This window comes from Globicephala melas, chromosome 11, assembly GCF_963455315.2.
Source record: "Globicephala melas chromosome 11, mGloMel1.2, whole genome shotgun sequence".
NCBI classification, from domain to species: domain Eukaryota; kingdom Metazoa; phylum Chordata; class Mammalia; order Artiodactyla; family Delphinidae; genus Globicephala; species Globicephala melas.
This window is the reverse complement of record NC_083324.2, coordinates 89,521,638-90,675,070: the sequence shown is the minus strand read 5'-3', so window position 1 is coordinate 90,675,070 and position 1,153,433 is coordinate 89,521,638. Positions and strand designations below refer to the sequence as shown.

General features: G+C 42.2%; 4 protein-coding genes, 2 long non-coding RNA genes, 1 other non-coding gene and 1 pseudogene across 13 annotated transcripts; 6 read left to right on the top strand and 2 right to left on the bottom strand.

Moving 5' to 3' along the window:
- The first annotated feature begins 260,233 nt into the window (after window positions 1–260,233).
- Window positions 260,234–280,924, top strand: MYLIP (myosin regulatory light chain interacting protein). Its single transcript, XM_030881364.3, has 7 exons — window positions 260,234–260,518; window positions 261,625–261,815; window positions 273,732–273,917; window positions 275,214–275,411; window positions 275,951–276,115; window positions 277,109–277,529; window positions 279,152–280,924. The coding sequence occupies exons 1-7, from the start codon at window positions 260,432–260,434 to the stop codon at window positions 279,239–279,241; spliced, it is 1,338 nt and encodes a 445-aa protein (XP_030737224.2). The 5' UTR covers window positions 260,234–260,431; the 3' UTR covers window positions 279,242–280,924.
- A 109,267-nt stretch (window positions 280,925–390,191) lies between these two features.
- GMPR (guanosine monophosphate reductase) lies at window positions 390,192–429,904 on the top strand. The gene is made up of 9 exons (XM_030881369.2): window positions 390,192–390,364; window positions 396,918–397,037; window positions 399,238–399,321; window positions 402,368–402,541; window positions 410,317–410,398; window positions 414,077–414,183; window positions 422,681–422,723; window positions 424,874–425,033; window positions 429,471–429,904. Exons 1-9 carry the CDS (start codon window positions 390,278–390,280, stop codon window positions 429,649–429,651), a joined length of 1,038 nt encoding a protein of 345 aa, XP_030737229.2. The 5' UTR covers window positions 390,192–390,277; the 3' UTR covers window positions 429,652–429,904.
- A 6,163-nt stretch (window positions 429,905–436,067) lies between these two features.
- Window positions 436,068–953,224, bottom strand: ATXN1 (ataxin 1). 3 transcript variants are annotated; one of them, XM_060308956.1, is made up of 7 exons: window positions 953,128–953,224; window positions 731,251–731,372; window positions 678,758–678,886; window positions 623,454–623,511; window positions 584,842–584,970; window positions 455,144–457,196; window positions 436,068–440,410 (listed from the first exon to the last, which is right to left on the bottom strand). In XM_060308956.1, the coding sequence occupies exons 6-7, from the start codon at window positions 457,034–457,036 to the stop codon at window positions 439,880–439,882; spliced, it is 2,424 nt and encodes an 807-aa protein (XP_060164939.1). In that variant the 5' UTR covers window positions 457,037–457,196; window positions 584,842–584,970; window positions 623,454–623,511; window positions 678,758–678,886; window positions 731,251–731,372; window positions 953,128–953,224; the 3' UTR covers window positions 436,068–439,879. The 3 variants fall into 3 exon arrangements, with proteins under 3 accessions (XP_060164939.1, XP_060164940.1, XP_030737216.2); XM_060308957.1 differs by lacking the exon at window positions 953,128–953,224 and adding an exon at window positions 831,005–831,037; XM_030881356.2 differs by lacking the exon at window positions 953,128–953,224 and adding an exon at window positions 793,102–795,717.
- Window positions 830,399–938,263, top strand: LOC115866124 (uncharacterized). 5 transcript variants are annotated; one of them, XR_011377843.1, is made up of 6 exons: window positions 830,399–830,475; window positions 831,059–831,455; window positions 837,247–838,892; window positions 842,120–842,340; window positions 855,778–855,907; window positions 937,810–938,263. It is a non-coding gene; the product is annotated as an uncharacterized lncRNA (long non-coding RNA). The 5 variants fall into 5 exon arrangements; XR_011377844.1 differs by lacking the exon at window positions 937,810–938,263 and adding an exon at window positions 889,782–890,406; XR_009566042.1 differs by lacking the exon at window positions 937,810–938,263 and having other exon boundaries at window positions 838,634–838,892; window positions 855,778–856,415.
- LOC115866248 (U6 spliceosomal RNA) lies at window positions 850,851–850,957 on the bottom strand. The gene has a single exon (XR_004044608.1). It is a non-coding gene; the product is annotated as a U6 spliceosomal RNA (small nuclear RNA).
- Window positions 953,225–1,010,626: 57,402 nt separating the features above from the next.
- Window positions 1,010,627–1,018,426, top strand: LOC132598159 (uncharacterized). The gene is made up of 3 exons (XR_009565929.1): window positions 1,010,627–1,010,774; window positions 1,013,923–1,014,002; window positions 1,015,406–1,018,426. It is a non-coding gene; the product is annotated as an uncharacterized lncRNA (long non-coding RNA).
- A 90,192-nt stretch (window positions 1,018,427–1,108,618) lies between these two features.
- On the top strand, window positions 1,108,619–1,143,817 carry STMND1 (stathmin domain containing 1). Its single transcript, XM_030881169.2, is given in 9 exon segments — window positions 1,108,619–1,108,625; window positions 1,111,235–1,111,426; window positions 1,111,703–1,111,935; window positions 1,123,959–1,124,139; window positions 1,129,326–1,129,415; window positions 1,129,418–1,129,476; window positions 1,138,750–1,138,754; window positions 1,142,793–1,142,919; window positions 1,143,641–1,143,817. Coding segments are annotated over 9 exon segments (1,071 nt in total).
- Window positions 1,118,548–1,120,055, top strand: LOC115866029 (actin-like protein 6A; annotated as a pseudogene).
- Window positions 1,143,818–1,153,433: the final 9,616 nt, after the last annotated feature.

The window sequence follows — 1,153,433 nt, the reverse complement described above, 5'->3', positions numbered from 1 at the left end:
GAACTTGGTAGGCAGGGACTTGTGGGTATGTATGCATTGGCTAATCTGTGCGAGCCACACTCTGCATGGCAGGCACCATCGTCACCATTTGACACATGAAGAAACGGAAGCTCAGAGAGACTATGTAACTCTTCCAGGATGATGCTGTTGGGAAATGGGCAACTGTGACCTGCCCTTCAGCCCTTCTGGGTCCCCTGGCAGACTAACAAGTCAGATTTTCAGGGCAGAGGAGCCCTTCGAGCACATCTCTAATGATGGTGTTGACAGGAATACCAACTAGCACTTACCAAGTGCCTGCATTGTGTCAAGCACTGTTTATTTTCTTGTCTAATCTTCCTAGTAACCCTTTGAAGAGGTATTTATTCTTATCCCTGTTTTGTAAAAAGAGGAAAGAGAAGGCACAGACAAATTTAGGAAATTTCCAAGGTCATCTGGCCAGTAAGTGGTGGAGGCAGGACTCGAAACTAGGCGGCTGGACTCCAGAGGCCTCACACGTAACCTCAGTTCTATCTGCTGCAGTCACCCAAACCTGAACCCCGACGCTGTCTTCCCAGCCCCTGGTCTGGGAATAGTTTCCTGGTCCCTCATTCCCCTGTCCTTCCCCCGTGAGGGCTGTGACTTTGTCTGTCTTATCCTTTCCTGTATCTGAAGTGTCTAGAGTACCAGGCATTGAGTGGAAAGCAACAGAGGTCGGATAAATGAAGGAAACAGTGAAAATTTCAATAGGGAATTTTTCTATCATCAAATTGCTTAAAATTTCCCGTTGGAGCCAGTAAGTCTTTTAACAAATGTTGCCACCATGAATGACTGATGTTAAGAAGAGTTGGCCTGTAAGTTTTTGACTTTGGAAGCATCGAACAGATGCTTGTGTTTATGAGAAGGAAAAGATTTTCCATCATCTAGAACTCTGTCACTTTGTTCTTTCTACTACATTTTAGAATCTGGAAAGGATAGAGCATTAATGAGGGCCCATGGAAGAGATGCAGGGCTGGAACAAACTGAGGAAGTTGCACACATTTGCACAGATAAAGCATGTGCAAATGTGCGTGTATATATACACAAATCCCCGTGAAGCAGTGTTAACAGTACAAGTGTGTGTTGTGTGTGTGTGTCCTATCATTCAGGGTCTAGTCAGGAAACAGAATCCGCGTGAGTTACTCTAATAGAGAGAATTTACTCTAGGGAATTGAGTAAACAGCTGTCCAAGGACAGGAAAAACAAAAAGGGAACAGCAATGTGACAGAATTAGCACAGAGACAGTGACTGCAGGAAGCAACTGGAAGCTCTAGGGCTGGGAGAACGAAGGCAAGAGGCTGAGGTCTCCAGAACTGAGAAGCTTGTACGGGGGCCCACATGTGTGACAGCCCTCTGGGGAGGACTGCCTGACTACTGCCCAGGAGCTTGGAGGAGGAACCCCTGGAGCTGGGAGACAGAGGGGGTGTGGGCTCCGGGAGCCAGGTTCTGGGAGAGTGAAAAGAAGCTGGCAACGGGAACCACCTGCAACTAGAACCGACCTACAGGCGCCACAATGTGGGGGTGGGGTGCACACAGGCACAGCAGCAGGTCCCTCTTCCGCCTCCCCCTTCCTGTCTTCATCTAGCACCCCTGACTGCTGACACCTAACAGGGAAAGGACAGTCTTAAAACTGCGCCACTCAGATGGGATTTGAACTCACGGGCTGGGACTCAAGCTCAGCCAAAACTCAGATTTGGGACTTGAACCCACTGTCTTTTTTTTTTTTTCTTAATTTATTATTATTATTATTAGTTTGGCCGTGCTGTGCGGCTTTCGGGATCTTAGTTCCCCGACCAGGGATCGAACCTGCGCCCCCTGCAGTGGAAGCTCAGAGTCTTAACCACTGGACCGCCGGGGAAGTCCCTGAACCCACTGTCTTTTAATTAAGATTGCACACCTGGTCTCAGGACTTAATGAAGCTCGGGTTCTGTTTGTCTCAGCAAAGAAGAAATTCAGGGAGAGGCAAAGTGATAGGTAAGATGTGGATTTATTTAGAGAGATACACATTCCACAGACAGAATGCGGTCCGTCTCAAAAGGCGAGAGGGGTCATGGGAGAAACACACTCCACAGGCAGAGCATGGGCCATCTCAGAAGGTGAGAGCAGCCCTGAGATATGAGGCGGTTAGTGTTCATGGGTTGGGTAGTTTCATAGGCTAACAAGTGGGAAGATTATTCCAACTATTTGCGGGAAGGGGCGGGGATTTCCAGGAATTGGGCCGCCGCCCACTTTTTGGCCTTTTATGGTCAGCCTCAGAACTGTCCTGTGGGTGTGTCATTTAGCTAAGGCATTACAATGAGTGTATAACAAGGCTCAGGGTCTACTGGAAGGTGAATCTTCTGCCATCTTGGAACTAGTTGGTTCCAGCCAGTTTATGTCTATCCTCAAGGACTATGTCATTCTTTTAAAGGTTGTGCCCTGTCCCCTTCCCTCCTGTTTGTCTCACTCCAGTATCACTGAGCAGATTGTAGAAGGGAATTTAGAGCTGAGAGAGAACACTTAATGACACACAGACAAAGGTCCTTCACCATGGCCAGTACCCTGCATACCCTTTACAGGAGACTTAACATTTATTTGGACCTAGATTGTTCACCAAGATGCTCCTCACCAGCCTCCCTTGAAGGTTCTGCATCAAAGAATACCTTCCCCTGGTCCAGTCCTCACGAAGAGAATAGACACAAAGATGCGTCTATTCTCTACTTTCAATAATATGACAACTCTTAATTAAATAATATACTAACGTGTATTGACCACTCTCAGGTACACAACATTTGCAAATGTTATCTGATATAATCTTCATTAAACTATCTCAGTAAGTCTAGTTAACAACCACCACCACACATAGTTACATTGTTTCCCTTGTGATGAGAACTCTTTAATATCTGCTCTCTTAGTAACTTTCCAATACACATTGCAGTGTTATTAACTAGCCTTACTGTGGTGATCATTTCACAATATATACAAATATCAAATCATTATACTGTACACCGGAAACTCATATAATGTTATATGTCAATAAAAATTTTTAATAAAAAAGGAAATAAGCTTTATTATCATTCAGATTCCTACTGGAGCAATTTTAACTAATAATGCTTTTCTTTGTTCTTGAAAACTTACCATTCTGGTTAATGGTTGACCCCAATTCAACTATAAGGCCTACCTGAAGAGAGCGCAGAGTTGTTCAGAGAGTGATTCCCGAGAATCATCTGGAGGGCTTGCTTGTTCAGATGGTAGAATCTAAGGCTCCACACCGGATACACTGAAAAAAGAAAAAAAAACCCTCTCAAATGGTAATACTTTTATCTCCAATTTATGGACGAGAAACTGAGGCACATAAGAATAAAGCAATTGATCCAAATTTATAAGTTCATATGTGACTAAGTTCTTGGACCTGCGTTCATATCTTTTCTACTTTATTGCATCTAATCCCTTAGTGAATAAATCTCTAGATGGGGACTCAGCTGACTTCAGCATAGAATAGAGTTGTGGTTACAACAGATGCTTTAGAACCAGAGGAAGCTGGTTTTGAGTTTGAGCTACGGTTCTTGCTACGTGGCAAGAGTGACCATGGACAAATGGCTTAACCTCACTAAGCCTTAGTTTCCTCATCTTGAACATGGGGATAAAACTAGTATTTGCCACAGAGGTTATTTTTAAGGATTAAATGAGATAATTCATACACATCACTTAGTATCATTTGTTACACACAAGTGATAATAACAGATAGCTTTTTAAAAAGTTATCATTATTTTCCAAAGTAAAATTGGGAAATCCTTTGTACTTCGGTTGTAGGACCTGAGGATGGTGGTGGGAGGTCCACTGCTAAGGTAGACTGATAGCCAAGTTGTGGAGCATTGGGCTGTCCCACAGGCCCCCATGGTCTCGGAGGAGTTGGAGGCTGAAGCCACCTCCAGAGGTAAGAAGGGCAGCGGTGGGAACAGTAGCAGCTGAAGGGTGGGCATCTGTGGCAGGTCAGATTTGGAAGATGCAGAGAGGCATGACCTGGTCAAGACACAGCAAATGGCTCCACCATTCTGCTTGACATTTGGGAAGAAGTTTCACTGGACTCCACTTCCCACATCCTGCCTGGGGTAGACTGAATGCTGGTGTTGAAATTCTCAGAACTCAGTGCGTTCATTACTTTACATGGTAAAAGGGACTTGCCGATGTGATTAAGTTAAGGATCTTGAGATGAGGAGATTATCGTGGATTATCTGAGTGGGGGGCAATGTAATCACAAGTCTCCTTATGAAAGGAGGCAGAGATCAGAGGAGGAGAAGGCAGTGTGGTGATGGAACCAGAGACTGGAGTGATGGGGCCCAAGGCAAGGATGCAGACAGCCTCTAGAAGGTGGAAGAGGCAAGGAAGGGCTTCTCCCCCTGGAGCTCTCAGAAGGAAACAGCCCTGCGCGCACTTCGATTCTAGCTCCAGAAGACTCATTTTGGAATGTGATCTCCGGAACAATAAGAGAATAAATCTGTGTTGTTTTCAGCCACCAAATTTGTGATAATTTGTCACAGCAACTGCAGGAAACTAATACGTTGCCCAGCTGACTTAGTCATCCCTTCTTTACCACTTTTATCTCTTTACTTTGTTCACACCTATATTACTGCACAGATAATATCAGATCCCACTGTGTTTTCTTACTTTTCTATCTCTCCTACTAGATAAACAGCCAAACTCCTTGAGGAGAGGAGCCTCAAGAGGACTGAGAACGTAACAGGCTACGTACATACATACGGGTGACCCGATAAACATGTGGATGGGTTGGAGGGTACTTGTTACTCTTCTGAGCAATCTCAAGTCTGTGACTATCTTTATTTAAAAATTTATTTATTTACTTATTTTTGGCTGCATTGGGTCTTCATTGCTGCACATGGGCTTTCTTTAGTTGTGGTGAGCAGGGGCTACGCTTTGTTGTGGTGCACGGGCTTCTCATTGTGGTGGCTTCTCTTGTTGCAGAGCATGGGCTCTAGGCATGTGGGCTTCAGTAGTTGTGGCTCACAGGCTCTAGAGTGCAGGCTCAGTAGTTGTGGCGCACGGGCTTCATTGCTTCATGGCATGTGGGATCTTCCTGGGCCAGGGCTCGAACCTGTGTCCCCTGCATTGGCAGGTGGATTCTTAACCCTTATGCCACCAGGGAAGTCCCAAGTCTGTGACTATCTTACAGGACCTTCCTAAGCTCCCCTCCTTGGCTTAAAAGCATAAAGATGGTGTCAAGAATAAAAAACAAAAAAACAAAAAACTACACTCTGAATGTATACCCACAAAAATGACACATACGTGACCCCTTTGATATTTCCCTGGCTACGGTCAACTTAAAGTTCAAAGCAATAATCTTCCACTGAAGGATCAAGACTAGAAAGAGGGGTAGGAGGAGAGAGAAAACGTTCGGAGCTATTTCGAAGAGGAGTGTTACAAATATAATTGAAGAAGTGATCAGAATATGCAGCACCGGTTATTCTAAGGAAAATAAATTCATGAGATTCAGATTTCAGCATGACAGAGAAAAAAGGGGATGTTTTTCACATTCTCCACAAGACGTTCAGCAAGACGAATCTGTGGAGAAATGGGGGGAAAGGTCACACAAGAGCCAAGGGAAAACCGTGGATGGAATTCGTTCTGTCACATGGCATCATCTCAATTAAAATATTACTGGGGGACTGTCATTTAGACTCTTTCCAGAATCTTTTTTTATAGAACATTGACAGGGCTTGTTTATTCAATAGGAGAACCTCTGAAATCTTGCCATTAGGTTTGCAGTCTGAAATAATTAATGTGTGAATTGGTCTATTGCCTCTATTTTGACAGGAGCTGTCTCAGATGTGTGAGAACTTGATGGTAAACAAAGCAGTGAGTCCCCTGAGATGCCCAGAGTTTGTGGAATTCTACTAGAAGGTGCCACATCTGGGGTTTGCCCCACAGGGTCACAGAAATCTGGAGACCAGACACACTCCCTGGGATGAGGTCTCCGTAACAGGAAATAGACTGCTGGGAGAAGCGTGGTTTAGGGGAGTGTGGCACAGACAACTCATGCTCAGGATGAGTGGTAGGTACAGTGTGGACTCAGAAACCAGTCCTGGGTGGGGAGGCACCGCGTGGATTTATTTGTAATGGTTGCTGATTTCCAGGGTGTAAATATTCCTGCCATAGCTGGTTTCAATTAACAGCAAAATTCTTGAAGAGTTAATGACCAGCTCTTGTTGGCCAGTACGAACCAGCTCCAGCATACCACTGCATGGGTGTGGCTTGCAAAAGGCAGGCATCAGAGGGAATACACGATAGGCAGAAGACCAAATTGAGAAATTACAGGAATAGACTGCAGGCAGGTCTAAAGCCGGAGCTTGTCTGTGGGGAGGGGGCATGTGTTGGGAAACTGACCCACGATTTACCAGTCTTGCAATGACCTGCAGGAAAGTGCTGTGGTCGTTGCCGGCTTTTTGCGTCTGGCAGGTGAGCGGACATATGGCTAGAGTCTCCAGAACTGGGAAAAATCAGGAGAGGACTGGATAACAGTGGTGCCATTCTATTTTATTAAAAAAAAAAATTGTTTTTGACTCTGCATTGTGTGGCTGGCAGGATCTCAGTTCCCCGACCAGGGATTGAACCTGGGCCACGGCACTGAAAGCCTGGAATCCTACCACTAGGCCACCAGGGAACTCCCTTATTTTATTTTATTTTACTGTATTTTATTTTAATTTTTTGATGGTCTACTACGGGTCACATGCCATATTAGTGTCTGTTTCTTTAAATCCTCCCGACAACCTTGCAAAACTGGTGCATTATTTGCATTTCTTAGCTGCAGGTGAGGCAAGAGGGGTTAAGTACTTGCCTGACATTGTGCGCTGGTAAGTAGAAAACACTAGGGTTGGAATCCAGGTGTTTCTCACTCCAGAGTCACTTCCTATAATTGAGCTGGGGGTGGGGGGAAAGGTGGGAATGGGAGGAGATTGGACAAACTAACCCAGCCCAAGACTTTCTTTCCTGAGAAGCAGTGTCTCAAGCTCCTGTCAAAGCCGGACTAGCTTCCAGAGGCTGTCACAATCCCAGAGTCCTAATTCACTGGGTTTGGCCTGGGTCCAGCATCTGAGGCCAGGGATGACACTAGAAGTCAGATGCTAGTTAAGTAAGTTTCCGGGCACCCAGCGCATTTACAGCACAGCCGTGAGCCCCTCAGATTGGGGTTTAGGGAGCTGGATATGGCCATCTTAAAACGGAGGGGGCCAGCCAGAAGGAGGTAGAGGGTCAGAAGCGCAGCTGGAAAGAGTGGCGTTCAGGGCAGAGTTCCACACTGCGAAGGAAGTAGACTGCAGTAGGGCATTTCGGGAATGCGAGACGGGTCACAGAGGGGTGTCTCCCCTAAGTAGAGATTACACAGTGCCCACCACGTGACCACCCAACCCTTTCTCCCAATTTACAGAGGCCGTTTTAAGGGAATTGTTATTGAACCAAAAGAATGATCAGAACCATACAGATAAATACCAGCTCCAGGGTCCCTTAGGAACTGAGCTGGTGATTTAATAATGCAATTAGCCTTGGGCACCCTCAGCAGCTGATCAAATCACCCCCGCAAGATGGTCCTCGTGCCCCAAGTGGCTCTGTGCAGAGCTGAGACGGAACAATACTGTCCTGGCCGACAGCAGAGGTCTCAACCCTGTGCCTTGGTGGCGGGGAGCTTGGGAGTACTGCAGAGATTCTGGGAATCCCTCTGTGTATACGTGTATTATCAATCAGTGGCTCCTCAAGGTACAGCTATTATCCTGTGGACATGTTACTGATATTTGAAACAGGAGAATTTTATACTTAAAAAAAGGAGAACCAGAACGGGAAGGCAACAACTGAGACAAACAGTTTAAAAGCAAATCATTTTCGTTAATTGATAGTGGGCAATCTAAAACCTTTCCCCAAAACACTGGTGTATGTGTATGTATGTGTGTGTGTGTGGTGTGTTTATGTGTGTTTGTATGTCCTTGGTGTGAAAGGGGAGAGAGGGAGGGAGGGTGAGAGAAGGGGGGGAAATGAAGTATGTCTTGACCACGGGGCTATGTGGAAGGCCAAGCATGTTGGTGAGACGGCAGGAAAAGAGCCAAATGGAGAGACAGTGAATATGGGCTGAGACGAGGATGAAAGAGAGAATTCAGTGCAAGCTCTGAGGAACTGTCGGTTTGCCCCCAAGGTTCCCACGTTTCTCAACAGGATTCTGATTCATGAGCGCCCAGTGTGTTAGGGACCATCAGGAATCCATGTCTGGTCTTGATGTCCAGGAAAGGGAAGGGAGTGGAGGAGGTTTTGGGGTTGAGCGTCTGACTCATAGACAATTGGGCTACAGGGACATTGGCAAGCTCCCGAGCAACTGGCTGCTTCATTTACTCTCTGCTGGAGGGACACGGGCCCAGTTCGGGAGCTGGCACGGCAGTCTGGGGCAGAAAGCAGGGAACAGGGCACTTTCTGCAGCACTCAATCCCACAGCCTCCAGCTGTCACCCCACAGAGACTGCCAGGACAGCTCCCCATGGGGATGGGTCAGAGGACCCACGGCCAAGCTCAAATAACTGTTCTTCCAAAGAGCTCTTCTTCATTGCTCACCACATCAAAGTTCTACCCAAACATTTCATTTGTTCTTCTTGTAAGGTGGGATTGTAATGAATGTAAAAACTGGAGGATAAATGCTTCCTTCACTATCTCTATTTATTTATTTATTTATTTATAGTATTTTAAAGAAGATTTCTTAAACTCTAGTTTTAAATTCACTAAGTGAAAAATGGTATATTTAAACCCTGTATTTACATGAATGAAGGCAAATGAAAGATTAGAAGAGAAATAATATTGCAATATTACATTAAAATTAAATATCGTAATTCCGAGGAAAATTTTACAACAAATGAGGACATCCAGCATGAACTAATCATCTCTTTTCAATCATAGAGAAATGTACCAAATGCCTACAAAACAATACGGCTTTAGAATAGCCTGCTTCAGAATGCAATCATCTTAAGTGTTGTCTTGTGGATTGATTAACCCAAAAGAACTTGGTGGTGAATCTGCTCTCTTTTCTGAACAGGACACCCATTCATCACTATTCTTTTTCTTTCTCTTAAAATGATAAGCCTTGAAATATCAGATTTTGGGTAGGAGTTTTCAAGTTCATTAGCATGGAATTCTTATAACTCTTATTTCTCATTACTAGTCACAAAAGTAATTCACATTCATAGTAAAACAACCGTAAAACATAAAAAATGAAAAATAACCCCTTCCTTAAAAGAATCAAACGTAAAATCCTGCATAGTCTCGGCACCCGGAGTTAATTACTATGCAAAATTTGGGTGCATTACCTTCCAGTCTTCTTTCCATTTTTTTGAAAAACAAAATTAGGGTCATAATACACATTGAGTTCTTTGTATTAATTTTTCCTTAATTTTTAACATTTTCTCACATTGTTAAATACTTTTTAGAAACATAATTTTAAGGATGGTATCATAAATTACTTAGCCCTTTCCCAATTCTTGAACTTTTTTTTTTTTAATATTTTGCAATTGTGAAAGTACTGTGATGAATATTCTTGTATAAAGATCTTTGAGTGAATCTCGATTATCTTCTTAGGATCAATTTGTAGAAGAAGAATTGCTAGGTCAAATAATATGAAGAGATTTAGGTCTCCTGATGTAGTGAATGTCTCTCAGGTCTTTTTAGCATTTGGACACAAGTGAAGTCACAGACTCACAGTCCTTGGTATGTTTTAAGAGTTAAATAAGATACTCAACCCTACTGGCAAAAGGAACATCTAACATAGAGGTGTGATGAAGATCAACACCCTTACTTGGCTCAAAAGTAGAACAATGTCTGTGATTCGACTGAACAGGGGGCTGTCTTACATTTCTCCAGCAGCAAGTCCTCCCAGGGTCATCGGGAGACTCACCTGTTGCTGATCTGACCTGAGCACCTGTACCTTTTCAAGAAGTGGCCAGCATTCACAAGCTCAGAGGAGGCTGGCTCAGTAAGCAAAGGGCTGTAAACTGAGATGTGATTTGTTTTTTATCCCATAATCCCAAAGACTTGTATTGATGTGCGTTTTCAAAACAAGAGGTAATGAACTCAACATTCAACATTACAAAAACAAAAAAAGTACACAGCTTTTACTAGCCTGAGGACCTCTCTTTTTTTTTTTCTTTTTTTTGCGGTACGCGGGCCTCTCACTGTTGTGGCCTCTCCCGTTGTGGAGCACAGGCTCCGGACGCGCAGGTTCAGCGGCCATGGCTCACGGGCCCAGCCGCTCCGCGGCATGTGGGATCTTTCCGGACCGGGGCACGAACCTGTGTCCCCTGCATCGGCAGGTGGACTCCCAACCACTGCGCCACCAGGGAAGCCCAAAGGACCTCTCTTCTTATTTGAGCACCTGCAGTTACTTGAGTCTCCTCTGTAGCTTCCTTTTCCTCTCCAGCCTACCAGGGAGTGTCTAGAGGGCACTTCACATTGGTTGACGGTCCCTCAGACACATGGGCACCCTCACTGCTGATGTGCCTCTGAGATGCTCTGAGATGCACTTCTCTGCTCTGGGCTGCCGGTGCTCACCTTCCCTCCTTTCTAATATCCAGTGACAGAGGGACCCCATTAAGAGATTCTTGGGCTGGGAGCTGTTATAACCTCTGTACTAAGAATCTCTGGTTTCAAATATAGATTTTTCTCCCTAGAACATCCCTGGTGGCTGGATCTGTGCTTGTGTCCAAGTACTTGTGCTCTTGCCAATGCGCTTGGAATCACTACCTTGTCCATTTGGAGAACTTGTTGCCTGACAAGTCTGTCTGATTTTTCTTCCCCATGGAGGATTTCCTTCCAAGGACACTGTTTTTCCTCTTAAAACTTAGCGTCAGGTGGCCCCATCTCACTTTGCCAAGCACGTCTGAACTTCAGACAAAGACATATTCCTAGATAGTTCCAAGACAGCTTATAGGCTCACCAGCAAATCAATGAATTTAAATAGATATTAGGGTAGAAGGTCATTACCAGGGATATTCCAATCTCTGATCCAGCCGGCAGGGATTGTCTCTGTAACATGTCTGACTAAAGTGTTCTTTAGAAAGGATGTGTCCATTTCGTTTCCAAGAGAAGCACCTACATCCCTAAGCCATCACCAGTATTATATGCCATCACCGACAAAAGGTTTTTGCCAATTTAGAGGCAAAAAAAGAGTATCTGGTTCTTTTTACCGGCAATTAGTTAGTTATTAGTAAATCTGAATACTTCTTCACATGTTTACAGTCTACTTTTCTTTATTTGGCAATTATCTGTTCTTTTCTTTTGCTTAATTAAAAAAAATCTTGAAATAGACATCTTTTTCTCATTAACTTTTACGTTTTATGGATGTTAATTAACCATCTGTTCGTCAGGTGGGATACTTTCAGTTGCAACCAACAGAAAATTGAAGGGATTTATAGTCTCATAAATAAGAAGACCCACGTAGGGCGGCTCTGAAATTGGTTAATTCAGGCGCTTCATGGTGTCATCAGGGACCCGGGCTCTTTCTGTCCTTCCACTCTGCTAACCTTTGTATATGGCTTTGCTCTCAGCCTCACATCTTCATGGTCTGGAGATGCTGGCTCGTAATTCCAGAAATCACCTCCTCATCACAACATCCAGAGGCAAAAAGAGGCTCTTCTCTTTCATGAGTCTCTTTTCAACTTTGAGGAAAACTGTTCCCAGAAGCCTTCAAGCCACCTTGCCTTCACAGCCCATTGGCCAGAACTGTATCACATGACCATAAAGACAGCGTCATGGGCAAAGGAGACTACTGTGATTGGCTTAGATCAATCACCACTGGAGGGGTTTCCCTGGTGGCGCAGTGGTTGAGAGTCCGCCTACCGATGCAGGGAACACGGGTTTGTGCCCCGGTCCGGGAAGATCCCACATGCCGCGGAGCGGCTGGGCCCGTGAGCCATGGCCACTGAGCCTGTGCGTCCGGAGCCTGTGCTCCACAATGGGAGAGGCCGCAACAGTGAGAGGCCCGTGTACCGCAAAAAAACAAAAACAAAAACAATCACCACTGGACCCTGAATAACATGGGGGAGGAGTGGGTAAATACCTCAACGAAACAGGGCTCTCTCAGTAAGGAAGGATGGGAGAAAGACCTTTGGATTTGCTTCCAATAGTATCTGCCACACCACGACTTTAATATGAAGATTCTAGTTTTGAAACAAAAATAGTAGCACATCTGAGATCTTTCTCAGAGCAGAGGCCGTGATGCCAGGAAGGTCTCTTCATTGCTAACATGCAATCCTTAGCAGAGGTGCCTGCATCTCACTGGGGGTCAGAAGATTAATTCCTTAGCTCCATTACAGTGGTCCCTCTACATAGCTCAGACTCCCCCAGCTTAACAGGCAGAGATGTTAAGATCAAGGAGTCTGAAAATATTTCCTTTTCTCCTAACAATTGCTTGGAGTTCTCAAGTACTTCCTTTTCCTGAGAGGAGCATGAGGTATATATCTAGCCCTCATCGAGACCAATTCAGACATCTGTTATGTTCCCCTACTCACCTGGCAGGTGTGTGAGTTTCCCATGACCATAAACTTACAGGCTTAAGACAACACATGTATATCATTTTACAGTTCTGGAGGTCAGAAGTCCATCTGAAATTGGTCTTACTGGGTTAAGATTAAGGTATCCACAGGGCTGCATCTCGTCTGGAGACTCTGGGAAGAAACTCTCTCCTTGCCTTTTCCAGCTTCTGTAGGCTGCCTGCATGCCTCAGCTCATGGCCCCTTCCTCATCCTACAAAACCAGCAATGGCCGGTTGAGTCCTTCTTACACTGTATCACTCTGACCTTCTTTTCCATCTTCCTCTTCCACTTTTAAGAACATTGTGATTACACAGGGCCCACCCAGATAATCCAAGATAATCTTCCCATCTCAAGGTCACCTGATTAGCAGCCTTAATTCCATCTGCAACTTTAATTCCCCTTTGCAGTGTAACCAAATGTATTCATAAGTTATGGGGAGTAGGATGTGGAAATCTTTGGGGGAAATCATTGTTCTGCCTCCCTTTCCTTTCCTCCTCTATAATCTTTACTGTCATTGTGGGTTTTGTAGCTCTCAGAGCATGGTTGTTAAGGTACTCTGGCCTCAAAATTGTCCTGCTTTGGTTTTCTAGAAGCCGTTTCATTCATCTCCCTCTGGGCCCATAAGGGCTGTGCCTCTGGCTTTTTGCTGAAGACTCAAAATTTGAAATCAGATCGAAGAGCTGAAATATCTCGTCTTCCAGTCTTTCTAAGACTCTCTGCTCCTAAGAATCAATATTTCTACCCAGTTGCCCTTTATAGAACCTCCATCCCACTCTGCTCCTATTTAGGGTCGTACTGTGTGTATTCGTTCCTCTTTCTATGGCCTCCTTGTTGGAATAAATCCATCTCGGAGCAGAGAGTGTGCTTACTCCTTTTTGGCTTCCTTCTACATGAGTGTGGGAAACACGTACTAGGAAGGAGTTAGCCCAGCTCTAGGCTCTGATGGGTCCTACAAGCTGTCCTTTATATCAGACATTGCCTTAGGTTATTTCAACAGGTCAGAAGTAATATCCTTTCGCTCTTCTTTCCCTCTTCTTCCTGATCTCATTTGTTACACAACACGCTTTCTCACCATTCCCTAATCCAAATTAATCACGATGGGAAAATCAGAATACTCGCAGGTGGGGCAACACGGCAGCAGACAGCTCATAAAAAAACAGAAAACAGAAGGAATCTGTGCACGGTCCGCCTGGCACTTAAGACTTTACACTCGGTCGGTCTCTGTAGATTATCGGTGATCTGGGAAACACTAAAGATACAAGTTATTTCTCTATGTTTGATGAGTTCAGTGTTAGCATTTGAATCCCAGTAACATAAAAATGTCCAAATAGAAAGCTCAATGAACTCTCACTTCAGAACTCAGACTGAAAATTGTGGATCCTTAAGAGATCTATATTTCACCAAATGTAGAGCCCTTTGAGGCTAAAAGCCTTAGCGGAAGCCCCATAACCCTCAGGCCATGTCTGAAACATGACCTGGTATAAAATTGAAAAGAATAAACACGTTTGAATCATGCTGATTTAATTTTCTTTACAAACTGGTGTGGAATCCTTGCATCATTACCTATTTGGGGTTTCTACAACCCTGGAATGCGGGTGGATACTTACCGCCCCTGGATGCATTTGAATAATTAGTCACTGGCTTCCGAAGATACGACGCTCGGCTGCTGAGGGCCTGTATATTTTTTGAAAAACTGATTTCAGCAAAGGGTTTTTTTTTTTTTTCATCTCTGCTTTTTAAACTAAACACCTGGTTTCCATGAAACCCCAGGCCTCGAAGGCTCCTTTCCAGCTAAACACTAAAGAAGGCACCTGAGTCTTTTTTCCACAACAGACAAGAAGCAGGAACAAGGGATTGAAATGAAACAGCTAGAATGGGGCAGGGTCTGGCGCCTTTCTTTTCCTTTTCTCTCCTTGTCACACTCAGGCTTGACGGTACAGCTCTGTGCTGTCAGTCAAAGCTTCTACCAGGCATTATTTTCTTATCATTTATTCTCCTCTCTTCCCATCACGTCATTTCTTAGAGCCCTATAATTACCCAGCCTGTGCATCTGGGCTGTCAACAGGCTCTTCTGAGTGAAATATAACTAAATAAACTCCTTTAATGAGGAAGGACCGGCATCCAAGGTGGGTCCTTCTTCTTCAAACTCTTCTACGGTTCTGGTCGGCCTCACTCTCCTGGGACTGCTTGCTTATTCACTGCAATGCTAATCAGACTTCCTTCCAATGAGGGTGAGACTCTCACCTTGCATTTCAAATTAAGCCCACACTCCCAGGAAGCCCTGTGTTTGTGTAAGATGTGGAAACCAGCATTGAGAATACGGAGGATGCTCTCCTCTTGATCAGATGCTCATGAGAGGGAGCTTTGCTGGTTTGCCAGCTCGATTCCTTCTTGTTTTAAAGCATTTAGAATGTAAGCAGCCCTCTGGAGCCAGCTTATGAGTTTTGAAGACTTGGTCTACTTTGCAGTCCTGAGGGGATTATCCCTTGTTCCCTGCGGTGGGCAGAATAATGTTCCCTCCCATAGAGGCCCATGTTCTAATCCCCAGAACCCGTGACTATGTTACCTTACATGGCAAAGGGGATTTTGCAAATATAATTCAGGTTGAGGACCTTGAGGTGGGAGATGATCCTGGACCATCTGGGAGGGCCCAAGGAAGTCATTAGGGTTCTCATAAGGGGAAGAGGGAGGTAGCAGAGTCAGAGAAAGAAGTTAGCATGGAAGGAGAGGTTGGGGTGACGTAGTTGCTGGCTGGGGTCACAAGTGAGGGCTACAGACGCCTCTAGGAATTGGAGAAGGCCAGAAAGCATTCTACCTTACAGCCGAAGGAACACGGCCCTTCCGACATCTTTGATTGTAGCCCAGAGAAACCTGATTCAGAGTTCTGACCTCCGGAACTGCAGGATCATGAATCTGTGTTGCTTTGGGTCCCTAAGTTTAGGGTAATTTGTAATACCAGCAAGAGGAAACAAGTGCATTCCCCCAACCAAAACGTGTTTTCATTAGGGTCTTTTAGTGGCAAGGCTCCAGTGCATCTCAAACAAGGACATGTTTATCCCAGGGAGACCTGTGTTCAGAAGCCCGCGCTCCCCCCCCCCCACCAGGAAGAGCAGGACCCGGAGGTGGGTCCGGGAACCCAGCAGGACACCCAGTGGCGCTTGGCCTGACCTGGCTCCTTGGCAAGTTTCTTACCGCCACACCCCCACCCCCCCTCGCTGGCTTATCTCCCCCTGTTCTATGCATTTTATGTTTCATTCCTGATCTGTTTCCTTTCAGTTCCTGCTTCCTCAAAACTTTGCCCTGAGAATGGTGCTTCATGGCTGCTACCCCACCCCAGACTATTTCATCAGCCTCAGATTCTGTTATCTGTCCCGTTCTTTCAGCTCACGTTCCTGAGGAGACCCTGACTGACCCAGCCCAGTTACCATACTCGACCACGTCCCGGGTTGCTGGTCAGCCTATAAATGGACTGTCTTTGGCTCATGTGTCACCCCCGGTCCCATCAGCTGTGGCCAGGGTTCAGAGTGCTGGGTGAGAGATATGGCTGCCTGTGAGCTCTGTCCACTGGGGGCGTGGCTGCCGAGAAGGGGCAGCAGGTGGTGAAGGTAGGGGCGCTGATGGTTATTGAAGCCAGTTTAGGGCACAGACACTGACTTGGAAAGTTGCTTTTCTTCCTGAATAAGGAGTATAGAAAAAACTTCCTATGAAATCTCTTCCTGATAAACCCTAAGGAGCCTTGGGAAGCATTGGGGTCTGCCACCTTCCCCCCTCCCTCCCTTGCTGACTCTCCAAACAAGAATGAATAGCCATTTAGGTTGCTTCCATGACCTGGCTATTGTAAATAATGCTGCAGTGAACATTCGGGTGCATGTGTCTTTTTGAATTATGGTTTTCTGAGGGTACGTGCCCAGTAGTGGGACTGCTGGGTCATATGGTGGTTCTATTTTTAGTTGTTTTTTTTTTTGCGGTACACGGGCCTCTCACTGCTGTGGCCTCTCCCGTTGTGGAGCACAGGCTCCGGATGCACAGGCCCAGCGGCTATGGCTCACGGGCCTAGCCGCTCCGTGGCATGTGGGATCCTCCCGGACCGGGGCACGTACCTGTGTCCCCTGCATCGGCAGGCGGACTCCCAACCACTGCGCCACCAGGGAAGCCCCCTATACTTTTAATTTCTCTTTGCCTTGTTTTCCTGACTTATCAACTTTAAAATCAATAGAATTTATGATTTTCTAAATTGTGTTAAATAAATAAAAATTAAGCACCAACCTCCCAAGATTGTTGTTTGGATTTTGCATGGAGGACACCTAGCACGTGCCTGGCCAAGAGGAGGAGCACATTATTTCCATCGCTGTGTCCCACTGTTCCTCTCCCTACCCTGCCCTGCAGCACACCCTGCTGCCCATCACAGCACTCCCTGCTTTCCATGACTAAACACAATGTTCATGGACTCTCTGGGTCCTCTGTCTGCCTCTCTGTTGAGGTCTCCAGACAGGCTTTTGAATGTGAGCAGGATGAGCAAATATGTGCTTCTGTACTCCACGGGCCGCACAGGATGTTACTTTCCCTGCAGTATATCAAGAAGTATTGTTTTTCCCCTTTAAGAAATGGATAGATGTTCTTATATTTGAAGATATTTGAACATGAGTGTATTAGGGCTCTCCAGGAAAATAGAACTAATAGGATACACACACACGCGTGTGCGCGTGCACACACACACACACGCATTTATTATAAGGGACTGGCTTATGTGATTATGGTGGCTGCCAAGTCCCAAAATCTTCAGTTGGCAAGCAGGAGACCCAGAAGAGCTGATGGTGTAAGTTCCAGTCCAAATCTGAAGGCCTGAGAACTAGTAGAACCTATGGTGTAGTTCCAGTCTGAAGGCTGGTAGGTTCAAGACCCAGGAAGAGCCAATGTTTCAGTTCAAATCTGAAGGCAGGAAGAAACTGATGTCCCAGCTCAAGGCAGTGAGGCAGGAGGAGTTCCCTCTTAGTCTTTTGGTTGTACAGTATTTGAGCCTTCAACTGATTAGATGAGGTCCACCCACATCAGGGGGGCAATTGACTTCACTCCGTCTACTGATTCAAATGTTAATCTCATCCAGAAACATCCTCACAGAAACACTCAATAATGTTTGAACAAATGTTTGGGCAACTATGGCCCAGCCAAGTTGACACATAAAACTAACCATTATGGTGAGGATCTCTTCTATGGGTCCAGAGGACAGCAGCTGGGGCCCTAGGTGAGAACACCTGGCAGGTGGCTTACTGTAGTTGCCCCGTCCATCCTTCTTTACCTAACATTTCTCATTCCCTTCTCTTGTCTGGCTGGCTTTTTTGCCTAAATGATTTAGAACATTGGGGCCCCTAATTATCCACAACACAATTTGGTCAACTTTGTGGCAATCATGATATTTTTTGGGAAATATGCCCTTTTGCTCTCCAGTTTTGGTAATGTTACTGCAAAAATCAAGCCAGCAGTTTCCTCTTATTTTTCATCCCAGAGATTTCTGTCCAAATACATCATTTATTGCCTTGTTTCCAAGATACATTTCGCACTCTTCAGTCTCAGATATCTGAAATCTTGGAACATTTCTTGCAGAGAGCCCCAGGAGTTCTTGCTGATGCTGGCACTGGATTTCCCCTGGTTTCAGAGCATGTCAAGTAAAACAGTGCTTCCTGCCTTAAAGGAACATAGCCCCTCCATACTGTTCTGCATAGTGGCTGTACCAATTCACATTCCCACCAGCAGTGCAAGAGTGTTCCCTTTTCTCCACACCCTCTCCAGCATTTATTGTTTCTAGATTTTTGGATGATGGCCATTCTGACTGGTGTGAGATGATATCTCATTGTAGTTTTGATTTGCATTTCTCTAACTACAAATAGAACTACCATATGGCCCAGCAATCCCACTACTGGGCATATACCCTGAGAAAACCATAATTCAAAAAGAGTCATGTACCAAAATGTTCATTGCAGCTCTATTTACAATAGCCAGGAGATGGAAACAACCTAAGTGCCCATCATCGGACGAATGGATAAAGATGTGGCATATATATACAATGAAATATTACTCAGCCATAAAAAGAAACGAAATTGAGCTATTTGTAATGAGGTGGATAGACCTAGAGTCTGTCATACAGAGTGAAGTAAGTCAGAAAGAGAAAGACAAATACCATATGCTAACACATATACCTAGAATTTAAGAAAAAAAAATGTCGTGAAGAACCTAGGGGTAAGACAGGAATAAAGACACAGACCTACTAGAGAATGGACTTGAGGATATGGGGAAGGGGAAGGGTGAGCTGTGACAAAGCGAGAGAGAGGCATGGACATATATACACTACCAAAAGTAAGGTAGATAGCTAGTGGGAAGCAGCCGCATAGCACAGGGAGATCAGCTTGGTGCTTTGTGACTGCCTGGAGGGGTGGGATAGGGAGGGTGGGAGGGAGGGAGACGTAAGAGGGAAGAGATATGGGAACATATGTATATGTATAACTGATTCACTTTGTTATAAAGCAGAAACTAACACACCATTGTAAAGCAATTATACCCCAATAAAGATGTTAAAAAAAAAAAAAAGGAACATAGCCCCTAATCCTGGGAGTTCAGGAGAGGGCAGGGTGTTTCATTCAAAAGCAAAACAACTGAATACCTACTTTCAACATGTGAAAATAACAAGTACTGGCACTATTACTATTTCAGGCATTATAAAAATGTTTTCTTTTCATGGATAAGTTATGGTGGTGGTACATTATTAACTTCTATGAATCTTTAAAAAATTATTTTATGATCTTGCATTTGTTGAATTATAAAGTCCCTTTACCTAGAATCATACACCATTTTTTAAGGGCAGAAAGGACTATGGAGTTTTTCTGGTAACTTAGGCCACAGAGTTAAGCCACATGGCTGATTGTGGACTAAGCCAGGAATATCACTCATGTGTTCCTGTTTCTCCACATCACACAGTCTACCAATGACACACTGACGGCTGCAAGTGTTCTAAAAGTACCTCTCCTCCAACCGTCTTTCCTTGCACACTTGATTTTTTGTGTGTGTGATTCCTGAAGGGGCAGATTGGCATTGGCTTTTGCATTTTTTAAAGCCAAAAGTAGGTTTGGGTATATTGAAGACCAGATGATGGCCTTCTGAAATGTAAGAGCTATATAAAACCAAATAAATAACTAAATTACTTTTTTTTTTTAAAGTAAAGGAGTGTTTGCAGATAAGGCAAAAGTTACCCTTGCAGCTAATGGAATTCCCTGAAATTGCACTGAAACCTGAAGAAGAAGAGATTGAATAAAACTAAGACCTGCTAATTGACTCCCATCTGGGAGGCATTTTAGTTTTGATGACATCAAGAGGTTGTTATTAAATTGATGATTTCATTCCTTGCTATTCCTTGGATAGGAGGCATGAAGAGGGGATTTGGCCTGTATTTTGTGGGAGGGAGAGTTGTAGAACAGAGCAGAAGCTCAGAACTACCTTTTCTCCTGGTCTCTACACTTAAGAATGTCTCTTTCTCATTTTCTGAAGACCTCAGGAGAGGGATCACATCCTAGCAGTCACCTATGCCTGTCCAACCACTGCCACCTCCCTCCAGGTACGCCATGGCCCTCCTGTATGACATGTGGACACATATGCCAATGGGGGGACTTTTGTGACCTCCATAGCTAAGTACGGGCTACAAAAAGCAAACCAGCTCTGCAAGTCACACAGTCTAACAGAGGACAATGTCAGAAACCCATGTCAGCATAGAATTTAGCTGATTCTCATAAACCTCTGGTTTTCTTTTTGAACTTAGGCTTCATAATTTTCTTGTAATTTTCTCCCATGTGCTTCGAAGTATTTATTTTCAAAGAACATTCAATTAATTTATTTTCCAAAATAATGGGAGGAAATTGCCATGCAAGCAATAAAAATGTTTTCTGAACATGAATAATTCCGGTACTGTTTTAGGACAACCAGAAGGATAAAATAAAATGATAAACCAGCAGCTGGGAACATGGGATTTGTGTAATTCTAGAAAGAACCAGTAACTTTAAAAATTATAAGTTAAAAAACTGATATTTCGGCATTTGAGATCTCAATAATTCAGGTCACATTTCAAAGATTGCCCTGGGTAATTTATTGTTTCCAGTTTGACATCGATAGGTGTCTTGCCAGCATAAAATGGAATGCTACAGAAACCGAATGTAATATCCTCTTTTTCCAAGCTTCATTCAGTGTCTCCTGAGAAAACGGGTTGTGTCAGGGTTCATGTGTAATCTACTCTTTCTGGAAGTGTGTTAGAGAATTACCATGTGGATAACACTTAAAAAGTCCTTCCTGGGGCATTTTATGAGAGAAGTATTATTCATGTTATTTTGCGAGCAGGATTCTTAAAACACATAAACACAATAATTAAATGGGATATGTAGTAGAGGGTTACCAAGCTAATTTTTGAAAACCAGTAAGTTATCAATAGATTACAATAGGCCAAAAAAAAAAAAAGTAATGAGTATCCAATCACCACACTGTACACTTTAAACTTACACAATGTTACATGTCAATTACATCTCAATAAAGCTGGAAAAAATAGCTTATTAAAATGAGAATTCTTTCTCACATTTAGAGATGTTTCAAGCTCAAACTAAATATTTTCTTTTAAGTATCCAGTTTATCAAACAAGTTCAATAGAGTACAAGTAGAAAACTGCTGTATTATTTTCCACCTCTGCCTCTTTCAACAGGCTCCCTCAACTCACTCCTCCCTGCTCCTGCATACGATCTTGGGCGGGTCCTAGAACTTTCCCAGTCATTTTCATAACCATAAAAAGTGCACTGGTCACATTCAAGAAAGAAGTCCAGCTCCTGCAAAGTCCCATACAATTAAGCTCCTGTTCCATCTAGGACCTGCTCAGGGTTAGAAAGCAGTCGGGGGGGGGGGGGGATGGGGGTGGGGGAGAGGGGTGTGGCCAGCAGCTCCATTTCCACGCCCTCCTCCTCATTCCCCATCACCAGGCAGCATCTGGGTCCTCCAGGGCTGCAGGTTGGGGAAGGAAGAGGGAAGCCACTGGAGGGCTCATACTTGCCTGTGTGGTTGTAGTATAATGTTGGGCCCCTGGGTGGCTCAGAATTCAAACGCTGATTTCCCTCCTGTGGGCGCCTGAGCAGTTCTTTTGGAGGTTCTTCTATCTCCAGGTCCCTCTCACCTTTGCCTCCTCTGCTGGCAGCTGATGAGCTGCCCTAGGTCCCCAATTTCTGCAGGCCCACCCTCTCTGGTGGTCACCTGGCCTCTCCAGGCACCCTCCTGGGAGGAGGTCCTCTCCAGGTGACCCAGTGTGGCTTCCTTCTGCAGAGGTCATCTCTGCCCCATGCGATCTCAGACGTCTTGGGCTCTCCAATGTGGAAATGCAGGCCATTTACACGCCAGCCACATCCCCTCCCGGGCAGGTGTCAAGCACTAGACCCTGTGTTCCTCCAATTCCAGGGACTGAAACAAGCTCTCAGAGTGGTTCACTCGAGGCCTCTCATACCAGCAATTTACTCTCAAATGGCTCAGGAGAGAGGTTTTTGTATTATAATGGTAATTTTTCTGTGCATTTGAAATTGTTCCAAAACTTAAAAGAAAATCATGTATATATATTACGTGCATAAATACATATGCTAAAAACATAATGAGGCTATATACCATATACAAAGCCTATATCCTGACTTTTTACTTAATAGTTTGTTATTAACATAACTGTATTAATATATGCAATATGTATAAACATTTTTAAAGTATATACAGTTCATTGTAGGTAGATACCATAATTTAACTAACCAAGCTTCTCTTCTCATACTTTTAGATCACTTATATTCTTTTAATATAATAAATTGTGCTACAATGAACAAATAGATTTGGACAAAGATACCATTGTTGTGCATAATGAAATTCAGGGGTCTGGTTTTTCTGCACATTTGCTAAACTGTAAGGAGGCTCTTATCTTAATGTCAGTTATGGACTATTACTCCATCCATGAAAGCCAGAAAGGACTGATTTTTCCCTGCTTCAGAGTTCTTTCTGACTAGGCTCACCAACCTTGGAAGTGACATCTCAACATTGTGAATTTTCTCCCATTTAAAAATCCAAAACAAAGTTCCTTTCAACAGTGTCAGAGCGCATTAGATCCAGAACACAGCCATTGGGTTCATGATCAGAATGCTGCCAGGACCACTGGGTTATAATGAGGAGACAGAAGTGATGATGGATATGGGACATGGCTAGGTATGCAGCTTCTTTCTATGACTGTGTTGAGGAGAAGCAAGCTGATTGGCCAGGTCTTTTAAAATATATTTTTTAATGCTGTATTAGAATTCTGTTGAATACCTATATTCAGTGACTGAGATGTTGGGCCCCAGATGTGCTGACAATGATAATAATAATACCTAACACTTACATGGTGGCTTAAGGGTTTCAAAGCCTTTTACTTGTATCATCAAATCTGATCCTTACAGACTCCCTGAGAGGTGATCAGGGAAGGTATTAGCATCCTCATGTCGCTGATCAAGCAAGCAAGAATGGGAGTTGAGTTTGTGCTCAAAGTCACAATGATAAGAAGAGGCAGAGCTGAGATGCGGATTTCTCACCATCTGCTCCATGTTCCTGGGCGCCCAGTGCTTCCGCCCCACAAGCTGCCCCACCCTCAACTTTCCATCTGGTACTTCTGTCCACACAATTGTTCAACAGACTGTTTTTCTTTTTCTTTTTTTAAAATCACCTCTCACATCCTATTTATCATGTCCTGCCATTTTACTTCTGAAACATATCCCAAATCTGTTTTATTCTCTCCATCTCCACTGAGTGCATCCCTGTCCAAGTCAGCATCATCCCTCACCTGGACGAGGGCAACAGCTGCCCACCTGGCCTCCGCTTCCACTTCTACATCGCATGGTCTGTTCTCCACAGAGCAGCCAGGGGACTTTCCTAAAACACACAACAAATTCTATTCCTTCCCTGCTCAAAAACTTCTAATGGCCCTTTGAATAAACTCTAGAAGTCCTCACCCCAGCCGCTCGTGCGCAAAGCCCCACACGACCTGATCTCTTCCTGTCTCTGACTTCCCCCATCCCCATCTCTCAACTTTTCTTCCATCTCCTTCTGTGTCCCACATCTCCCTCTATCTCCCACCCTCTCCCATCCGCTCCATGAGACCCAGCCACGCTCAGCTTTCCCTCTGTTACTAGAACACATCAAGCTCACTGCTGTTCTATAGCCTTTCAAAACCTGAAGCGCTCTGTCCCCAGTCCTTCCTCTGGCTCTTTCTCATCACCCCAGTCTCCCCCTGAAGACTGCTTCTTTAGAGAAGCCATTCCTGAGCAGTACTTCGTCTGAAGGAGACCCTGTCACTCTTTGTCATGTTGCCCTTTGTACCTCATCATGGTACTTACTTTATTTGTTTATTGTCTATCTTGATTCACTAAATACAGTCCCATTTATTTAACAAGCACTATATTAATTACTATGAGTCTGGCACTGTGCTAAGTGTCTTAGCAATATTAACTCATTTAATCCTCATGATGACCTTTATTCACTTTTCTTAGATGAGAAAATGGAGGCACAGAAACTTCCTCAAAGTCACCCAGCTCGTAAGTGGCAAAAATCAAGATTCGGATCTAAGCAGTTTGGTTATGTGTCCTTGCTGTTGGATGGGGGTCTTGTCCATTGTGTATAACCCTGAATGCCCATCACGTAGACTGGTGCCTGGCTCAGGTAGGTACTCAATAAATATTTGTTAAATGACTGAATGATTTCATGGTTTCCATGGAGACCCTGACACTGGGTGTCCATGAGCTTGTCCTGGGTAAACCCCCATTATCTGTCCGATCCTTAGACCCTTGGTATTATTCAGGAACTGGACTAGTTAACACTTTCTGAGCTATTTCAACATCAGCTTCAGCCAGAGTAATGTTTGAAACTAAAGCTATCATCTGCCTGAAATCTACACAATGACAACTAACATTTACTTGGTGATATATAGTTTCTTTAGTGCTTTCCACATGCATCTTCTCATTAACAGTGGTCAAAAAACAAGACAAAACAAAACAAAACACCATTTCAAACCCCTTCGGGAGATTAGATGAGACTGAAGCAGTCATTCCCATTAGCTCAGAGGGTGAATGTAATAGCTTTTCACCTGCAGTTAAATTCAGAGGCAAGCAACCACATGCTATGAATCCGCCTGTGTCAGTAACATCCCCAGGGAACAGTTACCTGAATTAGTAAGACTAATTTTGAGTTGGCAGAGTTAGAGCTTACTGAGAATGTCCAGTTATGAGCGAAAAAAAAAGGTGGGAGGAGTTAGATATGGCAGGGCCAGGTACAGCCATGTTTATTAAATACTGGGGTTTTAAAGAAACCATCTCCCAGCTTTGTACATTTCCCTCCTTGGTTTCACAGAGCGCTCCCATCATTATACTGCTGTCGACCAGCCCTGATCATTTCCCTTAAGCCTGCCCTCTCCTAGTTAGCCTACGTTCTGACCCTTTCTAGGTGCATCCCTGCCTTTAAAACATATCTTTCCTGTGTCCCATTACCTCGTGGATTCATTAACTGAGTAACTAGTTCTGATAATGGTCAACTCCAGACGTTACAGGAGAGTTGCTTTTTCCGTGATCACTTCAGTACATGGTACTTTAGTTTTCGCATTATTGTCTGTCTTCCCCAGTGGGTTACAGGCAACATGAAGCTGGTCTGGTGCAGTGTTAAGAGTATGGGCTTTGATGGCAAGCTGCCTAAGTTCAAATCCTTGCTCTGCCACTTACTAGAAGTGTAAGCTTTTGCAAAGTACTTCATCTTTCTGTGCAACCATTTCTTCTTCCATAAAATGGGAATAATATAGCACCTCTGTGAGAGGGCTGTCATGCAGGCTGTATTACTACATAGAAAGCACTCAGAACACTGCCCAGCCCAATGTAAGTGTTACATCAATATCATTATTGTTGAAAACAGTGACAAGTTTTGTACTCACCATAGCTCTCACATACATAATAAGTACTCAGTAAACGTGTGATGGGTCCAATCTCATTGGTTTTCTTCATTACAAGTCTCTATGGATTACAGTAGTATTTGTCCCAAATAGTACTACACCAGAAACTCCTTACAGACGTTTAAAATAAATTTGTAAAAGAGTAATAATTTTTGCAATAATAAAAACAAAGCATGATATTATGAAATTAATAACTGGGTTTTTTTTTTCAGTGAGAGAGAGAAAATTGTTTGCAGTCTTTTAATAAGATGGCTCTTCAAGCTGGGGAGAGCTGTAGGTCAACACCCACATCCAAACGTGATCCATTACTTTGAAGGTCATCAGGAATGGTGGCAATATTTGATGACTCTGTTAGCTGGTTCAGGATGTTCAGATCAAAGATGGACCCAGAAATGATGGAGAACTCACTCTACACCTGTGGTCCAGCCTAGCTCTGTTAAGTCCAGCTGGTATCTGTTCAACTGCAGGTTACCTACAGATATGTGAGTGTGGAATTAGTTTACTATTTTAGCTACTGAGATCTTGGAATCGTTTGTTATGCAGAATTATTACAGTGTAAACCTCTCTAGGATGGAAATTGGTACAGGAAGCAGCATATGGCCTAAAATGTATGTGGCAGTGGCTTTGAGCTCCATCAGCACATAGTAAGGAAACAATAACAGAGGTTGGAAAAATGATGACCCATGTTATGCAGTGGCAAAATATTTGGCAAAACTGTCACCTGTCAAAATCTGAAAGGCAAAAAATGTACCAAAAGAGCTTAGGAAGAGGGTTAAGGAGGTTTTGAGACAGAATATCAATGGTGTGAGCTGTTTGTTACAAGTTGTATGTCATAAAATACTACAAGAAAGAGATGGCATCTGAAAAGAACTGGCTGATTTGCAAGCAGAATAGAGAGGAAATATATAGCGCTCAAGAATTTTGGAACTTTCAGGGTTGAATGGCAAAACTGTTTCTCATCTCCAACCAGTAAAATAGAACGTTGAGAAGTGCTATAAGTACGAAAAACCTACTGAGGCTGAGCCTCCAGGGAAAGACCAAATCAAGCTTTTAAAAGGCATTGAAAGGATGAAAGAGGTGCCTAATCGATTTTTTTCTCCTACAGCGGGGCACAATGGACCCACAGAAGCCTGATATATCAAAGTAATGGCTAATAAGTAAATCGGATATCTCAAAAAAATTGTGAATATGATTTTTGTCACAAAGAGTTGTCTAGAATCAAATACAAAAAACCAACAAAGTTTTGAGCGAGTATCTTGCCCAAAGCACCATAGGCTGGTTTAAGAGACTGATCTTTCAAGATGTAAAAGTATCTTTGGGCCTCCAACTTTCTACAGGCAGGAAGCAGTCTGAGAAAGCTGCCCCGCTGCTAAGGAGGTAGAGGGACCAACTCATCCTGGTTTGCCTGGGACTTTCTTCTTTTGGTACTGAAAGTCCTGCAGTCCAGAAAAACCCTCAGTCCTGGGCAAACTGGGACGGTTGGTCACCCTTCAAGGAGGGCATATTCTATAATGCTGTCTTTTATGTAGCCAAGAAACATAATGAAAAGGAAGGAACTGCAGTCAGTAGAGTCAAGAGTCATGGAAAACAGTGGGCTTGGCACCCGTTCCCACGGAGCAGAGCCAAGGCTTAATTAAGGACCATTTCCTATCCCTTAGGGTCGGGAGACCCGATGGGATTTCAGACTTGCAGAATTTCAGGTGCCCCTGACCACTGCCATCCTTCCTTGACCCACCTTGGTTAGAGCCATGGTTTCAGTTGTTTCACACTCTGTGCCAGAAAATGTTCAGGCCCCATTTGGGATTTTCCCAGGGACCCCTTATGAGCTAAATGACAGGCCCAGACAGACCGTAAAATGGGGTTTATTTCACTGGCATACAGTTACTGAGGGTCCTAGTTTTCCCTATGCAGCAACAGGGAGAACTGTCAGGGGTATCCCAAGATAGCAACCCTGAGCTGAAGGCCTGATTCCCCTCAGATCTATGATCCACAAAAGAGAGTGTTAGATCAGGCTGTTTTGGAGCAATTTGGTATGAATCGTCTCTCTTTATGTGATTGCGCCAGCCCGCTCTGAGGTGTCTGAGTTGCTCGTGCCCAGCCTGTGAGAGATCATCCAAGCACAGCCCACAGGTCTAATCTGCGGTAGGTAAGGTGGTAAGTAGCTGACTCTGCCTCCCTAAGATGCTGAGAACAATGGACACAGGAAAGAATGTTGGGTTATGTTCCTTAAAAGGTGACTCTGTCTATGGTATGCACTTAGACACCTTCAATCTACTCTTTAAAGTCCTAAAGAAAGATATATTGCTGTGGACATTTCATGTATCCAACAAGACTGGAGGTGTAGAAAGTTTTAGGCTAGAGGGGTCTTTTAGCTGGTTGAATCATTCATATGGGTAAACCAACTCAGATGCTGTAGAGATGACGCTATGGTTTTACCAAATCTCATTTCATTTTCTTCTTCCTGAGCACAAAGGAGTGTGTCTTCCCAGCCTCCTTTACAGTGAGGTCAGGGCCATGTGACTGGGTTTTGGACAATAGCCATAAGACCCCCTGTCTTCTATCACCTCTTCCATATTCTCTCTCCCCCTTCCAGAGCTATCTTCCGTGACATGTACCTGCCACATTTAAGCTGGCAGCACTACAAGATGGAAGGGGCTTGGGATGCCTAGGTTACTGCTTGCAGGACAGACTCCCAGGAGAGCGGCCTGGCCTGCTTTGGACTGTGATGCAGGAGAGATTTGGGGATTGTTTGTTATACCTACTAGCATTGATTACCCTGACTGCTAGAAAAGGCCAAAGGAATGAAAATGGAGACTTCACCATACTGTTTTTCTCTTACCTCAGATTCAACAACTAGTTTAACGTGACATCAGGATTTGTCACACATGTCATTGATTGGCCTCATAGTTTTTGGTTGAAGTTGGGTGGTACAGGGAAGGAGGAGATACTAGGATGCAGTGTGTGTCATTGAATGTCCTTGTTCAAAGGATGCACCACAACTGAGCAGCAGAGGTCAGAATATAAAAATATTTACATGTAAGAGTCTAAAAACAATGACACCAACAACATAGTTTCTTTCCTTCTTCCAGGCTTCAGGACAACTATTCACATCCAACCCCCTGGGGATCTCCCTCCCCATTCCTGTTACTTTTCTTTGTTGGTTCCCAGAGGACCCATTCACAAAGTATGATACATTTATTTCTCTCTCATCAGAAATAAACCCTAAATGTGGAAAAGTTCATACCAGCCCTGATGGCATGCTGGGAGTTTAAACTAGCTCGGAAGTCTCGCTGAGGCAAAGATTTTATATTTGTCTTAAAGCCCTAATAAGGTCCTTAACAAGCAACAAAAATGAACCCACTCCCCAAGGCACTGACCTGGAAGTGTGTCTTTGCTGTTTAAATTATGATTGTAGCTTTCTGAGCTACGGTTTGTTAATGAGCTCTAAATGGAAGTGTTTATCTCAGGAGGAAGTACTGTTTCTTCCTCTTGTCCCTGGTGACACACTAAACATACTAATTGATATGAAGCTGATTTTTAGGAGACAGGAAAGCCCCAAGGCCTTTGTCATATTGACAGTTGTGGCAAGAGCCATCACAGGACTTGTCACATAGTCATCATAGGGCTGAAAACAGGCTACTCTCATTTCACGGCATCCCTGGAGCATATGGTTCCACCAGGCTCTAGTAGTTTACATCTCATGCAAAGAGCCGCCCTTCTTTTACTTGCCCTTATTACCTGCATGGGGACCTTCAGGAGCTCTGGGAAATGGCCCTCTCCTTTATATTTTATGAAAAATGTCATATCACTTTATTACACTGCCTCCAATTTTATCCATTAGAGAGACATTTGGATGAAGAAGACCAGGTAATCTCCTCTTCAAAAATGGGGTAAACTGCAACACAGATGGACGACAAAGCATCCATCCTTAATGCATACAGAGAATATGCAGACCAAGGAGAAAAAAAAGTAGACAAATTGAAAGACAAAAAAAGAGGTACATGAAAATATGAAATATCAATGGTCAATGAGCTCGGAAGTCTTTTATTAAACAAATTAACTTTACCAGTAAGTAAAGAAGATAAATGAGATATAATATAAACACCACGAAGAGAAATGGCCCCTTGCCTCCAACCAAACTGGAAAGTATTTTATTTTTTTTACAGTAGCACCTAGTGATATTGAGGGTGTGGGGAAATAGGCAGGCATTTTTAAAATATTGCTGGCCATGGAGCAGAGTAAATTGGAGAACTATTTGGAAATATTTACCCACGGTCTGGTCTTAAATTTCACTTCTAAGGATTTATTCTAAGGAAATAAATATGAATGCATATCAAGATTTATCTAAGGAATATTTATTGCAGAATTACTTAAAATAATAGAATTGGAAGACAACCAAAAATCTAACAATGGGGACTTGGTAGAATAAATTATGTAGCACCCAATGATAGAATGCAATGTAGCTGTTAAAAATGAGAGTCTAGACTACTTAATGATATGAAAAAATATTTCTGACATGTTAAGTGAAAATGGTGAGTTTCAAAAAAATATTACCCCAATTCAGAAAATTAAAAAGAAAAAACATATTTACACAGAAAACAGATTGAAAGGATACACACCAAAATGTTAGTAGTTATTATTTTAGTGTGATGGGATTTTTTTTTCTGTGTGTGTATGATGATTTTCTGTATTTTTCAGTGTTTCCAGTAGGAGACATGTATTTCTTTAATAAGCAGAGAAAAGGTCTCTTTTTTATTTAAAACATGAGAACTTCTCTGCAAAAGTTCAGGTGGAAAGTTACTTTCACAGCCACTTGTACTAGCTTGGCTGGCTAGCTTTTTGTTGAACCCTAAGTGAGAACTGCATGAGATTTTAGAAAGAGAGGGAAGAAAATAAAGGCCATTTTTTAGTTTGGAGCATTTGAGAAGAAGCAGACCAGAAGCTCCGGGAGACCATGGGTATAAGGTGACAAAGGGAGAAAGACCCACAGGTGGGAGAGAAATATAGACAAGATTGTGAGAAAGGCTGAAGACTACATTGCCTGCAGTAGGTACCAATGCTTTACCCTCTATTATCTTTCCAATACCCATTTGGGAAATAGGTGATGTTTTAGCTCTTTCAAAAAAGGTATTCATAAAGAATAGCTATGATCTTAGGCTACTACTGAACGGGAGATGTGCCTTTTCCTTTCCCTTAATTTTTGGAAAAGATTTACTAGGAACTGGGGATAATGAGGAGGAGAAACTGTAAACCATTTTAGTGGGATACAAAATGGAACCAATAGAAAAGGCAATTTTTTGGTCCCTGCTATAGCAGATTGAGTTGCCAGCAAGCGGAGTGGATGAGTTGACCTGACAGGATCCTTTTCAGCCCTGGGGTGATTTGCTTTCTCAGGCTTCAACTTCTCAGTGCTCCAAATTCTTTCTATATGAAGGTCATGTACAAAGTAAGTACCAGGGTTTGACAGGACCTGGGTTTCTGATATTGCATATGGTGTACATCAAAGATCTCTTTCAATATATCAAGTAGTAAGCAAAGAGATATGAGTGAACTGGAGAGGTCAACAGGGATGGAGACAAGACTGGAGACCCTGTCCCATTAGGGACAATGGAAGAAAACTGGACTTTTTTTTGGCCTGGAAAAGAGAAGCTTTAGTGGGCACAGGATAGCTGTCCTCATCTAATTTAAAATGTCGTGAGGAAGAGGGAATAGATTCCTTCTGTTTGGTTTCAAAAAGTAGAAACAAGGACCAGAGATTACTAGGGCGTTAGCTGTGTTTCAGGATAAGAAAATTCTAATAGGTGCAGTTGCTAAGCAGAGGATTTGTGAGGAGGAGTAAAAACTAGGTGTTTTTGTGTATGGTGTTAGGAAATGTTCTAATTTAATTCTTATAAACTCAAAATGGATTAAAGACCTAAATGTAAGGCCAGACACTATAAAACTCTTAGAGGAAAACATAGGAAGAACACTCTTTGACATAAATCACAGCAAGATCTTTTTTGACCCACCTCCTAGAGTAATGAAAATAAAATCAAAAATAAACAAATGGGACCTAATGAAACTTAAAAGCTTTTGCACAGCAAAGGAAACCATAAACAAGATGAAAAGACAACCCTCAGAATGGGAGAAAATATTTGCAACTGAAGCAACTAACAAAGGATTAATCTCCAAAATATACAAGCAGCTCATGCAGCTCAACATCAGAAAAGCAAACAACCCAATCCAAAAATGGGCAGAAGACCTAAATAGACATTTCTCCAAAGAGGACATACAGATTGCCAACAAACACATGAAAGGATGCTTCACACCACTAATCATTAGAGAAATGCAAATCGAAACCACAATGAGGTATCACCTCCCACCAGTCAGAATGGCCATCATCAAAAAATCTACAAACAATAAATGCTGGAGAGGGTGTGGAGAAAAGGGACCCCTCCTGCACTGTTGGTGGGAATGTAAATTGATAGAGCCACTATGGAGGACAGTATGGAGGTTCCTTAAAAACTAAAAACAGAACTACCATATGGCCCAGCAATCCCAGTACTGGGCATATACCCTGAGAAAACCATAACTCAAAAAGAGTCATGTACCACAATGTTCATTGCAGCACTACTTACAATAGCCAGGACATGGAAGCAACCTAAGTGTCCATCGATAGATGAATGGATAAAGAAGATGTGGCACATATATATACAATGGAATATTACTCAGCCATAAAAAGCAACAAAACTGAGTTATTTGTAATCAGGTGGATGGACCTAGGGTCTGTCATACACAGTGAAGTAAGTCAGAAAGAGAAAAACAAATGCCGTATGCTAATGCACATATATGGAATCTAAGAAAACGGTATTGATGAACCTAGTGGCAGGGCAGGAATGAAGATGCAGACGCAGAGAATGGACTTGAGGACATGAGGTGGGGAAGGGTAAGCTGGGACGAAGTGAAAGAGTAGCACCGTCATATACACTACCAAATGTAAAATAGATAGCTAGTGGGAAGCTGCCGAATAGCACAGGGAAATCAGCTTGGTGCTTTGTGACCACCTAGAGGGGTGGGATAGGGAGGGTGGGAGGGAGACGCAAAAGGGAGGGGATATGGGGATATATGTATACTTTTAGCTGATTCACTTTGTTGTACAGCAGAAACTAACACAACATTGTAACGCAATTATACTCCAATAAAGATATATATATATATATAAAAACTAGGTGTTTATCTTTTGATCCCTTGTTGCAGGTGAACTTCCTGGGGGGCAGACTCAGAGATTAGCTGTAGGAGGTTATTAGGCAGTGTTCTTGGGATCAATAATTGTGGAAGGGAAGGAAGCAGGATTGTGCAAAGGGAGGAGAGCAGGGATGCTGTCGCATTGGAAGCTTCAACTGATCCTACAGAGCGACTTGGACATGGAATGTTCTTTGAGAGCTATTCTGAGTTTGAGTGAAAGGGCTCAGCCTGTATAAGACCTCTGCCTCAATCAGTGGGCCCAGGCTGCCCCAGGAAGGCAGCATGGCCTTGGGAGAGAGGTCCCCTCAGCTAAGGAGTCTCTCATGTTTGAACAGGGATCTGGGTGGTTCATTACAGCATTCATCATGACTTGGGAGAGGGTAGGAGTTTTAAACAAGACAGAAAAATTGATTTGACTATATTAAAAATAGGAACATCTGTTTGTCAAAAGATGCCATAAAGAAAATACTTACAATTTGGGAGAAGATTTTAACACACACAACTGAGAAAGTATTAATATCAACAATATATAAAGAGTGCCTACATAAAATCGAATAAATAATACAGTAAGAAAATGGACAAAAATCATAAACGGGCATTTTATGTAAGAATAAACATGTTCGATGATGCAAGTATTGGAGGGCGTGTGGATCAGCAGAATTTCTTATACATTGTTGGCAGGAGTGTAAATTGTTAAGACTGCTTTGGAAAAGTTTGGTATTACCTTGGAAAATTGAATATTCACACCATATAATCCAGTAATTCTGCTGGATTCTACACATGTATAAGAATAGACGTAGAAGCACTATCTGCAATAGCAAAATCTCAGAAACAAGCCAAGTGTCCACTGACAGGAGAATAAATAAAGGTACATGTACACAATGGAATATTATATAGCAATGAAAACAAATGAACTACAAGTAGCCATCTGGATGAGCCTGAGAAATTAAACATGCACTGAAAAAAGTAAACCTAGAATATTAACTACAGTATGATATCCTTTGTATAAAGTTAAAAAGTAAAACTAAACAACATATGTTGGGAACACATATATATGTAATAAACTAGAGATATGTAAAAACAAGAGAGTGATCAACAATACATTAGTTATCTTGGGGGAGGGAAGGTTGGGAGATAGGAAGAATACAGAGCATATAGGTAAATACATACAATTAATATCAATACTCTAGTTTTTGTGTTGGATGGTAGGCTCATGAATGTTTATTATATTATATTAATAAGTGAATAAATAAATTATTGAATAAATAAATTTTAAAAATGTAAGAGGAAGCCATGTTTGAACCAGTGATGATGGTGTGTCATGAACCAGGGATTATGATTAATTTAAATGATGCATCTGAGGTCCAAAAAAGGAAGTGGAGCAGGAGAAACAGGAGGGGAAAACCTTCTACTGTTTTTAAAGTGGCTCAGGGAGAGGCTGCAGGTCCCATCTGTCGGGAGTATGGTGCTCATAATTTCCTTTAGAAACAATACAGAAACATAAGGGACTGCTAACTGAACATTATAGTCATTCTCTCCCCCCATGTGGAGACCCCACGACCCCAAAGACAGCTTAGGGTACATGTCCATCCATTCTTCAGATGAGTCTGTTGTCCTACTGTAAATGACCTGCCTGAGTGACATTTCAGCCGTCCTTCAGATGGAGACATTTGACTGTTTTGATTATTCCCAGTTACTTCACAACAGCAAAGGAAAGGTCCTTTAGAGGTTTTTATGGGAGAGTACTCTGCTGCCAGGGGCGTTTACTTCTAGGTAATAGACCTGCCTGTGTTGTGATTGGAAGTCTTGGGCAGTTGGGATGTCTTGAAAGTGGAAGAGGTGCTTTGGGAGATGGGGAGTTTCAAGCAGAATTAAGAGAGGCATTTGGGGGATGTTACTGAGAAGATTTGAGCTAGATGACTAAGGTACCTTCTACCTCAGGATATGAGTCCAAGTTCAACCCTCCTCCAGAGGGCAATCAGAGCAGACCACCCTTTATTTGACTGAATGCTATTTTAAACTCCACCCATCCCCCACCCTCTAGGAGCCATTTGGTCCTAAGTTAATAGCCAGTTCTTTTAAGTTAGATTGTAACACTAATTAGATATCTAGCATATGGGGATTTATGAGCCTTGAAAATAAGGACCACGCAATCACAAGGCCAAAAACATTTTTATCAAGCTTTTCCCCTTCCCTGCAACCAAATCCCATATTCACAGAGATAAAGATGAAATAAGAGATGTGATTGGTAGCCTTCATGTATCTGTATATTTCTTAAGATAACAAGTACCTGCAACTGATCTTGACAGCTAGAGAACTATTCACTCAGGTTATTTTTTTCTCATAGTTTTTATCTGGCATCTTGTTTGGATTACAGGCTTCTCTGGATGAGCTTGTGATTTGATTGTCTGATCAGGGAACATACTCATTAAAAATAAATGTACAAAGAGCTTTGGAGATTGAAGTTTCATGCTTTATATGTTGAAAAGAAAGAGGTCATGTCAGCTAATCAGCTTCAACACACATAAATGCAATTCCCAAGCCTCTGAGTGCAGGGTTTAAAGAAGAGATGATGAACCCAACCCATTCACAAGTACTGAGGGAGGTTCCTTGAGTGCCTGGGTAAATTTGGCTTCTACTGAATACAGGCTGACCACCCAAGTGGCCCCACTATGGGGGCTTACCGGCCCGTTTAGGATGGGTCTAATAGGCTGATTTTGGAATAGTTTACTCTAAGAGTCAGGATAGTTTAATTGCATTTATTTAAGCATTCTGTTTGTACAGTGAACATGGGAAGTGACTCTTTCTAGGGAAAATTGTGAACTTCTATTATCTTCTTTAGTATCTTTTTCTCCTTCAACATGATGTTAAGTATGGGAGGGGAAGCATGGGCTTTTGAATTAAAAACAAAAAAGAAAATGTGCTTCAGACTAGCTCTGTTACACGCCAGTTTCATGACACTGATAAGGTATTTTACAGCTTTTTTACTCATTTTTAAAATCAAAAGCACAATTATACCCACCTTAAATGGTTGTGTGAGAATTAAATGAAACCAGTTGTTTATGTGTTTTGAATATACTTTGCTCTGAAAATTATTTAAGGTAGCTTATACATAAGGCTCTGTTAAAGACACATGCACATAATCACACATGTCACATACAGATGCACATACTTACACATATACTATTCACAAATGTAGCATAAATTAAAAACCCAGATAAAAGATGAAAGGAAAACAAAGGTGGAAACACATAACGAAGACAAATGAGAATTAAAATATGAGTGGGATAGAAAAAAGGAAATCTTGTCTATAGACTGCTTCACAGCCTCCATAATATAAAAAAGGAACCAGTTGTCCAAGAGAACTGCCAAATATCATTTGTTCCAAGACCAGGCAGGAAATTTTTCCATGTAAAGAAGACAGTGTATGAAATAATGGCAAAATCTTTGACAAGGGGCTTACAGTTCATGTGATGATGAGCTTCATAGGGCTGTCTGTTGTATTGATTTTTGATGGCATTACACCAGAGTAAACACAACCAGAAAAACAAAACAAAACATGTAGAAGTTGCCTGGAATGTATTTCGAAGTATCTTCCACTTTGATGATCTGGCTTGCCCCCCTGGGAGAATGGATGAACTATGTATGTTTCAAGCAATTCTTCCTGAACCAGACAATGTCAGTGAGCCTATAACAACAAAGTGCTGTAGAACTATGTGTACTTATTCTTCTGGTACCTCTAAAACTCACCAGAAATCTAGCTTGTGTCCATACTTGTGGACCTGTCATGATTACAATGCAGCTCCAAAGACTTCTCTGTGATAAAGTTGGCTTACAGAAACTTAAAGGGTCATTCCTGTTAGGAAATCTGCATTTTAATAAGCAACTCTTGAACATCCCAAACCCCTAAAGGTCCAAAGGAATGGGTCTTTTAATGGGAGTGCTCTGTTCACAATGGCAGGAGGGGTTTGAGGAGATTTTTTTTTTTTTCTGGAATTTTGTTATCTACATAAGTGATCATGACTCCATTACATATAAACTACTTCCCTAAGGAGAGATACAAGGTCCAAATCTAATGAACTTTTTTTTGTTTAATTTTCAATTTTTTTTTTCAAAAGCTATCCATTTTACAAGGCAAAAACTTTCATTGACTCTGCATCTTCCAAGACAACTGTTGCTAATGGAAGCTTGTTCCTAATATGTCCTTCATGATTCCAGGGTGATTTTGCCCTGAATAATCTTACTCTGTTCCCAGTAACAACATGCCATTCACAACAAGATCTGATGGGAACAATTTATTTTCAAATTGATTTTCCCTTCTGTAAGAAGCTCTTACCATTCGTTTTATTTAAAAGTTCCTTCTAATTAAAGCACATTATTAAAAAATTCAGTTTCAATCTTTATGCCATTAGGTAGGAAAATGCTCTGAAAATCAAATAGCTTTCAGTGTCACAAAAGAAAATGGATTCTTCAAATTGGGAGTTGCTTTGGAAAGAGCTTGCTATCTGGAAAGCTGATTAATACTTTCTTTGTACCAATTCATTAATGTATAACAGTCAGTCAGAAGTGGAGGCTGTGATACTAACCAATTTTATGGAAAGGATCACAGTAAGCAAGATGACGTCTTTTAGCCTCTATACTCACAATGTCTTTGGCTAATGGAAGCCACAATTGCTCACCTGACACCTACAAACCCTTCTCATTAAAAAAAAACCCCACAGTTATTTAGTTGCTTTAGACTAATAGAGTCTGTATGTTCAGCTGGAGTTCATCAACGTTAACAATGGGAAAAACCATACCATAAATTGGTTCTATGTATCCTTCTAGGTAAAGAAGAGTTTCTTTCCTTCTTTCTTTTTAACTGAAGTGTAGTTGACTAAAGAAGAGTTTCTTAGGGGCTGAAATAGTGTCTCTCTCAAGGAGGAGTGTTGTTTTTAACCAAGTTGTTTTTATCCATTTTACCTGGAGAAGTCATTATTCACAAAGAGAGGGGTGGGCATCACTTTTTGAAAGGCTGCAAAGCCATTACGTAGACACATTCATTGTACCAAACTCTTTCTGACCAATTCCCTGGAGCCCTGGTGGATACAGAATGAGTCCAGGAAGGGAGTGAGATTACGGTTGGTGATCAAACTGATGGTCATTTGGGAAGGGGGTGTATCAGTTGAATTCCAATCAGGAGACAGAAAGCACACAGTAATTTAAGCAGGGGAAATTTACTGTAAAGAATTATTAAGCAGTGATAGCGTAACTATAAAAATGTAAAGATAACTCTAAAGGGTACTACTATAGGGCTGAGGGAGAGTATCCGAGGAAGGACAAACTTGTGACGGTGCCTTCCCCAAGCCTGAGGCTCAGAAGGCGTAGTTGAAGCCCACTGGGTAGCGGAGAACTTTGCTGGGCTGCCAGTTCTAGAGCTGGTCTGTAGGTGCCAGGCAAGTAGGAAACATCCCTCTGAGGTGCAGGTAATTGGGGCAGGTGCACAACAAGGTGGGCAGATGCAGAGAGAGTAGGGGTACCACTGTGAGCACACGGCCTGGATTGCTGGGTGTCCACATTGGGAAGGCCATGAGAAGGTGGTCACCAGGCCCAGGCAGGGCTACAAAGTCATTGAGGGACTGCAGATATGCAGCTGGGGCAGAACACCACCAGTTGTGCCCTCACACATGCCCCACTAAAAGGCCATGCAATAGGAACAAGAAAAGCAAAGTGCAGTAACCAGAACCTGGAAGAGAAACCTCCTACCTCCTGCAGTGTCCTTGCAGTGCCCTCTATTGACAAAGCTTATATCACATTCAATGTAAAGGAGAAAAGCTTAGGGTCCGGTCCATTCTGGCAGAGCAGGTACTGAAGGATGCATTTGGAGTGAAGAGGCAATGCATTGATAACTGACTCACTTATGGTGATACAGAGCTACTTACAAAAGTAGTGAGAAGGTAGGAAGGGGGAGGGAACCGGCAGTCCCATCCACCTCATATGCCAGAGGAATTAGCCTTTGTGCTAATGTACAAATGCTGAGATTTGTAGAACCTGGTCTAAATGGATGATGGGATAGACAACAATGATGCTCTACTCGGGTACAATTGTGCTGCCAATCCATAAATTTAACTAATTGCTTACCAAACAATTAATTTTGTTCCTGATAGCATAAGTGAGTAGGTCCTACCCTATGTATTGCTACTGTCAAAAAAAAAAAAAAATTCAATCAAATCAGCCAAGTCAGGGAAGAAATCATGTTTGTAGCTAGGGGTCAGGTAGCAGGAACAATGGGTTGATCTTTCAGTTTTCACACAGCTGATGGAGAATCTATCAACTCAGCTTTGGCAACAGTTAAATAGGCCCCTGTACTTTGGGAGGGCTGTAAGGGAGGCACAGAGATGACTTTGACAATTGCTACTACAACAGTCTAAGAATCAAAAATAGTAGCTTTTAATGCCCCCTCCCTGTCTTCCTATTACCATGGCAACATGAGACTGCTCCACATGTAGCCCATTTGTAGACTTTCCTTGACATTTCCCGTAACCCATTTTCAACCTAGATGGCATTGCTAGAGGGGGAGGGAGTGGGCAAGGCGGGGGCTCGTACCTAGTCCTCACATTTGCTAGGAATTGCGGCACCTCCCACCCTTTGGCGTGTGGATTCAGGCTCCTGGTCTTCAGAGGCTGTTTCTGCTCCCCAGGAGTGCTCAGAGCTGCATATTACTGTGCCATCAAGATATGCTCTAAATGGAAATGCATTTTTTAAATTAAAATAAATAGAAAAAGCCACCATGGGGGCTAATACTGGGAACACGTGGGAAAACGCAGTTGCCTTTGGTTAGGAGCAGAGAAACAGCCAAATACATCTATCATTGATCACAACAGGCTACAGCTAGTTTGTCGAAAAATAGGACATCTCATGGGTCTTTTCAGTTTTACAGACAGTAAAAGTTCAACCAAAAATTTTTAAAATGTGCTTGGTCTCAATGACTTTGGGTCTATAATGTATAAAGTGATGGTGATAACGATTATCACAGACTTGTGATAATAATTTGCTTAATATAATCAACTTAGGTAAATCACTTCAAATTACTAAATTGTATGTGTGTATGTATCTATATCTGTATATCTTGCATTTCTCAGACTTCCCAAATAATTTCTGACTCTTCATAAATCCTTACACCATGAAGTAGATATGATCGGAATGAATAAAAATGTTATTAAAATTTGGTTTTACCGAGCTTATTTATAAGGAATGCTTAAGAATTTTAAAAGGAATTCATTATCCAACCATTAATAGTTACCAACATGATGTAGAAAGTCTTTGTGTGTGTGTGTGTGTGTGTGTGTGTGTGAGAGAGAGAGAGGAGAGAGAGAGAGAGAGAGAGAGAGAGAGAGAGAGACATTCTATGAAATGACTTTTTGCAGAGACATTCTGTTGAGTGACAGAGTGCCCTGACTGATAACAGGACTTAGCGGGGACGTGGCGGTTTTTCATAAGTGAATTACGTTTAGAAGATAATTATGTTTGGAAGACTTTTCTGTTTTCAAATTTTATTAAGCCCTGTGGGGACTCTCAGAATTACTTGTCTGGAATCATCAGTGAATAAGAATAAATGGTAATTCCATGACAGGCCTGCATATTTCTCTTCTAAACCAAGAAGGTGACACATGGGCAAGGGTGCTGTTGAACTTCTGAGTGTGCTGAGAGCCACTGGGGACCCAGCTAGAGAAGTCAGGAGAGTTGAGAAAAAGGCTGGTGGGGCAACTTTGAATTGTCACAGTTCTATCAATACATACCAGGCCACGTTTGCCCCTTGTCTGTGGGAGGAAGTGAAAAGCAGGAATTGTCGTTTCCATTTAATGGATAAGGAAAAACTCAGAAAGGTCAAAGGACTTATATGCCCAAGGCCACATAGCTTACATGTAACAGAACTGGGATTGAAAACCCAGTCTCCTAACTACAAACGCTGTATTCTTTCTAGTTCATTACACTGACTCATATCCGCCAAGTTCCTTCTCAAGTTCTAATTTTTTAAAAAGTCCACAAAATAAATGTGTGGAAATTAACAGTGGATGGGTGGTGTACTTCATTTTGTAAGGATAAATGTCTTCCTTTGTTGCTAAATAATAGTAATAGACTCTAGATATTGCCATAAAAAGTATTTAATAAAAATGCCTTAAGCATTCTTTATAAAATCAGAGTTAAATGAAGTAGATTAAATCTTAATAAGGACGGCATATGATCAGGCCTCATAACCAAATAAGGTTTGGTAATATTTTTAAGGATGTGTTAAGTAAATAACACATCTTGCTCTAGTAAGTCAGTGTGCAATGTCAAAATTTAACCAAAATTGTTCCTGGAAAATAAAGTTTCCATGTTACGTACACGTGATGTACTTTGTTTGGGCTCTCATGGGATGGAGCAGGAATGCGGAAATAGAAAAGCATTTGTTAATTCTTTTTAGCTTGTTCCTTGCAAAGAAACAAGAGCTGGCAGCTTTAGGAGTGGTAATAGGAAACAATGTCCTCGGTACAAAGGAAATTGCTGGTTTAGACTGTAATTGGAAATGATTCACCACTTTACTAGCTAGTGATTTTTCAGCAACCTGGATAAAAGTGATTTGAAATGTGCTGTCATACTGGGTGAAAAGAAAACTCAAAGCCCTGGTCCTAATAACACCTCCAACCAATAACCACACAAAACAAAGTGACTTAAACTTGTTTTGACATGGCTTCTGAGCATTTCAATAAACCTTCCAAGGGATCTAGAGATACACTATAGGTAGCCTTAAAGCAATAGTTTTCTATCAGTGTTTTGCTCTTGGTAGCCCCCAAACATTATGAGGCATATCACTATTAGAAACAGTTTCACTGCTCTGTGTGAGGTGAGTAGAAAGATTAAACATAATACCTGCTTTTACCATCCCTAATGCCCTTTGAGGCCCCTGGGGTACTTCCTAAGGGAAATAAGTTTAAAAATTATTTCCTTGAAAAACATTTATTTGTTGGTAGCCTCTGGAAAAACGTCTGAAAAATCATCTGTTACCTTGCCCTTAGAAGTTATAGAAAATTGTCTCACATTTCATATGCCCAAAGGTATAATACATGCATAATTATGGATGAACTGTCTTTGCATAAATTTTAAACTATTAAAGCAATTAATGATTAATGACTAGATTAGGGAAGATGCTTAGTCTCTTCTGGAATCCCAAACCCATCGGCCCCCCCGGGAACAGCTGATCAAAAGGACATTCGGAAGTACCCGGCTGAGGGTGGAGGACAGTTAGAAGGAAGGATTTCTGCTGCCAGTGATTTTATTGTAAGCTCAGATATGTAACGTTATCTGAGTGATTACAATGAAAAAAAGGAGGGATTCAAAAATACTGACATGATAATATATAATATCAAGATGAAAAGAAGAGTATCTTAGAAATGGTTATTCTTGAACTTAGCCTTGAATATCAAGGAAACTTGAGCTAGATCTGAGCTTGGTATACAATCTCAGAATGTGTAATTAGTAACTTTTACATAATTTTATGCCGATACAGAGGATGTATCAATATACAAGGTATTTAATTCAGTAGCCAATCCACTAAACAATTAATCAAAACGTTCCAGAATGCATTTTTGAGATACTTAATCTGCAGATTGACCATAAATACAAATGTTAATGTACTTCCTTGTATCATAGCCAAATTGTAGGTGTTTAGAGAACATTTAGGAAAACTCGCTTTTACTCTTAATCATTTAACTTGAAAATGGTTAGTGGTGCACTTTTGAATTTAAACTCTTATTAAATACCTTACTATCTCAGCCACATCACTAGTATTGGCAATAGTTTCTTTTCTTCTTCTTTATTTTTTTGGCTGCGTCGGGTCTTAGTTGTGGTGCACGGGGGTCTTCGTTGAGTCATGCGGGATCTTTTGTTGCAGCGTATGGGCTCTGCGTTGCGGCGCGCAGGCTTCTCTCTAGTTGTGGCACACAGGCTCCAGAGCACATGGGCTCTGTAGTTTGCAGTACGCGGGCTCTCTGGTTGAGGAGCGCGAGCTCAGTAGTTGAGGCGCGTGAGCTCAGTAGTTGTGGCACGCAGGCTTAGTTGGCACACAGTCTCAGTTGCCCTGTGGCATGTGGGATCTTACCTGACCAGGGATGGAACCCATGTCCCCTGCATTGGAAGGCAGATTCTTTACCACTGGATCACCAGGGAAGTCCCAGGCAATAGTTTCAAATCCACTGATGTTGCTATATCAGAAGTGATTTTTGTCCCATTTTGAATTTCTGCCTTCTTTCCCATATTGTAACCAATACAGTGATATGGTTATAAGGCATTATTAATGTTACATACTATTATTATATACACAACATTTGAAAATCTCTAATCATAATCATCACTATGACCACAATATTTTTATTGTACTCAGAAAGACTGGCCAGAGATTGGTTTTTCTCTCTGCATAATTTATAAACTCTCTGAGCTTCAGTTTCTTCATAGCCATAAAATGAGGGTTAATAATATCTACCTTCTATAGTAATTATGGCGATTAGATGAAATAAGGTATATAAAAATGCCATAAACCCAAAGAATTATAAAATGAATTGTGGAAATATAAAAGCAGAAGCACAGGAGATAAGTTAGATTATAGTCACACAAAAAAGTCCCTTCAACTTTTGCTGCCACCCTTTTATGGCTCAGGTTGAGCCATAAATGAAAATGCCCTAATGAAAAGGTGTGTGAGATTGCTACCGTTTCCATTTTTTGAATGCAACTCTTAGGTCTTCTGCAAGCTCAGATGAGCAGCTTGGGGAAATACTAGAAATACCTAAAAGCTAAAATGCAGTTCTAGATAAAGCATCTGAAGTTTTACAAGCTTTTTACAATAACTACGTTTAGTCCTGACACAAATAGAACAAGCCTTGATCCAATTCCTTTTAACTCTTCTCTAAGGAAACACAATAAGTCATCTCATGAGATATTTTTAAGTTGTCTGTCAGCCTTACTGTCTCTTCTTCTCCTTTTGTCTGCCAAAAACAATGTGTTAGTCCACGAAGCAAAAACCTATTATTGAATTAATGCCAAGAATTCTGGCTTCTAATGTTTAAGGTGTTCTCAATGCTAGAATATTCTGGGCTCTTCATAGGAGGGTACAAAAATGACATGAAGTAGAAACAGACTGAACCCAATGTAATATTACAGATGAATTAAATATCAAGGGTTTTAAAAATCCATATTGTCATTTAGGGTGAGCATGGTGATTTTCAAAAAGAATAAGTGACTAGTTGACTTGTCACCTTCTATCTGCTGCTGTCATCTGAGCCTATGTTCCTGCCAGGAGAACTTCCTCCTGCCCTCTCTCCCTGGCTGAAACCTACTCATACTTTAGACCCAATCCCACTTTTACCTGCTAGGGCCACATGAACCTAGCATGACCCCTTGCTCCTTAGAATGCCTTTCATACGTACATAAATCACCCAGGTGGCTTTAAGAGCAGCTTTTGCCTTCATTTTTATTTTTTGACATTTATATAGTCTAACAAGTGAAGTTTGTTATCAATGTTTGAACAATTATTTATTGTCACTATTATTATTATTGGTTACATTAATATATTTCTTTGGGGGTTTTTTGATTGAAATATAGTTGATTTACAATGTTGTGTTAGTTTCAGATATACACTAAAGTGATTCAGATCTATCTATCTATATATAAAATCTTCTTCAGATTCTTTTCCACTAAAGGTTATTATAAGATATTGAATATAGTTCCCTATGCTATACAGTAGGTCCTTGTTACTTATCTATTTTATATACAGTAGTGTGTATCTGTTAATCCCAAACTGCTAATTTATCCCTTCCTGCCCCACTTTCCCCCTTGGTAACCATAAGTTTGTTTTCTATGTCTGTGAGTCTATTTCTGTTTTGTAAATAAGTTCATTTGTACCATTTTTTTGATTCAACATAATGAGTGATATCATATGATATTTGTCTTTGTCTGACTTACTTCACTTAGTATGATAATCTCTAGGTCCAACCACATTGCTGCAAATGGCATAATTTCATTCTTTTTTATGGCTGAATAGTATTCCATTGTGTATATATACCACACCTTCTTTATCCATTCATCTGTTGATGGACATTTGGGTTGTTTCTATGTCTTGGCCAATGTAAATAGTGCAGCTATGAACATTGGCATGCATGTATCTTTTCAAATTAGAATTTTTGTCTTTTCTGGTATATCACCCAGGTGATTCTTAATCATGTGCTACCTTCAATTGTTATTTCACTTTTCATGTGCACATCTCTTAGCTGCTCATTTGGGCCACAAGCTTCTTGGAGGCTGAAGTAGGGTATATTTTCCAGTTTCATATCTACAGTATGTGCATGGTAAATAGCTTTTAAATTAAAATGGATTTAATTGATAGACGAGTTTTAAAGGTGGTTGATTAACATTTCCCCAGCAGCTATAGCATAAAATTCCAAACAGAATTCTGCCACTTGAGATGTCAGAGTATGATTTCAATGCCTGATTTTGTTGCTAGAATACAGGTCTCCCAAAGAGGACAGAGGCTGCTGTTAAGTGTCAGAAGGTCAGAAGTGTCCGTTAATTTTCTTTGGTTTCGGAAAAGGAATTGAGAAACGAACCTGTTTTGCTCACATGTTGAAGGACTGCATTTCTAACTTCTATATGCAGTATTTAATTCCACTCTGGATTTGGGCGTAAGTTGGATTAAAGACCTCCAAGGCAAATTTTTTATTATTCCCACTCTGGTTTACCAGGTAAGAAGAAGTAGGGGGCTACACATCAAGCCCCAAGTTAGTTTTCTATGGAAAATTTAAGAGGATTGTTTTTATTTAGTAGCTTTTGAAGTGCTTCCAAATACCCCATCAGAATTTGTAGACCTTTCAGGAGAGAAGAGAGACTCGTTGTGAAGGTGGTTTAATCAGGAGATCAGGATCCAAGCAGCCTCTGGCTTCTCCCAGTGTGAAGTTGGGATTACTACTCTTCCTGCCATTCTCCATCCCTTCTATTTTCTTCTCTGTTTTCTAAAGGCTTTCCAGTCCCCATTTTAATCTGATTTACTTGCATTTGGGGTAACTGTGACGGCTTTCCAATTTGAGAACATTGGTTGATTTTTAAATACTTGTCAGTATTTAAAATCAGTGTGTGATTTGGGAAGTTTCTTCTTTAGGCCATTTCCCCCCATTTACCCCAGAATCTGAGAGTTGGAAGAGTTTGGTTTTGTAACCAACTCTGCATAATTCACACAGCCCTCTGCTTGTCAGAGATCATGTGAGCTTTGAGTCCAAGGGAAAAACTAGTTATTATATTTAGAATTACAAATCCCCCAAACCCAGAAAAGTATCTAATAAACATATAGCGTTTCACTGGCATATAAAATCAAAGTCCTGGGAGGGACTGAAGTTCTTCAAAGGTTATTTTTCTTAACATTATTTTTCCCTAACTCATTCCTAAATTTGGTGCCGTACTTTGCTCTTAAAATTTTCCAGGGAAGAAAAATTTACTACATTCTCTGGCCTTGTTTTAATGTTTGACAGCCATTGAAATGAGAAAGTTGTGTGAAACCAAAACTCTTGCTGTAGCCTCTGCCTGACCTCACTCCTCCTGTCTTAACTGGAGACTGGGATGTCAATTCGTGCACAAGCATTAGATAGAACCCATTCGCAGGGAGCTCTAGGGGCTTAACATTCTGGCTCGGGCCATTTCTTTCGACCTCTTCTCTGGTAATGAAGATGACTTTCTACTTGCCTCTCCTGAGTTGCACTGTACACGCCACCCGCTCTGGTCTGTTTTGTCTCCTTCTGTTCCCTGACACTTGCATCTTGCTTGTTCCTCTGTGTGTGCTTTGTTTATGCTGTGTCCCCACCTGGCACACTGTGCTCTGTATCTCACCACTGGGATGTAAACCCCAGGAGTTTACAAGCAGGAACCTTGTCTTTTTCACTTGCAGCTGTATCATTAGATGTGTCTCAGTCATGTCACTCATACTGCATGCCTACAACTCCACACATATTGGTTAAGTGATATTTAATAGTTAATATTCAAATTCTACCCAAACATCAAAGCCCTTCTCCAGAGAAAGAGAACAGCATAACCTTTCATTCAACACAATTACATGGATGTCTACAACATAACCAATATTGTGCTTCTAAATTTGCAACTACAGTTATATTCAGTTGTTCTCTCTTCCAAATTATAGGTTTTCCTTTACGTTAAGAATGAGCTTCCTACAATTGTTGATGAGTAAAAATATTGGGCCTCAATAACACATTAAAGTAATATCCTCCAATTCTGGACTGAGACTGCAATAAGAGAGTAGATACCATTTATCGAGGGCTTAGTATATTTATATAACAAATACTCATATAGTACTTATTGTGTACCAGGCACCATTCTCAATTCTTAGGGCTTTATAAATCTTAACTCACTTCTCTTAAGCATGCTGTGCATTAGGTACAATCATTATTCCTATCTTACAAGTAAGGCTTCTGAGGCACAGAGAGGTTAAGTAACTTGCCCAAAGTCACACAGCTAGCAGAGTCAGGCAGTCTGCTTCGAGAGCCTGGGCTTTAACCACTTCATCATATTGCTGTTTTCTTGGTACACCACTTGAGTCCAGGTTTTATGTTCCTACTTCTACTTTCTGCTGATGGGGACAACTTTCAGTGCCCTAGACTGCCACTCCTTCTACACACAGATACTGGTTTTATGAGTCAGAAACTCAAAGTTGGCTGTTTCCATTCTCAGCCCACATTCAGCATTTCCAAGGCTTTCTTTCTTCTACTCCTTTCTGTTATTTATGAACACACCTGTCTCCCTGATGCAACTGGTAGCAACTGTGAGGACAGCAAATCTCATCTCCCCTCCCTCCCTCCATTTTCCAGAACACAGTACAGTGCTTTGGACATAGTAGGCATTTCATAAGTATTTGTTAAAGAAATACATATGTTTAGACAGATTTTCCTGTTCTTTTATTTAAAGCCAAACTGCTCATAAGAGTTAAAAACACTAAAACTCATGTCACTTCTGAGCTGGATTACAGGGAAAGTAAATAGAGAGTCCAGTCCAGCTGTGGGAACACAGGCCTAGGTGAGCACCCAGAGAGCCCTTGAACCTGGAGACTAAGCAGTCTTAACGTTTTCAGTGGTACAGTGGCCAGGAGCTAACAGGTTGCATTTAGGGAGAAGGATGAAGTATGTTGTTAGAAGATAGTTTCCTCTGTGGTGGTTTTAATAACACAGTCAAAAATATTTTATGACCTTCTAGGATAGTTCTTATCTGAGAAGGTCTGTGGTCAGTTAAAGATGGCCACACATTCTTTGCTACTTCATCATTCAGCAGTGGAGTCTAATTTCCCTCCTCTTGAACTTGGGCTGGACTAGTGATTTGTTTGACCAGTTGAATGCAGCGGAAGTGATGCCACATGACTTCCATGTCTAGGTCAGCAGGAGCCTTTTGGCATCTTCCTTGGCCTCTGGAACACTCGCTCTTGGAACGCAGCCACCATGCTGTGAGGAAGCTAAACAGCCCCCTGGGGAGGTCAGCATGGAGGGGAGCCAAGGTCTCTGGCTGAGAGCCACAGTGGAGGTCCCAGCCTACAGCCAGCACTGACCCGCCAGTCATGTGAATAAGTCATCCTGGACTGGACCCTCCAGCACATTAAGCCACCCCAGCTGACGCATGTGGAGCAGAGATGCTCTGTCCCAGCAGGGCCTTCCCAAATTCCTGACTCAAAAAAATTGTGAGCAAACTGAAATTGTTGTTTAATGTCACAAGCAGTAGAGAACAGCAGCAATGTCATAATCTGCACAGTGAAAACCAGCCACAAACACAGCCCATCAAAGAGCTTTTCACAGGCTTCCCTGGTGGCGCAGGGGTTGAGCGTCCGCCTGCCGATGCAGGGGACACGGGTTTGTGCCCCGGTCCGGGAAGATCCCACATGCCGCGGAGTGGCTGGGCCCGTGAGCCATGGCCGCTGAGTCAGTGCATCCGGAGCCTGTGCTCCGCAACGGGAGAGGCCACAACAGTGAGAGGCCCGCGTACCGCAAAAAAAAAAAAAAAAAAGAGCTTTTCACTTCATACGTAATTTTTCCCAAAACATACCCACTAGTACTACATATTTGGCCTGCTCTCACCCCTTGAGTCATGCGGTGCTTTGGAAAGAAACTGTTTGCTCCACACGTAATGGTTCAAAACTGTATCCAATGAGGAAAATAAAACAAAACTGAACAAAACCCTATGGCTCCATTATTCTAGGATCAAATTGTGAGGAAATTAAAATGTGACACCCTGCACTGGAAAAGTTCAACACATAAGCCCATGATTGCTTTAAACCCACATTTATGGTATTAAGAAAAAATCTAGGCCTTCAACTAGATCAAACATTTACTAGATCAATTATTTCAGAGGAATGTTATAGAGCTGATGTAAGGCCACCCCATAATATAACAGGCAGAATAAGAATATCTTCCCACCTCTAACCCTTGAAGCCTATTACTAAGAGCTGATTCATTTGTCTTTATAGGATCCTTTTTAAAATGCAAAATATAGTGGGAGGGTTAACACAGTAACAGTTAATACAGCTCTCAATCATTCACAGTTAATACAGCTCTCAATCATTCACAGCTCTCATTCACATTTGCTGTGCAGCAAAATTCCAGTTCACTGTGTAAGCATAGGGGGAAATGGGGTGACCTCCCGAGGAATCAGGCAGCAGGAGGACGCAGGGCATCTGGGAGGCAGAGGAGAAAGTCTGGGAGACAGAAAGGTGTAAAAAAGGGAGGTGGGGAGTGTCTGAGAATTTCTCCTCCTTTATTGGCGTCTTTTAGGCAGACCAAACTTCTGAGACTTACAAGAACCTTTGATAAATCCAGGCTTACAAAGGGTTAAATGAAACAGCCAAGAGTCCTCAGTTGTTCTCTCCAGTTATTGTCTCATCATGTTCTGCTTCCTCCCAGTGTCACCTCTTTTCTGGCCCCTTTCAAGTGCTCTTTACAATTGGATGTGCTTGACCTCTCGGTGACCGTCATTCTCAGTGGAACGGGGTATTCCTTCCTCTGCTCTCCCCATATGGCCTCAAATTCTCCTGGCCTTATAGTTTGGCAGACTGAGGTTTATTTCCTACAAGTGCTGTTTTCTTCCTCTGTGATGCCCCATAGCTCTGGTACTGGCATCTATACAATGCAGTGTACTTGTTACCCATTTCTCTTCCCATTAGACTCTGACCCTCCTTGACAGAGGGGAGATTTTTCCATGTCCCTAGAGAATGGGACAGTTATGGCATACGCTAGACCTTCAACAAACATTTGCTGCTTGAATGGCTGGCCGAAGGGATGAACGGACAAATAAATTGCATTTCCCTTGAAGGTAGAGTTTGTGTTATACCTCCTGCGTCCCTGGTACTTAGCACAGTTCCTTGAACAGAGCCTAAAGTCAGTGGATGCCCTTTCAGCATAATGATCATTGGAACAGGTCTTTAGGTGATGAGTTATGTGTGTTTACTTTATTTCTTTGTTAGTTATGCCAAACTTACTCCTGAAAATGATTTAGAGTAACTGAACATTAGAATTAGGCTTTCCCCCCAAATATCCTACAGACTGCAGGATGGTTCTTCTGAACTCCGAAGCGTCAGCTGGTTTTACTGCAACTTATATGAGCAAACCAGAAACCATCAGCCCTTGAGCAATGGAATCCTGGGTGTGGTGTTTGCATGGTTTAGCCCAAGGCATGTCCCCATCCTGAATGGGACAACCCACTTACAAGGGAAGGGACACATGGTCAAGTGATGGTTTTTAACATCCTGTCAGAACTACGTATTTAGCTGGACTGTCAACAAAAAATGAATGTGTTCTAAAAGTCACTTGTCAGTTTCAGACCCATTTAACTTCCTTTAAAACAGATCACATGCCCCTTGAAAGCAAAGACTATGCTTTTAAGCTATTTGTGCAGTGAATGTCTATAACTACTTTCAAATTTATGGGATTATAAGGCCAGGTCTTCTCATGCCCTAAAAACTGGAGTCCAGCTTAAATTAAAATGGTCTTCTGACTTAAACCATGAGTGCCCTGACTGGCAGGCTCACAACTTCCTCTTTTTACATTGACTAAAACGTTCTTTTTCTTAATCTCACCCTTCCCCCACCCTTGTCTTTCTCCCCACCTCAACAAAATCACCAATTTATCAAATAACTGCTGTGGAAACTTCATTAGAGCTGCTATATTTTACTTTCAGTATCACCCACCCAGGGTGCCTTGCCGAGTGAGAGCAGATGTGCTTTCCTTGGCTGACGGCCAGGCCAGCCACTGAGCCATCACTCCTGAGGTGCGTGTTCACTTCTGTGAGCTCATCACAGGAAGGGCAGCTCTTTCCAGAGAGTTCTCTTAATGAGAGAAAAAAATCTGTCTTGCTTTGTGCTTTAAGTTGTCTGCCCCACGTGCTGGAGCCACCTCTGCACAATAGTCCAGGGGCAGAGAATGGGGCTCTGTGGTGTTTTGTGCTGCACAGAAAGTCATGTTTTTGTTTTCTCTCCTGATCCAGGCAACTCTGTGTACCGCTATAAAGGGGATTCAGGCTAGAGCTGACAGCCCCCCAGGCCCTCTGCTGTTTTGTACCATCCCTTCTCCTCACTCACCCAGAGCTTTCCCAAGTCCCTCTTGCTATAAATTGAATTTTGTCCCCCAAAGGAAGATGTGCTGAGGTCCTAACCCCCAGCATCTCAGAATCTGACCTTATTTGGAGAGAGGCCCTTTATGGAAGTAATCAAGTTAAGATGAGGTCATTGGGGTGGCCTGTAATCCAGGATGACAGGTGTCCTTATAAAAAGGGGAAATATGGACACACAGACACGCTCAGGGAGAAGATGGTCATGCGACTGGGGTGATGCAGCTACAAGCTGAGGAATGCCAAGGATCACCAACAAACAGTAGAAGCTAGAGGAGGCTGGGAAGGACTCTCCCCTGGAGATGTCAGAGAAAGCACAGACTTGCTTTTGGACTTTCAGCCTCCAGAACTGAGACAATAAAATTCTGTTTGGGTAAGCCACCCAGTTGTTGGTGCCTCGTTACAGCAGCCCTAGGAAACTAATACTCCTCCCTTCCCAGCACTTGAAGCAGCTACCTCAGAGGCCAGGGTCCCCCATCATTATATTACCACTCTGGCCACATCCCAAGTGGCAATTCTTTCCCCTTTTGCCCTCCAGCTACCAAAACTTGTCAATCTTATGTTCCACTTCCCCATGGCCTTGGCCTCTGCAATGATTAAGTAGTAATGAAGTGACTAGGAACAAATGTATTGTAAAGCAGAAAGGGTGGGCTGACAGATTAATTGGCACAGTTATCAGTTTATATAACATTTCCCAGAGGTTTCTTAGGAAGAATAGCTTACACTGATGTTTCTCAAACTGAAGTCTGAGTTCTCGCTGAGAATTTTTTATCCTGTGTTTGCATTTACAAGACAATCCAAAAAAAAAGTATCAATTTTCTATGCATAAAATTAAAACTTCCGTTTTGCCGTGGTTGTTACAATTGAATGCAATTATTATAGAAGACATTATGTTTTTTATTTTTATTTTTTCCAGCTTTATTAAGGTCTAATTGATAAATATTAATTGCATATATTTAAGATATACAATGTGATGTTTTGATGTTTGATACATCGTGAAATGATTACCACAATCAAGCTAATTAATATATGTTGTATAATCATCTCACATGGCTGCCTTTTTCTCTGGTGAAAGGACATTATGTTTTAAATCAATTTTTCTCAAACTGAAGTTTGTAAGACACTTTTTGTTTTCCTTTAAGAAGAGCCTATTTATTTCTCAAAATTTACAAACACTGCTACATAAAAGGAATGGTCAGAGAGGAACCTGGCTGAGGGCACTTATGACACTCTGCAATCTTACCACTTGCCTATTCTGATACTGAGCTGGATCTCATTCAATGCCGAGCCAAATTTGCTAGCTCATCATTAGCTATTACATGTACCTGTATATTTGCTTGAGGTTTTTAGAACATAAAAAGGATTGTTCACCTGTCTCTCTGCCCATTTAAACTGCCTTTGTGCATGACACTCTCTTTTCCCCTCATGGAGCACATATGTCATGAGCTACTTTTAAAATCAATTATTCAGGATCTTGGAGGCTGGAAGATGGAGCAGAAGTTCCCTGGAGTATTTTGAAGTAAACATCAAATTATAAATGAAGCACTCTTTATAAATAGGTCAAAGGAATGGGGAACAGGGACATAAGTGAATGGGCTAGATTCCAACCCCTGCCTAACCCCCAGGAAAACTTTTTCCCCAGCATGAGCCTGAGTTCACCTACTGGGAAAGCGCTTGGGAATCCTAGGGGGTAATGCCCCTGCCTCTGAGTCAAGTGAAAAGGTTCTCTGATCCACAGTGTGTGTGTGCACGTGTGTGTGCACGTGTGCGTGTGCGTGCGCATGGGGAAAGAATCCTCTTCTCCAGGCCAGGCTCCTCCCTCAGCATTATCAGCTAGTAAAGAAGACATGCTACCTCTGCTAAGGTTGCAGAGAGGGGAGAGTGGGCTCAGAGCAGGAGGGCAAAGTGGGCTGGGTGGCCTCTGGCTCGCAGGAAGCCCCGTCCAGGCCTCCCTCCCAAGGCCTGATTTCCAGCCCTCCCACGGCCTGTCCAGGGCAGAGGGCCTTAGCAGCTGCTTGCAGAAAGGTTTAGACAAGCAGAAGAGCAGGAGACAGTCTGACAGGGGGTGATTTTTTTGGAATGGAATGATGTACAAGGTTTATAATTAGATTCCTCATTACTCTAAGTTTCCAAAGCAGGCCAGGCAACTCTATGGATCAGGCCTCCAAAACGGCCTTCAGGGGCCACAGGCTCTTTTTGCTCTCTCTTCTTCTCTCCATAGAAAACAGTTAAGTAAACAAGCCACCCTGGAAACTTCCTCTTACTGGACCTCTAGGAGCAGCAAGGATCAACCAGGCCTTGGCTGAGGAACGACAGGTTATGTGAGCTCTCGCCAGGTACTAGAAAATCCATCTTAAACACCCTTGCACAAAAATCCCCATAATGTTTAATTAAAATGTAATATGTATACATATGCTTATACACTTTTATATTATGTGATCTTTTCATCACGTGTGTTATGTTTTAATTAAACACTAATCAGTTAAGTTTCAGTTAACGAAGGTAAGCTCTAAAGATCTGCTGTACAGAATGGCTATCATCAAAAAGAACATGAATAACGAATGTTGGTGAGGATGTAGAGAGAAGGGAACCCTTGGACACTGTTGGTAGGAATGTAAATTGGTGCAGCCACTGTGGAAAACAGTATGGAGGTTCCTCAAAAAACTAAAAATAGAACTACTATATATACCACCAAGCAATTTCACTCCTGGGTATATGTCCAAGAAACACTATGTAATTTGAAAAGATACATGCACCCCAATGTTCATAGTAGCATTATTTACAATTGCTAAGATATGGAAGCAACCTAAGCGTCCATCAACAGATTAAGAAGATGTCGTATATATATACACACAGACACACAGACACACAGACACACACACACACACACACAATAGAATACAACCCAGCCATCAAAAAGAAGGAAATTTTGCCATTTGCAACAACGTGGATGGTCTTAGAGGGTATTATGCTAAGTGAAATACGTCAGACAGAGAAGGACAAATACTGTATGACATAACTTATATGTGGAATCTAAAAAATACAACAGACTAGTGAATATAACAAAAAAGAAACAGACTCACAGATATAGAGAACAAACTAGTGGTTACCAGTGGGGAGAGGAAAGAGGGGAGAGGCAATAAAGAGGTAGAAGATTAAGAGGTGTAAACTATTACGTATAAAATAAGCTACAAGGATATATTGTACAACACAGGGGATATAGCCAATATTTTATAATAACTATAAATGGAGTATAACCTTTAAAATTGTGAATTTTTATACCATATACCTGTAACTCACATAATATTATACATCAACTATACTTCAATTAAAAAATAAAGATCTGCTGTAAAATATGGTACCTGTAGTCAATAATACTGTATTGTACACTTAGATATTTATTAAGAGGGTAGACATTATGTTGTACTCATAACATACTAAAATAAAATACAAAATATATTTAATAAAAAGTAACGCTTCTCCTCTCCCAGATCTTCAGGCTTTCTCTTCAGAGGCCATTTATCCTACCAAACATGTTTCTATGCATTGACAAAACCATACATGTATCAGTGGACACATATGTGTTGTTTTTTACATACATGGGAGAATATCATACCCAATATTTGGGATCTTGCTTTATTCACTTAACAACATACCTAAGAGCCCTTTTCATGCCTACACAGAGGCATCTAACTCATTTTTAAAGTCATGGGTACTGCAGTGAACATCTCATACATACATCTCTTCTCAGGTGTGCAAGTTTATTTGCCAGATATATTTGTAGCAGTGGAACTGTTAGATCAAAAGTATATGAATTTTTTATTATGATAGATATTGACAAATTGCCCTCTAAGGAGAACATGTTGATTTACATTCTCTGCCTGTCTGCACTCTTACTGGTGCTGTACGTTTTCAAACTTTCTGATCTTTGTAAAATGTATAAGTAAACAAATGTGTCTCAAGTGACTTTCCTGCTTCCGGTCTTGCTCCCTTCAATTCAGTAAACACCCTGCAGCTTGTGTGATGTTTCTCAGACGTGAATCCGATCCTGTGACTCAACTCAGCACAAAACTCTTCCATCTCCTCACTGTCCTTGGGATAAAGCTCCGTTTCTTTGACTGGCTCACAAGGTCCTTAGTATTTGGGCCCCTGCTCAGGGCCACTGTCACCCTCTATGCTTCAGCCATGCTAGACGACTCTGCCTTCCTCAGACAGTCCTGCTCTCCCTCACGTCCACCCAGGCCTCTCCTCTGTGCTCCTCCTGCCTGAGGACACTCTCCTTGGCCTGTCTCCCCTTCTCTGGCTCATTCCTACTCATTATGCTGGTTTCACCTTCCATGTGGCACCCACTAGGTAATGATGGGGAGCACCCTGGCTGCCTCCACAGTCCCCTGAACTTCACCTTTTAAATTATGTAACATTCAGCATGTAAAAAATAACATATATATATGTACATATATGTAAGTTATGAAACATAACCATAACAACAAACACCTACGCACCTACTAACCCACCTTAAGAACCAGCTGGCTGCCAACACTGTAACATGTACTGTTTTCCTTGCCACACTGGGTGGTAATGGTCTCTATACTTGTCTCATTTCCCACCATAGTCTCAGTTCTAAGGGCCATGGGTCTGGGTCTGACTTGTGCATAGTGATATCCCAGGGCCAAGCACAGGGCCTGACAAGTTTTATTGCAGGCCTTAACAATATTTAAAAATTGAATTTAACAATATCCAGAAAGGGAATACTTAAAAAAAAAAGTAACCAGGTTCCCAGAGAGCAGGTTAGTCATTAAGAACCTACCACCAGTTCACTCTATATAATTTGGGTCATTTTTCTAAGGTCAAGGGTCAGTCTATAGAACTTAAACCTCCTTCTCTGGCTCCTTTGGTGAGGCTAGGCTGCTGGGACATATTTCTTTTCTTTCTTTTTGTTGTTGCTGTTGTTCATTTACATTTTCAAATTGTTTATCAACAAGGTTGAACAGCTTTTGAGTTACCAGCAATTCACCTTAATGTGGTAATTGCAAAGTGAATGAGTTTATTTTCCTTATTCTTTTTTAAAAAATTAATTATTTAGTTAGTTATTTTTGGCTGTGTTGGGTCCTCGCTGCTGCGTGTGGGCCCCCTCTAGCTGCCGCGAGCGGGGGCCACTCCTTGTTGCAGTGAGCTGGCCTCTCATTGCGGTGGCCTCTCCCATTAGGAGCACGGGCTCTAGGCGCGCGGGCTCAGCAGTTGTGGTTCGCGAGCTCTAGAGTGCAGGCTCAGTAGTTGTGGCACACGGGCTCAGTTGCTCCACAGCATGTGGGATCTTCCCGGACCAGGGCTCAATCCCGTGTCCCCTGCATTGGCAGGCTGATACTCAACCACTGCACCACCAGGGAAGCCCTATTTTCCTTACTCTTTAAAATTGTCCTGGTCTATGATTTTAAAACATTTTTTGTTTGTTTTTGAATTGCAATCTTTACTACTCTTTACATGGTATCGAATATTTATTAAAAGAAGTAGAAAAAAGAGAAAATCACTTTGCTCTTAATAATTCTTGGTTCTATGCGGTCATTCACTGATTTGTTCATTTAACAGATGTTTGAGTGCCTACTGTATGCCAGGCATGGTCCTATGTGAATAAAGCGGAAAAAAATCACTGCTCTTGTGGAACTTATATTCTAATGAGAGGACACTGGCAAAGATATGTGGTAATAAAAGGGAAAGTAAAGCAAGATAAGGGGATGAGAAGGGACAAGTCTGGATGTTTCTTTAAAAGAGGAGTTCTGATGAGGTCTCCCTGATGAGATGATATCTGAGCAGAGAAATCAGTGAAGGGAGGAGAGAATCAGTGGAGGTACTGGGGGTGGAAGGTGAGGAGAGGGGGGTCCCCGGGTAGGGCACACCTGGCTGTGTGTGCACATTCATGCCTACTTCATAGAATATCCCAAGCTATAATGTTGCTGTTTACATTTTATAATAGATTCTCTTAGATTTGATAGAGCTTATGGGTTGAAAACACTACCTTAAGCCCCCAAAACAACAAGTTTCTCTTTACTTCCAGGCCCCTGATGGCTCCTGGCCCTTCACTAAAAATGTAGCTTCACCCTTGCCTGCTTCCTGTTGACTTTGAATGAGAAGATTGCTCAGCTACCTACTTCCCGTTTAGCGAGGCTCCACAGAGAAGAGATGGAGGAGGTCTAATGAGATGACACCTATGAAACCCCAGTGCATGTACTTGCATAGAAGTTTATTGCTATTTTGGTTACTGTTATGAGCTTGGAAGTCAGGGGTACTCAGTACAGTTGTATTTATCAAGAACAAAGATGTTCATTCTCTTGTGTATTAGGAGTCAAGCCATTCAAAGCGTATGTGTATTTCTATCTCTCCAAGCAAGCTGGGACACATTAGACCAAACACCATGTGGGGTGGTCTAAGCAAAAATAAAAACCCCAAGGAGTTGCCTCTGTTGGGGGGGCTCCTCAAAGACAAAGGTGGTCCAGGGCCTGGCATCAAGTAGCCTGAAAGAGGCACCAGAGAAAAGAAAGGGAGGATTTCCACACAGGATGGGTGGAGTGGAAGGGAGGGACACCACTTAGTGGGAAACAAAACAAACATATCCAGTACAAATTTGCACAACAAGAGAAAGAACAGAGGGTTTACCGTGCCAGTTAGAGAATAAATAAAATGTGCATATTGGCAAATTGGCACATGGAATGAACAGGATGAGAAACAGTCGATCAAGAAGGATTATTACTGAAAAGAACCATGACTTAAAGTGTAGCTCGACTCCAGCTTCAGAGTTTCTAGGGCTCTCGAGGTTTGGTTAAGGTGGATGGAAACTACCTCCCAGCTATGTTCACAGTCATGTCTGCAAAAATAGAATTGCGACAATGGGAAAAGCCTGAAGGCAGATAAACTGCTGTTCATATTCTGTCCACTCATGTGCTGCTTCAGTTTAGCCTTACTAAACAGGCACCAACCTGTAGAAAGATGGGGGTATTTCCCACTCAATCATTAAGGTGCTCTCGCAAAGGAACTGTCTACCAATAAGATGCATTTGAAATGATGGTAAGAGACAACAGACTATTAAATAGTGGAATAATGAGAACTTACAGCTCACTTTCAAGGTCTCAGGAAAACAAAAAACAGAATACCTCTGAAGAATTTAGGAGTGCCTCTCTTTCTCTATCCTTCTCTCTGTCTCTCCTGCTTTGCAGTATTTATGAAAAACTAGTAAAACAATTTTGCATGGTTATAGATTCTCCAATCAAGTTTCCCCTGGGTTACTATTCAGACAGACTTAGGAGAGAATCCTACGGATGATAACGACCATGATAATAAAAGTAATTTCCATCATCTGCCTAGGCCATTATGGTTCATAGAGCTCTATCACTTACATGGTCATGTTTATTCTCCACGAGAACACTTAGGTATCATGTATCCCTGTTTTATAGATGAGAATGTTGACCCAGGCTCATGCTGCCAGCATTGGTAGATGGTAGAGGTCAGAAGAACAGAACTGTTAGGTCTAAACAGGGCTATGTATTTTATCTCCCTCTGCTTTCCTCTCTGCCCTGGTGGGAAAGAGCACGAAGCCCTGGCATTGATCCTCACCCTCGCTCCGTACACTGTGCCACTAACTTATAGTTCTCACGTGTCGGAACCTCTTTATGACCCACAGGGGTTGGAAGACAGAGAAATGGCTCACCCAGGTATAGGCAGAGGTGAGCAACCAGGGGCCTGCCTGCCAGCCTCAATAGGCAAGAGGACTTCTAAGGTCAGCTTCCCAGAAGCTGGGGCCCTTGTTCTCACGGCAGAGTTAGGCCCTCGTAGGCACCAGCTCTGTGTCCTGTGCTTCTTTCAGCAATCCCGTTCTTTGCCTCTTGCCAGAAAACAAACCCTTTGAACCAGTGTTTGTCAAAGTATTCACCAGACTGTTCTGGAAGACGTTATGAGACACTGGGATGGTGGAGGGGGTGACAGAAGGATTCTGTGATCAAATGAGCTTGGGAAATGCTCTTGAAGATTTATAAGCACATTAGTATATTAAAGTTTCTGGAAAATCCCACAGTAAAGAACTATTTAATTTTATTTATTTCTGTGGTTCTGAACCTCTTTCTTTCTTGTAACCCCTATTAATGTCTAGAAGAGTATTTCTTTACCCATTATTGAGCTGCGTAATTATGCAACACTCCAAAATATACCAGAGCACAGAACGTTCTAGAAATGCAGAGCTCCCTGTACATGACTTGGTACACAGCTTAAGAATGTTGAAAAATTTGAGGCATTTTCTAAATCTGTGGGGGTCAAGGTGCACTACATATATAAAAGAATGAAACTATGACCAATTAAACAACCGTGTTCATTTGATAATGGTCTAGATCAGGGGTTCTCAAATTTTGCTGCAATTAGAATCACAAGAGGAGCTTTAAAAATTTTGATGCCCAGGCTGTACCCAGACCCATTAAATCAGAAGCTGTGGGGTGTAACCAAGGCATTAGCATTTGCAAAGTTCTCCAGGTGATTTCATTGTACAGAAAAAGTTGGGAAGGAAAGGTATAAATGATTATCCTAAAGCAAAGAGCAGACGTGGGACTGACAAAAGCTTCTGGGAACTTATCTGGGCCACTTAAAAACTGTCCGTGAGTTTATGAAATATCTCCCCTCCTGGAAAGAATAAGACAAATGCTACAGACTTGGCTTACCGTGTTACAGTCCTAATCGGTAAACATGTGTTCCTAATATGCCTGAGATTGGTTTAATTATACACAAATAAGTTTGGCTTATTGTAATTGCAGAAAGCTGCAGATGTGAAGTTTTAATTATCACATCATGTGGCATTTTAGTTCAAGATGGACAAATGCAAGTTATAATGAAAGACACTGAAGAGTTGGCTTAGAAAACGAGTTTTGGGGGATATACAACATAATTGGCTTCTGAACCCACTACTGAATTCAGAATGCTGAATGCTCTGTGGGAAATACTTCCCTTCAAAAACTACTTGAATAAATATTCAGATCATGAATACACAGTAACAGTGGCTGAGAGCTAAAACTCAGGTTATTTTGATCACTCCAGAGAGCCATGAGGAAAGAGGAGACACTTAAGATGGGATGGAGTCAAGAAATTTTTAGAGCATAGAACTCTCAAGAAAGGGCAGACCTTAGTGAGGTCATGTATTGAGTTTTGAGTGGTCAGGAATAAAAATAATACTAGACTTTACTGAGCACTTCCTACAGGTCAGGCTGTCCTGTAAGTGCTTTACCTGTTACTTCATTTAATCCTCACTGACGAGGGAGGTACTGTGGTTATCCCTATTTTCCTGATGAGGAACCTGAGGAGACTGAATGAGCTAATGTATGCCAGGTGCTTGGTGCCGTAGCTGGTACATGACAAACACGCAACAGTGGTAGCTCCTAATTTTTGGATCACAGAATCACAGAATGTTAAAGTTGAAGAGAATTTAGAGATCATTAGTGAGACTCATTTTGTTCCTTAAAAAGAAAGTAAACAAATAAAACTGTAATAAGAGGGGAGTTCAATATTTGGGGTCTGTCTTTGATTCAAGTCATTCAAGTGAAGCAAGAGGAAATGGCCATTTCATTTGATGCTCTAGGAAAAGATGTCTATAATCGATAACAAAATTTAAGTGTCTGTTCTTAAAGATGGTGTCATAAAGGCTATACTGTCTCATCTTTATCTTGTAGTTTAAGAATTGTTCCTGCAGTTCAGGTACAGTGCCACCAGCGGAAGATAGGAAACTACAGTCACTTGGATCAAGCTTCCAGGTGTTTCAGCTTTTCTGTGATTCAAGATAATGGGTCTCTGATTAATCCACTCTCCCTCTAAACAATAATAGTGCATTTTCAAATTTTGAATAAACTATATATTTTCTAAAATATAAAAGTAAGCCATCTTTGAGAAAACTCTCTACAGAAAGATAATACCTTAGAAATGGGATTTAGCAAACTTTTTCCATAGAGGGCTAGAGAGTAAATATTTTTAGGCTTCATGAGCCATGCCGTTTCTGTTCCAACTATTCAACTCTGCCATAACATGAAAACAGCCATAGGCAATATGTAAATGAATGATTGTAGCTATATTCCAATAAAACTTTATTTACAAAACCAGTTGGCGGGCTGGATTTGGCCCATGGCTTGCTGATCCCTGCCTTAGAATAAGTATTACAAGTTCAGTTGCCTACAGTGAAGCAGGGTGTGTCCGGTCCCTGACAAGTCAGTGAGCACATCTTCCATTTAATAGCTGACCCCACTCAGCCCCGGCTGATGATGGCTGTGCAGATGTAAGCCCAGCGTGGCCCGATCCTTCTATTTTTCAAAAACAGCTGGAAACAGATTTTTACGTGAGAGTTTCTGATCTTTTAAAATTTGGCCATTTATTCAGACAGCCACTACCCTGGGTACTCAGCAGAACAACTCGGCAGATTGCATCTGGCCCTGTTGTGCTGCTTCTGCTGCAGAGCAATTTTTAAAATTAACCAATATGCTCAAGATATAGATGTGGAGATTTCTACCATTCTTCTTTTTTTTGTTTGTTTTAACTGAATAAATCTGACATGCAGCACTGTGTAAGTTTAAGGTATACAGGGTGTTACTTTAATACACTTATATATTGTAATATGATTGCCAATGTAGTGATATTTGTCACATTACATAATGATAGCAATATATTATTGTCTATATTCATTATACTGTGCATTACCTCTATGGCGTATTTACTGCTTGTTACCGTTGTCCTTCTTAATATAAGCAGACTCTTACAGAGCACTGATTAAATGGCAGGTCTTGTTCTAAGTGCTTTATATGTATTAGCTTATGAATTCTCCTCACAACCACCTTGTAAGGTATATGCGATTACTATTTCACCTCAGGCAAAGGAAGGTTGAGTAGCTTGCCCAAGGTCACACAGCTAACATGGGGCAGAGCTGGGATTTAAATGTAGGCAGCGTGAAGGTGGAGTCTGTGCAGGGAAATCACTACACTGTTCCTGTCTCCCTTCTGGGGCTACCGCCCTTTTTCCACCCTGCACTAAACTTCAGCAACAGTGATAGAAGGAGGGAGAAGGACTCTTTTTCTCTCTCTTATAACTGGACTCAGGGCTCAGGGTCCCTTCCCAGTCAACCTATCTTTCTGTTCTGGGGACTTGGTGGCTCTGGGAAAAGTCACGTCTGACATGCCTTCCTCAGCGTGCCTGTGAGGCACGCACCCAGCAAATGTCAACTCAGAGGTTTGGGTCATTCCATTACCCTGTTTGTATTTTATTATAATTATTTTTCTGTAAAGCCCCACTCTGCTCTTGAATTTGGATTAACTCTCCATACAATATTTGGTTTAATTATCCACCTTGCTTTTCTAATTTGTCCTAGCAAGTCCCAAGCAAATGACTTGAGATATGTGTGGAAAGATTTTTTCTTAAAGTCATAGTGCTAAATTTAGGGAAAGGAAAGAGATGAAAATTGTTTTGAAAGGACAGTAAGAATTCATATCTAACTATGATGAGTGGAAAGTACACTAGTTTTGAGAGAGAAGTGTAAATTTTTATTTTCTCTAGCAAACTTAAAAGAAATTGCAGAGTATGTTCTTGTATCATTTTTCTGAAATGCAGCTATAAGTTTTACTGTTGATTTTTGAAGATACTCTGTAATTTCAGCTGCAAAGGCAATGCAGGAGGCAAAATAAATTATAGTCCCCCTTTTTAAAAAAGGCAAATACTTCTGAGAGGCCATAATTTAATGTGCAATTCTTTATTCAGCAAGGCTTTCCTTCTAAAGCCCAGGGAAGCTGGATTCTATTGGGAAAGGAAAATAGATAGTTTTAGAATTCCGGGGTCACGTGAGGCCCATGGCAAGAAGGGATGTGGCTTTATGTTAAAAACGGGGCTTTCCTGGAACTGTCCCAGATTTAAAACTGAAAGCCCCATGTCCCAGGAATCCTCCCAGGCCCAGGCAAACTGGGATACTTGGTGATCCTAAAATATGATTTCCTGTCTAGCTTCCTGATCCCATGCTCTCCTCTCCCCACAGCTAAGCCTTCCTCATCTCTACTTGCAGGTGTGGCCCCCAGTCTCTAAATAATCTCCTTCAATGTTTTCTAAACTTCTTTGATCACAAAGATCATCTGGATGCTTGTAAAAACACAGATTCCCAGGCTGCCCTCGTTTGGGGCAGGTCTTGCGAATCCGTAAGTTCACCAAGAAGGCAGGGGAGAAGTTCGGGAAGCAGGCCCTGGGTAGCCCATATTCAGCTGCGATACAAGGCCCTCTGGTCCAATAATGAGGAGACTCAGCAGTGATCCCTGAGTTCTGTGGTCTGACTTAGACCTTGGCCCACTGCTAGCATTTGGCTTTCCAGAAGGGTCTGCACTCACAAAGATCAGGGACTGTCTCTGAATCTTTGTCCAGAGGCTGATCTTCCCTGTTGGTGGACAGAGGTCTCTGGTGTTTCCTGCCTTTCTGAATCTCTTAAAGAGCTCGTTCTGGTTGTTGCCCTCTTCTCTCTCCGTACTCTGACATCACCTACCCGCCCAGAAGGTGACCTCTTGCCTATCATCAACCTCTGTAGCATAACACTTAACTCCACCTGCAGGGGTCCTGGCCTCTGCCAGCTTCTCCCACAGACTGCGTTTAACACTTTTCTGTCCAGACATTTTAAGAGATTCAACAGCATGAGAAGAATGCAAAAGGCAGGGAATGCTTTTGAAGGGTGTGAGTCCCTGAACTGACTGCTGAGGTTGAATTCCAGCTGTGTGACCTTTAGCCTCAGTTCTTCATCTGTAAAATGGGGGCAATAACAGTGCTGTAATGACTTCATTACATTGTTGGCAGGGTCAAATGGGAAGATATCTGTATCGCAGTTAGCACAGTGCCTGACACATATCAAACTGTTAGCTGTCACCCTCAATGTTATTATTACTGGTGCTATCACAGTCATCATTGTTGCAATGATTGTTTTTTACCAGGAAGTAAGAGAAAGGTACAGAAGATAAGGTAGGAGGAGGTCCTTTATCTTTTTAAAGAACTGTCAAGGGCTTCCTCTGCACCTCCCTCCTCCGCATCTCTTCAGCCTCCTCATCATACCAAAAGATTACAGCAGCCATGTTTTCGAGGTGAACATCAGGATCTATGACCTGGCCATTCAGTAGCAAGGAGTTAATACCTGAACCCTTCTAGAAAATTCTGGCAATATTATCATTATACATTTGACCTCTTCTTAGAGGACCAAGAATTTGGGCTAGATTATTAGGTTCAATAAAGATGCACTGGATGTATGAAAGCTTTGGTGACCTGCTCTATGAACCCAGCCCCCTTTTGTATTGTGAAGTCCCAATGGCCAACTCACATCTGACTTTTAAGGATATAACCTTCTGCTACACCACCACCGAATGTATCATGTTCTGCCCCAACTCAGTGCATCGGAGTACTCTTCAAAGGGAAACACATTTACATGAATCAATTTATCTCTCATTTCATATCAAAGAAAGCCAATCAGATTATTTCAGCCCAGGGAATCCATTACTAGAGGAATAATTTTGCCTTCTAGCCCTTACTGACGAACAGGATTCATCTTATTTGTGATACTCACATGAAAGGCAAGACCCTCGGCAGATGAAAGAAAGACAATTGCCTCAGCAGAACACTTCAGAAGCATACGCTCAAGGATTGACAATGGCGCTGGTTTTCCAAGGTCTCTCCAGATGGAAGGGCTAGAGCAGAGGAAGGGCCAATTGCACTGTTAATTCAAGAACCACTGAGTGCTCCAAAGTGTGGTTTTAGCAATACATATTCTTGACCCTTGGCCTTTTGTATTGCTGAGCTCCTCAACAACGGCTCAGGCTTTCCAGTGGTGGGAGAAGCATTCTGATAACAAGTTTTACAGGTTTCCCATCACAGCTAGTATTGCACAGGCATTGCAAATTTAGAAGGTGTGGACCAAAAACGTCTCCTGCCGCATCAGTCAACAAAGGATGTTGCAGCCCTCAAGCCCTCAGCCACTGCAGCCGCCCAACTGTGCACCCTGAGGGGATTCAGGATGGAGAAAAGCAGGATACTGCCCCTCAATAGTTAAGGTGCCTATCAAAGGAATGATTTCAATGAGCCCAGACTCTTGCACCTTACTATACATTAACTTGAGATGTCTGATTTCTTCAACAGTCATCTTCTGATGTCCTGACTCCCTGGTTTTTGTGGCAGAAACTCCTATTTACCCTGCTCCTCCCTCACCTCTTCTTAGTCCCTCAGAGCTACCTGCAAGGCTACCTCCTGGGCTGAAGTCCTCAGAAAGACCACCAAATAGAACATAATTCTCAACTTCAGGGTTGTGAATTTTTCTTTTCAGTAAACAGTAGGATGAGTCCCACCCATTGTGGGATTGATGTTCTTTGAAGCTTTAAGGTAAGTAAAGGAGGTCCCCTGGGAGCCCCCGTGAACCCCAAATCTCAAAGAATTTTCACCAAAATTGCAGACAATGTTATTTCAGTCAGAAATGTACTTCTCCAAGGGAGAAGTGAATGCCTCTCAGAATCAGGAGTCCAGACTCCCTCAGTAATAAGGCATGTGGCTGCCACCAACCATGTGACTTTGTGCCTTTGACTTGGTTCCGTGGTGTAGGAATGAAGAGGTGCTCCTTGCAGGCAGTGGGTCGTGGCTCTGTAGGGGCCCAGGTTGCCCCTGAGACGCCTTTAAAAGCTCACTCGCGTGGGGCATCTTCTGTGCTGTCCATTCAGACCACTTCCACTCTGGCGTCCTCTTCCTTGGCCGTTCTAGTTGGCACCGTAGAGCTTAGCACTCTAGCATTTTAGGCATGCTAGAGTAGCATCCTCAGCTAGAACCGTAGGCCCCTTGAGAGCAGAGGCTGTGTGCTGTTCTTTGTGTCTCTCACAGCTCCTGTAACCCCAGTGGCTGAAGAAGATGAAGGTGGTGATGCTGAGGATGGTGAAACCGTGGGTAATCATTAGTTAAATCCATTTCACCTGTAACCTGCCTTCACTAATCAAGGTCGTTTTAATTGTTGCCACAGAAGGTTTGCATGTCCTCCCAGTGGCAAGAAGCCTTAACAATGAGGTGTTTGAGGTGTTTTCCAGGAACTTGGAGTCAGCTGTGTCTAGTTTGAGCTGAGCTGGTTAAGACTAGAGAGGACCACGACCCTTCAACTGGGCATGTGCAAGTGTCCACTTGGTGACCTTTTGAACATGGGAAGACCTGTAGCTCATTACGCCTGCTCAGAACAACGATTACCTCACCTTTTCCAATCACCTTTCCCCACGCTCCACTCCCCCTGTCCCCATGCCTCAGACCGGACCGCCGTGCTTATTCTTTATCCCATGAAGACTCTGAGCCCTTCACCTTTGGGGAAGTGGATTTGAGGTTTGTTCTCTCATGTCTTTGCTTGGCTGCCTTGAGAATAAACCCTCTCTTGGATGCAAACCTTGGTGTCTCAGTGTTTTGGCTTGCTGCACGTCGGGCATAAGTGATCCTGGTTCGGTAACAATAGTGTTGATGAGGACGTGTTAGCAACAGGCGTAACCAACATCCACTGACTGCCTAAGCCAGGGCAAAGCCCTTTTTATGGGTCTTCTCACTTCATCCTCCCAGGAACTCTTTGAGGTACAGATAAAGAAACTGAGGCTGGAAAAGGGCAAATGGGGTTAAGGTTACTGTAGGGTTGCACAGTGTCCTCCAAAATTCATGCCGGTCTGGAATCTGTGAATATGACCTTATTTAGAAACAAGGTCTTTGTAGAATCTATTAATTCATTTAAGATGAGGTTGTAGGGGAGGAAAATATGGGTTTCCCTCAGTCTTTCTAAGTTCTTAGGTGGGGATCCTGTAACCAAAACAGATTCACAAGAGAATAAACCAACAAAAGTTTATTATCATGTATACTTTCTGTATACATGGGAGATACCCAGAGAATAGTGATTAACTCTCAGAGGTGGCTTAGAATTTAGGCTGAAATACCACCTTTGGCTAAAGATGAAAGAGAGAGGAGTGTGGAGGAGGCTGGTTATGGGAAGGTGACCAGGAAAAGCTTTAAGGTGAGCCCTAAATGCAGTGGCTGGTGTCCTTGCAAAAGGAGGGAAATTGGGACACACACAGGGGATACACCCCGGGAAGACACGCCATGTGAAGACGGAACACTGTAGCTCTGCTGCTAAAGCTGAGTAACACCAGGGACTGCTGGCGACCACCGGAAGTGTGGACGGAAAAAATGCACAACATAAAAGTTGAGAATTATGTTTTATTTGGCGGACAAAGTGGAGGGCTTAAGCCTGGGATGCAGCCTCTCAGATAGCTCTGAGAGGGGCTCCGAAGAGGTCAGGGAGGAGCCAGGATATCTAAGAGTTTTTGCAACAAAGATCAGGGAGTCGGAACTTCAAAAGATTACTGTTAATTAAAGAAAACCAGATATCTCAAGTTAATTTTTTTTTTTTTTTTTGCGGTACGCGGGCCTCTCACTGTTGTGGCCTCTCCCTTTGCGGAGCACAGGCTCCGGACGTGCAGGCTCAACGGCCATGCCTCACGGACCCAGCCGCTCCGCAGCATGTGGGATCTTCCCGGACTGGGGCAGAAACCCGCGTCCCCTGCATCGGCAGGCAGACTCTCAACCACTGTGCTACCAGGGAAGCCCTCAAGTTAATGATTTTAACACTTTAATATGTATGGGGAAGATGCAAGAACCTGGGCGCTTGGAAATCATTCCTTTGAAATGCACCTTAACTATCCAGGGCCAGTATCCTGCTTTTCTCCATCCTGAGTCCCCTCAGGGCTCACCATCCGGGGTGCCTGTAGTGACTTGGTGGCTGCAACAGCCTTTGTTTACTGATAGAGCAGGCAACATTTTTTATTTCACAGAAGCTAGGAGAGAGACCTGGCCAGATCTTCCCTCGGAGCCCTTGCTGGGGATCCCAGCAACCCACCCAGCTGATACCTTGATTTCAGACCTCTGGCCTCCAGAACTCTGAGAGAATAAATGTCTGTTGTTTTAAGCCACCCAGTTCGTGCTAACTTGTTACAGCAGCCCTTGCAGACTACCACAGTCACATAGGAGTCTGATGGATACATGGTTGACTAACTAACCTGGGCAGTGACCTAAACCAGCCTATAACTCAGCTCCCCTGTCTGAAAGATCTGGATGATGTCAGCTGCTATGAGATCTGCCACAGCGTCATCCTTGGTGCTCAGCATACCTTGTTCTTTGTGTTAAAGCATTTCACAAAGTACAGCAATCCAAGTGTCTGATATGTGCAGAGCACCTCTGGAAGCATCAACCAGGGGGCACCTGAGCCCCAGGCAGCTTTCCTGGTGGCTTTGTAACCTCGATGGAATATAAGTGGCCCCCAGAAATAATCCCACCCACCGCCAATTTTTCTCAGGCCAATCCTTCAGGTTCAGTGAACTAGCAAGCAATGTCGTTGAATCAGGGGTGATGAGCTGTGCCCAGGGTGGCCTGAAACACCAAGGCAGCACGTTCAGGAGAAGGAAGCGGCATGAAATCTACTTCCAGTGAGTTAAAGTGGAACTGTACTCATACTGGCCTCCCCGCCCCTGTTCCCACCTAGTCTTTCAGCAACAAAATCGTGACATTTCTCCATTTCTCTAATGCACTGTAATATGCAGCATTTGCAGTGGATGGAATTGCCACATGGGGGTTTTGGACACTGGTCTCAGAGGAGGCAGCCGTCCCATGAGGAGGTCTGTGCAGACCCGGTGGGAGGGCTGTCGGGACTGCCAACCCAGCCCAGCTCCTGCCGGCATCTTGACAGACCTGAACCACTCTTATTTTAACTCACAGAATTGTATGTTTTTCTGCTCTTACCCTTTCCCTTAGCTAGATTTTTTTTTTTCCAATATACCCATTTCGACTCAAAAGGAAATTTTAATAGGGAAGAAATAAAATCTTCACCTTGCTAGGAAACAAACAGGAGTTGGAGAGGTCAGAAAGTGTTACCAATTAAAGAATAGAAAAAAAAAATTGTGACAGGCAGACCACACGGAAATGTTTTTCATTTATTCAGAAAGTCACCTAATAGAAAGAACCAGTCTGTCAGAAATACTAACCGGGCACTGGCATGGATTTAGAACAAAGACTACATCTATAAACAGGAACACCCATGTTTTGGGGGATCTGAGCTAGATGGCAGATCTGTTTATTAATATACCTGGGATCAGAGATGCCCAGCCAAGTTAGACCTGATTGAGAGTCACTTTTCTCGAATCCATTGTGCTTGCAACACCTGTCTGCTTGAGATAAGAGAGGGGCCCAGGAAGGTGGCAGAATCGGCATCTTGCCTGGTTAGACCAGATATCGGGGTTGGCTTTATCTAACGGAGCTGTGTGGCTTTACATCCCCAGTGTAATGACTGATAACGTTATTTGTTTAGAAGTAATGTACGTAGTACTACCTAAGTGTAAAACCTCTCTGAATCTTCCCAGCCAGCCAGCGAGAGCTAGTTGCTGTTGACATCTTCTCCAATTCACAGATTAGCAAACTGTTCTGAGGTTAAGCATCAGCTTATAATGATTAGTATTTGGACCCAGACAGTCTGGAATTAGTAGGCTATGCTGTCTTACTAATCCAGTGGGCTCTTTATCACAGGAATTGCTAGCAAATTTTCATCCCAGAAATATCTGCTGAGATTCTGAAGTGCTGGGTGCTATGCCTGGTGCAGGGGTGGGTGGTGGAAATGTGGATCAGACACAGGCTCGAGCCACCAGAAGCCAATCTTCTGCTGGAGAAGACAGACACCAACAATGAGGAGATGATGGGCCGGGCATGGGACCCCTAGAGAGTCTCCTGGTTTAGACTTGTGCTGGTGGTATCAGGACAGGTTTCACGAGGGAGGCAGATCTCATAGGATGAAGGGAGAGTGAGTGGGCGAAGCGTGCATACGGTGTGTGGTGTGTGTGCAGCACGTGAGGTATAGATGTGTGTGAGCTGTGTGAGGTATGTGTGTGTGTGTGTTTAGTATGTGCGGTATATGTATATAGTTTTATGTGTGTGTCTCTGAGGTGTACGTGCAGGGTGTGTGTATAACATGTGAAGTATAGGGCTGTGTGTGTGTGTTTGAGTGTGGCGTGGTGTGTGTGGTGGGAGATGTCTGAGTGTATGAGGTGGGCATGTACAGTTATCCCTCGGCATCCTCAGGGGATTGATTCCCACCATGGATACCCAAATCCAAGGATGTTCAGCTCCCTTACATAAAATGGCACAGTATTTGCATATAACCTACATACATCCTCCAGTATGCTCATCTCCAGATTACTTACGATACCTAACGCAATGTAAATGCTATTTAAATAGTTGTAAATACAATGTAAATACTATGTAAAGTGTTGCCAGTGTGTGGCAAATTTAAGTTTTGCTTTTTGGAACTTTCTAGAATTTTTTTTTCCCCAAATATTTTTGATCTGTGGTTGGTTGAATCCGTGGATGTGGAACCCATGGATATGGAGGGCTGACTGTGTGTGCAGTATGTGAGGCACATGTGCATGTTTACATGTGTGTCTTTGAAATGTATACAAAGGGGATCAGAATATATTACCCCATGTGGCGTACGAATTATTTTGAGCTAAAGGCGACTGAGAAGAAGGAGCCACAGGAAAAACTCTCTGCCCTCCTCCTCTCTACCTGAAAGCATAGCATAAAATCCCCTTCGTGAAGGGGTCTCCCCTCCCCTCTCCCATCCCAGGAAGGGAGAGTGAAGCTTATCATGGAAACAACACTGAGATGAGTCTCATAAACAGAACCTTACTAACTAACCCTTATCTTCCCCATTTTATTAGTTTTCCCCGCTTATTTACCTTCCCACAATTCACTGCCCCTAAAGTCTAAACCCCTTTCCCTTTGTCTTGTCACTTCTACACAAATTTATTGCTCTTTGTTAAAGTGATATATAAAGCCCTTGGGTCTAACTGCTTCACTATTTTTCTATGAAGGTCACTGTATACATATGTAATAAACCATTTCTCTTGTTAACCTGTCTTTTGTCAGTTTAATTCATAGATCCCAGCCCTGGAACCTAAGAGTACAGACAAAAAATTTTTTTTCCTGTCCTACATATATGTGGGGTGGGTTTGTGAGGGGTGTGTGTGTGTGTGTGTGTGTGTGTGTGTGTGTGTATGTGTGTGTGTGTGTGTGTGTGTGTGTAGTATGTGAGGTATATGTGTATATGTTTATGTGTGTGTCTGAGGTGTATATGTGGGTTTGTGTATGAGGTATAGATAGGTGTGTGTTTGTGATTTGTGTGTGGTTATGAAGTGTGTGTGGTATGAGATGTATGTGTGTGTGAGGGGGGATGTATCTGTAGTGTATGAGGTCTGTGTGTCCCTGAGGTATAAAGGTATAAGTGAGTGTGTGTGTGTGTGTGTGTGGTGTGTGGCGTGTGTATGTATGGTGAGGGTATGTATGTGTAGTATGTGAGAAGTGTGTGTTTACATGTGTGTCACTGATATGTATGTGGTGGGTGTGCGTGTAGCAGTGGAGGACGTGTACCAGCAGACCCACCTGTGGAGTCAGGGAGTGAGGAGAAGTGAGGGTGGAGGTTGCACCCGGAGCTGGATCACAGGGAAGCAGGTTGTGTTGTGATGCCAGCTTCCGTGTGAGACACACATCCGTCTCTGATAGCAAGAGCCCTGAGCACCCGCGGGGAGGAAGTCCACAAAGTCGGCTCTGAAGACGAGTACAGAGCCTAGCGAGAGGGGTAACAAGGACGAGGGGTGTTTAGCCTTTGGGTGGCTGAGGTTCCAAAGGTCTACATCAGGGAGAGCATGCTGGGCTGCCCTTCAGCAGATGAGACCCTGGGAGAGGTCCTCAGAGCCCCCGGCGTGGAGGTGGGGAGGCAGCAGGTCGCGGTTTTGAGCTGCAATCCTGCTCCCTCCATCCACCGACTGTGAGATTCGGGATAAGTCTTTTATTGTTCCCGAGCCTCATTTTCCTTCCCTGTGAAGGTAAAGGAAGGCCTTGCAGGGAGGTTGGGAGGATGACATGAGTAGTAATGTGTGTGTCTCGTGCCTCATGGGCACTCAGTACAGTCAGCTTTCTCTAGGCACTTAAATCAGGGCCTCCACAGGTAACCTCCTATGATATAATCAAATAGAGGTAGAATGATACGGGGGAAATCTGGCCCCAGGAAACGAAGGCAGTAGGTGGATTAACTGTTACTTAAAGGATGGCCTAAGTGTCTTGGTTCGGATGCTTTCCGTTTATGTGTATGAGATCATTTCTGAGAGAACTACATCCCAGCTCTAGAGGCGCCTCCAGTGAGCGGCTGGGGAGGCACAAGGGCTGCATCCAGGAGGGGTCAGGTGCATTTGGGAGCATAATGATTACACTCGCTCATGCTAGATCCCTCTGAAGCCTGGCTCAGCCACTTATTACCTGTGGGAACTTACACAAGTTCCTTAATCTCATGTCTCCATTTTCTCATTTATAAAATAGAAACACTCGTATGTATCTCAAGTTAATGCACACTAGGCACGCAGAACAAGGCCTGGCATGCTGTAACTACCATGTAAGTAGGAGCTCTTACTCTCAGTTTTCATCCTAATGGCCTTGTATTTCAGTTCTTCCTCAACTCCTTGGTTGTTCATGCCCTGCTTCCTTCCTTCTACCTCGTGAAAAGAACCTACTCTTCAGTGCCTCATTTATGCTGATTGAGAACGGCACTCAAGTATTAGACCTTCTGGGTACGTTTTCATATTAACTGGGAATTATGTCTTGAGCTTAAGGGTGAAGCTGCCAACTGTGTATAAGGGAAGGAATTTGGAAAAATGGTTGGGCTTCTCCTAGTTTCCTGGAATTTCCTCTTTGAAAGCATAACACTCATTGATATATATCCTATGGTGAATATAATCCTAAGAATTGATCATTTATGGTTAAAAGATATTTCAGAAATATCTTAGAAAGACTAGCACTGAAGTTTCTTATGTCAGCCTATCTTAAACTAGAATTGTGTGTCTGGGTGTGTATGTGTGTAGTCAGTGTATCTTTGATTGGAAATGTATATATATAGAGAGAGATAGATATACAGATATATAGATATGTAACATATGTTAATTTTTTCCTCTTTAAAAGAAATGCATGTACATCAAAGTTGATAACTTATATGCATCAAGGACACAATCAGAGTGAAAAGACAACTATAAAATGGGAGAAAATGTAAATCATATTTCTGATAAGGGGTTAATATCCAGAATATATAAAAAACTCCTACAACTCAACAACAACAAATAAAAACCTGATTAAAAAGTGGCAAAGCGGGCTGGGAGCTGAGGCTAGGGCTTCAGAGGTCAGATCCCAGGGAGAGGACTGGGGTTGGTTGTGTGAACACAGCCTGATGGAGGCTAGTGTGCCACAGCTAACTGGGAGGGAGTCCGGGAAAAGTCTGGACCTGCCTAGGAGTCAAGAGACCATTGTTTTGTGGTGCATGAGGAGAGTGGATTCAGAGCACTGCCTAAACAAGCTCCAGAGACAGGGGTGCGCCACGGCTATCAGCACGGACACCAGAGACGGGCATGAAATGCTAAGGCTGCTGCTGCCGCCACCAAGAAGCCTGTGTGCGAGCACAGGTCACTATCCACACCTCTCCTCTGGGAGCCTGTGCAGCCCGCCACTGCCAGGGTCCCGGGATCCAGGGACAACTTCCCTGGAAGAACAAACCACGCACATCAGGCTGTTGTAACGTCATGCCAGCCTCTGCTGCCGCAGGCTCGCCCGCACTCCGTACCCGTCCCTCCCCCAGCCTGAGTGAGCCAGAGCCCCAGAATCAGCCGCTCGTTTAACACCCTCCTGTCTGGGTGAAGAACAGACACCAGAGGGCGACCTACAAGCAGAGCCGGGGCCAAACACAAGGCTGAACCCCAGGAGCTGTGTGAACAAAGAAGAGAAAGGGAAATTTCTCTGTGAGCCTCAGAAGCAGCAGATTAAATCTCCACAATCAACTTGAGTACCTTGCATCTGTGGAATATCTGAATAGACAATGAACCATCACAAAAATGAGGCAGTGGACTTTGGGGGCAACTACAGACTTGGGCCATGTGGCTGACAGGGTCTTGGTGCTCCGGCCAGGTGTCAGGCCTGAGCCGCTGAGGTGGGAGAGCCATGTTCAGGACATTGGTCTACCAGAGACCTCCCAGCCACTCGTAATATCAATCAGCAAGAGCTCTCCTATCTCTTATCTCAATGCTAAGACAGCTCCACTCAACAACGAGCAAGCTCCAGTGCTGGACACCCCATGCCAAACAACTAGCAAGACAGGAACACAGCCCCACCTATTAGCAGAGAGGCTGCCTAAAATCATAATAAGTTCACAGACACCCCAGAACACACCACCAGACGTGGACCTGCCCACCAGAGAGATCCAGCCTCATCCACCAGACCATAGGCACCAGTGCTCTCCACCAGGAAGCCTACACAACTCACTGAACCAACCTTACCCACGGGGGACAGACACCAAAAACAACGGGAACTATGAACCTGCAGCCTGTGAAACGGAGACCCTAAACAGAGTACGTTAAGCAAAATGAGAAGACAGAGAAATACACAACAGATGAAGGAGCAAGGTAAAAACCCACCAGACCAAAGAAATGAAGAGGAAATAGGCAGTCTACCTGAAAAAGAATTCAGAGTAATGATAGTAAAGATGATCCAAAATCTAGGAAACAGAATAGAGAAAATACAAGAAACGTTTAATGAGGCCCTAGAAGAACCAAAGAGCAAACAAACAATGATGAACAATACAATAAATAATATTAAAAATTCTCTAGAAGGAATCAATACCAGAAAAACTGAGGCAGAAGAACAGATAAGTGACCTGGAAGATAAAATAGTGGAAATAACTACCACAGGGCATAATAAAGAAAAAAGAAAGAAAACATTTGAAGACAGTCTCAGAGACCTCTGGGACAACATTAAATGCACCAACATTCTAATTATACGGGTCCAAGAAGAGGAAGAGAAAAAGAAAGGGACTGAGAAAATATGTGGAAAACTATTAGGGAAGTTGAAAACTTCCCTAATATGGGAAAGGAAATAGTCAATCAAGTCCAGGAAGCGCAGAGAGTCCCATACAGGATAAATCCAAGGAGAAATATGCCAAGACACATATTAATCAAACTATCAAAACTTAAATACAAAAAAAAATATTAAAAGCAGCAAGGGAAAAGCAACAAATAACATACAACGGAATCCCCATAAAGTTAACAGCTGATCTTTCAGCAGAAACTCTGCAAGCCAGAAGTGAGTGGCAGGACATATTTAAAGTGATGAAAGGGAAAAACCTACAACCAAGACTACTCTACCCAGCAAGGATCTCATTCAGATTCGACGGAGAAATTGAAACCTTTACAGACAAGCAAAAGCTAAGAGAATTCAGCACCACCAAACCAGCTTTACAACAAATGCTAAAGGAACTTCTCTAGGCAAGAAATACAAGAGGAGGAAAAGACCTACAAAAACAAACCCCAAAAAATTAAGAAAATGGTAATAGGAACATACATATTGATAATTACCTTAAAAGTAAATGGATTAAATGCTCCAACCAAAAGACATAGACTGGCTGAATGGATACAAAAACAAGATCTGCATATATGCTGTCTACAAGAGACCTGCTTCAGACCTAGGGACACATACAGACTGCAAATGAGGGGATGGAAAGAGATATTCCATGCAAATGGAAATCAAAAGAAAGCTGGAGTAGCAATTCTCATATCAGAAAAAATAGCCTTTAAAATAAAGATTATTACAAGAGACAAAGAAGGACACTACACAATGATCAAGGGATCAATCCAAGAAGAAGATATAACAATTGTAAATATTTACGCACCCAACATAGGAGCACCTCAACACATAGGGCAAATGCTAACAGCCATAAAAGGGGAAATCAACAGTAACACAATAATAGTAGGGGACATTAACACCCCACTTTCACCAATGGACAGATCATCCAAAATGAAAATAAATAAGGAAACACAAGCTTTAAATGACATATTAAACAAGATGGAATTAACTGATATTTATAGGACATTCCATCCAAAAACAACAGAATACACTTTCTTCTCAAGTGCTCATGGAACATTCTCCAGGATAGATCATATCTTGGGTCACAAATCAAGACCTGGTAAATTTAAAAAAATTGAAGTCTTATCAAGATATCAATTACAGGAAAAAAATCTGTAAAAAACACAAACGTATGGAGGCTAAACAGTACATTACTAAATAACCAAGAGATCACTGAAGAAATCAAAGAGGAAATCAAAAAATACCTAGAGACAAATGACAATGAAAACACAATGATCCAAAACCTATGGGCTGCAGCAAAAGCACTTCTAAGAGGGAATTTATAGCAATACAATCCTACCTCAAGAAACAAGAAACATCTTGAATAAACAACCTAAACTTACACCTAAAACAATTAGAGAAAGAAGAACAAAAAAAAAACCAAAGTTAGCAGAAGGAAAGAAAACATAAAGATCAGATCAGAAATAAATGAAAAAGAAATGAAGGAAATGATAGCAAAGACGAATAAAACTAAAAGCTCGTTCTTGGAGAAGATAAACAAAATTAATAAACCATTAGCCAGACTCATCAAGAGAAAAAGGAAAAAGACTCAGATCAATAGAAGTAGAAATGAAAAAGGAGAAGTAACAACTGACACTGCAGAAATACAAAGGATCATGAGAGATTACTACAAGTAACGATACGCCAATAAAATGGACAACCTGGAAGACATGGACACATTCTTAGAAAAGCACAACCTTCTGAGACAGAATCAGGAAGAAATAGAAAATATAAACAGACCAGTCACAAGCACTGAAATTCAAACTGTGATTAAAAATCTTCCAACTGTGATTAAAAATCTTCCAACAAACAAAAGCTCAGGCCCAGATGGCTTCACAGGTGAATTCTATCAAACATTGAGAGAAGAGCTAACACCTATCCTTCTCAAACTCTTCCAAACTATAGCAGAGGGGGGAACACTCCCAAACTCATTCTACGAGGCCACCATCACCCTGATACCAAAACCAGAAAAAGATGTCACACAAAAAAGAAAACTATAGGCCAATATCACGGATGAATATAGATGCAAAAATCCTCAACAAAATACTAGCAAACAGAATCCAACAACACATTAAAAGGATCATACATCACGATCAAGTGGGATTTATCCCAGGAATGCAAGGATTCTTCAATATATGCAAATCAATCAATGTGATACAAAATATTAACGAATTGAAGGAGAAAAACAATATGATCATCTCAGTAGATGCCGAAAAAGCTTTTCACAAAATTCAACACCCGTTTTTGATAAAAACCCTCCAGAAAGTATGGAACTTACCTCAACATAACAAAGGCCATGTATGACAAACCCACAGCCAACATCTTTCTCAATGGTGAAAAACTGAAACCATTTCCACTAAGATCAGGAACAGGACAAGGTTGCCCACTCTCACCACTGTTATTCAACATAGTTTTGGAAGTTTTAGCCACAGCAATCAGAGAAGAAAAAGAAATAAAGGAATCCAAATTGGAAAAGAAGAAGTAAACCTGTCACTGTTTGCAGATGACATGGTTCTATACATAGAGAATCCTAAAGATGCCACCAGAAAACTACTAGAGGTAATCAATAAATTTGGTAAAGTAGCAGAATACAAAATTAGTGTGCAGAAATCTCTTGCATTCCTATACACTAATGATGAAAAATCTGAAAGAGAAATTAATGGGAAACACTTCCATTTACCACTGCAATAAGAAGAATAAAATACCTAGGAATAAACCCACCTAAGGAGACAAAAACCTGTATGCAGAAAACTATAAGACACTGATGAAAGAAATTAAAGATGATACAAATAGATGGAGAGATATACCATGTTCTTGGGTTGGAAGAATTAACATTGTGAAAATGACTACATTACCTAAAGCAATCTACAGATTCAATGCAATCCCTATCAAAGTACCAATGGCATTTTACACAGAACTAGATCAAAAAATTTCACAATTTGTAAGGAAACACAACAGACCCCGAATAGCCAAAGCAATCTTGAGAAAGTAAAATAGAGCTAGAGGAATCAGGCTCCCGGACTTCAGACTATACTACAAAGCTACAATAATCAAGACAGTATGGTACTGGCACAAAAACAGAAATATAGATCAGTGGAACAGAATAGAAAGCCCAGAGATAAACCCACGCACATATGGTCACCTTATCTTTGATAAAGGGGGCAAGAATATATAGTGGAGAAAAGACAGCCTCTTCAATAAGTGGTGCTGGGAAAATTGGACAGCTACATGTAAAAGAATGAAATTAGAACACTCCCTAAAACCGTATACAAAAATAAACTCAAAATTGATTAAAGACCTAAGTGTAAGGCCAGACACTGTAAAACTCTTAGAGGAAAACACAGGCAGAACACTCTGACATAAATCACAGCAAGATCCTTTTTGACCCACCTCCTAGAGAAATGGAAATAAAAACAAAAATAAACAAATGGGACCTAATGAAACTTAAAAGCTTTTGCACAGCAAAGGAAACCACAAACAAGATGAAAGACAACTCTCAGAATGGGAGAAAATATTTGCAAATGAAGCAACTGACAAAGGATTAATCTCCAAAATATACAGGCAGCTCATGCAGCTCAATATCAGAAAAACAAACAACCCAATCCAAAAATGGGCAGAAGACCTGAATCGATATTTCTCGGAAGAAGATATACAGATTCCCAACAAACACATGAAAGGATGCTCAACATCACTAACCGTTAGAGAAATGCAAATCAAAACCACAATGAGGTATCATCTCACGCTGGTCAGAATGGCCATCATCAAAAAGTCTACAAACAGGGCTTCCCTGGTGGCACAGTTGTTGAGAGTTCGCCTGCCAATGCAGGGGACACGGGTTCGTACCCCAGTTCTGGAGGATCCCACATGCCGCGGAGAGGTTGGGCCCGTGAGCCATGGCCACTGAGCCTGTGGGTCCAGAGCCTGTGCTCTGCAATGTGAGAGGCCACAACAGTGAGAGGCCCGCGTACCGCAAAAAAAAAAAAAAAAAAAATCTACAGACAATAAATGCTGGAGAGGGTGTGGAGAAAAGGGAACCCTCTTGCACTGTTGGTGGGAGTGTAAATTGGTACAGCCACTATGGAGAACAGTATGGAGGTTCCTTAAAAAACTAAAAATAAAACTACCATATGACCAAGCAATCCCACTCCTGGGCATATACCCTGAGAAAAACATAATTCAAAAAGAGTCATGTACCACAATGTTCACTGCAGCTCTATTTACAATAGCCAGGACATGGAAGCAAACTAAGTGTCCAGAGAAGATGAATGGATAAAGAAGATGTGGCACATATGCACAATGGAGTATTACTCAGCCATAAAGAGAAACAAAACTGAGTTATTTGTAGTGAGGTGGCTGGACCTAGAGACTGTCATACAGAGTGAATTAAGTCAGAAAGAGAAAAACAAATACCGTATGCTAACACATATATATGGAATCTAAAAAAAAGGTTCTGAAGAACCTAGGGGCAGGACAGGAATAAAGATGCAGATGTAGAGAATGGACTTGAGGACATGGGGAGGGGCAAGGGTAAGCTGGAACGAAGTGAGAGAGTGGTATGGAGATATATCCACTACCAAATGTAAAATAGATAGCTAGTGGGAAGCAGCCGCATAGCACAGGGAGATCAGCTCCGTGCTTTGTGACCACTTGGAGGGGTGGCATAGGGATGGTGGGAGGGAGATGCAAGAGGGAGGAGATATGGGCATATATATATACGTACAGCTGACTCACTTTGTTATACAGCAGAAACTAACACACCATTGTAAAGCAACTGTACTTTAATAAAGATGCTAAAAAAAATTGCAAAGGACTTGATTGACATTTCTCCAAAGAAGATATACAAATGGCTAACAAATTCCTGAAAAGATGCTCAACATCACTGATCATAAAGGAAATTCAAATTAAAAGCCATAGTGAGATACCACCTCACATCCATCCATCCTTCATGATGGCCACTACTAAAAAAAATTACAACAGTAAATAGCAAATGTTGGCAAGGATGTGGAGAAACTGGAACCCTTGTGCACTGCTGGTGGGAATGTAAAATGATGCAGGTGCTGTGGAAAACAGTATTGCATTTCCTCAAAATATTAAGAGTAGAATTACCATATGATCCAGCAATTCTACTTCTGGGTATATACCCAAAGGAACTGAAATCAGGGTCTCAATGAGATATTTCTACACCCATATTTATAGCAGCATTATTTACAATAGCCAAAAGGTAGAAGCAACCCAAGTGTCTAGTGACAGATGAATGAATAAACAAAATATGGCATACACATACAATGGAATATTATTCAGTCTTATAAAAAGGAAGGAAATTCTGCCACACATTACAACATGGATGAAACTTGAAGACATTATACTAAGTGAAAAAAGCCAGTCACAAAAAGACAAATACTTTATGATTTCACATATATAGGGTACTTAGAAGAGATAAGGGGCTGCGGGGAGGGGCAAAGGGGGAGTTATTTTGTGGGTATCGAGTTTCAGTTTTTCAAGATGAAAAAAGTTCTGGAGATTGACTGTACAACAATGTGATCTGTTCAGTTAAAAACAGTTAAGATGGTAAGTTTTATGTGCATTTTACCACAATAAAAATTTTTTAAAAAATTTTTTAAAGGAATATGTAACTCAAGATAGATTATCATGAGTTGAAATTAATGTCAGTTTTCCAGTCTATATCTACACGTAATATATCTAGAAACAAAAATCTAATTTTATAGAAAAGACAATTTTACAGATTGCCAGTGACTACCAAAGTGGAATTTTAAAAATAATTGTAACTGAAAGGGAAATGTGAATATTTTGAATTTGAATTATAAAATACACTATTTAGGGCAAAGGTAGGGAATCATTTGAGAGCTACAGACCCAGAAGGGAAGATAAGGACCACGCAGAAATAAAACCAACCTAATTTTCTTAAGTGGAGGGTTTTTTTTAAGGAGAGCCATTAAAATGTTTTATTTTATTCAAGTGAAGTTAAGCAACAAGATTTCACACAACGTGTGCTGATGTATATATACTTTTCCCAGCTCCCCATTGTGACTAAAGGTGTATAAAGAAAGAGAAAATGAGGAAGGAAGGCAAATGACATGGAAGCAGAGGGTTCTGAGGGGCTAGCTGAGCTGCTCTCAATGTCTCTTATCAATATTCAGAATTTAACGGGGACTCTAGCCAGCACGCTAGCCCCAAACGACAAAGGCCACAAAGACTCCTGAGTTCAAGTTTCAGCTGGGAAGTCCTTCTCTTTCTTGGCCTCCCTTCAGGTTCTTTGCGCACACAGAGAAATTACTTATAAAACCTTGAAACAGAACATTTCTCTCCCTTGCCCCACCTCCTTTTTTAGGAGCTACTGGCTAGGATACTGGTTATGTGAAGGGCTATAACCTATTGTTTCCTGGCCTCAGAATGGCAACTAGCGACTTCATCAGTGAAAAGGGATCTGGTTTCACTGCAGTGACTGGAATTACTTTGACAGGCCCTGCTGAGGTGCAATTCGGTGACTCCGCAGACAGGATTTCCTGGGGAGGATGGCAGCTGTTAGTCCCATGGCCACCGGGGAGAACTGTCCCAGAGCAGGCTGCGCTGTTGCTCCTGTGATATTGTGCTTGCCTTGCTAACACCCGAGACCTCTTTGTCTCAGCTCCCGGTGGGAAGGGTCGAATGTTAACGCACGGGGTCTTTCAGTTCTGACAGGCGGCCCACCACACTTCCGCCCTAACTGGTCTTTCCTGTCACACACAGGACTGAACAACCTTTGGAATCAACGAAGGGGCAATAATAACAATAAGACCTTGTGTTCATGTGATGTTTGCATGCTCTGTATAACAGTCATGTAATTTATACCATCTTATACAATCATATGCAATCTTATTTGAGAACAACGGCAACACAAGTTTGACAGGGTCAGTATCTTTCCCATTTCATGGAAAAAACTGTAAAAGGAGGCTCAAAGGGGGGCACAAAATGCCAGTAATGTCCTCAAGCCCACCCAGTGAGTTAGTTACAGTGTAGGGGCTAGAACTCTGTTCTCTGGACTCTACTCCGAAGCTTATCAGAAGCACAAGCCCAAGAGAATTTTGTGGCATTTCCTTTACCAACATTAAAAGAGTTACAATGTACATTAGAAAACAGCTCCATATCACGAAAGGACCACTTGGCCACTAGGTCTTAATTACAACTATTTTCTCCACTCCTACCCTGCATGAAACTGGATATAGGGTCTTTAGCTGCTACACCAAATTTCAGCGGTTCTATGTTGTGTTGAGAAACCAACATCCAGGATCTCAGCTGGGTCTCTGATCCCCCAGCAGACCCACTGGTTCCTGAGTGACATCTCTCCCTTTTCTCCTAATACAGACGCCTTAGTTTTTCCTGGTAACGAGGAAAAATTTGAATGGCGTATGCAGTATTTGATGGCCAACTGTGTCTCAAAAATAGGGTTGCCATATTTAGCAAATAAAAACACAGAATACTCAGTTAAATGTGAATTTCAGACAAACTACAATTAATTTTTAAGTAAGAGTACGTCCTAAGTATTGTATTTTATCTGGCAACCCTACTCATAAATGAATAAGAAAGAGATATTTTGAGTTGTTTGGCTGCATTTAACAGCTATTATGACAGCCATCTAATATTCTCCAGATTTTATTTCCAGGGAATACCTCTTATTTTAAAAATATGTATTTTTTGTCATCTTAACTCTAATAAGGCACTTCTAAGTTTCAGATAATTAAATTGAAATGGAAACTCTGATCTCTTTGTGAATTTGGGTTCCAGTTTGTAAAAGATGATCTCTTCTACATTCGAATTAATTGAATATTGAATTAGAAGGAGTCTAGTTAATTCATCAAGAGAAATTTAATTTCGTTGTTGACTTGAAACATCTGAGTCCTCAAGCAAGTGCTCTAAATTCACCTAAGATGAAAACTTACAGCAGAAAAGGGAAGAATGAAACTGCCTATTTGTGAGATTAAGATGGACAGAACTGTCTGCTGTTTACATAATTAAATGAGATGTATGTGATCATCTCCATGGTAATAGGTCACAGGGAGACATTCAGAGTAGGGGGAGATCAAAGGTTTGGTTTAATAGAAGGTTTGCTTATGGAGATATTAAAAAATCAAACAGAACTGTAATGTCTGTAACATAAGGGATGAAAGCTAATACGTACCCAGCGTAGTGTAACATGCCTTTAATAGCGCTTATCAATCGAAACCTGCATTTTTCTTGAAATGTAAGGTTGAGAAAAGTGCAGAAGGATCCTGGCAAGTTATAGGAGTGCCTGAAAGATTTAAAAACTTCTTTAAAACCTGGTGTTTTATGTCAAGTGCAGTTGTCAGCTCTGGCTCAATTGTATCCATCCTCACTGTACTGTGATTCATGTGGACAGACATATTTTATTGCTTTGTACCCGGCTATAACCTTATGCAGCATTAGAATGTCAAATTCAAGTTCACCTCACTCCAAGTTAGGAAAGCACAGTGGATATTTATGAAGCACAATGGAACTCCACTTCTGGGAAATGAATCAATAAAGCTGTGTAGCCAGTGGAGATGGAGGGCTATGACTGGGCCATCTCCACGGTCACAGCAATTCACTGATTCAAGTCAACAAATATTCAGTGAGGGTCCTCTAGGTGTCAGGCACTATTCTAGGCACTGGGATTTGTCAATTAAAACAAAACAGATTTAAAAATTCCCACTTTAATGGGAGGATTATAGTCTAGTAAGGGGAGACTAACAATCAAGGCCATTCATTTGTTTGTTCCATAAGCAAATATTCATTGAACCTCTGTGTGCCAGGCACTGTTGTAGACACTGGGATATAGTGAACAAAACAGACAATGATCCCTGTTTCATGGAACTTGCATTCTAGTGGGAGGAGCCAGACATTAAACAAATTAGTAAATTATATGTTAGGAGATGATACACACTAAGGGAAAAAATAAAGCAGGGTAAGGGGAAATAGGAATTTTTTTGGGGGGGGCGATGAGGAGTACAATTTTAGATGGAGTAGCCAGGGATGGCCTCGCTGACAAGGGAACATTTGAGTAGAGACCTTAGGGAGTGATGGAGGGAGCCACGAGGCTTCTGGGCCCCAAGCGTCCTTTGGCTGGGGGCAGGCATGTAATCCAAGGCAGGCTGATCACAGTGTCTCTCTGGGATTTTTCAACCAGAGCTGACCAAAATCTACCATTTTTCCTCTGCTTCCAAAGCTGTAGAGAGAGAAGCCTGGAGCTGCTTAAAGTGCCCTTGTTCATGAGGAAATAATGATGGAGTACAGAGAAAGAGGGGAAAGAAATGGAGAAGATGGTCACGGGGGGCTAGAGACCCTGGGTCATGTGAGCTCTGGGGCCAACCCCCTCCTGTCCCTTCAGCAGCTGGATTTTATGAGCCAACGTTTTCCTTCTTTTGCTTAGGCTAACCCCAGTTGGGTTTCTGTGACTTTCGAGCAGACAGTGTGACCACACGGAAGGGAGCCAAGTGGCCATTCTGGAGCAGAGGGCCGGGGGTACCATCAGCATTTGCTGGAGGTAAGTCACCCGAGAGCACCAATTCTTGATGGCAGGTGCCTCGTGCAGGAAAGCTGAGCTATCAGGGGCCCTTGCCAGAGTAATGTGTCCCAGATGTTTACCACTTAGGGCTTGTAAATCTTCAGGAAAAATTTTAAAAAGTAAGTTGGGCTGGCAACTTTCTCTTTGGTCAAGTAAGGGCACGAGAGAATAAATAAATACACCAGCTACCAACCACTTTCACCATCAGTTCATACAGGATGGGGGCATCTTCGAACCCCAAAGGGGGAGCACAGAGTCCAGAATAAAGGATGGCATTGTGAATGGAATAAAATAGTGCTGTGAAAGACCCACGTTACTTTCCTTGTTTCACAAGGGGCTGGAGAAAGCTCCTCAAAGACCAGCCTCAGTGACTGGGAACTACTGCCCTAGAGCACATAGGAGTTAAAATTTCAAGGAAGAAACCAAGACTAAAGGGCCAGGTTGCTCTTCCCAATGAGGTGATTTGTTTTATTAGACACTAAATCCCATGGGTGAAAAGGTTTTGTTGCTGGCCTTGCCTTGAGGGAAGGTAGAATATTGACCTTTTATCATTGGAGAGAGAGAGAGAGAACATAGGGTTTTGATATCTTGGGATACTTGTTCCCCAAGGCTGGCCTTTTAGGAGTTTGCTCAGCCTGCGTGAGGAGGTAGTCCGACCCTGGTGAACTTTATATAACCTTTCACACTGGTCCCTAGGCCTTGGATAATCTCTAATAGCTATGCTGTGTTACTTCCTTAGAATTTTCCTTTTCTCTAGGATGGCTGTTTTCCTGAGCACTGCCTTGTGCTAGCCCAGATGTTGGCAAAGTTTTTCTGTAAAGCACCACATAGTAAATGTTTCAGGCTTTGTGGGTCACACAGTCTTTATTGCAGCTACTCCACGCTGTTGATGTTGTGCAAAAGCAGCCACAGAGGATATGTAAACAAATGGGCAGGGCTGTGTTTCAATAAAACTTTATTAACAAAAACAGATGGAGAGCCAGAGGTCCACAGGCCGTTGTTTGCTGACTTGTGCTTAGACCCTGTTTCAAAAGTACGATTTAACCCTCTCTTTTTGTTAAAGATGCTGATGAAGTTTGTTGCCTTTACCCAGGGGTAGAGGGAGTGGGGACTAACTGTTGTACTCTTACTAATACCCTAGAACCTGGACTTCCCTTCTGCCTTACTACTAGGACCTTACACCATATTTATTCTCTGTAAAACAGAACCCCGGGCTTCCCTGGTGGCGCAGTGGTTGAGAGTCCGCCTGCCGATACAGGGGACATGGGTTCGTGCCCCGGTCCAGGAAGATCCCACATGCCGCGGAGCGGCTGGGCCCGTGAACCATGGCCGCTGAGCCTGCGTGTCCGGAGCCTGTGCTCCGCAACGGGAGAGGCCACAACAGCGAGAGGCTCGCATACTGCAAAAAAAAAAAACAAAAAACAAAACAACAGAACCCCAATATTTTCATTATGTGGTGTTTTCTTATGAACTTATTTGCAAATGCTTTGACTGATAAGGGAGTAATATCCAACATATATAAACAGTTCATACAACTCAATATCAAAAGAGCAAACAACCCAAATAAAAAATGGGCAGAAGAGCTGAAGAGACATTTTTCCAAAGAGGAAATGCAGATGACCAACACGTATTTAAAAAGATGCTCAACTTTGCTACTCATCAGGGAAATGTAAATCAAAACCACAATGAGATATCACCACACACCTGTCAGAATGGCGGTCATCAATAAGAACCAGATAACAAATGTTGGCGAGGATGTGGAAGAAAGGGAGACCTCATGCACTGTTGGTGGAAATGTAAATGGGCACGGCCACTGCGGAAAACAGTATGGAGGTTTCTCAAAAAGTAAAAAGAGAACTACCATATGAACTAACAGTTCCATTCCTGGGTACATATCTGAAAAAAACAAAAACACTAATTCAAAAAGATACATGCACCCCAGTATTCATAGCAGCATTATTTACAATTGCCAAGATATGGAAACAACCTAAATGTCCATCAACAGATGAACGGATAAAGAAGATGTGGTACAATATATACAATGGAATACTACTCAGCCATAAAAAGAGTGAAATAATGCCACTTGGAGGAACATGGATGGACTTGGAGGGCATTATGCTAAGTGAAATAAGTCAGATGGAGAAAGACAAATATTGTATGATATCACTTATATGTGGAATCTAAAAAATACAACAAACTAGTGAATGTAACAAAAAAGAAGCAGACTCACAGACATAGAGAACAAACCAGTTGTTACCAGTGGGGGAAGAGGGGCAACATAGGGGAGGGAGAGTGGCAGGTGCAAACTACTGGGTGTAAGGTAGGCTCAAGGATGTATTGTACAACACAGGGAATATAGCCAATAATCTGTAATAACTCTAAATGGAAAGTAATCTTTAAAAATAGTATAAAATTTTTTTAAAAATTAAAGATAAATGATTTCTTATACCAGGAAATAAATTAAATGTTCTACCCAACCTAAAATTTTTTTTAAATAAATTAATTAATTAAATGTTGTTACGGATTGAATTTATACCACCCCCAACCCCCAATTTATGTGTTGAAGTCCTAACCCTCAGTGCCTCAGAATGTGACCTTATTTGGAAATAGGTCTATTGCAGATATAATTAGCTAAGTTAAAACAAGGTGATACTTGAGTAGGTTAGACCCTAATTCACTATGACAGGTGTCCTTATGAAAAGGGAAAATTTAGACACAGATACACATACTGGGAAGCGCCATGTGAAGACTGGAGTTATGCTGCATAAGCCAAGGAACTCTTAGAAGCTCGGAGATCTGGAATAGATTCTTCCCTGGTGCCTTCAGAGGAGCATGGCCCTGCCAGTACCTTGATCTCAGACTTCCAGCCTCCGGAACTGTGAGAGAATAAATGTCTATGGTTTAAGGCGCTCTCTGTGTGGCACTTTGTAAAGGCAGCCTTGGGAAATGAAAAAGGGTGACCCAATGTAGACCAATCATGGATCTCACCTCTCACAATGGACATGTCAGTAACAACAAGATAGAAAGTGGGCATTCCTAAAGAGTGTCACCTGAGATTATAGACTGAAACAGAGTTGTTGATGTTTTCCTGGGTTGATCCAGCTTTATGAGGAGATGGTGTCTGGGCCTCATTGGGAAGGAGCACAAGGCCAGATGCCAGGGCACTTGGAAGGGCCCACCGTCCACATGGGTGACATACTAGGCCTCCCTGGGAGAGAACTGGGCTGCAGGGGTGCTGCTGCCTCTTCCTCGTGTGTTCAGGGCACCTAGTTTCCATCAGTTCCTCTGTCTTGCTGGCTTGGGCTTTTTTCTTTGACTCTTAGGTATTTTTTTTTGGTATTATTTAAAATTCCCTATTTCCCGCTGATATCAAGATACACAGAAGTAGTCCAAAATCTGGTGGAGTGAGCTTAAATGTGAGTCACACAATCAAATTTATTTTTAAAATCTAACAGATTTTTGGTCTCTCTCAGCTGAAAGCATGTATTCTTCACATGAGCCTTCTGCCCAGATCATGGGAAGGAGAGACTTTCTCAGGTTTATCTTTCCTTAAAACATGTACCAGGGATACATCCTTCAAGGGTAAAATTCTGCTCTTCCTTTAAGCCTTGCTGTACAATTTCCTGGCAGCCACCAGAATTCCAAACACTAATGACTATTCCAAAATAGGAATACAACAGCTCTACAGATAGGTAAGCCAGTAGAACTGACGCACCACTGTCATTCTTCTATTCCACAAGTTTTGACTGAACTTCAAATATAGACCCTACTGTTCCCACCACCATTTTGTAGGCATTCCAAAAGGTATGGCAAAAGATGCTTGACATCACTAATCATTAGAGAAATGCAAATCAAAACTACAATGAGGTGTCACCTCACACCAGTCAGAATGGCCATCATCAAAAAATCTACAAACAATAAATGCTGGAGAGGGTGTGGAGAAAAGGGAACCCTCTTGCACTGCTGGTGGGAATGTAAATTGATACAGCCACTATGGAGAACAGTATGGAGGTTCCTTAAAAAACTAAAAATAGAACCACCATATGACCCAGCAATCCCACTACTGGGCATATACCCTGAGAAAACTGTAATTCAAAAAGAGTCATGTACCAAAATGTTCATTGCAGCTCTATTTACAATAGCCAGGACATGGAAGCAACCTAAGTGCCCATCATCGGATGAATGGATAAAGAAGATGTGGCACATATATACAATGGAATATTACTCAACCATAAAAAGAAACAAAATTGAGCTATTTGTAATGAGGTGGATAGACCTAGAGTCTGTCATACAGAGTGAAGTAAGTCAGAAAGAAAAAGACAAATACCGTATGCTAACACATATATATGGAATTTAAGGAAAAAAAAAATGTCATGAAGAACCTAGGGGTAAGACAGGAATAAAGACGCAGACCTACTGGAGAACGGACTTGAGGATATGGGGAGGGGGAAGGGTGAGCTGTGACAGGGCGAGAGAAAGTTATGGACATATACACACTAATAAACGTAGTAAGGTAGATAGCTAGTGGGAAGCAGCCGCATGGCACAGGGATATTGGCTCGGTGCTTTGTGATAGCCTGGAGGGGTGGGATAGGGAGGGTGGGAGGGAAGGAGACGCAAGAGGGAAGACATATGGGAACATATGTATAACTGATTCACTTTGTTATAAAGCAGAAACTAACACACCATTGTAAAGCAATTATACACCAATAAGGATGTTAAAAAAAAAAAAAAAAGAGTCATGTACCACAACGTTCACTGCAGCTCTATTTACAATAGCCAGGACACGGAAGCAACCTAAGTGTCCATCGACAGATGAGTGGATAAAGAAGATGTGGCACACATATACAATGGAATATTAGTCAGCCATAAAAAGAAATGAAATTGAGTTATTTGTAGTGAGGTGGACGGACCCAGAGACTGTCATACAGAGTGAAGTAAGTCAGAAAGAGAAAAGCAAATACCGTATGCTAACACATATGCATGGAGTCTAAAAAAAAAAAAAAAAAAAAAAGGTTCCAAAGAACCTAGGGTCAGGACAGGAATAAAGATGCAGACGTAGAGAATTGACTTGAGGACATGGGGAGGGGGAAGGGTAAGCTGGGACGAAGTGAGAGAGTGGCATGGACATATATACACTACCAGATGTAAAATAGATAGCTAGTGGGAAGCAGCCGCTTAGCACAGGGAAATCAGCTCTGTGCTTTGTGTCTGCCTCGAGGGGTGGGATAGGGAGGGTGGGAGGGAGATGCAAGAGGGAGGAGATACGGGGATATATATATACATATGGCTGACTCACTTTGTTATACAGCAGAAACTAACACACCATTGTAAAACAATTATACTCCAATGAAGATGTTAAAAAAAAAAAAGGATGTGTTTGCCAATGTTTACAACACCAATTGTAAAAGAGGCCAAGGGTTCAACAGACACTTGGCATTGATCTTTTCAAATGTTGCCTCAACTCAGCACAGTCCACTAGGATCTTTGTAAAAGGATGTTCTGTCACGTTCAGCATCACGGCCTTAACCTTATCTTATTTCGTCAGTTTTCCCATTTCCCGCTCCTGGTTTTTCACCAAGCTCTCTGGCTCTGACACCTGCCCATCTCAAGACTTGACTGGAAAGTACATGGAACTGCCCATTACTGCTCTCCCTCCAACACACTTTCTGTGCCCCTTGGTCCTGTTCTGGTTCCCCTTCACTAGCAGCCCCCCTGAAGTCCACCCCATTTAGGCATCATTAATGGTACTTCATAATATGTTCTTACTCTTCCTTCTTCTACCTTCTAAACTCTCCAGCCCCAAGGCCCACTTCTGTAGACGTGTGCTCCTTGGGAGCTCTGAGCAAGAGGAGGAAGCACTATCAGTGGGGTAAGGATGGTGGCACCGGGCTTGGCAGTCGGGCAGAGGTGGCTTCCTAACATTTAATTGCTTAAACCAGTGGTGAAAGCTTTTGCTTTGGGATCAGCATTCCAGACGGCACGCTGATTAAACAAATGGCTACCCTTGCCTAGTGGACACAAACCTGCTCTTTGGTGGGTACTCAGTAATGGTGGCTATCATTGGTATTATTATCATCTCTCTGTTAGAAGCTGACTGATAAATCAGGTCATGTGTACCCTAAAGCTCATGGAAAAATGTCTCTTCTGATACTCTCAACAATTTGAATTTGCCACTGGTTTAGTGACCCTAAAATCTACCATTATTTTGAACTGTGTTGGGTTCTATGATTAAAGAGAAAGTTGAGACCGTAATCTCTGTCCCCAAACATTATAATCCATTTGAACAGAAGATAGATGATACTTTACTTGATGAAAGGCTGGACTCAGAGTCAGGAAGCCTGGGTTGTAATCTCAGCTCTGCCATTAAAAAATGATGCAATATTTATCAAATTGTTATTGGATTTGCTTCAGTTTTCTCAGCTATATAATAGAGGTAGTTGGACTAGATATTCTCTGAAGAATTTTCCAGCAACAACAATCATTCATAGATCCGTACAATAGATTAATCTGTTTTGGGTGCTGGAGATACAAAAGTAAACAAAATAGACAAAGCCCTGACCTCATGGAGGTTACATTCCAATGTAAGAGACAGAAGGTAAATATAACATGTAAGAAAACATCTAGTATGTCAAATGGTGAAAAAGGCAGAGGAGAAAACACAGCTGGAATGGGGAAAAGAAAGTCTAGTACAGCTTGAGGAGTTGACTGTAATTTTGAATGGTGAAGGCCTCGCAGAGAAGGTGACATTTCATCAAGTCCTTAACAGGCTGAAAGGAATCCAGCCATGTGGCTCTTGTGGGACATGCCTTCCAGGTAAATTAAACAGGAGGATGTTCTGGAAGGAGCACACCTGGCATGGGTTAAAGAATAGACAGAAGATTAGTGTCACTGGAGCAAAGTGAAAGGAGGGGAGAGGAAGAGAGGAAGTGGGAGAAGTGATGGTGGGGAGTCCAGATCAAAGGGCCTTGAGGTCACTGTACAGATTCTAGATTTTGCTCTCATTGAAATGGCAGCCACAGATGGGTCGACCAGAGGACTGATGTGGTCTGGCTTATGTTCTAAAAGAATCCCTCTGGCCACTGTGTGGAGAGTAGTCTGCAGGGGAGCAAAGACAGAGCAGTAGTCAAGATGAGACCTCATTGTGGCTTGGGCCAGGGAAAGGGCCATGGAGCTGGAATAAGTCAGGATGTATTTTGAAGGTAGAGCTGGCAGGATTTGCTATTGGATTGGGTATGAATCAAAGAGATGAGTCAAGGACAGATGCAGAGTTCCTGGCCTTGGTCTGAGCAATGGGAAGGACTTAGTTGACATTGAGTGAGATGGGAAATACTGTAGATGGAGCAAGTCTGTGGGAGAAGATTAGGAGTTTGATTGTGGGAAAGTTACATTTCAGATTCCTGTTGGGTATCCCAGTAAGCTGCTTGACATATGATTCTGGAGTCCAGGAGAGAGAGAGCTAAATCTTGAAGTTGTCAGTTTATAACTGGTATTTACAGCCGTGAGATTGGATGTAAGGACCAAGGGAATGACTGTAAATAGAGAAGAAAAGAAGCCCAAGTCCAAGTCCTAGGGTATCTGATGGTAAAGGGTCAGGAAGATGAGAAACCAGCAAAGGTTCCCAAGCAGTGGTGACCCATGTGGTAGAAGGAAATACAGGAAAGTGTGGTGTCCTCTTAGAAGCCAGGTGTGCAAACTATTCTAAGGAATCTATAATTCTAGGACATAAAACCGTCTGAAGAAATGAGTAAATGGCCATCATAGGTTCATGCACAGGCAATTAGAATCCATTGTTCCCTGAAGTTCCTGTGAGCCCAGGGCAGGGCTGGTATTAGTCTCCAGCCCTGGAGGGGATCTGGGCTGGGGAGGTGGGAAGGAGGGTCTGCATAGAAGTTGTTTATGGATTTATCCTTCAGCCTTTTCTAAGCAGGTTATAACTGGGACTGACAGAGTGTGGTCCTACGATGAGGTATGAGTCAGACAGCAGAACAGAATTTGATGAAAGAAAAAAATTTTCATTTTGGATCAAAATTCTTCTCCACCTCAAGGTACTAATGTTTTATTCCTGTGCTTTTTTACCCACACTGTTAATTATTTCTTGATCAAAAACATGTGTCTGGGGCTTCCCTGGTGGCGCAGTGGTTGAGAGTCCGCCTGCCGATGCAGGGGACATGGGTTCGTGCCCCGGTCCGGGAGGATCCCACATGCCGCGGAGCGGCTGGGCCCGTGAGCCGTGGCCACTGAGCCTGCGTGTCCAGAGCATGTGCTCCACAATGGGAGAGGCCACAGCAGTGAGACGCCCGCGTACCGCTAAAAAAAAAAAAAAAAAATGCGTCTGGATAATAACTAGGCGGGTCAGCTGTTCCCCAAATTCTTTTGAAACGCTGAATTTCAAGTTCTGAAAGTTGCATCTCCTAGAAGAGCATCTGAAGATGAAAGTCAGACTCTCTCCCCCTCAGCAATGAATTATGTGGACCTCTCTTATTATTCCCTCATTTTTAAGAAATGGAAACACTTTCACAATGTCTAATGGGCTCTTCACATGTTATTTCACGCACCATTAACATAACTGGATAATAAAATTGATGTTTAAAATACCCTGCTTGTCCCATGTAAGGTGAGAATATGCAGTGACTGTGATTAACCCATGACAGAAGAGGGCAGGCGCAAACAAGGACAGTTCTGAAGCTCAGGACGTGGGTGCCCTGCCTGCCCACTGGGGAGAAAATAATAGTGAGAATAATTATCGTTTTATGGTCTATGTCCATTCCCTTATTCAGTCTCCATATAAATCACATAAGGAAATACTGCCCCATTTTCTTGCAGAGGAACCTCACATTAAGTAGATTACTTGGATTCCCTGTCAGAAGGGGTGTATTATGCACTGAATTGTGTTCCCCCTTCAACAACATTCATATGATGAAGTCCTAACCCCCGGTGCCTTCAAGTGTGCTTGTATTTGGAGGTGCAGTTTGCAGAGCAAGTTGTCCTTCCGCGGGAGAAGAGAAAAGACACGCAGGAAGAGAGGGTACCGGTGCAGCCTCCAGACCAGGGAGATGAAAGATAAAACTGCCCTATGATACCGGTTTTCTGGGAGGCCCTGCTCTGCTTCCTGCCCTTAGATTCAGGCAGGGTCTCTGTATCCTTCCAACAATCCCCTTCATTCTGCCTGGATTGAGTGGATTTGTCTTCCTTGCAACCAAGCAGTTGCTCACCAAACCAGTCTCCAAGCCCACGCTCTTTCCTATAGGTATAGTGTGTCAGAGGCCTGATAAACGAATCCCTCACAGCCCAGAGACTTTCCTGAATGTACAGGATCGCTCTTGTTCACTACAGCCTTATTAATCTTATAAATGTGTTTTAGATGCTGCATTTGTCAGGGTTCTCCAGAGAAACAGAACCAGGAGGAGATCAGGTTACGGTGCCTAGAAGGGGTGGGGCTGGAGGGAGCCAGGAGACGGCTGGCAGCCTATGGGGGGATTTGGGATTAGATATAACGGCAGCTTGAACCATGGTCACGGTGGTGGGACTGGAAAGGAGGAGACATTGGCTGAAAACATGTCTGAGATGGCATCTACTCCACTGGTGACTAAGGGAGGAGCTGGTGTGACCGTGGGGTCTGAGGCCAGACTGAGTGAATAATGGGCCCAGTCACAGACGTGCATAGTGGAGAAGAGAAATGTCAGGTTCTGAGGGGAACACGGCACATCCTGACCCGTGTCCACCGGGCATGCCGCACTGAGCTCCTTTCTTCACCAATATCATCACTACCAATCATCACACTCAGTCCTTCCACAATACAACAGGGGCAGACCTAGGATGTGTGCAGACTGAAGCTTATGCAACTTGAGGGGCCCTTTTTGAGAAAGAGAACCGGTAAGCAGCTCTTTGCAGGAAACCGCCCTCGGCAGGAAGCCCCTTCTCTTGTTGCTTTAGCAAAGCTATATCATAACTAACTCTGAAACCAGGCGCCCCCAGGCTCTACTCATCTCTGGCCCAAGCACACCTTTCAAATCTTTTAATCACACAATACCTTGCCTAACTTGTCAGTTCTTTCTACAGATCAAAGAAACGAAGAATAAGTATTGAACAGATGACCAGATCCCTTCCTAGGTTCCCTTCAGTAATCTTCCGAGCAAACTAAGTGACCAAACTGTGTGAACAGGATAACACCTGGAGAAAGATCATGAGGAGGTGACAAGCCTGAACATAAACCTGCACATAAACCTGCACACAGCGCAGGGTGGTGATGACTCTGCCCCCCCACCGTCTCAATGATTAACTGAGATGACTTCCCTGTTTCCTCCGAAAAGATTTCATGGTCCAGCAGAATCTTCAGAGGTGGTTTTCTGGGGACGTTGGGTCCACCATCTCCCCAGATTGCCAACATTCTGATGAAAGGCACCTTTCCTTTGCTACCAACATTTGTGAATATTGATTTTGTAAGCGGTGAACAGTGGAACCCCCAATTTGATAACAAAATCAAATTAGGAACAGGGTCTTGGAAGGGGGCTATGCAAGCGAGGAGCCCTGAAGCTTGAGTTTCATATTTATACTGTTCAGTCTACCTTTAAACACCAAGTCAACTGCTAAATACATTCTCACCTAGGCTCACATTTATTTGGGGAACTCTCTGTTTTTTTCTTAACGAGAAGCTCCTGAAAAGCAAGGAGGATGCCGCCTCCCTGTGCTATGTGGCAGGTTCATGGCTAATATCTTGATCTAATCACCTACGGAGTTCCCTGCTTGAAACTAGACCTTGGTGCAGGCTTTCAGAATTTAAAAGTCCTTGAGCCTTATAAGGGGGGCTATGAAATGGCTATAAAACAGACCTACTAGAGAATGGACTTGAGGATATGGGGAGGGGGAAGGGTGAGCTGTGACAAAGCGAGAGAGAGGCATGGACATACATACACTACCAAACGTAAGGTAGATAGCTAGTGGGAAGCAGCCGCATAGCACAGGGAGATCAGCTCGGTGCTTTGTGACTGCCTGGAGGGGTGGGATAGGGAGGGTGGGAGGGAGGGAGATGCAAGAGGGAAGAGATATGGAAACATATGTATATGTATAACTGATTCACTTTGTTATAAAGGAGAAACTAACACACCATCGTAAAGCAATTATACTCCAATAAAGATGTTAAAAAAAAAAAAGGACCCCTGGGCATAGGAGGGACAAAAGGAGGAAGCAAGGTAGAGCTGACAACTGAAGACCATGGCAGTGGTGACAGCGGCAATGAATGCCAATGGGGAAGGTTGATAGGGGAGACAGAGGGGGAGGGGAAATTCTAAAAAGGCAGAGAACCCAGAAGTAATTGGGTTTACCTAAATTTGGTCACGATAATATTTTCTGCAATCAAGCAGAAGGTGAATCATTTAATTATGATTAAATTCAGTTATGGGAAAGAAAAACAGGCTCCATTTCTTGTTCATCCATGTATAAGGCTTGCAAATTTGTACCTGCTCTGCGTATTGAAACAATGCCCACTCCCCACAGGCATCACTACTGGGTGGTGGTGAGGATAATGCCTGGAATTAGTACTTTTGCTCAAGTACTAAGTTCTCTTACTGCAGATTGCACTGAGCTGTCTCAGATGACTTGTTCACTGATTCTCAGAATGCTCTTTGAGTGCCTTCTCTGCTTAGCAACAGGCGTAGCACGTTGAGGGGACAGATGCATATCAGATCCGATTCTTTCCTTCAGGAGTTCCCAGTCTGGGAAGTTACTGAAATACGAGAGAACAGAGTTCCACTGGCATTTACGAGATGATGATGAATTGGGGGCTGGAATAATCCCGACCCTTGCTAGTATCCATGGACCAGTAGCATCAGTATGACTGGGAAATTAGGAGAAATGCAAAGTCTCAGGCACTACTCCAGACCTGGTGGATCAGAATCTACATTTTAACGAGATCCTCAGTCCACTGTACACACTTTAAAGTTTGAGAAGCACTGCTCTGGGAGAGTTGATTCATGAGCAGAGCTTTAAAGAACAGGTAAGATTTGTAGAAGTTTAATATATCTATTGGTGTTAGATTTCTTTAGGACTTAGTATAAGGAACCCTCTCTGTAGCCTTGATATTGAAAGCCCTTCTGATTAATAAAATGAAGCTGGGATAAAGGTGAGCAGGGGATATTCAGGCAGAAAGAAGATGGAATTCCAAAAAGCAAGGTCATTTGGAACAACTAATTATCTAGATATGAAGACTGAAAATACATGAATGAAACCCTACTTGTTCTTCTGAATGTAGACCCTTGTGAAAAAATTTATATTTGTAACCATCCTGCTCGGCATTCGGTTAAGCCCAAAAGAATTCTTGCTAGGATGTGTATAAGAAGCCCTCCTGGAAACATCCAGACTTCTTATATTTAATTTTATTTCTTATGGGATGTAACAGTTCATCTTAAAGACCTGCATGAGAAGTGCCTCTCCTGGGTAACTAACTGGCATCTCTAATTTCTGAAGTTTTATAGAGCATGGATTCTTTTGTTTCGTAGAAGAACTTTAAAAATGTATCTGTCTACTCTGCCTTTGGCCAAAGGGAAATAAAAGTATTAGTGATCCTAACTTGAAGGTTTTCTTTTTTGTCAGATGATATCCTGTCCTCTCCCCTCACAAGTGTCTTAGCTTGACCCCAACCTCCTCTCTCTCCCCCACCGTCTCCACCCCTTCTCCTCTTCTACATCTCCCTCCCTCCGCCTGATCCCCCACTGTAGCTTCTATAATCATCTCCACTGCAGTCACGTTGTTCCACACACACACACACATGCTAATAGTCTCCCAGGCTGTAGTTGTTTTTCTACCCAGGTTGCCATTCCCTTTGCTTCTCTGAAGCTCAAATGTCACGTTCCCAGCTGTTAGGAATTATCCCACATCTGGACCCCATAGCATTTCTTTGTGCCTCACAGGACTTTCAAACCTGTAATTTTGTGATGTGTGTCTCTGTTTTGAATGTCTCCTTAAACTGTAAACTGCTTGAAAGCAAGGATTTTGCCTTATTTAGCTTTATACCCCACAACGTCTGACAAGACAAAGAGCAGGTGTTTAACAAATCACTGTTGAATAAATGAATAATGATAGCTAGAAAGATGAGCAAAAAAGTTCTTGACAGAGGAAAAAAATTCTCAGAGATATGAATGCCGAGTGGAGTGAGGGGATGACGATGTACATTTAGAACAGGGTTCCCCAGATGTTTTCTGTAAAGGGCCAGATAGTAAATATTTTAGGCTTTGTGGTCCATGCAGTCTGTCTCAACTATTCAACTCTGCCGTTGTACTAGGAAAGCAGCCGCAGGCGATATGTCAATGAATGGGTGTGTTTTGTTCCAATGAACTTTACTTATGGACACTGAATTTTGAACTTCATATAATTTTCAAGCGTCACAAAACACTATCCTTTAAAATTTTTTTTCCAGCCATTTAAACCTTTAAAGGCTATCATCAGCCTGCAGGCAGTACAAAAATGGGGTGGGTGGATTTGGCTCTCAGGCCACAGTTTGCCGACCTCGATTTAGAAAAATGATTAAAATATTACAATTAAAGAAGATTCACATCAAGGTCAAAAGGACAATGATTGAGTAAATTATAGTACAATCACTTATGAAATTCTTTGCAGCCAATTAAAGTAATAAAAACTATGTAGCAACGTGGAAAATGCTATGATAAACTGCAAGTTGAATAAAGCAGCCTTGAAAATTATGTTTGATTATAACTATGTTGAATGAATCTTGAATAAACTATCTGCAAATTATGTATGCACAAGGACTGAAAGGGAAAATGAAGGCTGTTTGATTTGTATGAAGTTGGGACTATGGATAATTTGTTTTTCCCTAAATGTGAGTATCAAGCTTCCTTCCAATTCTCAGGTTCTATGATGCCATTACCATGGATATTCAGCTCAAATTAGTTCATTAAACGATCTCTCTTTGCAGACATAAAAGGAAGAGGACATAATTTAGAGGGGTCCGAGGTCAGGAGAATTTTAGACAGCGTTCCAGTTAATCACTGCTTCATTATGAACAGCCCCACACTTAGTGGCCTAAAACAACCACCGTTTTATATTGTGCTCACAGATCCCGTGGGTCAGAAACTCAATCAGGACACAGTAGCAATGACACATCTCTACCGTCCAATGTCTGTGGCCTCAGTTGGGAAGACCAGAGTAGCTGCAGGTGACTCGAATGTCTGGGGACTGGAAGATCCCTCTTCTGAGGTGGCTTCTTTACCTCCCACCTGGACCAAGGGGAGGGACGACTCCAAGGATGCTATATTAGTTTCCTGAGGCTGCCATTTAAAAGTTCCACAAATAGGGTGGCTTCAACAATAGAAATGTATTGACTCACAGTCCTGGAGGGTGTTGGCAGGGCTGGTTCCTTCTGAGGTTGTGAGGCAGAATCTGTTTCACGTCTCTCTCCTCATTTCGGGTGGTTCCCTGGCCATCTGTGGCATTCCTTGGACTGAAGGCGCATCACACTGATCTCTGTTCTCATATTCACATGGTGTTCTCCACACACCTGTCTATCTCTGTGTCCAAATTCCTACTGTTTATATGAACAGGGGACATATTGTATTAGGCTCCACCCTACTGACTTTGTCTTAACTGGATTACCCACAAAGACCCTCTTTCCAAATAAGGTCACACTCACCAGTACCGGGGGTTAAGACTTCAGCATCCCTTGAGGGATACAATTCAACCCATAATAGCTGAGCTCACCTGTTCATAGCGCCTACACATGGCCTGACCACATGGCCTGGAGCTGGGTTCTGAGAGGGAGCATCCCCAAACTGACCATCCTAGGTGAACTAGGTAGACGCCGCATGGCCTTTCATGAACTAACTTTGGAAACCATACTTTATTGGCGGAAGCAGTCAAAGATTTCCCAGATTCAATAGGAGGGACAGAGACCTCACCTCCAGGTGACAGGAACAGCAAGGAATTTGCAGCCATTTTTAAAACCCACTACAAGGAGGGGTTTTTAACCCAGGATTTATGGACCCATTGGGAATCCACAGATGGCTTCCAAAGGGTCTAAGAAACCCCAGAGGCTATGCAACGTATTGCATGAGCTCAAGTTCTTTTTTTCTGAGGCATGGGTCCACAGAGCTCATTCTGTGTTCGAGAGGGTGTATGACCTACAAAACGATCAGAAAGTACTGGAATATTGAATCCATCGGCTGCTTCTAAACAGAAAAGGACACTCCTCCCTTTCTCCAACTCAGCAAAAATGTTTTCTGTCTCTGGTTTGACAGCAGAGCCAGCCTTTCTCCTTCCCTGAGGCAGCTTCTGCCATCTGCCAAATGGCATTGTTCTGCGACCCTGGTGTCCTTGAAGCAGCTCAGCAGCCGTAGAGGGAGGTCCCAGTGATCCCAGAATGCTCTGGCTCCTTGGTGCACAGGGATGGACTGAGAAGCAGCCTGTTTCCCCACCTCCTGACCTGGGAGGCTCTGTGACACTCTCCACTCCAGCATGAGAGACCCAGTGAAGGGGTGGGCTCCTGCCACAGCACTGGCCCTTCCGGTTGTCCTTCTGACCTCGTTCATGCCTCTGTGCTATTTGTATACCTGCCTGTCTCCTCCACTAGCTAACAAACTCCTCATTTCTCTTTATATTAGAAAATATTTAATACGCTGTTTTGCATATGATAATGCTCAAAACGGTTGGTGGTTTCTGAGCTGCAGAAAAAGCTGAGCTGCAGAAAGTTAGACCAGGTCCCCAAGGACTCTGGAACACGGTGCCTCACGGGCTCCCCATGCTTAGGAAAGTCTCGTTTGGGACACGATATCAGCTGCAAACAGGAGCCACAGGGTGAGGTAAGGAGACTGGAGGGGGGGTGTGGGGAGTGAAATGTAGAGCTGATCTGGGTCTTAATCATAGTTCTGTCACTGACAATCTGTGGGGCCCTGGCACGGCATTTCTACGGGGCGTAGTGGAACCACAGTGTCACTCTTGCCTCTCCTGTGTAACAACTGTGAGAGAGGCAGCTGGTGTACTGGGTAAATGTTTGGTCCCTAAAGCTGGACTACCTGGGTTTGTGTCCTAGCTCCTCCTCTGCTGCCTGTGACCTTGGGTGTTCATGAAATAGGCCTCCACTGCCTTGTCTGTAAAACACCCCTTCCTGAGCTCACCAGCCTCCATGGAGTGCCCTCCGTGAGACAGGCACTGTTCTAAGTGCTTCACACGTATTCACTCCTTTCCTCCTCGGAAGAGCCCTACTGACCAGGTAGTGTTATTACCCATTTACCAATGGTGCAACTGAAGCACAGAGAGGGGTTAACACGCCCACAGTCACATGCTGCCAGGGCGCACGACTAGCACTTGAACCAGCCAGTCGGGCTCCCTGGGCCTGTTTGTGCAACCAATGTGTCACCACACAGCTTCCTGTCCTGATGAGCCTAAGCTGCTTAGCACGTAAATGCTCAAGAAATGTTAGTTGTTAGTAACGATCATTCCTAGTTTCAGTCTCATCTTTAAGTTGGGGCTGATGCCACCTAATTCATGGGAGGAAAGGACACAGAAAAAGCACTAAGCTGTGCACCTGGGGCTGAGATGCCTGGTTTTTTGTCTTTGGTGTCGGCTGCATGGCAAGTGGATGGGCCCCAGGCCCCAGTGACACAGACTTGGGGACCTTCTAGCTTGCACAGTACTTTGCTCATGGCAGATGCTCAAAAATATGGTTTACTCAATTCTCCAGAACTAGAGAACTCCCACCAGTCCTGGAGAGGCTATTTTAGAAGGACTGAGAGGAAGGATACTAAGTGCTTGGACAGAAATAACAATTGATCCCACCCCTGATTTCAGTCCTAGCTCCAGAAAGAAACTCGCTCCTCATGCAATATATAAGCCTCCCAGCAACCTACTTCATGCTGGTTTCGTTGAGCCCATGCATGGATCTTGCTACCTTTGCTCGTGCATGACGGCTGCTGCCCTGTTCTCACTCTGCCTGTGCAGATCAGTAGTGACTGTCCCAGGCTTCTGGCTGCCACAGGCTGGGGACCTTGTCTACTTGCTCACTGTCAGTGGTGCAATGCCAAGTAGCAGGCTCAAAAACGTCACTTGGCTGATTCAATAGCTGTTGAGTCTGTTGGAGGTGAAGTCTAGTCCTGGTTATTTACCATCTTGATTTCTTCTCTCTCTGCCCCTGTCTGGGGTGGGGCAGCAATTCTGGGTAACTGTGCTTGCTCTGCAGACCAGCCTTTTCTCTCATGTGGACTGTCCCAAAGTCTACATGGGGGAGTAGGGAGGGAGAGGCATGGCTGAGAGCATTCACAGGCCCATTGGTCACTACCACAGCCGCAAAGGCCAACTTGGATTTCTGCAGGAGAAAGCTTACATTTTGATCTCCATCTATCTGATGGTTCTGAATTGGGGTACTGAAGAGAGGAGAATAAATAATCCACTTAAAAGCCCTATCAATCAGAATGCATGGGAAACGGGCCTGTGGTCTGGCTGGAGAGAGAAAGCCTTCCTGGTAGACAGGAGATGGTCTCTCCAGGCCCCTGCCTGAGGAAAAGGAAGGAGTAAATTGATAAGTTGGGGTCTCTGGCACAAGACCACCTGGGTTCTGGTCTGAGCTCTCACCCTTCCCGGCTGTGCTACTGTGGGCAGATTAGTTTTTCTCCCTTCTCAGCTCTCCCGTCTGTAAAACAGGACAGATCAGAGCCCCCTCCCTCATAGGTGTGAGGCTTAAACAAATTAATTCATATAGAGCACTTTGGGCAGAGGAGACACTGAGTCTCCTTTAGAAAGCCCCCAATAGATGTGGGCTATTATTCTCTAGAAAAACAGTCCAGAGAAATGGAGAAAAAGAAGTCACTATCAGACGCAGATACAGAGTGTCTTCGTCTAGATGAGCTTGGGTAAAACGCAGCAGCATTTAAACGTCTGGGCTGGCACACTGCTAAGATGGCCAATAACAACTCAAGGCCCGAGAAGGGTGAGGAAGAAGGGGATCACAGGGATCTGCAGGAGGGAGCCTGAGAGAGAGGATTCAAGATATCGTTCCAGCCATTAAGGGAAGCAGCTCAGCTTCAGCGTTTGGCATTCCTTAGCTTCTGTGCCTGCACTCACCTCCTCCTGGAGCGGCATCCAACCCAAGGCTCAAGAAACAACATTAAGAAGCCAGAGACAGTGATCCTACCCAGGAGATTGATGAACACGATCTCCCGAGTGGAGGGCAACGTGAATACATCTCAGGACCCACCCTCCCCCTTGGGCGTGCTGTGGTCCACATGTCTGTGTGCTTCCTGTCATGGCGCTGGTGTGGTACTGTTTTGATGTATGTAAAAGTAAGACTACCTTGAATGAAGTTGCTGTTTTCTTCTGAAGTCTGTTTGCAGCCTGTTTAATCCTCCAGGGACATTCTGAATCTGATTCCAAGAATAACTTTGGAAAGTTAATAAAAAATTTTCTGAAAAACACTGGCAAAGAGGAACTTCCACAGTAGCAGACAACTGTATGGGGCTGGCAGAATCCTGGCTCTCAGTGAAATCTTGCAGCGTGGGGCAAAGATTCCAGAGGAAAAGAATTCTGGGAGGAGAGTGTTTTACAGAGGAAGCACTAAGTAAATCCTCACTCATGCAGTGCAAGTTTTGACATGGAAGTCCGTGTTTATAGGGGATCGGGGCCAAAAGGAAGGCCCTGTAGGTTTCCACTAGGCTGCAAGAAAGTGGATATTAAATGAGAAGGGAGGTGTAGGGGAGAGAAAAGAGACCATGTGGAATGAAAACAAACAAACAAAAAAAGAGTAAGTAGAGAAGGATGAAAGAGAGGGAGTGCTAGAGCACGAGAAAATAGAGGGTGTGGGAAGAAGGAATATTTGATCCTCCACCTTCCTCAAACTTTTTTTTATCACAGTATATGCATCTCTAAGAGGCAACTTTATCTTGAGAGACTGATTTCAAACAGCAAGGATGCTCATATTGCTAACATTGCTAATTGACTAATGCTAATTGACTTATATTGTTCAACACTGTGCTTCCCTTGCTAAGTTACTGCTTAAGACCAGGCAGAAAGAAGCCTGGCTAATTACCACATGAGGATGGAATTGTGTGCCTGGAGGAAGAGCAACATCTTTGCCATAGAAACGATAATATTTATTCTGTGCTGGCACTGTGCAAGGTTCTGGGGACGCATATGGCTGTGGGTGAGATCCAGTACCTGCCTTCATGGCAATTACCAGCTAGAGCAGATGACACACGTTAAATGAGCCACTGAGGTTTTTAAAGAGAAAGGTGTCATGTTCATATTTATATTTTACTAAGAGTTCTCTGGCTATGTTGTGGAGAATGCATTAGAAAATGGCAGAGTTGGAGGCAGAGAGACTGGTTAGGGGGTTAGAAGGCTGTTAATAGTAGGTCAGTTGAGAGATGATGGATGCCTGGGAGAGAGAGTAGTAAATGGGGTTAAAAGACATTTGGGGTAGAACTGGCATGAATTGGATATGGATCAGAGGAGAATGGGGTAGGGGCATTACTCACAGTTTCAGACTTGACCAACTGGGTAGAGGGAGTGAAATTTACAGAAATACAGGGCCTTAGGAGAGAAGCAGTCTGTTGGGAAACGATGAGCTCTTTGTTGTGAGGGATACAGTAGATTGAATCACTTGACCTCTATTCTACACTTCTTCTGGTGGCCCACCCTGTACTCCAGAATCTAGACAGCCCAAAGCTACATGGTTTAGGTCCATCAATCGGCTACACTCACATGAATCTTGAATTCAGAGCAGAGGCGACAGAGTCCAAAGCATCCATCTGGCTGAGTCAAATCTAGCAGCTGTAAGAGCCTCTGAATCAAGTGATTTTGACCACAGCTGCCTGCCAGATGCATCAGAGCTAAGCTTGCATTTGGGACAACAGGCTTCTAATTCCTCAGCTTCTTGCTGTGGCAAAGATAGCACTTCCCCTAGAGGGTTAAATCTGCAGCACTATTCTGGGTGTCATTCCTGGACACCTCGCCTGGAACCTTCTCTAGTCTTTCCAACAATGCTTAAGCATGCAATTCCCTGTAGAAGCCCTTAAAATATCTAGAATGTTTCTGCTTAAAATATCTAGAATATTCCTGCTATCAGCAACTAAAACTTAACAGATATACTAGAAGCAGTGAGCTTGTAGAACCTGCAAGATATGCAGATATTAATACATGGATGACACTCAGATACATGGGTCTGCAGTTTAGGAGAGAGGACTGGACTGGTAATTTGTGAGTTGTTGGCATACAGATTGTAATGGGTGAGATCACCTGGAGAGATATTGCCAAGAAAGAATTTGAAAGGTGAGAAGAAAGGAGGGCCTAGGACAGAAACTTTGGAAATACCAGTTTTTGAGAGATGGTTAGAAATGTTAGTTGGTCATTGGAGGAAGAGGGCTAAAAGGTAAGAAGAAAACCTACCTTAATATCACAGAAGCCAGAGGTAGAAAGTGGGTCCATAAGAATGGATCAACGTGGCAGATGCTGGAGGAGGTCAGGCAAGGTGAGGGCTGGACATGTCTATTGAATCTGGTCTTTGGTAACCTTGGCAAGAGTTTGATTATAGTGTTGGGAATAGGGTTCAAATTAAAAGGACGTCGGGTTGAGGGAGAGAGAAGGAAATTGATACTGTGGGAGTAGGCAGTCTTTTTAAAGAAGGTTGACCATCTCTAGAGGTGATGTAGGATCAAGACCAAGGGAGGGAGGTTTCTTTGGTTTGTTTTAATGCTTAGTCAAGCTAATTCATCCCTCCCCCCAACCCCGTGAAGCATCAGTGAGATAGTACGTAAAATTGTGATACGTATTTCATCTAAATAATGAATCTTTCATGTTGGAGAAAGAGGCACATGTTTGGTGGTGATGAGATGAAGTCAGGAGAGAGTTGTCTTGGGGGAGATAAAGGAGAGGAGACATTATGTATTTTAATAGCTGTGAAAACATAGGAGGGGGTGTGATCCTGATGCTGGGATAGTTTTAGGCAGGGGAAGGGGTGTAGATGAGGAGATGGCTTTAGATAGAGGAAGGATGGGGCAAAGGGAGCAGGTGCATCAGGAATTAGACGTTGTGAGCAGGAAATCCAGGACATGCAGTCTGATGGTATTTATTCTCTTTGTACAATAATAGACAAAGTTCTCTTTTTGGGGGTTTGTGGAGTGCTGAGGATTGGAGATTTCAGGAGAGTGAATAACGTCTTAATGGTCATTCTGTAGAATGAAAGAGCAAAAGCTCACTAACTTCCCATCACTGTCAGGAGCCTGCTTGGGTTTAACAATGAGGAACTGATGGAGGGATCAATCCATCCTAGAGAGATTGGTTCCAAATACAGTCATTCTGTCCATGATACAGACAGAATAAGGGGGAAGCAAGGGGACAGTCACCCAGCAGACACAGTCAGACACTCTGCTAAATGGGTTGTTGGGGAGGGGAGCAAGAATGTGGGTGGATCATGGCTAGAGCAGGATAGATTTCGCCAGAGAGAAATCTCACCCTCGAGTCATATCTTCTTTGCCAGGAAGAGGAAGCAGCTTGCTTTCTTGGTGAACAAAGGCTTAGCTTGCGTGAACGTCTCTGGAGAGAAATGTTTTTGTACATCAGGCTGGTAATTAAAGGCTCCTAACAAACCAAGTCTCATTACTCAGCTTAAGGAGCTGCCTAGATTGCGTCTGGCACGGTGTCAAGTGTCTGCTCGGCACAAAGCTGAGCTGGAGGTGGCCCCTACCCGGGGAAAGGGCCCAGGCTGGGGGCTCACTGAGACCTGCCTGTCCTGCCTGCCTGCCATCTCCCCATCTGCACCCCTTCCCTTGCACCAGGCTGCACTGATGGGAAACAAGCAGGTCCTCACACTGCTCAGGCTTCATTGTTCTCTTTTCCAGGTATTTAAACAAGCTGTAAAGAACAGGGCCATGTCAGCTGCCTGATTCAGTAAACATTACAATGATTAATTGCTGGGATCTCAGTTGCTGTAGGGAACCCCATGCAGGTTAAGTTCTCTCAGCCTCGAGGAAGGCTGCTGCCAGCCGTTCTTCACTAGCCAGCAGGAAAGTCTGTTAGAATCAAAGTTCAGATAAGGTAACACCATTAGTTCCTTCTCCACAAAATAGAGCTGTGTGGTTTGCACTTCACAAATATTTGTGTAATTAATCACTTTCACTGGGGCATGGGGATAATACCTTAGTTTTGTAAAATGCTTTCAGGTTTGCAAAGTACTTTCCCTCCTATCATCTAAGCCCCTCTTTGCTGTCAGGTGTTATTTCTTATCCAGATTAGTATTAATATTAAAAGCAATCACTACCACCACCACAATAGCCGCTGACTTTTATCAACAGCTTTCTACGTACGGGGCACTGTTTCACGTGCATTACAAGTAGCGTGATCAGTGGCAATTAGGGAAGCCAAAAGAAGGAAAAAGATTATGGGTTTGCTGTGCACAGATGACATTTTGCATGTTAGCCAGGGGGACCCGACAGTGGCATGCATTTTTGTACAGTTCCTTGCTAGGAAAGAGCTTGCTTCCTGCAACTAATTTCAGTATTTCTCATCATTCTTTCCATGGCTCTCAAGATGTTCCACGATGTAGGTCCTTCTCTGTATTATTCTGAACAATCCTACTCACTCTAATGAATAAGAACAGCTAACACGGGACACGTCTCTGTACCAGGCTCTGCTGTGAGCAGTTTCTAGGCATCCTCTCATTTAATCCTCACAACTATCCCATGAGGTGGGTAGAACGATTATCCCTGTTTTCAGATTAGAAAACTGAGGCATAGAGAGGTTAAGTGACATGCCCAAGGTCACTCAGCAAGTAAGTGGCAGGCTGGGAACCTGATCCAGGTGGTCTGGCTCCAGCGCCCACACTCCCGGTCACCATGCTGGGCTGCGTGCCTGATGGACCAGGGCATTCCTTTCAGTCAAGCTTGGCCCCAACTTGAGGAACATGGGTTGGTGAGCCAAGATGAAACCTATTTGCTCTAGAGAGAGGTCAGGTGACCCCCTGAGGAAGCTACTTCTCAGTCTTCAATGTCCAAGTTCATTGCTGTTTTCACTGTACCACGTTGTCACTCCAGGTCTCAGCATCTGAAACCGGAATACCAAAACGTGTTGCAAGAGGCACGGGTCAGCTGCTTTTTTGAAAAATCAGGCTTTTGGGGGTTGGATGGTCACCAATTAAAACTCATTTTTTTTCACTTTCCTCCAAAGAAATGATTGTTTCTCTTATCCAGAAGGGAAGAAACCACCAGAAGCAATAATTTGCCTGGCCCTCCTGCCCTACCCATTGGCCAGCTGTTCTGTGGACGAGAAATGTCCTGACTGCTGGGGCCAGAGCCCTGTTTCCCATGCTCTGCTTTCTGGGTGCTGACTGCCTGCCCTTTGGCTGCCCCACAGCCCCACCTGCTTGGGCTTCCCAGGGGAGCTGGTTTGGGGTGTGGGTGGACCGGGAAGTGAGGTCAGGCACCTGATCCTGGTCCTTCACCTGGGTGCCCTCCTTACGCCGGTATCTTTCAGCAGGAAGGGCAGGGCCCCTTTCATTCTAGACAATGGAATGAAACACACTATCACATGTGTAGTACACAGACAACTGGGTGAATGTTTTCCCTTCGCCAGCAGAGCATGAGACAGTTCTTACACTGCAGAAAGGGTGCTCAGCCTGAGGCCTCCTGGTTTGCTCCCATGAAAATGGAATTAGTGGTTTGCAAAAGCAGAACATTCCCGAAATCATCCCTGAAAGAGCATCATTCACCATCTTATGGGCTACATATTTCATTTGCCCACTTGACTGTCTCTGTAGCTTTATTTGTTCTGAGTTGTTTTTTTAATTCAAGTCACAGCTTATCACCAGTTTTAAAATGTGCCTAGAAGTGGAAAGGGGCTTTTCCTTATAAGAGACCGCCAGCATTGCCAAGGGTGACCTCCACTGTTCCTGCAAACAGACCTGAAACAGCCGGCCACACCCACTTCTGAGCACGTTTGAAGGGCTTAGTAAGTTGGGCCATAGGAACCCCTTGGTGCCACACTCCGCAAATGCTGAGCATTTTCAGATGATCATACATGATGTGGTTGCTAAAGACACAGCTTATGTGAGACCTGAAATGTCACAATTGTTTAAACAGTCCTGAGAAAATGACCCTGAAGTCACAGGTACGGAGAGGAAGTCCATTTCCTCTCCACTTGCAAACCTCCCAGTATGTACACACACACACGCGTGCACGTGCATGCATGCACGCATGCACGCACACACACACACACACACACACCACTAATATATCCTGAGGCTATCGAGGCTCCAGAAAGCACCAAAACACCACACTGTGCACAACTTCATTTAATCTAAAACCCTCCAGTTCTCAACCCTGGCTGCACATTACAATCCCTGGGGGATTTTGAAATCCTGATGCCCAGGGCCCACTCCCAGAAGTTCTGACTTAATTGTTCTGGGGTGGGGCAGGGTGGCCAACTGCGCCTGTTTGTCCGGGACTGAGACGTTCCCAGGATGCAGGACGTTGCTAAAATGAAGAACATCCTGAGAATCTGGGACTAGTTGGTCACCATGCGTGGAGATAGGTTCTCTTTGTAAGTGTTCCTAGTGATTCTAATGTGCAGTCAGTGTTGAGAACAACTAGTCTAAACTTACACGCTGAGGACAGGTAACAAGATTTGAGAAAATACTGTTCTTTTGTAGAGGATTCTTTTAAAATGACAACAACGATAATAATAATAATATGAGGCCCTTTGTAAATGAGACTTTCTGACCAAATGGCACCCTTCCCACTCGGTGAGGGTCCCAGGAGAGTCACCACACCCAGGGAGCAGCTTGCCTATTTTCTATTCTCATTGGACTGAAATCCAAACACTGAGCCCCTCTGTGGAAGTGGGGAGGGACCACGGAGTCGATTATTTTACAATTGAAGAAGACCCAGTGCATTCCACGCTGGGTCCCATGAGCTGATGCCGTCTGGCAGAAACACCCAGCAGCTCAGACACTCTTCCTTCACTTTCCAGTTGGCTTTCAAATGACTTGCTTACATCCAACAAGCCTTGTAATAATCACTTGTTTATATCCATCCAACTTTCTCCTGAGTTGCTGAGCTGAGAGTGAGAGAAGAGCATGTGTTTCTGGGAAATTTCTAGATGTGCAGTGATTCTCAACCCTGGTATTGTATTCAATCACCTGGGAGGCTGTTCAAAACCTAGAGCCCATCCCCAGGCCAATTAAGTCAGAATCTCAGGGGCTTGGGAACCAGGCAGTACTTGCTGAAAGCTCCCCAAGTGATTGTAATGTAAAGCCAGGGGTGAGAATCACTGCTTTGGAGCCTGGTTCTCAAAGTGTGGGACCTGAACCAGCTGCTGTCAGCATCACCTGGGAAATTATAAGAAATGCAAATTCTCAGGTCCCACCCTGGACCTACTGAATCAGAAACTGTGGGGATGGGCCCCAGCAGTCAGTTTTAACAAGACTTCTAGGTGATTCTCCTGCACGATAAAGTTTGAGAACCAGTTTAGATGGCAAGATAGTATTTTTGCAAAATCTGCTGCGATACTTAAACTGTTAACTGTTGCCTCTAATTTCCTTGTCTGCAGCAAAACCCAATTTGCTCTTCCTGATGATTCTCACTAATAAAGTGATAAATCTTGGCTCATCTAGGATGAAGAAACACAAAAGATACACCTGAGGCCCTGCTGCTATTTCTGGTCTGGGAACCAACAAAGCAAAAATAATCTTATGAAGCAATGGCGACAAATTATTTGGTCTCCTATAATTAAGGCATCTGTTTTAGTATTGTTTTATAAAGTTTCTAGTCTTTACTTATTGTTTCTTTATCTATCAAGCTTGGAGCAGCCAGAAAAAATTATGCCCCAAACAGTTTTAGAGAGATACTTGGTTGGAGTTCCCTAGAGAAATCTATGATACTATAGGAAGGGGTGATTATGATGCAGAATTGAGGGTAGAGAGCCTAAATTCGCTCTAAGAGAGAAGGGTTGAGGCAGGCACCGCAGGAGGGAGGAGAGGGTGGTCATCAGTAAGCTGAGTCAAGAGACGCAAAAGCTGAGACGACTTGTTCTCCAATCTGGAGAGTTACTGAAATTTTAGGATCTGAGATCTGCCCCAAGAGTTACTGAGGGGCACAGATGAGTGATTTTGCATCGGGGAATTTCAGACCTCCTATTCCTTACTCACCCCCTCTAATTTATAGAACTAAATAACAGAAAAAGCATTTATAAGTTCATACAGTTTGGGTAGCCAGAATGTTATTTTTTTTTCAGTAAAAATCAAAGAATATTAGGTCACCAATTGACACTTATCCAGACAAGTATATCTATTATGTAGTTTAATCCTCATAACAACACTCAGGTGAGTATCATTGGCCCATTTTTCCAAATTAGAAAACTGAGAGTCAGAGATACTAGGCAAGTAACTTAGTCATTAAATGACAGAGCTAAGATTCTAATCCAGGTCCGTCCAACTCTAAGACCTTTGTTTACTTCCTTGGTCCAGAAAGGTATTAATTGGAGCCAAGGGCTGTGTAGCCAGCTGACAGGTCTACATCCAACTACAAACAAAAAGATGAGCCCAGAACTTCATTCCTACAGGTGGACATTATTGAGGGCAATTCTCTACGGTGTTTCTATACATCTTGTAACATTTTCTATCCCAGAAAGATGTGGTTTAGCAAGGATAGAGGTCTCTCCAGGGCAAAAGGCAGATTTGTTTCCTGACTAGCATAAAAAAAAGATCCTATCTCCTTCAACAGTAAAGGCTGGGCAAGTTTGGGGTTATAAGATTAGGGGTTTCAACAACTCAATAACAAAAAAACAACCCAATCAAAAAATGGGCATAGGACCTAAATAGACATTTCTCCAAAGAAGACATACAGATGGCCCACAGGCACATGAAAAGATGCTCAACATTGCCAATTTAGAGAAATGCAAATCAAAACTACAATGAGGTATCACCTCACACCGGTCAGAATGGCCATCATTAAAAAGCCTACAAATAATAAATGCTGGAGAGGGTGTGGCGAAAAGGGAACCCTCCTACACTGTTAGTGGGAATCTAAATTGGTGCGGCCACTATGGAAAACAGTATGGAGGTTCCTTAAAAAACTAAAAATAGAACTACCATATGACCTAGCAATCCCACTCCTGGGCATATATCTGGAGAAAACTCTAAATTCGAAAAGATACATGCATCCCAGTGTTCACAGCAGCACTATTTACAATAGCCAAGACATGGAAGCACCATAAATGTCCATTGACAAATGAATGAATAAAGATGTCGTGTATATATATATAATAGAATATTGTATATATATACAATATATATAATATCAGCCATAAAAAAGAATGAAATAATGCCATTTGCAGCAACATGGATGGACCTAGAGATTATCATACTAGTGAAATAAGTCATACAGAGACAAGTATCATATGATATCAGTTATATGTGGAATCTAAAATATGATACAAATGAACTTATTTATGAAACAGAAACAGACTCACAGACATGGAAAACAAACCTATGGTTATCAAAGGGAAAAGGCAGGGGAGGGATAAATTAGGAGTTTGGGATTAGCACATATAAACTACTATATATAGAATATACAAAAAGGTCCTACTATATAACCCAGGGAAGTATATTTAATATATTGTAATAAACCATAATGGAAAAGAATATGGAAAAGGATATATATGTATAACTGAATCTCTTTGCTGTACCCTAGAAAATAACTTAACATTGTAAATCAACTATACTTCAGTTAAAAAAAAAAGATTAGGGGGTACAGCTCAAGGTTCCTCAGTTGTGACAGGCCCACTGGGTGCACAGCATCTGTTCACCTGGGCCTGCCTCTGAATTGCCCCCATGGGACTTAGAAGCCAAGGAGAACCAGTATTGTCATGACTAATAAAGTTTTTTGCGTCTGGCCCAGGAGTCTTGTATCTTCTTCCAGCATCTACGAAACCATGGCAGGCTAACCTAGCTTGCAAGCAGGGGAAAGTCTCAGAGCCTTGGCAGTTCCTGACATTGACTCCTAACCTGAGTGTTACACATACCAGCACACTGTGCTCCTTCCCGCCTCTCAGTGCTGAGTGGATGCAGCCAGCTCCCTGGAGCTCACCTGTTGGAACCTTCTCACCATTCTGCTGCTTCCCCATCCATCCTGCTGTGATTACTGAATCTAAGCAGTGACTAGAATTGACAGGTGGGAATTAGGAAGATAGCCTTGGCAGATGTCAACTTCAAAAAGACCTGAGACTCTCACATGTGCACCAAACCGAAACACCAGTGCCCTGGAACCACAGCTTGAAAGTGACGTTAGTTGTTTAGGCCACTTTTTACTCAATGTGGCAAACGTTTTTGGAAACTCTTGTCATTAACAAGATGGAAGCTCATACTTAAAAAGGAAAGTGAAAGTGACACAATAGTCACCTACCTGTAATTTCTTCTCTTTAATCCCAGCCCTGTCCTCTGAAAACACACAGACTAAGATACTACCCCCATGCCTACAGCCCCCAAGTCTTCTCATTCTGGATTAAATATTTTCTGGTCCATTAACCACTTCTCCTTAAGCATAGTGATCAGACCCTTTACGATTCAAGTCATTCTCCTCTGAATATGCTCCATTTTATCCATCTCTTTGTCTAAGTCCTTACAGAAAAGTTATTTGGTCTCTGAATAGGTGATGCCTGCATACAGTACAGAATTCAAAAGATACGAATATGTTTCCTTCCCACTCAACCCCCAGCCACCCACTTCTCTCCTCCAACCCCTATTATTAGTCTCTTGTTCTTTCTTCTAAAGATATCCTCTACAGAGTCGATATTCATTGAATGGGCTGAACACACAGGGTACAACCAGAAGACAGCTTTACATTTTTTTCATTACTACCTTTAAACACAGTGAGCAGAAGTTTGTTTTCTTACTTCTTGCTAGCCTATCCGCTGAAACTCTTTAGGCATTAAAAGGTCTATTCTAGCACGAGATTGAAGCCTCAATCTTACATTCAACACAATGCTTCTCTCTTCCTTCCAGCTCAGATGGGACCTTCAGACCAGGGACCAGCAGCGGGGTAGTGGGACATGGTTTGTGGCTGCGCTGTGCATCGATCTCCTCTCTCTGCTGCTTCTGGTTCCTCTAGGGTAAGGGGTGCAGGGGCGGTTAGGGGGGAAGGGCAGAGTCTTGCTCCAAGAGTGCTGTCCTGATAGGTCTTTGATACCTCTGTGACCACTGGCTATGCATCTATGTAGTCTCAAAGCAGAGTACCTAGTAAACACTCAACAAGTAGTAATGAATTTATGAGTAAATGGATGGATAAGCTCAACAAATTAGTAGGTATGTCCAGATTGACAAAAGATCACAAGAAAGACAAACAAAAAATAAGCATTCTGCTTATAGCTCTGCTTACCACAGCAAGGCCCAGAGAGGAGAAATGATAAACGTGTGTTCAGGTTAAAACTTTGTATCAACAATGGCCTTTTGGAAAATGTACTATGCAGGACTGTATTAACATAATACTAGTGTGGAGGATAGTAGAACTCTGTATTAATATCCCTAGTTCTCAGTTTCAAGTTCTCTCATTTTGCATGTAAATAGTAGATATTTTTAAACCCAAAGCCAGATTTTATGTTTATTCTCACTAAATTTTATCCTTTTAGTTTTCTTTTCTTTTTCTTTTTTCTTTTTTTTTTTTGCGGTACGCGGGCCTCTCACTGCTGTGGCCTCTCCCACTGTGGAGCACAGGCTCCGGACGCGCAGGCTCAGCGGCCATGGCTCACGGGCCCAGCCGCTCCACGGCATGTGGGATCTTCCCGGACTGAGGCACAAACCCACGTCCCCTGCATCGGCAGGCGGACTCCCAACCACTGCGCCACCAGGGAAGCCCTATCCTTTTAGTTTTGACCTATTGTTTCCCTCTCTTGAAATCTGATACTTACCTATTATCCAATACATAATTGGCCCTCCAAGATTTTTCATCTATAAATATAAGATCACCCATAAGTTTAAGTGAACTACTGAAGATATTGACCAAATTCAAAGCCAATAGAAATCCTCCTCTAGGTTGACATACATTCACTTTGGGCCTCTCACTGTTGTGGCCTCTCCCGCTGCGGAGCACAGGCTCCGGACGCGCAGGCTCAGCAGCCATGGCTCAACGGGCCCAGCCACTCCGCGGCATGTGGGACCTTCCCGGACCGGGGCACGAACCCGTGTTCCCTGCATCAGCAGGCGGACTCTCAACCACTACACCACCAGGGAAGCCCAATAACACTCTTTACCTCCATATCAATTAAGATTAAGTTCAGCTACATGAAACAGAAAAATAAATAAGTAAATAAGATAATTTAGTTCTTTCTCACTTAAAGTAAACCGAAAATAGACAGTGCAGAGCTGGTATGGCAACTCTGAAAGATATCAAGGACCAGGGGTTTTCTTTCTTTCATCTCCCTTACATGTGGCTTCTATCTTAAGACCACCTGTGATACTGTGATTTATTAAGAAATATATATTTGGTCACTCAGATGTGACCAAAATATATTCTTCATATATATCTAGTCTTTGTCCACAGTTCTTGACTCACACCTTCTCAGACCCTCTGAATCTCCTAAGTGTTGAGGGTGGCAGAAGTGTCTCTTGGTATGTTAATGAGACGAGTTTTGGACCCTATCTAAGGATGGGAAAGTTCTAATCCTCTAAGCATGTGGAGAACCAACCATGTGATTAGAGGTCTGCCCCCTACCCTCCTGCCCATCAGGGGATGGGAGAGGACATGGAGGTTGAATCGATTGCTGATGGCCAATGAGTTAGTCATTCATGCCTTTGTAATGAAGCTTTTATAAAAACTTAAGAGTAAACAGTTCAGAGAGCTTCTGGGTTGGTGAACACATGGACATTTGGGGAGAGTGGTGGGCCTCGAGAGAACATGGAAGCTCTGTGTCCCTTCCTACATATCTTGCCCTATGCATCTCATCCCTCTAGCTGTTTCTAAGTTATATCCTTTTGCTATAAACTGGTGATCTGTTAAGTAAAATGTTTAAGTTCTGTGAGCAACTCTAGCAAATTAATTGAACCTGAGGAGGGGGTCTTGGGAACCTCTGATTTACAGATAGTTGATCAGAAGCACAGGTAGAAACCTGGGCTTGCTACTGGTGTCTGAAGTGGGGGAGGGCAGTCTTGTAGGACTGAGCCCTCCGCCTGTGGAATGTGATGCTATCCCCAAGTAGATAGTGTCAGAACTGAGTTGAATTCTTGGACACCCTGCTGATGTTTGAGAATTACTTGTTGGTGGTGTGGAAAATGCCCCCTCCAACACATTGAAATTGGTCTCAGAACACCAAAAGACCATTTAATGGCTCAAGATAACTGCTGGAGCTCCAGCCATTACATCATTAATCCAGACAACAGGGAGGACAAAGGATAGAAGGAAAATGTATTCCTTCCTTTGAAGGAGTCTTGAGTACATTGGGTTTCTGTTGCTGAGGCAGAAGGAGATAATAGACACTGGGTTGGGCAATTGACAGTATTCCCATGTCAGGCGATAAATTTCACTTAACTGGAACGTAGACTAGTTTCTCCAGAAGGACATGAGAGAAATTGTGTTAAATTCCTTGCAGCTTTCGTTACTAATAAAAAATGAATTCCTAAAGAGATGTAATCTGCTGGCACGTTTACTGGGGCAACAGCTGTGACAAGACAGATGGAGGGCTCTTTAGCCCGGTTCTATTTCTCATACACACCCTGACTTTAAAAGCCTCACCCCACCCCACCCCCAGGAGCAGAGTTTAGTCACTGGAGCTTGTAGGGTTGTGGCTGCACCAGCCCCACCCTCCTCTCACCTCTGCCCTTTTCAGATCCTCTTGGGTCCTGAGGGAACCCCTGAGAAACAGACTCTTGCTCAACCAGTGGGACTGGACTGGATGGTTAAGTAAGATTTCTGACAGATGCTCATTGCAACTGGCTCAAAATTGATCCTGACTGTTTTTCTTAGGAAAAATCCTTGGAGGCAAAGGCAAAGGGGAGGAGGGGAGGAGCACACTACAGGAAGAAGAGGGTGGAGCTGGTGGGGATACAGTTACTCTGGACTTTTCATCTTAACTCCTCAAACTCAACAGCCAGGAGGTTCATCCCCCATCACCCACAGGGTGAGAAAATTTGGGCCCTTCTCTGAGATCAAGGAACTGGGTGTGCAGAAGGTAAGGCTAGCTGTTTTGCAAACTAATCTGCTAAGATTTCTGAGGATTGGAAGAGTCGTTAGAATTGAGGAAAGTCTATTACAACACTTCTCATGCATCAATGTACACACTGATCACAGGGGATCTTGTTAAAATGCAGATTCTGGTTCAGGGGGTCTGGCTGGGTTGAGACCCAACATTTTGCATTTCCAACAAGTATGATATCTGACTAAGCTGTAATTGCTGGAGCCTCCATTAGGGTCATGGCCACTGTTGTGGACTAGAAGTCTGTGTCCCTCGCCCGCCCAAATTCATCTGTTGAAGTCTTAACCACAGGTGTGGCTGTATTTGGAGATGGAGCTGCTAAGGAAGTAATTAAGATGAAATGAATAACTGAATCACTTTGCTGTACACCTGAAACTAACACAACATTGTAAATCAGCTATACTCCAATATAAACTAAAAATTAAAGAAAAAAAAAGATGAGTCATAAGGGGGCCCTGATCCAATAGGATTAGTGTCCTTTTGAGAAGAGATATCAGAGTTCTCTCTCTCTCTTTCTCCCTCTTTTCCTCTCTCTCCCTCCCACCCCCTCTCCCTCCACTCAATCCCAGAGGAAAGGCCACGTGAGAACACGGCAAGAAGGCAGCCATCTACAAGCCAGGAAGAGCGTTCTCACCAGAAACCAACCATGCCAGCACCTTGATCTTGAACTCCCCGCCTCCAGAACTGTGAGGAAATGAATGTGTGTTGTTTCAGCCCCTCAGTCTGTGGTATGTTTTTATGGCAGTCCAAGTAGACGAATACGGCTACTGTGATGTCTGCTCCAGACATTCTGGCCCCATGACGTTTAGGAGTTCTGGAGAATCAGAGACTCCTGTGCTCTAGGACATGACAAGGGACAATCTCAAAGCCCAGGCAGGCTGACTGCTCCCTGTACTATATTTTACCCCACCCTGATGCTTCAATTCACAACTTCATTAGTCAGTGTATATCAACCTTAGCTGCACATTGGAATAATCTAAGAGCTTTAAAAAGCTACCCCTGCCTGGGTCCCACCCCCCAGGATGCTGATCTAATTGGTTTGGTGTATGGGCTGGGCATCAGGATTTTTTAAAACTCCCCAATTGATTCATTCTACGGTTGAGAGGCACGGCTTCAAGTAAACAGTTTAGGGCCAAGAAAGGGGTTAATATAAGCCTTAACTCTGTTGAGGGAAAGAATATAGCTCTCTCTATGTGGGTGTGGGTGTGTGAAGGGATTGGCAACAGCAGGAAAGGGTTTGGGAACAAAAGCCTTCACTCCAGAGTTGCAAAGGGAACAGGAACTGGTCAGCCTAATTTCCTGCAAAAGTTCTGATCTGCTACAGAGGCGTGCCCCCTCTGTGATGAAAGGTTAAAGAACCTTCAGAACCAGGCTGTGGAATTTAGTTAGGTGAGAAGTAAGTCCCTGATGGGTAATTCCAAAGCTTATTCATCCAGGAAGGCTCCCCAAATGTCAGTGTCAGCCTTCTGATCAATAAAAATCTCCTCTTCTGCTTTCTTGTGGCAGGAGCTCCAATTTCCCCTAGAAGCGCCGAGTTGCACTTACTATTTTAGTAGACAGGGCCTCACAAGAGATAAGGCTTTTATTCTACTTCTCCTTGGAGCTCTCTGAGTTCCCTCTCCTACCCTGAGTCACCAGAGTCAGATGGCCCTCAAAGAACAATTTTGAACTGAGATACTAAAAGGAAAACAAAAGCAAATGATATGATCTCTTCTTCCTTCATTTATCTGTTTAATTTGTGTTTACATTTACCAATGTTGCACTGTATTGCTCCTACCAAGTCACACTGCACTTCATTGATTTCTGGAATGAAGTTAACTGCTCTGTAGCTGGGCTCATTTTTATCCATAACCTGAGGATAATTCCAACACCCACTGGTGATTCAATCCCCATCTACTTGTGGATTTAAATGATCCTACTTGACAACCTCAGATGCACAGTGCCTGGGTTTGTTGTGCTGGATGAAGCAGTACATCCAGGTAGTAGGCATGTCTAGGAGCTAGATTAAAGATTTAATAGATGCAAACGTCTCTAATTTAGAGGTGCTTTATCTTGTATGTGGTGGGAATAAAAAATTGCATATCCCATACCTGGTAAGAGAAAACACTGAACATATTGTACCCCTTTTAATTCTTACAGCAACCCTATGAGAATAGATATTATTATAATTTCATTTTATAGATGAGGGAACTGAGATTCTAGGACATTCGGTAGTTTCTTTGCCCAAGGTCTTGGCACTATTAGAACTGGGATTTATGGTCTGGCCATTACATTCCACTGCTCCTAGGAAAAGTCTGATTGTCCCCATTTTATGGGGGAAGGAATTAGGCTCTGAGTCTAGATAACCTGCAGGAGGTTTCCAAACAGGAAGATTCTAGCTTGCTCAGCTGCCATACATCTTTCCATTGCCTTTTTTTTTCCCCCCAAGACAGTCATGAGCCTCATCACTGATGGAAATGATCTCCATCTCCATCTCACCATTTATGGGATCTGATAGTGCTGATGGGTTGGTTTCTGGAATTTCTAGTCATTATTGGGCTTTAGGATAGAGACTTCTTTTCTTTTATCCCTTCAAAGGTCTTTTCAGGAAGTGGTTAAGCGGGCCTGAAATTACATGTGAAATCAGATGACAAATTTTTTTAAAGCTGTGTTTTTTCTCTCTTAGCAACAAAATATAAATGTGAGCACTTTGCCCTTTTCTGAGATTTACAGCACCCTCTCATCACCTTCTGGTGCCAGCTTCACAGTGATTGGTCTTAACACCTGGATGGCTAGAGTTCTACAGTATCTCATCATCATTTCTATATAAGAACATAATGAAAATGCAGCTGTCTTAAAGTTACACAGCTTAGAACAGGATGGGATCCTTTACCAATATGGAGGCCTCTGTGACCCAGTTCATTGGAAGATCTTAGCTGGGTTTATCCAGTGACTGGGTGGGTTTTGCACTGGCCTCTCTGACAGGTCTTCTCTGGATCATTGTTCTTGTTATCTCTGTGACAAGGTTGGTGAGGGTTAGGCTTGTGGTTTGGATAAAGTAGTTCTGGATTAAGATCAAATCTTGGCCTCATCAGCAATATAATCTGTTCTACGAATGGAAGTAGTTGGTGGAGTCTGACCAAGAGTAGGTGAGGTTGGTACTTACTATTTAACAGACCCCCACTAAGGCCCCAGAGGCCTCAAAATACCTTTCCTTTGTATCACTTTGGCTCATATCGCCCATCTTATGTGGACTGAAATTAACCCAATTACCTATTTTTACACTAGATCTCAGAAGTTCAGCCGCAGGATTTCAATTTTTCTCAAAATACAAAGATGCAGACATTATGCTGGGAGACCTTGAGGAAATGGTCAAGGTTTCTTCTATTAGTACATGTTAGGTCATTAAATTAGGCATCATAACTTTAGACAGTGTTGTGATTTGAATTGTATCCCCCTCCCTGGAAATTATGTTGAAGTCGTAATCCCTGCTACCTGTGACTGTGACCTTATTTGCGAATAGGGTCATTGCCGATGTAATTAAGGTAAGATGAGGTCATACTGGAGTAGATGGGTCCTAATCTAATATGACTGGTGTCCTTATAAGAAGAGGAGAGGAGATACAGACACACAGGGAGAATACCATGGGAGGACAGAGGCAGAGACTGCAGTGATGTGTCTATAAACCAAGGAATGCCCAGGGCTGCTGGAAACACCAGTAGCTGAGAGAAAGGCATGGAACAGATCTTCTAGAGCCTTCAGAGGGCACAAGGCCCTGCCAATACTTTGATTTCAGATTTCTGGCCTCCAGAACTGTGAAAGAATCAATTTCTGTTGTGTGAATCCACCAGGTTATAGTCATTTAAGGTCATCCCAGGAAATAAATACAGATAGGAAGGAGAGGCTGGCCTTGATGTAGGGGTAGTGAGTTTCCATGGAGCTAGAATGCAGGGTGCCATCTCCCTTGATGGCTGTAGATCAGAGGCAGGAGCTACCAACAGCTCTGTGTAGGTAAAGGTGCAGGCCTGGGGTTCAGTCCTCCAGGGAGACACTCCTGCAAGCCAACCAGAGTTCTGCTAAGGCTCTGGGCGTCACCTTCAGGAGGAGCCTGAGATCCCTGAGCAGAGCCACACAGTTTACAAAGGAACAGGTGCTTGGACGGGTGCCTAAAGAAAGAGAAGATAGCCCAACTTTGTCTAATTTTTTTTTTTTTTTTTTTTTTTTTGCGGTAAGCAGGCCTCTCACTGTTGTGGCCTCTCCCGTTGCGGAGCACAGGCTCCGGACGTGCAGGCTCAGCGGCCATGGCTCACGGGCCCAGGCGCTCCGCGGCATGTGGGGTCTTCCCGGACCAGGGCACAAACCCGTGTCCCCTGCATCGGCAGGCAGACTCTCAACCACTGCACTACCAGGGAAGCCCCCAACTTTGTCTACTGCACAATTCAGCCCAGGCCATTTCGCTAACAGGAGACAGAACAGGTCAACTCTTCTTTTTGCAAAATCTCAGAGTTAATTGACCCAGCGCCTGATTCCTGCCTATTTGATCTTGCACCACTCTCCTTAGGGTTAACTTACATTCTCCATTCAGATTTTTCCATCTCCAGTGTTGCCTATCTCTGTGTTTATGGCCTGCCAGGAAGATGGTCCAGGAAGCCAATTTAGGTGCCTTTTGTCTATTAATTCTACTAGGTATCCAATAAATGTTGGTTAAGAGATTTTTACTTTTCATCCAGTAACAGATGTCCTTTGAAGTGAATGCTATAGTGCATTCTCTGGAATCCCCCTCAGGACTGAGGCAGTTATTCTTCTGGCTGCTGGGAATGTTGGCTGCTGAGAGCTCACAGGAGAATCCCTCTCCAGGGACTGCCTTTGCCTGAAGCAAACTGTCTTGCTCAAGTTATTTAATGAGTGGTCACTGCAGGCGTACAAAGACTCGCCACCCCTGCCTCAGGTCAGCACGTCTCTGAAGGGTCATCCCAGCTCCAGAGCTCCCCAGAGGACTGGCTGAGGCCTTCAATGCAGCTGCATCACTATTTGACTTCTGTCCAGGCCTGCTTCCCTCATCTTCATGCTGGTCTTGTTCCTGAGAGCACTCCCGCCTGAATACCCCAGCACACAAATGTCAGTGTTTTCTCCAGGGAACCTGATCTAAGATATGTCAACCTTTTATACATATATATATATATATATATATATATAAAAAATACATACAGAGAGAGAGAGAAGAGAAATACATTGACCACACTTACTGGTATCGATATGGAATCTGGAATGCGAATAGCCATAGGCAGGAAAATAGAATGCTACCATGTCTCTGCATTGTCTCTGTCCTCAGCCTAATGGCTGGATCTTTAAGGTTCTACTGCTCCCCAGGGGCTTATGAGTTCTGAGCACAGTGCACCTGCTTAGTAAATATTCATAGAATAGGGTAATAGGTGAGTGTTCATGGAATTCAGCTTGGTCCTGGGATGAGCTAAATAGGTCTTTCAAAGAGTTTTTTTTTTTCTCTTTGTGATGAGAAGAGTCATCTTTGGAGGGTGTATTAGTTCCCTAGGGCTGTTGTAACAGTAACACAAACTGAGTGGCTTAAACAATGGTAATTTATTGTCTTACAGTTCTGAAGGTCAGAAGTCTGAAATCAGAGTGTCAGCAGAGCCCTGATTCCTCTGGAGGCGTTGGGAAAGGATGTGTTCCATGCCTCTCCTTTAGGTTCTGGTGGTTTTGCTGGCAATCCTTGGCATTCCTTGACTGATAGGCACATAACCCTAATCTCTGCCTTCATGTTCCCATAACGTTACCCCTATGTGTGTGTCAACATGTCCGAATTTCCCATTTATAAGGACACCAGATATTGAATTAGGAGCCTGTCTTACCCCAGTACAACCTAACCTTAACTAATTATATCTTCAATGACCCTATTTCCAAATAAGGTCAAATTCTGAGGTACTGGGCATTAGAACTTCAGCATATGAATTTGGGGATTCAACCATTTTCTATGGGGGTTCTATTTCTGGTTCTGGGATCCCAGAATTTCCACCATGCCCTGTGTTAGAAATACTGGGGCTGCAGAAGGGCCAAGGGAAAGAAAGTGTGACCTGCAGCAGTGGGGTCTTAGTCAGAGGGGGCTGGGTTCTAGTTAGCAGAGGAGTGGAATGTTGAAAAGCTTCACCTTTGCCACTGAGGCCTGACTGGATTGGGAACAGATTTCATGCGTTTAGCTAGTGGATGCAAGCACATAAAAGAGGTCCCATCCTTTAACTGATGCAGATACTTCACCCTCCAGGAAAGGAGTATAATTCCTCACTCCTTAAGTGTGAGCTGCACGTAGTGATTTCCTTCTAACTTGTACTGTGTGGAAAAAGGAGAAAGAGGAACCTTTCAGTAGAGAAACGTGACAAACACCACCTCAGTCAGGTGATCCAGGTTAGCATCAACAGTGCTAAGCGATGTTGACCGTACATACCAGGACATGACGTGATGAAAATGGAACTTCACCTCTGTGATCTTTCTCCCCCAAACACATAGCCCCAGTCTAATAATGAGAAAGCCATCAGACGTACCCCAACTGAGGGACAAGCTACAGAACACCTGACCGGTACTCCTCAAAACTCAAGATAATACAAAATATGAAAAGCCTGGGTAACTCACAGCCAAAAGAAGCTGAAGGTGAAAGATGATTAAGTGTAATGTGGTGTCCTGGACGGGATCCTGGAACAGAAAAAAACATTAGGTTAAAAACTAGAGAAATATGAGTAAATTATGGACTTTATTTATTATTAATGTATCAATATTGGTTCATTAATTACAACAAATGTACCATACTAATGTAAGAGGTTCATAATAGGGGAAACTGGGTGAGGGGTATAGGCAAACTCTATTTTCACAATTTGTCTGTAAAACTTCTAAATAAAACATCTTAATCTCCTAAAATAAAAACGTTTTAGAAACCGAATTTATAAAGTACCACCCTAAACTTCCAGTCAGAAGATAAATAAGTACAAGGAATATAGTGTACAACATAATGACTGTAGTTAATGCCGTTATCCATTCCAAATGAAAGTTAAGAGAGTAAATCCTGAGTTCTCATCACAAGGAAAAAATTTGTTTTTCTTTTTTCCTTTTTATTGTATCTGTATGAGATGATGGATGCTAGCTAAATGTATTGTGGTAATCATTTCACAATATATGTAAGTCAAACCATTATGCTTTACACCTTAAACTTATACAGTGATGTATGTTAATTAGCTGTCAATAAAACTGGAGGGAAAAGTACCATCCTTTGATTACGCTCTCTGAGCACTGATAGGTCAATCCTGTGTTGAAAGAATTTACCTTTGCTTTCACTGGGCTTTCTTTTGTCTCTTTTGAGTATATCCTTAATCATATACTAAAGGATAATTGTTGAAAAGGCACCCATGTCTCTGTCACTAGTCTATGTCTCTGAGTTAGTGCTGCCTACATGCTCGAGATTCTCTCATAAGACACGTCTTTGTACGTCTATTCTAATCCAGTCATCCTCAACCTTCCCTTTTCCAAATATTTCTGTAGAATAATTATCCACCTTGGCTACATACGGAGTCACCTGGGAAGGTTTTGCAAATCCTGTTGCCCAGGCCCCAGCCTGCTCCCCAGGTGACCCAATAGGCAGCCCGGCTCGAGAAACACCCCCAGGTGCTACTCTCCCTTGGATGCCATCTGTGTTATAGGTAGCTTACTGTCCCACGAACTACAATTCCACCTATTCCTACTTTAAAAACTTGGGAAGTTTGCATTTCTAAAACTTTAATAAAGGTTTTCTTTTCTCCTTTTTTCTTAGCAAACAGTTTTGCCTCACAGCTACTCAAGAACAGAAGGTAGGTAAAAGGTTGTTTATTCTCAGGAGAAATATTTAAAAGCAAGCAGGGACACTGACCAATCAGACCATTGGTGGAGCTAAATAATCACTCAGGGGCTCATTGGCCGAATATTAGCCCTGTTTATTCCACCCTCGTCTCTATTTAACCAGAGAACTAAAAGGAGAAGCTATGGAGGGAAAAGAAAGAAATATGATTCTTAGTGCTCTTGGCTTGCTTAGAGTAATGGCAGGACTGAAGCCCCCAAGACACAAAACCAGAGGTTCTAGCAGCTGTTCTGCCCCCTCAACAGAGGGGAACAACAGGTGTGACCCCAGAACTTTGAGAAGAAAGCAAGATGGGAGCTACTCCACCTTGAATTAATTTGCTCCAGGTTTTATCCCCTTAGATTATGATTTGTACCCCTCTGATGCTTTCATGAAGTTGTTGCCACTGGGAAACATGTCCAAGGCTCACCTTTACTCTGTAACAGAATCAGTGCTGAATCCAGAGAAGATTCAATCTGTTCCCTTCTCCGGTATGACATGAGAATAAAGGGGTCCAGAGTCCAGGTCTTTTATTTTTTTAACCTGGACCCTGGGAGCCAAAGGACAATCCTGCCCAGGTTTATCTTCCTCCATTACTGGTCAATTGCTTTGACCTCTTGACCTTGCATCTGGCTAAGAATCCATGGGCAGCTCTAGGTTTGCCCCATCCAGCAAATGTTGATCTAACCTTTTGGGTCTCCTGACACTATTACGAAATCTATTCCATCAGAAACTAAGTTTTTAAGAGAGGGAGAACTTTGCTTTTGTTTATTGTTTGTTGTTCAAAGAGTATTTATAGAAAATTGCAATATTACCCTTCCACGAGAATCAATCCACGTGTTGCCACTTTTACAAGCTAGGAGTGGAGAAAAGGTATTCTTTGTTTTAGAACGAAGGTTCTAATACCCTATTCCTGTTTTTCAGTTTCCTGCTACATGCTTAAGAAGATCTTTCACTGTCCATTAATTTTGCTATAAAATATTTACAATAAATAAAACAAATAAATATTAATTTTGTCTGCATAATATCTTTCATGATTTCAAATGATTTTTTAAAATGAATCACATACATGCACAGGATTGTTTTGCTTACTTTCTATTTCCAGTCTTTAAAAACTGTTTTGATAAACTAAAAACATGTTTCCAACACTAAATATCTTTAAAACTTTAAAGGCCAAAACAAAATATGATAACAATAAAAAAAGGCAATGTTTAGTCCAAATAGACACATACTACTGTTGAAAGTTAAAGTGGTTTTCGTTGGGATCTGCATCAGGGGTTTAACTGCATTTTCCAATATTTTTGCAGTCTGAATGTATCTGCTGACTAAAGTTAATTCTGTTAAATGGTATTTTCCCAAAGTTTTCCTTTTGTAGTTTCTAATTTGGTTTAATTTGGAGAACGAACATTCGCCGTACATAGAATGACAATGAAACATCATATTATAGTAAAACTTGTATATATGCCACTTTATTTTAAAATAAATGTTTCAGCCAATTCCCAGATACTTGTAATCTTTTTACTATTACTTGTTAATGAGTTTATGGAAAGCAGTAATACTTTTGTAAATGATTCATTATTCACTTGAAAATTTTTCTGCCTTCTGAGTGTTTATCATAATGAGTCATTTAAATAAGTATTTTATTGAAAACAAATTAACTGAAGAATAGTTTTGCTTATTTTGAGTTACATGTTGCAAAATTGTTATGATACTGACTTGATGAAAATTTGTTTTCTAATTATGTTTTAAATTAGGAAAGTAATATCTGCTCATGTTTCTTAGGAGGTATAAACAGCTCCCCAATCACTCTCTTTTGTTAAAGTTTAAAACAAATTTTTTAAAGTATAACCCATATAGAAAAATTTACAAATCACAGGTGTACAACTCAGTGATTTATAACAAAGCAAACACCCCAATGAATAACCACGAAGGTCAAGGTAAAAAACATTACAAGCACCTCAGAAGTGCCCCTTTCCCTCCTCAAACACAACCATATCTTGATTTCTAACACTAGAGATGATTTTTTCTGTGTTGTACTTTATATAAATGGAAGCCCACTACATGAATTCCTTTCTGATATCTTCATTCAACATAATGTTTATGAGATGCATTTTTATGATTGTATGCAGCTAATGACGTCCACCATCACTGCTTTCATTTCCTTGTGTGACCATACACGAGTAAGCTCTCCTACTACCGATACATAGTTTGGTTGCTTCTAGTTTGGGGCTTGGGATGGTTAATTTTATGTCATTTGACTGGGCCATGGGATGCCCAGATACTTGGTTAAACACTTTGGATATTTCTGCAAGGGTGTTTTTGGAGGAGATTAACATTTAAATCTGTAGACTGAGTAAAGCAGATTGCCCTCCTAATGTGTGTGGGCCCTATCCAAACATTTGAAGGCCTAAACAGAACAAAAAAGCTGACCCTCCCCTGAGTAAGAGAGAATTCCTCCTGCCCGACTGCCTTCAAACTGGGACATCAGTTTTTTCCTGCCTTCAGACTCAAACTGAAATGTCAGCTCTTCCTGGGTCTCAAGCTTGTTGGCCTTTGGACTGGAATTATACCATCGACTCTCCTGGGTCTCCAGCCTGCTAACTCACCCTGCAGACCTTGGGACTTGCCAATTTCCTAACTGCATGAGCCAATTCTTCATAGTAAAATCTCTTTTTATCTATCTATCTATCTATGGCCTATTGATCTCTCTCTCTCTATGTGTATATATATATATATATATATCTGACATATATATATATATATGGTCTATTGATCTCTATATATATATCTGACATATATATATATATGGCCTATTGATCTCTCTCTCTCTCTATATATATATATGGCCTATTGATCTCTATATATATATCTGACATATATATATATATATATATATATGGCCTATTGATCTCTCTCTCTCTATATATATATATATATATATATATATATGGCCTATTGATCTCTCTATATATATATATCTGACATATATATATGTATATGGCCTATTGGTCCTCTGATGAACCCTGACTAACACAGGGCTCTTATTAAGAATATCACTGAACATTTTTGAACATGTCTTTTGGTATAGACGTGCATGTGTTTCTCTTAGCTACATATCTGGAAGGGGAATTGCTAAGTTGAAAGGTAAGCATATGTTCACCTTTAGCAGATACTGGACAACAGTTTTCCAGAGTAATTATGCTTGCTTTCTACCATCTCCACCCTATCCACCAGCAGGGCATGAGTGTTCCCCTTGTTCCACACCCAAGACTGATAATTCTTCTTTTACTGACAATTCTTCTCTTATATTACTGACAATTACTGACAATTCTTCTTCTTTACTGACAATTCTTCTCTTATATTATCTTATATATATTATATATATTATCTTTATTATATATATATATAATATATAATATATATCTCATATATATTATTACCAAAGACAACTTTGGTGTTGGTCTTGCCAGTCTTCCAAATTTTAGCAATTCTGCTGGATGTGTACAGGTATTGCATTTTGATTTTAATTTGCTTTTCTTTGATGACTAATGCAGTTGAGCACCTTTTCATGTATTTATTGGACATTTAACTATTTCCTCTTGTGAAGTGTCTGTTCAAATCTCTCGTCTATTTTTCTAGTTGGTTGTCTTTTCCTTGATATGTATGATAAAGTTTTTACACTGACTTTAGTGTAAAAAGATGATGTCCCCAAGATGACTGCTATAATATTTCCAGTCCCACAGGTTCTTCTAGAGCTTTGCCACTCTCCCATCGAGAGGTGGAATCTATCTCCACTTCTCTGGAACCTCAGGGGGCTTCTGTTGACTGCCTTGCCGAATAGAGTCCAGGGGAAGCACTGCTCTGTAGCAGCTGGTACATTTTTAAAGGATGCAATAGCCTCTCAGATTTTAGTCTAAGTCATAAAGGCAACATAGCTTCTGCCTGGTTCTTTTTTGGAACACATGTTTTTGGAACCCTGAACAATTATGAAAGGAGTCTGGCTACCCTGAAGCTGCCATCCTGGAGAACCCACCTGGGCAGGCTACATGGACATAGAGATGCCAAAGAATCCCTAGTCCTCATCTGTCCAGCCCTCTAGTCTTTACAGCTCAGGGACCAGACATGTGAGTGAGGGAGCCTCCAGGATGACCCCAGGCCCAGCCATCATCTGACTGCAACCTCACAAAATGCCTTGAGCCAAACCACCTAGCTGAGCCACTCCCAAATTCCTCACCCCCAGAAATTATGAGCGATAATGACTGTTGTTGTTTTAAGCCATAAATTCTGGGATGATCTGTTATGCAGCGATAAGAACCAGAATAATAACTTACTGTAAAACCAGTGAGGGTGATTAGACCCATAGAAAAAATGAAGAGAGTTGACTTGTCTCACTCAAAGAAAAATATTCCAAACATTAAAATCAAATCAATGTTCTATTCTTATTCTGTACAGCTACTTGAAATGATGTATATTTTAGTTTGCCTCATATCTGAGAAAAGGTTTTCTGTACAGATTTCTTAATTTTTTTCAGAGTTTTTATCTGGCATTCCTTTTTCTTGTTAACAGAAAAGATGATTGCTTTATATTTCGTATTGAAATCTACTTTCTTCTTGAAGACATTCTTCACAGAGTCCTCTGACTTTTTGGGGCTCACTCCTTCCTAGATTTGCTGCACAATCGTCAAACTGGGATTTCGTTTCAGTATTCTCTGGATTAGTGCCTTATGCTTTTGAATCTCATGCTATCCTTTCTCTTGGGTTCCTTGTATGTTCTGTTAGAACACATGCTTAAGTAATTTGTTAAAGATGCATGAAACATACAGTTTCTTTGTCATTGTGTATCTGTAATCTTCTCAGTTTTGCCTTTACACTTGATTGTCTGGACTCCAAATCTCTCTCGGTGTTTTAGACGTTACGGCATTGTCCTCTAGCTTTCAGGGTTGCTGGAGGTTTGCTGTCCATCTTATACTTGTTCTTTGGCGGTAATCTACTTTTCTTCCTGGAAAGCTTCGGGATTGTCTCTTTAGCCCTCGTGTTCTACAGTTTCTTCAGATGTGCCTACATACAACTGAGGGTCATTTTATTCAAAATCTTGGTATTTGTTGGATTTTTTCAGTTTTTCAGACCTGAGTCTTTTTTCAGATCAAGGTACTTATGTATTTGATTACATCCTTCCTTCCATTGTTTTTAGAACTGCTTTTAAAAAAACACTGAGCCTTTTTAAAAATCTATTTTTACTGACAATTCTTCTCTTATATTATCCATGTCTTTTTCTTTTTTATCTAGCTTTCTGGGAGATGTCTTCACTTTAAAAATCATGTCCGTAATTGGGGCTTCAACTATTTCCATTCCACTGTCTAGATCTTTCACTGAATTCTTAAAAATTCTGATAATCATTTCAAATTTCCAATAATCCTTTCTTGTTCTCTGATTCACTTTGCCCCCTTAGCAGCCAGTACTTTTTTAAAGGATGCAGTAACCTCTTGAATCTCTGTGAAGATAATTAGATATTTTATAAGATATCTCCCATTATTTTTCCTCTGTTTCCTCAGAAGCCAGTCTGTGTTCACCTCAGTCTTTATCTTGCATCTTGTTGATTTTCCTCAAATGTCTGGTGATCCTTTGTTGACTATTCATATGTACTAAGAACTATATTGATAAATATAGGTTGACTGAGTGGATTTCACTAATAGGTGTGTTTACTCAGGCCATTTTCTGAATGGGAAGGCTGAGTATAGCCCTGTGTAAGTGGGTGGCTTTGCCAGCCAAGCCTTCATTTAGCCAGCAAGTTCAGGACCATCACTACTGCCCAAGGCAGAAGAGCTTTACCTGGGGGTAGAATTCCACTTCAGAGTGGAGATGGATTTATGTCCATTGTGGAGGCTCTAAAGCTGAGGCTAGACAATACTTCTTTCTGCCTCCACCCAAGCTCCCATTCCCTTCAGGAAGATCTTACTCTCTTCACAATGCAGTCATTGGTGCTCCAGCTAAGGATAAAGAGCTGCTCTGTATGTGGAGTGGGAAGGGAGGGCCTGAGTGGCCCAGCTGTTCTGTGGTTTGTCTGTTCTGTGGTCAACTCCCCTGATCACTGCCCCAGGCCCTTGTTTGTTCTCTCTGCCCACGTGCCCCAAGCTTGGAGCCCCTCTAGGTGAGGATCCTGGCTGAAGACTTAACACTCGCATGTTTTGGCTTGTGCATTACTCTGCTTTGCTACATCAGTATGGTCCCATCTGCTCTCTGACTCCCAGAAATTTATCCAAGTCATTGAACTTTCTGCTGTGGACATTCTATTTGTTTTCAGGATTCTAATAGACTTAGCCTTTATATATCATTATTGACATTTCAATAGGATCTTGGGAGAAGGGGTAGGCAAACGCACATGCTCTGTCTTTTTGAACTGGACCTAAAACATTTTATTCAGTCATTAAAGCATTTCTACATTTCCCTAAAACAGAAAGAGAGGGCATAATTAATTGTATTAAATTTTCTAATGGAAAAACAGCAGGTCTAAAATGTCAGAAGAATTATCTTGTCCATTATCACCTTCCTAACAATTAGAGTAGCATAGCTGTTAAAAGCCTGGTCTTTGAGTCAGACAACTTAGGGCAGACTCTATGTTACTCCACTTACTAGCTAGGTGAAAATGTGCAATTACTTAAAGTCTCTGGGCCTCAGTTTTCCCATCTGTAAAAAATGGGCATAATGATGCTCTTTTTGTGGGTTTTGTGATGATTCAAGTATTCAGCATAATGCCTGGAGTGTGGTAATCTATTAGTGGTAGCCAGTAGCAGCAGCTGCAGTAATATCACCATCAACCCAGTCAGGAGACATTTTCCCTGTTATTCTGTCTTCTCCTAGGAATTGTTGCTCTAATTAACCAGAGTTATGAGACCTTTATGGGTTTGAGTTTTGGTTGGTTGACCTTCAATCCCTGCCTCTGGTTTAATCTCCAGATTGCAGGGAGCATGGCGACGATAAGAGAGCACAAATTAAATACTGACGATGGAGCAGCACGAACATAATCAGAGCACACAATGGTTTTATAGCAAAGATTTTCCAGCATTTATCTCATTTATTCTTTCAAAACATTTTGATGTATGTAGTTTAGGTATTTATTGGATTTATCCAATATACTTTTTTTTTTTTCTTCTTTGGAGCAAGTAAACTTTCTGGGTGTCTGTTGTGGAAAACAGTAATAGTTTTCCCAAGTAACAGAGGATTTTCAAAAGACCCATTGGTATCAATTGTATTCCTCCTGATACCCGGGCCTTTGTTCTAAATGATAGAAATACTTAGTTTTAAGAATTAAGACAGGAATGCCTTCGTAAACCTAGAATAAAAAGCACTGCCCTACTCTAAGAGTTTAAACTCTTTGAACTCTTTTTTTTTACATGAATCAATCCTACACAGAGCTCCAATATATAAAATAGAGGGAAGCAGAGCTTCCCTTGTTGAGGAAGGGGTGTGGACCAGAACTCTGCCCACTAGGCGGCCCCTCTGCCTTCAGCTACTGCCAACGTGGTGGCTACAGTGTGGCTGAGTGGTGGCTTCTTGGGCTCTAAGAAACAGAGTTTGAAAACCATTGATCTGACTTATTCCAAGGACAAGTTTTCCTGTTTCTATGAAAAAGCTACCATTTTTGAGTGCCTTTTTGTTGTGCCCAGCCAATGTCCACAATAGTTTTAATCCTCCCAATTAACCACTCCTGGGAGGCATTTACTATCCCATTATTATAGTAAAGAAATCAAAGTCCAAAGAGGTGAGTAACTTACACAACATCCCACAGTTAACAAACAGAGGATTTGGCTTTTTACTCATGATTGGTTCCAAATTCTTTCTCCTGCCTCAAAATGAATAAGGAAATCTCTAAATTCCTTTCTAGCAATAAAATTTCATATTTTCAAGATACCTTTAATGAGCAGAGTACAAAACATTGATCAAAACAATAAACCCTGAGCCAAACTCAGACAGAGAAGGAATAATAAGTACAAACGAAACAGAACATTTGAGTGGACACAGAGAAATCAGTTTTAACTATTTGGCCAGCTTTCTCTAGTCACTGGCTTTTCCTAAATTTATTGTAGTGAGAAATGTCATTTCTGATGTTTCCTTCCCAAGTATCTTTGCTTGGTTTCCTCTTTTTTCAATAGAAACCCTTGTTCCTTACTTTCCGGCTCATGGCCATTGGGTTCTTTTTGTGTATGGTTGATGATCTACTTTCAGACCTATTCATTTCTTTACTGAATTTTCTGGGCTCTCATAATGTGCAAGGCAGTGCATTAAGTGTCCAGAGTCATCATCCCTGGCCTTCAGGCACTTATCAACAGGTTGGAATGAGGGAGCCATACCTGTGTGAGATAGCGAGGAACACACACCACACAGGCACAGAGATTATGACAGGAATGTAGAGGTGGGAGGCGTCACTGTGCCTGGTCCAGTCAAGACAGGCTTTCTGTAGGAAAAGGAGCTTGAACTGAGCCTCCGGGATAGACGGGGCTTTGAGTGAAAGGAGAGGGGGAGGTGAGGATAATTCCAGGTGGGAAACAGGCAACCAGTAGGACCACCTGGTTGGAGAAGAGGGTATGTGTCTGTCAGAAGGTACTTAATGCTGACCCCATTTCACTATGGGAATGCAGGCCCAGAAACAGCACCTCATTCCTATGAGCTGATCTTGAGTCTTTGGAGAAATAAAAATTAGTGTTTCACAAAAAAAGAGAAAAGGGCACTTGCACTTACGATGTTTTTCCTTGTGTCCGTCCTTCAGGGAAGGAATTGTGTGGGTCAAATTCCTCCTAAAACAAAACTTTGGGATTGTATTCATTTCCTAAGGCTGCCATTAAAAAAGTACCATAAACTGGATGGCTTAAAACAACAGAAATTTTCCCTCTCACTGTTCTGGAGGCCAGAAGTCTGAAATTGGGGTATTGGCAGGGCCATGTTCCCTCTGAATCCTGTAGGGGAGAATCCTTCCTCCCTCTTCCAAGCGTCTGGTGGTTTATAAGCAATCCTTGGCATTCCTTGGTTTTTCAGCTACAGCACTGTAATCTCCGCCTCTGTTGTCAAATGGCTGTCTTCTCCCTGTGTGTTTCTGTTCCCTTCTTTTAAGGACACCAGTCATAGTGGACTAAACTCTTCCACCCCCGACTCCAGTATGACCTCAATTTAACTAACTACATCTGCAGCAATCCTGTTTCCAAATAAGGTCACATTCCAAGGCACATGGAGTTAGGGCTTCAACATATCTTTTTGGGGGATGCGAGTCAACACACAACAGGGATGAGCAGGACAACTGCGGACCTTTAAGATGAGGGTTCTGGCTGAAGAGGAAGAGTGAGATTTTTGAGGATCCGTTAGCATCTGCCTCAGAGACTGGTCCTCTGGAGGGCCCCCCCACAGACCACTTTTTGGCTCCTTGAAGAAAACAGTTTCAGATGAAACTAAAAGAGTGCTTTCCCCAGAAATCTCTGTGAGACTCTGGGGTTGTGAAACAGAGAATGAAGCACAAATGCTGGGAGAAGGAGACAGGGGAGGAGAAGAGAGGAGAAGGGAAGGGATTCCCAAGTGGCTAAGAGTACTTGTTTGGCGGTACTCAAGAGTATCATCAGTATGACTTTGTAACCACAGAGCACGATGGGGACAACATGGAGACTCCAATCCAACATCACTTCAATCCTCATGAGATATGACCCAGCCAAACAGGAAGAATCTGGAAAGGGTATACAACTCGATTTGTAGAAGAGAGAATAATTGAGAAAAGTTAGCTATCACTTGGAGTAAGAGTAACATACCATATCTGCTACCACAGCTGATGACCTAATTGGATATTAGTTCAACTTGAACCCAGAGGCCAAGTTGCAAAACCAGTCCTGATGGAAAGATGCCTTATTGTCAAGGAGTCCATAAAAAGTATTTAGTAGGAGAATTATCCTGAATAACTGTGGGCACATGGGTCCTGGATAAAAATCTGATGGATAAAGAACCTCAGCTCCCTTAAGACACATCATAAGAACTTTTGGAATAATCACAGGGGCTTTGGGGGAAGGTCCCACAATCACTATGCAGAGACAAGCCTGCGACGGATGTGTGAGTGTCTCCCCTCTTAGACAAGGAGTCTTTGCTCCCACCCCTGTCCCCACACCGTCGGTATTTGGAGTGTGGTAGGTCCTCATTGCTTGCCAAATACACAAAACCTGACTTCAATAAAAATAAAGCAGGGTGTGAACAGAAAGGCAACAACAAAGAAAAAATTCAGCAAAGGGTGGCATTTCACCTACAAATGTAGATAACTATTGCCCTCTCATTAAGAATGTATAAGAATGAATAGAAAGACAAATAGGACAAAATTAAAAGTCTGGAAAGAGACAGAAGAACACATTTAAGGTATGAAAAAGGTGCTATCTCAAAAAAATGGGGAAAGTTGGATTTTTTAATAAAAGATGTTGGGACAACTGAAAAGCCATTTGGAAAAATATGAAATTGGATCCATACATCATACAGAATACCAGGAAAAACTCCAAATGGGTTAGAGATCTCAATGTGAAAAGTGAACCCATTTATTTTTCTAAGAAAACTTGGGTAAATTTCCAACCTAGTAGTTGGAAAGCCTTACTGTGACTCACTGTTCAGAAGAAATAAAGAAACAGGTCGATAAACTTGTCCAAGCATTAACACTACCTTTTGTGTGGCAAAAGTCAAAAGACAAATGACAAACTGGGAGAAATACGTGCAACTTATATCAATAAGGGACTAAGCTCCCGAATAGTTAAAGCACTCTTTAAATAAAACATCATCAACAAAAAAAGAAAAATTAACAGAAAAATGGGTAAAATGTACAATCCATGAGAAAAGGAGATGGCCTTTAAAAATATGTTCAACCATACTTGTAATAGGAGAAATTTATATTAAAATTATATTGAGCTATATATTGATATTATACTGAGATTGGTGAAAACTCCGAGTTGAACAATACTTTCTGTTAGCTGGGCTTAGAGCATCTGGCACTTCACATATTGCGGGTGGTGGGAGTGCAAAACAGTACAAGCTCTATGGAGAGGAGCTCAGCAACAGCTCACCAAGTTACATATGCATTTACCTTTTGACCCAGCTCCTTGGAAATCCCCTAAAACACATTTACCTCCACCAATATAAAACATATTTGTATAAAGCCATTAATTGCAGAATTATTTTGTAATAGCAAAGGATTAGAAAGAGAAATGTCCAAGAATGAAAACCAGTGAGGTGAATAAACTAGTACTAAGGGCCTAGAACACAATGGAGTGCTTGGCAGCCATATAAAAAGAATGAGAGAGTTCTGTAGACACAGATTGTTCTACAGGATACACTGCTAAGCGAAAAAGGGTGCAAAATAGTAATGTGCTGTGCTATATTTGTGTATGAAATCAGAGGAAATAAGAATATAAATATACACACACAAATATACTATACGTTCATGCATGTATGTGTGTCTAGGTGTTCTGGATCTTTTGTAGAAAGAAATACTGGAAGAATAAACCGGAAACTATGGTCACCTATAACAGATGTGAGTAGGGGGCCAGGGAAGGGGGAATAGGAATGAAAATGAGACATCTGTGAGAAAGACTTTTTATATCATTTTGATTTTGAACCATGAAAATGTGTTACACAGTAAAAAATAAAATCAGGCAAAAAGGAAAAAAAATGAACACATTAACCGGATCATTGAACAACCATCAGAAATCAGAGAGATTCCTGAGTTGAAACTTTCTCCATAAAATGATAATTACTATACAAGCCCTCTGGCACTCAGCAACCTCTGGAAATATTAATAAATATGGGGGATGAGCACTCGGCCCAGGTGCCCCATAACAGGCATAACAGGCATAACAGGAATTGCCTGGAAAGAGCGACGGTAAAGACTGCTGGCTCTGGAGACATGGAAAACTTGGGTTGAATCTGCCACTTGCCACTTCCTGGAAGGTGAGTTTGAGGAAGTAACTTAAAAGTGTCCATCAACAGATGAATGGATGCAGAAGTTGTGGGATATACATACAACAGAACATTCTTCAGCCTTGGGAAAGAAGGAAATCCTGCCATTGGCAATACCACGGATGAACTCTGAGGGCATTATGCTAAGTGAGACAAGTCAGACAGAGAAAGACAAAAAAGCCAAACTTATAAGAACAGAGAGTACAGTGGGCTGGGGGAGGGGGGGGTTGGGGAGATGGTGTTGAAGGTACAAATTCATAACCAGTAGACAGATTAGTCCTAAAGGTCTAAGGCATGGCATAGGGATTATAGTCAAAAACACTGTGTTATAAACGTCAAAGTTGCTAAGGTCTTAATTGTTTCCCACAAAGAAAGAAATGATAATTATGTGACATGATAGAAGTTTAAGGTGATGCTACTGAAGTAATCATATGGTAATATATACATTTATCAAAATCAGCACAGTGTACACCTTGAAACTTAATCTCTGATCCTGTTTCATCACCTGTAACACGGGTACCATATGGATTAAGGGAAATATTGCACAACATTGTCCCTGGTTCACACAAAATTAGCCCCATCCCCCCTCTTTGTGGAAGGTCTACAAATCCCAGGGACAAGAGGTGACCGTGTAAGCGAGCAGGACCCTATGAGGCCTCCCCAGAATAGAACCCACCCATGTTGTCTACCAGCCTTTTGTCTGTAGGAAAACTTTAGTCAAAGAATAAATTTAATCAGAGAAGTGAGAAAATGCAGAAAGAAAGGAAAACAGTCAAACAAGACAAAATAATACTTTAGCCATTAAACAAAGTCAAGGACCTTTAGTTCTTCCTCAAGGACCGTAAGTACTATTCTGAGCCACGTCCTTTGAGCTGTTTTGCAGCTACTGAAACCCCACCAGGTGGGAGAAGTGAACTGTCTGCTGCCCAGAAGCACGCAGATCCCAGACCAGTTGGAACCAGCAGGTTGATGATGCCGACTCCCACTTACCTCACCACCAACCAATCAGAAGAATGCCCACGAGCTGATCACGCCCTGCTCCCTGAACACTGTAAGACTCCTCACTAAGCCTTCTTGGGCGGGACACACAGTCTTGAGGGCATTAGCCAGCTGTGGGCCCCCTTTGCCTGGCAAAGCAATAACACTACTTCTTTCTACTTCACCCAAAACTCTGTCGCCGAGATTTAATCTGGCACCAGTGTGCAGAGGCCGAATCTCAGAAACAGCCATGATATCAGGAGACCCACAGCCTCGGGAGGAGAGGGACTCAGGAAGGAAGTGCACCTTGCTTTGTGGTACAAATGGCAGTTCAGGTGCTGGTCGCCCAGATCTGGCAAACACTGGAAACAGAAAGTTCCCCTGGAGAGCCTGCAGAGCAGGGCACCGAGAATACCTGTCCAGGGACCCAGAATTTAAACCCAGTCACTTCTGGCCTCCACTGCCTGCTTCGTTTTTCCCCTGCAGCAGTTTCCCTTCCTCTCTGGAATTCTCCAGAAATGGCTGTGAAAGAGTTTAGATTCCTTTGTTCTCTTTTGACCTTTGACTAAGAAAAGTGATTCAAAGTCTGCTACAGTGCAAAAAATGAGCTTTGAAAAGTACCTGCAGGAGATCTGAAAATCTTTGAGCTCAGTTTGGATGTTACCAAGGACCAGACCTGGGATTAGTTTTGGTTTGGGGGTTCTTTTTGTTTGTTTTTTTATAATTCTTTCTTTCTTTATTTATTTTTGGCTGTGGGTCTTCGTTTCTGTGCGAGGGCTTTCTCTAGTTGCGGCAAGCGGGGGCCACTCTTCATCCCAGTGCGTGGGCCTCTCACTATCGCGGCCTCTCTTGTTGCAGAGCACAGGCTCCAGACACGCAGGCTCAGTAGTTGTGGCTCAAGGGCCTAGTTGCTCTGCAGCATGTGGGATCTTCCCAGTCCAGGGCTCAAACCCGTGTCCCCTGCATTGGCAGGCAGATTCTCAACCACTGCGCCACCAGGGAAGCCCTGGGATTCGTTTTTTATTCATATAATTTTGTCTCAGGAAAAGGCAGAAACACAGATGCACCTCCTGCACAAACTGTCAAGGTTTGTGCAACTGAGGGATGTCGACAGAAAGCAAGGGGCCCCTGGTCTTGGCTCCAAAGTCAAGTCGCTTTCAGTAGATACTGATTCCAGGTATGGAATCAATTTCTGAGTCTGGCTGATTAAGGAAGAAGAGAAAAGAAACCGAAAACTATAATGTTTAGGTAAATCAGTCTTGAAGACACACTGATTGACTGATTGATCATTTATTCATTCATTCATTTTACTCATCAAATAAACATGTATTGAGTACCTGTTACACCAGCCTGCATGCTGGTTGGGGAAGACAGAAACAGAGAAACCTGATTAAGGTACTCGCCATGAGAGGAGAATTAAAATCAGGAGGGATTTCCGGTTCTTAGGTTTGGAAGGAATCTTAGAGGTCATCTCACATTACTCCTCAAGATCAGATCTAGCAACTGAAGCCCAGAGCAGTCCTACCCAAAGCGATATAGCTGATTAAGCGCAGAGCCAAGAACAGGCTTGGGTCTCCTAACTCCAAGTCCAGTGCTATTTCCATTGCAACTTGCTGGTTCAGAGAAAAATTCTCGTGTGTCGAAGAGAGGAAAAAAAAAAAGAGAGCTGGAAAATATGTATTTATTTGATACAATGAAGAAAGGTGAGTTGATGGCTTAATTTTCCTCCTTAAAATTCTGGAGGAAGAGAATTCCTTAAAGACAGGTGCTGGATGGGTAGGGAAAATGTATTTAATTAATCATTTCAGGATTCACTCACAAATATGGGCTTCTTGGGATAATATCCATTAAGATCCTGAAGGAAGGCCTCAGTGTGCTTCGCTGCATTAGTGAAAGATGAGTCACCTTACTATCTTACATATTGGCTTCCTCTTCAAAATACGTCCCTTTGAATAAAAAGGCCTAGCTATCGTGGTTGAACTCAGATTCACTTGGTCTCCATGGCAACAACAGCAAATCCCCACAAGTCACCGGAAAGGGGCACTTGACATCTTGAAGCACAACAGACAGACCCTTTACATCATAGCGGTTCCTCTCACTGCTAGAAGGGAAGGAGACACCATTAAACACACATTCCACAGCTGCAGAATAAAAACCTCTGCACCCAGCCTGATTCTTGAAGCTGTTGCTGAGTTCAAGAGTCATTCATGAATGTCACTACTTGTAAGCTGACAATTTCAGATGGCTCTCTGACACTCTCCTCCACCACGCTTACCCCAGCCCAAACAGAATTGGACCTAGTTATAATTTACATCTATCAGAAGCTGGTTCGGGTGCATAAGATAGACCATCCAAATGAGCAGTGACTTAAACACTCAAGGTTTTACTCTTTCACTTAAAAAGTCTGTAGATAAGCAACCTGATGCATTTACAGCTACCGAGCAAAGCCTTTAGTAAACAAGGCTCCCTCCAATAAACTGCCCCACCATCCATCCCTAGGGTATGACTCTCTTCCTCGTGGTGCAAAAGCTATCAAACTTCATTCTGCTGGCAGATGTGGAAAGGATTTTGTAATGTATGTGTGCCAGCTATCTTTCTAGGAGGCTCTACTGCAATTGCCGAAAAACGTTTGTACAAATATCTCATTGATCAGTACTTAATTATGTGGTTACACCTGGTTGCAACAGAGGTAGGGCAATATAGTCTTGATTCCTAATAGCTTTGTGCCCTTTTAAAAGGCAAAGGTTCTATTATAAGGATGGAAGGGAGCCAGCAGTCCCTGGTATAACATGTAATCTAGGTCCTTTGAAGAGCTACCTGAACCGTTTAATGCCTCTCCGTACAAACGGCAACTCAATTTTGGCCCCTAACTCCAGTCCACAAGCCCAGTGGTTAAAATGGTCTTCATATAATCATGGGCTAGTGATCCCCAGGTGACGATGTTGGTTGGAGGGGTTACCGCTTAGTGTAGAAGCAGTGATGTAATGAAGTTACCAGGCAGGGGGGTCTGGGGACCTCCATGCGTGACTAGAATTCATGGGCAGATGTGTCTCCAGGTGGTTGTGTGCTCCTGTTCTCTCAGCAGCATGCTTGGGCTGGGGCACACCTGGACACAATGAAGCAGAGGGATGCCACCCCACTCCTGTGGACCCACTCATTGACTGCTGAAGCCAGAATATGCATTTGGGGGTCAGCTGCTGAGAGGAGGCTGGGAAACCTGGGGACTCCAGGGCCTGGAGGCCCAGGTGCATGGAGACTGGATTCGGGTACAGCATCTTCTGCTAGGTTATTTATGGGATAATCCTGCTTGCCTCTCCCTGGAATTAGAGAGGGTCATATTTTCAGGGTTTATAGCTTCAAGGAGGGAAGGCCACAAAAGAACAACTTAAAATAAGACCTCTCAGCCTTTGAGATTCAAAATAGACTTTCGAACTCCCAGCAGATATAATAGGTTGTCAGAAAGGGCCTTTGTGTCCCCGTGCCTGGCTCCTGGGTATTAAAAGCAAATGTTTCTGCCATAAGCAACAGATCTGGAGAAAATGCTTGATCCTATGACATAAGAGCCAATGTGCTCAGCTCTTAAGTTTTGATTCCATCTGGGGACAAGGAGACAAGGAGAGTCAGGGAGGAGAATAATAGAGAAGAAATGATGGGCGTCTGTACCCTGCTGCCTTTGGCCTAGTCTTGAAAGGCAGGGTGCCATGGTTCCTCTACATCAGTTTGGGCGTTTTGTGCCTTAAATTTTCCCTGGGGTTTTGAGAGATGGTAGGTACCCATGGTGTCTGCTTTTTCACTGTGACACAGGGGAGGAGAGATGACAGCAGGGGACACCTGGGGAGATGGGCCTGAGGTGCCTTCATGTAAGCCCCCTGCAGACCTATGGAGCACAGGAACTGTGATGTTTTCTCAAGGGTCCTAGAGGAAAGGATGCGGTCCAGTGACAGAGGACTTGGGGGCAGTGCACTAAGGAGATGATGCTGCGTGTACCCAGGCCAGCCGGTAGGGCCAGCTGACCTCCTCAATGCTTTGCCTTTCCACAACCTTCTCAGAGTTTATGTGGCACCCCAGGGAGAGAGAGCAGCAAGTTCTGAAATGACTCAGAGAACTCTGACTTGCCATGTCAAGTCACTTCTGCCATCAGTAAATATGGGGCTCAAGACAAAAAATAAGTACAGTTATGATAAAACAAAGAGCTCTCCATATTGGGCACTTCTGAGTTTGTGGCCTGAGAAATTCGAACTTGCTACAAAATTGTATATCATCCAGCTTATTTTAAAAACTGGATTTTATTTCATATTACCTGAATGAAACAGTAAGAGAAGGATGTTACTTCTGGGAGGGCCTCATGTGAGTAAATAAGAGTTACTGGGGGGTTTCTTGCAATTCTTTATGAATAATTTTTTTTTGCTAGTAAACACATTTAATCAAATACTGTTTAATCAGGCATTATTCATATTTGTGGATAAGCAATTGGATAGAAATCAAATAAGGATATTCCGTAATCAGCTTATCAAGGGGCCCCAGCAGAGACCTGGCCCTGGATCTTCACAATCTTCCAATTATCCCTGAAATCTTACTGGTTAATCTGCAAGATGGGCCCTGCTGCTCTGCTTAGCGGCTCTAGGGTAGTTATGGGCATGGGGCCCCACGGGGAGTTGTAGTGTTTCTCTTACATGTGTTATGGCACCTCATGCCCTCAGTGCATTTCATTCTCTCATCCTGGAAAAAATAACCTATCTGTAAATGCCTTAGTGGAGGGTCTTCCCTGGGCCTGTGGGCTCCTGTTCTGGTCACTATATTAGGGATGATTCTCTTCACCCATTGGCTGCGACACTCGGACTTGTTATGTCACATCTCTTAGCCTCTATTTTCTTGGGATACTCACACCTTCCGCATGGAAATGTTGTAGGAATTAACATAACCCTCAACAGCCGGCACATAGTAGGTGCTCATCGTGTTTCCTCCCTTTCTTGAAACCTCTTCTGGAGTGGAGAAGAATGGCTGAGAGTTTCCTCCACCCCCAAATCCTATTGGAATTTCTGGATAGAATTTGCTGAAGTTCTGCTATAACCAGTGACATATTTTGAGGCCATCCACAAACTTGTATATTCATACTTCATTTTTTATTTTTAAGAGATCTGAATATTTGACTGCTCTTCAGTAGGAATACTGGGAAGCCTTGATATTTCTCAAAGGGAAGAATGATTTGTCAGTCAGATAAATGTGTCCAAGCTACTTGACATACAGGAGCCCATTGTTTCAATGTTAAGTATTGAATTATGTTAGACAAAGATCAGAACGCTGCTTCTAACTTCCCAATGGATGCTAAAAATAGCTGGGATACTGCAGTTTCATTATCTGGAACAGGGGAGAGGAGACTTAAAGAAATTTTTTTAAAAAAGTCTAGCTGAGGGCCACTCAAAGTCAATCAAGGTCTATTTCAATAAATAGCAACTAAATGTAGTGGCTTAAACAAAGAAAGAGAAAAAACAGAAATCATTTTCTATATTGGCTATTAAAATAAAGGACACGGAACATAAAACTCTATCCAACAAACAGCAAAACATAAAACCACATGCTGTAAGATTTTGATTATCTGGAGCCCTTTGGAAAGCAGCTGATAGCTGACTTTTTCTATGTAGCTCAGGATTTATATTTTCAAGCAATGAATTTTTAAGACTTTAAATGGAAATCTCTCTAAAATAGATCACACTCTTTTATATATTCTTTAGCAGAGTATAAAGAACATAATTTAACCTCTTCCTGACTTGGGATTTCAATTAATTCTTTTTAATATCAATTATTATACGGTCCTGTGTTAAGACAATGACGCCCTCAAAATCAGTTTTAAGTCCATGGGACTGTTTGCCTCTTTATTAGTCCCAGATTTCTGCGTTTATCAGTATTTTCTCTCGCTACCTGCTGTCACTTCTCACTGCTGTCATATGTCCATCTTAAGTGGACATATGACACTTCCTCCTTCCTTATTGCTTTCAGTGGTTGGTAAATCCAATCCAAGTTTGTTAAAGCTATTTGTAAACTAAAAATAAATTGATTCTGAATGAACATTTGAGGGTTTGTGAGGAAGGGGTATGAGTCTTAGTGACTGAACTTTAAGATACATTTTATTCAGAGATTTATTTATTCATTTATTTATTTATTTATACTCTGCTGGTTCTCAACTATACCTGGTTATCAGTTGATGTGTAATACACTAAAACTTTTCATAAACTGTAAAGTGCTGTACAAATATAAGGTACTGTGGATATCTTTAGAGACTTTTGTATAACCTGCATCATTCCCGACTCATAGGCATGCCCAGCTGTTTTAGGCCCTGAACTGATCACGCTTGTCTACATACTGGTGGACAAGTTATTATTATGTGACTGAGCAAATACAGAAAGATGGTGCTGGGAGTGGATTTTATATTTAGGGCCCTGGATCATGGATTTTATATTTAGGGCCCCTAGTTAGCTAACAACTACTTGGTGCAACAAGCGCAGCAGGGCATCTTGGCCACCAGGCTGTTGCAGGCTGGGTACCGGTCCTGCCAAGTGGTTGAGATGTGCTTCTAGGCACATCTCTGTGATCCCTGGAGGTGGTGGGATCTGGGGCACCTGGAAGCCTCAGGCCGGCCTCTTTTTGCCTCGAGCAGACTTAGTCGTTTATCTCAGTTTGCTGTACAAATATTCTCACTTTCTCTGTGTGTCCTGGTGTGAAAATGTGCTGAGAAGGGCTGGCGTTAGGTAGCTATGCTGATTGCTAGGGGCCAGGCTCAGGGGTATGGATGGCTTATGCTTTCCCAGACCTGCTATCTCCTGGCAATGCTTTGTTCTTGTCACAGTAACAGGGACATCTATGTGATTGGGTGGTCCAAGAGGTCACTGTCACCAAGCTGCTGACCCAGCCCTCTGTGAGACAACCAAGCTGGTCCTAATATGTGGGAATTGTTTAAAATTAAGCTCATTTGGGACTTCCCTGGTGGTGCAGTGGTTAAGACTCCACGCTCCCAATGCAGGGGGTCTGGGTTCGATCCCTCATCAGGGAACTAGATCCTACATGCATGCCACAACTAAGAGTTTGCATGCCAAAACTAAGGAGCTGGCAAGACACAACTAAGAAGCCCACAAACCGCAACTAAGATCCGGTGCAATCAAATAAATAAATAAAAATAAATATTGAAAAAAAATTAAGCTCATTCAACGTGTGCTTATTGAGCACAGACACTGTGATAAACTCTGGAGATGCAAAGGTGGGGGACGTAGGACCCCCACCCAATGAACTTGAGAGGGAGACAGGTGTGTGATGATGTGATGGAGGAAAGCCCCACACAGTTGTGGCCTTCATAAGGGGACGCCTGTCCTTCCTTTATCCCCCAACCCAAACAAGAGATGAACATAGTGTGGCAACAACACCCCATGGCACGTTTGAACTCCTGGGTGGTATAACTGCTTATTACGTGATTGAAGAATCATGGGTCCGTGAAGCTGGTAATCCTGCCATTCTACCTGCAGGCCTCTAGTCCCAGTCTCTGGAGGCCCCCCAGGGCATCCGACACGTTTAACCACAGAGCAGGAGAGCAGGTTTAACGTCGCTTCCTGCCACACTGCAGATGCAGACATGAAGTCAGCGAGGAAGCAGACACAGTACAGCAGTTTTCCTCTGAGCCAAACAGCCTTGCAAACAGTTTGTTAAGCCTGAAAACGGCACTCTGAGTTAAGTTGAGATTTTTGTTGAGAACAGTTTGGAATTTGTCAGATTGACCCAACTGGACTTAAAAAAAATCTTAGTCAACCATTAGGATAATAAGTTTTGACCTACAAGAATAGGAGGAAACCAAACAAGTAAAACAAAGCCCGTCCAAGGATAGCATCCTAAGTGCCTTGTTTTACAAATCCACGGAGATTTTCAGCTTCAAAAGGAAATACGTTGGGCTTCCCTGGTGGCGCAGTGGTTAAGAATCTTCCTGCCAATGCAGGGGACGTGGGTTCGAGCTCTAGTCCAGGAAGATCCCACATGCCGTGGAGCAACGAAGCCCGTGTGCCACAACTACTGAGCCCACGCACAACTACTGAAGCCTGTGCACCTAGAGCCCATGCTCCACAACAAGAGAAGCCACCGCAATGAGAAGCCCACGCACCACAATGAAGAGCCAATGCAACCAAAAATAAAATAAAATTTAAAGAAAAAAAAAGGAAATATGTTTACTTACGATTCGAAGGTTGTGGTTTCCTTCTTAAACAAAGTGATATGAGATTTTGTTCAGATAAAACTTGAGGGCTTTGTTCCTCTGAATACCTAAACTCTTTAGATTGAAGCTGGGGTTTATTCCTTCTATCCAGTAATAAGGACAACTAACACTAGTTGAGCATTTGTTGGCGACTGTGACAACTGTCTACATGAATTATCTCTTGTTAATCTGAAATACAGGGCATTTTTGGTGAGTCATATTTTATATTTCTTTAGTGTTTCTCACAAACATTGCTTGAGAAAAGATTCAAGAGATACAAGAGAAAGAAAAATGGGCTATCTCAATACGTATATGGCATCGCTGTTGTCTTGGCGATTAGCTGAAGCACAAGATTACTTTTGCGAACATGATCATTCCTCCTCCGAGACTAGCTGTATTTTGAAGAGTTCACATGATCCAAGGACAGAAGCTGTGTTTGCTATACATTTGGATTCCTTCTTTGTACTGTATGGAACCCAATAATGTACCAGCAATGAACTCAGTCTCCCATATTGAGAAAAATGCTACTTTGGCTGTGAGGAGGTTTCATGAGGCAAAGATTTTTAGACACCCTGAGCAGAATTTTGTGATTTTTCCAGGAAAGGTTCCTGTTTGCCAGGAAAGGTTCAGATGTCTGGAACATCTGAAGTACATGCGCTCCTGGATTAATGAATATTCCAAATTCAAGCAACTCAAGGGTTGTGTTGAAAACAGGAAGTCTCCTCAGAGGCCTGGAGACCGGAAAGCAATTGCAGGGCTCTGCCTTTCCTTCTCCCAGGGCAGCCAGCTCACTGGGCTCCAGTCACACCGGCCTCCTTCAAGCCACACACAACCCTTCTCATGCCTCAGGGCCTTTGCACCAGCTGTACCTTCTGCCTGGAAGACTCTCCCAGCCCAGCTCTTCTTAAGCCTGATTATCATCATTCCCCAGGTCTTAGCTCAAAAATCAAGATGCTTTCCCTGACTCCCTTATCTAAGTTAGATCTCCCCAAGTGAAGGCATTTATTCTAATCTATGATTATCTTGTATGTTCACTTGTTTACCATCTGACTCCTTTCATTTCCACATAAGATCCATGGCTACAGGGCCTGGGTCATGTTCACCACTGTATCTGCACTGCCCAGCACACTGCTCAGCACAGAGTCATGACTCCATATGTACTGAGTGAGTGCATGAATGAATGAGTAAATTAATTAGTGAATAAATGAATAACATTGAATTTAGCTATTTTAACAAGATGGGGTATTATGAGATATCACATAAGCCTTCCTACATTTACAGTGTTGTTTCTCTGAAAGATGCCCCCATTGAGCATGCAACTTGGGAGTAATCGATAGACTACATAGAAGGGTGAAAATGGGCTAGGACATAAAAAAGTGGGAATAACAATATGGAGATATTAAATTTGCCTCTGAAGAAGTGTAAGGAAAGTCTGTTTGCCCTTAAATAATCTTTGTCTGAAAATATCCCATCTCTCAAAATCTTGTCACTCATCACTGTTTCCCACTCTTGATATGACTTCTCCTGAGAAAATAGAAATGTCCACCCACATTCCTGAATGCCTCATGCTTCCCATAAAAATTGGGGTGGACAAGCAGGGGAGAAAGTATATTGGAGAGGTGTTAAAAAGCCTCTTTTTAGACCCTAATTCTATGGTCTGTTTTAAGGGAGAAAATCCTATCTTAAGCCTTAGGCTTTTGAATCTGTGAAAGTCTGAAACTAACACAGTAAGCTGTTGTCTACTAGGAAATGAAGCAAACAAATATAATGCTAATTTGATGGGTGGAGGGAGGAGGATATTTATTATGAGAAGCCCAGAGTTGCCTGCAGGCTGTGGGAGAATATGGGCTTCTGGAGGAGGGGGAGAAGACTGGAGGAGTTTGAAAGAGGAAAACAAAGTCCTCTCATTCTGAGACCCTTCCCCAGAGACTAAGAGGCTCAGGTGGAGTTTGGGGGTTAAAGGGAAAGGACAGGAGCTGCCCTTTGGGAAAGTTCTTGGATCTGTGCTTCTAACCCCGTTTGCAGCAAAGCTACTGGAATTCTCCAAGGCTTAAGAATAGGAGAAGCACTGTGGCCTCAACTGTGTAGAAAGAAAGATGTTGGCAATGCTTAAAGGTTCTTGTGTCAACATAAGGGTAAGTGGGAAGCTGACTCCCTGCTGCTGAGACCTGTCCCCAGGTCTTGGAGACACATTCTTGGATTAAAATCTACCAACATAAGCTCCAAAGTGTCACCATCTCTTTTAATAAGTCCTAAGTACCACTTGAGGGGTGTCAGGTACCATAAAGATCTAGAGAAGGAAAAATGCACTTCCAGATGTGGGTCAGAAAGGCTTCAGGAAAGAGCTGACTATGAGAGCTGACTATCCACGTAGACCTTTGCTGGATAGAGAAAGAGAAGCTCTCGGGTAGAGAGACCAAAACAGCAAGAGCAAAGACATGGAAGAAGCAACACAGGGGCAGCTGCTAGAGGCTGATGTGGAGACCTGCTGTATTTGGCTGGGAGGAGAGGAGGAAGTCCACTGGCCGCTGGGCACCATGGAAGTGGGAGCGATGTCAGCAAGGAGAAGAGTGAAAAAGCAGATGCTGACGACAAAGGGGACACACCTGAAAAATACCACCTTTTCCAAAGATTGATGGGTTTTAACTCTCCCGAGTGAGGTATTCATTTATTTACCGACAGATATTTGTTGAATTTCTACTATGTTGCCAGGTACTATTCTAGCTTTGGGGAGAAAGCAGGGGTCATTATAGACAAAAGTCCCTTCTTCCATGGAGTTTGCATTCTAGTGGGGAGCAGAACAGAGCCAGGCCAGGGAATGACGTGTCAGGTAGAGTCAGTGGCACAGGGACCATTTTGTCTCATGCCTGCAAAAGCAGACAACTCTCCTTCCCAAGGACTCACTTACTCATTCATTCATTATTTATTTATTCATTCACTTTGCTTTCTAAAATTTTTTTGCCAGATACTGTGCTAGGCACTGGAGCAGAGCTATAAACAAGACAAGTAAAATCCATCCCTTTGGGAGCTCATGGTATAGTAAACATGCAGCAGATAAATAAATAATATAATTGGAAGTATGATCATTGTGATGGAGAAAAATAGCAGGGAGAGAGGGGGAATTCCCTGGTGGCAAGTGGATTCTTAAGCGGTTAAGAATCTGCTTGCCAATGCAGGGGACACGGGTTTGATCCCTGGTCTGGGAAGATCCCACATGCCAAGGAGCAACTAAGCCCCTGTGCCACAACTACTGAGCCTGCACTCTAGAGCCCACAAGCCACAACTACTGAGCCCATGTGCCACAACTACTGAAGCCCACACGCCATAGAGCTTGCCCACCACAACTACTGAGCCCATGCTCTGCAACTAATGAGCTCACATGCTGCAACTACTGAAGCCCACGCACCTAGAACCTGAGCTCCGCAACAAGAGAAGCCACTGCAATGAGAAGCCCACGCGCTGCAATGAATAGTACCCCCATTCGCCACAACTAGAGAAAGCCCACACACAGCAAAGACCCAACACAGCCAAAAAAAAGAGAGAAGTGAGCGGGTTCTGAGGGGATGATTGAACAGAGAAGGGATGAACCATGTGCCAATGGGTGAAGAGTAATCCAGAGGAGAGGAAAGCAAGGGCAAATGCCCGGGACAGACTGAGCTTCAAGTGTCATGGAACATAAGTTCATGGGTTGTTATATCTCTCCTCTCCTCTCCTCTTTCCTTTCTTTCCTTCACTTCTTTTAAACACACTCTACTTCTTAGTAAGGACCTGTGTAAATCAAGGCCCCTCTTACTACAAGGGGAGAAACAGTGTGACATCATAGAAAGAGACCACTGGTGTCTAGTTAGAAGACTTGCCTTTGTTTTCTCATCTGCAAAATTGGGGTCGCAGTCCATATGTTCTAGTCTCTTGTTCACAAGCATCGAGCCTCTGCTTCGTGATGGAAGAGGTACCAACAAATGTTCTTAAGAGGGAAGGAAGGTGAGCTTCTGCCCCCTGCCAGGCTGGCTTCCTCCACACATTCTGGATCCTCTCTAGTTCCATGGCTGCATGTAGTGACCAGGGCGGGAAAGAATTCCACTGGACCGCCTCAAGGTCTGTGCCATAGAGTTGAAAGCTTTGCTGATGTGTGTGGTAGTGATCAGCGAAGGCACTTTGGACCCTTGCCTGGTACCCAGTAGGAGGCACAGAAGTTCTGAGAGCTGGAAGCTGGAAAGAGCTGGTCTGGGGTCCCAAGAGGTGACTCCTTCTCAGTGCATAGAGCAGGGGCATATTGGTGTGATAGGCAGGGGATCCCTGCATGGCTACAGGCACCATTAGTTGGCTCACTTTCATTCGGTTTCCCCTGAACCCCTGACTCTATGCACTGCAGTGTGGACCAGGGGTTCTAGCCTGGGAGTCTGGTCTGCAGCATCAGTGCCTCACTGGGGCGGAGAGTGGAGCTTTTACTGATGAAGAGAGTGAGGCTCAGGCCGAGGGAGGGACTTGCCCAGGGCTATGCAGTGGTAGGACAAAAACTTGAGTCCAACGTCCCTGATATAGGATGGGATCTTAAAGGAAGACCGTTATGCTGAAAGAGGAGGTAGAAGCATCCTAAACTTCCAAAGACAGCCCTACCCGTGGCAGTGACTCTGCACCCTGACTGCACAGAACAATCACCAGGGGAGCTTTTAGAATTCCCGGTGCCCAAGTCTCACCCCAGGCCAAATAAAACAGTATTTCTGGGGCTGAGTCCAGACACCAGTGTTTTTTAAAGCGTCCCAGATGGTGCCAACGTGCCACCAAGGTTGAGATGCACTATCTAATGGCAAGCTTGCGGATGGCTGTTGAAAATAAAAATACAGTCATTTAGAAACTCTCTCTAAAACAAAAAATAATACTGATAATTTGCTCCTTCTTCTTTTCCTGGTCAATTCAAAGCAGTCGTTTTTCAAGATAAAAACCTGGGTTAAGGGGGTGTAAAAGCAGGAGTAAAATTTATAATAAATTACTAAGTGAGAAATAAAAGCCATAAATAATGTAAAAATGAGAAGAGCTGAAAGAACTAGGGCAGGAAGCAAAGCCAAGAAAGTAGAGAGAGGTCACTTGGGGAGGGTCTGTGGGTCTGAATACCAATGGAAGAAGGAAAGCTAGTGAGTGAGTCCTGCCTTTTTTTGTTGTTTTAAATTTTTATTCATTTATTTATTTCTTGGCTGTGTTGGGTCTTCGTTGCTGTTCACGGGTTTTCTCTAATTGCGGCGAGCAGGTGCTACTCTTTGTTGTGGTGTGCGGGCTTCTCATCACAGTGGCTTCTTCTGTTGCGGAGCACAGGCCCTAGGCACGCAGGCTTTAGTAGTTGTGGCTCGCAGGCTCTAGAGCGCAGGCTCAGTAGCTGTGGCGCACAGGCTTAGTTGCTCCACAGTATGTGGGATCTTCCTGGACCAGGGATTGAACCCGTGTCCCCTGCATTGGCAGGTGGATTCTTAACCACTGCGCCACCAGGGAAGTCTGGTCCTGCCTTTTTGAAACTTCAGAGCAATAAGCACCTTGGATACCTGAGGGAGCTCAGCCTTTACAAATAACTAACAAGCTCCACCACAGGCAGCCAGAGCCTCCCAGGAAGGATGGTCATGGCCCAGCGTGTCCAGGACCGAGCAGGGATGTTGTAAAGGGCAGTGGAAACGCAGTAACACTAGCCTCAGGCGTTCGCTCAGCTAGGAGGTGGGGTGTGGGCAAAGTGTACCAGAATCCATGGGGGACAAAGAGGGGAGAGGGGCTTTGTTCAGCTTGAAGGGCTCGGGTGATTTGGACACACTCCTCCCCTCTCCTCTTCTGTCCTCCATCCCTCCGCTGAGAATCACTGTCCCGAAAAGGCTCCCCTGAAAGCCCCAAACATTCAGGAACTTTGTGATTAGCATATTGTGTTCACTTTCCAGGTGGCTCCCTGAATGACCAAACTGGTAAGGGTAGCAGGTAATGATTTCAAATCATTGTCACTTGAGGACCAACTTTAGTCTCAGTAGTGGTTCAGTCAAAACCTCTCAAGGGGAGGAACATCAGTCACTGTCCTTTGATCAACAAACAATAAATTCTCTGAGCAGATTTGCTTCTGACACATTCCCAGCAAGCTCAGGCTGTGAATGAAGATTTGTAAACTCCAGGTATTTTATTAAATGGTAATCGTTTCTTTGCTTTATGGTTTCAGAATAATCCTTCCTCCCTTAGACACAGTGCACTGAAGAGAGGACTTCCCAACGTAAGCTTCACTCGTCTGAACTGGTGATTCTTTATCATCAGTTAATTATGGTTGAAAGTTGAGAAGGTCCATAGGATTGCCAGGTGTTTGGGGACAAATGCAGATCACTGAGTTTCATAAGTGACCTCGATTAAACTGTAGCTGAGCTGGGGCAAGATAGTGAGCTGTGTATGTGGGTCAGCTTTGTTCTGAGGTATTGCAAGAGTTATGTGTGTGCAGTTCCCTACTTCAACCTCTTTGACCTGCACAAAAACCTTCTTGAGAAGATAGAGGAGTTTAGATTAAGAAATACTCATTATGCTATTGGAAGACCTTGTCTCTAAGTCTAGAATATGTAAACAGTTACTACATGACTCTGGCTGAAGGGAAAAATCTGCATGAAGATTTTTCTACTTTCTTGGTATACTTTCATTCAGTGCCAAGTGGCATCTTTCCCTGCTTTATAATGTGGTATTGTTATGGACATGAATGTTCATTTCCCCCACAAATTTGTATGTTGAAACCCTACCCCCCTGATGGGATGGTATTAGGAGGTGGGGCCTCTGGGAGGCAATTATGATTAGAGGCAGTCATGAGGCTGGAACAGTCATGAATGGGATTAGCATCCTTGTAAGTGTCATGAGAGAGCTTGCTTCCTCTCTCTGCTCTCTGCCACGTGAGGATACAATAAGTCACCACTCCAGAAGAGGAACCTCACCAGAGTCCAACCAGGCTGGCGCCCTGATTGCAGACTTCCAGGCTCCAGATGTGCGAAAAATAAATTCCTCTTGTTTATAAGCCAGCCAGCCTATTGACTTTTTAATAGCAGCCTGAACTAAGACAGGTATATTTGAGAATGTTCTCAAAGCATTGACTGGAAAGGCAGATATTATCATCAAAGTGTGGTTAAACAAATATCAACACCCTCAGTGATTCACAGTGTTACTATGGTTTCCTGAAGAAAGAAAACAAAAGTTCCAAATTGGCAGATCGGCATAAGCGGTGCATGATGAGATATCCTTTTGAATGTCTAGCTTAGGAAATGGGTGCCTTTGATGTGAGCGTGTGTAAACGTGCTTCTGACACCTGTGTGTAAATGCATAAAGCAAATATTGAGATGCCAGGCCAGCAGAAACTGCTTGGCATCCACATAGAAATTGCCAAACAAACCTTTAGCATCACAACTCTATAAAACTAATCCTACTGTTCCCATTGAATCATCTAAAATAAGAGGAGATCTCTTTTGCCTGCACAGAATTAGTCAAGCTCCTCTTCTGCGTGATTACATCTCTGGCAGAAGCCTCCTTTGGGCCTAACCCACTTATTTAAGCATGGCTAGTGTTGTATACTGGTTAATGGGAAAGGGATATCTTGTATCTCTTAAAAAACACAACAAGGTTGGGAAAAGAAGAAATAGTCACAAGTCGTTCGATTGGCAGCTGGGAGAAAAGTCAGCCACAGGCTCAGCAGTTGAGTATGTCACTGACCCCTGGGCTCATCCACAAGAGCACAGCAAGAAACAGGCTTACTGACAGAACATTCAGAATCCCCAAAGCTACCCGGCCCAAAGTCAAGCCATGTTCTGGGAGTCCACTGACAGCTGCCATATAGACTCCAATTGGGAAAGATCATGCCTTAAGGAGAAATAGTATGAGTTGGCAACCTTTCTGGTAAAGGCCCAGAGAGTAAAAATTTTAGATTTTGCCAACCATGCGGTCTCTATCACAACTCCTCAGTTTTGCCATTGTAGCACAAAAACAGCTACAGATGATACGTAAACAAATGGTCATGGTTATGTTCCAATAAACCTTTATTTACAAAAGCAGGCCCTGCACCAGGTTTGGCCGAGGGCCGAAGTTTGACAAACCTCTCCTCCCTGATTATATCATTGAGAACAGTATGGATGAGTGAAAGGTGCACATGTTCACCAATTACAGAATACGATTTTTAGAGGCAGCCTAGGGTAGCATGAATTCAGATCCCAGCTCCACCACTTCCTAGCTGGACAAACTTGAGCAAATTACTAAAGCACTCCATGCCTCAGTTTATCCATCTATACAATGAGGGCAATAATAGAACTTAGTGCTTGGGTAGTCCCAAAGCAGACCCTGAGGAAAGAACTTAGGCGCAGGTGATTACTTGAGAGGTGATCCCAGGAAGCACAAGTGAAGGAGGGGGGGCAAGTGAAACAGAGAGAACGTCATGCAGAGCCATCAAGGCGTGGATCAATCCTGAGGGGAATGGGGCGTAACCATGCCGAGGACCCTCGGAGGTTCTGTGTAGGGTGGAGCAACCAGGATGCTCATCACCGACAAGCAGTCCTCACTACCAGTCCACACGGAACAGTCCACTGGGACTGCAGGGGTAATCGGGGTGGACCGGGGACATGTGAGAGTGTCTGGCACAGTATGTCATGGGGTTATTAGAAAGATGATGTGAAACAATATTTGTGAATCACTTAGAAAAAAACGCCTGGCATTTAGTAAGTACTATTTAAGTGACAGTCAAATAAAGAGTGGACATCCTTCGAAGCAGTAGGAAGAATATTAGGCATGACAAAAACTAAATTGTTGAAATTATGTATCTCTAAAGGCAATACTGGTTGAAAATTTAAATAAGTTCCACAGTGGATCATGAAGGAACACGAGAAATGTTGGGAAGGACATAGGTATTATAGGCAGCGGCCGCTCCAACATTCTAAAGCTGTGACTTAGTACTCAATACTACATTAGCTAATGGCAGTGATGCAGAGTAACTCTAGTGAGGCTGCGGACAGGCTATCAAATAAAGCTCACACCATATTTGGTGTATGCAGAGCTGTTACGGTGGCATGGCAATCAGGCACAAATAATATGCCATTTGCATAAATTACTATAATTTGTATTACTTTTATACAAGCAAATAAAAGTTTTGCTCTTCTCACACTGTCTTCCAGTATCTAAAACTAGGAAGATATTGACCATTTATCCTAATACGGTTGAATCATCCCAACCACCTGTGTTCAAGGATGAGGGCCCTGAATTGTATCCCGTGTAGTTTGGGCTTCCCTTATTTACAACCTTCCTGACTCTGAATTCCACTCATTCTCACTCTGCAGGTCTCTCCCAAATGCTCCCATCCATGGAGCTCACTTTTCCATGGAGTTTTAAAGCACACTCACATGTTCCCCCTTTTCTTTTCCTGAGTGTTCTGGCTGCCAATGGGCTCCGTCTGGGGAAGGGGCCACAGTCTTGTAACCATATTTTGGCAGGTTGGGGAGAAGGATCGGTGACCAAGGAGATCCTACTCAGGAGGGGACAGGGAGCACAGAGGGAAAGAGCACAGTAGCTTTAGCATCTAGAAGTCCAGGTGGATGGAAGGTGAAGCGTTGGTCTTAACGAGAAATAGGTGATGAAAAGACAGTGCTCGCACCAGTTGGTTCTTGTTTCCGGGATTCATCCGCAAAAACCTGGGCAACAATCTTTGGCACTGGTCAGGAGCTGTACAAATAAGCCTTTGATTACTTCCACAGGCAGGAGAAATGACCTAGAGTGGGAAGAGGAGGAAAGAGCCATACCTCCTACTCAACCTCGCCAGGCACCCATGTTACTAATGTAGAATAATCTTCACAGACATTTCTAGACAATAGCGTGTGTCTCAGTCAAAATGCTTTTGCTCACAAGAAAGAGAAACAAAACCAACTGAAAGTGGCTTAAACTAACAGGAAATTTAGTGTTCTACAAAAGAAAACATCCATGGTCATTAAATTCATTGCTTCAAAAAAGGGTCATCAAGGATCCGGATTCTATTCTGCCAGCCTGGGTGTATCATCCTCATCCTTAGGCTCACTCTCCCCATGGCTGAAGATGGCTGCTGCCTTTTTGTGCATCACACACAGACACAGCCACATTGAGAAGAAGAAGAGACCATGTGTTCGTAAATGTCTCTTTTCAGAGTGAGGAAACCTTTCCCAGAAGCCTCCCAGAAGATCTTCTCTCTCAACTCATGGGTCACAATGGACCACAGCTCAGTCCTAAACAATCCATGGGCAAGAGGAGTAGGAACACTGAGGTTGGCTTAGATGGGTTAGGATTTGCCCCTGTAGCTGGTCTGGGGTTGGGATCAACCTCCCCTGATTCATGTGAGGGAGAAATAGATTCCAAACCAAATTTGGAGCTCTGCCGACAAGGCAGCAGGTGGATGGAATGTTGCCTGACAACCGACAGTAGGATTTTAGAGAGATCATGAAGGCCCACCTGATACTCTTTTACTTCCTGAAAGCTTTCCTACTTATCTGCAGGTGGCTAAAACCTTTTTAAAGGTCCAGAGGCCTTTGAATACGCAATTTCAAAAGAAAAGCACAAACATATGAATATGGCTGGAAAATAGTGGGAGTTGCATGAGTTTCCCTTTATTGGGATGCATGCCTCCCCCATCATTCTTTGCGCCCATTATGGGCAGGAGACTACTATTCATTGTGTCCCCAGTATGCAGCTCAGGCTGACACTCATTTCCTGTCTTGCCAAGTCTCCCATGTGCCTATCTTGATGGGAACCATGATGAGACACAGTCCAGTCATGCATCCCAGACGTAAGTCTGACTTATCCTGGTCTAAATGGTTCCACCCCAGGCTGATTTGGTACCTTTTCTTGGTCCCAGTTCTTGACAACATATTTTTCAGAGAATTTATCCAAATTTAATGACTATACATACACCCGCCCCTTAAGCCTGAGCTGTTGTTTTTCTCCTGCATATTTAGTCATAGCGTCTCCATTCTCCACCAGCATCAAGTTCCAGAAGACACTTCTCTCCTTTATCTTTAACCAAGTAACAGTCTACAGATTAGTTTGACATCTATTATTGTTATACCTCTATGGTTTTGCTTTTGGTTGAATTTATCATTTCCTCTAATACCTTGTTTTCTTAAGTTCACATTTCCTGCTTTCCCCACCAATCGTCTCCTCTCCTGAGACCCATAATCCCCACTGTTCTGTTCTTGCCAGTCATCATCTACCTATTATAAAGAAGCCTCCATCAAACTCGCATTTCTATCAGCAAAAGATAATCTGTGTCCACAAACACAAAATGGCACGGACATATACACACTACCAAACGGAAAACAGACCGCTAGTGGGAAGCAGCCGCATAGCACAGGGAGATCAGCTCGGGGCTTTGTGACCACCTGGAGGGGTGGGATAGGGAGGGTGGGAGGGAGGGAGACGCAAGAGGGAGGGGATATGGGGATATATGTATACGTATAGCTGATTCACTTTGTTATACAGCAGAAACTAACATGGCATTGTAAAGCAATTATACTCCAATAAAGATGTTAAAAAAAAAAAAGTTAAGAGAAAGTACCAGAAAACAGTGCCTCACAGGGTGGCTGAAAATATTGAATTTGATTTCCTTCAGCAGGTACCCCTTGCTGTTTACACAAGTACAGTTATTAAGACACCAGACATGATTTTCCTTGTAATAAAGTTTCTATATTCCTCTGCTCTTTGGAGAAAGTAATAAACTGCTGGGTACACAACAAGTCCAATAAATACCCCCATACACTTAAAAAAAAAATTAAAAAAGAGGCAGTACCAGACTTACAAACGTCTCATACAAATGGCCAATTTGTATGTACACCATCCCCCCACTCCCCATCACCTCCTTCAATGCATATAAACTAGGAATTGCAACATGCATAAATTCAGTGCTTGTAGAAGCCTACCAAGTGGAAACCTAATGTTCTTTTCCCTTCTACAGCTGATCCTATTTTGTACCCCATGCAAATGGATGCTGATATTTATATAACTTTAAAGGGCTTATAAAGTCCACAAAGGAATCTGACACCCATATTAAAGTTGTATCCTTAGTTCACCTCATTGTAGAAAAGTATTGCAAAATATTTGAAGTTAATTCCCATCTGGCCACCTCCACAATAGCTAACCACAGCAGGAGAACTTAGAGAAATGAATTCCAGGCATGCCTGATAATTTGTTTGCTGTATGACTTTAAGCGAAAGCTTTAACTTTCAATATATATTTGATTTTCAAAATAGGCTTCAGAAGAATACAGTGAATGTAACTGTTCCATTGAGGTGTGACAGACTGTCTCAGGGTTCTTGGAGTCTGCTGTGGATTTTGTTGATTCATGAGGTTGGGTTATATTTTGCAAACTGTCTTTAATAGTGTTTATGTATATTATACATACATTGTAGGATCTTCTTTACTCCACTGTGGAGATTACTGCATAGGCTGTGAATGTCTATTCCCAGTGGAGCATGCTTTCTGCTCTGGAAAAAAAGAAACCATGAGTTGATCAGAGATGGGGTGTTAGAGCATATTTAAAGGCACAGAGACCAGTGGTAAGAATGAGTTTATGGAAATACTTAGTACCAGTCCCTAAGGGAGTAATCACAGATAGACTTTGAAGCTGCTTAAGAACTGGCAGCATCATAGATTTTTATAATCACCCTAGTAGCTGCACTAGATTAGCCTAATGTAGTTCTGGCACATAGAAGATGTACAATAACCACTTGTTGAACTGAGCTGAAGCTTAAGAAGAAGGACTGAGGCTTAGTACATGCAAGAGGGGAGGAGCAGCTAACCCTTTTTCAGAAATGAATTAAATCTCAATGCTCTTTTATCCGCTTCAGAGTTTGAAGTCTATTTTCCTATGGTCAGTGCTTACAGGGGAAGGAATGGGTAGCAGAAGAAGATACAGGAAGAGGTTATAAAGATAACAGCTCACACTTACTGGGAGCTTACTATAGACCGAATATTATGATGATGGCTTACGAGGACATCAGGGGAATGAAATGAAACTCTGGACCCGTTAGCTTTTAACTAACTTTGTTCTTTAATTATGAAATTAATTTCTAATATTTCTTCATAGTATTCCAATCTACCTGGGCATTTTAAAATAAAGCAAAGGCATTTTAGTTTGCTCTTATACTTGAAAACTCATGATGAAACAGTAATGAAGGATTTCATTATGTCAATGAAATGACAGCTGTGGATATAGCCAGACTGGTGTTGATTTATAAAGAAAAAAATTGATTGGCCAAATTTTAACATGGCTTTGGACATTAATCACAGTAGTCTTGAAAATAATTTATTCTAACCAGCCTGCCATTCTCCTCTGGGGCATGAAGAAGCAGTGTGCTTGGGGCTAAACAGGAGAGAAGGGCTTACTCATTCATTTATTTATTCAACAAATTGTTATTGGCTCTTATTAAGTGTCATGCGCTGTGCTAAGCACAGCGGATACAACAATGACTAAAACTAACTCCTTCCTCCCAAGGAGCTCATGTCTAGAAGGGAACACAGATATGTAAACAATTAATGTCAATAGAGTATGAAAAAGATTTTAATGGATGAACTATCAAGTACAAGGAGCCTATAAGAGGAGCATCTAATCCAGTCTTAGGGAAGAAAGGGAGAGAAGAGGAAGGCATCTAAAGCAAAGTCCTGAAGGATGACTTATCAGGAAGCCAAGAGCAGGGACAGGAACATTCCAGAGACAGGGAAGGAACCACCATCAAACAAAGGCCCCAAGATCATGGCTGTACACAGGAAGAAACAAAAACAGTGGTGGAGTCACATGGTGAAATGGGATGTTGATGTGGGCATTCAGGCCATATTCCTAAGGGCAACAGGACAATAATCATTAATCCAAGTGGTATAAATAATTGAAACGACCGCCAAAAGAACTAGGACAGCAGGCATATGAAATATGTCTCGTGAGGTTTGCAGCATGACTCCCAGCACTTTAGGCTCGTGACTTGCACTTGCACATAGTTGATTGCGTGAATCGAAATGTACACTAAAAGCGAACATTTAATGATATGTGCACATGTATATTCGTGTAGGCCTATTTACTATTGAGCTGCATGGAAATTGAGCCTAAATAACTATAATCAATAGTGCTTGTACAGAGTTAAGTCAATATTCTTTTCTCACCCTGTTAGCTCCTAAATATCTATTATCAATGAAATGTCATCAACTGTTCCTCAGCTCACAGCTCACTTGCAGATTATATACAAGTTAAAAGACAAAAATCCAATATATTATTTCCCAGGATCTGGGGTTCTTCCCATCACTTCACATGCTCCATGTTGAAATAACATTATGTATGAGTGAATCAAACAAGTGAAGTATTGTATGGTTAAACAGCAGTAAGGCAGCAAGTAGATTTTGAAACTATAATTAGTTTGGGGAGGAGCATTTTTATGGTGAGACATAAAAAGAACCACAGAGTAAAAGGCTTCTAAGGAAAGGCCAGAGACCATCTGGATGCATAAAAACAAGAGGGCTCATATGGTCATTAAAAGGTCTTTGGTTACTGTCATTTTACATCCGGGTTTCTCTCTTCTTTCTGTGACTGTTTTTACACTAAGGGGAGTTGTACCTTTAGCAATGGAATAAACTGTGCAGTCCATAACAATTTTGAACAAAAGTAATAAATCAATGGAAACAGAGTTGGCGAAGGCTATACATCAAAGATTGCCACCTCAGTAACTGCAAACACAGAAAGAGAAATCTTTGTAATTTGCATATTGACTAGTATGAGCTTCATTAGGCTGATGGGAGCTACAATGAGACAAGCTTCAGATCATCAGATGAACTAGCCCTAGAGGAACTGCGGAAGCCCAGAGCCCAGGCCAAAAGCAGGACAGCCTTTCTCCTACCACTCCTAGTTATGGGTTCCGTCACTATCTTACTGGCGGGGAAGGAGGGAGGGATGGATTGTTAGCAGTAGAACAACACAAGAGCTGTATCTGAACATTATTTCAAGTTTGCTGTGTATCTCCCTGCATATGGAAGGATAGTGTTCTCAGTCTTCTTCATCTCTTTTGTTTCTTTCCATCCCTGGTGATCTGAAGTTATGCTATGAATGGTAATCAATGTCCGCAAGAAAAAAAATTTTTGGTCCTTTTGATCATTTTTGCAAACGAGCAACGCTGGTATCACTTGGGTACTCGTTAGAAACAGCAGAATCTTGGGCCCTACCCCAGACCTACTGAATCAGAATCTGTATTTTAACAAGAAACCAGGTGGCCCCAATGATGTGGGTGAGCCACACTAAAGAATCTGAAGCACGTTGTGAGACTCTAAGAAGCCACCATCATCCACCAGCATGGAGCCAGGAATGAAATCTTCACAACCTTCACGACAAGGGTCACCTGTTGGATGGATCCAGGACACCGGGAGAAGTGGAGCAGAAAGGGAAAACTGAAGGGAGAGGAATGTGCAGGGCCTCCCAGGAGCACACTGAGGCTGACTCTGAATGAACTGGGAGGTGACGCAGCAGGGTAAGTCACATTTTGTTCTATTCTTTGGGCTCTTCTTTACTTGTAATCAGCTTCTTGTAGAAACGCATCGCCTATATGTGTGCTATTTTATGTTATGAGATATGATGACTTATCTTTCGAGTTTTCTGAGGGTAACTTAGTCTTTTTTTTGTTGTTGTTATATGTGGGCCTCTCACTGTTGTGGCCTCTCCCGTTGCGGAGCACAAGCTCCAGACACACAGGCCCAGCGGCCATGGCTCACGGGCCCAGCCGCTCCGCGGCACGCGGGATCCTCCTGGACTGGGGCACGAACCCACGCCCCCTGCATCGGCAGGTGGACTCCCAACCACTGCGCCACCTGGGAAGCCCGTAACTTAGTCTTGTTTAAAAATGTTAGTTAGAGCACATACTTTGCTGGCTTTCACTGATCTCTGTTGATGCAGGACCCAAGTTCTCCACAACGTTTGCTCCACAACTATTCGGGCGACCTTCCCAAAGGAATTGCACATGTGCTCCCAAGCTGTTACCATGCGGCATCTGCAGGATCTCCTGGGCTTTTCTGGATAGACCCACCTTTACTAGGGAGAGTTGCCAACGTTGAGCATGCGTACCACTTCTGTTGGGTTCCGCTGGGCCTGGGGGGCTGTGGCCCATGCTGACTGGACTCTTGCACCACCGTTGCTAGAGAGGTGGAGCCCCTATGGGCCAGCAGCCAGGTGAGGAGGGCATACGCTTGGAGAGTTTCCAAAGCCTCTCACCCTGATATATGACAGAATTTTCAGTTTTTACCCCCAATCCCTCTGAAACTTCCATTGGACCTGGCCTGTGAAGATCCCTCTTACACTGAGATTTTTTCTTTTGAGGTAAAGGTGATTTACAATATTTTGTTAGTTTCATGTGTACAGCCTAGTGATTCAGGGGTTTTTTGCAGATTATATTCCATTATAGGTTATTACAAGATATTGGGTATAATTCCCTGTGCTGTTCAGTAACTCCCTGTTGCTTATCTATTTTATGTAGAGTAGTTTGTATCTGTCAACCCCTTGCCCCTTTTCTGGTCCTCCCCCAACAAGCTTATTGAGTTAGTTTGAGTTCATGAATTCTTTCCTTGGCCCCATATAAAAATGAACTTCTGATGGGTCCTCCCCACCAATCTATCCTAAATGTTCAGATATTTCTTAATCCAAGAGATTCCACAAAGCTGAAGCTAGGCTGGGACTCCCACTACCTACAAACCGTATTAGAGAAGAATTCATACCTCAGCACAGATTCAGCTCTCTTAATGGAAGTAGTTTTAAGATGCACTAAAATTTTTTAAAGGCATCAGGGAATTTCCAAGAGCTTTCCATTGCTATTGTATCAGGGCTACTTCTCACACTCAAGTCCTCTCTTTATGTCCCCTCTCTCTTCCTTGCAGTGGGTTCAGGGACTCAGCCTGCTTTCCCCTCCTGGTGGTGGCAAGAAGCCTCTCTATCCCAAGAGTGACTGCCAAAAGGGGAGTAGTTTCCACAAATATTCCAAGTTCTTGCTGTACCTTAAGACTAATACATTGAGTTTCATTGTTAATCCCTTTAGGAAACAGACCTGGGAAAATAAAGACTAGCTCCAAGGTAAAAAAGGATCCGAGTGCATCCAGAACAATGTTACATTACAGAGTATTTTCCCTTCCACATTTCCTGCACTACTCTCCCTACCTCTTCACCTCCTCTCTGCCTTCCATTTTGCTCTGTTGTTGGGCAGAGAAAACACAATTATCTGTCCACAAATAATCTGTCTCAAATTCTTCCACCACATCCACAAAAGAAAGGCAGAAAAAAATGAGGAAGAAAATGTAGAGTTTAAGTTACGCCCCCAGAGTCTGAAGCCTTGAGTTTGAGATCCAGATCTGCTATGCACTAGCTGAGAGATTTGGAAAATTTGCTTAATCTCTCTGAGCCTCAGTTTACCCATCCAGCAAAGGAGGATAACTATACCTATTGCCAGGGTCTTTGTGAAGGAAAAAATGAAATATTTCTAAAAGTACCTGAAGTTCTTGAATATTGCCTGACACAGACGATATATTACTTATGAAAGTCTTTTGTCATCTCTAAGCCACTATATAGTTTTTAAAATTAGTTTTATATATATTAGTTATATATAAATTAGTTTTAACATTATATATATATGTGAAACTAGTTTTATATATGACTGTGGTTTTTACACTCCTTGATTTCTCTGAGGTTCTAAGTCCACAGTCTCATAATTGTTCACACTTTGTAAGGCACAAGATAAATAACAGCATTTTATTTCAACTAAAATTTTGCCTTTCATAACTGAAAACTAAATGGCCCTGAAATGAGAGATTTGGGAACATGCTGCTAGGACCATTCAATTCCTAAATATAATAAAACCCTTCTTAAAAAAAGAAAAACTTAAACTAATGCAACTAGAAAAGTTGTACAATTAAAAGTGATTCCTATTATCAACATATACGCACCCAACATAGCAGCACCTCAATACATAAGGCAACTGCTAACAGCTGTAAAAGAGGAAATCGACAGTAACACGATAATAGTGGGGGACCTTAACACCTCACTTACACCAATGGACAGATAATACAAAGAAAAAATTAATAAGGAAACAACATATGCTTTAAATGACACAATAGACCAGATAGATTTAATTGATATTTATAGGACATTCAATCCAAAAATGGCAGATTACACTTTCTTCTCAAGTGCACGTGGAACATTCTCCAGGATAGATCACATCTTGGGTCACAAATCAAGCCTCAGTAAATTTAAGAAAATTGAAATCATATCAAGCATCTTTTCTGACCACAATGCTGTGAGATTAGAAATCAATTAGAGGGAAAAAAATGTAAAAATCACAAACACATGGAGGCTAAACAATACGTTACTAAATAACCAAGAGATCACTGAAGAAATCGAAGAGGAAATCAAAAAATACCTAGAGACAAATGACAATGAAAACACGAGGATCCAAAACCTATGGGATGCAGCAAAAGCAGTTCTAAGAGGGAAGTTTATAGCTATAAAAGCCTACCTCAAGAAACAAGAAAAATCTCAAATAAATCATCTAACCTTACACCTAAAGGAACTAGAGAAAGAAGAAAAAACAAAACCCAAAGTAAGCAAAAGGAAAGAAATCATCAAGATCAGAGCAGAAATAAATGAAATAGAAACAAAGAAAACAATAGCAAAGATCAATAAAACTAAAGATGGTCCTTTGAGAAGATAAACAAAATTGATAAAACATTAGCCAGACTCCTCAAGAAAAAGAGGGAGAGGACTCAAATCAATAAAATTAGAAATGAAAAAGGAGAAGTTACAATAGACAGTGCAGAAATACAAAGCATCCTAAGAGACTACTACAAGCAACTCTATGCCAATAAAATGGACAACCTGGAAGAAATGGACAAATTCTTAGAAAGGTATAACCTTCTAAGACTGAACCAGGCAGAAATAGAAAATATGAACAGACCAATCACAAGTAATGAAATTGAAACTGTGATTAAAAATCTTCCAACAAAAGTCCAGGACCAAATGGCTTCACAGGTGAATTCTATCAAACATTTAGAGAAGACCTAACACCCATCCTTCTCAAACTCCTCCAAAAAATTGCAGAGGAAGAAACACTCCCAAACCCATTCTATGAGGCCACCATCACCCTGATACCAAAACCAGACAAAGATACTTCAAAAAAAGAAACTTACAGACCAATATCACTGATGAATATAGATGCAAAAATCCTCAACCAAATACTAGCAAACAGAATCCAACAACACATTAAAAGGATCATACACGAGGATCAAGTGGGATTTATCCCAGGGATGCAAGGATTCTTCAATATATGCAAATCCATCAATGTGATACACCATATTAACAAATTGAAGAATACAAACCATATGATCATCTCAATAGATGCAGAAAAAGCTTTTTTTTTACAAAATTCGACACCATTTATGATAAAAACTCTCCAGAAAGTGGGCATAGAGGGAACTTACCTCAACATAATAAAGGCCATATATGACAAACCCACAGCAAACATCATTGTCAATGGTGAAAAACTGAAAGCATTTCCTCTGAGATCAGGAAAAAGCCAAGGTTGTCCACTCTCACCACTATTATTCAACATAGTTTGGGAAGTCCTGGCCACGGCAATCAGAGAAGAAAAAGAAAGAAAAGGAATACAAATTGGAAAAGAAGAAGTAAAACTGGCACTGTTTGCAGATGACATAATACTATATATATAGAATCCTAAAGATGCCCCCAGAAAACTACTAGAGCTAATCAATGAATTTGGTAAAGTTGCAGGATACACAATTAATTCACAGAAATCTCTTGCATTCCTATACACTAATGATGAAAAATCTGAAAGAGAAATTAAGGAAACACTCCCATTTACCCCTGCAACAAAGAGAATAAAATACCTAGGAATAAACCTACCTAGGGAAACAAAAGACCTGTATGCAGAAAACTATAAGACACTGATGAAAGAAATTAGAGATGATACCAACAGATGGAGAGATATGCCATGTCCCTGGATTGGAAGAATCAACATTGTGAAAATGACTATACTACCCAAAGCAATCTACAGATTCAATGCAATCCCTATCAAATTACCAATGGCATCTTTTACAGAACTAGAACAAAGAATCTTAAAATTTGTATGGAGACACAAAAGACCCCGAATAGCCAAAGCAGTCTTGAGGGAAAAAAACGGAGCTGGAAGAATCAGACTCACTGACTTCAGACTATACTACAAAGCTACAGTAATCAAGACAATATGGTACTGGCACAAAAACAGAAACATAGATCAATGGAACAAGATAGAAAGCTCAGAGATAAACCCACACACCTATGGTCAACTAATCTACGACAAAGGAGGGAAGGATATACAATGGAGAAAAGACAGTCTCTTCAATAAGTGGTGCTGGGAAAACTGGACAGCTACATGTAAAAGAATGAAATTAGAACACTACCTAACACCATACACAAAAATAAACTCAAAATGGATGAGAGACCTAAATGTAAGACCAGACACTATAAAACTCTTAGAGAAAAACATAGGAAGAACACTCTTTGACATAAATCACAGCAAGATCTTTTTGATCCACCTCGTAGAGTAATGGAAATAAAAACAAAAAAAAACAAATGGGACCTAATGAAACTTAAAAGCTTTTGCAAAGCACAGGAAACTACAAACAAGACGAAAAGACAACCTCAGAATGGGAAAAAATATTTGCAAACGAATCAATGGATAAAGGATTAATCTCCGAAATATATAAACCACTCATGCAGCTCAATATTAAAAAAACAAACAACCCAATCCAAAAATGGGCAGAAGACATAAATAGACATTTCTCCAAAGAGTACATACAGATGGCCAAGAAGCACATGAAACGCTGCTCGGCATCACTAATTATTAGGGAAATGCAAATCAAAACTACAATGAGGTATCACCTCACACCAGCTAGAATGGGCATCATCAGAAAATCTACAAACAACAAATGCTGGAGAGTCTATGGAGAAAAGGGAACCCTCTTGCACTGTTGGTGGGAATGTAAATTGATACAGCCAGTATGGAGAACAGTATGGAGTTTCCTTAAAAAACTAAAAATAGAATTACCATATGACCCAGGAATCCCTCTACTGGGCATATACCCAGAGAAAGCCATAATTCAAAAAGATACATGCACCCCAATGTTCATTGCTGCACTATTTACAATAGCCAGGTCATGGAAGCAACCTAAATGCACACTGACAGACGAATGGATAAAGAAGATGTGGTACATATATACAATGGAATATTACTCAGCCATAAAAAGGAACGAAATTGGGTCATTTGTAGAGATGTGGATGAATCTAGAGACTGTCATACAGAGTGAAGTAAACCAGAAAGAGAAAAACAAATATATATTAACGCATATATGTGGAACCTAGAAAAATGGTACAGATGAACTGGTATGCAGGGCAGAAATAGAGACACAGATGTAGAGAACAAACATATGGACACCAAGGGGGAAAGCAGCAGGGGGTGGGGTGGTGTGATGAATTGGTCGATTGGGATTGACATATATACACCGATGTGTATAAAATGGATGACTAATAAGAACCTGCTGTATAAAAAAATAAAAACAACATCAACAACAACAAAAGAAACCTGGACATCTTTTCTTAGGTTTGAAAGCTATTTGTATTGTTTTTCAAAGTATTTAGAAATACTTAGAAAATAATGTAATACTACACATATAAGGCAATGATGTGCACATTTAGCTTTCAGTGGACTCCTAAACGTTTTTAACCTGGGTTACATATACTATGTGTCAGAGGATGCCACTCATATTCAAAGCCAGAAGTTCACCTGTGTTGCTATCGGGATTAACAAAACTTCATTCCTAAAAAAAAAGTGATTCGTACTTCTAAAAGCTCTTCTAATCATGTCAACCTACAGATTATATTAAAATAGAGGAAATCTGAACAAATAAATATTGTAAAAAGATCAACACACCTCTTGTCTTGGTTTTGATAATCAGATTATTACTTGAATTTCATTTAATCATAAGTAATTTTTTTTCTCCCAAATTTAAGTGTGAGCACAGACATCTATTTTCCTTGGTTTTTGTTTTTTCCTCTTGAGTATTCCGTGGAATTGAAATCAAAGTGATGTAAAGTTCACCCTTTCTGCCGCCTCTGGTCTTATGTTATAATCTGATAGACAAGGCATACATTTCTTTTCTCAGTTCTAAAAATACCGAACATATGTATATATATAACTGATTCACTTTGTTGTAAAGCAGAAACTAACGTACCATTGTAAAGCAATCATACTCCAATAAAGAGGTTAAAAAATAGTAATAAATAAATAAATAAATAAAAATACTGAACCCCAATAGCCAGGAGTCAACTGTAAAAATTTAATTAGCGTTCTAGGAGAAAACATCTCAACTCAGAATTGGTAATTTGGCTTTAAAATTAGGGTAAAGGAGAAAACTGATGCTCAGCGGCTCCATTCTTGCTGTCCCCACCGCCATCCTCCTTTGTTGGGGTCCCCATGGTTTTCCTAGGAGCAAAACACCCCCAGGCCCCTGGCTAGCTAAGAGATCAGCCTCGTTGATATGACCTTTTACTAGGACACATATCTGGAAGGTCGGTGGGGTGGGTCTTTTAATCAGCAAGCTGACATTTACATGAAGTCAGAGTGTCTTGGCCATAACAAAAAGCTGGTTTTCACTACATTTAGAGATGGCTGGTTCACCTTTTTGCATCTTTCTATGCCAAGTGTAGAGCTGTAACTCAATTAACATTTTCATTTCAATCGAGTTAGTGATCTTGTTCTTGACCTTGTACTCAAGGACCTGTATAATTTAGCTGAGAATATAGCCTTTTGCCATATTTATAACTAATATATTAGCAGACTTGGGGGGCATGAAAAGCTAAAAGAATATAGGATCCATGTCCAAGTACCTAGAGAAAGCAAGAATTAAAAATAATTTGGGGAGATGGACTGGGTCTTTTTAAATATATGTGATGTTTCCCAGTTGGAAGAAAATAGCTGCTGGGAAAGTGAGTTGGAGGTCAAAGTTTTAGGGATACTTCAGTCTTACTGACGTGCACTCAATTTCACGAGAGTCCAAGCATGGTTGCCTCTTATTTTCACCAATCCTTATTTCCATTCAAGTGATCCCTAAGACTAAATACATGTATGTCTTATTATATAAAAGCCATCTGTTCAGTTTCAACATTATGTTACGTTCTTCCCCCCACCAGGTTTATTGAGATATAACTGACATATACTATCATGTAAGTTTGTGTACAATGTGATGATTTTATAAATATATACAGATATATTTCTATATCTATATATATTATATAGAGAGAGGAATGATTAGCAAAATTAGGTTAGTTAACACATCCATCACCTCACAAAGTTACCTTTTGTGTGTGTGTGTGGTGAGAAGTTTTAAGATCTACTCTCTTAGCAAATTTCAAAAATACAATACAGGATTGTTAACTATAGTCATCATGCTGTACTTTTAGATCACCAGATCTTATTCATTTTTGTAACTGGAAGTTTATACTATGTTACATTTTTTTGTGATTTTTTAATAGTATATGGATTTTCCAATATTGGTAAAGATCTTTTTGATAATTCCCTTAAAGATTTTTTAATATACAAAACATTAAAACTTTCTTGAAACAATAAAAGGCTGGGAGTCAAATGGTAAATATATCCATGGTAAAATAATGGTGCTGTTGTTTTTAGCACTATGAAGGGAGATGTAAGGTAGGTAGAAGAATAGCATGTTGGTTCTAGAAGAGACTTCAGAGATCATCTCAACCCTCCCATTTTACAGGTGGGAACAGAGGCCTGGAGAGTGTTCATGACTTGCCGGAATCACATCCAGTTCTCCTGACAATTCAGTAATTCTTGTGCACCATAATTAAATCACACAATGATTGATTATATAACCATTATTTTTAAAATGTTTAAATAAACATTATAATTAATACTTATAAAATTACATGATTTGCCTTACAATCTTTGACAAGGATATAAACTGAAAAGTGTATTATTACACAAAGCCTCTTTCCTCTGTCCAGGAGCCAGACTGGACCTAATGGATCCTGAATTGTTGGTTTCCCCTCATGTTCAAAGCAATAGGAAACATCCAGCTGTTTCTATAATAAAGAGTCTTATTTGTTTTAGGAAAACAATTTATTTAAGAAGCTTACCAGAAACCTTTCAAAACTGAGATATTATCTGTGGAATAAACTATTCTGCTTAAAAAATAAATATTTAAAATGAGATCATTTGATTTCTATCTATCATTGCTGTACAGCTCTCAGGATTCTGGAAAAATAAAATATATGTCTTTCTTCCCTAACCTAGAGATAAAATTTCACTTATTCTTTTCATGAAAGAAAATTCGTGAAAGAAAGAAGATTCAAAGCAATTCCAATCAAAAGCCTAACAGGGCCTGTTTGATTTCCTTTTGTTTTATACAAAAAACTAACACACTGACTCTAAAATTTATTTATAAATGTTGAGGGCCGCAAGCAGTCAAGGAAAGCCTGAAGAAGAGCGAAGTGGAAGAACTTGCTCTACCAGACATCGAAACTTAATATAAAATGATGAAAGACAGCGTGGAATTGTTACAATGGTAGACAACCCAATAAAACAGAACAGAGTCCTGAAACAGTTCACGTGTATATGGTCATTTGATTTTTGACAAAGCTGGCACCGCAGAAGAGTGGAAAAAGGATGATCTTTTCAATAAATAATGCTGGGTCAGTTGAGGTCCACGTGGGGAAAAAAAATATGACCTCTGCCATAGACAAAAATCCAGTCCGGTATATTATTAATTAAAGTAAACTATATGCCAATATTATAATTGTAAAAAAAGATTAAGTTGGGCTTCATCAAAAATAGGAACGTATGTCCTTCAAAAGACACAACTGAGAGTTAAAGGCAACTGAACAAGTAGATCTGTGCTATACTCAGCATACATATAGAATTTCTACAACTCAATGAGAAAAAGATAAAGAACTCTACATGAATATTCAGCTAGACATATTTCATTTTGAGAGTAAGTCCATTCCTTCTCAGAATTTTTTGAGCTCACTTTTGGGCACAGTGTTTCCTACCCTTAGAAAACTACCTATTCCTCAATTTAAGCAGTAGTTTCAAAATAAAGAATGTGATGGCCCTGTGATAGTAAAGACAAGGAGATAGAAGTTACTTCGTTACTTGAGTTACTTCAAATCTGATATTCCATGTGACCTTTTGGAGTTTTTATTTGTGTTTAAAATTTAAAACAATAAAACAGAGTGCAGACTGCAAGGTGTAATTTTGCTTTTGGCAATGGAAAATTTTACCTCATGCATGAACTCTTTTATTGAGTTTGAATAATATTTTTAAAATTTAACTTTATTATTTTTAATTGTTAGTTTATTTTAAAATGAAAGAACAAATCAGGAAAATTATTATTACTGATAATTATGTAATTGCTTCCAAAACTAATCTTATCACATAAAGTGTTATAGATACTATCCAGGTGTCAAATACTCTACATTTTTCTGCTACCTTGGACTCAAAAGATGTGTAAGATCCCTACTCAAAAAATCTATAAAATGTTATTGGGAGATATTAAAGATGTAGATAAGTAGAGAGGTATATTTTGTTGAAGGATTGAAAGACAATTATTGTAAATACATTAATTCTCTTTAAATTCTGTATTACAGAATTAACTTTGTATTACAAAGTCAAATCAAAATCCCTCCAATTTTTAAAAAATGAGACATAAAAGAATAAAAATAAATTTTAATACTTTAAAACTAAGAATATGTGCTTACCAAAAGTCACTATTAACAGAGTAAAAAAGCCAGAGAGTGAGAGAATTATTTGAAATACATATAACTGACAATTAACTCATATCCAGAATATATAATTAAGAAACAAATACATAATTAACAAATATATAATTAAGAAACAAAACACTGAAAATAATCCAAAAAGCCAGACACAAAATAATGCACACTGCAGATTTCCATTTATATGAAGTTTAAAAAAAGAGGTAAATTTAAATTCTAGTTTTATGACTAGATAAAGAAAATGTGGTATATACATACAATGGAATATTAGTCAGCCTTAAAGTAGAAGGAAATACAGCCATTTGTGACAACACAGATGAACCTGGAGGATATTATGCTAAGTGAAATAAGCCAGACACAGAAGGACAAATACTGCATGATTCCATTCATGTGAGGTATCTAAAACAGTCAAACTCACAGAAGTAGAGAATACAATGGTGGTTGTGGGGGGGGGGGGGGCGGGCAGGGTTGGGGGAAATGGAGAGTTGCTATTCAAGGGGTATAAAGTTTCAGTTACATTAAGTCGAATAAGTTCTAAAGATCTGCTGTACCACATAGAATCTATAGTTAACAGTACAGTATCATGTACTTCGAAAGTTGTTAAGAGGGTGGATCTTCCGTTCTTACCACCAAAAAACAAAAACAAGGGACACAAGGAAACTCTGGGAGGTGGTCGATATGTCTATTACTTCAGTGACAGTTATGGTATCACAGGTGTTTGCATAAGTCCAAACTCATCAAATTGTACACATTTAATAGGTACAGTTCTTTGTATATCAATTACACCTCAATAAAACTATTATAAAAAACCCCAAACTCTAGTTTATCAGGGATGTCATCTTAAGTGGCAAAACCATACAGAAAAGGAAGGAAGCGGTTAGCATAAAGGTTAGCGTAGTGGACATCTTTGCTTGGCATAAGGTGGGCTTGTGGGAGGCTGAGAAGTTCTATTCCTGGTTACATGGGTGTGTGCTTTATGGCAACTCATTGAACTGTACATTTGTATACACTCCTCTGGTTTTGTGTTTAGTTCACAATAAAAACATTTTTCTAAGTTAATGGGAAATGATAAAGTGAGAAAGTGAGTCTATCTAGACTTCTCTTTCAAGAAGCGTGGTTGAAGGTTCTGTCCGGCCTCTTTAATGAATCAACCAGGCCATATGAACTTGTGCCGATGCCATGTTGTAGGTGAACTGGGGCATGTGTGGTTCTTTTGGTAAATATCAACACCACAATAGTGAAAACTATTAGCCTTTCTGTGATGAAGTGTTTTAAGAAAAATTACAGACCACGTAACAATCCTCCTAATACTACAGCCCTGCCACCATCACTCTCTGAATCCAGAATTCTTCCAGGCCTGGTCTTTGTTCTCTCTCTGCTCCTCATTCCACAATTCTCTTGGTTTCTCTCTGCCCATGGTGGCCTCATACTTTGTTTATTTCTGCCTAGCCCCTTCGACAGATGGTTTTGAACTGCCTAGCCAGCCTTTGGCCCTGACTCCTCTCTCAAGTCACAATTCTGTTACTGCTTTCGAGCTCAGATACGAATGTTTACACCACCCAGCAAAGAGGGGTACAGAGGTTGTGCCCAATGTAATTGAAATCTTGTAACTGCAGAGGTGCTTTATGTGCAGGTTCTAACATGGCATATGAATCATGCATAGGATGCAAGTATTCTGGTCTAATGGGTTAGACATCTTGGCCTTGACTAGGTGTCCTTTAAAACTATTAGCTCACAAAGTTTAAAAAAAGCAAAATATTTTACTTAAGGGAAGTATTCATAGTCAAGTCACATTGCTGGAGCATTTTAGAAATTGATTCCCATTTCCAGTAGTTGAATGTATAATTTAGTGTTTATTAAGTATATGGTCTAATGTTATTATTTATGTTCTAAAAGGGTCAAGAAGAGGTAGTATAAGCAATAACTTTATCTGAAAATGTGCATGCTATAATAAAAGTAGATATAAGTCATCTTAAATACTGCATATCAGTTTTTAGTTCATTTTATTAGAAATCTTTGCATTTTCCTACAAATATAAAAGGTATCCTTTTATTTTTCCATATCAGAATGCACTTCCTTTGCACAGGAAGAATGACATATTTCATAATAGGTATTTAAAAATTCTGAAATAGTTAATGTTGATGTTTTAATAAATGACAAATGACCACAGTGTTCTAGGCAGGTATAACTCACTGTTTGATGTTTCATTTTAATCCAGTTTTCAGTTAACACACACTCTTCTGGTATAGTAAGGGAAGAAAATGAAAGAATCTTTCTCCCTGGAAAGCTAAGTATTTTAGTCGGGTTTAAAAAGTATGTGCACGAGCCCTACAGCAGTAGTAATGAATGATAAAGGCCATTCTCCAAGGATTTGGTATAACACGGTCATTTTTCACCACTATTATTTTTCTGTCATTTTTTAAAAAAACCCATCCCATTGCCTTTTCATGCTATTATGTGTGACTTTTTTCCCCTCAAGATTTCTGGGCTGTTGCTATCACAAAAATAATGATGAAATTTTGCTTAATGTTCTTTTGCTCTTGAATTTCAAATGAGGAACTCTGCACTGTCTACATCTCTCACGTTGCCCACCACAGGCCTTGTTCATGCAAGAGGAAAAGGTCTCCCCAGTACTTAACCAATCCATTTATTTTGGAGAACAGTAATTTCACCAGTAAGCAGCAATTTCATCACTTCTACAATCCATTTCCGCCAGAATGAAGAATAGTTCTGAGATGAATTTACATGATGCCACTTAGGTATCTTTCTCCTAGATTCAGTCAATGAATCCTGCAGAGTGCTTAGGGATGCTGTAACAAAACTAATAAGAGTATATTGTATTCATTTATTCTACAAATATTTATCATTGTCTACCATTAGCCAGGCATGTGGCTAGGTACCAAGGATACAATATGGAAAAGACAGACATGGTCCCTGCCCTCATAGGAGACACGAGCTCATGTTAACATGGAAAAGCTCATGTCCCAAGTGTTACAAAAGCACAGCATACTACTGGAACACCAGGAGGGTTATGTGATCGAATTTTAGGGAAACAGAGAAGGCTGCCTGAAAGAAATGATAGCTAAACAGGGACATAAGCAATGAATAGAAATTAGGCAGGCAAAAAAAATGAACCAAAGAGAGAATATTAGTTACTTCAGTTGGAGTGTGGATTTCAGGGGAGGGGTAGAGTGAGGGCAGTATGCCAAGATGAGGCCAGAGAGAATGCAGGAGGTGGAGGGCCAGATTTTTAAGGACCTTTTAAAATGAGATAAAGACTTTGGATTTGATTATCTGTGCAACAGGTAGAAAAACACTGGTATTTTTCGGCATGTGCAGTTCTGGTACTAGAACTGGCTTCAGAGGAACAGAATCTTAAGGATGAGTTCTCTGAATTGGTGACTGTTCCATGTCAATCCCACGGGAGTCCTCTGGGGCTGTCATTGGAAAGCTGCTGGATGAGTCTTAGTGCTTGGAGGATCGTGGGGCACCCTCTGATCTGATGAACAGCACAAATAACAAGTGGGTAGTGGCTGACATGGCTTTGGAATTAACTCTGTTTCACTTGGCTGGGAATTTTCCTTTTGTGCACTCAGCTTGAAAGTGAATTTGGAGGGAGGAAACTAATGATTAGGTTGGGTCTGTACTGGAAAAGTTAAGGGCACTGGTCAAGTTATTCTTCCCGAAGCATCACTAGCAGTTGCTGAAAATAACATCAGCATTGCTAAGTAGAGAAAGGATCATTTGCAAGGCTTGTTGTTTCCCAGCTCCTGGTTTTCTGTGCTATGTAGGTTAGGAAGGCAGGTCGCTGTTCAGGAAGCAGGGTGCAGGACCTCCCCTGGCGCACAGAGTGGTCACAAACTCAGAGAACTGTGTTCTTCACCCCAATTTAGGCTTAAATTGAACACAAATGTCAGTGCAGACCTTTATCACATCCTCATGACTGTACAATTGAGAGAGACTCCTAACAGCCTCCTCCTTCAGGCCACCCCGACTCTTGGGCATCAGCTCCCTAGAGCATCAGTTCTACCATGTTTCTCCTCTACTCAAAAACAACCAATGGCTCCTCAGTCCCTCTAACAGTGGTTCTCAGCTCTAACTGCATTATTAGAGTCACCTGGAGAGAATTTTTTAATACTAGTGGCCAGACACTTGAATCAGAGCTATAGAATGAATGCTTGTGTCACCCCCAAAAATTCATATGTTGAACTCCTAACCACCAATGGGATGGTATTAAAGGGTAGAGCCTTTGGGAGGTGATTAGGTCATGTGGGTGAAGCCCTAATGATCAGGATTAGTGCCCTTAAAAAGGAGACCTAAGAGAGCCCTCTTGCCCCTCTGCCATGTGAGGACACAGAAAGAAGATGGTTGTTTATGAACCAGGAAACTCTTAACAGACACCTAATCTACCAGTGCCTTGACCTTGGACTTCCCAGCCTTCAGAACTGTGAGAAATAAATGTTTGTTATTGAAGTCACCCAGGTTTTGGTATTTTTGTTGTATCAGCCCAAACAGACTATGATAATCAGCATATCAATATTTTTTCATATCTCCTTAGGTTATTTTAACATGCAGCAGGGTTAAGAATTGTTGACCTGTATGACAGAATTTAAACTCCTTAGTTTGATATTCAAAATCATCCAGAATCTGGTCCTCACCTACATCTCACCTGGTGTGGTATGTCCAGAACACTTTCCTACCCAGGAAAAAAGGATGCTGCAATTTCATGCCACATCCTCCATCATAAGGTAAGTCAGATATATACCAGCATGTGGGTTACCTACTGCATGTGCAGATGGAGAATGGTTTAGATAAGAAAGGATAGAAATGAAAAAAAAATAGAAAGAAATGAGTTTAATAGTGTCTACTGATGAAGATTAATGTCATTAGTAGTAGGAAAAGACAAGGTAGCTGTACTTTGAAATCTACACAACTATTTTCTGGATTCTGTTCACACTTTTGATAGGGAGGCTGTGGCAACAGTGGAAATAGAGCTGGTGATTGTTTGACTGGGATGACCTTTGGGAGTGAAGAGGTGAGAGAGGTGAAGGAGAGCAAATATAAAAGTTCATAGTCCTGTGCAAGATCCTTACTGATGCTCACAATAGATGATCCCGGTTTAAATTTTTAAAAAAACCTTTCTCTGAATTTCTCTGTCCTCTGTGTTTTGAGAAGCTGTAGCAGACATTTTTTTCCTGAGGTTGACATTTTCATCAGAAGAGAAAGCCTGGGGACTCTGATAATAGCTGATCACAGGAATCCTGGATGACCAGTGTGGGTTCCCCTGCCTTGATTCTACTCTAATTAGGTGATCACAGCCATCTCTCTTGACATGTCTGCAAGGTGCTGGAGATACTTGGCAATGAATCTGTCAGTCACGCAGAGAATACAAATGGGTTGGGTCAGAGGTAACCAGAAACCTTGCCTTTATGTCGCATTATTTATTTGGAAATTGGTCCACAGGCATGGAAAGGAGGATATAAAACACGGTAAATATATACTACATATGAACCTTGCCATATTTTATTCTAGGTTAAAAGATTTGAAATTTGAGCTATTCTATAGTAATAAAAATGAAGAAAAATTTCACATAAACCCAGGAATACTAAAGAAAGCTATGAATAATAAATTTGGGTAAGTCAATACTGTTTTGATGTGCTAGCATAACTTGCTACTTAAAGGAATTCTGTAATGAGTATTTTTGTAATACAAGAAAACCTCCTGTAAGGCTCTCTGCATTCTAAATTGTTTTACAATTTTGATTTTTCTGAAAGTTGTGTATACCAAGCTACTGTTAGATAAAAGACATTAAATTGGGGGTTGTGGTTGTTGCCCCTTTGTCTTGCTTTTCTGGGTTATTTAAGCCATGATGACAGACCTGAATGACTGCAAATCAGGGAAATTTTTTTTAGTACTTAGCTCTAATGGTATGGGGCTCAATTATACGCTGCCTTATGCAGCGAGGAGGCACAAAATGAAACCCATCTGAGCACAAATCGTTGGCTCCTCTCTTCCTCCTGTGTCCTTCCTCGTGTCCTGTAGACACCTGACTTTTGAGGTGTCTACTTCAGAGCTGCAGGTTAGGGACCCAAGAACCCTTCTTCATTGGGAGCTCTACTGGGGAGAAAGTACTCTTTGACAGTCAAGACATCTTTGGCTCTAAAGCACACATCTATAATCAGATCAACTCTTTTCAGAAAATCAGGAACAGGGCACCCAAATGCAAACCCAAACTTCGCACAGCTTGAGCTTTTCAAAGTAAGCAGGGAATAATGACAGCGAATGAGCCAACACTGTGCTAAGTGTGTGATCCACACACCCTCACTTAGTCCACAGAGCATCACTGTGGGCAGATGTTACTCTATCTCCTTCCTACAAATGAGGGCCTCTGAGGTTAAACTATGTGCCCACAGTCATAGCTGGCAAGTGGCAGAGTTAGAATTTTAACCCAGGTGGTCTGGCTCCCTAGTAAATGCTCCAAAACAGTATGACCTCACTGGAGTTGCCACATCATTTCAGCTTAGCAGTGAGCTGTTATTGCCTACTGAATCCCTTTTCGGCTTTCTGGATCTTTTTCACAAAAGCCCTCTAAATGCCCAGGCTTGCTGATTATATATATATATATTTTATCTTTATTTATGTATCTTTGCATCCTTCTAGAATACACTGCAAAGGAATGGTGATGGGTGCTGCTTATTTGTTTGCCTATTTATTACCCCTGATTTTGGACAACACTTTTAGTCCTGATACAGTCTTCATTTCCATCTGTCTTGAGGAAATGAGATGGAGAGAGAGAGAGTGTCCCCACTGATCCCTGTCATAACTGATAAAGTTCCATTGGGACAGAAAGCCCTCACTGGCTTCTCAAAACCTCTGAATTAGGCTTTAAAAAGGGCACTGGGGTCCAAGCACAAACAGCAAATCTTCCTTCCAACTCCGTTTTTAGACCAAACAGTTGTATAGTACCTACCAGAGCACAGTAATGGCCAAAGTTTATTGTTAATTTTGATCACCCCAGTGGGTATCATTGTTCCAGCCACAAAGAACCAAGGTTACCACTGTTACTGAATGGTAATACAGGGGGTACATAAGCAAAATTTATGTGAAAATAAGCAGCAAATAGTCTCTGAATACTTATTTTATGTCAGTCACTAGAGATGGGATATTGATCTTCACAATGTAGCAGAGAAATAAGACAATAACCATGTAACATCATCTGTAAGTGCAAAAGAAGTTCTCTAGACTTTTTCTCAGTCTTAATCTATTTTTTCCTTCTCTTTTCCCCTACCACCTACTACCCCTCCCCCCTCCCCCCACATCTCCTTTGTGTGCCCTGTGTTTTTAGAGTCAATGCTGGCTCTCATGGCTGATTTCCCGTGAAGACCTCAATTTTTTCATAGCGGCAAAGATAAACCTGTCCCAGCTTTATCTCATATAACAAATTTAATCTTCTTGAGTTCTACTTCCTCAAACAGTTGACAGGCTCATCCAAAGGTGTTAATTGCTTATAAAGTCTTAACGATCATTTATATGTTAACAATCACCTATAATATCTTGACTCCTAGGAGCAAGAATTGAGCTCACAAAAACAATAGGTATTGAGAGACATGAACGTCCTGTTAAGAGACAAATTTGTCTAACTCTGCTTGCGCTTTTTAACATGAGATTTCCAGTCATGTCACAGTTTCCAAATTGAAATCCTTGCCATTTATCTGGGCCTTCTAGAGACTTCTCTGACCTGTATGTAATTTAAGAGGAGAATTTTATTTTCCTTTGTAAAGATTGCTTTTATCTTTTTTTTTTTTTTTTTGCGGTACACGGGCCTTTCTCACTGCTGTGGCCTCTCCCGTTGCAGAGCACAGGGTCCGGACGCGCAGGCTCAGCGGCCACGGCTCACGGGCCCAGCCGCTCCGCGGCATGTGGGATCTTCCCGGACCGGGGCACGAACCTGTGTCCCCTGCATCGGCAGGCGGACTCTCAACCACTGCGCCAACAGGGAAGCCCAAAGATTGCTTTTGTTAGTCAAAGACATCAGCAGCAAGTTTGAATTTGCATTTTAAATTTAGAATGATTTATTTCCAACGAAAAGTGTATCACTGCTGCAGTTAGTCTAGGAGTGACTAGGGGACTAATAATTTATATTGAAAGACTATTAGAAATGTGAGCTTCCTTATAAAGGAAAAGATTGGCACACTTGACTTCATAATTTAAAACCTCTATATGACAAGAGACTCCCTAAACACAATTATGTGACAAACAACAGACCTGGAGAAAATATGAATACTTGCAACATACATAATCAAAAGGTTAGCACTAAGACTGCAGTAAGAAGCTCCTAGCACGCAATAAACAAACAGCAAACCACCTAATTTATATGGGGAAAAAAATAAAAACCCTCAGAGAAAAACACAAATGATGAATAAGCACATAATAAGCTTAACCTCACTAATCAAAGATGTGCGAACTTTCTGCTTATCAGATTGGCAAGGTTATATAATATTTAGTGTTATTGCTGGCAAAGAGCACTGCCGTGTTGTCTGTGTAAATTGGGAGTCAAGTGGCCTCGGTTCTCTGTAGTTATTCAACAACATTTATCAAAAATATGTGTCTTTTTGACACAGCAATTCTTCCAAGGATCTATCTGGCACAAATATGTGCAAAAGTGGAAAACATGTATGTTCAAAAATCTTAATTGTAGCATTCTAACGATGAAGTCTTGGAAACAATCTCAGTGTTCACCCCCAGAGGAATGGATAAATGCATCAAGGTACATGCAAGCCACACATGCAAAGCAGCTGAAAAATGAGTGAGAGAGTACTCACATGGAAAGATATTACCTGCTTTGTTTTTTAAAGTTCCAGGGCAATTTCTATTTCTATGTAAATAACAACAAACACCATAATCATGTCTGTGGGTATAAGTGTGGATGTGTGTTTATAAAAAAATGCCTGGATGATCCAACTGTTGGCAGTGATCTCCAGACAGAAGCCTGGGATTGGGGCAAAGGAATTTTTTATTTTATTCATTTCTAAGTTGCATTTTTAAAAATTACTTTCATTATTAAAAAAAGAAAAGTTCTGGAATTTTCTTATAAAATAGTGTGCCAAATGACACAGATTCCACTATAGTGTTTTCATGTTTCAGAAGAATTATGTATCTCTTTAAATGCTCCCATTGATAATGCATATTTACTCATTTACTCAAATTTCCCATCAATTCTTTAGAATTCTGGAACGTGCACTGCACAGAAAGTCAGGATATTCAAGTTCTAGTTTCTGTTCTATCATGCCCTTGTTGCTCAGGTATCCCCCAATTTTCAAAAGTTCACTTTACGCCACTTCGCTTTTACAAAAGACTTACATTAGCACCTGTTTTTGCTAAGGGAAAGAAATCCAAAGAGTATTTTCGCGTTTAGAAAAACAACTGAAAAGCAAAAATAGTTTCAGCATTGGTTTTGCAGCAGTCGTTACCGGGGCAGCGCCCACCGGCCCCACCCCACCCCTGCCGCCTCCCCAGCAGGAACAGCACCACTAAGCCCCTTCCCTATGCTCAGCATCTCAGCATCAAGCCACGATAGCTTTGAACTGTGTCTATGAGCATTGGTCCTTCATTTCCATTTACTTTCAGCATCTGTTAGCAAGATGCGTCCTAAGGTAACTGCTTCTTCGCTTTATACCACTTTGGCTTCTAAAAGGTTTAACAAGGGTGTTCAACTTTCAGATGGTGGGGAAAACATGTTATCTCTTTGCAGACCAATCATTTCATGTCTCCGAATCTCTGAAAAACGAAATCTGGGCACCATTTATTGTTCTCTAACTCTGGTCCCCGCTGACCCCAGGCTCTTCTCCACACCTATCTACCACCCACCACCCTGCTTTTCAACCAAAGCAATTCTGTTTGTCTCCATTTTGTTTATTTATTTATTCACCTAAGATTTTGTCTGATTTCTGAGCAAAAGTCATTTGAAAATATCCGGAAGAGATTATTTTAAGCTCCTTCCAGAACAAATACTTCTTGAGTCTATGAAATCCAGGCTCTGGTCAGGAATGCAGACCTTTTAGTCAGTCCTTAAATTACCCCAGCCTGGAATTACCCCTGCCTTTCTCCCTGTGCATCAGGCCAGAAACACAGACCTTTTTTATTTTTCCCAGAACATAAAGTTGAACTGTACAGGCTGTAATGGATATGAATGAGAAAGGTCAACACACATGTGCCAGGAAACAAGGGGCAACATGGACTGCTGGGGAAAAGGGGGAGCTCTTCCTATCGCCCCCCTTCAAATGACCATTGGGTCAGTTGGCGTTGCTCCTGGCACAAGGGTTTTGCTTTTGCTTATGAACATGCTCTGTTAAGAAATAATAGTGGGCAGAGATCCGTGCGAATACATTCATTAGGGAGATGTAATTCAGGCTTCACAGTTAAAGGTCAGACCAGAAACCAGCACCAGCTCTCAGTCAGCAGCCAAGGGAGGAGAGAGTCAGGGCCTGATCTTCTCTCTCAAAGCCAATGAAACACAGGGCCTGTGTTCAGGGTCAGCTCCATTCATACCGTTAGTTGGGTAAAATTTAACAATTGGGTGGCCTTTTCTTTCACTTGGGTGAAAAAACAAAATCAAGAACTTCTAGAGAGTTCTAAATGGAAGCAGACATAGCAAAGTTAGAGCAGATGTTACTCCACTGCTGCTACCCATCCCATCCTTTCAAGACACATGATATAAACTCTACAACTCACCTCTGACATCACTGACTGCATCACAAGGTAAGAACCCATGAAACTATTTGCCAAAGTAAGAGGCAAAAAAAGAGGGTCAAGATACAGCACTCATTTGTCATATTCTCATTTGACAGCCCAAACATAATCTGTGAGGCCACCTTAGAAGTGAAACAAATAGATGGGTTACTTATTTATTCTAAACTATTTTTTCCATAAGAAAGTCTTAGTAGCGTGCTTAAAATATCACAGACTAAACCTACTTGACTCCAACTCACTGAATCCCCAGTTTCCTCTCAACACCTCTCTCTATATCACATATTAAATTCATTCTTATCCTTTGGATTTGTGTTATTGAAGGGAGGGCTCTGTGCCCTATTTTTCTTACATGCCCCCAGAGGTCCAAATGAAATGTAACACCCTGTAGACTAAATATAACTAAACTGTTTTGCCATTAAAAGGACGTGATACAGTGTAGAAGCAATTTGAAATATGTTACTTTGCTAAATAAGCATATTAAATTTGACAGAGACTTCAAAGCATAAGCTACAAAGGAAGGGAAGAGTAGACAGATGGGAAACTACCTCTGTGATTTAAAAAAATATAAATTTTGATCACCAAAGGGCTACTATGTAAACAACTTTTCAGCACTTCCTGTGTGTCAAGTTTTTTATATAAGTTAATTACTGACACAGTAATGCTGAGAAACAAACTACCCCAAAACTCAGTGGCTTAAAACAATAAGCATTAGCTCAGCAGTCTATAGCTTGGTGATTTAGATTGGGCTCAGCTGGGTGGTTCTTCTCATAGGGCTTGGCCTACATGTCTGGGGACTGATTGGTTGTCAGCTTCAGTTGGAGTCATAAGGTTAACTGGATCAGGTGTCTCTCACCCTCTAGCAGGCCAGCCCAGGCATGATTTCATGGTATTATCAGAAGGCAGGAACCCGAGCAAGTCCCAACGTCCAGGTGCTTTACAAGCCTCTGCTTGCATCATGTCTGCTAACATCCTATTAGCCAAAGTCAGTTGTATGGTTGAACCCAGGGACAGAGCAGGAGGAAGGGCACTCAGATTTACAGAGGAAAGAATCTGAATATGTGAAGAAATCAAGAATTAGAGCCATAAATGCCGTCTCCCCAGAGACTCTGTACTAATTTAATTGACTTCATCTCCTTTAACTTCACAATAGCTCTAAGAAGTTATTACTATTATCCCCATTTAATAAATGTGCATACTAAGGATAAGAGAGGGAAAGGCTAACTAACTAACTGGTAAAGGACAGAGCTACTAACTTCTTCTGCTCTAATATGTGATCTGTCCCCACACATTTCTAAGTTTCTTAGACCTTTATTATTTACCAAAAATACGGAAAATTATGGCAGAGAGAGAGAGATTTGGCAAAATTCAGAACTGAAGAACCTAGTCGTCTTATTCCATTTGTGTCATGAATCTTTTCCAAAAAGAATGGATTTACTATATGTAAGTTATATACAAATAAAAGACAAAAGAAAAGAAAAAGAATCTGAGTTGACACCCAAAGAGAATACCAACTAGAGTTCTGGGAGGGAACCAGTCAAAATGACTCAAAAAAAACATATGGAAAACTAATAAATAAAATACCAAAGAACATTCTGAAAAGTCAAAGTATTGAAAGTCATTTGTCTTTCCAGATACTGCAACATATTAAAAAGTTACAATAATTTTTAAAAGTACTGTCATGTGAATTGACAGACAAATCAAACAGACCAGAAAGCACAGAAGTAAGGCAGAATCCACATAGGAATTTAGACTGTGATAAAGGTGACAATTCAAATCAGTGAGGAAATGATGGATTGCTTCATAAATGATGCTGTGGTAACTGGATAGTCCTCTGAAATTTTTATTATATTTCTGCAATACCTTACACTATAAAAATTTTACATCTATCAATGATGTAAAAGTGAAATGAAACAGTAATAGCATGTGAACAAAATACGAGAGTACGTTTTAAACACATGCAAAATGAAGGAAGATATTTTTAGGTTTGACATAAAACACAAGTCCCACTGCAACCCAGTCAAGGGACTGTGGAACACACCTCAGAATTATCCCACTGAGGAGGGAGGAGGCCAAGTTATTTATCCAGAACTCCGGGAGCATTAATTTCCAGCACTTGTGGCTATTGCAAGGAACCTCCACAGTAGGCCAAAGGGATATAAGAGGGCACCAATGGCATCTGATAAATATGGGAAACAAAAATGTTATGGGTCATTCTTTAGGTGAAATAGTGAGAGATAACTCTCCTACTTCCATGCCTTCGTTCTGCACTCATGAAATCTGGTTATGGGAGGATGAGCACCAAATGTTGATTGCTTGTTCTAAGTATGTGGAACATCTTGTAAGACAGCCCTCCAGATTGTAAAAGGTTTGGTCTTGCAACTACCACCATAGTTGGATCTTGCAAAGTCCATCCCACCTTTTTTTTTTTTTTTTTTTTTGCAGTACGCGGGCCTCTCACTGCTGTGGCCTCTCCCGTTGCGGAGCACAGGCTCCGGACCCAAAGGCTCAGCGGCCATGGCTCATGGGCCCAGCCGCTCCGTGGCATGTGGGATCCTCCCGGACCAGGGCACGAACCCATGTCCCCTGCATCGGCAGGCGGACTCTCAACCACTGCACCACCAGGGAAGCCCCATCCTACCATTTTTAAGGTCAGCTTTTCCTGGGTGACAGGATTCACAGTAAGACCAGTGAACCCCACGTGTATGTGCCTATTGCCTATCTTCTGCAGTAAAATGAGTTCTTTGTTCAGAAGCAAGACCACCTTTGGACCATCAGGCCATGATGCCCAAGTAGAAGAGCTGCTTGAATTTCAACTTGAACCAGTTACAGAGCCTCTCTAGCTTTGGGCCACGCTCATGACCACCATCTTTAAGGGTTACTTGGCAATAGGTTGGAGCATTGTGCCTCTTTCTTAATGTCAGAGAATGTAACATGATGCAAACTGTCTTTCACTTTGAAGGGGACATCTTGAATGTCTCACAAATCTCCAGAATCTTCACTGAGATTCACTGAGGTCTCTGAATTCTCATGAGATTTATCACCCACCTTATGGCACATACGTGTTTTATCAAGGTATCTCGGGTACTTGATACTTTTTGCTCAATCAGCATGATCTAATCAATAGAGCCATGCCCTATGGGATGATGAAGTGATCGAGGTCTCTACAGATAGATTAAGGCAGCCAACAGGATGTCAGTAAGGATGTGTGGCTGCTGGATAAAAGCAAACTGCATTGAGTGGTGTCTACTAATTGGTTAGGAAAAGCGTGTTTGCCAGATTGACATCTGCATATCAGGCTCCAGGGACTGTGTTGATTTGCTCCATAAAAACAGATTACATCTGTAACAGCATCTGCAGTTAGAGCCACTACCAGTTAAGTTTCCTAAAATCCAGCTCTTCTCCCAGACCTCCAGCACTCCTGCACAGCCCAAACGGAGCTACCTGTGTGTCAAGTTTTTAAATAGGGAGACAATTGCAATCAATTCTCACACATTTTCCAGGTCCTTGATATGGTCATTAATTCTGTAACTCCTCCTAGGATGTGGTATTGCTTTGAAGCGGGGCTCCCACGTAGCCCATCTTTCCATAGTAGCCCTCATTCCAGGAGTGAGAGAATAAGTGTGGAAATTTTTTCAATTGCCAGATTATGCATTCAGGAACTAGACAAATAAACTCAGGGTCTAGTGTGAGACAAATTCTAATCAAAACTCTCTTATGTCGCTAAAATCCCACAACACCCAGTCTGACCAGTGGACCTGTTGTCAGGGTCCCCAGGAAACTCTGGATACTGAGATGCTTGTGGTGCCCATACAACATTGCTTCTGACCAAGGAACTCTTTTTACCAAGAAGAAAAGTAATGAGCTCACACTCATGGGATTCTACTCAAAGACAATATCCAGAATTGCCCCCAAATCTGGTATCCCTCTTTCCTCCTTGCACAGGCACCTTGGCAGGTCAATGCAGAACTCTTTAGGGAAGGCTAAGAAATGTATAATACACATAGGTGGTAATGCTGTGTGACCTTTTTTAAAGGAATGAGTCTCCCCTGCATTTAGGGGTTTAGAGCCTGTGAACTGGCTCAGATAGGGAAATTTGGTGGGGATCTGAGTGTCCTCTGGTGAATAGTCACCAGGCCTAAAGTTTTATCAGTTATATAAATCAGCCCTTAGAAGGTTGCCCATATAATTCAGTACTAGAGATGAATGATCCATTATCTAGGACAAAAGATTTCTGAAGGGAAAACCATTTTGATCACTGATCTGGCCCTGCTGCCTCTTGCAGTGACCACACCCAGCTTAGCTCTCATGGTTAACTAGGCCTCTGTCATTCTGGGATCTCACCATCCTCACTGCATTCAAGAATCCCATTCCAATGGCAGGACCTCCCACCTTCATCCCAGGCTCACTGTCAGAGCCAGTTTCCTATCTAGAACACTATCTGCAAGGGAGCCTGGGAAACATCATTTTTAGTTTTCTAACTCCTGTGACACAGGAAGAGGCTTGGAATGGATGCCAAATCCAATAGATGAGAACTTTATGAGAGAAAGAGCATTTTCTGTGAATTTGGAGAAAAGGTTGAGCTTATGCTCATGAGTAAGATAGATGAATGGATTAGGAATGTATGCGGGGTGTACAGAGAAGCTTCTTCAGTCTAAATGGGTAGGGAACATGTCCTTTTGTAAAACTGGTCTTTTGATCTCCTCAAAAATAAGTATAAGAGGACACATACAAAGCAAAGACCGACCAAATACAAACTTTTGCAGTCAATAAAAATCATGTTTGCAAAGAATATTTAATGGTGTGAGAAAGTGCTGATTGTATCACACTGAATGAAAAAGGGGTTACACAAGAGCATATATACATTTTTAAATCTTTTTAAAATAAATTTATTTATGTATGTATTTTTGGCTGCACTGGGTCTTCGTTGCTGTGCGTGGGCTTTCTCTAGTTGCAGCGAGCGGGGGCTACTCTTTGTTGGGGTGCACTGGCTTCTCATTGCAGTGGCTTCTCTTGTTGCAGAGCATGGGCTCTAGGTGCCCGGGCTTCAGCAGTTGTGGCACGTGGGCTCAGTAGCTGTGGCTCGCGGGCTGTAGAGCACAGGCTCAGTAGTTGTGGCGCATGGGCTTAGTTGCTCCGCAGCATGTGGGATCTTCCCCGACCGGGGCTCGAACCCGTGTCCCCTGCATTGGCAGGCGGATTCTTAACCACTGTGCCACGAGGGAAGTCCCGAGCATATATACATTTTAAATTAGTGTGTGGATGTGTATACACACATGCACTGTATACACATATGTTACACACTCATATACTGGAAGGAAGCATCTCAAACTGCTAAAAGTGGTAGTAGAACCACAAATGACAATATATTTTTCTTTTAAATATTTTTCCAAAATTTTTGCAATTATGTCATTTTAAAAGTTAGAATTACTTTATAAAAAATATTATACCACAAGAAAATGGAACAGCTAATGAATGTTTTGGTTACAGTCTAAAAACGACTAGTGTCATCATTATTCTACAACCCTAGAATTTATTTTCTAACATAGTGTAAAAAGAGAACACTTTAAAAATTAGGCCCAGGATTGGGAGAGAAAAATGTGTTTCTAAAACCTTTAGTTTGGGCTTGATCTCAGAATCATGGAAGTAAAAACTAAACTCTGGACACTTAGCCTGATTTCATGTTTGACTGTAGCAATAAATCCTCCCATTGTTTTTAAATGAAAACATAGATGAACTCCTAATATCCAAAACAAACGTAAGTGAAGTGCTTCATTTGAAACCAAACCCTCTAGCAGGATGCTTAACTTTATGAAAATCCACTTGAAAGCCACTGACCTAGTCCAACCCATCATTTTCCAGATGAAGGGATCTCCAGAGGGAAGGGGCAAATCTACCCTATAACCAAAGGTCAGATAAGAGGATGTCCCCACGATACATGCAGGAGTCTATGGCCAGGTGCCTCTTATCACCATTCAAGGCATGAAGTCCAAGATACAGAAGGAAATCACGTCTCAAAGGACTGTGAGAGGGCAAAGTCAAGGGTCCAAACCATGCGGTTGCCTTGAAGGATCAGAAGGCAGGGACAGAATGCAAGGGCCAGCTGCTGCTTTTCTGAGACTCTCGTGATGGTTTACAAAAGTACTGCAGGTTGGTTTAAGGAGTTGGAATGGCACGGACCTGCAATAGCTTGCTGATGGCCACATGACCCTTAGGACTAAAAACCACATGTCCCAACTCAGTAAGATGGCCTGGCTAATTCACACACACACACACACGCCTGCCTGCAAGTAATCCTCATAAACTTCACGCTCCCATATCCACCTAACTTGAACAGTCTTTACTCAGCGTACTGCCAATCCAGTGGATAATTTCATTCATTTTCCTACTTGGCATCTCCTTAGTGCTTTCCTTTGCCCATCTTCTCAGAACTCTACAGCCCTCTCCCATTGCATCAATTAGCATCTAGCTATGGTGATAAAACTTTGGTGTGCCTGATAATCATCTGAGAAGCAGGATTAAAACAATGATGTGGGGTCCCAATTCCAGAGGACCTGGGGAAGGAGAGGGTACAATTTTACATAGATGGCCCTTGAATCACAGTTTGAGATACACTGAACAATATGGTCATGATTCTCAGTCTCCAGCCCAGTCTTTCTCCAGGGCTCAAGGCCTAAAATATCAACTGCCTAATTAATTTGGACAAATCCTCTCACGGTAAATTCATCATGCTCTTATCCACCCACCCCCACATCTACTGTGTCCTTTCCCCGCTTGCTGTGGTCCTCTACAACTGTGAGCCCATTGTTGGCCTTTGTTATCTCTTCTCCCTCACTCATTTCTAATGGCTTAAGCTCATCCAAAGACAGGAAGAGCCACTGACTTTATACTGATCTGTCATCCCCAAATTTCTGAGTCCCATCATTGCAATGGCTGCTACCTGCTTCAATGAAGGGAAGGAGAAAGTACAGGAATAAATATATGACTAGTTCCATGCCCTTGTGAGTTTCCCAAAACACTATTATAAAAGGCAATTTGGTAGTCAATTTTTATTGAAGCTTCAGGACTAATTGAGGGACAGGGAGTAAAAGCAGTGAGCAGGGTTGTTATACAACTGATTGCTTAAAACTGAATATTGAGCAGGCTTATTCTCAAAACTCCTTCAGTCAATCCCCTCCCCACCTTCTTCTCTTCTATTCAGGCCACACCTCCTTCCATGTGGCTCTGGCTCCCTTTGAGCTTTCCTTCCTCTCCTCCACGTGCACCCTCTGACACTCCCACTTCGTGGGCATAGCTCCTGCAAAGCAGAGGAGCTGTCCTTACCTCACCCAAGCCCATCCCAGTCACAACTGGAGAGCAACCTCCACAACTAGAGTGAACCGTCAGTGGATTTTAAATACAGAGATGTTTCTCCTTCAGGAAAAAAACTGCTGCCAGCTCTCAATCCAACAATTTTTTCTCCCTGTGTCTTATCATTACTTGGCTCTTCTCAAATTGCTTTAGTATTAGCCACAGTCTGACCACAATGGTATTTTTTATTCCTTTCCTCTTGTGAGGGTGGTTGTCAGCTGTAATCAGGTGTTAATGAGGCTGGCCTGGGGTTCAAGGCTCCTGAGTAGTAGTTAGCTTTGTACTGGTCCCAGGTGGTAGTCCTTTCCTCCCTCCTGTTAGCAACATTGCCAATGCATGTTGTTTATTACAAGGAAGACCAATGTGGGGGAAAAAAGAGGGGGGTGTGGGGAGACCTTTTTCTCATTAACCCTAAAAGATCAAAAAAAAGAACTAGAACCCCTATTTCACTGAGAGTTCTGGTTAGTGAATTTTTATGGTAATATTTAGTGGCTCCTGGTGGCCTAGGGTTTCCTTGGTAAAATTAGGTTGGTTCTTGTTAAATCTCTTCTTAGACAAGGCAACAGGCTCTGCTTGTCCTTGGTAATAATTATAATTAGCACTTTCTATTGAAGGTAGCCTTGAAGAAACTATGCTTTCAATTTTTTAATTTAAAATCTAAGACCTTACATGTGCCAACAATGGATATATCAATGGCAGAACAGAGCCCTTGCTTCACCTGGAAACAGGCTAGACAGGCATGTTTATTTCTAAAGAAGAAAAATTTTTAAGTCATTCAGCAATCATCTATGAGTAGGGAGAGATAAGGCTGATGGTCTGATGACCATTTTAACAGGGACTGAACCAATTATAGACATAATTTTGTTAATGTGATTTGTTGATGATGTCAATGTAAGAGAAGATATGGCCTGTATATTTCTGTAAGGACTTTTCTTAGCTCCAGAACTATCTGGGTAATTTTGAGGAACATACTATCCAGTAGGGTCCTTGGTTTCAACATTTATCAAATGAGGGAATTAATATTTCTAGATCTCTCCATTGCTCTATGACCCTTTTGCCCGCCCCCCGCCAAAATTTTTTTTCAGTAGGACTAGCAATACAGCCTGTTCCAGTGAATAACATAAACCCTCAGGCCTCTGTGCCATTCTTATGTTGGACAAATTCAAAATTGCTCTTCTACTTCCATTAAGTGGTCCTTTTTGGGATAATGGATCCTTTTGAGAAGCTGATGGATGCTATGAAACTTCTCAGTTTGGAAAAAAAATAAGAGGAATCTATACACAAATACACAACATAGTACATATGGTTTTAGAAGATTCACTGACCTCCTGAAGCCTGTCAATGGACTTTGTAAAGGGCCACAGGCTCCCGTTTTTTAAACTCTGGACTAAATGTTAACTTTCAGATTCCATCCTTAGGAACGAAGATGTAAACAAGGTCTGTCAATGGGCTACGGGATATAGTAGGTTCCAAGAAGTCTCTGGAATTCTATGCAAAATTACATGAATCTGTGTTCAAGAAGAGGGCCTCCAGTTTTCATCAAACCCTCAAAAAGGATCTATGACCACAAGAAGTTTAAGAATTACTATTAAAGTTAAATTGCACCTGGAAAATCCACTGAATTACTACTTAATTAACACAACGATAGGAATAGGGCCCAAAGGTGTGTGGGAATGGAAATCTAGCTAGAAAGATGTTAAGAGTTGTCCAGGAAAACATAAGGAGGGCCTGATCTGAGGATGACAGTGGAAACAGAAAGGAAAGAACAAATGACAAAGGCATCTTTTAGACAGCCAATCCCACCCTCGTGTGCTTTGTCATGAATGGGTTTTCATGGATGAGTGATCCTCTTCCATCACTGGGTATTTTTAGCTCTATCTACAAGTTATCCCTCCTGATGTAGGGGTTCCATTTTCCTTCTGGCCTTATAGCTTTCTGAAACATAATACATAAATAATTCATGCCTAATTTTGGAAGGATAACTTGAGGCTCCTGATGTATGAGTGAGGAATAGAAAATGTTTTGCTGAGTTTGATTTGAGAAGCAGTATAGAGAAAAAGAAGACCCAGCTATGGGGAAAAGTGGCTTGAGAAGCTACTGGGGGAAAAAGATTTCTGCGAGAGAGAGAAGAGAGATGAATCTTTAGCAAAAGGAACTCTGGAGAAAAGCAAAGATGTTAAAAGAAAAGGAATATTTAAGAAGCTATGCTGTGTGGCATGCAATAGAATGCTTTACAGTACTTTCTTACTGATGCTTTAGTAAAGTCCACATCATGTAGATTGGCATAAACCCATAATCTGGACTAATGGTTTTCAATCTTGCCTATACATTATAACCACCTGAGGAACTTCTAATCAATACCCACAGTGTTGGCCCCATCCCAGATATTCTGATATACTGGGTTGGCCAAAAAGTGCCTTTGGTTTTTAAGTAAAAATAAAAGATACATTTTTCACTTTCACCAAGAATTTTATTGAACAACGTATTCACCCTTTTGTTCCACTACCTTCTGCCATTTTTCGGGCAACTTCATAATTCCATCTTCCCAAAACTTTTTATCTTTTTGAGCAAAGAACTCTTCCAGGTGCCTTGTACAGTCTTCCAGGGAATTGAAATTTTTTCCATTAAGAGAATTTTGTAAAGAAATTTTCCATTAAGATAATTTTGAAAAAAAAATTTTCCAAAATAAATGGAAATCCAAAGATTCAATGTCTGGTGAATACGGTGGATGAATCAGAACTTCCCAGCCAAGGTGTAACAGTTTTTTGCCTGGTCATCAAAGAAACACGCGGTCTTGCGGTATCCTGATGGAAGATTATGCGCTTTCTGTTCACTAATTCTGGATGCTTTTCGTTGAGTGCTGCTTTCAGTTGTTCTAACTGGGCGCAGTACTTGTTGGAATTAACCATGTGGTCTTCTGGAAGGAGCTCATTATAGAGGATTCCTTTCCAATCCCACCATATACACAACATCATCTTCTTTGGATGAAAACCGGCCTTTGGTGTAGTTGGTGGTGGTTCATCCACTTGCCCCACGATCTCTTCCATTCCACATTATTGTACAGTATCCACTTTTCATCACCCGTCACAATTTGTTTTTAAAACAGAACATTTTCATCACATTTAAGTAGAGAATTGAATGAGGAAATACTGTCAAGAAGGTTGTTTTTCACTTGACTTACGTGGAACCCAAACAGCAAAGCGATGAACGTAACCAAGCTGGTGCAAATGATTTTCAACACTTGATTTGGATATTTTGAGTATCGGCTATCTCCCACATGGTATAATGTTGATGGTTCTCAATTAATGTTTTGACCTGATCGCTATTAACTTCAACTGGTCTATCCAACCACGGAGCATCATCGTCCAGCAAGAAATCTCCAGCATGAAACTTCACAAACCACTTCTGACACGTTCAATCAGTCACAGCACCTTCTCCATACACTGCACAAATCGTTTTTTGCATTTCAGTTGTGTTTTTACCTTTCTTGAAATACTAAAGCATAATATGCCAAAAATGTTGCTTTTTTTCTTCCATCTTCAATATTAAAATGGCTACACAAAAATTCACCAATTTTGATAAGTCTTTTTTTAACGCACACTGATATAACAGCTGACGCATACAATCTAACAAAATTGTTTCGAATGAAGTTAAAAACAACTAAGTGCTACTGGAGCCATCTTACAGAAAAAACCAAATGAACCTTTTGGCCAACCCAATATTTGGTCTCAAATGGGGCCTCAGCATCAGTATTTTTAAAAGTTCTCCAGGTAACCTAATGTGATTTTGAAACCAATGGTCTAGGGTTTGGAATAGCGGTTTTCAATCATCCTCTGATTCCAATCATCAGGTGAAATTTTAAGCAATATGGATGCTCTCAGACCAATTAAATCTGAATCTCTGGGCATGAGAGTTTTTTCAAAAATTCCCAGGTGATTCTGGGGCAACATGAAGTTGTAGAACCAATGGCTGTAGAAGAAAATTATACCAGGGCCTAAAAGGCAGGATGAATCCATTAAGAGGCCATATATACTGCTTCTTATTGGCACTAAATAACTAGTTCCCTGCCCTTGGTGTCTCACCCTCAGAAGGTATTTATCAACATTTTACTTCTAGGCCAAGTAAATGAAAAAGAGAGTAAGAACCTACCCAACACTGAAACTACCCTCTGGATGAAAAAAGAGCAAAATGTTTGGGATAAATGAAAACATCCAACACAACCCTTGTTTTGCTTAAATAATTAGCCCTTTAACATTGGTTTCTTATTAAAAATCATTCACAGTGGTAAATGACAGGAACTCTGGTTTATAGTGATATCGGGTAAAAGAAAAAGAAGACTACCTTTAGAAGAGCTGAGGGCCTTTCCTCACTGGCACCTTGTAAAATCATGAAGGCTTTTGTTCCACAGCCAAAGGCCTTTCCCATAACTCACCTCACAGTAGCAGGGGACATTTAGCACTGTCACAATGTAAGTATTTGGGGCTCAGATTTATACAGAAGCATAAACACACACACACACACATACATGTATACACACATAATATCTTAGATATATTCATAAGCATACTCACACGTGCACACACACACACTCATATGATTCCTTTTAGCTGATTCTGCAAATTCTTTTCTTGTTCGTAATATGTGGAAGCAGTTAGCTGGTACTACAGTGACTATTCCAATTTTTAGGGCAATGAAACAGGTTGCCTGCAAGCCATAAAGACTCTTTAATTTTTAAAAAATGCCAGTGTTTTGTCTTTTGGCAAAATTTGTTCCTTACTTGCAGAGGACAGAACTGTAATTGTACAGTAAACCTTCATTTTGTCACTCTGAAAGCTGCTGGCATGCCATTTGTTCAAGAACATGACACTATGGTTATCCTCCTAGTACCTGAATTCTAATCAATTTTCAGGGTTGTAGTTTCAGTATGAAAAAGAAAACAGAAAGAAAGGATGAATCAAAAGTCTAATCCTGAGAACTGAATAGAGCTAGTGAGAGCCCACGGGCCATTCTAGAGAAAGGAAGATAATCTTTAATTACTCTAGAACAGCTCAAACTTAGTCCAAAGTCCAAGAGACCAATGCCATTGAGTTAAGAAGATCAGATTGATTATAAAACTATCTACGTAGCAGGAAGTATACTGATATGAAAAATGCCTTTATACTGACACATGGAATATAATTCAGGCAGGATGTGTTTTGTTTTGTTTTACCATAACAAAGTAATAAAATGAAAACCCAATCATGATACCAACATGATACCAAGCCATTATGGAACTTTTTTTTAATTGAGTCTGAACACAATGGCAGAATTTTGTGCCACTTTTTAAAAGCACTACCTATTTTGATTCAGTGACAAAAACAAGTTTGTTTCCAGGGACAGTGGTTACTTTCCTTTTGCTTCTGTGAGTCAGGACAAGAGGGGAATTCAATCAGCCATGTGTTTACTGAATGCACAGAGGAGAGAGGAGAAACCATCCAGCTGAGGAACTACATGGTGAAAGGCGTGGGGTAGGGATGAGCAGAGAACCATGGAAGGCAGGATGAAAGGACGCTAGTGAGACATGTGTTGGAATTCTGGAGAAGATATATAATCTCCATGCCTCAGTTTTCTCATCTGTAAAATGGGGATACTAATAATATCTACTTCATGGAGTTGTGGGAATGATTAAATGAGTTAATACATGTAAAGGACTTAGCACAGCCTCCATAAATATTAGCCTCTATTAGTCATCTTTGACTCATCCTTCGTCTACCTAATACATCCAGCTCATTTCCAAGACTTACAGATTCTATCTTCACAATATCTCTTGCATCACCTCCATGTTTTTCATTTCCACCGCTGCTTTCCTAGTGCTGGCAGGTCCTCACTATTTCTGATCTGAAATTCTGTAGCAACCTCCACAATGGCCTCCTCACCCTCTACCTCTGGTCCATTGTGTACACTGAGACCAAAGTATTGATGAGAACCACAGATCACAGCCTTCCACTGTGCAAATAGCTGGGAGTGCCCTGTGTCCATAGAATGAAGAACCTGGTACTAAGGCTGTGCACCCTTCGGCCCCCAGCAGGCTTCCCCGCTCTGTCTCCCACTACTGTCCCCAGTGTCCTCTATATATCAAGCCTAAGCATGAGGCACACATCTGAAAAAAACACTGGGCGTTCCCCACACTGTTTCCTGTGTTCAGCATGGGCTACATCCAGGCTGTCCCTCTCTTCTCTCTCCCCCACTCCCTCCCTACCACCCCATCTGAACATTTCTGCTTGTTAAAATCATACCCATTCCTTCTGTTTGAGCTTAAATGCCACCTCATCTGTGAACCAGCCTCCCTCCGGCTCAGCAAACAGATTTAATGTCTCATCCTTGAATCCTTATAGCACTTTCTGAATATTTCTCTAAAGTAATTCCCCCCCCACTATGGTACAGTCATGGGTATTTGTGTAATCTTTTTTTTTTAACATCTTTATTGGAGTATAGTTGCTTTAGAATGTTGTGTCAGTTTCTGCTGTATAACAAAGTGAATCAGCTATATGTATACATTTATCCCCATATCTCTGCCTTCTTGCGCCTCCCTCCAACTCTTCCTATCCCACCAATCTAGGTGGTCAGGAAACACTGAGCTGATCTCCCTGTGCAATGCAGCTGCTTCCCACTGGCATCTATTTAACATTTGGTAGTGTATATATGTCAATGCTACTCTCACTTCGTTCCAGCTTACCCTTCCTCCTCCCGTGTCCTCAAGTCCATTTTCTACATCTGCGTCTTTATTCCAGTCCTGCCCCTAGGTTTGTCAGAACCTTTTTTTTTTTTTTTTAGATTCCATATATATGTGTTAGCATACAGTATTTTGTTTTCTCTTTCTGACTTACTTCACTCTGTATGACAGACTCTAGGTCCATCCACCTCACTACAAATAACTCATTTTCGTTTCTTTTTATGGCTGAGTAATATTCCATTGTATATATATGCCACATTTTCTTTATCCACTCATCTGTCGACGGACACTTAGGTTGTTTCCATGTCCTGGCTATTGTAAATACAGCTGCAATGAACATTTTGGTACATGACTCTTTTTGAATTATGGTTTTTTCAGGGTATATGCCCAGTAGTGAGATTGCTGGGTCATATGGTAGTTCTATTTTTAGTTTTTTAAGGAACCTCCGTACTGTTCCCCACAGTGGCTGTATCAATTTACATTCCCACCAGCAGTGCAAGAGAGTTCCCTTTCCTCCACACCCTCTCCAGCATTTATTGTTTCTAGACTTTTTGATGATGGCCATTCTGACTGGTGTGAGATGATATCTCATTGTAGTTTTGATTTGCATTTCTCTAATGATTAGTGATGTTGAGCATCCTTTCATGTGTTTGTTGGCAATCTGTATATCTTCTTTGGAGAAATGTCTGTTTAGGTCTTCTGCAAATTTTTGGATTGGGCTGTTTGTTTTTTTGATATTGAGCTGCATGAGCTGCTTGTATATTTTGGAGATTAATCCTTTGTCAGTTGCTTTGTTTGCAAATATTTTCTCCCATTCTGAGGGATGCCTTTTCATCTTATTTATGGTTTCCTTTGCTGTGCAAAAGCTTTGAAGTTTCATTAGGTCCCATTTGTTTATTTTTGTTTTTATTTCCATTTCTCTAGGAGGTGGGTAAAAAAGGATCTTGCTGTGATTTATGTCATAGAGTGTCTGCTTATGTTCTCCTCTAAGAGTTTTATAGTGTCTGGCCTTATGTTTAGGTCTTTAATCCATTTTGAGTTTATTTTTGTGTATGACGTTAGGGAGTGTTCTAATTTCATTCTTTTACATGTAGCTGTCCAGTTTTCCCAGCACCACTTATTGAATCAGCTGGCTTTCCTCCATTGTACATTCTTGCCTCCTTTAACAAAGATAAGGTGACCGTATGTGTGTGGGTTTATCCTCTGGGTTTTCTATCCTGTTCCATTTATCTATATTTCTGTTTTTGTGCCAGTACCATACTGTCTTGATTACTGTAGCTTTGTAGTATAGTCTGAAATCCAGGAGCCTGATTCCTCCAGCTCCATTTTACTTCCCCAAGATTGCTTTGGCTATTTGGGGTCTTTTGTGCTTCCATACAGATTGTGAAATTTTTTGTTCTAGTTCTGTGAAAAATGCCAGTGGTAGTTTGATAGGGATTGCATTGAATCTGTAGATTGCTTTGGGTAGTATAGTCATTTTTACAATGCTGATTCTTCCAATCCAAGAACACAGTATATCTCTCTATCTGTTTGTATAATCTTTAATTTCTTTCATCAGTGTTTTATAGTTTTCTGCATACAGGTTTTTGTCCCCGTTTATTCCTAGGTATTTTATTCTTTTTGTTGCAGTGGTAAATGGGAGTGTTTCCTTAATTTCTCTTTCAGGTTTTTCATCATTAGTGTATAGGAATGCAAGAGATTTCTGTGCATTAATTTTGTATCCTACTACTTTATCAAATTCATTGATTAGCTCTAGTAGTTTTCTGGTAGCATCTTTAGGATTCTCTATGTACAGTATCATGTCATCTACAAAGAGTGACAGTGTTACTTCTTCTTTTCCAATTTGGATTCCTTTTATTTCTTTTTCTCCTCTGATTGCTGTGGCTAAAACTTCCAAAACTATGTTGAATAAGAGTGGTGACAGTGGGCAATCTTGTTTTGTTCCTGATCTTAAAGGAAATGGTTTCAGTTTTTCACCATTGAGAACGATGTTGGCTATGGGTTTGTCATATATGGCCTTTATCATATTGAGGTAGGTTCCTTCTATGCCTACTCTCTGGAGAGTTCTTATCATAAATGGGGGTTGAATTTTGTTGAAAGCTTTTTCTGTATCTATTGAGATTATCATATGTTTTTTATCCTAAAATTTGGTAATATGGTGTATCACATTGACTGATTTGCATATATTAAAGAATCCTTGCATTCCTGGGATAAACCTCACTTGACCATGGTGTATGATCATTTTAATGTGCTGTTGGATTCTGTTTGCTAGTATTTGATTGAGGATTTTTGCATCTATATTCATCAGTGATAGTGGCCTGTAGTTTTCTTTTTTTGTGGTATCTTTCTCTGGTTTTGTATCAGGGTGATAGTGGCCTTGTAGAATGAGTTTGGGAGTGTTCCCCCTTCTGCTATATTTTGGAAGAGTTTGAGAAGGAAAGGTGTTAGCTCGTCTCTAAATGCTTGATAGAATTCACCTGTGAAGCCATCCGGTCCTGTGCTTTGTTTGTTGGAAGATGTTTTTTTTTTTTTTTTGTGGTAAGCAGCCTCTCACTGTTGTGGCCTCTCCCGTTGCGGAGCACAGGCTCCGGACGCGCAGGCTCTGCGGCCATGGCTCACAGGCTTAGTTGCTCTGTGGCATGTGAGTTCCTCCCGGCCCGGGGCACGAACCCATGTCCCCTGCATCGGCAGGTGGACTCTCAACCATTGCGCCACCAGGGAAGCCCTGTTGGAAGATTTTTAATCACAGTTTCAATTTCAGTGCTTGTGATTGGTCTGTTCATATTTTCTACTTCTTCCTGGTTCAGTCTCAGAAGGTTGTGCTTTGCTAAGAATTTGTCCATTTCTTCCAGGTTGTCCATTTTACTGGCATATAGTTGCTTGTAGTAATCTCTCATGATCCTTTGTATTTCTGCAGTGTCAGTTGTTACTTCTCCTTTTTCATTCTAATTCTGTTGATCTGAGTCATCTTCCTTTTTTACTTGATGGGTCTGGCTAATGGTTTATCAATTTTGTTTATCTTCTCAAAGACCCAGCTTTTAGTTTTATTGATCTTTGCTATCATTTCCTTCATTTCTTTTTCATTTATTTCTGATCTGATCTTTATGATTTCTTTCCTTCTGCTAACTTTGGGTTTTGTTCTTATTTCTCTAATTGCTTTAGGTGTAACAGTTGTTTATTTGAGATTTTTCTTGTTTCTTGAGGTAGGATTGTATTGCTATAAACTTCCCTCTTAGAAGTGCTTTTGCTGCATCCCATAGGTTTTGGGTCATCATGTTTTTATTGTCATTTGTTTCCAGGTATTTTTTGATTTCCTCTTTGATTTCTTCAGTGATCTCTTGGTTATTTAGTAGCATATTGTTTAGCCTCCATGTGTTTGTATTTTTTACAGTTTTTTTTCTGTAATTGATATCTAGTCTCATAGCGCTGTGGTCTGAAAAGATACTTAATATGATTTCAATTTTCTTAAATTTACCAAGGCTTGATTTGTGACCCAAGATATGATCTATCCTGGAGAATGTTCCATGAGCACTTAAGAAGAAACTGTATTCTGTTGTTAATGGATGGAATGTCCTATAAATATCAATTAATTCTATCTTGTTTAATGTGTCATTTAAAGCTTGTGTTTCCTTATTTATTTTCAGTTTGGATGATCTGTCCATTGGTGAAAGTAGGGTGTTAACGTCCCCTACTATTATTGAGTTACTGTTGATTTCCTCTTTTATGGCTGTTAACATTTGCTTTATGTATTGAGGTGCTCCTATGTTGGGTGCGTAAATATTTACAATTGTTATATCTTCTTCTTGGATTGACCCCTTGATCGTCATGTAGTGTCCTTCTTTGTCTCTTGTAATAGTCTTTATTTTAAAGTCTGTTTTGTTTGACATGAGAATTGCTACTCCAGCTTTCTTTTGATTTCCATTTGTATGGAATATCTTTTTCCATCCCCTCACTTTCAGTCTGTATGTGTCCCTAGGTCTCAAGTGGGTCTCTTGTAGACAGCATATATACGGGTCTTGTTTTTGTATCCATTCAGTCAGTCTGTCTTTTGGTGGGAGCATTTAATCCATTTACATTTAAGGTAATTATCGATATGTATGTTCCTATTACCATTTTCTTAATTGTTTTGGGTTTGTTGTTGTACGGCTCTTCTTTCTCTTGTGCTTCTTGCCTAGAGAAGTTCCTTTAGCATTTGTTGTAAAGCTGGTTTGGTGGTGCTGAATTCTCTTAACTTTTGCTTGTCTATAAACCTTTTAATTTCTCTGTCGAATCTGAATGAGATCCTTGCTGGGTAGAGTAATCTTGGTTGTAGATTTTTTCCTTTCATCACTTTAAATATGTCCTGCCAGTCCCTTCTGGCTTGCAGAGTTTCTGCTGAAAGATCAGCTATTAACCTTATGGGGATTCCCTTGTATATTATGCGTTGCTTTTCCCTTGCTGCATTTAATATTTTTTCTCTGTATTTAATTTTTAATAGTTTGGTTGATATGTCTTGGCTTTAAAAATACATCATTTAGGAGATTTGGAATGTAAGTATAAAAATGGGACTTTGTTTAGAGTGTGTGTGTGTGTGTGTGTGTTGTGCGCGTGTGCTTGTGCATGCACACGTTGGTGGTTTTGGTATCGAGTATCTTATAATGATTGAGCAGTTTTCTATCTACAATGAATACTTTAGAAGAGTTTACGTAACATAGGACATATTAGCTCCTCTGGGTCAGAATACATCTTTAAATATACTTTCTTGTTCCCTCTGTAGTATTGGATTTTCAGTTTTACAGCCTTTTTTTGCTATAAACATTACTCATTTATATTTGTATGTTTAAGTATATGTTAGATATTTAAGTATATATAGATATATAGGTATAAAAGAACAAAGTTTATATATTTTAAGTATCTATTTTGCTAGATTTTAAAATATATTATAATAAAGCTTAAAGAAGCAGTGCCTCATTTGCCCATTTGTAATTTCATAAAGAATCAATATTGTAAAGAACAAATTGTACCCCTCTCTTCTTTGGAGATATGAAAGGATGAAAATTTATGTATTTTCATTTGTGTTTTCACCTGCTAGACTTGGGATTTGGAATTTTATATAAATAAACTAACTTATGAATATATTTTATATATTTATATAACAATTTTATAGAAATAAACTAATAATGTCTTTATTCAGGAGGCATTTGATCTCTGCAACCAAATGTTTGCCTTGTGGAAGTAAGGTGTTACTGGTTTTTTTTTTTTTTTGCTGCTTCTCTTACTTATAAGTTAATAAATGCACGTTGTAATTTGAAAAACATATATACATATATGTGTGTGTGTCTTGCATGTTTCTCCTGTAGGGCACTCTCTGCACTTCCTGGACTTGATGGACTATTTCCTTTCCCATGTTAGGGAAGTTTTCAACTATAATCTCTTCAAATATTTTCTCAGACCCTTTCTTTTTCTCTTCTTCTTCTGGGACCCCTATAATTCGAATGTTGGTGCGTTTAATGTTGTCCCAGAGGTCTCTGAGACTGTTCTCAATTCTTTTCATTCTTTTTTTTTATTCTGCTCTGAGGTAGTTATTTCCACTATTTTATCTTCCAGGTCACTTATCCATTCTTCTGCCTCAGTTATTCTGCTATTGATTCCTTCTAGAGAATTTTTAGTTTCATTTATTGTGTTGTTCATCATTGTTTGTTTGCTCTTTAGTTCTTCTAGGTCCTTGTTAAACTTTTCTTGTATTTTCTCCATTCTATTTCCAAGATTTTGGATCATCTTTACTATCGTTACTCTGAATTCTTTTTCAGGTAGGCTGCCTATTTCCTCTTCATTTGTTAGGTCTGGTGGGTTTGTACCTTGTTCCTTCATCTGCTGCATATTTGTCCGTTTTCTCATTTTTTTAACTTACTGTGTTTGGGGTCTCCTTTTTGCAGGCTGCAGGTTCATAGTTCCCATTGCTTTTGGTGTCTGCCCAGGTAGGTGAGGTTGGTTCAGTGGCTCGTGTAGGCTTCCTGTTGGAGGGGACCGGTGCCTGTGTTCTGTGGGGTGGGGCTGGATCTGGTCTTTCTGGTGGGCAGGGCTGGGTGCAGTGGTATGTTTTGGGGTGTCTGTGAACTTATTATGATTTTAGGCAGCCTCTCTGCTAATGGGTGGGGTTGTGCTCCTGTCTTGCTAGTTGTTTGGCATGGGGCATCCAGCACTGGAGCTTGCTGGCTGTTGGGTGGAGCTGGGTCTTAACATTGAGATGGAGATCTCTTGAAGAGCTCTCGCCGATTGATATTACGTAGGGCCAGGAGGTCTCTGGTGGCCCATCTGCTCTCCCACCTCAGAGACTCAGGCCTGACACCCAGCTGGAACACCAAGACCCTGTCAGCCACACTGTTCCTTGCTGAGCAGCAGCAGCAGCTGCTGCCAGGAGTGTCTGCCAGCTGCTGTCCCTGGGGGGCCCAAGGCATGGCAGGACATGGGTCATGGCGCCCTGAGTCTGCGGCACGGTTACCTGGGCTGGATTGCGTCTGGGGCCACCGCGGCAGCCGTGAGAACTGCAGGGCTGCCGCTGAGTGGGCCACCAAGTGGGCCGTGGCACGGACAGTCTGCAAACTCTCAGCCCTGGTGGGGCCGCACGCAGCATGTCCACACTCGGCCTGGACACTGCAGAAATGCTGCTCAGGGGCTCAGATGACCAGGGCGGGGTTCTGTCTGTAATTTCTTCCTATGCTCCCTTACTGACCTCTCCAACTTCTCCACGCTTCTGGGCATGCAGCTCCATCCTCCTTTTTTTACTGTGAGCTTTTTCAGGGCCTGGCCCTCTGTCTTACTGATCTTTGTCTCCACTGTAATACCTAACCTCTATGGTAGCACCAAACCTACACTGAGAGCTCAATAAATGTTTATGGAATGAAAGACATGCATTGCAATTAAAACTTGTTGATTTTGCAATGACCAATGTAAACACACACAAAAAAAATGGTGGTTGGAATAACCCACTGTGAGAGACACAGTTGGTGTGTGAGAATTTGAGAATATATTTCCAGCATTGAACTGAGGCCACTTGACAAGTATATAATTATTGTGGAGGTGGTGCCACGTAGCCTCTTGAAGCACATGGAAGATATTCCTTAAGGAATTCTTTGCCCTTTGTCCTACTGTTTAATGAGGTTTCCCAGACACCTGGGTTCCTAGGAGAGAATAGACTATTCAATGGTAAATACCTATATCTTCATGACATATGTATTTTCCATAGAAAATTAATAAATTGGTGCTTTGGTTTGCAAATTAATGCAGTGTGGAATCTTAATTCAAGGCCTGATCATTGCTGGCAAATTGCCAGAGTGTTCTAGCTGTGCAGGTTGCTAAGGTTTGGTCCTGCCCTTGGATGCCCTACTCAAGGCCTTAGAAGAAAGAACAAAAGGAAAACAAAAAACACCCTTTAAGAGCCCACCTCTCCTTTTATTAAAACAAGTCTAAATTCCCTTTTGGGCCTCAGACTACTTCTGGACCTTCTGATTCACTCCAAGTCTTTATAAGTCATCTCTCCTCCCCCTCCACACTCTGCTCGGGGCCAAGTCTAAAGATCAAAGGAGAGGACATGAGAGTGAGGATCTCGGACTGGTAACTTAAAGTGATCTGCTGGCCAGGGAGGGAGAGCCAGTGTGTAACTTCTGCCCTCCCAGGCCCTCTGTTTTTCCTTTAGAGCCCTCCCAACCCTCCTTGCTCTCATGGAACCATCCCCACCTCTTTCTCAGGCTTGGTTTGTCTCTGGGTGGGAGTCTCTGAATGTCAGCCTGTGTGCATCTGTCTCTGCTAATCTGTGATGCTATTAAAGTCGTTAGGATTGTATATATCAATATGCAAATTTATGCAACAAATAATGCGTAACTTAGCATTTTACTTTTGAGCCAAAAGACAATACATGATTACTTACACTGATTTTATGTCCCGAGAAACTTCTGGTTATTGAAAAGACTTCTCTGCAACTCGTCTGGTGTAGTCCTTGTCTCTGTTGCTGCTCTGCCACCAAGAGAAGGCAGAGGGAACGTTACTGATAGGACTGAACATATTGGAATGGGCCCTAAAAAATAAAGCATAAAAGAGAGGTGTACAAACTGCTAGCATATGGAAGCCAAGAAGGGAAACTTTAAGCGGAAGACACTGAGCATAATCATTTTTAAGTGGCACTGTGTGAGTGGGAAATGTTTCATTAACGAGTCCTTAGAGAATTGAGTTCTACACTAGAAAAGGAGGAATCAATAATCTTAAATGACCTGAAAAGAAAGCAAATACATGCCAACACTCATCCACTCCATAGAATTAATGAGCAAAGCAGCCAAAGTTTGCTACATGGATCTAAGAAATTATAAGAATAGATTTTTCATGAAAGTAAAGTCCTTTTATTTTCTATTCATTTTATTACACAATAAAGCAAGAAATTTAAAGGAGCTAGGTATTTTGAGAACCTCATTGTTTGAAAAAAGATCAGAAGTGTTTTTTTATTCCCAATCTTCTTCCCCTACTCTTCAAGGGCAGCCAAGGTCATTTCTCACTCCTAGGGCAGCCACATTCTGCACCGACAAACACTTAAGCTAATGATTCGGGGATTGTGTTTCTTTGTCAACTAGCCTCAAATTCATGATGTTTTAAACTATTCTCCAAGGAAGTCTGACTATCCAAGCAGCATGCCCCACACCTCTAAGGGAAGAAGCCTGGAGGAGCCTATCAGTGCAGGAGGTGGGTGCATGATCAGGACCAAGCAATAAGTGAGACAGGAGGCGAGAGGCAGCCTAGCCTCCACCCTGCATTTACCTACAGAGATGTTTCGCCCTGCAGCTGACTCCGCAACACACCCAGTTTCTTTTCTTCTCTGCCTCCTTTTCTCTCCTTAGGTTCTCTAGAATCCCATCTGTCAGGGCTTTTTATGCTTCCACAACATGTCAGTTAGTATCCCTTTGGGTTATATGTAACAAAAAGCCAACTACAGAGGCTTAACCAAATTGAGCTTTATAAGCTGAATCAAAAGTCTAAGGGTCAGCAGACTAGGGCAGATACTTGAGGAAGTCATCAAGGGCCCAGGCTCCTAGTTTCTTGCTCCACTGTCCTTACTGTGTGCTTTCATCCCAAGGGTTGCAGGATGGGTACTCCACATACAGAAATGGTGTCTACATTCCAAGTCGGAAGAAAATGAAAGAGAAGGGAAAGGGCATAGGCCAGCTGAAACTATACCTTATCAGATAAACAAAAACTTCCCTAGAGGTCCCTCCCTGTAGACTTCAATTATGCCACCAAATCTGGGTCACATGGTCACTCCTAGCGGCAAGAGACTCCTAAGGAGGTGAATATTTTTAGCTGGGCACATCATCATCCTAAATAAATTTGCATTTCTCTTTGTAAAAAAGAAGGAATGAATTTGGGTAAGCAATTAATTAATGAAGAATATTGGGGTGCACTTATCACATGCAGGTAGTCTTACAAGGTGTTACATGAAATGGAAAGGTGTCAGACAATCACATTACTTATTGTATAAACACTATGGGAGTTTGGGAAAGGGCAGGAATACTGTAAGACCTGGTACTGTCTAGAGTAGGAATCTGCAAGGTGAAAACTATTTTCCACATGAAAAGATGTTCAACATCACTGTCACTAGGGAAATGCAAATCAAGACCACAACATATCACTTCACACTCACTAGGATGGCTATTATCAAAAAAAGCAGAAAATAAGTGTTGGTGAGGATGTGCAGAAATTGGAATCCTAATGCACTGCTGGTAGGAATGTAAGTGGTGCAGCCTCTGTGGAAACAGTTTGGTGGTTTCTCAAAAGGTTAAAATACAACTACTATGTGACCCAGAAATTCCACTCCTAAGCATAGACCCCCAAGGATTGGAAATAGGAACTCAGATACTTGTATGTCAAATTCACAGCAGCATTATTTACAATAGCCAAAAGATAGAAACAATCCAAGTATTCACCAACAGGTGCATGGCTAAACTAAATGTGGTTTATATGTTCAATAGGATGTAATTCTGCCATAAAAAGGAATGGAGTTCTGATACACAGATACACTTTGAAAACATTATGGTAAGTGACATAAGGCAGACACAAAAGGACAAATACTGTGTGATTCCACTTATATAAAATACCTAGGCAAATTAATAGAGACAGAAAGTAGATTAGGGGTTATCAAGGGCTGGGGGGTTGGGAATGGGTAGTTATTGCCTGATGGCTATGGAATTTCTGTTTGGAGTGATGAAAAAGTCTTGGAAATAGATAATGCTGATGGTTGCACAATATTGTAAATATAATTAATGCCACTGAATTGTACACTTAAATATGATTAAAAGGCAATTTTGGTTAACGTATCTTATATGATAAAAATGTAAAAATGATATTTTATAGTAATACTAAGATATCACTTGCCCCTTCTACACTCATTCTCTCTTGCATACCCAGTGGCATTTCCAAGGAGCTACAGGATGGGTGAAGACATCATCCCTCTGGTGCCTAATGGAATGTGTGTTTATGTGGTGCTGTGTTTAAAATATTCTCAGTTTTAATTTCCAAAATAATCAATATTGATTTCACCCACATAAACAAAGGCTTTTTAGGCTCCTCGATAATTTTTAAGGTCCTGAGACCAAAACGTTTAGATACCACATCTGTAGATTGTGCCTTGAGCAAAGTACCATTTAACAAAGATTGAATTGAAACGAAGGTCTGAGAGAGGAGGTATAATTTCAGCCAGACCCTGAAACCTGAGAGGGACTCAGGTAGGGAAGATCATAGGGGAGGATATTTCAACCTGGGACAACCATCCGAATCTATAGGCTCAATTTTTTTTCCCACCAAATACACTAGACAAATAACACTTATAATTGTGATATACTCCACCTCTTTTCTTCAGAAAAATGAGAATGCCATCATCACAAGGACACCCTTACCAATGACCCTGACTCTGTTGATTACAGTAAAAAATGCCTCCTTTTGGGTGTTCTGGTCTCTTTTTTGTTTGTTTGTTTGTTTCTTTTTGCGGTACGCGGGCCTCTCACTGTTGTGGCCTCTCCCGTTGTGGAGCACAGGCTCCGGACGCGCAGGCTCAGTGGCCGTGGCTCACGGGCCCAGCCACTCCGCGGCATGTGGGTTCTTCCCGGACCGGGTCACGAACCCGCGTCCCCTGCATCGGCAGGTGGACTCTCAACCACTGCGCCACCAAGGAAGCCCAGTGTTGCCTTTTTTTTGGCTTTACGCAGGCCTCTCACCGTTGTGGCCTCTCCCGTTGCGGAGCACAGGCTCCGGACACGCAGACTCAGCGGCCATGGCTCACGGGCCCAGCCGCTCCGCGGCATGTGGGATCTTCCCGGACCGGGGCACGAACCCGCGTCCCCTGCATCGAGCAGGCGGACTCTCAACCACTGCGCCACCAGGGAAGCCCTGTTCTGGTCTCTTTAAATACCAAGAGGGCTGCATGTGACACCTGCTTTACCTTTAAAGTCACTTATAAGGAAAGACTTTTCCTTTATAAACAGCACCTCCGTGAGACTCCGTTTCCCCAGCTGTCAAATGAGTGCAATAAACCAATCTCTGATGTTCCTTCCACTTCTAAATTTAAAACTGGAATTGTCACCAGCAAAGCCCGTTAACAATCCCTGGGAAGTAAAAATAGAATCTGGGTAATAAAGTCTAACCTTTTTTTCTATTCTTCTCTTTGCCTTTGTGTTTAATTTCATTTGCTCACAGGGTGCCGCGAGCAGAGGCCTCGCACCCGGCACTTCAGACCCGAGTTCCTAGCGCCGACCGTCCGCACTGGACACCTCAGCTCACGTAAGGTGTACAAGTGCCGGACACGACACTGCGATTCAAGATGGCGGCGGCGGGCCGCGCGCAGACACGCTGCGCGCGTGACGCTTGCGTCTGGAGCGTGCGTAGCACAGCTGCGGCCCCCTCCCTGCGGAAGAGATCCCTATAAAGCAGCCCCGCCCACGGCCTGTGGGGAGAGCATGCGCTGTGGCGCGTCAGCGCGCACGTCTCCGTTCTTTGATCAGAGAGTAAGGCTTTCCTTTGCTTCGGAACCAAACTCGGCCTCATTCTTTGGCTCGAAGGACACTGGGCAGGTGGACCCTTGCTGGGGCCCGACTCGGGAAGGTCAGTAACAGAATGAATGTCACCCGCTCTGCAATGGGCATAGAGGGACAAAAGAGCAGTGCCTGCCGCTTGGCTGCTAACGTCAGGCACGTGCACTCGTCAGGCCTGTGCTGGTTTCAGGAACATGCAGCCTGTGCAGCCAGACCGGGTCCCACACTTGGTTCAGTGCTCTGCTGCTGCAATCTTGAAATTCTAACAGTTCTTGAACGAGAGACCCTGAAGTTTCCTTTTGCACTGAGTCCTGCAAATTACATAGCTGGTCCTGTTATATAGGTCGTTATACAAGAGTGATTAAGAACACAGATGCAGTGTAAGCATGTCTGGCCCCAATCCCTGGTCTACTGTTTACTAGCCGAGTAATTTTCACAAATGACTTTCTCTCTAAACCTCAATTTTAACCACAGGTAATGATGATGGTGCACCAACCTCATAGGGTAGCTGGAAGAATCCAAAAAGAAAATGCATTAAAAAAATACTTAGTGCAGCACTCAAAATACAAGAGAGTATGCAGAAATATTAGCAATTATGACTTGCTACGTTTCATTTATTAAATTCATTCAATGAAATATTTATTGACCACCTACTATGTGCCAGACTCTCCTGGGCACTTGAGCTATGTCTGAGAATAAAATAGACAAGGATTCTCACCCTCCCAGAGCTTATGTTTTTCAGGGTAAGAGAAAAACTTGACAATGAGCACGATGAATATAACCGATGCTATAGTAGTTTAGAAGGAGGGAAGAGCTATGGATAAAAGAAAAAACAAAGCAGGATAAACAGGGAAGGAGAGATATGGAGAGTGGGTTGCAGCATTAAATAGGGAGCTTCAGTGAAAAGACAAGATTTGAACAAAGACTTAAAGGAGGTAAAAGAATGCACTAAATGGATATCTGGGGGGAAAATATACTAGGAGGCATTTCCTGAGTAATGGGAGGGGGATGGAGGTGGGAATGCTTAAAGGCGGAGCCTCTGCTAAAGTGATGTCCTTCCCAGCGAAAGGCAGAGAAGTCTAGAACCATCCACCAGCACTCCTTGTCCACAGCAGTGAGGAAATACTGTGTAATTGGCAATTGCTAAAATGTTTTACACAGTTGGGGACTGTAACTCCAGCATTTGCATGCCTTTGTCTGATAACAACCAGTTAGTGAAATCTCTCATTTTCTTACAGTTTAACTTTGAGAAATAAAGACGGAGACAGAAAATTCTTACAAATATTATTGCAGATAACCAAGAGAATAGTTTGAGCTAGGAAACTCAATATACAAATAATTGAGCTAGGATGGATCATGAAAGAGCAGACAAGGAGAGAGGACCAAGACCAGAACCAGGACAGAGGCGTAGCTTTCAGCCACACCTGGGAAAGGCTTTCACCTTGTTGATGGTGGAGGATGGTTAGTAGGGACCAGGACCACCCTACGTCCATCCTGTGTGCTATATGGTGGGTTTTTCATTGTAAACAATTCAGAAATTTCTGTGTTGTTTTAGAGTGGGAATCTGCTCTAATCAAGGTGTAATTAAGATCTGAACCAGATGACCCAAACTGGCAATTACCAGCAAAATTCTGGTATCTAGGTTGGATGTTCTAAAAAGCAACATTTATAGAAAGTATCCTAAACAAGGTACTATTCCTATTTGAGAATGCCAAGTGGCATGAAAGAATGAAAGAAAGAAAAAGAAAGAAAGAAAGAAAGAGAGAGAGAGTGAGAGAGAGAGGGAGGGAAGGAGGGAGGGAGGGAGGGAGGGAGAAAGGAAGGAAGGAAGAAAGGGAGAACGAAAAGAAAGAAAGAGGGACACATACAGTGATTAATTACTGTTTATACCATTTGATGCTTTTGTGGTCCAAGGGAAACCTGTAACTTTTAAGATAAAAAAGATGCCCAGTGGGCAAATTGTCAATCATGAATTGTTTAAAATATAACTTCAAACCCCAAATATAATGGAGTTGATTTTGAATCTTTTGCTGAACAAAAGTAAAAGAAACCATGAAGTGAGTGTCATTTAACATTCTAAAGGTAGTACCCTTGTAACTGGGGTAATTAGATGTTCACAATAGAAATTTCAACCCAGCGTGGTGATTCAGTCTCCACAGTAAAATCTCAATAATTTAAATCCTGCTAATGCACGCAAGAACTGTGCTGAACTTTACCTTTACTTTACCGCTATGAGGAAATAGATTGCTTAGTCAAATTAAATATGAATAAGGATTTAGATGGGCTACTTATCAAGATAGCAAAACACTCCTTAGCAGCACTATTTGCCTTCAATGTACTAATTACAGTAAAAATTGAAAATTGTGTTAGTGTATATTACTGGCTTAAACTTCACTTTAAATAATTTTTATTTTATATTGGAGTATAGTTGATTTACAATGTTGTATTGGTTTCAGGTGTACAGCAAAGTGATTCAGTTATACGTATACATATATCTATTCTTTTTCAGATTCTTTTCCCACATAGGTTATTACAGAGTATTGAGTAGAGTTCCCTGTGCTATATCGTAGGTTCTTGTTGATTATTTTAGATGTTGTAGTGTGTATCTGTCAATCCCAACTTCCTAATTTATCCGTCCCCACCACATTTCCCCTTTGGTAACTGTAAGTTTGTCTTCTAAATCTGTGGGTCTGTTTCTGTTTTGTAAATAAGTTCATTGTATCATAGAGTCCACATATAAGTAATATCACATGATATTTGTCTTTCTCAGTCTGACTTCACTTAGCACGATAATCTCTAGGTCCACCCATGTTGTTGCAAATGGCATTACTTCATTCTTTTTTATGGCTGAGTAATATTTCATTGTCTATATATACCATATCTTCTTTATCCATTCCTCTGTTGATTGTCATTTAGGTTGCTTCCATGTCTTATAAATAGTGTGCTACAATGAACATTGGGGTACATGTCTCTTTTTGAATTATGGTTTTCTCCAGACATATACCCAGGAGTGGGATTGCTGGATCATATGGTAGCTCTATTTTTAGTTTTTTAAGAAACCTCCATACTGTTCTCCATAGTGGCCGCACCAATTTACATTCCCACCAACAGTGTAGGAGGGTTCCCTTTTCCACACCCTCTCCAACATGTATTGTTCGTACATTTTTTGATGATGGCCATTCTGACCGGTGTGAGGTGATACCTCATTGTAGTTTTGATTTGCAGTTCCCTAATAGTTAGCAATGTTGAGCATCTTTTCATGTGCTTTTTGGTTATCTGTATGTCTTCTTTGGAGAAACATGTATTCAGATCTTCTGCCCATTTTTTGATTGGGTTGTTTTTTTGATATTGAACTGCATGAGCTGTGCGTATATTTTGGAGATTAACCCCTTGTCAGTCACATCATTTGCAAATATTTTCTCCCATTCTGTGGGTTCTTTTCATTTTGTTTATGGTTTCCTTTTCTGTGCAAAAGCTTTTAAGTTTAATTAGGTCCCATTTGTTTATTATTGTTTTTATTTTCCTCACTTTAGGAGGTGGATCCAAAAAGATATTGCTGCAATTTCTGTCAAAGAGTGTTCTGCCTATGTTTTCCTCTACGAGTTTTATAGTATCCCATCTTACATTTAGGTTTTTAATCCATTTTGAAACTTCACTTACTTTAAAACATGGTGTTAATTCAGATAGTAATTTATTTTAAAATTGTGAACTGTATACTGTGTTAGGCAGCTTCTAGTCTGGCTGAAACTCCTTCAAAAGGGAATCTAATTGCTTAGTAAGGGTTGTCTTCGGGTTGATACAAATCACATTTCTGGATAGAAATTTATCCTCGAGCTAACTTGCCATAGGAAAGAAGTCTCTGTTCTGCAGCAGATCTTTGAAAGCAACTTCTAAAGAGCTGCCATGTGGCAACTGTCAAGCTCCTACCTGAATTCTGGTTCCCTGGACATCTAAAACTATTTTTAACCAGCTTTGCACATCTTCCACTAATAAGTGATTTCTCCAGCTCCACCGTTGTACTGCAACTCATCAGTTTTCCCGAGCACAGCCTAAATGCAGGCATTTGTCCTTGTCACAGATCTGCTGTGTGGTTCGGTCTCTTCTGTGCGATATTGCCTGGGACACATTAGGGCTTCTTTTCTCTACAGTGATACACAGGTGCATCTTTGTGCTGAGCTCTGGGGTTGATCGCCTGCCTATCCTCAGAAGCTGGTCAGCGCTCCTCACCGTCTTTTCTGCTGGCTGAGCCCCGTGGAGGCTCACCCTAATGACCCTGCTTAAAGAGAAAGAACAAAGGGGAGGAAATGGCTGGTACATTGTTTTCTTTGGGAATTACTGTACAGCACAGGCAACTCTGCTCAGTATTCTGTAATAACCTATATAGGAAAGAATCTGAAAAAGAATGAATATATGTATAACTGAGTCCCCTTGCTGTACACCTGAAACTAACACAGCATTGTAAATCAACTATACTCCAATATTAAAAAAAAATTAAATTTAAATAAATAAAGGAATGGAATGATGTGTCTGTAAGCTGAGCTGCCTCCTTGAATCTGTCAAAGGATAAGTGAGGTGCATCAAATCCTCCTGGAAAGAAACAGGAGAGCATTGAGCTCTACCTGCTCCCCAAGTCAAAAGCACCCCCTGGGGAGTGCACTACTCTGAGAGTAGCGAACAGTTTTGTCCCAGAACAAAAAGTTAAAAGTCAAGATCTTTCTTGTTCATGCTGGGATCTGAAGACGGAGTGTCTTCTACTTCTTAGAAAGAAGTATACTATGGAGAGGAGCAGTTCAGTTTACAGAACAAGTGCAAATTACCAAACCCAAAGCTTACCTTAACTAATAGGCTAATGGGAGATGTGATATTCACTGTTAACCTCCTGTTAATGGTTCCCCCTTCTTGGGGGAAAGGCATTTAGCATGGCATACGGGTGTCTTTGCTATTTATCTCTACTTCTAAGTGGTTCCTGGTTCCATTTTTTTTCCTCTTTTGATACTTTAGAACAAGTTTACCAATAGTCTTGAATGCAATATTTGTTTATTCCAAAAAAACATTTATAATAAAATCATTGTAGAAGGAGCTCTAAAAAAAAAAAAAAGACAAACAGGGGCTTCCCGGGTGGCGCAGTGGTTGAGAGTGCGCCTGCCGATGCAGGGGACACGGGTTCATGCCCCAGTCCGGGAAGATCCCACATGCCGCAGAGCGGCTGGGCCCGTGAGCCATGGCCGCTGAGCCTGCGCGTCCGGAGCCTGTGCTCCGCAACGGGAGAGGCCACGACAGTGAGAGGCCCGCGTACCGCAAAAAAAAAAAAAAGACAAACAGACGCAGAGACACATCATAAACAAATACATATGCGGCCACAACATCACTAATCATCAGGAAAATGCAAACCATAATGAGATATCACTTTATATCCATTAAAATGACTATTGTATTAAAAAAAGAATCATAAATATGGTGAGGATTTGGAGAATCCAAATTCCCATTGCTGATGGGAATGCAGCTGCTGTAGAAAACAATATGGTGGTTTCTCAAAAAATGAAACATACAACTACTTTATGATCCAATACCACTTCTGGGCATTTACCCAAAAAAACTGAAAGGAGGGACTCAGATATTTGGACCAATGTTTGTAACAGTGCTATTCTTATTTTCTCAAAAGGTAGAATTAACCAAATGTCCATCAATGGATGAATGGGTAAACAAAATATGATACATACATACAATGGAATATTATTCAGTCTTAAAAAGGAATGAAATTCTGACACATGCTGCAACATAGATGAACCTTGAAGACATTATGCTTAGGGAAAGAAGCCAAGCACTAAAGGATAAATATTATATGATTGCATTTATATGAGATACCTAGCGTAGTCAAACTCATAGAGACAGAAGGCAGAATGATGGTTACCAGAGGCTGGGGAAGTGGGTAATGGGAAGGTATGTTTTAATGGGTACAGAGTTTTAGCTGATGCAAGGGTTCTGGAGCTGGATAGACATGATGGTTGCACAACCATGTTAATGTACTTAATGCAGTGAATTGTACACTTAAAAATGGTTAAAAGCATACATTTTATGTTACGTATATTTCACCAAAATTTTTTTAAAAAGAACAAATGTGAGCAAAGGGGCAGAGTGGGCTTCAGTAAGAGTCATTCCATTTGCAAAGGGGGAAATTACACTGAAAATTGCTTTTGCCTGTTCCTTGCGGTCAAAACTTAACTTGTCCTTCATTTACACTGGCTGAAAAGTCTTCAAAGAAAGTATTTATGCTATCAAATCTTATCATAAAATCAGATAAGAATGTTTAGGAATTCAGAACATCAAAGGAAATTATATAATTTCATGGCTAATGTAGATAAATTTTTTTGTTTTATTGGCAGAGCCCACATCAGCTGTTTCCCCTGAGGACAGTGCAGCAATGGAACACTTTGGGGGGGTTCATTTTTATACATTTTTATACGCCAAATGGGGTAGAGCCATCGCAGAGGCACCACACAGGAGGATGGGCCAGCATTGAACACTACCTCAAGGATGCCAAGAGCAGGTGAGTGGAATAGAGTCAGGGCAGGGTCAGTGTGTACCTGGGCCACGGTCCAGGCTTGTCAGGCAAACACCCCTGGAATGGGTTTGTTATTTCTAACCAGTTGCTTCCTGCTTCTTTGCCTTTTGCCTGCTTTGACGAGGCCAGTCCAGTTGGTGTTTGTCAAATCAGGTTTAAAGCAAATGTATCCCTTACCCTTATTTTCTAAATATGATTGATAATTTTTAAAACTGGGGGAAAAAAGTTAGACCTGCATAACAACTCTTGTCAAAAATTCCAGTCATTGAAAATCTCCACCATGGCATGAGTCAAAAAAAGTACGCTTTCAAGTGGCATGATTCATTTATTTTTATGCAGACACCTGTAGCTTGTTACCTAATGCAGGTCTGGAACGTGTTTTACCTTGCTTGAGAAACCTGTAGTTCTCATCTCTTCATGCAGATGCATGTACTATTTCACACACTGCCATAGACCGCTCTATGGCTATTTGAGTAATTGAGATGGAAAACCTTCAAATTGTCATATTTGGGCCCAAGAAACTAAGGGACTTAAAAAATACCTTGGCATGACAGTAGTCTAATAAGATTATCCCTATTGAAGCAATTATTTTTGGTGAGTGCTATGACTGTCCTCGATTAGATGGCTTTTCAAATTTTCATTAGAGCCTTCAGCAAAGTTAAGTGATTTTTTCATCCTCACGATATGCAACAGAATTTCACACTCAGCTTTCTGTCAACATCTCAATCAACATCAAGATAGGATTATTGCTTATACTTTCATTTGGCCCTCTAGCTCATGGAGATAGCTGCCATTTCTGCAGAAATTTAAATGACCAACATTCTTCAGAAAGCCAAGAACTTCACAAAATTTTGTCCTCTTCAGTCTCGGTGACACTTCAAATAATGGTGACAAGGAATGTAAGTTTAAACGTCAGTTCTCTGAACAAGGCTCACTGCTCTAAAATATGTCTTCATTTTCCAGCTTCCCTTCTTGAGCCTTGAAAAGCTGCAAACAATTTGCAAGGGCAGAAATTACTAAGAGGTTCTTCTGTTTCTGGCACTGTTATAGATAAGGTGCTATGGACAACCTTTCCTCTGAAACAACTGAAAATGCTGGGTAAGGTTTTTAACAATCATTGAAAATGCATCGGGCTTCCCTGGTGGCGCAGTGGTTGAGAGTCCGCCTGCCGATGCAGGGGACGCGGGTTCGTGCCCCGGTCCAGGAGGATCCCACATGCCGCGGAGCGGCTGGGCCCGTGAGGCATGGCCGCTGGGCCTGCGCGTCCGGAGCCTGTGCTCCGCAATGGGAGAGGCCACAACAGTGAGAGGCCCGCGTACCGCAAAAAAAAAAAAAAAGAAAATGCATCAATGAACTGGCAATAAAGAAAGGCATCCACAGAGGCCAAACGTCAAGTGAAAGCAAGAAAGTGGAGATGGAAGCAAGCACAGAAGCTGGCTTTCACCCTGGGAGCAGGGCCCGACCCTGGCCACCTGAAGCTTCTGCTCTGACAGCTGCGTGGGGTGCAGGAACAAAAAGACAAAGACAAGGGCCCACCCAAGGTGGGAATCTAATAAGAGACACTGCAGAAAGCTGGGATGCCAAAGGCTCTCATTGTAAAGGTCTACCAGAAATAAACCTGCTTCACAGGTTGAGACAGAAAAGAAAAAGGTAGCTGGCTGGAAGGGAAAACAATTTGACTCCAAACATTTACAGCCGAAAGCTGACTCTTCTGAAGATTTGCTGTCCAAATGCACCCTACCTATGTTGTCCTACAAACCTCAAGTGAGTAAGTTAAAGTATCATGGGTCTGTATTGCCCACAATAGCCTAGAGAAAGCCAACACAAATCCTTGCTGGATAAGCTGAAAGGAATTATATACCAATCCTCAAAGAAATTCTACAAACGAAGCATGAACCTACAGTCACATATACATGCACAAATACACACACACACACACACACACACACACACGCACGCATATTACAAAGAAATAAGCCACCAATGCAAGAGCCATTAGAAATAACACACAGCAAAATCAAAGCCACAAAAATTTTAGATGTTGGACAGAGACTAAAAATTAAGTATTATTTAATTGTTTGAAGCTATAAAAGAGAAATTAAAAATATAAATTAGAGACAATAAAAATAATGGAGGTAGGGAAAGGAAAACTATTCATTTTATCAGTAAAAATATATTAATTAAAAAGGAAAGCTTAAAGGACTTACTAACAACAGAACAGGCCCAATTTAAGAAAGAATCAAGTGAACAGGAAAATGGATTTGAAGAAATTACTCAAAATGCAGCATGTAGAGACAAGGAGATGAAAAATATGAAAGATTAATGAGAGTCATGGAGAATAGAAGGAGAAAATAAGATATACATCTCATGGCAATTTATTTATAAGAGAGAATGAGGGGCTTCCCTGGTGACGCAGTGGTTGAGAGTCCGCCTGCCGATGCAGGGGATGCGGGTTCGTGCCCCGGTCCAGGAAGATCCCACATGCCGCGGAGCGGCTAGGCCCATGAGCTAAGGCCGCTGTGCCTGCGCGTCCAGAGCCTGTGCTCTGCAACGGGAGAGGCCACAACAGTGAGAGGCCCGCGTACCATAAAAAAAAAAAAAAAAAAAAAAGAATGAGGCAGAGGAGATAGTAAAGAGATATAGTTTCTAAAATTGTTGCAAGATACTAATCTTCATATTCAGAAACTAAAAGAAGGTATAGTGGTCATATATTAGTTACTTTAAAATAATAACCATTCATTGAGTGTAGGCACTGTAATAGCATTTTATATATGGAGTAATTTCACAGTCACACACAGGCTTCCAAAAATGTATCTTTATCTTTGTAAAACTCAATGTTGTGTTCCATCTCTAAGCCCCGTTCTGTCTTATGCAGACACTTAATCCAGTGGCTTCTACGTGAACTCAGTCTGTTTCAGTGACTTGTTGAAATCCTCTTCTCACCGTTCCCCTGCCCTTCTCTCCTGGAGGCATCTGTCTGTCTGTTTCAGTGACTTGTTGAAATCCTCTTCTCACTGTTCCCCTGCCCTTCTCTCCTGGAGGCATCTGTCTGTAGGGAGGGATCTGTCAGCTTCTTAATCTCAGTCAGCGGTTCTCAACCCTGGCTGCTCATTACCATCAACCAAGTCGCTTTTGAAATATGGGAAAGCCCAGACCCCACATATATTGATGGATACTCTGATGTCAAAGCGTCGGCGTGGAGCCCAGGCGTCCATATTTTTAAATATTCCACGTGGCTGAAAATCACTGATCTCAGCCCCATAGGGACCCTCTGTGACCTGAGGGACTGCAGGTCAACCTCAGCCCATCTGCTTCTCACCCCTGACCGTGAACAGCAGCCTTCTGTAACTTTAATGTGTGTATGAGCTCCGTGAGGTTTTTTTTTAAAATCGTTGATCCTGATATATAAGTTCTGGGATAGGGCCTGAGATTCCACATTTCTAACATAATGTCCAGGTGATGCTGATGCTGTGGTCTATGGACCCCACTTTGAGTAAATAGCAAGAGTGTACAAACTAAATCATCAATTCCCAATCTTGATTCCACACTGAAATCACGTGGGTAGCTTTAAAACATAGCGATGCCTCTTTCTGTCTCTCTTTAGAGACCCCCCAAGACTGAGAGGCTCTCCCTTAAACAAAGACCTCGAGTGATTGTAAATTTGATGTGTTGACTTGGCTGGATGACAGGATGCCCAGATATCTGGTTAAACATTACTTCTTAATGTGCCCATGGAGGTGTTGCAGAAGAGATTAGCATTTGAATTTGTAGAATGAATAAAGTATGTTGACCACCCCTGCCTCTGCCCCAATGTGAGTGGCCCTCATCCCAATCTGTTGGGGGCCTGCATAGAACAAAAAGGTGAAGGAAGAGAGGGTCTGCTCTCCTTCTGCCTGACTGTGGAGCTGGAACGCCAGTCGTCTCCTGCCCACAACACTCCTGGTTCTCAGGCCTTGTGGCTCTGGCTGGAGTCTCCACTGTCAGCTCTCTGGTTCTCAGGCCTTTGAGCTAAACCACCAGCCTCCCTGGGTCTCCAGCTTGCAGATGGTAGACCATGGGGCTTCTCAGCCTCCATAGTCACATGAGCCAATATCTTATAATAAATCTCTTTCCAGATATAAATATGCACCTCCTGGTTCTGTTTCTATGGAGAACCCTGACTAATAGGCCTAGGCAACCTGCTGACGCTGACTGTTCCCCTGGGGCTCTGGTGCCGGGGATCTGCTCAGACGGCAGCCTCCTGCCCCACCTCATCCTTGTTCCCACTCTAAAGCCCCTGCAGGCTCAGCAGCTCCCTTATTGCTGTTTTCTCTCACGCTTGCACCAAGTAATGTTTTCCTCCCACGTGGGGACCCTGGGATCTTTGAGCCGAGCTGCAGCCCCATCCCTCATTTGGAAGACGCCAGCATCTTGGGATGGCCAGTAATCACTCACCCCGTCCCTCACCGTCCTGCAGCCAAAAGACTCGGGCTTCTCAGGGGACCTGTGGGGGAGGGGACTTTTCTACTCTCACGTCCCCCAAACTTCACATGGGAGCATCTCCTGGAACCTTTTCCTATGCTCTCAGACTTCCTCCTGGCAGGATATGGACACCCCGCTAAGCTTTCTTTTGTTTTGTTTTGTTTTGCGTTACGCGGGCCTCTCACTGTTGTGGCCTCTCCCGCTGCGGAGCACAGGCTCCGGACGCGCAGGCTCAGCGGCCATGGCTCACGGGCCCAGCTGCTCCGCAGCATGTGGGATCTTCCCGTGTCCCCTGCATCGGCAGGCGGACTCTCAACCACTGCACCACCAGGGAAGCCCCCTCTAAGCTTTCTTGGTTTCTCCCCCAACACTCGCCTCCTCTTCAGCTGAGAGAGAGGTTCTTTATGTCTAGGAGGGGGTATAAGCAAGGAAAATCTTTTCTCCCTGTTCACATCTCCTTTGATGTCTGCTTTGTCTTACAGTGTCAAGGTGCCTTTTAAACTTAAAAGCAAAGAAGTTGGTACCAAGACACAGAGAATGCGTGTAACTTAGCCAAGGACACCCAGGCAGCAGGTGAAGAGTCAGGAACCAGGCGGCAGACACTCATCCCCAGCACATCCAGTGCTGTCACACCAGCCTCCCTGTCACCATGCCCTGTGTTTAAAGGAACATCTGGTACCTTTAAACTACACAGAGATTCTCCGCATGTAGCTCAAAGGGCTTCTGAAAGCTGTAGCTGGAGAAGAAGATGAATTCAATGGCCGAAAGAAAAAAAACATTCTGTCTTCCTTCCTTTTCACCTTAAACAACCCACGCATGTATGAGGAGCACAAAAGGCATTACTCCCCAGAATCTTCTAGCTGTGTACGCAGTGAACTAAAAAAAAGGAAAAAAAAATTTAACCATATTTTCAAAAGATTAAGGAGTTAATCATGACCTAAAGACAAAAGCTCAGCTTTCAAAACAAAACCTCTGTTAAAACATCCATTCTGACAGTAAGTGTTCCTGATGTTATATGTGAAAAATACAACATAAAATGTGGATGTATTAATAAAGATTAGAGGGGATAAAGTTTTGTGGTCACATTAAAAGTAACTAACATTACAGATTCTTATTCCTTTTCAGTCATCTTAGATTATCAGGCTCTAATCAACAATGATGTGTATTCAGCTGTGAGTCAAAAATACTTTTACAATTCATGTTCTTATATATATTCTGGTTTACTTAAGGCAAAGAATGATGTCGGATAATTCCAGCTGTGCCTACATGAGGCAGATGTTTCAGACTGAACAATACGGTATGACTGGGAAAACTGTTTTTTTATAATTTTTCATCTGCCACAAATCCTGAGTACATGGAAAGATGCAATATGAAAATATTTTGAAGCAGATAAAATTCACATCATTATGAAATCTCTCGGGAGTCAAAATTCAAGTCAGTAAAAACAGCAATTCTGGAACAAGTCTTTTCAGAACCAAAAATATTTGTTGCAGGAAGCTTTGTTATCCTTACTTCTTGCCCCAAAACTCTGGGAAGTTACGGCGAGTAGGGTGAGAAGCGATCTGATAATAAAGCTCTTGTCGGCTAGAGACTCACATATTGAGAGCAACCAAGGAATTAATGAGGTCCCCTGAGTTCATGAAGGGTTCACCTCATAACCAGAGAGATAGAAATTATTTTCTATGTTTGCACGACATCGGAGAAATAATTTCATTATAAGCCTTTCCTTATTACAATGCATAAAGTGTTTTTCAAAAAACATTCAATATGAGTATGTAATGTTCTCATTGTAATCACTGTATGTGTATCCATGTGCCTAAGTCTATGTCTTTTCAGTAGTTTTGATTTCTAATATCTCTCCTGTGTGCCATGATCAAGAATTATTAACAAGTGTTTGTGAAAAGTATTCTTTATGTTTATGAAGTTTTTAGAAGTTCAAAGCATGTTTCTTCTATCTGCACACAGCCTCTTAAACATATACATATATTTCCTGCTTAAGACAATTTCTTAGCAGGAATTAAAGAACTTCAGAGTGAGATGATCATCTATGTGCCCATGAGACCATGAGAAGTGATAGGTACTTGGATTCTATTGCTGAATTTAGGACCAAAATATGACTCGGGAGAGAGAGTGATGGGACAGCACAGGGGCTGAGGGACTGACTACATATATTGGAGTCCAGTAGATTTTCCACTGGCATCTGGCCTCCTCCCCCATCACAATAACTGGAGGGAAGTGGGGATTGATTGGTGTTACAGTGGGTGAACCTTCCCTAGGCACTATTGAATCAATTTCTCCTCATATGATACTTCTGAAGCCCCAAATACCCAGCATCTCTCAATTTAAGGCCTGTCTGCTCAGTCACAATAGTTCAACCAGAGCTGATATGCTCTTCCTGAATCCTCTGCTTACACTTCTCATGATGGATGGTAATTATCGAGTTACACTTTGGTCTATTCTGCTAGAATATGAGCTCAGGAATTCCTTGAGCTCAGGACTTGTGTCTCATTTGTTGTTGTATCCTTAATACTTAGAACTGAGCCAGGTACACAATAGATGCTCTGAAAATCTTTGTTGAATGAGTAGATTGCCATAACGGGAAGACGGGATGTGGGGAATCTATCCCTTAGGATGCTTTCAGCTAAGTAACAGAAAGCCTAACTCAAAGTGGCTTCAGAGTTCCCGGCAGTTCCATGGTAGCATCCAGGTCCCGGGTCCTTTCTGTCTCTCACTCTGACTTCCGTAGTGCCGGCTTTATGCTGGTTCTCTTCAAGTTTGCAGGGTGGCTTCCTGGAGGAAATAAGGCTGCACAATTCTCTGTTTGTGTTTGGAGCTAGAGTCCTTCCTTTAGCTGGATTGGGCCTCATCAGGCCACATACCCAGCCCTTAACCACTAGCTAACACCTGGGGCCTGGGTTCCTGAATCAGTAAGTAGCCAGGGGAGTGGGATTACCATAACTGATTTAAACTGATCGCGGTCTTCTCTGAAACAGACATCAATTCTCCAAACCTTATTGCTCTTCTACAATGAATGAGGGCTGGGATGGAGTTGAGAGAATGACACACAATGTCCACCATAGGGGTGCAGGTGCCAGTAGAGATCTAGATACACCATTAATTTCTAAGTAAAGTGATTGCTGTTGTCACGTTTTCCCAATCAGTGCTAGTCTTTTTACAAACACCAAAAAGTCTATATCAGATGTCTATGCTGCATCTTGGCAATGCCACACAACAAATGAACAAGCCCAGGGTTTGAAGTTTGGTTACTATTGCTTTTATGGCTGGGGATCCAGAAATTAAGTTCTACTCTATCAATAGATGTAGAAGAGCTCAAACCCAAGACAAGTCTCCTGGAGATTTGAAAGCACATTCAAGTATGAGAAGAACTTGCTTAGAAGGGATGGCACCTTGTCTGGGGTATTGAACTACTGGAGATCAGCAAGCAGGAGACCCAGGGGCAGAGTGTACTGCAAGGATAATGTGTAGGGAAACCTGGGGATTAGGGGATAACAAGATGCTTTTCCGGTAGTCAGTGATGGGAATTAGACAGTGTCACGGCCCAGACTGAGGTCTCATATAATAGCATCTACCTCTGTGTCCAGGATACTTCTATGCTATCTAGACTAATAAAGCATCCATGGGAGATAGCTCTTGACATATTTTTGTTGGTTCAAGGTTGGCCTGTTATTTACTCAGAGCTACTCCAGTTTTCACCTTTGCTCGTGCAAAGTCTGTTACCATGATTGGAAAAAGCCCTGGCAAACTGCCTGGTAAACTCCAGGCAACAGCTAAGGAGATTTTTACATTTTCTCTTTCATCTCTTATATAAAAGGAGAAGCAAGAGTATTTCTTTCCACAGAAGTGATAACAATTAACAATTGTTAACAATTAAGTGATAACACTTAAGTGTTATCACAACAATTAAGTGATAACAATTGACTTTACTGTTTCCCAAAGCAAGCGGAGTACACTTATGTCTCTTTTCAAGAAAACGAAAGTTATCCCAGAGTGCAAAGTGTACAAAGCTTAATACTCAGCATAGAAATGAAGTCTTCCAAGAAAATTGGATTTTAATCATTGCCCTGTTGTAATACTGGCAGAGCAATCTGTGGTCAGGAAGGGGCCACGGTGCACCAGAGAACCAAAGGCTACAGAGAGTTATCATTTCTGCTCAAATACCTTTTGTGAATTCACACAACAAATTATGTTTCATTTTTATGCTTCACAAAAACTTCCAGAAAAGACAGAGTTCTAAAAAACTAAAATCTCCTCCTCCATAAAAAACTCTTTCACATAAGCAAAGCTTTTATTTCAGCTTTTACAGTGCTCTTTGCCATTTTGTGCTTTGTCCTGAAATCTTATAAAACCAAGATTTGGCTCTTTTATAATTCATGGCATGTTATGTTTTCGACCCTTGGATTTTCTTTAGACAAGGAAAGTGATTATACACTTCAGTTCTATTGCATGGGGCAGAGGGTCTTTATTTTTCTATGAAAGCTGAGGATTTAGACTTTTCCTGATAAAATCAGGTACCTATACGCTGCTGTCTCAAAGTCTAGCAAAAAATATAATCATGTCACATTTTTTAAAACTAATTGGATGAGAAGGCAAGCTAAATCAGTAAAAAGTTTGAGTTACAGAAATACAATTTTATTTGCTTTCAAGCACAGATAAACTCAAGTCAGGTTAATCAAGTAGTGTCTGATAAAGGTCCTTTGAGGACTTGCTTTAGCAAATAAACAAGGATGAAGTGTAATTATCACAACTCATTGATTAGTATTCTTAAATACCACTGGTTTATGATTAGCTCACCAGTACTCCTGGTTTATTTTTATTTCACTTCAGTCTTGCTTGTGTAGGTGCAAACTTCTCAAGTTTATTTACTTAAGTACTTAAAAGAATCTCGAATCTTTTTTGCAATGTTAATTTGCTTAATAAAGCATGATTTCAACCATACCGCTTTGTAGTCAAGGTTTAGAGGGAATCTAAGCGTTAGAGGGGCCTGCAGCTAAATGATCTTTAACTCTGATTTGATGGTGCCCTTCAGTGAAGTGTGGTTTAGTGGAGGAAAAAATGAAAAGACCTGGGTTGGAGACAAATTATTAACCCTCTCTGATTTTATTTGCTCATCTGTTTGAGGTTGATCTATACCTCCAAAGACTGTATTAAGATGAAATAGCTTTTAAGTATGCTATAGCTTTCAAAATTGCTCTTTAAACAGGAAAGCACTATTCAAATGTTGGGTATTATTACTATTTCAAAATCTGGATTGCTGAAACTCAACCTAATGAGAGGTTTTTTTTTTTCATGTATGAAAAGAACTTGTTCAGTCAGCATTTTCCCAGGGTGAATCACTCCTTCTAAGTAAGGAAGCTTATTGGGAACTCATCTACCTTTCCCAGGAGTCCAGAGGGCTACCCTGTTTGCAAAGTGTTATCCAGGGGGTTCAGAAAAACAAACTTACCTCTCCTGGAGCAGCCAGACTAAGGTCTGTCTTATCCAAAAAGCCTGCTGTGATGATTTCATCTCAGTTATCTCTCTGCCTCTTCTGTGATTAGATAAAATTCAACAATTACTGAAAACCCTCCAGGGAAAAGACCACTTTGCTGGGTGCTGAGGTAGAGGGTGAGAGGGTGGTAGGACCTGAGATGGAAAGAGGGCTCAAGGGCACAGCCAACAGTCCACTGGCCCAGTCCTCTGGAATTCGCGGTCTGCAGAAGGACACTTGTTGGACGTTCCCACCCTATCAGGCAAGTAGGGGTAAGTGCAAAATAGAGATATAAAATGTGTATAGAAAGGGGAGATTAATTTGGCCTGGGAATGTCTAGGAAGACTTCTTAGAGGAGATGGGATTCTAGCCACATCTTGAAAAAATGTATGGGATCTGGGGAAGACAGCTGCCTTCTCACTGTGTCCTCACGCGGCCTTTCCTCAGTGCATGGGCTTCGAGCAAGAGAGGTCTCCTGTTTCTTCCTTTTCTTATGAGGGCACTAATCCCAACACGAGGGTCTCACCCTCATGACCATATCTAAATCTAATCACCTCCCAAGGCCCCACTTCTGAATACCATCACATTAGGGGTTGGACGTCAACATATGAATTTTTGGAGGGGGTAGATATAAACGTTCAGTCCATATCAATAATGTGTGCAGTAAACTCAGGTCCATGCAAAAGGCAGGACTGCTGTTGGCTCTGTACCAGAAGGAATAGTTAGGGCCCAGCTCCTTGTTTGAAACAGGGGTGGAAAACTGGAACTACAGAGAATAAAACTCAAGGTAATAATATCTCAGAAAAGAAAGCAGTCACGTATTTTATAGCTTTTCTCATATGGCTGTATTTTGCTTTATTTTGATCGATTTTTCAACCTCACCATATTGTATGTACCTTAAGGCCAATAAGTAGGTTTTACATCTGTTTATCCTCTATGGCACTTAGGCGAATTATATGATCAGGGTAAGCATACATACAAACGCACACACACACACACACACACACATACACACCCCTCAAAGGACATAGAAATAAACAAGAACTTCAAAGTCACAAGAGTTTCTTATTTTGTAAGCTATTTCTTATTTTTCTTATTTTTTTATATTTTTGTATTTTTTATATTTTTATTTTTTATATTTTTATAAATATTTATAATATTTTTTATATTTTTCTTATATTTCTTATTTTGTAAGCTCCTTTTAGTGTTAAGTGATGGAGAAATTCATACTTAGTATCACTGTAAAAGGTTTTAATTTGCTGAGTAACCTTCACACAGGAAACTTACCCAATAGAAAAGTTATCAGATACTGCAAAAAGACCATGGTCCCTTGAAGCCACATTTCTAAAGGTTGCAGTGGTTGGGAGCCAGGGGGATTAGTAAATTGAATGTCTTTATTACCATTATAACCAAGCAAAGCTAAAGGATCCCCTTCTTTCTCACATAGGCACACACAGAAATATAGATACAGACATAAGCTGACTAGAATTCTAAATAGAGCGTGTATGAGATTCCTACGGCTACTGTAACGAAGTAATACAATCTTGGTGGCTTGTAAAAATAGAACTGTATTCTCTCATGCTTTTGGAGGCCAGAAGTCTGAAATTAGTATCATTGGGCTAAAATCAAGGGTCAACAGGGCTCTCTCCTTCCAGAGGCTCTAGGTTCTAAAATGCCTTCCTGGACTCTTTTAGGTTTTAGTGGCTCTGGCATTCCTTGGCTTGTGGCTGCCTCACTCCAATCCTCAAGGCCAACGTCCTCAAATCTCTCTGCTCTGTCTTCACATCACCTTCTCCTCTGTGTGTTAAATCTCCTTCTGCCTCCCTCTTATAAGGATATGTGTGACTGCATTTAGGGCCTACCTGGATAACCCAGGATAATCTCCCCATCTAAAGATCCTTAATTTAATCACATCTGCAAAACATTTTTTTTCCGTATAAGGTAACATTCACAGGTCCCGTTGATTAGGACATGGATATCTTGCAGGGGCCACTTTTCAGCCTACCATAGAGATGTTCTTATGACCAACCCCAGGGACCCCATATTATAATTATTAATGGGATGATTATCCAGTGTGTAGGCTATTTGGGCTTTTGCTTTCCTTCTCCATTTCTCTTTTTTCTGCCCCATTACCCTAGGAGTTGGGAGACGAAACTCAAAGAAGTCAATTTAACAATTATCCACTCCAGTCAAAGGTTGATGAAGAGCTTCATTAGTTGACTAAAATGAAAATCATATTACCTGGGATTTATTTATTTCTTGCCTAATTGAGTTCAGCTAATCAAGAATCAATGATATATGTTCAGTAGAGAACACAGAGGTAGGTCAAATAAATCCTTTATTTTCTTTCTGTATTTTCTTTAGGCTTTTATATTGCTAGTTTAGCAAATTGCAAATTAATAAGCCATGGAGAAGTGGATTGTGAAATTCTGACCTAAGAGGCAGGTTCCGTTTCTATTTACTCTGCATTTACTCTGACCAGTCACTTCACTTCATTGTGGGAAGTTTGAAAAATGAAAATAATGGTTATATTTACTTTCTGTATGTCGTATTAGGATTCTTTAAAGACAGCAGGTGTAACGGATTCATATTCATTTTGTACAAAAGCTTTAGAAAATAAAGCATTCTAAGTGTGCTTTTGTGTTTCTAATGAAATGTTTAAAACTGTGGTTTAAATTTTTGTAAATTCATTCATTCACTTATCTGTTTATTCAGCAAATATTTACCCAGTGCCAATGACCTGTCTGCCACTGTTCTGGTGGCTGGGTACTTTAAAAGCCTGAATGTGCCTGTAGGACTCTAAAAGCATGGCTTAAATACTGAGAGAATCTAGTTGAATTAACGTATGTTGGTTTGCACTCCTAAGAAGAAGGGTGTTAGAGAAATCTGAGTTATGGGCCTTCGCTTGCTCCTTTGAGTTTCAGGCAGCAGTGGCAATGGTGAGCAGAACATAGAAGTACCTCCTTCTGATTCCTCCCAGCCTGGCTGCATCGGAAAATAGCCTCCAGCCAACTAGGATGGAGACTGGAAGGCATGCCTTTGGAGGGTTTAAATTTATGTTTCAACAGTCCCATGTGAAATAAAGGTCTGGTCGATTAACCAGTTGATTGAATCAATGAAAAGAGCTAGTCAAAATTTTCCTAACTCTGGAAAGGATTTTTTTTCATCTAAATAACCCACTGTAAAAGCCTAATACATCAATCAACTGAATAGTGATCATTATCAGGATATCGGTTTGACAAAGTTTATGTGATTTTAGTGCTAAGTAGACACAAACTCAAATCTTGCGTAGATATAGCCTCCCTTTCTTCTGTACATCCTTCATGGCCTGACTTTGTATGCTTATAATTTTTATTATTAAATAACTATCTATTTTAATGATAAACTCATTTCTTTCTTTATTAAGACTATTTACAATTCAGTCTATATTAGGATGGTTGACTTTCTTAATTGCTTGGTATGCACTAAAACCAAGAAGCAAATGAATGTAACTTAAGGAGAAAACAGAGCTAGCAGTTGAGAGGAGGATTAGGAAGGACGTGGCACCATCCTGGTACTGACCTGTGTCTGACCCAGAAAACAAATTCTCTCCTGTTTGGAATGACGAGGCTATTGTTTGGCAGGGAAGACTGCCTCTACTAATTCATGGATTTCTTTTCTTTTTTTTTTTTTTTTAATGTTGAGCCTTCTTTCAATTTATTTATTTTTATTTTTGGCTGTGTTGGGTCTTCATTTCTGTGCGAGAGCTTTCTCTAGATACGGCGAGCGGCGGCCACTCTTCATCGCGGTGCGCGGGCCTCTCACTGTCGTGGCCTCTCCCGTTGCGGAGCACAGGCTCCAGACGCACAGGCTCAGTAGTTGTGGCTCACGGGCCTAGTTGCTCCGCGGCATGTGGGATCTTCCCAGACCAGGGCTCAAACCCCTGTCCCCTGCATTAGCAGGCAGATTCTCAACCACTGCGCCACCAGGGAAGCCCCATTGATTTCTTCTCCTCCTAGAATGTGAATATAACATTTACTTCAAGGATAATTTCTGAGTGTCAAAGACAAAAATACTAAGGTATTTGCTTGACATTTCCATACACCAAACGTCCTATCTACTTTTTTACCAAGAATTTGATAGTATCCAAAGTGGGTGGCTGGGTTTTACCTATTTGCTCACGGGTGTTTTAAGAAAATCATTGAGTACAAATAAGTATTTATTGGGACTCAATAGTCAGTTCCCAGCTTTCCGTTGTCTTCTCCTTCCCGACAGCCCACAACTTCTTTTTCAGAATTATTGATCAGGTGATAGTTTTATTACTTAGCTTCAATGTATTGGATCTAGGCTGTCCAGATGACCTGACATGGCTAGGAAGGATTATACCTTGCACTGATGTGACAGTAGGGGGACAGATGGGAGGATGCCAAGGGCTCTAGGTGAAGCAGAAAGGAGCAGACACTGGTTCTGCCCATTGCTAGCTACCTGATGAGGGCCAACAGATCTACCCTTTCTGAACTGCCAATTTCTCCACTATAAAATGTAGGCAGTGATAAGCCCAGTGATCGCTGGGTTGACGTACTGAGTCAAATGAGGGTCTTCATTTACCTAATGTGCACAGTAAGTGCTGACTTGATAGGGCTTATCTATATCCCGTTCTTTCAGTCCCAACCAGCCCTCCATACCTTGCCATGAGGAGAATTAAGTAGAAGAGAGTCTTTTGTTTGACAGGCACCCTTTCTCTATCAAGCCTATACTTTTTCTCTGGTGAGTGGGTTTAACTAGTGCAGGTTTTACCTTTCCGTCTTGACTGTGAATTAATTCCTTAATGGTACGGATTTTGTCATACTCACCTTTGTATGGCCACCATCTTGCAATGTATAGCTGTTTGTTTCACACGTGTATGCTAAAATGAAATGAAAAATAGATGTAGAACCCACCAGAAGGTTGTTTCTCTTCAAATATGAGTATAGATGAATTTATGCATTCACGCGTGCATCAGATTGTATTGAGTACTTTTTATGTGAAAGATGCCCAAGCTCCTCTTATCAGCTGTAACACGCTTCAGATCTATAGAAACCCATGAAGGAAAAAAGTTGAGCCCATGAAGGAAAATAAGCATAGCCATTTTTAATGACTTATCTGAGGTAGTTCAGCTATTTGAATACCTTTTCACTGCAAAACACTACTATCCATCTATGTAGGTACCTTTTCTTACCAGGATCCTCTCACGTACTGAAGCCCCAGTCAGCTTCAGTTGAAATTTTCACTGTTTTGAACAACTCATTCCTCATTTTCTTTGCCTTGAGGAACTCAGAACACTCCACATACCTTTACTGTCTTCTCTGCAATCTTGCCTGTTCTATCTCAACAATCTGTTAACTCCAGACCGTCTTTGCATTGCATCATCTGAGAGAATAACTCACTAGCAAGTGAAACTGCCTTTGTCCCAAATGATAAATAGTAGTAGTAATTAACAATAACAAGAGTATGGCTAATACTTGCACAGCACTTACTCTGTACTAGGTGTTATTCTAACTGCTTTACACTTAACTCACATTCTCCCTCTTAGGTAGGTAATACTATCCCCATTTTGCAGGTGAGAAACCTGAAGTTAAGTAACTTGCTCAAAGCCCTATATCTGGGAAGCAGTGGAGCTAGAATTTGAACCCAGGCAGCCTATCAGAATCAGTGCCTATACCCACCAGGCTCTACTGTCATAGGGTTCAACGAACAACTGCAGGTCAGCTACATTCAGAGCTTAATCTATACACAGACAGGGGCTGCATTATTCAGGGGAATTTGTAGGGAAGGACCTTGGAATTTGACAGGGACTGCATTATGTGGGAAAGTCCTTTGAACACTCCCAGGACTCTGGGAGTATCATCTAGTTAATCTGTAGACCTCGAGGGAGTCCATGTTTCTGCTGTATGGCCATGATACCTAGCATGAGCACTGTATTCAGGTGCAGCCCAAGATAGGGCTGTAGTCTGTAGTAGATGCTCAGAAAGTACTAGCAAAATGCAAAGGCATTATTAGATACAAAAGGGAGAGAGCTTCAACCTTCATGGCTGTAGCCAGTAGACCTCCCTCTTACGAGATAAGGAATTATAATGTCAATGTTGCTTTTCTGTAAATCCTTGTACTCAACATAATATGGTGATGTTCTCAAACTGAGTACAGGTGTCTGCTGCACCAAGCGTATTACTCATGGCCACTTTATTTACACTGGATTATTGTAATTTAAGTTGGCTGCCGTTATAGTTTGATGTTCAGCAGCTTGCAAACTTGTTTAGCCAATAGAAACGAAGAAGTTTGGAGTCCAAGAGGAGATTCTTGTTTCCAATATGTATGCAATAGAGTGATTTGGTGTAGGGGTGTCAATCTGATTACTTCAATATCTGTTACCTGAATAGCTCAAAAGGAAATAGAGTCTGTTTCAGTCTTATCTTGTAGACTGTTATAAAACCAAATGAAATCACGTCTATACACTGTCTTGAGCTTTTTGGTGGAAAATACATTATAACCAGTGTGTCTTCTTGTTATACATAATAACTTGTTGCTGGTAACAAGCTCAAAATTACTTGACATGGAATGTGATCGGGAAATTAATGTCAGCCTCCTTTGCACTTATTTTTGGAAATGGCCAATTTTCTAAAATAAGAAATGGAAATTTCCAGGGGCAAGTGTAGAAGATTAGAATAAAGTTTTCCTTTATTTTAAAATTCTTCCCCAAACTAAAGAACCAAAACCAACTCTGTGTGTTGGGGGAGGGGGTATAATTCTCATGAATCAACTGGGTCCATTGATTTCAGGAACTATTCAATCCCTATATGATGGGGGAGGGGGAGGGTTACTGCTCTTCTCTTGGTGTGGTTTCTATTTCCGAACTACTTACTATGCTCTATTCTTATCGTACACATTGATACATACCCTGAGGTTCTTTCTACACTTGCAAAGTGGACTGAGGAGCAAGCCACTACTGAAGATGACCTGAGTCACAGTAACGTGACAAAGGTGTTACGACTTTGTGACCGTATCAGATCTTGGCACAGTGGGAATAGGCAGAGGCCGGTTCTGGGCCTCTGGCTCAGTCACTGGGATCCAAGGTCATCTGCGACCACGGAGGCAACGTCACGAGCAGAAGCCTAATCGCCACGACTGATCAGGCAAGGCAGGCACGGGTAGCCCGACCAGAGCCTTTCGAGAGGCCACAGTCCAGGTGTGAGGCTGGGGTGGGAAATGGAAGCGTGACCAAGGACCTGGCATAGAGAGGCCTGTGTGGATTTAGCAGAACCTTCTGTGGCCGTTTTAACTGACTTCTATGCCTACAGGCTCAGGCAGAGGCTTTCACTGTGAGGCAACTCACAAGCACCTGATGAACTCTGGCCAGATACTTTGGGCAAACAGAAGCAATTGTACAGATTTGTATAGGAATTGTTCACTTTATGTGGCTGAATAAAGCCTGGGACCAGAACTTTGTTCAATAGAAATAAGATACGCCTTCCAGGATTTTCTGAATTTGTGTCTCAATCAATTTCATTAAAACAGAGCAAAGTCACTCAACAGGACAGATATGAGAAGTAGCTGATACGAATGGAAACTCACCCAGAGTGCTGTCTGATGGATGTTGATAACACCAATCCAAGGTAGGCCAAAGGTCTGTGTGTCCAGGCGAGGTGAGGTCAGGTGCTCAACACAAGGTCAGAGGAGTGCAGGGCTTAGGGGAGCCTGGCCAGCAGGAAGGATCATTACCGTCCGTTTCACAATTCGACCTTGGATCTAAAGGGTCTGGTGTGGATGGCCCTGAAGAAGTTTGCATTTCCTCTGCTTTTGGCCAAAGGTGGATTCCCTCATTTGAGTCCTGAGATTGGAAAGAAAAATAAAAGACCTTAACAATACAGTTCAAAATATTTCACCTTGTGGAATAAATGAATTTGATTGAACCATGTGAAACTGTCATCTGTGACCTTAACAAATTCTTATTGCTCAGACATTCCTGTTAAGTGTTGTTCAATCACATTGGCATTGTTGATTTATTTATTGCATCAGTGAAAGAAACAGAAACTAGTAAATGTAAACACATCAGTTAGAGGATGTTTCTCACTCAAGGGATTTATTAGTAGAATGACCTTAGAAGTTGTTATTTCAAGTCAGACAAAGCTGTATAAAGAATCCAAAATTCAATCGAATATAATGTTAAGTATTTTAAAGTGCTGTATGGTCCTAAAACAAAAGAATGAGAGAATCCATCAAGTTCCAACATCTTTAAAATGGCATTTCTGTGATCCCATCCAGTTCAAGGTGTAGAGTTAGAAGGAGAACGACATTTATTTGTCTTAAGGGTTTACCAACTTGAGTGGGAGCTGCGGGCTCTTAGTAGTTGACAGAAGAGCAGTTCACGTGCTTAACTTGAATCCAGGGGAGGGGCAGGTGATCACTCCCCTCTTGAATTGAAGGTACCCTTGACGAAACATCTGTAAATAGGTTAAGCACCCCCCACTTGGAGTCACAAGAGAATCCAAGCAGCTTCCCACCTAAATCTCTATAGTAGATATCATCAGTTGCAACAAAACTGGCCACTAGCAGCCTGAGGCCCTCCTGTGTATAATGACCAGATGAGGGGTACATTTCAGAGGACTCTGGAGCTCAGCCCAGGAGGTTTCCATTCTCTTTCAGCTACTGTCTTCCAACACCTGGAGGGCACTTGCTGTCACCGTAGACCCCTTCTCTTCCGTGTCTTTTCTATGCAAAAGGCCAACAATGGACCCTCACCAACATAGCCATACTGGCCAGGAGACAAGGCTACAAAGATGATTCTGGAAAAAGTCTGCCTTGGCCCCAACTAAGTGAACCCTGTGAAATTCTCTCGACCATCCTCAAAGACACAAGCATTTCATTGTGAGCTGGCCCTACGTCACTTCCAGAGACACTTGGATAACAAACCACAACCACATCCGATTTACCATTCAAACTAGATGAGGCTAGTATCCCAAAATATTTAAAAAACCAAACAATCTGGTCTTTGGTATAAACAGACTTATTTGTTAGTCTTCAGCTGGGGAGGTAAACCCACCCATGTGCCACCATTAAGGGGTTGACAAACTCAATTAAAACTGTAATATGTACTTAGAACATTTCTCAGTAATCTGTGAGGTCCATACCAGATGGATCTAGAATGTCCTGCACTTCAGATATTGACATTGAAATAGATGAAAAATAACTTTGTTAAGGCTTTTTTCATTGTTCCCATAAGAAAAAAAAAGATGAGGCAGATTCGTGCAAATTTTGGAGAAAATTTAAGACCTCAGAAAAGTCCTAGAGGACCTTCCACAGCCTTGTGGCAGCTTCAGAGTAAGAGGTAAATGATTTAACCAAGACCACAACCAAGTTTTGAAGAACTGTATAAGGAGGCAGAAGACACAATCTCAGGGCTATTAGCATGAACCGGAAAATCACCAGGCTAATACCAGTTGTAGGGTGCACAGGTTTTGCTTGCAGCTGTAGTTTGCTGCTCGCTAAGTAGAAGATCCTTCTTCCTTCTTCTCATCTTGATCATTTTCCCTCAAGTGTCTCTTACAGTGATGATGAATAATCATAATCCTTAGAAAGGTATGATCATAGCTTCATGACTATATAGATTTAAGTGTGGATTCGTACACCCAGGAGCAGGTTGACAAGAGAGACCAGCCCCTCCATCATCAAAATAACTTGATAACCCATATCATATATTCTAAATGTTTAAAACATAGCTAACAAAAATATTCCTGATTTTTCACTCCCTCAAGGTCATAGCCCTTTTGTTCTTCAGTAAATACTGTGACTCCCTTTCTTTTAAAATGAATACCTGAATTTCTCTTCGGATATATACCACACTTTGTTTATTACCCTTGCTTTCAAAATGTATGCTTGGATCTGGTTTCAAAACATGGGCTATGGGACGCAGTGGTTGAGAATCCGCCTGCCAATGCAGGGGACACTGGTTTGAGCCCTGGTCCGGGAAGATCCCACATACTGCGGAGCAACTAAGCCCGTGAGCCACAGCTACTGAGCCTGTGTGCCACAACGACTGAAGCCCGCGCGCCCTGAGCCCGAGCTCTGCAATAAGAGAAGCCACCACAATGAGAAGCCCGCACACCGCAACGAAGAGTAGCCCCCGCTCACAGCAACTAGAGAAAGCCCGCACGCAGCAACGAAGACCCAGCAACGAAGACCCAGCAACGAAGACCCAATGCAGCCAAAAATAAATAAATTTATTTTTAAAAAAACAAAAACACGGGCTAGAGTTTATATTATATGTTTGGTAACTTGTGAGTACAAAGACCTAACTAACTTCCCTTGTGGACTGCGGAACAGTTTCCAGAAAGGTGGTGAGGAGGGAGGCTTAGGTTATAGTCAAAACAGAACATTTTTAAAAACAATGTGTTAAGAATTCAGATGAGGTAGTGACCTGACTCCTAGCTGGTGGATGCTCCTTCATTTCTTCTTGCATGCAGATTTTTTTAAGCAAAAGCCTTTTTTAAAAAAAAAAAAATCACTAGTAGAGGGAGCATTTGCTAGCATAGATCTTTAAAAGACTTTAAAAGGTTATTTAATGTGTTCATAAATTTGAAGCATGAAAGTGTGAACAAAAGTGTCATGGAGACCTGATTCCAGGTACTGTTATATTTTCATCTCTTATGTTAACAATAGCCATCTGTGTTGTATTCATATAACAAATTGGAAGAAAGTTGGTATCAGACAGGCTGAAACAGTTTTTAAATAGCAAGAGTGAGGGCAAAGGGCAAAGCCACTTAATGAATCAAGTTATGTTTTAGAGCACTCATTCACTCATGCACTCAGCATTTATAGATTGCCTTCTGCGGGCCAGACCCCATGCCCAGCACCATAGTTATAAAGCTTAGTAGGGTGAGATAAAGAATAAAAGTACTAAATGACAAGCAGAACAGTGGAAAGATTGACAAGTTATAAGAGTAGGGCAGAGAAACGAGTGCTTAATTCTACTTGGGAGAAATCTCTCAGAGAAGATCTCTGGGACCTTGAACTGATTTGAAAGCATGAGAATTTTTTTCCATTGGGTTTTAGAGGGAAGGAACAAAGAGATTCTAGGAGAGACAAGCACATGTTCAAGTGCATGATTCAGCATGGCATGTGTATGAAATTTCAACTATTTAATATTATTGGAGCAAAGTGTGCAGAGGACAGAGCAGCAGTTGATAAGGCTGAATTTTAGTTAATATCCAATCTTAAGTCACTACTGTTGTCTGTCTCTTCTTTATTCTTTTTCCCAATTCAACAACTAGTTTCCTTTATTACCTTTCCATTTTCTCTGCAATTCCCTAAAAAATGGAGTCAAGGCAAATGTTTTTAAGGGTCATTGAATTAAATTCCAGATACGCAAGGAAATGCTGCCACCTGCTACTCTCAGAAACCGCCTCCTTGTGCGTCGATGTGTCATGCCATCAAATATTCCAGTAGGATTGCTAAGGTGATGGCAGTCTTCTTCAGGGATGCAGAGTCAGAGTCCCTATCCCAGCTTCTCCCTCTGTGAGCTCTGTGCCCTGAGTAAATTACTGTAGCTGAACCCCAGTTTCCTCTTCTGTGAGATCTGGGCAGCTTCACAGGGTTGTTGTCTTAAATACCATGCAAAGCCCTCAGACAGAGCCGGGCATGGAGCAAGCACTCTGAAAGGTGGCTGTAGCATTGGGGTGGGGATTCATGTCCACACAGGCTTCGGAGCCCAAGCCCCACTCTGCAATCTTTAAGCAGCAAAGCAACACTGCTGCTCCCGTGGGAGAGAAGGGAGAAAGCTGAACGTGGTCCCTCCCTTGTTGTACGGCAGGGTGTATTCATTTCCTGTGACCTCTGTAACAAAACCCCACAAACTGAGCGGCATAAAACAACAGAAATTTATTCTCTCGCCATCCTGGAAGCTAGAAGTCTGAAATCGAGGTATTTACCAGGTTGGTTCCTACTAGAGGTTCTGAGAGAGAATCTGTTTCATGCTTCTCTCCTACCTTCTGGTGGTGGCTGACATCCCTTGGTTTGTAGGTACATCAGTCCAATCTCTGTCTCCATCTTCACATGGCGTTCTCCCCTGTGTGTGCCTGTATCTCTGTTTTCTCTTCTTTTAAGGACAGCAGTCATTGGATTAGGGCTCACCCCAATCCAGTATAAACTCAATCTTTTTCCAAATAAGGTCACATTCACAGGTGCTGGGATTTAGGACTTCAATGAATCTTTTGGGGGACACCATTCAAACCATAATGTAGGGTGGAAAAGAAATAACATCGTTTCTGTTTAGTGTTCCACTTCCTGCAGTGCCCTGGAACACCTTGTACCCTTTGTCTTGGCAAAGGGACAGCAGGGAAGAGAGAGCTTTTCCCACAGAAAACCTACGATCATTCAATCTACACCAAGCAACACTTGGACCAGTCCATGGGAAAGCAGAGCAGTGCCTGGCAGGATTTTGGATGAGAGCTTATTTCTCTCTTTCTCGTTGATAGTTTCAGAAAGGAGGACTTAGGTTGTCCAGTGACCATTTCTACATCTTCTTTCCTTGAGCCTCTGTCTTGACTGACGGCATGAAAATAAAAGAGCATGTTGAAATGCCTCCTGAGCTGAAGGATAGTGCAATGGACACGTAGAAAATTGTCCCTGTGAAATATGCTATCTGCTTCCAACTCCGCCCCATTCAGGTAGGAAGAGGTTCAAAGTGTTCATCATATGGTATCTTTATTAAAACCTGCTCAACTATCTGAGTTAACACTCTAGCTTTAGATCAGAATGGATAAGACTTTTTGGTTATGCTTGTCAACACCCAAAAGTTGGTACAGGCATATCTTGTTTTATTGTACTTCACAAGATACTGTGTGTTTTTTTGTTTTGTTTTGTTGTTTTACGAAGTGAAGGTTTGTATTAACCCCACATCCAGCAAGTCTATTGGCACCTTTTTTCCAACAGCATTTGCTCACTTCGTGTCTCTGGGTAACATTTTAGTAATTCTCAAAATACTTCAAAATTTTTCATTACCATTATATTTTTTCTGGTGATCTGTGATGTTTAATGTTACCATTGCAAAAAGATTACGACCCACTGAAGGCTTAGATGATGGTTAGCATTTTGTAGCCATGAAGTATTTTTGAATTAAGGTATGTACATTTTTTTAGACATAATGCTATTGCACACTTAATAGACTACAGTATAGTATAAACGTAACTTCTGTATGCACTGGGAAACCAAAACAATTCATGTGACTCGCTTTATTGCAATATACGCTTTATTGCAGGGGTCTGGAACCGAACCTGAAGTATCTCCGAGGCACACCTCAATTATTTTATTTTCTTCTTGGTCTGTTAAACTTTTCTATGTCTGTCATGAGAAATAACATTTGGAAAGAAGGACATACAGGGCATTAAGAATATCAAATTATTTGCATGCATGATTAAAACTTTTAAAAAATCATTTAAGATAGCAGAATTGCTTTGAAAAAAAAGGTTTCAATCCTGAACTGTGAGTGCATTTCAAGATTTTGGGATGAAGACCAGGTGCCTGTAGCAGCTGTCTGAATTTTGTCATGATCAGCAATGACGCAAAATCCTGTAGTAGCAACCCTTGCTGACATGTCTTAAAATGTATGACAGTTAAGGGGACTCCTCCCCAAATTCATCTTGGGCACTATTTCAATTATTGTTAAATTGATTTTACCTTACAGATAATCAAAAAAAGTAGACCATGGAGTCTGCATTATTGGCTTATTGAATATAATTGTTCAGCCTTTCTTTGTCGTTATAAAAGAAGAATCAAAGGCATACAGCACAGAATTCTCTGGAAGCAGCATTGCACTTCTATTTCCCATATGTATCTTATTGGGTCCTTTTAAATTGTTCAGAACCCTCAAGAGGGGCCACGTCCACATCAAATCACTTTGACCAAACAAAGGTGTAATTAATACTGATCTTTCAGCCTAGTTTGACAACAATATCTGATCTAAAGTACAAGTGTGAAGTCAGCCTACAAAGGATTAAAGCTGCTACATGGTATAGCAGCAGGTCAATCTTGCTTCAAAGATGAAACAAAGTCCAACAAAAGACCAACAGGTGTTTAAAGCCTGGTAAGTTAAAGGTGTTACAGTAAATATAGTATTGAAAAAGTCATAGCCAGAGCTTCGGTTGAGACTTGTTAATTATGACAATAAGAGGAAAAAGTTGGGTTTTGATGTTGCTGTACTGTCTTAGTCTGTGCAGGGTGCTATAAGAAAAATACCATGGACTAGGTGGCTTATAAACTCAGAAATTTATTTCTCCCACTTCTGGAGGGTGGGAATTCCAAGACCAAGGTGCTGGCAGATTCAGTGTCTGGTGAGGAGGGCCCACATCCTGATTCATGAGCATCTTTTCACTGTATCCTCACGTGGCAGAAAGTACAGGGACATCTCTGGGGTCTCTTTTATAGACATTAATCCCATTCATGAGGGTTCCAACCTCATGACCTAAACAACTCCCAAAGGCCCCACCTCCTAATACCAGCACATTGGGGGTTAAGAATTCAAAATATGAATTTTGAGGGGACACAAACGTTCAGTCCACAACATGTCCCAGGCATATTCCAAGAATTCCCTTAACTTAGTTTTTTCTAATGCTCAGAGATCTTTAAGATGACATCAATATGGCTGACACATAAAGGTAGTTACCTACGTGGGCTAGATCAAGCAAGGGCATTTTTATATCAGGAAATATACAAAGTATAACAAACATGAATATATATATAATATAATATATGAAAATATAACAATTTGAGCTTTCCTTAGATCGTTAGATATATTGCTATGAGTTATGCCAAAATGAAATGTCCAAAGGAAGAAAATCAAATCCGTGTTATATTAGTTATACTGGAAACCATGCTGTTGTTGTGTTTTTGTATAATAAAATTTGCCCAAAAAATGAAAGCATGACTTTGATAAGAAAAAATAATACAACGTCTAAAAGCACAGACTATCTTGCTTTTTAAAAATGTCATTCTAGGGCTTCCCTGGTGGCGCAGTGGTTGAGAGTCTGCCTGCCGATGCAGGGGACACGGGTTCGTGCCCCGGGCCGGGAAGATCCCACGTGCTGCGGAGCAGCTGGGCCCGTGAGCCATGGCCGCTGAGCCTGCGCGTCCGGAGCCTGTGCTCCGCAACAGGAGAGGCCACAACAGTGAGAGGCCCGCATACCACAAAAAAAAAAAAAAAAAAAAAAAAAAAGTCATTCTAAACTAGGAGCCTGGAACTGTCGTCTTAAAACTGAACTGCTTCCTCTTTTAGTCTAACATAGTACTGAAATGTACGGCTTTATCCTAAAGTAGAACTGACTAAAATGTAGCATATAGAAAAAGTATAAAGATTTTTTAAATAAACTTGTAAAATCTAGGCACTGAGAAGTTTCTGAGTTAGATATTTTGTTGTGGTTAGGTAAACAGTAGCTAAAGAGAGAGAAACGTTCCAAGGTGAGTTTTAGATGATGTCTTAGTTCCTCATTGGCTTTAAGCAAACTTGTGATGTATAAGGACAAATTTTTTCCATTCATTTTTTCACCATGAAAATATTTTCCATTGTAGTTCAGGGAAGGGTGGAAGAATATCTTTTTTTGGCAGGCGTAAAATGCCAAATAGTATTGGCAGTCAAAGCTTGTGGTGGTGGGCTTTCCTGGTGGCGCAGTGGTTGAGAGTCCGCCTGCCGATGCAGGGGATACGGATTTGTGTCCCTGACTGGGAAGATCCCACGTGCCGCGGAGCGGCTGGGCCCGTGAGCCACGGCCGCTGAGCCTGGGCGTCCGGAGCCTGTGCTCCGCAACGGGAGAGGCCACGACAGTGACAGGCCCGCATACCGCAAAAATAAAAAAAAATAAAAATAAAAACTTGTGTGGTACAAGTATACAGATCACACAGACATACTGTGTGGTCGCCTCTATTTTTATTTTCTGTATTGTTAATGGAAAATAACCGACTAGATGGTCATCTCTCTGGCCTCTACCCCCACAGATGCTCTGCCAGATGGCTGAGAAACACATGGTAAATTTGTTACCTAGGGGCTGGCATCTTTCTGATGTTCAGTATTTCCCTTTGCTTGTGGCCCTGGGTCTCTGAATCTGATGACATTGCAATCCTATTTCAACCGGCAGTTGCTGGGAATGTCCCAACTAGAGGTTTTGTGAATTGCCATACCGGATGGTGCATGTCTCAGTCTTCCCCAACAAGGACTGAGTTTATCGCTGGCAAATTGAAAACAGTGATTGATGCAATAATTGCTGACAAGGAGCTTTCCTTCTTATTCCAGCCACTGTTTATTCCAGCATCTGTAAACGTAAACTTCCTTAAATAGGTTGGTTATGGGTGGCAGCAGCAAAATGAGAAGAACTTTGTTGAAACCTTTGGATCCTGGTAAGGAAATCCAATGAGAGAAAACTCTTATTGTGGCCTGAAAGTTGATTAGTGCTCACTCCTCCTGAAGAAGCAAAACTCTTCATTCTAATGTCTGTCTTACTGCTGCCCCTATAGGAACATCAAGCAAATGAAGTATTGGATTATAACAATTATTTGTTGGAAAGGTACCAGCCTGGGCTAATATGGGTAGGAGGAGGGATGGGATTGATCCTAACCTGAAACCAGAGGTTTGTTCTGAAACACACTCTGCCTGTGTAATTAAAGACGCATTTTCTCGTTTTGAAGGTAGAGCCAGGAATAGGTTTACCTTCTGCTAAGCTGCTAAGGTTGTGCTCAGAAAGTGGGCTTGCTTGTACTCACTGGGTACAAGGGAAACACAAGAAAATTTGAATGCCACCAGCCATTAGATCCCTAGCAAGAAGAGGACAAGAGATTCTGTTTCTCTCTACTCTGTAGGGGGCCCTGAGCATGCAAGGGGGTGGGAGAGGGAAATATCCTCAGAGTCTGCAGGCACATCTCAGGCACATCAGTCTGCCCCAGAGTGAGGGGGCCACCATTTTCTCTCTCTTTATGGAGTCATCGGTCATGGAGAATCCCCAGGCACAAGCAATTAACCAGCTTTTAAGAATATATTGCAATATACCACTAGTATTCTTTAGGTTTTAATATAGCAGTTGCAACTAAATTTAAACTGCCATCCTAAATTCAAGTTGCCTGGGCCAGCTGTATGTGTTAGGGTCACCAGCTTCAGCTAGCTCAGGAAAGTCGGCCAGCCAAAGGAAGGAAGTCTGTTACAAAGCGGTATTTGTTTGAGAAAAATACAGACCACCCCCAAACTCCCAGGATTCTTCTGCCAAAAATGCAGCATTTACATCAAAGTCATCTGAGTTTCAGTAGACATTTGGAGAGTACCAGTTTCCATGGTAAGTCCAAGGAAGATATAGTTTCCCCAACTGTTGATCTTTGAGTACAACCTAAAAATGGCATCACATAGGAAAGCCTGACCCACTTCAGTTTGAGGCATAAGATCACTTTCCGATTAAAGCTGTATTAATTCAGAACCTCCTATGCTATTGTATAGATAGTAGATAATTAATGCCTGCATTCCTTTTCATGGAGACTGAAGGAAGCAGTAGGATATCCTGGAGAAAATTCTAGGAGTGGAAGCCAAGGGTTCTTCTGCTGGTCCAAAAATTTGTTGTGTGATCTTAGGCAAATGACTTTAAATCTCTGGACCTAGCCTCCCAGTCTGCACAGTGCAAAATTATATCTGGGTCTCTTAAGATCAGACTCAGCACTAAAACCCTAGCAACGTCTAGCTGTGCTGTAGCCTAGAAAAACTGTTCAGCTTTCATTTTCAAGTCTTATATCTAGAAATATACTTTCCAATCTTCCTTGACTTGTGCAATTAATATTTGCATAGGAGAATTTCCGCAATAATATTTCGGAGATAGTTACTCTATGCAAAAATGCAAAACTCTTAAGTGTTTCAGCACGTTACATTTTTGTGTGTTTGCATTGTGATTTTTCACAAGACTGTTCCTTCTTCTTTTTACTCTTGAACATTAAAATATTGTGAATGATTATTAACAAAACTGTGGATCAGGATTGAGTTTGCCTGCGTGAGAAAGGGTTAAAGTTACCCTTCTAGAGTGTCTTACTCTCTCCTGTCATAAATTTTGGATTTTCTGACAATATAGGAGTAAGTAAACATTTTTAACCAGTCATGGGAAGTTAAAACACACACACACACACACACACACACACAAACAAACACACACTTATGTACGTATGCATATAGGCATGTCTATGTATATATGAAAACCATGCTAATTTTCATCAGATGTTAAAAGCTAATTACCAGGCTCCACTTACATAGTGCTCTAGAAATATCTATCAGGCAAAACATATAATATTTATAAAAAGAAGCTTTATTGGGCAAAGGTCCTAAACCACAAGATATCATATTCAAATCAAGATTATAAGCACATTTAAACTTCTACCCGTCTTAAATCTCTACCTGTTTCACTTCAGATCCCAGTAAACCAGCCTTACTTTCACCGGTTTTTACAACTTGGAAAATGATTTGGCTTAAGTTTCTTAGGAGATTCTTGTCCTAAGAAATCTCTCCACGTTCTCACCATTACTGTGAAAGTCTCACATTTAAGAAGTCTGCTGTAAGCAAGTCTAGATTTGGAGAACTAGAGATTCTCTTCCCCCAACCTTACACAACTCCAGACAGTTTTTAAGGGGGTGTGTGTGTGTGTGTGTGTGCGCGCACGTGCATGCGTGCTTGTGTGTGCACACACGTTTCCCCTTCTCATTTTAGCTTGAACAAACAAAAGCGATATGTGCCAACTATTTATTTACAATTCCAACATACCTAAATAAGATTCAATAAAAACCCTTTGAACCTGTTTTATCACAGTAACTGTAATAACCAGTCTTCAAGTCGTATTCAGCTTCTGTCACAAATTATCTCAAATAGGAGTTGAATTTTACTTACACGCCCATAAAATAGAACCATTTTATTACATATTTATAGTAGTATCATTTATGCACTATACAAATATTTATGTAGCTCTTCGTCTATGCTAGGTACTTTGCTAAGCACTGAGTACTCAAAAAGCAAAAATCCAAGAAAATAAAGATATTATACTAAAGGCTATCACAAGACACCCTCTTATAGACACTCGCTTCATCTAGAGCTTGCTGCTTCTCACTCCCTTCAGAAACAAATCGTAAAATGCATAGAATCCAAGCGACGCATGAGGTTCTTACCACGTCTTCTTTCCATGCCAGGCTACTTTAAAAATATGCAAACTGTGTTGATGAGTATAAATAAGCTCACAATCTATTCAGTGGGATTCCAATGTGCAAAACAAGAAACTTTGTTTTCTTTAATGGATCTTATCTTGCTCTTGAGCTCAAAAGTGCTCCATTTTTGGTCAATTAAAAAGTGACAGATTGGGCTTCCCTGGTGGCGCAGTGGTTGAGAGTCCGCCTGCCGATGCAGGGGACACGGGTTCGTGCCCCGGTCCGGAAGGATCCCACATGCCGCGGAGCGGCTGGGCCCGTGAGCCATGGCCGCTGAGCCTGCACGTCCGGAGGCTGTGCTCCGCAGCGGGAGAGGCCACAACAGTGAGAGGCCCTCGTACCGCAAAAAAAAAAAAAAAAGTGACAGATTATTTTGTAACATACTGTGCAGAAAGAGTAAATGTGGCAGGCCTGAGACTGCTGTCTTTAGAAAGGCCAGCTTGCAAGGTTGGCCCTTGGCTGGCGTCTGGGAATTTGGAATTGGGAAGGGTTCTCACCAGTCCCAGAACTGATAAGAATGATTCATGGTTCCCGGGCTGTCTATGCAAACAACATGGTTTATGCTGCACACCTGCTTTGCTTTGGGGAGTCTGAGATTTTGGCACCTGCCAGGCAGAGGGTGCTTATGTGTGTGACCAACTTGCAAAACAAACCCTGGGCCCCGAGTCTCTAATGAAATTTCCTGGTAGACAGCGTTGTTTATGTCCTGTCACAACTCATTGCTGGTTGAATTAAGGGTGTCCTATGTGACTCCACTGGGAGAAGACCCTGGGAAGCTTGTGTCTGGTTTCCCTGGACTTCATCCTCTGTGCCTTTTCTCTTGCTGAATGTACCAGGTAGCCTTTCTCTGTAAGCAGTCTTAGTTGTGAGTACAACTCTGTGATGACTGCTGCCAGTCCTTCTAGAAAATCACCAGACCTGGGAGTGGTCTTGGGGGCCTCCAACACACACATAATTATTATCTTCTATGTGCCAAGCACTTTTCTACACCTGAGGATATAGCAGTGAGCAAAACAAAATACCTGCTCCAGGAAGCTTACATTCTATTTGGAGGGGGTAAAGAGAAGACAGGGAGAGGAGGAAGGCGTCAAGCAATAAAATATAAACAAGCAAATTATGGACTGTGCCTGATGGTAAGAGGTGCTATGCCAAACAAGAAAGCAGGAAAGAAGGTATGGAATGTAGTCATGAAAGGCTTTGAGTTAAGAGCGGAAGGAGGTAAGGAAGTGAGTCGTGGCAATACCCAGGGACAGAGCTTTCTAAGCGGAGAGAACAACTGGTGCAGAGGCCCTGAGGCACAGCATGTTCAATTCAGGAATAGCAAGGGGGCCAGTGTGGCTGCAGGGCAATGAGCAACCAGCAGGAGAGGTAGGAGATGGGCTGGAGAATGAGGGGGACCAGATCACGTGGGCCATTACCAGTTTTCTGGCTTTTATTCTGAGTGAGACAAGAAGCCATTGGAGGGTTATGAGAAGAGGAGTGATTTGATTTTAAAGCATCACTGTGGCTGCTTATGGAGGACACACTGTAGAGCGGCTAAAGCAGAAGTAGGGACATGAGTGTAATAGCCCAGGACTTGTAGATGGATTAGATGTAGGGTGTGTGTAAAAGAGAGGAGCCCTAGATTCTAGGGCTTTTCTCCTGAGCAATTGGTGAGGTTGTCATTTATTGAGGTGGGAATACTGAGGAAGGAGCAGAGTTGGCAGATGTGGAAGTAGGTTGTTTTGGGGTGAAATTTTGTTTTGGGGTGTGTTAAGTTTGAGATGCCTAATAGTCTAGCAAAGTTGTACAATTATTTCCATTTTGTAGATGAGGAAACTGAAGCATAGAGAGGTTAAGTGACTTGCTCAAGGTCACACTTGGAATCATCAAAATTAAAGTGACTCTCCCAGGGTGCAAGAATAAGCACATTTGAATAATAAATACATAAACATTATTTAAATAGTATTATAATAAATACAATAAAAAACAAATATCATTGTCATTAATATGCTGCAGCTTATCAGTGTACGGTTAGTGGCTAAGTGATCTACCAAAGCCCAATTTTCCCCAGATAATTGTCTATTGGGAACAGAAATTCCGGGATTGTGCATTGCCATTTGATACTGGTTTCCAGCCTAGGATCAATGAATGATAGTTTGGGGACTGTTGGGCTTCCCTGGTGGCGCAGTGGTTGAGAGTCCGCCTGCCGATGCAGGGGACACGGGTTCGGTGCCCCGGTCCAGGAAGATCCCACATGCTGCGGAGCGGCTGGGCCCGTGAGCCATGGCCACTGAGCCTGTGCATCCGGAGCCTGTGCTCCGCGATGGGAGAGGCCACAATAGTGAGAGGCCCGCGTAATGCAAAAAAAAATTTTTAAAAAATTAAAAAAAAAAGATAGTTTGGGGACTGTTGAAATGTTTCTTCAACATTATTGTCACAATGATTTAACATTTTGATTTGCGTGCACTTTTAGAACTTTTTAACTTTAATACGGCAAAGAAAACACAGAAATAATCTTACTATGCATTCCAATGCAGTCACTGCACAGATATTTTAAGTAATAAATTGAATTATTCATTTAAAGGAGAGACGGCAATATCACTGAGATAAATACATAATCATTATTTGAATAAGTGGTATGCAATTGTAATTAAAATTCAATACTTTTTATATGTCAAGTTCATGTTTGTAAATATCTTACTTTACTATATCTGGAGGCTGCATTGATAGTTTTATTTTTTTAATTAGAGATAATTACATTAACCTGATATACATTCCCTTAACCAAGGGACCAAGGGCAACGATACATCATGTCAATATCTTCTACCCTGACAGGGTGCAACGGGAATGGCACCTACAACTCTGCCTCAAACTCAAATTGAGGGACATTCTACAAAATACCCAAGCTGTACTTTTCAAAACTGTCAAGGTTGTGAAAAATGAAGGACGTTTGAAAAACTGTCACAGATCAGGGGAGACTAAGGATACATGACAACTAAATGTAATGTGGTATCTTGGAGAGGATCCTGGAAGAGAAAAAGAGCATTCGTCGAAAAACTGGTGAAATCCAAAAAATGTCTGTAGTTTTATTTAATGGTATTGTACCAATGTCAGTTCTTAGTTTTGACAAATGTATCACAGTTATGCAAGATATTAACATTAGGGGAAACTAAGTGAAGGGTGTATGGAAACCCTCGGGGACTATCTTTGCAAATTATTCTAAAATAAAAAGTTTGTTTCAAAAATGACTCCCTTAATATATATCTACTCATAAGTTTGCTAAAATATAACTTGCTTTGGGAGCTGAACATTTATTAACTCAAAAACATTTCGATACCCCTACTATTTGTCAAATAGTTCAGAAAGGACTGGTTTAGCCTGCTGAATACATTATTAAGCAATGAGAACTCAGGTTATATTAGCCCAGATGACAACCCATTTTCTACTTTCAAGAGTAGAGGAGGAAAAGTTTTGAAAGCTTTGGTTGGAAGTGGAGGAAACCAGATAATGAAACCACAGACATAAAATAACAATCTGTGAGGATTCTATTCAAACTAGGAGTTTTGAAGAATATTAACTATTAATAAGTTGGATTGATGACCTGGAACATAACTTCTGATTGAGGGGGAAAGGCCATGCTTTAGATTCTTTTTCATGAAGATAGAGGAAAGTAGATTTTTTTAACCACATATGAAGATCAAAAAGATAAAATGGGGGCTTCCCTGGTGGCACAGTGGTTGAGAGTCCGCCTGCCGATGCAGGGGGCACGGGTTCATGCCCTGGTCCGGGAAGATCCCACATGCCGCGGAGCGGCTGGGTCCATGGGCCATGGCCGCTGAGCCTGGGCGTCTGGAGCCTGTGCTCCGCAACAGGAGAGGCCACAGCAGTGAGAGGCCCACGTACCACAAAAAAAAAAAAAAAAAAATGTTTCGCTTCCTCACACCTGTATAATTTTATATTGTATGTCAGCTCACCCTTTAGAAAACCGTATAATGTACAGTAAGTCATAACCAGGAAGATAGAGACTAAAAAAGGAATGCCATTCTTTTACTGAAACAAAAGGACAAAATAGGAGAAGAAAATTCCAGGATCAGCACAAATTTAAAGAATTCTATAATTTTAAAGTTCTGCATTTAATCTTAAGGTCAGTATTGCTAGTTCAAAGAAACCATTTGGAATAAACTGTTTTGCTAATAGGTCCTTTTTTTTGTTTGTTTATAAGTTAAAAGTCTAGCTAAGCCAAATAATGATGGAACTACCAGCATAACAGTTTAGTGATTTTTTTAGTAGTGAAACAAAAGGCCACATAGAAATAACCCTGACTTAGAACTATAGTCCACACTGATCATCTACACTTACCTAGATTATGCTACAGTCTCTACAGATGATCTAGAAGTGCTTTTCTGCCGTTCAGCTATCATACCACCTACTTGGATTATATTAGTAGCCATGACTATGCTGAATGAATTGTGGTCACCACAGAGGACAGTGTTGATAGACCTACTTTCCAAGAGCCCAAGGCAAAAGGCTATTTAGGACAATGCGGCCAGTTCAATAAAATGATGAATCAAGTTCAACAACAACAAAATGTAGCCCAAGTTAAATACTTCCTCACATATTCAATACAAAATGAAAGAAAATCATATAAATTGGAAAGCAGTAGAATTAAACTCAAAATGAAATATAACTGGTAATTAGAATTTTGATAATGAAGTTTCAGAATATATACTCAACAGCAGTGATTTTTAATCATTTACCAAGTAAGTTCCACTAAGGAAGAACATATAAGAGGCAGGTTCTTTTAAGGTAGCAGTAGGAAATTCTGAAAACGATTTTGACGTAATCTAATCAACCACCTTCTTTTCCAAATGAGGAAACCTATGGAGTTGTAACAATGGCCAATAATTATTGTAGGCTTATTGGGTGCCAAGGACCCTGCATAATCTCATTTAGTCCTCACCAAAATCAAACAGGCAGGTAAACTCCTCAGAGATTATGAAACTTAGACTAAGCAAGGTGAGTAATTTACACATGATCACATAGAAAGTGGCAGACTTACAACGGAATGATCTTACAGTCAATGAATAGGAAACATTGGAGGTTGGTAACAAATGACTTACCATTTAACTTAGCTCATAAGCTTTTAGAGAAAGCATCGCTTTATTTCTCTCTGGAAGTATCTCAGACATTGTCATATTAAAATATATACTTGGTGTGTGTATATATATATATATATATATAAAGACATCCTTCTGTATGAAAATGTCTTTAGTATGATTCCGCTTGTTCCTCCAGTTAAATTGGTTCCTTCCTTTACATCTGAAACTACATGTTGGTGTTACTGGAAGAACCGTCAAAAGGTTCTGCCTTAATATTTGTCCTGGGGCAATGAGATGATATTATTATAATTAACAAGGTTCAAAGGACTTTCAGGTAAGTAGAATGTATGGTATGTTAGAAAATAAGAAACATGGGCTTAGTAGAATTTAAAGACTACCAGAACTACTACTTTTCCAGTAACCTACTTGTCCAAGTATAAATACCTGCTAGATATTATTTGGGGAAATAACCTGAATGTTAATTAGTATCTTGAATTGACAGAGTGGGTAGAATAATATTAATATTTATCCTTTGAAGTGTAACTAATGGAGTTTCAGTCTATTCATAGTGGAACTCCATATCAAAGTTCTATTTCTTTGGTTAGTTTAAAATACCTCATAATATTTCGAGTAATGCTAAGGAACTACAAGAAGACTATTTTTAATACTATTTTTTTTTTTTTTTTGGTACACGGGCCTTTCACTGTTGTGGTCTCTCCCGTTGCGGAGCACAGGCTCCGGACGCGCAGGCTCAGCGGCCATGGCTCACGGGCCCAGGCGCTCCACGGCATGTGGGATCTTCCCGGACCGGGGCACGAACCCGCGTCCCCTGCATCGGCAGGCGGACTCTCAACCACTGCGCCACCAGGGAAGCCCATACTATTTTTTTAGATAGCAAAAGCAACGGCGACTCATTTAAATTTCTAAAATAAAGAAAATTAGGTGGTTTTTAAAAAAATTTCTTTTTATAAATTCCTGTTAACCAAAATAATCACAGCCAACATTTTTGTGTATTTCCTTCCAGGTTATTTTCATTCATAGATTTGGTGTGTATTTTACATTCTGTTAGTAGTTATATTACCCCAATGGTTCTTAAACTTTAATCAACAGTGAAGTGAGGAGGGAGGGGTGATCCTAAAGGCTCCGCCACCCTGGCAGATTCTGTCTGCTCTCTGTTCTTCTCTTCTATTATTTTTGCTGGGTATGGGGGATGCTGAACCCCAGGGGCTGGTCACCCTCAGAGGCCTACAGGAGAATCTTCCTCTGGGGTGGAATATGCAGACAGAGGCTGAGAGTATCCTGAAGGTGAGCACCTAAGGGTTAGACAGGGCTGAGGTATCTGATAAACCAACCACACAGGACTTGCCTGCTATGTGCCACTTGACCCTTGCATACTTTTCCTGCTCCTTAGGTGGCTGTGACACTCATTTTCCATTGCCACACAAAGGGAAGGAGAGCTGACAACAGGAGCACCAGCAGGAGAGCTGCAAGGCAGTGAAGCAGTATCACCAAGTGACCAGAGTCTCGTTATTAGGGAAGGTAGGAAGGTTACTGAAACTGGTAAGAAGGTCAAGGGAACTGAATAGTCCCAGCGATGAGGGAGGGACTGGTGAACAGTGAACCCTTTTCATAGTTTAATTTCTTTTGATGAAAGCATACAGTGAGGGCTTTGTAGCTTGGAAAACCTGCAAATAAATGAAGGTTAGTCCAGTGAGGAATGGCCAAGCCCTCACAAAGCTGACTGTCAACCCATCTAATTGGAATTTGATCGCAGCAATTAAGGGCAAGTGTCTTAGCCTTCTCTCCTTATGACCTCCAAATAAGATTTCAAGTTTGAAAGCCCCATCTATGACGACAATTGATTTCGGAAACTGCAAATGTGTGTGAGGGACATTAAGGAGAAGGTCTGGCCTTTAATAAACCCTTTACATTTCTTTGGAATAGGTGTGTTACATTGTGTTATCTTTGCTTTTACTTTAAAAATGATTATTCTTAACCTGAGGCATATTCTACAAGATCTATACTCTTCAAAATATCAATGTCATAAAAGACAAAGACTGATGAAATGTTCCAGATCAAAGATGGATAAAGTGTGACAACTGAATGCAAAGCATAACCCAGAGTTTTTCTTTTGCTATAAAAGACACTAATGGAACAATTGGTGAGATATGAATCAGGTCTGGATATTAGATAATAGTATCACATCAAAGTTAATTTCCTGATTATGATAATTGCATGTGATTCTGTAAGATAATATCCTAATTTGGGGATGTGTGGATATTCATTTCAATTAATTCTTATCCTTGAAGTATTTAGGGTTAAAGGTAGCATCATGTCTGCAATTTACTCTCCAACAGTTCAGGAAAAGATTACATACATAAAGAGAAAGAAGGATAAAGCTAGTGTGATCAATATTTGAGGATTCTGGTGTAAAACTGCATGGAAATTCTCTGTACTATTCTCTCCTGTAAGTTGAACATTATGTCAAGTAAAAAAAATTTAAATAATAAAAGATGGCTTTTAAACCTTAAAAAATGTTTAACATGGTCTTATTAATATTACATAAATATTGCAAGGCACCACTGTAAATACTTAGGATAGTTTTAATTATTGATAATGTGTTTTCCTTTTCATGACATACACTAAAATTCTAATGGCCAAACATGATTTTACATTTATAGTAAGGAATGATCTAACTGGTCTTACTACATATCACCAGAAACAGCAAATCCCGCCAGTCATCCACCAGCAAGAATTGTCCCCTAGGAGAGCTGATTTACACAGCAGTACATCAAATGGATAAGAAAGGCACAGAACACAGGTGAGCGATTTAAAGGAATACTACCATTTTACACTGTACATTTGAATATCACTTTTTCTTTTCTAAGTATTTTTGCCCATATTATCTCATTTTATACCCTGCATTCATGTACCATCTAAGACTTGCTGTTTTTAAAGCAGGCATTTTCACAGCTAGATGAGATTTTTTAAAAATCTATATATATTTGAAGATGGTTAGAAACAACTACAATCTGAGAAAGACCTCTTAATGACTGGAGCTAGAAAAGGAAGGGGAGGATTTCATTATTCTCAAAGCACCTGGAAATGTGAATGTTGCTTATTCTTAATCTATCACAATGCTGAAATCCAACACCTGCCTTGGGCTGTTTGTCTATGATAAATCAAAATAGGTTTTAGTCATGACAAGAACAATGATATCAACCCAAATAGAATCTTGTTTCCATGAGTATATATTTGCCCTACTCTATTAAACTCAAGCCAATTAGAACTTTGTATTACAAGATTTCCATCTAAATTCAACCCCAAGATAAAGAGATTTGCTGTCTGAACATTGTTTTCCTTGCATTTACCACTGGTGGCCAGATTCTGAGAAATGGATGAAAAAAAAAATGTTTAGGGTTGATGGAAAAGAAAAAAATAATACTGAATTTTAACTTTCAGTATTTTAAAGGAAAGCCACGTTCAAATGTAAGGATTTTTAACAGAGATAATTTGTCAATTATTTACACATATAATTCTCTTGGACTTTATCTTCAAATATGAAGAAAATAAAATGCAGTTATTTTTAACAATGGATATAATTCAGATTCTACTGTCACTCCTCTGCCTAATTTCCCCCTTACCTTCAAGCTCATACCCTGCCCCCAAACATCAAAACTTTTCACTGGGGATTTGCCCTTCTGGGAAGGCTTTCCCCACAGATATTCATTCACAGGACTCCATCTATCCATCCCCTGCATCCTTTGGGTCTTGCTTCTGTAACTTTCTCCATGAGCCTTCCATGGCCAATTTATCCAAAACTGCAAATCATACCCCACCCCAACTCCCCATACTTCCTGTCCCCCTGCCCTCAGTCATTTTTTGCTTAGCATTTACAGTTTACTTGCTTATCTTGTTTATGGTCTATTTACCTTCCTGGAATGTAAGTTTCATGCGGGAAGTTTTGTTATTTATTCCATCCCTAGTGTCTAACACTTTTTTAGCATATCTTTCATCTGTTAAATAAATGAATGAGTGAATGCTAAAGACCAAATAAATAATAGCAATAATAGCTTATCAATGAATAATAACAGCAACAACAATAATAATAATAGCAGTGAGCAAATTTATGAACTGTGTACTGTCAAAACTATCAGTTATAAGCATTTTGTTTGTTGGTTTGTGTCCTTACTTTTTTTTAATTTTTAAATTACTTTTAGTGTGGATAAATAAAAGAATATGTTCAAATTTCACAGTAGTAAGCAAATTCCACAGCAGACCCTCAGCTCAGTAAACACTAGTGTCTCCTGTAAGCATGTGCTAGAAAGAGTTTTACTCTGGGTAACAAGTTACTATGTTGCTCAGTGAAAATGTGAACCAAACCTCAATTGATGAGCTACTAATAATTCCTTCCTCAGGTCAATATGAATAGATATATATTTGAACTTATTCATTATATAGAAAATGTATTAAGATGGGAAATGTGTGTGGGAGTACATGGAATTGGTGCATTCCTAAATGTTATGGACTAAATTGTGTCCCTCCCCACCCCCAATTTGTACATTGAAGCCCTAACCCTCAATATGATGGTATTTAGAGGTGGGACCTTTGGAGGCAATTAGGATTAAATGAGGTCATGAGGGTGGGGCCCTCCTGATGGAATTAGTGCCCTTATGAAAAGAGACACCAGAGAGCTTGCTTCTTCACTCTGTCTTTCCACCATGTAAGGATACGGGGAGCAGGCAGCTGTCTAAAAGCCAGGAAGAGAGCCCTCACCAGAAACTCACTATGCTGGCACCTTGATCTTGGGCTTTCCAGCCTCCAGAACTGCAAAAGAAGACATTTCTATTGCTTAAGCCACCCAATTTATGGTATTTTGTTACAGCAGCCTGAGCTAACTAAAACACTGAACAAAATTAAAAACCAGATCCTCCAAGGTGGAAAATAAGAAGTAAACATTCCATATATGTAGGCAGGTGGACTTCTCACCTTTCTCTAGAATTACTCCTTATAATTACTATTATTGCCTCCATACTGTCCCAAGAGTGGTTCTATATAATTTGTTTTTGTTTGTTTGTTTGCGGTACGCGGGCCTCTCACTGCTGTGGCCTCTCCCATTGTGGAGCACAGGCTCCGGACACACAGGCTCAGCGGCCATGGCTCACGGGCCTAGCCGCTCCGCAGCATGTGGAATCTTCCCGGACTGGGACACAAACCCGTGTCCCCTGCATCGGCAGGTGGACTCTCAACCACTGCGCCACCAGCCTGGTTCTATATAATTTAAAACTCAGATGCAAGTGAGATCCTGAGGTCATTCCCACTATATTCTGTACAAAGCTAAGACAGGACTGGGCTGTTTGGACAAGTTTTACATGTGATTAAGGGATAACCAAGGGTAATTACATAAAAACTAAGGTCAGCACAAGACCTGGTTTGCTCTCTGGGCTTCACAGTGCCCATCTAGGCCTAACTCTTGGTGGGCACCAGATTCACACCAACCACTGGGGCGCACGTGCTCAGACTCTTCTTCTGGAAGTCTGGGCCTTAGGAAGGGAAGCATCTTTTGCTTGAGCCAACCTGAGAAATTCCCACAACCCCCACCTAATGACTGCTGTGTCCCTGGGCTCTGGTAGCTGAAACGGCTCTGATGGAGGGCTAGGGTCTGAGGTTCAGATCCATCAAACCACATAGGGAGAGACAAGGTTGCTCTCCCTCATCCATGGATGCAGATGGCTTCTTGTCCAACCTCTCCCAAGAATTCTGAACCAGGGGAGAGAAGGGGGAGGAAAAAGCAATGGACAGAGGATGCTGGGTACTTATAGCTACTGAGAGATTGCCAGGGAGAAAGCAAACCTTTGTTTTCAAGTCATTTTCAAATCATCACGATCTCTAAAATCACAGCAAGGACAAAATATTGAATAACTGAGGCAAGGGTAAGATTTGCATATCAAGTGTTATAATGTATGCAAATGTCAGGCACAGTAAGTGAGCTGGGGAGAGGTGGTGTGATTGAAGCTTAGTGAGAAGTTGCTTCACCCCGAATCACTCAGTTTTCATTATCTTGTTTAATAAGAGCTTGTGGTTCTTCCAAAGTATGTAACTGATTTCATGTCCTTTTGCCATTTCTATAGCATTTCTAACAGTTGTCGTTTTATCCCTGGAAAGTTGGTACTACCTCATGAGCCACTGATTTTGAGAGTGGCCACACCCACTAAGTTCTGTGTCACCCCCGCACACACACAATAGATCATGCTAACCCCTTTTTTACAGAAAGGTATGCTCGGACATGGTGTGAGGGGCAGGGAAGGGGGGTGTCATTACAGAGCAACTGGTTAGAACACCTACCAATTAGGACAGGTTTGTGAGTTTGAGCCTCGGGCACACTGGGTCTGTCCTCTGTTCCATGGCTCCCAGCTGCATCCCTAGCATCTATCTATCTACCCAACCTCATTCAAGATCAGAATGATTGTACACCTTGTTGTGGGTGGAATAACACTTGCATATCACCAGACCTGAGAAGCAACTGCCTGATCATTGATCATCTCCATAAATAGAAGACAGGTATTAAAGTATTACACAAAATGGTTTTGTTGTTACACAAAACCTGCCAAATTGGAAATTATTTCCCAGATCTGAGCATCTCTCAACTAAATGTTACATGCCAAAGAAATAAACATGTCATAAAGTGTGACATATCAGGGCATACTAGGAGTAAGAAGGAAAATAGAGAAAACGGTAATATTTCAGAAAATTTAAAAAAAAGAAGAAGAAAGCTGAGAAACAGTAATAGTTGGAATTTTTTCATGGAGGTTGTTCTTTCTGTTTATAATTTTCCTAATATTCGTAACACTAGGTTTAGATTTGGAACTCCCACGGCAAGTGTCTCTTGCTCTCTTGATATTTCTCCAGAAGTTCATGTGCAGTATTTGATTATATCACAATCAAAATTTAGAGCACATTGCATGCAAAGTACAAAAGTAAAACATCAGTACTAACTGGAAATGCCTGATAAAATACACCTACTTCGTTTTTTCCCTTGTACTTTTCAATCTTTTCTAAGTAGATTACCATAACTCTCACAACTAGGAAAAAAACCATTTAAACTGCCTGCTAATTAAGACAATGCTATTTAATATGTTCCAGAGTTTGTAACACGGGCATTGCCTATTCTCTCTCCATTCCTTCTTTGACTCTTCAGACAGCCAGTTTTGGAAATGAGATGCTCTGCTTTGATGGTAGGCCAACAGCAAATTAAACTACTCCTGAATTTCACAAGTCTAACATTTCAAATGAGATTTCAGCTCACTCCACACAGTGTAGCACACTTGTGCCTGATGAAGCATTGCTGATAGAATAATTAGCTTGAACAATGTGTGAAAGCCAAGGGACAGTTTTTTAGGCAGTCACTAACTGTTGTTCCCTCTATGCTCTTACAAATGAACGTTCAAGAGGTGAAGAGGGAGAAGGGCCTTTCCTTTGACCCAGCACAGGATTTCTGCAGTGGTGTGTGCAGCGTTTAGAGAGGAATGCACGTGGAGAGGTATCCAGCCAGCCAGATCAGACTTCGTTTGCAGCCAGATGACCACCACATCTTATCCTACAAATATTATCTGGTGCTCAGTCTTGAGCCCTCATATATGAGAGAGTAAAAGTGTGGAGTCTGGGTGTCTTTGAACAGCCACTTAAACTATGGTTTCTATTTTTAAAATCTACCTTCACGCAACTGATCCTTTTACTTTGCTGGTTAATTTTAATGCTATCTTTAAAAGATGATAGCTAATCGAGAGTGTAAGATAGCAGACACAAGTAACATGTAGCACCTCTCTGGCTAATCTGGAACTGCGAGTCGCAGCTCAATCCAATATAGTTACCACCCCCAGGCCTGGGTGTGCAGGCTTATTTTGGAGTTAGACCCAGCTGAGGCTTGAAACTGGCTCCAGGCGTTTCCTAGCATTACCAGACGGTGGGATCCTCTAGGAAGCAATTCTACTGTGGGCTTTCTATTCCCGCACCGGGTCTTTGAACATAATTCTGCTTTCTCACCCAGTAACCAGCAAATTCAGCCTTCTCATTCCTGACTAACCTGTCTCTCCCTCTCTCTACTCAAGGAAAAAAATTAGGAAAGAAAGAGAAAGACAAGGAAGAGAGAGGTAGATTAGGGTCTCCCATTTCCTGTATATGCTAAGAGAAGCCAGTATTCCTTTTCTTCTTGGTCATGATGATTTCTGTCCCCTCCCCAAGTGCCGTTTTTTCCTACTTTTAGCATTGTTTTGTTTTAAGAAATCCTTCTCCTCTAAAGTCTTATCTGGTGATTCAATTTCAAAACCAACTGGAATCTTTACCAACCATCCCATAGCCAAAGCATAATCTGGGTTTGTATTAAGAAATATCCCTGGTAAAATCCCAAATATCTGGTGTTTGGTTGTTTTGTTTTTTGATTTTTGTTCTTGGCCAATCAATATGTCTCCCTTTCCATTCATTCATGCCTAGTCCCTGCTGATTCTGTGAGCTCCCCAAATTTGTGTACCAAATTCCCTTTTGCTTAAATTAGCCAACTTTTGGTTAGTCGTCGTTGGTTTAGCCAGCTTAGTCGCTCAATAAACAAAAATGTTAACCAATACACTTGGCCTCCATCTTGCCCCTCACCTCTTCTCCCGGATCTAAAATTTCTAGAGATTAAGCATAGATTAGATAACAATTATCCAAATGTTATCTCCCAGATAAATTTACCAGATCAGTAAACTGAAATTAAGTGAATGAGGAACAAGAGCTGATACAAGACGGGACTATTTCAGCAGCGCAATATCATGAGGTGTATTCTTAAAAGACACAAAGAAAGATGTGAGTGCGCATGCCCGTCTGCAACACTGGTGGTCAGGACTTGGTTTCGTTTTAGCCAGAGTCGGCTTTAGTGAAAGACTATTGGAGGAGCCTAACCAGTAGTCTTCTGCTCTGATACCCTTCTTACTTCTTCAGAAATGAAGACAACCAGGACAGAGATAATTGGAACTTCGGGAAAGGGATAAGGACAGAAGTCATAGGCAGGCAGTGACAGAGCTGACGTTACAGGTTTCCTTATATGTATCATGTACCGGGTCATTCAAGTGCTTTTTGTTTTTTGTTTGTTTTGTTTTGTTTGCGGTACGCGGGCCTCTCACTGTTGTGGCCTCTCCCGTTGCGGAGCACAGGCTCCGGACGCGCAGGCTCAGTGGCCATGGCTCACGGGCCCAGCCTCTCCGCGGCATATGGGATCTTCCCGGACCGGGGCACGAACCCGTGTCCCCTGCATCGGCAGGCGGACTCTCAACCACTGCGCCACCAGGGAAGCCCTCAAGTGCTTTTATGAACATTATCTCTGCTGCTCTTCACAGCAATGCTGGGGAAAGGCGGGGCAGAGATTGTGGTCTCCATCTGACTGCTGAAACACTGAGCTGCAGAGAGATGAAGTCAGTTTTCATCGGTCCAAAGCTGAAACCCACATCTCTGGCTTCTCCTATAAAGAAACCAGAGGTAGGCTGAGTAACGCGTTGACTAAGAGAAACAAGTGGTAAATGAGGGAAGACTTGTAGACCTTCAATTATTAATACTTTCTATTGAGATTCAGAGATAAGTCCGTTACTCTGAAGGTGGGGATAACACCTGGTTGCCTGAGAGAAGGGACTGGCATTGGAGCAGGTGCTCCATTAATGTTTAATGAAAAATGAGCTAAGACGTGAGATAGGCCGGACAACCTGAGAGAGGGCCTTAGTGCCCGTACGGGGTTTTGATTCTGCACAACGGGTAAATAGAAGCCTTTGGAGAGGTTTCATAGAGAAAGCACTAGGTCAAGCTCCCTGGCTTATTGAACGACAGCAAAAACTTTTATACTCATATTTTGTTTTCTCAATGACGAGGTCTAAACTAAAGAACAAAAATTCCGCCTTCCTACAGCCCACTGAGGCAAACCCCAGGGAAATCATCATTTTCTTTTCAGGCTTTGGGGTTGCACTCTTTGCTATCTGCTTTCACCACGACGACCACCACCCCGCCCCCCAAACGCGCTACTGGAGCGACCCAAGGCTTCTTTCTGAAGGCGGTAGCTTGGAGGCGTTTAATCACTGTATATTCAAGTCCGACAGAAAGGCGAGCCCACGTGGGAGTCCCGGGCGGTCGCTGGCTCGGAGCAGCGTCTCCCAGCGAGCAGAGGTAGCAAGCGCGTTCCGGGGCCTCCCTCCTTGCGCAGCGCTCAGCCCCCGCGAGCTACCACCTCCCCGGCGGCCGGGGGAACTCAGCCGGCTCTGGGAGGTCGGGCGGCGGCCGAACGGCCGCTGCTATTGGCTGGTCGGGCGGCGGCGGAGGGGCGGGGCCTCCGTGATTGGCGGGGGCCCCAGCCGAAGGGGGCGGGGCCGCTATATCAGAGAAGTCCCCGCTGCGGCGCAGGCAGTCGGGCTGCTGGAGTGCGGCGACGTCGCGGGACTCGGAGAGCCAGCTGGCGGGCGGGCTGGAGAGGGGGTGGCGGGGAGGGCGCGGCGGCTGCGGGTTGCAGGGCAGTGGTCTGCAGGGCTTCAGCCTCCCGAGGGCCAGCCTCGCCGAGCCCGGAACTGGGTCTGAACCCCGCGCACAGCAAAGACGAGGCGGCTGTGGCGGCAGCGGCGGCCCCAGCCATGCTGTGCTATGTGACGAGGCCGGACGCGGTGCTGATGGAGGTGGAGGTGGAGGCGAAAGCCAACGGCGAGGACTGCCTCAACCAGGTGAGGACCAGGGGCCAGGCGCGGGGTCCAGGCCGGTTCCCCGAGGCCGAGGGGCCTCGCTGTGGCGCCGGGACGCGCCGCTTGCCGGGGTCCGGCGGCGCAGCGGCGGCGGCGGGGTTAGTGCGCCCCAGGCGCCCGGCCTGCGCCCCCTCCTCCAGGAGGCCGTGGGGCGCACGGCCCCTTCGTGGCGTGCTGGGGGCGCGTGGTGGGGTGGGGGTGGAGGGCGCGGGGGACGCGCGGCGGGCCTGCCCCCCTGCCCCCCAGCCCGGGACTTTCCCGGAAGAAGGAGGCCCAGCACACCTGCCTCAGGTGTGTGAATGATGCCTCCTGTCGGGTCCCCGCGGGGCCTGGCAGCGCCACCTGCGTCCCGGGATGAGGTGGCTGGAGGCGGTCGCAGGTCCCTCGGGTTGCTCGGCAGAGACAAGCAGTGCCCTTGTCTCTTGATGCTTCTCAAATGGAGAAGCATTTCTTATGCACCTCCTTGCATCTCCCGATTCGCGGGGGACGAGAGGACGGTAGGTTTGGGTCGTGGACTCCTCGGTTGTCTTTAAGCACGCGTTTCCTTAGGAGTGAGGAGGAACGGTTCCAAACAGTGCATAGTGGTGTGGCAGAAAATTTGATCTCAAGTGAAACGCTGTGCCCTCCAACCCCCTCGACCTGAGATGTTTGGAAAACCTCCTGCAAAGCTTAGCTGACACTTGTGGCGTGTTTCCTCAATGTGTTTGCTTTTTTGGAGTCCAGATGGTTAAAATTGTCCAGATAATAAGCTGCCAGATCAGCTGTGCAGATTGTGCTAGTGGAGGGAATTCCAGTGATTGGAATAAAAAGGAAAATACCCCGTGGATTCCCGTCCTCAGCCTTTCTGGAAGGCTACATTTTGAGAACTCCTTTTGTGCCTCTATACTACATCTAGTGGTTTCGCGTCACTGGAGCCTTAGAACTCTGTTGTTTTAGCTGACAACAGGAATTGTAACACCGTTGTTGAACTTTGTTATTTTTTTTAAAAAAAAGAATAGGCAGGAATCTTAGACTCAGATGGAGCCTTTGGGTTTGCTTTGACCACATGGACCGCTTGCTCATCCACACTGCATTCATTTTTGTTTTAGGTGTGCAGACGATTGGGAATTATAGAAGTTGATTATTTTGGACTGCAGTTTACGGGTAGCAAAGGTGAAAGTTTGTGGCTAAATCTGAGAAATCGGATCTCCCAGCAGATGGATGGGCTAGCCCCTTACCGGCTTAAACTGAGAGTCAAGTTCTTCGTGGAGCCTCATCTCATCTTACAGGAGCAGACTAGGTAAAGTGACGCTAAAATAAACCAATGTCAAATAGACCTCTGATTCCATTTAGGAAGGGCCACTGCACCTTCCCAGAGATGTTCATAGGCAAATTTGTTTTGGTACAGAGTGAGTTGGTTATAACTTAGAAGTTTTCCATAGCACAGTTCTTTTGTTGAGGTGAAAAGAGAGCTGCATAGTTGGCCTGGGGTACATTTTCCACCTCTTCTGGTGTTTTTCTTATTTTTATAGACAATGGGAGAGTAAGGTTGAATTCTTACAAACACTTGAGATCAGTGCCACAACGCAAAATAATTAAAGAAAGAAAGAAAGAAAGAAAAAAGACCTAACTGACTTCCTGATAGTGGCATCTACTGCCCGATAGTAACCTCTGTCTCAGCAGTGTTACTACAGGTCATTGCAGACTGCTCTAACAGAAAGCAGGAAACAGTTCCTCTTGGGTTACTTAAACTTGGTCAACTTCTTCAGCCTAGTGTCAAGTTACAGTGTGTAGCAAAGAGCTCTGTCCGAATTTTAAAAGTTTTTCAGTTTCTTGAAAACTTAGTCAGAAAACTCTTTTAAGGCCAGTAGTAATCTAACACTACCCCACAGATAGTTTATACATGATTGTTTGGTTCAGATTGTTAAATTTATCTCTTCTAGAAAGCCACCACTAGTGGTAGACAATTGGAGCATGTGGTTTCCTTTTTCAAACAGAAAATGGATTCTCCCCTGGACTGGCTGTAATACTTTTCTCAAGGATGAGCCAAGCTAGGAAACTGGTGTTTAATATTTACTGCTGAAATGCAGGAGACCTAAATCTTATAGTGGCATGTAAAAAAAAAAGAAAAAGAAAAAGGAAAATGACTACTTTTTTTTTTTTTTTTTGGAAAATGACTACTTTTAAACATGGTAAACTTTGGATCTTAGTTCTAATGTTTTTCATAATCCTTTGGATTGGAAATTTGCCATGCACATAAAAAATGTCAGTGTGAGAATTATGAGTAATGAGTGAGCCATATCCTTTAAGAGTTTTTAACATGTCATTTTTTTGGTTGTTTACCAGAGGACGTATAGACACATATTTTGAAACACTATTTATTTGAATTTGAAATCTCTCCTTTGCCTTTTTATGGAGCTTTAAATGGTGAGAGAAGTGTTCAATTTTGTATCTGAGGGAAGCTAGTATATTGAATTCTTAGTGCTCCTGAAAATATGTTGCAAAATATTCAAGTGATTTCATATTTAAGGATGTTTTAGCTGTCTATATGAATCAGGATAGGTTGGGTTTTTTATTTTTTTATTTTTTTTTAAATTAAAGCGGATTTGTGAATGCTTCCACTTTGCACTTCAGTGTGATAACTTGCAGTTGAGTAAGAGAAAATAATATATATATAAAACACCTTGGAATTTTCATTGTGTAGCTTTATCATTATTTTGCAATTATTACAGGGCCTCCAGATTCAAATCTATTTTGATGACACAGGTTTATTTTTTAAACCTGCAGAAACTTGGAGGACCAAATACATCATTTAAACAATGACTGAGGGACTTCCCTGGCGGTCCAGTGGTTAAGACTTCGCCTTCCAATGCAGGGGGTGCGGGTTTGATCCCTGGTTGGGGAGCTGAGATCCCACATGCCTCGTGGCCAAAAAACCAAAACATAAAACAGAAGCAATATTGTAAAAACTTCAATAAAGACTTTAAAAAAATGGTCCAGATCAAATAATCTTAAAAAAAACCCAGTGGCTGCAGTCATAATATAATACGTACATCTGTATTATAAATGCTTACAGATTTTACAATTTGCTACTAGTCTTTACCTGTGCTTTCTTGTAATAGAGTGAATAACTATTATCAGCTCCATTCTATTCATGCAAGAAATAGAGATATTTTATGAATTAGAATTGGAATCAAATTTCCTACTTTATTGACTCAATTGACTTTGACTCGAGATTCATGTCTAATAGCACTCAAACATTGCACATACCTAGTTAGACTAGGTAATTTTAATTGATTTTCATTCCTTTTGAAATTATACTGAAAAATTCATGTGATTTTGACTTTTAAAATATTGGTGTATTTTACTTGTTTTTGTGAGGTTGTCTGAAATAAATACAGAATTTTAAGAAAATACCACCTAAACTTTATATAGCATTCTGCTTTAATAACTAGATAAAGTGCGTTGTAATTAGCATTGTACCTTTTCATTAGGATCAGTAGTCGTGCTGCGTCGAATGTAGTTACAATTAGCATTGTGTTTATGTGCATGATACTACGGAACAGAAATACTTATTTTCCCTAATATTATGTTATCAAGATAAAGCTGGTTGATAAACTTTTTTGATATTTAATCATTTGTTGTAAAATATTCATATAAAATGCCATGAAAATAAAATCGATCTGTTTACATGGTGAGTAAGCTCAGCTTTGCCAGTCCAGTTATGAGAAGTGATATTTTCCCAGCTCTTCATCAAGTCATGAGGTCAAGTCATCAGTCATTTCCATTTAATACTCAGAAAGTGTCTGGACAGTTTATTAAATGTGCTGAAATATCCTAGCCAAGTTGTCTCTGTGGACAATTAAAGCAGCCTGCTCACAGTAGCTGGCCTGACTGGGGGCCAGTTAATATATTAGTTTGCATTAGATTAGGGAAGCTGCTGTGAGAATGACAGGCAGGAAGGCCCGTCTGTAAGAGCAGAGCTCTAGGGGCAAGGCAGAAGCCCCTGCGTTCTGGGTCCAGCTCAGCAGTCTGCCTCCAGCATGTACAGCCTTCCAAGACTTGAGCCCAACTGAAAACCCTGAAAGAGATTCTTTAAATCCCTTCTAGCAGTAGACTTTTTTTTTCTTGGCTTCTGCTTCCTCTCCATATTATTTTCCTAATGCTTTTTCTAAATACATTTCTCTGAAGAGAGGAAAAAATATATCCAATGTCTGCTTAGATTGGTAGATAGAGTTAGTCTGGCCTCTGATGTGGCCTGATTTTAGATTTGATTCTTTACCTGGATAATTATGTTTGCTCTGGAATGGGGGATTCTGGAAAGTAACCAGAGAGTTTTGTTTAGACTCAGCTGGCACCTTTCAGAGATTGGCGACAGCAGGTGTTTTCAGCAGATGTTTGCCATGCTATGGATTAAAACGAAAAGTGAAATTAATATATTCCAGAAGTAAATCTGAAATCATAATCATCTTTGAAATTATTACCTTTCAGAGGCTTTCGGTTATTCACAGCAATTCAGACCAGATTTTGTCAACATTTTCAAAACCAGAGATTAGAGAATTATATGCTTCATCTTCAGGGATGGTAATTATACCATCCATTCCCAGTAAAATCTTTCTGTTTCTCCTTGACTGCCACATTTCAGCAGAGCTCTGTGTTCTTTGCTAGAGGCACCCTGCTTGGTTAAGACTTACCAACACCTGAATCCTCTATCCCAGAAACCAATCCCAATACAGGGGCTCTGTGAGTGCTGAACTACATGTTCATGGAAATGCTATAATCCTGAACGTTGCATCTCATTAGGATCTTAAAAGTCGTGAGCAGTGATGCGTTTGGCTTCAGACCCCAGCTCACTCATCACTCCCCGGGGAAGCCTTCTCCAGGCGTGCTCAGGAGACTAAACTCTCCCAAGACATCGTGTAGCTTTCCTTTATAGCATTTAATGAGTGTGTAACACTCCATTTACTTATGTGACAATTTGCTTATTGTCAGCCGCTCTAATAATCTAAAATTCCATTAAGCAAGGAGCTGATCAACCTTGTATACCCAGAATCTAGCCAGTGCTTGGTGTGTAAATATTTGTTGAATCAATGAATTAAGAACTTGGAAATAAAAAAAAATAGGGTTAACTGATACTGTGATAATATAAATTTTCTTATAGGTATTGAAATGTTTGCCAGTTTGCTTCTATAACTTGAAAAGTTTGAGAATGTCTAAAAGAATTCTCACCACTAAAAAATGTTTTGTAGTGATTTTTCTCAGTTAAGAATTTGCTCAGTGCTTGGCATTCTTTTGTTTGCTTGCTTCCTTCCTTCGCCCCCTCTACCTCATTCCAAGGCGTTTGTTCATTGTGGTTGTTCTTATCTAGAATGAACTACCACGCTCCTGGACCTTTTATGAAGTTCAGATAGTTTTCAAGCCACAGGCTCACTTTATCTAATTTCACCCAATTTGTAGGTCCTGACTACTTATTAAACTCAATTTTTCCCTGTCTCTCAACAAATATTACTTAGACAAGTGAAAATCGAAGGAAGATGGCATCACTGAAACCCACAAAGCAAATGCCACATGCAAACTATAGGCAGGTGGGGGTGGTAATCTCAAATCAGTACACAGCTGAATCACATTGACCCTAGCCAGTGCCTGTAATCACATTCAAAGTCTTATAAAACATCATCAGGCAATGAGAAGCCCACGCATCGCAGCGAAGAGTAGCACTCGCTCACCGCAACTAGAGAAAAGCCGGCGCGCAGCAACGAAGACCCAACGCAGCCAAAAGTAAAATAAATAAAATAAATTTAAAACAAAACACATTGTCACGATGGTAAAGGTTGATTACAGAATTTACCTTTGTGTGATTCAGGATGGGTAAATTCCATAGGATGCATTGCAGGAGTATTATGCTCTTCATATCAACTACATGCCTAAGAGTGGAGTGACACATTCTTTTTTTTTTTTTTTTTTTGGTATGCCCAAATACAACACAGCCTCCAGGAAAGTAAAAAATGGTAAAGACAGACGTGTATATTATTTCCAAAGAAAGTATTACTTACATTTCTGAATTCTTATTTATCTTTTAAGTTTTTCTTTCTGTTCAGAGTCCGGGACGTTTGTGGTGGTATATGGTTATTTTAGCCACAGACCGCCCGCCTGGGCCCCTTCAGTCTCTTTTTGAATTTCTGATACTTATATATGTGTATGAAATATCAGAGAACATTGAGAAATTGATTTTTATGTAACCAAAATGAACTGTTCATTTTGAATGTCATTATAAATAAAATTTGAATATTTAAATGGCACAAAGGGCAGATTCAGGGTGACCAGTGGGATCAGGTTCCAGGTTTATTTATTCTCTGAGTCGTGTACCACTACAGCCCGATCCCAGACCTCTTCTGGACCTGATAGCCCTCCACACTAATCTAAATTGTTGAGAAAGAGATTGTAGTTAATGCTCTTAAACTACAAGATTGCCCGGACTGTTGTTTGCCTAGGGACAGCTATCTACAGTGAGTAATCATATTTTTTAGAAGTCCAGATTTTATGCTTCCAAGTGTTTTTCTGCTGTGAGTTGTAACTACTTTTGAACTTAGGAATTTCCCTCACCTGTACCCTCCTTATCTTTTAACTGCCTTGGAGCTGAGGAGAAAGCAAATTTATCGGTGATTCCCATTTTGCATTTTGGGCTTTGAGGAGGAGTTCCTTAAACCTGAATAGAGACCTGACTTGGTAATTATTGGCTGTGACAGGTTTGTCAATTGTAAGCCTTCCATGAAGTGTGGTAGATGTGATGGTTCATTTTAGGTGTGCCTCTTCATTTGAATTCTGAACCTTGACCCTAGGGATTTTAACTGGTGTTATTTTCTCAGCCTCTTACTATGAAAAATTTCAAATGTACGGATAAGTTGAAAATTTTTACAGTGAACACCCAATACCTAGATTCTACTATTAACAGTTTAATATACTTGCTTTATCACATATTTATCCATTTATTGATCCCTCTATCCATCCATCAGTCTATTTTTTCATGCTTTTCAAAATAAGTTGTGTGTGAGTACACATCTCCCTAAATACTTCAGTATGCGTATCACTAACTAGAACTCAGTATTTGCCTACAGTTCTTTTTTTTTCTTTTGATTGATACAAAATTTATATATGATGAAATGCCTAAATCCTAATATACCACTTAATGAGTTTTGGCAAATGGATGTACCTGTTTAAACAAAACCCTTATCAAGTATGAACCATCACTCCAGAAAGTTCTCTCATGCCTCTCTGCAGTCGTTCCCACCCCCCCTTCCCTACCGCCACCCCACAACCAGGTTGTATGTTTTTCCAGCATAGTTTAGTGATGCCTGTTCTACTTCATGTCAGTGGAATCGCACAGTATGTACTCTTTTGTGTCTGGTTCCTTTTGTTCATCATAAATTTTTCGAGACCCATCATCTTATTGTATACATCAGCGGCTCGTTCCTGTTTATTGCTGGATAGTATTCCACTGTAGGAACGTGCTGCTGTTTGTTTATGCATACTCCTATGATGAATACCTGTTTTCCAGCTATCGTGAATAAAGCTGCTCTGAGAGTTCAAGCACAAGTCTTTTGTAGACATGTGTTTTCATTTCTCTTGAGTAAATGAGAATGGAAGAGCTGGGTCCTAGAGGAGGTAATTGTTTAGCTTATAAGTAACTGCCACATCTTTTCCCGAAGCGATTGTACCATTCTGTACTCCTGTCAACAATGTACAGGGGACCAGTGCGTCTGCATCCCTGCCGGGTTTCAGGTGGGTTTATAGTGGTAGCACATTGTGGTTTTAATTTCTACATCTCTGTTGATTAATAACACTTTCATGTGCTTATTGGCCTTTTGTACATCTTTTGCGAAGTATCTATTCAAGTCACTGGCCCTTTTTTATTGAGTTGTCTTTATTTTTGAGCTGCACAAATTCTTTATATATACTAGTCCTTTGTCAGATATATGTTTTATAAGTGTATTTTTTTTTTCCTGTGGTTTGCCTGTGTTTTTGATGCCTTTTGATGAGTAGAAGTTTTTAACCTTGGTGAAGTCTCATTTATCCACTTTTTTCTTTTACGGTTTTTGCTGACTGCATCCTGAGGGGAACCTACCTCCAAGTCGTGAAGATACTCTCCTATGTTTTGTTCTAAAAGGGTTACAGTTGTAGCTTTTACATTTAGGCCTGTGATCTATCTTGAGCTGATTTTTGTTTCACTGGAATTTAAGATACAAAACAAACCTATAGCAATTCTGTTGTGACTTGATAATTTTTAAATATAACTTGGCAGTTCGAGCTTGTGGTTTAATGACTCATTGGACTGAGGTGGGCATATGGGTGATCTCAGTTGGTGTCTCGCTCTGTGAGGGACAAACCAGCCATTACAACGGAGGGCCAAGTTCAGTCAGTCTCTTGGGGAGAAATTCACTTCAGTTATTAGGACTGGAGACTTTTTAGAAATAGCTACTTAGCCATTTTCGCGATGTCTTAGGTTAGTTACTTAATTTTGAGTTTAATAGTAAATGTGGAGATAGTTGTTTTATATTTGTGTCATGAAAAGCTCTTCAAAATTATGTAACTGGGATGATAACTGGAGGGCAGTAATTGAGAGTAACTGTGATGAGCAGATCGACAACTCCCGATTGGTTTGCAGAGAGTTCTGCTTTGATTATTAGATGATTTCTTTATGAGACAAGCCAGGGTTTAGAGGAGAGTGCTCTGATTACAGTTCTCAAAAGGTAAATGACCTAACTTTATTCCGTAAAGCTATGGAAAGGAGTTCATTTTAAACATAGAGGAAATCTGAAGTACATACTCTGAAACAAAAATATATTAAAGATATGTGACTCTTTTTTAAATTAAAATATGACATATCCTTATATTTATCCCCCCCCCCTTTTTTTTTAAGTCTTCCCTAATGCTGCAGCAAGTGTGAATTCATTAAATGCAAAGACATGAGTTAGCTAGAATGTTTCACTTTGGGGCTCCAAACCCCATCCATATATTGAAAGTGTATCCGTTTTCTTAGTAACTGGGTAAAGCTTGAAGAGTCATGAATTTCAAGGTGCAACCAGAACAATGTTTAGAAAATGAGCTTATGTCTGTTAGGACATATTCATAGACATTTGCTTAAGACAAAGAAAGCATTTTTTCCAAAGGCTTTCTTTCTGTTTATGATTCTAGCATGTAGCCTAAATTGAATTAGATAGGCCAACCACTTTTGATCTTTAGTTAAAAAAAAAAAAATTCACTGCAGGCCTGACTTCTTTGACCACATCTGCTCATTTTGATATTATTGGTAACTTTTAACCACTTTACGAAATGGGAGGTGCGGGGCGGGGTGGGGGGGAATCCACGAGCCAGACAGTTACAGGCCAGATGGTTGGAGAGAAAATAATAGGAGAAAATACTTGACTGAAAACCACCCCTAATTATTGAGCCATCACTGGATTCCGTGTGGAAATGTTTCTGTATGCCCTGCCATCCTCCCTCTTCGAAAGAGCACATTAAATAGAGTCTGCAGATGGCCTGCCACCGCGTGACCTTTGCTGTCACTGCTGCACGTGCTCTTCTCCTGGAGAGCATAAACTTATCACCCAAGAGCCAGTTTGTAGCCAGAGTTATTTTGATAGGATACATTCCTTGACACCAAAAGGCTGTACCTTCCATCGAAACAGGAGCGATCAGATATGTTCACCCTGGGACCTCGGCATAGGGCTTGGCACAGTGGCGATGCGTGGCAGATTTGTTGACTTGAAATGAAAAGGTTGCTTGATAACCATGAAATGGCAAAATGCAGGAAGGGCCTTACCAGAAAGTTTCTGTAAATGATGAGGAGGATTTTTGTACTCACAGGGTATCGACCGCAGTGCAGCCGAGAATGTGGAGTATGTTGAAAAGGATATTGTCCCCCACCTCCTTTTGGAAAATTCTGACTCCCAGACCGAGGAAGGATCACATTACTCTCAGGCTGCTGACCACCTGTTAACATTTTGTTACTGCTGCTGCTTTGCCTTTGATTTTGACAGCTGTCTGTCCAGAAGTCGGTCCTGGATAGTTTGGAAAAGGAAATTGGATCAATTTTGAAACTCTTCTTTTGCAGGCTAAACTAGTCTCTAACTTAATACTTAGGAAATAAGTTAAAAGACATTTTCACATAAGCAGTAATTAAATTAAGAAGACTTAGTTGGGGTGATACCCTTAAAATCTTTCAGCACATACTTCTTTAATGGAAGTACATATTTAGGTTTTTGGGTGATACCCTTAAAATCTTTCAGCACATACTTTCTTCTTTAATGGAAGTATATATTTAAGTTTTTGTTCCCTACTGACATGTCCACTGATGAATGCAGAGACAGAGGTACCTTAATCAAGATGGCATTTACCGAACAGTCCTCTAAAAAGCTTTCTGAGGGCTGAAGCAGTGTTGTTAACACCAAGATTTTAAGGGACGGCTAGACCTCAGTCCTCAGATAGCTATTTTAAAACAAGTTATTTTTGTAGTTATTTCTTTGCCCCAGTAAGGACCCTCTTCTCAGTTTAGCAGTATGTCAGAAATACTTTAAAGACAAGCAGATGTTTGGGTTAATAAAAACCATGCTTATCTTCTTCCAGTGCTATTATGCATTCTTCACTGTGATTTCTTCATAGGGGGCTTTGAATAAAGAAAAAACTGCAGTGTTTGGCAGAGTCTGATAATTTTAAACATTTCTTTATCATCATAGAAGGCACAAAATGTTGAATTTAAACATTTCTTAAAGGAGGATTAAATGGCTCTTGTCAGCCTGAAGTTTTGAGACTCTCAACAGAGCCCCTCCTTGTATTTCTAGCCTCAAGTTCCCTTGCCTCCTTTTTTTGCATTGTTCACGTTATCCCTTCTACCTGGATGTCCGACACAAGGCTAGCATATAAAGAAAAGCATCTCGAGGACTGGAATAAGGGTATCCAGCTGAAGGGGGGGAATTTAGGAACCCTGTTCAGAGCTTTACAATGATGATCGTAATTCATTTGTTAACAGAAGGAATAGTATGGCGTTGCAGCATGTTTGAGAGACTGTATTGAGTCATCCAAGGAAGGTTATACATTTGCCAGAGACAGATTTCATAATCCAGGCCAGTGTGCCTATGACAGTTTAGATACTCTGTTCAGAATCTTCGGCAACACGGATTGGCAGCCAACAATATGTGAAGTTTTCCAGGATTTCTAATTCTCACATACCTTTCGGTAAATGTAGAATGCAGTGTTGTATACAATTAGGACAGGCTCAGATGGAATGGAACCAGGATGGGGATATAAACTAGTTGCAGACACGTGTAGTTTTACGTACATTTATAGAACTCTGATGTTAGAGGCACTTATGAAGTCAGCTCAGGTGCAGCTAAATACTAGAAGTTAGAACATGTCAAATATAATAGAGGAATAGATAGTTTGCATGTGATATAGACAAAAGGGTATCCAAATGAGGGGACAGGAGGAGTGGCCTTCAGGACAGAGGGAACAGCAAGACCAGAGACGTGGGGGCGTGAATGTACTTGGTTTTTCCAGAAGGAGGAATTGTCCCTTTCCTGGGACGTAGTGGCTGGAGGGAATGACAGGAGATGTGGCTGGAAATCTGGGGCCAGATGTGGAGAACCCTGGGTTCATGCTGACAGTGTGCTTCCTCGGCAAACAATGGGGATCTCTTGAAGGATTCTTTTTTTTTTTTTTTTTTTAAGAGTTTATTTTTTATTTTATTTTTTTTAAACATCTTTATTGGAGCATAATTGCTTTACAATGGTATGTTAGTTTCAGCTTCACAACAAAATGAATCAGTTATATATATACATATGTCCCCATATCTCTTCCCGCTTGCGTCACCCTCCCTCCCACCCTCCCTATCCCACCCCTCCAGGCGGTCACACAGCACCGAGCTGATCTCCCTGTGCTATGCGGCTGCTTCCCACTAGCTATCTACCTTACGTTTGGTAGTGTATACATGTCCATGCCTCTTTATTGCTTTGTCACCGTTTACCCTACCCCCTCCCCATAGCCTCAAGTCCATTCTCTAGTAAGTCTGTGTCTTTATTCCTGTTTCACCCCTAGGTTTTTCATGACATTTTTTTTTTCTTAAATTCCATATATATGTGTTAGCATACGGTATTTGTCTCTCTCTTTCTGACTTACTTCACTCTGTATGACATATATACAATGGAGTATTACTCAGCCATAAAAAGAGACGAAATTGAGCTATTTGTAATGAGGTGGATAGACCTAGAGTCTTGAAGGATTCTGAGTGGAGAAATGGCAAGTTTATATCAGAAGCAAGCAACTTGGAAGGTGGATTCACAGAGTCTAGAAGAGAGATCAGCTTAGAGGATATTGTAAATTCTCTGACAGTTGAGAGCTACAAGTAGGATAGAGGAGGTAAAAATGGGAAAAACGGAACTGGATTTAAAGAGTTTTCAGAGACAGAGGAAGATGAAGAGTCAAAAGTGAGTCTGTGGTAAAAATAACAAATCAGTCTCTGGTTTCCACTGGGAGAAAAAGTGGGTTTGGGGAGAAAGTTTGGCTTTGAAGAAGGTGAAATTGGGATACTGAAGACCATCCAGTGGAGAAGCCTGTTAGCACTTGGATATTTGAATATGATCCTTAGGAGAGAAGTTGGGGTTAAAACTAGAGATTTGGGGCTTCCCTGGTGGCGCAGTGGTTGAGAGTCCGCCTGCTGATGCAGGGGACACGGGTTCGTGCCCCGGTCCGGGAAGATCCCACATGCCGCGGAGCGACTGGGCCCGTGAGCCATGGCCGCTGAGCCTGCGCATCAAAAAAACCTAGAGATTTGAGGGTCATTTGAATAAAGGTGAGGCTTGTAAGATAATAATTACACGTCAAGATAAAGTTTTTCTGATTAAGATCATTTCTTTTAAATAGTGTAATGCAGAAACGTGTATATAATTATTTTACATTTTGTAACTTGAATGTTACTGAACTTGTCATAGTTAGACTTGTTTTGTTTGGGTTAAGACTTTTTGTTTCAGAGAAACTTAATCCTTAGACTTACTTTGCCTTACTGCTCATGATAAAAAAGGGTCTGTAACTGTAAGCATTTTTAAGGTAGCTTTCTTCCTTGCTCTCTTTTCCTTACTTAAATGGGATTATGAAGTTGCTAAGCGATTGGGTCCCATACCAAGTTAGTCCCTCCGCATAACCTCACTCTCACATTGCTTTGCAGGCATATCTTTTTCTTGCATATCAAGGAGGCCCTCCTGGCAGGCCACCTCCAGTGTTCACCAGAGCAAGCAGTGGAACTCAGTGCCCTCCTGGCCCAGACCAAGTTTGGCGACTATAACCAGAACACAGCCAAGTACAGCTATGAAGAGCTGTGTGCCAAGGAGCTCTCCAGTGCCACCTTGAACAGGTGAGGCTGCAGTTCAGGCTCATGTTTATTGTCACAGATCTAGCAAATTTATAAGAATTTCCAGAAGAAAATCAAACTATGATAGATACAGGTAATTTGTGAGGTTGAGACTAGACCATTGCCCAATATAACCAACTATTTTCAACAGATTCTTAGCCTTTTCTTTGAGAAACTTACAAACACAAAACATAATCCACACAAATAAATGCCCTTATACAAAATACTATATAACAGGAATTGTAGCATCTCTGACCTTTTAAGAATGCATATCTCTTAAAAAGTCTGTCATGTTTATCAGCATTTTCTTCATCCCAGCAAGGATTAAACCAAGAGACCTAACAAAGATGTCTTAATTATCTATTCCTGGGTAACAGGGTTACCCCCCTAAACTTAGTGGCTTAAAACAACAAAATCATCTCACAATTCTCTGGGTCAGGAATCTGGCCGTGACCCGGTTGGGTTCTCTGGCTCCAGATCTTTGAGGAGGCTGCAGTCAAGCTGGTGGGGGGGTTCAGTCTCATCTGAAGGCTCACACGAGGGAGGGATCTGCTTCCAGTTTGGCTCAGGTGACTTGTTGGCTGGCCTGTGCCTTCACTACAGCGGCCTCTTCGGGGGGGCTGTTTGATAACGTGGGGACTGGCTTCCCCAAGGACGAGCAGTTGAGTCAGAGCAAGAGCAAACACCCAAGACGGATTCAAAGTCTCTTTATAACTTAATCTCAGAAGTGAGTGACAGCACATCACTTTGGCTGTATTCTGTACATTAGAAGCAAGTCATTACTCCAGCGTACACTCAAGTGAAGGAAGTTACATGAGGGCATGGATACCAGGAGGTGGGGACCTTTAAGGATGGTATTGGAGGCTGTCCGCCCCAATAGATAAAATAGATCCTGCATTTTTCAGTTGCAAATGACCTAATCAATCCCATATAATGCTATATTATAATGAAACTTAGAAAGCAAATCTAGACAAATGGCATGAGACATTGCTACATATAAATTTCTTATGTATATTTTTAGAGATTTTCCATAGTTCTTTTAATTCATCCCCATCTGGCATCCCCCATAGTTTTTTCTCCTAATGATTTAATAGTTGAGATCTTGAACAGTGTCTTAAAAGTATTTTACAATAAGTTTGCTAAATAAATGAAATATCAATAGTATATAGCTTTGAGTTTTTGTGATTCGTAAATGACAGTGTCAGTATAATTCACTAGTAAAAATGATACCGATTTATCTCTGAAGACTACATCAGTTAATCTCTCTGTATGCCTCTCTGCCCTTTTGGTGTCTTGCAGCATTGTGGCAAAGCATAAGGAATTGGAGGGGACCAGCCAGGCTTCGGCTGAATACCAGGTTTTGCAGATTGTGTCCGCAATGGAAAACTACGGCACAGAATGGCATTCTGTGAGGGACAGCGAAGGGCAGAAACTCCTCATTGGGGTTGGACCTGAAGGAATCTCAATTTGTAAAGATGACTTCAGCCCAATTAATAGGTAACCCAAGTCTTAAATTTTTGTTTAGACCTACGTGTGTACGTACTTTTGTAGCTCTGATGGTGAAAATAGGAAATGGAGAGGGATTTACTAGACAGTCATCCTTTAGGAATAATGTGTTTCATTTTGGGTAGGTACATTCATTTTATTCAGGCCTTGATAACCATTCCAATATTTTTTTTTTAAATATAGGCTCAAGTGTACTGATGTGACAGAGTTAATATTTTTCACATGTCATCCACGGCTATAAAAATCTCATTTCACACACACACACACACACACACACACACACTCACACATACACACACTCACACACACTCACACTCACACTCACACTCACTCCAAAACTTGCGCCAGTGCTCCTCTCCAACTCTTTTCAAAGAGCCTTCATACCTAGGGAGCAGAGTGCTTATCTGACGGTCCCAGGCAGAGTGTCTGGCTTTATGGCTGGGCCCTGAGCACATGGGAACCCTGCAGAAGCACACACACGGTGACCCATCTCCCCTGGGCTTGCTCACTTTTCTCTTCCCACATTTCAGGATCGCTTACCCTGTCGTGCAGATGGCTACCCAGTCAGGGAAGAACGTGTACCTCACCATCACCAAGGAGTCTGGGAACAGCATCGTGCTCTTGTTCAAGATGATCAGCACCCGGGCAGCCAGCGGGCTCTACCGAGCCATCACCGAGACGCATGCTTTTTACAGGCACGTACCCCCGTGCACCCCATAACGCCAGCGTCTGCCACAATGCTGAGATTTCCAGGTGACAGCAAGGCTCCTATGGTTCCTGGTATCACTGTGTCAGTGAACCTTGTATAGAGCTTAAGAAATCGGTTGTTTTCGAACCCTTCATTTCTACCATAGCAGTGGGGTCCTTCTCAACATCATCCTGCTTTTCCCTCAGAGAGAGAGAGAGAGAGAGAGAGAGAGAGAGAGAGAGAGAGAGAGAGAGAGTGTGTGTGTGTGTGTGTGTGTGTGTGTGTGTGTGTGTGTGTGTCAGAGAGAGAGCTTCACTCTACTGCTTATCTCTTAGCCCTTTCCTCAGAGCTCCCCTTCCCCGAGGTGACTGAGCGGTGGGGCCTGTTCAGCCGCCGCTTTTGCCCTTCTCCCGCAGGATGACCCAAGTCGTCTTTCCTTCCTGGGAGAGCTGCTACGCTGAATCCTCAGTGTGTAGTGAGGATGTCTCGATAACTGTATTGATAGCCTTATTTCCAAGGGTGCTTTAAAGTAGACTTGTGATTTGACTCAAATATTTGGAAAGTTTTTTAAAAGCTAAGAAGTTTAATTGGCAGGCAACCAACCCTTTTTTTATGTTAAAGTAGACACACACATTGTGGAGCAGAATGGAAAATCTGTAGCAATTTTTAACATAAAGCCAAGACTACAAAGAAGAATTTCCTTTTTCTTGCCATAAGCTGCTTTGGACTGTAGTTCTGTCCCTGGAGGTGGAGGTGCCCTCTGGTTTACAGCTGCCTGATCAGGGCTCCTTCCTTTGCAGACACTTGAGAAGCACAGAGGTAGAATCATTGAAATACCTAACACCTATGAAACTGGAAGAATTCATTTTCAAGCACACAAACAAAAATATTTAATGTCTGCTCCCATGAGCATCATTATTCACAGCAGTGTTTAAGGTCTGGCTCGTGGGGATGCCCAGGCCTGTCAGTACTGAGGTGGGTGTTACATCTCTGTCCGTAGGTGCGACACGGTGACCAGTGCCGTCATGATGCAGTACAGCCGAGACCTGAAGGGCCATTTGGCTTCTCTGTTTCTGAACGAAAACATCAACCTGGGCAAGAAGTATGTCTTCGATATTAAAAGAACCTCCAAGGAGGCGTATGACCACGCCAGGAGGGCTCTGTACAACGCGGGTGTGCTGGATCTCGTGCCGAGAAGCGACCCCAGCCCTCCAGACTCTCCCCTGAAGTCCTCGGAGAGCAGCATGAGCTGCGGCAGCTGCGAAGGCCTTGGCTGCCAGCAGACCCGGGCCCTCCAGGAGAAGCTGCGCAAGCTCAAGGAGGCCATGCTGTGCGTGCTGTGCTGCGAGGGTGAGATCAACTCAGCCTTCTGCCCCTGCGGCCACACTGTGTGCTGCGAGGGCTGCGCCACCCAGCTCCAGGTGAGGATCTTCCCAGCTCCAGGTGAGGGGGCGTTCCCAGCTCCAGGTGAGGTTCCTCCTGGCTCCAGGTGAGGGTCCTTCCGCCTCCAGATGAGGGAATGTTTCCAGCTCCAGGTGAGGGGGCATTTCTAGCTCCAGGTGAGGGTCCTCCCAGCTCCAGATGAGGGTCCCCCGGCTCCAGGTGGGGGTCCTCCTGGCTCCAGGTGAGGGGGTGTTTTCCAGCTCCAGGTGAAGGGGCGTTTTCAGTTCCAGGTGAGGGTTCTCCCAGCTCCAGGTGAGGGGTCAGCCGGCTGGCATGGGCCAGGTGCTGACTTGTGGAGGCACAGATGGAGAATGTCCATCTCCATCCAGAGGGTCTTTGTATCTGTGACTTGGAAGGTGTTGCCCTTTGGAAACAGTTTGGATTAGCACACTCTTTTCAACAATGTAATTACTAAATCACAGGCTTCTTTCAAGTCCTGGATATGAGGTTCAGATTCACAAGGTACCACATCTAGTTAGTGGCTGAGCCGGGCAGTGGAACCCAGGCCTCCTGGGGGCTGGTCACCTCCTTCTCTTCCCTTTTCACGTTGTCTCTGCTGCTTGACACGTCGGAGGATGGTCTTTTTTGCTTACTTGTATTATTTGGGAAAGAATTCTTAGAGTTTTGAGTGATAGTTAACTCTCACTTATCCATGGGTGGGTTGTCGCCTCATTTTTTGTGATTAATTTCCTTTTGGTACTGCCTATGCCTCCGAGGTCCCCTTGGATTAGCTCTCACTTAGCAAGTCAAACTAATTTTAATATTAGTAGAAAAAATAAAAGCACCTCTTACATAGTATCATTTCTTTCTTGCACCTTGCATTTCCTTTTACAATATTCTCAATTTGTTTTCATTTCCCAGAACGGTTGGCTAACTGTCACTGTAATTTTACGTAAAATTAGCCCTAAATAACATCTAGTCCCTCGGAAGCTGCTAATTTCAGAACTATTTTTAGGGCTATATATGAGCCAAGAGGATGCCCATGTCTTCCTTAGAGTAGATCACGCTCCCAAGACGAGTGATTTCCCCAGGAGTGGTCGTGGATTTGCCTTTTTCATCCACATAGTCTGATTCTCATGCCTACGGTGCCCCGTGTGGCTGAGGAAGGGACATGCTTGCTGAGAGGCCAGCCAGGGGTGTGGAGCTGTGACCTGTGACTAGGAGCGGCCATGCTCACCGGCCACGTGGCATCCCCCCGTGATGCACCCTGAGCCCGCTGAGCCAAGGACACAGTCTCCGGGAGGGTCTCCTGCATCCCTGCCTGAGACTTCATCATCAGCCCATGTAGGGACCACAGCCTCATTGCACAGCAAGAAGTCTTCAGTAATCACTTTACTCACGGTGCCTTGTTTAAGAGTTTGACTGAAAACCTGATTAATTTCATTCATTTATACTTTTTCCTAGTATTTATTTTTAATCCTTTGTCAGGTATAAAATGTCAGACTTGTTAGAAAGCAAAGAGCCCTCCCAGTGGAAAGCTAGAAATAATTGTGACCACAACGTATTTAGAAAAAGCACTGTAATAGGTACCATGGGTGAACACTGAAGACACAGACCCTTGGAAGTGTCCTAACCCATACTGTCGGCTTCTCTTTTCCAGTCCTGTCCTGTCTGCAGGTCACGGGTGGACCACGTCCAGCACGTCTACCTGCCGACCCACACCAGTCTTCTCAACCTGACTGTGATCTGATCTGCTGTGCACTTACCAGACATGCCATGTCTCCATGAACTGCACTGGTATAAACTATAAACATGATAGATTGTGGAGAGAATAAATACTCCAACGCCCATCTGCCGTGCAACGTTTAGGGGGAAAAAAAAAAAAGGAAGACTAGAAACAGTATGACTACTCCTTACCGCCAAAATGTACCATGCGTAGAATCAGCACGTCCGGGTTGGTGACCAGGAAGAGCTCTGGGACCCAGACACGTTCCTTGGACTTTTCTTCTTTTTATGATCAAGTAAAGAAATCAGGAAGATCTTTGACGTCAGTTAGTGGCAGCATAGCCCAAAAGTGAGTACCTTTTAGAAACTGATGTTTAAGTCTCCTTAACGTATCCCAAGGTAAGTTTCCTACTTGCAGCCAATTTTGTAAGGATTCATTTTAAGGATTTACTTGGTTCCTTTTGTACGGGTCACAGAGCTCTGGACATTTTTAATAGGAAAATTTTTCTTAAAGAGATAGTTGTCATTTTAATGTCATTTCTGTTTTTCTAACTTGTTCAAGAAAGATTGGGAGGCAAACATATTTAAAAATCGATTCGGGGACTTTTTTTTTTTTTTTTTTTGCCGTACACGGGCCTCTCACTGCTGCGGCCCCTCCCGTTGCAGAGCACAGGCTCTGGACGCGCAGACCCAGCGGCCACGGCCCACGGGCCCAGCAGCCCCGCAGCATGCAGGATCCTCCCGGATCGGGGCACAAACCCGCGTCCCCTGCATCAGCAGGCAGACCCTCAACCACTGCACCACCAGGGAAGCCTGATTCGGGGACTTTTTTAAAGTGGACACAAAGTTGTCAGATTTAAACCAGTCTAACCAGTGGAAAAAAGATCCCTCCACGTGGATGGTGTCCTATTCTTTCCCCCTCTCCTTACCCTGGCCCCAAGCCTTTCAATTATAAAATGCTACCAGTCTGGTTAGACGATTTCTGTGGAGTAGTCAGCACTCCTTGGGCCTCTTGAGTTGGTGGAATATTTTAAGATTGAAAAGGGAGCACATGTTCCTTGGAAGGAAGAGCATTGCTCGCTGAGATGAAGCTTCGCCATGTACAAAGCAGGGGTCGTTCGTGAGTTCTCCGACGCACCCTGCTCCAGCTTCAGCCAGTGGGGTTGCTTTTGCTTGAGCCATCAAGCCTTTTACAGCCTTATAGTAGGTATCCTAGATATCGTAAGCTTTTTTTTGGTAGTAAATGCTTAAGTATTAACTTTTTGTTGTCCCTCTATATGTTTTAGAGGGGTTTCGGGGGTTTTTTGTTTCTATATTCTTAATCATGTTTTCCACTCCCACTTGGGCATTTTGGAACCTGGTCAGCTTGTTGGTTTTCTAGGATGTCTGGAACCTGGATGACCTTATTGGGTGCAATACTAGCTAAGTTAAAGCTAGAAACCTACACTGTCACTTTACTGAGATTTCTGAGTATACTTTTCATATTGCCTTAATGTAGCAGTAATGTGTTTATGCATTTGTTTCTTTGCACAGACATTTTGTCAGATATTAAAACTCTACTTTTTTATGGCACATATTAGCATATAAGCCTTTATTCCAAGAGGTATTTATTTTTTCACTTGTAAAAAAATAATGTTTCACATATAAAGAACTCTGTTATATCTTAAAGGATTTCTGTCTTTTATATTCAGGATAATAAAGATGTTAAAGCAAACACGGGTGTTTGTATCTTCACAGTTATTGTCATTTAAGCCAGATTTTATTCATTTAATAGAGCATGGATAATGTCATGGTTGGTATCTAATGTGGTCCTTTGTGGAAAGTTTGAAAATGTTTAAGGTATTGGCTCTAATCAAGGAGACTCTTTACCCAGTTACTCATTCAGCTATGTTTTCTGGTTTATAGGATTGGAATGTAGGTGAAAATAGGGTAATATACACAAGCAGACGAAAAGTAACAATTGGGAAAAGGACTGTAAAGTATTGGAGAAGGAAGGGAATGGCGAAGTTGGAAGTTAAAACTCTAAACCCAGATGATGCCGCTAGTGCGTTGCGTGGTCAGGACAGGTGAGTGCCGGGCTGGGTCCTAGCAGAGATGGCCTCAGCCCACAGACTCTAGGGCTGCATTCTATAGGGCGGCTAGCCTGCTGCTGCTGGGACCTCGCTGCCCTGAGTGTGCTCACTTGTGTTGCTCAGGAAATACTTTGTGGAGTAGAGAACAGTGCACATAATATATGTAACTCAGAACTATCTGTCACAGTCAAGTAATTTCAGCTGCTACAGAGGTTCAGTTCGGTACGAGTGCAATGATTTCAAGCAAACAACTTTTTAAAAATCGAGAAAAACAAGATTTGTTTTCCACTATTCCTATTCCTAAGTCAACCTCCCATCAATTTCTAGGAACTAACTTATTTATTCAATCACATTTATTGAGCACCTGCTAAGTTATTATTGAGCACTGGAAATTTAATAATGATCAAGACACGAATGATACAGGATGCCCATGTCATGTACTTAAACCTGTAATTTACACTATTTTCTCTATATATAGAAATTAAATAATATTCAAAATGATAGAATATTAACACTGGAGGGGATCTTAAATGTGGTAGTCTCAAAATGCTGGCCAGAGTAATGGATGGATGGGTGACAGGCCAACAAATGGATAAGATATTGTTCACCCCGCTACACCATGGACTCCTCAAGCTCAGTGGCTAACATGAAAACTACTGTATTACAAGGTGACTTAGGAGAGCTAAAAGAAAAGTGCTGTGTAGGCACAGAAGGTGATGGTTAATTCTCCTTAAGAGCCAAGGGTAAGGGTGCTTCACAAAGACCCTTTGAGCTGAGCCTGAACATTCTAGTTGAATTTTACCAGGTGGAAAAGAAAGTATATGGTGCATACAGGGTTAGAACGCAGTTTGGGAGGCTGGCCCCTCCCCCTGTGGTCAATGAAGTGGTAAGAAATGAAGTTCTGAAGGGAACGTGGTTAGAGTTACCGTGGTGAGCGACCTTGAATTCCAGGCTTCACTTGGACTTGGTTCTCCACTGCCTTCAGAACCAGGAACTTTGGGGATGGGAGAGTGGCAATCAGATCTGGTTTCTTGCATAGGGAACACAGAGAGCCACAGAGGAAAGCATACACAAGAGCAGGAAGAGAACAGAGGCAAGAACTCAGTTTTGATCATCTTTCGACATGAAAATGAAACAGATCAAGAGCCTTCGGAAGTATGAGCAGTATTTAGTGAGACAGAGGAGTCATACACCAATTCTGCTTATATCTTGGGACAAATAGTCGTTAACAGAGGGACAAACAGGGGAGCAAGCCATGGGGGTAGGAAGGGAATCGAATCTGGTTTTGAACATGATGCATTTGAGATGCTTGATGACTGGCAAACCTAGGGTCTGTTGAAAACTTGGACTGGAACTTACAGAGGATGGAAAAGGTAAAGAGAAGCATTTAGTGGCCATTACATTTAATTGATATTTGAAGACATGACAGTGTAAGAAGTCATCATAGGGAGAGCATTAAGGGGGGAAATGAATAAAGCTGAAGATGGAACCCTGAAATGACCTAGACCTAAGGTGGACGGTGAGAATAGGAAGGAGTCTGAGAAAGACAAAGGGACGAGGAAAAATCAAGGGACTGAAAGCCAAGCCCGGAGACAACTTCAAACGGGCGCGCCCGCTCCGTCCAAACAGGCAGGCCAGCAGAATCAAGGAGCTGGAGGGCCAGAAAAGGCCGTACAAATGTGGCAATATCAGGTGGTCCCAGGTTCCAAGAAAGAGTGGGTGTATTTTGAGATTGCGGGCATACTCCAAGGTTGCCAGATTGTAGAGAGCTATGTATGAAAGTGAGACAGGGACATGAACGTGATAAAGGGGGGCCGACATGCATTGGTGACAAGGTGGAGTAAGTCAAGATGGTACCGTAGGAGGCGGCGGGCTCAAGAGAAGCGTTTGCGTTTTGCATTTTAAATGGGAGGACTCGGGGGCCGTGGAGAGGGTGAGTCAAAAGGTACAGCAGAGAGGAATCAGCGTTGGAACTCTGGAGAAACAGAAGCCTCACGAGGCTGTTCTGCCAAAAGTCACGATCCATGAGATGTGAACAAAAGCATTCTTTCATCCTTTTATTAAGGGTTACAAAAAGGAGTGGTGAAGCTAGAGACATTTCCCCCACCCTATATGTCTACACTGATCCTGTTGCAGATGTCGAGCTCAGATGCAATGTGGGTACATTCTGGGGTTGTCCCCTTAACCCTGTCATTGAACATGGAGGATCAGAATCCCCACGGGTGACTACTCTTGGGCAAAGCATGAACTCTTCCAAGAAAAATGTGAGAAAGAAATGCCCTATAGCCCAGAAGTTTGAGCAAATTTCCAAACACAGGCCTTGGGAGAGTGCATGTATGAGTCACCGCAAGGAAGCCTGAAGCAGGATGGTGCAACGGATGCTTTGGCGCTGAGAGAGCTCAGAATAAACCAGGAAGCCAATGTTTTTAAGATAGTTTTACCAAGCAGTGGAAAACGAAGCCTACGTGGAGTTTGAGCACAGTCAGAATTTAAGACCAGATGCAGCTATTTTTGCCTTTCTCATTGCTTATCATATTTACTGCCTTCTCACAGAAATCCTATAACATTGCAAATTACTTTTATTCATATTTGCAGAATCTCCTTGAAATGAGTTTGTTTAAAAACTGCAAGATGTTAAAGAGTTAGCCCTATGCCTTTTAAAAACCAAACTATGTCAAGACCACACCAATTACACAGATTTAACACACCTGCCAGATGCTTATGGAAGAAAATACACTTCAAGCAAAAGCTAAACATCTGTTGTTCATAAACTTGTGCTAATGCTAAGGGGAAGCAAAATCTCAAAAGCATAAGCAAGCCTTCTATCAAGGAGCAATTCCTCTGGTTGAGAAGAAAACTCCTATACACGTGTGAAACAAAAAGATGATAGTTCTAAGACCAATAGTATTGCACATACATGTATGTATATATGTATATATGTATATATGCTTAAAACTTTTCATAAATGTTTAAAGAATGTGAAGAAGTCACTGTGGATTGGGTGCATTTGGGGAAGGCTTTTTGAAGTAGATAAGTTCTTTGCCTTGCATTCAGTACAGAATTTGGATTGGCGGGAAGGAAGACAAAGCAGAGGATGTGGAAGAGCCTGCAGGTGAGGGACAAAGGGTGATAAAATAGGAAGAAAGTAGAACCAAGTCATAAAGAGACTTCTGGAACAAAGATCCTAAGTTTGGTGAGTGTGTGAAAGATACAGTAAGATCTTTCTTTATCTGGGGTTCATTCGGTTTTGTTTTGTTCTTTTGCGGTACGCGGGCCTCTCACTGCTGTGGCCTCTCCCGTTGAGGAGCACAGGCTCCAGATGCGCAGGCTCAGCGGCCATGGCTCACGGGCCCAGCCGCTCCGCGGCATGTGGGATCTTCCCGGATCGGGGCACGAACCCGTGTCCCCTGCATTGGCAGGCGGACTCTCAACCACTGCGCCACCAGGGAAGCCTGGTTCATTCGGTTTTTATTCATGAACTTGGACATTGATTTATTAACTCAGCAAATATATATTAAGCACCTGGTATACATCAGGCTCCCTGTTAGGGCTAGAGCTGTAGTTCTCATCCGGGCTGATTTTCTCCCCAGGAGGCACTGGGCCATGTCTGAAGATGGTTCTTTCTCATCACACCGAGGATGGTGTGCCACTGGCATTTAGTGGGTAGAGACCAGGGATGATACACAGGACAGCCCTCACACCAAGAAATTTTCTGGCCCCAAATGTCAATATTGCTGCTGTTGAGAAACACTGGACTGGAGGGTTCGGATATCCTAGGTGAAGTCCCTGCCCTTTCGGGATCACAGGGGGAGCTGACACTGTAAGCTAAGAATTCCGGTGCACTACGCTCCATAATGAAGCAGGTACCGGGAACTATGGAAGAGCAGAATAAGATGCCACTCACTTTGCTTAGGGTTGAAAAGATTTCTGGAAGAAAGTCACATTGCAGATGACTCTTAAAAGATGAATTGAAACTTGCCCAGGTAGGAGGTGTGGGCGGAAGGAGCGTGTTCAAACATGCAGCGTATTTGGGACCAGTGGGTAGTTTGGCGTAACTGGAATATAGGCTCTGTGGTTGGAGGGGATGGTGCGAGATGCGGCTGGGAAGTTAGGTTGGGACTACATCCAGGAGCGTGCTGTGGGCCCTATTCATCTCTATCCCAGCCACACTCAAGAAGGACAATGTCCACCAAGGCAACCTCGAAGTAGCTGGGTTCTGCTGTTCTGTTTATGGCACTCTTGTCTGTAGATTTCATTTCCTCATCTGGGCTCCGGTAAGCATGTGTCCTCTGAGTTTTGAGTAAAGGTAATAGCGAAATAAAACTCTTGCTGATAATTTGTCCTAAAGATAGAAGCTGTCAGATAATCTTTCAGAGTTTAAAAGCTCATGTCAATATTCCTTCAGATGAAAAGAACGGTAGGATAAAAATATAGCAGGGCTTATTAGTAACATCTTACCCATTTTTTCCCTAAATGGTTAGAACATACTGCCTTTCTCCGCTCTTTACATCACCGTTTCTGTTATTAAAGCTGTCTATTTTTCAGTTCTAAATCCTGGGAGGATTTTCCCCATGAATTTAACATGACTGAGGAAACTTGCTCCAGGGTAGAACTTCGCTGCAAATTATCTAACTGAGACTAGGCTGCTTAATAAAGAGACTAAAAATGAATCACAGGCTTTTTGTAGCTTCAAATGTGGAGTTGCCTTTCTCCTTCACCCCCAATTTCATGATTATTCATAACAGAAAGAGGCCAGCTTTATACAATGATTTCATGGAAGAAATGTCCTTTGTGTTCAAAACTGGAGGCTGCCGCTGATACGGGCCAGGAGAGTGTATGTGGAGAGAGTTAGGGGGTACTACCTAGTACTCCTAGGTAGGGGAGCTACCATTTCTAAGCTTCTTCAAAGGCCACTCCTGCCCATGCCACACGATGCTTATCACTGGGGGGCGTGCATGACACTCCTGGGGTCAGGCAGTGCCTTGTAAATGGCGCTCAGGTTATCTGTTCAAGCCCAAGTCTCTGCATGTGCATAACCACCACCTTACTGGGTTTTAGGTATTATGTAAGTTCTACCAAGAGCAAGTGTATACAAATAACCCATTATACTGGAAAAGGAACCTTAAAGCAGAATTACAAATCTTTCTCAGCGCCCCCTCTTCTGCTTTCTGACTCTTTGCAGGGGAAAGTGTAAGGGGTACCCTACACTCTAGTCTGTGGGAGCCATGAACCCCGCCCTCATTTTTCAGTAATTGATTCTGGAAAGCTTTTCCTTCTTCCTATCATCCTGATGTTTGAAAGTTCTTTTTCCTTTGGAGAAGCCACCAAGCTTCCCCTCTCCCTTCTGGTATTTAACCTAAATTTATGCACAGTACTAATTAATACTCTTTGGTAGGGTCCCTTAGCATGGATGTCAACAGAGGTCCAGCACCAGAGGCTAGACCATTCTAACGGCTTTAGGGGAATCAACTCGTTTCATCCTCACAATGTGTCCGTGAAGTAGGTACTCTTTTTGGCCTCATTTATAGATGAAAACTTGAGGCACAGAAAGATGAAGTGACTTCTAAAGGTCACGGAGCTAGAAAGACGGAGAGCCAGCAGTCAATTGTGATGTGATTCATAATAAAAATATATATTCGGTCTTTGTCACCATTTCTGGCACGGAGCTCCTAAAACCCTTGGCATTTCCTTAGTGATGAGAGCAATAAATATGTCTTGGGTTATGTTAATGAGGTAACTTTTGGACCTCGCCTTGCCAGGGTCCCCATCCATGAGATTAGAGGGTCAGATCTCTCAGTCCCATCCCCCAGCCTCTGGGAAGGGGAGAGAGCCTGGAGCTTGAATCAATCACCAATAGCCAGTGAATTAATCAATCATGCTTATGTAATGAAGCCTCCATAAAACCCAAAAGGAGAGGGTTCAGAGAGCTTCTCGTTGGTGAACATGTGGAGACTTGGGGCGCCTAGAGAGGGCATGGAAGCTCGTCACCCTTTCCCACACACCTTGCCCTAAGCATCTCTTCCCTCTGGCTGCTCCTGGGTTTTTTTGTTTTTTATAACGAACTGGTGATCTAGTAAGTGAAATGTCTCTCAGAGTTCTATGAGCCGCTCTAGCAAATTAATCAAACCTGAGGAGGGGGCTATGGGAGCCTCTGGTTTATAGCCAGTCAGAAGCATAGGTAACAACCTGGGCTTTCGATTTACCTCAGAAGTTGGGGGAGAGCAGTCTTGCAGGACTGAACCCTTACCCATGGATGGTGTTAGAACCCTTACCATGTAGATGGTGTTAGAACTGAGTTGAATTCGCGACACCCTGCTGATATCTGAGAATTGCTTGGTGGCGTGTAGGAAGCCCCCATCCCTGACACCCACACTGGGATTAATTCACAGATGCAGGCCAGTGGGGTTCTGAAGCCCCATCCAACATGGCGGCAGAGTCACACAGGGCCTCAGATGGTCTCACCCAGAACGTCTGAAGGGACTTAACGGCAAAGAAATGGTTTTGCTTCTTTGTTTGTTTGTTTTAGTGAGCATGGTAGCCCAAATGTTCTCCACCCCCTTGAGTCTGAGGGTACAGCTGTTGATTGCAAGAATCCTCGCTATTCGTGGTTCTTATACTTCTGCTTTGAAACAGCCCAGCTCCACCGCATGAAGCAGTTTTTTAAATCATCATGTGTTTACGGGGGGGGGGGGAACCTTAAACAAACAAGGTATACAGGTAGATTAGGGGATGGGATTAGGAGTCTGGGATGTCCAGCACTGTGTTTTTGACCGACTGAAAGGATTGTTGAAAACAACTGAAGGACTTACATCTTGGCTAGCTTGTGCATTTTCAAAGTATCATTGTTAATACCCATTTCTTCGCCAGCCCAGCTCAGCTGGCTTCATGTTACCACCAGTAATCCCTGAGGAGAGAGCAAGAGCCTGGGCTGGTTAGGCCTTTGAGTTGGAGGGGAGAATGTGTGTGCACTGCATCCTCTTTCTGTAACCAGCACGGTGGACGCTCGGAGGGCAGCCCCCGTTCCAGGCCCACACCCACCAGGAAAAAGGCCAGCATGCTAGAGCCAACTCCACAAAGCGTTCTTGAGAAATGGATACTTCGCTCAAGACATTGAGGAAAGATAGGAAAGGACTCACATTATATATACACAGTGTGGCAAAAATGTCTAAAACCCCCCATGCAAGCATCTCTGTTCTTCCTTCCCAGACATCGTAAGCAGCAACAAAGAGAGGAAACAAGAAAATGAGCCTAATAAATATAAGGAAGGAAAATACGGAGGAAGAAAGAACAAAGGAATGGAAAATAGTTTTCTTTAAACTCAGGTGAACCAAATATCTTTGTTGGCTGAGTTAGCAAAGGAGAGTCAGCTGGGGGGTGATAGTGAAATAAACTCGAAATGGAAGTATTTGTTCCTTCTTTTCTCTTAAGGGCTGTTTATTACTTATGAACCATGAGGGTAAAGTGCAATGTCAGGAGAGTGAAGATGGTAGAATTCATTCCTTACTGTATGTCTCTGACCATCGATAGTCATCCCTCAGTAGCCATAGGATTTGGCTCCAGGACCCTTCACAGATTCCAGAATCTGCAGATGCTCACGTTCCTTGTATAAAATGGTGTGGTATTTGCATATAACCTAGGCGTGTCCTCCCGTATACTTTAAATCATCTCTGGATTACTTGTAGTACCTAATACAATGTAGCTGCCATGCAAATAGTTGTCACCATGCAACAAATTTCAGTTTTGCTTTTTGGAATTTTGTTTTTTCAAATGTTTTTGATTCATGGTTGAATATTAGAATATGGAACCCACAGATACAGAGAGCTGACTGTATATGCAGTTTGTCAAGAGACGATGCAAGCCACATCTGTTAATGGAAGCCTTCACTGAGGCTTGGTGCAAGAAATCATTGGGTTATCAGTAGATCTCAGCTTTTCAGCTCACAAGTTGCTCAGCTATACTGTAAGAGGAAGAAAGTGAATGTCAGGGCCTCAGTTTACTGCCCTTGAACTTGAATATCAGTGGCTTAGAAATGAAGGAAAGATCATATTTGAATGTAAATGTCTAGCTTGCTATCCTGAATCATCTGAGTCGTAAGATAATGCCCCTGTTTAAGGAAAACCAAAGACTGCTTATCTCAGTGCTACTGGGTGTCAGCCACCAGGGCCAGCACCGCCCCCGGTACCTCTTGACAAGGCATCCAGCTGACATATTACTGTTTGACACATTGCTGCCTATAAACACATCTGCTCAGGGCACTTGCCACTGCTAGCAGAGCTCAACCCATGCTCCTTGAAAGTCAAAATCCTTCATCACTTAGCCTCTACATACCTTCTTAGACTGGGTTTTTGTTCCACCTGTTATCCCACCAGTGCTGAGACTGGAGTAAACTATTCAGCTCTTCTGAATGTGGTTTGCATCCCCTCTCTTCGCACTCCTGGACCTTTGCTGAAATGTTTCCTAATGCCTGGAGAGCTTTTTTTTCTTGCCTCTTTGCATCGTGGCTGTATTCACCTGACCTAAACTTTCTTCAGGCTCCAGCTTAAATCTCCCCACTTGCACAGATTCTTCCACGAATCTTCCCTTCTCTGTCAAAATGAATTTCTTCTTCCATTATAACTGAGAGCACTGTGCACCAACACACAGCATCAGAGGGTTTTCGTTTGCATTTTAATGCATATGCCTGGATTACAGTAGTTACTCCTTTGTACTTACCGTTATCTAGCATACTATATATTTACTTATTTATTTCTTTATTGTCTGTCTGCATAAAGCACAGGGACTTTGTCTGCTTTGTTTATTGCTGTATCCCCATTGTCTGAACAGTGCTTAACGGATAGTAGGTACTCAATAAACATTTTTAAAATTAATAAGTGAGTGACTCATGGGAGCCTAGAAATCCCAGATTGCCCTCATCTTTCCATCGCCTCAGAGTGGCTGGCAAAGTGCTTTGCACATGATTCTCGAATCCAGCTGGATTCAAGAGCCAGCCACCGGGATCTGGCTATGTATATCTCCTCTGCTTTGAAGAGGAGATGCGGATTTAACTGCGATTGTACGGCTGTAGTGCTGTGAGGCAGGCAGACATGATGGAGGATGAGACTCTTACAGGAAAATTCTAGGTTAATGGGCAACCCTAATTGCTAAATCTAATTAGGAAGAGGAAATCAGTTAAATTAAGAATCCTTCGTGTAAGAGAACCCAGTAAGAAGCCGTTGGGCAAAATTTTTCATTTCTCATTCACTTCAATCAGCTTCCTTAAGAGAAGGCAGCAAGACAGCAGGACTTCAGCAAGAGTATTTTATTGGCCCCAAAGCTAAGCTCTCATGACTACAGAAACCAAGAGGAAAGGACAACCTGGTCTTTGGCTACTAGATTCTTCTTTGGCATGTGCTCGGGAGGAAGCTGCCATGTCGTCTCTCCTAAGATTGAAAGGATTATCACTGTGAAAGCTCAGGCTCTCATGCTTGAGTCTTTGCCAGCATGCTTCCAATTTGGAGAGCTAATCCCCCTAATTGGGTACAATCAGACCCATCTCCACTGAAGCCAGCAACACAGAAGCCCCATGCAATTCACCTCTATTGCTGAAAGAGTTACTTGTCTTCAGTTATTTGGTCTGAAAAGATAAATCCTTTTTCCCGTTAATACTTGCAAGTTTAAAGTGTTTCCATCCTCATCTTCTGCAACACCTTAAGAATCACAGGGTCCATTCCTTTTTTCTGAGAAATCCAACAAAATATATTAAAAATGAAGAGATACAATAATATGAATATAAGAATTACCAACATCAATTCCAACAGAATTATTTTATGTAAATACATGTAGTCAGAGCTCATATTCAGAAGCAGAGTGGTAACCTTAGTATCAGCTCCATCAAGATTCTAGCTAAGCTCTGTCACGAACAGTGTGAATTAGGGCAAGCAATAACTCTGATTTCCTCATCTATAAAGTAGGGATAAAAATAATACCTATTCACAGTTATTTTGCAAAGATTAAATGAGATAACGCTCATATAGCACTTAGCACTGCACCTGGAATATAGGAACCACTCCATAAGTGATGAGTGAATAAATGAATAAACTGCCAGGTATCCTTCAAACCACTGATCCAGACCTGCTACATTTCTGAGACAACAGGACTTATTCTCATGCCCCAAACAAGTGGGTCCCAAGGCTGCTGTTTACAGCTGTTCTGGTTGTAACCTAAGGGGCACCATTCACAGTTCGTACCCCAAGGATTTGTATATTAACTATTACAATTTTACTGCATATTACAATCCTTTTCTAATAGATGGAAAAGTATCAAGAGGAAGGGGAGACTTTTTCTACTTTGCACAAAGGCACTGTACGGGCAAGTCCTGGCCCTGGGCAGTAAAGACAAGCATTGGCGCCAGCTCCCTGCATGAAAGCAAGCTGGGTTAGATGACTGGTTTTAGCCACAGTTGAGCTCATTCACGGGACTCTAAACACTATAAGTATTGTTGAATAGGGCTGAAAAGCTGCTCTCACTGGACAGTCATTTGGTTTGTAAATGTTAGCTACTGTGTTTGCTGTCCTTACTATAATCATTATTTCATTTTACCGTATTATTTATTATGTTCGAATTCATCACAGAGCCCATGCTTGTCTCTGTGACGAGACAATAGTTTGTCAGCATCATCTACCTGCCATAATGAAGATCAAAAGGCAAACCAAGTTAGCATAATGCCATCCTGAAGCCAGCCATCCCTCCCTGGAATTAGGCCCTCTGCAGACCCAGCCTCCCTCTTTGGACTGAAAACAGGTCCTGAATCTGGACAGAGGACCTGAACTACCCCAGCTGGCTAACTGGGGGATGACAGAAGGATGGGCAAAATAAAACAAGGTTTGTGAGTTCTGGGAAGCAAAGTTAACCATCATGGCAACCACAGGGCAGCAATCAGAGATGGCCTTTTGAGTGGCTACCTGAACAAGGTGTCCTGGGAACCAGAAACAGTCACAAGGACAGGCTGTAGCTCCAGCATAGGAGTCTCTCCCTTCTTCAAGCCCCTATAACACACTATTTGTCCCTCCCTATGTCAGACTTATACATTGCCTGGTCATCTTCCTGGAAGTGTGTTCATAAAGGGCAAAGGATACAAGAACCATGACTCCTCTCTTTCTTTCTTTCTTGTTTATACTGCAATAGCAAGTCCATGCTGGTTGATCCACCACTTTCGCAATACACTTCTCTCTATCTTACTTATCGTGGTGGTGGTTACACAACTATATCATTTCTGAAAACCCACAGAACTGTACACAACAAAAGAGTGACTGTTATTGTGTGTGAGAGGTGATGGCAGACACCATTGTTGCCTACCCAGTAGCCTTTCTCCCATACCCTGCCTGCCAATTCCTCTTGTCATTGGTTGGTTTAAGAATGACCTTTGAAAATGAAAACGCAATGTCAGAGATATTTGTATCTCCACATCCATAGCAGCGTTATTTACGATAGCTAAGACATGGAAACAACCTAAGTGTCCATCAGCAGATGAATGGATAAAGAAGATGTGAGATATATATGATAGAAGAGTGTTAAGCCATAAAAAAGAAACAAATCCTGCTATTTGTGACAATGTGGATGGACCTTGAGGGCAATATGCGAAGTGAAATAAACCAGATAGAGAAAGAAAAATACTGCGACATTTGGCATAATTCTTACCAGTCAAAGATGTGAAGGTGTGGAAGCTTCTGCTTGTGTTCTTTCTTGAAAAAGCGGTTTTAGGGGGGCTCATGTGCCCTCTTCTTTTGTGGCTTTCGGTATTGTATGAGGATGTGATGCCTGGAGCTGCTACTGCAATCTTGTGAAGATGAGGAGAGCTAGCACACATGCAGAGTATGGCAGATCAGGCAGGTCATCCTGACAACACTGAGCAGCTGAATTCACTGACCCTGGAGACCGGCCCACCCTAGCCCACTCCTACTACCTCCTGACTTAACCGCTGGGGGAGGTAATACATTTTTTCTTATTATTAAAGCTGCTTTATTTGGTTTTCCTATTACCTACAGCCAGAAACATTGTGATTAACACACTGGTGCCATGCTGTTAGAAATGGGTCAGGAGTCCTGCTGTAGAGTTGTATCCAAGAACAAACACACAGCAGATGTCTGTTATGCCATTGCCAAGATACACTTTGTTTTGTTGCAGCATTGTCTCTTGATTACCAGTTGGCTTTTGCTACCTGTGGAGCCACTTGAACCTAATTCAACCAATAACAAACTCTAGAAACTTAAGGCAACAGCACCTTTAAGGCTGTCGAAATTTGTCTTGGTTTCCATGATGATCCATTTCCTTTTCCTCCTCTCTTTCTGGGTCCTTTCCTGCTGGATGAATACTCCATTTTCAGCCCCTCACATGTATAGTCTCTTACTGAGTCTGCTCTCAGTGGGGCTTTCCGATGACTTCTTTGTTGTCTTCATCTGTCTAAAGCTTCATCTTTCTTTAGCATTTATTTTCATCTGAAAACTCTATAGGGACTTCCCTTGCGGCACAGTGGTTAAGAATCTGCCTGCCCATGCAGGAGACACGGGTTCAAGCCCTGGTCCGGGAAGATCCCACATGCCGCGGAGTGACTAAGCCTGTGTACCACAACTACTGAGCCTGCACTCTAGAGCCCACAAGCCACAACTACTGAGCCCACGTGCCACAACTACTGAAGCCCGCACGCCTACAGCCCATGCTCCGCAACAAGAGAAGCCACTGCAATGAGAAGCCCGCGCACCGCAACGAAGAGTAGCCCCCGCTCGCCGCAGCTAGAGAAAAGCCCGCATGCAGCAATGAAGATCCAGCACAGCCAAAAATAAATAAATTTAAAAAAATTTTTTAAAAACTCTATATTCTTCCTTTCCTTCTTTTCTTGACTTTGCATAAAATCAGGGTGGTCCAGTGAAAGTTATGTTTAAGAATTAATGTGAAGAAAGCAATCTTTAAATCCTTTATGCCTTTTTTAAAACCGCTTTATTCATCACCTTATTGTTTTATTTTTGTTTTTCATATTTTTCCCTGGTTGAAAATGTTTGTCATCCAGGTCATTGGAAGCCTCTTTAGTCCTATTGAACTCTTTCAGATTCGACATCTTTGTCCTTTGTTAACTGAGATTTGATGATCTCCTTATTAATCCAACAGAAAGGGCCCCTCCCCTATCCTTTCTGCTCCACAGCTGCAAGAAAAAAAATTATTTGCCACCGGCATCTTGCAGGCAGTGTGCCAAGCAAGCAATACATCAGGCAGCCAACATTTTTCATCAGAACTCAACCTATTTCATATATCTTTCCCTAAAACGCCTAGCACAGTCATTTGTTGAGTAGATGCTCAATAACTTAAATTTTTTTGAATAAACTTAAATTGAATGTTTATAGTCAGTACTAGATGACAAGCAACACACAAATTTTGGCTCCTTTGGAACCCATGGAAAAGGACCTCAACACTGGCAGCATCTTGAGATCCCAATACAATTCAAGCAACTCAGGACCATCAAGAGCTGAATATTTGTGCTGTGAGTTATCTAGTTCTAGTCCTTTGCTTCACCTTCTGCTTGCTGACACTTCTTGTTCTAATATCTAAAATATCATTATAAAATATCTAGTATGTATAAATTAGTTAATTGGTTAAATGCCAGGAGTTTGACCATAAGAGGAAAGGTTTGGGAATCTTAGGAGAATTACAGTATCCAGAATCTTAGCCTTCATGAGGAAGGAGGCAGGATGGAATTTGTATGAAGATTCTCAAAATGTCCACTCAGTTTATTATTACTATTATTATTTTTAGATGTTGGGGGTAGGAATTTATTAATTAATTAATTTATTTTTGCTGTGTTGGGTCTTCGTTTCTGTGCGAGGGCTTTCTCTAGTTGTGGCAAGCGGGGGCCACTCTTCATTGTGTTGCGCGGGCCTCTCACTATTGCGGCCTCTCTTGTTGCGGAGCATAGGCTCCAGACGCGCAGGCTCAGTAGTTGTGGCTCACGGGCCTAGTTGCTCCGCGGCATGTGGGATCCTCCCAGACCAGGGCTCGAACCTGTGTCCCCTGCATTAGCAGGCAGATTCTCCACCACTGCGCCACCAGGGAAGCCCCAGTTTATTATTATTTTTGATTGCAGTATGATATCATACAGGCTTTCATATCTTATTTTTGCTCCTTCTATCACAAGTCCTCAGTTCTCACCTCTGGTGGCAGCCAGATTTCATTTCATTTATTCATTCATTCACTTCAACAGTTACTTATTGTGCATCACCTGGGGGCCCAAGCACACTTCTGGGTGCTGAGTATGTATAACAGGGAGCAAAACAGACAGAACTCCTGCCCTCCTGGAGCTTACATTCTAGTGTGAGAGACCCTGGAATGTAATAAATCCATAAACTCAGGAAGAGCTTAGTTCTTTTTAGATAAATAAAGCTGAGTAAGGAACTGTTGAGGGATGGCCTCTCTGAAGAGGTGCTGTTTGCAATAAGGCCTGATTTTAAGAGACTTCTTATTTTTGAACATTCTTTACCCATTTCCTTCTTTTGTCTCTGTTAGACGTATCTTTCAGCAAGAATAGAAAGACTGAAGTCTAGTGATGTGATGTTGGGAAAGCCCCTTTACTTCCCTGGTCCCCACTTTCCATGATAGCAAAATGAGGTGGCTGGATCACCCAGAGGCTCTTTGCAGTTCTGAAATAATAACAATTTTGTGTTAATAACACTTTATTCCTACAGAACACACACAAGAAATCCCTCTACTCACTATTCGACTTTTCTAACAGTTAACATCTTTTTTTTTCAATATCAGGAATCTAAGTGGTCAATACTCTTTTAATGTTTGTCTGTGGGATCACTTTGTTTTGTAAATTGTGAAAAGAGAAGTTGGTACAATCCTAGCATTTTCATGAAATAGGAAACATGATTCAGACATGTTGGTAAGATATACAATACTGGGGACACATCTTCCGTTGGGGTTTAGATTGTCAACAAATTAAACCAGAGAGATGTCTAAAGGGGTTCTGATCTTGTCTATTTCTGCTTGCTCTCCTTTTTTTTAAGGGATGAAAAGTTCAGAAAACTCAGGTGAGAAATAAGTAAAGAAATAAATATTGAAATCTCTTAAGGCAGCTGTATCTGACCAGGAAAAACAACCACTAAAATGTTTGTCAGCGCAAGGGGGAAGGAGGTAACAGTGTTGATATTTACAGACCTCTGGTGCTCATTTTACCTCGGGGAACTTTATGGACATAAGATGCCAGCCCTCTCAACAGTCAGGGCTGCCTGGTTAAAAGTCAGGTCTCATTATCTCCTGGTTAACAATTCACATTTTGAAACGGAAGACCTAGACTCAAATGTAATCCTGTCTTCAGGCTTGAAGAGAAGTAAAGCACTATTTTAATCTAATACATAAGTAAAAGCAGGAAAATCCTCTCCAGACAGTAGAAGATGTTCATGGTTCTATTGTACTTCCTGACTGTAAATGCGTGAAAGAAAATTTCAGGAGAAAATATTCCCCAAAGTAACCTTTTTAAATGTTAAACCACTGCATTTTGGAAACCGAGATAAAGAGCTTTGTACTCCCAGCTATTTCTCTGTTCCTTTTCCCTTAACTAAACCTCCTGTGTAATAGTTTCTTTGGTGTGCTTTGTTTTGAAGAGATGTTTCATGTTGCTGCCGTGCCTTGTTTCAGGAATCAGAGGCGCACGGAGTCAAACTTGGCCTTTGGAAAACAACCCGGATAATGACTGCCTGTAGTTATATAAATGTTTAAATAACAACGGGTTTTTAATTTAATTTAATGTAGGAAAACTGAGCACATCCTTACCCAATGCCTCTCCTTGTAAGTGGCTACTGTGTCCTGTGGGTAACCTTAGGATAGAACCTGGTAGCACAATCAGAAACATAGTAGGTGCTTTAAAAATATTTAAAAGATGAATGAATGAATGAATGAGTGAATGCTTAATAAATGTGCTTGGTCTGATCCTAAAACAACTTTTTCTTCCCTTTAGAAATTTGGCCTTTTAGTTGTCACTTTTTAACATGTTAATTTCTAAAGTATCTGACCATTGAAGAGTAATTAACAACAGAGAGTAATTGACAATATGCCTTGTTTAACACTGTCCCTCCTTCCCAAATAAATTCATGCCTTATGACCCTCCAGAGATGGATAGAACAAAACCAGCTGAGATGGGAATATCTGATGGCTTTTTCCCCCCCACAAACTGTCTTGTATTCAGAGCAAAGCCACAGTTTCAACGGCCTCAGGCGTCCGCACTCCAGGCTCACTGCAGAATCTTCCCTTACTGACCCTAGACTTGTTTAGCAGAGCCTAAAGTCACCAACCTTCGGGGTAAATTACCCTCCTCCCCACCCCTCAACATTCCCAAAGGTTCATCTCAAATTCTGTTTGTCAAAACGGGAAGTGTGCTTGGTCTCACCACTTGAAGCCAAAAGTTTTAACTATATTCTTTGCTGTTCCTCCAGAAAGACACTCTTCTGAAGTTTCCCAGATCTTACTTTGAAGTGCTCTCTGGAGTTAGCCAAACAAATAGGAAAAGTCTGAGTAAACTATGCAAGAACAGCAGCCAGTGGATAATTGGATGAACCTAGCAATGCTGGAACTTGCCTGACCCAGGAGAGAGGGCAGCGCTGAGAGTGCAGTTTTCAGGTCAAAGCCCCGGGGTGCTGACCACCACGGTGGGGAGGTGTGTGTAAAGGAGGGTGCCTTAGGCACCCACTCAGGCAGTAGAGGGAAATGCTTAACCCCTGAGGTATCTCTTCCTTGTGTTTATTTACTCATTGACAACTTGGAGGACCCTTTAGCATTCCTAGAGAAAGCTCCAGGGTATGAGAAAGTATGCAGTGGAATGGGGGTGTGGGAGTGCCCCCTTCTCCCCAGACACCCTGTCCTTTTCTCTCCACTTCTCACAGATACAGAATCTCCAGGCACTGAATCTACTGGTGATCTCTGTGACCAGACACAAGCAGCTTCCCCAGAGGGCAATGTGATCTCAGTATGACACAGTCACTTTTTTTTTTTAAATAAACAGCTATTATTTAACTTATGGAAAAATCTTAACAAACAAAAGGAACAAACAATAATAAGCAAACACCTATGCCCACCGCCAGGAGAAGGCAGGTGTGAATAGTCGGCCTATTCACTTTAGTTCTTTTTTCTTTAAGAAATAAGATTTTATAGCACCCTCCCTCAAATTAGGTATCTCCACAGCTATTCTCATCATGGTTTCTTTTACAAATTGCTTTGATTTTAATTATGAGCAATTCAAAAGTGCAAAAACAGAATAGAAAATGATGACTATCTTTATACCCACCATCAAGATTATTTATTTTGCCTTATTTGTTTTAAATCTTGCTCTAACTTCCTATTCTAGAAACTTTCAGGCATATACAAAAGTAGGAAGAATAGTATAATGAGTCCATGTACCCATCAACACCCTTCAACGATTATCAACTCATGGCCTTGTGTTTTTTTGTTTGTTTTTTTAAGAAGATGTTGGGGGTAGGAGTTTACTAATTTATTTTGTTTATTTTGGCTGTGTTGGGTCTTCGTTTCTGTGCGAGGGTTTTCTCTAGTGGCAGGCGGGGGCCACTCTTCATCGCGGTGCGCGGGCCTCTCACTATCGCGGCCTCTCTTGTTGCGGAGCACAGGCTCCAGACACGCAGGCTCAGTAATTGTGGCTCACGGGTCCAGTTGCTCCGCGGCATGTGGAATCCTCCCAGACCGGGGCTCGAACCCGTGTCCCCTGCATTGGCAGGCAGATTCTCAACCACTGTGTCACCAGGGAAGCCCCATGGCCTTGTTTTATCTATAATATAGATATAGAGGATATAGATTCTGTACGTCCATTCACTTCTACCCATCACATTAGTTATCTATGAATATTTCAGTATGTGTCTCTTAAAGATAACTTAAAAAACATATCTGTAATGCCATTATCATACTTGAAGATAATGATAATTTACTAATATTAGCCAATATCCAGTCAGTGTTCAAATTTTCAAATGTCTTATAAAAATTTTTTTATCGTTTTTATGCTTGAATCAGGATTCAGGTAAGGTGTACCCATTGCCATTGATTTGATACAACTTTTAAATCTCTTTTAATCTTTAAGTGTGTCTTCTTTATTCTCTCCCCCAATCCCTGTGCCTTGTAATTTACTTACTAAGAAACCAGGTCTTCATTTTTCCTGTAGAATTTTGTACAATGTGGATTTTTCACCCCCGTTGTGTTGTTTAACATGTTCTTGTGTCTTCTGTATTTCCTGTAAATTGGTTATTGGGTCTAGAGGCTGCTTCAGATTCTGGTTATTTCTGCAGGGCTTGATGACTTCATGGGGGGCAGGGGTGCTCTTCCAACAGGAAGCAGATAAAGTCCGGTTGTCTCTGTGATATAGGCAGCCTTGTTGCTCAATGCCTAGATTCATTCACTCATCAGGTGTTGCAAGTTGATTCATTTCAATTCTATCATTCCTTCATACTTATAGCAAGAATATTTCTATGAAGAGAAAATTCCCTGTATCTCCTATTTGACTATCAATTGCATGGTTCCTTGGGAGTGGCTGGATTAATGCTTAACCAGTTTACAAAATAAGATAGTTGTTTCCTAGAATCTTCCAGTGATGATCAATTAGGTTCTTGTTTGTTTGTTATTATTATAAACTTACGGATTTAACGTATTTGATGTGTTTCAACCCAGTGCTGTTGTTTTTGGTTTTGATGGTTAAATTGTCCCATCTTTGGCCAGTGGGAGCCTCTTTAATTGGCTCCTGAATCATTAGATGTGACTCTTTGATACCTTCCTTGCTATCTGGTATGACAAGTTGTTTCTGGCTCCTCTGATACATTTCCTGCCCCATACCAACAACCAGTGCACTCTAGGAGATGCTATTAGAAACATTAATCTGGGCTCTAAGGCTGCTCATTCGTAGTAGGTGGTCATTATTTCTAGGCTATTTTGGTAAACAAAGTTGGGATATATATACTTTTCTTAAGATGAAATATATCATGAGTTTATGCTGATAATTCCAATTCAGATTCTGGTCTAACCTCTTTGATCTTCATCTGGACCTTCTTTTTCCCACATGGAGAATCTTGAATCTGAAAACAACAGAAAGGCTAGAATTCAAAATAACAAAATTACTCATTTGCTGTCTCCCACAAAACACGTCCAACAGTTTCAGAATAATAATATCAACCCTGTCCCTAACAATAGGATTCTTGAACACAGTTTAAGAGAGTCTTGTCTGTGTGTTTTGGAAGACCTTATATTTTCTTAGTGTGTCTTCTGTCAAGGACATATTGTCAAACTCTTGTGTGTAAAATCACTTAGAATAATTTTCACTGTGTGCTTTCTGCCACCTGAATATATATTCAGGTTCATTGCTTTTATTTTTACTTCTTAGATTTTATTACTTTCAATTTAAAATTGTTCAATTAATTCCAGGTTTTGTAATTAGGTATAAAATATTTACATGGTTCCAAAGTCAAACAAACAAGACAGTGTTTATTCAGAGAAATCTAGCTTCTATACCTTTCCCTTTCCCTAATAAAATTGCCATTTCTTAATGTTTAGCCTTCCATTGCTTGTTTGTTTTTAAATAAAAGCAGAATATGGGCTTCCCTGGTGGCACAGTGGTTGAGAGTCCGCCTGCTGATGCAGGGGACACAGGTTCGTGCCCCAGTCCGGGAAGATCCCACATGCCGCGGAGCAGCTAGGCCCGTGAGCCATGGCCACTGAGCCTGTGCGTCCGGAGCCTGTGCTCCGCAATGGGAGAGGCCACAATAGTGAGAGGTCCGCGTACAGCAAAAAAAAAAAAAGCAGAATATATGTATGTGTGCATGTGTGTATGTGTGTGTATGTCCCATTTCTTAGCTAAACAGTGTCATGCCGTACATATTCTTCTCTACTTGTTTTTTTTCTTTTTCAAGCTACAAATATATCCTGGAGGTCACACCATACTGGCACAGAGAGATTTTTCTTAGTACTTTTTCAGCTGCATAGTACTCCACTATGTGGGTGTACCTTAGTTTATTTAACTAGTTTCCTAATGATCAACATTTGTTTCCAGTCTTTAGCTATTGAAAGTAGTCCAGTTATGACAAGCCTTGTACATATGTCTTTTTATCTTTTCCCAGGAATCTTTGGTGGGACTCTCTGAGGTTGCTGGGTCAAAGAGTAAATGCACATGTAATTTTGTCAGATATTGCCAAATTCCAAATACCAAATTCTGTAAGGGTTCTACCATTTTGCATTCCCACCAGCAGTGTATAAAGAAGCTTGTACAATATAGCTTTACCCACAGCTTTACCGATATAGTACCTTGTCAAACTTTTAGATTTTTGTTAATCTTTTAGAGAGAAATGGATCCCAGTGGAGTTTTGATGTGCATTTCTATTTAAATGAGTTTGAGTAACATTTCATATGATTTAAAGATATTTTCATTTCTTTTTTGGTGAACTCTCAATTTCTCTAGTACTTTTTTCCACAGCAGTGCTATTTAATATAATTCCAGTGATGGAAACATTCTATACCTGCACTATCTAATATAGTAGCCACTAATCACATGTGCTGTTGAATATTTGAAATGGGGCTGGTGTAACTGAGGAATTAAATTTTTTATTTTATTTAATTTTAATTAATTTAAATTTAAATAATCACACGTGACTAGTGGCAACTGTTTTAGATTGCTCAGGTGTATCAGGTTTTTAGTCTAGTCTCTCTTTTTAGAAACTCTTTATATATCAGGGGTACAGCATGAGAAAGAAGCAGTCCCTGACCTTTGAGAGGTGGCCTGCCTCAGCTGGACCTCAGTGCTGCCAGGGGTTTGCTAGGTACTGACGGCTAGATGGGTGTCCCCCGTTGGATATAAAAATCTGGTAGAGCACCAGTATGATTCAGACAAGGTCACTCTGCCACCATGATAGCAAAGCAAAACAAAACAAAACACCATTTGAGAGTCTTTTCTAAGCACAGACAAAAACAAGGTTACTGTGTAAATCACAGAAAACTAAACAAAAAACAAACACACACACACACACATCTTCCTATACTGGCTAACATGGGCGACTGCTGCTTCTCTACCAATTGTGGCTTTAGCTTTGATTCATTTCTCCCGCCCTAGAGATAAGGTTTAATAAGATAGTCAATAATAGATTTGCTTACTGTTCCCTGACAGCATCCAATCCAGAGCCAAGCCCTACTTCCTTGAACCCTCTCCAGAGTTGCCTAACCAAACCCCAACTCCTGTAAAAAGTCATTTTCAAGACTGCCTTCCTGAATCCCACTGTGGTACCCCGTGGTGGACAGTCTCCTTTGTTACAAGGGGCTTAAATCCAAACTTGTTCATCCGCAGGTGTGTGCTTGGTGGTCTTTGGCTGGAGGGCGTTGATTACACTTTGCGATTTCAGTTACTATTATTCTCCCCAGTTTGTCATTTTCCATTTTACTTTACTAAAGTCTTTTTTACTATGCAAATTTGTATTTTTAAGAAATAAAAAATAATTTTAATTGCTCTGATTCCAAATCATAGCAAAGGAAAATTTCCCCACCCCCAAGCTATAAAGGAATTTATTCATATTTGCTTCTAGTACTTGTCTGGTTTCATTTTTATATTTACATTTACCTGGAATATATCCAGTATATGGTGTGAAAAAGACATTAACTTTTTCTAAATGGTCATTCAGTTATCCCAGGACCACCAATAAAAATCTAACTTTTCCTCTCTATTTTGAGATGCCACCTTCACTGCATTCTACATTTCTGTACTTAATTAGGTCTATTTCTGTATTTTCTCTTCTCTTCCATGGGTCTATCTGTCCATTCATGTGCAATATCACACTGTTTTAATATAGAGGCTTCATAATATGTTACTTCTGGGAGGGCTAGCCCCCTGTCCCTGCTCTGCATTTTGGGGTTTTCCTACGATTCTTGGGGATTTTCTTGCCCTTCTAGATGAATTTATAATCTAGTTGTCTTGTTCTAGGGAAAAGCCCTAATGTTAACTTTATTGGGATTACATTAAGTTTATAAACTGACTTAGTGAGAACTGGCATGTTATGGCTGTTGTGTCTTCCTACCCAAAACCATGGTGTGACTTTCCAGTTTTTCAGGTCTTCTTTTGTATCCTCAGCAGTGTTTTAGAGATGACCTCACATAAGTTCTGAGTGTTTAGGTTCATGCCTGGGTTTTTTTGTTTTTGTCTTTTTACTGTTGAAAACAGTGTCCTCTCTTCCATTGTATCTTATATTGGATTTTAATTAGTGTATGAGAAGGTTATTGGTTTTATATGTTAATTTTGTAATCTGAAACTATTTTTATTGTTTAAGGTGGTTTTTCACTGGTTCTTTGGAAATTGCATATATGTAAAATTATGTTGCCTACAGAGAGTTTTGCCTCTTCCTTTCCAATTTTTATCCTTCTAATTGCTTTTTCTTGTCTAATTGTATTGGCTAGTACGTCCATCCCAGTGTAAAATAGTAGTAAAGATAATGCATCCTTGTCTGTTAATCACGTTATTGAAAAGTTTTTAATGTTACCACATGAACTAAAATTTTGGCTTTCGATCATAAAAAGGAAGTAGTCATCAATTTCTATTCTATTGAGTACTTTTAACATGAGTGAAAGTTCATGTGATCAAATGCCTTATCCACCTCTGTGGAGATGATTATATGATCTTTCTCTTTAGCTCTCTTAATATAAACGATTATATTATTGAATTTTCTAATAAGGAATCAGCCCTGCTTTCTCAGAATAAATCCCACTTGCTTGTTATATATTTTTAATGAGGTGATCTATTGTGTGTTTTAATATTTCATTTAAGATTTTTTCCTATGATATTCATAAGTGACATTGGTCTGGAGTTTTCTTTTTGATGCAATCTAGTGTACTTTTTAGTATAGTCTTTCCAAACCTGGATGGTACAAAAAGAGCACTGGGAAACAGAGTTAAAGATAAACCTAATTCCTGTAGCACCTAAAATGGAAAATGGAAAATGACACGAATGATTTCAGAAAGAAAAATCCAGATCCCCTATTTGACAGGAAAAGAGAATTTACATACCATTCATGTTTGTGAGTAAAATAATCCATTGCTACTTATTTTTTAACTCTCCCTGCACAGCAACTGTAATTAGAAGTGAGTTCTATACACACCTTTTTTTGCAGCAGCTATTGCCAAGCACATCCCCAATTTCTAAAAATGCTTTCATTCTTTAGCAGAGTAAACAGCAAAAGGTGCTTAAAGGCAAATAATAATAAATGTGCGGGGCACAGGAGCCACACATGCCCAGGGTAAGTTTCTTGATGCCTAAAGCCATTTGGCTTTGAAGAGAGCTAAAGAAACAACCATCTGATGTTCAGAAGTTAAGATGAAAAAGTTAAAGAGCTACCTCCCCAAAACCCATAACCCCAATCTAATCGTGAGTAAAACATCAGTTGAATCCTAACTGAGGGACATTCTACTAAATTCCTGACCATCACTCCTCAAGACTGTCAAGGTCACCAAAAACATGGAAAGTCTGAGAAACTCTTACAGCCAAGTGGTGCCTAAGGAGTACTGAAGACTAAATGTAATATGGTGACCTAGATGGGTTCCCGGAACAGGAAAAGGACTTTAGGTAAAAACTGAGAAAACATGCATAAATCATGGGCTCTATTTAATAACAATATTATTGGTTCACTAACTGTGACAAATGTGCCGTACAAATGTAAGATGTCAGTAATAGAGGGAAATGGGTATGATGTACATGGTGACTCTCTGTACTATCTTCACAATTTTTCTGTAAATCTAAAACTATGCTAAAATTAAAAGTGTATTTTTAAAAAGTTAAAGGAACTTAAAATATAATACAGGTGCACCTTTTCTCCAGATGCCAAAAAATATAGAATTAGACCAACAGGTACGTGCAGAGATGCTCAACATCACTAATCAGGGAAATGCAAATCAAAGCAACAGTGGGATATCGCCTCACACCTGTTAGAATGGCCATCATCAAAAAGACAAGTGATAAATGCTGGCGAGGATGTGGAGAAAAGGGATGCAAATTAGTGTAGCCACTATGGACAACATTATGGGGGTTCCTCCAAAAATTAAAAATAGAACTACCATATGATCCAGCAATTCCACTCCTGGTTATGTATCCAAAAGAAATTAAAACAGAATCTCAAAGAGGTATCTGCACTCACATGTTCATTGCAGCATTATTCTTAATAGCCAAGATACAGAAGCAACCTAAGTGTCCATCAGTGGATGAATGGATAAGGAAGATGTGGTATACATATATATACAATAGAACATTATTCAGCCATGAGAAGGAAGGAAATCCTGCCATTTGCAACAACATGGATGGACCTTGAGAGCAATATGCTAAGTGAAATAAGCCAGACAGAGAAAGGCAAAATAAATGGCATCACTTGCATGTGGAATCTTAAAAAAAAAAAAAAAAAAACCTCATCGAAACAGAGAACAGATTGGTGGTTACCAGAGCGGGGGACTGGGGTGAGAGAAATGGGTGAAGGTGGTCAAAAGATACATACTTCCAGTTATAAGATAAATAAGTTCTGGGGATGTACTGTACAGGATGGTGACTACAGTTAATAATACTGTATTGTATATTTGAAAGTTACTGAGAGAATAGATCTTAAAAGTTCTCATCACAAGAAAAAAAAATTGGCAACTATGTGAGGTGATGGATGTTAACTAAATTTGCTGTGCTGATCATTTTGCAGTATACACAGGTATCAAATCATTATGTTGTATGCCTTAAACTGATACAAGCTTGTATGTTCATTATACCACAAAAAAACTGGAAAAAATGTAGAACTGTATTCTTGAATTCCCTATCAGTTTTTTCAAACTACCCACGAGTGTCAACTCAATTTACAGTTTGCTTTTTCACTCAGAGGTATATTTAAGCTTGTTTTGGTGAAGACGAGTGGTGGGTGGAGTGAAATGGGGAAGTGTTTTGGAAGAAAATCAAAATGCAGAATCAGAGTCCCAGGAGGGACAGACCCATTACCTTCCTTTGACGAGAATTTGCTGGTGGACAGTCTTCTTTTCTTTTCTCTGATCCTTTTCTGTCTCTCCTTCTTTCTTTTTTTTAATTTTGGGGACTTGGTGGGTCAAGCCTTCAATGGAAAACAGAAACAATACCACCTTGAGGCCTCTCTAGCTCCTGGTGGTGAAAACATGGGAGGCTGCCTTGTGGTCAGTCTGGTGGCTCCAGGCTTTTTGGGTTCCTGTTTATTATTGGCTCTTTCTTGTTGTCCACAATCTGTCCCAGAAAACGTCTCAGCTCAATCCTTAACGCTGGTCTCTGGGTCAGTATTTTCCAAGGGGCTTAGCTTTGATTGCCCTGTTATTCTGCCCAACATAGAGATAAAGCTCTCTTGTTCTTTTGGAAGCAGCCTAGAGTCACCACCCAGAAGATGTAACTGAATCTTCCTCAAGATGTCTATAAAGAGGAACCAGGCCCAGTTCCTCAAATGCATTTTAAAGACACCCAGGGCATTTTTACTCTGTTCTATGAGCCGTTTAACGATGTGGTGCTCGTTCAGGAAACCTGGGACAAAATCCATTGCAAAAGAGTTCATTATTTCAACCAGGAAGCAAACTATTCTGAGTTTTGTGACATATCAATGTACACAAGTCAAAAGACACAAACACGAGGCAGGCCTAGATGTCACCAATGGCAGCTGTTGTCCAAACAGCTGTGGGGACTGGGGCATGGCCGGCTGCCCGGGACGGCTGTACATTTCAGTCCACTGGGGATCTGAACCTTGAACTTAGAATGTCCTTACTGCAGTGAGTTCCCTTTCCATTGTGTTCAGATCCTCTTCAGTTCCTTCATATATTTTCTATGAGTAGAATGAAAAAAGGACTGTTTGTGGTTTGATTCTGGTGCAAGACAGGGAGCTTGTTTGAATTAACGCAAAAATGATTTTAAAAGGATATTCTCTTAGTCTTTTGGGGATACTTACCCAACGCTGTCAGGCTTTTAGAGAAGGCAGCTCTGTTGTTCAAAACATCCCAGCATGATACAATAGGTTTTTGCCTTTAACATTTTATTATGGAATATTGCAAATATATACAAAAGTAGAGACAACTGTACATATAAAGAATCCCCAACCTCAACAATTATCCCCTTAAGGCCAATCTCATTGGACATATACTTCCAATCACTCCCTGAACACATTCCTCCCTCCACCTGCCCCAGTATTTTGAAGCAAATCCAAGACTTTAATCTCCTCTAGAAAGATTCACACCTCTAAAAGAGTAGGACTCGTTTTCAAAACATAACCACTATTCTGTTATCACATCTCACAGATGGAAAATAATTCCTTAATACGTTCAAATATCCAGTCAGTGTTCACATTTTCCCATTGCCTCATAAGTACTTTTTGAATGATTTACTCCTCTATTTTCTTTCTTTTACTTTATTTTATTTATTTTTTATACAGCAGGTCCTTATTAGTCATCAATTTTATACACATCAGTGTATACATGTCAATCCCAATCACCCAATTCATCACAGCACCACCACCACCGCTTTCCGCCCTTGGTGTCCATACGTTTGTTCTCTACATCTGTGTCTCAATTTCTGCCCTGCAAACCAGTTCATCTGTACCATTTTCTAGGTTCCACATATATGAGTTAATATACGATATTTCTTTTTCTCTTTCTGACTTACTTCACTCTGTATGACAGTCTCTAGATCCATCCACATCTCTACAAATGACCCAATTTCATTCCTTTTTATGGCTGAGTAATATTCCATTGTATATATGTACCACATCTTCTTTATCCATTTGTCTGTCAGTGTGCATTTAGGTTGCTTCCATGACCTGGCTATTGTAAATAGTGCTGCAATGAACATTGGGGTGCATGTGTCTTTTTGAATTGTGGTTTTCTCTGGATATATGCCCAGTAGTGGGATTGCTGGGTCATATGGTAATTCGATTTTTAGTTTTCTATGGAACCTCCATACTGTTCTTCACAGTAGCTGGGTCAATTTACATTCCCACCAACAGTGCAAGAGGGTTCCCTTTTCTCCACACCCTCTCCAGCATTTATTGTTTGTAGATTTTCTGATGATGCCCATTCTAACTGATGTGAGGTGATACCTCATTGTAGTTTTGATTTGCATTTCTCTAATAATGAGTGATGTTGAGCAGCTTTTCATGTGCTTCTTGGCCATCTGTATATCTTCTTTGGAGAAATGCCTATTTAGGTCTTCTGCCCATTTTTGGATTGGGTTGTTTGGTTTTTAATATTGAGCTGCATGAGCTGTTTATATATTTTGGGATTAATCCTTTGTCCGTTGATTTGTTTGCAAATGTTTTTTTCCCATTCTGAGGGTTGTCTTTTGGTCTTGTTCATAGTTTCCTTTGCTGTGCAAAAGTTTTGAAGTTTCATTAGGTTCCATTTGTTTATTTTTGTTTTTATTTTCATTACTCTACGAGGTGGATCAAAAAAGATCTTGCTGTGATTTATGTCAAAGAATGTTCTTCCGGCCTTACCTGGTGGCGCAGTGGTTGAGAGTCTGCCTGCCGATGCAGGGGACACAGGTTTGTGCCCTGGTCTGGGAAGATCCCACATGCCGTGGAGCAGCTGGGCCCATGAGCCATGGCCGCTGAGCCTGCGCGTCCGGAGCCTGTGCTCCGCAAAGGGAGAGGCCACAACAGTGAGAGCCCTGCGTACCGCAAAAAAAAAAAAAAAAAAGAGTGTTCTTCCTATGTTTTCCTCTAAGACTTTTAGAGTGTCCAGTCTTACATTTAGGTCTCTAATCCATTTTGAGTTTATTTTTGTGTATGGTGTTAGGGAGAGTTCTAATTCCATTCTTTTACATGTAGCTGTCCAGTTTTCCCAGCACCACTTACTGAAGAGACTGTCTTTTCTCCATTGTATATCCTTGCCTCCTTTGTCATAGATTAGTTGACCATAGGTGCATGGGTTTATCTCTGGACTTTCTATCTTGTTCCATTGATCTATGTTTCTGTTTTTGTGCCAGTACCATATTGTCTTGATTACTGTAGCTTTGTAGTATAGTCTGAAGTCAGTGAGTCTGATTCTTCCAGCTCCGTTTTTTTCCCTCAAGACTGCTTTGGCTATTCGAGGTCTTTTGTGTCTCCATACAAATTTTAAGATTCTTTGTTCTAGTTCTGTAAACAATGCCATTGGTAATTTGATAGGGATTGCATTGGATCTGTAGATTGCTTTGGGTAGTATAGTCATTTTCACAATATTGATTCTTCCAATCCAAGAACATGGTATATCTCTCCATCTGTTGGTATCATCTTTCATTTCTTTCATCAGTGTCTTATAGTTTTCTGCATACAGGTCTTTTATTCTTTTTATTCTTTGCATATAGGTATTTTATTCTTTTTGTTGCAGTGGTAAATGGGACTGTTTCCTTAATTTCTCTTTCAGATTTTTCATCTTTAGTGTATAGGAATGCAAGAGATTTCTGTGAATTAATTTTGTATCCTGCAACTTTACCAAATTCATTGATTAGCTCTAGTAGTTTTCTGGTGGCATCGTTAGGATTCTCTATGTACTGTATCATGTCATCTGCAAACAGTGACACTTTTACTTCTTTTCCAATTTGTATTCCTTTTTTTTCTTTTTCTTCTCTGATTGCCATGACTAGGACTTCCAAAACTATGTTGATTAATAGTAGTGAGAGCGGACATCCTTGTCTTGTTCCTGATCTTAGAGGAAATGCTTTCAGTTTTTCACCATTGAGAATGATGTGTCCTGTGGGTTTGTCGTATATGGCCTTTATTATATTGAAGTAGGTTCCCTCTATGCCCACTTTATGGAGAGTTTTTATCATAAATGGGTGTTGAATTTTGTCAAAAGCTGTTTCTGCATCTATTGAGATGATCATATGGTTTTTATTCTTCAGTTTGTTAATATGGTGTATCACAATGACTGATTTGCATATATTAAAGAATCCTTGCATTCCTGGGATAAATCCCACTTGATCAAGGTGTATGATCTTTTAAATGTGTTGTTGGATTCTGTTTGCTAGTGTTTTGTTGAGGATTTTTGCATCTGTATTCATCAGTGATATTGGTCTGTAATTTTCTTTTTTTATAGTATCTTTGTCTGGTTTTGGTATCAGGGTGATGGTGGCCTCATAGAATGAGTTTGGGAGTTTTCCTTCCTCTGCAATTTTTTGGAAGAGTTTGAGAAGGATGGGTGTTAGCTCTTCTCTAAATGTTTGATGGAATTCACCTGTGAAGCCCTCTGGTCCTGGACTTTTGTTTGTTGGAAGATTTTTTTTTTTTTTTTTTTTTTTTTTTTTTTGCGGTACTCAGGCCTCACTGTTGTGGCCTATCCCTTTACGGAGCACAGGCTACGGACACGCAGGCTCAGCGGCCATGGCTCACGGGCCCAGCAACTCCGTGGCATGTGGGATCTTCCCGGACCGGGGCACGAACCCGTGTCCCCTGCATTGGCAGGCGGACTCTCAACCACTGTGCCACCAGGGAAGCCCTGTTGGAAGATTTTTAATCACAGTTTTAATTTCATTGCTTGTGATTGCTCTGTTCATATTTTCTATTTCTTCCTGGTTCAGTCTTGGAAGGTAATACCTTTCTAAGAATTTGTCCATTTCTTCCAGGTTGTCTATTTTATTGGCATAGACTTGCTTGTGTTGTCTCTTAGGATGCTTTGTATTTCTGCAGTGTCTGTTATAACTTCTCCTTTTTCATTTCTAATTTTATTGATTTGAGTCCTCTCCCTCTTTTTCTTGATGAGTCTGGCTAATGGTTTATCAATTTTGTTTATCTTCTCAAAGAACCAGCTTTTAGTTTTATTGATCTTTGCTATTGTTTTCTTTGTTTCTATTTATTTCTGCTCTGATCTTGATGATTTCATTCCTTCTGCTAACTTTGGGTTTTGTTTGTTCTTCTTTCTCTAGTTCCTTTAGGTGTAAGGTTAGATTGTTTGAGATTTTTCTTGTTTCTTGAGGTAGGCTTTTATAGCTATAAACTTCCCTCTTAGGACTGCTTTTGCCGCATCCCACGACAGTTTTGAATCGTCGTGTTTTCATTGTCATTTGTCTCTAGGTATTTTTTTATTTCCTCTTTGATTTCTTCAGTGATCTCTTGGTTATTTAGTAACGTATTGTTTAGCCTCCATGTGTTTGTATGTTTTGTGTTTTTTTCCCTGTATTGATTTCTAATCTCATAGTGTTGTGGTCAGAAAAGATGCTTCATATGATTTCAATTTTCCTAAATTTACTGAGGCTTGATTTGTGACCCAAGATGTGATATATCCTGGAGAATGTTCCATGAGCACTTGAGAAGAAAGTGTAATCTGCTGTTTTTGGATGGAATGTCCTATAAATATCTATTAAATCTATCTGGTCTATTGTGTCATTTAAAGCTTCTGTTTCTTTATTTCTTTCATTTTGGATGATCTGTCCGTTGGTGTAAGTGAGGTGTTAAAGTCCCCCACTATTATTGTGTTGCTGTTGATTTCCTCTTTTATAGCTGTTAGCAGTTGCCTTATGTATTGAGAAACTCCTATGTTGGGTGCATATATATTTATAATTGTTATTTCTTCTTCTTGGATTGATCCCTTGATCATTATGTAGTGTTCCTTGTCTTTTGTAACATTCTTTTTTTTTCTTTTGCGGTACGTGGGCCTCTCACTGTTGTGGCCTCTCCCATTGCAGAGCAGAGGCTGTGGACGTGCAGGCTCAGTGGCCATGGCTCATGGTCCCAGCCGCTCCGCAGCATGTGGGATCTTCCCGGACCAGGGCACGAACCCGTGTCCCCTGTATTGGCAGGCGGACTCTCAAGCGCTGCACCACCAGAGAAGCCCACATTCTTTATTTTAAGTTCTATTTTATCTGATATGAGTATTGCTACTCCAGCTTTCTTTTGATTTCCATTTGCAAGGAATATCTTTCTCCATCCCCTCACTTTCAGTCTGTATGTGTCCCTAGGTCTGAAGTGGGTCTGTTGTAGACAGCCTATATATGGGTCTTGTTTTTGTATCCATTCATCAAGCCTGTATCTTTTGGTTGGAGCATTTCATCCTTTCACATTTAAGGTAGTTATTGATATGTACGTTCCTATTACCCTTTTCTTAATTGTTTTGGGTTTGTTTTTGTAGGTCCTTTTCTTCTCTTGTGTTTCCCACTTAGAGAAGTTACTTTAGCATTTGTTGTAGAGCTGGTTTGGTCGTGCTGAATTCTCTTAGCTTTTGCTTGTCTGTAAAGCTTTTGATTTCTCCATCTAATCTGAATCAGATCCTTGCTGGCTAGAGTAATCTTGGTTGTAGGTTCTTCCCTTTCATCACTTTAAGTATATCATGCCACTCCCTTCTGGCTTGTAGAGTTTCTGCTGAGAAATCAGCGGCTAACCTTATGGGAGTTCCCTTGTATGTTATTTGTCATTTTCCCCTTGCTTCTTTCAATAATTTTTCTTTGTCTTTAATTTTTGCCAATTTGATTACTATGTGTCTCAGCGTGTTTCTCCTTGTGTTTATCCTGTATGGGACTCTCTGCACTTCCTGGACTTGGGTGGCTATTTCCTTTCCCATGTTAGGGAAGTTTTCGACTATAGTCTCTTCAAATATTTTCTCTTGTCCGTTCACTCTCTCTTCTTCTGGGACCCCTATAATGCGAATGTTGTTGCGTTTAATGTTGTCCCAGAGGTTTCTTAGGCTGTCTTCATTTCTTTTCATTCTTTTTTCTTTATTCTGTTCTGCAGCAGTGAATTCCACCATTCTGTCTTCCAGGTCACTTATCCATTCTTCTGCCTCAGTTATTCTGCTGTTGATTCCTTCTAGTGTATTTTTCATTTCAGTTATTGTATTGTTCATCTCTGTTTGTTCTTTAATTCTTCTAGGTCTTTGTTAAACTTTTCTTGCATCTTCTCGATCTTTGCCTCCATTCTTTTTCCGAGGTCCTGGATCATCTTCACTATCATTATTCTGAATTCTTTTTCTGGAAGATTGCCTATCTCCACTTCATTTAGTTGTTTTTCTGGGGTTTTATCTTGTTCCTTCATCTGGTACATAGTCCTCTGCCTTTTCATCTTGCCTATCTTTCTCTGAATGTGGTTTTTGTTCCACAGGCTGCAGGATTGTAGTTCTTCTTGCTTCTGCTGTCTGCCCTCTGGTGGATGAAGGTATCCAAGAGGCTTGTGGAAGTTTCCTGTTTCCCTGCTAGTGTTGAGGGTCCCCTGCAGAGGTGGGGGGGTGGCTCTCTACTCATTTATTTTCATATTTTGTTTTAATCTGGATCAAAATAAGATCCATACATTGCAGTTGTTTGACATGTCTCTTAAGTCCCTTTGATGTATAAAATTCTCTCTTTGTACCTCTCTTGCATGGGCACAACTTTATTTCTAAGAGAAACCTGGTCATCTCTTCACAGTCTGGACTAGCCAGAATTTTTCTACAGTCTGGATTTTGCTGTCTATATCCTCTTGACATTGTTTAACATTTTACTCCGTCCCCTCACAGACTCCCCACTCCCTCCCCACCACACACCTGTTTTTTCCTTTTTAACTTGGATTCGGTGAAGTAAAGCTCTTGAGGTGAAACTCAGGGACAATAGATGGCACTGAACACGTTCTTCTTTTGAGAAGGTGACTGTCTCTGGTGTTGGGAGGTGTTTCACTTTTTTCCCACGGATACCAGCAGTCCACCAAGTCACCCCCTAATTTGTCTGGAGGGTTGAAAGGATAGCAGTAAATCCCAGAACACAAGCAAACCTGCCTATTTATTTTCTAGAGTTTTAAATAAAAGCACCCAAGTCCTGAGTTTCAAGGAAGCAGCATTTGTCTACACAAAGCATACTCTTCTTTACAGCAGCATTTGGTTTCTTTTAAATAACCTATTTTTACTCAGTTAACCCACCCCACTCCTGCATGCCATCTGTCTAGCCACAGGGGAAAAATAAGGAGAGAAGAGAAGTTGAAATATTTAGTATGTTGCCACCTGAGTCCATTTAGATTACTTCACACAAACTTAACACAAACAACCTGTTATGTTGATCCTAAAACAGACTCCTTGAAAACTCCATGCCCCTCTTTTCCTTTCCCTTCCTGCACCACCTGCCCCTCAATCCCCAAATGTTTTAATGAAAGAGCAATGGACCAGCATTGTTGAGAAGGAAATGCTGAGCTCTCTCCCAACTTGAGATTTGATTCAGATCTTTGGTCCACACTCCCTGACCTCAGGAATTAAGGACTGCTGTCCAAACACCCAAGGTTTCCTTCCCATCACAGAACTGATTATCAGTTCAGTTCTCTAAATCTCTAGAGAGTTCAGTTTTTCTTCCCTCTTTTTTTTTTTTTTTTTTTTTGGTGCGCGGGCCTCTCACTGTTGTGGCCTCTCCCGTTGCGGAGCACAGGCTCCGGACGCGCAGGCCCAGCGGCCGTGGCTCACGGGCCCAGCCGCTCCGTGGCATGTGGGATCTTCCTGAACCGGGGCACGAACCCACTTCCCCTGCATCAGCAGGTGGACTCTTAACCACTGCGCCACCAGGGAAGCCCTTTTCTTCCCTCTTAAGCGAGGTCTGGCTGGAAGAGGAACTTTTCTAGAACACTTGGCAGAGCCTTTGGTTATGCTCAGTGCAAAACAGGCTTAACTAAGTCCTCTCCAAGGGGGCCTTCTGTGTCCCCCGCAGGGGACTTTGCTCTTACTCCCCACCTTCCTCAACACCCTGCGTCTCTGCTCTGCCTCCCCAGTGGGTTAAGGACTCTTGGTTAGTCAAAGGAAAAGAGTAACTGGTCAAGGAACCTGCCCCCACGGTATTACTTCTAAAACAAAGGGCATTTCTTGAGTTAGAATGGGAGAGAGAAAACAAATGGGTTTCTACTAAGATCTGCTAGTTCAGGGGAGTTGGTTCAATGAGGGGTGTGAATCCCCACCCCAGCCTGCCTTTGTGCCGAGGATTCCATGACCTTTGTGGTCAAAGCCGTGACTCCAGGTAAAATGTAAATGCCTCAGGTGGTACAGTGGTGAATGGTGTACATGATCTGGAATCTTAAAAACCTGGAGTCAGATTCTACCTCTGCCATTTATGACCTTTCCTACTTTGGGGAACTTTACCTCTCAAAGCATCAGGTCTCTCATCTGTCAATGAGGAAATTGAAATATAGACTTCATAGGGTTGTTGTCAGGATAAAAATGAGATAGCATCTCCAACCTACATCAATAATATTGGATCCCGAACTTTCCTCCCCTCCCCCACCCCCAAGGGGTAATAGAGTAAGCCATTTATGAGTCAATAAGATGAATTATTCTGCCGTAGCTTTTCCAACTATAGCAAAGCTGAAATGAAATAAATCACAGGTTTTGTCAAGGGAAAAGGCTGCAGAGACAGAACTACAGGATAGGCACTCCCTGTGTTTATAGAAAATTTTTAAATGGTAGATGACAAGAAGAAAGTAGAAAATGTAAGAGCAGAGAGAAGGGCATCAAAGAGGAGACAGGTGAACCCCAAAGGTACATGTCCTCTGTGTTGGCAGTTTTGTCCCTTGCTAGTTCTGATTTCATACCACATGTCTGCTTTTTTGGAGACTTTAAAAATGACACACAAGCCAGAAAGGAAAAATACTCTGGTTGATATATTGCTGCCATAAAGGCAATTTAAAATAGAGGTTTAAAGATTTCAGCTAATTTTCCTAGGCAAATGAATCTTCCATATTACAAATGGCACCATCAAAATCTAGTACGTTGAACTGGAATATCTATACATGGTTTTCTCCAGGGAAAACAAGTTATCTCTTCCAAAGGACCCAGTCAAACATCTTTGAGAAGGAGTCATCCCATCCCTGAAGATATGTAAAGTTGCACCCCTCAGGCAACTAGGAGAGAAGGGAATTAACCTAAATTTATTTTCATGAAAGTAGAAATATGCTGGAATCCAGTTTTACTGAAATGGTTGAAATGTACCATTTAGTTTATGTAGTCTCATTAGAGCTGTAGACTGGTTTTATAAAACATACATATGGAGCCTATAACACATTCTCTATTTTCCTCATCAGCAAAAGGAAGTAAGAACAAAACTGAATGCCTCTTAGGAACTCAATTCTTCATACAACAGTATGGAGTGGGATTGTTGTAAGAATCCCGTTTTTCAGCCAAGGAGTCTTATGTCCAAGAGTTACTTGCCTAAGGTCAGTAAGTTAGTATAGATTAACCAGGAGTCCCACTTTAGCCTGCCAGTTCCAAAGTCCTCTTTTTGTTGCCACACTCTGCTTTGCTCTGACAACAAATGAACAACATACAAGAAAGTTCTTAGTAGGCACTTAGTAAACGTTAACTTCTCTAAATCCTCCCTTTCCTTCTTCAAAACTTGTATGCAGCTCATCGTATTAGTGACTGGTCCCTACCATAACTTAAGGACCAGAGGACTTCCCTGGTGGTCCAGTGGTTAGGACTCTGGGACTCTGTGCTTTCATTGCTGAGGGTGCGAGTTCAATCCCTGGCCGGGGAGCTAAGATCCCGCAAGCCACAAGGGGCAGCCAAAAAAAAAAAAAAAAAAGCATTAAGGACCAGGGGTTCTAAGAGCTTCCCCCTGCAGGGGTACAGAGTAAAAGAGGGTCAAGACAGTTTCTGAGAGTAACACACACACCGACAGACACACACACACCGACAGACACACACACAAATACACAAACAAAACATAGAACACACAGAATTCAGGATTAAAGGCTAAATGGAAATAAGCTACGTCTAATAGGTCTATATTAAGGGGGGGGAAGTATTATTGACGCCCCCCCCCCAAATAGTGAGTAGATGTAGTTAGAGAACTGAAATGATGGGGGCAGATGATTGGGAGGAACAGAGAAAATCTAGAAGAGTTGTTATTTTTGTAAGCACAGCAGCCTGGCCAGCGAATCCCAGCAGAGGGCTTCGGATATAGTAGTGCTCAAAAAAACGTGTGTTGAATGACTCATTGAATTTGGCCATTCTGTTAGCAGTTATAGCTTGCCATGCATACAATTAATCTGGCTACAGCCATGGTTTCCTAGAATGAAGTTGGCTGAAATTAATACAGAGAGCTGTGGTCTAGTTCACAAATAAGTTTAGCAGGTAAATCCTGGTTCAGTGTAGGATGTTCATGTCCTAATTCCTGAGGGGAACAGGAGTCTATCAAAAGCCCCAGGTCAGGTCCTTCCCAGCACATAGCTTAAGACTCACTGAGAAGTGCTATTCAGAGCCTGGCCACCAGAGTAAGAGATGAATGTGAAAGATGGTCTGTAGATCTTCACAACATGTCTAGGGCTGTGTCTTGCAATTGGTGTCCTGGGACAGGCTGAGCCCTGGAAGGACCAGGTTGGTTATGTCTGGTCCTTTCCTAAAATAAAGTTGAAGAACAAACGGGGACACAAGTGTCTGCAAACTACTATTGTCAAGTGTTCTTTGCAATAATTTTTTGAACTCAAGATATGCCTCTTAAGCATGTTTTTCTTCCTAATTTTTTTTTTTGCGTTACACGGGCCTCTCACTGTTGTGGCCTCTCCCGTTGCAGAGCACAGGCTCCGGACGCGCAGGCTCAGCGGCCATGGCTCACGGGCCCAGCCGCTCCGCGGCATGTGGGATCCTCCCGGACCGGAGCACGAGCCCGCGTCCCCTGCATCGGCAGGCGGACTCTCAACCACTGCGCCACCAGGGAAACCCTTCCTAAATTTTAAAAAAGTCTATTCTGTAAGAAATGGAGCCTATACGCTTGTTTCCTGTACTCATCAAACTGATGCCCAGTTAATGGGAGTTGATGACCAAATATCTTTCTATTAAAAACAGGAAAATATCTTTCATTCACTTAAACAGATTAAAACTCGAAGATGTTTGAATTTGGTTTGAACTGTGTTGCCATAAAGCTTCAAGTGAGATCTCTAAACTAGAAAAAGCATTTTCTAAGCCTTACTCTCATTGTCATGCTTGGCTTTCAGAGTTCCTTGATACGCACAATACACATTCTGCTGAGAATCAGGGAGAAAAAAGGTAATACTGAAACCACAAGACCACAGTCAACCTCATCCAAGTCCTGTCAATTAACTCTTTAAGACCCTACAGAGCAGTTCGATGACTAGCTATTCAATCTGGTCATAAAAAATGGTTGGAACCTCTACCACCACCTAGAGGTCATTGAACTGAACTGCAAAAACAAGGGGAAAATGTTATTGCAGTGACTGTAAAGTCCCATGCATATTATGGTGTTTCCATTACCGTCTTGAACTGACATAATATTAGATCCCTGAGAGAAACAGATGATCCTCAGGAAAGAGATAGTTTCCAGCCTCCTGAACATAAAGTAGGTCAAAGAATGGGGAAGACCATCTGGAAAAAGAGGTTGTTCCAAAAATATTCCTGACTTAGTTTAAGTTGCCACTTCCTGTACCAGCAACTATATTTTGAAGAACATATGTTCAACACGTGCTCCAGAGAGGCCGCCATTAATACCATCATCTTGCTTCCTGGGGAAGGATGGCGTAAGGGGCAAACAGAAATGAATATGTTGGAATCCAGCTTTTTTGTGGTTGTAGAATCCTACCATACTGTTCTTTATATCCTGGAACCTAGACTCCTTGTTCATTCTTGATTTATTTAGGCAAGATCAGAAGAAGCAAATTTAATATGTATCCCATGATTCCATTCCCTTGAAAAAAGAATCATTTTCTTTTAATGTTTACGGAACAGATCAAAAACGTCCCATCTGAGACACTTGAGAGAAGGAAAAGGAAAAAGAAAAAGAATAAGAAAGGGTCTCTTTTTCCTCCACATACTATTTTAAAAGAAATATGTCTTCTATGATTCAAACTTTGCCTCTCAGTAAAGGTCTCAGTCCATTTTGTATCTCTACAACCAAGTTGCTGGTGACTCTGAAACCACCTTAGGTCTACTCTGGATTTGGGTGGACTTCTTCTCTGTGGAACACCAGCAGAAAGTTTGGATGTGAGCTATTGGATACCAAGACCCTTCCCACAACCAAACAGACCTTCTGGTGGAGGTTCTGGAATTGGCTATTGGGTCTTAGAACCTGTGGCCAATGGAGCAGATTGTTATTTAGTCTGTAGGGAATCTCACCACTGCATAACTACTTAATAAATGACCACCAGGATCCTCCCTGGAGACCAGAGAAGCCTGTGGATACCTCCCCTGCCCTCTCCCTCTTGCCCTTTCCAAGTCAGCAGTATCTCCCTGGAAGGAGTTTGTACACATGTCTGGTGCCCCACGTTTTGTGGCTGCTGCCCAAGGAATGGGCCCTTGTATTGCCTGCCTCTGATAGCCAAAATGGCTTACATTTATAAATCCCACAGGACTACGGAAAACAAAGAAGCAGTTCTTAACAGGCACAGGAGCTCTACACCATATGGCTATCCGCCTGGATGAAGCCCAGAAAGAGCAAGCAAAAATGCCCATCTTCCAGTTTCTCCCTAGAAGATACTTAACTACATGCTTTCCCAGCTGCTCTCTGAAAGTCTGAGTTCCAGTCAACCTGCATCTAGGTGCTGACTGCCATTCTCCCCTTTGGGACAGTCACAGATCTTGGCATACCCTAAGCTCCTGGGAGGCACCAAGAATAAAGAAGGCAGCTTGGACAATCGCAAAGATTTGAGAGAAAACCAAGAGCTTGGGCCAAGTTGATTGATGAGGTTCACCGTCTATACAAAACCACTGCGTCAAGGCTGGGAGAGTTAGCTGTTTTATCTAATGCACAGAAGCCAACTCAGAGAATTGAGGAAAATAAGCAGAGGAATATGTTCCAAACAAAAGAACAAGATAAAACTCCAGAAGCAGACCTTAATGAAACAGAGACCATTGACTTACCTGGAAGTTCAAAATAATGGTCATAGGGCTTCCCTGGTGGCGCAGTGGTTGAGAGTCTGCCTGCCGATGCAGGGGGACACGGGTTCGTGCCCCGGTCTGGGAAGGTCCCACATGCTGCGGGGTGGCTGAGCTTGTGAGCCATGGCCGCTGAGCCTGCGCGTCCGGAGCCTGTGCTCTGCAACGGGAGAGGCTACAGCAGTGAGAGGCCCGCGTAGTGCAAAAAAAAAAAAAAATGGTCATAAAGATGCTCACCATGGTCAGGAAAATAATGCATGAACAAGAAAAGAATTTCAACAAAGAGACAGAAAATATTAAAAAGTACCAAATGGAAATCACAGAGCTGACAGATAAAATCATTGAACTGGAAAAGTCAATAGAGGGGTTCAATAGCAAACTAGATCAAGAAGAAAGGATCAGTAAAGTTGAAGACAGGGCAGTGGAATTCATCCAGAGAAGCAAAAAGTAAAAAGAATTAAAAAGGGAAGAAAGCTTAAGGGACTTATGGGACACCATCAGGCGGGCCAATGTATACACTATAGAGGTCCCAGAGGAGAAGAAAGAGAGAAAGGGGCAGGAAGCTTATTCAAAGGAGTAATGGCTGAAAACTTCCCTACCTGGTGAAAGAAGTAGGGAGAGTTTCATACACGATGAATCCTAACAGACCCTCACCTAGACATATTATAATTAAATTGTCAAAAGTTAAAGAGAAGGAAGGAATTTTAAAAGAAGAAAGAAAAAAAGCAACTTATTACATACATGGGAACCCTCATAAGACTATAAGCAGATTTTTCGTCAGCAACTTTACAGGCCAGAAGGAAGTGGTACAATATATTCAAAGTGCTGAAGGAAAAAAACCCTGCCAACCGAGAATATACTATCAGACAAGGCTGTCCTTCAGAATTGATGGAGAGAGAAAGAGTTTTCCAGATAAGCAAAAGCTAAAGACAAGTTCATCACCATTAGACTGGCCTTAAAAGAAATTGTTAAAGGGAGTTCTTCAAGCTGAAACAAAGATGCTAATTAGTTACAGGAAAACATATCAAAGTATATAACTCATCAGTAGAGATATTAAGTCCTGAATACTCTAATGTCATAATGGTGGTAAGTAGATCACTTATAACCCTAGAATGAAGGTTAAAAGACAAAAGTATTAAAAATAATTAGAACTACAATATAATTTGTTAATGGACATACAGTGTAAAAAGATGTCAATTGTGACATCAAAATCATAAAATGGGGGCAGTATATATATGTAAAACTTTGTATATGTTCAAAATTAAGTTGTTATCAGCTTAAAGAGACTATTATTAATATAAGATGTTTTCTTTTTAAAATACAATAAAATGCACGAGCATCAGAGGGCCACATCACTAAAGTACCACCTAGTGGTCCAGCCTCTTGCCCCGAGCATCCTACTGTGAGTAGAGCTGAATGGAACTATGCCTATAGATGGGCTACTTAGAGCATGAAGAAGGGGAGGGCATGCAGACCGCCTTGTGTCTTCTGGGTGCTATGTGTGGTATAATGAATGACTGCTTGACATCCAAAGTGATTTGAGGTTAGTGAGCAAAATTAATAAGTAGACTTCAAAATTAAGTTTTCTTCCCAATTGGATGATGTCAAAATGAACTGCCTGCAGATGGTTTTCATTGCATGTAACAGGAAAATGTGTGCTTTTGCCAGGTTTGCCCGCTTTTGCGTCTGGGACTGTGGTGGGGTATTGAATGGTCTTCTGTGGTTAGAAGCTATCTCCTTTTATGGTGATGCCAGAGGTAGGATTGGCTCCAGGGATCTCAGAGCATTCATCTTTCCACTCAAGAAAATTGCCTTCCACCCAATGTGATTCTTTGAAACACAAGGACAATAGAGTTCACTGAGACTCTCTGCTGGTAATTAACTGCCTTGGGGCCCAGGATTCTCAGATGGGAGCTCAGCATACTTCTTTCATTACAGGGAAACCATTCAGACCTCCTTTGATGAAAGCAACCAGAGTTGGCCGTGGAAAGAATTAGTATACTTTAGAAACAAGCAATTTAGAAAAGCAACAGACGGTAGGTTTGAGGCATCTCTTTAATCCAAATGGGAATGGTAAGGAAAATGTCACGAGAGAGGTTTGGACATGTTAGAGGTTTGTGACAAATCCAGGATAACAGAGAAAAAAGTATCACATGGCTGTCAGACAGTGTCCAGTGAAATCTCAGTTGGGTGAGAATGGCATCGACTGAGTTGGAACCATGTGAAGAGGGGGGTCTCTTGAGTTACACTTGGTGGTTCTAAGCCTAGACTAAGGCAATAACAGAAAGACCAGTGCTGTGCAAAGAGAGATTCTCAGAGAGGTCTCCTCAACCATGGATAAGCCAAGGCATGCCCTGAAAGTCGTGAGTTGGGCTGAGGGCAGGTAGCTCTGTTGAAAGGGAAACTTTGCAACCTATAGCGGAAGCTAGAAGGGAAAAGGTAGGAGAGAGTTGGGGCCCAGAGCATCCGCTGCCCCGGTGCCAGTTCTGGTTTCAAGATACACATCCTTGCTAGAATAACTCTTTTTCATCCTTTAAGCGCTCTCCAGGCTGTGTGTTTTTAATTAAGAAAACTACAACTCAGAATCTATTTAAATTACACTGTGAAAGTTGAGGCCCTTGAACTAAAACTTATAGAGGCTTAGGTCTAGTAAAGTGGTTCCAAACAGAAATGCCTGAGAAATTTGATTCTTTTTTTTTTTTTTTTTTTTTGGAAGGCTTGAGGGTAGGAGGAAGCAGAAGTAAGAACTCTTTAGGACTTTGTTATATGAAGAGCTAGCATTCCTCTAGGGTTTCAAATGGAGTGTTTGCTCTTCTGTGATGATGGTGATTGGCGATCAGGATTATTACAGCTAATTATAACCATTTTGGGGGACTGCTAGGCACAACGTGAAGTATCGGATTCATGGGCTCTGTGGTATACCCGGCTTCAGGAATTTGGTTTTTTCATCTTATGCTCTCATAGTACTTCAAACTGCACCAATCCCCAGACACCCCTTGAAAACGTGAAATCAGAACCACTGTTTATACGTGCAGAAACAAAGACACACATTGTTAAGGGAGAGATTCAGGGGAGTCCAGGGTGTTGTATGACTGGGGACATTGCTCCTGACTCTTGTCCTGTTACAACCACCATTGAATACAGCTCTTTCCCAATCCTCTCGCTTCCTGTGCTTCTGTGTCAGTGAGGTCTAGCTTTCCTGTGGAATTTTAATTATGCTCGTTTGGACCTATGCTAACCTCCTGTTTGTGCAATGTCCTGGTCTTGAACATATAGAAGCCAGTAATGTCATGGGGCAGGGGGCGATGTGCCTGGGTAGACTGCCATCTATGTCCACATGTTCCAACATCACTGAAAGGACTGGATTCCCTGATGGTTTTTCCATCTTAGCATTTAACTGTCCTTTCTAGAAGATCAGCCTCCCTTTTCACCTCTACACCACAGAAACCACAGAAACCACAAACCACAGTTATAAATTCTTTAAGTTAAAAAATTGACAAGAAAGGTCAAGTCCTTGCTTTAGAATTAAGCATTCTCAGCTTGAAGGCTGTCCTATCTTTCCTGTAGCTCGAAGTCTATATGCTTGACCAGTAATAGTGACCCAAGGCTGCTCCTCTGGCAGGACCTTCCCAACAGGTCAGGACCTCTGTGGAGTCAAAGAAAATTATGGTCACCCTGTCCAGTTTCCCATTCTTTAACTGGTTTATAAAAATTAAAATTGAATTGAGTTGAATTGAATTGAAGTGTTTAGAATAATGGCTGATTCATGCTTGGGGAACAAACATTTATTCATTCATTTATTCATGCAACAAAATTCTGCCATCCTGAAGCTCATAGCCAAACAAATGGCTTTCAGAAAGATGCCCAAGGGTACAATGAGGATGGAGAAAACACTTGAAAATCCAAAAATGTAGAGCCCAAACTTGCTAAATAAGAATGACAGGGTCTACCTTAACAGCAATAGAGAGATTGGAAACAATGAAAAATTACGTCTAAAATTTCACAACTTGAAAAAATTTTCAATTTTATTTATGGAGGCTTATGTTTCTACACAACCAAAGGATTTCAAAAATGGGCTACATCAGAGGGATCTTGGGGAAATGCTTTAAAATAATGAGGATTTTGAAAGCAAAGCGTGTGTTGCAGAATAGGCTGTTCATTTTCCTTTGGGGTGGAATCATTTCCAGAAACACAGACCATCTGAGTTCGTAAAACAAAAGCTTGAGTTCCAATAATATGGACTTTGAGCAGATTTCACTACTCAGTTTGAAACATAAACTTGAAAGGAAACAAACAAGGCTTGAGGCCCAAATTCAAGCTTTCCAAGGACAGGCCATTGGTGCGCAGAGATCCGGGATAGGAAAATGGGATTCTCTAGCTGGAAGTACCAAGTGTGCTGTAACCTCTCCCTGCAGAGGAATGAGCTATCCCTCTAACCTCAACCCGCCAGCTTGATTTGGGGCCTTTGGCAACATTTACTGACTCCTGGCACCATCAGTAAGCCCAAAGGAACAACTGCTCATTTGGTGCAGATGGCAGAAAGAGAGCTTGGTTGGGAGATCTGCTTTGATACGCTGCTGATTTTCTCCAGCTGAACTTCCACAGCACTTAAGACAACATGATTTCCTTTTGCTTGGTGGAAGCAATGTCAGTTTCTGTGGGCTTGCGATACTTGTATATTTTGAGAAGAGGGAAGGGTGTCCCTGCACCAATAATCTTTGAATATCTGGAAGCTCAAGAACAGAGATAAATGAAGCCCCAAAGGCCTAGGGCATTTAGTTAGAGTATAGCAATCACTCTGGCTCTTTATATAAACCATGAACTGCAGTTAATACACTGTTCGCTATATAAGTTAAGAACATTCAGACTCAATAAACAAATTCAATAAATATTTGATGAATGAATAAATGGTGGTAGAAACCAGTCAATACTATAAGTCCTCAGTGGGTGTTTCAGGGGGGTTTTGATCCATTCTCCTCTTCAGCCTCCATAGGTAACAAATCTAAGCTGAACTTAAGCTTAACTTGAAGGACATGGGTGAAATGAACTGAAAATAAAAGCACTAGGTCTAGGTCAGTCACAGAGTGAATAATAAGTGCAGCCACTACTATGTGTTGGCCATAGTTTGGCAACCAGCGTGGTTGGGCTCTTTTGAGAAATAGGAGTCTAAAATGGTTAGACTCCTGGGGTCAAGAACCAGAAGAAGAAACCTGTGGTCCTTCTGCTCGACCCAACAGATTTTCACTGCTTTCTCCCCGAAACACATGCTTCTGCTCATCCTCATCTCTTTACTCTCACTGTGCCAGACACTTGAAATGCCCTCACTTAAACACTCTACCTGTTGAAATTATACTCATGCTTCCTTGTCCCGCTTACTTAAAAGCTGCCTCTTTTATGAGTCCTTTCCAGCCTGAAGTTACTTCTCCTTCTTTTGAGGCTTTGTAGTATCTTTTTTTTTTTTTTTTTTTTTTTTTTTTAAATTTTGCAGTACGCGGGCCTCTCACTGTTGTGGCCTCTCCCATTGCGGAGCACAGGCTCCGGACGCGCAGGCTCAGCGGCCATAGCTCATGGGCCCAGCCACTCCGCGGCATGTGGGATCTTCCCGGACCAGGGCACGAACCCGTGTCCTCTGCATTGACAGGCGGACTCTCAACCACTGCACCACCAGGGAAGCCCTGTAGTATCTTTGTAACTCGGGGTACTTAGATATTTCCTTGCACTGGTATTATTGGTGAGCTTCTCTTGTCTATCCTACAAATTTATAAATTCCTGGAGAAAAAAATAAGTGTGTGTGTGTGTGTGTTTACATATATCTTATCAATATATATTAATAATAACATGACTTGGGAACACGATGGATGCAAGATGGCAATGGATGTTAATTCAATAAACTAAGCCTCATGCCTGGCACAGGGAAAGACCCAGCTATAGAAGGGCTCATTCAACTTTTCTCTAAGAATGTAATTTCTTAGACCCACTCATGTAACCAAGATGTCAGCAGAGTCTCCCTGCCCCCTGGTATCAGAGATCTGATAACCTCGTTGAAACCCTACTTCTATGGCCTGAGATAATGCAAAGCCCTCCTCATAATTTCTGCAAATTCTTGCACCTTGTTTCCTCCTGTCTCTCAGCCTCAATGCTCTCATCTCCAGGCCTGCTGACTCCTAAACAGCCTGCCAAGCTGTCTCTTCTTGTTTCAGCAAGAAGTTCAACCACAGCAAGCAGTCCTGAGTGTTTTGTAGACGTTATTCAGTTGCAGCACAGGGACATTCCACAAGTTCAGGCTCCTCTACACTCCCTCTTCTCCCCTCACCATTCTGGAGTTATAAATAAATCCCTCCTCCCTTCCCTTGTACTGGCAACTATGCCTATACCACGTCCCTTGGGGTTCTCATCTACTACCTCAAAGGACTTACTACAGAATTTCTTCCAGACCTATATGGTGGTCTTACAAGAAGAATTCTGGAGAATATTTTCTCCATTCATTGCCTGACAATATGCCACCATATTGGACCATGATATAAGGAGCCTGTTTGGGGTCTTCCGGTTTTCCATATACTTAGAACCGGATCAATCAGTATTGTGTGCTTTTTTTTGCTTTTTCACTCAGTCTTCCTTATTTTCAACTCTTAGCTCCTAGTTCTGATTTCTTTCATTCATTCGTTCATTTATTTATCTGAGATACATTTATTGAGAACTTACTACGTGCCAAGCACTTATTTTATAGAAACAAATAAGACCAATTCCCTGTCTCCGGGAACTTGGTTAAAACTGAGCCTGACTTACCTATTTGTTCACCTAGTCGAAGGAAAATAGTTCTAGGTATTTCCTCTTATACTAAGAGGTAACGGCTCCTTACACGACCCAAGACTCTGACCAAGTACCAACTGCCTACGCTTTTAGTAGATACTTGGGCATCTTGGTTTAGTAGAAGAAATTAGTAATAAAATTAAGCTTAAGACTAACTGAATATTAGACCTAAAGAAATATCTGAAACCCAAAACAGCTAGTTGAAAGTTAAAGAATGGGCTTACTTACTCAATCCTTTTGGAACAGATGAGGATGTTGTGAAAATAGCCTTCCTCTTGTGACCTTTAAAATGTTCCTATGAAGACCAAATATTTCTCTTTCTTGAATACAAATACTTTCCTTTAAATATCCTTGAACTGTTTGATCAACTTCTAGAACTAAAACACTATGTACCTTCATTAGCTATCAAAGAAGGAGCCAAATATTTTGAAATGCTTGTAATCTTTTTAAACTGCTGTATCAAGATCAAACTTACTTTCTGACTTACTGAATTGTAGAAAGAAGAGCATAAACTATACTAAAAATCGGGTGACTTTTGCTGGCACTGTAAGGGAAAGAATGGAAGGGAAGTAATACTTATTAAGTATTTCTTCCATGCTGAGGGCAGTGCTATGCACTTTATATGCTATTTTCTTTAATCCTGAGGGGAAATCTCCTTAAAGTAGAAACTGCTGTATTGTTGTCCCCGCTTTAGAGATACGGAGAAGGTGAGAGTGAGTCTGACCCGTGACTCCAAAGCTCATTCTCTTTAATGGTGATTCCGTTTAAACAGGGGATTTGTCTCCTTATCGCATGAACTTCTGAGAGTTAATTCATGAGCCCTCACTCAACACTCAGCTGCAGAATTCCAGAGATACTTTGTCCACAAATTATTAAGCTGTAACTCATAATTTCATGGGTATTTTTGTTTGCATGAGGATTATAGTTGACACATTCATTTGTAGGAGGAAAATATATTTCTTGTATTTCCTTAGAATGGTACAGAGGGGTGAGGAACTGCAGGTGGGGTTGTTTATAGTCCTCTAGTATCTGACTCATTACATTTTGTGTTAAGTAACATTGATAACATAGCAGCTGATAAAATCAATCATTTTGAAATTCAAAGAGAGAGGTCCTCTAGTACAGTGTTTCTCAAATGTTGGTCTGTACACAGGTTAATCAGAATCACTTGGTTAGTGTTACAAAAATACAGATTCTTGGGGCTCTCCTAGGCCTTCTTCAGCAAAGTCTTCAAGGTAGGATACTAGGAATCTGCATGTTAAAGTTTCTAAATTGATTCTCAGTCACAAGGTTCCTGCCTTTGGAACCACTTAGCCAAGTCTATCTTCAACTCAGTAGAAGAATCCCCCCAACACATCTCTGACTTGTAAGCAGGGCAGCCTCATCGTGGACACATACGGAGGGAGAGAATTTACAACTTCACAGAGAGGTTTTGTTTGGGGGGAGGGGGTTTTTTTTCAATGGGATAACACTGTTAGTTTCTTAATTTAACTTAAAATATGTCATCTTAAAACTTCCATTCATTGGTCCCAAATCTGCCCTCAAAAGATTCACAGGATACATGAAATTCCTTACAATACGAGCCTTCAAATATTCAAAGACAACTAATACAGTTTGCCTTTGATGTGTTCTTCTCTGGGCAAAGGCATTCCTTTAATCCTTTCTTATTGGTCACATATTCAATAACCTTCCCTCTATCAAAAAGACAGTCCATAGAAGATCAAATCCAGTAGCCAAAATAATAAAAATTAATAGTGTGGAGTGTAAATTAAAATAACATTTTATTTTATTTTGTACTCATCAGAATGGCAAAAATTAAAAAGAGCAATAATATTTATTGTTGGTAGAGATGTAGGGAGAAGAGTATTTTATGTTCCTGGTGAAAATGTTCAGTTATACAGATTTTTGGAAAACCATCTGGCCGCATCTGTTAAAGTTAAAACACGTGCACACTTTGACTCAATCCCACTTCTGGCAATCTATCCCTCAGACATAAAAAAAACTTACGTACAATAAAAATGCCACATTTTGGCAAGAGTAGGGAACAATCAAAACTATCATACACTCCAAGTAGATGTTTAAATTGATACAACCACCTTGAAAACCTGTTTGTCCGTGTCTTCTAAATCTGAACATATGTATGCCTTGTGATACAGATGTACCACTCTTTGTATATGCCCACCAGAAATGTGTACATATCTTCACCAGAAGAAATGTAGAAGAATGTTGACCACAGCACCATTCATACTGGCAGCTACCCAAACATTCATGAAGATTAGAATGGACAAATTAATGGTCGTATCCATTTATTGGTATGCTGTACAGGAATAAGAATGAACACATTATAACTCCAAACAGCAATATGGGTGAATCTCAGAACAGAAGCCGGGCATGACAGAGTCCAAATGCATGATTCCATTTATACAGTTTAAAAACAAAATTCAGAGAAATCAAGAGGGTAGCTGTTAATGACAGAAGGAGGCATAATGAATGCTTCTAGGGACCTGGTAATGTTCTGCTTCTCGACCTGAGTGCTGATTAAATGAATATGTTTAGTTTTTAAAAATTTATTGAGCTGTATACCTCCAATTTGTGCACCAAGTTGTTGTTTCCCCAAAATAATCACATGCGTAGGATTTTTAATGCATTGTTCTTAGTGAAAAATTGTAAAAAAAGCAAATGCTGATCAGGAGAATGAGATGGCCAATAAATTATTGTATATCCACATTATGGATAGTATACAGCCATTAAAATGAATGAATCGGGGCTTCCCTGGTGGCGCAGTGGTTGAGAGTCCGCCTGCCGATGCAGGGGACATGGGTTCATGCCCCAGTCCGGGAAGATTCCACAAGCCGCGGAGCGGCTGGGCCCGCGAGCCATGGCCGCTGAGCCTGCGCGTCCGGAGCCTGTGCTCCGCAACGGGAGAGGCCACAACAGTGAGAGGCCCGCGTACCGCAAAAAAAAAAAGAATGAATTGGCACTATACCAAATGATGTTAAATTATTTTCTTGAGATATTGTTAAGAAAAGGGAAATTTAAAAATTATATATTATTCCCATTTTGGTAAAACAAACAGTAACCAAAGCAAGAACAAAAAGGGCATTGTATATGTTAAACCTTTAATCCTCATAACAACCCTATGATATTGTAGGGTTATTATTCCCATTTACAGATGAAAAAAACAGAGGCAAGAAAGACTGACTCACCCAAAGTCACAATGCTGGTATATGGTGGAATTTCTGGAAGCTAGAGAAAGTGAAATGGTAGAAATTTCAATGTCCATCTAGAACACCACATAGAGAACTCTCTTTATCAATATTTAGCCATTAACCAAAACTCTTTGGAAATGGATGTTCTATAAGGTGCAAAGCCAGCTAGTAATATTATCATCCAGTCAATGTATAAACGTCTTTGCATAAGACTAGGAATAAGCTAATGTTTGTGGAGCGCTTACCAGGAGTCTAAGCCCTTTCCCTACCTTTCCATTAAACAACCCAGCTACACCGGAACAAGTACTGCTGATCACCTGCATCCTGTAGATCAAAACAAAATTCCGGGGCTCATCTTATTTAGCCGGTCCTGCTGCTCCCTAATGTGCCCACGCACATTACCTATGACTTAATGGAAATCACATGGGCTCTAAAGTTGGCCAATCTGGGTCTGTATGAAGCCCCAGCTTTTTACCAGCTGTAGGACCTTGAACAAGTTATTTAGCTTCCATGTGAAATTCTATAACAAGAACTTCATGGAATTGTTAGGAATTAGTGAGATAAGGAGTATGAATCAGGAGCATAGCACCTGGCACACTGCAGGCCACCTGTACAGGCTGATGTCCTTTGGAACATGGAATACCCTTCCATTGCCATATTCCACCCTTGATTTTTAAAATTTTTATTCTATATTGGATTATAGTTGATTTACAATGTTGTGTTAGTTTCAGGTGTACAGCAAAGTGATTCAGTTATACATATATACATATCTATTCTTTTTCAAATTCTTTTCCCATTTAGGTTATTACAGAATATTGAGTAGAGTTCCCTGTGCTATACAGTAGGTCCTTGTTGGTTATCTATTTTAAATATAGCAGTGTGTACATGTCAGTCCCAAACTCCCAATCTATCCCTCTCTGCCCCCTTTCCCCTTTGGTAACCATAAGTTTGTTTTCTATGTCTGTGAGTCTGTTTCTGTTTTGTAAATAAGTTCATTTGTATCATTTTTTTTTAGATTCTGCATATAAGCAATATCATGTATTTCTCTTTCTCTGTCTGACTTACATCACTTAGTAAGATAATCTCTAAGTCCATCCATGTTGCTGCAAATGGCATTATTTCATTCTTTTTAATGGCTGAGTAATGTTCATTGTATATATGTACCAGATCTTCTTTATCCATTCATCTGTCGATGGACATTTAGGTTGTTTTCATGCCTTGTAAACAGCAATGTAATGAACATTGGGACACATGTATCCTCTCAAACCATGGTTTTCCCCAGATATATGCCCAGGAGTGGGATTGCTGGATCATATGGTAGCTCTATTTTTAGTTTTAAAGTCCATCCTGGTGGAAAAAATACCATTCTATTTAATTTTGAAACCTGTAATAGTACAGCTTTGTAGCACAAAGATGAGTATCCAAGTTGTGCAGACTTAATATGAATGCCATTTATTGAGCACTACTGTGTGACGGACACTGAGCTATGTACTTGATATACATTATCTCGTTTAATCCTCCCTGCTCTAAAAGGCAGTAAATACTAATATTGGCATTCAACATTCACTCCAACTTCCTTCTGGTATGCTTTTCTCTACTTTAGAGGCTGGAAAGCTAAAAACTACATTTCCCAGACTGCCTTGTATCTGAGGTTATTGTCTGGAGATTTCGGTTTCCCAAGTTGGATGAGATTTGGAGGGTGGAAATGAGAAGGAGGCTTTGCTCCTGCTGTTTCGCCTGGTCATAGGATAGTGGGGGCATGTACTTTTCCCCCATCATCATCAGAGGCTCCCGTGTCCAGTCATAGCTACACGGTGTTATGAGGCATGGCATGGGGCATTCATTTTACTGCTACTAGCTGTAGCGAGCAGCCTTCTAACCACAGTGGCTTCCTAATTGTAAGGGCTCCTGAGTCACAAGGGTGGTATCCTCAGGAGCTCATGGCTTCCTGACCTGAGAAGAGGCAGGAGCTCACTTTGATTTGGTTCTGAAGTGCAGCTTTTGTGAGTCTGCTCCTTCTGGCCTCTCAGTGAATCTGTAAATCACTTACTATTTCTTCCTGTGTAGATTAGCTAGCACGGATTTTTTCTCTGCAACTCAACCCTAACCAGTACCGGTAGGTATTGTTATGGTTATTTTACAAGGAGGGAAAATGAGGCCCGGAAAGGCTAGGTAACTTGCTCAACTGATCTTCAGCCTGGGTGGATATATTTATACTCTCTGAAGCGGGAATCATGACACAGCACCATCTTTCATGAGGCCTCTTCATAGAACTGAACTCCACGAGGACTCCTCTCTCCTGGGTCTGGTTGTTTGAGGCATGTAACCTCCTCACTCTGAACTTCATTCTCACGAGGAACAGGTAGGAAAACATGGCCTCAATGGCAGAAATGATACTTAGTACATGCATGTTTCAGATGTATTTCAGTAGTACTTTCCTCCTGAGAACTTGTATATCTTATAGCTAAGACATGGAGATTGATCTGTTGGTAAATAATTGTGCCTGTATTAGCACTCTTGGTTCAGACTTCAGATATATCAGATAAAAAAATACTAATTATACTGATTTTTTTTTTCATTTCATCCAGGTCAAGCTCAGATCTTATCTGCTCACTCTTTCTTTCTTCCTTTTCTCCCTCCCTCCCTCCCTCTCTCTATCTCCCTCCCTCCCTCTCTCTCTCTCTCCCTTTCTTTCTTCCTTCCTTCCTTCCTCTCTCTCGCTCTTTCTTTCTTTCTTTTCTTTCCTTCCTTCTTTCTTTCTTCTCATGAGCCTACAATATGCCAGAGTTGTCGGGGTAATAAAAAGATGAGTAAGTCACATTATGTACCTTCTAGGAACTCAGTCTTCTGAGAAGTTTAGCTATACCAACAAACATACAAAATGAAGTGTTCTATAATATGGTTACTCCCTAAGTTAGAAGAGGAAATAACCAGCTCTGCCTGGAGGAATCAGAGAAGGAAGACTTTACAGCCTGTATGGTCAGGCCATTCAAGATGGCTATTCTCTATACATCCCCTGCTCCACTAGTCCCTGCTTCACTCACATGACTATCCAATTCCCTTAATTATAGGTCTTAATCAGGAACTGCCTACGTGCTTGCCCCCGCCCTAGCTGCTGGTTTCCCTGGTAACTGATGAGCTAACCTGACGTCAATTCCCCCTATAAATGGCGACCAACTTCTCCCCTGAGTAGTGATGGTTGTTGCTGTGTCCCGTTTGCTGTCTACAGTGAGGTGTTGCTCCAGGACCTTTTGCTGCAAATGTGTAAGATCCCCCTATCCAATAAACCAAAGATGTCTCTGTCACTCTTTCCCAGCTCTTTCTTTGGTCTCGAGGCTGGGCAACTACAAGGCTTGCTGGCCTGTGGGGTGCAGCCCAGCACAGCCTTAACAGGAGTTCACTCAGCAGCCATGGAAACTGCATGGGCAGAACCACTAAAGAGGATAGTGCTCTGTGCTACATTAGAGAGAGGGGAACATCTGGGAAAAAGCTTGGGTGGTATCATGTTGTTGTTTTTTTAAAATATGTGTACAATGCAAAGCAGATTTATTTGCAAGCCCAGTAATGATGGTTGGGATACTAGATAAAAAGGAAGCAGTCTTCTGACAAATAGAGAATATCAAGTCTCTTAAGTAGCTGGTTTTGGGACTCACTGTAATGGGAAGACTTGTTGTGTTGCCTTCAAAAGTTAAATCTCTTCACCTGAGGCTGCAGCGGGCTTTTCAAATAGGGCTTCCCACTGGGCTAGCTCTTCTAATTCCTTCCAACAGCCAAGATGGTATTCCAGAGAGGCTATGTCCTTCATCTGTTTATCCAGGAACTCTCCCACACAGTCTGAGAGAGCAGCTTCATTATTGTCAGAAGCCGAGGTCTTCAGGTCTTGCAGGACCTTGCTTAACATGATCTCCAGCTGCAGAGCTGACCTTAGAGCTCGTGAGCCACTTTCCCAGTTATCTCTATCAGGCCTCTTCATCAACAGAAGACAGATGCTACCCTCACGTTTTCTTAGCTATCTTAGGTCTCAGGATTGTTGAATCTAAGTTGTCTGTGGGACCGTCTTGGAAGAACTGTATGGTGAGCAATTTGTAAATATGGTACTGGTATCAGAAGTGCATCAAGGCTTGCATTGTTAGTTTTTCTTAATGCTTAGCTCAAATCATTGCCTTCAAATGTTCGTGCTTAACCCACTTCTCTATAGGTTGTTTTTTGTTTTTGTTTTTTTTGCGGTACGCGGGCCTCTCCCTGTTTTGGCCTCTTCCGTTGCGGAGCACAGGCTCCAGACGCGCAGGCTCAGCGGCCGTGGCTCACGGGCCCAGCTGCTCCACAGCACGTGGGATCTTCCCGGACCGGGGCATGAACCCGTGTCCCCTGCATCGGCAGGCGGACTCTCAACCACTGCGCCACCAGGGAAGCCCTAGGTTGATTATTAATTTGACTTTTGAGTAGCTGCTCATGTTCTTAGCCTTTTGGGCCTGGGCTTTTGATTTCGTTTATAGAATTTTTTAACAAATTAATTTAAAAAAACATTTTATTTTGAAATAATTTTAAACTTACAGACGAATTTTAAGAATGATATCAAGACCTTCCCTATACCCTTCACCCAAATTCGGCAGTTTTTACCAGTTTTTAACACGTGTCACATTTGAGTGCTGTGTGTACATGCACTCTCTCTGCGCACACACACACACACACACACACACACACACACTAATTTTCTTTGAACCATTTGAGAGTACTCTGCAGACATCATGTCTCTGTACTCTTTACTAGTTCAGTGTGTATTGTCTAAGACCAAAGCAGTAATCAAATTCAGGAAATTTAATATTGATGTAATACTTTAATTTACAATATTATGCCAGTTTTACCAATTGTCCTAATAACATCCCTGCAAAGCAATTTTTGATACATTATCCAGTCCAACAACACATTGATATTCTTTAGTATAACTAACAAGTCCATATTATTTTGAAAACACTTCGTTGTCACGAATTTATTTTTAATGTGGGCTTTTCATAAAGTTTATTCAAAGATCAACAAACCCATTCCCCTTAAAGAGATCAGTCCAGTCTTGAAAGGACTAAGTTTGGAGGATAAATTCCCTTACTTATACACTGAAGTATCAAGGCAAAAAGTAAAAAATTTAGAGGGAAAGATTTGGAACTATCTGTTTGCTGTGTGCCAGCAGCCTAAGAGGTGAAGGAAAACAAAACTGCTTCTCACTTCTCTGTCAAAATCCTGGCATGCGGTGGACCCTCTGTTGTCACAATTAACTGCAGAATCTTGACTGATGAATGGGCATTTTTTAACCCGTGCTGACCATTTGAAATTTAAAATTAGCAACGTAATTCTATTTACTGGGCCACTGATTGAAGGGAAATTGCACTCAGCTGATGAATTTCCATGTGAAATGGGTCATGGCAGCAGATGGCCTTCCAAGAAGCAAAAAATAACTCTGGAGTTGGTTGCTCTTTCTTCTGGCTTCCGAAATTGAACCCTGCTGCCTGGGAATGTGACTGCTCAAACTACGTTAAGGGAATTTGGGGTGTCAGATCATCGGAGGGAACTGTGAGTTGTTAAAGAATAATAATTTGATCTTAAATCACCATATATTGAAATCTGAGTATAAAACTAATGCTAGGTGTCAAATCATAATTAATGTTTATTAAGTACTCACTGTCACTGGTACTATTCTAACTACTGCACGTGTATTGACTTGTTTAATCTGTAAACTATGAGTGAGGATTATGGTCTGCATTTTACAAATGAGAAAACAGATTTGGAGAGTAAATTGGTCAAGTTCAAAATAAATGTTTTTCTCTTTTGTCATATGAAACATTTAACTGAAGCCCCAGGAGATTTTATCTATATTAAGCTCTAAAAGATCATATTCATACTGTGTTTTCTAAATACATTTCCCAGTTAAAACAAACAAAACAAAACAAAACCAGGGCACCTGGAAGAAATCATTCCAGGTCTGGTGCTAGAAATGTACAAGAAGAACCTAGTACATCTTGTCCTACCAAAACATCAGAAATCCATCAAAAGCTATGTGGATTGTGTCAAAAGGACTCAGGAGTATTGGGCAAAAGGGACAGATCTGAGCATCAATAAGTGTGATAATTAAAAAGGATTTAAACACATAGAATACGTTTATTTAAACACATAGAATATGTCTAAATGTAATGGTTCATAATAATAACAGAACAGTAACACACTGATAATTCTTTACCAGCTCAAGGGAACCAATGCACTATTTTGAAAACTTATCAGTAGAAAGAATCAAACTTCTTTTTTCTTGCCCCTTCTACAGGAATTGTATCTCAATGTAACCAAGTATTTAACAAGAGGAAGTTTATTTTTACAGAAGTAATCTAGCTAATAAATGAAGAAGGGATGATAGAAACATCACTATTTGTAATGCCTAATGAATTAGTGTTTTTAGGCAATGATCAACTGTGGCTGATAACATCAAAAAAGGGACATTGTACGTCTCTCAGTGGAAGTATTCCACCCACCTATATAATAGTCTTGCCAAAGAAACCAAACCAGAATTTGTTTATCTTACAGGAAGTACAGAGGACAGAGGAACATGCTAAGAGACACCATGGGGATGTAATCTGGACTAGGGGAAACTCAGGACAAAGGGTCCAGTTTAAAAAAAAAAAAAAAAAACAAGAGCAGAAGTATAAAGAGGGAGAATCTTTTCATTAAAATAGGCTTAAATTATTAACCAGTGGTAATATGTGGACCTTTTTGGATCTTATTTCAAACTATATAAACAAAATACAACAAAAAAACTAAAGTTAGAACATTTACGGACAATCAGGAAAATAAGAACACTGATATTAGGCTTATAGTTGCAGTTTTCAGGATATGATATTAAAGTTATGTTTAAAAAAAAAGAGAGCCCTTGTCTTTAGAGATACCTACTGAAATGTTTTCAGATGAAATCATATGTCTAGGATTTGCCTCAAAATAATCATGAGTGGTTGGGAAAATGGATGGTGGCACAAAGAAAAAAGATAACTAATGACAGTTGCTGAGTTAGGTGACATGTACATGGAATTCGTTATACTAGTCTCTCTAGTTTTGCATATGGTTGAAATACTCCATGTTAAAAGCATGTTTTTAAGGTAGCTTATACATCTAAAATTGAAAGTTTATTGTTTATTGGCTATATGATATAATGCAATGTTTCTTAAAGTACATTCTTTGGAACATTAGTTCTGAGGATGTTAATAGATGTCTTTCATATAACAGGTTCTGCTATTAGATTAGAAAATACCAAATTAAACAGGTTTCTTCACTACTCAGAATCTTAAAGATGTTGATATAATTCTCCAAGAGGATATAACATGTAAAGTTTCCCCCTACTTGGTCCATAGAATTTGTTTGTTTGTTTGTTTGTTTTGCGGTACGCGGGCCTCTCACTGTCACGGCCTCTCCCGTTGCGGAGCACAGGCTCCAGACACGCAGGCTCAGCAGCCATGGCTCACAGGCCCAGTCGCTCCGCGGCATGTGGGATCTTCCTGGACCGGGGCACGAACCCATGTCCCCTGCATCGGCAGGCGGACTCTCAACCACTGCGCCACCAGGGAAGCCCCTAGAATTTTTAAATATCCTTTTATGGGCCTAGTGTTCCACAGAATGTATCTTAGTAAACACTGATGTGATGGACTGAGCCGCAGATGAGGAGTCCTCAGAACTTGATCCTTGTTCTGACTCTGATAAATTGGGTTATCTTAATGTCATCTTTCTGGCCTTCCTTGCCATCCAGCAAAAAGGAATATGAACAGGTCAGCAGTTTTTGGGGGGTTTTTTTGATGTTTTTATTCATTGAAACTTTGTGCAAATGATTTTTTTTTCTGAAGCTCAACATATACAGTAGATCAAGGCAGATTAGAAGGTAGTTGAAGGAAGATTAAAATCCTAGAGGTCTTCCCACTGGACTTTTTTTCTCCCTCTCATTCCACCCTGCCACCCCTGGCAAAGGCTCTAAAGAGTCTCCAAGGAGAACAGTTTGGAAATTCTGAGTGAGTGGGTGTCTATTGTTTCTTATATGTTGGGGGGAGGGGATCGCTGCTTATGCAGTGCAAAATTCAGAGAAGTTTCTGAACTTTCAACAGTTGAGAAGGTGTTTCTCAGCAACACCTCAAAAAGTCAAGATGCTCCTCTTGGTGCGAGTAGGACTCTGGAAGTGAGCAGTTAGAAATGGACTGAGCACTGAAGTTCTGGAACAAACACTCAAGACGTGGGTCAAGTTTGGAATCGGAATAGGAATACAGCTTCTGGTTACAATGACAGTACTTGTGCTGGCAGTGTGCTTGTGGTCCCACTCCAGGCAATTTAAGGATCTCACATTCCAGCAGTGCATATAAGTGAAAAAAGCTTGCAGTACAGTGGCATGTTTCTCCTATCAATATCACCTTTGAAAGGAAAGATGGTGCCCCTGAGTGCTGTTCGGGGCTGTGAGAGTCGACCACTCCAAGGTTTGCCTCTCAAGCCGAGATGCATGCAAAGCTCAATTTCTCACCCTCCTCGGAGATTCCTCACTGTCCTGCCTTCAGGAATGACTAAAACAGTTTAATGAAGCCTTATGTCAAGTGTCATGTAATTGTATTTAAAATTGATATTGCCTTTCGTTCCTATTTCTGGGGTTTTGTAGGTCTATATCTGGGGTGTTTGGGAGTCATATGCCCACAGGTGGTGCAATGGACTTCCACAGCACCCAATCCAATCCTCATCCGCAGCAACATGCTTAGGAATTGACCCAGCTCCAGACATCTGAGTTAATTCCAGCAAACCCATTTCCTATATTCACGTCTGGGATGGGTACAGGGTCCAGAGTTGGCAAGTGATCCAATTTGGCTTTATCAGACCACAGGGAAGGCCCTTTGCTCCATGATGACAAAGAGCCTCCTTTTCCCCCAGTGGATGTGAATTATGAAGCTTGAGCCCCCAATACTGCTGACAGCCCTCCTCCCACAAAAGGGGCCCAGCTAGAGGGTGAAGCTAACGCTGGAACAGCATTAAGGACAGGGGGAGTAGCAAGGTCCTTGTTTACATTTTTGAACCGCTGAAGTCACCAATAACTAAGCCCACACAAGCACCTCTGAACTTCCTATTAAGTAAGATAAGAGATTTCCTTGTTGAAACTATTGGAAACTTCGTTATTTGTCAGATGGTGCCAAAAGCATCCTCCCAGTTAAAAGTAGCAAAAGCTAGAGTGGAGTTTTTTGGTAAATTACTCTTCCTATGAAATACTCTTGAGTGAAGGAACCATATCATATCCATAACCATTCTGTGTGCCATCACATAGAATTAAAAGAATTTTAAATTTTTGTCCATCTATTCTAATTTACATTTCCCTGATTATTAGGGAGACTTAAATTCCTTTCTGTATGTGTATTAGCCTATTGGATGTCCCCTTCAGTGAACTGCTTAATTATATCCTTTGCCTATTTTTCAGCTGGATAGTTTATCTTTTTCATATTGATTTTTTTAAAGTTATAAATACATTATTTATATAATTCTTGTTATTTACTTGTGTTCCCTGGAAATACCTTCTCCCATTCTAAGTTTGTTTTGATCTTTGCTCTTGGTCTTTTACTGTGTAGAAATTTTAATTTTAATATACTTGAACTTATTTTTTCTCTATTGTTTGTGCTTTTCTGATACATTGCTTAAAAATTATTTCATACTTATAGAACATAAAGATGTTCTCTTATTTTTTTAATAAAAATAAAATTTTCCGGGCTTCCCTGGTGGCACGGTGGTTGAGAGTCCGCCTGCGGGTTCATGCCCCGGTCGGGGAAGATCCCACATGCCGCGGAGAGGCTGGACCCGTGAGCCATGGCCGCTGGGCCTGCGTGACCGGGGCCTGTGCTCCGCGACGGGAGAGGCCGCAGCAGTGAGAGGCCCGCGTACCGCAAATAATAATAATAATAATAAAATAAATAAATAAAATTTTCATTGTTTACCATTAGATATTTACTGCACCAGGGATCTATTTTATATTTAATGTTGGATGGGGTCCTGAGTATTTTTTCTGTACGGATTGCCCGTTTTTCCAGAACCATTTATTGAATAGAAAGACTTTTTCCTCACTGATATGTAATGTTAACCCTGGCAAATACCATTTTCCACATAGGATCACCTTTGTTTCTAGGTCTCTAGTCTGTTTTATCGGACTATTTGTATATACCTATACCTGTATTACACAGTCATCATTGAATAGCCATATACTAAACATCTGTATCTTGGTCCCTTACTTTTCTATACACATTTCAGTATCAGTTTGTCAAAACCATCCTGTTGGGATTTTGGTTGATACAGAGACTAATTTTAAGAGAATAGCTTTAAGACGTTTAGCCATATCATCCATGACATGGTATAATTATTTCTCCATTATTAAAGTTTTACATACTTTGGTGAGGAGATAAAACCCTTCAGTAATCTATAACACTTTATCATGTATTCTAAAAGATAAAACAATCAAGTAACAAAAATACGCTTAATGTTTTACTCCCTTGAAGAGATGATCAATATCAAACTCTCCTTCATTATGTTGAACAAATACTCTCACTCTCTTTTTACAATGTATTTTTTTAAAATCTCTTTTCAAATGTAGTAGCTGTAAGATCTGAGGTATGTTAGTCCCTGGCTCTGGACTCATCTCTTCCTGGATGCAGATCTTTGGTAAAAGACAAACCTATATTTAAAATTTTGAATTCATGGGATGTTTTTCTCCATAGTTCCTTCAATAATGTTTTCTAATTTTTCTCCAAAACAGAATTTCTCATCTTTTATTGAGTTTGTTCCTTGGTTTCTGTTGCTGATATGGAAGATTTCCTATTTTCTATTATATTTTTAAGTTAGATATTGCTGGAGTATAGTAACATTCAATTTGTATGATCATTTTATATTAAAATTGTAAATATATACACACAGTTTTCTTGAAAAAAAGTTGAACATGCCAACAGTGCTGGTGAGAATGTAAAGTGGTCTAGACGCTTTGGCAAATAGTCTGGCAGGTCCTCAGTATTAAACACAGAGTTACCATATGACCCAGTAAGTCCACTCCTAGGTATATAGTCAGGAAAAATGAAAACGAATGTGCACACAAGAGCTAGTATGAGAATGTCCATAGCGATATGATTAAAAGTACCCAGAAAAGTAGAAACAGCCCAAATGTTCATCAACTAATGAATGGATAAAAATGTGGTATATCCATATGATGGAATATTATTCAGCAAAGCAAAGGAATGAAGTACTGATACAGGACACAATATGTTTGAACTTTGAAAACACTATGCTAAGTGAAAGAAGCCATTCACAAACAGTGACATGTTATATGTTTCCATTTATATGAAATGTCCAGAATAGGCAACTCCATAGAAACAGAATGGGCTGGGGGCGAGAGGCAGGAATGGGGAATGACTGCTAACGGGTGTGGGATTTCTTTTGGGAGTGATGAAATATTTTACACTGATCGTTGTGACGGATGCACAACCCTGTGAATATACTAAATATAATTGAATTGGACATTTCAGTGGGTGAATTGTATGGTGTGTGAATATCTCCATAAAGCTTTTTTATGCAATTTTTAAATTAATTTTTATTGGAGTATAAATTGCTTTACAATGTTGTGTTCGTTTCTGCTGTACAGCAAAGTGAATCAGCTATATGTATACATATATCCCCTTTTTTAGACTTCCTTCGCATTTAGGTCACCACAGAGCACTGAGTAGAGTTCCCTGTGCTATACAGTAGGTTCTCATTAGTTATCTATTTTATACATAGTAGTGTATATATGTCAATCTCAATCTCCCAATTCATCCTATCCCCCCTTCTCCCCTTGGTATCCGTAAGTTTGTTCTCTACATCTGTGTCTCTATTTCTCTTTGCAAATAAGTTCATTTGTACCATTTTTCTAGATTCCACATGTAAGCAACATTATACGGTATTTGTTTTTCTCTTTCTGACTTATTTCACTCTGTATGACAGTCTCTAGGTCTATCCACATCTATGCAAATGGCACTATTTTGTTCCTTTTTATGGCTGAGTAATATTCCATTGTATATATGTACCACATCTTCTTTATCCATTCATCTGTTGATGGACACTTAGGTTGCTTCCATGTCCTGGCTATTGTAAATAGAGCTGCAGTGAACGTTGTGGTACATGGCTCTTTTTGAATTATGGTTTTCTCAGTGTATATGCCCAGTAGTGGGATTGCTGGGTCATACAGTAGTTCTAATTTTAGTTCTTTAAGGAACCTCCATACTGTTCTCCATAGTGGCTGTACAGGAATGGGGAATGACTGCTATTTACACTCCCACCAGCTGTGTAGGAGGGTTCCCTTTTCTCCATGCCCTCTCCAGCATTTATTGTTTGTAGACTTTCTGATGATGGCCATTCTGATAGTTGTGAGGTGATACCTCATTGTAGTTTTGATTTGCATTTCTCTAATAATTAGTGATGTTGAGCATCTTTTCATGTGTTTGTTGGCCATCTGTATGTCTTCTTTGGAGAAATGTCTATTTAGATCTTCCCCCCATTTTTCGATTGGGTTATTTGTGTTTTTGATATTGAGCAGCACGAGCTGTTTGTATATTTTGGAGATTAATCCCTTGTTTGTTGCTTTGTTTGCAAATATTTTCTCCCATTCTGAGGGTTGTATAAAGTGTTTGTTTTTTTTTTTAAGTTTAACCTGAAGAGTCTAGAGATAACTTCCATTTACAAGAAGTATGAGGGGATAAAGAAACATGTTAAATGATACCAGGAAGTAAACATGTAAATCCAGAATAGAAAATAATCTACAAGACAACTGACCCAGTTTCTTCAGGAAAGGAAAAGGGAGGGTAGAGTACTCTGGTTTGTAGGAGACTCAGGAGACAAAACAATCAAATGTGTTGTGTGACCTTGCTTGAATCCTGATTAGGCCAAAGCAAGTGTAAAAAGAGTTTTTTGAGATTATTGGGCAACTGTGGTTATGGACATGGAATTGGGTGATACAAAAAAAGTTATTGTAAATTTTGTTGTGATTGATAATGATATTGAGGTCTTTAAGGAAATATCTATATTTTTAGAGAGCTATATTGAAGTGTACAGGGGGTTAAGCTCTCCAGGATTTGTTTTGAAAATATTTTAGCAAATAAAGAAAGGGGGGAAAGAAACAGATAAACAAAAGGACAAAAGAATTTAATTTTTATTGTTGAATCTGAGTGATGGATATTCTATTCTTTCTCATACATGATTGAAAATTTATCCTAAAAAAGATAGGAGGAGGAAGGAGAAGATAAATGATTTATATAAATTTGACATTGTATGTATTGAAGACATTTTTTAAAACAAGTTTTTCAGTACTTTTAATTTAATATATTTCTGAAGAGTTATTTAAGTTCTTGAGGCAGTTTTGTTGTTAATTCTAACAATGTACTTAGAAAGAAAGCACAATATATTTATAAATGTTGGACTATTGGAGTGGTATACTCTATAGGAAAGGTGTTTTAAGTTTGTAGAAGAAAACAAGTATTACGAAGTTCCCTAAGAAGTTATTAGAAAAATCAGTTAGACATACAAATAAAATGATAACATTTCTAAGGTACACTAGATTTTTAAAATTATGTTAATAATTGAATATTAATTCTTAAGGAACAACTAAACATAAATCATTATTTCTGCATACAAAAGCCATCCTTGCGGACACTAAAGAGTCACATCAATCGTACAGTTTAAAGAATAACAATAAGATAAACAACAGTGCACCCATCCTCCCTCAGATTTATATACTGCTGAATTGAATCTTCATAATTTTATTACTTTGGATGTATCTTTATACGTGTGAAATGTATGAAGGCCAAAAGAACAGTGGCTTAACCATGATAGGAATGCATTTTCTCTCTCCTAACAGTTTAAGCATTCCTGGTGGATCCAGAGGCTTCATGGTGTCAGAAACCAGAGTCCATCTCATCCTACCATCCTCAATTCATGGCTTCCATCCCACACTCTCAGATGGTGTATCCAGGTCTCATCATCACCTCCACATTCCAGCCAGCAAAATGAAGAATAAAATACACTCGGGGCTTCCCTGGTGGAGCAGTGGTTGGGAGTCCGCCTGCCGATGCAGTGGACACAGGTTTGTGCCCCCGTCCGGGAGGATCCCACATGCCGCGGAGCGGCTGGGCCCGCGAGCCATGGCCACTGAGCCTGCGCGACCAGAGCCTGTGCTCCGCAGCGGGAGAGGCCACAACAGTGAGAGGCCCGTGTACCGCAAAAAAAAAAAAAAAAAGAATGAAATACACTCCTTTTGTTTAAATGGTATCATAAGCTGGTAAAAAAACATCACTTCCCCTCACATCCTCTCCTTATTTCCTTTCTTCTACTAACTTTAGGTTTACTCTGTTATTGTGTTCCTAGCCTCTAGAGTTAGATCTTATTTCTTTTCAGTCTTCCTTGGTTTTTAATTATGATATTTGTGTCTACCACTTAAATTGCATCCTCAGTCCTTAATATGCAGTGATTTCACTTTTTGTAAACTCCCAATATTTAAAAATTTTCAATGATAATTTTTGTTTAAATTAATATTTTTATTTCTAAAATTTTAATTAATTCTTTTTTATATCTTCCTGTTTTATTTATGCTTGGCTGATTTTTAGAAATATAATCTGTTCTACTTCATGGATATAATTTCCTTATCTTGCTGAGTATTCCAGGCATAACTATTTTTAGGTCTTTTTCAGAATGTCCTTTACAAGTTTATCCAGAATCAATTTATTTCCTGATTGTTAATTTTGGAAGCTGTTTTTGTTGTCATTCTGTTTTTTGTTTGTTTGCTTAGTGTTATATTCCTTGATATGTTTTGGAATTGGGATTTGTAGGATAATCTTGTCTTTGACTTTTTTTCCCAAATCATTCTTTCTATTCTGACCCCTCCCTGTCTACAGGGTTTGCAATTGCCTCTGTTATTACAGTCACCTCTATTCATTACAAAGTCTGAATGGACCTCTCTGGCCCTTTATGATAACAGTGAAATCACAGATATAATGGAAGCTTGCCTCCGTTTCTGATTAAGAGGCTGTGTCTTTGTCCATCTACCTCCCCAGATGTGCAGTATTTTATACATGGTTCCATCATTCAGCATTTTTCAATATATATTTTTCTTGAGTCAGACTCCAGCAGTGAACCTATCCCAGCCTCTCAATTTATGGGAATCACTGTTAGCACTATTCATTTTCCAGGAGCTGAATCTTTTTGCTACTCTTTATGCTTGCATTCCTACAGTGTAGTGGCCAATTACTTTACTTCCTGCTTATTGTTTTGTGTTTTTGTTCTGCCATTGGTCTATGGAGACATGTACCCCATGGAGATGTTTGGACCACAAGGATGTCTTACTATGTAGGCAGACATTTTTGTGTTTACTAAAATCTGTTTCTTCTATTTTTTTTTTTTTTTTTTTTTTTTTTTGCGGTACACGGGCCTCTCACTGTTGTGGCCTCTCCCGTTGCGGAGCACAGGCTCCGGATGCGCAGGCCCAGTGGCCATGGCTCACGGGCCCAGCCGCTCCGCGGCATGTGGGATCTTCCCGGACTGGGGCACGAACCCGTGTCCCCTGCATCGGCAGGTGGACTCTCAACCGCTGCGCCACCAGGGAAGCCCCTGTTTCTTCTATTTTCACAGCACAAAACTAGCCTACATTTATAACCTCCTTTGCAATTTGGTATGGCCATATGGCTAAGTTATGGCTAAGCAATGTGGGCAGAAGTGATACATGACATTTCTAGACCTGTCTCAGAAAAAAACCTCTGACACATCATGTCCCACGCTCTCTGTTTCTCTTAGTCATCGGCTGGAAGTGAGGTACTCTTCAGAGATGGAAGAATTACAGAATTGAAGGAGCATGGGTCCCTGAGTCACTGCATGGAAGGCAGCCCCTGGACATCTGATTGAACTTTACGTGAGTGAGAAATAAACTCTTATTGTATTTTACCCCTGAGATTTCAGAGATTGTTAACAGTAGCTAGCAGTAATGACACACAATGTCTTTCTAATTTTGTTTTTATATTTACATGTTCTTTACTGTTTGCCTATTTTATATATTATTGCTATGTGTTTGGGGACGAAGGGAGGTCTCAGGGAATAAATCCATAAGGCTATTTTGGCCAGATTTCTGACCAGACATTTTGAATAATCTCCACATAGCATTTTCTATTCCTGATCAAGACAATATCAGTTGCACAGAAATGTGAAATAATGCTGTCATTGAAAACTCATAGCGATGTTTCTGTGAATTTTATCTCGACCACTACAGCAACACCCTGTACTTAGAGCAAAGCATGACTCTTAGGAGCCCTGGATTTATTTGCTGCTATTTTCGGAAGCATCCAGTAACAGACTCCTCAACACAGACCCATCAGTTTCAAACTGCTCGATTAGACGTGTTTTTGCCAAACCCCTTAAATATAGGCTATTGCTAGACCAGTGGCTAGCTCTGTGGCAAGACCCCAAGGTACAATTTGTCTAAAGACAGTTGACACTCCCGATGCATCTTCAATCCACTTGTAGTTAACCAAGCCATCCCATAGCAGGAGAGAGCTGCCTTCTTTTATTAGGAATAGGAACGAAGGTCTGAGTCATCTCCACCACTCAAGGCAGGTTTTGCCTTGTGGCTTGACCATATGCCTGCTCTTCCTTTGACACACGGTGGATTCTCAAGAGCATACTAAATATGTCGCCTGAGATTTCTGTTTTGAGATGACAGCAGAAGTACATGCCTCTGCCTGTCAAGTCGGATTCTGTCACGGGGCATCTCCTGCTGGGGTCTTTTGAATTCAGACTTTCTCCTCCCAGCCGTCCTCTCACATGCTTGCTTCAAATTGTTGTCAGCATCATTGCATTGCTTCTGAAAAGCAATTTTGCAGATCATTTTACTCTGGGGTCCTCCCTTCCCTGGGTGCCGCTGAGATTAAGATAGAATAAACTCCCATGTAGTGTTACCACAAGAGGTTTCCCATAATCTTCTCTTTGCACTTTTTCTATGAGTTTTACTTATTTTCATTTTTTGCACCTCTGTTTCCTTTGAGTTCCCCCACTGCATTCCCTTCCTAATTTTTTGGCAATCCTTCATTTCTTTATGTTGACTATAAAGAAAAAGTTTCTAAATCCTCCTTAAAGCTCATCTCCCATGGATGCAGCTGTAGAACCAATTTTGCTTCGGGAGACTAACCAGAGTAGAATAGCTTTAAGGAATCTGTGTTTTTGTGTTCATGTGGACTTTTCTGGGAGGAAAATCCATAAATTTTATTAGAATCTCAAAGTCAACTGGGACTAAAGAAGTTTAAGGACTATTATTATTGTCAAACTAGTTTTTTCCTGCAACATCCTAGCAGTGAGGGGTGGAGAAAGCTTTTAGGATCGGTTTTTCTAGTTTATAACACACCTTGTCTTCTGTCAACCTCACCAGTAAAAATAATAGATATTTGAACCCAAAGCCCTGAATGTTCTTAAACTTGATAACAACAGGAAGAAAATCAAGAGCAAGGTTAAAGACTTAAGACTGAAATATAATTCCTGTTCTGTTTCAATTGCAATAAAAATTTTCATTTTGAATTAAGTGGTGAGATTAGAGGAAAGGACAAGAGTGGCAGAGCAGGGAAGAACTCTTTGAAAAGCTCTGTGAATTATTTAAAAATCCTAATTACAAATTTAAAGTATAATTGCAATCATTTAATTAAATGTATCATAGAAATTAAAAAATATAAATGGTCACTAATAAAGGAAAGTGAGAGAGGTTAATGAAGAGATTACAATTCAAAGTAATGACACTAATCAATTCTTAGCCTTCAGTATATTAACATAAAAGAGCTAGTTCCTTCTAAGAAATCTTTATTAAAGGAAGGTATTTTTTAAGTCATATGATTCTTCTGCCGTTAATTTTATGAAAGGTCATCCCCCTTTCCTTCCCAATGGTTAATGCAACTTCTCCTGTGGAAATGACTATCTTCATTTTCCATTTCCATGACTTTCTTGGGGTTTGGCTTCACCAGATGTCCTCACAGATCTGTACTTTTGCTTCTGGCCTCTGGGCGTTTGTTCCTGACCCCCCTCAAGTCATCGTTACCAAATGTCTGATCAGTTGGTGTCTAAGAGCTTGATGGAGCTTGAATCCTACTGGTGACACATAAGCAGCTGTAGACCAAGTGTAGTCAGAGCTCAAATGTTTCTTCAGGGTCCATTGCCTTGCTTGACTCTCTGTAGTCAACATTCCTTACTGTGAGCCCAGCTGGCTGCTTTCTCTCCTCATCTTCACTTCATGAGCATTGACTTCCAGAGCTTTCCCCAGCAAATCTGCTATGGAGTCCCAACAGCAGTAGGGGCTCAAGACACCACATACAGAGAACAGAGAAAGAAATCCCCCCAACAAGTCCCAGCTTCTATTGTAATGATGCAGTTTGCTCCCTGTTCCTGATCAAATCCTTTATAGGAATTGCTCATATACGGTAAAAATATTTTTAGTCTCTTTTCATTCTTTCTACTATTTGGCATCAGCTGAGTAACAGCATCCCCAAAAGTCAGGAAACCCTTAAAAAGGAGGAGAGGCCCAAGGCCAGTGAATCCATGAAATGGATAATCAGCCCCTGAATAATCAGGATCTGACTGTACCGTAAACAACCTCCTCCCCCCTTTCTGGGAGCCAAAGGCAAAGCACAGCCAAAAACTCTCTGGAGGAGATCCGAGAGATTTCCTTCTGCACACACCCTGCCCCCACCCCTACCGTGCAGTCAGGACCATAAACAATCCCCCTTCAGCTCAGACATATCTTTCTACACATGAGTAAATTTTCTGGACTTGAACATGAATGCAACTGACTGGCTTAGAGTTTGCATAAGCACTGCTTTGTGTCTCTCTGAGTTTTCCCCAGTGCACATTTTTACATCTGCTGGCAAAGCCAGGCAGTGGCACTCAGAGGGGCATTTGAAACCGCATTTTTTGGCTCATTAAATCTATTCTACCGATGTTGCACCCCATGTCATTCAACCTATTTTCAAGCCGTTTTCTCAATGGGGCACTTCAAGGAGGTTGGGCATGGATTTTGCTAAAAACTGGATTGTGTCCATAAGCCTCATCAAAGCCAGTTTATTCTCAGGCTCTGGCAACCTTTGAATAGCTCTTCCACCTTTGCAGGGCTGCCCCACAAAGCCTGCTCTGCACAGTTTGCCTGCAAACCAAGACGTTTATTTCATCTTGTTGCTGAAGTCTTGGGGGCCGTGAGGTTACCTCCAGTGAGGGAGGAGGGTCTGTTTCCACCTCACAGCAAACAGCCGCCACAAGTATGTACAATCTCAGAGGTCTCTTTGGATACCTTCCAGATCCCAGCCAATCAGGGAAGTGCTAGAAGCACAGAATGCTTGAAAACATTAGAAAAACATGCCTGACTTGGAGCTTTCCTCATTAATTAGGATGGCCTACAGAATTTGTTGACTCTAAGTCTGAGAAGAAAAGAACTTACTTGGTTAGTAGCTTGAAAGAGCAGTGATTTTCTTTTCTGTGTCGACCTGCAGTGGGCAGTGCGGATGGCGGGCAGGAGCCGGGAGGTTTGTCCAGGTCATGGCTGCAGTTCTGTCTGCGTGAGCCCCAATCTCTTCCTCTGCGAGCTCCTCCATTTCCCTCTCTGGTTGCAGTCCTAAGGGTGTTAGCCCTCACAGAAAGGGTTCTACATCCGAAGCTGTTCCCGTTCTCTTTCTTTGCTGGTGTCCCAACTCCCTACCTGGGAACACTGTAGTAAACTGACCAAGCACATGCCTGATTAGTGCCAGAGACTTGTTTTGCTCTATTGAAATATACCCTGGGGAGCATGTATCTCTCGATTTGGGGGTAAGCTGATTATTAAGCATTAGCTGCCTGGCTAAAGAAGCTGGAGCACTTCTGTGATGTCTGATAACAGAAATTCAGCTCCTTAGACAGCTGAGATACAAAAGGCCTTAGCCAGGGCAATTAGGCAAGAATGAAATACAGGAATCCAGGTTAGAGAGGAAGAAGTTAAACTATATTTTCAGATGACTTAATCATGGTTATAGAAAATCCCGAGGAATCCACTAAAGAACCATTAGGATTAATAAATGAGTTCATCAAGGTTATGCAAAAATCAACTGTATTTCTATGCAGGAGCAATGAGCAAACCAAAAATGAAATTAAGAACGAATTTCATTTATAATAGCATTAAAGTAATAAAATACTTAGGAATAAATTTAACCCCCCAAAAAGGTTAGACCCGCTACACTCTGAAAACTACACACATTGTTGAAACAAATTAAATAAGAACTAAAAATGTGGAAAGGTACCGCAGGTTCATGGATCAAAAGCCTTAGTATTAGTAAGATGGCCATACTACCCAAATTGATCTATAGATTCAGTGCAATCTCTATCAAAATCCCAGATGACTTCTTCTCAGAAATTCACAAGCTAACCCCAGATTCATATTGAAATTGAATTTGAAGGGATCCAGAACAACCAAAATAATCTTGAAAAAAAGAACAAAGTTGGAGGAGTCATACTTCTCAACTTCAACACTTATTACAAAGATACAGTAATCAAAACAGTGTGGTACTGGCATAAGGACAGACATATAGATCAATAAAATAGATTTGAGAGTCCAGAAATAAACTCTCACATTTAGAGTCAATTGCCTTTCAACCAAGATGCCAAGACCTTTCAATGGGGAAAGAATAGTCTTTCAACATATGGTGCTGGGACAATGGGTAGACATGCAAAAATAAATTTAAAACAAGAATTTGGGCCCTATCAAACACCATATACAAATCAGAATAGATCAAAACCTATGCAATAGCTAAAACTAAAACACTTAGAGGAAAACATAGGTGTAAATTTTTGTGACCTTGGGGTAGGCAGTGGTTTCTTGGATATGATACTAAAAGCATAAGCAAATAAAGAAGAGACAAACTGGGCACAATTAAATTTTGAAACTTTTGTGTTCCAGAGGATATCATCAAGAAAATGAAAAAGACCCCACAGAATGAGATAACATTTTTTGTAAATCATATATATGATAAGGGACTCATATCTATAATATATAAAGAACTATTGTACCTCAACAACAAAAAGACAACCCATTTAAAAAATGGACAAAATATCTGAATAGACATTTCTTCAAAGAAGATATGTAAATGGCCAATAAGCAGATGATGCTCTACATAATTTGCAATCAGGAAATGCAAATCAAAACTATAATTAGATACCAATTAACACCCACTAAGATGGCTGTAATTTAAAGAAAATAACAAGTGTTGGCAAGAATGTAGAGAAAATTGGAACCTCATATATTACTGGTTGGAACATAAAAGAGTACGACTGCTTTGAGAAACTGTCAGTTCCTCAAATAGTTAAACAGAATTATCATATGACCCAGCAGCTCTACTCCCACATATATCCCCAAGAGAAATGAAAACGAAAATGTATGTCCACATAAACATTTATACACTAATATTCAAAGCAACATTGTTCATAATAGTTAAAAATGAAAACAACCCAAATGTCCATTGGTAGATATATTAGTAAATGTTCTAAAGAGAACAGAACCAATGGGATATATATATATGTTGTTCTGGATATATATATATATATACACACACACACACATATAAATATATGTGTATATATATATGTATATATATATACACACACACACACATACACACACACATATAAATATATATATATGATGAAATTTATTATAGGAATTGGTTCACATGGTTATGGAGGCCAAAAAGTCCTACAATCTGCCATCTGCAGGCTGGAAAATGAGGAAAGCTGATAGTTAATTCAGCCTGGGGCCAAAGGCCTGAGAACAAGGGGGCCACTGGCATAAGTCCCAGAGTCTGAAGGCTTGAGAACCAGGAGCTCTGATGTCCAAGGACAAGAGAGGATGTATATCTTAGTTCAAGAAGAGAGAGATAAAATATGTCCTTCCTTTGCCTTTTTGTTCTTTTTTTTTTTTTTTTTTAAACATCTTTATTGGAGCATAATTGCTTTACAATGGTATGTTAGTTTCAGCTTCACAACAAAATGAATCAGTTATATATATACATATGTTCCCATATCTCTTCCCGCTTGCGTCACCCTCCCTCCCACCCTCCCTATCCCACCCCTCCAGGCGGTCACACAGCACCGAGCTGATCTCCCTGTGCTATGCGGCTGCTTCCCACTAGCTATCTACCTTACGTTTGGTAGTGTATACATGTCCATGCCTCTTTATTGCTTTGTCACCGTTTACCCTTCCCCCTCCCCATAGCCTCAAGTCCATTCTCTAGTAAGTCTGTGTCTTTATTCCTGTTTCACCCCTAGGTTTTTCATGACATTATTTTTTTCTTAAATTCCATATATATGTGTTAGCATACGGTATTTGTCTCTCTCTTTCTGACTTACTTCACTCTGTATGACAGACTCTAGATCTATCCACCTCTGCCTTTTTGTTCTTTTTGGCCCTTCAGTGGATTCAATGAGACCTGCCCACACTGGTGTGGATGAGTCTTCCTTACTCAATGGCAGCCAGGTCATATTTGAATATTCTTATTCTCCTCTCTGCCTCGAAAATCCTCCTTGTTTGTAGAGAGAGTGGTCTCATTTTTAGCTTATAAAAGCCAAAGTTGACATTTTCTGTTGTTGTGTTTTGTTTTCAAGGCTCAGACTAGCAAGCAACAAAGGCTTGAGGGACCTCACTTCCTGTCTGGCTCCCCAGCGCCCTGGAGACTTGAATCTCAAATAAATGTTTCTGTCAGGAGGCTGAGCTCCCAGCTGCGTAAATTGGTCACAGATGTAATTGCATTTGCCCTCTGCCCTGGAGGAACACAGGCCTGTGGTTGGGGGTTTAGACGTCTCAGAATGAAAGACATTACTCCTGACTCTGGTTAATAGCCGTGAAGCCCAAAATCAGCTGCCACAGACAGGCCAAAGTGTGGCCAGATGTACAGGGCTGTTGCTAGCCAGACTCCAGGCCTGCACAGCCAGTTACCCAAATGGGATCATTTCATTGGCCAGTCAGGCACAGTCAAGACCCAAGCTTTTCCATTGGCTCTTCTTACTTCCAAACATGACTCCAACCACACCCTTCACCCCCCTCCCTCCCTAATGCGCACAGGACCTCTGCCAACATCTCCAATCCTCATTTTCTTGAATAGTAGGCAACGGCAGCCCCAGCACATTAACACTGCCCGTGATATAACTGCTAGAATCCAAAGAAAATAAACAGAGAAATATGTTGCTCACACCCATCCAGTACCCTGAGATCCTAACACAGGGCTGACTTAATCAAACAGCATTTCAGTGGTGCCTGGTGTAGAAATTGAAGCCTAGAGACCGGACCTCAGCAGGGGGCGATGAGGCTGAGTTAGACCAACTCTTTGGGCATTTGAAGCCCTGGATATAGGTAGGACATAACGAGGCTGTCCAGGACGGAGAGTCAGAGCCAGTCTGTACTTTGCTGGGATGGAAAGGGTGAAAAACACTGCCTGACAATCCCTGAAAATACTGTGAAAGGACCTTTACATCATGACAATTCCTCCAGCTAGCTTTCTAAAGATCACCGACCAGGCAGCTGGGTCTTTTGTTCAGGAGCTGCTGGGTAGCAGATCTCCAGGAGACTGAAGATGCGTTGAATGAACTTTTAAACAATGTTTATGGAATGTTCCTATTTCTGGGGTTTTCACTCTCATTAGAGAACTGGCCGACAAGTATATGCTCCAAGCACTGAGACAGACTTGGACTTTCTTGCACCACCTACTGTAACGGGTCGTGGCTAGGGGTGCAGGCTCTGGGTGCAGGCTCTGCCTGGCTTGGAATTCACGCTCTCCCATCTATTAAACTTGTGACTTGGAGAGTCAGTCTCCTCCTCAATTTCCTCATTTGTAAAATGGGAATAATAAAAGGCCATACTTTATAGAGCTGCTAGGAGACTACATAAAATAATTCATGTAACATGCTTTGGAGAGAACCTGGCCTATGAGAAAGAGAGGGGGTGGTGGGGGGAGAGAGAAAGGAGGAGGGGAGGAGGGGCAGGGGCAGGGATCATCATGTGATTCTTAGCATGCAATTCTGAGTTCAAAGAACTGAGTGATTTGCAAGAACAAAAGTAGGGCTTCCCTGGTGGCACACTGGTTGAGAGTCCGCCTGCCGATGCAGGGGACACGGGTTCGTGCTCCGGTCCGGTAAGATCCCACATGCCGTGGAGCGGCTGGGCCCGTGAGCCGTGGCAGCTGAGCCTGCACGCCTGGAGCCTGTGCTCCTCAATGGGAGAGGCCACAACAGTGAGAGGCCTGCGTACCGCAAACAAAAAAAAAAACAAAAACAAAAGTATACCAATTCTCATCCAACGATTTATATGAGCTAGTTGTCCAGTGTTTACACTTAGTTATAAAAGCGAGAATAGGAATCAAATTAATGTTTACTTGTGTCTGAGAGCCCTAGAAGTAATATTCATTCATAGGTATATGAACTCAGTGGAGGAAGCACACATCTCATTAATAGATGAATTTCCAATAAAAGTTTACTTTTTACATGTAGTTATCCTTTTCAAAGTATATGAAATATATAGGTTGTTTTGATCAATTGTGTAGGAATAATAAATTAATAGTAACTCAATCCAGATTAATGTTTAATACTTTAACCTTTAGTCACAGGAATTTTTTAAAAACTAATTTTATTTTTTTTGTTGAAGAAAAATATGATAGGGTGATCAGTAAATGACTCTGAAGTATAAAATGTATTATTACAACAGGATATTGTGGGGAAGTAGAATTGAGATACAAGTTCAAGGAGAAAAAGGAGAAATTTAAAATTTACGTTCATTAAAAAAAGAACTTGTGTATTTTAAATGGTGATGATTAAATGAGTAATGTTCATAGTTTTATTTTAAATTTTCAATATTTGCCATACATCAAACCAGACATTTAATCTTTTGCAATAACTTAAAACTTACGATAAAACCTTTTAGGTGACAGTCTTAAAAATATAAGGAATTGGGGACTTCCCTGGTGGCACAGTGGTTAAGACTCCACACTCCCAATGCAGGGGGCCTGGGTTCGATCCCTGGTTAAGGAACTAGATCCCACGTGCATGCCACAACTAAGGAGCCAGCGAGCTGCAACTAATGAGCCTGCCGGCCAAAACTAAAGACCTGGCACAACCAAATAAATGAATTAATTAATTAAATAAATATTTTTAAAATGCAAGGAATTGGATAGCATTACTATTACTATTGTATAGCATTACTATTACTATCAAAATTACTATGGTATATGTGAAAAATGTTTGAAGATGACCTATTCTACGTGTGTGTGTACGTGTAATTATTCCATTGAGACAACTTTTTACCTTCCTTAAGTCCATGGAAATATAGAAGTCAAGTATATGTTCTAGATCTTTTTTTTTCTATGGCAGGGATCCCCAGTCTTTTCCTGGTGTTATGGACTGAATTGTGTTCCCCCTCCGCAAATGCATATGTTGAAACCCTAAACCCCAATGTGATAGTATTTGGAGATAGGGCTTTTAGGGAGGCAGTTAACCTCATTTAAATGAGGTCATAAGGATGAGATCCTAACCTGATTGGACTGATGTCCTTATAAGAAGAGGAAGAGATACCAGAGATCTCTCTCCTCTCTCTCTCTCCCTGAACACTCACAGAAGAAAGGCCATGTGAGGACACGGCAAGAAGGCGGCCATCTGCAAGACAGAAAGAGACCTCACGAAAAACCAACCTTGACAGCACCTTGATCTGGGACATTCACCTCCAGAATTGTGAGAAAATAGGTATCTGTTGTTTAAGCCACTCTGTTTATAGTGTTTGGTTTTAGCAGTGCTAGCAGACTGTTACACTAATGATGATCCTTTAAATGATCACTTGGAAAGAAATGTTGATAATGAAAGCTGCTGACACAGATGAGGCAGGTTATGAATTAGGCTGCAAGGTCAAGGTTATCTGGCAGCTGGTGATCAGACTGCTGGCAAATATATGATGACTTCCGTATGGTGAGATTTCCTTAATGATGCAGTAAGAAGACTCACTGTGGGCAGATCACTGGGGAATATTTCCTAGAGGACATGAGGTGGGCAATGAAACATGGGAGGTTCTAGGGGTGGCATTTAGGATGGAAAGGTAGTATGACCAATGGCTCCGAGAAGAGGCCATGACTGTGCCAACTGTGAGTAGACCTGAGGCAAATTTTACCCGCAGAGGAGTGATGGGCTCTGTCCCTACCCTGAGATTCACCAGCACAGTTACATGGAAGGGGTCCCCAGTTGCTTTGTGCGTGAACGCACTTTGCCCCCCAGTTTGATTTAAACTCTGTTAGGCTAAGGACTCCTTGACTGACTTTCTCCACTTGCTGGGACCTTCTGCTCTTCTGCATTTCCATCTTGGTATGGAGGGATCACATCCTCCCAGGACTTTCATTATCACCTCTACACTCTCTCCTTTATTTCTGTATCCTTTAGGACATCACATGGCTGCCCACTCCCTCAGACTCCACCCTGCACCTCTTCATTCATCAACTCCCTCAGTACCTTCACGGACCTCATACAACCTGTGAATATCCTAAAAACCATTGAATTGTACACTTTAAAGTGGTGATTTTTATGGTATATGAATTATATCTCAAATTTTAAAGTTAGACTACTATATTGAAAAAAATCATCCCTATAAAAATATAACTAAGAAATGGGCTTCCCTGGTGGCGCAGTGGTTGAGAGTCCACCTGCCGATGCAGGAGACACGGGTTCGTGCCCCGGTCTGGGAAGATCCCACATGCCGCGGAGCAGCTGGGCCCGTAAGCCATGGCCGCTAAGCCTGCGCATCCGAAGCCTGTGCTCCGCAGCGGGAGAGGCCACAGCAGTGAGAGGCCCTCGTACCTAAAAAAAAAAAAAAAAAAACTAAGAAACAGATTGAAATACGGAATAATTTTTATTCTGCTAAGATTAAATGTTGGTGTTTGATAATCAATATAAAATTTTATGATATTTGTTTTAAATTGTTTTAAAACCCATTGGTAAATAATTGAACAAAGATAGTGGAAGCATGGGAGAAATGAATAGAGTGAAGGGCATTTCTGTAGGAATGAGTCTGGGTAAAGTGCAGGAGGAGGGAGGCAATGAGAGACTGGTGGGAGATCTATCTGGGAGGAGAATAAATGCTGGCTGAATGAATAGAGTTTCACATTTTTTGTATTAGGGTAAACAGGAAATTAACAGCAATCGCTTGCATTAACATTTGAACAAGTTTTAACACTGCTATACATGCCAATGGAGCCGGTTTCAGACTGAACCATCTTGTATGGGACGTGAGCTTGCAAATGGAAAGACGAAGAATTCTGAAAACATATGCTGGTGTCAGTTTTTACAGGCAGTGTTTGAATTTGCATTTTAATGTTATGAGAAATGTCTTTAGTGAATAAAGCCTGTGCTTCTGGGTAAAGGATAGTTTACCCTCTAAGGGGTTCTCAATTCTTTGACTCTCCACCTCATTTGGGAGCTCCTGGACCTTCCACATTCTAAAGCAGGGTTCCTCCCAAAGCAATCACCACCTCATAAAATGTACAATGGGCTGGGCTTTTTATTGAAGGAAACAGTGATACCATCTCAAGAACTTTGCTTTATTTCTCCCCATCCAAGCAGAAAGCATGTGGCGGTGAGTAGGTACATTATAAAGTTGGAACTAGAAAACATGTTTATGGCATAATGATTACAGGGCCCCAGTAAACATGAAGAAAAAGCAAATGAGGATTTAATATATCATGAATAACATAATTTACTGAGCTTAAAAGATCTTGAGAGAACATTATAGACCAACGTTCTCATTTAAAATATGGGAAAACTGAACTCCTCTTCTGGGAAGATGGAGAAGTACTTTTCACTATCCCTTCTGCTAATGCGACTGAAACCCCTGGACGTTATATATAAGACAAAGGTAAGAAAACTCTGAAAGGTGGAGAAAAGAAGGCAGACTAGCAAGGGAATCTCAGGACCAAAGGACCAATTCTACACAATCTCTTCCAGAAAAGAGAAGAGGAAAGATCACTTCCCAATTCATGGTTATGAAAAAAGTCTTACCCTGATAACAAAAGCAAAGACAGTACCAAAAGCTACAAAAAGCTACAGCTAACATTATACCTAATGTTGAAAGACTAATTTCTCCCTAAGACTGGCAACAAGAGAAGGATCTCTGATTTTATTACTTATATTCAACATAGTGCTGAGTTAAAAATACAAAATTAAAAATACAGTACTGGACTTCCCTGGTGGCGCAGTGGTTAAGAAGCTGCCTGCCAACGCAGGGGACACGAGTTTGAGCCCTGGTCCAGGAAGATCCCACATGCCGTGGAGCAACTAAGCCTGTGCGCCACAACTACTGAGCCTGTGCTCTAGAGACCGTGAGCCACAACTACTGAGCCCACGTGCCACAACTACTGAAGCCTGAGTTACTAGAGCCTGTGCTCCACAACAAAAGAAGCCACTGTGATGAGAAGCCTGCACACCGCAACGAAGAGTAGCCCCCACTCGCTGCAAATAGAGAAAGCCCGCATACAGCAACTAAGACCCAACGCAGCCGAAAATAAATAAATAAATAAATTTATAAAAAAAAAAAAATACAGTACTGTCTATAATCAGTCAAAAAAATGGAAATACCTTTTCAACAAATGGTGCTGGAGCAATTGGACATCCGTGAACAAACAAATTGAACCTTGACCTAAGTCTCACACCTTATACAAAAATTAACTCAAAATGGATCATGGACTTAAATGTAAAGCATCAAACTATAAAACTTTTAGATAAACAGCATCAGAGAAAGTCTTCAGGATCTAGGGCTAGGCAGTGTGTTAGACTTGACACCAAAAGCATGATTCATAAAAGAAAAAAATTAATAAATTGAACATCAAAATTAAAAACTTTTGTCAGTGAAAGACCCTGTTAAGGGGATGAAAAGGCAAGCTAGAGACTGGGAGAAAATATTTGCAAACCACATCTTTGACAAGGAGTTATATCTAAATGATATAAAGACCTCTATAGTTTCAATGGTTAAAAAAAATCAGGGCTTCCCACTGGTGGCGAAGTGGTTTAGAATCTGCCTGCCAATGCAGGGGACACGGGTTCGAGCCCTGGTCCGGGAAGATCCCACATGCGGCGGAGCAACTAAGGCCGTGCACCACAACTACTGAGCCTGCACTCTAGAGCCCACGAACCACAACTACTGAAGCCCGCGCGTCTGGAGCCTGTGCTCCGCGACAACAGAAGCCACGGCAATGAGAAGCCCGCGCACCGCAATGAAGAGTAGCCCCCGCTCGCCGCAACTAGACAAAGCCCGCGTGCAGTAGCGAAGACCCAGTGCAGCCAAAAATAAATAAATGGCCCTTAAAAAAAACAATCAACCCAGTTAGAAGACTAATCCAAAATTCATAGACAGACATTTCACTGAAGAACACATACAGATGGCAAATAAGCACATGAATATATGTTCGACATCATTAGGGAAACGCAAACTAAAACCACAGGGAGATCACTACACACCCAACAGAATAACTAAAGTAAAAGACAGTGACTCCAGGAAATGCTGCCGAGGATGCAGAGAAACTAGATCACTCGTCGATTGCTGGTGGGAATGTAAAATTTTACTCTGGAAAACAGCTTGACAGCTTCTTAAAAAACTAAACACACGTCTACCATGTGACCCAGCAACTGCGCTCCTGGATATTTATCCAGAGAAAGGAAAATGTGTATTTATGCAAAAACCTATACACAAATGTTTTTAGTAGTTTTATTTAAACATCTCATAAAGGAAATTTTAAAGGTTGATAGGATCCTAATAGTCATTGAGCATTCAACATTAACTGTCTAATAGAAGGGTAGACCAGATGACCATTAAGTTCTACTTCAAATCTGAAAGATTGATTTTATGTAAAAACTCTCTGCTAGGTTTATGAGAGAACACGAAAAACAGGTGTCCCTGACTTCCAAAACTCTCACCTGTAAGGCCAGTACAGACAGGGTTGGAGATAGGGAGACCACTGCAACTGAAGCTGTCTATGGGAATGAGGATACAGATCAGGGGCATTGAGAGGAGGTAACCTGAAAATTAGCCGTAATGCCCAGGGTCACAGGTGATACATGGAACTTTTGTCAAGGGGAGTGTAAGTTGAGACTCTAAGTGAATAGATTGTTCCTAGAGTCAAAGAGGTCAGGGATGAGGTCTGTGTTCTGGAAACGGGAAGGGATGGAGAGAATTGTATTGAGACAGGCAGTCAGAGTGGTGAGGCTGGGTTGTTCAAGATCACGTGCCACCATAAGGATGTGTATCTCTTTTATGCAGTGCTCTGTGGTCATTCTCCAAAATTTCCAACTCCCAGTTCTTTGTTTTTGTTGTGTTGAGTGTTTGTTCAAGTTTCTCAGTAAGTATGTGTATGGTGACAACTCACTGTCCTTTCAAATATTAGTCATTTCTGTCTAAAAGAAGGAATCATAACCCACCTCTACTTCTGATGCTTGCTTAGCCCCAGCCTCAGATGATCTCTAGACTATTAGGGGAGGGGGTAGGAGAACACTGCTGACCTTAAACCCTTTTAAATTTACTGCCCTTCTTTTCTTCCCTGTAGTATTCAATAGACCTATTTAACCCAAGTTCTTTGGGATATATATATAATCCCAGTGTTTGTCTGTCCTTCCTCCTCAGCAGGGTCTGAATTTATCTGATGACTGCCAGCCATACGTCTGTGTCAGATGGGGCTTACCCTTTAGTCTGCCCTATTTGTCTGGTAAATCACAGTATTATTCCGGGTGCTTTCCTACTAAGGCAGACAATCAAAGCATAGGCAGCATCTCTTCTGAGTCTTTTTTCTAATCCCTGCCTTTAAAATTCTGCCCACCACTGGAGTGTAACACCTTTATCAATTTCCTCTTAATTAACTAGACTCTCTTGCAACTATCCCCATCATCAACCAATATTTGTTAAGAATCGCAGAGTGTCATTGTTGGACAGGGAGAGCATTTCATTAGAGCAACTATGAAACGTTACTAATGAGTAGACACAACAGCAGATACAGATATTTGCAATCTGGGGCGTCTGAAAAACTGTAGATTCGAAAGCAAGTGTCAAAGTGCCCTCTAGTGGTGCATACAGCACACTGACTGTCGGTGTCCTTTCTCCAGAGCAAAGGGAACACAGGTTGCAAAGATACAGGACTACTGGAAACCTGGCTTTTTGAATCCTATTCTCAGTTTCTTCCAGAAACCCTGAGATTCAGACAGGATGTGACACATGAAGATTTAAGTTATTAAAAAGAGGCTTCTGGCATCCAAGACCAGGAAGAGATAATGAATACGGAGAGGCTGTAGAAAACACTACATTGTATGCTAAGGATGAGTGTCCTCGGCCTTTCTTACCAGTCTGCTCGGAAAAATTGAGTTCTGCTTAGCAGTTTTTCAGCCAGGAGTGACACTCTTTTATTGGATAATGATTTATTGAGTTATTACACGTTGACCTAGAGGGAGCGTGTCCACTAGGCCACTTCTCAATTTGATGACAAGAGAACAAGTTGGGCACATCTCCAGGAGAGGGACCCCAATCCACTGCCGCTGATCTGCCACAGAGCCCAGAGGCTTTGTGTGCCGGTGTCCTTAGCTACACCAGTAATGGACGTGGAGATGTGTGCACATCAATTTTTATCCATCTGTCATGTTTTAGAGGAATTTTCTATATCCCTTTTAAAATGGTAAGTTGCTTTGGCTATCGAGTTAATTTCCTCTCTTAATTAAATGAATTATCCCCCAAGAATCTAAGGCTTTGGTGATCTCTGAGAATGCTTTCAGATGTGAAATAGAATTATCCTAAGTCTTCTCAAAGCTCAGCTTATTCTATGTTGGGCCTTAAATGAGGCTTAATTGTACCAGAATTTTACTATATGAGATATTCCTTAAGATGGGTAGCTCACCACCTGACACGTGGAATTCTTTCTATCCTGTGGCAGAGTGGTGTGTGGTTGAGGTGTATATATTAAGCTTCTACATGAAGCTGTCAGTCAGAGACGGGGCAGATGCCCCCAATTAATTTCAATATTAACATAAATGTACTGAAATAATACAGTTGATCAAACATACTAGGTGCCACAAAAGAAAATAGAGGTGGTCTTGCATTTCATCAGAAACAGAGAAAACAAGGCACCGACAAAAAAAGTTGAAAAGGAGGAGTCCGTTTCATTCCTAAAGAGAAAGTTGGTAAATATGCTTATTTGTAAATCTTTGCGTTTTTCAAGGAAGACGTCTTAGGATTTTCAGTTGATGTTGTTTTCATTTTTAAAAAGAGGTTGAAAGAAGGCAGAGAGATCAAAGAGAGGAGCTGGAAATTAGGAGCTCTTTCCAAGACAGCAAAAGGGAGGATGAAATGTTATGGATTTGAAGGAGACAGCATTTGACTAATGCAAAGAACGAGGCGAGAGGAAACGAGAGACATCCTTGGCGAAACTGAGAATAGGAAACACGCGACTCAAGTCTGAAGCTTCTCTATTGAAAGCTCCAAACTGCCCTCCGGCTGCCCCCAGCGCCCAACCCCCCTCCCAGCTCGTAGGCCCGCCAGGCTTCCGTGTCTTTTCTCCCTCCGAAGAAATTTCACCTCAAAAAACCAGAGGCACACTGAAACTCTTGACTTCTCGCGGAGGCTGTGGAATTTCAACATGAGGTAACAGCTCGGGGAAACCTACCTAGCATGATTCAAAATCGAGGGACGGCCTGTCCAGGGCCCCTAGTAAGTCCGTTTCAGACATCCAAGGGCTGGAAAGTTACTGAAGACAGAAAGTTACAGATTCTCAGAAAAACCACATCCTATAGAAGCGCAGCCAGCTTGGATACAGCTGGGGACCAAAACAGATATGAACCCACCCCCTCTTTCCTGCTGTTTGCCCTTTGAAGCCCAATAAAAGATTCAAACGCCCACCCCTTGTGCCAAAGCCACTCCATGCGTCTGGCCCCTTTCCTCTCTTGGAAAGTGAATAAAAACTCTTCTTCTCCTCTTGCTAATATTTCTGTGAATTCTTTCACAGCCTGCGTTGGTTCACCTAACATTTCATGCTAGACTTTCTCCAAGGGGGACAAACACTTCTCAGGAGCTGGGGTGGCAGGAGCCTGAGGTTGGGGAAGAGTGAAATGTATGTGAAAGTCTATGTTTAGTCTTTTTTTTAAATTTTAATTAAAAAAAATTTTTTTGAAATATAGTTGATTTACAATGTATTAGTTTCAGGTGTACAGCAAAATGATTCAGAGATATATATATATATATATATGTATACTTTTTTATATTCTCTTCCAATATAAGTAATTACAAGATATTGAGTATAGTTCCCTGTGCTATACAGTAGGTCCTTGTTGGTTATCTATTATATATGTAGTAGTGTGTATATTTTAATCCCAAACTCCTAACTTATCCCTCCCCTACTATGTTTGTGAGTTTGTTTGTTTGTTTGTTTTCTATGTTTGTGAGTCTATGTTTTCTATGTTTGTGACTCTATTTCTGTTTTGTTTGTTTTCTACGTTTGTGAGTCTGTTTTCTGTTTGTGAGTCTATTTCTGTTTTGTTTGTTTTCTATGTTTGTGAGTCTATTTCTGTTTTGTAAGTAAGTTCATTTGTATCGTTGTTTTTAGATTCCACATATAAGCGATATCATATGGTATTTGCCTTTCTCTGTCTGACTGACTTCACTTAGTATGGTAATCTCTAGGTCTATCCATGTTGCTGCAAAGGGCATTATTTCATTCTTTTTTATGGCTGAGTAGTATTCCATTGTATATATACACCACATCTTCATCCATTCCTCTGTTGATGGACAGTTAGGTTGTGATACATGTTTAGTCTTTAACATGAACACACATTTTGACATTACTCATTAATTCATCTGAGTTCTTTTTTACATAAAATAATATTAACAATAACATCACGGTACCATTTATTAAATTATACGTTCCAAGCACAGTGATAAAGACTACATATACATTATCTTACTTAATCCTCTCACGAAACCTCTTAAAATGGGTATCAATATTATCTGCATGTTTACATGAGCAAATAGGCTCAGAACGGAGGCAAAACTTGCCCAGGAATGGCTGACAAGTGGTAATGCTGGGTTTCAAACCCAGGTGTGTCCTGTCAGCAGAATGACCTTGAAAACTGGACCTCTTCAATCAGATAAAGCCATGAGAGAAATCCAAAATTCAATTCGCTACCACTGTAATATCTGTAAGAGTGGCATGATCTCAACAGGCGAGAAGTTTATAAAAAACTTTTCAGGATTCCATCAAGTTCAAAGATTTTAAAAGTTGGCCAGAAGTGAGATCATACGTTAGGCGACAAAACAGGTTGAAAAGGTCGTATGAAAAGGTCTCACTTGCCAAAGCTGACACGATTTAAGCCTCAAAAAGAGAATAATAACTGTGCCCTCTGATATATATTAAATCTGGAAAACCATGGGGTCTATAGTGAGATGCAAAAAGTGAGAATTAACAGGGTTTTTTTTAATCTATAAAAGCAGGTGAATAGAATGCATTTTTATTGAGCCTTGTTATTGCTGTTGTTGGCTCATTTATTAAATCAATGAAGAATACAGAATGTAGAAAATTAACAATTGAAAAGCACTGACTGACTGAAAGAGAATATCAGTTGACCAGCTTCATAAGTAATAACCTTCAGTCACTGAAAATCATCTAAAAATACAAAATTTAATTATCTATAATGTTCAATATCTGAAAGGGTTATGTCATCTCGTTTTTAAATATGAAAGAATGGAAGGTTCCATGAGGCCTGGAGACCTTCGAACGTGATAGGAACGCATCACGTTCGAAGATCTCCAGGGTTACAAGAAGAAAACATTCACACATCTAAAGTTTATCAGTGAGGTGGGAGCTGGGGCCTCCCGTCTACTCCTGCTGGAGTAGAGAAGAATTAGGTCAGGTGCATAATTTAAATCCAGGGAGACCACTGCTCTCTTGTTGTCATGGAGTCATAAAGGAACAGCAAGAACCAAGCACGTTCCATCAGGGTCACAAATGAGAATCCAGGCAGCCTTCAGCTGTAAGTCTCCCTCAGTAGAGAATGTTGGTGAACTGGTAGGGTGACCATCTTCCTTAAACGAATAAGTGTTTTTCAACCTGGGGGGAATTAAAAATTCAGAATTAAGTACAGAAATGCTTAAGAGAATCAGAACACTAGTGTCAATACCCTTATGTTAAGAACGTGTCTGCATATTTGGTATTTTGCCTGTAAGACAGCCTTTTCACTACAATTTGAAATGTGTGTTTGTGCAATCGACTTAAACGTATGATTTTAAGGTGAAAGTCGTTCTCAGTATTGAAACTTCTAAGAGAACTTTGGGTTTACTTTAGTTTATTGGATTTGTAACAATTACTTAGTTCTCCGGAAGGTTTTGCTTGGTATTGATAAATCAGGTCACTGCTGACTTAAAAGGGAAAAGCTTAGGTTGATGCAGCTGCTAAAGACACTTCCCCAACAGAACATCAGCCCTGGGTCTTGGCACCTTTGCCATTTCCTCATCCAGCCCCTCCCTACCTCTAGTTCACAAAAGGGGGCTGTGATAGAAAAGGCTGCCCGCACTTCAGCGGGCTGCTTCCTCCATCCGGTCACAAATTCTAGGTACAGCCAGATGGGTTTTCCATGGCCCCTATGTCCTCCACCCTGTCCAAGACAATGCATAACACTCAGCAGCGTGCTTGGGCACAGAGGGGACAAGGGAACAGATAAAAAAAATGCTTGCTTGTGTCTGGCTTTTCTAATCTAGCAGCTTCTCATCGTGTGCTTTGCCCTGTTTGTACACGGTGTCGTTCAGGGAACCCAGTGCCATCCCGCACAGCACCCAGCGGTGACGTTATCAAACCTGCCCCCCCCCTCAACCTGGCAACTGACTCTTTTAAACTTCCTTGGTCAATGCGATATTCCCATGACTTAGTTGTAATACTTCTAGTCTCTGGATGGCCCAAGGCTCTCCCTTGCAGGAAGGCAATCCTATTATTACAGCAAAAAATTGTTCCAGAAATAGTCTCACTAGGGAATTTCCTTGCTAGGAAATTTCTCTTAACATAGTTTCAGCCCAAGGTTCTCATTCTAAAGAACAAGTTTTCCAACATGTATGCAAATGGCAACCATGTAATTTGTACCACCCTCAGAGCTCTGGCAAAGTAGAAAGAAAGAAAATGAAACCTCAAAGCAAAGGTTAGGTAAATTTGTTTTAAAGGGCCTGAGGCCCTTCCAGGGATGATGCGTGGTGCATCTACAAGCCAGGGAGCCACAATTCAACTGGCTCAAAATACATGCAAATATCAGGAGGAGATCCAGAGTCCAGCTCTTCCTCTAGTACCTGGAGGACACATTGCTGTCATTACCAAAGGTCACTTATCTTCCAAGGTTTGTAAAGAGTGGGTGTGGGTGCCCCAACATATTTATTCCTGCCAAAAGTCTGATTCTCTGTAAAAGAACATTAGGGGGAAAAATAACTGCCTCTCACCCAGGCAGTTTTTCTTCATCACCCCTGATGACTATGTGTTCATTTCACCACCCTTGGGAATAGCGACATCTCATGGCAGGTCTGGCCCGTGATGCAAATGGAGAGCCAGAGACAGCAAACCCTGGCTACCTCTTAACTACCGGCAGAGAAGTTGGCCCTGACAGCCCTGAAGTCACTTAGAGGAGGCAGCTTTCACCACCCTGTGGTGGCTTCAGCCCACGAGGTGGAGAAGAGTTGACCCTGTTCCATCTTTGACTGACAGGGGAGTCCACGGTGAACATGGAAGAAACTCCATGGAGATACAGAAGTAACTTCAGGAATAAACTAGAAAACCTCAGAGCTAATGTTAGTTAGGATTCTTATCATCTTTACTTCATAATACGCTGCTAGGGGCCAGGGTGAGGTGAGCTAGGCACCTCAGGTGCAGACTTGAAGGAGGGGCTCAGGCAAAGGGCCCTGTGTGCTGGCCCCGCACTCCTTCCCCTCTTCTCGCCACGTCTATTGTCTTCAAGACTCTCTGTATTCGTTTGCTAGGGCTGCCATAGCAAAGTGCCACAAACAGGGTGGTTGAAGACAGCAGAAATGTATTCTCTCACAGTGCTGGAGGCTAGAAGGCCCAAATCAAGTTGTGGGCAGGGTCGGTTCCCTCTGAGGGCTCTGAAGGAGGAGCTGTTTCATGCTTCACTCCTAGCGTCTGAGGACAGCCATCAACACTTGGCATTCTTTGGCTTGTAGATGCGTCACTCCAATCTCTACCTCCACCTCCACCTGGCATCCTTCTTCTTCTAAGTTGGCCAGCTCTACTGGATTAGGGCCCTCCCTAATGACCTCACCTTAACCTGATTACATCAGCGACAACCCTATTTCCAAGGAAAAAAAGTCACAGGTTGTGGGAGTTGGAACTTCAACATGTCTTCTGGGGGGACGCAATTCAACCCATAATGGTCTCTTACAATAAAGGTGAACAGTTCTAATCCTTGGAAGGGCACATTTACAGCCAGTGCCAACTATCCATCACTGAGCAGCAAACCACCCCCATAACTTAGTGGCTTAAAACAAGAACCATTTTCTTTGCTCGTGATTCCGCAGTTTGGGCTGGGCGCGGCAGGGCCATCCTTCTGCTGTCTTGCCAGTGGTCACTCACATGGCTGCATTCAGCTAGTGGCTCAGACGGGAGCAGGGCTCAGCGGCAAAGGCTGGGCTTCTCTCTCTCCATTAACTCTCCGGACCTTTCTTTTTTCACGTGACCTCTCCCCCTGGTCTTGCCAGCAGGGTAGCTTGTCTTCTTAACGGTGGGTCAGCACTCCCAAGAGGACAAAATGGAAGCTGCTAGATCTCCTTAGGCGTAAATCTGGAGTTGGACACAGCATCATTTCTGCAGCATTCTATAGGTTAAAACAATTTCCAGGGCTAGCCCAGGTTCAGGGGGAAGGGAAAACCCAAGGGCATGAATACCAAGAGGAGAGAGTAGTTTGAAGCCACCAGTATACGAGCCTATCATAGCCTAGTAAAATATAGGTACAAATGTTTGCCCTTGTACATCCACAGAAGGGGGAAATATGATGAGGAGAGGAACCCCTTCCCTCTTAACGAACTCCACATTTCATAGTCTAAATATTAAAATTGCAGCTAACAGAGAGGTCCTTAACACTTTCCTCCTCCAGGGAAAGATCATGACCCTTTTATAGATCCTAAAAGTCTAGCTGGACAAACGCAGTAACCTTTCTCAGCTGTTGATCTTTAGCACCCCTTTCAAACAGCCTTTTTGAAATTTGCTACCTTTGGTCTAAAAGTTCCACTTTGGCCCCATCTACTGAGTGACATCATATCTCTCTTCTTCCCCGGTCCTTCTCCCCTGCTGACCACAGGCCAACCTTGGAAGAGCTCAAAGGTAGTCATGGGGATGCAGATGCAAGAGAAAGCCTGTAATGTGGGTGATTAAGGAACTGAGGCATACGAGTCCCCAGGACTCTTCCTCCTTTCCTGTGATAGAGTTTTTAGAAATGGCGAAGTTTCAAAATTCTAAGGCTGAGATCCTTTTTTCTTTTTTTTTTAAGTGAGGATCAAACTTCTTTTTTTTAATTATTATTATTTTTGGCTACACCACGTGGCACGTGTGATCTTAGTTCCCCGACCAGGAATCAGACCTGTACCCCCTGCACTGGAAGCACAGAGTCTTAACTGCTGGACCACCAGGGAAGTCCCTGGGGTCTTTTTTCCTTGATAGGCCTCTGTAAAAAAATTTTTTTAATTTGAATTATAAATAGAATAATGAATCAACTGAATTTTAAAGTTTAAAATTAGATTTTATAATCTGTAATTTTAATACATTAAATATTGACTTTAAAAAACAAAGTAAATCTCTGACTAGTCTCCCTGCGCACAAAAACACTCTCAAAGGTGCTAAAAAATGTACATCTATATTTAATATGTATGACTCCCTCTGGGCTGCTATCCATAAAGTGATAGTTTGGTAAACTGTTTTACATTACTACCAGACATGAGGAATAAGAGGTAATTATGAAGGATATGTAAACGTGGGAAAGTTCTTTTGTATAATGTAAAGCAGAAACTGTTCTCAAGGAGACAGTGAGGGGTGCTGATTAAAAACTTGGAGTTCAGAATTGGTGACCTCCATCCAAACCCTAACTTGCCATCTACTCATTACTGGCGTTGGGTAAGTCACTGAAGCTCTCTGTATTCGTTCCCTGGGCTGCCATAACAGAGTACCACAAACTGGGTAGCTTGGAAGAGCAAAATGTATTGTCTCACAGTTCTGGAGAGGAGGAATCCTTCCTCATCTCTTCCTCTGCCAGCCATCCTGACATTCCTTGGCTCATAAATACATCACTATAATCCTCCATCTTCACAGGGCATTCTCCCTATGTCTCTGTCTTCACATGGCCATCTTACAAGGACTCCAGTCCTATTGGATTAGGGACCCACCCTACTCCAGTATAACTTTTCTTAACTAATTACATCTGCAATGACCTTATTCCCTAATAAGGTCACATTCTGAGATACTGGAGGTTAGGATTTCAACATATGAATTTTGGGGAGACATAATTCAACCTGTCATGCTCTCCACCTGTCATGCTCTCTAAGGGAGGTCACTGCCTAGCTCAGTGGTCTGCATAAGGAAAAATCAGATTACAGGTGCAATGCACAAGGCATACTATATTGTGTATATAGAGTATATACACAGTAAATGATAATTAGTGTAGAAATGGACCAACATGAAATTATTGACCCTATGTAAGATACAAATTACAAATGTAAAAATTAATAATAATTATATCTCTGGAGGAATTGTGGAAAATTTTTTTAATGTATTAAGTATTCCTCAAGTCAGCTGAACTTTGTTTATTACAATGACTGTGAACTTGAGGTGTTGGCAAACATCAACAGCATGTCAACGTAGAATCCATCAAAAAATTTGAAGATGGCTGTGCAAAGAAGTGGCAGCAATACCCAAAAGTAGCAGTGGGTGGTGCAAAACTCACTGCTTTGGTGCTGGGGAATTTAAAATAGTTACTTTCAACTTTTGATTCTTTAGAGGCTAGTTATCTGGTCTGCAGATTATGGAAGCCCTTCTCCTGCACTTAAGACTTTCAGACTCTGCTTATTGTAAGCAGCCCTGCCGTCATCATTAAGACATTCACCACCAGGTGCCCAGTGATGGAGCAGAGAGGAATGAAATCGTTGAATTTTGAAATAGATGTGCATTTTTGGAGGGTTTCCTGTTTCAGTTACTATGAAAAATCATTAAGGACTGTTATGGACTGAATGTGTCCCCCCAGAATTCATGTCTGGAAGCCTTAACATCCAATGTGATGGTATTTGGAGGTGGGGCTTTTGGGAAGTGATTAGATTTAGTTGAGGTCATGAGGATGGGACTCTGATGATAGTATTAGTGCCCTTATAAGAGGAGGAAGAGACCAGAGCTCGCTCTCTCTGCGCCATGTGAGGTTACAATGAGAAGATGGCTGTGTACAAGCCAGGAATAGAGTCCTTTTCAAGAACTGAATCTCCCAGTACCTTGATCTTAGACTTCCAGCCTCCAGAACTGTGAGAAATAAATGTTTGTTGTCTAAGCCACCCAGGCTGTGGTATTTTGTCATGACAGCCTGAACTGACTAAGACAAAGGGGAAAAGAATAAAGGATTCAATGTTAAAGCAAAAAGGGGTCTTAGGGAATATGTAATCTAACCCTTAATTTAGAGATGATAAAATTTGTGGCCCCAAAAGGTGGAGTGTTCTTCTCATTGTTACATGGTTTGTTAGAAAGCATGTTAGAAAAAGGCCACATAAGAATCTGGATACCCTAAACCACACATCCCTAAATTTCTGGTCCTTCTGATCAGTATGTGTTGAATGAACGAGAGAAAAATTAAGAACTTCAAATATACAGTATGATAGTGCATGAAACAGTGGGAGGAAGTTTACACTCTCATGGTTTGGGGAAGTGGATTTTAATGCAGCACACTTCACACTGGGGTATTTGGACCCCTGGGTCAGTCAACGGCATTCCAAGGCACATGCAGACAGGAATGGTTTGAAGACAGAATCAGTTTCCATCCTTGTGTTCAATTTCCATCCACCAGTGATGGAGGATCAGGTTCCTTTTCACCCCTGCCCTTGCACAATTGTACAATTGAGGTTCCCTCCTTCCCAAAAGAAAGGCATCCTTCCACTCAACCTGATCTTCACTGTGTGGCATTGTCCTGGGGTAGAAAACCCCCGGGTGCTCTTTGAAATATTCGTGTGAGTGTTGGAAAAGGGTACAGATCCTTTGGCAACTTTGGTTTCTAAGTTGTGCTTTCCAGAAAAATAAAGAAGGACATAATCAAGGTATCAGCTTTTAGATCATCGTTATAAGTTAATGTTTGTGATAGATCACTGTTAGATTTTTAGCATTTAACACAGAGATCAAAGAAATGGGCAACATTGCTATAACAAAACTCCTTCATTCCCATCTACTTACATGACCAAAGTTTCTCATAACTTCTATCTACAAAGACAAACACAATAATAGGAATGGAATTGATGCTGAACTCTGTCTCATTCTAGCAATAAACAGTAGTCATGAACAGGTACAAGAATTAATAGGGGAGGGGAGTCCTATATCTATGTAGGGCTTCACATGAATTCTAGTTCTTTACTTTCGGCTGTGTGAAAGGTTTGTACTGCCCCACCCCCCTGTGAAGTGAGGTGTGGCCATGTGACTTGCATTGCTAATGAAGTGTGAATGGCATGGACGTGTATCGCTTGCAGGCAGAGACTTTAGAGCTTTTGCACTATTTGCCACGCTTCCTGTTTCCTGCCCAGTGATCATGGAAACACATGTTGAGATGAAGCCTCCAAAAGGCTGGGTCCCAGAGTAATGACCATGAGCAATGCCTCTTGCTGAATGGAACAGTCGTATGAGCAAGAGATACACTTGTGCTGTGTTAAGTACCTGAATATAATCCAGCCCCTCCAGATGAATAGTTTTTTTTTTAATTTATTTTTTTACTGAAGTATAGTTGATTGACAATGCTCTGTTCTGCTGTACAGCAAAGTGATTCAGTTATACATATATAAACATTCTTTTTTTAAATATTCTTTTCCATTATGATTTATCACAGGATATTGAATGTAGTTCCCTGTGCTATACAGTAGGACCTTGTTGATATCCATTCTATACATAATAGTTTGCACCTGCTAATCCCAAACTCCCACTCCATCCCCCCTCACCACCCCACCTTGGCAACCACAAGTCTGTTCTCTATGTCTGTGAGTCCATTTCTGTTTTGTGTGTTATATTTTAGATTTCACATATAAATGATATCATATGGTATTTGTCTTTCTCTCTCTGGCTTACTTCACTTAGTATGATCATCTCTAGGTCCATCCATGTTGCTGCAAATGGCATTATTTCATTCTTCTTTATGATTGAGTAGTATTGCATCGTGTGTGTGTGTGTGTGTGTGTGTATCACATCTTTTTTATCCAGTCATCTGTCAATGGACATTTAGGTTGTTTCCGTGTCTTGGCTATTGTGAATAGTGCTGTTATGAACATAGGGGCGCATGTATCTTTTTGAATTACAGCTTTTTTCTGGATATACGCCCAGGAGTGGGATTGCTGGATCATATGGCAACTCTGTTTTTAGCTTTTTGAGGAACTTCCATACTGTTTTCCATAGTGGCTGCACCAACTTACAGTTCTACCAACAGTCTAGGAGGGTTCCCTTTTCTCCATACCTTCTCTGGCATTAATTGTTTGTAGACTTTTTGATGATGGCCATTCGGACTGGTATGAGGTGGTATCTCATTGTAGTTTTGATTTTCATTTCTCTAATAATTAGTGATGTTGAGCATCTTTTCATGTGCCTGTTGGACATCTGTATGTCTTCTTTGGAGAAATGTCCAGACGGATAGTTTTAATAAAAAGTACTTCTTAATGAAATTTTACTTTTGATGCTTAATAATTATTTATATACATAATTTATTTAAGTTGTTTTGATCAATTGTGTCAAATAAAAGTCATAGTTCAACCCAAAAGAAAATGTGAATGATTAGATCATTATGATCACAGGAAATAATAAAGTATAAATTTTGATTTCTATGATTTTTGTGGCAGAGAAGTGTGATGGAGTGATCAAGAAAAGTGTTTTATCCCAATGCAATTCATTTCATAAAGCTTGAAATGGATTACACTAGGATAAATTCCTGAGGGAGATATGGAATGGAAATAGGAATTGAAGGATGAAAAGGAACAATATGAAATTTCAACTCTAAAAGTAGAGTTTTTTTCATGTATTTTTCAACTGAATGATGATAAACACTAAGTAGTCCTGTCGTTAGTTTTCATTTGATATGTTTAAAAATGATATGTTTTCACTTGAAATAAGCTAGTAATTACATCTTTTGCAACTAAATTTACAATTAAGAGTTTTAGATTTCAATTAAAAATATGCAAGAGAATAAGTAGTTTTGGAGGGATACTTAAAAAAATTGAAGGTGACAATTCTTATCTATCTAAGGCAGGGTTGTCTAAACCTTGGCGCTTTTGAAATTTTACGTTGGATAATTTTTTTGCTGGTGGCCGTCCTATGCACTGTAGGGTATTAAGCAGTATCCCTGGCCTCTGTCTACTAGATGCACTAGCATCCCACCTTCCTAGCTGTGACAACCACAAATGTCTCTAGACATGGCCAAATATCCCCAGGGAAAGCAAAATTGTTCCCACACAAGAACCACTTGATCTGTGGGTAAATGCTTTGTCTTCCTGTCTCCACTCTCTTCAAAGGCGTGAGTTGTCCAAAAACGCTGACAGTGACCCTAGGATCCCCTCAACCTTATTCCTATTCTTCTGCAAGCTTAAGAGAAGTGGCCAAGAAATGACATCTTATACCAGAACCAGTAACTCATTTATATTTCCTGCCTGCCCTGGCTACCCCCGGTATAAATTGAATTCAGTTTTGATGAAGAATGAGAAACTTGAGTTAGCACTGCTCAGGGCTGTTCCATGCCAAACTACTTTCTGCCTAGTATTACATTAGCTACATGAACACACACAATAATACACAATAATTCAATATGTCCAGGAGAAGAGAGATTTTGATTTTTTGGAGATCTTACTGATTCTTAATAAATGGGATATTTTTAGTACTTGAGGAGTAATAGGTACGGGAAAAGAGATTTTATGAATCAGTAGAAGCAAAAATAAAGGCAGCTCATGAAGATAATGGGCTAAGGGTCAACAGCCAAGTAGAAAAAAAAGAAGAGTGGCCGTCACCTTGTTTTGTACATTCTGCACGTACACCAGCCTGAGCTGAGTGCTGAGGTCTTCATTCATTCGCGCAGGAGGAGGGAACATTATGGCCTCATTAAACATCTGCAGAAGCCAGATACTATGTGGATATTTAGCTTTTTTTGGCCTGAGTTTTGGGCTGTTTTTCTTGCAACCCTATTTAACAACTGCAGTCCTGAAAGGACAAGAAGAACACAGGGAAGAAAGCTCTTGGTTTGGAAAGTCTAGAGAAGCTAATTATTTAGATGCTCAAAGGGGTATGTGAAGAGCCAGGAGACCAGATTTGATTTGAGTTTGCCCCCTCTGGTATTGGAAGAAAAAACATCTGCTTCTTGGGGAGCCCAGAATAGTTCAGTGCTTGGTTTCTTACTGTGCTCTGCTCTCACAAGAGGACCCCTTCCCTTTAAAAATTAGAATAAATCAAAAGCATGATGGGGGAGAGTGCTATGAGAACACAATGTTGAAATGCTTCCTCTTGCTTGCTCTCTCCCCTTATTTTTCCTCCAAATTTTCATAACCTCAAGGGAATAAAAAGCAAATTACTTATCATTATTGGCTTCTCCACTGTAGGAGAAGCTTAACTCTTCCTACTGGTGTCCCAGGCCACCTAGTCACTGAAAGCAAGAATGCAGCAGTCCTGGTAGCCAGCTGATAGCAGATGTTAGAAAGTAGAGTATGTGGTCATTCACCAGAGGGCAGACAGCAGAAGCAAGAAGAACTACAATCCTGCAGCCTGTGAAACAAAAACCACATTCACAGAAAGATAGACAAGATGAAAAGGCAGAGGGCTATGTACCAGATGAAGGAACAAGATAAAACCCCAGAAAAACAACTAAATAAAGTGGAGATAGGCAACCTTCCAGAAAAAGAATTCAGAATAATGATAGTGAAGATAATCCAGGGCTCAGAAAAAGAAAGGAGGCAAAGATCGAGAAGATGCAAGAAATGTTTAACAAAGAGCTAGAAGAGGGCTTCCCTGGTGGCACAGTGGTTGAGAGTCCGCCTGCCGATGCAGAGAACACGGGTTCGTGTCCTGGTCCGGGAAGATCCCACATGCCACGGAGCGGCTAGGCCCATGAGTCATGGCCGCTGATCCTGTGCGTCCAGAGCCTGTGCTCCGCAATGGGAGAGGCCACAACAGTGAGAGGTCCGCGTACCACAAAAAAAAAAAAAAAAAAAAGACCTAGAAAAATTAAAGAACAAACGAACAGAGATGAACAATACAATAACTGAAATGAAAACTACACTAGAAGAAATCAATAGCAGATTAACTGAGGCAGAAGAATGGATAAGTGACCTGAAAGACAGAATGGTGGAATTCACTGCTGTGGAACAGAATAAAGAAAAAAGAATGAAAAGAAATGAAGACACCCTAAGAGACCTCTGGGACAACATTAAATGCAACAACATTCACATTATATGGGTCCCAGAAGGAGAAGAGAGAGAGAGAAAGGACCAGAGAAAATATTTGAAGAGATTATAATTGAAAAATTCCCTAACATGGGAAAGGAAATAGCCACCCAAGTTCAGGAAGTGCAGTGAGTCCCATACAGGATAAACCCAAGGAGAAACACGCCGAGACACATAGTAATCAAACTGGCAAAAATTAAAGACAAAGAAAAATTATTGAAAGAAGCAAGGGAAAAATGACAACATACAAGGGAACTCCCATAGGTTAACAGCTGATTTCTCAGCAGAAACTCTACAAGAAGGGAGCGGCATGATATACTTAAAGTGATGAAAGGGAAGAACCGACAACCAAGATAACTCTACCCTGCAAGGATTTCATTCAGATTCGATGGAGAAATCAAAAGCTTTACAGACAAGCAAAAGCTAAGAGAATTCATCAACACCAAACCAGCTCTACAACAAATGATAAAGGAACTTCTCTAAGTGGGAAACACAAGAGAAGAAAAGGACCTACAAAAACAAACCCAAAACAATTAAGAAATCATCATAGGAACATACATATTGATAATTACCTTAAATGTGAATGGATTAAATGCTCCAACCAAAAGACACAGGATTGCTGAGTGGATAGAAAAACAAGATCCATATATATGCTGTCTACAAGAGACCCACTTCAGACCTAGGGACACATACAGACTGAAAGTGAGGGGATGGAAAAAGATATTCCATGAAAATGGAAATCAAAAGAAAGCTGGTGTAGCAATACTCATATCAGAAAAAATAGACCTTAAAATAAAGAATGTTACAAGAGACAAGGAAGGACACTACATATGATCAAGGGGTCAATCCAAGAAGAAGTAACAATTATAAATATATATGCACCCAACATAGGGGCACCTCAATACATAAAGCAACTGCTAACAGCTATAAAAGAGGAAATCAACAGTAACACAATAATAGTGGGGGACTTTAACACCTCACTTACACCAACGGACAGATCATCCAAAATGAAAGAAATAAAGAAACAGAAGCTTTAAATGACACAATAGACCAGATAGATTTAATAGATATTTATAGGACATTCCATCCAAAAACAGCAGATTACACTTTCTTCTCAAGTGCTCACGGAACATTCTCCAGGATAGATCACGTCTTGGGTCACAAATCAAGCCTCAGTAAATTTAGGAAAATTGAAATCATATGAAGCATCTTTTCTGACCACAACACTATGAGATTAGAAATCAATACAGGGAAAAAAACACAAAACATACAAACACATGGAGGCTAAACAATACGTTACTAAATAACCAAGAGATCACTGAAGAAATCAAAGAGGAAATAAAAAAATACCTAGAGACAAATGACAATGAAAACACGACAATCCAAAACTGTCGTGGGATGCAGCAAAAGCAGTCCTAAGAGGGAAGTTTATAGCTATAAAAGCCTACCTCAAGAAACAAGAAAAATCTCAAACAATCTAACCTTACACCTAAAGGAACTAGAGAAAGAAGAACAAACAAAACCCAAAGTTAGCAGAAGGAATGAAATCATCTAGATCAGAGCAGAAATAAATAGAAACAAAGAAAACAATAGCAAAGATCAATAAAACTAAAAGCTAGTTCTTTGAGAAGATAAATAGAATTGGTAAACCATTAACAAGACTCATCAAGAAAAACAGGGAGAGAACTCAAATCAATAAAATTAGAAATGAACAAGGAGAAGTTACAACGGACACCACAGAAATACAAAGCATCCTAAGAGACTACTACAGGCAACTCTATGCCAATAAAATGGAGAACCTGGAAGAAATGGACAAATTCTTAGGTATAACCTTCCAAGACTGAACCAGGAAGAAATAGAAAATATGAACAGACCAATCACAAGTAATGAAATTGAAACTGTGATTTAAAATTTTCCAACAAACAAAAGTCCAGGACCATATGGCTTCACAGGTGAATTCTATCAAACATTTAGAGAAGAGCTAACACCCATCCTTCTCAAACTCTTCCAAAAAATTGCAGAGGAAGGAACACTCCCAAACTCATTCTATGAGGCCACCATCACCCTGATACCAAAATCAGACAAAGATACTACAAAAAAAGAAAATTACAGACCAATATCACTGATGAATATAGATGCAAAAATCCTCAACCAAATACTAGCAAACAGAATCCAACAACACATTAAAAGGATCATACACCATGATCAAGTGGGATTTATCCCAGGGATGCAAGGATTCTTCAAAATACACAAATCAATCAATGTGATACACCATATTAACAAACTGAAGAATACAAACCATATGATCATCTCAATAGATGCAGAAACAGCTTTTGACAAAATTCAACACCCATTTATGATAAAAACTCTCCAGAAAATGGGCATAGAGGGAACCTACCTCAACATAATAAAGGCCATATATGACAAACCCACAGCAAACATCATTCTCAATGGTGAAAAACTGAAAGCATTTCTTCTAAGATCAGGAACAAGACAAGGATGTCCACTCTCACCACTATTATTCAACATAGTTTTGGAAGTCCTAGCCACGGCAATCAGAGAAGAAAAAGAAATAAAAGGAATACAAATTGGAAAAGAAGAAGTAAAACTGGCACTTGCACTTGCAGTTTGCAGATGACATGATACTCTACATAGAGAATCCTAAAGATGCCACCAGAAAAGTACTAGAGCTAATCAATGAATTTGGTAAAGTTGCAGGATACAAAATTAATGCACAGAAACCTCTTGCATTCCTATACACTAATGATGAAAAATCTGAAAGAGAAGTTAAGGAAACACTCCCATTTACCATTGCAACAAAAAGAATAAAATGCCTAGGAATAAACCTACCGAGGGAGACAAAAGACCTGTATGCAGAAAACTATGACACTGATGAAAGAAATGAAAGATGATACCAACAGATGGAGAGATATACCATGTTCTTGGATTGGAAGACTCAATATTGTGAAAATGACTATACTACCCAAAGCAATCTACAGATTCAATGCAATCCCTATCAAAGTACCAATGGCATTTTTTACAGAACTAGAACAAAGAATCTTAAAATTTGTATGGAGACACAAAAGACCCCAAATAGCCAAAGCAGTCTTGAGGGAAAAAAACGGAGCTGGAAGAATCAGACTCACTGACTTCAGACTATACTACAAACCTATGGTAATCAAGACAATATGGTACTGGCACAAAAACAGAAACATAGATCAATGGAACAGGATAGAAAGCCCAGAGATAAACCCACACACCTATGGTCAACTAATCTATGACAAAGGAGGCAAGGATATACAATGGAGAAAAGACAGTCTCTTCATTAAGTGGTGCTGGGAAAACTGAACAGCTATATGTAAAAGAATGAAATTAGAACACTCCCTAACAGCATACACAAAAATAAACTCAAAATGGATTAGAGACATAAATGTAAGACCAGACACTATAAAACTCTTAGAGGAAATCATAGGAAGAACACTCTTTGACATAAATCACAGCAAGATCTCTTTTGATCCACCTCATAGAGTAATGGAAATAAAAACAAAAATAAACAAATGGGACCTAATGAAACTTCAAAGCTTTTGCCCAGCAAAGGAAACCATAAACAAGACAAAAAGACAACCCTCAGAATGGGAGAAAATATTTGCAAATGAATCAACGGACAAAGGATTAATCTCCAAAATATATAAACAGCTCATGCAGCTCAATATTAAAAAACCAAACAACCCAATCCACAAATGGACAGAAGACCTAAATAGATATTTCTCCAAAGAAGACATACAGATGGCCAAGAGGCACATGAAAAGCTACTCAACATCACTAATTATTAGAGAAATGCAAATCAAAACCACAACAAGGTATCACCTCACACCAGTTAGAATGGGCATCATCAGAAAATCTACAAACAATAAATGCTGGAGAGGGTGTGGAGGAAAGGGAACCCTCCTGCACTGTTGGTAGGAATGTCAATTGATACAACCACTATGGAGAACAGTGGAGGTTCCTTAAGAAACTAAAAATAGAATTACCATGTGATCCAGCAATCCCGCTTCTGGGCATATACCCAGAGAACACCATAATTCAAAAAGACACATGCACCCCAATGTTCATTGCAGCACTATTTACAATAGCCAGGTCATGGAAGCAAACTAAATGCCCATTGACAGACGAATGGATAAAGAAGATGTGGTACACATATACAATGGAATATTACTCAGCCATAAAAAGGAACGAAATTGGGTCATTTGTTGAGATGTGGATGGATCTAGAGACTGTCATACAGAGTGAAGTAAGTCAGAAAGAGAAAAACAAATATCATATATCAACACATGTATGTGGAACCTAGAAAAATGGTACAGATGAACCGGTTTGCAGGACAGAAGTTGTGACACAGATGTAGTGAACAAACGTATGGACACCAAGGGGGGAAAGCTGTGGGGGGTGGGGATGGTGGTGTGCTGAATTGGGAGATTGGGATTGAGATGTGTACACTGACGTGTATAAAATTGATGACTAATAAGGACCTGCTTTATAAAAAAATAAATTAAATTAAATTAAAAAATTTAAAAAAAGAAAGTAGAGTAGGTGATTTTCTCCTTTCATCAAAGCTAGCAAGAACACTAAATAATGTTTTAAAATGAGAAGAGTCTGGGTATAGCATGGAACACAACATTGAAGAAAATTGAGCTAATGGAATAATCCAGTCTTCCTGCAACTCAGCCGAATGTTATCACCAAGGGACTTAACAGCACCTTTTATTTGAAGATTCTAAAATATTTGACGTAGTGTACCAAACACGTGTCACATACTTCAGACCTTTGTCATTCTGTTTGCTCTCTCTCCAAGGCATGGTTCTGCCTAAAATAGCTCTCTGGTGCTCCTGGGTTCTGTTACAAACCCCAGAGACACATTCTAGAAGTAGAAATCAAATTAGATCGCTTTTTTGTTTAAAGTTTCTTGGAGGCATTGGAGAATGGTGCTCTACGAATCCAGTGAATCAATAGGTATGCAATGAGATTGTCATCATCATCACAAATGCATAGTTAATGAGGACAGAGGCCACAGGGGGAAAAAGTTGGACACTTTGATTTAGGCTCAACCTCCTATAGTAATGGTCAATGAGAAAAAGAAAAGCATGTCTCATATGAGAAGATCCTAAGGTCTGTAACGCTTAAAATTCTCAAACCAAATGTCATGCAAAAAGGTTATTGATTCACTAGTTGGCTTTTGTATCACACAAACCTCAGTGAAATGCTCAAGGTGATGGAGCACAGTAATCCTAACCAGCTGAGTAATAACAATAAAAGGCAGGGGGTATGTTTATTATACAGCAATAATTAACATGTGTGAAGTCATTCCGAAGTTACAAATAAATGTCTGCAGAGGTCAGGCAAGCAAAATAAATATGTAAATCAGGCTGGGGGTAATATGGTGGGAACTGGTGGGATCTGCCCTGAACTGGAAAATATATCATCTGCTAATAGCATGAACTTGCAATTACAAAAAAGAAAGGGGAAAAAAAGCAAAACAAAAACACTGTGCTAGTTAAACCAGACAGGTCAGGTTTAGGTGAGAAAGCAAGTTTGCAAGCCCTGTAAATAGCACTGGCTCTTTCTTAGTCACTAGTACCTACCCTGGTCCCTGGATGAAATCTTTGAGGACAGGTTGATAATTTGTCCCATTTATGGAAACAGCTTAGTGACTCAAGAAATATTTGAGTTATATAATAGGATCTTTTACCTACAGAATTGCTTTCCCTGTGTTATGCTGTGGGTTTACCTACACAGACAAATGTCATAAGAAAAAAATCATGTGAAATTCCTCATGTTTCCCCACAATGTTCTCTTAACAAAGACCCATGAGAGAAATGCCTTTTAAATCTCACTTCAGGGACAGGAAGAATCCAGGACTTTGTTTTCATATTTATGGCCACTGAATTGTGTAGCCACGCTTCATTCTTTTTTTATTAACTTTTATTGGAGTATAGTTGCTTTACAACGTTGTGTTCATTTCTGCTGTACAGCAAAGTGAATCAGCTATATGTGTACATACATCCCCTCTTTTTTGGATTTCCTTCCCATTTAGGTCACCACAGAGCACTGAGTAGAGTTCCCTGTGCTATACAGTAGGTTCTCATTAGTTATCTATTTTATACATAGCACATTTCATTCTTCTCCCACTATTTTGGTCCTAGAATTCTGAATGTCATATTTGGAGGTCTTTTTTTTTTTTTCATCTTTATTGGAGTATATTGCTTTACAATGTTGTGTTAGTTTCTGCTGTACAACAAAGTGAATCAGCTATATCTATACGTATATCCCCATATCCCCTCCCTCTTGAGCCTCCCTCCCACCCTCCCTATCCCACCTCTCTAGGTTGTCACAGTGCATCGAGCTGAACTCCCTGTACTATGCAGCCGCTTCCCGCTAGCCATCCATTTTACATTTGGTAGTGTATATATGTCAATGCCACTCTCTCACTTCATCCCAGCTTCCCTTTCCCCCACTGTGTCCTCAAGTTTGTTCTCTACGTCTGAGTCTTTATTCCTGCCCTGCCACTAGGTTCATCAGTACCATTTTTTTAGATTACATATATGTGCTTAGCATATGGTATTTGTTTTTCTCTTTCTGACTGACTTCACTCTGCATGACAGACTCTAGGTCCATCCACCTCATTACAAATAACTCAATTTCATTCCTTTTTATGGCTGAGTAATGTTCCATCGTATATATGAGCCACATCTTCTTTATCCATTCATCTGTGGATGGACACTTAGATTGCTTCCATGTCCTGGCTATTGTAAATAGTGCTGTACTGAACATTGTGGTACATGTCTCTTTTTGAATTATGGTTTCCTTAGGGTATATGCCCAGTAGTGGGATTGCTTGGTCATATGGTAGTTCTATTTTTAGTTTTTTAAGGAACCTTCATACTGTTCTCCATAGTGGCTCTATCAATTTACATTCCCACCAGCAGTGCAAGAGGGTTCCCTTTTCTCCACACCCTCTCCAGCATTTATTGTTTCTAGATTTTTTGATGATGGCCATTCTGACAGGTGTGAGGTGATACCTCATTGTGGTTTTGATTTGCATTTCCCTAATGATTAGTGATGTTGGGCATATTTTCATGTGTTTGTTGGCCATCTGTATGTCTATTTTGGAGAAATGTCTACTTAGGTCTTCCACCCATTTTTGGATGGGGTTGTTTGTTTTTTTGATATTGAGCTGCATGAGTTGCTTGTATATTTTGAGATTAATCCTTTGTCAGTTGCTTCATTTGCAAATATTTTCTCCCATTCTGAGGGTTGTCTTTTTGTCTTGTTTATGGTTTCCTTTGCTGTGCAAAAGTTTTTAAGTTTCATTAGGTCCCATTTTTTAAATTTTTGTTTTTATTTCCATTACTCTAGGAGGTTGGCCAAAATCTGGAGGTCTATTTAGCTTTAGCAACATGTGATGCATTTGTATGTGATCATTTTACCTCTGGCTTTTATTATTCTCCTCATATGATTTTCCTTTCTCCTTAATTCCGTGATCTATATATCCTTTTGTGCAGACTTTTTTTTTTTTGGTGTGCTATTTCAAATCCATTGAGAATAGAGTATACATTAACTGAATTCAAATGGGAACTTGGAAAACCTACATATACCATTTCTCAGTAAATGGTTATAGGATTAGGACCATGTTCTTGTATATCCCCAAATGACATTGCTTTAGAAGAACTGAATTAAGGTGGAATATGGTGGGGTGGTGGTGAGGCAGGGATGAAATGTATTATATCAAGAAGATACTTAAAAAAAATACACATGATTTACTTCATTTATTTTTTCATGACATTTTTTACTGTGGTAAAATACACATAACAAAAGTTACCACTTTAACCATTTTAAAATATACAATTCGGCAACATTATGAACATTTACAATGTCATACAACCATCACTTCTTTCCATCTCCAGGAAATTTTCATCACCCCAGTCAGAAACTCTGTACCCATCAAACACTAACTCCCCAGTCTCCCTTCCTCTCAGCCCCTAGTAACCTCTCTTCTACTTTCAGTGTCTATGAATTTGCCTGTTCTAGTTTCCTCATGTAAGTGGAATCTTACAATATTTGTCCTTTTGTGACTGGGCTGATTTCACTTAGCATAATGTATTTGAGGTTCATTTATGTTAAAGAATGTACCAGAATTTACTTCCTTTTTAAAGGCTGGATACTATTTCATTGCATGAATATACCACATTTTGTTTATCCATTTATCTGTCCATGGACATGTGAAGTGTTTCCATCTTTTGACTACTGTGAATAATGCTACTATGAACATTGATGTTCAAGTGTCTGAGTCCCTACTTTCAGTGCTTTGGGGTATATACTCAGATCATACAGTAATTCTGTGTTTAGCTTTTTGAGGAACTGCCCAACTATCTTCCACACACTGTACCATTCCCACCAGCAAGACATGTGTTCCAATTTCTCTACCTCTTCTCCAGCGTTTTCCATTTTTAAAATAATAGCCATCCTCATAGGTATGAAGTAATGTCCCCAAGATATATTTTTAATTAGAGGAGTCTCTCTATCCAATTTGACATAGACTTTTGTTTTTCTTTGGGAGGCACTATAGGTAAGAGGGCTTGCCTAGAGGAAGTCTGTAGTCAGGCAGATCCTAGTTTGAACAGCTCTGTTTCACTTTGTTTCTTTATCTGTTAAATGGGAATAAAAATAGGCTGTACTTCATAGCTGTGTTTTGATAATCAAAGGAGACAATGCACCTCAAGGGTTTAGTGTAGGCGCAAGTAGAGAGTAATGACTCAAGAAATGGAAAGGACCAGTAGCCATACTTTACCAAATGTGACTTGCCTTCAAACTTGTGTCTGACAAATGACTCAGCTGGTCCAGTCACTGTTAATCCATAAACCTTAGTGATTAAGTGACTGTTGTCAAGTTCTATTTGCTGGTTAATGATGGATTAGGTCGTACAGATCAACCCTCCCTCTAAAAATAATGAAAAATACTGGACTTAAAATAACAACAACTTGAAGCTTGTTCAACATCGTAGAACTGAACGCACTTGGAAGCTCATGGGCCAGTTTTTGCCCAAAAGTCAGTACCTGGAGAGGTAAGCACATTAATTGAGCATCAGCCTCTCGTGTTCCCTGGGAGCATCTGCTGACACCACTCACCTCTACTTCAATTCAGCATCTGACCCATGCAAGGAAGAGGGTCTGTTAGAAGACCCTGCCCACACTAAGTGGGGACCCCAGAGGACTAAATCTTCAGGGTTAGCATGAGGAAGATCTACACTCAAGTCCCAACCTCTCCCCACTTCTCAGCTGAGTGCAAAGAGGGCTGTTTGACTATTGAGCAGAATAGTCAAAAAAAGGAAAGAGAGGGAGATGCTTGAGAAGTTGTAGCCTCAATGCAGTACTACCTCCATTAAAGGAAGTACAGTTAGATTTACAACTGACTTCTTTACAGCAATAGTGGAGACCAAAAGCATTGGAGAAAGATTTTCAGTGTGCTGACAAAAATGACTACCAACCTAGAATTCTATACCTGGGGAAAATATTATTCAAAAATGAGGACAAAATAAAGACATGTTCACATAAATAAAAACTGAGAGTTTGTCACAAGCAAAACCTCACTAAAAAATTTTCTAAAGAATATTCTTCAGAATAAGAGATCCATCCCACCTAGCAGGACTGAGTTGCAAGAAGGATAAAGTGGTAACATATAGGTAAAAGTAATTAGATGGTGATTTAAAAACAACAAAAGCAGCAGCAGCAGCAATGATATTATCTAATGATCTATTAGGGTAAAAATAAATAAATGACAGAGAGACTCAAAATACCATACAAAAATAGCATGTAAGTCAGGAATGGGATGAATGGACTTAAAGTGTTCTGAGATCCTTGTATTATTGGGGGACGGGTAAAGATTTTGATAATTTAAAATTAAGTTTATTAACGAACTTAATAAGCTAAACACACATGTTATAATTTCTAGGAACTGAATAAAAAATAGAAACAGAGAATATAACTTTCATATTAGTAGAGGAGGGAAAAAGCAAATGATAAAAAATTATCAGTCATGAATGCTAAAATTAATAGAAGAAACTTCAGTGAGAAATAGGATAGTTGTACAGCCTCAAAATATCTCCCCAAATTTATTTACTCGGTGGTATTTATTGCTCGGTGGTATTAACATATATCAGCAAATTCTTTGACACTCTTCCCTCCAAGAGGTGGAGCTAAATCCCCTCCACTTGAGTGTGGGCTGGCTTAGTAACTTGCTTCTAGTGAATAGAGCATGGACAGGGCAAAATGGTCACTTTACAGTGGAGAAACCTGGCAGACACACCTCACCCAAGTCATCAAGGTTCACATCGCCAGTAATAAGTCACATTAATATTATGAACCCCTGATATGATACAATGAGAAGAGTGCTTCACCTCTGTGGCATCCCCCTCCCCCTACACCCACCCCCCGATAACCCAAGTCTTACATTAAGAAAACATCAGGCAAATCCAAATTGCGGGACAAAATACACGACCAACTCTCTTCAAAAGTGTCAAGGTCATGAATGATAAGGAAAGTCTGAGAAACTGTCACAGATTGGAAGAGACTAAGGATGCTCTTGGTGCTGACTACTAAATGAAACGCCGTTTGAAATCCTGATTTGAATCCTGGAACAGAAAAAAAAAAAATAGTAGAAAAACTGGTGTGACAGACAGGTTCTAGGGTTGCCTCCACGACCCCCACCTCCTGGAGCTCATGCCCTTTTATAATTCCCTCCTGTTGAGTGTGGGTGGGCCCTATGACTTGCTTCTACGCAACAGAATATGGCAAAGTGATGCAACATTACTCTGGTGATTACATTTTGTTAAACAGGACTCCATCTTGCTAGCAAACTCCGATTCTCTCTATTGCCAGCTCTGAAGAAGCATGCTTTCAGGAAATATGTGGACATGTTGGAGAATCCCATATGGCAAGGATCTGTAAGTAGCCTCTAGGAGCGGAGAGAGGCCTCTAGCAAGAATCTGAAATCCTCAGTTCTGCAGCTGCAGGAAATGTATTCTCACAACAATCTGAGAGAGCTTGAAAGCGGGTCTTTCCCCAGTTGAGGTTCTGATGAGATCACAGTTCCAGCTAACACCTGCATTGCAGTCTGATAAAACCTTGAAGCAAAGAACCCGAGTATGCCAGGCCCAAACTTCTGACCTATAGAAACTGTGTTTTTAAGACTGCTAATTTTTTTGTAATTTGTTACATAGCAATAGAAATGAATACGACTGCTAAAATCCAAAAAAAAAAAAAAAGTTACACTTTTAAAACCTCAAATTCTTTAAGTTTTCAAATTTAGGTTCCTAATCATCTTATTCTAAGTTTAGCAAATTTTACCATAAAGAAGCCTTTGAAAATGTTTAGTCCTGTTCATAAATGTAATTAAATTTCTATAAACATGTTACACTGCATATTTAAGTTTAATATATTCATTTTCCGTTTAGTGCTTCAATTGTTTGACTTAAGTAAAATCTTCCCATGTGTTTAAATAACTCATAAATCTAATAAATTTAAATTATAAATAGGTTGAGCCTCATGTTCTTGTGACTATTTCAACACTGCATACAGACTAGGTAAGATTGTAACTTAAATTAACAAATTGTAGGAGAGAAAAAATAATTTCCCCTCTACCCTTCTAAGTTCTTAGCTGAGACCGCTGGAACATGATTTTGTGCCTGGGAAGAGGGCAGGTATGATGGAACATTCCAGAAGGAAAGGAAATGAAATGTGCAAAGTGAGCTTCTGTCTCTATCCTAATAGAAAGGGAGTGGGCAGGAAACCAAGAGGAGAAGTACCATCCCGGTAAACGAGCAATGTCACCCTAAGGAGACTTTTCCTTTAAGACAGGGCAGCAGACCAGTACCGGTCTGTGGCCTGTTAGGAACCGGGCCGCACAGCAGGAGGTGAGCGGTGGGCAAGAGAGCGATGCTTCATCTGCCGCTTCACATTGCTTCCCATCACTCACTTTACTGCCTGAACCATCCCCCCCTCCACCTATGTCCATGGAAAAATTGTTTTCCATGAAACCAGTCCCTGGTGCCAAAAAGGTTGGGGGCCGCTGCTTTAAGACATCGTAGGTAATAACGACTATAAAGCCCACATTCACCCCTGTAACTTTAACCCTAGGTAGATGCTTAATAAGGTTAGTTTCTTTTCCCTCTTGGGATGATCATTTTTAAATAACCATACCATAGAATAATTATATTTTACTTTTATTCATTTATTTATTTTTTTGCGGTATGCGGGCCTCTCATTGTTGTGGCCTCTCCCGCTGCGGAGCACAGGCCCCGGACACGCAGGCTCAGCGACCATGGCTTACGGGCCCAGCCGCTCCGTGGCATGTAGGGATCCTCCCCGACCAGGGCACGAACCCATGTACCCTGCACAGGCAGGGCAACTCTCAACCACTGCGCCACCAGGGAAGCCCTTTATTTTGTTAATTAGGAACTTAAGATCAGAATTAAGTTCCCTTTCACTACTTTGAAAATAAGCGGCCCAGCTGGTGGCCTCACAACGATCCAATAAGGGTCATAAATATTTCGTAGGCTCAACTAATTGTGGCAACTTTCATTCTCTCCCAGATAACCTTCGTTTCCTTCAATGAACTTCAAGAACTTCCTGTGGGACAAAGATGATGAGAGCAAGTGGGATGGCTAAGAATTTTATCATTTGCAGAATTTGTGTTAAATGAATATTTTGATGTGTCTTTATGGTCAGCTGTACCAAATATGAGTTCATTGAGAACAGGTCGAGCCTACAGACAACTGAAGAAAATGAAAGGTGGTCCCTGCCTTGTGCAGGTTGCAATCTAGTTTGAGGATGTAAAGCATAAAGTCCATAATGTTACGTGTGACCTCAAATAAATAGCTACCATTTATTGAGTAACTATGGGAGACACACACAATTTAATTCTCTAAAAACCTGGGAGAGGTTAGCATTAAACGTTTTTCTTCACCTTTTGACTTATGAGAAAACTGAGGTTTAGAGAAATTGACTCTCCCAAGGTCATCCAGCTATAAAGTGGTGGGGTCAGGTTTTGAACCCAGGCAGAGAGGTCCCAGGACAAAAGCAGCTTTAGTTAACGTTGTAGTAAGTTTTAAGGACTGAGGGATTTATATTTAACTTTACTGAGACCTTGGCCAAATTATTTCCTTTATACGGTCCTAATTTGCCTTATCTGCAAACCAGCTCCTTCATTTGGGTTGTTGTGGAGTGAACGAACAGGTGCAGGCCAAGCACTGAAGCATGTTCCTAATGCATAATGACGGCTCCGTGTGGTCAACAAGTGAGTTAAAAGTAAACTGACGGGCTTCCCTGGTGGCGCAGTGGTTGAGAGTCCGCCTGCCGATGCAGGGGACACGGGTTTGTGTCCCGGTCCGGGAAGATCCCACATGCCGCGGAGCAGCTGGGCCCGTGAGCCATGGCCGCTGAGCCTGTGCGTCCGGAGCCTGTGCTCCGCAATCGGAGAGGCCACAAGGGTGAGAGGCCCGCGTACTGCAAAAAAAAAAAGTAAACTGACATCACCCATAACTCTCAGAGGGACTCAGGTCCCTCGAATCCCAGAATCTGCGCTGACTACAGCCATCACACTTTTATGCAAAGCAACCAACCCCTGAAATCCAAAGGGAATTCAAAAATTGCCTCAACAAGCCCACTGCTGCTAAATACATTCACCTGCCCAGTCTCTTTTCCTAATTCGATCCAACTTCCCAGGGATTTCTTAGTTTTTGGCACGTGAGAGGTGTGACTCAGCACCCGATGGGCGCACGGGGCTTGAAATTAGAGAAAGGAGAAGGGAAGCCTTTCAAGGGGAGGACGTTTCCTCGGGTAAGGCGGTCATATGCCCAGTCTCCCTATAGGGGACGTCGGTGACAGTCAAGACGGTGTGCATTCCCTCTCCTCCCCAATCCCCGCCACTTCGGTCATCGCGATGAGCAAGGCCGTCAACAGGGGCGGGAGGTGGTTAAAAATGTCACACAAGCGGGTTTCTTAGCATGCGTCTGGTCTGTCCCCAACTCGTCGGTCCTCCCCCTCCCCCGTCCCCTGGGCCCCGGCCGCGGGGGGTGGGGCAGGCGGCGGGGCGGGGGAGCGGGGCCGGGGCGGAGCCCCCAGGGCGCGGGGCGGGCCGATCGCGGCTGCAGGTGTCCGCAGGCCTTAAGGGCGCGGCGTGCGCGCCCGGCCGAGCACCCGCCGCAGCACAGCAAGCCACGCGTTCCTGCCGCCCCGCCCCCTTTCCCCACTCCCCCGCAAGCCCCGGCTGCTCCCGCCCCCCAGCCCGTGCCGCAGGGAGGAGCTGCGGGCTCCCGCCGCGCCGGCCCGAGCGCGCCGCCGGCGCCATGCCCCGCATAGATGCCGACCTCAAGCTGGATTTCAAGGATGTCCTGCTCCGACCCAAGCGAAGCAGCCTCAAGAGCCGAGCCGAGGTGGGATCTTTTGCCCGGGTGGCGCGGGGGAGGTGGGTGCAAGGCGCTGGGATGTGCCAGCCTTGCTAGCTTTTCTGTGGGACGCTGACCCCCTTTGCCCTCCTCACCACTGTAGAAGGGGGAAGGGCAGCTGGTTCCCTGCCGTGACTGGAGGTGTCTTTAAGGGGTCCGACAACGGCCTAAAATTCTAAATCCGTCCGGTCGGGTGGACGAGGGGAGGCACGCAATAGAACTAGACCCCAGAGGAGCGAAGACCAAGGGGCCAAGTGACTTAGAGAGGATGGCGGGGGGGGGGGTGGTACACAGAGCAGAGACGAAGTATAAAGGGAGAGGAGATTTCGGGGCAGTGTCTCTCAGTGCGGGGAACTCTGGCTGCTTTAGTAACAGGTCCAGCAATGGAATTTTTTTAAAACGTCTGCAAAACGGGGAAACGCCGGGGCAAAAGTTCAGGGTTTACTTTCTGCGTTTCAGTGGATTTCTGGGAGTGGGGCTGCAGACCTGTGCCTGATGGTACCCACTTACCGGACCGCTTCAGTCCAGCCCAGCGTTTGGGAAGCTGGGAGCACTGAGGTGCGGGAGTAGGGGTGGAGGCGTTATTGCTGGTCCTGCCTTAATGAGAGCGAAACTTGAGGAACAGGTGGAGACCAGACTGGACATAGCCAGGGAGGGGGGCAGGAGGAAGGTCAAGCTGTGAAGGATAAACTAGTTGCACACAAAGGCAAGAGTCCCCCGGAGTCGTGTATCCCGGTGACCGTGGCTTTGCGTGGCGGGCCGAGAGCTGGAGCCGAAGGGGAGGAGACTGCTGGGTCTGGAAGCGGGGGCTGGAGAAGTAAACAGCAGGAGACCGAGCCAGCCTACTGCTCCATCCGTCCCGCTCCCCGGACCATAAATAAATCCCCTTGCGAGGCCCCGGGCTGCCTGCCGGTGCCCCCGCCTGACTCCTAACTGCAGTGCCTGGTGCCGCCAGCTGAGGGCTTGTTTGAATTAAGGAAGCCTGCTGCTGCTTTAGCCAATGACCAGGCCCTCCCAACTCACCTTCTCGAGCGGGAGGGTCAGCAGCTGGAGCCGGGACTGGAAGAGGCGAGGAATGATTAACCCTTATCCCCCTGGATTGCTCAACTCAGTTCTTGTCCCCTATTGTGTCCTCCCGGGTGCTAAAGAGCGGGGGCAGACACTTAGAAGAACAATAAACAGCTGCGATCGCAGGCCTTGGTCTCCTGAAGTCTAAGCAGTAGCTGGTACCTGAGTCCAGGCCAAGATGAGATGTGGGGATTCTGGGCAGACTAGTAATTTGTTGGCCTCAATCGTCTGAATATTCACAATTCACTTAGTAGAGAGAAACTTACTTTAAGAAAAGTTATATGTTCAAAACAAGGATATATTATGTGTATTTTCTGAAGCAGGAAACCTCTTGTGAAGGTGAAACTCAGGATTATGTAATAAAACGAATTACTGTTTCCCAGGGAATCGTGTGACGTTGTCGTGCATCATTTGGTTTCATGATTTGGGCTGATTGAAAGTGTTAATGTCCCAGCTTCCCATGACACCTTGCAGTCTACGTGTACACATAGCAGTGAGGTCTCTGTGTCCTTGAGAAGTGTTTTCATATTTCCACGTTTGCCAGGTCCCTGCCTGGAAACCTGAGTCCACTGGCGTTGCCTTTCCATTTGGTTCCCGTCATGGTTTAGCTGCCTGCTGGCCACCCGGTATCACCTGGCTGCCTGCTTCAGTGATGTCCAGGGATCTAGGTGGACCTCTAATCCCCTCTCAAGGTTTTCTCAGTTTGCTTGTGGATGCCTGAAATTTCTTGTAAGCAGATGAAAACTTTGCATTGTACGACCAGATAGAATCCTAAATGTATGCCTCCAGGCAGAAGGATACCTGAGTGTAAATTTGAAACTAAATGGTAAATGACCGGACTTTGAGCCTAACCAGAGAGCAGATCTGAGTGGTACCAGGAGAGAAAACACTGGAGCCAGGAGAGTAAAGCATACCCTGTGGAAGCAGAGTCTGGCTGGGAAGGGAGAGTTATGACAACTGACAAGATTTATCACTGCAGCAGTTTTGCTAAGAGCTGGGCCTGCTGCTGTGAGCAGGAAATGGAGAGAAAGGCAGAGTGCCCTTCACTCGGAGGTTTAGTGCTTCTGCAAGGGGATTTCCACAAGTGTCACATAAAATGAATTTGAGGTCAACTCCCAGAGGCAAAGGCTGCAGGTGGAGATGGCCCAGGTTGCCTTCCTGTGGTTGTAACAGATCGGCAGTCATCCTCACTGCCCATCCATTGCCCATGCTCATGTCTTCACAAGGCTTTGGGCCACAAGAATAAAGGGCCACAGGGCTGTGTGGGAGCATTTGGGTAATCTTTTCAGAGGAAGTGACATGGTTGTCCATTGGGCAAGAACTTTGTCTTTCTTTGACACACTGGGGAGGTGACATCGTCCCTTGACTCCCTGAGCATTTTCTTCCTTGGGACCCATTTCTTATTCCAGTGTCCCACCCTAGTCCTTAAGCTAGGAAGATTTTTTTTAAAAAACCGCAAACTTAACACAACCATAACTTTGGAAGTCAGACAGTGGAGGAATTTGCACTGGAAAATTGGCCACTTACTTGTCCTGGGACAGAAAAGACATGACCTGACGAGCTATCAGTCTCCTTAAGACTCCTTAGTCGTTTTTTCACCAGTAGTCCAGTGACAAGTGGACCGGTTCTGGTGAGTTCTGGTCCAGCTTCAGTGGACAGCAGGCTGGCCCGAGGGGAATGAGAGCATGGCAGAGTAGAGAGACTATCGGCTGGGAGAAAGAAGGCCCGGGTTCTTCCAAGCTCTGAGCTAGTTATTTTATTACCGGGGCTCTGTATTAGATTCCTGGGGCTGCCGTAACAAAGTACTGCAGACTGAGTGACTTACACAACAGAAATGTACTGTCTCGCAGTTCCTTCTGAGGGCTGTGAGGGAGAAGAATCTTCCAAGCCTCTCTCCTGCCTTCGGGGTGTTTACACATAACCTTGGTGTTCCTTGGCTTGTAGACGCATCATTCTGATGTCTGTCTTCCTCTTGAATCAGCATTCTCCCTTTCTGTGTGTCTCTGTCCAAATTTCCCCTTTTTGTAAGCACACCGGTTCATACTGGAATGGGGCCCACCCTAACGACCTCGTCTTACCTTGATTATCCACAAAGACCCTATCTCCAAGTAAGGTCACGTGCCCAGGTACTGATGGTTGGTATTTCAGTACCTTTCTGGGGAGACGGTTCAAACCGTACCAGCTTCTGTAAATTTTGCCCTGTGACGTTGGAGGGTGTGATGAGGCTTGCTCTTAATGCATCAGAATCACCTGGGGAGACACTCCAAAATGCACGTGGTCTCCAACACAAAGGTTCTGATTTATTAAGTTTGGGGTGGCCTGAGCATGTGTATTTGGGGAGTCACCCCACCGTGACTCTGGTGTGCACACAGACTGGCCACCGGAGCCTTTGCATTTGTGGAACCCCGTGGCTCTCTGGTACTGTGTGTGGCTGCGTGCGCATCTCTGAATCCTGACACCTGATGGTGAAACTTCCAGGGGACCGAGCACGTTCAGAGGGCCGGGCTGGGGCCTACCGCGCGTTGCCCTGAAAGGCTGGGGGCCAAAACAATCTCATCCTTACCGCTCAGCCACACATTAATGTATTTCACCCTTTTTGAGCCACTGGGACCACAGAGATGAAAGGCATTGCCCCTACGCTTCGACTTACAGTCTACAGGTGAGACAGATAATGAATAAGCTAATAAGAGAATTGCTTTAATCACACCAGCCATAGATTTAGGGAAAAGAGGCCCCTACCCCGGGCTCCACTTCTGCTCCCCCGTCCCCTCCTCACTGGGCAGGGCTGAGGGCTAGGCCTTTCCCTCTAGGCCATGCTCCAGATACTCAGGATCCTGGATTTCCTGCCCACATGATTTCGAGCTGATTCCAAGGCCTGCACAGGGGGCCTCTTCCCCAGGTGTGTTTCCCAAGGGCCAGCCTTGCGGCCGATATGCTCGCCTTTAACCTCAGAGTGGCCGGGTGACCGCTGTTTGCGGGGATGGACGTGTGTGCATGGAGCTTAGTGTGCAGACTGGGGTGTCCATGTGGGCCCAGAAGGATGTGCGTGGGAAGAGACGGGGCCAGGGCTGGCTCCCGTGGCACCATGTTCTGGTGCTTTCCAGGTCATTAATGAAATTGTGTTGTAAAGGTAGGAGGATAGAACAAAATTTGTGTAGCAGCTTCTTACACGTTGCTCATAACGTTGAGATGTTTAGAAACGTGGCAGGTGGGCCTCTATTTGTATTTTGGGGCCCCCAAATGTTGGGCTGCAGGACTATGACGAAGGTATGTTTAAAGAACAGCAGAAACATGCATTATTGAGGCCGGAGAGGGGTGGCTTATTTCTGTGCCCTTTCAAACCAGGCTTAGCAGAGAGAGTGTTTGGAGGTGCTATATTTGGTGCGTGGACCAGCTGTGGCAGGTTAAGTGCCAAGTTTTGTTTCTGGTGGCTAGAATATTTAAAATATTTCTCTCCATGAACAACTGGTCGTCTCGGGTGTGTGCGTGTCTGTGTCCTTCCGTCTGCGTGGATAAGGTTGGGGAAGATATTTTATTTCTCGTTCCTAGAATTAAGGATCGCATAGGCTCCGCCGTATGCAGGAGAGTAGAAGTGAGGGGAAGAGTTCATTGCCAAGGCTGACCTTTTCCACGGAGAACTGTTTTGCAGCGCCAAGAAAAACCCACTATGAGCTCAGCTGGGTGCAGAGCGTGGCAGCCCTCCTCACGTTTCTTGGAAGGAGTATAAGTAATTTGAGACCAAGGAATTCCGATTGTTCTAAGCCTGCAAAGCCAAAATGTCCACGCCATTAGCAGCCCAGAAGGGTGCAACTAATAGATCCCCTCAGTTACCTTTCAGGATGCAGATCGAACTTGCTTCACTGCAGTAGAACCAAGGATGGTAATGAAGGAAGTGGGGAAAGGGATGAGCTGCCTTCCACAAGTGCTCCGGCAGTGACAGCATCTCATCTCCCCTCACTGATTGCTGTTTAAGGCCAGCGCCGCCATGTTTATGACCTTGTTAGCCCAGGAAGCCTTCTGTGGTGGGGGAGCGCGAGGTGTGAAAAGGACCTGAGGTGCCCCCTGGTGTTCTGACATGTTGATGGCAAGGTGAAAGTTACCTCCAACGAAAAAATAGAAGAAGCCTCTAGATAAATACTGGTAGGAAATGATTACCGCTGCTGTTCTCAGTCAGCCAGGATTAATGTAGGTCCAGATTCTTGCAGAAGCTTAAGATTTCCACCTGTGTTTGTCCTGCCAGTTCTCCTTGGGAAAGTGCCCCTTTCCAGGAGGGGCTGTATCCCTCAGGGTCCTGCTGAGGAAACGAACATTGCTGAATATTTAAAACAGGAAATTTAATACAAGGCATTGTGACACAGCTGAGACACCGGATGGAATACCGAGGGACCCCAGAGATTGGCAGCAGACAACCCACTCCCAAAGGGGAGGTTCCCAAGGCCTGGGATCACTCTGAGCTGGGACCAAGGCCATGCAGGCCAAGGCAGAGGGGGTCTGGGAGAACTGCTCTGGCTACACCCAGGGCCACCTCCCCCACTGTCTTCCCATGTCCCACCAGTGACCCCATTGCCCAAACCCAGCCAGAAACCAGCCTGGGAAGTTGAGCCTGCCGGGGGGTGGGGTGGGGGGCTTGGGATAAGAGCAGAGCAGGGGAAGGATGAGCCACTGCATCTGTGCGCACACAGGCCCGGGATCTGCCCTGGGTGGAAGAAGCGATTTCGATCCTGCTAGCTCCTGGCCAGCGCCTGGCCCTACCCACTGCTTTTGCTGAGCCCGCCTTCCTGGCCTAGCTCTCGTTCTGGATTCCCTGTCGCTTGAGTTGGTCATAAATACGCTGAGGTTGGAGTTATGGTAGAATTGGAGCTGTTCGCAAGTCAAAGGAACGAGTGGTTATGTGCACAGACATGGCTGCAGTGTCCTTCCTCCTGGCTCTTTGAAAGATGCTGATAGTTACAAAATAGCTGAGAAGGTTGAAGGGCTAAGGGAGTTACGGGTTGCAGCTGACTGCAGGGTGAATTTGGATTGCCTGGTTCTCTCGGAAGGTGAGAATTAAAGGGAGGGCCTTGGTTGGCAGAGAAGAGTGGAGTGGATTTTCCCAGAAGGGGAGCTGTTCCTCCAGTGCTAGGAAGGGGGTAAAGGTGACTTGTATGTGGGTGCTTCGGGCTATTATGAACCGGGCTGGGGCCAGAGGTGGCAGGGGGGTGGGAGGGGCTGTTGAAGCGGGGAGCACGCAGTGCCTTGTACTGGTGCTTGAGGGTTGTAAGGACCCCAGCTCAGTTTTTGCACCTGGATGACAACCCAGGCCTCCCTTTCCTCAGGGACTCACCTGTCTTTGGAACCCCTGGCCCAACCCCTAAGAGAATCCAGGGACCGAGGGACCTACACTTCCTTTGTGTCCTTTCCACTTGCTCCAAACTCTAGAAGGTCTACCCAAATCACATAACGAGCCAAGGACTTCTTTTCCCTTTTGCAACAGGTGGATCTCGAGCGAAGCTTCACATTTCGGAACTCAAAGCAGACCTACTCGGGGATTCCCATCATTGTGGCCAACATGGACACTGTGGGGACGTTTGAGATGGCAGTGGTGATGTCACAGGTAGGACGGCGGGCTTTTTGCCTCTGAGAAGCACACTGGACAGGTGGTCAGTAGCCCACCCTGGACTTGCTCAGACACAGGGAAGAGGAGAAAAGTGAGACACTTCAGGTCATTCGCTGCGGCCGAACTATTTGGTTCTGAGTCTGAGTGTTGCTACAGGCACTTCGTTTTCTCTCTTCCATCAGAAGGTGAATGGAGTCTGGACTTTGCCTTCAGGGAGATGGTCTAGACCTGCATCCATTTTCTTTCTTGAAAATGCTCGTGATCCTTTTGGAAATTAGAGACACAAAAAGAAGTTGGACATTGTGCCATATTATACAGTTGGATGAGTGTTGTATTAATAGAAGAGTGATGGCACCTTTAAAATGAAGACAACCTCTTCGTCTGTTCTGTAGCATTTATTACATCATTATGGAGAAAACTTAGGTGCCAAGCACTGATTGTAATGTGTATGATGTGGTCACAGCTCATACAGGTGGGTTCCTTATACAGATGAGGAAATCGAGGCAGAGAAGGAGAGGAGAGGTCACTTGGCTCAAGGCATTTAGGCAGGTAGTCACTGAGCCAAGATTTCAAACCCAGACTGACTCCAGAATAAGGGATTTGTCTCCCAACTTACACCGACAGATACTAGTACAAGCTCAGGGTCCCTTGAACCAGCTGCTGTCTCGTTGCCTGTAAAGGGAGTAGCTAGCGCCCTATCTTTAGAAAAATAAAAACAAAGTTATTTGTGGGCAAAATCTTCATCTCACACATCTGTGTCTGCATTTGTGTCCAAGGTTCGGTGCATTTATTCATCATAGATGTGAAATGTCTGCTTCTGATGCACAGAGTATGTGCATCTATTTCCGTAGCTAATGCCTGCCAAGTGAAAAGATAAATCCAATTAGTTGAAAGAGCTTCTTGCTGTGGACAGCATGTCTAACCTCAGGAGGTGCTGGGATTCATTATTAGCCCGTGATTAGAAGGGAGATTTTCAAACAAATTATGAAGTCACAAAATGGAGTGGGGGGTGGTCTGTCTGAGTCCAGGATCAGTTGCCTCGTCTGTCCGCCCTTAGCCCCCAGTGAGCTTTGGGCCAGAGGCTAATAAATTAATTGCAAAAGGAATTTGTATTTTTTGCTCCCTGTCTTCTCCTCCCTCTGCTGTGATCAGCCGTTGCTACTAATGAATTACGTGTTTGCGTAAAAATGCATGGAATCAGGGGGCAATAAGTAGCCCTGATGAATTCACATATCAGATTAGTAGTCCGTGAAGAACGGAGAACTTGCTGTGCTCTTCCCATTTGCACAGGAAAGACTCCCCACGAATGACAGTATGCACTGAAATAGCTAATCATGTGCGGGTCCTACGAATCTTCCATTTCTAAGATCCACTGAGTTAGTGTCTTGCATTAATAAAGTCGTAGAATTTTAGGAGAGGGGACTGAGAGAAGTTAGGAGCGAGGCCCTGATACAGGAGGAGGAGCCTGGGTTCTGCATTCGGATTTGAGTTTGATTCTGGTCTTCGCCCCTTTTTGGCCAAGCGATTGTTAAATTTCTTAAACTTAAGTTTCTTAAGCCCCATCTCTGCCCACGAAACTACTATTGCTATACAAAGTCCTGAGAAGCACATGAAATAATGTATGCGAAGCGCTTGCACAAAGTAGGTGTTCAGTAAACACTTGCTGGGTTGATAGTCATAGATTTAGGATTATGATTTATGTACTTCCCTCCCTCAAGAATACCAACTGCCTGATGGGTTTAGCTTTTAGCAGGAGATGTTTAGATTGTGAACCCAAAGAAAAGCTTTCAGGTAGAAGTTGAGCTTCTTTGGGGTTGACTAAGCATAACTTTGCCCTCAGGCTGCCCTGCTGATGGGCAGGGGACCAGCGCTCTGTGCTGCTCTGGCCTCAGTCAAGTGTGGGCTGCCCAGGGCTCTGAGAATTCTCCCTATTCCACCCCCCTGCCTCCTGGCATTGCCTCCTAAATCTTGAATGCTGTGTTGTCTGATCAGATTAGAGTGGAAAACAGGTTTTGTGATTTCCCTAGTTACACTTTCATCTGTTTGGGCCTCCTAGGAGCATATTCAAAGCAAATTAAGCCTGAAGGGCTGGAACACCGGATGCTTTTGTATTGGTGGATCACCCTCGCCATATGGAGGAAGGGGGGGGTGGAACTCCCTTGACTTCTCGTCCTAATGGTGCTGTTTTATTTCCTAGCACTCCATGCTTACAGCAATTCACAAGCATTACACCCTGGATGACTGGAAGCTCTTTGCCGCTAATCACCCAGAATGTCTGCAGGTATGACTCCACCCTGGTTATAAATTAACATTTGTTGCAGGGGGAAGAAAATCTTTTTTTTTTCATTTTTGTTTTATTTATTTTATTTTTTTAACATCTTTATTGGAGTATAATTGCTTTACAATGGTGTGTTAGTTTCTGCTTTATAACAAAGTGATTCAGCTATACGTATACATATATCTTCTCCCTCTTGCGTCTCCCTCCCATCCTCCCTATTCCACCCCTCTAGGTGGTCACAAAGCACCGAGCTGATCTCCCTGTGCTATGTGGCCACTAGCTATCTATTTGACATTTGGTAGTGTATATATGTCCATGCTACTCGGAAGAAAATCTTTAGGGTTGTCAAAAGGATTTGAATTGGCAGCAGATAGACACACAGAGTCCTAAGGAGAAACTGGGGGAAGGCAGTAGTGGTCCCCCAGCCGTTGATCATTGCCAAGAATTTGCCAAGGAAGCCTGTACTGTATTCTTTTTTTAAAAACATTAGGATTTACCTGCAAGGAATATCTTTTTTCCCTTGAGAAGTGAAGTGTTCTATCATGAGAACTTGCAGAGGACCTGGCAGTGTTTCCTTCCGGGGAACCGGTCCGTTCTAAACGTGCCTTTTGACCAGAAAAGATACCTAATTATAGCAAGTTGTTATAATTGGAGCTGAATATAATGGAGCGGAATAAACAGCATGCCCTCCAGGATGGCTTTAATCAAAAAGACAGATAATAAAAAGTGTTGGCGTGGATGTGGAGAAATTGGAGTCCTCCTACATTGCTGGTGGGAATGTAAAATGGTGCAGCTGCTGTGGAAGACAGTTTGGCAGTTCCTCAGAAGGTTCAACATAAGAGTTCCCATATTACTTAGCAATTCTGTTCCTAGTATAGACCCAACAGATACAGAACTATATGTTCACACAAAACCTTGTACACAAATGTTCACAGTAGCATCATTCATGATAGCCAAAAGGTGGAAACAACCCAAATGTCCATCAACTGATGAATGAATAAACGAAATCTGGTATATCCATACAATGGAATATTCATCAGTGAAAGGGAATGAGATATTGATTCATGCTACAACATGGATGAATCTTAAACATTTTACCAAGTGAAAAAGCCAGACACCAAAGGCTGTGTACATGATTGTGTTTACGTGAAATGCCCAGAATAAGCAAACCTGTAGAGACAGAGACAGAAAGTAGATTAGTGGTTGCCTAAGGCTGTGGGATGAGAGGTTTGAGGGTGAGGGCTAAAGGGTGTGGGAATTTCTTTCTGGGGTGATGAAATGTTCTAAAATTGATTGTGGTGACGGTTGCACAACCCCAAAAATACTAAAACCATTGAATTGTGCACTTTCAAAGGTGAATTGTTTTTGACTGTATCTCAGTAACACCGTTACTGAAAAAAAAAAAGCAGTTTGAAAATAACAAAAGTCCCGGTAGAACACACCAGACTTTGATCCAGGCACACGTCAGTGGTTCTACGTCAATGCCACAGAGGAGTCTCTGCATTTAGATGCTTTTCTACATGGTGAGATCATCTGTGATTGGAGAATGACTTCATATTGTACTGCTTTTGAAGTTACACTGGCTCCTTTTTTTTCTTTTTTTTTTTTCTGTGCCTTGACTATGTGTGGATTTTGATGGAGGAGAAGGTGGTTTCAGAGATAAAATAGTTCTGGCTCACTAGTGGGTCCTTCCTTTTTCCCATATTTTATTCTAATGGATTATCTCTGTTTCACCTTCTTCCCCTCTTCTCTGGATGAAGTTTGGGGAGCATGAGTTTCCAGCAGTGCATGATTCATCAGAACCTTGGCTTTTTCATTACCAAGTGTCCTCATTTCACTTACTGCCCCACTCCCACCAAATTAGAGCTCATTAAAAAGGGAACATGGTACAAACTCAGTGGCACAGAGGGAAACTAACCAATCTTGAGTTTCACCTGCTAAACTTTAACGGAAATGAAGGAGAAAATAAAATTGGTAGCAGAACTCGGAGGGAAAGAACGTGTGGATTTGGGGCACAGGTCAGACCGTAAACAGGAGGAGTGAAAATTGGAGTGAATGTATCACATTACCAGTCCGCTTACATTCAGTATCTGAGTTGTAGCTACACTGGTGTGATTTGGAGGGAATAACAAAGGATTTTCAGATATGTCCCTCGTCTGTGGCTTATAGTTTAGAAATATGAGTTAGAATATAAACATTATATAAATTTATAAAATATAAATATCTCATGAAAGGTGAGATGCCGACTCTGGCCACAATCCCATGGGTCAGTTTTGTTGAGGCATAAATTACTAAAATCCAAAGAGCAGATTTTGAGCGGAGCAGCGGGGTGGGTTGGAGAGCGCCAGTGCTGAGGAGCTTGGGGGAGAGGGTGTCACGGAGGAGACTGTGCTGGCTTCAGGTGTAAGCACGTCCCAGTGCAGATGGGGAGGATCCTTTCGGCGCTCATTCATTCTCGCACTTTGGGACATTTTGCCTCTAGAATGGAGACGCTAAGACTGGCAGCAACCCGTGCAGGTTACGATTTGCATATTGTGATAATGTTGCATTGGGAGTGAAAAGGAAAACAGGAAGGGGTTTTATCAGAGGGGTTTTAGACATCTTTCCCTCCTTCCTGCCACCTAAGCGAGATGCTCAGGGTGATAGCCACGGCTTTGGCACGAGGAACCTGAGCAGACCAGCCACCCTGGCTCTCTTTACCTCTCCTCTCCTCCTGGAGGAGAATTTGCACCAGCAGCTCCACGGTTCCGAGTTCCACGTGGAGAGCTTGAGGAAATGAAACAAGAGCCAGGCACGAGATTGTGTGGCTGAGGTCCAGGGCTCCGGATATGTGCAGTTTAATGGTGGGACAGACGGCAGAGTCAGTTCAGGTAACTGAAGAAGTGAATCTCCTTTACCTCTGCTGCTGCATGTTTCTTGAGCCGGTCCACTGTGTGTCTGTCTGATCAGGGTGAACCTCGGAGGGTCACGGTGCTGTGCCCAGAACAGGCGCGTGGATGGAGGCAGGGTTACTGTTCGTGTCTTACGCCTCTTGGTTTGTTTGGTACAGCATATAGCCGTGAGTTCGGGCAGTGGGAAGAATGATCTGGAAAAGATGAGCAGCATCCTGGAAGCCGTGCCGCAGGTCAAGTTTATTTGCCTGGATGTGGCCAATGGATACTCGGAACATTTTGTGGAATTCGTGAAGCTCGTCCGGGCCAGATTTCCAGAACACACCATTATGGTAGGTATGGTGGGACGACGTCCTCTGGATGGGGAAGCAGAGAAGACGTGTGTGGGGTGTCCGGGGAGCTGTGTTCTCTTCGTAGCTTTTGCTGCCTTCTTCTTAGCAGACTAGTTGAGAATCAGCAGGAAAAGGAGAGGCAGCAGCTCTGAAGATCTGAAAACTGGCTCTGCTCTAAAAATATACATATAAAATCCAGATCAATGCCATAAGGTCTTCGTCTCTGCTAAATATCCAGTGTTTCTTACCATGTGAGACCGTTAAACCAAGGTCTGTGTCACTGCTTAACAAAGGGTATATTTTTAAAAATGAAAACATAACTGGCTTTCTGTTGAACATATTTATGTCATCTCTGCCCCAGTCTCCTCGCCAGTAGAAAACTCTGCTGTAAGAGTTGAAATCCACAATGTGAACACTTCAGAATAGTCAACAATTATTTGCAAATCAGTTGGTGTCTTGTTTTATCTAACATCTTTATGTTTGACTTTTCCTGCCTTTTGGGGGGTATTTTCCTAATTTTTAACACCTTTGCTAGTTGGAATGTGTATATCTCTTATTGCTGGGAAACATAGATTTACAGAAAAATGAACTAGAAGCTTCAGGGTTAAATTTGGGCTTTTGGAAAATCTATATTGTAATTGTGTGTCTTTACTAGTCTTAATTAACATAGCAATTATTGATTGACCCCTAGATAATTTACCTAACTCTCCTTCTACAAATTTTTTTGAACCCAGTTTTCTCTTTCTTTTCTTTTTTTAAATTTGTTTTATTGAAGTATAGTTGATTTACAATGTATTAATTTCTGCTGTACAGCAAAGGGATTCAGTTATATATACATATATTCTTTTTCATATTTTCCATTATGGTTTACCACAGGACATTGAGTATAGTTCCCTGTGCCATACAGTAGGATCTTGTTGTTAATCCATTCTGTGTATAAAGTTTGCATCTGCTAATCCCAAACTCCCACTCCAACCCTCCCCAATTCCCCCTCCCCCTCCCCCTGGGCAACCACAAGTCTGTTCTCCGTGTCTTCCTTTTACAAATTTTTAATTTAATTTCTCCTCACATTTCATCATTTTAAGGAATTTGGGAGACAGGAATTAGTATTTCTGCTGATGGAGTTGAATCATCTGTTAAGGATTTCCAAAAATTTTTAAGTATTTTTATGCTTTCCAGTCATGTGAGAAGAAAGCGTCAAGCATTGTCCCAAGGTCAACCAGCTGCACCGTGTCTGAGCTGGGTGGGAAACAGCAAGATTCATTTCACCCCCCGCCCATGATGGTGCTGCCAGCATTGTCGTGTTTTTGATAACAGGAACACCGTTTGCTGAATACCCGTGTTTCAGGAGGCTCACCTTTGTTCTTTACAACATCTCTGTAAAGAGTAGGAACCGTTGTCCCAAGTTTACCACAGATGAGGAGTCCTAATTCCTGATTCTTTGACTGTGGGATTTTCACAAGGTCATACCCACGTTGAGCGGCAGAGCTGGGATTTGAGGTCAGGTTGGTCAGAATTCAAAGTCCAGGCTCTGGAGACCTGTTAACATGCTCTGTCCTTGTTAACTTTAGTGATGAAGCTCCCTCCTTCCACTAGGCCCCAGGGAGACAGGCGGTGCAGGAAGGGTGTGGACTGGCGGGGCAGGGAAAGGGCATAGTGGCAAGTGCAGGGCCTGGGGGTTGCTGGGGTGTGGGGCGTGAGGCAGGGAGGGGGAGATTGACGCAGAGTTCCCAAGGACGCCCGGGCAGCCACCAATGGCAGGGGCCTCTGGAGCGCCTGCCGGCTGCCCAGGGAATATGTTCTCGTTGTTCGTGTTGGTTTCCCTCATTGGTTGGCGAGGTAGGTGTTTCTTCCTCAGCTGTGCTTTGCCTGCACTGACCCCTGAGATCTGTGATTCACTTGGAAACCTCCGGTACTCCTATGTCCTTGGTTTTTAGGAAGGTAATTTCTCTCATGGCTCTGGGAGGCACTGGGAGGATGCATTTGTCTAGTGTTTGGAAACTGAAAGGTATATAACACGGGTGCTGAGTGGTATTGTGATGGTTACACTGTAGTGAACGGAAGCGCAGCTCAGAAGTGCTGTTGGTAGAGGCTGGCGATTCCTGGGTGTCTGCATCAGGGGCGACGGCTTGTTGCTTCTGGTGCCCAGCACATCCTGGATTTATGTGGAGCCTTTTTTCTTGTCTTTCACCTAAGGCAAGCACTGCCACAGGTCGAGAGGGGGGAAGCGGGGATTTTTAGAAAATGTCATTGGCAGAAAAGGGTCCTGTGAAGATGCTGGGTGTGAGAAGAGTGTGACAAGTCCTCTGGGCCTTTGCCTGGTGGCTTTCAGAGAGGAAAGGGAATGATGTGTTCTTGGGTGTATTCCAGGTACTGTGGAAAAAAGGCCCTAGCGTGGACCAGGCTCTTCTCTTTTAATAATAACTCGTCCTATGTAAGACAAAGGCACCTATTGTACTTTAAATTGATGGGAAACTTCATCTTGGGTTGAGAGAGTTTTGAGGGTCACGCAGCCAGTGCGAGGTGGGCCTGGGGTCCAGCGCCTGTCCCCAGGGCCTGGCATCTCTCCTTTATACCATGCTGCAGCCAGGCCACCTGCCAGCTCAGGCTCATTGGTATGCAGAGGTCCCTACGTTGGGTCTGGGAAGTACCTTTGTGCTGGTGGCTTGCTCTTTTTTTTTTTTTTTTAAAGATTCTTTTGATGTGGACCATTTTTAAAGTCCTTATTGAATTTGTTACAATATTGCTTCTGTTTTTATGTTTTGGTTTTTTGGCCTCAAGGCATGTGGGATCTTAGTTCCCCGACCAGGGATCGAACCCACACCCCCTGCGTTGGAAGGCGAAATCTTAAACACTGGACCGCCAGGGAAGTCCCTGGCGGCTCTTTCTGATCTGGTCCCGAGGACATAGGCCCGTGACACCTAATCTGTTCAGATGAGACTAGCTCTGCTCCCCTGGGGAATGTCAAGTCAGCCACCATTGGCCGATCCCCAGCTAGCCACTGGCACGTCCTTGGCATTTCCATGTGTGGCCAGCGGCTCAGGCACCTGCCTGGGTTCTTTCTCCAGCTGTCATGGTCAGACAAGGTTCTGAGCCCTGTGGAGGCCCTGCCTGCTCTGTGCCTCTTCCCGAGAGGCGGACGCCCTTCAGTGTTCCTCACAGGTGTCAGCCATGGGCAGCTGAACGTACCTCCTTGAAGCACAAGGGCCCTCTCAGGCCGAGTTACCTGGATTTTGTTTTCACCCTCTTTCTGGAACCAGTGTGAACTGAAACTGCGGCAGAAGCTATGACAGGCCTCAGAGATTCAGCCGATGTTTGTCTCTGAGAGTCACACGGTAAACTCAGTTTCTTGTGCCGTGCAAGGTGGTTATTGCCCTGGTAGCATCTCCTAGTCCCTGGTTGCATGGGTAGGTAAAGGGACACCTTCGTGGGCATGGGAGAAGGCTCTGGCATTAATGTTCCAGCACCTTCTGTCAGGTGTTGGCCCCCAGGCCAGATCTAGCCTGCTGACCTCTGCCTCAGATCATTCTGCAGAGAGGATTTTTCTTGGCAAAAGGCCTCAGAGGAGCTGGTAGAAAGTGGGTAGAGAAGTTATCGTTTCATGGGTATGAAATTTCAGTTTAGGGTGATGAAAAAGTTCTGGAGATGGTTATTGAACTTCCTTTATAAACCTTACAGTGACAACGATGGGTGGGTCTGATCAGTCCCGCTTTATAGCAGGATATATGCAGACTTAAAGTTGAAGCTATTTTCTTAAAATTTCATGGCGAGTGGGAGGGCCATCATTCAACCCCAGGGCTTTCTGAACTTATTTTGCTATAGATGTCTGGGTCTAAAGGAAAGCTGGAGAACTTGGGGCTGGTTCTTGTCCAGACGACTTTTTAAAATGCTACAGAAGTACTTGAAAGGTTTGTTTTGTCCCTTTTCATGCCTTTTGCCTGGACCCTCATACCTGTCTTGGACATGGACAAGCCAGAGGGGTGCCTGGACTGTGCTTGGCCTCCCCAGGAAGAGGGGTTGCCTAGCGGAAATCTCCCCTTGCCTGCTTTGGGGCCCAGCTGAGGGTCTGTAGCTTCTGTTTTGTCCTGGCTGCCCGGTCATGACTGAGCCGGATGTCACGTTCTGAGCCTCTGGTATCCATTGCCCACAGGAGCTGCTTCAGCCAAGATAAGCTGACTCCTTGCTAATCACCCCCTGCCTGCTTCCCCCACCCGGAGCCTGCAGGCTGCCTGGGCCACGGGCTGGGCTTTCCCCGGAGCCCGATGGCGCTGCCCTGGCCACTCTCATTTCTGAATTTGTCTTTTCCTTTCTGCCCTTATTTTTGCCCTTCTTGGTTTCAAACTTGAACAGACAGATTTTGTTCCTGCAAGTGGAGACTCTCCATCCTCTCCTGGTCATCTGCATTCTTGTTGTGTGGGCCTCAGGCTGGAAGCCTTTTGTAATCACTCTGGGTTTTTCCAGGCTCAGCCCTCTGCCGTGACTGCGTCTGACCACTGGTTCAGGATCCTGCAGGCGGTTCAGGGGACACGAGGACACCTGGGGGAGCTTCTGGGCTCTTAAAATAGCATCAGCTTCCTCCATGCTTTTAAACCTACTTTGACCTCATACGGTTGTACCTGGTATGTTCATCCTGAGCTGATTTGAATTAATTTATTTGGTGTAAAGTAGGCCCTTTTAAAACCAAATGGTTTGTAGGAGGCATCAGGTTTGGGGGGGGGGGATCCACAATGAAAATGAAACCTTGTAGGGAGCTTAGAGTAGCTTCTTTTAAGTGTTTTATTTTAACTTATTTTTATAATTAACTTTAATTTTATTTTAAAAATATATTTTGAATTTTTAGCAAGTCAACCAGGGAGGAAGAATGAGGGCATCTTGCTTCTTGGGTTCCTAAGTTCTTTTTTTTCTTTTAAAATTTATTTATTTTTGGCTGCGTTAGGTCTTCGTGGCTGCGTTAGGTCTTCTTTGCTGCGTGCGGGATTTCTCTAGTTGCGGCGAGTGGGGGCTACTGTTAGTTGCGGTGCGCGGGCTTCTCATTGCGGTGGCTTCTCTTGTTGGGGAGCACGGGCTGTAGGCGCATGGGCTTCAGTAGTTGTGGCTCGTGGGCTCTAGAGTGCAGGCTCAGTAGTTGTGGTGCATAGGCTTAGTTGCTCTGCGGCATGTGGGATCTTCCCGGGCCAGGGTTCGAACCTGTGTCCCCTGCGTTGGCAGGAGGACTCTGAGCAACCAGGGAAGTCCCCTACTAAGTTCTTTTTGAGGTTCAGAGTTCATGCTGGTCCTGTGCTTAAGGAAAAACACCCTAAAAAAATCAATCACAATTATTAAAGTAATACAATTTCTACTGTCAAATCCAGGAAATTGTAAAGAAGAATGATTAATAACAGTCAGAATATTCCTTCATCTAGACGTAATTTGTCAGCATTTTGGTGTATGTTTTCATCTACACCTATGCTTGTCTAACAAAATTGAGATCTTACTATTTCTTTCTGTTTCCCCTAACATTACACTGAAAGCATTTAAGCATTTTCCCATGGCATCAAACCAATCTTGAAAACATCACATGGGGCTTCCCTGGTGGCGCAGTGGTTGAGAATCTGCCTGCCAATTCAGGGGACGCGGGTTCGACCCCTGGTCTTGGGAAGATCCCACATGCTTGCGGAGCAACTGGGCCCGTGAGCCACAATTACTGAGCCTGCGCGTCTGGAGCCTGTGCTCCGCAACAAGAGAGGCCACGATAGTGAGAGGCCCGCGCACCGCGATGAAGAGTGGCCCCTGCTTGCCGCAACTAGAGAAAGCCCTCGCACAGAAACGAAGACCCAACACAGCCATAAATAAATAAATTAATTAATTAAAAAAAAAAAAAGAAAACATCACATGGATGGGTCATAGATTGTCGAACCATTCCCATTTTGGGGACTATATTTGCAGGTTTGCACTGTCCCAAATAATACATCTTTGTAGTTAAATCTTTGATCTCATTTGTGATTACTGCCTTGAGAGAGAATCCTGGAAGTTATTGGATCAAAGGATATATATACATTTGCATTTCTCTACGTGGACAAATTGTTTTCTGGGAAAACTTGTTCTGGAGTAGACATTCTACCGGCAGAGAACGAGTGTCTGTTTTCTCTTCAGTGTTTAGTCTTTATAATCATTGATAATTTAAGTGAAAAGTGGTACCTCGCTGGTGTCTTCATTTAAGTTTGATTACTAGTGAGGTTGAACACTTTCCCTCTGTTTGTGGCCACTTTTATTTCTTTCATTAGTTTGTTCATGTCCTTTGGCAGTTACTCTGTGAGGTGGTAGCATTTTTCTTGTAGATTTGGAAGAGCTCTTGTAATGTTAGTGACTCTTTGTCATAATTGCAGATATTTTTCTCCAGGTTGCTTATTAGTTTTGTTGATTATATGTATGAGTGTGTGTGTTTATATGTACACAGGTTTTTAATTTTCATATAGATGGATCTATATATATATATTTATTTTTGTTTTATGCTTATTACAAGTATTCAAAGTTTTCTTCTAAATCTGGGAGACAACTTTTAATTTAACTCATTAATCCATTTGAAGCTTATTTTGGTGAAAAGTATGAGTAATAATCTGTATCTTTTTCCAAAAGATCCCTTTCCCCAGCTCTGTCTATTGAAATACTGTTCTTTCCTCAATGACATGTAAGGCCATCTTTATCATGTACTATATTCTCCTGTGTTCCAGTCCTTTTTCTGGGCTGTCATTTTCCATTATCAGATGCTGTTGGAATTAAAGTAGCTTTGAGCCCTCCTCGTTGTCCTTTTCCAAGATCCTTTTATACAAAGTTAAAAGTCACTTTGTCTAGGTGGAGAAAGAAATTCCCTCTGGGAATCAATTCAGCGAAAAGACGCTTGGGGCTTCAATGCCAAAGAATCAGTCGCACAAGTTAGGGATGCATTTCCCCAAATAAGACTTTGCATAGTTGTGAAAATTTGAACAGGCATCTTGCCAAGTATCCTATGTACCAGCTGAAGGATCCACAGGGCAGTGAGTTGTAATAAAAAGGGCTATTTTTGTGTTCCCAGACTCCTGCGGTGAAAGAACATACACTATTTTCAAACCAGATGCATCCTTCTGGTTTTTAGATTCTGCCACTTCCTGGCTTATGTGTTTATTAGGACCACAGCTTCATGTTGTTCTGCAAATGATGTACGTTCCAGTGCTGTTGGGTTTGTCTGCCCTTTCATATCTCAGTGGGAACCACTAACCCTAGAGTGGGATACCCAGGTATTTTCCCAACTGTGAGGTGACCAGTAGTTCTCTAATCCTGGGTTCCATAGAAGTTCCTCAGGGGGTTTACAGACTGTGAACAATAAAGATTTTAATCAGCAGAGACAGTGTTTCATTGCTTATTTTATGTATTTAGGTTCTCTGGAAGATTTTGTTTTGTCCATCACTGATAGGTTCAACAAGCCCTGACCTAGATAGTCTAAGGTCTCTTGGAGTTCTAAAGTCATGTAATTCTGTAGTTCCTCATGCTATCAGCTCACCCAAAGGTAGCCCCGGGTGTCCAATTCTGTGTTCTTGTTAAAAGAGAAGAAAGGAAACCTGGAGAAAACTCTAGCCCACCAATTTCAGACTGAAAGTCTATTCAGGGATTGGTCCATTGTTTTCTCCCATTTTCTCTTTTGTCCCCCGGCTGCCTGGTGGCTTCAGAACATGCCCCTCCTTATGTGGGGTTCCTCCATCACTTATCTTTGTTCCACCAGGAGTAGTTCATGATCTCGAGCTGTGTTCTTTCTGTCCCAGGCAGGGAACGTGGTGACGGGAGAGATGGTGGAAGAGCTTATTCTTTCAGGAGCAGATATAATCAAAGTGGGCGTTGGACCAGGTAAGACTTGCTGGGAGCACAGCAGGGGCTGTGGGCGGAGGGGGGCGAGAATTGGGATCTGGGGCTTGGAGGGACCGGAGATGCCCAGAAGGTACCCCATGAATGATCCATCCTCAAGTTTAAAGCACATTTCTTTTGGAAGTTATCACTGAGCTTCTGATCAGAAGAGGCTCCTGAATAGAAGTCTCATTGAGCTGCTTTCTGATGCCTCTGGGGAGGTTCTGAATGAACTTGAATGTGGTTTGAATGAGCTCTTGGTTTCAGAACATTAACGGGGAAGAAAAGAATGAGGTCTCACGAATGATCCCATTCACCTTGAAGAGGAAGGTGAAGGGTGGAGAATCCGTGGGGGCAAGTCTATGTGAATGTTCGAGGGACCCCAGACATTGCAAATAGGCATGCAGCTGTGAGGTCACGTTCGAACTTGACCTGTGGCTTAGGCGGTTCTCATCTCTGGCTCCTCCCCTGGTACATCTCCATCTCAGATTTTGCGGCATCCTCCTGGGCCTTCTCTCCCAGGATTGCCATTGGCATTTTGAACTGAGGAACGAGGAGGAACCTTTCTATCCTATACTGGGCGCTTCCATTTTCTCTTGGGGCCGCTTGACGCTGGCCTTGCCCTTTGGCCAGACGGGAGCATGAGCTTCCATATTTTTAATGTTTTCATTGTCACATTGTAAAATTCCTCCTTGCACATCCATTATTAACCAAACACTAAAACTGAAGAGAAGGAAAGAATGAGATACACTTTTTTTTTTTTAAAGAAACCCATATTTTATGTATTCATTTTTGGCCGTGCTGTGCGGGATGCAGGCTCTTAGTTCCCTGACCAGGGAGTGAAGCCATGCCCCGTGGAGTGGAAGTGTGGAGCCCTAACCACTGGACTGCCAGTGAAGTCCTGAGATACACATTTTCATTTGGGAATAAAAAGTAGCAAAGATTTTTTATAGGTATCATCTCCCCGGAAGACACTACCAAAAAAGGAAGCAAATAATAAACCAGTATGAGAAGAGTCTTTGAGAAAGCACTGCCAGGATGCAGAAGACATCGTTGTACTGTGACCTGGCACCATTGTCAGCCTTGAGGAACTAGGGTGGACATGAAGAGACTCTTGGGGAGGGGGAGCCCTGTACGCTTGTGAAAGGCCCCGAGCTTTCACTTTCGTCTTTACTGGGTGTCTGTCATTATTGAAAAGTCAGAGAGGATAAAGCCTAGTTCCTGCTTACAGGGCGCTCTGCCCGCCTAGAATGGGCTGTAATAGATTAGGCTTGTAATAGGGTCGACTAGGCTGATAACAGGCCGGGAAGGCTCTTTTCCCCCAAAGCAGAGCGCGCACCAGTCACCTGTTTAATTGAGTGTCTCCTAGCTGCCGTCGTGCTGGGTGGGTGCTGTACCGGATTTGAGGTGTGGAAGTGGTCTTCTCGGCCCTCAGAGCCGTTCTTGATGTAATCTTGAGCGTTCAGCCGCCCTCGTTTCCTTCCCAAACGTCCTCTATACATGCAGTCTCTTTGCCCGGAAGATTTATTGTCCTTCCACTGTCGCTGTGTGCCTCCCAGGCTGTCTGTTTAGAACAGGCGTGACTGAAGGGAGTAAGAGGCTTTCTTTGAGCCTGATGTATTGGAGCCGCTTCTGTAAATTTATTGGAGGGGATGCTTACGTTTCACGAATTCTTCAGCATGAAAACACTGGGTACTGTCTAGATGACAGGATTAAAAAAGGTTCATTATGGAACAACTCCTGGCACTTGGGAAAAAGCATTAAAAATGCACCCCTCGCCCCACCCCCTGCTCTGGGCTGGTACCCAGTTTCTCCTTTCAACCTGGGGCTTAAGACCACTCCCACGCCTTGGCCCTCGCCTGTACAGAGCTCCAGGCCACCGCAGCTGGGCCCCTGCCCTCCGCTGAGGGTCTGGCAGATGAGTGGGAAAGGAGAAAAGCGAATTCTGAGCCAGAACCAGAGGTTATACAACTCCAGTTGTGCCTCGCACAGTGTGTGCCTGGGACAGGGGTGCCTTGGTCAGGAGAGAAGGTCATTGGCCCCAGGGTAGTGAGTGGCCCGTGTTGTGCCCTGCAGCCCGATGCTGGAGAAGGTGGCTCCCCAGTCCTGGTTTCCCTGCTGGAGCCAGGCCTCAGGGTGTAGCCGTGGTTCTCCAGTTCTGTCCCTAAAGACACCCCCCTCCCCCCAGGAGAGGTCTGTGGGAAGCTGAGAAGCCACTGGTGGTGGTGGGGAGCCTCGCCCGAGGGTCCGGTGGGAGGGAGGAGTTCACGCCCAGCATTTACACTGGCCCCAGGGCACCCCAGAGGCGACACCACCAGACCTGCAGGAGGGACTGAGTGAGTGAGTGGTGAAGCCGTAGAGACAGGGACGTGGGTGACTCATTCATTCTCAGTTCACGCATTCTTTCTGTGACTATTTATAGCGCCCTTATTATGTTCCGGGCTCTGTTCTCAGCACTGGATTGACCACACTGAATATCCAGGGAGCTTACCCTCCAGCAGAGAAAACAGATCCTTGGTTCTTACGCAAATAATGATTTAAATGCTGTTTTTGAAATGAGAGCTGTGATGAACAACTTCCCTGCGGCCGTGACATTTAAGATGAAGCCTGAAAGATGAGAAAGGGTTGGCTGGACCAGGGGGTTGGTGCAGAGGGGAGCGCTCCACAGAGAGAACACCCTGTACAGAGGATCCCCGAGGTGGGAGGAGCTGAAAGGGCAGCGTGGCTGGAGCCTGCCGAGTAGGGGCAGGAGGAGAGAGCGGGCAGAGCAGGGGAGACAGTCCGGAGCTTGATCCAGGTGGTCTCGGGGCAGGTGCTCGCCTGCTGGGAGGGAGGGGGAGACTTGAGCAAGGGGCCCTGTGCTGGAGAGGCCCGTGCTCTTGGCGTGACTCAGAGTGGACCTCCCTGGACTAATACCCTGCAGGCAGTCAGCCAGGACTGGAGTTGACTGGGGAGGGCAGAGGTCTAGGGGATGAAAGCATCCAGGTGGCTGCTGTGAGTTCTGCAATGGAAGCTGACCTCAGAGTCCTGGCTGGACTGGGTGGGAGATGGGCCACGAGCGGGTGGGGGCCGGGAGGCTGGGGCATGGAGAGGACAGAGCCGAGTCAGAGGGAGGCTGCAGGAATGCCCTGAGTGCGGCTCCCTTTTCTCAGGGGCTTATTGCAAGGCTGGGCAATTTTCATTCCTCTTGTCATTTAATCTCCCTCACAGCCCTATGAGGTTAGTGCTTTTATTTTCATTTTACAAGCGAGGTACCGAGGCTTAGAGAAGTTAGTAATTTGACAAAGGTTGAAGGTCAGGGAGGCTCAAGGTCATGGGAGGCATCTGGAGTTCCCTTGTGGTTGCGTGGCAAGTGAAGGAAGGTGGGAAAGAATGGAGTTGAAGGATGGAGGGTCAGTAAGTGGGAGCTGATGTCATAGAAGAGAGTGACAAGGTGTAGGGTGGAGTGTCCTGGACAATAGCAGATGACGGTGATGAGGCCCTGAAGGGACCTAAGGCCAGATGGTGGCCACCTCCATTGAGCTGTGGGGCAGCCCCATGGCTCCCCTCCCGCCACTGTGGAAAGTTCACGCCCAGAAAATTGGGGCAGGGCTGTGTGACGGTGATGGAGGTTCGTTTTGTATCCCGTTCTGCTCGTTCATAACCATCTCTCTTTGGGGGTCTCCCTCTTCCTCCATCCAGGTTCCGTGTGTACCACCCGCACCAAGACGGGAGTGGGGTACCCGCAGCTGAGTGCTGTGATCGAGTGCGCAGACTCGGCCCACGGCCTGAAGGGGCACATCATCTCGGTAAGTGTCCAAGTGGGGCTGGTGGAAGGGTCTGGGAGCATCTGGGGAAGGCCCCTGCTCCCTGGCTGCCCTTCACCTTGTTGGCATCCTGTGGGCTCGGGAGTGAGCCAGGCACATGGTCACGGCATTTGGTGACAGTCGACCCTACTCCCTATGGATTCAGCTCGAGGTGGTGGGTAGCATGACGGGGGGATACGTGGGGAGCTTTGAGAAAGTGAGAGGGCCACGTGTTAGCTTGCTAGGGCTGCCGTAACAAAGTGCCCCAGACTGGGTGGCTCAAACAAGAGAAATATATTGTCTCACAATCCTGGAGGCCAGAAGTCCAAGATTAAGGCGTCAGCAGGCCGTGAAGCCTCCAGGGAAGGCTCTGTTCCGGGCCTCCCAAGCTTCTGGTAGTCCCTTGGCTTATGGCACCAGAGCTCCAGTTTTTACGTGGTGTCCTCCCTGTGTGCATGTTTGCCTTTGTGTCCAAATTTCTCCTTTTTATAAGAACATCCGTCATTTTGGATTAGAGGCCCATTCTACTCCAGGGTGACCTCATTTTCGCTAATCACATCTGCAGTGGTGTCAGATGCTGTCACCGGTTACCATAGTGAGGGCAGATTGAGTAGGATGTTGGGGGCAGAAGTTAGATTTTTGTGGGTGGAGAAACGTATGGGAAGGAGATGAGCGCAGAAGCAGAGTCAGTGATCATGAAGCTTCTGGAAGTACAGCACCTCAGTACTCAGCCACTAAATGTCAAGGATTGAATGAATGTCAAGTTAATCCTCCATTTATCTGTTATTCTACTCCACCTTTATCGACATGACCGTCATTCACATAGTTACCACGTCTCTCCCCTTCTAGATGAGATGCTCAGAATAGGACAGAACATGTCAGATATAACTGGATGGACTTGGACAGAGCTATGGCTTCCACTTATGTGGGTGATACATACACACATGTATATTATATATAATTAAGTTATGTATATTTAATATATATATATAAATTCTGAAGTGGTGGTGTATTTTTAGTGGTGCTGTAACAATGAACTCACACTGAATAGAGTAAATTAAATCTTCAGACCTTTTCACTGGTCCAGTTGCTAAGCCGAGCTCCCACATTAAGTAACTGACAGATTATTTTGTAAAAATCCAGATGTAGTAAATTACATATCCTGGTGGAATGATCGCTTGTTGATTTTGGCTCAGCATTTCAGCTGGTGAGGTTTGATTTCTGGACCTGCTTTGAGGGTATAATACTCTTTAAAAATCCCTATGTGCACACCATCTCATTTGAGTCTTACTATGGCGTTGGAGCCCTGCAGCCATTGCTTCCCCGCACGTGCCTTGTTACAACCAAAAGGAAGATCTAGTTCTTTGACTCGTGGTCCAGCGCACACTTCCTGTGCTCCTTCTAGTTCTTCATCCAGACTTTCCATCCATCCATCCATTCAGTCAGCACGTATTCATTGAGCATCTACTGTGTGCTAGAAGGTGGAATAAGTGACCGAAGATTTATTGGCTGCTGACAGAGTTCTAAGACCTTCCAATTAATATCTTTTCCTTTTAGCTTTTGCTCCAATGAACAAATTAAAACCCATTTATTGAACAACTCATGTGTAAAAGGCTGACATAGAGCCATCATCCTACCTTTACAGAGTGTGTTGATTGAACTCACTGGAGTCACCAAACAGCACCGTCCTCCAATATGGTTCTCAAATGCTCGCCGTAGCCTCGTGTTGGGCCGGCTGCATGACATTCACCAGGGAGACTTTTCACCATAGACATTCCTGGACCCCATCCTATTGAATTAGACTCTTCATAGTTTGCCCTCCAGAGCACCATATGTAATTAGTTATAAGTCTCCATTCACCATCAAGTGTCTTAATAACAATTTAGACCGTATATATCTTCCTTGAGTGGCCACCATTTCTGAATCAGTGGAGGTCAAATTAATGAAGTTTTACTATGAACTTATTCTGAGATCCCATACTTGTGTCTTTCTAGAAATTTCCCAGTTGCTTAGTTTATAGGACCATTTGGGGAGTAGGGGTGGAGGCTCTGCTTGCACCACAAGTGACTCTGAAAATCAGCTTGGGATCTCCTTACCCACCATCATTTTATAGCTTATGTCAGCAGTTCTCTAAGTGTGTGCCCAGACCTGGAGTATCATGATCAACTGAGGACTTGTTAGAAGTTCTTGGGCCTCGTATCAGACCTACTGAATCAAACCCTGAAGGTGAGGCCCAGGAATCTTTTAAGAAGCCCTCTAGGTACTTCAGATGTGCTCCCAAATTTGAGAACCACTGGCTTCTAGAGTCGAGGGTCGGTACACACAGGTCGGGTCCGTGTACCAGAGCCAGAGCTCTGTCTGCTGGCACCCAGGGAACAGCTTCTGTGAATTTCTCAGGAACAGTGACAGCCCAGGCTGGTGATACGGATGCTCCAGGGTTCTTATTTTTCCATTGATGGCCAGAGCTTTCCTAGATGGGGTTAGAAGTTCAATCTGTAGTGCAGACCCCGTGAGTTCACAGACTTATATAGGTTCTGCACCCTTGACGTCAGTTCATTCCTTCTGACCAGCAGCTGAGTGTCTTGGGGTTCAAAGCAGCTGTTTTTCTCACTGTCCCTTTGTCTAATGGAGTTTCACAAGCAGGTTTCTCCCACTTGCCAAGAGTCCTAAATCCACTGGAAACCCATCAACTGTTAGGATCCTGCCACTTTGTCCAGTTTCCTTCCAGCTGTCTCATTTTACACTTCTGTTGCTGAATTAGCATGTCTGTGCTACTGAAGTTCAGAAGGAAGCCACAGCAGGGGGTCGGTTACACCCAAGAGGCTGGACGTGAACTGTGGTCCACGTGGGCTTCTGAGAGGCAGAGGACTGAGAAATCCAGGACACCTCCTGGGTAGGTGAAGATTAAGGTGTGACCAGTTCATTTTGTCTTGTCATCTGCTAGGGACATGACACAAAGGAGAGCATTTTAAAGGTGGGAACAGCATTAGAGGAAGTAATGGCTGACACGTATTGAGCAGCTGCTGTCTTTTGGGCACGGTACACCTATAATCTCTAATCCTTGGAACAATCTAGGTATTAGGTAGCTGTTCTCTTCGTTGGACAGGTGTATTAGGGTTCTCTAGAGAAACAGAACCAATAGGGTGTGTGTGTGCGTGTGTGTAGATACAGATTTATTATAAGGAATTGGTTCATGCAATGATGGGGCTGAGAAGTCTCAAGATCTGCAGGTGGGTTGGCAAGCTGGAGACCTAGGAGAGCCGATGGTGTGATTCCAGTCTGAGTCTGAAGGCCTGAGAACCAGAGAGAGCCAGTGTTTCTGTTGGAGTCAGCGTCCAGGGTCCCAGTTCTAAGGCAGTCAGTCAGGAAGAATTCTCTCACTTGGGGAAATCTCAGCCTTTTTGTTCTATTCAAACCTTCAGGTGATTAGGTGAGGCCCACCCACATTAGGGAGGGCAATCTGCTTTACTCAGTCTGCTGATTCAGGTGTTACTGTCATCCCCAAAACACCCTCACAGAAACATCCAGGACAATTTTTTGACCAAATGTCACTCCATGGCCCAGTTGATGCCTAAAATTAACTGTCACATCCAGTGAGGAGACTGAAGCTTTGAGACCTAAAGTAACTTGTTCAGCATCACACAGCTGGTGGGGGGCAGAGCCAGCTCTCAAACCGAGGTCTGTTCATCTCCCGTGTTCCACTCCTTCCCTTGACCACCCTCATTTAGAAAGTGTGGAGACTCCGAGGGTGAAGGGCTAGCTGAAGTCACCAAGAATGCAGGGGTTGGCCCAGCATCCCGGGTCTGCTCCTTTCCCATCACACTGCTTTGGGGGACTTCAGCTTAACCTGTGCTTATAGCTCACCTTTTCCCCGCAGGGTCCCCAAGAATGTCTTCAAGTGAAGGGATCAGAGTCAGAACCCAGTGAACCCTTAGGAAGGGGAGGGATTGGAACAACCAGATGAGTTCATTGTCCACTGATACCCAGAATGGCTTGGACTTTGTAGTGCTTCACAGGACCTAAAAAAAGGTCCTGTGATGAGGTTGGCTGGGATCACTATTGTCTCTTGACTCAAGGCCAAAATTTTAACCAGTGCATTTGATAAAGACCTAGAGAGCGTGCTTCTCTAGTTTGAGGAGGGAATGATAGAGGTCAAGCTGATCCAAAGTTACCCCTGACCCCCTCCTTGTCTACACCCAGTCAGTAGGGCTCTCATCCACTCACTGACCCTCTGCAAAGAAGGAAAGATTGATTGGCAAATTTCTTATTTTGTTGATTTAATGTAGTTGTTTAGGAAACGGTTAGACCATTATTTGGAAAGGCCTAAACAAAGTCATTCAAATAATTTATTTTGAGGCTTGAAGAATTCCCCAACCAAAAAGGTTTAGCCTAGAAAAAGTTAGAAATATAAAGGAAATTAAGATTACTGGAAATGCCATCTTTTTCAAAAACTTTATTTTACTAAAGTATAGTTGATTTACAATGTTGTGTTAATTTCTGCTGTATAGCAATGTGATTCAGTTATACATATATATATTCTTTTTCATATTCTTTTCTATTATGGTTTATCACAGGATGTTGGATATAGTTTCCTGTGCTGTACAGTAGGACCTTGTTTATCCATTTATACATAATAGTTTGCATCTGCTAATTAATCCCAAACTCTTCATCCCCCTCCTTCTTGGCAACCATAAGTCTGGTCTCTGTATCTGTGAGTCTGTTTCATAGATAAGTTCATTTGTGGCATATTTTAGATTCCACATATAAGTCATATCATATGGTATTTGTCTTTCTCTTTCTGACTTACTTCACTTAGTATGATAATCTCTAGGTCCATCCATGTTGCTGAGAATGGCATTGTTTCATTCTTTTTTATGGCTGAGGAGTATTCCATTGTGTATGTGTACCACATCTTTTTTATCCATTCATGTGTCGATGGACATTTAGGTTGTTTCCATGTCTTGGCTATTGTGAATAGTGCTGCTGTGAACATAGGGGTGAATGTATCTTTTCAAATTAGAGTTTTGTCTGCATATATGCCCAGGAGTGGAATTTCTGGACCATATGGTAACTCTATTTTTAGTTTTTAAAGGAACTGCCATAGTGTTTTCTACAGTGGCTGCACCAATTTACATTCCCACCAGCAGTGTAGGAGGGTTCCCTTTCCTCCACACCCTCTCCAGCATTCGTTATTTGTAGACTTTTTGATGGTGGCCATTCTGACCTGTGTGAGGTGATACCTCACTGTAGTTTTTTTTTGTTTTTGTTTGTTTGTTTTTGCGGTATGCAGGCCTCTCACTGTTGTGGCCTCTCCCGTTGCGGAGCACAGGCTCCGGACGCGCAGGCTCAGCGGCCATGGCTCACGGGCCCAGCCGCTCCGCAGCATGTGGGATCTTCCCAAACCGGGGCATGAACCCGCGTCCCCTGCATCGGCAGGCGGACTCTCAACCACTGCGCCACCAGGGAAGCCCCTCACTGTAGTTTTGATTTGGATTCCTCTAATAATTAGCGATGATGAGCATCTTTTCATGTGCCTGTTGGCCATCTGTATGTCTTTGGAGAAATGTTTATTTAGGTCTTTTGCCCATTTTTTTGATTGGGGTGTTTGTTTTTTTGTTATGGAGTTGTATGAGCTGTTTGTATATTTTGAAAATTAAGCCTTTGTTGGTTGCATCATTTGCAAATATCCTTTCCCAGTCCGTAGGTTGTCTTTTTGTTTTGTTTATGGTTTCGTTTGCTGTGCAAAAGCTTACAAGTTTGATTAGGTCCCGTTTCTTTATTTTTGCTTCTACAGAAATGCCATCTTAAGATAACCACTGCTAATGTTTTTATATGTATGCTGCTAGACGTTTTCAGAGTTTACTCTTAAGTAGGGTTCTAGTCTCGTTCTTCCATTAGTATAGCTGTGTGACCTTGGGCAAGTCACTCAACCTTTCTGAGTCTCCCTGTTTGTCTTTCCCCACCTATAAAATATCAGCTTCAGGTTCTCGTGGTGTTTGAGTAGAAAAATGAAGTTTGTAACGATCCCTTGTTCGTAGCCGGTGCTTGATTCCCATTCCCTCTGCCCACTGCATGCTGACTTTTCTACTAAAATATGTTAACACTCTTGGAAAACAAGTAACCCTTGGAATATTTGCATGTTGTTTTTTAAAAACTCCGTGCAGCTACACATGTTCGTGTATGAAAGTAAGCGTGTCTGATTGCAGAGCTTTCCCCATACTGCTCTGCCTCCTGAGAACATGAAAGGATGCTTTAACCACTTTTGGAAATTACCTATAAATGGTAGTAGGGAGAGGACTCCTTGGCTGTAAAGCGTTATGTGACGTTGGGTTGCATTGGGTTAAACTGCAGTCCCGCGCGTTTGCTCTGCATTATGTTTCATAAATCCCACCACAGCACAATGAACAGACAAGGCCCTATGTATGGCTTCCTCTCTGTGGCACATCACAAAGTCCTATTAACTGTGGACATTTTGGCCCATCCTGGGAGAAGACCTCATTTTCTTGGGGCCCCAAGAGCACAGACTTTCTGAGTCAGGCCTCATCGCTGACTACATGAGTGTGGCATTTTCAGAAGCCAGCACGAACCACCCTAGTAGTCACGAGCTAATCACTCACTAGTGAGTGAGCAAAAGACTTAAGGACACACTTTTGTGCGTGTGTGTGCACGTGAGTAACTTTTTTTTTTTTTCTTTTGCGGCACGTGGGCCTCTCACTGTTGTGGCCTCTCCCGTTGCGGAGCACAGGCTCCGGACGCGCAGGCCCAGCGGCCACAGCCCACGGGCCCAGCCGCTCTGTGGCACGAACCCGCGCCCCCTGCATCGGCAGGCGGACTCCCAACCACTGCGCCACCAGGGAAGCCCCGAGGACACTTTTCTTAAAGTCAGATCATGTTAGGGACCTTTTTATTGGGAGCATGAGTTTATTTAATCTTTTGAGGTTACAAGTTTGAAACCCTATTGTGAAGAACTGGTTTAGATAAAAAGATAAAGCACTTTAAAAATAATGGCAGGTCAAGTGAAGGGCATGGAGGGGTTGCACCTTTGAAAGAGAAAGTAAATATGCTGGAGATTTGAAGCACCAGCAGGATCCACAGAGCCTTGACTGCCTTCACGTGAAGGGCCTTGGCCAGGTACCTTCTGTGGAGAGACTCTGCCTCTGAAACAATTGCTCATGAACCCGTGGCCCTCCAGGGTCAGGGAAGCCACAGGTGAATAATGTACTTGATCAAGGAGGAGATAATTGCCATCAGTAAATATTCATAAAAGCCAGAGATTGAGCCTTCACACCTGCTTTTTGATCAGAATTGCAAAGAAGCAAGGAAGCAGTATTTTGAGGTCTAGCTCCCGGAGGGACAGGGCTAAAAGCATATCGGAAAAGAAGGATTGAGTCACAGAGACCCACGTCCTCAGCTGGAGATGCTATTTGTAAAGTGGTTTGTCCCAGTTCCACGGAGACGCCCTCCAACTCCAGGGCCGCACGCACCTTCCTGCCATCATCACACAAGGTAGCCCGGGTGGCCTGGGTCTTCTGTGTCCTTCCCAAAGTGTGTCCCCCCTCCTGGGGACAGGCACTTCCCTCCGAGACCCGTTCTGGGCTCTGACACGTCACGCCGGCCCCGAGCACTGCCCCGGCTTCCGGTGCCTCTGCTTCTTGCCTCTCCCTGCTGGGCAGGCTGCTACCCCAGGCCACCTCTCTGGCCTTTTCCTCCTCGGACCTCACACGGGCCACATTGCCAATAGGAGGTAAGCAGCCTGGTTATTTTGTGCCTCTTGTGCTTGTAAGAAAACACAATGGGTCTGTGTCCTAGTACCTTTGTACTGGGTCCCTGGTGTTGAAACATAAGCCCCACGGCCAAACCGTGCCGGGCAGCCCAAGGTGTCGGGCAACTCTACCAGGCACTGAACCAGTGTAGGGTCCTGTGTGGGTCCAGTGGGTGTCAGGAATGCATGTTTGACTTGGAGGTAACTGGATACCGTACAGGAAGGTGACTAAGAGACACGTGGAGTGGCTGGAAGTATAAAGGAGCGAATTCAGTGTCCTCTCTGGCTCATAAAGTACTTCCGCTTTTGTGCTGAATAAACGTCACTTCACACCGAGCAGCGGGGGAACGATGCCACTGAATGATGGTTATGTGGCTGGCCAGTGGCCAGGCGTGTTGAGCACGGGCTGGCAGAGGATGAGGTCCAGCCCCTGCGCCCTGCCCGCTCAGCAGTTCCTGCTTCTGCATCCCAGGAGGGGTGCAGGTGCCCGGGATCGGGGTGGGGAGGGGGACAGGCAGTGGGTGTGCAGACCTGAGACCGGACTGACGGGGCCTGGGGACCAGAAGGTGCGGTGGTGAGGGGAGCGTCGGGCCTTGGCCCTGAGGGTTGTGTGCTTGGCTGCAGGCAGGGGTGGGAGGAGGGGGCTGGACCAGCAGATGCCATCGAGTGCCCCCAGGGGAGGGGGACGGCCGGCCAGGCTCCCACTGACAGCCTCTCTTTGCTTTTTCCTTTTTGAAGGATGGAGGCTGCACGTGTCCAGGAGATGTCGCCAAAGCCTTTGGTAAGAGGCCACAGAGGGGGAGGGGAGGGAGCTCCCTGCAGGGGTGCCGGAAGGAGGTGGCAGACACGTTAGGAAGTTCAGGGCCAATCCTGAGTTTCCTCTCCGCCGATTTCAGCCCCTGATTGGCCCAGATCCTGGCATCAGTTTGGTTCCGGTTGGTGGCAGAGCAGGCCGAGTGCCCAGGGATAGATGGAGGGGTGTTGCCCTGTGGGCCAGGAGTGGGTGAAGTCATAGCCCAGAAATCACCACTGGGAAGGCTCAGGGTACCCGAGGAAGAGGACTGTATCGGGTCTGAGACACCGAAACTTCAGCGAGGGGGTCTTCGGAGCCTAACGTGGGGGACTCCTGAGGGAGGGACGGGAGCCCTAGATGCAGTTCCTCACCACAGGCTGAGGAGTCTGTGTCGCACCAGGGGCGGCAGCGTCTGGCTGTGACCCCGCAGGGCTGGGCCACGGCGCCCCAGCCAGGTGTTTTCTTGGGGAGGCACTGGGAGGTCCAGCATCTCTGCGTGCTGTGCTCTGAGCTGCCGCACAGCTGGGGAACCCCACCTGTGAGGTGAGGCCATGTGTGCTGGCAGGGACATCTCTACTGTTGATTTTTGTGCTGCGTATACTTATTACTGATGGGTGTTCTGTCTCGGGCTCCCTTGTGATAGGGCACACGGTGCACCCTGCCCAAGTGGTGTTTGGACTCCCACTCCGGCAGCTTTCCCTCCCCGCGCTCCCCCAGGAAATGCAGCCACGCCTGTGGAGGGAGAGGGACCAGGTCGGGGCAAAATGCTGGTTAGGAAGGGGCACGAGAGTGTTCAGAAAGGAAAATAATTGGAAGCCACTTCAAAGCATTGTTTGAGTGGATCTGTGCTCTGTGTTCCTGCTGTTTACATCTGCCCCTGGGGTTGTGGTTTTTGGGAGGCCTGGCCAGACACCAGTTGTCCTCTGCCCCCTTATAATCACGGCAGGGGGGCGGTCAAGGAGCCGGCAGTCGTGTTAGGGACCCTGCAGGGAAGAGTCTGCAAAGCTTGCTGCCAAGTAGAGAGGTCCTGGGCCTTGGTTGCCTGATTGCCAGGCCCAGGGGCCAGCCCTGTAGCCCCTGCCTTCCGTAATGCTGGACGGAAGGGACTGGAACACCTGATACACGCCCCAAAGTCCTCTTGTAAATATTTAAGTGACCAGATGGAAGCAGTCAAGGTCACGTTTCAGAGGATCCTGTGTTTGCTTCTCCTTGTCCTTCATCGTGATTACTTAACAGCATCTGTACGCTGATGTCCTCCTATTCTGAATATAAACCCTCAGTAGGACTCGCTGAGGGTGGGGAATAGTGACTGTTTCTGTTTCTTCCACGTGTGCCTTTCACTTTCCTAACAACTAGTTACTGCCCATCTCCCATGTGCCATGTGCTATAATAAACACTGAGGACACAGCAGTGAGTTAGCCCCACCCCGTTCCAACTATCCGTGGTCCTGATCCAACGTAACCTACGAAGGCAGTTTCAACACCCCAGTCTCCTGTGTACCTATCCTGGAAGTTTCATGTCATTTGGTGATTAATATGGGGTATTGTTTACTCTGGAAGTCAAATGTTTATCACAACAGAGGTGCGGGTAGAGTTTTACAGGATGTATACACATGTGTGTGTGTGTATGTGTATGACGTGCATACTTACAGGTTTCTCTCCTTCACACCCAAGCTCTAGTGCAGGAGGTTCTGTCTGTTCTGAGGTCCCTTCATATCTACACTGTGTGAGAGTGCTGAGAGCTTCAGGTAGACCAGATGCCTGATGGGGACATGGCAGAGGAGTTACTGTATTACGTATGAGATTGGACAACATGCTGAGGTGCTGCCCAATTATTAGTGTTTCTTTGATTTTCAGAGAGTTAGACCTGTGGAAGGTGGTCATAGATAGGAAGTCATCAATAACCATTAAGGATTGTCCACTGTTATTAGCCACCCAAGCTTCAGTAGGCTAACTTGTTGCTTGGAGCTTCCAGTGCCCTTCTGCCCTTAACTTTTTTCCAAGTGGGGAGGCTGAGCTTTTCTCTGATCACAGCCAGGAGGAGGGAGGGTGAGTTGGTAGCACTTGCATCTTTCCGGAGCCGATTTTCTCTGAGCTCTTTTCTCTGCTGCTTCTTTTCGTCCCCACTTCGGAGTGCAGGAGCCGGAGCAGATTTTGTCATGCTGGGAGGGATGTTTTCGGGCCACACTGAGTGTGCTGGAGAGGTGATCGAGAGGAATGGACAGAAGCTCAAGCTGTTCTATGGGATGAGCTCAGAGACAGCGATGAAGAAACACGCAGGAGGGGTTGCGGAGTACAGGTATGGAGGGTGGGTGGAGTGGGGGTGGGCAGCGCCGTCACCAGTGAGGTTGCGTTCCCCGGCTCCTTACAGAAATGGGGTGGAAGTGGGTCTCAAAGACTGCGAGTCTGTTTATATTATAGTACCACAGGAAGGAGCTAGAACACATACATATTTCTTAATTAAGATGTTCAATTAAAGAAATAACTGTATGGCTTAATTTTTTTTTTTTTTTTTTACTGAAGTACAGTTGATTTACAATGTTGTGTTAGTTTCAAGTGTACAGCAAAGTGATTCAGTTATATATACATATTCATCTATTTTTTTTCAGATTCTTTCTCCTTATAGATTATTAAAAAATATTGAGTATCGTTCCCTGTGCTATACAGTAGGTCTTTGTTGGTTATGTGTTTTAAATATAGCAGTGTGTACATGTCAATCCCAAACTCCCAACCTATCCCTACCCCCAACCCTTCCTTCCTGGTAACCATAAGTTCATTCTCTTTTTTTTTAGATTTGCATGATATATGATTTGTCTTTCTCTGTCTTACTTCACTTAGTATGATAACCTCTAGGTCCATCCATGTTGTTGCAAATGGCATTATTTCATTCTTTTTAATGGTTGAGTAATATTCCATTGTATATATATACTCCACATCTTCTTTATGGAGTATATGGACATTTAGGTTGCTTCCATGTCTTGGCTATCGTAAACAGTGCTACAATGAACATTGGGGGTGCATGTATCCTTTCGAACCATGTTTTCCTCTGGATATATGCCCAGGAGTGGGATTGCTTGATCATATGGTAGCTCTATTTTTAGTTTCTTAAGGAACCTCCATACTGTACTCCATAGTGGCTGTACCAATGTACATTCCCACCAACAGTGCAGGAGGGTTCCCTTTCTTCCATATCCTCTCCAGCATTTATTGTTTGTAGACTTCTTGATGATGGCCATTCTGACTGGTGTGAGGTAATACCTCATTGTAGTTTTGATTTGCATTTCTCTAATAATTAGCAATGTCGAGAATCTTTTCATGTGCCTCTTGGCCATCTGTATGTCTTCTTTGGAGAAATGTCTGTTTACGTCTTCTGCCCATTTTTTGATTGGGTTGTTTTTTTCAGTATTGAGCCACATGAGCTGTTTGTAAATTTTGAAGATTAATCCCTTGTTGGTCACATATTTTGCATATTTTCTCCCATTCTGAGGGTTGTCTTTTCATCTTGTTTCTGGTTTCCTTTGCTGTGCAAAAGCTTTTAAGTTTCATTAGGTCCCATTTGTTGATTTTTGTTTTTATTTCCATTTCTCTAGGAGGTGGGTCAGAAAGGATCTTGCTGTGATTTATGTCAGAGTGTTCTGCGTGTGTTTTCCTCTAAGAGTTTTATGGTATCCGGTCTTACATTTAGGTCTTTAATCCGTTTTATTTTTGTGTATGGTGCTAAAGAATGTTCTAATTTCATTTTTTTACATGTAGTTGTCCAGTTCCCAGCACCACTTAGTGAGGAGGCTGTCTTTTCTCGATTGTATAGTCTTGCCTCCGTTGTTGTAGATTAACTGACCATAGGCGTGTGGGTTTATTCTGGGCTTTCTGTCCTGTTCCATTGATCTATATTTCTATTTTTGTGCCCGTACTATGAAGTCAGGGAGCCTGATTCCTCCAACTTTTTCTTTCTCGAGACTGCTTTGGTTATTTTGTGTCTCCATACAAATTTTAAGATTTTTTTGTCCCAGTTCTGTGAAAAATGCCATTAGTAATTTGATAGGGATTGCACTGAATACGTAAATTACCTTGAGTAGTATAGTAATTTTGACAATATTTATTTTTCCAATCCAAGAACATGGTATATCTTTCCATTTGTTTGTGTCATCTTTGATTAGAAAACATATCTTGCCTCTTTGAAAGTAGCTATAATTTTCATCCAACCAGGCTTTGCAGTGTTTGGGGCCCCAGAAAGGCAGTGCAGAGCAGAAGTACTTGGGGATAAGTTGGAAATGGAACTAGGGGTATGTGTGAGTAGGTATGACTCTTGTTCAACCAGCCCCGGAGGGGACCCTCCAGACTTCCAGGCCTTGTCCTGATAGAGCTGGTGTGGAGCCTGAGAGGAGTCAGGCTATAAGTGGCAGGCAGAAAGATGGGTCTCCCACTGCATATGATACAGGGGTGGGCGAGACCACCTCACAGAGGTCAGGCCTTTTGGGAAGAGTGCTGTGTGTCACCTGCAGTGGCTCCCACAGGACTCTTCTCTGCCTCTGGGCTCAAGCAGTTGACACAGGCAGTATTTTTAGGCATTTAATTATGTTACTGTGCAGAAGGGATGCTCATGTCTGCTTATCTGCTCCACTTGCATTTTAATTGTGTGCACGTGTGTTTTAAGACCGTTGTGACAGAATATACCCACTGTCTCGCCCTGCTCCATAGTCTGTCACTCCTTCTCATCAGAGTTTGCACTGATGACGAGCTGTGCATAGGACAGGAGGCCCTGCATCCTTAGAAGGATGTCCTTAGAAGGATGGAAACTCAAGACTCCTGCAGATAGGTAGGGAAGGCCAGACCAGACTCGAGGGTGAACAGAAGCCAAGGAGCTGGGGAAAAAAAAAATCCTCTCCTGTGATTTCAGCAGGGTTTAAACAAAAAAGAAAACAGAAGATTTGGGAGTATCAAGACTCAGTTCCAGAATTGGATTCAAATCTTAGCCAAGGAAGGAAAGTGCTGAAGTACCTTAATCCAGAGGCAGCGTGAGCCCTGTAGGCTGCATCTGTGTTTTCTCTCTCTAGGTCTGTCTCTGTCTGTCTCCCTCCCTCCCAGCACCTGATGTCTTCCTGAGAATGATTCTCCGTCTTTGATGTTGTATTTAATCAAGGCAGTTATTTATGCTTTACTAGTTCTTTCCCACTCATTACCCACTTAGTTCTCTTGCTGTCCTTGGGAGACAGATCAGAGCCCTTCATTTTACAGATGAGAAGACTTGGGCATCAACGATAAGTGACTTGTAAAAGATGCCATCACCACTTAGCAAAGAAGCAATGCTGAGGAACTGGAGGATGTCCAGTAAGCCTCGGGAAGGCCGTGGAAACCGCTTTTAAAAGATGAAAGGGCCATCACTTCAGGCACACGTGCACGTGTTGGTCTCTGGTCACAGAGTGCAGTGACGCCAGTCACCTTGGGTGTGGCCAGGGGCCGGCTTCGTGAACTTGGTGCTGTAAACCAGCCACTAACTAGGCCAGCCCTTGGTCTGCTGGATGGTTTAAGTTGCTAGATTTCACCCGAGGGTAGTCTCGCAGGTGTAGATTGCAATGCTCAAGAATTACTACGCTTTTGAAATTCTAGGTAATAACTTTTTGATCAAGAGATGCTACTTTTTCAGTTGAAGAGACCAGCTGAAGAAAGTTCCAGAATTTAGTTAATCGTTAAAATTTCCAGATGGCCTGACCCTTAGATGCATGGATTGGAGAGCTCCTTCTTGTAATGTCCCTCCTAAAGCAAGTCTGGATTGTATCTCCATCTTGCAGTAAGGGGACGTGACGTGGAATCAGCAGTGTTAGACTCAGCAAGGACAGATGTGCTCTAGTGTTGGTGCCACGTGCCAGCTCTTCTGAATTTCTCAGTGTCCCCCTGAAAACTCAGAAGACGCTAACCAAAGCCCTGCAGCCTACGGTGCTGAGAAAGTCCTTAGTTCTGCTCTGGTTCCACCTTTCAGGAGCCCCGCGCCACGCCCGGGACAACAGGCATAGTGATTTGTGCAGACGCAGGGTGGTGAGCTGGGGCCTGGGGGCAGGGGCACCCAACAAGGGCCCTGGGAAGACAGGCCGTGTGAGTGGAGCCACTAACCTTACTAGCAGAAGTTTCCACGTCACCTCGCGGTGCTTGACTTGTCCCTTTTCTCCATCCCTTCCCTCCTCCTCTCCGGCTTGTCCCCTGTGAAGGTGCTCTGTCTGACCCTGACTGGAGAGCTGGCAGGGGTTGGGGAGGGACGCTCTGGGCTTGTTCCGTTGTTGATCAGGGAGAGCAAGCAGGAGAGACGCTGGTGGGCAGTGGTCAGGAGGTCTGTTCCGCTGTCCCGCAGGTATTCTGGGGCTCTGGGTCAGTTGGAGGTGTGTGTACAACATGAACAGAGACTGGAAAGGCGGGGCCGGTTTTCGATGGGGACGGAGTAGTGCACACTGCTGGGGAGGACGTCGCCCTCCGGGGTGACGGTCCGGGTCTGTGACTCTTCCAGGGTTGCTGACGGGCTCTGGGCAGCCAGCAGCGAGGTCACGCATCTTGGGTAGGAGGAGTGCCTTCCTCTGAGATGCTGGCCTGACCTGTGTGGCGTGTGCAGCAAGGCCGATGCGGGCGCGGGGTTGGAGGGTGGCGTGTCGCTGCCCGAGTGCCTTGGGCTACGGCTGGGAATCCTTCTGGCCGGCTTCTTAAGGGAAAAGAACCAGATTGAAAGAAAAAACCTCCCTTTTTCTTCCAGAGCCTCTGAGGGCAAGACCGTGGAAGTGCCTTACAAAGGGGACGTCAAGGACACTATTCTGGACATACTCGGAGGACTGAGGTCTACCTGCACCTACGTAGGGGCCGCCAAACTCAAAGAGCTCAGCAGGAGGGCGACATTCATCCGGGTGACCCAGCAGCACAACACCATGTTCAGCTAACCTCGAGATCAAGGACGAGACGATCTCCAGCCACCAGAAGCGTCTGCACAGGCCTGCTTTCCCATCCCCCTCCTCCTGTGACGGCAGAGGTTCCGGCTGATCCCAGAAGCAAGGCACTTCCTGGGTCAGCGGTTGGCGCTTAGCTGCCCAGAACGTGTAACCTCCTTGTTAAAACTAATACTCACGCCTTTTTCTTTTCTTTCCTTTTTTTTTTAAGAAAATGGTTCACTTTAATATAATGCTGTGAAGACTTGCCTGCGTGCTGGAGTCTGCATTTGCAGGACCAAGTGGTCGGGGGAGCTGGGGGGTTTTCTGCCTTCTTCCCACGCTTGGCTTTTGGAAGTCAAGGTACCTGGGGAGGGGAGGGCGGGAGGGGAAGATTGAGGGGAACCACAGCTAGAGGAACCGGCATCCCCTCCATCCAGCTTTCGGTTGCTGGAAAAGAACAAAAGCAGTTGACAGTTGAACCTGAAGAATCTGATTCCGGCAGGTACCCCCACGGTGCGGTGACGTGTTTCCACCACCTTCCTTGCACGTGCCTTTTGGGAGCAGGTCCTCTATTTCTGCTGCTTCTAGGAAGCTGTCCCCGTCCTGGGTTTTCATTTGGTTTGTTTTCCCCCATCTCTTCCCTCTCCTCCTCCGTTCTGGCTCATTGGGTTGGCCTCTCGAAGACAGAATATTATTTTGACGTTCCATGAGATCTTTTATTGAAAGGTTATCCACTGAAAAGTTGGCAGGTAGAGAATCCCACTGGAAAGCAACCAAAACCTTGAGCAGTGCCTTCCTAAAAGGCACTGGTTTAAAATCTGAGCTAGAACCGTTCCCTTGTCACGGTTTCCAGGAAGGACCACTGGGCACTACTGTATAAGGGTCTGTTCATTGGTGACAGTGGTACTTCCTTGGAGAAAGGACCCGTGGCCTTGGCAGGGCTCCCACAGCAGTCCACTGTGACACTTGTCTAAACCGTGAACACGGATGAATTGATGACGCCCGGCCACTTCTTTTGAAGCATTATTTGAATATTAGGACCGGGAGGTGTATGCAGCCCAGGGTGTTTTACTTTATCTCCTTTTAAACGAGGCGAAAGCAGCAGATACGGGAGTTAAATGTTCTCTGAAAAGACAAGCGACGGCCCTGGAGCAGAAAGGAGCCACACACTCCTGCTGCGTAAGAGCGAATTAATTGTCCGATGTCCATGGTGACTGACACCGTGTGAGGAATCCAACCAAACCACGGCACTCCAGGAACTTACAGGGCGGAGTTTAGTCTCAGAAGAATACCTTTAAAGGTCCAGCAACTTGAACTCTGTTGTAATGCTTTTTGCGCCTCAGTCCATTCAGAATACTTCTTATACTTGTAGAAACACGAACGGCTACACACTTGAGATGAGGGTGTAGAGGATGTGGAACATCAAGCAAGATGTGGGGCATTGCTGGAAGCACCCCACCTCTTCTGTCTGCTTGTCTGAGGTGTAAGCCCCATGCCGTTCCTGTGGAAGACGTGTTTGACACTTGAGCCCTCTAGTGTGTTAGCTGCAAGAGATTCATTATTTGCAAAATAAGGGAGAGAAGTGGAGAAGTCTTAAGTCCATTAAAATGGACGAGCAGTAAGTAATAAGGAAACTTCCAGAATGGCATCGTTCTCCACGCTCCTGGTCTTGGCTTTTGGGGGTCACCTTCTCCCATCAGGCTGGAGCACACGACGGCACCCCTTTGGGCAGTCCTCTCCACGGTGATGGGCACCTGCTTGATCCATCTCGTGCAAAGATTTTGCAGACTACCTGCTCTTTGTTTCCAGGAAGGCAGGTCCCTTGCTCACCTGGTTTTTAGGGGAGCGAAAACGTGACTGACTGCAGAAGCCAAAACCTCATCAGGATCATTTTGAAGCAGAGGTTTCACTTCTAAGGGCCCCTTACCCGCTGCAAGTTCATCTCTTGCCTCTAGTAGCCGTGGGCATGGGGGAGCCTGCTGACTGCAGGGCTTCCTGTGCAGGGGTGGGTGCCAGTGACTAGATGCCGTTCACCTTAGGCGCCTCCACCTGTGGGCTCCTGCCGTGCTTCTGGTGGTTTCCAGGTCTGCCTCGTTGCAGCATGTGAAGCCAAGGCTTTTCTCTAATCAGTATGACTGCTTCAGGTAAGTCTCACAGCTACTGGACCCCAAACTTGTCAGGACCTTTAGCATCTAATAGTAAAACAAACAGCAGGGAAGGCAGCGGTTCAGCCCGCTTCGCCAGACTTGCCCACGTCTGCCCAGAACGCTCTGGAGGATGAGGACCTGGGCAGCCTTGTCTGGGTTACAAGGCTCAGCTCATCACTGCTAGTTTACACACCAACGTTCTCTCTCTCACACACTAGCATTCACAATGCGTTGGAACCTCAACTCTTAAGTCCTAAAGGAGAGTCCTGGTGAGATGTCCCCATCCGTGAAGCAAGAAGGCAGTAACAGGAAAGGAGTTACCCGTCCCTGCCTGGGCTAAGCGACAACTCTGGATTTAATGCTGAGAGCTCTCTTCCAGCTCTGCAAACCCTTAGGGCTGGAAGGATTTGATAGCCACGTGTGCAGATGCGGGCAGAGGGCTTCACCTGCTTGGGCCCTGGAGGAACTAGTTTCTGGGGCAACTGCTGAGCCTCATCTATCTGAGACTGGGCACCGTGAAAACCTCTGAGTTTCTAACAGGGATGAACTACAGGAAACACGAATGAACTTTCCACCTTCAGACAACTAACCAGTGTACAGCAAAACTGTACAGAAATGGATGGATAATGCTCTGTGAGCCAACAAAGATGCCAAATACTGTTGAAAAACAAAAGTTACCTCATCTCTTACAAACAGCAACGCTCAGATAGGAGGAGTAAACATGAACGGAACCAGCCAAGACATCAGATGTTGAAATGATGCCTTTTATCATTTATCATCTGAGGTCTGATTGACATCAGATGCCTTTTATCTCAGAATCTCCTCGCAAGCAAGACCAACAACCCTCTCCCCACCCCCAAAATTAGTAGGAAAGGCAATGCCTCACGTCACCCTCTCCACCGCACACCTACCCAGTGATGACAGCAGCTTAAGTAAGAGGGAGGAATTACGACCATATCCTCAGCCTCGTCTTCCTCCGAGGACCTAACACAAGGCAAAGACACATTTGCAATTGGCACTGTTATTTTATTAGTACGAGTATACTGAAACAATAAACTTGTACTGGTATACAGACAATTTATTTAAAACAATTTTGTTCAAATTTTGAATCGAACATTGTTTTATTATAATAATGAAATAATTTCTACCTAGAAAACCTGCAAGCACCGTCAAAGAAAGGGACCATAAAATTCAATAAACAGACTCGAGTGTATCCTACAAACAGACACACCACGATTAGAAAATAGAATATGAACTCTTCCATTGTTTTTAATATTCGTTTTAAAAAAGCTAGTGCAAGTACAATATTTTACACTGGAATTACAGAGTATGCACGCATATGGAAAAAAGTTCTCCTGTCATGATAGAAGCTCTTAACTATGTATGCACTTAAAATTTTCTTTTCAATAAGGTGCAAAACATCATTCCTTCCCTAGTTCTCCTCTGTACTGGCCATGTCAGTCTGATAGTGCCCTCAGAGGTCTAGTGTCTCTTTTTCCCTTGGCCGGTGGGAGGCGTATGATGGGGAGGTTGGTGGGTCGTGAGCTGATACTAAAAAATGCAACAGTGTGACTCTCAGAGATGGCTCTGGGACCAGGACCCCACTGGCTAGAAATTAGGACTCTCATCTTAACCGAAGGCCACCACGAATACTGGCTGGGCTCAGCTGGAGCCTTTCAGCTGACACTGATTTGGGTTTACAGGGAGCAGTGAAGGCTGAGGAGGAAGAAACCTCCCCGAAAGGCCAAAAGGGCAGTTATTCACAGAACTGAATGCACAGGTATCAAGTTTAATGTTCACTGACTAAAGAATTCACCCCACTCCTGGACCGGATGATTTACGAGTAGGTGGTTCACGTAAGAAGCAGAGGAAACCTACACACCCAGCTTGGTAACCGCTCAGCTTTGCTATTCCAGAGGACAGAATGTTACCTCGGCAAGGATGACTGTAAACAGCGCTTCCAAAGGGGGCCTTCAGACTGGCCATGGAAAAGGAGACTGGCTCATCGGCCATCCCAACAGCAAACGAACAAACTAAAGGGAAAGAAAACTTGGGTGAAATCTCCAATTATCTGCAGTGGAAGACTGGAGTCCTTTCAGATAAGAAAAGTGACGGGAATTCTTAAGAGACTGTTACTGTATAGATACTACCTATTGGCCAGAAAGCACTTAATTTTAATACAGCTGAACCATCTGTATGCGAGTCATGAGGATATGAAAAACTGAAGCTGCTGTCCCCTCCCGCCATCGTACAGGTAAACGTCAGCTACCAGAAACGTCGCATGTAACGGTAAGGGAAGGGCTGAGATTCTGAATTTAAGAATTAAGAGGGAGATTTGCTCAGTATCCCCCCAGCTGTCCAGTTTCTGCTGGCTAACTTGATTTCTGGACAGAATATGACTTCTGAGAAGTTGCTCCACATTTATTTTGGCCTCTTAATAGTAAAGAAGAAATCAAAACCAAAGTAAAACAAGGCATTTCAACTGAAATCCTTGTTTTACCCCACCCCCCCCATTGAACTGAGGTGTCGGGGGGAAAGAAGGCTGAACGTTTTTGTTTGTGTGTCCTCGTGATGAGTCCTGTTTTCTTGGTAGCTAGGATCCCTTGTTACAAACACTTCTTGTTCAGAATTATATTCTTTGGGTTTACTGGAACAGGAAGTGCTGAAAATGTCAATCATCATCTCTGAAGAAAAAGGAGTTGCAATGGCTTAAGAGTTTAAGAAAGGGAGCTCAGAGAAGTACTTTCGGCATAGGAATGAACAGTATTCTCAGATTGCAGAATACAGAGTTACTCTCCCTCAGAAGAGGGTTCTATGTAACAGAAACATAGAGGAAGCATAGGTATAGTTGAAGAGCCTTTTACGTAGTAATTCTTCCAGGCCATAACCATACAAATCTGATCATTTAGACATGACACATTTCTATATACAAAAAAAACATGTAACTTTCAACCTTTATGTTTTTTTTTTTTACAAACAAGTATGAAACTCATTGTTTCAACAGATCCATATCTTTCAAACACTGAATGAATCATTTCGACATTCATTTTTCTTTTGTGCAATTTTTAAAAACATTACCTGTACTCCTCAAAGTGAGTGCTTCAAAGTTTTTTTTCTTCAGCTTCTCAAATTAGGTGTACATTAAAAAAAAAAAAATCCCACAAGGTATAGTGCTACAAGAAAAGATCCTATCAGTAAGGTAACATATTTGAAGCGAGGTCATCTATGTAAAAGAAATCTCAGCTCCGGAGTAGAGGTGTGCAAACAGTTTGGAGTTTCCCTATCAACAGAAACACAACACTGTCCATGGAAAAAAAAAGGAAACCAACCCAACACAATGGCATATGCATGTGCTTTATAAAAAAGTATATTCTCTGTATAGTTATTACTGGATGTGTTCTTAAAATTCTCTATTTCAGAAATTCTGGGTCGAAAACAAGGTGGAAGCAAAGACCTCCACTTCACTTTAAAAACCAAAAAGCATAATTCCCTTTGCTTTCACATCACCCCGAAGAAGCTGGATTGGGCCACAGAGACCGCTGGCCCTTTTTACACCTGGGATCATCTTGGGTGACTAGGAGATAGGAAGTGCAAAGGGTTTTAGGAGAAAACAGACCATGGTTTGTTGAGCTGCCTGCAGTTCATGAAACAGTGGCCATGACAACCAGCACAGCTCAAAAAGCCTGGCCTTCAGTCCACAGAGCTCTGCTGCTTCACCCAGATCTGAAATAGCATGGCATTAGTGTCTTCAAAAGCATTTGAGATTCTTTTTCTCTCTCTATGAAATAGGTTTCCTTAGTAGTCACAGATGTTAAAGGGTATTATCAATTGTTTCCTTAAAAAAAAAAAAAAAAAAAATTCCAAAGCTACACAACAAAAATAAATTTTGGCAACGTATTTCAGTAAAGATCAAACTATGTGCAAAGAGTGGATTTTATGATTACTAGGAGCTACTGTTCATCTCGAACATGCAGCATTATATTGCAATCTATGCAGTATCTAAGGAGAAATCCACAAGATGCAGGAAATCCAAACATTCCTTGAAGTTGTACATCCCTACTCCAGAAGAGTCAAAGTGCTGCTTCTGGACACATCAGTGTACCACACACACGCCAGCCCCGTCCCTGAGTTAGAGGTGTGAAAGGTTCCGCAGAGTTCCTTAGAGGGGAGAAGGAGGGGTGCTGCCACTTCCCGGTGGGGGACAAAACCCAACACACTCACCTAACAGAAAACACAAAGGGTCATGATTCAGAGTGAGAAATGGGATTGACGACAGCAATGAAAAAAAAAAAATCATCCCAAAACAAACTGGGTGAGTTGGAAAAGACAAAAAAATTGACCAACGTAGAAAATTATCCTGAACGTCCAAATGAAAAAGCAATTTTGGATTTCCACTTTAAAAGATTTGAGGTAAGTGGCATCCATCTCTATCCCCACCTCACCCCCAATGTGGCCCAGACAAACTGAAATAGTTCTTACGTTAAAACATTCTAAGGAAGGAACAGTCATTTTATGTATTTAGAAATCCCTATAAAGAGAGGTTCATGTTTGTTGGTTAATTGTTATTTTTTTCTTTTCGCCCTGACTAATTTCTTGGTGATTGTGTTCCACTGTAAACGCAAAAGGCCTGCTGTTATTAGTTTCAAAATGGAAAACAGGAAAGAAAGAAAAGAACGAAAGACGGGTTCAGTAAATATTGCAAAGTGGACACAGTACAGAGGCACATGGCTGATCCTCGTGAGCTGCGCGGCACGGAAGGGTTTCTATGCCTGTCATTGTTAGGTTGGCTACGCAGGCGCAGTGACAAAGGCTGCTCTGGGAGCCTTGGGGCTCGCCAGTGTCTGCAAACAAGAGGAGGCCCCTGTCCTCTGGATGTTCTATTTGAAGAGAGAGCTGCCACAAAGGAGTGGTGACCACTGTTCACAGGTGGCCCCTTCCGTAGCCACCGGCCGGACGCTTGGAAGGCGCGCACACGGCGGGCCACGCTTCCTGCCCGCGCCCAGAGGCTCGGCTCGAAGTCTCAAGGACACAGACCTGCCCACTCGCAGAAAAGATCGTGGAACATGGGTTGATCCTGGCACTATTGCTCCAGAGTGCGCCTCAGAAAGGACTCTGTCTCCCTCCCGTCTGCACTGCACATTCGCTACTCCTCGTGGTGACGGGGGAAGTGCCCTTCTCCCCTTCCACCTCCTTCGCTTTGCTCTTTCTGCAACAAGGCGGCAGACAGGGCTCCCGAAAGAAAGCTCCCTGCCCCAGGATTCGGCATCCGCAGCGGGGCAAACGCGCAGCAGGAGGCCCTCCCCTTCCTGGCTCCTTCCTTCCAGCCCTTCTCTGGCCAGAACAGGAAAGAGGGACCGAGTGAGGAAAAAGCCAAAAGGGTCTGAGCTTCCTCTAGAGCACACTGATCAGACTCTATTGGCACGGAAAGTATTGCACGTGCTAAAGAAGAAAGTGAAATGGGACAATGTTTAGAAAGAACCAATTATTTGATAATTCCTATACCTGAAATAGAAGCACAAAAACGATGATGATGTTCCTATTGCTCCAAACCATGTTATGTTTTCCCATTTTAGTGTTGGAGGTGTGGATCCAGTTAGTTCGATACTCGAGAGAAGCCAGAAGGTGGTGGGTGTTTCTCTGAGTCCACATGAGTTGCTGTAATTAGTGGTACTGATGAGGACAAAGTCTATAATGGCAGCCCCATATTCCTCTTACCATCAAAACAAAAAGAAAAACAAAGCCTAATAATTGCAAGTGCCCTGAGCAGAATATATGGAAGATTAAGCAAGTTCTCTGAACAGAGACATTTAAAAAAATACAGCACTAAATAAGCAATATGACTGCAAGAATGGACTCACCCAGCTCTCCGCTAGCATGCTGAGAGGGTAATGAAAATCAAAGAAAGTCAAGGACTGGATCTAGCTATTCTAAACCTATTCCAATGTTTTTGGTACACCCCAGAAAATGGTTTGTAAAAATCATTAGTTCTGCTGAGAGCTAAATGTGAATACTAGATAGCCAAAATGTGGGTTGACATTAGAATTTTTTTTTAATTGGTGAAAAATGGAAAAAGTACTATTCTCAATGGTAAAAGAAAAATCAGGTATTTGTTCAGGTAAGTTGCAGCCATTCCAAGTAAGGATATTTAAAAATTTCTCCCTCCTTATAAAACATTTTTTTTTAAAGCACTTTAAAATGCACACTCAAAACCCACAAACAATATTTCAGATCTCTGGGAATAAAAGGTTTCAACTGTGAAATACCCTTTTCTGGGTTTGTACCAAACATTAAATCTTGAATTGATTTCAGATGGAAAAATAAAAGTCATTCTGAAAATAACATCAGTAACAACAACAAAGTAATCGTTTTCTTTTAAAAAAAAAAAAACTTGCTCACATACATAAACGTCTTTATGGAAAACTCTCTCAATGAATCTGAAGAAAATTCTCAGAGTTGTCCTGCTAAGACCTGGTTTTATGTGACAGATGCGGTAAGAAGACCAAAATGAATTCTGAAAGTAACATAACCTTATAAAATGGCCTAGAGTTTAGGCAGGTTAGAAAGTAATTTTGCTACATTTATTTATGCTCGTTCAGTCCCCCAAACCTTTCCCACAATGTTATTGGATAAAAACTGCAGGAATATCACACAAATTATAAACTCAAGATGTGCAAATCGCAAGGTTCTTTAAAAGTTCGTCTTAAAAAGAAAAACACTGGACAAAAGTGAGTATTCTTTTTTCCATCCCTTTCCTCTCAGTTCCTCTGCCAGCTCTGCATATGCTTTTAATTCCTTCTCAAACATCAAAGTGAAGAGTGCCTCCTGTCAGGCTGTACTTGGTGGTCATTCATTGTCACATACTAGTTCAAAATTCACATTCATCCCATTAAACCACATTGAAACTTTCAACATCTTGCTCCGTGAGAAACTCTGCAGAGCTGAAATGTAGTTACAGTGTTGAAAAAAAAAGAAAGCAACTTAGTTTTTCTTCCCAAAGAGTTTAAAGTGAGATACAGTACTTGTTGAATGAGAGACCAAGATGCTTGGTAATAAAGTGTGAACAGTATTTTAAGTGCTTAGAGATAGTAATATATATGCTCATCTTCAAAATCTAATTCCTCACGTCACACTGGAATCTGAAAAAAGTGGCACCCGAGTTGTCCATAGTCATGAACTATAAACAGTACTAGAGTTAAAAGACAGAAGATTTGCAAACCCAATGCGAAGAGCTTCCGCGGCTCTCTTGTGTCTATCTCTTGGGAGTGAAGTCAATGCGATTAACCTGATTGGTTTTCCTAACACTGCACAGAGACCAGGGTGGGTTTCACTCTCCGCCACCCCGGCTGCCCACCCCCCGGGTGCGGAGCGATGGCAGCGGGGGCTGCCCTGCCCACCACGATGCCCTGGAGACATCACTGCACTAGTAAAGCAGAAACGAAATCCCATATTTAAAAAAATATCAGTGCAGTCAGGCCCCATGGGGGGAATATATATCTCTATGATTAAAAGTCGCTTTTACTGTAAAATATGTTGGAGGAAAAAAAATGTTCTTTTACACGGTTAGTTTTCCATCTGCTGTCTGACGGCCTCTCTGGGATGCCCTGAACCTGGGGTCCTGATGCTGATTTTGCACGTGAGAACCTCATGAGGACATTCCCCTGGACCTCCAATCCCGTGCTGAGAGCAAGAGAGAGCGAGGCAGAGAGAAAGAGACCCTCACCTGCCGTGGCACCCGGGCACCCTCACTTGCATGCACGCACGCACCCCCTGCAGCCCGTTGTCCTGAAACCGGGAGAAGTCGGCACCCCATGGGTGCATCTGCACTGCTAGAAAAGGCAGGCACCGTGAGGCCACGTTCATTTCCACCAGGACGCCTGCCCCAGCCCCTGCCTGCCCACCCCACTGAGAGACACGCGTGGAAAAAGCATATGCACCATCTCCTGCCCAACCCCCGCTGTAACTCTAAGGACAAGGTTATAACAGAACCCTAAAGTAAGAGGATAACATGTAAATACTGTGTTATTTAGCCTACAGTACAGTAATCTGGATACAAATGATAAAGGAGGGCCAGATTTCCTTTCCCCACACGGCCTCTACTTGCCTACATTAGAGCGGCCTTCAATGCAAATCTTAACCTCCTGAGAAATGAGAGAAGGCTTAGGAAGAGTCAAAGGTGGCTCGTCTTCCGACTTCTCCAGTTTGCGGCTCTCCGGCGCCGACCACCTCCTCTTCCTCGTGGCCGCGGGCTTGCTGGGTTCTATTTTGGTGAGCAAGGGCACGGCAGGCAATCCAATTTTTTCTGGAAACTTCAGTTCGCCATTCTCAGAGAGCATCTGGGCACTTCCCTGATTGATCCCGTTTTCCTGCTCGGCGTACCTGTGTCTACTGCCCGCGAGGCCGTCGGTCTTTGAGTGCTTCAGCAGGACACTGGCGGGATCCACGGCCTGGCCCTTTTTAACAGAGCCATTCTTCAGGTTCTTGAGGGTGAGCGAGATACAGACATCCCCAACGGAGAGTTTAGAACACGGCAAATCAAAGAGCTGGCTGGTTCTCTCCGGGCAACAGGATGACCAGCCCTGTCCAAACACAAAAAAAGGATACTCTACCAAAACTTCCACGCTGACCTGTGGGAACAGTGAGAGACAGGGAGAGGGAAGGGAAGGAAGAAATGAAGACATTTTATTCTTGTTTTATTGTATACATTACACGTACACAGACATACATACGCATAGGTGAATGGAAAAAAATAAGACTCAGTTCCCCAAACCTCCTCCACCAACAGATGCAAATGAGGTTCTTAACTTTCTGCTGTACCTGTACTTACCATATATAGATGTTGGGTAGAAGCCGGTAGAAGTCCATTCAGTATTCAAAATATCGTTTTACTGTGTATCCTCTCTACAGCTGGTCTCCATTAAAACAAGTCAGTGGAGCCCCAAGGATGACAGAACACCTGCTTAGTGTTCGGCACTGGGCTAGGCACTGCACGTGACTCAAGCCCAAGATATATTCTTGTGTCTTATTAGCTCACTGGACAGATGCTATTCTCGTGTATAACAGGGCTGAATACGGATCAGAGTTAGATTGTATTTAAGCCCCATAAGGCAGGCACTTATGTGCTCAGCACTGTGTCCCTGGCCCCTAAAAGAGTACCTGGCACATGGTTGAAACTTAATATTTACTGGATAAATGAATGCGTACTCTTGGAATTTAGGGGGAGCAGAATCAGGGAGGGCTGGAGAAAGCAGGGAGGGCTTTCCCAGGACCCCAAGGATGGGCAGGATTTGGAGGGGTTTGAGGGTGAAATGAATACAGACAGCTCAAGGGCTTGGCCCATCCACATGGGCAAGCCCCAGGTACTCAAATCAGTCTCTCTTTTGTTTGAAAAACAAATATCGAAAGCAGGGGAAGCCCAGTATCCTTTCAATACCCGCCGTTTTCTCTAGGCTACTATGTGCCATTCACTGTGATGAATTTCAATAAATTGAAAACAATAGTCTTGGTCACAAAGGAGTTCACAATCCAATGGGCAAAAGAGGCACATGAACGATAACTGCCGATCAATGTGGCGAGTGTGGTCACAGAGTGGGGCTCTAATACTCTGCACGGGATTAAGCTGTTGGAGGGCGAGGAAAGGCATGGAAGAGGTGAGTAAGGAAGTCTTTTGGGATGAGGATACACTGTGCTGAGTTTTAAAAAACAATGGGACTGGAGGAGAGAGGAATGATTGCAAGGAGAAGACATTCCTGGAAGTAGGGTTATGTGAACAAAGGCAAGGAGGTGGTCTGTGTAGGGATTTGCAGACTTCCAGTGCCAAGTATTACTACCGCCATTAAATCAAGTTGAAATGCCCTTGAGGTCTGAACAGTTTAATTTTCATAGAAATTTAATTTCTTCAACTTTATGCTATATAAAAAAGAAAAAGAGAAGAATGAAGTAGTTTTAAACAGTCAGTTTTCAATGGCTTTTGTAGATGCAGTAGACCAGTTAATTTGGACCAACCTTCCTGATGAGGACCACGAAATACTCTAAACAAAAAAAACTCTGGACAAAATGTAAAAGAAATGTTTTTCTTATGGCAGTAGACACAAAATATGCCAGTAAAAAAGTCATTGGGTCAGGATCAGGAAAGGGTGTTGGCCAGACATTTGAACCTGGTGTTTGATGCTATTTCCCCCTAAGGATATCTGTACATTCCAAAGCGGGGCAGTTAAAGTGAGCTTTGGGTGGTCTCAAGAGCATGGGAGGTGGGTTTCAGCGGGCAGGGAATGGAATTCAGGGTAAGCCACAGGAGGGTACTCCCTCAAAGCACTGAATTATAGAAATAAGGTGAAGCAGAAGCAGACAGTTCCTCTCAATGTCTGAAGCTCAGATTTTAATCATCTCATTCATCCCTAAAATTAAATTAAGGTCTTGAATTATTTCCACAATTTTTCAAATAAAAGACGTTCAATTAAAAAAGGGGGAGGAGGTCCATGAGCAGAAGAGATGAATAAAAACCAGCAGAAGCAACAGATAACATAAACAGACCCACAGGGGCTTCTAATACAGAGTCACCAGATGTAGACTTTAAAATGACTATGTTTACAATATTTAAGGAGATCAAAGACAAAGTTGAGGATTCTGATAGAGAACTAGAATCTATTTTTTTAAAAGATCCATGGAAATTCTAGAATGAAAAAAAAAATACAGCCACTAAAATCAAGAATGCAATGGATTTTACCACAGAATAAACATGGTTTAAGAGAGAATTAGTGAACTGGATTTTTTAATTATAGAGATTTAGAAGAAACTATACAGAATAAAACACAAAGACAAAAGGATGGCTAATACAGAAGAAAGGGTATGAGACATAGAAGACTCATTGAGAAGACCTAACAGACATATAATTTGAATCCTACAAGGAGGAGAGAGAGAAGATAATGGCTAAGAATTTTCTGATACTGATAAGAGACAATAAACCACAGATTCAAGAAGGTCGAAACCCCAAGCAGGAAAAATAAAAGGAAATTCTCACCTCAGCAGGTCATAGTTTAACTGCTGTAAATCAAAGTCAGGAAAAGAAAATCTTAAAAGCCCCCAGAACAAAATATACATTACCTCCAAATAAGCAAGAGTTAAATTTATAGTTGACTTCTCAATAAAAATAATAGAAGCTAGAAGACAATGGAATATCTTTAAAGTATTGAAGAAGAACTGCCAACCAAGACTTCTACACTGAGCAAAAAGATCCTTCAAGAATGAAGGCAAAAAATAAAGACATTTTTTCAGATAAATAATAACTGAGAGAATTCACCATCAACAGATCTGCATTAAAGAAAATACTAAAGAGTTCTTCAGGTAGAGGAAAAATGAATCTAGATGAAAGTTTGCAGATGCAGGGAGGAATAAAGAACAATGAAAATGGTAGATGTGTGAGCAAATTAAAATAACATGGTTGTCCCTCAGTATCCACAGGAGATTTGTCCTAGGACTCCCCAAGTATACCATAATCCAAGGATGCTCAAGTCCATTATATAAAATGGCACAGCATTTGCGTATAACCTACGCACATCCTCTGTATACGTTAAATCATCTACATTACTTAAAATACAATGTAAATGCTATGTGAATAGTTGCCTGGGAACTACTCAAGTTTGAGGAAATTCAAGTTTTGCTTTTTGGAACTTTCTAGAATTTTTTGCCCATAAATATTTTCAACCTGTGGTTGGTTGAATCCGCAGATGCGGAATCCACAGATATGCAGAGCTGACTGTATTGACTAAATACAAGAATATTGAAAATGTTCTGTTGAATTTCATACACAGGCACACATACAGAAACAAATAATTAAAATATCCCACTTTAAATGTAGTGAATTTCCATGTAATTTACATGGATTATGGCTTTTCTACTTAACCGTTTTATCTTTTTTTGATAACTATGATTAATCCAGTTTTAGATACTTTTTGAATGGTATACTTTATTTGCTCCATAGAAGACCTAAGTGTTTTTAGAAAAAACTAGAATGAATTTATATGGAAGCCTATTACTATAGTGTGTATGTGAGCATGAGTCCATATAAATGTGCCTGTTATCAGGGGGAAGTTTCATTGTTCTGGGTTATCTTAACGTAAAGAGAACGAAAAATTTTTGAGTTTCTACTATGTCAAACATTCAGGTACCCACTTTACAAAAAGCATTTTGTTTGATACAATATACTAAGTGAGAAAAATACTGTTGTTCTAATTTTACAAATAAGGAACTATAGTTTCAGAGAGATTAAATCACTTGCCTAACGTCATGACTATATATTGATGGAGTTGGAATTTAATCCCTGTCTCTTTGGCCCCCAAACCCATTTTCTTTTTCCTCTGTTCCTGATCTCTGCCCCTGTGAACAAAGGTATTGTAATACCATCAGAAGACACGACCTTAACATTTCCACTGCTCCAAAAGTGGGGAATGTTACTTGAAATAAATAGGATCCAATGACCGGAGGTCATGGATTTTTTTTCCTGATACAAAAAGTTGTGAAATAGCATCAGCCTTATTACATCTACTATGCAAATCAAGTCTCTCTATATAAGTGTCATGAGGCTGATACAGAACTACATTCACATCACACATATATATTTGCATGTACATACGTACAAATATACTTACAAGTAATAGTATCGGATGGGGATGCCAACTGAGTTCCAAGTGGGAGGACCAACCTGGAGCTGGCTCCATAAATCCTGTCCCTAAACCTCTTAAAGCCATTAACATCATACACTGAGCAGAGGGAACAAATCCTACTTCAAGTGGCGACTGTTTGTCTGCATTTCCTAGATGATCCCCTGCTCTTGGGCAGAGTCTCACTGACAGCCCAACACCCACTAACGAACAAGTTCTCGCTGTGTGAGCCATATTATACACATTCCTCAGAGCAGCCAATATTCATGTTCTGAAAATAACTTCTACTGTATACAAATCTATTCGAAGACTTTCACATGTTGCCAAGTATCTGCAGACTCACTAAGAAGAAATGGCTTCAAAGCCTTTGTGACAAGTAACCTTACTGATGACTCTGTAAGCTGTGATATAGATGCACATCCTCCCCATTACAGACACCATATTTTGGGGCATTTTGAAAGCCCTTCATTATTCCCCGAACTATGAAGGCAGGTCTTAGAATTAAACGCTGTGAGATGGTCGATAGTTTGAACAGCCTCCTTAAAACTTCATGCAAGAAAAGTGATGAGAGAGAATACATGAGAGGCGCTGAAAAGAGCCAATGATAATGGGATTTATTCATTTATTTATTTTGGGGGGTACGCGGGCCTCTCACTGTTGTGGCCTCTCCCGTTGCGGAGCACAGGCTCCGGATGCGCAGGCTCAGCGGCCATGGCTCACGGGCCCAGCTGCTCCACAGCACGTGGGATCTTCCCGGACCGGGGCACGAACCCGTGTCCCCTGCATCAGCAGGCAGACTCTCAACCACTGCGTCACCAGGGAAGCCCAATAATGGGATTTATTTTAACCTAGAGAACTTTGGGCAAATTTTCTCTGTCACGTCAAAGGCTTGCCTTTGGTCCCTTCCTCGTAAATTCTGGCTTTGTCTTCTCCCAAAAGTGATTTGCCCTTCTGGGAAAAGAATGTCACCCCCTCAGCTGGGTCCACACAGATCAGGAGCAAAACGTTCAGATAAATCTGATCATTGTAAGCAGTGGACTGGATGGCTCAGGCCACATGTTATTTTTCTCCTAATTATTTACCCTTGCTAATACTTATCCTCACGAATATTCTTCCCACCCTAATTATGTAGCCTGAATTATCTAGATAATGCACTTTTTTTTTTTTGGTCTGCATGTATGTGAACTAAAGTAAGTTTTTGCCCTTTCATTAGTAAAAATTAAACTCTTGTTGCACATATCTCAAATAAGCAAACGAAAGTAAGTCATAATAAATCTATTTCAATTTCGTATTTAGGTTTGTCAGAAGGACATAAACATTCTTAAAGATTAACTGATCATTAACAGTTAATGAACAAATCATACCGACAGATTTTTCGGTGAGAAAAATGGTTGGGTCTGTCCTCTTGAAACTCCCTTGGAGAGGAACATTATCTGCCTCAAAACATGTTGTCAATGCCAACGGGTACTATCTTGATGGTAGGATTTTGTGACATGATGTCACTTTAAACCAGAAATGAGTCTGAATTAGTTGAATTTGAGGTCCATGTGGGTCTCCCTCTGGGTGCTGAGAAATATTATTGTGTTCACACTTGAGGTTTTGCAGTTTTAATAAAGTTCAAAATCTAACACTGAGCACCTGCGAAGTGTTAGGGACTTACTGTTTAAGACCTAGTACTTGCCTTCAGTGAGGAGCCAGAACATGTATGCAAAACAAGTGACTGCACCAGGGCTTACGTGGATACGGGCAACCATGTTACCTGGTGATGTCCACTTGGATATCTACGGGCAACTCAAACTTAACGTGTCCCAAACAGACCTCTTCATATTCCCCTGCCCACTGGCGCCTCCTGGGTTCCTCCCCACCTCTAGGGGCAGTGTCCCCATTGTTCCAGGGTTCAGGTCAACGGCCTGGGCATCATACTTTACTCGACTCCTTCTCCCAGACCACACACATCCAAATTACAAGCAAATCCCATTGGTTCTCTCTTCCAACTACAGCTAGAATGAGACCATTTCTCACTGCTTCCACCTCCACAGTCCTGGCCAAGCCAGCTTCTCTCACGGGGAGAAAAAGCCTCCGTGAATAAGCCTGGCGTGGTCTGCATCCCACCCCCTCCTCCCTGCACTGTAGTGACACTGGTCTCCCTGTTGGTCCTTTCACTCCAAAACACTCGTGCCTCTGGGTCTGTGCATCTGCTATTCCCTCCATGTGGAGTCCGTTCTGCCCTGTGTCGTCCCATTCCCCTTCTCAGAGACAGCGTCACCGACCACCTATTTAAAATAACTACCCTCCGGGCTTCCCTGGTGGCGCAGTGGTTGAGAGTCCGCCTGCCGATGCAGGGGACACGGGTTCGTGCCCCGGTCTGGGAAGATCCCACATGCCGCGGAGCGGCTGGGCCCGTGAGCCATGGCCGCTGAGCCTGCGCGACCGGAGCCTGTGCTCCGCAACGAGAGAGGCCACAACAGTGAGAGGCTCACGTACCGCAAAAAAAAAAAAAAAAACAAACAAAAAACCTACCCTCCATCCTTATCTTCCCCACCCCCACTAGGCTGCTTTACTTTTTTCCCATAGCGCTTATTATCTTTCGATGCATTATTTTGTTTACTTCCATATTTGTCTGTTTCACCTCTTCCCATAAACTCCCTTAAGACTATATGTTCCATGGGGGCTGAGATATTGCCTGCTTTGCTCGTTGTTCTATCCCCAGGGTACAGAATACGTCCTGGCATGTAACAGGTGCTCAGTACAAATCGGAAAGACTATGCCTTCCACGTGTCAAAAATGCCGCAATGGCACTACTGGCCAACAGAGGTCAATGTTTAGACGCTGGAGAGGCTCTGCCTGGCCTTGCTGCCACCAGCCAGGACTAAACTGGGCTTACAATCCTCCCCAGGGAGAGGGGCTGCACCCTCCCTGGTTCTTGCTGCTCAGCCCCCAACAGACAGCTTTCCTGGGTGAGGCACAGCTGCCTCACTCCACGTTCCCCCGTCAGTCAGATGCTGAGCTCACCCTGATTTCACTGAATCACACTTCAGTTACTTTCTCTCCAATCTTGAGGTTCCTTTTTGCTCTTTCAGCCATGCTAATAACCATTAATTCACTTTATGATCTTGTGGGGGTTCAGACAGATTAAACTCCAATGAAAATAAACTCATGGGGGCAGTACCATATAAAGTCAAAGCACGTTACATAACTCCTGGCAGCTCGACACAGTCCATTTTTTTTCATCCCATAAATATATCCTTTTCCAAACACTTTAAGCAGTCTGGAAGATGAAATGGGAGCACGAAGAGCCTTTGTCCTGGTGTCAGCTTGAGGCCCCTCTGCCTTTCATCTCTGGATGTCTTGTATCCAGCACCTCTCTTTTTTAGGAGTGATCACCTCCCATCCTCCTGTGCCCTTTTCCCGCCCTCCTCCGGCTGCTGCAGGCACGCCCGTCGCTCACCACTGCTCCAGAGAGAAACCTGCCCTCCCCTCCCTCCCTCCAGCCCCGCTAAACCAACTACTCTAAAACGATCACCTCCAGCTTCCATTCAGGATGAAGAAACCAAGACAGGGAGGCAACACATCCTCACTGCTGGGCTGATAATTATTTATTCCATGTCACCTTCCTGTGTTCAGCAAAATTCCTTTAGCTACTTAGTTAAAGACTGCTGTATCTAAACAATGCATGCATATACGCATACTTATGCTGTTTGGTTGTACTTTTCAATGGTAGATTGGTGCTATGTCTATATACACACATATGTACGTATATACACACATATGTACGTATCACCAAAAGCAAGCTATAAAGAAAACAAAAGGTCTGTTGCTTAACTTTGTCTCCATTTTCCTTCACAAGAATCCCTGTTTTCACATATGCGAAGGGCATCTGTTTTACAAAACGTCTTTGCTTGAGCCTATCACAAATGTACAAATTCTGCCTGCATCTGGGAGCAAGGACATCGCTCAGAAGCTGGGTTTCAGTGATGACGTCTTGCTCTTGGTGAAATGATTACATTGGGAATCCCTAACTTTGTCTGCAAGTGAAGTTCTTGGTCCGTTTCACCTGCAGAGAAAAGCCAGTCTGCTTTCCTCGAAGGCCAGTTTGCACAACCACATTCCACACATCAAGAAAATCAGAGAACCCTGGAACAAAGACGGAGGGGCTGACGGAGAGCCCCATTTACTTCGACGTTGAAAGATCATTAATAAAAAGTCACACCTCTTCAATCGAGTGTAAGAGCGTCGGTGAGTGTTCTATTTAAAACATTTCATCACATTCGCGCTAAGCCTGACTCAGTCTTTGGTGGAAGCTGTTTCATTGAACCCACATCCCCGCGCAGAGACGCCTCCAAACACAAACCCCAAGTGACGGATGAGCTAGGTTCTTCTCTCATTGTCACTTGGCTCCCAGGGCCTCCACGGGACCCATGCGGCAGGTGACCAGGGCAGGTCTGGGGCACACGGGTCTATCCCACTTGCCCTCCTCCCCTGGGGTCTTAAAATGTGTGCCTGAAAGAACTACGGCATGTTATTTAGGGCTAAAAAGAAATGAGCTCTCAAAGCCACAAAAAAGACACGGCAGCACCTTCAACGTATGTTGCCAAGTGAAAGAAGCCAGTCTGAAAAGGCTACATACTATAGGAGTCCAACTGCATGACATTCCGGAAAAGGCAGAACTACAGAGATGGCAACACATCAGTGGTTGCCAGGGGTGTGGGGTGGAGTACCGATAGGTGAAGCAGGAAGGGTTTTTAGGGCGGGGAAACTAGTTTCTAGGACACTGGGAGGCTGGATGCGTGCTATTACACATTTATGAAAACCCACAGAATGTACAGCACAGAGTAAACCCTAATGTGAAGTATGGACTTTAGTTAATAACCATGTATCAATTTAGCTTATCAATGGTCACAAGTAAACCACAAAAATGCAAGATTTTAATAACAGGGGAAACTTCAGGCATCTGGGAACTCTCTGTACTTTCTGCTCCATTTTTTGTAAACCTGAAACTACTTCCAACGATAAAGTCTATTTTTTAAAAAGCTATAAACAACAATGGTCCTAGAGAATCTGCTTCAGTAAAACACGTAATGGCTTCCCTGGTGGCGCAGTGGTTAAGAACCCGCCTGCCAATGCAGGGGACACAGGTTCGAGCCCTGGTCCGGAAAGATCCCACATGCCGTGGAGCAACTAAGCCCGTGCACCACAACTACTGAGCCTGCGCTCTAGAGCCCGTGAGCCACAACTGCTAAGCCCACGCGCCTAGAGCCTGTGCTCTGCAACGAGAAGCCACTGCAATGAAGAGTAGTCCCCGCTCACCGCAACTAGAGAAAGCCCGCACGCAGCAACGAAGACCCAACACAGCCAAAAAAAAAAAAAAAAAAAAGTCCTCTTTGCCTTTAAATAAATAAATTAAATAACACATGTAAAGATTCCCAAGCCGGGGGCACTTACATCACACACAGACTAAAGGAGAGCATTTTTCTTCTTTTGTGGGGAGGGGGAGGGAACACACACACACAAACAAAAATGTGTTCGACACCATTTCTCTGCTGGAGCCTTTCTGGCGTTAGAACTGAATGGATTCTCACCCATCACTGGACCCCAGGCCCGGTAATGAGCTCTGCTTTGAGGGAAGCCACTACCTATTTTCTGATTCATTAGGGTTCATATCCACCAAGCCCTCCATGTAAAATGTCTGGCAAGTTGGTTTGCCTTGGCTGCTAAGGGACCACACAGGCTTCTGCGTGGCTTGCGTGAGGGCTCTGGCTATTTTTAGGCACCAACTAATCCATTAACTGCATAATGCTGCCACTGATGGCTCACGGAACGCGGCAGTCAAAATAAAAAATAGTGGAATGAAAGAAAAGCCACCAGTAGACACGCAGCGATCACGTCATTATAACACGCTGTAAAGGCGTGCGTGCGCGCACACACACACACACGCGCACGCGCACACACACGACAGTCGGGAGGAGAAAATGGCACGGAATACGAAGCAGCCACAAAGGAGGTAAAAGGAAGTAGTCACCTTCCTGAATCTGGGACGCGACAGACGGCCCTAAGAACAGACGGAGGCCGGCACTTAGGAAAAACGCAGTCAACGGCCAGTGTCACCCCAGAGCAGCTCACAGATAAACTGTACTACAATTCTGACAAAATGTCGTGTACTCTTCAGAAAAGTTGAGCCTGGGAAGAATGAGATGGAGGCGTTGGGTGGCTGCTCAGACAGAACACTGTGTGCCAGATGGAAGCCCAGGGCCCCCCAGGGGGCGCCATCCCGGGCAGGGGGTCCCCCGGTGGGCATGATGCTTAGATCCTCTCTGCAAAAGAAAGGGGCACGAGCCCGTTTCTGCACCGGTCCTCTTACTGATGTGCAGAGTGGACCACCCAACGACCCCTCCAGTCCAGCTCACGCTCAGGAAAACGCAGACTGTGTCACAGGCACACAGGCTAGCATGAGGTCACGGAGCCTTCCTCAGAGAAGCAGCAGGATGGGTACTCCTGGGCCACTCAGGGGAAACATGCCACAGGAACAGCGGCAGCGTAAAAGGGCTCACTGTGCTCACTGGAAATGGTCAGCCTTCTTTCTAGACTTTTCTAAACTGTCTCTCCTTCCATAAACTCTTTGGAGAGAATGAAGCCTTTTATTCATTTTTCAGAAGCTAACCTTTCTCTTCTCAGGGCCAAAGTCACCCAAGTGGAAGCAGGGAAAGGAAACTAACATTGGCGAGGGCCTACTACGCGCTACCTACCGTGCTGGTTCCTTCAAACGTATTTTCTTTCATCCGTCTGACAACCTTCTTTCTTTGCACTACGGCGTAAACCGAATGGAAGGCGCATACGTAATTTGTACCATGAAGTATGCGTGCACTGATCTGTACGTGGTTTGCACGAGCTCCAGAGCGGTGGATCCAGGTCCTGCATTTTCTGACCAGCTAACCTGCTTCCCACCCAAGCAGACCACGCTCCATCCTCCAGCCGCATCACACCAGCTCCCACGTTGATGCTATCACCTGGGGATCCCTTCTGGGACTCGCCACGGACTAAGGAGACCACGGGTGGCTCTGAAGAGGCTTCATGTGGTGTGCACAGGCTAACAGACAATGCCTGGGACGCCCTTTTTGTTCTCCCACGGCACCGGTGTGGGGGAACTCGGATGCAAGGACGCTTTGCCTGGGCCGAGAAATACTGCACTGGGTAGGACAAAACCTCACGGATGGTGACGAACACGCAAAAGCATTTTTCTCCTACGCTGCCTCATCTGGAGCTTTAGCTGGAGACCACCCTGGAGGTGTCTTTCACACAATAATAATTCGGAATTTGGCTCCTGAAAACAATGCCCTCAGTGAAAACTCCCTTGGCTCTATCAGGGTGGCTTTCCTTCCAACGAGGTCTATGCGCTGATTATAAGCATGAAGTCAGGGAAGTTTCCCTTTATGTCCCCCCTTTGGTTTTTGCTTAGTGGATGCTAGTAAATTTTGTAAGAGCTGTTCTGCACGGCAGGAAAGCAAGGGATTACAAAAACGAGAAGAGGCCCAAGATATGATCTTGTATAAGGAATCATTTGCCCATTCTAGCGATCAGAAAACCCCCAGCTCTGAGAGGTGAGACCACTTGCCTTGCAGCCAACCAGACCCCAGGCTCGTGGCTTCTCCCCACCAGCCACACTACATTCACCGGGGATGCCCGTGGTTGGTTATGAAGTCAAGCATCCCTGTGGTCCTGCTTCCGTGCAGGATTTATGGCTGGGGTCATAAAGCCATCTGTCCTCTAGCAAACCACCCCTTCCTTCCACAACTTCCCCAATCCAATTTGTGAGTTTGCTCATTAAGTGCAACACTTTGCATGCTTCTAAATCTCCCTGTGGGTGCAAGTGTTAGTGATTTCGAATCCACGGAGCAGACAGACCAGGGGAGAAAACCCCACCGAGTGCCGCTGAGGATGGAGGGAAGTCCTCAGCCCTCGGAGTGTAAATTAAATCCAGGCCTTCGTTTTCTGTCTCCCTTCCCTCTCCCCCTCTCGCTTCCTCTGCTTCCCTCCTGACTCTGCTCCTGTCACTTGTGGTAAACACAGCTGGTGGAGTATTTTCGCTGTGATGACGTCAGCCTGTTTCTGATAGGCTTTGGGGTAAAGTGACAAATCACTGGTGGTGTCGGGGCCCCGCACGTGTGTCTCTACAGCGTGAAACTCCAGCCACCCTTTGGAGCCGAAGCCACAGACCTGTGAGCAGGCCCTGACAAACACGCTGCCTTCTAATTTGCACCTTGGCTGTCAGCGAGGAGACTGGTGGTCTGGCGATGGGAAGGAAACGAGACTTCCCACATGGAAGCCGACTTCACCATCGTTTAAGCGTTCACTCTGCAAAGGATCCAGCGGGGCAAACAGAGAGATGCTTCCTCTCTAAGAACTGCCGGGTCGGGTCGATGTGAAACCTAGAGGTCTGTGAAGCTCCTGATGACTACGGAGGCTGCCAGGGCCTTGGAGATGAGCCCTCAGCTCAGAGCTGCTCTTTACGGAAAGAGATGCTAGGCCGGAGACAGCAGCATTTTCAAAATCACCCCTCTTTCCATGCCTACCTCTCTTCACAGTAGTGCTTTAAGGATTAAAAGGACCATGAAAAAACATGTTTACTTCTCCTTCTTGTTTATTTTCCAGGCTTCACCTGGGGTCTGTTAAAAGACAACTTTGCTAAAGACAGCTTGTTCTTTCAACTAGTATCCACCCACCCCTAATCCATGTAGGACAGTGGGAGTGAACAGAAACTACAGACGGGTAGTGAGTTCTAAATAATGACGCCCTTTTCCAAATATTCTCATTTTTGCTATATATATATATATATATTTAAATCAGAACTCTGAGAAATCTTTCTTGGGCCTTACGAAAGCCTACAGCAACATCTCACCATAAAAAAAGAAAAGTCTTCGGGGCTAAAAGCTCCTGGCAACACAGGTCCTCTGATATCGTGCACGATCCCACATCCGGACATTCACAAGCAGTTCTGGAAAATGCTTTGGAAAATCGGGCTCCCCTACCTCACTTGATCTTTTTCTTTTAAATATACTAAAAACAATTCAAACCATTAACTAGTTTATTTTCTTTGAATGTCCCAAATACCAGCTATGCCATGACCATTTTTCAACTCATTTCAACCTGAAGGAGGTGCTGTCACATCTGAGTGTTTCAAAGTCCTCAGTGAGGGGCTTCCCTGGTGGCACAGTGGTTGAGAGTCCGCCTGCCGATGCAGGGGACACGGGTTCGTGCCCCGGTCCGGGAAGATCCCACATGCGGAGCGGCTGGGCCCGTGAGCCATGGCCGCTGAGCCTGCGCGTCCGGAGCCTGTGCTCCGCAACGGGAGAGGCCACAGCAGTGAGAGGCCCGCATACCACAAAAAAAAAAAAAAAAAAAAAGGCCTCAGTGAAACCATTTCCAGAGGGAGTGAGTCTCTACCATCCACCAGGGCAGTTTCTGGCCTCGGGGCCAAACCTGATTGACTCCAAGCAAGCTAGGCAGTGAAACTGCTGTTTCATACACATGGGCAGAATAAATGCATTCAAGTGATTTAAGAAACTGGAGAAGAGTGGACTGAAGGAACCCATGGAAACTAAGAGAGCTCATCATAGTTCCAGTTTTAACAGGACTCAGCTTGGCTACATCTGGTCCTTGGGGTTCCTATATATCAGAAGTCCAGGAGCTCACCTGGGACAGCCCTGGCTTTGCAGACGATATTAACCACGCCTTTTATTCTCTATATCTGATGCTTTGACATCCTGGGGCCTTGTTGACTCTGGACGAACTGTGCCTCCCTGGGTTAGCTCATCGCTAGAGACAGCTGACAGCTCACCTGCCTGGGAGAACGTCCTTCATATGCAAAGCAAACACCCACAGCCCAGCCACCTCCTCTGTGGAGCTTTCACTCTCTGGGCCACTGTCCACCAGCCCTGATCACCCCAGGGCCAGGTACCAGACACCCAGGGACAGCTCCTGTGCCCAGGGCCTGCTGAAATGATTCCAACTAGCCAATCCGAAGTCTGCCTACCCTGCCTCACCCACTCCTTCCCCCTGAAACCACGATCAAGGCTCTTGCCCATGTCTTCTCAATCCCAGTGCCTCCTGACTGACCCTGGTTCTTCCCCATGTGGCCCCGCATGGCACGGCACAAACCCTCCTCTTGGCATCTGAGTATAACAAACTATCTTCTCAATGGCTGTTGTATTCTCATCTGTTGGCCTCACCATACCTAAATAATAACAAAACCTACATTTTACAACAAAGACATGTCATGGGGTGTGGCCACTCTGAGCACTTAACGTTCTCACCTTAACCAGCACTTTTCCAGACCAAAAGAAGGGGGGGGAGGGGAACAGATGACTTTTCTTAATCAGGGTTCCTCATCTAAACCACAGCACAAAAAAATAGCTTGAGTGGCGATCTTCTTAATTGTCCCAAGAATGGTACCTGACCAGCCCCACTCTAGACACAGAGAAGTTAATTCATGACAAACAGCAGGTGCTTTGGTGTACGAGGGCTTAATTCTCTTAGAGAATGTGGCTGGGAAACGTGACGAGTCTAACTTCCAGGTGTAAATGAAAACCCTGCATCATCCCCACAGCCACCGACAGGTCTGCCTCTTGGAAGAAACTCACTGCCGGGAAGCGGTGAAGGTGGTGCGGCGGGGTGTCCCCCTACCTGTGTGATCTGGATGAACGTTACCTGTGCTCGGTGATCCCCGACAGCGAACTGTATCACGGCGACGCCCGGGCTGTGGCTGTCCTCGATCCTCTCCACAGTGCTGGAGTCGATCTTCAGGTCGTTGCTGATCTCCGCACTCTGGATGAAGTCTTCCGTTTTTAAGTCCTCCACCTTCTTCAGCTCCCCGTTGGCCAGCTGGATGATGGAGCCTTTCATGAAGTAGGGAGGCAGCGTAGGGGGCGCGGCTGCAGGGGATGCCACCGACTGCACCACGGGCAGGTGGATCTGCGCCTGCACCATGGCTGGGTAGGCGGCCTGGGTGACCAGGGCCTCGGGGCTGAAGTTCTCGCTCTTGGGAAGGGCGGTGGTGACGAACGTGTGAGGCACTGCAGCAAACTGGGGCGACGACGTGACGATGGCCGAGGCTGCCCCCGACCCCTCCATGTCAGCGCTGCCCACAGGGATGAGCAGGGGCTGGGTGCCGGGGAGGACCAGGTGCGGGGGCAGGCCGCCGGCGTAGGTGATCGCTTGCTGCTGGCTGCTCAGGTAGCCGATGACGGGCGGCTGAGTCCCTGCGTAGAAGGCTGTGGCCGGCAGTCCCACCGGGAGGGGCTCCGAAGCACTGTGTGTGGTCTGAATGACCGTGTGGGGGGACAGCGTGGCGACGGCGGCGGCCTTCACGCCTTCAGGGCCCAGGGCCTGCTGGGGAGACAGCGCGTAGGACCGGTGCCCGGGCTTCCCTAGGTGCAGGCCGCTTTTGTCGTTGAGGGCGGAGGGGGAGGCCTCTCGGTGGGTGACCTGCTGCACCTCCAGGTCGGCGGCAGGGGTGCTACTGTTGGGCAGGACCATCACAGAGGCCCGCACCCCGGAGGAGTCGCGGCTGCCGTAGTCGGCAGGGCTGGGGTGGACCACCACGTGCCTGGACTCGTACGGGTGGGGAACGGCCTTGCCGCCCGCCTTCACCAGGCCCAGGTCGGCCGCGGTGGGCGCCCCGTACCTGCGGCCCTTCTCCATCTCCCCGTTCAGGATCTCCTTGGCCTGCGCGCCCTGCTGCAGCCGGCTGCTCTCGGCTTTCTTGGTGGCCTCGCGGGTGACAAAGTGGCTGCCGGAGTCGCTGTACTGCACGACGACCTGCGGGGAGGGCCCCAGGGTGAGCGTGTGCGGGATCATCGTCTGGTGCGGGTGCAGGTGGACGGGGATGGCCGGCGGGGAGGCCGGGCGCGCGGCGCTCTGCGGAGAGCTGGAGATGTGCATGTACTGGTTCTGCTGGGTGGGTGGTGGGGACCCGGGGGGCAGGAGCCCCGCGGTCCTGCCCAAGTGCTGCTGCTGCTCAGCCTTGTGTCCCGAGGCTTGGCTCAGGCCGCCCATGTTGGCCAGCAGGGTAGAATAGGCCTCCAGCTGGGAGCGCTGGGATGGAGTGGCGGCCCCCGCGGCCGAGGCCACCGCACTGGTGACGGGGCTGGCCGTGGGGGAGATCAGCTGAGAAGGGATGAAGCCGGCGTAGGGCCCGCCGTACTGGGAAGAGCCGATGAACTGTAAGGTATGCGGCAGGTGGGCGTACTGCACGGGCGACACCGGGGCCCCGGACTGCGGGGGCGGGTACGCGGGCATCGTCGTGGTCGCCGGGACGGACCGGGGCGCGCTGGGTGGGGAGTAGTCCAGCCCCGCGGACAGCGCTTTGTGTAAACCTATTCCCTGCTGTAAACCGAGCTCTGCCGGGGGCCCCGCCGGCCCTAGCCGCCCGCCCGCGTGGCCCCGGCCGCTCGCGTGGCCCGGGAGCCATGCCACGCCCTCCGCGCGGTGGTTGTCGCTGGGCACAGCCGTGGCCTTGTCCTCCGAGGGCCGGCTGGTGGCGGGGATCTCGCGCTTCTTGGGAGGCAGGCATTCGTTACTGCGCTCTTGGTTGGATTTCATTTTTCGCCGTCCCCCCTCCACGGTGACCGTTTCACTCTCTGGCTGGCTCTGCTTTCAGTCTGATAAACGGAAAGTCACATTTGATTTCTGTAGGGGATCCAGGCTCTTCATGAGGAATCATCTCCCTGTGGGTGCGATCCGCCAGCAGCCGCCCTGGAATCTGGGAAAAGGAAGAGGGTCGGGACAAGGGGAAGAGGAGAGGGAGGAGAGAGGCGATCAGAACATCAGCACCGGAAAAGAACGTCCTCCTCGAGATTGAGACTAAGCTTCTGGTGTCAACGTGAATTCCAAACACACCCCCGCCCCCGCCCGCCCCCGCATTAGAGCAGGTAAAACGCTGGCCGGCCGCACTGTTTAGGACGTCAGCAAGATCATTACAACATGCAGCAAGTCAAAGCCTCTTTTTTATGGATTTAGCAAGTCTCCTAAGACACCTCTCTCAATACCCTCTTCTCTTTTTCTCTTTCCAGAAGGTAGACAATGCGTTTCTTAGTTTCGCTTCCAGAAATGCCACTCCCACGCCTTAGCTCTTCTTTACCTCGCTGGGCAATCAAACGATGCCCACAAGGTGGGTGACACCAGTGAAGGTCAGCCAGACCTACCCTCTGAGCCAGGCACTGGGAGGACAAGGTTAGGAACGGAAATCCTCAGCGGACTTCATACCTTGTCTCTGAGTCCTCCTCTGCCAAAGGCGCTCCTGAGAGATTCCACTGACTCTGGGTCCATACTGGATCTACAACGATTCTCTCTTTCCTAACACACGCATGCACGCACGTGCACACACACTATACACAGGCCCACTCAGCAGAGGGAGCCCCAAGTAATCGTGTTCTCTGCAAGTTTCCAAACAACTCCCAGTACAGCTACTCACATGGTAACAGAAAGCCAAAAGGAATCTGCTGGACAGTTAAAACAGGAACATGGTTATGGTTTTAAAAAAATGCAATAACCAGGCTGAGGCACCGCGGGTGTGCTTAACGAGGGTGGCTTTACGCTTGCTCTACCTCTGCCTCTCACTTCCTTTCCAAGTGGTCTTTGAATTTTCTCTCCACACGCTCCATAAAGGGCCAACCCACCCTCAACCCTACAGATGAAACCTCTGCTGGACCACTCAGGCCCGAGTGTTTCAACCTGGACATACAAGTAGTGAGCCTGGAGCCAGTTTTCATGGACACCTAATCTCAGTCTTTCAGGAACCACAGAACTCTGTTACCATGACTGTGTAGGCAGACAGATGCCCACCTGGCAAGAGGCAGATCATCAATGGAACCAACAGGGACCAGGCTTACAGGCGGCAGTTGTGAGGGCCGCCTACAGGTAGCAGCTGCAGCCGTGAGCCATGTCACGCGCTGTGACCCTGGGAAGCCCTGGATCAGGCTCTGGGAATTCCAGGCCCTGGGTTTTTAGCATTTCTCCTACGCAGACCCGCTTTTCTATAGTCTGATGTTAAAACAGACACAGTTAAGGCAGCAGTTTTCAGCACTACCCTCCCCGCCCTAGGGCTCTGTGTGTCCCAGATAACTCCGTTCTGTATAGCCTTCTCTTATGAAAGGCATGGCACGTAATTTACACCCAGTATGTGCAAATAGATTAAGATGACGGTGCTATTTTCAAAACAATGATAGAATAAAATTAAACTACAAAAACTGAAAACAGCTGCCCCTTTTGACTACCTAAAAAGTACTGATAACTGATCTTTTATCTCTAGGTTTTAAGTCACGCTAAGAAAGAACTGCATAAACTCTGTTCCCACACAGACTAGCAAAGGAAAGTCATTTAGGAGATGGACTCAAAGCGAACTGTTCCATGCGCCCCCTGCTGGCTCCACAGCAGCACTGATCCAATAAAACCCCACAGGATTTCATTAGGGAAGTTCATGCAAGAGTAGTATGTCAGAATCCGGAATGAGAATATAGTAGGCCCAGCCAGTAAGGCACTAGGTTAATTAGCCCAAGGCAGCTCTAGGGAAGAAAAAATAGCGGCATAAAAGTCCTTTCAAAGCCAAGTAAAATGTCAAATGCATTCAGAAAGAGGTCCATTAGCAATGCAAATGTAAAACTGCTGTACAACCGAATGCACCATACACAAACCTAGAAAACCCCTCTGAAGGTACTTTTAAAAAAAGAACTCAGCTTTAGTGAATCTGAATACGAATGCTGACTTGGTTCTCGGCAGTGCCTTGGTTTATTTACACTGTGTTGTTTTTTGAAAGACACTGGCTGACTCCGTTGGCCCTAAAGATCTCTGTATAGATTCCATGGCTGGTCTGCTAATGGACCAACTAGGACCATATCGGCCTTACCACACAAATTCAAATATACTCTTCTGAAAAGCTGTCCATTGATAAACATCTTTTCCAGATAATACAAATGATAAATCAAGGATACAAAGATTAACTGGAGTGACCTGGGGCCAAACTGATACAAATTTCAACACTCCCTTCTCCTACCTTTAGGAGGACCTTGTCTCCTATTTACCAGCGCAGCTTGGAGGAGTCGAGTCTCTCTAGTTCTGGGGCATGTGTCCCTTCCTCTGTGTTTCATTAGCTCTCTATACTGTCTGTATCTCTCATCAGGGGAAATCATCGTGAGGATAGGGACTGTATCTTGCTGTATTTTCAGTGAACCACGAGAGGGCGCCACAGGACGCCACCATGTCCCTGGTACATTGGATGATAGTTCATAAATTAAAAGAACAGAGAGGTAAATTGCGAAGGTGCAAAGTACAGCAGGGAAAAGGAAGGGAGAAAGAAAGAGACTAGGAAGAAGAGAAGAAAAAAGGAGAGTGGATGTCTGCTTTTAGGGTCTCTTTCTAGCTGCAGACACATGGTCTCCATGTCCCTCATTGCCTTTTCAGTGCTGAAACGCACCAGTGGTTCACCTGGGTCCCGGAGTTCACCTCCGGATGTACCTGTCGCAACAAGAGACACGGGGCCACACACCACTGTATAACTGCTAAGTTCCCGAAGAGCCACACATGCAGATCACAGGCTTCAACATTATTATTAGGAAAGGGAATTAGGAACAGGGAATTAATAGATGGATCGAGACAAATTTATTTAGGGTTCACTACATACAATTTGCCTGCTAATCGCTGTTCTGAATACATCCATCTTAAGCATCTTTATATCTACATTTGTATCTCTCTCATCAGTATCTTAAAATTTAGCTCAGTGGCAATAAGACCTTGCTATTCCAAGTGTGGTCCTCAGACTACCTCCCCCGGCAGCTTTAGAAAAGCAGAACCTCAAGCCCCACCCAAACCTCCTGATTTCAGAGTCTGCATTTTAACAACACCTCCAGATGATTCACATGCACAGCAAGGTGTGAGAAACTCAGCTTGTCTGCATAAGCTTCTAAGTAAAGTAAACGTCTGGAGCCTCTTCTGATGGAGTAGGTGCTGGGAAACCAAACTAGGTGCTGTGAGCAAACAGAATCGATAGAGCCTGGGAGATAAGCAGCTAATATTTAGGGAGAACTCAGCTGTTTACTTTGGGGTCACCTAGACCCAATACAGTTCTAAGTAACAGATGCTCCTTTTCTTCTGGCTCTTTCCATCTTCAAGAACTATAAGGAAATACACTTCAAAAAGGCTGTTATTGTACATTTTATGTATAATTCAATCATCTCCAGGAGAAAAAACAGACTTTAATAAAGGAAGATATTTATATCTTTGATATCATTCAAAAATCCCCAGAGCCCCACCCCCACCCCCATTAACGTGGATTCAGATTGCTTCGGAAGTGTTAGGAAAATGAGATGATCCCCACTGATTCCGAGTCCTGTAAATAACAACCAACTGCTCTGAATGGAAGACACTCCTAGAATCTGATACATACAGTCCTAAAAATGCATTCCAAGGTCAGGGCAATAAACTAGGTTGCTCTGCCCAGCACCCTCCATCCTGCGAGTTTCTCAGTTTGAGTGAAACCCATGACTGTCTGGCATGTATGTCCATGCACAGCAGAGACGTGGTTTCGGTTTTAAAGAGGAGGAAATGCAGCCTGGTGAGCTTGTGTCAGTTCTGGAAAAAAACATATGACCATTTAAAAGACAGAACACCTGGACCTGATGGGAGAGGTCACTAGGACATGGCAAGGATTCTTGAAGTCCTGACACGCAAACCTCTTGCTTTACTAAATTATTACACAGGAAGATCTGTGTAGTGCAAGGGCACTTCATTTAGGTTAAATATTAAAAACAGGCCCAACTCTGATATCCTTGAGGTTTCTGGGATGGAGAAGGGTGGGTTGGATGATAGCGTAATTAGATACCTTCATGGTTGACTGAAAAAGAATGCCCCAAAGGAAGTGGATCACATATTCATTCATCAAACACTTACCTTGTTTCTAGTATGTACAGTGGACCTTAATTATTCAGTGTCAGCATGGGGCAAATGGTATGCCAGAACTCTATTTTCAGTTCTATTCTGTTCACCATTTTATTAGTGTTTTGGTTATCATATTTAGAGGTAACAGAAGGCTAAAAGGGATGCTTAATATATTACTGCAATTAATATTCAAACATATCCTGAGAAGCTGGAAGTGATGGCACAAAACCAAAAAAATAAAGATGAACGAGAATAAATATACATGCCCTGCCCTTGGTTTCAATGGCTCAATTAGTCTAATAGCAGGGTTGGAGCAATCTGACTTAAGAATAGTTCACATCAAAGAGCCCAGGAATTTTCTGTTTGACCATCCATTCAATATGAACCAACAGTTGGGTATGATGCCTAAAAGCTGGCGTAACTATAAGCTTCATTTTAAAAAGCACAGTATTCCCAATAATGGAATGAATACTGCAGGAGCATACGGCACTGGTAAAGCCACAAAGTCCTGAGGCAAGGGGACACTGGTGGGCATGCCCAGGGTGGAGCGATGGGGTTAGTGGGAGGTCTGGACCCAAGACAGGTAAGTAACAGCTGAGGCAACTGAAGATGTGTGGCCTGGGGGACAGAAAAAAGCCGGAGCAGAGGTGCAATGCTCAGATCTATAAAGGGCCCTCCGTGGAAGGCAGGAGAGCAGAACTGACCTCCAAATTACATTGATACACAGTTGACCCTTGAACAAAACGGGTTTGAACCGCGCAGGTCCACTTATACGGGGATTTTTATTTCAATAAATACCTGCAGTACTACATCATCTGCAGCTGGCTGAATTTGAGGATGCAGAACGACCTACATGGAACGTCGACCAGGGAGCTCGAGCATCGGGGGCTCCTGGAACCAATCCCCCGCAAATACTGAGCGACGGCTATATACAGTAGAAATGAGAAAGTAATTAGAACTGTTAAAATGAGCTGGGCTGCCTCATGAGGTAGGGATCCCCGTGGCATCCCAAGTGTTGAGGCAGAGTTTGGAGACACGAACTGATGGTCCCATGTGGAAGAGAGACACAATCATAGGGATGAGAGGGGGAGAAAACGTACAGGGCACCGCTGCACTCCACCTAGCACTAATCAGGGACTGCAGGGGGCGTGGCATACCGTGTTAGAGGCGGAGTTGATTAAGGAAGTGAGAGAGAGATCTTCATACTTCACAGGCTTGCCAGCAGGGACCCCCCCAGCACATCACCCAGCACCAGGCTCAATGAGCCCACCTAGTGGTGATCCAGGGCACAGCAGCGCTGAAACCTCAGAGGGAAAATCCTACAGAGTCAGAGGTGGAGAGCCCTGGATGCTATCACGCTGTGTAAACAAGCTCTCTCTCCCTCTAGGGTCACCAAAAGCAAGTTCAAGTCTGCACCAGGGTGCAGGACCCTTCAGTCAGTGAAGTGACACATGCCACACAGGGCTGGGAAGGCAGGGATCTGCCATGACCATCTACAGCTGAGATGTTAGTGGAATGAGGACAGGCAGGAGAAAAGAGTCCCTCTCTTTATATTATTAGCACCAAGAATAACAGTTTGGGGGGGCCCTGTTCATCTATAGATTTGGGGGCAATGAATACAGTGACTAAATGTAATGTAATAATTAAAAAAAATTAAATCCACCTGTAAGAATACAGTTGCATTTGGGTGTTCCCTGGCTCAGGGAAGCTCTGAGGGCAACAAACTGACTCGGAGTCACTGTTCTGATCACATCTCCATCTCCTTGATGGAAAGATGCTGGAGGGGACTCTTCAAGACGCACAGCCGCTCCGCTGCCCTTCCTCCACTGAACTCCTCTGCTTGGCATGGAGCTAACCCCGCCCCCCCGGTCTCCCTCCTCCCTAAGTCGTGCTCCCTCATCTGCTTCTAACGTCAGCATACTAGAGTGACAGGCTTCCTCAAGCCTGGGTGAAGCTCCTCCTTGGTTCCTGGCTTCTGCCATTATCGTATCTCATCCACGTGACGATTGTGACACCGGGGGGTGTTCCTAGTGGGTTTTGCCACCTCTGGAAAAACAGGGAGATCTGTCCTCTGGGTGGGTCCACCGCACGGGGATGTGGCCCACTTCTGTGTCCGCAGGAGGTCAGGCCTGAGAGAGGAGGGCAGAGGGGCAAGGCCCACAGCTGGGCTGGGCTGTCCCTGGCTCATGTGGGATGTCGCCGCAGCATCTGAGCAGCCAGTGTCCCCTGGCAGCCTGCCCGTGCTGGAACTCCTGGAAAGGCTCAAGGAAAAATAATCACTTGAAAGGATATCCATCTGGACTGAAACCGGTCCCAAATGAATTGTCCAAGAGACGTCGAGTTTGAGTTTTTAAGAAAAGCCGGAAATGCTTTTCTGTCAAGACCTTCCCTGGTTCAATACGTAAGCAAATGCCTTTCTGCTCTCAAGGGCTGTGTGTGCCAGATTAGCTACCCCGGGACACGGGAATCTCTGTTTGCCCACCACTCTGGCTGGAGGCTGGGAACCATAGGTGCTTTCCACGACCCCATAGCAGTTCTCACCCTGCCCCGGAGTGAATTGTTTTAAGGACAGAGGGACTGCTGTGACGAGGTGCAAAGAACTGGCCACAGTAACATGGTTAGAATTGGGGTTAGGAGACAAGGATCTGTCAATTTTTGACTCTTGATCGAATGTTCTTAGCACAACAGTGAGAAATCTCACTTCAGAAGTCGTTCAGCACTCACTTCCATGGGCATCGTTGGAATATCAGGATAAAACATTATTATTACTGATAGGAAGGTAACATTAATATTCTTACTAGGACCAGTAGGGGGAGGACACAGAGAGTAGTAGAAAGAATAGGCTGGGGTGTAGGTAAAGGACAAGTTCAAAGCCTGGCTTCATCTACAAATAACAAGTGCTGTCGAGGACAGCGGGCACATGGAGAAAAGGGGGCCCTCCTGCACTGCTGGTGGGAATGTAAACTGGTGCAGCCATTGTGGGAAACAGTATGAACGCTTCTCAAAAAACTAAAAATAGAACTACCATATGATCCAACAATCCCATTCCTGGGCATATATCTGAAAAAACTCGCAAAACACTCATTTGGAAAGATATGCGCACCCCAATGTTCATAGCAGCACTATTTACAATAGCCAAGATATGGAAACAACCTGTCCATCAACAGATGAATGGATAAAGAAGATGTGGTATATTTATACAATGGAATACTACTTGGCCCTGAAAAAGAATGAAACTTTGCCATTTGCAGCAACATGGACAGACTGGGGGGGGGCATTATGCTAAGTGAGGTAAGACAGAGAAAGAAATACAGAATGATACTGCTTATATGTGGAATCTAAAAATACAACAAACTAGTGAATACAACATAAAAGAAGCAGGCTCACAGATATAGAGAACAAACTGGTGGCTACCAGTGCAAAGGAGAGAGAGGCAATACAGGGGTGGAGGAGGGGGAGGTACAAACTTTTGGGTGTAAGATAGGCTCAAGGATGTCTTGTACAACACGGGAAATAGAGCCAATATTTTGTGGTGACCGTAAATGGAAAGTAACCTTTACAAATTGTATAAAAATTAAAAAAGAAAAAAAAAACTAACAACCCTGGCCTCACTCCTACTGCCTATGGAATCTTTCTCTTTCTTGTAATTTTTATTTTACTCCAAATTATACATGTGCCCAGTTTAGAGAGTAAGCATCTCAACAGTGTGTAATCTTATAGGTAATATCTCTGCTTATAAAATGGGGAGGAATTAGTATGCACAGTGCCTGGCATCGTGCACACACTCAATAAATGCTCACCATCCTAACTGTAACTCAGCAAATGCTTCTTCCTGAATCCCTTGTTTTCACCCACACTGATGGATCCCTAATCTCTCCTGGTTCCATGATCAAATCAACACAATACCTTCAAACTCTCAATCCTTTCCAGCATCTGGGTTTTTCCTCACACCTGTGATTTACACAAAAGAAAAAGCCATGGATGTTTGAGAATTTATTTTCTTTCTTCAGCTGGTAGAAGGGATTATAGTTACAATAGCTCCCAATGCACAGGCCCCCATTCACACCCAAAAGCATGAAAGCCACTCCACAGGTACAAGCAGAATCAACAGAAAGGTGAGATGCTAAACTCGAGCTTGGCGTGTCTCTGTAAGGGTTAAGTGTAATGGTTCCTGGTTCCACTCTGCCTGCTCTTCCACAGCACTTAGATGAGTAATTCCCCAAAGGCATGGTGGGGAAATGCAGAATCTTCTTTCCACATCCCACAGGGAAGGCTGCCAGCTGTCTTCTCACACACACTCTCATAAGCTCCGCTACACACCACACAGCAAGGGGCCCGTGGTAGCTGGAGGGGGCTTAGTCAGATTCTCTCAACTACCAGGGTGCTGGGGTTCCAGGAGATTAGATGGCCCAAGTTTACAAACAGAGAACACGAAAATCTCCATCAAGTAAAAAAAATGCCTTTCTGGAACTGAGGCAGTCTGAGACAGTCGTGAGGCATTTGTTGCCCTTGATGTGGGTAGGTGGAAGGAAAGTGGAAGGTTCTGTATAATCTTGAACTAACAGGTCATTCCTCCTGGGAGTTCCATGATGGGGTCCCTTCTGTGGTTGTCTTCCAGTCTCTGGGACACTATACAACTCTACCACCGTCTTGGCAACAAAGGCCCTGAGACCTCCTGGGACCCAGCAAAGCAGGTATGACAGAAGCCACTGGGGCTTTCTTTGTGTAGACTATAGATAGCAACGCTTTTCATACAAGCAACAGCCAGTGTGTTATCATCCCATTGTAAAGACCAGCACACTGAGGCTTAGCGTGTTACGGGACTCCCCTAAGGTTACACGGCTCATAAATGGCAGAAATAAGATGAAAACCTTGACTCATCTAATGCAAACACCTGGGTTCCAGTTCTCGGATTAGGCAGTAGATCTGCTGGTATATAGTGCAGGATTAACCCTACCCAAACAGACGTCTGGCCTTTGTCTTTGGCTACTGGGAGGTCCTGCCTATAGAAGTCTGTCTGTTTGCCTGGGGGCTTTGACCACCAGTCTAAAGTATAATTTATGAGGGGGGCTTTGGGCCCCATGCGATATCAGTGCCAGCCTCTGGAGGAATTCAAAGACTAAAGTTACGCACCCAACCTCCGGGAGGAGCTGAGGATAAAAGATCAACCACGTGGGTGGTATGAGACTGAGCTCCAAGAAAATCTCTAGACACCGGGGCTCGGAGGAGCCTCGATGGGTGGCAGTACTGTGTGTGTACTGTCACGCTGCAGGACTGGGAGAAGGTAACGCCCCCCATGACCCCACGAGGAGAGGACACCTGGAAGCCCCGTGTCTGGACCCCTCCAGACCTCTGCCCTATATGCCTCTTCCTTGGTTGATTTTAACCTGTGTCCTTTCTCTGTAGTAAAGTGTGAACGTGAGTACAGCAGCTTTCAGGGAGCTCTGTGCTTCTAGTCAATGGATGAATCTGAGGGTGGTATGGGGGACTCCCCCCACCCCAGAACCTATAAGTGGTGTGAGAAGTGAGGGCAGTCTTGTGGGAACTGTTCTCTAACTTTGTAATTGGCTCATCAACTCCTTCTTATATAGCACATGATGAGTATACACTTAAAATAAATAGATCAAGTAATAAACTAAGCATAATAAATGAAGTTCACTGGGGTTCAGGGAAAAGAATGTAGGACCAAGGACCAGATAAATCCAAATCTCTACATTCCAGAACAGTGGCCTGTGGCCAGGCACATGAATGGAACAGAATGAGGGAGGAAAACACCGCCTGGGACAACCTGATCTGGCTTAGGGTCCCATAGGGAAAGTCTCCCTGTGGCAATTACCCAGTGGCACACACATGTAAGCAGCACTGAGCGTGTCACTTTTCTGCGTACAGAGTTCCAGGTGTTGGAGCAACGGGGGCAACCCATCAGCTACTTGCTGGTGTCTCAATGTTCTCAGTCTGCTGTGTGGAACTGACTTACTAGAAATCTCCCAAGGCCCCGTGGAGGCTGAACAACCCAACAGACCAAATACAGGGCTGGGCTCCATCATCTGGCTCTCCAGAGTTGTTTGGTTTTTTTTTTTTAAACAAATTTATTTATTTTTTTTTATTTTTCGCTGCATTGGGTCTTCATTGCCGCGAGTGCTTTCTCTAGTTGCGGCGAGCAGGGGCTACTCTTCATTGTGGTGAGCGGGCTTCTCATTGCGGTGGCTTCTCTTGTTCTGGGGCACGGGCTCTAGGCACGCGGGCTTCAGTAATGGCGGCTTGTGGGCTCAGCAGTTCTGGCTCTTGGGCTCTAGAGCGCAGGCTCAGCAGCTGTGGCGCATGTGCTTACTTGCTCCACGGCATGTGAGATCTTCCTCGACCAGGGCTCGAACCCGTGTCCCCTGCATCGGCAAGCGGACTCTCAAACCGCTGCGCCACCAGGGAAGCCCCTCTACGGAGTTTTGAGGAAGTACTTCCTCCAGATCACAGAGGATGCTGTGTGCATGCCTGGGACAGTCCAAGCTGGTTGTGCTGTGTTCCTCAACAGAGAAAGGGACAAAGAAAATGGGGTATATCCATACAATGGACTGTAATTCAGCCTTACCACAGAATGAAATTCTGATACGGACTATAAGCTGGATAAATCTTCACAAAACATTATGCTAAGTGGGAGAAGCCAGACACAAAACGACCAATATTATATGATTCCACTTGTGTGTGGTCCACCTAGAGCAGGCAAATTCACAGAGACAGAAAGTAAACAGAGGTTACCAGGGGCTGGGGGGAGGGGTAATGCGGAGTTACTGTTGAGTGTGTATATAGTTAGTCTGGGATGATGAAAAAGTTCTGGAGCTGGACAGTGGTGATGATTGCACAAAAATGTGAATGTACCTAATGCCACGGAAATATAGACTGAAAAGCGGTTAAAATGGTAAATTTTATGTTATATATATTTTATCTCAATTAAAAAAACTTAAATTACATATCATGATTTTAGAAGTTTGCAAACCAACTGCAGTTTTGTTTTTAAACTTCACAGTGCCCCCTTCCCCCAAAGTTCTGCTTGGAGCTACGTGGATCCCCCCCAGATACCTGCTAGAGTTAGCCCGCTTTCCATGGCTGGACGTTGGGGTGTCTCTAAGCTCTTACACTTGTGTGCATTTTCACAATGAGAACTGGGAACCATAAGAAGTTAAGAAGCATCTGGCGAGGGTGTGGAGAAAAGGGAACCCTCCTGCACTGCTGGTGGCAATGTAACTTGGTGCAGCCACTAGGGAGAACAGTATGGAGGTTCCTCAAAAAACTAAAAATAGAACCACCATATGAGCCAGCAATCCCACTCCTGGGCATGTATCCGGAAACACTGGAACTTGAAAAGATACATGCACCCCAATGTTCGTTGCAGTACTATTTACAACAGCCAAAACATGGAAACAACCTAAATGTCCATTAACAGATGCATGGATAAACAAGATCTGGTACATATATACAATGGAATATTACTTAGCCATAAAAAAGAACGAAATAATGCCATTTGCAGCAACATGGATAGACCTAGAGATTATCATACTAAGTGAAGTCAGTCAGAAAAAGAAAGACAAATACCATATGATATCACTTATCTGTGGAATCTAAAATGTGACACAGATGAACTTATCTACAAAACAGAAACAGACTCAGACATGGAGAACAGACCTGTGGTTGCCAAGGCGGGTGGGGTGGGGGAGGGATGGATTGGGAGTTTGGGATGAGCAGATGCAAACTATTATATACAGAATGGATAAACAACAAGGTCCTACTGTATAGCACACGGAATTATATTCAATATCCTATGATAAACAATAAGGGAAAAGAATCTGAAAAAGAATGTATATATATGTACAGCTGAATCACTTTGCTGTATACAAAGTAACATAACATTGTAAATCAACTATACTTGAAAAAAAGTTAAGAAACATCTACGGAAGGCAGCACCCCACCCTCAAACTATCCCACCCCTGCCCACTCCACACAGAAGGCTGGCCAACATCACTGCCCTTGTGTTCTCCCCTTGGCTCCATCATCAGGTAATGTCAGTCCCACCTGCTAAATCAGGGGTCAGTAAACTTCGGTGAAGGGCTGCCCGGTAGATATTTTCAGCTCTGCAGGCAGCACAGTCTATCGGAAGGCCTCCACTCTGCCGGCGCAGCATGAAAGGCGCCCTAGATCATCCATAAACAGATGGGTGCAGCTGTGTCCCGTTCCAGCTCAAACACACTTGGCTCAAGGCCTTTGGGTACGTGGATTCCCTCAGCTCTATCTGAACACTCTCCACTCCAGCCACCACCCCTGCACAATGCCCCTTGCTGCTTGTTTTCTAACCCAGAGGTTCTCCTACCCAGACTTCCCAGATGACGTGGAGGCTACCTGTCTGGGGACCATACTTTGAGAACCATGGCTCTAACCTATCTTCGAGGTCTTTTTTTTTTTCTTTTCTTTTCTTTTTTTTTTGCTGTGGATCTTTTTTTTTTTTTTTTTTAAGCCTTTTTGAATTTGTTACAATATTGCTTCTGGGTTTGTTTGTTTGTTTTTATGTTTTTGGCCACAAGGCATGTGGGATCTTAGCTCCCCGACCAGGGACAGAACCCACACCCTCTGCCTTGGAAGGTGTAGTCTTAACTAGTGGACCGCCAGGGAAGCCCCCCAGGTCACTTGTTTTATGTTCTCCCCACCCCAACCCCATGCCCTCTCCTCGGTGCTGCTTAAGACCATGCTTTATCTTATCACATACACACCATCCTCTAACTGTCTGCAATCCCCACCTAGGCTAACACTGCCGCTGGCTCCATGCCTTTGCCCATCACGGCCCCCCTGACTGCGACTTTCTTTTGTAATCATTCCTAACATCTCGACAAAGCCACTCAAGACCACTGCAATGTTGCACAGCCCTTCCTTCTCTCAGGCTCACCAGCACTTACATAATGTGTTCATTGTATGCTATACTTATTTTCATGCCTCTTTCTCATTAGACTGTAAACTCCCTGTGCTGGATACAGACTGAATTTCATAACCCTGTGGGATTCTAGGGCTGCTGTCCTTTCTTTGTCGGTTGACGGTTCTCATCCTGTGTCTGTTGCTGTTCTGTCTCCCTTAGAAGTTGGCTACTAAAAGGCAAAGTGTTTCTGGATCTTCTTCTAAATTTTTGGACGTGATCGTACAGTGTTGGATCAAAAGTGGAACTCATGACAGAGAGACATAAAATACTGTGTATCTGAAAAGCATCTGCCCTTAGAGATTCCATTTCTAGCACGGATTCTCATGTGAGATTATGAACCCCAGATAATTCCCGCAGCAAGAAGTAGAAGCACACCCTAGGAGATGTTTTTAAAGATGTGGGCGACACATCTTTAACCTCTAAAAATCCGCATCCCATTCTCCAAAACTCTGTCCAGACTGTCCTCGCATTAATCCCAAGGAAAGGCTGCTGACTGTCTTTGGATGTACTGGAAGGAATACGTATTTACAAAGACAGCAATTTTACTGAAACCAGCCTAAATCAAGCATAGAAAGAGAGATGAGCTTATAAAGATCAGCCGAGATAAGAATTCTCTCTGAAATAAATGTTTGTTTTAAAACCGGGGGTATGACTCATACTCGCTGAATGGGTGGCTGAGTTCTGACCCTCAAAAGATGAATGGTTCATTTTGAAAAGCAGAGCAAGTGGGAAACCTACACTCTACCTCTATTGTTTTCTCCAGAGGGAGGCTGCGCAGTGGAGCCCAAGATGCCCCGAGTCCTTTCCAATCTCCAGCAAAACGGACAATGGGATGACTTGCTCCCTGCAGCTGTTTTCAATCAAAACGCTGAGTTAATTACCACGGCCCCTCCCGGGGCTCACAGGCAGCCCAGCACGAAGCTGGTGGAACATTAAGGACGCTGAATGAGCTGCCAGAAATTTGGCTGCCAAATTACCCCTCCTCACCTTGGCTCGGCACCATTAACTTAATCAGGTATTCATTCAATAAGAACATTTTACACTCTCCCTGGAAGGCTGCCGCTGCCCTCCGAATGTGGCACACTGTCAAGCAGACAGCACTCAGCAGGAAATGTCAGGGACGGTTTTAGCTTCTTTGATTTAATTTCGGGTCTGGGAAGAAGGGAATCCCCCGCTCCAGGCAGGACTTCTTGCCTACGCCATGAAGGGAGGCTATGATGAAGAGCTGGTCAAAGACTAAGGAGACAGGCTTTGCTTATTCTGTACACTTAAGAGACAGCCCACGCTTTACGCCATAGCTCTTACTGCTGGGCAATCCACAGATGGTTGGCTTTGATGTCACAGGGACCTGGGAGAGACTCGTGGCTTTTGGCATTTGGTGATTGGTGACTTCAGGGGAGGTATTCAACTTTCTAATCTTCAGTTTCCTCTTTAAGAAAACAGAGATAATAATAAGCTCTATTTCATGGGATTCTTAGGGAACAGCATGCAACAATGCATCGCCCAGCACGCAGGCTGGAGAACCTCATAGAAAGCTGCCCCGGCAATGAACCGCTTCCAGGCATCAAATGACCTCCCCTTAAGGTGGCTGAGGGCACAGGAGTGGGATTCTAGTTGCCAGAGTTGGAATCCTGGCTCCTTCGCCCACCGGCCGTGCCTCAGTTTCCCTATCTCTATAGTGAGAATACTACCAGTACTCAGCCCATGTAGGCTTGTTGGGAGTTCACACCTTCAAAGAACATAGACCAGGGCCTGGCCCACCGCACGACCTATACATATTGGCCGCTGACGTTACAATTCCCTCCTGAGAAGGGCCCTCCCTCCCCGCTTCCTTCACTTGGGTCATATTTTCACCTGTATTGAAAACACACACTTGGAAGACCCTGCGACTCCAAGCAGCTCCCTGACCCATCACAAAACAAGCAGCGCCTTAGTGGATATTAGTACCTGTGTAACCAGCAGTGAATGTGTATATGGCATTTTCAGGGAGGCAACTCTCTATGGGCCTTCCTTGTTGCTGCATATCTTGTAAGTAGAGGCACTGACTCTTTGTTCTAGGCTTTTTTCTTTTAATTGAAGTATAGCTAAGTTACAGTATTTGTGTTCGTTTCAGGTGTACAGCATAGTGATTCTGCTTTTTTGCAGATAATATTCCATTATAGGTTATTATAAGATATTGGGTATAATTCCCTGTGCTATACAGTAAATCCTTGTTGTTTATCTATTTTATGTATAGTGGTTTGTATCTGTTAATTCCATACTCCTAATTTGTCCACCCCCCCTTCCTGGATTATTTTTTTAAGGATGTTTGTATAGGTTCTAGCCTTAGAAGATCTCTTCCTCCAGAGCTAAGGGGCAGGTTTGTTTGCTGCCCAGTATAATAAATATAATAACTGCCTCTGAGGTTAAAACAAAAAACAAAAAACAAAAAACCACGTACTTGCCTCCCTTGAGTTCTTTCCTGGGTTACTTCATGCAACACACGTGCCACTCAACTGTAGTGAAGACGCTGGGTACAACAGTCTCTAAAAGGTTCCTTGCTTCACCTCCGCTAACGAGGAATTTCAAGTCTCAGCAGCTCAGAAAGTTTACTAAGTCTCTAAAACTTCTTCTAGAAAATAATCCATACTAGTGCATTGGTATTTTTTCCCCCTAACTGGACTAAAGCCTTGCCTGCAGAACAAATGATCAATCACATCTACATTCCAAAATAAAATTCACATGCACTCATGTTTTAAATTTGGAGGTGTTCGTATTATCTGTTGTGTCTTCCTGCAGTATCAGTAGAAGCCTTCTGGTTTATTTGAACGTGGAGCACGGTACCCATTTTAGACACAATTACTCATCACAAATTAAATCAGTCCTTTTTCTATTTAACCTCTCTGGAATACCCATGCCCTCATGAGCATCTCTGCAACATTATAAACGCACAAAAAATGGCCAGTTATTTTATTTAAGACCCTAATAGCAAATGAAAGGCAACACATAATGCTGCGGGAGGCTGCAGGCATCGAATGACTGTAATCTATAACAGGCAATAAAATGTTTAATGGACAGACAGAAATGCAAAAAAGTAAGTCGGTGCCCTGTTGACCACAAAGCTCATTTTCTTCACTAGCACCGTGGCCTCGAAAGATAGTTCCCCTCTCTGAGCCTCCGTCTCCTCGTCTCCTCATCTATAACACGTGAACGATGATGATAATGTTTTCAAAAGATTGCTGTGCGATGAAAGAAGACGATGCATGGGGAGAAGTGCAACGTCTCTCACAAAAAATCCGAATACGTTCTTTTTCCTGAACGTCAGCTCCAACTGCCTGTCAGGAATCTTCAAACTTCCCCTTATCACCCCTCTCAAACCAGCATCTACACTCTGCTTCCACACTGGGGCCATTGTTTTGCACCATCTTCCCAGGTCTAAAGCAGCATTGATTCTGATGACTCCTTACCACTTAACCACTTACCACTCCCCTAGAGGTATCGATCTTTCTTCAAAATGTCTCAACCATTAGGGAAAAAAGTCACACCTGTCCCTTTTTTTCCCCCATCCCCCCACAGAGTAAGGAATTTGGCCTTTGTTCCCGATGCCCAAAAAGGACTAGACTTTACCTTTGGCTTCTGGGAGATAATCTATGTCATACTTAATAGGAGAGTATAGGGTGGGGGGCCTTGAATCACAGCAAGTGACTTAACCCAGGGCTCTGCATCCTCATTTTAAAATGATAATAATAACAGTATCTACCCTGCAGGGTTATGGTGACTATTAAATGAGATTAAGTATATTAAGCGCTTAGTGCAGTGCCCAAGCACAGGGTATGCATGCAATACGTTAGCTAAGAAATGTTACTCGTATTCAGTAGGAACTATATCCATAGTAACCTCTTTTCCTTTAGAATTATGAGAAGATGATGGAAATGGTCAGAATACTCTGAGAATTCTGTCAACATATTCAGTATTTGCCTTATTTGCCACAAAGCATTTTCATTTTGAGTTTTGCTGGTGTTCTTCTTCTAGGAAATCTATTATTTTTCCCGATTGATTTTTTTTTTTTTATCGTTCTGCTTCAGACTGAAGTATGTAGGATCAATACACTTCCCTTACAATGTAATTCCAACAGAGTGAAGGGAAACTAGGCCTCATTTCAGTGTTTTCAGCTCCTATCCATCAGCACTCCCTGATTTCACGATGTGGGCTACAGACAGTCCCAGCTGTGTGCTGAGGACCCCACTACATTCCTGGTCTCTCATGGAGTGTACTTTAGATTGGGAAATGGGAAAAAAAGAAAGGCTTTTATTTCACTCTGAGATAATTTCTTAAAATAAGTTAGGCTTTTCCTAAAACTAGTAAAAATATAAATAAAAGACGCTCCCATTAGAAATGTCTTAGTGTTAAGTAGAAAAAATGCACCCCTTTGATTTTCAGACATATGATCTCCCTGTCTGATACACTCATTTTTTTCATAAGAACATGTCTCAAAAATTGGGATCTTTCTCTGCTCTGTAGGTTTGAAAAATCTATAGTTTGCTTCCCTTTTGCTCTGGTTACCTCATGGGGTGGTGGGAAGCCTGGTGAAAGCCAGCAGGAAAGCAGCCACTGAGTCGATTAATAATGTTTCCAAGGTAAATGATACGATGAACCCATCATAAACCTAGTTAGTAAAATATACAAAGTGTCAGCTCCTGAGAACTTCACAGAAAGCTCTCAACAGGCAGTCAGAAAGGGAGCAGCCTGGGAGGCTTCCCCAAGCCGCAAACAGTCAGGTAGGAGTTAACGCTTTGGTCGGATGGGTTTTGTTTTCTGTTTCACAGCTGATTTGAAATTTTCCTCAAGGACAGTGTGGAAGATGTTTAAGTAAATGCATGGATTTACAAGCTTACTCACACTGACTGCCAGGACCACTTCGTGGTGAACGCTCAGGATGGTGGGAGATCTTTAGGTGACCATAAATGACCATAGCCAGACACATCCCGAAGACTGGCTTTGTGGTTCAACAGAAGCATGATGGGAAAGTTACAGTCAGATTCAGTAACAGAGGAGGGCGGTAGGTGTGCCTAGCTGTGGGGATCTAAGAAAATATACCCCTCAAAAGGGATTATTTTAACAAGGCAGAAAACAATTTCCCTGACAGAAACGTGGCAGGGAAAAGAGCTCAGAGAACGGGGAGAGCTGTTGCGGGGGGTGGGGGGGGGGGGTGGGCAGCTTTAGAACGTTGTGAAAGTCTCATTAAAAACAACCACAAACACGCTTGGCCATTATCCAAATGAGTGAAAAATAGCTTTGTCTATGAGAAAAAAGAAATTAAAACTGTTCTAAGCATTACGTTTCTAGATCACAATTGTACATGAATACATTACAGTGAGGGCTCCCTGAGCCAGTTATCAGAAACACTTGTGACTCTAAAAATACACATTCCCTGTCGTTGTCCAAGACTCAGCAGATCCGTGCTGGGACCCAAGAATCTATATTTTTTAAAACTCCTCTGGTGATTCTGACCAGCAGCTAAGTTTGGGAACCTACTACACCAGACGCACTGGCAGCATGTGAGAAACATCTGGGGACATTTTTAAAAAATCCTGCCGGTCAGGCTACATCCCAAGCCCACCATGTCATAAAGCCTAGGGTGGGACCAGGCATCCGAAGTTTCCTCCTAGGTTGAGAATCACCCCTTAGACCCTAAGTTCACATTCATTAACATACCCGCCACCCCGGTACCTGACATACAGCAGGGCCTCCACCATAAAGCCAGACGCATGCCGTTTCTAAAGCCTACAGACGTTCCAACTATAGAAAAACACAAATGAAATGCTGAGTTCCAGAACAACCTATGAATGTACTGAGCTCCAAATTTATTTGTCAGCCTATATGGAATTTGCTTTTATTAAACCATGCTTTTCCCAGAAAACAAAATCTAGGGTTTTTGGGGTTTTTTTGAGATGTTTACAGGATAATTTCCTATGATTTTGGGGGGCAGAGCGCTGCAAGAAGCCTTGAGTTGCTCAAAGGCCAGCCTCTAGGTCAAGAGGAAAGCCTGGCTGGCTGGGGCCTGACGTTGTCTGGCCTGTGACACGGATAAGAAATACTCATCCACGTCAGGCCCCCAGTTCTGATAAGCAGGACGCTCCGTGTTGCTCAGCTTACATCTTACAGTCAGGAGCACAGACAGCCTCCGTTGCCACACCCTGCCAGCTGCACGCCCCTCTGTCCTGTAACACATCTGACTTCAGCGCACCCTGAGTCTCCAACTCCCCTTGCGCACGGCTTTCCTCCTTCTCCCTCCCTTCGGCAAAGACCTCTTGTTGTGTATAGCGTCACTGCCTCTAACTGGCTGCATAAAAGAGAGGGCAGGTCCACAGCTTTTTCCCTTGGCCTGATCCAGGCTTGCTTCAGGTGGCTGAGAGCAGAATCCAGCCCACTTTGCTGTCCACGGATGCCACTGTCCTTCTACATGACCTTGACACGAAGTCCCTGTATCAGGGCACCAAGCAGTGGTAATTCAACCGCACGGACAACCGCAGTGGTGCTTCGCTGCCGCCTTCCACACTCCTCAGCGCTAGGAACACCTACTCTTAGTGACAGGTGACGCATCTGCTGCTCTCCTAGCAGCCTCTTCTAAGTTCAGAAACAAAAAAGAGCAGTTTCAACCCTGATGCATGAGCTTGGTGGCAAAGAGGAGCCTCAGCTGATGAGAAGGGCATGGCTTTTCCCTCTCTGCTCCATGAGTCCTCACCCACCCTTTAGACTGACCACTAGAGCTACCCCCTCTTGCCTTCTCCTGTGACTATAAGCACCACAAGCTCCAAACACCACTCCTTAGAAACAGCAGATGAAGGGCTGACCTTGGCTGTGCCACTGATCAGGCTCACTCCTTCCTTGGGACCCCCCCGCCCCGTCTCTCCTTCCTGAGAGCTCTGACCATCACCACGCCAAAATAACTAACAGGCACGCTGCCTCGAAACCTCGTGCTTACATCTATGCCACTTAGAGCAAATAAAGCAAATGGCTAGATTTCTTATCTCTGGACACACGGAGACACCCAAGAAGTGATTCCCCTCCTCCTTTTTTTTTTTTTTTCTTTCTTAGCGGTACGCGGGCCTCTCACTGTTGTGGCCTCTCCCGTTGCGGAGCACAGGCTCCGGACGCACAGGCTTAGCGGCCATGGCTCACGGGCCCAGCCACTCCGCGGCATGTGGGATCCTCCCGGACCGGGGCACGAACCCGTGTCCCCTGCATCGGCAGGCAGACTCTCAACCACTGCGCCACCAGGGAAGCCCTCCCCTCCTCCTCTTTTGTTTCTTGCCCACAGTGCCCACTCTTTGGACAAAAGAATCGGGGACCAATCCATGACCAAATGCACAGGTCATGGACTTTTTTACCTCTTCCTTCCTCATCCTCTTGACTTAGAAGTTTCAACATATATGTTTTTCTGACCTAAATTGGCCTTCAGTGGAAAAAAAGGTTCCACTGTTCTCTCTCACTGAGTTTCAAAGCTAAGGTGAACCGAAACAGGGCTGTATTTAATTCCCAGCATCATCTCTTTGCTGTTGGCAGTGTTCTGGGAATGGTGATATATTTTGCCCTTCAATGAATACTTTTTTTAGACTCTGCAGTCAAGGCCCAGATAATTGTTGGTAAAGTGCTTTTCAATTTTCCTTGGCAGGGCGGTGGATTACATAACAAGGCCTCAGTTTCTCATTTTGTATACTACCGAGAACAGTGTGAACTGTTCTAAAACTAAAGAATCATCATGAGACCAAGAAAGCTGCTTGCCATTCTTTGGGGGAAAGCACATCACTTATGCAGATTACCCTAGATTATCTGATTTTTTTAAATCCTAGCATACTAACTATGTACAAACTTCTTTTGAAGCAGGTTTCTCTTCTAACAGTCGCTCAAAGACAGCAAGCTGGTTTTTAAATTAAGTATTTGTCAAACATTTTGGAGAAGATAAATTTAAGGAAACAAAATTGACAGTATTCAGGAAGCACACTAAAAAAAAATATATATATATATGCATTTAGTGTTGATATTCCGGAGGTCTAGATTCAGAGAGCAGGAATCACGGAATCAACAAATATAAAGGGCTGTGTGCGACTGTGAAATGGGGTATAATACCGTCTCTCTTTATTTTTTTCATCAGCATCCTTAAATGCTAGTTTCAGCCTAAAGCCAAGAAACCCAAATCAATATGGAATTTATACAAATTCCACATAGGTGTATATTTTTTTATAGTTATTCCATTTATACACTTATCTTATAGGTGGCAAAACTGACACCCAGAGACATCATGGGTATTACCAAGGTCATATAACCTTGTTGTGTTGTTTTTTTTTAAAAGAAGATGTTGGTGGTAGGAGTTTATTAATTTATTTATTTTGGGCTGTGTTGGGTCTTTGTTTCTGTGCAAGGGCTTTCTCTAGTTGCGGCGAGCGGAGGCCTCTCTTCATAGCGGTGCGCAGGCCTCTCACTATCGCGGCCTCTCTTGTTGCGGAGCACAGGCTCCAGACGCGCAGGCTCAGTAGTTGTGGCTCACGGGCCCAGCCGCTCCGCGGCATGTGGGATCCTCCCAGACCGGGGCTCCAACCCGTGTCCCCTGCATCGGCAGGTGGATTCTCCACCACTGTGCCACCAGGGAAGCCCCCCTTGTTGTGTGTTTTAATGAAATGCAGAATCAGGACAAGAATTCAGTCCCTCCAACTCCTACCCCATTACACTTTTCCCTCCAAGCCCATCTCCCTATGCAGGAGGTTCCCGGGGTCTAGGCTAAAGGAGCAACGGTGAGTGTGGAAGAGAGGTGAGAAGAATAGGAAGGCTTAGTGATTGACTGAATTAAGCCAAAGGAATCCAGAGCGCTCAAGTGGGAATAAGAAGGGCACAATGCTATCGGATGAATGAAACAGGAAGGATGTTACTCTGGAGAAGGAGAGGAGCATGAGTTTAAGACTCATTCAGTGTCACATGGCTCTCTGCCCGCCAAGACTCACTGCAGGGACAGGATTTCAGAAGCAGTGCTAATTAACAGCCCAAGAGGGAAGCTGAGGCTGACAGAGATACACCAAGGAGGACAGTAAAAAAGGAAGGAGGGCTTCCCTGGTGGCGCAGTGGTTGAGAGTCCGCCTGCCGATGCAGGGGACGCGGGTTCGTGCCCTGGTCCGGGAAGATCCCACATGCCGCGGAGCGGCTGGGCCCGTGAGCCATGGCCGCTGAGCCTGCGCGTCCGGAGCCTGTGCTCCGCAACGGGAGAGGCCACAACAGTGAGAGGTCTGCGTACCGCAAAAAATAAAAAAAAAAAAGGAAGGAGAGCAAACACCTTCTTGACCACTTCTCCTCAACAGAGGAAAGTGGTCAAGAAGGTGGAAGATAACTAAGACATTAACTCTATTAAATGGAGCTGAGAAATTGAGTAAGACGAACTAAGAAAGGCCACTGGTTAGACCAGTGGTTCTCGGTCCATGCTGAACATTAGAAGCACTGGTGAGCTTCTAAAAGATACTGACTCAGAATCCGGGTTAATGACCATTGGATTAAACTGCATGACCACAGATGACTTCAAAAAGAACTGTTTTATAGTCCTACTTTAAAGGAGGAGAATGGATATATGTACTAGGAGACATCTTGAATGTGTTCTCCAGGTCCTGTATTTAATGGCTACATTTGCATCATTGATTATCTTATTTTAAATTTATGTATGTCAATGGGAAATAATGTCCTTGAGTAACATATTCAGCATTTGGAAACCTCATGCCTGGGATTATACTGGCTGAGCCTCCCACATCATCAGGCAAGTGCTTGAATAAACAGATGGGCTTTGTACAAGTGCCCTGAGAGCCAGGGAACACGATTAGGTTTCAATTCAAGGGAAGTAAACCTCTTGGAAAATACTGTTCGTGTGGTTTGCTCCCTCTTCAACGGATTTTTAAGCCTCGGGCTCATTCATGGGAGCCCTTGAGCCAATCTCAAACTCCTAGGATGGTAAACTCGGTGAGAGGTTAACGCAAATCGTTATTAGTAACATGATCGCGCGGGTTTACATTTGAAGAGAGACAGTGGAGGACCACACCCTCCCTGCTCCACACACACAGGCACACGCAGTCCTGTCTCCATCATCCCAACACATCACCGGAGTCCTTCCCTAAAGTCGAAAGCTGGATTCTAGAATAGCCCTGTCCATTTGTGATGGACCAACCCACCAACGTAAGAGGTTTGAATCCAGCATGTGAGAATGTCTTTACCTATTCTAAGATAAATGACTCCCAGGGACCAGGCTGCATGTAGCTGGCAGCTTCTTCAATGTTGTTGTACATTTACAACAGGCATTTATTTTAGGTCATTAAAATGATCAATAGTTGATATTTCTCTGGGCCCCTATGGAAAGCGAGTAGTGTAATACCCAAAGCCACGAAGCATCCGAGAGGCAAGAAAAGTTAGGAAGATGGCTCTGTACAGGGACATTAACTTCATAGCCAATAGGGTACTAGTGATGATTATAAAATCCGGAGTAATGTGGGGGAAAAAGAGAGGAGATAGAACTTAATGTTTCACTCAAGTTCTGCTCTGAAACAGGACACAAAAAGGATACCGCACCATTTGGTATTAATTATTTTGGTTCATGCACATGGATAATTATTTCTACAGCATTTAAGATCTCTTTAAAACAAACGTAGTTTGCACATACACACCCACCTTTTAAATTAAGCCTTTTAACCCCTTTTCCAGAGCCTTGAGGAAATTGCTGATGGATTGTCTCAAGGGCAGCACTCTGGGAGTAAATGTGGATTGTAGGCTAAAAAATGTAACTGGCCCCTAAAACTTGTATAAACAAATTAACGAAAAGGACATTACAGCATTGAGGGTATAAACAAGACAACTCTTGACTTTAACTTGTAGATTTGTTTTTAATGTTCAAGAATAAATTTTACTCCCAGAAGATTCCACTGTTCTCTCTCTTCCCAAATTTCTCCTCCTCCGTTCCTCCTGTTGTCTTAATGTCAGACCCACAATTCAGTTGCCCAGTTTGAACTCATTGCATGAATCCTTATATTGGAATTTCCTGTGAGGCCATACTTGAGTGAGGAACTTCTGAGCCTAAAGGATCAATGTTTCTGGACTCCTAGGAATCATTCACTTAAAGTGTTTCCTTACTGACGCTGTGTGCCCACAGCGATAAGAAAGCAGTATCTGGGCTTCCCTGGGGGCGCCCAGAGTCCGCCTGCCGATGCTCTGGACACGGGTTTGTGCCCTGGTCCGGGAAGATCCCACATGCCGCGGAGCGGCTGGGCCCGTGAGCCATGGCCGCTGAGCCTGCGCGTCCAGAGCCTGTGCTCCGCAACGGGAGAGGCCACAACAGTGAGAGGCCCGCGTACCGCAAAACAAACAAAAAAAACAAACAAAAAAAGGCAGTATCACATTGCATAATTACCTGGTGAATTTGGGCGACTCTAGAAAATTCAATGGCTTCCTTTACCCTGCACCTTCCTGGTCTGACTTGTGGATGCCCTTAGGTTCCCTGTAATAAGCTGGCCAAGTCAGACTTCCTGCAGACTTTCAGTACCTCGTGCCCTGCAGAACTGCTGAAGCTTGCTTCAAACCAATGCACAAACTGAAGGCAACAGAGGCCGTTCTTGCCCAGCCGCACCCCATCATTAATCAGCTTGCGATGGAGAAACAGCGCAACTAGATCTCCTGAGTGGACAGGATCCGAGGCCCGGCTCTCAAAACTATTTGTAAACATCTGGAGCATTACGCCCCTCAAGCAAGAAGCTAGCTCTAGTCTGGGCACTTCAGACAAAGGATAGTGCTGCCATCGGGAGACATTCCCAGGAAGTCACTCAAGTGTCCACCTGTTAGCCCTGTCTTCACAGGCTCACACTCTCTCATCCTGGTCCTGGTTCCCACCCTCCCCTCCCACTGCCTTGGCCTCCATCACCACCATCATCATCACTTCACTCCTGCCTGGTCCCTCTCCTATTATCACCTTTCCCCTCTGGAGTGAAACAGAAGGACACTTTCCTTGCCTCTTCCTGCCAGCAGCATCCTGGAGATGCTGCTGTCTTTTTTTTTTTTTTTTTTAAATGGAGGGTGATGTTGGATAGAGAAACATGTCTGAAGCCTATGCAGTTAAACTAAGATTTCAGATCACTTTTGTGTCAGGATATAACGTGAAAATCTTACTCTCACTCATACTATACAAGGTTCTCTACTCATATAGATATTATACTCAGTTTATGGCCAGGCTTAAATCCTAGCACTTAATTTCATCCCCTATTCATTCACTAACAAGCCTTTATTGAGTGTCTACAATGTATTAACAAGAAGCAGGAATAATAGCTAATATGTATAAAGCACTTACTACACGCTAGTGTTTTATATGGAAAGTCTCATGTAAGGTAAGCACTCCCCTAGTTGTCATAACATTTGATTAAATGAGATGGTTTGTAGGTACAAGTACACAGCTATATAACATATATGTGTGTAATTCCTTTGTAACTGTTCTCTCCCCCATTTCCATCCCGCCCCTGCCTATTTTTCTCATCACGCTTACTACATTATTTCATCCTTAACAGAGTTTTTCTGGAAAAATGGATGCTTATTGGATGTCGGCTGGCCATTCAGCTTCAGGACTATGAGAGGAAAGACACAGAAAACCTCAAGACTCTAAGATCCCTGAGGGCAAGCAGATGTCTCTCTTTTCCCCAACCCCAACGCCCTGGCAGAGTGCCTGACACATACTCGATAGGCACACGCTAAATATCTGTTACACAAATCAATTCCATGATGTGCTAAGTATCACGTCTCATCATAATCCTGAGCATTTAATAATATTTGCTGACTGGGCTATTCTGGTGCCCCACGTGCCACTGAAAGATGCGAAACAAAATTCGGGGTCAATTCAAGGTTCCACAATGAATAAATAAAGTTTGAAATGGGACTTAAGCCAGGGTTTAGCAAAAATTGATGCTCTTTGATGTGAATTGATCTATTCAACACGGTCAGTCTAACCACAGAAGAAGGCAAAGTTTCTCCTCCACACAGAGACTTGAGTTCTTTCTGAGATTTTTAAAGTGGAGTAAAACCGGTGGGTACGTTTCCACCTCCACCATTTAAAACTAGCTCGTTTTCACTGCATTCTCGAAGTTTACCCATTTTCCCCTCCTCTTAGCCACTCCTTTCTCCATTCTAGTTTGTTTACTGGATTCACTTGGGGTGGGGAGTGGAGGCAGGAGTTTGTAAACTTTTCATTTCTCCCCAGGCAAAGGGTGACACGATGTAATTGGGGGGCCTGCTGAGATAAGTACCAGAACAAGAGTTAACGGATAAATATTAGGGTCATGACATCTGGTGAAATCTCTCTATTAAGTGACTGTGAAATACAGTAACAACCTGACGTGGCCACGTCAGTGGGAGTTTCTCGGGCCATCTGCGTCAAGCAGGCCCTAGAAATCATTTTGATTATGAGACAACACATTTGGCAGCAGGAGACGGCTTTAATTTCTAAGCTTAGAGCTTAAAACTGTTCAGTTTACTAAATCCACCATCTAGAGTCTCTTAAAGGTGGATCTCGAATGATGACTGAAGACCTCCTGGTATTTTAATTACACTCAACACACTGGCCCTTGGGCAGCTGATAAAACTGAAGTCAGACAATCAGAAGTACCTTATTTACAAAAAATAACTCCCCAAGTTGAATTCCTTGTATTTGATGAAGTCGGGGGAGGGGCGGCACCATTTTTGAAATGATTTCATGCCAAAGTTCTGGATATCTTTAGGTTGTAAGACAAAGGCATCGTTATCCCCCAATAGCCCAAAAAAAGTGTGGCACTGCATGAAAATCACGCTGTTCATGAGTATTATCTTCTACTTACAGTCCACTATTCATTAGAAAGTGATCCATTCACTGAGATCATTCAACGAACACTGTATGGACTGGGAAGAATAGGGTCATGGGATATGAAGTAGAATATGACCTGGTGCCTTGTCTCCTTCAAAGAGCTTCCCATCAGGAAGTGGGGACAGAGGGCATGACTGATGATTACTGCCCGAATCTTCCCAGCACGATGGTGCGAAGCTAGGGGTGTGCGTGTTGTGGATCGAAAACACAGGTGTGTCGTAAATCAGCACCGAGGTTTTTTTGGGTTTTTTTGCGGTACGCGGGCCTCTCACTGTTGTGGCCTCTCCCGTTGCGGAGCACAGGCTCCGGACGCGCAGGCTCAGCGGCCATGGCTCACGGGCCCAGCCGCTCCGCGGCATGTGGGATCTTCCCAGACCAGGGCACGAGCCCGTGTCCCCTGCATTGGCAGGGGGACTCTCAACCACTGCGCCACCAGGGAAGCCCAGCATGGAGTTTTTAAAAACAGTATAACAAGGAGGGCTAACACTGCACTTATTGGTTTTCAAAGTGCTCATTCTTCCTTCTGCTTTATACTAGAGAAACATCAAAATGACATTACAGGGGCTTAACCTCCCTAGATCTGTTACTGGAAGAAAATTACAACATAATTAGAAAACCTCTGACAAAGTATTTTATTTCTCATCGGTTTTCCAATTCTAATCAATTCATAGCGCTGACTACAGTCAAAGAGTACATTCAAACTTGCAAACTGTTTACAAGCAGCGTTTAGGTAAGACAATGGAAATCCTACTGCATCCAAAAAACCTGAAATGATCTCATATTTAATAATTACCCTTTCTTTTCCTTCCCTTCCTCCTGCTGGAGAAACTTCCTGCTGCTTCTCTACACTGGTGTAGAATTACTTCTGTCTGAGTCTAGATATTAATCATCTCCACTTACATACTTGCCTGTGATGGGTCCATTCAGAGTCCCCCGTGTGCACCATCCCCACCTACACCAAAGTGAAAAAAAATTATTGTCCGCTTATTTCTTTGTTCCCCTGACTTACAACTCATTCTGACCTCTTCTCAGCATCAGGGATTATGTGTATTTCTGTAGCTAAATCTTGGTCAGACCAATAGCAACATTAAAAAAAAAAAAAAACTCAGATGTCTACCTTTTATTCCCTATTGATATGGAAAGGGGACCTTTGCGGTGAGTTTTCATGACATGTCTGCCTGTTAAAAACACTAGCATCGACATATATACCCTACTGAATGTAAAATAGTTAGCTAGTGGGAAGCAGCAGCATAGCACAGGGAGATCAGCTCGGTGCTTTGTGATGACCTGCGGGGTGGGATAGGGAGGTGGGAGAGAGGCTCCAGAGGGAGGGGATATGGGGACGTATGTATACATATGGCTGATTCACTTTGGTATACGACAGGAACTAACACAGTATTGTGAAGCAATTACACTTCAATCAAGATCTATTAAAAAAAACCCCAACAACAGCAGCAATAATGACAATTCTACCACCACCTCCACCTGCCTGACCACATGTCTTCCTGGAGGCTAGCCAGATACTGGCAGTTTCCTAGGAAACCACATTATACCACACAGCAATACCACATCAATTCAGAACCCTCCACCTAGCTCAACTCGGGCTCTGGCATCCTATGAGCTGACCTCTTTGCTATAATCAGGAGCACACACGGACTTAGAATGTAACAAAAGCAACTCCTGGATGTTGTGGGTTGATCAAGAATCTCAGAGACACTTAAAAATATAAATGCACTGAATAAAACAGACCCAAACCTCCAAGCATCCCACGTGTAATATAGTCACAAACATCCTGTGGAGGTTCTGGCTCAGAATAGAAGAGTCCTGGTTTTAATTAGCTACTAAAATGGAGGACTGACTTTAAAAAGTACAAACGTGTGATTTCTTTTTTCGCTTTGACTTTCAAGAATGATCTTACGCATTCAGTCCAAACCAGAGAGTTGTAACTCTTAGTGACTTTCTCTCTCAGTTATCCTGGGGGAGTCTTCCTGCCCTCCTCGGCCGCCATGCCTGTTTTAACAGACAAGCCATGTAGCATAACACAACAGTGCTGCGAATGTTAGTAACCTTAGCAGGTGCACGCAACTCTCATGGAAAGCACACATTTCCTTGTCACTATTAATCATGTGAAGTGTTGACAGTGTGGGATAACATCGTGTATGTTGACCCTGGGGAGGGAGGTCAGGGGAGAGATGGGGCAGCTCTAAATTGCTGAGTGACTGTGTTTATAGACATCGCACCTTGCAGGAAAGATTTCGTTTCTGATGCACAAATCAACCGAAGGATGCTGATCTAGGCCTGAAAACACAATCTCAGGTCTAAAAAAATGGGGCAAGGCCAATGAAGGTATATGGTTCAAGTTGCCTGATTTTATACACTTGGTATACACTAAAATTTGACTGCATAGGTCAAATTTTCCCAGAAATGTGAAATCATGCCCTTCTGAGCTCAAAACTTGTGGCTAATCATCGCTCGTCCCAATATCCATTCTCCTCACTTTTCTTAGAAGTAGAAACCTTGATTCTGAATGGACATCTCTCTGCCCAGCTGAAAGGCTTATCTTCATCATCCCTTGCAGCTAGGTGTACTGAGACTCAATTCTAGCTGACATGAAGTCAACAAAAATGTGCTATGATACCTCTTGCAAGTATCTTTGAAAAAGGTGGCCTTTCTTTTCCTTTCCTTCTTCCTGGAATGCTAATGTAAAGGCTGGAGCTTAAGCAGCCATTTTGTACATGAGAGATACACAAAGGATGGCAAAACAGAAAAGATAGGATTGGGTCCCTGTGCCTGGTTAGCTGCCATATCTGTCCTGGAATCCTACCTCCCAACCCCTTTTATGTGAGAGAAAAATAAATGTCTAATATTCTTAGCCTTTGTGTATGTGTGTTGGGGGGATGGCATGGAACTGCACCTAATCCTGTTACAAATAGACCTTAGAGGTCATAATAGACTTCATTTTACAAGTAAGGAAACTAATGATTAAAGATCAACATTGATAAATGTCTCAATCAGGGAAGCAGTGTTGGCAAATTAATTACACTTCTGTTTAATCTTCTACTTCTAAAGATAGATGATGGAAGTTCTATTTTATATGCCCATCAGTATCTGTTAAATGAGAGTAGTTTTACATTTCACATGTAGCTGAATTTCTGAACCTCCAAGGTTTTCCAACTGGCACATCTAATCCCAAATCACACATACTCAAGGAATAAGATGTTAAACAATACAAAATGTAAAGAGAGGGCTTCCCTGGTGGCGCAGTGGTTAAGAATCCGCCTGCCAATGCAGGGGACACGGGTTTGAGCCCTGGTCCGGGAAGATCCCACATGCCGCGGTGCAACTAGGCCCGTGTGCCACAACTACTGAGCCTGCGCACAATTATTGAGCCCGCCTGCCACAACTACTGAAGTCCGCGTGCCTAGAGCCCGTGCTCCGCAACAAGAGAAGCCACCGCAATGAAAAGCCCACACACTGCAACGAAGAGTAGCCCCTGCTCTCCACAACTAGAGAGAGCCCACGTGCAGTAACAAAGACCCAATGCAGCCCAAAATAAATAAATTAAATAAACTTTAAAAAAAAATGTAAAGAGGCATAGGAATGAATAGACTTGAGAAATTCTTTCCTGTTTTGTTCATTAACTGGCACACGTCTTAATCTGCATCTTAGTACGTAAATCTATAAAATTATATTAATTTGCCCTGATGTTTTAGAGAGGGCTAAATGAAGATTTTCAAATTTGGGGGATGAGTCAGTATCTGAAATGTTAAAAGAGTATCTTTATTTCAGATGCAGACATAGAGAATGGACTTGAGGACCCGGGGAGGGGGAAGGGTAAGCTGGGACAAAGTGAGAGAGTGGCATGGACATATATGCACTACCAAATGTAAAATAGCTAGTGGGAAGCAGCCACATAGCACAGGGAGATCAGCTCGGTGCTTTGTGACCACCTAGAGGGGTGGGATAGGGAGAGTGGGAGGGAGACGCAAGAGGGAGGAGATATGGGGATATATGTTTATGTATAGCTGATTCACTTTGTTATACAGCTACTAACAGTTCTGTTATACAGAAAATAACACACCATTGTAAAGCAATTATACTGCAATAAAGATGTTAAAAAAATAAATAAATAAAGTACAGTTTATGCTGGAGATGAGAGGCTTCCCTAATTTGAGAGAATATTAGGACAGGCCCTAAAAATTCTGTCTTTAATGGCATCCATGAGGCCCACAGCCTCAGATTAGTGTTGCATCACTAGCTCCTTTGGGGAATAAGAATGTGAATATTTGTTGGGACCAAGGGGTTTATGTAGCTATTGTGCTGGACTCTATGAGCTTGACTGCTTTTTATGCATCTTACACAAAGTGAAACAATAAAGTCTTTTTGAAAGTTAAAAAAAAAGTATATTTATTTCAATATGCTTGCAAGACAATGAATACACTGTAAAACACACTCCCAGGTGCTTTTACAGAATAACCCTCTGAAACTAACGGCTATTACTAAACTGACAAAACTCAGTACATTCAATTAATGAGAAAAAATAAACGAACTGCTTTTACCTGGGGAAGCCGCGTACCCCCAGCCTACAATCTTCACTTCTACAAATCACGCTGTGGTCATTAAAAATAGAAGGAAGCTTTCCCCCTTTACGTTACAGTAATTTCAAATTGTCTACCTAGTCTTCTAGAACTCCTCTTAGTTTAAAATATTCAAAACAAAAACTGTGACGGAGGGACGGGCAATATGTAGTTTCCCCTACTCTGCTCCACCTCCAGTAATACCCCTGCCTACTCCCAGGGACGAATAAACCCATATCCGACAGAGCTCTTTTGTCCCCTAGATACGGCCCCAAAGTTTGGAAGAACAATGTGCATCCTTGCAAATAAAAGGCATGCACCGTGGAGCAGCAGAGTCAGTCTTGCACTGCGTGATCAATTTTACTTACTTGGTGAATGCCCATAGGTGGGGTTAACCTCTAACATTTGGGTGCATCTACCGTTTCACTCTTGGCTTCTCAGCAACTACAGACATTTAAAGATGTACAAAAGGGCGTAAGTCTTCAGTAACCTCCACCCTCCACAAGCATCTCTGATAATCTCCAACGTCTGCTTAAATTCTAGCTTACCTTAAAGATAAACTGCCCTTCTTTATTTCATTCTACCAGGACTGAATCCTTTACTGGAGACTATTTGCTTTGGAAAATGAGTTTTCCCTTCTTCTGCAAAGGATGACTGCCGTGTATAATAGTCTCTGAAATGCTAACGGAAACCAAGAAATCGCCTGTCATGAACTATGAGGCTATTAGTTATGAACAGCAATATTGATATTTACCTTCTGACTTGTCATGCTGGAGGGCAAAGCAGAAAAAACCTGGATTTCCCTGACTTCTGTGCCAAGATAAAGAAACCATCTGCATCTTACCTCTTCTACCTTTTTAGACAGGGAAATAATGTCAGTGGTGATAATGGTGTCGTAATTGCCATTCAAAGCACTTTCACGTGATTATCTGACTTGCTCCTTGCAGGAATCCTGCACGAGGTGGGTATTATGAATACTATAATGTCCAGAAGAGAGAACGGATGCGGAAGGTTAAATGATATGCTCCAGGCAACCCAGATGGAGAAGAGCGGGGCTGTTGCTTCCACGGACAAGTTCCGGAAGAGCCGTTCTTACCACGTTAATCACTTACCCAACCCCCGCCGGACACAGTTTTTAAATGCAACTGGTTTTCATTTGGGTCCGCTCTTTTCTTCAGTAATAACCATCAAAGCTCTGAAAGGTACAGCTCTATTAAAGAACAGAAGCTGCTGAAACTGCTTTCCTATTGGTTTTATAAAGTTTCAAGAGCAAACATTAAAAACTGAGTAATGTCCTAAAAAGAACGAGCACACAAAGATGGTCTTAAGAAAAGTTGAGACAGCCATGAGAGAAGAAGTAAGTTTTTTTCCAGATGTCTAGGTTATCACCAAAGCTAATATTTGTAATGTAGAACTAAAATATATTTGTTTTTTCTGACCTAAAAGTAAAATGTGCTCATACTGAGAAATACGGAAACTTAAAAAATATAAAAATTGCTCATAACCCCACCAACCTGATATATCCATTATTTACATTTTGATTATTTTTGGTATGTATATGCATAAAATATATAGTGTGTATATATAATATATATAATGTATATACATATTTAAAGCTCACATTTACCCATGTGTATTTACAGAATTAGAATAATTCTGAATACGCAGTTTTAAATTCTACTTTCTTTCACTGAACACTGTATGTAATCCGAATTACAGGATGCAATCAAGTATTTTTTAAAACTAGTTAAAGACCAAATAAAACTGGAAAAACCTTACAGTACAGTTTGCAACTAATTGTCGAAAGCCCTTGGTAAGTAATTTTGGCATATAAATTAATGGAGCTAAGTCTTAATCAGTAAGTACTGACTGAATCCAAAGCAGCTGGAATCTTTCAGAGAGGCAGGCTTGGGGATGTGATGGCAGGTAAGGCAGAGTCCCTGATGCTGGGAGCTTACATTCTAGAGTCTCAGAAATCAGGGAAATACTGCAAATTTGAGTGAACTGGGCTCGATATGCGTTCACACTACCTGGAAAGAATGGTTTTGCAAAGCAAATGAATGGTATATACTATACTAAGAACAACACTCACTCACAAGAAGGAACCATAATCACTGTAAAAGTATCCAACTGCACACAAATATTTTGTTAATTACAAATGAATGTCACTCAGGCACCTATATATGCTAAATACGAGCTAATACGGGAACTAAACATGATGGTGTTACATTCCTTTTATGCTTCTGACTTTCTCTAAGCACGTGTGAATACGAGAGGATGTGCTGCACCAAAAACGCTTATGATCTTTGCAGATGCTAATATTTCTAATTAACACGAGTCCCATTTCAGCTGGTCAAGTAAGAGGAAACGTGATAGCAAAAGATATACAATATGCTGATCTGCTCTTCAAAGCACCAATATTTAAACTGAAGTGACAGAAGTGTTTTAATTTGGTTTAATCCCAGGTGTCTAAAGAGGTCCCAGAAATTTACACATTTCTTTGACTCCTTTCTCTGCTGGACCACGTGATATTGCAAAATTTCTGTAATATAATGACTGTCTGATTAAATGCAGGGCAGGCCAGATTCAGTAGCCAGTTATCTCTACATAATATTGTTGATACAGATTTTCTTAAATCACATTTTCTTAAAGTCAACCAGTCAAGGCATTTGGCAAACCTGACCTACTTCTCTTTTATAAAACTGGAAGGAATATTAGAAAAACAGAAAGTTGAGCATCTCAATGAATGCCAAGAAGAAGGCTGTGCTTTGGAAGAAAGGTTGGCATGGAGCCTGGATCTTCCCACGTCCCTGGCCTCCTCAGAGCCAGGGCCGTACCAGTGAGACAGAAGAGAAAGGCAATTAAGAGAAGCAGAAGGTACGGAGAGAAAGAAGAGAATGAAAAAGAAGTTGAGAGAGAAAGAGAGAGAAACTCACAGGTGGAAGAGATGGGTGAGCTAGGAAGAAACTGCAAAGAGGTAAATCCCTCCAACACAGAAATGCAGTAACTCCACTGAGTCCATCATACATTTAGCCCCAGACCTGCCCATTTGGAGAAAGTGGATTCCATTTGGCAATGGCTGGCAGTAATTGTCATTTCTGAGATGCTGAGGGCCCACGTATGCAACCCATTCACTCTTTTATGGTAGCATTTAATAGCCAAGACTCTGAAAATGTGGCTGGGCTACAGTGGAGAAGGTAGGGATGAGAGCGTTCTATGGCAGGAAGGGGGCATGTGATATGATGTCGGACAAGAGGCCCAAGTGGATGTCCTGGTCTTGCCACCTCAGCCACTTCTGTTTAAGGCTCAATCTAGTCCTGGAAATCTGCAACCATCACTTGTATTCTTATATCCACTACGGCTTGACAGTACAGCTCTACTTACAGATGATCCGGCCACCACTTAAAAAGGATCTAACATTACTTGTTTGTGCCTTGGTTTTTCCATTTATACAACTGTTATTTTATTTTCTATCTGCCTCATGGGAAGATTGATGTGCACCAGCAAAAGGCAATTATTAGCAACAGGTAAGTGAAAGGTAAATGACAAAGAGAACTTTTGATCAGTCCTACCCGCATTTCTGGGTAGATGAATCCAGCCCATTCCGGGAGGCGGTTTGGAAGCCACTTCTTCATGAGGTTAATGGCAACATACCCAGGTTAGGCCTGCTTATCCCCTCTCTGTCCATATGAACTTTGTAGCGCTCTTCCTATTGCTGGTAACAACCTAGTTACACATCGACATGTAATATCAGTGTTTGTCTACAAATAGACAACACTGCACATGAAGCACAATGACGTAAACCATGTGATAACATCGAAATGACACTTGAACAATGTAGCAATCACTCGATAAACAAATTCCTTAGAAGTTGCTCTGCACCTAGAAGACACCATAAGCTATTAGGGCGGGGGCAGGGGGTAAAAAAAAAAAAAAGACCGTATCCCTGTTAAAAAGGAGTTTACGGACCAGTTGGAAAAAGTAAGGCTCGCACATAACAAAATGAGAGGACAAAATCATATTCGGTTAAGTGCCAAACTGCAGAGTACAGTCAATTCGCAAGGTAGAAGGTGTATGAGAAGAAACAGGAGCTTAACAACTTTTCTTACTATAAAACCATAGTGCCAGTCGGCTTAAACATCAAATCTGGTTTCCCACAACTGATTAACCTGAAAATGGTTTAGCACAACACTAATCCTTTAACAATCTATAAATGCCTCCTATAATAAGTTCCACAGAGCCCTTCCTTGGATTCATAGTGATGAGGCACCTCTAGCACGTTCTTCGATGCTTGTTTTAATGAGCACCTCTGGACCTTAATGAAATATCATAGGTCCAAGTGAGCATCAATTAAAGAGAAAACGTCTCAAGAGGTATAAATGGCGATGCATCAACCATGGCACGCTACCGCGGGTTAGCAGTATTGAAAGGATGCTGTGAGCAAGCAGCTTGAAATAGTTCAAGCTACTTGCTTAGGAATGTGCCCTAAAGATGAGCAGCTCCCACCTCTGTCTGATGTGGAGATAAGCTGCTGCATGGGATAAAAGGAGGACACCCCAGCACACAAATATTATGGGAATACTGCTGAAGAAGAAACTCTGAAAGAAGAGAAATACATCTGTTCCACATAGAATACCTTTGGTGAAACCTGCGTGTTTTCTTCTATTTTTCCAAGGCAAAGAGCAGAGCAGAGCATTAGCCAGAACCCCTGAAAACTGCCGAATTTTGCAGAAATGCAAACAGCCTGACGGCCTGCGTGGCAGCAGTGAGCCCTGCTAACTCTGCTTCCTGAGAACACTTCTTGGGCGGGCAGAGAAAAGGCACCCACTCTCCCACATACCTGGCGACGTGGCAGAAATGCCACAGAGGACAGAGGATGAGAAAGGCTGATCAAGCCAGGACAGCTCCCCGCCCCCAGTAAACAGAGCCCAGATGTGCTCAGACCCCAACACCACATCAGAAGAACACCAAGGAGAAAGGGGTACTAAGGAAAGCTCCTGGATTATCAAGAAGGCAGGAGGACTTGGAAAGGATACATTATTGCCCAGGTTCAACTTCTCTGATTCCCATGACTAAGCCATCTTCAACAGAAAACTCTTTTCTTCCCCACCCCCCCGCCCCAAACACTTTAAGAACTACAGCCCTGCTGCTTAGGGTCCAAAGGAAGTATGTGCAGGGAAAGTGTCTCTAAGGACACAGCTGTCAAAGATTCTGCAATTCCTTTATCTACTACAGATGCTAACGTGTATCCGCAGCCCACCAAATGTCCCTCGTGCCTGGTTACAAAAATAGGAGAATTTAAAAATTCTTTATTCTTCATTCTCTCACCCTGATGATCACGGCAGTTTCTGGGGAGGAACCCTTTATTCGATTTTGGATCCTGAGAAACGCTGGGCAGTATGAACTCCTTGTGATTTGTAAATAAATGCTGCGTAAGTTCCCCTGATAATGTTTGTATCTTTGTGGGTTTTTTTTTTTTTTCCTGTTTATTGCCCTTCTATGACTGTGAATAATCTAAGGACTCTCTCTAACCCCGGTTTAGCCATCTGTGCCCTATTCTGATATGGGTCCGCCTCACTCATATTAGACCAACATTGATTCGAGAATCAAAATCGTTCAAGCTACTTGCTTAGGAAAATACACTCCCTTGTGAATATATTCCACGGCCTCTATGTTTCCTTCTGCTACAAGAGAAAAGACTGACTAGGGAAAGAGAAAAAAAAAAAAAGAAGCCTGACCAAAATGGACTCTCTGTCCAATTAGCTACAGAGTTTCCAACAGGGTTTTACTTCAGACACTGTGCAATTTAATGCTCTCCACAACCCCTGGGCACTGGTGTTTCCTGCCTCCGCAGCACGGCTGCCTGCAGGACGGCACATGGAACGCTAATAGCACACTTATTATTAGATTTTCTGCATGGTTACATAAGCCTACAAAAGGGGAAAATGTAAATGATTCCGGAAGATATTCTTCATGTGGTTCTCATGAAATCTTTAATATCTTAAGATTTAGAAAGAACCCTCCTGGCTAGATACAATCAATTTTCATGCTTCATTAGGAAAAAAAGTCCTTTTAGTAATGTCAAGGAAATGGCTATAGACAAAAGAGGAAAAAATTACACCCTGGACAGAACAAAACCCCAAGGCACTTTGGACTAAATCCTTCCTTCGTGCCCACAGCATATTGGAAATGAAAAGGAATATTCGCTTGGGGTCTGTGGGGATTGTATTTGGACTAGTCTGTCTACCCACAGGATTTCACTTAATCCAGCGTAACTCGTTATCGATTGGCCAATTTTTTATGAATCTGAATAGACTGTAGGTTAAACCGACCACCGTGTGCCCTCCAAAAAAAAATAACCCACATTGCAGTGACATGAAGGAAACAGCCAACGTAGAGCTTGTGGATGAGGAGGGGCTGGAGGGAGACCCCCATACACTGAGTTTCTTCAAAGGTAAACAAGTAAGTCACACCAGTGTATTACTTTCCTTTTAATTTAAAAACTATAGCTCTTCCAGACACTTTCCCTTTATTTATTAAAAACCAAGGATACCAAAACACATTTTTTTTTTTTTTTTTTTTTTTGTGGTACGCGGGCCTCTCACTGCTGCGGCCTCTCCCGTTGCGGCACACAGGCTACGGAAGCACAGGCCCAGCGGCCATGGCTCACGGGCCCAGCCGCTCCGCGGCATGTGGGATCTTCCCGGACCAGGACACGAACCCGTGTCCCCTGCATCGGCAGGCGGACTCTCAACCACTGCGCCACCAGGGAAGCCCCCAAAATACATCTTTTAAGGATGCCATGCACATTATGTTTTCTACCACTTGAATAACTGTTGGCAAACGCTGAATTCCGCCCTCCCCCCCCTTTTTGTTTATACCAGATATCGACACCAAATTCTACTTTTTGGTCTCAAAATAACCTGTCTTTAGAATTGTTCAGTTTAAAAGCATTGTCATACTGTAGTTACATTCACTCACGGAAGTTACTGTGCACAGGGAATGGTAGACATTCCTGAACGGTGAGAAACGAACACAGAGATACCTGCCATCCAGGCTAGGGACCCAGCCAGCTAGTTTCAAAACTGTTTCACTCACTCACTCACGTGAGCGCCCCCATCAATTGATTTCCAGATCCTCAAGAATTAAACCATAAAAACCCCGCATATTTAAATAATAAATAAGATCGCCAGAGGCCATATTTATAACTGCAGATAAAAAAAGCAACATGATCACTATTTCTGCCAAAAGCCAAAAAATATGTCGACCTCAAATGAAGTAAGTGTGAAGCCATTCCACTGGACTGGACTGAACAAGGCAGCGGCTCAAAAGGCTTTTGCGGACACGTCAGCTGACCGGTGCACATGATCACGTTCCATCTGCACAATCGCTCCTTTCCCGATACTGCTCTTCCTATCGGCAAAGATCTAAAGCCAAAGGACTTGCCTTTCTTGAAAATTAAGTACAGAGTTTGAAAAGAGCTTCCTACCTCCCACTGTCCCTCCAATCACCAAGAACCTACTGGAGTCAGATTATACTGGCTTCTGAGGTGTTGGAGGGTCACAGGTGGACAGGTTACACTTCCCGTTGTGCAGGAGCCTGCAGTCGTGTCGGGGAGACAGGCACCAAAAAAAACCTGTCCCAGCACACCGCCGGCAATGCTACTCCAGGGCAGGGGGAACAGTGCTCTGAGTGGAGAGAGGGAGAAGACTGTGCAGGCACAGGCAGCGAGAGGGGCTGCCGCTGGGAACAGAGAAGACAAGATCTATACCTGAATCTGGGAAGATGAGCAGTAACGAAAGAGAGGACCACATTTCCACAACCAGGGAGGAATGCATGTAAAACCGTGATGGCAGAAGAGGGTGCAGGAGGCTTGGAGAATGCTATGGGATTTCCTAGGGCTAGGTGAGTTGCAGCTCTGTTGAAAGGAAGCATCATCATAAATCACAGTGTATATATGGAAAAGGACAAGCGATTTAGCTCACTTGGAGACAGCGAAGCCCTAAACACCTTCCACCTACTCCCTGATGGGGAGCGTAATCTCCCGGACCCTTGGCTCTGGGCTACTAGGCTTCCCTGCTGGCCCCTCACACACACACACTCCCTGCCCACTGCATGCTGTGTGCTGCTACGCAGGCCACTCTCCTTCCTTCTGCCCATCCATGACGGCCTTAGACTTGGAAGCTCAGGTTCAATTCCCCTCCTGCCCATGCATTACTTGCCCACTCCTGCCTAGAAGCTCTGACTATTTACTGCCCACACCCCTCTGCTGGCCTGTGCTAACTCGGATGGCGCTTTGTGTCATGACAGCAAAGTACCTTAAATTTACGTATCACTTTATCACTCACAAGGGTCACATACATCATTCCCTCTAATATCCATAGCAATCCTTTAAGATTGGCATTAGGCCCATTGTCCAGATCAGTAAACTGAGGGTCAGAGAGGTTACATCTCATGGTCATAGAACATGTAACTTGTGGAGCCAAGACTGGACTCCTAATCTCCTGAGCCTATGAGCATTGCTCTTTCCATTATACTACTGGGCCCTCCTATCAACCTATTATTAGGATGCTATTTGCTTGGAATAAGTATGTGTTTTATCTTTCACAATGTACGTGATTTGGAAGAATGCCCTCCCATCAAATATATTTCTTTGTGTCCTCCACGACATAATGCACCACAAGCACACAGTAGGGACTCATTCATTCATTTGGTCAGTTTATCAATGCCTGTATACTAAACACCTACTTTGTGCTAGCCAGGCACTGTGGTAGGTATTAGGGAAACAAAGACCAGAAAAACGAAGACTCCACATCTTATTGGGAGTCAGGCATATGTAGAGGTCAGTATAGTGAAGGTTAATAAAAGGCTCTAACACAGGCCTCTATGAGATGCTGGTAGGAAAGAAGGCAGCAGCAACTCACTGCCCACATGTATATGGGCAGATAAAGGTGGGTCATCTCTGAAGATCTCCTCAAAATGGAGCTTCAAAGGATATACTTAATAATTGGCTTAGGAAGTAAGGAAAGAGGGAGGAAGGGAAAATAAGAAAGAAGGAACAAAGTCAGAAAATACAGGAGGGCCAGCATGGACAGTGCATGTCGGCCTGGTGGGGGGGCGCGGAATGTTTCTGCTTTCCGAAGGCATGCATTGGTCAAGCTGTAGGATTTCTGCCAAGCAGGGCATGTATTTCTGACTTCGTTCAGGATGCAATCCAGTTGTCCATCACGGACTCGTGAGCACCCCCCGATAGGCCCAGATTGTGTGCACAGTGCAATGGGGCCCTGGGAACAAGGCATTAGGCTCTCCGCTCCTTAGAAGAGAGGCCGGAGGAGGAGACAAATGCAGGGACCTTTACAATCCAAGCCCAAGGGACAGAGACTCCATGTCTCATCTGTTCACAAACTTTCAATGGGTGCCCACTGCATGCCAGGTGGCCTAACAGTACGATAAAGCTAAGCCTAACAGTCCTTAAATATTATGAGGCAGCAGGCACTGTGCCCTCGTTCCAGGCTTATTCAGAAGCTCGACTCTGGTCTGACAGCCCTGCAAGTCCCTGCGTCTGGATCTCTGTGTTTGGGCTCTTGCAGGGAGAGAGTAAGGAATCCACGTGATGTTTTTTTAAAGGCTTCTCTACCTGAAAATGCCAGACACATTTCAGATGTCAAATCTAATGCGATGCTCGGGGTGGGTGACTGATCCATGTGAGGGCTCTAAGTGGGTGTAGAAGCCTGTCTGGCGGATTGCCTTTTCCGCACATGCGCATTCCAGCGTTCACAGGCTCGTAGGCCATAAATAGCTCTTAGGGGAGTGTGAGATTACATCACAGACTCGAGAGGGACTTGTTACCTGCAATCAATGAATGCCTGACACTCTTCTCCCTAAAAGGGGACTCTGCTGAATGAAGGGCCGCTAGACTCAGCCTGACCCCTTCAAAACCATCACTCGTGAGCATTGTTAGGGGTTGAACTGTGCCCCCCTTACATTCATATGTTGAAGTGCCGACCCCTGGTATCTCAGAATGGGACTGTATTCGGAATTAGGGTTGTTGCGCATGTAATTGGCTAAAAAGGGGTCAGACCGGAGAGGGGTGGGCCCCTGATCCAGTGTGGCTGGTGTCCTTATAAAAAGGGGAAGTCTGGAGTTATGCTGCCATAAGCCAAGGAACAGAGAGGCCTGAAACAGATCCTTCCCCAGCACCCTCAGAGGGAGCATGGCCCTGACACCACCTTGATTTGGGATTTCTAGTCTCCAGGGCTGTGGGAGAATACATTTCCGTTGTTGCAGCCACTCAGTTTGCGGTGCTCTGTTATAGCACCCCTGGCAAACTAATACAGGCGTATGATGTCCTCTGTGTGTGAAGGAATGACTTTATCATCTAGCGATTGGGATTCAGTTGTCATGCAATAACAGCGCCACTGAAGTCCTCTCAGCTTGTATCGCGCCTATGCACCCAAACCACAGAATTCTTACTGAACGCTAAAGACAGGTGTGTTATATTATACGGTGACCTGAGCTGTCGCTCTTCCAGAATGGACAACTCTATCACCCAGGTTATCCACACTGGGCATTACAAAGCAATCCACAATTTCTCAGGTAGGTACCAAAGAGGTATTCAATCTAAGAGCCACTGACATTTCTGTGTTGATACATGTCTACACTTTAAAACACTGAGTTTTAAACACACTGCTTTACAACACTGAGTCATACAGAACGGAAGTTTATTCAAAATAGATCAAACAGCCTGAATTAAGTCTCCACTCATTGATAACTGGCTATTATTAGTAATTTTACCCATTGTGGAACTAAGAATTCCCTTGGAAGTTTCTGCTTTTTCTGGAAATAGGATTAGCTGAGAAAATTAATAATGCAAGGAAGCTAGGCGGTAAGGGTGGGGTAGGATGAGAGGACAGGATGTTTAACTGTAGAACTATACATTTAAAAAAATCCACACCTCTTTTATAGCAGCTTTCTGATTTCCATTCCTCCATGGCCTCCAGGGAAGGTGCTGACTTTCTATGTTTGTGACCATAACCCATGTAGAGACGGAGGCTGGCTTTCCATGATGTGTGTCCCATTTAAAGGAAACATAAATCTGACACCAGGAAGAGCTAGCGTCAAGATTTTGGGTCTTGGCCAGCATTTTCGGAGGCGGCATGGAGAGCAGGGGTGGATGGGAGGGTGGGGTTTAGGGTGAACCACTCTATGGTGCCAGGCACAGGAAGACGTCCTAAAGAGCCCTTTTACACCTCTCTTCCCCGAGCTGCAGTTCACGTGGCAACTGCTCATCTGGCCTCCCACCTCACCTTACTCTTAGAGTGCCCCCCGGCTGGTCTCATGCCCCTCCACCACTGGCCACCGCATTTCTCTTGAGGGGCACTTTGGCCTAATCTCAGCGTAATCATTCACCTTTCTGATCTCACAACAAAGAGCAGGCTAGACAAGCAGAGAACTAGTCCTCAGATGGGGAGGGAGGGAGGGAGGGGACTGCAGATGTGTATGATATGTAATTTTTTTCTTTTATTTGCGGCACATTCCATATTAATGCACGTGGAACTGGGAGGACGCCTACTTAGGAACACTTCGTCACACCAAACTTATTTCCACTTGAGCTCTTTATGCTACTAAATGCACTTTTCAATTATATGTCCTTTTCTTTTTCCAAACTATAAAATTTAGTCTTTCACTTAATGGGAGAGGCAGTAAGGCTTAGTACTCATAGTAAATGCTCAATATATTTCATCCATTATTGATGACAATTAATACTGGATTTATACCCCAATAATCCACCACTTATTAAGACATAATTCTTAAAATATAAGTTGCCCACACACACTTTCTTGTTTATGGTCATTAGATCATCCCGCTAATAGCTTTGCCTGAACAACAGTCATTTAACATCAAAGTGCCAGGTACTTCACTAGGAACCTGGAGACAGAGATGTGGCTAAGATACCATCACTCCTGTCCCCCATGGACGACAGGGTTGGTACACAAGGAAATTTGAGCTGGGGCTCTCTTTTCGCCAACAAGGTAAAGGCCAGTGTGCTAGCATAACCTGCTTTTGAAAGGTTACGAATGCAATGCCAACTACAGTATACTTCACTTTACTATCATGAACTTGGGTCAAAAAAGGAATTCTCGGGCTTCCCTGGTGGCGCAGTGGTTGAGAGTCCGCCTGCCGATTCAGGGGACACGGGTTCGTGCCCCGGTCCGGGAAGAACCCACATGCCGCGGAGCGGCTAGGCCCGTGAGCCATGGCCGCTGAACCTGCGTGTCCGGAGCCTGTGCTCTGCATCGGGAGAGGCCACAACGGTGAGAGGCCCGCATACTGCAAAAAAAAAAAAAAAAAAAAAAAAGGAATTCTCCATTTAAAGGGAAAACCTGGGGCAACTTCGCTAATCTGTGAACAGAAAGTTAGTCAATACCACTTTATACCTACAATTTTCAAATGGGCACGCCAAGGTTACACGAAGTATGCGGACTGTATTCTCTCTCTACTCTGTCTTAAATTCTATTTTGTACTTCCAGGTAATTCAAGGGACCCATGGACCCCACTGCAATTTATGTAACAATATTTTTACTGTTTATATAACAATACTTTTATTATTTATGTAACAATACAAGTGATACCACTTTTTGAATGGCAAGATGATTCCACCTCTTTCACTATCAGAAAGTTGTATCTATGCTGCTTCAGGTACACCTGCCTTTTCTGACTTTCTCCATGTACCCAAGACAGTCAAAGCTTTCAAAAATACTCTCCCATTGACTGTTTGAGACAGGGACCCCCTACAGAGACTTGTGATTAAAAAAAAAATTGAACATGGGGTGAGTCCCCAGAAGGTTCTCTAAAAATAGTGTGTGACCTTCCTTTGGATGGAGTGAGTATGAGATAGAACAAATAGCACAGATGGCAAGGAACATAAATGTGTGATATCTCTTCATGTCCACTGCCACTTCTATTCAGCCTCAAGACTTCATCCATTCACTGAAGCAGCAAGTGCTCACTGACTACCTCTCTGTTCCAGACACAGGAAACAGAAGATCTAAAAGACATAGTTCTTGTTCCCAAGTTCATAGTACCTACTATGCAGACACTCTCAAGAGAATAGACAGTAAAAATCCTACATGGGCAAGAAGCACAGCATGGCTCAGTAAGACCACGAGGGGGCAGTCAGGGTGGACTTCTTGGAGGAGACAGCAATATTGAGTGTGCAGAATACATAGAAATTATCATATATGAAACTAAAGAGAACAGCTCTAGGCCAAGGAAGGAACGTGTGCAAAGGTGCGTGGAGTCACGTGAGGGAACATGGCCCGTGGAGGGAGGTACAAGTATGGAGTGTCAGGAGGGGAGGAAGGAAGTTGGCAGGGCCCTTCCCTACCCAATATGTCTCCTGAAGGCCATGGAAAATCTCCAAAGGGCTAAGCAGGGTCATTTTCATATTAAAAAGGTCACTCTGGTTCACAGGGTGGAGGATGGTGGGAAGGCAAGTTCTACAGGCAGGGAGGACAGTTGGGAGGATCTTGCTCCAGGGCCACTGGGATATCAAGAGGTCCAGACTGGTGCGGGGCAGCGTGGATGGTGAAGAGGAGCCAGGAGGAGAGAGATCATGCAGGCAGAGCGCACACCACGGGTACTGAACAGCCGGAGGTGGGAACATGTACGAGCAGGATGGGGGCTTCTGGCTTGGCTACTGCCATTCACACAGGGGATGCAGGAGAAATAATGTAACAGCTTCTTTCTAACCCAGGGCTTTAATTTCCCATTTTGACCCTAGGATAAAGTTAAAAATTTTTAACTTAGCATCGAAGGCTCTCTCCAATCCTCTACACACAGTGGGTACTCAATACACATCAGCTGATTTGGTAACTTGAACAGACACACCAGCATAATCTTCTCCATCTAACAACACATCCGCATTTTCTGAATTACTACTTTGCCTTCGTTAAAGAAGCGGAACAGCTTGGAACTTATTCAAAGAATAAGTGCAAACATTTCTCTGATAACCTGCTAATCTCTAACACATTTTCCCGCCTGATACAGGATTCCAGTCCATTCATCTGATTATCCCCAACAACTGCTCCAATCTTACTCCTGGGTAGGGGCTCTGTCCTCTCCTTCACCCTGAAAGCTATTCATCTTCCACAAGGTAAAGAATTTCTAGGTAGAGACAGATGCTCGTTCTCAGAGAACAAGACATTATCCCCAAACACGATGACACATCCCAGGCTCTACGGCAGCTTGCATTATTGGATCTTTTTTTTTTTTTCTTCTGGCAAAGAAGCCATAATTCAGGAATCTATGCAAAAATCATTAAGCAAAGGTTGCCCCTCAAAGTTCCCATCCATCACGCCTCCCCTCCCATTCTGCCCTTCCTGAGATGACAACGTGTCAGCCTGCTTGTACGCACGTCTGCAGCAAGGTCTTCGCCTTGCTTCTGCAGCTGCTTTGTAGACTGCCGGGGAGGGGTGACAGCCTGCTCACCACGAAAAATGCAAGTTCAGGACTGGAGGTGGCTAAGAACATTTTAACATATTGGCAAAGACACCACAGAGTTAGAATAGTTATGCTGAGAACTTAAACATTCCCTTTCAGATCCGACTGAGTCCTCAACTTAAAACTTTTACATAGAAGGAGACATGGATGATGAAACAACAAATGGGCAGGGATGTTGTGTTCCTCTAGAAAGTCAAGAGAGCAAACAGGAGCTCCCTGAGCTTTCCTGACCTGCCGCCTCAGGCCCACCTGGATATCAGCTCCCTGGTGAAGGAGAAATACCCTTTGTAAGGAGTACAGCGGGAGACAAAAAATAGGGAGACAAAAAATAAAAAGGAACAAAGAAATGCACATCACGACTAAAAGAGGTACATAGAGAGCAATTAGCATAACTCCTTAGGCTGACAGACTGAATGCCTACAAATAGGAACAGAACACCACTCCCTTACATCGTTTCCACAGATGTCTGTTTTCCCACTATTTCCTTGAGGACAAAGGTCACATCTTAATCATTATAAGTATGACATGTTTAATAGCACCTGATATACAACAGGTGGGTAATAAATGCATCTGGAACAAGGGATCAAGCAAATCCCTGAATTACAGATTGATTAGAAAGATGAATGGCTCAATGATGGCCAAGGACTAGCACTTAAACTAACCAAGAATACTGCCCAGAGGGTGTGTATCCAGCTGAAGCCCAAGTAAGGTCCTCCTGCTGCCCTCCCCCCTCCCCCGCCGCCACCACTGCACTAAACTGTCACTCTTCTCTGAAGGATCATCAGAAAGCTTAGACAGAGCCCCTCTGGAGGCACAGAATAAACTAGACAACTTAGAGAGACCAGAACTTCCTCCCCTGTACACTCAGAATGTAAGGCCTCTCCACTGGCCACAGGGTGGAGGTGCTGCCATGCTCCTTTGAATGGTTCAGAGTCACGCTCAGGCTGTGCTTCGCCAGTGATTCTCAACCAAGGAGGGTGATACCCTCTCACGGACATCGGAAAAGGAATGAGGGCATTCTGGATTGTTACAGTAACTTGGCGACACGGCTAGAATGTAGTGGGCAGGGACAGACCAGGGGTGCTAACTGCACTGCAAGCAGCAAGAGAGTGTTCGTTGCTGAGGACTGTGCTGCCTGCTTCCTTGTGAAACACTGACAGTTTAAACATTCTCTAGAATAGATGGCGTTGTCCTAGGGTCCTTCTGTATTTAATTCTCTCTGCATAAAGCATCTAATCGGGTTATCAGACATCCTGCCAGGGTCTTCTGTCTGAGGATATCTACAATAGTAACACTGATAGACAACATTTATTGGGCATCACTGCATGCCAGGTGCTGAATCTTCACAACAACAAACTTGGTGGATACTATTTGTGTGTGTGGGGGGGGGGGGGTACGCGGGCCTCTCACTGTTGTGGCCTCTCCCGTTGCGGAGCACAGGCTCCGGACGCGCAGGCTCAGCGGCCATGGCTCACGGGCCCAGCCGCTCCGCGGCATGTGGGATCTTCCCGGACCGGGGCACGAACCCGCGTCCCCTGCTTCGGCAGGCGGACTCTCAACCACTGCGCCACCACGGAAGCCCCTGGATACTATTTTTTAATTCCCAGATGAGTAAACTCATTCAGAGAGAAAAACTCAACTTAGCAATAAGTGGAGGAGACCAAGGTGTGAACCCAGGTTCCTCTAACCCCCAAGTTCATATACTCAGCCATTAAACAACCATCCTGGTTTTGAGATCAGGCAATAACCCAAAGCCTGGTATACACAGGGGAGCATGTAGATGCCCAGGGGCTGGGGCAGAGCCCTGACCACTGAAGGAATCTCATAACCAAAGAACCTTCAACCAAGGTGAAAGGGACTATAGGTCCCTGGGCAGTGCTGCCAGCTGCAGTCCTGGGAAGAATCCGACCAGCAGCAATGGTGCATTACTCATTTTGTGTATCTGTCTGGGCTGGCAGTGTAGTCACTGTGCTGCAACTAAACGTTCAATCTGTTCCCCGCGAAAGGAGGTGGCACTTGCAATAATGTCACTGACCCAGGAACAGTGCTAAGAAGTACTGTACACACTCACCTTCTGTCAACCTCCCTCATCTACTCACTGCACTAAGCCACGTTCTTGCTATTCATTTACCAGAGGTAAGACTTCCTCCCTGCAAGGCATGTATATGGACTATTAATTTGCCAACTCTTTATTTTGCAGCTAAGGAAAGCGAGGCTTGTTCAAGGTGATCTAACAAAGTATATGTAACGTCTGGCTAACCTGAGCTTCCTGGACTTTAAATTCGCAGCTGGTCCCAACCTGCAGGCTCAGGACCACCCTTGTGCTAGTCCTTTAAGTATGAGATCCTTGACCCATTACCCCGCACTCTTGTTCTACCTCCCAAGTGTTGGCAGTTGAAATCCTTATCTCTGAACTCCGGTGTTCTCACTACTATGTCTTCAATATCTGTTGCCCTATCACCACCTTCCTCGCTAAGCTCTATTACCCTCTGTGGCCTGGATCTTGGACCTCACCGGACTTCAGTTTTATGCGTGCATACATTTTTCTTGTACATCTCCTTGTATGGTATGCATGCAAATAACTTCCTCTCACAGACCGATCTGCCTTTTTGATGCTTGATTTTGTCCTATATCCACAACTGCAACCGCCTGGCTGCGCAACAGATGAACGCTGGCCTTGCTCCCTGGTTTAGAACGTGGGCGGTGAGACCCTTGGGTGTACCTTAGCTTCTGGCTCTGTTTTCATTTTGGCTTCTCCACCTCTACCTATGCCCTGATTATCCATGTTAATGGCAGTCATTCATTCATGAAAAGCAAGATGACAGACTCAAGGTATCAAAAACAAACACCCGCAAAAGCAAGCAACAAAGCTGGGATCGTGGAAAGCACATGAGACAGGAAGCAGCAGGGTTCCTGTCTCATTCTGGCCCCGCTCTGTAGTGGCATCTCAGATATAAAATGGTGCCAATAACACATGTCCTGTCCTCTACCTCCCAGGAGCATTGTAAGGAACATAAGATAATCGTTATGGAGGTCTTTCAAAAACAAGAGAACACGATCCAGATCAAAACTATGCTAGCGATGGATTCCGGTCTTTCCTAAAGAAAGCTTTTTTCTTTGAATTTCCTATAATGCAGCATCACTATCACCATGAAAACTGAGCACTGAGGGGGCTTCCCTGGTGGCGCAGTGGTTGAGAGTCCGCCTGCCGATGCGGGGGATGCGGGTTCGGGCCCCGGTCCGGGAAGATCCCACATGCCGCGGAGCGGCTGGGCCCGTGAGCCATGGCCGCTGAGCCTGCGCGTCCGGAGCCTGTGCTCCGCAACGGGAGAGGCCGCAGCAGTGAGAGGCCTGCGTACCACAAAAAAAAAAAAAAAAAAAAAAGAGAACGTGCCAGAAAGCTTTGTCTGCCTGGTTGGCAACAGAAATGATGCTGGCTAGTAATCATCAAAAACCTTGCTGCCTTCTCCTTTTCAGATGGCTATTCTGCCAGTCTGTTCAATTTGGGGGAAATTCCAATGCTACCATCAGAGACAGGACATGTGGGGAGGGGTGCTAAGAGCAAAGACAGAACTCGGGCTCCCCAGCTGATACCTAAGGATGCAAAAACGGGCAGTCTTAAAAGTCCCTTAGAATTGAGCTTAGTAGCAGCTGTAAACTGGATAACTGCCAGTTATAATAACTTGTTTCTAAAATAGCCTAATTCCCTCCCTTCCTCCTCAGAATTCTGAATACCTGACAAACTATTAATGGTCAAATTAATAGTTAAATAAATAATAAATTAATTTTACGCTTATTGACTTGCTAGACATTTTCCCCAACCCACTCTTTATCTCTAAAATCACTAGTCAGTGGTTCTCAAAGTGTGATCCTCAGGACCAGCAAGATCACCATCAGCTGGAAGCCTGTTAGAAATGCCAGTTCTCGGGACTTCCCTGCTGGTCCAGTGGCTAAGCCTTCGTGCTCCCAGTTCCCGGGGGCCTGGGTTTGATCCCTGGTCTGGGAACTAGATCCTACATGCTGCAGCTAAGAGTTTGAATGCTGCAACTAAAGATCCCGCACGTGGCAAAACGAAGATCCCACGTGTTGCAACTAAGACCCAACGCAGCCATATAAAGAAAGAATTAAAAAAAAAAAAAAAAAAGAGGGACTTCCCTGGTGGTCCAGTGGTAAAGGATCCGCCTTCCCATGCAGGGGATGCGGGTTTGACCCCTAGTCAGGGAACTAAGATCCCACATGCCACGGGGCAACTAAGTCCACGTGCCACAATTAACCAAGCTCACGCACCTCAACTAGAGAGCCCGCACGCCGCAAACTACAGAGCTCACGGGCCCTGGAGGCTGCGCGCCACAATTAGAGAAGAGAAAACCCGCACGCCACAACTAGAGAAGCCTGCATGCTGCAACGAAGAGCCCGCGCACCACAGCGAAAGATCCCACGTGCCTCAACGAAGATCCCACGTGCCGCAACTAAGACCCAAGAGAGCCAAAAAAAATATATAAAAAATAAATTTAAAAAAAAAAAAGCAAAGAAATGCCAGGTCTCAGGTTTCACTTTGGACCTACTGAATCAGAAACTCAGGGGTGGGGTCCAGCAATCTGAGTTTTAACAGCTCTCCAGGTGAGGCTGACCCATTAGAAATTTGAGAGCCATGACCATAGAAGTCCCCTTAATGTCCCCTAAACACACCAAAAAGAAATAAGAATCATTTTCTTTCAAGAATCTTCAAAATCTTAGTTTATCTGAGTGAATTCATAAGCAAAACAATAACATGTTGACATTTTTGCTTGATGAAGACTATTTTTTTTTTAGAACTACTAAAAGATCACACATTTCCCCAACACAAAAACAGCATATGACTTACAAATTCTCAGGAGAATTATGGTGAGTTATTTTGTCTTAAAACACATGACTTGACCACCACATTATTCGCCTGCAAATATGTTTACCAAATTCATGATAGGTGACCCATGTGTTTGAAAATCCTGGTCCTAATGGCATTAATGTTTTAAGTCCTGCTCAAGAAAACAAAATGCAATATTTCAGATGGGACTGAATTTTAAAATATGCTTTTTTTGCAATTAATCTACAGTAAGTATAATACATTTTCATATAATACATTTCTAACAAGGAACCATTGCCTCTTTTCCTGTTAAACCCCCCATCCCCTGCCACATTAAATCTATGCTTGGCCCAAATATCATGGGTCCATACATTGGTGTGGTCTTCTTAGGCTTCAAAATAAACCCAATTCCTCAAACACATCTAGGAGTAAGTTAATAATTTAGTATCTGAAATACTGGTTTCGTTGGCTTGTAGGTCCTTTTGATGGTGTTGAATAAAAGCTGCCTTTACACATTTTTTCTCTGTGTTTCTAGCCTGGCTTCTCAAATTCTCCACAGTCACAACATGACTGGTCAACCATGAGGCCTCCATCACATCACCTTCTGATTAAAGAAGGAGGTACATGTCACCTGAAGGTCCCTTTCCCAAGCATGGACATCATGAATGGGCTAAAATTTTAATCCATTGTTCCCCAATGGCCATTTCCTCCTGGACCTTTTAGGATAGCTAGAAGAAGAAGAAAAATTACTATTCTCTCCTTAGGAATAGTTTCTAGATCCTTCTCTTAATCACCAACAAAGAGATCCTGGCTCTAAGTCGTCACTGTCTTTCAAATAGTTAAAAAGTTGAAACTTTCAAATACAAGCCCCAATAACTAAATCCATAAAGCATTCTCATAAACTAACACCCACTTTGTTAGCCAGAGGGAAATACAGTAGAAAATGTGGGACCATGAAGAGCTGGCTCGTCCAGAGTCCACAGAAATAGAGATCCATTTATGGCTGCATTTTCCATGCTGGTTTTCCAGGATGGTCCTCAACTTGCTGACTCATGGTATAAGTTTGCGCTTTAACGCAATCAAAGAGAAACAGTGGTGTGTTGGAGCCAGCTTGTACCAGCCGATCGCTAAATATGCGAGCCGAGTGTCAAACACAACCATTATTAAAAATTAAACTATATAAACTTACAATTCAACAAGTTATATTCAAAACTCATCACTCCATAATTATTTGACTCAATTTTACTATTATCTATATGGTTGAGGTTAATTCCATCTACTTGCATAGTGAAAATACTGGGTTGGCCCAAAAGTTCGTTCGGGTTTTTCCGTAACTTCTTACGGAAAAACCCGAACGAACTTTTGGGCCAACCCAACGCTATGTACTGGTGAGTTACTACGCATCTGTTCCCAACCTCACAGTGGATGATGTCCTGTTGATGGTGTGAAATTGGTCACTGTGGGAGTATTTACATCACAGGAGTCAGCAAATGCTACAAATCAGAATCCCTGTCATCCCCAAGCCAGCAGCTGAACTTTTAACAGCAACTATGGCATCCATTCCAGCTTTTTCTTAACGGGACTAGAACTAGAATTCTGAAGGCGAGAAGAGTAGGGCTAGGGGACTTTCCATCACTACAGGCACAGGCACGTACCACCAAGCCACCTACCACCAAATCATTGTCAGTCCAGAGTTTCCAATTAATCTATTACTGATCTACTATTTCTATGATCTGCGATGGAAATTAGTCTGACTCAGAAACGTAACTGTGTGTGTGCATCACCAAGAACTCACACAAGAATCATATCTGCAAGAAAAATAAAAGGCCCCTTGACATTTGTATGGACCTCCACCAGGCTCACAGAGTTTGACGGATGAGCCCATCATCGAGTCCTCATAACTACTTCTATGTTGAGTTTCATTATCCACATTTAGCAGATGAGAAATGTTAGTTCAGGTGACCCATCCAAGGTCACAATCTAGGAAGTGGCACAGCCAGGACTCAAACCCAGAAATCCAAGTCCAGTCGATGTTCCTTAGCTTCTACCACAGATTACTGCTTTTTATGTCAGTCTGTTTCGAAAATGGGAATTTTTTTTTTCAAATGATCAACATCTGGGTTCACTTTTCTCCTTCCTTTGGTTAGCAATGCAGCCAATGACGATGCACCCACGTCTACATGGATAGATAATGACCCCCAACAGCCCTGTTCCCTTCCCGACCACACACAGAAACTATGTCCACACTGCAATGGCCTAGATAAATCAGATCCAAACACACTCAACATGAATTCCTAAAGATGCCGTAGGCATGTGAGCATGATAAGGGAGTGTTTCTATGCTTTGGAACTAACTTATTCACACCCAGGGGAAAGATCTGCAGTATCCAATTTAAATCGAATCATAATAGTGAATTAAAAAGGCAGGTTCTTGCATTCAGTGGTAAAAATGGATATATATGCATGTGTGTGTGTGTGTGTGTGTGTATAGTTTGTTTTATATAGTTTATTTTACACACACACGTATATTCTCCATCGGGGGGAGAAAACTATATACACATACATATACACATGTATGTGTACACATGGGCATATATACATATACATACACGTTTTTCCCCATAGTTTGTTTTTCCCCATTCTTAGGGAGCGATACAGCAGAAAACAAAAATCACTGCCCTTTATCAGATATGTACACATTTTATCCTTGCAATATGTCTAAAATGATTTTATGACTAAATCCTGGGAAAAATGTGAAGAATGCCTGGCTAGATACATGCTTTTCCAGTAAAAACACAGCATTGCTTATTAACAGCAGCATTTGGAGAAGGCTTTTTGACATGATGTACATTTTTGTTTTAGCTTGAGACTAAATCCTGTTTGGATCTAAGTTTTCTTTGGCTTGAAGAGAAAGTTTAACGGATTGTACAAGATAGGCCCTCGGGCCCTACAGGGCATGTTCACCCCCCAGGGCCAAATGAAGTGCTAGCCTGTTAAAGTGCCTCTTGTTCCAAGACCAAGCCAGGGTTAAAACCTTGAGATGTTTTCTCAACACGTTGAGCAGAAATAACTCTAACAACAGGAAAAAAGCACGCCCATCTGTCCCCTTGTCAGGATTTCTGAGGCTCAACTGACTGACCTCGGAGCTGGAAAGCATTTTAGAGGCAGTGGAAGAAAAGTTAAATGTGGCCATGGACGGTACAAAGAAATTCTTAGCGGTCCGGAGTGAATCACTAATACTGGGATCCTGAGAATAGATTATGGAGTTTCCATTTTATCTCACAATTTTGGTGGGTGTGTGGTGATGACTTAAAATGATGTCAGGTTACTGAGCCAACGTTTTCTTGGAAAGAAATTTCCCTACTGTTTTACTCAAACTGTAAGTAAATGGGGCTGAGGCGCTGGTCTGTGCTGAGGGCACTTTAAAGTAATCAGGCTGTCAAATTAAAAGCAAACACTTTCTCAGCATTTCTGAAGACTGAAATAGTGAAAAGTGCGTTGCCTTCTAAGTATATCAGAGTTAAGTCATTTCTGCCTCGTGGTTCCACCAAACAGGAGGTGGATGTGTACGGGAGGGCCCCTAACTCTCCCTCTAACCCACTAGACCTCAACTGGGGAAAATTCTGTCCCCCAAGGGGCACTTGGCAATGTCCGGAAACGTCTTTGTTGTCACAAACGTGGGAGTGGAAGGTGGGATGAAGCTACCAAGCATGCAGTGGGTAGAGGGTGGGGATGCCGCTAAACGTCCTACCATGCACAGGACAGCCTCCTGCCCCCAACCTCTCGCCTCCAACAAAGACTTATCAGGCCCCAAATGTCAAGAGTGCTGCTGCGGAGATTCCCTGCTCTCACAGGAAGCAGAAGTCATCAGCCACAGAATCTTCCATCGACATTCTAACTGGTTCCTGGGCCCCTTCAAAACCCTTCTCTTCCATGACCTACATGCTTGCTACTCATGCTGTGGTCCACAGACCAGCAGTATCAGCACCACCAGCGAGCTTCCTAGAGATGCAGAACCTCACGCCCCACAGAGGACAACGGAACCAGAAATGTGCATTTCACCAAGAACGTCAGGGGACTCCTATACACTTTACAGTCTGAGGAGCGTCGTGGAAGCATCCCTTTCACCCATCCTCCAGTCCTTCCCCACAGGGCTGTTTGTCCTTCTCCTGCTCACTCAGCATTAACTCTCTCCACTCTGCCCTCCGAATACGCAGATCTAGTAAAAACAGCTATCCTTTCCAACGTTTTTTCCAAAATGTCCCCTGCAGCAGAGGCTCCCTGCAGACGCCAGTTCACGCGACGGCCCCTCCAGGAGACGGCAGCTCCACCCCCGACAACTCCGAGCGGGCTCCACCCCTGCTTCCTCTATCCTCGTTCAAAAATCCCTTCTCTTCTGATGACACAGCCAGGCCCAGATGACAGGGCCACCTGCTTACATTTATTGCTTCAAGGTACCAGTTTTCAAGTCGCGTTCAGCCTTTACAGGTGTTCTGGGTACCTGGCTGACTGGCATTCCGACTTGGTCTCACCCCAACCACGGAATTCTTCAGGGACCACATGGATGGACATCTTACACGAGGACTGCTGGTTCTTTGATCTTTTCGACAATGGCAGTCCCCACCCCCACTGCAGAACATTCATGCACTCATTCATCACACATTTGTGGCGCACCCCTTTCATACCTGACTCTGTGCTAAAGATTATTAAGAATACCATACTGTCCTTGTCCCCAAAGAGCTCACAGTCTAGAAGAGAGAGGGGGCAGGGAGAGGCTTCGATTTTGGCACTAGCGAGGGGCTTCAAGAACTACAAGTCAGAGAAAGGCTCAAAGAATGTCATGGTCTGCCCTTGCTGGGATGGGATATTTGGGTCATCTTTGTTGGCTAACCCTCTAGCCCACATGCTGGTCTGAGAACCAGGGCCAATGCACAGAAATGAAAATACGGTATGGCGAGGTTGTCATGACACCAAATTTCTTTGATTCCTTCTGAGATCATATTATTCTTACTTTGGGGACGTTAAAACGTCCTTTCCTTTTTGAAAAGATTAGGAAAGTTATTTTAAAATGTCCTTATATTAAAACAAAGACTTGACATACATATATTAGTTCCCCATCAATTTCACAAAACTCATCCTTGAAAGCTAGCAGCAGCTCTCACGGTCTGCACAGAAGGGCCTGCTTCCGTGGGGAACAGTCCAGGTGGAGTGAGTTAGAGTTGCTTTGAAGCCACATTTGCATGGCTCTTTACACAAGACAGAGAAATCACCAATTTTCTTCATTAAAAAAAAGGACTGATGGAAATTACAAGAGTGCCTATATGCCCTTATGCCACCCCTTTGTTACCACCACTAATGGAATAAAATGTCTGAGAGCGACTGTGCACATCTCTCCATGAATTCAAGAAGTTCTTCTCATCCCCTTTCCTAGAGGCAGGGGAGCTCCAGACCTTGGGGACAGTGGTTGAAGTTTCAATGGGCCGAGTTGAGAGGTTAAAAGCCCTTGAGGGGCTTCCCTGGTGGCGCAGTGGTTGAGAGTCCGCCTGCCGATGCAGGGGACACGGGTTCGTGCCCCGGTCCGGGAGGATCCCACATGCCGCGGAGCGGCTGGGCCCATGAGCCACGGCCGCTGAGCCTGTGCTCTGCAACGGGAGAAGCCCGCGTACCACAAAAAAAAAAAAAAAAAAAAAAAGCCCTCGAAACCGTATGGCTTTTTTTTTTTTTTTTGAAGAGGGTGCTTTTCCTCTTTGGAATGCTCCTTCCTGTAGGAATTTGCATGCAAATCTGAGGCTGCCTCTGAGATAGAGGATGTCTCTGCCCCAAGTAGGCCCAGGAATGGTCAGCGTGGGTGATTTCTGCTCTTGGCCTCAGAGAGCGAGCTTCCCGTGGGCGCTCTTTTCCTTAGGTTTGTCTTTCCACTTCTCCTCCCAATAAGGTGATTCTAAGTTGCAGGCAGGGATGGGAGGATGAGTCTCTCGCAAGGGCAGTTGGGAGGGCTGGATTTTAGTGACGGCCTTAGGGCTGAGTCCCTGTAGGTCCCCTCCTGCTACCTGTCTCCTTGTGTTTTGATGGGAGAGACTACTGAATTTTCAAGCTCACTCACCCCTCTTCCTTCATCTCCCTTGCTGTTTCCTCCTCTGCTATAACACGAATCCTGTCCCTGGTTTACACCTCTCCTTGCTCTGTGTTTTCTCTGGGTGCCTTGTCCACTCGGAACTTGACCGCTCTGCTCTGAAGACGCCCACGTCGCCAACCTCCAGATTCACGTTCCCAGCTCCTTATATCTCGCCTGGCGGGCTGTCTCTACAAAGCCCAGAAACGTCCGAAACAGAGCTCAGCATCTTCCTCTCCAAACCTGCTTCATCCACTTTACTTCTTACATCTTCATTATGCTTCTACTAGTCGAGGAGCATGCTACTTGTAGAAAGATCTCAGAAGGCGAAATCACTTAAGTTTACAAAGAAATCAGGTAAGCCAAAAGAGAATTTTTGAAAAACAACTGAAAAGTCAAGGTGCTCAATATCTATATTCATCTATTTATCTATCTGTCTAATGTTGGATACATGAATGCATTTTCCTCTCTGGATGCACACTATATAGAAATCTGATTTTCTAACTAGAATCTAATCTAAAATCTCGTCCCTGACTTTCCTTAGAAGCAAGGTATCAAACAGAGAAGGGAAGAAGGAAAGAAAATTCTTGGATGAAGCACTGAGGACGACGTGAACTTCTGCATTCTCTCTCTCTAATACCTTTGCCAGATTCTCTTAAAAGCACAAAAACTGGTTTAAAAAGGACCGGGAAATCACTGCTAAGTTATTAGGACAATAAGTCTGGTTAGCTAAACAGGAAGCTTATTTCATTAATATTGTACTTTTGTGAACAGGGGGTCAATTTCTCTTTTACTAGGCATGTGAAAACATGTTGTCACAATCTGGACAGTTACTACCTCCTCAAGTCAAGCAGCTGGTGAGTGGTGAGAATGTGGAACTTAACTCTGACAAGAGTGTAACACTTTACGAGCCAGTATAAACTACTTATCCACCAGTAAGCTGGCTTCTAGGATATGACGCTGGTATTGTTGCAAAGCTTGAAAGAGTGGAAACAGGGAGAGCTGTGGCTGAGACTTGTATCTTAGAGCAGATGAGACAGTGTCAAAAAAGGTCCAACCATCAACAAAAACAACCACAACGGATTTCGCCTCTAGTGGAAGGCGTGCCCACCGGTGGAGACCCTGTGAGTCTCTAGTTAAAGAGGAAAATAATCAATATTGACTTTTAACTGTTCAGTTCTCAGCAGCTGCAACAGAAGTGCAATTGACCCTTGAACAACATGGGTTTGAATTGCGTGGTTCCACTTACACGCAAATTTTTTTCAACAAATATGCAGCCAGCCCCCTATATCCTCGGATTTGACAAACCTATACACTATTTGAGGTTGGCTGAATCCGCGGATGTGGAACCTGTGGGTACTGGAGGGTGGACCCAGGACGTGAGCATCCCTGGATTTTGGCATCCACGGTGCGTCCTAGAACCAATCCTCCGTGGATACCGAGGGTCGGCTGTACCATGTTTAAATCTCATGAGTGTAACTGAGTATTTTTCCCCCGTAGGGTCAACAGCCCTGCCCCAGGGATCTCTTGATTCTGAAACCTCAGCTGCTACATTTTCTCAATCACTAGTTGATCCATGTGATTAAAGAAAATAAGATCTTCCTATGTTGCCCATTATTTGTTTCTAGGCCTATCACTTGCTGGTCACTTATTTCCCTAGAATTTGGAGTATTCTCTAAGCACGTTTCAGACTGTTCCCCCTTTCTTTTTATTTGCCCTTTTGATGTTGTTTCATAAAACAGGGACAGTGTATACTGGTCAGGAAGATTTTATGGGTTCTCTAACTTGTTTTTTTTTAATTGTCACATTTACAATGTTTCAGGTGTATGGCAAAGTGATTCAGTTATATATATCATATGCTATACATATTCTAATATTCTTTTCCATTATAGGTTATTACAAGATATTGAATATAGTTCCTTGTGCTATACAGTAAGTAGGTCCTTGTTGTTTATCTATTTTATGTATAGCAGTATGTATCTGTTAATTCCAAACGGGTTTTTAAAAAGTAGAGATAACTGGCTTATAGCAGTGTTCTTCTGGGTGACAACAGACACGCCAACTCACGAGCTAAGAACGACAGAAGAAGAGAGACAGAACACATTACTTCTGAGATCCTTACCACCCAGGATCAGGGCTATAACGCACGCAAGGCTCAGCTGCAACAAATTAGGAAAACTAGGTCTCCTTTCAAGTGAGAACCATTTCCATGGGCCCAGACCTCTCCCGTTCTCAGTTATCTAACTTCCAGCTCTCACTGACATTAAGCAGGAACAGAAAGCATCTGATGTCAGAGCTGCCTCCTGCCAGCCCAAGGCTAGAGTCTCCCCACTGCAGAAAATGAAGAGGACGCCACTGCACGTGGAGCTTGTGGCCCTCAAAGTTGCTAAGCTTTGGTGCAATTACACATGAGAACTATCTTCTCTCCCCCGAGCATCAAATGGTATCTTACGTCTCTAGAAAGGTTTCGCAATACCCAAAACCTTTTTCTCGCCGGCCAAATGAGTCAGGTGGTTTTACTCCAGGCTGAGTTCAGATTTGTTGATACAGAATTTTTAATAACTGTTAAGACAACGTTTTGGATTTTGAACGTCTTGTTGAGTGTACATGCATATACATACATAGCTGTACGGGCGTGTCTATACATAAACATCTAAATATAAACACACCCCACCCCCTGCAACGCGCACACAACACTCAGAAAGACTGGGCCTCTAGCGGGAGGTAGAAGTCTGCCCGATCGCAAACCTAGCAGAACACATCCAACTGTGGACCTGCGCCACCGCCTTCACAGCAGAAGCAAACACACAAGGCACTTCATGCTGCTTCAGACGACCGCAGGCAAGAGGATGGAATCCCAGGGCCCTGGCTTCCCAGCTGAGAGATCGGGCTTCTGCCATTTCCTAAAGCAGAGGAGCTGACTGGCTCTTCGGGCGAAGCCACTTTTCTATCACATTTATCATGCTGCTCCTTGTCAGTGCCATCCTCTAACCGCTTCTCCATCCTCCTCTGCCCCCCGCCCCCCCAAACTCTCCTGGCCCTGAAAGCAGCAGTGGTATCAGCAGTGGCCAGTCTATGGGTGCTGGGAATTCACGCGACTTCATGTGCAACTCTTGAAATAAACGTAAAAAAAATAAAATGCTTTCCCTGCTATGGTTAAATAGCAGGGTTGATGCTATTTATGCTTTATCAATTATGCCATTGATGCTATGGTTGATCTTTAAAAAAAATTAAATATGACAACACAGTGACACTGGAGGGAGCTCTAAACGTCTAGTGGCAGGAAAAAAAAATGTTGAAATTATATAGTCTAAAATTTAGAAGAGACGTTCACATTTAGGGGATTGATACTGAGCCGAATTCTGGCTTTTGCTGGTCCGTGTGTCCATCCTTGACAGGGAACCAGAGCAGCTGACGGTTAACGATACGAACATAAGTGCGTGCACGGCGGGGGCTTGCGGGGGAGCAAATCAAACTCTCCTTAACTTCAGAGTTCTTGGCCAAAAAAGGAGGCCAATTATTCTTGGCTTCCACATGACCTCTAAAAAGCATTCCCTGGAAATCTTTTCTTGGAGAGCTCTTTTAATCAACAGTATTTAAGAGGCAGAGGAAAATAACAAAAGAAGGATCAGAGAAAGTGAAGCTTGTTGAAACCGGGCATGTTTCGCTTTCCATTTTCCAACAGAAGATGCTTTGGGAGGAACGTGCCTTCTAGTTCCACCCGTGCCCTCCCAAAGCCCCCAGTGACGAAAGGACATCTGGCCCACATCTTCCCTGGGGGCCAGACCCAACTAGACACAACAAGCTCTGATCCGACAGGCCGTGCGAGAGATTGGGTTCGGGCCATTTCAACACGCTGGGGGTCTCTCAGGCTCAGCCTCCTACTTGACTTTAAAGTCCAAGCTCACTGGAGCAGGGCAGAGCCCACCGAGCGCAGTCCTGTCCTCGGATTCACATCCTCGGGTTGTAGTCAAGCTGCGTCTCCAGCCCCCAACCCACACGCACGCGCACACACACTCCAAGGGGGCCGTTTTCTGATCCACATCCCGTGAAATGCCAGCGCTCCCTCTCAAGCAGCTCATCTTTCAGCCACAGGGGTGTGACTCCAGGCAAGGGGCTGCCAGTACAGGCTGGAAAGGCCATCCAGCCAAAGCACACACTCTTATTTTATATGCATAACGATCACTTTACCAGTCACCCGGCTTTTAGTCTGGGAAACTTTCTTCCTTCATTTAACAATATTTATTGAGCATCTAAAACATTCGTCCACCACGCTTGGCTTGGAAGATGTCCTGGTATCTGTCTAATCTCTCAAAAGCAAGCCTTTTGCATCTGGAGCTCTCGGAATATCAAAGGCCACCTGGACACAGGAATCCACATTCCAACCCCTTGCCCTGCCCTGGAATAAGAGTGGGATCCGCGTGTGAAGTGCATTGGCATGTGTTCCCCCGCGTGTCACTTGTCAGCAGATAAATCTGCTCTGAAATAAGTATATCGCAGGCACACAAAACTTACTAGTCAACTTTTGACTGAAGACGGTCTCGTAGGGAGCTGTCTACTTTCATCATACTAATAAAAGCCAAAAGTAACAGCCGTGAGCTATAGCGACTATATGGTGAGAGTCAGGACCTACATGATATTTTTTATTTTATCCTGAAACATCTTTATTTCCCAGCCTACCTCCTTTCGATTTTCCCCGCCTACCTCCTTTCAATTTTCCTCAGTGTCCACTATGACGTCATGCACCTTGTGGATGGAAATTACCTGAGCTATAATTCAAAAAGCTCTCAGGGAGCTGGGCCCAGAAATGCAACAGACTGGTCATGCAGGAAGCAATAAAACAATCTGTTTTATACAGCCTGGGTTTCATAAATCGTTAGCACTACACGAGAAGCGATCTCAGAGGTGAACGATGCCAAGCTCTCCTTTTGACAGCTGAAGCGCCAGGCTCCCGGTTGCTATGGTCGATTGGAGGAGACCCAGTCTTCAACCACAACTCCTGCCCGCCACTCCTCCCACAGATCACTTACAGCACATCCTGTCCCTCTGTCTTGGCTAATATTCATGCATCTCATGTGCAAAGTCTGCTAATGTCCTTTACAGAACACTCAGGCAATCAGTGCTCCAATGAAGACGTTAAGTTTACTGGAGGTGAAAGAAGAGGCAGCAAATGGGGAGAGGCGATGGCGCTGGGGGCTGGGAAGGGAATCTGGGCTTTGGGGCTTTAACCCTGCTCCCCACTTCTTCATGAAACAGCAGTGCATTAACTAGCACAGTGCATTAACTACCCCGTGCTCTCCATTTTTGGAAGGGAAAGACCGTAAATGTGTTTGGGATGTTTTCTTCTACTTTAAATGCAGACGAAGTTGATGGCCCACAGCCCTTGTTTTCTCTTTCTCTCCACCCTCTATAATTTGCCTTCATTAAATTAAAACAACAGGACACTAAAGAAGTGGAACCCTTGGAGGAATGGTGAGGTGGCTAGAATTTTTGGATTCCTTTTCTCTCTAAGTGAATCACACCCAGAAGAACCCAAGTGAAATAGCTTTTCAAGAAACTAAAGGAAACTTTGAGCAAGCCCTACCGTGATTCACTCCCAGTCAGCTACCAATGGAGCCATCTCTAGTTTCAAGGTACTGCAAAGACGAATGAGCTTGAACTTAACACATGTACTGCATTCATAACCTCTGAAGGCTTTACTAGATGTCCTACTTCCTTCATATCTGCCATATGGAATTAGATTGGTGAAAGTTCACAGCAGGAGGAGGTCAGAGGTCATCCATGGGAAGCTGTGGCTCAGAGAGATGATGAGACGTGGCCAAGGTCATGGAGGAAGTAGCAATGATGTCTTAAGTTTAAAAGGTCCCATTCTAAGGCACTACACTCTTACCTAAAGTTTTAACTTTAGGTTAAAGACAGAAACACATTATTAAAATGTTTTTAAAAAAAACATTCTCCCCTAAGGCTATGCCTTTACGATGCAAAATAATATGGATGGAATGAATGGAGCCGGATACTGCATGCAAACCAATGCCTAGGTGGACACTGGAATGGCAGTAACTCCTCTCCCTGGGGCACTCAGAGGTCACCAAGAGATGACCTCCTCACGGTCAGTCTGTCTTAAGAATATGTCGACACACGTTCCTCAAAAGTATCTGTATCACCCTTCGGATGCTGAGGACGGTTTCATTTACAATATCTTGTTTGCTTATATACATCACTTTCAATTAGATACTGCAAGCTGTTTAGTAAAAACCATACTTCAGTTAAAGAAGTGGAGAAGCAAGGAGAGACTAAAATGCTCAAGGACACAATACTGTCAGGGAGTCGAGGAATTAGGCTAGAAACCTATGCTCTGAAATCCTGTAGCTAGAAATCCTGTAGCTAGAAGCCCAGCTGGAGGGTATGAGCTGCTGCACACCTGCTGTGAATCTGGGTTAGTCTGGGTGGCCTGTGACGTAGGGGGAGAGACGTTATATCTGTATAGAGGCGTGTTTGATGAGACTTATGGCAGCAAACCAACAGTAGCTGACACATGGTATCTGAAGGTCAGTATTTCTTGGACCTTCTCAGCAGCTGGCAGTCTAAGGAGGGAACTGACTCTGAGTAGAGGGTCAGGTGGAACTGGGAGGGATGCTGGAGGGGGGCAGAGTGATGTTGATAAAAAGAGACGTAACAGTGGGAGCATCTACCAACCCAGCCTCTCGGGAAGGCAGCGGAAAGGGACAGTGGGGTCACAGCGAATGCGACTCTGCCATGTTTTATGGTCTGAAAAGAGAATTTTTAACACTCAGGAGGGAAGGGACACATTTCCCCAACTCTGCTTGGTAAAAGAGTAAAAGAATGACCGATCACCAACCCTTTTGACATCAAAGGGCAGAAATAGGAGCTGATGAAGCATTCCGGAAGGATGTCTGGGGGTCATACCATGAACATAGGGAGGGACGGAGGGGGGAGGGGGTCACCACGAGCCTGGCAGAAGCAGGGCTGGAAGGCGCTTGGGAGAACCTTGGTGACATCTGAGGAATAGGCAGGAGGACAAACAGGCTGGGAGGTGGCTGGGAGTTTGAGGAAGAAAGTATTGTCTTATAGGTACCTTAATGCGTACTCCTCGAATGTACCCTTAGGATGGTACAGGCTTGTGAAATGTGACTTAGTGTCTCTTTTAAATTTTTAAAAAAACAGTAGTTATTTCATATAATGTCATCACCAAAGCTGGCTTTCACATTTGTTCCCTGCCCCTCATTTCTAAATCCAGTTCGCTGTTAAATGTGTTCATGTTAAGCTACTGAGTGAAACATTTCTTTCACCAAATAGGTACCCTGAAGATGAGACTGAGGAGTATGCTGAGAAGAAAGAATATGACGAGGACGATGATAAAAGTTAATGGGGGCTTCCCTGGTGGCGCAGTGGTTGAGAGTCCGCCTGCCGATGCAGGGGACACAGGTTCGTGCCCCAGTCCGGGAAGATCCCACATGCCACAGAGCGGCTGGGCCCATGAGCCATGGCCGCTGAGCCTGCGCGTCCGGAGCCTGTGCTCCACAACGGGAGAGGCCACAACAGTGAGAGGTCCGCGTACCGCCAAAAAAAAAAAAAAAAGTTAATGGTAACTTAGGCCACACCATCTGATCGGCACCATCTAAATTCATGACATGTATTTTGTAATTTTCAGAACCTCTATGGCTTTAATATAAGGAAAATGAGGACAATATGGTTAACTAAATTGTCCAAATTCTCAAGGGTAGGTAGCGGAAGTGGGATTTGAACCCCAGTGTGTCCAATTCCAAAACCTACTTCTTATTCTGGCCGCCAGCAGAATGTTGGGCACACGGTAGGTGCTTAATAAATACTGGTGATGGAACAAATGAACTGGCTGAAACAATACAGGGCTTCTAACATTTAGCCAATCAAATGACACAACGCGCTTCATTCTTCACAGAAATTGGTTACATATACCTCAGTCACTTAACACAATAGAAACAGTCATTATAATTGAACAATGTCACTAGATCGATATTTCCTGCCAAGGAATAAATGACTCTGCCTTGCTTTGACATTTATTTCCCGAAAAACTGAACTCTGCTTTGCCCCGACATTTACAAATCAGCAGGAGACGTTACCCCGAGCGGCTGCCTGTTCTGCGGAATTGCCTCTCCTTTTGTCTTCTCTATGCAAAGCACAACCATAATAAATGCAAATTAATAAAAAAACAAAAACAGTAATTGTAGTTGTTATGTGTACCTACTTTTTAAACCTAGTTAAGAATCTGACTTGCAGTTTGTGTAATTTAAAAAGCCAGTTGATGGAGGTCTAGGGTTGTTCCAAGACCATTTTAAAAAGCTCTCAGACATGCAGAAGCCAGGTCCTTCCTGGCCCCTTCACCTCACATATCGTGGTCTGCGGTTTAAAAAAAAAAAAAAACAAACAGTTGGTTTTGTAGACGCTCCACACAAGTGGAGGCCCCCTGCTGGCCTTCTGTGGAAGCGATGTCTCGGCTGACTGATGCTGGATGAGAAAAGTAAAGCAAAGAGCAGGTTTAAGCTGCCTCCAAAGCATGCTTTATAATGAGCCCTTCAAGAACTGAGCTTGGGTTCATGTTCTTTGGCTGGAGAGGATGGGTATCAAATTACCAAAAACGTATGAAGAGCGTGACCCTAACGGCTGCCGTGAGATAGAAGATGACATTGGGGGCGGGTATAGGGAGACCTGGGTTCTTATGTTGCTTCAGCCTCTTGTCTTCTGTGACCCTGGACAAGTCACAACCCCAAGCCACCTTCCTCTCCCCCCGATTATACGTTCGATTTTGAAATACTGGGACTCCACTGTGTGCTTAGTTGAGGTCTCTTCCCTGAAGGAATTTATAACCCAGTGGATGATACAAGGCCTCATATCATAAGCCAATGAGAGAACCAAACAAGTGCTGAAAGGCCTTTCATGGAGGAGAAGAAGCTGAGATGACCTTTGAAGAATAAACCTCATTTACAAAGGTGAGGCACAGGAAAACATGCCTTGCTAACCTTGCCTTGGGATTTCTGACTAAGACTCCTTCACAGGCTCTGTCCGGCATTTGTGCACGTAGTAATATTTGGGAGATGATGTTTTAACCAGTGGTTTGTCTAATAAACCCATGTAAGGGGATGTCTTCTACATGAAGTCCCCTGCTTTAAGCAGGGTTAACAGATACAAAATTCAGAGATATAAAATGATGCAATTCTTTGCTTTACTAATTTTTCTAATTTTTACTGATTTTTCTTCATTTTCTAAAGGCTTCGGGCCTCCCTGGTGGCGCAGTGGTTAAGAATCCGCCTGCCAATGCAGGGGACACAGGTTCAAGCCCTGGTCTGGGAAGATCCCACATGCTGCGGAGCAACTAAGCCCGTGTGCCACAACTACTGAGCCTGCGCTCTAGAGCCCACGAGCCACAACTACTGAGGCCGTGTGCCACTGAAGCCCATGTGCCTAGAGCCTGTGCTCCGCTACAAGAGAAGCCACCGCAATGAGAAGCCCGTGCACCGCAACGAAGAGCAGCCCCCGCTCGCTACAACTAGAGAAAGTCCACACACAGCAACGAAGACCCAACGCAGCCAAAAATCAATAAGTAAAACAAATTAAAGGCTTCATCATGAGCATCCTTTAAATTGGAAACCTCCAGTGAATGACAAGTATATCAGAATCACATATATTCAGGTCAAACACATCCTCTGTGGAACAAAGTAAATTTAAGTGTTCTCTCATGTGTAACAGTGCTCATCTTGAATGAGAATGGCCAATGCTAAAAGATGTGAAATACTGGGGCTTCCCTGGTGGCGCAGTGGTTGAGAGTCCGCCTGCCGATGCAGGGGACGCGGGTTTGTGCCCCAGTCCGGGAGGATCCCACATGCCACAGAGCGGCTGGGCCCGTGAGCCATGGCCGCTGAGCCTGCGCGTCCGGAGCCTGTGCTCTGCAATGGGAGAGGCCACAACAGTGAGAGGCCCACATACAGCAAAAAAATAAAAAAATAAAAGATGTGAAATACCTAGAAAATAAAAGTCTAAAGGATGCTTCCTGATATTAGCCACAGTCTATGCTCTTGAAAATAACTTAGGCATAATCAATAATAGTTATATATTACTAATTTTCATGTCTTATTGACTCTAGGTCTGGCTGTCTCTATTAGTCTTACTAATACTGTGTGTTACTTCAACATGGATATTGAATTAAAGTCAATGGTAGATCTTGTAATAAATTAATAAGTATGCAAAACACACAAAAAAAGGGAAATTCAGGGTCCTACTCGTGGGTGATGCTCAGTGAAAGCCCTCGACAATCTGGTTACTGCTGCAAACTGGAGCAAGTTTACGCCCAGTCGTAGCAACACGGACCTGATATTTTCCTATGAAGACAAGCAGGAATCCAGGAACCCTCACCCACATTCTTCTTCAAGGTAAAAAACAAAACAAGACAACCCTTGCTGACTGCATCAGGATTTAAGAAGTCAGGGAGGGGGTAAGGTAAGGATAGGAGAGAACGAGAGTAAGGGTGCAGGTCAATGACGAGGTTCAAGGATGATAAAACTCTTGCCCATAACTGACCTGGGAGAGAAATGAATGTCATCGTAGTGTGGAGGTTGCTGGTTCATGATGTGAAAAGAGGGGACCCGGTTTCTAGTCATTCAAAAATCCTGGCTCAGATATACCTCATGCCTCTCTCTGATTTCCTCCGAAGGAAGTAATTTCTCCACCCACTAGAATCCAATCTCGATTCATAACATAATTCCATGTGGTCCCTGTGTTTAAGTTATTGCCTTACCTCCCTGAATAGACTGTCAGCCTCCTTGAGGTCAGCTTGTACGTTTTAATTCATTTCTCTATCGCCCAGGAGCTTGCTTGGGGAGATATTACATGTTAGTTGAACATATGACCAAAATGCATGAAATATAGGTTTGCTAAATCAAGGCAGTAAAGATGCTGTTGGATCTTGGATGCAAATTCTGAGATGTTATCATCTAAGTTAATGTAAATGTGGATTCCAGGAATTGTGAACTATAGAATACACACTCTGCCAAGTAGCAGAAAACTTTCTAAAAGCTTTCCCTTTCGCTGTGCACGCTCCCAGGCATCCAGTCCAGACCTTGCATGCAAACACTCAAAGGTAAGAAATTTAGTGGGGTTTTTTTGTTTTTTTTTTTTTTTTTGCAGTACGCGGACCTCTCACGGTTGTGGCCTCTCCCGCTGCGGAGCACAGGCTCCAGACGCGCAGGCTCAATGGCCATGGCTCACGGGCCCAGCCGCTCCACCTCCACGGCATGTGGGATCCTCCTGGACCGAGGCACGAACCCGTGTCCCCTGCATCGGCAGGCGGACTCTCAATCACTGCGCCACCAGGGAAGCCCAGAAATTTAGTTTGAAGTAAGTCAGGTCTTAATTGTGAGAGACTATTAAGATTAATACACTGCCTTAGGTAGCCTCTTGTGTGTCCTTATCTCCTAAGGGTTTACGAATACTGTAACCCAGTCTTCCTTATCTCAGGAGCCCATCAGAGCATTATAACTCCATTGCCCACATTCCTCTCTACCCATACGGTACACTACTTTAATTTTCCCTTTCCAAAAACAAAACAACAAAATCAAACTCCACCAAGTACTTAACTATATTCAAATATCCATATAATTCTATCTATGGCAACAGTCTCCGTCTTTCAGAAATTGTTTCCAGCATCCGCCACCTCCATGGACAACAGAAGAAAATGGGCCTCAGTGTCACAAACTTCGGCACCTCTCAAGGAAATAATTAAACCTCCTAGGACGCCCTCACCCACACCCTAAGAAATCTGAAGGGTGCGCAAAATCCAAACCCAATTCAACACTCATAATAAAAGCCCTTTACTTTAGATAAAGCTTCATCTTGAATTTCTTTGTCTCTCTCCCCCCACAGAGTAGTAAATTTCCAAATTCCCCAAAGGTCATGAGTTTGGCAATGGAACAACGGCACCCTAACGGGGAGAGCCTTGGTGAGAGTCTGCTTCTCTCAAGGCCACTCCGTGGGGCTGTTGTCTCTCTTGGGAGCTACAGGCATCATCAGAGGGAATGAACACTGGGCACAGTGGGAAACTCAGTCCCTGGGGTGATGGTGGAAAACTGGGTACCTGCCACCCAGTGGGACAGGCACCAAACCAGACCTTCTGGCATCGAGGTGCTGCCCTCTGGGGGCTGTCTGCAAAGGAAAGTCCTACGATTCTCAAGTATTGGGGTGATGAGGTATCTGTCTATTCACAGGGGGAAAAGAATTCTCCCAATTCCTTCCCAAACCAGCTTGAAATGGAAGAAAAGGGAAGGTAAATAGCACTTGCTGAAATGGTTCAAATGTGCCAGTGATCATGCCACGTGTTTTATCTTTCATCTTCACACAGCCCTACAAAGTAGGAACCACTGCTCCACAAAGACCATCCAAAGCTCAAAAGACGTCCCTAAAATGACACAGCTAGTGTATTACAGATGCAGGATTCAAACCCAGGCCTGGATAGTTCTTAAACTCCTGTTCTTACCACATACCACAGTGCCTTTTCAAAAGGAAAAACTGGTTTTTAGGTGCAAAATGTAGTGTGTTCATTTTGTAGAAAGTGAGACTCCCGACTCATCCTTTTTTTTTTTTTTTTTTTTTTTTGCGCTACGCAGGCCTCTCACTGTTGTGGTCTCTCCCGTTGCAGAGCACAGGCTCCAGACACACAGGCTCAGTGGTCATGGCTCACGGGCCCAGCCGCTCCGCGGCATGTGGGATCTTCCCGGACCGGGGCACGAACCCGTGTCCCCTGCATCGGCAGGCGGACTCTCAACCACTGCGCCACCAGGGAAGCCCCCGACTCATCCTTTTTGTTATAGACTTGGATTATCACATCCACTTATTCTTAGTCTGACCCTCTTGTACTGTGGGTTCATGTCCATAAAATGGGAACCTAATAATGGAAGCCTATCTAGCAGTTATATCTTATGCAACAAATGTTTAATGAATGGGAGTCAGTGGGTGAGAGAATACATGAATGAATGAATCTGACAAGTCCATACTGGGACTGAATCGGTAACCTTGGTCTTCAGTGCATCTTAATCACTATTTTTTTTTTTTTTAAATCCACGTGACATTACATTTTGGTGTCTGAAGAAAAAAGCCTGCATGGATGAGGCTGGTCCGGCCTTTTTCACTGACACAGCAGCCCACCTGACACAGTGCCGATTTCTATGAGCCGCTGAACTTAGCCTGAAGCCAAGATGTCCTTTGGAAGGATGTAGCTTAAGGAAATAGATATTAAAGAGATGGTTATTTGGGCAAACAATTCAAATTCCTGTATACATTCTAAAAGTGAAACACATCCTCCAACAGTCAGAGAGTCAGGAAAATCAAACACTGTTTCATTTTGAGTTTTGAAAATAAAATGTTGCGTATAGAAGACATGCTTTAATTCAGGGGATAAAACCTGAACTGCTTTCTGGAGCCTAAAGAAGCTAATTAAAGTGTGACCAGCCAGTGATTATATACTCAGAGGTGTCCCACAGGCCCTTAGATTTCCACAGCTCAGATAATCTCACTCGTGGCTATCATTTATACCAGGTGTCAGATGCTTGGTACAGAAATGGATTTATACCGTATCATCTCACTGTTCAGGCAATCCTGGTCAATTCCTTGGTATACTGCACGTTAAATGAGGTGGCAAGACGCTTCTCACCAACTGAACTATCAGGAGAGTGAGGTTATAATGCACATCCATCCAACCCGTTTAGGTATGATCCCCGAAGTTACTAAAGCCCTGGCCTTCATTCTCTCTCCACTCAGCATCCACGCTAAGCTATATTATAAGGAAGCCAAAGATAAAACAGCTTCTGCATAATGAAACGCTAATCCCCGGAGTGTGACGCCCACGGCACAAATGAATGCTAGACAGAAGATAACCAAATGTCTAGACTTATTCAAACCCGCTTCTCGGAGTTCAAACTTGTACTCAAGGCTTTATCAGCTTACGAAGTGTAAACTGGTTTAAAAACACACAGCTGAACGACAATAAAGAGCTAAATCCAGTAGAACCTCTTCACTTGGGCCTCTTGATTTGAGTTAGTCTGTGTTTATCTATCCGAACACAGTAACTGCCTTCTTAAGCTGACAGCAGCTTATTGAAAATAATATACCGTTTGCAGCCTCTGAAAGAGACGATGACCTTTGTCCTTCCATTTACTAAATATATTGGTAGATTGGAATATTTCCTGATAAGTCCGTTTTTCTGCCTCCTTAAAGTTAAATTAATAACGTCGTACAATTTAAAGATCTGCGGGATTTTGTTCAGTACAATGGACTGAAAGTATGGCTCTCTGGGTTCTAGAATGATGATGTCATTACATCTCAGACATTTTACCAGGAGCCTCATTTCATTTCTATAACAACTCTCCAAGGGACCCAATTTCCTACCTAGGATACTAACTGCATCCTCTGGCAAATTACCTTACACCTTGGTTTCTCCAACAGAAATGATAATTTTAAAATATGAAGGATTATATGGAATAAAAAGATGGCCAATTAATTCATATTAAGCACCAAAACAACAGGTGGTATATAAGCATATGTAATTTTAATATACATAATTCATTTTTATGTCTTTGTCAAGGTACCTCTTAAAACTTAATTTCTAATGAGAGTAAAAACTGAATTCGAACTTTGGAGATCACTTCAACAGAGGTTAGATATTGATACGGAAGGCCTCATTGATTTGCATCCCAATGGAATGTACTGATTCATGCAGGGGGGTTTCTTTGACATTTACCTTTCATTATGCAAGGAAATAAAATTCACTAAGAAAAGTGACAAGTGTATTATATATCTCTTTTGCACAAATATTTTTATTGTACAACTGTAGGTTCCAGCGGAGTTATTTCAACATCTAAGTCCTAGTTTTCCCCAGGCAGGTGGGAAGTAGAGCTCGGTAGGAAGCAAAAGCAGAAGCAGCTGAGAAAAGCATCCAGGAGTGAGTTGTGCCCACTGCTCCAGCCTTGGGGAGGACCCAGGACACCACATGCGGCAACTTTAATTTACCCTTCGCCTGTTTGATGAAGTCAACGTACAGCTAAATAACTTTTTATTATTATTCTTTTATCCCCAGCTTACTGCTTTTATTTTTATGTTTTTAAGTTTTTAAATTGTATGTATCTTTAATGGAGGTATAGCTGATTTACAATATTATGTAAGTTTCAGGTGTACATCATAGAGTCACAATTTTTAAAGGTTATACTCCATTTATAGTTATTATAAAATATTGGCCATATTCCCTGTGCTTCACAATATATCCTTGTAGCTTATTTATTTTATGCTAGTAGTTTGTACCTCTTAACCCCTCACCCCTCTCTTGCCCCTCCCCACTTCCCTCTCCCCACTGGTAACCACTAAAGTAACATTTTTATTAATGGGAAAAAAAAAAAAACCTTAGTTATAGCCAAAATAAATACTGTTCTGCTGTTATCTAGAGCCTTCCTGCTTCAAGTATGGAACAAAATAGGGCTCTGAGAGCACAGCACCCCTCCCCATCTCTTCTGGAAGCAAGAATTATCTCCAGGCAGGAAAAATAAGGTGAGGACATTTTTAATTGTTTTTTTCCTCCCCTCAAATGAGTGAGGAGAATTATGCCCAGTGAGGGGAAACAGAATCAGTACCTAAGTCAAAAATGTAAATAGGATTGTAGGTAAATGTTTAATTTATTCGTGGGAAAAAAATATCAGGGTTTCTTGAGCATCTATTTTCGCATTTAGTGTGCTGATAACAAATGGTCATCATCTCGTTTCTGTAAAGCAGTGTTTATGAATTGAGAAAAAACTTGAGTCAATAATGTATGTGTCTGGGAGTACTTGAAGTAACACAACTTATTTTCTTAGAAGGATCCCATCATTTAGATCAAATTAATGTAAAATGACTTTCTCCCCCCAAACCTAAATTAGAGAGATTTTACTGGCCCAATAATTAACACTGCATTACACATCTACTTTCCTTTGTACCCTCTGCCCCTATGGCCTTTTAATATAGACAAAGCTTTTGCTATAACCATGGAGTATACAATAGAGCAATCTATAAAATATAAGAAAGAATAATGCCTACCTTACAGGGTTGTTGTGGGGATTTAATGAGACAGTTCATGAAAAGCGCTTAATATAATGCCTGGTACATATTAAGTATTCCATAAATGTCAACTATAATTATTCTTCTCCTCAATGTAGAAATTTCTATTTAATAAAGAGATGTTTTCTAAAGAAATCTCCAACTTATCTTGCACACCATACATTTTAAAATAATTACTCTACATAAAATACCTCAGACCCCTCTCTGAATCCCATCCCATTTCCAATGTATTTCTTTCTTAGTTCCTACCTCTTCCTCCTTTTATTATGTCATGAACATAGCTGAATTCCTCTCACAGACCTTTAGTTTCTGAAAAGCAGAAACCCTATTTCATTTATCATTGTATACTCAGTAGAATATGGCTTAGCACAATGTATAGGATAGGTTTTTGGTAAGCATTTATTGAATGAATAAATGAATGCATTAGTGAACAAAGAAATACATGATGACATAAATCCTAGGGTCCAACAGGCAACTACCCCACCGATATTTTAATCTTTTTGAACATTTAGTGTTCCTTTCACACGTCCCAAATTGTTAATTCTCTAGAATACACTTAAAAAAAAAAAAAAAAAAGGTTGTCTGTTAAAAGGAAAAGGTCCATCCCATGTTGACTGAATTTTTAATAATATTAGTGGCCCCAACCCCAGTTTGTTTCATAGATAACATCTGCTGGAATTTTTGGAAATTTTTTGTCATGAAGGCAAGGCAAACACCAACAATAATTTCTAAGCCATAGTTCTTAAGGGAAATCAGAATAGAAAGCATTTGATTATATGCCTACTTTAACAAATAGAGGGAATTACACCCTTTTTTAATGACCCACCCGGCTTTTTGCTTTATGAATACTATATCTAGCTACCAAACAATTGATGTCATTTGGGTTCAAAAAACAAATCCATGACTCTGTCCCTGTCCCTAAGAAGGCTCATCATAAATTATCAACATCTCATGCTTTAAGGATATTGCCATTCCATGCAATAGTACTCTGTACTTTGAGACCTGAGCCAAATTATATTGTTCTACTGAACATATACTTATCAAACTCTATACAATGTTATTGAAAAGTACACCAGCAATGATGATCAATTCAAGTCAAATTATATGCAGTAACCATAACTTATATAAATGTGTACTTCTTGACAATTTACAGACTATTATAGAAGGGCAGGACTACATAAGTCTAGCATGGGATGACTGACAGCAACTGGTGTGGGATGTCTAAGTTTTACCTTTTTATCAAGAAGAGACAAATTGGAGCAACATGGGACGTCCATGTTTAGAATATGATTCTCCAGTTTAGAATGTAATTCTTCCTTTAAAGACTTGGTTTAAAAGGCAACTTCTCAGAAGCCCACCATATTAATTCCATCTTTAACCTCGGGGCTCTTGAGGTTAAAAACTGTGTGAATGAATGAACGAATAACGGACAAGAAGGAGTAGTGAGCTAGGTAATTAATGGGAGTGTGTGTCCAATTACTCTAAGACGGCAAAAGATTGAGAAGTGAACACTGTCCAAAAGATATTTGGCACATAACAGGTGCTTAAAATGTTCATTAAATGGAAAAATTAATGAATAATTCTTTGTTGAACTGTTTTTATGTAGGAGGTACACTTTCTCAAATTATTCTCATTGCCAAAGTAGACACTATTCCCTGTGCTATTATTTTCTTCCCCTAATCTTTGAATCCCTGGTTCCCTGTGAAAAGTTCTTGTAGGTGTACAAAAATGGAATTGGGGGTGTCGTACTAAGTGGTACATCTCTCTGTAGACACATGAACTCCCCCCTCAACCACGCCCAGCAGAGTACTTCCAGAAATGCTTAGTCTTTGGAATAAAGTAGCAAGTGCAGAAATCCACTGCAATACAGAGCATGGTGTATGTCAAATCAAAGAAGAAACAGAAGCATGAATCACTCATGAGACTGGGATAGTTTGACCATAGAATCCTCCAAACTCTAAAAATTGTAGGTGTTAACAACTTAGTGTAAATGATGTTACAAATTTCTGTTTGTTCCTTACATATCTGATGTGGACATCAGTCACAGTCTGGAATTTAGTCAATGCTTTCCTATTTCAAGATGTTTCAGGGGATGGAATATACCACACATCATCTATGTGCGAACCCCAAGTTTGTCCCCAGCCTCGGACTTTATGTCCACAGAGCCTTCCCTAGTTAGTCTTCCTGAACTAGCTCCTCCATTTACTACCCACCCTAAGCCTCCATTTCCTTTTCTACTGAATGAGGATAAGAATACATGTACCTTACAGTTGTCATGAGCTTCTGATGAGCTGATGCTCGTAGATATTTTAGCACAGTGCCGGGCACATAAGAAATGATCAATAAGGCCATATATGACAAAACCCACAGCCAACATTGTTCTCAATGGTGAAAAACTGAAACCATTTCCTCTAAGACCAGGAACGAGACAAGGTTGTCCACTCTTACCACTCGTATTCAACATAATTTTGGAAGTTTTAGCCACAGCAATCAGAGAAGAAATAAAAGGAATCTAAATCAGCTAAGAAGAAGTAAAGCTGTCACTGTTTGCAGGTGACATGATACTATACATAGAAAATCCTAAAGACTCTACCAAAAGACTACTAGAGCTAACCAATGAATGTGGTAAAGTAGCAGGATACAAAATTAATGCACGGAAATCTCTTGCATTCCTATACACTAATGATGACAACTCTGAAAGAGAAATTAATGGGAAACACTCCCATTTACGATTGCAACAAAAAGAATAAAATACCTAGGAATAAACCTACCTAAGGAGACAAAAGACCTGTATGCAAAAAACTATAAGACACTGATGAAAGAAATTAAAGATGATACAAACAGATGGAGAGATATACCATATTCTTGGATTGGAAGAATCAACATTGTGAAAATGACTATACCAATCAAAGCAATCTACAGATTCAGTGCAATCCTTATCAAACTACCAATGGCATTTTTCACAGAACTAAACAAAAAATTTCACAATTTGTATGGAAACACAAAAGACCCAGAACAGCCAAAGCAATCTTGAGAAAGACAAACGGAGCTGGAGGAATCAGGCTCCCTGACTTCAGACTATACTACAAACCTACAGTAATCAAGACAGTATGGTACTGGCACAAAACCAGAAATATAGATCAATGGAACAGGATAGAAAGCCCAGAGAGAAACTCACACACATATGGTCACCTTATATTTGATAAAAGAGCCAAGAATATACAGTGGAGAAAAGACAGCCTCTTCAATAAGCGGTGCTGGGAAAACTGGACAGCTACATGTAAAAGAATGAAATTAGAAGACTCCCTAACACCATATACAAAAATAAACTCAAAATGGATTAAAGACCTAATGTAAGGCCAGACACTATAAAACTCCTAGAGGAAAACATAGGCAGAACACTCTGACATAAATCACAGCAAGATCCTTTTTGACCCACCTCCTAGAGAAATGGAAATAAAAACAAAAATAAACAAGTGGGACCTAATGAAACTTAAAAGCTTTTGCACAGCAAAGGAAACCATAAACAAGACGAAAAGACGACCCTTAGAATGGGAGAAAATATTTGCAAATGAAGCAACTGACAAAGGATTAATCTCCAAATTTTACAAGCAGTTCATGCAGCTCAATATCAAAAAAACAAACAACCAAATCCAAAAATGGGCAGAAGACCTAAATAGACATTTCTCCAAAGAAGATATACAGATTGCCAACACACACATGAAAAGATGCTCAACAGCACCAATCATTAGAGAAATGCAAATCAAAACTACAATGAGGACACTTAGGTTGCTTCCATGTCCTGGCTATTGTAAATAGAGCTGCAATGAACATTGTGGTATATGACTCTTTTTGAATTATGGTTTTCTCAGGGTATATGCCCAGTAGTGGGACTGCTAGGTCATATGGCAGTTCTATTTTTAGTTTTTTAAGGAACCTCCATACTGTTCTCCATAGTGGCTGTATCAATTTACATTCCCACCAACAGTGTATGAGGGTTCTCTTTTCCCCACACCCTCTCCAGCATTTATTGTTTGTAGATTTTTTGATGATGGCCATTCTGAGAGGTGTGAGATGATATCGCATTGTAGTTTTTATTTGCATTTCTCTAATGATTAATGATGTTGAACATTCTTCCATGTGTTTGTTGGCAATCTGTACACCTTCTTTGGAGAAATGTCTATTTAGGTCTTCTGCCAAGAAGATGTGGCACATATATACAATGGAATATCACTCAGCCATAAAAAGAAATGAAATTGAGCTATTTGTAATGAGGTGGATAGACCTAGAGTCTGTCATACAGAGTGAAGTAAGTCAGAAAAACAAATACCATATGCTAACACATATATATGGAATCTAAAAAAAAAAAAAAGGTCATGAAGAGTGTATGGGCAAGACAGGAATAAAGACACAGACCTATTAGAGAATGGACTTGAGGACACGGGGAGGGGGGAAGTGTAAGCTGGGACAAAATGAGAGAGTGGTAGTGTATATATGGACATATATACACTACCAAATGTAAAATAGCTAGAGGGAAGCAGTCGCATAACACAGGGAGATCCGCTCGGTGCTTTGTGACCAGTTAGAAGGGTGGGATAGGGAGTGAGGGAGGGAGGTAGACGCAAGAGGGAAGAGATATGGGGATATATGTATATGTATAACTGATTCACTTTGTTATAAAGCAGAAACTAACACACCATTGTAAAGCAATTATAATCCAATAAAAACGTAAAAAAAAAAAACTACAATGAGGTATCACCTCACACCAGTCAGAATGGCCATCATCAAAAAATCTACAAACAATAAATGCTGGAGAGGGTGTGGAGAAAAGAGAACCCTCTTGCACTGTTGGTGGAAATGTAAATTGATACAGCCACTATGGAGAACAGTGTGGAGGTTCCTTAAAAAACTAAAAATAGAACTACCATACTACCCAGCAATCCCACTACTGGGCATATACCCTGAGAAAACCCTAATTCAAAAAGAGTCATGTATCACAATGTTCACTGCAGCTCTATTTACAATAGCCAGGACATGGAAGCAACCTAAGTGTCCACTGACAGATGAATGGATAAAGAAGATGTGGCACATATATACAGTGGAATATTACTCAGGCATAAAAACAAAATTGAGTTATTTGTAGTGAGGTGGATGAACCTAGAGTCTGTCATACAGAGTGAAGTAAGTCAGAAAGAGAAAAATAAATACCATATGCTAACACATATACATGAATCTAAAAAAAAAAGTTATGAAGAACCTACGGGCAGGACAGAAATAAAGACGCAGATGTAGAGAATGGACTTGAGGACACGGGGAGGGGGAAGGGTAAACTGTGACAAAGTGAGAGAGTGGCATGGACATATATACACTACCAAATGTAAAACAGATAGCTAGTGAGAAGCAGCCACATAGCACAGGGAGATCAGCTCAGTGCTTTGTGACCACCTAGAGGGGTGGGATAGGGAGGGTGGGAGGGAGACGCAAGAGGGAGGAGATATGGGGATATATGTATATGTGTAGCTGATTCACTCTGTTATAAAGCAGAAACTAACACACCACTGTAAAGCAATTATACTCCAATAAGGATGTTAAAAAAAGAAATGATCAATAAATGTTATCTGTTGTAGTCATTATTGCTGTAATTAATAACCAAGCCTATTCGTATGATCATTCCATTACTATGTGCTCACTTGCCCAGTAATAATCCAATTTTTATAAGTGTATTTTATAAATTTTTATCTTTTTCATTGAAGTATAATTGACTTGTATTCACTTCAGGTGTACAACATAGTGATTTAATATTTTTACACATTACAAAATGATCACCACTAGAATTTTAAAACTTATATTTAGAATGAATGAATCAAAATGTCCAAATGACTTGCAATAAAAAGGGATACTCTCCTCCACGGTGGGGTGTAGTGGTGTGCACGGGAGAGGCCCTGGGCCCTCGGGGTGTCATTCTCAGAGGACTGAGGCCCAAATCGGACCTCATTCTTTGGAGAAATCAGCAAATACGACAACCAAGGGTGCAAGGGGAGCCTTGAGGAGAAAGGTATACGAAGGAAGCACAGCTGGATGTGTGTGGTGAGCAGATTTCCAAGGCTGCTAGGGGTTGAGGTGCTAGGGGCAAGCAAGGTTAGGCTGGGAGGGAAAAAGGCGGTGACACATCCGAAGGAATCTCGTGGCTGTCTGCCAGCGATGGGCAAAGTCCCCTCTTCTACCCCAGCGGAGGGCAGCGGGCGTGTGTGGGGATGGTGACAGACAAGTAACTGCTCACGTTCTTATCTACTGAGCTTCTAAAGGGTGAGCCCTCATTCTTTGGCCTGCTTGGCCATGATCAGAGCAGATTTATTCTGATGCAGAGAGATGCAAGGACAGAGGACGGCTTGGGGGAGACAGTAACTTTTTATACAACACACACACTGGTACACACAACCACGTCACTGCCTCTGAGGATGGAGCCCGCAAATACTCTGCTGGAACATAAATGCACTCTTCAAATGACAGAGAGTCACACATTAATGCAAATTATGTAAATCCTCACTAAGTAACTTGAGTCAAGTGAAAATTACAACCGCATCAAGGTTCTCTATAAACGTTGAGTTGGAGTGTTGTACGCTGCATTTTGTTTCTGTGGTGGGAAGGTGGCTAGAGATATGGTGGTATAACTGTCACTGTCCCTGGGGACCTTCAAACAAATGAGCTATCTTGTGATACAGCTCCAGGATGCCAACTTTCTAAATAAATATTAAAATGCATTTATTGTCTGCGTCACTTAAGAGGTGGAGGAAGAGCGGGCCATGATTTGAAGACTTGCATATGGTTTTATTTAACAACTGCTCAGCTATTAGACCACCTAGAGTATTAGGAAGACGGTCTTAGAGTTACACTGGTGTTCTGAGTATGTCTACACAGCGTGCATGGAGGTGGCCATTCATAAATGGTCTTGTTACTCTGTCCCAAATGGATAAAACTCAGACCCAAACAATCCACATTTAGTAGCACCCTGACATTGCCTAATTTGTATTCACTGTGCAAGTCCTTACTCTCAGACCTGAAGGCACTATTAGAAAGTGAGAAAACAGACATTCCTCTTAGGAAGCTGAAAGATGACTTTCTAAGCTGCCACTGGATAGAATGACCCATAAAAATAACTTGGAAGGCTATTACCTTACAACCAGAGCATGTAATATCTAACAGCTACAGACTGTGCCTCTCTTCTGTGTATTTTAATTAAAGATTTCAACTGCGAAGAGACAAAAGCTGAAAATGTGTACATAATCCATCTAATTTTGCATAATTTCTCATTAGCTGCAGAGCGGATTGTCACCCTGTGTGACCCTGATTTACATGTGATATACGCACATTTAGGGGCTTGTGGCATAAAAAACGCTCTGGCTGGGTATCAGCGGTCCTCTTTTTGACTTGCACAGGAAACCATAAGGTTCCCAGTTGGAATTCAGTAGAAGCACATTAGGCAAGGGGACAGTTTTGTATTAGGTTCATGCAACTCAAGTTGCCAGGGTAGCATGAGCTGTTTACCAACTGGTGTTTCAGGCCTTCCAGTTTTAAAGGTTTTTATCTAATACAGTGTGAGAAGACAGAAGTCCACATGCATCTAAGGGTGCGATTATTCACACGAAAACGAACACAGCACACGGCCCCCACAGAGCAGTCAATGGTGTCACTTGAACAGTGGCAAGGACCCAGAAGAAAAAAGCAAAGAAGCAAAATCAGTTATTGCACTAACAGTTACTTTTGCCCACCTCTCCTTGGAGAAACAATGACTAAAATAAGTAATGTTTAAAGAATGGACTAGTACAGCTCTGAGATCAGAGGATGGAAAGTAATGTACAAATGCTCAGACTTGTGAGGGTTGGAGTCTTTCCTTTTCTTCTGAATGGGCACTTTTCAAAAATATTTTGAACGTGAAAAGCTACAGAGTTAAACACTGGGCCGCCTCCTACTTTATAAGGTTACACGCAGGCCCGAGGGGAAGGCCAGGGCAGACACACGCAAAGCTTCATACGTGTGCCGGGGAGGGGCGTGCGTGTGCACACACACACACACGTTCCTGCGTGCCAAGGCAGCGATCAGGACGACCACACTATGACAAATGCAAACCGACCACAGCTAAGTCCCAAGCTCATGATGTTCTATGGAAATAAACAGAGAGAACACGAAGTTTAGCCAAGACTGACTTTCAAGCCCACTTCGTGGATACTGTACATTTATTTCTTCTAGTATTTGATTCTCAGCGCCTGTTGCAAAGACAGTGTTTACACAGGATATTCAACTTCTGAAGGACGTGGGGGTTTGCTTTCTGCCTCTGTGTGTAAGAAAGAATGGTAAAGCCATATCCCTACTCATTCCAAGTTGGAGCAGAGCTGTCTCAGCTCCTCGCAAGGATTCTCCTTAGAGAGGCCACACAGTTGGAGACGGGAGGCAGGGAGACTCTGCATCAAGATGTATCAGAGGCACAGTCCTTTGGCAACGCACTGAGCGAATGTTTCTGCCAACAGAGGGGCTTCAGTGGGCTCGCAGCGTGGGTGAGCTGGAGGGGGCCGTGCACAGTAAGTGGGAACAAGCAAAGTCCAGATCACACCCCTCTCCTCCACCCACTGGTGTCACCATAGCTGCTATTCTCCCTCCTCTTCTGACACCTTCAAAACCTTTGCCTTTGGGCTTCCCTGGTGGTGCAGTGGTTGAGAGTCTGCCTGCCGATGCAGGGGACACAGGTTCCTGCCCCGGTCCGGGAAGATCCCACATGCCGCGGAGCGGCTGGGCCCGTGGGCCATGGCCGCTGAGACTGCACGTCCGGAGCCTGTGCTCCGCAACGGGAGAGGCCACAACAGTGAGAGGCCCGCGTACCGCAGAAACAAAAACAAAAAAACCTTTACCTTCAATGAATGGAAGCTCCGAGACACCTATAACCTTGTTTGCTGAGGTTCTTACTCTTTGACTTGAGAAGATCCCCCCTTCTTGGAGTAAGACTTAGCAGAGACGGGTTTTGAGTCCCTCCACCTGGCAATTCTACATCAGTGAATCCTATTCCTAATTCTACAGTGAAATCTCCCTAACAAATTGAGGGGCAACAATAAAAAAGAATGAAATATTGCCATTTGCAGCAACGTGGATGGACCTGGAGAACATTATGCTTGGTGAAGTAAGTCACACAGAGAAAGACAAATACTACATGACGTCGCTTGTATTGTGGAAATCTAAAATATAATGCAAACGAATCTATATGCAGAACAGAAACGGACTCACAGATACAGAACACAAACTTACGGTTACCAAAGGGGAAAGGGAGTGGGGGAGAGATAAATTAGGAGTAGGGGATTAACAGATACAAACTACTATAAATAGATAAGCAGCAAGGATTTACTACACAGCACAGGGAATCATACCCAACATCCTGTAATAACTTATAATGAAATATAATCTGCAAAAAACCCTAATGAAGCACTACGCTGTACACCTGAAACTAACATAATACTGCAAATCAACTATACTTCAATTTTAAAAAGTTACTTAATAAAATTTAATTAAGCTTTCAAAGAGTAAAATATTTGGATTTATGTAAATTATAAAAAATGAGCAGCAGAAATAGTAAGAGGCCCTGCTAGTCGCCAAGCAAACCAGAAATGGAATTCACTCAACCGGGCACGCCTTTATTTCTCATTGTAGAGAGCCGGTTGTGAATCTTTTCCTTCCAAGAAAACCTCCTCAGGTGGGCACATGCTACCGGAAATGAACACACGGCAACAGCAGGGGATGGGGTAGAGATGTTTCTTTCACTTGTATTTATCCCTGAGCTCTCCAGTTTTTAACCTTGGCCAATGAGATCTTATTTTTGTTTTTTCATATTTTTCTAAGGCAGAGGGAAACTAGGAATGTTAAAGGTTTCCTACTAAAAAATACTTCATTTTCAGTAAAGTGAGTAAAAAATTATTGCCTTAGCATTTTTGAAGTTTATAACGGAGTACTGTTGACTATAATCACTGTGCTGTGCACTAGATCTTCAGGACTTATTTATCTTCTAGTTGCAGGTTTGTATCTTAAAACATCTCCCCAATTCCACCCTCATCAAGCCCCTGGTAACCACCATTCTCCTCTCTGCCTGTCTTAACTGTTCTCACCATGAAGAAGAAACGATAATTATGTGACGAGACAGACGTGTTAGCTAACACTATAGTGGCAATCGTACTGCAATATATAAATGTATCAAATCAACGTGTGTGAGTTGATCATAATCACACATCAATCTCTGAATAATATTTCACTTGTTAATCCACAAGTCTGAGGATTGGAGTGCTGCCTCTGATCTATTACCTGTTCAAGTATGATCAACAGTCCTGAAAGCCAGTGGTGAGACCAGCCTGGAACTCAGGGGTTCTGACCTTCAGTTCCTTTTGTAATTGTTGCTACAATGTAATTGCTCCTAGAAGCCAAAGCAGAGGTACGGGTTCAAATGAAGGCAGGAAAGAGGCATACACACATGCGTGTGCAAGTGTGTAGGAGTGGGCTGCACACGCCATCATTCCATGATTTGGAACTATCCACACAGCTCGTCTGGAAAATCACAGTGGCAGGAAGGTGACTTTTGAACCCTGTTGGGAGCCTGTATTGACTACACCTCCCTCTACGACCTCCAGGGGTTGTATCGGCAAATGCTGGATACTTAACATCAGTATCAAGTTGGCTAACTTCCAGGGTCTGCCCCGTGGTCCAGGCACAAGCACACATCAGCTCATGCCTCCTGAGAAAGTGGTCATTTCATGAAGAATAAACCAGAATTCTCCTTGCTGTCATTACCTCCCCTCCCCACTTAGAATGGTGGTTAGAGGGATGTTTAAGGAAGCCTCTGGAAGATCTTGCTGGGCATGGCTTTGACATAGAGAGGATCGTCTGGGATCTCTGACAGGGTTAGGAGTCAAGAGGAGGGAAGTGTTCTGGGGGCCACAGGAGTGTGGGTGCTCCACGATGCTTTAGGAGCCATTCAGAACCTTTGGGAAGATTCAGAGCAGCTCTGGTCGAGCTGGAAGCAACCCTATCCCTGGTGCTGTATCTCTTCTGAGGACCTTCCAGAACCATCTGATGGTGTTGGGTCTGGGCTGGGGGCTCTCCACTGCATTGTGCACCTGGGCTCTTCCAGGAATGGCTGTTTCTGGTGCCTTTGCAGGCAATTTCACGATGTGTCCACTACGTATAAACGTAGTCAACCAAAAGCAGAGCAATGTTCTAGCTATTGCCTTTTCTTCCCTCTAAAACGCTACCAAGTACTAGATCTCCTTAATTCTTTCATATTTTAAAGCATATAGATATGTTTGACTTCAGGGTTCCACGCAGCAGAGCAAACACAAATATCTACAGGACCTCTCTGAACTCACAAACTTCACAACTGGGAAAACAGAGACCCCACTTCATTTCACTGTGCCAAGCTGTTTACCCAAAGTGACCCATCAGGCACTTGCATTCCTTACTCAAGTGTGTTAGTTTAAGATGCCTTTTTGTACAGCTGCATTTTAAGAGTGATTACTCCTTAACTTACTGCCTAGAAATGCTCCGAATATATTTTACTGGAACAAAAAGTCTAGTTATAGGTCACAGAAAAGCATCATTCTCACCCCCTGGATTCTGCAGATTTCCCCTACCTTCTTAATCATCCTTCAGATTTTTCCCTTTTCCTTCGAAACAGCAGATTTCAGTTTTCCCTAATAATCCGACTCCCTAAATAAGGCTTCTGCTCGGACATCTATCTTGTAAACACCAAAGAGTTTATTATTAGATTTACTCTTTGGGTCTCACGACAGCCCTCCCTACGTGTGCTATTCGCTTTTTCGAAATTTAGCAATGAGAAGTCATTTGGGAGAAGGTCCCTCCTGTGCCCATCAGACGCTCCCTAACTCAGCCACAAATGTGGCTGCAACAGCGGAGTCAGTGGTCCACATCCCATACCAAGTTTGCCCGTGAGAGCTGACCCTGGGTTCCAGAATGAGGGGTGTGCACCGTTTCAGCACGCTGACACTGGAGTCAGACTTCAGGGCTAGCCTCAAGATACTCACAGACTGATATTAACCATGGTCTGCTACAAGCATATGGAAAAAGACAGGCTGGAGCAGATCACGAGCAAAGACTCAGTGGCATATTTGCCCACAGTCCTGCTACAGTGGCATAGCTTGGAAAGAGCGTGAGGCAAGGCATGCATCCAGTACTCCACTCTGGAAGGGGGATCATGTGTGTGGAGGGGAATCTATAAACCTTGGAAGGACAGAAGGCAACATGGCTTGAAAGTTAGGAGTAATGAGCCGCTTAGGGGGAAGGAAGTTGATTCTGTCATTCATTCTGACAGGGCTTCTTAACGGGAAAGGAGAGGGCTGAGAGTACGGGATGGGCGGGGAGACACAGAGAGAGGACAGAAGGGTGAAGCCAGCCAGGCAAATGAGAATGAGAAATTGCAATTACGGACCTTATGGAGGAGCTGCTGGGAAGCTACTCTGGCCAAAGGAAAATGTTGATTGGACCAGTTTTCAGAGAGAAACAGACAGCCCTTCTGCAAGCAGATGGATGACAAATCTCTGGGAGGAGGCTGTGTTGTTCATGTGTGAAATGGTCTTAGCCAAAGATTAAAAGTGCCAAGCCATGTATGTAAGCAGCAGCCACCTGGCCTGTATGTGGTGGGGTGTGTGTGTGTGTGTGTGTGTGTGTGTGTGTGTGAAGGATGCAGAGACATTGGCAGCAAAACCTCTAGCTGAAAACTCCAGGACCATTAAACTAAGTGAGTCTCCATGTGTACATCTCCCTCTCGTGCATGCGATTTCCTCTCCCTCCCCCCAACCCAGCACCCTCCTGCTTCTTTAACCCTTCTCCATCTTCTACAGGTATCTCCTCTCACGGAACAACAAAACTAAGAAACTGCAAGTAAAAACTCAAATACAAGGCAGGATCGAGGGACTTCCCTGGTGGTCCAGTGGTTAAGAATCTGCCTTCCAATGCAGGGGATGCAGGTTCGATCCCTGGTCGGGGAACTAAGATCCCACATGCCATGGGGCAACTAAGCCCACATGTCTCAACTACCGAGCACATGCGCTCTGGAGCCCACATGCTGCAACTAGCCCACTCGCGTGCTGCAAGTAGAGAGGAGCCTGCGCACGCCAAAAAAAACCCCTGCATGCCACAACGAAGATCCCGCGTGCCGCAACTAAGACCTGGCACAGTCAAATAAAATAAATATTTAAAAAAAAAAAAAAGGCAGGATTGCGATGAAGGGACCAGAAATAATCTGCCAGGAAAGGACAGAGTCAGAACAAGCCCTTCTCTCCCCATAAAGCCTGTCCTCGCGGACTGGATTTCCTGGGGAGGTAGAGCAGGAGGGGTTTTTGTCGAAGTGCACAGTCTGGGTCCAAAGGTGGAGCCCCACGTGGCCTTCAATGAGGTCCATAGCTCTCTCCTGGGCAGATGTCATTCCTCACCAGGAATTCTTATTGTTCTTTTGAGGTTAAGGTAAACCAGGTTTCTTGGGAATTCCTTGGTGGACTCAGCGCTTTCGCTGCCAGGGCCAGGGTTCAACCCCTGATCTGGGAGCTAACATTCGACTAGCCATGCGGCCAAAAAACAAAATAGTAAACCAGGCTTCTCAACCCCGGCGCTGTTGATATATTTTGTACTGGATCATTCCACTGTGCAGGGGGGTTGTCCTGTATATTATGGGTGTTGAACAGCAACCCTGGTCTCTACTCACTAGATGCTGGTAGCACCTCCCCAAGTTGTGACGACCAAAAATGGCTCCAGACAACATGCCTCCTAGGGGGGTGGAGCTGAGATGGGAACCACAGAGACGAATCTTATACAGGGTTGGTTGGTTCCAAGTGGAGATACCGTCTCGTTCTTTGCATGAAGGTTAAACACACACAAATTCATAAACATACGCTCACACGATATTATTAAAGACTCTAAGGACGGGTGGTTCTCATTTCTGATTGTTTTCATACTTTTATCCACCCGATTTGTTGTAAATGCTTCCAAAGCTTGAGAAGAACTTCAAGGGCTCCATTTTCAAAGTGCCCTTCAGTGTTCAGAGCACTGAGCCCTGGAAACTGGGAGGGAAGCTTCAGGCAGGATAAACGCCCATTCTTTCCCTCAGCTTCTGCAAAATAATGCTGCATACATATGCATGCCTTATAATCGGGCTCTGCTGACTGTCTGCACCCAAAAGAGAAAGCAGATGCCTAAAGATGATTGGAGAGGTTTTCCACAGGGCTCTGAGGTTGTTTTGAAATACTCTGATTCCTCACAGATTTTCAGTGACCGGAGGGATGGGTCTGTGGGGCACAGGGTTTGCTGCACTCTGAATGATTTAGCTGACTCAACGGAACAGATCCGTACGTGGCTAGATGCACCTGAGCTGACTTGATATGTATGGATTGGGTCTTTTCTACACGTAAAGTCCGGTTGTGAGAGCTCAGAGCGTGAACAAAATGTGGTCTCTGTTTTCTGGCCGATCGGGGATACTACTGCCAGTATTTAGGTGCTTACGCAGTACTGTAAGAGCTGTACGTGCACTCAACCCTCACTACGCCTTTGTGAGGGAGCTATTAGTAAGCCACGTTTGCAAATGAGGAAACTAGACAGAGAGGTTAAGTACATATCCCAGTTACAGCGCTAAAATAGATGGCCTAGTAGAGGGGGGATCTGAACCCAGGGCAGGCTCACGCCAGCGCCCGCACGTCTAACCAGCATTCTGGGCTGCCTTTTCTGCTAAAACAGCTACACAGCAAACTACATGATCAGGCAGGCTGTGCTAAGCATTATAAATAGCGAAGGAGTAGAAATAATAGAGGGATCTAGGAGCCCCCAAAATGGACAGACTAAGTGGCTTTGCAGTTGGAAGGGTTTTGGAGGAGATGGGGTGTGAGCTGGGTGCTGAAGCCTGGGGAGGATTCTGATGGGCTGGGTCAGAAGGAGGGGAAATTGGAGGTGAATGTGCAGGGAATGCTGGAATTATGATGGGGGTCAGGAATGTGGGCTACTGATGGCGAGCAGAGGGGAGAAGGGCTGGGAAGGCTGGCAGAGGTCACCCTGGCCACCAGTCACTGCCCTTGTTCCGTCTTTGCTGTGTGCTGAGAGCTTAGGGGTTTCTGAGGAGAGAAGTAGCACGTTTGAGCTGTCTCTCTTCCTAAGAAACCCATATTCTCCTCTACTACTTCTTCCCCATAAAAAGAAATCCCCCTGTTCTTCCAAACTCCTTTTTCTTTATTGACGGGAGACTTCCCAAATTTCTCATTGGCGCTACCCCATCACGTTTTTAAGTACACGTGCCTGAAAGGCTTGCCACTCAGGCAAAATCACAGTCTCCGAATAAGTAAAGCAACCGAATTCGCCTGGAATGACATTGTTCTCAGTCTCAACACCCGCCACGAAGAAAGAGTTAAATGTTGAAAGGAAAAGAATTCCCGAAACTGACTGATGAGTCAGTTGCTCAGAACCCCCACTGATGAGGTGCTCGGACCCCCGTTCCCGCACTCCTCGGACTACCATTGGACGGAAATGGTCAGATAAGGGGTCATGGGTGGGGAGGCATCTGTCCGCTAGTACATTTCAACATGAGTCACCAAAGCGCCCACATTTCTGATTTAGTTTTCCAGATCACAGCGGCTACTGAAGTAAAGCTATGCAGTTTGTCCAACAAGAACCAAAAAGAATAAAGGAAGGAGGGAAGGAAGATAGGACAGAAAAGAAAAGAAAAAGAAAAGGCCCACCCTGCAGAGGCCACGAGTTATTAAAAAGCCCAGCGTGCGGTCCCCAAAGCTGACAGTTACTATGCGTAATTAGCGCAAAGCAAGGTTCTGTACAGACACACTATCTCCAGACATGTTTTTGAAACAAGGGCTCTGCCTTTTACCATCAATAATTTGTCTTGTTGTATGTTGTTACTTACACAGATGTTCCATAATTTTTTGCATATGGTTCAGCCAAAGAGAGCTTTCTCCCCTTCCATTTTTGGGAAAGACGCAACTGCCTGTGTGAGGGAGAGGAGGATGTCTAGTTTTTACATAATTTCTATGGTGATGATAGGGGTGGATGTGGGGGTGGGGAGAGAGTGTGAGTGAGTGAGTGTGTGTGTGTGTGTGTGTGTGTGTGTGTGTATAGTAACAAGATTCTCTACCCAATCCTGCCAACCGCACTTTATCTGACTCTCTTTACTGAGTCATTCCGATGGGATTTGGGAGTACTCGGTACATACAAGGTTCATGGCGTTGGCTGGGATAACACATTATCGAAAGCCTCTCTGAAAAGGGTTTGAATATTTACAGAACAAAAAAGAGGCGGGAGAGATGCAAATACATTTGAGATTTTTTTTCTTTCTTTCTTGGCGGAGCCTTTGCAACTGAGGACAGCAGAGCCCTCTCGTGTTTCTCTGACCTTGCTCGGCACCGTCCAATATGCACATATACGGTATCAGAGAACGTCTCTGCTCCATGCTTTCTTGGGAAGGAAGGTCCGTGTGCAAGTGGTTTATCTGGGGTGGGGGTGGGAGTGTAGTTATCAGAGGGAGGGGTGAGGTCAAATCCAAGCATACTGGGATTTGAAGATAAAGAAATACGACTGGCTGAAGAGAAGAGGAAGAAAGGCAGATTAAAAAATATACATCTTCTTTTTTATTGCCATACCACCAATTGAGAGAACATTCTGCTGGGGGGGATGTCTGCCAAGGACTTCTAATTCAGTTTGTTCCACCGTTTTATTTTTAAACTCAAGTGCAGATTTTATTCCTGGAATGTTATAGGATTGGTGTGGGCAGAAATGGGCAAATTTACTTCGGAGGTGTTTTATAACAACTTGGAAAAGACCCTCTAAAAGCCTTCAAAGTCCATTTCAGGGGTGAATGTCATTTCCTTTTTCTTCAGAAAGCTACCTTGATTTTTTAAAAATTTTGTTACAAAGGAAGACTTGACTATAATTTGGAAAGCATTTCAAAATAACGATACTATCTATTAGGCATTTACTATGAGCCAGGCAGGGTAACAATTTGCCTTCTCTCTCTCATTTAATGCTCACAGCTCTCTCTCACATAGGCGTGAGAAGCCAAGGCAGGAAGGGATGCCAGAGCTTAAACTCAAAGCCCGATCTTGACAACATCAAATCCTTCTTGGTCACCATGTAATTATGCTTCCAGGTATCAATGTCTGGCAACACATACATTTAATTAAATAAATATACAAACTCGGCCGTTAGGCTACTATCTATTATTCTAACAGGATGGTGGCACAGGGAGATTCCTCAGCCTGCTTTTCTGGTGTTGATGCAGCCAAAGGAGGCTTGCAAAATTTGTCCAGTCTCTGGGCAAAAGTTTTGGTGGTAGGCGTGTAGGGCTATCAAGAGAGCAGAGGAATTGGTGGATGTGTATATATATGTATATATATATATATATATTTGGTACGCGGGCCTCTCACTGCTGCGGCCTCTCCCGTTGTGGAGCACAGGCTCCGGACGCGCAGGCTCAGCGGACATGGCTCACGGGCACAGCCGCTCCGCGGCAGGCGGGATCCTCCCGGACCGGGGCACGAACCCGCGTCCCCTGCATCGGCAGGCGGACGCTCAACCACTGCGCCACCAGGGAAGCCCTGGTGGGTATATATTTATTTCAAAATGCTGATGGCACTAATACCCAAACTTGTTCGCCACCCTACCCTGGCAACATTAAAGACGGATAGAACATCCCTCCCTACCCCCGGCCGCCAAAAGCGTTTACTTCACAAATCGATTTTCTCTGCCACCACTTATTGCCGCATTTCGCTCAGTGATCCTGAGAAACCTCATGGAAAATCGCAATGTTACATTTGTTAAATTGACCCTGCAGGGCGCTCTACCACAGTACATGCATCATCCCAAGAGGTAAAAAGGCGAGTCTGCCAGGCTCATGCTGAGAATATCATCATGAAACCAAGAAGGATATGCAAATCTGTCTGTTCTAGCTCATTTGCATAGCCTTTCATTGGCTTTGCGGAACCTCTATACTAAATGTCAATTTCCTTTTCTTTCCTAAAGCTTATTAGCTGTTTGTGATGTTTACAGTTTGAAGACCAAACAGATTTAATAGCTAAAACATTTAAGCTGTATAATTAAAAAGCATGTGAGGAAGAGGAAAAAAGAGGCTCCGATGTAGATCAAACGGAGAGATGTACTTGTGCTGTTAAAATATGCTTTCCAAGTTTGGAAGATGCAGAGGCCTCATGCATGTCTGTGCATGCATAAGCACCACCACAAAATTTGCTTAACTTACTTTTTTTTTTTTTTGCAATGATTTAGAAAAAGTAGAGAGATTTGCTTATGAACAACCAAGGGCTTCAACCTAGTCACTGAGTACACGTTTTACTCATGACAAAGTCTGCCAACATCTGGGCTGGCATTCAAACATTCTGAGTTTCTATGTATTCTGATTCCTCAAAATAATATTTTAAAACTCTTTTGATATTTTCTGAGGCACCACGGAGCTCAGTCCTCACCTCTCAGTTCAGAGTGAATCTATTGCAATAATATTCTCCTGTGAAGAAGCGCAGAGAAGGCCTTTCCCACGTAGCATTTATATACAGCATCAGTGCCACAAATACATGATGGGTTCTGAACCAGAACCCATTTCCCTTGTGTGTCAGACTCAGGGACTGGGTGACGGTTTGGAGAAACCTTGGCAATGTCTATAAATATTTGTGTGTGTGTGTGTGTGTGTGTGTGTGTTACGCGGGCCTCTCACTGTTGTGGCCTCTCCCGTTGCGGAGCACCGGCTCCAGACGCGCAGGCTCGGCGGCCATGGCTCACGGGCCCAGCCGCTCCGCGGCACGTGGGATCCTCCCGGACCGGGGCACGAACCCGTGTCCCCTGCATCGGCAGGCAGACTCTCAACCACTGCACCACCAGGGAAGCCCTCTATAAATATTTTTAAAGTAATCACCCGAATAGGAAGCAGTATCTTATAGACATGCTTTATGGAATCAAGTGTAGAATCTTTTGTACTTCAAATATGGCATCTGAGTACAGTACCTACTGCTATTAGTCCTTAGTTCAACAGCTCTGCCAAGAAGTAATTGGTGGTCCACACCTTCGGAATACTTCTTTACTGTCAACTTCAGAACAGTTAGCTGATACCCCAAATTTCACATGGGCTACAGGAGAAACAACTATTCAACCTTAAATTAAATTTTATGGTTGGCTTTAAGAAAAGAAATGCCAAACATTCTTAGGAGATTCTGGAGGTGGGCAGAAAACAGCAATCTGCCACTACAAACAGGTTTTTCCAGGTTAAGCATCTCCTTGCCACCTGGAGCCCAGGTGAAGCCATGATAAAACATCACTGGAAAGCTTTAATACCACTGGGGCTACAGGCACATTTATATCTTGATGGAATGCAGTTGTACAGCTCCTTACTGTCATAGACAATCCATCCTGTTTTAAATGCCTTCCTCCCTCTTGATGGTGATGGGCAGCAGAATGAAACAGGTTGCATTCAACATTATGAAAGAGAAAGCAGGCAAGAAAAGCACTCAAAGTAAAGGCAGAAATGGTGATGCTCCAGCCACAGTCCACAGACCTAGGTCTCACTGGCTCTACTGATGAGTTATTTCCAAAGCTCAGGCAAGCCAGTAATTAGCTCTATGCCTCTATTTCCTCATCTGCTAAAGGGTCACCACACATCCTTTGACCTCAGAGAATTTTTGTGAAACTGAGAAGCTTACAAAAATCACTGCAAACACGGATGCCAAACTATTATCTCATAACTCAATGTGCCCAAATCAGACGGAGACAAGTGAAACCCCAAATTAATTTGATACCATATGCTATGGGCTGCATTTTCCAACAGCCTTCAGAAATTGGCATTTATAATATTTGTGGGTTCATCCTTTGCTGTGTACAGAAACATGTGCACACATCAAAACAGACCCAGTTAAATCTTAATTATCCGGTGGAGGACTGTCCAAGATTCTTACTGTTTCTCCTGTTTCCTGTTGCCCATTTTTTAGCCTCTCTGGCAATTCTTCTGTGATCAAGGAAAAGAGATGGCACGTAAATCAATAAATCCCTTGCCTTCGTCAGTGTAATTTCCATGATCTATGCCCCCTCAGCCTCAATTGGCAGAAATAAGTGAGAAGGCATTATAAGTGTGCTCCCAGCTAGATGTAAACATTTATCTGCATTATTGGGAAATGAAGTATGCACATACATTAACTGAATTGCTCTTCACTTTCTAAAAATTTACTTAGCAAATGGAAATTTTTCTAAGATCTGTTTCTTCCATAGTGCTACATCTAAGTAGCTGCCTTTTAAAATAAAGAATAAATTTTAACCTTTCTTTGATGAGTCACTGTTATCAATAACCACCCATTCATTATGATGCTATACCACACAGCATAATTTTCTATCTGCTTTTGAACACTCTTTCCTCTTTCTTTGATCTCAGCCTAACATGTGATACATCTCAGTTATTCTTTCATTCAACAAATCAAATACTTACGCAGTGTCTCCTATACGCCAGGCACTATGCTACTAGGAGCTAAGGACTGAATGAGGAAAACAGGAGTTGTCCCTACTCCTGGACAGACTGCATTCTATTTGGGGAGAAAAGACATTAACGACACAATTACACAAATACATATGCTTGTATGTGAAAACAGCTCTCAGAGAAAAGTATAGGATGATGGGGAACAGTTGAAATTGGTGTAAGAAGGCCAGGAAATTGGGGCTTCTAGAGAGAGATGAGGGGACTAGCATGGTGGCAGTGGAAACGGAGAGAAGTGGGTGGATCCAAGAGACGGGATCAGTAGGACTTGGTGACAGACGTAGAGGAAGAGAGAGAGAGAAATACCTCAAGGATGACTTTTAGCCGCATCTGTCTTGGGAAAGTAGATGACGCCAGTAACTGGGACGGGGCACGCTGGAGGAAGATGAAGTTCGGTGGGATGGAGAGGCTTATAACCTGGCTTTGAACATGTTAGGGTGTGCCTTTGTGATTTCCAAATGGTGCTGCTGAGCAGGCAGCTGGATGTACAGGTCCAAGATTGAGAAGAAATCTGGAGATATAAATGTGGGAGTCTTGGGGCCATCAAGAAGCTGTGGGTTGGGATGACATCATCTAAGGGAAAAACATAACTTGAGACGTGGAACGTTACTGGGGACTAAGCTGTGAGGAACACCAACACTTAGGGGGATAGAGAGAGCAGGTAGAGAAGGGACACCTGAAAACTGCATTAAGGAGGAAGGACCAGAAAGGCAGGATGGAAATCAGAAAAGAATGGTGTTAAAGAAGCCAAGGGAAGAAGGTGTTTTAGAAAGGAGGGTGTGAATAGCACTGGCAAAGCTGCTGAGATATCAAGTAAGTGGAGAACTACTATTTTGAAGACTCACAAGAAGATCCAATGACACGGAAGTCACTGACAACCCCAGCAGGAGATGGCAGTGTGGACTGGCAGGGGGCAAAGGCCAAACTGGAGCTGCTGAGAAATGCCATCTCCTAACAGAGGCATTAGAGCATCGTGGACAAGGATGCAGGCTCTGAAGACAGACTGTCAGAGCTGATGTTCTGGCTCCTCCACTCAGCTAGGAGACCTAACGTACGTTACTTACGTTCTCCGGGGCTCAATTTTCTCACCTGCAAAAGGGGAGTCATAACGTCCTTGGGGGACTAATAAATGTAAACCACTCAGCACAGTGCCTGACATATATTAGCTGCTCGATAAATGCTAGTCCTTTATTATTACTGACACTCTCTTAACCGACTGAGTCAATATTTATTGAGCAGCTACCTGTCAGGCACCATACTAGACTCTGGGAAAGAACAACAACAAAAAATCATTATTAGTCCTCATGGAGATAAGCAAAAAGTTTCATGATGAGGTATTTTCTACTAAACGGTGATAAATGTTAAGCAGAAAAAACACAGCAGAAAAGGGGGTTAGGGCAGTGGTCTAGATTGCCATGTTTTAAAGTTTGTCAAGAAAGGCCTGATAGAGACAGTAACGTTCGAGCAAAAGCCTGAAGAAAGCAATGTGGTGATTTAGGGAAGAGCATTTCAGATTGAAGGAATGGAAGGTACAAAGATCCTGGGGTAGGAGGACAGAGGAGGGAGGCCTTAAGGCTGAGACAGAACAAATGGGGACTAGAGAGTAGGAAACAAAGTCAGAGGTGGGAGTGCTTATTGATGTGTTTTTGTTGTTTTTTTTTTTAATTTTATTTTTTTGGGGCTGTGTAGGGTTTTCGTTGCTGCATGCAGGCTTTCTCTAGTTGCGGCGAGCGGGGGCTACTCTTCATTGCAGCGCACGGGCTTCTCATTGGGTGGCTTCTCTTGTTGCAGGGCACGGGTTCTAGGTGTGTGGGATCCAGTAGTTGTGGCTCGCGGGCTCTAGAGCACAGGCTCAGTAGTTGTGGCGCACGGGCTTAGTTGCTCCTCGGCATGTGGGATCTTCCCGGACCAGGGCTCGAACCCATGTCCCCTGCATTGGCAGGCAGATTCTCAACCACTGTGCCACCAGGGAAGCCCGATGTGTTCTTTTTAGGCCCTGATAAGGTCTGTGTACGATGATTAAAAAAAAGAGGGGGGAGAATACTAGAGGAAGGAATAAACTCACTAATGTGCACCTGAGTGGGAGTAAAAGGATATTACATTGAATCAAATTATGGGGAGAAGAGGGAAGAGGAAGAAAGGGTTACCTGGAGTTTCAATATTTTTTCCCAGCTTACTGAGATATAGTCAACACACAGCCCAGTGTAAGTTTAAGGTGTTTGGCATAATGACCTGACTTCCATATACTGGGAAATGGGTACCACAATAGGTTTAGTTAACATCCATCACGTCATATAGATACCAAAAAAAAAGAAAAAAAGCTCTTTTCCTTGTGATGAGAACTCTTGGGACCTACTCTCTTCACTTTCAGGTACACCACACAGCAGTGTTAACTACAATCATCATATTGTCTATTACATCCCCAGGACTTACTTCAGTCTTATAAATGGACGTTTGTAAGTTCTGACTACCTTCAGCCAATTCCCTCACCTGCTAGCTCCCACCTCTGGTAACCACAGATTTGATCTCTTTTTCTAAGAGTTTGGTTTTTTGTTTGTTTTTAAGATTCCACATATTACACGAGATCATACAGTATCTGTCCTTCTCTGGTTTATTTCACTTAGCATAATCTCCTCGAGGGCCATCTACATAGTCACAAATGGCAAGCTTTCCTTCATTTTCATGGCTGAATAATATGGAATTTCAATATTGCTCAGAGTAGGAGCAATACCCTTAAAGGGGGGCATTAAGGATATAATATTAAGGAATTAATATAAATATATCCATTATAGCAAAAAATAAAAACCTACCTAAATAATTACTTATATGGAAAAACAAAGGCTAGGCATTAAAATGATTATGTACAGAGAAAGGAGAAAATAGATGGGACAGAGAGGAAAGACAGACTTCAAAACTTCACTTGTTTTATAGGTTCAATTTTAGAAATATTTATAAAAATGTTTACATAATTATGGAACAAAAATAATTTTCTAAAAACCTCTTTGAAAAACTTCAAATAAAATAAAATAAATGAACTTAAATGTATATCCAGTTACTGGCATAAACATACGGAGAGGAACTATTCCAAGTGATCCCAACACACTGTAATGTAACTGTATATCCCTAGCCCAATGGACTGAAAACCAGAACAAAACTAAACAAAAAAAGTGAGAAGGTTTTAGTAAGCATACTGTTGGAGTGTCACTGGCGTTTTTATTCAGAAATTATGGTGCGTGTAGTGTGGGGTAAAGTACATGAGTAACTCGTGTCGGTGTGATTGAGAACTGCTACTTTCAGCTTGAAAAATAAGGAAATACTGGTGTAAGATGAATGAGATCGAGAAGAGTTTTGTGGTGCACACCAGTATAACCTCATGATGTATTTCACCTTAACATATATATATACACACATACACACACATACTCTCTATATAAATTTATAGATAGAATTGGTTCATTTCCTAGCTCTGGCTGTGCCCACTGAAAAGGCTGAGAAACAATGACAGACCCAGTCATGATGAGCACCCCTGAGCCCAGACTGTGGTCTCCAAACACCATTGCTTGCTAACAGGAAACAGGTTTCCTTGGAAAAAAGCTGATCCCAGGTCTGAGGCAGGAAATGTACAAGATGAGCCTGGAACACACTGTCACGTGAGAAAGCAAGACAGCTATCAAAAAACAACTAGTACGGTATGAAAAGGACTCAGCCGCCAAACTGAATAGGTTGCCCATCAATAGTCAAAATGAGGCCATTTGAGCATCAGTAAGGGTAAAAACTACAATGGAATGAAACACATCAGATGTATCTTACTTAAATTTATGAGCTTACAGTAATGCTTTTAAGAAATGGTGACTGGGGGGATTATGAAAAACCTTTATGTTGAAAAAAGGCAAAGAATCAAGTATTTACGTTGCTTTTTGTACAAAACCTGAAGCACTGAGTAAACAAATAGTAGATGAGGGGAAGTTTCTCTTCATGAACAATGATTCCTGCTAATAAACGAACAAAGAATAACAGAATTAGACTAGCACCGTTTTGCAATCCCCTGTAAATTTATGAATTTAAGCAAACATCTCATTGCAAAAGGATATACTACTAACCAGTGAACTCCTGACGGAAATACACAAGACCGACTATGAAGTTGTCAGGCAAAACAAAGCGAAGCAAACCGAACAATGCCTCAAGGACTTCCTAGCAGTTCCCAGGAAGTGCAGGAGACAAAGGAACGTGCCTAATACCACCGCAGAGATACAACCATCAAAATCCAGATGGTGGATATTCTACTGGACAAATGATCTGGTTTCTTGAACAGAAAAAAACTAAAATAAAAAAAGAGATGGAACCAGTAGCTTAAAAGAAGCAGCTTAAGGGACATAAATAGACTACTTGTATCCTGATTCATGTAAACTGTAAAAAAAAAAAAAAAAAATCCTACAACATAGCAAAAAGATTTTTAAGACAACTAGAGAAGTATAAATACTGGATATTTGATGATATTAAGGAATTATTGTTTATTATGTTTTAGGTATGATGATGGTATTGTGGCTTTGTATGAGAAAAAGAATCCCAACGGTTTATATACATACTAAAATATTCACGGATGGTATGATGTTGGGAATTTGCCTCAAAACAGTCTGGGTACAGGGGTGGGGTAGATGAAACTGCCCCGATGGCTGTTGAAGTGGGGTGATGGGGTATGGGAGTTCGTTTTATGATCTCTCTACTTTTGGATAGGTTTGATATTTTCTATAACGTAAGATTAATGTTCCTTCAGGAAGTCAACAGTGTTTCTCAAGTGTGGTTTCCCACAGCTGTCACTTGGGGTACTTATTAAATTTCATATTCTGCACGTTAGTCTACTCGGGGTACTTAATAGCAGTAAAAGTCTGCCCAATCCTGATTTCTGAAGCACAATGCCTAGGTGTGAAGCTCTGAAAATTGCATATATGCAGGTGGGTCTTCTGCACACCCCATTTCGCTTTACTTATTTGCATGAAATAAATTATTTCTACTTTCAAAGAGTTTTAAACAATTAAATCTCAAAACTTTTTCCTACTAAAAAACCTTAGAGTAACCTAAAACATCCTTCACACACTGTTTAATTTCCAATAAAAAATTTCCTCTCCATGTCACATGTCAACAAGCCAGTGATTTTCACCACCTATTACGGGAGTAGGGTATCAGATCATACTTTTTAAGGTTTGCTGAGCACTGGGGGTTAATAAACTAGAGCAAAGAGCCTAATATAACTTGGACCAAGTCACAGAAATGTGCCTCTTTTATGGAGGACAAGCTTAGCGACAGAAAAGATGAGCAAAACCCTAAACAAAATAAAAAACCTGATCCCATCCAGCTACATCATCAGTTCGACAACTGTCCCCTAGAGTCACAGTCCCCTAGAGACAGTGCGGGGCCACTGTCCCCTAGAGTCACAAGAGCTGTTTTTCAAAAAGCGGGGCCACTGTCCTTAACACAAAAAACGCACTTCTGACGACGGTACTTATCTTTAGAAGCTAGCAATCTGTTGAATGACTCGGTTTCTTCCGTGAGCAAACAGTTTACCAGGATGATGAACAGTCGCCACCAGACAGCAATAGCAAAGGTGTGGACGAAGAACAGAGAGTACAAAGGGGCAGAATCAACACTTACTGAGCGTCACTACGGTGCTGGTGGCAGTCTTTGAAGCTTTGTATAAGTTTTCTAATTTAATCTTTCCTGAAGCATGTAGCTTTTTATACTTGTTTTAAAACGCCAAGCATTTTACCAAGGGGCTTCAGAGCATCCGCATTTTTAAACTGAATTTCTCACTATTTAGCAACTAATTAAATTAAGCATTCCATGTGTCATACAGTAGACTAGCACTTAACACAGGGGTTAGTTCTAAAGTTCCCACCCAACACGAAGTGTGTGTGGGATCAAAATCAGCCTTAAGATTTTGAGATTTTGAGGTGTCAAGCAGATCCTAACACTCTTCCACTCAAATGTTTCAGTGGCGTCCTCCACGTGTATGGAGAAATCTACAGGCCTGGTCCTCTTCAAGGCTTAGAAGGCCATGTACGATCTGATTGCAGCCGTGAGATACTCCCTTATTTCCTGCCCATCACCATCCTTTGCTCTGCTCTGGCATCCTGGCCTCCATGTTCTGTACCACAAGCCAGACACAATCCTGTTCCGACCCAGATTTCTTCTCCTCTGGCAAAATCACACAGTGTGTTCCCTTCATGGGAGTTTTGCTCAAATGTTGTCTCTCTCTGTCTGAGGAGCTGCCCTACCTCTTTCCCCCGCCATTCTGATTCTTCTTAGCTTACAATCAGAGCGTTTCAATCAGAGCGTTCATCACAGCTGACCTTGCAGCATATATTCCCTGTTTGTTTGCTGTTTATCTTCCACTCTAGAATGAAGCTTCTGAGAGGCGGGGGACTTTGTTCACTGCGCTGACCCAGCACCTGTAAGAATGCTGGCACAGGGAAGGCACTAAGTATTACTGAATGAATAGAAAAGTCCCCTAGAGTCTAGGGCCTGGACCATGCTTCAAGGATAGTCTAGAAGGTTTTTGTTTATACCATCATGTGCAATAATTACCTCAAACACTAAAGTTTAGAAACCACTGAGCTAGGCTAAGCCACGAGGGGAAAGTCTGTAGCAGGTGTGTGTGTGGGCGTCCAAACCGCTGTGCCTCGAACATCCCTGGTGGAGAGAATTCTAAAGCATTCTTGCTAGCACGAAGCATTTCCTTAATCCCGCTTTGATAGTAAGTCTCTGTATCTTAAATATTTAGTTGATTTTGCTGTTGTTGTTATTGTGAGGGTTAAAGGAGATGATAGCAGAGTTCTCCAGAAGTGAGACTCTTTTTTTTTTTTTTTTTTTTTTTTTGCGGTACGCGGGCCTCTCACTGTTGTGGCCTCTCTCGTTGCGGCGGAGCACAGGCTCCGGACGCGCAGGCTCAGCGGCCATGGCTCACTGGCCCAGCCGCTCCGCGGCATGTGGGATCCTCCCGGACCGGGGCACAAACCCGTGTCCCCTGCATTAGCAGGCGGACTCTCAACCACTGCGCCACCAGGGAAGCCCCCAGAAGTGAGATTCTTAGTCATCCTGATAATTAAAGGTAAATTCCATTCTGGCGTGCTGGAGATTACCCATGGACCAGCACACTACCAGGTTTCTGCATATCTCAAAATGTTTCTCCTGTCATTGCAGCACATATACTGCCATCCTTTAATTAGAAAGGTTGTAGCTCTACCCTTATTTTTCCCTTTCTTAACATATAAACTTAAGATCTTCCTATGGCCATTTCCATGTAAGTGCACAAGTAAGCATCCTAGCATAGCATGGGTACATGACATTCAATTACTAAGGCCAAACTACACAGCCCGAGTTCTTGTCTTCAGTGAATTTTGGCATAAGAAGTAAGTGTGTGGTAGAAAATGGTATAACAAAATTGAGATATTGGCACTGGAGTGACCTAGGTAACCATGCTTACGTTAGCAAAATGTCAGCATGGAAATCAAAGATTGGACTCGCCATGCAAAACAAGGTTAAGTGGTGTCTTCTGAAATGGAATAGACAGAGATGGGTCCCCAGGCTTGTACGTTTCTTCTTCTTTTTCTCTTTTTAAAGACATCATTGAGAATCTCATTAATGTTATAATTTGAAAGGTGTTTTCTGCCTCTAATGGAAGATTTAGACTAGCTGAGGAAACTATCACTGGTTCCCCATATTACAGCCTTACCAATTAAAAAATGCAAATTGTTTCATACTATTAATGATTTCAACTTCGAAAGAAGCCACTTCTACTCTTCCTTTTAAGTGAGTTAAGTTTTAAGTGGCTAAGTTTAAGTGAAAAAAATATCCTGAGATTGCAAGGTAGCTGTTTTTAAAAAATACAATACCCTGCCATTACTTGCAAGTCCTTATTTTAGGGAACCAAGATTTTCTCAATACTGTGCAACAATATTAAAAAAAAAATCGTCAACAAAAGGGAATAAATTGGAAACTGAAGTTAGAAAAGCCTACAGCTGTCATCCATAACACTGATTTCAAATCTCTGTGTTCATCCACAAAGGCTCCTTGTTCTTTTTCTGGGTTTTATAAGTCAGCTTTATACATTGAAATCTAACAAATTTTTCCTTTATCAGTTTTATATATTGAGGTTTCACCTAAGACTGTGTTTGAAAAAGGAACTGATACTAAAAAATAACAATAAAGTGAACAGGGCCCTGCAGGGGTGGATATCTTAGAATTTGGAAAGTGAAGAAGAGAATATTGTTTGCTGACCTGTTTATTATAATATTAAATTCTATACTTTTTTTTAAATGATTCATCACTGCATGTAATATATTATACCATGGAAAATATCAAGTCAATGCCTTAAAATAAATATTTTGGACTCAACTGCAAAAAAGAAAAGAAAAGAAAAAGAGCTGGTACTAAAAATATTTGTAAATCGTCAAGTAAAGGCAGTGGATGATATCTGTACCTGTGGGTGATTACTGCTGTAGCTCCTGCCTAAATACAGGCAAGAAAAGAAAAAGAAAAAAACAGAGTTCTTGGGCAACTTTCCTCCCACATGATAGCAAACACTTGGATGTAAGTAATGTCTCCATGGTCTATTTAATCTTCTTTTTCATGTTTGGAGTTAAGCAGGCAAAGGGCTGGAGGCATCATGGATGCAACGTGTTTGCACACGTGAACAGTTCTCAGAGAACAGAGGGATGGGGGTAGAAAGAGTTTCATCTGCCTGTGATACCGTGGCCCCTGCCATCACCTTTCCCATTGGGTACTTTCTGATTCAAGGGAAGGAATGTGCTGTGGTGGAGAGGGCATGGGTTTTTTATTACTCAGACTGACTTAAGGTCAAAACCAGCATGTTTATTATTAGTAGAGTAACTCTGAGCTGACTCACTTCCGTTTTGTCTAGCCTCTCTTATCTGCAACATGGAGATGGCAATATCCACCTTGTCGAGCTACCTCTCCATCTTACAAGAAATAACACATGAGAGTCACCTAGCCCCAGACTCAGGGTTCAATAAATAGCTTCTGCCCTGCTCTTGGGACCTTGGAGGAATGCCGACCAGCCTGCTGCAGCCACAGGGATCGGAGTTCTATCTGCGGAAAGGACTTTCCAGGCAAGAGATGCAGCCCACCCTGTTCCTGAGCGCCACGAAGAGGCCCTTCCAGAAATCCAGCCATGGGCCTCATTCTAACCTCCTTGAGCCCCACTTTGGTGGTAGTCTGTGAACACGCCTGATCCAAGAGGAGAAAACAAACAAACAAACAAACAAAAAGGGCGGGAGAGGAGCAGACTCCTCCAAGGGCTGATGCCGGACGGAACAAAAAGGCGGCGTCGACGTTTTCTAAGCATTCAATGGGGGCGCCTTCTCTCCACATTTAAAAGCAGGCGTGTGCCACTCCAGCTGTTCAAATCATATGGGGCTGAAAATAGTAGAGCGGAAAGAAACGTGGCCTTTGTAATTAAGAGTTCTTTTTTTTGCCCCTTCTCAAAGCCAACAGGAACAAACTGAACTGAAACTTGGTTGTTTAAAAGGTTAAAAAGTTGTCATCCCCCTGGGTCCTATCTTTGGCCTTGCTTTCTTTGTCTTTCTAAGATGCTGAAGATGTTTGCTGAATGTACAGAAAATGCGAGCACACATGGGGAGTGGCATTGGCAACGGCTCTCCTAGCATCACTGGGGCAGGGCAGTCCTCTTCCCAGGAAACCAAACAGCACGCTACTCACTGATCCCTTTTTTTTTCCTCTAACTCATGAGCTTGTAATGTGGTTAACGAGTAAGATGGCTGCTTACTACAAGCAGGGAGAATTCTGCAAACAGCATTCAATTGTATCCCCAAACAGAAAGCTTGGAATTTGGTGGAAGAGAAACAAGGTGTTTGGTGAGTCCAGAACCAGAGTCAAGACTGTGAGCTTCTTCAGGCCAAAGCTTCTAGTTCCTTCTCCCGGTACAGGGCCTGTGGCTGGCACTCAATAAATATTTGGAGAATTACAAAATGCAGGAATGAATAAGGGATGTCCAGAACTGCTAGTGAATTGTACCTTATGGGAAAACCTTTCCGGGTTTTGTAAATAGTGTAAAATTAAACTCAGCTAACAAAACAGGAAGATTTAGGGGTATCCATCTCATGTCCCAGTCTTCTGAGAAAAAAATATTAAATATTTCTGGATATATATATTGGAATATTACTCAGCCATTAAAAAGAACGAAATAACGCCATTTGCAGCAACATGGATGCAACTAGATAGAGATCATCATACTGAGTGAAGTAAGTCAGACAAAGAGAAATATCGTATGATATCCCCTATATGCGGAATCTAAAAAGAAATGATATAAATGAACCTATTTACAAAACACAGACTCACAGACTTAGGGAACAAACTTATGGTTACCGGGGGGAAGGATGGGCGGAAGGGATAGTCAGGGAGTTTGGGATCGACATGTACACACTGCTGTATTTAAAATGGGTAACCAACAAGGACCTACTGTGTAGCGCAGGGAACTCTGCTCAGTGTTATGTGGCAGCTTGGATGGGAGGGGAGTTTGGAGGAGACTGGATACATGCATATGTATGGCTGAGTCTCTTGGCTGTGCACCTGAAACTATCACAACATTGTTAGTCAGCTATACTCCGATATAAAAAGTTAAAAAAAAAAGGGAACAAAATTGGCTCATGTGTAGAGACATGGTTGGACCTAGAGTCTGTCACACAGAGTGAAGTACGTCAGAAAGAGAAAAACAAACATTGTATATTAACGTATGTATGTGGAACCTAGAAAAATGGTACAGATGAACTTATTTGCAGGGCAGATGCAGAAAACAGACGTGTGGACACGGGAGGGGGGTGATGACTTGGGAGACTGGGATTGACATATTTATAACTACCATAAATAGAGCTAGTGGGAACCTGCTGCATAGCACACGGAGCTCAGCTCCATGCTCTGTGGTGACCTAGATGGGTGGGATTGGGGGGGGCGCGTGGGAGGGAGGCCCAAGAGGGAGGGGATGCATGTATACATATAGCTGATTCATTTCTTTGTACAGCAGAAACTAACACAACATTGTAAATCAACTATACCCCTATTTAAAACAAAAGACTTTTGCAGTCAGTAGGGAAAATTAAACAGGCATCAGAAACAACATTTAAAAAATATGCTATTAAAAAATTTAAAGCATAGAGTCAAATTTAGGAATTAACGCAAACGGACCAAGGAATTTCTGAAACTTAACACCAGATTCAGAAATGGACCTAAACACGGTGATCCATGTTATGCTACACTCGATTCTTGCTCTTGTCTTGGATATTATAACAAAGAAGCGTCCTGGATACATAAAGAGGGAGATAACCTCACATTCAGGAGGACTCAGAAGTGAACATCACTGTGGGAGACACAGGGGTTTATCAAGGAAGGAGAGCACGCCTTCAAGCAGCACACAATCTAACGAGCAGTAAGAACCAGCCTGATCTAACGAAGAAATAACCACAAAAATAAAGCTATAGGAAAAATGATACTATTAGAAAATAGACAATCCAGCTACAAATATAGGCAAAAACCCTGAACAGACGCCTTACTACGAAAGATCTGTAGGTGGCAAAGTAAGTATATGAAGAGATGCTCCAAATCACAGGTCATTAGGCAACTTCACGTTAAAACAACGAGATACCACCACTCACCTACCAGAATGACCAAAATCCCGAACACGAACACCACTAAATGCTGGGGAGGACTTGAAGCAACAGGAACTCTCATTCACTGCTGAAGGGAAGCAAAATGGTACAGCCACTTGGGTGGAGAGTCTGGCAGTTCCTTACCAGATGAAACATACTCTTACCACGTGATCCAGCAATCACACTCCATGGGATTTACCCAGGGGAGGTGAAAACTTATGTCCAAATAAAAACTTTTATGTGGAGGTTTATAGCAGCTTTATTAATAACTGCCCAAACCTGGAAGCAACCACGATGTCCTTCAGTAGGTGAATGGATAAACTGTAGTACGTCCGTGCAACGGAGTATTATTCAGCGATAAAAAGAAGTGAGTTATCAAGCCACGAAAAGATATGGAGGATCCTTAAGTGTACATCACTAAGTGAAAGAAGCCAATGTAAAAAGACTACATACTGTATGTATTGGTCCAACTATCTGACATTCCGGAAAAGGCAAAACTAGGATGACAGTATAAAGATTAAGGGTTTGGGGGATGGGAGGCAGGGGGCTGTGCTCCATGAATAGGTGGAACACGGGATTTTTAGGGTGGTGAAACTATTCTGTATGATACCGTAATGGTGGGTACAGTATCATATACCATTGATACCAATGATACCATATATCATTATACCTTTGTCAAAACCCACAGAATGTACAACAGAAAGAATGAACTCAACTGTAAACCTTCGACTTCAGCTAATAACAATATATCAATATTGGTTAATAACAGGGGACACTGTGCTTGGGGTAAGGGCAAGGCAGGGAATGTGGCAACTCTCTGTACTTTCCCATCAACTTTTCTGTAAACCTAAAACTGCTCTAAAAAAATTAAAGTCTGTTAATTAAAAAAAACAAAACTGTACTGTCAGCTGTTTGAGATTTTTCCCTCCAGATGACTTTCCACATACTGGCTGGGGCCCAGTGGAATTCATCAGAGAAGATGCCATCAAGATGACTCCCAGCCAGGCTTTGAAAGACCAGCAGGGACTGGTTTGTGAGTCAAGAACTGGGAGGACATGGTGTTTCAGATGGAGGTGACAGGCAAGGCTTAGAGGTAGAACCCACTGGGAAGAGTGGCCAGCAGAGCACTGCACTTGACCACAAGACAAAGGTCACAAGTTGACAAGTAACTGGAGGTAAGAGTGGAGGTGTTGGATGGTACTTAGGAGTTCAAAACGGGATCTGAGGGCTTCCCTAGTGGCGCAGTGGTTGAGAGTCCGCCTGCCGATGCAGGGGACACGGGTTCGTGCCCCGGTTCGGGAAGATCCCACGTGCCGCGTAGCGGCTGGGTCCGTGAGCCATGGCCGCTGAGCCTGCGCGTCCGGAGCCTGTGCTCCGCAACGGGAGAGGCCACAGTGGTGAGAGGCCTGCGTACCGCAAAAAAAAAAAAAAAAAAAGGGATCTGAAAGGTGAGTGAGGTCACTCTGGACAACTGGGAAGGGACATGACAGAGTCAAAATGAGGTACAAGGAAGCATCTCTTAGGTTTAGGCCAAGAGACACGAGAGAAAGTGAACCCCACTACAGGTGAGGTTATCAGTCATTAGCCCTGAGGGAAAGTCAACAGAAGATACTGGGAATCTAAGGGAAAGTAAAATTTCCAAGAAAAGACATGCTGAGCTATGTTAAGGAGGCCAAGGTGGAAGAGTAATACTTTCTCAAAAGTCCTGACCAGGAGGAGGGAACCCAAGAGCGTAGCTCTCTATCAAGCAGGGTCCCTAGATCTTCTCCTCATTCAGGTTTCTCATCTTACCACAATTAAGGACAGAGCAAGAGACCTACAGTGGATCCCAGCAGGAAAGAGAATGAGAGGGAGGAGAAAGGGCACCTGCAATTGGTGAAGCCAGAGAATGGTCACTCTTATATCCATGCACTGAAAAACTCAGAAGCCATAGATGTTTTCAATACCTATATTTATTAACAAGGAAAAACGTTCACAACAGATTCCTAAGTGAGAAAAGAAGGTTCAGAAGAGTCTACCAATTATGATGCCATTTTTGTAAAGCTGCCTCCATTTATTTGTATATGTATGCATAGAAAATATTCTGGAAGAAAACACTCAAATGCCAACATTTACGGGCGACAGCAACATGGTAGGTTTTTTATGTTGCTTCTCTGTAGTTTCCTAACTCCTCTAAAAGCTATTGCAGAGATTACTTCTAAGAGACTAATTTTTTCAAATGGAAGAGGTAACGCTCTTTCCATCTCGTAACTCAAGCCTCCAATTACGTTCTCCTTGTTAAGAGTAGAATAGCCAATGCCTTACACAAAAGCCAGTGCTCGCTTTAGATCACCGTGGTGCAGCCTCTCGTGATACAAATTACGTCAACAGCCACGTCTGATGCCTAAGGGAAAAAAGCAATGGAAATTCCAGAGAACTAAAGTTAAAAAACGTAACGGCAGGAGCAGCAACAGCAGCGGCAAAGAGAAATGTCTGGAGAGGGAAGGAGACAGACCTCCACATATTCCCAGCACTTGTTTCCTGGACTCTGGGGGAGGGTTTCTGGATTAGTCTATTTAAAAAAATTGTTATTGTAAAAAAAAAAAAACCAAAAAAACCTCCTGGCTAAAAATAACAGTAAAATGCACAAGACATGCAGAAATACCCCATGATGCAAATTATTTATGGAGATAATGTAGCAACGTGACCAGGAATTAGCATGCCTCACAGTTTCTCCTCAGCTGAGATGGGTTCCCCAGCCACAAACCTGAGGGATGCATGGTCCAATCACCAGTGCTGGATTGCGATGTTTGTTCTTATCCATCAGAACTGTTGCTTTAAGCGGGGGGTGGTGGTGATGGTAGTGGTCCTCAGGGTAGGGAGGAATGGTAGAGCGAAACAGGTATCTAGCACCAGTGCTTTAAAAGATTATCTTTATCATCTTTCCTAAGCTGACAGTTTCATCTTGAAATCTGTTACAGGAAATACCTTTAACCAAAAGCCATCTGTTTGGAATTCTCCCTTTCTATGGGCATAAATTCACTACAGCTATTTACTGTAGTTCAGTTTTTAGGCATATTGCAATTATCTTTCCTGTAACTTTCATTTCTATTGCATTAAAGTAGGAATATAAGAGAGCCAGCAGGGAAAACTTTTTAAGAACAGTTCACTTTAAACTTTATTACCTGCTAACAACCCTGTCCAAATTCTAGTAGGGGAAAAAGCCAAACTATTTTCTAAAAGAAGACTAAAAGATTGTCTGAAGATTCCATTTATTCCTGTTTTTCTCTGTTCCTTATAAAACATGGATATGCTCTTGGTAAAGCTATCCAATTTCTGTTTCAATCTAGTGACCACTGAATATTTAACTCTGTTTACCTACCAAACAGGGAACTGTAGCAATAATCACAGAATGACAGCGGGAACAACAATATAAACCAAACTGATAATTTGTCTCCTATTAACCTTGATAGTAACATCACTGAGAACTAACACACTCTGAGGCTAGAGCCTAATCATTTAGTTTGGAGAAAATAAACTCATTTACAAGGTAATAACCACTACCTGATAAAGGGGGACATACTGTGAGGGAGTGTATGTTATCCCTGGGCTATGAGTATACAGTGAGGTACACAGTTACAACTCAACACACATCATACTAACCAAAGGAATCAAATCCCAGCCCCCTTTCCAAGGAGATTACTATTAACAATGTGCTAAGCTAATGCATGCGTTTATAAAATGTCCGTGCCTGATACTGGAGATACTGAGATTTAGAACCACCAGAAGTCCTCAGTGCTGCTTGAGAATGTACACTGAATCATTCCTCAGCAGCAAAGGGAGAAAACCAGTACATTACAAGTCATGCTCAGAAGGTAAAAGGGACATAGTCTCCCGCCTTGCTGTCTTAATTTTGAATGGAAGAATGTACACTTACTTAGATTAATGCTGCTTCTGAACAGAAGCACAAAATAGTGGGTAGATTTGTGATAGAAAACTATTTGAGAGGTTGAGTGATCATCTGGATCAAGTCTCTGCACCTAAAAACATAGGGAGGCAGATTTGAAGGTTTCTAAAATCTTCCAAAACTGTACAGTGGACAGAGTTGCTCTTCGGTCACCCAAAACTAGAAAGGCAGAATTTTTTTTTCTTTTTTTTTTTTTTTTTTTTTTTTTGCGGTACACGGGCCTCTCACTGTTGTGGCCTCTCCCACTGCGGAGCACAGGCTCCGGACGCGCAGGCTCAGCGGCCATGGCTCATGGACCCAGCCGCTCCGCGGCATGTGGGATCCTTCCCGGACCGGGGCACGAACCCGTGTCCCCTGCATCGGCAGGCGGACTCTCAACCACTGCGCCACCAGGGAAGCCCCGAAAGGCAGAATTTTAAGATTCACCTGCAGACACAGAGTGGGCACTCAATAAATGCCTGATGAATAAATGAATGAATGTTTATTTAGAGCTGTCTGTGTGTAACATTTACTAGGGCCTGAAAAACCAACATAAATTGTACAAGGGTCCTGTCCTTAAGAAGCTTCTAATCTATCAGAAGATGCACAATATAAATGAGCAATTTTAATACAGTGTGATGCTTGTAGTAATAAGGCAAGGCTATAAATATAGTAATATATGTCTAATATAAATTAAAATAAAACAGACGCAACAGGGAGCCAACAGTTAAGAACAAGGGAGAGGGACAGATAAAGCTTCTAAGACAGGATTTGATTAAACTAATTCACACCAAGGCACTAAAATGTTATCTATAGCTTCTGTCCCAGGGTCAATTGCATTTTAATGTAAAACAAGAGGAAGGTTTGCTCAATTCTAGAAGACTAAACTGCTCTTAGTGGCATTTCAGGTATCAGGTGAGAGATGGCAGAGAAGATTCTTCGAATAACACTATTGGGCAGAAAGTCTACCTAGTTCGATCATGAAAAAGGCTCAAAGAGGGTAGGTGCATGTCTTCTTCAAACAATTGTATCCAGCAAGCACATAAAAGAGAGCTGGTGAGGGGCTTCCCTGGTGGCACAGTGGCTGGGAGTCCACCTGCCGATGCAGGGGACACGGGTTCGTGCCCCGGTCCGGGAAGATCCCACATGCCACGGAGCGGCTGGGCCCGTGAGCCATGGCCGCTGAGCCTGCGTGTCCAGAGCCTGTGCTCCTCAACGGGAGAGGCCACAACAGTGAGAGGCCCACGTACCGTAAAAAAAAAAAAAAAAGAGCTGGTGAAGTGTCTTGAACAGATGTTTGCACACCCATGTTCACAGCAGCATCATTCACAACAGCCAAGAGGTAGAAGCAACCCAAGTGTCCATCAATGGATGAATGGATTAAAAAAAAGTGGTCTATACATACAACAGAATATTATCCAGCCTTAAAAAGGGAGAAAATTCTGACACATGCCCCAACACAGATGCACCTTGAGGGCATTATGAGAAATGAAATCAACCTGTCCTAAGAAGACACATCCTGTATGATTCCACTTGTTTGAGGTACCTACAGTAGTCAAACCCATAGAGACAGAGGTAGAATGGTACTCGCCAGGGGCTTGGAGGAGGGAGGATAGAGAGTTAGTGCTTGGTGGTATAGAGTTTCCATTTTGCAAGATGAAAAGCATTCTTGGATGGCAGTGATGGCTTCCCGACAGGTGAATGTACTTAATACCACTGAACTATACACTTAAAGATGCACAGTTACGATGGGAAATTTTGTTGTGTGTATTTTATCACAATTTTAAAACCTGGGAACAAAAGGAAGTTGGTGAAGTACACCATAGCTTTGAAATTGATATGCAACGTTTTTAGAGCATTATAACGATTGTTATTAGTTATTATATGTGGAAAGCTATTGCGGAGACAGCAGAACAGATAGCGTGTGTTGATTAGATGGGCAGCTGCTTGCTTCGTAATGTGTTTGAGAAAATGACACCCAGAAGACCTCCTCCAGGATCAGCTGCAATTCCACCATTAAAAAAATTCAATCCGTGGGTCCCCGAGCTTTTGCCAAGCGCAACCATCCTGGCCAAGGTCCCTATCAGCTTCATATGTCTTTATGAGACTGTTTCTCTACAGGTCAACCAAGGTGCATGAACTGATTTGAGGTATTCGGGAGAGGGGAAAGATGAGGTCCAAAAGGAGAAGAGGAAGTCCAGACAGTGAAAAAAACAAGCCTGCAGGAACTGGTGGAATCAAATTGTGCTCCTTGGAAATTCTCTCCATGCCACTGATGACCTTTCGCCACAGGTTTTCATAGAAGCCTAGCTCTGCTCTCCATCCTGACCCCTCCCTTCTATCTGAAAGACTCCCAGCAATACAAAAAGTCACGAGGCAAAACTCGGAAGGAGTTTAATCCTAAAATCAACACGGCTTCTGCTAAACAATTTTCAACTGCGGCTACATATTTCATCATGGAAACTAATTTGGAGTTTCCAGTTTCACAAAGTGTGGTCAGCAAATCTAAGAGTGAGATGGAATAAGTAAATGGACAGGCTTCAGAACTCTGCATTTCTGAGTCAGCTGCAATGAAAAGGTTAGGTTCAAAGAATCTAGATATGCGAGCGGTATAAGAGATAAGAGAGTGGATCAGAAGGGCTTTCATGTAAGCCATGACTTTATGCCCCTTATCTGAGAATCTGGGGCTAGAGAGACAGCTGAATGCAAGGCTCCTGTGCTTTCTGGAGTCAGGCTGCTCCTCTGTAGCTGGGCTGCCTTCAGGAGAGCACACCAGGGATATGGGTGTCTGTGTGCGTGTGTGTGTGCACATTAGAGAGACAGAGAGATCTACTGTGATATCAGGAGAGTTTACTTAAAAAGGGGGAGAAGCAACAGTATTCTGAACCAGGAGAGCCTCTCTCTCGTTATAAGATCCTCAGAATACTTAGCAGGCATTACGGTCTCCACACCATCTGTCAGACCTTAGCTGACGTGACTGCCTCTGTACGTTAATAACGGAGGTGATCAAGGGTAGCTTCAAAGAAAGTTCCCCTCACTCAGACTTCAGCGTATTATTAAAACTTCTCAAAAAGTATAGGGGGTGGGTTTCTTTTTTTTTAACATCTTTACTGGAGTATAATTGCTTTACAGTGGTGTGTTAATTTCTGCTGTATAACAAAGTGAATCAGCTATACATATACATATATCCCCATATCCCCTCCCTCTTGCATCTCCCTCCCAGCCTCTCTAGTCCACCCCTCAAGGTGGTCACAAAGCAACAAGCTGATCTCCCTGTGCTATGCGGCTGCTTCCCACTAGCTATTTTACATTTGGTAGTGTGTATATGTCCATGCCACTCTCTCACTTAGTCCCAGCTTACCCTTCCCCACTCCCCGTATCCTCAAGTCCATTCTCCACGTCTGCATCTTTATTCCTGTCCTGCCCCTAGGTTCTTCAGAACTTTTTTTTTTAGATTCCATATTTATGTATTAGCATACGGTATTTGTTTTCTCTTTCTGACTTCACTCTGTATGACAGTCTCTAGGTCCATCCACCTCACTACAAATAACTCAACTTCATTTCTTTTTATGGCTGAGTAATATTCCATTGCATATATGTGCCACATCTTCTTTATCCATTCATCTGTCGATGGACATTTAGGTTGCTTCCATGTCCTGGCTATTGTAAATAGAGCTGCAATGAATATTGTGGTACATGACTCTTTTTGGATTATGGTTTTCTCAGGGTATATGCCCAGTAGTGGGATTGCTGGGTCGTATGGTAGTTCTATTTGTAGTTTTTTAAGGAACTTCCATACTGTTCTCCATAGTGGCTGCATCAAATTACATTCCCAACAACAGTCCAGGAAGGTTCCCTTTTCTCCACACCCTCTCCAGCATTTACTGTTTGTAGATTTTTTTTTTTTTTTTTTTTTTTTTTTGCCGTACGCAGGGCTCTCACTGTTGTGGCCTCTCCCGTTGCGGAGCACAGGCTCTGGACGCGCAGGCTCAGCGGCCGTGGCTCACGGGCCTAGCCGCTCCGCGGCATGTGGGATCTTCCCAGACCGGGGCACGAACCCGTGTCCCCTGCATCGGCAGGCGGACTCTCAACCACTGCGCCACCAGGGAAGCCCTGTTTGTAGATTTTTTGATGATGGCCATTCTGACTGGTGTGAGCTGCTACCTCACTGTAGTTTTGATTTGCATTTCTCTAATGATTAGTGATGTTGAGCATCCTTTCATGTGTTTGTTGGCAGTCTTTCAGGAGGTGGTTTTGATCAGTGTTAATTTTAACTGTGTACTCATGTCCCTTGTGGATTTATTAGCCTGGTTACATTGCTTCAGGTACCACAGAAAGCACAGGTGGGTGAGAAAATAAGGTGACAAAACCCAGTGAAATAATACACAGGTGGCAGCATACACACACCTGCATCTTCACCCGCTTTTCAAAAATAAGATTCTATTTTCCTCCTCTATACTCTACGTGTTCTCAGACAGATTGAATAAGCATTTGTAAAGAGACATATATTATTTTGATTAATATTTCACGCAAAACCTCTTATTGTACAGAAAGAATATGGGAGTTGGACCTTCCTTTACCTATATGGCTGGGCTCTCTCCTTCACCTGCCACTGTTCTAGACTCTGTGCTGGAAACCAGACCAGGTGGAACACAGCAAACCGTATTTTCCTTTCAAGATCAGATGCAATGAGTCAGTGTTTGTGCAGTAATCTGCTAGTAAAGCAAACAGGCAGAATTGAGAACTCCCAAACACGCCGTGTCTTCATTTCCATTTCACAAGACAATGAAGCTCACCACACAGGGACATTTTAAATGAGGTCCCCTTCCACACATCGACCCGTCCTTCACGTAACCGTTTGAGACTTTCTGCTAAGAATGTCTAAAATGCTTGCTGTTTCTCAGCAGCAAACAAATGCCTTTAGCCTCTGACCCAGGATCGGGGTTTCTCAAACCCTCTCCTGTCTGAAAATGTGTCCCCAACCAAGTAGCAGTACCTGGCGATCACCCTGCCAGACACGGGGGCCAAGCCTCTAGCCCCAAAGGGGCAGAGCCATTCCCTCGACCGATTTCAGAGCTAACCCAACACCTGTATCAGTGAGCACAAAATGAAGAGCTAATACCATCAAGTATCCTCACCAGAGGTTGGTTTTAAAACTCTGTAAGTGGAGAAAATGTAGGACTCTGAGCTACAAAATTGGCCCGCCTGCTCCCAGAGGACCATGCTCTGGGCTTTTAGCCCTCCTTGCCTTGTCTTCCTCTATCCCCTTGATTTTACTTGCTGTCAACTTCACGGTCAGGGAAGGTGGCCCTCAAAGCAAAGAGCACAACTCAGGCCATGCAGCAGCCTGCGCCACCCTGTCTACGCTCTCTGTACTTCCTATTTTTTACTGGAAAATTTAAAAGAAAACAAGGCAAATTTTTATCTGCTTAATGCACATTTAGGTGTCCCCTGCCCCCATTTTTTTTGATCTAGAAAAGATAGCACTTAGCACATGGGAGTTATAACCCCAAAGCCTGAAAAGGACCCTGCCAACTCCCACCCAATATCGTGCAGTTTCGGTGACAACAAACTGGGTCCCAAACGGAAAGGTGAAAACCACAAGTTCTCAGTCTCAGTGAGTTGAATTTAGTGAAATGAAACAGTCATTTCTATTTTAGTATTTTTAAAGAGTGACACTTAATAGCACAGTTAAAAGGTCACTTCTTGAAATTAACGAGTGAGCCCTGGTCCCATCCGAGGGTAAAGAAGGATTTTTTTTTAGAGGGTCTGAGGGCCCCTGGAACACACTGCCTATTTTGAGGTGTTACAGGGAAACCTGTTGGAAAGAAGAGTCTTCAGCTGCGGTGGCGCTGTAATATTACCTGTCAGCCAAAGACACTTTCTTTATGTGTCTTTAAATCAGCCCATCGGTAGGTATTTGTTCAGAAACCCCAGTACACAGGAGCGGGCAGGACCCCACCAGGAAGTGATGCAATAAACGTTGCCTGCAAGGTCTGACTCCCTTAATGTGTTCTGAGCCCTCCCGGCAGACTTCACATAGACACTGCGCATGACCTGAGCGCCTCTGCCCTTCTTTGGAGGCTCACCATCCTCTTTTCTGGTTCCACTGTTTAGAAAGCCCATGTCAACCTGGAACCACCTCTCAGTTGCAGTGTTTCTCTTTTCTCCAATGATCCCTGGGATGCCTCTTTGGAAACCTTCCTGAATTGCCTAGGCTAACAAATGCTTTTAGGCATTTGCCATTAACCGAGTTTTTACATAACGAATTGATGATGTCAACATCCTGCTTAAAATCTTTCAAGGACTCTCTCCTGTCTTCAAGATACAATGCAAACTCCTCCGCAGAGCTTTCTGAAAAGACACTTGGTGATCTGGCCCCTCCCTTGGCACTTCTCACCTGCTCTGCTCTAGCGGCTCTGGACTATTTGCACTTTTCCAACATGTCATGTTCTCTCTCCTCTCTGAGCTTGGCACACGCTGTCCATCATGTGACCAACTGAAGCTGGCATTTCCCCCATCCCTTGAATCTGGACTTACTGGGTGACTTGCTTTAGCCACAGGGAAATTAGCAAAGATGCTGCAAGGAGAGGTTAAAAAGCACTTGTGTGCTGGAGCTCATCTTCTCTTGCTGCTCCCGGGAGCCCTGAGATCGCAATACGAAAGCTCAGACTAGCCTCCTGGAGGATGAGAGACCACGTGGGGCAGGGACCAGCAGTCCCTCTCCCAACCAGCCTTACAGCTGGACATACGAGTGAGGCCATCAAGGACCAACCAGTCACAGCCAAGCTGGCTAGCCTAGAATAACCCAGCTGACTCACAGAATCATAAGAAATAATACACACTTGTTGTTTTAAAGCCACTGAACACTGGGGTGGCTTGTTACATATATATGCCAACTGATACACCCACTTTGTTTCCAGGTTAACACCTGTCGGTCCTTCAGGTCTGGGAATGAAGAGTTCTCTGAGGCCAGAAGATGCCACACTGGTTTCCATCCATGGCATCCTCTGGGTACCACTAAAAGAGCCCTGGCCACAGTGTAAAGGAGTTGCCTATTTTCTCATCTCTTTTCCCACTGACTGGAAGCTCTTTTTAGCTGTGGTGGATGCCTTCCCTAGTGCACACACCTAGTAAATACTTGCTGAAAGAAGACACAGGAATGTATACCTCTATCTTCTGCTTTTCTCTATCTTTAATTTCAAAGAATTAGACGAGGTAACTTTCACCTATCACCACCTAGACATGGTAACCACATCAAAATATTATAGTTTTTCTTTTCTTTTAGAGTTCCACTCATATCAATAGCCTTTGGGAATCTCCCTAACTCTTTTTACAGATGAGACTATTGTATCTTCCAAACTCACTGTACCTTTCAGTTTGACTAATACGAAAAAATTCACCTAAAATTCCAAGGCCCCTTAGAGTATGCACATGGATAATTCTGACAAATGCTCCTACCTTCACCATCATAATTACTCTACCATATATGTCAAAGAAGCAGAAGACTTTGACAATACATAACTGACTTCGCTGGCGATGCAATGACACTGACAGTTCATGACAATTCCTATTACAGAGGAAACATCTCTACAACAAAGAGACTAGCGAGTAGCAACTGTTCACCTGTTCATTTCAGCAACACATCACGATAGATTTTGTTTTGTGAAATTTATTATCCTAACAGCATTATAGCTGCCACGGTGACTAGGGAGCAATCCCTGGGCTAAAATTTAACTCACATTATCTCATTTAGTTCTCTCAACAATCCTGCAGCATAGGTATGACCAGCCCTATTTTACAGACGAGGCAAATAAGACTCAGAGAAGGGGGTCAATTTCCCCAAGGACACACAACTAATGAGTGGCAGGTCTAGGATCTGAACCCACAGATGTGTCCAAAAGCCCTTATTTGGACGAATACCTTTAAATCTCATGTTAGCAAATGGAAGTAAGAACTACCTTCCTTCGGAAGACATGGAAATAGAGGCACTGAGAAACAAAGTAGCTTGCCCATGGTCTCAGAGGGCTGGGAAGGAGAAGAAAACCCAGGCGTCCATCCTTAGCCTGATGCTCCTGTTACTGGACCAAGCCCAAGGAACCCCCACTGTCTCCTTAGTTGTTAACAGTTAGATTCACACCTACCTCTGTGACTGACAACAACAAATTCAACGGGGAGAGATAACAGGTTCTTTCTCTTCTAGATGTGCTTCCAATTACTGTATATCTAGATAGGTTGTGAAAAAAAACAGTATGAAGCATGAAGCTCATGAGTCGTAACTGGGCTATGACCTGCTTTACCAGATTTCTTTTAAAAAAGCAACCAACCTAGAGAAGGACTTTAGTCTTCCAACTTTAATGTAATTCACGGTCTGTATCTACTATTCATATCAATATGACAGAACTGATTTCCTTGCCTGTGTACCATGAAGAACAATGAACACTTAGCATTAAATATTGAATTAAGAGTTACATAATGATCCTTTCCAAAAAAATCAACTCTGCTTCTCCATCATATCAAAATGTACCTGAGGGCTTCCCTGGTGGCGCAGCGGTTGAGAGTCTGCCTGCCGATGCAGGGGACACGGGTTCGTGCCCCGGTCCGGGAAGATCCCACAGACGGTGGAGCAGCTGGGCCCGTGCGCCATGGCCGCTGAGCCTGCGCGTCCGGAGCTTGTGCTCCACAATGGGAGAGGCCACAACAGTGAGAGGCCCGCGTACCGCAAGAAAAACAAAAATGAAAACAAAATGTACCTGAGATATTTATCGTTCTAGAAACACACAATGTCTTCCACAGTTTAAACCGTTTCAACGACTTAACGTAATGACCTGTTGGGCACACCACATGCTTGTCAAACAAAACTGATTTATTTAAGAAACATCTTGGAAACACAGGATGCTCTGAAAGTACAAACAACTCCCTTGGAGTTTCTTTTTTGTCCAAGTATTATTTCTCTTAGTTCCAGTTCCAGATATTCATTATCTATCCTTATTCTAGGTATGAAAGGGGCATTAATATATGCTGAGTATATAAAATGTACTAGATAGGAGTGCACACCACTGCTTGAGTATACAGAATGTACTAGAAATGCTCGGTTACACCCTAACTGGCTTCCCCGTCCTGAAGACACAGGTACATGCTGTTATCTCAGCTAAGTCTGGTCATTCTGTGGAGCAAATACTAAAAGGTCTCTGCAAATACAAAAATTCTTTTAGTAACGAAAGGTACTAATGATATTTTATGTCACTGGTGGGCTTCAAGTGTTCTGGGGACGTCCCTTTCACCAGATTCCCTGGCTCCCCAGCACTCTTTTTTTGTGAAAAATGTCCTGACATCTCCATGCCAAGAGAGACAGAGGTACTCCCTAGGAAAAAATGTCAGTCAAAGGCACTGGCTAGGGGCTTCTCTGATGAAATGGCTATGGAGTTAAGTCCCCAAGATATCCACGGTCAGTTGACTGCCCAATTTTAGACTTAATCTAGGCAACGCCAACTAAGTTAGGGGCTTTAAGATAGAAGGCTTCTATGTTCTTTTGGATCCAAATCAGAAGAGGGGGAAAAAGTCATTTAATGCCAATTCAATTTGACATCAACGGCGGAGGAGAGTAATTAAAGAGGACAAGGGGTGTTCCTTTGCAGTGCTGCGAACACCGATAATCACTAGAGCCCAGTCAGAGAACTCCAGTTACACTCAACTGCTTTCAGGCCACACCTGTCAACAGGAAAAGGAGCCAAGATTGACTGGGGTGTTCCCCTTTATCCTCCTCCCTTAACCTCTGATTCCTCCCAAATATCTACCCATGTCCCCAACTCTGAACACCAGTGCTGATAAGCAACGGGAACATTAACCCAATTCACAAGAAAAACTGATACCATCTAATGTTCTGAGATCACCTAACATCCTGGCCCGGCAGTCCCCACATTCTGCCTGGACTACCCATTAATCAGTCTGTTATTCTCCATGGGATGCTATCCGCACCAGAAAGACCATGTGGTCCACGATCCTTAGTAAGTGACACTCCCATGATACTGACATGCTCTTCCTGGAGGCCTGCCCAGATGAAGGAAATGGAAAATCCTCCTTGAGCAAGGTGACCGCCACCTCCCTTCTGACCCTCTGGAGGCCTCCGTCTTCCACTGCCACTCCTCTTCTTGCCTTTAGGGAAGTGCCAGCCAGCAGGTTGCTAGGACAACGGGCGTCATTGCTGGGGCTCAGAAATAGATCGCCAGCAGAGTGGGCAACCTGGACTGTAAATTCTGATGACAGCAACAAGATACCGATTGGCAGCTAATCTGCTCCACTAAAGGAATGACAGACTAACATTACCCAGCGGACAGCTCTCACCTTGACATACTATCCTTTAATCTGCACTTGTACTTGATGTGGTGGTGACAGAGAAGGGGTAAGAAACTCACTGAAGATACAGGCTGAATGACTATTCTGAATTATGTGAGCTTGTAGATATGCAGGAACCAACTGACATTTATATATTTATTAGTCTCCTGAAAGTGGAGGGAGGGAGGTTGTTCATAGCAGAAGCAGGAGAGCCAGAAACAGGTAGAACAACTGAGGTTGCCAAAGAAAGGGAAGGGAAAAAAATCTGTTTGCACAGGCAATAGCTGTCCCTGTTCTGAACAACTGCATCCTAACCTCATACTCCCTCTTCTTGGAGAACAAGGAAGAAAAGACAAAAGACACTGAGAAACTAGGGCTTGCCATGGTAGGAGAAGCGAACAATCTTTGTGTCCAGTTCTCTTTGTTCTGCAGGGTAAGGTTTACAATGCTTACAGTGGATAGCAACTTGTAGGAGACCCAGACATTAAGACTGCCTATCAAAGTCTTGGATTTTAGCCCTGGAGAAATTACAATTTTTCAGTTCTATGCAAGCTGCAAAGACTGCAGGAAAAAGAAAAATGAAATGAAGAGCAACCTAATGGAAATTTTCAGAAAACAATTTTAGCAAGAGCATTTTCATTTCCAGATATGCAAAACATTGATGTCCCAACGTCTGTAAGGATGGCTGATGTACAGAATGAAAGATGTAGCACAGCCCAGTACCCGTGCAGGGGTCCCAAGCAGCAAATTCTGTTGGCACTGTGGACAAGTCCTAGCGCTAGACAGTCGTGGCCGGAAGGGAGATGGTCACAGGACGTGTGTGATAAAGGTACTGGGAAAGAAGTAAGATTTACAGGTGGAAGAAGCTGGTGAAGAGTCCAAAGAGCACGACAGGAACTTGAGTTTTGGAAACAAAAAGATTCTGAAGGAGGTTGCCGTTTGTATCCCATTAACGTTTCCACTTTGGGGGATTCTACTTAAGGAAGTTGTTTCAGAACAGAAGCACAAATAGAAAACTGACATTGGACTTCCCTGGTGGCACAGTGGTTAAGAATCTGCCTGCCAACGCAGGGGACACGGGTTCGAGCCCTGGTCCGGGAAGATCCCACATGCTGTGATGCAACTCAGCCCATGTGCCACAACTACCGAGCCTGTGCTCTAGAGCCCGTGAGACACAACTACAGAGCCCACATGCCACCAACTACTGAAGCCTGCGCACCTAGAGCCCATGCTCCGCAACAAGAGAAGCCACCGCAGTGAGAAGCCCGCACGCCACTACGAAGGGTACCCCCTCTCGCCGCAACTAGAGAAAGCCCGTGCACAGCAACGAAGACCCAACACAGCCAAAAATAAATAAATTTATTTTTTTTAAAAAAAGGAAACCGATGTTGAAACACTAAAATCCCCCAACATAGTAAACTTAGCTGTTTGAAACCCATCTCACCTAAAAAGCATTTTATGCTTGTAGAAAATGACTTTTTTGAATCATGTAACATTCTTATTCAGGTGTCTGCAAAAGGTTAACATAATCCTCAGGACACAGAGAAGATGGGTTAATTCTTTCAATCTAAGAGTCCCCCCTCTTGGAATTTATTACATAGTAAGCACTGGAAATTTAATGTGAATATATGTTGAGGAAAGGAGGGGTTAAATGATTTTCTGGTCTTAAAAAAATGATTATTTTACAAAAGTGAAAACGTGGGAAATTAAAAGAATGAAATTATCTGTTTCTCTTTATACATTAGTCCCAAAGAACAATTTATTTGCTGATAACTATCAGATTTTGTTTTGGCTTTATGACAAAATGTCATTTAGTTCCTATCTGTGCCTTACTTTTTCTCTAAGAAAGCAAAGGAGAAACAACAACCTTTTAGAGGAACAATGAAAATAATTTAAATACTATGAGATGATATACTTGGAGAGAAAAGACTTACAGTCATTTCTATACAGTCATACTCATTTATATTTATAACAAAGATGGTAGAGCTGATCGATCTCTGATCTCTGTCTGGAAGAACTTTCCGTGGCTTAAGATTCCCCTTCCAGGGCAGCACTCCCACCCAGTCATCCTCGCCCTTCCTTCTTTCTGTGTGTACCGCTTCTTCCACAGCAAGTGCTTCAAAGAAACACCACTTGAGAGATACATTTTTAGTTTCGGGTGTGGTTTCTGTCCGAAGTTCAGCTGAAAACACTACGTTTTACACGGGTTGGGGAGGCACCATTTCTTTAAGTGGCTCAAGTTCTCGCTTCAGCTTTTGCCTATAAATATTTATGTAAAATGACCCTAAAGAAGAATGGTTCCCATGTCCTCCAAGTCCCCACTCTTTCTTTGTCAGTGGTCACGGCTCATCATTCCTGATGGAAAGACATTTCTGGCTCTGAGGTCTCATCTACCCAGATGAAGAAGCAGTTAAAGAAAAGACTAGGTTGGGGGCTTCCCTGGTGGCACAGTGGTTGAGGGTCCGCCTGCCGATGCAGGGGACACGGGTTCGTGCCCCGGTCCAGGAGGATCCCACATGCCGCGGAGCAGCTGGGCCCGTGAGCCATGGCCGCTGAGCCTGCGCGTCCGGAGCCTGTGCTCTGCAACGGGAGAGGCCACAGCAGTGAGAGGCCCGCGTACCACAAAAAAAAAAAAAAAAAAGGAAAGACTAGGTTTATCATGTCTCCCTCCCTCCCTCGCCTTCTCAACACACACACACAGACACACAGACACACACACACACACACACACGCGGCGTTGAAATCCAGCCTCTGTTTCAAGACCTAATTCAGACGCTCAGCACTCTGTGAAGCCTCCCTTCCCTGAAAGCCCAAATCTGAATAATCTTACTCATCACCCCTTTCGCAGCACCCGACTCTGCCCCTCCCAAAGTGATTGGAGAGAGGAAAATCCCAGCGAGCAGTGAATGCAGACTACCCATCCCTGCATCCCTAACAGACCTGAGCACACCTTCGCACACAACCACCTTTTCACACATAGGATTCATTGAGTTCGAAACTTAAATAGAACATAAAACCTTTTTACGTAACGGCAACTACTCAGTTAGAAAGCAGTCTGACCAGGCTGTGGACACCTTCTCTTCCCCCACAGGACACGGATATTGTAGAAGGTACAAGAACATTTGTCCTTCCACACCTTCTGAGGGTTCCAAGTATATCCCTTTTCCCCTCCGAGATGCTGAGGGGAGCAGGCTGAGCACGAGGGGAAGACGACACGAGCGGACGGGGGTGCCTGCGATGGGCCACCCTCTGCCGAGACTCAGCAAGTAGGGCTGACGTCAACTCTCAGAAGTGGCAGCTCATGCAAGGCCCCCCACCCAACTGCAAGGCAGCAATGGCCGGGAATGAGTGACGCCGTCGGTAAGAAGCAACTGGAGGAAGCCTGGGAAAGGGAAAGACATGGGTGAAAGAGAAAATTCCAGAAGACTCGAGGTTACACAAAGAACACCCAGAGTACCTGCATGAAATATGAGAGCCTCTTTGCCTTTATAACACGCAGGTCCACTGACAGGGCCATTACAAGCCAGGATTAAAAAAAATGAGACTTCCCCCCTCATTTATCGAATAGTAAAATCTCCCCTTTCCTTCTGATCCCCTTATCTACTTAAGTTTTTTTTTTTTCTATGAGAGCACTAGAGATCATTAAAAAAATCTGGTATCACAGATGGCAAATCTAAAAGGTACAAATTGACACACAGGGAAATTCCCCAATTGCTCTGATTAGAGTGTGTATGTGTAATTCCCTCACTCTGGAGACTAGAAATTCAACTCCCATTTTTCAAAGCTTATAAAGACAGCATAATGCTGTCTAAATAGGCACAGAGGTGTTTCTTTGAGTCTTTCCATTTCTTCATAGGAATAATGTAACTCCTGCTCTCAGAGCAGTTACTCTGAAAAGGGGTCAATAAACACAGAAAATTCAAGAAACCTTGACCCCTGTGATCTCAAAAGCCACATAGGATGATGCCTCCCTAAAAAAGTGTTTGTCAACTTCTCCTTGCACACCAGAGGGACGCTCAGTGGACTCGGTTTGTACCGGTGCACTGTTTTTTTTTTTTTTTTAATTCCGAAGAGTGCATCAACCAAAAGAAAAGAAAATGAAAATGATGCCATTCAGTAAACGGTGAGTTTCTAGGTAGCCTTGGCACTCCAAGTCCATCTGCCACTCTGAAAATAGATGTCAACATGAACAGTGATCAAGTGATAGGATTATAAGGCAACACTCCAACCCTTCACAGAATGCCAGGGCAGGCCGTTCACAAACAACCCATACAGCAAAACACTCAAATGGAAAAGGAGAGGAAACACACACAGTGTAGAATTCAAGCATCAGAAAATCCCCAAACTCTACTGATAGTTCTATAAAACGCTTCTTTTAAAAAAAAAACGGCTTCCTTTCCCACATTGACTTATACACATCATAAACATTTAACATCTACTTCTAAGGAAAATACAATGAACTGGTCTCTCCATGCCTGCCTCTACCTGACCAAACTCCTATGAGATTGAAGCAGCTCTCATCAGAACCATGTTTATGGTCCTTTTCTGAATGGCTTAGGCCCACACGTGAGAAGCCCGGGCATGTGTTTATTCTGCGCTTAGTTGCTCAACAAATATTTACTGCATGCCCACTACAGGACAAACAGTATTTTAGGTGTCGTGGATTCACCAGGAATAATGATGATGATTATCCCTGCTTTCATGGAGCTTACAGTCTAACTGAGGAGACGGCTGATTAACAAATGCACGTATAATATGCAAGGTGCTTCAAAGAAAAATAAAGTAGGCTAGAGGATGAGAGGGGTGGGGTGGGTGTTATTTCATAGAGGCCAGGGAAGGCTGCTTTAAAGAGGCAACATGGAGAAGACCTACTTAAGGAAGCTTAAGAGACGCTTAGGAAAGAATTACAGATCGCTGACTCCTTACCTATATACTTAATATTTGAGTACAGAGGTGGACTGTTTTTAAGAAGTTAAATTTCCAAAGTGGTTCATTTTTAATTTTCAAGAAGACCAACGAGTATGGATCCTAAATTTAAGTGACTAAAACTCTATTCTCAGAAAGCACTCAAACACCTTTCCATTGTCACATGGTCCCTGGGAGGGTCCTCTGTAAAGGGTAACGGGATGGTGACAGACATAATAATTCTTTTTTTGTTTTTTTAACCACAAGACTGTGCTCAATGTTTCAAAAGCACTTGTAAACTGAAGTTGTACCAAATCACTGACGCTTAGAAGACAAACGAGAAAACGAAGGTCCAGTCGGCCTCATCTAGGCTGATACTTGAAGCAATGTTAGACACCCAGAATGACCAGAGCTCACTAAACTCAACTTTCTCATGTTACTCAGGATAAAATGGGTCCCCAGGGCTTTAGGGGGCCCCAGGTTATACAGGCAACTGCAGCATCATGGGTAAAACCCAGGTCTCCCGACTCCTAGGTCAGTCTTCTTGCCACTCCTCTCTGCATAAGATACCGCACCTCACAGCCAATCTGAGACACTTTCAGGACCAAAGTCCATCTGCTAGAAAGATGGTGGCAGATTTGAAAGGTGGTTAATGGGGCAAACAGAGGAGAACTACACGGGTAGTGAGTCTAGGGCACAGTGTGCAAGGGCTGCTGAGATGGACACCACTAATTCCAACGGCTGCCACGACTATTACTCAAATGTTCTTGTACCCACTATCATACCCCATCTACGTGTAAGCACACATCCTTTGAAAATCTCCTGCCTTCCCGATTAAAATGGCACAGCTTTGGGGTACCCAGGACACCAAAGTAAGAGGAGACTGTGAATTCAGTGTTGTAAAAATGCACCAAGATTACAAAAGGTTACTAATTTCAAAAGTTACTGAGAAAACTGGAACCTCCCCCACCTCCCCAAGTGAACGCAATTTGGAAGAAAAAGTTTCTAGGAGTTCAAAAGAATCTAGCATTTTCTTCCTCTCTCTCAACCCACTCCATTTAAAGAAAGATTTTTAAATGACTCCAAGTTGGCCATGTGGCATCTTAAGGTTTATTACACCTTGGAACGTCTTTAAAACCTCACTTCATGTTTGAGATCTGACAGTTATCACATAAGCAGTTCAAAGCTATAGTTTAAAGAAAAAAAAAAAACACACCAAATTCGAAACAAAAGCTATCTTGATTATAGTAACTGCAGTGTTCTTTTAAATGTAACCTGAAACCTAAAGCACTTTTCCATAAGACACTTGTTTCCTAGGATAAAAATGCTTTAAAAAACATTACCAGAAGTGCACTCTACCAGCTGCCTGACTGGGAAAATACTTTCAAGAAAAGCACACTGCTACTGTAGCACCCAGATCCAACAGGACCCACAAATTATTCCCCAAGAGTGGTAGCAACCTTTAGAATATGAGATGTTTTTTAGTAAGATTAAAGTGTGTTGCAAGAGGCTCTGCTCCTTCTGGGGAGCCCACACCAAGATGGCGACATCAGTAAACAAGCAGCATAGAGCAATATACAGACTCATAAACCAACACTTCATGGGGGTCAGTGACTTGCCCAAGGTTGCAGACTTACTTGACCATAGGACCAGGAATAGAATTTAGGTCAGTAATTCCAGGAGCTGTATACTTTCTACCAGAGCCAATGTGAGCATATGTACAAAATGAAAGCACATGAAAAAACCAGCATCTTCCACATCCATTTACTCTGAGGCACTGGGAGATTCTGAGTTCAATAAGCTTATTTTAATATGACTATTTAACCCTCAGGAAGTATGGAGAAATATGCGTATTTAATACAAATTTTTAGAAAACCAAGAAATAAAAGCTCAGTGGAAATCTTTCTTTTCGATGCTTTTCCCCTGATATATGCCCTCATATTATTGCATTTTGCTCATTCAAAATAGCTCACATAACTGAAACATATGGTGGTATATGCCTGGAAAAGTTTCTTGACCAAATTATTAAGAAGCTGAAAACTTAATATAAAGTTATTTATATATATATACACACACATATACATACATATATGTATATTATATATAAATACATATTTGCATATATAATACATACACACAATATATATTGTGTCTATATATATATTATATATTTAAAATATATATTTACACACACACACACACACAAAAAAAACCAAGTCGAAGTTGGCTCTTCATTTTCTAAAATTTCAAGGTAATATGTTCATAGGCCAGCCTGGGTTTCCTGTAGTTTTACTCTTTCCTGGTCAAAACTCTTCTAAACTTTTTTCTTTTATGACACAGTCTAGCAATGAGGTAAAGCCTCCAGAAAGCAGCAGAGCCGGGCAGACCCGTAAGTTTTGTGCTGGATGAGCTTCTCGAAGCCTATAGCGTGCCTTCCCTTCAATTACTGGATCCTAAACCTCCTCATGAAAGGTGACCAGCAGCTGACACACAAAAACTACTAATCTCAAAATCCCAACCCAGTAGCCTGATAAAAAGCAATAAATCAGCCAACTTTAAGCAAGAGAAGCACCGAACAGCTGACTGTACTCGCATACCTCAGATTTTTGAAAGCCAGAAAAACATTTCATTCCAATCAAAAACGTCACATAAATAAAATAATTGCAGGGTGCAAATCCTGGTTGGGAAACCTTAGCCTGGAAGAGTTTACCTCCTACCCACAACCTAAAAGAACTGCCAGAGCCCAGTTTAAAGAGGCTGCTCTGAACCTGATACTATTAACCGCACCAGGAGAAAGGGCGTGACCGCACCAGGAGAAAAGGGCGTTCCTACACTGAAAAAGTCACTGTCTCCACACTTGATCCATAAGAAGATAATGAGCAGTGCCCCACAGAAGCTGAGAGAAAGTCAAGTTCATGGTAAACAAAAACAGAACCTCTCCCCTTAAAAAAAAAACGAAATTAACTGGAGGATCACCTAGAGCTAATGCTAACACCACTTCAGCACCCTGGCTCCTGCATCCCATGATTCACAAATCGTTACAAGGCAAGTCGCTGCAGAAGCGAATCTTGTTAACTTACAACATTCACTGTGCACGGTTCACAGGTAGCCCCAACCTGTCCTTCACCATGGAGACTTCCCAGAAGAAGCTGGAGCGCTCCTGGGCCCAGGCGTGTCCTTTCTTCCTTTCACAGGGAAGGGAGAAGTACCTAGCATAGGAACAGAACAAAAGAAAAAGAGAAAGGTGAATACATCGTCAAATCCCCCGTTGTCTCAACAAACGAAGTTCACGATCAATTAGACTGATGGATAATTCACCAAAGACCATTCTCCAGTATGCTTTGCTGAAAAAGGAAATGCAGTATTTTTGCTCTTGTCCCAGGAGACAGCACGGTGCGGCCAAGCCTGTCCCCCACCCCCATCCCCACCCCAAGTTGAAGCCAATTCTGGGAGACTTCAGATGGCAACCCAGCTGAGACGCACACTTGCAACACAGCCTCAAAATAAGCTACTTGAGTTTGCTCTCTTGCAAGGAGGAGGGAGCTAGAGCGATCACCTTCTGCCATTTTCATACCTCACTGGGTGGCTGGGAAGACCAGTAAGCTCACTCTGGCGAAGCACTCACAGTTCCCGAGAAGAAAGGCGCCACGTAAACACAAAGGATTATTAGCAGTCAGAAGCCTGTTACTGAGCTTGGAGCCAGAATATAAAAGCCAGCTTTGGCAAGGCACCCATATCAACCATCCCCGGGGCACCCAAACGTCCAAATGTTTCTTCTTTCACCGAGGGGTCAAGGGAAGCAGAGGACTGGAAACAGAGGCATCTAGAATCTCAGGGAGAAGAAAAGTAAAGGCCTGGATCAGGAAGTGAACAGGAAAAGGAGATGAAAACTGGTGAGAGAGGCATGTGCAGGAACATGATGATTTGGTCCACACCCCTCCCTCGGACTGCTGTTCTGCAGTGTTGAGTGCACTGGACATTTGCAGGGCTGTGAAATTTTCCACTTGGCCATTTGCCATTTCCACCCACCGAAGTGGCACATTGAGGTCCTGATGGAAAAGGACTGGGTGATTTTTGTGTGTGTGTTGCTTTTAAAGCAAAGACCTATTCACATCCTGATTAAGTTTACTCTCAATATCTCATTAATAATTTCCACACCTGGATTTCTTGATTTTTTTTTTCCCCCTCCTGTAAGACAGGGCCAGGAAAAACTTTTCCTGGGCCAATATTATCAAGGTGTTTGGACTTGTGTACTTTTGAGGAGCATGCCTGAGGTATGGAAGCTTACCGGAGTGGCTTTGGGGATGACAAGAAACAGAATTTAAATGCTACTCTGGAATCTTGTTTGCTTCCCAAATAAATCATCCACAAGTACCAGTCATGTTTTTCTTTCAAAGTCATAAGCGTACATTGAACAAAAATGGGAATCCCAGAATTAGCACTGTGGGTATAGGAATATTTTCGATGGAAAAATGTGATCTCTTATCTCAAAAACAGGCAAGAACGAATAATATCAAATCTTAGATTTGGAACTGGCAAAAAACTGACAAGTAGACCTCAAAATAAAGAATTTTTTAAAATGCAGAGAAAAAATTAGGACGAAAGGGAGAAAGGTGTCTGCTATTAATACAATTAACCATGACTTTTATAGTGAATTCAGTTTATAAAGTGTTTTTTAATCGAGGTATAACTGACATAAAACATATTAGTTTCAAGTGTACAAACTGCTTTCTTATTCATTCATTCACTGGGCACATTTTTACTTGGTGCTCACTATATCCACCAGGTTCTATGTTCATAATGGTGAACAAAACAGACAGAAGACTATGCCTTTAAGAAGCTCATTGCTGCAAGAGGAACAGATATTGAAGAATCAGAGTATACTATTTTTAATATTTGCATAAAATTCGAAAAGCAGATAGGCATTAAGAAGGACAAATAAACACTGTGATCTGCAATCACCCCATAATGGGGTAACGTCACTTAGAAGAAAGGTCTTTCTTCCAAAGTAACACTTCAACAGGGAAGTAAACGATGAGCGAGAACTAACCAGTCATCACGTTTCCGGGCAGAGGAAACAGCCTCTGCATTATATAAGTGCGCTGACTAGACCTGTACAATTAATTTCTGTTATTTCATCTTTTTCCCCTGACTTTTTTTTTTCAATTGGGTCCTCTTGATCAAGAAATGAACGACAGAACTGTTCTCCATACCTTGAAATAAGAAATGATTCTTCTTTCCAACTACTGGGCCATCAGAGCAACAAACTAGTAATTTCTGCTAGAGGAACATTATTCAGTGCAGGCATGACACTTGATGTGACAGAAAAGGAAGACTCTAGCTTCCTAATTCATCAAAAATAACCCCATCATCACAATGAAATAAAACGAAGCTTCCTCTTAAAACCCTCCCCTAAAAGGGCTAAAGACAGATCATATTACACGTAAACTTCTAAAAACAAAAAACAAACAAAAAACCACCTCTTAGTACCTTCTATTAGGTTCCAAATTCGCTGGCTTCCTCTTGACTATTAGGATGTTTTTATTATTTCTCTCCTGGACCGAAATGGTATTTTTCCTCACTTTCTAGAGTGTCCTGTGCACCTTCGCTTTTGGTTCTTGGTTTGGTATCTATTTACCCAGGTATGCAGCATGGTGCACAGAAATAAAAAGCGACGGAAATGTTGTGTTCATCTGAACTGTCTTCTTGTTCCCTACCATCCCAGAGCTGGTGCAACTTAATGTTTCCACTAAGGAAGATCAGGAATTTGCTTTCTTCATCCTACAAAACGAAGGCATCCTCAGACAGGCTCATTCATGTTCTCCTGTGAATGGAGTAAGTTTGAAAGTCTGTTTGCAATGAATATGCCAAACGTCTATCTGAGCCTGTTTACATTTAAGACACCGGATGAAATGCAGTATCTCCTACGTATCTGGTTCCTCATATAACTACCAAAATATTAAGAATCCTCCAAGTTCAAAGTCGTGAAATCCAAACCCTCACTTTGACTTAGGAGTCCTGACAAGCTTTAGCAAACTCAGGAAGAAAGAGCAAGAAGAAAAACTTTCTGAAGCCGAGTGGTCCAAAACCCTGCCATGAGACCTGGGAAATTATGCCAGGCTGACAGCTGCATCCTCCGTCCAGAGATGAAAGTGACACAACGCCAATTTCTCCTTCCCCTGACTGCCCACAGCACTTACAGCCTTTAGCGAGCATTCTGACCCGAGGTTCTTTTCAATTCAGCACTGTTAAATAAATCCAGTGAAGTATAAAAAGACAATGTAGGCCTTGAAAGGCTCCAAAAGTTTACAAGCTCCTTGATGAAAGAAACCTTGCCATGCCCTTCTTTTGCAGCCTCCTGGTAGTGCTGAGTAGAAGAGCCTGCACTTAAATTAAATGATCCATATCGCAAACCAGTTCTACGACTTAACCTTTATGCCAAAGGAAGCACTACTCTACGGCTATAATTTAAGCCCTTCTCACTTTTCTGCCCTCCAGGGACTTGGAGGTCCTACATGCCTATCATCCGAGTGAAAGTCCTGCATGAACTCAAGAACAATTAAGTTATAACTTACCCTTCTCTCTCCTGTTCTTCCAATCCATTATATTTTTGGTCACTAATGGCTTTTGAGCAGTTGCCATCTCCTTTCAAGATTTACAACCCCTCCCCCCCACCACCAGGAGACTTTATCCTCGATCCTCCTAGCTTTTCAAAAGCCACCATTAGGGAAACCCTCGTGGTCCATGGAGGAGAGATGCGGATGCTCTGAGGCAGTGGCTCTCAAACCTGAACCGTCATCAAAAACACCTGGAGGTCTTGTGAAACCATGTTGCTGGCTCCCACCCGCAGAATTTCTGATCTAGGAGGTCTGAGGCAAGGCCAAAGAACTTGCACTTTTAACAGGTTCCCAGGTGATGCTGAGGCTTCTGGTCCAGGAACCACACTTTGGGAACCACTGCTCTAAGTGTAAAGTCTTTCTGTCAATTACATGGCCAGACAGAGTATATTTAATCACTTTAAGATGGGTACATTAGAATAAACAGGTATCATTCCTTCCAAAGAAGTGACAAATGACCAAACAACCCAAAAAGCCCACACCACTTTATAATCTGTGAAAACTCTTTGGGGCTCTTAGTCTGTCTCCTACTGGCTCCAAGTCCTGTTGGGGTCAATTCTGCCCTCTGTCTCTCCTACAATCTTTTCACCCCCTCTACCAGAAACTTCTTTGCAGCCTAAAACGTAATCATTGCTATCCCTGAAAGATCTTCCCCAGACCCTAATACATTCCCAAATGGCTGTCACCGCTCCCCTGTTCACCATAAAACATGTTGAAGTGTAGTATAAATTCAACACTGTATTTCATCAGGTACCTCTTAAAACCCTTAGAGTTTGATTTCAACACTTTTTTTTAAGTAAACTTCCTTCTCTTTTAAAGGCCAGGAATGGCTCCCTGTCTTCTAAATGTAGTGGCCTTTTCCTAACTGACTCTCCTAGAATACTTGATAAGGTAGTTCCTTAAATTTTCTTTTTATTTAGTGAACTAGCATTTTTGCCTGGACAGCATCTTTCTGGAATGACCTCTCCCCCCATTTTCTTTGTTATTTGGGCTGGGTTGACCTCATGCCTTGGGCCCAAAGACGGGCATATGCAAACTATTATATATAGGATGGATAAACAACAAGGTCCTACTGTACAGCACAGGGAACTATATTCAATATCGTGTGATAAACCGTAATGGAAAAGAATATAAAAAGAGCATGTATGTATAACTGAGTAACTTTGCCGTACAGCAGAAATCAACACAGCATAATGAATCAATTATACTTCAATAAAATTTTAAAAATAAATAAAGATGGGCATATGATCTAGGCTTGGAGAATCAGAATACATATCCCTCTTGCCATGATGACAGGATGTAGGGATGGGCATGTAACCAAAGCCACACCCATCAAAGGTCTCTCTCAGACTGGCTGGAACTAAGAGGAATGAGATGCCCTCTCCATGGAAGCATGGTCTCCTCAGAGCTAATTTTACCACCTTGTGAGGAAAGCCCACATGAGGGTGAAGTTCTGCAGCAGGGGATGAGGCTGAAAGACAGAACCTCTGAGTCCTGATGACAGTGAGGTCCCTTGGATGCAGCCATGCTAAAAGTTACATTCATTCCTGTATCTTTTAGTTACATTGTGATAGACAAAATTCTAAAGTGGCTCCCAAGATTCCCTGTCCCCTGGTGCCCACACACCCTCTCCTAGTTATTCAATCAAACACAATCTGGGTGCTGCTGCTGCTGTGAAAGATTTTACAGATAAAATTAACATCCCAAATCAATTGACCTTAAAACAGAAAGCCCAGCCTTGGTGGGCCTGACCTAATAAGGCGAGCCCTTCCAGGACAAGCTCTTCCAGGAATGAGATTCAAAACATGAAAGAACACATTTGGGGGTGGGAGGGGGGCATGGCTCTCACCAGGAGCTAAGACTGGTGCCCATCCCATAGCCAGCAAAAGAATAAGGGCCTCAGTCCTACAACCACAAGGAAGTAAATTCTGCCAATAACCAAAGGAGCTTGAAAAAGGACGGCAAGCCCCAGATGAGAATGCAGCCCAGCTAACACCTTGCTTTCAGCCTTAGGAAACCCTGAGTGGAGAATCCAGCTTAGCCACGGCTAGACTTCTGACCTACAGAAATGGTGGTTTTAAATCACTATGTTTATGATAATCTGTTCTGCAGCAATAGAAAACTAATACATAGGTGATACAATAAATTCTTTTTTTGTTTGTTTAAGTCACTCTGAGTTTTACTTGTCTCTTGCAACCAAAATGTCCCAGTACTACTCTTGATTTCTGAAACAGTACTATTCTGATGTTCCTAACATCACTGACTGCTGTTCCTCTTGCTTGGGTTTTGTCCCTTCCTGTTATTCCTTCTAACCCTAGGCTATGTACTCTCCAAGGTGACGTTCTCGACTCTCTTCTTCTCCTTCTATAATAATTGCCTTGTACTGCATATGACTCTTCAATCTGTATCCTGGCTTCTCCTCCAGTAAGCTGCTGGATATATGCAGTATAAATAAATTATGTCTGTTTCAAAAGTTCTATTTTTTTCCACCAAACCAGTCCTCCTTTTATTTCTGATTCATGCTAATGGCACAGTTGTCTTCTCCTCTTTTCTCCCAGAGTCTACCAGTTGTCAAGTCCCATTAAGCATGCACTCTACGCCCACGCTGCCATGCTGGCTCAGACTCTGTCCTCTCACGGCAGCCTGATAATGGTCTTCTTGCCTTCAATACTCTCCCTGCAAACCTCTGAGCCATCCCTGTCGGATCCTAAAGTAGATTATACAACTCCTCCATGCTGCACCTTCACGGGTTCCTCCAGCTTGCTGGAAGTCTCCTAAAATCTGATGTTTAAGACCTTTACCATCTAGCCCCAACATGCTTTTCCAACTTCATTTCCCACTTCTCCCCTTATGCGTGTTGTACCAGCCAACCTGAGGTCATCTCTTCATCTCCAAGAGCTCACATTTCTACTCTCTATGTAAAAATTCAAGCTGTACCTACTAGGACCAGCTCAAGTCCTACCTTTTCCAATCACTCTTTCCTTCATCTTCCTGTGCTACAACTTTCTCAATCAGAAGTACTTTTTTTTTTCTTGGATGTGAACTCCTATGGTTTTTATTCCTTTTCCCGAGGATACTAATCATTTTATTCCTTATCCTCAAACAGGCACCATTTCTCCAGACTGTAGTGGACTCTGCAAAGGCAGGGTCTGTGTCTGTCTTCTCTTTGTAAGTGCCACAGTGCTTCTGCAAAGGGTAACCCTTTGACGAATACTTGTTGATTACCTGACCAAGAAGGTGGTATTTTCCTTTCTTCCCTCTGACGTGTCCTCAAGTCTCCTTACTCTGTGAGGAGTACTCCTTGCTGGTGGCTTGGAGAAAAATCATGACATGAGCCAATATGGAAACTGCTCAGTCAACTGACGAAATGCTCTATAAGGGCCTTTTTTTTTTTTCCCCAACTCAGGCCCAAAGCTGACTCTTCGTATTTTCTTTCTGAGGGAGAAAAGAGCAGCCAAGGTTGCTGCCAACTGTAGAGTTCAGAAAAGCCTCCTGTGGACCAGCTGAGCCCAGCAGGTCCAGAGCCTCTGTCTCCACCCTGCTCACAAGGGAGCATCCCTGGCAATGGTGGGGGGGGGGGGGCGCCAAAACTCCCCTTTCCCAGGAACGGCAACACAGTAAGACTTCAAGAGGAGCTAGAGGGAGTTGACCAGGGGAGGAAGCCCAAACCTAGGGTATTCTGAAGAATATGACTTGTTCATCACATCATGCCATCCCTCTTCAATCAACAAATCAGTAATCTGTGCGATGTATCCATTGTAAAATCTTATTCCGAACTGGCAGTCCCTGAACGTCTAGCACGCACTTGGGACATTTCCTATTGATGTTCACTGGTTTGTGCTTAGGTAATGAAAACTAAAAGGAGCATCTGCCGAAAGAACACATCATCAGAGACAAACATGCTAGAAAAAAAATCCTGTGATGAAACGTTAAAATAAAAATTAATTCATGTTGATCCATGCCACTGTTTCCTAGGGTCAGCACAGCTTATCACAAAAGGTAAGGCTTTATCCACACACATATAGACGCGGCAGGTGTCTGTATTTGTATGCTGGTTATATCTCCTTACTGCTATAAAGCAAAGTTTGCTAAGAAACACAATTATGCACCCAGAGAAAAGTATGTCTGCATATCAAAAAAAAAAAGGGAAAAAATAAACAAGATCTACCTAATCTGCACTGAACAGCCATAGAATGACGTCTCCAGGAAATTAGGATTTTAAAGACCAAGATGGCTTGTGCTCCTAACTGACAATTTCTCCCTGGCCCTGTTTAATATTCTGCTTCCAAAGGGGGTTGCTAAAGCCCAAGAGAAGGCACTGTGGCTCAGGAGACAGAACAATCTGGATCAAGCAGCTTAGAGACCACACTGCAGCTCTAAACCCCCTGGGTTACAAGTCCCTTTCAGGCTGCCAGGAGCCGTCACACACCTTCTCCTGGGAGGAGAGTTTTATCCATGCCTGCTGGAGAACGTCAGTGATCAGTCCGGGTGTTGCAGAAGCGCCTGGTAAAAATGGGGACGGTGGGGACTGAGCCTGTGCTCCATGCCTTGATCGCTTATAACGCGTTTATAAATCATGAGCTGTTATGGTTCCTGAGTAGCCTCTGCGAGGAATCCCCTGGCTTTACATTTCATTGTGTCTACTCTACTTTTCTCTCCTTTTTATAATAAAATTAGTAAAAATCCTCAGAAAAAAATTTGAATATGTGCCTCTCATTCTCTTCTTGCCATAATATTAGGAGTTGTATGATAGTATCCTCAAGTATTCTGTTGGGCCTGACTTCACAAAATACCAAATGGTAAGTCAAAGTATTATAAAATGACAAGACAGAATCCCCATATACTCTCCAGCCCAATGCTTTTGGACAGATACAGAATTCACCAAAGGTATTAAAAGCAGAACTTTGGAAGCATCCTATCAAAGCCATGACTTTCTTTTTACTTAATGAAACGTTTCTACGTAAAAGCATGGCTTCAACCAGGACCTTCAGCCATGCCTTAAAAGTTATAGTATTGGGCTTCCCTGGTGGTGCAGTGGTTGAGAGTCCGTCTGCCGATGCAGGGGACACGGGTTCGTTCCCTGGTCCGGGAAGATCCCACATGCCGCGGAGCGGCTGGACCTGTGAGCCACGGCGGCTGAGCCTGCGCGTCCGCAACGGGAGAGGCCACAACAGTGAGAGGCCCGCGTACCACCAAAAAAAAAAAAAAAAAAAAGTTATAGTATCGTTACGTGATTAAAGGCTATGCAAAGATCTTTTGAAAAACAGAATTATTTCCCCAAATTCAAAATCAGCAACAGTTTAACTATCCAACGTTGCATAATGTTTGGATCAACAGGATTGCCATAATTACATTAAATCAACCTCATTTGTCTTCTTTCTGTACGTTTTATTAAATTGAAAGCCAAAAATATAATGACTCTGTATTTTATCCTTTTTTTCATACTATTCCAGGTCGCTGCCTCCTTGTTAAATATCACAACTTTCTGATGCAATCAGAACAAAAGCATTAGAAGACAAAGGCACTATTTAAAACTTCTCTTTTGGAGGAGGCTTAACAAAACTATTCTAGCTTAAAACTGAGATTTCAATGGTCTCAGCTGCGAAGACCAAGGAACAGAAATGCCACTTGGCATTAAATCTAGGGATTACCTGTTGAAACACCAAAGGCAGGTAGACTTTGATGTGGGTTACTTGGTGCCAGGAAAGTACCGAGAAATACAATTATTCTTTTTTTATGAACATGGAGTTGAAGATTTGATACTGTATTTGGAGCAAAGATTTGTTGCGTGGAGGGTGTGGGTAGCACCAGGGAGGGAGGCTGGGAGCAGGCACACGCACACATACCTACTTGAACCACATACAAGTAATGCTGTATAACAAAGTACCTCCTATTCCGTTAACAGGGAAGAAACTCCGTATATTCTATTACAAGTTAATCGCCACCAAAGGAATGTTGCCTATAAGCTTCAGTTACACATAATGGCCCATTCCTGGGAACCCTGCCTCCCAGGTAATGAGCATTAAGCTAAAGTACCTTTGTTTAGCTACGGGAAACATCCTCACCACACCCACCTGTGAAAGACTGCAGGAAGGGGGCTTCCCTCGTGGCGCCGTGGTTGAGAATCTGCCTGCTCAATGCAGGGGACATGGGTTCGAGCCCCGGTCCGGGAAGATCCCACATGCCGCGGAGCAGCTAGGCCCGTGAGCCACAACTACTGAGCCTGCGCGTCTGGAGCCTGTGCTCCGCAACAAGAGAGGCCGGGATAGTGAGAGGCCCGCGCACCGCGATAAAAAGGGGCGCCTGCTTGCCACAGCTGGAGAAAGCCCTCGCACAGAAACGAAGACCCAACACAGCAAAAATAAATAAATTAAACCACATTAGAGAATGACTGAAAACACTTTAAAAAAAAGAAGAAAGACTGCAAGAAGGAAGAAATTAACACATCGGGAGACTGACCCGAACTAGGAAGTGTTTGACTTCACTCCCTCCCCTTTTAGTAGAAAAGAAGCCTGCATTGTAACTCAGGCAAGATGGTTCTTTGGGACACCATCCACCATCTTCCTGGTCTGCAGGCTCTCTGAATAAGGTTGCTATTCCTGGCCTCAACAACTTGTCTCTCAATTTATTGGCCTGTCCTGCAGCAAGCGAAGGAGCTTGGACTCAGTAACAATGCCACTTGCGACAATGTTTTAAGGTCAAATAAAGGGCAATATCAACTAGCACAGGACCCCAGCAAGATACATCCAGAGTTGGCCTGCAGAGTCCTGAAACGCAATTAAAATACCTGATCACATTTCATTAAAAATCACACGAAAATTCCTTACATAATGAGGATCTTAAAAGTTTCCTACATCACTTTAAAAATAAACTTAAAACTCTTCAGAATTAGCAACACCTGTTTGTCACATGCCTCTGGAACCCACATGGTAGGGAATGGCGCACCCCCATTCCTACTTGAAGAAGGAGTAACAGACTTTCTCCCCACCATCTTCGTCTTCCAGGTTTAGGGGGTTTATCCTAATATCATGGCTCAGGGGATTCTCACACTTAGAACTCCTCCCATATCAAAAGAGGAGAAAAATCTCACTCCTTAATTGTTTTGTCGAATAAGCTCTCCAAAGTTCATTTTTGTTACCTTTTTCAGGCAAAATAAGAGGCCTTTTACAAAAATTCTATTGCTAAAACAATGGAATTCTCCTGGGAATGACTTCGTTATGGAAATGAAGTGACAGCTTCTTTTATCTAGCCAGGCAGAAAGTCTGCATTTATAAAAGGCATTCAGAGCACTCAAGTGCTGTGCGTGGGAGGACAGAAAACGCTATTTTTAATTCAGATCTCAGCATTCCTCCCATACAGGTCTTTCAGTATAATCATACTAATACTGATCTAAAAGGAAAAAAAGATTCCCAATTTCTGCTGACCCCAGCAGAAAAAGAGGGGGTGGGAAGAAAGAAATTAAGAGAACGTTGAATACAGCTTCCTTCCACTTTAAGACCACTGCCGGCTCAGAGATCAACCTCCAAGGCTATCAGAGCTGACTATTATCCAGAATGAAAGGGACTTAAGCTCTGTAACAGCCTTACATCTTTCTCATACAAATTTACATTTTCCTACCTGTGACTTTCACTGTACTGAGCTTGCAGGAGCCACCTGGGCCTGCCAGGAGAGGCTATGCGGCTTCTCTCATCTGTCCCCAAGAGTTTACATTCTGTGGTGATGCTGTGACGGATGAGTCCATTGAAACCCAATTTCAAATTTTAGCAACTGGAAGCCCTCTTGGGTAAAGCGGGAGGCACCTGAGCTGCTGCGTGGGCAGATGCAGAACTTTCCAGCTCAGGTGTGGAATCTGCAGAGGGACCTTTTACATGGCTACCATGTTCCCCTGGCTCTGCTGGGGAACCAAAGCCTGAGGAGTGATGAATGCGGTGCTGGTAAGAAGTGAAGACCAGTGTAGATGACTCTCTGCAGAAGCTGACATTGGAGGAGAAAAAGTAGAGGGTGAGAGTGGAATCACAAAGGCTAAATGATAGAACAAGATCCTTTAGTAATGTCTAAGGGGTTGGTTTAAGACCAAAAGTGAAGAACAGATGGGGACAGAGAGTTTCTAATCGAGGTAAAATTCACATAACATAAAATTCACCATTTAAATCATTTTTAAAGTGTACAATTCAGTGGTTTTGATTACATGCACAATGTTGTACAACCGTCACCATTACCTAATTCCAGAAGATTTTCATCATCCCCCAAAGAAACCCCATACACATCAGTCACTCCCCATTCCCTCCTCCTTCCAGCCCCTGGCAACCACTGGTCTGCTTTCTGTGTCTATAGATTTGCCTATTCTAGATGTTGCATCTAAACGGAATCATACAATACACGGCCTTTTGTGTCTGGCTCCTTTCACTGAGCATAGCATTTTCAGGATCAGTACTTCATTCTTTTGTCTGAACACTGGCTGCATTGCACGTATATACCATAGTTTGTTTACCCGTTCATCAGTTGATGGACATTTGGTTTGTTTCCACTTTCTGGCCATCATGAAGAATGCTGCTATGAACATTCTTGTAGATGTTTTTGTTTGAATGACTGTTTTCAGTTCTCTTGGGTATATACCTAGGAGTGGAATTGCTGGGTCATGGTAATTCTGTGTTTAACCTTTTGAGGAAATGCCAAACTCTTTTCCACAGTGGCTACACAATTTTAAAGCAATTTATGAGGGTTCCAATTTCTCCATATCCTTGCCAATGTGTTATCTTCCTAACTTTTTATTATGGCCACCCTGATGGACATAATGTGGTATCTCACTGTGGTTTTGATTTGCATTTCCTTAACCACTAAAGACGCTGAGCATTTTTTCAACGTGCTTATTGATCATTGGTACATCTTTTTTGGAGAAGTGTCTATTCAAGTCCTTTGTCCATTTAAAAATTGAGTTGTCTTTTGGCTGTGCAGTTCTACGAGGTCTACATATTCCAGAAACTAGACTCTTTATCAGATACATGATTTGCAAATATTTTCTCCCATTTGTGGGTGGTCTTTTGACTTTCTTGACAGTGCCCTTTGATTCACAAGTTTTTTTTTAATTTTGATGAAGTCCAATTTACTTTCTTATGTTACTTGTGCTTTTAGCATCATATCTAAGAATCCATTGTCAAATCCAATGTCATGAAGATCTAGTCCTATGTTTTATTCTAACAGTTATATAGTTTAAATGGATTAACAACCTAAATGTTAGAGCTAATTTTTTGCATATGGTGTGAAGGGTCTAACTTCATTCTTTTGTATGTGTCCCATGTGTCTTTTCCAGCTGTCCCAGCACCACTTGTTGAATAGAGGTCACAGAGATTTGAATATGGAGTGATTTCAGTTCATTCTTTTTTAAAAAGTTTTTTTTTCTTCCAAAAATATATATCATTTTGCAAATTTACTTAACTGACTTTTGGTTACAGTGAACACAAGTGAATAAACTTGTTTTCCTCATCCCACATTTTGAGAATGTAGCAAGTCTTCAAGAACCTTGACTCACCAGGGCCATAATCCTGAGCTTTAGGGGTAGTCAACAAGCTCTCGGTGGTGCTTTTGCAAGGACTGATTTCCAAAAGCAACAAGTAGCTTGAAATTGCTGGGATTCCCATTATTTTCATTCCATTTGTTGCCATGTTTCTTCTGCTCTAGTGAGCTGCTCCTGTCCTCAGCTTTCTAGAGACCTCTGTTCTTGTTCCCACCCCAATACCTGCTTATTAATACTGGCTCTTTGCAGAGAATTTAGTAATCTAACTCACAGTAAGTCAGGTATACTATTCTTCTAGCATGATGTTTAAGTCCTTGTTTTAAGCAAAAAGAAAGAATAAAGTACAGGTTGTAGAATTCTAGGCATCATCCAGTCAGCCAGCAGAAGAACTGGAGACGTTCAAATCCCTCTAAATCATCATGTCTCAAACTTGGCTGCACATTGAGATCACCTGGGAAGCTCTAAAAATACTGCTGCCCGGGATCCACCAGCAGAGCTCCTCACTTCATTGGTCTGGGGTGCAGCCCAGGCAACAGGATTCTGATATGCAGGCGAGGCGGGGAGCCAGCGCCCTGCAGTCAGGCGTTGAGGTCACTACTTACTCCTCCAGGTCTCAAAAGTCAGCTCCTTCCTGCCACTGCTCGCAGGCAGTTAGGAATGTACACTCATCCATTTTTTTTTTTAAGTTTTACAATTTCAGATTAAAACTAACAAAAACAGTTCTCTATAGTCGTTCTCATTTAATCTTCCCCAAAACCGTGGGAAAGGAGATTTTTTTTTTTTTTGTGGTACACAGGCCTCTCACTATTGTGGCCTCTCCCGTTGCAGAGCACAGGCTCCAGATGCGCAGGCTCAGCGGCCATGGCTCACGGGCCCAGCCGCTCCGCGGCATGTGGGATCTTCCCGGACCGGGGCACGAACCCGTGTCCCCTGCATCGGCAGGCGGACTCTCAACCACTGTGCCACCAGGGAAGCCCAGGAGATTTTTATTATTATTATCAATGACTGCTGAGGAATCACACTCTGACAGATTAAGCAGCAGCCCCAGATCACAGCATTTGAAGTGGCAGGGAAGGGATTTTCAGCGCAATTCTTCCAACCCCAAAGTCTATCATTTATGCTGTCTCTCTCAGTAATTTTAAAGGGGCCAAAAGTTATGAATGTGGTCATATAATTTGGTACTGGGGCCCATGGGGGAAACAGCAACTGTACATCTTCCGTCCAGCACCCATTTTGCAAGATGGGGCTCGGGAATACATACAGAAAAGAACGGTGGGCACTGTCCCTGCTATTCACTGTTCTTTCTCTCTGTTGCATGTACGTGGGTGTGTGAATGAGTGTGAGCGTCTCCATACAAGGGAAGTGGGCCTCAGGGGTACACCCGAATTCAGGAAGGTATGACATGACTCCAAAACTGTAGCTGGGTAGGGTTTCCAGAGATGGTGGGACAACAGTAATTCTCTCCAGTATGGGATAAGACTGGCAACAGGCCATGAAACACCTTTATTGTGGTACAAAAGCAACGAACACAGAGGAAACTAACACTTCGTTCACTTGTGAATTTAGTCTCATGCCTAAATCTGATTACCAAGCTCAATCAGTGGGAAACAGAAAGACCCAAGGATATCAGGCAAAAATGCCCATACTTAAATATTCCTATTCTTAGAGTAGAGAAGACACAACCTCCACATGATATCATCCTGCCTGTCAAAGCATGGGACACGTTCACAAGCCTTTCCACCATAGTAGAAAGTAGAAAAAAGAATTGATAAAACATATTGGTTATGGTAGGAGAAGCTGGGAAGTGAATTTCAAGTCACTTTTCCCTCCTCTTTCTAATTGTTGCACTCAAATGTGTGGGTCCATACATGAATGTGTGTGCAACTACACACATACACACACATACCAGGCCTGTAGGAAAACAGATTTCAGTCTGGTCATTTTGCATAGATCTGAAAGACTAGGGGCAGTGGGCTGCCATGCTTTAATTCTGTATCTGTGTATTACTATGTAAGGAAACTGGGAGAATTTCTATACAACAGATTGGGAGCTGGAAAGGAGTAAGAATTTGCTTGAGGTTTTCTTAGGCCAGTGTCAGAAGTTGGTTTGATGAGAAAAGTTTTCACAAGTGGGAGTTGTAGCTGCTTGTCTCTTAATTGTAGTGAATCTGTCAACTTTCTTTCCAGTGTATCAAGACTTTACTCTTCAAAATCATTCTCTGTGTGCCCTGAATTGCTATACTTTTAAGCTAACTACTTCTCAAAGTGCTGTTTAAAAACTGACATCTCCAACCATATCCCAGGCTTAGAATATGTCTAAATTTGCACAGTCTCATTGGCTCTCACGAGAGTGCTACTTAAAAAAATACACTTGACAGCCAATCTCTTGAAAATGACTTGTGCAGAAATTGTGTTCAAATTACTTTTTATCAAGAGATTTAAGAGAAAAATGTGGTTTTCTTTGTAATAGGCTAAAAATAATGATATCCTTTATCTTCCACTGAACACGTACATATGTTGTATAAGCTGCTGCATTAAACAAATTGAAAAACAGTAGGATTCTGGCTTCCGTCCAGAAAGAAACAGAACTTGCCCAGAATATCACTGTAAGCATTAAAAAATACAATTAACTATTATTTTCCACCAAGTTCAATCCCACATACAGAATCAGATTGTCAACCAGGTCCAAGGTATCAAACTATAAAAGCTAATGTCTCAACAACAGACAGGAAACTCAAAAAAAAAAATGACTGCAGTACAATTTTACATGAGGAAGAGAGAATGAGAGGAAAGTGAGTTTATATTTCTACAAATTCCTTTTGAGTTACTGGGCAATATGTTATTTAAATTCACCCTTATGGCAACAGTACACAAGTCATATCCCTAAAATATTCCCACTGAACATTTTATTGAATATTTATGATGTGCAAAGTGCTGCTAGGTGAGGTTCAGAAATGGAGAAAACATGTTCATCTCTCTGAATACTGCTTTGTAAAACATAAAATAATTGTTACCAACTCTGATAATTTTTGGTGATCCTTCATCACCAGTGATTTTCAAATGTGTTTTTTTAAGTCAGAACAGTGCCTTCAAATGAAATCTTATATATCAATGGAAACCTAATACATAAGATAAATAAAACAGACTATTCACATTGACCTATTGGTTTCTCCACCTGCTACCTGCCCTGCATCACCACCAAAGACTTCTGGAGGCATCTGGGAGGCTTTGAGAAGTCCTTAGGCCACTAGTCTGGGGAGTCTGAAGTCCTTAACATGGCATACGGTACCCTCTGCACCTTCACTCCTTTATTTCACAGCGTTATGAGCTCACCACTCCACCAGCCACATGACACATCGTTAAGTCATCAATAATGGAGTGCCAACTGTTCACTGCATGCATTATGCACCACCTGTTTGTTCCCCATGCTTTATCCAAGCTGTCCCTCAGCACGTGAGCCCTTCATGTCCTTCACCTACATGACAAGTGCCAAGACACCACAACTCTGCATAGCTGGGTATTGTCTTAAGTCCATAAATGCATTCATTTTTGCCTCACCATGATGGGTGGTAGTTATTGTTCATGTGGCATTCATGTACACTAACTTGTAAATAAGTCAAGGACAGAGAGTATATTGTATTTTCAATTGTACAATACAATTTAGCACAGGTATTAGCACTTAGTAGGGGCTTAATAAATGTTTGTTGAGTGAATGAATGAAGATGGATGGATGGATGAGTGACATGGGTTGAACCATTTTCATCCAACCCGTGGAAAACATTTATATAAGTATACATAGACATATATAGGTACATACTTCACAAATTATGGCAAAATACACAGAGCATAAATTGTACCATCTTAACCTTTTTTAAGTTCAGTGGCATTAAGTACATTCACGCCAGCTTCTTCACTTCCCCTTTGCCCCACCTGCTGTATATCATCTCACGCCTTTTCATCCACACTTGGGACCTCCCTTAGTGCGAAATGTGGTCAAGACATATGGTCAGTGAAACTTCCTAGCTACTAGCTAGCAGTTTAGGTTGCTAGAAATGAGTTTTCTGGATTTTTCTCTTAAGCCCTCGCTGATCCCTATTAACAGGAACTGTTAGGAGTCAGCTTTCACCCCAGGACTCTTTGGGGCTCCACGGAATGCATGCCTTTAAGAAACAGATGCATGTGTGTCAAAGAGCCTATACCTAATACACATAGCTTATATGTGATATCCGGACGATTTTATGTTCCATATTTTAACATTTCTGAACTTAGGACTGGTTTTATATATCATGAGCACATAAAAAAAGTGAGAGCATGTCTTTCATTCCCCCAGGAAACTAATCATTAAATCTATGGAGCACCTTATCATCAGTGGATAAGAAATCAGAGAAAGCCGGTATATATTTTGTATTTGTACAGTTAGATTTCTAGTTTAAAGTGTTTGCGTCTCATGATCACATTTTTGATCTTACACTTAGAGGACTCAAAGTAGAGTAGAAGGACTTAAAAAGGGTGACAAGTCATTCTGGTGGCTGGTAGAGGCCAGCAGGTGACCCGGACGCCAGGCTGGGATCCCATGCTAACTGCTACGCCCTAAAAGTCTCCACTGCTCTGGCCTCAGGTTCACCGTGTATAAATTACACAGGGCAAATTAACATTCAAACAGGGTTAAGATATTCCTGACCTCCTTCCTGCACCAACATTCAGTACCTCTCTGGCTTCGCCAAGAGTCCTCAAGGGGAAGAGCTGAGATACCCCCCACTCTGCACGGCTGGCTGGGGCCAGTTGAAGGGAAGAGCCCACCTCTTCCTGTGTTCAGCTCCCCTGCTTCCACTTTTGTAGCTCTCGTTCTATTTTCCGACTTGGATCACAGATACTACCTTCCACTTCATATCAGCTAACTACATACACCCTCTGGGGAGCCTAGATCACTGAGCAAGGGGCCAAAACTCAGCCAGACACAATCTAAAGCTCTCCCTCTCGGCTGCGATCAGCTTGGATATCTAGATACACATGAGGTGGGCAACCGGCCCTGATTGAAAGAAGGCAACAAGCACATCGCAACCCACATGTCAACCTTGACTCATCAGTATGCCTACCAAGTTTAACCAGCCAGCACCAATACCACCAGATTTTGTTTTTTTACCAAGAAATAAGTAAACAGCATGGAAAAGGTCCCTATCAGGTGTGCCCAGGATGCTGGTATCAGTCCTATTTTTGAGTTTCTATCATTAGGGTGGGCTGGACATCCCAAATCTTAAAGTTAATAAGGTAAAGAACACCTGTGGGCTTCACAGGAAGAAGTAAGGGCACCAGCAGCCTACTAGGAAGTTAGCCACAGCAATGAGATCTGGAGATTTCCCCTTGCACAAAAAGGGGGGAGGGTGGCATTTAATATGAACACAAGACAGATGTGCTGAAAAAGTAGGCTTTGTTCCTTAACGAAACTGCAGCTGACTGTCTACAGCGTATTTAAATTTCCTGAAATTTTGTACTATAACCAACCCGTGTGCATTGTCACGAGGCCCTCATTCCAAAAGCACGGTCAGGGAGAAGGCAAATGAGGGTCTCGGTGATAACTTCAGATGAGTGAGAACAAACTGCTGTGCTTCTATCTTCTAGACATTTAAGGAATTTTATTGTTACTTCACTTGCCAGACTAAGTGAATTATAAAAATCTCTGCTTTCTCATAAAAGCCTCCACAGACCCAGGCACTGTGAACGATGTCACAATGAGCAGTACACTATCCCTTTTCCTCCCAGAAGAAATAATCCTCTTTTTGTGATTCTCCTTTTCACTTCATCTGCGGGACAGTGCCTACTCCCAGGCTGAGAGGATCGTGGTTTGGGCAGGGAACTGACCGAAAAATCTTGGCATCAGGGTTTATTATAAACTGAGTTACACAGGAATGGAAGACCATTGGAAGCCCTGGAAAAAGGAGAACTATTACCAGGGTGACAGAGAGGCTGGACCTTTTAGCTGGTGATTCGTTTTCCTTTATTCACATGCTGTGATTCATCCTTTGGGCGACAGCAAGCAGGCTGTATCATTTTCAAGTTCATCATTTTATTAAGAACCGAATCCAATGAAGAAAGTGTTTTAAGGAAAATGGTCATTTGGAGGTTCTAATGATTTTTCTCTAGTATGGTCTTATTTAATACTTTTACATGAGCAAAGCTGATGCTTGCCCACCCCCTCCCCCTTTTTTAATTTCCAGAAAATAAGACATTTTCTGTAGGTCAGGTCACCAAGCAGTAGTTTAGAAAAGGACAATTTTAGCTTTAATTCTTCTCCTCACTTCTTATTTAATGGTAGCAAACCATTTAGATTCTCTGGAAAACAAAGAACCTATTTTTATGCTGAGTTCAAGAATTCTGATGTCTTGTTCAGAAGTGTTAGGAGGATGGATGAGTTACGGTTGGTAAATCACTTTGCAATTCCCAGGTCAAAGACGTGAAATGAACAGTATTAGTATTTGTTTTAGGGAAGTCAAAGTGATGAACTCTGCCCAGTGGGCCTAATTAGGATGCAAAGCTTGTAACTTAAAGGTAAGAGGAAAAATATTTTTGCAGTACTTATTTTTACCTAATTCTCTTCTATGCTAAGAGAGTAAAGGGCATGCTTGTGATTACTGATGACACTGTATTAAGTTGATAATGGTAAAAATAAATTAAGATGGATGGATGGGTAGACAAATGACCAGCTGGCGACCAAATACATATATTCCTCCCATATTATATATTAAGGCTGCTTCTTCAGAACCCTCTCTTCCTTACCCAAATTATCACTGCAGAAACAGATCATCATGCTTCGAGTCTTAAAATATAATGGAATTCCTAAATCAAATCTATGAGATTTGGTTAAGAACTTTCAATACGGATTTGTCCAGTTTTTGAGGTAACAGCGATACAAATCTTTTTGGTTTAAATATTTGTTGCTATTCCTCTCTTTCTTGCCCAAACTGATAAAAATAAAGCTTTTCTATTACATTATGCTTAGAAATTCTCTAAACTGTAGAAGGTGCCTGAAATTCATGAAGAAATAAATGGATGGACAGATGGGTCCGCTTTGCGAAGTCAGAATGAACCCTGAATGGTTTCTTATGCCTCTAGGAAAGACTGAACTTCAAACAAGCAGGACAAGTATTTTTCTTAGCAAACCTTTATGGGAAATGGGCTCAATCACTACTTAGTGTTTAAGGACTTTCACTGTATGGAAACTTCCTTACACTGAAGTCTCCAAAGCCAAGTTTATAATTGACAATGTATGCCTGAGTATAAGGCGAAGGGAAGGTTCTTCACAAATGTATCCCTCAGAAAAGATTGAGTTCTAGTTTTGCATGCTTACAGAGTCACCTAGCAGCACTGCTGTTTTTTTCTTTTCAAGGAAGAAAAGAGATTTAGCTAGTAATTATTCTTGGGAGTACGACTTTACAGTTGAAAAGAATGAATGTCACATAAATAAAAAAGGATTTTAAAGACTGCTTTCTAAAGCAACACAGTAAGGGGTTATGCTGTGTAGTTCGTAAATACATACTCACTGGAAGGATAGAAAAAAACTCTCTCAATATTGTTTGGTACCCATATTGTTATAGTAATGGTCCCCAATATATCATGCCTCCTTGTCCATGTTCACGTAAACTGAGCTTGGCTATGTGATTTGTTTTGGCTGGAAAGGTATTTAAAATGTAATCAATAGATATAGACATGGGTACTTGTGGCTTGGGATAAAATTCTTGGTGACAGCATCACACACAGATTCAAAACATATTTGTATCTCAAATGACTTAGATGGAAGTCAAGATAATCTGCCCTGGAATGCTATATCAGATGACTTATAAAGTGGTTCAAAAGATGACAAAGACACTAGCACTATGAAGTTGTAAACAAATTATTTTTGTTTACAACACTAATATGAAAGTAGAAAAAAAAAAGGAATGTTTTTAAGTTAATCTACTATGACTTCAAAACATGCTTGTGGGCTTCCCTGGTGGCACAGTGGTTAAGAATCCACCTGCCAATGCAGGGGACACAGGTTCAAGCCCTGGTCCGGGAAGATACCACATGCCGTGGAGCAACTAAGCCCGTGCGCCACACGTACTGAGCCTGCGCTCTAGAGCCTGCAAGCCACAACTACTGAAGCCCATGCGCCTAGAGCCCGTGTTCTGCACGAGAAGCCACCACAATGAGAAGCCCGCACACTGCAACAAAGAGTAGCCCCAGCTCGCTGCAACTAGAGAAAGCCCGCGCGCAGCAACAAAGACCCGACACAGCCAAAAATTAAAAACAAACAAACAAAAAATGCTTGTGAGGCTAAATAGTTTAAGTATAAATCTGATTCTTTGAGCTGAATCTCTAACTTCTTAAAATGTTTACAGTCGGGCTTCCCTGGTGGTGCAGTGATTAAGAATCCGCCTGCCAATGCAGGGGACATGGGTTCGATTCCTGATATGGGAAGATCCCACATGCTGTGGAGCAACTAAGCCCGTAGTGCCAGAACTACTGAGCCTGTGCTCTAGAGCCGGCGAGCCACAACTACTGAAGCCAGTGAGCCACAACTACCAAAGCCTGCGTGCCTAGAGCCCATGCTCCACAACAAGAGAAGCCACCACAATGAGAAGCCCACACAGCAACAAAGACCCAATGCAGCCAAAAATAAATAAATATATTTTAAAAAAATGTTTACAGTCAAATTGGCAAAAAAAAAAAAACCTCACTGAAAGGATGGATGATAGCTTAAACTTGAACATGTATCTCACACCCAAACCTCTTCTTGATCTGTAGATCTGAAGACGGAACACCTTACCTGAAATATCTACGAACAAAATAAATGTCTCACCACCCCACACCCCTTAAGATAGCTACTATCAAAAACACAGAAAACAAGCACTGACAAGGATGTAGAGAAAGTGGAACCTTTGTGCACTGCTGGTAGGAACGTGAAATGGTGAAGCCATTGTGGAAAACGGTACAATGGCTCCTCAAAAAATTAAAAATAGAATCACCATACAATCCAGCAGTTGTACTTCTGGGTATTTTCCCAAAGAATTGAAAGCAGGAACTTGAACAGATATTTGTACGCACATATTCATAGCAGCATTATTCACAAAAACCAAAAGGTGAAAGCAACCCGAGTGTGAATAAACAAAATGTATATACATACAGTGGAATATTATTGAGCCTTAAAAAGGAAGGAAATTCTGACATACACTACAGTATGGGTGAACCTTAGGAAAGTTGTGCTAAGTGAAATAAGTCAGTCCCAAAAGGACAAATACTTATATGGTATCTAGAATCCACTTATATGATATACTGAGAGTAGTCAACTTCATAGAGACAGGAAGTTAAACGGTGCTTGCCAAGGGCTGGGGGAGACGAATGGGAAATTATTATTTAACGAATGTGGAGTTTCAGTTTTACAAGATGAAAAGAGTTCTGGAGATTGGGGGCACAACATGTGCAGACTTAACACTACTGAACTGAACATCTTAAAATGATTAAAATGGGAAATTCTGTATTCCACCACATTAAAAAAAGAAAAAAGAATGTCATGTACACCTTAAACTCAACATTTTCAAAATTCTGTTCTGTGCCTGTTCTCCCCATCTCTGTGAGCGACACATTCATTTCCTTACTTGCTCAAGCCAGAAACCTAGGAATTATCCTGGTGACCACGTTCCTATCCTTCATCCACATCAGAAAACTACAAGTCCTGCACAGCTGACCTTGAGAACACAGACGTCTTGAACTCACCTACCTCTCTCTGAGGTTGCTACCACCATTCAAGTCCAAACCACTATCACTTCCTCTCAGGCCAACTACAGGTTTTCCTTCCCCATTCCCTGCTTTCTTGCCATCCTCTAATCCACCCTGCGTGTTTAAGCCCTCACGTGGTTTTCCAGGTACTTAACAGAATCGAACCTCCTTGTCAGTTCCAAGACTCCTCACTATCTGTGGCTTGCCAACTCTAACTTCATAGCCCTCTAACTCACCCTGGTCTTCAGCCACATGGGTTCAAGATCAGGTTCTCTGAATGTGCCAAGCACTCCTTATCTCAAGGCTTTTGCATATGCCAGTTGCTCTGCCTATCTTCAGGTTAATGTCATCTCCTAAGCCAGGCTTTTCCTGCCCACCCAGGCTAAAGTGGCTCCATCCCTCCCCCTTGTTATTTTTTCTCATTTTCCCTTCATTTCTCATTATATATATTCGTTTACGTATTTACCGTCTACCTCTTCCAGTTGACTATAAGCTCCTTGAGGGCAAGGCTTGGCCCTACTTGCCATTCTTGGCACAAATAAAAAATCATAATGTCAGATGGCAAAAAGTGTTATGAAAAGAGCAAAGCAGGGTAAGAAGCTATTTTAGACGACGCGCAAGGATGGAGATTCGTTCAAGATGGCAGAGTAGAAGGACGTGCGCTCACTGCCTCTTGCAAGAGCACCAGAATCACAACTAACTGCTGAACAATCATTGACAGGAAGACACTGGAACTCACCAAAAAACATACCCACATCCAAAGACAAAGGAGAAGCCACAATGAGGCGGTAGGAGGGGCGCAGTCACAATAAAATCAAATCCCGTAACTGCTGGGTGGGTGACTCACAAACTGGAGAACACTTATACCCAGAGACAAATTACAACAAAACACGATGATCCAAAACCTATGAGATGCAGCAAAAGTAGTTCTAAGAGGGAAGTTTATAGCTATACAAGCCTACCTCAAGAAACAAGAAAAATCTCAAATGAACAATCTAACCTTACACCTAAAGGAACTAGAGAAAGAAGAACAAACAAAACCCAGAGTTAGCAGAAGGAAAGAAATCATCAAGATCAGAGCAGAAATAAATGAAATAGAAACAAAGAAAACAATAGCAAAGATCAATAAAACTAAAAGCTGGTTCTTTGAGAAGATAAACAAAATTGATAAACCATTAGCCAGACTCATCAAGAAAAAGAGGGAGAGGACTCAAATCAGTAAAATTAGAAATGAACAAGGAGAAGTTACAATGGACACCACAGAAATACAAAGCATCCTAAGAGACTACTACAAGCCACTCTGTGCCAATAAAATGGACAACCTGGAAGAAATGGACAAATTCTTAGAAAGGTATAACCTTCCAAGACTGAACCAGGAAGAAACAGACAATATGAACAGACCAATCACAAGTAATGAAATTGAAACTGTGATTAAAAATCTTCCAACAAACAGAAGTCCAGGACCAGATGGCTTCACAGGTGAATTCTATCAAACATTTTGAGAAGAGCTGACACCCATCCTTCTCAAAAGCTTCCAAAAAATTGCAGAGGAAGGAACACTCCCAAACTCATTCTAGGAGGCCACCATCACCCTGATACCAAAACTAGACAAAGATACTACAAAAAAGAAAATTATAGACCAATATCACTGATGAATATAGATGCAAAAATCCTCAACAAAATACTAGCAAACGGAATCCAACAACACATTAAAAGGATCATACACCATGGTGTATGGGATTTATCCCAGGGATGCAAGGATTCTTCAATATATACAAATCAATTAATGTGATACACCATATTAACAAATTGAAGAATAAAAACCATATGATCATCGCAATAGATGCAGAAAAAGCTTTTGACAAAATTCAACACCCATTTATGATAAAAACTCTCCAGAAAGTGGGCATAGAGGGAACCTACCTCAACATGATAAAGGCCATATATGACAAACCCACAGCAAACATCATTCTCAGTGATGAGAAACTGAAAGCATTTCCTCTAAGATCAGGAACAAAACAAGGATGTCCACTCTCACCACTACTATTCAACATACTTTTGGAAGTCCTAGCCACGGCAATCAGAGAAGAAAAAGAAATAAAAGGAATACAAATTGAAAAAAAAAGTAAAACTGTCACTCTTTGCAGTTGACATGATACTATATATAGAGAGTCCTAAAGATGCCACCAGAAAACTACTAGAGCTAATCAATGAATTTGGTAAAGTCGCAGGATACAAAATTAATGCACAGAAATCTCTTGCATTCCTATACACTAACAATGAAAGATCAGAAAGAGAAATTAAGGAAACAATTCCATTCACCATTGCAAAAAAAAACCTAGGAATAAACCTACCTAAGGAGGTAAAAGACCTGTACTCAGAAAACTATGAGACACTGATGAAAGAAATCAAAGATGACACAAACAGATGGAGAGACATACCATGTTCCTGGATTGGAAGAAACAATATTGTGAAGATGACTATACTACCCAAAGCAATCTACAGATTAAATGCAATCCCCATCAAATTACCAGTGGCATTTTTTTTAAAAACATAACTAGAACAAAAAATCTTAAAATTTGTATGGAGACACAAAAGAAGACCCCGAATAGCCAAAGCAGTCTTGAGGGAAAAAAACGGAGCTGGAGGAATCAGACTCTCTGACTTCAGAGTATACTACAAAGCTATAGTAATCAAGACAATATGATATGGTACTGGCACAAAAAAATATAGATCAATGGAACAGGATAGAAAGCCCAGAGATAAAGCCACACACCTATGGTCAACTAATCTATAAGGAGGCAAGGATACAGAACGGAGAAAAGAGAGTCTCTTCAATAAGTGGTGCTGGGAAAACTGGACAGCTACATGTAAAAGAATGAAATTAGAACACTCCCTAACACCATACACAAAAATAAACCCAAAGTGGATTAAAGACCTAAATGTAAGGCCAGACACTATAAATCTCTTAGAGGAAAGCATAGTAAGAACACTCTCTGACATAAATCACAGCAAGATCTTTTTTGATCCACCTCCTAGAGTAATGGAAATAAAAACAAAAATAAACAAATGGGACCTAATGAAACTTCAAAGCTTTTGCAAAGCAAACTACAAAGACAAAAAGACAACCCTCAGAATGGGAGAAAATATTTGCAAACAAATCAACGGACAAAGGATTAATCTCCAAAATATATAAACAGCTCATGCAGCTCAATATTAAAAAAACAAACAACCCAACCAAAAAATGGGCAGAAGACCTAAGTAGACATTTCTCCAAAGAGGACATACAGATGGCCAAGAGGCACATGAAAAGCTGCTCAACATCACTAATTATTAGAGAAATGCAAATCAAAACTACAATGCAGTTAGCACCTCACAGCAGTTAGAATGGGCTTCATCAGAAAATCTACAAACTAAAATCTACTTGATTTTAGTCCAGAGTTTTCATCCTACACTGCCTGACAGTCCATAGTATCACTTCTACTTACTTTTCCAACTGTATCTCATACCTTCCCCACCCCAGGCAAATGGGCTGCTGCTTGTTCCTTGGACATACGCTTCATTTTCCAGAATCTATGCTTTTTGACTCATTTGCCTTCACCACCCCTACCCACCGCTGCTGCAGACTAACCGAAACCTCAACTCCAATTTCAAAAATCACCTTCTCCATGAAAACTTTCCAGATCTTCCCAAGCAGAAGCGATCATTTCCACCTCTAACTCCCTAAAGCACGTTTTTACTTTCATTGTACATTTCATTACGTTCTGTCTTATGCCCTAATTACTTGTATACTTTTTCAAGTCCCTTTTTAGCTCATAAGATTCTGGAGGACACAGACTGCATCACCTACCACCTTGCTACTCAACTATTCTTTTGTTTCTCTAAGTGCGGTCTTTGGCATCACCTGGGAGCTTCTTAGAAATCCGGAATCTCGGGCCTCACCTCAGCCCTGGAGGGTCAGAAACTGCATTTTAACAAGACCCCAAGGTGATTCCTAGGCACTTGATCAAGCTCACACTAGCCACTCATTTCATACTTGACTGGTTGAGCTGACTAGAAAAAAAATTCATCAGAAACAGAATTTACACAATTCCTTCAAAAGATAATCATGAGTGAATAAAGCTTTCGTTATATAAGACTATATTAAAGCTCCAGAGTCAGCAAGCAGAAGGTTAACTATATATATCAACCTTCTGCGTGAGGAAAACAAAGTTTGCCTTGGCCAACTAAACGGCTGAGAAAATTCTGAAGTTTTATAAAGCTTGTCTACTTAAGGGTAGGAAGCCAGCAGGGGACTTGCCCACTATTGCCAATAGTACAATTCTCCTTTAGTGCATCGGTTGGCCGTGAAAATAGTTACATCAAAGCTTTAAAGGGTCTTCTGTCACATCCAGTAGACTTATAATACAGATGTGCTACAGACCTAAGAGTTCTCCTCCTTTAGTGGAGCAATAGTACTTCTTTCTCTGTTCTGTAACAATGCTTTGGATTTTTTTCCTACGTGGTAGACAAAGCATAGTAAGGAAATACAGACTTGACGTGACACTCAACTCCTGTGAAGTGGGTGTTGCGTTTCCTTGGGGATGGGAGGCCGTGGCAGTTGGGACCGTCCTTCTTCAAGGGCCCCGTGCTGGCCACTAGGGGGCATCCGCACGCGAATCAAATTATCCTGAGTTCAAACAGGAGAAACCGTGCATGGGAATTTACAGGGCACCTGCCTCTATCTTCCACTCCCCCTCATAAATGGACAGGCAGCAAACATAATAATTCCATAATAGGACTTATCCCTAACCTTTGTCTTGTAACACAAGAGACACTAAGTGAATAAGCTTGAGTCTATTGCAGGACTAGGGGTAGAAGCCTGGAGCACCTACCTTCTTCTCCAAACTGCTCACTCATGATCTCAGAAATTCAAGTTAATACACCCACTGCAGAAGTGGCCTTCAGGGAGCAGGGGACAGAGAAGTGAGGCTGCGGAGGCTTGGAGCAAACAGGATGGACTCTGTGGGGCATCAGCAGGGGTGAGAAGGTCAGTCTCAGGCCACCACGCTGCCCGAGTGGCTGACCCACTGCCAGAGGACCCTCCCAGGTGGCCTGGCTTCCTCCTGCACCTGAGCTGCTAAGCGTGCGGCTCTGACCTTGCTCCCATCCTTCTCCTCACCAGGTCCCTCTGATGTCTGTGCAGACTCGAGGGGAAGTCTAGTGACAGGACAGGATGCCCCGAGGCAGCCAGGTGTGAGCTGGCAGAACACACGGGGCACCCCCTCCCCTCAGCCTCACAGCGACAGGAATGTTCTCACCCTCAGAAGTTCTGCCACCCAGGCCGATAGGAAAGGTTTCACCACAGGGTTTTAATACACTGTCCCCCTTCCTCAGAAAGCACCACTTGTTTGCATGGCCCTAAATAACTCCTGCAGAAGACACAAGTGACTCTGATGTGGAGCCATGGAATCTACCACGGTCACAGAACCTGGAAACAGCTGCATGTGACCACAGGCGCATCTCCAATCCGCCCCTCAACTCTGTAGGAAAGGAAAGCACTTTACAGTAACAGGGAAGCGACTGCTTTGTTTACTGTTCTCTTTCAATTAGGAATCTGTACTCCTTGGACACCTGTTTTTCAAATACTAAATTTATTTTAAAAACAGCATTTCCAAGTTCTAAACATTTAAAAGGCACTCTTCTCTTAAGACAGAATCAACTTTAGAACCCAAGCCTTTTTTTTTCTCCCAATATGTCAGCAAGCAAAGAGCAACAGAATGGGCTGAGCAAAGCCTATGGCTGGCCCTGCGACCTGCCTTCTCAGATTTCTCCCCATAGGTTTTCAGACACCAAGAAGCGCAGTTATACTCTCCCTCCTGCAAGTCAGAGCAAGAGCCAGAGTCAGTAGCAACAGCAGAATATGCATTAAAACAGTGACAAGAAAAGCGGCTCAGACCCCCTGCCCCACACGGCCACCATCTAACCAGCAACAAACAACAAGCATCACTTTCTAGGAATTTGTTAGCGGCTGTGATCACGTGTCCTCCTTACACTCAGGTTTCCTTTGACCAAATATTACATAGCAACAACTTGGTTGAAAGGCCCCTGGGACTCACCATTGAAAAAGAAGGCTTTGTAAATGACATATCTGTTCGGTATCTGCTCTTTTTAGCACAGGCACATTTCAGAAGTTCAGCCAATGGCTGGAGAAATGTTTGGGACATTGAAAATCCCCTCTCTGGCAACAGGGCTAATCTCACGTATGAATTTTTCAGTCCCTGAGTTGAGAAGACGTATTAAATACCCAGCAACGTGTTTATCTTCATTAAACAGCAAACGCCCTTTCAAACAAAATCCGACAGGACAGAGATTACCGTTCATGCTAATGGAAAGTGATCAAAAGCCCAAGATGCTTTCGTTAGCTTACTCTGAAGCCTGTTCCTGCTTGAGTTTCTCTGCAAAGTACATCAAAAGAATATAGATATCACTGGAGACTCGAAATGTTTACAGTCTTCTAGTAACAAGTGAGAAACTACTCTTGAAACTATACAAGGTGGGGAACAAAGCTTACTGCCACCTTCTCCCTGAAACATAATACAGCACAATCTATAAATAGCTCAGCGTTTCTGTTTAAATGTACAACCTCCCCCATCCCAAACATGATGGAGGTTTCCGATCATCTTGCTATTTCAAAGGAATCTTAAGAATCAATCTAACAAATTGTGGTGATTTTATGGGCTGGTAAGAGGGCTTGAAATAATGGGGAATGCCAAGTGTCTCCCACTCGAAGCAGGGCCCTATTCCTTGCTCAGATTGGAGATGGGGCAAAGCTTTCATAGAGAGGAGCAGTTCTCTTGCCAACTAGGGCAAGCGGGAAGGTCTACCCACCAAGGGCAGTGTCAGAAGGGCCAAGGGCATTCCAGGGAGAGCGACGGCGACCTGAAGCCCTCCTCCTCTATCACACTGTCTGCACCTCTGGCCAGAGATGCCAGCTTCCCAGACCCACACAGAAAGCAGAGAAGAAGAAAGGCAGGAGGTTAGGAGTTTTCTTCTCCCCTGCTAGCATCTCTCCAACTCCAGCCTATATTCAAGGAAAAGAGACCTGGGACTGATGGACTCCTGAATCCCAGGGACTCAGCACTCACTCTGGTTCTTGGGAGCTAAGAGTTGAGGTGTGTGAACTGCATACAATTTAGCTTCTCTCATTAGACTGTCCTCTGCCACTAGAGACAGGCGCCTATGAAATGTGATACGACTAGTCCCAGAAAGTAAAATGGGAATGCAGAACATTCCCCTTCTGTCACATCAGCCTTCTTTCTCCCTTCTATCAAAACGGGCACTCTCCTGTCAGACGAAAACGACCAAGAAAGCAAGCGCAGTGGCCTTGTGAAGCTCACGTGAACTGTCAGCTTGCAAAACCTTGACCAACCAGCAAAATGTTGCCACGTGTTTCCGAGAGCCATGGGGAGCTTGAGTCTGGCAACGAGGCAAACCAGCAGGAGAGAAAGACAGTTCTCACTGCGTGGACGGTGAGCCCTCTCTCATCAGGGGCTAGATGCTGCAACATTTAATTCCACGTTTAAACGGCCCACGTTTAAGCCATTATCTCCACTAGAGGGCCACGACGGAGATGAAATTGCAGCCTGATGACTTTGCTGCTGATTTAAGAATTGATCCTAAACCTTGGGGAGGGCAGGGCAGGAAGAGATAAGGTTGGGGTTAAGACGATACGCAGTTACTCAAAGGGGGCTTATCTTGGTCTAAGGCTACTGCCAATTCTACCCAAGAAGCCTCAACTCATAGAACAACACTGTTACCGAAATAAGCTCAAGGGCTTTCCCTGGTGGCGCAGTGGTTGAGAGTCCGCCTACCGATGCAGGGGACACGGGTTTGTGCCCCGGTCCGGGAGGATCCCACATGCCACCGAGCGGCTGGGCCCGTGAGCCATGGCCGCTAAGTCTGCGTGTCCGGAGCCTGTGCCCCGCAACGGGAGAGGCCACAGCAGTGAGAGGCCCGTGTACCGCAAAAAAAAAAAAAAAAAAAAAAAAGCTCAAAAAATATATAACATAGGACACCTTCAATAGCCACCTGGGCTCAAAAAATCAGTCTCAAAAAGGAGTCTCCAACTCCCCCCCTTGTTTCTTACATCCACACAATCATCCCGTTTTGGTCAATTTTTTCCTTGTAGTGTCAACCACATCTGTCCCTTCATAATGCTCCCAAGTTTTCAAAGTCTTATTTCCTCTTGCCTGTAATAACCTCCCAACCAGGGCCCCCGTCTCTGGTTTTCTCCCCACCATCTCCTGGGCCGTGAACACAGTTGTAAAGCTAATCTCACTGAAACAAGGCTGGTCCCATCACCAGCTTGCTGAAAGATCTCCAGTGATTACGAACCCTCAGTTCAGGACCCGCTCCACAGCACTGCCCTGCTCACATTAAAACAAAGACAGGCAGGGCCCCTCCATCTCCACCGACCACCCCCCACAAACCAGAAACAAGCCCCATTTTCTAGGAATCTGTTAGTGGCTGTGATCCCTGGGACTCCCAGCATTCAGGTTTCTTTTTTTTTTTTTTTTTTTTTTTTTGCGGTACACAGGCCTCTCACTGTTGGGGCCTCTCCCGTCGCAGAGCACAGCCTCCGGACGCACAGGCCCAGCGGCCATGGCTCACGGGCCCAGCCGCTCCGCGGCATGTGGGATCTTCCCGGACCGGGGCACGAACCCGTGTCCCCTGCATCGGCAGGCAGACTCTCAACCACTGCACCACCAGGGAAGCCCTCAGGTTTCTCTTGATCAAATACAACACATGGAGACGTGGCTGAGAGGCCCCGTTCTTTGGTCTGACACATGTGCTGTGACCCCTCCCTACCTTTCCAGTGCAATCTGCCCCACTCTCTATGAGCATACCGCTTTCCATATTGATTCACACACAGAGTTTCCAACTTATTTTTCACAGTCGGCTGCTATGCTGGGCTCAGCCACGCTTTGCCCCTGTCTGGAACCCCCTTTCTCCATTGATCTGGAGGTGGATGCTGCCGTCTGCCAGACTCCAGGACTGGAGGCAGCAGGTGCACGTGCGAGAGAGCCTGACGCAGGGGAGAGACGGTGCAGTGCAGTCGAACACACCTGGGCTGGAATCACGGCAGCATCCTGGACAGGTTAACCTCTCCTTAATTCAGTTTCTTTGTTTTAAAATGAGGACAGTAATCTCTACCTGGTTCAGGAGGAACAAGGCTAGAAGGGCAGCTGGCGCCAGATAACGCATGAACTGTGACTTCACGCAGGGGACACACAGTGACAGGGCCGGGACAGGGCTGAAGCGTGAAAGGCTGGGCTTTATCAGGAGCTCAACCACCAGCTAGATTGGATTTCATCTGTTCATGTCTTCATGATCTTCCACTCACTGTGGCTAATCAATGTCAGCTCTGTTATTATTATTATTTTTTAAATAATGCTCTTTTAATTTTAATCAACATCTTCAAGCCAGGCTTAGTTTTTCCAAGTCTGGGTCCGGGGGCTGTCACGTGCATTCCTGTTATAAACACAGTCAGTCACGAGTGACAATTCATCGCTACGTTCGTTCACTCCTTCACCCTACAGATACTCATGGAGCACCTACCGTGTGCTGGGTGGGAGAGACACAAAAAGGAACCTGAGGATTGGAAAGGTGGGAGCTTACGTAAAAAAGGCTGAATGCCTTGTCTAGGACATAGCAGGTGGTACATGCCCTTTCCAGGGCAAAGCTCTGAAGCATTGCATCGCTCGTGTAATTCTCCAAGTTTTCTCTCTCCCCCTGTGATTACAGGGAGGTCTCTAGCTGGTAGGATGAAAAGATCCATGCAGCCTGCATCGGGGAGCCATGCGTGGAGGACGGTGTCCTGCAGAGACACCAGATTCACAGCGCATGCTGACTGAGGGAGAAGGAAACTTCTACTTGGTTAAGCCAGTGAGAGTTTAGCATTGACTCTCTGAAGCATGAGGCCCATCCTATCCTGACTAACACGATGACTTTCATTTTCTCTACTATCACCATTTGGCAATTAATCATGTGTCATAATGCCTTGTGATTCTCATATTGACTGCCCTTTACTTCTTTTGATTTCCTTAACTTTACCTGTCATCGCACCTCTTCAAGTAAGCAAGGGCCTGTTAAACACGACAACCTTAGTTTATACTCCTGGGTGCTCCTTTTCACCCTCCAACTCACTTCCTCTGACCTGCCATTTCTCCCCAGATTTAGCAGTGAGCCTTACACAGAGCAACTGTAACTCGTAATTGATGATTTAACAATTTTCCCATTAATAATCCCCCAAATATAATGACAATTATTTACTTTCATTAACTAATACCACTCTGCTGGTGTGGATAATTAGGAATTAAGCACAACAGCTACTATAAAACTTCAGGGATTCATCCAGGGACCTACATCAACCATGGCTAATCACAGGTTGGCTTGGTGATCGTTTCTTACTGTGGCCCTGTTTAACGATATGCATCTGGGCTTCTAGGGTTCCCATTTAGTCATTCATTCGTCCGTCTATACGGTCCTTTTCTGAGAATCAGCAGACAGGAACAGCTATAGAAACAGACTAGCTGTGAGACCATAGGCTAGTCACCTCAACTCTCTATGCCCCAGTTTCCTTATCTGTGAGAGTTAAAAATGTATCTGGGGTTTCCCTGGTAGCGCAGTGTTGAGAGTCTGCCTGCCAATGCAGGTGACACGGGTTCGTGCCCCGGTCCGGGAAGATACCACATGCCATGGAGCGGCTAGGCCCATGAGCCACGGCCACTGAGCCCATGCGTCCGGAGCCTGTGCTCCGCAACGGGAGAGGCCACGACAGTGAGAGGCCCGCGTACCAAAAAAAAAAAAAAAAAAAAAATGTATCTGGTAAGCTTGTTGTTGTGAGGATTACATACATTAATACACGCAAGTACTTAGAAAGTTGTTTTAAGCACTAAGACACAGCAGTACCTGGCATGTGGTAAAGAGTGCTAATATCACTTACATTTACTGAGTACCTACTACATGGCAGGTATTACAGAAACAGGGACATAACGTTTCCCAGTTCCCAAGGAGTTTACAATCCAGTAAAGGTGATAAATATATAAACAAATAAGTGAACTTAAGTGTTACAGAACCATATCCAGAAAGAGAGCACACACAGGTGTACACACTCAAAGAAGATGCAGACATGAGCGCGCACACACAACTCCTGGCAACTGGTTACAAACAAAAAGGTGCTCCTTCCCCTTGGAAGAAAGGAAACTGGAAGATTCCATGAGAACTGACAGATGAACTGAGTGTTATGATATGAATAGGTATGTGCCAGGCAAGATGGGGCACAAGGACATCCAGGCAATTAAACGTGAGAAGAGGCATAAAAACATTTAATGTATTGAAAGGTTTAATCAAATGCCTTCTATGTGTGTGTATAGCTTCGAGTACTGCAATACAGCAGTCAATGATACGGATGAGGCTTCTGCTTTCACTAACGTTCTAAAAGAGGAGACTAACAATAAACCAGTAAACAGATATACGAACCAAGGAGCTACGAAGAAAACCCAGTGGGTGAGATGGCCAGAGGGAGACTGGGGACCAAAGCGTGGAGAGTGAGAGGTGAGAGCAGAGCCCGAGGCCAACAGCACACTCCATTCCTCTATTTTCTATGGGAAGGATTTTCTCAAAGCCCTCCTGGCCTTTTTTTACTTCATCCTTTTTCTTTCCCAAGGATGTGGAGTGAGGTAGCTGGCTGGAGGCTAAACCCGGCGTGGACCATGCCTCTCCTTGAGAAACTAACTCCACTGGGTAGGGTTAATCCACCACTGGGTAGAGTTAAAATGTTGAGCACGGGGTGGGGGGCTGTGCATAGAACTGGGGTCTCTTTTTCCTTCCTTCTTCACGCAGACAGTGGCCTGCAGACCCAAAACTTTCCTGCGGGTAGACTGTGATCAAGCCCAGACTAGAGAATGAGTTGGGAAGCTCTTTGGTTCCCAACCTGAGATACAACTTCTAACTCAGTTAACTGTCGTCAGTCACCGAGGTGCACCCTGGCTCCATCTGCCTTATGGTTACACTTGTATTGGTTCTCAGTTGGCTCAGGACTTGGGAAGGGAAGAGTACCCTTTGAAGATAAAGGCTTTTATACAATAAAAACCTTCCCTCCTCCAACAGACCTCAAAACTAAATTAGGAACTACTATCCTAATCTATCAAACCTGTCACCTTATTGAAAAATCCTTCCAATCTCTTACTTAATAGCTCCAAAGACATGGCTAGGGGTTTGACTGAGAGGCCTGGCCCAAAAGGTATAGTAAGGCTAATTCAACCAAAGTAGTGAATATTAGGCGAGAAGAAGGCGGCGGGGGGGGGGGCAGGGATGACTTCAGTGCCACTGTGAAACCCTATGGTACACAGGTCATGGTCAGTAGCCACAAAGAGGAAGAAGAGGAAATGTGAAGTCTTTAGATATTCTTACCTTGTGATTTCATATCTACATTTTTTTTTTTAAACCACAGCAGTTAAAGAATTTCTTGAATTTATCTTTTCTCTGAAGAATTTAAAAGAATTTAGTATATTTTCACACTTGCCTCAAAGCTTCCTTATGAGACTGGATGAGACTATGTTATCATGAAGAAATATTAATGTATGGTTACTATCTACCGCGCTCAGTTCTGAGCATTAGAGAAAAAAATAAAAAACAGATGAAGAGAAAGATAGATGGTTCCTGACCTTGCAGGCCTTACCCTCTAACTAGAAAGAGTTCAGGCCCACAAAGCATTATGTATTAAAAAAGGAAAACAAACCAAATGTCAAATAGATGGTAAAGATGTTTTAAATGTTTCAGGAGTTTGGGGGGAAAAAAGCATCTGTTGATATCAAGAGTGATTATAATGGTTTCATGGAGGATTTGAGAGAAAACATCAGAGAAATGTTAAAACCTCAACCCCACACACTGGAGAGACTGCAATTGGAAACTGCATCTCTGGTGGAAGCGCCTAGAAGGTGTGCCACGTGCACTGATTTCTGGGTGCAGCCCTACCGTGCCTGGCACTGCACTCTGCCCCGGGAGGGGTCTCCTCAATCCCTGTGGAGCACATTAAACGGGTCCTCTGTTTCCCTAGATCTCCCACCGCTGTTTCCCTGCCCACTTTCCAGCCAGGAGCAGCTGACCGCAATATACAGGAAGCAGTCTGCCCACTGAGCCGCCCTGCCAGGGCTGCTTGGTCACAGGGATGATGAAAAGGACAGACTCTCCGCCGACTTGGCTTTGCTGAGGCAGGGAGGCTCTGCCAGCTCTGCTGGCACACTCGGGGCCCTGCAGAATTTTACTACAGACACCGCCTCCCTCCTCGAGTCCCCAGCTCGGTGGGGACAGGAGGCAAGTGTTAATAGCAGAGATAGCAGCCCACACTCTCTACAGGAGGGGAAAGGCGGGCCAGGATAAGGTGGAAAATAAAAGGAGGCATCGGGGCTGTGCTCAACCTGCCCGGGATACACTGGCTGCCACAATCATTATATTTTTTCTGGCTGCAGAGACATGTTGCTATGGAACCAACACATGCCATTGCTACTTGGCCTCTAGCAAATAAAATCCCAGCGCTGGCAAGAGCATTTCCCTAGATTTCCCTTAAAGGGACACCATCGAGGCCGAGCACTGTTCGAGCTTGCAAACAACAGCAGCCTTGTTCCCGGGTCCAGCCACCCCGCATATACCATGAGCTGGAGCCCAGTGACACATGTTTTTACAAGGCGGACCCGCGTGCAGCATGTGGACCTGTGTGGTACCAAACCCAAGATGTGGGGATCAGCCTCTGAGCTGCTTTTTGAGAACTCACGGCTTCGGTGTGTGTTTAGTTTTCCCCCAACTGGTAAAAGCAAACAGCTTGTAGTATTTGGGATAATGATTTGATACCTCCTGACTGTCGACTTCAAGCTGCTTGCGACCCAGCAGGAAACCGAAGTTGCCACAGGTGGTCGGCGTGAGTTCAGGTGAAACTTATTTTATCGCTTTGCCATTTCTTACCTCACACCCCCCTCTACCAGTTTATTCTTTACTTAAAGAATAGCACAAAATAGGCAAGGAATTTAGCACATTCCCCCTTTCCTAAGGCCCTGAACTGTGTCCTGTTTTAGTCTTTATCAATCTCTTAGTTCCAGAGACCCTTTGATTCCCTAGGTAGCAGACCTCAGTGTCCCATGTTATACTTTGGTGTGCTCTGGGGATAAACCTTCTGGGCTTTTCTTGGATAAGATGAGGAAATGGAAACACTCACACTTCTAATAATGCACAATTCATGCACACGGAGTATGGGGAGACAGGAGAGATCAATTTTAGAGTAATACGCAGGCGGACGGTCTCTCAGCCAATCAGCAATCCATGTCCTAAATTCCGTACAGTGCGTTGGTAGAAAGCAGACTATCTCTGCACCCTGATAAGCAGGAAAGTCAAGTTCCTTTACAGGGACTCCAGTAAGGGCAGAAGAGAAGCCCCCATTTGTTAAGGTAAAGTGATTAAGTTGGCAAGTGGGATAAAATAACGGACACAGGCTCTCAATACTACACTTGGGCCAATCTCTAGAGGAGATGGAACATTCTGGAAATAAGTGCACCTAGATCATCAACCTAAATGAACATGATCCAGAGCCAGGTCTGACACAGGCATCTCGAAAGAACCACGGGTAGGTTCACCTTCTGGGATCCCATATTTGTATATTCGCCGTAACACCCCACAACTGTGCCCTCACGTACAAAGCATAATTTTTTTTTTTTTTTTAGTGAAGAAATGTTTCTCCGAGAGTCTATGACTGCGGGCCAAATTTGCACAGCAATGCAAGAAACCTGCTAAGCCTCGCTCTGCAGGTGCAGACAGCCCTGAGTGGGGGGCGTGCCGTGCTGCAGTTGGCCAGCAAGCACCTGCAGGTGCACCTTGGCGTCTAGCTGCAAAGCAGGTGGACCACCGAGTCCCAGCACGTGACGGGGCATTGCAAATGCGGTGGTTTGGTAAAGGCGCAAAGGAGACAAAAAATAGGCCCTCTCAGGTGATGTCCAAAATGGAAACGTTCTGGGTACCTCCATGCAGTCAACCTCTCTTGTCTTGGTAGTAACCAAGTGATTATTAGAAAGTTAAGTAGCAATAAGCATCACTCCTGACACCTGCCTTAGAGGGACGTTAGCATTAGTTTATCAGGATTACATCGGATTGAACTGCCTGTAACTCTGTATGCCCAGAAGGTACTGGGATTCAAAGGACAGCTCTGTGTGGGGTTGTGATGGGGGAGGGCATGACCCCACGCAGCTGAGAGTTAAATGCCTCTCTCATAATCTAGGCTCAGATGCCGGGGTTGGGGGAAGCCCTCAGGGCCTCAGCTGTCCCATCTGGACATAGGAGCTTTCTTTGCTAGATGAGCTATAACATCCCATCTAGTGCTCACATCCTATGATTCTCTGTCGTGGTGTTAAAACAGTATGTCACATGAACAAAACGAATGGGTTCTCCTTGCCCACGGCCGTGTTTCTGTGCATCAGCCACTGCGGGGGGGGGGGGGGGGGGGGCGGGGGGGGCGGGAAGAAACTTCCTACCTCATCCCCTCTGCAAACTGAACAAGGTAATAGTAACGGTGGTAACAACTCAGAAGAGACAAAACCTGTGAACAGCCAAAAGAAATGGCAGAAAAACACCAGGGGAAACCCTCCCCTCCAAAGGGAAGGGGAAATGTAATGAGTACAAAGAGTCTCTTGATTCCAGGTAGGAGAAAACTCCCAGAGAATGAGTGCTTACTAAGTAACGTGAGTAAAAAATATATATAAAGGAGTCAAAGGATTACTCACCCTGTGAAAACAGATTGGTTTCTCTTCACCCAGAAAACGGACTAATTTCTTTGGAAAACTGGAAGAGAAAGAGATTAAAAACAAAACATTAAATCCATCCCATAAATCAGCACAGGTATGCAGGCCGGAGAGAGAAGGAACCCCAGCGCCTGGCCCTCTGGTACTTACTAGGTGCACAATTAATGTCTGACGAACGTGGACGGCCCACTGCTTGGCTGACTACTTGAATTTTAAAGACGGAGCTTTGACCAATTAATATGTAGAAAATAATCATATGCATGGTTCTCTTATCTCGAGATGCGTGAACCTTTGACAAAGGAGCGCCGTGGCGCCGCAGGTCTGCAAAGGGGTCTGCTAGTTTACCCAGCCTCCAGACGGAAGAGCCCACAGACGGCGACAGAGGCACCTGACTTCCTGGGCAAGGGGGTCCTACACAAAGAACCTGGAGAGACACCCCCGCTGCGTACCGCACACGCTGACCAGGACATGACGATACTCCTAGCTCCTCAGCGGAGAGGGAGGCTACCATTTATAGGGGGAATTGAGGCCAGGTGGGCTCATCGGTTACCAGGGAAACCAGCAGCTAGGGCGGGGGCAAGCACGTAGGCAGTTACTGATTAAGGCCTATAATTAGGAGCATTGGATAGTCATGTGAGTGAAGCCGAGCCTGGTCGAGCACGGGATGTAGAGAGCAAGGGAACAGCCATCTTGAATGGCCTGACCGTACAATACATACGCCACATATACTGTGGTGCCTGGGAAATCATTTTTTAGGTGGATCTTTAAAAATGTCGTGTCTGCACCTCCACCGTGGAGCTAAATGAAGGTGTCTTCATAGTAACCAGAGCATCCCATCATGTCACTTTGCCTTCTCCCAAAATGGGGCACCCACAACTCCATGCATCCCCCACTGAAGTCCACGATCCCAAGGGGATCTATAATCAAGCTCCTACGGGAACGTGGACTGGCAGAGAGGCACCGGGGGCCACATATCAGGCGGACGGAGTAATCCCGTGAGGAAGCCACAGTGTCTGAGATAAAGTGTGGGAAAGAACCGAGATGATGTGCATACTGGAAGAGGAAGCCTGTAAGACAAAGGGAGATAAGGCAGTGTGACAGCCACGGACCGTTTAATCTGCATCACATAAGGGGCTAAACTCAAGGTCCAAGTTTTTAAAAATTTCCAGAGACTGTTTTAAAGATGCCTTTGCAGGTTCGGCAGGGGGTGAGGCAGTGCTAGTCTAGCTCCCGAGACTGGCAAATTTCACACAATCCCAGAGCATGGGGGATTCAGCCTCCAGCTCTAAGAAGGCCACTGCTTTTCCTTCCTTTTCCCTAAAAGGAAAAGAGCACTGAGGCCTCTAGGGCTGTATGCAGTGTCTCCTCCTCAGGATGTGTCCACTGGCCAGAGATTCCCAGACCCGGCGTTTCAGAATCTTCTAGGCAATCTTCTCCTGCAGAGTCCCAGGGGGAAGCTCACCTACCCTACCGCCAGCCTGTGAGAGGAGAATTAAGGGCTACTGAGACCACGTGATTCTGCCTTGAGAAGTTTACACTCTAACTGAAAACACTGCAGGGAAACACGGCAAGCGGTGAAAGACGGTCCACGCTGGTAAAATCTCTGAGCACCTTTTGAAAGCAGCGCTTTAGAATCCACTCACGTACATTAACCTTTTCATCCTCAAGGCAGACGAGATCTACAGTGAGATTCACCAAGACCCCAAACGCTGATCTTAGAGTCAGATCTGAGCCTGAGTCTCATTTCTGTCACCCACCAGCTGTGCGACGCGAGTAACATAAACTCTCAGAACCCTTTCCTCATTTGCATGATGGCGGCAATAGTACCGACTTCACATCATGTTTCAGGTTCTTAGTGCGGTGCTTGGCACGCAGGAGAGACTCAATAAAAAGAAAACGCTTTCACGCCGTGTGGCACAACACGTCTACAGATCTGTGACAACCGACAAGACAGAGCACGCTTTTTTATAATTTCATGATTTATCAAAGATGTGGGAGCTTGTGTTCCCTTTCTCCACCCACCAAAATGAGGTGAGAAAAATGAGAACAAAGTAAAACCATTTACTGTGAACACTTAGATAATACAGATAAGGGAGGAAAAAACCCCAAATAATATAAATCAGCAAAAGTTCCACTAATAATCACTTTGAACATTTTGGCTTCTACGGCTCCAGGCTCTCTCCTATGCTCAAGTGTACAGAGTATATTATGCATATACTTACATAAATAAAATTATATACATACAATTTATTCATAACATTCTATGTTAGCATTCGTATTGTTCTGCAGTCTAATATTTTACTTGTTATACTGTAAACCTCTTTTAACATGAATAAATCCATCTCCATCATTAATTGTTTAAGAGCTGCAAGAGTACTGCGCTGAAAGAAGGAACACTAAATGCATATTTGCTGATTTACAGAATCTATCAGTGTCCCACATTTGTGAGAAATGACTACACCTGGGGTGGTAGTGGGTGGTTCTTTTGCTTCTATATTTTCGGTAAGAGTCAGAAAGACAGCTTGTTGTGACCACCTAGAGGGGTGGGATAGGGAGGGCGGGAGGGAGGGAGACGCAAGAGGGAAGAGATATGGGGATATATGTATATATATATATAGCTGATTCATTTTGTTATAACGCAGAAACTAACACGCCATTGTAAAGCAATAAGGATGTTTAAAAAAAAAAAAAAGGAAGAAAGGCAGCTTGTATAAATGTCAGAAGTCTTGGGGACTTCCCTGGTGGTCCAGTGGGTAAGACTGCGCTCCCAATGCAGAGATCCCTGGTTGGGGAACTAGATCCCGCATGCCACAACTAAGACCCGGCGGTGCAGCTAAAATAAACAAACAAATAAATAAATATTTTTAAAGAAATATCAGAAGTCATTAACAAAATAGTGTTTTGGTTTGAGTGCGTGTAGCTGAGAAGAATACCAACTAGTACATACACCACAGAAGAATAATATCACAAATTACAATATTCAGTGAGTATCCAGTACAACATTTTAAAGACTAGAGCTATTGGTGGATAGAAATGCCTATTTCAAGTGTGAAATGATAAATCTGAAGTTCAAAAAGTGTCCCTGTTTTTCAGTCTGATTATGGTGGAGTGCCTTAAGGATACAGAGAAAAGTAAACTGAATATTGTAAACCCTTGAGTGAACATAAAAATTAGAAGCACGCTATATGAACTTGAAAACTTTAAAAAAATCAGAATTTATCATATTTAGAAGATATCAAGAGTTGGAATGCTCATGTAGTCTCAACATTTCTAATCTAACTTCCTTCTCAAAGAGAACGGTTGGTTTGGGAAAAACATATGTGATACAGCTTAATTGAGTCGTACGACAGACACAGCGTTGTCCTTGATTGAGAAAATTTTGCCATACCTATAACTGTGACTGACTAGCATCATTTCAGGAAAATACTACTTTTGGGGGGAGGCTGGGGAAGTGAATCTATCCCCACGATCGGCAAAATGTTTAGAGCGAATTCTTCCTCCAGTTATGACTGTAACCCTTTAAAGTACTGTCAACACTGCTCCTACAAGCAGGCAGGAGGTGGGGGATTGCCAGGAAGCAGCAGAGAAAGAAAGACAGGACATACTGTGGCAGCAGAGAAATGCCAAATCAGATACCAGTGGAAAATCCTGGAGAGAACAAAAGTGGAGAAACATGGAGCTTGATTTGTGAAACCAGTTGATAACTCCTCCACACGCTATACCTTCCAACAAAAGTTCATGCCTTGTCCAGCTTATGTAATTTTTAAAGAAAGTGACAATTTGTGGTGGGGCTTATGCTCTTAGAAGAGATTTCTACGGTCCTATTTTGACCATGAGAAATAGAATCAACATTGGGAGATAAAAACTCAGACCTTAAATTTTAGCCCTGGATGCAATCAGAGAAAGCATCTCTTCAACAACTTCCACTAGGGACTTCACTGTATCAAGGAATATGGACTGAGCTACTTTTAACAGATCTCTTTTTATGGTACAATTCAGGAGTCTCTGAGATGTTCCTAGATCTAACCATGAACTTCTTATAGGGTCAAAATTTTTGCTTTGCTTCACTCTCTTGTGGTCACTGCTTTCTCCATGAGAGAGAACCACATGGTCAGGCTGTGTTGTATGCTATATAACGTCTCTTTTATGCAGGGAAACCTAATGATACACATTCTTAAATTTGCTTTCAAATTTGCTTTTGCATCCCTTGATGATGTACATGGGATGGCCCGGAGCACATTCTGTATAGCAGACCCAGCCATGGAAAATGATGATTTAGATTCTAATGTCCCCATCTGATTGTGTGTCTCTGGTAAATATGACCTAGCCAGGAAAACTGGACTGATACTCTCCATTCCACACTTACAATATATTTTTGGACTACTGACTTTGGAAAATTCTGTCTTGCCATTGTATAATGTCATCCTAAATAAGCACTGGATTCCTTATTATTACCTACTACACTTAGTGGGTAGATAATTATGCCGACAAGTTTTTATCTATTATCTCTAATCCTCACAAAATCTCTGTGAAACAGTCCCATTGTGCAGATAACAAAAACAAGGTTCAAGACAAGTGACCTAGCCAAGGTCATATAACCAGTAGGTGACAAGGCAAGAATTCGAGGCAAGGTTTGTCTGGGTTTCAAGGCCAAAGAGAAAAGAGATGAGCACCATGGCACGGAGCATGTGGATGTCTACATGAAAGTCCCAGTACATAGCATTCTGTCAAACACAAAAGACAGCACCTGCTTTCACTAAATAAGCAGGTATTTCTTTTTCAGGTTATAAAATATACAGGGGCAGCAAGTGAGGATGTTAGAACAAACGTCGCCCACAACACTGAGTGTCAGGTCATGCTTTAGCCATCCAACAGGTGCTGGGCAAGCATTCTTCAGGCAGAGCAGCAGGACCGAAGTGCTGACAGTTGCAGTGACACAAAATGTAGCCTCGGCAAGTCGCTCTAACAATTACTTCGCATCATTCTGATTATGAGCCACAAGCATGCAATCAACAGCACAGAGATGATCTTAAATTATCTCCATCAGCATTTTACTTCAGCTGTCAAAGCGCGGCAGACGGAACATACTCTCATCTGACCTAAACGCAATGTTAATGGCCCAAACACAAAGAACGTGCAGGAACAATAGTGGCACAAGGGCAGTGGCCTTGCTGCATGCCATTGGTTATAATAAATGCCCTTTATTTCATTCAACTTTTCCATTTACGACCTCAGAGTAAATAAATATTGATGTGTTTCTCATCTGATACATTTGTCCACAGTCTAACTCAATAGAAAGACTTAAGTAGGCTTACACATTCTCCAGACTCTATATTGCATGTTGTACACATCTCTACGATCCAATTCCATTGTAAATTTTTGTGGGTATGCATCTCCTCCACTCAGTTGTGGCCCAGCTCTGAGAGCAGGGAATTTATGTCATTTATTTCTGTATTCCCAACATCTAGCCCTGGCATATATAGTAGACAATCAAAATATGCAGAAATTAATGAATTCTTCTCGGACCATAAATAAGAAGGCATGCTTACTGAGTGACCCCCAAGTTGTTCTAAGGGCAATATCTGAATTCCAAAACTTGTCTACAAATTGAAAAGATGATTATAAATAGATACCATGAAACTCAGTAGATCTGTTCATAGGGAGTAAAAACATACAAATACAAAAATAAGGAAATACTGCCCTCATATCAACTGAAGAAAATCATTTGCAAAGGGATTCTCACCAGACTACGTTCAACATTAAGGCCTGTAACTTAAGGAGGAGAGAGTATTTTGGGAGTGGTTTCCAAGGGGAGTAATTAAAATCACTATAGGTTAGAGAACCAGATCTGGAAGAGAAATACTGATTATTAGGTTACAGGGGAAAAAAGAAGTCAGCTTTCCTTCTCAAAAAGTAAAGGAAAATGGCTACAAAGTTTTCAACAGATCGGCACTATTACAAACCAACGCCTATCACTTCACGAACGGTCGGGGCAGTAAGACTCTATGAAATGGGATAAGGACTCTATTTTGCCTTTAGATAAATATTATATCTACAGCAAAATGTGACACTTCACCAGATTCATCCATTATTGAGATCCTATTTGGATTGTACAAAATGGTTACCCTGCCACTCTGTGTGAGAAAGTGACACAGGTAGATGCAGATGTCACTTCAGGTAGATGTCACTCCTGGCTTTATGATTTCCTGGGCGTCTGTGTTCGTGGGTGAGTATGAGTGTATGTGTGTGTGCAGGTCTAGAATTTCCAATGATCTCAAAGGGTTTTATATATAATCGTTCAAATTTAACATTCTTGAATTGCCAAAACACACTGTATAAACCCCTCAAAGTCAGTACCCATACACCTTCACCATTCTTCTAGCAATCAGCATAAGTTCACTGCATGAACGGCCAAAAGGTTCAAGAGAAGGCATAACAAAATCAGCAAACCAACAGCACCTCTAAATTCCAAAACTGGCCATCCCTGCCTTAGCAAGGCTGCACCTCTGGCTTGGAGGGAGGGGTAGAAGAAGCATGATGCTATTTTTAGGGTGAAAGCAGCAAGTTTTCTGTGTTCTACACTTCAGGGCCATGTGCCAGCAGTCTAACTCTTCTCACTGCAGCTAAAGATCAGAGCTACTTCGCCAAGGTTCAGTATAAATAGGGACTATCACAGGGGAAAGGCAAGTGTCAGACACTATGACTTTAAAAAGTGCTGCCTGTGTTAGAAACATCTCAGTCACGTCCGGCAAGCAGCCCTGGTGATGCGGGATGCGAAAGTTACTGCCCCAATCAAAAACAAAGGCTTAATTAAAGAACACAGTTCTGGACACAAAGTTGGAGTTCAGTAAATTCTCAAAAGCCATACTATCTTATAGCTACGTGAGCTTTACAGCTCTCAAACTGCTCCACTATAGAGTGAACGGTCAGCCATCAACATCACTATGCTATGTTTTAAAACTGGTACCTCTTTAAAAAAAAAAAAAAAAAAGGAATCCCAGTTGGTTTAAAAAAATTTTAAAAAATGGTACCTCTTAAATGTCCAGAATAATCAAGGTCTAGCAAATTTTTCTGGTAAAGGGCTAGACAGCAAACGCTTTAGCCTTTGAGGGTCTGACAATCTGTCAAGACCACTCAGCTCTGCCACTGTACCACAAAAGCAGCCATAGACAATACTATACATATGGGCATGGCTGTGTGCCAATAAAACTTTATTTATAAAAACAGATGGAGGTGGGATATGGCCCATGGGCCAGAGTTTGTCAATCCCTGGTCTAGAATATCGTTACACTGGGAACATAAAAGACAGCGTCTCTGTTTCCTCCTTTTCCCCAAAAGAGATTTTATTTTTACTTATTAAAAATTGTCAGATGACAATATCACACGCTATCCAAAAACAGTGACTGGTTCATTTCTGCAGTATTCACCATTGAACTTCCTTCACAATAAGCAGGAAGGGCAAATCTTTCAATGTCAGATGGAGTTTTTCAGAGTGGCAAGTCCCTGCGCATTTATCTCTGCATGACACACTCGCAAAGGGAATAGGCTGCCCCAGAGAACCCTGCATAAGTGCTCAGTAGTCTCCTGAAGCAGCGCCCTATCTAGGCAAGCAGGGAGACACCTGTGCGAGGGCAAGAAACAAACCACCTGATTAAAAACAGGCAAAGGACCTGAACTGACGTTTCCCCAAAGGAGATACACAAATGGCCGACAAACATATGAAACAATGCTTAGTATCACTAATCATGAAGAAAAGGCAAATCAAAACCATAATGAGATACCACTTCACACCTCTTAGGATGGCTCTTATTAAAACAAACAAAACCAGAAAACAACACTCACTGGCCAAGATGTGGAGAAACTGCAACACTTGTGCATTACTGGTGGGAACATAAAATAAGGCAGATACAGCTACTGTGGAAAACAGTATGACGGTCCCTTAAAAAATTAAATATAGAATTACCCTATGATCCAGCAATCCCATTTCTGGGTACATACCCAACAGAACTGAAAGCAAGAACTTGAACATACATGTATACATCCATGTTCACAACAACCTTCTTCACAAAACCCAAAAAGTGGAGGCACTCCATCGTGGATGAACAAAACGTGGTCTGTACACACAATGGAATATTATGGGGCCTTAAAAAAGAAGGAAATCCTGACGCATGCTACAAATGGATGAACCTTGAGGACATTATGCTACATGAAATACACCAGTCACAAAGGGACATATACTGTATGATTCTACTTATATGAGGTACCTAGAGTCATCAAATTCATAGACAGAAAGTAGAACGGCTGCTGGGGCTCAGGGGAGGGGTAACGTGGGGAGTTCGTGCTTAATGGGTTCAGAGCTTGAGTCTGGGAAGATGGAAAGCATTCTGCAGATGCATGGTGCAGATGGCTGCACAACAATGTGAATGTACTTACTGTCAGTGAACTGTACACTAAAAAATAATAAATTTTAACTGATGACTAATAAGAATCTGCTGTATAAAAAAATAAATTAAATAAAATAATAATAAATTTCATTTTATGTATATTTTACCATGATTTTAGAAAAAGAAGAGCCTCGTCGTGATCACTCGGCCCTTTAAGGGAGATTTTCAGGTGATCTCTTTGGACCAGATTATCCCAAGGAGGTCCAAGTCAGCCATGATGAGAGGGCTCGTTTACAGGAGGCAGCTGAGGAATTTCAACCAGGCTTGAAAATTACAATTTGACAGCCTCCACATCTAGGGATCATTTGGACCAGAAGAGAATATGAGCGCTCCTATTGAAACAGAGCAGGACCCAATGGTCCTTCCCTCCCCCATGGCCTCCACCTGCCTTTTGTCTGTTGAAAAATTTTAGCCAAAGAATAAGTTTAATCAGAGAAGTGAGAAAATGCAGAAGCAAAGGCAAACAGTCAAATAGGACCAAATAATAATAGTTTAGTCGTTAAGCATAGTCAAGGACCTTTAGTTCCTCCTCAAGGGCTACAGATAATATTCTGAACCATATCCTTTGAGCTGTCTTGTAGATACTGAAACCCCACCAGGTGGAAGAAGTTTAACTACATGATGACCAGCCTGTAGCCATGACAGAAGCTGCCACCATTCCGAGAACTGGTCTCAAGGAAATGGAACAGACCAACCCTGGAACTGAAGCTTAACTGTACTTAAAACAATCATGATGATGCTGATAAGACCACCCCGTGACCAATCAGAAGATGACGGGCAGAGCTGCCTGTGCTGTTTCTGCATGCAGCCCCCTCCTTCTGCTTACACACCCCTGAAACTCCCCTTTAACAGCTCTTGCCCACTGACTGTCAAGGGCAGGGTCGACAGTCGGCCTTTGGACACGAATCCACCCCCGCCCCCCAGGTTGCTGGCCTCCAAGATAAAGCAAACTTTCCTTTCCACCAACCTTGACTCTTTATTGGCTTCTGAGTGGCTGCAAACAGCCTGACCCCACTTTCGGTAACACTGACTCAGAGTGAACTCGGCACCTAAGATCTGTTCTATGGCCAGAATACCTGCACTATTCTCTCCTGAATGCTACAAGCTCAGAGATTCAATATGACCGTGAATCCGGAGTATAGTCAATGACGGGTAAGAATAAAAGGAAAGTTTACCTACTCGATGGAGGGACATAGGAAAGAGCAAAGAAAGGTAAAAGAAATCCCTGTAAGTAAGGCAAAGCCACTGTCTTTATTCTTTTTTTTTGCGGTACGCGGGCCTCTCACTGCAGTGGCCTCTCCCGCTGCAGAGCACAGACTCTGACGCGCAGGCTCAACGGCCATGGCTCACGGGCCCAGCCGCTCCACGGCATGCGGGATCTTCCCGGACCGGGGCACGAACCCGCGTCCCCTGCATCGGCAGGCGGACTCCCAACCACTGCGCCACCAGGGAAGCCCACCACTCTGTCTTTTTTAGGATGACGGTGAAAACCTACAATCTCCAGCTATGATAAGAGAAGTTGGCCTGCCTAACCCCACTCTCCTTGGTCACAGGTGTCTGACCACTTTTAGTTGACTCTCTTGAAACATAAGCTTCTCTGAGTCTAATTCTGCACAATGCTCAATACCATAGACCATGCACAAGAGGTGACCTCATGAAAACTGTCTGTATGTGCATAGCACTCTTCCAGGGATTACTCAGGTATCCTTACATCCTTGCAGAAGTCAAGCTAACAGAGGACTGCATTACCTACTACAAGCAGGTTTCTCAACTGAAGGAAGATGATACCACTTCTTCCCATATTCTTGATAAGAAATAGGAAGATTCTTTCAAGTCGACCCAACCGTAAGGAAGGAGGAAAGTCCTACAGCCACGTTGCTTATATACGACATTGACGACCACCCTCAGGTGATGACGGATCTTCTCCTACCCTAAACAAGGGGGAAGGCTAGGTCATTTTCTAACTCAGTTATCCAGAATGGCCATTAGAGGGTTCCAAATATCCCAACTAACTACAACATTTTCTGACTATCAGAGCTTCAGCCAACATGATGTAAAATGCAATTTTCATTCAAGGGCACACATCTCTATTGTAACCATTTTTTTTTTTTGACAGTTCCTGTCAGAGAATTCAAAGCACTGAAGGGAAATGTGTACATGGGGGAGAAAAAACTGCTGGAGGAAAATAATAAATTCGGGGCAAGGGTATATACCAGATTTTTAGATAGCTAAAGCCACTGGTAAACAGGGAAATGTTTAATAACCAGCTGGAGGGAAGAGAGGAGCCCTGGTTTGTAGCGTCTGCAGATTTCTGTAAACGCTCCCACCATGACCGACTTCAGGCTAGCAACATGATGCCAGCCTGTTCTCAATATTCCTCGTGAGAACCGGTGCAAGCTGGCTCCAACACATCCTTGGCTGAAGCCCACTTCCTTCATCCCACCAAGATCAACAAACCCTGTTTCATATCTGAAACAAACCCAAAGCTAAAGTCCTTCCTTAATTCCAGGCCTCTTCTCAGGCCCTAAAAGACATCGGTTCACACGTCCACATCTTTCCTTCCAGTCTCCCCATCCGAATGAACCTAGCTCAAGCCCAACTGTGTATAAGAAGCCTCAAATGCTCTTCGATCGCACTAGCTTTTTAATTTTCTGTGGCACTTTTATAATACTGTCCCCTCTTGGATTCTAGAGGGTTGGGTTCCATGAGGGCAGAGATGGGTCTCACAGCGCTTAGCCCAGCATAGAGTCTGACCTGGATTGAGCTGAATGAAACCCACTGACTTGACCAGCTGGGCTGACACTGTCCAGTGGGCCCCAGTGAGCGAGGCTCACCAGCTAGGACCCGATGAGCAACGGAGGAGGACCTATTGGCACAAGGGTGCTCACTACTCTACACACCTAACTTCCACAGCAGGGAGGGACACTAATATTTGTTGAGCAGGAAATTTCTGCAAGCCCCAGTGCCCAGATCTTAGTTTCTAACACCGTTTCCCAGTAAATGGAACCAGGGCTCTTTGGAGAAATGGCAGATTGTAGAACTGGGGCAGGGAATATTCAAGATGTGTGTGAAGGGGATGCGAAGGAAGGAAGGAGGGAAGCAAAGAGGGAGGGAGGGAGGAAGGAAGGAAGGAAGGAAGGAAGAGGAAGGAAGAGAGGAAGGAAGGAAGGAAGGGAGGAAGGGAGGAAGGAAGGAAGGGAGGAAGGGAGGAAGGAAGGAAGGAAGAGAGGAAGGAAGGAAGGAAGGGAAGAAGGAAAAAAACAAAGCAAAACAAAAAAACCCAAAACACAATGATGGGGGCATATCAAAGGAAAACAGACCTACCAATGGCCAATAATGGAACAATTTAAGAAACAAGATAAATAACATGGTATAAGATTATAATCTGAAGTATAAAATAAACACTCATGAGTTTATACTGATATAAAGAAATGACTGAGTAAATAAGTAAATGGGGGAGACTAGACAAATCTGCTGTGCAGAAGAACTTGGAATAATTCATGTGTCAATAGATATACACCCTCAAGGAGGTGGAAGGCAGCTCCCCGCCCCTAGGTGTGGTTCCTTCCAAAGAGTGTAGTATGAAAGGTGTGGGGAGGGGGCTGTGTGGGTGAAAAGAGTAACTCTGAAGTGCAGAAACAGGACAAACATCACCTCAGCCAGGTGATCAAGGTCAACATCGACAGTGGTAAGTCACGTTGACAGCACGTGCCCCTGATATACATGACGTGATGAAAATGGCAACTTACCAATTTTGAGGAGTACTGATCATTTTGTTGAATGTCCTTCAGCTAGGGTTTTTCTAATCATAACAAAAACATAGGAAAAACCCCAAGTGAGGGACATTCCACAAAAATGATCAGCACTCCTCAGAATTGTCAAGGTCATGTCAAGTCCGAAAAATTGTCACAGTTTAGAGGATCCTCAGGAGAGATGACAAATAAACGTATCATGGTGTTCTGGATGGGATCCTGAAACAGAAAAAGGACATCAGGTAAAAACTAATTAAATCTGGGCTTCCCTGGTGGCGCAGTGGTTGAGAGTCCGCCTGCCGATGCAGAGGACACAGGTTCGTGCCCCGGTCTGAGAGGATCCCACATGCCGCGGAGCGGCTGGGCCCATGAGCCATGGCCGCTGAGCCTGCGCGTCCGGAGCCTGTGCTCCGCAACGGGAGAGGCCACAACAGTGACAGGCCCGCATACCGCAAAAAATTAAAAAAAAAAAAACAACTAAGGAAATCTGAATAAACGATGGACTTTGGTTAACCATGATTTTAAAAATTTCTGCCAGGTACTCTGTTAGGTGATTTACATATATCATTTTGCTTAATCCCCAAAATGCTGATCAATACTTTCATTCCCATTTTACAGACGAAGACAATGAGGAGAAAAGAAAAGATATAACTATTTTGCCCAAGATAACAGAGTTAGCAATTGGTGGAATTCCAGTTGAAACTCATGTTGAATTGTTCTAAGAGCTTTAGAAGTTTTAACTCATTAATCCTCACAACAGCACAATAAAGCGAGTAGGACTATTATTATTCCCCTTCCTGGTGAGGAAACTGAAGCTCAGAGACGCAAGGTGAACTGTTCAGGGTTGCACCGCTGAGGTTGGTCATCATAAAAAGGTTTCTCAGAAATTGCTTATCTGACCCAAATACAAATGTATCTGATTATTTTGGAGCATCTCATTAAAAGAAGTTAGTTTCATGATTTCTCCTTTTAACCTCTTTCACAGAAAATCCCACCCCTTCCCCCATCCGCAGTGCAAGACGGCACTTTTGCCAACGTGCTGCAATTAGGCTATTAAGTAACAGACATGAGGCCAGTGTTTATTAATTAGCAAAAAGCCATATAGGATATGAGCTCTAGACTGCAGAGTTTTATATTCCACACGGACCCTCCAAACCGTGTTTGTGGCTTGGATGGATTTCAACACTTGTCCTTATCACAGATCAAAAACACATCCTTATTGCGCTGGTCAATAAACATCTTTTAAATAGTGCATTCATAATAAACGTATCTATTTCTTTGATAATTTCCATGAACTTGGTTATTTACTCACTCGGCCTTCAATTCTTACTTGATCTTAGCTACTTTAGGACTTTTTTGTTTGTTTCACATGAAGTTTTTCTTGAGAGATAGGAGTTAATTAAATGATTTAGGGAAAATGTGCCTCTTCTGACTCCGATACCAGATTGTTATTATCTTTTATGAAAGTTAAAATCTATTCCAGATCATTTTAAGTGTGCACCGTCCTGAGTTTAGATGCTTGACAAATTCATTAGTGCCGGCAAATGTTAAAGCTGCCTAGAACATTCCCTGCTCTCCTGCTCTGCAAACCGATGGCCTCGTCAACTGCTACAGGAAAAAAGTGTTTCTATTCTGCCAAGTGATGCCACCAAGGGCAAAAGCCAGCTCTCTGCTTACCCTCAGGAAAGGGCTCTTGTGCACGAGTGTGTGTACGTTAGCAATGACTTCCTAATCAGAATACAATCACGGTACAGGCAAAAAAAATAGCCGTTTGGTATAGGAAGGGAAAGGTCTTACTTCCCAGGAGTGATGCAGAGACTCACCACATTCTCCCAATCTGATTACAGTGAGTTTAAAGGCAACTTGCCAGATTAGGGCATTTGATGAAATGTTTTGAAAGAATTAAGCTCCTTCTACCTGCACAAGAAATATACCTCCTTGGGACAGGAATTCCCTTCTCTGTGCTCCTGATACCCTGACAGTGAGAGGCTGTAAGTGGTCAGGGCACCAACTCTGGAGCCTATGCCTGGGTTTGAATGACCTTGGACAAGTTATTTAACCTCATTGTTGTCAGAGGCTGAATTTGCATAATAATGGTTGTAAGGCTTACAGGATTAATACATTAAAACGCACTAAGAACAGTATCGGCACATAATAAGTACTATACAAGCATCTGTATAAACATACACAACAAAACAGCTAATTGCTACCCAATGATTCCAAAACAAGTATTATAACCTACCCTCTCCCTGCCCCCCCTCCCCCACTGCCCTTCACCTGCCTACATGCTCAAAGTCTGTTCATTTAAGACCTGCACCTATTCCAATGTCTTAAGGCCTGGTCTGCAACCACAGGGATGCTGGCAGACAGAAACTCTTATTTGCCACGCTGAAGTGTTTATCCAGATTAAATGTATAGCTAAAACTATAGAGTTTACCTCTCCTTTATTTTAATTTTTTTTAACAGCTTACAGTCTTATTCTTTTTTTTTTTAATTAAGTAATTTATTTTTGGCTGTGTTGGGTCTTCGTTTCTGTACGAGGGCTTTCTCTAGTTGCGGCAAGCGGGGGCCACTCTTCATCGCGGTACACGGGTCTCTCACTGTCACGGCCTCTCTTGTTGCGGAGCACAGGCTCCAGAGGCACAGGCTCAGTAGTTGTGGCCCCAGGGCCTACCTGCTCCGCGGCATGTGGGATCTTCCCAGACCAGGGCTCGAACCCGTGTCCCCTGCATTGGCACGCAGATTCTCAACCACTGCGCCACCAGGGAAGCCCTACTTCTCCTTTTTTAAACAAGGGTTTTTTGCATGCATATTTTATCATCATGCTTACTTCCTCTCTTTTCTTGTATTAAAAAATCTTTTCATCTTCTGCTCTGTCCCACCCCACGATGAATTTTTAAAAAAGGAAAGAAAAAGCACACTAGCCAGCTAGCTCAGAACTAAGGATCTTGCTCTGAACCTCACACGGACAGTATTATACACTGTCATGGCAGTTTAACAGAGAAATGAAGTCTAATGAGAAGAGATAAGAGAGAAGCAGAGATAAAAGAATTCTTGAAAAATCAGCCCCAACAGTCCCACGAAGGCCTGGGTGGCCTGAGAGCTTATTAATATGGACTGCCTCTCAGCAAGGGGCATGTAATTCGCTTGCAGTAGTTTCCTTAAAACTATGTCACCCTCACACCGATTTACCTTTAAACAAGGACATTCTGTAACCAGGGATCCACCTATGTGGCTTATTCATCCGATAGGCCTCAAGGTCACCGACTTGAGTAACACGATGAGAATGACCTCATTCACCCACTATAGAACCGTTATATCACCGATCAATACAGGAGGCCTCTGCACATTGTCAACAAAGCCTTCTCCAGGGAGCGCCCTGCATACGCATCAGAAACAAATTACACCCTTAAAGGCAGATGACACACGGAACACAGAAAGCTCCTTTCTGTAAGGCAAAGCCTTTGTTCGGTGCGAGAGGAGCACCAATCCAACCTCAAAAAAAGGGAGAAAGAAGAGAATCTTTGACATGACGTTTCTCTTGCCTTTCCTCTCGAACACAGGATGCATCTTCTGGGGGCTCATGAGGCAGGAGGGAAGATAAGAATGGAAGTACGATTACAAGGGACTGTGATGCTGAGGACCAAGAAACAGCACACCTGGCACATCCATTAACAACGTGCCTTACAGCACCAACTTCACAAGGCATGGTGAAATAATAACAGTAACAATAATAAATGTGGGAGACTGCTCACCATGTATTAGTGATTGTTCTAGTTAGTTTACAAATATTAGCTCTAAATTTAGCTCGCTCACAACCCAATGCCATAGGGTCTATTATCATCCCCATTGTACAGATGGGAACACTGAGGCACAAGGAAGTTAAATAAGGGGCCTGAAGTCACACTGGTATGTGGTTGGAGTTGGGATTCAAACCCAAGCAGTTAGGCTCTGGAGTCACTATATTAAACTGTCTAGTTAACACCATCACCACCAGCACCAGCACCAAGAAGTTATCTTTGCGCTTCTTCTGCACGTGCTTTGTCTCTCTTCTTGGAATAACCGTCCCAAACATTTACTTATGAATTTCTCTCCCAGCAGAGCCTTCCACAGGGCAGATGTTCAATGCATGTTTGTGGAATGAAGGGACAAATCACTGATTCTAATTAATCCTTCATTCATTCTGTGAGACAGACGGAGAACTTACGATTAATCTTGTTTTCAGATAAGGAAAGTGAGGCTCAGGGAAATCAAGCGACTTGTCCAAGGTCAGATTGCCTAGAATATGCACTCTTCCACAATTTACCAGTGGTTTTTAAATTTTAAAAACCATGGGACTTTTTTTTTTCTGATAAAGTATTTTTTTATTTATTAATTTATTTATTTTATTTTTGCTGTGTTGGGTTTTCGTTTCTGTGTGAGGGCTTTCTACAGTTGCAGCGAGCGGGGGCCACTCTTCATCATGGTGAATAGGCCTCTTACTGTCACGGCCTCTCCTGTTCCAGAGCACAGGCTCCAGACGCGCAGGCTCAGTAGTTGTGGCTCACGGGCTTAGTTGCTCCGCGGCATGTGGGATCCTCCCAGACCAGGGCTCGAACCCGTGTTCCCTGAATTGGCAGGCGGATTCCTAACCACTGTGCCACCACGGAAGCCCCCACGGGACATTTTTAAGAAAACAAGATCTATATAACCTCGAAATATAACAGAGATAAAGGAGAGAGGTCAAGTGCAGCGCACGGGCCTGGTCTCTCCAGAGCCTGCAGGGCTTTGCAGAACGCACTTGGAGAAGCAGTACAGCATCGTGCAGTGCTGCCAGGACATCCGACCCAGAACAAAGCACGGGAGAAGAGGGGACTCTGCCCAAAGCCCCCTAAACTCCTAGAGAGCGCGACCCGCCTCTTCCCTCAAGTTCCACAGATCTACTGACTCAGGGAAGGAGGCCCAGGATGGCATTCCTTCTCCTTCCTAAGCATCAGGGTTCGCCTCCTTTCCCCCTCAACAGGGCGAGGCTCACCCATTCTTCGCCTCTCATGCATCTCTTTCTGTTTCCTTCTTTGGAGCTGTTCTGTATCTGTTCCTGTTGCAGCCCTGGGGGTTTCCCCTACTGGTAACTGGAAAGGGGGCAACCTCTTGTGACCTAGTTTTTCATCACCAACCAGAGCAGGAGAAGGCAAAGCATGTTCAGGGCTTTTTTTTTTTTTTTTGGTACGCGGGCCTCTCACTGTTGTGGTCTCTGCCATTGTGGAGCACAGGCTCTGGACGCGGAGGCTCAGCGGCCATGGCTCACGGGCCCAGCCACTCCGCGGCATGCGGGATCCTCCCGGACCGGGGCACGAACCCGTGTCCCCTGCATTGGCAGGCGGACTCTCAACCACTGCGCCACCAGGGAAGCCCCATGCTCAGGGCTTTTTTGCAAGCTGCTCCTGAGGACTGAACATCTTCGAGCAGACCTGGAATTCTTCCATGGCAGACTTCACAGTGGAGGGAAAGTTGGTCAGGGAGAAGGGAGCAAGTTTTCAAGGAGAGTGCCGCAGGCCGACCTGCATCTTGTCGCATCCTGTCACGCGGAATCTCAGCGGGCAGAATGTCTGAGCTGGAGGGGACCTCGGAAAGCCGTGGGTCCAGGCTCCCACTTAACAAACAGGTAAACTGCCTCTCAGTCATGTAAGCTGACTTGGCCAAAGCTAGACACTGGCGTGGCTCCCACGAGGGACTTCTGACAGTAGGAGGTGACTCGCAGATGGAACCAAAGGGACTTTCTCGCCATGTCAAACAATGAGAGGCAGTAAAACACTCAGGATCGGACTGAATTCACGTATGCATCTGTGGAAACCATCTCTTAAGATCTTCTGGGAAAACTAAAAACTGCATCACTCAGAATTACTTGAAGCCTCGTCAAGTGCTTTAAGGCCCTATAATGTGAGGTGCAACATGGAAACACATTAAAAAAAAAAAAAAAAACCTTTTCCCACGGCCTCCATCGCTGTGGAATATCTAGTGGGTGAACGGGGGAGATGGGAGAACCCAGGCTTCTGATGGGCTCCCTGTTTCTGCTCGAATGTGTGACACGGCCACGCCATCACTAGCATACCCTATTTGCATTCGTTCCAGGTGAGATTTCATCACTGCCTCCTGTTTATTCATTCCTTGATATAAATCTAAACTGCTCCCTTCAAATAGCAGAGAGCACTCTGCCTCAGTAAGCGGAAAGAAAAGATCATAGCAAGGGAAGCGCCGCACCTTCATCTTTTCCCACCCCTACACCTGCCCTGCCCCTCACGGAACTCTTGGCTGTTCCATGGCAGGGCTCTCGATGGGAAGGAAACGTGGTAGCCCTCCACAGTCCCAAATACCTTGGGAGCCTCTGTTAAGTCCTACTCTAGGTGAGCCCCGGCGCCTTCACAGCAGCCAAACACAGTAACTCACAAGGAGGAAAAAGCCTACAATTTTTGTTTTTTTAAAGGCTACAGTCATGTGTCAGAACCTGGAAGAGGTCGCTGGGAAACAAAAAACGAATTCTTTACAGAAAGAGAGGCATTAAAATACGGCATGTCCACACATGATCTTTGGGGAATGACATTCAAACACATGGGACACACCAAGCACGCGGGGCCACAGCAGTTTCTGCTCGTTCCTTCCCACTGTGGCCACCCCTCGTTCTGTTGGGGAAGCAGCATGTCACCCAAGCACCGCTTTTCCTGATGAAAAGTGATTTACGGTGCCTTTTCCTGTGAAAGGAAAATTGATCCCATCATCTAGAAGTTTATATGTAAAAGTGCTCTTTCTAATTCTTCGCACTTTGGGATCAGATACATTTTTTTTCCCTCCTCTGTGTGTATTTTTAAAATAGTAAAAATCTTCCTAAATGACAATCTTTTATCAGCTTGCACCTATGCTAAAGGTAGGTTCCCTGAGACTCTAAAGGAAAGCGTGCTGAAAGAAAAAGAATCTTCAATTACCTATAAAGTCAACTCTCCAATGTCCCTCCAACCAGGGCACATGTCACAAATTTTATCCAGTCATTCTGTTTTCCTATGTCCTAACCACTACAATTTCAGCTATTTTCTAAAGAAAGAGTTCAAGTATGGTCAGAGCTCAGAGGAATTGAGCTGTTTTCAAGCATTACTACTTGAGTGCTTTTAGAGCTTCATGTTTGAGTTAAAGATGAACTCTTAAAAATCAACTCTAACTTCTGGGCTTGGGGCTAGAAGCCAATGACATCCCCTAGGGTCACCGAAGATGCTGCTTGCTGGTCAGACTCATCCTGCTGGTGCTTTAACATCTTAGGCCAAAAGTAACAGAGACGCTCACTCCTGAACCTGACTCAGTTATGGGATGTGAAAACACCACAAAATTTAATGTCTTTACCAATAATTCCTTTCCACTATGCGTTTCAAACAAGATGCTCAGAGAAACATTAGGGCACTGGACCTTGAGTTAGATCGCTCCAGTCCTGGGTCTGCCATCAACCTGACAATGGAAAGTCACAGAATTTCTCTGGGTCTCAGCTTCTCAATCAGTAAAACAACGGAGTTAACGGACTTCTAAAATCCATCACAGACTCCCAGCCTCTGCTTCCATGCTCCTCCGCTTTCCCTTTGCCAGCAGGGACTGAGCGTGTTAGGAAGGTTGTGCCTTTGGCCCCGGAGGAATGTGACAACGGCCTTCCTTGCGTTGTTCCCACAGTAACCAGAGCCAGCTGTCCGGGCCGGCCGGCCAAGTTAGGGCGCAAGATCGCACACAACTAGGAACTCCACTGGGAGGACTGGGTCTCCAGATTCCCCACCTTCTTCAGGGCCCTTGTCAGCAGGTCGGCACAATCCTGGAAACATAAGAACGGGTCTGTGATCTTTACTAAATAACATCTGAGGGTTTAAAATCTGGACTGTAGCCACCACCATTTGGGACTTACCCTAATCACAGTCAGAGGATTCAGGTATATCTTTACCTTCCGGGGTCTATGCACCTCTCTCTGGGGTGCTATGGGGTCGGTGTCATCTAGAATTAGTAAGTATTTTCCAAGCATGTTGGCACGTTCTGACACTAAGGCAAAGATCCTGGGATTCAAGCGAGAGTGAAAATCTCAGATGACATTCTCATCTGAAAATCTTGGGGTGAGCCAAGATCTGTAAACACGCTTCTGAGCAGGACCCACCATGAAGGGTTTCCTTGTTGCCTGCAGCCTGCATCTGAGCTACTATTAAGGGAGGATCATTGGAAAGCATTACCATTATTTTTAGCTTTTGTAGGAGGGAGGAGTTTTTGAAAGGGCAAAATGGAAAGGAATTTAGGGCAAGGGTGGAGGGAGGAGAAAAGATTAGGAAAAATAAAGACTTTCAGGAGAGATAAGCAGCTTCCTCCTCCTTTCTTAATATACTGGCTACAGCATCAAGGATTTGGGGTCCAGATATCTGGAGACAAAGAGGCTGTTGGAAGGAAATCATTTTCCTCTGAGTGTGCCCTCCATGCCCTGGGATTTTTCACTTTCTCAACGTAACAGATGAGGCCACTCATAGAAGCTTTCTTGGGAAAGAGTTTGGTAATTCACGTTGGATTTGAATGCTGTTTTAACTTTCATAGATCCCAAAGAAACACCCTCTTTGGACCTACAGAGATCATGAATGTTCCAGATTAATAGGAGATGAATGAATTCCTCTTAAATGACCTTGTAACTTTAAAAAATAGCAAGGTGGCGTCCAGCAGCTTCTGGGGAGACCATGGTATGGGCCGAGAACATACCATTTTGAGAGTTCTTTTTTCTTCTTCTCCCTCCTCTTTCTCTTCTTCCTCTCCTTCTCCTGCTTCTTCTTCTCCCTCTCTCTCTTTTTTTTCCTTTGCAATAGAGAGTAAAGGATCTCAAAGAAATGCAAAGGCCAAGGCATGTACCCCTCAATTCAGGCCTCCTGGTAAACTGCTGGCACTGCAAGTTCAAATGCCATTGAGCTCATAAGGATCCTTGTAAAACACAAACACTTCATCACAACTTGTTTGCCTGCTAAAATTCTGAAAGCAAGATTGCAGAATATTCAAGTGATCATCCTTGTGGCCCAGAGCTTACACAGGCCCAGAGCTAACAAGGGAACACTAGAATTAGGTTCCCACTTCCAAAATAGGACCTGAAGAAGTTTTTGCTATAGGAGAAGAGTTGCTGTGTTTTGTTTTAATGGAACTAAATTTGTTCTCATTTACATCATGAGCAAGCGGCACTTGGTAGCAAAGAAAGCCCTGAAAATATTCACATTCAGTGAACGCGGCTGTATGTATAATTAGCCGAGATTTATTTTAAAGTACGCTAATCCTTTGTACTCTTTTCTACAATTCACACTGGTGAGGAACAGAGAGCAGATTTGGAATTTATTATGAAAGCACAGGCATCGTATTATCTGTTAAAAAATTAAAAAATGGGGAAGGAGTCAGAAAGTCTTTATTAATATACATATTAGGATCAGACCAAAGGAAAGGGCTTGCTTTCTTTCAGAGGAGTTTGTGTTCAGGAGAAATCAGTGAACTGAACAATAGCGTCGGGTAGGAGAGGAGATAGGAAGAATCAAAGGTACACATTTTAGAAGCATAAAATTTTTTCTGAGGTTGTTTATGGAAAACGTCACAGTACAAAAGACTTTCAATAGAACACCGGATATTCATTACCCAGCATCAAGAATCATCAACTCATGGTCCCTTACATCTTCAAGCAAATCCCAGACAAATCACTTAATCCCTAAATATTTCAGTATGAAGTGTAGAGTTTTTAAGCTCCGTCATTGTCCTGAGGTCCCTGAGAAGCCTAATGCCCCAGCGCCATGCTGTCAGACAGTGACAGAGGCCAGCCGGGAACCCAGGTCTTCTCACTGGAGGCTGAGTGATCTCTCCTCCAGGACCCTCTTGCCCTTACAACACCTACCACCTGTTTTAACTGAACCCTGGCCTGCCATAATGTTAGCACAGAAAACACGCAGTACACTGGTTGGAAATCAGGAAATCCTGAATTTTAATCTCAGCTTTGCTGTTTTTCTGAACCTTAATTGCCCCAACTATTAAGTAGGGATATGAAATTGCCACTAAGAGATACAATTACTTACGACATACTTAGAAAAATCGTGGACTTTCAACTTATAACAGTTATTTTTAATATGTTTTCATGGAGTTTGGGAAAAGATGCTAGAAGCCATGAAACTTTAGAAAACTACTGTGAGGTGAGGTCTCCTATGTGAATAAGTTGGGACGGGCATACATAATTATTATGTAACTGTACCCTCAGCGCCTTTCCATGACAAGTTTATTTATTTTTCACATATAAATTTGGACCAACGATTTCAACACAGTGGAAGTTTCTAGGGAAAACAAATGTTTCATATAATATGAATCAACATTTCCCAGCGAGGAAAGAGGCAGTCCTTCCCCTACCCCACTCCAGCCCCAGGAGAGGAGGGGAGGGAAGGTCCAGCATCTTTTCGAGAAGGAACAGGCAAGCCCATGGAAAGTGAAAAGAGAAAAGAAACATTCCCTTTCTTTGTCATGGGTTTTGCCAAAACTCTAACCAAAGCAGACTTACAATAGAACACAAAATATTCCCAAGAAAGTGCCCAATGCTGGAAACATCATAACAGAATGCAGGGTTTTGTGTAAGTGACTGAAATATACAACTCGACTGCACCCTTTTCCCTTCTCAAACACACATAAAGGTACTATATTTGAGGAGATAATGGGAGTGAGGTAATTGTAACTTTTAGGAAACCCCATTCTAAGTCAACTCCAAACCTTGAGATCAGACTTTAAATGCACTTGCTGTCAAAAGCCAAGCCACAGGAAATCGTGTCATTTTGAATATAGGCTGGCAACAAACGCATACCGTGTGCAGCCTCACCGTAAAATCCAAACTGTGGACCAAGTGTCACGCAGAAGCAGTTGGGTCTGGGGAAACGGCCCACCCGCCTGTGTTAGTTTCCTGGGGCTGCCATAACGAAGTGCCACAGACTGGGGCCCTTAAACAACAGAAATTTATGCTCTCACATTCTGAAGGCTAGAAGTCCAAGATCAGGCAGGGTGGGTTCCTTCTGAGGGCTGTGCGGGAACGATCTCTCCCGTGCCTCTCTCTATCCTAGCTTCTCGTGGTTTACAAGCCATCCTTGGCGTTCACTGGCTTGTGACAGACTAACTCGTCTTAATATGGCATTCTCCCAGCATCTCTGTCTTGGTGTCCAAATTTCCTTTTTATAAGGACACCGGTCATATTGGATTGGAGCCCATCACAATGACCTCATCTTAAATTGGTCATCTGCAAAGACCCTACTTCCAAATAAGGCCACACTCACAGATACTGTGGGTGAGGACTTCAGTATCTTTTTGGAGGGACACAGTTCAACATATAACACCACTTCATCCCCACCCAACTTAAGAGAGGTAACTGGGGAAGCTGAGCCACCTCCCATGGAGGTTCCTGTTGTGCTACGGAATATGCCACCAGTGCCCTATGAGGCCCACCACCGCTGAGAAGAAACACTCAGGAATATGCATGCAATGCCCATGGACACACCCTAGCAAACCATCGCTTGGCTTTAACATGCTATCTTGGTTCCTTTCCACTGCCTTCCCTCCTGCGCCCATTCTCAGCTTTGGCCACGTGGCTCCCATGCCATCTGCGTATGAACTTGACCCCTTTCAACTTCAGGATAGGAGAGAAGTCCATCAGAGGCTTCTGCCAACTTTGCATCCTCTTCTACGTATTCAGCGTGCTTCTGTTCCTCCTCCTTTTATCCCTTGCACATTCGGGGCAAGCCAACAGGTATCTCCGAAAAAGGAATCAGGACGTATTTTTGACCTCTTTCTATAGCCAGCACAATTACTAGGCCACCAGACAAACCATGAAGGTTATTGCTGAATATGCTCTTTGGCAGTTTTAAAAGTGTTTTTCAAGCATGATAGTTGCAGAACATAATTATTCAACAACTCTAATAGACAGCAACAGCATCATTAGTCCCAATTTACAGAGGAGGAAAGCAAAGCTCAAAAAGGTTAAGAAATTCAGTAATGGACCCACCGCTCGTAAATCAGAACCAAAATATGGATTCATCTCTTCTGATGTCAGGTTCTGCAATGTTATATGATACATAATATGACACAGTCTATATTAAATTATCAAGAAGGACTAAAAGTTTTCTTTTTTTTTGACTCTAAGCGGTATGGCAGCAAAAATAAAGCCTTCTGTATACTCCACGTTTTAAAACGTTTTCCAAAATGTTTCAATGTTAGGTTTTTGTATCCTTATAAAAATGAGGTGTGTTATTCTTAGGCCCATTTTACAGATGATAAATGAAGGTAGAGGTTATGTAATTTGCCTAAATGAACCAATGAGCTGACCATGGAGCTGGAGTAAGAATCTCTGCATTCTAACCCCAAAATTGGCATGACTTTACAAAGAAGAAAATTCAATACAACTTCCCTGGAAAGGAAACATCTGGAAAGAAAATAATGTAAATGAAGGATAAAAAGCAGAAAATCAGATACATTTCCGTATATATACGTGTGCAGGCAGAAGCAGCACACGTATATGTCGTGGATGTCGGGATGGATCCCTGCGCCATGAGAGAGGCCATTCCAGAGGACCACTGATGCCCCTGAGAACGAGTACAAGGCTGTTCTAAGCAGGTCACACGAGACTTGTGACTGGTGAAGGAGGGAAAGTATGTTTTCTAGTTCATCACAGGACCCAGGATTCCTTTTGGTTTCTCACCACCTGCATTCATGACAGAAGGCTTCCAGAAGGAAGGGAATCTGAGCTAATTCTAGAAGAATGAACAGTTTTAGAAAAGAGAGGTAACAGACATACGTGTCCCAATATGGCCAACGGACCACTGCAGTTGGAGGGGCGTGTGTAGAGACGTGGCAGTGGGAGAAGAGACGGGAAAGAAAAGTGGCGGCCACATTATGGAGGATCTCGAGGGTCTTTCTGAGTAATTGAGACGATTCCATAAAATCTGAAGGAGTTTAAGAAGGGTTGGAGCAGGGGAATCACCTCATCCAGAGGCACTGTGTCTACTGACTTTACGTGAATGACTCTCAGACCCACAAGTCTAGCCCTGCCCTCTCTTCCGAGATCCAGATGCTTTTCAGAACACCTGCTGGGCTTCTCTACATGGATCCTGCTGGCACTCCCAGCTGGGCATGTTAGGACTCTACGGCTCCTTCCAGACCTAACAGTCTATGATTCTAGTTAAAATTGACATTTTCCCTTGGGGACGCTGAAAATAAACAGAAAACAGAGAAGTCATATTCAACAGGCAGGGGGAAAAGAGCAATGTCCTTCAACTGAAAAAAAAAAAAAAAATCTGTTCGTCATCTCTCTTTGTGCCCAGGCTCTTAAGTGAGTAATGCATCTGAGCGTGTGTGAGAACGTGCCATGTGCATCCATGGTGAGGGTACCCAGGAGGCAGAACTAAAGCATATTCTCCAAGGACACACGCTCTCAATGACAAGCCAGGATGGCTTTCTTGCCACTCAAAGCTGCTCCCTTGCACCTGGAGAGGCTGGTTCTAGAAACAATTCAAGTACAGAATATGAATCCTGCATTGCTAACTATGTTAAGCACGCCATGCTTCTAGACACAAAACAGCTCATGCTTATCTCTAGCCAACTCCCGCCATTTCTAAGGAGCAAGCAGCCCCTGAATGTCTAGGAGGCTCTGTGGTAGGGAGTTTCCCCCAAAAGATGGGTAAAGCGCCTTCAAGATGTCCCTATACAAGGAGTAAATGTGTTTTCCTGTTAAACTTTCCCTCTGTGGCTGCCAAAGAAACAATATTGTGAAAACCCTCCCTTTAGCAGAGAGCAGAAGTGGCACATTAACGCACACGGTGTGTTTTGAGTAAGGTGCAGTTTATAAGGCTGAGAAATTTCGCTTCTCTTTTCTGGACACAGCTTCCAAAAGCAAAAATTAAGAGTGTAGGCAGGCTGCCACGCCACACTCTGAATTTATAAAATATACACTTTTCACAAGCCTACCTCCACAGGCCCACATCCAACACTCAGCTTGGGCGGGACAGAAACCATCATTATTCACTGTCCAGTCTTGACCAGAGGATCCGGCCAGAACACAGTCTCCTGGGGTGCTGTCACCTTGATGCCTCTGTACCTGCTGGTCCACACCCGAGCTATTCAACTCAGCAGAGCACCCTGATCGTACACTGGATTCTCACTGACAGTAACTTGACCTGGGCCCTTCTGTCTAAGGGTGGGGCTGCTCCGTGTATCCCAGAGGATGTAATACTAAATCACTAAAACCACAGAGAGCAAAATGGCTTCAACGGCAGAAGCTGCTGTGGGCAGCTGCACATATACCCTGACTCGTAGACTCTTCAGAGACAGTATTCAGATTCTACCTTCTTTCAGGCCACTGACCTCTAGGATCTGTGTTTCTTGGTCAATTGGCAGTGCTGAGACACACAGTAAAGAAAACTATGGGTCTGATAAGAGACCTGACCCTACAGACCTACATTACAACAGCCAAGTATACAGTCCAAATATGGTACAGCTCAAAGGCTATTTTGATGGGTTTATTAAATATCTGTAATAAATCCATAATATAATCCATGATGCTCCCGTTTCTTTTCCTTATAGAGAAAAACTGTCACCCCAAACTCTCTAAGGTCTATCTTACTCCTCTTCCTGTTCAGGAAACTCTGGATCTTCACGACAGTCTCCCCTGGCCTCCCAGGTGGGGGTCAGGTGCCCCTCCTAGATGCTTCCACCACTTCCTGTATTTCCCTCTTGTAATGGACTAGTTCCTTTTTAATCTACTGTACTAAAATAACTATAACCTAGCACCACGGGGTAGGGACCCTTTTAACTTTGGTCCTACTTTAGTATTTCAGTACTTAGCACCCTACTTGGCACTTAGGGGAATCTCAAAGAATGTTAGTTGAATGACTGACTGAAAACACAATCCATGCTCTGAATAACTGCTATTTATTCATCCAGTACACGATTGGTACAATTACCTCTTACTCCATTCAGCACTAACCATGGCCCTCAACAGTTACCCGCGGGCCACCATCACAGTTACTGCTTTCGCCACCTTAATTAGGAGAGTGTCCTTACTCCCAAGTGAGGCACTGAGCTTGCTCTACTTCAAGTCAATCAGGAGCCCAAAGCTGTTAGAGCTTTCTCCTTCTAAAGCGCCTGGAGGCCTGAAAGAATCTTAAAACAGAGAAAGCTTTAAAAAAGCTTAAAACAGGCAAAGCCAAAAGCGCTTGGGGCTGGGAGCACAGAAACCATTTCTGGGGAGGAGGGGGTACCACCGTGAGCGGCAATTTTCATGCGGTTCTAGGCTAGCGCCCTTTAAATAAGAAGACATCTTTTATGAGACAGATGCTTGCACAATAAATTATAAATAGATTAGGGTAAGTTTATGCCACAACACACAGTCATTTAAGATAATTTAATCGAGGGTCAAAAATAATTGGGGGGGAAAATGATCGAATCCACAGGAGAATAATCTATGAATGATAAAACGAATCACGGAAAAGACGATCCTGGCAAAAGAACCGCTTTTGTTCAAGTCCATCAGGTAGTTTTTCCTGAAAACCTACTATGTACTCAGCACTGTGCAGGATTTGTAGAGAATGTGGAAGGAATCACTTCCAAGGCCCGGAGCTCATTCCCTCTCGCTGGTCTCTAAACCCACCCCACTGACGCTGCTGCCACGTTTCCAAAATGCAAATGCAATAGGGTCCTTCAGGTTTACATCTACCACCATCGTAACCATAATCCAACATGACAAACAGGACCCTACTCAGTCCCAGGGCTGAAAACCTCTCCTGTCTTTCACTCACAACTCTCCATCCATAACCTGGGACTCAGCCATACTCTCTTACCCACACTTCCTTGGGTTTAAGACTCCTTGACTCCTTCAAGCCTATGCCTTTGAAAATGCTGTCCTTTTCTACCTAGAAGCACTTCCCAAGAACATCTTGCCTGCCTAGTCTGCATAACTCATCCCTCTGAGAAGTCTTTCCTATAAACACCCCTTCATCCCCGGTCCTGATGTGACAGTCTTTTTACGAGTTTCCCCAGAACCCTCTGTATATCAGGGTCGTGGCATTTGACGCATGCAATTCCCCCCTCCTTCCCTCCGCCCTTGCTTCCTCTGGTCCACCTACGAACACTTACTTAGCAACTGCTCTCTACCAGGCCCTGAGCTATGCTAGGTGCTTTGGGTACAACATCTCTTAATAAATCCACACGAGACCCTTGAATTGTAGACATGACTTGCGGATGAGAAACTAAGCTCAGAAAGGTTCAGTAACTCGGTCAAGTTCACACAGCCAGCAAGTGGCAGTCAGGTGCTTCTGCTCCAAGCCCTTGCTCTTTCCTTCTCAACACACCAACTCACAAGAAGGTGAGAAGACTCGCCCAGGATTCCCGCCCAAACCCCCGTGTTTCTTGCAACCTGAAAAATCACACACATGGTTTTGACATGTGACCAGCAGGTGCAAGTTGAAGGTGTGCATGTCCAAAATCAACCGGGTGGGCACACCTAGGCAGTCTGTGCACTTCCCAGGACTTTCTCTTTCCTGCATGTCACAGAGACGGTTTTGTAGTGAATCCCAAACAGCACCCATCAGCTCTCTCTACTTTATGGAGTCGGTCTAAATTTCTTTGGTTTTTAACCACAACTGCACCAATTCTGCATGGCAGATGTTTCCAACAAGCATCAAATCCTCAATTGTTACCATCTAGTTCAGCTAATGTAAGGGACGGCCTGTCCTCGTATTTATTACTACTAGAGTAATGTCATGTTCGGGGTTAGCACATAAAATACCTCTCCAGTTTCTTTGCAAAAGATCAAAACACTTTTTTTTTATGGCAACATCAAAAAGAATCAACATGTAAACATGTTTCAACAGGCATTCTTTCTCCCTTCAGTGATTTCTCAATATTTGGAACACTGTATTAGTCTGTTTACAGACTAATGGTAAATACCATTAGTTTGCTTACAAATGGTAAAATACTTCCCTATTTCTTCTAAGCCTTTTCTGAGACTACTATATTTGCTGACAATTAGTGCTTGGTGCCTTTCTTTGGGTAATAATATTTGGGGGGGAAAAACTACCCTAGAAGTATTTTGGTTTATCACATGCCTTGCTTTGGGAGTGAGGAAAGTGGTATCTATTTTTACCTCTTCTTTCTTTCCATCCATTCTCCCTTCCTTTCTTTCTTTTCCCCTTTAGCCTTTACTTAATCCTCCTGGTGCTACCTCCTTGTATGGCTTCTTAGTCTTTTCACTTGACTGGCAAAGAAAAATAGCATGAGATTCGAGTATGACTGCTGCCTTCTTCCGCTAAGCATGGACTTCCCACTCAAACCCCTGTCAGTGCTGGTGAGGAAAATCAGTCTACTATCTTATCACGGCAGAAGAACTGGCAGAGCAGGCCTTCCGTCTCTGCAAACCATTCAGTCACATCCAGCATTTCCAAAAGGCTTTCTGCTCAAGATAAAGCCCTGTAAATGCCCAATGAACATAAAACATGCCAAACCCCAAAGACAGTCTCCTTGTACATGGGGAAACTTAAGAAGCGTTCCGTTAAACTGGGGACCCACGCAAGGCTGTCCGCCATCATTGCTATTAAAAGCATTCTGGTGGAAGTAGCCACTTTAATTGAATAAGAGAAAGAAATAAGAGGTCTAAAAATTGGGAAAGAGGCAGTAAGATGATCATTATTTGCATAGGCTGTGACTGCAAATCTGAACGAGTCGGCTAAACAACTGTTATAGACAATTAGAGGATTCTGTAAGGTAACTAACAAAAGTAATATGCCAAAGTCAATAGCCTTCCTAAGTGATGACCAGTAAGAAGACATCCCATTTTTTACAATAGAGATAAAAATGTAAAATGGCTAGAGATAAACTTGATGAGAAACATGCAAGATCTAGATAAAGAAAATAGTTTCACACTGCTGAAGGACAGAGAACGTATGTCAACTGGAAAGCTCTACCCTGCTTGTCCTTGAAGAAGAAATCACTAATTCTTCCCAAAGTAATCAATAAACTTGACACGATGTCCAAAAACACCATGAGAAAGCTAACTCTGAAGTTCATATAGAAAAATAAACAGGAAGGACTAGCCACAAAAAATGATGCAACGAGAAAGAAGGAACTTTAAAATACTTTAAAGTTCCAGAAATTAAATCAGTATGCACGGGCACACAGGTAGAAAGCAAGGTCAACAGAAAAGGAACAGACCTAAACACATACGGGAATTCAGTGCATGACAAAGGTGGCAGTGCATTTTAGTGGAAGAAAGAAGGACTTTAAATAAGTGGATGGCCCCCTGGAAGAAATAAAGTCAGATCCCTAGTTCACATCCTACACTAAAATTCCAGAGCGACCAAAGATTTAAGTGTTAAAAATGAAAATGTAGAAGTATTAGGATAAAGCTTGAAAACATGACATTAAGTGGAAGAAGCCAGTCACATGGGACTACACATTGTATGATTCCATTTACATGAAATGTCCAGAATGGGCGAATCCAGAGAAAGCAGAATAGTGGTTACCAGGGGCTCTGGGGTAGAGGGAATGCAGAGTGACTGCTTAATGGGTATGGGGTTTCTTTTTGGGATGATGAAAATGTTCTGAAATTAGATTGTGGTGATGGTTGTGCAATTCTGGAACTCTACTAAAACCACTAAATTGTACACATGAAAAGGATGAATTATGGTATGTAAATTACATCTCAATAACGTTATGATTTTAAAAGTACTAAGAAAAAATGAGACAATTTTTAAAACATGATGTTTGAGTGGAGAAGGCATACGTATGTCAAAAAGTTAAAAGCAAAAAAAAAAAAAAAAGGTCTGATGAGTAAGACTACAGAATTTTGAAAACAAATCCTGCGAGAAAGAAGCATAAGAAGTCAAAAAAGAAATGGAAAAATTAAAAAATTCAAGACAAAAGGACTAGTTTTTTTGAGCTACTTTGTGCTCCTAAAAATGAATTAGCTGGAAAAGGCCCAAAAACCCAGTAAAAAATGGGCAGTGAAAGTCAATACACATTTCTCAGAAAATAGGAATGGCTCTTAAACATATGAAAAGATGTTCGATCATCACTCTAACAAGCAAAACTCATATTAAAGCTACTAAAAGATAGTAGTTTGCACCTCTTAGATTGGCAAAGATCATGAAGTTTAATAACACTGTCTGTGGAGAAAAGGCACAAGCCCACAGCGCTAGTGGGAGCGCACGTTAGTACAAATGCCAAAACGGAGGGCAATTTGGCAAGGCTCACCAAAATTAAAACTGCACATTCCTTCTGATCCAACAATTCTACTGTAGCAATTTCTCCTCCAGAGAGCCTCACTGATATAGAAAATGTTATTTACAGAAAGTAATTCACTGGAGCATCGTGCATAGTATAAAACGACTGGAAACGAGCGGAAGTCCACCAATGTGGGCCTGAGTAAATTATAGCAAAACCCTACAATGGAATACTATTTAGGTACTAAAAAGAATAAGGCTGTTCCCTATGTTGTGACAAGAAAAGTTTTCAAGGATACATGGTTAGGTGAAAAAAGGTAAAAAACAGAAAAGTGTGTATGGTGTAAACAATGTGTTTTAAAAACCCCGTATTGGGCTTCCCTGGTGGTGCAGTGGTTGAGAGTTCGCCTGCCGATGCAGGGGACACGGGTTTGTGCCGCGGTCCGGGAAGATCCCACATGCCGCGGAGCGGCTGGGCCCGTGAGCCATGGCCGCTGAGCCTGCGCGTCCGGAGCCTGTGCTCCGCAACGGGAGAGGCCACAACAGTGAGAGGCCCGCGTACCGCAAAAAACCCCACAAAACCCGTATTTTTGCTCCTATAGTTTTTATAGTTACAAAATATCCCTATATTTATATTTTATTTATATATATATTTATGTTTTTTATTTTATTTCTATTTTATAGTTATAAACTATCCCTAAACAGATCCACAAGAAAATGGTAATGACGCTTTGCCACTAGGAGTGAATCTGGCTGACTTGGGAACAGAAATAAGAGACTAATTTTTCTTTGTACCTCTCATTGTACCCCTTTTGTACTTTTAGTGATTTAAAACAAATTAGTTAATTCTTTTAGTTAAAAGAAAGAAATGAGAAACAAATATGACAGGGATACCGAAATACGAAATGAACAAAATATGTGGTCTAATTCTGGACAGTTCTTTTGGTTATTTTTAACATAGGTATATTCAAGAAAGAAATCAATAACTTTTAAAAATCCCTTACAAGGGATCACCCAGGAGGCTGATTCAACTTTCGCAAAACAGATGCATTCAGCTATAAGCTTCCTATACACGGGCCTTAGGTAAGACTCCCACCTCCACCAACACACACCCCTCCAGAGTGGGCAGGGCTGCCTCCAAGACCACGTGTCTAATTCATTCTTCATAATTCACTTAAACCTGGCCTCTGCTGCAGCTGGAGATGTGCCAACTAGACAGGTTCGTTTAGATTTATCCTCAGGACACAAAGAAAAAGACCAAGTTTGCCTATTTCTACTCACTGAATTGTTAGGTCTCCCATTGGCCATCAGTTGAATTTAGAACAAAACAGCTGTAAAAACGTCCTGACAAACACTACAGTGAATTCCTCAGACATTCCCTTAAGTGCTTATTCTAAGGGGGGTGGAGGGGAGGAGGTGTAAGATGAAAGGGTGGAGACCCCGCTGCTCCGCCCAGCTACTCTCTGACTCTCCTTGGAAGGAGTCCTGGGTGCTCAGGCAGGATAGACCGGTCCGTGGGTAATGGGTCATCAAAAATACAGGATCCTGGATTCAAAACTTTTCATATTAACCCTCTCACAGAGATTACAGCATATCTGTGTATTTTTAACCTCATCTATCAAGCAGAACTTTTTGGATTCCCTTGAAGACGCACATCTATCATGGCAAGAGCTAGCAAGGCTTACTTTCCCCCACTTTATGACCTTCCTAAACCATTACAGCTGATTTTCCATTGTCCATGGGATAGGATGGAGGGCAGGGGTGGCTGAAATTCACAGGTAAGCCCCAACTTTAGCTTAGTCAAAAGTGCCAACATCCCCTTTCGTAGATTAGAAAATTAACACCTTTCATGGTCCCTTCTCTTGTGTCCACAGAGGAGAGAATGGGGTGATTAGTGAGGCTTGTACACAGCTTAGAGAAACTGCTGAAGAAATAAAATTGAAAGAATTTTGAGAAACATTCTACAAAACTCAGGCTTTCCAGCCAGCTGGGCTTCAGGGAAAATTCCTCTGAATCCTTGATGCCTTGGTTATCTAGCACATCGGTTATCTAGCACATCTAGCAGTACATCAGATACGAGAGACCAGATCCACTTGTAGGTCTAAGACTGCGGGTCGGCGGGGGCAACGCACAAAATTCAAGGGAAAAGGAGAGAGGTGGAGGAATCACGTCGGGGTCCCTTGAGATTTTCATAAAGCAAGAAGAATAAATGTTCCTCCACAGAAAGCAGGAGTCATGGTAAGTTCTGAAGAGAGAGGAAAGGTTTGGAACGGGTTCCACGGGAAGTGTGACAGCGCATCTGCTAGAGAAGCAGCCATGGGGACCCGTCCCAAACTGAAGAGCAAGGATTGACATCAGGACCAATACACTGGGTTTGGGGACCTCTGAGAAGCTGTGTAAGTGGCGGGGATCACCCAGGGTTGGTGTCTGGAAAGGACTGTGTGACACAACTATTGGGAAAGCACAGTGAAACTTACAAACCATGACACCTGGGCTGGGGATGGAGACAGTGAGCCTGAAGGCAGCTGAAACAATGAGGGCGACGGCGGGATTCAGCGGAAGGGAGGGGAAGCAGGGGGCCTGGAGGCTGTGACCAGAGAGGGGAATTGCAGAGCTGGAGGTTTCAAGGTTTAAAAAGGTCCAAAGGATATTGGTTCAAGTTGAGACACAGGTAGTAGGCGTGGCAGTGTTTGCAGGTGGCTGAATTGAAGGAGAGACCAAATCTCAAGATGAAGAGACTGAGCAACGGGAGGGCAGAGGGTTGAGTCAGGTTGACCTGACACCAGCCAGCACCGGGCTGCGATGATGCGCCCTCACTCAAACAAATGGGAATATTTCATCATCATTTTGTCAGGGGGAACACAAATGCTACTCCAGGTCCAAGGGCACATGATGAAGAGCCTTGAAACCATGTCCCTGACTTTTCACAACCAAATCAGAGAAAGGCTCATAAACAGAAGAGAATTCTCTGAGAGACAAGCAGGTACATGACCTGGGTTAACATTATCATGAGGGAGGCAACAGAGAGCAGTGCGATTAAGAGTATACAGATGTGGGGCTTCCCTGGTGGCGCAGTGGTTGAGAGTCCGCCTGCCGATGCAGTGGACACGGGTTTGTGCCCCGGTCTGGGAAGATCCCACATGCCGCAGAGCGGCTGGGCCCGTGAGCCATGGCCGCTGAGCCTGCGCGTCCGGAGCCTGTGCTCCTCAACGGGAGAGGCCACAACAGTGAGAGGCCCGAGTACCACAAAAAAAAAAAAAGAGTATATAGATGTGGATCCAAATCCCAGCTCCTCCAACTGCCAAGCTGGACACTTCAGGCTTTATGGAGCCTCTTTAAACCTTAGCCATCACATGTGTAAAGCAGAAACACTGCAACACATGCATGATGCTTAGAAGAGAGGCTGGTGACAGGGAACTATATTCAGTATCTTGTAATAAACTATAATGGAAAAGCATCTGAAAAATAATATATATGTACATATATATATGAATGTATAACTGAATTACTTTGCCGTACACTAGAAACTAACACAACGTTGTAAATCAACTACACTTCAATTTTAAAAAGTAGGTTCAATGGTTTGCAAGGCAGAAATAGAGACACAGATGTAGAGAACAAACGTATGGACACCAAGGGGGAAAAGCAGGGTGGGGGGTGATGGTGGGATGAATTGGGAGATTGGGATTGACATATACACACTAATATGTATAAAATAGATAACTAATAAGAACCTGCTGTATAAAAAAAATAACAAAATAAAATTCAAAAAAAAAGAGAAGGGTTTCCCTGGTGGCGCAGTGGTTAAGAATCCGCCTGCCAATGCAGGAGACATGGGTTCGAGCCCTGGTCTGGGAAGATCCCACGTGCCACGGGGCAACTAAGCCCATGCGCCCCAACTACTGAGCCTGTGCTCTAGAGCCCATGAGCCACAACTACTAAGCCTGCGTGCCACAACTACTGAAGCCCGCGCGCCTACAGCCTGTGCTCCGAAACAAGAGAAGCCACCGCAATGAGAAGCCCGCTCGCCGCAACTAGAGAAAGCCTGTGCGCAGCAACGAACACCCAACACAGCCAAAAATAAAATAAATTTATTTTTAAAAAAGAGAAAAAAGAAAAATAATAATAAAATAAAATATAAATAAAAAGTAGGTTCAGAAAAGAAGAGAGGCTAGTGGTCTGTGATTAGCAGACGTTAATTGATGTTCTTACTCTTACACAACTACGTACTCAAGGAAAATTATTTTTAAGAGAGATAGGTAAGAAAAGAGAAGAAACAGTAGTGAAGCAAACAAATGTATGAAAAGGAAAAAAAATCATTATCTTAATTCCTAACTGCTTAAAAGTAAGCTACCCAGAGAAATGAAAACATGTCCCCACAAAAGCTGGTTCAGGAATGTTCACAGCGGCATTATTCATCACAGCCAAAAAGCAGAAACAACTCAAGTGACCATCAACTCACGATTGGATAAACAAAACGTGGCCTCTCCATACAATGGAATATCATTATCATAACAAGCGCTGAGCACTGATAACAAGCTACAGTGTGGACAGACCTTGAAAACAATATGCTAAGTGAAAGGAGCCAGGCACAAAAGTCCACATATTGTACGATTCCATTTATATGAAATGTCTAGAACAGTCAAATCTATACATAAAGAAAACAGATTTGTGGTTGCCAGGAGCTGGCGGTGAAAGGTCAGAGGAAAATGGAATTCACTGCTAACGGATACAGGGTTCCTTTTGGGGGTGATGAAAATGTTCTAAAATTTACTGTGGTTAGAGAGTTGCACAATTCTCTGAATACAGTAAAAAGCAGTGTACAGTTTAAAAAGAAAAATGTTAGCTACGTGGTTCTGAATGCTTCCTGCTTCCCGTCTCCTGAATAAAGACTCTTCATCTTTCCTGGGTGAGAGGTCCTGATGGGCAGAGCATATGAAATGCACCATTCCAGCAGTTCCTTTACTTATAAATATCAGAAGATATTGATCCTCCTCCTGGAGACATTCTCAGGTAGGTGTCAGGGAGGTTCTTTCTCTTCTCCTTTCTCTCTGCTTCTTCCAATCTTGGCTACTGCATTCTGTTTCCCCAGGCGTACAGTGGGTAAAAATCAATATCTTCTTGATCTTTCACAGGCAAAAGCTTTAAGGTGGACAGGCCTTTTATACACAGTTTAAAGCTCCTGAAAAATACCGAGCGGGCGCTCTGAAGCATTGCTTTTTGGCTTCTCCACGCCACGAGGACAGAGTCCCTAAAAGCAGTGCTTCCTCCAAACTACTCCACTGAACAACCAACATCGTTTTCTTTGGGGAACAAACTCCAAGGAGAAAGTATTGAAAAACCATTCCCCACAGTGCATTTGATGTTTGATTTATCTGATAAACATGCCCATAATTACCTAAAAAGTAACCTCATAATACTATTGGTTCCAGGAAACCAAGCTTTTTCATAAACGTCCACAAGTGTTTTTAAGGGAATACTGATGTTAAAAAATCAGAAGACCAATTTATTCCTTTGCAACAATAACCATCACAACAATAATAATGATTATTATATATTTCCACATGACTCTGAGGGTCTCTGGGTAATGCTGGCTTTTGTCCACACACACAAAATGCCTTTATTATTTGAACAGTCCAGGAATCAAATATGGAAACACTGCTCAAGGAATTTCCATGTAAACCATTTTAAAACATAATGAAGTCTTTTTAAATGTTAGTCTCTTCATCTTTCGGCTTCAATGTTCAAGGCTGAATATACGAAACAAACGATAAAGCATCATGTTTTATAACAAGTTACTCTGGTCAGTGGTGTGCCAGCTATGAGGCATAACCTTCTACTGAGACAAGCACATTAGGAAACTGTAAAGTAGCCCACTGGGCCCAATTTCCACGAAGAGAGGTACCAACCCCATTAGGTGTATACAACCTACAAATGAATCCAAGAGCTATGGGAGCTGGTAAACTGCATGCATGACTCTAGATGGAGGGGAGCGGGGGGGTAGCGGGACGGGAGTGTCTAGGAAGCAAGAAAAAGGATTTTTCATGACATTGGAAATTAAGAGAAGTTTATATAAGATTTAAGTCGAATAACAAGAATAAATCTGTCATGTATCTCTAGGTATCTAGAAATCTGTAAACTGGAGCTGGGCATAAAACATAAATCCGTTCAACAATGATTTATAGTCTACACTTGGCATTTCATGGTTTTTTGTTTTGTTTTGTTTTGTTTTTGCGGTACGCGGGCCTCTCACTGTTGTGGCCTCTCCCGTTGCGGAGCACAGGCTCCGGACGCGCAGGCTCAGCAGCCATGGCTCACGGGCCCAGCCGCTCCGCGGCATGTGGGATCTTCCGGGACCGGGGCACGAACCCACGTCCCCTGCATCGGCAGGCGGACTCTCAACCACTGCGCCACCAGGGAAGCCCGGCATTTCATGTTTTTGCATCTAAATGTTAAGAAGTACAGCACCCTATTCTGCTTTTGCTTGGGTAAGGTTGAAAAATTCAGATGGTATCATGTTTCTCATGGGGTCTTAAAAAGGCAGCTTCAAGAGTTCCCCCTTAATTAATGATTTCTGTTGGCATTTTAGATCTCTTGAATTCCCCTAAACATCCTCTTGCAATATTGGAATAACTTCTAGCTACTCTTGTAACATTAACAGCAGTGTACTTATGGGAAAATATATATGTCTTTTATATGTTTTGACAGCCAATGCTCAGTAAAAACCTCAGAGTATTTGATTGTAATGCCTCACTTTTATAGAGTATTCTACCGTTCATAAAGGGCTTCTTTGTACGAAGCCACAGCTTTGCCGTTCAATTTCTATAAAATATTTTCAAAAGTATTAGTCAATTAATGAACATTTAACATAAAGGTGATCCGGAATCTATGAGGACAGCTCAGGGGAAAGGGACTGCAACCTGGAGACGGCAGAAAAATCGTGACATCAAAATTATTCTCATAGTTTTGACAGTAAAGAAAAACCATCAGGAGACACGACAAACTTAAAACCAAAAGGAAATGTTTCTTGCATGGGCTGCAGTACGGTTTTAAACAGAAGGGAAAGATGATTACACATGCCTGCTATTCACTAAATATTAACTACACTAGAATCAAAATCTGAGCCTGAAAGTACAAGTCAGAATAACAGCTGAAACAGTTTCTTAACATGGCAGGCGTGCATGCATGTTCAAGGCAGGGAACAATGTATTCTTTTTAATATGGAAGCACTTCACCCTGACAATCTAACTATGACAAGCTTACACAGTCCTCAGCATTCTACCTCTGAACAGAACAACATCAGTAACATTCACGATCATATTCTGTCAGCTGCTCTGCTAACAGCAGAAATTTCTACTTGTATATGGATAGTAAGTTCCCCAAGAAGGGGCATGTCTAAGACCAGGGTTCCATCTGTTTGCTTAACAATACAATGCTAGCAAGAATATTTCTGTGCACACATTACACGTACATACGGATTAGAAATAAACAAGGTTTGTAATCGGCAAATGGGCTCCGTGGAGCAAATAACTGATTCATCACATATTTGTAAAAGCAAATATAAAATCCATGAATTATGTCTCTGTGCTGACAAACTAAAAACTGCTTAGAACTTTTACGTTAACAGGGCATTCTGCTGTGATCAGTTGGGTTTTTCCCTTTATGTGTGAAACACACACAAAAGAGAATTACAAACTTCACAGTTCTCTAACCTTTACAAACCAACACAGTAATTATATTGCAAGGTATCTGACAGCCCAGCGTAATATGAGAAGAGAATTCCTTTTTTCCCCACTTCCTTTAAATAGCTCTCAATTTTTCTACAATTTAAAGACTGCCTGAGCAAAAGATTTTCATAGCTATGAAGCCTACTAAAGATAAATTGAGAGATAAAATAAAATCACTATTCCAAGTCACAGAATATTTGAGGCTCCTCCAAAGGAAATGTTTCTCAACACATAAAGACAGTATTAAATTTTAAGAGTGAGGCTATTATCAAAATGAAGGCACAGAAAAGTAAACACAAGTTAACTTGACAAGCCCATACTGGTAAAGCGCAGATAAATGTTATCTCTGGGTTATACGCCTAGTACAGGCAGTCCTCAACTTATAAATGAGCTACGTACAGAAAGTTCATTTGTAAGTCAGTTGTTTGGAACTCCAAACTCATTTTCTCAGAGAAATGATGTTATAAATAAGGCTTGATCTTATAGGAAGGCAAACAAGAGCTATTAAGTCCATAATGTAGACAAATTCTAGTACTGACAGCTCTCAAGCAAGCTGCCTCTATGCTAAGCACAGAACAACAGGTACCTGAATCAGGAGGAGGTGAGGGAGAAGAGGGTTTCTTCTTCCTTACCTGGAACTTCTAAGTTCTTTCTGGCATCTGCCTGCCTTTCTTTATGTGCTCCCCACACACACACCCACCTTCTGTCTAAATGCTTCACCTGAGGCCATGTAATAGAGCATGAAAATGATTTTATATAGGAAACCCTCAACCCCTCTACCCAAACTCCCCTTCTTCCGTCCAGCCATCTGACAATCAAAGGCCAATAAATAGTTCAGTTCAATCAACACTTGTTTTCAGAGTTTTCATGGGAGATATAATCTTGGGCGAGCAGAGTGGGGAAAACCACCACACTCTGAGAATAGAACACAGACAGTGAGCCATCTGGAAGGACTGGGGTAATTTCAGGAATTCCTTTGCTACTTAGTAATGTTAACTAACAGGAAGAGGACCCAGCTCCTGGGACGTGCAGATGAAAAAACTCAAGTAGAAGTAGGTTCCTGACCAATAGGCACAAATAAAAGCCTGGGACGGCGGTGGAGGTGCCGTCTCCTAGGAGCAGCATGTACAAAGGTCCTTGCCTTTCCTTGTGAAGCCAAACGACTGCTTGCTCTTCTTCCCATTGAAGCTAACATCAGGGAATGCACATGTTCAGATCAAGAGGGTCTGAAGGATGCAGAGTCCTGATACATCGACTCAGTGGGATCCTGATTTTCCAAGGATGGAGGTACTGTGATATCCTGCAAATAACTGGGTACTCACCCACGTACACATCCAGGGTGCAGGTGGGATGGAGGAAGAGGATGACACCCGGCTCGGGAAGGTATCCAGTTGAAGCAGAGGCTGGTTTGTGTTTCAACAAACCAACTTCCCTGACATACAGGTTGACATTTCCCAGCTTTACCTGCAATTAGGTATGTCCGTGGGACTAAATTCTGGTCCAGGGAACGTGAAAGAGAACGATGTGCGCCACGTCCACTAACAAACCTCCAATGAAAACATTCACTCTCTCTCTTTCCCCCCAGCTGCTGGCCAAATTGCCGCAAAAGATCGTGAAGTTCTCCCAGTGACCCTAGGGAACAGCTGAGCCGTGAGATGGAAGGACTCTGGGTCTGGGAATCACCACCATGTGGAGACCTCCACCCCCAACTGTGGAACCCAAGTTAACTATAACATGATTGAAAAAGAAACTTCTATTGTGTTCCTCCCTGAGGGTTGGGTTGTTTTTTTACTGTGACATCCTTGCCCTCTGCACCATCACCTTTTTGTTGCATCTCAGGAAAAGCCCTCTATGTTCACCTACCCTGAATAATCCATTAAGCTGGTCTGTCTCCAAACTAAATGGCCTCACCCCGCTGAGATTTTATTATGCTTCTAGTTTTTCTAGTTTTCCTTCTTCCTTCGCTGTGGTCTATATATTTAACACTAGAGAGCCTTCTTACTCCTTGGAGAACTGGGTAAGTAAACTTGTTAAATCATTCACCTTCATTTCAGTGTCCTTCTAAGCCAACCCTGAGATACTCAGAGCCCCACCTACAGGGTCAAGTACAGGATTTGGGGTCTTCCATTTTTCTCTTTGCTGAGGCGGCTTTTTCCTATTATTTCCTGATCTCATAAGTAGATTAGGGTCGCGGAAGTATGTCTGCTGGATAAGAAAACTAGGATTGTATCATATTTATGACAAAATTCACAGAAGTGACATCACTTGAATTTTGTTAAAAGCAGCTTGATCACTTCATCCTCTTATATATTCATTCATTCAGTTTACTTTTAATGGGAAAGGGGAGAAAAAAGGCTAAAGAAGGAAAGATGAGAGTGAAGAAGGGAAAGAATCTATAAACATCCTCCCCCTCTTGCTCTGTAAATGTCCCCCGTATTTCATTATTGGCTGTTATAAGGTACAGTAAAACTCTAATATAAATTTAAACAGATTCTGTCTAATCCTAAAACTTGCCTTTCTATCCTTACTCCCTCCAGCAGCAACCTTCTGGCACTTTCCACCCTCATCTCTTTGTTGCATCTCTGAAAGGCCCACGAGGTTGAATGGTCATGCGCTTCCCACGTGGCGTCTTAAGAAATAATGAATTAACCTGTTTGATGTGTGTGCACCACCTCTTTGACAAAGGATGACCTGATGGATTTCCCAATCCTTATGGAACTCGCCTGAGGGTTACAGAGCAGAGATTCCATCTGCCATTACCTTGCAACTTTTTTGAGAGTAAGTTCAAAATGGTGCTCCGAGGTCAGCATATGACTTCCACTTCTGCTGCCAAAAGAAAACGAGTCACTCACTGTGGTAAATGCACTCAAAAGCTTCAGGCGCTCTGAGAAGGGAAGAAAAGTGACTGGCCTCTATGGGGCTATGGAAAGACCCACTGGACAAAGTAAGTATTTTTCTATGGAATCTTTACATAGAACCATTGACTACGATTACAATGTTTTTAAAGATTTTTTTTGATGTGGACCATTTTTAAAGTCTTTATTGAATTTGTTACAATACTGCTTCTGTTTTATGTTTTGGTTTTTTTCTCTTTTCTTTTTTTTTTTTTTTTTTTTGGCTGCGAGGCATGTGGGATCCTAGCTCCCCGACCAGGGGTCGAATCCACACCCCCTGCATTGGAAGGCGAAGTCTTAACCACTGGACCGCCAGGGAAGTCTCTACAATTACAATTTTGAAATAAGTTCCCTACGAAAAAATCCTGAAGTCAATACATTAGCTAAAAAGGACATAAAAAGCTTCTTTATCCTGCCACTTTGAACATATGTGCCTCCACAGCAGGCCCACAAAGGGGGCCCCGTAGTCACTTTCCAGAGTGTTCTGCCATTGCCAAAGTCCACTCTACAAAAGATGTCATTTCTTTTTACATTCTCCACAAAACATCTATTCATATTATGAAACACACTGCCATTTAAACCATGTTTTAAACCCACCGTAGGCAAACTCACATTCCATGGAGAGTTCTCATTGTTAAAAAGGTATTTGAAAATTAAGTTTACGTGCTGTAAAAGTGATACTCAATTCTGGGCTTGAATCAGAACCACAATTTTATGTTTTTTCAAGAATATCAAGCAACTTCCATTTATAGTTAATCATAAAAGAGGTTAACCTTCTCTTCAGTTGCCTATTGTCAATAAAGTATATATTTAGCCTAATCCCTGATTGCTATCAAAGAAGGTTATGTTAGAAACATAACTTGAAATGTTGACTAAGAGAGGAATGGAAACCTTCAGAGACCTTCCTTTAAGACACAAATCTGATGACTGCCAGCCATGATCAAATGTGTAAGTCCAAGTATGCACAAGGGAAAGACACCGCCGATTGTGCCCCCACCCTGATGTTACCCAAGCCCCAAGACTAACTCCCGACTGTAGGGGTAACAGGTCACAACTGCTGATTTGGAGGGCACCAGCTTGCTGCAGAGATAGAAAAATAGTGTCATCTTTGAGCTATCTGTGGACATGTGTGTAATAACCGAGGAAAATAAGGAAATGAACGCTACCGAAACTCTTTCCTAAATTACACAGGTTGAGGGACAAGCCCGAGAAGAGAAGAATGACGTGACTAAACCCAACCAGAAGAGCATTCAATATGAGCCCACTCATTATAGCAACAAGTGAAAAAGACACAGAGCCTGAAGATAAGGAGCTTCAATTAAGCACACAAGCCGCCCTTTTCTATTTCTTCTTCCATAAAGTTCATTGTGCTTTTATGGTATTTTAGCTTTTATGTCTGGGACCCCTGGGACCCAGGGACCTCTACCTTGGCGCAGTTAAAGGAGTATGTGTGGGCTTTTCCTCAATAAAATGGTGATTTGATAGAGAGGTTTTCTGTGAATTGAGTCTGAACAGTAGGCTTGACATCTTTATCAAGCAGAGAGAAATGCCAACTTGAAAAATACCTCTGTTCATGGCTGCTATTAAAAAATAGAATAATCCTCTCCCTTCTTTTTACTTGGAAGACAGGGACCGCTTCGCTGGGTCTGCCCTGGTAACGTATAAATTCATTCAGTCCAGCTCAAGCCATGGACCTTCCTGCTCCAAGTCTCATTGTAGGCAGACATTGTGTTTATACCCTATTTACCCCTCCTTCTTCACCTAGAATACATAATTCTCCAATGCAGGCACTCAAATATCTGCAGAATGAAGGACTTCAGTTACTGACATCAGCACCACCTGTCTGTAAGCTTGACCCAGGGATTTTCATCGACGACTCCCCCTCCATTCCCATATTCATCAATCACTACATTCTATGATTCTACCTCCTCAAAGGTTTTTGGATATGTTGCTTGCTCTTCCTTTTCTGACCCCCCATCCTTCCCAACCTAGGCCTCAAATGAATAGGCTCTCATTACCTACTTCTAACTCTTAACCCTCCGACCTCCATCTTTCCCAACTCCAGCCACCCTGGATATCCTGTCACCAACTGCATATATATATATATATATATATGCGTTCGTTGCACGATATATATATATCGTGTCACTGAGTCATTTCCTTGAACAAGAACTTGCAACTCTGCATCACCTGCCCTATTAACTTCAAACTCCTCTGCCAGGTCTTAATGATCCTCCCATCTTCCCCAAAGCTGCCCAACTTTCTTTCACACTGATCTCCAGCAAAAATACACACATCACTCAGCCACACAGGTCACCTGCATCCCTCCCTCGTGCCTTTGTCCCTGCTGTCCCTGCAGCCAGAACAACTTCTCAGTGTGCCCCACCCATCATATCTAGCCCTCCTTTCAAGGTGCCAATCAGGTTTTCCTTCTCGAATGAAACTCTTCCTGGCCACTTCAGTCCCCAGCCGCCTCTCCTTCCCCTCAATACCCACTCAGCCCAGAGCTGGCCCCTCCATCACAAGTTCTTAGCTGTACACTGTCATGTATGGCTCTGTACTTCCTTCTCGTGGATTGGCATTGCACCCTTCAGCAAGATTTTCATAAAGATAATTTTTGATTTACAGAGAGCTGCAAAAGCAGGAGTGTTCCTTTGTACCCTTCATCCAGCTTCCCCGTAAGTCAACATCTTACATAACTGAAGAACAACGATCAAAACTAGAAAATTAACCTTGGTCAGTACTGCTAACTAAACTATAGAATGTACTAGGATGTCACCAGTTTTTCCACTAATGTCTTCCTCTGTTTCAGGATCCAATCTCGGATTTCACCTTGCATTTAGTTGCCATGTCTCTTTCATCTCTTCCAATCTGTGGCCATTCCTCAATCCTTCCTGATCTTTAAAGAACGCTGACATTTTTGAAAAGTAGGTGTCTGATTCATTGATTGATCGAGTCATTCATTAAACAACTGATGTTTAGGGCCTTGTCCTGGGTGCTAGACTGACAACAAATAAAACAGTTCCTTGGGCTTCCCTGGTGGCGCAGTGGTTGGGAGTCCGCCTGCCGATGCGGGGGACACGGGTTCGTGCCCCGGTCTGGGAGGATCCCACATGCCGCGGAGCGGCTGGGCCCGTGAGCCATGGCCGCTGAGCCTGCACGTCTGTAGCCTGTGCTCTGCGGCAGGAGAGGCCACGGCAGTGACAGGCCCGTGTACCACACACACACACACAAAAAACAGTTCCTTTTTTCAATATGTTAACAGCCTAGTTAATAGAAATTCATGTGAGTGTCTAGACGTCCTTGATAGAAGTATGTGGAGAGCACACGTATGCTCCCGTTTTCAAAAGTTCACTTCGTGGCACTTTGCTTTTACAAAAGACCTACACCAGCACCTATTTTTGCTAATGGAAAGAAATCTGAAGAGGATTTTGGCTTTTATGAAAACAGGTGAAAAGGGGAAATGGTTTTAGCACTGGTTTTGCAGCAGCCGTTACAGTGGCAGCGCACACCCCCAGCAGAAAAGTAGCACCACCAAGCTCCTTCCTGGAACTACAGTAAGCATCTCAGCATCAAGACACCACAGGCTTGAACTGTGTCTGTGAGCATCTGGGCTTTATCTCCATTTGTTTTGTGCAGCCGTTAGCAAGATGTGTCCTAAAGTCATTGCTTCTTCGCTTTAAGCCATTTCGGCTTACGAAAGGTTTCACAGGAACACTCTACTTTCGGATAGCAGGGAAACCTGTACGGTGATGGGTCAAATGGCAACACTGTAAATTCTACCTGGAGAAGAAAACGTAGGGTGACAGGCAGGCAGGAAAGACCTTCTTAAGAAAAACAGCATTTTGTTTCCCTTTTTATTCCACTGTTCACTCTATAAAAATAGTGGGCATATAAAATATCTAGAGACAATACTATCATACAGTTAGCGGGTACACTCTGCCTCTCCATCTTCTAAACTATAATTCCTAAAATCCAACACCTCAAGGGCACACTTTTTAGGAAGATTTAATGTAGTAAACATAGACTCTTTATATAGTGACTATGTGCTTTACTAGAAAATTTGCAAACGGTTTAGGTAAAAAAAAAATCTGAGAGGCCATTTGTCTTAATCCAGTTTTCAAATCCAATTTCATAGTTTTTATTCCTTCACAGGGAATAATGAAGAGCAAATGAGAAGCATCATCAATCAAAGATGGACTCCCTAAGTTTCTTGACTTAATTCAATTTTCTTGTACTGCTCCTACTGTATTTTGCAAACAAAGCTGTTCTTTTCTACATGTGATAGTTCAGCCCTGCAAACACCCTCAGAAATAACAAACAAACAATCGGGCACATTTTCTGCCACAAATTTCACTCTGCAATATTCTTTATCCGAAGCATTTTGAATTCCAAGCAAGCAGAGACACGTCTGTATCGCAAGACCTGCACACAATAGAGAATGTGTATTTTTAGACCCTTATTGACACTTAAATCTGTTAATATTTAACTCCTACTACTGTTCTAAAGGAGGAATAAGCAAACTCTCCTGCACACACAATGTTACATCAAGCACTTTAATTCTAACAGTAAATGCTGCCGAAAGGAATTCTACTTTCACTATTTCATATCACCCTTTCTAATTAACGTCAATGTGTCTTTTCCATGGGAGGGTACATACAACACATGCACATATGTGCTATATCTGTGGATATCCACACAAATGCACACATATTCATAAGTGCAACATGCAAATACACTCATATGCATACGGACTGGCCCCCATGTTAGTATCCACTTATAAATAGAGCTTGTTGCAGTCCCCGACTTGCATGGGAATACACACAAACAGCATCTAATCCAGTTGATTTCCTTTCATTAACTTTTGTAGGAGATTAAGATAAAATACTACAAAAAAAAAAAAAAAAAAGCCAAGTAGACACTTCATGGAGTCTGTGATTAAGAAACACAGAAGCTAGGGGCTTCCCTGGTGGCGCAATGGTTGGGAGTCCGCCTGCCGATGCAGGGGACGCGGGTTCGTGCCCCGGTCCGGGAAGATCCCACATGCCGCGGAGCGGCTGGGCCCGTGAGCCATGGCCGCTGAGCCTGCGCGTCCAGAGCCTGCGCTCCGCAATGGGAGAGGCCACAGCAGTGAGAGGCCCGCGTACCGCAAAAAAAAAAAAAAAAGAAACACAGAAGCTAATGAGACAGATGGGCTGCTGCATAAAGAGAATTTCACCACACCAGCCCACACTTTGCAGAGATTTACTGTGCTTCACCTTTTCTGTTGCAAAGTCTTCATCATTTAGCATCTTACTTATTTGACTCTTGTCCCTTGCACAGACCCCCTCCTATTTCTGCCTAAACCTTCTGAAATGAGGATTATTAGATAAAACAAGACAACATTCTTTTTTTAATCTGTTATTCAAGGTTTACTCAGAAGCAATATTTACTATAAAATCATGGGGTTTCTAGCTCAACAGATAGTCGACAACTCTGTTAACAGACAGAGCTGGCTGGAAAATTTTTAGAAAAATCCCATAAACATAGAAGAATTTCCGGGCCAGAAAAGCGAGGAGCTGAAAAAAAAATTCACGTATATTTTAAAATTATTCACAATAGATTTTTCCTCTATGTGACCGGTCCTCTAGGTTATCCTCAAACACACAGGCGATCACTGTCCTAAGAACTTCTCCATAAAAACGGTGCATATTTACAGAAATAACGTATGTGGAGGGCCTTACAATTCACCACACACTTTTTATGCATTCCTACACTTGATCCTCACAGCACCCCTGTTAGATATAATTATCTCTATTTTACAGATTTAGAAAAAAAAACCCTCAGATTTTAAGTGATTTCCCCAAGGTTACAAAGCAAATAAATTGTACAACTGAAACTCAAAACCAGAATCTGTTACCAAATCTCTTTTTTTTCCACAACATGAATTTAATTTTCCTTAAATTCATTTTGGTTCTATTTTATAATAGTAGACTATACGAACTCTGCTCCTCACCTAAAGATTTTATATGCTTCTAAATGAAACTACATATTTTTAAGTTTTCCCTCTATATATTTTTTAAATTCTCTCTTTTCTGGTTAAATTGAAATGCCCTGGTTCCTTTAGTATCTGCTTCCATTATTCCCTGGAATCTCCCTTTTGAGAGATCTGCTGTCCTATTATCTGATGATCTATTTCTGTGTTGATAACTCTTCCGTCTGAGCTTTTTTAAAAAATTGTTGTTGTGCACATTGCTTAGTATTTTTCAATTTTATCCACTACAACGTCCGTGATCTTGCTCTAATATTAATCACAGTGCTAACTTCCACTCTAGAAAACTTAAAGAATTCTCCATTTTTATTCAACTGCATTCGTCTACCAGGTACATTTCTTGAATCTTCCTCCCCAGTCACTGTTATTGCCAAGATCTTTGAATTAAACAGTAGGGTTGTCCTTTCTTTTTTTGGGGGGAAGGGGTTGTCCTTTCTTATCTGCAAGTTCATCCTGCCTGAGCCATTTAAAAAAGGTGCTTTAACGTAACAACTTCTCAGTGTAGTATATTCTGATGTCATAAATACGACACCATGATATCATCCTATGCAGGGGGCAGAAGGAGGACGTGGCTCTGAAAGACAGATCTAGTCATGTGCCAACACAGCCTGATAATTAGATCACTGGGAAAAGAGAGAGAAAACGCACAAGATTAGAGCCAGATGGGCTATCAGACAAGCCCCCTCTCTGGTGTGTGTAGGAGATTGCTGACTGTGGGCACCATCAAGCTTCAGGAGCCGAAGTCCACATCGTCTAACCCGCAGAGATAATCCAACTTTAGGGCATGCCATCCTCCCTTCCTGTTGCCCAGCTCTGCTTTCCCAGCTCTTTTAATTGGATTATTTTGGAATCTGCTATTTCTGTCTCACTCCTTTCCCCAAACTGTCGTATAAGTACTGCAGCTTGACTATTACACAGCTGCCAAACTTCACTCCAGAGATGGCTGTATTTCAGTGGCAAGTGAAGTGATGCTCTCTCTGTGCCACGTGAATACTAGCTTAAGAGCTTCAGCACCTGGAGGGGGTTGCCTTGGTGCAGGAAAGAAGTGTTTTGTTTTGTTTTATCATCATCACTTGAGGGGCAGGTCATTAGCTCCACCTGAACACGAAGGAGGAAACAAACCAAAAAACACTCCACATATATACACAAATGCATGGAGAGAATAGAAACGGTGGCTGGGACTTTTCATGGGTTCTTTTCTATGGGGACTTCAAAGCCTTAAAACATCAAGGATGGGGCTTCCCTGGTGGCGCAGGGGTTGAGAGTCCGCCTGCCGATGCAGGGGACGCGGGTTCGTACCCCGGTCTGGGAAGATCCCACATGCTGTGGAGCGGCTAGGCCCGTGAGCCATGGCCGCTGAGCCTGCACGTCCGGAGCCTGTGCTCCACAACGGGAGAGGCCACAACAGTGGGAGGCCCACGTACCGCAAAAAAAAAAAAAAAAAAAAATCAAGGACGTAAGATGATGATGTCTTTCAGAAGCAGAAGAAGCCTCAGAGAGTAGTCCGCTCATGTTACAGATATAAAACTTGGAGGCACAAAGTGAGTACCTTGTTCAAAGCTCTCCCCTGATCCCCAGACCCAGGGAGGTCCACTTGAACTTGGGTTCAGCCATGGACGCACTCAGAGGGTCACATCTCCACCAGTGGAACCAAACACAAACCCAGCTTCTAAAGCATATGATATCAGTACTTCATTTCTTGTTTTGTTTGGTTATATTGATTTATTTTTGATACTCAAGAAAAATCTCTACCAGAAAAAACAGAGTGTGAAGTAGCAGGGAGAAACAACAAAGCAGAATTAGTAGTAGCAGATGCTTCAACCATGTGCCAGGCCAGGAAATGTTCTAAAAGTTGATTATGTATGTAATCTTCACAGTGACCTGTTGTCCTCACTTTCAAGAAAAGAAAAATGAAAGATACAGAAGAAAGAATACTTCCAAAGAGAAAACAGGAGGCAGAGTAAATTGCCAAGTCATAGAAATGACCTTCCCAAATTTTACTCAAAACACTTAGTGAAAATCTAAATAAATATCAATGATATACTTCTCATTTAATCTAAAGACATAATCCTTGATACTGCTTGGCATCTAGAGGCATGCATCTTTTGTTTCTTGATAGCTCAAACAGAAGAGTATACTACTCCCACGAATTTCTATATACTGTTTCTAAATCTTACAGTGATAATGGTTCTTTCAATAATCAATGAACAATCAATGACTCGCTATCTGAACCCTAGTGAAATGAAAGGCACTAATGATATCTGAGGGGGTCCTGAGTTGGGGGAAAAGGGGACTAAATGATCTTCACGTTCCCTTCAACCTCTAAATACTATAACACCAACGGCTATAATAGGTAATATTCTAGAATTTAGAAAACATACTCAAATACTTCATCTCATTTGATAAACTCTAAGAGAAAAAAAGAGTAATTTAAAAAGTACCACAGAATACTGACACTTTGATATTTCTACTTCTAGTCATCACTCACACTTTGAAGAGTACAGTTTGCCAACACTGAGAGCAGCATTAGTGTATTAGGAGGGAGGAGATCTCTGCAGCATTATGCTTCAGCACCCCAACATGGAAAAGGAAAACTAAATAAATAAAACAGTAGGCTTCGGTATCAACCATTTTCTCATGTGTTTTACTGTCAGATGACAAAATATTCTACCTCATTTCATGAAAGGTAAGAGACCTATGGGAATGTTTGCACACTGACACAGTAAATTATATTATTTATAAGATTTTTCAAAGAATAAAATGCTTTATACAGAAGTCTGGTAAATTATTTTAGACACTCGAATACACTCCAAAACAGTTTTGAAAAGCTATGCCTACATATAAAACACTATGTACCCTGGAGTCTTTGTCTCTACGTTTTTCATTTTGCCATGAAAAACATCATTAAAGTGTCTCAAAATAATACCTTCCCCCAAACTAGCTATGAGTTATGCAGACTACCTCCAGACTGAAGGAACTAGAGTGGAAAAGAGAAGAACATATTTATGCTAAAAGATGATTTTGGAGAAGATCTCTATTTTAAAGATTTAATGAATACCAGTAGGGTTTTCTTAACCTTGGAAATGTACATTGCAAATCCCAGTGTGTGTGTTGGGGGCTTGGGTGGAATGGGTTGGGAGTGGGATGGGCAACTAAACTAAACGAACTGGGCTTCTCAAAGAAAGGAAAAGTATTTGAGTAAAATATATGGTAGAAGTTTGAGCCCCAGAATAAAGCAGTTGACTAGGGAGCAATAATACAGAAGAAAAGGGTCCCTCAATGATAGTAAAGCCAAAGCCAAAAATGTAGCCTTTCCCAAACCCATGTTGAAGGTCAAAGGAGATAAAATAAATCTCTAAGTGGATTTTATGATTTAAGAGACCACTAAAAGCAACCAGGAGTGGAGGGAGGAAGGTAAGAAGAACCACAATCCCACAAACAAGCGGAGTGGAAGGGTACCAAAATACTAAAGAGGCCAAGAGGTGACAACTGGAGATACTATTTCGATCCAGAAGTTAAATCTGTTTAAAGTTAACTAAAGTTAACTGTGGTTGCCCACAGAAGGGAAAATTGATCCTAGAACTAATCTCGCTCTCTAACGTGAAGGATGGTGGATAAGGTAAGAATAGGGATGTCATGAGTCAAAGTTAGAGTAAGGTCAATGTGTTCTGGTGAAGCCACCACCTCAGTTCTTCTTTTGTGTGTGGTTGAAAAAAGAAAGTACCACCCTATATACCATGAGCCATCCACTCTCCTGTCTCACATGTTTATACAGTCATAGAATAAAACACCCATTTCACAATCTGTTAACAGACAGATTATCGATAGCAAGCTTTATTTCTATCACCTAAATTGAGATATCGGGGGCTGCATGATTTTTATGGGCTCCGACAATCGTGCATCCAAGACAAGTTTCACACTTGTCTTCTCTCGGCACCTTCTTCACGTCCCAATCTGGTCCTGCTTTCAGTGACCACAACCTCACTGCTAGCCCCTCTCCTCTAGTTCTTTCTGCCTGCACCTTCCGGATCAACAGGTCTTTTTCTCCACTGGTTTCTCCACTCTCTCATTTCAGATGCACTCTAGACCTCCTTTTAGAATGGTCCAGATCGTCTCCCCTGTTCACCCAAACCAGGTTCTGATGCTGCCGCCGGTATCTGCCTTAGAAACGAAAGCTCCATCAGGGCAGGCCCTTGTCCACCTTGTCCCATCCCGTATCTCCAGTGTTTAGAACTGTGTGAGTACATCGTGGCCCCCAAAGAGGTATTTTCTGAATGAATAAATGAGGGATGAATGACTAAATGAGATCAGAATTTACAGACATCATCTCGGTTTCTTCCAATTCAAAATCTGTGCTCTCACTCTGTCCTGGCAAAGCCCAAAGGCACCCCAAAGGTCCTATGGGACTCTCTGAATTGAGTTCTCAAGAATGATTTGGCCTGGTCTTGCAGAGAACTTTCCCACATGATTGCAACAATGGTCTGGTTATGGAGACAACCCAAAAGTGCTGTGAAATGTGGTTAAATATTCCCCACTCTTCTGCCTCCCTAAAGAAATTTCATCCTGGTAAGCCCCTACTAATCAACGTGTCTGCATATCTGCACACCAGCATGCACAGCTAGAGAATCCTTTCTTCCTCTCTGTTTGAGTCCCTATTGATTCTGTAGTTGGGGAGGAATCAAAGTGCTATCCAAATACCAAACATCCCATATGGCGCTGTTACCACCGCCCTTACTACGGAGATGCTCGGCCTTCCTACCTAAGCTCGCAGGAGTCTGGCAGAACACGATGCACTCTTTTGCTGACCTATCTTTGCTGACACATTCATTGTCCTCTCTCCCTTTGTGAACTTATTAATTTTGTTGAAATAACATATGTACGTGCATAAGCCCAAGTTTCATTTTCTTATGCGTCCTCGTAATCATTACGAGGAGAATAATTTATGGTCCACTAAAGAGGAATTCTTAAGCTAAACTGTCTTAATTGGGAATTCAGATGTTCCTTTTTTACTGAAAAGTACAGAGCTGTTCAAATTAGACTGGAACTTTGGGCCAAAATAAATGTACATACACAAGACTTGCAGAGTCTCCGGTGAAAAGCATTAGCTGAAGCCAGACAAGTCGCCGTGGGTTTGTCTCCTTGATGCCAAATCACGCTCTGACTTTTTCCTTCTACATTGCAGCAACCTTATGATGTGGTTCAAGGGTTGAGGGACTCGCCCTTGTGAAAGGAAGCTTATTTAGTAATGGGAGAACAAGATGAGCCTAGCAGGGCAGCTCATGTGTGGAGCTGGACCGTTAGCGATTCAGTGCAGCTCCAAGGGGCCAGGAAGCTGGCCTTATCCAAGGTCCTTGCTGTATCTCAGGAGTCAGGCAGCCGGGGGTGGGGATGAGGCTCTGTTCTCACATAAGGGCTGCTCCAAGGGACCCACTGGTCAGTGTCATAGACAGTTTTGACTTCATAGCTCTGTGGTGAATGGGTCTCTGACTTGCAGACTTCAGTCAGCCAGTTTCTCCAGAACTGGGATTACTCCATTAATTCTAATAAAAGCCATTCAGAAATATATTATACCTTTTTTGGATCCCAGAGGAGGATGAAACAAAGGAGGAAGAAGGGAAAAAACAGTTTTACAAGAATGGGATTGTACCATGGTTAGTGTCATACTTTGCTTTTTTTACTTTGATCGTGACCATCTTCTCATAGCATTAAATACTCTTTTGGAATAGGACTTTTAAATGATCTCACATATAGTTCCTTGTAAAAACACCCTGTGAGATGGGTACTAGTATTATCTAAATTTTATAAACTTAGACTTTGAGCTGTATAGTAACTTGCCCAAGGTCATACTTCAAGAAAAGAGCAGAGCTGGAGTTTGAGCCGAGGCAGTCTGGAACCTGCTGTCTTATCGACTGTGATCCACAGCCCCTGAATCATACGGTACGACCATAATTATATTTCATCCTACTCCCAATGTTCGATGGGTATATGTGTATGTATACAGACACACACGTGTATATAGTGTTATACATACACACACACATATACACATACCTGCATACGTACATATATATATACACACACATACATGTATATTAACTTCAGATCCATGTTTAATGATGGCTGCTTTTTATTAAATACCTTTTCATTCTTATTAAATAATAAAAAATTATGTTTTCCATTGAAAAAGTATGTGATCTCATGGTTGTCTAGGACCCCATGCTTCTTGATTTAGTATTATTTCTCAAATGTTAACTATTGGTAAGTTTCAAGCATGCTACTGTCCACAGAAGAAAGGTTCTTCAAAATAGTATTATTTAAAATAAATGCCCCCTCCCTCACAACCACCACACCCAAAAAAGGGACACATAGAGGCACCATTTCTCAGAATCAACTGGCAAAGACTCTTTGTTTTCAAAATTCTCAGCACTGGCAAAACTATATGGAAGTAGGTCTCTCATATACTGCGCCTCTGGAAATATAAACTGGTCTGACTTTATGGGAAAGTAATTTGGCAACAAGTCTTTGTTGTAATTTGTAATTTGGCAAGAGTCTTAAAACTTGAAAACTCTTAAATTTAGCAATTTACTGCTAAGGAAGTATCCCAAGGAAACCATTAATAATGGCAACTAACATGAAGCCATAAGAACATTCTTGGTAGCATAAAAGCAAAAAAAAAAAAAAAAAAAATTAGAAACATCTTAAATGTCCAACTAGAGAAGATCAATTAAATGTATTTTAGGATATGTATTCAGTGGTATGCTATATATTTGTAGATAAATAACTTGTAATGAAAAGATGTTCATTATTGCATTGCTGAGAGGAAGAAAAAGGTTAGGTGATAGCATATGTTGCACTGTTCACCACTACCATCTGAGGGTAGTCTCTCTAGCTGAATTTATAAACACAATGATCAGAGTTATCCCTTTCTTATTAATGCCTTTTCATCATCCAAGTCAGTGAGCTCAAAATGAATAGAAGTTAATTTCTTTCCCACAAAAAAGCAAGGGTTCCATTTTTACAGAGATGGAGAGAATAAACAGATGGAAGACACGTGAATCTACAGATGTATGTTTATGTTGTCCGTGTGTGTGCGTGTGTGTGTGTGAATAGACATGTAAACATCCCCACCACTATCTTAGAGATTTTACAATCAAATGATAGTTATTTTCGGTTAAAGATTTCGGAGATATTTACCTGTACCATGTGCTTTCATCACAATGGAGAATCATAAGCAGTCAGCTCCTTCCCAGCAGATCTTTTCACACAGATTTTGCTTGAGCAGAAGGGGAGACAGTAGAGAAACTCAATACAAAAAGCCTAGACCTGTAATTACAAAAACAATATTCCCACTGAGTTAGGCAGTTTTCTGTGGTCTTCATTCACATTAGCTGAATTCTCAGAGAAGAAAAACATATTTGCATAATCTCTCTCCCTCCCTATCTCTCTCTCTCACACATGTACACACACACACACACACACACACACACACACCCCACACCACACACACAGAGATAACACACGCGAGACAATTCAGAATACCAAAAACTCAGCATGCAGACACACAGCAGGTCCTCACCTCTGAGGATGAGAGGGCTCTGCCTGCCAGGGGGTTGGTTCCCAGCCCATCTCCTGACCTTAGGAATAACACCATCAAAATAACCCTATTCCTTCCCCTCTTTCTCTAATTGATCCCAAAACTTCTGAGAAATGAAAAACAGTTAGTTCTTCCCCAGAAAATGTCAGAAACATTACTGAATCTGACGCTTTCTAAGATTCTTTCTAGCCACAAAGGTAAGCAAGTTCGGTACATGTATTTACCATAACAGCCTGACTTTCACTTTATATTTTTTTTAATTTTATTAATTAATTTATTTATTTGGGGCTGTGTTGGGTCTTCGTTTCTGTGCGAGGGCTTTCTCCAGTTGCAGCAAGCGGGGGCCACTCTTCATCGCGACGCACGGGCCTCTCACTATCACGGCCTCTCTTGCTGTGGAGCACAGGCTCCAGACGTGCAGGCTCAGTAGTTGTGGCTCACGGGCCTAGTTGCTCCGCGGCATGTGGGATCTTCCCAGACCAGGGCTCGAACCCGTGTCCCCTGCATTAGCAGGCAGATTCTCAATCACTGCGCCACCAGGGAAGGCCTTGACTTTCACTTTAGAAACTGTACGTGCCCCTCTGTTGATGACTCCGGTGAAGCACAGTATCACTGATACTCAAAGTCATCACGGACATTTACTGAACACTGACTATGTTCCTGGCACTGTGCGAATGCTTTACATACAATACTCCCCTCCACCGCACCCTGTGAGGTAGCTAGTAATCATTATTATCTCTCTTATTGACAAGAAAACTGGGCATTTGTAGGGCTAGCAGATGTTAAAGGCAGTATTTAAGCCATTATCTTTCACGCAATCTATGCTCATAATTTCAGTGCTTTATCACATCTCCAAAATTGATCTGATTATCAGCACTCTTGTACTTATTATAAAAAAGTTAAATATTAATTCAATGTCACCTTATTTTTCCCCAGAGTCAATATGTCACCTACCTCTTAGCATTACTAACTCTTTTTGAATTTGATTGTCCTTTGATTTTAGTTTCCAAGCTAAACTGAAATCAACATGATCATATGTCCATCAGGAGTAAATTTATAGTTATTTCAGTAAATTTAAAATGTCGATTAATCCCAAATCCAGATGCCAAAACACTAAGGAAATACCTAAAGTCGAAGTCCTACCCAAATGGCTAAATTTCATTAGAAAGAAAGCAGATAATAAAATCAAGAGCCATATGTGAATCCTTACTTTAAAATACGGAAGTAAAGAGAGGAATTTCTATATATTATGTCCATGGAATAAAAAAAAAACACTTAAACATTTTAACCTATTTACAAACTCTACCTACTATAGGTCTTAGGATGACTGCGCACAAAATAGACATGAGCGTATCAAGAAATCAACAGTTATTTATGGGTCACATATTAACTTCCCTTTTGTACCTGTGTGCGGATGCCATTATTTGTTTGCACTATTCTGGTTACGCCTCTGTGCCTCTGAGCCTGCCACTCCCTCTCATTAGCATGCCTTTCCCCTCCTTGCCAACTAGAAAATGCCTACTCATTCTTCAAGGCCAACCTCCAATCTCAATTCCTTTTGATGTCTTTCTCCACCTCTCCTGAGGTTTTCCGGGAATCCAAGCAGAGGGGGTTCTGCCCCCTCCTATGTTTCCCTAGCTCAGCAGTGGCACCGACATCACCCTGACATTGTCCTTTCCAAACTATGCCCCATTCCCAACCATCCAGTCACTGAGTCTGCCACCAGCACACACCCTTCCCCTTCTCTCCCGACCACCACCTCGCTCCAGGCTGCCCTCCCATTTAGTCTCCCTGCTTCCTTCCCTGCCACCCTACAGCCCCTTCTCCCACAGCCCATCCTCAGCACCCGCCCAAAGCACTGCAGCGGCTTTCCACAGAGCTTGGATTCTGACCATGGCTCCCAGGGCCCAGTGTGATCCAGCCCTTGCATTCTTTTCCAGCCTGCATGCAGCTCTTCTGCCTTACTTTTCATTCCTGAAAAGTACCTAGCTCTTCTAGGCCTCAGACCCTTTGCACATGATCTCCTCCTTGCTGAGACGTCTCCCCGAATCACCCACCTTCTTCATCAAATGACCTTGTACTCTTTCCTCCTTCAGCTCAGTCCTCTTCTCCTCAAGGGAGCCTTTCCTGATCTCGGCCAGGTCACTACCCCCTACTACATGCTTTTACAGAATCACTCTCTTCCTTGTTACACGGGTCACCTTTGTAATTTTACTTTTTTTTTTTTTGCTAAATTCACCGATGAATGCTTGTTTCCCCCACTAATTAGTAAGTTCCAGGAAGGCAGAACTGTGTCAAATTCTTGCTCATGCTTTTATCCTCATTGTTCAACACAATGCTAGGCATGTTATAGGCACTCACTAAAAATCTGTTGAATGAATAAATGAGAAGAGGAGGGAGGGGGGGAGAAGGACATCCCTTATCATAATTTAATGAGTGTTTGTTGAATCAATCTGCTGATGGCTTTTCAACACACAGAGCACAAGGTCCGCCCTCCTTAGAACAGCAGGCCAGCCTCCTTGTGATCTGACCTCAGCCACGATGGCCCTCCTTCAGCTGCACTTGACACTCAGCCCCTCTGAATCCCTGTAGCTGCCTGACCAAGCCTGCCTGGCTCCGGCTCCTGCCCCTGCCCACACCCTGGTCTATTCTTTTCCCTCTGCGCTTTTCTCTCTGATCATCTTTTCAAACTCAGACTCACTCTTCAAGTTTCAGAGCTAGGGCTGATTGTCTGTGAAGACTTCTCTTAAACCTTCTGGGGAGCTGAGGTCCCCTTCTCCCATTTTCCTACAATACCCTGTACCTACTCCTATTAAAGCAATTATCATATTTTCTTGTACTTGTGTCTTAGGCCAAGTTCATCTCTCCCAGTACATTGCTAAGTCCCTTAAAGGCAAGAGGGGGTGGGTACTGCCTCATCCCACTCTCCCCAGAGTTTAGCATAGCAGCCTGGCACATAAATAGTCAGTAAATAAATATTTGTTGAATGAACAAAAGAAAGTTTATAGATATATGAAATATGTGTAAAGCTCCAGAGTTGCATATTTAAAATATCAATACATTATTAATATAGTATATTTAAATTATTATTAAATGTTGTGAGGCATAATGGTTACAAATTCATCTGTAAAATGGGCATAATAACACCCACCTCACACAGTAGTTGGGAAAATTAAATAATATATATGTATATATATTACCATATGTATATAATAATATATAAGCATATATATGTAAATATTTATATTCAAATAATATATAAGTATATATATTATCATACATATAATAATATATATAAGTATATATATTACATATATATATAAAATTATATATAAGTAAAAAAATAATTTTTTTTTTTTTTTTTGGCTGCACGGCATGCGAGATCTTAGTTCCCCAACCAGGGATCAAACCCGTGCCCCCTGAAGTGGAAGCGCCGAGTCTTAACCACTGGACCGCCAGGGAAGTCTCCATAAGTAAAATACTTAGTACAGAGTTCAGCATACTGGAAGCACTCTATAAACATTATCATTAAGGCAACCAAGGTGAATTTATAATTCATGCTTCAAATTTAACAGTTTTATTTGCCAACATTTTTTCCTATTAAAACATTAATTAGCATTAGCATCTCTGTAAGGCCACAGAAAGGTGATCAGAGAGGTCCTCAGCAAACTAAGGATAAAGGAGAGTTTTATTCACTACAGCTGAAGGGCAAGTTATTGTTTCAATAATCTGCAGTGTGTGTGTAAAGGCACAGACACTTCAACACGAAAGAAGCATTTCTGTCCAAAAATTATCTATAAAATCTAAACGATAGAAACGACAAATACTATCTTTCAAACGCTATAAACGTTTAGCTGAAATAATTAGAAACGCTTACTGTGAATTATTTCTTTTGCTAAAAAAACAAGATAGGGATACATATTCATCCATGTCTTTTAACTACTGGACAGACTTTATAAATATTATGTATTTGTTTAATGAATATGCCATAAAAACGTTTGAATTAACAGCCAACACATTCCACGTGTTGTCTATTAGATGCTATTCTGATTTAGAATTGCTAAAATTTAACAGACTCTGCAAAGAGGGGGAAAGAAGCAAAATAATTCTGCAACAGGTTTTTTAGGAAAAATAATGTAAGAATGAACTGTTTACAAATGCTACCAATACACAGCTGAGCAGAATATACTGGCAATAGTTTATTCTGCAAAGCAAACTTATAATTTAGTCTTATATTGCTCTTTCTGTTGCACACTTGCTGAATTTAAATAACAAATACTGAACTATTTTATATATACTGTGTGCTACTGAAATATAAAGTACTATCATTATTGCATTTTGAGATTTCTATTCTCAATTCATCTTTATCTCTGTGATAAATGACAAAACCCAAAGCAAGTTAGATTTCTAATTGGGGCTTGACCATTTTCTGAGAAGTAATAGAGTTACGAAGGGGAAATATAGAAATGCTAACTTCTTTTTTTAATTGAAGTATAATGGATTTACAATGTTGTGTTAGTTTCAGGTATACAGAAAAGTGATTCATCTATACGTATACATATATGTGTGTGTGTGTATATATATACTCTTTTTCAGATTCTTTTCCATTATAGGTTATTACAAGATATTAAATATAGTTCCCTGGGCTATACAGTAGGTCCTTGTTGTTTACCTATTTTATATATAGTAGTGTGTATCTGTTAACCCCAAACTTCTAATTTGTCTAAATTTATCTAAACTCTAAATTATCTAAATTTACTTAAATGCTAAATTCTTAACTGTTTTACCAGTAGGATACTAAACTACTTTTAAACTGAATTATAATTCTATTCACTGGGCACAACTATTAACCAGTTTAACATAATGCAAATCTATTGTGCTTTGCAACATAATTAAGATGAAAAGGTAGGACAAACAAATTTAGCAAAAAAAAAAAAAAAAGTTTTAATTTACTTAGATAATATTTCTCTGAATTTCCTATTAATTTCATTATCATGATACTTGTGTTTGTGTCATAAAATCTGGTGAAATCTTAGAAATTTACAAGGCAAAATTCCTCTTTATTTATGCTGGTCCCTCAATAGGGAATGCCCTTCTTACCAATTCAAATGTTACTCTTCCTTTAAGATTCAGCTCAGATGTCACGTCCTCTGTGACATGCTTCCACATATACTGTTATTTGTTCTGTCATGTAATGAATGAGCCATTTCCCTCTCTACACTGTGAGATCCTAAGAGTCATTATCAGGTCTCTGCATTTTTCATAACAAACTGCACATTCCTTTGCACATTAATATTCTCAGTAAAGACTGGTTCAATGTGTCAACGAACACACACATTTTGATACCCTTAAGACTATGGTGAAAATGTCACTGCTTGTGATCTAAAGTTAAAGGTTAAAGAAAAAAAATCCATTTTTAGTGAAATGAAACTCTTAGCATTTTCACTTCCAGATGCATCAGCATTGCATAAAAGATGCTAAAACTATTTTAGAAAACAGACATTCTGCACATTTTCCTCTTGGAGAATTAGTCTGAAAAATACCAAGCCACACAGGGGCCTCTGGGTGTTCTCAGGACAAACGTGCAGTTGGGTATTGATTCCACACACTCCTTCAATGGAAATCCAGAGGAAGATTCAACCTCCACCACACGGGCATGCCACACATTACTCTATGCAGTTGCTCAAGAGTAAGCTGAGGACCCCCGGAGACGTCTGCCCTCGCCTTCCAAGACTGGCCAGCACTTTAGTGATGATGCATCTGAGCAGGAGAGAACTTTGGTACCCAGAGGAGCACCACACCAGTCCTGGCATCTGTTTTCCACTTTCATTGTCATTCTTATTCCCACATGGACCAATCTCTCACATATAGCCTTTTAATTTTTCAAGATTAAGCCTCTGTGATAATTTGCCTGGCTGCATCACCTATGACATCATTATACACATGCCAAATCCCTCCTCACTCAAGGCCACGTTCTGCTCAGAAAAGAACAGTGGGCAGCAAAAGAACAAGTTTCTCCTAATAAGCTATCCAAGCTGATTGTCCACATTCGGAACTATTCATCACCATTGGGACAATAAATATGGAGTTTCCAGAAGGTCACGCCAAGCCTTATTTAATGGGCTCTCTTTTCTCCATGACCCAAGATTCTCTAGGCGTTCTGTAGGAACAGGAGTAGAGGGCTTCTGTGTCTCCTATCTCATCCCACTTCGGGGATACTGTCAGCTTCACCCTATATCCTCAGCCACCCAAAGGACCCCAAGGATTTCCCTGTCATACCACATCTTTTAAACACTCATGTGTAATGTCAAGACACTGGAGACTATGAAAAGGGACTATAGGGACTTCCCTGGTGGTGCACTGGTTAAGAATCCACCTGCCAATGCAGGGGACACGGGTTCGAGCCCTGTTCCAGGAAGATCCCACATGCCGCAGAGCAACTAAGCCCATGCACCACAACTACTGAACCTGCGCTTTAGAGACCGCGAGCCAGAACTTCTGAGCCCGCACTCCACAACTACTGAAGCCCGCACGTGAAAAGCCCAGGCTCCACAACAAGAGTTGTGAGAAGCCCACAGTGAGAAGCCCGTGCACCACAACAAAGAGTAGCATTTGCTCAGCACAACTAGAGAAAGCCCGTGCACAACAATGAAGACCCAACACAGCCAAAAAATAAATTAATTAATTAAATTACTTTAAAAAAAAGGGACTATGATAGGAAATAGGTAGAATATGGGAACAACAAGGGGAAATTCTGGTTTATGCTATCACCGTAAAATATTTGTATTTTACAAATGTAATAATGTTCAACATGATAACTATGCCTGATGACTATATGATACAGATGAAAGTTATTAAGAGAGTAAATCCTAAGAGTTTTCATCACAAGGAAAAATTAATTCTTTCTTTTTCTTTTTTGTATGTATACGAGATGATGAATGTTAACTAAACATTGTGGTAATAATTTCACAATACACGTAAAGTCAAATCATTATGCTGTACACCCTAAACTTCCGTAGAGCTGAATGTACCTCAATAAAGCTAGAAAAAATTTTTTAATCCAAAAAAAATTTTTGCATTATGCAAAATTTGAAATCTACAAAAGGATGCACACAACATGTATATAATCTATGACGCACAGCAATAAAATGAAAACCCATAAACGTACCATCTCATTTAAGACATTACCAATAACGATGCATATACCTATCTGCTACTTCCCTAAGCTCTCCCCGACCTCTTCTCCAGAGGTAACCACAGTCCTGAACTTTGTATCATACCGTAAAATATATCATTTAATTTTGCTTGATTCTAAACTTTATAAATAATTCTATCTTATTATATATAGACTTCTGTGGTTAGTTTTTTTGCACCCAATGTTGCTTCTAAGATTTAACTATGCTGTTGGTAGCAGCTGTGGATTGTCCATTTTCACTGCTGTATAATATCCCTTGTGTGAATGTTTCAGTGTTCTACTAATGGATTTTTAAAATTTTTAGTTTCTAGTGTTCATTTTATTTAATTATTTTACTAGAAACAATGCTGTTTCCAGTAGAAACAATACACATACGCAAAGTTTCTCTGGGGTACTGCCTAGGAATGGATTGATTGGGTCATGGTATATGAATATTCACTCTTACACAATGCTGCCATATTGTTTTCCAAAATGGCTATGCCAATCTACACTCCTACCAGTAGTATACACCCTATCATTTTTTAAACTGTGAAAACATTTTAAAATCAAGGAGAGCTATGTGATCTAAAGCTGGTGCTCTTATTTTATTGGCCCAAGTTATGAATGTTCATAAAGAAATAAACATCGTATACCTCTCTCTCACGCTGGTGAGTTTATATTTTGTTCCTCACTAAACATAGCAAATGAGAACTACTTCCTAAGATATGTTTATTTTTCCACCTTCAAATGGGGCATTAACTAGCCACTTAGACTAGACTGAGGATAAATGATTTGAAGGCTCCACTTGGCTTTATTTCCCAATCATTCAATTCTTAAGCAAGGTGGCTACCAAAGGTGTCAAAGAATGATCTAGAATACTAAGGGTCCCAGGGACCAAAACTGCCCACTTGGAACAGGAAGTCATGTACAAACTTAAACTACACAAAAGTATGGCAAATTGAGATAATTCTTTAATTTCCTTCAATATTAAGAGAGAAACAGAGGACCTGTATTCAGAAAATTATAAAACACTGATGAAAGAAAACAAAGATAACATAAACAGATGAAGAGATATACCATGCTTCTGGATTGGAAGAATCAATATTGTGAAAATTACTATACTACCCAAAGCAATCTACAGGTTCAGTGCAATCCCTATCAAATAACCAATGGCATTTTTCACAGAACTAGAAAAAGAAATTTTACAATTTCTATAGAAACACAAAAACCCCAATTAGCAAAAGCAATCTTGGGAAAGAAAAACAGCTAGAAGAATCAGGCTCCATGACTTCAGACTATACTACAAAACTACAGTAATCAAGACAGTATGGTACTGGCACAAAAACAGAAATACAGATCAATGGAACAAGATAGAAAGCCCAGAAATAAACCTGTGCGCGCATATAGTCACCTTATCTTTGACAAAGAAGGCAAGAATATACAATGGAGAAAAGACAGCCTCTTCAATAAGTGGTGCTGGGAAAAATGGACAGCTACATTCAAAAGAATGAAATTAGAACACACCCTAACAGCATACACAAAAATAAACTCAAAACGGATTAAAGACCTAAATTTAAGACCGGATACTATAAAACCCTTAGAGGAAAACATAGGCAGAACACTCTGTGACATAAATCACAGCAAGATCCTTTTTGACCCACCTCCTAGAGTAAGGGAAATAAAAACAAAAATAAACAAATGGGACCTAATGAAACTGCAAAGCTTTTACACAGCAAAGGAAACCATAAATAAGACGAAAAGACAACCCTCAGAATGGGAGAAAATATTTGCAAATGCTGCAACTGACAAAGGATTAATCTCAAAATATACAAGCAGCTCATGCAGCTCAATATCACAAAAACAAACAACCCAATCCAAAAATGGACAGAAGACCTAAACAGACATTTCTCCAAAGAAGATATACAGATGGCCAACAAATGCATGAAAAGATGCTCAGCTGAAAAGATGCTCAACATCATTAATCATTACAGAAATGCAAATCAAAACTACAATGAGGTATCACCTCACACCGGTCAGCAGGGCCATCATCAAAAAATCTACAAACAATAAATGCTGGAAAGAGTGTGGAGAAAAGGGAACCCTCCTACACTGTTGGTGGGAATGTAAATTGATACAGCCACTATGGAGAACAGTATGGAGGTTCCTTAAAAAACTAAAAATAGAACTACCGTATGACTCAGCAATCCCACTACTGGGCATATACCCTGAGAAAAACAGAATTCAAAAAGAGTCATGTACCACAATGTTCCCTGCAGCACTATTTATAATAGCCAGGACACGGAAGCAACCTAAGTGTCCATTGACAGATGAATGGATAAAGAAGATGTGGCACATATATACAATGGAATATTACTCAGCCATAAAAAGGAACGGAATTGGGTTATTTGTAGTGAGGTGGATGGACCTAGAATCTGTCATACAGAGTGAAGTAAGTCAGAAAGAGAAAAACGAATACTGTATGCTAACGCATATATATGGAATTTTAAAAAGTGGTACTGATGAACCTAGTGGGCAGAACAGGAATAAAGATGCAGACGTAGAGAACAGACTTGAGAGCACAGGAAGCGGGTAGGGGAAGCTGGGATAAAGTGAGAGAGTAGAATTGATGTATATACACTACCAAGTGTAAAAAGGATGGCTAATGGGAAGCAGCCACATAGCACAGGGAAATCAGCTCGGTGCTTTGTGACCACTTAGAGGGATGGGATAGGGAGGATGGGAGGGAGATACAAGAGGAAGGGGATATGGGGATATATGTATACATATAGTTGATTCACTTTGTTGTACACTGGAAACTAACACAACGTTGTAAAGCATTTAGACTCCAATAAAGACGTGGAAGAAAAAAAAAAAGAGAGAAACAGAGGGATAAATAACTGAAGTAGATGAAGAAAAGCCTTATGAGCTTTTATTTTAAAACAGCAAAAAATTTTTTAAAACCTTTGTAATTAGGTTTTTCCAGGCTTAGGTTTAAGGAAAAGGCTTCTTCCTTCCCAAAAGATCAAGGTCAAAGCTGGAGGCTACTCTACTGCAAGTGTGAGGTCCAAATCATCCAGTTCTACATCTTTCCCCCAGGTATCTACAGACCTGGCTGGGTCTCAGTGTAGATTTAGCAAATAAAGGACATGAGGAGGGGCAAAGAATACAATGAACAGAACCACTTCCTGGTACAATGGTAACAACGGCAGGACAGCACCATAGCAGACCCTGAAGTTATTTGGGAGAGTAACTATAACTAGTCTGCCTTCTTTGACTAATAGGAACAGAGACCAGGGCAACAGTCTGTGAAACCTGGTCAGATTCACCCAATACTGTTGTCAACAGTTTCAACTTTCTTCCCCACAGCCATTTATTATTGGTAGTAACCACTCTCCGAATTTTAAATTATCTTGACCATGTTTTCGCATCCCTTCTCCATTCTGGTCTCTTTCTTACTGGTTAACCCCGACAAGCAGACAGATCTGTGAAAAGCAGACAGTGAGGGGAGAAGGTAGAGTTGGGCACCTTCACCTATACAATGGGTGTCTCTGAACATCTAGATGTGATAAAAAGTCAAACAAGCAAATGGTATTAATGCCTTAAGTCACCTATTTGAGATTTTTTGGTGTCTATCAGTGAGGTATTATGCTTCTTATTAGACTCCCACACTGCTTTAATTAAGCAGGGCCAAGGGGCCTTATTTTTTTTGTTGTTTTGCGGTACGCGGGCCTCTCACTGTTGTGGCCTCTTCCGTTGCGGAGCACAGGCTCCGGACGCGCAGCCTCAGCGGCCATGGCTCACGGGCCCAGCCTCCCCGCGGCATGTGGGATCCTCCCGGACTGGGGCACGAACCTGTGTCCCCTGCATCGGCAGGCGGACTCTCAACCACTGTGCCACCAGGGAAGCCCCCAAGGGGCCTTATTTTAATCATACTGGTCATACCCTCTCTGTTCCGGCCAGAGAGCTGGAACCTAGTCAGGCAGTGTTAAGAGAACAGCCTTTCCTTCTTGATCAGCCTTTCCTTCCTTCCTCTCCCATTGACTTTCTACTAAGAGCATACGGTGAACAAAATTTTGATATTTAGTATCTGGTGCTGGATGCCCACAAATAGGATGAGGAAAAAAAAAATGTGTCTGTAACCTCAGGTGAAATTCCAGATTATGAGACAGCTTTCAAGATTGGCAAAAACACTAAAATCAGGGACTTCCCTGGCGGTCCAGTGGTTAAGACTTCACCTTCCAATGCAGGGGGTGTGGGCTCCATCCCTGGTGGGGAGCTAAGATCCTACGTGCCTCGTGGCCAAAAAACCAAAACATAAAACAGAAGTAATATTGTTAACACACTGAATAGAGAATTTCAAAATGGACCACATCAAAAAAAAAATCTAAAAATAGAAGGTACTAAGATCATCCCATTTTACAGGATCCCTTTGTAACACGGATACGTACAGATCCTATTAAAACATAATCATCTGCCACAACTGCAAAAAGCTTTTATTTAAAATGACGTTGTATTCCGAGGTTATGTTAAAAGTGTGTCTGGCTTTCTATTCAGCGACTAGATGATCTGTTCAGGAGAATTGTTGTACTTCGTTGTAAGTGCTTAAGGAGGGACTAATTAGTCCCCCCCCCCCCGCCCCGCCCCGGCCCTTTAAATTCCTATGGGGAATGAGGTCATGCTCAAAGCACCAGGTGGAGGTCTCTTCAAACACTACAGCAGCACAAAGGGCAGCGCTTTCCCGAGGCAAAACAGGTATGAGGGCAAATCTTCCGCCAGGGGTATGTTCTTCACTGGCAGGCAGGGAGAACAAAAAAGCTAAGCTTTGGGGCTTCCCTGGTGGCGCAGTGGTTGAGGATCCGCCTGCCGATGCAGGGGAAACAGGTTCGTGCCCCGGTCCGGGAAGATCCCATATGCCGCGGAGCGGCTGGGCCCGTGAGCCACGGCCGCTGAGCCTGCGCGTCCGGAGCCTGTGCTCCGCAACGGGAGAGGCCACAACAGTGAGAGGCCCGCGTACTGCAAAAAAAAAAAAAAAAAAAAATCTAATCTTTTGGTGTAAGATCTTGCAAAAGACCTGTTCTGACGCTGGACCACCCGCCCACGAGTTCATCCCCTCTCCTCCACTTACTGCGCCACGCGGTCCCTTCCCGCTCCCTGATTGGCTGTCCCCTTGGCCCAGGCGGACACCTCCAGGGAGCAGGGTGGAAGTTGGGACCCAGGGGCTGCTGCTCCAACCCCAATCCTTCCTCCTCCCCATCTGCATCCCAGCACCCACAGGGGAGTGCCACGCTCTGGGACACCAGCCCACAGTGGCTCCGTGGCAGCGTGCCAGTGGTTTGAGCTCCTACTCGTTTCTACAAGAGCCATGGCAAGCAAATTAGAGGTTATAAACACCTCCGGTGGAAGGAGGAAAATTCCTTTGGGCTTTGTAAGGGAACTTCGTCAGCGGTGAGTGCCTCCACAGTAGAAAACAGATGTGCTCACCCAAGCCCCTTAACCCTGCTGGCATGTGTGGACCGCCCCTTCTGTTGGCTACAATCAAGGCAGCAGGGCAGGAAAACATTTCTTGGGGAAGAATGTCTCTCATGTTCAAGGTCACTGTGGGCCCCCAGATAAGCTACATAAAGCTATTTTCAACGCAGGTAAAGCACATTCCTAAATGCAGTGTCGCCAAATTCATTTTGAGAGAGGTGGCTGGAAGTAAACTATTTTGCTCCCAACACGGGTTAAAGTTTTGTTAGAAAACCAGGAAAGCACACATCCCTGGCCAGGGGACAGCAAAGAGAAACCGTTGAGTTCCAAACTGTGCTGGAAATAGAAGCAAGGGAGCAGTCTAGGATTAACTAAAAGCAGCAGTCAATTACGAACGACGCTTTGATGCATGTTACACAGCTTGTCACACCTTGCAGGGGCTGGTTGCCAGGGGGTGTGGCTTTCAAATCAAAGCCCTCCAAAAAGTCATGGATACCTGAAATTCCATAATTAGAGTCTTTCCTTTGGTTTAAAGATTCCCTCTCTCTCTCTCTCTTTAAATTTCAGAATAATATGCTATCTTGGAAGTGGAATATCCAGACATCCAAAAAAAGAAACACACACACAAACATATATGCAAAGAGAACAGGTTTTGAATTAAAGCTGAGCTTTACCACTTTCCAGCTCTGGAACTTTGGGGAAGTTATTTATTGGCTTGAGTCTCAAGTTCATCAGCTGTGAAATGAGACAAACACCTGTCTCAGAAGGTTGGTGCAAAGTTGAAGTTCAATTATGTACATAAAAGTATGTGGCCCACTCATAGCAGACATTCAGACACTAGTTTTCCTCTGCTTTTTTACAGAAGAGGTCATAATAGGGGAACAAGTGAGGACAACATGAGGACGCTGGCTTCCTGATGTGGAAATGATGGGAAGGTCAGCAGAGATGGAGATGGGGGTGGCAGGAGAAAGGGCCACCTGGGACCCAGTGACAGAATCTGTTTCACAAATGTGCTGAGGTCAGCTTCTGCTCAAGGGCACGTGGTGGCTGCAGGCTGACATTTATTTGCAATGTAGACTGGCTGGCAAGCTGTGAACCTAGAAACTGGCCTTCGCCAAAGAGCCATGCCTAGCCCCTCCCAAGGCTCTCCCATGCTTGGTGTCCAGCTGGGGAAACGAGGCATTGGGGAACATCTGAACAGCTGTCCTATCGGGTCACCTGCAAGGGCGTGGGTCAGGTGAAGATATGAGCGGGTGGCAGGCAGGGAAGCCAGTAGCAGAGATTAAATGTAGCTTCCAACTTGCTGAAGCCCAATGATGTCAATCAGACCCCACTGACCCACAGGCCAGGTCAGTGGAGCCGGAGACTTTCCTACCAACTTACCAAGGACAGGCCCCACACCAAAGTGTGTAGCCAGAGATGGTTATCTTTTCCTAGGCATCAGTATCTCCACACTTAGGGATCGCCCCTTAGCTCACCCTGGAAAGCCAGCCATCCTTGACTTCCAAGGCGTGAGCTAAGCAATCTCACCAGTCTCTCAGGTGAATGGACCAAACAGAGAGGTCTAAAAATGGGAGGAGGGGAGGGGCTCTAGAGCAGGCTGAGGCAGAAATATATTTTTAGGCTGAGAAGAGTTTCGAAATCTAAAACGCTTCTAGGCAGAAGATAAACCTTCCCCAAATTTCCTTCTGTAATTGCTGCCCATAAAAATAAGCTTAACCTGAACAAATAGGAAGGAGAGAGGGATTTTTAACAATAAACGGTAACAGCTAATACAAGTAACAGGGGCATTATTTAGAAACATTAATAGGTCAGGAGACCAGCCCTTCTGTTTCCCCAAAAGGCCTCTTTGGAGCACTGTGATCTGCAGACCACATTTTGGAGATCACTAAACCGACAGTGTTTACTGCTGTAGTGGTTACTGGAGTGGACTTCAGCAGATTCACTTTTAGAAAATTTCAAAATATAGAAGTGGGAACAGCAATATACGTGCATGGAAATCTTGTAAGTGGTTTATTGTGTTTTTCTTTATGCAACTGTAGTGAATTATTGGCCATTATTTTCTATCTAATAATCAAGATGAATAACTTTGGGTTGATTCATTCTGTGTATTATCTATTACAAATGTGAAAATTCCAGTTAACCTTTCCCTAACCCCCAGTATACTTTTGGACCATTCCCTCCTTCCTTCCTTTGATGAGTTGTGTACGCAAAGAATCTGGCATCTTTTTTTTTTTTTTTTTTTTTTGCGGTACGCAGGCCTCTCACTGTTGTGGCCTCTCCTGTTGCAGAGCACAGGCTCTGGACGCGCAGGCTCAGCGGCCATGGCTCACGGGCCTACCCGCTCCGCGGCATGTGGGATCTTCCCGGACCGGGGCACGAACCCGTGTCCCCAGCATCGGCAGGCGGACTCTCAACCACTGTGCCACCAGGGAAGCCCTGGCATCATTTTAATACTAGTTGAGCAAAACCATTATGGAAGGTAAATAAAAGCTTCATGCATACAATGCTTCCCAAAGCCAAAGGAAATGATTTTGGAGTATCCACATCACTGATTACATTCCATCAGCAGAGATAATTAAAAGTTGACTATAGAATAATATTAAACAGCAGGCACAACTTTTTGAAAATTTCTCCCCGGTATTAGACATGCAAAAACACCAACTGAATGTTCGACGCTAATCACATTCATCTCTTCTTAAGAGCAGAGTATAATAAGTGGGTAGCCTAAATGGAATGCTTTGAACAGAACGCTTCACGATCGTCTGATTAGTCTAAATTTAAAACTCCAACAAAGGCAAGGATTATTCTTCTTGAGGTTCAAGATGCATGAGGATTTGGTGATGAAATTCCTTTAGGAGAGCAAAGAAAAAAACCTGCTATCTACAAGCTGCCAGTGTTTTATGTCTGTATAGTGTTTTTAAGTCAAAGTCACCATTCATCCAATGATAAATGTTTGTTTGAATAAATGAGTCAAAGAAAAGGCCTCAGAATACAAGTTTCATCGCCTCTAAGTTATGAATCAGGCAAAGCCATGTTCATCAGCCCCAAGCGCACAGGCTGAGACAGGTTAAATGTCGGCTCTCACCAACCAGGCCAAAGCCAGACCTGGAAACCCAACTCATGTCCTTTGATTCTTAGAAAATGACCCAGCTGTTAGGGCCTGTTGCTTAGCTGCCTCACTGCAAACTCTCAATACAACTGGGAATGCATGTTATCTAGGCCAGGTGAGGTAAGATGAAGGAAGCATAACAAAGCCGGGCTTGTTCCTGAAATTATTACAGGTAGTCACACACACAGGAAAAGGAAAATCCCCATCAAAACGCTAAAATTAAAGATTAAATTCTTAATGTCTTCACTCTAATGAGACACCTGGAGTAAATTACTCAGTGCTAGCATTGATACTATACCAAGAGTGAGAAAAAAATGAGCCTGCAGGATACTGGATGAGAGGTGGAACCTGGAGTTTCCCCAGGGGGCTTCAAGTTTATTCTTCCAGGAACACTGGTAACACCCATCTTTTTTCCATTGTGACCTTCTAACAGGATGCAATCCCTGAGCCAGCTAGACACTTAAAATCTATTTGTTTCAATAACTCAGAGGAGAAATGTAACTAGAAGATTTTTTGCAAGTGGAATCTATTTGGCAAGCAGAATCTGTTTCTATGAGAAAATTCTCATGCATTTCAGAGGGAGGGTTCTCAAATCGTAAATCTTGAAGTTTTCAAAATTCATGCCAAGGGAATGAATATCACCCCCATGCTAAGCTATCCCTGGTGAGCTAAGCATAAGCAGCAGAGCACGTGCCCCAGCATCTATTTTTCTGATCCCAGAGGAAGGTGAAACAGAGCTGTCCAGACTCAAATCGTAAAGTAGGTAAAGTCTGTCACAGGATCCGTTCCCTCTCGTCCCCTAAGGTGCCTCCCCTTAGGCCCCAGGGGTTTCTGCTCTGTTCGTCGCCTTTTCCACCCCAAGCTGCGGACGGTAACACCAGTGAGGCATCGTATTGTTTCAATACGAATATACGTCATTCATTGTTTTGCCTCCTAAAAAATATTCGTTTAAACCTTTTCTCTTTTAAATTGAGGGATCAAAAGCTTTACTTGCCTTTAAATTCCAGCATCAGCTAGCAGCCAGCCTTCTGAATTGGGAGACAGGATAAGGTAACTCCCCTATTTGTAAAAGCTTATTTTGTTTCATGTGCAGGCCTGCCCTAAAGATGGAAATCCATTGAAATCGCAGGTGGGGTTCATACGCCATTCTGACCGGGGGCAAAAACTCTGTAACTCAGCCTCAGTTACTCACGTATAAAATAGGAATTATTATTACAGATTATAATATTATAACAATTATGAGACAATGAATATAAAGTAGCTGGCACATTGCTATCCTAAAGGCTAAACTATCCTCGGAAAGGACACAGTGGTTCCCAAGTGCAGCTAAATGCAGCCCCGGGTTGATCCAGCCACATCTGCTAAGGGCCAGAATCCCTGGGAACTCAAGAGCCTCCTTCTTACCGGTTTCTCAAAGCTTCTGGCCTCAGGCCATGGAGCCAGGCGCCCCCTAAAGGCAGGCCTGGGGTTAGTCCTTCTCTGTTACTGTTCTTTTATCTGGCTCTTTTCCTGCCTGAGAGCATCTCAGCCCTTTCCCACTCCTCTCCTCCCCAGCCCCCTGGTCCCGGAAGCCTAGAGATACCGTGCCATTCCTCACTGTGCCACCCCCTTCCCAGGCCCCACCCTCTACCCTGTAGCAGCGTAGACATAAACTCAACATGCACTGGGAAACCCCAAAATTCGTGTGACTGGTTTTACTGCAATACTCGCTTTATTGGGGAAGTCTGGGACCGAACCCGCAGAATCTCGGAGGTCTGCCTGTAATGAATTTTTCATGGGGAGACCCCCAAGAGCCCCCCCAGTTGAGTTTACACAGCCTTGAGCCCCTGGCACCCAGAGCCTGATTTAAAACAAATTTCCCACGAGGAAAGGCACATTTCGAGGTGAGCAGATGACCCAGCCGAGAGAGAGGCCCCAGCACCGTGAATGGGAGTCGGGGTGGGGGGGACTTGCAAAGCACTGGGTTTGGCTCACCCTTCTTGAGGAGGTCCGAGCTAAATTTTACAAATCAAATATCACCATTTTGGCGAGGTTTGGAGAGGCAGGAGAGGACGAAACCACAAAAGAACCGGGAGGCTTCGACCAGAAACAGGGGAGGCATGGATGCTGAGTAGGGCAAACGGGCTGCTGGGCAGAGACTGGCCTGGAAGCTGCAGTGAAGGGAGAGAAATAACCGGACTGGGGCAGAGGTCGGGGTAGGGAGGACACCCCAAGGCGAGGTTCACGGAAGGCAATGCAGGGGATGCTTGGAAGAAGCACCCCGGGAGCTCTCAGTCACAACGTCGGCGGCATGAGGGATGTGTCTCTGCAAGGGTTCTCCAGCTCAGCATCTGGAAGCACAGTCTCCTTTAGGAGCAGCAGGACCTGGTGGGAAGGGCTACGGAAGCAGAATCCACAAACCAGGGGTCTCCTTGTCTGGTCCTCTCCTGGGATAAGACCTTGCAGAAGGGAGACTGGTCAAGGCCCTTTGACCAGGTCTGAATATGGCAAGAAGACAATGGGGAACAGTTGCAAGCGCTTCCCAAGAACCCCTCAATAAAGAGAGAAAGAAGGGCAGGGTCAAGAAAATGCTGCGCCCTTGGGTTTGGGAAGAGGTGGATACGGGGAGGCCCAGCTGTTACAGGTGGGACCCAGGATGGGTATATGTGATACTAGGTGGATTACATCCATGCACATGTATGTATCATATTATATACTGTATCTGGAGAAAGAAAACTGCACTAATTATAGACATCAGAAAGCAAATCAAGGAGTGAAAAATGATCAAAATTATTTTAACTGTGTAAAAGTAATACAGATTAGAGTCATTTACGTGAACTGCTTCCACTAATGCCCAATGACCATGCAGCACAATATCAATGAAATGTATCAGGAACTGTGTACTCGATTAACTCGTGTAAGTTACATTTTATGACAATACTGAATTCTGTTTTATATGTTCAGGCTTCTGATTTTGTGATGCATATAACTGCAGTGTCTGGGAGCTAGAAGGGACCTTAGGGACATCCCTGACTCTAACCCTTTCATTTAAGATGAAACGGAGATGAAGAAGCCGGGATTTAGAGAGGGTATGGCTTTCCCGAGGCCACAGGAGGACTTGTGTAGAGCAGGGGATACAAGAGCTGCTCGTGATACCTGCCCCGCTCCAGGGCTATCCTTAAAATGCTGTGCGGCCGGACAACACGGCAGGGACGCAATCCCTTTCCCCACGTTCTGCAACACCATCTGCTCACAATTCAGCATTATTCAAGGAGCTTGGAGAAGAGGTAGGATGCTTGGGGGGTGGGATAAGCTCAGGGATAGAGATGTTGGCGCTTTCAGTTAAGAGACTTTTGATTGATGTGATCGTTAGAAGAATTTACAGTCTCTCTCTGTTAAGAAAATCAAGGGGAGAGTCAGCACGGGACAGTAGGAAAAACGTAGTTTATCCAGTCAAAGACCCTAGGATGAGCCGCAACGCTTACTAGCTGTGTGGTCTAGGACAAGTTATAGAAACTTTCCAAGCCTATATTCCGCCAGCCATAAAACGGGCAGTAATGGTACTTATTCAAAGAGTTGTGAGATTAGATGAAATTATATATTAAGAACATCTAGCACAGCACGTGTGGCTCAATCAATATTCAACATTCTATCAGTATTTCTTTACTATAGTCTCCTCGCCTGGTGCCACTAAGAAAGTCTCACCTTTGAACATACTGGGTGGGTAACTGGATGACCAAGGCCAGGTATATGTTATTGCACAGATAACCTTGTAAACCTCCTTCCAAAGTGTCAGTGTTATATTCATGGATAACTTCAAACTAGAACGTCACCGTGGAAACTCTAAGGGAGAGTTGTAAAAGCCAAGTCTGTTTCCATCTGGAATGTGAAATGTCAAAACACAGGCAACCTTGATCAATCATTAGGAACCTCCTCTTGCTTTCCATTAAAATGTCCTTGTAGAAAACAAAGATACCACAGTTTAAGGGTATCCCCAAATTGCCTTCTTGATCCCTGATGGGAATCCTTGCTCATTTTCACATCCAAAGTCCTCTAAAAAATCGATCAAACATCTTAACGCGGTTAACCACAGGAAGGCAGCTCACAACATGTCCTTCTGGGGATCCATGAACTGGTTTGAAACGTCCAAGGCTGCGGAAGAGTAAGGCACTGCCCCGTCCACAGAGAAAGACCCCTCGACCCATGGTGAGCCCACAAGATTCTACGTCTGTCTTCTTATCACGCCTCCTCCCCACGTATAATTCTATCAGTACATGAGAGATTAAAGTCTCAGGGAAAAACGTCAGGAGTCTGTGTCTTACGCTATCAACAAACCCCCAGCTGACACTGCTACATGCACACTGACATTTCAGTAGAAGCCTCTGATTCTGTCTGCAGGCCTGAACATTAGTCCAGGTCTGTTCCCACACTCCCAGCAATACTGCCTTCCCTCTGTTCTAGAACTGTCTGTGACCTAGATGTTCTGGCAAGCAAGTAAGCAAACCAGCTCTACCTCTGTCTTCTCTCTCTCACACACTCTCTCTCCCTCTCCAAGGTTTTTCTTTCCTGAGTCACCTTTGTTGCCAATAATTGAAGCTGGACCAGCGAAAGGGGAGAAAACCCAAGCCAATAAATAAGGCTCCTCTGGCTCCATTAAGCCCCCGCCCATCCTCTGCCCGTGTGCACTCACTTCACTTTTGTTGCTTCTGACTATATTGTGTTCAGATGTGGAGAAAACTATTTTTTTCACTCTTATTCAAAGATATGACACTGTTGTTGTTTCTTTAAAACACGTTGGCATTCTTGCTCTTCCTTCTAGGAGAGGGACTTCAAGGATCACTGAAGCTTCTGGGGTGAAGCAATCATCTGCTAGGCTGAAAAAACAGAACCTAGCTGCCACTCCGTGCCAGGAAAAGTGCACAGGGTGAAACAGGCATCTCTGGGAATCATCAACATCACTGAAGGTGAAGGAACTGGTTGCTACTCAGGTGTTTTGCATCTAATTCGACCATGCAGCCTGAACCTAGTGAGGACCATTACAGGATAAAGGATTCAGGTGTAGCTAAAACCCAGTGCAGCCAAAATAAATGAATAAAATAAACAATAAATAAATAAAATAAATAATAAATAAATAAATATTTTTAAAAAGACAACAGAAAGCACCAAGGAACTTCCCTGGCGGTCCAGTGGTTAAGACTCCATGCTTCCACTGCAGGGGGCATGGGTTTGATCCCTGGTTGGGGAAATAAGATCCCACATGCTGCGTGGCATGGCCAAAAAAAAAAAAAGAAAAAGGACTGGAGCAAAGGAATACTAGGAAACTTGAACATTTAAAAGAGAGAGTTACTGGGCTTCCTTGGTGCAGTGGTTAAGAATCCGCCTGCCAATACAGGAGACATGGGTTCGAGCCCTGGTCCGGGAAGATCCCACATGCTGCAGAGCAACAAGCCCATGTGCCACAACTACTGAGCCTGTCCTCTAGAGCCCATGAGCCACAACTACTGAGCCCATGTGCCACAACTACTGAAGCCCGAGCGCCTAGGGCCTGTGCTCTGCAACAAGAGAATCCACCGCAATGAGAAGCCTGCACACTGCAACGAAGAGTAGCCCCTGCTCGCCACAACTAGAGAAAGCCTGCACGCAGCAACGAAGACCCAAGACAACCAAAAATAACTAAATAAATAAAATAAATTTATTTTAACAAGTAAAAATTAAAAAAGCAACAGTTACAATGTTAATATAAAATCAGAATTAAACACTGAAAGCATTAAACAGGAATGTCATTTTTCCTGACAAGGGGTACATTCTAAAGGAAAGTTAAAATTGTATGTGCCAAGATAACACAGCTTGGAACTATATAAAGGAAAATAAGCAGAGACTGAAAGAAACGCAGTAGAGTTGTTGAACTACCCCACTGCTGTTAGTCCTTGGAAAAGGAAGCAGATGAAAATTTAATAAAGATACAGAGAAGTAGGGTAAAATAATAAATAAGGCTCATCTGATGACTAGATAAACCTGGTAATTAGAGCGTGCATCTTCTGTACTGGGACTCATGGAACATTAACAAAAACTAAGCGTGTGTCAGGACGTCAAAGAAACTTTACAACGTCTTGATATTCTGTGACCACAATGCAGTAAAATACTCCACAGTAATAAACAAAAGCATAAACAATTCAAATAAACATATACATTTAAAAAATATTCTTTTAAAGAGGTTTAGAGTCTGAGAAACACTAAATTTTGCAATGGCAGATGGAGACAATAAAGATAAAGAGAACATGATATATCAAAGTACAGGCAACCAGTGCTCAGAGGCAAAGACTTGAAATATTCTCATCATGAAGAAAAACTTGGGACTTCCTTGGTGGTCCAGTGGTTGAGACTTTGCCTTCCAATGCAGGGGGTGAGGGTTCCATCCCGGGAGCTAAGATCCCACATGCCTCATGGCCAAAAAGCCAAAGCAGAAGCAATATTGTAACAAATTCAACAAAGACTTTAAAATTTTTGAAAAAAGAAAAAAAGCTCAAAATGAACGAACAATCAACTCAAGAAATTAGAAAAGGGAAATGAACCTAGGGAAAGCAAAATGAAGGTAAAAAACACAAAAATAATGACAGAAACAAGTTCAAAATTTTAAACAGAACAGATTTCAAAAGACGGTCCTTAAAAATATCCCTAAGTAAAACAGATTTACTGTTAACTAAACGACTGCTCCGAAGAAAGAACCATGAACTCAAATTAGAAGATGAGAAGTAGGATAAAACTAAAGATATTGAGGATATTTTCAATTTTAAGAATGTGTAATGCCTGCCTTTCTGTTAATAAAATTTTAAATATAGAAATGGCAGATTTTCTAGAAAAATTAAAATCTTTGACATGGCATTGGAATGTTTTAGAAGAAATGAAAGCTAAAAGCATTACAATGTAGGAGACAATATTTTCATTATTAGAAATGCTATTATTGCCTAATTAGAACATCTAAGGGAGTTAGCCGCAAGACTTCTAGAACTTAGTGAAGTCAATAAGATGGCCAGTTATTAGAAGATTCACATGTGTGCATGCATGCACACTGACACACACACACACACACACACACACAGTTTTTCTATAAACCAGCAATAAGCTAAAAATATAAGGGAAATAAAGATCAAATACACAATTATAACCAACACTGTAAAATCTCTAAGGAAAATTTAAGAACTCATATCCTATGAAAACAGGAATGTAAACGAAGGGACAATGAAAGTCTTGAATAAGACTATGTAAATACATGGATCAAAAATAGTAGGGGTGGGCTTCCCTGGAGGCTCAGTGGTTGAGAGTCCGCCTGCTGATGCAGGGGACACAGGTTCATGCCCCAGTACGGGAAGATTCCACATGGCGCGGAGCGGCTGGGCCCGTGAGCCATGGCCGCTAAGCCTGCGCATCCGGAGCCTGTGCTCCGCGATGCGAGAGGCCACAGCAGTGAGAGGCCTGCGTACTGCAAAAAAAAAAAAAAAAATCTACAAACAGTAAATACTGGAGAGAGTGTGGAGAAAAGGGAACCCTCTTGCACTGTTGGTGGGAATGTAAATTGATGCAGCCACTGTGGAGAACAGTATGAAGGCTCTTTAAAAAACTAAAAATAGAGCTACTATATGACCCAGCAATCCCACTACTGGGCATGTACACTGAGAAAACCATAATTCAAAAAGACACATGCACCCCAATGTTCACTGAAGCACTATTTACAATAGTCAGGACATGGAAGCAACCTAAATGTCCATCGACAGACGAATGGATAAAGAAGATGCGGTACATATATACAATGGAGTATTACTCAGCCATAGAAAGTAACAAAATTGGCTCATTTGTAGAGACGTGGATAGGCCTAGAGTCTGTCACACAGAGTGAAGTAAGTCAGAAAGAGAAAAACAAATATCATATATTAACGCATATATGTGGAATCTAGAAAAATGGTACAGATGAACCTATTTGCAGGGCAGGAATAGAGGCACAGACGTAGAGAACGGATATGTGGACACGGGGTGGGGAAAGGAGGGGATGAATTGGGAGATTGGGATTGACATATATACGCTGCAAGGTGTAAAATAGATAGCTAGTGGGAACCTGCTGTATAGCGCAGGGAGCTCAGCTTCGTGCTCAGCGGTGACCTAGTTGGGTGGGATGGGGGCAGGGAGGGAGGTCCAAGAGGGAGGGGATATATGTAGACATATAGCTGATTCACTTTGTTGTACAGCAGAAACTAACACAACATTGTAAAGCAACTATACCCCAATTTTTAAAAAAAAAGTCAGTGATATCAAATAGTAAAAAACAACAAGATGTAATTTTTAACTTATCAAATTGGCAAGGTTTTTCTTTTTTTTTTTTTTTTTTTTAGGTAAGAAGTGGATTTATTTAAAGAGAAACACACTCCACAGACACAGTGTGGGCCATCTCAGAAGATGAGAGTGCCCGGCAAGGTTTTTCTTTGTTTCTGTTTTTTAATTATAGTACTTAGTGTCGTCCAAGAGTGCAGAACATGGACACTCTTTTTCCCAGTTGTTGAATGCTAAAATACAGTACTTGAATAATATATATCAAAAATTGTATAAAGGCTCTTACTGTTTGGGCCAACAGTCCTAGTTCTAGAAAGGAATCCTAAGGAAACAATCAGAAATGTCCAATAAAGATAGTCGTTCAAGAAAATCCAGCACAGCCTTACTAACAATAGCAAAAAATCTAGAGAATTAAATGTTCAGCACATTAGGTTACTTATGTAAATTATAGTATCTTATTAGAAATACGAAATGATACAGGCAATAAAATCATGCTATGTGGGATTGAAATGGCAATGCAACATGTTCATAACATATGGACCAGTGATAAAGAGGCCTCACAAATAGCCCAGTCAGTGTGATCCCTTTGTTGAAAAATGTATAATGTCTAGAAACACTAAAAATGTCCATAGTTATCTTGTGGGTGATTTGCCCTTCATTCTCTTCTGTATTTCCAGTCTTTTTTCTTTCTAAATGAATATACTTCACTTCTGTGATCAGGGGAACAAGAGACGGAGCAGTGTCCCTAGCGCACTTAGTACAGTACCTGGAACATAATAAATGCTCAATGAATATTAGTATTGGGTTGGCCAAAAGGTTCATTCGTTTTCTTCCATAAGATGGCTCTAGTAGCACTTAGTTGTCTTTAACTTCATTCAAAACCATTTTGTTAGATTGCATCTGACAGCTATCATATCAGCGTGCATTTAAAAAAAGACATCAAAATTTCGAATTTTTGTGTAGCCATTTTAATATTGAAGATGGCAGGAAAATAGCAACATTTTCGGCATATTATGCTTTATTATTTCAAGAAAGGTAAAAATGCAACCGAAATGCAAAAAAAAGCTTTGTGCAGTGTATGGAGAAGGTGCTGTGACTGATAGAACGTGTCAAAAGTGGTTTTCGAAGTTTCACGCTGGATATTTCTCGCTGGACAATGCTCCACAGTCAGGTAGACAAGTTGAAGTCAATAGCGATCAAATCGAGACATTAACTGAATACAATCAATGTTATACCACGCAGGAGACAGCAGACATACTCAGAATACCCAAATCAAGTGCTGAAAATCATTTGCACCAGCTTGGTTATGTTTGTCGCTTTGATGTTTGGGTTCCACATAAGCTAAGCGAAAAAAACCTTCTTCACTGTATTTCCGCATGTGATTCTCTACTTAAACGTAACGAAAACGTTCAGTGTTTAAAACAATCATGACGGGTGATGAAACGTGGATACTGTACAATAATGTGGAATGGAAGAGACTGTGGGGCAAGTGAAATGAAACACCACCAACCACACCAAAGGCCAGGCTTCATCCAAAGAAGGTCACGTTGTGTATATGGTGGGATTGGAAGGGAGTCCTCTATTATGAGCTCCTTCTGGAAAACCAAACAATTAATTCCAACAAGTACTGCTCCCAATATGACCAACGGAAAGCAGCACTTGAAGAAAAGCGTCCAGAATTAGAAAACAGAAAATGCATAATCTTCCATCAGGATAACGCAAGACTGCATGGTTCTTTGATGACCAGGCAAAAACTGTTAGAGCTTGGCTGGGAAGTTCTGATTCATCTGCCATATTCATCAGACACTGCACCTTCGGATTTCCACTTATTTAGGTCTTTACAAAATTCTCTTAATGGAAAATATTTCAATTCCCTGGAAGACTGTAAAAGGCACCTGGAACACTCCCTTGCTCAGAAATATTAAAAGTTTTGGGAAGATGGAATTATGAAGTTGCCTGAAAAATGGCAGAAGGTAGTGGAACAGAAGGGTGAATACGTTGTTCAATAAAGTTCTTGGTGAAAATGAAAAATGTGTCTTTTATTTTTACTTAAAAACCGAAGGCACTTTTTGGCCAACCCAATATTATTTTGGTTTTAGAACAACAATTACACACTCCCCCTTTCAAAAACACTTTTATAATAGAAGAAACTTTGAATTTATTCCTATGCCAGAGGAAAACTAGAAGTCGTCAAAGGTTGTATCGTCTCCAAATTGTTAAATATTCATATTTACTCCCTTTCCCCTTTTCTCTCTCTCCCTGCCTGTCTCTCTCTCTCTCTCTCTCTCTCTCTCTCTCTCTCTCGCAAACACACACACACACACACACACACAGATTAAGGTCCTCATGTCCTAGAATCCTGAGAAGTTCTGGGCAACAACTAATATGCAGCCTTAATGGAGATCATTTGAGCTCAGCCAACAGTCCACCATGGTCAACCAAGGTCAGAAAGAGATGGCTTTGATAAAGAAGCCAGATAACCTAGGAGAACAGAGGCTGCTGATAACCAACTGGCCAACATGTGATCCAATGAAAGGCTTTTATTGTTCCGTGGTACACACGGCTTTACAGCTGGGTGAGTAAAGCACTGGGGAAGGAGCCCCAGACATGGAGTCAGGACCCCCAGGTTCTAGGACCCCCACCAACCTAGGTTCTAGGACCACACATTCTCCTCAGTGACCAAATGAGGACTCTCCAGAGCCCCCATCAAGATCTGGGGTTCTATTAAAAAGGGTGACACCCTCGAACATTAGTTGTTTTATTTGTAACTTCAAAGCCGGCTCCTGTATCCCAAAACAAGCAAAGAAAATTAAAAGAATAAATAAAGCATTCCGGGCATCCATAATAGTTATTTCGCTTTCTCCATCCGCGTTATTTCAGTAACTCTAGCAGGGGTAGAAAAGTGACAAATGAGTGCAGATTACAAGGCAGCACATGTTCAGGACAAGGTCATTAGATGCCATCAGAAACGGTCTAATGACACATGCATTTGGGAGATAACACAGCTCAGTGGGTTATCTATGAATCGTTCCCACTCGAAGTCTCATCTACTGCTCTCACACAACCACTGTGGTCACTGAGCCTAGACAATGGTGCTGAACGGGGCATAGGATGTTAGCTGGAGAAGGCAAGATGACCAAAAAAAACCCACCAAAATTGGCTGAATCTGAAATGGGGAGGGGGGGATCTTTGCACATGCAAAACACAAATAGTCCTAAAAGGGGACATAATTATTTGTTATGAAGATGCATTCAGGGGCATTCATCTGAAAAGAAGGAAAGATGCTCTATGCAAAAAAAAAGTCACATCAGAATCAGTGACAGATGACAGAAGGCAGAAGAGTGGAGCCATCAGAATAGGCTTTGGTGTCAGACACTCTGGCTTTAAATTCCAGCCCTCACCACTCACCAGCTGAATGAATAGGGGCAGGAAGTTTAAGCTGTCTGAACCTCCATTTTTTTAAATCTGGAGAATGGTAGTAGCAATATCTATCTCAAAGAATTACTGAAATGATTCAGTCATTCATTCACTCAGTGCGTAATTATTGAGCTTCTAGACGTGCCAGGCCCAGTGCCAAATGCTGGAGTGACAAGAGTGAGAGAAACAGCCACAGCCTCCACGTATATAGACTCTAAGTCTTTCTTAGATTCTGGTGGAAGAAGAGAATCAAAAGGGCAATAAGGAAAAATTAACCCAGCTACAGGGATGGAAGGTGATGTGGGTGTTACTTCAGTTAAAGTGACACCTGAGGGCTTCCCCGGTGGCGCAGTGGTTGAGAGTCCGCCTGCCGATGCCGGGGACACGGGTTCGTGCCCCGGTCAGGGAGGATCCCACATGCCGCGGAGCGGCTGGGCCTGTGAGCCATGGCCGCTGAGCCTGCGCGTCCAGAGCCTGTGCTCCGCAACGGGAGAGGCCACGACAGTGAGAGGCCCGCGTACCGTAAAAGGAAAAAAAAAAAACAAAAGTGACACCTGAGCAGACACCTCAACCAAGAGAGAGGGAGTGAGTCATCAGGAGGGGGAAGAAATCAAGTAGAGGGAGCAGTAAGGCAAAGACCCTGAGGCAGGAAGAACGTTGCATTCAATGGGATATTTGTAAGAAGCTTTTTAGCTCAGGGCTCAAAAAAGCATGTGCTCCAGATGATGGTGATGATGATAGCGATGACGGTGACGATGGTGATGGTGGTGATGATGGTGATGGTGGTGGTGATGGTGATGATAACGATAACCCAACAACAGAGTACAAGGGATGTGAGAATAGGCACAGCCCATGTTAACTAAAGGAACAGAGTGACAAAATTAGTATTGAACACAGGAGAACTGATTAGAATCTAGAGTAATATTCAGTTATAAAAACTGCACCTCTACTTTTACTCCTATCCTTTAATCTGACTTCGTTCTAGAAAAGCTTCTCTCTGAAAATTCTATTTCATGAATGTAAAATTATTTAATAAAAATATTCTTTATGCATGATCTGTTTTTTACCCAGCCATCTTCCTGTTGGTTTTTAGTCTGCTAGTGTAGCGTGTATGTGGTATTTTAAAGAGTTACTATGCAGGGTACTTAGAAATTTCGTAGGAGCATTTAAACGGCAGAAAATGCTGCTAGCTTTCATTTCCACATATACTCTCTGACAGAGGGGAAGAGTTTTAATACATGTCTTTCTAGGCTTTTAGCTTTTTCTCAACTGTCTCAGGATGAAATTTTACTTTACTTGTTTAGTTATGGATATTTCTGAAACTTTACAAACAGATTCACTCATATTGTAAGAATTTTTCTGCAACCTAACTTTTTTTTTGGCTTAATATCAGGTTGTCGAGATTTCTTTGTATTGCTCTACCAAGTTTTAAGATCATTTCATTTTCACTGCTGCACGGTATTCTATTATTTGATTATATTATAATTTACTTATCCATTCTACTTTGATAAACATTTGGGTGGTTTGGATTTATTCTGTAAACCATTATTAGTATCAGAAAAGCTGTGATGGACAGCATACATGTTTTCTGGTACATGCAGAAGATTTCCTAGGGAAGAGATTTAAAAATGAAAACAGCCTAGTCATCGGGTATATATACTCATCTTTACTGGATAATGCTTAACTGTTTTCCTAAATGTTTGTACCAATTAACACTCCCACCAGAAGTAGATAAGCATGAAATGTCATTTTTCTAACTTAGACCAAAATATCCTCTTTGCCACAGGGGATTCCAGACCTCAAATAACTCCAGTGCCAGTTCCATCTATAGCCTCAGTCAATTCAAAACTGGTCTTTGAACAAATCCAGACTTAAAGAAATTTCAGTTCTGTTGAATTTCTGGCTAACGCACCACAATCGACTTTGCAAGCAAACAATATCCCCCCAAGAACAATAATAAATAATCACATATTGCTGGTGCCAGGGTGCAAAACGAAGATGTTTCAATTGACGCAAACGTGCTTACAAAAATATTTTGGGTATCTGAATTAATCTGAACCAAATTAAGCATAATCTAGATATTTGTCCCTAACCCTTTATTAAAGAAAGGTGCCTTTATTTCATGGCATTTTTATAACTGGACTTGCCAGACAAAAAACATGTGTGCCTTAAGGAAAAAAAGTATTGAATTTACTCTCTTCAAAAATATATCAGTTATGAATATACTAAAAGCCATAGAACTGTATACTTTTAAGGGATGAATTTATGGCATGTGAATTATATCTTAATAAAGCTGTTGATAAAAGTGTATCAGCTAAGTGAAATAACGCCCATCACAAAAGGACAAATACTGTATGATTCCACTTATATGAGGTACCTAGAGCAGTCAAATGCATAGAGACAGGAAGTAGAATGGTGGTTGTCAGGGGCTGGGGGAGGAGGGAATAGGGAGTTATTGTTTAAAGGGTACAGAGTTTCCGTTTTACAAAATGGAAAGAGTTCTGGAGATGGATGGTGGTGATGGTTACACAACACTGTGAACGTACTTTATGCCAATGAACTTTACATTCTAAAATGGTTAAGATGGTAAATTTTATGTTGTGTGTATTTTACCATATATATATATATATATTAGAAGTGGAGGTGGCTGTGTTTGTTTCAGTATCAGGTCATGTTCAAGCAAAGAGATGAGTTCTTTTTGCATAAAGTCCCAGAGACTGTGCACCACAGATTGGGCACTGCATCCCTTTTTTTATTTTCATACGCAATACCAAATTCCAGTGCACACATGTACAGCAGCATATACTGTGGGTGAGAAGAAGGTTTAAAAAAATCGAGTCTAAAGTTACTGCTCACATTACAACCTTGACACGACAACTTTGCAAAAACAAGGGCTTAAATTTAACAAAATATGCCATGATTCAGAAAATGCTACTACCATATGCCCGAGGGGACTGAGTCACGCCTGCAGTTTAACTCCTGAATTTTTCGACTTGACTTTCTGTATGTTTAAATTCTCATCACACTGCAGCTTCCACCTTTGTTTCTGCCACTGATCATATAATGCATCTCTTATTCTCTGACATAATCTCTACCATGCAATACTTGGCTTTGAACAGCACTGAGGTTCAGAGGACACTTTGAAAAATGTTAAACGATAAAAACTGTCAACGGTGACTGGAAATGGAAAAACAGCCTAGCCTTTTTTGAGGCCATCTTTATGCCTAGAACAACCTTCCCACTCCCACTCCCACGTCCATCAAGTGAGCTACATCTCTTCCTTCTTTCAAAGTTCACCTTAATTCACTTCTCTATAATGAAGACAGTCTATAATGAAGACAGCTGTGATAACAGCAGAAGTGGAGAAGAGAATCCTGTCTACCCCCAGGGGGCAAGGAATGAATGTTAATTTCTGTCCATAAATCTAAAAGAGCGTAAATTGCACAGATTACATTTTTTTTCCTCGAGATGATTTTTTAAATTAAATTTTCATATTTTTAATTGAAGTATCATTGATTTACAATGTTTCAGGTGTATAGCAAAGTGATTCAGTTATATATATATATATTCAGTTATATATATTATATATATAATATACTATATATATTCTTTTTCAGATTCTTTTCCATTATAGGTTATTACAGGATATTCACTATAGCTCCCTGTGCTATACAGCAACTCCTTGTTTATCTCTTTTATATACAGTAGTGTGTATCTGTCAATCCCAAATTCCAAATTTATCCCTTACCCCACTTTCCCCCTTGGTAACCGTAGGTTTGTTTTCTATGTCTGCCAGTCTATCTTGCACAGATTATGTTTTTAATGTATGTCTGTGCAATAACTTGTATCCGTTTTTTCCATCTTTGCTCTAAGAATCTTCCATGGTCCCTGATGCAGGGATGACCAGCACTCTAAAGGGGCTTGAGGAGTTACATAGCCTACCTGTCAATTACAAGGCACTGAGTCACACAAACTGTATGTGTGACTCACCGTGTTCCTGCTCAGAAGCCCACAATCTTTCTGGGGAGGCAAGGCACGTATCCCGTGCAGAAAGCTAGTAATAGTAGGCGATTTTTCAATTTACACACATTTATTCAGCAAATAGTTACTGAAGACCTACTAAATGCCACGCATTCCACCCAGACATTCAGGACAAAAATATGACTAAGACGTGGGCCCAGGAGAGAGACAGATGGGGTTCAGTGTAGAACCGTTTTATCATGGAGCCTTCAGAACACTACTGGGTGGTAAAAATAGCAGATTTTCCCTCTCCAAAAAAAAAAAAAATGCACTGAACACACAGAAGTAATCCAGTTACTGAGTGAGCATTCTGGCCACGAAAACATATTTGGAATGAACACAGTGATACTTCTGATGCTTTCCTCCTTAGAACCAGCGTCCCAGACACACGAATTCTCCAATACCCACTGAAAGGCAAATGACCAGCCGACCCTAATGCAAACTTGCCCCCATGGAATATTTGAAAGGAATCTGCCTTCCCTGACAGACCCTAGCCTCAAAAAAGGCAGGGAGAAAGTCCTGTGTGCACGATGCCTGTTGCAGAGTGAGTAATTAAAAACATTTATGACATTAGCATTTTAAATTCGCTGGCTGCATATTATGGTAAAATCGACCTCTGAAAAGCCCGTTGAAATGGTCATTTAAAGACTGGGTGATGAATATAATCCATAATCAATCAATTATGAATTCAAGGAATGAACCAAGTCCATTTACAGATACTGTTATGGGCTGAACTGTGTTGTGCAACCCCCCCCCCGCTCCCCAACCTTCCCGCCCCTCCCCGCCAATTTGCTAGGTTGAAGTCCTAACTCCCAGTTCCTCAGAATGGGACTGTATTTGGAGAGAGGGCCTTTAAAGAGATAATTAAGGTAAAATGAGGTCACATGGGTGGGGTCCTAGTCCAATATAATTGGTGTCATTAGAGGAGATCAGAACACACAGACAGGGAGGGAAAACCATGGGAAGACACAGGGAGAAGATGGCCGTCTACAAGACAAGGAGAGAAACCTCAGGAAAAAGAACGCTGCTGAAACCTTGATCTCGAACTTCCAGCCTCTAGAACTGTAAGAAAATAAATGTCTGTTGTTTAAGCCACCCAGTCTGTGGTACTTTGTTATGGCAGCCCTGGCAGACGATTAGAGATGCCGAGTACCTGCTAGGGACAGAGCTATTGCCCTGTAAACAGTCATTTTGGAAAGACAATGTGAAGTAGCAGAAAGAGAGTGCTAGGACAGGAACCAGGAGCCCATCTACACATTACTGGTTCCAGTCTGAACTCTTGGTCAAGCCATTTTCCTTCTTCAGGTCTGCTTCCTCCTTTTAAGGTAGGAGTTGAGATCACACAAGCTCTAAGTTTCAGGAGACCTAGAACTGTATGAAGCCATGTGACAAACTCAAGGCGGCTTCTAGGATATGACAGAAACCACAGGGAGGTGTGTCTGCTCTTCCTTCACGACATTCAGCCGGTACAGGAGGCTCTTCGATCACTTTCCATCTGCTTCTTGAACCACTGCATTAACATCACCCAACATCCAAGTACAAGATGCTCTCCCAGCAAATCTCCTATCACAAAAGGGACAGACACTGCCACTCAGCTCCACTGGACCACCCAGCATCTGGGGAAGATCAACTCGTGGAAGCAAGCTGAAGAGAGGTGAAGAAGAAACAAGAAAAGGCTGATGAATGGCTCCACACATAGGGTGATTTTAGCATATTCTAACCAGAAAAGAACTGATCATTCTGAGCAAAGATGTTAATGAGTCCTGCAAACAGAAATTACCACAACAGAACAATAGACATCTTAAATGATTTTTCTCCTCCAGCAATATTGGCACTAATGATCACAAAATCTTCAACAGCAGTACAAGTAAAGATAAAGACACAATCAGACAACCTTGGTACAGCCTCAGTACAGACACACACTGGAATGTCTGTTCAGCATCTGTTTTTCTGGAAATTGCCTAAACACACAGGTGGGAGCAGGCCTGTTCATACTATATGATTCAAACCCCAGATACACCGTGGGTTGTTGATTCTGGGTTTTGGTTTCTTTGTTTTGTTTTGTCTTCCAGTACCTAAGGCCCAGCTGCCCCACCCTTTGCTAAAGTCCATGAGACACCCTCATGTTCTTATCAAAATCCCTGTTTCTCTGAAGCTGCCTCTGATGAGGCAATAAAAAGAGTACTAATTAGTAAAGCCATATTTCAAAAAGAGACAAGTAGGAAGGTTTTCTTTAAAATAAAAACCCAGTGTTTAAAAAATGTTTATCAATGTTGCCTGCTTAGAGCCTCTATAACCTCTAGTGGAAAAAGCGATTCTTTTAAATATCCTGACCATTTATTAGATATTATCAAGGTGAGGATGAGAATGTTTCCTGGGAGGGTGCCTTCCATGTTCCTGTCCGATAAGCCATGTCCATACTGACAGAATCACGGACCTAGACTGGGTCTTAGGACTCCTCTTACTGGGGCAACTTCCTTCCAACTATGGGCAAACACCAGGTCTCTCTCACTCATTCATTCCTTCAGTAAGCATTTGGGCCCCTCTGTATTTTGTGACTCTCCTGCTGGGGGTCAGAGGCAAACAGGAGAAAACCACATATGCCCCAAGAGGAGTTCTTCCCAAAGGAGGACACAAGCCATTCTGTCGTTAAGCGGAAGTTGTGAGGCCAATTTAAAGAATCAGTCTTATCACTTAACAATATATCTCACATACAGATAAAGAAATCCAAGGGCCTAAGTGAGTACAGGACAGTGTGGGCCACATGTACACACAAACATATGCTGAAGTACTGTATAGGTTGACTCAGAGGGGATTTGTTAGAGAAAAGCTGATAGAAGCAATCACTTCAATGCATAAAGGTATAGAGAGCCTAGATCTCCAAGTACCACGCTGGGCAGAGCACTATATGCTCATCTGTAAATCTGCACCAGAGGAAACAAGCAATGATCATACCTCCCAAGTCCTGACATTAAAATAATGCATTATTAAAAATGAGCTTCTTACATAGAAAACTAACATTCTAACATCAGAAACACTAGAATAGGAAGTAAGGAGATGATACTGGTCAGAAGATATTAAGAAGACAAGCCAATAAAAGGGATCTGTTCACAGAATGATTCTAAATACGAAACGGTCAGACTGATACTTAGAAGTATGGCTTTTAATAGAAATGACATTAGAGAGGTTTCATTATGTAAATGACAGTTAATGGCAATGACTTATAGGTCCGCCTGAAATGCCCCAAGCAGTCATTTGCATTTTTGCAGTAGCAGAAATGTCAAGGATTTCTCTCACTGAATCATGAGGGACCCTTTCGCTGGTGTACCATAGCTTTTACGGTCTCAATAAGAAAGACCACCTGTGCCCTTAGTTGCTCTTAGGTAATAATAATATATACTCTTAGACGATAATAATAATTAGGCACATTTATGTGCTGACTACCTTACATGTAGAAGTCCCATGAGGCATGATTATTATCCCAGGTTCATTGTTGAGAGAATGAAGTCGCTTGCCCCGGCTTCTCATGGTTATTAACAAACGGAGGCTGGATTTGAATTCTCGTCTCCCTCATGGACCCCAAGCCCATGCTTCTTTCCACTGCCCCGAACATCAAATGGTCCAAACTCTGGCGGTATCATGACCATAATGCTTCAGAAGGTATACAGTGCCTGTGTAGGTAGAGGTGGGTCTGCAAAGATGGGTACATCTGGCAACCCCTGTGTGTAAATATCACTATCTGCTCCCACTCAGTGGCACCTACATTTGCCACCTGAGACCCCTGGATGTCGGTGCCACACTCTGGCCAGCTCTTGAAAGGCAAATGCAAAGTATTCAAATCACACCGGTGTCACAGGTTGAAATCCCAGATCAGTCCAAAGCTAAATCGTCTGTCCTACATCCACCCTGGAGGTCTCACTGGACATTCCATCAATCTCTGAAGGCAGCTGGATTCCCTCCTCACCACTCCTCAGTCAGATTCTTGGTTTCATGATCCACATTTCTACAGGACTCTCCCTTCCTTAGTTCTCAATGATTAAAATCAGTGCTCTGAAATCCCAAGGTGACTGATTGTAAAACTCCCATCTCAGCCACACACCTTCATTAGAATGGTAAATCAATAACAGTTTTGTTTCAGCTACCTTTACTCATTTCCCCTATACATCCTTTGAGGAATTCTCCATCAAATAACTAAAACTTGACATCGGGAGGAAAGAAGAAGAGATGAAAACCTCTAATGCTTGAAAATAGAGTGTGAGTTTAATGTCAGAGCTGGTTTCGAATCCTTGTTCTGTATCTCACACAGTAGCTATTAATCTTATTACTTAACCTTTGTCTTGTATCATCTGTAAAACAAAGGCAGTAACGCTCATCTCCTGAGGTGGTTTTGAGGTTTAAATAGGAGGTTATAGGTGATGCTCCTAGGGGGGTGCCCAGGAAAGGGTAAAGTTCCTTCCTTTTCTGCTTTCTTTGGTCGCCCAAGAGTGTACTTCCCCTAATCACTGTTCTTCCCTCACTGCCTCCTCACATAAGCCCCAGCCCCTGGCCTGTGTCCCACAGGCTGGAGGCATCCCTCCTGGGGCAGTGGGGGAGGGATTGAGTCGGTCCTGTCACCCCGTAAGGGTGGCCTGCAAAATGTGCTCCTCTGTGAATACTGCCACAGGCACAAAGACAGCTGCTAACAGGATGCACGTGGCAACATGCCTGATAAATTAAGGCAGGAGGTAAATGCTAGGTTACACTATTATTTCCATGAGATTGGTGGGCAGGAGGAAAACACTGAGCCTTTGCTCTCCTGAATTTCTTCTGAACTGAATTCCTACCGGCAAGATTTTTGTCAATGACCCAGAACCACTTAAGCTTCCAGGGAACCAAGCAACAAAGCGGACCAAGACTAGATAATGAAGCCCGGGGCTGGGGGGCTGGGGAGGCAGTAAGAGTCCCACAGTCAGAGGTGTGCATTGCTGTGCTGCACAGCAGTGCTGCATTCACAGCGCTCCAAAAGGCGGGAGGGGCTTTAAGAAAAACAAAAACCGAGAGTTACCATGTCAGCACTAGAGTTTCACAAACACCAACCTCTACAGAAACCAGAAGATGTGAAATTGCTAGACAATCTGAAGGTTAAGGGAAAAGCATATTTTCTTAAAGTGGAAAATAGATGAGAATTGTCAGTACATTAAGTACTCATTTTTAGAATCTTTTATTGATAGACGATCATTTTGTTATAAAGAAACATTTAAAAAGAGGCATGGATAGCTAACTTGGCCACTTCGTAAGATTTTCTTGTTTGATAGATTTAGAGATTTAAGGCATTGCCGTAAATCTTTTCCAAAGAAGGAAGATTATAAACAAAGTAATTAGTTAATTAATTAGACAAACCAGCCATTGACAAGCCTGGGGAAATGCTTTTTTTTTTTTTTCTCTTTTTCCAGTTTTGGAGGGAAAAACCTTGGAAACAAACATGACCTACTACACCTACAATTCCTCATTTTAATTTTTTTCCCCAAGCACCCACAAATCCAGGTCACCCAAGTTTAAATCCCTGACCCAAAGCCTACCATCCGGAGTCCTCAAGGGGCTGCCACTGTGTTCTGTGTTTGCCAACAGATGCTGTGACACACCCCTCCCCGAGAGGCACCTGCCTCACTAGAGTGTGTAACGTGGCTGCCAGGGCGAGACGGACATGTCGGAAAAGGCAAATATCCCACGCTGTCCGGGGGGTTGGAGCAAGTATCCTGAGCAGCTTCAAGCAATTAGACCTAAGACTCGGAGCTAATTAATGGAAACTGAAGCAAAGATGGTGACAGCTCAAAGCCAGGGTGTGAAGCTCACGTCATCTGGTAGAGAGAACCTCAGGAGAAATCTCCTAAGGGTAGGACATTAATGCTTGCACTTTGCTTTGCAGACTAACACATTTCGTTTAGAAACATGTCTTTACTCTCTGGAGAGACTTTATAAGGTGTTGACCTGCTACTAATTCTGGCAGTGCCTACACCACAGCTCACAAAATAACTCTTCACTCATTGGATTCTGATCACCCAGCTGCCATCATAGGGAAGGATGTCCTTCACTCCAACTAAACAAACCTATTTGTTGTCCAGCTTCTGTATGTCCAATCCTCACAAGCGATCATCTCCAGTTTGAAATGCCCCTTTGTCCTCCACTTCACACCATCATGACTCTTTCTTCCTATAAAACAGTTTAAACCACCTTCTCCCTTAATCCCATCCAAGCGAACCCTGTGTAGTTCCGGCATCCACGCAAACAATAGACTTAGCTCTTATTTCCCACTGACATAAATGTCTCTATAGTGTAAATGTTAATCCAACTCAGGACTAATGTGTAACTTTGGGCAAGTTACTTCTCCTTTCTGGGCCTCAGTTTCCTCATCTGTAGAAGGCAGATAACAAGAATCCCTATGCTGTGAGAATTAAACATGTATTTATTTATTTTTGCGGTACGCGGGCCTCTCACTGTTGTGGCCTCTCCCGTTGCGGAGCACAGGGTCCGGACACGCAGGCTCAGTGGCCATGGCTCATGGGCCCAGCCGCTCCGCGGCATGTAGGATCTTCCCGGATCGGGGCACAAACCCACGTCCCCTGCGTCAGCAGGCAGACTCTCAACCACTGCGCCACCAGGGAAGCCTTAAACATTTATTTTTAATGTGTGTGTGTGTGTATACGTGGACACACGCACTTAGGGCATGCAAAGAGCTTAGCACAGTATTCAGTATTCCCGTACGTGGTAAGTACTCAGAAAATGTCTACTGCTTTCAACAGCGTGACTATTATTACTGTCACTCTGTTACTTGTGCTTACAGTTGTACTGGTCTCCACCACTTGATTACTAAACTCTTGAGAGAAGGAGCTATTCTTACACAGGGCCCTGAAACTAAGGATGTGACAGAAGTTCAGTAAGTGTTAACTGAACAACTAAGGAGCAACTTGGCAAGGACTCAGGTATTTCAGACTCAACCTACACTGCTGATTACAAAAGCTCATTCATATGTGTGAGTTTAGGCAAAAGCAAATATAATTGTATCTGATTCTTTAAGCAGGAAAGTGGTAAGATAAATAAATACTTCTGAACCTGCAGAGAAATGAATTGTAAGCGGGCTTCAAAACAAGAAAGAAAATCTACTGTGGCCTATGAACATCTCCAGAAGCATCTTGAAGATATGACTGAAGAAAAGGCGAGAAGATAGCAAGGAAGCCAGCCCAGCACTGAGCACTAAGACAAACCTAAGCCTTCTGTGCTGGGGGAAGGGCAAGGAGCTCAGGCCATGCAAGGGAAATACGGTTCCTTGAAAGGTGTTTTCCAGGTGCAAGTTAGTTACCCCAGGTCTCAACTCTAACCTCAGGCAGTGCTCAGTTCACCCAGTAAAAGCCACCTGCCCATGGAGAGAGACATCCACCTGAATTTGCACCGGGGGTATTTCCCACCTGTGTTCTAGACCACCACTAACTCCTGCCTTCCTTCCACCTGCTCCACTGCTGTTCTTACCATTTTCATTTCCCTTGTAAGTCAGATGTCTCTTAATCTTCAGATACGGAATGTCCCAGGCAAAGGGAACTTCCAAGGATTATCCAGGCTACTACTGCCCTCCTCTTATAGAGGAGGAAACTGTTCCAGGGAGGTTAGTAATTTTCCAAAGGTCACAGAAGTAGTGGCATTGCAGGAACTGAGACCTGGATTGTGTGACCAGTCCCCTCCTCCCAAAGCAATCTAGTTTCCAACGCTGCAGCATCCTGCCTGCTTGCTTCTCCCCCTTCCCAGCCCTTCACTGTGGCTGCTAAGTCATCAAGGTAAGTTTTGTTGTCAAGCAGGCCATTGGAACAGGCCTCCTTGCTTTGGGAGGACAAAATATACTTGGCTCTTTCTACCCTGCGGTCACTCGGCTCTGCAACACACGTAGCGACCTTCTGCCCACACCAACTGTCAGTCACCCTTAACAGTCTATGACACCATATCTCCCTAAGATTCTTGACTAATAAGAAAGTTAAATGGCTAATAAATAATATCACGATTAATTTAAAACCCTTTTTATAGACAGATACTTTATTCTTTTTTTAAAAAATGGGTATATTTTCTTGGAGTCTTTCTCTAGGTGCTAATTCAGCAGCCAATGTCATGCCTTGAATTCCAGGTGCATTAAAAAAATAATCTCAAGTAATCAGCTTTTACACCTGACAACAGACTGGGAACAATAAAAGAACTCTTTGGAAAAGGAAGAAACTAATTTCGCACACTAGAAATCAACAGCTGCTTCTCAAATCAAAGTTACTTGCAACAAGTAACTGCTTAGTAGGGAAAATAATTTACCTTCAAGTAACCATGTCACGCTAGGATAAAATGTTTCACAAAATAGCCATTAAATTAGTTTTTCTTTAGGTGGTGTGGGGAACAAGAAAAAAAGCGATATAGTTCAATTTTACTAAAAACTCCTAAGAAACTCTGATACACTGTACATGCTCCAGGCAAATGGCAAGCCAGAGGGGACAGAGATTCCCAGGAATATGTGAATCATAACTGTTAGTCATCAGTTTGGGGAAGTTAGGAAACAGTTCCTATCAGTTAAACATATCATTATTTGCTAAGTGTCCAAGATATAAATTTCCTTGGAAACAACTGGTGAAGGTACGAAAGGCTATGCCCAGCCTCTCAATTTTCCTATTTTGTGGACTGGCAGATTCAGAGGAATTTCATATATTAGTATGAAGGAGAAATGAATATATTTAATTAATATACACATAAGCACATTTACATATATTCCTAATCAGAGGTGGATCTAGTTTGCAGGGTCTGAAGCATATAGTTAGGCAAGGGATGGAGGGGTTAATAGGGGGAGGAGTGGGTCTTTAAAAAAAGAGTTCATAAAATTAGATACCGGGCCTTAGAAGGGGCCTGTACAAGTGAGAGGCTTTGAGTAGCATTAGCTTCAAGACAACCGTGCCTGTTCCGTAAGACACTCGGCATACAGGTGACCATCACAAGGGTGGGGACACTCACAAATGGCCAAGCTCTACACAGTTCATTACAGTCTTCTCCAACATCAAGTGTATCATAAATACTTCTGCACACGTTTTTGCTGAGTTCAGATGGCCACAGCAGAAATGTTTCAACAGTATGTTTTAGATGAGCTGTTAAAAGAATTCCAGCATGTGGCTTGACTACCGTGGCAGGAAAACCTGTCATCCACAGTAATTGATTATGCAGTGATGCCTATTCTCTGGAAACCCATCTAAAGGTTCCTGAGAGGGTATCTCGGATCAGTGTCACCATGTAACTAAACTCAGTGGTTACAATGAAATGTGGATGACGGGGGGAGGGACGGTGTCCCTGAAATCAACGAGCTTAGGTTTGGGCTCAGGCACGGCTGGTGAAAGGGCCATTTTACAACACACTCTGCCCTGCGCCAGGAACCCAGTGCGGGGAAAGCCCTCCGGTGCATCTTACTTACAGCCGGAGAAAATGAGGAGAGAGAAAAGTCTCTGAGCGCCTCAACTTGAAATCAATCCACAGAGCCCCTGCACCAGAAGAAAAGATGTACCCTGAAAGAAGATTCGAGAATCACAGGCCTCTGGGATTACAGGCAAATGTCTACCTTAGGCCAGCAGAAAGTCATTACTGTTTCATTAACTTTCAGGAAGTAGATTAGCCCTTTCCGGGCTTTCTTTCTTAAGGCTCTCCGAGCTCCAGGGTGCCAGTGGAGTACCGCTTAGATCAGCAGCCGCGGCTAGAATAGAAATCTGAAAATAAACCAATCGCTCTGACACGTCAACTCACTACTTTTAATTGTGGCTCATTAAAGATGTAAATAGAAGATGAATTATGTTCATCTCTACTACAATTTCATTGCTGCAGTAAAACGACGCTGCTTCTGCTTCTATGCAAAAAGGAATACTTCTGCCTTGCGTAGTATCACCGCAAGTGGAGGGCTACGATTCACCAATTTTTCCAAGATCAGCCATCATGTGTTTCTGCCTGTTGTTGGACAGAGGCAGGTAGACAGAATGAGTAGTTTAAAAATCGCCCAAAAGAAGAAGAAAAGGCAAGTCGGTCAAAAGATGGAATCTAAAACATTCTGAACCCTTCTTAGTAGGCATTACAGAAATGCAAGCCTGCTTGCAGAAATTCTGCAAAGGATTCAGGCCCAAGAGGGGCTAAAACCAAAGTGAGGAAGAATCTGTGCCAAAGAGGGAATGTGAAACTAACAGGAGTTTGATTTTTGTCTTAGATGTGTTATTTTCTTCAGTTACTCATGAGAAAATCATTTTTTCCATATTTTCTATTTACCCATATTCTTATAGGATCTAGTTTCTGAAATTAGAATAATTATATCTTACTGAAGATTATTGATACAATACAGTATTGAAAATACACACAAAAAGAATATCTGAAACACTGTGCTAAAAATCAAATTAAGGGTCAGACACAAAGGGACGAATATTGTATGATTTCTAGGTATAAGTGGTACCCAAAGTAGGCAAACTCACAGAGGCAGAAAGTAGAGTAGAGGTTACTAGGACCTGGGGAAAGGGAGGAACAGGGAGTTAGTGGTTAACAGGTACAGAGTTTCTGTTTGGGAAGATGAGAAAGCTCTGGAAATGGACAGTGGTGATAGTTGCATAATATTGTGAATGCACTTAATACCACTGACTTGTACACTTAAAATTGTTTAGGGCTTCCCTGGTGGCGCAGTGGTTGAGAGTCCGCCTGCCGACGCAGGGGAGGTGGGTTCGTGCCCCGGTCCGGGAAGATCCCACGTGCCGCGGAGCGGCTGGGCCCGTGAGCCATGGCCGCTGAGCCTGCGCGTCCAGAGCCTGTGCTCCGCAACGGGAGAGGCCACAACAGTGAGAGGCCCGCGTACCGCAAAAAAAAAAAAAAATTGTTTTAAAGTGGCCAATTTTACGCTATATAAACTTACTGCAATTAAATATATACATATATATATTTAAAAATAAAATTCAGGACACGTGCTGGATTGATGGCTGGGTCCCCGAGACAGAGTAGTGCCGGTTCATTGACTCTCCCAAGTGGATGAGAGTAGTACAGGCGAGGAAAGGGGCGAGACCAGTGTGGATGCTCACCACGAAATAAATGTCCACTCCTGCAAAGGGGGTACAGCGGCAGCTGACCTTAAACCTCCGAACGTCGGCACCAGCACGGGTGCCAAATATTCAGAAGTCCTGATTTAAATGCGTTAAGCGGATAATCTGATATGTTACAGGATCTTACTCAATTTCATAGAGCAGATAACCGCTCCAAAATTTGTCAAGTTAATAAATACAGATTTAGGTTGAATTTGCATAATATGTGCTTGTAGGTTCACTGGCCATTACCTTTGATAGTCGGAATTGAACTTTCTCTTTCACTAAATGTCACTCCAAATTCCAGGCACCATTTGGAAGCAAACGCTGCTCTGGGCCAGTTGCTAAGTGTTTTTAGTATCATAAATTTGGTTTCAATCAGGTAGAAGAAGCAAAGCACTTAAGGCTCTTGCAATGTACTCACTCCCAAACTCTATTTTACTGTGAAGGACAAGTTCACTCTACACACCAACCCAACAGAGGACACCAGGCTCTTACACAAGTGGCTAATTTGATGGGCTCCTAGAAATGACCACCTGCCAGCAGGGTCATTTAGAAGGATGCTGGTCCTGAGGACAGTTGAAAATAATTTCTTTCCCATCAACTCCAACAAAGTAGATTAGGTCCTTGTAGGGCTTTAGTTTCTCTGAAAGCAGCAGAGTGCTAACAAATGCCCTTTAAACCAGCAGAAGAGACAACCCTAGTGGAGAGTGGAAATCAGAAGTGGCTCGACAGAGGGAGCGGGTGATGGCAGAGTACAGGCAAGGGGTGGGGGAGAGTCCAGGGTTTGAATCCTAGCTTTATTCCTATAAGCTGTGTGATGCTCTTCAGCACCGATAACCTCACGCATTATAATGACATACAACTTGAATGGAAAAGTCATACTCATTGTCTTTAAATTTTTTGGTGAGGATCAGATGAGATGAAATAGGTACAGACACAAAGAAACTGATTTATTAAGTATTCTTAAATTCGTTTTCTCTTTAAAAGGTAAAATGTACAAAAAGTGTCTCCCAAGTTTTGTCAAGGAAGCTTTTAAAAGAGACTCCACCAGGGTTTCCCTGGTGGCGCAGTGGTTGAGAATCCGCCTGCCGATGCAGGGGACACGGGTTCATGCCCAGGTCCGGGAGGATCCCACGTGCCGCGGAGTGGCTGGGCCCCTGAGCCATGGCCGCTGAGCCTGCGCGTCCGGAGCCTGTGCTCCGCAACGGGAGAGACCACAATAGTAAGAGGCCCGCGTACCGCAAAAAAATAAAAAATAAAAAAATAAGAGACTCCACCAGTATTTACGGACTATCCACCAGGTTGAAGGTCTAGTGCTATTGCTCGTGGGGAACACAGGGATGTGAACGATGTGTCTTTAATTTCGGGGAACTTAAGAGTCGAACAGCAGATGAGTAAATCACTGCTAAGTCTGATCACGACCCTTTTCTGTTCCAAAACCTTCAATGGCTCTCCACCACTTAAGAAAAAATTCCAACCCTTAATATGAGATTAATTCAATTGTTCATCTATAAAATGGGGATAACTATGTTGCAGTGAATTGCAATCAGAGCTAATTTATGTAAAGCACCGATCTCAGAAGCTGGTGTGAGATGGCTTATTCAATCAGTAATTCACATTAATTATTGTTATCCTCATCATTATTAAATCAATGTCTTTCCTCCCAAACTCTCATTATTCCACCTCACACACCTTACACTGGACCAAACCAGTCCCCAGGGTTCCTCCGGCACACACAGCCCCTCCCTTCTCACCTCTGTCACTCTCCGTCCTGTCTGGAACGCCCCGCTCCCGCCTCTGCCATTTGGGACCCTAGCCTCGCTTCCATGTCTAGCCCAAAACCCCTCCACCAGGTTCTCCCCATCTCCAACGAGACCAAGTCTCTCACTCCTCTGTGTTCCCACGGCATTTCCTCACCTTCCCTAACTGGGCTCACCCCCAGTTTCCCCTTCCCTAATTGAGCGTAAACTCATAAACTCAGTTTGAAGGAAGGCGAAGGTTGGAAACATTTCATTACAAACTGAGGAACCGTGTAAGTGAATACCATGAAAGAGGAACCGTGTAAGTGAATACCATGAAAGTGACATGATCGTAACAGTTAACATTTTGTTACGGCTTTATGTGCATTAACTCATTTGGTTCTCACAACTCTGAAAGATGCTGCTTTATTTTCCCTATTCCATGGACGGATAAACCAACACCCAAAGAGGTTAAGTTACTTGCTGAACATTACACAGCTAGTAAGGGGCAGATGTGTATTCAAACCCAGGAAGTTTGCCTCTAGAACCTACACTCTTACGCTGCATGACATTGTCTCCCAACAGCATTGTAGCAATTTACTATGTACTATTTTTTAAAATCTATGGGACTTCCCTGGTGGTCCAGTGATTAAGACTCTGTGATTCAAATGCAGGGGGCGCGGGTTCGACCCCTGGTCAGGGACTAGGATCCCACAAGCTGCACAGTGAGGCCAGAAAAAGAAAGAAAAAACAGTCTATGGATACACTGTTAACCAGTGTATGGAGTGTAAAATAAATATGAATTTGTGGGTAATACAGTTAAATGCTGTAAAAAAAAATTTATGATGACTGTAATCAGTTCTTTCGGGGCTGGATTTTAAAACTTCAGATCCATCAAGATATCCTGTTCTGTAGATCCTTAAAGTCTCAGGAAGAGACTTCCTAATTGAGGCCACTATAGCTTACAGACACATCTGCCTGTGCTCACCAATGCTAAACAACCTCAGCAAACTACAGCCACAGCATCACCCCATGGACCCATATACATGGTCTGCAGAGGGCAGTTCAACAGAAGCACCTACTACCCTGGGTAGCACCTGAAGCTGTAATGAAAACTGCAGTGGTCTACTGACTGCTGGAGTTTTTGTCACCAGGTGTTTAGGATGCTTTCGAGTACTGGCTCTCAACAAAAGGGCAATTTGACAGTCGGTACCTCCTGGTAAATGAACTGCAGCAGTCACGGGGCATCACTGCAGCCCCGTGGATGGTGCACCAGAGAATAACTAACAGTGAATGGCGAGTCTGCATGCAATCACGCAAGCCCTGGCCTATTACTGGACGCATCTTCCAGACAGCCAAAGGGTTGGGCTTTTACATGAATGCAATGCTCAGGACAGGAAAAGAAGAAAATTTGGCAAAGGTTCTTCAGTGTGGCAAACAGACAAAGATCAACTAACATGAAAGGCTGAGAAGTGATGTGGTATATAACACATCTCGTCAGTGCTCAATGTTGTTTGTTGACTGACCAATTTCTTAATCTGGTCATCTAATGATGGCTCAACTTTTGGCATAATTTTATAGGCAAGAAAACTGAAAATTGGGTAAGAATATCATGCAAAAAACCTGCCAAACCTCAATCTTGCTGAATAATTCATTAGTTCTAATCATTTGTCTATAGATCCTCTTGCATTTTTATGCAATTGTATCACCTATCACCTAACATTAATAGGAAAAATTATACATAATGTTATAAAATAATATACAAGTATTAAACAATCTTACCCTGATGACAAAATGTTCTTTAAAAAGATGCATAACACGCCTCATACATTCATCCCCATCAAATCCCATTCTGAATTCCTTGCAAACAAGTGCGAATGATGATTTTTAGTGGCATTTTTAACATGTGATACTAAAAAACCATCCTATTCCACCCTTTGAAAAGGAACTTTCAGGGATGCCAAATTAATTTAAGATGACTTTTCATTTTATTTAAGCCAAGATGTTTTTTTCTCCTTTGATTTTTTAACCAAATAGAATTCTTAGAAATGAAAAAATAGTAACAAGTGTATTTCTAGGGTAGAATAGACTTTCGGAATTGAAAATGTTACATCAATCCTTTCCTGTTATCCAGTCTTGGCTTTTTAAAGTCCCTTAGGAAAAAAATACCACATATTCATATTACGTTGCCAGCACTGGATGTGTTATTTCTTTGGATTTCTGATTTGGCCGATATGATTTTTCATGACATAAAACAGTTAAAAAAAGCAATTTCTAGTAACTTCACAAACATGGCTACTGAGAAGCTGACGTGATCCTCCCTGATGTTAGAATTTTCAAACACCAAAGATCTACCCTAGCAGTTTAGCGAAAATGGTCTGATGCTGAATTCAATGACTTTTGTAAAAATTATTTAACCAAAAACATGTACTTTTTATAATTTTTACAACAAGTTAATTAGCACCGAGCTTATCTGAAAAATGTTACATCTCACCTGAAGGATTACTTGTATATCTATAAATGAAGTCTTTCCTTTCTGCTCACCTTCCATAAATATGTGTTAAGCTATATTATATGCAGGAATGGGCTTAAGACTTGGAATACAAGGTTTAAAATAAACCGATCTCCACCCTCATGAGCCATCCACAGAGACAGTACAGAAACAAAGACTTCTAGTACATGTAGAGGAAGAGGGGACATTTCCATTAGGCCTCAATGAATGAGGAGTCCACTGGGTAGAGAAACAGAATTTCATGCAGAAGAATCAACATGAAGAAAGGCATGATTATTAAAATACACAGTACGTTCGGAACCGAAGGAAGCGTTGTGTGGAGAGATGGGAGGGATGGCAGATGAGATATAAAGGCTAAGCTGATAATGAGTTTCTAGGAGGTCACGAATGTCACGCAACGAAATCCACATTTCATCTTAAAGGGAAGGAAAAGCTAACCAAATCCTTTAAATGTTTCCTTTCATTTCATCATATTCATTCATTACTCCAGAAAACACCAAGAGTATTATTTTTTAAAAAAGAAGTACCAATCGCCCTCTTATTGTAAACATCTTCATTTTTGCTTTATTTACTACTAGTCTTTTGTTGACAGGCACCATTTTCACCATTATTTTGTAATCAGTGTGTCTAGACAATTTTGAATTATGAACTTTACACTTAATAGTGTATTAGAAACACTCTTCCGTACTTCCGCATACTGTCAGGTTTTTTCAGGAATAATTCAGTCAGATCCTTTCTTTAAGAAGGTAATTCTTAAAATAGTAGGACGAACGGAACACAGAAAGGAAAGATTTAAGACAAGAATACACTTTTGGAAGTGGCTGCAGTGGTCCAGGCAAATGATGCTACAGCCTGAAAGAGAACAACGGCGAGGAGACAGGGAGAAGGGGTCGACTGTAACAGATTTAAGAGGCAAAACCGCAGTACGTGGTCAAGGGATGAAGTACCGGAGGAGGAGGAGGTGACCAGCATCGATGATGAGCTGGTTGGCGATCCTGTTTCTCTAAACAAAGAATCCATAAAGGGAGACAGGAGAGTGAGTGACAAGTACAGGTTTAGACTCAAGTTGCCGACACCTTTGGAATATTCCAATTGGAGCTGTCGGGGAGGAAGTTGGAAGCCAATGACCTTAAACTCCGAGGAGGAAGGGAGAGCAATGTTAGTCATTCGAGCAGAGCTGGTAATGATGCCACGAGGTGATGATGCCTTCCGGCAGAGCGCGTGCAGGAATGAACACGGGCAAGTTTCCGTTTTCACTCCAACAGTGTGTAAATGTGGCCGTTTAGTTCTAATTTCTTTTGAGGCAGTGCGAACACCTCCCTTCGAAGCTCTCAAATTCTCACCAAGGAAGGGGTACCTTCCAAGTCAATCGACATCAGCTTTGATGATGCCTATTAGAAGACAATTCACTGCATTTCCTGAACCGGTGTGGTTTCACTTACAGTTATACCAAACCACACAGCTGCTCTGAAGGACTGATGTAATTATTAGCCCGTGATGGTATCAGGAGAAGAGTGAGTTATAACACATTTCACAGAAGGCATGCTTGGTACTGCTTTACGGAACAGCAGCTCAGGGACGTGAAGGGTAACTAACTCCTCTGAGCTGGAAAGCATTTAAAGAGCTTTCCGGCGATGGCATTCAAGGAGGGTACTAGGCTGGCTCTTTTCTTCTGTCTGCCTTCCAAAAGCAGGGCCCATGATTCAGGTGGCCGTTTGGTAACCCCGCAATTCTCAAGGCTGCCTCACAGTAAACAACACAAGTGACATAGTTTCTAACTAGACAAATGCTCTTTAAAAAACAGTTTTTCTCTTTTCCAACCACGGATGGCCACTTAAAAGGAAATAAAGACCTCCCAAACAGCAATGCCAGCATCTGGTATTTTGCGAAAATCACGTGCTTTCTCATGCCTTTCATTTTCTCCCTGGTTATCCCTTCACCTGAAAGCCTTTAACAACGGCTCGAAGACGCTTACATCAACAACTTATATCTGGAAGAAGCCAAGCAGATGAAAATCTAGTCAGCTCTCCAGGAAGCACATATTAAAATGCCTCTTTTGCCCTTAATGTTGCTTTGGAAACCCATGTTTTTTTCTTCTTCCCTTAGCTGAGAGTCTGAGAAAAAGCCCAATCCCAATCCACTCTGGTATACCTTTCTGCTAACCACGCCTCCCGTAGTCGAGATTAGACAAGAGACCGAGAAGAAGATGCTTCCCCGTCACTGTGCTTGAATGTACCTGGGAACACACACTTTATTCAGCTTTGGTACAACTTTGCTAAGAAAAACTGTGACAAAGCAAGAGTCAAAGAAAGCTGCAAAAAAAGGGTTTAATGCATTTGGTAGTGGTTATCCTAGCAGCTAATAAATTTCCTGATTCCCCTACTTCTTCCCTCGTAGGCTGCCTGTGAGTTCTTCTGTTTGGTTTCCGACTCGAACTGTCAGACGTTCTACCAGTTCTGGATCCTCCAGCAAGGCCCCTCAGGAGGTGCACCAGAAGCAGACACCACCCTGTACATCTCTTCTGGGTCATCCAAGCCCAGGCAAGCCCTTGCTCAAGCAAGTGGAGGACGGAAGGAGGCAGCCAAGTGTCACCATGGCTACCTGTGAACATGAGATTCAAATCCTGAATCCGCTGCCGCCACTGTGGGTGCTGTGATGTGTGTCCACTGCAGCTTAACTTTATCCCTTCCGGCGATGGGACCGCTCTCCTGCCACCCAAACTGACAACCTGCTAGCCCTAACAGCTGAAAGAAACACCACTCAAAACGAACTGCCAAGGGCAGAAGGTGTGGCTTTGGGAGCCCAGGATAGAGCATCTAGGTTACCACAGCACTGCGTTCATCCTCAGAGCCTTCGCCCGTCCCGTCAGCTCATCAAGTCCAGCTCCCACAGCTGATATCCCTGCTCTACTAGACTTAGGGTTACTGCCATTACCAGGGACAGTCAAGAGTCAACTGGTGACAGAGAAAGAGACATAAAAAGGTTTCCAAAGGAGCCTCTGACCTAGAGGAACGTTTCACACATTTAGACAAAAAGGGGTTTCTCAGGGTTCAGAGAATATGCTGACTTCATATCCGAAAAGGTCAGGAGATTGAAGAGATATCACAACTACCATGGTTTGATGCTGCTTAGATCAACAAGCAAGCATTTCCTGGGCACCTACTATGTGCTCAGATCTGGACCCTCTGCTGTGGGCGACGAGGCAAAGAGGAGGATGAAGCAGCAGCCTGAGACACTTGCTCACAAATCTCAGTGCGCAGGAGCTATCTGTAGTGAGTCTCTTGGGCTCAGCATCCCCAGAAATTCTGACTCATCGAGCCTGGGGTTGCTAACTCTGCAGCTTTAATACGTCCAGGTGATTCTGATGGGGGAGGTGCTGGGGCTTAGACCACCTCTGAGAACCACCAGGCTATGATCTGATTCCTGCCCTCAAGTCTGCAACTCACAAAGCAATGCACGGCCATAGAGTTTGTTTTTGTTTGTTTTGTTTTTGTTTTTTTTAAGATGCAGGCTCTAATTGTTATAGGAGCTCATAAGGAGAGGCCAGTCAGTAAGTCCTGAGCATTCAGGGCAGACTTTGTGAACATGAGCCGGGCTTGGTGGTCAGGCAGGACTTGGATAGAAAGAGACAGCCCCCTGCAGTCGTCTTAACTCAAACTCCCAATTCAGCAGGACAAGGCAAGAAGGCAGGCGGAGACAGGAGCTACAACGCTGTCACCAAACAGGTAGAGAGGCTTCCTATGTTGACTGCAGGGAAGACACTGTCACCAGGAGAATCATAAAACTGGCATCTTCAGATAACACTGTTTGCGTTTTCATTCTGCCGCATTCATGTGGTTTCCTGCACTTCGTAATTTAACATTTTTAAGAGAAAAAAAATGCTGTTATGAAACCCAAATAATGCACTGCTCTGAGGCAGACAGCCAGCTGCTAACAAGAGTGACATCTGAGCATCATTTAAAGCGTCATTTGCAGCTCTGCTTCAGAAAAGGGACATTTAGTAAGAAAGGGTTCCGTTCAACGTAAAACAAAGTTTGGGGCTCCACAGGGTTAAAGAACTGGCAGATAACCCACAACACAGTGACTGCAAGCACAGAGAAAGAAGAAGTGAGATCCCCAACAGAAAAATAGAAGACAATAATTCAAAAGAAACCCATCTCGTTTATTCGAATATTATATTCATAGAACACTGCACCATGTTTTCTGTAATGCTGCAAGGGAATAAATTATGAACCAGATACTGCAAGACCTGCTTGACCACAGGGCTGAGTCCCAAGATCAGTGCCAGAAGGAAGGAGGACCCCAGGTGCCTCTGCCACCTCTTCTTCACACTGGCTGGTCCAGGGAGCCCCCTGCGAATAATGACTTGCCAAGGGCACATGATAAATTCAGATGAGCAAGAGTCAAAGGGTAGTATTATTTAATTAACTTCACTAGAGTGAGCTGTGGAATTTTAAATTTGCAAGCAACCTCGGACATCATCAAGATAGTGGTGTTTTTACAGGTGACTCATTTCAAGAGGGTGGATACATTGTCCAAGGTCACCAAGATATGTGAGCAGAACTGGGCTTCCATCTGAGGTCTCTGTTTCCAAGAAATACATTGAACTAGACTGATGAAACTCACTTGGAAGTCCACATTATTTTGCTGTAGGGTTTGGAATTTATTTAATATTTATTTATAGTTTGGAGCATTTGCATTCCACCCCCGAGACTGTCATTCAGGGTACCAAGACTGTCATTCAGGGTACCAAGACTGTCATTCAGGGTACCATGTTCAGTTAAAAGGTTCTCAACAGACCCTGCTGAACAGGATCTGGAAACTCCCAATGCCTCTCACCTTGCTCATCCCAATACTTCACTTATAGGATAACAAACATGCCACTAGATTGAATATACTATCTCCTGTATGATTAATCCCCTATGCTCTCCACTGAAACGGAATATATGGAAGATAAAGTCTGTTGTTTGTGTGTTTAGTTGTTTGGGTTTGTTTTTTTTTTTTTTTTTTCGTCTTTCCTAACCACAAACGCATTCCGCTCAAATCCTGCTATTCTGCAAATTTCAGAAAGGAACACACTAAGTCAATGTCATTGCTCTCTTGGCTCAGCAGCCCTGGATCAACATTTCCTCAACATCCTGTTGCTTGGGTTGTAGAGAAATAACCATGAACTTGAATAAGATGGCCCGGGACACCAAATGAACGATGATGGATGAAATTTACAGCTAATGAAAGCCAAGTCCTTCGGATGACTTACCCAAGACCATTTGCATTTCAAGACCGTTCGTGCGGGCTGAGGTCTCCTCTTTCTTGTTCATGGTCTGTAGCAGCACTACTCTGGAGGCCTCAAAATAAACGCTTTCATTTTGCTCCAGAATGCTGCAGTGAAACAAAACACACCACCAAGTCAGAATGAAAAATAAATGCCACTTCAAGCAATTCGTTGATATTCAGGGGGAAATCCCTGGCCTTTCTCAGATGTATACTTTATAACCTCAAACAAGCATGTTAATTTCCAGAATGAAGCTATCGCACAATTGATCTCCATATGGAGCCCCAAAATACTGGTGATGGGGAGGGAGGGAGGAAGAAGAAAAAACAAAGCGCCTGCCCGACAGGTGCTGCATCTTATGACATCTACCACTGGTAATGTGCTTGCAAAATTTCAAGTTTACTAACCGAAATACGTAAATAAAGAAGGGTTCATTACGTTAAAACAGAGATACTGATGTGCAGTTCTCGAGGGCAGAAAGTGGAGAAAGTTATGTTTCAAATTAAAATTCATCTGATTCTGCCCATGAAAGACTCAGACTGAATGAGCTAACAGTAATATTTTTAAATGAAGTCTACTTAGGATTGAACAGAAAAGGCCAAGTGTGAGAGACAGGACATTTTCCATTTTGCACTACAAATAGGTAATTGATGGGTTTTCATTCTGACTCTTGACATATCTTGATAAATACCTTCTCCACCCAAGCTGGAAAGCGGCATTTACTTTACACACTGAATATGAAATGAATGGGTAGAATATGCATGCCTCTTTACCCCCACTCAGAGCAGCTGATAAAGCCCACACATTAGAACTGTGTGTGACAAGGTCGCTCTGAAAAGCTCTCTTCTGCCCTGTGAGCTTCCAAGGCTCACTTGTCACAGGGTGTTGTTCTAGCCTCTTCTGATGCTTAGTCAAATCCACCCCACTGTTTGTTCTTTGACAATGGCCATTTGAGAGCCTGGAAACGGTCTTCAAAAGGCGTTTGCATCCTTTTTGAGCCTTTTCTGAGCTCTTCCGCATCTATTCGGAAAGCCCATTGGAAGGTTGTCACCCTGTTCTCTAACTATGGTGACTGCATCCTACTTGTAACTGTAAACCCTCTATGAATCTCCAAAGGTCCCGAGGCAATCGCCAAAGCTCATCATCAAATGACCCAATTGTAAGAGAGAGGATATACTTCCTGTGCCTCACTAGGTTGCTGTGTGAATAATCAATTCCTTGAAAGCCTTCTGAAGCTATTACTTTATAGAATACACAACGTTTTTTAAAAGGACTTTTTTGGGGGGGAGTTGTGTATTACTGGTTAAATTCACGTAGGCACTTAGAGATTTTGAGGAGGAGAAAGCCGCTCTTGGTTAACGTTTAAACAAGTGAGTTGGGTGTAAGGCCGTTATATTTTCAGTCTAGCTGGAAGAGCGACTGCCTGAAAATGGCAAAGGCTTTTTTATTTTCTTGATGCTAGCAATACCCACCGAAAGTGAGGTTCTAACGATTTTATTAGTTTTCTGAGCAGTTTTCATGAAATGTTAACTCAGCTCCCACTCAAATGTGTAACAGTAACATATTGATACAAATCAACACTGAGCCAGGAAGTTCAAAGCATGACAAACTGTTGTTAGCTTACCGTTTTGGTAAAAACAGAATTTGGAGAGAGAAGGATTTAAGTGAGCCCACTGAGAGTTATTGGCTGGTATCAATCTTCTTTTACTAAAAATAAACTGCTGCAATTCTCTTATTTGTTTCCAGCTTTATGTCCTGGTACTTTAGAACTGGAAATGTCTTTGTCATCTAGTCCAAGATTCTTCTGCAAATAAAGCTGCTGGCCCAGAGAGGGTGAGGAACCTCTTAAAATCACAGAGCAAGTTAATCTGTGCCTTGACTAGACTCTGGGTTTAATCACTCATGCCCACCGACTCTTAACGGGCATAATGTCATGGAATGTAATGTTAGGTGTTGGTTTGAAAAGTTTACCAAAAGCACAATACTTTCTCACGGTACTCTTTCTCTCTTTTTCTGTTTTATTCTTGCCCTAAAGAAAGAAATTTATTTCTGGACTATATTCTGGTCACCAAGTAGAACCAACTGATCTGGGAGAAGCAGAATGCCTCTATTATTAGCTCAGGGCCCTTTACTGGCTGCCAAAGACAGGTGTCCAGAGGAGTAAGGCTCAGACTATTTGCAGAGGAGAAAAAAAAAAAGGCTCATCTAAGTGACAAGATTTTCCATCCTTATCTCTGTAGATGTGAAGAACGTGAAAGTGATTCATTTTGTGATTTATAGCTGACCCTCAATTACACATAGTGCAACAAGCATGAAACAATTTTTGAAACAATTTTTATCAAAAGAAAACCACTGAAAATTCTACACACCTCCTTTTAAGCAAGAACTGCAATATATTTCCCTCCTTCGGCCAACTTTTCAGCAGTGCTTCTAATCACCCACCAAACAAACTGGCTTGAGTTTAATCTCCTTTGCTGCACATTCTTGTTTGCCAGCTGAAGTTACAAACAGAGATAAGACCAAAAGTCCAGAAAGGAGAAAAGAATGCCAGAGGCCTAGAGCATTCATTGATATGCGGGAACACTGAAAGTTAGCTACGTAAACAAGGACTTCACTCCAGATGATATCCTTACAGGATTTTAAAATTTGATAAGTATTTTCGTGATTATTTTCTGAACAGTTATAAGCAGAAGCAGCAGCAAAGTACAGTATATCAATGTAAATCAAAAGCTGTGGTCTAAAAGCCGTGAGATTTTTTTTTTAACCTTAGTTTTGCAGCTAAGTGGATTTTTAAATTTAAGTCACAATCTCCTAAGTAGAATTAGTTCCTTATCTATCAAATAAAGGGAGATAAGTATTCTCCATAATGAATTCTCAGTGATAATTCAAGTTGTTTTTATATGCAACTGAGTATACCATATCAAATAAAATCTCTACAATTTTATCTTATATGATTTATTAAAATTCATTTTTATCCTAAAATCCAACAATTAGACACAGATTGCATAGAAAGAGAGTAATGGGTTCATGGTGGAATAACCCCTCAGTGGGGAATTAGTGTTCTAATCCATAAATAGTGCTGGGCAAGTTAGCTTTCCATCTGGAAAGAGTCAGATCCCTCCCCTACACCATTCAGAAAATAAATTCTAGATAAATTAAACATATTAATATGTGTTTACACAGACATACATTTATACGGCATTTATTATACATATTTATATCATTTTATAAAATAAGATACAAAAAAAAATGTTATAACCACAAAAGGCCTTGTAGGCCATTGTACAGACTCTGGCTTTCTACTTTAAGTAAAATGGGAAGACACTAGAGAAGCCTGAATGAGCAAGGTAATGATATGCCTTATGTTTTAAGGGATCTTTCTGTCTGTTGTGTGAAGAATACATTATAATGGGACAAGGCTGAAAACAGAGCCCACTTAGGCTACTGCAAAAATTCAGGTGAGACAATACATGGACCAACGTGGTGATACTGGGGGAGGAGGTTATGAGAACTGGTGAGATTCTGGATTTATTTTGAAGGTCAAGTTGACAAATGGTATAAGAGAAAGAAACGAGTAAAGGATCTTTCCAAATTTTTGACCCAATCATCTCTAAGAATGGAGCCGCCATTCACCAAGATGGAAAAAACTGGGAAAAGCAGGTGTTGGGGAGGCCCATTTTTCCATATGAAGCTTAGGATGCCTATTAGACATCCTAGTGAGGTATCAGGTAGACCTATGGATGGATACATTGGAATTCACCGACATGTGGACAGAAGATACAAGTGAAATCATGAGTTACTGTTATAGGCAGCCTCCAAGATGGTTCCCTGTGATCCTACCTTGATATTCATGTCCTTGTATAATCCTCTCCCCATGAGTATGGACTGGATTGAGTGCTTCCAGCCAACAGAGTGGGGCAGTGGTAATGGAACGTCATTTCCAAGATGAGGCTCCAAAAAGACTGTGGCTTCCATCGTGACCTCTTGCGTTCTCTCCTGGATTACTCACTCTGGGGGAAGACAACTGCCAGACTGTGAGGCCATCCTGTGCAGGGGCCCACGTGGCCTGCTGCCATCTGTGTAAGTGAACTTGGAAGCAGATCCCAAGTGCACACACCCCGCCCCCATCCTTCAGATGAGACTGTAGCCTGGGCTAACGGCTTGACCGTAACCTCACGAAAGGCCTTAAGCCAGAGACGCCCATCTAAGAGGCGCCCTGATTCTTACTCATGGAAAGGTGAGATTGTAAGTATTTGCTGTTTCAAGTCACCAAGTTTTCGGGTAATCTGTTACATAGCAATAGATAACTAAGACAGTTACGATGTGCAAGGCACTGTCTACAAATTTTAGATGACTTTTTACAGTTGGAGAAACTGAGTCACAGAGAAGTTACATCACTCGCCCAACACCACACATATGGGATGGAGGTAAGAAACAAACTCAGATCATCTGACTCCAGAGCTTCAGCTCTTAATGACCGCATGTCAAGACCCGTCTGGAGTAAAACAGATAGCTAACGGGAAGCAGCCGCATAGCACAGGGAGATCAGCTCGCTGCTTTGTGACCGCCTGGAGGGGTGGGATAGGGAGGGTGGGAGGAGGGAGACGCAAGAGGGAAGCGATATGGGGACATATGTATATGTATAGCTGATTCACTTTGTTATAAAGCAGAAACTAACACACCATTGTAAAGCAATTATACTCCAATAAAGATGTATTAAAAAAAATTTTTTTTAAAGACCCTTCTAGAGTAACCTATTCTCCAACTTTGAATGTGCATACCTGAAATTTGACTTTCTACTGCAAAACGTGCTCACACAACATAGTTCATACAATCAATGGCCCATATGCATTTTTACCACATTTCTTAAGCTGCCACATAGCTTTACAATTCTTCAATTTTTGATATCCCAAATACACTACAATCTATACTCAACTGTCAGAGAAGATGGAAAAGCAGCCTCTTGCTGCGTGAAGAGTAACCTCAGTCTGGTTAATCTCAGTCTGGTTAACCTGGCTGATTTAATTATCAAAGAATTTCCAGCACAGTTTGCTAACGCTCTAATATATTCCTATAAACTGAATGTGGTTCTGTTGCTCATGTAAAGAGTTCTCCCTCACACTACTAAGTGGTAGGGAAAAAAACAAGATACTGAATAAGACAGTCACAGTAAATTCTGCTTGAATTTTTTAAATAATAAGGGAACATCAATTTTCAGTTCACAACAGAAAGTCACTAAGGATGCCAACAATATTAAGTTTTGTTTGTTTGTTTGTTTTTTGTGGTATGCGGGGGCCTCTCCCGTTGCGGAGCATAGGCTCCAGACGCGCAGGCTCAGCGGCCATGGCTCACGGGCCCAGCCGCCCTGCGGCATGTGGGATCTTCCCGGACCGGGGCACGAACCCGCGTCCCCTGCATCGGCAGGCGGACTCTCAACCACTGCGCCACCAGGGAAGCCCCAACAATATTAAGTTTTTAAGTAGGAACTGGCAAGACCGGAATATAAAAAAACAAAAGCTCTTGAACTGTATAAAATACAAAGGCTGTGGTCCCTTTAATTATTATAACAAATTAAGACTTTTCCATTCTTTCCTTGACACAGACATGTGAAATACAGAAAGAGAAAGAAATGATCTCTGCACGTCTGCCTCAATGCAAATTTAGAAAGGCACTGTCGCCGGAAAGGGCTGCTGCTGGTTAATCCATCATTCTTATTTTTTAGGAGGGAAACGCCCATCAGGTAGCAGCCAGCAACATGTTCCCCATCCACACTGTGGAATATTTTTCTTTTGTTTTAACTGTTAGGATTGTGCCCAAAACCAATGGAAGCCAAAGAACTGGAAAGGAAGAGTCATAAAAAAAAATACAAAACCCACTGCCATTTACAAATCTTTGTTACAAAAACCGACTGTGTTTTATAAAGGCATGTGATGCATCGCCAAAGGGATCTTTTGCCATTTAAAATACCGAACAGTAGTAATCGCTCCACAGCTAGGCTGCTGGGACTTAACGTGCAATTTGCACAATTTGTGTGGGGATGAGATTACTTTGTCTTAGGACACAAGGAACAGATGTGTCCTAATTAACACAGAAAAATGTTTAAAACAGAGTTTTAAAACATATGAGTTTGGAAACAGAAGTTAAAAACAGCTTCAAAGATTATAAGCAAAATAGTACAATACAACAAAGTATGAGTAGTTTTCTTTTTAAAAAGAGAGGAAAAGAGAGGCAGTCAGATGAGGCGGTAAATTTCCATGGGCCTTCCTCTAAATAAAGTATGAATTTCAAGGAAAGTACCCGATAAAAATTGCTTTTTTATTTTTGAAAAATGGGGTCAGGGTAACATATATCATATTTTAGCCAGTGTGGTTTAATGGGCTGATAGATTCCATTGTGGAACACTATGTTATCCTAAAAATAAAAAGGAGAAAAAAAGGTTGGAATAAATTTGGGAAACACATTTGAGGGACTCTGGTATATTAATATGTATGGTAAATCTCTAAGAGGGGAAAAGCGTGCATCTTGGCTCAAAATATATTTGAACACAGAATACCTTTTTCCAGAAAAAATAAGCCATCAGTAGACATGCACTGACCAGTATACACCCTGGTGAACAATACACTAGGCCAGTGGTTCTCTAAGTTTTTAGTCCCAAAGTCCCCTTTACACTCCTAAAACGCACTGAGGACCCCCAAAGCCCTTTCAATTACATAGATTACATTTAACGATAGTTATATTAGAAATGAAAACTGAATTTTAAAATAGGTATTAATTCATTTAGCTTAAGTAACAATATACCCATTGCATGTTACATAAAATAGCAAAATAACCATATTTTTTCCAAAACAAAACGTTAAGGAGAAGAGTGGCACTGATTTACGTTTCTGCACGTCTCTTTAATGTCTGACTAAACAGAAAACAGCTAAATTCTCACATGTGCCTCTGAATTCAATTTGCTGTGATATGTTGTTTGGCTGCAGCACACAGGGAGAAAATCTGGGCCTCATTTTCAGCTAATGGTGGAAATTCTTCTTTCATGCTACACCAAAACTCGACAAGGGCTAGTTTCTTAAAGGGTGGTAGCAAAGCAGAATCTGAAACTTATCAATTAACTCCTTGTGCTCTGCTCTATGAAAATTCATTGGTCTGACTTGCCTTCTGGATGGCTCTTTTCCCATGCATGATTCTGTAACATCAAGCACTGGTCACTGGAAGTGACCACTGACTTAACACAGATTTTCGACCAATGTTCATTATACAACATCATCACACAACATGCAGTGTCTGAAAAGCCCCACCATACACTTGTGAGAGAACAGAAATGAGTACCCAGTACTATCATAAAAATAGTTTTGATCCTGTAGGTGTCCTCCCTCTTGCCCACCCAAAAAGGTCTTGGAGGTTCTCAAAGTGAGAACTGCTGACTAAGGTGACCGTCTAAGCTCTGCAGATCCCTCCCAGAAGAAAAGCACAGAACTTCGTTTCCTTCCTGCCCTTGGCTTCTGTGAGCCTAAACAAGGCCTGTTAACCCAGGCTGGCCACGGCCATGACAGAACCCATGAAGGATAAGTGGGACAGGATTAGCCGTGAAGAAAAGATTTGGTTACTGGGATTCTCCCAGGTAGGGATCTGTGAAAGGTGTACATTTTAGACTTCTCTGGCAAACACTTTCTTCCAACCTAGGCCTTAATAATCTAGGAAGGATTTGTCTTAACTGAAGACAATGAATTTTTTAAGTACTCTGAAAGGGATTCAGAAAGGCCTGTTTCATGAAATCAGTTAATGAAGTAACTATGTAGTGACGAACCATTATCTCTTTAACAACTAAAAAGAACTACTATACAACTCTGGTTATCTCTGGGTGTCAATGTACACATGTAATAATAATAATAGCTAATATTTCAGTGTTTAGCTTTCAAATTATCTCTTTAAGCCTTACAACCATCCTAGATGGCAGACACTTTCCTATTTTTAATAAACGAAGAAATGAAGTTGCATGGGGCTAAATAACGTATTCGAAGGGCTGAACAACTAAGTGATAGATTCAGGACTTCAACTTCTATCTGTCTGACACCAAAGGGTCTGTCTCTCTTAAGTCCTCACTGTGCTGCCTCATTTCCAATTAACCGTTTACTGAACTTCAGTAATGCAGATTCTTCCTCTGGCAGTTATCCCCCAAATGATGCAGCACTCTCATCTGTTTCCTGTTGCAAAGCGAAGAGGTGTTCGATGAATTGGCTCAGAGCCCACCCTGATAAACGTACAAAGCAGCAAGATTCTTTTGCCTCCCAAAGCAGAATGATCACCCATGGAAAGTGAAGTCTCACTCAAAAGCCACGTATATGGCAAGATGATGTCAAGTCCAATCTTTTGATGCTGAAAACGTCATGAGGATGGAGTACTGGTAATGACATTCTGTAAACAAAACCCAAGATACCCTCAGCTCGTATTCCCTTCTCCATTCCTCTGAAAGCACATTTATTAAACATGGGCAATGAAATGCCTGTCATCTCTAAGGCAGGCGAGTAAGGTAAGGGAGGTAGGATTATCCTTTTCAAATGCTTTCTAAACCCTTAGTTCCCTCGGGTCACTATAGTCTCTGCGCATTATTTCCCTCACATCAATGGCCTTTCTTCTGCTGCTCCAGAATCATTCAGAACATACTGAATACCTTTCTAGGTTAGTCTTAATCATTTTCCAAGGCCCAGCTCAAGACACCTCTCCTCCCAGAACTGGTCCAGCTCTTCCTTTCCTCAAAGCGCCTCTGGCAGGGACCCCCATCGATATGGGTCTCCTGTGCACTCTCTGACTGTGGGTGACGTGGCCTCATTTGTGTGAGTCTCATCTTTGACAAGTATTTGGAGCTGGTGAGGGTTCTCGAGACCTTCTGGAGAATCTCCTACAACACTTCCCACATCTCTGAACACAAAATATTATGTTTGCTCCTGTTTCTCTTCACTTGGATGAACACTGAAGAACATAAGGATGTGTTTTTATGTCAATTTTATTTTTAAACATATTTCTCTTCAGTCCCACAATTAAACAAATTAGCAGTGTCATTCAACCAGAAGTTTTAGATATGCTGAAAGAGAATAATAGTCTATAGTACAATACAATCAATGGCATTCACTGAGAAGCTCCATGCCAGTTTATCTGTGACATTCCATCCTAATGCGAATTGATTTTAGGAGAAAGTAAGACAGTATATACTAACTCTTGGCAAAAAAAAAAAAATTAAATTAAATAAAAAAGGATGGATTTGGGGTACAACCTAGAAAACCACTGATCATGTCTTGCGCTTTCTAAATGTTCAGCCATTCTTAATGACACGCTACCTGGTAGTCCCATGCCTCACTGAAGTGTGCTGTACATCTCTGTTTCCAATATGAATGCCACAAAGTGCCATGGAGCTTTTTAACGAATATTAAAATATTCATTTTAATATTAAAAAGCCTGTGGATCAAAAAAGACTACACGATACAGAAGAATCCAGCTCATTCTCTTGGCATTGTAGTTACTCTTTAAAATTATGCTACATAACTTTGTATAAAATGACACATTCTAATATCAAGTGATAAGAACAAAAATCCTTCAATACTATGTCCAACTCATGAGATATTTCATTCTCCTCCCAAACTCCTCTTTCTCTCAGACAAACCAAATAAGTTCAAGGCTTGTGTATTTGCAAGCAACGTGGTTAGGAGCAGACCTGTTTTCTTGTTTTGTTTTGTTGCCATGCCAAATTTCTGTACAGAAGTTAAGAAAGGAAAGCCACCGTAACTGCTCTTATCTAATTACGATGACAGATTACCTAACTTAAATACTGGATTCCCATTTGTAAGCTCCATCACTAGATTGTAATTCTGTAAAATTAAAGGCCATGAAAATGTTGGCCTCCCTCTGAAACTTCACAGCCTGACCTTAACCTTCTTTGCATATATCATTCTTGGTGGAAATTTTCAACAGCTACAAAGGTGCGGGCAAAAGGGTGTGTCACATCTTGACTTCTTAGTCGTATTTCCTGAGGTTGCCATTTTTGTACATTTAAAATATTTACTTATGGCAACATTTAAGTAATTATAGTTTAGGAAGCACCGTTCTCTTTTTTTTTTTTTTTCTATCTTGGTAGAACCCCTTCAGTGTGCTGTACCACAAAAGGGAAGTTCTCTGAATCAGGCATTACTTAGTGAAGGGCTAATGTTCATACCTGGTAAATACCAAACTTCTTGCCTTGAAATCTGAAGTGAGTACTCTTAGTTTGGCAAACATTGTTATCCTGCCTTTCACACTGGACACTAGGACAGCTCTAGATGAACACTGCCCTTTCACCTCCACATTTACACCAGTGGTGCCCACAACCACCTGTTCTCACTTCTAAGCACCCAATACCCCAGACCACCCAAGGGAAGCTGAAGATGCCATTCGCCATGGTCCCCAACCAAGAAGAGGTAATCTAAAGAGGTAAGCTAACGAGTCATCAAGGAAAGCAGGCAAGCAATGTTGGGTGATAGGAGAGAGTCTGGGGGCCCATCACTTTTATGGATCCATTAAGCCTATTCCTAGTACCCCGACATCACTGAGTTGCCCAAACTAGAAACAAACAGCTCCCACACCTCTGCCTTCCCCCTTATTCCTCAAGTGAGCTGTACCAAATTCTAATCATTCTACTTCCTGGTTACACTACTTGAATCCTTCCCTTTCTGTCCCTCCAGCATTGCTGCCTCTGCTCTCACCCACCCCTCCTGCCCGTCCACCAAGATTTCCAACCGCTCTCATAGTCCTCCAGTCAACTTTCCAGACTGCCACAAAAGCCGCCTCTAGAAAACACAGATCTGATGGCTGTACCCCCTCAAACCAGGGACAACTACAGTACTCTTCAAACTATCAGTGAAGAGAAAGGGGAATGCAAACAAATACACCAATAGAACATACTCTGAGACTCCCACCACCCTTCCCCTTTTGTTGTGAATGGGCAAGAAAGAAGGGATCTGGAGAAAATAGATGTGGAGAATATGCAAAGGGCCAAGAACCAACATTTCATTCACATATTTCTTTCTGGGTTTACTTGGCTCATCTGTATTTTGGGTCTTTAAAAAAAAAATTCAACTTGACTTTCAATCATTAAAAATAATCCTAGAAGCATGTCCTGTTATGCATTGCCAAGTTGCATTGATGCAATTTCATTACTTACTTGAAAGGCCACATATTAAAAACACTACTAGCAGTCAAACTAAAGAAAATAAAGTGATTTGAGATATTTTTTAAAGCAGTTACTAAAACAGAAACAAATGTTATTTTCAATCTCTGGCTCACTGTAAACTGACAAGATATGAATATGAATTTTACCAAGTAATGTATAATAACTGCTTCTGCTCACCACAATCACATGCCAACGGCTCAATGCTATATAGTTCATTTGGATGTTACATGTGGAATATGTCATCTAGATAACAAACCATCCTCATTAAAATAGACTTACTCTAGCTAATTTTTGAGATTGTGACATCATTCACATACAAAGCTTAGTAAATACTATTCTCAAATTTGATTTTACAAAAGTCATCGCCAAGTTTTCAATTTCTAAACAAGTGAGAGAGAATACCTGACAAATTGTAAGGTGATGCCATAAATTGTCTAAATCGTAGTCAATTCACCAACATATGCATTAAATATGTGTTTTGGAAACAAATTCTGCCAGGTGCTTGTCTGGAGTATAAAGTATTTGATACGATGGATCATGCCCTTGGGAAGATTAGTCTCCATCTGGGAAGAGAGTATGTACATAAATGGCACAACCTCTTTGCAATAAAGTGAGAGAATAAGAGGAGAGCCATGGGACTACAGAAAGGAAATCATTTTATGTAGGAGAGGTATCAGGGAAGACGCCATAGCAAAGGTAGGCCTTAAGGACTGGATGGATAGGAATTCTGAACTCTTAAGTTTCTACTCCTAAAATGGAAGTCCCAGAAAAAGCTTCTAATCAATGTTTCTAGAGTTAGCATTTATTGAGCAACTGTTCTGTTAAGAATTTCATAAATGTTACATGCGTCCCTATATTTATAGCAGCACTATTTACAATAGCCAGGACATGGAAACAACCTAAACGTCCATCAACAGATGAATGGCTAAAGATGTGATATATATATATCCAATGGAATATTACTCAGCCATAAAGAAGAACAAAATAATGCCATTTGCAGCAACATGGATGGACATAGAGATTATCACGCTAAGCAAAGCAAGTCAGAAAGAGAAAGACAAATACCATATGATATCACTTACATGTGGAGTCTAATATATAACACAAATGAATATATCTACAAAACAGAAACAGACTCACAGGCATAGAGAACAGACTGTGGTTGCCAAGGGGGTGGGGTGGGGGAGGGATGAATTGGGAGTTTGGGATGAGCAGATGCAAACTATTATATACAGAATGGATATACAACTATTACATATAGGATGGAGTCAGTGAATTCCCGAGTCATTAGTTCTTGAACATTAGTAAGCCAAAATCGTATTTATATCAACACAACAATTAATCACACAGAGAAGATGACAGTCTTAACAAGAACAATCAAGGCTCAAAATCATTATATACTTTGAATATAAATATGGCTTGATACAGTAAGGATTCGAATATGCCAGAAACAAATCTCATTCCCACAAATGTAACTGAAATGACAAGAATGTCAAGAATTCATATACTTAACATACTTATTTATTCTGTCTTCCAATATCAGTACTATGTAATAGTTTTATCTTACACTAAATTATTAAGATATATATTTGTTTTAAAATAGTTATTTACATTTTGTTTCTCAAAGTGTGATCCAAGAACCTTTTATGTTAAATGTATCACAGGAGAGTGCACATTAAAAATACAGCCCTTGGGGCCCCACCCCTAACCCACTTAGCCAGGCTCTTAGGGCCCAGGAATCTGAATTTTCAACCAGTCCTCCCCTTACCCCCAAGTGAGCATTAGCTGCACATTCAAGTTTTCAAACCCTTTGTCTGGAGTTTCCTCCACTACCTGTTTCCCTCTTGGTTTCTCTTCTATTGGAATGTATCTTTGCCACTTTAAATAATTACTTTAAACATTCTCCAAATGCCTTCTAGTGGAGTGTAGTCACACCACACCAAATGAAAGAAAACTTGCTTCTAAAAACACTGAAATTATACCACTGAAAAGAGGATTATTTCAAACCATTTTTATAAACCTTCTTTCTCAATATATAGCTCGAGTCAGCAAAAGTGGCACTGGTAGATGCTTTGGGTTCCGCGTAGGCAGAATAAGGCACCCCCCAACCCCAAAGATGTCTCCATCCTAATCACTACAACCTGTGAATGTTACCGTCCACGGAAAAAGGGATTTCACGGAAGTGATTCAATTAAGAACCTTGAGATGAGGAGGGTCTCCTGGATTATACAGGGGGGCCCAATGTAACCAAAGGGTCCTTAAGAGTAGAAAAGGCTGGCAGAAGTGAGTCAAGGAAGAGGTGACTGCAGGGGAAAGGGACAGGAAGAGGCACTGTTGCTGGCTTTGAGAAGGGAGAGAGGGGCCACAAGTGCCTCTAGGAACTAGAAAAAGCAAGGATCCCTGGAGCCCTGCTGACACCTTGATTTCAGCCTCGTGAGACCTGGGTTGGATGTCTGACCTATAGAACTAGGAGATAATAAATCTGTGTTGCTTTAAGTCCCCAAGTTCGTGGTCATTTGTTACAGCAGCCCTAGAAAACTCATACAGGTTCTCTGAAGAAAAGGAAATAAACACTCAAATTACCTCTAACACAAAGGCCACAGTACAGTGGCCCACATCCTTTTCAGCCTTCCCAAACAGGTAAAAAGATAGAATCCCAAATGTTCATTTGCAGACAAACGAGATATGGCCCAAACAGTTTCCAACAGCACTGCCACTTCTCTTATCCGTCTCTCTCCTTATCCTGCTCTTGCCACTCAGACCTGCAGCCTATCTGCTCACCTTCCACCAAGACAGCCTGGTTTATCACCTTGGAAATTACAAAAAGGAGAGGGTCTAAGTCAGGGCTTCTCAACTCCAGCACTATTGACATTTAGGGCCAGAGATTTTTTTTTTTTTTTTTTTTTGGGCGGTACGCAGGCCTTTCACTGTTGTGGCTTCTCCCCTTGCGGAGCACAGGCTCCGGAGGCGCAGGCCCAGCGGCCATGGCTCACGGGCCCAGCCGCTCCGCAGCATGTGGGATCTTCCCAGACCGGGGCACGAACCCGTGTCCCCCGCATCGGCAGGCGGACTCCCAACCACTGCGCCACGAGGGAAGCCCCAGAAAATTCTTTTGTTGTGGGCACTGTTCTACGCACTGTGGGATACTCAGCAGCGTCCCGGGCCTCTATCCACTAGAGGCCAGCAGAAACTACCCCCGCTCCCAGTTATCACAATCAAAAATGTCTCCAGACCCTGCCAAGCGTCCCCTGGGGGCTGAAAATGGTCCCAGGCTGATACCCACGGGTCTAAGGCATATGTCAGTTTAGCTGGTGCTCTGTGCTCTCTCTTCCTCTCCATCAGTTTCTCCCATGGAGGGGGAAGCCTCCATCATGTGCATATATTTCACTTACATTGCAGCTGGTCTCATTCAAACTCAAGTTTCCCATGAATTCAGTCTGTTTGGCATTGTAAAGCAGCGCTAAGTCAAAACTCAACCACAGGCCTCTTTTAATGGCCCCACTACACTTACTCCCGGCCACAGGCCACGGAAGCATGGCCGTTCCACAATGACCCGCAACCCAAGGCTGCCAAGGAGCTCAGAAGCCATTCCGCCGCTATAAAGGCCGATGCTTGCTATTTCACGGTTACGAAGAACTCTCTAAAGCTCTCTGCAATTTACTACCTCTACACGATTAATAAAAATCCTTGCAATCACAAGGTTTAACACAGTGTAAATCAAATATGCAGATGACTGACTTAGCTTGACTCTGATGACAGAACAGATGTTTGGGAATCAGATCCCAGGAAAGAGCCACCATCTCAGAAAAAGAGCATCAGGCTACTAGAGAAAGAGAGAAGTTCCTCAACAAGGTCTAAGAAAATGACTTAAACCAAGATGTTAAGATCCTGTCTTACGTAGTTCTTAATTCCATTCAGACGTTCCACATCAATTTCAAAATAGCAAAACTGTAAATGGAAAACACAGCTCCTATTCTTACTGAAATCTTTTTTTTTTTTTTTTTTTTTTTTTTTGCGGTACGGGGGCCTCTCACTGCTGTGGCCTCTCCCGTTGCGGAGCACAGGCTCCGGACGCGCAGGCTCAGCGGCCATGGCTCACGGTAGCCGCACCGCGGCATGTGGGATCTTCCCCGACCGGGGAGCGAACCCGTGTCCCCTGCATCGGCAGGCGGACTCGCAACCACTGCGCCACAAGGGAAGCCCTTACTGAAATCTTAAACAAAAAAATACAGCTTCTAAGATTGGATATTAAATTCATAGGATCACCATTAGTGTAGTCTAGATGGAGGTGGGTATCCAAATTGCAGAGACTGGTGACTTTACAGAATGTTCTTCCAGGGAATAATAGCATATAAATCCTTGGTACCTACAAATAACCAGTAGCATTTTAACAGATCAACTTAACTGCAACCTCCGTACATTAATCCTCCATAACTATTGCCATCGTAATTAATTCTAAGACTTCAGAATTTTACATTTTTCTCTCAATGGCCTTTCTCCAAGTGAACAATATTCTTATAAAGTCTGAAAATAATATCACGTTACCCTGAAGAACTAAGGGCCAAGGTCCTGAACCAAACAACGTGCTCCTTTTGGATTTTCCTCATTTTAGGTAATGATACTGGCCTTTGGCAGTCAACACTGCCAGCCACAGACTCAAATTTTCTTTTACCTTTTTGGAAGATGTTACACATTTTCAATTTGTTTTGAAGATCTGAAATTCAAGCATTTATGACACCTGAAGGGGGAAAGCGAAAGGAAAGAGTTTTAAGGGGGAGGTGAAGATGAATCTTCTATGCTATGGGAGTTTGGGATTGACGTGTACACACTGCTATATTTAAAATAGATATGGGGCTTCCCTGGTGGCGCAGTGGCTGGGAATCCGCCTGCCAATGCACGGGACACGGGTTTGAGCCCTGGTCCGGGAAGATCCCACATGCCACGGAGTAACTAAGCCTGTGTGCCACAACTACTGAGCCTGCCGCTCTAGAGCCCACGAGCCACAACTACTGAGCCCACGCACCGTGTCTACTGAAGCCTGTGCACTCTAAAGCCCGCACACGGCAATGAAGACCCAACACAGCCAAAAATAATACGTAAATAAAAATAAAATAAATGTATAAAATAGATAATCAACAAGGACGTACTGTATAGTCCAGGGAACTCCGCTCAATACTCTGTAATAACCTAAATGGGAAAAGAATTAGAAGAATAGGTACATGCATATGTATGACTGAATCACTTTGCTGTACACCTGAAACTAACACAATGTTGTTAACCAACTATAATATAATTTTTTTTCATTTTAATTAAAAATTAAATAAATAAATACGTTAATTAATTAAATAAAATTGGGTGCAGGGCACTGCCAGGGAAGACGACGACAGGGTGGGGTGGGGAGGAAAGACACTTGGACACCATTACATATTGTCTCCAAAATACCAAAGTACTGCATTATGAATGAAAACATCAAGACAGGTAACAGCACGGAGACTGTGTCTCCAACCTAGCTACCCTCATCAGGCTGGCAGTGACACCACCTTTGGAACTAAAGTAGGAAGGCTGGGTGAGTTTGCAATCTGGTGAAAATACATACAAGCTAAGATTTCTAAAAGACTGTTTACTAACCTATACTCACCACTTTTATCTGGCTTGTGGAGAAGAGCAGGGTGATGCTCTTAAAAGGACTGAGTTGGAGGGTTTTAGTCCCTGCCAGACCTAATACCTCATAACTGTACTTTTTACTTTGAAAGTTACTCAGGTTTACAACAGACTTTTATAAAAATAATGCATAAAGTAGCTCCTTATTTCTAAACCCACAATTACCAGCATATGAAACCAACTCTTGTTAGTCTTAGCACTGGTTTTATATATCTTTTTCGCTGCTAGGGAAACTGAAACATCTTATTGCTACATTCAGCATTTGCTGAGTGCCTACTCTGTGCTAGGCCCCAAGGACACGTATGAATAAAACATGGTCCTTGCACTCTCCACGTAGTGGTGGGATAATAAAACAATCAATAATAACAAATAATAATAAACAACAGCAAGGAGCGTGCCAGAGCCATAAAGAAGAAAGCAGTACAAGCGGCAGAATGGATATTTTTTTCCTGTAAAAAAGGATATAAACTTGGGTTTCCTACCCTTATTCCCAACTCACAAATTATATTTTCTGTTGTGGATGGCTCATGATGACCAAAGAATTTCAGTATGATTCTTTTTGGTTGGAAACCTCTCTGGAACAGATTTAACTACAACACTGGCCTCTACTCTGGAATGTTCAGCTGACAAAGACAAGTTTTACACCAGCAACGATCACTGACTTTCTTCTATTCCACCACAAGATCTAGCATTAGCATGTTCATTTTATCCCGTGTTCGCTGTACCCCCTACACGATTTTGTTAACATTTCGGATCTGAGCTTTTAACTCATTTGGCTCTTTTATTTTATTTTCACTTATTAGCTAACAATTTTTTTAAAAATCAATGAATAATGTCTGAGTGGCCACAGGTAATAAAGCACCACGGGAAATGTACGAAGGGACAGCAGTTTGCCCTTGTCCTAAAAAAGCTCTCCAACCTTAGTCCAGGAGACAAACCTGTAAACAAATAATAAGGCGTGAATCAGGAGACTGTGGATGAGCCCTGGGAGATGACAAGCAATGAACTTGGCAAGTGAAGGGCTCCAAGTTGGAACACAGGTATTATATGCAGACTGGGGGAAGGAGTCTTCTATTTTTAAATCCCCCTCCCCAGAATGAGCACTATTTGAAAACCCCACCTAGGTAAGAAGACAGGGAGTCACATAACGCTTAGCCCACAACACTTATTTTTAAAAGTCATACAATACTTGAGATGTTTGATTATAACATTTGAGATGAAATTATTTCTCAGCTCTTGGCTTATTTTCCCTCTATACCCTCATCATTAGGTCTGGAGTGGTTTCTAGTAGCTTTTTCACAGATGGCTAGCTATGGGGGAAAATCAATATTGGGGGGAAATTTTTTTATATACTACCTGGAGATTATTTTGCAATATATAAGATCAAAAGCCACAAAACATGTTTATTCATAGTTCTGGCCGTGCAGCTTCTAGGCAAATCCGTCGTAGGACTAGGATCAAACATGTGAAAAAGATTTTACTAAAACAATGCTTTATCACAAACTTATTTTTGATGTATTTTGTTTAAATGTCTCAACAGTATTAGAATGGTCGAATTAATTACACTAAAAAAAAATTTAACCCTGTATAGTAGGATTTTTCTCCAAATCCTGTTTATTCTACCCATTTTACCTGTATCCTGCTTCATTCATACCGGTGAAGGCTGATATGTTTTCAAAGGAGTGTTTTGAGGGTTACTCTTCAGGTAAAATTCAACACGACCGTGTGTCCTTTCAAACAGCTAATTCCTTTTTTTAAGAAGCTAAATGTTCACCTACATTCGTTTTTCCACTAGATAACAAAGTGTGAATGTAGGCAAAAGGCAGTTGATGAAATTCAGATAAAATTGTTTACAATCTTCTATTACTGCTCTTCATTCATTGTTTTCCTCAACCATCACACCCTGTTTTTCTGTATCTACCATGTACTTCAAATTGTCTATGAAATTTTAAAAAATTCAGCGGTTGTCTGAAAGTGTCTGGCACATGATGAACTTATGTGATTGTTTTTTTTCGTGCAACTTTCATCCATGGCTGTTTGCCTAAAAGACCTGCTCGAGCCAAAATGTTGTTTGTTTGGTTTTTTTCTAAATTCTGGCAATCAATCAGATGTAGCTTTCATTTGTGCCACTTAATTTTAACAATGGCAGAAAAAAAGCCTTCTTTATAGGACTGAATTACTTTAATTTTGCCAGTCAGAAATGACAGAAATAAATTAATGGGGTTGATGTCACATGGCAAAAATGCAGGGTAAATTACTCTTCTATGACAGATATAAGTGAAATCTGTACAATGCCAATGTTTAAATTACTTTCAGGATTTTCCCTGACATTTTTACTTCAAAATCTAACTTCTTGGGTACTACTTTAATTTCTCTTGATTTTTGAGAAAATGCACATGTTTGTAGCACATAAGTCTTAACCAACTATGGAATACCTTGAGTTATTTACAGGAAAATCTTATTTTCAAATTCTGAATAACAATGTCATGTACTCTAGTATATCAATCACTATCATGTTCATTCTGTCTTACATCAGAAGGTGGTTTTTACGCCAAAATGTTACTTTTTTTAATCTACAGATGGTTTGATATGCTTTGCTGCACAAAGAACCTGGCTGTCTTTTGGCTGGTACACTTTTCCAGCTAAAAATGAGAAACTGAAGACAGAAAGCTGAGTAGGAACAAAAGATGGGGAATTCAGATAGACTTCTACAGCATATTTTCATTATTTATTTTCTCTAAGAGATCTGAATATTCAGCATGCAAGTAATGTTCTCATTTGAATATAAATTGACACCACTATTTTAATTTCACAAAAAAAAATCTGTGGAATTTAATCTACCAAAAAGGGAGGAAAAAGGAAAGAAAGAAAAAAGTAAGGAAGGGAGGTAAGGAAAGGAGGGAGGGAGGAAAACAATAGTAGAGTGAGTTTTTATGTCGGTGGTTAAGTTCAAACACTAAACAAAGGTCATATATCATTCAAATTCACTTTGAAAATCCCTTAACTTTCCCATAAGACACTACAAACATGATTTTGTGTAGACAACTCTTGACAGCAACCTTCACATACACAAAGTCTGGGAATTGCTGAGTTAGACTCATTGGAGGGTCACACAATAATGTCTGAACATTCAAATCATTCCTCTCTTAATATAAGTATTATATCCCTAGAGTGAAATGGAAGGTTTAGCTGAAGCATGCTAAAGTTGTAGTGCTTTCCAGCAGGTTTTAATTCATTCTGTTGGAATAGGAAGCTTCTTTAACTCTAGCGCCTACTAATAAATGTATTGTTGCTGTCGTTTAAAAAATCGTGGCTTCACATCTTGAGTTCTTAAAATGGTGGTATGAAGAGTAACTTTAAGAGTGATTTCTTCAAAAAATATTTAATCTGGTTGCTATTTTAAAAAATTAAACACATAACCAAATAAGTGCCAAATATTTTCTAAATCCCTTCATACCTCTTTTTTTTCCCTTGCTTCTCTGCTCTTTTGGAGTATTTTACCCCTGGTCTCCCACATCCAGTACTGATAACTCTAACAGAATGTGTAGGACTTAAGTAAGTGAGGATGCTGTCCTGCCTCCTGGCTCTGTATCTCGGATTTGTGGTGGGACAGCAGCCCCAGAACTGACCTGTGAGGGGGGTCAGGGGGCAGAGCTGCAGGCAGCCCTGGGACAAGGCTACTGCTTTTAGGAGCCCCAGGAAGGCCCCTTAGTCCCCAGACATCTTGTTCTACCCCTTCCCTTTCTTCCTTTTCGTTCCCAAATCTACAATGTCCTGAGCTCCAAAATAAATTCTCATCCAGTGTACCTACACTCCAGCAGCTTTAAAACCTTAAAGTAAAACATTATGAGTGGGCTTCCCTGGTGGCGCAGTGGTCTAGAGTCCGCCTGCCGATGCAGGGGACACGGGTTCATGCCCCGGTCCGGGAAGATCCCATATGCCGCGGAGCGGCTGGGCCCGTGAGCCATGGCCGCTGAGCCTGCGCGTCAGGAGCCTGTGCTCCGCAATGAGAGAGGCCACAACAGTGAGAGGCCCGCGTACCGGCAAAAAAAAAAACAAAAAAACCATTATGAGTGTTATTCACTACTGATGAGTGTCATTCACTATTACACATAAAGAAGCCCACTGGCCATTTAATTCTTAAACAGCCAGAAAGAAGGGCAAGCATTACCATGAATGTGGGACACGGGAAGGGCTCTTGTTGTTGTTTTTTTTCCTTTATGAATTAACCAGCGTGTGCTTAAGGAAACAGTCCATTATTTCAGAAAACACGAAATTCCATCATAAAAAATTAGGAATGATTTGAATTATTACATCAGTGAGAGACTAGCTTCTAGAGATTGAAGGATGTCATCAAAGAACTGAAAAATTAAATTAGTGGTGGAGCTAAGAGAAAATTTTGTATGGGAAAAGGTTATGCTGGGGGGAAGCATAGAATTTAGGGGCGATCTAATAAATTCTGAAGGAAAGGGGACATGACAGTGATGACTGTTATTACTCCTCCTGGACTTTTCTGTGCTCCAAGTAGAGATATGGGGATCCTTTCGGGGGGCTACTCAGTCCCTTTGAAAGTCTCTATCTCTGTGCATCTCAGCTGCACATTTTGGAAGGAAAGGTGCCACTGAGGATGACAGAACAATCAACCATGTGCCCAGGTAAGCCCGGCAGTCAGGCTTGAACAGCCTCCACTGAAATTCTATCCTAAGAATCCCAGGGTGATGCCACAGACAACATGTGAGACCGGCAGCCTCTCCAGAGCTGCCACAGTCAGCAGTATTTAGAGAAAAGGCACAAAGTTGTCGCACGTATAACATGCGCACTAAGGAACACCACATAAGAGCCAATGAGAACGACCCTGGGGCCCTCCAGACTCATGCACGCGAACAAGGATGAGCCACCAATGAGCAAGGCTGCATGGGATCTGTGGGATCTGCGGGCACGCTCTGACTTCAATACCCCAAGACTCGGCTGCACACCTCTATCTCTCCCATTCCCATTAGCTCACCCTTTTCTGGCTGAAAAGAGCTCAGTGAATCAATGGCTTCTGTTGAACTGTTTATATATTTTTCAAGTCCTGATTAGGCCATTAGTCACTGAGCATATTGCACAGTCAACTCGAGTAGCTGCAATTATGCAACTTCCCAAGAACATACCGGGAGTATTTACAGTGAGACCACAGTGCCAGCAAAATGTGAAATGGAGATTATCTGTCAGCAATTTTAAGAACCGCGCACTTCAAGGCCAAATGAAATAGACACGTGGCAGATAACAGAAGCTGGGAGAAAAAAAGATGCATGATGAAAGGACCAACGTTTACTCTTCCGAACACAGCCGAGACCTGAAAATGAGAGCTCCCTGTACAACAAACAAGTCCCAGAGAACGGTGCTCGATGTCACCTGTCCCCCTTTGCGGTAACGTCCGCAAGAGCCTTGATGTAATGCGGCCACGAAAAGCACAGAACTACTGAGTCTTGACCTCATTCTCGGGGAGCAGCTGGTTCCCCTTCAGAGTGCCCCCCACACCTGCCCCAATCTGTATCCAAACACAGTGAATATCGAGTCTCACGTGAAGCATTTCCCTCTTCCTTTCGACTATTCTCACTTTTTATTTTCAAAATCAGCGAAAATTATGCCATTCGATATTCGAGGATTTCTCATCCAAAGCAACAGAGAACACTCATGGAAGAAAAAGAAAGGAACATGTAAAAGGAGCACTTAATTTCTTTTATCAGGATGCTGAATCGCTTCCACACGCACTGCCTGGGATAAACTGACGACAAACATGAGTGGAGTCTTTTTCAAGAAAATCTGCAACCTCCCAGCAGAGAAACGGGAAACTATGGACCATGAGAAGTGGGTCAGCGCCTCTACATTTGCTGGACGAGTAATAACATAAGCAAGAACCTTCCTAAGAGTGTTTTATAGTATTTTTCATGGCAAGACTACTACTTTTTAGTCTGTTAATCCACACTTTCCTCCTTCTATTCATATACTTTATATGGTATTTATGGGTTGAGTTATATATTTTAGCTGAACTTGGAATGACAGTTTTTTTTAAGAGGCTGCCAACATGGGTCAGGAAGAACCTCAGAAACCTGGCTTGCAGTGGCTCTGCCATAAGGAGCCTTGACAGCCAAAACCAATCAGAAAGTTGATGAGATCCAGGTTTCCAAAACATAAGCGAAAAGAAAAGGCATCCTTTGCTTTCTTCCATCTGGCCTTTTCAAAAAAAAAAAAAAAAAAAACTCAGGTTATTTACCAAAAAGGACTCCTTTTGTAATGTCACCAACCACTTGCTCGTGTGTTCAGTGCAAATCTAGACATCCAGTCGTCGGTCTAACTTCAAGCAAGACGCAGCTTTCTCCACCTTGGACCGGGACAAGGTGTGGAAGAGATATGGTACCCAATGGGCCAACACACCAGAGGCATCCAACACAGCTGCATTCTAAATGAACGGCGGCCCTGAGTCTCTCCACGGACAGCCTTCCAAAACTAACTGTGGCTGTGAGGATGAAGACGGCAGTTTCACAGCTTCAGCGCCTTTAAGGTTATTTCAACTTTCTGCCTCTGTTAACCCTCCTGCAGGAACTTTGGACACAGAGCTCTCCTTAATACTCACAGGCAGGGACGTCCAGAAGAAAAATGTCTCACTCCTCCTTAGGGAACTGAAGACCCGAGCCCTCTGTCTTCCCTTTTTTTGGAGATTAGATTCGAGGGGCTTGAAGATGACCTGAGAGAGCTTATGACAGACTCCTGGATTTCAGCTCAGGACAAACAAACCTTTCACATGAGTCCTTGCAAACAGACGGAGTTCTGTTTGAATGTTTGAACCCCATATTCTAGTACAAACATGCTTGGCACGCTTAGTGCCAGAGTTTTCTTCTTGGCAAACTGTTCTGCCGCCACTATGGATATTACCACCACTTCAGAATCCCTGCGACTTTCCTTTCCTCCCTTGCTCCCCCCGCCGTTCCCATCTCCCAGAGATCTTATCTGTGCCCAGGCTGCAGGGGCAGAGGTTGTGCCTCTGGGAGCCTAGGAGCTGTCAGCGCCCCTGGCAGGGGCCTGGTTCGTGCCACACTTCTTCTCCTGGTCCCTCCTTGGTCTGGCACGATGACAGAATATGGCCACTTTTTCATCATGTGTCTGCTAGCTCAGATGCCGACCACAGGGCCGACAAATTAGCCAATGGTTGATGGCTTGAAGGCACGGGGACATCTAGGAGTACCTTCAACTCCAGGGAGATGGTAAGGAGAAATCACCTTTCTCAGCTCTCAGCTCTATTCCTTTGGGAAGATCTCAGACTCTCCTGACAGTGGGAAAGCAGCAGCCCTCAGAAATGATCAAATCCATCCCCCCTTCCCATTTTAAAGTTCCCCTTATCGGAGGCTCAATTCCTTATTGGATCACGGCCAAATGATCAAGGGCTACTTTTTATAGGCATTGAAACATAAGAGCTGGAGGTGGTCTTAAAGATCATTTGATTTCGTGGTTTCATGAACTGAAACTCTATTATTAAATACAGAGATCCCTGGGCCTCAACCTGCCCCCCTCCCCCAAGCCTTTAAGCTCATTCAGTAGAGGCTGGTGGGAGGCCTAGAACTCTCCAGGGGTTTCTGAAGCCACATTTGAAAACCACTGATGTAATCCAACTTCCTCATTTTCCTAAGGCCCAGAGAGGCTAGGGTATTTGACAAAGGCCACACAACGGTTAATGACACGCCTGAGACGCCAACCTAGTCCCTGGTGTGTGTGCCAGGCCAATGACATCCTTTTCCTGTACTTCCTAAGTATTTAGTATTCTGTAAAACCGTAATCATTTAGTCTCTGCTAATAAGGATAATGTCTTCTTAATGAATACATAATTCAATTTCTTTGAATTTATTATATAACCTCTACATTTTTAGAGTCTCATATGCAAGTTAAGTGTCACCTTCTTAGGAGTGTTTTCTAAAAGAATAAAGGATTCTTCATTAATTCACCTTCGTATTCTAAAGGTGAGAGAGACTTCACGGGGAACAAATCAGAAGCACAGTGAATGAAACTTTCTTTCAGAAAACCGAGGAAACGGTCAATGGACTAACATATTTGCTAACTTCTACAAACAACACACACACACACACACACCCTTCAGCTTCTGGCTCCAGGAATTCTTATTATGCGGGGAAAAATGTTAAAAGCATTCACTGTCATATCAGGTGAACTTGTAAGAGTGTGGGAGGTTTTGTTCACTATAGTACTCCATTCTGATCACTAATGCCGTTTACATATTAGCTTGGAATACATACTGATAGTAAAGTAATAAAACTGCATTTTGCTAAACTATTCTAAAATGAAGGCTTTTGCCAAATGACCATGGCGTCTCCGGCCCACCATTCCCCACCCCCGTTACTGAGAACGAGTCCCGTACGGGGCTCTGGGTTTTCCCTTTACTGGTGAGGAACAAACAATTGAATGAGTAACAAGGAGGACATAAAGGGGGCTCCCCCGCCCACAGACCCGGGCGTCTCTGCACATTCTGAAAGGCAGGCACAGAACTGCTGCTGCACCCACGCCACATGCCAAAAAACCACCACTTTTAAAGTCGACTTCTTATAGAAAACCCAGCAGTCCTCCCTGTTACAAGCTGAAGAAGAGAATACTGCTTTTTGCCAGTGGTGAGATGCATCAGTTAAATCGGCCTCTAACTCACACAGCTGACAAAATGTTTACAGGTGATAAAAAAGAAGTTACAGTTTACTACGTGGCAACAAATCAGGAAACAGAGAAACCAGTCATTGCTCAATCTTTAAACTGTTAAAAGCTGAAACATTCTCCAAGTGTTACCAAGCCCTTAAACAAAAATATAATTTCACAAAGTGAGATATTTTCTTTTTCGATAAATTCTTTTGAGAGCAGAAATAGTGACTTTAGCTCTGCCTGTATATTTCTAAATATTTCTCTGTTCTATATGCACACTTTTAAAAATGGAATAGCTCCAGGAACAAAAAATTTAAGTAACGGGTGATTAATATAATTGTATACAAATTCTAAATATTCTGGATAATTAAAAGAATGGCATAATACCAAATTTCCGTAGTTGAAATTTCTGTATTTTTGAAGACTCCTCCACACATGCCTGCAAATTCACAAAAATGCAAATTCACAAAACTTACTCAAAACATATTGACTTTTAGCTTCTTGATACTATATCTTGCAGGGCATGATGGCGCAGGCAATAACGTTTCCAGTAATACCTTGTTACACAGATTATATATAATCATCCTACAGTAAATAACACAGAGTCTAAAACTTAAAAACCACATCAGATTCTGAAATACATAATGTGTCCTTCTGAACTTCCAACCATATAGTCTTCTGAAGTAGCATATCCAGAAGAGGCCATTTCCAATCTGGTAACACACCATGAATTAGTGAATTATCTTCATAGTTCTTGCCCTAATTAAGACCAATCAGAAAAGCACCCATTCAATATTCCAACACACAACCAGAGTTTCTGATTGTGTAATTATTCCCCTCACAGGGGTCCACCTCAAAGGTATGAGACACACAGGTTTTTGAGGATTATACTGGAAAGAGATGTTTATTGAGGAAGAATTACTTAGGATAGCCAAACTTGCCCGAAATAAAGATTCTCTGCCACTGGACCCACTCAGTATTACACTCCAGGCTAGAAACAAAAAAGATTAAATAATATATTCATATGGGGAGCCAATTTTTCTATCAATAACAAGCAGAAAACCTTATGAGACTTTTAAGGCAAGATTTTTTTTAAGCCCTACAAATACTTAAGGACAACCTCCCCAGACTTTTTTTTAAAAAACAGTTTATTTAAAGACGTAAATGAAGTCAATCTAATAAACAACAAATATTTACTGATAACCTTCTATGTGGCCAGGATTATGTTTCTAAGTCCCATGACCTTTCAGGATATTTACAAAATTATTTAACTTTCTAAAGTATGTCAATAAATAATGCAGTCTTCCAAAATGTTCCTGGGGCTGTAATTCCATCTAGTTTCTATGATGACACTATAAACCTTGGATGGAATTACAATCTTAATGTGGACAATCAGGGTGCGTTACTCTACGTGCTCGGGGAATCCATGATGAACTCAGCTTCTAAAATAATAACCACCAGGCCTTTGGCATGTAATTACAACCAGGAAGCCAAGCCATCTACTGGCTAGTACATGAGAAATGTTCCACCGAAAGTACCTCTCACCTCACCGTAACAAAATCTATTTAATACATCTGAAAAACTGCTTCATCTCCAAAATTAAAATTTCTACTTTTGTGATAAGGAAATAACCACAAGAGTTTACTTCACAGATATGTTAATATATATCAGTGGTGACAAGATTATCTGATACTACCAGTGAAATCTTAGAGTCTTCTCGTATCACCTTCAGACACCTGAAAGGTAAAGTCCACAAAGTGCAATATATAAAGAAACAAGGAAAAATATCATACTCAAGAGCCCTATGAAATTACTGGCATTTCTTCTAATTCTTTGAGAGGAACCTGACATCTATTAACATAAACAAAGCAAAATGCCTGGTGTCTGTAAGAGGGGAAAAAGAAGATTTATCTGGAAAGATTAAGCTCAGGGTTGTAGAAAAATGAACTTAGAAACAAACCCAGAATTTCCCTGGGAAAACAAAAGACAATGATACTATGTGTATTTTTGTTTTGTTTTTTTTTTTAGAACTGAAAATATCTTTAATCAAAAAAAAAACAGACCATTTTAATATAGCCACACTTAAGGGGAAAGGATTTACAGAGATGTACACCAGGGGGCGGAATCTTGGGAGACATCTTAGAGTTTTTGCCTACTACAGGGAAAAAGCAATATTTGAAGATATGTCCCAGGTCACACCACATTTAGCACCTTTGCTCTTAACCACTGTGCTAAGGGAATTGCACATCAAATACTAGAACACCACAGAACTGGGCTCAGGATCCTAAGGGTATGGCAGGATTTCCTCTAGAGCCACTGAGGACTGACTCACCCCCAGGCCAAGTCATCACCTTTCTTCCATCTTTGCAGGTCAATCTAATATCCTACTTCTGGATCCAAAATTCCACTTCTATGGAATAAATGACACTTATCAATGTAAATACTCTGTGTGTGGCTCACATGTATTTTTCAAGTTGTCACAAAAGACAATGATACTATGAATCGGAGTTCTTTTTTTTTTTTTTCCCCCAAGCAGCCTGGATAAAAGAAGAAACACACACACACACACACACACACACACACACACACAAGTACCATGGGTAATGAAGGAAAAGATGCATAGAAATTCAATCTCTATATCTGTATTTAGGACACATATGGCTTTCTTCATCATACCTAACTTTATTTGGTACTTGTAGAGGTCACCAAAGCTCTATAAAATCAGTATTGCCATAGCAACCAGGAGGCTAAAAAAAAAAATCCTCTGCCAGAAATCCTCACCAAACACAATATAAGACATAGAGAAATTGTCCTTTCATTTGGCCACCTTTAACACCATCATGCTTCTAATAGCAAAGGTATGTGACATTCCCATGAAAACTCACTTCCTCCAGGGACCTCTTGTGGATTATGTGTCACTGAGTTCCTGTATCACTAAGACTTGAGAACTTACTAATAACATTAGCTCTTAAGTTTATTTTCAAACTCCAGGGATTTGTGTACACTGCATCACAATGATTACCTGAAGTAAAAAGTAGTCAGATAGTGGACACTAGGTCAAAACAATTTTGATGAATTTCCATGAATATGAGACATATCATTTAGTGGCTTTACTTAAAATACCTTCTTGCTTAAAAAAAAAAAAGGACTAACGCAATGTCTGTCTCTTGGGAGTCTGTCCCTCCCTATAAACTGAGGAAACACACTTGGTACAAGTGAATAAAGAAATAATTCTTGAAATAGCTCTGAAGTCGCAGAAAGAATAAGTGTAAAGAGGGCTCTAAGCTTAACTCCAGAGGCAAGTTGGTACAGTACTAGAATACCAACTCGGTTAAGAATTCAAGGCTTCCCTGTTTGAGGACTCTATCTCAGGGACAGGCAAAACCCCTAACTTTGGCCTTCTCCTTGGGCACCAAGGAGATTCATAAATGGTTAAGTAAGTACCTGCTTAACACTGAAGCAGGTTAACATTGAAGGCTGAGTAACTTTTGACAAGTTGTAACATGCTGTTGACGTAATATAGCCATCCTCACTCAACATAATATAGCAAACCGAAAAATACAAGAAGGGTAATGGAGGGAAAAGGGAATTCTTTATATGCCCACTTTCCACAGAATATTCTCAGTGACACTTGGTGTCCTGTGCCATGACAAACGGTGCTACCTAAAAAGTTGTGCCATTCTAGAACTACCAATAAACTATTTCATAAAGTTAAATTTAATATCTTGAGTTTCCCACTAATGATACTCCTGACAAACATCAAAAGCTGGTTAGAAAGCTCTTTCCTTTCTCTCAGTGCTTTACTGAACGGAAGCATGGCAATATGCTTGGTGATGTGTGTGTGTGTCTGTAAACACATGACCTTTCCTATATGCAGCAGGAATTTCCTGTCTGGTATATTTTAGAGCAAATCAAGACAATACTCTTCAGGACAGAGCCTGTGAGTCAGGCAGTATTATGGGGCTAAAGTGCTTGAGTCTGCTTAAGTCATAGGAAAGCAAGTTTAAAGGCCTGGGGCTGTTCTATTCCAGACAGAAAAGAATGGGAAAGAAGATGAACTCTGTTGGCCGTTACAATGTTTTTCGACATATGTTCTCATTTGTTTCCTCATTTGGAGTTTACAGTCACTATAGGAGAACAAGACTAAACAAAAAATGAAAAATGGTATTTAAGACCTACTGTATAGCCCAGGGAACTATACTCAATATCTTGTAATAACCTACAATGGAAAAGAATCTGAAAAAGAATATATATAACTATATATTTACATATAACTGAATCACTTTGCTGTACACCTGAAATACTGCAAATCAACTATACTTCTACTTTAAAAATTTTAAAGTTAAAAATTAAAAAAAAAAATTTTAATGGTACTATTCAGGTCCACGGAAGAATAAGTTGTTTTTTGAAAGTATTATTTGTGCTCTGATTGGTGAGGCTCTCGGAAGAAGAGACAATCCCGATAGATGACGATCTTCAGTACTCAACGCCATCAGGAACTTGACCTTCTCCAGTCTATACGGCCCACTGCTGTTATGCCTCCACTTGGAAACTAGGTACATGAAGGACATTTATTTATTCACATTACTGGAGAGATTAACTCCAAAGTTCTCCTGAATGTCTGACAGGTCTTCAGCAGCAACTTATTCTTTACAGGTAATTAACCTCTTGATGGGCTTAGAGCAGTCACAGCGTTAGAAGCCACAACACACTGATAATAAGTTATAAACCCGGGGAGAGGATAATTGTAAAACAGATTTCCAGGCTCGTTGGAAAATATATTTCCACTTATTGAAAAAAAAGTACACTCAACTTTTCAGGAATATCTGAATCGCAGAATTGCAGCATTGGCAGGGACCTCAGAAAATCACTGTACTGCGACTTCTTACACTAATAACAAGAAAATGGAGGTACCAAGAGGGAGAGTGGCTTGCCCAGACATATTCTACTGGACCCAAATTAGGTTAGCACTGCCTAAAGTCAGACCTGATTACTCAGCGTGACAAACTCTTTCCCATCCAAGCCCCTTCATAAATCATGCTGGTGCCGTTTAGACAACCCATGCCTCCTGCCCTGAGGTCACCTGATTACATTTTAGGAAAGGACTAGGAGATAATGACTAAGCTCTGAAAATGGAGAATGAGACGAAGCAAAAGCGGGAGATGAGAAGAGAGACAATAAGAAAAGAGCCAAAAGACAACTTATTTCAGTGCTTGCAACACCACTTGTGCCTTTCCTTCTTTTAAGTGCATGACGAAATAACGTGCTGCAAGCTTCATGCAGTCTGCAGTGACGAGGACGATTTCTGGCCAGGATCTCATGGAATGTGTCACAGAAATATTCCTTTGGAACAAGGTCCCAAATCATGACTTGCTCCTTTCATCACTAGGTCTCATGGCAAAGCTTCTGAGGGTAGGGACCTGGTCTGTCTTGTTCACTACGATACTCCCTGAACCTCGAGAATACGCAGCCCAGAGCAAGTACTCTGTAAGATTTACTGAAAGAATGAACAGAAACTCCTAAGAGGAAAGAAGAAGAAGTATGCATAGTTTGGAAATGCATACGCAGTATTATCATTTTCTCTAAGGAAAAATGAAAAAACACCTATTTGAAATGTAAACAGATGTGAAAAGATAGGTTTTTTTGGCATCTATAAAAAGTTAAAAATGTAAAGCACCTGTGAAGCAGTTACCATCACTTCCATTTATTAAGTAGGTACCATTAGTTAAGCCAACACAGTTCCTGTGTTATAAAGAGTGTACAGCCCGAAGCGCAACACCAAGAAAACACGTTAATTAAAGGGTGGTAAATAAACATTCACTGGGAAGACACCGTGAACAAATAATTTCAAAAAAAAAAAAAACCATGCAAATGTAGTTGAAATAGAGTAGAAATGGAAGCTCTAGGCACTGGGTGTTCAGACAGAATAAAGGTGATCATTGTGTATTTTCTAATGAGCTCTATATATTTATATAATGGACCTGTTTGCAACCACTGAAATCAACATTTCTCTCTGCTTTTAAATTCGAACCTGTACTTTAGCAGCTCTATCACAGCCACAAATAAACTATCTGACAAATAATTTGGACAATTACTTTGGGTCCTCAGACAACTTGCTAGCTCTCTAATGAAATAAACTTATAAAGTATAAGTAGATATAATAATATTAACAAATGTAATTATAAGATTTGCCTATTTTTAAGAATTCAAGAAAGACAATTAGATCTAATTAATACACACACATTCACACAATGAGAAGTAAAAACAAACAGCTTATTCTTTAAAAAATTTTAATATGATTTTAGCCATTATGAATGCACAATAATAATAGTAACAAAAGCAGCACCACTTTAAAAAATAAAGGCTATTAAGTAAGCACTACAGTGGGTGCTTTACATATATCTCATCCCATTCTTTCCAAGACAGTGACTATTCTACCTTTTTGCTTTAGAGATGAGGAAACGAAGACTCAGAGGCTAAATAATGTGGCAGATTTGGGTTCAAAACCTCAGTCATAATGATCCCAGACCCCGCATAGGTCTCTATAGATAGGAAGATACCTCTAGATGCATTGCTCTTGATATACTCAATGGCGGTGTATCTGTACACTGAGCAGTCGGGGCAGCATCATGGTGAGAGCTAGGCTTTGGAACCCAAGCTCCTGGGTTCACATTTCAGCTCTGCCACGCACTAAGTTGTACTCCCTGACCCCTCTGTGCCTCTGTGTCCTCATCTCTAAACATGGGAATCATAACAGTACCGAAAGGACTGTTATCTACCAGCTCATAGGGCTGTTGTGAGGATTAAATGAGGTAATTCACATACAGCGCAGAGAACACGGTAAGGACTCAAGACTCTCAGTGTGTGCCAAGGTTTAGTATCGTTGGGAATGCTAAAAAGGACACTGAATTTGGAGTCAAGTGGTCTCAGCCACTATATATATACACCATGTGACCTTTCCCAAGCCACTTCAACTTGCTGCGCTTCATCTGTCATAAAAAACTAATGAACGACAAGGTACGTGACAGTGCTTTAAAGGCAACGAGAAAGTGCTCTATACTACCACGTCCATGTGAATTATTATCAACTTTCAGCCTCTCAAAACCAAAGAAGCCATCTTTTATTACATTCTCTCCTGCCTGAGAATTTAACATTAAGCGCTAGTTCCAAAGTCTTCACACTGGACTCCCTATAACAATAGAACAAATGTCCTGGTCATTCAGGACTCGATCAAACGGAACTCTATTAACTATCTCCTTCTGCACACCCACCGTGAGAAGGTAATTGCTGTTCACCATGACCCCAGAGCACTCCAAGACTGTGAAGTACCTTCAGGGAAAGATTAAATTATGTTCACCCTACTTTATTATGAAATGTATTTAATTATATTCAAATTCTTTGAAAATTGATGAGCTAGGGGGCTTCCCTGGTGGCGCAGTGGTTGGGAGTCCGCCTGCCGATGCAGGGGACACGGGTTCGTGCCTCGGTGCGGGAGGATCCCACATGCCGCGGAGCGGCTGGGCCCGTGAGCCATGGCCGCTGAGCCTGCGCGTCCGGAGCCTGTGCTCCGCAACGGGAGAGGCCACAACAGTGAGAGGCCCGCGTACCGCAAAAAAAAAAAAAATTGATGAGCTAGGAAAAGCACAGAGAGTAAGTCACAGGTTCTCTGTTCACTGGAAGTCTCTGCTCACCATCCAACCCCCAATAACCCTTTATCAGAGTTTACGCTAAAATACACCCCACCCTGGCATAAGAAAAACCGGGAATCCAGCATGATAATTACACAAGTTGAAAGAACTTTGCCCTGCATAACCCTCAAGGACCACTAATGTGCAGAAATACTAAAGTCGAAATCTTGAAACAATGAAAAATTTATAAACTATGTAAGATTCCCACGTTTCGAATATAATTTTGGCTTTGTTAATAAGGAATTTAAACATCTGAACAAGGAATAACATAAAAATATACCATTAACTATCTCATTTTCAGTACTTATAAGTGTAAAAACAGATGAGTCATACTGACTATTACGCTCCTCAAAGAAGGAAAATAACATTTTGTTTGTTCATTTTGTCCCGTTTTACAGAAATTATGTGTATGCTAACGAGGAACATAACGTACAAAACAAAAAGTTATACTGTATCGGGGTATGGCTATTTGCCTTTGTTAAAATAACTTGAATGCTGTTATCTTTTCCAATTAAAAACTGGGACACAAATGTGTCTTAAATACTGTATTTCAGTGTTAGGAGAAAAAGGAATAGTCATCCATTAAAACCCTCTGTTCAACAGATGGTTCCCTTCTGGAGAATTCTGGAGAATTCAGGAGGTCCTCCCATCTCTGCTTGAACATCTCCACTGATGGAGGTCTCATTACCTCTTCAATCAGCTTGTTCTATTTTTAGGCAGTCCTGATGTTAGAAGGTTATTCCCCAAAGTGGAGTCCAACTCTCCTTACCTTAACTTCCTTCCTGTTCTTAGTTGGGCCCGCTGGACCCACTTCCGTAAGTGAGTTCACTTCCCCTCAGGCCCTTTGCTAGTTTCACTCATTTTATCAGTTAAATAATGACCTGCTTCTACTCACACTTTTCACTGTTAGCCTACAAACCATGATGGCCACTCTTGTATAACCATGTACCGCCAGCTGAAGGGGCTCCTCGGCACCAAGGCTCCTTGGAGACTGTGATGGCCCTGGTCCTAGGGCCATCGTGGGACTCTGTGGACTTACCTGGGGCCCAGCTATCTATACACTGTTTCTATGAGTTCCAAAAGTCAGACTTACAATCTTTCTGAAAAGGATCCATTTATAAACTACTGTTTTTACTTAAGGGGAAAATACGCCTAAGAAAAACCCCACAAGGTATATAAATTATCACTGTGCCTTCTTACCTATCTTATGAGCCGAGTAAGTATTTTGGTGTGTACGTAAAACTCCACAGCTGCTCCTCCCTCAGCTAAAAGGAGCTGACTAGAAGCACAAGTGGCAGTGCTAGCAAACCCATACTATTCAGATCACCACCTCTCCTCTGCTTCCTGGGATCACAGGGGCTGAAGAGAAATGCCATGGGTTTCTCTAAGTCACCAGTTTCTCAGGTGTTTACCTACGTACCCCATGCCCAGCCAGGCATGTGGGACAAATCCAGAGCTCTGGGCCCCGCTGGCACTGAGACTTCTTCTGAAGCTCCTGGTCTATACCTAACAGGCCTCCATGTATACCGTGCAGTACACAATGAAGTCCTATAAGATGTCTTAATAGTAGCTTTGTCTTGAATCGTAAGTGGCTTAAGCAAGAGAAGTGACTGTACTTATTTTTATTATTTTATCCAATGCCCATTTGGGTCGTAACTAATTTTTTTAAATGTCATGCACACTCACAGCCTCTGCCACCCAGAACATGGCCAGGACTGCCTTGGGCCAAACTGAATAGCTGGAAAGAGTCAGGGGTTAGGATTAGGGTATACAATCCAGCCCAGTAATTTTATAAGCTTTCTTATCTAGTTTCCCGTAAGTTTACAACAGATCAGATATAGGCAAATGAAAGGAGCTTTAAGACATGACAACCAAGAAAAGTGGATAAGACAGAGGCCATGGCATCAAGAAGAATTATGAGCTTCCGGGGCCTCATGCATGACTCTACTTTACCAGTGTAATAACTTCAGAGAAATGACAATAAATCTCTAAGAAAAAAAGTTAAATTACGTTCATTCTACTGTACTCTATTTAGGAAACTTCTGCATTTCACATTGATTACTGCCTGAAAATGTTGAGGTTTTTTTTTTTTTCCTTCTAACAAAGTCAGCGCTTGATGTATTTAAATATTCTGAGTCAACAGTCTATTTGAAAGCAGTTAATTCCAGGAGTACACAAAATTAAATATTTAAATCTTTACTAGAGAAACATGAAGTAAGAACAAAAGTGAATAATCATTAAGAAACTCTAAAGAAGTAATGGGCTTGCCTTCTCTTCTGGAGAGGAACATCTGAAGGAAAGAAAGAAATTTACTTTCGGACCTATATTGGTCAGAGGTCCAGCTGTCACGAAGCCCCTAGGTTTAGGCGGACCCAGAGAGTTTTGAAACATCTCTCACAGGAATAATGGAAAAAGGGTTTTCTCCCCTTCTCATTTTCAAGAAAAAGGTAGTTATGACTCTAAAAGCTAAAGGCAGGAAAAAACTAGGGACACTTTTAGTGCAGTATTTTCTCAGCTCATCTCTCTCTTAAACACCCTTGTTATGTGGGTATGATACTTCCATCAGTAAGAGTTTTAGGGAAATGCTGGCAAGGCTTCTTTAATCCTCTAGGACGCTGCCCTGCACTTTAAAATGGTGGTGTTGGCACTACTTAAGTGGAAACACCCCAGCAGGGTGGAGAATGGGGAGCCATTACACCTACCAATGCATTTTATTTTAAGTGGATTTCAATTGCAACACATACATTAGATAATTTTGCTTTAGATTATAAATCAGGAGAATTCCTTAGCATATTATTAGCATATGGTCCAAGCGTCCATATCCACGGGTTCAAGCAATAGCAGGTTGATAGGATTTGAGCATCCCCAGATTTTGTTACTCTTGAGGAGTCCCGGAACCAATCCCCCAAGGGAAGACTGTATAATTAAGTATTAAGCACAAAGTAATTCTAAGAGCAAGTAAATCCGTTATTACCAAATCGTCACAATCTCCACTTCCTTAAATATCTGTTTACTTTTTCACCCTCAGACTCCTTGAAGACCCTTCTCAGGCCTTCTATTCCCTTCAAATCCCAGTTATTGAGATGCTATTTAGAATACAGCTGTTTATTCATCTCTTTAACAACACTTCTTCCATTCTGTTTCTGTACTAAAAGCACTTTAGAGCTTTTATTAGCTGCTTCTTTGCACTTAAATTTGGGGGGGGGGTGATCTCTGGAAAGCTAAGCCTAATATTTTTCCCTTTTTAAAATTCTTTATTTTTTAAAATTTTTATTGGGGTATAGTTGATTTACAATGTTGTGTTAGTTTCAGGTATACAGCAAAGTGAATGTGGTATACATATATCCACTCTTTTTTCGAGTCTATTCCCATATAGGCCATTACAAGGTATTGAGTAGAGTTCCCTGTGGTATACAGTAGGTCCTTATTAGTTTAAAATTCTTTTTTTCTATAATTTTTTTCCCTGTAGTTGCCCACCACTCCCCAAATCCCTCATAAAAGAGACAAACTCTCACTGGGCTTAATCCTCATTTTTTTTTTTTTCTGGTTGTTATCAAGAAGATAATTTATTGTTTTTGTTTTTAAAGAGCCAAAATAGAACCTAATTATCATCTAGTGAAGCATCTTTTTACAGTTGATGAACCAAGGTAGAGAGATATTAAGTAAAAATAGTGGGGAAAAAACCCTGTATTTACAGATCTCCACCACTGATAGTACAGATACTGTGTAGGTGTTCACAGATGTCAACAGATTTCATCCTCACAAGGCACAAATGAGTCAGGAATTATTATACCCATTTTACAGGTGAAGAAAACTGAGGTTCCAAAATATTCCATAATTTGCTATAGGTTTTTCAGTTAGTAAAGGAATGAGCCTAGGATTGATTTGTTTTCTTCTGTACCTCACTTTTTGTTGGGACCTTGGCCACATGACCCCTAGGCTAGTGGTCCTGTGACACCAGATTGTTTAGTTAGCTTCAAATGTTTTTAATTTACTCATGTGGTGCTGCCCTCTCCAGAGAAACGACCAACCTGTGCCTCCCCAAAGGGACCAAACATTGCTTCCTTCTGAATTTTTAACCCACTTCTAACAAAGCTAAGCATGGATTAAACAACATAAACTAAGTCTCCTCACGGCACCTAAGTACAAATAAATAATCAACTCCTGATAGCCAATGGGTACCGTTCTCACCAAACAGCCCAACCCACTAGGAAGCGACCCACCAGGCCCTGGGAAGCTTTGCCCAAGGAAGAGAATGAGGTCCCTTCCTGAGTTTGGAGGGCCACCCTGCACGCACATCTCACCCACAATGCTTCTCGACTGCTAGGAGCACCAGGAGAGCGGACTTGCCCATCCCAATCATCCATTCCAAAGGCACAGCAAGAGATGATGCTACAGAGGTAACGAGGGGGGAAAAAAAAGTATAACCTTTTGGAGTATAACCTTTAAAAATTCACTATGTTGTACACCTGAAAATTATACAATATTGTACATCAACTATACCTCAATTTTAAAAATTCTAAAGAATGATGATTAAGAGAAAAAAACCAACCAACAAACAAAAAAGTGGCAACCAGTTCCACCTCTCAGTGATTAACTTTTCACCTGCACTGCAAATTGACTATGTTCATTATTTCTTTAAGCAGCGCCTAGAACCTTCAAGTTTCAACACATCACTCTATCCTTAGTGAGTCCCACTGAAGAAGGACTTCATGGATAAATTACTGTGTTCACGTGTGGGAGGCTAGAACAGAAATGTGTTTGTGCTGCCTACAGGACCACCACTCACTACCCCTCCCACTCTCACTCCCAGTACCTAGGAGGTGACGCTTCATTGTTCCAAGTCTATGCTTAACACAACACTGGGCTTTTCTTAAACAAATAAACCTTCTTCTAGAGAGGATTAAAACAACTAGTAGCTATGGTACACTTGAAATCATTAAAACCTATTCAACGTATGTATATACACTTTCCCCATTATATGGTAAGTACATATATTTCAATTAAGTTAAAATAATAAATATTCAAGGCCAACCCATTTTAAAACTAATCTCAATAAAAAAAAAAATCCTAACTGAAGCTAAAAAACTGTGTCCAATGAAGAAAAAACACTCATCTAGGTGTCTCTGGAGAGCTGGTTTTTTCAGTCCCAGTTTAAATACACACAAGCTGTGTGCTGTAGGGTTAGTCTAATTTAACCTCACTACGCCTCAGATTTCTCACCTGTGAAATCAGAACATGAGGTTAGATTAAGGCCCTTTCAGCCCTAAAATTCAGATTCTATGACTGTCCTTCCAATTCAATAAAATAAAATACAGTGTTTAACATGGCCTGCCTTTTCAATGAAGCTAAAGGTTTTTAAAAGGCAGAAGAGCTCCAACAGGTCAAGAAAACACAACCAGGTAAGAATTTTTAAAAATTTAACCCATGCAACACCAAGTCTGTCCAGAAATTAATATCTGATCTTGACTTCCAGAAAAAGCCCCGTTTTCATTCTCTTTTGTGCAACGTTCAGTTCACCACCGGACAAGAAATGTGACGAGCCTGCTGAAGTTCATCTGTGTTCGCTTATCTGTTGTGTCCCAGGGTTCAGTAGCTCCCCCCGCAGAAAGAAACTTCTCCATTACTCCTAAACCGCATTGAAAAGACCAACAAAAACAGCGCAGAAACAAGCAAGCAAAATCTTGCTGTCAACCGTCTGAAACTGTTACAAATTACAGGCTAATCTCAGAAGCTGTGACCTCACCACCCAGCCTTTGACAAATTGAGTAACTATTTCCCTGTCAGAGACTATGAAATGAATAAAAATAAAAGGGGAGTGGAACGCAGTAGGTTAGGAGGAGGTGAGGATAGGAGAGCAGAAGGAAAACGAACACATCTCACTGAATTCAGAGGCAGATTCCAAGTGGCTTTCAGGGAGGGTTGAATTCAGAAATGGGAGATGCTGCTGCACTGTTTATTCATGGTTTTTACCTTTGGCTCCTTAGGGTGAAGTCTGAAGACTGTTTGTGGGTCATAGTAAAAGAGAGCTCTCAAGCACAATGTGACTTCCAGGGAGAGCTAAGCCAGACCACACTGAGTGAGCCAGCCCAGCAGATACTGAAAGGTGATAAGCAGAAAAAGAGACACTTGTTTTTATTAACAGAAGCCCTCACCAACTTCCTTAGACTTCCCCAAGTGAAATGTCAGACTCGCCTGATTCTGAATAAGAATCCACGGTGCCCCTTAGCAGAAACACATTCAGACTTTAGGACTTGACCACCTAGATTTTACTCATCAGCGTTAAAAACCATACATGTGTACACTTCCGAGGAAGAGGAAGCAACACAGTACTGAGTTAAAAAAAAAGTAAAAATTCTTCATCTGCTCAGGATGAAACACACTGCTTAAAATACACTGAATGACACCTAAAATGATCTGCTGAATGAAGAGAAAAGCTATTCTGAGCCAAGGAAAAATAAGCTATTATTAAGCGATGCAGACTTACTCTGTGATTCTCACTCTCTTCTCCAATTACATGTTCATGAAACACATGGGGCAGGCAGGTCGTGCATTTCGGCTTCCCTAACTATACACATGCTGGGGTCTTCCCTGACTTTCCCTAGGACTGCTCCCTCCTGCTGGTCCAGCTGGTGATTTGCACAGGCTCTTTGGAGGTGCCCAACCCTTTAAGAGGAAGTGCTGGCAAGGATCTGGGAATGGACTTCTCTGTATCTGGGGTACAGACGAGAACACACTCCCTGTTCTGCCTCTGTGGTCATTATGTTTCTGCTGGGTACACATCTCGCCGTGTTCTGGACTCCCTCCCCACGTCCATTCCTGGCTGAGGATGTGATCAAAGAAGGGCAGGAGAGGAGAGCCAAGTTTAAGCTTACCAGGAGATCAGATTGTCTGGTGCCGAGCAGAAGTCGAGAGATAATGGCTGAATCCTGGCCATTTACAGAGCAGCACAAAACTAGTCCTGTTCCTTTGACTGCGGCGGTTGCCATGGCCGACCCAAACAATATACCCCAGCTTCTCTCCTCCAGCTCCGTGAACACCTCCCACAGACCTCCAACGTGGGCCGGAGGAGGCCCAAACGACTCCCTGATAGGAATTTAGAAGCTGGAGAGGACTGAAAGGGATCATACAGGCAGGCCAGCCCTGAGGGGGTAAAGTGGTTAGCAGACACTCTGTTTTTAGCTGCAAGGCTCTGCTTCCTGAGTTTTCACCCAATTCAAAGTGGAAAACAGATCTTAATAAGGAAAAGAAAACGGCTAAAAAAAAAATCTCAGCTTGGGAAAATGACTATCACCTTTAAACTTTGATTTTACTGCAATCAGCAAAACAAAATGGGGAAAAAACAAAAAAGGAGGTAACATCCTGGATACAGCAATTTCTGAACAGAGGCAACAAGGGAGTGGATGTCAGTGTCTCGGTCGTGGGTGATAAGCCCTGGGAATGGCATGAATGTTGTGATTTTCTTGTTTAAAACAAATTCCTGTTTGAAGACACCAGTTTAAAAAAATCCAGACACAGAAACCACACAGAAAAAGGAGAGAGAGAGAGAGAGAGAGAGAGAGAGAGAGATTACCCTAAAAATAAACCACAAATGAATTTTTTATAATAATTTTGAAACTAAAGACAAACCAGGCCAATGCAGGGGATTCAGGGGACAGAGCACCTGGACACCAGACCCAGCTCGGCCACTGTCCAGCTATGCAAGCCACTGTCCCCTGTAGCCACTCGTTTCCTAATCTAAAAAAAATGGGGGGAATTGAGTGAACCATCTTTAAATTTCCCAACAACTCAAAAATTCTCTTTATAACCTCTATGAACAAAATTGCAACTACGCTTGAACAAAACCATATGAATGAGAAAAAGAGAGGCGGAGATGAACATCTTAATTCTAACCGTGGTTATGCTGCACCGTGGGGTTAAGGGTGATGCTTCCCTACTTCTCAATCTTCTTTATTTGGGAAACTTTAGCCTAAAATAAAAATTACAACGATAGGATAGGGGTGACATACAACATTGCGCGTGCACTTAATGTCACTGAATTTTGCACATTAAAAATGGTTAACATGGCAAGTTTTATGCTATGTATGTTTTGCCACAATAAAAAAAAATATAATTCTGTATAAAAGAGGGGAAAAAATACGATGGAGCCTACACTGCATGAATGTTTTGGAGGTGGGCACCGAGTTAAAAATAAAAAAAACACGGAGTTGAATTTTCATTTCCTATCTCCTTTAATTTGTTCTCCAGGGTCTGCTAAGCCCAGTTTCCACTTCTACCCACATCTGAGAGAAATGGCTTATCTGCCGTTTTACAAAGCAGTTCCTTAGCCATCTCTGCCTCTCTCTCCCCTTCCCCACCAAAACCGGCTGTCATTCTACAGAATCAGTCAAGGGCTACAAATCACTACTTCAAGGTCCTGCAAGGCACGCCATCGAAGAATCTGTACAGATCAAAATCTCAAGTGCTTACTTGCCTAGGGACTGCCATAATTTGAGGTGTTGCTTCTTTTTAAAGAATAAAAAACAGATGCTCTGAGCTGATGAAAGTAAATGTCCTTTCAACACATCCCTTCTCTAACACTTGAAACTCTTACCAACAAGAAGTGCTTCCCACACTCAGTGCGGTCGTTTCTGCACTTCTTTTTACTTTTTCTTTGAAGCGGCAGTGCAATGCGATTCTCTACCTGGGGTCAAACGATGCCTTACAGGGAGCCTTTGGAGGGCACCCCAAAGCAGGCGAGCAGGCAAAGGGAGCTGCTTGACTCCAAGGGTGACACCCGAGGACACCATCTCCCTGCATCAGAGCCAGAGTAATCCAATGCTTCTCGACAAGCTTTACAAAAGTCTCCAAGTTGCATACACAGGCTTAGTCATTTCCAAACTTGTTCACAAATATACACCTAAAAGCATTTCTGCCTTGCTCTGTAAGCACTCCAGTGTGGACTAAGAAAAGGGGGTGGGGGAGCAGGCAGTGCCAAAGAGACCAGTGAACTGAGAGACCTAATCCCAGCCCTACTCGTACTTTGGAAGCCTCGCAACCTCCCCAGGCTTATTCTCTTGTCTGTCAAATGCACAGACTGGACCAAATCATCCTCAAATCCCTACAAGCTGAAGCACTCATGAATATGATGACCACTGCCCGCAGCAATTTACATAACAAGCCAAAATCCAGGTAGTGAGCTCACTCCAGGACTAGAAAGGTAAAGGGACAGGAGGGTGAGCAATGAAATCAATGGTACTGGATCCCAGATCAAAACAACTAAGAAACCATCCGTTTTACCCAGCCCCATACTAAGTTACGGGAGATATGTAAAGAAGTCTGGTTCTTAGCGAAGCAACTGTAACAGACAGACTGAAATTGAATCATGGAACCGAACAAAATCAAGTATGTTAAACACCTAGTTCGCGTCTTTCATTTAGTAACCAAGTAAGCTGCAGAGGCCCCTCTGGAGGTCTAGACCTGTTTATACAACTATGTGCCAGACACGTTTACCTGCAGGCCCTGCTGAGCTCTGCTGGGTCCCCCACCAGAGGGAGTGGTAGCCCATCCAGTTATCCCAACCAGAAGCTCCACCCTCTCACTCACCTCCAACGTCTAATGAGTCACCAAATCCTCCGGGTGCTGCCGCCTCATTTACATCTCTCCACTCTGCCCACTCTTTCCATCGTCACTACAAGCTCCCTGAGAACCAGGGACCTGTCTGCCCAGGTCCAGGCGGGATCCCCGGCACACAGGCCAGGGATGACCATGGAGCAGGTGCTTCATGGTTGTTGAGTAAACATTCCTCTGTCACCTGAGTTTCTATAACTATTTCTCCTCTGGGCTCCCTGCTCACCGCCTGGGTCCTTATCACACCAAATGCCCAGCACAAGAAGAATGGGATTTCTAAAACACACACCTGATTTTTCACATCCCTGTTTCAAGTCTTTCAGTGGGTCTGCATTCCATTCCAGATAAAACCCAAAACTCCCGGGTTTGGCACACCAGGTCCCTCCTGCTCTAGACCTTGAACCTCTCCAATGCTGTCAGGCCAGCCTCGCTTCAGCTGCTTCTTCAGCCCACCTGTATACCATTCTGCACTTTATTGTCCCTTTTTGTACACGCTGTCTAGGTTACTTGTCTCAACTACTTCGCATTCTGAAAAGCTTAGTTTGATGGACAGGTGTCCCGAAAGCCTCGGACTCCCTCTTTCCGCCCCTGAATCTGATTTAGATGCCCCTTCTCTGTGGTTCTGTAACATACATGCATCACAATGCTTAACAGAAAAATCGTTGAATCTGTTGCCTGCTCTCAGCACCAGAGGCCAAAGCCCATATCTTATCTGATGCTTTAACCTCAGGACCTAGAGCAGAATTTGACATATAATAGGGATTCAAGAAATATTTGTTGAATTAATGAAGAATGGAGAGGAGGGAGGGAGAGAGAGGAAAGGGCTCAAAAGAAAGAGAAGCCCCTGAAAGGATTAAGTGCTTTTCAAAAGGTTAAGTAAAGAGTTAGTGTCAGAACTGGGTTAAGAACCCAGTCCCCCTGATTTTCTCTGATGGATCTTCCATCCTCCAAATCCATGCTATCAATGTTTTTTTTCAAGGATCTCTACTCTTTCTGACCCTATCACCTCCTCCTGGAAGATCCCCTATAGTTTTACTGACTACTCTCAAATCCCTCTCTCGTATCAGCTCTAAGCTTATATATTCAATTATCTGCTACCTAGATGTCCCATTGGTGACCCAAATTTAAAATAATAAGAAATAACATAAGGGGCTTCCCTGGTGGCACAGTGGTTGAGAATCCGCCTGCCGATGCAGGGGACACGGGTTCGTGCCCCGGTCCGGGAAGATCCCACATGCCGCGGAGCGGCTGGGCCCGTGAGCCATGGCCGCTGAGCCTGCGCTCTGCAACAGGAGAGGCCACAACAGTGAGAGGCCAGCGTACCGCAAAAAAAAAAAAAAAAGAAATAACATAAGTACATTTCCCCCTGCCCACTGCAAGAAAAAGAGCAAAAACCCAAACCAAAAAAGCAAAACACTTGTTCCTCCTAGGTCACCTGAGCCTCCCTATGCCCATTCATACAGTCAGTCATCTTAGACAGAAATGTGGAAGTTAGCATTTTTTTAACTCTTCAATTTTTTCTAAATTATCATTTCTATACCAGGATATATGCCATGTCTTTTAGGTTTTGCCTCATTTAACCCTGCCAACAAAACCCTGATAAAAAATTCATGCAACTAGAATTCAAGAAGGTGATAGGGTAAAAAAAAATTAAAGGAATTTACTAGATTTGCCATTCATGCTTAGCACCATCACCTTCTCTTTCTCTCACATGTGTCAAGACCTACTGACCGCTCCACAGTCCTCCCACTCTGACGGCCACTGTCTTCACTTGCAACCTCTGAAACTCTCCGGGACTAGTGCAGTAGATCCCAGGTGGTATCTCTGTCTCCAGTGTCACCCCCTTCAATTCAATCCTCCACTTTGCCAGAACAATGAACTTGCTGAAAGTATCAGTTACTTCCGGTTCCAAACAAGATGGGGAAGTTGCACGGGCTGGAGGTTGAATCATCTCAGAGTTATGCCCGTTAACTAACATAAGTATTTAGGGAAACTCTTGGAGGAAAGAAGGTAGTTAGGTCTCAGGATCTTTCCTGAGACAGGAAAGATCTAATGGTTATGAATTAGGGAGTGATCTGGGGAGCAGGGAAATTATTGATAAGTCTTAGAGATAACTAGGTTTACGTTAAGATAAAGCTAGACACTATAAGAATAAAATAAAATGTATTCTTCTAAAACCAGCAAAAGAAAATTCAATCTATCCAAAGGAAGGAAGGAAAGCAGTTAAAAAAAAAAAAAAAAACCAAAAAGAAATGGCATTCGAAAACATTAAGCAAGACTAAAAAGTCTTAATAAAAATACTTAAAACAAGTAAAATTGGGTGTAAAGTCACTAACTAAATAACAGAGACTAATATTGCATTTAAACTATACACAATACGTAGGGGAAAAAAACAGCAACCCATTTAAAAGTGAAAGTATAAAACAAAATTAAAATAAGGGATTATAAAAAAGAAGATAAAAACAAAATCTAGGATAGTACTTTTAATATCAGACAAATGGAATGCAAGGTAAAAAGCATTACAAATGACCATGAGAGATATTATATACCAGCAAAAGGAAAAATCAATAAAGATTTTATGATCATGAAAATATATGCATCTAACATAATGGCCTCAAAATTTTAAGGCAACAACTATGCCAAAAAACAGGTAAATCAAAAATGTATTTAGCAATCAACAAAAAAAGGAAAGCTTCAAAAATCCCCCATATTTCTGGGAATTAAAATACTTAACTATTAAACAACCTGGGGAGGAAATAAAATAGAAATAACTAAATACTGAGTTAAGTAACAATAAAAGTAATATATATCAAAATCTGTGTGGTGCAGCTGAAACGTGAGGATTCACCCCAAATCCTTGGCTGCAGTCTGAACAGGCTACAGCTCTTATGGCCATACCCATATCACAGACTTGTAGACAAGGAGAATTACCAGAGCTAAAGAACAATTTCATAAAAATTAAAGGGTACTCATTAAGAACATATAATTCATTAGGAAGATATAATCCTAGAAATGTATGCACCTGTGCACCTAGGAAAAGAAAAGAATAAATATTTCAAATCAGTGATCTACAAAAAGGAGAGCAAATTATACCCGAAGTAAGAACTAAGAAAGAAATAATAAACATAAGAGCAGAAATCAGTGAAACAGAAAATCAGCAACAGTTTGTTCTTTAACTCGTAGCAAGACTAATCACAAAAACAAGAAAACAAAATAACATTAATAATGGAAAAGGCGATATCGCTACAGAGCCTACAGATAATGAACAGATAATAAATATTACAACTATATGCCAATAACTTAGATGAAATAAACAATTTCTTCAAAAAAATAGAAACATAATTTACCAAAACATAACCAAAAAAAAAAAAAACCCAAAAAAATCTGAATAGTCTATCTGTTAAGAAAAATTGAATTCATTATCAAAATCCTCTGCACACAGCGATATAACTGTTCTGTATCCTGATTATGGTGACAATTATGCAATGCTACACATGCGTTAAAACTCAGAACAGTAACCAAAAAAGAACATTTTGCTGTATGGTATTTTTTAATTAAATTAAATGCTTTTAGAATCTTTGCACAAAGAAAACTCCAGGCCCAAATGTTTTCAACTATTGAATTTCACCAATTATTTTTAAAAGAAATAAAATTTTACAGAAGTTCTTTCAGAAAATAGTGCAAACAGGAACACTCCATCACACATTTTATAAGAGCAGCATAACGCCAATACCAAAAGCCAGCAGATACTACACAAGGGAAGAAAATTAAAGACAATTCTTAATGGGCATAGTTGTAAAAATACTTAATAAAATATCAACCAAAAAAAAATTCAGTAAGAGGTAAAAAGAATAATACATAATGATAACTTGTTTTTACCCCAGGAACTCAAGGTTGCTTTAAAGTTTAAAATCAATCAATGTAATTTACCAGATAGAGGAAAAAAACTATATGATATCTTATTAGAGGCAGAAAGAGAACTGTACAAAATTCAAAATCCATTGCTGATAAAAACAAACAAACATCTCTAAGAAAACTAGAAATAGAAGGAAACTTCCTCAATCCAATAAAGAGCAACTATGAAAAAGTTATAGTTAACATCACACTTAATGGTAAAAGAGTCAATTCTTTCCCCATAACGTAAGGGACAAGGCATGGTTATATCTCCCCTCACTAATAAGTGAAGTTAGCAGTCCACAGACAAGGTCAATGCACAAAAATCAATTGTATTTCCTTATCTAAACATCAAACAACTTGAAAACGAAATTCTAAAAAATTAAATGTATGGCAGTATCAAAAAAAAAACCATAAAATACAGTTACATTTTACAAAAGACATGCAATGCCTCTGCACCAAAAGTAGGGAGCCACTACTGAAACAAATTAATAAACAAAAGGACAGAGAGATACACTATGTTTTCGAATTGGAAGTCTCAATATTGTTAATATATTTATTTTCCTTAAATTGATCCCTCATAATTCAATGCAATCCAAACAAATTCTAAAAGGCTTTTTAAAGAATTACAAGTCAATTCTAAAATGTGTATGGAGCTCTAAAGGATCTGGAACACCCAAAACAATCTTGAAAAACAAGAATAAAGTTAGAGAACTCACAACACCTGACTTACCATGAAGCTACTTTAATCGAGTCAGTATGGTATTGACATAAGTTTAGCATGAAGATCAATGGAATAAAACAGTCTTGAAACAGAATAAATATAGTCAGCTGATTTTTGACAAAGACACTAAGGCAATCTGATGAGGGAAGAAAATCTTTTCAATCATTATTTCACAGATTTCAATAAATCTACGAAAAAAATTGAACCTTGACCTCTGCCTCACACCATACATTAAAACTAATTTGAGACAGGTCAAAGGTTTAAATATTAAGGCTAACCTAAAAAGCTTCTGGGAGAAAACTTAGGAGAACATCTCAGTAACCAGAGGGTAGGCCAAACCTCCATAAAGACACAGAAAAAAATATTTATCTTAAAAAAATAAGTCAGACTTCATTAGAATTAAAAACTGCTTACCCAAAAACACAGTTAAAAAGAAATACAAAGATAAGCCGAAACACTGGGGAAAAAATGTTGTAATACATACATCTGGCAAAAAACTTCTATTCAGAATATAGAAAGATCTCACACATCAAAAAAAAGGCAACCAGCCCAATTTAAAAAATTGTCAAGGAACTTGAACAGAAACTACAAAAAAGAAGATATATAAATGGCCAAAAAGCACATAAAAAGATGCTCGACATCATTAGTCATCAGGAAATGCAATTAAAACCATGTGATACTACTTCACTGAACAACTAGAATAGCTAAAATTAAAAAGAATGAGGGGCCCAAATGCTGGTGAGGTTATGGAGTAACTGGAACTTTCTTATACTTGTGGAGGGAGCGTAAAATGCTACAACCACGTTAGAAAACAGTCAGGTTCTTATAAAGTTACACACCTTCCCTATGTCCCAGTAATTCCACTCCAAAGAGAAATGAAAATATATGTCCACAAAGACTTGCACAAGAGTATTTACAGCTGCTTTCTTCATAATCGTCAAAACGTGGAAACAACCCAAATGTCCATGAACAAGTGAGTGAATAAACTGTAGTGTACACACACACACACACACACACACACACACACACACACACACACGGTGGACTACTAGTCAGATTTTTTTTTTTTTAAACAGTGAACTGATACATGCAACAGCTCGGTGAATCTCAAAAAGGATAGTTAAACAAAAGGAGGCAGATACAACAAAGGTACCTACTGAATGACTCCGTTTGTATGAAGTTCAAGAACAGACCAAACTCATCCATGGTGAAAGAAATCAGAGCGGTGGTTGAGTATGGGGGGATGGGAATTAACAGGCAGGAGAAATAAAGACTCTCTCTGGGGTGATGGGCATGCCCTACATCTCAAGTAGGGTGCTGGCTACACAGACGTATCCAGTTATCAAAATTCATTGAACTGTACATTTAAGATGTGTGCATTTCACTGTATGTAAACTCTTCCTGAATAAAAATGAATTTAGTAGTGAAGAGAAAGATGTGCTTTCCATCTAGAGTGTCTGCCTGGGAATAAACCATATTCTTCGTCAGGGAAAAGCGAAATGAGACATGCTTCAGTGAAAAAGGCCGTTCAAGGGAGACCAAGTAAGAAAAAGTCAAAGGCAGAGGAAGAACAGTGGTCTGGTCGAGTGAGAAGAGAAATCAAGACTGAGTCAGAAGGGGGAGGTACAAGCCAAACAGGAAGACACGAGTGAGCTGAACGTAAGTAGTAGAAAATAACAGACGTACAACTGTGTTTCAAAATAATCCAGCTACTGTGTTTAACTCGAAAAAGAACTAAAGGCAATTTTATTTGGAAATTGTCCCCTTCTTCCCTCGACACCTCTGTTAATCAAATGGGAAACAAGGAGAGGGGAATTCGGGGAAGGTATCAACCTGAACACATCCCTTTCTTTTCTTTTTTTAAATCAATTACCTTCAATATAATCCAGGGCTAACATCCTGCCTGTGGCATCTGATCACTGATAAACATCAAGAGGTCACACGTTCCTATTTATGTATTTACATATACACATGCTAGGATAATGAGATTCACAATCTATTCATTCCTTTAATAAGTGAATGAAACTATGAGCACGAGTCCCTCTGAGGGAGTATCCTAGTTAACTGAAGCCGGCCTTGGAACCAGAGATAACGTTACTCCTCCTTCCAGTTGAATTAATAAGACAAGCAGGAGATGACTCACAAGAGCAGTTGATGAAGCAATTAATGCCAACTCTCTCTCTTACTCATCCCCTCCAGTTTAAGAATTAACCCTGGCTGAAAAAGGAGACACCATGTGAGCAAACTGAACTTTACCATACCACGGAGCTATAAGGGATGAGTAGGAGGGTTTCTGTCCAAACTCTGAATCTAGGGGGACCTCTACATGATTAAGCTTCAATAAGACTGCATTAATCAGCACTGCTTCCTCAATTTCAACTTACCAATGCTGGCTTTACAGGAATTGCTTTCTGAGACTTTCCTACAAAATCAGCTTACTCACTGAATTTTTAAAAAGGAGAACAGAGCCAGAAGACATCACTGGCCTCTGGTGCACACACATGTGTGAATAAGCATCTCCGGATTCGAGCTGATGCCGCGGAATAACGATTTGTCAATGTTATTTAGGCTACTTGTGTGAGACCTGCTTAATCCCGAAGTCCCTTCTTGTTTCTACTGGCTGAGGTATCAAGAGAGAACCAAATATTCAGGAGAAGGAAAGAATCTCAGAAAACATCTAGTTTAGGCGATTTCGGTGGGTATGGAGGACGGGGTTAAATATTAAATTCAATTGGTTTTTCATAACGCATACAGTTCTCCCACCATCCTACTACCTGCCCTCACCCTTAAATGGTGTCCCTAGGACCACAGCATCAGTATCATGGGGGGAATTTGTTAGAAATGCGTATTTTCAGGCCCCAACAGATTAAAGCAGAAACCCTGGGGCCCAGGAATCTGTGGTTTCACAAGCCCTCCAGGTAATTCTGATGCCAGCTCAGTTTGACAATCAGTGCCCCAGGGTATGCTCCTCTGGCCCAGTGTTTCTGAACCCCCTATCTCTCCGCTGTGTCGGGTGGACAAAAAGTTAGATTCAATTGCCCTAGTTTTGCAGTATCGGAGTCCAGAGAGCTTAGGTCACTTGCCCGGGACCACAATGTTGAAGAGCGGCCAAGCCAACATTAAAAACAACTCTCGTGCGTACGGGGGTTTATAATCTGTTCAAAATGCATTTCCAGGGCTTCCCTGGTGGCACAGTGGTTGAGAGTCCGCCTGCCGATGCAGGGGACACGGGTTCGTGCCCCAGTCCGGGAAGATCCCACATGCCGCGGAGCGGCTAGGCCCGTGAGCCATGGCCGCTGAGCCTGCGCGTCCAGAGCCTGTGCTCCACAGCGGGAGAGGCCACAGCAGTGAGAGGCCCGCATACCGCCAAAAAAAAAAAATTGCATTTCCAAAAGAACCCTGTGAGGTAGTCAGAACTGTTATGATTATCCCTCATTCCCAGATGAAAAGGCTGGGTTCGGGGAGGTTAAGGCCTTAAGTCTATTACAAACTAAGCACCAGAGCTGAGACCAAAGCACCCCATTTCCTGATCTCTACATCAGTGTTCTTGCTGCTCCTGCTGAGGGCCTGGCACCCCTACACTGCATGCCCACGCACGTGTGCCAGCACCCACGTGTGTGAGAATTTGCACACTGAGAAAGGATGGTAAATAACAGGAATCCCATGTCTTAGGCGGACTGTAATATTAAAAATAATTCAATAAAGCATAACAGTCCAATTCTGACTGGCCCCATGAGCACGCACTGCTGCTACTCTAATTTCTCACTTCCGCCCACCTTTATGAGCTGCCCCCATATCACCAGATTTAGAAGAACACCATCTGACTGAGCTGAAACCCACTTGGGAGGGCACCCACTCCCACCAACATTTGTAAACAGCTTCCCCAAAAGAGGGGGATGGCAAATTCCCTTCAGCCTTTCTGATCCAGTCCCTTTTAAAGCTTTCCTTTTTAGCACTTTTTAAAAATACATATTGACACATACACACTGCTACATATAAAACAGATAACCAACAAGGACCCATTGTATAGCCCAGGGAACTCTGCTCAATTTTCTGTAATAATCTAAAGTGGAAAGGATTTGAAAAACGATACATGTATATGTATAACTGAATCACTCTGCTGTACACCTGAAACTAACACAACACTGTTAATCAACTGTACTCTAATATAAAATTTAAAAAATTTTAAATTCCTATATTCACTTTGGAATATACAGATACGACAAAGAAGGAAACACAAATCTCTCAGATGACACTTAATATTTATCCTGAGTTTCTTCCTAAGCACAGACACACCAATAATTAATAATATGTAAGTATTACTTAATTTTTTTAAATTTGGAATATGTCACATATTGTCTTGTATACATTTCTTTGAAAGCTCTATGAAACAGAATATTTATATTCTAATTCTAGTTTTAACATGCTGCAAAGAGGGGTTATTAATGCACTAAACTAATAAAAAAATTTATCCTAGGTGAATTCTTATCTAGATCAATTCCAGGAATTAAGAGCCATGGAACTTGCCAGCTAATTCACACCATACAGTGTCAGGAAATCACAGGAGCAGGCTTACTGAACTGCAGTCTCTACCTAGTCCACTGCTTTGGGCGTGAACGTAAGTTGGGTTCTTTCATTTTCAACATTATTACCTGCAGTGGACATACACTCCCCCATGCTCTCCATACACCCACACTCTGCCCCTTCCAGGCCCCCATTATTACTCACTTGGGTAACAAAAGGTCTCACAACTCTCCCCTTTGAACTCATCCTCCACACTGGGTCACATCTAAGACACACTGCATGTACCACCAAAAATAATAAAAATAGGTGACGGTACTGGGCGCATCTCATGGGATGCTACACGCTTTTCATACATGGTTGTATCTTTATGACAACTGTAAGAGGCAAACGTTATCATGCTACTATTATAGATTAGTATTCCAAGGCTTCAAGAGGTTAAATAACTTGGTCCAAGTCACACAGCTAATAAGATTTAGAGCAGCACGTCTCTGGAACCTATATACCATTTATTTGTTAACTCAAAAAATGGCATGTCTCTCTGTCATCAACAGTAGTAGTTCCCAATATTATTTTTTAATCCAAAATTTTGCATACTTTGAGCAATAGATATTTAACTCTTAATATCTGTTAATCAAGAAAATACACAGCGATCAAAAAGATACTGTTGGTTTAGTAACACTTTAAATGAATTTTGGGTTGATGAATCGTCGTATCAGCCAGCTACATATATTTGGGATGAAGCTCTGATTTCTGTTAGTGATATTAATTACTAAAATTACACACAATGCTTATTGCACACATGGATGGGTAGGCCCTCTGTTATAAGAACTGTGGTCTCCCATGTGTTCTGAAATCTACAGGTTAGAAACCCCCAGAATGTAAACTGAAGTCCTCATCATGAAATGCCATGGGCTCCGCTATTTGGGCCCAACCTGCATTTCCAGCTGTGTTTCCTGTCCCCGCCTCGTCACATACTCTTACACCCTACCTCTGGCTGTGGTAAGACAAGTATTCCCACACTACTGGACTTCACACCTTGAGGCCCTCAAGACACATCCATTGCAAGCCTCTGCCTGACGAACTCTCTTTTGAGACACAGCTCAAACATCTCCAACTCTGTGGAGCCACCTCTGACAACACCCTTACCCACACCCCGCCAAGGCCGAATTAACACATCTTTCCTTTTACGTGATCACAGCCCCACGATGACATTTAAACACACTGCAAATAAAAGGATGTGCAAATATCTGACTCTTGTAAACAGTGCTGCAATGAACATTATGGTACATGACTGTTTTTGAATTATGGTTTTCTCAGGGGATATGTCCAATAGTGGGATTGCTGGGTCATATGGTAGTTCTATTTTTAGTTTTTTAAGGAACCTCCATACGAACCTAGGGGCAGGACAGGAATAAAGATCCAGATGTAGAGAATGGACTTGAGGACACGGGGAGTGGGAAGGGCAAGTTGGGACGAAGTGAGAGAGTGGCATGGACACATATACACTACCAAACGTAAAATAGATAGCTAGTGGGAAGCAGCCGCATAGCACAGGGAGATCAGGTCAGTGCTCTGTGACCCCCCTAGAGGGGTGGGATAGGGAGGGTGGGAGGGAGACGCAAGAGGGAGGGGATATGGGGATATATGCATACGTGTAGAGCTGATTCACTTTGTTACACAGCAGAAACTAACACACCATTGTAAAACACTAACACCCCAATTAAGATGTTTAAAAAAAAAACAATCTGAGTCTTCCTCTCATCCAAATTTCCAGAGGATAAGGATAGCATTTATTCATCGGTGTCCTTAGCCCTTCCCTCCACTCTTAGCATCGGGTAGGTGCTGTTAAATGAATATCGATGCCAGCCTGGCTGGTGATTTTACCTGGGGAAATCAGTTTGGAAAGTAGCTCCTGCCACTGAAGAAACTCTATTTCAGTGTGTTGCAAGGGCTTATCATCTGTAAACCGTAAAACTCCCAACGTTCCACCTCCAAAAGTAGGAGGCGAGTACTCACACAGGCAACTGGAAAATCTGAGTTCAGTTTCTGGCTCTCCCACTAAGAAGCTCTGTGACCTTTACGCAAGTCTCATTCTTTCTCTAATCCTCCATTTGTTCACCGAATTTGGGTGGGAGGAGTGGGACTTCGAGTTCTTCCCTGTTGCAATTCTATGACTTGCAAATTCTACAGACCAAGGTTGGCAAACATTTTCAGAAGTGCACCCAATAGTAAATATTTCAGGCTTTGTGTTGGCTTACCATCCCTTTCACAGCTACTCAACTCAGGTCTGTAGTTAAACTGCAAAAGCACCCGCAGACATTAGATCAATGAATGGACATGGCTGTGTTCCAATAAAACTTTACAAAAACAGGCAGCCGGCCAGATATGGCCCACAGGCCATAGTCTGCCTACGCCTGCTCTGGGCAGATGCCTCCATGTTGCTGTGCAGTTCCCAGTGCTTGATCTGAAGATATAATCCATGGGGTGTTTTATTGCAAAGTCTCTGAGTGTCTTATAAAGAATACAACAAGGAGGATAACAAGATACATACCACCACTCCCCTCCCCCAGGAACCTGGAAACGGTGAAAAGAGATGGCCAAGTCAAAGGTTTACGGTAAGAACTAGACTTAATGGCTTAGAATATGCACATACCAAGTCAATGAAGAAAGCAACACACCACCACCACTGCCCCCTGCCCCAGCCAGTACCTGTGAATTACATTCATATATTTAAGAAAAGATTGTGTCTTCAGAAGGGGGCATGGGCTGGCTCGGCCAGGGAAATAGAGTCCCTAAAGCAAACGTGGGCAGTGTCAAGCTGTTGGGGGGAAGAAAGTGGCTTCACTGGCTAGACCACCCTGTGAGATGACTATAGCCAACGACTGAAGGGTTTTTGGTCCCACTAGAAAAACATCCTTCTCCTGAGATGAACAGAGAAGCAGACTGTGTTAGATGGGTGCTACTGAACCCACTTCCTTGCTCACGAAGCAATTACCTAACTCCCTATAAAACGTTTCTCGAGGAGACGTGGGAGATGCAGGTAGCAGTAGTATAACCCCTACTGCTACCTGCATCGAGAGAGCAGCAATTTCTCAAGGTGAATCAATAGAGTAGCTCCCAGCTACGATTTACATTCCACGATAGCTTGACACAGAGCAGGCGCTGGTCGTGGGGACCTGAGGGTACATTAGTGATGTGTTTCACTGTGAATTACCACGCCAGCATAACGGTGCCAGCTCCAGCTAGACGTTACTTAGCTCTGAGTCAGTGTGGCAAGCCCTGGACACAGACCTGAAGCCACCTCTGGGCTGAGGGGCTAAGGGTGGCAAGCGTGTGGAGACCCAGCCGGCCCTCTCTGACGGCCTGGCTGGCATACCACTTTCAGCTCTGCTCACTTTAAACTGGTTCCTGCAGTCCTTATGGGACACTGAAGCCAAAGCACTGGCTGCTTCAGGACAGAGTTTATGTTTGCATCCCTATGTACGTGTACAATGAAAACTGGCAGCAGATCTAAGTAAATAATCTAGAAACCGGAGCTAAGTCAAAACAAGCAACAGGCAAGTACTCACAGTCCTAATCAGCGACTGGCACAGCTGTGACCGTAAAGTGTGATGAAGTTCATGTAAGGTTTATTTAAAAACCTCAATTGTGGCAAAGCGTCAGTGATGTCCAGAAAATGCTAGCTCTTTTGCCCTGCTGAAAAACAAAGGCTCAGTACTGAAGTCGGAGAAGTTTTAGCCACAAAAATATGACAATGAATTGTGCCTGGTAATATGCCTGGAGTAAAATGAAACAGAGGGCACCAGAAGGTCAGGGCCTGCTTCCCTAAATCATGCCAGGATATGCGAGGCCAAACGGCCCCAGACCAAGGAGGAAAATCAGAGCTCACTGCGAAGGAGACGGAGTATGAAGCACCTCCTTTCCTGTTCACTGTGACACGATCCAGTTTCCTCCTTCTGTTCCAGAACTTCTAACCTACAGGTCATGCTCACAGTCACAGAAGAGCCGATGGAATAAGTGAGTTCCCAAGGAAAACGCTTACTTTCCCATTTGCAGTGTGTTTCACTGGCAATGCTGTGCTCTGAGGCACGATCCAAGTAAGAATTAAATATGATATGCTCGTTGGTCAATTATCAAAATGTAAACTAACGGCTATAGCGGACACCATCTGAGCTGCCAAGAATGTGAACACTGTGATTCTAGTAGGAAAGAACACTCCCCGCCCTGCTTGGTCTTCGGCTACGTTTGCCCTTGACTACAACATGCTCACCTATGTGTGTGTATAATGTAGACACAAAGATGACCGTGAACTTTGGAGCCTAGCTTTTCACTTGGAATTTCCAAGGAGGAATTCCACTTAGCCTAAGTGCAGCTATGCAGCAAGATAAAGTTGTCATTTTCTAAATATTTCTACCTATCAAAATTTTGGAAGTGGCCTTCTTTCCCTGACCATCGTACTTCTTGGGGACGGTGTATTAATTTCCCATCACATTTAACGTAGTGCCTTGCGTAAAATGAGTATCCAATAAACAGCTGCAGGGCTGACCTCACAGTATCAATACCAATGAACAGAAATCCGGCCTTCCAAGTAACTTTATAACATAAGCCAAATGCTACATAACAGAAAATGTTAGTGGCTCTGTAGTCCTCATTCTCCTTATATGGAAAACGATGAAGTATTTCTATATTAAAAACTCCCCAGGGCAGAGTGAACATGCCTATCTTTCTATACCCCCCAAAGCAGAGGACGAAAGAGCAAGTTTACTTCACTTGTGCAGACTGAGAAATCACCTTTTAAATTCATGCTAAACAGCTAAATGGAGCAGCAGACTGTCAGAAACTGTCAAGTGAAATAATTATTGATTGGAGCATTAAAATTAAAAATGAATGTAGGTTAATAGACGAAGATGGCTTGAAGAAAAAGCATATAATCTAAAACTAGAAAAATCAGACAGTGCATCTGCCAGTCAGGCTTGTCGGGCTTAGAATGAAAGAATTCAAAGGAAACGATGATAATAATGAAAAAAACTTAAGCACACATGGCCTTTGTGAAGGCCTAGGATAACGGAGCCAGGCTCTCCTGATGGCCCGCACCCGACTTGCCCTCCCCTCCCTCAGACATTGACATAAAGGCCGGGAGCTGGGCTGAGAGACTGAAATTGGTGGTCATCAGCTCAGTGATCTTCATCCTAATGGACTCAATCATGGTCTCCACTCCATGGCAACCCTCCTCCTGGAGAGGGGTGTCCTTCAACAATACCCATCCCTGGACCGACAAAGCTCAAACGTATGGCTATACTGAGCTGCAGATCCATGTGTGTAAGTTAACGAACACCCAGCATCTCCACTTCTCACAGTTTACATACCCAAAACAGAACTCTGGAGGGCACCACCACTGCCCCAGCCTCTTCCTGAACCAGTCTTCCCCTTCTCCGTGAAGGGCACCACCATCCTGGATGTTCTCTTTTCTTTCCTCGCGACTTCTAATCTATCAAACAAATGCCCTCTGCTCCCCTGTGATGCAGAACTGAAATCCACCCGTTGCTCTCCATCTCCCCCACTACCCTGGGCCTCTGCAATAGCCCCTCAGCCGTCTCCCTGGTTGATTCTTCATCCACCTACAACTATTCTCCCACAGCACCCGAGCCATCTTTTTAGAACAACGGAGATGCCGTCACTCCCTCTGCTTAAATGTCATCCATGGTTCCTGTAATGGGTTGAACGGTGGGCCCCAAAAAGATGTGCTCATGTCCCAGAGCCTGTGACTATGACCTTTTGTGGAAAAAGGGTTTCTGCAGACGTGCTTAAGGATCTCGAGATGAGATCATCCTAGATTACCTGCGTGGGCCCTAAAACCAACGACCAGTGTCCTTACAAGCGACAGAAGAGGACAAGACACAGACGCAGAGGAGAAGGCCGTGTGAACACAGAGGTAGAGACTGGAGTGATGCTTCCGCAAGCCAAGGAATGTCTGGAGTCACCAGAAGCTGGAAGAGACAAGGAAAGATTCTCCCCCGGTGCCTTCAGAGAGACAGTGTGTGACAGCTTGATTTCAGACTTCTCCCCTCTAGAGCTGTGAGAGAACAAACTGCTGTTGTTTTAAGCCCATCAAGTTTGTGGTAATTTGCTAGGGCAGCCCTAATTCAGTCTCCTAGCACATGTAGAATAAAATCGAAGTCCTCTGGCCTCTCATGCCAGAATTAAAGGCTCTTCCTGACCTCAGGGCATTTGCTCAGCCATTCTCTCCACCTGCAGTGCTCTTCTGCTGATTTCCATCTCGCCCCCCAGCACTCCTACACATCACTGAGGTCTCTGCACAAATGTTACATCTTATGAAAGGCTTTCCCTGACTTCCCCAAATAAAATCATCCTCTTGCAGCCACCATCACTCTCTTTCCCCTAACGTACCCTGCTCTGATTTTTGTCTGAAATACAGAGTACGCTTACGGATTTACTAGTGATCTGTGTCCCCTACAAGAAGGTAAGCTCTCCGAGGGCAGGGGCTCACACTGCACTCGTTCGGTTATATACCTACCCAGTGTACACATTATACTTGGCACCGAGGAAACGGTCAATAAATATCTAGTTGCATAAAAAGGAATAAATTATTTTTCTTATCTTCAGCTAATTGAAAACCTGACTTGATAGCACCATCAAGAGATACTCACTTAAGATTTTCTCTCTGTTACAAGTCCAACAGGCTACCATGATTTTTGAGACTCTCTGAGGGTTACAACCATTCACCCACTCTCTTCTATCAAAACGCAGTTGATAAAGTGTGGCTTTTCCACTTTTATTACTAGAGTCAAGATAAAGCACAGCATAAAGGAGAGGCCGAGATCCTCTAGCTACCAGCCATGTGACCTTAGGTAAATAATTGCTCTCTTTGAGCCCAGAGAATGGAATGCTGAAACTTGCTATGTCTGTCTGTACCCACAGGATGGCCCTGAGAACCAACTGAGGTCATTTATTCAACAAAATATTTCTTCGGATATTGTGCAGGCCAGATGTTGTGCCAGCATGGTGACACAGCCAGAACTCAGACAAGGGATGTCTGCCCTTATCAAGCGCAGAGCCAAGTGTACAGTTTTGCAAACTGTACACTGTGCACCTGTAAAGGGGGGCACAACGTGTGCCGGACACTCCAATGTAATCAGCTCCCCACTTCCAAACTGTTCAAGGCCTCCTGCTCCGCACACTTAACACAAACGTAAACCAGAAGACAGGTCTGCGAAGATACTGATTACCCTCTTCGCTCAATCACTCGCACATTTCCCAAAGGCACCTCACTTGTCCCCCGCCGAGCAATTTCTAACACAGAAAAAAATCAGGAGCTACCATGAACAAGGTTACAGCACCTCGTCATCTCAGAACGGGGATGCGACAAACCACAAGATGTTATTTTTTCGTTATCTCAAAATAAACACACTGTGTTTTAAACATGTACCAGGTGGGTTTGCAATGCCAACTTAACGTAGTTCATCCGTGGCCATGTCACGGTCATTTTTTTTATTAAAGTGTAGTTGATTTACAACGTTAGGTTAGTTTCAGGTGTACAGCAAAGTGATACACACACATATATATTTTTTCAGATTCTTTTCCATTATAGGTTATTACAAGATATTGAATATAGTTCCCTGTGCTATACAGTAGGTCCTTGTTGTTCATCTATTTTATCAACTCACAGACACAGAAAACAGATTTATGGTTGTCATGGTCATTTTTAATTGTGTAAAAAAGGTAACCCATGGCTTGTTTTCCGTAACTCATACTTAACATCTTACCCTCGAAGATATCCGGACCTTTCAATTTTACATTAGTGGTTCTTATAGAACTTTGGAGGGACAGAGAATTCTTTGAGGATCTGGTGAAAGCTACAACCCTCGCCCCAGAAAAACACATATTCGTATAACATCATGTAAATACAGTTCCTGGGGAGCCGTGGGGCATTCTGAGAAAGTCCAGTGACCATAAATGCAGATTCCCCACCATCTTACTGCAGTGTCAGCCCCCGGGCGCCTCGCCCAGCCTCCTCCCCTGATCACCCACCTGTATTTCTCTCCCCTTCTCTCCTCTTGTATGAGTGCCGAACCCACAGTAAATATTAATTTTAAAAATCCAAAATAATGGGAAAAACCTTAAGCTTAAACAGAGAAAATATGTCAAATTATAAAGCATCTGAGTCATTATAGTAACCAAACCTGATTCTATACCAGCTTTGCTAAGCACTATTAATAGTTTCTATAATTTAGGTTTAATTTAATGTTTTCTAAAATTAAGGTTTTGTCACTCAAGTTCTTTAAATGAATAAGTTAATGCATCTAACTTGCTAAAGTTGAACATATAGTGTTGCTTCCCCTGCTCTGTGAGTAACAACACCAGCAGTAAGTGTGAGTAACAATATGGCAATAAGTGTGAGTAACAATACTAGCAGTAAGTGTGAGTAACAATACTAGCAGTAAGTGTGAGTAACAATACTAGTCTCCTACTCTGCTCAAAAGCTTTGTTACAGTTAGGAGTTAAAAGAAAAAAATTTTTTTAAACTATGTAAGATTTTTTCTTCCAAAAAAGGTACAAAGAATTTTTATCCAGGAACTTTAAATGTGCACTGTCATGCATAAAGTTGTCTTTAAATAAGGTTGGTATGCTACATTTTAAATACTTAAGGTTATGTTCATATAAATATTTATGCAGGCTTCTTTATTTCTAAGAAGAATCCTACCAAGGATTAAAAGCCAGTGCCATGATTTATAAATCATTTCACCTAAAAATTCTAAACTCTGAATTCTTTAAAGTTATTTTCCAATAGAAGAGGCCATTCCTTCAAGAGACAGAGTGACATACTATATTATCTTTCTTTCATACTTCAAGATTTCAGGTGGGCCATCTCTGGGGACATTTTCACTTTATAAAAAAGATGCCTTTTTGTCATCCTTTAAAAGGCAGTCTATCCTTACACACTTAAAATGAGTTCAATTACCCACAGTCAGATTGCACAAAACTTATTACTATAAATCATCTACCAAAAAACAAGCTATGATAATTTCTTAATCCTAAAAGAAGGGCTAAGAGACAAAATTCAAATGCAATCTTTTAAAGATAAGAAAATTGCTACGTATCATCCCTTTAGTTAAACCTTTTATTTATAAATCGAGCAAATTTCCCTGTGTAGACTAAATTTCCTTAAGCTTTTCTGGACAAATTCCCTGCATTCAACAGCATAAGTTCCAATGTTTAGTCAGAAAAGAGGCTATGAAGCATTAAGATAATTACACAATCTGAACTTCTAAGTATATATATTTTTTAAATTAATAACATAGTGTACTTCCTTGCTTAGAAGGAAATTTAAATTACAAAGAATCTGACTTTCAAAATTCCTGAACGCCAAAGCCATTAAAAACAGCCCGTGAGCCATGGAGCTTCACGAAACATTTATCACAGTATAACATTTCTGTAATACGAAAGTTTCTGGCCATCACGTAATTTCAAATTCATGTCCATGTTCACTCCATCCACAGTGTTTTTTAGCATAAAACTAAAGCGTGTTGATTCCGGCACAAATCATAAAAGAGACTATGAGGAATGTTCAAAGTAACCTCAACCATGATGACTTCACATTCAAAAGATTTTTCTCATGTTAATAACATTTAAATCTTTGCCTCTGTCTGACTCAACACGCCTCAGACTGGAAGGTGAACCAAATAAGCTCCTTCAGCCAGGTGTGGGAAAAACTTCACTGTCCTAAGTACGAAGTGGATGGCAGTCCATTTTTCAACTGGACAGGCTAAACATGGGCACATTTCATGAGACACTGAAACAGGCAAGGAGGAAAAAACAAACAAACAAACAAAACTTACCTCCAATTCCTCAGTAGGAATCTAAAGAAAATTCATAAATCTCAGCAGGTTCTTTAAGGTGTCTTTTTGATTAATGGGAAATCCAAAGTCCCCAGGCATTCAGATTCTGTGCGCGTCAATGTTCTCCTCCAAGCACTTATGGTCATAAAGGAGCTGTAACATCTTCTTCCATGACAATGGCCTCTGATCAAATCAAGTGTTCACCCTCAGATAAGCTAGGACCTGGGACCTGGAACCCTTTGTTGCAGTGTTTGCACCTGGACTAACCTCTCCTTGAGCAACAAAATACAAAAAAACTATATGGGACTAAAAATAGCTGCGTCCATGTGCAGTTGGGGCAAACTACAGACAACAAGATACAAAAAGCCAACTGCCACTTCTGAGGATCCAGGAGCAAAAGCAGGGTACTGGGCATGCCCCCTGCACACAGCACCACCAAAGGGGCAAGAAGACCGCCTAAGCCGCCCCTCCAGCCTGACCCCTGGACCCATCCCTACCCTCGCCACCTGTAAGGAACCAGATCATCCCTCCTTGGGGAGTGAGCAAGGGAACCTGTTGTTTTTGCTCCCTTCTGCTGCCGCAGGGGCCCCAGAAAAGCCTCACCTGAATTTCTTGTCTGGCCTCTTATCATTTTCTGTTGATAAGAATCCCGGTCAGCAATGATACTTGGGAGGGTATAATTTTACTCCATCCACCGCCACCACCAGAGCAAGCAACTCCATGAATAGGGTGGATGGAAATAGTCCCTGGAGCTGACTATAATCTCACCGTGATAGAAAAATTCCGATGGGCCACTTGATGAGACAGACGAGGGTTGTACAAGGACAAGCAGTACCTGGGCAGCACTCCTTCTTAGCACTGTGCAGATTCACATCTTCCCCAGCAAGGTCAAGGCCCAGGGCTATTCCCACTTAGACCAGAGAATGACAGGAAGTGGAGAAGCCGGAGGCCACCATGGGGTTCCCAAACAAATGCAGCTCATTTTAACTAGTCAAACCTGTTGATCAGTAATGGTCCACTTGAGGGAAGGAAGGTCAGAAGACTGAAAATAATTTACTTAGTAAGTTTTAAAGAATGAAAGTGCATCTACGGTTTCCACCCCACAATCCCTTGGACAATTAAAATGAAAAGCACATTCATGTCTTTTTGCTTTACATGGTGTATCTTGCTTTGTATCTGTTGGACACTGGACGCCTTATCTAGAGCCTTCTTAAGCAAGAAAGCAGAGTTTTCTGTTTACTCAGGTTTCCAGAACTGCTATTTATTACTCCACTACAGCGTGTTTTCATTCCAGAGGAGTGTGATTGTTAATTTGTTATTGCGAGTTTCTTAAGGAGTCAAAACATCCAGAGAAAAGCATGAGCTACACGGGGCAATAAAGGCTAGAAAATGTCTCAACAACATGGAAATGACTCGCTGCCTAAAGATCTGAGGCTTAAGAAACACTCTACCCCTCAATTCACGGTAAATTTGTTCGGATGAAACAAAAAACAGCTCGGACCAGTTTTCAAATCAGAAACCAAATTCAGAAAAACATCTAACTTGAAATATCCTATGAAGAAGACTTATAAACTATGTTTCCCTCCTCTCTCTAATCAGTGAGGTCAATTATCACTTGCACTCAGGGTACATATTTGGTTACTGCCTACTCCCACCTTCTCTCCTCCAACAAAACTTTTGCCCAGATAAGGGAGAGAGTCATCTCCATACAAACGGACTACACTCAGGCCAGCATTCTTCTGCACCATTTTTAAAAAAAGAGGACAAAGCATCCAAGGGAAGCCTAAGCATTTCTATGAGGAAAGACTCCATACATGCAGACCTTTTTGATCAATTCAGATCCCAGTGCACAAGGAGCAAATACACAGGGGCAGGAATGATCAGTAAATATTTGCTAAATAAAAGCAGCTGGCGTTTCTCTATCCTCTTGACCCCGTGTCCAGCAAGTTCCCCTTCCCCACCACACCCAGAGACATTTTCCTTTTGGTTATAACATGGAAGCCAATCACCGGATTAAGATGAAATACTAGGAAGGAGCTCTTCACACTCAGTGAACTATAAAAAGTTGGGGGTGGGGTGTTCCCAGTAATATTCAAAGAGGTTTCAGTATAAATCTTAGTGTCACTGCTAAGCTGAATCAGAAAACATCTAAGGTCACAGAACTCATCTTTGAGGATGATGCCAATTATCATTTTTCAATACAAATTACCAAGACCTCTTGAACACGATTATGTATGACACAGAATAATTTCTTAACAGGGTCCTGTTTCAGGTGGCTCTCCCAAGAGTTCAAGCCATATGGAGCCTAATTAAATAGTCAACTTATTCCCTCCTTGGTCTGAACTTGTATGACATAATATTTCAAAGGCTATTTTTTTCCAGAGAGTAATTCACTTGAAAACATAGTGGCTTATTACCAAAAGCCTCCTCAATTATGAAGTCATTCCTCTCATGTACAAAGACGGTTACAGCCATAAATAAATGGCCAAATTCCATTCCGTCTCTTTCTATCTCTCCCTCCCCTCTCTCTTGCCCTAGTAAATTTAAGATCAGTAAGTTCAAAATTTTCAAGTATTCATAAAATCATAAAGTAAATGGATGCCTTAAATATGATAAAGGAACAATCAATCAATTTATTTATTTATTTATTTATTTTTGCTGTACGCGGGCCTCTCACTGTTGTGGCCTGTCCCATTGCAGAGCACAGGCTCCGGACACGCAGGCTCAGTGGCCATGGCTCACAGGCCCAGCCGCTCCGCGGCACGTGGGATCTTCCCGGACCGGGGCACGAACCCGTGTCCCCCGCATCGGCAGGCGGACTCTCAACCACTGCGCCACCAGGGAAGCCCGGAACTATCAATTTTTGATCCAGATGTAGATAATTAGGGAAGAGGAATAAATGAAATGCATAAGTAATGCCAAAATATTAAGACGATGGTAGAAATTTCAGCTACTGTGTGTATATGTATATATATCAATTCTCCTAACATACCAAAAATAATAATAAGTGCTCGGTAAATTGGGTTCAGATAAGATGCCTAATATGAATAAGAAAATAAGCCCAAATTATAAACTTTTAAAAAGAGATATAGTTTCAAAGAAGCAGACACACAGATAGAGAAAACAAACTAGTGGTTACCAGTGGGGAGGAGGAAGGGGGAAGGGGCAAGATAGGGGTAGGGGGTTAAGAGGTACAAGCTACTATTTATAAAATAAGCTATAAGGATATATTGCACAACACGGAAAATACAGCCAATATTTTATAATAACTATAAATAGAGTGTAACCTTTAAAAATTGTGAACTCACTATACTGTACCCCTGTAACTTATACAATACTGTACATTAACTAAACTTCAATTAAAAAAAGATATAGTTTTAAATCTCTTAAGTACTTACAGAAAAACTTCAAAATGAGCAATAAATTATTAAGTGAATACACTATGAGAGCTTTATATTTATATTATATAAAATAGCAATGCATGCAAACGGGGACTTCTAAAGTGCTTTCTTATGTACTCTTTTCCTTTCTGATGTACTCAATATTTTGTCTGTGATATAATTTGTATTACTTTTTAGCACAGAAAATCTTTTTTCACTGGCAAATTACTAATATAAACTCAGATGTGGACACGAATTCAGACCACGAAAGGATCAAAATGAACAAAATTTCTGTCCAATGAAAGTGAAACCTTCATCATGTAGACTGTTTCTTCCATTCACCAAGCAGAGATGCTACTGGGCACAAAAATAACTAATGCTGTCCTGAGCAACTGGAGAGTGGACATTCGTTCACTCCTTCTACACAGATTTATGCACATCTGTACTACTCTCAAACGATGAAGCTGCAAGGGAAAATTTAGAGGTCACTTAGTCCAGACCCTCATTTTACCTGCAAAGCTCTGAGGATTAGAGAGATCAAATGCCGTGAGCATGCTGAGTTTATTAGAGAGAGGGAAGCAGGTTCCTTTCCTCCCTGACCCTTGCTCTTTCTGCCTCACTGCCCTGGACCCTGAGAGGCGGCAAGAGCCCCCAGTCACATGGAGGCTGACTGGGAAGCAGGACCTCTAAGAAACGGAATGAAGCAATAATGACACGATAAAATGAGCTGTGCAGACAAGTACACAGGAACTGAGGGAAGTGGGGAAGGAGACTGGTTTAGGCTGAAATAGCTGGGGAAACCTTTCCGTCCTGGAGAAGGGGAGGCTCATGCTGGACGTTCACGGCAGGGCAGAATGTGGGAGTAAAGGCAGAGGGGTGAGGGAAGAATCTGAGCCAAGCCTGGTGGTCAGAAATAAACACGATATGCACAGGCAAAGGCTGAGACCTGGGGTGGACACCAGGTTATGTCCACACTCTCTACCACCCTCGGTCACCCTCTCACCCACGCCACCACCACCACCTCCCACATGCCTGTTACTTTGCCCTAAACACTACACAGATAAATTAGAAAACCCCAAAGGAGAACAATAACATGGTAACAGTACTAAGCATCAACAGCATTTACCAGGTACCAAGTGCTCTTCTAAGTGTCTTACATATATTGATTTATTTAATCCTCATGCTGATTATAATCCCCACTTTTCAGATGAAGAAACTGGGGCATTAAGTGACTTGACCAAGCTAGTAAGTGGCAGGGCTGGTATTCGTATCACAGGAAATACAAAATCCTGGGATATCCAACGATAACCGAACACACAGGCATAACAGGCCAAGTTTAAATAGCAGCTTCAGAAGAGCTTGGCACCCTGTTCCCTATCACATAGCCTTTATCCCTTCCTGTTCTCCTGATAATTCAGTCCCAATTGCTAAGGATTCTTAAGGCTGCTGTCACACCTCCAGGGCTACTTCCAAAAGCCCAGGAGAGCTGATCCAAGTGGCACCTCAGCAATCCAAACACAGTGGACATCTGAGACAAGCCCTTCTACAGAGAGATGGCTGCCATCTGGCAACTGAGAACGAATTTCAAAACCATCCTCCCTTTTTGTACAAAGTATCTGGCCATGGAGTTTGTTATCAGCAGAACCAGGATTAAAAACTGTGACCTTGGACTTCCCTGGTGGCGCAGTGGTTAAGAATCCGCCCGCCAATGCAGGGGACACGGATTCAAGTCCTGGCCTGGGAAGATTCCACATGCCGCGGTGCAACTAAGCCCATGTGCCACAACTACTGAGCCTGTGCTCTGCGAGCCACAACTACTGAAACCCGCGCACAGCAACGAAGACCCAACGCAGCCAAAAATAAAATAAATTTTTAAAAAAATTGTGACCTCTGTCTCTTCTCTCTCTCACCCTTATTAAGGCGTGTATTTGTATTTTTGGCAAAGCAGCCAAAGGGAAAACATCACAGGAGCCTTCTTGTAGGGTCTGAGGTAAAATGAGTAACAGCTGGATGGAAAGAGCAAAGAGAAAGTGAGTCATGGATACGGTGCTAAATCTATAAGCTTTTTCTCTGGCTTTCTTTGAAATGTTTTCTTTAAGCTCAGAGCTGGAGGCTTATATTTACACACGGCACAACTCCACCTGAGACTCCAGAGTTAGGCTCTCAGTAACATGGAAAGCTCATAACCTTTTGTTCAAATTGCAGCATCTGGACCTGCAGTACTTATGTCCCTTTTACAACAATGTAACCTTACATGAGGCAATTTAACTGCCAGGGCTTGACCAGGGAGATGTGGGTTAGGGGGACCTATCAGCGACTGGTTTCCTGAGACCCGACAACTTCCTGCAATGATGTGTGGCTCTGGGCACCACAAACTAAAAAGCCCTCCTTTGATTCTCAATCCCCATGGTTATATCTTACTTCCACCTATGGATTCTGGTCCTTCCAGCCGATTGCTGACACACTAGGAAGGGGAAACAGGCCCACTGACCGTAAGTCACAAGGGTACTTAAGTGTTTTGTGCTTGCTAGTGTTTCAGGCATGTTAAGTGTTGGACACTCTTCTTCCTTACTCCCTGGATGAATGAAAAACCACTGAGATCACTGCAGGGGTAGCAACAGACTAAAGTGAAATAAACTTTTTAAAATAAATAACAACTTGGAATACCCTTTTAAAAATAAAATTAAATGTCTTTGTATATTAAATGATATTTGTTACTGCTCGATTACAATTTAAATTGTAACATTCTAAAGGAAAAAAAATCCCTCTATATAAGGTGGAACTTATAAAAAAAAAGTCTGAACACAAAGCTTTCTGGAATTAAAAGGTAAAACTATATATATATATATTTTTTTAATTCTACAAAATACAGCAAGAGTATTAGAATAAAACCCTCTACATTTCTTAGGAGCCATGTGTACCAAGACTTATTTATAGTACCCTACATAAGGCTTGCATTCATGCCCACGGCTCTTTTATAATAAAATTTTCCTTCAAGTTCTCCTTTTGTTGTGAACTTGTTATTGCCTTCCCACTGGCTATACACAACCACACATGTCTTTCAAAAGCTAACTGAAGCACAGAGAAGTTGAACATGATTTATTCAAGGTCAACTCTCCAGTCAGTGGCAAAGCCATAAATACAGCCTCTCCACCGCAGAGCGTTCTGGGTGCTGGGCCACACTGCACCGTGAAGTTTTGACTCTTGATTGCTGTTTTCAAAATTCCCTTGGGTAGGGGCTTCCCTGGTGGCACAGTGGTTAAGACTCCACGCTTCCACTGCAGGGGGAATGTGTTCGATCCCTGGTCGGGGAACTAAGATCCTGTAAGCTGCGAGGCACGGCCAAAAAACAAAACAAAAAAAAACAGGGTGGACAGAATGAACAAAATAAGAAGATAAAAGCCAATCTAGGGCTTCCCTGGTGGCGCAGCGGTTGACGGTCCGCCTGCCGATGCAGGGGACACGGGTTCGTGCCCCGGTCCGGGAGGATCCCACATGCCGCGGAGCGGCTGGGCCCGTGAGCCATGGCCGCTGAGCCTGCGCGTCCGGAGCCTGTGCTCCGCAGCGGGAGAGGGCACAGCAGTGAGAGGCCCGTGTACCGCAAATTTAAAAAAAATTCCCTTGGGTATTTTACAGCGGCTCATGTTGACAAGCTAGAAGGAAGCAGCTTTTAACAAACTTCATTAACATTGCACAATTTCACATTCTTGGACCTATCACACATACCAATTCGTTTTTAACATAGGCATTTAAAACTCCCTTTAAGACACTGTACAATTGACTCAAATATATATGAATGGGACAGGATTTAGTAGCCTAAAGTATATCCTGTTTTCTTCCCATTAAATGCAGCTGAATCACAGTGCATGGTAAGCAGTTGGTGCAAAAAGAAATGCTCTGCAGTTAGGGCAGCACTCAACTGCACTAGACCCCGTCCTAGGATAAGAATCGCATGAACAGTGCCTGGCAAGGGTGAAAAGGCGGCTCTGGGAGTGCAACATGCATTGGCGGGGGGGGGGGGGGGGGGGACGACACATCACAAGTACTGAGCTGCACTGAGAAATGAGGGCACCAGAGCTATCGTAAAAAAAAACACTCACAAGCGTGTGCAGATTAAACAGATAACAAGAGGGATTTTTTTCTTTCTGTTTTATAAAAAGGGAGGTCATTCCTCTCGCTTTCAGGACCTTAAAAATTAAACCAGAGTAGCCAAGGGCTGGAAGGCTTTGAAGAGAGCCTCGAGCATACTTCAGGACCTTAAAACCGGGAGAAACCTAACCCCAGGGAGTTGTTTACTCTGCTTTCTGCTACCACACTCCAAGACAACTTGATCGAACAAACGGGCATTTTATTTTGCTGCTATACCTCTATCATGAAAAAGCTCATTTGCCATTTTATTTTTATCTAATCATGCTGGCTGTTTTTCGTCTGTCTCTCTCTCCCGTCTACCCCCATCCCACCTACACTGGCATTCTCTGTGGTCAAAGAATCTGTTTCAGTATTAGTGTTCAATATAACAAATGTCAAGTAAACACTCTACACACTTCCTGTGCTATTTAAAGCATCCGAAGCAATTATTTGCTCTAAAGTATTAAAGTGTAAATTTTCTTAGCTGTGCCAATTCTTATAGTAATAGCTGTCACAGAACCGTACTTAGAATACTCAAATGCAGCTTTTAAATCAGCTGCACTCTTAGGCTACATTTGCCAAGATTTTTCTAGTTTCCATATTTTTACAGCATGTTTTTGAGACAATGTACAAAACTGCAACAAAGTGTCATATGTAGCTCTTTTTTTCATATTTTAAGTTATTAGTAGGCACATTGGTATCTTTGAGCATAGATTTTTCTCTAAGCAAAAAGATGAGAGAGAGAAGATATAGACAGACACATATGCACACTTTAACCTCAATACCATACTGCTTTTTATTACAGGCCAAAATTGTGACCTTTGAAAAAAATCACATTTGGTAAAGCTCCAAATCATATAGTTAGTTCATAAAAGGGCCCCTAACATTAGTTCTGTAAAGAGTGCATGCTATATCTATACCTACAAACACATGCAACGCCAGAAAAAAATAATACAAGACATACATATATAAATGTGTATGTGCAAATGACTACATACAGATACACACATATGCCTTTATAAGCACTTTTATGTTCAACTAGATGTGATTATTTTTAATCTTTTAAATTCATTACATATTTTTGTAATGACATGGGAGTAACTTAAAAGTAACCTAGCTCTAAGCCCTTAATAGCTAAGAGTGCATTAAATTGCTACCTTCTCCTACAGAATTGCATGACCCTTGGAAAAAATTTCATGCAACAGGGTACCATTTGCAAACAAAAACCAAAAACCTCCTTTGCTTATTTTTTTTTTTTTTTTTTTTTTTTGCGGTACGTGGGCCTCTCACTGTTGTGGCCTCTCCCATTGCGGAGCACAGGCTCCGGATGCACAGGCTCAGCGGCCATGGCTCACGGGCCCAGCCGCTCCGCGGCATGTGGGATCTTCCCGGACCGGGGCACGAACCCGTGTCCCCTGCATCGGCAGGCGGACTCTCAACCACTGCGCCACCAGGGAAGCCCTGCTTATTTTTTTAATGTAGTTAATTATTAGAATGTACTTTTCAACTGATGAAAGAATTATATTATTCCCACCAGGCCCGAACCCATTTTGATTTTTACATATTGTACAAGGTATTTACTACTTGCTGAAAGACAGCATTCAAGCATTAGGGGACAACAAGGTTACACTATCTTAACATGTTCTACTCAATGGCTTCTGATTGTGTTATGAAGTGCCTGCACATTGGTTACCAAAAACGTTTCGCTATTTTAAGAGTCACACTATCAAGGAACCACATGTCTGTATGGCTAATATTTGTGACTTATAACCTGACAAGCTTTTTAGAGATGTGTCAGCCCAAGTCACATTAAATCACCCCCTCAGATGGTCTGTTTCTTAGCATCCCTCCAGAGCACGCCTTGCTTGAGAGGGGATGCGTCCTTCGAGAGCACCAAAGAAACTATCACCCCACCACAAAATCCCCCATACCAGTCATGGCATTTAGGCCTGCACATCACAGCAGAGGACACTCTCCCTGACCTTTTGACGCAGATCTGACTCAGTTCCTCTTCATGCCCCACAATGGCGAGAAAAAGGAGGGATGACCGAGAGATGAGATGGCCGAGCAGCGAGGAGAGACGAGAAAAAGGAGGGAAAACAAAATGAGCATCTGGCTGGGATACGTTTTTGTGCACTTTTGTTAAAAATGTTTTCAAACATCATTTTTCTTTAGTGGTTACTTCTGAGGTGGGAAGAAAGGTGATGTGATGGGGGAGGACCCCACAGAGAGGACATCGAATTCGTGGTAATTATGAAATCTGGGTGGAGAGTTAGTTGAGTGCTCACTGAATCCTTATTCTTTATAGTTTATCTTGGTTTGCAACTATGCTTTTGTATATAGCTCACATTCATGAAAGCAATCTTGCAAGTCTCACGATGACATGGGTGGTAAGCGATAAAGTATAATTAGTTAAGAGCATAGGGTGTGAAGTTAAAATGGTATGAGTTGAATCCCAATCCTCCCAGTTACTAGTTGTGTGACCTTGGGCAAGCTACTAACCCAGTTACCTTATCTGTTGAGTGGAGATAATAACTACCAACTAGGTTTACTGTGAAGATTAAGTGATCAGCACAGTGGCTGACATACCCTAAATCCTCAATATGCCAGCTAGCCATTACTATTATTAAAAGGATAGGTTCTCTGCACAATGACCTTTCTTTAGTGTGTGTGCTGTTTCTTTTGTTTGGGATCATGAATCTGGTAAATCAATATTCGCCAACCAAATGATTTATTGAATAAAGATATCAACAATCAAATGCAGTTTTTTAAACTGAAAGGCCATATACTGTTGTCCAGAAGATGCCGAAATGAATGAGAGAAACAAATTTAACACTCCCACAAGCAAAGTGTGAAGAACTTGAGTATCCAGGCACCCTTTCCGGGGAGTCTAATTAATATCAGCAATGTCAGCTGTCTCGTATAAGAGAACATCAATCCAGCACTAACTTTAAAGTCTAAAGACATCTACCATTCAGGACTTCCCTGGCGGTCCAGTGGTTAAGACTCTGTGCTCCCAGTGCAGGGGGCAGGGGTTCGATCCCTGGTCAGGGAACTAAGATCCCACATGCCACATGGTACGGCCCAAAAAAAAAAAAAAAAAAAAAGGACATCTACCGTTCGCCCTTATGAGTATTCAGAGTGCACAAAATATGTTAAATCCTAATATCTTACATTAGCAAATAATAATTAGCAAAATCCATGTGTATCTTTTTAAAAGCTATCCCGGGCTTCCTTGGTGGCGCAGTGGTTAAGAATCCACCTGCCAATGCAGAGGACACGGGTTCGAGTCCCGGTCTGAGAAGATCCCACATGCCACGGAGCAACTAAGCCCCTGCGCCACAACTACTGAGCCCGCACTCTAGAGCCCGTGCTCCACGACAAGAGAAGCCACCACAGTGAGAAGCCCACGCACGGCAACGAAGAGCAGCCCCCGCTCACTGCAACTAGGGAACGCCTGTGCACAGCAATGAAGACCCAACACAGCCAAAAATAAAATTTAAAAATAAATAAATAAAAATAAATAAAAGCTATTCCCCCAATAATATTGAAAAGGAAATCAAAGATTAATTTGTTTGAAGCCACAGGCCACAATTTATTCAACTTTATTGTTCCCTCTGGGCATTCATAGGTTTGCAAGAAATGAACAAAATGAAGTTGAATGTAAATTCAGGAGGTTGGACAGAAGGATGTGTAGGGTCTCTTAAACATCATGAATGACAAACTGCCCAAATGATCAAACTATTAAATTCTGAGTTTCATGAATGACAAAGTACCTCAATAATCAAACTATCATCAACTTTAGTTGATCTTCATAGCTAAACTCAAGAATTAGCTGCTACGTTAATAATGACATTTATCGAAGATATTCCTCCTTCCTTAATTTCAATTTATGTGAGCATGGTCAATCCACAGCTCTTAATTTCAGTATTTAATTCTATTATCACAGTATTAAGAGTATGCCTAGGCTCTAAGTGTCCGGAAGCATAAACTGGTAACTCTGAGAGATACATATGTTTCGGAGCCAAAGGAAGAAAATTAAGACACTTCCTTTTTTTTTTTCCTCTCTTAATAATTCTTAAATCTCCCTTTGGTGTATTTATTGAGCATTAGTTGTTATTTAATACAGTGGCTCTCCCAGGAGAAAGAAAATCAACGAAAAAATAAGACTTTTCCAGGGATAAAGAGAGAGAGTTGCAATAGAGAAATACCAGAGGGGAATAATCTTTTATATAGCAATTAGAACCTTATAAATAGAAAATATACTTTTAAAGTCATAGCATCGGTTTAGAACTGGCCAAAACTGAACATATTTGGAAAGTTACTGATTACTGGTGAAAACAAAGGAAAATCCAAACTGAAGGATTAAATTTCTCTCAAAATCAGTCACTTGCATGTCTGTACCTCTGTCATAAAGTGTTTATGAGTTTGATATATATTCCAGGCATACGTCTCCTTCCAGAGAGCAGAAACTCCTAACCGTCCATATTCCAAACTGAAACAGATCCATCAGCATTTCACCTAAGAACAGTTCCTAAAAGCTATTAGCAAAGGCTATTCATAGACAGAGAATCAAAAGACGTAAAGATTTTCAAGTCAAAATGTAATGCTTGGGCTTCCCTGGTGGCGCAGTGGTTGAGAGTCCGCCTGCCGATGCAGGGGACGTGGATTCGTGCCCGGGTCTGGGAGGATCCCACATGCCGCGGAGCGGCTGGGCCCGTGAGCCATGGCCGCTGAGCCTGTGCATCCGGAGCCTGTGCTCCACAACGGGAGAGGCCACAACAGTGAGAGGCCCGCGTACCGCAAAAAAAAAAAAAAAAAAAAAAAAAAAAAAAATGTAATGCTCTTTAAGTTTCTGAAGCACATGCTTAGAGAAAACTTTCACTAAACAGAAAAGCAACAGCAAGACCATTATCCCTTCACAGAAACCAGCAAATAAAGAATGTATGCACACAACACCTGGATTTGCTTTCCTGTTTCTTTGCCAGTGACTTTTATACATATATATATATATATATATATATGATTAGCTAACTGTCAAACAAACATTCAGAGCACTGAATGACATGCAGTCACACAGATATACTCTCACACAAAAGAGAGCAAGGCTGATGCTATTTCAGTATCATGAAATATTTTCCTAACCATGCACAGATGGAAGTACAGACTTTTCTGCCAACCGCCTGGTTCAGAAACTTTGCTCTATTTTTAATTATTTGGTTCAGAGGACCCATTTGTGATTAACTTCTGTGTTGGATGGCACAGCAAATAAAGTTCCTGACCCACAGCAAAGAACACTGAGAGAAGCTTAATTACTTTTAAACAGCAAGTGTAATATTGTAAACCATGTGTAGGGACAACTAATTTGTCAAAGACCTGTTGATGGTTCCTGCAGTTTGAAGCTGTGGAGTGTATCAGTAAAACAAAAATCCAGGAGGTCTTAAGGAAGTGACACCAAAATGAAGTGGGTTTTTTCCTCCTCTTTTTTTTTAAATTGAGGTATCACTGACATAAAACATTACATTAGCTTCAGGTGTACAACATCATGGTTCAAGATTTGTACACACTGTGAAATGATCACATTAAGTGTAGTTACCATCTCCTAGTGACGTTCTTAATAATAAAGAAATGTTGGTCTTTGAGAAACAACAATGGAGTGAGAAATGGAGAGTAAAGAATTAATAGTGTCGCAAGGACTAATCTTATTAGCACTAAAAGTTTCACTTTTGACTGGGATCGGAGAATGGAATGCCAAAGCTTTACGCACAGGAAATAGACTCAGATGCAAAGAGAAGTTGGTCAGGAAACTCAAACCATAGAATTCAGAATCACACACTACAATTGCTGAGCAGATAAAATCCCAGAAGAGAAGCAGAAAGAGAAGCAGTGGTCTAGCAATAAGGCAGAAAAGACAGTCAAGGTAAGAATGGAGCAGGTTGGAACTGTTTTATATTTTTAAGCTCTGTGTTACTTTTTAAAAGCTGTTTCCAAACAGAAAACAGTAAACCCAAGTATCAAATCAGTATAAATACAAAAAGGAAATAAAATATAAGGCATCCAGGTAAGAACCCTGAAGGTAGAATAGAGCTAAAACCTAAAAGACATTTATTCCTAGAGAAGTTTTCTTTTGATCAATTTCCCTAAAATTTAAGTCTTTGATGTACCTGGAAAACCTCAGATTCTACTGAACAATAGGTCACAGAGAGCCAAAATGTTTCAGGAGTAATAGTTTGCAAATGAGTCCAAGATCAATGCCAGAATGAGATGGGAATTGAAAAAACTCAACAACAAGCACCTAATTTCTTCTTGAGAAGTGTACAAATGGAGAATAACAGAATACCCTTGGCAGGGGGATTCTGAAGTCCAGCTTCTTAAACCACTATCACTGGCTACTAGCTTTTGGCTGGGTTGGTTGACATGGCAAGACCGTTAGAAGGACACAGACAGAGTTGTGGGCAATTATGAAAGTTCAATAATTGGAAGCAATTCAGGGAGCCATCATGTGGAGGAAAAAAAAGTGATCTGTTCCAGAAAGTCCAAAATAAAGTTGACTCCTACTATACATATTCATATTCTTCCTTCTCTACTATGCAAATCAGTGAAGTATATGCATGGGTATGTGTGTTGGCAAGAGACTAGAATATTTTTTAAAAACAGAATTAGAAAAAAAGCACATCTACGACTGAATTATTGATAGTTGCAAACGGTTTCATAACACCAATGTAGTATGATTACTATGGGCCACAGGCCATGGCTTAGAAATGGTTTTTATTTCATTTAGAAATGTTTCTATTTGCTATAACAATAGCCACTGTGCTGGGATGGGATTTGACCTGTGTCTTTGTCCATAAAACAATCCTATAAAATATGTAAACATGAATTCAATTTTCTTTAAGTCAAGAAAAACAAAACTATGGTTGTCAGAACAAGAACGGCTTTCTGTGGGATATTCTAGTTAAATGAAAGCTATTCAACCTGAATCAATTGCTGTATCCATTCTCCAATACACAGCAGATTTATATTTCACAAGGTTTTTGACACAGAACAAAATGTTACTGAAATACCTCTTCCATTCCTTTTGTCCTACATAACATTCCAGGGGCTGAACTCCCAACATGGGGCATATATTTGTCAGCTTCTGTTTGCACTGGTTCTATTCTAGTTTGTCTTTGTTGCAAATTTTCCGTGTTGACCCTTTCCTGGCAAAACATTAATATAGACTTTTGGTTGTGTTGCAACTTGCAATAAAAAAAAAAAAAAAACACTTACATTTTTATTCTGCACCATCTTTAAGCACCTGTAACTATTAAAAACAGGCCCTGCTGTTTACACCAATGACAGAACTTTTTTTATATACATCTGCTTATATAAACACTAGAAATTCAGGGAGAAAATTATTGCGATCCAACAATCCACACATTCCTACGCAAAACCAATCACTTGAGGATTTAAAAGCTAGATCTGTGGCGAGAGACAGGCTAGAACTAGCAGGAACAAGTCTGTACAAGATGAATTCATCCTCCACTGCCTCTCCGCTCCAGGTCATCCCAGGACTAGGCTTGTGGGAAAATGCCAAGATGGAAAGAATGGGTTGGTGCCTGTTTTCTAGCATATCTGTGTAAAAGACTCAACAAGAGCTCAGAGCGAGCTGCTGCTCTGAAAGGGACAAAAGGTGTGGCGCTGCAGCATGGTCCTGGCCATTGAATGCCTAAGCCTAAGGCAGCTCAAACTCGGTCAGAAACGGATTTCAGACAGTGGGGAGCTACAACACTGGATCTCAGGGATGATGTCCAAGAGGTGGTCTCTGAAGCTGGGTGTCATCCTTTAGGGTGGCCCAGAATTAAATGGTGACGCATTATGCCTCCTGGCGAGTTCATATATACTTTGAACGGCACAGACACCAAGTCCCGTGGACTTCCACCGAAGATCTTGGGGCAAGGAGAGACGTCCACCAGCGCTCTCTGTGACCTGTTAGAGAGAAACATTCTTAGCTACTCCGTCACCAAGCAAAACTCCCCAGCTAGGCTATAGCGCCTTGACTCCTAGGAAAAAGCTGTAAAGAGATTGCCGGGAGGAGGCCTACAAGAGAGATGGCCTTTGTCTGGTTTGCAGAATCACTGAGGAGGACTCCACATATAAAATCTAGCTTCCGTAAGCCTCAAAGAGAATCAGATTCCAAGTATTTCTGAAACCAACAGCACGGTCGTCAGCACCAGTTACTTCTGCAGAGACAGAAAAGGCTTCATAACAGTTATTATACGTGCTTCTGGCATCAAGAGATGGATGGTGATTTCTACTAAAAGATTAACTGCTAGATGTCCTAGGACAGCAGATACTCATCATGAAAGCAACTCAGTGTCTCGCACTGGCTCTCTCCAGACCAGGAGGCATACCTCTGATTCACAGGGGGCTGCGTGAGCTTCCTCTACCCTCTTTTGTAGCATCCAGCAGAAAGACAGGAGGGACCTACCCATATGGAAGTGACCTGACTGTAATGCCTTCCCATCCACATAGGAAAGAACTTCCCAGAGAAGATGGCATCAGTTTTCAAGATTCCATGGATGAGATCAATACAATTTCCTGATGTTTTTAACTTTGCTGACACTGGTGCCTTAAAGGAAATATAGCTCGAGAAGCTTAACTTTAAAGGTGTAGTGGCTGCAGAAGAAAAAACACTCTCTACCCATCCGTCAAGTTCAAGCTTAGGCACTACAAAAACTAACGTCAAAATTTATAAGAGGGAATGGTGTACATTCAAGGGGCTGTACTCTTGTCTTTCTCCATCTTCCCAGCTCCATCTCAAAACTGCTCTATTAGGCCCCTTGGATGAAGCCAAGTTCTGTCTTTTCAGTCTACAGATTCAGAGTCACAACTGCATAAGGCCTGGGGGATCTCGGCTTCAGAAGGTGATGGAGAAAGCACTGAACTTCATGCAGGTTGCAAGGCCCAGGTGACAGCACAAGCCATGTGTGTTTTAGCCCTGAAACCTAGCAAATCTGTCAACCTCTTAGGTTTTGTTTCCTCCTCTAGAAAAGGAAGAGGACACTCTCTGCTCTAGGGAATCATTAGGACTCCCCAGGGCAACCAGTCATACGAGGCACTCTGACTCCTGTGATATGCTATTATCAGCTGAGATGGACCCATGACACACTAGCCACTGCACACGGTCCAGATGACTGTGGTCCTTAGGGCTATGTTTACTAAATTGGAGGCCCAGACTGCAAAACACCACCAAGAGAAAAGGGTAGTTGTGACTAGTCCTATAAAAGAAACAGGAAAACACAGGACTTCCATCCCAGTGAAGTCTTTGAAGACCCTGCACATTTAAAATGGAAAAGTTTAAAAAATTTTTTTAAGGAAATCGTTTCCTGAGACTTCAGGGTAAAGAGTAAAAAGTGCAGCATTTAGAGAAAGAAACTCCGAGATTAGTCAGGTCATTGAATGTTCTCTGCACAGCAGAATAGCAAACAGCTAGTGTTTGTTCATTTTCATAGATTAATAACCCTCTCTCCAGGGCTTAAAGATGATATGAACTGTGACTTCCAGAGTTTTGTTTGGAGAAGGCTCAATACTCCTGGGTAAGACCCATGTTTCAAGGACACATGCAAAAATATTTCTTCATTTCACATTGCTTCTTACTCACATTGGCCTATTCTAATCTCTAGGATGACCAAAATGGATCTAAATCTTGCTGGGAGGGAAAAAAAAAAAGAAAAAGTAGTCTTCCCCCTGGTTTATACAGATTGTTAAAACAGTCCTGTTCATTTGGATGACTCTGAGATGGAAAAAAATATATAACCTGTTCCTTCTGAAGAGTACAGCGAGGTACAAAGGGTTACAGAGGCTTCAGCAGAACAGGAAAGCCCAAGTAAAACACCAAAATTCGGGCTTAGATGCTATCACTGTATTTCTTTCAAATGCAACAGAAAACAAGGTTTTATGGAAGAAGATTTCTAAATAAAAACTAGATAATCTTTTCTCCTGTCAACAAATAATAGGTAACTTGTCTTATGGGCCTACGACCACTTACAAAAGGAACAAAACTGCTAATCTTATGAAAAGTGTCAGATCAGGCACCAGAGCCAGCAGCCAAAGAGAAACATTCTTTTCCCAGCTCCTTATAAAAAGACTGTCTTCCCAAAAAAGCCACAACTTGGGGTCATACTTCTCAATGGTCTGGATTACAGCACGGAGCCTTGAAAAGGGGAAGAACAATCAAAACAAAATTCATCCAGAGTCCTTTCTGCCCCCATTTGGAACTTGCCAGAACAGAGCGAGGTAGAAAGGGCTTTGGGGCGCTGCAGTGGACAATGGGCCCAGGCCTCGGTTCTAATGTCAGACCCTTTTCCATACCTGTCAGAACCTCCATCAGAAGCATGCAGACCCTCACGTCAGTGATCACCAATGAACACCCTCTCCCTGGAAATGGTATTTTCACCCACCACCAACAGGGCAACTTCTAGACGAACTCATGTGCAAGAGAGAGGAGGTTGTCCCCACCAACTCAAAGGGGCAGGGACACCACGGTCAGACCCCACCAGCCCCATTCCTCCTGGGCGGGGTCACGCAGAGGAGGGTTTCAGGGCTCCCTGGTCCATGGCGTGCTTTACCTCCACTTGACCAACCTTGCTTAAGACTCCAGAACTACTCTCTTCCAGATAAAATGATCTCCTTGGGAAAATTATCCCACCAAGAACTTTCACCTGAATCAGAGAGCAGGGTCACAAGAGCACATGAGGGAGACTGATCAAAGCAGAGAACAGGTGTTTAGGAGGTGAACCTCAAATCCACTCATTCATCCCACAGGTTAGCGATGTTTCTAAGAATCCTCACATCATCGAAATCCAACAGGAATTTTTTCATTGCAAAGAAAGACAGTTTTAGACATTCAAAAACACGGTAATTTTGTTTCCTGTGTTGAAGTTCAATGATAATAGTGTTTGGTGTGGTTATAAGTGTAGTGCTATAAAATTTAAATATCACTGAGCAAATCCAGCAATCTATTCCGTATAGCTTTTGTTCCAGAAAATTCGTCACTAGGCTTTTCTTTCTCCTGAGCAGAGCCCTTTTATAAATTTTGGTCACCTTTATCACTCATTCTTTGATGCACAAAGGTATTCAACAGATGCCATAGCTTTTTCCACCACTGTGGTCCACTAGGCCCCAGGGCTGGCTCCAGACCACACCTGTAAGTCATGGTCTATATAAAGAGATGGAATTGCATCCAATTTGCATCATACAAACCCACACCGTAGGGGAAATGCTTACATTGATTGCAGCCCTACTGGATGCCAAATGCCAAGAATGGTTGGTGGGGGGAGGGGGGAAACAGTCCTCGCTGTCCCTGCTGTCACTGAGCTGGGAAAAGAGGTGCAAAATGTTACAACACGAGAAGAACAGCAGGGGGCTCTGGGAATCCCCGACAGGCAGCACAGGACTAGTCCCTCGGCTGCCCGAGGAAAGGACTCTAAACCAAGATTCAAAGTTAGCCACACAGATAGAGGTGGGTAGTTGGATGTCAAGGACGGGGAACAGCACGACTAAAAGCTGGAACATAATAAGAAAGGACAGGGCACTTTGAAAGAGGAAATGCTAAATGACTGAAGCAAAGAAGGGGCAACAGATGAGTGACAGTGCCGGGGAGATAAGCAAGGGACCCCAAAGCTGCTGGGCCAGGTTAAGGATTCAGAACTTCAATGAAAAACCAAGGAGGTGAAACAGAGATGCAGACAGATGTCTAAGAGTAAGAAATGTTCACTTTGGCCTCGGAGAGGAAAACGGGTTGGACCAGAACAAGTGCACATTGAGAAAGGCCATTGAGGAGGGACAGCACATCCTAAACCACTGCAACCCAGCAGGGCCACTGGTCCCAGTTCAGGTCTGGAGACCAGACTCCCCCAGAGCTCCATACCGGGGAAACTGCCCCTGCCCTCCTGCCCGCAGAGCTCTCTCCAGGGAAGAGCTACAACAGCAAGGGAAGCTGGGCAGCAGTGGGCCCCTCAGTCTAACCTGGATGAAAATCAAACCCGCGAAGCTCACTCCTCAGCAGGTGGCCTGTCGGACTAAGTGAGCAGAAGGTGTGAAGAGCCCAACCCAGGATCCTCGAAGAAGGGTTCAACCTCGCCAAGCCTGGAACTCCTATCTCTCCAGGCCCACGGGAGGGAGGCTGCCAGGCCTCCAGCACGGCCCCCACGGCAGGGTTCCCCGAGAGAAACGGGGGTCAGCAACACAGGGCGGAGAGCCCCAAAGGTGGGCAGAGGAGACGAGACATCTAGGAGACTGGCCCAGGATGGATCAAGGTCAAGGAGTGAGGAACAGGTGGGAAGGAAAGTAGAAAGGGGCCCTCGGCAGTAGAAAAGTACTAGGGTTTCAACAAGGAGCGGTTCCCTGGTGTTCAACAGGGGAGCGGTGAGCAGTTGAGAATGAGGACTATTCCAGCCAAGCCGAGCAGCTGGCCGGCCAGGTACAGAATGTGAGCTGCAGTCATCTCCCTTCTTCCTTCCAGGCTGGCCCTGGGTATGATCACAGAAGAAAAGAGACATCATAGAAAATCTTGGACTTTCATACAACAAAAAGTCAGAGAATCCAAATGAAAAACAATCGGACTGGGGAAACAGCTGCAGTACATATGACTTTAAGAAAGATCAATTTCTAGAGCACACAAAGAGCTCATAGGCACAGATGAGAAATTATCAAGACTCCCCGTTTGCTAATTATATAAAAGAAAATCAGTAAGTAAACACAGATGGAAATGTTCTGCGACTGAGAGGGATCAAAGGAATGCAAATTTTAAAACCAAGAAGCCTATTAAATTAGCCAAAAAAGAGTAAGTCCCATAATTAATCAGGTTGAAGCAAGACATAGTCGTATATCATCAGTAACAATGTAAATGTTGTCTTTTACAAAGCAGTTCAGAGCAAGGCCCCTCCGTCTAGGAATAAGCCATCTGATGTGACTGCATCCTAAGAAAATACTTAAGTGTACAAAGGTAATCACTGCAGTTTTATAATAGTAAACAATTAGAACCAACTCGAATGTCCACAAATAATACAAAACCTAAATTAAGAGAAAACAACTTGATGGTATATTATATAACCTTTGCAAAGGATAACTGTCCAGTCTAGGTTGCAAACCAGAATGTTTATGCTAAATAGAAAAGGCACAAGTGAAAAAAGATATATGTTAAATTGTCAAGAACTAAAAGACAACACCTAATAGTGACTTATGGACTGGGATGGTGGAATCAAAGGGAACTTTTGCTTTCATTGGTTTTCTCTTATTGTAGTAAAGTATAGACAACAGATGTTTAAAATGTAATATTTCTATCCATTGCACAGCAACTAACACCCTCTTCTGTGGAGCAGGTGGACCTTCAGTAGAACATCACACCCAAAACAGGGAAGGCGGTCCAGGCCCTCCCAAGTTTCAATGGTCCGTCTGGAATTCAAACCTGCCCACGAAGGACTGTGAAGGGCTCCTCCTACCCTGAGTACCCCCAAAGATACAACTCTTTCCTTAGTTCTTGTTTTTTTTTTTCCAGCCCTTAAATTCTATACTTTTCTCTCCTTTCTTTTCTTTAAATTATGTACTGAGATCCTACCACAGGCAATATACAGTGAATGCTCATTTGATCCTTCCAGCAATCCTGTAAGATAGACCTTGTCATCATCCCCATTTTACAGATGAGAAAACTGAGGATCAGAGATTTAAGAAATGTGGCCTGGGACACACAGCTAAGGAGCCAGGGCTAGAATTCAAACCTTAACCTCCCTGTCTTCAAAGCCCTCACTTTTAACACCCCTATTGCCTCTTCCCTTCCTCTCTGCCTATGAAACAAACAAAACAACAAGACGAAACACTCTTAAATGTCACCTCTTCTATTTGCACTGGCTGCCGAAAAACACTATTCAATGAGTCAAGAGACATCAGTATGAACGGTTTACAAATGAACCAACAGGACCAAGTAATGCTATGCACACTAACTGGGAAAGTTGATGCAGAAGAAAAAACGAATTACCTCGAGCCTCAAATCTGCACCTGCAGGTAAAACCAAATGACATCCAAAGGATTTCTACTTGTAAATTAAAAGCAGAATGTGACCCTCGATGCTACTGCAAAGAGCTGAGCTTCTGCGCTCTCCTTACAAAAAATTATTCCATAATTAGCAGAAAGATTCCTTCCAGTTATAACACAGCCACTCCAGAAATGGATGTTGTTTGGGGCGTGGTAGCAAGAAGAGCAAAAAGGAGCCGAGGAAGCGGTAAGGTACGAAATTAATAGAGATGGGGTGATAAATGATTTTAGGCACCCCTTACGACTTACTTTATAAATAATGACACGATAATAGCTGAAAATGTAAATTCTAATTAGATACAAAACCGAAGAAAGTCAAACAACAGCTAATGATGTTTGACAGAGCAAAGGTCTCTGGGGGAGGGTGGGGGCAACCGAGAGAAAGAATTACAATAAAATCTATTCATGGGACTGTGCCGTGTTAGAGATAGAAGAGGCCCGAGCGATCACTTCTTTCACCCGCTTTCTAATGGGGAAACTGAGGCCCAGCAAGGTAGAGTGGGTGGGCCATCTCACCTTGCAGCAGGGCAGTTAAAAGAAATTCGGTCTCCCCAAAAACCGCCCAACAGCTTTCTACCACACCCCCACTCATGCTGTGGTGTCCTGGAAAGCTACTCCATTTGAAATCTTATTTTGAAAAAATGGATTAAACATTCTATGAATATTAAATTCCTTTTTAATAATTTTCGAATGCACAGGGGCACACTGAAAAAAAGAAGCCTGGTTTTTATTTCTTTTGGAAAACTGCACACCGCTCAGCGTTTAACCTCGTATTGAGTGAAATATTAACAGGCCATATAATGGTTTCAGTGTTCCTTCAGTAAAGCTAAACAGAATTCGAAAAACATATCCCCCAGGCCTACAGTGGAGTTTCTGGAGCACACATTAAACTCAACGCTCCACTCAACAAGCCCGTCACTGTTAAGTAACTCATCAGAAAATAAAGAGGGAATTACCAAAGGGGAATTGCCAAGCAATTAGTTCTCTGAAGCAGATGACATACAACTGCTGTAAGGGAGGAGCTTCCCCGTTAGTCATATGTCAGAGTCAGAGCCTCCTAATCTGTAAATAAAATGCATCACGTATGATTACAGCTCGGATGAAGGCTGGGGCTGCCATCCGCGTGTGCACAGAGGGCAAATCCCGAATCCTCCTGTTCCGTGTGTCTATAAAGCAAGACTTGCCTCTGAAGACATTTTTTTAAAAAATATCCTTGGTAATTTTCTTTCTTTTATGGAAGTATAATTGACCTACGGCACTCTGTTAGATCCAAGGGCACAACAGAGCGATTTGATGGTTCTACACGTTACGAAATGATCATCACTTACATTCTTCAACTGTAAGAAAGACAGACTCTTAGTTTTCCCTGGGCAGCCTAAGAGAAAAGTGATCTTTCTTCTCTATCCTTGAGCACAGGCTCCGGACGCGCAGGCTCAGCAGCCATGGCTCATGGGCCCAGCCGCTCCGCGGCCTGTGGGATATCTTCCCGGACCAGGGCATGAACCCATGTCCCCTGCATCGGCAGGCAGACTCTCAACCACTGCGCCACCAGGGGAGCCCCTCTATCTTTCTGACATGAGTTGGTCAAGACTCATCACTGGTCCAGTGAAGGTGAGAAAATGAGCCTGGGAGGGGCAGGGACCAGAGATGAAGGGACAGGAGGGGCAGAGGTGGGGGGGGGGGAGGGAGGGGAGGGGATACAAGCTCTGAGCTTCCCGATGGCCTCCCTGACTTAAGTGTGACCTCCTTTCACCCCATGTTTCTTTGAGTTGGACTGGGTGCCACCCACCATCTATCAAACTGCAGAGAGAAATAGTTCCTATCGGGCAAACCTTGCAAACTGAGCACTGACCCAGTGAAACGCTTTCAAGAGTCAAAAGTTCATCACCTCACTTTCAAGAGTCAAAAGTTCATCACTGGACACCAAACATTTGGAGCCCAACTTAAGCCAATCCCCTGAAACACAGATAAGCATATGCCATGGTCATCATTTTCTTCAATTAATAATTATTGAAAGTGCGTAGGAATCTCAGGGAGGAGGACAAAGAGTGAAAAAAAGGGAAACAACACAGCAAAGACAGCCTGTATGTGACCCTGAACAGACAGGCACACCTGGAAAAGGAGGGCTCATCGTCCACGAACCTTCTCTGATCCTGACCTCTGAGAGCCGGCCGCACCTCTGCTGTGGGTATTTAAATACTACTCCTGGGCACACCTTGCCTTACAAGAAGGGGCTGAGGGCTTGAGAGACAGTGCATGGCAGCAGTTAAGAATACAGGCTGGGGGATTCCCTGATGGCACAGTGGTTAAGAATCCGCCTGCCAATGCAGGGGACATGGGTTCGAGCCCTGGTCTGGGAAGATCCCACATGCCGCGGAGCAACTAAGCCCGTGCGCCACAACTACTGAAACCTGCACGCCTAGAGCCCGTGCTCCACAAAAAGAGAAGCCACTGCGATGAGAAGCCCATGCACCACAACGAAGAGTAGCCCCCACTCGCCACAACTAGAGAAAGCCTGCACACAGCAACGAAGACCTAATGCAGCCAAAAATAAAAAATAAATAAATTTAAAAAAAAAAAGAATACAGGCTGGAGTCCCAGCATGACTCTACCACTTAACAGCTGAGCGGTCTTGGGCAAGTGACTTAACCTCTCTGTGCTTCAGTTTCCTCACCTGTGAAATGCAGATAATAGCAGTGCCTACCCCAAAGGATTGCAGTGAAGATTCAAAGAGTTAATACACAGAAAGTGTGGACCATTGATCATCTCCATATTTCCTTTAGGGTCTTGCTGGCATAATGCCTCTCACATATTAGATGCTCATTGAATCTTTGCAGACAGCATGGTCTGCCCCCTGGAGTTGTTGAGTTGTTTTCTCCATTCCTGTCACTCCTGTCCTAACCGTCTTGTCTTTTATGAAAGGTAGGTAAGTCACAGCCTCATTCTGGGCCATTTAGGGGACTACAGACACCCCATCAAAAATAACTCAGGTTAGGGGGCTTCCCTGGTGGCGCAGTGGTTGGGAGTCCGCCTGCCGACGCAGGGGACGCGGGTTCGTGCCCCGGTCGGGGAAGATCCCACATGCCGCGGAGCGGCTGGGCCCGTGAGCCATGGCCTCTGAGCCTGTGCGTCCGGAGCCTGTGCTCCGCAACGGGAGAGGCCACAACAGTGAGAGGCCCACGTACTGCAAAAAAAACAAAAACAAACAGACAAAAAAACCTCAGGTTAAAAAAATATCTTAAATAATCCTCAAATATTCCTTCATTATATTAAGACTGACTCCCCAATAACAGCAATATAACCAGATAATGTCCAGCTTTCTCCTTCACTTTGAGCTATGTAGTCTTTCTCCCCAGAGCCAAGGCTCACTAACTCTACATTTTCTATAAAGTATAAATGAGAAGCCAAATTGTTCAGAAAACTGTGACTAGTAGCTGGAAATATATATATATGTATATATATACACACACGTATACACACACACACTCAAATAACATTTAAGAGTCCACACTAAAGTTATGAAACACACCCATATTAATGTGATTTATCAAAGTACAAGAAATGAATTGCCACAAATGAACAACTGCTCCAAAGTCAAGTAGGTGGCATAATGTGATTTACGCATATCACATGAGATAAATAAATCCACGGTGGAAAAGATCAAAGGCAAAGCTGGACTCGTTGTTAATGTGTACAGGGCTTCACTGAAAATCTTCTTAATAAAACTGTTTAGAGGAAAATAGAGGGATCATTTGTTTAAATGAAAAGAGACACTGCATGTGCTGAATTTCAAAAGCAGCATTCATTTTTATACACACACGTTAGATCTGGCTAAAATTAGCTCAAGTTTCTATTTTTTTAAAGGTCTTAAAGAATAAAGGTTTCAATAAGATTTCATTGAGCTAAAGCTCAGCCCTGAGTTTCCAAGGTGCCTGAGTGTCTAGGGAAGACGCCCCCCGCCCCCCCCCCCCCGCCGCCACTACCTACCCTGTGCATCATCCCAATTTCTCCATCCTCCCTCCCTTCACCCCAGGTCTTAAATAGGAAACATACAAAGGCTGTGCCACACCAATGCTCCATTTCTGCTGCCTCCACTGCCTCTTACTTCCCCCTCTGCATATTCCACTCTGGCTGACGTCATCACTGAAATATACTCATCCCGCCTGCCTGTCAAACTTCCTGCCAGGCGCAAGAACCCAAAGCCCAATCTCAAAGATCACTTTCATGCCAATGGCTCCTCCAAATTTATCTCCAGACCGGACCTCTCAGTAATCTTATTCCCACACTCTACTGTCTGCTGGACTCCAGGAACTCAGATGTCCACCAGCACCTGGGCTTCTGCCTCAATGGCCTCATCAATTACATACCATGCACTTGCTTGTTATGGCCCTGGCACTGAAACGGTCACCCTCACACTCTCCATCTCTTCCCACAGAAATGCTAACCAGTCTTCAGAGTTCAACTCAAACTGTCCCTCCTCCTCCAAGTCTTTCCCCATCATCCTACTCAGCATCATTCTTCTGAATTCCTTCTGTGTTAGAACCTGCCCCAGTAAGTACAACCCACCCCATTCTGCCTTGTATTAGTTATTTCAGAGCATTTCTTCCTCCCCCTACTTGACCACGAAGTATATAACCTCCTCCTAGTAGCTCTTACTCACTCTGTGCAGTAGTAAAAAAAAATACACAGTGAATAAATGAGTGAATCACTTCTTTACATAGACAGTGCCTGTGAATGGGGTAGGTCAGAAACTGCTAGAGCTGTACTGTATTGATAAAACAGCCAGAACCAGAAATAACTGTAATCTAGGTTTTATTTTATTTTTTTAAAAAAAGAAAAAACCTTAATGAGTATAACAGAGTACAACGTGAATGATACTGTTTCCTTGCTTACACTTAGCCATCAAATTGTGAGGACTGTAATGAGGCCACTATTTATGCAAAACGTTTAGCTAATGCTTATAAGCTTCCTTTAAATGCGAGCCTAGGAAATGTCAGCTGCTTAAAACTCAAGGTGACTCTGTACTGCTTTGTCAGTAATATGAGTATTCCTATGACACTTAATATACTGTACTATGTACTATAAAAACCTGGATCTCTTCTCAATAAGCTACACATACTGACCAAGAGATAGGACTGTTTGCTGCCCGTTTTTTCCACAATAAATTCTTGAGACATTCCTGTTTTAACACATGATTCTCTTTAAACACCACAGGTTGAAAAAATTGCATGTGTGTTAACCACATATGCAATTAAGCCACTTCCCCCAAAACTTCAAGGTGAGGATTTTCTGCCTAAAATGGATAATACCCCGAAGAGAGAAATTAGCAAGAAGACATCGCACCCCTTTCAACGGAGCTGACACTTGTAGACCTTATGAGGCTTAACTCTGCACAGAATTCTAGAGTTGTTCTATCTCCTTTGAAAGACGCTTTCCCTAACCCACAGCCCATAAAATGTAAAGTACCCAGTTCCATATTTCACAAGGATAGAATGTGTATGATAACTTCCTCTCTCTCCCCTGCCTCGCCCCCCAGTAGGACTTTACTGACCCCCCTTTCTGAGGCACAGTACTTCCGGCATTCAGGTATGTGTGTGTTTTTACTCAGACCACAAGTAACGTCACTTATGCCTGCAACTCAGCAGTTCATCCTACGATATAAAAACAATACACAGGCAACCTGCATCAGGAATCAAGGTAGACTAACACAAAGTTCCGAAAAATAAATAAAAGACCCGTTGGCTTTGCAGGGCTGCAAATGTCTACAATGTTGGTCCAAAGACCAAGGTACAGGGATATTTACTTATTCCGAGTCATGTATGGTTGAAAAGCAACCGTCACCAAACAAGAACATTACAATCATCCTGTCAAGACAAGTCACAGGTTCACAGTGACAGCACAGGTTCATGGATCATAAACCATATACCAGGTACTACTCTGCTCAGTGTACAAACATTACGTCATTCCATCCTCACAGCAGCCCTAGAGAAACGTCTAATATTATCTCCAACTTACACAGAAGAAACTGAGGCATAGGAAGGTTACAGGACTGCCCAAGTTCACAGAGGCAGCTCTAGATTTTAAATTCAGACAGGCTGGTTCCAGAGCCCTGCGCTCTTACCTCAAACACCATGGAATTTCTATGGAAGTTAAACACTGGATCTTAGAAGCCCGGGGTTGGTGGGGGGGTTTGGGGGGGTTCTTTATTTAAAGAAATCTACTGAATCAGTTTCAAAATGAACATTTTGATAAAGCAAGTGTTCACCTCTTATACGTTAGCTGAAAATCCAGAGTTTTATATGTGAGGTTTGGTAAAAGTGGACTGTGTATCTCACCAAGTAAGGAAATCCCACATGACTCAGGAAGAGCCGCCCAGAGACCACCCGATCCAGCCTTTGCCAAAGCTGTGGAACATCAGTATGACTCCAAGAGACCATTAAGGCTCATTTTGATTCAGCAGATCTAGGGTGGAGCCCCTATTCTATTTTGTTTAACCTCTCCCGGTGATTCTGGTGCCCAGCCAGGCTCGGGAACCTCTGAACTAGTCTATTTCCACAGCTTGGAGCAGGACTCCTCCCAAGGCAAACAGAAAGAAGGGATCTATTTCACAATCTCCTCCGGTTGCGAATACCAGTGTTCCCAAGCCCTTATTGCCCCAACTTCTAACTAACTTCCACGGTCTCCTGATTTCAAGTAGGCACTCTCCTCTTGTCTTCCCTTCAACAGTGAACCATGAGTCATCAACCCTGCATCCACCCTGGGTCTGCATGACTCTCCAGATGAGAAAAATTTACTGTACATGAAGAAATCAGGAAGTTGTAAAATCCAAACAGACACAGAGAAATTTGAGATCCAACAAATGCGGGTTGCTACCAAACAAACGAGCCCGTCTCCCTACACAAGGGTCATACTACAACAATAACCTAAAACATGACTTAAGATAAACATTTGGTAGCAAAACTTTCTCACCAGCTTGAAGTACAGGTGACAATTAAAATGATCAGGCCCAAGCCCAACACACACAATAATCAACCATCCACAAAGTCAGAGGTAGGCTACTTCATAAACCAAATAAATCAAAAAGAGAAATACTTGAATCCGAGCTTTAAAAAAACCTCTCGGCGATTTCTCAATTTCCCACACAATAGAGTTTGCAAAGACAATTATCTTGAACAGTCTACGAAGTGCTAAAGTACGGCCAGTAGGCGACTTTCCCAGGTCAGACTTTATCCTCAGATGGAAACCAGAGAGCATCGCAAAACTCTCACCTGATGGGTGACGCACTTTCCTGCAGTGGCTGCGGAGGACGAGCCTGCTGTCCCAAGATGCCAGACAAATCTGCAGCTTGAATGGACCACCCTGGTGATTTGCTGCACGATCCTCCTGCAATGGTCCAGGGGGTGCAGAAGAGGAAATCCAAAATGAGAAACAGAACGGATGGCTTTAAAAAAATAATTCCACCTGCAAGGGCCCATGCACTGAACTCTAAACTTTAAGAACATCACATTTTGCATTGTTTTAGGAGAATTACACAGCTACCAGCCAGCCCAAAAGGCAGGTCTGGTTTTATTCGACAGGGCTCAGAGGGAGGCCAACACACAGAAAGGTCATCCCTTCAATCAAATTAAGAGCTTGGTCTCCCCATTTGAGACAGCTACTGTCATTCTTTTCTCTAATGATTCCAGCCAATTTCCTCAGAAACACATGCTGGTAATCACAGGACTATCAGGTGAAAATGGGCATGGACTGAATAGTAATTGAGCCAGGGTCTAACTTTCATGAGGCATATCTTACTATCAACATGCAACTTTGAGGCACAATCATGAAACAGAGCACAGTTATTAGCATACCGGTCTAATGGGATAGAAGACAGAACAGAATGCAGGAAAAAAAATGTTAAGTATGCATATACTCACTAGACTTTTTTTCCACTAAACTTTAAATGATTTAATTACTGAATGTATGTCTACTTGACTTTCATTCTGCCACAATATCTTAAGCATGTTTAAGTAAAAACTACCCACTGTATGATGAATGAGTGAATGTGTGAATGGATGAATGAAAGAGAGAATGAATGAATCTTCCATATACCTTTCCATCAGGGAGCTTGGTGCTTGTAGTAGGTTTTGTGAGGTAAAGACCTATGCATAGAAATGGAAGAAGTTGAGGACTCGATCTGCTAACATAGTTTCCAGCACTATCTATTTAAATCATGTTTTTAAATACTGGTAGTTCCCAACTGTCCACATTAAATAAAATCAGTAGCACAGTTATTATAAACTAATCCCCAAACTAGTCATTGCTGGACTGAGTTTTTTCAGCCTTTGATTACTGGAGCTGATCTGCATATTTGTTTAGGCTGGTTTTAAATTTAGTTTGGGTTTCCTAAGCCCACGCCAGGTAACAGTAGGAAGGAGAAGGCCCAGGATTATATTGGGTGTCAGAAAAGAACTATTCTGGAGCTATGAATATGATCTCCAATGTGAATAATCTGTAAACAGGTAAGTGAGCCAATTATCCTTGGGTACATGGCAACACATCTCATGATTATTTTCATCCATACACACTCACTATTTTTAAGAGCACAGCCCAGCTGGAAAGGAAAATAATTTCGATTGCTTTCCAACACTGCAAAGTAATGAATAATAGCCAAAGTATTCTTACTTCTAGCTAATCCATTCACCAAGTATTTATTTAAGCATCTACTGCACGCCTGGGACTGATATGCAGAAGAAGGAAGTTTTCTAGACCTTGGTTTCCCCACATGTAATCAGTAAGTGTAGACAGACAAAGAACGAAGCTGTTCGAGACTATAACGTCTCTCAAGTCCTTGGAAGACACTGTCCTTCACTAAGAAGCTTGTTGAGTTACAAATATAAATAGTGGCCAAGTTAAATAGAAGCTCATAATATTCTATTTATTCTTACACAGCACTTGTTTTAAAGGCCTGGGACGGGGTAGAAATCTTGATTTTATCTAGTAACATCTCAAATGAAGCATCAAAATACTTGATCATCATTTTCAAACAAGGTGCAGGTACCGTGGATTTGCAAAGTGCTTGCTTTATGAGCTAACAGTTGAGAGTGTTGCCTTGTGTATCGATGTATGTGCACACCATCCTATTTACCTATCACCTGGCAGATAAGGTTTTATAGAGTCCAAATTACAGTCTCCTCCTATTCTGCTGAAGTGCAGGGAACAGTCAAACATGATGCAAATGCTGTAAAATATTAATTTACTCTCACATTGGTATGCCTACTTATTTCAAAAGCATTTGTGTTGCTACACCAGTTAGACTAACTCGAAGAGTTAACATAACTTGCTGTGTTCCACTGGAGGGAAGAAACACAAGGATAAAGCAAGGCAGAGTGGACTCTGTATTGCAAAAACATACAAACAACATACCAGAAAATAGCCTATGGACTGTTTTCTGTATCTGCTAAAAATGGAACCCTTAATATTTAAAAAGCACAGCAGGGCAACATAACACAATACTATTAATAGTGGAAGACAGAAAGATGGCTTAAGTAATACTGATGTGACAGTCAGTAAAGAGGTGATAATATATAAATAATATGGATACAGGATATAATATAAACACTTCGGGGAGAGTAGGCCAAAGCTAAGGGTGCAATAAAAGAAAATTTGCCGTACGCAGTGACAGAAAAAATACATTTTCTTCGAATGTTAGAAGCATAAATGTTTACAGATTAGCAGCTATGACAATGATCACTAAAAACTTCTGCTAAATTACTCATTCAAAATGTGTCCGTTAAAGAACACCTAAATAGAAAAAAAGGAGTTCCTCTTAGCCTGAATCCAAACACCATCATCAGGGGAACTTCTGCCCCCCGAAAGCCTCAAACTGTGATTACACTACAATGAATTTTCTGAAAAGTAATTTTCAGGTTTAGGATACAATTTTTGCTTACGTTATTGCCATTACCATTGCATTTTCATTACTCCACAAATGCGATGCATTAAAAGCTATAAAAAAATCAATGAATCAGTTCTGCTCACATCAAATATGTCAAAGAGAATATAATGTTTGTTGCTCTTTTGTCTTTAAAGTTCTAAAATGTGTTTTAGTACATTTGAGATGGTAATAGGTAGTACACATATTTACAGTACATTGGCCTGAAAACTTCAGGTTTGTAAGGATTATAAAATATATTACTACACTGATAAAGACAAAGATACATAAATTATGAAACAGGAAAGAGATTTCTGAAAACTATTTCCACCAATAAAGATTAGTTACCTAAACCTTTTTATTACTCCTGTAATTGTAAGTATTTACATATTTTTAAAACCTTGATCCAATTACAACTCTTTTGGCCAACATCTGAAAATATTCTCCAACACTAGCATGGAGTATACTCATTATTATACCACCTCTTAAATTCTGAATGTGTATTTTATTAAACTGAATTGAATGAAACTAAAATTTGAACAGCATAATTGAGGACTACGAAATTCCTTAAAAAGGAGCAGTCTTGTGTGGAACGCCCTAGAACAGAAATTATTACCTCTATTGGGATTTCTATGATTTCTTATTTTCAATGCTTTTCACAAAATAAGGAGAACCTGCTTCTGATAAGTTTGGAAGTATGAGCAGAACTAAATCTGCTGTTTGAAGCAGTTAAGCTGCACATATCAAAAGATATAAAGCAATGGAAATCAAATCATGTCTCCCCTATAAAAATAATATCCTGCCTTGCTGTACTATGTCATCTTACACAAGTATTTAAGCTTTTCATAGTCTAAACTATGTGTTACTTGCAGACGACTATAAACGAAAGAATTAACATTCACTCCTACCTTCACTAAATTTCAGGCTTTTAGTAAAAACATGTTTATCGACTAACTTCTTATAGGAAACAAAATGAGCCAGTGTTAACCATGCGTTAGTCATCAAAAACTATCATTCAAGGTAAGTGCAAACAGAAAATCCACTTGACATTTCAGAATGGAAAAAAAATAAAGGCACATTTATACAAAAGGGATGTGAATCAAACTCTGTACCAGGAGTCACAGAAACATGCTTACTGATATTTTAATAATCTCTTAAGGCTGGCCTTTCCGGGGACTCCCAGACAACTGAGTTAGGTCTGTTGAAACGTAAGGCCAGTTACAGACATTTCATGTATAATTTGATGGCTAAAGAGTTGTCCTTGAATTCTTCTCCGACAGTATAGGACAATTCAGAGGCCGGGAAGCCTAGTTATGATATTTCTAATGAAGTATCACTTCTGTTTACCAAACCCTCTTCAAACGAAATCCAGAAGGGAAAATATTGACTTTCACAGTTCCCAATCAAGCACATTTTTCATACTTATTTTAGGATGAATTTATTTGTACACTGAAAAATACATGTGCACGTTTGGCTGCAAGTGAAGCGATTTTCTGTACATTGTACCTTGTAAAAGGTACTCCAGGACCTCCAAGGTGTTATGTAAAACTTAAACTTCTGCGCTTTATTTTATATCCTTGCCTCCCCCATCTATTTACCTCCTGGAAATAATGGCCCGTTTTAAACACGGCAACGCTTGATCTGAGCAGGTCACAATCACGTTACCAACTACATAAACTCGCAAAATGGTAGAAATTCATAAACACCCTGTGAGGAGCACTAAGGATCCCTCTCAACAATCTTAGCCCCAGAGGAAAATAAAAGGATTTAACTAGGGGGCTGTAAAACAGTAAACTGACTGGCAGGGTCCCAATGACATCAAAACGTTATTATTCTCAATTATTTTTTCTTTCAAATATCAGAGTTATTAAAATACTCTCCCTTATTTGGATTGCCTGAGCAACAGAGAGCTTCAGCAACCAAAGCTACTTTTCTTTCCTTTTTTTTTTCCCAACAGTAGTATTTTTCTGTGCTCAGCAGGCTTAATAAGGTGGTCCCCTAATACAAAGAAAAAAATGCTGTTCTCTACATTATTAAATGCCCATGAAATTATATTCCCAAATAGAGTACAAGTTATTGTGCAAAAGCACCATACATTATCAGTCTACCAGCTATAGACCTCCATCATCTCTTACCTGAGACAAAAACCTTATAACCTACTACCACAAAGGTAACGATCATGGCCAAGAAATTCAAGTTAAGAATGAATACATTCAGAATGACTGCCTACTATCAGTAGCATTTTTTTGCTATTATGACGGCCGTCCAGTTTTCAAATCTGACAACGGGGATATCCTTCTGGAATAAATTACTTCCGCTGAATAAATCCGTTAGAAAACCAGTCGCGACTACTGGCAACTTGAGTTCTAAAGGATGACTTCTTCTGCACTTGAAAGGGTTAAGTGCCTGCAAGGCCAAAGGCACCAGACAGCCTGCAAAAGAAATGCTGCTTTAGTCAGCTCTGAAAGGTTTCTAACAAGTACCAAATACTTGTTGATCTGTTCACAATAAACACCAGCAGGATTGTCGGGCTCCTCTCACTGTCTGGGGAGATGCATTTACATACTGCACCCAGTAAGCACAGCTTGTTGGTCTCCTTTATAAAAGCTGAGTAACTAGAAGCATCATTCAGTGTCTCCCGTCCAAAAATGACAGAAAGAAGATGCAGCTGAAATAGTAAAGTCTCTCATCTGGCTGGGGCAGCACAAATACTGTGCATGAAACACTTGGGAGTAGTCCAGGCACAAGACAAACCCACCTGAATGGACGGAGGAACACTGTCTGTTGCCATGGCAGCCTGATCTAATTACATGAGTGATCAGAGCTGGAGTAAGTACACCGAAAACCTACACCCGCTGACAGGTATCTACGAGATGAGAAAGGCAGAAGGTTCAGGGGAGTCCTTCAACCTCTGCTTTATGTAGAAGGTGGCACTCAAGCCCAGTTATCTGTGGAGCTGCTAAAATATTGACTGATGCAGGCACAGAGGGCAATCAGAGGAGATTAAATGCCAAAGCATTAGTCGTTATGGTGCAGTCCCTTTCCAAGAGTTCATTTGCAGGATTTTCTCATCCTTCTCTCTGGTGGTTTCTTCAGGCAAACACTGCATTCCAAAATAGGCTGAAGTGTCAAACTACCTTCACCCACCAAATAAACCACACGGTGGGCTTAAGACAGGGGCTTCTAGGAACTGCAGGGCTCCTCAGAAACCCAAATGAAATAGCTTAGCTAACACTGTCGAAAAAGTAACTAGCTGTGCCTAAAAATAACCTTAAAGTAACTACCCGCTGCTGTGAGCGATATGTAACGATTATGTTTAAATATTAAGAACAGCCTGCATTATAAAACACAAATGTCAATGAGATGTGACTACAAGATTGGCAAAGAACTTATTTGCATACACACATTCCCATGCATGCACCAGGATGTGCACGGAGTATGCCACTCCAAGCCATTAATTTTTATTCTGTGGGTTTAATAGGGTCTTCTAATTTTGCTAATTGTATCCTGTGGATCTCACAGGAAAACTAAGAATCTCTTCGGGGACAGAACCAGTTTGTAGGAGTCCCTACTGCACAGCATACGGTAAACAAAATAAAAATAGCTTGCCGTTCTCGTTAGCCACATCGCGCATTATATAACCAGCTTCCGACTGGCTTTTTTTTTTTTCCCCCTTACTACTCTTCAGCAATTTCCCAATCTCCCGAAGTATTTATATTACCCTCTTATCTGTAGGATTATATACTAAGAAAGCAAAACAAAACAGAGCAGCCACGGGATTGAACCAAACCCCACAGTCCTTGGAAACTGATTTTTTGTTTGTTTTCTGGCAGGATCTCCACCCCCACCCTACTTCCACCCCCCGCTAAGGTTCTTGCTCAATCTGCCTCGAAAACCTGAATTGTTTCATCGCTTCCAGTCAGCCCCCTACGTGGTCTGAAATAAAATGAAAGCACCAGCCGCGGAGTTCAGGAAGGCGGCCTGAGGGCGGTGGGGAGGGGGGGGGCCGAGAAGGGGTCGGGGCGGTGCGGAGTCAGCCAAGTGGCCACTGAGGGGGCCCTCTCCCCACCGCGACGGCCCCAGCCGCCCCCTCCCCCGCACGCGCGCGCGCACACACTCACAATCGCACGCACTCACTCACACTCACGCCGCGCTCCGCCACCGCCTCACCTCTTGCTCAGCCCGGCCGGCCCCCTGCCCCGCCCCGCCCCCTGCGGGACCGGCCTGCGCGCAGCGCTGGAACCACGTAGGAGGTGGCGGCTGCGGTCGCAGGAGTGGCGGAGCCTCCGGCCCGGCCCAGAGTGAGCGAGCGGCGGGGCTCCAGGGCGCATCCCAGTTCCCGCAGCGCCGCCGCCGCCGCCACCTCCTCCTTCCCCTCCTCCCGGCTTCATTCACCCTCCCAGCAGCCGCACAGCCGTTCACTCCGGCGCGGGCAGGGCAGCGCCTGCCACGGCTCCCCGGCTCCGGCCACGAGCGCTGGCGGGGGCGCCGGCCCGGGCTGGGGCGCTCGCGGGCTCCCGGCTCCGGGCCGCTGCGACGGCTGCACATGATCAGGAAGCTGCCGTACCAACAGGGCGGCGGCGGCGGCGGCGGCGGCAGCTGCAGCCAGGGCCGCCACCGCCACTCCGGCCGCGCTCCCGGCACCGCACACCCGCTCCCCCAGTACCCACCCCTCAGCGCCCCCCGCTCTCCCACCGCTCTACGCCCGGCCACGCGCGCGAAGTCCCGGCGCGGCCGCGGGCGCAGACCCTTCCCGGTCCGCAGCCGCACGCCCGGCCAGGCCGACCTCCGCGGGGAGACCCCCACCCCGGGGCTCCGAGGCCAGGCGGCCCCCGCGGGCAAGCCCAGCCCTTCTCCAGACCCGCTCGCTCTCGCCGCCCTCTTCGGGGAGAGGAGTGAGGAGGGGGCGGCGGGAGGAGGGGGCAGCGCGACCCCCGGCCTCCTCCTCCCCCTACGCCACCTCCAGGGAGGAGGACATGGCTCTCCGCACTCGCGGCCGGACCGGCAGCCGCCGTAGCGGGGCGCCGCCGCCGCCGCCGCTCTCCCCGCCCGCCCGTGCCCCCAGCCCGGGCGCGCCCCCTCGCCTGGCGGGCGCCCACCCAGCCCCTGCAGCCCTCCTGCCAGTTGTCCCTGCTCCCAGAGCGGGGATGTCGGCCCGGGAAGCTGGAGCCGGGGAAGGGTGTATGTACCCACACACACACACACAAACACACACCACAACACAACGCGTCGATTTCCTTCGCTCCTCTTCCAGCTGTTTTCCGTGTCGCCGAATGGGGTTTGGGGTTTGTTTCCTGGTTGTTGCTTTTGCCCCTCTAGGGAGAGCGGGGGTGGGGGGGGAATCTCAATCTAAATCATGGGAGAAGGAGATGGGGGAGGGGGGAGAGAAAGAATCGGAGGAGAAAAAAAATAGCCACTTACTGTAAAGTGTAAATGGATCTGGGGTTGCGTGGGGAAGGGGGGGCAGAGGGAGAGAAACAGTGTCTTGCGGCTGCTGTAGCTCTGGCTGCTGCTCCACGGGGCTTGTTTTGGATCCCCCTGCAGTGAAACAGGTCCTGTACGGCTCCGCCACTGTAGTAGAAATGATGTCTGCGGTATACTCTGCTCTCTCCTCCTCCTCCTCCCCCCGCCCCGCTCCTCTCCCCTCCCTCCTCCCTCCGCCCGCCCGCCCTCGCGCTCTCTCGCGCTCGCTCGCTAGCTCGCTCCAGTATGTAAATGTGTAATAGAAGCCAAATATGGAGCAGTTGGCTGCCGCCGCCGCAGCTCTGGGATCCGACTTCGGGGGGGCGGGGGGGGCACCCTCCGGCGGGCGGCGGGGCGAGCAGCTCTGAGCACGGCGAGCGCACAGCGCGGCGGCCGGTCCGCGCCCTTAACCCTTCGGTGCGCGCAGCCCGGGCTCGGAGGCCCCCGGGGAGGCGGGCGCGTTTCCCCAAGACCGGCTCGGGATCGAGGGCCGCGGGGCGGGAGGGGTGACCGGGGCCGGAGGGGACAGTGCTTCCAGGTTTGGGAAAGGGGCGGGGAGCTGAAGCGATGAGGTAATTTTAGCGGTGACCGGTAGGTCCTCGCGCGCCTTCCCGGGTCCCTGCATCTAGTTGGAGGGGACAGAGCGACAGCGGGGTGCAACTCAGGGACCCTGGAGGACTCTCCGAGGGCTGTCGAGCTACAAGTCGGAGACCATGAAATACCCCAAGTGGGAGAGGAGGTGGGCCAATTCTGATCCCGACGTTCCCTTCGTCCTGGGCGCGCCGACAAGCGACTAGGAGGGCTGACTCCGATCTTCACGCATGTTAACCCTCAAACCGGTTTAGCCTCAGCGTTCCGGAAGCCAGCCCACCGAGCCGCGGGGATTGTCTTGGCGTGCAACTCAGGAAAGTTTTAAGGGTCCCCCTGTCTGCACGTGCACCCTCACCTTTCCTGCCTACGAAAGCTGGTGACCTCCCTGCTCTCCCTTCTCTTTCTGCAGGTCCGGAAATCTGCTCTGGGTATGGAACTACCCAGCTTTACCCTGGGTAGACGATCCGCGCACTCCTCTCGCCGCTAATTCGGGATCATTAATTTCATCGGAAATGAGGCAACCAGTGTAGGAGATAGAGAAAGCAAACCGAGCATCAGATGGCAGTTCTCGTGAATCCGCGCCGGAGAACTTCCTCTGGACTCAAATTTAAGTGCGGTTCTCAACTCCTCGGCACCCCGTCCCTCCGTGGGTACCACCGCCAGGCGTTAGCTGGAAGGGAAGGACTCTTCTTTGGAGGGGTGGTACCTGGCCAACAGGTGTGGCACCTGGAGGAAGAGAAGGCACGGCCATGCTAAAGGGAGCTCAGTGCGGCGTTTTCCTGGCTGCAGATAATTCTGGAAGACCGGTAGGTGTCGGGGCAGCATTTGACCTCTTTCAGGTGCTTAGAACCAAGTGTCTAGAAATACGATCCTTACAACGTAAGTTTTTCTCTGGAAGCCTCCACTTGACTGGAAGCTGTATTTGAGAAGCCTTTTGGCTGAATTTACTTATGACCTAACGGTTAGTCACCAACTGAAGCAGGATACAGAATCACCAACAGAAATGTGTCAGCTTTTAAACAACTGTATTATAGAGCCAAGGTGCTGCAGAAATAAAAATCAGCACCCTAGCTAGGAAGGTGTAGAGCCCCGGAAATCATTTTTTTCTCACATTTTGAAATACCATGCACATATACATGGCTATTTTTAAAGAACCTACTACTACTGTTTACTCGTTTCTACAACTTTTTTTTTTTCACTTAAAAATCAATGATGGTTACAGTTTAAGCCCCAGGTTATTCTAAAGTGACATTGTTGGTCTCATTACAGCCTCTAGTGGACAATTAAAATCAGTTTCCTGAAAAGGCTCTGCCTGACAAGCATTATCAAGGTGAAGGTTAATATCTCAGAACGCAACCGGGTAGTAATGTATCTTTCCCCCCTCGGCAGTGCCGGTTTCTGAAAGGAGCAGAAGCTGCTAGCTCTGCACGAAAAAGACGTATGCTTTTTGAGGCAGGTATTATTATTACTGGCCTGTGAATAAACAGAGAACTTCTGCTCTTCATTTCAGTTTCAGACAGCTTTCATAAAAAAATTAATTCATCTAAAATATTTTTATAACAGAAAATATTGGTTGCCAAGTTTCTGGCTTAACTGAGATGTTTTCATTCCAACTCCTAATCTGCAGACTGTCCCATCCACCTCCACTCTATTTTTAGACATCTTACATTTAGAGAATTTGGGGTTAAAAAAAGAGCAATATTTTCATTATTACATATTTTAACAACCTTCAACACATTAAAACACATAACTCAGATTCGAGTGAGTCAGTTAATTTAAATGTTCCCTCAAGGAAGCTAAATACATTTATTACCCAAACAGAACAATTAAGAACTGTGTCATTTACTTACTTAGGCATTAAGGTTAAAGCCAGAAACTGCCATTAAAATTTGTAACTATTTCTTCCTGCAAGGTCCAACATAAACATAATACTTATGATACAGTTTCACTACCTTTAGTACTGAAATGTTGTCGTTTCAGGTGGCAAAACTTTAAATGTACAGTCACAAGTAACTGGCCTTGATTCTTTAAAAACAATACTTTCTCATGCAAAAAAAAAAAAAAAACTCAATGAAAGAAGAGCAGGGTTTTCAAGAAGCCAGTAAGCAAAGATGTAGTACTATGCTCCTAGTCATAAACCTGATACTATATTCAGGCAAGTGTAAGTCGAACTTTGAAATTAAAGGAAATTGAGAAATAAGGCTCGCTGAGCCATCCTCCTAATCTGGGTTCTGCATTGCTTAAACACTCTTATATCTACTTCACTGTTTTGGTAATGTCTACTTTTGAAGGTTTAAAATGGCCTATCAAGTATATTTTATATCATACAATTACATATCACATCTTGCTTCTAAAAGCATAGTCTTCAAAGCAGCACCAGCAGCATCTGGAAGCTTTTTAGACATTCAGAATGAGAGTTCCACCCCAGACCTACGGAATCCCAATGTGTGTTTCAACCAGCTCCCTTCTCCCTGCCCCCCCACCCACCCCACAGTGATTCCTGAGTGCATTATAGTAGGAAGAACACTGTCTATACTACAGGGCTCTGTCTAGATGAATTTGGCCACAGATGCAGAACTTAATTCTATTTATTCTTTTTTATTCCCTTCCCCTTTTATTAATTTGCACTTTTAAAATGAAAAATTATTACATTTTATGCTTTGGTCAAATAGTACTGCATTTCAGAAGGGCCCTGATTTATGTACAAATCTGCATCATCATTGCCAAGAGAACACTCTGTAAGGAATATACCAGGGTCTTGAACATGAAACTTTTCTTCAGGGCAGCAGAGGGAGCACAAGAGTACTTAATAAAGCAAGTGTACGGGCCCTCCACATTGTAAGGGCTTTTTAAATGTAGTATATGTCTTCACTGGAAGTAGCCTCTTACATAGTTCAAAGCAAAACAAAGACAAGCAAACACAAACGGCTCAGCAGCTTGTAACAACTAAATGATTGAATGGATTGGAAGTTAAATAGAATATAGATATAATTATTTAGAGTTTTAGGCTTGAATTCTTAAAAGAAAGTGGACCTCGGTAGTCATACTTGAAAAAGATGCCTTAGCTTTTCTGCAATGAAAAATAAAGATACACAACACAGAGTAAGGCAAGTGAGAGTCACTCCTGTTTATCTAAAAACCTTGGGGGTCAGTTAACCCAATACTACATCAGATAAGTTCACTTCATTTGGAGTCAAATATGTTGGTAAAAGTATAGGTACTTCTCACCATGTTGACTTTCACAGTAATTTTAGGGGTTTATCTTTCATGTTTGCAGTGGAGAGGATTTACATTTCAATTGCACCTTTGTAGCTTTTCATACTTTTTACAGCCCTTCCACACTGCATCTTCAAATGCTCCCAGGAGGTGGATAAGACAGGATGTTTTGGAACTGGCTCGTGCCTGCGTAGCATTGGGTCATTCAATAATAACAATAATCCATTGAGTTGTTCAGAAATGAGGGAAATCATAGAGGTCTTTACAGTTTCAAAGATTTTCAAAGTTATTAGATAGTATTTAATAAGTGAATATTTAAATGAGACTTACGAATAGAGACAGCCTTCATTCTTGAGCTATGTTTTTTATGTGTTTATCACTTATTTACCACCAGCCGTTCACTGTGCATTTACAATAACTAGGCCCTGAGAATATAAAGATGAGTAAGACATTTCCGTCTGCAGTGAGTTCACAGCAAAACAAACCTTATCTTTTGAAAAATGTCTGTTTTTACCATGATGAAACTTAAAGATTCGTAGTTGATTGATCCAGTACCTTTCAGAATCAGTATATTGATCCGACTTCCAAATATGAGAATCAAATACTAGGATCATTAAAAATTTGGGTGGTGGGAGGGCAGCTGTGTAAATCATCGGCAAAGTTATTTATAAAGCTAATATTAATACTGCAAATTTGTAAAACAAAATGTAAAGTTACAACATATGTTTTGTCTGAATGCCTTGTCTATCCAAAAAGACAAAATCACATGAGTGAATTTAAATGATAAACATTTAATTATTTATAGCTTCTTAAAAAATTGTTAAAAAGAATTTCCTCCTATGCTAAAGAAAGATTTGCCAAATTTTGGCCTGGAGCAATTTGTTATGGCTGTGTAATAAATACCTCAAAGTTGAATTTTTAACGGATACACTGACAGACCCTTAACCATGGTATTATAAGGAGGGTGTTAGCCCACATATGTCATTTAAAAATCTGAGCAAATCATAGTGTGCCTGCAAAACCAGTATACTTTCCTTAGACTGTACTTCCAAATAAAGCTGGAGAGACCAGAAAAGCAAAATAAACTAAAAACAGAAGTGAAAACCACTCACACAATAGACTCTGAGGTCAGCTCGCCACACCCAGACTGAAGTCACCGGGCTCTGTTTGAGGCACAGAGACTCTTAAAGGACATGCTTCTGAATCAGCTTTCTTGACCCTCCACCAAACTATAGCAGCCCAGGCTTCTGGGTAATGAAAGTGACATCACCAATAGTCAAGAGTAAAATTTAAATCATTGTATTTAAACATCTGCCAACAGTTTATGACTTAAGAGTACACACATTAGGCAATTTTAAATAAGATTCTGTCTACAATTAAAAACAAATGCTTTAGTATATAGGTCTGTACTGTCCGATATGCCTATTAAGCACTTGAGATGGGTTGTAATTGTAAAATCTACCTTAGATTCTAAAGACTTAGAACATACACACACACACGCATACATATGCACATATACATATATTAAATATTAAAATGAAAATATTCTGCATATATTAGGTTAAATAAAAATCTTGTTAAAATTAATTTACCTGTTTCTTTTTACTTTTTAATGTGGCTACTATAAAATTTAAAATGACATGTGTCCATTACATTTCTAGTGGACAGCCCTGGTATTAACAATGGGGCTGGGAAGGTGAAGGAATTAGTTCTAAGAACCCATAATTGGAGACCTTAGGCATGGCTCTTGGCAGTAGTGTAGTAGTAACTTAATTACTTTTCTGCCTTCCTGAGGTTTCCCCCTTGCAGTATAGAACATGCACCTTACCCCCTGTTAAAATGATCTCTGAGAGTAAGCTATTGGTGAAGGCATAATCTCCTTGGTAGACCTGATGTGGGCCTGGAAAACAAAAATCTGTTAGGCTTATCTGTTAGACTAAAAATTCGTTAGATTCAGTCTCTTGAGGTGGGGTGGGGGAGTCCTCAAATACTTTGCCAGCCTGGAAAGCTAATGGAAATTTTGCTCTCTGTTTTAGAAAGCACAAGCCTTCTGAAGTTACAGCTGGTTACAGGCTGAATGGTTGGGGGTGATACCTTTTAATGACAGATGGCTTTGGGCATGGATAATGAAAAGTATACTATTGCTACTTCACTAGAAAACAAATCAAAGCCACCAAAAGGAAATCTGTTTGTTTGTTAAACAGTTTCTAATATATTTAGTATAATAGGACACATCAAAAGGAAATGAGATGATTTTTAACCGTTGTTATTTATTTTGCAAGCAAGACCTAGACACATTTTCACTAATGTAACTATGTCCGACATTGAACGTAATGCAATGACCTATGAAATAACAAGAGTTTGTGGTCTTAATCGTCTATAGAACATAGTTCTTCTTACATGAAAAGAAAATGAACAACATTTTAAGGCTTGGAATGAGTGAGTTGAACTTTGCTTGGTATTGGCCACAAGCATTTGGAAATCTATTAAAAGCATTTCATTAACAACTTGGCATTTTGTTTCCTCAAAAGAAATACATTTTCCAAATTAAAATCAGAGCCCCCAAAAAATAAATAAATAAAATAAAATCAGAGCCCAAAGCCACCATTGTTTACACTTAAGATAGTGATAGTTGATGGGTTGTGAGGGTAAAGCTTAGGGTGCCTTCAAACTAAGATCAGGGGCAACAACAGACTAAAAAACCCCATCAAATCGTTGTTCTAACTTCATGACATTAAAATACATAGCATAAGCTCTCACAGTTACTTTATTTTTCTTGAGTCAATACCGGCTAGGAAAAGCTGATCCAAATGAGGGTCAGGGTTTAAGACAACTGTTTTATGAGGAATTTACCAAGTTTACCCCGAAGAGGAAGAGTCAGAGAAAAATGCATTGGCAATTCGCTTTTTGACATAAACAGCTAGAGGAGACTGTCCGTGTCAGGATTTCAGCAGGGGTTGTCAGGCAGTTCGGCATTTGCAGAACCCGTGTCCGTCAGGCCTCTCCAAAGTATAACTGCTGGGCGACTTTGGGGGGGCTCTCAAGACTGATGACTGCAGATCCGGATTTGCTCTGTGCCATGGCACAGACATGAAGTGATAGCGCCTGTCACAGATGCTTTCTGACGGAGCAGAATAATAGCACTCAGACTTCAACAGTAAATTACAAACAATCCCTTTTTAAGTACAAAATGAATGCACAGAATGGGAGACCCTGTCAGCTAGAATGGGAGTAAATCAAGTAGGAGAAGACAAATTGTTCACTCATACCACTACAGCCAGATTCTTAGGCTGCTAACCGTACTGTCATAGGAGAGCTTTTCTTCTTTGTCAGATAAAAAGAGACATTAATCCTCCGCTGTAATTCTAATCAATATGCCAGGTATCATCGGATGCATCTCCTCTGAAAACCGATCAAGTTACAAGGTGATGCCTTCCAACCCCTCCCCCATCTCTGGTTTAAAAGTTGTAGCTGAAATACCAATAGTAAGAACATGTGACCCCAGCACTCCCAGCGGGAGCTTTTCTGCAGTCAATTTCATAATGACTTTGCTCCGCCTCTCTGCTCAGCACTTCCTTCCCCCTCACTCTCCTCTCTCCCCCACCCCCAGCAATGAATCATCCCGCATTTAAAGAGACTTAGATGACCCAGTGTGAACTTTACAGGCATCCTGTACATTCTTATGCCAAAAAAGGGAGTTGCTGTGTGACAGAAACCTAGGCAGATCCCGATGCAGATCTCAGAAGTGGGGAGCTTGGGTGCTTATCTAGGAAGATCAGTGAGGAGTTAATTTTCCTAGATCCTGGTGGGGATTCAGAATTGCCTATCGCAGTTCACGATCAGGTTTTTAAGAACCCAGTTCAGCTCTTTGTGCAGAAAGGAATATATCAGAGACAAAAATGTTGGCAGATCTCCTTTATGCAATCAGGGCAGAGGAATTTATACCACATCAGCCTTTTGATTTCTTCAGATCTGGCTGAGGGTGGGGTTTCCATATTTGTGCTTTGGCAAATGTGTCCAAGAATGAACTCTGCCTTAGAGATGCTCCGAATGTTCTTTCAGGTTACTGTGTGCTGATTTGTGCATTTAATATTAAAACCAGAAACATTCTTGCCCCTTCATTTCTTTAATACCGTTTCTGAGTAATACAGATTAAGTAGACAATCTGGGCCTTGCTTTTAGAGACCTTTTCACCCCACTTAAGGCGGTAAAGAGTGGACCACCTAGATAACATTGTGCTTTTGCATATACTTTCTCTCTACCTGGGAAGCCCTTCTTTGCATGGCGATCTTTCCCCACCCTCCAGGACCCAGCTCAAGCACCAGCACTTCTGCAAGTCTTCCCTGATTATCACAAGACTTTGCAGCTCTGCCCAATGTGTGAGTCAGAGAAGTGCTATTTTCTTATTCTTTTTATTTATACAATATATATCTTCTTAACTCTGACAGAAAAAAATCAGGGCCATAAGCACAGATGGAGATTATCCTAAGTGAGAGCGTCTCTTATCTAATATTTCCTTTACTCCCAAACCCATTTGACCTCCACTTACGATTTCACATGTAACCGTTTTCCTTTTATTGCTCCATTTCTGTGGCTCCCCCCACTGGTCAGTTCTCTACGTGAGTTCCTGTTGCCCTCTGTCATAGGTTGAACTGTGTTCCCCGAAAGATATATTGAAGTCCTAGGCCCCAGGAAAGTGAGTGTGACTTTATTTGGAAATAGGGTCTTTGCAGATGTAATTAGTTAAGATGAGGCCTTACCGGATTAGGGTGGATCCTGAGTCCAATATGACTGCTGCCCTCCTAAGAAGAGGAGGCACAGAAACACAGAAGAGACACAGGGCGGGGAAGAAGGGTACAGGAAGACAGAGGCAGAGCTTGGTGTTATGCTGCCACCAGCCAAGGAAAGCCAAGAATGGCCAGCAACCACCAGGAGCGAGAAGAGGCAACGAAGGATCCTTCCCTAGAGCCTCAGAGGGAGCAAAGCCTTGCTGACACCTTGATTTTGGACCTCTAGCCTCCAGAAATGTGAGAGAATATATTTCTCTTGTTTCTGTTTTGTGTTGTTTTGTTATTTATTTATTTTTGGCTGCATTGGGTCTTCGTTGTTGAATGCGGGCTTTCTCTAGTTGCAGCGAGCGGGGGCTACTCTTCCTTGCAGTATGCGGGCTTCTCACTGCAGTGGCTTCTCTTGTTGCGGAGCACGGGCTCAGTAGTTGTGGCTTGTGGGCTCTAGAGCACAGGCTTCAGTAGTTGCGGCACACGGGCTTAGCTGTTCCACGGCATGTGGGATCTTCCCAGACCAGGGCTCAAACCCGTGTCTCCTGCATTGGCAGGCGGATTCTTAACCACTGCGGCACCAGGGAAGCCCTGTTTCTCTTGTTTTAAGCCACCCAGTTTGGGCTTATTTGTTACAGCAGCCCCAGGAAACTCATACACCCTTTTTATGAGAGCCGTGGTGACAGCTCTGTTGCATTCTTCTTTCTTCTCTTTATTTACATATATGGCCCACTCTCCTCTATAGATACACATAGGTAATCAGTTCTGGATGCATGTTTGGTCTTTTAGCCATGACAGTACCAATATACAAAAGTTTCAGTGGAATAGGAAAGTTGTCAAGAGAGTTCTAGAAGCACCTCCCCCTCCTCCCAGAAACATCTGGCCTCTGGCCCAGAGGCTCAGACGTTGCTGCGGGTCTGAGAGAGGGTGGTGTCCTCCCAGACTGGGCCTCAGCTCAAAGGTCTTCCCAGGGCTCCCTGGCTCCGTCTACTGGTGCCAGGATGCACCTGCTGCTCTCCTCTTCAGAGGTGGCATTTCCATGTGTGGAGTGGGGTGAGGAAGAGACTAAAAAAGCCAAATCAATTGTTTGGCACGGAGGAGGAAATACAACCCCCAAAACTGCTGCTTTGTTTTAAACTGTTCACTCAAGTCTTATAAAAGTGCTTGTGAACACCTCAGTCTTTCTGAGTCTCATCTTCCAAAAGCACAACTGGAAGCTCATTGGTTTCACAAGGCTTTCCCCAGAAGGTGGAGGGAGGCCTTACACTTGAGCCCAGGATCCCGAGGTATCTCTTCTCTAACAGTCACCAAGAGACGGACCATACAGTTCTTGCACACATGTCTCAGTAAATGGCAGCTCCATCCTTCCAACTGCTCAGGCCAAAAAGCATCTTGACTCCTCTCTGTCTTTCACACCCCACATCCAATCTGCCCCAAAATCCAGTTGGCTGTCCCTTCTGTATCCAGAATCTGACCATTTCTCACCATTTGGGCTGCTACCACTGGAGATGAACCACCACCACCCTTCATCAGGACGATTGCACTGACCTCCTAAATCATCTCTCTGCTTCCACCATGTCCGGCTCAGGCCATAGTTGAGCATCTGCATGAGGTGATGCCACAGCTCTGCTCCAAAGCATCTGATGTCTCTCTTCCACTTGGAGTCAAAATCAAAATCCTCCCATGGCCTCCAAGGCCCCACACAATCAGGGTGCCCTCTGTCTTCCAGATCCCATGTCCTCTCTCCCCTCCCTCCTACAGCTCCAGCCCCAAACAAGCCAGGTGCTCCCTTGCATCAGGGCCTTTCTACTTGCTGATGCCTCACTTGGAATGCTTCTCCCTGAATATCCACATGGCCCACTCCCTCGCCTTCTTCAGTCTTCTTTTCTTAAAAAAAAAAAAGCAAACTAAAAATCTCCCAGGGGCTTCCCTGGTGGCGCAGTGGTTGAGAGTCCGCCTGCCGAGGCAGGGGACATGGGTTTGTGCCCCGGTCCGGGAGGATCCCACGTGCTGTGAAGTGGCTGGGCCCGTGAGCCATGGATGCTGGGCCTGTGCGTCCGGAGCCTGTGCTCCACGACGGGAGAGGCTGTGGCGGTGAGAGGCCCACGTACCGCATCTGACCACCCTACTTAAAATTGTACCCCCTGACTTTCCTGATCCACCTTGCTCTGCTCTATTATTCCATCAGTATATTACCTTAGAACATTCAGAGTCATTTCCTTTAGTTTGTTTACTGTCAGCAGAGCAGAGGTTGTGTCTGTCTTAGGCACTGATAAACCTCGAACATCTAGAAGAGTCCTTGGCACATGACAGACACCCACTAAAGATTCATCAACCATTAAATGAATTAATGAATCAGTAATATTTTTCAGGACCTACTATGTGCAAAGCCTTAAGCTCCAGCACAACAATTCCCTCATTAGAAGCTAATCCAAAACCCATGCATCTTGTCCACACTATGGTAGATGTTCTGTTTACTTGATCTTTGACTTAATTATATCTGGTATACCTAGTAAGGCTGAGTTGGAATGAGCTGAATTTCACATTCAGACTCAGATTTGTGAAGAATTTTTAAAACACAAAATTTGAAACCAGAATTGAAAATCATGTACAAACGTGACAGCAAGTTTTGAGAACAAACAAAGTAGCACAGCTACAGCTTCCAATAATCATCATTTTTAAAAGCTACCATTTATCAAGCTCCTATTCTATGCCAGGCAACATGGTAAGGGTTTTGCACGTGTCGTTTCATCTAAATCCCCACCACAGTCCGGTGAGGTGAAGATCATGCTTCCCATTTCTTAGATGATCAAACTGAGGCTTGGAGTTTAAAGGACCTGCCCAAGGTCCAAGGTCACCCAGCACTGGTTTCAAGGTGAAGTTATCCACCTACGTAGCCTGAGAATTTTTAACAAGTCATTACCTGAATGAAATAGGCCAGGTGGAGTCATAACACTGCAGTGTAATATTGTAATATTTTGGCTAAAGCAACATTTTTAATACTAATTTCTATTAGATTTTATTTTTGAGTGAATAATACATGTATCTCAGAAATGAAAGCTAGTGATTATTATTGAGGATTGAATATTCCTACATAAACCAAGTGGCTTCAGAGCAACCTAACTGGTTACCCAACTAACAAAACTATACTCCAGCTTATGACTTTTTATCCACACTGCTACATGGCTGGAATGACTCTCACTTGAAGTCCATGGTCACATTCAAGGACCCTTTCCTATTAGAAATTTTGACTCAAATCTGGTACATCCCACTATAGTAAGGTCAAAATAGATTGTAAAGGGCCCACATGAATTCCCATAACTGAAGGACTTAATTTCCTTTCAGTTGACCTGTGTTTGACTTCTCTTGTTCCACCCTTGAACTTCCCAGAGGCCACTGTGACCAGAACTCAGGTGTAGGATCTGAAAGTAACCTGGCCACACAAAAAAGTATAAAACACTACCACCTCTTCACAGACTCACTCCACTTTATATTTGAGGGAAACGATCCTGGAAGCGGAAATACTTCGAGAGTTCAACAGTCTGGGAAATTTAAAGGAGGGGGAAAAAAGCCCTGCATTTCCAAAGATCTGAAGACAGAACTCTGCTCTCTGAGGACAGCAGGAAGTAAGAAGACCCGATTCGTGGCTTCAGGAGAGGAAAAGAAAAGAGCCCCACAAGGAAACTACCAACAGATGGTAAATACATTTTTAATTCTTCTGTCATACTGTGTGGACTTGTACACATTTGTCCTGCTGTGTTAGGCTCCCAAAATAGCTAGCCATGGAATTGCAGAACAGTTCGGCTGCAATTTGAGATTTAGGAAACCGTGCTGGCTGACAAAACAGGAAGGGCTCATAGTAGGATGGAGTGGATTTGCTCCCAGTTTGCAGCTCCTCCATGTGGCATTCACTGTAGCTCTTAGTGCAGGAAGATTCTCTCACATGTCAGGTCTCATTGATGATGTCTTAAAACGTACTATTTCAAATTGTCCTCCGAGCTCTAGTTACAAGTATTAAACATGGACATGATCTACGTGGTAACTCTCAAAGGTTAAAAGGAGTATGATCCATTTACTTATGGATTCCAAATTTTCCAGGGAGCATCACAAACATATATGGCAGCCTGGAGCGCTATACTTAGCCATTCTCCTACTTTTCATTTTGGCATAATGTTTCCATAGAATAGCATGGGAATTCCAATGCCAGAAAAAGGACCAAATATGATAATGGATTGCTCTAAGAGGAACCTAAGGAGATAGGATGCTAAAGCATATTCAGTTGACTCCACATCTAAGACGTGACCTGAGATGGGTACCAGGAAATGAGTTAGGTTCCCAGTCCCAACACCGTCTCCCAGTGCAACAGCAAGAAAGAAAAAGTGTTGATGAATCCAAGTGGATGTGGAATAATGGGGAGAGGGTGGTCTGTTACTTAATTGTGGTCTAGAAATATCACTTACGCAACTACTAGACCTGGAAGGATCCTTACAGAATCTAGTTCTTTTTTTTTTTTTTTTTTTTTTCATTTTATAGACAGGAATCTCCGCCAAAGAGTTGCAGGAAATTGGCAGAGATTATACAACTGATTGATGGCAGATTCAGTACTGGAACCCAAGACATCTATTTCTCAGTTCAATGTTTGTTCTGCTTTAGCACCCACAGAAGGTGGACATTTCTGTGATAAGCAAGATCTAATTCTAGAAGACCTTTCTCATAGTAATCTTCACTCTTGGGTTTTTATAAAGCAAGATGATGGAATCTCTGACTGGTCTATGAATGTTTGGGAAACTGGTAGATATTCTTTATAGCTAAGGTTTCAGGCTTACATATATTTGTTAATTTCTGTTCTAAACCCCTGTGGATTGTGTCTAGATTATATAGCTATCACACAATCTGGCACAGCTGGGATCCTCTTGTCATGAAATAGCAGGGAAGATTGGTACATAGGGATTAAAAAGCATTGGCAAAAGAGAACAGGGAGTTTATGCAATAACTTCCTACCCTGAGCCTTTCTGGTCGAAGAATTTCTCCTAGCCTCGATTCAAGAGAAGGGTGGGTGGGAACGAAAGGGGATTTTTATCTTCTTAGTGAAAGAAAGGATACAAAAACACTTAAGAACTGCTCAATTTGATAAAATCTTGATTTTGCTTAGTTTAAGTTTCTACAAGACTGATTATATTCTTGTTCAAATGACCTATACGTTCATAGATAATTTTTCTAGTAGGTACATATGTTTACTAATGAAAACTATTCTCAATCAGCTATTTAAGAAATGTTATTTTTACCTTTTTTTTTTTTTAAGAAAGCTAATCGGTACGCTTCATAGCTACTTTAGCAATAAGGTCTCCTAATCTGGCAGTTCTGTTCAGCATTTTGATTTGTTTTTTTCTGCTTGTGATTTCATCAATGTTCTTTTCTATTTTTGTGGTGGGGAAATTTTTACCTGTTGTGTTTAAACATGGCATTCTCTGCTTTGAGAATCCATTTGACCATTTTGACCCCTCTGGCTAATTTTACTATCTCCGCTGTCTGGTTACAGATTTGTGGGTGGGGGAGGGTAGAATTAAGTGAATTCTTTGGAGGAGAGCAGTAATGAAGGCACACTTTAGGTTATTTCATTCCTGTGATCCAAATTTGATTATCTAGCTAATATCACTAGGGACATCTGCAGCTTTAATAATTACATCTCAAGGCCTAAAGAAAAAAAAGAAGAAAAATTACATTTACTACACATTCACATGCAGCCTTTCAGAGAGTTACCATCTGAAAGCCTGTTTGGCTACTTTAGGAAAATAGATTGATATCAAGATTCTGCTTTAAGAGTTCAAGTTCAGTTGACGCTTTGTTCTTTAAAAAAAAAAAAGCTAGATTTCAACAACTGTTTTGTGTAGAAGGGTTTAGCATTGCTTATCTGAAAGAGTAAAAAATCTAAGCTATTGATTTTATCTTTCCTTTCGGAGGACAGTTTTAGGATTTTTTTTTCCCCTAGAAAGTTTTGAGGCTATGATTCATGTTAAAAGTGCCCTGTTCCATTATATACCAACACAGCTTTGAAGCTGTCTCTGCTTCTAGGTCAAGGGCTCTCCCTGTGGCCAGATGCCAGTTTTATCCTTGGACTCTCATGATCCTCAGAAATAAATCAACTTTCCAGTAAAATCCTGTGACAGCTCTGTTTTACATAAAAGTACGCAGCCTGGGGATGTGATACTGTTCTGTGTTTTAGATGGAGAAGAAGGCAAAGAAAACATCCATTATCAATAAGAGACAATTCCAAGTGGAGCCATTATTACAGAAATCAGAGGGCAGCTGGGTCGGGGGCGGGGCAAAGGTACCACATTCATTCTCCCTGCAGCATCTCTAACCCAAAAGCTTATTATTTGTGCAGAAACAAAAATACAAATGACTGTAAAGTGTTCTAATCCACATGTGGCATGGGTCAGTACAGTCCATGAGTTGAAAAAGTGCTGAGTAGGTCAGCTGTCTTAGGTCAATATTTCTTCCTTGCGGCAAGAAAAGAAAAGAATGAACGAATTACTGCTACACATATCAACGCAGATGAATCTCACAATATTGGAAAATAAAGGAGGCTACACACAAAATAAGGTATGCTGTATATCGTTCCATTTCTATAACTTTCAAAACCACACAAGAGTAATCTATTGTGTTAGAACTAAATATATAGTTTCCCTTTGATGAGGAGGGAAAGGATTGTGCCAGAAGGGGGCATGAAGATGGCTTCTAGGGTGCCAGAAAATTCTATTTTTTGACCTGGGTGGTGGATACAGAGGTGGGTTCTCTTTGTGATAATCCATTAAGCCATACATCTGTGATCTGTGCCTTTTTTCTGTAAGAATGATTTACTTCAATTTAAAAATTTAAAAATAATATCCCTATTGGGAAAGACAAATTTAAGAAATATTAGAAAAGCATTTTGCCTAATTAAACCAATGGATATTTATTACAGAGAAACACAGAAAATTCAGATGAGTGAAAGAAAAAAATGCACAAAACTTCAGTGTAGGGCAATGGGGACACTCCTACACTGTTACAGGAAGTGTTCATTGCTACTGCAGTGTTCGGTTAACTCTCTGGCATTATCTATTAAAGATATGCATATCTGGTGACCCAGATTCCCACTCCTGGGTACATATCCAATAGAAATATGTTCATGTGAGCACCAAAAGAATAGCAACTCTATCCATGATAGCCCCAAACTGAAAACAGGCCAAACTACCCATCAGCAGTACAGTGGATAAAGTGTGGTATATCTAACCTTGGAATACCATACAGCATTGAAAATGAATGAACCACAATACCCTTAGCATGGATGAAACTGAGAAACCTAATGTTAAAAGACCGAAAGCTAATGTTCAAAGATAGAGATAAAAAAATCGTTATGTTCCCATTTACTTAAAGTTCAAAAAACAGGAAAAGATAAATACGTATAAGCATCAATATACACTTAGGTGGTAAAACTAAAGAAAAGAAAAAAAAAGAGGTTATCGTAAAAGTAAGGGCAGCAGGGAGAGAGTGGGTTGTCAGTGGGAAGGGGCGGATGGAGGGCCCCTGGGCCAGATTCTGTTTATTGATCTGGGTAGTGGTTAAGCGAGGGTTCACTTAATAAAAATTTATTAAATTATACTTTTATATATCATGCATTTTCCCCAACGTGTGTCATATTTCACAATAAAAAGGGTATAAAATCGCATGAAATCCAATTATTCAGAGATAGTTATCACTTTAACACCTGGATATGTATATTCCCAAACCTTCTTTAATGCAATATATACATCTTATCCACATTGCTTTGTAGCCTTTTTTTTTCTTTAATAATATAATCTCCCAGAAGAAACTCTTTGGGTTTTCTGTGTTTTTTTTTCCAATTCCCATTTAATTTTAACTAAAAGTAAATATCATACAAGCTTTATGCCCCTCTGGAAGGCTAAAGCCATGGGGTGTCTTTCAGGAAATTAGGTGGCTTTAACCTAAGCTACAGCGATTCATAAACCAATCTGCAGGATTTTGCCATAGCTCAGGGGAGACTTTTCCTTCTCTGTTAACAGTGCTGCTGCTTCAAAAGAGAAAAGCCTCTACTCCACCTCTTCAGTGCTCTTTTCAAAAGGAAAGGCCAGGCAATGAGGGGAAAGGCTAGTAGGGGAGTGGTCCGGAGGCTTGGTGGGAGGAGGGGGTCACCCTAAAATGTATTCTATTACTCGTCATGCTGCGCCTGGCCTAGGAAACATTATAAAGTATTGAAATCGGTCAAAAAATGATCAGGGCACTTTTTTAAAAACCAGAAAGTAGTTCCTTTGCTTTTCTTGCCCTGGGGGCAGTAAAGTTTTCTTCCCTCTGCCTGGAACATGCTGCCCTTCCCCCTCGCCCTCATCAGCAAGCATCCTCCACTGTTCTTCTTTACCTTTTAAATCATCTGCATATTTCATCCTCTTCATCAAGACATGGTTGAAGAAAACTTCTATGAGCATCCAAGCCTGGGCAGTGACCCCACGAGAGCCCCATGGCACCCTGGACTTACCACATTACAGCACTGGTCACCTTATTTTGCAAGTGCCTATTTTCCTGTCCACAAATACTCTGCTAATCTGTAAGCTTCATGCATGCAAGGACAGTGTCTGTTTCACCATCGTGACTCCAGTCTCTAGTACATATTGGCACCCAATAAATATAGTCATTGAATGGATGAAAAACAGTTGTGAAATGAGATGTGGCGTGGGGAGAGGAGTTGTGATTTAAACTATGCTTTCCCAACTCACTTCACCTGTTGGTACACAAATGGCTTCAAAGAGTCCAGTCAAATGAACAGAGGATGGATGGTTCAAAACTCTAAAATCTACAGCTGCTTAATTTCAAATACTAACTAGTAATAATATCACCGCTTTATAGATCGGAAAACTTCTGAGCGGGTTTAAGTAACTAGCCTCACATTATATGATTATTTTTTACTGTAAGCCAGGAACTGGCGACCCCTTAGGGCTGCAAGTGGAAACACATCCAGTGTATACCACGTACGGATATATATATCTATCTATATTTTGTATAGATATATTTTTAGGGAGTAGGGACATAAAATAAATATGTGACACCATTCTGATTTTTTATCTTTCAGAAGATATTTCCTGTTTTTCAAAGCATTTACTTTTTAAGCTTTATTTTTTTAATCACAAAACTAGCACATATTTGGTAGGAAAAAAGCACAAATAAGAAAATCAAAATCACTTATGATCACATTGAATAGAATATCTATTGTTACACCATTTTAATAACTCTGACTACATATTAAGTCTTCAGCTTTTCTAGAGTGAGAACTCCCCTCCCACACTCTACTCTTTTTCTTTTTTCCCCCCACTCTATTCTTTTTTTTTAACATCTTTATTGGAGTACAATTGCTTTAAAATGTTGTGTTGGTTTTTGCTGCATGACAAAGTGAATCAACTATATGTATACATATATCCCGATATCCCCTCCGTCTTACATCTCCCTCCCACCCTCCCACCCTCCCTATCCCACCCTTCTAGGTGGTCACAAAGCACCTAGCTGATCTCCCTGTGCTATGCAGCTGCTTCCCACTAGCTATCTATTTTACATTTAGTAGTGTATATATGTCCATGCCACTCTCCTCGTCCCAGCTTACCCTTCCCACTCTCCGTGTCCTCAAGTCCATTCTCTATATCTGCATCTTTATTCCTGTCCTGCCCCTAGGTTCTTCAGAACCCTTTTTTTTTTTTTTTTTAGATGCCATATATATGTGTTAGCATACGGTATTTGTTTTTCTCTTTCTGACTTACTTCACTCTGTATGACAGACTCTAGGTCCATCCACCTCACTACAAATAACTCAATTTCGTTTCTTTCTATGGCTCAGTAATATTCCATTGTATATGTGTGCCACATCTTCTTTATCCATTCATCTGTCAATGGACACTTAGGTTGCTTCCATGTCCTGGCTATTGTAAATAGAGCTGCAATGAATATTGTGGTACATGACTCTTTTTGGATTATGGTTTTCTCAGGGTATATGCCCAGTAGTGGGATTGCTGGGTCGTATGGTAGTTCTATTTGTAGTTTTTTAAGGAACTTCCATACTGTTCTCCATAGTGGCTGCATCAAATTACATTCCCAACAACAGTCCAGGAAGGTTCCCTTTTCTCCACACCCTCTCCAGCATTTATTGTTTGTAGAGTTTTTGATGATGGCCATCTGACTGGTGTGAGGTGATAGCTCATTGTAGTTTTGATTTGCATTTCTCTAATGATTAGTGATGTTGAGCATCCTTTCATGTGTTTGTTGGCAATCTGTATATCTTCTTTGGAGAAATGTCTATTTAGGTCTTCTGCCCATTTGGGGATTGAGTTGTTTATGTGATATTGAGCTGCATGTAAATTTTGGAGATTAATCCTTTGTCAGTTGCTTCATTTGCAAATATTTTCTCCCATTCTGAGGGTTGTCTTTTCATCTTGTTTATGTTCTCCTTTGCTGTGCAAAAGCTTTTAAGTTTCATGAGGTCCCATTTGTTTATTTTTGTTTTTATTTCCATTTCTCTAGGAGGTGGGTCAAAAAGGATCTTGCTGTGATTTATGTCATAGAATGTTCTGCCTATGTTTTCCTCTAAGAGTCTTATAATGTCTGGACTTACATTTAGGTCTTTAATCCATTTTGAGTTTATTTTTGTGTATGGTGTTAAAGAGTGTTCTAATTTCATTCTTTTACATGTAGCTGTCCAGTTTTCCCAGCACCACTTACTGAAGAGGCTGTCTTTTCTTCATTATATACTCTTGCCTCCTTTATCAAAAATAAGGTGACCATATGTGTGTGGGTTTCTCTCTGGGCTTTCTCTTCTGTTCCATTGATCTATGTTTCTGTTTTTGTGCCACTACCATATTGTCTTGATTACTGTAGCTTTGTAGTATAGTCTGAAGTCAGGGAGTCTGATTCCTCCAGCTCCGTTTTTTTCCCTCAAGACTGCTTTGGCTATTTTGGGTCTTTTGTGTCTCCATACAGATTTTCAGATATTTTGTTCTAGTTCCATAAAAAATGCCATTGGTAATTTGATAGGGATTGCATTGAATCTGTTGAGTGCTTTGGGTAGTATAGTCATTTTCACAATGTTGATTCTTCCAATCCAAGAACATGGTATATCTCTCCATCTGTTTCTATCATCTTTAATTTCTTTCATCAGTGTCTTATAGTGTTCTGCATACAGGTCTTTTGTCTCCTTAGGTAGGTTTATTCCTAGGTATTTTAGTCTTTTGGTTGCAATGGTAAATGGGAGTGTTTCCTTAATTTCTCTTTCAGATTTGTCATCATTAGTGTATAGGAACGCAAAAGATTTCTGTGCATTAATTTTGTATCCTGCTATGTTACCAAATTCATTGGTTAGCTCTAGTAGTTTTCTGGTAGCATCTTTAGGATTCTCTATATAGAGTATCATGTCATCTGCAAACAGTGACAGCTTTACTTCTTTTCCGATTTGGATTCCTTTTATTTCCTTTTCTTCTCTGATTGCTGTGGCTAAAACTTCCAAAACTATGTTGAATAATAGTGGTGCGAGTGGACAACCTTGTCTTGTTCCTGGTCTTAGAGGAAATGGTTTCAGTTTTTCACCATTGAGAACGATGTTGCCTGTGGGTTTGTCATATATGGCCTTTATTATGTTGAGGTAAGTTCCCTCTATGCCTACTTTCTGGAGGGTTTTTATTATAAATCGTGTTGAATTTTGTCAAAAGCTTTTTCTACATCTATTGAGATGATCATATTGTTTTTCTCCTTCAATTTGTTAATATGGTTTATCACACTGATTGATTTGCGTATATTGAAGAATCCTTGCATTCCTGGGATAAACCCCACTTGATCATGGTGTATGATCCTTTTAATGTGCTGTTGGATTCTGTTTGCTAGTATTTTGTTGAGGATTTTTGCATCTATGTTCATCAGTGATATTGGCCTGTAGTTTTCTTTCTTTTCCCCACTCTATTCTTTATCTTCAAATTTTTCTGAGCTATTCTTGGCCATTTGCTCTTTTATTTGAATTTAAGAATTAGGTTTTACTAAAACTCTGTTGGGATTTTTATTGGATTTGCATTCTTTTTATAGATTAATTTGAGTAGAATTGAAGATTTTACTATATTGGTTCCTCTCTTTCATAAACACAGTATATTTCTCCATTAATTTATGTCTATTTTAATGTCTTTTTTAAAATATGGAAAGCTTCAGAAATTTGTGTGTCATTTTTGCACAGGGGCTGTGATCATCTTCTCTGCACTGTTCCAACTTTAGTATATATGTTGTCAAAGCGAGCATTCAGAAGAAATTTCTTAACTGTTGGATTATATGAGGAGGGAAAGGTCACATATTCTTTTTGCTATTTATGAGACTGAAAAAGAGATTAATCTGGACTAATTATTTTTCTCAAACATAAAAGCATTTAGTTGTGTGCTGACAATGGGGAAAATGTTTCTGGCTTTTGCTATCTTGCCCCTTCTAGTATCTAAACAGAAACTCTTTTTCTATTGATGGTCTTGACAGAGCAGTGCAGCAGGACAAAGGGGTTGGGAAGACGGGGGAAAAGAAAAGGAAAAGAAGATGGCGAGATATGACTAGGAAGAGGGCTGGGGAGGAGGGACAGCTGATTGGGCAGGTGAAATGGGTGGAGAGCAGTGGGGGCGGGGGGGGGGAGCGCATGACAGCAAGTGTGGATTCTCTGAGTTTTGCTTTTCTATAAAACCAGCAGTATCACTTGGGATCTTATTAGAAATTCAGAATAGTGGCCCCACTCAGATTCACCCAATCAGAATCTTCATTTTAACAAGATCCCCAGGTAATTCTTATGCACATTAAAGTTCCAGAAGCTCTTAGTCGCCCCCAACCAGTCTGAGCCAGTCCTGATTGGTGTCATCAGCCTTAGACCTATTAATAGACAAAACTGGTTTGGTTGCCTAGAGACCCGGAAATCTGGTTCCTCCTGTAGATGCTGAGTCTCAGAGTTCTCTTACCACTTTGGCCAAAGCCTTGGAACTCCAGTTGGCCTCAGTTTCTCTGCTACGCATGTCAGTTCTCAGCAGGGATTGGATCCTAGCCCTGGACCCCAGCTTCCTCAGCTCGGGTCCTCGTGCTTTGCCAAATTCTTGCTCTGCCCATTCCTCTGGGAAGCAGGATGTACTTTTCTACTCCCTTCTCAGCTTCTGCTGGGGACCTGCTGTGACTGGACCAATCACCTGGAACTGTGCCTGATTTTGACTATTGTCACCAGGACTTATTCCAAAACTGCTAGCAGACAGGATGCACTCAGATATCCTAACAGTCTGGCCCAATCTGTGTTAGTCATGCCCTGTGACCGCTGCACACTGGTCTGCCTTGCTGCCTCCCGGGGATGGGCCAGCTTCTGAAGACAAACGCTCTGTCCCCTCTGTCACACTGGATCTTGGCTTCTTCCCCCTTCCCATGGCCTGAGCTGATGTGGTCCCAACCTGCCCTGCACACCAATGTCTCCTACAAAAGAGAAGGAGGCCAGCAGAGAATGAGGGAAGCAGGCCTCAGCCCCTTCTCTCTCCTAACTTCTGTCACACTGGGACTTCATGGCACGGCTTGTGTGTAGACCTTGAGGTTCCGAGCATTGCCCTTGGAGCCCTTCAGGTAAAAGATATCCTAAAAGTCCTGGACGACTACTGACTACAAACGGGCCCAGTGGTTTTGCATAACTGGTACTTTTGGGTCCTTTTTCCAAGGTGGAGAAAAATCTTTGTGGCCTGACTTACTTTATCAAAACAGGCCAATCCACATGGAAGCTCAATAATTTCCCTGGTTACCATGTAACCATTTCACTTTGACTGATGGTGTTATACGTCCTGCCATGCTCAATTTATTGTGGAACATTATACAAACCGTATCACATCCGCTACCGTGTTTTAAGCCAGCACAAAACGGTATGAAGTTCACAACAATCAGGCTGGCCATCAGTTATAGAGGCCAATTTTTATATAAAAATTACTCTCCACTAATTAATAGACCACTGACTATATCTTTAAGACTGTTGCATCATTTCTATTCCTAAGAACTATTCTTATGGTGATTAAAAAAAGAAAAAAGACGATGACGAAAAAGAAGAAAGAAAACAGAAAGAAGTGTGGCAGCGCCCACAGGAGCTAAGTAATGGTGTGGGTGTTGTTTCCGTTATTACATACGTAACACTTTCACAAGAATCAAATGTCTTACAAAAGAAAATACAAATTGCAGTAAAGAGGCGATAACACAGTAAGACACAAAGAAAACAATTACCCAAAGGAAGATTTAAATTTGGCATCAATCATCTGCAGCGAAAGAATGGATAAGTACCCACTGACTCTGTACATACAAAGGTAGGCACGTGGCAGCATTTGCCACAGTCAGAAAAGAAGTTCCATGTAAAGCAGAAGGAGAAGTAGTAATTAAAAATGTCTCAAATCATTTTGAATAAGAAATACATACTATTTAATGAAGTCACTCCAAGTTTCCAAAGTTGCATGACAATCTCATTGAATGAGCAGAGATGGATAAATATATGATTTTCCAAAAAGCAGTCTTGGCCAAGCAAAATCAACGGTCCAGGAAGAAGTTCCTCAAGATTAGCAAGAGGATATGGATAGGAAATAGACCTATTCATTGCACTTTTCTGAAGGTCCAGATTTTCTCAGGATAGACTTTATTGATAAATCATGAAGAAACTGTATTTGAAGTTAGTATAAAACAACCAATTTGGGGCTTCCCTGGTGGCGCAGTGATTGAGAGTTTGCCTGCCGATGCAGGGGACACGGGTTCGTGCCCCGGTCCGGGAGGATCCCACATGCCGTGGAGCGGCTGGGCCCGTGAGCCATGGCCACTAAGCCTGCGCGTCCGGATCCTGTGCTCCACAACGGGAGAGGCCACAACAGTGAGAGGCCCACGTACGGCAAAAAAAACCCAAAAAAACAAAAAAAACCAATTTTGATGGATAACATGAAAACTCTCCTTTAGTTGCTTTCAGTTTTATGCCTGATGTTATGTCATTATTTGAACAGGGTTCCAACAAACCATTCAAACTTTTGGAAAAGGGGAAACCTGGTACGGGGGGAAAATACTCTCAGGAAAACTGTCTAAAATGTTGCAGAGGCTTAAAAAGTGATGAGTATATACAACAACACATCACTACTAGTGCTATGATAATTTTAGTATGTGCAGTTACGGTCAAACCACTCAAAATTACAATGTCATTTGTCTTCTTTGTATCTCTTTTGGTTTTACAAGTCACATGGCAAAATCAACAAATACTACATCATCCCTCTGAGGATTCAGCTGTGGAAAAAGCATCTGCTAGCTCATCTCTAGGGTAGCTATTATTAGCTTGCTTTGATTCTCTCATACGATACGTACCCATGCTTATTAAGCTGTTTGTTTGCCTCCTTTGTCATATTCCTCTATGATTATGACTACCGCTATGCGGTGAACTCCAGTGCAACCCAGAGGTACCCACTTCCATAGGCCTTTCCAAAATTGATGCAATCTCCCTAGTTTTAAAAACATTATTTGGGGGGGAAAAAACCATGCAACATCATATTTGCACTGATATTAAACCTTTCTATAGAAAATATTACAGTACCTGTACTGGATTGTATAGTGTTACCCCCACCCCGCAGATCCATGATCACTCAGAACCTGCGAATATAACCTTATTTGGAAATAGGGTCTTTGCAGATGTAGTCAAATTAAGATGATGTCATACTGGATTAGGGTGGGCCCTAAATCCAATGACTGGTGTTCTTATAAGAAGGTCCTGCAGAGACACGGATGTACAGGAAGATCATCAAATGAAGACAGAGGGAGAAATTGGAGTGATGCAGCTGTAAGCCAAAGACTGACAGTAACCATAAGAAGCTAGGAGACAGGCTCAGTACAGATTCTAATCTCAGAGCCTTTGGGGGGATGTAGCCTTGCTGACACTTTGATTTTGGACTTCTAGCTGCTAGGACTAAATTTCACTTGTTTAAACCACCCAGTGTATGGTATTTTGTTGTGGCAGCCCTAGGAATCTCCAGATTATGCAAGTAAGTACTTTAAATTACATAAAGACTTGATATTAACTTTCCCTTAGATGATGAAACTAGGGGAGGAAAAGGCTACTTGTCACGTGATATGGCAAGTCTAGACCAAAGACGGGATTAGAAACTGGTCATTCTGGCATCACAAGGCAGGTAGAACTGTAAAAGACTGAAAGTTTCAGGTAAACCACTAAGACATTGATTTCACATTTTAAAGTGAGGTATAAGACCTCCATGTTGCAAAATTTGCAACACAGGTTGTCAAAATCTGATTACATGGCTTTTCAACCCCTTACGTATAATAAATACAAAGTACATTAAAAATGAAAACTAGAGATTCGAGGTGAGGGTTTTTTTGGGTTTTTTTTGTTTTTTTTTGCGGTACGCGGGCCTCTCACTGTTGTGGCCTCTCCCGTTCCGGAGCACAGGCTCCGGACGTGCAGGCTCAGCGGCCATGTCTCACGGACCTAGCCGCTCTGCGGCATGTGGGATCGTCCCGGACCCGGGCACGAACCTGTGTCGCCTGCATCGGTAGGCAGACTCTCAACCACTGCGCCACCAGGCAAGTCCGTGAGGGTTGTTTTGTATAGAGTCGTCTGTGGGCTGGGTGTCCTCCCCCCAACCAATCTTTCTAAATCTCTGGGGGCAAATAAAATGTGAGTGGTTCCATTGAATCAGATGTGGGCCACTCACAAGAGAAAGCAGACATGGGGTTATCTTGCATCCCTTTTTTTTTTTTTTTTTTTTGCGGTACGTGGGCCTCTCACTGTTGTGGCCTCTCTTGTTGCAGAGCGCAGGCTCCAGACGCGCAGGCTCAGCGGCCATGGCTCACGGGCCTAGCCGCTCCGCGGCATGTGGGATCTTCCCAGACCGGGGCACGAACCTGTGTCGCCTGCATCGGTAGGCAGGCTCTCAACCACTGCGCCACCAGGGAAGCCCTTGCATCCTTTCTAAGAGGGTCATTTGAATGGGTAACCAGATGAACAAAAATATGGAGCTGGTACCAGATTCCTGGGGTCCCAGGAAAGAGTAAGTGATTAGCCATATTAAGATGTATCCATTCATCTGCAGGGAAATCCAGGTGAGAGAAGCCCTACCCTGGAGCATCTCCGGAAAACTCATACAAACCAACAAGAGAGGCAACTTGGTATATCTGTCAAGGCCAAAGAACTCTGATACTAGCTCGTCACACGACTACCAGGCAAGTAAGAACTTTCTTGCTCCCCTCTCCTTATCTTCCTCCCAGTAATCTAACCACAGAGAAGTGTGCAGTCACCTTCTGAAAACTGCAGGGGGCAGGGATCAGAAAAGAAAGGGCACATGGGTTGCTCTCCTAACCCAGTTGTGGCTCTTTGTAGGAGGCTGAGATGGGGATGGGAGAAACCTGTCGATGTTTTTACTGTGACATGAATCCAGACACGTTAATTACTGACCAAAGGATATATTTCCTGGAAGTGACTAGAAGAATAAAAATTTGATCTAAATTTCACCCAAGAGCAGAGAAAGTGCTAACTCTGTGGAATAAATCTGAAGTGTTGCTTTATGATTGATTACATCCTATGAGTCACACTTGTTCAATGTAACAGTTACATAACCATTTCTAAATGCAATTGAATGGAGCAGTTCTTATAGAACCTTCTGTAGCGTTTTCCCCTATGAAGTCACCGTGTTTCTGTCTGAAATCTGGAAAATTATATGTCAAATTGTCCTCAAAGAGAATTTTGTCCTTTTTACTTATTGTTTATCAGCACTTATGAAATTTCTAAACTGAAAAGCATTATATGCTTGGTACAGATTAGGTGTTCAATAAATGTTGAATTAACAAAGAAATGAATGGGCAGTGAAGAGAAATCCTGACTGCCTGGGTTCTTTATAAACCCAGGCTATCCTCAGATTTCTTTACGGTAGAGTAAGAACTATCCCAGGTTGGTGATTTCTGAGACATTCCAACCAGTCACTTATGGTCTCCTTACATGGAATTATAAAACATTAGCGTTAGAAGGACACTTAGGAGGTGATTTAGTCCAACCCTTTCATTTTACAGATGAAGGCCCAAAGAAGTGAAATAATTTGATTAAGGTCACCTTTTTCTATAGTATCAGTGCTAGGCCTGGAGACTCTGACAGCTGACTCATTGATAGTGACATTCCTTGGTTTCTGGGCCTCTTGATAGCTTGGCTTTGGTGGAGTGATAACTTATGTTCTCTTGTTAGTTTTTTCATCAGTAAATCAGAAGTTGCACCTAAGAAGCAAACATGAAATATCTACTTGTGCTCAGAATTGCACCTATACTTGGAATAGAGTGAGGAGTGAGGACCACCTACTGCCCTCAAGGAGCTTATAGCCAAGTGGGGGAGACCGACAAGTAAAACACAACTATAATGAAGTGGGCTAAGTGCTATGAAAGAAAGAATCACAGTGAGCTACTTAGAAAAAGCACCTCATCCAGATAAGGATGATGGAGGGCTTGTTAGAGGAGGTGTCATCTGAGTTGAGTCCTGAGAATGAGGAAGTGTTAATAATCATGGTGTGTTTGGCAAACCCTGAGGATTGTACTATGGAGGTATCACTGAGTACAAAGGGGTGGGAAGAGAGATGGGTTAAAGAGATAAGCAGGAGCCCAAACATGGAGGGATTTCCATGCTATAGTAAGATGTGTATACTTTATAGAAAGTCTATCAAAAATGACTGAAGTATTTTTTTGCAGGGGACTTATGAGGCCTGATTTCTGCCTCAGATATAACAGTCTAGCTACAGAATGGGGAACAGCTTTGAGTGGGATAATGTAGGCAGAGAGGCCAGCTGGGAAACTATTGAAATAATCTAGGTAAGAAAAAATGGCAGTAGAGATGGAAAAGGCAAAAGAATTTCAGAGCAATGTGCTAGGGACTGACTTGTGTACCCCTCTTCCCCTAAAGCCCAATGTGACGGTATTTGGAGATGGGGACTTCGGGAGATAACCAGGTTTAGATGAGGTCATGCAGGTGGCCCCCCCCCCCCATGATGGGATTAGTGCCCTTATAAGAAGAAACACCAGAAAGCTTGCATTCTCTCTTCACCATGTGAGGGCAAATTAAGAAGGCAGTCCTCTACAAGCCTGGAAGAGAGTCCTCACCAGAAACTGAACATGCTTTGATTTTGGACTTCTAACCTTCAGAACTGTGGGAAAATAAATTTCTGTGTTTAAGCTAGCCAGTCTGTGGTATTTTGTTATGGCAGCCCGAGCTGAGTAATACACAAAGGAAGTTGAATGAAGGATGTGGTGATGTATTAGATGTAGGGAATAAGGAGAGTGAGGAGCCAAGGGTTGGATGAGTGTTCAGACTTACTGTGTAAAGAGGGAAGCCTAAAAAAGGGAACACTGGCAGAGAAAGGGGAAACTTGGTAGAGACCAAAGAGAGTAGCCAGAGAGATTAAGGGAAAACAGAAGAGGCCAAGAGAAGGGAGGTTTTTTTTTTTAAAAAAGAAGATAATGTTCAATTGTGCAAATATTATAAAGATGTCAAGGTAAGGTTGAAAGGTGTCCGCTGGCTTCTGTGATAAATGCCTTTGGAGACCTTGGCAAGAATTGTTTCAACACTGTGAGGGCAGATATGATACCACAGTTGATTGAGGAGAGAATGAGATGTCAGGAAGTATAGACAGCTAGTATAGAAAGCACATTTAAGAATCCTTGCTTTGAAATGAGGAAGAGAAGTGGATAGGTAATGAGAAGGGAAGGAAGCAAGGGGGATTTTTTTAATGATATAAGCTTTTTAGGAGGGATGACGTTGAGGACATACTAGAAGAGAGGCAATAATTGATGAGCAAGGCTACTGAGTGTGCAGGCCACGATGGGCTACATAGCTCAGATGCAGAGACTGGCTTTAGAAGGAGAGGCTTCATCCTCCATCATGGGAGGAAAGTAAGAATGAATGCAGATGTGTGCAAGATTGTAGGTGCAGAGTCAGTCCTACCTGATGGCTTCCATTTTCTTCATGAGGTAGCAGGTGAGAGTGAGTGAGGTAGATGGTGAGATGTTAGGAAAGGGGATGGAGGAGGTGGCTTCAGTGACTTGTGTGAGGAATGAGAGAGAGAAACAGAGGGCTGACGATAAACACAGTAGGCATGGCTGGCAGCATGGGGGCAATTGGAAATTTTATACCATGGAATTTTGGTGCACCAATTCCCTCCACTGTGCAATTTTTCTTCTTCATACTTAGCTGCCTAAACATAGAAGAAGGCAGAGAATTACGCTGTTACAAAGTTTGGGTTTTGCCAGTGAATGAGAATGAAGGACAATGGGAAGAAAGTTGAGGAGGTCAAGGAAATAAAAAGTTAGGAGCTCAGAGGATTTCTACTTCTAGGGATATGGAGTAGACGTATTTTCCCCATTCTTCCTGCTACGTATAACTAACAAAATGCTGGATATTATACACAAAACAAATGTAAAAAGACTGAAAGGTGAAGCAAAGAAAGCAGACCGGCTAGGGATCTTGAGAGTGAGGAGATGATACAGTGGTGAGTTCCCTGGGTTTTCCTTTTGTCTCATATATTGCAGACTCAGAGCGGAAGAAGGTGGCAATCCACAAACACAGACAAAAAGGGCCCCAACAAAGGTCTGCTTTCTCTAAGGACAGGAAAAAGGCAGTCTAGAAAGATAGAAAACTTTTAGACAATAAGAGCTTTACCAGCATCAAACGTTACAGAAAAAATACTGACCCCACCTTCACCAGCAAAGGCTGAATTGGGGGCCTAGACTTGCACAATCACCAAGCTGTAACAAAACATCCTAACCCCTTTGCTGGAATTTCATCCTTGCTGGGTGGTAGTTCCTCCTCCTGACCCCCCTACTCCCTAGCTCTGGTATTGGTTGAGACCAGATAGGGAGCACCGACCAATACTCTCACCCTGAAGTAACAAGGCATTCTTCCCTCTCCCCACTGGGGTGGTGTCAGAGAACGCCTAGGAGTAATGAAGAGCATCCTCCCTTGACTGTCAACAGAGGCCGAGTAGGACCTGAACTTCTACCCTCACCTGGCAGTAATGAAGCAGTGTCTACCACTCCGTCCCCAGCAAGAGCAGTGTCAGAGGAAGCCAGCTAAAACAGAAGGTTGAAATAAGATCCAAAGTCTCAAAACATATATCCCAAATGTCCAGGTTTCAATAAAAATTACTTGTCATACCAACTGTATTAGGTCCCTAGGACTGCCATAACAAAGTATCACAAATTCGATAGCTTAAACAACAGAAATTTATTCACTCACAGTTCTGGAAGCTAGAAGCCAGAAATCAGGATGTCAGCAAGAACATGTTCCCTCTGAAGTCTCTAGGGAAGAATCCTTCCTTGCCTTTTTCTAGTTTCTGATGGCCCCTTCTATTCCTTGTAGCTGCATCACTTCAATCTCTGCCTCTCTCATCACATGGCTGTTTTCCTTATGTGTGTGTCTGTGTGTTCTCTTTTTATAAGGACACTAGTCATTGAATTTAGGGCTCACCCTAATATACTATGACCTCACCTTAACCAATTACATCTGCAAAGACCCTATTTCCAAATAAGGTTACATTCTGAGATTCCAGGTGAACATGAATTTATGGGGAACATTATTCAAGCCACTACACCATCATACCAAGAACCAGGAAGGTCTCAAACTGAATGAAAGAAAACAATCAAAAGATGGCAACAGCTACATGGGAGATATGTTAGAATTATTCGACAAAGATTTTAAAGCATGATAAAAATGCTTATATGAGCAATTACAAAAACACATTAAAAAAAGAAGATCTCAGCAAACAAAAAGAAGATACAAGAAGAAACAAATGGAAATTTTAGAAGAGAAAAATACAATAACCAAAGCAAAAGACTCAGTAGATGAGCTGAAGAGTAGAGAGGGCAGAAGAAAGAATCAGTAAACTGGAAGACAGAATAGAAATTACCAATCTAAATAACAGAAAGAAAATATGCTGAAATAAAAAATGAACAGAGCCTCAGGGACCTGTTCTATATAATAAAAGGTTTAACATCCATGTCATCAGAATGTCTCTGGAAAGACAGGAGAGGAGAGGGAGGACTGAAGAAAGTTCTCCCAAAAATAATGGCTGAAAACTTCCCAAGTTTGACAAAAGATATAAATCTATAGATTCAAAAATCTAAGCGAATCCCAAACAGGATAAATCCAAAGTAATCCACCCTAAGGCACATGATAGTCAAACTCCTAAAAACAAAAGATGAAGAAAAACATCTTGAAAAACAGCAAAAGAGAAACACTGTATCTATAGGGGAAAAACAATTCAAACGACAGTGGATTTCTCATCAGAAATCATGTATCACAATATTTTTAAGTGCCAAAAGAAAAAATCCTATATCCAGAAGTATCCTTCGTGAAATGAAGACACTCTCAGATGAAGGAAAACTAAAAGAATTTGTCACCAGCAGACCAACCCTGAAAGAATGGCTAAAGGAAGTTCTCTAAACATCAGGAAGAAAGAAAGAGCCAGTAAGCAAAAATATGGGTAAATATAATAGGTTTTCCTTCTACTCTTGAGTTTTCTGAATTATGTTTGATTGGAGAAGCAAAAGTTATAATACTGTCTGGTTCTAAATATGTGTAGAGGAAATAAGAAAATTATATATATATATATATATTTAACTTTCATTATGTATGTTACAAATATTTCTTCCCAACTTGTTCTATATATATATTTGTTCTTGTTGTTGTTTTTTTATCTTTTGGCTGCACCGCACAGCATGTGGGATCTTAGTTCCCCAACCAGGGATCAAACTGACATCCCCTGCATTGGCAGTGCAGAGTCTTAACCACTGGACCACCAGGAAAGTGCCAGAAAATTATATTTTTAAAGGGGGAGAGTAAAGGGATGTAAAGGGAGGTAAGGTTTCTATACTTTACTAGAACTGTCAAAATGATGACACCAATAGACTGTAATAAGTTATGTGTATATATAGCATAATACCTAGAACAACCACTTAAAAAGCTATACAGCGAGCTTTAAAAACACTATAAGTAAATCAAAATGGAATTCTAAAATAACCAACAGGAAGGCAGAAAAAAGAAAACAAGAAATAAAGAGAACAAATAGAAAACAAAAATGAAATGGCAGACTTAAGTCTGAATATATCAATAATTACATTAAATGTAAATGGTCTAAATAGAGATTGGAAGAGAGGATCTTTTTAAATGACCTGATTATATGCTGTCTATAAGATAAGTTCACTTCAAACATAACTCTAGGCGGGTTGAAAGTAAAGTGAGCAGAAAAGATATATCATGGAAACGTTAATCAAAAGAAAGCAGGGATGGTATATTAACATCAGATAATGCAGACTTCAGAACATAGAAAACTACCAGACAGAGAGGGACATTATATAGGAATCCAAAATGTCTATGTACCAAGCAAAATTGGGTATAAACGAAAAGATATTTAGACTTATCCACAATTATATTTGGAGACTTCAAACCCTTTTCTTAACAACTGGTAGAACAGGCAGGCAGAAAATCAGCAAGGATATATAAGAACTCAACAATACCATCAAATAATAAGATCTAACTGGTATTCACTGAACACTGAATCCAACAACGATAGAATACACATGCTTTGCAAGTGTCCACTGAATGCATGTCAACATAAACCATATCCTGGGCCATGAAAAAAAAAAAAACCTTCAACAAGTTTAAAAGAATTGAAATCAGGCTTCCCTGGTGGCGCAGTGGTTGGGAGTCCGCCTGCCGATGCAGGGAACGCGGGTTCATGCCCCGGTCCGGGAAGATCCCACATGCCGCGGAGCGGCTGGGCCCGTGAGCCATGGCCGCTGAGCCTGCGCGTCCGGAGCCTGTGCTCTGCCATGGGAGAGGCCACAGCAGTGAGAGGCCCGCGTACCGCAAAAAAAAAAAAAAAAAAAAAGAACTGAAATCATACAGTATATGTTCTTTAACCACAGTGGAATTAAACTGGAACTTGATAACTGAAAGATAATCGAAAAAAATCTCCCAGCATTTGCAAACTAAACATCATAGTTCTAAATAATTCAAGGGCCAAAGAGAAAATCTCAAGAGAAATTAATACATCAAACTGAATGAAAATTAAAATTCAGCATAGCAAAATTGTGGATGCTGTTAAAAGTAGGGCTGAGAGGGACATTTGTAGCACCAAAGGCATATATTAGAAAAGGGGCAAAGTCCTAAATCAATAATCTAAGATCCCACCACAATAATGTAGAAAAAGAGAAGCAAATAAACCCAAAGCAAGCAGAAGAAAGGAAACAATGAAGATGAGAACAGAAAGCAATGAAAATGAAAACAGGAAAGACAATAGAGAAAATCAATGACACAAACCCTGGCTCTTCAAAAAGATCGATAAACTTGACAAACTTCTACCAAGACTGACAAAGAAAAAGAAGAGAAGACACAAATTACCAATATCAGGAATGAAATAAAAGATATCACTACAAACATCAAAAAGATATTAAGGGAATACTATAAAAAAAAACTTACATAAATTTGACAAAACAGATGAAATGGACCAATTCTTCAAAAGCACAAGCTACAATGACTCACCAAATATGAAACAGATAATTTCCTTTTCCATTAAGGAAACTGAATTTGTAATTTTTAAAATTTCCTCCAAAGAGATGTCCTAGCCCAGAGGGTTTTACTGGAAAAATTCTGCAAAACATTTAAGGAAGAGTTAATACCAATTCTACACAATCTCTTAGAGGAAAAGAAAAGGAGAGATCACTTCCAGCTCATTTTATGAAGCTAATATTATCCTCATACCAAACAAAGATGGTACAAAATAAGAAAACTGCAGACCAATATTTCTTGTGAATAATGATGCAAAAATCTCTAACAAAATATTAGCAAATAGAATTCAACAGTATAGACAAAGAATTATACACCATAGCTAAGTAGAGTTTAGTCCAGGGATGCAAGTCTTATTCAATATTTGGGAATTAATCAATATAATCCACTGTATTAGTAGGCCAGAAAACCTAGAGATAGATGCACACACTTGCCCAATTGATTTTTTACAGTGGTACAAAAGTGAGTCAGTGGAGGAAAGATGAAGAAGGAAAAGGAATAAAAGGAAGAAGAAGGGGAGGAGGATAAAGGAGAGGAGAAGACTGAGACTCCAGAGTTAAGAAACTGGAATGTTGCTAAGTGCCAAGAGCAGAAAAGTGCAAGGTTTCTGCAAGACTTTGGAAAGGATGCTTAACTACTTGACGAATTATTTTTCTCACTCCAAACAACTGGGTTGGATTCACTGGCACTTTGGTGAAGCTGTCCTGAGAAGCCACTTCTCTTTTCCATTTTTTCTTGCTGCCCCACAACTAAAGAACATAGAGTAGTTTTACTTACAAACAGGGTTAAGTCAACTGGGAAAATCAGGGGTGGGGAGTCAATCTGGGTCGTCCAAATATGGAGTGGTTCCTGGGTCAATATCCACCACGGAGGCCGCCTCTTCTATCACTTTCCTGCCCCTTGGTAATGGATCCTTGATTTCTTGGGGTAGCCTCACCTGCTGTTCCTGAGCCTTTTTATGAGGGTAGATGGATCCTGGAGAGTGGGCTATGTCATAGGGGCTGGGGCCCCCTCAGTTTGTGTAAACCTGAGTTCTGATCACATGCATGATTTCCTTCTGTATCTCGGGGTCCTGAGTATTAACGTTGGCATCGCCTACCTAACCATCCTCATATACAAAGAAGAACTGTGTGCACACATGTTTGGACACAGGGCACACCCAGATGTTCCATGCTTCTGGACGTCCTTAGATGTAATCACTTCACTAAGTGCTACACAGTTTAGATTCCAACTCTGCAGGAACCTCCATGACTTTTACAATAAATAGTGCTAGAACGGCTGGACATTTAGAGACAAAAAAATTGAACCTTGACCTTACACAATAATTAACTCAAAATGAAAATACCATATAACCAAATAAAACAGAAACCTATATACTTTCAGAAAAAACAAAGACAAAAACAGGAGAATATCTTTGGAATCCAGGGCTACACAAAGAACTCTTAGACTTGATGCCCAAGTATGATTCATAAAAGGAAAAACTGATAAATTAGACTTCATCAAAATTTGAAAGTCTGCTCTGTGAAAGACCCTGTTAGATTAAAAGAACACGATACAGACTTGTGAGAAAATATTTGCAAACCACATATCCAGCAAAGGACTCGTATCTAGAATATATAAAGAACTTGGAAAACTCAACAGTAAAAATACCAAATAATCCAATTAGAAAATGGGTAAAAGACATGAAGAGACATTTCACCAAATAGGCCATACAGATGGCAAATAAGCACATGAAAAATGTGTTCAACATCATTAGCCATTAGGAAAATGAAAATAAAAGCCATGAGATATCACTACACATCAGAATGACTAAAATAAAAAATAGTGACACCACCAAATGCTGGTGAAGACGTAGAGAAAGTGGATCACTCCTACATTTGGTAACCCCAAATAGTGCAGCCATGCTGGAAAAGTTTGCAGTTGCTTTAAAAAATAAATGTGCAACTACCGTATGACCCAGATATTGCGCACTTCAGCATTCGTTCCAGAGAAGTGAAAACTTATGCTCACACCAAAACCTGTCCATGAATGTTTATAATAACTTTATTTGCAATAGCCAAAACCTGGAAACAACTTGACTGTCCTTGAATGGGTGAATGGTTAAACAAACCACAATACATCCATATCATGGAATACTGCTCAGCGATAATAAGAAGAAACTATTGATATAGGCAGTGACCTGGATGAATGTCCAAAGAATTACGCTGAGTTAAAAGAGTCAATTCCAAAAGTTTACGTACTGTATGATTCCATTTGTATGATATATTTTAAATGACAAAATTACAGAAATGGAGAACTGGTTGCGGGGTTGAGCAGGGAATGGAGGTAGAAGAGAAGCTGGTGTGGCTATAAAAGGCCAGCATGAGCCATCCTTGTGCTGATAGGAATATCCTGTACCTTGACTGTAGCAATGCTAACATCCTGGTTGTGGTAGTGTGCTGCTCCTTTGCAAGATGTTACTATAGGAGTGAATTGGGGCAAGGGTACATAAGATCTCTGCATTATTTCTTACGATTGCATGTGAATCTACAGTTATCTCAAAATGAAAATAGTTTTAAAAGTTAGATACCGGGTAGATCACTCCAACAGATAATTGAATCACCATGTCTATGGCTGGACTTGGGGTACAGCCAGAAGTTCTGCCTGGGATTCATCTCTTACACACCCTCTGCCACTGCCTCCAAGCTGTCACTGTTATCCAAATGGTATGGGGCTCTGAGTCCAAGGCTGGAGTTCTCTTCAAGACCTGCAGTAACCTTGACACTCTGCTCCAGGGAAACAGCCCTTGATCCCACGGTCATCTGTATTCACCATATTATCTGAATGTCTCAAAGGTCTCAAAGGCCTAGGTTTGGGACAAAGACGCCATTATGGCTGAAGTTTTCAGCCAAGGGTCATGTGCTCTAGGGGGCAGGTGCCAGCTTAGCACCCTCAGAAGGCCAGACCGAACTAGCTGCACCTTTGTGGTCAGCTCAGTTTTACCATGTTCCAGAAGAGCAACAGTCCAGAGGACCCTCCTCTTCTGCCATAAGAACCTGACCGGCCTTTCCTAAGACAGTATTTGCTTGTAGTGTCTAGTCAGCCCACGCTGATGGGGAGTCGAAATTTGAATTGACAGTGTTTAAACTTCGAGGCAACCAAACTGGAAGAGACTGAGATGTTGTTTTTGTTTGTTTGTTTATGTTTTTTAGTATCTTTTATTTAACTCCTGAGACGTACGTTGAAATGTCCTTCTATTTAGAGGTCATGCTTTTACTCTTGACGTTTGAAAGCACAATTTTAACATATTTATTTATAATAATTAGAGTGAGTTCTTCACATATGAAAAGTACTAAAAAGAAAAATTCACTGAATAATATATTAAGTAGCTTATATTTATGTAGCACGTATTATGCCCAAAGCACTACTGTAAGCACTTATAGATATTAGCCTCTGTATAACCATAGGAAGCAGCTCTATTATTATCCCCCATTTTACAGATACCATAACTGAGGCATAAAAAAACTTGCCAAGGTTACCTAGAGAATACATGCCAGAGGTGAGATTTTTAACCTAGCAATCTGGCTCAATATTCCAGGCTCCAAACCAATCAAAAATACTGTTAGGACCTTAAGGGAGATATTGTTATTTGAAAAGTCTAGGTTGTTCCTATTGGCCAGGGGTGTAGGGTGGGTGGCTTGCGAGGTCACTTACAAGGAAATCAAAAAGCTACTTTTACTATATTCACATCTTAGTGAAGACTGAGTACTTCTGCCACCCAGCAACATCCCTAGCAACACCTGCTATAATAAATGCCTTGTTTTCCAACCTTATACCTTCATCCGGGAATCTTCACTATCAGGGAAAAAGCACTAAACTGGCAGAGTTCTCCACTAGTAAGTCCATGGGCTTGAGCAGGGCTGAGTCTCAGTTTTCTTATTTGTAAAATGAGGGATGGGTATTTGAAAAATCTCTAGGAATTCATCTAGGTCTTCTCATCTGTGACCCTGTGAAATATCCTCATCTTCCAGCACTGCCTGGATCACTGTCCCATGTTAAAAATAAAGTGATACCAACCAGAATTTATCTTGGAGCAAAACAGTGTTTAAGAAAATAATACGTCAGTGGGTCATTTGTTAGGAAAAGTAGGTCCCAGTTCCCAGGGTAAAGGAAGAGTGTAACCTACAATATGGGATGAAATTCTGTGTTTAAGAAAATGAATGGAATTTGGATTTTTTTGCTCCCCCCTCCCCCCGGCAAAAGAGAGGCAGCAAAAGGGAGAATGAATGAGCAACATGGCAGGGCTCCTGAAGGATTTTTAAAAACAGGGATGACTAATGTTCAGTGTTAAGATGTATACATCATTGGGTTGTAACCCGTCTCTCCAAACCCTTCAGTAACAATGGCATCTCAGAAAGGCTTGTCTAAGTGGTTTTTAGTGGAAATCAAGAAAAGAGGCGGGGTTTCGGTGGAGGGAATGAATGGATGGTGAATGATTCCCAGTGGAGCAGACAGTGGGCACATGGGGGGTGCGAGGGCTGGATTTCCCAGGAGCCCTGGCGTGGGGATTCAGGCCTGTCCAACCTAGAGCTTAACGGCAGGGAGGGCCCAGCTGGCATCTGGCTTACACAGCCTTTTCCCCCCCTTTACCACATTCCCTCCGAAACCTCTGCCAAGCCTTTTCAAATGGCGATCTACCCACTCCTCCAGGTTTTTAGCAACTTTGGTTAAGACACTTGCCCTACTCTGCCCTGATTTACAGTTATTAGTATATCTGCCCTACGTAGTCTGCTGGATTGCATGCTCTTCAGGGATCCTGGCCTCATAACGCCAAACATAGTTAAGTACTCAATAGTAATTTATTGAATGGAATTTGCTTCTTAGCCTTCCTCCTCTATTCTCCTGGGGGCTTTTAGCCGGAATGAGTCACACTGTTCAGACACAGTAAATAATAATAATGACAATGAATGTGAACATAAAAGGGGTTTCTTATTTTTAAAAAACATTTCTGGAGGGCTTGCAAGGAGGAAAGCACGTATGTGTGACAGGGCTGGTGGTGTGAGGAGTGAGCCTTAGGTATTAAACCGCTAGCTCTTCAACCGCATTTTCAGTTGACAAAATCCACGTGGAATATACATTCATCCCCCATATAAAAGTCACACGTGTTTCCGAGAAAACTGCGGAAACAAACTTGAACCTCATGACTTCTATTATTTTGTAATAGAAGGTTTAAAGCACAGTGTGAGCTGTTTTTAGATGCTAAGTTCCCTGAGTGGTGTGTGTTAATTTCATCTTGATGCAGGGTGCCAGCAGAACTCAGCATAGAATCAAAAGAGGAAAATCACTTTCTTGCAGCTCTGGTACCTGGTGACCAGGCTTAACGTTTATTTTTTATTCACTCCCAGATGAAATGAACATCCTTCCCACAATGATGCCGTTTAGATATTTGTAACGTATAGATAGGTGCTCCCCACTGACAATCACGGAACTAAAGAGAATTCCTCGCTAAACCATAGCTCTGTTACCAGCAAATGTGAAGTCCCTACCAAGCATGAATTGATATTTGTACACCATTACCTGCTTCTCTTTGTGAATGAGACCTTGCACCACTGTGTTTTTCTTATTTCTTTGCACTGGGTATAGATTCCTACCTGCCCTTATGCATATTCCTGCGAGCTCCACATCAGGAGATATTGTTCTTGTACAACCCAGGGAAAATTTGACGATAACATTGTCTGCTTACTAATGAGCTTCCCTGTACAGAAGATGATAAAGCAAAATCTGATCACAGTCGTTTCCCCAAACATGCTTCCAGTCTGTTCATCTATTTCTTTGGAAGGCTTCACAAAATTTGCACCCCAGATATTCAGTGAGAATCAGTTTCTTCCTAATCACAGTGTTTTCATCTGAATTGAAGCCTTCCCCTAGAGCTGTGATGTTCCTTCCCAAGTCCTGCTCTTATCCAATCACTATGATCTTCAATGACAATTTTTTCCTTTCATATCTGTCTTACAATATTTCCTTTTACTATCACTCAGTTCAGTGTGGTTCTTTAAATAGGTGATGTGTAGGATGGGGTGGAGGGTAGAGTCAGCGAGCAGGCCAAACAGCCTGGACCCCAGAGGGGACCGCAGCAGGCCGTCTGCAAACCTCTGGCCCCATCATCTTTCCTCAAATTTTTGAAAAACTTCAGGACGGAAGGAAAATAGAAGCTAAGGAATTTTCAGCAGTAGGTGGGTGGTCTCTTCATCCGGCACATAGGATGGGTACAGTGTGTGAGATGCTCACGCATCCCATAGTTTGTCCTGGGGTCCAAGCCTTCACCCCTTCCTTATTACCCTTCTTCTCTTCCTCTTTGTATTCATGATTCTTGTGGCTAATCTAGTGAAATCTAAAATAGCTGTTCTAAATAGAAACATCTACAAAACTTCATGGGGGAAAGGAGGAGGAAGATGTGGCACTCCAATGAACAGCCTTCGCTTTTGGTTTGCTTCTACAAATTCCTTTAGGGCTGCCAGACTCTTTGGAGTGACACATCACACGGCATCACGTGCATCCAGGTGTTTAATAAGTTAATGAATATTAGTTAACAACGAACAATAACAACACAAAGCTTGCAATATTTTACTTGGTCTGTAAAACTAAAACAGAAGCCACTTTATATTCTTTTGGGAAAAAAATAGGAACATATCTACTCAATCACATTAGCCTTCTCCATTCCATCTGGTTAAGCTGCCTACAGAGCCCTGTCTCCATCATTATGACTGCTTTCCAGGTTAGGACACAAACAGACACGTGGCCTCCTAACTCTGTCTTCCATTGCAGATTCTTGTCTCTTTCTCAGCACTTGGCTCTATTCCTGAATCCAAAAGGCTATTCTCAGCCTAGGGTTTGATCCTTCCCTCCAACACCTGTTGTCCCACAGAGGAGTCTGGGTCTTTTTTGCTCAGCGGCCATCAAGTCTTGGGAACAACCTTCGTCAGCTTTTAAAAGTAATACCCACTGCAGGGTGAGGCCGAAGTGAGTGATCCTGCTGATACAAAATTGTCAGCTCCACTATAGCCTCTATCCCTACATCTGTCAGACAGAAGTCCCCAAGGAGTTAGACTGAAGAAAGGGATGATGGTTTGCCAGAGATGATGTAAAGATCTGTCCCATATCGTGAGTACAGCCAGCAATTTGTGTGTCAAACTCATGTTCTAATTCTATCACTTTCCCCCCTTTTTTTTTCCTTTCCCCTATGCAATCTGTCCACTGAACAAGTGGGAGAAGGGCAGTACCAACAACACAGAGTCTATATGGCGTGGAAGAGATCCCATACACTTCAGGGGAGTTAAAAAACTTGCTCATGTTTCCCTATTTTAAAACCCTATAGTACCTTTTTGCCAACATTTACCAATGTGCTACCAACTATGAATTTATGTGAAGATTCATGCATGCATTTTGGAGTGATAATTCCATATTTAACATTTTGCTCAGTCTTTCTTTTAGGAAAATTTCTGTAGTCCCCAGTGGATTGTATTCCATAAACCAAGGTCTGAGAAAGACCAGAAGGTTGGGGTGAAACTGAAGGTGGTGGATTTCACAGGAGTCCTTGGCAATTGAGAGGACTTCAGCGTAGAAAATCATGGAAACAAAGTATCTTTACAGCTTAAAAAAAAAACACAAATAAATAAGGAGAGAAGCACTCTGAGCAGTAGGTCAGAATTGTTATATGCATATAATTTTAAATAGTGTTTTCAGATAAATACTGAATATTCCATTTTAGGTTCAAACATAAGGGTTAAAGTCAAAATTCTCTCTTCCTTCATATTTGATAATAGCCCAAGCTGATTCAACAAAGAGAAATCATCACGCTTTTCCTGAGGGAAAAGTTGATAAGCCAGCTCCCATTCTCTTCATTTGTGTATAAACAAACACTTCATCTTAAGAAGAGTCTTATCAGATGGTAAACATTTGGAAGTTACTTATTCTGAATTCAGAGCAGCTCCTTTGGAAAATAAAAACTCATTTTTAAGCTGATTTACAAGTGCAGATAATTTCCCTAGATTCAAAGCTGGCCTCCCTTTTTTTAAGCAGGCGGTCCTGAAAAAAGGGATTATCTAGAGTCATCACTTAAAGTGGTCGAATCGTGTAATCGCCAATATTTCTGCCCCCTTTCCTCTGGTTTCTCCCTTTCCCACACCCCACAGACATCCATGTTGCCCTTAAAAGTCAGATACTCAGAGGAATAATGAACCTGGGTGGAAGGGAGCCTTAGTCAGTGCTCCACCTGGGGACCAGGGCAGAGGCCTCAGGAAGTCCCTGATCTGTGATTCAGCTTTGAGTCCTCGTATTCCTCCAGGCTTTGCCCTGGAAAGAGCAGTGCCAGGCTGAACCTGGAGTTCCTGTTTATTACAACTTCAGCTGTTTGCAGCAGGGAGACAGGCAGAGTCCTGCTCTGATTGGCTGCCTTTCTCTGATGTAACAGCTGGCCCAGCCAATCAATAGCCGGTACTCAGAGAGCACAGAGATGAATTGTAACAGCCAAGGCCCTGGGCACAACAACAAAAAAAGAGCAACTACCCACCTAAACAAATCCATACACACGGCTCCTGGAGGGGCCCCTGAGAGAGAGCCTGCTCTTTTCTGCCAGAAGCCCTCTGGGCAGGCCTGTTCGCTCCCCCAACTGCTAGACACTCGGCCGAGTTTACACCATCTTCAAAGTAGGTCATTCCAAGTAATCTCAGCAGAGGAGGGATACGCTGTCAGCCACAGTCCGCAGAGCCTGCTGGAGGCCCAGACCTTGCAGCGGAGGCTGGAACCGAATGCCGGGCTGCCCTGCGGAGGCGACTGCTGCTCGCTGATGCTCCCTAGACTGGCTTGCTTTTAAGCAAATTCACTTTCTTGGCTGTTTACAATTGGTCAGGGGCTAACCATTCTGGACCAACCTCCAACAGGACTTAAATGTTCACCTGAGTGAGAATTCATTACAAGGAAGATGGTGTCATCTTGATTCAGTTCTTTGTTCTTCGTGCTGAGGAAAACTTCATTGTTATTCATGAGGCTAGTGAGTTATTTCTAATAAGGCCTGCCGATACCCCCAAGGAGAATGCAATGAAAGACAGACAGATGCATGCAGCATTTTCCTAAATAACATACTCAGGAATATGCATATAAAACAAATGCATTGCTCATTAAAAACATAAACCTCATACATGTTCTTAAACATGTAGAACGTGTACATTTTTATTCACACACACACTGATAACAAGGTAAACTCCACTTTCTTGATCAATGACATGTATAGCCACGTGTCAAATAATGTTTGAAAGATATATATATTGTCTTTAAACATGACCTACCTTCAGGTATTATTTTGAAGTTACATTGGCTATGCTGTTTCCTCAGCCTGCAATACCCACCCCCGCCCCTGCTCTTCTGCTGACAAAACGTACACACCTTTAAACCCCCCTCTTAAATTCTTCCTCTTCAGGAAACCTCTGGCTCCTGATTCTCAGTGATTATTTCTCTCCATTCAGAAACCCTGCAGCAATAAAAGTGGCTGATACCACACACCTAGGAATAGCTTAGGTATGATGTGGCCGATCTTTAACTGTTTATTACACCATAACTCCTGGAAAGCCAGGGCCAGTGTCTGGTATTTCAATTGTACATCACACGTACTTAGCACATATATTGCTTTAAGGACAATGGGAGAAATGAAAGGGACGAGGAAAAAAGAAAACTAACATTGATTGGATGCCTAGTAGGTACCAGCTACTGCTCTAAGATTTCTATCGATTTTTTTTTTTCATTTAAAACTCATAACAGCATTAGAGTGGAAGATTTGCTTTTCATCATTTTAAAGGAAGCGGAGGCTTAGAACAGTTATATAATTTACCCCAGATCAAACAGCCAGTAAGCAGAGGAACCAAGATTCAAGCACGGCTATTGGACTCCTTGCCCTTTCTACTACTCCCCGATTCTCAATCTTGGTTGTTCAGCTTTTAGAAATTTCAGATGCCTAGCCCCACCCCTGAAGAGTTGGACTCAGATTTCTAAGCCCAGGAGACCAGGGAGTGTTTATTTCCTTAAGTGCTATGTTGCCAGCATAGACCTGGCATATAGGAGCAGCCAGTACTTATTCCTTAAATGAATAAGTGACTTCAGTCCACCTGGAGGGGTGGTTCTCGGGCCTGGCTATATATTCGGATCACCTGGACGGCTGATTAAGCAATGCCTCTCTCTCTAGGCCCTACCCCCAGAGATTCTGATGCCATTGGTTTGGGGTGGGGCGGCCTGGCAGGCATCCTAGTTTCCAAAAACTCCCCAGGCGATTCCCATGTGCAGCACAGGCTGAGAACCATTGGTCTGGAGTGAGGTCATGGCATCTGCAGATTTTTAAAAGCTCCACAGGTAATTCTGATCTGAAGCCAGGGCTGAGAACTGCCACCTACACATCATGCTGCCTCTCTCTGGGTTTTATAAATGGGAAAGCATTACTTTCTAAAAATAATTCTGTCAACAAGTATGGGCGTGCTTACCCATGCACTGCAGTGTACCCGTTCGGGGTACATTCTAGAAAAAACAATGCAGCCTGCTGTCGCCTGATTTCTAATCTGTAATCGGTTCAGTGCTAACTTGTTCTTCGATTTTTGTCTGTCACGGACTAGTTGGAGAATGATTTATGAAACTGATAGATCAGGAGTCGTTTTGCAGGTAGGAGAGAGAGAATGAATATCTCGTCTACTAAGCTAACCTTCATAAGCTTCAGTAATCAATTTATGTGATGTTCGTGCACTGATGTGCATATTTTCGCTTAGGAATACAAGGGGGGAGAGTGGGGAAGAAAACGTATTAAAATGTACAGCTCTCTGCAAGCAGAGAAATGGCAAGAGGAGAAAGAAAAAGACCATGCCTTCATGGAAACCGCAGACACGTTTCGTAAGGCCTCTAATGATCTGGAAATCAAGGAAAATTACAAGCCATGAGTTTATACGTTGTTAGCTTTAAACATTTCTTAAAGTGCATTATCTAGAAAGTATCAGAAAACAATTTAATACTGGGGAGAAATCTTATTACTTGGTGTAATAAGCCCAACAAAACCTGATGCATTAAACATTTCGGTAGAAGTCGTCTTACCATCATATAATTATTAAGAACACATAACAGCCACCGTTAAGAATCAAGGATTGGGAACATTTTAAAGAGCAAATTACTTTACAGTTGGGGAAAGCAACTTTTTATATGCGCCGGGGCATTTGTATGCAATTAATGAGGTGACATTATTGAGCCCCTAACTGTGTGCCTGGCAGCCTTTGACATCTATTCTCACTTAATCTTCACAACAAAGAGATGAAATAGGTACTATTATAAGCTCCTTTTGCAGATAAGAAAACTGAGGCCCAGAGAGTCTAAGTAACTTGCCCAAGGACCCACAGCTAGTAAGTAGTAATTAAACATGGATTCAAATTCAAGCAGTGTGATTTCATAGCGGATGATTTTAACCAGAAATACATGAGAAATAATATTTTCCTTATGCTGATTTTATGTTCTTTTAAGCAAGTGCATCTTTTTCATTTTATGTGACCCTGACATATGGTAATCAGAGAAAACAGATTTCTGGAAGGAGAGCAACCATTGCTTCATCCCCAATTTCATTCCACACACCACCCCCCAATTAGTTTCCACCGCTAAACACAATTTCTAAAACACCTTTCTTACAGAACTGAAATGCAGTTCAATATGTGAAGCACCGATTGTGTGTAATGTTACCAGGCAGGATTAGAAAATGAGCAAAATACAGCCTTGCCTTTAAGTATCTTTTAGGAATGAAGACAGATCCTGGCATCCCCATTTAAAATCCTCCTGTCACTTTTTTCCCTTCGTATGAGTTCCGAATCCCAACCCAGCCTTCGAGACCTGCCTGGCATGATCTGGTCCCTCCACATTTTTCAGCTCTAGGTCCTTCCCTCCCCCTCATGGGAGTGAGCTTCAACCATATTGGGCTTCTCTTGGAGACATTAAATGCGCCACATCCTTTCCAAGGTCAAGGTCACTGCGGGTGCTGTTCCCACCGTCTCACAGTCCCTTCCTGCCCACTCCTGCAGCTGGAAACTCCTCTGCATCTCACAGATCTCAGGTCTAACATCACTTTCTCAGGAAAGCCTTCCCTGACCGGCAGGGACCAGGTCCCAGCCCTCTGCTGAAACCTCTCATAGCGTCTTCTTTTCATTCATGGAACTTAACCACTGTCTGTGTTACTTATTTGTGGAGTCATTCGTTGAGTGTTTCTGTAAAGTCCCAAGAGGAGGGAGGAGAGTGTGTATTACTCTATTTCCTGAATTTAGCACCCTACATTCTACCATGTGATAGAACCCAGATATTTGTTTTAAGATATATCCTTCCATCGAAATGTCATCTGTCCCTTTGGTCTTAGGGCTAGTGATGGCTCTGAGGTCACTGATCCCAGGGTTCTGCTCAGTCCCTTGTTCTTCCCACATGCCCTGCTCACACCTCCTCAGATTATCCTGATGTTAGTGTGTCACTTGCTGGGATTCTGATACAGGTAAGAACTAGAAAGGCAAAAAATAAAATAAAATGAGTGGTTCAGATAAAAATAAATTAGTGGTTTTAGAAGCATAGAGAAAATTGAATACTCTTAACCATTTTAATCTTTTCAGTTAAATTTCTAAACATCACAGTGGCTAAGCATTTACTTGAAAATTAAACGTATATTTGAAGAGTGAATTGATACCAAGTCAGGTTACAGCATATTAGAGGCTGAAAAGCACAATTCAGTTCTTGTAAAACAGGCTCCAACTTAAGCTAAACCAGGTAAGGGGATCCAGATGCCCAAGTGCATCCTGGCTTCTACTTACAAAACCACTTGGGGATGAGGAGGGGGGCTTTTTAAAACTTATAAAGCAAATTCAACTTTATTTTTCTTAAGACAAAAATTGAATCTTTCCATAGTTTTCAAAGGCTAGAAATCTGAAATCAAGGTGTTGGCAGGGTCATGCTCCCTTTAAAGGCTCTTGTCTTTTCTGGCTTCGGCTGGTTGCTGGCAATCCTCAGCTTTCCTTGGCTTGTAGCCGCATCACTCCACTCTCTGCCCTTGTTGTCACATGGCCTTCTTCCCTCTGGGTATGTCTGTGTTTCTCCAAATCTCTCTCTCCTTATAAGGACACCAGTCATTGGAGTTAGTGCCCATCTAATCCAGTATGACCTCATCTAAATTTGGTTACATAAGCAAAGACCATATTTCCAAATAAGGTCACATTCACAGGTATTGGGATATTAGGACTTAAATACATCTTTTGGGGGGACACAATTCAACTCACAACACACATATATATGTACATAAAACCAGTTCTTTTCCTCCTTTCTCCTCCTATTTTATATAAGGAATGTTGGTGCTCGTTTGAGTCTCTCTTTTTATTGGTCAATCTAGATACAGGTCTGTCAGTTTTCTTGGCAGTTGTTAACTTTACAATTTAGTCTTCAGATTACAAAATATCCAGGTGGTACTGTGACTGAACTAGAAGCAGAATTAATATCTCCCAAATACGGATGTGGTAATGGACAGGATTTTGCACCTTCTCTTTTTGGGAAGAGGGTGAGGATATCTTTATCTTAATTCCAATAGTTGCATGCTGGTAATGGATGCATGATGTTGCTACTGTTTTATTATATGGAAGTTTAATTATGGTGAGAATAGTGCTAAGTAGCCAAAGGGGTAGACTATTTTGGTTATTTATGGGAAACTGATAGGAAATAGACTAAAGAGAGAAGTCTTTTTTTTTTTTTTCTGCTTCTGAGTCAGGGCAGTTCCAGCAAACGCTGTGGCAGAGTGTGCCCTGCATTCACGGAGCTCTGATTGGCAGGTGACTTTGGGCTCGTGGTCTCCTGCATCTTCTGTGTCAGTGTGGCTCCTGGTTTACTTCATCTACTCCTTCTCTGATGCTCTTCCTTTCTGTATATAGACCTGAGTTTCCGACCTATATAATTTTTTTTTTTTCTTTTTGCGGTACGCGGGCCTCTCATTGCTGTGGCCTCTCCCGTTGCAGAGCACAGGCTCCGGACGTGCAGGCTCAGCGGCCATGGCTCACGGGCCCAGCCGCTCCGCGGCATGTGGGATCTTCCCGGACCGGGGCACGAACCCATGTCCCCTGCATCGGCAGGCGGACTCTGAACCACTGCGCCACCAGGGAAGCCCTAATTTTTTTTTTCTGAAGAATTTCTTTTAATGTTTCTTGCAAGGCAGGTCTACTTGTGACACATTTCCTGAATTTATGTTTGGCCTAAGAAAGTCTTTACTTCACTTTTGAAGGACCATTTCATTGGATACAGAATTCTAAGTTGTTGGATTTTTCTATCAACACTTTATATATCTCTCTCCATTCTTTTCTTGCTAGCATGGTTTTTGAAGAGAAGTCTGATGTAATCCTTGTCCTGTTTCTCTGTAGGTAAGGTGCTTTTTGGTTTTTGTTTTGTTTTGTTTTCATCTCCAGTTTCTTTCAAGAGTTTCTCTTTGTGTTTGGTTTTCTGCAGTTTGAATATGATATTTGGGGGTATTTATCTTGCCTGGTGTTTTCCAAGCTTCCTGGATCTGTGGTTTCGTATCTCTTATTAATTTTGGAAAATTCTCAGCCATTACTACTTCACATATTTCTCCAGTTATTTTCTCTCTTTCTTCTCCTTCTGGTATTCCCTTTATACATATGTTATACTTCTTGTAATCGTTCCACAGTTCTTGGATAGTCTGTTCTGTCTTTTTTATTTATTTTTTCCTCTTTTCCATTCAGCTTTGGAAGTGTTTATTGACATATCTTCTAGCTCACTGATTATTTCCACGACCGTGTCTAATTTACTGATGAGCCCATCAAAGACATTCTTCATTTTCGTTAGGGTATTTTTCTTTTGGCCACGCCATGCAGCATGCGGCATCTTAGTTCCCTGACCAGGGATTGAACCCGTGCCCTCTGCATTGGGAGCGCTGAGTCTTAACCACTGGACCACCAGGAAAGTCCCCTTGTTAGGGTATTTTTGATTTCTAGCATTTCCTTTTGACTCGTTTTTAGCTGCTTACGTTACCCATCTGTTCTTGCATGTTGTCTACTTTTTCCATTAGAGCCCTTAGCATATTAATCAAAGTTATTTTTAAATTCCTGGTCTGACCATTCTCAAATCTCTGTCATATCTGAGTCTGGTTCTGATGTTTGCTTTGTCTCTTCAGACCATGTTTTTTGCCTTCTACTATATCTTGTAATTTTTTGTTGAGAGCTAGACATGATGTATGGTGAAAAAGAAATGGAGGTAGATAGGACTTTACCATGAGGTTTTATGTTTATCTGGCTAGGAGTTAGGCTGTGTTTACTCTTTGTTACAGCTGTGGTGTCAGAGGCTGAAGTTTCCTCTAATGTCCTTATTTTTGTCTCTCCTGTTATCTTTGGGTTTTCCTAGAGACTACTTAAATAGTGTCTGAGGTTTACGGTTCTTTTCCCCGTAATCCTTGTTATTTTACAGGAGCCCTAACTGATGTGGTGGTAAGTATGAGGGGAGCGAACACATTTTATAGTCCTATCATTAGATCTCAGTCTTCCAGTGAGCCTGAGTGGGGTATTTCCCTTCCCCCATGTCAAAGGCTAGACCAGACTGGAGTTGGGTATTTCCCTTCCCCTGGGTTGGTTATGATCTGGTAAAACCCCAGTGAGTTACAGTTAGTTAAACAGTGTCCCTTGAGAGCAGGCTTTACTGAGGGAACAGGATGCTCTGGGCTTATTTCAGAATGTTTACTTTCCCCCTGCCCCTGCTGGAAGCATGAGGGGATTTTTCTCCCATTTTCACAGTGGGAACCTGGTAGAGCTCTTACAGGTAAAACTCAGGAAAGTGTGCGGGCCCCTAAACCTAGGCTGCCAGGAGTTTTTAACTCTAGAGCTACAATAGACGGAGCCTCCGGTAATTTATAAATTACAGTTTTAAGTGCTCCAGTCATGGGCTTCTGCTTCATGTAAGCTGTGATTCTCTGTATCTGCCTGTCTGTCTCTCCAGTTTGGGGGCAGCAGTTTGCTCTGTGATCTCCATTCTCTGATGGATCTGAGAAGAGGCATTGAATTTTAGTTTGTACAGCTTTTTTCTTATTGTGAGGACAGAAGTGACAACTTCCAAGCTCTTTACAGGTAGGACTGGAAACTGGAAGTTTCAGTTTCAACTTCAAACTGGAAGTTTCAAAAGTTTCCAAATGCAACTTTTAAAGTTTTTAAGTTTTAAGATTTTAGAAAATCTGAAAAATACATTTATTTTTTTTTTTTGCGGTACGCGGGCTTCTCACTGTTGTGGCCTCTCCCGTTGCGGAGCACAGGCTCCAGACGTGCAGGCTCAGCGGCCATGGCTCACAGGCCCAGCCGCTCCATGGCATGTGGGATCTTCCCGGACCGGGGCACGAACCCATGTCCCCTGCATCGGCAGGTGGACCCTCAACCACTGCACCACCAGGGAAGCCCCCAGAAAATTCTTAAGTAGAATATAAAAATCACCAATACTTCCACTACCCAGAGATAACCACTGTTAAATTGTATATGTAATACTCTTTCAATGCCTATGTATACGTACTTAATATATGTAAAATACTTTTCAATAGAATTATGCTATGCTATCCATAGTTTTATAAGCTTATTTACCCACAAAACAATGTGTTATATATTTCCCCATGTCAGCAGCTGTTCTTACTTTTAACTGTTTATTAGTTGCAAACACTGCAAAATATTTGGTCATATGAGCATATCATTATTTAGTTTGCTTACTTAATTGGGGGTAACAGCAGAGAGGTTAAGGTCATAAATTCTGGGATTAGATTGCCTGGCTCAAACCCTAGTTCTTCCACTTACTAACTACATGATCTTAGGCAAATTATTTATCTCTCTATGCCTCAGTTTTCTCACCTGTTAAACAGAGACAACAATCCTTTTTGTCATGAGGATTTGACAGGATAATAAAGAGTATTAGAACAATCACTTATTCAAGCATTTATCACATTTCATTGGCAAAATTAATTTAATTTAATATTTTTCACATTAAGGTCTATAACTCACATGGAATGTACTGCTGTATTAGTGTAAACTGGGAGGAATTTGATTTTATATTTTTTCATATGGACACTTAGTTGTCCCAGAATTATTTATTTATTTGGGCCACGCCATGCAGCATGTGGGATCTTAGTTCCCTGACCAGGGATCGAACCCGTGCCCCCTGCCTTGGAAGCATGGAGTCTTAACAACTGGACCATCAGGGAAGTACCTGGCAAGATTAATTTTAAAATAATCTATTTTGCATCTTGTTTGGATACAAAAATGTAAAATATTTTAATGCATGCTACAATGACTTGGCCCGTGGTAATTTTTCCGGGGTTGGGGGCGGGGGCAGGAGGGCAGTATTAGCTGTTTCAGCTGGCTTGCCAGCTTTAGTTGCTTCTCCATCTCATTTTATGATCAAGGATATGCTTTGTCTTCTACTTATGGGAAAACTCGGTCCTGAAGACTCGTCAGACAAAAGATGTCAGAGGTCTGAAGGTACATACCTTCCACCTGAAACCATGAATAGTGTGGTGGAGAAATGATGGTTCTCTCAGAGATGGAATGCTAATCCAGAGATCAAACTCAAACTCGGTTGTGTTATTATTGCATCATTTCCATTCTAAGGTTAATGACAATATTTTATGCAAACAAACAAGCATAAAAAACATACTAAACCAAAGCAAAACAAAACCCTAAGCAAACGATAACTGCAAACTCTCTCAAAACCACTTTTTCTTAAAAGCTCATGGTTTCTTTGGATCACTTTATTATTCTCATGTCATTAATTTCTCACTGCCACGCAAAGTCTAAAGACATTAAGAATCTTTTTGTTTGTGGGTTTTATTTATCGAGCCCTTCTGACGTTCACTCACCTCTCCTAAGCACGACTTTTCTGTATAGCACAGGTTACCAGTATCTGTAAGCATAAAAGAAACCAGTGTCCCTTGGGTCCCACTGTTCTAACCAAAACCTGAGTCTTTTTTCATGCCCCTCTCTCCCTGTCACTTCCCATATCTGATTGGCTGCCAAATTCGTGTGGGTTCTTCTTCCTCTGGAATGTCTCTCAAATCCATCCCCCCAGTACCATCCTAACACAGACCCTTATCACTTGCTACCTGGCCACTGTAATAGTCTCCAGGCCATTCTTCTGGCCTCCAGATTTTCTCTGTTCAAATGTCCATTCTTCTGGCCTCCAGATTTTCCCTGTTTAAAACCTCTCTCCAGAACATTTTTGCCTCCCCCCAGTGCTAATCTGATCATGGAACTCTCCTGATTGAAGATGAAGCCCAAATGCTTTTGCATATCATTCAAAGCCCACTCACACTCTTATTCACATTTTCCAGACACATCTTGTGGCAATTCTTCCCCTTTCCGACTCACCGTCCTCCCAATCCCTGCTTTCCAGATCACCCTGCCTCACACTCCAGCTCCACCATCTTTATTTACTTCATCCTACAAGGCTTGGTTCAGATGTCACCTCCTCCCCCTCCCCCTTTCCTTTTTAGGCAGGATTAACTGCTCTACCTTTTGTGCTTTCTCAGTGGGCTTCACATAGGATAAACCACTTGGTACCATATTATAGAGCAGATGTACATGTTCTGTATCTCCTGGATCTGAGCTCTGAAGGCACTAATCTGAACCACACTGGTTTTTATCTTAGTAACTGCCCTTTACCTCCCAGACCCAAGTAAACAGTATGTACTAAGTAAAGCTTTTTGAATAATTGGCATTCATTCAAGCCCAGTGTGAGACACTGTATATTCTTGAAGGTAAACACAGATCTAATTTTGGAATCTAATGTTTATTGTTGTTGTTGTCATCATTAAGCTACTAGGAGTTTCAGGGACTGAAAACTGTGTTTCACTGGGGCAGGACCATCTAACTATTGCAAGCTACGCTTACTTGCCTGCAAATGGCAATTCTTTTGCTTGAGGGCTACAGGTAGACACGTTAAAGAAAGTAAATACTGAGCTGGTAGCGTCCCTAGAGGCAAGTTGGCTCAGTACTCTTATTTTACAGACGAGGAAACTGAGACCTGAAGAGGTTAATGATCTTGGCCAATGTGAATAGAGGAGGGAAATGGAATAGAGATGTCATTCCAATTCAGAGTACTTTTCATTAAATCAGAGCTTTAAAAAACAAAAGCTGTGATTAAGACTTTTGCTAATTCAAATTAGTCTTTTCCCTAGTTAAGCTGAATTAAGGATCTATAGTTGTAGCTGATTTTTTTTTAACTTCTTCAATTTTTATTAGAAAGCACTGACCCACATATGTTAAGGTGAACATGGATCTTTTCTTACCACTTATCATCAGAGGATGCTAGTAAAGTAAAGTGAAGTAAAGCACCCCCTGAACTTGAAAATATCAGCTTGGCAACACTAAGAGTTCATACATAACTGGTGAGACCAACTGTAGGAGTCACTTAGGAAAGAATATCTGAAAAGCCATCAAGACTATTTGAAGTACATTGGTTATAATTTCAGGGACATGTGAGTAGAATGTGATTTTACTAATCTGATAAGTTGTATTATACCATAGAGGATGGCCTGCTTAGAGTCTCTAAAAGGGAAAATTAGAGGGTAAGGATTGTGTTCCTCCAGTATCATCCGAGGACCGAACCACTGGATCTGGGATTCACGCGCATCACGATCACTAGAGAGGGGTACTCTAAGGTAAGGCATGGATGGTTCATCCACCAGGCTTTCCCACAGCCTCAATAAAGTTCTCTAAAGGATATCCAGCCACCCTCTTTGGTTCTGACTCTGTGCTCCCCAAACAACTTTCTGGTTCCAAATGGACTTTTCTATATTGAGAAGGTGATCTAGACCATAAACTTTAAATTTTTAGCCATAAGAAAGGAAGAGCTTCTATTACAAATTTTTAAATTGATATTACTGTTTATGCATCAGTCTCTTATGAGGTTGGTTAATGAGAACCAGACCTCCTGAATCTGGGTACACTGAAAAAAATCAGATGTCCAGATCTGCAAAGTTGAAGACGGGACTTTTAGAATGTCCTTGTTACTATAGGATATTTCCACTGACTGGGTACTCAGTGGTAGTTTTGTGTCTCCCTTCTCTAACTTCAACCCTAGATTAGTACTATATTTTAAGTTGAAAGGAATCATTAAAAAAATGGTAACAAGGGGGGCGCTTATTGATAGCATTTCCAATATCCACTTGCATTTTAGGTAGAAGTGTATATATTCGGCTGTTCTCTCTTCCTTCCTCCCCGGGACCCAAATTGGTAATTGATTCCCAGTGTACCATGAATGGGTTATAGAAGAACCAAGAAAATTGACCTCCTTGGCCGATGTGAATGGAGAGGGAGGGCACTGAGCTCTCTGAACCAGCACCTGTGGTCTAAGGACTGCACCCAGGCTCCCTGATGTCCTTATACAAATATTGTTTGCAATGTTTTGTGATGGGACAAAAGGTGGAGGAGAAGCACTCGTAACCAGTCTTAACACACGAGAGAAGGGGAAGCACCAGTACCCAACAGTCAGTTGCCTTGGCCACGGCAATTCCTGAAGAAGATGGGCAGGTGGTACCATTTTTCTCTTGAATTCCTGCTGGCCCAAGGCCCACAACTCGAGGTTGGGCCTTTATGCTGTTCCTACCTCCTACTGCAATGGTGTCTGTGTTTAGCTTAGTTTTCCAACATCATTAATTAAACCACTACTCCCAGGGAAGGAAAAGCTATGGGAGCCAAATCATATTTTTCCCACCAGGAACCACAGATCTCTGAGTCTCTTAACTTTGCAAAAGAGCCCGTGGTGCACCAGATGCCAAGAAGGACTGGGCACATTTGTTCCTCGGCACACGTACCGAAGACAACTAGACAAAATGATTCCAACCTAGGCCCCCCTGGTGCTAGCTTCTGGCTTTTATTACTTTTTTTTTCTTTTTCAAAAATAGGATTCAATAAATAAATAAATAAGTGGAAATAAATGAAAACCTCCTGGCTATTGAAATATGTTATGCAAATTCCACAGTGTTTTTATTAGACAGAATAAATGTCTGTGGCTGAGGCATCCAGGTTTGTTCCAACTACTAAACAGGCCTGGAAAAAAGCCATCTTTGGGGCAAAAATTAGACTATGACCAAGCACACAGAAAATTCTCCCTTGAAAAGGGTTCACTTTTTAATTTTTTTTTTAGCTCTCCATAAAAATAGAGTCTTATGAGGAGAATTTCCAGAAGCCTTTAGTGAAAGTACAGGAACAAATTAGGACCATATACCCTAACACTGGAAAATCATAAAACATGAAAAAGATACCTTTTTTCCCCCTTTGCGGAATTTTCTTTTATCATTTTCTAATTTGGATTACGTAACACCATTATCTATCTGTACTAAATGCTACAAGTATTTTATTTTATACGCAATTTACCAAATGTATAGTAGAATACATTTTATGTGTAGCATAGAATTAGAGCAAGTACTGTCTTTTTTAAATAACATCAAGGTTACGTGTCTCCTGCTACTTTTGCTGTTTTAGCCCAGAGTAGAAACATATCCACTCACACACAGATCACCTTGTTTCCAAATTATCAGAACTGTTTACGCAGTATGGTATATAACTATTAGGAACAACCCGAAATGAAGTACACCTGAAAAAAGACTACAAGGCTCAGTATTTTTTGCCACTTTTCTAGGCTCATAGATGCAAAACGATAGGAAATTCCGGAAGAAAGGAACAAAAGCATTGAAGTTATACAAAACATGATGCAGTTGGCACAGCGGAAAGACCACTTGAAGCTAGAATCCAATCATGTCACCTTCAAGTCCAAGATCTCCATTTATCCAACGCATGGCTTTGGACAATTCATTAAAACTCTCTGAGCACCATTTTCCTCATGAGCAATACAGTATTAAGGGTTTGCTCCTGTCTCACAAAGTTATCGTGACACTCAAATATATGAATGTTCTAAATGTCCTTTATAAAGTATGGAAGTCATTACTTAACTTAAAAAAAAAAAAAGGAGAACCAACCCTACAGTAATTATTGAACGTCTACTAAGTGCCAGGCATTGTACCAGGTGCTTTGCCTATGTTTGTCCCACACAACAACCCCAGGAGGTAAGAACTGTTATACACGTGTAAGGACAGAGCTGTCACCCACAGGGCCCAAGCCTTTCTTTGCCTTCCGATCCTGGTAATCCTGTCTCAGTCCTCAAATCTTGGCTCTGGGGCTGCTGGGGTTATTGGGAAGAAACACCAGGCACCTTGCACTTGGCTTTATCTCCTCTACTCTGTAGCGCTGTGCACATAGCCACTTGGCATAGCCCAGAGTGAAGAAGTGGAGCTAATCTTTAACTTTTTTCTTCCACTCCTCTCAAATGTGCCAGATGATGGAAATAGACGGTGACCTTTCCGTTAAGGCAAAGTAAAACCGGAAATGATGACACCATCCTCCCAGGCAGTGACCTATGGTGTTGCAAGTCTCCTGGTGTTTCTCCTTCCCTTGGCTTTGCCCTTTCTTCTTGCAGAACCTGCTCCTCATCTATCAGTACAGGGCTTGTTTTTAGCTCATGTTCTGAAATATTTATGTTCTAGTAGCCAACTCGGAATATGGGATAGAGTTTGTTCTTGGTGTTCTCCTGTCCGTATCAATTGGATCAAAGGGAGATCCATCTGGAATCCACTTAAGAGTCCTTCCAGATGGTAAGCTTGCTTCCAGATTATATTGTAGTAGGAGAGAAAGAAATCACCGAACGTAAACATTGTAGCACCAGGGAAGGCCCTGTAACCTTATTTCTTTCAGGATTTTTCAGGGCTTGGAATGACTACGCCTGCCTTAGATTTTCACAGGAAATGTTTCCTCTGCCTGAACCTCAGGCTTAAATTAGGGGCCTTTGGAGAATTATGGTGTTATTTACAGACAAACCCTGCCCATCCACAACCACGGTTAGGGGCTGTGGCTTGATTCTTCTTATTTTAAAAGTTGGGATGAATTTAAAAAGCTGTTATCAAGGAGGTCAGGGACGTTCGTTGTCAAAGTGCCACCTACTGGATGCAAGCTGGTATTTGGCTAATTCTGAAAAGCAGAAGATTTACAGCAAACCTCAACTGCCCCCAGCGCATCATCATGTTAAAAAATGATAATTTCCACTCGCAAGATAAGTGACCCTAATAAAGATCACAGACGAATGGATAAAGAAGATGTGGCACCTATATACAATGGAATATTACTCAGCCGTAAAAAAGAACGAAATTGAGTTATTTGTAGTGAGGTGGATGGACCCAGAGTCTGTCATACAGAGTGAAGTAAGTCAGAAAGAAAAACAAATACCATATGCTAACACACATATATATATATGTGTGTGTGTGTGTGTGTTAGCATATATATATATATATATATATATATATATATGGAATCTAAAAAAAAAAAATGGCTCTGAAGAACCTAGGGGCAGAACAGGAATAAAGACGCAGACACAGAGAATGGACTTGAGGACACGGGGAGGGGGAAGGGGAAGCTGGGACGAAGTGAGAGAGTGGCATGGACATATATACACTACCAAATGTAAAATAGATAGCTAGTGGGGAGAAGCCGCATAGCACAGGGAGATCAGCTAGGTGCTTTGTGACCACCTAGAGGGGTGGGATAGCGAGGGCGGGAGGGAGACGCAAGAGGGAGGGGATATGGGGATATATGTATGCATATAGCTGATTCACCTTGTTATACAGCAGAAACTAACACAACATTGTAAAGCAATTATACTCCAACAAAGATGTTAAAAAAAAAAAAAGAACAGATTAAAAAAAAAAGATCACAGGGTTGTGTCTCAGAAGAGGCAACGTGGTGGGCTCTCTTTTGAACAAGGGGTGGACTCTGGACATTTGGAACCTGGGCTCCAAAGCAAGCAATTTTAGAAAGGACACACACTGACTAATTTCTTCAGCTACCACCCTTGTAAATGTGCTTTGCCCCAGACTTGCCAGCCCATGACCTTGTGTGGTCTGGAAACTTCCATTCATTCAACAGAGAAACAAATATTCAGTCATTCATTCGTTCACTCACTTTATTGAGGGCCTACTATGTGACAGGACCTGGGCTTGGAGCTAGGGAGATAGGCTGGTGATGGGAAGCAGATTGCTGGCGGAGCCTGGATCATCCCTGTTGTCACTAGCCGGGCACCTTTCCTATTCTGACTCAGCTAAACTTCCTGGCAGTGTGCATTGGCCACCCCCCTCCCATGCTCCTCTCCCCCAGCACACACCCCTGGGACAGTGGGAGTTGCTGGGTGGAATTTGCACTTCTGCCCTGAACTTGCCCTGGCTCCCTACAAACCCGGGTCCAGTCAACACAGGAGTCACTGAGGGGCAACCTCAACTGGCCCGATAAACTACGTGAGCTTGCTCACAGGCCCCTGGCTTTCAACCCAGGAAAGAAAGGTCTGGACCTCGACTAAAGTTCTTTCGGACCTCGACCCAAACACAGGCTAGTAAGCCTGGCAATCTTATTTAGCTGATCAGCCAGAGACTGTAGGCATTTTTCTGCAGCCCAGATGTCAACTGCCCTGTGGTCAGAGTGAAGGAGTGACAAGTGAGGGGTTCCTACGTACTTATCCACACTCCCTCCCGAAAGGCCACAAACTGAGTCCTCAGCATTCCTGTGGATTTTAATTGCAGTTTGGGGGTCCACAGCCCTTAGGAATGCAGATTCCATAAATTAGAAATTGTGGTAACTGAGACAGACCTGAAGTTTACATTTGCAGCATCTGTGAAGATAGGGTTTGCACAGCAAATTAAAGGAATTCCTTTATGGAATTCTTTTTATACCTAGCTGAAAACAGAACCACCACCATACCCCCAAGATTGGGGTCAGAGACTGCAGACTAAAGTTTATGTTAATTATGAGAAGAAACTGTTTTCGAGTACCCTGGAACTCTCTATAAACACCTACTCAGGTACAAGCAACTGCATGTAATTTTTATCTGTTTCTAAGCAAGCATGTCATAGGAACATTGCGTTATTTTAGGCCCACTTTTTAATTTCTATAAGGGCTGGATTTGATGGGCTGATTGCAAAGAAGTCCAGCTCTTCGCTAATTCAGGTGGGCTTCTGCCCTGTTATTCTGAAATTGATGAGATTGTCTGGTAGTCACAGAGCATCATTTAGAAGGTGCTTTGAGGTCATTTAGCCTCCAGGCAGAGCTGTTCCTAAAACTATTTTAGACCTGTGGTAGCTTATAGTGTTATCCTGCTATCTGTATAATCATTGCAATTAAATGCCACCCCTTCATAGATCATGCTTTATTTTTGCCAAGTGCTTTAACCCTCATTTTAACTATACCGGAGACAGTCCTAAAATGATTATTTCCTGTTCTCCAACAGGGAGAACGAGGCACAGTGGGCACCTCTCTCTCACTGGCTTCATGCCTCCGAATCTGCTCATTATGAGCTAGGAACAGAATCCTTGCGTCTCGCATCCGCCTCGTTTTGAAAAGCGCTCCCCCAACTCCCCCCGTCTTAAATGCCTGTTGAAGTAAGCTTCAGCGTGTGCCTCTTCTCTCTGGTTTGAACAGAGAGAAGAGGTATGTTTGGGGGTATGTTTTCTAGCTTCCAGAGGATGCCCTGCTTCCCAAAGTATTCAGAACACTGTCATCTCCTGCAGATGTGGAAACCACCAAGGAGGAGCGGGGAAGAGAAGGAAGGGGTTAAGTAAAGGTGGGAGGGAAGGAGGAAGCACTGCCTTTCAGGCTCCTTCCTTCCCAGGCATCAACTGGCCATTCAGGACCAGGGCAAGGCTGCCCTCAGCAATCCCTTGGACAGGCGCTAGGTGCTGGTCCAGAAATCATAAAGCTGGTTTTTGTTGAGTGCTTGTTAAAGGGACAACATGCCGAGCGTCATCCCGTTTCGTCTTCACCTCAACCATGGAAGTCAGGAATGTTACTATTTCTGTTGTATAGACAAGGAACCCACAGCATAAGGAGAGGCAGTCATGTGCTTAATTAAGCTCACGGAGCCCACGAGGCTTGTCTGACTCCAGAGGCCACTCACAACTGAATCACCTCTCCCGAGAGCCCAGCCCGGGGAGCAGGAACAACGTGGCGGAAGTTTCAGGTCTTGTGCTACTCAGACTTGGGTGGCCCAGCAATAAGAGACGGTTGGCCATTGCTGACACATCTGAGTCCATATAGAGAGAAAATAGACAAAGCCTTAAAACGGCAGCGCTGTGGGGCTTCCCTGGTGGCACAGTGGTTGAGGGTCCGCCTGCCGATGCAGGGGACGCGGGTTCGTGCCCCGGTCCGGGAGGATCCCACGTGCCGCGAAGCGGCTGGGCCCGTGGGCCATGGCCGCTGAGCCTGCGCATCCGGAGCCTGTGCTCCGCAACAGGAGAGGCCACGGCAGTGAGAGGCCCACATACTGAAGAAAAAAAAAAAAAAAAAGGCAGCGCTGTGGATTGCTGGAGTCTCTGGCACTATCTTTTTTTTTATTTTAATAACACTTATTTTCCAGAGAGCCTGAAACCCTTGGATGTACATGGTGTATCATTCCCAGGAACTCTTTTGTCATGTCTATTGGCAGAACTTCGAATTGCGCATTTCACAGTCTGAATAGGTGTGCCAAAGTCCAACGTTTAAAGGAATGAAAAACCCTTCCCTCTGGAGTTTTTATTCATTCACTCAGAAATTCATCAGAATGTGAACAGCAAGTGTGTGCCAGACACGATGCTCAGCAGCAGGATGTCAAGGTGAACATGATGGGTTGGGTCCTTCTCTTGTGGAGTCCATAGCCTGGGACCACACTGGGGTTGGGGAACTCCAGCTGTGGACCAAATCTGGCCTGCTGCCTGGTTTTGTAAATAAAGTTTTATTGGAACACAGTCATGCTTATCCATTTACACATGGCCTGGGGCTGATTTTACCCTATGACAGCAGAGTCGAGTACTTGTGACAGAGACTGCTGGGCCTGCAGAGTCTAAAACATTAACCATCCAGCTCTTTACAGAAAAAGTTTGCTACCTCTTGTCCTAGGATAGCATTTATTTATCAAGCCTGCGTTTTTTTTCTTTTGGATAGAACATGTATTTAACCCCAAACTGGTTATCCATGAGGGTTCTTTACTATCACAATTGCTTCCTATGAAGAAAAATGGTCGTCACAGAGGGCTCAGCAATGCTGAGAAAAATGTAAAATTATGTAATAGAGTAACCATCAACATTTCCTGAGTGTTTGTTCCTTGCCAGCCAGTTGTTCTAAGCGCTGCACATATGTTAACTCAGTTCTTGCGATAACTCTATGCAGGAAGCACAGTCATTATCCCCATTTTACAGATGCGGACTGGTTAAATGACTCAGCTGAAGCTCAGGGCTGGAAGGAGCAGAGCTGAGTTTAAACAGCGGCAACCTGGCATGCGCTCTCCTCCGTTACTCTACATGAGGACGTGCAGAGGGTCGGGGGTCATGCCCAAGTGGGTTGGAGAAGAGGAGGAAATTCGCACCTCACCGCCAACCCCACAAGTGGCAGGACAGTGCTGGCCTGGTGATTGTGAGGCTGATTCTTAGCCCTAAGAAAATCCTCATCCAAGAGACGATGAGTCTCTCTCTTGCTTTCTATACTCAGACACATTCTCTGAGTTAGAGGAGGATGAGCTCTGAGCTTCACTGTAATTAAAGTGCTTCTCAGATGCGGATGTGTCTAATGTCTCTGCTAATGCTGCTCCGTGGAGGATGCTTTGAAATTCATTAAAAAAAAATAAAATAGAAGCACTGATTCATTTTCTCAGAAAGAGGAAACAGCGAGGAGCAAGGAGCCCTTTGTAATTTATTCCTGTATCACTTTCTTGGGGATTCCCAAGACCCTAACTGGCAGGCTCTTCCCTTTCCCCTGACACCCCCTGCATCCTTCTCCCCACCCCCAGGGTATCCTTGCCCCTCCCCCAACAAGGTTCTTTCTAAAACGTGGAGGCCGCTCTTGGGGTTCTTGATACATAACACTGGGACCACATGTCTGAGTAGGGGACAGTAGTTTACTGAACTGAGGAAGCATACATAACACAGTTAAGAAGTCTATGGTCTTTATATATCTTCAGAATTATCATGAAGGCGTACCCCCCAGGTTATTCAAACTTTCTTTCTGAACATGACATTAGTTGATGACAGTTTGGTAAGTTTCTGTGGTCTGTGGTTGTCCACAAAGAACCACTGGTGCCATTCACAGGACCCTGTAGAAATGTAAGTTGCCCTAAGAATGTGTAGATGATCTTTTCTGGGTCTCCCATGCGCTGGAGCAATTGGAAAGTGGGATGGAGTCTTGACTGATGTGGGAAATCAGAGCCACCCCATGTAGGCCTTCCCCTGTTGTGGGAGTTTACACAGCCATAGCTCCACATGTACCTTCTAAAATCGGTATTGCCACCCAATACCTCTTGTACCAGGTCCTGTGCCATAGGTCCATATAATGGGACACTCACCAAATGAGTTTTCTAAGTTATGCCTTATTTCATAATCAGCCTGAGTTCTGTCTTTTTTGTAGTTTTGAATTTTATTTTATTTATTTTTTTATACAGCAGGTTCTTATTAGTTATTTATTTTATACATATTAATGTATATATATCAATCCCAATCTCCCAGTTCATCCCACCACCACCGCCCCTCCCCACCCCTGCTTTCCCCCCTGAGTTCTGTCTTAACCCTGATATAACCATAAGTATAACAAGCAAACGTATGCAATCTCTAAAACATGCATAGAATTACAAAAAAGTCAAAGGTACCTACTTTTAGGTCTGACAAGCTATTCCCTCCATAGAATTATGCACCGCAGTTCCCGCTGCTCTATAAAATCTTTGGGAGGCCATGCATATCATATGCAAGCAATACCAGCAGGCATTCCTAGAACATTTAAATAGCCTGTCTCTATAGAATTAGCTCGACAGCCAGCACTGGAGAAGTTAGGAGATAATTATGTCTTCCATAAAATGAAGTTCTGTTCTAAGGAGGGAAGGTGGCCAAGACGCCAGGTATGTTTTTCTTTTTCTTTGTATCTTGGCCGTCCCATGCCAAGACACATTCCAAGCCACCCTGTGGCTCACGTTTCCCTCTTTCCTGAAATGACTTTATTCTCTCGGCATTCACTGGTAACTATCACAGTGAAAATATAGATTTCATTTATCTCCAGGATTTTATTTGGGACACGCTTTGGGGCTCTTGCATAACCTCTTTGAAAAGAGATTTGCAAAACATAATGATCTAGTCCTCTGCTTTTCTTTCTGTAGCTCAAAATAATCAAATTAACAGGTAGAAAAGATTGGAGCTCTCTGTTTTAAATTTGTGCCAAACTGATTCAAAGTTAACATATTGTGGAAAGGGTTATATAAATAAATCTCAAAGGGCTCTTGCTGAGCCCGATTTCTGATCCCAGTTAGCCAATCAGTCTTTGAGAAACCAAGGAACTAGTGAATAAGGAGGTAAGGGGAAAAATCAGGAGGGAAAAGAGAATTAGTATAATAAATTCATGCCCCTTGTGTGGTGTCTTTAATATAACAGTCATTTTATATCAATCCCTGAAAAAAAGACATTATTTGGAAGAAATATGGGGCCGCCCCCAATTACATCTTCTGATATCACAACTATAATGCAGTGCTGCCACGCCAGTGCTTTAGTTTGAGCGCTGCACAACTAAAGAGGGCTCCATTCCTATTTTGATCTATGTGGATGGACTTGATGACTGACATTTCTTCTCTGGCACTGCACCCTGGCTTCCTGCCTTCCCTCCCTAGCTGTGATCTGTACTCAGTCCTCAAAGTGAGTCCTTTTTTGGCCACGCTAGTTATCAGCCCAGTCTGGCACAGTCTGCTTCCTGAAGGTCCATCCATACAAGCCACTGCTCTCCTAGGTTTGCCCCATTCTGAAGACAGAAATTTGGACACTAGCTCTGTTCCTGGCAATGCCTAGTGACTTCTTGGCGTAGCCCTGGCTCCCAGCCAGAACTCTGGGGTCATCAAGGAATCTATTGTTTATGTTTTGTTTTGTTTTTTTTAAGATGTTGGGGGTAGGAGTTTATTTATTTATTTATTTTTGCTGTGTTGGGTGTTCGTTTCTGTGCGAGGGCTTTCTCTAGTTGTGGAAAGCGGGGGCCACTCTTCATCGCGGTGCACGGGCCTCTCACGGCTGTAGCCTCTCCCGTTGCGGAGCACAGGCTCCAGACGCGCAGGCTCAGCAGTTGTGGCTCACGGGCCTAGCTGCTCCGCGGCATGTGGGATCTTCCCGGACCAGGGCTCGAACCCGCGTCCCCTGCATTAGCAGGCAGACTCTCAACCACTGCGCCACCAGGGAAGCCCTACTGCTTATGTTTTTATTTCCAGTCATGCCCTTAACCCCCTACCCCAGGCTTTCCTGTCTGCCTAGTCCCTCTTCGTCGCTGGTATGTCTGGAAACAGGAAAAAGGTTCCCAGAATTCTCCCCTATTTAGAAAATAGAGGAGGACGACAGAGAAAAGAAGAAGGAAACACTGAAGTTATCCCCCAAAGACCCAAGCCTGTCCCATGCCAGTCCACCTTGTCAAGTGCTGATCTGGCCCTTAACATAATTTTTGTCATGGAACCTGCAGACAACTACAGAGTCTTTTATTTTGAAATAAAAGTGTTTTGAAATGATCCTTTCATCAAAATCCATTTACATCTTCCTCTGAGATCTTAAGAAACCTTGTTTCAGTCACCAATGGAGAGATACCAAGTGCTGCTTGTCCCACATATTTGATTCTGCTAAAAATATTCCACAGCCACCTCTAGAAGCCTTACTTTGTCTTCTGGAGCATTAGCTAGCTGGCTCTTCATCACACCAGCCTCTTCTGATTCTTTCCTTTTCTCTCTTTTTTTTTTTTTCTGTTTCAAGGACTCATTTTCTCTAGAGATGAAAGGGACCTCAAGAAATCATCTAATTCAGTACCTTGCATTGAGATAAATAAGATAGGTTTATCACCATTTTACAGAGAAGGTAACAAGCCCAGTCAGAGGAAGAAACTGGCTTCAAGGCACAAAAAACACGTAGATACCATAAGCTGTGGCTGTGACTTAGTATCATCTGGGGACCAAGCTTTCGGGGCAATTAGAATAGGATCTCTGAGGGTGGTGTTTAAGACTGACCTGCGTCAGAATCCCCTGGAGCATCGGTTAAAGAGCAGATTGCTGGGCCTCCCTAGAGTTTCTGATCCGGAGGTCTGGGTAGACCCAAGAATTTGCATGTACAACCAGTTCCCAGGTGAGGGGATGCTGACGCTGCACGTGTGGGACCCGCTGTGGGAACCACTGGTGCTGGGAAACACTTTCATGGGTGGGTTAGTAAAAGAGAGATTGGTTTGGAGGTGAGTCAGCGATTCCCTGGCCCACTTCAAAATGCTCCATTCCCTGGTCAGTGACCTAGGAACTCCGACCAGTGTGAAGACCTAACCACGTGTCTCCTGCAAGTTGACAGACAGGAAGTTCTGCGCCAGATGATTCTCTGTCTCCTTCAGCACCTTCTTCCTGGACTTTGGTCTCAGCACGACCCTTCATCTTATCCCCATGACCCCAGGACCCTGCCATTCTTCTGACATCCGGGTCACTGTGTGTCCAAGGCCCTCCCTCTGACCCCAGAGAGTCTTTCCCTGGGCTGTGTGCCATCCTGCCAAAACCTAAGCCATGCCTCCCTTCACCTCTCCATGACTTGGTGCCCCTGGTGCAGGGGGCATGCCAGTCTCTCAGCCTTGCCCCATTGCTTCTCCTCGCCCTGTACTGTGTGTTGAAAATATTCACTGGCCAGCTGCTAGGCCTCTTTTGCCTTCAATATACTTTCTTATTGAGACCAGCCTAAGAAACTGGTCATTTCTGCTTGAAACATTCACATTCCTAATGGCTCACTAACTAGATTTCTGATTCTTGTCTGAGAGATATCTCCTTTTTAGTCCATTTGCAAAGAAGAGCTGATTAACATACCTAATTCATTCACCTGTTTGCCAAACATTTATTGATGTGCTATGTGACTAGCACACTATCCTAGATTTAAAGACAAGGAGAGAAATGAGACACATTCCCTTCCCTCAAGGAGCAGGAGGGGAGACAGGCTTGCAGTAGGAAGCCCAGTTCAGTGTGATGGGTGCAAAAATAGAAACCTGTGCCAGATACAGTGGTTTATCAGGGTGGGAAGGTGCAGTTGAACTCTAGGCCCTGGTTGGGTTTAGCAGGTCCTCCATTTTCGTGGGACCTGGGCTTGCAGGTTTCTAATCACGACTGCTTGGCAATACAAGGTTGATCTATTTATATAGGAACAACAGCAAGTATGTACAAGAGACAAGAGTTATTCTCTCCCAGCAGTGTGCTGCGCGGGGTCACAGAAAGTCTGTTCCTTGGAAGGGGTTTCAAAGGGAATATAAAGTGTTAAGTGAGCATGGGGGGGGGGCTTCAGATGCTATATGTGAAATGAGTGGATGGACCTCAGGTTAGGGGGGCACACCCACCCACAGAGCTGGGCTAGGACCTGGAAGAGGGGAGAGCAACAGGAGCTTCTCTTGGGTATGGGAGGAGCTTAGAAGCATAGGCTGGAATCGCCCTAAGTTTGCTGAGGGCCTGTCCCCACCATGTGGTTTCACCCTAGGCTGCTCTGCATTTTCCATGGTGACTTGCTTGAGAAAACGGAGACAGCGCTTGGGGACCTGCAGCTGGCTCCACTCGGGAAGATGACCCTCAGGGTGGACCCCAGCTTTGCCTTGGTCAGTTGAAGGGGATGTTGGAAACAAACAAAACCATGGAAAATGGTGTGGAGGTTCCTTCAAAAACTAAAAATAGAGTTACCACATGATCCAGCAATCCCACTCCTGGGCATATATCTGAATAAAACAAAAGTCGAATTCAAAAAGGTACATGCACCCCAATGCTCACAGCAGCATTATTCACAATAGCCAGGACATGGAAGCAACCTAAGTGCCCATCAACAGATGAATAGATACAGAAGATGCAGTATATACACACACATAGTGGAACACTACTCAGCCATAACAAAGAATGAAATAATGCCATTTGCAGCAACCTGGATGGACCTAGAGCTTATCATATTGATTGAAGTAAGTCAGAAAGAGAAAGACAAATAAGCTATCACTTATATGCAGAATCTAAAAAATAGTACAAATGAACTTATTTACAAAACAGAGTCATAAACATAGAAAACAAACTTCCAGTTACCAAAGAGGAAGGGCAGGGAGGGATAAATTGGGAATATGGGATTAACTACCACATAGAAAATAGATAAACAAAAATGATTTACTGTATAGCATAAGGAACTATATTCAGTATCTTATAATAAATTATAATGGAAAATAATTGAAAAAAATATATATACATATGTATATGTATAACCGAATCACTTTGCTGTACATCTGAAACTAACACAATATTGTAAGTCAACTGTACTTCAACTGGAAAAAAAAAGAAACAAACGAAACCCTGCCAAGTGCCCAGGGCTGAGGGAAGAAGTGGTCTGAGAGGTGGATGTTGAGACCACTGAGGATGTGGTTGGTGCTCACCGAGTGGTGAAAAACTAAGCACAATTCTGAGATGCATGCAGACTAGTGGAGAGAGATGAGAATGACTCACGAAGCAATCCGGTCATTACTTTTCCACAATTTGCTGACCCTTTCTGGGATCCAAAGTGCTTCCTTCTATGCTGTGGATGTGGTTAAGTAGAATTTTTGTAAATAGAATCTTTTCAAAAATATGTCTGGGCAGTTGCTATTTAAAGGCAAAAGATAGCAAATGTTTATCTGGCAAAATGAATAATCATCTCCCATTTTACCGGTTTCTAAAGGCTGAATCAAAAAAAGTTTTTTGGAAGAGTGGTACAGTCCTTCAGCATCATTGTTCAGTGGACAAAATCTTCCCTGAGTACTTTGCCACTTTCTCTAGCTTCCTGAGGGAAACTCTAGATCCACATCTTCCTGCCTATTCGTGAGGACTCCAATCAGTTTTATTCTTACCCTCACTACTCCCACCACAGATAGGTCCCTTCTGATCTGTACACTCTTATGGGAAAAGCTGCCTGTTCTGAATCTCCTTCCCTCAGTCTGCTATTCTTTGCAAATTTGATGAATGTTAGTGGATTAAATTCTTATGAGAACATTTGGTGAAGGCTTTGGGGGAACTAGTACTTTAACCCAAAGGAATGTTTGTAATGATCTAATGGAATTGGAGGAGGTACTTCTGGCTTAGAAGGTTTTCCAACAGCTCCCCACACTGGACATGAGTTGAGCAAATTCTAAGTGCAAATGTATTATATGTACTCTAAGTTCCATCATGAAAGAGGTTCAGAGAACAGCAAAAAAAAAAAAAAAAAAGCCCTCTGTACTGGAAAAATAATTTAGGAGAAAAAGTGAAAAGAGTTGGGACTCTGCAAGGTGGGGAAGAGAATGCTGGAGAGGAAAGATTAACAGTAACTTAAAATACATCCAATAGAAATATATGTGAGCTGCATGAGTAATTTTAAATTTCCTAGTAGCCATATTAAACAATGTAAAAGGAAATAGGTAAAAACAATTTGAATAATATGTTTTATTTAATCCAATATATCTAAATGTTATCATTTCAATATGTAATCAATACAAATTATTTTAATGAGCTATTTTATGTTCTTCACACTAAGTCTTAGAAAGCCAGTGTGTATTTTACAGTCAAGTATTTCAATTTGGACAAACCACGTTTCCTGGGTTCAGTGATCACATGGGGCTAAGTGGCAATGTAATGGACAGTGCGGGTCCAGACCCTAAATGAGGCTGCTAGGAGGTGTATCCATGAGGAAGAAACAAGAAGGAACTTAAGCTGGGCAGGTGAAGGCAGCTATGCAAATATGGAGGCCTGGGTACCACCACTTTTAAGATTCTGACTTCACGGGTCTGGGGTTGGGCCCGGGCATTAGGAGTTTTGAAAAGCTCCCCAGGTGATTCTACTGTGTAGCCAAGGCTGAAAGCCACTCAGCTAGAGGAGGCATTTCGCCAAAGTGAGAGGACTTCCACATTAAAATGAAAACTTTGACTGGGGGATGGGGCGGTTCATCATCTCTTGTGTCCAAATTTAAGAACTGGAAGGAAACTTTCAGTATCATGGCGTCTTCCATCTTGTTTTACAAATGATGGAAGGCCAGTATTGGGTATTACTATTTGGTGTTTATAGATGATTTTGTTTGCTTGTTTATTTGCTTACATCCTCGATATCTCCCTCCCACTTTTTCTTTCTTTACCTAGAAGAGGTTTTTTAAACTCACTTCTGTCTGGATTGAACTTGGGGGTATGTGCTGATGATTCCAAAGCCCCATCCAGTTCTGAGAGGCCATGGTTATCTTCTCCTAGGCTGACTGCAGGAATCTTTACGCATGACAGCGCCACCGGGTACACAGGATGAAGAGCGAAGTCCCCACCTTAGAACTGCCTATGAGAGGACCTCTGTCCATTCCCTGATTGCCATCCTCCTTCCCATTTCTCTGAGACAGAGAAAGGTTTAGACCTGTGGGTCTGATTTATAACCCACATTTTCAGGGCTGAAGCATTTTCTCGAGTTCCTGGTAACATAATGGGTGATTTCTGCCAGCAAGTTAAATATTTAGAAATAAAAAGACATACTCTACTGCCCAATAAGAGCAGTTTTAATGAAGGTCATATATGGGGTCCAATGTGTTAGACAGAATCCTGTGTATAGTTGATATGTAAATGTCATCACATAGGGAGAATTGAGTACATAGGGTGCTGTCACCCCCAGAGAGGATGGCAGGATCGGTGCTGAAAACAGACCTTGTGAAGAGCTCAGATAACAACCTTCTCATTTATGATACCTCGACCCCTTCAATACCTCTTTCATAGAACAGTAAATCACTCTCTCGCTGCTTCTTGTCTCTAAAAGTGGGTCATCTTCAGTGCTTGCCTTTCGGTTTCTGGGAAATGTCTATTGTCTTCTATCCTCTTGTTTAGCAGCAACGGCCAAAAATAATGAAATAGACAGAGACTAGCCACTCAGGTCATTGAAAGAGCAAGCTGGAATTTTGTCCTTTGCTCCTTAAGGCTTTGCAGTTGATTTGTATGGGACCAGGTTTGTACCAGGAGAGCACAGGAATAGGTTATTATTTAGCTTATTATTCTCTGGTTCTAATAGATGTATAAACCAAAATTCTTATGAATCTTCTCCAAATTCCTTTAAAAAAAGCCCCCAAACCCATGGTAATAGCTGTTTGGGGCCCCTTTCTGAGGATCCCAGGGGAGGTTCGCTGGTGATAAATGCTGGAACCCCAGAAGAGAACAAATTGGTCTCACAAGCAGCCAGTGACAGCCTTTCTAAATACAGCTGCTTTCTTCATTAGAAAACTAAAAATAGCCCTGATCATTGCAGGCTGGTTTCACTTTAAGCCTTCTGCCACATTCATTTGTCTATTTCATTCAGGGTTTCTTCAAGTCTATGACACTGTGATACTATTTCAGCTGAAAAGTGCATTGAAGAAATGTTTTCTCTCCCTCCCCCATGTTCACTCCAGATGTCCCCAACTCTCCAACACTGTTTGCTATTAGGAGAACTCACGGGAATCTTCCGGCATCCTTCCCATCCCCATCTGCTTCACTCATTTTTGGAAAAATAAACACCATCCACGTTGCAAGCAAGAATCAATTATTAGGGTTTTTTTTTTTTTCCCAAGGAAATGTTCATTACATGTCTGATTTTCTATGGACAGCTCATGAAATATTGAGTACAACTACCCTTTCCAGCTGATGTAGGATTTTACTAGATTCTCTGCTCAGACTTAGTTTGAAGAGACATTTTCACCCCTCTGGGAACTGGCGGACTCTGTGGCCGCTGGCAAAGCCAGCTTCCTTTCTAGCTTTAAGAATAATAAGGAAACCCACTGTGGGGGGCAGCCTATGTGAGGTCAGTCTGTGGCAATCAGGGAAAATGTATGCTTAGTCCCTGCCCTTCTCCATCTTGCCTGGCTAAGGAAGTTGTTTTGCATTATGCATGGAAGTGGCACCATAATGATAGGTAGGTGGGTCCCTTGTGAGGTCTACAGCAGTCTGGTCCCGTTATCTTTCCTCCTTTCAGCGTCCAGGGTATTGAGGGAATGGAATATAAAAGGGGAAAAAATTGGAGGAAGAGCAAAAGGAATCAACCAGCTGCTTAATACTATCCATTTACAAAAGGTCCATTTACGAAATGGGCTTACCAAGCCATACCAGGAATCATTTATAATTAAAATATGGAAAATAAACCTCAACCCTAAATCCGATCACATTGTATATACCCTTGTATATATAAAAGTATGATTTTAATGGCTTTAATAGAAATGAAAATCCTAAAGATGAGAGCTAATGTTGCTATGGAAACTTTTACATGTCTTGACTGCAGAACTCTTAGTTTAAATTTGCAAACTTAGTATCACATTAGCTTTTTTCACATTGGATTTCTGGTTGGTCTTTTAAGATAAAAGGAGAAAAACTACATGTCATACTAGTACTTCTTGTTATACTCACAGCCAAAGGAGAGAGTGGTTTATCATCATTTGACACTTTTTTTTTTTTTCTGTCTGCACAGGGAAACCTCCATCAGGGAGCCTACCTAAGGGCTACACAGGTTGACGATTTTAGAGTCAAGCGTGATTAATTCACTGCCAACGTTTTCAAAATTTGAATGATTTCCTTTTCTCATAGAATTAGATGTCCAAAGTCTGAATCAATAGGCAGGGGGGTCGTGAATTAAAAAACCCAAACTGTACAGGGCTCAAAGCCCTAGCACGAGTAGAAGGAGCTCTGAACTCAGCACTCAAAGGCATGGTGATGCCTGAAGCCTGTGCTCATTTGCTGCCACCACGCATGGCACTAGGCAGTTGGGCCCTTCGTGAGTCAAAGCAATGTGAAAAGAATGCCATTTGGAGAACTGCGCAATGATCATCTGGAAGGCTTGAATTCCCTGTCCCCCCTCTTTCTCCGTCGTCTCCTCCCTTACTCTCAGCCCAGCCTCAGCCAGGGGGTAGGGCAAACGTCGTAAGCTTTAGAGTCAGGTGGGCCTGACTATAAAGTGAGCTCCACCATGGGGCGGGTTATTTAACTTCTCACATACTGGGTACTTTACCTGGCACACAGCAGGCGCTCCATCAATGTTCTCCTCCAGCTGAAAAGTGGGCACCATCTTTGGGGCCAGGAAGGGGCAAACTAGATCCAGGCTGCATCTACTGAGTCCTTGTGAAGTGGTCATAAACTCTTCTCCCATCTCTACTATCACATATTTTGATTGTTTTCACCTAAATCAATCCATTTACTCTGAAACTCATTCACCTGTGCTGTGATGGCCTCGTTTTGGTCCCTGTTCTCTTCTCAGTGCCTTGCATGAGGCCTGCATAATATCTATTATATGCAGGTGTGAGACGTGGGGGTACGAGGCATGTGTAACTTGGGGGGGGGGGCTCTAATTTAAAAAATTTAAAAATACAGAATCTGGTTCAGGGCTGAGGAAGGAGTCCATGCAAGTGTGGTGCCCTGAAACTAAAGCTTTGTAAGCATTACATTAAATCTATCCTTGTCTGAGGAAGAGAACCGGGTCCTGAGAACTGTTAATGAATGATCACCTGCCTTTTTGTGACCTTGTATGGTGCTGGCACCTTGTTTTGGTCCTATGACAATTCGATTTAGGTCTGTTACTTGAGATGCTGACAAATAATGAGAAACCATCATACTCACAAAGTATGTCCAGATGGTGTGGGATGGATAGCTATGAGACAGTATCATGGGAAAAATTCATAATGTGGCTTTTATCAATAACCTACGTATCCATCTTTTGGGGCCACCATAAGAAAATACTACAGAATGGGTGGCTCAAACAACAGAAATTTACTTCTCACAGTTCTGGAAGTTGGGAAGTCTGAGATCAAGGTACTGGACAATTTGATCTCTGGTGAGAGCCACCTTTCTGGCTTATAGATGGGCCCCTTCTCATTGTGTCCTCGCATGTCCTTTCTTCTGTGAATTCCCAGGGAGGTGGGAGAGGGAGAGGGAGTGAGGGAGAGGGAGAGGGAGAGGGAGAGGGAGAGGGAGAGGGAGAGGGAGAGGGAGAGGGAGAGGGAGAGGGAGAGGGAGAGGGAGAGGGAGAGGGAGGGAGGGAGGGAGGGAGAGAGAGAGAATCTTGTCCTTTTCTATGAGGCTACCAGTCCTATTGGATTAGGGCCCCACCCTTGTGACCTCATTTAGCCTTAATTACCTCTTAAAAATTGTATTTCCAAATACAGTCACATTGGGGGTCTGTGGGCTTCAGTGTATGGATTTTGCCGGGGATACAATTCAGTCCATAGCACTTATTGGGCCAACTTCTCTGGCTTCCTCTCTGGCTCTCATTTGAGGAGTCACCTCTTTAGGCTTCAATACACTCATCAGACCTGAGGATAATATTAGAGCAGGGTGGGGTAGAGTAATACCTCCAGGAAGTAGGATCAAATGGCACCCTGCACAGAGCAACTTTCCCAGCAGAGTGTTGAAAGGAGGGACTAGGCGTGTCACAGAGAAATGATTTCCTTGGCCTCTGATGAAGCTGTGTTTCCTTCCCTTTCCTGCTTTTTCTCTTTCGTATTTTATTCCTCTTTTTTCTTCCTTCCTTCCTTCTCGTTTTCCTTTTCTTCCTTTCTGTCTCCATTTTTAATAGTATACAGTCAGACACAGTGGTTCTTGGGCCTCTTAGGGATGGTTATCTGCTTTTGATTATCCCAAAATGAAAGGGCTGACTTATGGGTAAGGAGCAGGGAGGCAGAGAGGGCTGAATAGATGGGAGGGTGGTGGGAGGTCGGGGTGGTGTTGGTGTAAGACCCGAGAAACTACTGCGTTACCCCACGGCAGGGAGGAAAGAGGAATGACGGTGTGAAAACGGAGTGGTAGGTGCCAGCACAGAGCAAGAAACACCCCAGGTGATAACTTTGGGTCTCAATTTTCTCATCAGTACAAAAAAATAAAAAATGAAAAACGCTGAAGTAGAAAATCCCCAAGGTGCCCTCAATCTCTGCTCTTCTGTACCTCTGTACCTCTTTCTACCTTACCTTACTGGGAAACGGCATTGATAAATAAAACACTTTGGGTGCCTGGTTAAGAAAATCATTATGCAAATTCAACGTATTGCTCAAATTAATTCTAATGAGGTTCAGGGGGGAAAAACAAGTAACAACCAAAACTCTTTAATAAAGTGTTCTAAAAAGAAAAAAAGAATTATCGCCCACTTCTGCACTTCCTGCTTTTGGCAGGGACTCGAAGTGGAAATCTGAAAACACTGTGAGACAGTCTGTTCTCATGGTATTTCTAGCTGAGAACAGGAAGGAGGGGAAATCTCATATGAGTGAGAGAGCCTGTTTTTCAGTGATTAGCAGGCCAAAGAAGTTTCCCTGGGCAATCAAGCTTGACAGCACCTCTAAAAGTTCTACCTTTATCTGGTCAGCAGAACAGATTTTCCCAGGAGCCCCACCACGATCACCAAGACCCAACTCTAATCCGCAATTGTTGCTGAGCGGGTATTCTCCCCGAGGCTAGTGTTAGGTGCTGGAGACCTGGATATGAGCCGTGTGGCCCCTACCCTTCTGGAGCACAGAGCAAAGTTGGAAGGATAAGGCATCTATAAATGACAAATAACTACAATGCTAAGCAGCATATGCTGAGTGCTAACTGTGCCGTGCACACAATGCTAGGAAGGAGCCTTCCACACGCTGCACAAAATTCCTTATTGGTTTGTTTTTGCTCTCTACCTCACCACCGGGCTCTCATCACTCATTGCTGGCGTATTCTGCACCTTTAGGCATAAAATGTTTCTTAGTTCCTTGAACTCTTTTGCCCATCTTGAGTCACAACAGACTGCCTTGTGTGTGATGCCGATGAGTCACTGAGGCCGAATCCTGTTCACATACGTATGTAATGATTAACGCACGCTGATTGGCTAGGCGTGCTAGAACCAGAAAAATCCCAGAGTCTAGACTCGTTGCATTGTCCCTAATTACCTGCCAGACGGTCACGTGCACTGGTGTGTAAGGCGACAGCAGACACTCCAGGGAAATGCCCTTGGTCACCATGACTCCAACTGAGTCTCATAAGTCACCTAAGGTGTATGTCAATGGCATCGTTACGACCAGGGCCACTTGAGGGCTCCGGGGGGGAAGGTGAGTTTTCCCACCCTCATCCCATCCCCGAGACGAATACGGGAATCCCCGATCTGAGAACAATTCTCTCACTTACTGAGTGGCAAACTTTCCTGGAAAAAGATATAAATGATCTGATTTTCTCTTTGAAATAACGTAATGGTGAGGATTATGTGCTGAAAAAGGAACTACTAACACTCAGTGTTTTGTTGAAATGACCACCGTTACCATCTTTAATCAACTATTTATTTACACCTGGGTGATATGCCTATAAAAATGCTTATAAAAGGGTATGTAAATTAAAAGATATAGTTGGAGGCCATCACCTTGAATTTACTGTAATGTTTTAACCTATGTGACTGCTTTGTGCCCACAACAGGTGAGAGGTTGAGGGAGGTGGTGGTGGTGGCATGGAATTCAGGATTTCTCTGGGTTAATTTTGTACGGATTTTTGAGAAAACCTGGGATCGCTTCAGGGGTTTTTATTTATTTCCTGTTGGGAATACGAAAATGTATTAGACACAGACTCAGCCATCGAAAGAGCATGTGATCCACTGAGTAAGGCAGAGACCCAAATAATACGAAGTAGGTAAGAGGACATTGGGTAGGGAACTCTGTAAAATGGGAGTTGAGTGTAGAATGTGATCATCTTCAACGTCACAAATTAAAACGCCTGTATAAGGTTATCCTTTTATAAACATTTTTTTAATGCAAGTTCATTGCAGGAAATGTATAAAATAGAGAAAGGCACAAAGACAAAAGTAAAAATCACTCCTAATGTCCCCTGGTGAAAAACACTGTAAAATGTCTCTGAATGTCATTCTAGTTACTTTTCTATGCATGTCTACTGGAATTATATCGTATCCTGTTTTACAAACTGTTCTTTTCCTTTAACAATATGCTGTGAAATATACTGTGCTTATTTTCCCCACATGATTTTATGTCCTTCTACACTGTGATGTGTACTGGTTGCATAATATTTTGTCCCACAGATGCAATGCACTTTCCTATCCCATCTGCTAGAGTAGGCCATTAAGCTTGTTTTCAGTGTCCCACTAATATAAACAATGCTGTGATGAGCATCTTTGTATATAAATATCTGTGCACCTTGCTGATTATTTCCTCAGGATAAATTCCTTAGATGTGGGATTGCCAGATTATAGGTATGGAAATCCAAGCCCAGCAGCATGGCTGATACCGCGATTAGAAAACAGGCAAGATGAGAAATTAACCCACTTATTTCAGAGATGCTTGTTTTTCATTATGATTCCTTTATACTGTGTAAACACTGATCCTAGAGATAGAAATGGTCATCCTAGGTCTGCCAGCAGAAAGCTTTCCTAGATTTTGGCCTGCCATTTTATCAACACTAGTAACTTTACTCTGAATTTGGCTGACACAACTTTTTTTTACCTGCCTTTAAAATGCATGAACAGACCCTTCCTTACCTTCAACTCGCTGTCTTTTGACTCCTTAGTGCATTGGTACTTCACAGGGTCAAAAATCACAATTCTAGCTGATATGTCATCAAACTCAAAACCAAACAATGAATTTCATAATACACCCACAGTGTCCAAGAAAAAAAAAGTTTTATCTCAGCTATACACATGGAGGTATTAATTTTAAAAAGCAGTTACAACTTCCACTAGAGCTCTCCATGTTGGTCATTATATTTAGGGCAAAAACATCATCTGACTACGGGCTAAGGATACTGATATTTTCACAAACATACTGGAAGATATGCATCTGAAATGAGGTGGCCAAAGGCACCTAACGCATCACTTTTTAGAGGTCTGCTTCCAGTATCGTCAGTTTAGGAAATCCAAAAGTAATTCCGTATTTTCCACTTTAGGATCTCAACGCTCTCATTTGTTTGTTCAGTCCCTTGAACAGCTATTGTCTGAGGGCCTGTTCTGTACCTGGAACATGACTCAGCTGATGCTCTCAAAAGCTCCTAATCTCATGCAGGAGCGGGTACGTGAAAAAGGTGTCACAGTTATTAGGACAGGAGTAAAATGTACTGATGGATCCCTTTCCCTCTTTTTCACGTTCTCCCCTTTGCTCTACCTCCTCTGAGTGTTCCACTCGCTGCCTCTCCCCTCCCTCACATCAGTTAATTCCAGGAAGGACCCGGACCAGGGGTTAACAGGGAGTGCAAGATGGCAGCAGGGGATTCTGCGGGGCTGGCTGGAGCCAGGGGACCAGGAAGCACAGGCTGCAGCAGGCTCCCTGGTGCAGCCCCGCCCTGAACATTTGTGGAGCCTGGGGCCAGAGCACAAATGGAGGCCACTTACCATCTGCGGAAACACATAAAAGTTGTAAATCAAATTAATAAGCTGTTAACTAAAATATAGCTTCAGATGGACAAAATCGAAAAAATATGTGGAAAGCTATGGTTTTGTATGATAAAAGTTGGAAGACTATCAAGCAACTGGATTTAATTATTGCTGTTCATATATGCATGTTCTGTTGATGGGCTGGCAATGTTTGGATAAGAATGAAAGGATACGTACACTCCGGGGGAAACAGTGATTGTCTCTGGGACTGGGACTGGGGGCATGAAGAGGGGTCTTTTACTTATTGGCTTAGGTAACTTTTTAAAGACATGATAAGAGTATGGGTAATTTTATTTTCTTTTTCTCTGCTTTTCTCTATTTTTCAAATTTCTAAAATAATCATATGTTGCTTATGTAATTTGACAAAAATTTAAAAAGGAAGAAAAGTCAAGACTAGAAAACTGTTCTAGGATAGGAAACTGTCTCATTAAGCTGAATTCCTAGAAAAAGACTGTATTTCAGTTTTTAGGCTTATATGACTTAAGGAGTTGACTAAAATTAACCCCAGATACACCGAACTTTTTTCTTCAAGAGGTCATGGGGGAATTGGAGAGGTGCTCCACTATCAAAAAATGACCGATAGAGAATATATTTTAAAAAGTACATGCACAGCCATAGAACTTATTGCCTGACTTTTTAAGGCATATTATTTTTACAAATAATCAAATGTTTCTTCTTCAATGAGCTCAGACATTTCAGGATTACTTCTATAATAAGATGTCACATTTACTCAGCGATTCCAGCTTTTCAAAGTGCTTCATGTTAGTCCTTTCACTTTTATCCTCACAATAACCCCACCACGTAGGGAAGGTGTCATCCCATTTTCCAGGTAAAGAGAACAAGGCTCAATATATTGCGATTTGGGCCCACATGTTACAACTAGTTCCCAGTGGAACCAAGACCGGAGCATAGGTCTTTTGGATCTGAGTACAGTTCTCTGGCTACTGCTATTAATAAACTTACACAATGAATTTTCTGGAAAGTACACTTATTTCTCAGAAATTTTCGTAAATGTCCCCACTCTTGTTTTTCCTTGTTTAAGGGCACTTATCTTTAAAAGGCTGCCAAAATTTCTCTATGAGCTACTGAAGAATACTCAGCACACTTTGAAGAGATGCCTGACTCCCCGTAAGTAATTCCACAAATGAGGATCTTCATCGACAATGCTAATTAGTGCTAAGTACCTTTAGAGGTGCCTTCCAGGCTAATGTCCAAGGATGCAACACATGGGGGAGGAAATTATAATAACCTCTCCCTCAGGGACTCAGCTGATGTTTTGTGATGGTGAGAGATCATAAGATTATTTTACTCAGTGCTTAAAATATGCATAAGTACTATGTTAGTATTATTTTAAGATAGACAGTATCTCATTGACTTCATCTATTTTTTCAACTGGGATTATTTTGTAATAGCAAACATTTTACTCATACTCTAGAAAAAGTACACTTTTAAAAGATAATTTGGATGAAAGGGTCAAAAGGTACAAAGTTCCAGGTTAAAATAAAGTCATCTACAGCATGGTGATTACAGTTAACAATACCGTATTGCATATTTGAAAGTTGCTAAGAGAGTAGATCTTAAAAGTCCTCATCACAAAGAACAAAAATATTTTTGTAACTATGTACGGTGACAGACGTTAACTAGGCTTATTGCAGTGATCGTTTTGCAATATATACAAATATTGAACCATTATGTTGTATAAGTTAAAATTTAAACTTAGAAAAAGAAGAGGAAAGCAGAACGAATAGTAAAAATGTCAGGAAGAGAATTAAAGGAATATAAAACACCTCTTTGTGGACGTAAGGAAGAAGGTCCAAGGCAGGTAGTGCGTGCCACTGGGCCATTCCTGAATTTTAGTTCAGAGAGCTGGAGTCACCAAGGTGATAGGTGTGCTCCTCCGGCATGCAGACCTTTGCTTGCCTTTGTTTATAATGCCTGGCAAGTGAAAGGGCATCCTGTGTTACCACCTAGAAATAGCCAACTTTACAGTCTAGGGACACTCTTCAAGTCCTGTGTGATGGTCCCAGGATGAGGCACTGATTGGGCAGAAGGAAGAGTAAGATAATAACGAAGTTCTGGAGAAGCTGTCCTTGTAACTCTGCTAATGACCTCAACACGATCTCCTTGACCTTTTTTGCCAGCATGGGTGCTCCCTGATGGAAGTATTCTGGGATGTACCTGGCTTCTGTGCTTGTCTGTCTGAAGGTGAACAGCATTTTAACTGTAAGAATATGATTTCTGCCTCTGAAAGACTGAAGATAAAAAATTAGAAAACATAGACACCAGACCTCTCTCTCCCTAGGACAGAATTCGCCAGTACTTAGGCAAATACGTTTTATTCCTATACATTCATTTTATTCATATCCTCATCATAATTATGTTGATACATTACTATAACTAATCAGTCCTATTGGAGAAATTAACAGGCTCCTCAGAGCCTTAGAGAAGGAGTGCCTGCTTCTTCCATTCACTGATTTCATGCCACCTTCGACCACGGTAGCAAAATAATTACAGCAAAAAGCCGCCAGCAGATCCTAGCATTTGCAGGGTAGGGTCATAATTGAACAAAACTGTTAAGAAGTATGAGAAGGTCAGCTTTCCACTGCCCTTAGCATTTATGTAACACCAGGGAAATCTTAGCGCATCTGTTATTTTAAGTGGGCACCAGTGATTCGGAAAGCTAAAAGCAGCTGTATCTAAGCCTTTTAAAGTTTTCTTAGCCATTGACTCATGTTTTCTCATAACCCTTGGTTGCTGGCAACCTGACTTTTAGCCAAGCAAACAATAAACTGAGAGCATAAACAAAATTGCTCCCTCACTTTTTTATAGTTGAGGAATCTACTTAACAAAATCTATAAATTTCCACAGACATAAATCCCTGAGCACTACCTTGCAGCTGCTTAAAAATCTAACACTACCAGGAGTTACTCTTCCGAGCAGGCTGTAAACCTAAGCAGGGTGACTTTGTATAATAGATACAGTCTGCAGGGAGATTTAAACATGATTAGAAACAAGAGGGAGGGGATATGGGGACATAGGTATATGTATAGCTGATTCACTTTGTTACACAGCAGCAACTAACACACCATTGTAAAGCAATTATACTCCAATAAAGATGTTTTTAAAATAAATAAATAAATAAAAAACATGATTATAGTTCATAACTGTAACAATTAACACAAAGCCGTATTCCCTTAATCAGAAAATCTGAGTTTCAGGTGTTGAAGTTCAGTGGGGCGGGGCAGAGGTACTGCCGCTCCATCCGCCAGGGTTGCCTGACAACCTACCTTCTGCGGATGAACAGCCTTGCAAAATAGGTACGGAGGTCTAGCTCTCTTTGTCCCTGTGTTCTACAATTTCCAGGAAGCTGGCTTTCCACACTTCTTTGAGAAGGGCAGGTGGAAATCTAGGAGGCCAGCGTGGAACCTTAAAGCTGACACTGCCAAACCTCAAAGCCAGCCCAAGATTTCACAGGGGCAGAAACACAGCCTGGTAGGGGTGCCAGGACAGCTTCGTGGGAGGGCTCTTTTCCCAGACCACCCCAAACGAATAAAGAGGCGAGCTTGCTGTGCAAATGTAGCGTTAGGATAAGTCTCCTACCCCCTCTCACCAGATTGTCTCTCTTTAGTTCTACCCACAAAGACATTGCGTGGTTAATAGTAAAAAACAACAAAAACAAAAAAAAACCTGACTTGTATAAAGTTATTGGCAGATGTCCCAAACCTTGACCTCCACCTAGAATTTCCTAATGACATTCAGTAATAGAATAAGCCAGTCTGAGGAGTATGGTATGCATGTGTATTAGGCTAAATCTAATTTTCAGCGACTAATCCATCTGAGCTACGCGGCTCACATTACGGGGGATGGAAGTCTGAGCACTGCGTATTTAGAGACTCAATAAAATGGGTTACGCAATGAATCATGGGGACCTAATGCCCTATGCAACAGTGGTGAATTCAACACTGGCAATCCTTCACAGAGCTCCCAAGCCGGGGAGGGAGAAGAAAAGAGAAAGAACTCTTTGATAGAAAAAAAAAAATTCCTCCACGATGCGGTAGGATCAGACCAGAGGGGCACCCAACTCAGGCATGCAGAAACTGGGAAGACTTCTGGGAGGAGTCCTATGGAAGTGGGACCCTGAAGCATGTGTAGGCGGCAGCGATGGGAGTGGGGGAATGGGAGGAAGAATACTGCAGACAGAGGTGAGGCCAGGTTTAGATGTCGGTGGTGAGACCCCACGAAAAAGCAGTCAAGACACCATCAGTCACCTAGGGCTTTGCAAAGTCTTGTGAGATTTGGGCTTGATCCTAACAGCAATGGGGGCCGTTGATGGGTTTAAGCAGATCCGTGATATGATCGGATCTGAATTTACAAAACATCATTCTCCATTTGGAGCTGATTTCATATTGAGACTCTCTACTTAATATTTTGCAAATGATGACTGCAGCCGGATGCATTACTGTCTGTGTGTAACACGGGAGTATACTATTGGCATTATTATGTAACTCACGCTGTCATGTTTTAAATGACCCTAGTGCATCTAAAACAGTAATAATTGTTATTATTTGATAAATCATAAGGTCATACAGGAAGCAAACAGCAGGGTCAGATTTGCAGTGCTGGCTGTTAAAGGAACTTCAAATTCGGACAAATTAATTAGGAATGAGGAGAACAGAAAACTTAGTGACATTGGCATATCTTCATTTTATTGAAGAGTCTTGTGGAAAAAGTCATCTAAAACTATTAAGAAGGTTCAAAATTAGCTTTGTATCGAGGATGGAAAAATAATTCCCCAGTACCGTTGAACTGGGGATAGCATCTGGACAATTCAGCCCGTGGCAGAGCTGACCTACGTAATAATACCACAAGCCTACACAGGATTTTTTTGTTGTTGAATTTTTAAATTTAATTTAAAATAGATTTTTTATACAGCAGGTTCTTCTTAGTTATCTACTTTATACATATTAGCGTATATATGTCAATCCCAATGTCCCAATTCATCCCACCACTACCGCCCCCCGCCACTTTCCCCCCTTGGTGTCCATACATTTGTTCTCTACAACTGTGTCTCTATTTCTGCCTTGCAAACCGGTTCATCTGTACCATTTTTCTAGATTCCACATACATGCGTTAATATATGATATTTGTTTTTCTCTTTCTGACTTACTTCACTCTGTACGACAGTCTGTTTTATCCCAGTTAGACAACTGAAGTTGCTTCTCCAGTGTGTTATGAGCCTTAGTTAATTTTATTAGTGCATGCCCCTATTTGAGAAATCACCTATCATCTCCTAATCTCACGTGTGATGTTTGCTTCAGAGGAAGATAACATTGCGCTTTTGTTAATTGCCTGCTTATCTGGGCTGACATTTCTAAACCCACACAGAAAGCCCATAACTTTCTGTTCAAGAATATTTTAGTGCAGCTAAATGAGCATAGAACTGTTGACATACTGTATAACAAAAGGGTTGACACACATTACTCTGGAACCAGTGATGTAATCTCAGATGGTGTCACCTTACAGAGCTCAGGTGTCCTTAAAAAGAATCTGCCTCTTCCCGAACTCTCATGAATTTCTACAATCCTGTCCCTCAGAAATCTAGAGGCCTGCTAAGTGGTAACAACCGAAATGAGATGCTGTCACATGGGAATACTAAGCGAGATAGTCTAAAGAAAGCAAAGAACTTCCTCGAGAATAATTGGATTAAACGTCTTGTTCATAGAACAGACTCGATCTGGAGAGGCAGACAAAATTGATTTTTATGTAGCTTCCTAGCTGTGCCTGCAGAAACCAAGCTCTCCCCACACCCGCTCCTGCAGCAGTTGTGATCATGACATGACAGTCCTCTCTCTCCCCTCTTTAGCTCTGGTTGTAGCTCAGGCTGCAAATAAATTGCTAACATTTAAGTGCATCTGTTGCAAAGACAGAAGCTCAGAGGACACTGGGGAAATTTCAAACCAAATTTCAGGACTGAGCTCATAAAAGCATGCACCATCTGTGGAATTTTGCTCATATGCATCACTATAATGGGGGGGGAGACAATAGACAGGGGGGAAAAAGAGAGCGATAAAGGATTGCGTAATAACTGGCTTTAAAACCGAAGTCTCTCTTTTCAGATCAGTTCGTAGGGGGTGTTTGGGCCAGGCAGGATCCCAAATACCTCTTCTCACCCCAAGAGCTCTGCCCCATGGGGACTTAGTTGCATGAATAGGTTACCTCCAATTGATTGTGCCCCTGTGTCTAAACACATCCCCCTCCCCATACTTGACTTGTGCAAGGACTCAAGACTTTCCATCTTTCCTCCTTATGGTTTACTTGAGACTGAGGCTGAGTCTAGCTCTTCCTCTCCGATCACCCATGTGGCAAAACAAAACCAACCCAGATCATTTTCGGTGAAGTCTGTTATATTGCTATAGTGCAGGGAAAGGCATGTTCCTTCAGAATCCCTTTCGAGAGGACTGAACTCATGGTCTAACAAGCTTTTCATTGTTTGTGATTTTCATTTCCCTCCACAGTTTAGGGCACTTTGGAAAAAAAATTTCTATTCAGCACTTCTCCACTCATAATTCAGGAAAAAAAGAGTCATGAGGTATAATAAGGATAATTAGCTCTGACTGAAGATAATAAGCTTGCATTATAGAGCCGCTCTACTGAACACACTCTCCATTTATCGTTTTGTGTACTCTCTGTCAAGGCTAATTATGACTTCCGTAATTACTAACCTGTTGAAAGAACAAAGGAAAATGCAATGCGGTACTTAAATAAATAACAGTTTCTTCCAATACCATCTCAATAAAACTCTTTTAGAACAGAATCTATCCTTACAATCTTACAGTTAAAAACTGCTGTGGTTTGTCCTCAAAAGTGTGATCAGCTATTAGAAGGTTGGTTTTTGGTGTGTATGTATGGAAGTGAGGGTTGAGTTCCTTTCATTTAGATTCTTGTAAAATAAAGATCTCTGGGAGCGATGATCTCCTGCTTAATAAGGTTCAACATTGATGTAACATGTTTCCTTTCCATTAATTTGTTAACCCTGGTGCAGTGAGGGAACAAGCCCTGTGTAAATGGCCACATGCTTCCCCTGTTAATGTGTCTTAATTCAGACCAGCAGATACTTGTCTTCTCCCCCAGCAAAGAGATACCGTGGATTATGCCCAACCAAAGTGGAGAAATATGGAGACAAATATAGTTCTCTCTTTTTTCTAGGGGTGATGCACATTAGGAAGTTTCAAAACACAGGAGGATGCAGAGAAAAGGGAACCCTCCTACACTGTTGGTGGGAATGTAAATTGGTGCAGCCACTATGGAGGACAGTACAGAGGTTTCTCAAAAAACGAAAATTAGAACTAACATATGACCCAGCAATTCCACTCCTGAGTATACATCCGAAAAAAACAAAAACACTAATTTAGAAAGACACATGCACCCCAGTGTTTATAACAGCATTATTTACAATTGCCAAGGAATGAAAATGACTTAAGTGTCCATCAACAGATGCACAGATAAAGAAGATGTGTGTGTTTAGAACAGCATTATTTACAATTGCCAAGGAATGAAAATGACTTAAGTGTCCATCAACAGATGCATAGATAAAGAAGATGTGGTGCATATATACCATGGAATATTACTCAGCCATAAAAAAGAATGAAATTTTGCCATTTGCAGCAACTTGGATAGATTTGAAGGGCATTATGCTAAGTGAAATAAGTCAGACAGAGAAAGACAAACACTATATGATATTACTTATATGTGGAATCTAAAAAATACAACAAACTAGTGAATAAAACAAAAAGCAGAAGCAGATTCACAGATAAGAAAAAACTAGTTGTTACCAGTGGGGAGAGGGGAAGGGGGAGGGACAATACATGGGTAGGGAATGAAAAAAAGGGTTACTATGGGATTACATGAAATCATGTGTGTGAAACTTTTGAAAATTGTAAAGCACAATAGAATTTAAAGATCTCTCATTCAATTAAAAAAAAAAAAAGAGAGAGAATTCTGGGACCTCAGAAATAGCAGATTTATACAGAAAGGACTGTCCACACCAGACACACAGAGTTAGATGCCTTTGTTCTTCTACCGAAATGGTTTTCCTCCCTTCATCTCTTATGAAAAGATAAAATGAGAAATGTTGTTAAAGAGATTGCTGAATCATTGTCATTCACCGGTGAGGAAATATAGAGAAAAAGGAAGGTTCAAAAATTGGGATGTCATTCTGATTTCCAGAAAGAGAATGAAAGTGACTTCTGGCTAAGATGCTAGAATGCATTATTTATGAGAAGAAGCAGTGACCACGAGGAACTAGCACTGATTCAGTAAGAACAAATCCTGTCAAACAAAATTCATTTCTTTCACGTGTATCAGGCTTGCAGATAAGGAAATCACCTAGACCTGGACCTGCCTTCTTAGTCTTTATTTGGCCCTTCATTAAGAAAGTCACAAAACCACTCACAATAATCTTGTCAAGGGGTTGGCAAAACATTAGCAAATATTATAGTCATTATTACGAGTTATTACAAATAACACTGGAGGTGTTTAGAGAGAAGAAAACAGGGCAATGAAGGATTTGGCAATATATCTATAAGAAACAACAGAAAAAAACAGATAGATAAAATCAGATATTTTGGCCAAAAAGAAAATTAAATATATACATGTGAGTGTGTATACATAAAATTATGATGCGGAAGGGTGATTAGACTTCTATGTGGCATTGATGAGTAGCACTTGGACCACACTGAGAAGAGTGACAGGGACCCAGATTCCAGTTCAACCGTCAAAGCTATCCAAAGATGTAATGGATTGCCTCAGAATGTTCAGTAAATACACTACTACTGCACAAGCCCTGAAGGAAATTTAAAGACCAGATGGATAATTCACTAAAACGACCTTTGCAGTGGCTACTTTACAATAGAATAGAATAGAATTATTATACAGTTTAGAGCACCTCCACGTATCTTCTTGTCTTAAATCCCTTCCAGGCAAGTTGAAGCCTGAGGCTCTGGCCCAGGTAGAGTTTTAGGAGAAGGGGTTGAGCCCATATTGAACTGGTCTTGTTTAGGGCTCCTGGGTATGGATCAAAAAGGGGCTGACTGGGCTTCCCTGGTGGTGCAGTGGTTAAGAATCCACCTGCCAATGCAGGGGACACGGGTTCGAGCCCTGGTCCGGGAAGATCCCCCATGCCGTGGAGCAACTAAGCCCGTGAGCCACAACTACTGAGCCTGCGCTCTAGAGCCCATGAGCCACAGCTACTGAGCCCGCTCGCCACAACTACAGAAAGCCCGGGCGCAGCAACGAAGACCCAATGCAGCCAAAATTAAATAATAATAAAATAAATTTATAAAAAAATGGGGGTGTGGGCTGAACACTGCATTTTGGATGAAGGCCATCTTGGGAAGTTCCAAAGTACTTTGGAAAAGATTGTGCTGAAAAGAGTGGCAAAGACGCGTAAGAAGAAAAGTCTGTAGCTGGGGTTGGGTGACACACAGCTAGTGGAATGGAGAGATGGACAAAAATCCACCACAACCTCTGTGGATAGAGGGAGCGAGGCCTTGGGGAAGTCTCCCCTGGACTTGACTTGTCAAAGGCAGGCAGAGAACTCTTAAGGACATCAAGCCAGTTCCAAGATTATCACATGTTATCTTCATGACTACCCTCTTGGGAGGACAGTGAACACACTCATGTCCCCATTTTTCAGAAGAGGACCTAGGACTCATAGATGTAAAATTTCCACACAGCAGGCCTGAGGCAGAGCCAGGCATACAACACTGGTCTTCTGATTCCAGTGGACTGTATCACGCAAAGGTGGATATAAGAACACAGATAGCAGATCAATGGTTAACAGAAATAAATGTTTCTTATTTCCCTGGCATCCTCTTGTCCGAATTTCTATAATTTCTGTAGCTGTAGGTAACTCTAAAACCTTATGGGTCTCCCCATGGATTCACTTGTAGGCCTACCTTTCTGATATGTTTTCAAGATAGAGTTCACATGCTACCAATTCTTTTTCCAGACTCTGTTTTAAAATTGTACTAGATGGACATTCATTTGCCCTTGTTTATAATTACAGATGAAAGGAAATTGTCTCAGCCTCTGAGCAGTTGGACATTTACAGCTACTCATTTGCAATTAGACAACTTACAGCTATCGGTCTAAAAGTAAGAAGATGTGTTCCTTATTAGCCTACAGTCAGATTCCGAAAGTGAAGGCTGGGCCTAAGTGTTCCAGAGTAGTTTGGCTTACGAAATCACCTGGGCACCACTGCGTTTATTGTGGAAAGAAAACTCACTCCCACGTTTACATCTTTAAAAGCGAACCATCTGCTGAATCATTTATTGGGGTTAATCAAACATCATCATTAAGAAGCCACTGCTTATCCTTCTGAAAATGATTTTTTAAACTGGTAAAGACAGCTACATATAATAAATTAACAAAAAGCTATAAATATGCAAAGAGGGCAAACTGATCACTCCTAGGCATAAGTTATTTCAAAGGAGAAGCACAATTACTGTTTGTGATCATGAGAAGAGTTACAACCATTCTAAGTCGGGTGCCATGCTCTTTGGAACATGAGTCTCAGTTTCCCAGAGACTGTTGAGGCTCGCGTTGAGTTAGCGGAGGGAGGAAGGAATTTTCTAGCAGAGCTTTCTTCTCACTTTAGTTGAGCATGATTATGAGCTGACAGAGGGGTAAAGAGGCTCATAAGGAGGGGTTCTCAGTCTTAATTCCTGGGATCTTTGGTGTGGCTGTTTCATCGGGGCATTAGGAATTCTTGGAAGACTCTTGTTGTCTCATCTGCCTAGTGTAGGTAATTATGTAACGAGGAAGGTAATTCTGAAAACCTTGTGGGACAAAGGAAATGGCAGTGTTTAGTTTAAACCAAGCTCTCAGAATGGCAAGTTGAACTTCCCTTGTTTATCTTCACCCTGCCTCCAAACACCTTCTTCTTCCCTTTCCATCAATCCCACTCAATAGTCATGTTCTGTTTCAATTTCCAGTTCACTCCAATAGATAACTCATTGCCCCATATCACATTGTCTAATTGATGGAATCTATGAGACTTATCTCCTTGTTACTTTATGTTCTGACATACTGTGGGAGATATAAAAATTTGTTAGACACAGTCCTCATCTGGTTAGGAAGACTATCCCTGTGTAAAAACAGAGCCAACGAGATAATCGGGGAATTCAACGCCAGACAATGGTAAATTTCTGGCACTTGGTACAGACAATCAGAGCTATAAATTCAGAAAAAGAGACTCTTTGGGCTCAGGCAATCAGAGAGAGCTTCTCGAAGATGAGATTTGAGTTGAGCCATCCATGGTGGCTGGAGTTCACATAGAAATCAAGTCCATGAAACTATTCCTGAGTGTTTGATACGTTACTCAAATGTAGCCATTTAATTGCAAAACGACTCAGCCCAACTTCTACATCCTTAGTTTGTGTGTACTCAACATTCTTTATTATTCCTCGATGTTCCAGCACACCTAAATGGACCTGTTAATATAATATTGTGCTGTGATTGTAGCTGGATTCAGGTTGGAAAGCAACCTGGTGAACCAAGGCAAGGTAGAAACAATAACGGAAAGGTTAACATAGAGGTCATTTCTCTGAAAACAGCTGAGCTGTCAGAAGCACAGCATAGAAATCAAAACAAAGGCAAGAGAATAAAACTCATCAGATAAACAGGAACTAGGTGAATCAGGGTGTCAGCAATCATGTAAACATAAGATGCTGGACAAATGGACACCTCAAGACTGAATTTGCCTTCCACGGACAGTCCTATGGACTTTGTGGTGGAGTAAAACTACCATGGCAACAATTGGATAGGCTAGACTCAGAAACAGGGAGTGATTACTTAGGAGAGGAGGTAAGATTATGCTGAAGTGAAGTATATGGGGCAAAACATAAGGGCTAATCTTCATACTCAATGTGCTTTTGGGGTCTCTACTAGCTCATAGTTTTTACTTAGCTCAATTCCAGATAGTAGAGCAAGAAAATATGTGATAATATTATATTTAAAAATTGGTTGTGGGGAAAAGTGGTCTTATTGGTCCTGAAACATGCTAAGCTCTCAGAGTGCTGAGATTTGATCTAATCAACACCCCAGGAATATCAAATGCCTGCTGCAACTTCCAGGTCAATTTTTCACATACATCTAACTAGAGCATTCATCTTCTCAATGTAGACAAATTTTATTATATTCAATGAAAATGCTCATGTAAGACCTTTAAAAACCAAGACCTGCATGTTCTTCATGAAAATGTAAGAGTCCCTGACATTTAGGGTAACAGAAGGAGTTGCTCTGATATTCTCTGCTAAATTTACAAGATTTGGCTAAAACCCCAAGCGTCTGTCCTATCACAGTAGAGTATTAGTCACTCTTGAAAGGATTTAGCGTACTGTACTCTGCTGTGTGTGTTAAATGCCATGAACTATATGACTGGTGGGCAGATCCAATTCCCAGATCCAAGCTCAAGCAATTAAAAAAAAAATTTTTTTTTTTTTTTTTTACTATTGACTATATATAGTCATTTAGTTAGATTAACTGAGCTGAGATCTAAGCATTCAAATCCTTTGTGAGAGGAAGAGTAGAACGGCAGAAAGGAGTCATAGAGTGCCCATTACAATTAGAACAGTCTTTTAAAGACTGTCTAGCGTAGCATCTCAAAATGATTTCCTGCTGGTTCTGAATGATAGCAGCATGTCACCAAGAGGAAGGTTCTGAGATCATATAATTTGAGGGACATTAAGTGAAGCAAAGCTAAACCAGTTTCTTTGCTGTAGAACTTCTTAGACACTTTCATGTACTAATATGCATTATGAATCCAGAGGGTCACAAGCTTATTTCACTGAGACTCTTTTTCATTTTATGGACATAGTGTTCTAAGAAATATTCACCTACTTCCTTTTCAGAAAAGAAAGCAAGATATAGAGTGGTCGAGGGCTTTCCCTAAAGTTACGAAACTACCTTCATACAAATAGCTCTAGGATGATTTACTTGAATGATGGACCACAATGGTGGTATAACACTGCATGAAAAGTGGAGAAAGACAGGGTGGTGGTCATTTCTGAAGCACTTATAGGCTATAGATTTGAGTTTTTGAGAGGTATTTGGAGAAGAGGCATAGGAACAGAGAAAGCAGCCCTGTGCCAACCAGACTGGGTGAGTGCGTGTGATCTATTGGGCCATGCAGAGCCCTGGCACAAGACCACAGCTCTCAGCTCCCAGAGAAACTCACCATCAGCTATCTTCATATTGACTATAATCTGCATGGATATTTTGGCCTCAAGAATAGAACTAGACGTATTGACAGATGAATGGATAAAGAAGATGTGGTACATATATACAATGGCATACTACTCAGCTGTAAAAAAGAATGAAGTAATGCCATTTGCAGCAACATCGATGGACCCAGAGATTATCATACTAAGTGAAGTAAGTCAGAAAGAGGACAAATACCATGTGATATCACTTATATGTGGAACCTAAAATATGACACAAATGAATTTATCTACAGACATAGAGAACAGACTTGTGGTTGCCATGGGGGAGGAGAGGTGGGGGAAGGATGGATGGGAGTTTGGGATTAACAGATGCAAACTGTTACATATAGGATGGATAAACAACAAAGTCCTACTGTATAGCACAGGGAACTACATTCAATATCCTGTGATAAAACATAATGGGAAAGACTATGAAAAACAATGTATATATATGTATAACTGAATCACTTTGCTGTATGGCAGAAATTAACACAACATTGAAAATCAACTATACTTCAATAAAATAAGTTTAAAAAAACGAATAGGACTAGATGGATTTCCCAGGGGCAGTGTGTGGACCTCCAATTAAAAGAGGGCACTACTCTCTAAAAATGAACATTTGTGGTAGCTTCTAAATCTGGGAAATAGTAACCCAGTGTATACTAGTAATACATTTTTTGTTTGTTTTAAAATTTTCACGGGACTATTTTTCCAAGTATATCTGGAAAAAACACTATTAGAGAAGGACTTCACTTTCCATTAACAATTTTAAGAGGAAAAGTTTATAGTAGGATATGTGACCTATAGATCCCAACGTGTTACATAAATAATACAGGAAACTGCAAAATGTTCTTATGTGAAGTCACTGCACAAGATGCATGTTTAATTAGCACCTACTAATAAAACAGATGCATGTGAAATTATTTAGGGTGACACGTACAATTCTGAACAATACAATATCTGCTCAGGATGCCAAGGGCATGCAACATAACCTGTTTTTAATTGAGCATTTCAGCACCAAACAAAGTAAGAGACAGCTTGTGTTTTATATATTTCTGTAGTACATCATTATCCAACAATAAATGCAAAAATAATTTACAAAAAACAAACTTTAAGCAGAAAAAAATTTAAAGGCACAGAATTTTTTTGAATTTAGCTGTTCCACAATTTTATGGGAAAACTAAGCAGTGGATCAATACCACACCGGTTATTTTACTTTTTTTTTTTTTTTTTTTTTTTGTGGTACGCGGGCCTCTCACTGTTGTGGCCTCTCCCATTGTGGAGCACAGGCTCCAGACACGCAGGCTCAGCGGCCATGGTTCACGGGCCCAGCCGCTCCGCGGCATGTGGGATCTTCCCGGACCAGGGCACGAACCCATGTCCCCTGCATCGGCAGGCGGACTCTCAACCACTGCGCCACCAGGGAAGCCCCACACTGGTTATTTTAAAAGCAAAACTTTAGTACTTTTCTTTTAACTTGACCACATTATTTTCAATAAATTAGAAGAACTACCTTTGAAGAATAGCCCAGAGCATTCTTAAAGATATAACTCTCAAATTCAGAATTTATTTTGACATTGTAAAAACTCAAAAAGGAAGCTTTCTTTTAGTTGAAATGGGTTCTTTCCCTACACACACACACACACACACACACACACACACACACACACACACACAGCCAAAGAAATGACTGGCAAATCAGATGGTGGAAAATAGCAGAAAGAGAATATATAGCAAGACGCCCTTAGGAGGTTTTAGTATCCAGTGCTATCCTGGGAACTTCTGAGTATGAGTACGGGGTTGCTTAATCACGCTTTGGCAACAACTGTGACATTTATAACTGGAATGAATGTCAAAGGCAATCTTGAAGGGGAAAAGAAATCCACAGAGTATTGCTTCTTGCGATATAAATATGGAAAGGTCAAAGGGCAGCTCCTCTTGTTCGCCTTGAGACCATCCATGGTGGTGGCTATGGTTTATTGTGGGTATCTGACCCTCATATCTTTAAAAAAAAATAATAAATTATTTATTTATTTTTGGCTGTGTTGGGTCTTCATTGCTGCACGTGGGCTTTCTCTAGTTGTGGCGAGCAGGGTCTACTCTTCATTGCGGTGCGCGGGCTTCTCATTGCGGTGGCTTCTCTCATTGTGGTGGCTTCTCTTGTTGTGGAGCACGGGCTCTAGATGCGCGGGCTTCAGTAGTTGTGGCACACAGGCTCAGTAGTTGTGGCACACAGTCAGTAGTTGTAGCTCACAGGCTTAGCTGCTCCGCGGCATGCGGGATCTTCCCGGACCAGGGCTCGAACCCATGTGCCCTGCACTGGTAGACGGATTCTTAACCACTGCGCCACCAGGGAAGGAAGCCGTGACCCTCATATCTTTTTGATTTCAGGACCTATTGTGCCTCTTCTTTCAGACCCAGCAACTGCCTCTTCCTCTTGGCCCATCTCCCTGCTCTGTCAACGTAACCCCGCTCTTATAAGTCACTGCTGAGATGCCCAGGTTCTCAGTCCTGCAGCATCATAGTGGGACCCTGAAATGAATTTACTGCTGGGTTAAAATGCGTGAAGGAATCTGAATCTTATTTTGACCTGTAAGAACTATGGATTTAGAAATCAATAGGGAATATTTTCCCCTCTATTCTCCTTGCAAAATTCGGGAAATATTTTGGGTGCCCACTGTATTTGAGGTGCTGACCTGGGTGCCAACAGATGAAATAAGCCTGTTCTCAAGGAGGTTACAATCTGGCAAAAATCACAGTAGGCATTTTTTAGAGGATGAAGAGGAAGGAGCTAGGATGAGAACTTACAGATGTATGATTCCCTCCCTAGCAAGGCAGCACAGGCCTTTGAAGTAGAAACCTGGCTTAATTGGAAAGACCTATGTCTTTGCTGTTGTCCAACTGGTTTCATGCCTCCTCATTCATACTTCTGATTAAATATTTCCAAGGTAGTTGTCAGTACTGTACCCTATAAAGGTTGTTGTGCACTCACATCCTATACGATAAGGTATAATTTATTTATGCCTGTCTTAGCAGAAAGGATTTAAAACGCCATATATAGATACATTGAAGTTTTGTCTGCAACAACATGAATGTATTTTAAATGCAAATGCCTCATTATTTAAAGGAATATAGTGCTGAATTGTTTTGCAAAATAAAAAATACTTCTGAAATGTAAAAATTAGCCTAAGTTCTCTGGCTTAAAAGTCTGGATTTGTGTATGTTTAGTTCTCCAAAAGTAACACATACTTATGCATATTTCTTAGGTGAACTACTCTAGCATTGACTTAAGTCTTTGCATCTTATATTTTATATATACTTTATACACTGCCCTCATTTTCCTCTGGTTTCACTTTTCTCACTTATTTCTTCTGTTTTATTTGTCTTCCTCTTATACTATAAGTCTCTATGGAAGCTGCTTTAAATCCTTTCTGTAACCAGATGAGGTATTAATAAATAAAATATAACTATATATTTTCTTTCTTCCTATGACACAAGATGTCCTCGTGTTGATATGCCAGACCTAGTTCAGAGGCAGGAGAAGCCTATTCAATTCCACGGTGCCTTTCAAAATATTCACTAACTAATGGACAAAGAAGATGTGGTATATATACAACAGAATATTACTTGGCCATACAAAAGGATGAAATGTTGCCATCTGCAACAACATGGATGGACCTGCTGGGTATTAAGCTTAATGAAGTAAGTCAGACAGAGAAAGACAAATACTATATGTTTTCACTTATATGTGGAATCTAAAAAATAAAAAAAAAAGGGAGTGAATGTAATAAAACAGAAGTGGACTCATAGATCTGGAGAACAAAGTAGTTACTAATTTGTAAACACTAATGGGGAGAGGGATGGGGTGGGGCAACGTAGGGGAAGGGGATTAAGAGGTACAAACTACTGGGTATAAAATGAAGAAGACACAAGGATGTAATGTACAGCACAGGGAATAGAGCCAATATTTTGTAATAACCTTTAATTGAGTATAAGCTATAAAAATATTGAATCATTATGTCGTACACCTAAAACGAATATAACATTGTAAGTCAACTGTACTTCAATAAAAACAAACAAAAAACATTCACTAACTGGGCACTGGTAAAGCTCTGTTTGGTGTATAATTTAGTAACACACTAAAAAAGCAGGGCACGCGTTTTCACTCTTGAAGACAGGATTAACTTGTTAGGTCAGAAGGGTGTTTTCGATATAACTTTTGCATATGAATAAGAAAAATCCCAGGCTGCCAGCTCTTTAGCCTCCCTGAACATCAGAGGCCGAGAAAACAACATTTTCAAACCTTTTATGTATCAACAGAATAAAATATTTTGAAGACACACTAGTCACATATGGCTCTCCCAGAATATCACAATCCATGAATATGAGTGTTATTGTTTTTTGTTCTGCAAGAAAGCTTCACACGCTCTTTCACAGATATGCCAAGTATAGCTTGATTCATAATAGATTCATAATAGACGCTGAGAGATGAATACATGAACTGACTGCAAAGTAGTTACCCGTGTTTTATTTGCTGTTGACAAAGCCAGCAGCATTTTCTTTGCTTTGGAGTGGGAACAGGGAAATTTAACTATGGGATTGAAAAGCAAATGAGAGGAGTGTAGGAAACTAGCTGTGTGATGAGGGGACTTCAGTGTTTTTTCACCTCAGTGAGTCCTTTACGAAGTGTGTTTTTTTATAACAATTTCCCTTCACACTGGAATGAGAATGGTAAAGGAGAAATTATCTGAAAAATCCTTTTGTATGCTTTGAGGGAAAATATGATAAAACACATAGAACTATTTGAAAGCCGATATTATATACTTTTGCTTTTGTAATTCAGAAAACCCAAGGAATTGAAAAACCTGAGTTCTGGTTGCCACCAGCTGTGTGACCTTGGACTTCACTCTGTTCGTCTGGCTCATTTAGTCCACTAGCATTTAGTAGGACCTTCAAGGCCTCCTTCTGCATAGAAGATGCATAGATGGAGCCCAATTCTCTTGGAACTGACAGTCACTGGGCTATATGAGAGAGAAGATATATATAAAACCAGACTACAAATTTGTAAAACTAAGTACTCTGGGAGTTTAGCAGTTTGAACTAAGGCATCTTGTAAAGTCTTTTTGAGCTCTGTGATGCTACAAAAACCTTGTCCTGACTAGGAAGACAATTTCTATGTCTTAAGAAATAATTGACTAATACATAGGTTGACCATCTTAGGAACGGGCATGACCCTTACAAACTTCGTGATGGAGCTGGTAGGAGTTAGTAGGAATGAGCACTGGGTCTCCAGGTAGGGGCAGGGTGTGGGGCTAGAAGTTGAGGCTCACCATCAGGGCAAGTAACTGGGAGTGGGAAGTCCAAAAAGAGATGGCAAAGCATCCCACTAGTTGGCCAACTCAGTGTGGAAAATTCAAAGCAGGAGACTCAGACAAGCAGGACAAGAAGCTGACATGGAAGAAGGTCGTCAAAAAGAATAGGTTTACAGCTTCTGAGAGGCGGTTCACAGCCATGGTGATAGCTGGGAAAGGAAGAAGCAAAGAGTCACAGTCCTGGGGCAAGTAGAGAGCTGGAGTGTTCACTAAATAGGAAGTCAGGAGCAAGGATCAGGAGAGAAGAGGCAAATCGAGGCAAAGGGGATGTGATGCTAAAGACTCAGCTGTTCGTCAGAAAATTTCAATCTCCACCCAAGCAATGATTGAGAAGTGAAGGTAGGGCAGAGTCTGAAGTGAGAGGTCCTGGTGGTGGGGCTACGGGATGAGGAGGAATTCAGGGGCAGGAGATGAGGCCAAGGGCTTCCCTGGTGGCGCAGTGGTTGGGAGTCCTCCTGCCAATGCAGGGGACACGGGTTTGAGCCCTGGTCCGGGAGGATCCCACATGCCGCGGAACAACTAAGCCCATGCACCACAACTACTGAGCCTGTGCTCTAGAGCCCATGAGCCACAACTACTGAAGCCTATGCGCCTAGAGCCCGTGCTCCGCAACAAGAGAAGCCACTGCAATGAGGGGCCTGCATACCGCAACGAAGAGTAGCCCCCGATCGCCGCAACTGGAGAGAGCCCGTGTGCAGCAACAAAGACCCAACACAGCCAAAAATAAATTAAAAAAAAAAAAAAAGAGACGAGGCCAAGGTCTACTTTTATAAACTAGGCTTCCTCAGATATAATGAATCCTCTCTTCACTGATGGATGTCCATTTGTCTTAAATGTAGTATATTAGAGCTCTCCAGAGAAAGAGAACCAATTAGCTGTTGTGTCTGTATGCCTGGAGAGGGGGGAGAGAGAGAGAGAGGAGTCAGTGTCTTATTAAAGACATTGGCTCACAGTTGGCCATCTGTATGCTGCAGAACCAGGAGAGCTGGTATAATTCATTCTCGGTCCAAAGGCCTGAGAGTCAGGAGAGCCCATGCCTGAGGGCAGGAGGAAGTGGATATCCCCACCCAGGCAGAGAGAGCAAATTCGCCCTCCCTCCACATTTTTGTTCTCCTTGGACCCCCAGTGGACTGGATGATGCCCCTAACAGAGGGCATAGGAAGAGATACTATCCACTTCTTCCAACCCTGTAGAGTGCTGACAGGAGTCGTGGTACTATTAAAGCCTCTTCACTGCTGGTTTGAGAACAGTGAGGAAGGCGGAGCCATGGGGTCACAAGGAGACAGATTAGGAGCTATAACAAGTCACATACAAAAGGCAGTCTAACTTACTTTTAGACTTCCAATTAAGTGAGCCAATGAAATTCTTTACTAAGTCAGTTGACTTAGATTTTTTGTCACTTGCAGCCAAAAAGCATCTTATCTGACACAGCAGCTTAAGTGGGGGCCATTTCAACATTAACAAGCTAGTCTACAAATCACATCTGATCCTAGATAATTCTAAAAGCAGAACCAAGTCATTAAGAGAGAGTCAATCAATTTAGTAACATTGGGCCTGCTTCAATTCTGAGGCTGTGTGGTATACAGCAATGGACCCGACTCTGCTTCTAGCTCTGCTTCTGCCTTACAACCTGCATATCCATGGACAATCCCCCCGGCTTCTCTGGTTCTCTTCTGTAGTGCGAGGGGTTTGAGTTACATCCTCTGTAGACTGTCTCTGCTCTACAGTTTTGTTTTTTTTTAAAACAATTCACTCAAACTCAACAATACTAGTGAAAGCACTTATACTCCAGGCATTGTCTTAGGCACCAGAAATAGAAGGAAAATCAAAGCAAAAAAAAAATGAAAATTATAAAACACTTTCTACAATGTGCATTCCTACTGTGCCATAAGGTTTTTGTTTCCTTAATGCATTGACAAGACAGTAACAAATATTTGTTGAATAATACTTTTTGGCGATGGAAATGATAATTTGCTAGAGCAACAGGAAAGCAAAATCACATTTTAGCTGGAAAAAAGAGTATCCAAAGCTACAATTATCTCATGGTCTGTCACACCCAGAAATTTCAGGTGAGGTAAGAATAACTAGTCACGTCGCATTCTGGAGTCCTGGGGGCAAGAAGGAGAAAATAAATAAAGCGGTACGATAGAGGAAATGAATGAGGCCCACAGGAGACTGAAGCCTAGTGAGCTAATAAAAGCTGCCGTGAACAACCTCTGCAACCTTTCAAATGCTCTGCCCTCACGTCTTACCTACCAATGGATCATAGGGAAATAACCATAACATCTCTGTACATTTCTGCGTAACCATCAATGGCCACAGAAAGTGGCATAATGATCAACTCTCTCCTCTCCTGTCTCCAGCATCTTTCCTAACAGCCTTCTAGATATGCTCAATTGAGACTGGGTTAAAACCCAGTTGGGAATCTGCTCTTCCACTGTCTCATTGAAACTTATGACAGGTAGCTTCAACCTCTACACGTGCTTGTCTGGAATTTGCAAGAACAGATGTCCCGGGAACAAGGCTCTAAAACAGAGGTATTCATTCTCTCAGAGGTAATGATGGTCTTGGGAGATACTAGTACCTGAAGGCACAGGTTAAACTTCATGGTGTTGGTCTTATCAACTTTACTCAAAGATTTGGTAGATGGACCATTTTAATTTTAGTACAAACATGGAGGAGTGTTTGTGTGTGCGATCCATTTTTCAGCAATTTTTAAGATAAAACAAGATACTTAAAAAATTTTCAGGCTTGCCTATGCCTCCTTCATGCTCTGACCCCAAACCCTAAGATGTACTCTTTGACTCTCCTTTGCCATTAGGGGATAATTCAGTAGAACTATTTAAAAGCCATGTCCCTAAAGAATGTAATTTTCTTTCCCCACCTCACCAACACTTGGTTGTACCTTCCAACACCCAACTCACCCCAATATTAGTAAGTGGAGAGTTGTTGCTGAGCTGTCGTGATTTTTGAGAGCAGTAAGACAAAAATGAATTTTCTAAGATATACTGGGGGGGTAGGGACAGGAAGAATGAGAAATAATGGAGGGAAGTGTGCCTCTGAGAGGTGAGAATAAAACTGACCTTCTCACATCATTAGAGAGAGGTGAGAATAAAACTGACCTTCTCACATCATTAGAGTGTATAAAATTCTATCTCCACTTCTCTGGGAAGAACTTTTGAGGTAGGGGTTGGGATTTTCCAATTCTAGAAAATTAAATTAGCTCCTCAAGTTTAAAACTTCATAGAAGTCACCGCAGTGAGTAGAAGATGGAAGGGGGTGATGGGGAGACTTTTATTCCCCTGATTTATCTGTTCTTTGTTTTGGTTCCTAACTAGGTCATCGTATTGGCAGGGGGCCTTCAGCTTCAAACTGTGTCTTTTCACTGTTTCCAGTCATTTTCATTGAAGGGGAAACCTTTTTCTTTAATGAAGGGTCCCAACAACCTGTTATTTGGAAGAAATCTTAGTGAGAAGTGGGTCATCCTTAGAAAGAATGTGAAGGAGGGGTGGGTGGGAGGAGGAAAGGACTTCTTGAAAGGAGATCAAATCTCACTGGTAAAACTCAAAGTGTTTTTGGAGATGAGTTGTCTCTTAGAATCCTTCTTTGCTCCCTAACACCACTATCATCATGCTGGTTCCAGCCATTGTCACAGGGAGACCTGCAACGTCACCTTTCTTTTCATCCATTTGTACCAGAAAAATTTATTGACCACCTTATACGTGTTGGCATGAATGCTAGAGAGAAAAAGATGAATGGCTTCTTTTTTTCAGAAAGGTCATTGTCTAGAGGGTAACCAACACACAAAGAGATAGTCATAAGGTGGCAAAAGAGTAGTGAGAGATGCAAATTCTGGTCACTATGGAAGGTCCAAAAAAGGTCACTGAACTGAGCTGGTAGTGATCATGGTGAATATTTAAGATGGTGGCTTCCAGGAAGAGATGATGGCCGAGAATGATCTGGTTCCATCTACTTCTTCAATTCATCTAATTCCACTCTCCCCTATTCACTAGGCTCTAGCCACAATGGCTTCTGTTTTTTTGTTCTTCTAACATCCTATCCTCTTTCTTGGTTCCGAGCCTTTACTCTTACTGTTCCCTCTGTAGGAAGTACTCCTGCTCTTGGTTTGGCCGGTTCCTTCTCATTCTTTATTCACAGGGACTACGTCTTAGACTTCTGACATCATTCATTCATTTAATAAAATTAACTGTGTATCTGAAAGCCCGGGATCAAAGGTGTAATCTGTTCTGTCACCCACCCCTAGCTGTGCTTCTGACCGTGACAGATTCTGGAAATGCAAAATTGCATAAGACATCTTTTTTTTGAGACACACACACAGCCTTATGGGGGAAATAGGTAATTGCAGCACCAGAAATAGAGAGGTATTTTCTTCAAATCAGGATTTAGGAAGAATGCGTCCCCATTGCGAAAAGGGTCCATTGGGCCACATATCTACTTGTCACTGCTGACAGTCTCTCCTACAATCCATTGGGTAGGAAGAGAAATGTTCTGAAGTCTAGCTAATGACTCCATTCACATTGCTGGAGTGCTTTAAAGCTTTCAAAGGAAACTAAACTTTCAGTTCAACTCAAGGAAAAGTACATTACCACTACCTGCTGCATCTGTTGGTTTGTGATCAGGAAGATAAACCCTTTGGTTCGCGTGGGTCTTACTGAAGCCACGGGAAACAAGCTGTTGGCTATTCACTAAGCAGTAGCCACTGGCTAGGCAGAGATGATGGCCTGAGGACCACTGTTGGGCCTCTGAAAGGAGCAGAACTGGCAGTGACTGCACTTTCCCTTTTTCTCTTTCCCCGCCTGGCTTTCCAATGCGGTTATCATTGCTGGTTTTTGTTTGTTTGTTTGTTTGTTTTGCGGTACGCGGGCCTCTCACTGCTGTGGCCTCTCCCGTTGCGGAGCACAGGCTCCAGATGCGCAGGCTCAGCGGCCATGGCTCACGGGCCCAGCCGCTCCGCGGCATGTGGGATCTTCCCAGACCGGGGCACGAACCCGTGTCCCCTGCATCGGCAGGCGGACTCTCAACCACTGCGCCACCAGAGAAGCCCTCATTGCTGGTTTTGACATACTGTGCTTTCTGAAGGGGAAGAAGGAAATGTGGTGGTGAGATGATCTGGGGGAGTCCTGTAGGAGGATGGGATGGTCTGGTTCCCTCAATAAAGTCATCTTGTGTCAGATATAAATGTCACTGTGGTCGCTGTGGTCATCCAATTCTTCTATACTATAAGCCTAAGTAGATACCCCTGAATTTACTTATTCAGTTATTTGCAAGAGTGAAAACCAGAAAGAGTATGGGTGAATGAATTCCACCTGCATTTCATCAGGAGCTATTATCTCCTCTACTGGGCCTTTGACAAAGAGAAGATGTCTCTATCCTTTTGTACTTCTATCTCTTTATCGTACTCAGCTTACTCTCCAGTGAACTGGGGGGGATGGCCAGAGGGAGAAGGAGGAAATTAAATGGCTTGGATAATTCCTAAGATGGATATCTAGACCTAAAAGTGTCAGCCAGGCGTCTTGGATATTCTTGTTTCCTCTCTTCCTTTTATCACCCCCAATTCACCCATCTCGTGTGTGCCCTGCTCCCCCAACATAACTGCTTACTGCCAGTTCAGGGCTGAGGTCTCCCAGCCTTTAGCGTTGTTCTTCATTACACACATGTAACAGGGACATTCAGTGCTCACTAAATATTCCATGTGTACCCCTGTATTCCCAGCCTCCTTTGAGTTAGATTGGAACCATATGACTGGTTCTGACCAACGGATTGGGAACGGAAGTGAAACTTCTAGGTGAAACTTCTGGGGTAAGGCTGCTAACAGCTCAATGTCTCTTCTATCCCTCTCTTTTGTTGAGCACTGCATACGCCAGATGATGTATCTTCAAGAGGAAATTATATCACATTTCATATAAGCAAGCAACAAACCTTTACTGTATTCAGTCTCTGAGACATAGGGATTTGTCTGGTGCTGCAGTTAGCTTAATTATCCTAATAAACCCCACAACTGAAAGCAGTATTCTCAGCCCTTATGTGTTTCAAAACTTATTTTAAAATACTGTTTTTTGGAAGCACATTTAAAAGACTTTAAAAACATAAAGCAAGTCAGCAATCATTACTGCACAGACATAGCAGTGGCATAACTATGTCTTGTAACACCTAAAAATTCATCCACAGTTATTGCACTCCTTTCTCTATGCCCTTCACCATTGTTCTTGTTTGAAAAAGAGTGTTTTGTATCTGGCCAGGTTCTCCTATAGACTTATGGGGAAGGTTTTACATGTTTCAGTAAACATGCAATTTTTTATGTGTACCAGCCTATTATGTTATACCTCTTAACTCTTTTTTTCCCCTAAATTAACGCCTGTCTTTCTGACTTAGTGCTTCCAGGTTAGATGAGAAAGACATGAGGAGAAGCAGGCAGACGATTTCTGGAGGGGAATGGTGGAAGAGGACGGCTCATTCATGAATTTAAGGTGTTCATGGGATATAAGAGCTACACCTCTTAACGTTTAATGCAGCCAATTCGTGCTCTGTGCTGTATTTCGTGACCTGGTCAGTTCAATATTTCTCCTACAGGCATTTCTATGCTAGCATATATTTTTGGTTAAAACACACTTAAATGTTACATAAGGATCAAATATGCAACAGTGTCTGTGGTGTCCCAGTGTGCTCCATATGTATCACATCACATTCTTTTTCCAGTCTTTCCCAAACTCTCCATTCCCACTACTGTCATGCTCAAAACTCCAAACTTCCATTACTACTACTTTCCCCCAAATCCTTGCTCATGTTATCCTCTCTTGTGTTAATACCCTCCTTCTTTTCTCCTTTTACATTCCCTATTCTCTCTCTCTCTTCAACAGGCCAATTTCTACCAATATTTTAGAATCTAGCTCAAGTATCACCTCCTCCACAAAGCTTTTCCTAACTTTCTCATTAGCTCCCAGAGCATCCTGTGCTTATTTCTAGCATAGCAAGTATCCAAGTACAATTCACTGGGTTTTAGTATATTTGTGGATATGTGCAACCATCACCACCACCAATTTTAGACCATATTGTTCACCTCAAAAAGAAATCCCCTACGCTTTAGCTATCATTCCCCCTATCCTCCCATTCCATCCCCTCCCTTCAGCCCTAAGGAGCCACTAAGCTACGTTCTGTCCCTATAGGTTTGCTTACTCTGGACATTGCATATAAATGGAACAATATGAACAGCTTCTTTCACTTAGCATGTTTTCAAGGTACCTCCACTCTGTTGCATGTGTCCGTATTTCACTCTTTTTTACTGCTGAATAATATTCCGTTGTACAAATAGCATATTTCTGGATGAGATTAACACTTGAATCAGCAGACCGAGTAAAGCAGATGGCTCTACCTAACGTGGGTGGGCCTCATCCAGTCAGTTGAAGGCCTGAATAGAACAAAAATGCTTAGCCTCCTCGAGTAAGAAGGAATTCCTTCAGCCGGACTGCCTACGAGCTGGAACATTGTTTCCATTCTGCCTTCAGACTTGAACTGAAACTTTCGCTCTTCCTGGGTCTTAAGACTACCCATCTTCAGACTAGAACTACACCATCAGGTTTCCTGGTTCTCAGGGCCTCAGACTCAGACTGAAACTACAATATTGGCTCTTCTGTGTCTCCGGCCTGCTGACTGCAGATCTTGGGACTTGTCAGACTCCATGATTGCATAAGCCAATTCCTTATAATAAATCTCTTCTCTAACTATCTGTCAGCTGTCATCTATCTACCTGCCTCTTAATGGTTCTGCTTCTGTGGAGAACCCTAATACAGGAGGGAACATGCCAAGAACTAACATTTTTGACATATTTACATATGTCCAGATGAACATTCTTGGCATGTATGGAATTTCATGACACTGTCTCTTTTCGTTATCATAGTACTACAAGTAGCATCCTCACTATATGCGTTGTCTCCTTTGAATCATTAAGCTAGGCTATCTAAACATTTTCTGTACCTCTTTTAATAAAAGACCTCTTTTCAAATCAATTACTCCTTGATTATCCAGGTGAAGTCAGTGATAATCATATCCACTATTGTTTATTTCAAGTGCTACCTTCAAAACGTGTGCAGTTTAAAAACATAGTGTAGATGAGTATTTATACGTTCAGGAAACACATATCAAGTTTTGTTGATCAGCCTGACTTCTTGAGAGTTAAACTGGTTTGTTTTTAGAATAATCTTCCCCAAAACTTTGAGAAACCACAATAAAATGGCAGTTGAGAGAGTGGCATTTTTCTATTATGTGCCCCAGTAAATGAAAGTCTCAGCTGCATAATTTCTAATCTGCATTATCATGCACCGCCCCCCTTCTCTCCCTCTCTTTTATATTACATTCACATAGATCCTATTATCTGCTCCAACAGAGATCATGCTTACAGTACACAAAACTTCCCTGGAGGGTTTTCCATTTAAAGCAAAAGAACCACATCAACAGTACTTCAGTGCAATGCTCTAGAGAGATGCAAAGCCTACCTCTGACTTCCATTGTGGGGGACTGTATGGCATTTATCTTCTCACCAGCCTCAGTTCAAACTCAGCAGGGAGGCTAAGCCTAGAACTGGGAACTGGCTTCTGAGAACATCAGGGAAACAACAGCCTTTGCTCTACCATCTATTTTTGCCCAGTTTTAACACTGAAGGGCTTAGGAAGAGAACTGACAACATTTTCAACATGAAGCTTATTCAATGTTTCTCTGTTGCTACCATTAAGCATTTGAGAAGCATATGTGCTGCCTTTCAGTTCAAACCTAATCGTCCATTCTGACAGGTCACAGACAAAAACCAGGATAATGACATTCTATCTTGATCACAGGATCCAGACACACCAGTCTGGTTATAGATCAGAAAAGAAAACAACCACCCAAATGCTGATTTAATTTCCTTTTCCTCAAATATTGAGTTCATATTGAAACTGAGCATACCAAGTGCGAATTTTGCTAAGAATAGCACTCTTAGTGTTATATGAAATCTGCAAAGGTTCCTCCAGGTAATCATAAAGTCCTACCGTGTTATGGCCCATGTTCATTTCCTTTTCTATACGTTCAGACCCTAGCTTGTACATTATCCTATCTCTCTAGAGAAAATGAAGGGGATAGTTGCGGAGATGATCTATTTTGGAAATTTAAGGAAAAATGACTTTCAAAGATCCAGAAAACTGAGGGGAGAGTGATGTAAATTATTTTGACTAAGCATCTAACCTCAATTAGCTTGATCATCTCCTCAATGCTCCCTTTTCTTTTTGTGTTGGTGCCATTCCAAGTTATCAATAATCTAGTTGGAACAGTCCATTCAAGCTAGAGTGAGACCAAGTGTCTTTCTGGAACCATGGCTTAAAAGGGAATCATGCTTTCTCAAGCACTGCAGTACAATACTTCCTTCCCATGGCCCAGATTTGGTTCCCATCCAGTAACTTCCATGAGGATAGAGGCTTGGAGGATGTGATAAGTAAATGCCCACTTTCAATTTCTGGCTAGCTCTTCTGCCCTGAACCCCTGTCTATTCTAGCAAATGGTCCTCTGCTAAGTAAAACCCTTCAAGCACCAGGTGGTAGTTTGAATAATGTCACACACACCCCCCCCCCCCCCGCCAGGATGTCTACTTCCTAAATCCCAGAACCTGTGAACATGTTACCTTCCATGGCAAAAGGGATTTTGCAGATGTGATTCAGATAAGGATCTTGAGATGAGGAGATTATCATGGATTATCCAGGTGGGTCCACTGCGATCCCAAGGTCCTTATAAGAGGGAGTAGAGGGGATCAGAATCAGGGAAGGAGATACAATGACGAAAGCAGACTAGGATTGAGCAGGGTGTGAATCAAGGAGTTTGAGCAGCCTCTAACAGCTGGAATAGTCAAGGAAAAAGATTCTCCCTTAGAGCCTCCAGAAAGAACACAGCCTGGCTGAACAACTGTAGGCTTCTGACCTCCAGAACTGTAAGACAGTTAACTTGTGCTGTTTAAGGCACCAAGTTTGTGATGATTTGTTACAGCAGCAACAGAAAACTAACACACACTCCTTCCCTGTTCTAGCCCCATAGAAAAAACAGACCTAATAAAGCATCACTCCTTGCTGTCTTTCCCTGGATTCTTCAGAGCTGAGCTCTGAAACTGGGTTAGAAGTGGCGGTCAGCCTTCCGAAATTGTATTTGTGATTTTGTGTCACATGCATGTTTTTAGAAAAGGAACCCATAGATTTCATCAGATTAGGAAATTATGATCTCAAAGTTACAAATGTTACTCTTGATTGGGCACTCCCCACTTCACATCTTAACCCCCAGCAGGCTGTGGGTGGAGTAAAAGAAAAAGCATGAGAAAGAGAACTTTGAAAATATCTTCGTTCCTTCACACGTGGTCCTTCCTCCACTCCTAGGGATGAGGCTGAGTGGGGCTTTGTTCTAAAATGAGGTTCCTGTGTGTCTTGTTGGTGCTATTCTTGTTTCTTACACATGCCGAACTCTTCCTCAGAAGGCCTTACTCATTTCACTGAGCTTGGGGCTGGGTGATTCTGCTGGAGCCCTCACTGCTCCACAATGCATGGTGGCGGTGGTAGTGGACAGGGGTGTCCATAGGGACATAGCATCACTCAGTTATTCTATGTGATCCTCAGTTGACGTGCTGCCTGTTACACGGCGTCTAAGGGCGTCTCTGTGATGTGCAGCCCTTTCCCATGCCTGTAAGGATGTGGAGGGGGTAGTAGAAGAAAGAGTTTCTCCTCTCCAACCCCCTAACGATGTATTACTAATATAATCTCAAACACAAAGTGGGAGAAACAAGTTATTCAGAAATAGAGACAAGGTGTTATCTGAAGAGGATGCTATTCACTGTCAGTGTAACGCAAAGCAGAGACGAAGCTTCTATACCCTTCATTGTGTAGCAGTTGTTACTTTGGCTAAGATGAGCGTAATTCCATTTTCTTGTGATTCTTTGGTGCCTGCCAGGACAGAAAGGCTCTGCTCACTTTACATCTGCTATACCTTTAAGTAGTGACATGTGAGGGAATTGCTGTGTTGTTTGTGTCAGACAGCCATTTTCCCCTAAAATACTTACTGTTACTCCATATTTAATGAATACCCACTGGGTACTGGGCAATGTCCAAGACACACTGACAGTCCCTGCCCACACACATGCGTGTGGCAAAGGCAAGTTGGCAACTGGTGCTAGGATGTGCTTCTCGGACCGTTGTGGATGGCATTCTTCTGAGACAAAGAGTGTCAACAGCAACTCAGATGTAGACTTCTTCCAAGAAAACTGTAAAAGAAACTGTTTGCATTTTGTTTGCTTAGCAGCAAATTATGAAAGAACCCATAACAATGACTTGACAGTGCATGCAGAAACATTGCCGTTGCCAAGGACTTTCACATCGGCTCTGTGTCATTGATTCTTGCCATTTTTTGAGGCACTCAGGGCAGTTGTTACTATCTTCCCAAGGATATGGTCTCCAAGAGGTTAAGTGACTTGTCCAAGGAGAATATGCCAGCAAATGTCAGAGCCAAGAGCAGAACCCAGCTATTCTCTCTTTTTTTTTTTTTTTGCGGTACGCGGGCCTCTCACCGTTGTGGCCTCTCCCGTTGCGGAGCACAGGCTCCGGACGCGCAGGCTCAGCAGCCATGGCTCACGGGCCCAGCCGCTCCGCGGCATGTGGGATCCTCCCGGACCGGGGCACGAACCCGTGTCCCCTGCATCGGCAGGCGGACTCTCAACCACTGCGCCACCAGGGAAGCCCTATTCTGACTCTTGATTTCAGTGACTTCCCCCGCTACCTGGATATGACCGTGTCTCTTATCAACTAAGGAGCTTCCAAGCAGAAATTATGAAGTCTTGTATTTTAATCCTGCTTTCTTTCATACAATGGGAGAGCCTAGGAATTTAACGTGTCTTTTCCATCAGTAAAAAGCTCACTCCATACAACCTTTATGCACACGTCACTAACTATTTACTGATGTTTTGGCATACATAAGGCAACTAGGTAACTGCTCAGTTAAATGGAATTAAAATTCTCTTTGGCTGTGACTATCTTTAAAAATGGGAACATTTTCTAAAATAGAGTTTTGTTGTTAGGCATTAGTTTGAGTTAAACATTTAGAATCACCTTTAGTTATACACTGTGTGCGTATGTGTGTAAATCACTGAGTTCCCTAGAGCTCCACAGAACATGAATAAACATATGGACTGTTCTCTTACACCTACCCCACAAGTCTGAGTATTGAGGATTTATATAGTTAGAGACTATGTGGTGTAAATATGTATAAATTTATATTGTGTTAATTTATGGCATGCGCTACAGAAGGCTGTTTGCAAGTTGCAGTGTACTTCTTCTCACATTTATGCTGAAATATTCATTTCTGTGTTCCTTCCCCATGTTTCCCTTTGTCTCCCCACAGATGTTTAAGCGACTCGTTTTCAGGGGAGCGCATGCGTCTTGGGAGTGTGCTTACTGAATACAGGGTCCCTATCTGGATCTGGCCGAAGGATACCCGCTCTTTCCCTTGGGATCTGCCTGCTTCTGTTACGAAGACTATTGCTCCAAAACAGCTGCTCTGGGTGGCTCCTGTCCGCTGGCCTGATGTCCTTGAGATCCAAAGAGCAGTTCTAAGTAGATGAGCAGCATTTCATTATTTGTAAAAGGGAGGAGGGGGGACCCTTACACTTCGTGGCTCTTTGCCGAAGAAGCTGAATTTATATGAGAAGGGCTCCAATTCAGTCCATCTCTAGTTACTTGTGGTTATGTTGAAGGGGAAAGCGTGGTCAGAGATGAATGAAATTCACAGAGTGCTCGGGAACCACATTTTATTTGACCTCTGCTCTTTCACCAGTTTAAATTGTTAAAAAGGACTCTTACTGACTTCCTTGAGTTCATCAATGTCTTCTTTCCTGGTCCTGCCTTGGGGAGGTGTGCTAATGGGTAGGGGATGATGAAGAAGGAGGCTGTGGGCAGGAAGAGGAAGAAAAACAAAGCCCCAAATGGAGTGAACAGTCCCTAGATGATCAAAAGCTGGCTGTAGATGGAAAGAGGTTTGAAGTACCCAACAGTGCTCTGAGGCAAGGCAATTACCCGCACAGATAAGTACCTGCTCTCCAAATTTAGGGAAAATTAGTGTTTTTAGATTGTTTAACTGCTTTTCCTCTGCCCTCAGAATGGCACTGCTTATGAAATTTTAGGAGAGACCTATTGAGGGAATAATGAATCACCTACCCTAGGGGATTACACAAGGATTTGTTGATCAAAAGAACTGCTCTGCAGGTGTCTGTCAAGCGCTGTGAATTCACCTGTCCTCACAATGACCCATTAATGGCAAACCAGCATTTGTATAATCCTTTAACATTTTCCTTTAACTTTCTTTCTTTATTTTTAACATACATTGCCTCATCAACTCCTCCCAACAATCTGGTAACATTCAAAGTTTTAACAGAGAAAGAAAGGAAATCTTAGGTAGTTAAAGTGAGCATCCTAAGGTCACACACTTGGAAAACAGTGACAGCCAGAAAGCAAGCCTTGATCATTTTTTCCAAGTTAAGGATGCTGAGCTGGTACACTCTACCATCAGGAGTCGAGTGAGAAAAAAAATCTGTGTCTAAAATGTTTATTTAAATCTGTTTCGCCAACTCATCTGGTGTTCCTGCCACGTTTCCTCAATGTCCTGAATTTCTCTGGATTTTATTTTTTCACACCAGCCACACCCACTGAGAATGTGGGTACATATGTCCAGCTGGAAAAGAAGGTTCATATCTGGGAGTAATAGAAAGTCAAAACAACAAAGGGGTGTGTGGGTGGATTTTGGTCTCGGAGTTGTTTAAACGCGGTAGAGTTTGAACTTCAGGTAATGAGAAGCCCATAGAAAGATTTTGAGAAATAATGAACACCTGCCAGGACTTTTGAGAAAGCCCTTCACGTACAGTCTTTCAGTGAATCCTCCTAACAACCCTTCAAGGAAGAAACAACATTATTATCCTACTGTTACTCTTCAGGAAGGTGAGGCTCAGAGAAGGGGCGACATTAACAGATTGGGCAGCCCGTCAATGGTAAAACGGGGTCTCTAAGCTGAGCATAAATTGTGCTTTCGGAAGTTTGATCTGGGAGTGGCCTGTAAAATGTATAAGAGAATGTACTAAAAGGAGGGAAACATTTAAAAGCTATTGCAGAAACACATGTAGCAGATTAAGTTATAAATCTGAATGCAAACAACTCTCAGAACCATGATGTAGATCACTGCTCTTCTCAGGAGGATAGAGGAAAAGGACGGGTCTGTGGATCTAAAAACAGGTTCTACTCAACTATGTGTCTTTCTCTTCATCTGACAGATACGTGAGTAACTGCCTTCATTTACCAAAAAGTCTGAGCACAACGTAAAATCATGCTACTCAACTGAACTGAAAAATGTTCCCTATTTTCCAGAAGTCTCTGAGCACCATGTGTGAGAGAACACGACAGAATAGAAACTGATTATGCAAAATGTGTGAGAGCGAACTGCAGCTCTTGGTGACATGTGGCAGCCTCACTGGGAAGGGAGAGCCGTGGAACTCTGGGTGCCGGCTCAGGCTGACGGCTGCGTGTCACAGGCTGAGAGGCAGGAGAGGGTTAAAATAGGAGTTTATGGGCTGTAGCTCATAGCCCTTGGAGCCATTCATGTGCTGCGTGCACATGCAGGAAGATATCCTGAGAGATGACACTCAGCTGCGATACTCACATAGAGGCAAAGACGAAAATGCCATTAATTTTCTTTGTTTGTTTGTTTGATGCTACGTCCCAGGGTCCTTACTTCTAGGCTTTGTAGATCTCTCTAAAGATATGAATATTCCATGAGAGACCCTCCCTCTCAATGTAAAAATTGCAGAAGCTCCTAAGAGGACTGTATGTGAGTTCTCCAGAAAAATGGAACCAAAAGAATATCTATCTATCTATCCATATATAGATTTATTATAAGGAATTGCCTCATGCAATCATAGAGACAGAGAAGTCCCAAGCTGGAGACCCAGGAGAGCTGATGGTGTAAGTTCCACCCCCGAAGCTGGTACGCTGAAGACCCAAGAAGAGATGACGTTTCAGTTCATGTCTGAAGGCAGATAAAAACTCTGATGTGCTATAGCTAAAGGCAGCTGGTTAAGAGGAGTTCCCTCTTATACAGGCTTTTTGTTCTATTCAGGCCCCCTATTGACTGTATGAGGCTCTTTCCCAATCAGGGAGGGCAATCTGCTTTACTCAGTCTACTGATTCAAAAGTAAATTTCATCCAGAAACATCCTCACAGAAACACCCAGAATAATGCTTGACCAATTATCTGGGGGCTCCACAGCCCAGTCAAGTTGACACACAAAATCAACCATCACAAGAATGGAAATGGTCACAAGGTTGGATAAAGGAAGGATGGGAACACAAAGGGGATAAGAGCTTTTAAGTACCTGAGAATCCCAGACAGAGCAGGAGATCAAAATGTCATTCTGAGGAAAAGCCTCAATTTGTCCAGCAAAGCTGTCTTGCACAGGGAGCTATCCAGGGTACTAGGCTGCTTCCACCTCTGATTCTCCCTGGCCTAGAGGCCAGAGCCTTCTGTTTTGTACCTGACATCTAGTCTCTACCGTGGACTTGACTTCAGTTCTAATTCATTGCAGCTTCCTCCCTCATCTGTGTCCTGACGGACCTCACTGATCCCAGTAGCAATGACTTGCAAGCATCAAGCTTAGTCTGGTTTTGATAACCAACTGCACCCAATGCTACTTTCACTATGGTTTTAATAAGGGACAGCCTGTTTCTTGGATGGTTTCCAACAATAGTGGTCATGCTCGCATGTGTGCACACACATATACACACGTCATTAGACTGTGCAGCCATAAGGCTTGTATTTTTAGATGGATTTTTGCATAAGCACGTTTGAACTTATGTTCAAAATGTCAGATCTTGCTTTATGGTGATCTAACCAAAAAAAAAAAAAAAGAATCATATGTACAGATTTCTCTAATTTAGATACACATGAGTATATACAGAAGCTTGTAGCAGTCAGTGTACAAAAGAATATGTCATCAGAAAAGACTTGAAGAAATACAGAATGAACTCAGTAGATTGCTGTCTAATGCCTATTCTGGCCATGGGGAAATATACAAAGAGAAAATGATGGTAGCTTCTAGAACAGGCTGGTGATTTGAGCTTAGGAATCTTATTCCCTGCATCTTAATTTTGTTGTAAACGAGCAACTGAATGTCAAAGAGAGGGTGTCTCAGACTGAAAAGGCTCCCACTGGACAGGTCTGGGAAAATCTGAACATGAAAAAAATTAAGTATAGTAATGAAATGTAAACCACTGAAAAAGACAGGAAATCATGCATCCGTACTGATAACAAATGGATAAATAATTCAGGGAGAAAAGAAAACTCTTGCTTACACTTGAGTGCCAGAGACCAAGTAGTAAAAGTTGGAAAACTATTTTGCAAGCATCATGGTAAAGATGGAATCAGGAAAGTGTGTGTGTGTGTGTGTGTGTCTGTGTGTGTGTGTAACAGAGAGAGAGGACAGAGAGGTGGAGGAAGGAAGGGGAGTTTTCTGAAACACAGGGAACTCTTCCCCGAAATTTTGGCTGGCAGTGATGAGAAGGAGGCTGGTCATATTGGGCCTCAAAGAAAAATTGGGTTGGCACCAGACTACTTCTCCATTATTTAAAATATAGTAGATATTGGAAAAATCATGTAGAAGATTTGAAGGGATGGTGATTCATGAATTTTATACCAAGCCAAAGCATTGTTTTGAGAAGGAAACAGAATGATATTTTAAGCTATGCAATGACTTTTAAAATATACAACTCATATATTCTTTTTGACAATCACTCTAGGTAACTGAGTGATTAAGCAAAGTAAAGTATTCAAGAATGGAGCAGACCCAGTATAAAATCACTAAAAATGAGCCTTCAAACAGTTTAAACAAAAGTTATTCTAAATAATATTAATTATTTAGACTGTATGACTGAAGAAATCAAAGAAATCAAATGCAAATGTCACTAATATTTCCTGCAAAGATCTCAGCCTAAAATAAATGATAATAATAACAATTGAAAACTCTGAAATTCCATCTAAAATTCCATATTAACTAACAAAAATTGTGGTTGGAAGGGGGAGAGGGTGAGAAAGTGTGAATTAATTTCAACACTATAAACAGACATTATATGAGTCAGGAAACTAACAGGAAATGGGTAACTCACTCAAATGGTGAAATCAAGCAGAGATTAATGAAGAAATGATTTATCATAAACCTTATACAGGGTTACGTGGAACCAGCAATAGATGATGAAACACCTTGGCAATGGTAACAGCAAGTAGCTGTTACCAACCCCTAAGCCTGAAGAGATAAGGGAAAGGAATGGTTTCTGGAACCTAGAGAGAGCTGGAGCTGGAGTAGTAACTGTAGAACTGGCTTTCCATCAGGAGCTGCTGCCTTCAAGAGAAGAGCACTGCCAACACACAGCCTGACAGGAAGGGAACCAGGAGAGTAATAACGGGCTCTTTCCTCACAGCCTCCCATCTCTTGCCAGAGCCTCCCACTGACTGACCCAGCTGAGAGCCTGAGGATGGGGGAACCCAGTAGAAGGCCATAGAGGACAGCCTCTGAGCCTTCAAGCAGATTGGAGAAGGATGGAAAATGGACCCGAGGAGAAACAGAATATCTCACACGGACGACGATGAGAGATACTTTTAATTTATTGATATTCACATAAATAGAGGTACAAATTTTTTAAATACTAGGAAATCACTAGCATAGCATTTCTGAATTAATTTTTATAGAATAATTGTTTCACTAAAGGTTCACTAAAAAAGGGATTCTGTGATCAAATAAATTTGGTATATCCTGTATTCTACTTTTGGAGCCTAAAATTCATTAATAAACTAAAAATTATATGAAGAACTACAATAAGAAGCATTTTAAAATTTATATCATCCTAAAAAAAAAATTTATATCATCCTGAATCCCCAAACTTACTTAATGAGAGAATTCTTTAGTTATAAATAAAAACCCTTACAACCCATGAAACCTTAGGAAACGCTGTACTATCAGGTTTAAGAGTATGAGGTCTACTTTACAAATCACAACCAACAAAAATATTCATAATAATACTAAAGTTTTTAAGGTAATTACAGCAAGGAGCCCTAAAAAATAGAAAACTTAATAACAGAAGACAAGGATATCAGTTATGCCCATATGTAAAGGACAAAATTCATAGGAAGACAAAAACTTCAAAAAAGAAAATCCAAAAGAATACTGTCCTCAAGAAATACATCTAAAACTAAAGAAGGTTAAAAGTAAAGTTTTGAAAATCATATGTAATTGTAAAACACAAAAGGAATTTTCTTTTGAATTTGCCTTTGGCTGGGCATGGAGAGGGTAAGGGAAGAGTTTAAATGTTAGAGCTAAAGTGTAAGAAGAGAGAGTTAATATTAAAATTGTGATATGTACATCTAGAAAGCTAGGCTATATTGGTAGGGAAAAGTATTATGATTTTTTAAAGTCTCCACCTTTTATGCTGTAAGAGTTATACCTGGTGGGTCAGTTTTAGTTTATACTTGAGGTCTGTAGTAGAAGCACATGATAAAGAAGAAGTCAAAAATCCCACCTTTCTCAGCTCCCCAGAATGGTGAGAAAATAAGGAGCCAGGAAGAGAAGAAACCAATGGTCAGACATGCGTCAAGATCCGCCCTTCCCAGGATCAAGTTTCAAGTTGGAAAGATATATTAGGTTAAGAAAAATGCTGATCACAGATGAGCTTGGCTGACCCACTTTCCTTTTGAGACTGTGGAAGGTGATTATTCACTGCCTGTCCTCACAACAAGCTGAGGGTGACCACATCAAGCTAAACTCTGATCGTGTGGTGAGGCAGAAAAAGCTCCACAGGAACTTCCAGGTTAGGGATAAAATAAAGTATTTCCAGCGTGCCTCATGGAGAAATGCCATAGGCAGCTAGGAGTGCTATCTGGAGAGCTTGCCAGTGTGGGCTTTCACGCAGTGGCCCTATACTTGAGGCTGTGGGGCAGGTGGTTCAGGCTGGGGGAAGAATGGGAGTCCTAGCCCGTGAGTTCATGGGAACATGGGTTCCTTGGGCCAGTGAGACTGAAGTATATCCTAGTCATCAAGAGTAGATAACAGATGAATGGATAAAGAAGATGTTGTACATATATACAATGGAATATTACTCAGCCATGAAAAAGAACAAAATAATGCCATTTGCAGTGATGTTCATGGACCTAGAGATTGTCACACTGAGTGAAGTAAGTCAGACAGAGAAAGACAAATATCATATGATATCACTTATATGTGGGATCTAAAAAAACGGTACAGATGAACTTATTTGCAAAACAGAAATAGAGTCACAGACATTGTAGAAAACAAACTTATGGTTACCAATGGAGAAAGGGGGAAAGAGATAAATTGGGAGATTGGGATTGACATATATACACTACAATATATAAAACAGATAACTAGGGGCTTCCCTGGTGGCACAGTGGTTGAGAGTCCGCCTGCCGATGCGGGGGACACGGGGTCATGCCCCGGTCCAGGAAGATCCCACATGCCATGGAGCGGCTGGGCCCGTGAGCCATGGCTGCTGAGCCTGCGCGTCCGGAGCCTGTGCTCCACAACGGGAGAGGCCACAACAGTGAGAGGCCCACGTACAGCAAAACAAAACAAAACAAAACAAAAGACAAAAAAAACCCCAGATAACTAATAAGAACCTACTGTACAGCACATGGAACTCTACTCAGTACTCTGTAATGACCTATATGGGAGAAGTATCTAAAAAAGAGTGGATATATGTATATGTATATGCATATGTATAACTGATTCACTTTGCTTATAGCAGAAACTAATACAACATTGTAAATCAACTATACTCCAATAAAAATTATTTAAAATTAAAATAAAAATAGATAGACATTGCTCCCTAGACATGTTGCTACAGCTCCAATAGAATAACCAGGAATGGAACCAGTTGAATCTCTGTTCACTAGTTCTGGCTAGTGGCTAGTAAAAATCCACTGCTCACTTGACTCACACTCAATCTTTCCTCTGCAACCACAGGGATAGGAAAAACACATCACTGCCTCAACACTCAGATACCATCTAGGAGAGAAGTGGGAGGGATGGAGTGACCAATTGTTTTAATTTCCCTGGAACTGAGAGGTTTCCCAGGATGCAGGACTTTTAGTGCTAGAACTGAAACACTTTGGAGGCAAACTACTACATATTGGTTACCCTAAGGGGATGCAGAACTCTGAAAGATTGGATACTATGTTCTCATCCAAACAAAAATTGAGCTAATTCAAGAGACAGTTTAAACTGATGCAATGGAATGATTCATCCAAATTGGGCTAAAATTTAGTCTCTGATCCCCCCTCTCTTCCACTGGTCTTCAGCACTTGAGATCAGAGCAATTACAGACCAGTTTTGCTGTACATCTGAATGTGATGTGATATATCATACAAAAGAAAAACCATCACAATAATAGCAAAACTAAATAAACAGCACCACCAAAATAGAGTGGAAAAAAACCTGCTCATTCTTGTGAAGGATTAACTGGTACAGAATTTGCTCACCTGCTGTTACAACTGGAAAAGCAGATAAATTATATGAAACAACTGTTTTCAGACACTGAAAAATAGGGAGCGCAGGACGATGACCTCTAGAGGAGGAAAGCGAATGAGTGAGTCCTGTGATTGCTGCAGTTTTCACCTGGAGGCAGTTTCCAGGCCATAGCACAGGTTGGGGAAACCCAAACACAACACAGCAGTCTTGTTGAGTTAAGAAAGCCAGAGATGAAGTGCAGGGAGGATAAGGCAGCTACATTTGTGGACATACGCTGGAGGAGAGGGAGGGACAGAGAGAGAGGGAGAATATAAATGCTCCAGAGATGTGCAGAGAGGTCTCTTGATTTTTGGGGGGCTGAAAAAGTTTGGTAAAGAACCACCAAAAAGAAGCTGAAAATTTCCCAAGCTTACATAGGACTGGGAATAGGTCACATTCCCACCTGTCAGAGGGAAAAGACTGTGTAATAAATGGGCATTGGGTACAGAGTTCAGAAAAGGCTCTCCCTAGCAGTGAGGCTAAATTAGTCCTAGACTAAAGGTTTCTCAGGTTTATTAAAAGCAAGCCATGAAAGAATCAAACTGATGTGAAGTTACTTAACTGCATGCATGACGAAGTCCCACACTAAATGAATACAACACAATCTAGCAACCAATAATGTAAAGTTCACAACGTTTAGTATCCAATAAAAATATTAACAGGCATGCAAAGTATCTAGGAAAATATGACACCCCTAATGAGAAGAAAATAATCAACAGAAACAAACCCAGAAACAGCAGAGCTACTGGAATTAGCAGACAAGGACCTTAAAACAGCTTTATGAATCTTGTAAATATGGTCAAGAATATTATGAAAAAGATGAACATGATGAGAATAGAAAGGAAAGACTAAAAAAGAACTAAACAGAACTTCCAGAAATGAAAAACTCTATAATTGAAATGAAAATTACAGTGAATAGGATTAACAGCAGATTGGACATTGTGGTAAACTTGGAAACATAGCAATTGAAGCTCCTAAAATGAAATAAATATTTTTAAAAGCCTGAAAAAAGTGAACATACCATCAGGGATCTGTGGGAAAATATTGACAAACTTGACATATGTGTAATCAGAGTTCCAGAGGAAAGGTATGAAAGAAGGAATAGGAGAATATTTGAAAAAATGCTGACTAAATTTTTTCAAAACTTGATGAAAAGTATAAACTTACAGATTCAAGAAGGTCAATGAACTCAAGCAAAAGAAGATGAAGGAATTGACACTAGGGCATATTATAAGCAGATTACTTAAAACCAGTGACAAAGAGAAAACTCTAAAAGCAGCAAGGAGAAAAAAAAAGACAGAGTATATTCAGAATAACAAAATAAGTATGGCAGCAGACTTCCTGTCAGAAATAAAGCAACTTAGACAACAGTGGAGCAACACCTTCACAAACAAAACAAAATGCTATCAACCTAGAATTCTATTCTAAGAATATCTTTCAAACTGAAGACAAATAAAGACTTTTCAGACAGGTAGAAGCTAAGAGACTTTTTGCCAGTAGTACTGTGCTACAAGAAGTTTAAAGAAAGTTCTCTGAGTGGAAAGAAATTAATATTACATGGAAATTTGGATCTATATATAAAAATGAAGGAATAAAAAGTGTGAGAAATGAAAAATATGTGGGTAATTATAAAAGACAATGTTTTATTCTTTTAAAATGCCTTTAAAAGATAAGTGCTTAAAGCAAAATGAATAAATAAAATATATTTGGGGGTTGATGATATATAGAAGTCAAATGTATGATAACAGTGGTGTAAAGGAAAGGAGAATAGAAATGAAAGTATACTATTGTGAGGCGCTTACATTATACAGGAAGTGATATAACAACAGTACTTGAATATAGACGGTGATAAGTTAAAGTTGACACCTTGGAGCCAACACTAAAAAATAAAACAAAGGACGATAGCAATAATGGAGATGGAATCCTGACTAATACTCAGTTAATGCACAAGAAGGCAGGAAAAGGAAAAAAGTAACCAAGAACCTATGGGACAAATGCCAAGGTGATATATTTAAATCCAATAAAATAAAATATTACATTAAATTTAAGTGGTCAATATATTCCAATTAAAAGGCAGAGATTGTCAGACTGGATCACAATGCAAGACCTAACTATATGCTACAAATAAGAAACTCATTTTAAATATGAAGATGCGTATAGGTTAAAAGTAAAAGCATGGAACAGATAGACTATACAAATAGTAATTAAAGAAAGTTGCATCAATGGGCTATATTAATATCCAACATAGCAGACTTCAGAACAAGGAATATTATGAAAGATAAAAGGAAAGATTTCATAATAGCAAAGGGATAATTTCATAGAGGAAGACATAAGAATCCTAAATGTATATGCACTTCATAGAGCAAAACACAGATGAAGTGAAAACTGATAGAACTGTAAGAAGAAATAGGAAAATCCACAATTATAGTCAGGATTCCAATACCTCTCTCTCAATAATTGATATGGCAAATAGGCAGAAAATCTGTAAGAGTTTAGAAGACTTGAACAACACTATTAACCAGTTTGACCCAACTGACATTTATAGAATAAGCCATCCTACAACACCAGCAGAATCCACATTCTTTCAAATGTACATGGAGAATTCATCCAGATGCACCACATCCTGGGCCATCACACAAGTCTTAATGAACTTTAAAAGCATTAGGATTATGAAAAGTATGCTCTCCAATGACAAAATAGGTTCTCTGGAATTCACTGAAATAGAATTTAACCTTTACACACTGACATATTTTCTAATGTGACGAGAAGTGCTCATTTAGTTGTCAAAAGAATCAGAAACACAATTCAAACTAACTGAAGCAAAAAGGGAATGAATTGGCTTATGCAGCTGAAAAGAACATGGAGCTCACAAGGTTGAAGAGAAATCGATAGGATAGGGATGTAGAGATTAACACTTGGGACTCAATGCCATAGGTCACAGTGTTGTTCTGCTCTGTTTTTCTCATTTATACCAGTCTCTGTACAGTTATTCTCAGGACAGTCTCAACTAACATGGTGGGAAGATAACCCCAGATTGGGATTGTCACTTCCAGCAGTTCCAGTGTCTATATATCAGTCCCAGGGAGGGATGCTGATCAGTCAAGCTTGGTTCACCTTCCTACACCTGTGGTTGGGAGGCAGGCTCTGATAAGAGGATGAGAGAAGAAATCTTGTTGGGAAGTTCACAACCAACAGCCGTCATTGTCTACTATAGAGAGTAGTCTGAAAAAGAAGCGATGCTTGATCTGAGTGTTTTTTTTTAAAGGCATTTGTAGTGTGGATAAGATCATCTCAGTTTGCAAAGCTTGTATGCTCATAGGCTGACAAAATTGCAGGAGGTCCACCAAAAAGTTTTAATAGATGGTAATCCCCAGTCTTCTCCAAGCATGGGACCCTACTAACAACCAGGTGTCAGGAAGTGATTTTTCCATTAAAAAGAGCAGGAGATGAAGATGGGACTGGTAAGCCACATACGTTCTATAAAAAGTGGTTAAAGAGCTCAAGAGTAGAGCTTTGTTTATTCTAGATGGTTAATTCAGCTAGTCAAGACAGCACGTCTGCCTCTTAACCCTCTTGTCTCTAAAAAAGGAGCAAACTCTATGGAACCTTCTTCTCTTCCTCAACTCAATGTTTTTGGAATTGCAAGAGACCTACCCTCTATCCTCCTGCATAAACCCTGCCCCTGGTCCCCTAAACCTATTTTTGAAAGAACCATTTGGTAAAGTAGCTTCCTCTCCTTCCTCTATAAAAGGCCACGAAGAACAGGGTCCATTTTCTTCATACCCATGCTGAGCTCATTCTAAAATGATATTCAAGCAGCTATTAGAAAGCTGCTATTTACCATTTACTAGCTGTATTAGTTTCCTATTGTCAGTATAACAAATTAACACAAACTTAATTGCTTAAAATACAAACTTATTCTCTTACATTTCTCGAGGTCAGAAGTCTGAAATGGGTCTCAAGTCCCATAAAGTAGGGTTGCGATCTTTCCAATTAAACAAGTCTGAGACTTAGAGAATGAACTTTTAGTTACCAGTGGGAAGGGTAGGGGAGAGGGATAGATTGGGAGTTTGGGATTGACATGTATGCACTGCTATGTTTAAAATAAAATGCCTTTCCATGAAAAAAAAGTCTGAGAAGTCCAGCTGGTTGGTCATTTGCATTTAGCCCCCTATATGCCATAATAACAATGGAAATTGCCCTGCCCTGGAAGTGGCTCCTGGCCCAAATTGAGTGCCCTATCGGGTCTTAGATGGTGATACCAGACCAAGTCCCTGTGCCCCAGAAACTAACATAGGCTTTTCTAATTGATCCCGAGAAGGAGGGCAAGTCCTGAGTCCCAGCGTCAGGAATTGGGGCTGCATAGGAACAAGAGGTGGTGGAAGGGATGGATATCTTGGCATAATGGCCACAGAGGCTGGAACAGCTACCTCAGCTGGAGGAGTTAAGGTTTGAAACGACATATCCTCACCCTCGTTCTCTTCCTTTTCTTATTTTCTCTGATGTAATAGCACAAATGCTTGCACATAAAGGATTTCATCATTCTTCCCTGCTTCTTCACAAAATAGATGTAGAGTCATTCAAAAGCCACTGTAAAACCATTAAAATGATGCCTTTTTGCTTTGGCATCAACCAACTGGGAATACAATGCAGCTGAAAAGAAAATTGGTTACTGCTGTGACATACAATTTAATTACTAAAATTATGACTGATATCATTTACCAGATATACCAGAATTTTAGGAGTTCCATATAATTTCTAGAATGTGTATATTAATAACGTTTTACCCATATGATACAGTCTAAGAAGTGTTATCACCATTTATTTGACAATGCTTCTCACGTGAGTTAACATACCAAATAAGCCTAGTTAGTTTAATATTACGCTCTCTCATATGGAGAGAGAGGAAATAATTTGAGGTGTTTCAGGGACCCTTTGGAAAACCCCAAAGTCAGCCAGAGGTCAAATGAACTTCATTTAGAATTTGATCTTTGGGAATTTTGTCAAAAATTCCACAACGTTTTAACCAGTGATAATAAAAGATCACAAAGGCAAATACAGATCACTTAAAGAAACTCACAGTTATCAAAAGCAGTTCAATATTTAAAGAACTTTGTCCTCTTAGAGAATCAAATTCAGGCTTTGTACCACTTTACCTTTAAAATTCATTTTCTTAATTAAGCTCAATCTTATCTTAGCCAATCCTGACCATGACAAAACTGTGTGCCTCTTCCACAAACCTTCCATAACTTTCTGTATCCGTATTTATCTGTCCCTCACTTTCTCTTCCCCTCAGAAACAACCAGCTCTAGGACAATACCACCTCTTTCCCTTTAACAAAATGCATTTTCATTCCTCATACCTTCTTCACTGAAAACACACGTTCTACATCTTTGCATACTGAAATGTTTCTCTTAGAATTCTTAACCTTAAAACCTTAATCTCTAGTGAAAACCAAGGAGCAAGTAATTGTCAACTGTTTGTCATACCAGCACTTCCTGATTGACAAAGTTATGCCTAAGTCTTCGTCTCCTAGGAAGGCAAAGGTAGGAAAACTTGGACCTGCCCAGCAATTAATGTTCTAATGTTTTATTCTATTTAAAATGACCCAGACGGTCAATGAATTCTCTTCATTCAACTTAGTTTAGTTTTAAGTTACAAAAATCTGGAGAGACTATTTTAGATAGACATTCAAGACATTCCCAAGACATAATTATTCCTATGGAGTAAAACTCTTACACCTCATTTACCTCTATTTTATTTACTTAAAAGCTTTGTCATATTAGTTTTCTTGCTGACAAACTCTGTAACAGGAATACTAAGGTCTTATTTGATTTCTAGTAAACATAGGTACAATAAAAGCATTCTATTTAATGCTGATGACTGTAAAGACACGTCCATATTAATCACACCAACAAACTTAAGCTAACTTTAATACCAGATATTAATTCAATACTGAATATTTCCTAGATCACATGAACACAAAATTCATTCTGGCCTGTTTCTTTTATATTTGAATGTTTATATAAGGGCTTAGTTTCCTTTAAGCTAATTAAATAGACCTCTTTTACAAATTAACTTTGGTGATGCCACACATCTATAACACATGTACAAACAAACACAGGGACCTCACAGTTTCCATTCCAAAATTCCAGCCATGAGTCAGCTACAACAATGTAAAACCCATCAGTTACAAAAGAAGTTGGATTCAAATTGGGTTTCTTTCTGGCAGATGGGACAAGTCAAGGTCACTTGCCTAGATCACTAAAGCGTTTTTACTAATATTTATGGAAAAGACTTTTATGTCTATTTGCAGCTTTTGGTGATTTTAGGAACCAAGTGGAACCTTCCTCTTCTTCCTGGGAATGTCCCCTCTAGGCTAAGAACAGAAAGTGTTTCGTTTTGTTTTCCTGTTCCTTTCCTCCATTTGACATCAGTAAAAGTTTTAAATATCACAAAGCTGATTTGGCTATAAATGGAGAAACAGTACCAAACAAAATGAAATGAAAAACCCAAAAGGACAAACAGAAAATCCTAAATAAACCTTCAAGTTTGGTCTTGGGGTTTTACATATACCAACGACACAGGAGACCACAATGTAATTAACACATCAAGGGTAGTAGTACATGGTGCACAGGGTCCCAGGATAACCCTTTCTAAACCCCTTGTGGAGATCCTAACAGGTAGTGTGGCCACACGTTGTTTCAATAAGATATCATCCTCCTCTCAGCTGTAATCAGATCACTTATCCAAAACGCACCTCAGAGGACTTTGTTTAGGGATAGTTGAAACATTTCCCATTTTTAAAGACAGAAATTCAAGACAAACAAAATACAAGTGGCACACACAAATGCTAGCATCCAAAGAAACAAACAAACCAGTTCAAAAATCAGGTAGAAGTCCAACAACTCTTTCCTCTTTCCAACAGGGTACCCCACTCAAATACAAAACAAATTGGCTTATTCCAGAGAAAAAGCCCCAAACGAAGAGAAAATGCAACTATTTCCCCTCTCCAACAGGGTACCCCAAACAAACTGGCTTACTCTGCAGAAAAAGCCCCAAACAGAGAGGAAAAAGTTTCCGGCTGTACACACCAGAGCGACTTACCCTTCTGTATGGAGTCTGTCAGCTCCCAAATGTCGATTCCTTCCTCCAACTGCCAAGCGCTGGTGAAGCGGGGGCTGCTTTGGGGAATTTTGTTTTTGTTTTTGTTTTGTTTTGCGGTACGCGAGCCTCTCTCTGTTGCGGCCTCTCCCGTTGCGGAGCACAGGCTCCGGACGCGCAGGCTCAGCGGCCATGGCTCACGGGCCCCGCCGCTCCACGGCATGTGGGATCCTCCCGGACCGGAGCACGAACCCGCGTCCCCTGCATCGGCAGGCGGACTCTCGACCACTGCGCCACCAGAGAAGCCCTGCTTTGGGGAATTTTGAAGGAAAGAGCCCAGGACAAGTGGCCTGCGGCAGCTGCTAGAACCTTAGCCGAAAACTCCCCAACTGGGGCCAGCAGGCCACGAACAGCAAGGCTGCTGGCTAGCTGCTTGAAAATTCATTACCGAATCTAAGCTCACCTGTACTGTTCGCTGCACGACAGGCCAATAAATCGAGCGATGAATTGTTGAGGCCAGGAATAGCGACCTTATTCAGAGAGCCGCCTGACCGAGCAAATGGTGGACTCACGTTCCAAGGAACCACCTTGCCTGAGTTAGAACGCAGGCTTCCTTTATACTAAAAGGGGAGGGAGTAAAGTAAAACATTTCCTAGTTCCAGGTAGCCTCCAGAGGGGATGTGTTAATTTCTTCCTGCCTGCAGTCCTTCACGGGGGTGGGGTGAGGGTGGGGGGCTTTGGGGGGGGGGGTTGGGGGGGGGTGTCTGGTCAGGATGTTTCCTGTGAGCTAAACAAAGGTTTTTCAGCTTTATATTCATTATCTGGGAGGCAGGGTTCCCAGAGATGGGCCATTATGTATAATTTTAGCTTATAGGAAACATCCCTTCGGTGAATAACTTGTAATAGACCATAAAGGTTCTTCCCTATTACTGAAGGGACAAGTGCTGAAGATAGCTCACATTCGGAGTTTCAGATTCAACTCCCGCCTCTTCCCTCACTCTAAATCCACAGAAAAATTCTATTTGGGATGATATCCCCTGTGCCCATGCTTCATGTGGCATGTGGCAGAGTCAGCTCCTTGCTCACAGAAAAATCTGTGTCCTTATTTCCCATTGTATAATTGTCACTGAGCAGTAGCATCTTTGGGTTTCGGAGCAGCCAAATGGCTGAGCTCTTTGTAGTGAAGTGTGAACTAGAACCTCCAAGGGAACACTCTTCTTGCTCTTTTGCAGTTGGCTGTTGGTTTCCAAGGACTCAGGCCCTCCTGGATGGAAGAGCCATGATATGGAAGGAGCCTGGGACCCCTGAATCACCACTGGGTGAAACCTGTCTACCCACCAGGAAATCTTCACTGGACTGTTAAACATGTAGAAATTAACTCCTATTGTGTTAAGCCACTGACATTTTATAATTTACGGACGGCTCCTAATACTTGAAAGTAATTCTAAGTCAACAAGGGGTAGCGCTGGAGAATTGTTAGAATTCTCTGCATCTCTCCCTAAGACTGAGCAAACATCCACTGCTGCTGAACTCTATGAGCCAAAGGTGTAGCAAATGATTGCGCATAGGTTGTTCAGCCTGCTGAGGGTTAATTACTCTGATACTTTTGCATGGGGAAAACACAAAAATGAGGAAAGAGGTTACTGCCATTTTCTCCCTTTAATTAATTAATATACTTAGATATATAATATATTTAAATAATATGTACATATTATATATAATAAATATATATTATATATAGCTAAATATAAATAAATTACATATATAGGATATGTATATGGGTGTGTGTATGTGTGTATATATATATAAAACAAGAGTAGCCCTGCATTGCAAGGGATAAGGAAAGTTTACAAGTTTGCTCAGGGGCTTAAAATTCTTAGGTCCATCACTGAGTTATAAATTTGCTGCTATATAATAAATAATCAGAATGAGGGAAATAAAGATTTCTCTGTGGTACATGAGTCTGAAGTTTGGAGAATAGAGGGGATATATTGTGAATCATATTCTCATAGGTGAGGATTTGAAAACGGCAAATTTGACTTATACTGGTAAAAGGCAGTTTGCCAGCCACAGAATTTTTGGGTAATTTCATAGGCTGCTAATCAATTTCAGAGGAGTGCAACACACAATAGGTAGGAAATAACGTGGAAAGAGGTGAGGGGCAGGACCCTTCATAGCAAGGAGAGAAAAATCCATGGCGTTACTCTGTGTCACTCCAGCTTCATAGTTCTCAATTTGCAAATTAGTTACATTTCAAGGTTCATTGTCATTTATTCATTCTTTCATTCCTTCATTTAATAAATGTTTATGTAGTAGCATGGCTATAGCTTTGGAGATAAAATGATAAATAAGATAAGGTCTTGCTATGAGAACAAGTATACTACTCTGGATATACAAACGAATAATTGTGATACAAGAAAATTTTCATGACGAAAGTATGAAAGTCAGCTGTTTGGAAAAAAGGACATGTTGTCTTCAATAAATAACTGTATTGAAAATGGCTGGAATATAAAACCAAAGGACCAAAGCCTGTTTGACCCATAATGTACCTAAGACACAGTTAAAAAAAAAAAAAAAAGGATTATTTCAGCTACCTCTTATGGTCTTTCATTTTACCATCTTATTTTCATGAAAGATTAAGACAGAGTAAGCAACCCTGAACATGAGTAACCTGTTATCATTCTATATTTAAATAGAATAAAATCTTAACACATCAGTTGCTTCTCTAGCTCTTCCATATTACAGAATTCCATTGTATTAGACGAAGTATCCAAATTCTTCATTTTCTAGATAACACAAAGTCTTCACTTGAGGGAGGGAGATGGTCATTGCCGAATAAACCTAGATCAGTGGGTGGGAGTGTCTGGAGACCAGCAGCTTTGGAGCGGCCTTAAGGTACCTCGGGGGATCTGAACTCCTGTGTCCTCCCAGCTGGTAGAGTAAATGAGAAGACAGTTCTGAGCAACTGTGCCATTCAGGCTTCTGTCAGGAAACAGATGCACGCTCAACCAAGATTCTGAGAAACCTTATTGAAGGGACAATTTACAGAGGTATGGACAGGGCTAAAGCTACCAACAAGCAATGCTGAAGCACCCAGAGGCTGACAACACTAGGAAGCTGTTTCCATCTCTAGATGTGAAGGAGTGTCTTAGTCAGGAGAAAAAATTAGACAGAGAAACAGAACCAAAAGGATATATATGTATGTATTGTACGGAATTGGCTCACGCAATTATGGCGTTTAAGAAGCTACAGGATCTGCAATCGGCAATCTGGAAATCCAGGAGAGCTGGTGGGTCTGAGTTCCAGTCCGAGTCCTAGACCGAGTCTGAAGGCCTGAGAAGCAGGAGAGCCAATGGTGTAAGTTCCAGCCTGAGTGTGAGTCCAAAGACAGTCAGATAGAGAGAAATAATTTTCTCTTACCTCAGACTTTTATCCTGGCCATCAAAAGATTGGATGAGGCCACACTCTGGAGGGCAATCTGTTTTACTTAATCTACTGATTCAAATGGTAATCTCATCCAGAAACATTCTCACAGACACACTCAGAAATAATGCTTAACCAGATATTTGGGCACCCCACGGCCTCATCAAATTGACATGTGAAATTAACCACGACAGAGGCACAGGATGAATAGGGTTCTCAGAGCCTTGCATGAGCTGGAGTAGCGAGTCTTGAGAAAGGATCTGTGGTCGAGAGAGGCACAGCTGCTATCAGAACAGCTCCCAAGCAGGGAGGAAGAGGAGTGAATAAACACCCCATTCTTTCTCTCTGCACACCCATCTTCTGCCAGTGCATTCCATTGGCCCAACCCAACCGAAAGCCAGTGGACCTTGGAGTCTGAGTGATACAGTCAGTGGTGTAGGGCAGCCTCCTGGGGCTCAGGGCAGGCAGACGAAGAGGAGAATAGGAGGAGGGGCAAATGGAGACTACCCAGCACAGAAACTCCAGAGCTTTTTTGGAAGTACTTAGTAAGGGAAAAGACGGTCACTTATAGCCAGGGAGGGCTTAGAGTCATTTTAGATCTTAGCATTAAACAAAATGAAGCATCAAACCAAAGAGGGACTTATTTCATACCACGTATATAAGTTTCGGGCATCCAATTGTATATGAATGCATTTATTAGTTAGAGATCTATAATTCTGAGAATGTATTTGTGTGTACATATCTCCTCTTTAAGGCTGTAAGCTATTGTAGGGAAAAGACTACCTTAGAGTTTTATTTTTCCAACAGTGCCTTGAACATGGTAGGTTTCCATAAATATTTGCTGAAGAACTATTTCCACTTCTTTTCTTTGAATCTCATAGTAGCTGATGAAATGCAATATAAGAAAACAAGACAGGTCTCCTAAGTGTCATATGGAATCAGCCAGGGAGACTTTTAGCACAGCAGGTAGTGAGGATGGAACTAAGTTGCTTTGTCTAAGACTTCTTAGAGCTCATTCATTCCACAAATATTTACGGAGCAGCCATGCTGTGCCAGACAGTGTGTTAGGCTCTTAAGATACAAAGATAACGTTTTCAGGAAGAAATCTATTAAGTACCTGAACTGCTCATTTTGTTGACATGCAACCAGCCAATTTCCACACAGCTGTTTGGGCCAGCCTTACAGACATCTGAGTCAGTTAAGCCAATGAGATGAGCTGCTCTGACCCATGTATTCTAGCCCCGTAGAAAAAGCCTTCATTTTGCTGTCCACAGCCTTACAGCAGATTTATTCCTTGACTGAACTTGGGTAACACAGACACAGTGCTATGGGTCATGACCACACAAGTTTAATTAAGCTATGGCTATACCGCTTACTCAAAGCTCCTCCCAAGACTTGGGCCCAGTGATGAGGGGCCCTTGAAACTGAGGAGTTCAAGTAAGAAGAGTAGTCACAGAATAGTTAGGCTTTCTTTACTAATGTCAAATGCCAGCACCTCCCTTGGGGGAGCATCTTTTGTATCTGCAGAAAAAACAATGTCCCCCATCCATTCATTTCAACTGGCTTCCCCTTCTGGACCCTGAGGCATGAAAAGCTGCTGTTTAGAAGCCAGGAAAATTCAGTGGGGAAAGGAAATCTCTTCAAGAAATCGTGTTGGGAGAACTGGGAAACCACATACGGAAGAATGAAATTAGACCTCTATCTTAGACCACTCACAAAAATTAACTTGAAATGGATTAAAGACTGTGATATTTTGATTTATAATAAGAAATATATATATATTTGGTCTTTGCCCTGTTCCTGGCACAGTTTCTAAAACGCTTGGAATTTCTTAAATGATGAGAGACATAAAGGTGTCTTTTGTTATGTTAATTAGGTGACTTTTGGAAAGCCCAAGGTAACCTAGGATGGGACTGGTTTCCTGGGGAACCAACCAAATGGTTAGAAGGTTGGAAATGGTTAGAACTGAAACTTCAGTCCCACCCTCAGACCTCCTGGAGGGGACAGGGGCTGGAGATTGAGTTCAGTCACCAATGGCCAATGATTTAATCAATCATACCTATGTAATGAAGCCTCCTTAAAAATCCCAAAGGGTAAAAAATAAAAATAAAAAATAAAAAAATCCCAAAGGGTGGGGTTTGAGAGCTTCCAACATGGTAAACATATGGAGATGCTGGAAGTGTGACACACTCTGAGATGGCATGGAAGCTCTGAGCCCCTTCCCACATACCTTGCCCTATGCATCTCTTCCATCTGGCTCTTCGTGAGTTATATCCTTCTATAATAAGCTGGTACAGTAATCTAGTAAGTAAAATGTTTCTCTGAGTTCTGAGAGTGACTCTAGAAAATTAATCAAACCCGAGGAGGGGGGTTGTTGGAACCTCTGATATATAGCCAATTGGTCAGAAGCACAGGTGACATGCTGGGCTTGCAACTGCATGTGAACTGGGAGAGGGGGAGTCTTGTAGGACTGACCCTGTGAGATCTGATATTATCTCCAGGTAGATAGCATCAGAATTGAATTGAATTGAATTGTAGGACACCCAGCTGGTGTCAGAGTATTGCTTGGGTGTGTGGAAAAAACCCACACACATTGGAAAGACTTAAAAATGAGAACTGAAACTGTAAAAAAAAAAACCTCCTTGACACTGGTCTTGGCAATGATACTTTGGATACCACAGCAAAAGCACAAGCAGCAAAAGCAAAAATTAATAAATGGGACTACATCAAACTACAAAGCTTCTGCACAGCAAAAAAAAAAAAATCAACAAAATGAAATGACAACCTATAGAACGGGAAAAAATATTTGCAAATGATTTATCTGATAAGGGGTTAATATCCAAATTATATAAAGAACTCATACAACTCAATAGCAAACAACCCAAACAATAAGATTTAAATTGGGCAGAGGAACTGCATAGACCTTTTTCCAAAGAAGACATACATATGGTTAACAGATATATATGAAGACATCCTCCACATCACTAACCATCAAGGAAATGCAAATCAAAACCACAATGAGATGATCACCTCACACCTATTAGAATGGCTATTATCTAAAATACAAGAGATAAGTGTTGGTGAGGATGTGGAAAAACGTGCACTGTTGGTGGGAATGTAAATTGGTACAGCAACTGTAGAAAACAGTATTAAGTTTCCTCAGAAAGTTAAAAATAGAACTACTGTATGCAATCTGATTTCTGGGTATATATACAAAGGAAATAAACATAAGATATTGGGCTTCCCTGGTGGTGCAGTGGTTGAGAGTCCGCCTGCCGATGCAGGGGACATGGGTTCGTGCCCCAGTCTGGGAAGATCCCACATGCCGCGGAGCAGCTGGGCCTGTGAGCCATGGCCGCTGAGCCTGCGTGTCCGGAGCCTGTGCTCCGCAACGGGAGAGGCCACAGCAGTGAGAGGCCCGCGTACCGCAAAAAAAAAACAAACAAAAAAACCCAAAAAAACATAAGATATTGAAGAGATATCTGCACTCCCATGTTCATTGCAGCATTACATATAAAATGGAATGTTATTCAGTCATAAGAAGGAAGGAAATTCTGCTGTTTGCGACAGGGATGTATCTTGAGGTTATTAAGCTAGTGAAATAAGTCAGAGAAAGACAAATACTGTATAAAATCATTTACATATGGAATTGAAGAGACAAACAAACAGAACCAGAGGGTAGAATGGTGGTTATAGGCCCTGAGGTGGGGTGGGGGAAATGGGGAGATGTCAAAGAGTACAAACTTGCAGTTATAAGGTGAATAAGTTCTTGGGATCTAACTGTACAGCAAGATGATTATAGTTAATAATACTGTATTACATAGTTGAAAGTTGCTAAGAGAGTAGATCTTAAATGTTCTCAGCACAAAAAAGAAATGATAGTTTGTGACATTGAAGTGTTAGCTATGGTGGTAATCATTTTGCAATATACAAGTATATAAATCAATGTGTTGGACACCTCAAACTTACACAATATTATATGTCAATTATATCTCAACAATGCTGGGGACAGGGGAAAGAAAAGCCACTGTTTACTTGAGCGGGTTCTCTCAGAGCAATACAGCACTGTTTTCCAAGTTCCTTTTCTAGAACCTTGTCTTGCTTCCATAATGCTGGGAAAGTGGATTGGAGTCCCCTGCTGTTTGTGTCAAAAAGCAATTCTTTTATGTTGCTCCATGATAAATACTGCTCAGACATTTTGAGTCAAAACTGTGAAATATCCCTTATTGCCTTGCCATTATCCATTCTATTACTAGATTTAAGACTTGTGAATAATACCATATGTGACCTTGGTTAGAGGTTTCTTTTTTTAACCAGGTCAAAAACCAGTTGAGTGATCTCTTCAAGTAGGGTGTGTCAGTATTTGAACATTCTACATACTTGTTAAGAATCTCTATTATTTGATCTCAAAAATTTCTGTAACAGGATGGAATATATTTTCTCCAGAATTTAACTTTATGCCCATTATATCTATCATGGGCTCTGAGACACATATTAGAATGACTGAACTAATGTCAATCAAAGGTTTACCCTGAGTAGTGTCGATCAAAATTGAGAATTTGCCAGCTTGCTTAATATGATCATTAGTAATATCTTTTAATTAACTTTCTGATAGTCTCATTAGTTGAACTTCTGGTTTAGAAATGAGAAAAATATGGATGACATGTCTTCCCTCTCCATTTTCAAATTTTTTTTTTTTTTTTTTGGCAGTACACGGGCCTCTCACTTGTTGTGGCCTCTCCCATTGTGGAGCACAGGCTCCGGACTCGCAGGCTCAGCGGCCATGGCTCACGGATCCAGCTGCTCCATGTCATGTTGGGTCTTCCCGGACCGGGGCATGAACCCGTGTGCCCTGCATCGGCAGGCGGACTCTCAGCCACTGCGCCACCAGGGAAGCCCCTATTTTCAGATTTTTGACTCAAATTAATGTAGCTTTTATTTTATAGATACCTGTATATATATTTATATATTATAAGCTTTTTGTATTGGGAGATATTTTTATATTTGTTTCTGCCCCCAATAAAGCATTCCCAAATACAGTAACTTTACATATAATAAATACTCCACAAATGTTTGTGGAATTGAATCTATACAAGTTTTTTGAAAATGATAACATGCAATAACAGGAATAAAATATTCAGCAGAAGACTTGAAGGTAAATTTGAGAATTTCACTCAGAAAGTATGAAAATTAGACATGGAAAATAGAAGAGAAAACAAAATTAGAGACCCAAATAAAGTTCTAGTGAGAGAGAAAAATACAAAAATGAAAGGGGATATTATCAAATAAAAAATTTTAAGAAGTGAAAAACATGTATTTACAAATTTAAAGGGCCCATTGAGGGCTAAAGTGAATGAAGAAAAAACTCACAACAATTCACATAATTGTGAAGTTTCAGAACCTGGAATAAGGAGTAAGCTTAAAGGCTGTTAGGGGAAAAAGAAGGTCAAAGACCAATGATTAGTAATCATACGGAGCTGCTTTTTGAACAGCAAAATAGGTGGCTATAAAACCACAAAATGGTATTTTGAAAATTCTGAGGAAACATTAGTCCAACCTAGAATTCTGTACAACAAAACTATTGTTAATCAGTATCAGAAGAAAATAAAAACATTTTGGGGCATTTAAGTTCTCAAAAATCTGCTTTCCATATATCCTTTCTCCTGAAGCAAAAGGAAGATGTGTTCTACCCAAGCAAAGGAGTAAACCAATAAAGAGGAAGACAGGCAACAAGAGATCAACACAGGATCACAGAGACTTTTTAGTATTGTGGCAAAGAGAAGGTCCAGGATGAAAGCCACATGTTAAGCCCAGGGGCCCAGAGTTCAGATTACATCAGGAGGTGAAAGGGTTTCAGGAGACATACCGATGAGGGAAAAATTAAATGGATACAATTCTTTATCATTTGCTCATGCTAAGATGATTTATTTTACATCTGTATAGGAGTGCTTAGAGAAGACAATCATGGTTTACATTGATGAAAACACCAAGGCAACTATCAGCTCCAGAAAAAACCCCAAAAATTTGTATAAGAAACTAAATATATTTATATCATGTTTTGTAACTCAGTTTGAACAATTTTAACATAATCATAATAACTATTGCTGGGAACATGAAGGAAAAGAAATTATGTGTATGTAAATGTATGGAAAAGAGAGTGTAAGAGAGCTAAATTTTCATCTCCATTAAAGAAAGATAAAAATTGTTAAGTTTAAAAATCATAAAATAGTAGTATAAGCCTATTATTTAAAAATATTGTGGTACATATAAAAAGAAACAAAAGAGGTGAAAGTGATTATCTCCTTAGGTGAGCAGAACTCACAGGTGGAGAATAGTGGAGCTGAGCATAAAATAAAAATTAAATTAAAAATCACATCATGATTTCCCCAAATTCATGCAACTATATTAATATAATATAACATAACATAATGTAATATAATTAGTTTGAATGGGCTACTCAGTTACAATCCTTAATAACAGAAATATTTGAAACTAGTATCTTAATTTTGTCAACTGATCTAAATTAGAATTTATTATTTGTTATTTATTATTTTTTCCTATTTATATTCAAAAGTTACTGAGAAAGCTTAAACATTTGAAAAAAGCCATTTTGAAATAGAAAGTAGCTAAGTAAGGCACAGAAGCTAAGTTAGCGCTCTGAGCATTAAACTGTGCCATTAGCTACCCACCGACAAAAAATAAAATTATTTAATTTTTAACTTGAAGAAAAAGAAACACAAATTAGGATGGGAAGACAAATTTTTCCTAGCATTAAGGTCTTAAAAGTATGTAAGGTGTAGATCATTATAGAATGAAAGGAATACTTATCTTCATGTGAACTTGGGAACCTAAACCAGTCCATCATTAATCTTTCTTAAATATTTCCTTGTCATTCCATTCCATATGATCATCTTTAACTTACACTAATTTGAGGGCCTCCTAATTGGATTCCATTTACTGATTGAGAAAATATTTAAAGATACTGAAATCTAATAAGAGGTTGAGAAAGCTTCAGACCAAATTCAGAAGAAGGAAAGAACCAAGAGATATAACGATGTAAGCCTAAGAGTCAAAGATACTTTAGCTTTGAAGGCAGTTATGATCTAGAAAAAATGGGCATGAATTTTGTTTTATAAAAGCTTCACACACACATATATATAAATATATAATTAATATTTACAACAAATGTACCTTGTATATTGGGAGGGGGATAAATAAAGCTAAAGATTCTTGTACTCCTTAGAGAGAAGTGAACTGTACTAACTAATATTTGAATTTAATATATTATAGGTCTTTACTATAATTCCTAGGGAAACCATTAACATAATAGAAACTAATAGTAGAGAGGAACATGGAATAATAAAATAGAGTCAATCAGTCCAGAAGTAAGCAAGGAGAGAGAAAATAAAACATAAAATAGGTGAGAAAGAAGATGATAGATTTAAACTTAAACCCAATCTATATGAGTAATTATATTGAATGTAAATGGACTAAATGCTTCAATTAAAACACTAAAAATTGTCAGACAGGATAAAAAACCAAATCCAAGTATATAATACTTAAAAGAGAAAAATATAAAGCACAAAGCAGTCCTGAGGAAAAAAAAAACAAAGCAGGAGGCATAACCCTTCCAGACTTCAGAAAATACTACAAAGCTACAGTAATCAAAACAGTGTGTAGGGCTTCCCTGGTGGCGCAGTGGTTGAGAATCTGCCTGCCAATGCAGGGGACACGGGTTCGAGCCCTGGTCTGGGAAGATCCCACATACCGTGGAGCAACTAGCCCCGTGAGCCATAATTACTGAGCCTGCACGTCTGGAGCCTGTGCTCTGCAACAAGAGAGGCCACGATAGTGAGAGGCCCGTGCACCGCGATGAGGAGTGGCCCCCACTTGCCGCAACTGGAGAAAGCCTCGCACAGAAATGAAGAGCCAACACAGCCATAAATAAATAAATAAATTTAAAAAAAAAAAAAAACAGTGTGTAGTGACACAAAAATGCACATATGGATCAATGGAACAGAATAGAGAACCCAGAAATAAACCCACACACCTATGGTCAATTAATCTTCGACAAGGGAGGCAAGAATATACAACAGGAAAAAGACAGTCTCTTCAGCAAGTGGTGTTGGGAAAGTTGGACAGCTGCATGTAAATCAATGAAGTTAGAACACACCCTCACACCATGAAAAAAATAAACTCAAAATGGCTTAAAGACTTAAATACAAGACACCATAAAACGTCTAAAAGAGATATAGGCAAAACATTCTCTGACATAAATCATACAAATGTTTTCTTAGGTCAGTCTCCCAAAGTAATAGAAATAAAAGCAAACATAAACAAATGGGACCTAATCAAACTTACAAGCTTTTGCACAGCAAAGGGAACCATAAACAAAATGAAAAGACAACCTACAGACTAGGAGAAAATATTTGCAAATGATGCGACTGACAAGTGCTTAATTTCCAAAATACACAAACAGCTCATACAATTCAATAACAAAACAACAAACAACCCAATCAAAAAATGGGCAGAAGACGTAAATAAACATCTCTCCAAAGAAGTCATACAGATGGCCAACAGGCGCATGAAAAGATGCTCAACATGGCAAATTATTAGAGAAACTCAAATCAAAACTACAATGAGGTAGCACCTCAAACCAGTCAGAATGGCCACCTTTAAAAAGTCTGCAAATAACAAATGCTGGAGAGGGCGTGGAGAAACGGGAACGCTTCCCACCTACACTATTGGTGGGAATGTAAACTGGTGCAGTATGGAAAACAGTATGGAGGTTCCTCAAAAAACTGAAAAGAGAATTACCATATGATCCAGCAATCCCACTCCTGGGCATATATCCAGACAAAACTATAATTCAAAAATATACATGCTCTCCTATGTTCATAGCAGCACTATTCACAATAGCCAAGACACGGAAACAACCTAAATGTCCATTGACACATGAATGGATAAAAAAGATGTGCTACATATATACAATGGATTATTACTCAGCCATAAAAAGATTAAATAATGCCATTTGCAGCAACATGGATGGACATAGAGATTATCATACTAAGCGAAGTCAGAGAAAGACAAATACCATAGGATATCACTTATACGTGGAATCTAAAATATGACACAAATGAACTTATCTACAAAAAAGAAACAGACTCAAAGACATAGAGAACAGACTTGTGGTTGCCAAGGGGGAGGCAGTATGGGGGAGGAATGGAGTGGGAGTTTGGTGTTAGCAGATGCAAACTAGTATATATAGGATGGATAAACAACAAGGTCTTACTGTATAGCACAGGGAACTACATTCAATACCCTGTGATAAAACATAATGGAAAAGAATATGGAAAACAATGTATGTATATGTATAACTGAATCACTTTGTTGTACAGCAGAAACTAACCCAACATTGTAAATCGACCATACGTCAATTTTAAAAAAGTAGAATGGCCAAACTACAGTGTATTTATACAATAAAATACTATACACAGGTGAAAAGGAATAAACTGAGGCTACACACTGTAATATGTACAAATCTTAAACACATAATGTTGAATGAAAGAAGCAAAACACAAAGGAATCATATAGTATGATTCTGTTTATAAAAGTTCAACAACAAGTAAATGTAAATTATATCATTTAGAGATACATATATAGATGGTAAAATTATAAAGAAAAGCAAGAAAATGACTGCCTTAAAATTAGGATAATTGCTACTTCTGGGATGAGAGACAAAGTATGACCAGGAAGAGGCTTATGGTGGGTTTCTGGGGTATAACAATGTTCTATTTCTTGACCTGGGTGATAGTTGGATAAGAATTCATTTCTAATTATTCAGTTTACTATAAAGTCATATTTACCTATTTTTTTGTATTCAAGTTCTATTTCTCAATTGAAAAAATTTACAATTCTCTAAACAGGCTGTATTTCTCTTGACTATATTTTTCTTTTCATTTAGCTGACAAATATCTGATCTTTTTTTAATGGTCCTCATAAATTCCCCTTTTCTATGACTCTTTCCTCTTTACTTCCAGACAGAGTTAGATGTTGCATTTTTGCTACACAAATCATCTGATAAATGTCTCTGCTGAAGCATTTACCCCCGTGTAATGTTATCTGTTTACATGTTGGATTATGTGTGTGCATGCACATACATGTGCACACATATGTGCACGCACACACATATACTTACCTAGATGTGTGTTGTCCAATATTAGAGGCACTGGCCACATGTGCTCTTGTTTTAAATATAAATTTATTTATTTTTACTTATTTATTTTTGGCTGTGTTCGGTCTTCGTTGTGCATGAGGGCTTTCTCTAGTTGCGGCAAGCGGGGGCTACTCTTCATTGTGGTGCACGGGCTTCTAATTGCGGTGGCTTCTCTCGCTGCGGAGCACAGGCTCTAGTTGTGCGGGCTTCAGTAGTTGTGGCACGCAGGCTCAGTAGTTGTGGCACATGGGCTTAGTTGCTCCATGGCATGTGGGATCTTCCCGGACCAGGGCTCGAAGCCTTTTCCCCTGCATTGGCAGGAGGATTCTTAACCACTGCACCACCAGGGAAGCCCACCACATGTGCTCTTAAGCATCTTAAATACGCTAGTCCAAATTGAGATGTGCTGTAAATTAAAGTACACATTGGATTTTGAAGCCCTAGTATGAAAAAGGCATAAAATATCTCAGTGGTTTTTTTTTATTTAAAAAAATTTGGGTTACAATGCTTAATGTGAGACTCAACTCAAAATGGATTAAAGACAAATATAAGACCTAAAACTCCCAGAAGAGAACAGAGAGAAAGCTTTTTGACATTGATCTTGGCAATTATTTCTCAGATATAACACAAAAATCATAGGCAACGAAAATAAAAATACACAAGTTGGACTACATCAAACTAAAAAGGATCCACAAAGCAAAGAAAACCATCAACCTATGAAATGGTTCTCCCATTTTTTTGTAAACCCTACATCTGATAAGGGGTTAATATAATTAATTAGTATATTTTTATATTAATTTAATGTTAGTGATAATATTTGTGATATATTAGGTTAAGTAAAATAAATAATTAAAATCTATTTTACCTGTTAACTTTTGCTTTTTGTTAAATGTGGCTAGTAAAAAGTTTAAAATTACATATGTGGCTTGCATTGTTTTTATTGACTCTTTGTTCTTTCAGGGCAGGCTGTTGGTCAGGATTCTATCTCACTATATTCAACAGAAAAATCTCAAAATAACAGTGGTCTGAATAATTCAGAACTTTATTTCTCAGGATCAAAGTAGTTTCAGAGATAGGCAAGTGAGGGCTATATGGCGGCTTCATCAATTCATAAGGGACATAGGTCCCTCCAGCTTTCTGCACCCTCATCCTTGTTCGTAAATATGCTCATCAGAGAGGCTTCCCTTCCCTGGTGGTTGGGAGTCCGCCTGCCGATTCAGGGGACACGGGTTCGTGCCCCGGTCCGGGAGGATCCCACATGCCGCAGAGCGGCTGGGCCCGTGAGCCATGGCCGCTGAGCCTGCGCGTCCGGAGCCTGTGCTCCGCAACGGGAGAGCCCACAACAGTGAGAGGCCCGCGTACCGCACAAAAAAAAAAAAAAAAGCTCATCAGAGATAGAATTGCAAATGATGCCAAAATAAACTACAAGTAAATATGTATTTACCTCCATTAGAATCCATTACAGAGAGAGAGAACTTCTGTGGGAGGCTCACAGAGAGCATCCAGATACATTGTTTTTGAAATATTTACACTTAAGATGGAAATGTTTTAACTTAGGTACCTAAAGGAATGTGTAGTTAGCATGTCTTAAAGTCTCTCCTTCAAATATCAGATGTTTCAAGTGAGCTTTTGCCAAGGGCTGGATCAGAGGCAGGACTGAAATCTCCTAGGAGTGCCTATGAAGAGCCTATGTTTTGTATTGTTGATTAAAGAGAGAGCCATATGCTTTAGATAACAGGTATGCAGGTGGCAAAGCCAACATTCTGTTGTGCAAATTTAGTATCCTGACTTGTATGCTAGCCCAGATGGGGGGCTACCCTATTTGTGCACACAGATGATAACAGGGTATCTGTGCAAAGCCAGATTTTACTCAGAAAAGAACTTTGAATCAGTGAATGCACTTGAACAAGAATTTGGTTGAAAACCCTCGCTCAAAGGTGGATTAGAGTTTGGGACTGGGAAAGGGCAGGTAGAACAATCTGGCAGTTTCAACTGTAAAATAACTTAAGCATAGTCTGGGTAGAAGAATGAATTTTAGAAGGGTGGACCCTAAAGAGTTAGCTGAACAATATATTCTGAGATTCTGAATAAGTCAACCTGTGGCTAGGGATTTTGTCTATTTGAACGTTGGAGACTGTCTAATATCTACAGCGATTATAGTTTTTGTTTAGTAAATGTGTGTTAGCCTGATAGCAAATTTTACTCACACTATTGTTTGAATATGTGGTATAAGTTCAACACTTTTTTTTCTTTCTGGTTTTTTCCCCCAAGATTCCTTCCATTGCATCATCCTACCGTAAAGCTTCTGGCCTGGTTGGAAAGGATGGAAGTGGTATTTTCTCTACAATCAGAAGAACTCTATGAACTAGGTCCTTCAAGTTTGGCCAGTGCCACACTAAAGGGAAAGATAAAGAGTTTGTAATATCTTCTAAGATAATAGCTTGGATTGCTTGTTTATACTTGGCTGCATAATCCCTCTGAATGACAGAAGCTGAATATTATTGCAGTATTTCAGCTGCAATAATCCAAAATCTTTGGATTCTATTTGTAATGTATTCTCCTATTTTTTAGGTAGATGAATTCCTATGGAGACTAGATGAAGGTCATCTGTTTGTTGAGGCAAGTGAGGAAACAGCATTGAACTTTTAAAAAATATGACCACCCTTCCGGCTAATCTGTACCTACTTGATTCTGCAGTTTATTGTTGGCAGTCCTGGCTGTCTAGTAGATTATAAGTCTTCTGAGAGCAGAGATCATGTTTGTTGGTCCCCACTGTACACCAAGCTCCTAGGATACTACTTTAAGGACTCAGTAAGCAACCAGGAAATATTTTTTGAATGAACAAATAAACCATGAAAAATCTGGAATCTATACTCAGATGAAACAAATTAACCCAGAGATGACTCATGTTCATCTAAATCCAAGAAAATTTGTCTTCTGTAATGTTGAGAAGAAAGCTGATGTAGACCACTGAAGAGATGAATAGTAAACCAATGAGTCTCTAATTTGGGGCAGATGTGGAACATTCCAGGTTAAATGTGGGGTGGATTTCACTTTGAAAATACCCTGAATGAACTACATCTGAGGAAAAAACTAGGACAACCAATTTGACAAAAATTGGAGGCCACTAATAAAATGGTATAGAATTTACTACACATGCACACAGACACGTACACACTCAAGCTGAACACCATCAGTGGATTGTGTCAATGGCAATATCCTGGTTGTGATATTACACTTTAGTTTTGCAAAATGTTACCATTGAAGGAAACTGGGCCAAGTGTATAACAAATCTCTATCATTTCCTACACTGTGTGCAAACCTACAATTATCCCAATAAAATTCCAATAAAAGCAAAAAAATAAAAATAATAAAGAAGGTGAGAGAGAGAGAATTGTGAGAGTACTCATCAAAACTGTCAGAGTCACAAAACATTGGAGACCATCAAATTAAGACGGAGCTAAAGCAATTCTCACTACGAGCCTGGGAGCTTTCTCAGCTTCAGATGATGGAACAGTTGCTTAAAACAGATATTTTCCCCAAAGTCAAAACTGGGATCCACAAAATGTTAAGAGATTGTGGGAGATTTGAAGTCGAGAGAAAGAATCCGTGAAGTTAAGAAAGACTGATGCTCTTGGTAACCTTTTTGCGGAAGTCACACCAGAGGCAGCTACTCTTTCTATCTCCACTTACTGTTGGCCCTGACAGTGAAGTGTAATACTTTGGGGCTCTATATAATCTAATTTTGTAAAAGGATATTTTTCTTTTTAACCTTGCCATCTTTTGTTTTTCCTTTTCCTTATTAAAAGTCTCTATTAAACTGAAATAGGGCTTCCCTAGTGGCGCAGTGGTTGAGAGTCCGCCTGCCGATGCAGGGGACACGGGTTCGTGCCCTGGCCTGGGAAGATCCCACATGCCGCAGAGCGGCTGGGCCCGTGAGCCATGGCCGCTGAGCCTGCGCGTCCGGAGCCTGTGCTCCGCAACGGGAGAGGCCACAGCAGTGAGAGGCCCGTCCGTGTACCGCAAAAAAAAAACCAACTGAAATATACTGCTTATCCAAAGAGGAGAGTCAATATGGCTTTCAGCTTATCTATAATTTTTGGTTAGGTTGATTGAGGTAGATATCTTGAAAGCATGCTTTAAATCTTTCAATCATCTCTTGTGATTATTATTAGCTTCTCTCATAATCCTACATCTCTAGTTTTGTATATTATCAGATTCATTCATTTGTAGTAGTATTGTTTTGTTGCAATAAGAGTGTTAGAGATAACAAGATGAAAAATTCCTTCAATTTGATTACATAACAAAATCAATATTTTCAAGTGTCCTTGTTACCTTTTAAAGCTGTCAGTATATATGTTCGATTTTTATATATTTGCAGCAATATTATAATGACAAATTAAAGTTATGGTTCTCATTTTTGTTCCATGGATTCATTCATTCACCTTTTATTCATTCAATTAGGATTTTTAATTATAAATAAGCACTTGCCACTGTGGTCGGAGTAGATTTAAGGGGAGAACGAATGTCATTCAACCCAATTTAAAATATCCATTTTGAAAATAGAGAAAAACTAAAAAGTGAAGATTACTCTTCAGTACTATTCACCCTTGATTAGAAATATAAGCAAAGTTCATCACAAACTCACCCAATATGCCATCAGTGAATCGTCATCATGTTCATTTTGTCCTTATTGATTCATGCAGACATCCCCGCGGAAATGACCAATAGGGATAAATCTTCACTTTTCTTATTTTCTGTAGATGAAATTTTAAAGAACCATTGCCAAATCTGTCATTCAATTTTCCAACAAGTGTTTAGTAAGCTAACGTATGCTGAAAACTGTCAGAGTGATACCCCACATTAAAGGAATCTGTGTGACCATTAGTAGGTAGGACTGGTATATGAGGATGGACCAAGATGATCCCATCATGCAGCTGGACCAGAAAAAGGAGGTGTCCATTCTTGCTACCTGAATAAAATGAATCACATTCACCTGATATTCCACAAGCTGACCCTCTAATGACAGCAAAAATCAGTGTAGCCAGAGCCTTTGCTTCTACCAGAATTCCTCTGCCTTCAAGCTTAAGAAGAATACAAGGAGGAAGTGAAGCGTCGGATAAGGAAGCATTTTCTGGAACACGGGGTAATCTGTAAATGGGTGATATTAACATCTACAAGAAACATTTTAAAGTCAGAATGTTTATATACCTTTTCACTTTCAAGGAAAAGATGAATGGTCACCAGAAGACACTCCGGGTGTCAGAAAGAAAGGCCATATTTCTCTTTGAGGACATGACCCTAAACAGCTCTATATTTATTGACCTGTTGTTGGCGAGGCCTGACCTATCAGGGCCAAGCATGGCACTAAAAGGAAGGATTTGGGCTTCATCTTTGGAGTGAAGGTCTTGCAAAGAAGTCACGCAGATACAGGGCAGGATATTGTTCTGGGACTGCTGAGAAAGAGATAGGCTGAGGGTTAGGGTTAAGCTTCCCGGGGAGAGATGAGCAGAGCAATTTGCCTGAGTGTTTCTACTGATGAAAATGTTATCCCACAAGATTCTACCTCAGGAGGAGAATCTTGGTTAAAGCCTTGACCCTTTAATCTGTTCGCTTTCAAACAGTGTGAGATCTTTTTGCTCATCGTCAGGAAGACATACAGAAGATCTTGACCTTTCCTACCTGATCCCCTTGACTCAATTTCCTTTCTTGGGAGGTGAGCTAAGCATTATTTGGATGTGTACAGAGTCTCAGTCCCTGAAGAGCTGAAGAATTCTGGTCAGGTTCTTGTTGGGAAAGAAAGTTATGGGTCTTTTGTAAGGAAGGCTACGTCAGCAGGCCTTGTCTACCTCTGTCTTAAAGATACATACTATGGGAGCTGACGGCATTTCTAGCTAGCTTCTTAATGCTTTTCATAATGAGAGAATGGGGTAGAGACATTAGTATACAAGACTTTGGAAGTCTAGGTTTGGGGAGGAGGGATTCAATTTACCCAGTTCTTGCTTTGAAGGCTGACAGCTGTTAAAAAGCTTCTAATGGTATTGTGAACTGTCCTCTGTTGGTCCTCTGTGTCTGAAAGCCCAGATTTGTTTCTAAATTAAAATCTGTCAAATGCTCATATAGATGAGTGTTTTCTGGGTGTAAATTCTCATATACCGCTTTCTCAATCCATGACATGGGCTACTGGAAAGCATGGATGATGCCAGAAAAGCATATTTAAAGAATTTTGAGTTTCAATTTTTTTTTAATTGAAGTAGAGTTGATTTACAGTGTTGTGCCAGCCTCTGCTGTACAGAAAAGTGACTCAGTTATATACATGTAGACATTCTTTTTTTTATATTCTAGCATTTTGAGTTTTAGGGTATACTCTTTTCAGGTAAGGGCTGATTGTCCTAAATTATACAGGAAACGTTTTTCCAAGAACTTATCTGAGGGACCGTTGAAGCTGAGCTCTTATTTTCCGTGTAGGATATTTTTGGCCTGTAATTTTTCTTGCCGGGAACTATGATTTTAGATGTGGCGCTTTAGCCTTCCCCAGGGGCCTATCTCTATGATCAGGAAGCTCTTTTAGATTTGGTACAAGTGACCTAACTCTTTGGAGCAGCTACGACAACCAGGTAAGTCCTATATTCACTAAAACAGCTAAGGGCTAATAAGAAATGGGCCCTACCACCAATGTGAGTAAGTCCTGTTTGATTTAAAGCCAACAGTCAAACAAACAAACAAACAAATAAAACTGTAAAGGACAGGTTTAAGCCATAAACTGAAGTCTCTGGCTGAGGCTTCCGGTAGAGATCTTTAAGGGTCCTGGTGATTCAGCTGATGGATCTGATTTAAAACTAGAATATAATAAACCTGCAAGGGAAAGGTAAGTTACAGCCTGGAGTGAGGTCAGGGCATAGGCAGCTGATACAGCTAATCTCTCTGTCAGGCCAGCTACATTCAAAATTTGGAAGCCAACAGGCATTTTTTCCCTTCTCATTGAGATCCCCATTCCTTTCCCCCCTCTACTCTATTAGACCATGAAGTGCTTTATTTTGACTTGCTTTATAGACTCAAGGTTATAAAGTGAGAGTTTATTGATCTTAGTTCCAACAAAACGTCTTTCATTTTCGTTAAACAAAATGCCTAAAATCTGTTATGTTGCAAGTAATAAATTTGTACTTTCCGTCTTTACAATAGGCTAAAAATGCAGTTAAGAATGAAGCCAACTCCTCAAGCTCCATTAGAGGCGACATGAATTAGTTAAATCAAATTACAACACAAATTCAGACATAAAAAAAAAAATTTCTCGGAAAATCCATGTCTATGATTCCCAGCTCTTCCTGGAGCTGAAATTGTTATTTTTCATATTCTTTCTGCCTGTAAGAGTATTATTGACAATAATAAAGAATATTTTGTAAATAATTTTAAATTTTAGAAAAGGATAAAGGGGAAAGTAAAACTCAATCTGAATCCATTTATAATAGCATGAAAAGGATAAAATACTTAGGAATAAATTTAACAAAAGAAGTGTAAGACTTATGTACTGAAAACTACAAAGCATTGTTGAAAGAAATTAAAGGAGATTTAACTAAATGAACAAATATCCCATGTTCATGGATCAAGGGACTTAGTATTATTAAGGTAGTAATATTCTCCAAATTGATCTACAGATTCAATGCAATCTGTATCAGAATCCTGACTGCCTTTTGTTGGGCAAAACTGATAAGGTGATCCTAAAATTCAAAAGCAAATTCAAGGAACCCAGAAGAGTCAAAACAATCTCGAGGAAAGAGAGCAAAGTTAAAGGACTCTTACTTTCCAATTTCAAACTTTACTACAAAGCTACAATAACTGTGACAATGAGGTACTGTCATAAAGCTAAACATATAGATCAAAGGAATAGAACTGAAAGTACAGAATTAAATCCATACATTTATTTATTTATTTGGCCATGCCATGCACGTGGCATTGGGGATCTTAGTTTTGTGACCAGGGATTGAACCCGTGCCCTCTGCAGTGGAAGCACAGAGTCCTAACCACTGGACCGCCAGGGAATTCCCTAAATCCATACATTTATGGTTAACTGTTTTTTGACAATGGTGCCAAGACCATTCAATGGGTAAGGAATAGTCTTCTCAACAAATGGTGCTTGGACAACTGGATATCAATGAAAAAGAATGAAATCGGACCCTTTCCTCAAATAATATACAAAAATTAACTCAAAATGGATCATTGACCTAAATATAAGAGCTAAAACTATAAAACTCCTTGAAGAAAACACAGGCATAATCTTTGTGACCCTGAATCAGGCAATGGATTCTTAGATATGACACCCAAACCACAAGCAACAAAAGAAAATATAATTGGACTTAATGAAATTTAAAACTTTTGTGCTTCAAAGGACACTATCAAGAAAAAAGACAACTCACAGAACAGGAGAAAATATTTGCAATCATATATCTGATAAAGGACTTGTGTATAGAATATATAAAGAACTCCTACAACTCAATAATAAAAAGACAAATAACCCAATTGAAAAACAGGCAAAAGATTGAATAGACATTTATCCTAAGAAGACACACAGATGGCTAATAAACACTTGAAAAGATACTTGAAATCCTTAGTTACCTGGGAAATGTAAGTCAAAACCACAATAACTATTTCACATCCACTAGGATGGCTAAAATCAAAATGACAGACAGTAACAGATATTGGCAAAGATGTGGAGAAAATGGAATCCTAATACACTGCTTCTGGGATTATAAAATGGGGTAGCCACCTTGGAAAACAGTTTGGTAGTTCCTTAAACTGTTTAACATAGAGTCATTATATAATTCAGCAATTCTACTTCTGGAAAAGTAGACTCAAGAAAATTGAAAACATATGTCCACATAAAACTTGTACATAAATATTCATAGCAGAATTATTTATAATAGTCAAAAAGTAGAAATTGCAAAAATGTCTACTAACTAATGAATAGATAAATAAAAATATAGTATATCCAGGCAGGGAGATGCTAGTCTACAACAAAGAGGATTGAAACACTAAAACATGCTGCAACATAGATGAACCTTGAAAACATTATGTTAAATGAAAGAAGCCAATCACAAAAGGCCATGTATCGTATGATTCCATTTATATGTAATTTGCAGAACAGGCAAGTCCATAGAGACAGAAAGTGGATTTGTGATTGCCAGTGGCTGGATGTAGGGGACAATGGGGTAATAACTTCTAATGGGTACAGAGTTTCTTTTGGGGTGATAAAATGTTCTAACATTAGATATTGTTGATGGTCTACAACTTTGTGAATATGCTAAAAACACTGAATTTTTACTTTATTTTTTTTCCTGCCCCAAATTCTTTAATGGCTCCCTATAACCTCCAGGATAAATTCTAGCAGCTGGAACAGGGCACTTAACACTTTTTATCATCTGATCTCAGCAAACCAAAACAGCCATATCTATTGCCACAGCCCCTACCCATTTCCTCATGCTCTCCCCGTGCCTTAAATGTTACCAACACTGATTGCTTGTATAAATTTTTACTTTAAAAGTGTGAATTTTCTAGTATGTGAATTATATCTCAATAAACTTGTTATTAAAATTAAGCCAATGGGTTATCATTTTTAAATAAAGATGGCACTTGTGAAAAAAATACATAACTCAATCTGAGACCATATTACATATTAATATTAATAAAGCTAAGGCTATTCACATGTTGGGGTACATATGTACATTTGCACACACACACACACATTATTTCCACAAGATTTTGATCAAACAGTGCATTCTGTGTTTACTTTTTCAGGTAACAGCATAGCCTTTCTTCCAGGGACACCAAATATTCCTGTAAAGCAGGGTTCTTCCAAAAGGTGAGAAGAGTACCACTGGGGATACTCGGGACAATTTTAGTTGGTACTTTGTTGAACACTTTTTATTTTAATACTTATCCGTTTATGTTATTGTGTACTGAAAAATATAATGAGCACGTCAAACTCATGTCATAGATATAACTGCTTAGGATCAGGATAGGCGGGAATATATGTTTTAAAAACTGAGAAAATTTAAAGAAATACACTAAGTATGTAATAGTAGGCCTAAACATAGGGCAAAAGCCCTGAAATGGTACTGAAATAACTGTGGTTTAAAAAAAACCTCTTCCAAAATACTTATTTTAATCACGTCATAGTATTTTGTTGCACAGGTGGGTATAGCATCACTCAGTCTCTCTTGATGGGCCATTGGGTTGTTCACAACTAGAAGCTGTTATTCTGGTGAGTCTCCCCAGTGCCCAGCTGGTGCCCTCCTTGCCATGGCTGGCCAGGGGTGGCTCACAGAGGAAGCAGAAGTAGCCAGTGAAAACCTTTCTAGCAATCTTCAAAAGCAGACTCCCTTGGAAAAGGTTTGCTCCTGTAAGTTCAGATTGTAAATTTACCTGATGGATGCACTGGAGTATATTTTAAAGTTACATATTCTTGTGGCAAGGCAGGAAAAAAGAGGGTGGCCAGTAGCCATGATGGGTGAAACCACTTCCCTTCCCTTCAGTTCTCCTTGCCCCATGCTTTGCTCTCCAGGATTCAATAACTGATGAGTCCTGAAATGGCGATAGGAAAACTTGGGGCTCTTCCCGCAAGAGATCTCTCTCTCTCTCTCTCTCATTGCAATCACTTCCTTCCACCCCCTCCCCAAGCAAATGGGCTCAGAACAGCAAGCCAGCTTTATAAAACCAGCTCTGAGAAGGACAAAAATGCCTGATCTGTGTTTAAAAGGCAACACCATGTATTTAGAAATAACCTGCTTTCAGGAAATTCAGAACAATCTTCTTAAAGTTCTGCTGGAGCGAGCCAATTTCTCTTTTAGGGTCACTTGTTTGTATTAATAGAAATCCATCTGCATAAAGTGACAGTCTACGTTCCTGCTCCCCCGCCTGCCACCAGATGGAGACTTGGTCAAAGTGGGATGCTGTCTTTCACACAGATGCCAGCATATATAAAAAGACAAGTTATTGGTGGAAATTATAATAGATGGAGATTAGGACCATTCTAAAACAGACTTGGATCTCTGCTTTTGACACAGGAAATGTTGTTTACACCGTTTCAGCGGGATTGCCAAAAATATACCAGTTCCACGCTAAAGATAATTACTTACACTACTTACTAACAGATAATGCATCCTTCCGAGTAAGTTTTTAAAAAAATTTAAAAAGAAACTCCTCCAGTTAGCACTTGTTTATTTATCCTTTTTACTCACCTTTCCTTGGCAGTTCCTAACCCACCTCTGATCAGGACTCTCTTGACATTGCTGGTGACTGGAATACCTCATCCCTCTAGATACTACCATTGGCCCAAGGCTGTAGCCCTCAGTCAACCCCGTAGCTAGTTAAGTTCTGTGACCTCTACCTTCTTTACTTTTCCAACCATCTCATACCAGTCTCGTGCAGCTCATATCTTGTGGCCAGTACTGTATGAGTTATGACAATATAGGGTCTCAAACATGGTGGAAAGCAAGGAGAATTGGAATCAGGGAGAGTTTAATTCATAGAAGTTGACGTAGAAATACTGGGAGTTAAGAAATATGAGTAACAAATAAAAGTCTCTATTTATCCCTAACCCTTCATCCCAACCTTGAAGGTAATTTTTGGATTTGTTTGTTTCTGATATGTCCTGCCAGAAATTTTCTAACCCTTTATAAACATAAATGGTTGAAATTTTCAAAGTGTGACACAAATGGGAGTACAACTAAACATCTGCTTTGTACCTTGATATTTTTCAATGAACAATGTGTCTTGAATATTCTTCCAGACCAGTACATGGAGCTCTACCTGATTCTGCTTGGTATTATATTATACGGATGAATGGAAATTTCTTAAACTCTTCCTCCTACTGAAGGGCATTTAACTCATTTCCAGTTGTTTTACCATTACCCACAAGGGTGCAGTGAACAGCTCTCTACAATGGACTTTAATCACCTATGTGAGTACATGTGTTGGACAACTTCCTGCAAGTGTAATGGAAATTCACATTTATTGAAAACAGTGAAATTGTGATTGTCCCAGAAACCTTGGTTGCATAGGCAGAATAATTAAAACTATTTTCTGCTCAAAAATAGCCAAGTAGATCTAAGGGAGAAGTGACTTTCCCATTCACTATCAGCTACAATTGAAAACTCAGAGGAAAATTACCCTCTCATTTGGTTTCTCCTCAGGGAACATTTAAATGATATTCCTGCCCCAGAAAAATCTGCAAATTAATAAAAAATTATAAGATTTCTTAGTATTATACTTTTGCAAAGTGCAGGGCATGACTGGGCATGGAGATCTGAATAATTCAAAAGAGAAAACAAACTAAAATACTCAAGATACATGGCCTGAAAATAGCCAGAAGATGGAATCAAAAGTGTTGTTGGTTTTCTTTTTGTTTTACTATATTGATGGATGCCATTCAACTAGCAAATCTTGGAGGAAAATATTATTTTAATATTAAAAGAAACTTGTATATGTCATGATGTACAATTTTAAATTTACATAAGTTTTTTGATAAACAGGAGGTTTTGAAGAAATTTTATTCTTGTTACAGGTTAGTCTATGACCCTGGTCCCCTATACATTTACCTCTGCCATTAGGGGTATATTTATGTCAAGTTTTCACTGGACAAACCCATTAAACTTTTTTCCATTCCTCATTTTATAAGATTGTGTGCCTGTGTGTATACATATCTATTTAAAATAACCCCACAAAGGCAATTATAAATGGAGAGCTCGTGGAATCAGTAATGTTAGCTATTGTTAGAGTAATACATTATTCTGTGTTGAAGTTAATACATATTAAGGCCAAAGGTAGTAAAATTAGATGTAAACTTCTGAAGTTATGGATTGTTTGACCCTGACTAATCTTAGGTCAAGACAGAGAGTAGAGTGGAGGATTTTGAGAAAAAAAAATTTTTTTTAATAATTTAAAAGAGAGAGAGAACTATACTCAATATTTTTTAATAACCTATAAGGGAAAATAATCTGAAGAAGAATATATATCTCTACTGTGTTGAACACCTGAAACTAACACAACATTATAAATCAACTATACTTCAATTTAAAAAAAGACAAAAAAAGAATTAAAAAGAAATAGTGAACAAATTTTCTGTCTGTATGAAAAGGACTTTCATGATGGCTCCAAGCGTTTTTTGAAACCAGAAGTACAGCATTTCATAGGATATTTCCTACAGCTTTATATCTCTCTCAAGGCCTGTGGAATTATAGCTATTTCTTCTACCTGTCCTGGCGTTATGTAAAAGTAAATGCTTTACCTTATTTGTCTTTGTTCAGTGTCTCCTTTTATAAAGATGAATGATGACCTTTGTGACTTCTGAACACCAGCGATAGGTTATTTCAGGACTTTTTTCCTCAATAGAGCAGCCTCTTTTTTTTTTTTTAACCTTTCATCTATTTTGGAGTTAAGCATTGGCAGTATTACTCTGGCCCTCTTGCTTTGGGAATGACTAAGAAAAAAAAAATCAGCTTCTTAAAAGGATTATCTTTTTAGTTTTTTTTTTCTTTTATCCTTAAAACTCTTCATACTTGCCCAGCTTTTTGTTTCTATTTGCATCTGAAATCTGTTTTACTTGGTGGCCAGTTGATATGCATTCCATTTCTGTTTCTAGAGTTACTGGCATCTTCATCATCCTTTCACAAGTAGAAACACTGAGGCCACAAAGGCAATAAGGGCTTGGCAGCATCCTCAACTCGGTTTTTGAAGGAATTGAGATCATGAGATGCCGAGTTTTCTTTCCAACCATGCTTTCCCTCTTGTTTCGTAACTGGCTCCTTCTGAACTCTCTGGTACTTCAAGTGATGGGGTTATAAACAGTGAGTAGCTGGTGAGGCAGAAGCGGCTTCTGCATCCAGCCTTAGACACTCAGGAAGGGCTAGCCGAACATTAGGATAACCTTCATAATAGCTCCTTAATCTTGTGGAAGGAGAAGAGCAGCCTCTTCAAGGATGTTAATCAAACAATCTCTGGTCTTCTGTTCTTTCAGTAAGACTATACCTTGCAGCATTGAATTGGAGGAAGCATGAACTTCAGACGGAGAGCTGAAAAAAACCTAGATTCTAGACTGGCTCAATGAGTGTGGGATTTGGAGCCACGTTTTAACCTCTCAGCATTCTACTTTGTAAAATAAGAGTTTGCTCTTTCATTTTTAAGTTTCTCTTCCAGCCCTATCTACATTCTGTGATTCTTCTGAGGTTGGGTAAATGCCAAAGAATTGTGAGAAATAATTCTAAGAAATATCAGTGTTCTTTTTGTCTTCTAACTTTTGTGTCATTTTTTAATTAAAGACTGTTGTTTTATCAAGCAATTCTTTAAAAGTATAAGCAATTCATGCTACTCTTAATGACTGGTAGTATTTTAATTGGTTTTGGGGGAAAAAAGGTATTTGCTCACACTGTTCATTAAAGTACTAAACAAGGAGTACATTTAAGTTACCATGATTGACCCTGGTGGTAACACAAAGATGAGTAAAAAGCAACAAACCATCTCTATCCTCAAGCAATATATGGTGTACATGCATATGGCGAACTCTAACACCAAGTGTAAAATGAGTACAATGAATTGATGTAAAAATTCAGAGGAAGGGGACATTATTCTCAGTGGGAAGACCTGGGAAGTCTTTGTGGAGAAATTCACTTCCTGGTACTAGTAAGTATTCAGCAGAATGAGTGAGGTTGCATGTGAACTAGACCATCGAGGATAAGTAGGAAATTAGTCATAATGAGTTGAAAAAGTAGGAGATCAAGGCAGAGGGAATGGTGTGAACAAAGGTGTGATATTTTGGACACATATACAAAAAAGAGTTAATGTCTAGCCAGGTCTGCCAGCCCCCAGAGCCCTCCTCTCCTGCAATTGTGTCTATCTGACCTCTACCCCCAGCTTACTAATGACCTCTTGGACCCTGTGTGTACACATGCACTTGTGTGTGTGTGTGAATCTGATATTCAGTTGCCAATCAAGCCTTGATTGTCAACCAGGCCTTGTCTTGTTTCTGAGGCCCACCCCAGTACTAATCTCTAGATTTCTGTCCCGTTTCCTGGACCTGACCCCATATTTAGTAATCAGCCTGCACTCCAACCTCTCTCAGGTATAAGCCCCACCTCATTCTTGGTCTTTCAGCACTTTAAAGATGTTGATCCACTTTCTTCTGGCCTCTATGGTTTCTGAGATGTTCACATTCCTTCAAATCATTGTGCTCCTGTGTGCAATGTGTTATTTTTTTCCCTGACAGCTTTCAAGATTTTTTTTCATCTTGGGTTTTCAGTAGTTTGATTATGATGTGTCAGGTGTGGTTGATTTTGAGTTTATCATACTTGGAGTTCGCTAAGCTGCTTTAATCTCTAAGTTTATGTCTCTCTCCAATTTTAGAAATTTTCAGCTCATATTTTCTTTTTCTTCTCTTTCTGGAATTCCCATGACATATATGTTAGACCTTTTGATATTGTTCTAAACATCCCTAAGGCTCTCTTTTTATTTTATTTTTTTCTCTCCGTTCTTCCAGTTGGATAATTTTTATTGATCTATCTTCAAGTTCACTGACTCTTTTCTTCCTGTCATCTCTATTCTGCTGTTGAGCCTACTCAATCAATTTTTTTAAATTTCAAATATTTTATTTTTAAATTCTATACTTTCTAATTAGTTCCTCTTTATAGTTTCTATTTCTCTGCTGAGAACTACTTTCTTTCCATTCATTGCAAGTATTTTGAGGTTTATTTCATGGATCATAGCTATAAAAGCTGCTTTAAAATCTCTGCCCGAAAAAAAAAAAATCTCTGCCTGAAAATGTTAACATCTGGGTCATCTCAGGGTTGACCTATGTTGCTTCTCTTTTCCCTTGAAGATTGGTCACATTTTTCTGGTTCTATGTATGTCTGAGCAACTCTGCATTGTCTCCTGGCCATCAAGAATATTATGTCATGTAGATTATTGTTCTAATTCTCTGGAAAGTGTTGGGTTTTTTTTGTTGTTGTTGTTTGATACCTAGTTCTATTCACACTGAAAGTTCTGTTTTGCCTTTTGTGGGCGGTAGTTCTAATCTCAGTTGAGCTTTTAAAGCCTTTAGTATGCTGCTTTGAGGATGAACCTTGTGTGTGCCACTTAGGGATTAATAAGAGTTGGGCTGTGATTTAAATATCAGTTCGGTTCTCAAAGCCTTGGCTATGTTGGTTTGGGTCTGATCCACACATGCACTTGTGCAGGTTCATAAACAGAATTATGGATCCTCTTGTGTAGTTCTCTCTTCTCCACACTCTCTGGCCCACAAAGCCCCCTTTTCCAGCTCTCAGTCCAGAAAGTGGGAATATTAGCTCAGTTTTAGGTACCTGCAATGCTGACCCCTTCCCAGTTCTGTGCTTGGGGTTGCCCTCAGGGCAAAGCCGGGAGAAATGGGAAAAAAAGACTCGAGAAATTCAAGTTGCCCTGTTGACTTGGGCTTAGTTTCCAGAGTTCTCAAGTAGTTACTTTTTGTATCTTGTCCAGAGTTTTTAGTTGCAATAGGTAGGAGAGGTAGGCTGTAGTGGGCGTGCCCTCCTCTGCCAGAAAAGGAGTGTAAGTTCATGTGGAAAAGTACATTTTCAAGGAGCTTGGAGAGAAAACAAAGAAGGAGAGAGCAGGATGGAACCCTGGTAGGGAGGCAGGGTGGAGAGAAGGATGCTTTAGAAAGGAGGGACTTGCTTAAAAGCCATGAGACCCATAGGAGAGGTAAAATAAGAAAAATGACCTGCCTCAAAGATGAAACTTTGCTAAAAGATATTAAAAGGACTCTGAAAATTAGGTCCATGCAGGCAGATCATGGCGCAAGGTGGAAAGATGGAGAAGTCATCTGTAAGGGAATAAATTCCCCAGGTTGCTTTTGTTTTTCTTTTTTTCCTTTTCCGTGGCTTTGACCTCTGAACTACCTCAAGCACAGAGATGGGAAGGGGGCTTCTGAGGTGCAGGCTGCTAAAATGCAGATAACAACCCATTTTTCTGATCTGAAGCGTGGGGTGATGGCGTACTTGTGGGCCAGAGGGTAGAGAGGAGAAAGCCATGGAAGGAGATGCATAATTCTGTTTATGAACCCATACACTGTATGCATGGTCAGATTGGGGAATCAAGAAGAAGAGATGGGATTCAGGGCATAAATGGTGGGTGTGGCTTAGAGGAGAGGAAGGATGCTTTTTTCTCTGAGATGGAAGAAAGGACGTGAAAATGAATGATGATCCCCAGAAATTTGGGGGGGAAGAGAAAGGAAGCTGAGTTGGCTGATACCTTACATCTTGCTGAGATCACCTGCCAAAAGGGAGGGGGGCTGGGTTGAAGAAGCCTTTAGTTAATCAAACCCTCATGAAGCGACTTGAATTTAGTTGCTGTGCTAGCACCGTTTCATCTCTGACTGTAAACCCTCACTGTTCCCATAGGACCTAAATGCTGGGGCAGAACTTGTCAGGAGACAACTAGGTCTAAACTTGGGTAGCATGTGCATTGCATATTCTCTCCATTTCTAGAGTTGAAAATGGCTTTGGAAAAAAAAATCATACAATTATAATATGTGGACCACAGAAGAAAGAAAAGTTAGCAATGTTCTGGGAATCCTGCCCAGCTCTTTTATGATTCTGAGTAGTAAAGTTACAACAGGCCACATGCAAACTTGTTTGGCAGATCGTGGGCTAAAGTGTGTGTGCTTAGTCAAGGCCTCTCACTCATCTATTTCATTTTTTGCCAGCATCCCCATTATTAATGAAGAGCGACTGAGCCTCATGGCAGGTTTGAGTTAGTGCTGATGTAATTGTCCATTATCTTTCTTGTAATCGCTTTCAGGCAGTTCAGATGCCTCCCTTCTATTTCACAAGATCTGACTCCCAGCACTCTGGTTCTTGGTGAACCAAAATGTCAAGTCACTTTAGATCGGGTTTCTTCTGCCTTTCTCCTCTGAGTCCTAAACTGTGCACCCCTTCCACTTGCAGAGAAAAGTCATTTAGAGATTTAACGTTGATTTCATTTCTATTAACCATGGTGCAATATCAACATTTTCCTCCAGGCAAAGGTACAAATGACACATATTTTCCATGTGCGGTTGGTGTGTGTGTATGTGCTCTAAGACTGTTTTTATTAAAACAAAGCAAAATCTACTTCCTGTGAGATTCAGTGTTTTGCTGTTAACCGATGGGGCTGTGTGTTTCTATGTTAGAGTCCCCTTCGGCTGGGGTAGAGACCGGAGGGGTGGGTACCGAGCAGATTCACCTGAGAGTGTCAAAGTGCTCTCAGATGAATCTGAGGACAAGGAAAGAAGAATGCTTTAGAGAATGGAAAATGACAGGGAAATGGGCTATCAACCACAAACTGTCAAGCTGATTAGTTTAAAATTAATAACGTGCTGAGCGATGATCTCCCCTTGACTTTGGTGGGGATTTAATATGTGGTTCAATCACCCAGGTAATCTTGATTTTTAAGTGAATTCCAATGTCAAACTAAATAGGACACTAGTCTCATGAATGAGCGTTTGTCTCAATAAGTCAGAATCCAGTGGATGGGTTGATGAGCTCTAGAAAGAAACTAAGCTGTAGAAGCCTAGATATTTAGGGCTAAAATATATATATTTTGAAATCATCTAGCCCAACTTCTTTATTTTATAACCAGAAATGGAAACATAAGAGAAGTTAAGCAACTTGCTAAAGGTCACACAGCTCATTACTGACACGTGTGTATTTACTCCCTATGTGCTTTCCGTTGTACTGTGAAGGTTTGTGCTTGTCTTGCTGCCTTTGCTGTGTTTCTTTCCATTGAAATGTTAAAGGTAGTGGAGCATGGGAGGAAGGGGAGAGTTTGCAGAAAAGTCCGCCCCCGGAAAAGGACTTGGTTTCTCAGAAGGGGGTGGCTTCAACAGGTTGATACGAATTTATTACTAGATTTTCATTCCGTTAGGAGAAAGCCTGTGATTTTCACTCTAAGAGGACTCTAGGTACTTAGAGACTTCTCAGACCTTCCAACAGTTAGCAATGATGCCAGACCAGAGGCTTCCTTGAGCTCCAAGCACTGTTATTGGTATTCCTGCCTGTGCATCCTCTCCCCCACCCCTTGAGCTAACACACAAAGCCCATCATCTGATTACGATGGACATGTTGCAAACAGAGTTAAGATTCTGTAGATGCCTTTAGACTTGGTTAGCCTGAGAGTTTTCCCTTGAGAACAGTCTCCAGAGGAATGCTTCATGAAAAATGCTGGTGACTTCCAGGCAACTTAGAAACAGTGGGTTTTATTTACATGTTCAATGGCCACTTTCTCTCCTATGTACGCATTTACTCTCCTCCACGTGGGCCTGTCTGATGAAGACAAAGCCAGGTAAGGATAGTTTCTAAGGTGTTATTTAGGAAGTAGACTTTGCCAGTGTTGTGAAATCAGAACAGGCAATCAAACATTTTCCAAGTCAGGGTAGGGAACCCAGACTGACCAGATGATCCTAGAAATTCAGTCTCAGGACCCAGCAGCATGGACTTGAACTAGCCTGTCCCAAAATTCTCATAGCCAGGCTGCTGGGGGGAGGCAAATATCCTAATTCAGGCTGCAGATTGCAGGAACCAGACATAGGTCACCTGGGAAGTGATTCTGAGAAAGAAGGTAGCTCAGCTACGCTACTCAAGATTCATTCAGACATAGGCTATAAGCTTAGACCACATCCCTGGTCTCAACTGGAGATGCTTTTCCTCCCATAGATACCCAAGTGACTGCTCTTAAACTTCTTTTATTAACCAAAGTAGACACATTTACTTGTGGAAAGAACAGGCGGTTTAAAATCAGAAGTTCCAAGGTCCACATCTAGTGGGAAGAAAACCACAACTGGCTGTAGGGCTTCAAGAAGGTCGTTTTTAACCTCTTCATATCTAAGGGTCCACACCTCCAAAATAATCTCTACAGTCATTTCCAGATAAAAATTCTGTGTTTATTGCCCTGTCAAGGTCACACAATGCAGTCATTATAACTTCTTTCACCTGGACCTGAACAGCACTTCTGTTTAGCACTGGATGCTGTCTCCCTCCTTGAGGTGTGTTCCATGGACCACAGTCAGTGGAAGTTTGTAAGAAACGCACAGCTCAGCCCTTGCCCCAGACTTACTCCATCAGAACCTACAGTTAAAGAAGATCTCCGTGTGATTGGTTTTTAGAAGCACTGCGCTATTGGACTCTCAGAAAAACAGCCTTGAGACTGACAAATTTCGTCAATCCTGTGGTTTTCGGGGGTCTCTATGGGTAAAAACAAACTAAAACGTCTATGTTTTGTTTGTTACATATGTACATATAACAAATAAACTGTATGTGTGAGTCTGCTACATTTCACATATTTGGGTATGTATATACGTAGAATCCATTTTTGTACAGAGATGCATCCTCTCAGTAAGCTGAGCTCTGTAATCAAGCTCTCGTATCACCTAGCAACTAGTCTGGAGTACCGCATTTGCAGGACTGTGGCAGGAACTGGTTCCACAGTGATAAACAAAGCACAGGTACTTTCTGCCCTCCTGGAATTTGTAGTCCAGTAAGAAGTTCTCACAATAACTAGAAAATAGAGACCATGTCTTTCACATCTCTGTGTCTTCCAAAGGGTCTAGAACTAGAACAACACAGTAAATGTGCGATAAGCTTTGCTCCAACTCAAATGATAATCGCAGAATGCCTGGAAATTACCTGAATAATATTTTGCAATTGTTCAAGCTGCTTGAACAAAACCCAGCAGGAAGCTGAGAAAAATGTGGTTTACCTTTTAATTTATTCTGTTTCTTCTCCTATTATCAAACTTGGAACAGTTTGTCAGGTTTTGTTTGTAACATATAACTTTCCAAATGCAATAGAACCATGTTTCTCATTACACATAAGTAATATTTGGTTAAATATTACCTAAGCTGTTTCTACATGATAGGGGAAAAAAGATTTCAGCAGAAAATAAAGCAATATGTTTGGTTGGAACTTGTTCTACTTTTGGTTTTTTCCATATTGGTTTCCACCTTTGTTTCAAAATGTTTGTGTCTGAGGGGAGATTTCCGGACCGCAGTATTTTGGTTGAGTGACAGTGACTTGTCAGTTCCCCACCCTGTCTTATCTTTAATACTTTCTTTGCAAATTAAACAATAGGAAGATGGAAAGATATTTTGGCTCTATCAGTGCAGAATGATTTGAAAACACCAGCCTAGTAAAAAAAAGTCACTGGAAATAAAAGCGTAGGGAAAATCACAGAGCTGGAAGAAAACTTGGATGAAGTCTGATCATGTGGGAGGGAGGGTGGGATGAGCGGGGGCCGAGGAAAAGGAGGCCCAGAAGGGAGAAATGACTTGCCTAAGGTCAATAATATTTTAGGGAAACGAATGGAAATGCTTTTAGAGGGATGCCTATGGTTTGTATAAAAGGTTCTCTAGTGAAAAAAAGCACTATATGGATTTTCACTTTTATAACCGATGTATGTACACAAAACAAACTGTGAGGTAGGTGATATTGGTTTGCAATAATCCAAATGCCTTTCTTCTTCTGTTCTTCATTTTAATGTTACTCTGTTGACTTTTCTCCAGCTTCCCTTGCTGGTTTTTTTGGTTTGTCTACTTGTTTTATCAATCCCTGAGAGATATGTTGAAGTCTCTAACTATGACCGTGGATGTGTCTGTTTCTCCTTTCAATTCTGCCAGGTTTTGCTTCATGTGTTTTGAAATCTGTTGTAAGGTGCATTCACATTTAGGATTGTTACGTCTTCTTGGTGAATTGATCCTTCTGTCATTATGTAAAGTTCCTTTTTATCCTAACAGTTTTCCTTTCCCTTAAGTCTCCTTTGTCTGATTATTAATACAGCTACTCAGCTTTCTTTTGATTAGAGTTAGCATGACTTATCTTTTCCTACCCTTTACTTTTAACCTACCTTTATCATTGTATTTAAAGTGAGTCTCTTGTAGACAGCATATAGATGAGTCATGGATTTTTTTTTAATCTAACAATCTCAGTCTTTTATTATTTATTTAAATTTATTCATCTATTTATTTATTTTTGGCTGCATTGGGTCTTCGTTGCTGTGCGGGGCTTTCTCTAGTTGCAGTGAGCGGGGTCTACTCTTCCTTAGAAGTTGCACAGGCCATAGCACAGGGAGATCAGCGTGGTGCTTTGTGACCACCTAGAGGGGTGGGATAGGGAGGGTGGGAGGGAGACGCAAGAGGGAGGAGATATGGGGATATACGTATATGTATAGCTGATTCACTTTGTTATAAAGCAGAAACTAACACACCATTGTAAAGCAATTATACTCCAATAAAGATGTTAAAAAATAAATAAACAAAGTATTTATGAGACTGAAAAAAAAAAAAAGTTGCGCAGGCTTCTCATCACAGTAGCTTCTCTTATTGTGGAGCATTCTGAAGTCCCAATCTCAGTCTTTTAATTGAGGTGCTAAGATTACTTCCATTTAAGATAACTATTGCTATTTTGGGGCTTCCCTGGTGGCACAGTGGTTAAGAGTCCACCTGCCAGTGCAGGGGACACGGGTTCGAGCCCTGGTCCTGGAAGATCCCACATGCCGCAGCGCGACTGAGCCCATGCGCCACAGCTGCTGGGCCTGCGTCCTGGAGCTCACGAGCCACAACTACTGAAGCCTATGCTCCTGGAACCCATGCTCTGCAACAGAAGAGGCCACCGCAGTGAGAGGCCCACGCACCCCAGCGAGGAGGGGCTCCCGCTCGCTGCAACTAGAGAAAAAAACCCGCACACAGCAACGAAGACCCAATGCAGCCAAGAATAAAAAAATAAAATAAATTAAAAAACTATTGTTGTGTTTAGATTTAAGTTGTGTTTAGATTTAAGTCTACATTTTATTATCATTTTCTGTTTTATTCCTCTCTTTTCATCCCTCTGCTTCCCCATCCCTGCCTTCTTTGGGGTTATTCAAATGTTTTTTAGTATTCCATCTAAATTTTTCTATTTTGTTTTTGGCTATATCACTTTGCATAGTTCTTTGTTTGTTCGTTCTTTAGTTCTTGTTTTTGTTTTCCAGTGGTTTCTCTAGAGATTATAATAAGTATACTTAAATTTTACAGTCTACTTAGGGTCAATATTTTATCGCTCCAAGTGGAATGTAGAAACTTTACCACTATATAGATTCCTTTGCCTTCTTCCATTAATGCTGTAGTTGTCTTATGTACTATAACTATATCTTTTGAAAACCCAATCAGATACCATTACAATTTTTGCTCTCAATCATCCCACATATTTTAAAGAACAAAAGAAGTATAGTCTACTACATTTCCCTATATACCTAACATTTCTATGGCCCTTCCTTCATTTTTTTTTCTTCCTTCATTTTTAATATTACAAAATTCCATCTGAAACTTTACAACTTTCTGTCTGAGCTTTCTTTTATAACTTTCCATTTTGTTTTGTTTTTGTGGGGTTTTTATTTTTTGTTTTTTTGGTTTGTTTTGGGTAGGACTGCTGGTTAAGAATTTTCTTAGTTTTCCTTCTGAGACTGCCTTTCATTTTCCTTCATTCCTCAAGATTATTTTTGCTGAATATAGAATTCTGGATCGATAATCCTTTTCTTTTGGCACTTAAAAAATATCACGCCATGCTTCCTTCTGGCCTCCATGGTTCTTGATGAGAAATTCACAGACATTTAAAAAATGTCATGCCACCTCTTTCTGCTTTTGTGGTTTCTTATGAGAGATACACAATTAATTGAAATGTTGTTTTGACTGCTTTTAACACCTGACTTTAGTTTTTAGCCGTTCATTTACGATGTATCTTGGCATGGATTTCTATGTGGGTTTCTTTCCCCATTTGGAGTGCTCTGAGCTTCTTGAATCTGTAGGTTGATGTCTTTCACAAAATTCAGGAGATTTTCCGCAACTGTCTCTTCAGATATTTTTTGTGCACTTCATTGTCTCCTCTCCTTCTAGGACTCCACTAACATGAATATTAGATACTTTGGTATTGTCACATAGGCCCCTAAGGCTCTGTTTATTTTTTTTTCAATATTTTTTTCACTCAGTTGATCAGATTGGATAATTTCTATTGCTAATCTTCAATTTACTGCTCTTTATTTTGTCATTTCATTCTGCTATTGAGCTCATCTAATGAGCTTTTATTTTGCTTATTCTGTCTTTTAGTTCTAAAATTTTTATTTGATTCTTCTTTATAATTTTTATTTATTTAATGAGAAATCTATCATTCTATCTCTCCAGCCACTTCAAGAGGATTTATTTTTAATCAAATTTGGTAAAGTAGCAGGATACAAAATTAATGCACAGAACTCTCTTGCATTCCTATACACTAATGATGAAAAATCCGAAAGAGAAATTAAGGAAACACTCCCACTTACCATTGCAACAAAAAGAATAAAATACCTAGGAATAAACCTACCTAAGGAGACAAAAGACCTGTATGCAGAAAACTATAAGACACTGATGAAAGCGTTTAAAAATGATACAAACAGATGGAGAGATATACCATGTTCTTGGATTGGAAGAATCAACATTGTGAAAATGACTACACTATCCAAAGCAATCTACAGACTCAATGCAATCCCTATGAAACTACCAATGGCATCTTTCACAGAACTAGAACAAAAAATTTCACAATTTGTATGGAAACACAAAAGACCTCGAATAGCCAAAGCAATCTTGAGAAAGAAAAACGGAGCTGGAGGAATCAGGCTCCCTGACTTCAGACTATATTACAAAGTTACAGTAATCAAGACAGTATGGTACTGGCACAAAAACAGAAATATAGATCAATGGAACAGGATAGAAAGCCCAGAGATAAACCCAAGCACATATGGTCACTTTATTTTTGAAAAAGGAGGCAAGAATATACTGTAGAGAAAAGACAGCCTCTTCAATAAGTGGTGCTGGGAAAATGGGACAGCTACATGTAAAAGAATGAAATTAGAACACTCCCTAACACCATACACAAAAATAAACTCAAAATGGATTAAAGACCTAAATGTAAGTCCAGACATTATAAGACTCTTAGAGGAAAACATAGGCAGTACACTCTGACATAAATCACAGCAAGATCCTTTTTTACCCACCTCCTAGAGAAATGGAAATGAAAACAAAAATAAACAAATGGGACCTAATGAAACTTAAAAGCTTTTGCACAGCAAAGGAAAACATAAACAAGATGAAAAGACAACCCTCAGAATGGGAGAAAATATTTGCAAATGAAGCAACTGACAAAGGATTAATCTCAAAAATTTACAAGCAGCTCATGCAGCTCAATATCACAAAAACAAACAACCCAATCCAAAAATGGGCAGAAGATCTAAATAGATGTTTCTCCAAAGAAGATATAAACCATGAAAGGATGCTCAACATCACTAATCATTACAGAAATGCAAATGAAAACCACAATGATGTATCAACTCACACCAGTCAGAATGGCCATCATCAAAAATTCTACAAACAATAAATGTGGAGACGGTGCAGAGAAAAGGGAACCCTCTTGCACTGTTGGTGGGAATGTAAATTGATGCAGCCAGTATGGAGATTCCTTAAAAAACTAAAAATAGAACTACCATATGACCCAGCAATCCCACTACTGGGCATATACCCTGAGAAAACCAGAATTCAAAAGAGAGATGTACCACAATGTTCATTGTAGCACAATTTACAATAGCCAGGACATGGAAGCAACCTAAGTGTCCATCGACAGATGAATGGATAAAGAAGATGTGGCATATATATACAATGGAATATTACTCAGCCATAAAAAGAAACAAAACTGAGTTATTTGTAGTGACATGGATGGACCTAGAGACTGTCATACAGAGTGAAGTAAGTCAGAAAGATAGAAACAAATACCGTAGGCTAACACAAATATATGGAATCTAAAAAAAAAAAATTGGTTCTGAAGAACCTAATGGCAGGACAGGAATAAAGACGCAGACGTAGAGAATGGACTTGAGGACACAGGGAAGGGAAAGGGTAAGCTGGGACGAAGTGAGAGAGTGGCATGGATATACACTACCAAATGTAAAATAGCTAGCTAGTGGGAAGCAGCCACATAGCACAGGGAGATCAGCTCGGTGCTTTGTGACCACCTAGAGGGGTGGGAGGGAGACGCAAGAGGGAGGGGATATGGGGATGTATGTATATGTATAGCTGATTCACTGTGTTATACAGCAGAAACTAACACACCATTGTAAAGCAATTATACTCCAATAAAGATGTTTAAAAAATAAAAATAAAGTGGATTTATTCTTACTTCTTGGAGCATATTTGTCATAGCTGCTTTAAAGTCTTTATCAAATGATTCCAATATCTGTATCATCTCAGAGTTGACATTTGTCAGTTGCCTTTTTCCATGCAAGTTGAGATTTTACTCATTCTTCACATGTTGAGTATTATGAGGTTTCATCCTGGACATTTTTGATTGTCATGAGACTCTGTGTCTTATTTAAATCTATGGAGAATTTTGAAGTATTTATTTTTCCAAATAAGCTGGTTGGCTCCAGAGAGCCTTCAGGAGTTTTGATGTCTATTCCATTTTCAAAGCCTTGCACTACTGTTGAGATCAGCCTTACATCTGCACCATCCAGAGGCCGTTCTAGGACCTGAGCAGGAATCCACCCCATAGGCCAGCTCTCAAAGCCTATGAGATGCTCGTTAGGATTAAATTTATTTGTGAACAGTTCATGGGACTAGAGATCCATAAACACTTTCATGGGTTTGCTTCCTGGAACTTCTCCTTCTCTGCCATCTCCACCACACAGTCCAGTTTCCTGAGGCTCCCTTTTTGGTCTTCTGAGGTTTTATTTGTCTAATATGCCACATACTTCTTACAACGTGCCCATATCCAGGGCCAAGAAGTGAGAGGACAAAGAGAGAGAAAAATAAGTAGCAGGTTCCCCTCACCTTCTTGGGACCACAGTTCCTCTTGTTTGAGAAGAAGGACCCCTCCCTCAGAGTTCAAAGTGCCTATTGGCTACTGGGACCTAGGGAGCAAGAGAACAGGAAAAGAAAAAAATTATAAAAACAGGATTTCTCCTATGCTCTCTGTATATTGGGAGACTACTTTTCTTCTTCTTGTGCTGGAACTAAAGGGCTTCTCCTGGAGATCTTTCTGTCTGTGCCAGTGATCACTTCTGGGTCTCAGGATGCCTTGAGTTCAAGCCAAAAAGAAAAGAAAAGATAAACTCATGGTTTATCTTTTGATGGTTTAGTGAGACTAGAATTCTGATGTTCTTCCCCAATCTACCTGCTTTTTTTCTTATTACTTTTTACTTTTCAGAGCCCTGGAATAGCTGCTCCATGCAATCTGTTCAAGATTTATAATTGTATTCAGTGGGAGAGATGGGGTGGCCTGTGCTTCTCCATCTTTCTGGGAATCAGAACTCCAGAAGTTTTAAAGTTACAAAATAAAACATATACCTAGGTCTCTGTCCCAAAGATTCTGACTTTGTTTGTATTGGGGGAAATATGAGCAAATGTTTAGTTTGGTTTGGTTTTGAGATAGCCCTTGTGATCTGAACATATAACAAAGTTGAGAACCTCTTTCATAAGCAAAGATAGTTAAGGGCAGATTTTATTTTAAAATCCACAGCTATGGTTTATTACCATTTTTGCCAGACACTCTGCTGGTTATGTTAAGGATCATTCAACTGTATTGAATATAGTTGAGTTTACACTGTGGATTGTGTTGTACCTGGTCTTGAATTCCTACCAGGACATTCATTATTTGTGTGATTTTCAACAATATGCTTGACCTCCAAGCCTCAGTTTTGTATCTGGGAAATGGGGATAATACTAAAATCTACACTGAAGGGTTGTTGAAAGGATTAAGTGAAATAATGAATGTAAAGCACAGAGCAGAGGGCCTGGAATGTGACCAGTATTCAATAAATATTAACTATTATCACCACTCACATTTTATAGGCAAGAAAATTGAAACTCAGACAGATTAAGTAACTTACACAATATTTCTTTCTAGTGCTTTTTTTTTAATTGAAAAGAAACTAATATTTACTTTAAAGGGAAATGTTAGCATATTCATTAGATTTAAAAAAATTTTTTTATTGACAGAGAGTTGATTTACAATGTGTTAGTTTCAGGTGTAGAGAAAAGTGATTCAGAGATATATATATATATACATATTTTTCAGATTCTTTTCCATTATAGGTTAGTATGAGATATTGAATATAGTTCCCTGTGCTATACAGTAGGTCCTTGTTATTTATCTACTTTATATATAGTAATGTGTATCTATTAATCCTAAACTCCTAATTCTTTCCAGTGCTTTTAAAGTTACATCACCCAGACCCCTAAACATGAGATGGGGTCATTTATTGTGATTGAAATCGTTCAGATATAGTTTTACTTTTTTGAAAAAGAAGTTTATCCAACCATCTAAATGTTCACAGGTGATAGATAATTAAGGAGCTGTAGCTTTTTCTGGGAAGCCTAAGTGTGAGCAGTGTTGTGTGTGGAAAGCACTTTTTTTTCTCTAGAAACCTTCAGTGACTTCTTGCATTCACATGTGCAAATGCTCAAGCTTTTGCATGGTGATAGAAGATAAGTAAATACCAGACCTGTCATTTTGTCTTCTGCCACTTCAAGCCCAGGAACAATAATTTTTTTTTTGGAAAGTTCTTGAATGGGATGCATACTGATTTAGGATCGTGTTCAGAGGCATCAAGTAAATGATTGCTGGACATATAATCCAGGTGTATGTATAATACATAGTATGACACAATATTTGTGATTAATGTATAGTGTCCTATTATCCAGCAAATTATTTTTTTATTTTATTTATTTTTTTATACAGCAGGTTCTTATTAGTTATCCATTTTATACATATTAGTGTATATATGTCAATCCCAACCTCTCAATTCATTCCACCACCACCACCCCCCGCCACTCTCCCGCCTTGGTGTCCATACGTTTGTTCTCTACATCTGTGTCTCTATTTCTGCCCTGCATACCAGTTCATCTGTACCATTTTTCTAGGTTCCTCATATATGTGTTAATATACAATATTTGTTTTTCTCTTTCTGACTTACTTCACTCTGTATGACAGCCTCTAGATCCATCCACGTCTCTACAAATGACCCAATTTCTTTCTTTTTTATGGCTGAGTAATATTCTGTTGTATACATGTACCACATCTTCTTTATCCATTCGTCTGTCGATGGGTGTTTAGGTTGCTTCTGTGACCTGGCTATTGTAAATAGTGCTGCAATGAACATTGGGGTGCATGTGTCTTTTTGAATTATGGTTTTCTCTGAGTATATGCCCAGCAGTGGGGTTCCTGGGTCATATGGTAATTCTATTTTTAGTTTTTTAAGGAACCTCCATACTGTTCTCCATAGTGGCTGTAGCAATTTACATTCCCACCAACAGTGCAAGAGGGTTCCCTTTTCTCCACACCCTCTCCAGCATTTGTTGTTTGTAGATTTTCTGATGATGCCCATTCTAACTGGTGTGAGGTGATACCTCATTGTAGTTTTGATTTGCATTTCTCTAATAATGAGTGACGTTGAGCAGCTTTTCATGTGCTTCTTGGTCATCTGTATGTCTTCTTTGGAGAAATGTCTATTTAGGTCTTCTGCCCATTTTTGGATTGGGTTGTTTCTTTTTTTAATATCGAGCTGCATGAGCTGTTTATATATTTTGGAGATTAATCCTTTGTCCATTGATTTGTTTGCAAATATTTTCTCCCATTCTGAAGGTTGTCTTTTCGTCTTGTTTGTAGTTTCCTTTGCTTTGCAAAAGATTTTAAGTTTCATTAGGTCCCATTTGTTTATTTTTGTTTTTATTTCCATTACTCTAGGAGGTGGATCAAAAAAGATCTTGCTGTGATTTATGTCAAAGAGTGTTCTTCCTATGGTTTCCTCTAAGAGATTTATAGTGTCCAGTCTTACATTTAGGTCTCTAATCCATTTTTAGTTTATTTTTGTGTATGGTGTTAGGGAGTGTTCTAATTTCATTCTTTTACATGTAGCTGTCCAGTTTTCCCAGCATCACTTATTGAAGAGACTGTCTTTTCTCCATTGTATATCCTTGCCTCCTTTGTCATAGATTAGTTGACCACCGGTGCATGGGTTTATCTCTGGGCTTTCTATCCTATTCCATTGATCTGTATTTCTGTTTTTGTGCCAGTACCATATTGTCTTGATTACTGTAGCTTTGTAGTAAAGTCTGAAGTCAGGGAGTCTGATTCCTTCAGCTCCATTTTTTCACCTCAAGACTGCTTTGGCTATTCAGGGTCTTTTGTGTCTTCACACAAACTTTAAGGTTTTTTGTTCTAGTTCTGCAGAAAATGCCATTGGTAATTTGATAGGGATTGCATTGAATCTGTAGATTGCTTTTATTATCCAGCAAAATTTAAATAACCAGGAAAATCTCCCAGGTTTTCTAAATAAAGGGCATCAAATGATATTTTAGTTTCTTTGCTTCTCTTTAATTTTAATTTTCCTTTCTAGTCCTTCTTTTATAATTTTTAAACAGAAAAAGTATGTTTTTCTTCAAGGCAGAGGAGGTCCTGGTGCTTTCCTATGAGAAGTTTTATCATCATAATATGATTCGCTATTTGAGAATCAGAATGGTGGCTCACTCTGACATTTTATCAGCCAATTTATCAACAGGAATAGCTCTTTGGAGGTCTTCATTCCATCATGTAACATTATTCACGGCAGAAGGATGACATCTAGAAGAAATTGAATGTACCTTTTAAAACCACGCTGCTGAAATATTCACCACCTGTAAATGTTTTCTTGGTCTGTATGTGTAGGTGGAGGGAGGTGGAGTGGTGGTAATAAAGTGGGAGGGTCGGGAGGGGGCGCTAACTATACAGGGGAAATGACTCGGTTAATTCTCTTACGGTAAAGGTCAATGTTTTCCCAAATCCAAATTTGACATTCAGAACAAATCTAACTTCTCTCACATCTTCATGGAACAATGACGAGTCCTTTACTTCGTGATTTCTATACCTTAACCTTCTAATAGCATCTTTTGCTTCTTTGTCAGCTGTCCCTGGTAACTTGCAATGTTGAGGACTCAGCTTTGACAGTCAAGGGTCTCACATGACCAACTGCCTTTTGTGGAAGTCTTATTGCATGGGAAAAAGTTGTTACACAGGCATACGAGCAGTAAGGCCCAGTAAATGTCTCTTTCATGCAGAAACTAGCATAAGCACCGACGGCAATACCTTGAATGGGGGAGTCTTAGAAATGATCCATGACGTAGTTGTAGAAGGCCAAATGTTTCCTTGGAAAAGGCTGTGTGCTTCTGACACAGGATAGGAGAACCTTGGCTCTGAATTGTCCCTACTATGTGTACACAAAGGGCAGAAGGCTTTTAAGATGTAACGTGTCTGCTAATGCAGCTTATTTGAACAGAGGTTGGGATTGGACGCACAGGCTTAGAAGAGTACTAGATTGTTTTAGAAAAAATACAAAGGTGTCAAGTTGGGTTTCGATTTTCATTTGTTAACAGTATAACATGGTGGTCTGGGAGTAGTTGTGTCTGGAAGAAAAAGACAGATGTCCATAGCTGATCCCAGTCATACCCAGGGTGGATGTCCCACTCTGTGGCATTTGTCCTGCCAGTTCTTCTCTTTTTAGCAGACAATATGGAGGAGGTGAAAAAAGTTGGATTTGACTCGGCTGAGTCTTGAGCCTGTTATTTACCAGCTATCAGTGGGACACATCTCTGCTCTGAGCCTCTGTTTCCTCATCTATTCAGTAAGAGCAACACCATCAACGACCCACTAAGTTATGATGATTAAGAGAGAGCAGTTAAAAACAACGTTGAAAACCGTAATGCTTTAAATAAATGCTGATAATAACAATGGTAATAATAATAAACATTTTTAATGGTAAACATTGATTGGACGTGTATAATGTGCCAAGGACTGCCCTGAACACTTTTTGTAGGTCTTCTCACTTGATCTTCACAGCAACTGAATTCATTCTTCCTTTCTCTCATTCACTTATGTCCAAATTCATGCATTTCATTTTGCAAATAAAGAGTTCAAGCTCCCTGAAGGGAGAACACACATCTCTCCAATTCGCTGGATGACTGGTATAAATATCTGAATACATTTAGGTCAGCAGTTCTCAAAACAAGGGGCAATTCTGCCACGTAGGGGACTTTGGGCAACGTCCAGAGACAGTTCTACTTGTCACTCCTGGAGGGAGTTATGGCATCTAGTCCGTAGAGGCCAAGGGTGCTGCTAAACATCCTACAATGCACAAGACATTCCCTTACAAGAAAGAATTATCCAGCCAAAATGCCCAGCGTGCTGAGGTTGAGAAATCCTGATTTAGATAAATGAAAAAAATAAGTCACTAAATGAACGCATGTGCTGAACAGTCTCCCAGAACATGATGTGTCGTGCAAACTCTATCTAGACATCAGAAGACTGCAAGCTCTTCATCGTTTTCTGATTCTCGCCTCACATCATTCCTTCGTGCCCCTAATTCTTCATTTTGTGTTTGATGAGACTTATCCCAGCAGAGATAACTGCTTCATTCACTTCGATGATACAACAACTAAATAAAAACCAGAGAGAAATCCAGACAATATTTTCTCCAAAGAAGATCGTCTGCCCCCCTACCTCTGCAAAAGGGGCTTTGCTGAAACAATCTTTCTGAATCCATCTGGTCAGCCAAAATGAAAACAGCAGCCAATCGGAGCAAGTTTAAAACATGATCTGTTTCTGGTTCTTTTTAACTTTCCATCTTTATTTTTCCTTTTACTCAATTTCTGACCTGCTTTTAATTTACTTTATCTTTCCCAATTATTCCTATTTTTGTGAGTGATCCTTAATTTCTGGCATAAGGCAGGGAATAAGCAAATTAAATAGCAAAGAGAGGTATTCCAATGTGACATTTTTCTCACACATTTTCATTTTCCCCACCAGTATTTCTTGGACAAGGTTAAGGAATTTTTTTTTTTTTTTCTGTTAAAAATCACTAGGGACTTCCCTGGTGGTCCAGTGGTTAAGACTTCGCCTTTCAATGCAGGGTGTGCGGGTTCGATCCCTGGTCGGGGAGCTAAGATCCCATGTGCCTCGGGGCCATAAAACCAAAACATAAAACAGAAGCAATATTGTAACAAATTCAATAAAGAGTTTAAAAATGGTCCATATCAAAAAAATCTTAAAAAAAAAAAAAGAATCACTAACCTAGCGTATAAAGTAAGCTACCAGTAGAAGCAGCAGCCAACAACCAACCTACTGGGGGTGAGGAGGGCACGGGGAGAGAGACCAGGGTGAAAGATAGAGAAGATATTTGATCTGCTTTACTTCTTTTGAGGAAAAAAGTACAACTTTGATTCACAAATGCAAAAATATGCACATGCTTCAAGTACCTATTTTCCAAGGAAACCAGACAATGCATGAGAAAAAGAGGCTGCGAGAAAGAGGAAGAAGAAGGAGAAAGACTGTGTGTGTGCACAAAAGGAAGAGCAGAGCAGAGGGACAGCTGAAGGCCAACCTCTCCCAACCACCCAATTAAACAATTCTCTGCAACTTCCATCTCCTCGGCCTGCCTCCTCAAAGCTTCATTCTCCTGTCAGGCAAAGCCTCCAGAGAATATCTGTCTGTACAGATTTTATGGTGGGACTTAGGAAATGTAAAATGAAAATAATCCTTTTTACTTTTTCAATGTTTTATTAGTCTTTTATGGCCCACAGGAAGCAGGAAGGATTTATTTCTTCCTTAATTATTTGCTAAGCAGTTCCCCTCTGTTCCACCCTCCCTCCAAAGTCACCAACAATCCTCTTTCCCTTTATAGGATGAACTAGGATGACATGGGCCCTGTCCTCCCACCACTTACAGTCTCCAAAATAAATAAACAAAACAGACACACAGAGGCCAACTAAGGAGAAGTCAGAGCAACTGGCTCAAGTATAAGCAAAAAAAATTTTAATTTTTTTTTCAATTTTGTAATTGCTTTTCTGCAGTGTTCAATTCCGCAGGGGGAAATGGTTGCCAATTTTACACACACACACACACACACACACACACACACACAATCCAATAATTGGCTTGTTGGCTAAGGTGACCAACATTTGAAATAATAGGTATTTTTTTTAGTCAAAATGATGCCTCTTCGATGTTAGTTATCTTGTGTAAAAATTTCTGGTAAATTAATCGCTCTGCTGTTTGACTGTTGAACATTAAATATCTGATCTTCCATAATTTCAACATTAAAGGCTTTTTCTAATTTGTTGAGTTTACATCACCAAAGCAAAATGTCTTTGCCTAACCAAAGACATGTTTAGCTCTTTCAAGATTCTGATAATAAATAACTCTAAGATAAAACACAAATTGACCCTAATACTGAGTATACAATTGGCAAAACAATTTTGTGAAGGAGAGTTACAGAAAACAGGGGATTCTTGAGGGAAAAGAATGGGATATGTATCTTATCATCATGGGATAGGAAATTCTGAAGTGCTTGGAAAGAATCATTCATTTTCCTGTGAAGGTAAAAACGGTTCATTATTCCCTTGTTCCTAACCTGCCTTGATGACCTAAGGATGAATGAATGATATCACAGGAAATCATGTAGAAATTTTATAAGCCACAATTACTATCTCATTTTCATAGCAGTTGCTGTTTGTGCCCTTGTCTCTAAAAGTGTCATTGTGTCTTAGACTGGTGGATGGTCCAAGACTTTGTTGGAAAAATGTCACCCAGGTCTTCAAAACTGATTCCAGACTCTTCTCACTGCTAACTTTCCATCAGATGATCATTATAAACCAATGCTTCAGAGAGGGCTCTTCTTCCCAAAGGCGCTGCCTATTTTCTGATTGCTAAGATATTGAAATGTTATTACTAGAAATTCATTCACACATTCCATAAATATTAAAGGCCTCCTGGACACATGAGAAGACAAATCACAATCCCTCTCCTCAAAGAGTCTGTGGATTTGGTGTTTGAACTAAGGCAATAATGGATTCTGAAAGTCCATTAGTAGGCTACATACTGTATGATTCCATGTATATGACCTTCTGGAAAAGGCAAAACTATGGCAATAGTAAAAAGATCAGTGGTTTCCAGGGGCCGGGGGGAAGGTGGGATGAGTAAGTGGAGCATGGAGAATTTTTAGGGCAGCAAAACTACTCTGCATGATACTATAATGGTGGATACGTGTCATTATATATTTGTCCAAACTCACAGACTCTACACGAAGCATGAACCCTAATGTAAACTATGGACTTAGGGTGATTTTTATGTGTTAATGAAGGTTCATTGATTGTAACAACTGGATCACTCTGGTGGGGAATGTTGATAATGGGGGAGGCTATACATGTGTGGGATCAGGGAGTATATGAGAAATCTCTGTACCTTCCTCTCAATTTTGCTGTGAACCTAAAATTTCTCTATAAAATAAAGTTTATTAAAAAATGTCCACTAGTAAAATGTACTCTATCTTGGAAAGGGCAAAACCTTCCAGTGATCAGCTCTTCTGAATTCTAAGAACCCCTCAGTTAATTCAGTGCTTTTCCACTGCCAACAGCCAAAAGCTAGATATTGGAAGGGGATGTGAGGAAAGGTTTGGGTGGGGGCACTTTTACAAAGATATGTCTGAAGAATGGGGCACTATCCAGAGAAAGAAAGTCTAAATAGACCATTGTGGGAAGGTAGTGAGCAGGCAACATTTGTTAGAGGAGGTTGGGATATGGAGGTTGGTAGGGCAACATGAAATTAGAGTTCTATAGAAGGCAGGCGTGCTTCAAAAGACAGTGTGACTCAAAATGAGTCAAAGACCTAAATATGGGAGCTAAAACGATGCTCTTAAAAGAAAACAGAGGGATAAATTTTCATGACCTTGGATTTGGCAACATTTTCTTAGATTGACACCAAAAGCACAAGCAGCAAGAGAAAAAAAATATATTGGACTTTGTTAAAATGAAAAACTTTTGTGCATAAAAGGATACCACTGAGAGAGTGAAAAGCCAACCCACAGAAAGGAGAAAATATTTGCAAATCATGTATCCGTTAAGGGTCTAGTATTCAGAATGCAGAAAGAACTCTTACAAGGTAATAGACAAACAACTCAAAAAATGAGCAAAGGACTTCAATAGACATTTCTCCAAAAAAAGAGAAAAAGATACAAAAGGCCAACAAGCACATGAAAAGATGTTCAAAGTCATCAGTTACTAGGGAAATGTCAAACAAAGTCACAAAACATACCACTTTACTCTCACTAAGATGGCTATAACCAAAACCAAAACCAAATACAGACGATCTTAGTGTGTTTAATAAAGTAATAAAAATACCTTAACCCTAGCCCTAACCCTAAATACTGGGATTTGGGGGCAACAGACTGACAGTTTTGTTGTTTGCATAATTACAATCTGCATTGCACATAGAAAGGATATCGCCACCTTTTGTTAAATCTGCACTTTCTAAATATCAAAAAAAAAGGGGAAATGGGGTATAAATCAATTTTTGTATAACCTGTTTGAAACATGAGTTCTATTTGCTTAATATTACAGCTTTGCCCCTTTTTCTGTAGGTCTCTTGGGATCCTGTGTAGAAACTATTCTCATTAAACACCAAACAGTTAAGTCCATTCTCTGGTACCAGCTACAAATTTGGCTTCATATTCTACTTAACAATCTAAATAAATGGAAATATTTCTAAAAAGGAAAAAACAATGTGATTACATTTACTATTTTGCCTGGCTTTCGACTAACAGGCGAGATATCCCAGCACTGTGGTTGCATTGAGAGATTGGCTCGTAGGTTGTAGAATTGCCTGCTTTCTTCTTGAACTGGGTAACATACAAGTCTCCTACAGGTCCTTATTGTCAAAAGAGGAATACTGATCTTACATAAACCACAGACGGCTGTCATAGTACCTCTAGCTGGGGAAAAGTTAGGATCTCATTATAGGAGGTGGAGGAATCAGGCTGCCATATACTTTTGCCTGGTTCCTAAGCCTTTCCATTCCACCATGCTACAGTCCAAACTTCTCAGCCAGATGGTCAAAGCTCTTCACAATATGACACCACCTGTTTAAACACCTATTTCCAAACTTCATAACTTCAGTTTCCCACTGTAGTCAGGCTGATCTTCCTTTTAGCTTACAAACACGGCTTTTCATTCCTAACTTCAAGCCTTAGGTTATTTCCCCCTCCTTACTCTTACCACCTACTTTCCTGTCTCAGCACATACAATCCTTCACCATCTTCGGAATGCAATTCGGTCCCCATGTCATTCATGAAAAATTCTGGAATCACTCCAGCTCCTGCGTAATTGACGTTCATTAAAAATAAACAAATAAATAAAAATCACTTTGAGACTAATTATTTGTATAACTAATCTGGGTCCTTCACCGTTGTTGGACACAATGGTTTGGTTTAGTCAATTTCTATTTCACCCTCTTTCTATAGCAAAGTTTCTATAACCTCAGCACTATTGACATTTGGGGCCAGATAATTCTTTGTCATGAGGGGCTGTCTTGTGTATTGCAGAACGTTTAATGACATCCCTAGCTTCTACCCACTAGATGCTAGTAGCACTCATCCTTCAGCTGTGACAACCAACAAGGTCTCTGACATTGCCAAGTGTCTCCGGGGCAGGGGAGGGAGAGCAAAGTCACCCCCACTCGAGAACCCCTCCTAGGGTACCTCCCTGAAGCTCAGAGGCAAGAAAGCTGAAAACCACATTTCTCAGACTCCGTTGCATCTAGGATTCTGGACAGGAAATAGGTTCTGACGAGCAGAACTTGTGCTAGATTTGAAAGGATACAGTGAGGTGGGGACCATCTTTCTCTACCTTCGGCTGTTTTCAAATGGCAGAAAGGGTTGTGAGGATGCAAAATATCTCTGCAGCGATATTCCATGTCCGCTCTCCTGGGGGTTGAGAAAGTGCTGTGTGTATGTGTAGTGGCTGTGGGGTGGGATGAGGGATGGCTGGTCTCAGGGTTCCAGATCCCACTCAGTTTCTGAGTGTCAAGAGACAATTTCCCTAATTGCCCAGTGCTGGCTACTTGCAGATTCCAACCTCCTGATTCCTGAATAGCAGTTGTCAAAGTGAGGTCTTGAACTCAACAGAGCCTCTGGTGCCTAGCTCCCTGGTGGTCAGTTCTATAATGTTAGAGTCAGTCCCAAGGGCCATTGAGAGTGAACTGAAACCTTCCACAATTTTTTTTTTTTTGGCGGTACGCGGGCCTCTCACTGTTGTGGCCTCTCCCGTTGCGGAGCACAGGCTCTGGACGCGCAGGCTCAGCGGCCATGGCTCACGGGCCCAGCCGCTCCGCGGCACGTGGGATCCTCCCGGACCGGGGCACGAACCTGTGTCCCCTGCATCGGCAGGCGGACTCTCAACCACTGCGCCACCAGGGAAGCCCCCTTCCACAATTTTTTATGCACCTAGTTCACGTCATCTGTCTTTCTTTTTCTGAATAAAATAAGTAGTTTCTCTTTCCTGCACTGAACCCATATAATGCCTTACCTATGATTATTTTATTCTTTCACGAACTTCCTTTCTTTCTGAGTAGTTAAGCTTTTTACAGGAAGGAATCACACTTCTTTCTCTTATCTGCCGCCCATAATTGTCATCCAGTGCTTTGCTCAGAGTGGGAACAGGAAAGCAATTCAATTCATTTGTGTATGGCATTCAACTGAAAAGCTGCTCAATGAATAAAATCCTGGAAGAAGGGATGAAAAAAAAAAGGACACCCCCCATCCCAGTTGTCCCTCCTCCTCAGTGTGTTATAGCACCTGGATGTGCTCATCTGAACCAGGAGAGAAAAACTGCTTCTAGTGGGAAACTGTTGTGAGACTTTCTTACTAATGGGCTCGATTATATGCTCCATTCCAGGCAAAGGGTCATACAGAGTATCCAGAACACACACTCTCCCTAGAATCATATCAATCAGGCGTTTGGCTCTAAATATCTATTCGCTGATGACTCCCAGGTTTACGTCCCCAGGCCTGGCCATTCTCCTGGACCCCAAACTTGTATATGTAAATGTTGATTTGACATCTCCACTTGGATATCTGATAGTCATATTAAATGTAACATGTGCAAAACCAAACTCTTCTTCTAGCCCAGTCTGCTTCTTTCACTGTCTCTTGCTTCTTCGTTTGTAAATGCCAACATTATCCACTCATGTCAAAAATGACTAGAAATAATGACTAATTTCTCCCTTTCCCTCAACCTCCGCTGCCAGACTATCAGCAATCCTGTGTTTTAACTCAAAAATCGATCTAGGGCTTCCCTGGTGGCGCAGTGGTAGAGAGTCCGCCTGCTGATGCAGGGGACGCGGGTTCGTGCCCCGGTTCGCGCCCCGGAAGATCCCACATGCCGCGGAGTGGCTGGGTCCATAAGCCATGGCCGCTGAGCCTGCACGTCTGGAGCCCGTGCTCCACAACGGGAGAGGCCACAACAGTGAGAGGCCCGCGTACCACCAAAAAAAAAAAAAAAATCGATCTAAAATCCATCCATTTCACTCCATCTCTGGTGCTATCACCTTGGTTCAAGCCACCATCACCTCACTGGTTTCAATGTTTTCTCTCTTTCTCCCACATTTTAAAACAAAACTTGGATCATGTCTCTACTCTGTTTAGATCTGGTCTGTAGCTTTTCATCAGAATAACGTCAACACCCTTTAATCCACTGAACACAGCTTTACATGGTGTAGCCAGTGCTCAGCTCTCCAAATGCATCCTGTCCCGTTCTCCCCTTACTCTTCATGCTGCAGCCCCAGGTCTTTTTTGTGTTCCCTGATCTCCCAAGCTCCTTACTACCTCAGGGGCTTTGCACTCGCTTATCTTATCCCTACTCTGGCTCTTTGCATGTCTAGTTCTTTTTCTCTTTCAGATCTTGGCTCACATGTCATCTTTCCGATATGTTTTGCTTGATCAGCCCATGGTAAGTAAACCCCACCCTCGAAGTCATTCCTATCCTATCACCCTGGTAATTTCCCTTAGCCGTCATCAGTATCAAAACTACCTTGCCTACTCATCTGTTCTTTTGTTTATTGCCTGTGTCCTCCCCCACCCCGCCCACTAGAGGACTAGAACTCTCATTAGGGCAGGACCATGTTTTGTCTCACTGCTGCATCTCGGCACCTGAAACAGGGCTCAGCACATTGCAGGCCCTCAGGAAATAGTTGTTGAATGAAGAGTTGAATATGTTCTTATCCAGGTTATTTCATTGTGGCAAAATACATATAACATAAAATTTACCATCTTAACCATTTTTAAGTGTTCCGTTTAATGGCATTAAGTACATTCACAGTGTTGTGCAGTCATCACCACCATCCACCTGCAGAACTCTTTTCATTTTGCAAAATGGAAACTCTGTATCCATGAAACAATAGCTTCCTGTTCTTCCCTCCCTCCAACCCCTGGCAACCACCATTCTACTTTCTTTCTCTATGAATTTGACTACTCTAGGTACCTTATATAACTAGAATCATACAGTATTTGTCTTTTTGTGACTGGTTTCGTTCACTTAGCACAATGTTCTCAAGGATCATCTACGTTGTAGCATGTGTCAGAATTTCCTTCGTTTTAAAGGCTGAATAATGTTCCAATGTATGTATAGACCACATTTTGTTTATCCATTCATCTTTCTATGGATACGTGGGTTGCTTCCACCTTTTGGCTATTATGAATAATGCTGTTATGAACATGCGTGTGCAAATATCTCTTTGAAACCCTGCTTTCAATTCTTTTGGGTATATATATATCCAGAAACATAATTGCTGGATCATATGATAATTCTACTTTTAATTTTTTGAGGAACTGCCATACTGTTTTCCATAGAAGCTGCATCATTTTACATCCCCACCAACAGTGCACCAGGGTTCCAATTTCTCCACATTCTTGCCAACACTTGTTATTTTCAGTTGTGTTCTGTTTTTTATAGTAGCAACCCTAATGTATGTGAGGCGGTATCTCATTATAGTTTTGATTTACATTTCCCTGATGATTAGTGATGTTGAACACCTACTCACATGCTTTTTGGCCACTTGTATATCTTCTTTAGAGTAATGTCTGTTCAAGTCTTCTGCCCATTTTAAAATCAGGTTTGTTGTTGTAGGAGTTCTTTTTGTATTACAGATACTAAACCTTTACCCAATATATGGTTTGCAAATATTTTCTCTCATCCTGTGGATTTCCTTTTCATTCAGTGGATTATATCCCTTGATGCACAGAGTTTTAAATTTTGGTGTAGTCAGTGAGATCAGCTCGGTGCTTTGTGACCACCTAGAGGGGTGGGATAGGGAGGATAGAAGGGAGACGCAAGAGGGAGGAGATATGGGGATATATGTATATGTATATCTGATTCACTTTGTTATAAAGCAGAAACTAACACACCATTGTAAAGCAATTATACTCCAATAAAGATGTTAAAAAATTTTTAAAAATGAAATTAAAGGAAGTTTCATGTCTGTACACTGGAGTTTTTATGGTTATGAAATTTGTACCCACCATATGAGAACTGTAATTGCAATGCAAGGCAGTATGTGATATATGCTGTATCAATTGTAGAAGCAAAGTGTTTTATGATTTCAAAGAAAGGAGAAAGCATACCTACTGGAGTTAAAAAAATTTTTTTTTGGTGTAGTCCAATTTATCTTTTTTTTTTTTCTTTTGTTGCCTGAGCTTTTGGTGTCATATCCGAGAAATCATTGCTAAATCCAATGTCATAAAGGTTTCCCCCTATATTATCTTCTAAGAGCTTTACAGTTTTTGTTCTTGTGCTTAGATCTTTGATCTATTTTGAATTAATTTTGGCATATAATGTAAGATAAGGATCCAACTTCATTCTTTAGCATGTAGATATCCAGTTTTCCCAGCACCATTTTTTGGAATAGACTGTCCTTTGGCCAATGAATGGTCTTGACATTTACAAAAAACATTTGTCCATGTATTTGAGAGTTTATTCTGGGCTTTCTATTCTATTTCATTGGTCTATATGTCTGTCTTTATGCCAGTACAACACTGTTTTGATTACTGTGACTTTGTAGTAAGTTTGGAATCAGGAAGTGTGAGATCTCCAACACAGTCCTTTTTCAAGATTGTTTTGGCTATTCAGGGTCCCTTGAGATTCCATTTGTATTTTAGAATGGATTTTTCTATTTCTGCAACAACAACAGAAAAGTCATTGGGATTTCGATAGGAATTGCATTGAAACTGTAGACCACTTTGGGTGGTATTGACTTCTTAACAGTACTAAGTCTGCTGTTGAATCCTGTTTCATAGTATCTTGTTAAGAATTTTTTCATCAATATTCATCAGGGTCTGTGGTTTTCTTTTCTTGTAGTGTCTTTGTCTGGCTCTAGTATTAGGGTGATGCTTGTCCTCCTAAAATGAGCTTGGGAGTGTTTCCTCCTCTTCAATTTTTAGAAGAGTCTGAGGAGGCTTGATGTCATTCTTCTTCAAATGTTTGGCAGAATTTGCCAGAGAAGCCATCTGGTCTGGGCTTTTCTTTACTGGGAGGCTTTTTATTACCGATTAAATCTCCTTACTAGTTATAGGTCTGTTCAGATTTTGTTTCTTCATGATTGAGTCTTGATAGGTTGTGTTTCTAGGAATTTGTCTATTTCATCCAGGTTATTCAAGTTCTTGGACTACAGTTGGTCACAGCACTCTCTTACAATCCTTTTTACTTCTGCAAAATTGGTAGTCATGACCTCGCTTTCATTTCTGATTTTAGTTATTTGAGTACTCTCTCTTTTTTCTCTTAGTCAATCTAGCTAAAAGTTTGCCAATATTGTTGATCTTTTCAAAGAACCGAAAAGACTGGTTCTTGGTTTTGTTCTTATCTATTTTGTTTAGAACTTTAAAGGGAGGGGGAATGAAAAGAAAATAAGTACCTTTAAGATAATTATAAACTTGACTGGAAAGGAAAGGAGAGATTGTTGAACTGAAAATGACATCATCACCACTTAGGTATGAAATTGGAAAAATTTTTTTGGCATTATTCATTCCAGACACAGCCAAGCATGGAAAAGAGGGGCTTTATTGTGTGCTCCATGCAAAACAGATAATTTTTTAAGCTTATATTTACATATATGCTTACTATGTGCCAGACACTATTATAAGCACTTTACATGTATTAACTCATTTAGTCCTCTTAGTAACCCAGTGAGGTAGGTATTATTATTAGTCCCATTTTACAGACGAGTTGACTGAGGGAGAGAGTTTAAGTCATGACTAGTGTCAGAACTGTGATTCCCACTTAGGGACTCTAGCTTCAGAAATGCTATACTACTAATAAGCACATCCTTTTGATGGATGAAATAGACACATAAATCGGTCTCTCCTTTAAAGTTTGCCAGTAGGTAAACTGGCAAATGAATGCTATTTAGAAGCTACCAATGAGATGGCCTTGAGATATGCTATCCCAGCCCAAAAAGCTTGTTCTTAGGGCTTTGGGATCCAGGTCTTCCCTATTCCAAGCGTTCTTCCCAGTGTCCGGACATCCACTTGAATCTCTGTGATGAACATATTACTTGCCAAGCTTTACCATCACTCTGACTCAAACAGTGTCAGAATCATGGTCTGCAATGCCAAGGTGACACCGTGCTGGGCACTTGGGCATGCGTGATCAGTGTTACGATAGGCACCCACACTTTGGCCCCTTCCCTCCCCTGTGGCATCTGTCCCATTTTCAGACCTACTGTGCTTCCTTTATGTTGTTGCTTTGGGCTCATCAAATTTCTCATATAAATCCTGACTGCTGTCTTCACTTCCAGGCTGAGCAATCTGATAGGGCCTGTTTTAAAAGGTCATTCTTGTTATTCGTAGAGAACAACAGCAACCAGAGCAAAACAGAGTCCGTACGTCAGTGCCCTGGTCAGAACCTTCCTGGGAATTGGGGGAGAGGAAGGCGGATGGAAACCTACCTTGACACAACGCGGTACCACGGCCCTGACGCAATAATCTGTAAGTACATATATGCACATATGCGCAGTAGTCACAGATTTCTTCTCTCTCCTGCTGGAACACCGAGTCAGGAAAAATATTCAGAGCCTGAGCCGGGACGTTGCTAGTGAAGCAGAGATTTCAGGTGAGAAGTAAATGTGCAGAGCGGATGCAGTGACCTTTCTTATTTGCAGTGTTTTCATTCTGCAGCTTGCACGGCAGGGACCCTGACATCAGAGGCTCTGATGGCCCGAGGCTGTGTTGGAGAGGAAATAAACGAGCCTGCCCTACTTCCACAGGCGCTGGTAATGTGTGCGGCAGGGAACCTGGGCCGGGCGAGATGTGTGTAGCCGAGCGACCTCTAGTGCCTGAAAGCGGGAGCTGCATCGCCTGCTCCAATGGGCGGAGGGAGGCCGAGGGGATCCTGAGTTTGAAAGCACAGGGTTTGTTGGGAAGATCCTGTTTGTCCAGCGCCGTCCAGGGTGTTAGGGAGGATTCAAAGGAATTACAAGCAGGCAAACTTAAGGAGCTTATCCTCTGGCTTGGGGAAATCAAAAGAGCATATGGTTTCTGTATTGACATGAGGCCATAGGAGGAGTTTCTGAGAAGGGAGAGAACACCATGGATGAGTAATCCCGGCAACTGAACCTGGAAGGGCGAATGGACTTAAGATGAAAAGAGGGAGGGCATCCCGGGGATGGGAGAAAACAAGCCGGCAGGAAGAAAAACCTTGACCACGTAGAGCAGAGATTTCTAATGAAAATATCTGATAGTCTGTGGTATTGGGGTGATTGACAGCGAAGCCCAAGAATGGAGGATCCAGCCCCTCTGGGCTCTCCAGAGGACCCTGCTCAGGTCTCCGCTACGGAAAACCTCCTCGCCACCCAGCCTGCCCAGCTCTTGCAGTCAGAAGGGAGCCCAGCAATCGCTCTTTCTGTCCCAATGTATGGGGAATGATGATGGACGTTTGACAACATGATCATGGGCTGCAAACTCAAATAGTACCGGGCCAAAGAGTTAATGTGAAGGCCTGAAACAGATGGGGTGGAGGATTCTGGCACTTCAGCGATGTCCGCTTTCGTTTTACATTTTGCAGAGACATTTAGCCAGCCTAGAGTCCTCAATGCAGCAGGAAGTAGTGGAGGCTTCTTCAAGGGGCAGCGGTGATTCAGCCCCGGCCAACTGTTAGGGTCAGGAATGCAGGTCTGAGTGCCAAGTATTCCACGCCTGCACAGGAAACACATTATCTAAAATTTTAGGTGACGCCTCTCCATGTTTAAGTGATGGGTCTTTTTATTTTTTAATTTAATTTTTATTTGATATTGGAGTATAGTTGATTTACAATGTTGTGTTAGTTTCAGGTGTACAGCAAAGTGATTCAGTTATAGGTATACATATATCCATTCTTTTTCAGATTCTTTTCCCATATAGGTTATTACAGAATATTGAGTAGAAAACATTGTGTGGATCAAACAATGCATGCTGTCCCTTTATGAATCGGGGTTCAGTTTAATCACATTTATTCTGAAAAATGTTTCAAGATGCTGAATTAAATAGACAAGTTTTACTATAAATCTTATGACTTGGGGGAAAGGTACTGACTTTGGGGGCTGCCTTAATTTCTTTTTGGTGAGAGTGGGAAGTGTTTTTTCTCTGATGGTGGCCTTGAAAAGAGCTTGGGCTAAGTTCCTGAAGCCCTTTGCTCCTGTCTCTCTGCCCCTCACTTGCAAGTCCGGTCACCTTCCTGAGCCACTGTTTTCTTTTTTTTAAAACTGATGTATAATTGACATATAACATTATACATATTAATTTCAGGTGTACAACATAATGATTAGATATTTGTTTGTAGTGCAAAATGATCACCACAGTAAGTCTAATTAACATTCCTTACCACACATAGTTACAATTTTTGTTTCTTGTGATGAGAACTTTTAAGATTTACTTCCTCAGAAGCTTTCAAAGATACAGTGCAGCATCATTAACTATGGTCACCCTGCTGTACATTACATCGTCACGCCTTATTTATTTTGTAACTGAAAGTTTGTATGTTTTGACCACCTTCATCCATTTTGCCCACCCCTAACCCCCATCTCTGGCAATCACTAATCTGTTCTCTGTATCTGTGAACTCAAGTTTTGGGATTTCTTTTAGACTCCACATATAAATGAGATCATACGATATTTGAGCCCCTGTTTTCTCATTAGTAAAATTGGCAATCTAATTAGAGGTCATTTTAGCACAACAATCTATGATTCCTAAGGCACCATCTAGATCTAAAATTCTGTGATTCTTGCTCCAGTCTGAAAGAGGGTGTGTTTTCCAGCTGACCTCACCTTACAGAAGGCTCAGAGAGAGTTTCATTTTGTGTGCTGGATTTCTGTCATCCTTCAAGGGCGGCAGTGCAGAGTGGCAAAATCACTGTCAACCTTGGCCACACATTAGAATGAACTGGAGGGTTTGGCAACAAACCCAATGCCAAGCCCCATTCGGAACCACACAGGCAAACTGAAGGGACTCTGGGGATGGGTTCCAGGCATGGGGATGTTGCGATGGCTCCTCAGGTGATTTGAATGTGCAGCCAAGATTCAGAGGCACAGGCATAGGCAGAAGTAGACTTTCAACCCAGCATCTGGAATCTGACAAACCTGGGCAGTGGCAAGCCACATTTGCAGCCTGAGGCAAAAGGAAAAAATTTGACCTCTGTACACACTTATCAAAACACCCTCCCCTAGTTCAGACAAAATGAGAAAAGTTTATAAAATCTCTACAATTAGAAATCAAGACTGTATATAAAGTCTGTGTTGTCCAATCTGTTCTTGAACTATGGTCAACCTTGGCCATCAACGCATTGGGGACGCAAGGTCCTGCAGTGCTGGGAGCCATGAGTTGACTGGAAACAACCGTTCCTGCTGCACAATAATGCAGGGTCATAAAACAAACCAACAGTGTGTCTTTATTTAAAATTACGGGGACCTCCCTGGTGGTCCAGTGGTTGAGAATCGCCTTCCAATGAAGGGGACGCTGGTTCGATCCCTGGTCGGGGAACTAAGATCCCACATGCCATGGGGCAAGTAAGCCCGCGCACCACAACAAAGAGCCCACGCACTGCAATAAAAGATCCCATGTGCCACAACTAAGACCCAACACGGCCAAGAAAATAAATAATAAAAATAAAATTATGAGAATTTGTTCATTATGGATATTTTTGCATTCATTTAGACTTTTAAAAAATATTGAATTTAAATATGATTTACCTTGATTACTGAGTTTTTTGCAGCCCCTCCCACTCACAGTGTGCACCTGAGGAGAGTGTTTCACTCATCCCATCCTAATCCCAATTCTGAACCTGGGTGTAAATCCTGCTTCTGCTTGGGTAAGTTACTTAACCAATCTAAGCCTCACTTACTTGTGTGTAAGATGTCGTTTATGCCAGCCCCTCCTTTACAGTGCTGTGAAGTTTAAATGAGGTGACGTGGTGAAGTGCCCAGCCCAAAATGGGAAGCCTCTAATATGCCCTAATGTGGGTTGGCTAATATCATGTACAAAGGTTGCACAATACCATGGTTCTAATTTGCTTATTCCAAGAAAGTTGGCTTACCTGGGGTTTGCTGGTTCTTGGGTATAGGACTGGCGTTGTCTCAACATTGCAAACTGTCTCCAACCAAGTAATTCTAGATTAAAGGTGTTCAAGCTCTTCCATAAAATCCTAGGGATACCCAAATAACCAGATGTTATTGACAGCTGAACACTGACTCTATAAATTGCCTGATAGGCATAATTATTTTAATCTATTTTATATTTTTGGATCTGTGCAAATTTTATTGTAATCAATTTAAAGAAAGAGTTTGTAGATTTAAAATAAGTTTGAGAATTATGCTTCTAGATCTTAGTTCTCAAAGTTTAATGTCCATAAGAGTCAGCTGGGCATCTTGTTCAAGTTCTCAAAGTTTAATGTCCATAGCAGTCAGCTGGGCGTCTTGTTCAAATTCACGTTCTGATTCAGCAGGTGTAACTGCTGAGGTTCTGCATTTGTAACAAGCTCCCAAGTGGGAGCGGCTACATAATTCATGGGGCTTGGTGGGAATGAAAATTCAGGATGTCTTGTTCAAAAATTAACAATTTCAAAATGGCGACAACAAAGTATAAAACCACATGCAGATTCTTAAGCACGAGTCCCTGGGCTACTCCACAGGCCACACGCCCATGAAGGCAACCCTGCTCCCAGGTGACACCAGTGCTGTTGGCCCATGGCCATGCTTTGAGTAGCAAAGGTCTAATCAGCGGTGTCCAGTAGAACTCCCTGTGATAATGGAAATGTTCTATATGTGTGCTATTCAATACAGCAGCCACTTAGCCACATGGGGTTGTTGAGCACTTGGAATGTGGCTAGAGTGACTAAAACCGGTTTTATTGAATTTTAATTAAATTTAAATAGCCCCATGTGTCTGGTGGCTGCTGCATTGGACAGTACAATTTGGTTGTCAGCTTTCTCCAGCAGGAAATGTCCTATTCATAAGCACATTTTCAGTCTTCAGGTTGCCTAAAGAACATTATAGTCAAGGGAAGTCAGACCAGATCTTTTTCTTTACGTTTTAATAGCTTTATTATTATTACTACTTAATCTGACAGGGAATGCTGCTCCAAATAGTCTCATGGAAAAGACCTGGCCTTTTGGTCTGGGAAATAATCATTTTTTTACATTAAAAATTTTTTTGTACTTACTGTGGAAAAATATTGGCAATTCAGATGTTAAAAGTTTCTTGTCTCCCGTCGTAGGACGTGATTGACAGCCTTTAAGTGCTTGTCTGCGTCTTTTAAAATGAAAGTGACTGACACTCTTCAAGAAGAGCACACTTTCCTGCAGCCTGGAAATGTGACTTGATCGCCCTGATGTGAAGATGGTTTTCAGGTGTCTGAGCAGCTCCTCAGGCTTTTTTGCGGTACGCGGGCCTCTCACTGTTGTGGCCTCTCCCGTTGCGGAGCACAGGCTCCGGACGCGCAGGCTCAGCGGCCATGGCTCACGGGCCCAGCCGCTCCGCGGCATGTGGGATCTTCCCGGACCGGGGCATGAACCCGCGTTCCCTGCATCGGCAGGCGGACTCCCAACCACTGCGCCACCAGGGAAGCCCCTCCTCAGGCTTTTAACCCTCTGTGGTCAGACATCTTGTTTCCGGTCATTGGACTGAGCCTGTGCAGGGAAGACAGACAGAACTCGCGGGAGTGCCACCAGGCTTGCTATTATGAACCAAAGAGGCACTTCAATTCTGAAGGGCTTTTTTTTTTAGTTTGGTCTGTGTGAAATCTTCAAGTTGCTAAATTCTAATCTCCAGAGAGGTTTTCTGGTTTCCAAACTCTGCTCAAGACTTTAAGCTTTCTTTTTGAAACAGGATGAATTGGGCACTCAATGAGAGACAGAGAGATTTAAAATCTAACTCCTTGAGTCAAAGAAATGGAAGTAAGAAGATGCCACGAGAAGTTTGGGAGACCAGGAAGGAAGGAAGGAATGTGAGAAGGGGCTCATTTAAGAATAACAGCCAGAAACCAAAGCTCCATCCAACAGGAATTTATAAGTATCAGGAAAAAACAGCCCTTGGTTTCTGTGACTGCTTTTTCTTTGGATCTTAGTTGGTTCTTGACATCAAAGCACAAAGCACAGGAGGGATTAAACATTCTCCAAATGGGTCACTGCTTGGCAGCCCCGAGATACACTATTTAGAAACCTAACATCTGGAAACAGACCCAGGAATCTATAAGAAGTTAGTAAATGATAGAGTGACAGTAGAGGAAAAGGTAGTGTTATCCAAAAGTGTTAAGTCAACTGGCCAAATATTTGGGGAAAATAAATATTGCTCAATACTTATACTCTACAACAAAACAAATCCCATATGGATTAAATATTTATATGCTAAAAATAAACAAACCCCCAAACTATAAAAGTGCTGGTGGAAGAGTGGAATTTCGGGGTCAGGGGTGTGTGTGTACTTAATTTGACCACAGTTTACTCTCCCACTGGCAGTGCAAGGGTTCTATGTCTGCAAATCCACACCAATACCTGATATTATCTAGTTTCTAGTTTTTGCCATTTAATAAGGCATAAGTTTATTTCAAAATGCATTTCTTATATTATTAATGAATTTGAACATCTCTTCAAATTCTTTTTAGTTTTTTGGATTTCCATTTTCATAAAATGCCTGCTTATACCCTTTGCCCAATTTCTACTGGGGTTTCTGTATTTTTCTTCCTGATTTGAGAAGTTTCCTTGTGTATTCTAGATATTAATCCCTTGTTAATTTGCACATTGCAAATACCATTTTCCTCTTTGTCACTCTAAAAAGACCAATGTTAGTAATGTTAGTCTTTGCTGAACAGAAGTCCTTCATTTTGATGCAACAAAATCTGTCTCACAGGATCCATAAGTGGATGCAGGATTGTTTGTGATGGGAAGTTGGAGGCAGTTGGAATGCCCATTGCTGGGAGAGCAGATTGGTGAAATGTTAGAGGCACACCAAGGAGGGCTGACTAGAAGTTAGAAGCAAGGCATCAAATGCACACAGAACATCAAGCATGGATCTTAAAAATGCAATGCTGAGTGAAACAAGTAAGAAGCCTAATGAGATATATAACACAATATCATTTATGTATGTCAATTAAAATGCATCAACATCATACAATATGTATTTAGCAAAAACATATGCAAATGAAAAAGATACATATTCAACACCTTAGAATGGTTTTATGAAGGGGAGGACTGGAATAGGAAATGGGGATTACAGGGAATAAATAAATAAGAGAGGAGCCTAAGAAGGATCAATCACTGATAATATCTTAGGAAATGAATCAACTGCGCCTGAGTATTCCACACTCAACCACAGAAGAAAAAAGTACAGGTAAATATTTCTATCATGTGGAGGTAAGAAAAGACTTTCTCAGCATGATGCTAAAGACAAAAACTATAAAGGAAAAGGATGTTCAAGCTAATGAAATAAAATATTTTTGAATTATAGTAAATATACATAGCATAAAATGTACCATTTTAACCATTTTTAAGTGTGCAGTTTGGTAGTGTTAAGTACCTTCACATTGCTTCCCAACCAATCTCCAGAACTCTTTTCATCTGACAAAACTGAAACTCTGCACCCAGTAAACTAATCCCCATTTCCCCCTCCTCCCAACCCCTGGCAACCACTGTTCGATGTTCTGTCTCTGTTCATTTGACTCCTCTAGGTACCTCACACAAGTGGAATCATACAGTATTTGTCCTTTTGTAACTGGCTTATTTCCCTTAGCATAATGTCCTCAAGGTTCATCCATGTTGTAGCAAGTGTTAGATTTTCCTTCCTTTTTAAGACTGAATAATATTCCATTGTACAGCATTTGATTTATCCATTCATCTGCTGATGGGCAAGTGGGTTAGTCCCACATTTTGGCTATTGTGAATAATGCTGCTATAAACATGAATGTACAAATATCTCTTCAAGACCTTGCTTTCATTTTTTTTTGAATATATATCAAGTGGAATTGCTGAATCATATGGTCATTCTATTTTTTCAAAGTGGCTTTGAAGAGCCACTTACTCCTAATATGAAGGGTCTACATTCAGCCACAGAGTGGCCATGGAAAATTCCCATTATGTGGAGGTCAGCAGGGAGAGTCACACATCTCTAAGGGGACCCCTGACCCTCTGAAGATGGCAAAGGTTGCCTGAAACAAATATTACAATAAAAATGTATTATTAAAATTTTATAAGATGTAACAAGTATAATAGAAATTTACATAATTTAACTTTCCAGTGGTGTGATTTTGAAAGATTTTAGCAAATATACTTCTGAGGTTATTAAAGCTGCACTGAGACTTGTGGAAACCCTCGTGCGACAGGCAATGCTTCCTTTGTAGTTTCACTTTAGCTACTTGTGCACATGTGCAGGTGATATACTTTCCATCTCCTTTCAGAGCCTTTCTTCCTCTTTTTATGTGGTGCTCTGTATATGTAGATCTGCTAATGTGAACTCACTCCCCGCTCCCCAAAGCCGTGCTGTGTCCAGGAAGTTACAAACTGGAAGTAGTTGCATTGAAGTGAAGGCATGGGGACAAGTTTTAAAATGGGGAAACTGGATTTCTTTGGCCTGGAGAGGAAGAAACTCAGTACAGGATAGTGGTCTTTAAATATCCGAGCTGCTCAAGAAGCAGAGATTACAAAAGACAGTGCTTTCTAGGAAAGAAAGCTGTCCATCAAAGAACTGGGCTCCCTTGAGAAGTAGTGAGTTCCCCATCCCTGGAAATGTTTCTCCTGTAGAGAACATTGCTCCAGGGGGCTGAACCAGATGAAGGTCCGATGAAACACTGGGGTTTTGTGACTGACTGAGCACACAACTGCCTTATGAAAAGATGAGAAGAAGACCTCAGTGGGAATTGTGTGTCTGAGGAGGAGGCTTTTTGGCACATGCCTGGCAGCACGTGGAGAACGAGATTGGGATATAAGCTTGATGTCCTTAGTGCCCTTTTTTCCAGTTAACTATCAGCCCCCACTGGGCCGCCCCACCCACTGTCTCCCAGTCTCTCTCCACCACCTAAACCTCCTTCCTCTTTGCCTACTCAACCCTAACCATTTTCTGAAGCCTCTCTTCCTCCACAGAACCTTCTATTAAAACTTCCTCCTACTCACTGCCGCATTTAATGGAGATGTGATTCAAAGTTACTGATAGAGATCATGGGGCTCTACCCACCTGCCCACTCACCACAGAGCAGTAAGACGTCAGAGTTAAGAGAATGGCCTTTGCAGTCACACCAACGTTAGAATTTGAGTCTTACCAAAACTACCTATTACTTCCCACCCCTCAGCTTCGGTTTCCTCATCCGTCAGTTGGGGAAGATGATGCAAATGACAGCTCATGTTTGCACCAGGTGCTAACTAAATGCATCATACACACAACCTCTCCTGAGAGGTACGTACTCTTCGTTCTCTGCACTTGACCACCCATAGGATTGCAGTGAGGCACGGAAGCGCTTCACCCAACCTTGCCCCACCCCCACTCCCAGTGCACACTTGGTGCTGCATAAATGCTGCCTGTTATTGTGATAAGTCAGGTCGTGGGATCTGGTGCTATAGCAATGGTAGACGTAACTCCACTCTTTTCTCCCCACGGATCATGACAACCTTGAGAACAGCTGGTCTCTACAGCAGTTTGGCATTTATTCATCTTGGACTGTTACTGGGTTGCTCACGAATCTATGTGTGTCTTGTCTCTGGAGGATAAGAACTATTGGTGACACTCAGGACATCTCCCCCAGAGAGTGATGAGCCTCTCAAGCCCACGGGGTCGTGGTGGCTGGAGAATGCGTGTTGGATTAGGTGGATCCCAGCTGGGCAGTTCCTCTAAGGCTGGGGAACGGCGCTTTCCCAGATGCCAGACAGATGCCTTGCAGAGAAATGACAGGCTGTGGGTGGGACCTCAGATAATGGAGAACTCTGGGGCCTCACAGCCACCAAGCTTGCCTTGGCAACAGCTCTTTTCCCTGTTCTCGTTTGAAAGGGAATTATGTGACTGCTGGCACTAGGCAATTATCATTTGTGAACATTTTTTCTCTTGTGTCATGTCAGAGAAAGGCACACACAAACCTTGCCTGTGAATAGTACATTCAGGAACTATAGGCATAAGCCAATCTAGTTTTAAAAATGATGTTGCCATCTAAATTCTATTAAGCCTACAATGCAATCTCCCTTAGACCAAAATATTCTCTTTTCACTTTCTTTTTCTCCAATTTAATTTGATTTTTGCTCTTTTCAGAGGATACACAGAAATCGGGTTAGGGCTTCGTCGATTCAGTATTGCCCGTAGAGAGCTTCTTCCCTTTCTATTTCAGTCCATTCTCTACTTCTTCCTTAATCCACTTTCTGCCCAGCGAATATTCCAAGAAGAACTGGACAGAGATAAATCATTTTGCCTTGGAAATTTATCAGGTTGAAAAAAAATAAACAATCTGCTGCCCTCCGAAACTCAGAAAATCACGTTAGCCTCAGGTACCAAGTCTATTTATTTTCCTTTATCCTAAGGGATAGATTTCATTATGAAAGCTGGGCCCAACTGAATGTCCAAAGCAGTCCCTCATACCCAGGGAGTGCCAGAAATAATAAATGAATGTATTTGCTATTGAAATGGTCCAATTGCGAATTCAGAAGGGATTATATTTGGTTTTTTGGAGGGGTTGAATCATATAGGTTTTAAATAATAATTCTGCAAGTTCAGCTCTTTTTGAGGGCATGCAGAATCACTTGAATCACAGGAATCACAACTCCTGAAAACCCAGAGAGTAATTGTTATAACAAGACTGAAGCAATATTGCTTTTTATGCAGCTTAAGGTGTAAGCAAATATTTCCTCTTAACACATTTCTAATGTTTGGTACAGTAACGTTCATCAGATTTGACGAAAAGAGACATACCTTTTTAAAAATCCAGGCTTCTCTCATTCCTTCCCTTTCTGTATCCAAGAAAATGAAGAAGAAAATACATAAATTAGAATAAGGCAAGTAATGGAGTCTAAGTGGCGTGTTTCTTTCTTTCTTATAAATTTTAGTTACATGTTGACTTGTAAAGAAGGAAAAGGACTCTCTGTCTACAAGATCTGGTAAAAAGTGCCTTTCTGTTCTGTAGGAAAGGAAAATGACGGAGTAATAACAATATGATAATATTTCCATCCTGGCAGGCAAAGCAACCTCATGGATGTTTAGTGCAGCTAAGGAGAGCGCTATGATCTAGAATCATTTGAAGGCGCATCTCTGACAATTGGGAAGCCCCAGTGAAACTCCACATAAAAACTCAGACACCCTGGCCTGTGCACTACCTCCCATATTCTGGTCAGCTTTGCTACCACCCTTGGTCTGGCTTCACACACTGGCATTCTAGCCCCCTGGGATCCTGCCACCCTTTGACATGATGGACTTGATGTTGCAATGACCTTAAAAGACATCTTTCTGGTAACAAGACTACTAGGTTACAGACATCCTTGGTTACAGCCCAAGCAATGTGGCTTGGAACATTCTCCAACCAGGAAGGCTGGGCATGAATCAGTGGGCATTTCTCATAGTCTAAAGTAGAGTCCATGTTCTTCCAAAGAAGAATACAAGTCATTTAATCTACAGGGGCAAGAAAGAATATATAAAGGCCCATGAGCAAAATCTTGATCTCTTTGTCAAACTTAAAATTAGATTCATCAGCAGGGGGACCTTCAAGATGGTAGAGGAGTCATACGTGAAGATCACCTTTCTCCCCACAAATACATAAAAAATACATCTACATGTGGAACAACTCCTACAGAACACCTACTGAACGCTGGCAGAAGACCTGAGACCTCCCAAAAGGCAAGAAAATCCCCACAGACCTGGATAGGGCAAAAGAAAAAAGAAAAAACAGAGACAAAAGAATAAGGATGGGACCTGCACCTCTGGGAGGGAGCTGTGAAGGATTCCACACACTAGGAAGCCCCTTCACTAGCAGAGACGGGGGATGGCCCAGGGGGAAGCTTCAGAGCCACAGAGGAGAGCGCAGCAACAGGGGTGCGGAGGGCAAAGCGGAGAGATTCCCGCACAGAGGATCGGTGCCGACCGGCACTCACCAGCCTGAGAGGCTTGTCTGCTCACACGCCGGGGTGGGTGGGGCCTGAGAACTGAGGCTCTGGGCTTCGGAGGTCAGATCCTAGGGAGAGGACTGGGGTTGGCTGCATGAACACAGCCTGAAGGGGCCAGTGCACCACAGCTAGCCGGGAGGGAGTCCGGGAAAATCTCTGGATCTGCCAGAGGCAAGAGACCATTGTTTATGGTTGCACAAAGAGAGGGGATTCAGAGCACCACCTAACCGAGCTCAAGAGACAGGCACAAGCTGTGGCTATCAGCGCAGATCCCAGAGACAGGCACGAGATGCTAAGGCTGCTGCTGCAGCCACCAAGAAGCCTGTGTGCGAGCACAGGTCACTATCCACACCCCCGCTCCTGGGAGCCTATGCAGCCTGCCACTGCCAGGGTCCCATGATCCAGGGACAACTTCCCCAGGAGAACACACGGCACGCCTCAGGCTGTTGCAACATCACTCTGGCCTCTGCCACTGCAGGATCGCCCCGCATTCCGTACCCCTCCTTCCCCCCAGCCTGAGTGAGCTAGAGCCCCCTAATCAGCAGCTGCTCTAACTCCATCCTCTCTGGGCAGGGAACAGATGCCCTCAGGCGACCTACACGCAGAGGCGGGGCGAACTCCAAAGCTGAACCCCAGGAGCTGTGCGAACAAAGAAGAGAAAGGGGAATTTCTTCGTGCAGCCTCAGGAGCAGCAGATTAAATCCCCACAATCAACTTGATGTACCCTGCACCTGTGGAACACCTGAATAGACAACGAGTCATCCCAAAATTGTGGCGGTATACTTTGGGAGCAACTGTAGACTTGGGGTCTGCTGTCTGCGACAGATTTGTTTCTGATTTTTATGTTTATCTTAGTGTAGTTTTTAGCGTGTGTTATCATTGGTGGATTACTTTATTGGTTTGGTTGTTCTCTTCTTTTTTTTTTTTTTTTTTTTACGGTACACGGGCCTCTCACTGTTGTGGCCTCTCCTGTTGTGGGGCACAGGCTCTGGACGCGCAGGCTCAGTGGCCATGGCTCATGGGCCTAGCCGCTCCGCGGCATGTGGGAACTTCCCGGACCAGGGCACGAACCCGTGTCCCCTGCATCGGCAGGCGGACTCTCAACCACTGCGCCACCAGGGAAGCCCTGTTCTCTTCTTTTTTAAAATTATTATTATTTTTTAAATTTTTTCATTTTAATAATATTAATTAATTAATTTTTCTTTATTTTTCTTTCCCTTTTCTTCTGAGCTGTGTAGCTGACAGGGTCTTTGTGCTCTGGCCTGGTGTCAGGCCTGAACCTCTGAGCTGGGAGAGCCAAGTTCAGGACACTCGTGCACCAGAGACCTCCTAGCCCCACGTAATATCAATCAGCAAGAGCTCTCCCAGAGATCTAAGTCTCAATGCTAAGACCCAGCTCCACCCAACGACCAGCAAGCTCCAGTGTTGGACACCCTATGCCAATCAACTAGAAAGACAAGAATACAATCTCACCCATTAGCAGAGAGGCTGCCAGAAATCATACTAAGTTCACAGACACCCCAAAACACACCACCAGATGCGGCCCTGCCCACCAGAAAGACCAGATCCAGCCCCACCCCCCAGAACACAGGCACCGGTCCCCTCCAACAGGAAGCCTACACAAGCCACTGAACCAACCTCACCTACCTGGGCAGACACCAAAAGCAATGGGAACTATGAACCTGCAGCCTGCAAAAAGGAGACCCCAAACACAGTAAGTTAAAAAAATGAGAAAACAGACAAATATGCAGCAGATGAAGGAACAAGGTATAAACCCACCAGACCTAACAAATGAAGAGGAAATAGGCAGCCTACCTGAAAAAGAATTCAGAGTAACGATAGTAAAGATGATCCAAAATCTTGGAAATAGTATGGAGGAAATACAAGAAATGTTTAACAAGGACCTAGAAGAACTAAAGAGCAAACAATGATGAACAACACAATAAAAGCAATTAAAACTTCTCTAGAAGGAATCAATAGCAGAATAACTGAGGCAGAGAACAGATAAGTGACCTGGAAGATACAATAGTGGAAATAACTAGCGCAGAGCAGAATAAAGAAAAAAGAATGAAAAGAATTGAGGACAGTCTCAGAGACCTCTGGGACAACATTAAATGCACCAACATTCAAGTTATAGGGGTCCCAGAAGAAGAAGAGAAAAAGAAAGGGTCTGAGAAAATATTTGAAGAGATTATAGTTGAAAACTTCCTTAACATGGGAAAGGAAATAGTCAGTCAAGTCCAGGAAGCCCAGAGAGTCCTATACAGGATAAACCCAAGGAGAAACATGCTAAGACACACATTAATCAAAGTATCAAAAATTAAATACAAAGAAAAAATATTAAAAGCAGCAAGGGAAAAGCAAAAAATAACATACAAAGAAAACCCCATAAGGTTAACAGCTGATCTGTCAGCAGAAACTCTGCAAGCCAGAAGGGAGTGGCATGACATATTTAAAGTGATGAAAAGGAAAAACCTACAAGCAAGGTTACTCTACCCAGCAAGGATTTCATTCAGGTTTGACGGAGAAATTAAAAGCTTTACAGACAAGCAAAAGTTAAGAGAATTCAGCACCACCAAACCAGCTTTACAACAAATGCTAAAGGAACTTCTCTAGGCAGGAAACACAAGAGAAGGAAAAGACCTACAAAAACAAACACAAAACAATTAAGAAAATGGGAATAGGAACATACATATTGATAATTACCTTGAATGTAAATGGATTAAATGCTCCAACCAAAAGACATAGAGTGGCTGAATGGATACAAAAACAAGACCCATATATATGCTGTCTACAAGAGACCCACTTCAGACCTAGGGACACATACAGACTGAAAGTGAGGGGATAGAAAAAGATATTTCATGCCAATGGAAACCAAAAGAAAGCTGGAGTAGCAATTCTCATATCAGACAGAATAGACTTTAAAATAAAGACTATTACAAGAGACAAAGAAGGACACTACATAATGATCAAGTGATTGATCCAAGAAGAAGATATAACAATTGTAAATATTTATGCACCCAACATAGGAGCACCTCAATACATAAGGAAAATGTTAACAGCCATAAAAGGGGAAATTGACAGTAACACAATAATAGTAGGGGACTTTAACACCCCACTTTCACCAATTGACAGATCATCCAAAATGAAATTAAATAAGGAAACACGGGCTTCCCTGGTGGCGCAGTGGTTAAGAGTCTGCCTGCCGATGCAGGGGACACGGGTTCAAGCCCCGGTCCGGGAGGATCCCACATGCCGTGGAGCAGCTAGGCCCATGAGCCATGGCTGCTGAGCCTGCGCATCCGGAGCCTGTGCTCTGCAACAGGAGAGGCCACAACAGTGAGAGGCCCGCATACCGAAAAAAAAAATAAATAAGGAAACACAAGCCTTAAATGACACATTAAACAAGATGGATTTAATTGATATATATAGGACATTCCATCCAAAAACAACAGAATACACTTTCTTCTCAAGTATTCATGAAACATTCTCCAGGATAGATCATATCTTGGGTCACAAATCAAGCCTTGGTAATTTTAAGAAAATTGAAATCATATCGAGTATCTTTTCCGACCACAGTGCTATGAGACTAGATATTAATTACAGGAAGAAAACTGTAAAAAATACAAACACATGGAGGCTAAACAATACACTACTAAATAACCAAGAGATTACTGAAGAAATCAAAGAGGAAATCAAAAATTGCCTAGAAACAAATGACAATAAAAACACGACAACCCCAAACCTATGGGACGAAGCAAAAGCAGTTCTAAGAGGGAAGTTTATAGCAATACAATCCTACCTCAAGAAACAAGAAACATCTCAAATAAACAACCTAACATTACACCTAAAGAAATTAGATAAAGAAGAACAAAAACACCCCAAAGTTAGCAGAAGGAAGGAAATCATAAAGATCAGATCAGAAATAAATAAAAAAGAAATGAAGGAAACAATAGCAAACATCAATAAAACTAAAAGCTGGTTCTTTGAGAAGATAAACAAAATTGATAAACCATTAGCGAGACCCATCAAGAAAAAAAGAGAGAAGACTCAAATCAACAGAATTAGAAATGAAAAAGGAGAAGTAACAAGTGACACTGCAGAAATACAAAGGATCATGAGAGATTCCTAAAAGCAACTATATACCAATAAAATGGACAACCTGGAAGAAATGGACAAATTCTTAGAAATGCACAACCTTTCCAGACTGAACCGGGAAGAAATAGAAAATATACACAGACCAATCACAAGCACTGAAATTGAAACTGTGATTAAAACTCTTCCAACAAACGAAAGTCCAGGACCAGATGGCTTCACAGGTGAATTCTATCAAACATTTAGAGAAGAGCTACCACCTATCTTTCTCAAACTCTTCCAAAATACAGCAGAGGGAGGAACACTCCCAAATTCATTCTATGAGGCCACCATCACCCTGATACAAAAACCAGACAAAGATGTCACAAAGAAAGAAAACTACAGGCCAATATCACTGATGAACATAGATGCAGATATCCACAAAAAAATACTAGCAAACAGAATCCAACAGTACATTAAAAGGATCATACACTATGATCAAGTGGGGTTTATCCCAGGAATACAAGGATTCTTCAATATATGCAAATCAATCAATGTGATATAGCATATTAACAAACTGAAGGATAAAAACCATAGGATCATCTCAATATCTGCAGAAAAAGCTTTCGACAAAATTCAACACCATTTATGATAAAAACTCTCCAGAAAGTAGGCATAGAGGGAACCTACCCCAACATAATAAAGGCCATATATGACAAACCCACAGCCAACAAAGTTCTCAATGGTGGAGAACTGAAACCATATCCTCTAAGATCAGGAAAAAGACAAGGTTGCCCACTCTCACCACTATTATTCAACATAGTTTTGGAAGTTTTAGCCACAGCAATCGGAGAAGAAAAAGAAATAAAAGGAATCCAAATCGGAAAAGAAGAAGAAAAGCTGTCACTGTTTGCAGATGACATGATATTCTACATAGAGAATCCTAAAGATGGTACCAGAAAGCTATTAGAGCTAATCAATGAATTTGGTAAAGTAGCAGGATACCAAATTAATGCACAGAAACCTCTTGCATACCTATACACTAAAGATGAAAAATCCGAAAGAGATTTTAAGGAAACACTCCCTTTTACCATTGCAACAAAAAGAATAAAATACCTAGGAATAAACCTACCTATGAAGACAAAAGACCTGTATGCAGAAAACTATAAGACACTGATGAAAGAAATTAAAAATGATACAAACAGATGGAGAGATATACCATGTTCTTGGATTGGAAGAATCAACATTGTAACAATGACTCTACTACCCGAAGCAATCTACAGATTCAGTGCAATCCCTATGAAACTACCAATGGCATTTTTCACAGAACTAGTACAAAAAATTTTACAATTTGTATGGAAACACAAAAGACCCCAAATAGCCAAAGCAATCTTAAGAAAGAAAAATGGACCTGGAGGAATTAGGCTCCCTGACTTCAGACTATACTACAAAACTACAGTAATCAAGACAGTATGGTACTGGCACAAAAACAGCAATATAGATCAATGGAACAGGATAGAAAACCCAGAGAGAAACTCACGTAATATGGTCACCTTATTTTTGAAAAAGGAGGCAAGAATATACTGTAGAGAAAAGACAGCCTCTTCAGTAAGTGGTGCTGGGAAAACTGGACAGCTACATGTAGAAGAATGAAATTAGAACACTCCTAACACCATACACAAAAATAAACTCAAAATGGATTAAAGACCTAAATGTAAGGCCAGACACTATAAATCTCTTAGAGGAAAACATAGGCAGAACACTCTATGACATAAATCACAGCAAGATCCTTTTTGAGTTACCTTCTGGAGAAATGGAAATAAAAACCAAAATAAACAAATGGGACCTAATGAAACTAAAAACATTTGCACAGCAAAAGAAACCATAAACAAGACAAAAAGACCACCCTCGGAATGGGAGAAAATATTTGCAAATGAAGCAACTGACAAAGGATTAATCTCAAAAATATACAAGCAGCTCATGCAGCTCAATATCAAAAAAACAAACAACCCAAACCAAAAATGGGCAGAAGATCTAAACAGACATTTCTCCAAAGAAGATATAAACCATGAAAGGACGCTCAACATCACTAATCATTAGAGAAATGCAAATCAAAACTACAATGAGGTATCACCTCACACTGGTCAGAATGGCCATCATCAAAAAATCTACAAACAATAAATTCTGGAGAGGGTGTGGAGAAAAGCAAACCCTCTTGCACTCTTGGTGGGAATGTAAATTGATACAGCCACTATGGAGAACAGTATGGAGGTTCCTTATAAAACTAAAAATAGAACTACCATACGAACCAGAAATCCCACTACTGTACATATACCCTGAAAAAACCATAATGCAAGAAGAGACATGTACCACAATGTTCATTGCAGCACTATTTACAATAGCCAGGACATGGAAGCAACCTAAGTGTCCACTGACAGATGAATGGATAAAGAAGACGTGACACATATATACAATGGAATATTACTCAGCCATAAAAAGAAATAAAACTGAGTTATTTGTAGTGATGTAGATGGCCCTAGAGTCTGTCATACAGAGTGAAGTAAGTCATAAAGAGAAAAACATATACCGTAGGCTAACACATGTATATGGAATCTAAAAAAAAAAAAAATTGGTTCTGAAGAACCTAGGGGCAGGACAGGAATAGAGATGCAGACGTAGAGAATGGACTTGAGGACACAGGGATGGGGAAGGTAAGCTGGGACGAAGTGAGAGAGTGGCATTGACATATATACACTACCAAATGTGAAATAGATAGCTAGTGGGAAGCAGCCGCATAGCACAGGGAGATCAGCTTGGTGCTTTGTGACCATCTACAGGGGTGGGATAGGGAAGGTGGGATGGAGATGCAAGAGGGAGGAGATATGGGGATATATGTATATGTATAGCTGATTCACTTTGTTATAAAGCAGAAACTAACACAACATTGTAATGCAATTATACTCCAATAAAGATGTTAAAAATAAATTATATTCGTCACTGTTGGAGAGATGAATGAATCTGTCTAGATATCAATAAACATAAACCAATATGAGTATGTCTGTCTGTCATCTATCTATGTATTTATCTATCTATCTTTCTATACCTATCTTTTTGTCTCTTTATCGTGACATGAACATAGTTCCAGGTAATACGTTTTGCTAGTACTTACTAGACTCTATGCAACTTAACTTGGCACAATAAGGTCATGATGTTTACTCTCTCTTTTTTAAATGAGCAAAAGTAAAGTAGCTCCTCCTTAGGCAATGCAGCAGGCAAAAGTGTGTTATCAAATCACTGTCAGTGACTCTAAGCAAGCTGTAGAGAAAACCCTCAAAAATGAAAATTGACTGGAAAAGAAGGCTTGTACCCTTTGTAAAGCAGACATGAACACAATTACAATTTGTCTCAAACTTTGCAGGCAAATCTACCTTTGGATTGATGTCAAATAGGGAGAATTTCAGCCTGAGGACACTTTTTTAAAAAAAAATTATTTTATTTTATTTTATTTATTTTTGTCTGCGTTGGGTCTTCATTGCTGGTCGTGGGCTTTCTCTAGTTGTGGCAAGCGGGGACCACTCTTCATTGCAGTGCACAGGCTTCTCATTGCGATGGCTTCCCTTGTTGCAGAGCATGGGACCTAGGTACACAGGCTTCAGTACTTGTGGCAAAAGAGCTCAGTAGTTGTGGCATGTGGGCTCTAGAGCACAGGCTCAGTAGTTGTGGTGCATGGGCTTAGTTGCTCTGCGGCATGTGGGATCTTCCCGGACCAGGGCTTGAACCCGTGTCACCTGCACTGGCAGGAGGATTGTTAACCGCTGCGCCACCAGGGAAGCCCCTGAGGACGCTTTTTAAGGAACTGATCAGTACTGGAGAACAGAGGAAACAGAGAGAACTAGAATGGGCGTGTTAATGGAAACTCCATCTCTGTCATGCCTGTAGTGTCAATGAGAGCACAACCATGGAATGGGTACCACAGAAGCAGATAATCCCTGTTCCTATTTCCCCACCTTCAGCCTCCCAATCTGTCATTCTCCTAAAGTAGGAATTGTTTTCCTCCTTTCTGTTTTTTAGTTGGCAATTATATCTGAGCACTGAGGTGCTGCCATCATGTTCTTGTAAAACATCCTGGAAGGGAAGCCAAGGTCCACGACCACAAAGAACGCTTGAGGATCTTCAGCATAGCCATAGAGGCACAGCAGAAAACGACCTCAGTCAAATCATCATGCTGCACGCCTGAAACTCATGTACTGCCGTATGACAATTTCACCTTAATAAAACTGGACGAAAAAACAATTAAATTTAATTAAATTAAAAAAAGAAAACACACCTCAAGGCAACTTTACCGTGATGGACCATCTTTATTTATCAAGTGTCTAACTTATCATTGGCTACTTTTGTTTAATAAGTGTCCGCCTATTTACTTGTTCACATGGAAATGATGTGTCGTTAACATTATCTGAAGCCAATGTAATTCATTCAAAGGGTCCCTGCTGAGTGTTCTCTCCGTTCTCCATCTCCATTGTCTGGGGAGGGTCTAGGGCATGATGCCATCTGCTGTTTCAACAAACAAGCAAAGGGAAGGGCCTGGGGTTAGGTGATATGATATGGCGCTTTAACTCATGCCTTGGAACCAGAGCTGAGCCTCTGTCTCTTTAGCGACTGGAGGGAGTAGAAGCACAGGGTATGGGCACACACTGAAGGCATCACACCCTTACTTCCTTTTTTAAAGGGCAAAGTCACGTTGAGTGGAAGGTGCTGTTGGAAAAAGAAAATGAAGGTCCAGGGGATTGGACTGTGGGATTCTATGTGTTGTTCTCATCAATTCTATCTCCATTCTAGGGGCTGTTTGTGCAATAGTGGGTGGATAGCTTTCTCTCTGGCTTTCAATTCATTCTAGTCCATTCTAATCCAATTTAATTTCTCAAAACACACACACACACACACACACGCCTTCATCTCCACGTGGGAAGGAAAGGGAAGAATAACCGAGGTGACAGCGGAAGTCATGAGTTCGGCAATGAGTGGGCTAAGAGGACAGCAAAGGATGTAGACAAGGCAGCAAGGAGATGCTCTGGACCGATGGCCATGAGAAGTGCCAGTCGCGGGTAAAGCATGGAGGACTCAGGAGGTGAAATCATATCAAAGCTCTTTTATCGGCCCCATCTGTGGTCTCACCCTGTTCCCCAGGTTTTGTTTTTCTCCCTTGGTGAGACTTTGTACCTATGTGCTGGGGTAGAGAGGAGTGGAAGCTGGGTTTGGCAGAAGGGAAATAGAAGAAGAAGAATGAAACAAAGGTGAGAACTGAAGGCCGGCTAACAATTCCCTTGATTCCCCAGTTTCTGGATGTTGCCTCTATGTTTGTCCTGCAGAGTATGTGATGACGAGACCCAGTCCTGCAGATTCAGCAGCTGAGGTGTGAAAATTGGAATTGAATACTTTTGGAGAAGGACACATTTGTGATGGGATAAATGAATGACTATGTTCATTCATCAGAAGCTACGATGCAATGAATTTCCAACTGGTTAACTTCTAAATAACAAGACTTGCTATAATGAAGGCTGAAGGGTACTTGATTTTGGTTCTTATACTATAAAAGACATCAGAATTTGCACTTATTTTAAGTGTGGTAGGAAGCTCTTGATATAAAGAAATAGCAAATTCTGACCAGTGGGTCTTCATCTGTGTGGGCAGATATCTGAGAAACGAAAATGATTCCGAAAATGAAAAGACTATGGTGCAAAGAGAAAGAAAAGTTGTAGAGATAAGGTTGGCAACGCCTATCCAAGCACCGCTGAGTGGGGAAGACGCTCTCAGGCTGATGGGAGTTATGTTCCCATCTTAGCGAGGGATGTATCCAACTATCAGATTCTATGCCATCAAACATTCCAATCCAATTCTGATGCCATATTCACCAATCCCCCTATGGTGATCTAGCTTCCCAGAGAGCTTGCGTAGGGGGAGAAGACATTGTTCAGGTCAGTGCAAATTTCTGAGCTATCCAGAGTTACATTTTCTATCATCAATTAATACACTTAAGTGTTATGCATCTATTTTAATATTCTAAGTGCAACGCTCTGGTTTTCAAACTGAGTCAAAAATGACATCTTACAGAGCTCACTTCTTTCAGAGCCATAGGGAATAGTCATTATCCAAATCAGCAGTTGTTTCCAAATACACAGCTCCTGAAATCAAGGGAAGCCGACACCGACAAGGAAATCAGATTGTATAAGATTAGTCAATTTTGAAGGCAACTTAAGTGAGTCATTTCACACTGTTGACTCAACTGGTTTTGTATTGGTTTTGAATTTACATACCACACGCTTCACTTTCCATTACTAATTTCACCTTGCTCTTTAGCCTGCATTTATGCTGATGGCACAAAACTCGTGAGCTTTTCATCCTTTCTAGCTTAAAGATGCTCCTTGAGGTAATTATCCAGTCTTTTGGGATTTCTCCTCCTGTTTCATTGATGGGGCCATTCTCTGGGTCTTCCCAGAATCTGCAGTGGTGTTGCCTGACCTACCTGATCTTTTGGGCATCAAGTTAGCTCCAAATCCATTGCCTCTGGAGCTTAGGTCCCTACCCTCTGTGGAGGGAGTAGAGACATGCTGCTCAATTTGGCTTTTATTCCAAATCATGGTCAGAGTGATCTTTTAAAAACTCAGATTTTTTCCATCACTCTTTCCCCCAAAGTATTTAAAGGCTAACCATTGCTCTGACAAAGTTTCTTTCTTTTTTTTTTTTTTTCAATCCCCATCTCCCAATTCATCCCATCCCCCCTTTTCCCCCTTGGTATCCGTATGTTTGCTCTCTACATCTGTGGACAAATTTTCTTAACAAGGTCAATGGAGCTCCACACAGACTGCTCCTGCCCCGTCCAGACCCTCATCAGGTTCTATATTCTCTCTGACCCCTGACCCTGCTCCAGCCCCACCAGCTCTCCTTCCTTTTATACGACACATTGTGCAGCTGCCCACCACAGGGCCTTAGCACATGCTGCTTTCTCCACCTCGAATGATCTTTCTCCCCTCTTGCCTGTTTAACTCCTCTTTGTTCTTCAAATCTCAGTTCAACCATTATAAATTCAATGGATGAATATGCTGTTAAGGTATTTGGATGTATCCTTTTCACGGCAAGGTTTTCAAAACTGTTGTTCAGTTCTGGTATACTCCAAAAAATTCTGTTTTCTGAAGCAGTGAAGCATACCATTAAGGTTTAAACCCTCACTGCTCTAAACACTCAAATGATAAATATCTATGCATTTGTCCACTAATCTCAGACCAATGAACTTTATTTCTACTTAGAGTAACTGTGAAGATGTTAACAAACAGATCTTGAACTGATAGGCCAAACCCTTAGTAGTAGCTCAGTGACTATTAAAACACAGCAAGATTTCTCAGTTACTTCTGACCAACAGAATAACTGCTTTTAGCTACCTGTGACACATCAGATATTGATGAATATACAGGGTTTTTTTAATGACATTTCAAGATGAATTTGGTTGACTAATATATATTTGGTCATATTTTTCTCCCAGGCTCACGTTATAGTCACAAAATCATAGTGACTGCATGCTGGTTGGAATAAGTGAGGGGCAGTATATGGCTTTTGATTTTCTAAAAATACTGAATTGTAATAACTTTGCATACCTGAGGCCTTTAGTATAGATCCAATTGAAAAATAAACTTTTAGCAAACCTTGGAGAAGGTTCCAAGCAGCAGGATGTACTAACCTAGGAAATAGTCACTCTGGTCAGTCACCTACGTAGGCTGCCGCTGTTGTTTGGGTAAGTAGTTTTGTGCGTTCGTTGGCCAAGTGCTGTGAAAGCAGATAAGAAACTCTTGTACACACACACACACACACACACACACACACACACACTATGCACACATACAAAGTTGCAATAACTGAACCTCAAAGAAGAGACACAGATTCTCTTACGAGCTGAAACTGAATGAAGCTATGCATCTCAGTACCTGTTATTGGAATCCAAAGGGTATTCAGGCATCAACTGGGGCATTTGTTAGCTACTCGACTTCTGAAATTAACTCAACAATAATAATCGGGAATAGAAATGTAGTAAATGACAGAGTACCCAAGAGGAAAATGCAGGCTCAAGGTCTGGGTTCCCTAGCAGAGAACGTCCATCCCCCAGCACCCTTGCTTGAACACAAAAAGTTTTAAGGAAGTGATGTGACCCTGGCCTCCTTTTGCAACCATAACTAGTGGGCAAACTCCACTCTTCCAGTAGACAACACTCCAGCAACTTTGGGTGGCCGTTCTAACAGAACGGCATCATTGTCAATAGGGCAATGAAATATACACCCTCAGCCCCAAAGACTCTGTTTCTCGATGCACATAGATGTATGTTTGGATGCATTGTCCTGGTGTGCATGTGAGCTCACTTCTCGTTCTTTCTCTTTTCTCACTTGTTAAAACGCAAACTTCAATATCTTAGTAAGAAAGCTTTTCTTGGAAATAGATTTAGAACACGTGGAGCTAAGTCTATACAAGGGAAAAGGACGTTAATGTTAATTTCGTAACGTGGAAAATACCCTCACAACAAGCTTCCTCTAAGAACTCCTTTGTATCTCTCCCACAATGATACAAATGTCTTGCTGTAAGTCAGGGCTGTTACCACTGAGTTTTTCGCAGTTAGTAATGGAGGCTTCTAATCTGCTTGCATAGACAACAGGAAATGAGTGACTTTAGGGCCTTGGAAATAAATTATTGGGCCTACGGAGCCCAAGGAGGCGATGTTTTGGGGTCACAAGTTTTCATCTACAAAATTACTTCCCACTTATTCCATTTGTGAGTCCTTAACCTTTGTTTTTTCTATACACCATTGCCAGATTGATTTTTCTGAGGAGAGCCCTGCTCAGCCCTGCCTTGTTCAGAGGCTGCTGTTCATCTTTAGACTGATGTAGAAATTTTCATCCTGTACAGTTGAGACCTGCCCATATAAAATTCTAGCCAATAGTTTAGTCATGTCCACCCCCATGCCCCACCCCCATCACCCTACTTCCACTCTGTACTTGAGCCCAAGTGGATGGCTTTCTGTTCTCTGTATATCTTTCCCCAGCCTGTCTTTTAACATCTTTCTTGTCCCCTAAAATCCATCTCAAGTCTCATCTCTCTGATGAAACTTTTTCCCGGGTCTCCCAGTTACATAAGAGGCCCTACCCTCTTAACTACAATAGATCTGTATTCCTCCTAGAAGTGTGTGCACTTACGTCAACGCCCATCCTCCAGTCAGAGCTCCCCCAGGGCAGCTAATGCATCCTAACCTCATCTCTGTGTCATAGTTCAACCTCTGCAGCACAGTCCCTTGCTCAAAATGGATATCTGTGGAAAGGAACTGAATCAATGTATTTTCCACTTATTTATAAACAAGCAAAAAAGTGTCGGGTATTAGATGGGGCTAGGGAAGAGAACTATCAGATAAGAAAGGTCCACAGACAAGTAGTTGTCTTTCTTCCCTTTAGAGAAGAAAGAATATCTATCCATCCAGTTCTCGTACTAACTTGTTACTATCTCATGCTATAAATATCCCAGGGAGAGCCAGAAATAGCAAAAGAGAAAAATGGGGCTTCTGATATCATGGGGCCTTGGGAGTGGAGGGGTCTTTACTTGTCCCCAGACCCATCTTAGAGAGTCTGTGAATGGTGGGGAAAATGCAGAGAGAGGGGGGTGGGATTTGGGAAGCAGCTGACCACTAACAAGAAAGCAAGTTAAACAAAGAATGAAGTAATGCCATTTGCAGCAACATGGATGGACCTAGAGATTATCATACTGAGAGAAGTAAGTCAGACAGAGAAAGACAAATATCATATGATATCACTTTTATGTGGAATCTAAAAGAATGATATAAATGAACTTATTTACAGAACAGAAACAGACTCACAGACTTCAAAAACAAACTTATGGTTACCAAAGGGAAAAGGTGAGGGGGGCGCAGATAAATTAGGAGTTTGGGATTAACATACACTACTATATATAAAATAATCAACAAGGACCTCCTATACAGCGCAGGGAACTCTACTCAATACTCTGCAATAACCTATATGGGAAAAGAATCTGAAAAAGAACTGATGTATGTATAAGTATAACTGAACCACCTTGCTATATACCTGAAACTAATACAACATTGTAAATCAACTATACTCCAATATAAAATAAAAATTAAATGAGAAAAAAAGCAAGCAGGAGGGCGTGGTGAGTGGGGGGATGGGAAGAGAGAAGGAAAATGGGTCACTAAAATGGAGATAGAAGACATTGCAGCTGGTTGAGGCCAGGGCTGCTGAGAAGCCACCACACAGCTCTGCCCTTCTTGTAACTTAATCTCCACCCTTGCCTCTTCGTCTATAAAATGCCACAGAGGTGATGTGGGTTCAAAGCGCTGGAAGATTCTTGAATTAAAAGGCACTATGGAAAGGCCAAAGCATTACCATTATTATTATAAGGAACGTGTCATAGCAGAAACAGACACCACAACGCAGAATTAAAAAAAAAAAAAATACCATGCTGTCAAATTCGAGAGTGACTGGCTGTGAGATAATCTGGCAACCACAGTGGAGCAAGTGTTCAGGAGAGGTGAGTATTTTTCCACTCTTCCAGAAGGCCGGGAGCATAAACAGCAACAATTTTTGCCTCAATCTTTCAGGCGTGTCCATCACATGAAGCTTTCAAGTTGAATGCTGAATAAAATACCCTAAACACAGCAGAGAGCAAGCCCAGACTGAACATCTTGAAAGTGGTAAGCTGAGAGAGAAAGCATGCCCATTCCACGTGAATGTTTCGGCAGTGTCAGAAAATGCAGCACGTTGAAAAAAATCAGGCTGTGGCTTTCTTCAGCGAGTTCCCTTTTAACAGTCCAAGGGGAATTCGCGTTTTAACACAGCAATTTAGGCATCGTTAGCATCAGAGCAGGGAGCAGTTAGCTGGACACCACGTGCTCTGTGACAAATTAGGACGCCCTGAAAGCAGAGAAAACTTACACAATAGGTGTGTCCCTAGCACAGGCCAGCGCTTCGCGCCAACCACGTGCATGAGGTGAAGCAAGATCAGCTGTGTCTGTGTGGATTCAGGACCAAGGGCACGGTGAGAAGAGTGGGATGCTGGAGCGACAGACTTGCCCACCAGCAAAGAGATTGGCTAATAATAGTCGTGTTTGTACCAGAGAGAATTGAAGCCACAGCAGAAGGGGAAACTAAAGACATTAGATTTTAGTAGAGCTAATTTTGGAAGAAGGGGGAAAGTGCTGAGGGAAATGAAACAGGATAAAGCTGTAGAAGAGAAAGCCACGAAGGAAATAGAAAGTGTGCAGAGAGAAATGAATGCCTTTCCCAAATCACTACAAGCTACCCAGTCATAAATATTCCAACAGCGTGTTAAAAAAAAAAAAGGAAAGCCAAGGTGGATTAAAAGTGAGAATCAATAGCAAGAGAAACAAATGCTGTGTGAGAAGAATTTGGGGAAGGATAAGAAATCAAGGATTGGCTAAAAGACAATGATTGAATGAAAATAAAATGTGGAGAGGTCATTCTTTGGTTGAACAAACACCTCTGATCGCTCCTCTCTATACATTGTCCTCCCAGCTCCCTTTCTCTCATCCTATAAATAATCCTATTTGTACTTTTCTGTCTGGCATCTGCTTCCATCCACATCCATTGTGATTCAGGTCGTGTTTACTCCCATATTTATTTTTAATTGCTAAGGTCATTTTATTTGTTTATTGACTTATTTATTTTTGGCTGCGTTGGGTCTTCATTGCTGCACGCGGGCTTTCTCTAGTCACGGTGAGCTGGAGCTGCTCTTCATTGCGGTGCGTGGGCTTCTCGTTGTGGTGGCTTCTTTTGTTGCAGAGCATGGGCTCTAGGCGCTCAGGCTCAGTAGTTGTGGCTCGTGGGCTCTAGAACGCAGGCTCAGTAGCTGTGGCACATGGGCTTAGTTGCTCCACAGCATGTGGGATCTTCCCGGACCAGGGCTCGAACCTGTGTCCCCTGTGTTGGCAGGTGGCTTCTCAACCACTGTGCCACCAGGGAAGTCCCTCCCATATGTTTTTGACTGAAGGTAGGGAGGTGGGTTATCTGAAGTTGGGGTGATGGGGGGACCCACCTTGGGGAAAATACTAAGGCTTTAGGCGATGGCTACCCTGCCTGTTAAGAATGCTTCCCTCAACATCAGAACAAGACGTGACTGAAAAACTTCTGAGGTACACACCAAATAAGTCAAGATGTTGGCAAGGGATATTTAGAACATCATCACGACATGGAGAACACGGTCACTGAGGGAGGCACAGGCAAGCATCTCTGCCCCACTGTTCCCTTGGGGACATGGGAAGAAGGCACACATCTCTGGGTGGCTTTGCACAGGGTGTGAAAGGCACTGGAGACTGACAGCTTTTAAGCCTTAACTCCCTAATAAGTAGGTCAAGTGGAAGTCTGCAAATGAAAAATGAAAAATCAGGAAGGGGCAAAAATTATACCTCATGGCTAAATTACCAGCAAATGACTCCAATTCAGCATGTTGAAAAGGGGGAAAAAATGATAAAAAGAAGCATCTGGTCTGTGGAAATTCAATACATTTATCAGCAAGCACACATACTCTGAAATCCAAACTAGCATGAGTTTTCATACTTCGTTTTCACAGATTTTTTGGGGGGGGGGTGTCTCAGTTTGGTGGGTAGCTTTTATTTGGTACAAAGAGTCCAGAAAAAAATTCTAGGCGCTACGAATTACTACCTACAGGTGAGCCCTTGTGACCCCCGTCTCAGGGCCCTGCTGGGAGCTGGCCACAGGTCAGGAATCCCCAGCCTGCTCCACCTCTGTGTGCGTTACACTTAGAGGAGAGGGACAAGGCTAGGCTTTCTTCATATACCTTTTACAGTAGAGACAGTAACACTTCCTCACTAGGAAATCTGGGGGCTATAGCCAGCTTGGCAACAGAGGGCTCAGGTTGACTCTGGGGAAGAGGAGGCGATGCTTGGTTATACTGATGTCTGAGCTCGTAGTACGTGAACAATGGGAAATTGGAAGAGGGCTGTACTGGGTTAAATAGTATCGCCCCCAAAATACACGTCCATCCAAAATCTCAGACAAATGTAATTCGTTAAAATGAGGTTATACTGAATGAGGACGGGTCCTAGATCCAATGACTGGTGTCCATATAAGACACAGATACAGACAGACAGACCACACACACACACACACACACACACACACACACACACACACACACACGGAGGAAAGATGACCATAGGCAGATAAAAGCAGAGTCGAGTGATGGAGCTACAAGCCAAGGAATGCCGAGGATTGCCAGCCACCACCAGAAGCTAGAAAGAGGTGAGAAAGAATTCTTCTCCATCCTTTAGAGAGAGTACAGCCCTGCTGACACCTTGATTTTGGACTTCTAGCCTCCAGAATATGTGAGCGAATAAATTTTTGTTGTTTTAAACCATCCAATTTGTGCTGCTTTGTTATGACAGCCCTAGGAAACTAGTATATGTGAGGACAGTCACAGGCAGGGAGTCTGACAATAAGTTACAAAAGGAGTGAGGAAACAGTCAGAATAACTACAAAAAGCTGACCTGAGGACAATAAAAGCACAGCCTCTCAGGACCTTTTACCATAGAGTAAATAACCCGATGTAGCCCACACACACAGTTGGGGATGGAGGGGAAAGCGAGAGGACATTTTAAAAATCAAGTCTCAGACAATTTTGATGTGCTTGAAAGTAACACTTAAATCCTCATTGGCCAGATACTGCAAAGGGAACCGTGGGCAGGGGCAGAAAAGAAAGCATCTTTTGTTTCCAAGGGGCAGTGTTTTTAGCCGCACCCTGCTGGAAGCTATTCCTTCCCATTCAAAAGCACGGGGGAAAGATAAATCGCTCCTCCTAACAGGTTGCAAGGAGAGATCAGAGGGTTTGCTAGAATCAGTACAGTAGAAGATTCAGGGACCTAGAATAAACTGTAGAAGTCGGGCTGGGAAGACGTGTGGGGCAATTTCTTCTCAGGTATTCTACATGCCCAAGGCCAGTTCCTTCTTCCATTCTCCAACGTGTGGTTCCAAGCCTTCAAGACTTTCCCTGAAGCCCCAGACCTCTCCTTCTGTTTTCTTCTTTCTTGGTTTAGTGCATCCTTGCATTTCTCTACACAGAGAAAGTTCAGGCCATCCACTATGCATGCATTCAACCTCTTGTCCCCTTTTCCGTAAGTACCCATTGTATGTCTTTCCCGCCTATCCTGGAAGAACAGGATTCTCCCTCATGTTCAAAGTCAACTCTTCCACCTGCACTCTGTATCTTCTCATCTTCTTAGAGACCTTGCTCCTTCAGCTATCTTCTCCTTCATGTCCCTCAGTATAAAATATATTCAACCCTTCTCAATTGAGGAAACCTCTCTCTGGCTTCTGGGATAGCTCCCATCAACCTCAATAATTACCCATTTCTAGTCCTTCCCTTCTTGAGACTCCTTGGAAGAACAGACTGTATTCAACAGGTGCTTTTTGCACCATCCTGCTGTAAGTCAGGCTATTGGCCCTATCATTGCACTGAAACCATCCTAGCCAAGGTGACTGCCAAATAAGACGGCATTTCCTACTCTTATCATAGGTGATATCTCTGTGGTATTTGGCATTGCCCTCTTTGAAATTCTATTCTGTGACTTAAATGACACTACTCTCTTCTTGTTTTTCTCCTACTTCTCTGGAAACTCTTTTTTATCTTTTTAAGATTTTTTTGATGTGGACCATTTTAAAAGTCTTTGGTGAATTTGTTACAATATTGCTTCTGTTTTATGTTTTTTGGTTTTTTGACTGCAAAGCACGTGGGATCTTAGCTCCCTGACCAGGGATCAAATTTGCACCCCCTGCATTGGAAGGCAAAGTCTTAACCACTGAACTGCCAGAGAAACTCATTTTTAAATCCCCTTCCCTTGATCTCCTTTTGTCTTGGGATTATCCCATGGTCTTCCAATAGCCCCCCTTTTAAATTTCTGAGCCCTCTCTTTTTCACTCTGAGAGGAAGATGCTTGGAAAGCCTCTGCCCAAAGAATGTCATCCACACCCATATTTTAATACATGCTGATGAATCCAAAATACGTATCTAAAGCTTTGCTCTTTCTCCTTACTCATACTCCACAGCCTCTCCCAATTCAACACGTTCAAAGTTCAACTAATCGTCTTTGTCTACTACTCCTTTACCCACCCCAACCCCCAATCAAAAACCCTTGCTCTCCCCCTAAGCTTCTTTCATTCACTACTGATAATTCAGCTAAGGTTTCTTGAAGTACCGGATATATCTAAGTGCCTGGTCCTGAGCTTGTAGAGATAAATGAGACCTCAGAGAACAGAAGGAAAGAAAGACAAGCAAACACATAAGTTATAGTTTAACAACAGAAGCAAAACTAGAAAGATGTACAAGATATAGAGGTAGTGTGGAAGAGAAGATGGTTATCTGGATCGGAGTAGGAGGGAGATTAGGTCAGCAGTGCCAGGGAATGCTCCCACAAAGAGCTGCTGGTCTGTCACTCTCAATGCTCACCGCTACTAATCTCCACCCCAGCCTGAATCCTGGGAATTTTCCTGGAGTCATCTCCTACACCTATATCAATTTCTATCAGTTCTACATGCAAAAATCTCTCAAAACCTGTCTCTTAGACAAATTTAGTTTATCTCCTAATGGGCTTAACTCCTATTTCACTCCCAATTCTATCTCAGTGAGAGCAAGGAGTTCGCCCACTTTGGTCACTTATCTATCGTGCATGAATAGATTAATTTCTGTACAAAGTGGATGCTTAATTTTATTGAATGCAGAAATGGTCCAGAATGAGATTCCTAAAACTTTTATCTGATCATGCCACTTTACTCTCTACAAATCTTCAAGGCCCACTCACTGTGATCAAAGTAAAATTGAAAATTGCCTTGGCAAACAAAGCCATCTTTACATTCCGGGCTCTGCAGATTTTCTCAGCAGACATATCACTCGTTCCAGCTTCTGTGTTTTCTTTTCTTTGCTCTCCCTTAGAATCCATTTACCTTTCTGGTCCTCCAGATGGACTTTTCATCATTTAAAATTCAGGCATCTTCTTTTTATCTCTCCTATTCATCCTTTCTGTTCCAATAAGACTATGACTTGTCCTTGACTGTCTGTGTTCTTAGGCTTTCACAACATTTATCACTAATTATCTCTTTGACATATTCACTTCCCCCATAAAATTGTGAGATCCTTGAAGACAGAGCATGGGAGTCAGAACAACAACAACAACAAGTCAACCTAATTAGCATGTGATGGTGTCACTCTTGGGTCAAAGAGAAAACCACAAATAGAGACAAATACAGGCTGATTTGAGATTCTCCTTCTACTATACACATATTGCTATCTCTCAGGGTAAAATTATATTACATTTATATAAGAAGGCAATCAAGCGTGTAATATATTTAGAAAGATTTCTATCAAAACGGTTGAGATTTTTTTAAATATTTGGGAGCTTACAGAGGATAAGCTTTAATTATCTAAAGACTCATTGGTATGGAACACCTCATTGCCTTCTAAAACTAGATAAATGGATATATGACAAAGGTTACGAAACATGCAGCAATACCTTCAGAACAAATGCGAGATGACAAACTCTGCTGGTGTGATCTGTAGCATTAAGCCCCAAAGGAAAAACTAGAAAGACCATGGATAAAAGCCACAAAACTGGGGGGACTATAAAACATTCAGCAGGAGAAGGGAAGGGAGGGACAGAGTTCTAGATGCCTGAAAGAGGTCTTTCTTCTTTTAGACGTAAAGGGTAACTGCTGCTTATAAAGTGTTTTCAAAATCATGATATTTAGCGTGCCTTTGACACTCTTGATTTACAAAGCATGATTGTGAATATCAACTAATCGATCAACCTGCAAAACAGTCTTTAGAATTCAGTAATACTGGATCCCAATTAAAGAGGAGCAAACATGCCTGGAGAAGCCACGTAAAATCCCATGGTTGGGTCAGAATCTTCAGGAGCAATGAGGTCAGCCATTGCAGATGTAAACTGCAATCTTAGTCTTGGGTCAGTGTCTCCCAAGTTCTGGAAGCTTCATAAGATGATAAATTAGTAAAGGACATATTTTTTTTTCCCCAGCTTTATTGAGAAGGATAGATATTTTTACTTTTAATAGTTGATTATTGTAATGAGACTTTGGATAATTTATAAATATAGCACCTTATTCATGATTTTATAACGCTTAAGATGAGTAAAAAATATTAAAAAGGAAATCTATTCAGAGAAAAATAGTGATCATACTGACATTATATGCCTGTGGAAGAAGCCACCAGGGTGATAGGTTTTGGCAAATTCTAAGTAAGAACAAGTCTGACTCTTATTATTTCAAATTTGTGCCTGTTTAGTCTTCATGTCTGAACTAAATGATTCTAAATTTGTGAGATTTTTATTTCTGATGTGGAGTTAAAGAGAAAAGGATAGAAAAGGGGGATGATCTGAGGAAAAGGAGGCAGGGAAAGTAGGGAAAGCTTTATATGTAAGTTCTAAACGCCAGTTAAAGAAACCCAGCAGAAACAAGTCCTCTGAATACAGTGTACAAAACAGTCTTCATGAAGCTTCAGCTCTATTTTATTTAGAATTTGGCTCTCTTGAGTGCCCTGGGGAGATAGGCATCTCATTTTTCAGAGGGGCCGAGAGAAATAGCAATCGCTCGCCATTCTTCTTGCCAACGTCTTGCACAAACAGCACACAGCAGTGGCTCAATCTAACAGACAACACAGAGCACTCAGAGCCCAGTTCTCTTGGTAGAGACGAGGCTCCTAGATGGGTTGACCCAAAAATAGGATATTTTTGAAGTTCTTTTTTTTCCCCCTTTTTTCAAACTACTGCTTCTAATTGCATACTTGCAGTTGATAGGAATTTAATAGGAAAAACTAGACCAAAAAATGTCAGAGGTGACACAGAGACATGTCAGGTCAACTCTGCAGAGGTCACAGAAACAGGAGCCAGTCACCAGATTTGCCAGAAGAAAGGCCTGGAACATCACATTTCAGCCACTAAGGGATGTTCTGTGGTCTCCTACAGAAGGGCCCAGCCTCTGCCGTAGGACATCTCTCAGGCTCATCTCTGACCACTCCAGCTCAAACAGTCCATTCTCTCAGCCTAGTGGGAATCTCTTTGTTTTTCAAGACTCAGCTTGACCTCACTTCTTTCAGAAGATCCCTGGTTCTTGTGTCCTGAGTTAGAGCCAATGCTCTGGGCTCCTGTAGTGCCCTCTCCCTTCTCCTTTTGCCTCTCTCCCTCCCTCCCTCCCTCCCTCCTTCTCTTCCTCCTTCCCTCCCTCCCTTATTAGATCCTTCAGCAGATATTTACCGAGCACCTACTATGTTCTATGATGGTTCTAAGCACTAGAGCTATAAAAGCAGCACCTGTTTTCATGGAGGGCACATGGTGGGCACAGCCTCCCGAAACCCCTCCAAACTTTAAACAACATACTTTTGGGTTTTTGTTTTTTTGTTTTTATTGAAGTACAGTCGATTTACAATGTTCTGTTAGTTTCAGGTGTCTGGCAAAGTGATTCAGTTATAAATATACATATTTTCTTTTGCAGATTCTTTTCCATTATAGGCTATTACAAGATATTGAATACAGTTCCCTGTGCTATACAGTAAGACCTTGTTGTTTATCTATTTTATACATAGCAGTGTGTATCTGTTAATCCCAAGCTCCTTATTTATCCCTCTCTCACCCCCTTTCCCCTTTGGTAGCCATAAGTTTGTTTTCTATGTCTGTGAGAACAACATACTTTTTGATAATAAAAGTTCTGTGATGACAACAAAAAGGGTCACATGTGGTGACCGGAGGAGAGAGGGTGGTTTACTTTAGGCTGGATAGACAGAAAGGTCCTTTCTGAAGAGAGAATTTTAAGCTGAGACCTTGATGACACAAAAACGCTGTAAAAGGAAAGATCTGGGAGGTCAGTGTCAACAATGTAAGAAATGGTTCTAAGACCAGGAAGAGCTCTTGGGAGTTTTCAGAACAGAAACAAGGCCGGGGGGCTCGCGTGGATGAGTGAAGGGGGGATCAAGATGAGGTCAAAGAAAGAGGTAGGGGCCAGGAACCACGTGCCTTTTTAGGCCATGGACAGGCATGTGGATTTTATTCTGAGGGCAGTTGGAAGCCACGTTAGGTGGCTTTCAACCAGGGGGAGGTGGGAGGATCTTCTCGAAATCACCTGATGAGTTATTTTAAAGACGTGCTTGTTTGCCAGACATTCTGATTCCTCAGGTCTGGGGCAGGCTGGGTGTCGCATATAGTGAACCATTGACCAAGATGCTCTGTAGACACATCTGACTTGACATGTTCAAAGTCAGACTCGTCATCTTCCCCTCATTCATCCTTCCTTCCCCTATGTTTGACCAAACCTGCTTCTCTTATATCCTATTCCAACATTGGCAGTTCACAGTCACCTAAGTTGGAAATCAGAGTCCTGCTTTATTTCTCCTTCACTGTCACAATGAAATCTAACCAGACTGAATCCTGTTCATTTTATCATCAAAATATCTCTTCATTTGGTCTTTCCTTGCCACTGCCAACTGCAGTAATTCAGACTTTCACTACCTCTCATCTGACATTCGTTAATACTCTCCTAAACTCGCCCACGGTCTCCATCAACAAAGTTATTTTCCACACCTCAGTCAGTGTTCTCTTTCTAAAACAAAAAATGTGATAACAGTGGGCGAATCTCTGTCTATGAGGGAGTCTACTGACATTTCCTTCCCAGATATCGCTGACTCTCTTGCCTGTTAAATATCACTAATAACTCCATGCACTTACAGAATAAATTTCAAATCTTTACTATGGTTTATCAGACCCTTTTGAATCTGCCCTAAAAGTATGTCCCTCACACCACTCTAACTCTATTTCCTACAATTACTTCTTGCTTCTAGACTATGCCCTGCCTTTTCATGCCTCTGTCTTCTCACAAGCTCTTTCCTCTGCCTAGAATGTCCTTCTTCTCAAGCAAACTTCACTTGTTTTTCAAGTTCCAGCTCAAATGAATCCTCTAAAAGTGTAGGTGCTGCATTCTTAGTGCCCGCACATACAGCATTTAGCACTTTATATTTTCAGGACTTCTGGTTTCAGTTATAAATATCTGAATCCCCATGAGCCTCTGAAGAGCAGAGCCTGGGTCTTATTTATCACTTTATTTCTAGCACCTAGTGTAGTATCTGGCACAGAGAGCTAAAAAAGATATTCATTAAATGGATAAACCAATGAATTACCTTCATCTCCCACCCCCATTTGCTATGTATTTTGATATACACCCCCTCTTTGCGAGCAAACACAAAGAACAAACAAGATCCAAAATTTCAAGCCAGTTCTGTTCAATGGCCCCCATGGATTCTTCCTCAGTCACAGCTTTAAATAATGTAAGGTGATGCTACATTGGAATTATCGTGGCACAGCAACGGCATCTGAGATTTAACTGAGTTTAGGCCAAAAGATTTCATTTTTCAAGTGGTTTTTGCCAAAGTGGCTAAAACAGAAACAAGCAGGCACTGCTTTAAATATAGTTTGCTTCTTCTTCTGTTCAGGGAGTTACTGGCCCACTTTGAAACTGGTGAAAGCTCTCCAGGGGACAAAAGCAATGATCATTCCTTTCAGTTTAACTACAGGTAGGACAGCCACTCAGAGACACTGAAGGGTTTGAACTATTTGTCCTGGCACTTTCATTTGGGTTTACCTGACATAGTGCTCTGCTAAGAACTTACTAATGAAAAAGCAACGTTATTAATGGTTGGCTGTGCTTAGAAGTTTAGGCAAGGAGGTCAGCAAGCTCTAGAAAGAAGGTGTCCGTATATCTCCCTTAGACAGAGTTTTACCCACTGTAATCACAAAGCAGAACACAGGTAGCAAAGGCGGCTGCAGGGCTGAGCTGGGAGACTTTTGACACATAAACATGTAGAGATACAGCTGGAGCCTGGGAAGAAGGGGACTACCATTGCACAGAGAGGACCTCTGTGTTGGTTCTCTTCAATTGTTCAACGGGAAGGGGCTTCACTGAGCCGCGCTCTCACTCTATAGAATGCCTGTTGCCCAACTTCAGGGTGAAGCCAGTCCCACACTGGCCGTTTTCCATCTCTTCACTGTAAAACAGGGGAATTCAGGTCTAGGAGAGTGAGAATCTTTGAGTTCAGAGGAACGAAAGATGGCTGACAAAGGGGTACGGCACACACCAGGGAAGTCTGCATAGAAGTTCTGGTCTTTGAGCATAGAAGAAAACACAAGATTTAGAGGTTAAGAGAGGAGGAGAGTGCTGCCCTGAAGGGAATGTAGATGTGCAGAGGGCAGAGACAGAGCAGGGGGAAGTTTGTTCCAAGAACAGTTAGTAAACCTAACTGGTAGGAGAACTGAGTCCCACCATATCTGTCATTTAAATCTTTAATCTGCTAATGTTAATTGAGTTCCTTGTATAGGCTGAGTACTGTACAACAGGCCTGAGGAGGTAGAAAAAAAAAAAAGATATAGTTTCTGTCCTCAAATAACTCAGAGTCTAATGGAGGAATCAGCCTCCATTAGAGCAATATGATCGATGCTATGGTAAGAGGTATCAATAAGTGTCTTGGAAGCACACAGAGAGGACAGCCTAATTGCCTGGGGGATCACAGAAACCTCCACGGAGGTAATGACATTTGGAGTGGCTTTTCAAGATAAGCAGGAACTTGCTAGGTCTGCAGAAGAGAGCGCCAGCAAAAAGAGACTCTCCTAAACCTTCCCTGCACAACTGCTCTCCATGAACCCTCCAGTACTTCCAGTTTCCTTAATGGTTCTCATCTACACCAGACTCATCTGCAGCCCACTCTTTCTGCTTGTTACCTGTCGTGTGTGCCAAGCTCTGGATGCCCTTTCCTGAATGCGGCGGCCCAACACCTCCCTGAAGCTTTCCACGTGGTCTCTATAACTCTCGTTCTTTGGAGAAATGACATTACTGCTGATACATCTGAGATGTCCAGTGATCAGGCAAGACAGTGTACAGCAGTGTAAGGGCTGGCATAAACGCCTACAAAAGAACCACTCACGGCGATCCTTCTACGCCTGTTCCCAAAAAACATCTCAGGAAAATGTGATGCCAAGTTAGCAAATGGCTGCCACTACTCCAGCCCACGATGTTCTCTCCCCGCTTGGAAATTCTAAAACGCTCTTAGTTTGTACTGCCAACTTTAGAATATATAAATGCATCATTTTAAAAATAAATTCATCATTTTAATTGTTTCTTATATGCCACTAACTAGACAAGAGTTGATGGTATAGTCAGCTGTATCTCCCTAACTTGACAGTAAGTTCCCTCATGACAAGAACCAACTCTCAAATTCTTCTATAAGGAGCATGACCCTGCGCCCTGGGACACCGCTAGCAGTCCCAGTCATACCCATTACGTGATGACCCTACTTAGAAGCCTACCACTAACCAGCCCTGTACTGGAAACATCCATCCACTCAATGGAAGGTACCCAGAAAATATTCGATTAATTGATTTTCTCCAAATTTTCACCAACCATCTGGTCCTAAAGACAAAATGTCTCAGAGCTTTGCCTCGGCTGTGACAGCAGTGCTAAAGTATTCACTGGATCTGATACCATTTCTTTTATGCAGATGATGCCTAAAGCTACATCTCTGGCCCTGACACATCATGAGATCTTCAAGAATCCCACTGTCCTCTAACTCCAGTCACTTAAACTCAATATGTCTGGAATTTAGACTCATCACCTCATCCTCAGGCCTTCTCTTACTCCTTCCTTCCCTGTCTCGGTGAATGGCATCCATTCTGTGGCTCAAACCAAAACCCTGTGAGACACCTGTCATTTCTAACAGGAGGAACCATAAAATTTACCATTTAAAGTAGTGTGTTCTTGAGAGTGAAGGGAGGTGCTAATCGTAATTACTGTGGCATAACCAGAACTGTTCTGGACAAACGAGGACCCATGGCGACTCTCTCCTTACTTTCTCTCACCACTTGATGATCAATCAATCAATCATCAAGTCCTGTCAGTTCCATCTCCTAAAGACCTCTCAGGCTCTGGTGCCCCCCTTTTTGTTGCCATCATCTCTTGCTCTCAGTTTTGCAAGTTTCCAATCCATTTTCTACCTAATGGAGGGATCTTTCTGAAATATACATTTAATCATTTCACCCCGTGCTCAAAAACTCTTCAGTGGTCTTGCATTTTTTTAAGAAACAAGTTCAAGCTCCTCAATCTGGTCCCCATTTACCACTTCAACATGTTTCCTCATCACCCTTGTCTCCTATTACCCTGGCAATTTATGCTACAGCTTGAGTGCAGTACTTCAGATTCCCTGCAAATGCTGTACTCTCTCATCATGCAGCCTTTACACACACTCTGCCCAGAGCCCCGAACCCTTCTGTCTCCTCACATATATCACATGGTGAACTCTTCTTCATCCTTCAGTACCCCTGCAATCTTACCACCAAGGTTTACAACTAGCCTCCATCCAGCAATTGGAATGCCTTAGCTAAAATACAAATCTAACTATGTCACTTCTTTGATTAAGCAATTCAGTGATTTCTGATCTCCTGCAGCAGAAAATTCAACCTCCTTAGTAGATCTCTGGAAACATTGATTTACACTCTGCCTTTGCTCTTACCATTCCTTGTGCCTGGAATGCCCCTCCATATCTGGGGTGGTGCTGGGCTTGAATCTTGGTTCTAACACTCATTAGTGGATGATCTTGGGCAAATTTTTTTTTTTACATCTTTATTGGAGTATAATTGCTTTACAATGGTGTGTTAGTTTCTGCTTTATAACAAAGTGAATCAGTTATACATATACATATGTTCCCATATCTCTTCCCTCTTGCGTCTCCCTCCCTCCCACCCTCCCTATACCACCCCTCCAGGCGGTCACAAAGCACCGAGCTGATCTCCCTGTGCTATGCGGCTGCTTCCCACTAGCTATCTAGCTTACGTTTGGTAGTGTATATATGTCCATGCCTCTCCCTTGCTTTGTCACAGCTTACCCTTCCCCTCCCCATATCCTCAAGTCCATTCTCTAGTAGGTTTGTGCCTTTATTCCTGTCTTACCCCTAGGTTCTTCATGACATTTTCCCCCCTTAAATTCCATATATATGTGTTAGCATACGGTATTTGTCTCTCTATTTCTGACTTACTTCACTCTGTATGACAGACTCTAGGTCTAGCCACCCCATTACAGATAGCTCAATTTCGTTTCTTTTTATGGCTGAGTAATATTCCATTGTATATATGTGCCACATCTTCTTTATCCATTCATCTGTGGGTGGACACTTAGGTTGTTTCTATCTCCAGGCTATTGTAAATAGAGCTGCAATGAACATTTTGGTACATGACTCTTTGAATTATGGTTTTCTCAGGGTATATGCCCAGTAGTGGGATTGCTGGGTCATATGTTAGTTCTAGTTTTAGTTTTTTAAGGAACCTCCATACTGTTCTCCACAGTGGCTGTATCAATTTACATTCCCACCAGCAGTGCAAGAGGCTTCCCTTTTCTCCACACCCTCTCCAGCATTTTTTGTTTCTAGATTTTTTGATGATGGCCATTCTGAGATGATATCGCATTGTAGTTTTGATTTGCATTTCTCTAATGATTAATGACGTTGAGCATTCTTTCATGTGTTTGTTGCCAGTCTGTATATCTTCTTTGGAGAAATGTCTATTTAGGTCTTCTGCCCATTTTTGGATTGGGTTGTTTGTTTTTTTGTTATTGAGCTACATGAGCTGCTTGTAAATTTTGGAGATTAATCCTTTGTCAGTTGCTTCATTTGCAAATATTTTCTCTCATTCTGAGGGTTGTCTTTTGGTCTTGTTTATGGTTTCCTTTGCTGTGCAAAAGCTTTGAAGTTTCATTAGGTCCCATTTGTTTATTTTGGTTTTTATTTCCATTTCTCTAGGAGGTGGGTCAAAAAGGATCTTGCTGTGATTTATGTCATAGAGTGTTCTGCCTATGTTTTCCTCTAAGAGTTTGATACTGTCTGGCCTTACATTTAGGTCTTTAATCCATTTTGAGTTTATTTTTGTGTATGGTGTTAGGGAGTGATCTAATCTCATACTTTTACATGTACCTGTCCAGTTTTCCCAGCACCACTTATTGAAGAGGCTGTACATTCCTGCCTCGTTTATCAAAGGTAAGGTGGCCATATGTGCTTGGGTTTATCTCTTGGCTTTCTATCCTGTTCCATTGATCTATATTTCTGTTTTTGTGCTAGTACCATACTGTCTTGATTACTGTAGCTTTGTAGTATAGTCTGAAGTCTGGGAGCCTGATTCCTCCAGCTCTGTTTTTCGTTCTCAAGATTGCTTTGGCTATTCGGGGTCTTTTGTGTTTCCATACAAATTGTGAAATTTTTTGTTCTAGTTCTGTGAAAAATACCAGTGGTAGTTTCATTGGGATTGCATTGAATCTGTACATTGCTTTGGGTAGTAGAGTCATTTTCACAATGTTGATTCTTCTAATCCAAGAACATGGTATATCTCTCCATCTATTTGTATCATCTTTAATTTCTTTCATCAGTGTCTTATAATTTTCTGCATACAGGTGTTTTGTCTCCTTACGTAGGTTTATTCCTAGATATTTTATTTGTTTTGTTGCAATGGTAAATGGGAATGTTTTCTTGATTTCACTTTCAGATTTTTCATCATTAGTGTATAGGAATGCCAGAGATTTCTGTGCATTAATTTTGTATCCTGCTACTTTACCAAATTCATTGATTAGCTTTAGTAGTTTTCTGGTAGCATCTTTAGGATTCTCTATGTATAGTATCCTGTCATCTGCAAACAGTGACAGCTTTACTTCCTCTTCTCTGATTTGGATTCCTTTTATTCCCTTTTCTTCTCTGATTGCCGTGGCTAAAACTTCCAAAACTATGATGAATAAGAGTGGTGAGAGTGGGCAACCTTGTCTTGTTCCTGATCTTAGTGGAAATGCTTTCAGTTTTTCACCATTGAGGACGATGTTGCCTGTGGGTTTGTCATATATGGCCTTTATTATGTTGAGGAAAGTTCCCTCTATGCCTACATTCTGCAGGGTTTTTATCATAAATGGTGTTAAATTTTGTCGAAAGCTTTCTCTGCATCTATTGAGATGATCATATGGTTTTTCTCCTTCAATTTGTTAATATGGTGTATCACATTGATTGATATGCGTATATTGAAGAATCCTTGCATTTCTGTGATAAACCCCACTTTATCATGGTGTGTGATCTTTTTAGTATGCTGTTGGATTCTGTTTGCTAGTATTTTGTTGAGGATGTTTGCATCTATGTTCATCAGTGATATTGGCCTGTAGTTTTCTTTCTTTGTGACATCCTTGTCTGGTTTTGGTATCAAGGTGATAGTGGCCTCGTAGAATGAGTTTGGGAGTGTTCCTCCCTCTGCTATATTTTGGAAGAGTTTGAGAAGGATAGGTGTTAGCTCTTCTCTAAATGTTTGATAGAATTCGCCTGTGAAGCCATCTGGTCCTGGGCTTTGGTTTGTTGGAAGAGTTTTAATCACAGTTTCAATTTCAGTACTTGTGATTGGTCTGTTCATATTTTTTATTTCTTCCGGATTCAGTCTTGGCAGGTTGTGTATTTCTAAGAATTTGTCCATTTCTTCCAGGTTGTCCATTTTATTGGCATAGAGTTGCTTTTAGTAATGTCTCATGACCTTTTGTATTTCTGCAGTGTCAGTTGTTACTTCTCCTTTTTCATTTCTAATTCTATTGATTTGAATCTTCTCCCTTTTTTTCTTGATGAGTCTGGCTAATGGTTTATCAATTTTGTTTATCTTCTCAAAGAACCAGCTTTTAGTTTTATTGATCTTTCCTATTGTTTCCTTCATTTCTTTTTCATTTATTTCTGATCTGATTTTTATGATTTCTTTCCTTCTGCTAACTTTGGGTTTTTTTTATTCTTCTTTCTCTAATTGCTTTAGGTGCAAGGTTAGGTTGTTTATTCGAGATGTTCTGTTTCTTAAGGTAGGATTGTATTGCCATAAGCTTCCCTCTTAGAACTGCTTTTGTTGCATCCCATAGATTTTGGGTCGTCGTGTCTCCATTGTCATTTGTTTCTAGGTATTTTTTTATTTCCTCTTTGATTTCTTCAGTGATCACTTCGTTATTAAGTAGTGTATTGTTTAGCCTCCATGTGTTTGTATTTTTTACAGATCTTTTCCTGTAATTGATATCTAGTCTCATAGCGTTGTGGTCAGAAAAGATACTTGATACAATTTCAATTTTCTTCAATTTACCATGGCTTGATTTGTGACCCAAGATATGATCTATCCTGGAGAATGCTCCATGAGCACTTGAGAAAAATGTGTATTCTGTTGTTTTTGGATGGAATGTCCTATAAATATCAATTAAGTCCATCTTGTTTAATGTATCATTTAAAGCTTGTGTCTCCTTATTTATTTTCATTTTGGATGATCTGTTCATTGGTGAAAGTGGGGTGTTAAAGTCCCCTACTATGAATGTGTTACTGTTGATTTCCCCTTTTATGGCTGTTAGTATTTGCCTTATGTATTGAGGTGCTCCTGTGTTGGGTGCATAAATATTTACAATTGTTATATCTTCTTCTTGGATCGATCCCTTGATCATTATGTACTGTCCTTCTTTGTCTCTTCTAATAGTCTTTATTTTAAAGTCTATTTTGTCTGATATGAGAATTGCTACTCCAGCTTTCTTTTGCTTTCCATTGGCATGAAATATCTTTTTCCATCCCCTCACTTTCAGTCTGTATGTGTCTCTAGGTCTGAAGTGGGTCTCTTGTAGACAGCAAATATATGGGTCTTGTTTTTGTATCCATTCAGCCAATCTGTGTCTTTTGGTGGGAGCATTTAGTCCACTTACATTTAAGGTAATTATCGCTATGTATGTTCCTATTCCCATTTTCTTAATTGTTTTGGTTTCGTTATTATAGGTCTTTTCCTTCTCTTGTGTTTCTTTCCTAGAGAAGTTCCTTTAGCATTTGTTGTAAAGCTGGTTTGGTGGTGCTGAACTCGCTCAGCTTTTGCTTGTCTGTTAAGGTTTTAATTTCTCCACCAAATCTGAATGCGATCCTTGCTGGGTAGAGTAATCTTGGTTGCAGGTTTTTCTCCTTCATCACTTTAAATATGTCCTGCCAGTCCCTTCTGGCTTGCAGAGTTTCTGCTGAAAAATCAGCTGTTATCCTTATGGGGATTCCCTTGTGTGTTATTTGTTGTTTTTCCCTTGCTGCTTTTAATATGTTTTCTTTGTATTTAATTTTTGACAGTTTGATTAATATGTGTCTTGGCGTATTTCTCCTTGGATTTATCCTGTATGGGACTCTCTGTGCTTCCTAGACTTGATTAACTATTTCCTTTCCCATATTAGGGAAGTTTTCAACTATAATCTCTTCAAATATTTTCTCAGTCCCTTTCTTTTTCTCTTCTTCTTCTGGAACCCCTATAATTCGAATGTTGGTGCATTTGGTGTTGTCCCAGAGGTCTCTGAGACTGTCCTCAGTTCTTTTCATTCTTTTTTCTTTATTCTGCTCTGCAGTAGTTATTTCCACTATTTTATCTTCCAGGTCACTTATCTGTTCTTCTGCCTCAGTTATTCTGCTATTGATCCCATCTAGAGTATTTTTAATTTCATTTATTGTGCTGTTCATCGTTGTTTGGTTCCTCTTTAGTTCTTCTAGGTCCTTGTTAAATGTTTCTTGCATTTTGTCTATCCTATTCCCAAGATTTTGGATCATCTTTACTATCATTACTCTGAACTCTTTTTTAGGTAGACTGCCTATTTCCTCTTCATTTGTTAGGTCTGGTGGGTTTTTATCTTGCTCCTTCATCTGCTGTGTGTTTTTCTGTCTTCTCATTTTCCTTATCTTACTGTGTTTGGGGGTCTCCTTTTTGCAGGCTGCAGGTTCGTAGTTCCCAATTGTTTTTGGTCTGTGCCCCAGGGGCGAAGGTTGGTTCAGTGGGTTGTGTAGGCTTCCTGGTGGATGGGACTGGTGCCTGTGTTCTTTTGAATGGGGCTGGTTCTAGTCTTTCTGGTGGGCAGGACCACGTCTGGTGGTGTGTTTTGGGGTGTCTGGGAAGTTATTATGATTTTAGGCAGCCTCTGTGCTAATGGATGGGGTTGTGTTCCTGTCTTGCTAGTTGTTTGGCATAGGGTGTCCAGCACTGTAGCTTGCTGGTCATTGAGTGAAGCTGGTTGCCGTGTTGAGATGGAGATCTCTGGGAGCTTTTCACCGTCTGATATTATGTGGAGCTGGGAGGTCTCTTGTGGACCAGTGTCCTGAAGTTGGCTCTCCCACCTCAGAGGCACAGCACTGACTCCTGACTGCAGCACCAAGAGCCCTTCATCCACACGGCTCAGAATAAAAGGGAGAAAAAGTAGAAGGAAAGAATTAGTAGAAGCAGAAAGAAAGGAGGGAGGGAGGAAGGAAGGAAGGAGGGAAGCAAGGAAAAAAAGAAAGGAGATAAAGTAAAATAAAATTAAGATAAAATATAAAGTTATTAAAATAAAAAAAATAATTATTAAGAGAAAAAATAAAACGGACGGATAGAACCCTAGGACAAATGGTGGAAGCAAAGCTATACAGACAAAATCTCACAGAGAAGCATACACATACACACTCACAAAAAGAGGAAAAGGGGAAAAAATCATAAATCTTGCTCTCAAAGTCCACCTCCTTATTTTGGGTTGACTCGTTGTCTATTCAGGTATTCCACAGATGCAGGTACATCACGTTGATTGTGGAGCTTTAATCCGCTGCTCCTGAGGCTGCTGGGAGAGATTTCCCTTTCTCTTCTTTGTTCTCACAGCTCCCGGGGCTCAGCTTTGGATTTGGCCCCGCCTCTGCGTGTAGGTCGCTGGAGGGCGTCTGTTCTTCACTCAGACAGGACGGGGTTAAAGGAGCCGCTGATTCGGGGGCTCTGGCTCACTCAGGCCGGGGGGGAGGGAGGGGCACTGCGTGCGGGGCGGGCCTGCGGCGGCAGAGGCCGGCGTGACGTTGCACCAGCCTGAGGCGCGCCGTGCGTTCTCCCGGAGGAGTTGACCCTGGATCCTGTGAGCCTGGCAGTGGCGGGCTGCACAGGCTCCCTGGAAGGGAGGTGTGGAGAGTAACCTGTGCTCGCACACAGGCTTCTTGGTGGCAGCAGCAGCAGCCTTAGCGTCTCATGCCCTTCTCTGAGGTCCGCGCTTTTAGCCGCGGCTCGCACCAGTCTCTGGAGCTCCTTTAAGCAGCGTTCTTAATCCCCTCTCCTCGCGCACCAGGAAACAAAGAGGTAAGAAAAAGTCTCTTACCTCTTCGGCAGGTCCAGACTTTTCCCCGGACTCCCTCCTGACTAGCCGAGGCGCACTAACCCCCGGCAGTCTGTGTTCAGGCCGCCAACCCCAGTCCTCTCCCTGCCTCCGACCGAAACCCGAGCCTCAGCTCCCAGCCCCGCCTGCCCCGGCGGGTGAGCTGACAAGCCTCTGGGGCTGGTGAGTGCCGGTCGGCCCTGATCCTCTGTGCGGGAATCTCCCCAATTTGCCCTCCGCACCCCTGTGGCTGTGCTCTCCACCGCGGCTCCGAAGCTTCCCCCCTCCGCCAACCGCAGTCTCTGCCCGCGAAGGGGCTTCCTAGTGTGTGGAGACCTTTACTCCTTCACGGCTCCCTCCCACTGGTGCAGGTCCCGTCCCTATTCTTTTGTCTCTATTTATTCTTTTTTCTTTTGCCCTACCCAGGTACGTGGGGGGGTTTCTTACCTTTTGGGTGGTCTGAGGTCTTCTGCCAGCGTTCAGTAGGTGTTCTGTAGGAGTTGTTCCACGTGTAGATGTATTTCTGGTGTATCTGTGGGGAGGAAGGTGATTTCCGCGTCTTACTCTTCCGCCATCTTCCCAGAAGCCTCCTTGGGCAAATTTTTAACCTATCTTTGTGTGTTAGCTTTATCCTCAGTTCAGTACAATAGGGATAATCATAGTATGTATCTCAGAGAGTTTTTGTGAAGATGACACAAATGAGAATTTTAAACAATGCACATAATCAACTTTCAGCAAATATTAGCCATCATCATTAGTATCCTTATTGTTACTGATGTTCTAGACATTATCTCCTTCAAGAAATTTCTGTTCAATTTCCAGGTTTCATTCATTCATTCAGTAATACTTTTTATTTTATTATAATTTAGCTTTTTATTTTATTATATTTTAACTTTTTATTGTATATTGGAGTATAGTTGATTAACAGTGTTGTGAGAGTATCTAGTGTACAGCAAAGTGATTCAGTTATACATATATATGTACCTATTCTTTTTCAAATTCTTGTCCCATTAGGTTGTTACATAATATTGAGCAGAGTTCCCTGTGTTATACATTAGGTCCTTGTTGGCTATCCATTTTAAATATAGCAGTGCGCACATGTCAATCCCACACTCCTTAACTATATTCAGTAATACTTTTTAAACCCATACAGTCTTCCAGAGACTCTCTAGACACTAAGAAATAAAGATGAATCAGGTGGTCCCTGCTTTCAAGAATACCATAGTCTAATTCTTCTCCCAGATCCCTTGTGGTAATTTCACCGTAATATCCCAACATCATCTGTTCATATGTGGTACCTTCTCCATGAGGTTGTTGACTCTATGGTCCTCAGAGTCAGAAATGGATGTATTCACTCTTGATCCCCCAGGGCCTAGTACACTTCCTGGCACATAGTAGGTTCTCAGCTAATATTTGTCTGACTGAACAAATACACATTTCATCATTCTAGTCTTAACACAACTCTTATCAAATATTATGCAAGCAAGTCTCAAATTTATAGAAACCAGTTTATACCAGTTCTAAAAACTGTCCTTGTTTCTGCTGTGCCGGAGAAAATAAAAGTGCTACTGTACTCTTTGTCTATTACTGCTGATGATTTCAGAAGTCTGCAAACCTTAGAGACAAAATATGCAATAGCCTGTTATAAGTTATGGATGGAAGTGAAACAATATCTATTTTGGTTAACTTTTCTTAGTAAGCTCCATAACAATAATCATTGTATATTTCTCTGAAGCAGTCCTGAAATTTGTACTGCGGACAAATTTCAGCAAGGAGCATCCAAACTTAAAGCCATCTGTCTGTCCCTCTTTCCATCCCTCCATCCACCTATCCACCCATCCATTCACCAGTTAATGTCAGTTAAGCTTAAACTCTATCACAAAATGGTGTCAAGACACTAGAGTCTTATGCATTTCAGTATTTCTTTCTTTTTTTTTTTTTTTTTTTTTTTGCGGTACATGGGCCCCTCACCGCCATGGCCTCTCCCACCACGGAGCACAGGCTCCGTATGCGCAGGCCCAGCGGCCACGGCCCATGGGCCCAGCCGCTCCGAGGCACGCAGGATCCTCTCGGACCGGGGCACGAACCCGTGTCCCCTTGATCGGCAGGCCGACTCTCAACCACTGCGCCACCAGGGAAGCCCTTTCTTTCTTTTTTAATATTTTAATTTTATTGGAGTATAGCTGGTTTACAATGTTGTGTTAGTTTCAGGTGTACAGCAAAGTGTTTCAGTTATACATGTACATATATTCATTTTTTAAAGATCCTTCTCTCGTATAGGTTATCACAGAATATTGGGTAGAGTTCCCTGTGCTGTCCAACAGGTCCTTGTTGGTTACCTATCTTATATATAGTAGTGTGCATGTGTTCAACCCAAGCTCCTGATTTATCCCCCTCTCCACATTTCCCCTTTGGCAACCATAAGTTTGTTTTCGATATCTGTAAGTCTGCTTCTATTTTGTAGATATGTTCATTTGTATCTTTTAAAAATTAGATTCCACATATAAGTGATATCATATGATATTTGTAGTATTTCTTATAGAATTTTCAGCATTAAAAGTAGGAGAAAAGAAGACTATATGGATGTGTCATTTCTCCTTAACACGTTTATTATCGGTATTTTTATCTGATCATAAGCACTTTTATCAGCGTTGATGATAAATATGCCATGTTTTGGGAAAAGCTACCTTTTTAAAAAAGATTTACTTATTTTTATTCTTTTTTATTTTTGGCTGCGTCATCTTAGTTGCTGCATATGGGATCTTAGTTGAGGCCTGCGAGATCTTTCGTTGTGGTGCGTGGGCTCTGTAGTTTGTGGCACGTGGGTTCTCTCGTTGAGGCACGTGAACCCAGTAGTTGTGGCGCCAGGGTTTAGTTGTCCCACAGCATGTGGGATCTTAGTTCCCTGACCAGGGATCAAACCTGCGTCCCCTGCATTGTAAGGCAGATTCTTTATCACTGGACCACCAGGGAAGTCCAGAAAGTTACCTTTTGAAGAAAGCAAAATAATTTTTTTACATTGCTTTGGGAAAGCAAACCTGAGTAAATAGGTAAAAGTCCTGAGGATTTAGTAGAGCTGGGACTTCAAGGCCTAATGAGCAAATGGAGAGAGATGATCATATGGTTCTAAGTTAAACAGTAACCCCCCCAGCGCGCACTTGGCAAACTGTAATCATTACCAGTGCTGAGTGTGCTGATAACACTAATAAATCTAATCCTCCAAACCAAACTTAATTGACCTGGAATAACTACAAAGAATACCAGTCATAGTAGAAGAGAACATGCTTATCATGAACTCTATAGCTGCACACTCTCAGAAGCAATGCGTCAAGAAACACTTTCTTTGAAGAAGATCCCACAAGAACAAATGTGTCACCATAGTCCATGGTATTCCACCCTCTCCAAAGAGTCTGATCTCTATTGAATCAAAGAAGAAAAATTTCCAGGCTTAGACACGTCATTCCCTGCATAGTTATAGAGCTCCACCTGCTGCACGAGGCATGGGCAGCACACCCTAAAGCCAGGAAATCTCAGAGGGGATAAAAAGATGGGATCAAACCTGTGCTGACAAGGAAACAATCATGCACGTAGTCTCACGAGAGCTCCTTTTCAGAAGCCCTGAGCATGCCACCCTTCAGCCGAGCTCAGTTAACTTCATTAAACATCAACAAGCAAAGGTTGTATTGTTACTCGGTAGAGTCTATCCCTAAGGGATACTCAGGAAGTTGGGGGAATGTAGGACAATTTCCAAGCTCACCTATCTTCCTTCTGATGAACGTGGGGGAACTTTAGCTCCTAATCCTATACAGAACCAATACAAATATATCCAACTGTGAATAGCTGATGATAACATCACAGAAGAGTTGCTTTCTCTCTCTGTTCCGAAACCACGGCCACATTTTCCAGGTGTTTCCCTTGAGAACGGACCATCAGCATCTCATAGTGTGTGCTGCCCACCTGCTGTTCCGGAAGCAGCAACCCACGAGCCCAGAGGAAATATCTGAGTCATTTTCTTCTCTGGAGTGCTTTTTTATAGCATGCCTCTTGTCTCGGAATCTGAAGAGGCTGGCAGGTAGGACTTCCTCCATGGAGGACCTTGGGGAGACATTCCACCAAAGAACAACTCTCAAGCCTTCTGGTCTCTCTCATCTGAAAGATCCTAATTCCTCATTAGTAATTAGTCACTGTTTTCTAGGATTCCCAAAGGCTTTCTGGTTACCTCAGAAAACATAAATACTGTCTTTTATGTTTAATCTGTGGATTTTGCTCTGTCTCTTTGAATTCTATTTTGCTGGTTACTTACTTATTCTAGAATCATCTAATGGAATCATCAGCTCAATAGTTGGATGCTTCCTGTCCTCTCCTGCTGTCCAGAAGCAGCTCTCTGCCTGTTGGCAATCATCTACAAGGGGACAGCCTCACAGACAGGGACCACAGGAGCCTCTGAGAGACCATGCAAATTAGGCCAGCCTTTCCAAGTGCTGAAATGAACTTGCAGGAGTCTTGCAGGCAAAGGTATATTTTGGGACGTCAGCACTGCATATTGAAAGTTAAATCCCCTGTTTCACATTAGTATTTCTCTCTCTCTCTCTCTCTCTCTCTCTCTCTCTCACACACACACACACACACACACACACACACACACACACACACACACACACACACTGAGACACACAGATACAGTCTTTCATTTCTCATTGTGTCTGATTGTCTCTTTCTGTATCAGTCTGTCTTCTTCATGACTTTCCACTCTTTCTGTTTCAGTCTCTGTGACTCTGTGTCTATCTTTATCTGTCTAGTTCTCCCATGTTACTTTTCCCAGTGTAGTCCTTTCATTAAAATAAGAAAATCCTATTGTTAAATGGCTGCCACTAGTTGGTCACATGAGTCAGTGTGACCTACCCCATTTATAGGTTAGTCTTGTACTATAGAGACCTGATTGGATAAGGGTTTTCCAGGTAAGAAGAAACTGATGATTTTGTATTCCCAAGATTTGGATGCTTAAGAATGGACTAGCATGGGAATTCCCTGGCAGTCCAGTGGTTAGGACTCTGAGCTTTCACTGCCAAGGTTTCAATCCCTGGTTGGGAAAGTAAGATCAAAAAAAAAAAAAAAAAAAAAAGAATGGTCTAGCAGTCTGCCAAAAGACATATAGAGAAGAGGAAGAGGCATGCCATGCCTCTGGAAATATGGAGTTCCCCGTCTTCTAACCACACCCAGGCAATAATCAGGAATTCGATAACTTCACGAGGAGTGTCATGGAGCTGAAGCCCAAGTCACATGACGCCATCAGAATTCAGATGAAGGCTCTTCTGAAGATTTTAGAAAATTGATTGTATTCAATCCTTGCTATAAGAATGTTTCAAATCAGCCTTCCACGAGTTTCTGATGAATAGAAATACAGGCAATCTCTTGTATCCATCCCTCCCCCACATTCCTATCCAGTGGCCACATCAACATCTGGTGGACATTCTGAGTGAAATCTTAACCAATTTTCATAATTGGGAGGAGGAAAGTGGAGCGTAAGAAAGAATAGGAACGATGATCAGAGTGTACAAAAACACTGGAGGAAAGTGCTTTTTTAAAACTTGGAATAAATATATTCCAAGTTGGGAAAGGGTGACTAAAATAAGTGAAAATTAACTAAAGTTACTCATTTCTAAAGTAGATTCAAAGAGAGTGTTTTTCACATACTAAATTGGCATAGATTCTAAACTGAGAATAACTAGTGCTGTTAAAGATACAGTGGAAAAGGGACTTTTAGGGACTCATAAAAGGACACAGAGGTTTTGGAAATCAGTCTGATGGAACATTAAGATCCTTAACATTTTTTTTCATATCCATTGACATAGTAACATAGAATTCTGGGTAGGATTCTAAGCATATATTCTGAAATGATTTTAAAAATAATAAACAGAGATGTTCATTACAGTATTATTCATCATTGCATAAAGAAAGAAAAATTGGAAAGAATTTGAATATCTACCATTAGGGAAATAGTTAAGGAAAATGATTTGCAGATAATTTTAAATATAGAGAAATGTTTATAATACAGTGTTAGGAGAAAAGGAGCAAGATATTATCTAAACTATGATGATAGGAGTAAGAAAAACTGAATGTGGATTTATAAGTACTTTTTTCCTTTTGAGTTTCTGAGGTCTTGCAAAGTCTCTACAATATACCAATGTTACTTTAACAATCATTCTCAGAAACCTGTAGACTCAAAGACAGAAATTCGAACACTTATATAAACCTTGTGACTCGACCCACCAACCAATTCTCTGATGTCTGACTCCCTGAGAAAAGAAACTGTATAAATGTTTCCTTCTGAGATTCTTAGACTCTCTGATAACTTTCTATATTTATCCTTTATTGAATTAAAATTACCACAGCCCTGATTACCAAACCACATGCAAGATTTTCAGAAATATTTTGGAGCAGCTTCCCATATCCTCCAGGGTTTTTCTGTAGTTGCAAACTTCAGAGGGTTTAGGTAAACTGAATATTACATGAAAATATAGTGTTATAAGTTGACTTACAAAAGTTCTTTGGTAAGATTTTAGTAACCATATTTTCGTGAATAAATGGAACTAGGAGAGTGAATCATGTCCTGAGATGTCTTTGTCTGGGAAAGCCTTTCTTAATTAGAAATCTCTCCCCTGGGGCCTTAGGGCCAGGTCCAGGGTGCCACAGGACTGTCAACCGCACCCACTTCCGTTTAATTTTAGTAGGCTCTCACAGAAGCTGTTGGTCTGATAATTCAACCTTGTTCTTAATTTGTATATTCTGGATAGTTGTATTTGTCAGATATACGTACAGGGAATATTTTCTTAACAATGACATTTTTTATAGGTAATCTTTTTTTTAACTTTTTATTTTATATTTGAGTACAGTTGATTAACAATGTTGTGTTAGTTTCAGGTGTACAGCAAAGTGATTCAGTTATACATACACAAGACTTTAAAATTTTTTCATGAAATACAAGTTGTTGGCTTTTTTCCTGTTAGTTTTAGTGTTTTTATGTCCTTTCTGAGAAACATTTGCCTACCCCAAGTCACAAAGATAGTCTTCTATGTTTTCTTCTAGAATCTTTATAGTTTTAGCTTTTAAGTACAGGTCTACGATTTAGCCTGAATTAAGTTTTATGAGGCATAAGGTAGGGTTCAAAGTTGATTTTCCTTATGCATTTGTTCAACTGTTCCAGAACTATTTTGTTAATAAAACTTTACTTTCCTTATTGAATTCTCTTGACACATTTGTTGAAAATCAACTGACCATATATATGTGAGCTTATGACTAGACTCTGTTGTATTCCACTGCTCCGTTTGTATATTTTAACACCAATTATCACACTGTTTTGTTTACTGAAATGTATACTGAGTCTTTAAGTCATACACTGTAGGCCTCCCAACTTGGTTCTTTCTTCCCTTCCTCCCTCCCTCTCTTTCTTTCCTTCTTTCCTTTCTCTTCCTTCCTTCCTTCCTTCTTTTCTTTCTTTCCCTCCCTCCCTTCCTTCCTTCCTCCCTTCCTTCCTCTCTCTCTCTCTTTCTCTCTTTCTTTTCCAATATTGTATGCTATTCTAGGTCTTTTACATTTCCAGATACATTTTAGAATGAACTCTTCAGTTGTGATTTTGACTGAGAGTACAGTTGGCCCTTGAACAACATGGGAGTTAGGGGCACTGACCCTCTTCAGAGTTGAAAATCCACATATGACTTATAGCTGACCCTTAGTATATGTCGTTCCTCTAGATTTGCAGTTCCGCATCAGTGGATTCAACCAACTGCTGACAGTGTAGTGCTGTAGTGTTTACCACTGGAAAAAAGCCATATAAGTGGACCCATGCAGTTCAAACCCATGTTCTTCAAGGGTCAACTGTATATTAAATCTACAGATAAATATGTGGACAATTGACGTATTGAGAATATTGAATTGCCCTATCCATGAAGATGGTATTTTCTTCCATTTATTTGCATTTTCTTTAATTTTTCTCAGGAATATTTTATAGTTCTCAACATGTCTTGTGTGTTCTTTCATTAAATTCATTCCTTAGTATTTTAATATTTTTTTAAGTTCTGTTTTAAAGGAATTAAAAATTTACTCTCCTATTCTTTACTGTTTGTTTATAGAAATGTAAAAGATTTATGCATATTGATCATGCATCCTGTGAGTTTGCTAAATTTACTTATTCTAGTAGTTACTCTTTAAAATATTTAGTATTCTCTATAAAATATCACATTATCTGCAAGACCACTTTACTTCTTAATTTCCAATCTGTATGCCTTCTTTTCTTACAGCTTTAAGATAAAAATCATCATAGAAGAAACTGAACATACTTAATTATTACAGTTTGATATGTTTTGACACATGTATAGCCCCATAAAACCATCACTGTAATTAAGATAGTGAATATATCCATTACACTCAAGTTTTTTTGTGCCTTCATGTACTCCCTCTTTTCTACCCCTCCCCATCTAAATTTCTTTATTTCTTTTACTCGTCTTATTGCCTTGACCAGAGCTCCAAATTACAAATATCAAAAATGAAAAAGGGAACATCACTGCAGATTTCACAGATATTAAAAGGATAATAAGAAAATATTATGACTACCAATACTTGACAACTTAGATGAAATGGACAAATTTCTTGATAAATATAACTTAGACTGAAACTAAAAGAAATGGAAAATCTAAATTATTCTATATCTATTAAAGAAGTTGACTGCATTTTGTTCCCTCATTTCCAAAAAATTCTCCCAGACATTCCCAGTCATTCCTTTTGTTTCAATGATTGTCTCTACCCTGATGAATTCCAAATCTCTATTTCCAGACCAAACTTTTCTCTTGAGCCCCAGATCTTATATCCAACTGTCTATTTAACTTTTCCACTTGAGTGTCCAAACTCCACATGCCTCAAGCTGAACTCACTACATTGTCTCCCCACCTCCACCCGACCTTGTCCTTCAGTGTTCCTAATCTCACAGGAATGGGACGTCCAGGTGCTCCCATCAGAATCCTGGGTGTCATCCTTGACTCCTCTTTTTCCTCAGTCCTTCACATTCAGTCAGTCATTATGTTGCCAGTTGAACCTCCTCAAAATCTCACAAGCCCATCCAATCCCTTCCAACCCCACTATATTATACTAGTACAATCTACCTTCAGTTCTCACTTCGATTCTACATTTGTATTTTAACTGTTCTCCTCTTACTCAGTCTTTTCTCCCTATAGTCTGTTCTCCAAATTGCCGCCAAACTGGTATTCTAAAACTGAGATTTAATCGTGACATCCCCCTGCTTAAGATCATTATTGGCTCTGCAATGAAGTCCAACTCTCTTAACATTCTTATGGGCCCTGTGTAATCTGATTGGTGGTTGGCTCGTCAGCATTCTGAACTTTCCCTGCCATAACACTAATTACATGATAATATCTTGAAACGTCTGTCTTTGTGCTTTTCTTTTCCCAGCATCCATATACTTGCGTGACTTTTCTGTTTGTCAGAGGCATTTACTTTGCTTGGAGGAAAAGTAGAGTTAAATTAGGAATTTAAAAAGCAGGAAACAGTCAATGTTCAGAATTTCTTTTTTTTTTTTTTAAACCTCTAAACAGACTTTTGAATATCTGAAGAGAAGTCCTGAGGGAATCAGAGAACAGAGTTTAGACCATAAAAATAGAAGTAGGAAGAGGATAAAAGGAAAGTGGAGCATTGCCTCCCCACCACTACATATAAATAGAGGGTCTGTTGGGCTGAGAATCGGGAGTGTGGAGTAGAAGATGGGCATGACCTTAGAAAAGGTGGGGGCTGGGAATGAGAGGCCTGACTGGGCAGGACAGATACAGAGAAGCAGGGTGAGCAACAGAAGAATTGCTAACCAGACTGAACAGCACTAGGAATTCCTGTTGAAGCTGAACCAGTGCCTGCAGACCATCTGTTGCCATTCTAGGGCATATGACACTCTACCCAAATGGTGAAGTGTTAGCTCTTCATCTTGTCCTTGGCTGCTTCCATTATAACAGTTCAATTGTTTGTTGCTTTCCATCTGAAATGTATGGATAGTCACTGCTCTCCTCCATTTTTTAAAAGCTTAGGATACTCATAAATTCTTCTCCCAACAGATAGCGTTGGGGCCCTGACACCCAGAGATGAGATAGTAGACAGTCCCTGCACTAAGACTTAGGTGTAACTGGACAATAGTGAAAAACATTTCTATCACACACTTACTATATAGTATTAAAATCACTTCTTTACTTTTCCTATCTTCCATTAGACTGTAGGCTTAGGAAGGCAAAGACCTTGTCAATCTTGGTCAACATTAGGCCCCAGTGCCCAGTGCAGAGCCTGGTATGTTGCAGGTGCTCAGTAAGCACTGTTTGGTTAAATCAATGATTTAATAAAGAATGAGTGATTTTAAATATGTTGACTTTAACTAGGGAGAATATCAAGATGGCAATGCTTTTTTATCCTACACATGTAAGGTTGAACACTTTTAGAAATTAAGTTAGGGAACTAAATTATTAATAATTTTAAAGTATTTCCTGTTTTGTTTTTAAGACTTCCCAACCTTGGAGGCCTGTTTGCAGTCTCCTATATGCATTCTTTGGAGTCCTGTATATATTTGGCGTTTCAAATGATAAAGCCGTTGAAAGCATGGCACCAAGAGGGTTGGAGCAGGCATACGTGTCATCATGAGGAAACTCCATTCCTTCCTTTTGCAAGAAATAGTTTGACGGACATAAAATTATTACATTAAACTTTTTCTTTTCTACGTGTGGTAGAGTGAATAAGAGTCCTCCAAAAATGTCCATGTCCTAATCCTCGGAACCTGTTATCTTACAGAGCAAAAGGGATTTTGCAAATGTGATTAATTTCAGGATTTTGAAATGAAGAGATTACCCTGGATTCTCCAAGTGGGCCCAATGTAATCACAGGGGTCCTTATAAGAGAGGCAGGAAGGTCAAAAGTCAGAGGAGATGTGATGATGGAAACAAAGTCAAAGGGAGATTTGAAGTTACTCTGTTGCTGGTTTTGAAGATGGAAGAAGCAGCCATGGACAAAAGAATGCAGGCAGCTGCTAGAAGCTGGAAAAATCAAGGAAACAGATTCTCCCCTAAAGCTTCCAGAAGGAACATAGTCCTGCTGACATTTTGATTTTTAAGGCTTCTGATCTCCAGTATTGAAAGATAGTAAATTTGCATTGTCTGAAGCTACTAAGTTTTGGGTCAATTATTATACAACCATAGAAAACTAATGCAGTTCTATAAACTTTATTAGTTGCATTAGGCATACTCAGAATGCTAGCTGAGAGGGGTTTGGAAAGAGCTTAATGAGGTGACACTCAACTGGGACAGAACAGGAATTCTATAAACAGATCAGGTGATGCTAAGGAATTTAAATTATTCAGTTATGTATAAATTGCCTAATGAATATTTATAAGCATATGTCTGAATATTATAAACATATCCAGATGATATATATACACACACACACACACATATCACACCCAAATACACACATATACACTATCTTGAGAGAGGTGTAAACAGAAGAGTGTGATAAGACTCTTTTGGGATAAGAGTACCTAATCCATTTTTAATTACATATGACTTACCCAGATTTTCCCCATATAGTACTTTACTTGAAAAACTATTGTCAGAGTTAGTCTGACCAGTGTTTCATGGTAAACCAATGATTGATTTCACTGGGTTTTTCCTAAGAATATGAAAAATCCTGATCTTTGAGCAAAGCTGAAAAAATATTTTGTCTGCTTTATATAATACTAGGGTCAAGGTTAAATGTATAAATAGAAGCCATGAGTGGTGCCAAGTTCTAAACCTGAACTCTGCCCCAATTACAATGTTTTGAGAGATACCAACGAGACCCTCTCAGCCAAAATGTACTCTCCACTTTCATCTTAATGTCTGAAATTCCATTAGTAGCCATTTGTTCAATTATGTTAGTAAGAGCTTGTGCGTTAGTCTTCTCTTAAAATGCCAACATCCATAGGATAGGGAAACTCTCCACGTCGTTACCACCAGCTACTTTAGCAGGAATAATTCATATAGATTCCTTTTGAGGAGAGTAGGAGATGGGGAAGGAGGGGAATATTAAAAAAAGAAGAAAAGAGGACACCAGAATCTGCCTAAGGCTGGCCATAGCGAAGTTTAAGAACTCTGTACTCAAGCTGTTATCAAACTCAGCTGCGAGCAAAATCACAAAATAATAATTGCTAAATGCACTAACTGCTATCTCATCTATGCCTACAACAGCCTGGTTTATTAGGTGGTAATATGATTCCAAATTTAAGGAGGTACAAAGTGACGTATAGAGCTGGAGGTGAACAAGTCACTAAATAAGTGCCTGGTCTGTGGGACTCATTATGCTGCCCCAGTTCCTCTCGCGAACCTTATCTTTGGTACCAGCCTCTTCCTCCACTGCCTCCCTGACTTTCCATCTCAGATGCTCTGTGCTTTCCTGTCACCCTGTCACCCAAAGCCTCTCATTCTAGAGCCCCCATTTGATTGGCTTCAGACTTCTATTTCTTCCCTCAGTGGCAGAGCTGGGGTTCATTTAACTCAAGGAGGGTTGCAGAGGGTTGCAGAGGGCACAGAGATGCTCCTGAGAGGACTCCCATGGGCTTAGCTGGAAGTTCAAGGGGGCAAAAAGTTAGCACCCTATTGATTCAGTAACAAGCAGCAAACAATGACCATACCTGTATTTATTCAATGGCCAATGAAGGCCACTTTTGCAGGGTGCTATGGTAGCTGCTAGACAATTGAAGTCAGTGTTGGGGAAATCTGAGAGCGTGCAGTGGAAACACAACCACATGAGCGAGAAGACTTCAGTGTAAGAAGAATAAATCACAAAGAGGGTCTTGTGCTGGAGCCCCAAACAGTGATCCCGGATTGGAATTGGAGCACAAGAAACAAAGCAAGAGCCTGATTGCTAGAATAGGTGAAAGTCAGCTGAGCAGCAAGTGTGCCTCGACCTTGATCTACTCAGCTGAGGAAGTTTCTGCTGACTTACTAGAGCTCAGCCTGCAGCTGACGGTTGTATAGGCTGAGCCAGTGTTTTTCAAGCTGCGGGTCATGACCCATCCGTGGTCATGAAATTGGTTTAGTGGGTAGTAAAGAACACTCTTGAAAATAAATAAAATAGACTGGAATGGAAGAGAAGAGAAGGTAATGAAGGGCACTGCACATAGTAATGGTTTCAGTTGAGGTACAAGTATCTAGTGATGTAAAATACATTTCTCAATGTCACAGCCAAAAGAAGTTTGAAAACTTCTGACTTGAAACTAGAAGATACAGGCCAGGAAGCCAGACTAATGATTATGTTTAAAATATTTTCTGCTTTTTCCAAATGACTGTGAGCTAAGATAATATACCAATCCAGATAGTGGTGTGGCTGCATATGAAGGAATTAAATAATACAGCCTTCTTCATGGAGATATTCCACATATAGCCCCACTTGAGAAAGAAAATTGGGAAATAAGGACGGAGAGTTTTTAAAGCTCAATGAACTATTAGTTGTTTCCATACCGAGTTACTTTACACGTTGACGAAGGTATCACATGGATCCTTAGCTCAGGCGTCGTTGAGCTGCTCTGCCTTCATGAGACCATGAACTAGGACCAGCTCTGAGGAACTCCCTCTAGCCAGCATGGCAGTGCCCTTGTGCGGTTCAGTCATGAGGTCGTTGACAGCTAGTGTCAACGAATCCAAAATCTGGATCTGAAACCTCCCTTCGCCTTTGTTCCACATCTTCAATTACTCACTAGATATTTTCACTTCAGATCTCCTTCCACATCCAGTCCTTTCCAAAAATTGTATCTTCTTTCCCTAAATACACTTCAGCTGCTATCTTTTCTGTCTTTGTTAATGGTACCAACACCCTTTCAATCACTCATGATTTAAAGTTTGGAATCATGTTTAATTTTCCTCTTTTCTTCATTCCCCATAGGCATGTACATATACTCCCAGAACAGAATAAATATGTATTGAGGTGTGGTCTTTTTGGTCCCAGGTTCCCCATTTCCAATGTCTGCCTCTTATCACTGCCAAAAAACAAAAAACAAAAAACTCTCCTAAAGTAATGTCTAATCACACTATTTCTCCTCACTGAACAAGTGGCTCTCATTTCCTGCTATGAGGCATTTCATTTTCTGACTGTTTCCACTTTTTAACCTCAGACTCCTTCCCTCTGCCTCCTCAAATATAGACCCATCTCCACCAATCTATTTAACAAACCCTTAAACTGTATTTTCCCCAGAACTTTTCTACATGCCTTATACATATTAAAACTTTAACTGACAGAAAAGCCCTGTGCACAGTAGGTAATATCACCTCGCATTTTTACATAGGAGAAAACAGAAGCACAGAGAGGTGTATGAACCCAAAGGATACCCATGTTCATGTATCTCATCTCCCTGTATCCCGGGAAGGTCGTATTTCTTTTACCTGCAGTGTTCCCCTCTCCTGAAATGCCACTGATCTACCTGTTAGTTATAAAGATCCTACTTATCCTTCAAAGCCCAATTGCCAGCTTTATCCTTTCTCCTTGACAACTTATCTTTCTTGAAAACTCCAGGTCTCAATATTGATCGCCGTTGATTCCTACAATACTCACCCTCTTCCACACGTAAGTTGGCGCTTGATGACATAGCTGTCTTATATCCCCCTAACGGTTCCTGTGCAGGAGTCTTACCCTGGGGGCAAGGACCATGGCTTAATCATGGGTCTGCGTCCTTCCCCCTCATTCTTTCCTTCTTTGCCATTTTTACGCCTCCTTCCCCTACCCCCAGCCAGGCCTTGCAAATATTGAGTACATGAAAGATACTCCCCAAATAATGAATTGACATTGAATTCCTTTCATAGGTAGAGTGGGGTAGCCTGGCGTGTTCATTCAGGTCCTCTGAGAAGTAAGTAACGAGACAGAATGAGACTTACTGGGAGTCTCACTTATGTAAGAGATTTCTTGGGCTAAAAATGCTGTGAGGGAAAAAGAGGAGAGTCAGTGGAGGTGGGAACAGTCTTTAGAACATGATGCCGGGCTAACCCCTATGAAAGAGAAGGAAAGGAAGGAGGGTTGGCTAGGGAGACTCTCAGACTGCAGCACAGTTCTAAGACAATCTTGGTCTAACAGCTATGGAGTTCCTAAGCTGAAGTCCCCGGTGGGAGGAGTCTCACAGCAACAGGCTGCGTTAGGACTCTGCCGAGCCAGATCCTTGCCCCGAGCAGACTCCTGCTCCGGGTAACTGCGGCCTGGGCGTGGACACAGAGGTGGATTTGGAGCACAGCAGTTTTGACCGTCATTCAATTTTGCTTCCTGCAGCAGAAGATCTGAGTGGCATGTTTTCTTGGCCATTACTCCTGGGATACTACAAAGAACACTGGATTCAAAATCAGAAATCTTACCTTTGCATCTCAAATGTATCCATCACTAACTCTGCACCTTCATTAAAACTCATCTTCGTCCCTTCATTTGTAAAATGGAAATGGTCAATAACTCAGAGACCTATTGTGAAGACCACACATTGGCAAGAATACACAGCACTCTGTCTACACTGCGTGTGATTTCATCAGCTCTATCTAATTGTAGTAACATCTGACATTTGTGAAACATCTCATGGGTCACAGCAAGTTTTGTTCCAGCCAGTGATCCTGTGAGGAAGGCAAGACCAGGATTCTTTCCTACCTCCACTGCCCTCCTGGCTCTCTGAGAGATAGAATGGCTCTGGAGAGGAAGTTGGTGTGCTGAATTCAGATGGGGACAGGATGCAGAGCCCACTTGCACGTAGGGCCTGGTTAAAACCATGGCAGGTGAGGAATCAAATTACTGAGGGAAGGGCTTCCCTGGTGGCGCAGTGGTTGAGAGTCCACCTGCCGATGCAGGGGACACGGGTTCATGCCCCGGTCCGGGAAGATCCCACGTGCCGCAGAGCAGCTGGACCCGTGAGACATGGCCACTGAGCCTGCGCGTCCGGAGCCTGTGCTCCGCAGCGGGAGAGGCCACAGCAGCGAGAGGCCCGCGTACCGCAAAAAAAAAAAAAAAAAAAAAAATACTGAGGGAAAAACATATGTAAAGGATCACATGGGCCCTGGTGATCCAGGTAGATGTGCACTGGTCCAGAGCATCCTCTCAACCTGAAGGCAGCCTGGCCAGGTCCAGAGTCTAGCAGGTCACAGAAAGTGAGTTCTGATCCTGGCATAGACACTGACTGGCTGACTGACTCCCCCATCCTCCTCGTGCAGGTGGAAAGGGGCACACAGGTGTATCTGGCAGATCTGGGGAGAACTTACCTCTGTCTATGTAGGAGCAGAGGGCTCATCCCCTTCCCTTAATGGTTCTGGCCCTCAAGAGTAGTATCAAGTAAACAGTCATAAAACTGGCTCTTCTCTGCCTGGAGAAGCATGGGAAAGTCAAAGCCAGGGGCAAGGAAAACTTCTTACTCTTCTATGTAATATCAAGTTCAAAGAATGCCAAAAGCATCTGCAAAATCCCTGCAGGAACAGCAGTAGCGAATTTGGAAGGAGCTGGCCCATGCGCTGGAGGTTGCACATACACAGGGAGTAGAATTAGAAAAGAAAGTAAACAGGGTTTCTGCTGTGGGTTGACATATGTCCCCCAGAGAGATATGTTGAGGTCCTAACCTCTAGGACCTCAGAATGTGACCTGATTTGGAAAGGGGGTCTTTACAGAGGTAATCAAGTTAAAATGAGGTCATCTGGGTGGGCTATCATCCAATGACTGGTATCCTTATAAAAATGGGAGATTTGGGCACAGACACACACACATAGGGAGAATACCACGTGAAGATGAACGCAGAGATTGGGTTGATGTTTCTGTAAGCCAAGGAAGGCCAAAGATAGCCAGCAAGACACCAGAAGCTAGAAGAGGGGAATGGAACAGAATCTTCCTCAAGCCCTCACAAGGAAGCAACCCCACTGGCACCTCATCGTGGACTTCCAGCCTCCAGAACCGTGAGGCAATACGTTTCTGCTGTTTAAGGCACCCACTCTGTGGTACTTTGTTACACACCAAGCAAACTAAGGTTCTCCAGGAGCTCACCCAAAGTGTCATCTGTGCTGAAGGAGAATGGGACTTGTCCTAAGGTCACTTCTTTACTTCTAGATGAGGTCAAGTTCACCTCCTCTTCCTCTGCCTCCACACCACTGCCCCTCACCCGTCAGCTCCTAAGGTTTATCCTGGAGGCGTCTGGGGGATGTGGTGACGTTGTGGGGGGATCAGTGTAGGTAAGTTGGGGGAGGGGGAGGGATGGTTAGTGCGGGTCCCTTTTTCCTACTTCGCCTCTTGCCGGGCGTTTGAACAGAACAAAATAAGACCAAACGCCATCGATCAGACTTACCTCTGGGTCAGAAGGCCAGCTAGCTCTACGACTAGGCGGAGCACCGGGGCTCACGCAGCTCGGCGTCTCTGAGCAGCAGAGCCCCTGGGCAGCACCCTCTCACTCTTTCATCACCCAGTGAGTCTCACCTGTTTTCGCACAAACGCAGGCCCCCTTTGGGTAATCAGAGAAGGAAAAAGCAGATCTGTGGAAGGCAAGGTAAGGAAATCCATGCTGGGCTGTCCAAAATTAGACCGGAATCCTCACCACCTAGGAAAGCAAAGCACTACCCTTCTCTGCGAGCCTGGATTACACGCATGTGTTGGGAGTGGGATTTGCGGCGTAGACCTGAATTGTTCCAGCGTAGACCTGAATTGTTCCAGCCTCCAACACTGCACCCAGACCTTAAACGGAACCTCTGTCTGTGGGAACTTTTGACAAGAGCTGGCAAGCTGAGGTTTTCTTTGAAATGTGGACGAGGGCGTAGCACTTGCTCTCACGTGAGGGGCAGGGCTCTCCAGCCTGTGTGAGCTGCAGGGTTTGCGCGTCATCAGCAGGAGGGGAAATTGCCCTGGTAAATTACCAAGTGGGGGAGATAGGAGTCAGGATCGCCATAGCGGAATTTACTGTGAAGTTCCAAGATTCTGTGAGAAGAAACCATTCTGATGTGTCATGTCGTGCATGCTATGCCTCTGTTAAACAAGAAAAGCTTTCATTTTAAATCATGAGAAAGCCATGACACATGATTTGAAAATATTCTGCCCTGCTTTGCCTTCCCTTATGGCAAATAAAAGTCTTGAAATAAAAATGTTTCCACTGGGGCTTCCCTGGTGGTGCAGTGGCTGAGGGTCCGCCTGCCAATGCAGGGGAAGCGGGTTTGTGCCCCGGTCTGGGGGAATCCCACATGCCGCGGAGCGGCTGGGCCCGTGAGCCATGGCCGCTGAGCCTGCACGTCCGGAGCCTGTGCTCCGCAAAGCGAGAGGCCACAACAGTGAGAGGCCCACGTATAGCAAAAACAAAAACAAAAAATGTTTCCACTGATTTTCAGATCTTTGCATGGGTTGCACCTTTCGTCACACATTCTCTCTGCTATTACTCACCGGCAGCTTTAATGGAAGTTATTAGCATGAATGAACACTCTTTCTTAATGGCTGAATCCTGGGTGAAATCGTTTGTAAAGCCCAAACAGTCAGACAGAGAAAAGCAATTAATAGAATTTGCCGTCATCTGAAAGAAACTTGGCTTGTCCGTGCAGTTAGGTGCTGAGGGAAATGAATATGGTGGTTGATTATCAGGAAAAGTAGACTGAATCTTGCCCTCGGGTCAATTCACAAATGTGCTCCAAGTGGAAAACCCAAGTCTGCGACCTCGAGGAATTGCACAAATGTATCACAAGACAAGATCTGGCCCAATGCCAGAAGCTGATGAGGTCAAACTCATGACTCAGAAAATATGCAGTGGACCAGGCTCTCATTCTGTTGCTTTCCACTGTTGAGCGGAGATCTCTTCCACTTTTCTCCTGCCCCCATCTCCTGTTATTAGAAGTACAAATGGGATTCCCAGGTGTTCAACTTACGTAATCTTGCAAAGATGCGACATGTACTCTCTCATCCCATAGCCTGATTTTCGTTGTGGCCCTTCTTGCTCTGTCTGGAGGCATTTCAGCAGTTAATGGGAGTGATTCAAATGATCCTACTCCAATTCTGGCTATTTTAAGATCCTTAGCTTTTCTTAGCCATGGATTTCTTCTGTCTAAATCTGCCCGACGGAATTGGAAGCTGCCCAGAATCATCTTCTTTGGAAATTACATTTGTGCATCTAGGGTATATTTGTCGTTCCACCCACGCTCAAGCCACTTTTTGAGAAGTGCAGAGCAAGTCATGTGACAGTCATCAGTGTATTTGCACCCTTTTTTGTTTAAAAACATAATCTGCATTACAAATTGCACCAATTCCTGTATGTAGTAAGTCATCATTCAATAAAAAGCCCAAATGTATGCCTGTCACATCCAACATAATAAACTGCAAGTAAATACATCTTTTCTTAGTCCAAATCAGTCAGTAAATGATGTCTTTATTTTCTCTGTTATGCACCAAGTTTGCAATCAGCTTTATTCTTGATTCTCTCAGGCCAAGCCCGCACAGCTTAAGAGCAGTGGAAAGAGCGTGCTTTTGTCAGAAGCATTTGGACAGCTGAGGACAGGAACGTGGCCAAAGCCATCCATTTCTCCAATTCACTTTGTTTTACCTCATCTTCGTCAGTCCAACATGATCATCATCTTCATCATAACTTCCATCTAAAAAAGATTTATTACGTCTGTATCTGAGACGATGCTGTAATACAGCAAGACATTGCTCCCTGCCTGCTGTAGATGAGTTTGCTGTTTACAAAGGAGTATGGTGTAGAAGAAACACTTGTGATTTGAAGACAAAACTGGGTTAGGACTGCAGTCTTATCACATACATTAGATACTTGTCTTTGGAACTATTATTTAACCTCTGAGATCCTCTGTTTTCTCATCTACAAGATGAAGATAACAGGTACGTCCCAAAATAGATGTGATGACTTTAAAATACATGTGTGTTGTGCTAGGTACACAGGACCTGCTCAATTAAGCTTTAACAAGTAACACAGATGCGATTTTACGGAAAAAGGCAAGCTACCCTGGCTATATTTACTGTGGACATATTATTAATAACAGTGATTTATCATACTGGCTACCACGATCTCCTTTAATTCTGTAACAAGTAAGGTCGACTCGTCATTTCCTTTTTATAAATGAAGAAAGTGAGACTCAAATAGTAAGCCAGATTTTTCTGCCTTAAATCTGGATTCCCTTTTCACGAAGATCATAACCACTTCAGTGCCCTCTCTTTGTCCTTCAAACAATTCAAGCTTGTTTCTGCCTTTGGATCCTTATATTAGCTGATTTCTCTGCCTAGAAAGTTCTACCTTCAGTATTTTACATATCTGACTACTTCTCATTATTTAGGTTTCAACTCAAATGCCGCCTCCTCAGAGAAGTCTTCCTTGACTACCCTATTTAATGCAGGCTCCTCACCCAGCCATAGCTTTAAGTCTCCCTTTGCCCTTTATACCCTTCCACTGACCCATGGCCCTCCTAGCAGTAGAGGAGTCAAGTGACATAATGGCTAAGACTGTGGGCTCAAGAATTAGGTGGTCTGAATTTAAATTTTACTTTCACCACTTACTGGCAGGGTGACCTTGGAAAGTGGCTTAATCTTGCTTTCTATGCCTCAGTTTCCTCCTCTATAAAATGGGGATGATAATAATGTCAGTGGCAGCATAGAAGCGTTGGTGGGATTAAATGAATTAACACATGTGAATCAGTGTCTGATGGAGAGTAAACACTCAATAAATATTGATTAAGCTTTTAGGGTTATGTGACACACCTCATTCTCTGACAGTATCTCAACTGTTTGTGTTTGTTTATTGTCGTCCTCACCATGACAAAGGCATGGAGTCCCCTGTCTTGTTCACCACTCTGTCCCCAGCATTCTAGAATGGTGCTTAGTAGGGACCCAGTAAATATGTGTTGTTAATGAATGAAAGAACATTAGATGTATGTATATTAGAGACCAACGAGCAAAGGTGTGATGAAAAAGAGGTGAGGACACAGTAGCTGCATATTTAGGTGAGATGGTTTCTGGGGAATTCCTGCTTCTGTTTCACTATATATCAAGGATGTATTCTCTCAGTGCATTCCAAAGCCCTCTGTCCCCTCTGATCTTGTCTCTGGGCACTCAAGCAAAGATCTCATCTAACCAGCACCTCCACACATGTGCTCACGACCCACGGGTGTAACTTCATAAGCTGTTACGACTCAGGAAGAAAAAGGCACGCTGAACCCTCTAGAAATAATAGCAGATTTTATGGCTACTCAAGTAAGGCAAGGCGTGGGCCGACGCTATAAAAGATCAGTATCCTTATAAAAATAGAGCAGGGTCCAGAAAGTGAGCAAAAGGTGGGGGGAGAGGGAAAGACCTTGACAAAAGCCACTTCTGCCACACACACTTCACACACATACACACTCTCACACCATGAAACACTCTCCCATGCAACACACACTCACAGCCTTGATGCTTCTGTGCTTTTCCTTCTGTGATAGGAATCTGTACAGACTCATAGAGGTTGTCCAATTCAATTACTCATCCAAAGCATGAAGCCAGGCCAGGTGGTCATCGCACCTTTGCCTCCATCTCTTTACCTGGCCAGACATCCACAGTTTGGCCTCATCCATCACCGTTTCGGTTACCAGTGCCCTCCTGGCCGCTCTCTTCTGTACCTTACAGCTTGGTTACACCCAGGGTGACCTATGTCCCTGTTTGTCCAGGACAGCCCTAGTTTACACACATTATCCTCAAGTAATTACCAGTGGACGTTAAATTATATGGTCCCCTAATCATGCTCAGCTTCATGTGTGAGGCTCAGAAGAAGATGCCGAAATCCCAATGGGAGTCACTTCTAGTGTTTCCCCCCAAAGAGCTCCCGAGAACAGCGATCCACTGACTTCTAAGTCAACAGTAAGCTAATAATCTTAGGCTGTCCCATTTCTAAAAGGATGGCAAAGAGATGGAAGAACGTTAAGGTATTGAGGTTATGGGGGAAAGTCGGAATGCAGGTGAGCTATAATAAAGTGTAATGAATTACAACAGAATAGAAAAATCAAAATCTTACTTCTTCCTTCAGCTTCCTAATGCTAAACATGTAAGTAGGTGTATTTTGCCATTTGGAATAAGTACCACTCTGCCTGTAAGAAAAGCTGCCTGTAAAATAAATTTCTGTTTATGATAGCTTATGTTCCTGTTGAATTTCACCTTAAAATATGTCGTTCAGTGTTTGTACCTTCTCCTGGAACAAGTGGACTTAAAAGTCTAATAAACTTTCACTTCTGTATGACTGGGATGAATGCCCACGCAGGTTGAGATTCAACTACTTGCAGCAGTTCTTCCCCAAAATGCACATCCTCGACACACTGTATACTCATTTACACAGTCACCACTCATAGCAGGAGGTCCAGAAGATCGGCCTAACAATTCTCCAAGACTATCATTCGTGTTCTCATCTCCTGAATAAGATTCTAATTCTTTGAAGCAGGAAATAAGCTTTGTAGTTTTCTTACTTTTAATTCTACTGATCTTTTTACAGGAATAAAACATGAATACATTCTCCATGTAAAATATTCAAGTAATGCTTTGTACTTTTCTTGTCTACCTGAAAAGATCTTGCACATACTAGGCATAAAATAAGTGTTTAGGAAAATGTCAGCTTTATAAATAGAATACTGTCATTTGGCATATTGGAAAATGCTCCAGGTGTTGTTCAGTTAAAAGGATTTTACTGTGAAATAGATCACACACCCAAAAGAGTGTATAAAACATATGTGTACGGTGTAAACTATACTAATAATATGTGTAATGTTTAAACTATACTAATGATATGAATGCTCAAAAATTTATCATCCCACTTAAGAGACAGAACGTTATCAGTACTTAAGAACTGCTCTTCTTGACAAGTTCCATATAAAACCATACTGGAATTTTTGTTAAAATTTTATTGATTCAATAGTTATATACCTTTCTATTGTTAAATAAAATAGAGATAGAGAAGACCACACGAGGGTATAGCCTAATGAATAAATTATAAGGTAAAGAAACAGAAATTTACCAACCATTCTAAAATCTCCTCTGTGTTCTCTATCCAGAAAAAAGTCAACCACCATCTTAAATTTTATAGTAACCAATTTCTTGAAATTCTTTATGATACAAGTATAGTCTTATCCATCTTTTCAATATTTATAGACTGTAAAATTAACTTTGGGGCTGTACAGTTCATTGACTTTTAGCACATGCATAAATTTATGTAACCATCACAACTGGGACACAGAACAGTTCCATTGGCCCCCAGATTCCTTCATGCTATGCCTTTGTATTCACATCTTCCTCCACCCCTAACCTCTATCAACCACTGATCTCTATCTCTAGAATTTTGCCTTTTCCAGCATGTAATATAAATGGAACAATATGGCATGTAACCATGAGACTGGCTTCTTTTATTCAGCATAATGCGTTTGAGATTCATCCATGTAATTGGTATCTTTTTATTGCTTAGTATTCCACTGAATGGGCTACCACAGTTTTGTTCATCCGTTCACCCACTGAAGGACCTTTGGGTTGTTTCCTGTTTGAGTGATTATGAAGAATGCTTCCATAAACAATGTGCAGGTTTTTTGATGAACTTAAGTTTTCATTTGTCTAGGTTAAATACGTAAGAGTGAGATTGTTGGGTCAGACTGTAAGGGTATGTTTTACTTTGTAAGAAACTGTCAAACTCTTTCCTAAAATGGCTGCACCATTTCACAGTCCCACCAGCCTTGTTTCTTTGCCATCACAAGAATTGCAAGTTTTATACTTTTATTTTTGTTTTAGCCATTCTAACAGATGCATAGTAGTGTATCATTGTTGTTTTAATCCACCTTTCCTTAATGAGTGATGGTGTTGAGTATCTTTTTATGCACCTGTTTGACATCCCTATATGCTACTTAGAGAAGTGTCTACTCAGATCCCAGTCCCACTTTTAAATTGGGTTATTTATTGAATTTTGAGAGTTCTTTATATATGCTGGATACAAGTCCTTTGATGCATATGAGATTTGCAAATAGTTTATCTCTGTGGCTTCTTTTCATTCTCTTAACCTTGCCGTTCATATTTTAATTTTTAAATTTTGATGATGTCCACTTTATCATTTTTTCTTTTATGGATCACGGTTTTGGTGTCATATCAAAGAACTCTGCCTTACCTAATAAGATTGTAAAGATTTTTTTCCCATTTTCTTCTAAAAGTTTTGTAATTTAAAAGAATTCTTGACTTAAATATAAAGTCTTTTAAGTTGAATTTTGTATACAATGTGAGGTATATATGTGTCCAATTGTTCCAGGACCATTTGTTGAAAAGACTATCTTTTCTCCATTGAATGACCTTTGTTAAATAAATTGGCCGTATTTGTGTTGGTCTACTTCTAGATTTATTTTCTATATGATTCTTATGCAAGAATCACACTACCCTTAATAAGTGTAAGTCATAGAAATCCAGTAATGTGATTTCTCTATTCTTTCATGAAACTGTTTTGGTTATTTTAATTCTTTTGATGTCTGTGCAAATTTTAGAATCAGTTTGTCTATTTCTACAAAAAATTCTGCTATTTTCTTATTAAAATTACATTGAATCTGCAGATTAATTTGGGAGGTATTAACATCTTAACTATACTGAGTCTTCTAATATATTAGCAAAGCATGTCCATTTATTTGCATCTTTGACTTCTTCAAATGATGTTTTGTGTTTTTAGCATATAGATCCTACAAGTCTTTTGTCATATTTATACTTAAATATTTAATTTTTGGAGCTATTATAAATGGTAATTTTTTTAAATTACAGTTTCCAATTGTTTATTGCTAGTATCTAGAAATAAGATTGATTTTTGTACGGTGATCTTGTATCCTGCAACCTTGCTAAATTGACCTATTAGTTCTAGAGGCTGGTTTTGTAAACCCCTTGGTATTTTCTATACAGATAATCATACTGTCTCTGAAGGGAGATAATTTTATTTCTTCCTCTCCCGTATGTATGCCTCTTTTTTTCTTGCCTAATTGCGCGAACTAAGTCTTCCATTGTGATGTGGAATAGAAGCGATAGAAATGGATATCCTTGTCTTGCTCCTGATCTCAAGGGGGAAGCATTCAGTCTTTTCCCATTAACTCTGGTGTTAGCTGCAGGTTGTTGATGTTCATCAGGTTGAGGAAGTTCCTTATTGTTACTGGTTTGCTGAGTGTTTTTATCATGAAGTTGTTTTGGATTTTGTCAAATGCTTTTTCTTTGCTTCTTTGGAGATAATCATGTGGTTTTTGTTTTTTAGTCCGCTAATATGGTGAAGTACACTGATTCTCAAATGGTGAACCAGACTTGCATCCTGAGATAAAATCCATGTAGATGTGATTTTTTTGGTACATATTGTGGGATTTCATTTGCTAATATTTTGTTGAGAATTTTGGCATCTACTTTCATGGAGGATATTGTTTTTTGTTGTACTGTCATTGTCCCATTTTAAGATCGAGGTAATGCTGATCTTCTACGTGAGTTGGGAAGTGTTCTCTCCTTTATTTTCTGTTTCACATCAGCCACATGCATGTACAGGTTGGGGCTTCACGGAGAGTTTTATGGGATTCTTTCCTCAAGCTCCTTCTCGTCATGACTTCCTCCATTCTCTTCAGCTCCCAGAGTCCCATTGTCCTAGTTCCTGGGTCCAAAATATAGGATTTTATCTTTCACCTCTGTTTCACACTTCCCATGGTTGGTTCCACTTCCAGAGCGAAGCAGTAAAAGAAAAGAAACCATGGCAGGACTTCCCCTCCTCTATCAGGTAAAGTAACTCCCTTTACCCCCATTTCTTTCCACAGAGGGAAGGAATTTTTTTCCCTCCAGGAGTTTTAGGTGCCTGTGCACTGCTGCAGCAGTGTTAGCAGCCGTGACTCATTTTCAGGACTAGGTCTTGCCTCATGGAATGGCCAGGAGAGAAGAAAACAGGTGGTTTCTCCTACTCTCCATCCTCCTTCCCATCCCCACCATCTTCCTCCTCTGCTTAGAAGGAAGGATTTTCTCCTGGAGCTTGTTCTGACCATTGCCTATAGCACAGTTCCCGAGTTCAGGCTACAGTGGGACTAATCCAGGAGATACAGGAAGAGAAAAAAAGAGGCAAGTTGTTACCCTATGCACCATTCTTCAACTTTTTAATTCCTTCTCCAATCTACCTCCTATTATTTATTTTCAGGGTCCTCAAATAGTTGCTTTGTATATTCTGTCCAGGGTTTTTAGTGCTAGGCTGTAGGAGAGATAGCACATAGTGTGCTTACTCCATCAACTGAGACTGGAAGTCTGGTCTTTCCCATTTAAAGAAAATTTAGTATCTATATTAGGCCTCTTTTAATGTTCCCGTCCATCCTTTTCTTTTCCTTATGATTCATTTGCTAAAGGACTTGGGCCATTTGAGCTGTAATACATTTCCCATACTCTAGATTTTGTGGATTAAGACTCAGGTTTGATCACTTTTGCAAAACTATAGGTGACAGGGTATTCTTTCAATGGGAGGCAGATAATGTCTTGCCTATTTTTCTATAATCTTTATAGCCATTATATTCAACCTCTAGATCCATTAATTCATTAGTGGGTGCAATGAATGGTAAAAATGACGTTATTAACTTCCATGATTTCTTTTTTACTGATTTATTGGAATATGTATAAAGAGAGACACATCCCTCTATCTGTTATTTGGTTACTCAAGGGTATAGTTATAATAGGGAGGTCAGGATAATGTTTCTCTTTCCTTGCAATTATTATCTTTAGCGAAGCTCAGATTCTTCCATCTTCGATGAGTGTGATCCTCTTCAACTTGGCTACTGAATTTTTTTTGATATGACTCTAGTCATCTTTGATAACTTCCTTGCTACCTGATATAGCAAGATATTCCAGGGACTTTTTGTGTATTTCCTACTCCAAATCTAGAATCAGCCATTTCCCCAAGAATCATTGATATCATTCAGTGGGAAGTCAGTTGTGTTTCAATACCATCATCTAAATGCTAGGGGTGATTATTGCTACTGCGTTGGTCATTGTTTTTAAGGAAGTTTTAGTGTATAGACCTAGAAAAAATATATATGAGATAAAATATCTAATGAGCTCAACTGACATTTTCTATTTAAATTCAAGATTACAGATTTTTTACTCGAACTTTTCTGTATTACATTCGTATCTCCTTTCTTCCACACTAAGAATCCTAGTTCCAAAGAATACTGAGGACAATAGATTAGAATACACCATAATTATTTGTTTAAACCACAAAGCATATACAGCAGTCTCATAAAAGCAAGCTAATTCTACCACCACCCATGTAATTACTGAAAATAGTTTTTAAAGTTTTCACACTCTCCCCATTTTTCACAATCGTCCAGTATCTACACTGTCAGAGCATATATCCATTACATACTATATCCTCTTCCTTTTGAGCCTCTTTTAGTCTTAGTTCTAAAAGTAACAGTACACTTGATGTTTGCCAATATTAACAAATGTCAGTATCTCTCCAGTTATTTTGGTTGTCTGAAGAGCATTCTTTAGTAGATGCTGCAGGAGGAAGTCATATGAATAATATTCCCTGCATTTATGCATGTTTACTAGTTTGTCCTAGTTATGTTTGAAAGTCAGTTTTGCTGGCTATAAAATCCTTAGCTCACATTTTTCTTTCTTTAATATTATATATATATATAATTTATTTTCTGTTGTTATTAGAAGGTCTGACAATAATCCAATTTAATTTCCTGTATAAATTGAGTGTTCTTTTTAGCTAGATGCCCAATGGATTTTTTTCCCTTTTCTTTAAGGTCCAGTAATTTTATTGGAGTAAGCCTGGGTGTTAGTCATTCTAGGTTGATGTTCTTAGGTGTACGGGGTGGCTTTTCCATATATAGTTTCAAAACATTACTATTTCAGCCCTGGCTAACAGCTTGACTGCAGCCTTGCAGTGGACCCAGCTAAGCTGTGCCTAGACTCCTGACCCAAAGAAAACCTTGAAATTCTTTAAGCAGTATAGTTTGTGGTTATTTGTTATAGCCACAATTCAGTTATCCTGAAGTACAGGATTTGAGCGGATTAATGAAATCATGTAAAGTGCTTGACACATTGCCTTACATATATGAGAACTCAGTTAGTATTAGCTATAATGTAAGTAACAAAATTCAGAATCCCCCCCCCTCAAATAAGATGAAGGAACATTTTTAGCTTCAGATTTCTAAGAATCTGAATACAATGTTTGATAGAAGAATGATATTGCTGAGGTGGTTATATTCACCAGAGGCTCTCATAAGCTAATGTCCCCATGCAGACACTGTGTAGCAAGCAGGACTCTGTAAAGATGTGATATGATTCTTTAGTTTGATGAGCCAGAAACCGCCTTTTTTTTTTTTTTTTTTTTTGCGGTACGCGGGCCTCTCACTGCTGTGGCCTCTCCCGTTGCGGAGCACAGGCTCCGGACGCGCAGGCTCAGCGGCCATGGCTCACGGGCCCAGACGCTCCGCGGCACGTGGGATCCTCCCGGACCGGGGCACGAACCTGCGTCCCCTGCATCGGCAGGCGGACTCTCAACCACTGCGCCACCAGGGAAGACCCCAGAAACCGCTTTTAAATTAGCCATAGTCCTTAGAAACCTGGAGCAAAGTAGATCTTCACGAGTACCATGTATTGCCTCCTTACCCCCGATGGACTGGTCCTATTTTTATATAGTTGGAAGTTGGGATTGATTATGTCTATATGAAGTGCTGAGCATTTAGTCTGCCCCATTGAATCTATCTCACCAGACTGATCCAAGGTCTGAAATCTCCCCTGTGACCTTGCTAAAGATAGCTCAGGTAGCAAACACAGAGTGTAGTTTGAACCTTTCTCATTCTGATGACAAAATCCTCAGCATTCTGCTCCACTTGCTTTCACATAGTTTAAGGCACAAATCAGAACTGTAGTATCATGATGGGGCATATTCTCCCAGCCTATCTTGGAGAAAAACCATACATTCGTTTCAAGCATTTTGCCTGCAGGTCCCCATTGCCAATCTTAATAGTCCATCCTAGTGATGCTTGACTTCACAACCACATGTGCTCAATTAACTTGAGCTATATTAAACCTGTAGGAATCAATCCCACAGATGCCAGCAAGCTTTGGCCTGTGTTACCTCTTTTGCCCTTAGTCCTGTCCTGCTTCTTTGCTCCAACACAAAGAGCCCTCTTGAATGTTTTCCCTGACAGGCTGGCTGGGCTACAAAGTTGCTACCCACATTCCATAGTCAGGCTGCATTGTCTGGCATTACGCTCCACTGTTTACTTAGAACAAGGGTGGGGACATTTTTCTGTAGAAGGTCACTGACCATGAGAGAAAGTTTTTCAGTGGCTGTATAAGTAAAAAGCAGGTAAATATCAAATATAAGGCTCAGCCACTTTGTGTATTTAAAATTGTTAACAAGAAAACAAATGAGAAGAAAACAAATAATAAAAATTATTGTTTCATATCTTGGCTCTTTTTAAAGGAGAGAATGGGAGACAAGTAGAAGGAAGAAAAAAAATAGTGTTGAAAATTTTAAAAATAAGTACTGATGGATGGAGTAAAACTCCAAAGATTTAAGGAGAGCAATTGAACACATACATACATACACATATATAGGTTTTATACATACACACACATATATATGCATATATATTTAATTGAATACTGTGATGGTTGATTTTTTTTCTATTTATGTGCTGTTTATAAGAAACACATTCAAAACATAAGGATCCAGAAAGGTTGAAATTAAAGGATACAAAAAGTTACTCTGTAGAAATATCAACTGTATGTTTTCTATGGTGTATAACAAATAACCACAAACTATACTGCTTAAAGAATTTCAAGGTTTTCTTTGGGTCAGGAGTCCAGGCACAGCTTAGCTGGGTCCACTGCAAGGCTGCAGTCAAGCTGTTAGCCAGGGCTGAGTTCTCATCTGGAGACTTGGGCTGGGGAGGACCTACTTCCAAGCTCCCTCAGGTTGTTAGAAGAATTTATTTCCTTGCAACTGTAGGATTCATGGCAGCCTGTTTCTTCAAAGCTAACAAGAAAGGGACAGAGAGAGAGAGAGGAATGGAGAGACTAGAACAACATCCAAACAGCCTGTGCTAAACATGGACCTCCTGAGAAGAAGGAAGATAAAATCTTGTAAAATTTACCATAACCACAGGAGTGACATCACATGTGCTGGTTAATTTTATGTGTTGACTTGGCTAAGGAATGCCCAAACAGCTTGTAAAACATTATTTCTGGGGGTGTCTCCAGAAGAGATTAGCATTTGAATCAGTAGACTGAAAAAAGGTCAACCCTACTAATGCAGATGGGAATCGTCCAATCCATTGAAGGCCTGAAAAGAACAAAAAAATGGGGAAACGGTGAATTCATTCTCTCTACTTGAGCCAAGACATCCATCTTCTCCTACCCTCAGACACTGGTGCTCTTGCTTCCCAGGTGTTTGGACTTATACCGGGACTTGTACCATAGTCCCCCCGATTCCCAGGCCTTCAGACTCAGACTGAATTACAGCACTGGCTTTCCTGGTCCTCTAGCCTGCAGACAGCAGATTGTGGGACTTCTTGGCCTCCTTAACCATGTGAGCCAATTTCTACAATAAATCTCCCCATATACATATATATCTTATTGACCCTGTTTCTCTGGAGAACTCAAACACATTCAATTATATATATTCAATACATATATTCAAATATATATTCAATTGACTACATATTCATATTTGCATGGCTATAATCTCCCAGATATCTTGCCTTCTCTGTGATCCTATCACATTTGAATGGAAAACAAATCAAGAGAAACTAAAATCGTCCAGGTCCCCATTAAAGAAGTTGCCAGTGGTCACTTTTGTATGATATAATTGTGTTTGGGTAACCATGGGATAAGGGAAAATACAGGCTCTTGTTATTTGTCTTGTGCTGAGGATTAAATTGAAGTTGAAGAATCAATTTAGCTCCAAGTCCAAAGTTTCCCCAATCTGGTCCAAATCATTCCCTCTCTTAATTCCATGTGTACACAGCTGGCCTCAGCATAACCTGAGCAACTACTATCTTGTGCTATTTTGTTCCTTCACTTGTTTGTCTTCTGAATCATCATCACAGCTCTTCCACAGTCCCTGTTCAAAGTAAATATCAGTTACTGAAAGAAATTAATATGCCACAGAAGCTTCCTTCGACAACAAAGAACATATTATGGTCACGTTTCAGTACCAGGAGGCTGCTAATTCAGACACAGGATGTTTAAACAGCCATTAAAGATGGACCTTGAAGCACTTTTCTTTGAGAATAAACCATAACACAAAAATATAGGTTTTAAAGTGAATTCACATAAGACTCAATATATACCATATTTTCTCATGAATGAACCCTTTCATTTTACATTCATTTCTGAACCATTCACATCATCTTTTTTTTTTAACATCTTTATTGGGGTATAATTGCTTTACAATGGTGTGTTAGTTTCTGCTTTATAACGAAGTGAATCAGTTATACATATACATATGTTCCCATATCTCTTCCCTCTTGCGTCTCCCTCCCTCCCACCCTCCCATCCCACCCCTCCAGGCGGTCACAAAGCACCAAGCCGGTATCCCTGTGCCATGCAGCTGCTTCCCACTAGCTATCTACCTTACGTTTGTTAGTGTGTATATGTCCATGCCTCTCTCTCGCCCTGTCACAGCTCACCCTTCCCCCTCCCCATATCCTCAAGTCCGTTCTCCAGTAGGTCTGTGTCTTTATTCCTGTCTTACCCCTAGGTTCTTCATGACATTTTTTTTTCTTAAATTCCATATATATGTGTTAGCATACGGTATTTGTCTTTCTCTTTCTGACTTACTTCACTCTGTATGACAGACTCTAGGTCTATCCACCTCATTACAAATAGCTCAATTTCGTTTCTTTTTATGGCTGAGTAATATTCCATTGTATATATGTGCCACATCTTCTGCATCCATGTCACCTTGACTTGCAATAATTTCATGAGATTCTAGCAGATATACCACTTCTTATGGCACTTATATTTGCTGTGAGGGTAAGGGTAGTTAACTGTATTAAAACTATGATGATATTTTGCACATATCAAGCAGCTTTAGAATGAGCAGAAAAGCACCCCAGTCACCTGGACTGCAGCCCTGTTCCCTGCATCTGAAGCAGAATATCATCTGGTCATTTGTCTTTGTGCGGTGGGTTTTTCTGAGGTTTAAATTCATATAGTATTTGTGTGGCTCTAATCTCTCAGATGTCTTGCCCTCTCATATTGTGATCCTATCACATTTAAATGGAAAGCAAATCAAGGGAAACTAAAATTATCCAGCTCCCCGTTACTCGGACATCTATTAGTGCCTCGTCTGGATGTTATATGGAGTGATGCAGATATCCTCTGTGTTTAGGAGGTCCATGTTTAGCACAGGCCATTTGGATGTTGGCTAACAAGAAAATGGCCTTTATGCCACAGGAACAAACTTAAAATAGTTGATTTAACTGGTGCCTAGGAATGTTCCACCTAAACCACATTCCCATGGAGAAAGTCTCCCTGGTTACAGTTTTTATTGGTTGGTTTGTTTATATCTGCCCTATCCCCAAAAGAATTTTAGACAGCTAGTCCCTGCTGTCAGTCTGATATGGTGTCCCATGTATTATTAATAAAAATCCTCCCGGTGATGACTTGAGGATGGGGATAAAGCAAACATTTTGGAGTTTTCTTAGTGCACCATTAAGATATTGCTAAAACCTCATTCTGGCCCTTGCTGTCACTTTTTTTTTTTTTTTGCGGTACACGGGCCTCTCACTGCTGTGGCCTCTCCCGTTGTGGAGCACAGGCTCCAGACGCACAGGCTCAGCGGCCATGGCTCACGGGCCCAGCCGCTCCGCGGCATGTGGGATCTTCCCGGACCGGGGCACGAACCCATGTCCCCTGCATCGGCAGGCGGACTCTCAACCACTGCACCACCAGGGAAGCCCTGCTGTCACTTTTAATACTTTAACCTATGACATAGATTTTTAAATATAGATGCTATTGTTTTCATTTAAATGGCTAGGATTTTATTTTATGTTCACAAGTAATACAAAGCAAAATGATAACACCTGATCTTAATCTGAAAATGGGAAAGTATTGATGGAGGCATTCTAGGTAATTCTGTCTTCTGGGAAGATTCACCCTCAGGGAGACTAAGGAGGCTGAGAAATAAGGGAGACTTATTTACCCAATTAATCAAGACCAGGAAGTGATGACTTAAGTTGTATACACTTTTGTGATAATAGTAGCAGTTTCCACTGATCAAATACATATTCCATACCAGGCACTGTAATAGGCAGGGGCTTTACAAACATTTGTCCTTTACCATGATCCTACTATTATCACCAACCTACAGAAGAGGAAATGGAGGTGAGGGAAGGTGTGGATGCTGCTCAAAGTGATTCAGCAATGTCAGGCTTCAAACGCAGGTCAGTCTGGCTCCAGGCCTCATCCTTCAGCACGGTGATTCTGCCTCCCATGTGAGGCTGTGATAACACACACGTGACATCAGGAAGTCCTTGTCTGCTCTTGAGATGGCTGAAAGAAGCTTCATAGATTTCATGTGCACCCACATCATAGCTAATTTTGGCCTTTCTTTGGGATAAGTCTGGAGTAACTGTAACCCTCTGCATAGCCCTGGTTCTAATTTGGATTATCAAATATTTCAAGCCTCTTAGATAAAGAGACTAGATCACAGACGTTGTCATGCAGGATATAGTTGGCAAACATTTCCCTTGCAGTCATCATTCATTAGCAGAATTAGCAAGATTAGGATGGAAGAGACCGACACTTGGAGGATTTGGTAGAGAAGAGATTTCAGGAACAACAGGAATGAGTGCTGTCTGCCACAGTCCACCCTTTTGGCTCACCGATATTTTTATATACTCACAGTGCGTATTTGTCTCATCTCCATAAAGATGATCCCAAAGTCCGTCAAGTTATGGCAACAAACTCAAAGCTCAGTTTCTGAAGCAAATTGAAACCTTAGTTCTTCCTGTCCTGATGCAACGAAGGGAGGTGTGTCAGGGAAGCCAAGAAATTCCCTTGGAAAGTAAAACTGCAGGAAGAAAGAAGAGAGAAGTGTTGTAGTAAACTCATACAATTTTAGCAGAGCAAAGAGAAAAAAGAGAGGAGAGAGAGCGTGGAAGGAAGATGACACCTGGAGCAGAATATGCTGAAGAGGGGTCTTCAGGCGCCATAGACCCTCATCAGGAGGAACTCTACATCCGCAGACAAAATTGGAAAATAAGGGACATTGTTGTTCCAGAAAATGTGTTTTGATATATTAACCCAGAAATAGTAACTCTTTATTCTATACTTAAGTGAGAATCTCCTTAAGATTAAAGGATAGATCAGCATGGAAGTGTATTGTAGCAACTGCTGGTTCCATCCAAACTTCTCTGTTATTGGCAGGACCCTTACTTTTTTGTTTGGGTATCCTTCCCTCCTCTTTGTGACGCATGGATAAATATTTATGAGCCTCAGACAATCATGGTGGTCCATTCCCCCTTGCCAATGATTATTTAAGGTGTGCCTGTCGCTCAGTTCTGCCTAAATGAGACATGGGATAAATCTGCTGGGTGGGGCCTATGGAAAAAAAAAGTTTCCTTAAATAGAAGAAATAGTCCCTCTTCCACTCCATTTTGTAGTAGTATCTGGATGTAATACTTCGAACAGAAGCAACAATCTTCTGACCCAGAAGAGGCTAGCCAAAGTCAAGGTTGACCCTCTGAGGAAGACAGGGCAGAAAGGCAGAAGGAATGACATAATCTAACCACTGAGTTAACTGGACCTTAGATCTTCCCTATCCAAGAACTTCTTGCTACGTGAAGTACTGTATCTCATTAATGTTTAAGCCATTTGAGTTGGCATTCAGTTGGTAGCAGGATTTGTTTTAGGCAGTTGTGGTAAGACACACAGACATGGAAATGGTCACCAGAGAGGAGGAAGTTTTTATTATACTCACAGTCTCCTAGAAACAGGAGGCACAGCGTGCGAGGCAGAGCCACACAGGAAGCACTGAGGTAAGATGAGTGGGCAGAGAGAAAGAGAGAGGGGGAAACAGTTGGCAGGAGCCTTTATTGTGGTTTCTGAGGGAAATAATGGGCTTGGTAAGGAAGCAGGCTTAGGACTGGCTAGATTGAATAATTTCTGTGGGCTCTGGGGCATAGGGGTTGTCCCTACTCATCTGGTATCTGGCCCTGGGGTGATTAGGACAGGGTGAGAGTGGCCCAGAGTACAGTCCCCAGCCTTAGGAAGTTTCCAGCATCCTTGATGAAACATAACTAATATGCATGAAACAGAGAACAACAAAATAGTGTCTAATTGAGCAAGGAGCAAATTACAGGCTTTAGAAAAAGGAAAAATTAATGTGGACTACCATTATTCATGAAGCTGTGACAGGAAACCTTGCACCTAAAAGAGTTTTAAATAGGTTTACGCCAAAGTATATCCATCAGTTCCTATTTTATCCTTTAGTGCCTTCGTTTTCACATTTGAAAAACTGGAGGTAACACTTATCCTTTCTCATAGAGGGAAGGGATGATTACCAAGGGAGATCCTTGGGATAAAGGTGCCAGGATGCAGAGATACCTGAAGGAAGAACATTATCTTGTTAACCAAATAGAAAAGGCAAGAAAATAAGAGATAGGCATCAAAACCTGAACAGACTGCATCCATTAACATAACCTGGACTTGCCCAAAGGCACAGTATTGAATGCTTCTGGTATGGTGTTTCTCCAGCATCGTGTTGGCCAGAACTTATCATGTAGATCCCTTTTACCACATTTCTAATTATTTGGCAAACTTTGGAATCTTCAACGAGAGAAAGCAGTTATCTAGTGCCAGGGACTATTTCAAGAGCTTTTGGGGCATGTCAATACACTTAATCCTCTTGAAACAATTCTGTGTGGTAAGCATTATTATTATCACCCTGTTTTACTGATAAGGAAACTTACGCACAGAGAAATAGCTTGCCCAAAGTGTCCCAGCTTGCAAATGGAAGCAGTGGTTTTGAATCAAGATAGTCTAACTGGAGCTCCTGCACTTAACCTCCAAGTGGTAAAAAATCTCTCAGCACAACATTGTGAGGCTTTGTAACTGGTTGGTACTGCAAAGCAAAGGAAGAGCCAGCATAAAGCTCCTATTATTATTATTAATATTAATTAATATTGTACAGGAGGTGTCCACAGATTGCAATTTCACTGGCAGACCAGGGAGGGTAATGGGGCCACCTTTACCATCTAGGCACCCTATTAATGATTCTGCATACCGCCTAGTGTGGAGGCCATGGTGGAGAGGGGTGGGCAACAGAGAAACAAAAGATGGTGGCAGGAGGAGGGATGTGGAAGTGGGACAGCGGGAATGGATGCAAAGTGGGGAAAAGGTTGGAAAGCAGGGCAGCATCTTAGGCAGCCAGGGCTCATTCTGTTATTGAAATAAAATTTCCTGGCAATAAATTATCTGAGTATCTCAGGTCTTTTGTCTATGTTGAAATGTTAATGCAATGAACCACATGAGTGTGATTTCAAAATTGGTGGGCCAGCAGCACAAACTGGGAAGTCTTTTGCTTAATTTAAACCTCTAAGACAATGAGATTTGACCAGGGTGAGTTTGTGATCGTTGGCATGTTTACAAAGTCACAGTCTGGGTATTTTTCTTCTGGACACAGGTTATCCAGTTGGCAGGTACTACTATTGTAAACACTGGGGTAGACACTCTGGTAGATGCTGGGGAAATAGATGGAGATGTTCAGCCCCTGCCCTCAAGGATCTCACAGTCTAGTGAACAGTCATACCGATCGTTGATCGATGACGATGCAGCACGTGTGACAAGAGATGGCACAAGCTGCCAAAGAGGCACAGAGGGGGAAAAGCCTGACTATTCAAGGAAGTTTCCGGGAAGAAATGTCATGGCTGACTGTCGCAAAAAGATTTGGAGTCTCCCAAATGGAAGGGAAGGATGAGGAAGGACGTTCCTGGCAGAAGGGATAGGTGGGCAAAGGATGCAAGTATGAGAGAGCATGATGAATTCCTGCCCTTAGAAGATGGTATTTTTTTTCCAACTTAGCATACATTTATTATCTCACAGTTAGGACTCCATGGCCAGGAGTCTGAGCATGGTGTAACTGGGTTATCTGTTTCAGAGTCTCTCACTGGGCTGCCTTCAAGGTGTTGGCCAGTGGTGGGGTCTGATTTTAAGGCTTGACCTGGGAAGGATCCACTTCCAAGCTCATGGGGTTTTTGACAGGATTCAGTTTCTTGCAGGCTGTTGGTCTGGCAGCCTCAGTTCCTTGCTGACTGTTGGCCAAAGGCTGTCTTGAGTTCCTGAGGCCACGAGAGCTTCCCCAACCCAGCAGCTTGCTTCATCAAAGACAGCAGCGGAGAGTCTGCCAGCAACTTGGAACTTAGCATCTTATGTCGTTCAGTCCAGAAGGGTCACCCATCATCTTGCTGGATGTCGTTGATTAGAGGCCGGTTACTAGACCAGCGCACACTCGAGGAGAGAAGATTACACAAAAGCAAGTGTACTGGGAGGTGGGGGTTTGAGGCAGGAGCAGCTTAGGAGTCTCCCTGCCACAGAGAGGCCATTCCATGTCTAGAAGGAGACGTAAATCTCTATCCATATGTCCTGCATTGTAAAATACCCTCCCAATTGAAAAACATGATAGAAAATTCTGGCTGGATCTATAACAACCTCCTAATTTGCTTCCCCCCCCCCCCACCTATCTTCCCAGTCACTGCAGGGAATTTGTGCACCTCTCTTGTACCCCTGAAACCAAGCCCCTTCCTGGGATGACAATGTCACTGGCTCCCAGTCTCCTATCTCCTAAATTTCTCCCTAATCTGATTACTACTATATTATTAGACTCCATTATCATATTACCCTTTTTAGCATATAGATAGAATTTTGGGTTTCCCTAAATGCTTAAAATAATTTTTACCCTTTTAAACACTCTTTAAATGCTTTTTCAATGTTACTCATTACCGGTGAGATTTAGTCACCTCTGGCTCTTTTCAAAGGGCATAGCATTAAGGAGATAACAGGTTTTGACAAGTTATTAAAGAAGGGTTAAGTCCACAGATTTCATCATCATTCCTGGCACAGAGTTTGAGGTAATATTTCCTTTTTATTTTGTTACATGGGCTTTAGCACTAACTAATCCCCCACCTGCCACCATCACCCAAGGACCTTACTATGTGAGAGCTTCAGTGACAATACATGGCTTGTGAGTTGCCTGAAAGAGATCAGAGAGTATCTTAGAAACAAAGTAGAATTTGTCTCTCTCTGATCACTATAACCAGAAATGGAAAAGAACACCGAACCAAAAATAGTAGCACCATTTACTCTGACAGAATAGGAAACTAGCAGCTTCTGCTTGTGAGTTTTAGCCTTTCAAGCAAGCAACACCTCTGTGACTCCTTCTACTCATCTGTCAAACAGCAAGGATGATATAAATGCAAATGTATTTCCCTAAACAGCGTCCAGAATTAGTACAATGTTGAGCCCAGTTTGCACAGCTCTGAATTTTACCAAAAGAAAGGCCCAAAATAGCTGAGTAGTCCACCAGCCAAATGGCAGGCCAGGGTTGCCACGGGTTTTAATAAAATTCTATTTATAGCCAGCATCTGGAGCCACATTCACAATTGTCTCTTAAATAAAAGAAATACAGGATTGTTGTGTGCGTCATTTAGAAAACAGTTTAACAGAACATTCTAGCACAGAAATGAACAATCTTGAAGAACAATCTTTAGATGTATGTGGGAAGGTAGAAAAATCACATGCTTTGGAGTCCAAAAATATGGTTCCTAATCTCCACTTGGCTTCTATGGGACTCCCACACCCACTATAGCCTAAGTCATTAGTTCTCAAACTTTTTCACACGGGAACCCTTATCTGCAAAGGGGAGCAAGCAAGTCACTTACTCAGGAATTTGAGGGAGGGCCTGGAGAAACTTCTTGAAATCATAATATCCTGTTTAAAATACTCCGATTTACATGGACATAGAGAACCGTTGCCAGGGGGGAGGGTGTTGGGGAAGGGATGGAGTGGGAGATTGGGGTTAGCAGATGTAAGCTTTTATATATAGACTGGATAAACATCAAGGCCCTACTGTATAGCACAGAGAACTGTATTCAATATCCTGTGATAAACCATAATGGAAAAGAATATTTTAAAAAGGATGTATATATGTATAACTGAATCAGTTTGCTGTACAGCAGAAATTAGCACAATATTGTAAATCACTTATACTTCAATTTAAAAAAATTTTTTTAAATACTCCGATTTACTATAAAAATCTATTTGAACTTTGTGTTCGAATCCATTTTATATGTGTTCTTGGTTTTAAATAAAAATGCTTTAAATTAATTATCGTCATGTAAATTTACCTTCCGAAAGTTGGGCCATGTTTATCATGCGGCATTGAGTGGCCACTGTGGCACATTGCTATGTATGTCGGGGAAGGTGGGGAGGGGTACGTACTCCCTGATATTGAACATTTCAGCCAAAGTGATTATACAAATGAGAGAATTGATATCACTATAAACTCATGACTTCCAACCTCAAGTGGACACCTGATGTGGCCCAGCTGTACAGTGACTGACTCATTGTGTCCCCAGTCTCACAGCTCTGATTCCCCCCTCCCCCAACCATCCTCCTCCAATTCTCCTTTCAGTCTTTACCTTAGGAAGTAATCACTCAGGAGCATTTGACACAGTGGATTACTCCCTCCTTCTTGAAAGATCCTCTTTTCTTGGCTTCCATGATACCACTTTCTCCTAGCTTTTCTTAAACACATCTGGCAGCTCCTTCAGAGTCACTTTTGCATGAATCCATTTCCTGCCTGTCTTCCGAATACTGGGGTCTTCCTGGGATCACTTTTCAGCCCTCTTCTCTTTCAACCCTGTTTTGCTAGGCAACCTCATCTACTCTCGGGGTTTGTGCAGATGATCCCCAAAATTGAATCTCTGTGCTGCCACCTTCCTTCTGAGCTCCAACCTTATATCCCCTTTGGATGGTTTCCTGACCTCCCAAATTATCGTGTCTAAAATCGAACACTTTATCTCTGTCCCTCTTCCTGCCTCCCGCAACTCAGTAAATGTCACCCATCCACCCTGTCACGTGCCCAGTATTTGGGGAGGTCATCACTGATGCCTCATTCTCCCTTAACCCTAACATCGAAGACAACGGTAGATCTAGTCTCACTCAAACTACAGAGGGAATCTGTTTACTTCTCTCCATCTTCACTACTGGGCATTCATTGTTTATCACAGGGGGACCATAACAGCCTCCTAATAATTCTCCCTGCTTTAACTCTTGTTCCCTTTCAATTTTTTCTCGAAATAGAAACCAGACTGATCTTACAAAAATATAATTGCATTCATGTCAATCCTCTGTACAAAACCCTTCAACACTTATTATTGCACTTAGAATGAAATCCCAAACCCTTGACATGGCCTAGAGGGCACTTTGCACTCAATGGTACCGGCCTCTCTCTCTCTAATCCAGTATAACTTGGTGTCAGCCTGGAATGTTCTTCTCCAGGTTTTTGTTTGTTTGTTTGTCTCTCCCCTCAAGCCTCAGGTTAAGTGTCTAACCCCCACTCCCATCTCATTATATGATCTCACACTAACTTGTACTTTCCTTTATATCGTTGTGATTAGATGTTGGTCTGATCATTAACTCATTATCTGTATCCTCACCAGACCCTGAGTTCCTGGGGGCAGGGGTCATGTCTGTATTATTATTGTTGTTATTATTATTCCCTCCAGTATACCTCAATGCCTTGACCTTATTAGGAACTCACTAAGCCCATGTTAAATACTGTGGGCACACAAAGAATATGATTGGTGACGCCATTCCTCACTGAGAAGGCTGCATAGTCCTGTGGGGTTCCTAGTAGATGGGACTCAGGATCTCTGGGGTCCGAGCCTGTTTCTAGGAGAATGGTGCTGGACAATCCACTTTTCATGTCGCTGGGCTTCATTTTCCTTATCTGGAAGTTTCCCTGCTCCTGTCTATGCCCACCCCCAACCCACCCCATGATTCCCATCACAATCCCTTTTAAGGCTAAGATTTCTTTCTATGGGGGAAGGTAGCAGAGGGGAATAAAAGTTTTCCCCACAGAGCCTGCCCAACTGTACTGCCCAGCTGCATAGGCTGATTATTATTGGTACTTTAAAGTAGAAATGTAATTAGTGTATTCATTCTTAATTGCATCGTTGACCATGAGTAGCACAAAATCCATTCACCTAAGATTATCCTTGGAGAAGTTTTGGACACAATAAAGGCAAGCTTATTATTACTCCAGCATCGCTGTGGTTTTATTGCCCCCTGGTGGCGACGTTAATTACTTAGCCCTGTACGTTTGAAGATGCTGCTGTTTAAACCGGGGTCCACAGATTTTCCCCTGGAGATCATGGTATTCGCTTCTCTCCGAGTAAAACTAGAGACAAAGGGCGTGAAGGCATTCTCTTGATGAAAACTTCTGTGTCGGCTCCACATGCATTTTTTTCCTTAAGGGCGATTGCTCCCTCCCTTTTATGTCCCTTCCCCCAGGAGACGTTTTTGTCCCCTCTGAGTCGCCATCCAGGGAGGCAACCACCAGAGCGATTAGCCATTTGGTCTCAAGAACAACTGCTTGGGGACCCCCATTTTAGGGAACAATATTCAATCCGATAGGAGCTAGCTTTCACATGGGACTTAGATGTTCAGGCGGCAAATTGTTTCAAATGTATAAAATAATAGAAGAACTACCAACAATCAGACATCTGAGGTTATGTATAATAACTGCATACAATAATTGCATTCTAGGGAAGTGTCACCTGCACACATGTTTTCATGTTTCCAAATGCATTTTCACCCTTCAAATCAGAAGCTTACCCAAGAGACACAAGTCAGCTACTCACAATTGTACATCCCTTTTTTAGCCTTTGAGATGAAGTAGGGAAAAGGTGGATACGGGGAATGTTTCTAATTGATAGAAAATGCTTTAACAGAGTTGAAAAAATATATGTATATCTTCAGAGATGGCTGCATTTATCGTTAAAGGAAACAATTCAATAAGAAGTGACTGTTCAAAAAGGAGAGCTAGCAGTGGAAACGCAGTTTTCCCTGCTCTCTGCATTCCCATTTTTGTCTCTGTAGCACTGGATTTAGAATCAGACAGTTCTGAGTCTGAATCTTGACTCCTTCCTTACCAGTTGTGCTACTTTAGGTAAGTGACTTAAGATTTCTAAGCCTCAGGATCTTCTAATCATCTACAAGATGGGTATAATACCCACCTCATACACTTGTTGTGAAGTTCGAATGTAATATTATATGTAAAATGCTATGCAAAATGCCAGGCACATATTAGGCATTCAAGAAACAGTAGCTATTACCATAACTGTAATTATTCTTAAGGTTATTCAGAAGGATATGAATGATCTTGAGGGGAAAAAAATAACATAAAGCCAATCAAAGCTAATCGTTTGCATTCAGGAGCAATATTTAATCTCTTTTAAGAAGAGAATCTCTTTTAGGAGATATTATGAATAACACATAATTGACAAATAATATTCGTTTTCTACACTTATTTCTTCCTGTCTCCCTGGGGCAGGCAGAACTCTAAAATGGCCCCTAATATCCCAGGACCCTAGTGTATACCCCCTGTATAATCCCATCTCCTTGAATGTAGGTAGACCCTGTAATTATGATGGGGTGTCACAGACATGGTTAGGTTAAATTATATGGCAAAGGTGAAGGCATTTCACCTAAGGTTCTACATTAGTTTATTTTGAGTTAATCAGAAGATTATCCTGGGTGGGCCTAACCAAATCAGGTGAGCCTTGTTTTGTTAAGCAATTGATTTTATTTTTTTTAATTTATTTTTTATTGAAGTAAAGTTGAATTACAGTGTTGTGTTAATTACTGCTGTACAGCAAAGTGACTCAGTTATACATATATATACATTCTTTTCCATTATGGTTTATCACAGGATATTGAATATAGTTCCCTGTGCTGTACAGTAGGACCTTGTTTATGCATCCTATATATACCAGTTTGCATCTGCTAATCCCAAACTCCCAATCCATCCCTTTCCCACCCGTCTCTCCCTTGGCAACCAGGTGAGCCCTTTAAAGGAGAGTCTGCAGGTCAAAGATAAAAAGAAATAGCAGAGAATCTCTCCCTTTTGTCTTGAAGAAGCAATCCTCAATGAGTTCCACAGATGCAAGAAAATAAATTCTGCCAATAACTACGTGAGTTTGGAAAAGGATCCTGAGTCCCAGCTGAGACCCCAGCCAACACCTTTATTGCAGCTTGTGAAATCCCGAACGGAAGACCTGGACTCCTGACCTATGGAAACTCTGAGATAATAAATGTGTGCTGGGCTTCCCTGGTGGCGCAGTGGTTGAGAGTCCGCCTGCCGATGCAGGGGACACAGGTTCGTGCCCCGGTCCGGGAAGATCCCATGTGCCGCGGAGCGGCTGGGCCCGTGAGCCATGGCCGCTGAGCCTGCGCGTCCGGAGCCTGTGCTCCGCAATGGGAGAGACCACAACAGTGAGAGGCCCACGTACCGCAAAAAAAAAAATAAATAAATGTGTGCTGTTTTAAGCCACTAAATTTGTGAAGATTTGTTACGCAGCTATAGAAAACTAATACACTTCCCAATTACTGTTACAAGTAATTACTATTACTTATTACTCCCCCCAAATCCTACCATAATATTTACTGGTGTTTTAATTTCCCAAAGAATTGGGAAAAGAGACTAGATGTCAAGACTCTTTCTTTCAGTTATTTGATTGCTTCTTTGACTCATGGGTTATTTAGAAGAAAGCTTTTTAGTTTCCAAATATTTAGGAGTTTATTCAGAGATCGTGTCATTGGTTTTTTAATAATATTTCCAGTATATTTTTCCATTTCTCCCCTCCTGGCCTTTGTGCTATTATCATTGTCATACATTGTATCACATAGGTCATAAACCCCATACTATGTTGTTATTATTTTTGTTTATACAATCAATTATCTTTTAAAAAGATTTAGATAGTAGGAAACATTCCTTTCTATTCATGCATAGTAGTTACTGTTTCCAGTGCTCTTCATTCCTTTGTGTAGACCCATATTTCCATCTTCTATCATTTTTCTTCTGCCTGTAGGACTTCCTTTTCCATTTCTATATATAAGTCTGCTGGTGATAAATTCTTTCAATTTTTGTGTATCTGGACAAGTATGTTTTGCCTTTGTTTTTGAAAGATATGTTCACAGGTTATAAAATTATAACTTGCCCCCCCCCTTTTCCTTTCAGTATTTTAAGATGCTATTTTATAGTTCCTCTGTACATGGCAAGTTTTCTTTGTCTGCTATTAAGATATTCCCTTCATCACTGGTTTTGATTGGCTGATTATGATGTACTTTGGTGTAGTTTTCTTTATGTTTCTTGTGCAGCAGATTTCTTGAGCATCTTGGATCTATGGATTTATAGTTTTTATCAAATTTGGAATTTTTTTGTTCATTATTTTTTCAAATACTTTTCCTATCCCTCTACTCCTCTTCAATGGGAACTCCAACTACAGATATTTTAGGCTGTATGAAGTTGGCCTTCAGTTCACTGATATTCTGTTCATTTTTGGTTTTAGTCTTTTTTCTCTGTGTGTTTCATCTGGGATAGCTTCTATTGCTATGTCTTCAAGTTCACTAGTCTTTTCTTCTGCAATGTCTAACTGGTCATTGCAATGGACTAAATGTTTGTGTCCCTTCCAAAATTCATATGTTGAAATCCTAACCCCCAATATGATTGTATTGGAGGTGGAGCCCTCACAAGTTGGATTAGTGTCCTTATAAAAGGGACCTCAGAGAGCTCTCTCATCCTCTTTCCACTATGTGAGAATACAGTGAGAAGTCTGCCACTGGAAGAGGGCTCTTCTCAGAACTCAACCATGCTGGCACCCTGGTCTCAGACTTCTAGCCTCCAGAACTGGGAGAAATAAACATCTTGGTTATAAGACATCCAGTCTATAGTACTTTGTTATAGCATCCTGACTGGATTAAGACTGTCATTAATCCCATTCAGGTTATTTTTTTAAAATCTCAGACATTGAAGTTTTCATCTCCAAAAGTTCAGTTTGAGTCTTTTAAAAAATATTTCCTGGCTCTAATCTTAACATGCTTAATCTTTCCTTTAGCTCTTTGAACATATAGAACACAGTAATCATAAGTTTTAATGCCCTTGTCTGCTAATTCCAACATCTGTTTTAGTTCTGGGTCTGTTTTGGTTGGCTTATTTTTCTCCTAATTGTGGATCGTATCTTCCTGTTTCTTTGCATGCCTGGTCCATTTTTTTAATTAGAATTCTGACAATATCAATTTTATCTTGTTGGGTCCTGGATAGCTTTGAGTCTCTATAAATATTCCTAAACTCTGGGGTGCAGTTCCATTACTTGCACGCAGTTTCAGAGTTTGCTTTTATGATTTGTTAGGTGGGGCCATAGTGATGCTTAGTGAAGGGCTAATTTTTTCCCCACTACTAAGGACAAGTATTTAGTACCTTCTGAGTACTCCAACCTATGCCTACTGAAGTTTTCTAGTCTGACTGGTGAGAACAGGCACTGTAAGAGCTCAGAGTTCCATTCCCTCTAATCCTTTTGGGTGGTTCTTTCCCCAGCCTTGAGTAGTTTTCTTACATGCCTGTGTTGATCAGTCCTCCACTGAGTACTCAAGGGGACACTCTGCAGTCCCCAGAGTTCTCTCTGTCTCCTCTCAGGTACTTTGCCCTGCAAACTCTTGCCACCTTTTCCCTCCCTGGACTCCCAGCATCTTCTCCTCAATTCAAGGACTCTGCTGGCTGTTTGGGGTTTTCCTTCCCTGTACCATCATCTGGAATCTTTCTCAAGGCAGTTAGATAAAGGTAATCATAGGCTCACTCTATTTGCTTTCCATCTCTCAGGGACCACTGTCCTTCATTGCCTGGTGTCCACTGTCTTAAAAGCCATTGTTTCACATATTTTGTTTTTAATTGTTTCTGATGGGAGGGTAAGTCTGCTTCTTATTACTCAATCTTGATTGGAAGTCTACCTGAATCATGTTACATCAGGGGAAAGGGAAGAAGGTTGGAGGCATCACTTAACCAAATTTTTGATGCTGTCAAGATATATAATAATCATAAGACAGATAATTTTTTAAAAATATATAACAGATTGAGGAAAGAGGACAGGGGAGATGTCTCTTTTTTTCCTCTTGCGGCAACTTTGAAGCATTCTTTGCTTTTTTTTCCTAACAGAATGGGAAATAAAAGGATTTTTATATTGTTGCTAAATTGAATTCAACCCAAGCTAAATGTATTGTATAAGAGGATAACAAGCAGAATATTCCCCTCTAGCAGTTTGAAGGGATATCACATGTGCTCTGAACAACTGAAAGTACAATTTTACTGCATTGTGTGGTGTACTTTGAAAGTAAGGTTCTCCCTCCTAGGTGAGCATCACTGCTAATATTTCTGCAAATATCTGTTACTGTCGCCCTTTCTGCACTTAGCTGGTAAATAGTCAGCCTAATTAATAGTCAGCTGGGATTCACTCTGGAGGGGGAATAAGAATAAACTCAGCAGGAAAGTTGTAGGCTTGCCTACTACGGACAGTTCTTCAGTTCTTTTAATTCTTCAGATACTGCACTGAAAGAGATTGATGGATCCATTAGTGATAAATCCTGTCAGGAGAGAAGCATGTTCCCTGCTGCAGTGCTTCTGGAGCACATCACTGTCCGGGCATAATCTTGGGGTCCCCGTCAGAGTCCCCACTGCCTGTTTGTAAAGTAAAAATACATTTGGAAAAAAAAAGGAGGATTTTTGTCATGAAATACAGTATGATCCTCTGCTGAGTGCTGGAGAAACTCTGCTAAGGGAAGAAGAAACAGTGGGATTCATGCAGGCGACGTGGACTTAGGATCACTGGGTGTAACCATATCGTGGGCCCATAGGTTGATAAATGAGCCCCTTTCTGACCCTCACACACCTTATACAATGAGTATAATAATACACAACCTCCCCAAGAACAAGAAGGAGATGGTACTACTTCTCTTGGGGTTCCACCCAGTCCTATGAGCAATGATGCTGACATAAGTTGCCTCACTGACCTGGACCCTATATTCTCCTAACTCCCGGGCAGCCACGCTGGCCTCCACCCTCTCCCTTGCATGGTCTAAGCATGCTCTGGCGCAGGGCATTCTTGCTTGATGTCCTCTCTGCTTAGAAAACGCTGTCTCCCTCCATCCACAAAGGTCATTTCCTCTCTACCTCTCCTGACCCCTCATCTAAAATTATAGCTCCCCCCCCCACCTCCCAGTTACTTTCTATCCTTTTCTGAGCTTTATTTTCCTGCACAGCACTTTTCACCACCTCCCAGGATATCCGGCTACTCTTTTGTGTATTCCATTGCCACTCTAGACTCTAAGCTCTTTGAAGGCAGGGACTTTGTTTTGGCCTCTCCTGTACCCTCAGCACCTGGAACAGTGCCTGGTGCACAGTAGGAGCTCACTAAATATTTGTTGAGTGAATAAATAAGCAAACATGTAGAACAAATGGCAGGCTACAAAAGTATGTGTGGATGACAAGAAGATTGGCTTGGTTAGGTGGAAGTAACAAATGATGCTTGGCCATAAATTAAAATTCAATACATCAGACAATGGGAGATTTCATGGGAGCCTATAGGTATGGTGTCAGCTGGGGTGTCTGAGGGGCAATCTAGGAAGGTGATGAAGGATTCATGAGAAAAATGAGGCAGGTTGGGTCTGAAACACTTCCCCAAGAATTAGTAAGAAGAGCCTCTGGAAGGACAGGGGCGGCCGTCATCCCGTAGCTGGCTGATGTACACTCCATGGAGAGTGGAACAGCACAGGCTTTTTCTGACCCACACAGTTACTTTACTAGCACCTGAAAGTGTGGTGGCAGGTACCTCACCATGTGCAAAAAGTGACCATCTGCCACTCAAGAGCATTCACAAAACTGAGCTGGAGCTTAGCATTAGCCCTCGAGCTGGCATTCTGAACACGGACCTTTTTTTTTAAGAATGAATGACATTTTTTCATTCTAGGTCCACAGTCTCTGCGTGACCCTTCTACTCTTAATAGTTGTCCCTACAAGAATTCCACCTGCCGACACCTGGTTGAAAGGTAGGGCTAAAGCAGATGTTATCACACACCAACTCTGAGCTCAGCAGAGCACCTGACACTTAGTAGGTGCCCAATCCATGTTTGGGGAATTAAATGGAAGGGAGCTATTTCTGCAAACAATGACACTGGTGCCACCTGGTATGGGGATGAAGCCCATTCAGGCACAGGGAATTGAAAAACTGAGTTCCTCTTTCCCACTAGAGGCTGGTCCAGAGCATACTCTAGACTCACACACACTTCTCTGTTTGGGAAAGTTGTCCTTACCTTTCCCCTTCATAAAAAATCTTTCTCTCTCTCTGTTTCCTTATTGTCTCTCTCTCTGTCTCCCTCCCCCATCCCTAACTCTCAAAAAGAGTACTTGTACCTGAATTTCAGTCTTCACAGAGAGAGAGAAATCAGTAACAGCCTCCCTGTGATGAATCTCCTGGAGAGGCTCAACAGACTTTTGAGGGGAAAAGAGCTGTAATTTCCCTCCAAGTAATTCGGACTATCAGGCCCTCACCACAGCTTGTTCAGAAAGAGAGCACGGAGCAGGCAGCTCGCTGGGGCTGCTATAATTGTAGAGCCTGATCAAAGACAAGACAGAGGGAAGGAGAGCGAAGCAGGGAATCATGGGGCTTGTGTGAACCCCACCCGCTCAGAAGGGGGCTTCTCCAGAAGAAAGGAAATTGGCAGCATCCACTGTGAAAAGGGCAATGCTTGCTTTCGGTTGGTGGTAAATGACAAGTGATATTTGCACTCTTTTTTAAAAATTATTATTTTCCTAGAGCTTTGGGGCCTGATGCATGAGGGCTAGAGGGCAGATGAACTGTCCCTGTGGGTCTAAAAATGAGATGTAAGCAAGCTTGTGGTTAAAAAAAAAAACCTAAAAAACTTATCTTGTTCAAAAGCCAGATTATCCAACAAAACTTGTTTTCTTCACTTGCAGTGATGTTAGTTTGATAAAGCTGTGGACTTTCAGTCAGAGTTTAGAATTTTACAACTTTACAATAAAAAAAAATAGGTCAACCCTAAATGTCAAAATATAGTCTAAATCGTCTTAGCTGCCCTGAATTTTGTAATTACTGTGGGTGAGTGAAGCATTTTCCATGCCTATATATATATTTAGTTAGTTATATATTAAATATATATATTAGGACGATTAAATATATAACCCAATAACCCTAGGAGGTAGGTATTATTGCTATCTCCTATTTTAAAGATGAGTACACTGAGATTTAGGAAGGTGAAATAATTTCCAAGGTCAAAGGTTGATCTTCTCTGAAGCCCAGATTCTTCTCCCCTCTGCTCTTTGCAATGTGGCAAGCATGCCTATGCATATGAATAACTCCAAATGCTTCTTTAAAATGCAGATTCTGGGGCACCCATCTCAGAGGTTCTGATCCAATGCGTTTGTTCGTATTGCTGGGAATCTGCATTTATGACAACATGCAGAGGTTATTCTGAAACAGATGCTACAGTACCTCACTTTGAGAATAGGTGCTCCAGGGGCTATTAAATATTCAGCATCCTCCTAGTCAAGTCCTTTTATTACAAGAGTGAGGCGCTGACCCCCAGAGGTTAAACAACTTCCTGGAGGCCAGTCCACTACCGAGCCAGCTGGCCCAGCATTCTTTCCACCACATTCCAGTGGAGAAAAAATTCAAGTCTCTTAGAGAGCTTTGTTCTCCCCCTAGTCTTTCAGTTCTGCAAGCAGCCAAACTCCCCTAGAGTATCAAACAATATGTTCAAGGCCAGAGCGGAAAAATCACACCACTCATTCTAAAAGGCTCAGTGCTGCGTGCCCACGTACTGCCAAAATTAGAAGCGGTGAAAATCACTTAAATATTACTTTTCTTTAATTGTGAGAATATCAGTGTGTGAAAATTGCCATGTGTAACCTTAAGAGTTGTTACAGCTTTCTAAAAAGCGAGTTTGCCTTTCACAGCCATTCAGCGAGGACTGGTCCCCCTCTTACACACCCCCATTAAGCCCTCAGCACAGTCTTAGACACACATAAGACCTAAAGGTGGCTCAGAACTGGTTCTTAAGGGTAGATGTAAATGGGAGGCTTATAATTCTATGAGATTCTCATGGCTACACTTCCTGTGAAGCTGCCATTCACTGAGGTATTCCTCTGAGATTGGCATTTTCTCTCTGTATTTACCCAGTTTGTGTTGAATGAGCCAACATCCAGATTGGTGGCTTAACGCCAAGGTTTGGTAAACAATTGTTCCCCTGTTTGTGGGCTTATTCATTTATTTCTGGGTGTTCCCTGCCAGGATCTGTCCTATCAAGTCCCTTAGAGGGAGGCCTAAAATACGCTTGCACTCTGCATTTTAGGCAACTCCATTAATTCATCGCTGGTGTCACGGCAAGCTTTCGCACAGGGGTTGCAAAAATCTTGATTATGCAAATGTGTTGTTGTGTATTTCTTAACAATACGCTGGTGCAACTTGCCTTGACTCATAGTAGTTTTATCACACAACCGCTCAGATCCATGAGGTTTCTAAGTGTGCTTGGTTCTGTTACTGCGGCAACCTGTGCCAGTGGATTCCTCAGCTATAAACTTCACATCTGAGCGACACAATGTGTGCGTGAAGGGGAGGACTGTTTTCCAGAAATACAATGTTTGGGTTGAAGCGTCTGACAAAGGGACGTGAAGAACCAGAACAATATGGGGTTTTTAAATTAGGTCTTTAAATTCAAGATGACACTTGAAATACCACCCTCTTTCTTACAATCTGGTGCTCTTTTTTCTTTTTCCAGAAACGACAAGCGTCCCTGCGCTAAGTCTCAGGATGCAAAACAGCTGAGCGGCACAGGGAAGTTTTGTTCGCTACTCCATAGCCATCCTGTTGAACAGGGCACTCGATCGAAGCAGGGGAGGGTTTTAGCAGTTGAATGAAGCCACTTAACAAAATGTTTCATGGGCCTGGGAGTTGTTAGTTAATGAGATAAACTCCCCTCGTATGGCAGCTCTTTCCTGGGAGTTTTTGGCTCTTCTGGAAGCAGTACAAACTCTTTCAGGCCGTTGAGGTTCCGCAGAATTATTTCATGCCCTTGTGGGAATTACTTTATCATTTTAAATCAGAGATCAGCAAACATTTTCCATAAAAGGCCAGATAATAAATCTCTTCAGCTACGTAAGCCATATGGTCTCTGTCACAACTATTCAACCCTGCCATTGTAGCAAAAATTAGAGATAATATGTAAACGAATGGGAGTGTCTCTGTTCCAATAAAACTTTATTTACAGACAATGGAACTAGGATGCCATGTAATTTTCAGGAATTACTAATTAATGTTCTTTTTTTCCTATATTTTTTCAACCATTTAAAATCTATTCTTAGCTCATGTGTCAGATAAAGACAGGCAGTGGGCCATAGTTTTCCCATCCTTGCTTTAAGCCAATTGACTGATAAAATAGAAATACCAACATAGTCATCAGCTTCCCTCATTTACCTAATCCTTAGCAAGCCCTCAAAAATGTCAGCTATTTCTGAAATATTAGTCAGTTGGGACATGTTTGGGAATGAAGGTCAGCACGTAATTTTTCTATGCATAGGAAGAACGCTGGTAAACTCAGTGGATTTGGTGGTGGGATCAGAATTGATTTCTCTGACGTCCCACTTCCTAGAAAAGCTTAGGGTCTGAACTAAAATTGTAGAGCTTTCAATGTGAACTCTGAAACCCCTTGGCGGCGTGGTACCAACCGCTGCCCCCGCCAACCCCCGCCGCCCTGATATACTAACCTTCCCAGTGCTGCAGGGAGACACGTCTGCTCTCTGGTTTGCCCGTCATCCCTGGAAGGGTAACTTTCAGAACAGACAGAAGAGGAAAAGCTACCTCCAGAGCTTGGGTGATGGCAAGTAAGGATTTTCTTTTCTTCTTCACTCTGATCCACTAACTTGCAAAGATCCTCTCTCTACCAGGGAAGAGGATGAGAAGCTCGTGTGGCACTCAGGCTCCTAGTTGTAATTTTATGTGATAAAGGTGCTTCCTAGACAGAGGATACCTTGATAAAATGAGGCCAGGGTTTCTTTTCCTCTATGCTTGATTGTCTAATAAACTTCATTTTATTCTTCCCTGTCATTTTCCTCCTCTATTCTTTCTCCTTCCTCCCATTTTTCCTTTCTCCTTTCTGCCTTTTGAAGTCATGATTTGATATTCTGATGAGTTCTGCACCCTTCCCACTCCAAGTGTGACCCTGTGCAAAAAGCGACAGAAGCACTGGGAGCTTTTCAGAAATGTGGGATTTGGGGCCGCACCCTAAACCTACTGAATCATAATCTGCATTTTAACAAGATCTCCAGGGTGTGCACTGTAAAGTGTGAGAGGCCCAAGTCCTTACAATACCCTCATCGCTCCAGAGGAAAAAAAAGCTCAAGACAAACCTCAGGCTTAAATAGATTCCGGAGGGAAGTAAAAACTTGACCTTCCAGAGATTATTCATATCTGAGGAGAAAAATGGAGAGTAGTAGTCAAACTTTAAAGGGAGCAAGTGACAGCCCTGCTTGGGTGAGCCTCGAAGGATTTTTCCCTCTAGCAGTCATCCAGGTGGAAACAGGTTATCCAAGACCAGAATAGGATAGTTAAGGACACAGAGCCTGGAGCCGTAGAATAGCGCCCCAGCTCCAGTGAAGGGAGATGTGGAAATGATACCAGCACACATTCTGTGGCTTAGGCTGCGGGTAACAGAGGCTGCTTCACTGCAGAGAGAGGTCAGAGGACGGTGTAGAGGGCAGAGGCATGCCTTGGCATTCTGGAATAAACAGTCAGTGGTGTGCTCTCTGGGGGAGGGGGAGGGGGAGGGGGAGGAGGGCTGGGGAGAAAGCCTTTGATTTGGAGCATTTACCAGTTTTCATGGTGTACATAGTCCTACCTTGGCTGATTTTAAACTATCAACGTGATATCACTGAAGGTGGAGTTGGGAAGAGACACACAGTAGCACACCATACAGATACAAGAGACGTCAATAAACTCAGAAACGTAGTAAGTTGTAATAATTAGAAACTGATTAAAATAATTTCCTCTTCTTCAATTAGAAACTGAGTTGTACTTATTACCTTTGTTTTTAATATAACTAATTTAACTGTGAGTTTATATAATTTAATTTTTAGTAATGGCTGTGTTGAACAACTAGGTCCAGATATTCCCGAGAATTGTCTCTCATGAGACAGTACAAGCAGGCTCCAGCACATACCTTTAAAAAGGGCATTTTTCTACCTAGAGGGGTGGGATAGGGAGGGTGGGAGGGAGACGCAAGAGGGAGGAGATATGGGGATCTATGTATATGTATAGCTGATTCACTTTTTTATAAAGCAGAAACTAACATACCATTGTAAAGCAATTATACTCCAATAAAGATGTTAAAAAAAACCGGGCATTTTCCACAACTTTGGACTGTAAATGATAGGATGCCTCAGAAGATAGCTGCACAATACATTTGGGTATCATTCATTGACACTGATGTCCTAGCAAGCCTCTATTCACAGATGGCCTTCAAAGGAAAAAAAAAAAAGATCTGTAGTATTTCACTCTTACAGTTCATCCTACAAACTTCCGTTAAACTTTCTCAAGAACGTTTTATAGGTGTCCTCTGTATTGAGTTCTAGTTGAGAATTTTTCAGTTTCCAATTGGAACATTTCATGTGACTTATTACACCCATGAGTTAACACAGAGAAGTTCCCAAAACACCATTTTAGCCTGGCTTCAACTCTTCATTCACAAATTTTTAATGCCTGTCGCTCAACAATCATAATGCCTTGGCTTGAGTTTCATCTCATCTTTCCTCTTCTTCAATTTTAGCCAAAGGAAAATTGACAGGCAGCACCCTCACAGCAGTAAGGAGAGTGAAATGAGCTTAAATGGTATAAAGCAAATAATCAGCTTCCTATAACACAGCTGACCATTAATTTCCTTAGCAGGATCCAAACTTGTACGACATTTCCAAGAATCCTTTCTCGTATTTGCCTGGTGTTACGGATACACGGGACAGAGTGAGGTCACCTGGTGCCTCATTCCAGCTCCCTCATTAACTGCCCCCCACCCCCCCACCCCCCCACCCCCGTCTACGTCACTCAACCTCACTGAGCCTAAGTTTGCAGCCTGTAAAATAAGGGGCTGGTAGATAACGTCTAGATCCCTTTCAACTCTTTTAAAAATAATTTATTCTGGAAAACAAAAATTAATTGGAAATAGGATAAAAAGAAAAAAAATCCAGGAAGGAACAACTTATTGCTCATTTGGGCAGTCCACCTGGTCTGCCTTTCTTTGATGGATGCCACCATTTTAATTCTCTGAGAGAAATATGCACACCCATCCACCCTCTTTCCTTACAAGGTAACAGCTCATAAAATGCACCTTCCATAAAAATGATTTGCATGACCCATTTCGCGGCTGCTGAGCTGTTTATGATCCTAAAAGTCTGGTTTTCTTCACTGAGTGGGCTTCTGTTTGCGTGCCCGTCCCCTCCAGGGTCTCCCTGCGCCACTGCAGTCTGCTGCCAGCCGGGCCGCCTCCACCGTCCACCTGTCCTCAAGCGCTGCTTCCGCCGGCGGGACTCCTACGGTCGCCTTCCTCGCAACCTCCTTCTACACAGTCCCCACGGGGTCTGTAGCCCCAAAGCCAACAGCTTGAGCGCCCGGCTGAGGCAGCAGGGGTGGGGACGTGCCCCACGATGCCTTGGAAAGGAAAAAAAAAGAGGTCCCCGCAGGATGCTGGCGCCTAGGGTACTTTTAAAACCAGCGTGGCCAGGCAGCAGTCTCCCCTCACTAGGCTCGGGAGAGGGCAACCCAGGTGTCCTTTAAACGCCTCCGATCTTGCAGGTCCCGGTTACAAAAGTCCCATTGCCGCCCAGGTCCTAGGTCCGCGTGATGGGGTTTACTGTGGCGACGGTTCCGGGCCACGGCCCTGGTGTCGAGCGCCTCCTGCCGAGCCTTTAAGTGCGCGAGGCGGGAGAGGCTGGAGTCACTGAGGGCGGCGGGGGGAGGCGCAGCGCGCAGGGCCGAAACGCACGTGCGCAAAGGGCGCGGCGAGGAGCGCTCGAGGGCGCGCAGGGGGCGGCCCGGCCCGAGGAGCGGCGCGCGGCGCGCACCGTGGGCTGCGGACCTTCCTAGGCCGCTGCAGAACAGAGACGTGTGTCCGCGCCTCAGAAGGGCTGGAAAGAGGGATTCAAGGTAAAAACAAAGAGACAAACGGGAACAAAGTGTTTTACCCGGCAGGCCTGGCGATTCCCACGCTTGGAGGCGGCTTGGACGACGGGCAGTGGGTGGGCGGGGAGGAAGCGGCTTTCTTCTGAGGCCGCTTAACTGCTGTCTTAACCAGGTCTCGTGCTGCTACAGGACTAGCTTTTGTGTTTCAAGAGGCCGCGAAGGTGGTCGCACCCCAGGGCAGAGGTAGGAATAACGGGATGAGCGGGGCGTTCGGCACAGAGCTGGTTTGGTGGTGATTCGCAGGGGAAACTGAGAGTTCCTGGGAGCCGCCATATAGGCTTCCGGAAAGTGGGCCCCTTGGGAGTTCCTTAGCGCTGGAAGAGATCTTAGCAGCCGTCTGGCTGAGCCCTCGTGCTGCTCACAAGAGGATCTAGAAGCCCAGAGAGGTGGACAACTTGCCCGAGGCTCCACAGCTCGTTTGGGGGCAGAGCTGGAGATAGAACCAGTTGTCAAGAGTCTCGTCCTAGGACTCTGCCCACTCTCCCTCAAGGTTTCATCTCCCGTAATTCTTCTGGAGAAAAGAATAGGCGCTTTTTTCTAGGGTAGTGTTTGGAGGGATGGGCTGAGGGAGGCGGAAATGCGGTCCATGATTCTTTACATCCTCACCACCGGGGCGAGATTCCACAAACAGAACTAGGAACCCACAAAGGTTCCTTCCGGAGCGGTTACCCAAAGACAGTGTTACCATATAATTTATCATTAAAAGCAGAATACTCTTAAGAATGGAAGGGAGCCCTATTAATAACTTTGCCCAGACAGTCTGATATAAGCCCATGCTGCCTGCCGCAAACCAAGACTTAAGGTCACCCCTCCTGAAGCGCATTTTTGGAACTACAGTTTAAAGAGCACACACTTTCTCTCAGCAGGTGATGGGCAAGACATTCTTCAGTATCAGTTACAGCACCTACTGTGTGTGCGTCCATCAAAAACAAACCAGAGGCAGCTAAAGGCTGGGACTCAGGCTTAGTCCCTGGTGCCCTGGGGGATGCCTGTCCCCAGATGCCCACCCATCTCAACATTGTTTTCTGCTTTCCATCCCAACCGCCACTGTCTGCCTTTAGGGCCCCATTACCTATTATTGGGTCTTTCTGCCTCTCCCATCACCACCCTAACCAGGCTATCTTGCTAAGAAAAAAATTCCCTGCAGTGTGCAAAAGTTTACATTTGGTCCTACTGGTCTGTCTAATGTCATCCTCTGCTCCCCAGACGCTCTCATTCGTGGACCCTCAGGTCTGCCAAGCCAAGAACCTGCAGTGCTCAGTTCCTCCAGGCTTCCTCACCCTCTGTGCCTTTCCCCATGCCATTCCCTCTTCCTGGAATGCCTCCCTGGGCCCCATTGCCCGTCTGCCTCGTGAAATCCTACTTCTCCTGTCTGCGCTGAGCCCGAGCACCACTGCCCAAATACTCTGGTGCTCCCTTATCACGTGGTAACTGTTTGTTTAAAGCTGCTTCTCCCTAATAGATTTATGGGCTTCTTCGGAGCAATTTGGTCATCTTTGTTATTATTCATCACTGCTGTGGAGTGACATTAAGAATGCTGTTTTTCCCTCTCCTTTTCCAGAAAATAATGTGATTTTAAAGTACTAATCCATTTTGCTTTTCCTTGTTTGTGCAAAAATCTTTTAAAATTTATTTTACTGGCACGATTACATATAAGACTTCAGTAGAAGAAAATTTTCACTATTTGAGTTTGTTTTCTGGCCATTTGTCCCATTTCATGGTTATTACTGAAAATAATTTTGTTGTATAGAGAAGGAGTGCTGAAAAGCAATCCTCTCCAAGTGTCAAATGCACTAGGTCCCTTTGGGCCAAGCATCTCAAGGCCTGGGAGGGGTTTGGGTTTCTTCCTGAATTTCCTTGCTTGGATTTTGGTACAAGGCTCCTCATTAGTCTTCCTGGGTGCTTCCTTCATGACCAGCCTCCACCTGCCCTGCAGCTCCAATCTTCCACATGACCTCCAGAGGGATCGTTCTAAAATAAAATCTGATTATGTCAGTTATCTGCTGAAATAAAGTCAGTGACCCACTAGGTAGACACACCAACCAATGGTCAAGAATGTGACTACCTAGGTTTGATTTCTGGATTCACCACTTGTTAGTTGTGTGACTTTGGTTAAGTCATTTGACCTCTCTGTGCCCTGGCTTCCTTATCTGTAAAATGAGGGTAATAATAGTTATTTTATAGAGTTGTGAGGATGAAATGAATTGAGTTCACATTAAGTGCTCATACCAAAGCTTGGCACAGAATAAGCACTTGATATTAATTATTACAATCACTATTATTACCATTATTTATGTGAGATAAAATCCTAAGTTCTTAGTGTGCCTTACTAGTGACTCTCGAGCTGACGCCTGTCAAATTCTCCAGTTTCATCTCTCCTTTCCCTCCGATTCTGGTCAGACCTCACCACGTGTTCCGCAACCCCATTCTGTTCCTACCTCTGTGCCTTTGCACCTGTTCTCTTTCCTTCAGACCTTTCCTTCTTTGTCTTCCTGGACCACAGGCAAATATGCCCCCAGGTTTCAATATGACTCAAGACCACTCTTTGCAGTCCCCCTGCCCCTGCCCCGGTGCTGGTGGAGTGGACCTTACACCTTCTCCTATCATATTTCAGAATTTTTCATTGTACTTATTTGTTTCCAATGCTTGCCTCCCATCCTAAGCTATTACTGAGGAAAAGAACTGCTTTTTTTTTTTTTTTTTGCGGTACGCGGGCCTCTCACTGTTGTGGCCTCTCCCGTTGCGGAGCACAGGCTGCGGACGCGCAGGCTCAGCGGCCATGGCTCACGGGCCCAGCCGCTCCGCGGCACATGGGATCTTCCCGGACCGGGGCACGAACCTGTGTCCCCTGCATCGGCAGGCGGACTCTCAACCACTGTGCCACCAGGGAAGCCCAAGAACTGCTCTTTGTCTTTGTGTCTCCAGTGCTCGCTACAGTGCTTGGTGCAGAGCAGCCATTAACGAATGTTTCTTGGGTGACTGCATGTCCCTCCCAGCTCCTGCAATTCCTTAGCATCTTCCTGTTTCCTAGTAGCATAACTAGACTAATGACACTCAGCAAGGAGGAAATTTAATATTAAAATAACCTGAAAATAGACTCAGAGTTGACTCACGTCTGTACCTCTCTTTCCCTACCCCAAGCATTTGACTTTGGAAATCTGATCTGGGAAAAGTATGATTATTAATTAAACACTCTCAGGCTGTCAGAACAGTACTTTTTGCTACCTTCATAAATGCGTAAGGCTGAGAGTTTACTAGTTCGGCAGTGTCTTTTAAATGAGATGAACATGTTTGCTTGCATGAAATATTTATGTTTCTTAGCGGCACGACTTCAAAATATTCTGAATCAAACTTCTTGAGATCTGCCTGCAGAGTTTCTGTTCACTCTCCCTTAAAGTGGAAAGAGGACATGGTAATAAAATAATGCATAAGAAGGAAAGCATGGGAAACTTTTTTATTTAGAGAAATGCTCTTCTTCTATGTGATTAACTCAAAGTTTCTTGCTTAATATAAAAGGGGAGAGACTAGATTGGAATAGATGATCTCTAAGTATCCTTCACAGTTTTCCCCTAAACTTTGACAAGAAAATTCTTGTTTGTCGTCAGTAAAAGGAGCTAACTTTTAAAGTGCAATTAAAAATATATATTTATATATACATTGTAAAGCAATCATACTCCAATAAAGATGTTAAAATATGAATATATATATTTCTGTTTGGTTTTTGGAGGGTTGCTATTTATTATTACATTTATTTGAAGTACACTAGAAAAAAATAAAAATTTCATGAGAAAATTCTTCCTATATGTCTACAGACAAATATATTTATAAAATGCATCTGCCAATAATTTGATTTCAGAAGGTTTCAGCTCCAGGGAGCCTTGACAAATGACTCCCTCCCTCCAAGCTGTTTGGCAAATTTGTTTCCCCAAAGCTTTAGAACACAACATATAATACTGCCAGACCAACCAACCAACAAACAAACAAAACACCTTTCTGTAGTTAAAAGTAATACCTTTTTCGGAATGGTGTTAATTCCCATGCATAGCTGTTACCTTGGAATGCACAGTTTTTCAATTCTGTCTAAAATTTATCAATTTTTATTAAGACAAGGAAGCATAAAATGAAATTGATACAAAATGTGGAAACATTGAATCTGTACTTCTGCTACAACTTCATCTCAAGGAAAAAATAAAACCTTCGACCCACCTCCCCACCCCCTTCCCCCAGTACCATTGCAGACAGACTTCTTATTGGTGTGAAAATATAAGTGCACGCATAGGTAGACCAGGAAAACTGTCTATGCCCTATCCCTGTGAGGCATAGATCTAATTAGTTTGTAAATATCTCTCATCTTTGGACTATGTCTATTCTCAAGTCTAGATTATGAAATTGGGTGTTAAAATTTCCAGAATGTGTTGCACATAGATAAGATGTTTGAAAGACTTCTTAGTTTGCAAAAGAGAAAAACCTTAAATTTCTGCTCTGGAAACTGAAGGCTGTTGCATGTTCTTTTATGCTGGAAGCTTGTGTTTCATTGGCTACAATTTAAGTTTTGGTCACTGACAGAGCTTGAAGGCAGACCATACCTAAATAAGCATAAATGGAAAAGTTCCTTGCTCAGGCCTGGATGAATTGCTTTGTGGGAACAATTGGGAGGTTGTTCAGGGTTGTAGCATTTAAATCTATTCTGACTTGTATTTGACAGATGATCTTTGTGAAAAGCCACGTGTTAGACTGAAAACATTCAAGTTTGCTCTCAGTTCCAATATGGGCATTTTGTTTATTGTTGTTGTTAAATCAGTTCCCTGTTTCAGGATCTCCACTGGGAAATCTTAAATGGCAAAATTAGTCCCTGTGTGTAACTCAGTGCTGTACTAGGTTCAAAAAACGATGGATCTGGGAAACGAAGTGAACTCGTCAAAATAACTGTCTTACTCTCACTGTAGATATTGGTTTTTAATAGTTCATTTGGAAAGAGGGACAGTATAATCTTTACCTTCAGTGTGAACTGTGAGCCCCTAAAAGGTAAATATCAGACATGGCCTCCTTTTCCTTTGTCATATAAAATATGTGTGTGTGTGTGTGTGTGTGTTTCATATTATATATATTTCGTATAACAAAGGAGAAGGAGGCCCTGTCTGATATGATTGTTATTATATAATAACATAGCATGTAATATGTAAAGACTCTTTTCCTCGGTCAGCTTACCATTCAGGGGCTACATGGGCAGTAACTGAGTCTGTGAAGAAAGAGATGGAGAGAGAAAGAGAAAAGCATGTAGATCCTCTCCCACTTTCTCCTTGTGCTGAGTCATAGTACAGATCTGTTGAGTTTTTATTTGCTTACTTGTTTGTTCAGTTGGTTGGTTTTTCATACTTTCCCGTGTAGTTCTGAGCCACAGAACTAATTAACCATCAACACAATGAACTGATGTTGGTTTAGCTGGAGTGATCACGTTCTGTAAACAGGGTGATAAGCAATGCGAGTCTCCCTACGAACATGTGAGAATCGCTAATTGAATTCTGAGAACCCGAGGGTGACAGGGGCCCACCACCTAGCTATGGTGATTTCTCCTTAGCCTCTGAGGGAGCTTTGGAATGCTTCCGGAAGGTGGTCAGATGTGCTTAGATTTTTAAATTGGTATGATTTTTATTGTGAAAGTCCCAAGAGTTTCATGCCAGTGTCCTGGCCTTTTATTGTTTTCCTAAAGGGAGTGTTTTCTGTTTAGTTCCTAGAGTCATAATTTAGAGCCAGAAGGGACCTCTCTCCTTTAAACTGAAGCTCTGAGAGGTCCGTTATCCACCTTTCTGATATTTCAGGGCCCACCTCTTTCCCCCATTTTCACTACCACGGTCCTAGTTCATGCGTCATCCAATCTCACCTGAACAACTGTAGGCATCGTAACTGGTCGCTCTGTGCTGTCCCATCCTTCCTTCTACTCCTGCCATTTGCACTAACCCCAAAGTGATTTTTCTAAAAATCATACCTGATGCTTTTACACATCCATGTGTAAAAATCCTACAAAAGATTCCTGTTGCCTTCAAAATAAAATGACACGTCTTTACCTGTCGCAGAAGACTTTCCCACCTCAGCACCGACCACTTTCTACCTCAGTCTATTTCTGCTAAACTGGAGTAATTCAAGTTCCTCGGCACACCACGTTGTTTCACACCCTGTCTTTGTGTGTACTTTTTCCTGTGTCTAGAATGACCTTTTCTCCTTCCCCACTGGAAGCTCATTCATCAAGACCCGATCCAGGCATTTTCTCGTTGGTACCATTCGTGACCCCCAACAAGACACACACGTGTATCCGTGTGACAGGGCTGTGCTGAAAAGAGTGGGAGTTGGAGGGTGGAGTCTTGAGGCCCTTTGAAGTTTCAGAGGAGAAGATCACCCCTTGGGCCAAAATAGTAAAATTAGTAGACATTTTAAAAATGGCCAGAAGGGTGTGGACGCAGCTTTGTTACCTGAGGTGGGTGGCGGTGTAAGTTAAGGGAGTCGGGGACCATCGCTTTTCGGGACCCGCAGTCACTTCGCCTGGTGGCCTTTAGCGTAGGAGTCGCATCGATAGCAGCCATGAGCAGTGGGGTGTACGGGGGAGATGAAGTTGGAGCCCTTGTTTGTTTTTTTTTTTTGCAGTACGCGGCCCTGTCACCGTTGTGGCCTCTCCCGTTGCGGAGCACAGGCTCCGGACGCGCAGGCTCAGCGGCCATGGCTCACGGGCCCAGCCGCTCCGCGGCACGTAGGATCTTCCTGGACTGGGGCACGAACCCGCGTCCCCTGCATCGGCAGGCGGACTCTCAACCACTGCGCCATCAGGGAAGCCCGGAACCCTTGTGTTTGACATTGGATCCTATACTGTGAAAGCTGGTTATGCTGGTGAGGACTCTCCCAAGATGGATTTCCCTATGGCTATTGGTATGGTGTAGAAAGAGGTGATGGAAGTACATTGATGGAAATAGATGGTGATAAAGGCAAACAAGGCGGTCCCGCCTATTACATAGATACAAATGCCCTGCGTGTTCCGAGGGAGAATACAGAGGCCATATTCCACCACTGAAAACTGGGATGGTTGAAGATTGGGGTAGTTTCCAGGCTATTTTGGCTCATACCTCCAAAATGAGTCAAATCAGAAGCCAGCCTGCATCCTGTTCTCATGTCAGAAGCACCGTGGAATACCAGAGCAAAGAGAGAGAAACTGACAGAGTTAATGTTTGAACACTACAACATCCCTGCGTTCTTCCTTTGCAAAACCGCTATTTTGACAGCATTTGCTAATGGTCATTCTACTGGGCTTATCTTAGACAGTGGAGCCACTCATACCACTGCAGTTCCAGTTCACGATGGCCATGTCCTTCAGCAAAGCATTGTAAAATCCCCTGTTGCTGGAGACTGTATTACTATGCAGTGCAGAGAACTCTTCCAAGAAATGAATATAGAACTGATTGCTCCATATATTGATTGCATCAAAAGAAGCTGTTTGTGAAGGATCTCCAGCAAACTGGAACAGAAGAGAGAAGTGGCCACAGGTTACAAGGTCTTGGCATAATTACATGTGTAACTGTGTTATCCAGGATTTTCAAGGCTCAGTACTTCAAGTATCAGATTCAACTTACGATGAAAAAGTAGCCGCACAGATGCCAACTGTTCATTATGAATTCCCCAATGACTACAACTGTGATTTTGGAGCAGAACGGTTAAAGATTCCTGAAGGATTATTTGACTCTTCCAGTGTAAAGGGGTTATCAGGAAATACAATGCTGGGCGTCAGTCATGTTGTCGCTGCAAGTGTTGGAATGTGCGATATTGATATCAGACCAGGTCTCTGTGCCAGCGTTATAGTGGCGGGAGGAAACACGCTAATACAGAGCTTTACTGACAGGTTGAATAGAGAACTCTCTCAGAAAACACCCCCAAGTATGCGGTTGAAACTGATTGCAAATAATACAACAGTGGAACAGAGGTTTAGTTCATGGATCGGTGGCTCCATTCTAGCTTCTTTGGGCACATTTCAGCAGATGTGGATTTCCAAACAAGAATATGAAGAAGGAGGGAAGCAGCGTGTAGAAAGGAAATGCCCTTGAGAAGAGTTCCCAAACCTCTACCTTCTATGTCACCTTACGTTTCATAGCTTTAGTAGACTCAGGAAAAGAACAACCATCTTTTGTAGAATGTTTATACATTTTTGCATATGTCAGTTTCCACTTAAATTTTTTTTTTTTTTTTTCTGTACGTGGGCCTCTTACTGTTGTGGCCCTCTCCCATTGCAGAGCACAGGCTCCGGACGCGCAGGCTTAGCGGCCATGGCTCATGGGCTCAGCCTCTCCGAGGCATGTGGGATCTTCCCGGACCAGGGCACGAACCCATGTCCCCTGCATCGGCAGGCGGACTCTCAACCACTGCACCACCAGGGAAGCCCTCCACTTAAATTTTTTAAGGCTTTAACTGGCTCTATAGATTAAAATAAGTTTGTGCTTTCCTTGAAATGCACTTATTCTTATTACAAGCATTTTATAATTTTGTATAAATGTCTATTTTCTTGAAATATTTTGCTTTCAGTAAAATGCTTTCCAACTCCGTTTAGTATATTACCACTGGGTTGATAGAATTGCTTTTTATTGACTAGTAAAACTTACTGCCTGTATTTTTTACCTTAAGCTTTTAAAATTAAATAAAAATTACTAGCCAAAAAAAAAATAGCTAGAAGACAGTAGTCTGTAGAAGATGCTTATGTTCTTGCCTCTTCTAGGGATACTATAGAGGATTCCTCTGGTAAGTGTGTCTTAGATGGAGAAGAAGTTGGCTGATAACATCTACTAGAGGCCTTGACTTCCATTGAATGAGGAGTGGGAGAGAAAAGTTTTTCTGAACATATTAATTTACTTCCTTTCAAAATAAATGACAGTTCTTTAAATCAAATTAATTTAGCTTCATGAAAGACTCCTTATATTTTCCTTCTTTTACTGTGGAATTATGAAAAATTTGACATGCACCAGCATTTTGGAGTTGGTGGTTTACTAAATCACCTATCAGCCCCTTTTATGCCATGTTTCAGCCTATCTACAAGCAGTGAAACTGTGGTATGAAGAAATAGACATCCTTAAAAGGAGAAGGTGGGATTGTAAGTCAGTGCAGGATTTATAGAAGGCCCTCTGGAAACACATATTAATATAAAGTATGTATATCCTCTGACTCAGCAGGTCCACATCTAGGAATTTATTCTCATGGAAGGATTGGGTGAGTTCACACTGATGTATATGCAGAGATATTATACCAGTTCTGTTTATTATATTGAGAGGTTAGAAACCTAGATGTCCTTCAGTAGGTGGTTTAGTTACATAATGGACTGCAATGCAATTGTCAAATAAACAACTACTCTCACCATTAAATAGAATGAGATAGACCTATATGTATTGACATAGGGAAATGTCTCTGATATATAATAGTTACTAGAAAACAAAGGTTACAGAAATACAATATATCACTTAATATATAATCTGATTTCTTTTGTTTTTTAAACAGCTTTATTGAAATGTAAACCACATATATGGATACAATTCATCCATTAAAATGCACAATTGACAACCATCACCACAAGCTAATTTTGGGACACTTTTGTCCCCCTAAAACGAACCACTATCCATTGGCAGCCAACAGGCATTTCCTGAGAAACCACTAAATCCGCCTTCTGTTTCTATTAATCTGCCTCTTCTGAACATGTCATGTAAGTGGAATGATCTTTGTTACTGGCTTCTTTCACTTAGTATAATGTTGTCAGGTGTCACCTGTATTGTAGCATGTATCTACTGATACACGTAAGTCTATAAAAAGCTTCATTGCTTTTTATTGCCAAATAATATTCCTTGGTATGGATAGGCCACATTTAATTTATCTAGTCATCAGTTGCTGGACATTTGGGTTGTTTCCACTTTTTAGATATTTGAATAATAACTATGAAGATTTGTGCAAGATTTGTGTGCAAGATTTTGTATGAACAGACGTTTTCATTTTGCTTGGGCATATACTTAGGGGTGGAATTTCTGGGTCATCTGGTAACTCTATGTTAAGAGGAAATTTTTGAGGAACTCTCAAATCATTTCCCCAAGTGGCTGCACCATTTTACATTCCCACGGCAATGTGCAAGGGTTCCAATTTTTCCACATCCTTGACAACACTTCTTATGATGTGTCTTTTTCATGATAGTCATCTTAGTGTGTGTGAAGTGATATCTCCTTATGGTTTTGATTTACATCTCCCTAATGACCAATGATATTGAACATCTTTTCATATGCTTACTGGCCAATTCCAATTTATTTTTAAAGATTATAGTTATATAATCAAACATATTTGGGAAGTTATATACTAAGATGTCAATAATGCTTCTGTCTAGGGACTGGTCCTTCTTATTTTCTACTGTGTTTCTATATCAGTCAGGGTTTTACCAAAGAATCAGAACCAGTAGGATGGATGAACAGATAGATAAATAGATGTGTTATAAGGAATTGGCTTATGCAATTATAAGGGCTGGCAAAGCAAGTCCAAAACCCATACAACAGAATAGGTGGTCCAGAAAGCTAGGCTGGAGCTGAAGCTGCGTCTACAGAATTCCTTCTCCCTCAGAGAAACCTCGGTTCCACTCTTAAGGCCTTCAACTGATTGGATGAGGCCCACCCAGATTATTTGAGGATCATTTCCTTTGCTTAAAGTCAACTAATTTTAGATGTTAACCACATCTACCAAATACCATAACAGCAAAGCCTAGATTAGTGTCTGATTGAAACAAAAACAATAATGGTAGTTTCATTTTTAAAAAGGCTTTTACGAAATTGAGTTATTTGTAGTGAGGTGGATGGACCTAGAGTCTGTCATACAGAGTGAAGTAAGTCAGAAAGAGAAAAGTGCCGTATGCTGACACATATATATGGAATCTAGGGGGAAAAAATGGTTCTGAAGAACCTATGGGCAGGACAGGAATAAAGACACAGATGTAGAGAATGGACTTGAGGACGTGGGGAGGGGGAAGGGTAAGCTGGGACCAAGTGAGAGAGTGGCATGGACATATATACACTACCAGATGTAAAATAGATAGCTAGTGGGAAGCAGCTGCATAGCACAGGGAGATCAGCTCGGTGTTTTGTGACCACCTAGAGGGGTGGGATAAGGAGAGTGGGAGGGAGACGCAAGAGGGAGGGGATATGGGGATATATGTATAGCTGATTCACTTTGTTATACAGCAGAAACTGACACACCATTGTAAAGTGGTTATACTCCAATAAAGATGTTAAAAAATAAATAAATAAAAAGGCTTTATACATAGCAGTGTCTTTACTTTTCACATTTGATGATTAAACTTGTTCATCTTGGTGCCCTCCAGAATACTCAGCATGATAGCTTGTACCTGGTAGATTCCTATTAGTCACTGTGTTAGATTCCTACTGCCACTATAACAAATTAATGTAAGTTTAGTGGCTTCAAACAACACAATTTTATTCCCTCACAGTTCTGGAGGTCAGAAGTCCAAAATTGGTTCCACTGGGCGAAAGTCAAGATGTTTGCAGGGCTGGTTCCTTTCAAAGGCTCTGAGGAGAGAATCTTTTTCCTCGATTTTTCCAGCTTCTAGAGCTGCATTCCTGCGTTCCTCGGCTGGTGGCCCTTCCTGCATCTTCATTGCTGGTACTGCAGCACCTCCAACTGTGTCCGTGCTTCTGACATCGCATCACCATCTCCTTCTCTGTGATCAAATCTTCCTCTGCCTCCCTCTTCTAAGGACACCTGTGATTACATTCAGAGCCCACCTAGATAACCTGGGATACTCCTGCTATCACAAGGTCCTTAATTGAATCACACCTGCAAAGAAAGTCCCTTTTGCCACATAAGGTCACATTGACAGGGTGCTGGGTACTACTCAGCTATTCACAAAGCAGACTGTGTGGCATTTTCATCTTTTAAGAAATCTTGACTCTTACAGAGCCGTTTCCTTTTCACAGGCTGATGTCTGTGTGGCTTATTCCGGGGAGAATTTCAGACCCCAGATTGAAACTATGCTCCCCAAGGATAATGTGGGCAGCCCTGGAAGCCTGGACAAGCAGGCCCAGTGGGGAAGCTTACCTGGAACCATTCCAGAAAGTTCCCCATTTCCTAGTGAAAGAAACAGAAGAATAAATTCAGGTAACAGCCCCTGTTCATGTTGATCTATATAAAATACTGTTTCTCTGAATATGTTTTATAACGTGTGTTTGGTGACTTATCACAGCTTTGTGAACCAGACAGTGCTTCAAATGTCAAGGTCGCATCTCCAAGACATAGCCTTAGGCCTTCATTAGGTAAGTAATACTAACCGTTAATCTTCTTGTTGATGACATAATTAAAACTATCTTTTTTTAAACTAAGAGCCTTTATTGGTGGTTGGGATAAGGCCTTGGGAATACGAGTTGCACAGGCTTTAGTTAAATTCCTCAAAACTTGCACTATGTTAACCTCTTTCCAAGGCAAAGTTCTACATTTGAAAAATTAAGTAAAATCTGCATCAAACTTTTTCTCTTGTCTCTCCACATTCAGAGTTATAAGCAAATGTACAATAAAAATATCTTTCAAAAACATAAAAGATGTGATGTTGACCTGGTGTGTTCTTTAGAAACTATTTGTGGTTTTTCCTGTGGTATGTTTTCACTTTACTTGAGTTACCCTTCTGTTGTTAAGAGCTCTTGTTTCTGTTTCATCAGCCTTTGAAACAAATTGAACTTAACAGACTTCAAGGAAGACTTATTTGGGGTAGGGGGAGGCTTTCCTTCCTCATTGCTGTAGTTTCTTCCCTAGGGACCAGTTAGAGTTGGAAAATAGATTGGATAGTAAGTGAGATTCTTTTTCCTGGACTTTTGTGGCAGCTCGGGTTATGACAAATTTCCTTTTTTAATACGCTTTTTATTTATTTCTTAAATTGAAGTATAGTTGATTTACAATATTATGTTCGTTTTTAGGAGTACAGCATAGGGATTCAGTATTTTTACAGCTTATACTCCATTATAAGTAATTACAAGGTAATGGCTGTAATTCCCTGGGCTATAAAATGTCCTTGTTGTTTATCTATTTTATACATAGTAGTTTGTATCTCTTCATCACCTACCCCTATCTTGCCCTTCCCCTCTTCACTCTCCCCTTCGGTAACCACTAGTGGGTTTTCTATACCTGTGAGTCTGTTTCTGTTTTGCATATGCATTCGTTTGTGTTAGTTTTTAGATTCCACATAGATGTGGTATTATACAGTATATTTCTTTCTCTGACTTATTTCACGAAGCATAGTATTCTCTAGGTCCATCGCAAATTTCACACTTGCCCTCGTCTTGTGCTTCTGATAGGGTGTAGCATGACCTCTGAGGATGAAGGAGGAGATGGGGGATGCAGGGCAGGGATGGCCTCTTTCTCTACCTCTGTGTTGGGCCAGCACATGTATTTTTTCTCTCTGATGACTCTCTTGATGAGAATCCCTCCTAGACTGCAACACGAATACTCAATATCCATGTGTTAACAGACTAGGGATTGTTAGGAGGACAGGGGTGCCCTTGGACAGGCAGTCCTGCCATTTGTACACCGTTGAAAGCAGTGTGGGGAGGGAGGGCCCCAGGTAAGCAGGATGGTGCTAAGAGAGACCAGCGGGGGAGGGACTGAACCACCAAAGCAGGTGTTTTCAAAATGTAGTGTAAATTTGTTTTCAGGAAAGCTCTTCCCACAGGATGAATAAGAACCGGTACCCTGAGCTTTCGACTTGTTCTCTGCCCAGTTTCCTCTCTGTCTCCTCTCTGCATCCCTGCTCTTCACAGCTACAGAGTATATTTGTTAAAAATTTCAAGGTTCACACATTGTAAATCAGCTATACTTCAATAAAAATTTTTTAAAATTTCAAGTTTCACACTAACATTTCCCAAGTATTTCCTTTTAGTAAAAAAACAAAACAAACTAACACTTCTGTGGAAGTCCCTGGTGGTCCAGTGGTTAGGACTCTGAACTCTCACGGCCGAGGGCCCGGGTTCAGTCCTTGGTCGGGGAACTGAGATCCCACAAGCTGCATGGCACGGCCAAAAACAAAAACAAAACAAAACAAACAAAAAGAACTTCTGATTTTGAGAAGTTTCAGATAAGAAAAGTTGTCCAAAACAAAGAATGCCTGTATTCTTTCACCCAGATTCCCCCAAAGTTAATGTTGTACCACGTTTGTGTTATCAATGTCCCCTCTCTTCCCTCCCTCCCTCTTCCCTCTCCCCCGCTTCTCCCATATACATCTATATTTTTTCTGAGAGTAAGTCACAGACATAATGATACTTTACTCTTAAATATATCAGTGTGCATTACCTAAAAACAAGAACATTCTTTGCAAAATTGCAGTACAAGGATCCAAATCAGACAATTACCACTGATGCAGTGCTGTTTACTCACCTATTCAAATTTTGTCAGTTGTCTCACAAATGTCCTTCGGAAATAAATTTCTGGTTCAAGATCTAATGCAGAACCACACGTTTAATGTAGTTGTCGTGTGACTTCAGTTTCCTTTAATCCGGAACAATTCCTTGGCCTTTTTTTGTCTTCTAAACCCTTGATATATTTGGAGATATAAGCCACTTACTTTGTAGAACATTCTTCCGTTTGGGTTTGTCTGATATTTCCTCATGATTAGGTTCAGAATATGCATTTTTAGCGAGAATACCAAAAATGATATTGTATCCTGCTTATTAGTACATCAAATCAGGAGGTACGTGATACCTAGTTTTGACTTTTACTGTGGTTTTTTTTGCCATTCTGAAGGTTTTTTTGTTTTTGTTTTTGTTTTGTTTTTTTTTTGGCGGTACGCGGGCCTCTCCCATTGCGGAGCACAGGCTCCGGACGCGCAGGCCCAGCGGCCACGGCTCACAGGCCCAGCCGCTCCGCGGCACGCGGGATCCTCCCAAACCGGGGCACAAACCCGCATCCCCTGCATCGGCAGGCGGACTCCCAACCACTGCACCACCAGGGAAGCCCCTGAAGGGTTTTTTTTTAATGTAGTAAAAGTTATCAATCTTTCTTTCATTGAACCTGGATTTTGAGACATAGCTAGGAAGCCTTTCCCTACACCAAGATTAAAGACAAATCCACCCATGTTTTCTTGCATAATTTCACTTTTTACACTTAGGCTTATGAAATTTCTAATGGCATGAACTGATGCTACTGTAAATATTAACTACATAAGAAATAAAACTGGATGTTCAGTATGATGTCAAATTTATAAAAATTAAATTTCATATGTTAACTGGCAACCTCTGAAAGGTAAGAGTATGGACATTTTAATTTTCCTCTTTACTCTTTTTTATATATTCCAAGTTTACTCTGATAACTACGTATTTCTTTTATAATCAGAAAGAAGCACAATGTTATTTTTAAACATTCCCCCAATAGTCTTCAGTGTCCCAAGAAATCATGAATATTAGCTGAAATGACTGATGTAGTCCAGGGATTTCTGTATAAGTGAGCTACTGTAAATGTCAAGCCAAGTACTTTGGTAGACTCAGAAAAGAATGGTTAGAAATGGTTAAAATAATTCTGTTATGGTAGTGACAGATGTCAACGATGACATTCTTTTTAAGAACATCCTGAGAAAGAAGTGGACCATGACCAGAGGGAGCCATTTATTGATACATAACCTATTTGGGAAGGAGTACAGTGAGGTGGTGAAGAGCGTGGATGCTAATGTCAAATAGACTTGGATTCAAATCCTAGTTAATTCACTTACTACTTGTGTCACCTTGAGCAAGTTAATTAGCCTCTCTCATATAGTTTATGTATAAAATAGAGATACTGGGCTTCCCTGGTGGCGCAGTGGTTGAGAGTCCGCCTGCCGATGCAGGGGACACGGGTTTGTGCCCCAGTCCGGGAAGATCCCACGTGCCGCAGAGCGGCTGGGCCCGTGAACCATGGCCGCTGAGCCTGCGCGTCCGGAGCCTGTGCTCCACAACAGGAGAGGCCACAGCGGTGAGAGGCCCACGTACCGCAAAAAAAAAAAAAAAAAGAGATACTAACACCTCTGTCACAGAATTTATGTTTGAATTAGATCTTACAAAGAACATAAAGTACTTAATATGGTGCCAGGCACATGAGTGCTCAATAAATGCTCATTATTATTATTATTTTGACCCTTGCAGATAAGCCCAGCTTCTAACAAATAATTCATTCTAATTCCTTGAAGAGGATTCACCTCTTCTTGATTTTTTTCTGTTCTTTTAGTTTCTAGTTTACCTCCTTGAAACCCATGCTTTATTTACTACTCTGTACCAAAATCTGTACAGAGCACTTTAAAATGAGAACTGACTCTATTTCAAACATGTGTATGAGTGGAAGACATAGCACTGGAAAGGTGATAAGACTATAGGAAATTCGTTGGGGTTAACTGCAGCAGGCAATTAGAGAAGTCTCTGACACTAGGAAGGTTAATATTCTGAAGTGAGAGACATCTGGTTTGTGTGTGTGTGTGCGCATGTGTGTGTTTTTCCTGTCTTCCCATTACAAATTCATGAAAACTGTCTTTGTTAACCAGTGGGTTTAGAAATTTTCATAAAAAGATTCCATCCACTGGATGAAATGGACTTCTTAAAATAGAAGAGAGCTCATTTCTGAGGACCCCTCATTGCACCTTTATTTTATGAGGTTGTAAAAACAGATGCTTGCTCGCTTATTTATATAATTGGGTGATGTGTAATGGGAGCGGTCTCTCTCATTAGTGCTCCCCTATAAACTATTTCAGCGCCATTTTTAGAATAAAAATTTAGCTACCAGTCGACTCCAATTCTGATTTGGTTCAAAGACTCTTTTCAAAAAGGCATGCTTTTACTTATGTAGATTTAGCAGATGGCGTAATTGTAAACTCAGGGTTGCAGAACTAGAAGTCTCTTGGCAACATCACGCTGTTTATCCTTTGTATACAAAGCATAGAAACCAAACTGCAACTCAGAGTCACTGAAAGACTATCTCATTCGTGGCTATGGTTTAGCTTCATAATTATTGCACAGAACCTGTATAATCGTACCCAAGTGTGTAAGTGTCGTTACAACAAAAAAGTAGTACATAGCGGCACAAAGACTTTTTGTTATGTTAATATTCGACCTGCTAAGTAAACAGTATATTATGTTGATGTGTATCCTCTGTAAGAACATTAAGGATTTGAAGTTCAAAGGATTATAAAGATTTGTAGTAGAAACAGATATTTAGGTACAAGTGTTGAGACTAAGAGTTAATTAGCATGATTTATAAGGCATGTATTTAGCATTTGATTGATAAAATCTTCGTGTTTAAATTTCTTTTTTCTTTTCTGCTTTTTTCTTTTCCTTTGGAAGACCTAGTGATCAGTGGATTAATCCATAAACCCCAACCCTTAGAGAATCGAGAGCAACAAAAGTCATCAGACATCCTAGAGGAGTTAATTGTTAAGGAATAATACAAAGCCCCAGCAAAATATTTAGAAATGGAGAATCATATGATGTCACGGCAAGTAATTTTGTAATTAACAGTAGCTTATAGTTAAAATAGCAACAGAATATGACTGATCACGAGTTATTTTTTCCACCAATATGCATCTTAGTGTCACAGTACAGATTACGGCATTTATCTAAGCCAGTTTTTTCTCCCATAAACTCCCTCACCCCTCTGCACACCATCCTTCTCTACGGATTCAGGAATTGCCTGATTGTTAATGATTAATGAATGCAATGAAACATATCTTGGGTTTTACCAAATTTGAGACATGATAAGCCCCATTGAATAAAATGCCTTCATTCTTTCAGCAGTTTTTATTAAACATTGCCTGTGTACTAGGCATGTGAATATAAAACTGAACCTTGACTTATCCAATAAGAAAATAGGCCTAAATGTCAAAGCTAAAATAGATACATGTATACATTTATATATACACCCTGAGGTCAACCATGAGGTAATAAATACAATGATAAAAATTGTTATACCCTTAATTTTCTTTGTTGATTCATCTTGACTGATCTATCATTGTTTTTCTGTAGTGTGAGCATTATTTGTAGCCTGATGTTAACTTGTCGTGGCCAAAGTCTTGAGTTCTTGACTTTTTAATAACTTCTTTATAAACCTATGAAGAAGATGGCAGATTTGCTGTTGTTCTGTTTAGTTCTCATTGGTTTGGGTTTCTTTTTAAGCCACTGCCAGCAGTACCAGTAATCCTAAAGGATAGACAGAGGAAGGAAGATAAGAAGAAGAAATAACACAGAAAAGAGGCATAAGGGAAAATGAATAGGAAAGAAAAGAAAGAAACAGAAGTGATGGAAATTGAGACCAGAAATTATATCAAAGGCACCTTAGTGGTGGCCAGTCCCCTGTGTTGTAGGGAAAACAGTCAATAGGGAATAAAAAGATTCATTAGTGAAATCAAGTTTGCACCTAGACCAAGTCACTTAGTGTTTCAATAAAGGTAATTTCCTTCTCTGTGTGTGGGACCTGCTGAGAACTCATAAATAAAAGCCAAAGTGGCATTTTCTTTTGAAGAAGGAAAAATAAGTACTTGGCAAGAAAGTACTTGGCAAGGAAAGAAGTTTGTTAAGCCTTATGAATGATATTATCAGGCTGCCAATAATAAGAGGGACTGAGGGGAAGGTAAAAATGGACCACATAATGGAAAAACTGATGCCAACATAATGACAATTTACATTTGCACAAGGCTAGCTATCAGGATGCAAGGCATTTTCGAGTACCTTATCTTACTTCAAAGTACTAAAAAATGATGCATCTTTAATATGGAAAGGACAAGGAGAGATTTTTTTTCTTGCTGTAGGTGAATCGCTGGGGGTCAGAAAATAAAAGTTGGGTCAAAAAGAAAAGACAGGAACTTCCCTGGTGGCGCAGTGGTTAAGAATCCACCTGCCAGTGCAGGGGACACGGGTTCAATCCCTGTTCTGGGAAGATCCCACATGCCTTGGAGCAACTAAGCCCGTGCGCCACAACTAGTGAGCCTGCACTTTAGAGCCCGTGAGCCACAACTGCTGAGCCTGCGCATCTAGAGCCTGTGCTCCACAACAAGAGAAGCCACTGCAATAAGAAGCCTGCGCACCGCAACAAAGAGTAGCCCCCACTCGCTGCAACAAGAGAAAGCCCGCATGCAGCAATGAAGACCCTATGCAACCAAATAAATTAAATAAATAAATAAATAAATTTATTAAAAAAAAAAAAAAGAAAAGACAGGAGTCTCAAGCCTCTTAGATAGCCTCATCCACCAGAGGGTAGAGAGCAGAAGCAAAAAGAACTACAATCCTACAGCCTGTGGAATAAAAACCACATCCACAGAAAGATAGACAAGATGAAAAGGCAGAGGGGTATGTACCAGATGAAGGAACAAGATACAACCCCAGAAAAACAACTAAATGAAGTCGAGATAGGCAGCCTTCCAGAAAAAGAATTCAGAATAATGATAGTGAAGATGATCCAAGACCTCGGAAAAAGAATGCAGGCAAAGATCAAGAAGATGCAAGAAATGTTTAACAAAGACCTAGAAGAATTAAAGAACAAACAAACAGAGATGAATAATACGATAACTGAAATGAAAACTACACTAGAAGGAATCAATAGCAGAATAACTGAGGCAGAAGAACAGATAAGTGACCTGGAAGACAGAATGGTGGAATTCACTGCTGCAGAACAGAATAAAGAAAAAAAGAATGAAAAGAAATGAAGACAGCCTAAGAGACCTCTGGGACAACATTAAACGCAACAACATTCACATTATAGGGGTCCCAGAAGGAGAAGAGAGAGAGAAAGGACCGAGAAAATATTTGAAGAGATTATAGTAAAAAGCTTCCCTTACATGGGAAAGGAAATAGCCACCCAAGTCCAGGAAGCGCAGAGAGTCCCATACAGGATAAACCCAAGGAGAAACACGCCGAGACACATAGTAATCAACTTGGCAAAAATTAAAGACAAAGAAAAATTATTGAAAGCTGCAAGGAAAAAATGACAAATAACATACAAGGGAACTCCCATAAGGTTAACAGTTGATTTCTCAGCACAAACTCTGCAAGCCAGAAGGGAGTGGCATGACATATTTAAGGCGATGAAAGGGAAGAACCTACAACCAAGATCACTCTACCCGGCAAGGATCTCATTCACATTCATGGAGAAATCAAAAGCTTTACAGACAAGCAAAAGTTAAGAGAATTCAGCACCAACAAACCAGCCCTACAACAAATGCTAAAGGAATTTCTCTAAGTGGGAAACACAAGAGAAGAAAAGGACCTACAAAAACAAACCCAAAACAATTAAGAAAATGGTCATAGGAACATACATATTGATAATTACCTTAAACGTGAATGGATTAAATGCTCCAACCAAAACACACAGGCTCACTGAGTGGATACAAAAACAAGACCCATCTGTATGCTGTCTACAAGAGACCCACTTCAGACCTAGGACACATACAGACTGAAAGTGAGGGGTTGGAAAAAGATATTCCATGCAAATGGAAATCAAAAGAAAGCTGGAGTAGCAATACTCATATCAGATAAAGTAGACTTTAAAATAAAGAATGTTACAAGAGACAAGGAAGGACACTACATAATGATCAAGGGATCAATCCAAGAAGAAGATATGACAATTATAAATATATATGCACCCAATGTAGGAGCACCTCAATACATAAGGCAACTGCTAACAGCTTTTAAAGAGGAAATCGACAGTAACACAGTAATAGTGGGGGACTTTAACATCTCACTTACACTAATGGACAGATCACCCAAACAGAAAATTAATAAGGAAGCACAAGCTTTAAATGACACAATAGAGCAGATAGATTTAATAGATGTTTATAGGACATTCCATCCAAAAACAGCAGATTACACTTTCTTCTCAAGTGCGCACAGAACATTCTCCAGGATAGATCACATCTTGGGTCACAAATCAAGCCTCAGTAAATTTAAGAAAATTGAAATCATATCAAGCATCTTTTCTGACCACAATGCTATGAGATTAGAAATCAATTACAGGGAAAAAAACGTAAAATACACAAACACATGGAGGCTAAAGAATACGTTACTAAATAACCAAGAGATCACTGAAGAAATCAAAGAGGAAATCAAAAAATACCTAGAGACAAATGACCATGAAAACATGACAATCCAAAACCTGTGGGATGCAGCAAAAGCAGTTCTAAGAGGGAAGTTTATAGCTATAAAAGCCTACCTCAAGAAACAAGAAAAATCTCAAATAAACAATCTAACCTTACACCTAAAGGAACTAGAGAAAGAACAACAAACAAAACCCAAAGTTAGCAGAAGGAAAGAAATCATAAAGATCAGAGCAGAAATAAATGAAATAGAAACAAAGAAAACAATAGCAAAGATCAATAAAAAAGCTAGTTCTTCGAGAAGATAAAAAAAAATTGATAAACCATTAGCCAGACTCATCAAGAAAAAGAGGGAGAGGACTCAAATCAATAAAATTAGAAATGAAAAAGGAGAAGTTACAACAGACACCACAGAAATACAAAGCATCCTAAGAGACTACTACAAGCAACTCTCTGCCAATAAAATGGACAACCTGGAAGAAATGGACAAATTCTTAGAAAGATATAACCTTCCAAGACTGAACCAAGAAGAAATAGAAAATATGAACAGACCAATCACAAGTAATGAAATTGAAACTGTGATTAAAAATCTTACAACAAACAGAAGTCCAGGACCAGATGGCTTCACAGGTGAATTCTACCAAACATTTAGAGAAGAGCTAACACCCATCCTTCGCAAACTCTTCCAAAAAAATTGCAGAGGCAGGAACTCTCCCAAACTCATTCTATGAGGCCGCCATCACCCTGATACCAAAACCAGACAAAGATACTACAAAAAAAGAAAATTACAGACCAATATCACCGATGAATATAGATGCAAAAATCCTCAACAAAACACTAGCAAACGGAATCCAACAACACATTAAAAGGATTATACACCATGATCAAGTGGGATTTATCCCAGGAATGCAAGGATTCTTCAGTACATGCATATCAATCAATGTGATACACCATATTAACAAATTGAAGAATAAAAACCATATGATCATCTCAATAGATACAGAAAAAGCTTTGGACAAAATTCAACACCTGTTTATGATAAAAACTCTCTGGAAAGTGGGAATGGAGGGAACCTACCACAACATAATAAAGGCCATATACGACAAACCCACAGCAAACATCATTCTCAATGGTGAAAAACTGAAAGCATTTCCTCTAAGATCAGGAACACGACAAGGATGTCCACTCTCACCACTATTATTCAACATAGTTTTGGAAGTCCTAGCCACAGCAATCAGAGAAGAAAAAGAAATAAAAGGAATACAAATTGGAACAGAAGGAGTAAAACTGTTACTGTTTGCAGATGACAAGATAGTATATATAGAGAATCCTAAAGATGCCACCAGAAAACTACTAGAGCTAATCAATGAATTTGGTAAAGTTGCAGGATACAAAATTAATGCACAGAAATCTCTTGCATTCCTATACACTAACGATGAAAAACCTGAAAGAGAAATTAAGGAAACACTCCCATTTACGATTGCAACAAGAAGAATAAAGTACCTAGCAATAAACCTACCTAGAGAGGTAAAAGACCTGTAGTCAGAAAACTGTAAGACACTGATGAAAGTAATTAAAGATGATACAAATGGATGGAGAGATATACCATGTTCTTGGATTAGAAGAATCAATATTGTGAAAGTGACTATACTACCCAAAGCAATCTACAGATTCAATGCAATCCCTATCAAATTACCAATGGCATTTTTTACAGAACCAGAACAAAAAATCTTAAAATTTGTATGGAGACATAAAAGACCCCAAATAGCCAAAGCAGCCTTGAGGGAAAAAAACGGAACTGGAGGAATCAGCCTCCCTGACTTCAGACTATACTACAAAGCTACAGTAATCAAGACAATATGGTACTGGCACAAAAACAGAAATATAGATCAATGGAACAGGATAGAAAGCCTAGAGATAAACACACGCACCTATGGTCAACTAATCTATGACAAAGGAGGCAAGGATATACAATGGAGAAAAGACAGTCTCTTCAATAAGTGGTGCTGGGAAAACTGGACTACATGTAAAAGAATGAAATTAGAACACTCCCTAACACCATACACAAAAATAAACTCAAAGTAGATTAGAGACCTAAATGTAAGACTGGACACTATAAACCTCTTAGAGGAAAACATAGGAAGAACACTCTTTGACCTAAATCACAGCAAGATCTTTTTTGATCCACCTCCTAGAGTAATGGAAATAAAAACAAAAATAAACAAATGGAACCTAATGATACTTAAAAGCTTTTGCAAAGCAAAGGAAACTACGGACAAGACAAAAAGACAACCCTCAGAATGGGAGAAGATATATGCAAACAAATCAACGGACAAAGGATTAATCTCCAAAATATATAAACAGCTCATGCAGCTCAATATTAAAAAAACTACCCAATCCAAAAATGGGCAGAAGACCTAAATAGACATTTCTCCAAAGAAGACATATAGATAGCCAAGAAGCACATGAAAAGCTGCTCAACATCACTAATTATTAGAGAAATGCAAATCAAAACCACAATGAGGTATCACCTCACACCAGTTAGAATGGGCACCATCAGAAAATCTACAAACAACAAATGCTGGAGAGGGTGTGGAGAAAAGGGAACCCTCTTGCACTGTTGGTGGGAATGTAAATTGCTACAGCCACTATGGAGAACAGTATGGAGGTTCCTTAAAAAACTAAAAATAGAATTACCATATGACCCAGGAACCCCACTGCTGGGCATATACCCAGAGAAAACCATAATTCAAAAAGACACGTGGGGCTTCCCTGGTGGCGCAGTGATTGAGAGTCCGCCCGCCGATGCAGGGGACACGGGTTCGTGGCCTGGTCCAGGAAGATCCCACATGTCGCGGAGTGGCTGGACCCCTGAGCCATGGCCACTGAGCCTGTGCATCCAGAGCCTGTGCTCCGCAATGGGAGAGGCCACAACAGTGAGAGGCCCGCATACCGCAAAAAAAAAAAAAAAGACACATGTGCCCCAATATTCATTGCAGCACTATTTAGAATAGCCAGGTCATGGAAGCAACCTAAATGCCCATCAACAGACAAATGGATAAAGAAGATGTGATACATATATACAATGGAATATTACTCAGCCATAAAAAGGAATGAAGTTGAGTTATTTGTAGAGACTTGGATGAATCTAGAGACTGTCATACAGAGTGAAGTAAGTCAGAAAGAGAAAAACAAATATCATATATTAACGCATATATGTGGAACCTAGAAAAATGGTACAGATGAACTGGTTTGCAGAGCAGAAATTGAGACATGGATGTAGAGAACAAATGTATCGACACCAACGGGGGAAAGTGGCGGGAGGTGGGGGTGTGTGATGAATTGGGAGATTGGGATTGACATGTATACACTGATGTGTATAAAATGGATGACTAATAAGAATCTGCTGTATAAAATAATAAAATAAAATTCAAAAATTCAAAAAAAAAAAAAGACAGAGCCATCTGGAGGAGGATAGATTGTGGGAACGTACAGTAGCTAAGCAAGCCTTCTGAAGAGAGATGCTATGGACTCTTGATGCTCACATCAGTGGGAGTAACATTAAAACATTTTTCAGTGATTTCAGTGCCGGAGATGAATGACTTCAGACTCGGACCTTGCGAGGGCACCAGCAAGGTTAATTAATATAAGCTACCTTGTGAAGGAAACGTATCTATTAAGAAATGAAAACTACAGGCTTGACTTTCAGTAACATCATTAAGAGAGCCAAAGATGAAGACTGTGATCCTATTCGTATTACGTAGAAATAGAATGGTTGTCAGGGGCGTTGGTGGAGTGTTCTCAGAAGGATTTAAATGTGACAGGACTGCAAAGGTAGGCAAGAATAACACAGTTGGGCTTCCCTGGTGGCGCTGTGGTTGAGAGTCCGCCTGCCGATGCAGGGGACGCGGGTTCGTGCCCCAGTCCGGGAAGATCCCACATGCTGCGGAGCGGCTGGGCCCGTGAGCCATGGCCGCCGAGCCTGCGCGTCCGGAGCCTGTGCTCCGCACCGGGAGAGGCCACAGCAGTGAGAGGCCCGCGTACGGCAAAAAAAAAAAAAAAAAAAAAAGAATAACACAGTTATTATTATTATTTTTTTGCTTTGGAATTGGGCCAAGATGGCCAACAAAAGCCAGACTTGCAACAGGCAGGAGCTGTAACGCACAGCTGTGCATCTTATTGCCTAGTGCAGTCCTTAATCTGTACATTTGCATCACCCAGGAAACTTTCAAAACTCCTGGGACCAGTGGCTTGGGGTGGGCCCAGAATGAGGTGCTTTTGAAAGCTCCCAGGTGATTCAGTGGGCAGCCCAGACTGAGAACCGTTGCCATGAAGTTTCAATAAAAATATACACCAAGCCCTCAAATCCATTATCAAGCTGGGAAGGGTTAAAGCTTTCGAAACTGAAATCCCCATTCACTGTGAAAGAGAGTCCTAAAATATTCCTGAAAATAGAACATGTGTTCACTATAGGACTAAGATGATACCCAGGAAGCGTATGGAAATGAAGGGGTATAATTGCTCAGTGTCACAGGTAAAGTCTCTTTCAATCCAGCTGTAGCTGAGAACATGTGTGTCAGACACCAGATGTCTTGGATATTCGGGGGAAAGTTCTGAGGCCAATACAAAAAGATGAGAATGAATATTGAAGGACTGAAAATGATAATATTTTGAGACAGTTAATACTTTTAACTAAGAAACAAAGAGACAAAGGAAACAAAAAGGGGATAGTCAAAAAAAAGGATGTTAATGTCAGCAGATACTACAATACGATGAATCCAATCAGACATGTGAACACCATTTCTTCATTCATTTAAAAAAAACTTTAAGTGAAATATTATGAGAAAAAAACAGAACAATAGAAGTGAGAATACTTAAAAACACGGCTCCTTGTGTAGACCAATATTATATATAAATACAAGGGAATTTAGACATAGATCTGTCCCTGTCTTAGCCAGGTTGTTATCTTTAATTCAGTTATCATTTAGAGTGAAATATAATAAAGGATGCTGAAAAGGGGACTCCCCTATGAGCTAGTCTCTTCTTAGAAGTCTACAGCAGTATCTGTATCCACAGGGCCCCCTATCGTCTTTTTTCTTAATTTTTTTCATCATCTGCTTTTTAGCCAGTACTACAGCCATTCCATAGCCCCTCTGGGTAACCTGCCTGCAAGCACATTCGCGCTAATAGATGTTACGCTCACTCAGAAAGAATTATAATGATATGTAAGTAATACGATGTTAAGAAGCTAAATTATCAGACTAAGTGAATCTTCCAGTATATTTTAAAACATTCTACTGAGACTGCAGTGGCTGTATTATAAATGTATATTAGTTTTATATACACATGTAAATACATGTATGGATTGGTACAGATCTCTTAAAAGAGATGGGAGTGGCTCTCATTTATCCACATAGGTATTAACCACTTCAGGTGTTTTTCATCCAAACTCATTTCTGCTGTTCTGGGTTTCCCTACACAAGACTCTCAATCCTCTATTGATCCCTTCTGTCTCTAGTCTAAGTTGATTCCCTTTTCCAGGCAACCTCTGTCCTTGATAACCTTCAGTACAGTTTGGGAGTGTGTTGACAATGGATCAGAGTCAGTAACATTATTTGCTGAACCTCATGGGGAGTCTTTTAAGGAGGAGGAAGTTGACCAGGGTAAAGACAAAAGAATGGCAGTTAACGCTCAGAGCGACCATCTTAGGAGGTCTTGACAGTGGCAGAGCAGGAGTGACCGATCTGTTGTGAGAAACTTCGGCTTATTCTATGCACAAGACTCCTATTAAGAGAACATAGCCAGGGTAGGTTTATCTGTCGGTCAATAATTAACTAGGAAAGCTCTGAGGAAGACACAGCAGATGCAAGAAGTAATGTATACAAGCAGGTTGGCTAGAAACGAGATCCCCTTCTTATCACAGCATCTTTGGTTCCATCCCCTGCTGGTGTTCTTAAAGAGAATAATTGAACTAGTAACTTCTATAGGTTTTAAAGTTAATTTTTTTTTTAGCGTTTCTATGGGTAGTACCTCTCTACGTATAATGTGATCATATAATGCTATCATTTTTTAAGTGCCAACGATTGATAACTCCTGACTTTATAAAATCCAGTGGTAAAGAATACAGATAGCTTTCCTCAGGTCTTTCAGTGCTTTTCTTTAAAGTGTCAAACTCAAGAAAGGACAAGGGCTGCACAGGTAGGATTAACTTCCACAAGGGAAAGGAAGTACATGATTTCTTATGCATCATTTTGGGATAAAGCCACAGGAAGAGGTCAGCCAAACCAGAAAGCCCAAGCTCTCTTGAAACTGTTGATCTCATGATTTAAATCAAGGCTCAGACTCCTGTGTAAGCCTGAGGGAGACTTGCTTTATTGGATCTTAGATGACTATTCCATTCTCTGTTAGCCGTCTGTGAGTGAACTTCCCCCCAAAACTGTTTCATCCTAATTTCACAGTATCTCTAGTTGAGCCTCCAAGGGACAGCAAGGGACAGCAAGCATGTCCCTTCTTTTTAGCAGATGGCTTTTGTCAGCAGGGAGCCTAAAAGCCAATTGTCATAAAAGATGACACAAGGATGGGGGAGGGGAACTTGCTTTGACAAACATCTCCCAGTTTTCCTGTAGTGAAAAGTTTCTCATCACATAAAAGTGTCTGAAGGCTGCAGCTGAACCAGAACTTTAATAAATGTTTATCCTTTAGAAGGATTCTTGCCAAGGATCATAGGTTTTAAAGCTGGAAGGAACCCTAGCCGTCCTCAGCAAGTTGCAGAGGAGCGTTATATGGTATAGTTTTGAGAAAAGTGAGTCCAAAGAGAAGTGCTTTGTGTCAGGTCACACAGTGCGTATTAGCAGTAGACCCGGGGTTAAACAGAGCCCAGGCCTCCTGCCTGCTGGCCCCTGGGATTCTGAGTCTCATTTCTCCCCTTCGTTACAAAAACTGTATTTGGTTGTGATTCTGTGTGCTGTCATTGAAAAAGGTCACTGCTTTCACTGAATAAGTAATTACCATTTATTGAGTGGCTACTGTATACTTTCCTCTTTATTTTTTTCATTTCAAACAAGCTTTTATTTTCAATGTGAACAATACTGTTATCTCTAAAAGGTAAGAGTAAAGTCAGATGTCAGTTAGTATCATTTTGGGGTGTTGAACTTTGAAACAAAATTGGTATTTTGGGCTAACGAAGACTAGAATATCCGTGAAGAGCAAATGCGTCTTTCTTTTGCCGTCCATTTCTTTTATGCCTTCCAGCTGTGTTCTCCAGAGCTGCCCTCTGCTGAGACCGTATCCATTTTAAGTCCTTCTTCTGGTTTTTCATTCCCATCCTTGTCATCAGCGTTTTCATATTGATATTCACTCTCTTCTTTAGAACCATACAGACTTTGGGATCATAAGTTGGCGGAAAAAGTATCCCAATTTAAAATCAGCAGCAGAATCTAGTACCCTGCCCTCGGGAGGATCGTCCCCCTCTTCCTCTTGGTCCACATAATTCTCATCCTCTCCGTCATCTCTCCTTCTCCTTGTCCAACTCTCTCCTCCTCTTCTTCTGCCTCTTCCCGCTCTCCTACCGGCTGTACATCCCAGTACTCCTTGACTATGGGCTGGGCGCCCTCCTGCCCACCCTCCTTTGCCCGAAGAGTTCGCGCTACCACCTGGAAATCCCTAGGGGCTGCGTCTCGGCCGACCCTGGTACACCATTCGGCAGGCTCCCCTCCTCCCCTGACTGATCCAGGGTCGTGGCCCATCCCACTGCCTGCTCTGTTCTGACCACTGGTGGCTGGGCCTCGCTTCTCTGTGCCAGACGTGGCACGAGAGATGCACCAGTCAGTGCCTCAACCGGAGAAGTGATCTGCCTGCTAGACCAAGTTGGCAAAGATTTTCCTCTTTTTTTTCTAAAAAAATCCTGTGAAATATAACCTATTTTATAAATGAGGAAGGGAAGGCTTACGGAGTTTAAGAGGGTCTGCACGGCCACATGCAAAGCCACACCATGACCAAGCCAGGATTCAAACCCAGGGCTGTATGTGTCTGGATCTGGTACCCTTTCCTGCTATGCTGACCTGTCTGTCTTTGTGTGATTTACTTTCTCAGTAACTACAGTACTGCAATCTGAAGAGACCGTCTTTTCGATATGACAATGGATATCAATAGCTCCTTTGTCTTTAAAAGTCTTTAGAGAAATTATCTAGAATAATACAGGAGTACCTAGTTGGAGATACTGTGGGTTCGGTTCCAGGCCACTGCAATAAAGCAAATATCACGATAAATCGAGTCACACGAATTTTTTGGTTTCCCAGCGCATATAGAAGTTACGTTTACACTATAGTGTAGCCTGTTAAGTGTCCAATAGTATTATGTCTAATAAAACAATGTTCAGATCTTAATTTAAACATACTTAGATTGCTAAAAAATGCTAACCATCATCTGAGCCTTCATCGAGTCATTATCGGTTTGCAATAGTAGCATCAAAGATCACTGATCACAATAACAAATATAATAATAATGAAAAAATTTGAAATACTGCAAGAATTACCAAAATGTGACACAGAGACACAAAGTGAGCAAACACTGTTGGAAAAATGGCGCCTACCTGCGACTTGGTCGACGCAGGGTTGCCACAGATCTTTAATTTGTAAAACAAAGAAAACCAAAATATCTGTGAGGCACAATAAAATGAGGTCTGCCTGTTTTGGTTCATTTTATAATGAAGGCTTGGTGTTCATTAAGACAGTTTAATAACTCTTTATATATACTTTATATACTGACCTGGAAAGATGTCCATATTAAATTAAATGAAGAAAGTAAATTGCAAAACAGTGTATATGGTATAATCCCATTGATTGGTTGAACATGACAGGTGCACTGTTAATATATGTGTATATATGTATATGTGCACAGAGAATGTCTGGAAGGACACACACCAAACTCTTTAAAATGGTTCGTGCTGATGAGTGGGATTGGGGGCCAGCTGGTTAAACAGAGAATTAGGGGACTATTTCTGTATCATTTTAATTTTTTTATAACCAAGGTATATTATTTTTAAAAACCAATTTTAAAAAATTAAACTTTATAAATCCTTTACAACAGTGTAACCTTTTTTAATAACTAGAAATTATAATCAAAGTCATTATCACTGCTCTAAACATATAAACGGTAGTCAATCAGGAAATAGTATGGGATTTTTTCAATTGTCATGAAAACATTTGTAAAGTACTGACAGCAAAGACCAGTGTTAATTCTCTCTTTCACCAGACCAAAAGTCCTAAAACTAATCTCGACCCCAAATGAAAGTCATTTGTAGCTTATGGAATATTATAAAATCATGGGGTTTAACTTTTTACCTTGAACTACAAATGCATCATTCATTCGCCACCTTTTCCCATCTTTTATTTGTTCTCCAGGTTTTTTTTTTTTACTTCTCAAGAGCCCTCCTCCATCACTGCATGTTTCTTTCATGTTTTTTGATAATAGCCTGTTTTTTCCTAGACATCTAATAGATATTTTTTCTTTAGGAATTAGTTCTGTTGTTACCAGGCATAAAGTCTTTAGGGATGAGTTCAGCTGTTACCAGTTTTCACGTAATTATTTTTACAAATCTATCCAAAAATCTGTTTAGATTTTTAGGACTAAAACCTTAAACAATGTTTATTCTCTCTCTCTCATCTTTCTCCTCTGCTAATAAATCCATTTGTTTCTGCATTTTAAAAAGTGTCTTTCTGCACGTAAGCATGACTGAGAAGCTGCTGAGAAAGCCACCAGCCAGGCTGAAAAAACTTAAAATCAAAAAGGAAATAAAAGATTTCCTGATGAAGGACATAGAAGAGAAGATGCAGGCAGTGGAGGAGTGCAGGAAGGTAGCCCAGGTCTCGCGTGAGGGGCACTGCCTCTGAAACGCACGCATCCTCTCCAGTCGCCAGCTTAAAGACCGATTACGTGGATTGTATTAATTCTTTTAGTGATCTCTATGCTTCCTATGCTGTATGTTTAGTTTAAGTTCTCTTTGTGTGGTGAAGAAATGCAGCACTATCTTGAAGTTGGTTGAATTACAGTTTCATCCCTGTAGCCTAAGGAAGCAAAATCCACTTCTGAGAAATAAGCATGGTGTTTTTTCCTATTAAAAAAAAGAGAAACTTCAGTTGGGGCCAGGGGTGGCAGGAGGTCCCAGGTGGAGGATGGGAGATGAGAGGAGGCCGTGCAGACCCTCAGACAACTTCTACAACATTTACACACACATGGTGCCCATAAACCCTCTGTCTGCCCTTCTGCCGGAACCAGCCTTCACAGCTCTGGTCTGACAGCCTTTACTTCGGTGTCTCTACTTGGCCTCTCAGAGAGCAAGGACAGACCACAGCCCTGTGAGGGAATGTCTGGAGGGTGTCTGGAGGGTGTCTGGAGGGTATGGGGTGGGGGCTGGCGGCTGGCTCTGTCTTCTTCAACAGTAATTCCTCAACCTCTGCTTGTCGAATGATTGCATAATGAAATAGGGAAGCCAGGAATGTTCATTACAGGCAGTAGTTATGAGAACTTGGAGAAAGTCACTCGGACTTGTTTTCACTCTTTAATACTGCTTTTCAGACTAAAGAAGAAGAAATAAGAAAAAGGCTGCGGAGTGACCGACTTCTGCCCCCAGCCCATCATTCAGATTCAGCTGAAGCAGGTGGGAAGGAGGCTCCGTTTGCAGAAGGACTTAAAACTGTGAGTTGTGCCGCGTTTGAACCCTCTGACCTGCCAGAAGGAAAGCTGTTGAAATGATAGAATGATAGAAATTACAGGTACGAAGGTATCGGGGTCGTGGAGTCAGACATGTCTTACAACCAAGCAGATGACGTATTCTAATGAGCCGTTTTATGTGAATTTCGTGAAAAGGCTTCCTTTCCCCCAGGTGTGACTTTCTTAGTATGTCTCATGTTTTCTTTGACTGTCTGACCCACTGGGATGTGCCTTGGGTTTAGGAATGACTGTGAGAGCTGCCTGGGCTGGAGCTTAGCTGAGTAAACCAAATGACTATGTTAGCTTAAAAAAAAGAAGAGGAAGATTTGACTAGCTTTGGTTTTATAAAGTTGTCATTCTCCTTCAGTGTGGCTTCCAACATGTGAAAATGTCTTTCATTTATGAGCACCTTTCAGCTTCCATTAATGTATTCATGCCAAATGAAATCCTTCTTTTTGGTTCCTGCCTCTTGGCTGTGTCTGCCCTCTGAGGGTCCTTTTAAGACAAATTGTATGGATTTGTGTTCAGTATTTTAATGATCTGTATGCTTCTTATGCTCTATGTTTAGGTGTGTTTTTTTTCTAATTCTCTTTGTGTTGTGTTGTGATTAAAGCAATATCCTGAAGTTGGTTGAATTATAGCTTCATCCATATAGCCTAAGGAAGCAAAATCCACCTCTCAGAATTAAATGAAGTATGGAGTTTTCTTCATATGAAAAATGAAAAAGTTATCAGGTCTTATGAGTCTACATTCTGTGAAGATCTCTTGCATCCCTTTTCATACTTTCCCCTGTCATTACCTGTTCAGACCACCCGACCATTTTTCAGTTATATGACTACAACAGTCTTCTTAGTATTTATCCAACGGTCTTCTTTTTTATTTTTTGATATTTATTTCTTTATTTGGCTGCGCCGGGTCTTAGTTGTGGCATGCGGGATCTTCATTGTGGCATGTGGAATCTAGTTCCCTGACCAGGGATTGAACCCTAGGCCCCCTGCATTGGGAATGCAGAGTCTTAACTGCTGGACCACCAGGGAAGTCCCTGTTCAATGGTCTTCTGCTGAAACCCTTTGTTGGCTCCCTTTTATGGTCAAGGTAAAGTCCAGCCGCCTTCTTCTGGCTGGTAAGACTCTCAGCTTTCATAACTCGCTCCTGCTGACCTTCTAGCTCAGCACATTCCCTAGCCTCTGCGTCTTTGCACATGCTGTTCCCTCCTTCCCCTCTCCCCGTCTCACTGCTTTACTTGCCTGATGCCTTCTTGTTTCTCACGTCTCCACTCAGACAGCACTTCCTCTGAAGCCCCTGGTCTGGGTTGGTGGCCGTCTCTCATAGTTGCCTTTTGGCAGCCCGGATTACTCAGTGTCGCACTTGCCACCCTCTTTTGGAATTACCGGGTGCGTGTCCATCTTTACCGCTAGATGTGTCAGTTCTAACAGGATGGAGGATGGGTCCGTCTTGATCACGGCTGCAGTTTTGTACCTTGGAAAGTGAATGGCACATGATACATGGTGTGTAGATGTTTCTTCTGTGGATAAATCAGTATACCCATATATCCTCCAGAAGCTGGAGGACAGCCCCAGGAGATGGCTTGTTTCCCTGGGAACCCATGGCAGTGCTGATTTGAGCAGAAGACCACTGGGCACCTCCTGTTTGTACATTCCCTTTGGGATGTTGCAAATGGACACCTCATCTTCCTATAGCTTGTAGGACTGAGAACTCCTGCAGCAGTGAGATATGATGATGGTGGTGGTGGAGGGGGCTTCTTTCCTAACTCATTCCAGAACCAAAACCTTTAAGAACCAGTCTACTTCTTACAGCGGTACCTTGGAAAGTCCTTTAGGCTCCCTGGACCTCTTTTACCTTACAGTAAGTCCACTGCATACGAACCTTCTAGTTGAGAGCTTTCAAAGATGTGACCATGCGTTCCATCAGTGTCAGGCGTGAGTGACATTGCAGCTTGCCGTCCGTCTCCTGTTGCCGACGATCCTTCAGCTCTACCGTCTCCCACCTCCTCTCCCTCCTCCAGCCGGTAACTCTTCTTGCCTGTTCACTCAGTACCAGCCCCTGTACGCCAGCTGTTGTACTGTACTTCTCAAGGTACTGTACTGTAAGATTAAAAATGTTTTCTTTACTTTTTGTTTGTTTTTTATGGATTACTTGTGTGAAAAGTATTATAAACCTAGTACAGTACAGTACTATTTAGCCGATTGTGTTAGTTGGGTACCTAGGCTAACTTTGTTGGACTTAACGAACAAATTGGACTTACCAATGCGCTCTCGGAACAGAACTCGTTCATATGTAGGGGACATACTGTATATGTTAATTTGGGATTGCCATTTTCCCGGAGTTATACCAAATGAAATAATGTTTAAAAGTACTGTGCAAACTAGAATATGCCGCAATATTTATAGCATATTATTTATATAAAATCCTACGTGGGCAACATGATGTTTTTCGTCTGTCCGTTGCTTTTTCTATGGAGATGATCTCGTGGTGGCATGTGCCAATCTTATGAAATATTAGATCGGCTGATGATTTACTAGTACAAAATGATTGTATTGGGACACTTAGGAAAAGTTGGACTATCATTCAGATCTCTGCAAATAATAAAATTTAAATGACCCAAAGTACATTCAGTTCAAATTTTAGTAATTCTTGTAAGTTAAATCAATCCTCAAACTTGCTAAATACCCAAATAACACTTTCTCTTGAAATCTCATGCTCTTGCCTATGCTATTTATAGTGGCTTGGAAGACATGTTTATTGAGTTAAAATAAATACAATATAGATGTGAGCATTATCACTGATACCCTGGCTTGAAAACCTCTCTCTGTCTATATATAGAGTGAAACATGCCAAGTAGTAACACACCCTAAAGATAAGCCATATATTTTCTTAGCAAGACCATCCATTTTAACAGGATGGAGGGACGATGCGTTACCTGGATTCTGGGAACTGCCCTAAAACTCTAGGCGTGTTACTACTCGTAAAACCTTCTCAGGGTTTAGGGGTGAAGAGGAGGCTCAGAGACTGTAGGCACTTCCCACTTTCCCAGAGCCACTAACATCAACTGGGCAGGAGGCTTGTTTTTGAATCCGCTCTGCCTCTAATGAGCCATTAACCCCATCTCTGCAAAATTTAAAAAACGAACAAACAAAACAAAACAAAACCAACAACTTCAAATGTAAATGTGACTTTTTTCCATGATCAACTTTCTTTCTTTTTTAAAGATGATTCACACTGAACGTTAAAGGATTGAGATTTCTAAAATATTTCCTCTGGGAATAATGTTAATTTTATCTATTGAAATAACATAATTGGTTTTCTCATTCTTAAAGTTTTGAACATCACCAGCGTACTTCAATTAAAACCAAACCACAACCTTCAGGAAAGTTATGAGTCAGAAGAAGGGATAAGATAGACATCTTTGTAAGCATTTTAATTGAGGGCGGCTGAAAATATGCCTGTATTGATCTCCTTGTGAAAGATGGCCTTGCTGTGTCTAATAAAAGGTACTTTGGAATCTAGTAAAAATCCCCCAGTTTTTCTGGGGGAAAAAACTTACAGATAACATATTTATTTAAAATAATATTTAAAAGATGTATTTAAAAATATTTCACATATATTTAAAAGATACACAATGTAAGATTCTTATGTTAACAAAAGAAATTTTACAATCACAAGGACAAAAATAGAATTTATTATAGGGTGTTGGTATAGTGGCTACCAGTAATTTATGACTGTGCCTATTTCTGTCTTTGTTATTTCATTATCAGTAAATAGCTCGTATTTGAAGGAGTAATTATACAGTAAATGCTGCATTCTAAAGATATATAATGCTACGGTGTGTCAGCAGATAGATCACTTTTGCACCCCTATAACCTGTGTATACAGCGCCTTCCTATAGAATGGTGGAATTTTTGTCTTAGGAGATCGATAAAGGGCATTATTCTAAAATAAACAGTGGGAGATGACCCTTACGGTCTCTCTGTGTCACTTGTATTTGCTTCTTAAAAATAATAGCCACCTCGTTGTTTTTATTTTTCTAAAGCCCGTAAGTAATATGTTATAGGAAATATGCACTGAAAAACATAAGAATCAAAAAACACCAAGAATCCAACATTTTCCCCTCCTACCAAGAAAACTACTGGGAACATTTTGCAGGTACTGTAGCTTTTTCCTCCCATAAATGGACTAATACAACATAAACTGTTTTGTAACTTGCTTTTTTCACTCAGAAGTACAATTATCTTTTCATGTAAATAAATCTGCTCCCACAGTATCATTCTTTTGTTTTTGTTTTTGTTTTTGTTTTTGTTTTTTGCGGTACGCGGGCCTCTCACCGCCGCGGCCCCTCCCGCCGCGGAGCACAGGCCCCGGATGCGCAGGCTCAGCGGCCATGGCTCACGGGCCCAGCTGCCCCGCGGCATGCGGGATCCTCCCGGACCGGGGCACGAACCCACGTCCCCTGCATCGGCAGGCGGACTCCCAGACACTGCGCCACCAGGGAAGCCCCCCAGTGTCATTCTTGATGTAACATTGTTTAGTTTCCCTGTTATGTGTTTAGGGATTCTCATCCTTAAAGCCAGTCATAACACATTTCTGTTTCTGTTTTTTATAAGTTGGTGAGTAAAATAATTTGAACACTCCCCGTTTAACAACAGTCTTGAACCCCCGGGAAGTCAGACAGCTGCCATGCTTGCTTGTCCAGGACCCCGCTTTCCATTGCCCTTATTCTTGGTCCCTGTCCCTCAGAGGACAAATGACCAGTCTTGCAAATTCACCTCCAGACTATTCTCCTGTTCAGGAAACTGTATTCACCTCATCACAGTTTGTATTCAGCACACTGAGATCTCAAGTATGCTTCAAAAGCCCACATGATAAAATTATTTTTTTAACATCTTTATTGGAGTGTAATTGCTTTACAGTGGTGTGTTAGTTTCTGCTTTATAACAAAGTGAATCAGTTATATCTGAGTTAGTTTTTCATTGATCAGGAATAAAGGCTACCTACATTTGCAACGTGTTATTGACAGAAAAGTGTTTGCAGTTAAGGATCCGTAACCTTTTCTCTTGTCATTTAGAAACAAGAAATTACTGTCAGAAAAATTAAGCGATCAGCTATTTTGAGCACCAAATGCAGCCATTCTAAACATCAGGATCATGAAAGCAGTGATTCAGTTCCTAGTCATTTCTAGTAATTGAAACATACATTTCCTCTCTGTGTAATACAGTTCAATTCCTGAACCAACCATATCGCTTAAAAAGGTGTATGACAAATAAAAGGTATATGACACTTCATGCTTTTTCCTCTTAAGGAGGAACTAGCAGTGTTCACTTGTTAAAGGAGAGAAAGACTGTACAGAGGATTTTAGCCCTTAACCAGCCCTGTGGGATTGGCCTGTGCCGGTGGGTCTCAGCGTGTGGCCCCCCCTCTGGCAGCATCAGCATCACTTGGCAACATGTAATAAATGCAGGTTCTCAGCCCCACCCCAGACCTTCTGTATCAAATCACGGAGCTGAGCAATCTGAATTTAACAAGCCCTCCAGGTGATGCCCACTCGGGTTTGCCCTGTGTGTTCGTTCACTCCATAAGCCTGTCCAGCCATGCCCACAGTAAGCTGCCCATTTATGACTAGTAGGCCACTTTCCAGCAAGTTCAAGTACCCATGCACCCAAGGGTCAAGTTGAATATTTACCGAGAGTCAGTTATGTCTCTTCTAAAACGTATTAACACCATTTGTACTGATGTATGGTCAGGCCATTCAAGATGGCTGTACTCTTGCTCGCTGTACATCCTCTGCTTGACCGGTCTCTGCTTCACTCATGACTATCCATTTCTCTTAATTATAAGGCTTAATCAGCTGCCTACCTGCTTGCCCCCTGCCCTACTCGCTGGTTTCCGTGGTAACTGATGAGTCAACCTGATGTCAATTCCCCATATAAATGGTAGCCTCCTTCTCTTGCGAGTACTGAAGATTGCAGCTGTGTCCTGCCTGCTGTCTGCTGTGCATGGCAGGATGTCAGTCCAGGACCTTTTGCTTCAGATGCGTAAGATCCCCTGTCCGATAGCCGTTGATGTCCCTGTCACTGTCTGCAGGCTCTTTCTTTCTTTGGTCTAGAGACTGGGCAACTACAAGGCTTGCAAGCCTGTGGGGTGCAGCCCAACAACTGGCTGTTACATTTAATTTTGAAATGCTTTTTGAAAAAATGTGCTCTATAAAGGAATAGACAAGACTGTAAAAAAAAAAATCTTGGACGCTTCTAGACTCACATGGTTTCATAAAATGTACAAATTTCACCCTCCAATTCAAGGAAACTAAACCTGCAGTTGTAGACAATGCATTACAAATGTGGTTTTTGTAAGAATCCTGACCATGCCTTGGTGTTACATCACAGTACATTCAGGTGAAAGTATATATAAATGTTTTAAGTTCAAACAAAATATTTAGGGTATATATGCACTGTTTTTTAAGACTCCCTGTCTAACTGACTATTTTTATTAACTAATAACCTTCCACACGATTCATCTATTGTATTTTTAAGAAATTTTCTAACACAATCTTTAGTATATTGACCCCAAAATGTTTAACATTTTAATTTTTTTTTTTTTTTTTTTTGCGGTACATGGGCCTCTCACTGTTGTGGCCTCTCCCGTCGCGGAGCACAGGCTCCGGACGCACAGGCTCAGCGGCCATGGCTCACGGGCCCAGCCGCTCTGCGGCATGTGGGATCTTCCTGGACCAGGGCACGAACCCGCGTCCCCTGCATCGGCAGGCGGACTCTCAACCACTGCCCCACCAGGGAAGCCCTAACATTTTAAATTTAAAATGAGTTTTTCTCTCACATGCCATTCAACATTGCATTTTTTTAAAACCACTTAAGGGGTTTACAGTTTTTAAAAAGTTGGAAGATGCTACTATTTATTTAACCAATGCCTGTTTGTTGGAGGTTTTGGTTATTTTCAGTTTATCAGTAAGTTATTGTAAACAGTTCTACAGTCATCACCAAAATGCCAGCTTATTAGTCTTAAATTTCACCTCATAAATTCTATAAAATGGACTTTTCCATTTTGGATCTTGTGTCTAGCATTGCAGAGAAGTTGATGATGCAGAGAATTGCTATTTCCACAGGAATATGGTGACAATGAGCGATTGCCAGATTCGCCCAGAATACTTGGAACCATTTATTTAATTCTTCAGGGAGGGACTGTTTATCCCTTTGTCCTTCCAGAATTGTTGAAATCTGTGCAGCTTGAATGTGGGAAACCCACACCAGAAAAAAACAAGTAATTACCAGCTGCAGCCGAGGTGGAGAAATTCATCTGGACCTTCGTCCTCAGCCCAAGGTGAACAGCTGCTGGCCCGCCAGTCAGGTGCTAGAACTCGCTGTAATATGGAAGTTGTAGGTTAAATGTGGTCCAGTCATTGGCAATTTTGTGTCACTCAGTCTAGTAAAAGCCTGCTCTTTCATATGATCAAGGAGCATTTCAGGGCCTGCCTAGACAGCACTTCCCCAGGCCAGTGTGAGGACAGCCTCAGTGGGGGACTCAGGACCCTAACAGTGACCACACCCCCCAACTTCCCAACCACCAGGCGGCTTGAGTCCTCCCAGGGGTGGCGACTTCATGAAGTGTTTCTCCCCATCTCCCACATTGCTTCAACAAGATCAGTGAATATTCTTCCATTTGTTTTTCTCCTTCCTTTGGTCTTTTTAAAAATTTGTTTTATTGAAGTGTAGTTGATTTACAATGTTGTGTTAATTTCTGCTGTACAACAAAGTGATTCAGTTATACATATATATGCATTGTTTTTTAGACTTTCCCATAATGGTTTATCACAGGATATTGAATATAGTTCCCTGTGCTATGCAGTAGGACCTTGTTGTTTATCCATGCTATATATGATAGTTTGCATCTGCTAATCCCAAATCCTTCCCATGGTCTTAAATTGAAAGTTTTGGAATGATTTTAGTCACTACACTGTCACTCCAATTCCCAGTTTTTCTGAGATTACATGCATACACAAACATACACACACACACACACACACACACACACACACACGGTCTCAAAATGGTTATGGTGTTTTTCTCCTCTGACCCATTGATGGGGTGAATATACAGCATCTTTGCCAATACTGAACAACACTGTCACTCCCAGAATTAAACCCTCAACCAAGTCATTTTATCAGTTAGGATGCTTTCACGTTAAAAATAATTAAGAGCTCAACTTGCACCAATATAAACAATAAAGAAATAAAGAAATGTACTGATGTATATAATCAGAAATAAAAGGCAAGGCGAGCCCATGGTATGTGGATCCAGTGCTCAGCAGTCATCCTGGAGCCAGGTTTTCCGGCTCCATTCTTCTACCCACATCATTAGCTTCCTTCTAAGGCAGGTATTCCTCATGGTCATGGGATGGTTTTAAGTAGCAGCTGGGGCTACATGCTCACTTACCTTCGGCAGAAGAGAGTCATTTCAGGAAGCGCTCCCATAAAAGCAAGGGGGAAGTTTCCTCAAGAACCCTGAAAGCATCCCTTTGCATTCCATATGCCTAGATCATGTCCATGCCAATTCCTGAGCCAGCCGCTGTCAAGGGAACGGGAGTTACCTTTGGGACAATCAAATCCCCCCCCCCTTGGAGTTGGGGACAGAATTGTTTTCTTGGAGGCAAGTTGGAAAGGGGTGGATACCTGAATAAAATTGGTTCCATTCAGAAAAGAGGAGGGCAAATGGGTGGGTGCTGTACAATGTAAACCACAGTTGTGAGGTGTTATTATTTTAATATGATGCTGGACTCATTTGGCTAATATCATATGTTGAATTTTTCATACTGTTGTGTAGTTTTCTGCGTTATGGCTATTTCACATAAGAAAGCTATTTTAAGATTCTCTACCAAAAACCTACAATCGTGCAGCGCATCTTCCTCCCAAGCTGCTGTCTGACTGTCTCCTGCTATTCATCACTAAGGGATTTGAATAACTTGCTTTCATCTTGGCTGCATTTGAGAAAGCTACGTTAGCGAACTTTAGACCATCCTTTCAATTCACCAGTATCTAATTTATTCATGCTCTGGTCTTTGAGCAGTTTATTTTCAATACCAAGTCATTCTATTAGATATTCTTTTTTTAAATTAAACTTTTATTTTTCAGTCGTAAGAAATAACATAGAGAGATCCATGTGCCCTTTACCTAGGGGTAACATCTTGCAAAACTGTAGTACAATATCACAGCTAGGATATTAATTAACGTCAATTCGATCAAGATCTGGGATATTTCCATCACCACAAGGACGCTTCATGGTGCCCTTTTAAAATTGTTTTAAAATTTTTAAATTGTGGGTTTAAAAACCACATAACATGAACCATCTTAACACTTTTAAGTGTACAGTTTGGTAATAAGTATATTCATATTGTACAACTTTTTTCTTAACTAAAGTATAGTTGATTTACGATACTATATTAGTCTCAGGTGTATAACACAGTGATTCAATATTTTTATAGATTGTGCTCCATTCAAAGTTTTTACAAAATAATGGCTGTATTTCCCTGTGCTGTACACACACATATGTAAAATAGATGTGCTTGTTGCTTATCTATTTTATACATAGTAGTTTGTATCTCTTAATCCCAGACCCCTATTTTACCCCTCCCCCAT

Coding starts and splice junctions, on each gene's coding strand:
- MYLIP (XM_030881364.3), top strand. CDS start 260,432: ATGCTGTGCTATGTGACGAGGCCGGACGCGGTGCTGATGGAGGTGGAG. Junction 273,918..275,213: donor TCCAGTGCCACCTTGAACAG/GTGAGGCTGCAG, acceptor GGTGTCTTGCAG/CATTGTGGCAAAGCATAAGG. Junction 276,116..277,108: donor GAGACGCATGCTTTTTACAG/GCACGTACCCCC, acceptor CTCTGTCCGTAG/GTGCGACACGGTGACCAGTG.
- ATXN1 (XM_060308956.1), bottom strand. CDS start 457,036: ATGAAATCCAACCAAGAGCGCAGTAACGAATGCCTGCCTCCCAAGAAG. Junction 440,411..455,143: donor TCGGGGATCACCGAGCACAG/GTAACGTTCATC, acceptor CTGTTCCCACAG/GTCAGCGTGGAAGTTTTGGT.
- GMPR (XM_030881369.2), top strand. CDS start 390,278: ATGCCCCGCATAGATGCCGACCTCAAGCTGGATTTCAAGGATGTCCTG. Junction 422,724..424,873: donor AGATGTCGCCAAAGCCTTTG/GTAAGAGGCCAC, acceptor TTCGGAGTGCAG/GAGCCGGAGCAGATTTTGTC. Junction 425,034..429,470: donor GGAGGGGTTGCGGAGTACAG/GTATGGAGGGTG, acceptor TTTTTCTTCCAG/AGCCTCTGAGGGCAAGACCG.